Source organism: Dromiciops gliroides, chromosome 2, assembly GCF_019393635.1.
Source record: "Dromiciops gliroides isolate mDroGli1 chromosome 2, mDroGli1.pri, whole genome shotgun sequence".
NCBI lineage: Eukaryota > Metazoa > Chordata > Mammalia > Microbiotheria > Microbiotheriidae > Dromiciops > Dromiciops gliroides.
Genome location: NC_057862.1, coordinates 259,218,402 through 260,371,834, shown reverse-complemented (window position 1 = coordinate 260,371,834; position 1,153,433 = coordinate 259,218,402). Strand labels below are relative to the sequence as shown.

The window sequence follows — 1,153,433 nt, the reverse complement described above, 5'->3', positions numbered from 1 at the left end:
CTGACCATGGGGGGGGGGGGGGCTCAGTGCTTAGAACTCTGTTGGCCACCAATCTAGCAAGGAAGCTTGGGGAACTTGTTTGACAAAATGAGTAATGGAGAGGCCCTTTGTCTTTCTGCTTCAAAGATGATGAAAATATCTTCTGTTTCTTCTCACCTTATTTTGTGGTGATGAAAAACCTTTTTAATTAGTTGCTGAACCAGAAATAAGTGCGCATACAAAGGGCTGGATTAGACAAACTCTTTCCCATTGATATTTTTAAAAAATGTTTTAGCTTTTAGCTTTTTTTACCCCATGAAGTTATAGGGAGAACAGAAGTTACAAACATTTCACCCAACACCTTGGGGCACACTCTCCCCTGAATCGTCTTGGTCTTAGGGAGAGTACAATCAGATTTAACACAGTTTCTGCAAAGCAAGTTAATTTCCAAATGTAGCATGACTGATGGATGGAGGAGACCTGGTTTTTGAGAGAAGAATTGCTGGGTGAGGGAGTCACTCCCTTACTGGGCCTACATGTGACAGTGAATGTATAGTGCCTCTGTTTCCTTCTGTCTCTGCATGTTTACTGATGTTAATGGAATGACTAGAAGAGATGAAACAGAACAGGTTATGACCTTGTGAGCTTTGAAAGATGGGATGAGTCATGAAAGGTGGGCATTGAGGTGGGGCAGTGGATAGAGAGTTTGGGCCTGTAGTCAGGAAGACCAAGTTCAAATCGAGGCTTATTAGCTGTGTGACCTTGGGCAAGTCACTTAATTTCTGTTTGCCTCAGTTTCCTCATTTGTAAAATGGGGATAATAATAGCACCCACTTCTCAGGGTTGTTGTAAGGATCAAATGAGACAATAATTGTAATATATAGTATATATAACATATACTAATAACAATATACTAGTATTATTATTAGGAGTAGTAATAATAAAAGTAAGTCCCATTGGCAACTAGAAACAATAGCAGCAGCTAATACCCTGTTGCTCAGGTGTTCCTGTACCAAATTAAAAAGAAAGCACAAATAGGAGACAGTCCCAGTCCAGACACAGGTGTGTCTAGGAGGTCACATACTCATGGACTGGACCTAGTTTGGGGAAGGGCATCTTCCCACCTACCCTCTAGAGCTCAAAGAGTTATCCTCACTCCCTGAGGCCGATGGGAAGGATAGACCTGAGGGATGGGGGTTGGCCTTTTGGTATGTCCATGAAATTCCAGCTCAGCAGTCAATTAGAAGTGTCATCATGGTTGAATAGGAAGTAGTCAGAGCATATGTGTGAGTGCTCTGAAGGAGGTGGATGGGGGAAGGGCACCCTCCCCCACAGATCCCCAAACAGGAGTTAGAGTATGATATCTCCCAGTTCTAACATTGTTTTATATGATGCTAACATGGACAAGTTAGAAGTTGTTTTGCAGAACTGTTGTACCTCCACAGGAAATGAAGAATCTCAAATGTCCATAGTCTTTTCTTCATGCCTCAGCTTCCAAGCTGGATATCACTCTTTAAAGAAGTTATTATGGTTATAAATAACTTACACACACTGACAGGCCAGTATGACACACCACATTCCCTAGGTGAGATAAATGAATGACTAACCTTTCTCTGACCTCCAGACCGTCTGTTAATGATTTAGATTCAATTCATTTAAATAAGTATTAAGAGGCAAGAATGGCAAGACAGACATTCCTACATACTCATTATCTGGGTCTTTGTTTCTGATAACTCTTGCTTTTTTCCCCCCCCTTTGGTCTTTAATTCTGTGTTTATTGGTTTAACCCTAGTGGACAATTTTCCTCAATCTTTTTGTTTCGGTAAGTTGAAGAATCCAGTATATGGTGGTCCACAGTTTCAAGTTCAAAAAATTCCCCAATGGAGATTTGAGTTCACATCTTACAAACCTTCTCTAATAGAAACCTGAATATATATATATATATATATATATATATATATATATATATATATATATATATATATATATATGTATATATATATATACGTATATATATGTATATATACATATATATATACATACATACATACATATATATATGTATATATATATATATATATAAAGCTAACATGAGCAGGAGGGAAGAAATTAACAGTATTCCTCTAGTGGGATGAGGTTACCAACAACCTCTATAGCTTTGAGTGGTGCAGTTAAGCAGTCATGATGACTTCTTTTGTCAGGCCCAAGACATGAAGAGTGGAGATCAAAGAATGTAGAAGAAAGGAAGGAGAAAAAAAATAAAGGGAGCATTAAGAGTAAAGAGGAATAGGAGAAGAAGAGGGAGAGTTGAGAAAGAAGAAAAAAAGAAGGAAGAGCCTCAGTTTCCTAATTAGTCAAATTGGAAGACTAATGTTTGTTCTACTTATCTCACAGTGTTTTGAAAAGAGCATTCTGTCAACATTAAAGTGCTATAGAAATGTGAGTTAACATTATTATTATTTGTATTTTCGTTAGAAAGTGGTAGCGTACTACCAGTCACCTTAGGTGTCACTCATTGGTCAACATGAATTTCTCTGCTGTACTGTCTGATTAAAAATATATATTATGGTGCTGATAGGTCTTTTGGTTGAGACTTTTTTCACTGGGAGAAGGAGGAGGGGTGCTACCAGCATAGACAGTAAGATAGAAAGTATAAAGAACAGTAGGAAGCCAATGGGGCAGGGCTCTCTAGGAACAGAGAGAGACAGAGATAGAGAGACAAAGAATGAGAGACAGAAAGTGAGTCAGAGACAATCAAAGACAAAGGTGAAAGAGAGAGGAAAGAGAAAGAGAGAGAGAGAACAAGGAAGTGAAAAATTGCCTAAGAAAGACACTGTAATCTTCAACTCTACTTTCCTTTGCCCCTTCCAAATAGCTTCCCACAGTAAGTGAATAGTGGTTGTAGACCTGAGAGGTGAAGAAATGAAAGGTGACTACTGGAGGAAGAGAGAGAAAAAGCCCCAGGAGAGTTTGACCCATAGGCATGGAAAGGGTTAAAGGTCTTTAAACCTTCCTCCTGTCACTGCAGCTCAGGGATTTAGGATATTGATTACTCTTCCAACAATAGCCAGTCATTATGGAGGATTGTCTCACACTCTTCCCTTAGCAAAAAAAAAGAAAAAAAAAAGAGGGGGTTTGCCTGCTTTCAGAGAAGGCCTAGTAGGAATAGTCCATTGGGGTTAGTGTCAAGGGTTAGAGGTCAAAGGGTGACACTCCTTCAGCTTTGAGCCAATGGTATGGGCTGGAGGGAAAGGGAAAGAATGGCTCTTCTTTCATGGAAGGCCCTCTTGTTAGAAACCAGAGCTGTGCTGTGGGACCCAGTGAATCAAGTTACAACAGTGAGCATGGGAGTAAGGGGTTGTACATTGAGGTTGGGAGGTGGGGAAGGCAGGCTGTAGGGAAGGGGGTGCTACTCTTTCTCCTGGCTTCTGAAGACTTGTGTGGGGAAACAGAGGCTTGGGACATATCCAACCAAAGAACTTTAACCATAGGCCTTTCAGCTAGGATGATGCAACATTTTATTTCAGCCAAATAAAGGAACAAAAGTATAGCTTTTATGTGTTCCCTGACAAAGAAGAAAGTTCATGCTTAAACCCATGCAAAAGAAGTGTGAGTCCTGTGAATTCCAAACCTTATCAGAAATAATAGTCTGGCCAATGTGAGGTGGAAATTTTGGTTAGCTCTGGACCTGAATCGTAACATAGAGAGACAGAGAAGCCTTGGGGTGAATTCATCATGTTGGGTGTATGAGTTTGTTTATTACTAGAGATAAAAGTTCTTCAAATGCTCCTTTGACCAAGGAAAAAAAAATTTTAAATGAACTAGGAAGAAAAAGAAAACAATTTCATCTTTTGCTGCTTTAGAAAGGCAGTTTTTATTTTTAGTAGCATTGAGTTCCCTCTCCATTTTTCCAAAGATGAAATAGGGAGCTAGAGACATGTCTCCTGAAACATTCTTCCACTCTACATTTGTGTCAATCCCTGTTGTCGATGTCTCCAGGTTCATTCTTCTTGGTTTCCTGATCCCTCACCAGTGGCAAGTCTGGCAGAGATGGTATGTGCCCAATTTCCTTTGCCCAACTCTAGGCAGCACTGTGCTAGGCAGCACAGTGGATAGAGTGCCAAGCTTGAATCAGGAAGACTCTTCTTCTCCAGTTCAAATCTGGTTTCAGACATTAGCTGTGTTACCCTGGGCAAGTCATTTAACCCTATTTGCCTTAGTTTCTTGTCTGTAAAATGAGCTGGAGAAGGAAATGGAAAACTGCTCCAGCATCTCTGCCAAGAAAATCTCACAATGGGGTCACAAAGAGTCAGATGTGACTGAAACAACTGAATAACAACATGGACTAATCCTTAAAAAGTTCCCACTCTGGATCACCTTCCTAGGGGAAAAATATTTTTAAAAGCAATTTAAAAGCAGAGCAGGACAACCTTTCAAGCATGAGAATATCTGCTAACCTCTGGAGACTTTAAACTCTTTCTGGGAAGAAGAACCAAACTAAATTCAAACAAAAGGGTTAGTTGGGCCTTACAACTTGTCATTCTAAGTTTCTAGTTGCTCAAGGTACCTGGGATTTCTTCCCTTATGGGACTGTGTTCAGGTTAAGATGCTTAGGGCTGGGGGGTGGGGTGGGAGGGGTGGACTAGTGAGTAGAAGATATATTTAGAGAACACAGAGGGCTTTCTAGAAGAAAATGAGCACCTTTCAGCCCGTCTACAATGTCCAGGTCAGCAGAACTGGAGCTACACTGAACTCAGTCCCAGAATCCTGATGGTCAGACTGAAGAGACTTCTCTTTCTTTTGTGCTTGACCTTGGCTATAAACCCCAAGCCTTGGTCACTCCATTAGAATTGATTGCATCTGTCCCGTTGCCCTCTTAGCCTCGGAGGGACTGCATATGTTGCTAAGAGCATAGATGGAGGGGCTTAGGTTACCATTAGAAATCTACCAGATGAGCCAAGGAATGTGGAGGCACAGCAGAGGTGGGGGCTGGGAGATGAACACTAGCTGAGTCGTGGCTGCTTTAGAGTCTGGTTCTATGGTCTTGATCCACCTGGGGAAAGCAAGGTTTAAGAAGGAGGACTTTTCCACTCCCCCGCAAGCTCTAAGAGTGCACAAGTTTCAGAATCCCATTTGCCCGCCATCATTTTCATCCTCTCTCATAACAGCAGCCTCAAGACAATGATGATGACGATGACGATGACCATGATGATGGTGATGGACATGATAGTGATGGTGATGGGCATGGTCATGCTGCTGCTGCTGCTGCTGATAATGTAGCTGAAATGTGTATAGGTAATAAGATTTACAAAGCTCCTTAAATACATAACTCTTTTATCCCTGGAAAGAAACCTATATGGTAAATGTGCAAAGACCTTTGTTCCTATCTTACAGATGAGGAGACTGAAGCTTAGAGAGATTAAGTAAGTTGCCTAAAAGTTATACTGAAAGTAAATAGAAGAGCTAGCCTTCTGACTCCAAGTTCAAGGTCCTCTGTCCATAATACCATGGATGTCTCCCATACATCTCAAGATGGAGTGGAAGCCTGAAGAGACACTGAGCTGTTTTCTACAGTTTGTACTGAGTATTTTTATCAATATGTATCTGAAATTCAGATTCTTCTATGTCTATGCATGTGAACTTGTGCAGCCTTAAACTAAAGTCAAGCAATTAACCAACAAATATTTATTTAGTGCTTGTTCTAGGCACTGTGCTAAGGGCTAAGGACACAAATTAATGCAAAAAACATGGTTCCTGCCTTCTTAAAGCTCCTATTCTAACAGGAGAGACAAGATGAAAAAGCACCATATACATGGATAGGTTAAGTATAAATGCAAGATCATCTCAGAGGGAAGGCAAAAGTAATGGGGAAAACTGAAAAAGGCCTCCTGCAGAAGGCTTGAGTCATGCAGGGAGCCAGGAGATGGACATGAGGAAGAAAAGGCTTTCAGGCAAGGGGAATAGCTTAGGAAGGATGACCTTTAGACTTCCTTGGGACAGAAAGTTTTGCAAACAAATCATGCATAGGGAAAAGAGCATTCTACCAAACCTTTGAAGGCTATTGTACAGGCAAAATGATGATAATGATGATGACAATGACAATAACAAAAGCTAGCATTTATATAGTATTATAAAGTTTGCAAGTGCTTTATAAATATTACCTCATTTTGTCTTCACAGTAACCCTGGGAGGTAGGCACCATTATTATCCCCATTTTACGGATGAGTAACTGAGGTAGACAGAGGGTAAGTGACTTGCTCAAGGCTCACACAGCTAAGTAAGAGTCTGAAGCCAGATTTGAACTCAGATTTTCCTGACTCCAGGTCCAGGGCCCTGTCTTTGAATACCTATAAATTGTGTATTTATAAATCACTGATCCCTGGTGGTTTCACACAGCTCAACTTATTTTACACGTGGGGGAGGTCCTAAGAGGCAGACTAGCTTATTCAAGTTCCTTGAGTGTCCCAGTGGCGAAAGTGACAGCTAGGGACTTCTGAGTCGAGGTCTGGTGGCCTGCCTATCAGTCCATATTATCTCTGGTAAGACTGCACAAGGCAGATGTTCCTACCATGGGGCACAGTTGAAGAAGCTTCCACAGAATTGAGGGCCCTAAAGTAGAGATGCTCTCCTCCCTCCCATTCCAAGAATCAGGTCTCCACAGCAAGGCTGCTGTGCCCATGGATGAGTTAACATTTGTAAAGCATATTTATTTACTCCTCAGTGGGAAAGGGACTGTGTAATTACATAGCCAGATCATATTACTTGGGCTTTCTATAGTCATCCAGCTTCCATCCAGGAAGTCCCTCCCTCGGAGTCAGAGGTGTCAGGATGCACGCACACAAGGGTGGAGGATGGGTGAGGAGAGGGGATCTTTTCTTGTCTAAAGGTCTGCTGGGATCTCTTTTCCGATGTTCTTGGAGTTGAGTGTTGGGAACAGTGGGGTTTCCAAGCCCATTCTCAAATGCTGGAATTCCCCCACCTCAGTCTGTCTCCTGGGTCCTACTCAGACACACCGGTATTTCCCCTTTGCATTCTCAACTGTTCGATTGTGAGCACCCTGTCATTCTGTCAAGCCTCCCCAGATGACTTTGGAAGGAAAAGTAAACTCCTTCAGAGTACTGGATGCCTTTGTGTGCTGTACTGAGGGTGCTGGCAGGATATGTCATTATTATTAGTGCTAATAATAATTCCGATAATCTAAATTCTCTAAGGATGACTCAACAGTTCCACTTTTATTTTTTCCAGAGATTTATTATTTGGAACTTATAAGCAACCCAGAAAGGAGCCTTTCCTTTTCTTTTTTAAATGTGAGTGAACCAAGGTCTAAGGCTTGGACCCCTTAACTTTCCTCTGCCCCCAGGGGAGTACTAGGGATAGGTGAGGTTGTATGGAAGAGCAGGAAATGAAGGCAGCTCTATACTGGTATTTAAAAACAGGTCCAGTCCAAGTTTTCTCCCTCGAGGTGAGTGTAGAGGGAAGACACAAACATCCCAAAGGAAAAGATAACTTCTCTAGTTTTCTTCAAAATCCTGTATAAAACCACTTCCACTGGGAATAAGAAGACTCAAATGACTTTTAGAAAACCATCTAAACCATGTATCTATTTTGTGTATTTATTTGCGTGAGGCAAAATTCCTTCTTGGATCTCCTTGCTCTTAGTAAACATAATCTCATGAATCAACTCAAAACAAAAATCCTGCCTAGGGAGTGTTGGGGGTGGGTAGTGATTCCCCACTCTCCATGGAACTATAGGAAATAAGTTTACATTGCAAGGATTGGGAGGGAGGGATTTGGATCTCAGATAAAAGAGATTTTCTAGTCATAGAGATTGTGAGGAACAATGGAACAATTTACTAACAGAGGTTGAGGAATTTCTTTCCATGGAGATTTTGAAGAAAATGGATAAAATACATCAGTTTCAGGATGGTGTTGGTTGTCATCCTGTTTGTACACAGGTCGATCAACCTAACAATAAGCATTGACTGTCTATTATTGGATGAAACAACATGGATATATGCATGTGTGTATATATACACACACACAAAAGTAAGTACAAAGCAATTTTTTGAGGGAGGATCTAGCAGCTCAGGGGGTTAGGAAAAACTGGGTTAGGTGACCTTTGGAAGTCTAAATCTAGTCTCATTTTATAAGAGTATGAAAGGAAGAAGAGAGAGATTAAGCAACCCAGTAAATAACATGTCTAGGTAGAGGTATTTGGCAGCAAAGCCAAGGATTTTCTGACTCCTAGGAGGAAGTGTAGCTTAGTGGAAAGAGCAAGGAGATCAGGGATCTAGACTGGGTTGTTAATTAGCTGTGTTACCTTGGGTGAGTCACTTACCCTTTCAGGGCCTCCATTTTTTTTTTTTTATTTAAAAAATGAAGGGATTGGACTAGGTCATCTCTTGAGGTTCCTTTCTGGGTCAAGATTCTACAAGAGGACTGCATGAAAAATTCCTCTAGTTATTATTGAAAGCCTAAATCAAATCACTTGAAGGTCTGCTCGCACTCTTTCTCTCTCTCTCTCTCTCTCTCTCTCTCTCTCTCTCTCTCTCTCCTTCTCTCCCTCCTCCTCCTCCTTCTGTTTCTCTTTATCTTTCCCTTTCTCTTTCCTTCTCTCTTTTCTCTTTCCCTTTCTTTCCTATGCTTTCTTTTTCTTCCCTTTCATGCTTCCTTTTCTTGTTTATTTACATGCTAATACAGTGAGTACTATCTGTCATCCACTAAAGCAAACTAATTGAAAAAGTATTTCTCTAGTTGCTGAACCTTTGTTCCTGAAGAAAAAAAAAGTTTTCCACCCACCACAGCAGATTGCACCTGATTGCAGATTCCTGATCCAGAGAAGAGAATGGAGGCAAAGCTTTGGGAGTGGGGGAGGTAAGATCTTCTTTAGCATGCTGACTCATTAATTGGACCCTGGATTACCGCAGCTCCTATTCCCAAACTTCAGTTCTGTGGCTACCTGAGAATTTATACTGAACCAATCTGGTTATGCTGAAGCAGAGTGTCCCAGAGCTCTCATGGGAGGGCCAAACACATATCCTGTCTTAGAAGTCCAAGCAAACAGTACTGTTGACTCCTTGCTACCAATTTATTTGGTTTGCTTGGTTTCTTTCACCCTCAAGAGGTTTAGCTCTGGTTGTTTTTAGACTTTCCCGACTATGCCTGGAAAGGAGTGGGGGAGGGAAGGCTGAAGGGAGGGAGAGAAAGGGAGCCCCAACCACCTCGGGCTGTCTGTGCTTCCCTTTCCTCCTTCTTTCCTGCTCAGTTTTGGTCCATCCCAATCTCCCCCCTCACTAGTGACAACCTGTTGCCATATGTGAAGATGTCTCCCATAAACCTTCCTTTCAAAGGCCCCGTGTACATCACCCTGTCCATTTGATACTCTGCCGCCATTTTTTGTCTACCTTATAAACGGGCATTGCCTTCTTTTTCCTCTAAATTGGTATCTCCCCCTCTTTGCTGAGATGCTTTAGCTCTGTATAAATAAATGGCTAGGTCTTCCTGTACACTACTTGGTGGGGGGTGGGGGGGGAGGGGAGGACAAACTCTCTCTTTGACATCACCCTTCCTAGGCTGATATATGACTCCCGTCCCCCCCCCCACCCCAACCCTACTGAGCTGTGTATGTGCCTTCAGGACCTCCCTTTGTGTGTCTGTCTACTTAGTGTGAATCTGTCTCTCCCCCTCCCCCTTTATTTGTCAGCAGAGAGGGTGAAAAACTCAGATGGATCTGAGCAGAGACCCCGAGGAGATGAAGATGAATGGATTTTGCAATAAATCCAGGAGCAGAGTTGTAACCTGACTTAAAAACAAACAAAAGGGCCAAGACTGCACTTAAGCCCAGAAAAAAAACACATCTCCCAATGTAAACAGAAAAAAGGCCTAAATGGGCAAAAAGATCCTGTGACACTCTTAAAAATCAGTAAAAGAGAAGCCCCCTCAGGAGGGGATTTAGTGTGGACAAGAAGCCACAGTCTGCTCCCCAGCCTGGCTTCTTAGGGGAGAGAAGGGCATTGCCTCTGGCGTTTGAAACAGGAAAGGGGTTCCCATAACTTTTCTACTCATTTCCCCTTGATTTACAGCTTAAAAAAGTAAAACAACTACTTTGGAGCAAGGCAGGAAAGTTGGATTTTTTTATATAAAGACTTTTTGCTCCTTAGCACAGGGCCTGAGGCCTAACATGTTGCTGTTCTGGGAGAGATGTGTGCACTGGAATGGTGGACTGATTGCTGAATAACAACAACAGCAATAATAATAACAATAATTTTTAAAGGACGTGAAATGAGGCCCCAAATCCTTAGTCAATCCCAGGATGTATAATTCTGGGAAATTTGAATTGATTCCTCCTCATTCTGTTTTCTTCGTAGAAGCAATAGGAAGGAAGACAAGAAGAAGGAGATTCCAACAACGTTGGCCAGAAGAATGTCCCTGTAATATCACTTAGTAGTTGGGATATTTTTCTTATCAAGTTCATTTATAAAGAGTGTGTTTAAATACAATATAATCATTTGGGGAAAAAGTGGTCCAGACATATATATACCCAGTGGTACATCCATATAAGGAATTCCTGGTGAGAACATCCATATCAGCCCATAATTTTGCAATTTCCAGTCTTTGAGAGTGGCCTGGGTCACTGAAGGTTTAAGTGACTTGTCCAGGGTCACACAGAATTCAGCAGAGCCTGGATTCAAACTCAGGGCCTCTGACTCCATATTCTAGTGCACAATGCATACAGCAAATGCATTTGGGTTTTTCCCTTGTCACCAAGGATCACAAGATTTAAAGTTGCATGTACCTTTAGAGGCTTTTAGTTAGAACTTTATTTTAAAGATGGAGAAATTGAGGTTCTGAGAGATAAGTGTCAAGTTTAGGATTTGAACTCAGCTCCTCTGGTCTCCAAATTTCAGGGCTCTTTCCACAATGCCATTCTGCTTTATTTTACATTAAGTCATTTATATCATTCATTGGTCAGTAGCTAGAATTATCATTGAGTTGTCTATAGGGGAAGGGTCTTGGGATCTGCTTAGGTCAAACGTGTTAACAGCTGCTCCAGGAAGATACAACTGAACAGGCCCATAATGGTAGCCCCTAAGAGACAAAGATTCCTCTGCCTATATGGGGTGTCTAAGAGGACCCATCCAGCACTTCCAGGGTTTGTCTGTTTTTCAAGATCTTTCTTCACAGAAAGTGCATATACCCTGGCTTGTTCTGGACCAGGGGTCTGCTTAGGAGTCTATGGATAGATTCCAGAAGGTCCATGCACTAGGAAAGAGGGAAAATTATATTCAAATTGTTTCTAAATTTGGTTTCCTTTGTAATCCTATGTGTTGTATTTTATACACTTAAAAACCTTATTCTGAGAAGGGATCCATCCATAGGCTTCGCTGGATGGCCATGATACAAAAGAAAGTTTAAAAACCTCTGTTCTAGACAGTGGCATGAAGGGCCTTTCTAATATTTCTTTCCAGCCAGGCTTATGACCACAAAACAGTTTGAATCATTCACCAAAAAAGATAGCTGTTTTAGAATCATCCAATAGTATACAATTGTCTAACCTTATAGAAGGGAGTGGTTCTGTACACAGGTCCCTACTCATTCATTTTAAGCTTGGTTTTAAAAGAGTCATTCATCAGTCATTCAACCTTCTTTCCCCTTCCTAAGCATGTTTTGTTTAAAGTTATCACAGTATTTTAAAATCTCTCTCTCTAATGCCCTTATAAAATTTATAGATGGGGGGGTGGCTAGGTGGCGCAGTGGATAAAGCACTGGCCCTGAATTCAGGAGTACCTGAGTTCAAATCCGGCCTCAGACACTTGACACTTACTAGCTGTGTGACCCTGGGCAAGTCACTTAACCCCCATTGCCCCGCAAAAAAAAAAAAATTATAGATGGAAGAGACCTTAGAAATTGTTCCATGGGTTCTCAATCTGGGATCTATGAATATATTTTTCTATTTTTAAATTTTTTATGTAATAAACATTTTTACTTATAGTTTTGGGTTCCAATTTTTATCCCTCTTTCCCTCTCTCCCCTCCCCCCTCCCTGAGGCAGCAAGTAATCAGATATGATTATGCAAAGTATTACCATATTTGTCATTTTGTATAAGAAAACTTGATTAGAAGAAAAAAAATGAAAGAAAGTGAAAAATAGCATGCTTCAGTCTGTTCTATCAATATCAGTTCTTTCTTTGGAGGTGGATAGTATGTTTCATCAATAGTCCTTTGGGATTGTCTTGGATCATTGTATTGTTGAGAAAAGTCAAGTCATTCACAGTTCTTCATCAAACAATATTGCTGTCTCTGTGCACAATGTTCTCTTGGTTCTTCTCACTTCACTATACATCAGTTCATGCAAGTCTTTCCAGGCCTTTCTGAAATCATTCCTGCTTGTAATTTCTTATTGCACAGTAATATTCCATCACCATCATATACCACAGTTTGTTTAGCCATTCCCCAATTGATGGGCATTCCTTTGATTTCCAATTCTTAACTACTACAAAAAGAGCTGCTATAAATATTTTGTACAAATAGGTCTTTTTCTCTTTTTGGGGATATATAAACATATTTTAAAAAATATTTTGATCACTTTTTAAATGTAATTGATTTCCTTTGTATTCCTCTGTATTTTTATTTTATATATTTAAAAACATTCTCAGAAGAGGTCAGTACATTTCTCCAATCTGCCAAAAAGGACCCAGTCCAACTCCTTTATTTTATGGACAAGAAAGTTCAGAGAAATGAAATGATTTGCTTAAGGGAACATAATTGCAGAGTTAAAATCCTAAGCCAGGTGCTCTAACATCAAATTCAACGTTCTCTCCGTGGTTGTGGTACACAGAGGTATAGGGGATAGAACAAAATGTGTGGAGTCAAGGAGACATGACTTCCTATCTGTGTGATGCTGAGCAAGTCACTTAATCTCTCTCAGCCTCAGTATATGCATCTCTAAGATGGGGGTAGCAATGTCCCCTACCTCACAGGATTGTCAAGATCGTCAAATGAGATGTTTGCAAAGTATCTTGTAGGCCTTAACGTTATGATGATAACATTATAAATGTTATCAATGATTATTACATCACATTTCCTCTTCATTTATTATGTAATATTGTAACTATATTTGCATCTTATTCTTTGATTAAATTGTAAACTACATGAAGATAGGGACCTAATTCTGCATTTTCTCCAGTGCCTAGCAGAGTGTTCTGCTTATTGAATTTGTTAGGTTGAATTCCCTGAGCACTGATAGCAGAGGAAACCAAATGTCAGGGAGAGGTTAGCCTGGGATAAAAACATTTGTTGTGAATAATCCACTCAGGGAATAATTGAAAGAAGATTGGCAATCCCAACTGCATCTCTCTATAAAGAGTAGCAAATCCCTCCATGAGTACAGGCCACTTCTTTTTTTGTTTGTTTGTTTTTTTAGTGAGGCAATTGGGGTTAAGTGACTTGCCCAGGGTCACACAGCTAGTAAGTGTCAAGTGTCTGAGGCCGGATTTGAACTCAGGTACTCCTGACTCCAGGGCCGGTGCTCTATCCACTGCGCCATCTAGCTGTTCCCGTACAGGCCACTTCTAACCCCATTTTAAAGAGGAGCAAACAAACAAAGGGCAGAGATTTCACAGAATCACAGATTCTCCCAGTCTAAAGGGACCTCAGAGGTCATCTAGGCCAGACTTGTCCTTGGTTCACTTCCTTGTAACTGGTGAATTTGGAGTGAGGAAGTTCTGCAGACTGAGACGGTTGGGGTATACATTTGCTCTAAGGTCAAACACTTGGACCCCTGAATGAAGCAAAGAGAGAGGCCTGAAGCAGAAAGAAGGCTACCATTTTCTGGCTAGTGTCTAGTTGTACACTTTTAGTGGTCAAGTTTTTTGATTCTACCTTTTCCCTACAGTTATCCTGTCCACACTGCAGGGGTATGGCATCCCTGCAATCTGGAAAATCTGTATAAAATGTTTTGGCCCTTCCTTTATACCAGAGAAGGAGTCTCAATTTTTTTCTTTTTCTTTTATGGTGTATTTCCAGTTATTGTAAAATTTGGGTTGATATACAATATTATACATATATTTTATGCATTTCTGAGTTTCTAACCTTCTCTCTGCTAGCTTTCGTATGACGTCTGCAGCTGCCACAAAACTCTCCCAAAATTCCCATTTAATTTCTCTTGCCTACTGGCGATATATTGAAACCTTGGGGAATGTCACGATGTGGAAGGGATAACTATTTCTTTTAGCTGTCTTCCTGTTTAGTCCCACTGTCAGTACATTAGTTTAGGTACTTATTTCTTCTCATTTAGACTGTTATTATAATAGCCTCCTAGGGGGTATTCCTGCCTCTAATTCATCCGTCTTATAGAGGCCCAGGCAATTTAATCATTATAATGGCTAACATTTATTATAGTACTTTAAGGTTGTTGTTGTTCAGTTATTACCAAGGTTTTCTTGGCAAAGATACTGGAGTGATTTGCCATTTTCATCTCTGGCTCATTTTACAAATGAGGAAACTGAGACACACAGGGTGAAGTGACTTGCCCAGGGTCACAAAGCTAGGAAGTATCTGAGGCCAGATTCAAACCCAGGAAGATGAATCTTCCTGACTTCAGACCCAACGCTCTGTTTGCTGCACCACCTGTCTGCCTGTTTGACAAATAGTATCTCATTTGATCCTAACAACCCTGGGAAGCAGGTGCTATTATTACCCCCATTTTATAGATGAGAAAACCAAAGCTGAGAAGGGTTAAATAACCTGACTGGGATCACACAGCTAGTACATCTCTGACACAAGATTCAAACTGAAATCTTCCTCATTCTAAGTCAAGAGCTTTATCTTGACTTATACCACCTACCTCCTTTTATATTGCTCTGATCACTTTATTCTTCTAATTAAAAACCTTCATTTGGCTCTCTATTTTCTACCAAGTAAAATAGGAACTGATCCTGACATTCAAGACCCTCAATAGCCAGGCTCTAACCTACCTATACAGATTTATTGCATACACTCCCTCCCTTATTCTGTGGTACTGGGGGTAATTAAGGGAGATCTGTCCCCCTCCTCCCCCCCAACTGTCCCCTCACCATCTGCTCTCAGTAGAGTATAAGCAATGGAACATGAGTGCAGCCGATCTGAGTTCCTCTGGCCACTTCCAGGGACACACATCCTTGGCACTGAAGGATTTTGGGATGTCATAGAAATCCCTTAGTTCTTGGGGTTGGCAGAAGAGGGAGGGGCTGCATCAAAGAGGATTGGCTGATAAGCTAGGAAGAGCAGCCCACTTTGTGGACCTTAAAAAGAGTAACTCAGTATTATCAAGTACTTTCTCTCTTCTGAACATGTGGCTTGGGACTTTGGACTTCTCATGAGGAAGGGGTTGCTTTTCTTCTCCTCCTCTTCCTTCTCCTCCTCCTCTTCCTCCTCCTCCTCCTCCTTTTCCTTCTTCTCCTCCTCTCCTCCTACTCCTTTCCTTCCCCCAGCTATGGCAGCAGCTGTTGACACGTGATGACAAACATATGTACTGGCCTGGGTGAAGCTGAGACACGATTTCCAAGCTTTTTCTGTTTCATACTTCTTTCTCTGGGGCAGCTACAAGGTGCAGTGGATAAAGTGCTGGGTCTGGAGTCAGGAAGACTCCTCTTCCTCAGTTCAAATCTGATCTTAGACACTTACTAGCTGTATGACCTGGGGCAAGTCACTTAACCCAGTTTGCCTCAGTTTCCCCATCTGTAAATGAGCTGGAGAAGGAAATGGCAAACCACTCCAGTATCTTTGCCAACAACAACAACCCTCCTCAAATGGGGTCATGAAGAGTTAGACAACTGAAGCAAATGAACAACAAATTCTTTCCCTGAGCACACGTGACTATAAAACAACCATGAGAGGCAAATTATTCAAGCCTTGTGTTTATGTTGGGAGTTTAGGAGTTTCTGGGTTCCTCAGCCAGTGCTAAGTGATGATAGGAGTTTTCCATAGCTATTACAACTTTTCTCTGGGTAGAAAATGAATTCTGGCAGGATGATGAGCCCAAGCCATTATCTGGCTTGCCCAAGTTGATATCAACCTTGAGGGAGTTGTTTGGACAGTGCAGAGTTGAGGTGAAGATGAAATGCTTGTTTGTGCTTTATGCTTTCATTTCATTTTTCAAGTCTTTGTCAATGCTCTCACGAATCTTATATGCTTTCGGTATTTCTCTTGTAATTGAGGAAATAAATATCTGCCCTTTAGCTGACCTACTTTGTACACAGACTACCTTTTTAGTAGGGATCTTGTTAGACACTTTTTAGGGAGTCTCGAGGTCTGGGCCAAATCTAAGCTTTAAGCAATTTTTTCCTGAGCCTCTGGAATAAGTATATAAAGATTTTAAGCCTCGTCTACTACCTAGAGAGTCCAGAGTGGGAGCCCCTTAGCAGGACAGGGTGTATTTTGTATTCCAGCAATCAATAATCAATCAAGAAATATTTGTTAAGCATCGACTATATGCCAGACATTCTGCTAAGCACTGGGGATACAAAAAGAGGCAAAAAGTAGTCCCTGCCTTCAAGGAACTTTCAGTCTAATGGGGGAGATAACATGCAAACAAATATATATTAGTCAGCTATATACCAGATAAATAGGAAATAATTAACACAGAGACAGCCCTAGAATTGAGAGACTTCCTGGAGAAGATGGGATTTTAGTTGAGACTTAAAGGAAAACTTCTACTCTCAGCCTCCCTCATTCTTGTCCCATTGTCTTCTGTTTCTGTGCCTTTGCAATGGTGTCCCTCACAAATGGTATGAACTGGTCCTCTCTGGATAGATCCCCACCTGTTGAAATCCCTCCCTTCTTTAGAGACCCAGCTCAGATACCACTTCCTCCATGAAGTCATCAACTCCTTCTCTTATTCTCTTCCCTTTTAGCTGAAAGCGGTTTTATTTTTTATCTCCTCAAATTTGTCATGGCACTTGTCCTGGACCTTTCCTTTGTGCCATCACACTCTCATATTTATATACTTATTTCATGTCATTTCTCCCCTTTAGATCCTAGCTCTTTGAGGGCAGGGTTTGTGTTATATTGACCATGAATCTCAAAACACCTGGCTTAGAATGGGAGCTTAACAAATACTTATGAAATGAATGAGGGAGGGAAGGAAGGAGTGGCCTTGTCATTTGGAACAAGGAAAGGAGATAGATTGACAGAAACAGCTCACAGGAGACCCTGTGAGAGCAATGCCCGTTCATTGCTTTCCTTGGCAGACAAAAACTGGGTTCAGCATGTTTATCTGGGAAGTGGCAAACTGGGGTCAAGGGCAGATGCTGGCCTCATTTGGCTATACAGCCAATGGCAGGGGACCTCCAGAAGTGGACTTGGCTCCAGCAGCCACCACTGGTCATACAAACCCGAAATATTTCTAAAACATTTTCAGCCCATTTGCACTTATCAAATATCATTTCAGAAGGCCCAGCAGTTTGAATAGGATTCTTTCCAGAATGAGGTGGATTTCAAAAACAAACCCAGACCCATCCCTTTTATAGACATAATTTCCAGAGACTTCTGCCTTCTTACTTCTTCCTAAACCCTTCTCGACCCCCACTACCCCCATGCACATATGAATTCAGCGGTACCCAATTCAATAGCCACAGACTTCTTCGAGCACACCTATACACACCAAGTCCAAGGCAACTTTCTAGGCAGAATCTTTCGCCAAAAAAGGCCTTCATTTCCCTGGGCTTCTGGTTTCCCCTGGCAAATATTTGGGAGTTATATGACGCTAGGCAGCAAGTGAATACAAAGTTCAGGGCCGGGGGCCTCCATGAACCCAACTGTGGTTTGTCTGAAGCTTTCTCCTATTTGGGTTAGAGGTGAATGCCTCTCTCCTGAGGCCTTGGCAGGCAGTCTGAACCCTGAGTCTGAAGCAAAGTTCAACAAACAGTCACCTCACCATCCTTGGGTGTTGTTTGTCTAAGAGCAGATTCAGCTTGACAGTATGATGATAGACATCTCGGTGGTAATCAGACAAACCTGTATTGACTGGGGAGAGGCAGATCCCAGGGAGATGAAGCTTAGAATTGGTTCCTTCCTGTCTCCTTAGGCCCAGCATCAGCCATTCCCAAAAGAAAAGCCATCATTAGTTCTCCAAACACCTTCACAAGTAAATTTCAGGTTATTTGACATTTAAACATAATTATAATATAACAACAATTTGTAGTTAACTTTCTCTTTAATGACCTCAAAACCTTTTATAAGCAAGCTCTTTAAAGTCCACCTAATTTCAGAGGAATCCTAGTAGGGTAAGTTTCTCAGGATTGTCTGGTGACTCATGGAAGGGGAAGTGGGATTTGGATCCAAATCTCCTGACTTCCATAAATGAAAAGATTTTTTAAAAAACCTCTCAAAACAACCCCTCTCAATTTAAAAACAAAAATGTATTATTCACTGATAAAAATGAAGTTCATGAGCAAAGATTAAAAATAAAGAATACAATAAAGAGTAATTAAAAAAGAATTTTTAAAATGTTGGAGGGGCCATAGGAAAACAGGCACATTGGTAGGCCTATGAATGGATATGGTCTTTTTAGAAAGCAATTTGGAATTATACACACAAAAAGTTATTAAACAGTATATGCCCTTTGACCTAGCTATGCCAAAGAGGTAGGCTTATACCCAAAAGAGATCAAAGAAAATGAAAAATATGCTTTATGTACAAAGATGTTTGTAGCAGTTCATAATGCAGTTCACAATGAAAAAATTGTGCCCTAACCTTTTGTTATTTTTAAGGTAATTTTGATATTAGGAAGCAACTGATAACATCTCTGTTAACACAAGATTGTCCCTCCTGTTACAAAAAGGTATGGTGTATGGAATAATAATACATATTCTTGTTGGGAAGGTAAGATGTGGAGAGATGAGAAAGCAGAAATTATTAATTTTTGCTGCAGTCCCATGACTTCCCCATTTTATAGTTGAGGAAACTTGGCAAGAAGGACTACCTTATTGTCAGAGATAGGAAAAAGAGAAGAGAGTGGTGAGGGGGTGATGTTAAGGGGTTTTGAGATGAAGATAAATGTAGAAGAGAGTGCTTATGTCAACTGGTTTCAATTCTCAGCAAAGTAGGAGACCCGGGCTGTGAGGTGGGGTTGGAGTTGTGGGAGGTTTGTAGGAGGGAAGAGAAGGTGTGGAAAATCTTTTGTGAGTAGCTGGTTAGGGCCCTGCAAGCTACTGCCTGTTTTTGTATACCTGAAAGCTGAGAATGAATTCTACATTTAAAAAAAAAGTTTTATTGTATTTAAAAAGTGTAAAAAATATTCTTAGCTTATTGGCCATATCAAAAATAGGCCATAGTTTGCTGGTTGGGAACCAATTAGGGAGGAATAAAGAATAAAGATCTTGATTTAGTGAGGGCCTAGGTGAATTTGGATAACATAAGTTTTTATCAGCCTCATTTGGATAACTTCCTCTTAGTGTGCAAGTAGGAGCTAAGGAGTTGGATGATGGGAATAACCCAAGACTGATAATTTTGAAAGGGTTGATCAGTGATAAGACAGGAGATTCAAAAGAATTCGAAGGTATAGAGTTGAGCTAGCTAATTCCATTGGAAAGGGAAGGAAATAAAGTAAGAGATGAGGAAAGACCTGAGAAGGAGGGATGAGAGGTAACATGAAGGTAAAATATGACTACTTTGTGAAAGTTAGGGAAGCATAGGAAAAGGTGGAATAAGAGGAAGTTATGATCAGATAGAGGAATGCCGGTTTCTTAAATGGGGAAATGGAATTCTTCTGGGTAATGGTGAAATTTAGAATCTGACCATTCCTTTATGTGACCAACATCAAGTGGAAGGAGCAGAATATGAAATTTAAGGAGACCAAGAAACTAGGAGGTTAGAGAATTTGAGGGAGTATCAATATGGATATATAATACTAATTATAGCTAACACTTATATAGCACTTACTATGTGCCATGTGCTTTATAATGATTATCTCGTTTAGTTCTCACAACAAACCTGAGAGGTAGGTGATATTATTATCCCCATTTTACAGGTGAGGAAACCAAGGCAAACAGGAGTTAAATGACTTGCCTAGGGTCACACAGCTAGTAAGTGACTGAGGATGGATTGTAGCTCAGGCCTTCCTGAATCCATATCTACTGTGCCAACCTAAGTTTCTTAGTATAAAGGCATGAGATGAGAAAAATGATGACCTCCTTTAAAAAAAAAAAAAAGGAAGAATAATGACCTGGGAGAGGATATACAACAGACACCATTTTCTAAATTGGGTGGGAAATTTTGATACCATGAGAAAAGTTTGCTGAGTGACAGTAGCAAAAGAAGTCTAGAAGTAGAAGTGGGGGGCAAGGAGGTGTGTGTGTGTGTGTGTACACTATTGAAGGAGCTTTGAACTGATCTGACCATTTTGGAAAGAAATTTGGAATTATGCCCCCCAAATTATCTAAACTGTGCATATCTTTGTTTGGTTTTTGTTTTTTGCAGGGCAATGGGGGTTAAGTGACTTGCCCAGGGTCACACAGCTAGTAAGTGTCAAGTGTCTGAGGCCAGATTTGAACTCAGGTACTCCTGAATCCAGGGCCGGTGCTTTATCCACTGTGCCACCTAGCCACCCCCAACTGTGCATATCTTTGACTAAGTGAAACCATCACCAGGTTTATGCTCCAAAGAGCTCTAAGAAAGAGGAAAAGTACACATACATGCAAATTATTTATAGCAGCTTTGTTGTTGTTGTAGCAAAGAACTGGAAACAAATGGGACACCCATCAATTATAGCTATCCTTTGGAGATAAGTAGTTGACAGCTATTATCTTTTTTTGTTTGTTTGTTTTGGTTTTGGTTTTGGTTTTGTTTTTGTTTTTTGTTTTTTTTTTGCAGAGTAATGAGGTTTAAGTGACTTGCCTGAGGTCACACAGCTAGTAAGTGTCAAGTGTCTGAGGCCAGATTTGAACTCACGTCTTCTTGAATCCAGGGCCAGTGCTTTATCCACTGTGCCACCTAGCTGCCCCCATTTAAAAATACTATTAACTTTATTTTTATTTATTTTATTTTTGGACATGGAAATGAGGGTTAAGTAACTTGCCCAGGGTCACAAAGCTAGTAAGTGTCAATGTCTGAGGGTGGATTTGAACTCAGGTTCTCCTGAATCCAGGGGTGGTGCTTTATCCACTGTGAGACTTGGTTGCCCCCGACAGCTATTATCTTTTAAAGCTAGCACTGAAAGTGCTGTAACATTCCCAAATAGTTTGTCATCTCATCCAGTCATCCACAGGAAACCAGGAAATCTTGCCAGCTACCCTACTTTCCTACTTCTTACTTTGGGAAACTCTAATAAAATCAATACAGCCATTGCTACTGGAAAGGATGTGACAGTCAGTAGCCCTGTGGCTCTATTATGTACAACATGAAAATACAACATGAATGTATTCCCAGGGTCAGGAGATCAAACGGCATACATGGAAGAAAAGTCTAATCACAAAGTACATCTTAATGAGGGAAGGCCCCATATGAAGATATTTTGGTTACTGTTGTGGCTTCAGAAGACTGACAGTGAAGTGTGACTCCACCTCTCTGCAAAGAGGTGGTGGAATATAGTTGCTGAATGATGCTTTTGTTGTTAGATATGGCCAAGTATTGATTTCTTTTTATCAATTGTACTCATTAACTGTAATTGTTAGAAGGGAAGGTTATCAAAGGAATCCAAAAAAAGGGGAAAGGACCTATTTGTACAAAAATATTTATAGCAGCTCTTTTTGTGGTGGCTAAGAATTAGAAATTAAAGGAATGCCCATCAATTGGGGAATGACTGAATAAGCTGTGGTCTGTGATTGAAATGAAATATTATTGTGCTGTAAGAAATGACAAGCAAGATGATTTCAGAAAAAACCTGGAAAAACTTGCATGAACTGATGCATAGTGAAGTGAACAGGACCAGGAGAATGTTGCACACAGTAATAGAAGCATTGTGCAATGATCAACTATGATGGACTTAGCTGTTCTCAGCAATATAACAATCCAAGACAATCCCTAAGGACTCATCATGAAACATGCTCTCTGCCTCCAGAGAAAGAACTGATATTGATTGAATACAGACTGAAGCATGCTATTTTTTCATTTTCTTTCTTTCTTTCATCTTTTTCTTTTGAGTCTTCTTGTACAAAACTACTAATACATAAATGTTTTACATAATTGCACAAAAAGAAGGGTTATATTTTTGAGGATCAGAGAGGAGTCTAGGAAATGGCAGTGATGTTTTTTTACAAAAGAGCATAAATTATCTGGATAACTTGCAATCCTTTAACAAGGACATGCGGTCTTTGTGACATCAGCAAAGAAAATCACCCAATGTGATACTTGTGCCATTTGGGGGATTATGAGATACTCAGGGGACCACTAGTATTTTGACTCCAAGCTTGTCTTCTAATTAGGCACTAGATCTCAGTGTGAACACTTGACAACAAGGCTCCCAAATTCCTGTGTGAAGCTGACTTAAGGGGGATGCCTTTCTGAGACTCACCCCATGTTGATTTTGGAGACATTACTTGTCAGTGTAAGTAATCCCACCAGCTATTTAGCTTTAATAAAGAAATCCAGAGAACCATAAGACATTCAGGGAAGCAGTCTGGCTATTAAGAGTAACTGAATGTTTCTCAAACCCCCAAAGCTGTATCATGTGAAAATGGAAATACATGAGAAATCAGATGACAGATTAGAACATCATCTTCCTGCAACAAATCTTTTTGTCTTTCCATTAAAGAACTATTTAGTCAGAAATCTCCAGATCCATCCCCCATTGAAGGAACCAAGCAACAGTGTTGAATTTTTGATGACAAAGGTAAAGACGAACTGGCTCAGTGGAAAGAACACTATCTCTGCTATCAGAAAATGTGGATTCAAATCCCACCTCTGACTCTTTTAAAAAATTTTTTTGGTGGGGCAATGAGGGTTAAGTGACTTGCCCAGGGTCACACAGCTAGTAAGTGTCAAGTGTCTGATGCTGTATTTGAACTCAGGTCCTCCTGAATCCAGGGCCGGTGCTTTATCCACTGTGCCACCTAGCTGCCCACCACCTCTGAAATCTTGTTGGAAGTACCTCCAGTACTCTAGACAAGTTATTTCACCTTTCTTGGCTATGGTGTTCTTATCTGGAAGGTGAGGGGGTTGGATCAGGTGGCCTCGAGATTCTTTTCAGCTCTGTTTCTGGTACTCTATTGGAAATAAAGTTTGGGGAGACCGATTTTGCTGTGGGCAGAGAGAGAAGGTACTTGGTACGTAGCTGTTTATTTTCTGGGAGACATAGTAGTAGGCAGACAGTATTGTTTTCTTCCACTCTGGGAGAGATCAAGAAATTCTCATGAGAGACTCTCTGGGCAAAGAAATATGAGTTTTAACTGAGAGTCAGTGTGATAGCATGGATAATTTGAGTGTTTCATTTTCAGTTTCACTGGTTGAGTGGGTGATTTGATTGGAGTTCATAGATTGAAAATTTGAAGAGATGGATACTAGAGAGACAGAGTAAGGAAAAGTGGCTGGTGCTGAATACCACTCAGTTTCATTATGACTTTGGTCCACCAAACCTGGAGTGTGGGGTGTGGCTGACTAGGGGCAAACTTTCTCCTAAGAATTTGCTTAGATATTAAAATACCTTTTACTAACCCTTTCAGTGCTAGATAATAAATGTCTAATCCAGCGTTTTTCTGTTCTTTAAAGTTTACTTGCTGGGGCAGCTAGGTGGCGCAGTGGATAAAGCACTGGCTCTGGATTCAGGAGTATCTGAGTTCAAATCCGGCCTCAGATACTTGATGCTTACTAGCTGTGGGACCCTGGGCAAGTCACTTAATCCCCATTGCCCTGCCAAAAAAAAAAAATTATAAAGTTTACTTGCTGTCCTAATTAATATCAAAGTTAGAGAAAGGGTTGATCCAACCGTTCCTGGTTGCATTCTTCATTATGTATGAAAAGAAAGGGTGAATCTTTTCAGAGGTTGTTTTTACTTTCTTCCAGATTCTTATCTGTGCTCCATATGGAGACATTGCGGGAAAACTGATCTCCAAATAAGTAGTGTTATTATATTTACTATTTTAAATGTAAAGTTACAAGTTATCAGATGGAATTTTCCATTTTGTTCCTATTTTGTAAAGAATTGGAGCATAAATAAAATAATTATTTTGAGTTCCAGAGAGAAGGAGAGAAGAAGAAGAAGAAGAAGAAGAAGAAGAAGAAGAAGAAGAAGAAGAAGAAGAAGAAGAAGAGGAAGGATGAAACTGTGTTAGTATATAGAGGAAAAGTAACAGATTTGACTTTCTTAAATTGCTAGGACACTATCCTGGCTGGGGTCTTGAGTCAAATGAGAAAGGCATTTATTGATATTGATAATCATTATATTTTATAAACCTCCCAGTGGGGTAACAAACTATTTGAATCTAAACCATTAGTTCTAGTCCATGTCTAAGACTAAGTAAACACATTTCCAGGGTAGAACAAAAACGAATAAAGAACAGGAGAGCTTCTCTCCAAGGCAGGTGCCTCAGGCAACCTGTGAAGCCATCAACTAAGGGAGAGTCATTTCCCTAGGGACACTGAGGATTTGGGACAGAGTGGATCTGCCCACACAAAAGTAGAGACCGTTCAAGTAGGAGTAGTTAGTTTTCTGCTATTCTAAATACCTCCAACCTCACATCTGCCTACATCTAAGACTGACCATGTTGAATGTGACAAATTGACTAAGATCTCTTCTGTCAAGCTCAGATTTTGCTGAAAACCTGGACTATTTAATACTATAGCCTGATTTTGGACTGCATTTTGGGCTTACTCCTTGGGTCTTATGAAGGCCCTTCTTGACAAAATACTTGGCCTATCCTGAGATGTTGGGATGTGTTTGCTTTGTATTTGATTTGTTTTATATTGTATACTCCTGTAACTGTAATTTTTTTGGTAGGGCATTGAGGGTTAAGTGACTTGCCCAAGGTCACACAGCTAGTAAGTGTCAAGTGTCTGAGGTTGGATTTGAACTCAGGTCCTCCTGAATCCAAGGCTGGTACTTTATCTACTGCACCACCTAGCTACCTATTGTAACTGTAATTCTTGCTGCATATGCCCCACCTCTTATTTCTGGCCCTTCATACACGGAGATTTTTACTGTTTGGGATTTCCTAGCCCAGTCCTACAGGTAGTTCAACTGGGAGATACCTCAGATCAAAACCCTGCCCAGCCCTACCCACTGGTTCCACTCAGAGCCAGGGAGGACAGAGAACCCTGGGATTTGCTTGTAGCGAGGCAATTAATAGCAGGAAAAGTCAATACAGAGAGTCATGGTCAAAGGGTGTGCCCATTCAACATAGAGGATATCAACTGCAATTTTCCATAATAGAAACTAAGATTGTCTAAAGACAAAGACAATGTCGGTCCATGGGACAGAGGCATTCAACAGCAAAGAAACAATGTGATCCGAGGGAAGAGATAATATCAACAATCCAGGATGAAAGAAAAGGGCAACAAAATGGGTCCTGGGTCAGGTCAAATGAAGGGGCTGAGGAATTACAAGAGGCAATTTGTTACACTCAGGGAGCTTGTAACACCTGTAGAGTTTTAGGTCTAGGCTAACTTCTGTCCTCCAATCATGCTCACAGGCCTCTGCTATGGGAGGCTCTGGCTCTGCTCCTTGTTTTCCCAAATGAGAGGCAATGGGGTTAGGAATGAAGCAGGATAATTCAGAGACATTGGCGAGGGGGCAGAAGCTACCCACGAATGGAAACCAATGCAACCAACAAGGATTTTGTTATGTGGCACAGCCCTGCATTGGGCCCAGAAATACATGGAGAATAGACTCCCCCCTTCACAATCTCCCTTCCTGCTCCCTTGACACAGAGTGGGGGAAAATCACAATGACTTACAGTGCTGACAAAAAGGGACAAAGTTAGAACAACAGTTGCACAACAAGTTTCCTTTAAGTAATGATAAATAGAGCTGAGTCTTAACTGAGATTATTAGGGAAAAAGACATGGAGCCAGTTTAACGTGGGAGGAGCTGAGTAGGTATGGGAGCAGAAGAACCATGTGACCTTGCCTGCCTTCCTTTCCCATCTTCTCCCTTATTTCTTTCTCCCCAATTTATTTCATTCCTAATCTACCTTGAGTATATATCAAAACATACAGGGATTTTAAGCCCAAATTCAAGACAGTAAATATTATATTTGAATGATGACTGAAAATATAGCAAGTCATTCATTACAACTCCAAAGCACTGTCCGGTCCATGCCTCAATACCCACCTATGCCTGAATCTTCACAAGTCATTTCAGGGGTTTTTCACCTTTTTTGGGGGGGGTATGAATCCCTTTGACAGTCTGATGAAGACCCCTTCTCAAAATAATATTTTTTATCTTACAAGTATTTTATTATTTTCCAGTTACATGTAGAGATAGTTTTAAACATTTGTTTTTATAAGATTTTTAGATCCAAAGTTTTCTCCCCCCCTCCCTTCCCTCTCCAAGACAGAAAGCAATATGATGTAGGTTATATATGTACAATCACATTAAACATCAAAAAAATATTTTAATGCATAAAATGAACACATAGGATTATAGAGAAAATCAATTATATTAAAATACAATTATAAAAATATTTTTAAAAGAATAAATGCATGGACTCTAGGTTAAGAACTCTTTTCATTACAGAATCATGGGTTTTAGAGCTGGGAAAGGCTGGATTTGTAGTTAGGGGACTAGGGTTCAAATCTAAGGGTTTTTTTTTTGTTTTTTAAAAAATTTTTTATTAATAAAGTATTTTTTTATTTTTTCCTGTTACATGTAAAGGTAGTTCTCAACTTTTGTTTATACAGGCTTTACAATTTCAGATTTTTCTCCCTCCCTCCCCTCCTTCACCCTCCCCTAGACAGCAAGTAATCTGATATAGGTTATATATACACATAATAACATTAATCCTATTTCTGCATTAGTGATGTTATAAGAGAAAAATCAGAGCAATGATGAAAAACCTCAAAATAGACAAAACAACAGCACCAAAAACAAAAGAAATAGTATGGTTCATTCAACATCTATACTCCACAGTTCTTTTTTTTTTTTTCTTGGATTTGGAGATCCTCTTCTATCATGAGTTCCCTGGAACTCTTCTGTACCATTGCATTGGTGAGAAGAATATAGTCCATCACAGTAGATCAACACTCAATGTTGATGATACTGTGTACAGTGTTCGTCTGGTCCTGCTCATCTCACTCATCATCAGCTCACGTAAGACCCTCCACGTTTCTCTGAACTCCTCCTGCTCATCATTTCTTACAGCACATAGTATTCCATTGTATTCATATACCACAACTTGTCCAGCCATTCCCCAATTGATGGGCACCCCCTCAACTTCCAATTCCTTGCCACCACATAAAGAGCAGCTATAAATATTTTTGTACATGTGGGTCCCTTTCCCCTTTCCATGATTTCTTTGGGAAAAAGACCCAAAAGTGGTATTGCTGGGTCAAAGGGTATGGACAGCTTTATTGCCCTTTGGGCATAATTCCAAATTGCTCTCCAGAATGGTTGGATCCAAATCTAAGGTTTTATACTTAATATCTGTGTAACCTTGGGTAAATCATTTAACTTCCTTGGGGGCTCAGATTCTTTGTAAAATGAGGAGATTGTATTTAATAATCTCTAAGGATCCTTTTGACTCTATATTTATAGTCCCATTGTCATACCATCTCCCTCTGGGGCTAATTTCCTAACTGGCACTCATATTGTTAGGTTGGGACCCTTATTAGCTAATTACTCCTCCCCTCAGGGTTCCAGGAGTATTACTAAGGAGCTGTGGCTTCAAGTATGGGCATTTTCAAGCCCCCATCCAGTGTGCTCCCTATTGATTATCAGCCAGATAGACTTAATGAGCTAGTGGGGTATTTCCTATGTGTGTGTATCGAGGATAGTTGCCACTACAAAAATATCCCCCCAAATGAGGGGTAGACCCTTCTTTTACTTATATAAGATCCCTAGGGAAATTGGGATCAAACCTAGAGGAGCTTGTGTGGCCAAAAAGCAAATTTAGCAGATTTTTATTGTTAGAAGTCTTTTTCTAACCCTTTGTGGGAGTCTTATGAAGTGCCCTTTAGATATAGCTCTCCGCTGGGCTCCTAGGGTTGGTAACCTAGTAGAGTCATGAAGTTTCCTTCCCTTGCCTTGTCTCGTTTGTCTCTCAGCTCCTGATGCAGATGTTGCCATCAGCCAATACTACTGTGGGATACTGCTACCAGCTTCAGTGGACACTGCTCTTTATACCAATGGGAACTCTAAATCTCCTGACCTTTCAAAGTTTACAAGGTTGTGACCTGGTAAATGGAAGGGAGGAGGTAGAGGAAAAAAAAACTAGATCCTCTCCCCCAAGGGTAATTCTCTCAACTGCCCATTGACTACTGTGATGCCAGATGTTAAACTCATTTTGACATATTAGGAAACTGAGACACAGAAGGGTTAAGTGACTTTTGCAGGGTCACATAACCAATAAATGTCTGAAACAGATTGTGAACCCAAGTCTTCCTGACTCTAAGTCCAGTGTCCAGTGGCAAGAAGAGAGACAAAACTAAGATATGGACCTTAAAATAAACCAGGGGCTATGTTTTCTTTTCCATTAGAGACACTGTACTCATGAAAGTCTATAGGTTTCTATGCTTGGTTTTCTTTACTTTCCAATTATTTTTAGTGATAACTTAAGAGGCAAATTTCTAGCACATTTCTACCTATTGGCAATCTTTTGTTTTCCTTATTTCTAAGTGGATTTTAATGCATTTCAAAATTGTAAAAACATATATTATATATACATGTATCACATATATACATATATACACATATATATTTCCTCCTATTCCGCTTCAAAAAATGGAGATGTTTTCTATTCCTGTTGATAGTAAAATGAAAACTTAATACTGTTGGACCCAAAGATTGTTCTTGCCCGGGTGCCTCCTATGTATAACACTGACCTGTAGTATGGCGGCCTAGGGCTATACTAGTGTTAGATTCCATTCGACAAGCTTTTATTAGGAGCTTATTAAGTGCCAGGCACAGTGTTAAGTGCTAGGAAACAAAGAATGACAAATATACTGTCTTTGTACTCAAAGAGCTCACATTCTAACACAGGAGAGAAAATGCAAACATTTAGGTACACACAAGATGGATATAGAGTAGACGATGGATATAGAGTAGACAAAAGGTAAAATTAGGGGCAAGACACTTGAAAGGGAGGTAGGGAGTGGAAGAGGAAAGGCTCAAGGTGAGGGGGAAAACCAAGAGAACCGAGAAGAGCCTCATGCAGAAGGTGGGATTTGAGCTGTCTTGAAAGAAGGCAGAGGTGAGGAAGGGGAACATTCCCTGGCAAGGGGGACATCCAGTGCAAATGCCTGGAGTTAGGAAATGAGAAGACTAGTATCACTGGCTCATGGACTATATTGAGGGGAGTACAGTGTGAGAAGACCAGAATGGAGGAAGGGGCCAGGCTGTGAAAGGCTGTAAAGGCCAAGCAGGGTATATTATATGGAATCCTGGAGTGACTAGGGAGCTTCTAGTGATTATTGAGTAGAGAGGTGACATAATCAAGCCTACACCAGAAAACCACTTTGGAAGCTGAGAGAAGGATGGTTTAGAGGGAGAGATCTGAAGTAGGGAGAACATGAGGTGAGGAGAGCCTGCACCAGGGCAGTTGCTGTGTGAAATGGAGAGAAGGGGTGTTGTGAAGCTAAGACTTAGCAACAGATTGCATATGCGGGGTGAGTGCAGGAGAGGACTGGAAGATGCCCTTGAAGTTGTGAGCCTAGTAATAAGGAACTTTGGAAGAGGAAAGGGGAAAAGAGCTCTATTTTGGATAGGAGGAGTTTGAGACGCCTATGGAATATCCAGTTCAAAAAGTACAAGAGGCTACTGGTGACATGAGACAGAGAACAGTATGGTTTCTAAGCAGCTTCTCAGGATTTCTTTTTTGGGGGCCTTGGGGGAGTCTCAGCTTCTTCTGTCCCTGGGTGACTGCTGAATGCCTTAGGAAGATTCCATGAGGGCAGGAAATGGTTCTTATTTATTTCTGTATTTCTTCTAGCACTACTGAATGGTACATATCAGAAGAGATGCTAGCTGAATTTGAATAAACAACATCAGGACATAGTTCATTCCCAGCTAGGTTGCACCAGAGATCTCAGTATTATTTTAGCTTTACTGCTAAAATAGATGGTATCCCAAGGACTCTATCTACCACATGTTGTTATTAGAGAGGATTTTGTCATTCTGATATCACCGCCATATTGTGAAGATGATGCCACTGATGGCTATGTACACAAGTGTGTCAGATACTGTTAATGGGAAGCCCAAAGCGCTCTCTTAGAAGCTTCATGAGGACAAGGACTATATCTTCTTTACCCTTGCTCTATCATCTTAGTTCTTTACTGTACTCTTCAAATAAGAGGTGTTTTTTTTTTTTTTTGTTTGGATTTTTGGGTTTCTTTTTTTAGTGAGGCAATTGGGGTTAAGTGACTTGCCCAGGGTCACACAGCTAGTAAGTGTTAAGTGTCTGAGGCCGGATTTGAACTCAGGTACTCCTGACTCCAGGGCCGGTGCTCTATCCACTGCGCCACCTAGCTGCCCCCCAAATAAGAGTTAATGAAGTAGTGTATAGCAATGGAAAAATGTCAGAAGACCTAGGTTTTCATTATAGTTCTACCTCTTCCAAGCTATTAACCCTCTGAGCTTCAGTATCCTTATATGTAAAATGAGGATAATATTCACACTACTCAAGGGTTGTGGAGGGGAAAGTACTTTGCAGACTTTTCAAGTGCTCTGTAAATATGAGTTACAATTATTCAGTGCTTGAAAAGACATGTGATTTCATTAGTCTGGGCACTCCCTCCATAAATGCAGACCATAAACTCCTCAATGCCTTAGATGGTTTCATGAGTTGTGATGGCTAAAGGAAATTCTAGGCTTGTCCTCAGACCACAGCCTGGTATCAAATTCTTGCTCAGTTTTTCCAGCTTGTTAAGGCCCACAAGAGCTTGCACTTCACTGGCATTGAAAGTAAGAGTGCAGGATCTCCCCCATGCCACCATGAGACTTCAGCGTTTGAGTTAGTGATGAGAGTAATTATTGTTTCATTGTTCTCATTATTCTCATCCTCCAGCCAATGGAGTTCAGATAGAAATGGTCTTAGCACAAGTCACTATTCTACTAGTGTTCTGTTATGTCTAATATTTGGTGGACTACTACTTGGGAGGATAAAATGATTGTTTTTTGCTTTGATGGGATAAAATGGTAGTGATGTAAGCTCATCTTCTGTAGACTTATTGAAAGAACCTTTGGGACAATTCCAAGAGCAGATAAGATGACAGGGATGACATACACTTTATTCTGTTCCTTTGATTTTGATTTCTTCTGCTAAGTCTCTATGTTTTGGCAATTTTTCATTCCATGTACTTTGAAAGTTATGAGGGTTTGGTGGGACAATAGCTATTTTAAACTTTGTTATTAAATTTTTATGGGTCAATGTTATGTCTAGGAGGTTATGGGCAACTCCTTTGTCTATGATGATGTGCTAGTGCCGGCACAGTTTATTTGTTGCATTCTCAAGGACATTTGGGGATTTGTCATCTGTTAGTTTATGAAGGACAGCAAGTTTCTGGTATATATTTCTGGCTACTTGCTTGTGCCCTTTTTAGGTGTTCAGTAAGTGCTACATTTTTTTCAATTTGCAGTGATGTTTCACATTTTCCACCATTTCCTTGGAAATTCTGTATTGATCAATAAGTCCAGGCTTATCAATGACAACTTTTCTGAAATTTCTGATAGTAGTGACCTATTGCTTTTTAAATTACCATTATAAACACCTGTGGTTCTGTAATCAAATCTTCATAATTTAGATTCTTGCTTGATACCTCTCTGTCAACATATTGTTGGTTGAGTTCATGTGGGTGTTTCCCATGAAGAACCTTCTGGTTTCATTACCAAATCTTAGTGATTTCATAGATTATCCAGAGGTATCCAATATGGATTATATTCAGTAAGTCTGGCAGGTATCATGTATCAACTGCATCCTTTGCTATTGATTTGCAAAGCGTTATCTACTTGTTCCAGAAGTATTTCTGTAAGTTTTTAACCTGTTTGTCATGCAATATGAGATTATTATTATTACTATTATTATTATCTTGTTCTCATTGTTTTTGATGAGGTTCAGATGGAAATGATCCTGGAAGATTAAGTTCTATCCAGAACTTTTTAATATTTCATATCCTGTAGAAGTTATGTTATTTATATTTTTTATATTTCATGTCCTAGGGAAGTTATATTTTTATTTATTTATTTTTATATTTCATGTTCTATAGACAATTGCATAGCTGGAAAAAAGATGCCTTTTTAATTGAATTAAAGTTTTCCCTTGGTAAACTCAGTGAAATCTCACCTTCTACAGGAAGCCTTTTCCAACTCCTCTAAACTGCAGTGCAACCCCTATATTAATAATCTCCTCTTTATCTTATATATAGCTTGCTTTGTTATAATATATTTATTTGTGTGTTGCCTCCTCGATTTGATTGTAAGATCCTTGAGGGCAAGGGTTATCTTTTGCCTCTTTTTGGACCACCAGCCCTTAGCACAGTGCCTGCTATGTAGCAGGCACTTGACAAATGTTGACTGAAAACATACTTGGTACAACTCTAATAGCAAAAAAGGATAACAGGAATGATATGTAACTTTATCTTGTTTCCACATGATTTTGATATCCTTTGCTAGGCCCCTATATTTTGGAATCTTTTTGTTTCCTATAGCTTGTAGGTCATCACTATTTTGTATGGTGGCATCTATTAAAAAATGTTTTTGGGGATGATAACAGCACCTACCTTAAGGAGCTATTGTGAGGAACAAATTATATATATATATATATATATATACATACATACATACATACATATATATTCTCTTCCTCTTCTTTTCTCTTGTTCTTAAGTATTTATGGATTAATGTTTTGTCTGCACAATTGTGGGTAAAGTTCAGTCTGTGATAACAGCCTAGGTCCAGTACGATTTACTGGTTGAATTCTCCAGGACATTTTGAGGTCTATATTTCTAGGAGTATGGACTACGGAGATTTGATGTCTGCCAATCCACAAAAGACAACAAGTTTTGTGTGTATAATTCTAACACCTTGCTAAGCATTTAGTAGTTGCTAATTTTTTTACAGCTTATAGTATACACACACATATATATACATGAATATATGTATATATTGGACAGTTTCTGTTGTTTCCTTGCATAATCTACATGAATCCCTACGTCTAGGATGCTCAAAGATAATCTTTCTGAAGTTCTGGTGTCATTGGCCTACTCCTAACTGACCTTTATTAACCTTTCCACAAACAAATTCTCATGACAGACATTTGTTTACTGCTTCTTTTTGACAAATTATCATCTGAGTTCATGCAAATATCACCCATGGTGGGGAGGAGGCTCTTTAATTCCATTCTTGGACCAAATCCAACAGTGTGTCCTTTGTTATAAGCCTTTTCTGCTGGTGAAAGTGATGTCTGCTTGTTCTAAAAGTATTTATATAAGTTTTTGAACTATTTATCTTGTGCTCAGAAAATGTCTCAGTCAATGTGTTAGGCACTGTCCTAAGCACTGAGGATAAAATAAAAGATAAAAGACAATCCCTGGGGGCAGCTAGGTGGCACAGTGGATAGAGCACTGGCCCTGGATTCAGGAGGACCTGAGTTCAAGCCCAGCCTCAGACACTTGACACTTACTAGCTGTGTGACCCTGGGCACATCACTCAACCCTCATTGCCCCACCAAAAAAAAAAAAAGAAAGAAAGAAAGAAAGAAAAAATAAAGAAAAGAAAAGAAAAAGACAATCCCTGCCCTTGAGAAGCTCACAATCTAATGGGGGAGATGAAAGAAACAAACAAATAAGTATATGTACATATATACATATACATACATATATATGTACAAATGAGCCATATATATGTGTGTGTATGTATACACAGAGGATAAAAAAGAAACAATTAACAGAGGGAAGGTACTAGAATTAAGAGGAATTAGGAAAGGTTTCCTATAGAAGGTGAGCTTCTAGCTAGGACTTAAAGGAAGCCAGGGAAGCCAGTAGGCAGAGATGAGGAGGGAGAATATTCCAGGCATGGGGTAAGGGGGCAGTCAGAGAAAATGCCCAGAATCGAGAGATGGAGTATCTTGTTCATGCAACAGCAAAGAGGCCAGTGTCACTGGATCAAAGACTACACGGTAGGGTTGAAGGATTGTAGGTAGAAGAAGACTAGAAAGGTAAGAAGGGGCTAGGTTATCAAAGGTTTTAAATACCAAACAGAGGATTCTATACCTAGAGGGGTTTGAAGGTCATGGTTTTGAATACCAAGCAAAGGATAGGGAGCCACTAGATTTTATTGAGTATGGGGGAGACATGATCAAACCAGTGGCTCAGGATAATTGCTTTGGAGTGATTAGAGACTAGAGTAGGGAGAGACTTGAAGCAAGCAGACCCACCAATAGGTTATTGCAATAGTCCAGGCATGAGGTGATGAGGGTCTTGAGAGATATTGCAAAGGTGAAATTGACAGGACTTGGCAACCTACTGGATATAGATGTTGGATGTCTTGCCCCCCACCAGGAATAGTGAGGAATTGAGTATTACACAGATTGTGAGTCTGACAAACTGTGAGGATGGGGAAGTTTAGAAGGAAAGGGGGTTTAGGAGAAAAGATAATGAGTTCAGTTTATCAATCTCCTTTTTGGTGTAGAATTGTTACTTTTTCTATAATTGACTTAGGGTGATGGGCCCTGTGTCTTTATGTGAGTTATATGAGTTTATATATATATATATATATATATATATATGTATGTGTGTGTGTGTATACATATATGAGTTAGGGTTATATTATATACATATAACATATACATATTATCTTATATGAATTAGGATTAAGGTACTTTCCAAATTTTTATAATTCATTTATAAAAGTGTACAGTAAGATTGGGAATGTACAAGTATTTGTTTCTATTAAAATACTTTTTTTCTTTTTCAACTTTGTTTTCAGGATACCAATAAGTATCTTAATACATTTAGCCATAGTCTTCTTGACATCTTTGATGTGTCTTGCCTGGAGGAGACTAAGGTATCTCGTGGTTTGGTCCACTGAGATTTATGGATGCAAGTACAAAGCATTTTTGTTATTGTTGTTATATTGTAATATTATATATTGCATCTTCACACAAAGGGCTCCCTAGATGCTAGACCTGAATTGTCATTCTTATTTGAGAATGAGATTGCTGCTGGCAACATTTCCTGAGATTTGCCCAGCTCTGTTTCACTTAAATCCAATTCACTCACAAGTCAAGACATCACCTTCATGATGTCATTGGTCCTCTTCAAGAAGGGATGAACAATAACAGCAATAAATGTGCCACTGGCAGCAGGATTTCTTGTGAGATGCAAGTGACATTAAAATGAAAGCTAGCAATGAAAATGTATTTTTTAAATGAAAGCACCCACAAATCTAGATAGTTCCCACTAGCAGCACCAAGAGTGTGATAAAGCACAGAGAAGAATTATCTTACCTTGGGAAAGTAAAATTATCTTAACATGAGCAGTTTAAAACTGAGTCACAGATTTCTAGTTAAGATGGCTACGTGAAAGGGCTTAGAGCCGCCCAGCTTTCTTGCAAACATTCCAGCAAGTTCTAAAAATGTGCCAGAAGGAACAATGTTTAATAAACAAAAACAACAAAAAGAAAAGGCAATAAACTCTAGGATTGCTAAAACAAAGTAAAACAAACAAAAAAACCTACTACCTGAAACCTGTGTGCAGTCAGGGGACAAGTCAGGGGAGGAGGCAACCAGTGTGGGAACCTTGAGCCTAAAGTCAGTAGGGTCTTGGGCCTGGCCTGTCAGAACATTAGGGGACACAGCCAGGCAGTGTATGCATACTTAAAACCTTCCAAGAGTCCTAGAGCAGAGGTCTCTGGCTGTCCCTACTGGATCTACAGCAGGAAACAGGACGAATGGAGTATCCAGGAAGCCTATATCATATCTACAGAAGGAGACAGGGCTATGGCATCCTCCAGCCAGCCCTTGTATTGAAGGGTCCTCTGGCTGTCCACTACAAGAAACAAGGTTGGGGGCAGCTAGGTGGCGCAGTGGATAGAGCACTGGCCCTGGATTCAGGAGTACCTGAGTTCAAATCTGACCTCAGACACTTAACACTTACTAGCTGTGTGACCCTGGGCAAGTCACTTAACACCAATTGCCTCACCAAAAAAAAAAAAGGAAAAGAAAAAGAAAAAAAAAAAAAGAAACAAGGTCAGCTTGATACTGGAGCAACCTCAGTACCAGGGGCCTTGCAAAGAGCACATTGAATCAGAACAACTTGTGACATCTGGTTGGGGTCTGTCAAGGTTGTATCAGAGGTCAGAGAAAACTCCCAGTTGGGGATTATGCAAGGAAAAGGAGAGAGAGAGGGAGAGAAGGGATAAAACTAAAACTTGATAGATGGATGGATGATAGATAAATGATAGAGAGATAGATTGATCATAATAACTATTTATAATAAAGACAGAAAAGAATTTTAAATATATCAAGAAGAACAAAGAAGGATCCTATTTTTTAGTCTCCTCTTTGGCATAATTTCTCTAATTAAAAAATCCCTGAGAGTGAAAAGCAAAACAAAACAAAAACATGGCTGCTGCAGTGAAGTTTGCTGTGGTTATCTGCTCTGCTCTTTAGGATTCTTGATAGAATTCTATGTTTCGAGTCACCTTGAAAGGGAATCTGAATTCTTTGTGGTTTGGCAAGGAAGAGTTAACATTCTACCTCCCTGTAACAGCCATTTACTATATGCTTTTTCTTTGAGGATTTCAACCATTGTGGGGGAAATAAGGAATGAGGAGGTGAGTCGTGTTTCCTCGATGGAAGGAAAAAAGGAGAATACATTCTGCTGTGCTTGTCCTCTGCTTTCTTCCCTTCCTGATTCCTATTCTCCTGCATCTGGGTTTTTCCAGGTAATCAGGAAGCTGTATATGCAAATCTATTTTACATTTTTTTAAAACCTATTTGGTCACCCACCCTCTGTGTTTTGATCCCTCTAACTCTGAGACTGGCCCTGGCTTGTTTCATTCACATTGGGAAGACACAGACCTCTTCCCCTCCTGATAATGGGTTTTGAAATGAATAACAAATTCTAAGGCATGTCCTTAGTGGCAGTAGTGGTAGCTAGCTTTCTTCTAAGAAAATTGAAACCTTGGTGTCCTGTTTATTTGTAGTGATGGGTGGAATTTTCCAGGACAACATGCCATTAAGGGAAATTGTTTTTGATGTTTAGATCCAGAAAAGACCCTATAGGATAGGAGAGGACTGAATAAGAAAAGGCAGTGGTAGGCCATGCACCTGAATAAGGTAATGTGGAACTATGGGGTCAGCAATTTGACTAGTAGAACCAGAGGTCAGTCATCCCTCTGTTTTCTAGACCTGCCACTGGTTCAACTGCTAGCCTTAGGAAACTTGCTTATCTTTGGCCTTTTTTTTTTTTTTTTTTAGTGAGGCAATTGGGGTTAAGTGACTTGCCCAGGGTCACACAGCTAGTAAGTGTTAAGTGTCTGAGGCCGGATTTGAACTCAGGTACTCCTGACTCCAGGGCTGGTGCTCCATCCACTGCGCCATCTAGCTGCCCCAAGTCCTTATCTTTGAAGAAGATAGATAGAACCATAGGATCATAAAATCTGGGAAGGATGGTTGTGATTGATTTTGAGATCCAGAAAAATAATGGTAGTGATGGAAAGACACTAAAGAAGACCCCAAGAGTTCTTGGAACCCTGTGATTAAAATAGGGGTCACCAGAGAGAGATCCACCATTTGATCAAAATTTTATCATCCCATTAACTGTCCCAACCAACTTTTGCATAAAGAGGATAGGCAAAAATTCATCCCCCCCCCCTCTAAATAAAGCATGGGATAAGGGAAGATAGACAAGGAAGTAAAGAAGGCTGAATTTTAAGTTATTTTAAGCCCTTCACATCCTGGCTCCAGCCTTATTCTACTTTATTTCCCTTCATATACTCTATGGTCCAGTCATTCTGGGTTTCTTGCTGTTCCTTATGCATTATATTGTATCTTACATCTTTGAGTTTTTACATGGGTTGCCTCTCTTTCTCTCCTTCCTCCCATACCTGGAATGTTGTTGTTCCGTCGTTTCAGTCATGCCAGTCATGTCTGACTCTTTGTGACTCTTTTGGGGGCTTTCTTGGCATTTCTTTGGAGTTTGCCATTTCCTTCTCCAACTCATTTTACAGATAAGAAAATTGAGGCAAACAGGAGTAAGCCTGGAATATATTCCCTGCCGTCCCTGTACTTAGAATCCTTATCTTCCTTCAAGGTTCAGCTCAAGAGCTACTTCCTAGATGAGACTTTTACAGAGTCCACCCCCAGATGCCTTGAAATCACATCATATATTTCTATTTCTATTTCTATTTCTATATGAGTTGAAGCCAGCTCCTACCCACAAGAGAGAGCCCATTGTTAAAATTTCAATGAGAGCATTTAAACTTCAGAAATGACAAACTACAAATTAGGGCTTGATTTATTGTTTTGCTGATTGTCTAGACATAAGAAAGTAGTAGAGAAAAGGTTAATAATTCAGATTAAATTTAATGTGTTGTAGGTACATTTCCCCCCTAGAGAGCTGGTTGTTAAACATTTACCAGTATTTACCCCGCTTGTATTAATTTGTATATACATATATTGTTTCCTCCAATGGAACGTAAGCTCTCTGAGGGCAGGGACTGTTTCATTTTGCCTGGGTATCCCTAGCACTCAGAACAGCATCTAGCACAAAGTAGGCACTAACTACTTGTTGATTTACTAACTGATTTCATTTATTCAGGTTCTATCTGAGACTTCAACTCTGACCTCCAAGAATCTCAAGAAGTTTATCCTTGAATTCATAGGGATGACAATACTTGGTCCAAAGAACAATCTTTTGGTCTGATCTAGTCTTAGTCGAAATGGCCCTACCTGGTGGGAACAAAATTTCGCCATGCTGTTTGATTCATTAAGAAATCTGATTTAAGGGGGCAGCTAGGTGGCATAGTAGATAAAGCACTGGCCCTGGATTCAGGAGGACCTGAGTTCAAGTCCAGCCTCAGACACTTGACACTTACTAGCTGTGTGACCCTGGGCAAGTCACTTAACCCTCATTGCCCCGCAAAAAAAAAAAATTTAAAAAATAAATAAATAAAAATAAGAAATCTGATTTAGTTAGCATTTATATAGACAAATCCCTAATCTTTGTGTCTGTTTCACTTCATATAGATGTGCTGTGTGGGGTGCTGAGGGATTTCAATCTCCCAAATAATGAGAATGGCTGGAGGAGTGGAAAGAGCACAGGAAATTGGCATCTGTTTCTGAGAGGATCTTTAACACATCCATCCAGATGTATTCCATTTGTTACTGGTAAGATTGCCATACTGAACTAGTTCCCCTAACTCATTAGCCAGTCTCTTTGTGTAGTGGAGCACATGTATCTATTTTATTTATTAGCGTAATGAGACTGTCCCAGTCCCCTCTTCCCTCCCCAAATATGCACAAATATTCTCTGCCTCCTTCTAGTGGACCATGTAGAGCCTTGGAGTGGGGGGATGCGGTGGAGGGTGGGGAGAGGGGATCGGTTATGTCTGCTTCTGGCAGGATTCATTCCTGAGCATCCCCTGACTGATGATCTAATAGAGCTGATAATCTGGATGTTGCAGCTTAAGAAGTTGGTGGCCCTACTGAACAGTAGCCCCCAAGTGATAAGATGTGATTTTAGGGCCCAATTAAAATCCAACCTTCTATAGGAAGGCTTTTCCGATCCTTCCCCTCTGTTAATTATTTCCTATTTATTCCTATTTTATTTATATTTAGGTGTTTAGGATGTTCAGGGAGAACTAGAACCTCTGGTGTCAAACTCCTTTCAGGGCTGCTCATCCATCCATCTTTGGTGTCCACCTTCATCCAATTCTGACATGTGGCTCTGAGAAGCATGTCACCAAAGCTTAGAACTTTGATGACTCTGAAAGAGAGAGCAAGGCTGATGACTTTGTGCAATTCTACATCACTTCTCATGCAAATACAAGTGAAGACATCATCACCAACCCTGTGAGGTTGTTGGTCTTCTTCAAAAATGAGGGACAGATGGGGCAGCTAGGTGGTGCAGTGGATAAAGCACAAACCCTGGATTCAGGAGGATCTGAGTTCAAGTGAGGCCTCAGACACTTGACACTAGCTGTGTGACCCTGGGCAAGTCACTTAACCCCCATTGCCCCAGAAAAAAGAAAAAAAATGAGGGACAGATAGCAACAACAATGAAGACATTCATGCTTTCTATAGCTTTGTTTCTAAGCTCTCCGAGGGCAGGAGCTGTTTTTTGTCTCTTTTTGTATCCCTGGTGATTAGCATAGAGCCTGACCCATATCACGTACTTAATAAATGTTTATTTATTGATGGATTTTTTGAAGGGTATAGCACGGTAGCCTTTTTCTTTCCTGAAAAAATGGTCACAGGGGCCACCTCCCTCCCCATTGACTCAACTATCTAATCTCACCTGTGTGTAAGCCAGAAGGAAAGTAGTTTTACACAAGTGACCAAGATGTCTCACAAAATTTATTCTACTATGCCCTAGACATTTTGATTCAATTTAAGTTATTAATCTCTCTTTGCTTCCCAACATTCCTGTTTCTCACTTGTAATTGTCTAACAAATACTATTGCAGTGTAACTTCACAGGATTTGTGATTCCCCAGTGGGGATCACCATTCTGCTACATCCCTGCCACCAAGCACTAAGGTTACCATTTTCTCTAGTTTGTAAGACTGATTAGCAGCCACTATTTTCCTTTTATAACAGAGGGCAACTCATAGTAAGGAAAAGAACAGAGTGCAAAGAGGAGGGTGGACAATCTATTCATATGTAGTCAGTGATTAGTGCTTCCTGTTTCAATGGAATACTATCTACTTTAGACATCTTCCTTTTTCTGGGAGGACTAGGGGCAAGACCCTGAAAGAATGGTGACAATTAATAGCAGCTGCTTCCTTCCCTCATTTTGGAGTGATACAAGAAGGAACCTCTTTGAGGGGGAGGCCCTGGGCCATCTTTCCAACACAGTCCACACCAACAGCCGTAACAGCACCCACTGGTCGCAGGCTCTTTTGGATGGGGAAGCTAGGGTGCAAAATGCCAATAAACTCCAGGTCTCATCCACATGGTTCCAAGTTGGAGGAACCCTCTTGGCATTCTTGATCTGGCTTCTTCCCTTGGTGTCTTGCTCCCAGTAACCCCTGCATAACAATTTCAGAAGCACCATTTCTTTTTTTAATTGAATTTTTTGTATCTTTTAGGCCAATTTTATCATAATGGCCCACTCTCTGGACATTATGCCTCTCTTAACATGGCTTCATATAGTGTTAGACTTTTGGCTGCCACAGCACACTGTTGATTTCACATTCAGTTTGCAGTCCACTAAATCTCCCATATTGTTTTCACATATACTGCCATCTTGCAGGTCTTCCCCCATCTTGTACTTGTCCAGTTTTTTTTTTTTAATCTGAATGTAGGACTTTTTATTTATCCACATTAAATTCCATTACATTAGATCAGAATCAGTGCTCTACCCTTGGTTTCAGACTCTGTTGTCCATGTTCATAGCTATGGCTCCCATCTTTGTGACATCTACTAGTTTGATAAGCATGTCATCTAGGTCTCAATCCAGGACGTTAGAGCACCGAGCCAACACAGATCACTAGAGAAACCTTCCAAGTCAACAGCAAACTATTAATTATGCTTCCTTTTAAATTCAGAGTGGAAGAACTAATTGTTCAGGGGCATAAAGAAAATCTAGGGTCAGGAATCAGGAATGGAATTCAGGCTTTCTGCTCCCAGTTCAGCTTGACATTAGGAAACTCAATGTGTAACATGGCTTTGTGTCTCAATGTTCCCAGGGTTTCTGGAAACCTTGCTCTTTAGTCTGAGCAGGAAACCAGTTGGAAACTCAAAAAAGACCACATAGTTTTAAGCCTTGGTAGATCGTGTCTCAGTAGAGTTGGAACAAACAGTCCAACCTGCATGCTGTCTCACTTCCTCTGCACTCTCTTCCACCTAGCCAATGGACGTAGTGAAAAACAAAAACAAAAACAAGAGCCCCCAAACAAGCCTACTCTAGGAGTACTCGTGCGAGGCTTGCTGTTCAGTGAACAACTTCCACACATCCTTCTAGTCCCAGAATGAGGGTGGCAATGGAAGATGTCTCCATCAATAGTAGGTGGCCCTGGGGAAATGCTGTATGGATATAAAAAGGATAAATAAATGTGTGTGTGTGTGTGTGTGTGTGAAGGAATAAGTCTTTTTTAAAGGTATAGGCATGCTGGCCCAGTTGAATGGGATTTCTGGAAATTAAGATAATTGCGGCTTCAAGTATTGTGTAAAAAGCTGCTTGTCCCAGCACAAACTCTTGGTGGGGTGGGAGAAAGTCACATGTCTTGTGTTCCCCTGGGGAAATATTTCCCACCCAGTCTACAATAGGTCCTCCCCTCCCTCATCTAGGCTGCGCCACATGTCAGCAGACACCCCATCTAGTCAGTACATGTTCTGACAGCCTCTTGTATACAGATAATCCCATGAGCTCCTGAGAGCCATTTCTTTCCCAAGCTGCCAAGTGGTCTTTCCGTGGTTGAGAGGAATTCTTTTCAAACAGATCTAGCCATCACCAATGAACTCAGCTGTCTCCCTTTCTAGGAAAGTAAGCAGAGTTTCTAAGAAAGAATTGATGCATATAGGCATCCCCTCTCCATTACCCAATTTTTTCCTTCTCCCACCCCATAAAGAAGCTTGGTGAGAGGTGTTAAGAAAAGATGAATATTCCCCATCCTGAGCATGAGAGAGGGTAGGCAAGGGTCAGGAGGAATCTCTCCTTTTGACCATAATTGGACAGCAGTGAACAACAAACTGTGAAGTCCAGTCCACTTCAAAGAATATCCCCATTGTCCAGCCAGCTCATTTTCCAGAGACCAACATCTTGACCCCTGGGTGACTGAGAAGGAAGAATCTTTTGCCTATTAATGATGCTTTGGACTAATGACAAGAGGCAGTGTAGGAATGTGGAGGGTATAAAGCCAGGATGCAGATGTTTAAAACCTTGAGAGCCACCAGATCAAACCTTCCAGTTTACCTTCACTTATAGGCCTCCCCAACAGCACACAAGGAAATTCTCCTAGCCCCTCGTCTCCCCCCCCCCCCACGCCCGTGTGTATTGCAACATGAAACCTTCTGCCCCTCCCCCACCCATCTGCAGAGCAATTAAGCAAGACCACTTAGGTTTCAGCCCTCCTTCCTTTTAGCTGCTGAGACAGAGTCTCCTCCTGCAGGGAGGCAGATATTGTCGCTTGAATGCTCTCCAAAACATTCATTCCCTCACTCTTAATTTGATAGCTAATGCTTACTGTCTCAGTTGTCATGGGGGTGGGGGAGGAATTGCATCACGTCCACCACTGGGGGGTGTGGGGACAAAAGGACTTCCTCAGTTGGCTTAGCCTAAGGAATCTTACCACTCACGGGATTTGACAGAAAGTTTTCAGCCAGTGGAGTCAAACCCACTTATCAAGTCAGAGTATGCTCCTTTGGTCATTTGAAAACTTATTTAGCTCTTGGGCAGAAGTCAATCAACAAACATTTATTAATCTCTTACTGAGGGCCAGGAACTTGTGCTAAGCAGAGGGATACAGAGAAAGGTAAAAACAACCTCAGCCTCCTGGAACGCCTGAGATGGTGGGGCTGTTTCCTATAGGCGGAGCATTTAAAATGCAGTTAAAGGCAAAAAGGGAACTATAAAGAGGACGCTGTTGGGGTTCCAGGCTTTTGCTCTTTCAATCACTTCCAGATCCAAAGGATTCAGACGCCCCGGTAAAAAGCGGCTATTTCTGACCATGAGGGTCATCAACATCCCACCAGGCAGCCAGAGACCCAGCTGGAATCCTGCCTCCCTGGCCCATGGAAAAGAAGAGACCCCAGAAGGCACATGTAAGCCCAGGGCTGATTTGGACTCTAGGAAGTATAGCACCCATCTCCCCTTGGTGTGCAAATGCCTAATGTTCTGGCAGAACTTGTTGGAATCAATACTGCTGAGCATCAGAAAAACAGGAGAGTCTGCTCAGGAACAGAGAAAGGGGAAGGCTCCTTGATGTTGATTTGGTTCTAACTCGGATGGTGATGCCACAAGGTCATTGTTTCTCTAACAAGTCCTTCTGGAGGCACTGCCAGGAGTGGCTAGACTGGCTGAGAATTTCATAGCTTTTGAGTTGGAAGAAACCTTAGAGCTCATCCAGCTCAACCCCCTTTAATTTTGTAGATCAGGAACTGAGACCCTGAGAGGTTGTGACTTGCCCAGTCTAGCACAGGGAGTGTGGGACATAGGTGAGATTTGAAGTCTCATGACTTCCAATCCCTAGCTTTAAGGGAATTTGGCCATCCCTCTTGTTAGCAGAAGCCCTTCAACAAGTTGTAAATGAAAGAGCATAATCTGTGCACAATACTCTGAAATACCTTGTGATTTCCATTTTGCCTACATCTTACATTCACGGGTAAGTTCTCTGAGTACATGACTTGCCCAGTGCCCAATAAATAAGTGCTTAATAAATGTTTCTTGACTAAACGACTGATTATAAATCTGACTTATCTTGGGACTCCTGCCCTTTGGTACCCAGGATGGAACAAATTAATTTTCTTTTGCGTGGCTTTTTTGCCTTCTTCCAACATTGTTAGTGGCTGCTAAATGGTACAATGGATAGATTATTGTTATTATTTATTATTCTTATATAAATAAAATAAATTATTATTATTATTAATGGGCTTAGAGTCAGGAAGACCAGAGTTCAAATTCAGCCTCAGACATTTACTAGTTGTCTGATTCTAGGTAAATCTTTTGATGTCTGTCTGCCTTAGTTTCCTCAACTGTAAAGTGGAGATAATAATGGCATCTCCCCCCCCCAGAATATTTTTAAAGATAAAATGGGGGGCAGCTAGGTGGTGTAGTGGATAAAGCACCGGCCCTGAATTCAGGAGGACCTGAGTTCAAATGCGACCTCAGACACTTGACACTTACTAGCTGTATGACCCTAGGCAAGTCACTTAACCCTCACTGCCTCCGCAAAAAAACCCCAAAACCAAAACAAAAAAACCCCAAAAACCAAAAACAGAAAAAAGTGATAGATGTCCCACACTTCCTTAAACAATCCTCTTAGGGTGCAGTTAGGTGGTGCAGTGGATAAAGCACCAGTCCTGGATTCATGAGGACCCGAGTTCAAATGCGGCCTCAGACACTTGACACTTACTAGCTGTGTGACCCTGGGCAAGTCACTTCACCCTTGTTGCCCTGCCCAAAAAATTAAAATTAAAATAAAAAAAATAAAATGAGATATTTTTAAGACCATTTGCAAATCTTAAAGCATTACATAAATGTTAGCTATTGTTATTGTTATTATTCCATATCTCTCTACCTCCCCTTCCCTCGACATACCAGCTTATAACCACATCTGTCCTGCATTAGAATGCGTATCTAACGTCACTTTTTCCAGGAAGCCTTCCCCAGAGAATAAATGATAAAAACCAAATTTAAAAATTAAGGGAGGCGGCTAGGTGGCACAGTGGATAAAGCACCGGCCTTGGATTCAGGAGTACCTGAGTTCAAATCTGGCCTCAGACACTTGACTTACTAGCTGTGTGACCCTGGGCAAGTCACTTAACCCCCATTGCCCAGAAAAAAAAAAAAATTAAGGGAAAAGAGATAGTTCACTAAACAAGAAATGTACACAGTGGTAACACTTTTTTGGGCGGGGGGTTGAAATGATACTTCCAGAATGGTGCAAGAGATCCATAGTTTTACTCTATTTGGGCCAGTACCTTGTTATATATATCATGGGGCTAACCAGGCAAGGTAAGTCCTTCTGCTAGTAGCCGAAAGGGCCAAGAGTGTACTTAATGGAAAGCGGCTAGAGTTGGGAGGTATGGGAGATGTCATCCATATTTTCGATGTTCAAAAACAGGATGTCATAATCAACAACAAAGGTTCTTATCCATTTTTGTGAAAGAGGGCTTATGCATCTCTTCTATGATTTGTTTTTTAAACAACTGAAAGAGATGATAAATTTAAATAATTGAAGGAGATGAGAAATTTCAGTTAGATTAGTGAAAACAAGGATGGAATTTTTTCCTCACATTTGGGTTCATGGATGCCCTGAAATCTACCAATGGGCCTGTGTACCCCAGATTTAGAAATCTTGATCTAGAGCAACTGAGTGATTAACTTTATCAGCAAAAACACTCAGATAGACTGGTTAGCAACACCTTTCTTATTGGTAGAGAAAGCATCTAAGACCTAAATGAAGAATTATACCTGTGTACTACTGGTGCTATCAAGTAGATTATGGAACTAGCCCAAAGTGAGTCAGAAAATCAGAGTGAAGCCCCCAACTAGTGGGGTTCTTAGAAATCCAGAGAAGAAAACAAACAATTCCAGGGTACAAGAGGCCACAACTCCCCACTCTTGAGAACAGTTTTGAAAGGTAACAAGCATACTTATGCAGTGAAGGATCTTAAGAGAGAAGGAATCCCAAACCAAAGAGCTAATTGTATTTAAATAATTTTTATTGCTCTGTTTGGTTTATATATCACTTATACTTCACAATGTAGACCCTCTCCACCTCCCAAAGAGCCATCCTTACAACAAAAAACTTTTAAAAGAGGGAGGAAAAACCAGTTGTGTAAAACTAACCAACACATCAAAAAAGTCCCTGACACCATCTCTGCAAAGAAGGGAGGAAATGCACCTTTTCATATCTCTCTTTGGGAACCAAGCATGGTCATTATAATTCCATAGCATTCAGGTTCCAATATCTCACTGATTGTTGTTCTTTCCATTTACATTGTTCTAATTATTCAGCCTATTGTTTTCCTAGTTTGGCTTACTCCACTTTTTATCTGTTCCCATAAGACTTCTCCTACTTGTCTACAATCATATTAATAATTTCTTATATAGGGTGGGCCAAAAGTCACCAAGGGGTTTGATGTTTTAATAACTTTTTGAAAATTATTTTTTCTTTATTTCCCATATATATCCTATATACATTACATATGATGTTATGGTATTGTAAATTAAAAACAAAAAATAATGGAGTTATTAAATATTGAACCCCCTTCATGACTTTGTGACTTTGGACCCATCCTATAGCACAGTTATAGACCATTCCATTGAGGTATTGTGATATATGTGTGTGTGTGTGTGTGTGTGTGTGTGTGTGTATACATATACATACATATATATATAGGATATATTGTGAAATATATTGTGAATGCTTTTTTAAGTATTCCCCAACTGATGAGCATTTACTCTATTTTCAGGTCTTTATTACTACAAATAGGGCTCCTATAAAAATTTTGGTGCATATGGGGCCAAGGTGCCAACTAAAAAAAATAATAAACATTTTTATTTAAAGCTTTGAGTTCCAAATGTTTTCCCTCCTTCTCTCCCTCCTCTCCCTGAGGCAGTAAGCAATCAGATATATGTTATACATGTACAATCTTGTAAAACATTACCATATTAGTTATTTTGTATAAGAAAACTTGAATAAAAGAAAAAAAGAAAGTGAAAAATAGCATGCTTCAGTCTGTGTTCAATCAATATCAGTTCTTTCTTTGGAGGTGGATAGTATGCTTCATCATTAGTTCTTTGGGATTGTCTTGGATCATTGTAATGCTGAGAATAGTTAAGTCATTCATAGTTCTTTATTGAAAAATATTACTGTCACTGTATACAATGTTCTCCTGGTTCTGCTCACTTCACTATCCATCAGTTCATACAAATCTTTCCAGACCTTTCTGAAATCATCCTGCTTGTCATTTCTTATAGCACAATAATATTTCATCACAATCATGTACCACAGCTTGTTTAGCTATTCCCTAATAAGGTGTCAATTCTTGAGTTGTCAGTTTCTAGGTTCTCTTTGCTTTTATAACCAAACTCAGGCTTTGTCACTATACAGGGCATGGTTATCTTAACCCTCCACCCTTTGGAGGGAAACAAAATGAAATGAGTTTCCCAGACATGGAGGCAAGCGGATTTCATACTGTCAGACAGTGTGTGGACTCTTCACTTGGATGGGACCATATGCTTTGTGGGATTATTAGGGGTTGATCTGGAGAGCAACCAAACTGGTTTAAGGCCTGTGACCAACCCACAGAAAACTGGTTCCTCTTTTTAAAGAGCTGTCAACTAAACCACACCTAAGAACAGGTGACTGTGACTAGTAGAGGTAGTAACTTCAATCTCTGCTCTCAATCTGTAAATTAGCTAAAACATTTCTGTAGTCACATGGCTAACACAATTGACAGTAAAGTTAGGTTCGTAATATCAGCAAGAAGACTCTCAGACTGGAAGAGAAGCTTTCGACATCAGCATCTCAGAGGCTCACATTGATCAAATACCTTGGGTTGGCCTGTGAGCAAACGGACAGCAAGAGATATGTGGAGATGTGTCCAAACAAGTGTGAAGAGAGAAATGTTCAAAATGTGTCCAAGTATTAATAAGGAAAGTGGGTAAATAAACAAGCATACATATAATGTACAAATATACAAAGCTGATATCATGAATTCTATAAAAAATAAGATCGTGCATATGGGCATGCGTGTAGATCCCGTGGACAGCTTAAGAACAAAATGAAAAGGAAAAGAAATAAGCTCTTTTATCCATGTAACCATTAGAATGAAAATGAAGTCCAAATAGCATTCAGGACTTCTGGGACAGAGGAAGAGGGGAAAGAATGGAAAAAACAGTCCATAAAGATGCCAGGGGTCCTTAAGCAGAAACATCTGTTCAAGTCATAAGACTTCAGGCCTGGTCTGGCCTTTAACAAACCCAGGAACGGGAAAGTCTGTACTGTATCACTGCTACCCTCATCAGCCTTGTACACTCATCCCCCTGGGACTTGGATACGTGCTTCAGAGATACCTTACACAATGCATCAGTCCAGGTTCCTTCTTAGAGAGGGTAAAGGGAAAGACTTCTCAAAATCAGAAGAAGTCAAATAGGGCTGGGGGAACTGAGGCATTGAAGCAAAGCTGGAAACAGGATTGCTTCTAGATTGTATTTATTTCCCATTTTAACTCACTGGAGTAGCCTCCTAACATATATCTCAGCTGCAGCTGATACAGAGAGGAAAAGCAAAGGAGGAGAAAGAGGAAAATTTGGGAGCAAAGCAGCTGTTTCAGACTTGTACAGGAATGGCAAAACTATATTCAGTGGTTTGCAAATCCAACCTACTTTTGGCCATTTCTGGGTGTGTTTTTTTATCTGCATTTTCCAAATCTGACTTCAAATCAGCCTCCCAGAGGCTGACTTTCCCCCACTACTGGGCACACTGTAGGGCTTCGTTCTGTTCTTTATCCAAAGCTGATATCAGTCATTCTTGGGTAGGGACCATGCAAATCTCCACTGTAACATTCCAATTTTAGGATTTGTGCTGCCAAACTGAACGATCCCAAAGTTGGTATCTGCAGGGGTTCCCATACTTTATGTAGTCACCCCACACATATTTTTACACAAAATTTGCAGTAACCTCCACTTTTTAAAAAAGTAATAAGCATTTTTATTTATAGTTTTGAATTCCAAATGTTATCCCTTCTTCCCTCCTTCCTCTCTCCCCTCCTTGAGGCAGTAAGCAATCAGATATGGGTTATACATGTACATTTATGTAAAAAATTACCATGTAAAAGAAAAAATGAAAAAAAGAAAAAAATGAAAGAAAGTGAAAAATAGCATGCTTCAATTTGTGTTCCAGCAATTTCAGTTCTTTCTTTGGAGGTGGATACTATGTTTCATCAATAGTCCTTTGGGATTGTCTTGGATCATTGTATTGTTGAGAATAGTTGTCATTCAATTCATAGTTTTTCATCAAACAATATTGCTGTCTCTGTGCACAATGTTCTCTTGGTTCTGCTCACTTCACTATACATCAGTTCATACAAGTCTTTCCAGGCCTTTCTGAAATCATCCTGCTTGTCATTTCTTATAGCACAATAATATTCCATCATCATCATATACCACAGTTTGTTTAGCCATTCCCCAATTGATGGGTATTCCTCTGATTTCCAATTCTTAGCCACCACAAAAAGAGCTGCTATTAATATTTTTATACAAATAGAGTAATCTGCTCAAGTTATTAGCTCATTCATATATTGAAGACAATTTTATAACCCACACAAATCTTAGACATGATAAAATAACATACATAAATATTTATTGAAAGAATCCTTTACATTTTTATGTTACAACATAAATTAATCACCATAATAATCACATTAATGTTAGGTGGGCTTTCTCAAATTGTAGTATCATTGATGATTGCTACTCATAATTAAAACAATCAGCCTACAAGTAAGCAAAATGAGATTGATATAATTTGTTCCTTATAATAGTTGCATAGAAAACCATTTCACCAATGTAACACTGGATTTATGGGCTTCCTTCCCAGAAAGCAAAGTAGAAACTATCTTAGAGTTCACTAGTTGGAAACACTTTTTGGAACTTGGATTTTTGAGACTTTTTTTCCCAGAAGCTTCTGAGAGAGAGAGTTGGAAGCAGAGCTATTCTTGTAACCTATGATATGGAAGGAAGAATTGAGTCAGATTTCGGGGTGCCAGTTCCCTCATCTCTTCTTCCACATCTCAACTAGGTTAGTTACAGATCATCAGAATCAGAAGCTGAGGAATGATCACTGCCCAATCAAAAACTGATGGGGAATGTATGGTGAGAATTTAGAGTAGCTGGAGGGACTTTCATTTCCCCTCACCTGCCTTTAAAGAGACCTCATAAGTCTGTTAAACTGATAGATGATTTTTCTTCCTTCAAGAAGCAGTAGGAGATAGAGAGGGCACTTCCCATAGAGTAGCTGGCTCCAACTGAAGGACCCAAGAGCTCTGAGCCACTAGAATTCACAAAATTGCCTTCAAGGCTGCAAATGTGTCAGGATTGGCATTCAGTCACCTATGTACATGTAAAGAAACACAAAATGGCCTTGAAATCATAATTCAGATTAACCTGGATGAGTATCTATCCTAGTGGTCATGTTCAAGTAGTCATTGACATTTCTACTGGAGTGGGGAAACCCCCTCATGAAAAGTTCTAGAGAGAGGGAATCCCAAGCTATACATTCAAGGAAGTGGAAGAGAGAAAGTGAAAGCAAAGGAGACAGAGAGAGAAAGAGAGAGAGAAAGAGAAAGAAAGAGAGACAGAGACAGAGACAGAGAGAGAATGTCTGTTCCTTTAAACTGATGCAGTATATTCCTCCCCTGGCTGCCATCACTCGGAGGGGCCAAGAGACCAACCTCCTTTTCCTGAAGCTCCAAACACTTCAGGGCTGGGACAGAACAGTGATACCCCAAACTGGGAGGAGAGAGGCAAATTACCTGCTTGATATTATTACACACAGTAATATGTTATGAATGATAAATTTGTACTGTAGGTCAGAGCTTCTTGAATGTAGGGGTTGTGAAAAATTTGGCAGTAAAGGTTTGATTTGTATACCTTTTTTATGCCTAAGGTCATATAAAAATTTCTTGGGGGAAAAGGGTTTGTGAGTGGAAAAAGTTTAAGAAGCCCTGCTCTAGGTTACTTGACAACCTAAAGAACTCTGTTCACCCATAATCAAAATATAATAAGATTTTCAGATTCCAATGCATATTTTAATGTAGAATCACAAGACAAATCACCAGGGGGATTCTTAGAACCCCAGAGAAGAAATTATCCATCCTAGGGAAGAAGAGACTTCATGCTTTTGAGAAGAAGATTAGGAAGAGAAAAGAAGAGAAAAAGGATGCTGGAAAAAAAAAGTCTGTTCTTGCTCAGATAGAGTAGATCAGATGTATCACACTTTTTTCCCCCATGGAAAATGAGTTCCTTATCCATTCATATTTAGAAATATATTCCTTTGAAATAAAATGAGAACTGTTTCTGTTGACCAGTTGAAGGATTAATAAGCATAGCTTAACTTTTTGTTTGTTTGTTTTGTTTTTGTGAGGCAATTGGGGTTAAGTGACTTGCCCAAGGTCACACAGCTAGTAAGTGTCAAGTGTCTGAGGTCGGATTTGAACTCAGGTCCTCCTGACTCCAGGGCTGGCGCTCTATCCACTGTGCCACCTAGCTGCCCCCCATAGCTTAACTTATAAAAAATTCATTTCAGGTCAGATTTTTGAAAAACCATTAGGAGGTATATGAAATGGTATTTTGTATATTTATTTTCCATAGCTCTAACTAAATGTAATCATTTAATCTTTCTGGATCAGAGTATGACTTTGAGGACCTTGCTGGGTTTTTCAAAAAGTTTGAGGGGAACATTTTTGTTATAAAATTAATTTGTTTCATCTTTATCGTTAAAAAAGCAATTTCTTCTTTTAGTTCATATAACATTTCAAAGGACCTTTTGGCTTGTAAAAGCTAGTATGTTTCATAATATATGGAGCCCTTAGGTCTGCCCTACATCATCCCACAATTATGCAAAGGATCTTCCTTTTAATAGACTCCTCTTAATAAATAATAATAAAACATTTTTTATTTAAAGTTTTGAGTTCCAAATTCTATTCCTTTTTCTCTCCCTCCCCTCCTTCCTCCCTGAGGCAGTAAGCAATCAGATTTAAGTTATACATGTGCAATCATGTAAAACATTACCATATTAGTCATTTTGTGTAAGAAAACTTGAATAAAAGAAAAAAATTAAAGAAAGCGAAAAATAGCATGCTTCAGTCTATGTTCCATTAAGATCAGTTCTTTCTTTGGAAGTGGATAGTATGCTTCATCATTAATCCTTTGGGAATGTCTTGGATCATTGTATTGCTGAGAATAGTTAAGAATATATTCTTTTTTAAAAAGTTGATTACTCTCAAAACAACCTGAAGAACTGTCTATAACTCTCCACTCATATTTCTTAAGATAAGTGATTATCTGTAAAGTATACAAGGTGCTCAAATTGCATCACACGTTTAACGAATGCTTGTCAACCTGTGTTTCAATCTAACATTGATTGAGCTGTATCAGTCCAGTACAATTCTCCCCTATGATATTATTATCATTTTAAAGATCTAGCAATTATATTGGCATTTTTCATTATGTGGCATTGCCACTAGTAGATTTTCAAAATGATATATCTTCCCCAAAATCAGTGTTAGCAATATATTCATAGATAATCAAATAAAGATCTTTTTAAAAGTTTTTTTTCTCATTTAAAAGCATCTGATTTTGCTGCAAAAATTTTCATCTTGCCAATAAATTTTGCAGGTACAGTTTCAATATATAATTTCACTTTATTGGCTATCATGCTATCTGCAGATATGGCAATTCTTACAAAACAAAAGTCTTTCCTCTCTATTAATAACATTGTCTACGAAACCCAGTGATAAATATAGTGAATCATGGTATATGGATTTGAGCTTTGTGACTTTGTCTCTATTTTTGCTACTTAAATCATCTGCCTTTGTTTCAATTGTTCCAAATGGTTTTTATCCATTGTGAAAGGACATTATTTCCTTTTAAAAAAATAAATGGTTAAAAAAGATAATTAAATTAAAATTTAATTGTTGAAAATTCAAAATATCTATTCTTGAGTTATTTCATTTTTTGGAAAAGTTGACTTTTGGAGAAAAATATGTTTATCAAAATGAATGACACTAAGAAATGTAACACGATAATAATATATATTATTTTATATTATATAATATTAGCATAACAATATATTTTTAGCTCCTACACAAAGGCTGTTTTTTTTGTTTTGTTTTATTTTGCAGGGCAATGAGGGTTAAGTGACTTGCCCAGGGTCACACAGCTAGTTGAGTGTCAAGTGTCTGAGGCTGGATTTGAACTCAGGTCCTCCTGAATCCAAGGCCAGCGCTTTATCCACTGCGCCACCTAGCTGCCCCCCACAAAGGCTGTTTAACTTCAAATATACATACTTTGCACCATATAGAATAATAGATGTACTACATTCATTCTCAATTGGAACAAATTTACTCACTTTTGTTAACTTTGATATGAATTCTGGCTTCATGAAAAAAATGAATGTATTTATGCAGTGATTGTACTAAAACACACACACACACACACACACACACACAATATTGGTCAATGTATCAGTCTAGCCTGCTGGGAGAAAGGTCATCTCCCTACCAACCATCTAGTCCTCAGAGTTTTCCTTACATTTGAAGACTGGCAAGGGACAAAAAAGGGGTTGTGGAGAGAGAGACAGACAGACAGACAGACAGACAGACTTGAAGGGCAAGGATTGCCCACTTTCTATATCTCTGGAGTTCTGGGTAGGTAGCCAAATAAGAGATCTCATGGCCAACAAGAAGCTATCAGAGGATATCTGTACTGCTCTAAAGTGTGCAGATGGTGGAAGGGAGAAAGGAAAAGAAAGGTTCCTCTTCATCCCAAATGCCCAAGAAAGGGCTACAATAGTAATGACAAAACTCACAAAAATTCTATCTTTGTTGGGAGCTGATAACCATTCAAACTCAGAGAAATCATTTCAGCTTTGGCTAGGATCTCTTACAGCTTCTGGGTCCCTGCTTCCCTCCCCTCCCCCTAGCAGAACAGACTAAAAAACTGTAAGGATACACTGTGTAGCCAGCACCCCACATGCCTAAATCTTATTAGTCATTTAATTCCCAATTATTTTAAATGTTGGAAGATTAAAAATAAGATTGTCATTTCATTTATTAGGCAAGAAGTGCTTTGGTAGAGGCATACCTCAAGGTCAGCAATTGATGGCCAAAAATGGCTATATCTTAGAAGTCATGATAAGATTTTAATGCAAATCTCTTTAGTGAGATGGTTGTATTGGGAGCATGTAAGGCCTCAAAAAGTCATCTAATATTAGAGCTGAATGGGGCCTAGTTTAGCCCCCTCCTTTTACAAATAAGGAGATTGAGGGCCAGGGCAAGGGAAAGGGCTTACCTAAAATCATGCAGCTTCTTAGTGAGAAAGAGATAGGCTGCATTTAACACATTAGGCCAATATGATTGAGGGACCTGATTCTGCTTCATTTTAATGTCTTGGCTCCCCTTTGATCCAGCTATGGAATTCTCACTTTCCATCAAAGCCCAGCTCAAGTATAGCCTCCTCCAAGAAGCCTTCCTGGATTCTTCTAGTTGTTGGTGGTCCCCTCCTTGTCCTCCTCTCAAACTGTTTTCTATCTACTTTGTACTTGTAATGGGGATTAACAGCACCATCTCCTCCTCCTGCTAGAACATACCTCATGCAGTGTTGAGCCTGCATCCTGGCTACTACCAAGGACACATGAGGCTCCATGATGAAAGAACTTGTTATTTTGGTACGATGCAGCAAATTTTGGAGAGCCCTTTGGTCCTCCTGGTCTGGGACCGAATCAGTTGAAGAAGAGAGTTTATGGTTCTCAAACAGTAGCTTTCCTTCTCTGGGTTTCCCATAGTGCCTATACAAATTTCTCAGGGACTGTTAAGTGGCTTTTTTGTTTTGTTTTTGTTTCTGCATCCCCAGCGTCTGCAGCACCTAGGTGGTGTGAGTTCAAATCCAACATCAGATGTTTACCTGTGCAAGTCACTTAACCCTGTTTGCCTCAGTTTTCTGTAAAATCAGCAAACCACTCCAGTATCTTTGCCAAGAAAACCCCAAATGGGGTCATGAAGAGTCAAACACAATTGAAATGACTGAACCACAAAAATTCCCAGTGTCTAACACAGTGCCTGGCATATAGTAGACATTTAATAAATGCTTGTAGAATTAAATTCAATTGACTAATAACTGTGAGGGAAATGGACACTGCATTTCTCTTGAGCTCATTCAAGGTTTTTGAGTGAATATCCTTAAGAGAGGCAGGAGCAATCTTCAGTCTACTGGAGGAGGGAAGGAAAGGGTCAAATGAGTCCTCCAAGATGAGGAGGAAAACAACAGAAAACAGAACTCCAAAGTCTTAATACTCTGCCCTCACTAACTCATTGTAGTCTCTCCCCAGCACCATTTGTTTTTGTGGTAGGCTAGAACTGGGATGAAAAAAACGGGGAAACAAATGTGAAACACATAACTTATATATACATTGGATCAAATGAAGGCCCTCCTACTGCTAAGTAAACACTGGCCCTTATCTCACAGGAGGGATTCAGCAGGAATTACTTTTGCTTTGGCCCAATCAAATGTCTTTAGAAGTTCACAGTATATTCCTCAATCACCTCTCTAGGTCATCTCCCCCACTGCATCTGTGTCAGTATCCATAATACATACACACACACACACACACACACACACACACACACACACACACACACAATCAATTTCTACTTCAATGGGCAGCTGCAATTTATTAGCATAAATGGACAGACCCTGGTCATTCATAGGAATGCATCTGGGAAAATTTATTTTGGTAAAAGGCATATTGAGAAGAATGACCATGTGTGCAAAGCCGAGGGATATCTGTGGGACTGGGACTGGATTATAACTCCAGTCAAACCCAGTTATACCCTGGCTCTTTATCCTGTAGATTTGAATAGACCACAGATCAAATCAGATCCCCTGAAAGAGAACATGCAACAGGACTGTCCAAGCTAACAGTCCTTTCCCTCGACACTGATATCATAAGCAAAGTTCCACTGTATTTTTTTAAGTCTTTTTTTTTTTTTGGAAGGGTTTGGTGTGGGTGCCTTAGGGAGGAAGACAGATTACAGCAGATTTGCTGTTAAATGAAAAGATTAACATGCCCGAGATGCTTTGCAGGGGCGTGATGAGATTTGCAGCAGATGAGCTGGTTGCTGTGTGATGCTAATGAAAAGCAGGCCTCCTAGAAGCCTGAGAGCCCCTGTGGGCTGAGTGATTGTACCCCTTTGCTGCTCTCCTTCCCTCCCCACCCCCTCAAACTAGCCTCAAATCAGACTCCCTGAATATTTATAAAATCTCTACCAGAAACAGGAAAAGACAGCCTCCCAGTTAGGCTTCTGCCAACTCTCTTCCTGAGCTGCTCTCAGACAAGACCCATTATGTTTTTCTTCCTTTCAGTGAGGAAGACAACCAGAGGGAAAGGAAAAACCAGAGGGGGAGAGAGAGAGGGGGAAAAAAAAGTACACTCTACCCTACTAGGGTTGATTTTGGATTTAGGAGTTCACTCAGAGTTGAAGGGTCTAAACTTATAAGGGTCACCCTGTTCCACATGCCCTCTCCCTCATCCTTCCCCTCATAGTTTGTTTTCTAGTTTATCCTATCCTCCTTCAAGCTGAGATCTAAGTCTCCTCTCTCCCTTTCCTCTGAAGGCGCTTGCCAGCTCCCACCCATCCCCCAAGCATCCTTTCCCTTTCTAGAGTTCAGCACAAAGACCTTCTCTTCCCAAGGAAGCCTCTGAGGGAATGGGGCCACTGTGAATTCTATGCTTCTAACATGCAAATGGCATGTGAGGGGAGGGAGGGAGTGGGGATATGTGAAGGACTAGGGGGATTTGGGTCAAGTGAAGCTCATACATTTTACTCCCAGGATAGAATCAATTCAGGACTTGGGCTCATTATTACTGAAGCAAAAAAGTCCAGTGGGCTAGGATGTTGTTGGTATCCCCATCCTCCCAGGCACCCAAGCTTGAGATTGGTTTGGGGCTTTTCCCTCTGCCTCCACTTAGATTCTAAAGACTAATTCTACTCCATAATATCTCTGCTACCTATTCCCTACTTTCTACTCACACAGCCACTATTCTTGTTCAAGCCATCCTCATTTCTTACCTACACTAATTAAGGCCTTTTAATTGGTCTCCAAATCTCTCCCTTCTTTCTCTCTTCCTTCATGAAGCTTCCAAAATAATCTTCCTAAGGCATGACAGTCTCATTACCCCTCTCAAGAAATGACATTGGTTTCCATTGGGCTATAGAAAAACAAAACAAAACACAAACTCCTTTACTTACTCCATTCAAGGTCCTTCACAACTGAGATCCAATCAATCTTTCCAGTCTAAATATATACTATACCCTTTAGTGGGGCTGCTAGGTGGTTCAATGGATAGAGCTCTGTGCCCAGGGTCAGGAAGTCTCATTTTCCTGAATTCAAATCTGACCTTAGACACTTTCTAGGTGTGTGACCCTGGGCGAGTTACTTAACTTGGTCTGACTTAACTTCTCCAGTATCTTTGCCAAGAAAACCTCAAATGTCATCATGAAGAGTCAGACACAACTGAAATGACTGAACAACAAGAACAACAATTCTCTTTAATGCTCTCTGCATTTCAACCAAACTGGGCTACAATTACCTGATTTTATTCTGCTTTCTTTTGCTTTTGGGTATTTCTGCAAGTTGTACCTATTAGCTGGAAGTTTTCTCTCATCTTTCCCTTATTTTCATTGCTTTATCTTTGGGCATTCAGTCTTTTCCCCCTTATGTTCCCCTATCACTCCTTGGTGACTTTTTCCCATTTAATGGTGGTTTCCCAAAGGCTAGACTTCAAGACTGTTGTCTCAGGCTCCTCCCAGGCTGAGCAATTCAGGTTTCACCAGCCTTAATCTCTGCTACAATTCAGTCAGTCACCTGGCATTTATTTCATTACAAGACCTGGGGATACAAAGAAAGAAATAAAGAAAGAGAGAAAGAAAGAAAGAAATCCAAACAAAAAACAAAAACAGGTCCCTGTTCTCAAGGAGTTCACAATCTATGAAGCCTTCCCTGACTCCCCCAGTTGAAAATAATCATTCTTTCTCCCCAAATTTCCCTGGAGCCCCCCTTTGCCTCCTGCCCTATATCATATTTATTTTCATACATGCAGGCTCTCCTATTGGAATATAAAAGAGAGATCTGGGCAAGGTACTTCCCTTCTTTTGGCCTCAGTTTCCTTATCGGTAAAATGGGTTGGGAATTAAGGACTAGCAAAGGATAAAGGGAGACCTAAATTGGCTTGGATGGTGAGAGACTTCAGAGACCAGCTAGTCCAAAATAATTAATTTTACAGATAAGTAAACTGAAGCCAAGGGAGTTAAACTTCCCTGTTACTATCCAGGGCATTACTATCCTTCCATTTACCCAGGTGACAACTTCCTAGTGGTGGCACATTGGATAGAATGCTGGGCCTGGAGTCAGGAAGACATCTTCATGAGTTCAAATCCAGCCTTAGACAAGCGTCTGAGCTAATAGGTATTAGCTGTGTGACCCTGGGAAAGTCACTTCACCTGCCTCAGTTTCCTTATCTGTAAAATGAGCTGGAGCAGGAAATGGCAAACCACTCCAGCCAAGAAAATTTCAAATGGGGTCACAAAGAGTTAGGCATGAATGAAAACCAACTCAACAACCTCCCTATCATCCTCAAATCATTTTTCCCCACTCCACATATCCAATCAGTTGACAAATCTCATTGTTTCTTTTTCTACAACAAGTCTCCCATACATAGTACAATTTAGGAAGCTCTCTAGACATAGTAGAAGAATTTTTTTGTGTGCATTTTGAGTTAGAAATCAGTCCCTTCAACTACAGTTTTAGTGCTTCTTTGAAAAATAGAAAAGTTGGTTAATAGAACACATGACACAGAAAAAGTTGAACATAGTGGTCTAATATTGGGTAATCCAAGTACTCCAACCACTAATGTAAGGGTTCATTTATTCAGTAAAAACTATTGGGCAAACTAGAAAGCTGTCTGGCAGAAATTGGGTTTAGGCCAATAACTCACAACATATACCACAATAAACTCCTAGTAGATATGACCTATATGCCAAAAGTCATGAAGGGGTCTGATGTTTTCATTTAAAAAAAAATTGGGGGAGGGGGCGGGGCAATGAGGATTAAATGACTTAGCCAAGGTTACACAGCTAGTAAGTGTTAAGTGTCTGAGGCCGGATTTGAACTCAGGTCCTCCTGAATCCAAGGCCAGTGCTTTATTCACTGTGCCACCTAGGTGAGCCTGGGGATTCTCAAAAGAAGAAATAAAGCTTTTCATGATCATATTTTTTAAATGCTCTAAAACAATAATGAAAAAATGCAAAATGGCCCTTTGGTTCCACCTCAAACCCATCAAATTGGAAAAGATGACAAAAAAGGAAAATTACAATTATTGGAAAGGCTTTAAGAGAACAGGCACACTAGTGTAAATACAGTGGTAGATTGTAGATAGAGTTGCAAAGAAATCTAACCATTTCTGGAAAGCAGTTTGGAACTATATTTTTTAAAAAGTCATTAAATTGTATACACCACTTGACCTAATAATATGAGAACTAGGCTTATTGACCAAATAGATCAAAGAAAGAGGATCTATGTGCACAAAATTAAATATAGAAGCACTTCTTGTTGTAGCAAAGATATATAAATAAAGTGGGTACTCATCAGTTGGGGAATGGCTAAATGAATAATAAGTAAATTAGTTAATTATGATCATAAATGAATTATGGTAGAAGAATGCAATGTAATATTATTCTAACATAAATGTCAATGGGACAGATTCATAGAAACTTTGGAAGACATCTTTATGAGCTAACAAGAAGGAAGTAAGCAAAACCAGGAGAATAATATACAATAACTACAATATTATAATGGAAAACTGTGAAAGACATCCTGTGATCAATGCAATGACCAATCATTGTTCCAGAGAATCAGTGTTTGATCATATTATTCCACCTCTTGGTGGAGAGGTGATAGACTAGAAGAGTATAATTAGACTAATATTTTCAGACGTGACCAACAGGTTTTGTTTGACTAAATTATTACAAAGGAGAAACTTTATATGTTTTTATGGAGTGGACAACAAGTATGTATTTAAACAGATTGTTTATGGTGTTCACTCATTTCAGTCCTGTCCAACTCTTTGTAACCCCATGCGGGGTGTTCTAGGTAAAGGTACTGGAGTGGTTTGCCATTTCCTTCTCTAGCTCATTTTACAGATGAGAAAATTGAAGCAAACAGGGTTAAGTGACTTGCCCAGGATCACACGGTTAAGTATCTGAGGCCAGATTTGAACTCAGTTCTTCCTGAGTTCACTCAGCTCCATCCACATAACAAACAAAAAAAGTGGTTATGAACCTCATGCCACTTAATAAATCAATATAAAGAATAAATTGTGTGTGTGTGTGTGTATGAAATTCAAGGCAGTTTGAGAGGGAGGGCATTATGTTAGGCATTCTTATGTTGATTTGCCTTATAGTGTTTGCCTATTTTTCTTTGTTACAAGGGAGGATTTTGTGGGGTTAAGGATTGTTGGGAAATGTCAATGATAGTATATGATTAAAAATCAATTAAAATTGGGGCAACTAGGTGGCACAGTGGATAGAGCACTGGCCCTGGATTTAGGAGGACCTGAGTTCAAATGGGGCCTCAGACACTTGACACTTACTAGTTGTGTGACCCTGAGCAAGTCACTTAACCCTCATTAACTCCCCCCCTCCAATCAATTAAAATAAAAGATCTAACTTTAAAAAAAAAAAAGGAGAGCTTATTTTTTTTAAGGGAAGAGTTGGAGTGGAGAGACGGTAATGCTGATAATAAAATAAGGAAGAAAAGAAAGAAAAGTGTCAATGAGTCAGTTTGAAAACGAAAAGAAAGTTCAGCAGGGAATATAGACAAGAGGCAGTGTTGAGACTGCTATATTAATTTGAAAAGTTAAAAAAACAAATAAAAAACTGCAAGTTATACTCAGTGGAGATTCACAGTTTCATATACTTCCTCTCCTCCTCCTCCTCCTCCTCCTCTTCTTCTTCTTCCTTCTTTTTTTCTTCTTCTTCCTTCTCCTCCACCTTCCCTTTGTTTAAAGAAATGTTCGTGTTAATGCTTAAAGTTCACAGTGATAAAAAAGTTAATTTTTTAAAAAGCAAAGCAAAACAAAACAAAAACAACAGAGATTTCTATCATTTTCTGTGTAAGGTAAAGGACATCAATGACCTGCAGAGACTAAATTCAACTTCTCCCAGCCATCTCAGACTGGTATAGTGGATAGAGTGCCAAACTTGGAATTAGAATGCTCTGTATTCAAAGCTCACCTTCAGTACATACTAACAATATGACCTTAGTTTCCTCATCTATAAAATGGGGGAAATAATACCTACCTAATGTGGTTGTTATGAGCCTCCAATGAAATCATGCCTGTGAGAATTTACAAACTCTAAAATATGTCAATGCCAGTTTTTATTAGTAAGCTGTATGATCCTAGGCAAGGTGTTTCATCATTCTTGAGGGGCAGATTCCTCATCAGTATACTGCATATTGTGACCCCCCCACTGCCTGAGAACCAAGTGTTACATTTCTCCCCTCCCCTAGGGTTCTCCAGTATGCTTAGGTGGTTTAGGGAGTCTCTGCTATTGCCTCAAACCCCCACTGATTGAGTTCCTCCCAACTTTAGTAGTTTTCTAACATTCCACTTTGATTTAACCACTTAACAGACTAGCTTTTACAAAGGAATCGTTACTTCAAAGGAAAAGCAAGAACAAACATACAAATACACCCCCCCCACACCAACACACCTGGGGGAGGGGCATAATCCTTCCCTACACCAGCTCAATTAAGAGATTAGGGTCACAGTTTAGCTCAGTTCCCATGTAAAATCAGTCCCACCAAATTCCAAGTTCAAAGCCCCCCCCCCTCCCTGTTTTTTTATTCCAGCATCCCTGGCATTTCACGGTTTCTCTGCTGGGCTAGAAGCAACATCAAACCTGGGATTGTGGCTCCAAGGTCACTATAGGTTGAGCTTCTAGCATAAGAACTCCACTTCCTCCTCCTAGAGCTGAAAAGGACAAGCAAAACAGACCCAAACTCCAGGCGCATTTCTCTGGGCCATTGGCCCTGAAAAGGTGGTAGGATGGAAGGCAAAAGTGACCCTTTTCCCCACCCAGCTGAGTGCACTAGTGCTTATCCTTCAGGTGATGTGAAACAAAGAGGCTGCTGGATGAGATAACCTGGAAGGTCCTATCCCCTCCATCAGTGAGTCTGTGACTTAATTTAGTAAATTCAGTAGCTTCAATAGTTTTGAAAAAGTTCTTCTCACCAACCCAAATATCCAAATCTACAACAGAAAGGAGTGAAAGGGGACAAAATAGGCATCAACCTTGGAGTCTGGAACCGTCATTTGTTTATATAGCCTGACATAGAGAAGCTGCAGGCTTTGACCTTAATATAGGAGGACTTCCTTTGTGTCTTGGTAGATCAACACATTTTTATTCATTGATTCATCAAGAATTTATTAATTTGTGTAATAAAAATATAGTATGATATATAGTATAAAATATTATAAAAGTTATAGATATATAATTTAATAGTATGTACTAATTTACTATAATTAATTGATTAAGGCTCTGCTATATGCCAGACAGAGAGACAAGGGTGCATAATGGATAGAATGAATGAACAGAACATTCATTAACTGTTTATTATGTATATGTAAAACATTGTATTAAGAGCTAGAGATACAAGCAGAAAAGTATAACAGTCTCTTCTTTTAAGAAATTCACATGGTATCACATATAGAAAGAGAGGACTAGATTTGAGTCAGAACTGCCTGGGCTCAAGTCCCTCCCCTGATCCATACTGGCTCTATGACTCTGGCCAAGTCATTTGACTTTCTGGTACTTAAGGCAAGTGATAAATTGCAGAATGGTTGCCAGTCTTCAGTGACAGAAGGGCTAGCCTCACCTGGATTTCCTTATACCAAATGATATTACAGATCCAGACCTCACCTCTCCCACAATTCTTCCCCTCTCCCCACTGCCATATATCAAATGATGGGGATACCAAGTCAAAAACAGTTTCTGTTCTAAAGCAGGAGCTGATGTAGACATCTCCTGGGCACACCTGTCACCTATGTGCCAGGAAGGTCAGCCAGGCAGCAATGGGGAATGGAGATGAAAGTTAGAGATTGAGAGGACAGGGAAGCAATTTTCTGTTGGGATTGAGAAGCATTCCAGTGGCACAAAGTTATTCAACTTCCATAGTCTACAAAGAGAGAACATTGGTTTGGTTTGTATTGATGATAGGGAAGGTCATATGTATAATTTAAAGATGCTTTGGGGGGCATCTAGGTGGCACAATGGATAAAGCACCAGCCCTGGATTCAGGAGGACCTGAGTTCAAATGAGGCCTCAGACACTTGACACTTGCTAGCTGTGTGGCCCCAGGAAAGTCACTTAACCCTCATTGCCCCGCCAAAAAAAAAATGCTTTGAGAATACTTCAAAAGGTATTGCTTCCTACTCACATGTTCTCATGCCACCAGACCCCTGCCCTTTAATTCTTTTTTTTTTTTTTTTAGTGAGGCAATTGGGGTTAAGTGATTTGCCCAGGGTCACACAGCTAGTAAGTGTTAAGTGTCTGAGGCCGGATTTGAATTCAGGTACTCCTGACTCCAAGGCTGGTGCTCTATCCACTGCACCACCTAGCTGCCCCCTGCCCTTTAATTCTAACTCACCCTGCTGCAAATGATGTCAGCAGGTGAGTCCCTCTCCCTATTGTTCCCTAGTTCTGAGGTTAGAAGCCTGATTTTCTTTCTGCTAAATGTAACATGTATATTTTACATGGTATTTCCTCCAGGTGGGAGTTCTTCCAGAGAAGCAGGTAATTGGTTTGTTGTTGTTGGGTTTTTTTGAAGTTAAGTCACACATTAATGATTTTCATTAATTTTTTTTAAAATAACCTTCTTACCCATTTTCAAGGCCTAGTACATGAAGTCTTGCCAGAAGTTTCCCTCCTCTGAATTCCTATAGTACTTATCCTCTCTACCATTTCACAGGAGATATTTTCTGCTTTGTATTTTGTTTATGTAGCTTTATCTGGTTTTTTATACTTATTAGATTGTAAGTTTCAAGAGGGCAGGGGCAATGTTGTTCACATCTTTGTAGTCCCAACAACACCTAGTACAATGTCTCATATAGAGCAGACCCTTAATAAAATGTAACTATCTGAGGCCAGAATTGAACTTGGGTTCTCCTAACTCCAGGGCTGGCTGCTCTATCCACTGTGTACCTAGCTGCCCCTAATTGGTTCTTATAAAAAGATCAATCAGACATGGGAGGAGAATTAATGGATAAGTGGCTACTTTGGTCTAGGTGCACATGGAATGCCAGTGCTACCATATTGGTCCATATTTGAACCATTCTCAGACATAGACCACATTCCCAAAATGAGATCTCTTTCAAAGGAAAAAAAACAGGCTATGAAAAATTATTTTTAGGAATATAATTATAGATGAGAGTTTTATACAAAGCAGGCATGCAGCATGCATGCAGCATGCAGCCTATATCAAACCATTATTGGCATGATATAGTAGGAAAGTCAGAGAATTTGTGTTAGACCCCTGACACTACCACTTTTTACCTATGTGACCTTGAACTGGGTGGCCTTTAGGGGGTATTGAAGCTCTAACTCTGTGTGGCCCCTGAGATCCTTATTTTCTAGTCTAACATTTTCCAGATTACCAGATTAAATAAATGAGGCACTTTACAGAATGTCTAAAGGTCAGCTTCCCAAAGCTCTGCACATATCTAAAACATAATCTAAAACAGTTCCAAGGGCATGACAGTGATGACCTGTCTATAGGTGGGTTTTGAATCCTGGGTTTCATGATGAACCTGTGTTTAAAAGGAATTTTTTTTATAACTGCATCTTAATATGATTGTTTCCTTTGTAATCCTTTGTATTTCGTTTTGAGCAATGAAAAGGGGTCCATAGGCTTCAGCAAAGGGGTCTATGACACAAAGAAAGCATCCTAGCTGGGAGAGATCCCAGAGATCAGCTGGTTGGGTCCCTTCATTTTCCTGGGGCCCACAGCAGTTCAGTGATTTGGTCACCCAGGTAGTAAGCAGCAGCCTCGGGATTCCATGCAAGGTACTCTGACTCCAAGTCCAGGAGTCTTTCCCCACCAATGTGCTACCCCTCTCAATGGATGGCACTGCCTGGCTCAAGGCTGGGAAGCAGCTCAAAAGTTATCAGTTACTTTTTGACTCAAGCGGGGAAGGGAAAAGTCTTCTTCCTTCCCCACTTTGTGACTCAGGCTTATGCCGGGAAGAACCTGCGCAGCCTTGGGAGGGAATCTAATACCTCACACAGCTCATGCCTTTCACAATGGAACCCAGGCCCCCTCCTCAAAGCTCAGCTCCGGCTTTAGCTTGGGGCTTCTTTTCCTCTTCCAGGCACCCTCCCCTTTCCCCTGCCCAGCTCTTTTTCTCCCATGTCTGATTGTTTAGAGAAGGCCCTTCCCAGATTCAAACACACTCGATTGAGCCTGAATGAATCTCAGAACGGTTATTAATCTTGCTGCCTGGCTACACTTTAAACCCCATTCTAATCCAGCCTCTGTTCTCATGAACAATGAATGCAGTGAGACGGAGGCAGGATCACCGCTGAAGAGCTGCCTTAAATACTTCCCCCGCCTTCTACTTTCTTTACCCACATGAGGACAAGGACAAGGCAGTGCCAGCTCCTGTGGGGTGGAATGTGGGGGGTGAGTTGGGGGGGGCACAGCTTAGGTCATAAGTTGGGCTCCAGACAAGATAGCCTCCCCCCACCCCCAGCTTCTGCTGGCATTTAGCACTAACTGACCAAACCCCAACCCCGTGCCCATCCTCTCTGGCTCTTGGGGCTAATGTTGATCTCTCTGTGCAAGCTGATCAGAAGCTGTGTTATACAACTGATCCATTGGATTTGTGTTAAGTCTCCCAACTCGGGAAGTCAAGAGGTCCAAGCGGCCTCAGTTCATTATTTAAGCAGCTTCGAAGCATATTTTCTTTACTCTGGTTCTGGCAGGAGTCTGTCCCTCCATAGGTCATAGCAGAGGCATGGCAGTGTGGACAAATTGAGGGAGAAAGGTGGGCTGTCAATGCTGGGAGGGAGGGAATTCGGCTGGGGGCTTATGCATCTGGGGGCTTATGCATCCGCTTTGATGGTTAAGCAATGGCTTGTTTACTGGTCCCACATTCTACATGGTATTTCTGCCCTGTGTTGGAACAGACATTGTGTTGCAGTAGAAAGAGGAATATATTTGAAGTCAGAGGAAATGAGTTCAAATCCTACCTCTGCCACTTGCCACCCATATAACCTTGGACAAGACATTCAACTCCTCTTGGCCTCAATGGATTAGATCTCTTCTATAGTCCCGTCCAGCTCTAAATTTATGATCCAATAAAACAAGTTGTAAAAACTGAGATTGCTAAAAGTCCATCACCAGATAGAAAAGAAAGGAAGGAAGGAAACACACATCTATTAAACATCTACTATATCCCAGATAGTGTGCTAAGCACTTTACAATTTTCTCATTTCATCCTCACCATAACCCTGGGAGGTAGGTGCTTTTAGTATCCTCATTTTACAAATGAGGAAACGGAGGCATGCAGAAATTAAAATGAATTGACCAGGATCACAAAGCTAAGTAAATGTTAGAGGCCAAAATTGAACTTTAGTCTTCCTGACTCCAGCCTAGAACAGGTATTCTAGGATCTGCTTTGAATCTTTTACTCATTACATGGAAAGAATCAAACTATTTTAGAGTTGAAAGGGACATCAGTGAATATATTGCTTATCCACTGAAGACCAGAAAGGTTAAGTGGCTCATTCAAAGTCACAAAGGTAATGAGTAGCTAAACTAGGAATGTCTGACTCTTAATCTAATGCCATTTAGTTGTTTGGGGTTTTGGTTTTGTTTTGTTTTTTGTTCTTTTTTTTTTTTGCCATATCTCAAACAGATGGCTTCAAACTAACCCTTGGATTAGTTGGAACACATTTCCCCATCTCTCTTGCCATCTTGTTTTTTACCTACCTATTGCCCTGTGTTTGAATGGATTTTCAGCATTGGGTTGGATGATGTTCATCAAACTTTGACCATCTCTCCTTTTCTCACCTGGATCCAAGCTACTTTTCCAGGCTTATTATACTTTATTTCCCTTCATGAAGCTCTATGGGCCAGCCACACTGTCCCTACTATTTTTCACACGCAACATTCTATTTCTCTCCTTCATGTTTTTGCATACACTATCCTGATGTCTAGAATGCACTCCCTCCTTACTTGGGCCTCTTAGAATCCCTTCCTTTCTTTAGAAAGAAAGCTTAGCTCAAGTGCCATGAAGCCTGTTCCAATTCCCCCAGCTGTTAATGCCTTCCTACTTCCAAATGACCTTGTATTTTTTTTTACATATTTTGTATTTACTTGTATATAGCCTATCCTCAGAATTATCCTGGACTCTTAAGTCTCCCTCACTCCACATATCCACCAAATCTTGCCCTTTCTACCTTCACAACATCTTTCACATCTTACCCCTTCTCTCCACTAACAAAGTTAACATCTTAGTTCAGACACTCATCACTTTTCACCTGGATTATTACATCAGCATCCTAATTGGTCTCCCTGCCTCAAGTCTCTCCCCACTCCAGACAATATTGGTCATCTGGAATAGGGAGAGATTTGAGGCAGGGAGACCAATTAGGAGGCTGTAGTAATTTATTTTTATATACATATATATACACACACACGTATACATATATAAAATGTGCATTTATATAATATATTTTTATATATACACATATACATATATATATAATTATATATGAGTAATTATAATATTGATGTATAGCTGCTAAAGTAATTTTCCTTCTAATTTAGGATATAATATAAACTTCTAATCTAAGCTAAAATATAAACTCTTCTGTTTAGCATTCCAAGCCCTATATCCTGGCCCAGACCTATTTTCTTAGCTTCAATAAACATTATTTGCCCTCCCATACTCTGCATGATCCAGCCAAACTGATCTTTCCTCTGTTCTCCATTCATAACACCCCATCCAGCTTCATACCTTTGTATTAACCACTCTCCAAGCCTGAAATTCACTCCTTTACTGGTCAGCTCAGGAAGTAAGTCATGGTCAGCCTCAAGTCTCTCTTTTAAGATGTGACTCAAACACCATCTTCTGCACAAAGCTTTTCCTAATAACCCCAACTACTAGTGTTGTCCCTCCCAAATCACCTTGAATTGAACATCTATAGGTATTTGTAATTATTCATTTTATATTTGTGCTGTTTATATTTTCATGTGTGCTTGTCTCTCCAATTAGACTGCAAGTTCCTTTTTTTTTTGGTGAGGCAATTGGGGTTAAGTGACTTGCCCAGAGTCACATAGCTAATAAGTGTTAAGTGTCTGAGTCCAGATTTGAACTCAGGTACTCCTGACTCCAGGGCCGGTGCTCTATCCACTGCGCCACCTAGCTGCCCCTGCAAGTTCCTTTTGAGGAGAAATTATTTCATTCTTTGTGATAGTTTTACCTGGCACCTACCAGTGCTAGGTGGCACAGTGCATAGATAGAACATTGGTCCTGGAGTCAGGAGGAACCGAGTTCAAATCCAGCCTCAAACACTTAACACTTACTTGCTGGGCAAGTCATTTAATCCCAATTGCCTCAAACATCCAGAGCCATCTCCAGTCATCATGATGTAAATCTTGCCACTGGACCCAGATGGCTCTGGAGGAGAGAGTGAGATTGGTGACCCTGCACAGCCCTCCCTTACATTCAATTCACTGCAAAGTCATGACATTACCCTGATATCATGGTGCTCTTTAAGAAAGAAGGACAGGGGCAGCTAGGTGGCACAGTGGATAAAGCACTGGCCCAAGATTCAGGAGCACCTGAGTTCAAATCCGGCCTCAAGACACTTGACAGGAAGCCATTCCCTAACTATAAGCTAGGATAGGCAGGTGGTGCAAGGGATAGAGCACTTGGAATCAGGAAAACTTATCTTGATGAGTTCAAATCCAGCCTCAGAGACTTAGTAGCTGTGTTACTCAATTCACTTAACCCTGTTTGCCTCAGTTTCCACATCTGTGAAATGAGCTGGAAAAGGAAATGGCAAACCATTCCAGTATCTCTGCCAAGAAAACCTCAAATGGGGTCATGAAGAGTTGGAGAAAATTGAAACAACTGAACAAAACTATGTCCTTTAGTTCACCCACAGACTCTGAACAACTTTGGGCAAGTCACTTAACCCTCATTGTCCCATGCAAAAAAAATAAATAAATAAATGAAGGACAAACAACAGCAACACCAGTGCTCAGCACATAATAGCCAAGTGTTGGTAAATACATGTATGCATTGTCTTCCCCAGTAAAATGTAAACTCCTTGAGGTAAGGGACTTTTTCATTTCTGTCTTGGTATTCCCAGTGTTTGGCCCATGGCAGACATTTAATTAATGTTTGCTAATTGACTAATTGATTTTACTGTTCCTGGATTCCAGTCCACTTGGTTTCAGGTAAGCCTGGGGGGCATCCAATTCTTTCCTCACAAAAAATCAATTCACCCATAAGGAAGCTGAAATTTCAGAGTTCTAACAAGTTTAGTTTAGGAATGACTCCTTCCTTCCCTAGATGTTGCATACTAAAACAAACAAAAAAAAGGGGGGAGCATTTTAAAGTTGTTCAGAGTCCGTGGGTGAACTAAAGGACATAGTTTTGTTCAGTTATTTCAATTTTGTCCAACTCTTCATGACCCCATTTGAGGTTTTCTTGGCAGAGATACTGGAATGGTTTGCCATTTCCTTTTCCAGCTCATTTCACAGATGTGGAAACTGAGGCAAACAGGGTTAAGTGAATTGAGTAACACAGCTACTAAGTCTCTGAGGCTGGATTTGAACTCATCAAGATAAGTTTTCCTGATTCCAAGTGCTCTATCCCTTGCACCACCTGCCTATCCTAGTTTATAGTTAGGGAATGGTATTTTGAATATGGAAGGGAAAGAGATCTTAGGAAATGACCTCCCCCATTCCCCTTTGAAGATCTGCATAAAAACTTGTGATGTTGGAAATAAGAGAATTAATGTCAGCACAGATACCTTTTCTTCCAATACCTTTAGAGTAATTTACATCCATCATGCTCGGGACCCTGTGACAAAAAAAGATAACATAGCAATTGTCGCTCCCACTCTCCTAGAGGAGACTCATGAACTTTTCTAACTTGTTAGATTAGAAAATCAGGTGGCAAGTTGCCACTTTCAGATGGAGAAAGCAATTCTCAGAATAGAGAAGCTTCTTACTTAACACAAAGAGGTAACGTGTCTCTCAAGCTAGAGTGGGGATTTCCATGAAAGAATACTGTCTTTTGTGGAGCTTAGGGGCTTCCTGTGGGAATGCTTCATCATGATGGGGGTTCATCAGAGCCCCTGGGAAAGCTGATCCCAGCCCCATCAGTGAGACCTGCTCACCAAGGGAAAGTAGTAATTAAAAGAACAAGGAGCAATGGGTAACGAAGGAGCTCAGAGGGAGTGAGCCCAGAGCAGGAGTAATTTTCACTCTGAGACCTGGCAAACACTTCAAACACTTCCTCGGAGCAAAGCATTCACCAAGAGATGAAGCAAGGCCTTTCATGCACCATTTGGTGCTTCTGACAGGAAAGAGCTGATGGGTTTGGAAACAAACACATGCACACACATACATACATATACTCACTCCCATATGAACACACATGCACACACATATACACATACACATACACATACACCCCTTCCACCATTTCTTCTATCCTAGAAACAGCTTCAGAATTCCACCATTCAAATAATTTTCTGGCCTTCCAGGGTTACTAGAATCATAAAATCAGCAGAGGAACTGGAGTCATCTCCATCAATATGAAAAACATCTAATACATTTGACTGGAGGAGAAATGCACACTTCAGTATTTCCTTTGTAATGGGGTGACTGGGCTCTCTTTGGCCCATTATAGGTCCACTATAGGTACTTAATAAATGTTTGCTAATTTAGTTTACCTGTCAGTATTATTGGATAGATAAAACACTTTTCATATCCTAACCCCAGACCACAAATCTGAGAGGCAGATAACTTGTCTACCTCCAATTTTGTTGGCATTCAAATGAAGACACCATACAGATTTCTTTCTTTCTTTCTTTTTGGTGAGGAAATTGGGGTTAAGTGACTTACCCAGAGTCAAGTGTCTGAGGCCAGATTTGAACTCAGGTCCTCCTGACTCCAAGGCCAGTGCTTTATCCACTGAGCCACCTAGCTGCCCCTCACCATACAGATGTGTAGAGAGTTGTGTGCCCATGAATAGTATTTATTTATGGCTGTCTGGTAATAAGGAAAGGGGATTTTGTTCACAATTTGTACAGGGGGCTGTGTTACTCAGAGCAAAGGTGGACTGGAAATGGGAGACTGGGATACATTTTTGGTACTTGTAGACACAGCTGCTACAAGGTAGGCTGTAGTAATTGCTGTCATGCTTCATCTTCAACTTGTACCTTTTTGCATGCCACCTGAAAGCCTTATGGATATTAACTTACTCATTCATCTATTCTACTCCTTGATTTCATTTGCTTCAGCTGTCAGGAGCTGAAAGCCATTGCTGAATTCTGCTGTATAGGCGCTTCATTTGCCAACAATGTAATATAGTTGTTGACCAAAAAACATAGGTGTTAGATCTGAAGTCTAGTGTGTCCTTCAGGAACTTGGCAGTCATTCCTGAAACAATCTGTGGGTTAAATTAAAGATCTCCAGAGCACTGAGAATCTGGCCCCAATCTACCTTTCCAGCATTCTGGCTTATACTTCCCAGTCACTTACACTCTAATCAAACTGTCCTTCTTAATTGTTCCTTGTAGGTAGAACTTCATCTTCCATCTCCATTCCTTTCCACTGGACTGGAATCCTTACCAGCCTTCATGGCTTAACTCTAGTTCCTTCCATAGCTTATTTTCCTCACTGTTAATGCCCTCCACCCAAATCACCAGGCAGCTGAGTAGTGTAGAGGAGTCTACACCTAGAGTCACAAAGATCTCAGTTTGAACACTCACTGTGTGACCTTGGGCAAGTCACTTACCCTTTCTCAGACTCAGTTTCTCCATCTGTGAAATGGGCATTATAGTCATCCTACTTACCGTATAAGTTTGTTATTAGGATAAAATGAGACAGAGTGCTTTGCCAAACCTAAAGTTCAATAGGCATGTTTGCTATTACTATTTGGTAAGCTAGGTGGCAAAGTAAATAGAGAGCAGGTCCTGGAGTCCAGAAGTCTCATCTTCCTGAGTTCAAATCTGGCCTTAGATACTTCCTAGCTATTGGACCCTGGGCAATGCCACATAATGTAAAATGAGCTGGAGAAGGAAATGGCAAAATACTCCAGTATCTTTGCCCAGAAAACCCCAAATGGGGTCACAAAGAATCAGACATGACTGAAACAACTTAACAACAATATTATTTCTGTTTTGTGTAGATAAAGTATATAAGATATATTTTATGCTTATAAAGATATATACCCTAATTAAGAGAGTAAAGTTTTCAAGAAAAGAAACTGTTTCATTATACCTAAGGTCTGGCCCATAGTAGGCACTTAATAAATGCATGTTGATTGACTGAATTGTGACTACCACAGAAGGCATATCTAATTTCAACTTTCTGAGCATTTAATCAACCTCACCAATTAATCTTAAATGTTGATTTAAACCTTTAGTCACTCACTTTTGCAACTAGGCAAAAATACAAACTCATTAGCCTGTCATAAACTCTCTATAATATGGCTCTAACTTATTTTTTCCAGCCTTATCTCACATTACTCTACATTTCGGCAAAATTGAACTACTAGCTATATTATGCCGGACCTCAATGTTCCTTTTCCTACCTCCACACATTTTTCTACACTTGGAATCTACCCTTCTTATTTCTATCCTTCTCTTCCTTGGAGGTTTGGCTTAAATGCCACTTTGTGAAACCTTCTCTAATTCCCTCCTGACTTTCCCCACACATACCCCTATATGTGTTTTCTCCCTCCTTAAATTTCTCTTGATCACTTAATCTGGATTTCTCTTTTACTCCTATTACACCTTTTCTTATATTTATCTGTGTACATCCTGCCCTAAGTACCATAATGGAAGTTCCCTCAGGGAAGCAACTTTGTCCTTAAAAAAAAAAACTTGGTAACCTTAATGCTTAGCATAGTACCTTACACATAAGTACTTAACAATTGGCTGTTGAATTGAATGAAATAGTGATAGCATCACCAAAAGTCAGGTCCTCTGTTCTCTCCTCTGCAATGCTTTCTTCAGAACTAACTTTTCTAAAAAGGTGGGCGAGTATTGACTTGAACGAGCACTCATCCTCACCTAAACTGAAGAACAGACACAGGGGGAGATTTTGGCATGAATGTGGAGGGAGAACCAATTCTGATTCTCCAGGGATTTTCTGAGAGGAGAGAAATCAGAATACCAGGTGAGGAAGAGCTAGGTGTCTGGGAGTGAGAATGGGCATCGCTTGAAGCTTTCCTGATACAAAAACAAAGTGAAAAGTATGGGGATGGTACTAAACTATACTGGGACAGTTAGACACAAACAATAAAGAAATGGGTCCAATCCAATCTCTCTTCCACATGATCGTTCTTCAAAGAAAGGATTGAAGTGTGTGTGTGTGTGTGTGTGTGTGTGTGTGTGTATTGAGGGAAAGGGGCAAAGGAATAGAGCAATATAAGGACCTAAGTTGATAAAGTAAAGCAAGAAATAATTTATGAGAATGGAAAGGCTGCCTTTATTTATTTATTAATTAATTAATTTGTTTGTTTGTTTATTTATTTATTTTTGGTAGGGCAATGAGGGTTAAGTGACTTGCCCAGGGTCACACAGCTAGTAAGTGTCAAGTGTCTGAGGCCAGATTTGAACTCAGGTACTTCTAAATCCAAGGCTGGTGCTTTATCCACTATGCCACCTAGCTGCCCCCGCTGCCTTTATTTTTACTACTGTCCTCCCTGGAGAACATGGATCAGGCCGAAAGACACTGCATACTGAAGATACTTAAATGGACCTGTCCTGCATATCCTATGCAAATCTTATTCCTCGCCTCCCATAAATTTGTCCCTCTTCTGGACTTTTATCTTGCCACTGGACTTACATGACCCTGGAAGAGAGAGAGACTGTGCAACTCTGCCTTGTTTAAATCAAATTTATGCTCAAGTCAAGACTTTACCCATACCCCAACATCTTGGTGTCATTGGTCCTCTTTGCAAACAAAGGATGAAAAACAATCATACGATTTCACGATGACTTCTTTTACTTTTGTTCTTTCTTGAAATTCATCATTGTTTATATTTTGCAGCCTTCTCTCACCTGCCATGTGCTCTCATTCATCTCCTGTGTGATATTCATGTTCAGTTCTTCAGACACTATTGTGTTTTGTGTTCCGCCATCAATATAAGAACACTGGTAGAATTTAGTCATCTTGATGGTATCAAATAGAAGAAAGAATGAAAAGATCTGCATTTAAAAAATATATATATAATTATTTTCTGTCAAGGACATTAGAGACACTCAGATTCTAACATCACAATTTTGCAGTTTCCTGAAGGCAATACATCTTATTTTCCTCCTCCTTTTTAATTCTAGGCCATGTCATTGTCCACTTTTATTTTCTGTCCCAGACATACATACTGATGGGCAGCTGCTATAGATTATCCTTTCAATTGCACATCAAAATCTAAGCAATGTATATTCCTCATCTGCCTGTTCAACTGTGTGGATGTTCAGGCCAAACCCTTTTAAGTAGATATAGATTTCCTCCAGGAGGATCTTTTTTTTTTTTTTTTAAGTGAGGCAATTGGGGTTAAGTGACTTGCCCAGGGTCACACAGCTAGTAAGTGTTAAGTGTCTGAGGCCGGATTTGAACTCGGGTACTCCTGACTCCAGGGCCGGTGCTCTATCCACTGCGCCACCTAGCTGCCCCCAGGAGGATCTTCATTGTAATGGGATTTGATGGAACCCGTGCAATAATATCTGCAAGCAGAAGGACCTCACCATCCACAGCAATTCTGTACAGTAGTGAATGCCTTTGGTGAGCATTTATCTCCATTTTTGAGCCCATGCCTTATGATTATGATCAGAGAGTTGTTGAACAGGGACACTTCTGGTCTTTTTAAAAAAAATCTTTCATAGAATCTTGAATGATTATAATGTATACATAAGAGATACCTTGATGGAGGGGAGTCATGATTTTGTTGTACAATAGTTTTTCAGGTGTGTGTGACTCTTTGTGAGCCCATCTGGGGTTTTCTTATAGAGATCCTGGAGTAGTTTGCCATTTCCTTCTCCAGCTCATTTTATAGATGAGAAAACTGAGGCAAACAGGGTTAAATGACTTGCACAGGGTCATACAACTAGTAAGTCTCTGAGGCCAGATTTGAACTCAGGAAGTTCAGTCTTCCTAAAATGAGTCTTCCTGACTCCAGGCCTGGCCCTCTATCCACTTTTCCACCTAGCTGAGTAATGATTGGCTCTAACAAATCAAATTCCTTTTCTTAAATAAAAAGCAATAAACACAATAGGATCTTGTATTTTCTACATTCTCTTGTATTCTTTTAATTAACTGAAAACTGGTAAAGACACGGTCCACTATAAAATATTACTTGCAAAAGCCTACCTGTTTCTTACTAATTCCCTTATCAAAGATGACCTTGATTCACATGAAGAGGAGTTTCACAAAGATTTTGTGTGGATGGAAAAAGTAAGTATATTGGTAGCTGGTAATCATTTCCCTTTGGGGGAATTTATAATTCCTGAGAGATTTTCCACCTCTTTATCTTCTCCTCCCTCAGGAACTTTGAGATTAAATCCCTTAACACCCTAACAATTGTGCTACCTCCTGTCTAAATCTCTTTTATGTATATCTAGTTTAGTCTAGCTACTTTTCTCATCATTCTTTAGACCCATGTCTGTCACCCCTATTAGGACATCTAGGATTGTGATATTAGAATTCAAGAGCGGCAGCTCTTCCTTGATAAAAACGTTTGTTTGTTTTTTTTAATTGCAAATCTTTTCTCCTTTCCACCCCTCCTATTTGTTGTCTTCCTTCTGTTTTTGTCTTTCATGTCCTCAGGATGACTTTGCTTGGTTGGGGCTCTTGCCAAGCTTTCTTCAAACTGGTTTTACCCTCCACTCTCTGACTTATGAGATAATACTGTACAAATCATTGATCATCTTTCTTTATAAGGTTTAACAAACAAGTTTGGCCACTCTGTATCTCTGCTTAGTAAATAAATAATCAAGTGTTTACTGCCCAAGGCACTTTAAAAAGGTTTTTTAGTTCCTTTATTATAACTATTTATTTTCATCAGTTAAACTTCAGTGTAAAATTATTATAATCAATACTGATGTCGTTTCTGTGGTTCATTAACGATTTTCATGACCAATCATTTGTTTAGATAGTTCAGGATTGAATTAACTGTATGCCATATTGTTGTCTCATTATTCTTCTAGCTTTTTGGTAACTTTGATCTTTGCTCTGATAAGTTAATGGTCTGAGTATACACAGAGACCAGATTTAGAGAAACCTCCTTCAAGTCTTTTCTTTTCAAAATACAATAAAATTTTTTTTGAGATGTTTATTTGGGGTTTGTCATCAACAGTGACTACTTTAGCAGTGACTTCTTCCTTTCTTCTGATCTCATTTATAGTGAGAATGACAAGATTGATATAATTCAGCTCCTCATTAGTCCACTCATTACTACTGAACAAGGGTTAGGGTGCTAACATCCCAGGAGAAAATGTATAGATGGTCTAAAAACACGTGATCCTTAGGTCCCCTGTCCTCCTTTTTTTGGTCTCTCTGTCTTCATTACTGCAAATCTCTTCAAGAATTTCCATTGCATGACATCATGCTTTTTCAAGAAGCAGGCTTTCTAGCCCATTTCTCAAGACATAATACATTAGCCAAGCACGCTTTTTCACAATCACCCAATATCACTGATAGAACATTGGTATTTTTTTAATGGACCATTGTTACTACAGAAGTGAAAGGAGGTCACACAGGACAGAGGTAAATTTTCTATTTTTCATTGCTTCATGGATTCCCCTGGTGAAAGAATTCATTGCTAAGTAATCAGTCTACAGGTGATGAGACTGTATATTTAGCAAGTCTGGTTTTCAGAAAGTAGATGTGGTCTATTGCGGGGGCATTCTTGAAGCCTTCCCAGCATGGTAGACCCTGCCAGAGCTTGTATTCCACCAATAGTCTTTAGTAACCTCCACACATTGCATGGGAATAAGACTTTCTGGGAGAAACATACTTAAAAAAATTAGAATCTTACAAAGAATGCACTCAAACCTCCAAGGATTATAGGAATGGGGGGGAGGGGGGGACACAGTGAGATGGTGTCCAAAGCACAGCATATAAAGTTGAGGAAATGGGCCATATTTAGCCTTTCCTAAAAGCTTGATCTCAGATAGAAACAAGACTCAGTAAGATGGTCATACCCACAAAATGAAAGCAGCAACATGCTTTGGGCTATCTCCTTTCAACTAAGGACCAAGGAAAAAGAGAATTTGATCAGGATACCTGCCTTTGGAACCTAGGGAAAATGACTCTTGGGGAAAATTTCTCTGAGATAAACTCATCAAAATCTAAATCATGTATGCTGTGAGCAAAGTGGCAAGAATTGTCATTTTATGCTGGCCTTAGGGGAAGGGATGACTTTATTCTGTGTTATTCCATCTACCTCTCAGCTGAGAGGAGGTGCCCATCTTCAGATAGGAGTCGAGTCATAAAAAAGTCACAAGAAATGGATCATTCACCCATGGAGCTTCTGTTAGTCCCGAAGCAGCAAATCATGGGTCTCTTCTCTTCACTCCATTTAATGTTTCCTTCCCATTTAAAACCAGCATACTCTGTCAGCTTAGGGAAAGCTAACCTTCCAAGTTTTGTTACTGACTAAAATGTTAAGCAAATAGCAGTATGAAGTGACCATTTGGTGGAGCTAGGAGGGCAATATAGATTCCAATTCCTCTTCCATAATCCCCAATCTGTAAGGTTTACTCTGTTTGTTTACATAGAAGGCATTGATCCTTTCTGAGAAGTAGTAGAAGACCATGGTCTCCAAGGGTTGTTATTTGTAATTTGAGAAGGGATCTATGGGCTTTGCCAGACCACTCATGGGGTTCATGACACAAAAAAAGGTGAAGAACCTAGAGGAAGACTTCCAACATATTGTGTAGGTCTATGGAGGATCTATAGGAGAACTCAGACAAGAACTGCACAGGCTGAGTAGGCCTAAATGGGTTGCCATCTACGCAAATGGCGGGAACACAGATGGGTAAGGTCATAGATCCATTGAAGTATATCTACTGGGCATAGTACACATTTAAATTTGATGAGGAATTTTATTTAAATAATCCCATTTTTCAGTCTCATACTGTATGTGCCCTTCATTTTTTTTCTGCCATCAGAGCCAATCTGGCTTTGGGAGGATTTTCCCCTATCTCAGCAACTTCAAGAGGAAAGAAGTTGGCAGGGCTTTTGCACAGCTCAAATGAGCTCTTAGAATTAGTTAGGAGGTTACACAGGTGTTATTGCCTTCTAACCACTGGGGGAAAATAATATAAGCAATCATAGACTAGAAACGGGAAGAAAACACAAGGCCAGGATCTTGTGACTGCAGAGATGTCAAACCATAAAGCTATTTCAGTTGCCCTCTCGTCCTCTGCCATCCCCTCTTGGCCAAATACCACACTGACGTTCCTCCTTGCCCCATGGCAGGGCATCCTGCCATATGCAAAACCAAGGCCTGTGCAGATCTTATACCCACACCACAGCTGTGTGTGGACTATGGAATTTTCAGATGTCCCTGAGCCAAGGTAAACTTCACATACTTAATGGGACTGGGCTTCAGGACAGGAGCCATTGCGGGGGGGAAGGGTGAGGAGGAGCTGGGAAAAGAAGAAGAGAAGGGGGAATGTCCAGAAAGATCTCATGGTTTTGTTTAGAATGCTTGTCTCTCTTTGCTTTATGTTTCCTAATGGTGAAGTAAGGGCATAGGAAAGGCTTGGAGTACTGTTTAGTGAGACAATGCTAAACCTCCGAGCAGCTCTGACTAGGGGTGTTGTGAAGGAAACAGCTGCTCACCAGGCTTTCCTGGAAGTGTCAATGTCTCCTTCAGTAGGAGACTCTGGTTTTTTTTGAAATGGCAAAAGAAAGGGGAGGGGGTGTAACAGATGTGAATGGAAAATGTAGGCAAAACCAGAAATACATGCTGATGGGTCAGAGAATTTGAGCATTGGCGGAAACCTCAGAGGTCACCTAGACAAACTCATCCATGAAGGATGAATCCTCTGACCAACGAATTATCATCCAACCTCTACCTAAAGATCACCAATGATGGGAAGTTTACTAACTCCTGAGGAAAGCCATTGCATTTCTCAGTAGCTCTAACTGTCAGGAATTCTTTACATTGATCAGAAATCTGCCTCCTTGTAAGTTCTACCCATCAATGAGTGGCCATCAATGAAAGCCATGGTGGGCAAGTGTGAAAAATGTTGAGAAAGAACTGACTGAGGATTGGCTGAACCTGTTAGTTTAGGATAAGTTATAGGTCAGAGCTGGGTAGAATGAGTAGGAACAGCTGAACAAAGTAACTAGAGGCAGAAGAAGCCAGAATCCAAGCAAAGGATCAAGACCCGAGATGCCTAAAACTCGGGAATGTTTGAAACAGTGACCAAAAGGGAAGCCAGTGGGGAAATAGTTATCAAGAACCCAGGCCAGGGGTCTGGGCAACTGTGTGTCAGGCATTCAGGCAAGGAGAATGAGCAACAGGGGCTCAGGAACCCAGGAAAAACTCCATATGTGAGTGGCATAAACCCATTGATAGATACTTTGTCACTTGCCACTGGTTACACTTTGACATGATAAAGCAGTCATTCCCCCAAGTGCTCTCTTCCCCAGTGTAGAGTTTTAAGGGGAATCAGAACCAGGCTAAGCAAATATTGCATATCTGCCAGGGTTCTGTCATCATTATCTCTGACTGTTAGGATTGCTCTATTAGAAATTGGCCTTAGGACCTAGAGGAGAACCCCCTTTGGACATTTACACAAGCAAGAGATGTTTTCCCTGGAATCTACTGTTGCTGCACACCCACAACTCAAAACTTATTCACTCATTCTAACTCACAATTGGCACTGAGGGTCTGCTTTTGGAAGACTCTCTTCTCACTCATTCTATACATGCAATCAGTGCTGAAGGTCTTTATTCCAACACCCTTTCTTGTTTAATTCTACTAAGGAGGCAGCTGGGGCAGCTAGGTAGCACAGTGGATAGAGCACTGGCCCTGAAGTTTGGAGGATCTGAATTAAAATCTCACTTCAGACACTTACTAGCTGTGTGACCCTGGGCAAGTCACTTAACCCCAATTGCCTTCAACATCCAGGGCCACCACCAGCCATCCTGATATAAATCTTGCCACTGGACCCAGATGACTCTGGAAGAGAGAATAAGGTTTGTGACTTTGAATAGCCCACTGCAAGCCATGACATCACCCTGATTTCACGGTCCTCTTTGAGAATGAAGGACAAACAAGAACAACAGGGATGTAGCACACTAGGTACAGTGTTGGACTTGGAGTCAGGGTTCAAATCCTGCCTCAGATATCACTTGGGGAAGTTAACTCACATCTACAAGAATGAGGCTAAATTAATAACACCTACCTCATAGGGTTGTTGTGAGGATCAAATAGATTTATGAATAGGAAGCGCTTTACAAACCTTAAGCACTATATTAATTTTGTCTATTATTATTGTTATCATCATCATATTATAATAATCATCACAATCACTCAGTTCCCCAAATGCTCTTTCTACTTCTCTGCATCTGTCTCTCTATGCCTCTGTGTGTCTCTCTCTGTCTCTCTGTCTTTGTCTCTCTCTTCCATTCTACTATACTCTTTTGTTATCTGGATAGCTCTGTTAGGTAGTTTGTTCTTTTATTGGGCTGAAATTTGCCTCCCTGTAACAGAGCAACAGGGGTCAGAATCCAGGCAAGGAGTTTATTTAACACATTTCTGATACTTAATGAAAGAAAAGAACTTGAAACTAAGCAAATTCTCCACCTTAACTGAAGAGTTTTCTGGGGAGGCAGGTGGAGATTTGTCCTTAATCTTGGCTAGCTTGGAGTTTATGAATGGGGCTAAGAGGGAGCCCCTGGCTGGAGTGGGGAAGATGGAGAGTGGGATAGTTACTGAGAATGCCAGAGGTAGAATCTAGGAGATGGGGAGCAAGGCCAGGGGTGAAGGACCAAGGATATGCATGTGTGAAAGAAGCTTAAACACAAAGAGGAAAGAGATACTATTTGAGGGTCACTAATTGAGACTCAAAGGAATCCAAGAGTTACGGTTGGAGGGGCTCATATGGTCCAGTTTCCTATATTTCAGAAGGACTGTTTATATTTCTCCACTTTTGGCAGCTCATCCTCCATACTATTCCACTACCACATCAGACTGCCCCTCCTCCACACCTGCTGCATGGCAGCCTGGGGACCATATCAACCTGAGATTGACTCAGCCATTGGTGAGTCTCTGCCTGGAACCATGATATCACAAGAAGACTCAGACAAGCTGCTCACTTCCAGTTCATCCTCTTATCTACTCCACCTCCACACTTTCACTCCCATACCCTCTTTCCCACACTTTTTCCTTTTTGCCTTCCCCTATTAGAATGTAAGCTCCTTGAGAGTAGGGATGGTCTTGTTTTCTTGTTTTCATGTTCCTAGCACTTAGCAGGGTGCCTGGCACATTGTCAGTGCTTAATAAATGCTATATCAGTCAATCAATCAACATTCATTAAAACCAGACACAGTGCTAAGCACCAGGGATACAAAAAGAGGTGAAAAAAACAGTCCCTGCCCTCAAGAAGCTTACAATCTAATAGGGGAGACAACATGCAAAAAAATATACAAAGCAAGCCATATACAGGGTAAGTAGGAAATAATGAACAGAGGGAAGGCACTAGAATTTAGAGGGGTTGGGGAAGGTTTCCAGTAAAAGATGGGATTTTAGTTAGGGCTTAAAGTAAGCCAGAGAAGTCAATAGATGGACCGGAAAAGGAGGAACATTCCAGGCATGAGGGACAGCCTGAGAAAATGCCCCAAGCCAAGAAATGGAGTGTCTTGCTCATGGAATCGCCAGGAGGCCAGTGTCATTGGACTGAAGAATACATGTCAAGAAGTAAAATGTAAGAAGACCAGAAAGGGAGGAGAGGGCCAAACAGAGCCTTTTGTCTTTGTTCCTGGAGGAAAGAGAAAGCCATTATAGTTTATTGTGTAGAGGAGTAATGTGGTTGGACCTGTGCTTTGCAAAAATCACTTCAGTGACTAAATGAAGGATGGATTGGAATGGGGAGAAATTTGAGTAGGCTATTATAATAGACCAGTATATGTATCTATCTCTAGATCTCTAGATAGATAAATAGGTAGATAGATTGAGAGATATATGGGGGCAAGTAGGTGGCACAATGGATAGAATGCCTGGCCTGTAGTCAGGAAGACTCATCTTCTTAAATCTGGCCTCAGACACTTACTAGATGTGTGACCCTGGGTAAGTCATTAAACTCTGTTTTCCTCAGTTTCCTCATCTGTAAAATGAACTAGAGAAGGAAATGGCAAACCACTCCAGTATATTTGCCAAGAAAATCCCAAATGGGAAGAATCATACATGACTGAAAAAATGACCAAACAACAAATATATGTATACATGTGTATATATGTATGTGTTTGCACATGTATGTGTATATATATATATCCATGTATATATAGCTATAAATATACACATATGTACATATACATATGCCTATCATCCTAAGCCTATATTATCTATATACATTTAAGTGGAGGTCAAGGTCTATATAGGAGCTGAAATGTGACTGTTTCTTGTAGGGAGAAGTAAAATAGCAACACAAGAGGGGAAAAGATATCCTTTTTGGATTTTATGAAAGAAATAGGTGGCCCTGGCCACTGACTGACTGACTGACATGTAGATATAGTCACAGGCCAATTTGACTGTGTCCCTGCCCTATCCAGTTATGATAACAAGACCATGGGATCTGACAAAGAGCTTGCTACAGGCAGACACAGTGACTGCAAGAAAAAGTGACAGCAGACAGGCAAAGGAAGACATAGAGAAAAAGTATAGTAAAGGCAGAAAAAATAAATTTTTAATTACAAGAATAATTTAGAAAAGTATTGTCTAAGTAGGCCCTGAAAACATTATTGTTTTACAGCACAGTATAATAATGGATGTTAAGAATGGTCATTAAGAATATTTCAACTATATGAAGCATGTTTTGTTTTTTAAAAAATAGAGAAATGGTGAATACATATTAGAGAAATTGTCCTCCAAAATTCTTAACATTAAGGTGAAGCCAAGATGACAGAGTGAGGTAAGAGTTTTTGCTGAGTTCTTCTAACACATCCCTCTAAACAACTTTTAAAAGCACGTCAAACTGAATTCTGAGTAGGATGACCAACAAAAAAGTCACAGTGACTGATTTTTCCACCTCAGGGCAGCTTAGGAGGACAGAGAAGTCTGCAAATACTGGGGTGGGGACTGAGTGGGAGCACAACATGGTGAAAGTGGCACTGGCTATGGGCCTTGAAGGTGGTCACATCAGTAGTCTTAGCAATGGGAATGGGATGGACAGAGACAGAGCCACTAGTCAGAAAGAGAATACAGGGGTCCCCTGGGCCAGCGCTGGGCATAGCATTGGGCACCATTTCATAGCTCCCTTGACTATTACTGAGTTCCATGTCATAATTCCAGGGCAGAGAGGTACAACCTACCTGGTTGTACCTGGGTACAAGTCAGAAGAGCAAGCATGGTTATGAGGAAGTAGGGGCCCTATGTGGGTAAAGACCATAATGAGGACCAGGAAGTGATCGGAATGCTCCCTGGATCATACCACTTTGGAAGCACTAAAAACTTATGGGCCTCCAGAACTAGGTATAAAAATATCAGGGCAGCTAGGTGGCGAAGTGGATAGAGCACTGGCCCTGGATTCAGGAGGACCTGAGTTCAAATCCGGCCTCAGACACTTGACACGTACTAGCTGTGTGACCCTGAGCAAGTCACTTAACCCCAATTGCCTTACCTAAAAAAAAAAAAAGATAGAAGCTCAAGTCAGAAATCCCTTGCTTCTAACCCAAGAGGTGAGTGGAAATTAACATAAAGATAGATTGAGAAAGAGATATATGGGGGCAACTAGGTGGTACATAAAGTCCAAAGTCAAGAAATAGGGCAGAAAAAGAGCAAACAACAACAAAAAAGAATCTGACTATAAAAAGCTACTACAGTAACAGGGAAGATCAAAACACAAACTCAGAAGAAGGCAACAATATGAATATGTCTACAATCAAAGCCTTAAAGAAAATTGCAGATTAAACACAAGCCTTCAAGAATTCCTAGAATAACTTTAAAAAGAGAGCAAAAAATGATATTAAAAATCAAATAAGCGTAGTAGAGGAAAAATCAGGGGAAAAAATGAGAGGCATGCAAGAAAATTATGAAAAAATGTTACCAGTTTAGTAAACGAGGCACAAAACATACTAAAGAAAAGAACATTTTAAAAATCAGAATTGGCTAAATGGTAAAAAAAAAACTTTACTGAAGAAAATAGCTCCTTAAAAATTAGAATTGGGTAACTAAAAGTTAATGACTCCACGAGACATGAAGAAACAATAAAACAAAGTCAAAAGAATGACAAAATAGAAGAAAGCATGACATCTCATTGGAAAAAACAACTGACCTGGAAAATAGATTGGGGACAGAGCATTCAGGAATTATTGGACTACCTAAAAGTCATGATAAAAAAAAAAGAGCCTAGACATTATATTTCAAGAAATTATCAAGGAAAACTGCCCAGATATCGTAGAATCAGAAAGCAAAATAGAAATTGAAATAATCTACCAGTCATCTCCTGAAAGATCTCAAAATGAAAGCTGCCAGGAATATTTTAGTCAAATTCCAGAGTTCTCAGGTAAAGGAGGACAATAATATAAGCAGTCAGAAAGAGAAAGAAATAATTCAATACCATGGAGCCATATTCAGGAACACACAAGATTTAGTAGCTTCCATGTTAAAGGAATGGAGGGATGGGAATATGATATTCCAGAAGGCAAAGGAGCTAGGATCACAACCAAGAATAACCTACTTAGTAAAATTGTCTAATCCTACCGTGTGTGTGTGTGTGTGTGTGTGTGTGTGTGTGCGTGCGTGCGTGCGTGTGTGTGTGTGTGTGTGTGTGTGTGTGTGTGTGAGCATTTAATGAAATAGAGAAATTTCAAGAATTTCTGATGAAAAGACCAGGCTTAATAGAAAATCCGACATTCAAACACAAGTCTCAAGAGAAGCAGAAAAAAGGTAAACATGAATGAGAAATCAAAAGGGACTTAATAAGATTAAATTATTTACCTTCCTAAATAGGAAGGTGATTCATATAACCCCTAAAAACTTTATCATCATTAGGGCATCAAGAAGGAGTCTACTTAGACAGAGGGTATGGGTGTAAGTCTCGTATATTGGGATGATCTCAAAAGAAAAATGTAAGAGCGAGAAGGAGGAATACACTGGGAGAAGCTGGGATGAAGAGGAAGAATGGGGAGAATTATCCCACATGAAAGAGGAATACAAGAAAGAGTTCTTACAATGGAGGGGGAAATAGAGGGGGGAGTGGGCAATGCTTGAACTTTACTTTCATAAGAACCAGTTCAAAGAGAGAAGAATACACACACAAACATACACACGCGCGCACACACACACACACACACACACACACAATTAGGTATAGAAATTCATCTTACCCAATAGGGAAGTAAGAGGGGAAGGGTTCTCTTCTTACCCTTTTAACCTCTTTTCCTCTTTGTCCTCCTGCCTCTTTAAATGTAAAATTCCCTCAATCCATTGTTCTCTCTCTTTTTTCCCCCCATAATCTTCCTTAGAGATATCATCCACTTGCATGGATTAGACTCCTCTCTATGTAGATGACCCCCAAACTTTATGTTCAGTCCTGTTCTCTCTCTTGAGCTAGGCCATCTCTGCCTGGATATCTAGCTGAAACTTAAAACTCACTCATACTTATTTCCTTTCTTTCCTTGCAAGCTTGTTCTGATTCCCACATTTTTGTCAGTGACACTCCCAAAAGTTTGGCATCTTTTATTCCTCTCTTATTAGAAGATCCTAAGTGGCAAAATGGGTAAAGTGTTGGACTTGAAGTCTGGAAGCCTGAACAAAGTTTAAACAAAGACACTATAGCTATGTGACTCTGGGTAAGTCACTGGACCTCTCTCATCCTCAGTTTCCTTATCAACAATTAAGAGGTAAATCAATTTGCAAAAACCTTAAAGCATTATATAAATGCTAGCTTTTATTTATTTTTTTTTAATTTTTAATTTTTTTGCAGGGCAATGGGGGTTAAGTGACTTGCCCAGGGTCACACAGCTAGTAAGTGTCTGAGGCTGGGTTTGAACTCAGGTCCTCCCGAATCCAAGGCTGGTGCCTTATCCACTGCACCACCTAGCTGCCCCCCATTGCTAGCTTTTATTATCTTCCATAACCAGTCACTAAAATCTGTTCATTTTAACTCCACAATGTTTCTCACATCTAGCCACAGATTCCTGGCAATTTTGTTCTAGTTTAGGCCCTTATTTTTTTCCCCCTGGACAACTGCAATAGTTCATTTACCACACTAATGTTAATCCTTCCTATGTACTACTGCCAAAATTAGTTGTTCTAAAGCACACTTTCTAGCATCTTAGTCCTATGCTAGAAGACTTTTGATAGTTCCCTACCACCTACTGAATATAGCTCAAATTGCTTATCTTCAAGATCCCCTATGAATTAGACTTTCTAGGCTCATTTCCTACTTTCCCTATATGTACTCTGTGTTCTATTCTTTATGTTTCTGTTAGAATGTTATACATTCTGTGCCTTCTCACCAAGTGGCCTTCTTCCACAAAATGGGAAAAGTGGAGGGTATAGGTGATTTGGAGGTGGGGGTTGAATTGCTCCTCTTCACACCACTTTCCTATAGGTATCATATATACTCTACCTAAATTAGACTATTTAGACAAATGCTAGAGCAGATGTGGAAAAAGTGAGACATTAATGCACTGTTGGTGGAGTTGTGAACTGATCCAATCATTCTGGAGAACAATCTGGAACTATGCCCAAAGGGTCATAAAATTGTGCATGCTATTTGATTCAGCAATACCATTACTAGATCTGTATCCCAAAGAGATCAAAGGAAAAGAAAAAGAATCTCTCTATATAAAAATATTATAGCATCTCTTTTTGTGGTGGCAAAGAATAAAATATTGAGGGGATATCCATCAATTGGGGAATGGCTGAACAAGTTGTGTTATATGATTGTAATGGAATAGTATTGTGATATTAAAAAATGAGAAGCAGGATTGTTTCAGGAAAATCTGAGAAAGTGAAGTGAGCAGAACCAGGAGAACAGTGTACACAGCAATAGCAATATAGTACAATGATCAACTGTGAAAACAATGATCTAAGACAATTGCAAAGGACTAATTTTTTCTTTAATTTTTAAATTTCATACCATGAAGCAAGGCTTCCAATTGTTTTTTACACATTCATTACATTTGTTATTTTTTCCATCTTAAATGGTATTTTATTTTTTCCAATTACATGTAAATATAATTTTCAACATTCATTTTTATAAGATTTTGAGTTCCAAATTTTTCTCCCTCCCTCCCTTTCCTCCCCTCTCCCTAAGACAGCAAGCAATCTGATATAGGATATACAGTACAATCATATTAAACATATTTCCACATTAGTCACGTTGTGAAAGAAGAATCAGAATAAAAGGGAAAACACACAAGAAAGAAAAAACAAGAAGCAAAAACTAGAAAAAAAGTGAAAATAGTATTCTTCACTCAGCATCAGTTCATGTAAGTCTTTCCAGGTTTTTCTGAAAAACACCAGCTCATCATTTCTTATAGCACAATAGTATTCCACTACAATTCATATACCACCACAACTTGTTCAACTATTCCCCAATTGATGGAACATGCCCTCCGTTTCCAATACTTTGCCACCACAAAAAAATCTGTAATAAATATTTTTGTACATGTAGGTCCTTTTCCCTTTTTAATGATCTCTTTGGGACAGAGACCTAGTAGTGATACTGCTGTATCAAAAGGAGATGCATGGTTTGATTGTACTTTGGGCATAGTTCCAAATTGCACTCCAGAATGGTTGGATCAGTTCACAACTCCACCAACAATGCATTAGTGTTCCAATTTACCCATATTTTCTCCAACATTTATCATTTTCATTTTCTGTCATATTAGTCAATCTGATAAATGTGAGGTGGTACCTCAGAGTGGTTTTGATTTGTACTTTTCATATGGCTATGGATAGCTTTAACTTCTTCATCTGAAAACTGCCTGTTCATATCCTTTGACCATTTACCAATTGAGGAATGACTTGTATTCTTATAAATTTGACTCAGTTCTCTATATATTTGAGAAATGAGGCTTTTATCAGAAACATTGGCTGTAAAAATTATGTCCCAGTTTTCACCTTCTCTTCTAAGCTTGGTTTCATTGGATTTGTTTATGCAAAAACTACTTAATTTAATGTAATCAAAATTAGCCATTTTGGATCTCATAATGTTTTCTATCTCTTCTTTGGACATAAATTCTTCCCTTCTTCATCCAAAGGATTCATGATGAAAAATGCTATCCATTTTCAGAGAAAGAACTGATGAATTATGGATGCAAATCAAAGCATACTTTGTAAAAAAATTTAATTGGGGTTTTTGTTTGTGTTTTCTTTTAATCATGGAAATATGTTTTCCATGACTGTACATGTATAATCTATATCTAATTGCTTGTCATCTCAGAGAGGGGCAAGGAGAGGGAGGAAAATAATTTGGAACTCAAAAAAATTTTTTAAAAAGAAACTTACAAATTGTATTTTCATGTAATTTGAAAAAAGATTTTAAAATTTCACATTCAGATTGGACCATTTACTATTCCTGGAATAAGTTACATGCTTTCCAACCTTTGTACCTTTCTTCAAACCGTTCTATTTGCATAAAATACCCTTAGCCTCCATCATGATTTATTGAAATTCTACCCATCTGTCAAGCCTTAGTCCAGATATTCTGATCTTGGAATCTTCTCTGATGGTTCTAACAGTGATTTCTCCCTTTAAAGAACTCCCATAGAGCTTTTCTTATACCTGTCTTAATGGCACATCACATTTTAACATGTATTAACAGTCATCTGTGCATGTGTCACATCTTGCCCACTAGATTGTAAAAGGGCAACATCTCTTTCCTCTGTACTGTCTTCTCCCCTCTCACTGTCATTACTCTCATATAGGCTCTTACTTACCACCTCTTACTTAGACCACTGCAGTAGTCCCCCAATTCCCCTCTTGTCCCTTTCCTCTCCTATCTATAGATCAGTTGTCAAAATAATTGTGCTAATGAAGCAATCTGAACATATCACCCTAATAGTCAAAATCTTCAGTAGCTCCCTGGGATCCAATTTTGTTTTTCTGACATTTCAGGCCCTTTTTAGACTGGAGGCTCCAAATAGTTTTATTTTTTATTGTATGTCCATGACATATAATCTAAATACTAGTCAAATTGTTCCTTTTCTGCCTCTCTACATTTGCAGCCTGTCCCTTATGCTAGGAACCTACTATTAGAATGTACTTTCTCTACATCAACTTAAGTACCACCTCCTATGGAGAACTCTGATCCCCATAATTACTGTTCTAGTGCTCCTGAAAGCAACTTGTACATTTACTTGTAAAAATCAGTACACTCACTTACCAAACTTTGTGGTCAGGGGCTGTTTTCCATTTTGTCTTTAAATCTCCAATGCCTAGCACATAGGAGGTGCTTACTAAATGATCATTGAATGAATGAATGATGATCACCAGTGACAGGAGAACCCTTTTGACTCCTTTAAATCCTGGGGCAGCAAATTATCATGGTGGGCAAATTATCTCAAGGTTCTCAACCCTAAAAATTGCTATAGTACCCAGCACATGGTCAATTCTCAATGTTTGTTGTAGCAATATTTTACTATGCCTCTTTTCTTCCTTTTTTATAGTTACTATTCTACTCTAAAGCCTAACCATCTTGTGCCTTTGTGACTATAAAAGCTCCTTAGCAGACCTCAATTTATTTCACACCTAACAAATTCTTCCTTGAGGTTATTTTGGTCATCTTTTTTTTTTCCCATCTCAAAAATCTACAAGGCATCACTATTAATTTAAGACTCTCCTCCAACATGTCCACAGCTAACCTCTTCTCTTACCTCTCGGGTCAAGCTCTCTGCTCCAGTAAAGCAAACCTGCTCACCATTGTCCAAACGCTATTGGGGGGCCCTCCCATGGGTGGACAGAGTAGAAGATGTGGGTGATTTAGGGGTGGGGGGGATGGAGGTACAGGGGAAGCATTGCCTAGGATCCAGAATACAGCCAGTAAGTAAGTCTTGGCACGTTGTGTCTTGCTTCTCGAAGCCTTTTTAGGTAAACAGGGGAAAGAAAACAATGTTTGTCGTCTGCAAAAAGAACCAGCCAGGAAAGGAATGTTATTGCCAAGTGTTCTCAGAGGGCAAGACAAACAATGAAGGCAAAAATCTCTCTTTAAAATCAGGTCATGGTTCCCACCTGCTGCTCCTCAGGGCTGAAACAATGGAAGGCTTGGTACTCCTTGAAGGGGATTCTTTTTAAAGCTGCCAATGCTTACTTTCTGGCTGAGCGTGCCTGGCTCCGTGTGGCCCACCTCTGGGTTTGGAATACCCAACTGAATGGTAGTGGGTGGGTATAGGCTAGTAGAATGGAGGTCTTAGCCTGGCACAGCTGTTGGCCAGTCCAAGAGCCAATGACAGGGAGTTTATTAATGGCAGTGTTCTTTCATCAGCAGCTCATCCCCCCTCCCAGGGATGGAGCCACAGAAACACCCACTGGGTTGGCCTCTTTGCATTTTCCCTTCTCTACACAGCAGAGGTGTCCCTATAGCAACTGGGATGGGGGACCTCCATTGGGGCTAGTCAGGACTTCCATTCTGCTGCCTTTGAAAAAGCTCTGCCCTGTATCCAACTTCCCTGTGAACCATATACAATGAAAACAGCACTTGACAGTTCCCTTAACTCATGAAATCTGAGTGCATAGAAGGGGAGAAAGAGAGCCCTCATTACTGAAACACAAGACTCGCTGCTTTCCATGCTCTTTTGGCTCTGCAGTTTGCTGCTGCTGACCCCTCTGCCCTTCATGCTACAATAAAGGGGAGATGGGGGTGGGAAGCGGGAGGGAGAGACGCTGGGAGATGGGCAGTGAAAGAAAAAGATCTTTACTCCAGAAATTGCCAACTGATTATCCTCATAACCCCTCTGCATCCTTCTCCTAAACAATTCAGATGACAGAGGTCAAAGGCCGGTGTGTTCTTTTCAAGAGATTCAGTTCCATTCAATCCACCTACTACGTGCCAAGCCCTGGAGATATGTAGAAAGGGAAAAGATCCTAACTTCACATCTTGAAGGGCTTTCCTAAGTAAAACAAAAGGGACAGGCAAACTCTCCACAACTTAATCAAGGATTCTCAATCTGGGGTCCACAAACTCATTTTAAAATATGTATATATAAATATGCGTGTATATGTATATATACCCCTATATACATATATATGTATATATACCCCTATATACATATATATGTATATATACCCCTATACGCACATATATATATATATATATATATAAAACTATTTCATAGTGTTTGTATACACACATATATACATATATATATAAAACTATTTCAGCACAATTGGTTTTTCTCTTGTAATTCTATGTGTTTATTTTGTTTTATTCATTTAAAGGCATCACTCTGAAAAGGGTTAAATGGGCATCACCAGATTGGCGAAGTGGGGCATGACAAGAAAAGGTGGAGAATCCCTAATGTAAAGTCCTTCTGGTAACTGTGAAGTGGGGGTAAATGGACAGAGAAGGGGAGACAAAGCCTTGTCTAGAAGCACAAAATCAGATGTTTGTTCTTTTATCTAGCAAGATCCTAAAGCATTTTAAACCAGAGAATCTGGCTGTTTGCCACTGAAATGCCCCCACATCCAAGGTACAACATGACAGCTATAAATAGCCATGCTGTAACAGGCCAGGAAATAAAGGCGTTGGAAGAAGCCCCTCTACACAGCTGCTGACACTCCTAGAGTCTCCGCTGGCAGATAGCCAGCCAATTACTCAGACAAGGTGTTAGGGGGTTTTGTTTGTTTGTTTGTTTTTTAAGTAGTTGTCTAAAGGATAGCTTCTCTTAATAGTAAGTTTCCAGTCGGCACCAGTTTGGCAAGAAGGCATAGTAAAAAGGCACCTAATTTGAAGTCAGAAAATCTGATCTTAAAACAGAGGACCCAGATTCAAATCCTGCCTGTATGACTTTAGGCAAGCCTTTGGCCCTTTGTAGCCTCATCTGTAAAACTGAGAGGGATTCCCCCAAATAATCACCAAGGGCCCCTCCAGCTTTCAATCTGTGATCTGGTAACCTGATTTCAAGTCCTGTCACTTAACCTCTCTGAGCATCTGTTTCCTCGTTTGTAAAAACAAGGGAGTAGAACTAGATGGTTGGTCACTAAGGTCCTGCCTAGTTCTCTAACTCTCTATGTCACCTCTCTGACTTGTAGCCTCACTTTCTTCACATGTGAGAGCATGGATCCTCCACCACAGGTTTGTGGTATAAGGATTCAAAGAGATAAACGTGAAGGATCTGTGTACTTCAGCAAGGTGAAATAATGATAAAGGCAAGGTCTTACCTCTTGGTTCCTTGGTTTATTAACTATATAGATGAGGGGGTTAGATTAGATGACCTATGGTCACTTTAAGCTCTAAATCTATGTCTCTGAGATTATTTCCATTAGCATTGGATCACTTGTAAGATTGCCTTCTTTGCCCTGAGATAGAGAATGTGTGTGTGTGTGTGTGTGTGTGTGTGTGTGAGATAGATCCTACCCCAGTGTAAAGTACTATAGGTGGATTTACACAATGAAGCTACTCCATCAGGTTTTGTCTCTGCTCCCTAAGGGTACACTTGGTAGAATAGAAAACAGACTTTGGAGTCAGAGGTTTTGGGTTCAAATCCTACCTCTAATCCCATACTATCACTTAATCCGAAACTGAAAGTCACTTAACCTCACTTTCTCCTCTGTAAAATGAGGGGGTTGGGCTAAAAGGTCTCTTTAGGCCTATAATACTAAGATCTTTTCCTGGCCTCATCCCTAGTCCAAGAAGTTTGAGGGGCCCTGGAGCTTGTCTAATCCAACCCCTATTCAAGTCATAAAGCCTACCTGTAAAATCCTTGTCTAGTCATCTTGCATACCTCCAGGGATGGAGAACTCATTATAGCCTGAAATAGGCCATTCTAGTTTTGGATCTAGGTGGCTCAATGGAGAAAGCACAGGGTCTGGAGTCAGAAAGACTCCTGGACACTTCCTAGCTGTGTGACCCTGGGAAAGTCACCTAACCCTGTTTGCCTCAGTTTCCTCATATGTAAAATGAGCTGGAGAAGGAAACGGCAAATCACTCCAGTATCTCTGCCAAGAAAACCCCAAATGCAGTCACAAAGAGTTGGACATGACTGAAAAATGACTCAAAAAAAGTTTGAAGAGTCAGTCAATAAGCATTTATTGAGTGATTACTATGTGCCAGGCACTGTGCTAAAGACATTTGTAAGTTATTAAATTTTTTTATGTGTTCAATCAATATCTCTACCTCCATGGGGAGCTCCCATCCATTGATCCTAGTTCTACCTTCTAGGACCAAATAGATTAAGCCTGATTCTTCACATATTTGAATGCAACCCCTGGGCAAAATCTGCTTTGCCCTAGGAGTAATACTCCCAGTTTCTTCCACCAATCATGGCTTCAAAGCCCCTCATCATACGAGTTCCCATCCTTCAGACAATCTCTGGCTGGATTATGTCTTTCCTATAACACAGCACCCCAAAATAAAAACAATACTGCAGATGTGATCAGACCTGGGCAGAGTACAGCTGACCTGGTGCCTTCCCTCTATCCATCCTGCATCAAGCCTATTTGCACATTGTCTCCTGCACTGGACTCCTTGAAGGCGGGGACTGTCTTTTGCCTTTCTTTATCTCCCTAGTGCTTAACCCAGTGCCTGGCACATAGTAAGTGCTTGGAAATGCTTGTTGACTTGAATATTTCCTCATCTCTCAGAGAAGCAGAATGGTGTGGTTCTTAAAGAGCCAGCCTCAGAGCCAGGAAGGCCTGGGTTCTAGTTTCACTTTGACATACACTGGTTGTGTAGACCGTAGGCGAGTTTCAGATAAAAGGCTGACCTACATTGCTGGGGAAGAGTTTCCTCACCCAGGAGTTCCTCAATCCAGTGGAAAAAATAAAATCCTATCCCTATCCCTAATATTTCATTAGCATTTTTGGCTGCCATATTATACTGCTGATTCCCACTGAGCTTGCAGTCCACTGGAACCCTTTTCTCTTCTTTCCATCCATATCTTCCCCATCTTGTGGCATCATTCCTCTTCACCGTTCTGTAAATGAAGTTTTAAGGATGAAGGAAACCGAGATGTGAGATGAGAGTGACATTTCATATTTCTATACCATTTATAAGACTTTTCAAACCACTTTCCTCATGGGTAGATACTGTAAGTAGTTTTGGCCTTGATTTCCCCATCTATAAAATGAGAAACCGGATCAGAGGAGATAAAGTGTCTGACACTAGGGCATGCAGTAATTGTGATTCAAACACAAAACCCATCTGTTGATGGTTCTTGGTCAGCAGTTCAGCTTTGCTGTACATAGTCTGATCACGGTAGCCCTGGTGGCCACAGTAAGGTCTCTCTGTATAACTGAACAATCAGAGCTCTCTTTATGCCACAGATAACATTTTCCCAACAGGGCTGGATCTGGATAAGAACTGAGCATCCTGTCCTGTTTTCTATAGAACCTTGTGCAGCTGTGCCTAGTATAAAATACCCACTGACTTCAAAGGGAATGCTGTGCTTGGATCAGCTTCAAGGAATCGGATAAGAAAAGGGTCTACTGACCTTTTATATTGTGGAATGAGGCCACCTTTGGGGGAGTGGGGGTGGGTGGAGCAGTCCTGGGGAAAGATCTTACTGTTGCTATTGTATAGTAAAGGACTGGATGCAAAATGTCTGAAACAATCATCGGAAATGGAGTCTTTCACCTCAAGGTCACAGATTGGAATTCAGCCCAGTTTGGTGAGAGCTGAAAGTTACATCCACCTGGTGGTTATTTGGTGGTCCAAGGAAACTCATTCCAGTGGGTGATTGTGTTTTGCCACCCTCAAAGGGGGTTGATCATAGAATTGTGGAATCACAGAATGATTGGTTTAGACTCTTAGAGGTCATCTATCTACTCCAACTCCACCACCCCCCACTACAGATGAGAAACTGAGGACCAGAGAAGGGTAGATGATTTGCTGCTCAGAGGCAGGGTCATGTAGCTAATACCAGAACTAGGGCTCAAATGCAGGTCCTTTGACTCCAAATGGGACTCTTTTGTCACTGCAGCATAATGATGTGTGTCTTTGGGGAGGCAGGGTGGCCTGACAGATAGTTTTGAACTTGGAGTCACAAGATTTGAAATGGAATCTGGCTCTGCCACTTATTACCTGTGTCTGTCTCTCTGGGTGGTTGTTCATGGAGGACTCCAAATCTACAGTCATGTGATTTAAGATGCTTTAGGATCTTGCTGGATATGACCTCTTTTTTTGCATAGTGAGCCAAAGGGGCTAGAGTTTAAGTTTCTTTCTTACTGGTTTTGTCTTCCCTCTCCATCCAGCCCAAGGGGATAAATCTATATGAGTGCCAAAAGCATCATTCTGGTCCCCACAATCTGCCTCGTTCTCAAGCTCCCACTTCTTAGGTTCAGCTAAAACCCAACTCAGCAATTAAATTCATTCCAGGCCTGAAATCTAGTTCTCTCCTGGGATCCCAGGGAAGGGCAGAATGGTGAGCCATGTGGGAAGACACTAACACTGCCATGTATTCTGAGGTTAATGGCTCTTTGGGTACAGGTCAAGAGAAGCTGGCTGGAATTGTGGGCTAAGAAGGCTCATTTGCAGAATATTCTACTCCCCTGTAGGGGGACCTATTTAGGGACCAAAGTGCCCATAAATGCCCTCTCAGGAAACAAACAGACTCTAAGCCTCTCTTTTCCAGGGATTGTCATCTGATGACTAGGTTTCAGATACATCTCAACAAAATGAGGGAGTAGCGCAATGGTAAGCAAAAGGGATCTGGGCTACCCACAGTGTGACATGTCTCAGAGGTAGCAAAAAATAAATAAATAAATAACATGTATTTACTTTATGTACTTTATTTAACATTATGTAATTTACAAGTATGATCTCACTTGACCCTTACCATAACCCTGTAAAGTAATTGTGCTCTATTTTTCAGATGAGAAAACTGAGGGTGAGAGAAAGTAAGTGATTTGATCAGGGTAACATAGCAAACAAGTGACTGAGGCAGGATTTGAACTCAGCTCTGTTCTATCTGTTATACCACCCAATAGCTCAATATCAATAGAATTGAAAAGGAGGGAAAGGACATTAATGAGGGTAATAAATGAAAAAGATGAAGACTTTTTTTTAAACCAGAAGGATATTGCCCTCTTTTAGTAGTTCCTGAGATTTGGAAGACTCAAATTACTTTTCTACTTACTCACTGAAAGAACATCAGACCCCCAAAGTGAACCTGACCCAGCATCTTCAGAAAATATCAGATTTCCCATCACACCTGTCCATCCTACCAATGATGTAAGGGATTTGTTCAAACACTAGACAGGGCATGGTACTGTTAAAGGGCTTGGCCTGTCCCCATTCTATGCACAGTGCATGGGGATGGTGACTGTTCTTTGGATCTAGCCAGCTGTTCTGGAAAGGTTTAAGAAAGCAATCTTTGGCTTATAATGAAAAAGCAAGGGGGGGGGTGCGGTACATGGGAGAAAAAAAATAGAAAAGAAAGAAAAGCAACAGTTTCCTATCTGGGCCAATATTAACTCTAATTGCCAATGTGTGTGTCTGACTCCTGAGAGTAAGTCTGTGCAGTGTTGCTTAAGGCTACCCAGCTCTCCCTTGCCAAGGATTAGAATGGACTTGGTTGGGGAGGGGAGGTGGAGAGGGGTAGAAAACTTCTGCAGCCTGTCATTAAGCAGCTGTTATTTCTTATGGAAAATAAGGTTAAGCCTCAGAATGTATACAGTCTTCTCCCTACCACCTCAAGCTTCCCCCCTCCCCTTTTCCCCCTTTTTTATTTTTAAAGGGAATGGTGAATTTGAGCAATCTGGGAATTTTAGTTTCTCTCTTCCCCAGAGAAAGCATGACCGATGGCCCATTTTTCAGGCCAAATCTCACTTCTTGCAGCCAGCTGTCAGGAAACCACAGGAGGTGCTTGAAGGAACACGAGGAATAGCTGGTTCTAATCTCAAGAAAAAAATGAATTAACAAGGCAGCTACTTATGGAAGAATGTTTTCTTTGCTTCAGTCCCGGCCTGCATATTTTCATAACATGTGTACTCTGTTACCCGGTCACTTCCCTGTTTTCCTTGGGTAAATAACTGGGCTCTGGAAACAGAAAGGAAAAAAAAAGAAAAGAAAGAAAAAAGAAAAGAAAAGAAAAGAAAAAAGCAGCCCAGGAGTTTTTTGGTTAGCTCTCTACTGCCTGAGAAATAGGCACCTCTGGCATTGGGGGTGGGGGTGGGGGTAGAAAATGGACTCGTTTCAAATTGAGCTTGGCCAGTTCGGGATGTGGCTTTTAATTGAAGTTCTCCAGGTAATAGGGTGTGGGAGGCAGAGAATGGGAGGTGTGTGTGTGGGGGGGGGTGCAGTACTGCTCAGCTCAAGCCTTGGTATGGTATTGGCAAGGACTTGGAGATGTTTGCCAAGTCAAATATGAACCCCTCTCTGAACCTGAGACAGTGTCAACAGGGCACTGCGGCTGCCCTTCCCCTCTCATATCAGGCCCACCAGCTGGTCGGGCTGAGCAGCTAGGGAGAGAAGGCCTGGCAACACAGCCCCCAGTCATCTTGCCTGGCTGGGCCTGGGTTCTTTCATGCAGCATCCAGGCTTGCAGGAGATGCGAAAGCCAGATGTCTCTGCCTGTTTACTTACTTTGCACCCATCCTCTAAGGTCCAACTCAAATGCTACCTTGTCCATGAAGCCTTCCTTCTTCTCTGCCCCACCCAGACTCTACAGTTTGAAGTGATCTTCTCTTCTCCTCTTATTCCCCATTCCATTCTAATGGGTTCTATTTATCTGTTTACAAATCTTATCTCCCTTACAAGATTGTCAGTTGAGTCATAGCTATCTATTTACTTACTTAAAAAAAAACTTTGGGTTCTTTATTTCTGACTAACTCCCCGCCCCCACCCTGCAAGCCTGCTCTTATATAAATATTTTTTAAAAAAGAAAAAAAAATCAGTAAGACCAATACATACAACAACTATGGCTGACACTATATACCAACCCTTGGCCCGACCCCTGCATTTTCTAAGCTTTTCTCTGAGGCCAACCTTGGTCATTATAATTAGACTATATAAATGATAAATAAGATCTTTGAATGTTCCTCAGTGTCTAGTTCCATGTTTGTTCCATGTGGCGTGAAGAATTACTAGGATTCCATTTATGGAACCCTCATTGAAGCTATGCTTGGAAACACAAGGTTTAAGGCTTGGGTTTGTTGGTTTGAGTCCCTAGTGAAAAAGTCCCCACAGGTTTCCAAGTCACTGTTCCCTTGTCCTATTATCAATAATTCTTAGTGATAATATAAATAGAACTATTTGTCCAACTAGAGATCTCCCCAAGTAGAAAATAATGACAATATGACTTTGGTGGTGCGTAGAAGAACTGGAATATGGAGGAGAAGTAGAGGAAGAGAAGGGAATAAGCATTTATGAAGAGCCTACTATGTACAGGGCACTGTGCTAAGCCCATTTTACAGTTGAGAAAACAGGCAGAGGTTAAGTGACTTGCCCAAGATCTCATAGTTAGTGAATAACTGTGAAGCTGGATTTGAACTCAGGCTTTCCTGACTCCAGGCTATCCATTGTACCACCTTAGCTGCTCCTGTGGGGCAACTCATAGTTCTGTTGATACATTTTGGAATTTATTTATGAAGATGAAGCAAGATGATCCTTCAGATTCCTCACTGCTAATGTTTAGAATGGAACTAATCATCAGAAAAACAACATTTCCTTCCATGGAGACTCTTGTTCAAATAGAAGCATCAATGAGAGTTAATCGTGTTTCACAACATTCCTGTGTTGGCTCTTTCTACCTGGAATGAGGGAAACTGAGGCAGAGCATGTTTAAGTGTCTGCTCCAAGGACCAGTAAGTCAAATGAAGGGAAAGCTCGAATAAACTGGCTGAAGTATTTCTGATCCTTTGAGAGAGTGTGGTCCTTCCATCCATCTGCCTGGAACCCTTTGGTTCCAAACTCAAATACTCTCCCTCAACTTGTACATTACATACCATTCATCGAGAAGAAACCAAGAATTCAAAACTGGCAGATACAGTTGCAAAGGTCTGGCTTCCATCTGTTGAGCAGTACTCTTGGTTTAACTTCTCCTGGGTTTCTTTGGAAAGGCACACATCTCAGGGCAAGTAGGCTGAGCCATTTAAGAGGCACACTTCAAATGTACACTTGCCAGGTTTGCAAAGTTATGGGAGCAGAGAAACATCTCAGAATGTCCTGGGTGAGCATAGACTTTGGCATTCATGTCTAGCCAAATGATTCACGTAAGAGTCCTATGAAAGGCATGTAGGATGAAGAAAAGACAGAAGACTGATGAGGGCATGGCTATGAGAAAGATCAGGGAATACCTTTGGTGGACTCAATCTTTTTTTGGGGGGTTGGGGCAATGGGGGTTAAATGACTTGCCCAGGGTCACACAGCTAGTAAGTGTCAAGTGTCTGAGGCCAGATTTGAACTCAGGTCCTCCTGAATCCAAGGCCAGTGCTTTATCCACTATGCCACCTAGCTGCCCCTGGGTGTACTCAATCTTTCTTGGGCATCTAGGTGGTACAGTGGATAAAGTTCTGGACCAGAGTCCAGCCTCAGATATTTGCTGACTTATGTGACCCCAGGCAAGTCATTTTAACCTTTGTTTGCTTCAGTTTCCTCAACTGTAAAATGGGGATAATAACTGTGAGGATCAAATGAGATAATAACTGTAAAGTTCCTGGCACATAGTAAGTGGTATGTAAATCTTAACTATTATTATTCCTTGAAAATTTAGAGGACAGGGGCAGCTAGGTTGCACAGTGGATAGAGCACCAGCCCTGGATTCAGGAGGACCTGAGTTCAAATCCGGCCTCAGACACTTGACACTTACTAGCTGTGTGACTCTGGGCAAGTCACTTAACCCCAATTGCCACACACACACACACACACACACAAATTAGAGGACAATTTAGGATGATCAATGTAGAACTTTAAGGGACCTTCCCTAAACCCCTCATTTTACAAATGAGGAAACTAAAGTCCAGAGGTGAGAGAACTTAACCAATATCCCAGAAGCAGTAATTAACTGAGCTGGACTGTTGACTTTTCTTTGTCTAAATCCAGTGTTCTTTCTATTGCATGGCTATCATGCAAATTAGACTGTACCTAAAAGCAATTAGACTGGGTCAAAGAAAACCACGTAGGAAGTCTCATGCTGAATTCTGTCTCTCTTGTGTAATTATCTTTGGTTAAAGAACTGTGGAAATGTCCATTGGTGGGCCAACTTTGAACATATTTGGGCAGAGACCTGAGAGGGAAATAGTGGTTATGGAAAGAGAATGTGTTTTTGAGAAGAGGCAAAGGAATGCTGTGTGAAACTGAGGAATAGTCTTTGTGAGCCCATTTTGAAGCCTGCCCCAACAATGGATTAGAATACTGGTAAGAATTCTACACATTGTAATTCAGACAGAATACTATCAGAGCTCCATTTCTCAAAGAATTCCTGAATTTGACACATTTCCATCTGAGAACTAGAATCCTCTCTGGTTTCCCATTAGATGACACTAAAGTCAGTGCCTTGTCCCGTCATAAAATCTTCCTCTTTTGGACATAAAAGTGGACAAAGTAGAGTTATCAAGTACCCTAAAGAAGGAAACAGAAGAAACAGTGGCTATTATGGGACTCTAACTTTTCATATGTGAAGAAGGGTCCAGGAAGCTGGAGGCCACTAAAATGCCCTTGGCTTCCTTGCCTCAACAGTGAAAGAAATTTAAAATTCATTCTGTCCAGTTTTAGTCCAAGGTGTGTCCAGAAAGTGAGGCAATATGTTTGGTCATTAGCCTTCTGGAGAGAAGGGGAAAAAAACACCCTTTCTAAAATATAAAAATAAAGCTTTCTTTTTTCCTTACCAAATACTCCAAAGCAGCTGAACATGAAATTTTTCAGACTTGGCATGTGGCAAGACCTCTGTGAAAAATAATTTCCCAGCTCAATTTGAAGGGAAAAGAATGCTGTTTTCATGACCACTTATAATTTCTGGGCATGCTCAGTGGAACTGGCTTAAGTTTATGATTTGATGATTATTAAGGAAAAGGTGGTAGGAGAATGGGAGGGAACAAGAAAGCGATGGGGAAAAGGGCAGATTCAAACACAGAGATTCTGGGAACTAGGAGACCTGACTTATGATGTATATCTTTGGTTAAGGTTCATTATCTCTGAGCCTCAGTTTCCCAATTCCAAAACAAGATAGAAAGGAGCCAGTGGGCCCAGAGGAGGCCCATTTGGGGGCAGGGGTGCTTTTCAGCTGTTGTAGATACACCAGCACCGTAAGCCCTTCTGCATGCTCAATTTTTCTTCCGGTGTCTAGGTCTTGCTGTTTATTCTTAGTTCTCAAAGAGGACCATGACACTGAGGTGATGTCTTTCACTGAACTGGATTTAAGGTCACCAACCTTGCTCTCTCCTCCAGAGCCATCTAGGTCCAGTGGCAAGATATATATCAAGATGACTAGAGATGGCCCTGGATGTTTAAGGCAATCGGGGTTAAGTGATTTTGCCTAGGGTCACGCAGCTAGTAAGTGTCTGAGGTGAAATTTGAACTCAGGTCCTTCCAACTTCAAAGTCATTGCTCTATCCATTGTGCTATCTAGCTGCCCTGTAGGTCTTGCTATATTTGTGTTATATGTACTCGTTGGTAGAAATAAACTCCTCTAGTTAGTGACATGTCCTTGGTGGGAAGTCCACACAAAAGAGGGTACCTTGTTTATAAACTTAAAGAGATTACGACATTATTCAGGACTACTGCAGTGATTGATATTTACATAGTTGCAGTTCATCTCACAGCAGATAGATACCTAAACATTCAAAACCTCCAATAATAGGAAGAAGAGATGTCCCCCCACTGTGTTTGGAATAAGCATTGTAATCCCAGTAGGAACAGCACAGTTCATTGGAAAGATCATTGCCTTTGGAGACCATGAGAAAGTTATTTAATTTCTCTGTTTCCTCAAATGAAAATGCAGGGGAGAGTTTGAATAGTTGGGGAGGCTGGGTGAGGAGATGAAGATGAGGCCCAAAGACTATGTATCTATGGCTTTGATTTGTTTTATAAACTTGTGGCAAGATTTTATCTTTAGGCACTTAGCCAATTCCTACCCCATCCCTATCCCTGTAATTCAAACTCCCCCATCTCCTAGGAGGTCATACATGTGTGAGCATACCTGTAGCACGTGTTCTGGGGTTACTCTCCCAATTTCTATTTGCTTTGTTTTGGCAAGCTGTATTCCAAGAGGGTTGCTACTTAGTCTCCCATCAGGTTTCTAGGGGTGTCTTGGCTCACAATCCCCCACCAGTGTGCTTCCCTCCATGATTATTAGTTGATACCAATCAGTCAGCCAGACTTAATTAACTTCTAGAAATGAGTATTTATTAAGGTGATATAGTAAGAACAGTTGATACAATATATCCTCCCCCACCAAAATCTGTGACACCCTCTCCCTTGTGACATACTTTCCCTCTGTGACATTTCTCTTGCTTCTGAGTCTAGGGGAAAATAGGTTTAAGCTGAGAGCACATCATATGCCAAAAGGGAGCCCTTTCCTCCACTTTTGTTGATATTTATGAAATTCCTTTTAGATATGATGGTGATTTTCTTCTAGGCTCTTTGTGGAGTCATGAATTCCTCTTCCAGGAGGCTTTTGGTTTCTGATGCAGACACTGCCACTGCTCACAGCTGTTCCAGGGAAGATAAGAAGTCCAAAAATCTTCCAGCCCCTTCAAGGTTCACATGATCATCCTCCAGCCAAAGGAGAGGGAAAGAGAAGGAAATTTAGGTGGAAGCCAAAACTGAGGTGCTCTCTCATCCCCCCAAAAGATTTTTTCTTCAAGGGTTTTGCTAGAATGTTTTCTTCTTGGTTTATGTTTCCATGCTCTTGGACCTGAACCAAGCTTATTTTTTTTTTTAATAAATGACCCCTATGACCAAATTTCTTCAGTCAATCCAAACATAATTTCTGCGCAATGTTACTATAATCAATCAAGGACTTTTTGCACTTAATTCTAAGTCTCTGATTAGTTGATACATGTTCTCACAGCATTAAGGTATCATTTACTTTAAGGGTAGGGTGATTTTATTAATATACTCCATCCATCTCCACCCTTACACCTATATGGAAAAGGGAGCATTTTAAACTGTTTCTAATTGAAACTAATTCGTATATAAATTTTGAAAGCCTCCAGCTCCTTCCTCTCCACCCCCACTAATAGTTGAAGCCACATAGGTCCCGCCCTTGGCACAGCCCTTCCTAAGCATGAAGTCAAGAACTGAAGGACTAAGACTTCACAGACTTCCACATTGAGCCAAGATCCTTTGCTGCATTAGTTGGAAATGCTTTAAGATTGCAAAAAGTTACATAAGTTTCTTGGTAAATTTTTATCTAGACTACAGATCCTGCTGTTACAGTTTCTTAGTTTGCCTTTTAAATAAAATACTATATAGTGATTTCTCCCATTCCTGAAAAGGTCACACACTAAACAAACCAAACCAAACCAAAATTGCACCTTTTGTAAAAGATAGGGAAGAAAATCATCTTTATCTTTTCTCTTTTTTTTTTTTTTGCTGAGGCAATTGGGGTTAAGTGACTTGCCCAGGGTCACATGGCTAGTAAGTGTTAAGTGTCTGAGGCAGGATTTGAACTCAGGTCCTCCTGAATCCAGGGCCGGTGCTTTATCCACTGCGCCATCTAGCTGCCCCCTATCCTTTCTCAATAAAAAGGCAAGAAATACAAATTCTAGTAGTATTACCTTTTCCACAACACATGTAACGAGATTGATCAGGGCCTCCCTATTCAAAGTCAAATACCTTTAGGTATAGTATTAATTAATCCATAAAAGTGCTACTGAGGGAAGCAAGAACTGTCAGTGCTTGGGGGTTGAGAGGAGGGGATAGGGAGTGGAGAGTGGGTCATGACTTTCCACTTTCTCCTTTCTCAGGGAAGAGGCTTTCCTTTCTTTTTGTAAATTTTATTTTAAACAAACATTTCCATAACATTTAAAAAAAGACGATTGCACATGAAACTGGAAATCTATTATGTACAACTGCTATTCCTTTTAAATATATAATAAAATTATCATGTACATTTCTTTTTCTCTTTTTTCTTCCCTCCTCTACCCCCACTCTGGAGTTGGCTTTCATTAGACACAATCTATCAAATGAGATCTGAACTAAAAGTAAGAGATAAAGAACCAATGAGCTTGCCCACAAAAAAAGAAAGAACAATAACAACAAAAAAAAAAAAGAAAGAAAAGAAAAACCCTTCAGACCACAAGTTTGACCTGTGTAAGACTTTTTTTTAAGATACACAGGATAAAGGAGTAAATGTGATTTTGCTGGGGAGGGGAGGTAGAAGGTGTCCCTAGATCTGTCCCTTTTAAAAAAATGAATTAAATTAAATTTTTTTCCAATTACATGTAAAGATATTTTTTAGTTCCAAATTCTCCCCCCACCCATTCCCTCCCCTTCCCCAAAGTCAGCAAGCAATCTAATATAGGTTAAAAATTATAATCATGTTAAACATATTTCCACATTAATGATGTTGTAAGAGAAGAATCAGAACAAAAGAAAAAACACACAAGAAAGAATAAACAACAACAAAGCAACAACAAAAGTGGAAATAGTATACTTCAATCTGCATTCAGACTCCATAGTTCTTTTTTCTGAATGTGGAAAGCACCATACATTTTTTGGCATTGTCTTGGATCATTGTATTGCTGAAGAGTTAAGTCTATCACAGTTGATCATCACATAATGTTGTTGATACTGTGTATAATGTTCTCTTAGTTCTACTCATTTCACTCAAGATTGATTCATGTAAGTCTTTCCGGGTTTTTCTGAAATCCATCTGCTTATCATTTCTTACAGCACAATAGTATTCCATTACATTCATATACCACAACTTGTTTAACCATTCCCCAATTGATGGGCATCCCCCTCAATTTCCAATTCTTTGCCACCACAAAAAAGAATAGCTATAAATATTTTTGTACAAATAGGCCTTTTCCTCTTTTTTTTGGATGTCTTTGGGATATAGACCTAGTAGTGGTATTGCTGGGTCAAAGGGTACACAGTTGTTTTATATATAAATATTTTATTATTTTCTAGTTACATTTAGAGATAGTTTTCAACATTTGTTTTTATAAGATTTCTAGTTTCAAATTTTTCTCCCTCCCTCCCCTCCCCAAGACGGCAAGTAATCTGATGTAGGTTATATATGTACAATCACATCAAACATATTTCTGCATTAGTCATACTATGAGAGAAGAATCAGAGCAAAAAGGAAAAAACTTTAAAAAAGAGAAACAACAAGAAGAAAAACAATAGAAATAGTATGGTTCAATCTGCATCTAGATTCAACAGTTTTTTGTTTTTTTTCCTGGATTTGGAGAGCATTTTCCATCATGAGTCCTTTGGAAGTATCTTGGACCATTGTATTGCTGAGAAGAATCAAGTCTATCACAGTTAATCAACACACAATGTTGTTGATACTGGTACACACAGTTTTATAGCCCTTTGGGCATAGTTCAGATTGCTCTCCAGAATGGTTAGGTCAGTTCACAGCTCCATCAACAGTGCATTAGTGTTTCAATTTTCCCACATCTTCTTCAACATTTATCATTTTCCTTTTTTGTCATATAAGCCAATTTTAATTTACATTTCTCTAGTCAGTTTTGATTGAGAACATTTTTTTCATAAGGCTGTAGATAGCTTTAATTTCTTCATCTGAAAACTGCCTGTTCATATTCTTAGACCATTTCTCATTTGGGGAATGTAGCTCTGTTCTTTTGGCTGGTCCTCACCAAACTGGAGTTAAGGCGACTTGGCTTAGATATTCCCACTGTGTTGCAACATAGAAGTCCTGATCTTCTCATGGGCTATCATGGTTCATTTCTCAGCATGCTACTTGGTTCTTCTATGCCTAGCTTTCAAGTCCCTTCTTCCTGCCTTTTTTTTTGGCGGGGGGGGGGGGCACTTGAGTCTAGTCTTCATACCACTCCTTTTTAAAAGGAAGAGCAAGACAAATATGGGAGTTAAAATCAGTTTCTTCTCCAAGTTCTTTTGTTCTAAGAGTCTGGCATCTCTCTCTCTCTCTCTCTCTCTCTCTCTCTCTCTCTCTCTCTCTCTCTCTCTCTCTCTCTCTCTCTCTCTCTCTCTCCTCTCTCTCGTCCTTAATGTGACTAGGTGCCAAACCTGACTGGGCATAAGTGAAATTGCTTTGGGTCAGGCTTTGGGGTCTCTTGGGGGATATGTCCCTTGATTTTTAATCAATCAGTATTTTCTGAAAATCTATAGAAATACACTATACTAGGGGCTATGAAGATTACAAAATTGTATACTTCATGGGCCTTCCCTTGAGAGTTTATAATCTAATTGTGAAGAATAGACAAGATTATTAATGACTGATATTTAAGGATTTCTTTACATATAATTGTCTCATTTGAGCCCCATAGCCTTTACCTCATACTGTGAAGTAAATACTATAGGCATTCTTATTCTTATTTGGCAGATAAGTAAACCAAGGATCAAATAGATGAAGTGACAATTCCATGGCCCTATATCTTTGACTCTAGAGTGTCAGAGATTGCAATGTCAGAGACTGAAACTTTAGATAGTGTCAGAGATGGAATCAAACTCAGGTCTAGAAATCTAACATTCTTTCCATCTAGGCTTTTATGAAAGAGAATCAAAGAGAATCAAGAGAAACAATCTATCAGTCAATCTATCAGAGAATCAAAGAATCATGGAACTTGAAGAGCTGGAAGGAACCTCAATAGGAATAGTCCAACTCATACCCAAAAAGGAATGCCTACTATATGACATTACATAAATAGTAGTAATTTGGCCCCTGCTTGAAGACCTCCTTTATGGTAGAAACCATGGCCTCTTGAGGGAGGCCATTACACCCCTGGACAGCTCTAATTGTTAGGAAGTGTTTCATATCAAGTTTTGGTTTTCTTCTTTGTAACTTTCAACCTGGTTCTGCTCTGTCTTTTCAGGTACCTTCCAATGTTGACATTTAATGAACTTATAGGGTGTATCCTTTCAATTTATTTGAACAGGTCTGTTGTAACATGGTCTTCAGAACAGAAAATCTGCATCCATACTAGTTTTCCCACGCCAGTAGTTTGTGCTGAATTCAGAGCTAGACAGTTAGTACTGCTACTCATCTCTGACAAGCAGCATCTTACTTGGCATTAATCAAAATATATATCAGTGTGTCATTATCAGTCCACACTTGGGACTTATCCACAGATAAGTCACAGAATCTGGGGGGTAATTATCCACTTCAAAGCCAGGAGCTCCAGTTTGGAAATGGGAGAGCAAGTCTTGTTTTCAGTAGGTCCTATCCTGACAAATTAAACCAGTTTCTGACATGACCTCTTTGTATAGGATAGCCTGCTTGGATCTGCAAAAACAAACGTTGGTGCATGTGTAAGGCAGATGACTAAGGTTTGTATGTATTTGTCTGTCCATTGATCTCCAAGTAGTCTTGTAAATTTCATAGCAATTTGGCCTTTCTCGACCTCTGCTTCTGATTCTCTAATCACGTATGCACAAGTGAGATCATTCGGTGGTTTAGCAGTGGAAGCATAATTCTTAACAAAGGGGTGATAATTGCCAAATCCTTGAAAAATCTTTAGATTTTGGAGGTTTTACCACTATGGACAATTCAGGAATGTTTCTTTCCTCTCTGGGTCAGTACTTACACCTTGTTGAAATACTATGTGACCGCCATATTTAACAGAAGCTCTGCTAAACAGGTGCTTGTCAACTGACAGCTTCAGATGAGGTTCCTCCAGCCAATTCAACACTTTCATCAATCTTTCCTCATGTTATTGTTTTTCCAAAGTCAATGAGGTCATCAAGGTAAATGCAAGGTAAATACCAATATTTCCAAGTAGTTCATGTCTTCACAACTACTTTCTCCAACAGTTGTTGGAACATAGCAGCTGCTCTTGAGATGTCTTGGGAACATTATGGGAACATATGTTCAGACTGGTAAAATCCAGCTGGACAGATGAAAGATGACTTTTTCTTAAGCTTCTTCAGTCCTAGGAATCTGCATATATTTCACCTTGAGAACCACTGACCATCTAACAGATAATTCAGGACATTCTAGAAACTTTGGCTCTGTCTACGCCTACTTTGGGCAGGTAGTAGACACTGGATAGAGCGCCAGACCTGGAGTCAGGAAGACTCATCTTCCTGAGTTTAAATTTGTCCTCAGACACTTGCTAGATGTGTGATCCTGGGCAAATCACTTCACTCTGCCTCAGTTTCCTCATCTGTAAAATGAGCTGGAGAAGGAAGTGGTAAATCACTCCAGTATCTTTGTCAAGAAAACCCCAAATGAGGTCATGAAGAGTTGGACACAACTGAACAAGAACAACAATTCCTATTTTAGTTTTCTTGTTCAAAGTCCAATAGTCTTCCCAGATTCATAGCTTCCCATTCTTCTTCTGTAGCACCATTATAGATAATGTCTATTGGCTCCTAGACTATGATGATGTTACTGTCCAATAGTTCCTTAAAATAGTTTTTAAGATCGTCCATCATAGATAAAAGGAATCTTTTGATATAATTCCCTGAATAGTGGGGAATTAGTAAGATACATTTTGTGAGTAGATCATTAGGCATACCCCACATTCCAAACATGCATTGAGAACACATTTGTCCTCTTGCTAAATTTCTGCTTCCAGTATTCCAATACTGGAGAGACACCAAAGCCACATTTCTCAGGATTCACTTCTGAGTTTGAAGAGCTAGTGTTCTCATGATGTTTACTACCAACACTTGCTACCACTTCCTATAAGCTAATCAGAATGTCCAGATAATGGGTCCCAGATTATTGCTTGCAGCATCCTGAAAGTATTTTGAATAGATTTGAATTTACCCTTCAGTGATAATTGGTGGATCTGGTCATACCAGAAATACCATGTCTATCTCCCTGTTGACACCAACAACTTATCCTTAGGAAACTTCAACCTTACTGTGGGGTATCTCAAATATGAGTAATTGTTGTCACTGAGGCCACCTAGTCCTAGGCCTTTTGTAGATTGTTCAGGTATTTTTCTTTCTTTCTTTTTTGTGTGAGGCAATTGGGGTTAAGTGACTTGCCCAGGGTCACACAGCTAGTAAGTGTCAAGGGTCCAAGGTCGGATTTGAACTCAGGTCCTCCTGAATCCAGGGCCGGTGCTCTATCTACTGTGCCACCTAGCTGCCCCAAGTATTTTTCTTAAATGTCTTTCAAAGAATGATTTGAAGGGGGAAGCTAGGTGGCAAGCTAGTGGATAGAGCACCGGCCCTGGAGTCAGGAGTACCTGGGTTCAAATCCGGCCTCAGACCCTTAACACTTACTAGCTGTGTGACCCTGGGCAAGTCACTTAAGCCCAATTGCCTCACTTAAAAAAAAAAAAAGAATGATTGGAATCTGATGGTCACTTAGGGGTTCCTTGTCCAAAATGGCAGCATTTATCAAATTCTCAGTCTTCGCTAACAACTCTGTACAGAGCTATGTGAGTCCAGAGGGAATGAGCCCATAAGAAACACAGGATGAAGTGATTCTTACTGTTTAGTAGATCTGAGATGACTTCTTCCCCTGGCCCTTTTTCCCATTTCCTGATGCTCAGTTCTCAAAATTCAGTCTTCCACACTCTGAATTTTCATTTCTCTTTTAGATAGAGGCATTACTCATGTGTTCATCCAAGTCACAGTAGGAACAAAAAAATAATTCTGCTTTTCTGACTGTATGGTGGAAGTATAGTTATTATATCGCCGTCATGGCCTATGTTCCTTTGATCCTTTACATTTTTAAGGAAAAATTTATTAAAAAAAAAACATCAACACAACAACTTGGTCTCTCTACCTTACCCTGGCTAGAAGTGAAGGGGCTACTCATGTCTCAATCTCAGTACTGATTAGCTCCACATCTTTGATCAGCTTCATTTGCAACCTGGGCCAATTTTCTCCTCTTTGAGCAATTGAGTAGCCTCTGGCTCCTGGGGACTCACAACACTAGTGCTGAACTTAAAGCAGACACCCTCGACTTATTCCATTGCAGCTCAGAACTTCCATGCTCATGAGCCTTCCTGGTAGCTAGGATTCCAAATGTGCCTGGTAGCCATTTTTTCTTTCCAAAGAAAGATCCCTATTGGCCAGGTCTCTATTAGTGCAGATATTGAATCCCTGGGAGTGGTTGCAAATATTTAAATTCACACCATTCAAAGTTATAATTATGGAATATAGAGCGGTTTTGCCGACAATTCCATCTCTCAACAGGTTTTCTGTCAGCTCCTGCCTTACAGTGCAGTTACACTGTAATTCCCTTGCCTTGCTTTCAATGTCCACAAACAAGATGTTTCTGAGCTAAGGCCGAGCCTTCTTGAGGGAAGACACTCTTAGTAGTTCTGCTATCGTCCTCCATCCTGTACACTGTTTCCAGTAATAATAATAGCTAACGTTTATTTGTATTACCATGTACCAGGAACTATGTTAAGCTCTTTAGAAATATCTCATTTGACCAGTAATTGTCAAAATCCATTAAAGTGTGTCAAAACTTAGATATTTTAGCTTTTGGTTGTGTATCATCCCTCTCTGAACTTACTCTGTTCCAACCCCATCCACTTCTGCTTTCTAAGGCTTTATTGTTCCTCTCTCTCTTTTAGTTTCTGTAGTATAGTATCCAATGAAATTATGAAATCAGGTTTTTTCTGCCTTTGTTTAGAATGGTAGTCTGGAAGAACATTGCCACGGCATCCTACCACCACAAAATACCTTCTTTAGTCTTTACAGACAAGCCTGTCATGTGATTCCAGGCTTCAGGCTCTATACAAATTCAAAACATTGATCTTTTAAGGCTCTCTACTAATTAGCTCTTCTAACTTAGATATGCCAATTCTGCAGTGATACTGTTATATGGTTGATATGAACATCCCTTCTTTGTTACCCAAAGCAACATGCTTCCTTTCCAAAGAAGGTTCCAAAATTAGGCAATTAATTAGACATAGGTGAGATTTCTTTTTTTTTTCTGTTGTAGAGGATCTAGCTTCTGTCTTACTCACAGCTAGGCTTCTTTTTCTAGAATAAGTATGCCTCTTTTTGTTGGCAAACTCCTCTTGTTCATTAAATTCTCTACTTTCCTAAGCAAATCCTTCTTCTTGGGGGCTTAGAGATGGTGGCCTGGAGATTAATTCCAAATACTATCTCCTGCTGTTAGTGTATCAGGAATTTCTGAACGGTCAAATAGGTCTGGCAATTCCTCATTAGTCTCTCCAGGCCAAACACGTTATGAATTACCTTGCAGTCTACCAAGTCTTTTATGATCATTTTCAATCTCCTTACAGTGTTCTTATTATTACTCTTTGAGTCTATCAATATAGGAGACCTCTGTGTGTCTCCACACCCACAACATGATAGCACACTTCAACCATGTATGTCAGCCTCCCTTTTCTCCATGACTATGGTACTCAACAATCCAACAATGCTAATTTAAACATTAAACATGTAGCAACACATAGTGCTAGTGCAGTGAAGCAATAAGTCATGCAATAAACCCATTGTATATAAAAAATAAAGCATCCATGCATATTAGTGGCAATGAAACAGTTGCAATAACTATGTTCATATTCCAATGATAAGTATACATTAAGCACACAGCATCTAATACATTTATATCATTTGGGCATATACATACTTGTAAAAAAACATATTTAAAGCAATAATGAGTAGCACTGAAACAGGCCCATTCCATTGATCATCAGAATATTATATACATACAGAAGATTGATCAGGAGAGTGGGAAATACCCAACAGAGATAAAAACAAAACATAAAACAGGTCTTCCTGAATCCAGGGCTGGTGCTTTATCCACTGTGCCACCTAGCTGTCCCAACTTATCACCTCTTGAATGGGCCCAATTGGCCTCTAATTCCTTCCCTCTCTAATGAGCTGGGGCTTTACCACAACTGCCAAAATAATATTATATACGTAAGTTTGATCATATCACTCCCCAACCAAAAAACCATCAGTGGCCTTTTACTATTGCCTTACATAAAAAACAAACACGATGGCCCGGGACTTGAGGTCCTCCATAATCTAGTTCCAACTTTATGGCCTTATTTCACTTCCCTTGTACAAGCTATCTTCCAGAGAAATAGATCTAATAGCTTTTCCCTGATCTCATCCTGCCCTCTTCCATCTTCCTCTCCCGTGTGCATTCAAATAGATAAGGTCCCAGATGCCTGGAATGCTTTCTCTTCTCACCCTGACCCATTGAAATTTTGGTCTTCCTTCATGGTCTAGCTCACATGCCACTTCCTCAATCAAGTCTTATAATTAGGGTAGAACAACTGAAGCATCACATCAGAAAAACACAATGTAGAGGGCTACAGGTACTCCTGCAGTCAGGAGAAACAATTGAGCTTAACTTCTGGTAGAAAGAATAATTAGTTAAAAGAAGAAGCTGTCTGGAGGGCAGCTAGGTGGCACAGTGGATAAAGCACCAGCCCTGGATTCAGGAGGACCTGAATCCAAGTCCGACCTCAGACTCTTGACACTTACTAGCTGTGTGACCCTGAGCAAGTCACTTAACCTCCATTGCCCTGCCAAAAAAAAAAAAAAAGACTAACAGAAAATAAATTGTTGGTTTTTTTTAAAAAAAAAGCTGTCTCAATGACTTTTTTTTTTTTTGGTGTTTCAATGACTTTCAATGTTTCTATCACCCAATCTTTGAACCGCAATGATTAATTCTCCCTCTGGTTCAACTGAATTTGTCTTAATTAGTTCTTGTATTATTTTCATGTCACAAATTGCACAGCTGATTTGAGGCTGTATTTTACAAAGCTTGTCCTGGGAGCTAAAATTGGTAGTTATGGTTCGACCTGAGGCCTCCAAGTTAAATGTTAATCTCCTCCTCCTCCTTCTTCTCCTTCTTCTCCTTCTTCTTCTTCTCCTCCTCCTCCTCCTCCTCCTCCTCCTCCTCCTTCTTCTTCTTCTTCTTCTTCTTCTTCTTCTTCTTCTTCTTCTTCTTCTTCTTCTCCTTCTTCTTCTTCTTCTCCTCCTCCTTCTCCTCCTTCTCCTCCTCTCCCTCTTCCTCTTCCTCCTTTTCCTTCTTTTCCTCTTCCTCCTCCTCCTTCCTCTTCTCCTTCAAATTTTTGAAGAGTATTATGTCTGTTCACATGGGTTTAGTCACCTGATGTAATTATAGATGATAAAGTGAAAATATCTTAACAAAGTTTTAAGGTCCTATTTCTTCTTTGTGAAAAATGTTCCTGGTCAAAGCAGTTGAAGACTTCGAGGGAGTTGAGGCAGGAAGGAGCCAGCAGTGAGGAAGAACCCATCTTTTGACCTCTTGGGGGAAAATAAAGAATTTTCTTTCTCCCACTTTCATCTCTTCTATCAGCTGTGGCATTTTAGTATCAGAGCTACTCATACAGAAGGAGATACTCCAACCAACATTTGTGAGAATGAATTTGAAGGAGTTTGAGGCACCATTAAGGAAGACAGATACAGGGAGGCAGTCAAGTGGGGAATTCTTGATGTGACAAAGGACTTAGCCCTGCATTACTGGAGCATATTTTGCTATTAATATATCACCTTAATATGCCTTTGTTAAGAGCTAATTGTGTCTACTGGCTGACTGTTAATGGAAGCACCCTGGTGAGGGCTTGTGGGTTATTGATTTAGAAGGATAGGTCCATATGCCCTTCAACCAGTAGAGATGTCAAACATGTAGCCCTTGTAGGTGCAACACTTCCTAGGAGAGCCTGAATCAGATTAAAACATAATTGGGGAAGATTTAACAAAGTAAATAAAAAACACAATAAACATAATGTTAATATTTGATTTTCTAAGTCAATATGTGGGGCACATATCCTTATGTATAGTTTAGTGGTCTTTTTCTATTTGAGTTTTCTATTCGAGGTGGTAGATATCCTCAGCAGAGGTAGTCCAGAGGGAGTGTTATATCGGAATCTCTTATATTTCCCTTTAAAAAAAACAAAACCAAAAAATCTTATATGGTAAGTATGCTTACTTACTTGTGTACCTATCATAATCCTCCTACTAATCTGTCTATTCCTTGAGGACAAGGACTGTGCTGAGTTTGACCCCTAAGGGCTCATCACAATGTCTCTTACTTATTTATAATAAATAATTAATATGTGTGCAGTTAGGTGGCACAGTGGATAGAGTACTGGGTTTGGAGGCAGGAAGACCTGAGTTTATATCTGGCTTTAGACACTAGTTGTATGACCCTGGACAATTCTGTTTGCCTCAGTTTCCTCATCTGTAAAATGAGCTGGAGAAGGAAATGGCAAACCACTCTAGTATCTTTGCCAAGAAAACCCCAGATGGGATCACAGAGAGTTGGACACAACTGAAAAGGCTGAACAACAAAATTAATAAGTGTTTGTTCAAATGAGTCTACATACATATATATGTATGCATAGACATGTGTGTATATATATGTACATATACACAGGCATATCACATTCCTCTCCTTTCCAGAGTATCTGGGAATGTGAACCCTGATTCAGTAATCAAGTTTTAGTCCAGAGATCTTAAGATTTAAACTCTGGATGTTTCTGATACTGGGCACTGGCTCTGTCCCTCTTTGTGATATTTTTGTTTTTGTCTGAACCCAGAAATTTTAGAGGATAATTAGGGAACCACTACTTAGACAATCATTCCTTTGGATCTTGAAGGTTTTTCAACCTTCTGATGTCTCCTATTAAAATGCAAATACCTCCAGGAGGCAGGTCATATACTAAGCCTCATTAGGGAACAACTTGGGAGGGGGAAGAGGAAGGGGAGGGGGAGTCACTGAAAACTAGCTAGGACCAAGGCCCAGGGGAATGGGGATGCAGAATAGATGCCTCAAAGAGTTCTAAGAAGCCAGGAATAGGGATGGGCTGGAGAGGCAAAGATCGACTTCACCTACCCTCAGTTTCGCCTCCCAAAAAACTTGCCCAGAGTTCTTTCCAGTGAGAGGACCATCCTGGACTGCTCAGAATTCTTTTTCCCCCTCTCACAGTGCCCTGGGGTCATCATGTATTCCACCCCAAATATGTGCTTCCTCTTGGGATCTCCTAGTCAGGCTGACTTTATTTTCCCCACTTTGGTTCAGCTGTTCTGTGGTAGCCAGCACTCATTCAGGACAGGACACCAGGGCCCAGAGAGAAGCACTCTGGGAGGACATAGCTCATTCCTCCAGCCTCTCCCCAGTTCACAAAGAAGTCAGCATGGAAAACAAAAGAGACCAGAATCCCTCATACTGGGGGTTTGGGGGCGGGAGAGAAAGAGAAGAAGGAAAGAAAAGCAACTTAAGCCAAACTCAGGAACTAGTTCCAACTAGCTTAAATCAATCTGCTCTCTTCCCGCTGGATCCGCCCTGCAAGCCTTTCCAATGGGGGAGTCTAAAATTACCATATTTACAGCATCTGCAGCCAAGCCAAGCACTAAACAAGATGAATAGTAGTGGCAACACAAGGCCGTGTGTAAAAGTATGCAGCTGGGTCTGTGAACAATATGGGGGTTTGGTGCTAATACTCATGTAATGCCTTCTCCAGACCATAGCCCAAGAAAGAGGAGAAATTCCAGAAAAAATGAGGGCTGGGGGAGAAGCAGCTGAAATCCCAGGCTGCTAGGCTAATGGGCAATAGAAATCACTCACAAAAGGGAGAGGAGGAAACTCAGTTAATTAGGAAGCTAGGGACCTGAGCGCATAAAAAGAAAGAATGCTCGTAACTTAAGAATGCTCCCTCCTCCTTGCTCTTATTCCTCTTCTGTCTGCCTCTGTCCACTTAAGAAAAGGCCTGGAAGAAAAGAGCTGGTAACTGACCAAGTCTTCTGAGGCCAGAGGGCCCCTCGGATTGTATTTTTTCTGGGTGGGGATGAAAAGATGGGCTCCAGTGGGGTCTTGCTTTGGAATCCCAATGGGGGCAAACATCTGAGAAAAGAATCATGTCCTCTGGGGCTCCTGATAGGCCTTTTTTTTTTTTTTGGTTGGTCAATGAGGGTTAAGTGACTTGCCCAAGGTCACACAGCTAGTAAGTGTCAAGTGTCTGAGGCTGGATTTGAACTCAGGTACTCCTGAATCCAGGGCCGGTGCTCTATCCACTGCACCACCTAGCTGCCCCCCACTCATAGGCCTTTTCAATGAAACACAGGTCAAGGAAACCTGTTTGAGTGAATCCATTCACCACAAGGGCCTGAAGGTCTGGGCACTTAACACCTGGCGAAGGAAGAGAAGAGGGATGTTTGTTGTATGCTTGTCCTGTAATGGTGGATTCCAGTATCCTCCCTCCCCCCCAACCCCCTCCAGCCCACCAAAGGTCTCAGAAGAAAAGCATAGAATATCTGGAATTCACATGAGGAAAAGGGTGGAGGTAGAGGCATAGGGGAAAGGGGTGATCACTCAAGGGTGAGAGTGGCAGAAAGGGCTATGCTGGGGAATTGAAAAAGAAATGGCTATGAAGAAAAGGAAGAAAATTTGTGCCTCAGTAGAGAGGCACAAATGAGAAGCATGACCTAGAAGAAAATCTCTACTAGAGAATTATTTTATGGATTTCACTGGTTGTTCTCACAACCTGGCCCAGATCACATTTAGGTCTCTTGAAGCATTACTATATAGTCCAGAGATTGGTAACCTTTTCTGTGTCATAGACCCTTTGGGTGGTCTGGTTAAGCCTATGGACTTTCTCAAAATAATGTCTGTTGCCATAATTGAAAGAAATGCTAAATTTCAGTGAGAGGTCATTGAAACTAAACATGTAAATATTTTCCCCCATTCTAATTCTAACAAACTCCCTGAAATCTATTTCATTTACATAAACTTTGGGGGCCTACCCAGCTTAACTCATGATCTAGACAGTACATTTCTTGGCAGTTTTGGGGGGTTGGGGTGAGACAGAGACTATATCATCTAATTTCGGAGCTGGAAGGGGCCTTAGTAACAATGTAATACAATCATCACTTCATTGGAGAAAATTGAGACCTAAAGAAGTTGCCATTTTCCTGAGGTTACCTAGCAAAGCTGACTGAAATCCATACTTCCCACTATACCATGCCCTAAATGCCCATTCACCTGTGAGCCACTATAGCAACTAATTCTCCCTCCCACTCAACTGAATCTGTCTTAATTACTTCTTGTATTATGTTGACATCATGAATCACAAAGCTGATTGTAAAAAAAAAAAAAAGATTATAGAGTACCTATGGTAAATCTCTCTGTGAGTAATATTCACCACACCTGATTTCACTAGATAGCTAAGATGGCCTAGTAGAGAAATGGAATCTTACTCAGATGCCTCTTTCTTGCTGTGAACACACCCTTGGGTTCTCAATGGCAATGCCAGCAGAGGACAAGCTCTGAGAAGTCTACATACTGGACTGGAAAGGCCTAGTGACAAACTGTATGCCTGTTATCCAAGGACTGATCTAAGTTTGGAGAGGCTCATTACCAAGTTGTAAATATTTTGGCCATAGGAATTCTTCAGGTCTAAGCTGTAAAGATCACATTAGTAGAGAGGGTAAGTCACAGTGAAGAAACCACAGGTTCCTGAAGCTGTTGCTGTTGCTTTTGTTGTTTGTCCTTGTTCTTGAAGAGGACTATGACATCCAGGTAAAGTCATGACTTGCCCTGAATTGGATTTAATTGAGGGAAGGCTGGGTTTCTGAAGCACTAACAAAAGAGAACAGAAGAACAGAGATACACACATTAAAGAAAAGCCAATTATTATTAAAATACTAGATTGGAATATGTCAATATTCTAAATTATTAGCTATATTTTCAAAATGGTTTTAGTCACACATCTAACTCTTCATGACCCCATTTGGCATTTTCTTGGCAAAGATCAAAAAGTGGTTTGCCATAGCCTTCTCCAGATCACTTTACAGATGAGAAAACTGAGGCAAACAGGGTTAAGTGACTTGCCCAGGGTCACATAACTAGTGTCAGAAGCCAGCTTTTTATATTTTTTTTTTCAGAGGCCAGATTTAAACTCAGGAAGATGTCTTCCTGACTCCAGGACTGCCTTTCTATCCACTGTGCCATCTAGCTGTCCAAATATATTCACAAGAGCATAGATTTAGAGCTGGAAAGGGACTTCAGGGAGCTCTGACCACTTCCTGTTATGGATGAGGAAACTGAGGCTCAGAGGTTAAGTGACTTGCCCAAGGTCCTACCAATGACTACTTCCTATAACTGCATCCAAATGGTTACCTGATGAATCTGATACCTCTACCTCAGTGCTTCTGCTCTTTTTTTCCCCATCATCTCTGAATGAATGACTCTCCCAAGATTTAATCTAATCAGACCTAGGTCAAAGTGTTCCCAAGAAGATTTATAAATCATTAGTTCCCTCTCTGCCCTTGGCAGAGCTTACAAACTCCCCAAAATTTGGTCTCAAAGTAGGTTGGAAACCAATAGAGCAACTCTTCTCTCCTCTTTGTAGTGAGTGAGTACTTCCTGCTAAGACAGTTTCACTGTCCAAAAGGCCTGGGTGTTATGAGGAGAGACACAACGGGCATTCATTAGCCAAGCAGCCAGAGGCTCACACCTCTCCAGCAGCCATTTCAAAGGCCGCATCAATGCCATGGGAGGATATTTTCACCACCAAGTCTTTGCCATTGAAAATACTGTTGTGCAACCAAAACACAGAACAATTCTCCACTGTCTGTCTTATGTGCCTGGTGTATGTGCTTCTACGGGAAGAACTGCTGAAGGACCTACTCTGACCATTTTATATTGAAACTCCCCTGGGCTAGGAGAAGTTTCCCAGTTGGCCTCCAAGTACTTCTAGGACAAAACTGGCTTTGTCCCCTCAAACCATCCTCCCTTTCATCTTAGCAATAGGGTGTCCTGCTTCTTTTGATAGCTTGTCCTGTTGTTGATCTGTCTTGGACTATATACTGTGAGAAGATGCATTGATTCCTTTCTCTTTCACAACTGATCTTAGCTTCCCTAATAATAATGATAAAAACTGACATTTACATAGTGCTTTAAGGTTTACAAAATGCTTTATATGCTTCATCTGATTTTGGCCTTACAACAATCCTGTGAAGTGCCCACCAAAGGTATTATCATCTCCATTTTTTGCAGATCCAGAAATTGCGAGCACCAGACAGATTTGCCTGTGGTCAAACAGCTAATTATTGTCCAAGGTGGAATTTAAACCTGGAACTTCTTGAATCAAGTTCACTCTTGATCCATAATGCCACACTGCTTCATATGTCATTTTATCAATGGGCAGTGAATGAATTCTCATAATTCCACTCTTACCACATCACATTTTTCCAATAGGCAATACTACCCATTATATATAATTTTGGTTGCATTCCTTAGAACTTATTTATTTTTCTATGATTGTAGTCTTATTTGCTGTACCCAACTTAAGTATACTAGCTCATTCAAGAGAGTTCCAGTCCATTCTACATAATATGAAGTGATTACAATGTTCCCAACCATGGTCCTTTGGGGATGGCCAAGTAGACTGTGTGGCTTACAAAAAACTGCATTGAAGTGTCAGGCACAGATCCATGTGAGAATGGGTGACTTCTCTCTTTGGTCCTCAACTCCTTTATCTATAAAATCAGAACCCTGAGTCCTGCCTCGTAATTGCATTTCAAAATGCTGTCGGAGATGGGTGTGTATGTGTGTATTTTCTCCCTTGTTTTGAATTTGCTTCTCCATCATGGTTATGATGTGTGACTGAAAAATTCAACACATGACTCCTTGTAGACCTCTCCTTGTTGAGTAAACGCACCTCCCGCCTTCCTGCTCTTTGCAATGCCCATCACTATTTGTCAGTCAATAACTTTCTTTCTTTCTTTCTTTCTTTCTTTCTTTCTTTCTTTCTTTCTTTCTTTCTTTCTTTCTTTCTTTCTTTCTTTTTGGGCAGGGCAATGAGGGTTAAGTGACTTGCCCAGGGTCACACAGCTAGTAAGTGTCAAGTGTCTGAGGCTGGATTTGAACTCAGGTCCTCCTGAATCCAGGGCTGGTGCTTTATCCACTATGCCACCTAGCTGCCCCCTCAATCTAACTAATTTCAAGAATAACATTGACAAATAAACATTTGTTAAGTACCTATTTTTATAAACAGGGTGAAAAATATAAAATTGTGATTTTAGAGTTGAAAAGAACCTCAGAGACCATTTAACCTTAGGATCAAAGATTTATAACTGGAAGGGGATTTATAGGTCAATGAAACCACTTCATTTTTCAGATGATGAAACTGTAACCAAAGGAAATAAAATGACATTTATGAAAATGACTTTTCTAAGGTCATAGAGCTAGAGAGTAACAAGGCTGGACCTGGAAACTAGTTTGATATTCTTTCCACAATAGCACAACGCCAAACAAAATGGTCCATCTCTTTGAACTACTCCATATAGCATCTTAATCCTTTCTTGTATTGTTTTGTGTGTATTTCAGCTTTTTGGGCCCACAGTAGATCAGCTGCCCCAAAAAATTATCCTTACCCATGTCTTGAGCCCAGTGGAGGCAATAGGCAATACTCTAAGGATTTTAGATGAAAGATTTCACTCATATTTTCCAATGCTACCCTCCCCTACAAATAGTAGATATCCCTACGTATTTCCTATCACCAGGTTAAGTGAACATTGGCTATCTATCTTCCTATAGGAAATGAATTCTGAGTTTCTTCCTCCATGAACAGACACACTCACACACACATACATGTGTACATGTATCTATATTATCCCTCGAAAATCTGACTCAAAGGTAAAAGTAAAAAGAGGAGGCAAATTTTATGCTGCTTTAGACTTGTTGACTCATTTTCTTAAGGTACTGGGCATGTGCTGAATTGCTTGACTTTGGGGTTATTTACTTATTTCTCTTTCTTTTTTTTTTTTCTTTTTTTTTTTTAGTGAGGCGATTGGGGTTAAGTGACTTGCCCAGGGTCACACAGCTATTAAGTGTTAAGTGTCTGAGGTCGGATTTGAACTCAGGTACTCCTGACTCCAGGGCCAGTGCTCTATCCACTGCGCCATCTAGCTGCCCCTATTTACTTATGTCTACAATCATTACTGACTCATTTAATTTTCACAGATGGTCAACCTCTGCTCTTTTCTCTTATACAGTTCTCTAAGACGAGTCTCCAACCCCGTTCTGCTTACAAACAAGCCATTTTGCTTGACAGTATCATTTTATTCAATTTCTCCAATTCAATACTCTCTCTTTCGCCAAGCCACCAAAGGATATGTGATCCCCTTGCTGCGTCAGATCATTTGGAAATAGATAGCATTGGCTTGGAAACATTCCATACAGGGCTGTAAAATTGTTCTCTCCTTCTAAGTGGGTTGGGCTGTGCCCAAACCTAGCCAAGAGGCTTCCAAGCAACACAAAGCAGGGGACTTCAGTCAATGGGACTGGTGATTCGGTCAGTGGCTCTCTTGCATCTGAGTCAGTATTAACTTTCTACTGGTAGAGGGTCTCATGGAGGAGGCACTTCCTTCCTTCACAGGAAGGAATAAAAATGAAGTTTTCAATGCATGGGGTTCCTGAACCACTTTACAAGAGTAATAGGGATTTGGGAGCTTGGTATGAATCTCCTCACTTAAGCCAAGTTTCAAACTGATTTTTTCTCTTTCTAAGTCATAGGAAGGCTAGTAAAATCAACTGCAAAATCTTGTACAAGGTACATCGCTGTTGTGGCTTATCATGTATAACCCTTCATGACCTCATTTGGGGTTTTCTTGGTAAAGATACTGAAGTGGGTTGCCATTTCCTTCTTCAACTCATTTTATAGATGAGGAAACTGAGGCAAACAGGGTTAAGTGACTTACCCAGGGTCACATAGCTAGTAAGTGTTTGAGGCCAAATTTGAGACCAAATTCTCCTTACTTCAGGGATGGCCCTCTATCCACTGAATCATCTAGCTGCCCCACAGAGTAGATATTGAATCTATATTTCCATCGGGCAAACTCCACAAAATTTAAATTCTAATGCAACTACATCTTAAGTGGTTCTTAGAATATTTTTCAGGCATAGAATCATTCTTTTCTTTCCTTTTTTTTTAAACCGTCATTCAGAAGTGACCTCTGAAGCAATTTCAAATGACTTTCACTTCAAAGACAGCTAAGTTTTAAAATGAATAAATCCTCCAAGTACACTGAGTTGGTGAAATGTTTTCATAGAGAGGGAGGTAGAATGGACTGAATGTGAGTTATGAGAAACACTGTCACTTGTTCTCCTATTTTCCACCAGGAAGGAGAATCATATATAAATAGGTTTGAGTCCTGGGTAACACTAACCTTTTCCTGCTACATTCCAGGTACTTCACTAAGTATTTTGACCTGCAGTAATCCGTTGAATTACTCCATCATTACATATACTTTGGACAAGTGCTATGCTAAGTGCTAACATACCAAATATAAGGTCATTCTATGCTTACAAATACATATATATTTTTTACTCAGTAGAACAAAATGAAGTCTTCAAGGAGAAGCATCTACCACCAATTACAAACATACAAAATGTCATGACAGATCCAACCATGAAGTAGACTTTGCTCAACAAAACACTGTAGATCAATGGACCCATGGAAGATGACCAGCAAGAGATAAAGTGATAAAGAGATAAAGCAGAGATAGTGGCCATAGGAAAATAGATCTATAGCTGAAAGCCCAAAGGACATTTGCTAGAACCCCCTTATCTTACAGATAAGGAAACTGAGGCTTGGGAGGTTGTGACTTGCCCAAGGTGTTATAGAGGAAGTCCTGACTAAAGATGTGAGTTCAAATGTCTCAGGGACTTCCTGGGTGGAGCCAAGATGGCAGAGAACTCCTCAGATCTCTCCCCCAAATCCCTTCCAATCCCTTCAAATAATGCCATAAGACAATTCCTGGAGCAGCAGAACCCAAAAAAAGATGGGGTAAGACAATTTTCCAGCCAAATATGGCTTAGAAGGTTGGCAGGAAAGGTCTGTTGTACCAGGGCAAGAAAGGAGTGCAGATCCAGACCACACCATGCAGAACCAGCCCCAGCCCCAGAGAATCAGGCCTCTGAAGCACTGGAATCAGCTCAGGCAGCAGCTAGTGCTGGAACTCAGCTCACAGATGGCTGAGGGGGTCGAGTGGTTGGTCAGGGGGAGATTGCAGGGGTCTCTGCTGGCACTGAGGTGGAACTCTGTTGTGTTGCCCATGCTTGAAACAAGGAAGCAGTCTTGAGTGGTGGTCCAGGTGGGGGAGGGGTGCAGGCACGCTAGAGCTTTCAACCACAGTGAAACAGAATTCTGTTCCCAGGTTAAAGGGCAAGCAGGACTGTAGTTACTTACAGACCAGAGCATAGGCCAGGGGAGTGTAGAACGTGCCTCTCTTTAAATCATACCACCTGGGACCCCCTGAAGCTTGGGGCAGTGTGCCCTGGAAGGAGTTAAAAGTGAAGAAATAGGCTGGCAAAATGAACAGACAGAAAAAAATGCAGACACTCAAATGTGGTCTCAGACACTTATGAGTTGTGTGACCCTGATTAAGCCACTTAACCTCTGCTTGCCTCAGTTTCCCCAAATTACAAAATTTGATATCACCTCACAGAGTTGTTGTGAGAATCAAATGAAAAAATATAATATAAATAATGTAAAAAGCATTTAGTGCAGTGTGTGGCTATAGAAATGATTATTCTCTTCCTCACTATTAATAGAAATGTTCTCTAAGACACTCTTGTTTGCCAGTGACTTTTTGAGATAGTACCTTGGAAATATTATGTTCTTAATAAATATTTATTGCTTCGATTTATAGGTTTTATCAAGTGCTATAATTATATAGAGGCTTCTAAATAAGAATCATTGTGATTCAAAGGAGTTTAGCATAGCCATCTACACTTGAAAAACAAAATGGTTGAAAAATGCATATTGCCACAATTATGACCTGCAGTAATCTGTTGAATTAGTCCATCATTACATTTAATTTAGACAGGTGCCATAGATTTTAAAAAATGAGGAAGATGAGTCAAATAGGTGATATAATAGGATTACATCTAAAGAATCAAACAGCATGATATAATCCTCAGCTACTCATTACCGCAAAAACTCATCTTTTCAACACTAATATTCTCTTTTTTTTCAGGGCAACAAGGGTTAAGTGACTTGCCCAGGGTCACACAGCTAGTAAGTAAGTATTACGTGTCTGAGGCTAGATTTGAACTCGGGTCCTCCTGAATCCAGGGCCAGTGCACTGTGCCACCTAGCTGCCCCATAACACTAATATTCTAAAGGAAAACCAGAATCAAGATTTCAAATGTATCAGAGAACAGACACATTAAAGATCAGAGAACATAGATTACATAGAGATGGATAGATAGGTAGAGACAGACAGATACATAATGGAGTTAGAGAGGTAACAGGTAGATATGGATAGATAAAAGATAGAAATGGATAATAGCTTTAGATAATAAAGATAGTTATAGATAATATAAATAAAAGGGATCTAGACAATAGATACAAATAGATGATAGATAATAGATGGATGATGAATAGATAAAAAGAGATAGAGATAGATAAAATAGATAGATGATAGATAAACAGATGGATGAGAGAGAGCTAGAGAGAGACAGAGACACATACATACAGAAAGAGAGACAGAGACAGAGACAGAGGCAGGAGAGAGAGCATACAATTACTAAGGGCTTACTCTATGCCAGGCACGATAGTGATTATTTTCTCCCTCAAAGTTTGTAAAGCACTTGGAGATCTTGAAACAGAATGACCTCTCAGTCTTAGTATTAGAAAAGGCCACTCTGTACCCTTAGATATGAATGGCACTAGACCCAAATAATGCCATCCCAGGACCACACAATCAATTCCTAGCTCTCCAAACAGCAGCCATTTGAGCAGTAAAATAGCGCAGTGAAGGTTCAGTTGTCATTTGAGAAAACATCCCCTGAGAAAGCTATGTGCCATGTAGGCTTGACTTTTTCCTCTGCCTTATAAGGGGTGGCAAGGCAAAGGATCCTTTTTTCCATCAAGTAGGGTGTAGCTGCTGTTTCAGCCCAAGGGGCCTTCATTTAGGTGGACAGGCACGGCAATTGGTTCTGACAGGCAGATGCATTATGTCCAGATTGGGAGTAAAGGATGTTGCTCCTGGGAAAGACTATGACATGTATTTCTCTTTGGAATAGGTCCAGGTAAGCTCTTATCCAGTTATAGCAAAGATCTTAGCCAGCAATGACTGTAGCCATGGAAGACCTGAATGCCAGACTTGAGAAAAGGAACTATATTCCCGAATGGCAGAATTTGAGAGTTGGAAGGAAGCTCAGAGGCCATCTGTTCTATACATGGAAAAAATCCTCACTCTAATGTATCTGGTCATCCAAACCGATACAATAAACATTTATTCAGTGCCTACAGGGTGCCAGACACTGTGCTAAGAGCCAGGGATAGAATTAATAAAAAGAAAACCTCTGCCCTTAACAAGCTTACAACCTAAAGGGAGAGGCAGCACACAAAAGGAGCTAAGAAAGTTGGCAGGGATGGGGGGGCAGTACACCAGGGGATACCTGGAACAGGGGTGTCTTGTTCTGTGGAGCTGAAACCAGGAAGAGCAGCAGATGCAAGGTGGAATGATCTGAGAGTCCAATTTCTGCCCTCTACAAAGGAGAACATTGGGAAGAATTTAGTACTCTACTCTCCATTCTTCATATTAGAGAGGAAAAGAGGCTGAGGGAAGAGGGGTCAACTTCTGCCTGAAGATTATAAAGGAATGGGACCCAACCATGCCTTAACTTTGGACAGATCTAGTTGTTGGGAAGTTTTAATGACCCCATGCCTCAACTGGCCTCTGCCACTTCCATTTGTTGTTCTTGGTTCTACCCTCTGGTGCCAAACGGAGTGAATACTAATACATGGTCAAACTAATTAGAAAAGAGACTATAGGGGCAGCTAGGTGGCACAGTGGATAGAGCACCAGCCCTGGAGTCAGGAGGACCTGAGTTCAAATCCGGCCTCAAACACTCGATATTTACTAGCTGTGTGACCCTGGGCAAATCACTTAACCCCAATTGCCTCACAAAAAAAAAAGAAAAAAGAAAAAGAAGAAAAAAGAGACTATATTGTTAGGCATGCCATTCCTTTAAAAGACCTTTCTAATGATGTCAAGTCAAGTAACCTAAAAAACCAAAACAAAACCAAACCTGTATGTTTGTTGTGTTTTCCCCCATGTGAGCAGAAGAGGAACATATCCCTGCCATAGATTACTTTTTTTTAATATATTTTTTTTATTGAATAGAATTTTATTTTCCAAAATATATGTAAAAACAAATTTTAACATCAATTTTTTTTTAAATTGTGTTTCGGGGCAGCTAGGTGGCGCAGTGGATAAAGCGCCGGCCCTGGATTCAGGTATACCTGAGTTCAAATCCGTCCTTGGACACTTAACACTTACTAGCTGTGTGACCCTGGGCAAGTCACTTAACCCCCATTGCCCTGCAAAAAAAAAAAATTGTGTTCCAACTTCTCTTCCTCCTCCATTCCCACGCCCCACCCACTAGAACTCAAGCATTTCAAAATAAGTTATACATGAGTAGTCATGGAAAACATTCCCACATTAGCTAGGTTGTGAGAGAAAACAGTCAAAAAAACTCCCAAAACTTCAGACTGAGGAATTGTCAAAGAGAAAAAAAAATTTTTTTAATGTGTTTCCAGGGGCATCTAGGTGGCGCAGTGGACAGAGCACCGGCCTTGGAACCAGGAGCACCCGAGCCCAAATCCAGCCTCAGACACCCAACACCCACCAGCCGCCTGACCCTGGGCGAGCCACCCAACCCCAATTGCCTCACCAAAAAAAAAAAAAAAAAGAAAGAAAAAGAAAAAAATGTGTTTCCATCTATTTTCAGATACTATCACTTCTTTCTCTGTAGATGGGTTGCCATTTTCATAAGTCCTTCAGGATTATATTGGACCATTGCCTTGCTGAAAATAACCACATGTTTCCCAGCAGATCATTTTACACTATTGCTGTTATTTTGTATACAGTACATTTCACTCTGCTTCAGTTCATGTAGGTCTTTCCAGGTTTTTCTGATAGTATCCTGTTCCTCATAACCTAAATAAAGTACCTTAAACTTGACAAAGAATTTTCTTCATATTAGCCCAGCAAAGTAGGTACCATATGTTTTGCCATTATATTCAATCATCATAACTATTTCCCTCCATCCTATTCCCTTCCCATGATATTTACTCTATTTTCTATCTTCTTTTAAACTATTCCTCCTCAAAAGTGTTTTACTTCTGACTGTCCCCTCCCCTACTCTGCACTCCCTTTTTATTTTCACCCTTCCTTCCTTAACCTCTTCCCCTCATACTTTCCTGTAGGGTTAAATAGATTACTCCTCCCAACTGGGTGTGAATGTTATTCCCTCCATGAGCCAACTCTGATGAGTTTAAAGTCTTTGAGCTAATTCTATGTTCCAAATTTTCTTCCTCCCTTTCTCCTCAACCCTCCCTATGAAATCAAGCAATTCAATATGTCATACTTGTGCCGTTATGCAGAACATCTTTACCTTCCTCGAAAGTATTTTGCTTTTTACTGCTCTCTCCCCAATCTGCCCTTCCCTCCTTCTCCTCTCCACCCCCCCCCTTATCTCCCTACCCTCCCTCAGGGCAAAAATATATTACTATACCCACTTGAGTATGTATGTTAGTCCTTCTTTGAGTCAATTCTGAGGATATTACGGTTCACTCACTCCCCAATTCCTTCCCCTTCTTCCACTCCCCTCCATAAGCTTTTTTCTTGTTTCCTTCATGTGAACAACCTCTCCCCAGATCATCTCTCCCCTTCCCCCTCTCCCAGTCTATTTCTCCTACACCTCAACCCTATTTTAAGGATGTCATTATGGGTTAGTTAGGTGGCACAGTGGACAAGGCACCAGCCCTGGACCCAGGAGGCCCCAAGCTCAGATCCGGCCCCAGACATAAGACACCCCACAAAGAACAAAACATAACATCCCTTCATATTCAGTTCAGACCCGTGTCCTCTGTTAAATCCTTACTGAGATATTTCTTATGAGTTTGAAGTATTATCTTCCCATGTAGGAATATAAATAGTTTGATCTTTTAATATCCCTTATGAAGTCTTTTTCCTGTTTATCTTTTTATGCTTCTCCAGGGTCTTGTATTTGAAAGTCAAATTTTCTATTCAGTTCAGGTCTTTTCATAACAAATGCCTGAAAGTCTTCTTTCTTACTGAAATTCCATTTTTGCTTCTGAAAGATGATGCTTAGTTTTGCTGGGTATGTGATTTTGGGCTGTAGTCCCAGTTCCTTTGCCCTCTGGAATATCATATTCCATGCCCTCCGGCCCTTTAATGTAGAAGCTGCTAGATCTTGCTTTATCCTTATTGGAGCTCCACAGTATTTAAATTCCTTTTTTCTAGCTGCTTGTGATATTTTCTCCTTGACCTGGGAGTTCTGGAATTTGGCTATAATATTCCTGGAGGTTTTCCTTTTGGGATCTCTTTCAGGAGGTGATCGGTGGATTCTTCCAATTTCAATTTTAGCTTCTGCTTCTAGAATATCAGGGCAATTTCCCCTCACAATCTCTTGGAGGATGGTTTCTAAGCTCTTGTTTTGGTCATGGTTTTCAGGTAGTCCAATGATTTTCAAATTATCTCTCCTGGATCAATTTTCAGGTCAGCTGTTTTTCCAAGGAGATATTTCACATTGCCCTCTATTTTTTCATTCAATTGAATTTGCTTTACTGTGTCTTGGTTTCTCATAAAGTCACTAGCTTCCATTTGTTCAATCCTAATTCTTAGGCAATTATTTTCAGCAGACAGTTTTTTAATCTCCTTTTCCATTTGGCTTTTCAAACTGTTGACTTTTTTCCCATGACTCTCTTGCATCGCTCTCATTTCTCTTTCCATTCCTTCCTCTATTTCTCTACATCTTCGTTCTATCTCTCCTACTTTCTCTTCAAAGTCCCTTTTGAGAGCTTCCATGGCCTGAGACCAGTTCATATTTTTCTTGGAAGCTTTGGATGTTGGAGCTTTGACACTATTATTATTATCTTCTTCTTCTGAGGATGTATTGTGGTCTACCTTTCCCCCAAAGAAGTTTTCAAAGTTCTTCTGCTTTCCCTGCCTACTCATCCTGGCTTACTATTTCTTGGCTTTTTACTCCTTAAAGTGTAGCACTGCTTCCAGGACACACTGTTCAAGCTACAGCGTGGCCCAGGGGGTGATTGGGCTTCTTCTCAGCCTGCCTGGCTTGTGAGTAATCACAGCCACTTTCTCTTTGACCCGGAAACAGAAGTCTGATTGAACTCTGATTCTCTATGGTCAGAAGCTTGGTGTGCTTTTACCCCTCCCCCACTGGGCCACCACCACTTGATTCAGCCCCACTGGTTCAGACCCAGGGCGCTTTGCCCCAACTCCAGTAGATACTGCCTCCACTTCACCCCGGCCTACCGCCGAACCCCCTCACCAGTCCGTAATCGGAGCCTCAGAAGCTGCTGGTGCTGAAGACTCTGACATGTGCTCGAAGCAGTGTCCCTGTCTGGGTCCAGACCGTGCGCTGAGCTGTTCAGCCTGATCAGTAGGTGATCAGAATTGCCCTCTTTTGTGGAGAAATAGTCTCACTCTGTTCTTATATGCATTAGGCTGTTCTGGGTTTTGATTTTTACCGCATTATTTGGGCGTGAATGGACGGTTTATCTGGAGCTTGTGGGAGTCACAGCCTCTCCTCTTGGCTCCGCCTGCATAGATTACTTTTTATTTTATTCAACTAGGTAGTACAGTGGCTAGGGGCTGGACTTGGAGTCAGGAAGACCTGAGTTCTGATCCTGCCTCTGGCCTCCTGGTTGTTTCATGAACAGTATACTCCATTTCCCAGCTCTGGGCATTCTCTCTGACTGTCCCCCATGCCTGGAACTATCTCCCTCCTCTGCTACAACTACTGACCTCCCAAGCTTCTTTTAAGTCCAAACTAAAGTCCCATGTTCTACAGAATGCCTTCCCCAACTCCTCTTAATTCTAGTGGTTTCCCTTTGTTAATTATTTTCTATTTGTTCTGTATATAGTTTGCTGGAAATAGTCTGCCTGTTGCCACTCCCATTAGGACAGAGGCTATATTTTGCCTCTTTTTGTATCCCCAGTGTTTAGTATAGCATCTGGCATATAGGCTCTTTATAAATATTTACTGATTGATTGACCGATTGACACTCTACTCAGAAGTCCCTAGAGATCTCTGAACTTCAAAGAACCAGGAGGTGGCAAATGATAGGAGGTAAAGTGAGGTAGGGCATAGGGATCCAGGGTAAGACAAAACTGGATAAATATCCCAACTAGGAATCTTATCAGGGGGCATATCTTAACCCCGTAACAAGGCCCTAGTTCAGGAAGGAAATCTGGCTACAGATCAACATAAAGAATAATAATAGATCTAAAGATACCCCAAATTCCAAAGTAGGAGAAAGGAAGCTCCCTAATAAATGCAAGCAACAGGAAGAAAAATACATTTTCCACAAGGACTGCATGAATGCTTAGAAGAAATGAAGCATGAAGTAAGAAATGAAATAAAATGTCAGAAGGAAAATTAATAAAATAGCTTATAATAAAAAGTGGTGAACTATGCTGAAGTGATGGAGTCTGAAAATTAGAACAGAACAAACAGAAATCAACAACTCCATAAGATAGAAGGAAATATTAGAATAAAATCAAAAGGTTGAAAAAGAAAAGAAAGTCAGGTATTGGATTATTTTAATAAAATATAACTATCAAGGAGAGACCATTTAAGTTGCCTGAAACCATGATTTTTAAAAAAAGACTGAACAAGGGGGCAGCTAGGTGGCACAGTCGATAAAGCACCAGCCCTAGATTCAGGAGGACCTGAGTTCAAATCCAGCCTCAGATACTTGACATTAGCTATGTGACCTTGGGCAAGTCACTTAACCCTCATTACCCCGCAAAAAAATAAAAAATAAATCTTAAAAAAAAAAGACTGAACAAGAAATCACAAATGAAAACTGTCCAGATCTATTAAAACCAGAAGGCAGATAGAAAGAATCCACCATTACCTCCTAAAAGAAAGCCCCACAATGGAAAATCCCATGAATATTATAACCAAAACCATATAGCATTCAAGTCAAAGAAAAAAAAATACTGCAAGCACAAACAAAACTAATGTAGGCAAAATTAGAAGGAAAATGTGAAACTGAGAAAAATACTTTTACAGCAAGTTTCTCTGATAAAGGGCTCATTTCTCGAACATATAAGGAACTGAGTGAAATTTATAAAAATAAGAGCCATTCCCTAGTTAAAAAATGGTCAGAGGATATGAACAAGCAGTTTTCAGAAGAAGAAATAAAAACTATTGATAGTCACATGAAAAAATTCTCTTAATCACTACTGATTAGAGAAATGCAAACTAAAACAACTCTGACATACCACCTCATACCTATCAGATTGACTAACATGATAAAAAAATAAAATGACAAATGCTGGAGGAGATGCAAAAAAAAAATGGGACACTAATGCATTATTTTTGTTTTTATTTTTTGTTTGTTTTTTTTAGTGAGGCAATTGGGGTTAAGTGACTTGCCCAGGGTCACACAGCTAATAAGTGTTAAGTGTCTGAGGTCAAATTTGAACTCAGGTCCTCCTGAATCCAGGGCCAGTGTTCTATCCACTGCACCACCTAGCTGCCCCACTAATGCATTATTTTTGTTTGTTTGTTTTGTTTTGTTTTGTTTTTTAGTGAGGCAATTGGGGTTAAGAGACTTGCCCAGGGTCACACAGCTAGTAAGTGTTAAGTGTCTGAGGCCAGATTTGAACTCAGGTACTCCTGACTCCAGGGCTGGTGCTCTATCCACTGCTCCACCTAGCTGCCCCCACTAATGCATTATTTTTTATTTTTTATTTTTTTTGCTGAGGCAATTAGGGTTAAGTGACTTGCCCAGGGTCACACAGCTAGTAAGTGTCGAGTGTCCGAGGCCGGATTTGAACTCAGGTCCTCCTGACTCCAGGGCTGATGCTCTATCCACTGCGCCACCTAGCTGCCCCCACTAATGCATTATTGATGGAACTGTGAATCAGTCTGACTATTCTGGAGAACAATTTAGAACTAAACCCAAAAGTCTATAAAATTTTGACCCAGCAATATCACTACTAGGTCTGTATTCCAAAGAGATCAAAGAAAAGGAAAAAGAACCATTTTGTACAAAAGTATTTATAGCAGTCCATTTTGTGGTAGCAAAGAATTAGAAATTGAAGGGAAATTGGGAATCATTTGGGAAATGGCTGTACAAGTTGGGGTATATAATTGTAATGGAACACTATTTTGTTATAAGAAATAATGAACAAGATGGTTTCAGAAAATCCTGGGAAGACATATATGAACTCATGCAAAGTGAAGTGAGCAGAACTAAGAGGACATTGTACATAACAACAGCAATAATGTAAAGATGATAATGGTGAAAGATTTAGCTACTCTGATCAAGACATTGATCCAAGACAATTCCAAAGGACACATGATGAAAAATGCTATCCACTTCCAGAGAGAGAACTGATGAACTCAGAATGCATATTGAAGCATATTTTTTTACTTCCTTTATTTTTCTTGCTTTATTTTTCATCTGTTTTCATTCTGCAACATGACTAATATAGAAATACATTTTGCCTGACTTCACATATATAATCAATATCAAATTGATTGCCTTATCAAGGAGGGAGGTAGGATGGGACAGGAGGGAGGGAAGAGATGTAATTGAGAGATATTTAATGAAATAAATAAAAATAAGGAAGAAGATGAGATACCATGAAACAACAGTAAGGATCACATAAGACCTGGCAACTTTAACTAAAAACCAGAAGAAATATTGGAATAAAACATTCCAAAAAGACAAAAGATATATGCTTACAGCTGAGGATATCTTACTCCTGAAAAGCTGAGTACTAGCCAAGAGTCCCCCAAAAAAGGATCATTAATGAAATAGAGGACTTAAAAATTTTTTAATTTATTTTATTCTGAACTTAAGAAATGAAATAATCATTTCCATATCATAATAGAATAGAAAAAAGATGATTGTACATGAAACTGCAAATCTATTATGTACTCTTTGATATTCCCTTTAAAATATATAAAGATATGGTTTAACTTTCTTTTTTTCCTCCCACCTCCCCAGCCTTTTCAAGCATTCTTGATGAGAAGACCACAACAGAGTAGGAACTTTGAAAGGTGAAGATGAGAATAAAGAGAAACCTAGAATGGAAATTTTATTTGAACAATTGGAAAGGGCAGTAAGATCATGAAATGCTAACCTAATAGGAGGAGAAGAATTAAGTGTCCTTCACAATATTCAGAATGATAATATCTTCAGAAGGTATTGAGGGGGTTTTAAAAAAGAGAGAGGGACACTGAGATGGGGTGGTTGTGTTTTTAGGGTTTTAAGAGGGGAAAGAGAATGGGAAAAGTGCTTCATGCATATTGATCCTCACAACAATCCCGGGAGCTAGGTGCTAGTAGGTGCACTAGCGAAGAAAGGAAGGGAGAAAGGAGTGGAACTTCTTCTAGAGTATGTGGTTGTACACATCATATAAATATGGCTGGGGAATCTGTGGCATTGGATATATATATCTGACCTGGTATTTGGCCAACACTGTCTCCACGGGACACTGAGATTTCCTCTTTTGTGGAGAGTTAGGAGGAGGTCTATGCCTGTACTGACAGCCTGGGGTTAGGATGGGCAAGCAGGAGAACTAGAAGAAAAGGACCATTTTCTTAATGGTCCGTAAATTTTTTAAGTGCACAGAAGAGAACAGAAATGAACTCAGAAGGAAATGCAGATAAGGAGAACAGATTTGAAAGTAACACTGAAATTATTATGTCCTTTTAAAAAAGCAAACAGTATGGGGAAGAGATTCATGGTGTCATATGCAATTCTCTACTTTAGATATAGCAATGCCCTTGTGGGGGGGGGGTGTTTGTTAAGTTTAGAATTCAATTTTTTTTCAAAGAAAACACTTGTTGAGTTCCAAGTACCAATGGCTGTGGTTCAGAGGATTCTTTCTACCCATTGCTGCATTTGATGCTTCTAGGTGTTAAAAAATTAGTCTTTGCAAGAGACATCCTAGAGCATCCTAAGTTCTAAAGGCACAACTATTATAGAGAGGAAGTTCATAATGTGCTGCTTTTGTTTTCACGAGATATCAGGAAAAAGTCAGACAACAACCAAGGACTGGCCCAGAGGAAAGGTAGACTCATCTAAAATCACAGTTTAGCATCTTTTCACCCAGATAATAAGAAAGAGTGCATTTCTCACCTCATTCCCTAAAGCTAAAATAATTAAAATAGATTTTCACTAGCTCAATAATTAAATTCCATTCAGTCAGTTGTGGCCAAAAAAAGCTTTTTCTGTGTCCCCCAATGTTGCTTGTCCTTACTGGCCAAATTCAAAGACTGTTGAGTTCATTTATTCACTCTTAGCCAACCCTGGTTAATGAAATGCCAAGACCTTGCCCTGCTTTGCCCCTGCTGCTATTTCTGTTTGGGCTCAGTGTGTCCTTTGCTTGATGGTTGCTACAGCACAAGTACATTTTTCTCTTCCTTCTGTGAAGTGTAAAGGTCCCATTCTTGGCAGCTGATGGCACTAGGGACCCCACTGGAAATCACAGAAATGCCTATGGAAGCGAAATTGCAAAACTGTTTTTCATGTGGAGCAGAGAGTAGGGGCAAAATAAGAGGCCAACGCTGGAAGCCTGATGGACTCTCTTTGTTTTTGAAGCCAAGCCTGGGCCTTGGGGGATAAATTCTAAGTCATGAACTGGCTGGCATTTTAGAAAGGTGAAGCAAGGGAAAGCGAGAGGAACATGGGAGCAGAAAGCAAGGAGATCAATGCCTAAGTTGCCAGGCAGATTGATGGACTCTGATCCAAACCTGGACAAGGACTTCTCTTGATTCTTAAGAACCTTTCCTCTCCCTGGGTCCTCCTGTGGGCCAAAGCTTCCAGCTTGGGTGAGGGAAGGAAAGAGGAGGGGCACTAATGAGAAGCTGCTCCTGAGGGGTTCCCACTGTCCCTTCATTGATTTATAGCAGTTCAGGAGGTAGGGATGACTTTCCAAAATGAAGGGCATTTATCCAAATGAAATCATAAAGATTTGCACCTACCTCAGTTTTTGTTTTGAAACCTTAGTTGACGCAAAATGGGGGAGCATGACCAAACAAGAGCCCTGAAATATGATAGTGTCAGCTTTGCAAAAGTCAAGAAAGAATAAATCTAGTGGAAAGAGCCCTGGAAGAGGGAACTTCTGGTAAAGATGTAGGCATGAAAGGTCGTAGAGATGCGTGGCTCTCCCACATAGGCTCCAGAAATGATCCAAAAAGAATACCAGGTTAAATAATGAGCAATAAACCCAGAGAGAAACATCAGCTGACTCTAAAAGCCATCCAGAAGCCACGGGCACAGAAAGTGGGTCCTTGAAGGGAAGCTAATGCAAGTACCCTGATCACATGAGTCTGGAAGACCACAGAGATCTGAGGGGGACACTGTGGTCCATTAGTGCTATGAGTGAAGATGCACAAGGGGAGATGAAAACCTATAACAAGAACTGAGGAAGTTGAGGTCAAGATCCTGCCCGCCCCCCGCCCTCTACCTCCTAGCTTCCTTAGAGTGTACAGGAAATTTTCCAGCTGTGTCCTGAGACAAGACCCAGTCACATATCTCCCAGCTTCTGTGGCCTCTAGGGCCGTTTTTAAGACTACACCATTCTAGGACAACATCTTCTTGATCTAATTCCCCTCTCCCTGGGGCCTTCTCCAGGGAGGCCCAAAACTTCAGTCTCCTGAAAGACCTCTGCTTCTGCTCCTGCCACCTTGTGCTATGTATCTTCTGGACACATTACTCTTTGCTGTGGGTTGGACCTTGAGGCAGGACATTGAACAGTCTAATACTATTTCTCCCTCAACAACACTTTTTTTTATAGGACAGATCATTTATTCTCCCAGAGAAAATAATAAGAAACATGAGAAACATGCTATTCATTGACAGAATAATCTCAGCAGAATTCAGGATCTAAACTTATTACTACCAGCGCTGTGAACTGAGAGGCTGACATAATAATTCAAGCCTTATTGGGACATATAATTTGACTATTAATTAATCATGTCACATTACATTTTTTCTTTTAAAAAATTTTTATTTAAAGTTTTTAATTTAAAAATTCTATCTATCCCTTGCTCCCTTCCCTCTCCCCTCCCTCAGGCAGTAAGCAATCAAATATAAGTTATATATGTGCAATTATGTAAAAATATTTCCATATTAGTCATTTGGTATAGGAAGGCTTGAATAAAAGAAAAAGAAAGAAAGAAAGTGAAAAATAGCATGTTTCAGTCTGTATTCAATCAATATCAGTTCTTTCTATGGAAATGGATAGTATGCTCCATCATTAGTCCTTTATGATTGTCTTAGATCATTGTATTGTTGAGAATAGCCAGGTCATTCACAGTTCTTCATTGAACAATATTGCTAGTACTATGTACAACATTCTCCTGTTTCTGTTCACTTCACTATGCATCAGTTCATGTAAGTTTTTCCAGGTTTTTCTGAAATCACCTTGCTTGTCATTTCTTATAGCACAGTACTATTCCATTACAATAATATACCACATCTTGTTTAGCCATTCCCCAATTGAAGGGTATTCCTTTGGTTTCCAATTCTTAGCCACTACAAAAAGAGCTACTATAAATATTTTTATACAAATAGGTCCTTTTCCTTTCTCAGGCTTTTTGCTGACTTCTTGTGCAGTTCTGGTGTGGAAGAAGTTACTATAGTTTCCTATTGGATTTCTTGCTCATTATTTGTTCTGGCCTTCAAGGTCTTTCTGGAGTAGGTATGTCAGAGCTGAGTGGTCTGCCTCCACCCAATGGAGGCTACATGAGTCAGCCATTTTGACTTGAAGTACCGCTTTGCAACTTTATAAGCAGATTGCTGTCATTATTTTCCTCAATCTAGAGACTAAAGATATCTTCAGTCTCTCCCTATATTCTAGTTCCTTCCTGGCTACCTAAAAACACAACCATGTCTCCTCCACCCTTAAACAACCCTCCTTAGTCCTTCATCTCCACTAAGTATTGTCCCATATCCTCACTTCCTCAGCTAAATTTCTTGAGAAAATAATTTAAACAAGGCAATTGTAATTTAACTGAAAATCATCTCTCCAATGTAATCAGAGATCTCTGGTTGCCAAATTTAATGGCCTTTTCTCAATCATCTTTTTTTACCTCTCTGCTGCCTTTAACATTTTATTTATTTAACATTTAATTTTAATTTTAATTATTTAATTTAATTTAACATTTCATTTATATCACCCTCTTTTCCACAATGTACTACTATGTCCATGGTTTTGTGATTTTGCCCTCTCCTGGTTTTCCTCCTACCTATTTGAAGATTCAATTTCAGCTTCTTTTGCTAATTCTTCACCTTAGGGTGGCTTCCCTTTTCCCTCTTGTTTAGTGATCTCTTATTAGTTCCCATGGGTTCAATTATCACCAATATGAAAGTGATATATTTCCATGCCTACTCTCTCTCCTGAGCTAGTCTAGTCACACATCACCAACTGCTTTTTGGACTTCTCAAAATAGATATCCTTCACTTAACATGTCTAAAACAAAACTCATTATCTTTCCTCTAAATCCTCCCCTCTTTCTAACTTCTCCATTACTGTCAAGTGTACTAGTATCATTCTAGTTACCTAAGATTGCAATTTTGGTATTAATTGACACTCTCCACCCTCACTCACCCCATTATCCAATCTTTTGCCATACTCACAACATCATCAATTTACCTCTACTGGTATAGCCATTACCCTAGTTCAGGCCCATATCTTAACTGGGTTATTTCAAAGGCCTAATTTATCTCGCTATCACAAGTCTCTCCCCATTCCCATCCATCCTCCACACAGCTTCCAAAGTGATTTTCCTGAAACATAGGTCTGCTCATGTCACTCCCCTATTTGTCCAAGAACATACAAATACCAAATGCAAGAGCTGGGATTTTAATGCATATCCTTTGTCCCCAGAGCTGTTACCAAACTATACTTATAAACTCCCTAGGGAAACAAGAAATTGAAGGAGTTTCTAAACACTAGGCTTAATTTCCTTTAAAAGCCTAAGCACAGAAAAATATACTTTGGGGAACTATTCTGAAGGAGAGAGCGAGCTCAGAGGGACTCTAAGGATCAGATGTGGTCATTTTAGAGATGAGGAAACTAAAGCTGAGGTAGTTTACATAAAAATAACTATTTTGTAGGTTCATGAGATTTTTTAAAGCATACCTTTAGTTTTTAATTCAATAAAAGATGACCAGTGGAAGAAAAACTGGCTTCGAAAGGCTTTCCAGAATGAGTTGTACACTTGGAAGAAGAATGACAGTGAGTCAGTCCAGGGCATATGCCTCAATATCACATGCTTAGAGATTTGAGTTCTGGTGAGTCTGATGATTTTTAAAAGCAGTTGGTGGAAAAAAAATTGGAACGTTTGACAGGATTGACAGAGGAATAAAAAGAGGTGATGTATGGCATAGCTGATAGAGTATCAGAAATTTGGTTCAGTAACATAGGAGTTCAAATTTTGTCTTGGATATCTAGCTATATGGCTGTAAACAAGTCACCAGACCTCTCTGGGCTTCAGTTTCCTTATTTGTAAAATTCATAAATTAGTCAATAAGCATTTATTCAGGGCCTACTATGTTCCAGGCACTGTGCTAAGCACTGTAGGAACAAAAGAGGCAAAAAAACAGTCCCTGGGGGACAGCTAGGTGGATAAAGCTCTGTTCCTGGATTCAGGAGAACCTGAGTTCAAATCCAGCCTCAGACACTTGACACTTACTAGCTGTGTGACCCTGGGCAAGTCACTTAACTCTCATTGTCCCACCAAAAAACCCCCCAAAAGAACAGTCCCTGCCCTGAAGAAAGCTTCAATCTAATGGGGATAGACAACATGTAAACATATATATGTATGTATCCATGTATGTATATATGTATTTACACAAAGTAATTTATAATACATGATAAATAGAAAATAATCAAAAGAGGAAAGGCACTAAAATTAAGAGGTGTTAGGGAAGGCATCCAGTAAAACATGGGATTTTAGTTGAGACTTAAAAGAAGGCAGGAACCAATACCTGTAGTACCTACATCACAGGATTATTTTAATATAATTCAAAACAGATAATTTACATGCAAACTTTTAAGAGGAGTATATAAATGTCAGTTATGATTATGTGATAAAACGAGAGAGAAATGGTTCAAGTCAGGGATGAAGATGCCCTGTGGTGGGAAAAGGAGGAAGCATTACGGTCGCAGAAGGAGGAAGGCTTGGAACTTTTTAGATAATAGAGAATAAAAATATCTAGAGGATAAGGTATTTAAAGGAGGGAGGGGCAGGCTCTAAGTATTAGAAATAAATGCTGAAATGCACTAGCCTGTGGTTATTATTTGCTTTGACTAATCTGTCTCAAGACTCCTACTTTCCTGACATCTGACCTTTAAAAGGAGTCATCAGAGAAAACAAAAAAAACCCAAAAAATGTAGAGTCTGCAAAATGGACTCTTATTGAATTAAAAACTAAAGATATGGTTTAAAAAAGGCAGTTTATTTGTTTATTAGGCAGTTAAAATGTGTGATGCTGAGCCAAAACTGAAATAGGACTGAAAGATCTAATACCATTTCAGCAAATATTTATTAAGTAGAAAGGAAGCTCCCTGAGGGCAGGAACTATTTATCTCTTAACACAATACCTGGAACTTAACTTAGTATGCACATAACATGCTTGTTGATTAAAGGACAGATAAGTGCAGAGCTTGATGGTAACTGGGGAAAATACTTAGATAAAAAATGTTAGATGGGGGCAGCTAGGTGGCGCAGTGGACAAAGCACTGGCCCTCAATTCAGGAGGACCTGAGTTCAAATATGACCTCAGACACTTGACACTTACTAGCTGTGTGACCCTGGGCAAGTTACTTAACCCCTATTGCCCCACCAAAAAAAAAAAAGTGTTAGATAAGGCAAGGTCCTTTCCCTCACAGATCTTATAGTCTAGTATCTGACTCACATATCCTTGGGAATGACAGAAAGACCCAAAGATAGGACCATCAAGGGAAAACCAGGAAAGTTGATTAGGGCCTAACATCAATGAAATTTTTTTTAATTGTCCCTGGAAAAATTCTTATGTGCCTTCTAATCCCTTCTTGTAATGAGGGCCTTATCATGCAAGTCCCTGAGAGGAACATGAAAGAAAATAAAGAGGATATAAATCAAGAAATTTGTACTTTAAAAAAAAGTTATAACCTCCCCCATCCCCTTCTTTGTTTTGTTTTGTTTTTTTTGTTTTTTTTGGTGAGGCAATTGGGGTTAAGTGACTTGCCCAGGGTCACACAGCTAGTAAGTGTTAAGTGTCTGAGGCTGGATTTGAACTCAGGTCCTCCTGAATCCAGGGCCAGTGCTCTATCCACTGTGCCACCTAGCTGCCCCCCCACCCCCATCCCCTTCTTAATAAAGAAAACAAATCCTTTTGTTATATTGGAAGACTTTTCTGGGTTCTACCATTAGACATAGGATTTTCATTTTAGTGGTTTTACCTTCACACATCTTTCTGGTATTAATTAACATTTACTATCACCAACTTGTTATCATGCACATTTTAACCTAAGTGATCCAAGAACTTTTTTTTTAATTTATTTTTTTTGGTGGGTCACACAGCTAGTAAGCGTCAAGTGTCTGAGGCCTGATTTGAACTCAGGACCTCCTGAATCCAGGGCCAGTGTTTTATCCACTTTGCCACCTAGCTGCCCTAATGCATGAACTTTTAGCAGACTTAAGCTTACCTTACTTGCACAGTTTTCCTATGAGTGGCTTAACAAGTTGTGATAAATTTAAAACCACTTAAATCATAGGCCTCTTCCAAGCTGAATTGTTTAGAAGAAGTGGTATAATGGAAAAAATGCTGTTCCAAGTCACAGAACCCAAGCTTAAATCCTGGCTCTGAGACTTATTACTCAAGTCACAGACTAACTTATCTTGGGCAAGTCAAGAGGAGTAACTCCTCTGAGTGGACTCAGTCTGTAAAATAAAGAAAGGTGAACTAAACATCTCTAAGATTCTTTCCAGTTCTAAATTTGTGACCTTATGATCCTTTGCTAGATAGCTTTAAGAACTGGCTAGATAAAGCAGAACTAGGAAAATTGGATATACAAAAACTACACAGTGTCAATGGAAAAAAAAACCATAAAAGAAACTGAACACTGTGCAATTATAATGACCAAGCTTGGCCATGGAAAAGAGACGAGGAAATGTACTTCCTTCTTTGCAGAGGTGGTTGTGAAGCATCGAACAGACCATCAGACTGAGTTGGTATGTTGGTTACTTTGGCTAAATTGCTTTATCCCCCACCCCACTCTTTCTTTTTCCTCTTTTTTTTTTTTTTTGGATACAGGGGGTAGTAGGGGATGGGGGCTATATTCAGAAATGAAGGAAGTGTAAAAACAGAACATACACACACTCAACAAAGCAATGAAGATTTTTAAACAGGTTATATAACTCCTCCTAGTGTTAAGCCAACTTGAGTACAGACTTGACAGGCCAAAGAGATGGCCTAGATTACTCATTGAGGCCTTTTCCAGATCAATGATTCATTGGTACCAGGAGCATTAGGGCCAAGTGGTTTCCTGATAGGCCCATAGGTTCTTGTCTATCTCAGTTTTCTGTCAGCCCTGATTATACTCTAGCTCACCAGGCCCTAACAGGAGAGCAGTGAGCAAAGGAAGGAAAAGGTATTAAGTTGTGTCACTTGTTTATTTTCCTTATTCTTTCTGTCCCCTCCCCTCCTCATTTTTATGTTTAACTATTAGAGATAATTTACCTAAGGTATGACAACAAAATACAGGACAGTAAATATTTAACCACTTGCCCACCAGTGTGTAGAGCCTTCTTCTAGGCCCTGTTAGGTAAGGGAGGAGGGCAGGGAACAGTGATATAAACTTAGTTAAGATTGCCCATCCCTGCCCATCAATTGGGGAATCACCGAACAAGTTGTGGTATATGAATGTAATAGAATTCTATTGTGCTGTAAGAAACAATGAGCAGGAGGAGTTCAGAGAAACCTGGAAGGACTTGCATGAACTGACGATGAGTGAGATGAGCAGAACCAGAAGGACATTGTACACAGTATCATCAACATTGTGTGTTGATCTACTGTGATGGACTAGATTCTTCTTACCAATGCAATGGTACAGAAGAGCTCCAGGGGACCCATGATGGAAGGGGATCTCCAAATCCAGAAAAAAAAAGAACTGTGGAGTAGAGATGCTGATTGAACCATACTATTTCATTTGCTTTTGGTGCTGTTGTTTTTCTATTTTGAGGTTTTTCCTCATTGCTCTGATTCTTCTTTTATAATATGACTAATGCAGAAATACATTTAATGTTATTTTATATATATATAAAACCTTTATCAGATTACCTGTTGTCTAGGGGAGGGGGGAGGGAGGGGAGGGAGGGAGAAAAATATGAAATTGGAAAGCTTGTATAAACAAATGTTGAGAACTATTTTTACATGTAACTGGAAAAAAATACTTTTATCAGAAAAAAAAGATTGCCCATCCCTATACTCAAAGATCTGTCTAATGTGGGATTGTTATCAAACAAGTAGGAAACTGGGGAAAAATTTTTACAGAAAGTTTCTCTTATAAAGGCCTCATTGCTCAAATATACAGAGAACTGAGTCTAATTTATAAGAATTTATAATTCGTTCCAATTTATAAGTCATTCCTCAATTGATAAATTGTTAATGATATGACAATTATTTTTCAGAAGAAGAAATCAAAGTTATGTTCAATAATTTTTCAGTTGTGTCTGACTTTTTGTAGCCTCGTTTGGGGTTTTCTAGGTGGAGATACTGGAGTGGTTAGCCATTCCTTTCTCCACCTCATTTTACATATGAGGAAACTGAGGCAGACAGGGTTAAGTGACTTAGCCAGTCACACAGGTAGTAAGTGTCCAAGGCCAAATTTAAACTCATGAAGATGTCTTTGATTAGTCAAATGCAAATTAAAACAACTCAGAGATACCACTTCACACCTATCATATTGACTAACATGACAGAAAAGGAAAACAACAAATATCAGAGGGGATGTAGAAAAACAGAGACACTAATGCACTGTTGGTGGAGTGATGAACTGGTCCAACCATTTGGGAAGCAATGTACAACTATGTCCAAAGGGCTATAAAGCTGTACATACCCTTTGACCCAGCAACACCACTACTAGGTCTATACCTCAAAGAAATCAAAGGAAAATGAAAAGGACCTATATGTATAAAACTATTTATAGCTGCTCTTTTTATGGTGGCAAAGAATTGGAAATGGAGGGGATGCCCATCAACTGGGGAATGGTTGAACAAGTATATGATTGTGATGGAATACTTTTGTGCTTTACAAAATGATGAGCAAGATGCTTTCAGAAAAACCTGAGGTTTATGTGAACTGATACAAAATTAATTGAGCAGAACTGGGAGAACATTGTACACAGTAACAGCAATATTATATAATGATCAACTGTGAATGACTTAGCTATTCTCAGCAATACAAAGACAATTCCAAAAACTATCCACCTCCAGAGAAAGAGCTGATGAAGTCTGAATGTAAATTGAAGCATGCTTTTTTAAAACTTTTATCATTATTCGTGGATTTTTTTGGTCTGTGTTCTCTTTTGTAACATGGATACTTATGAAAATGTTTTGCAATATTGCACATGTATAATCTATATCAAATTGCCTTCTCAAAGGGGAGGGGATAGAGAGGGAGGGAGAGAATTTGGAACTTGAAATTTTTTTAAATGAATTTTAATTTTTTTATTTACATGAAAATGATAAATAAGAAAAAAAGAAAGTTTTCAAATGAAGTAGAGCCAGAAAGGAAAAGTCTGCACTGATTCAAGGGATCAGAGAAAACTTGGAAGAGGTAGCATTTGAGTTAGGCTTTAAAGGATGGATGGAAGTACAATGGTAAAACATAATTCTTTTCTTTCTTTTCTTTTTTTTGGTGAGGCAATTGGAGTTAAGTGACTTGCCCAAGGTCACATAACTAGTAAGTGTCAAGTGTCTGAAGCCAGATTTGAACTCAGGCCCTCCAGACTCCAGGACCGTTGCTCTATCCAATGCACTACCTAGTTGCCCCTATAATTCTTTTTACATCTTTAAGATGTTTTTTTTTTAAAAAAAAACCAACACCTCCTTTTTTAGAATATAGCAAGAACAGTTTTTTTAAAATGTCACTTAGTGAATGGCTCTTGTGAATTTGAATCAGTTACTTATATGGGGTGTTCCAAAAATCTTAGTGCAATTTTAAAGCACTAATACTTTATTTAAAATTATTTAAAATTTAAGCACTAATATATGATTTCTTTTTCAGAGAAACTTGCTGCAAGTATTTTTCCCAAGTTAACATTTTTCCTTCTTATTTTAACTGTATTGGTTTTGATTGTTCAAAAACCTTTATTTTGTGTCATCAAAATTTTTCATGTTATGCTCTGTGATACTTTCTATCTCTTGTTTGGTCATGAACTCTTCCCCTTAGCCATACATCATTGAAGTGTGCTTAATTTATCATGTAAATCATGAGTCATCTCTGGCCCAGTGAATAGTGAGCTGGACTGGAAAGAGGGAAGACTTGGTTTTAAATCCTACCTCTAACATCTATTGACTGTGTGATCCTGGAGAAATCATTTAACCTCTTAATGTTCCATATAACTCTTTAAAACTTTATATTGCAGAAGAAGTATTCCTCTGGATTGGTACTAGGTGTTTCCTCATTGGATATCCATCTACCAATGAAATCATGGGTCTGATCCAAAAATATATACACAGATATAACATGTATGTATGTATGTATGTATGTATGTATGTATGTATGTGGGGAGAGAGACAGAGACAGAGACTGTCTAGAGAGAGACTTTTGGGGGCCTTGGGCAAAGTTGAAACTTTATAAGATAATAATGAGGGTCATGAAGGCATTTTTTCTTTTGCCTTTCTTAGTACACTTGGTGTGGCTTGAGACTTTTTTTTTTTTTGGCCTGAGGTGAATCACAAGAAGTAGGATTAACCTGCCTGAATGACCACTCTAATCTGGCTCTGGGAAATCTTGCTGTCTCTTGGTTTTCTTTATAGTCATGTGAAAACTTTATTATGTGGAATTGTTGTTGCAAAATAACTACTGTACCCCACAGATGTGGGAGTACTTTTTGTCAACATAAACAACGTGGGTGGGCATCTCCTACATGATACCTTTTTGTGGATTTTGGGGGGATTGAGAATAAGAGCTTTAATTTATAGAACATTTTTTTAGTTACAAGGGTCTCAGCTGATGCCCACAATATGCTGTGAAGCAGGTAGGGCAAGTTTTATCACCATTTTACAGATTAGGAAGCTCGGTAACTTGTCCAAAGTCACATAGCTAATAAATGCCAGAGGAAAGAGTCAAACCCAACTCTTCTGACTGGAAGTCCAATCTATGGCACCATACCTGGGGCTAAGATTAGAACTAAAAGCCATTCAATGCTAAAATTCTCCCTCCTCTGCCAAGAGTCTTGAGATCCTCAGATAAAGGGTGCTACAGTAAGGCCATTCTTCATCAGGTTTTGATGAGTGATGTGAACCCTGCTGCTGATGTGAGTGAGTCATCAAATGAGATGCACTCACCATTCCATAGTTGCTTATGTAACTTCTAAACACAGGGCTTTGTGTTCCAAACAATGACTGATCTGCCTGGGGCATACCAGAGTCCAACTTCCTGAAGCGATGTCCACAGGAGGAAGAATGTACTTGCACATCTGAGCTTCATCAAAGCATACTAGCAGAGTTCATTTCAGTCACTGGGGAGTAGATGGCAGGCAACTCATTCAGAAGCTGACTTTTTCCCCGGTCTGAAGAGTGACCTGTTCCAAGGTCATGCCAAGCCTCCTCCACAAGGACCCCTTCGACTTCACTCAGAAGTGGATCCACAAACTTCCCAATGGCAAAGACTTTCCCAGACCTAAAGATGTCTAAGATTTACCCCTCAGACTCCAGACAGCTGATGGGCTGGGTCCTGTTTACTCACTTCCAGGTTCTAGATCCTGGAGTAATTATGAGAAAAAAATCACTGGGAAAAAAGAAGAAAAAGCAAAGACAATTTTAAGAGATTAGAAGGTTTCTGTAGTTTGGATGGATCTCTGGAGAAGCTGGAACCACTGCTGGGAGTCTGAATGATGGTGGAATATACTGTGAAAGACATGTCCAGAGACAGAACCTCCCTCACCAAGGGGCTCCAAACCAAGAACATTCAGAAGGGCTCTGGCTTAGATTATGTTCAGCCTGGGGCACTAGGGCATTTTCTAACAAGCTAGTCAGATAAATGCTGAGGTGGCCACATTGTTCAAAGAGTTAAGAATGGGGCCAGAAGACCTGATGGAGGTTGTTTTCTTAGCTACAGAGCTATAGGATCCTGCAAGTCCTTGTTGGATCAGAAATAGCAATACTTAGAACTGTCATGGGGTGCAGAGCACCCCAGAAGTTCTCTGGGGCACATCAAGGAACCTTCTCCTTGAGAAACTAAACCAGAGGACAGATAACTCCTAGAGAGATAAACTGAACCAAATTGGACTGAGCTAGCTTGGGATTCCTACCCTTCATTCTGGTCTCCCTTACCCTGGGGAGATAAATTTGGGTGTGGCTGCGGCCTTTGCGTTCTGAAGAGGGATCAATAGCCACCCCTAACCCAATTCCTCTAGTCACTACCAGTGGGGGATGGTCCTCCACTCCTCACCCAATTCCCCCAGCTACCACCAGTGGGGGATGGTCTTCTCTCACTAAAGGAACTTTTCACGGGCAGATGGTCCACCCCCATCAGTCCTCTATAAAAAAGTACCTTCCAGTCTCCTGTTCAAGGAGATTTGGTACCTCTGAGCCATGTGCTTTATGACAATCTCCCCATGAAAGTCCAAGGATTTCTTTCATGGTTTCCCTCCCCCCACCCTTCCCTTCCCTTGTTCCTAAATAAACTACCACCTTATTCTAACTACTTTTGTGTGCAAGAGGGTGTAATTCTTTAAAGAGGAATTCCCAAGAACCCCAACCCTGTACCCCATCCCCTACCCCAACTCCCACCAACCCATACCCCATTTCCCCCATATCAGAACCACCATTCAATGGCACTGCTGGCATTCCTGACCCATGGGTGACCTGACTTAGTTATAGGTTAGCACAGGGGCAGCTGGTAGCCTCAGATATTAGCTGACAAGGAAACAATGGGGATTTCCATATGAACAGAATACTCTCTGAAGGGAGGAAGGAAGGAAAAAAGGAAGGAAGGAAACAAGCATTTATTAAGTGCCTTCTATATGCCAGGCACTGAAGTGCTAAGCACTTTATTAATATTATCTCCTTTGATCCCAACAACAATCATGAGAAGTAGATGCTATTATTATCTCCATTTTACAGTTGAGGAAACTGAGGCAGAGTGACTTGCCCAGGGTCACATGGTTTGTATAGGTATCCGAGATGGAATTTGAACTCAGCTCTTCCTGATTTCAGACGTGATTCTCTATTTACTATTTCTACCTACCTTCCTACATGCACAGCTTTAAGAGTATTCCAACAGCTCTTTGTTGGAATGTAAAAATCAGGGAGAAGAAATTGTAGCAATGTCTCTGATTCACATACTCAGAAATTTAGATGGATTTGTGACCTCATCCGTGTGCATTCCCTCCACTGGTAAAGGTTGCAGCCCTCTTCCCATCATCCCATCCCGCACAATCTTTTATCTATGTCCTTCCCTAACCCCTCCATAGAGAGCTCTAGAGGCTGTCCTCTGTTACTGTGACTATCTTGAGGGTAGCAGTGTAATGAGAGGCAGTGCTGCACAGTGGATAGAGATCTTCCCTTGAAGGAAGGAAGACTTGGGTTGAAGACCCATGTGACACATGTTGGCTGTTTAATCCTGGACAGATTGCTTAACTTCTCTCTTTTTTTTTCTTTTTCTTTCTTTCTTTCTTTCTTTCTTTTTTTTTTTTTTGCAGGGCAATGAGGGCTAAGTGACTTGCCCAGGGTCACACAGTGTCAAGTGTCTGAGGCTGGATTTGAACTCAGGTCCTTCTGAATCCAGGGCTGGTGTTTTATCCACTGTGCCACCTAGCTGACCCCTGCTTAACTTCTCAATGCTCTAGACAATTCTCTAAAACCTACAAATTGCAGAGAAGATCCTGGACTGCGCTGGTATGGAAGGAGTTTCCTCTTGGGGATATGACTCCCAGATCTATATATTCTGTTCTAGTCTCTCTCCTGAACTCCAGCCCCATATCACCAACTGGACATTTCTAACTGGATGTCCCAGAGGCTGCACACTTAACATGCCCAAAATGGAACTCCCTCTCTTCTCACCTTCACCAAACTTACTTCCTAACTTCCCCATTACTGTCCTTCCTTCAGGTCAGGCTTACAACCTAGGAGTCTTCTGCAACTTTTTGTTCTTGCTCATCTCACACAGCCAATTGGTGGCCTAGTCTTTGTGATTCAGCCACCATCACATCATTTGTATCTCCTCCTTTCTTTCCACCTATATGGTATCATCCATTGCCTCCCACCTGGACCTTTATAATAACCTCCTAAATTGTTTCCCTGCCTCCAATGTCTCCCCTCTTTAATCCATGCACCATACAGCTGCCAAACAACACTTCTAAAGTGCTGGTCTGATCAAGCTATTCTCCTGCTTAAGAAACTACAGTGTTTCCCCTTACCTATAGTATAAAATAAAGATTCCTCTGTTTGTCAGTTAAGGTCTTTTTCAACTTTACTCCAGCCTACCTTTCCATACTTATTAATAGCTAGTAATGGAAGGAAACAAACATGCATTAATTAAGTATCTACTATGTACTTTACAAATATTATCTCATTTGATCTTCACAGCAACCCTGGGAGGTACGTGCTATTATTATTATTACCATTTCACAGATGAGGTATCTGAGACAGAGAGAGGTTAAGTGACTTGTCCAGTAACTTGCCTGGTTCACTGTTCCACTTAGGTGAGTGAGTTTTTAAAAACCCGAGTATCTAAGGTATACTTATACTATGTATACATATGTATACATAGATATACTATATATGCATACATATTTAGCATGCACATAAAGCATACAGATGCATATGTGTTTGTATATATGTATATTTACATATGAAATGTATTAACTTTGTTAAACATTACCCCCCTTTATACAATACTAATTATGACCCTGAGGCTTTATGCCACCACACCAGTATCCCTGATGCACACTTGACCTCATTTCTGGCATCCCAGACTCCATTCCTCCTACCTACTTGCAAAAACTCAATGACCTGTAAACAATTTTGGAAAAGTCTCATTACATGACAATCCTTGGGAAGAACAAGGCTTTCAAGCAATTAAAGATGGTGCAGGGAGGTTGAAAATTCTTCAAAAATACCTTTAATAACAAAACTACTGCATCTGACTGAATTTAATTTAAAAAGAAGATTTCCAATGGCATGTAAGGAAATATGTCAAAGGGCCTCTTTGCTAAACATCAAATGCATTCCAACTCTCTTATCTAATCACGGAGTCCTTTCCACAGCTGATATATCAGGCCAGTCCTGTGAATCACTCCTATGCCACGGGGAATGTTGTGGGGAGTACTTCTCTTTAAAAATTCAATGATGCTGCTCTTGGCATCAACAATTCTGGTTGTCAGCTAAAGGTTTTCACAGATCTCTGACCCTTTCTCACAGGACTTTTCTGGTCCCACTACTCACACAAAAAACCAACTCTCTACAAAATCCCATGTTCTAATTGGCTCTAATTTGTTTGGCTTTCACATTATATCCTGAACTTCAAACGAGGTTTCAATAATTGTTTGGGGGCATGAAAAAAGTCTGGTTTCTGCTTACTTACTGGAATTGGAAGCAATTACTGTGTTCCCTATGCAAGCTGCTACTTGCATCAATTCTGATAGGTTTTTTTTTTTGAGAAAGGGTATTTTTTTTTTAATTTGAGAAAGCAGAGCTGAATTAGACAGTGAAGAAAAGGAAGGGATAGATACCAGCAACAGGGCTGGGGTCTAAGCTAGGGCAGAATTCATGAGGGCTTCCTTAAAAATTTGAGGACAAACATTAATCTTGGCCTACAATTCTCACTGTCACAGAAATAGTCTGTTAGATGCAGATTTCTCAAACAACTCAGTGGACATATTCCTTTCTCTCTGCCTGTGGCATCTGAGAGTTGTCCTATCTTCCATCTTTTTTTTTTTCTTTGCTATCAACCCCTGTAGTCTGGGCCTGGTATCCTATAAAGCCAAACATTGGAATGGAAAAAAATACTGGCTCAGGGTCAGCAATATCAACCTTAGGAGAAAGGGATAGAATTTCTTTTTATCCAAGTTAATTGCTCAGCTAGGAGAGCAAATACTCATTGAAGTAGTTGGAAACTTAAGACTACTCATTTAAGCCCTTCCCCCATTCCCCAAGTCCATTGGTTGGGAGCTCCCAATACCCCTCCACCATATTACCAGAAGAGGTAGTATAAAAACAAAACTTAACAACTTTTCAAGAATCTATGGGTAGTTGGTAGAGTACTAGTCTTGGAGCCAGGAAGACCTGGGTTCAAATTCTACCATAGACACTTAGTGTCTGCATTTCTCTGGGCAAATCAAGTCACTTCCCTGTGTCTCAGTTTCCTTATCAGTAAAATGATCCCTTTTAGTTTTAAATCTAGGATCCTGTAAATGGAGGAAGAAGTATCTTAAAAGACTAGGGGGTGGGGAGTAAACACCTAGGTAAAGCTAGGAGTACAAATATTACTAAATGATAAACCCTGTGAGAGAATAGGCCTCTGAAGGTTAGTCAGGTAATTCAGGTTCTAGATTAGAATGAAATGAGATACTTGTAGACCATCTGTTGATGAGGATACAGAAGTCCCAGATAAGGAAACTCCCCCTACCAATGCAGAGTGATACCTTCTCTTCGATTTATAATCTCTGAGAGTTGACCAGAGCCTAAAGACTTTCCCAGGGTTACACAACTTGCATGTGTCAGAGATGGGACTTGAACACTGGTCTTCCTGACTTTGAGACAAGCTCTACCTGCTACTCCAGGCTTCTTTTTGTTAAATGCCATCTAACAGCTAGCAAAAGAAGGTTTACTAAGCCACAGAAGGGAAAGGATATTCAGTTTGTCTCCATTTAGGAACGAGTCTGGGTGGCAGGGAACAGTGGGAAGACTTGCAGTCTAAGGGCACATCTGACAAGTCTGAAGGGCACTGACTCCTTGTGAACTTTTTTCACTTTTAGGTGACTAAGAAGCCATATCATTGACTTGAGCCTTAGAACCCTGGAACAATTAAGTTTTGAGGACAGTTTTGATTCCTTTTACAGAAAGACTAGTCATAAGTCCATAAGATAAGCTAGCCCAGCCCACACATTGAGGCCTTAGGAAACAAGACTTTTAGACTTCCCCACTCCAAAACCTTTCCTTATATAGCTTAATTTTAACACATGATCCAGGGCTTGAGGCAACTAGCACAAGGTCATTCACAAAGAGGAAGATTTGGAGGGCCTCCTCACCATCTACGGAGAAACCTTCAATTTGGATTCTGTTGAATAATTTACATCAACGCCTTTTGGCAATCATGAACCCCACCCCCTGTTTTATGCTTCACTTGATGATTATTATCAGAGGCTAGTTGCACAGGATTATTCCTGTTATGTCTTTCAAAGAATCTTGAATAATTTGGATGTATGGATGGCAGATATCTTGCTGGAAAAGAGCCTCTAAGGCATTTTGCTAAACCAAATCAAATGCTTCTTTAAGAAATGAATAATCAGCACAATAGAATTTTATATTCTTTATATTTTCCATTATGTGGCAAATGGCAAAGATGTGATTCATTGGTGAATGGTGCTAGCAAAAAAGCCTACCTGTCTCTATTAACACCCTCATTGAGGATGCCCTAGATTCATGTACTGATGAACATCATAAAGATTTTGTATAGGTAAGAGAATCACCAATAGGTTGATAGTTGTTGAAGTTTTCTTTGTCACCTTCCTGAGATTTTTTCCCATGCCTTTCGTAGTAGAAAGCACTACTATCCTTTTAATTTCCAAAATGTTCATCATCTCAAAATTATTCTCAACCCCACACTTTCCCTCATCCCATACATCCCATCATTTGCTGTTTCTACCTACACAGCATCTTTTTCATCTGATCCCTTTTCTCCACTCATGAAGCCACGACTTCAGTTCAGGCCCTCATCTACTCTTGCTTAGATTATTGGGACAGACTCTTAATTGGTCCCCATGCCTCATGTCTCTCATCATACCAGTCTACCCTACTCACTGTTGAAAAAAAATTTTTTTTTTTCCTTAAGCACCAATTTGATCATGTTACTCCTCTATTCCACTTTAGTGACTTTCCGTTGCCAATAAGACAAAATATAATTTCATTTGTATAGCTTTTTTTTTTTTTAGTGAGGCAATTGGGGTTAAGTGACTTGCCCAGGGTCACACAGCTAGTAAGTGTTAAGTGTCTGAGGCTGGATTTGAATTCAGGTACTCCTGACTCCAGGGCCGGTGCTCTATCCACTGCGCCACTTAGCTGCCCTCCTAACTTATCTTTTTAACCTCACTGGACAATTATTCCACTTCCCACACTCTTCAATCCAGTGAAACCTGCCTTCCTTCTGTACTGCAAATGGAACACTGTCTCCTATCTCTGTGACTTTACATTGGCTGTCTTGAATGCCTAGAATGTTCCTTTAATTCTACCTCACAGAGTCCCTGTCTACCTTCCTTCAGCATACAGCTTAAGCACCATTGTCTACATGAAGTCTTTCCTGATTCCCCCCATTGCTGGTGTCCTTCTTCCCAAACTACCTTGTTTTAACTTCATTGTATATATTTGTATATGTTTTCTTTATATTTATAATGTACATATTAATATATGCACTTGTTTCCTCCTTTATAATGTAAGCCCTTTGAGAGGAGGAATTGTTTCATATTTTGTACTTATATCCTCAATTCCTGCTACAAAACTTGGCATATAATAGGTGTTTAATGAATACTTGTTGATTGATTGATTGATATCTTCCTTCCCTTGAATATTAGTTCCTCTCACAATTGTGTCTTATCTAGCACAGATCGCTTCTTCATACACAAAACCTCCTGGAAGAGATCTATAACTTCTCAAAAGAGTTTGACCTGAACATTCATATGGGAAAGAGAAGACCATCCATTGTTCAGATTATGACATGCATTTAGGTGAAAAATTTAGCTTGTCTATCAACATATAAACCCAGGATAGATAACACAAGAAGTCAATGTGTTGGTTCTGGATAAAGAAAGTGGGCTGGATTGCTTTTGGAAAATTACTGGGTTCCTTTAATGACCACAAGCTTTTCATGGAAATAAAGGCACATATTTTTAATACCAAATTTATACTGGTCTTGCTGTCTAGGCTACCGAAAAGTGTTTTTAGTGAATATCACAAAGAAGGCAATTAAAGGGCACAGGGTAGGTGTGAACAGGCTGTGACATACTACCAATGGCAAACATCAAAGAAAAAAATGTGTGATAGATCTGATAGGTCATTTATTCCTTTTGTTGTTGTTGTTGTTTTTGTTTTGTTTTGTTTTGGTGAGGCAGTTGGGGTTAAGTGACTTGCCCAAGGTCACACAGCTAGTAAGTATCAAGTCTCTGAGGCTGGATTTGAACTCAGGTCCTTCTGACTCCAGGCCTGGTGCTCTGTCCACTGCGCCACCTAGCTGCTCCTATTCCTTGTTTCTTTAATCCATATGACCTTTTATATCTAGGTCATGTGCCATTTAAAGCTAATCTTTGTATCATGTGAGAGATGTTGGTTTCAATCTAATTTGTGTTATACTGTTATCTGATTTTCACAATGGTTTTTGTCAAATAGTAGGGGGCTGGGGTGGATGTGCCACAAATGAGTAATGTTGCATGCACTAATTATTTTACATCATTATAAGAGACTTCTCAGAGAGTGGGAGTAATCTATAAATGCATGATGTAAAAACAAAATACGTGAATAAAACTTTTTAAAAAGAATGCATGATAGGAAAGAGAAGAGGGGCTGGTTAGATGGCAAGAGTAAGGCTTACAGGTGGATAGTCAGTGCTCTACTTGCCATTTCACAAGAAATTGAGGGAGGTCTTCAACACATTTGGTGAACCCTGGGGTGGGGTATGAATAGAAGGCCATACATAAGAGTCACTCAGTGTGGACAGGCCATAGATAGGTTGACATGTGAACCATGAGAGACAACTCTCAAATTGATAAGATGACAGATCCAGTTTAGTATTTTTTTTTAACATTCTATGAAAATTTATTTTTTTCTTTTTTGGGGGGTGGGTGAGAGCATCAGGGCCAAGTGACCTGCCCAGGGTCACACAGCTAGTAAGTGTTAAGTGTCTGAGGCCAGATTTGAACTCAGATCCTCCTGACTCCAGGGCTAGTGTTCTATCCACCGTGCCACCTAGCTGCCCCAAGAATCCTTTTTTTAAAAAAAGTAATTATTACCAGAAGATTTCGGGGGAGAGGGGAATAGCTATTTATACAGTAATGTAGAGTTTAGTTCAATTAGCTTACTTTTCACCCTAATGACCAGCTGATCTGCAGTATGACAAAACTGGAGTTTGAGAGAGGGAACCGAGAAGGGAGGCAACTTTGAGATAATAGAACATTTGAGGTAGAGTGGGGTAGGGGAAAGGTAGGCCCGCATAGAAAGCATCAGTCAGTATGAGAATGCTAGAGCTTTGGGAAGAGGGGCACTAGAAAGTAAGCTGGAAAATTCAAAGACGAAGGTGCAAAATACAAAAGGTAAACTAACCTCATGCCCAGAAAGTTGGATAGAGCAGATGAGACCCGGATTTTTCCATTTATTTGTTAGTCAAATTACTCCGTAGGCCATAGTTTCCTAATCTGGTGACATTAAGGATCCCTTTAGTTCTAGTATTCTATCAACCTAGGGATGGACTATATCTATATCTATATCTATATCTATGTCCACACATAATCACATGTATGTATATATACATATATGTGTGTTTATACACACACACACACACACACACGCATCCCATGGTTCTCTGTTCCCAGGCATAAGAGTCCAGTAACTTCAGATCGCCAGGATCCCAAGACTTCTCATACAAGTATATCAAAGAGAGAATGACTCAGAGGTGTTAACTTATCCTGTGATAGTCTCAATCAACTAAATCCTTCTGTATTCTCTGTGCCCAAGACCTTGTGGAGTTTACAACATGGTCCAAGGATGTAAAACTTCTTTAGGGTCACATTGTCATAGAGTCATCTAAACACAGACACAAAGGAATAAAATATCCTTGAATCTACCCTGCTCCACCACGAAGGGAACTTACCGGGATCTCTTTTCTTTCCCTCTTTCATAGATAACCCGGTATAACAAATCAATATAATTGGGACTGACCAGTCTGAAACACTAACCTAGCTTTTGCTGAATTTCATTTTCCATCCAACTGTACTATTCTGGACTTCTCCATCCTGCAGGATCATTTCAGCTTTAGAACTCACACTTTGTCAGTATCCTCTGCTCTTGGAACTCCTCTCTCCCTCCCATTGTAGGATGGAGACTTCTCCTTCCAGAACATTCATTCAAGGAGAGAGCTCAGCTCATCCATCCCTTCTTTTCTCACCCAGTTGCACTCCTGGGCATCTCCATGATGCCCTCTCAGTAGGTACTTTTTCTCTACCCCTTTTTCTGCTTCCCTATTAGATTGTGAGCTTTCTGAGGGCAGGGACTGTCTTTTGTCTTTCTTTGTATCTCCAGAGTTTTGAATAGTTCCCGGCACATAGTATGTACTTAATAAATGTTTATGGCCTGACTACTGACTCTTATTTCCTAACTGCAGGCAGCCTCAGAAGATGAGAGAAGCTGCTATAGTCCTCTGAGATAATTGCCAAACTCTATGTTCAAATGGGTTCTGGTTTCCTCAGCATAGTAACATTAGCACTCAGAGCTCAGGATACAAAATTAGCAGTTAGTATCAGACACGTATTTGTACTTGCTCCCCAGATATTTTTTTAAATTGTTCCCCTATTAACCACTGGAGGCTTTTATAACATCTACAACTTAACTCATCACAAAATGAATCCCTCTGAGCCATACATGATATGACTTCAAAGTTACAGCAAAAATAAACATACAAATTTTTTCCCCAACACCATACGGGCATAATCTGTTTCTCCCCCCATCCCCCGGCCGCCAACACACACACCACTCTTCTGCATGGACAATGCCATCTTAGGTGGTCTGGGCATGGACCAGACTGCTTATTACAGTACTATAATTCAAACACATTCTAAGTTAAGCTTTCAGGGCTGACCTATAAACTTAATTACTAAGAATAACATAATTTTTAGAGAAAAATGCATTCTGGTTTCAAACAACTTACTTGATTTGAGATTTCTTGGTTTTCTGAGTCTTTAGCCCAGGATCTGTACATAATATATATTTATTAATTAATGGATTACAAATAAACTTTTAGAACAACTTCATTTCATTAATTGGGGATTGACTCCTTAAAAAGGGAATTGTGGAAGTGGTATAGAATCAGATGATAAAAACTTGGTGAGGGGCAGCTAGGTGGCGCAGTGGACAGAGCACCGACCCTGGAGTCAGGAGTACCTGAGTTCAAATCTGACCTCAGACACTTAACACTTACTAGCTATGTGACCCTGGGCAAGTCACTTAACCCCAATTGCCTCACTAAAAAAAACCCAAAAAAACCAACCAAACAAAAAAAAAAAACTTGGTGAAAGGAAAGATTTTATAGCAATTAAAGCTCTTTAAAAGAGGAATGGGCTACCTTGGGTGGTAGTATATTTCCCCGCAGTAGAGATCTTCAAGAAAAATGTTAAATGACCCTTATGAAATGAGTTGTAGAGAAGATGGTAGTACAGTAAAAGGTTGGACTCTTTTATAACACTGAGGTTCTTTGATTCTGTTTCTGGACAAAAAACTATATTAATCTCTATTGCCTTCATTAGCATTAGGCTACTAGGGTTTGGAGGTGGTAGCACCTCAACTTGACCTTAAAGGTAGAGAAAAATGGATACAGGTGGATATGAGGGGACTGGGTCCATCCAAAACAGCATGAGTTGGGTAGGATATTCAGTGTGAACAAAGGCATAGATGGAAATAGAGGAACAGAATGGGAGATAGTGAGTAGTTTGGTTTGACTAAACATGTGAAATACATGCAAGAGACATAAGTCTAGAAAGGTATGTAAGAAGCCATGCTTTGGAGGGACTCGAGTGCCTTAGATAAAGAGTTTAGAATCACTAAACAGACAACAGGGAGCCATGGAAATTCCTGAGTTGAGAAGAGTAGTATCCTAGGAACACTGATTAGAAGAAGGCAGTGGAAGAAGTATGGACTGGAAAGAGGAGAGGCTGAAGGCTAGAAGGGGACTTAAGAGACTAAGAGTAGAAAAGGTGCTGACAAGTGGAATCAAAATTATTGCCAAGGGGAAGTCTCCTCTATAAAGGGTACCTAAGAATGGTATTAAAAGCAAGAAAGATGGAAGCTACCAGGAAGACCCTTTTGTAGAAGGAACTGGGAAATAAGGTCCAGGGATGGAATGGCAGTAGAAGAAACTAGGACAAATGGTCTTTTACAAAGGGTCTTGAACATGAATGAGCTGAGGCTATGTCACTAAGTGAGGTTTCTTGTATCTAAAACTGCTGACTTCTAGAATTTCTCCCCAAACACTGACAAGAAATAGTTTACAAATAAAAGTTAATCTTCCTACTATCCCAACGGGGGGAATATATATATATATATATATATATATATATATGTATACCTATGTGTGTGTGTGTATATATAATATATATACACACACACACACACACACACACACACACACACACACACACATATTATAGAGAGAAAGGAAAGAGACAGACAGAGAGAAATGGAGAAAGAACAAAACTTAGGAACCGGGGAAATCCAACCACTGGAAAATGAAGTTAGCAAGATATAGAAAGGTTTAGACTATGAGATGGCATGAGAACATAAGTTTAAGGCTTAAAGATTGATGAATGAGTGAATGAATGAATGAAATTATTTTCATTAAGCACCTAGAATAAAGAAAGATCACTTTTGCCCTCAAGGAACTTAAATTTTAATAAGGGAAGACAACACATATAGAAAGTGGACAAGGAAGTCAGAGGGAATGGCAATTGGAGTCATGGAGCAATCAATTGACATGTCCTTTTTAGGAATGATAGTGTTTATTTCATTAATGTTGTCAGAGATAGATGTGGAAAGGGAGGTGGAGGGAGTTTGAAGTCCAGGTCAGAGGTGGAGGTTGGAGCACAAACATGAAGATATCCCAGAAGTGATATGGTAGGCTTGTACACAAGCAAGACAGATTGAGCTACTTATCTGACCAACCAAGAGATCTGTATCTTATGAGTCAGTCAGTCTTTCTCTTTTGTGGAGGTATGTGGCAGAAAGGAAAATATGGAAATAAGCAGTATTATGGATCAATAGGCCTTGATAACCATTCAGATATGGAGTGAGAAAGAGGAAAGAATCAAAGATGACCTTTTCGTGTCAAGAAGTGGTAGCCATAAGAGAAAACTGAAGCCCATTTTGAGGGTAGCATTTCAAGAGAAAAAGGATGAGTTTATTTGTGTGTGAAGGTCCTTAGTGACACATGATGTCCACCAAACAATTGGTAATGTGGGATGGGAGTTCTGGAGAGAAGTTGGAGGTAGAGATTAAGATATGATAAAAACGGAAGCTGTTTAAGGGGACAACATTCCCAAGGGAAAAATGTAGAAAGAGGGGAGAAGGACAAGAAGAGATATTGGGAGAATGTTCACCTTAAGAAGTCAGAATGAGGACAAGAAGATTATGAAGGAGACAGAGGGAAAAAAAAGTTAGAAATGCAAGAGAAGTAGGGGATTATAATGTCTCAGAAGTAAAAGGGAAAGACAGCCTTCAGATGGAGGGTGGTCAATAGTGTCAAATTCTGGAAAAGATCACAGAAGCCTGAAACAAAAAGGCTGTTGGATTTGGCAGGAAGTATACCAGAGAGTATAGGGAGTCTGAATTTCCTTTGCTAGCACTCATGCTTGCACATTATTGCTCAGTGCAGATTGAGCAAAAGCGTCTGGAAAGCTTATGGATAAATACTATATATGGTCAAAGACAGGGAAGAACAAGGTTTGTGAGATACAAGACGCAGGTATAAAATATGACTCTTGGCACTTGCCTCAGTGAGCAATTTCCCCTGGTCACTGGAAAAAACTGGGCAGGGTTTGGTCAGAGGTAAGAAGACAGGATGGTGGTTAGGACATGAACTGGGACTAACTTTAAATAAATTCTGGGGTGGGGGCCAGTGACAGGAAGGGGGGCTTTCGGGCCTAAAAGTATAATCTGGCAAAGTGAAAGTGAGCTTGCTTTCAGAGAAGATTCTTTCATAGCCTCTTCTAATATGGTAGGCTGAGCATTTCCTTTTGCAAAATGGTCACCCATGACAAAATCGTCATGACTTTAAAATTGATCATTTAGAATTGCTGCTTAAGAAATGCCAAATGTATTTAATGTTCTGTATCAAGCTTGATACAGAAAGTGCATGAATTACTTGAATAAAAGGTCTTTTTTTTAAAATAACTCATGCCAACGAAAGGGACAGTGGCCCAATAATCCAAAACAGCAGACATTTAGGGAAAAAAATTGTATTTGACAACTATCATAGGATTTTCAATTCAGAATATTTCTTAGAGATAATCTAATCCAACCTCTTGAATTTATCGATCTGGAAAGTAAGACTTAGAAGGGATAAGTGATTTGCTCAAAGTCACACCATATAAGAGACCATCCATTTATTCAAAAGCATTTATTAAGTGGCTACTGTGTGCCAGAACTGACAAAATGGAATTCAAATATGGCTCTTTTAACCTCAAATTGAGATATGAGTGAGGAAGTGGGGGGGGCAGATAGGAAGTGAGTCACTCAGGAGCATTAGTTTCTCAAGTGTTTCATGGGAAATTCTGAAATTCTAAAGTATGAGCTTTGGAGGAAGGGAGAGGTAGGGAACCTAAAACTTTTCATTGCAAAGGGTTTGGTGTTTTTTTTTTCTTTGAGATACTTTAATAAAATAACAATAAAGTCTTGGAAGGATGCAGAATTAAAGTTATAGGCATGGTAATAAAATATTTTTCATTTTTAAAGAGCTTTTCAATGTTTCCTTGACCCTGCCTTCTCAAGCTCTCTTCCTGTCTGTCACTCTTTACTCACTACCAAATTCTAGAAAGGCTAGTCTATACTAGCAGCCTTCATTGACTTCTTTATGTAACACAAGTCCAAAGCCCACTGGGGACTCTGTCCAACTCCAGTAGGTTTTGAGTCCTCATTTCACACTGTTGGACTCACCTCTTCTTTCTTGGTATTAGCTCCTCTTTATATTTTTGCCTACTCCTGTCTCCTCCTTTCCAGGTTTTATTCTTAGTCCTCTTTCTCTTCTTTTTCTCCCTTTTTTTCCTTTGGCTACTTTATCCACTTCATTTTTATGTCAATTAAGGATGGAGATGAGAATTGGACCCACGATTTCATTGGTTTAGGGAACTTCTGACTGAAGAAACACCTTCTATCAATGCAAGTCAGCAACTTCTCTGAAACTTCCTGTGGTCACTTTGAAGTTAGCATGTACAAAGTTTATTAAATTATGCAAACATTTTATGCACATAATCAGTGCAGAAAACTGTGCTAGGTTCTGTATGAAATACAGATTTAAAGTAAGATACCATCCCTGTCTTTGGGGAGCTTAAATTCTGTAGAAGTATCCTTCTTTATATATATACATACACACATATGTATATATGTGCATGTGTGTGTGTGTGTGTGTGTGTGTGTGTGTAACTATATCAAGGCCTTTTCTGGTAAATGTTTAACACTAACTCTCCAGAAAAGAAAAAAAAAAGACTCACAGCAGACTTTTTGTTTTGTTTTGTTTTTGCAGGGCAACAAGGGCTAAGTGACTTGTCCAGGTCACAGCTAGTAAGTGTCAAGTGTTTGAGGCTGGATTTGAACTCAGGTCTTCCTGAATCTAGGGCCAGTGCTTTATCTACTGTACCACCTAGCTGCCCCCTACAGCAGACTTTTAAATTTAATCTGCATTTAGTAACATTTTCTCCGTTACTTTCTTAAGTCAGGACAGTCAAACAAAATAAACTATTAAACTGATTTGTAGCATTTGCTGGATTTCGAGTGCTCACACTGAAATTTTAAATAGTTCCAGCTAGTCCCAGAATCCTCTTGATCATACTAAAATACGTCATGATAAATACATAAAAGTACAAACTAGGTGTTATATGAGGTCCAAGGAGGAGATGAGGGGACCTTGTTGATTTGGGGGAAGCATTTGATAAGTAGAATTTCAACCTTTCACTCAGACCCTTTTCTAACGCTACTTTGTGGCACGGAGGGTGATTGGAATGTCTGGAAAGCTATGCTGGGGGAAGTACAATATCTGACAAACTCTACCAGTTGGTCAGTAAATATTATTAATTAAGCACCTACTCTATGCCAAGCACTATGCGAAGTGCAGGAGATACAAATAAAGGTAAAAGACAGTCCCTCATCCCAAGGAGCTCACAATCTAATGGGGGCGACAACATGAAAATAACTAGGTATAAATGATATTTAAAGGATAAATTGGAGATTATCAATTTAGGGAAGCCACCAGCATTAAGAAGAGTCAAAAAAGACTTTTTATTTTTTAATTTTTTTTGCAGGGCAACGGGGGTTAAGTGACTTGCACAGGGTTACATAGCTAGTGTCAAGTGTCTGAGGCTAGATTTGAACTCAGGTACTCCTGAATCCAGGCCTGGTGCTTAATCCACTGTGCCACCTAGCTTCCCCCACCCCCAAAAGACTTTTTGAAGAAGATGGAATTTTATCTGGTGCTTGAAGGAAGCCAGGAAGTTGATATAAGATGTACTGGTATTCTAAGGATGAGAAACAGCCTGTGAAAATGCCCAGAGTCTAGAGATGGAATCCCTTGTGCAGGGAATAGCAAAGAGGCTGAAGGGGTTTTAAGTGTGGTCCAAGTAACGGACTTTGTGTCTTTCTTCTGAGGAACAGCCTGTCTAGGTTTGAAGAAGCTCATCACTATAGGATCACCCACCCGGTGATGAGTTTTTTGTGGCTGTATCCAAACTAGTATATAGTCACAGATCCTTGAATTATCAAAGTAGAGAGGTAAGGAATTCAACAATCAATCATCAAGCATTTATTAAATACCCACTATACTGTGGTGTTATGGAGATGTGCATTCAAAAATGAAAGACAATCCTTGCCTTCAAAGGAGCTAACATTCTGTTTTTGTTTTTGTTTTTTGTTTTGTGAGGCAATGAGTGATTTGCCCAGGGTCACACAGCTAGTAAGTGTCAAGTGTCTGAGGCCAAGTTTGAACTCAGGTCCTCTTTAATACAGGGCCAGTACTTTATTCACTGTGCCACCTAGCTGCCCCCTGGAACTAACATTCTAACGAGGGATACAATATATACAGAGCACTTGTAGAGGGAAGGGAGTTTTGGTCTTCTCAGACATTATAAGTGGAGTCATAAGGTGGCAATACATCAGACCATACAACAAGATGCCCATCTGTTTGGGCCCCAGTGTCATAGTGGATGTCTGAATGAGTTGTAAAGCCTGGTCTGCAACCAGCTAGATATTAAGGCATACGTGTTGGAGTAGGGCTAAGGGACCACAGGAAGTGAAAGGGCTTCCTGATAGATATTGGAAGAGACAAGGAGGGGCTTAAGAAATGGGGTCATCAGATTAGGGATGAGTCGGAGTTACTGAGGAAAGTAGAATGGTCAGTATTTCTAGTCTCCACTTCTGTCTTTCTCCTCCTTCTAGGCTGGCTTATATTTTGAGGGGAAACAGCTCTCTCTTTCTTATGACCAACTGAGACTAAAATTAGCTCTCTGCTCCAGATGCACGGATCCAGATGGAGACCCATCATTCCCCACGTGCTACCTCCTTTTCCCTCATCTCTCATCTCCCAACTTGCTCCCTCTCATCTTAGTACAGGAGTCTTGGCTTTTTTCTTTGAAATGCTAGACCTCTCATTCTGGTACAGAGGGAGCCACTGTTCTGCCTAGGGTGGCTACATATTTCCTCTCTTCTTTTCTAAATCTCTTGCTCTTTATGAGGTTTGTTTTGGTAGCCAGTTCCCAGAAACCTCTTGGGGCTCTAAACCCAGGAAGAGGGGAAAGAGAGAAATCTGGGAGGGGGCAGGGTGAGACACAAGCAATTAGTGCATTATTTCTGCCTCTCCCACAATATTAACCTTGTTCTTCAGGGCTGGTGGAGGCAGCCAGCTTCAAACACCTGCTGCTGTTGCATTTATTTGATCAGCTTCATGGTCTGCTAATGTAAACCTGATCCCACTGACCTGGAGGAGGATGAAAAGGCTGTGTATGCTGGGGGCTGGGGACATTTAAAAAAAGGAGGGGAAGGAAGGAGGATAGTGGAGCTGTCACATGACCCAGCCCCCCTCGACTTAAAGCTCCCTCTTCTGCCTGCTTTTGATTCAGTCAGGCCTTGGAAGCTTTTGGAAATTGCCTCTGCCCCCGACTAGGCAAACAGATGTGGAGAAGTCTAGGATTCCCATGCTTTGTGAAGCATTCAGTGAAAGGCAGTGAGATCAATGGGGGGGGGTGCTTCCTGCTGGCAAACTCAGGGTTGTTGCCCTAGACAGAATTGCTACACATCAGCTGACTGAATAGCACAGTCTCCAAGTAATGAGGTGGAGGGAACCTGGGAACACACACTGCAACAACAGATTGGGGGTTAAAAACCTATTCTGAATTCCCAGTCTCCAGTGGTTGATTGTAAGGCAAAGAGAAGAATAAGGGGGGTGGGGTGGGAAGGGGGGGTATCAGCAGGAGCTACCCACAGACACATTTACCTTCCGTTTTTTTTCTCCTCCTCACAACACTGGCCTGTACAGTTAAACTGGCCTGTTAGCTTGTTCTCCACACTTGACATTCCATCTCCTACCTACATGTGGTCCTCCCTGTCTGCAATACCCTCTCTTTGAGAATCCCTAATTCCCCCTCCCCCCTTCATTATTAACACCTTTTCTCCTTCTAGAAATAACTTTGTATTACTTTATATATATTTTGCATTTATTTCTTCAGTATGTGCTGTATCCCCCAGTAGAATATAAACTGCCTGAGGAGTAGAACTTCATTTTTTGCCTTTGTATCCGCTGCACCTAGTATGGTGCCTTGCATATGGAAAGCACTTAATACTTTGTTTTGTTTTTTGTTTTTTGGGGTTTTTTGGGGGGGCAATGAGGGTTAAGTGACTTGCCCAGGGTCACACAGCTAGTAAGTGTCAAGTGTCTGGGGCCAAATTTGAATTGAGATCCTCCTTAATCCAGGGCCTGTGCTTAATCCACTGTGCCACCTAGCTGCCTGGCACTTAATTCTTTAATTGAAATAAACACACACACACACACACACACACATACTCCTTTCAGTGTTATTTTAGATAAAGCTGTATTTTCAGTTATGTAATTTTGGGGGGGAAATTCAGTTTTCCTATCTCCTCTAGGCTGGAAGTACAGGCAAACCCTCAGGCCAATTCTGTCACTGATCGGCACCAGAGCTTTGGCCTGTTCCACTGCCCATCTGGACTGGTCCACCTATACTTGGTAATCCTGGCGACCTCTCTGACCACTCCTGAAGTCTCTCCAGATTGGTACTGGTCATTATGTATGCCCATGATCAGTTTGTCCTACTGCAGTTCAGTATTCCCAAACTCAAGTGATTCAACCTCAAGTCTCCTTAGTAACAAGGATTATAGGTGTGCACACCACTCCCTGTTTCAGTTATACAGTATTAATCTCTTTGCCAGAACATGGGCCTGGACTAACACCATTTCCATTGTGGAATTCAATTCAACATTTATTTATTAAGTGTATACTTCATGTTGGGTACTGTGATGGGTATCAAATGAGATAAAAATATGCAGAAGACATGGTCCCTCAAGAGCTTAACGTTTTAGTTGGAGGAATAGGAGACATACACATGAGCAGCGATGATATAAAACATGATAAATGTATAAAAGCTACAGAGCAAATATGCAAGGTCCAAGGGAAAAAAACATCCCTTTGAGCTGGGAGCATCATAGAAGACTTCATGGAGGAAGTGTTGTGAAAGCTAGATTTTGAAAGATAAATAGGTAGGTTTGTACAAGACCGAGATAGGTGAAGGGAGGTTTTCCATGCCTAGGAAATGGGGTGATTATAGGACCATAGAATTAGAGCTCGAAGGGACTTTGGGGGTCACTTAACCCATTTTACAGATGAGGAAACTGAGGCCCAAGGAAGCTTGTCACAGAGTTAATAAATGGCAGGACCATCATTTACTCCAGATCCTTTGACTCTAATAATGATGAGGGAAGAGTAGAGGGAGAGAAGTATGAAGTAAGCCTGAAAAGGTAGGATGGTGGATGATTGGGGAAAGCCTTCATTGCAAAAATATAACGCGGTAGGAACGCTTATAGGAATGAAGCAGAACTCTTGGTTCCTATGATAAGAATAGGAAGTGAATACACAAAACTTTGTCTACATTTCCCTGGAGCTTGAAACTTTAAGGTACTCTAAAGGTTTTCTAAATTCCCCCCGAATGTCAGTGCTTACTACAGGAAACAGGGAAACAGAAAGGGAGCAAGTGGCAGCTGGAGAAGAAGTCCAAGTTTTAAGATATATATTGATTGACTTTCTCAGAACCTTGCTTTTTTGATGTTCATTCATTCACTCGTTAATTTGTTCACTTAATTCAGCGAGGCAGAAAAACTCAACTCCAATTTGCCTTCTTTGGGGGGAGGGGGTGGGTCAATGAGGGTTAAGTGACTTGCCCAGGGTCACACAGCTAGTAAGTGTCAGGTGTCTGAGGCCGGATTGGAACTCAGGTCCTCCTGAATCCAGGGCCAGTGCTTAATCCACTGCGCCACCTAGCTGCCCCCTCCAATTTGCTTTTGTCTTCTCTCTCAATGGGATGACCAGTATCTACTACTTGCAAGGCACATTGCTAGGCAATGAGGGAGATAAAAAGACAAATAAGACATAGTCCTCACAAAGCTAAGGACTTAGGGAGATAAGATAGTTATATGAGTACTCATAATACAAAATTGAATGTGATAAGTATGCAAGAGAAGCATTAATAATTCTCCCAAGTTAAATGGCCAAAGCAAACAGGTCTCAAAAGAAGAATTGCAAACACTTAACCACCGTATGAAACAATGTTCCAAATCACCGACTGCAAGAGAAATCATAATGTGGAAGTTTCAACTGAAGCCCACAAATTGAAAAAAATGACAAAAGATGGGATAAATTAGTGTTTAAGGGAAGACAGGCACATAATACACTATTGGTGAAACTGTGAAGTATTCTGGAAAGCAATTTGGAATTATTCTAAGAAAGTGACTAAAAATAGTCATACCTTTTGTCCAGCAAGCCACTGTTAGGCATATCATATAAATAAAGATAAGAAGAAGATAAGAAGAAAAAGGATCCATATATGTCAAAATATTCCTAGCACCACTTTTTGTGGTACCAAAGTACTTAGCTTTTAGATATGGGGGATCATGGACATAGAACACTACCTATATTGTTTGTCTTGGCTGATAGATTGGTTACTTTCACTGAACTGCTTCTCTCTCTCTTTTTAAAAAAAAATTTAATTTCATTTTTTACAAGGAATAGTTCTTTGGACAGGGGAAGCATTTGGAAATGAAGGTGATTAAAAAAAACACCAAGGGGCAGCTAGGCGGCGCAGTGGATAGAGCACTAGCCCTGGATTCAGGAGTACCTGAGTTCAAATCCGGCCTCAGACACTTGACACTTACTAGCTGTGTGACTCTGGGCAAGTCACTTAACCCCCATTGCCCTGCTAAAAAAAAAAAAAAAACACCAAAAGATATCAATAAAAATGAAAGCATTTTAAATTTTAAAATAACACTCATTCTGGGAGTTCAGAGGAAAGAAAAATTTCATGGAGGAAATGGCATTTACGTTTACTTCAAAAGAAAGATACTTTACAAACAGATAGGACGTAGGTCATAGGTTTTGTGCTAGAAGTGCCTTTAGGCATCATCTAATTCCCACAGAAGCTGTTAGGTGACACAGCAGATATAGCACTGGACCTGGGGTCAGGAAGACCTGGGTTCAAATGTGACCCTAGATACTGACTAGCTACTCTGGGGAAGTCACTAAACCTCTGTTGCCTCAGTTTCTTCAACTGTGAAATTAGGACAATAAAGGCACTTGTTACTGTAAGGGTCAAATGAAATATTTGTAAAGCATGTAATGCCCAGCACATAATAGGTACTTATTCCCTTGCCTAACTTATGATTTTACAGATAAAGAAACTGAGGCATAAATTGATTAGGTGACTTGTCCAAGGTCACACATATAGTGACAGGGATGGGTAAGTAATTTTTTATACCAAATCCAGCCCTTCCCACTGTGCTATACTGTCTCTAGTTTGAAAGAATAGGAGGAAGCCAAAGACATGGTTGGGATAAGATAGCATAGCTTGAGCATTGATTACAGGAAGGTCAGGTAGGAAAGGCAGGATTTGATCAGATTATGGTGCAACTGAGAAGGATTTTATGGTGAAAAATAAAGAAAAATGTCCAGAGTAGAAGTTTCTCCCATCATTTCCTTTAATCACCAGGAGGTGATAACCGTTGGATTATATTGCCCTGGAACAAAAACCCTAGACATCTCATCATAGTTATGGTTTTGGCACTAACTTCAACCCATTTGTTGCTATGAATGACTTTCAGCTATGGACAGCTTTTGAACCAGGATAGAGTTTCCCACATGAATGAATGAATGAATGAATGAATATTTATTATTTACAATGTATGAAGTCCTGATTAAGTACTGAGGATATAACCAGAAAAAAGTGTGATAGTCCCTGTTCTCAAGAAATCCACAATTGGGAAAGGCAACATATAAAAGAGAGTCCAGCAGCAGGGTAGATGGAAAGCCCTGAAAGTCTTTAAAGTATAGCAACAGGGAGAAATGGCCAGAGGTTCTTTGGGTTCACCATCAGGCCAGTCTGGAGGCATTTTGGGGCAGGGTAGATGGTAAAATCTGGTTGTCATCCATCTCACCAAAAGGATTAGAGTTGGTACCTCCCAGTCCATCCAAGTGATAGGAGCTTATTATGTGTCAGGCCCCATGCTAAGTGCTAGGGATACAAAAAAAAAAAAAAAAAAGGCCAAAACACAATCTCTGCCCACCAGGAAATCTCATTCTAAGAGAGAAAAAATGCAAACAATCGTGTACATACCAAGACTATACAGCTTAATGGGTGGGAATCTCAGAGGGAACAGTGTGTGTGTGTGTGTGTGTGTGTGTGTGTGTTGGGAGGAGGAAAGGATCAGTTGGAAGTCCTCCTGCAGAATGTGGTCTTTGAGCTGAGTCTTGAAGGAAGCCAGGATGGAAGGGGTGTGTGGGTGGGTATATTCCAGGAATGGGACTGAGCTAGTGAAAAGCCACCTAAAGTCTGGAGATAGAAGAACAACAAGTAGGCCAGTGTCCAATACACAGAGGGGAATAAGGTGTAAGAAGAGTAGGAAAAAGCCAGCTTTCTCCCCCTGTGGCAACAGCCAGGGAGAGGAAGGGATAAGAAAGCTGATAACAGGATACACATATACAAGGTGTTGCAAAAAGTTTAAATAGCTTAAAAATAAACTAAAACTTTTGGGGTATCTACATGTAAATTTCACAAGGCCTGTTCCTCACAACAATCATGTGAGATAAATATCATGGTGTTATTAGCTCGGTTATATCCTTTTTTTAAGAGGCACAAACTAAAGCTTTGAGAGATTGAGTGATTTCTTTAAAGTCACAGGTTGCAAGTGAGAAAATTGGGATTGGAACTCAGGCCTTTTGACTACAAGAACAGGGAGGAATTTATTTTTTCTTCTGAATAATGATGCTAAGGGCAGGCCAGATGTAGCCCCACAGGCCATTTTTTTTATGTTCTAAAATTAGGCACTGTGTAAAACCATACCTAGATTTCGACTGCTTAAATGCTCTATGGGATAACTAAATTATAATGGACCCTCAAGAAAACCACATGCTATTCTGTAGTATTTAAAAATGCTCAAGAAAGGGGATTCTTGGGCCTCTTATTTTCCCTTCTTTTCTTTGTTGCAGTTCTTAAAAGAAAATAATCATTCGAGATAGGATTTAATGACTAGAAATCCTGGTAGGTAATTGGAAGTTAAAAACAAATCTCCCTTGAAACGAATTAAGCAGGTGAAAGAGATTTTAGCTGTAGTTTTTTTTTTTTTTAAACCACACCTTATCCGGGCCATGGCTAATCACTTCCTACCAGCCCCAGGCAAATCCCAATTTCCACCCACCAAAATGCCTTTAGTTAATAAACCTTAAACAACAACAAAACCCAAAAGTAGAAACTGGATGCCTGATTGCAGGTTGAGATATTGAAAAGGGCTGTTTGTGAGGCCTCCCTCAAGAACTGCAAAGAGAACAACAGAGTCATTACTGAAGGAGAAAGAAAGCCCTAGAAAAGGTGGGAAGAGGCAAAATGAGCTCCGTGGAGTCTTCTATTGTAGAATCCAATGTAATTGAGTGTCAACAAGATGGTGAAATAAAACTTTCAATAAATAAAACTTTCAGGATGGAGCCAAACATTTCCCTGATTGTTGTTTGGGGTTGTTTTCTCAGTCGTATCTGATTCTTCATGATCCCATTTGGGGGGTTTTCAGCAAAGATACTGAAGCAGTTTGCCATTTCCTTCTTCAGCTCATTTTACAGATGAGGAAACTGAGGCCAAAAAAAAAAGTGACTTGCCCAGGGTCACACAGCTAGTAAGTAAGTGTCTGAGGCTAGATTTGAACTCAGAAAGAAGAATCTTCCTAACTTCAGGACCAATATTCTATCCACTGTGCTACCAAATTTCTTTTCCCCCTGGTTAGAGCAGATTAAATCCATTGCTTTACTCCATCAGACATCAAAGCTAGAATTTGCTCACCAGAGTTTATAATCCTATCTGGGAGAGAAGACCCATAGGATGCAGGGGTGAGTTGGCAACCCATTGTTAAATAAGCATTTACATCTCAGAAATAGGCAAAGGATACAAATCGGGGCTTGATTTATTTCTTTATTCATTGTCTAGACTTAAGAAAGTGATGGAGATAATGTTAATAATACAGATTAAACATAAAAGACTACTGTGTACATGTTCTCTTATTTATTTATATGGAGAGCCGTTATTAAACATTTACCAGCATACTCTTGGATCTTAGATTCATCTAGAACTAGAAGAGACTTTGGAGGTCACCCTGAGGTTCTTAATTTTTTGTGTCATGGCTCCCTTTGGCAGTTTGGTGTAGCCTGTGGACCCCTTCTCAGAATAATGCTTTTACATGCATAAAACAAAATATATAGGATTTAAAAAGGAAGCCATATAGTTATCAAGATACTTTCCACAAAAAGTTCACAAACCCAGGCTAAGAACCTTGACCTAGTTCAATACCATCATTTTACAGAATAGGAAACTAAGGCCCCAAAACTTAAGTGACTAGCCAAAGGTTAAGCAGGTCTTACCATGAGTCCAACCTCAGATTTGAGATTTCAAGTTTTGCTGCCTTTTTTCGTTATACCAATCACATAGGAAGGTTAACAATAACAAAACTTATTAGCCATGCCAACCCAAAAGGGTTAGAAGGAGGCAAAGAGGGGGAGAGACCATGAAATTGCTCTAGAAAAACCTACATTTTGCCTGAGGAGAATCAGGATTTCTCTTCTAAAATGCCTCCCACTCTCCCTTTTTGTAGTTCGTGGATCTTTTTTATATACTAAACAAAAAAACCTCAAGATATTATTTGCTCAGCATAGGTTGGATCCAGTTCCTCATATTTTAGCTCTAGCCAGCTAGAATCTCTGTCATTTCTGAAGATTGTGAGCTTTCCTGCTTTCAAGCTTTTGTTTAAATTGTTACCTATACTTCTCTCTTCTCCCTACCCTCATCCACCCCCTTCCTACCTCTACTTCCTGAAATCCTACCCTAAGACCAACTCTTCCATGCTTCTATAGTTTGGATAGCACCTTATCCACATTTCTCATGTAATTATGGTGTTCTATTTTATATTCCACTTATTTATGTATGTATTATTTTTTTCAATTCATTATAAATGTCCTCGAGAAAAGGGATATCTTTGTTTCTTTCTCAAAGCTTAGCACCATGCTTTATATAGCAGACCCTCAATGAATGTCTATTAAATGAATTAATTAATTAAAATGGAAGAGCAAACAGAGTGCATGTTAGGCACTGCTGATTTCCCCATCCTTGTGTAGTAACTACCAAAGACTATCTTTCCCACTTTACAAACAGAAAAGAACATGAAAGGCCTAGTCAAAGGATGTGACAACCGAGGAAGCACAATAAACCAAAAAAGGAAACCAGAAATAGATGGAACAGAGGACTCTCTGGTAAAGCCTCATTTCCTGTTTCTACAAGGTCAGACTTAGTGTCCTAAATACTTGAGAAGTGTGGTTTCTAGGGAGCAGGTAGTGTAGAAGGGGTCAGCATGATCAATGGGATGGCCCAAAAGATGATTTTGTGATGGTTGGTGACTCTGTTTTCCCCTGACATGAGAAATAGGGAAAGGGTGACTACCTTAACTCTCCCCCAATGAATGATGCCCCAGAAACTTATTCTATGATTCCTCTCCCCCCATCACCCACCATGTTTAAATGCATAACTAATTCCAAGGACTCCACAGTCCACAAAATACTTATATGCCTCTTGACCTTTATATGAAAGGATTTCAATATACATGTGTTGATGCTGCCTCAAATGCACTAACCCTTTCCCATCTCCTTAATTTTTTATCACCTACTCCTCCTCTCCCCCACATACAGACATGGTCACAGTCTAGACCTAACCATTTGATACCAGAAGTGTTACATTTCCATGATAAAAAACTCTGATTTCCCTTTATCTGATAAAAATCTCCAGTGGCTTACCCCTCCTAAACCCATTCTTTCCATTCATTATGACCTTCAGTCCTTCCACCCTTTAGTTTTTCTACTCTGACCTCTCTTTTCCTCCCAAACTCGATCCAATAGTTAACCAGTTCAAGACAGTCTTCTATTCTTAAATGCCCTTTGCCTATCATTGTTCATATCTTGCCAATCCCAGTCCCTGGATTGGTTTCCCCCTATCTTCTTCCTCTTCTCCTCTTGTTGTTGTTCAGTTGTTCAGTTGTATCTAATTCTTAGTGATCCCACAGCCTGTGGCACACCAGGCCTTCTGTTCTCTACTATATCCCAAAGTCTGTCTGAGCTCATATTCTCTGATCTTCCCCAGTAACATGTTAGACACCTTCATCCTTCTGATGTCATGTCTTTTAGTATTTTAATACTGTCCATGAGGTTTTCTTGGCCAGAAGTGGTTTGCCCGTTTCTTTCTCCAGTGGATCACCAGAACTCTCCACTATGACCTGCCATCTTAGATAACCCTGGGATGGCATAGCTCATAGTTTCATTGAGCTACACAAGCCCCTCCACCACAACAAGATAGTGATAAAGAAGGGTCATCTTCTCCTACTCAAATACCACTAAATGCATCTGGAAGAAATCATACAACCAAGTTGTCTGAGTCCACTATAAATTTATGTTTTCTAAAGCAATTTTCCCCCTTCTTCTTGAATTCTGACTCTTTTCCACTTTCCAGAGAGGCTGTTCCAGACCTTCTCTTCTCTCTTCAAACCTCCCATGTCCCACCCCCTTCCCTACTTCTCTGCCAAAGTCCTTTTACTGAGAAAATAGAGGCCACTCAATGTGAGCTCCCACTTCTTTTTTATTCTACATCTCAAAAAGCTTGACATCATCACCCATCCTCCAACTCTTCTCCTTTATTCCAGTCTGATAATAAGGTAATAATATAAGGTAGCCCTTCTCAACAAAACCTACTTTCTCACCAAGTGTCCTTGACCCCATTGCCTCCCATCTTCAGCAGATTGATCCCCCAATCATCTCCTATCTTTCTCAGAGCATTATTCTCTCCCTGTCTACTTATCCCTTCTCTTCTATCTACAAATATATCCCCCAATATGCAGATCTTCAACTATAGCCTTCCTTCCCTCAAGCTGTGTGGCCTATTTTTTTTTCCGTTTCTCAGCCAAACTCCTCCAAAAAAGGAGTTGACAATCATTTCTTTTCCTGTCACTCACTTCCCAATCTCTTGCAATCTGGTTTCCAGCCTCATGACTCAACTGCTCTTTCCAAAATTACCAAAGATCTCTTGTTGCTAAATCTGAACTTATTTTATCCTTCTTGCCTTTTCTGCAGCATTTGACCATTTGCTGCTTATGACTCTTCTGTCCTCCTCTCTGGGTATTGACAATACTCTCTCCATACCTTTCTGACTGCTCCTTCTCAATCTTTTTTGCTCATTCATCTCCATATCATGATCCCTAATTGTAGATACAATGCAATTGTAGATATAATGGATCCTCTTTTCTTCTTTAAACTCTGTCTCGGTGGTCACATCAGTACCCACGGATTCAATTATTATCTATATTGCAGAAAACTACTTAGATCTATACACACACACACACACACACCATCCCTACTCTCTCTGAATTCCATTCTCACATCACCAAGAGACTTTTGGACATTTCAAACTAGAGGTCACATAGATATCTGAAACTCAACATATCTCAGAATTCATATCTTTCCCTTAAAACCTACTTCTCTACTAAACTTCCTTGTTTCTTCTGAGAGATGAAACAGTGAATAGATTACTGGGACTGGAGTTAAGAAGATCTGAATCCAAATCTAGCCTCAGGTACTTGCTAGCTGTGTGACTCCAGACAAGTCACTTAACCTTTGTCTTAGTTTCCTCAACTGTAAAATGAAAATAATAATAGTACATACCTCGTTGGGTTGTTATAATGATCAAATGAGATGATATTTGTAAATTTCTCAGCATGAGTTCCTGACACACAGTGGGTGCTTATAAAATGCTTGTTGATTCATTCATCTTTGAAAGAGTGCTAGTTCTGGAATTCTGGGTTAAAATTCTTGTTCTCGGGGGCAGCTAGGTGGCACAGTGGATAAAGCACCAGCTCTGGAGTCAGGAGGACCTGAGTTCAAATCTGACCCCAGACACTTGACACTTAACTAGCTGTGTGACCCTGGGCAAGTCACTTAACCCTCATTGCCCTGAAAAGAAAAAAAGAAGGAAAAAAAAATTCTGTTCTCAGTGCTCACTACCTATGCAACATTGGGCAAGTCACAACCTTCCAGGGTCCCCCATTCCTCCTCTGTAAAATAAGGGACCTGTACTTGATTTCCTGAAGTCCCTTCCAGCTCTACCAGATCCTGTTTGGCAGAATGTTTTAAGCCAAGTATTCAAAAAGCCCCATAAGAAGTAAGAGCTTTCATGGAAGACTGAGGTTACTACTTAAATTCCAGTTATATACACTGTGATGAAGTTCAGTGCCTATAAGTCACAGCTGCTACTGACAGAACAGAAGGACACGTATTGTTCATGGATCTCCTATGGATCCATGTGTTTTTCTTGGATCTCCCATGGGACTGGCTGCTTTAGGAGTTTTCTGTTATCCTAAGTATTTTAAATTCATTCACACCCCAGGAATTTGCCTCTTTTCTTCTATACCCCTCCTCAGGAATCTAAAAAAAAAAAATAAATATGAGCAAGAGCAGCCAAAAAGGCAATATCTTAGTGGAGAATTTTCATAGAACTGAGAGCTGAAGTAGACTTCAGAGATCATCTAATCTAGCCCCTTCAGCTGACAAATGAGGAAACTGAGGCTCAGAGATGTTAAGTGATTTTGCCCAAGAACCCAGAAGTAGTGTGAGAAGTAGAATGTGAGCCCAGCTCATCTTATTCCAAACCAGTCTGCCTCCATTTCTCCTGGGTTTTCACCCAGTGACTTTCATTCTGACCTGGGTCCACACGCAGAGCCCTGTGTTCTTGGGATCATTGGTTGTTAGTAAGCATCAGTGGTTGCATAATAATACTTCTCCCTGAGCATTTAGGGTACCTTCAGTGAAAGAAGGTTCAGAAAGATGTCAGACCAGGAAATGAAGCCAGTCTGTTACCCTGTTGTATCAGATAACAGTGGTTCAATGTAAGTTACCGTAACCCAAGATGAGTCTTCTTTCTCCATGCTTACAAAGCATGTTTTGCTTTATATGTTGAACAACAGTTTGAGGGGATTTATATTTGAGGTGGCAAGAAATAAATCTGTGTGGAACATAATGCTTTTTTTACCGATTTCTAAACCTTCAACCAGCCCAGGCCTAGGAACTCTAAATTCCTTTTTCAACATTCTGTAAAACTAAAGCTAGGTTTTCACAGCCTGAACAGGGGCCCTCCTGTGTGAAAGTCCTCATCTGGGGTCTCATGGTTACACCAGATTTTTGAAAACTATACTATAAGAGCACAGGATTTGGAATCAGGAAGAGCTAGTTGAAATCCCACCCCTTCCCCCAGTCCACTTATTACAACAGTTGCCTGCATGATCTCATGCAAGTCACTTAAGCTCTCTAGACTTCAGTTTCTGCACCTGAAAAATGAGAGAGGTAGACTAGGTGGCCTTTGAATTCCCTTCCATCTCTAAATAGGTCAATCCTAAATTGGGCAATAAGATTGTGTTGATCATTGCAGGGAGCTGTATTTAAGGAAAGGATAGTCCCCCAGATTATTGATATATCTATGTGTACACATACACACATATGTATTATAGATGTATGCATGCATGTTGTATCTGTATATATGTGTATGTATATATAACATTTTTTTAAACCCAGAAGCTCAAAAAAATCCATCTATTAAGTGACAAAGGGATCATGTTTTGTTACAGGGGAATATTTAAATGGATGATATCATGGACCCTTCTTTGTTCTACCCATACCTGGGCACTGTCCATCCCCTTACTTAAGGCACCTTGATAGGGAACAAATGAATTAAAAAAAACCCTTTTATGATGTACTTACTATGTTCCAAGCACTGTGTTAGAGCTGGGGATATAAATACAAAAAGTGAGCAGGCCCTGTCCTCAAGGAGCTTACATTCTAATAAATGAGAGAGACAATACCTATATGGAAATGGTGGCCAGGGGACTGGTGTTTTGGGGTCTGGGAAGTTAGAGGGGCAGTGAGTGGAGGTATAGGGTCAATATAGCTTTGCAAGGGGACAATGGTAGTCCAATACCATTGATTTGATTATTGTTCCCCAGAACAAGAATGGAAAGCAGTGCAAAAGGCAAAGTGGGAGGCAAGATAGCTAGAGTAGACCATTGGATAGGATAGAAGCATAGGCATGGTCTGGTCTAGAATACATACATAAGGGATGCTTTCATATCCTATCTATATAATCTATCTATCTATCTATCTATCTATCTATCTATCTATCTATCTATCTATCTATCTATCTATCAATCTATCTATCTATAAACTAGCAGAGTTTTTATTCACCCATCTACCCATTTAGGACGGAAGTTAGCCCAGTTCCAAGAAAGAATTAATTGATTCCACCTGCTACCAGACCAACCAAGTACATAAGACCATTCTAATCAATGTCATTCTGATTCCTTTTCTATCTGTTGAAAAACAAAATCATAGATTAAATACACTTTTTATAGTGTCATGAAGCAGTGGAGAGTAGCATCAGAGATCTAGATTTAGAGATGAAAGAGATTCCCGAAGCCATCTAGTCCCTGGAAGTTGAAAAGGCAGATGCAAAATTTGAACTCAGGTCCTTGGACTCCAGGGGACCTTCCATGCAACAAGGGAAAAAAAGAGGGTGTCTCCATTTCATTTTTTTCTTAATAGTATTTTAATTATGTATAAAGATAGTTTTTAACATTCATTTTTGTAAGATTTTGAGTTCCAAATTTTTATCCTTCTTCCCTTCCCTCGCCCCTCCCAAGAAAACAAGCGATCTGATATAGGTTATATATGTGCAATTATGTTAAACATGTTTCCATAATAGTCATCATGTTGTGAAAGAAGAAGCAGAACAAAAGGGAAAAAGCCACCAAAAAAATAAAGAAACCACAATAACAACAAAAGTGACAATAGTATGCTTCAATCTGCATTCAGACTCCATAGTTCTTTTTCTGGATGTGGAAAGCATTTTCCTTCACGAGTCTTTTGGAATTGTCTGTATGGCTGAGAAGAATTAAGTCTAGACACAGGTGATCATCATAACAATGTTGCTGTTACCTGTGTACAAAGTTCTCATGGTTCCTGCCTCACTTCATTCAGCATCAGTTTGTGTAAGTCTTCCCAGGTTTTTCTGAAATCTTTCTCCTCACCATTTCTTACAGCAATAGGATTCCATGACATTCATATACCACAACTTGTTCAGTTCATTCCCCAATCAATAGGCATCCCCTTAATTTCCAATTCTTTGCCACCATAAAAATCTGCTATAATTTTTTTTGTATATGTGGGTTTTTTTCCATTTTTTTAGTCTCATTTCATTTGAAAGGCCACTTGGTGTAGTGGAAAGAATAATGCTCTGGGAAGTCAGATATAGAGTCTTGTCCCAACTCTGTTACTAAGTGATCAGTGTGATCTTGAACAAATCATTGTACATATCAGTCTCCTCTATAAAATAGGACCTTCTGGCTCTGTGATTTTATGGTTTGTATGATATCACTATGTTAGCAACTTGATTCATTATGAGTGGTCAGATAGTTGATCCACTTTCCTAGGAGAAAGCAGTAGCAAGGAAGCCCTAAGGAAGCAAGAGTAAGGTTGGTTTTATTTCTATTCCTAGGAACCATAAGGGCATTTAAAAAATGTCTCTAGTAATAAACAATAACAAACAACAACAACAACAACAGCAACAGCAAGCCACAGAGACCATTAATGCAATAAAAATCTGTGGTGGGAGCCCAGCTTTAAGGACGAACTTTGGAAATGCAAAAATCTGATCAGGGACTGGGAGAGAGAGGGCCCCTCTGAAGGCCTGGGGATGCAGTCTGATGGCCAATGAAAGGACTTTCACCACACCCCCTGAAATCCTTTGCCAAAATAACCACTTTGAAACCTGTTAATTACAGGAGACACAACAAACTCCAGCCTCCTGAAACAAGGGCTTCTGGAGCCCTTTATCAGGGGAGCCAAGCTCCCAGAACTGGCAGCAGCTACTCCCCTGAACATGCTTTGTGTTGGGTAAATTAGCTTCAGAAAGAGAATCCAAATTAATTAAACCACATGCAATCCCCCAGTACCCTTCCCCCTCCCCATCTCTTACTCCACCTCTCTCCCCTGGAGACAGAGGCCTGTTCAGTCTAATTTGGTCTCAGTGTTTTTGTTTCCTTGGGTTGGGAATGGGGGTATGCATTAATAGGTTGCAGCTGATTTTAATCTCCATGCATCAGAACCCTCTCTTCTTCAGTTTTAAGGGGGATTACAAATTGTGTGTCCACCAATTGGGGTTGGAAGGGAAAGGCTCTGGGTGGGAGAGGGGTATGGACAAATACACTAAAGCAAATAAGAAACTTGTTAATTCTTGATAATTGATAATGTGGTAATTCTTGATAATTCTCCCTCATGCAGAGACTTATTTAAATGGGCCTAGGATCTCCACAAAACTCCAGGGATTAAGGAAAATGCAAAGGACTCATTGCCATGATCTGACTACAGGAATGTAGAGCCAGGGCTAGCATTGAGGGCATTAAAAAAAAGTGAGAAGAGAGTGAGCGATCAAGGGACTGGGCAGCCCGCCAGATGGGCAGCAAAGATTGAATGCAGGGAAAGGCCCATGGCCCTCCCTTATACTGGGCCAGGCGTTCATCTTCTACCCACAAAGTCCATCACAAAGAATTGTATTTTTCAGAACCTGTGCTATAATGGTAGTGATAATAAAAAGTTCTTCCCAAATTTAAATAAGTAAGTAAATCAATAAATAAAATAAAATTATAAAGAAATTTTCTTTAAGGAGAAGATAAGATATTTTTAAAAGATATTAAAGATAGATTATCTTTAGGAAGGCATGAACCTCAGTTTCCAGACAGCAATAAAAACTAAAGACCACCGTAATGCCAAACACCAAATCAGGCGAAATACTGTGAAGAGATGCAGCCATTTTACAGTCAAGGAAAGAACACAAAGGAGTGCTCCATTTATAGATTTGTTTGGTTTGACTTATTTTACAAGGGTTCCTTTTGAAAAATAATCTCTTTTTTTTTTAAATGGGGGGAGTGGAAAGGAGGGGAGGTTAATAATACCTCCCATACCCCCACCCCCAAAAAATGAGGTTGTTGAAACATTTTTCAAAATGCATAAGACAGAACAAAAAGTTAGGAGGAAGGCACAGATAAGCAAGGCCGTTTTGGAAAGTAGTGTGTGGAATTTATGTTCTTAAAACATACTACATGTGTATATTTGGAAGTAGAGTATGAAATGGAATCTAGTGTGAAATAGAGATTCCTGATTCTGTATATAAACCTCTTTTTGTGTTCTGCTATGTATATGGAAATGTATATGGAAATTTGTGTGTGTGTGTTTAAGCTCAAAACAAAAAATATTTTAAAATCCACAGAATGTGTCAAGGAAAGAGTGCTGGATTTGAAATTGGACATGTGGGTTCCAGTCCCTGTTCTCTGACTTACTGTTTGATTGTGGGCAAATCAAGACTCTGTCTCTAGGCCTCAGTTTCCTTATTTGTAAAAGTGAGAGACATTAGACTAGATATCTATGGGCCTACAGAGGCCTGGGCTGGAATCATGGGTTGGACCAAGAGAGTGAGACTACAATGTGCAGTGGAAAATAGCTTTTGTGGATAGGAAATTAGATTATCCAATTTCAGTAGCAGATGAATGGGTTGGGAATGGGGTGACTTAAGAGGGAAACCTTTCAGCACCACTGGCTCTATCTACAGGAGAGATGTTTCAGGAGTCTAATTAGGATTGTACCTTTAATTTGCTCTGTCCATGGGTATGCATCCTAGAGAGTCACATGGGCATCCTGGCGGTTGTTACAGTGATAGCGTTGATAGTTTTGCTGGACAGGTTCAGACAACAGTTATCATCATTGCTGAAACCAAGAACATCTTTTTTGTTCATCCTGCCTTTACATATAAAGTCTTCCATAAATCCCTCATCTTCTATAATGACCTTTGAGGTCCCTTTCAAGTTCTCAATCTATGATCCTGTCACCCTAAGCAAATCAGATGAAGACCTGAGAGTAGGAAATCTGCACTACTGAAGGGCAGAGAAGGATATTTGCATCTACACCAAGCAGGGAGTGGAGTGAATGTAGAGGACACATACCAAATCAGTTGCTGAGGGTGAGATTCCCTAATTTAAAGTCCTGTTTGCTATGAAATGCAATCCAAACAACTTGTAAGATTTTGATAAGCCAGGCAAGAAATATTTATTAAACACTTACTACTCTATTCCAAGAACTGTTCGAAGTCCGGGAATACAAATAAAAGGAAAAAAAAAAAGACAGTCCTTGCTTTCAAGGAATTTACATTCTAATTGGGGAGGATAACTCATAAAAGGAAGTTGGAAAGGGTGGGGGGCAAGTAGGGAAAAAGGTACTTGAGAGCATGGTTTTGAGAATCAGAAGCAGGGCTGAGAGAGAAGTGAAGTATGGCTGGCCTGGGCTTTTCCTCCTAATAGGGGGCCCATTCCAGGAAAAATTCACTAATGAGAGGAAGGGATTGAGGGGGAGGGGGAAAATCTTCCAGGGTGAGAAGGCAGCTGAGACCTGGTAGAGAAATCCAGGAAGTCAAAAGCTGAGAAAAGAGGTAAGGCCACATAATTCTGGTCCTGAGATAGTCTGAGAAGGTAAACAAAGTCATGGAAGTCATGGAAGGTAAGCAAAGTTCTATCATCAGTAAATTATAAGCTTCTTGAGGGAAGGCCCTGCTTTGTTCTATCCCTAGGGTGTAGCAAGGAACTTTGCACACAGTCATTACTTTAATAAATATTTGTTGAATCGAATTTAATTAAATCACTTTACTTTTTTTTTTTTTTTTTTTTTTTAGTGAGGCAGTTGGGGTTAAGTGACTTGCCCAGGGTCACACAGCTAGTAAGTGTTAAGTGTCTGAGGCCGGATTTGAACTCAGGTACTCCTGACTCCAAGGCCAGTGCTCTATCCACTGCGCCATCTAGCTGCCCCCAATCACTTTACTTTTCAAAGACAAATATGTTGTACCACATGAATCAAATGTACAGCCCTTCCTTCCTCTTGGAAATTTATTTCCTTTTGTGGTCCTTCAGAGGAAAGACCAGTACAAACTAAATTTCCTGAGCTGTGTGCAGAAAGCTCTCTACATGATTGAAGCGGGGCTTCTTGAGGGTGAAATTGGATCAGTCATGTTTGCGTTTGGCATTGGTTGGGTTTATACCACTAAGAAAATTGCAAGTCCATTTTTTTTCAAAGTACTATCCTGCTTTGGAGATCCACACTGTACACAAAGGCTTTGCCTAAGGAATCAGCACACATTTCACATAAAGAACAGGCTAATTAGATGGAAGAGAAGACAATGACCTCCATTTATACCTTCTGTTCTACCAACCAGGTGTTCTTAACTTTCCTTGTGTGTGGACCGCCCCTTTGGCAGTCTGAGGTGTGAAGCTCCTTCTCAGAATAATGTTTTTAAATAATTGAAGGAAGCAGGGCAGCTAGGTGGCCACGGTGATAAAGCACCAGCCCTGGATTCAGGAGGGACCTGAGTTCAAATCCAGCCTTAGACACTAGCTGTGTGACCCTGGGCAAGGTCACTTAACCCTCACTGCCCCGCAATAAATAAATGAATAGATAAATAGATAAATAAATAAAATGAACAAATAAATAATTGAAGGAATACTATATTTCCTTCAGGAAGAAGTAATAATACAATAATTTATTAATGACAGCTAGTGTTTAATGGTCTGTAAAGCCGCTCTACAAATATTATCTCATTTTATCCTCACAATAACCCTGAGAAGCAGGTGTATTGTTATCCCTGTTTTTACAGATGAAGAATCTGAGGCAGAGGGAGGTTAAGTAATTCTCCCAGGGTCACACAGCTAGTAAGTGTCAGAGGTTAGATTTGAACTCAGGTCTTCCTGACTCCAAAAAACAATCCTCCATCCCATTGTGCCACCTAGCTCCCAAAGGATCTGCAAAGGATTAGAAGTTGAAAAAGACTTTAGAGGACAGCTAGTACAATTCCTCATTTACAGATGAGGCAACCAAGTCTGAGTGACTGGCCCATGGTCACATAGATAGTAAATAGTAGTAATAGGATTTTAACCCTATATCTTTCCAAATCCAGCATTCAATTCCACTGTTGAATAACTGGAGTATTATATGAGGTTAGTGGAATAATATTTGAGGAAGTGGATAGAATGCCGGTCTTGGAGTCAGGAAGACCTGAGTTCAAATCTGGCCTCAGACACATTAGCTATATGACCCTGGTTAAGTCACTTAACCCTGTTTTGCCTCAGTTTCCTCATTTATAAAATGAGCTGGAGAAAGAAATGGCCAAACCACTTCAGTAATCTTTGCCAAGAAATACCCCCAAATGGGATCACAAAGAGTCGGAGCATGACTGAAATGTCTGAATAACAAAGATTAAAATCTATGAAATCTCACCGCAGGACATAGTAGGCCTCCTCCAGTCGCTGATGGACCATGGATCAGTGCCCTTGAAGAGCCACAGGCCACAGTGTGCTGTGCAGTTCCGATATGGGGAGCCACAGCTCCTTAGTGACTTATAGCCGCATCCCGTGTTGTATTCTACCCCATGAGGAGTAGCTGGAGTGTCCCTCGCCACTCCAGGGCGCTGGGCCTGGGCGGGATCAATATGGGAAAACAAGCTGTGGCCCATCGCAGCAGGTTTTCCTTCTCCGCTACATGGTGGATCCAAAGAGAAGGCAAGAGCCATTACATTTGGGCACCAGTAGCCGCTGCAAGGAGTTGCCAGAGGGATGTGATGTCCAACACCCAACTGCCTATGGACTCTGACTCCTGATTCGTTCCTGCGGGGTTAAACCTCCCGAAGCCTTGCCCCATATATGGGTATAGCCGCAAGGCAGAGGAGGTTTAAAATCAGGGTTTTTCTTCCCCTAGGTGGGGTTGCCTACCAAGGCTAACGAGCCCCACCTGCCCCGAAGCGACTGTTTTTAAGGCGCCAGTGACTCGCCTTCGCCCCTTCTCCTGTTAGTGGAAACGGGAGAGTTCTTTCTGCCATGAGAAGGCCAGGAGTTGGGCTTCGGTGTGTCCGAGGCTATTTGAGACTTACGCTATTGGAGTATTTATAGAGAGGAGTGGGAGCTTAGCCCAGTCCCACACACGCAGACATAGGCACATATATTTAGCTTCCTTCAGAAGCTCTTTACTTAAAGCTGCACTGCCCAGAAACTCCAACTGATGTAGGTCCCTCCCACAACACACACATACATTTGCTACTGGATACTGTTTGCCTTTGGCATTTTTTGCAGGGTGTTGGCATTGTCTAATCGGTGGCTTCTTGAATAAATCTCCTTTCTCTGGTTTCCTCCTTCAAGGGTACAGAGCAGTGAGGAAATTACTGCTACAATTTTAAATTCCTGCCTCCCAACTTTTTCTCTGGCATCACGAAATCATAGTAGTGGTTTCCAAACTTTATGTAGTAACAAGACATTCAACAAACATACAAGAATGGTCACATACTCCCCTATAACTTTTCATAAAAGTCTACAACAAATAAGTTTTATTGGCTGGTATTTTATTTAAATAAAATTAAGAAATTATTGCAAGCTGGTAACAAATATTATACAATGAAAATAATGTAATATATAGATATTTACTGATTGATAAATCCTTAATAATTTTCACATTTGTAACAAAAAAATAAACCACAGTGATACTATTAAACATGTTGAGTGGGGATGGGGCACAAAGTTTATCAAATGTGGTGTCATTTATAATATTGCTACCAGTAAATCCTTTCCCATTGCTAATCGCAATGGATATTTTGTCTTTTAACAGCTACAGAAAAAAATTCATTTTGCAGAAATAAGATGTTAATCAATGATAATAAAAATTTGAATTGCTTTGTTTGATAACCCAGAGGATTCTTTATTTGGTAACCAACACACAAGATTTTCAGGTTCTAATTCCTGTACAAATCTTTAACCATTCTTTTTCAGATAGAGTAAAACCAAATGTATTATCTTTTCCCATGGCAATAAGGTTCCCTATCCATTTGTATTTAGAAATACCTAGGACTTAAAAAAAACTTTTTAAAAAATATCATTTTTGTAGACTGGTCAAGAGAACCAAGTCTTTACTTTTAAAATATTTTATTTGAAGAGCAGGAATTTTTAAAATGAGAACCATAACAACGATACCAGTTTGTAAATTTATTATACATTGTTGGAGAATAGAGGGAATTAGATATTTACTTGCTGTGTGATCTGGGCAAGTCACTTAACCTGTGTTTGCCTCAGTTTCCTCATGTGCAAAAATAGGGATAATTATAGTACTCAAACCTTGAAGGGTTGTTATGAGGATCATATAAGGTAATATTTGTAAAGCATTTAGCACAATGCTTGGCACAGAGTAAGTGCTATGTAAGGGTTAGCTATTATTTATTATTATTATTATTATTTTAGAGATAGCATAATTGTGAGGACATTGAGGTATATATATATATATATGTGTATATATGGTATATGAAAAAAGTGAAGATATGAAAGTAATGAAAAAAATTCAGATCTTATTAATTCAAAAAGGAAAAAATAACTAAGTAGAGAGTAATCTTAACTACTGACCTACTCTTCATATAAAATGTTAAATCTCAATAATGATATTAACAGTAGAGAAAACCAGTGTTTCACAAGTGATATTTGACACTAACCATTGTCATTTTGTAATAAATTAAAAACTGTCATTAATATAACATGCCACTTATTGTTTGTCAAGTATAAAAAAAGATATTACAACAAAAATAGCCTTGTTGAATGATCTCCTGTCCAGGTGAGGTAGAAAAAAAATTAATTTTCTAGGACACAATTATACCTGTACAATTATGTAAAACATTACCATATTAGTCATTTTGTACAAGAAAACTTGAATAAAAGAAAAAAATGAAAGTGAAAAATAGCATGCTTCAATCTGTGTTCCATTAATATCAGTTCTTTCTTTGGAAGTGGATAGTACACTTCATCATTAGTCCTTTGGGATTGTCTTGGATCATTGTATTGTTGAGAATAGTCAAGTCATTCACAGATCTTCATCAAACAATATTGTTGTCTCTGTGCACAATGTTCTCTTGGTTCTGCTTTCTTCATTATACATCTGTTCATACAAGTCTTTCCAGGCCTTTCTGAAGTCATTCTGCTTGTCATTTCTTATAGCACAATAATATTCCATCACCACAGTTTGTTTAGCCATTCCCCAATTGATGGACATTCCTTTGATTTCCAATTCTTAGTAATAGGCTCTTTTTCTTTTTTTTTTAACCATATATTTTATTTTATTATTTTCCAGTTACATTTAGATATAGTTTTCAACATTTGTTTTTATAAGATTTCTAGTTTCAAATTTTTCTCCTTCCCCCTTCCCCAAGACAGTAAATAATCTGATATAGGTTATATATGCACAATCACATTAAACATATTTCTGCATCAGTCATGTTATGAAAGAAGAATCAGAACAAAAAGGAAAAACCTCAAAAAAGAAAAACAACAACAACAACAAAAAAAACCAATAGAAATAGTATGGTTCAATCTGCATCCAGATTCAACAAGTTGTTTTTTTTCTGAATTTGGAGAGCATTTTCCATCATGAGTCCTTTGGAATTATCTTGGACCATTGTATTGCTAAGAAGAATCAAGTCTATCACAGTTGATCAACACACAATGTTGTTGATACTGTGTACAATGTTCTCCTGGTTCTGCTCATCTCACTCATCATCAGTTCATGCAAGTCCTTCAGGTTTCTCTGAAATCTGAATAGGCTCTTTTGTCTCATAAGTTTACTGCCAGGGGTCTTCCCAATGTGCTAAAGGCTTTCTTCAATTTGTCCTTACATCATAAGATTCCCAATAGAATAATAATATAATTAGTATAATTATAATATACAATATCAATATTAGTATCAAGCAAAAATAATATCAATTATCGTTCTAAACATCCTCTTTTTCAATGAAGCATCCCATCCATACACCAAAAACATTCAAAATTCCTTGAAAAATATTACAACAAAAATAACCTTGTTCAATGATCTCCTGTCCAGGTGAGGTAGAAAAAAAAGGAAGATCTACTGTTACCAAAGGAATTTGCCACTGTGATGGTGGGATCCAAGTTGAGTTCAAGTTGAAGAATTATTGATTCTATGTGGACAGTGAGGTCTTTCATATGCTTCTGTTTGAGGATGATATTGTGCTGTTTGCATCAAGCCCCAAAATGTTGCAGATCTTCCTGGAAGAGACCAATAGTGATTCAAAAGAATTTGGACTGATCATTCACACATGAAGATCAAGTGGATGAGGAAACTTTATTGTTCAGATTATAACATGCATTTGAATAGACAATCTATAGAAATTGTCCATCAATGTACAGATCTGGGGCAGACAGTACAAGTGGATAGTATGTTGAACAGGAGGAAATAAGTGGGTTGGATTGCCTTCAGAAAACTGTAAAGTTCCTTTAAGGACCCCCAAGCTTCTCATGAAGCTGTCACAGCTATATGGAGATCATACAGAGGGCTGTGGAGAGGTGCGTGGTAGATGTAAACATGCTATCACCGATAACCAATGAGGAAGTCTGAAGAACAAGAATAAAAAATGTTATTTTAAAAATGTATGTTGGGGCAAGAAGATGGTCTGACTGTGTGGAAAGAATGGAGGATGTTTAGAATGATAATTGATATTATTTTTGCTTGATACTATTATTGATATTGTATATTATAATTATACTAATTATATTATTATTCTATTGGGAATCTTATGATGTAAGGACAAATTGAAGAAAGCCTTTAGCACATTGGGAAGACCCCTGGCAGTAAACTTATGAGACAATGTCTCATAAAAGTGACAGAGAATGGACAGACATCTATGGGTTGTAATATGCATCATGAAATGGAACTTTCAAATTAGTAAGATTACATTTGAATAGCAGATTATTGTCCAAAACTCTTTTTCATAAATTTAGACACTTTGTTTTTCTGGGTGAGTATTTTAAGACCTTTCATTGATTTACTTAAAGTCTTAGCTTTTTAAAAAATTATCTATCAGGAGGAAATTTCTGTAACAAAATGAATTTGCCTTTTCTTTTTGATTATCACTTCTTTTTTAGTTCAAATACCCTTATAAATACTTTGGCACAAGAAGGCCAGCATGTTTGGCAACAATCTACAAGTCCTTTTTGTTTTGGGCCTATGTTGGCATCCTTTTGCCAAGCCTTCTGGGATCACAGATTTCAAGGTGTAAGGGGTAGTAGAGATCATCCAGTTCAATTCCCCACCCTTATTTTACTGATTATTTTAGAAAGATTATGTAGAAACTACATTTGAGCTTGGACCTTCTGACTTCTTTCCATTGGAGTATGGTTTTTGTTGTTTTTTTGGTGAGGCAATTGGGGTTAAGTGACTTGCCCAGGGTCACACAGCTAGTACGTGTCAAGTGTCTGAGGCCAGATTTGAACTCAGGTCCTCCTGAATCCAGGGCCAGTGCTCTATCCACTGTACCACCTAGCTGCCCCCCATTGGAGTATGTTTTTATGTTAGTCTTGAATTAGTTGTAGCTTTAACAAAATTGGCCTGGGTTTAGGAATGTGCTGGGACCAGCTCATACTGGTTCACCAAAAGTTTATTGTTAAATTTTCATTAATACATCAGAAATCAGCAAATGCCACAAATAAGAGATTAAGTTATGATTGTGTTAATTATCTAGACTTAAGAAAGTTATGTAATAATAATAATAATAATAATAATAATAATAATAATCTTTAGGGGGCAGCTAGGTGGCACAGTGGATGAAGCACCAGCCCCAGATTCAGGAGGACCTGAGTTCAAATCAGATAACAGACACTTGACACTGACTAGCTGTGTGACCCTGGGCAAGTCACTTAACCCTCATTGCCCCACAAAAAACAAAAACCAAAACAACAAAAAAAAAAGTTATGGAGAAAAACATTAATCAAGATTAAACTCAAGGGGCAGCTAGGTGGTACAGTAGATAAAGCACAAGCCCTAGATTCAAGAGGACCTGAGTTCAAATTCAGCCTCAGACACTTGAGACTTACTAGTTGTGTGACCCTGGGCACGTCACTTAACCCTCATTGCCCCACCCCCCCAAAAAAGATTAAAGTCAAAAATGTGTTGTGCTTTTTTTTTGGAAAACTGATTATTAAAAATTTAGTGGTAAGCTCTCTAAAATCTGCTAGGCTGTATTCTCCAAATAAAAGAAAGAGGAAAAGAACCAATAAGTACAAAAACATTTATAGCAGTTCTTTTTTAAAATAGTAATAATAATAATAAATTTATTTAGAATTTTCCCCAAGAATTGTCCTATTGGTGTCCATAACATAATCCTCTGTGATTAGAACCCTTAGAGGAAAGACATTTGAAGGATTAAGACAAAGCAAATTTCATAGGTGTTTCTTTTTTTTTTTTTTTTGCAAGGCATTGGGGGTTAAGTGACTTGCCCAGGGTCACACAGCTAGTAAGTGTCAAGTGTCTGAGGCCGGATTTGAACTCAGATACTCCTGATAAAGCTGGTGCTTTATCCACTGCACCACCTAGCTTCCCCCATAGGTGTTTCTTAATGAAGTTGGTTGTATATGCTATTTTCCATGCCAGTGTTCCATTTTCAAAGTCTCCTTGCTCTTTATACTTTATTTTTAAAAATTTATTTATTTATAATTTTCCCTGTTACATGTAAAAACCAAATTTTTTCACATTGATTTTTTTTTTTTGCAGGGCAATGAGGATTAAGTGACTTGCCCAGGGTCACACAGCTAGTGTCAAGTGTCTGAGGCTGGATTTGAACTCAGGTCCTCCTGAATCCAGGGCCAGTGCTTTATCCACTGCATCACCTAGCTGCCCCCTTCACATTGATTTTTAAAACTTTGTGTTCCAAGTTTTCTTCCTCCCTCCCTCCCTCCCCACCCCATGAAATCAAGCAATTCAATATAAGTTATACATGTGTAAAAGATCTCCACATTAGTCAGGTTGTGAAAGTAAACAGACAAAATAATTTTAGAAAGAGGAACTAACAAAAATAAATTATGCTTCAATCTGTATTCAGATACCATCAGTTCTTTCTTTATAGATGTATGAATTTTTTATAAGTCCTTCTGATAGCATCCTGCTCATCATTTCTTTCATAGTTACTAACTGCTAACTGCATTGCCCTCCATCCTATTCCCTAAACTTGATATTTGCTCTATTTTCTATCTTCTTTCACCCTATCCCTCCTCAAAAGTGTTTTGCTTTTCACTACCCCCTCTCCCAATCTACCCTCCCTTCCTTCACCTCTCTCCCCTTATCTCCTTCCCCTCCCACTTTCCCACAGGGCAAGATATATTACTAAAAGCTATCACCCCGCCCACACACACACACACACACACACACACACACCCTCACAGGTACATGAGCTGAGTTCCAGAAAGAAGTAGCTGCTGATGTTGATTCCAAGACTCTGAAGGTGTGGCCTGCCTGGGGCATTGATCTGCTCGGTGTGGCTACACTCCTCTCTCACCCTGGCACAGCAGACCTTCCCTGTTGCCCTTTTAAGCCATCTTTGGCTGGAAAATGATCTCACTCTGTGGGTTCTGCTGCTCTAGGTATTGTCTTATGGCATTGTTTGGAGGTATGTGACAGATCACAGGAAACCCAGAAAGTTACAGCCTTTCCTCAGACTTCCTTGCTCTGCCCCCTCTACAGCAGTTCTTTTTGTGGTGACAAAGAATAGGAAACTAAGCAGAGCATCAGTTAGGGAATGGCTGAACAAATTGTATATGAATTTAATGGAATATCAGTGTGCTGTAAGAAATTATAAAAAGGATGGCTTGAGAGAAATCTTGGAAAACTTGTATGAATTTGGTGCAGAATGAAATGAGCAGAATAAGAACAATTTATACAACATTATAAAGACAACTTTGAAAGTTTTAAGAACGTTCTTTCTTTTTTTTTTTTCAGGGCAATGAGGGTTAAGTGACTTTCCCAAGGTCACACAGCTAGTAAGTGTCAAGTGTCTGAGGTCGGATTTGAACTCAGGTACTCCTGAATCCAGGGCCAGTGCTTTACCACTGCACCATCTAGCAGCCCCTTTTAAGAACTTTCAATGCAATGACCAACTACAATTTCAGAGGACCAGAGCATGAAGCATGGCACTCATCTCCTGACAGAAGAGTTATGAACTTAGGGAGTAGGGTGAGACACATACACATCTGTATGTATATGCATATGCAAACATGCATACCATATACATATACATATACATACATACACACACACACACACACACACATATATATATATATATATACATACATACACATCCAACATGGGAATTTGTTGGAATATTTCTACATGTCTATAGGGATTTTGGTTTTTTTAATTGGGGGAAAAATTGGTAAGAAAAAGAAATTTATTTTTGTCCATTGGAAAAAAAAACCCTAATTTTTTAAATTGCTAGGCTACTCCTTAGAAGACACTGGCCATACTTACATCCTTTCTAGTTTGATGGGAGTTGGCATAGTCCTTTGGCACAGCTTTTAAGAAACCTGAGTTAGTCATCTCCTTATGATGATACATAAGAACATTAGTGGAGTTATGGATATAGTGTTTTCTCTCTCTAGACACAAATAACAGGAGGTATGATTGTAATGCTATTGTTTTTGTTTTTTAGCCAACATACTCCAACATATACATACATATTATCATAGGATTATAGGAATTAGAGTTGGAAAAAACTTTATAGATCATTCAGTCTGAGTGGGATGGGAAGTACACACACTGACCCCTGTATTAGAGACTCAAGGAGAAAGGAGGTCAAAGCATTGATTTTATTTCTTTCAAAAGAGAGGTGCACCACACTCACTGGGACAACCAGGAGGTGTGCCACACCAGGATTAGGAAACCAAGCAGTTTTTATACTCTTCACAGACATCTAATTTGAGCAAAATGCGGTAATTGGGTTCAGCAATAAATCATTCTCCTGGAATGTTCAGCGATAAGTCTCTCTCCTGGGTTGTTAGATTATTTTGTAAAATTTTCTGTAGCAATGTATCATGTCTACATAATGTCTCGGTGCAGACTTTATGAAGCAATTTTTAAGTTGATATGCCTATATTTAGAAAGGGGGATAGTAGCTTCCCATTATTGCCTCTCTCTAGAGAAAAAACAGAGAGAGAGAGAAATAGGGGGCTCTAAGGGGCTTTAAGACTTTGAGATCAGATCACTAGGCCGAAGGGGGGGGCACTTTCCATCTCAGTGGAGGGTCATATCCCTATGTCCCTCTCAAGTCCAACAGCTATATTTTAAATATGGGGAAGTTGAGGCTCAGGGGAGTTAAGTGACTTTGCTCAAAGTCTTTCTCACTTGATTCAAACTTGGGTTCTTTGATTCTAAATCCAGTATCCACTATAAGTTATCCCCTTTGGGGGTGGTACACATTCCAGTGATACTCCCAACCATTTGTGCAGCTACCTTCAGGTACAGGTTTGACTAGATGATCTCTTTTAGTGCACTGTTCATTTTTAAAAGAAAATTGGGGGTCAGCTAGGTGGCACAGTGGATAAAGCACTGACCCTGGATTCAGGAGGACCTGAGTTCAAATCCAGCCTCAGACACTTGACACTTTCTAGTTGTGTGACCCTAGGCAAGTCACTTACCCCTCATTGCCCTGCAAAAAAAAAAGAGAACAGGAAAAAAGAAAAGAAAAAGAAAAAAGAAAGAAAATTGATTGCTCTTGTAGCAACTTGAAAAAATGCTTATGACCCCTCATTTTTCTTGATTGAAGCAATAGATGGATAAACAAATGAATGAAGCATTTATTAAGTGCTTACTATGTGCAAAGTTCTAGGGATACAGATAATAAAATAAGATAGTTCCTGCTCTCAAGAAGCTCATATTTTAATGGGGGGAACAGTCCATAGATGTTATGAAGTCTTCAGTGTGTCCCAAATTGCATAAGAAGTACTATTTAAACTAGTTCTTGTAGCCTTAACTTCATCTTAACATTCATTGTTGGAAGGTCTAATGAAATTCCACTATATATATTTTCCTTCTTGAAATCAATCAATTATATTGAAAACTTAGTGGCTAAACTAGCTCTCAAGGAAATCCTGTTTCTTCAAGGGGGTCCTATTTTAAGGAGTTTAACTCTTTATTAGAGTTTAGTTTTTCCAAACACTATAAAAATATTGTAGGAATGTTTGGAGGAAATTATCAAAGCTCAACTATGATCCATCTGTCCTTAGATTCAATGAATGGTAAACACTTCAAGAATATGGCATTTAAAACAGGTTTCCTCGCATCTATGCAGTGGGAATAATCCAAATTAGAAAAGGAATAGAGTTAAATAAAAGGTTCCCAAAGTCAAATAAAAGGTTCCTAAACACTTCCAGGCTCTGGGATCAGAGTGAGATAGACAGGCAGAGAGAGACAGATCAACAGGCAGAGAGAGGGGGGATCAGGGGGGTGCTGCATATGTCTTAAGTACTGATGTGCTGGGCACTCTGCTAAGTGCTAGGGATGCAAATACAAGCAAACTATGCAGCCTTTGACCTCAAGGAGCTTGCATTCTGGTGGGGGAAGAGAACACATATCAGGGAAGCTGGAAGGGGAAAGGGGATGTGGCCTGGCTAGAAATGCCCATAGCCCATAGAGTTATGGAGGCTTGGAACCCAAGAAGTTAAGGTGAACATTGTCCTTTCAAAGATCAGGGAGGTTCCAGGAACTGAATCCAATTTCCTGTGGGGAGGGAATGGAGGTAATGGTCAGAGTGAGACTTGCTTGAGAGAGAGAGAGAGAGACAAAGGCACACACACACACACACACACACACACACACACGAACACACACAGAAATAGAGATGAGAGAGGGAGTTTACTATTAGTTGAGAGGATTATATGCTCAAATGGTTTCAGCACAATTAAAGAAGAAAGCATTTTGAAAATTGGATCCAAGAAAACAGCAAATTTAGGTAGGAATAGTGTGTCAATGCATGAAACTTTTATTCTTTGTGTTGCAAAAAAGGACAGGGAAGTGAGGCTGTTCAACTTACCCTTCCTCCTTCCAAATCACCTCTGATCCATGGGGTAACAGTCTTTTACTACAATTCAATATTTTGTGCTCTAGGGTTCTGGTAATTAATACAGGTAATGAACCTTATAGGCAATGAATGTGTATCAACCTGCAGTGGGGGTGGGGGTGGGGGTGGCTGTTGCCAGGTCTCTTCTGTGCTAACCCCAAAAGAACACAGACCCGGGCATGCGCCACATTCCAATGGCCTCAATCAGAACTGTAACCCTCCTGGGCTGGTGGCAGTTATTTTGCATTCAGCACAAACAGGCACATTTTATGTAACAGAGAGCAGGTTGGAAGAGGAGCTTGAGACCTCGTTTAGCAGAGCCTGATTTGAGAGAGGATGGATTTCTTTAATTATGTGTGGGTGGCAGGGGTGAAAGTTGAGGACAAAAGGAACCCTGTCCAATTTCCTGCTTTGTGTGTTTCTCTTGTTAATAAGCATTACTTGGGATCACTTGAAGGATTTCTTCATCTGTTGTCTCTTGTATATCACAAGGGACACACACATTCCCTCCCCAGAATGGGAACAGAAAGGTCGCTAAACCGAGGGTTTCTTGTAACGCCATCTTAAGAGCTTTCTCAGCCACCTTCTTGAACCTGGCAGGGTTCAGGGCCTCTTTTGCCATACAGTTTTTAACATCTTATAGCTGGGGGTGGCAGGCCACAGAGAATTATCCATTTGAGGCTTTAGCTAAGTCTTGTAACAACCACCTACTTGGATACCTGTTCATGAAACAAGGTAAGGAATATCCAGGTGTTATGCTTTTTAAATTCCTTAAGGATGGGGCCTTCCCTGATCCCCCAAGTTATTAGCATTCTTGAATGATTTTGCATTACTTTTATTATAATTTTGCATACTTTTAAAGACTTTTAGAACATCCTGTATAGTTTCTATTTCCTTATCCCTACCAAGTTTTTAAGTTTCTTGAGGACCCCTACCTTTCCCAGGCTTCTTACATTTTGTTTTTCTCTGTCATTCAGGTGAAGTGACAAGGAAGTTGTTACTTGCTCCTTAAACAAGACACTACTTCTCAACTCTGGGCATTTTTGCTGTCTGTCCCCCTTGCCTGCAATGTTCTCTCTTTTCATTTCTACCTCCTCGGCTTCTTTCAAGTCCATAATTAAAATCCCCCCCTTTCTACTAAAGCCTTTTTCTGATCCCCTCTTAACGTATTTCTTCTGTTCATTATCTCCAAGTTTATCCATATATATCTTATATGTACATAGGTATTTCAAAAGTGTTTCCCCCATTAGGATGGGAATTTCTTGAGAGCCAGGACTGTTTTTTTGCCTTTGTCTTCCTAGTATTTGCACATAGTAAGTACCTAATTAATACTTGACTTAATAGGAACATTTTTCTGAATTATCTTGGTATCCTCAGTATTAGGAGAGGATATATTTGCACATTGTGAAGAATCAAGGCCCAGCTCTATCTCCTGAGCCTTAGTTTCCTCCTCTATCAAATGGGAATGGTAATACCTGTTCTTCCTGCCTATCTCTGAGAGCTGTTGTGTCAAATGAGATAATATAAAAAAGTTGTTTGTAACCATAAGGCACTATGTTTTAAAAAAAAAGACATCATGCCATAGGGCATTCCTTCAGCTCTAAGTGAACTTTTTAAATGATTCAGTCAGAAAAGAAAAAAAAAATCTATCTGTGAGATGTTACTTATGTCCTTTGCATTCAAAATCCATGATGGTTTATTCTATTCTGGGTGGTTTCCAGGAGGATTTATGCTTGAGCCAAAATGGAAATGTTCATAATCTCTTGCCTACTGTATAGATACGACAGGGAAGTAACAGATTTCTCTGAGTGCCCCATAGAACCACATGTGGGATTGATATGTAATTAAGAGCTATAAATTTTTTTGTTTCCTGGATAAAAGACACTTCTATGAAGTTTTATTATCTATCTACTTGACTTTTTTAAAAAAATTCATCCCCCTTCTTTTATGTTTCTCCTTTTGGGGGTCTATATAAACTTTATTATGGTGGATGCTTAGAAGCAATTTTACCATGCTATAAAACTATTCCTGAAGTTTCAAAGGGTCACAAATTTAGAGCTGGAAGGGACTTCAGTGGTCATGTGGTCCAGAGCTTCTTAAACTTTTTCCACTCTTGACCTCTTTTTGCCCAAGAAATTTTTACATGATCCTGGGGATATAAGGTTTTGTGACCCCCGCATTCAATTATGCCACCCTATTATAGGGTTGAGACCCACAGTTTAAGAAGCTGGGATCCAGTCTAACCCCCTCATTTTACAGATGTGGAAAGTAAGGCTTGGAGATGGCCCCGTGGTAGGTAGGAAGAGATAGAAAAAGAATTCAAATCCAGGACCTTGGACTCCAGATACAGAACTCATTCTATACCATGCTGCTTCTTCCTTTGTGACTGGCCCATCTAAATTAGCAAGATATAAATGTCCTCCAAACAGTGGTTCCGAGGTTCATAGATTTAATAGAGGAAGAAAAGATCCCAGAGGCTATGTAATGCAACCTTTTCATTTTACAGGTGAGGAAACTGAGGCCTGACTTGTTCAAAATCACACAGATGTGTGGCATAGGTGGAATTTGAACCCAGGTCCTCTGAGAGAATTATTTCCACCATACCACACTGTCCACACTCTTTAACACTAGTTCTTGTGGTTGTTGTTGCTGAATTTCAAGGATTCTTCCCTCTATTTTCTTTCTCAGGCTGCCTTATGCTTAGTGTTCTTTACTTTCCATGATAACTCTGGATCCATGCTTTCCCCCTCTCATTCTATTGATAGAAAGCTATTGATGTTTCTACCATTCTTCTAATAGTCTTCTCCCTCCAACTATCATCAAAAGCTTGCACATATTTGAAAAAGTCCAAAAACATGTGACAGAGATACACCGAAAGATATATATGAACTGATGCAGAAGGAAATGAAGCAGTCAAGAAAAAAATATATACAGTAACTACTACAAAGCAAATAGAAAGAACATCCAAGCAAACCAAAGAACACAGCAAAGAAAATCAAAAGCAAATATAACAAAATTATAAAGATCACACAGTCATACATATCATTTCTTACACCGCTGTAATATTCCATTAATTAATTATATAAATTAAATATTGTATATTATATATTATAATGCTAATTAATATTCCACTTACCACAATTTGTTTAGCCATTCCCCAATTGATGGGGATCAACATTAATGTTAGCAAACATACTAAGGCTCTACAAATGAACAAATACACAGGTTAAAGAATTTACATTTGATGCAAATAGCAGAGTATTTGTATCATGTACAAATGTGGTTGTATGGGGAAGGTGCCTTCCTTTAGCTTTTGCTTTAACTCACAGTCTTGTGTCATCAAAGTTCCTTTGCCTCTTGGAGTTTTCTTTCTTTCTCTAAAATGGAAATGTTATTAGTTATCCTCTACGAATTTCAGAAGGGGATTGTAGAATTAATATGTAATTAGGAGTTATAATTTTTTTGTTTCCTAGATAAAATTCACTACTATAGATTTTTATTATCTACCTACTTGACTTTTAAAAAATTTGATCCCAGTTCCTTTATGTTTCTCCTTTCAGGGGCCTATATAAATTTTATTATGTATTAATCTTACTTTCCCAAATTAGAAAAAAAAAAAGGCCTTCAAGCCCCCAGAGCAGCATTTCATTTGGATCATTAGAGAATTTTATTCGATATTCTGTCCCATTACTGGGGGTTGTTAACCATGTCAAGATGGGAAGAATTTGCATTTATTCATCTTTCTGCACACATTGCCTGCTGGTAAAAATCTTGACAGAGTATTTGCTCTTGAAGCAGCATAGGAGAACACCAGAGAACTCCTATGCATCACCACATTTCTAATTCCAGACCCTTTCTGATCATTGAGACTCAATGTGAGATGCTGATATTAATCCATTTTGAAAGGAATTTGAGGAGGGTGACCTGGAGATTCTTAAACCTTTTCCGTAACTCCTCTGAGGATTCCTGGGACATAGTCCTCCATCTCCTTGTTCTACTACCTGCCACCCACCCCTCAACTCTTCTACATAATTCCCTCCACATCCCCTCTCTTATCCCCACCCTTGTGGAGTGGGATTTTCTCATTTTCTCACAATAATAACCTTACTTTACCTAGTTCAGAAAGGATTGGCTTCTGGTCTAAGCTAAACTACTGTGCTAAATTAAAAGTAGGTAGAGGCGAGGAGTGATATAGAGCAGAAATAGAAGTGAACAACCCAGGACAAAAATACTAATAATCGAGAGAGGGAGAGAGGGGAAGAGAGAGAGAAAGAGAGACAAAGACAGAGAGAGACTGAGATGGAGACAGAGAGAGACCAAGACAGAAACACAGACACATAGAGATACAGAGATAGAAAGACAGAGACAGACAGAGGCAGAGACAGACAGAGACAGAGAGACACAGAGACAGAGACAAAGAAACACACTGTGGTATAGTGGATAAAGAGCTAACCTTGAGTAAGGAAACCTGGGTTAAAATGCTGTTTCTCATCCATATTGCCTATGTGATCCTAGGCAAGTCACTGACATCTCAAGACTATGAGTTGCAGAACAGTTGCCAGGTTGCAAAATTTTCAACACTGATGAAATCACAGGCATGAATCAATTAATGATCTTAGTAACAATTAAAATTTACACAGTGCCTTAAAGTTTACAAAATGCTTTATGAGTATTTTCTCATTTGAGCATCATAGTCAATATGTAGTATAGAGCCTATAGTATTAAGATTCCTATTTTACAGATAAGGAAACTAGAGAAATTGGGTGGCGTGCTCATGGTCACAGAGCTTGAATATGCCAGAAGCAAGCATTTGAATCAAGGTCTTTCTGAATGCAAGTCCAGCATTCTATCCACCAGATCACATTACTCATCATAGGCATGAGACACTATGCTCAGTTTTTTTTGTATCTGATCCTGTCTAAACTGTTATCCTTCCTGAGAGATACAAACCTCCAGTCTGAAAGATATTGGACAGCTAAGTGGTGCAGTGGATAGATCTGTGGGCCTGGAATCTGGAGGACCTAAGTTCAAATCTGACCTCAGAGACTTATTGGCTGTGTGATCCCTAGGAATGTTATTTAACTTATATTTTCCTCAGTTTCTTCAACTGTCAGATGGAGATAATAATAGTGCCTTATCCCACAGGGTTGTTGTGATGATCAAATGAGACTATATTTGGGTTTTTTAAGTATAAAAAAAATTTGTATTAAGGTAAAGTCCCTGGCACTTAATAAATGCTTGTTTCCTTCCCTCCTTTTAAGTATGACATAGTGTCAAAAAGGAGACTTGTCACCTTCCTTGTTACTGGGGTGGAAAGCAGATACAGGGAGGACCCCTTAACAGGCATCACAAAAACCAACACATTAAAAATTATGCTTCCGAGTTTTGTAAGAGACCATGACTCCACCCAAATCCCTCATTATGTGAAACTTTGCATCTGAATATTGAATCTGCCTATTCTTTCAGATGTGAGCTTTGGAAGCCAGCAATTATTTGTTTCCAAAATGGAGGCCTCCATCAGGTGGGTGGTCTTGACTTTTTTTTTTTTTTGCTTTGTTTTCCCCCTTCTCCCTTTTCTCTTCAGGACTATCAAGAATCTTGTTTTTTGCTCTCCCAGCAGAGCTCAAGGGGGCTGTGCTCACAGTCTGACTCTGTAGGGCTTTCCCACAGGCCTTGTTGTTAAGGCAGCTTCATTTGCTTCAGAGGAACCTCGGCAACTCCATGGGGAGATTCTGAATTGCAGCTGTGCCCCCCTCCCTTTTGCAGCAAGCTTTCATCAGGTTTTGTGGGGGTTGAGCATGGCCTGACCTCCAGTCTACAGCGTCTCTCAGGTGGAAAGCTCTGTTCAGCTTGTCTGTGGCTTCAAAGGATTTCCTCTCTTCGAGCTGGAACTGTCATTGATAATGGTTTCCATTTTGTCAGTGTGTGATCTCCCAGCAGCACCCGGCTTTTCTTTGACAGACGCTTGTTTGTTTGGTTCAGTTTCTTTGGCCGAACTCAAACCACCTTTCTGGTTGAGAAAGCACATTGACATCTTCTCCCAATCAGGCTCCCTTTGATTGCTCAGACATAGCTTTCCAGCTGAGACAGAGGTTACCATTTTAGGAAGATCCATACACCTGGTGAATTCAAATTTACGGGTGTAACAAGGCAGACAGACAAGGCAAAGGAATTCTTAAACCTGGCTCTCTGTCAGGAGAGAAACAGAAATCTTCTTGGTGTGTCTGAAGGAAGAAACTTAAGGAGGAACTATTGCCGTATGCTCTAATTCATTGCAGGAATCTAGGAATTGTCGATTTACCATAGCAGCCAGTTCTGCAGTCTATATTTACTCCTCAAGGTCAGACATGTGAAGGAAGCAGAAGTATTGAAAGGGCCCTATTTCTCAGGTAATTTAAATATACATAGTGTCTAAGAACCACATGGTCTTTCAAGGTCTTTCCCCTTTCATACTACCAGCTCTGTTAATTGATGAGCCTGGTTGGTTAAAAAAAACAACAACTAACCATCCCACATTTAGACTAGTTAACCTGAGGGCCAGGGCTTGCTAAGTGGGTCACTCCCAGCTAGAAAACTCATGCCCAGATTACCAACTACCAGGCCCAGCTAGCCAACCCTCTCTAAACTGTGCATCAAAGGGAGACAAGATGATTCAGGCAACCCAGCAGAAGAGGCAGTTAAGGACCCCCCTGTCTCCTCAGGAAGGCTCCAGCTAAGTTCCCCCCCTTTCTTTGGGCCAGCTGTGCTTGCTGCTCATTAACACACACAGGGTTAGGTTGCACACTGCCCTTTTGCTTCCTCATATTTAAAAAGAGAGCGGCCAAGGGCAACAAGAGTTGTCAGAGCAGCATCCTTCTTCCCCAGTCTGATAGCAGGTCTGTCTTCCTTCCTTTTGTTCCAACTCAAAACAAATCCTGCAGTAGAACAATAACCAAATAACCACAGGAGGAGGCCAGAGGGGAATTTATTATGCTCTGTCCTGTGGGCAGAGCCCTGGTTGACATTATCTTGCATTGAGGTCTGCGTGGAAGGAAATCTGACAGGGCCATTGAGGCGGTCTTCCTGATTGCTGCTGTCCCTCTGTCCCTGTCCCCAATGTGCCCTTCCCCACACCTAGACAGTATCCTCAGATGGTCTGGGAAGAAGCAGAATCCCACTACTATATGGTCAGCCCACACTAAGCCTTGGTGAAAGGGAAGTCCACCTACATCTCATTAAAGTGGTCTGGTTTTTCTTTTGTAAAGGAGGATATGATTTTAAAGACACAGAGATTCCTTTTCAGTCACCAGACACTTATAGTACACCAATTCTAGCCCTATGCTGAGAGGATTGAGAAGGGCAGAATTTTTCAGAGTTGGAGAGACCTCCATAGGCATCTAGCCTGATCCATGCCTGAAAAAGAATCCTTAGGTCAATAAACTTGACAAGCGGTTATCCAGCCTCTACTTAAGGACTTGCACACCAACTCAGAGGCATTCCATTCTACTTGTGGCTAACTCTAATTGTTACGACACTTTTCCTGACATTGAACCTAAAGTTACATCTTCATAGTTCTCTGCCCATTGCTTCTGGTTCTACATATGCTTCCCCAACGGGCCAAATAAAACAAGTCTAATCTTTCTAAAAAGATTGGTGTCAGAACACATTCATTAGAATCTACTTTTGATCAGTGTTGGAAAAACTTCTGTCTGTCATCTGTCTTTGAGAAGGCCTAACATACTAAACCTTCTTTCTAGAAACCCTACCACTTTGAGGAATCCCATCGAAAATCTCTTCTAAACTCCAAGCTTGTTTATAGTAAGAAAATCAAAACCCTCAACTTCATCATGTAGGTCGGTTATTGCAGATCTCTAGGCAAATTGCCCTAATGGTACTTGAGTTTTATAGAGAAGGTAAGGATGAGAAATTTGATCTAGTCTGACCTCTTCCATTCCCTTTTTTCCTATCTAGGAGACCCAATTCTTCTAAAAATAGTGATGGATCTTGGGCACCTGTTAGTTAAGAGCTATCTACTATTACCTATGTCACTTAGTAGATGAAGAAAAAGAACCACAACAGAATAAAAACAATCCTTGGAGAAATTTCAGGAGTCATTTACTCAGGTCCTGAATCTGAGCAAAAATACCCTCTAGAGTGAATGCTGGGCTTAGAGTCAGAGACATCTGAGTTCAAGTCTTACCTTAGACACAAATTAAATTAACCAGAGCAAGTCACAACCTCTCAGCCCCAGTTTCTTCCTCTATAAAACTGGAATAATAATAGTACCTACTTCTCAGAGTGTTCATAAATATCAAAGAAGATAATATAAAATCTTTAAAAAAAATTTAAGTCCAAAAGTCCTACTACCCACTGAGACAGTCCATTCCACTTTGAAGCTTGCTACTGAGCCCAATATGCTATACTCCAGGGCCCTTTCCACTAAGCCAAACTGCCCTAAATGTATAGTTCCATGTAACAAGGCAAAGTATCATGTTCTGTTGTGATGAAAATGTGAAAATGAAAATGAAAATCCCTCCTGACTCCAGCCAGAGTTGGTTGAACACTTATCTTTAAACTACTGTTGTCAATTTTCAATTTGTCCTCAAAAAGAGAGAGGGGTACACTCCACCCCTCCCCATAACCTTCAAAAGAAAACTTGGCTCTCTCTCCCCCACTTTGTTTTTTATTTGGTTCAATCAGATCTGACTCTTTGTGACCTTATTGACCATAGACACCAGGCCTATCTATCCTCCATTATGTCCTAAAAAGTCTATCCAAAGCTCATGTTCACAAGTGGCTTCCATGACATTAACTACCCACTTCATCCTCTGCTGTCTACTTCTCCTTTTGCCTTCAATCTTTCCCAACATCAGTGTCTTTTCCTATGAGTGCTGATTTCTCATCATGTGGCCAGAGTATTTGAGCTTCAGCTTAAGTATTTGTCCTTCCCATGAGTAGTCTAAATTAATTTCTTTATTGACAGGTATTAAAGAAATATCCTTCCTTCTTTCCCCAGGAACCAGGACCTTCTATATCTAATAGTTGTACTGATCGCCAATAAGGAACACCAAGGGCAGGGGGCTCCTTGCCTGGCATTGCTATTAAATAGTCTAGAAAACTGTTTGGGGGGTTGTAGTTGTTTTGTTTTGCCACAGATTCCCCTTTTAGGCTCATAAGGAAGCTGTGGAGTCCAATTTTAAACTGTCTACCAATTTCTCCCTTCTGTCAATGTCCCCAGCAACCATTTATTTTTAGGATTCTCAAATCCCTGATCTTTTTCCTCTTCTCCTTTCATCCCTCCTGCTTTGTTACTTCCCCTCTTTTCCCTCCAGCACCTCTTGCTGGAAACACTCACAGCCACATACACACAAAATGTCAGGAACACTCCACCAAAAAATGTTGAAGCCTCATTTCTTTCTCTTTAGAATGCCTCTTCCAGTTCCTTAAATGCCTCTTCCAGTCCCTCCAGCCACATCTTTTGGCCATAAGGATCCTTTTCCTCCAGGTGTTTCCAGACCCTTCCTGGGGGAAAACAGACTTAGGCAATCACCAAATACCTCAGCTACCCCACCTGTCCCAGAGGGAACAACTATTTTGGTGTGGGTTTTTTTTGATCCTCTGGATCAAAGCAATTTAGATGTAAATTATTTTCTCTACCAGGATCTCCTTTTAAGAAAGAAACTAGCTTTCTACTCTCTCCTTCCTAACTCTTCAGTACACTGTGTTTCCAACGAGGACTTTACTTTTCTTCACAACAGATGCTATTATAGCTTTCAGGCTAGATCTTTTTTTCTATCTAGGTGTCCTTCACTATATGGCATTTCAGTGGTGACAGATGCCTCTGGGGAGTGCTGCACCTATATCACAAGGTAGAGAAAATGAAGAACTCTGGAATTATTTCTGCAACCCAGCTCTAAAGGGGAGAGTGAGGATAGAGATGTGCATGGCCTGCTCATAGAACAAAGCCCACTGGAGGAAACGATCTATTGTCAGGAGAGAGAAAAATGAGCACCTGCATTGGGTAAAAGTCAGAAAGTGAAAACAATAAGCATAAAGTGAAACCCAGACTAATTTCCTTCTGTTGCTTAATTGCAGTCATAAAGGCCTATTTCTGCAGTGCGTCTTTCAGCAATGTCCTTTGTTAGGCATTCAACACCCTTTATAACCTGACCGCTTCCTCCTTTTCCAGTCTTGTTACACTTTACCTGCCCTACTCCATATTCCTGAGGACTTAATATAAGACCCTCCATCTCCAGACTTCTGGATTTTTCATTGGCTGTCCCCCATACCTGGAAGTCTCTCCCTCCTCAAGTTCACCTCCCGGCTTCTTTGACTATTCAGGTCCGCCCCCCACCCCCTTCTACAAGAAGCCTGTCCTGATTCGTCTTGATTCTAATGCCTTCCCTATTGATTATTTCCACTTTAGCTTGTATAGCTTCATTTCCACATAGTTGTTTATATGTCGTCTCTGCCATTAGACTAGTAGCTTCTTGAGAGCAGGGGTTGTCTTTTGCCTTTCTTTGTCTCCCCAGTCTTAGCATAGTGCCTGGAATACATTAGGCATTTAAGAAATGCTTATTGACTGACTTTCTTTTCCTATCCATATACTTAAACAAACCATATATGTTGATACATAGTATGTGACTATATTAAGTGACATTTCATAGATGATAAAAACAACAAACAAGAAACCCAGTTCCTCCTGGACTGGGTTTTTTTTGGGGGGGGGGAGGTGGCCTTTCTTTGTATCCTCAACACTAGTGCTTAATAAATCCTTGCTTGACATGTACCACTTGGTCATATCTGAAAGGATAAGGAGCCCCAGATCATGAAGGACAGAACACCAGATCTGAAGGGAGAGAACTTGGATTCAAATTCCACATTGACAATTTAACATAGGCAGTGTGCAACAGCACACAGGATGGATAGAGAGCAGAGTCAGGAAGACCTGACTGTGTTCCAGAACTGCCTCTGACACAAGTGGGATGTCTGACCTTGTGTAAGTAATTCAACTTCTCAGAGCCCTAGGAAACTCTCTAAAATGATACATTGTAGAAACATTCCTACTCTCCATTCGTCAAGCAATCTCCCTAGAGGAATTCCTTACATCAATGAAAATACAGGTCTGCCAGGCAGCTAGATGGCACAGTGGATAAATCACTGGCCCTGCATTCAGGAGGACCTGAGTTCAAATCCAGCCTCAGACACTTGACACTTACTAGCTGTGTGACCCTGGGCAAGTCACTTAACCCTCACTGCCCCACAAAAAAAGACAAAAAACAAAACAAAAACAAAAACAACCCCCAAACAAAGTAAATATCCCTAGTATTTTGGAGGGCAGCTAGGTGGCACAGTGGATAGAGCACTGGCCCTGGAGTCAGGAGGACCTGAGTTCAAATCCGGCCTCAGACACTTAACACTTACTAGCTGTGTGACTCTGGGCAAGTCACTTAACCCCAATTGCCTCACCCCTCCCCCCAAAAAAGATAATATAGGTCTGGACAAAAACAAAACAACTTACTTGAGTCATTCACTTAACCCTTTTAAGCCAAAAAAGAGAGGGTTGAATTCATTTATCTCTAAGATTCTGTCTTAGCCTCTATTTATTCTGTCCAGATCTTGAGCCCTAAGGTGCTGATGAACCTGTTTAGAGGTAATGATATAGTGTGCTGTAGCACACAGCCTACTTTGGGGAAAACTTTATATCTCTCTATCTCGATCTCGATCTTGATCTATCTATCTCGATTTCAATCTGTATCTCTATCTCTATCTATCTCTGTCTCTGTCTCCATCTCCGTCTCTATCTCTATCTCCATCTCCATCTCTCTATCTCTATCTCCATCTCCATCTCTCTATCTCTATCTCTCTCCATATCCATATCCATATGTATGTATATATGTGTGTGTATGAGTATATATGTAGCAAGACAAGGAAGCTCTTCAGATTTGAAAAACTATTTCCTCTTGGAAACTATTTCCTCCTTTTGATCTGGGTGTGTCCCTGTGGGTGGGGACATGGATTGCTGCATACTCTATCCTAGTTGAATGTTTCTTCATCTTGATTTATATTTATATTTGTTTATATTTAGTAAAATAATTTTTTAAAAAAATTTGCCTCATTGATTCAGTCTCTTTAAATCTGGAATATGCACTTAGAGCCAGAATATACTAGGTTGAAGACATTTGGCATGTCCAGAAAGATCTATTGAGATCATGGCTTGCTAGAAGGATGGATGGAGGATAATAGTAAAGGAAGGAAAGATGGGGTACTCCAATTACTGGGGTAGACCAACATTTTTCCTTATTGACAGAGGAATTGTGGTTGTGTGGGCTTTGGTTATTGCTAATTTCTATTGAAAAACTGGTCCTTGAGACAGGCAATGGTGGCCTGTAGAACCTGCAGCTAGGGTGTCTAAAGATCTCAGATCACTTGAGTTTGGAAGGTGCTTGACCTAACCCATTAGCTTGTGCTCTGAGAAAATATACTTCTGCAAAGTTCCTGGCTGCTGTAGTCTGTGCCAGAGTACTTTGTCCCTCAAGAAGTTATTTTAGGCAGGGACTAAGGCCAGTAAAAAGTGAATTCTCCAAGGTGGGAAGAAACTGAAACATTTTTGAGGTCCAGGGCATGTGGAGATAACTTAAATAACTTATAAATCATAGACTTCCAAAAGAACATGACAAGTCAAAAAAAAATCTGAAAACCACAATGTAAGAAATAATATAAGAAAACTGTCCAAAAGTTCTGAATACAGAAAACAATGCCAATCAAAAAAGAAAAACAAAACAAAAACAAAAATCCAGATCATCTCCAGAAAACAACAAGAAGAAATCCATGCTGCAAACTTTAAAGTCATATAGTGGTTTACTTGAACAATTCCAATGACATGCAACAGATTCTATAAACAATCAGGAGAAAGATCTTCAAATATAAAAGAAAGGAAATTTGAATAACACAGCACTACTTCGTACCCACCAGAAACTGTAGAATGGAATGGAATAATACAATATATTCCAAAACCCAAAGGAGCTCAAGATGCAACCCAAAATTATATGCCCTGTAAGCCTGAGCCTAATTAATCATCAATAAAAAAAAAGATTGGTGTTCCAGATGATGAGTCAAGTCCTCAAACTGTGGCAACTATATCCCATTGGAGATTACTGAAAAGTTGGGGATATTTTGCTAATGCTATTTAGCCTATGAGCCCCTACCAGTGTACTTCCCACCATGATAGATATATAGGCATGTACTAAGGTGGTACAATAAATAAGAATTGGTACAGGGGGATTATTGTCCCCTAAAAGTCTGTGACACACTCTCCCCCCAGTGTATAAAGAGTCCAGGAAAAGTGGGTTCATATTTAGAGAGCACATGAGGCAAAGGAGTAAGAGCTCCTAGTTGTTAGAAGTCTTTTTCTCCCCTTCATTCAAGGGGCATTCAAGAGCATTCAAGGAGTTCCCCTTTGGCATGTAATAGCTTCTTTGGGTTCTTTAGAGAGCTCTGAATCTGTCAGTCTTTGGCTCTTGATTTAGGCATGATCATCAGCTCTTCCAGGGATGATACCAGGTTGCTGATGGGGATATATCCCCATGTGCAAAATTCATGAGGTCCTCCTCATGGTGGTGGGGAAGAGACCAAGGCAATGCCAAAATGCTCTCCTCCCTTTCACCCCCCACCAAGGTGTCCCCTTCTTAAGGGAATTTACCTGGAATGTTCTCTCTTCATCTTCCATTTGCTGAAACCTCTGTCTCTCCCAGAGGCTCACTTAAGGTGAGTTCTGAACTAGTCTTCTGATACCCACAATAGATAAGCAAATATTCTCAGCCAATCTTAACACTTTGGTGTCAACATTACTCGAATTTGTCCAAGAACATTTCACACTTAATCTAAAGTGTTTGCTTTATTGGTTGATTTGAACTTGTTCTCACATCCTTAAGGTATCAAGACATTCTTTCATTTGCTTTGAGTGGGGTGGGGGTAACTTGATTTTTTTTTATTCAAGCAAACTTCCCCCCTTATGTAAAATATCGATCAGTTGAACAATCCCCTTGTGTCCCTTTAAGAACAGTGGGCTTCATAGGACATGGAGAGGATCAGCCAGTCTGGAAGCAATCTCTTGCTTTGTAAACTTCCACTACTGCTACATACTTGTTACAAACTTCAACTCAAGTTTGATTTTGAGCAGACCTTGGTGGTGCTGATCCCTTGATGTCTAAAAGGATGAAGGAGAAAAGAAGGCTTTGCCTGCAGAGTTTTGGATTTGGTCCTAATGAGATTGATATGAGGGAGATTGATAACCAATCTTTTAATACTATTGTTATAAATGCCATGGAAAAGACACGGTGGTGACAGCCTATCTACCTCTGACAAACACAACTGTGCCCACCCCTGTCCTTAGATTGTTGGTACGTCCGTTGCCAAGCTCCCCCCCTCCCCCCGCCCCCCCCGTCTAAAAAGGAACCTCATTTGATTGGTGTTATCAGACTAGAAGGAATTGGAGACCCCACACTTGGGGGGCTGTTTATTTGTATGCAAGGGTGTAGTACAACATTTCAAGGGTCTTTAGGATACAGCAAGGCAGGTGACTTATCCCCCATTGTTATAAATCACCCTGGATATACAGTAAGGAGTGGGGTGGGGGTGGGGGTTGTCCCACTTCAGATTGTTATTTATTAGTTCAATTGCATTATAGTTGGGAAAGTTCACTGGAAGTTCCTTGATTTGCTCCAAAACTATAGGAGATAGATAGATAGATAGATAGATAGATAGATAGATAGATAGATAGATAGAGAGAGAGAGAGAGAGAGAGAGAGAGATAACAGATAGCTAGACAGAGATAGAGATGTATATATGTATATAGGATATATGTATATGTGTATGTGTGTATATATATATACATATATACACTGATACATATTTTTATATATGTATTTATGTGTATATATATATATATATATATATATATATATATATATATATATATGTGCTATATCACCGGGGCTTGGAAATTTCCACTGTCATAGCAAATGTGACCTTTAATAGGGTCCAAGAATCTGTGGGCACCAACCCCTTTTATTTAAAGGCTATCCCTGAGGGTGATATCCACAGTGCATTGGTGTACTGGTAAATAACAAGCACTTGTCTGGAAAACAAATAAATATGTATGCACAATACACTTTTAAGTTTAAGCTGCATTTTCTCCATCACTTTCTTAAGTCTAGACAATCAATAAAACAATAAATCAAGCCCTGTTTTGTAACTTTTTGCAACATTTAAGTGCCTACTACTGTGCTAAGCAGGGCAGGTAGTTGGTGCAGTGGATAAGAGTACCAGGTCTAGAGTCAGGAAGACCTGAGTTCAAATCTGACCTCAGACATTTACTGGCTGTGTGACCCTGGGAAAGTCACTTAACCCTGTTTGCCTCAATTTCCTCATCTGTAAAATGAGCTGGAGAAGGAAACGGCAAAGCACTCCGGTATCTTTCCCCAGAAAACTCCAAATGGGGTAATGAAGACATGACAATACTGTGCTAAGCATTGGTGATACATAGAAAAAGGAAAGGGGAGGGGGAAGAATAAGGAAAAGAGGAGAGAGAGGGGACCTTGGTACCTGCTGTTGGTTCTCCACTGAGCTCATCCAGTTTCTAGCAAGTCCTTGAGGGCTGAGGAACATGGATAGAAAACGATCCCTGCCTCATTACCTGATATCAAAACTTCCAAACTTGGGGCAGGTAGGTGGCGCAGTGGATAGAGCACTGGCCCTGGAGTCAGGAGTACCTGAGTTCAAATCCGGCCTCAGACACTTAACACTTACTAGCTGTGTGACCCTGGGCAAATCACTTAACCCCAATTGCCTCACTAAAAAACAAAAAACAAAAAACTTCCAAACTTAACTAGGTTGGTTCTTGGATGACAGACACACAACCCATTGTTGGCCTATACAGGATTGTCTTTCTAGCTTGGTGAGATGTGCTATGATCTCCTAACTACCCTTGGAGAACCTAGGACTAGCCCGATTTCACAGTGATGCACCTGAGTAGTATTCACTAGAGTGAGCTTTGTTGACATATTTGGAGAGGTCTTATTCCTGAGTTCCATTGATTGAAACAAAACCCGTAGAGCAGCATTAAATGTTTTAGGAGAGAATAACAGGTGTGGCTTTGAGTGCCCTAATACCCCAACCTTTGTCCACAAATATTTTTTCCAGCAAATGTGAACTGAGTTTTCCAATCTGAAATCTCTAGGTAGCTGACAGTGGGTCTTACTGATACCTTTCCTTATTCTTAGGAATTTTGACAGCTGGGGAAAGATGGCACAAACAAAGCTTAGGCTTCTTGGTACAAATTTGGAGTCAAAGGTCCAATGGGTTCAGATCCTGCTTCTTCATTTACTATTTATGTGACCTCAGGCAAGTCATCTCAACTCTCTTAGCCTCAGTTTCCCCTTGTATAACATAAAGGAGTTGGAATAGGGACCTTTGAAGTCACTTCCAGATCCAAAGTATATGATCTCTGATCTTATGATGACATTCAAAGACAAATGTGTTAGCAAACACTTATGTTGTGTAAAATTCTTTGCATTTCTCTTCAGAACTAAATCTCATTTCAGGGGAAAAAAGAAATATTTCCATCCTCATTTAAAACCTCAGGTGGACAGCCTCACTGACTACTTTGCAGGTCCACTTTAGCATTCATGTTCTTTCAAATGCTACATGTTATATTAGAAATACACTGGCTCAGGGCAGCTAGGTGGGCAGTGGATAAATCACCATCCTGGATTCAGGAGGACCTGAGTTCAAAGCAGCCACAGACACTTGACATTTACTAGCTGTGTGACCCTGGGCACGTCACTTAACCCCTCATTGCCCCCTGCCCCCCCCCCAAAAAAAGAAAGAAAAAGAAATATACTGGCTCAGAAGTCAGGGGTCCCTCGCTTTGAAACCCCAGCTTTGCTACTTATTACCTGGTGACTCTGGGTAAGTCAATAACCTCCCTCAGACTCAGTTTCCTCACTTGTAGAATGATGGGTTGCGCCCTAATATTCCTTAAGATCCCTTCCAGCTCTAATTCTATAATACCCCAATTTTGGAATTCAGAATAAAGAAGTTTAGAATTAACCCTTACTAATCTATCATCCTGGCACCCCAAATCTATAGATCCTTAGTTTAATTTTAAATATTTGATAGAGTCCGGTTCCTTCTGCCAACTCTCCTCCATTTTACTTGACAGGTGTGATAAAGGAAATATTATGGAGTTGTCTAGTTTTAGTTATCTGGTGTACTGTCTTTTCTGTGAGTTTCCTCTGGTATTGAAAATTATGAGATTAAATCCCGAGTAATCCTTTCTATTTAAAAAATTTGGGTGGAAACAGCTCTTATTTATTTGTTCATTCATTCATTCATCCATCCATCCATTTATTTATTCATTCATTCATTTATCTATTTATTTGTTCATTTATTTATTTGTTTATTTTTTTTTAAGGAGAAGCATGGAATCCAGACATAGGATCACATATAATCCCTGGTGTGATTTGCATCATTCACCTTGCCATTGCTTTGTGTGGGCCCCATTGGCCAGCTTTTCCACCAGAGGAATATCTCAGCTCCTTATTCTACATGATGATGGCTTATCAGTGACCTCCATTCCTCCTCAGCTACGTGAGGGAACTTCTTCTTATAAATGTGTGTATGATGAGCTTCTTTCTTTTCTGGGCAAAAAAACAAACAAAAAAAAAGATGAGAGGAACTCCATGCTCCAATGAGCTACTAACTACCAATATGTGATTTTGTTGTCATTAAGTCATTTTTCAGTTGTGCCTACGTATCACCAGTGTTTAATACAATGTTGTCATGTCCGACTCTTCATGACCCCATTTGAGGTTTGCCTGGCAAAGATACTGGAGTGGCTTGCCATTTCTTTTTCTAGTTCATTTTATAGATGAGGAAACTGAAGCAAACAGGAGTAAGTGACTTGCCCTGGGTCACACAGCTAGTAAGTGTCTAAGTGTAGACTTGAACTTAGAAAGACTTCCTGACTCCAGGCCCAGTGCCTTATCCACCTAGCTGCCTACCAATATGTAATATGTTGTTCTTATCTTGGTCAACTCCCTCCTCAGTCTCACTTTCTCACACAGTGCCTGGCACACAGTTGGCATTTAATGTTTATTGGTTTTATTGATTCATCTGCTATTATGTTCTTTACTATATCATCCACTTTTCTTCCATTTTCCTATTCTGCTGAGGCACTAGAAGCAGCTGTCCCTCTAGGAAAAGATAAAGGCAGCCAAGCTTGCTCCTCCTGGCCCCTACCCTTGGGTGTAGTGTTACTGGAAGTGGGTGTTTCTGTCTAGGAATGTATAAGGAGGGAGAAATGAATATAAGTCCCGCATTGTGTTGTCAGAAGCAGTTCATATATTGCTGAGGGATGGTGTTCCTGGCCCCCTTTCAAGTGAATTTTATTTCAACTTGTCTATTTGTTTTTCCTGGCCACACATCCTGCCCCCTCCAGAGCAGGACCAATGGGATCCAACTCCCCTTTCCTGACACATAGAGCTTTAAACAAGAGTCCTCTGCCATCGGAATTCCTGACCATTTCCAGGTATTTAATGTAATCAGGTGTGCTGGGATCCAGTGTTAAAGTGGAAAGCAAAGGGACCCAGAGGAATCCTCTCTCCCTGCTGCTCAGTAGCAGACAAAAGGGAGACTGAACAAACAGGATGTGCCTCTGCTGAGAGAACTGCTCCAGCCAGAGAAACAGACAGGATGCACGGCCAGGAATAGATGGCCATCTTGAGTCTGGGTGTTAGGGAGGGCAGCACAGGTCAGTGCCTAGCGGGGAAGAAAATGCATCAAGAAAAATTCAGTTATTGAGAATTTGTTGGGATGGTTCTTGTTAGAAGTCCTCTTGGAATTCTCAAGCCATATGAGCTTCTTTATGCTCCAGGAGAGTCCCCTTAGTCTCTACCAAAGCATTTGACTCTGCTGTGTGGTCTTAGCTTCAGTCAATGGATCTGTGTCATCAGTCAGCTCCAGACATAACTGTAGGGAGTTTGTGTATTGCCATGTAGATTTTATACACACACACACACACACACACACACACACACACACACACACACATATCCACATGGGTTGTCTAAATTTTACCCTCATAGAGACTTTAAGGTGTATCTCAAGAATCTAGTCTACCTCTCTTCAGGGAGACTTGGATTCCTAGGCAGCTAGGTAGAAGACCTCAGTTCAATCCAGCCTTGGACACTTACTAACTCTGTGACCCTGGGCAAGTCACTTAACCTTTGCTGCCCCAGTTTCCTCAGGCTGCAAAATGGGGGATAATACTATCACCTACTTCCTAGGGTTGTGGTGAGGATAAAATGAAATATTTGTAAAGCACTTTGCAAACCTTAAAGTACTATATAAATGCTAGATATCATTATCATTATTATTATTATTCCTGTCAGGACAGGAACAGGAGAAGGGACCATGAGGCTGACCACTCTACTCTCCTCAGAGGAGATACCAGACTAAATTATATCTATCCGCTCCCTCCCCTTAATATTGCTAGTCTAGGAAAAATAATTTTATATTTTTAGATTCTAGGTGCTTTCCTGGTTGCTATCTATTCCTTAAAGAGGAAGGGGGGTACAGCTTATTTTATATCCAAAAGCTTGAGCCCTTCCCATCAAATGCTAGACCATCACAAATAGTAAATAGCAAATAAACCCACTTATCCAAACAGATAACAAAGAGAAATCAAAGAACTTATACAGATTAGGAATAAGCTCTCCCATCAGGAGTGAGACAGACCTCACAGCTCAACCAAGAGAGAGAATCCCTGATGTCATCCAAGGAGAAATTCTCCCAATTTTCTAAGGAAGCAAACTGGAAATCAGAGACATATTGGAAGGGGGCAGGGTTTCCCCCACATGTCTACCTTCCAAAGTCTGTCATATTTCTCTCTGTGTGTCTTTTCTTGTAGAGGATCCAGAACCATAAGTGCTATCTCTTGGACCAAGAAGTCAAAAGCTCTTCTCCCAAGATCTCAAGCCAATTCAACCCCCTCACATAGGCATACAGTATTAGGCCATCGTCCTCTCCTCAATGAGGGGAGTATTCTACAAATGCACCAGGCTTGAACCTAGGTTTACTCGCGAATCATCATTTCTAATACTGAGAATACTAAAAAGAAGGCTAAACAGTACTAGAATAATGGTAATTTGGGCAACTGCTCACTATAAATCAGAGAGAATGTGTCAAAATCCTGCACTGAAGTAGCAGTTGACAACATAGTAATAGTTATCATTTATGTAATGCTTAGAGTTTGCAAAGAACTTTATAAATATTACCTAATTTTATCCTCACAAAAACTCTGGGAAGCTGCTATGTATTAACCTTATTTTACATTTAAGGAAACTGAGGCAGATAGAGACTGACTTACCCAGGGTCACAGAGTTAGTAAGTGTTCAAGGCTGAATTTGAATTCAGGTCTTCGCGACTCTAGGCCCAGCATTCTATCCACTGCATCTTCCAGCTGTCTAGTACAACATAGTCCAACAGAAAGAGCATTAGCCTTTGAATGAGAAGACCTAAGTTTACTAACCATGTGATCTTGGGCAAATCACTTCAACATTCTGAGCCTCAGTTTCTTCTTTTGAAAAATGGGAAAATATTAATATTTATATTTTGTTGTTGCTTTCTTGTTGTGGTTTCTTCTTGTGTGTTTTTTCTTCTTTTGTTCTGACTCTTCTCTTACAATATGACTAATGTGGAAATACATAACATGATTGTAATGTATAACCTATGTCAAATAGCTAACTGGCTTCAGGAAGTAGGAAGGAAGAGAGGGTGGGAGAAAAATTTGGAACTCAAAATCTTACAGAAGTGAATGTTGAAAACTATCTTTATATATAATTTGAAAAAAAAGGGTCTGATATTAATATTTATACTACCTGCTTCATGTAATAATTGTGAGCACTTTGTAAACTGTTAAGTGTTATTGAATGTGACATGATTATATTACCTCCCTATCAGGGGATGTGTCACTTCTCCAGAGAAGTGGGCACAGAGAGTACAGTGCGACCAAGGGCCCCATCTGACAGAAGAGGGGAAGGAGAGCCTGGAGCTCATGGTATTTGTGGTATGCCTAGGGATGTGTACTATGCTTGGTTGCTAGTTCTTCCCTCTCTTCCTCCCAGAACACATCAATATGAATCAAGCAATGATGAGAGCTAGAAGATCAAATTCTGTTTAGTTCTGGGCATCAGAATCATGAGCACATTCAAACTCGCCTTGGGTTTCTCTTTCCAAAGGAGAGTGCCTAGGAAGGAGCCTGACAATCTAATCTATGATTTCTGTGATTCAACCTGCTCTCCCCCTTCCTGGCCCTGATCTATGCCATGTGAAACCTTCATAGAGGAGAATTCAAGGTCTCTGTTCATTCAGTAAGCATTTATTGAATGTTTACCATATCCAAAGCATGGGGCTAAATGCCGTGGTGAACAAAAACATGAATTAGTTAGGGTCTCTGCTCTTAATCTAGGATAATAAATCATACAAATAGAGCCAGAAAGGGTTTATGAGGTCAACCAAGCCAACCATTCATTGTTCAGATGAGGAAACTGACACCCAAAGAGACTGACCAAAATTACAGAGGTGGCGGAGTTGAGATTTGACTCTGGACAAAGCAGTCTATGATCCTCAGTCTGCTCATCTGTAAGCTGGGGATAATCATACTTGTATGGTTATAGTAAATTGAGTCATAAGAAAGGTGCAACCTAAACCTCAAAGCACCATATGAATGGGAGCTGATATGACCGGAATCTCAGGATGCTCAGGTTGAAAGTGGTATATGGTGGTGGTGGTGGTGGAGGGGGAGGATATTCTAAAATATACAAGATCAACTCAGTAAGATTATTTTTCAGCTAAAAAGCTGAGGGAAAAAGCTCCACAGATACAATCTGAAATTTCCTGAAAGGGATGGGTTTGATTGTTCCTTCCAGCCCCTGAAGCAAATGACCTTTACAAAGAATGCCAGGGACAGCCAGATTTCAAGCCCAACATTGCACCTGCCTTTCAATGCTTGCTTTATGACTCAAGATGAGCCACAGAGCCAACTTCTGGGTTACACAGATAGGGAGGGGTGGGAAAGAGGGATCCCTTAATCACAAAGGTGGCTAGAGGTACTGATGGCTCTGCCAACTACAATCCATAAAGGAAGGTAGAGAACATGAGATTTCCTAGATCTGCGTAATGGAACCCTATAGAAGAATAGCCTAAGAAGGGAATGTAGACCACTCCCCTTGCTTTATATGTTACAGGTCAGTTAGATTGGAATGCTTTGATGAAGCCCAATATATCCACTTGATCTCCAATTTCTTCCCTTGGCATGGAACACAAAGGCCTGCACCCACAGCCCATTTCATACATTTTAAAGCACTATTCAAACATGAGTTGTTTTTGTTAGTTCCTTCACCTTGACCTGTATTTCTTCAGTCAAAAGAATGGCCACTGAATCACATTGGACTGATATCAACTAACAGTAGAAGAATCCCCATTCATAACTGACATTTTTCCATGATAATTAATCAATCAATCAAAAAGCAATTTACTGTGTTTCAGACAGTGTACTGAGTTACAAAGAAATGTAAAAACCCTGTCCCGACAAAGGAGTTCACAATCTAATAGGGAAGACAACACATAAAATATAGGTAGAGAGAAGATATATATGTGTACATCTGTGTATAATATGTATGTTTATATATCGTATAGATGAAAAGAAGGAGGAAGAGGAGGAACAGAAGGAAAAGGAGAAGGGGAAAAGGGGGAGAGGGAGAGGAAGGAGAGGAAGAAGAAGAAAAAGGAGAGAAGAGGGGAGGGGAAGAAGGAGGAGAAGGAGAAAAGAGGAGGAGGAAGGGAGGAGGAGAAGGGAGGCAATCTTATAGAGGAAGATACGTGTAGCTGGGGGACCGGCAAAAACCTCTGGAAGAAAATGGGAATTGAGTTGAGTTTTTAAGAAGCCAGTGAATCTAAGACAAGTAGGAGAGGGAGCAGAGCATTCCAGGTATAGATGGAAAGTGGCTAGTAGGAAATGGAGTGTCATGTAAGTAAGCCAGGGCAAGAGTTCAGGGAGGACAGAGAAGAGCAAGAAAACTGGAAAGGTATGAAGGAGTCAAGTTATAAAGACAATTTAAATGCTTAACACAGTGCTTTATCCTGGATATAATAGGGATCCACTGGGATTTTTTGAGTTTGGGGTGGGAGATAGAATGTTGTGGGCAAATTGCCCACCCCTGGTTCTCAACACCAAGTGTAGGCTTACCTGATCAACCTTTTTACTATTTTGTCCCCCTAAATATTCTAGTAGAACTACTAGTGTAATTGTGCTCCCCTCAGTTCAGTTGTTTCCTACAGTCTCCTAGGAAATCTCTTCCATGCAGTGCCCCATTCTCCCTACTGTGCTGGCACTGGCTCCCCAAAGAGGCTTCAAACTTATTGAGGGCAGCCATTGTCTTACCTCTTTTCATCTCCAGTGTCTAGCACACTGCTTTGTACAGGCATACCTTGTTTTATTGACTTTTGTTTTATTTCACTTTATAGATAATGCATTCTTTACAAATTCACGGTTTGTGGTAACCCTGCAGTGAGCAAGTCTATCAGTGCCATTTTTTTTTCCAATAGCATGTGCTCACGTCATGTCTCTGTGTCACATTTTGGTAATTTTTGCAATATTTAAAACTTTTTCGTTATCATTATATCTGTTTTGGTGATCTATGATCATTGATTTTTGATGTTACTACTTTAATTATTTTGGGGAGCTGTCAACAGCACCCATATAAGATGATTAAATCCATCCACCACCATTCTTCTATCTTTCTCCCTCTCCTGGGCCTCCCTATTCCTTAAGACACAACAGCATTGAAATTAGGTCAATAACCCTAAGTTATTCAAGTGTTCAAGTAAAAGGAAGAATCAGTCATGTGGCAAACTCATTGTCTTATTTTAAGAAATTGCCATGAGGGGGTGGAGCCAAGATGATGGAGGAAAGGCTGTGACTCCCCTGAGCTCCCAAACAACCCATCCACACACTCCAAAAATAATGCCATAAGACAACTCCTAGAGAAGCCTAACCCACAAAAGAACAGAGTGAGACTATTGTTCAGCCAAAGACAGCTTAATTAGATGACAGAGATCACCTGCTTTTTCAGGCTAAGAGAGGAGCTCAGCACATGGTGCAGACCATGCCTCCAGAGCCATCTTCCGCACCAGCAGCTTCTTCTGAAACTCAGACTTGCAAATCAGTGAGGGGGTTCAGTGATGTCCAGGGTGAAATACACTGTGGTCTCTGCTGGAGTTAAGGTGGAGCACCCATATTCTGAACCAGTAAGCTGACTCAAGTGGCAGAGGGCCCTGTGGGGGAGGGGCACAGGCATGCCAAGCTTCCAACCATAGAGAATCAGATTTCAATCAGATATCTCCTTCTGGGTCAAGATGAATATGCAGAAAAGCAGCAGACCATAGAAGCTTCTTTGGGGAAAGGTAGACCAGAATACACCCTCAGAAGAAAATTATAATAAACTCAAAGTTCCTACACCAAAAGCTTCCAAGAAAAATATGAATTGGTCTCAGCCATGGAAGCACTCAAAAAGGACTTTTAAGAGAAAGTAAGAGAGATAGAAGGAAGATTTAGAGAGGTGGAGGAAAGAATGGAAAGAGAAATGAGAGTGATGCAGGAGGGTCATGAGAAAAAAGAAAGTCAACAGCTTGAAAATCCAAATGGAAAAGGAGATACAAAAACTCTCTGAAGAAAATCATTGCCTAAGAATTAGGATTGAACAAATGGAAGCTAGTGACTTTATGAGAAACCAAGACACAGTAAAGCAAATCCAATTGAATAAAAAATGGAGGGTGATATGAAATATCTCCTTGGAAAAAACAGCTGACCTGAAATTGATCCGGAGAGATAATTTGAAAATTATTGGACTACTTGAAAGCTATGATCAAAAAAGAGCCTAGACATCATCTTCCAAGAAATTATCAGGGAAAATTTCCCTGATATTCTAGAAGCAGAAGGTAAATAGAAATGGAAAGAATCCACTGATCACCTCCTGAAAGAGATCCCCAAGGAAAACTTCCAGAAATATTATAGCCAAATTCCAGAGACCCTGGTTAAGGAGAAGATATTGCAAGCAGCTAGAAAAAAGGAATTAAAATACTGTGGAGCTACAGTCAGGATAACACAAGATTTAGAAGCATCTACATTAAAAGACCAGAGGGCATGGAATATGATATTCCAGAGGGCAAAGGAACTGGGACTACAGCCAAGAATTATGTGCCCAGAAAAACTCTGTATAATCTTTCAGGGGAACAAATGGGACTTCAATGAAAAAAGAGGACTTTCAGGCATACTGATGAAAAGACCTGAACTGATAGAAATTTGATTTTCAAATACAAGACCCTAGAGAAGCATAAAAGGTAAACAGGAAAAAGAAATCATGAGGGATGTTCCTACATGGGGAAGATGATATTCTAACTCATAAGAATTTTCTCAGTATTAGGCAGCTGAGGGCACACGGTGTGAAGTAAATATGAAGGGATGATATCTGTAAAGCATTTATTTTTTTTATCTCTGCCCTTTTTTGTGGGGCATGCAGGGTGGGTGGTTTGTGTCTGGGGCCCAGATTTGGGCTTGGGTCTCCTGGGTCCAGGGTGGTGTTTTGTTCACTGTGTCACCTATCTGACCCATGATGACATCTTTAAAATAAAGTTAAGGGTAAGAGGAACGCACTGGAAGGAAGGGAAAGGGAGAGGTGGATTGGGGGCGAAAGTAGCTCACATAAAAGAAACAAGAAAAAGTTTATGGAGTGAAGGGGAAGATGGGAAAGGAGCAGGGGAGGGAGTGAACCTTACTCTCATCAGAACTGGCTCAAAGAACCAATGACATACTCACTCAAGTGGGTATAGTAATATATTTTGCCCTGAGGGAAAGTGGGAGGGGAAGAGGATAAGGGGGGAGAGGTGAAGAAAGGAGGTCAGATTTGGGGAGGAGGCAGTAAAAGCAAAACACTTTCAAGGAAGGATACGGTGAAAGAAGATAGAAAGAGTAAATATCAAGGGGAGGGAATAGGATGGAGAGTAATACAGTTAGCAATAGTAACTGTGAAAGAAATGATGAGCAGGATGCTATCAGATGTACGTATGAAAAATGCAACCATGAACAGCGATAGAACTGATAGTATATGAATACAGAGTGAAGTATAATTTTGTTAGTTCCTCTTTCTAAAGTTATTTTGTCTATTTTCTTTCACAACCTGACTGATGTGAAGATGTTTTGCATAACTGCATATGTATGACTTATATTGAATTGCTTGATTTCATAGGGAGGGTTGAGGAGGGAGGGAGGAAGAAAATTTAGAACACAAAGTTTTTTAAAATCATGTGAAAAAATTTGTTCATTTTTAACATGTAACTTGGGGAGGGTAGAAGGAAGGGTTAAGCTTAAACTAAAGTATTACACTGCCTGTCTTAATTAATCAAAATAAACTACACCTGAGACTTTTTATACATTTACTCTTTAAGGTCATCATAAGAAGGGTTAATGGAAACAAAGGCGGATCATACAAAGATGAATCAATCACCTCTCCACTTGGTCTGTGTCCCAAATGAGCAGCCAGAAAGCAATCCTTCTTCAACTATAATAATAGTTGGATTATGTGATGGTCTGCATGTTGAAAAGATTATTTTTTTTATTGCAATCCAAGGGATCATTTGTAAGACATTTGAGAGATCTTTTGAAATGAGCAAACAATTAGCAGCTGCAAACATTGATGGAATACCACCTTTGCACAGGTAGACCTCAGAGATATTGCAAATAGGGTTCCAGACCACTGCAATAAAGCAAATATCATAATAAAGTGAGTTACATGAATTGTTTTGGTTTCTCAGTGCATATTTATGTACATGCAGGTCCTTTTCCCTTTTTTAATTTTTTTATTTTTTTTTTTATTTTTTTTTACGGGGCAATGGGGTTAAGTGACTTGCCCAGGGTCACACAGCTAGTAAGTGTCAAGTGTCTGAGGCTGAATTTGAACTCAGGAACTCCTGAATCCAGGGCCGGTGCTTTATCCACTGCGCCACCTAGCCGCCCCTCCTTTTCCCTTTTTAATGATCCCTTTGGGATAGAGATGTAGTAGTGGTATTGCTATAGAGCAAACTGTGCATAGGCACAGTTTCATTGCCTTTGGGGTATAGAATCAAATTGCTCTCCAGAATGTTTGGATCAGTTCACCATTCTACCAACTGTCCCATTAGTGTCCCAATTTTCCCACATTTTCTCCAACATTTATAAATTTCTTCTTCTGTCATATTTGCTAATCTGATAGGTGTGAGATAGTACATCAGAGTTGTTTTCATTTGCATTTCTCTAATCAATAGTGATTTAGACCATTTTTTTAACTCTAAACACCTTTAATTTCTTCATCTGAAAATTGTCTGTTTATATATTTTAGTCACTTATCAATTGGGGAATGACATATATTCTTATAAATTTTACTCAGTTGAGGACTTTAGCAGAGACACTTGCTGTAAAAATTATTTTTCAGCTTTCTGCTTCCCTTCTATCTTAGTTGTAATGGTTTTGTTTGTGCAAAAATTTTTAGTTTACCATATTCAAAATTATGCATTTTGCATGCTCTCTATCTCTGGTCATAAATTCTTCCCTTCTCGATAGATCTGACAGATCTGGGGTAGTGGATAGAGAATAAATCTCATAGTCAGAAAGACCTGGGTTCAGGTCCCAACACTGGTATCTGTGATCCTTGGCAAGTCACTTAATCTCTAAGTGTCCCTCTCTAAGATGAAAAGTTCTTGACCTTCATTAGAAGAGGGAGTTCCATCACCAGAGAGTTCCCCACACCTATGAAATCATAGGTTGGGACCAACAAAAAAAGAAAATAAATCCTTATTAATTCACTCTAATTAAGGTGAAAGATCAGCCTAAATTATCTTTCTCCCTCCCTTACTATCCATTACCTAAGACAGTAAGCAATTTGATACAGGTTATGTATGTGTACTCATATAAAACATATTTCCATATTAGTCATATTGTGAAAGAAGAAATAGGCCAAAAAAAAAGAACCATGAAAAAATAAAGAAAGTGAAAATAGCTTCAGTCTGCATCAGACTCCATCAGTTCTTTCTTTGGATATAGATTTTCCATCATTTGTCCTTTGGAATTGTCTTGGATCATTGTATTTTGGAGAAGAGCTAAGTCTATCATAATTCATCATCACACAGTGTTACTGTACAATGTTCTCCTGTTCTGCTCACTTCACTTTGCATCAATTCATGTAAGCATTTCCATGTTTTTCTGAAATCATCCTGTTTGTCAGTTCTTATAACATAATACTATGTCGTTATATTCATATACCACAACCTGTTCAGCAATTCCCCAATTGATGGGCATCCTCATAACTCCCAATTCTTTGCTACCACACAAAAAAGCTTCTATAAATATTTTTGTACATGTGGGTCCTTTTCCCTTTTTTTATTATCTCTTTGGGATAGAGACCTGGTAGTGGTACTGCTGGATCAAAGGGTATGCACAGTTTGATTGCCTTTTGCACATAGATCCAAAATTCTCTCCAGAATAGTTGGATCAGTTCACAGCTCCACCAACAATGCATTAGTGTCATAATTTTCCCACATCCTCTCTAACATTTATATTTTTCCTTTTATGTCATATTAGCCAATCTGATAAGTATGAGTTGTTTCAATTTGCATTTCTCCAATCAATAGTGATTTCGAGCATTTCTTTATATGGCCATAGATAGCTTTTATTTCTTCATCTGAAAATTGCCTGTTCATATTCTTTGACCATTTATCAATTGGGGAATGGCTAGCAAACCTTCCATCTTAATGGGTAAAATATATGTAAACTTCTAGTACAAGAGTTTTTTTTATGTAATTTCTGTAGTTGTGTTCCTCATTTTTTAAAAAAAGCCATTCATATAGTCTCATAGTTTTGTTAATCTGGTTACAACATATTGTACACAAATGTTTCTGATCCATATAGAAATCATCATCCAACTGGGGAAAAAAGCTGATTATTTACTGTTTGCATTGTAGGTAAGGAGGGAGGAGAGGAAAAGATTACTGAGGAATTCACAGCTCCCTTTTTTGCCAAGAGTAAAAATGCTCTTTCAACTTTTCTTCACCTTTCCCTACATTAAACATGCCAATTACCCCTCCCAAACCACAAGACAAACATAAAACTATTCCAGAAGTAAGAAAGGGAGAAGGGCAGTCACTGCACTGATAGACATGATGGTGTAGAAAGAGCATGGAATTTGAAGTTAGGAGACTTTTGTTCAAATCCCAGTTGTCTGTACCATCTTGGACAAGAAGATATCTACAATCCTCTCCAGCTCTAAATACTAGGGCCTTTCTTCCTCTATGGTGTTCAAAGCATTTCTTTCTTTCTTTCTTTCTTTCTTTCTTTCTTTCTTTCTTTCTTTCTTTCTTTCTTTCTTTCTTTCTTTCTTTCTTTCTTTCTTTCTTTTTCTTTCTTTCTTTCTTTCAATTCATTATTAAGAGGCTGGGGTTAGGCTCTGTTTTATCTACAATTCTGGTCAGAATACTATCTTTATGTGTATAGTGATTGTCACTTTCCAATTTCTACTTTCATAATCCTTTGATCTTCACAATAATCTTCATGTTCAAGCTGGAGCTTAGAGGTCATATAGTCCTACCCCTTCATTTTATGTGGGAGAAGCAGGTTATATGATATGGACTGCTACACTAAGAGTCCAGATACCAAAGTTTGAAACCAGCTCCTTCCTGACACTTATTAGCTGTGTATGAGCTAGAGAAGGAAAGAGCAAATGGCATCTGAAACAATCAAACAATAACAAAAACAATGATTAGGGGAAACACTCTCATAAATCTCTGTCTTCTCCCCTATAAAATAAGGATAACAATACTTATGTTACTTACCTCCAGGAGCAGGGAGGCATAGTACAGTGATAATAGGCTTGGAGTAGGGAAGCCCCACATCCAATCTCTGCCTTTTCTAGCTTCAATAACTTGAGCAAGTCATTTAGCTTTAATTTGGCTCAGGCAACTGAGGGTCTTGAAGCAGAGAGTTGGAAGGCAACCGAGAAGCCATCTGATCCAGCTACTACCTAAACACGTGTTCTAATGGACCAGTTCAATAGATTGCTTATTCAGCTGTGTGTGATATTCTTGGCCATGTGAGCTCTCCAACCACTTGACTTTTCCTATCTTGTAAGTAATAGATAGGTTTCCATTGCTGGAGGGATTTCTAGCAATTCCCCACAATCACAATATCACATAGTCTTTCTATATTTGCAAGCTACAGACCTCATAGGATTTTTGTGAGGTTTTCTCCCCCTCCAGTCCCACAACCTTTTTGTAAGCAAAGTAGATAGAGTGGTAGAATTGGGATCAAACTTAGTTCAAAACCAGCCTTAAACACAAGCTGTGTGACCCCAGGCAAGTCATTAACCTCTGACTGTTTCCTCATCTGCAAAATGGGTATATTAATAGCATCTATCTCTCAGGGTTGTTGTGAGGATCAAATGAAATATAATTGCTTCCACACCATGGGGGTTAAGGGTACAGTCCCCCTGCAATCAGGAAAATCCACATAAAAGTTTGGCCCTTCCTTCATACTAGAACAGAAGTCTGATTTTTTTCTTTTTCTTTCATGAGGTGTTTACAATACACTATTGTAAAATATGGGTTAAATATTTGGTCATAAGCCCTATGCTATCTGCTGACCTTTGAGTGTTGTTTACTGCTCCTTCAAAACTCCCTTAAAAGATCTCGTTTAATTTCTTGTGCTGACCTGCCATATCATGAAACCTCAATGGGGAAAGTTGCAATGTGAAAGGAATAATTGTAATTGTAAAGACAGTGATAAGCAATTGGGAAATAACTAAACAATATTGTGATGTAATACTATTGTGCTATAAGAAATGATGAGCAGGATGCTTTCAGAAAAACCTGGGAAGATTTACATGAACTGAGCAGAACCAGAACCATTTATACAGTAATAGCAATATTGTACAATGAACAACTGTGAATGACTAAGCAATTCTTAGCAATATAATTATTTAAGATAATTCAAAAGGACTTATGATGAAAAATGTTATCCACTTTTAGAGAAAGAACTAATGGAGTCTAAATATAGATTGAAGCATAATATTTTTTACTTTATTATTCTTGGGTGTTTTGTTTTGTTTTTTGCAGCATGTCTAATGTGGAAATGTTTTGCATGACTGCACATGTATAATCTATATAAAATTGCTTGCCTTCTCAAGGAGGGGGAAGGGGAAGATATGGAAGTCAAAATGAAAAAAATTACATGTAATTGAGAAAAAATGAAATAAAAATTAAATGAAAAGTGATAAGAGAAGGAAATGTTTTCCATGCTCCATAATCATGAAGTGTAGAGAGTCAAATATCTATACCTCAGGATATCTCATGTCAGGTGACAATTCAGAGATGTTCTTGGAAAATCATTGTCAGTTAAGGGCTTGCTTTAAACTGTGTTATAACTGTACAGCTTACCTCAAGAACAGTATTTTCAGTGGAGACCATCCAGGAAGTAAGTTCAGCACATAAAGGAACCAACACATTCAGAAATAGGGAGCCTTTGCCTAAAGTATAAAGAGCGGGGGGCAGAGCCAAGATGGCAGAGGAAAGGCTGTGACTCTCAGAGCCCCTGACAGATCCATCTACATATCTCCAAAAATGCCATAAGATAACTCATGGAGCAGTAGAATGCACAAAAGAACAGAGTGAGATCGTTTTCTAGTCAAAGACAGCTTAGAAGTTTGGCAGGAGGAGTCTGCTTTACTAGGGTGAGAGAGGAGTTCAGCATGTGGTGCAGATCCAGCCCTAAGCAGACCGTGCCTCCAGAGCCTTGGCATCTTCAGCATCAGTGGCTTCTTCTGAATCTAGACCAGTGAGGGGGTCTAGTGGTTGGCCAGGGGGAAATAGTGGGGAGTCTCTGTGGGAGCAGAGGCAGAGCACATTGCTCAGGAAGCAGACTTGAGTAGCAGAGGCCCAGTGGGAGAGGGGCACAGGTATGCCAAGCTTGCAGACCACAGAGAATCAGATTTCAATCAAATTTCTGCTTCCTGGGTTAAGGAGCAAGCAGGACCGTGGTTGGTTACTTACAGGCCAGGGGGACTGAGAACAAGCCTCTACTTCAATCATACCACTTGGGACCCCCTGTTTGGGACAGTGCATCCTGGAAGCAGTGTTCCACTTTAAGGAGTTAAAAGCCAAGAAATAGGCAAGTAAGATGAGCAGGCAGAGAAAGCAGCAGACCCTTGAAAGTTTCTTTGGTGACAAGGTAGATCAAAATATACTCTTAGAAGAAGATAATAACAAAATCAAAGCTCCTACATCCAAAGCTTCCAAGAAAAATATGAATTAGTTTCAGGCCATGGAAGCACTCAAAAATGACTTTGAAGACAAAGTAAGAGATGTAGAGGGAAAAGTAAGAGAGGTAGAGGGAAAAATGCAAAGAGAAATGAGAGTGATATAGGAGGCTCATGAAAAAAAAGTCAACAGCTTGAAAAGCCAAATTGGCCAAATGGAAAAGGAGGTGAAAAAGTTCTCTGAAGAAAATCATTGCTTAAGAATTAGAATAGAGCAAATAGAAGCTAATGATTTTATGAGAAATCAATACACAATAAAGCAAATCCAAATGGATAAAAAAAATAGAGAGCAATGTGAAATATCTCCTTGGAAAAACAAATGACCTGGAAAATAGATCCAGGAGAGATAATTTGAAAATCATTGGACTACCTGAAAATCATGATAAAAAAAGAGCTTAGACATCATCTTTCAAGAAATTGTCAGGGAAAATCCCCCTGATATTCTAGAAGCAGAAGGTAAAATGGAAATTAAAGAATCCACTGATTACCTCCTGAAAGAGATCCCAAAAGGAAAACTTCCAGGAATATTATAGCCAAATCCCAGAGATCCCAGGTCAAGGAGAAAATATTGCAAACAGCTAAAAAGAAGCAATCCTGGTACTGTGGAGCTACAGTCAGGTTAACCCAAGATCTAGCAGCTTCTACATTAAATGACCAGAGGACATGGAATATGACAATCTGGAGGGCAAAGGAACTGGAATTGCAACCAAGAATCACCTACCCAGTAAAACTTAGTATAATCTTTCAGGGGGGAAATGGGAATTCAATGAAAAAGAGGACTTTTAGGTATTTATGATGAAAAGACCTGAACTGAATAGAAAATTTGACTTTCAAATACAATACCCTAGAGAAGCATAAAAAGGTAAATAGGAAAAAGAAATCATGAGGGATGTTAAAAGGTTAAACTGTTTACATTCCTACATGGGAAGATGATACTTCTAACTCATAAGAACTTTCTCAGTATTAGGGCAGCTGAGGGCACAGGTGTGAAGTAAATATGAAGGGATGATATCTGTAAAGCATTTATTTTTTATCTCTGCCCGTTTTTGTGAGGCAGGCAGGGTGGGGTGGCTTGGGTCTGGGGCCAGATTTGGGCTTGGGGTCTCCTGGGTCCAGGGCTGGTGCTTTGTCCACTGTGTCATCTATCTGACCCATGATGACATCTTTAAAATAAAGTTAAGGGGTAAGAAGAATGCACTGAAAGAAAGGGAAAGGGAGAGGTGGGCTGGGGGAAAATAGCTCACATAAAAGAAACAGGAAAAAACTTACGGAGTGGAGGAGAAGATGGGGAAGGAGCAGAGGAGGGAGTGAGCCTTACTCTCATCAGAATTGGCTCAAAGAGCCAATAACATACACACTCAAGTGGATATAGTAATATATTTTGCCCTGTGGGAAAGTGAGAGAGGAAGGGAATAAGGGGGGAGAGGTGAAGGAAGATTGGGAGAGGGGGCAATAAAAAGCAAAACACTTTTGAGGAGGGATAGGGTAAAAGAAGATAGAAAAGAGAGTAAATATCAAGGGGAGGGAATAGGATATAGGGCAATACAGTTAGCAATAGTAATTGTGAAAGAAATGATGAGCAGGATGGTATCAGAAGGACTTATGAAAAATGCATACATCTACAGAGAAAGAAATGATGGTATCTGAATACAGACTGAAGCATAATTTATTTTTGTTAGTTCCTCTTTCTAAAGGTATTTTGTCTGTTTTCTTTCACAACCTGACCAATGTGGAGATCTTTTGCATGACTGCACATGTATAGCAGTCTTTTTTTTTGGGGGGGGGGTAGGGCAGTGAGGGTTAAGGGACTTGCCCAGGGTCACACAGCTAGTAAGTGTCAAGCATCTGAGGCTGGATTTGAACTCAGGTCCTCCTGAATCCAGGGCCAGTAGTTTATCCACTGTGCCACCTAGCTGCTATCCACTGCACTACCTAGTTGCCCAAGCACATGTATAACTTATATTGAATTGCTTGATTTTATAGGGTGGGGAGAGAGGGAGGAAGAAAATTTGGAACAAAAAGGTTTTAAAAATCAATGTGAAAAAATTTGGTTTTTACATGTAACTTGGGGAAAATTCTAGCAAATAAATAAATAAAGTATAAAGAGCAAGGAGACTTTGAAAATGAAACACAGGCATGGAAAATAGCATTTACAACCAATTTTATTAAGAAACAACTATGAAACTTGCTTTGTCTTTTTTTTTTATTTGTTTGCGGGGCAATGGGGGTTAAGTGACTTGCCCAGGGTCACACAGCTAGTAAGTGTCTAGTGTCTGAGGCCAGATTTGAACTCAGGTACTCCTGAGTCCAGGGCCAGTGCTTTACTACTGCGCCACCTAGCTGCCCCCAATTTGCTTTGTCTTAATCCTTCAAATGTCTTTACTCTGAGTGCTCTAGTCTCAGAGGATTATGTTAGGGACAACAATAGGAGTAGCCTCTGATTAATCCCACAGGGGTCCAAATTGCAAGGCTAAAGCCAAACATGCTTCTGTTCCATTTTTGCTTCAACTTTCAAATTGTTCGTTTGGTGATGTCTACATACTTTGGATGATGACTATGGAGTGAGAAGCTGGAAGGATCCCAGATGGATTCTCAGACCCTAGAGGATATTTTCAGGGCCTGGGGTAACAAAGTTCAACTTCTGATTCTAAATGAAGTGAGCACTGATCTGGAAGCCATCCAGAAAGACTAAATCTAGAATCCCAAGGCAGTATGTTTAGAGAATACTTTCCATTGCTATTCAGGATAGGGTCCTAGGATCATTTGTGATTAAATCAATAAATAATTGTGTGAATCACAGGAAACCATTTAAAAAATATGTATGTTCTTACTCACATTGACTTATCAAGCTTAGTAACTCAGACTTGAAGATAAGCATAAAGGCAGTGGTGTTGACTTAGAGAATTTTACCTAAGGGGAACAAAAAAAGCAACCAAACCCCTGCCAAATTACTTTATTACTTTATTTAATTCTTGGGCTATTGGTGGCAGCTAGGTGGCACAGTGGGTAGAGCATTGGCCCTGGTGTCAAGAAGACTCATCTTTCTGAGTTCAAATCCAGCCTCAGACACTTACTTGCTGTGAGACTTGGGCAGGTCAACTTAACCATATTAGCCTCAGTTTCCTCATCTGTAAAATGAGCTGGAGAAGGAAATGGCAAAACCATTCTAGTATCTTTGCCAAGAAAGCCCCAAATAGTGACTTGCTTAGGGTCGCATAGCTAGTAAGTGTCTGGGCCACATTTGGTCAGGGTCTTCCTGACTCCGGGGCAAGCTGCCCCTTACTACTACTACTACTACTACTACTACTACTACTACTACTACTACTACTACTACTGCTGCTGCTGCTACTACTACTACTGCTACACTACCACCACTATTACTACTACCACCACCACTATTACTACTAGTACTATTATTACTATTACTAGTAGCAACAGCATTTATATAGTACTTTAAGGTTTGTAAAGCACTTTACAAATATCTCACAGTACAGTTATCTCGTTATGAGATAACTCTGGAAAATAGGTGCTATAATTATTCCCATTTTGAAGCTGAGGAAACTGATGCAGAGAGAGGTTAAGAGATAACCTAGGGGGGCAGCTAGGTGGTGCAGTGGATAGAGTACCAGCCCTGGAATGAGGAGTACCTGAGTTCAAATCTGGCCTCAGAAACTTAACACTTACTAGCTGTGTGACCCTGGGCAAGTCACTTAACCCCAATTGCCTCACTAAAAAAAAAAAAAGAGAGAGAGATAAGCTAGGGTTAGTCACTTACTATGTGTGACTATGGACAACTGTTGACTTCAAGGCCATTGCTCTATCTACTGGGTAGTCTAGTTCCCTCTAGTAAGGGGGCTAGACAATACCATCTCACTTTCACTTCTCAAGAATATAGGGTTTTATAGAGAAAGTTTATAAACTGCTTTGGGCCCCTTGGGGCTGGGTGGGGGGGAAGGTCAGAACATATCTCTCAAAGGAAGCCTTTGTTAAAGTGCCTACAATGTGCTAAGCATTTTACAAATACTTATTTGATTATCACAACAATCCTAGGAGGTAAGTGCTACCATTCTCTTCATTCTACAGATCAAGAAATGGAGGCAGGCTGGTTAAGTGACTTGACCAGGGTAACACAGCTAGTCAGTGTCTGAATCTTGATTTGAATGCCTGTCTTCTTGATTCCAGGCCATTCACTCAAGCCATCGTGTCCACCTAACTTCCCCAGAGTAAACAAGGTCTTTGTAATCAAGAGCTACTTCCTGAAGGGAAGAAGTAATAGAAAAGTACTGTTTAAAAAGTGGGAAGTGCCACTATTGTTTGAGACATCTTAAGCTTTTGAAAATATGCTGTCCTCCTGGATAATCTCCAAGTTAACAACTGACCTAATTTCAAACTTTTGTTTGTGTGACCCGCCTCTGTAGATGGGTAGGCCAAGGGCTATGTCTGAGTCATGAAAAAAGGAAGTCTTAGTATTTCAAAGAGCCATTGGAGTTTGAGAAAATTAAGTCAAATTTAAGTCCCCAGGGATCCAGGTCTACCCCTTTCTGGTGTGAAAGCTTCTTAAAACTGTGACTTCTACTGAGCTAAAGTGTAGGAAAAGGCAGGGAGAGCCATGTTGGTTCAATAGTAGGTAACAAATCATTTCTTAGCTCAGATTTCAGGTTTTGAGGGAACTAAACTGGAAGAATTTGCTCTTGTCAAAGTGAGACTTCATCCATTATGTCGCAGGCCTCTTGGAAATGTCCCATGGCACTTTACTAAAAACACCTGGAGCAGCCTACTTAGATCAGGAACTCATTATCCAAAGTAAAATAAGGGAAAGTTTTCCTCCTCAGCTGGAAGAGCCATTTTCTGGAAAACTTGTAGGTCTTTGCAGAGAAGTTGAATCATGTCTGGTAACAAGTGAAGGAATACAGATGGAAGGGCAACTTTCCAGAAACCAGTCTTTACAAAAATGGGAGACCATCCTGGTCAACTCAAAATGGGCTGTGCCACTTACATCATATACATCAGGCTCTGTTTAATTCATCATCCTGCCCCCATAGTGATTAGTATCTGAAAGTCACTGAGGGAGATATACTTATGTGATTAAATATTCAGAAGCCAGAAATTCTTCCTCAAAGGATCATAAGATAAGCATAAAGCATAAGACCTGGTCATTCTCATTTTAGTAAATGTTTAGTGAATGTTTTCAAAACTAGCTCTACCTCTAACTCAACAGAAAGTAACCAAAGAAAAGATGTTTGTAATAAACTGATGCATTTTTGATAACTTGTCTTTTTTTCTCCTCCTAAATTTTGCCAGGGCTCTGGATTATCCCCTTCAGGAGCTTGAATGACCCTCCCCCCAAACATTGTTCATAAAGTTTTGAATTAAAAATTAGCAAAAAGTCTACAATAACATATCAAACAGAGAGTCCAATATGAATATAAATTCCAGGTTGGTTCAATATTTTTAAAATTATAAACATAATTGACCATATTAATAACAAAACAGGCAAAATCACATAAACAATCAATAGATGTGATGTGGAATGGAATTTAGGGTCAAATTGATCATGAGTCATCCCAAAAGAATTACTTAGTGACTCAGTTTCCCAAGTTTTATTGCAATACTGTGGGTGACCACAGGGAGAGAACCAGAATAGTGGAAAGGTATCTCTCAAATAAGGAAAGGAATAAACTCAGTATGGATAAACTGATTATCAGTCTCATTATAATAATCTACACCTTGAAGAGGTACAGGGGAGGGCTTATACTAATTTGGAGTTCCTGGGGTCCTAAGCCAACCTCCTACATGGGTACCTTTTTCAGTGGCGGTGTCTTTTGGGGGTTTACACATCATAACGTGAATCTGGGGAAAAATTTGGCCTTTTCTGTGCATGTCTCTTTCTGGTTCCCATAGCTAGTTTCAAAACATCTTCATTTTTCATTAGAATTTCTATAGCCTGTCATTTTATTTAAGGTCTTCATGGCCTAGCTCCCTCTGTTCCTGTTATGGGTATGGATCACTGTGGGTATGATAACCTAGCATCCTGACTTGTAAGTTATCCATTAACTGGGATCTGAATCCCTTTTAGATCTAATATCTGAATTAGAGCTTGGGTCTTAAGTTTTTCTGTTAACCCCTTTTTGCCTCCTACATCAGATGGATGAAAAAGAAGTATGACAAAAAACCCACCTCATTTCTATTAAAATCACTAAAATGCACAAGAATAGATGAACCTTTACTTAATAGGGCAAATAGTATCTTTCTAAAACCCAAACCCAGTGTCATAGGGAAAAGGGTGGTGGGGATCCTTAGGTATTCCTCTGTAAAGAATTACACTCTCCTACACAGTTCAATTAGAATTAAAATGTCTCTTATTTGGAGCTAGAGAAAGGCAAAGACTTCATCCCTGGGGAGGAGATGGCTTAGAAACATCTTCCTCCCAGAAGAGAAGGAAGGCAAAAGCTTTTATAGAAGATAGATGGATGGGTTGACCATGTGAAAATGGAAAGTTCCTTTTTGAGGTGGGGGTGGGGGTGGGTAAAGATTCCTGAGAGTCAGGGGGATTTTTTTTTTAAATGATAGTCCCTACCTATGGAGTTATCTCTGTCTCCTAGCTCAGGTAGTAGCCACGCCTAACTGATTTTCCTGCTATAGAATTTCATCCCAGCCTTACTTCTTAGGTGTGTTAGTCCTGATATCTAGTTGGCCAGTTTAAACTTTAATAGTCCCTTGACTCCTTGATATGTCTGTCCTATTATCTGGTCATCCTAAGCCTCATGTCACCCAGCATTATCAGTGATAGAGTAAAACTAGAGGTCTTTCCAAGTGAGATTATGAGTAAAACCAAGGATATACATTATCACCCACTATTATAGGGGAGATTTCAGTTTGTTTGGTCCAGAATGAGACCTCTATGCTTCTTCCCAGACCTTTCCTCACCATTAGAATATAAAATCCTTGAGGGCAAGAATTGTCTTTTTTGTATTTTTTGCATCTCTATTGTTTAGCATAGTTTCTGTATTGTAGTGCTTAATCAATGTCATATCTATCTATCATCTATCTATTTACCTATCATCTATCTATCTATCTATCATCTCTCTATCTGTCTATCTGGTATAGTGATAAAAATGCTAGCTCTGGTAATAATGTAAGAAAAAGAAACCAAAGGCATAGGCAAAGAGAGGAAAAAACCACTCTTTGTAGAAGATAAGATATTCTATAAAGATAACCCTGGAGTCCAGAAGTAATAACTTTGGTAAAGTAGCAAAATCTAAAATTAAATTAAACAAATCAATAGGCTTTCTATATTTTGCTAACCAAACCTAATAGAAAGAGAAAAGCCATTTAAAATAACTATAGAATGTTTAAATATTTAGGAGTCTACCTACAAAGAAACAGAGAGAAAATACTATAACTACAAAATGTTCTTTAAAGAAATAAAGACAAGCCTAAGTAAGTAGAGAGATATTAATTGCCAATGATTGGGATACAATATAATAAAAATAACAACACTACTTAAATGAATGTATTTATTTAGCATCACACCAATAAAACTACTAAAGGATTACTTTAGACAGAAAAAAAAATAACAGAATTCATTTGGAGAAATAAAGGGTTAAGATTCTTAGGGGCAGTAATAAAAAAGTGGGAAGGAAAGAAGCCTTGCAGTATCAGACATCAAAATAGACTACAAAGCATTTGGTACTGGCTTGAAAAAAGACCAACAGCCCCGAAAAGTCAATCAGTGTGTTATGGGGAAATTAGTGGGGGTTTGGGGTAGGGGTCCTTAGGAATTCCTCTTTAAAGAATTACACCCTGGGGCAGCTAGGTGGCGCAGTGGATAGAGCACCAGTCCTGGAGTCAGGAGGACCTGAGTTCAAATCTGGCCTCAGACACTTAACACTTCCTAGCTGTGTGACCCTGGGCAAGTCACTTAACCCCAATTGCCTCACCAAAAACAAAAAAAAAAAAAAAAGAATTACACCCTCTTGCACACAAATACAATTAGAATAAAATAATATTTTATTTTGGCTCTAGGGAAAGGAAACCAAGAGAGAAGTCCTTGGACTTCTTCTTGTGGGGAGAAGGTATGGCACAGAGGCATAGCTCCCTGAGATACCTATTTCCTAAAGCAGGAGATGGGCAAATCCTTTTATAGAGGACCAGAGAGTGATCATCTAACTGTGGAAAGTTCCCTTATTGGGGGAAGACCATCCCCCACTGGTGGTGGCTGGGGGAAGTTGGGTGAGAGGCTGTTCCAATCTCTCAAGCCATCTCTGTCCCCCTCATCCCACAAAGGCAGCAGCCACACCTAATCTAATCTCCCTGATGGGTGGGGGAGACTGCAATGAAGGGTGGTCCTGGAGTTATCTCAGTTCAGATCCCATGTGCCTTTTCTTTGTAGGTGTGTCTGTCCTTTGGTTTAGTTTCTCAAGAAGGTTCCTTCATTTCCCCCAGGAAACTTCTGAGGTACCCCAGGCCAATAACAAGGGCAACAGATTAGATATACAACATCTCTCAACTGCCAAGATGAATTCTCTCTATTTGACAAAAACTACTGAAAAAACTGGAAGCAGTCTGGCAGAGCTTAGGTCTAGACTAACATCTTATACCATATACCAAGATAAGGTCCAAATGGATACATGACCTAGATAGAAAAGGTCACATCATAGACAAATTAGATAAGCAAGAAAGAAAGTAACTTTTTCAATTATGGATAGGGAAGAGTTCATAACAAAACATGGGAGAGAAAGGATCATAGAAGACAAAATGGATAATTTTGATTAAATAAAACTGAAAATGTCTTGCACAAATAAAATCAATGCAATTAGAATTAGAGGGCAAATAGTTAATGGAAAAATCATTGGAGCAATTTTCTTTGAAAAAAGTCTGTTATCTAGACATATAAGAAGCTCATTCAAATGTATAAGAATGATAACCATTTTCTGATAAGTGGCTTAAGTAAATGAACCAGCAGTTCTCAAAGAAATTCAAGAGAGTCACATGAGAAAATGTCCCAAATTATTAGTAGTTAGAGAAATGAAAATTAAAATAACAACTCTGAGATTCTACATCCCACCTATTAGGTTAAGCAAAAGAGAAATGACAATTACCGGAGGGGCTATGGGAAAACAGGCATATTGATATTTTGTTGGTAGAATTGTGAATTAGTCCAAACATTATGGAAAGCAATTTGTAATTATGCCCCCAAATTCATTAAACTGTGCATACCATTTGACCCAGCAACAGCAGTACTAGGCCTGTGCCACAAAGAGATCAAAGAAAAAGGAGGATGACCCACAGGTACAAAAACACTTGTAACAGTACTTGTAGTTACAACAAAGAACTGGAAACAAAGAGTGGTACGCATCAACACAAATTATTGTAAATGAATATAATGTAATGTATAGGATATTACCATTTTAAATAGGTTTTATTGATTTTTAAAATTATTTTAATTGAAGTTTTATTTGTTTTTCCATTTCACCATAATAATTCCAAGTATCCCTCTGAGAGAGTCATACCATATGACAAATAATATTTTTTCTAAGTAATAAACATTTTTATTTATAGTTTTGAGTTTCAATTTTTATCCCTCTTTCCTACCCTACCCTCCCCCTTCCCTGATGCAGTAAGCAATCAGATATGGATTATACAAGTACGATTATGTAAAACATTACCATATTAGTAATTTTGTATAAGAAAACTTGAATAAGAGAAAAAAATGAAAGAAAGGAAAAAAAAGCATGCTTCAGTCTGTGTTCCATCAATATCAGTTCTTTCTTTGGAGGTGGATTGTTTCATCAATAGTCCTTTGAGATAGTCTTGGATCAGACAAATAGTATTTTTAAAAGAGGGGAAAAATCAACAACTGATCAATACGTGGAAAAAGTCCAAAAAATATGTGCACTTCCATGAAGAGGTAGGTTGGGAGTGGGTTTTTTGGTATCTTTTCATTCAAGTGCTGTTTGATCTTTATAATTTTGTTGTATTTATGTTTGTTTTCTTTTGGTTTTTGTTAGTATGTTATTCTTTCCATTTACATTGTTATAGCTACTGTGGTTACATTGTTTTGTTGGTTCTGCTTACTTTATTCTATATCAGTTCATACACATCTCTCCATGCTTCTCTTTATTCATCACACACACATCATTTCTTACAGCATAATAGTATTCTATTACATTCATGAACTATATTTAGCCATTCCTCAGTTGATGGGTATCTACTTTGCTTCAAACTATTAACTATCACAAAATGCTGCTGTTGCCATCTCTTGGGTCATTTTTTTGCCAATTTGTGGTGTGTAAGATGAAAACTCAATATTGTTTTGATTTCTCTTATTATTAGTGATTCAGAGAATTCTTTTATGTGTTTGTGAATACTTTGCAGCTCTTCTTTTGAGAACCATTTCCAACCTTTGACCATTAATCTATTGGGAATAGCTATCATATACACACATACATACATACACACACATATACACATATATTTATATAATAGTTTATGTATCTAGGATATCAAACTTTTATCATAGAAATTTGATACAAAGATTCCCCCCCCCCAATTTGACTACTTCCCTTCTTATATGCATTAATGTTGTTTGTGAAGAAGCTTTTTAGATTTAAACAATCAAAGTTATCTATTTCATCTTTTGTAATTTCCTCTATCACATTTACTTAAGAATACACCCATAATTGTGAGAGGTATATGATATATTTTTCTTCTAATTTTTATAGTATAATCTTTAATATTAAGGTCATAAATCCATTTAGAATGTATTGTGAAATATGGTGTAAGGCATCGATCTAAGTCTAATTTCTGTCAGATTGCTTTCCAGTTTCCTAGTAGTTTTTATCAAATCAAACTCCTTTATCAAGGAGTTTCCCTCCTTCCTAGATGATTTATATTTTTCTTTTTATCAAACACTGGGTTACTGAATTCTATTGTTTCTGAATCACCTTTGTCTAGTCTGTTCCATTGATCTTTCTATTCTTTAACCAATACTGGATGGTTTTGATGACTACTGCTTCACAATATAATTTGAGATCTTGAAGTGCTACTATTTCCCATTTGTCTCTAGTTCTCTTTTCATAATTTTCTTTTATATCCTAGACCTTTTGTTTTGTAAAGTATCCCTTTGATAATGTGATCAGTATAGCATTGAAAATGTAAATTAATTTTGGTAGGATTGCCATTTACATTATATTGGCATGGCCTAGACATGAGCATTGAACATTCCTCCAATTCTTTAATTTGTTCTTTATTTCGTTAAGGAGCACTTTGTTATTGAATCTATACATGTTTTTACATGCTTTAGAAGGTTGATCCTCAGATATTCTATACATTTCATAGTTATTTAGAATAGATTTCCCTTTCTTCTTCTGTTTTGTTATTATTATATAGAAATGCTGTTGATTTGGGGGGATTTATTTTGTAGCCTGCAACTTTGCTGAAGCTATTACTTATCTCACTTAGTATCTTTGCTGATTCCCTAAGATTTTCCAAGTAAATTATTATTTTGTTAGAAAATAGGGATAGTTTTATTTCCTCTTTACCTGTCTTTATTCCTTCCATTTCTTTCTCTTGTCTTATTGCTGTTGTTAACATTTCCAGAAGGATTTCAAATACTGTTGGGGGAAAGTGGGCAGCCTTGCTTCACTCCTGTATTTGTTGGAAAAAAAATCTAGTGTATCCCCATTGAATGTAATACTTGTGTTTGATTTTAGATAGATGCTTTTTATGACATTAACAAATTTCTCTCTTTGCTTATCTTTTGTGGGGTATTTTTTTAAAGCATAGAAGAGTGCTATACTTTGTCAAAGGCTTTTTCTGCATTTACTAGGATGATCAATAATGTAATGGTATTGAAAAATAGGAAAAGATGAAAAACACGAGAAGACATATGAACTAATGAAAAGTGAACTGAGCTGAATTAGCAGAACAGCTTAAACAGTAATGACATTGAAAAGTAAAAAAAAAAAAAGCTTTGAAAGACTTAAGAACTCTGATCAATGAAATGACTCACCATGGTTCCAGAGGAACAATGATGAAGCATGCCGCTCAGCTCCTGACAAAGGGGTCATGTATCCAGACTGGAGAATAAGACATATATTTTTGCATGTGGAAAGTATGTGGATTGGTTTTGCTTGACTATGCTTGTTACAAGCATTGTGGGTTTTTAATTAGGAAGGAGGGGGTAGCTAGTGAGGTATTTTTACCAAATAAAACAATAAATAGCATCAGTGAAGCATTTTTTAAAATGCACAGAAGAGAAATAAAGGAAGTTCAGAGGGAAACACAAACAAGTCAGACAGGTTTGAAAATAGCATTTTGAATTTATGATGAACTTTTGGGGGGTGGGGGGGAAAGTAAGCTGGATGTAAACAGGCAAATCAGCCTAGCTGAAGCAGCAATGAACCCTGAGGGAGAGATGGAAGGCAGCATGTACCTGGAAAGTCAAACCACCCCAACCACCTTTATACCCTGATGCCCCTAGATCCTGACAGTCCAAAATTCTGAACTCAAGAGCCCCAAGAATAATAAAATTAAATAATGACATTAACAAGAGGCATTAATATCTGTGTTACTGCTGTTTCCTAAGGACTGGGGAATTTTCTAACTGACTTGCAGTTACAACCTTTCACATGTGTTGTTTCCTTCATGAAAATGTTTCCTTCATTTGAGGAGCAGGGCTGTCTTTTCTGCCTGTCTTTCCTATGTGTATCCTCAATGTTTTTTCACACAGTAAGCACTTAATAAATGCTTTATTCATTCTTTCATGTAATAGAGATACAAATGTGAGTTAATATATTTTTTTTCTATTTGGCTAGAATGAATTACAGATGAATTCTGCAGTGCAGAAGAAACTTTTAAACTGTATCCTTGCATCGAAACAGAATTGAGAAATCTTTCTCAGTTTCACGAGCATTACTTAAGGTGGCTTGCACTGGCCAACATCATTTCAGACACTGTTAACTAACATTGATAATGTAGTAAAACTACAACTCACTTTAAAGTTATGAAACCTATTATGATATAGTTCATTAATCATCATCATTTTATGGAGCTTCTCCTTTAATGTGTGTCCCTACTTGAAATGCACTCTCTCCTTACTTGCCAACTTGTAGAATACCTAGTTTCCTTCAAAGCTTAGATCAAACTCCACCTTCTTTTTGAGGCCTTCCCTGACCACCTCTCCCCCCAAATTATCTTTTATCTAACTTCATATACCCATATATGTGTGCATGTCTCCCCATGTAGAATGGGAGGGAATTTTATTTTTGTCTGTAATCCTAGTGCCTAGCTCAGTGTCTGGCTCATATTAGTCACTTAACAAATGGTTATTCATTGATAATTGTGCCTGGTGGTTTTTTTGTTTTGTTTTGTTTGTTTTGGGGGGTTTTTTGCCATTAGGTAGCCTATGCCTATAATGTTAAAAGATAATCCTAAATCTTTCTAAAATTTCTCAAACTTTTCTAAAGTTTCCATTTGTTGTTAGTGGCACAGTAGACAGAGTGCTGGATCTGGCATCAGGAAGACCTAAATTCAAATCTGGCTACAAACATTTTCTAGCTATATGACCCTGGGCAAGTCACTTAACTTCTGTTTGTCTCCAGTTTCCTCATCTGTAAAATGAGCTGAAGAAGGAAATGGCAAAACTACTCCAATATCTATGCCAAGAAAACCCCAAATGGGGTAAAAAAGAGTCAACACAACTGGAACAACTGAAAAATAACACATTTCCATGACTAGCATTTTGGTAGGATTCAGTTGCCTTGTTCTGTTCTCTATCCTCCCTCTCCAACTTCTCATTTAATAATCCTAGTTTTACTTTACAGCCCTTTAAAACTCTGTGTCTTGGTACAAACTTTGTTTTCTTCACCCCAAGTAGAGTTGAGGGTACTGTATTCTACAGGACTATGCACTGAGTTAATTCAGAAATGTCAACTTTACACAAGGATCATACATTTCCATGAGTCTGAGCCAAGAATCAGATAAATGGAATAATTTGGATCCTATCACAGTTTGCCTAAACCAATTATATACTGTTCTTTCAAACTAAATGAACTATATTCAAAATCAGTGAAAATGAATTGGTGAAGACTATTATTTCTCAGTATCAAGAAAGGGGGGTGGGAGCTACAGCTTGGCCTACTTTTGGCTGTTGTGGTCAACAGCCACAACAAAACAAACATTACAAACAAACAAAACCCACCTTCATCTATGTCTGCTTCCCTTAAGAGTGTTGGCCCTGGAGTCAGAAGAACCTGAATTCAAATCCAGCCTTGGAGGCACTAGGTTTGTGACCTTGGGCAAGTCACTCAACCCTGTTTGCCTCAGTTTCTTCATATGTAAAATGAGCTGGTGAAGGAAATGGCAAAACATGCCAGTATCTTTACCAAGAAAACCCCAATGGGGTCATGGGAGTAGGACATGACTAAAATAACTCAACATCATATTACATCCCTTACTGGATGCTACTTTCTTGTTAATATTCTCTCATCTTACTTAGTAATGAAAGGAGAGGGATGACAAGTGGAAAGCCAATAATCAACAAATTCCCAGACACACAGAGCATCCTTGGCTCTTGCTTCCATAGGCCAGCCCTTCTGCAGCCACAACCCCACTGATTATTTGATCTTGTTTATAACTAAGTAAGGTCGTGTGGTAGAGTGGACAGAGAGCCAGTCTCAGGGCCAGGAAGACCTGGGCTTATGTCCAGCTCCTGACACATCATGGTTGACTGACCTTAGACCTATCACTTCACCTTTCACTGACCTCAGGAAACTCTTACGACCATAAATTGCAGAAAAGACTATATGTTGTCAATCTGCTTTGGTAGAGGGAATTTCCTCATCCATCCAAGGAGTACTCTGTGTCAATAAATCCCAGGTCTAGTCCTTGGACTCTACTTACAGCACTTTGCTATAGTTAATCAATTCAGTGAACTAATGAAAATATTACTAACTTACCACCTGGAAGGATCTATGCTATTCATTCAATAGGAACCAATTAATCACCAAGCAGAATACTGTGTAGTTCACTATGAGGGATACCAAAGTAGAAGAAGGTTGGCTCTTCCAACAAGTAGCATGCAATCTGACCCCCAACATTCAGAAGACATCTGACACTCACCTCTCCACCTCAGTGCTTGTTTTTTTTTTAAGTGCTTGTTTTTAATAAGTGGACTATTTACTTTCCTTGGCTTAGGCAAGGAAATATACTTACTCTTACAGTATAAACAGCATATTTTATATTTTCAAATAGTCCTCACCACTTAGTCTCCTTTCCCCTTCCAATTTGGTTCCCAATATAACTCTTCTCTTAATGCTAACCAAGAACTTCTTCATTCTTAAATGTGATAGCCTCAGCTCTAAGCTTCTTTGACCTTTTTACTGCATTTGACAGTGTTGACTCCCTATTCTTGGACAGATTTGGACTCCTTTCATTGTTTCCTGATTCTCTAGGCAGCTAGTGGATGGAGTGCCAGACATGCAGATGGGAAGATTTGATTTCAAATCCTAAACTGAGACCTTTACTAGCTTTGTAATCCTGGGTAAATCACTTAGCATCAGTTTCTTCCTCTGTACAATGGGTCTAATCATACCACCCACTTCACAAGGATATTGCAAGGATATCGCAAGATAGCATATGTAAAGTGCTTTACAAATCTTAAAGAGCTAAATAAATATTATTATTCTAGTCCTTTTTTGACTGCCTCCCTGTTCCAGTATCCTACTGCCATTCTCTCATTATAACTGTACCCTAAGGCTCTCTCCTTGGTTCTTCAATCTCTACAATCTACCATTTAGAGATCTTGCATGTTTCCATGCATAGCTTCAATTATCACCACTATTCAGATAAATCTCAGATCTATATGGCACAAAGCTATCACTTGCAGTCATATAGGCTACATATTCTAGGTCTTTGTGCTGCCCATTCCCAGAATTCTCTTCTCAAAACAACCTAAGAAGAGCTCAGAAACTGCCCAATTTACATAAGTTGTAGAAAGCCAATCTGATTAATAGACTCTCGTACACATGCAAGGAATGTGCTGATGTCTTTGTTGTATAGGGAGAACTTGTGTATACAGAAATCCTACTTATAATCCCTATTGGATTCAGTAACACTGAGTTTAATTACTGTTATAATTTGCTGGGAGGCTGATACTTAATGTCATCCCAATATAAACAATTTGTGAGATTTCTTGCTAGGCATTTGACATCTCACCTTGGTTCTGCACTGTCCAAACAGTTACTTGTACACATTTTCTGGTAACATAGCCATGTCTGGGCTAATCTTCTTGTTGGCAGTCATCCTATTTAATGAACAGATACCTAGATACTCATCAGTTTCCCTCAATGGATACAGGACCTCTGAACTAACTTTTCACTTTCAAGCATGAACAGGTCCACCTGAGAATAGATACTTAATCACATAAAGTCAGGAATGATCAAACAAGAGTAGAAAAGATGGCCAAAGACTCAGAAACAAGCTTGTTCTTGTTGAATCCTTTTGTATCAGCTGCCACATGAGTGAAGTCACCATGAAGTTGCCATTGATAATTTAACATTCTTAGTGTTATATGATGTCATATGAAGAAAGAGAGAAGTAATTAGAAGCTTCCCCTTCTTTTAGCTGACACAGAATCTTGGTCCATGCCTCTTTCCCAAGGCAGGAGAGGACCAAAGGACTGGTAGGGGTTTAGCAAATACTGCTAAAAAAAAAGAATCAAGTTCACAAGTTCACCAGGTCACAACATAGCCAGAGGAAAGGCCCAAATTTGTCATATGGTCAAAGGGAATCAGGAAAGGGCAAGGCAACTTGAAGTATGTTCTCTGTCCTTATAATATATTATTTTTTAATGTAATAAACATTTTTATTTATAGTTTAGGTTTCAATTTTTATCCCTCCTTCCTTCCCTCCCCTCTCCCCTCCCTGAGGCAGCAAGTAATCAGATATGGGTTATACATGTATGCTTATGTGAAACATGACCGTATTTGTCATTTTGTACAAGAAAACTTGATCAAAAGAAAAAAATGAAAGAAAGTGAAAAATAGCATGCTTCAGTCTGTGTTCCATCAAAATCAGTTCTTTCTTTGGAGGTGAGTAGTATGTTTCATCCATTTGGGATTGTCTTAGATCATTGTATTGTTGAGAATAGTCAAGTCATTCACAGTTCTTCATCAAACAATATTGCTTTCTCTGTGTACAATGTTCTCTTGGTTTAACACATTTTTTTAAGTCAAGTTTTTAATTCATTCTTTTGTTTTATTTTCTTTTTGGTGTTTCATAAATCTATTGAAGGCACTCTCCCTAAATTAGCTCCACATTTAACAGCTAGAAATGTTTCTCTTCTAGGGGCTAGCAACATATTGGGTCAGGGAGAATCAACTTCTAGAGGTCAGAGAGCCTTAATGCTCAGTTTTGTGGTGGATGGCACTGATCCCACAAGGTCATGGTGGCAGCAGACCTAGTGGCTGGACATACAGTCTTTAAAGCATCACATGTTGGTCAAGATATTTCCTGAGAGATGTCTCTTTGGAAAAGCAATATTTTAACAGGAGTGGGTTTACTGGGAGACAGAACTCTGAATGAATGGTTGATTTATTTATCAGTTGACTGGCTCTGACTGGGGCTTTCAATCCAAAGAAATAATTCCATCCTTTATTAATTGCTACATGAACTTTATTCTTTTGATTTCAGAGTGAAATAGAAGAAACCCACACTAGCCACACTCTATAGCACTGAAACTTAAATTTGACCCACAATGGCAATATGGGTAATGACCATACAAATGCCACTAATATCTTACAATCTTCATTCTCTATTGGACCAAGCTTGTCAGTGCATTCAGAGAACCATCCACCTCCTTCTGACAAAAGAAAGGGCCTTCCCACCATGCCCCCAGGATTTTATTTTCTGAGTCAGTTACACGTTGGAGCCCTCAATTCCTTTGCATCTACTCTTTTGATTTTGTGGACAATAAAGCATTCAGAAATGTTCCCTCTTGTTATTACAAATCCGGTTAGTCATCCTCTATATCTCCACAGGGGAGCCGTGAGTCTTAATTAATTAATGTGGCTAAAGTGCTTTGAGGTGCCTAGTTGAAAGGTGCTATATAAGTGCAAATTATTATTTTTTATGGTCATTGACATCCCATCAAAAAAAAAAAAGCTTTCTGCACTGCAGTTAGAGACCTAGACAAAGGTTTCTTCACCTTCATCTTCCTAACTACAACTATAATCATTGGATAAATGGTAGAGCAGCAAATCTGTTACCATCTCGACAGCAATCAACTAATTAATTCCATTATCCAGGTTCCTGTTTTCTTCATTCAAGCAGCTCAGGCCTGTTTCATTTTACAAACCATCCTCCCCTGTCAGTTCTAGACAAAGGTCACACACAGTATCATTATGGTCCCTCTTGGTTTAAAAATAGAGGTTCTTAACTTGGTGTTGGTAAAGTGTTGTATTTATATATATATATATATATATAGGTAACTGTACTTCAATAAGATTTGTTTCCTCTGTAATATTATATATTTTATTTTATTTATGTAAAAATATTATTTTGAGAAAGGGCCAGAACCTCTGGTCTAAAAGAAAAAAAACAAACAACTTAAAAAAAAATCTGTTAAGTGGCCAATCTGTTGTCAAGTGTTGTCAATATCATATGATTGATGTTAGTACTGTGAAAATTTAAGATTTGCATAAGCAATATTCTCTATAGTTATTATCAAGTATTCCTGTAATATGTTAGAATGTTAAAAATAAAGAATATTATTTTTTTTAAAAAGAACCGTATTGACTTTTCAGATTAAAGCTAGATAAAATTTCCCTTCTACATAGCCAATGATTATTCAAACTAGCAACCAAATATTTGGGCTTTGACGTTAACTCACCTTTCACCTTGAGGAAATCACTTCTCCTCTCTAGGCCTCAGTTTACTCAAGGGGTTGTACTCAATGATCTCTAGAAATCTCTTCTAGCTTTAACATCTTATGATCTTATGGGTCACCACCAACACCCACAATAAGGGGTGTTGGTACTGAAGAGTGGATTAGGGGAATGATTAGAAAGGACACTGGTTCCACAGCTGAAGTATCTTATGGGGAATGACTATAGACCCTGCCTGATTACCACTATGACAGCAGGTAAAAGGGGATGGAAAGTGGAAATGACTCAAAAGAACAGGTCTCCAACTTTGCTTCTACCAACCCAAGTTCCCCTGAGAAAATCAGTTACCTTACATAGGCAGAAAACTCCACATAAAGCAGGGGCTATAATGAAGATGCTTTGTACTTTACCCAGCACCCCACAGGCCATCAATAGACCATCACTACCGATGGTGGCCATTGAAATCAGCCCTGTGGGGGAGCCTCTGCCTCTCACTGGGAAGCTGCTGACCACAATAAGCTTGTTCCTCAGACTCTTTGTTGAAGTCGATTTAGGAAAACCTCGGAGGGTCATGTCTTCATCTGCTTTCATTTATTTTGCCTATTGAAGGGCTCCCTCAGTACATTAGTAAGTCTCCATATAAAATGATTTGGAGATCAACAAAAGAACCTGGGCCCCTCGGTAAGCGTTCAGAATTGGAAAAACATCTGGACATGGAAGGTCAGGTTCTCATGTGGCCTGACTGTAGGGGAAGTCAAAAGAGAAAAATCTGTACATTTACTCCAAATGCCTCATTATTGCAAAGACAGTTGCTGAAGAAAAGATAAAAGACTTAAAGAGCCCTGATCAATGTAATGACCAATTCCAGCAGACCAATGGTAAAGCATGCTCTCTACATCCTCAAAGGAAGGTGACAAATTCAAGGTGCTGCAGAAAGAGATATACATTTCTGGACTTGGCCAGTATGGGGATTTGTTTTGCTTGACTGGGCATATGTGTTGCAAGGGTTTTGTTTTTCTTTCTTTTTTTCCCCCAAGGGAAAGATGAAAGGGAAAGAAAATAAATGCTTGTTAAATGAAAAGAATAAAAGTAATTTTAAAAAATGACACAGAAGAACTGAAAGGTAGGTGCAGAGATTGAGAAAAAGAAAAAAATTAATTCTATTCATTTTTTGTGGAATATGTCATATGACCAATATCATGTGATTGCTATTAGTACTGTGAAAATTTAAGACATGCATAAGCAATATTCTCTACAGTTATTATCAAGTATTCCTGTCCTCCTCTTAGGATTGCAAAACTGTTCTACCAGATAGCATGCTGGATTAATGGATTAGTGGTCTGGCCATAGAGCAAGCTTCTTAACTCTTAATATTCAATTTATTACTTAACCTAAAGCTAGTCTCTTTTGAATACTATTAGTCAACAGGAATAGTCCAACTCCAAATAAGAAATGGCTGGACTGGAGAGCCCCCTCCTTTCCTACAGTGGCAATCACCATGACTTCTAGGAGACAAGACACCCAATGCCAATAATAAGACGCATAATAGTGAAACAATTATTTTAAGAGTTGATTCCAGTATTCAATAATATTAGCAGCTTAAAGTTGATACGGGAGATGGAAAAGCTAACCTATGATGCAGTAGGCCCACTCTCAGACCACTATTGTGAAATGGTTCCCCTGATAAGAGACAATGGTGCAGGCGGCTCTTAAGGAAGAAGACATGACTACACATGTATAACTTATATTGAATTGCTCGAGTTCTTAAAGGGAGCGTGCAGGGAGGGAGGAAGAGAATTTGGAACACAAAATTTTAAAAAATTGATGTTAAAACTTGTTTTTACATGTAATCTGGGAAAATAAAAATTCTAAATAAAAAAGGAAGAAGACATTTTATAAGAGCTTTCAGGGAACTGCCCTGGTGGTGGACATGATTGGTGTAGCAATGTCATATCCTGAATAGGTACCAACAGAAAACCTCTTGCCCTGAGGTGGTAGAGGGAAGGGACTAATATGATCAACTTTTCAGTTGGAGGCAGGTCAAGAACCATAGGGGATCATGCTATACAGATCTTTTGGGAGGAGGGGTAGGTGGCTGAGAGTCCTACTGGCATAAAAAGTAAGACTGAATATAAGCAGCTGCCTTGTCCTTCATTAAAGGGTTTGTATAGTTTTATGGCCACCAGTTTCTGCTATTCTCATAAGGACTTCCATCTCATTATTCAATTCAGAAGAGGGCAAATGGTGTCTCTGATGGCCACTGACATTCTGTATCAATGGCTATATGCATTAGGAGGGATGTGTCAAAATCTCCCCATTGATCCAGACACCAAAAGGGAGAGTCATTTATTTTTGGTCTTGTTCTCTCAAGGTACCAGACCATTAAGCCAGATCAATGGTCGCTGTCCAGGATCTGGTATAATGATCTTATGGTCTTTCTTACTTGCTAGTCATGCATCTCACATCTTGACCCAGTGGGAAGACTTGGCATGACCCTCATCCCTCAAGGCATCCCATTACCAGAGTAATAAAAGTGAAAGTAGCTAGGGGGCAGAATAGAGAGAATGATGGACTTGGAATCAAGAAAAGCTAAATTTGAATCCCACCTTAGACATTTATTAGCTATATGACCCTGGAGAAGTCATTTAACATCTGCCTCAGATTTCTCACCTGCAAAATGGGATAATAATAGTACTTAACTCTCAGGGCTGTTGTGAGGATAAAATAAGATAGCATGCAAAAAGTGCTTTGTAAATCTTAAAGTACTACATAAGTGTGAGTTATTATTTTCCTTGACATTATTATTAATGCCCACTGAGGTCCACTTGACTCCTCCTCTTAGCAGGAGGAGTCAAGGCATTGGGATTAGGAGATCCCAGCCTCTGTTAAAATTGCAACCCACTCTTCAAAGGCATTAATACCCAGGTGGACTACATTGAATGGACCATTTCTATTAGAGGAACCATCTTGTATCACCCAACACATAATAGGAAACTCTGGATAAAGGGCGATAGTATGACCCATCATCTTTATTATCTTATTTTATTTTTTGTGGGGCAATGAGGGTTAAGTGACTTGCCCAGGGTCACATAGCTAGTAAGTGTCAAGTGTCTGAGGTCAGATTTGAACTCAGGTCCTCCTGAATCCAAGGCCGGTGCTTTATCCACTGTGCCACCTAGCTGCCCCAACCCATCATCTTTTATTCGGTGGCAACAAGGACCAGAAAGAGGAAATAAAATGTTTTTCAAACATGGCATATTGTGAGACTACTTTGGAGAATTTGCTGCTCCAGAAATTCAATAGATACTTGATCTGGCTACTCTTTAGTGCCTGCCAAAAATTCCACTCCATTTATGGACAGAGATCTCAGACAGAGAAAACATGGGCCCCATGGGGTGCACAGGGTAAAGACTGCTGGATAGCACTCTTGCCAGTCTTTCCAGAGCTCCAGTGTGTTCCAGGCTCTACTCAAAAGGGGTAGACTTAGAAGGGATTTGGTAAAAGGGAGCCATGGTGGGAGGGCAGCTAGGTGGCTCAGTGTATAAAGCACTGGCCCTGGATTCAGGAGGACCTGAGTTCAAATCCAGCCTCAGACACTTGACACTTACTAGCTGTGTGACCCTGGGCAAATCAATTAATTCTCATTGCCCCGCAAAAACAACAACAAAACAAAAAACAAAACAAAAAGGGAGCCATCAGAATACCTATGTATGGAATGAAGCCTGAAGAATCCAATAACCCTCTAAGCTTTCTTTATAGATTTTTGGAAAGCAAGTATCAGTTGTTTGTCATAGACTGTATTTGGGATCACAGGAATTCCCTTCATTCAGTGTATTTCAGAGAACTTGACTGAGTGGCTATGCTCTGGATTTTCCTTTGCTTTCACCAATCTACTGTGTCTGGTCTAGGAATTCAAGAGGCAGATAGGCTCTTCAGAAAGATTTTTAAAGAGTGATGAATGTAGCAGAGGACTGGGATCTCACAGGGTACAGGCATTTCCTCAAGGGAAGATTAGAGAAATACAAGCATTAGACAAGACAGACTGCAGGTGTTCCCCTTGAAAAGCCACATAACACAATATTCACTAAGATCAGTAAAGAGAAACTGACTCTTGTTTGACACCACTGTAAGAGTTACAGTTTAACACCTCCCAGTTTTTAAAATTAACACAAAAGGTTAAAAAATGCTGTTAGTAAGGAGAATGTTAAAGATAAGAGATGCCCTTTTTCTCATCAAGCACTTTAAAGTATCCCTTAGATCGACCTTTTCTAAATTATTTCTTACTTCATATTAAGTTTTGGGATCTAAATCCAAAACATAAAACCTTACTTTGCTTTTCCCAGTCCCTAGGACTCTTGGGGATTTTTCAATAGAATCATACACATAAGTATGAAAGGAGGGAACTTCCCCAAGCAAAACGGAGGGGAAAACATGACATGCACCACGAAAAGTTAACAAGCAGCAGCAGAGGTAGAGAATGAAATAGGGACCTCAATTACTATGTCCCATCTATTCCACCTTTACCTCCATGTCTGCTACCACTTTTTTCCATTCCTAGTATGATCTCAAATATCCTTGGCTAAGAATTTCTTTGTCTAAGCTCCTTGATAATAGAGATTGTTTCCTTCCTTCCTTCCTTCCTTCCTTCCTTCCTTCCTTCCTTCCTTCCTTCCTTCCTTCCTTCCTTCCTTCCTTCCTTCCTTCCTTCCTTCCTTCCTTCCTTCCTTCCTTCCTTCCTTCCTTCCTTTCTTTCTTTCTTCCTTCTTCCTTCCTTCCTTCCTTCCTTCCTTCCTTCCTTCCTTCCTTCCTTCCTTCCTTCCTTCCTTCCTTCCTTCCTTCCTTCCTTCCTTTCTTTCTTTCTTTCTTTCTTTCTTTCCTTCCTTCCTTCCTTCCTTCCTTCCTTCCTTCCTTCCTTCCTTCCTTCCTTTCTTTCTTTCTTTCTTTCTTTCTTTCTTTCTTTCTTTCTTTCTTTCTTTCTTTCTTTCTTTCTTTCTTTCTTTCTTTCTTTCTTTCTTTCTTTCTTTCTTTCTTTCTTCATCCTTAGCCCCAGCACAGTGCCTGAAACATAGTAGGTGCTTAATGTTTGTTTATTGATTGATTCCCTGATAATAGGACAACCCCATGGAAATAGGGTAGGCTGGTCTCATCCTAACTCTTGCTCATACACTTCTATGAACTCTGAGCAGGGAGTAAACTCTCTTTACTCCACTGAATTCCAGGGCTCTCTGCCCAGGCTACTCGCTAGAATTGCAATCCGTGTTAGTTGTGTGGGTGGTACTTACACAGACATTAGTCCTGTAGGAACTAGATGATGGATCCTTTGATCCATATCCCATAGTTTATTAAATCCATTAAGTGGAAAAAGCTTAGATCTTCTACTGATTCAAGTTGAATTCAGATAAATTCAGATGGTGGTGGCTTTGGGGAAAAGGATTAAAAAACAAACATCCTATCTTTCTTGTATTGGCCAGGAAAACAAGAGAGAGGCATGGAAGAATCAAACTCAAGTTTGTCAAGAGGAAGTCTGATACTTGCTGTAGGTAATTATAGCTTTTGAATAATAATAGTGGACATCTATATTTACCTTAAGATGTGCAAAGTGTTTTACATACATTATCACATTTGAGCCTCACAACAACACTGTGGGGCGAGTACAACAGGATATTATTATCTTATTTTATAGATGAGGAAACTGAGTCTACAATCCAATGACATTGGCTTATTTGCTATTCTTTGCACATGACACTCCAGCTTCTGACTATTTTCACTAGCTGTCCTCCCACCTTGAATGCTCTCTTTCCCTATATCCACCTCCTTTAAGTCCAAGCAAAAAAAAATCTGCCTCCAACAGGAAGACTTTCCTGGTCATCCTTAGTTTTAGTGCCTCCCAGTTTATCCTGAACACATCTTGTTTGTACATGGTTGTCTGCCTGTTGTCTTCTTCACTATGGGCTCCTTGAGGGAAGGGACTGTTTTCTGCCTGTCTTTGCATCCCCAGCACTCAGTTCGGTGCCTGACACATAATCAGCATTTAGTAAATGTTAGTTGACTGAGTACTTAGAGAGGTTAAGTGACTTGTCCATGGTTACACACATAGTAAGTAAAGGCATGATTTCGATCCGTATCTCTCTTGACTTTAAATCCAGTGCTCTTTTTATTACCCCACAATACTTCTAAGATATGTTATAGCTCCCTGTCTCAGATGTTTCCCCAACTCAAACTCACACTGGTGGGCTGGGTCCTGAGGGGGCAATTGACTATTTCTGCTTCAAAACTACAAGGATAACTCTTCAGGCCTGGGGTGAAAGGGATGCTGGGGTGTTTCTAGTACTGTTTCCCATGATTCCCCATCAGTGTTTTCTAATATCATTTAACCAGTCGATAGCTCTCCAAGAATGATTAGCCAATTAACATCAATTAATATTTACATTGCCCACAGAAGCCTGCGACAATCCTTCTCACAAATAAATACAAAATCCAGGGAAGAATGGACTTGGGCTTAGAGAGCACATGCAAAAGGGTAACTCACAGGTCTTTGTCCTATGGAAATCCATTTCTCCCTTTGCAGGGTCATCATGAAGTTGTCCCAAGGTGTGTATAGTTCCTCAACACTTGGAATGCTTGGGTCTAGTCCTGAAGCTGCACTTCTCTCCACCTGAGTAATTTGCCCTCTCTCAGGTCCCAACAAGATGCACTGTTTGTTTCTGGTTCCAATCTTTCCAGTGTGGAATACAGATAGGAGGTAACACTCATTCTGGGGCTACTTCCACCTCCCTTGTTGACCTCTGGTATAGAAAAAAGGGGCCTGCTTTCCCCAAACACCTGAAATTTGCCTCCCAAGCTTGATTTGACTTCTGATGTAGTTGTTGGAATACTTTTGCTAGAATCTCTTTCTCTTATATATGGAAGCTCAGAGATGTGTCTAATTCTTTTAACTTTCAATCATCAACTGATTTTATCTGATATCTAGAAGCACTTCGCTACTTCTCAAATGGATTAACTCTATTGTTTTTACCTTAGTTTATGCATGCCTTTGACTGATTGATTCTACAGAAGTACCTAAGAATTGTTCACAGACAGATTATACATTTTATCAGTTCTGTAACTCTAATTTGATACTTTCATCAACTAAAAGTGGTAGAATGCTTGCTTGCTTGCTTGATTAACTGAATCAAGGAGTCTGGTCTTCTGTGTTTGAGGTGAGGTGGACCCCTCACTCCTGCACTCAAAATCAAACAGAAAGTTGCTTCAAAAGACAAAGGAAAAATATGAGATGTAGAGATTTCCAACTCTATATAAAAACCTCTGTCCCTTTTTTTTTCTGGATTCTTTTGGCTCCTTGGATTAGGTAGCTAGAGAAATATCAATATTTATGTACTCTGCAGCATCTTCTCCAACATATGTTCTCCATGCAATTTTGAGATGTCCTTACCCTGCCCCTCGGCCTTGTACCGCCAAACCCAAACTTGTGGGGGCCAAAAATCAATTCAAGGACTTCAGCAAACTGTGCGCATAGCATGCTATTAGGTGCTGGGGATACAAAAATAAGTCAGTCATTGCCCTTAAGGATGTTCCCTGGATCTATTTCACCGAATCCAGTCTTGATCAAAATCATTCTTCTCCCTGAGAAGTAGAAATGATTTTCCTCTGCCCTTCCCAACCAACTTGGCTCTTCTTGTCTAGAACTTCTAATCACTCCTGCTATTAACCCTAAACCAGCAAAGGCTGAATTGCCAGCAAGCCATAAGCCTTCCTCTAAATCAACCTATTTCCTGGGATTCTGTTCATTGTGTATCTCTTTGCTTTCCTCCTTCAGACAAACAGCTACTCCCATGAGCCCCACAGGAAATGGGAGAGCCAAGCTCAGAATTCTCCCCTAGTCTCCTGCAGCATCAGCAGAAGAGGCAGGCTGCTTCCAATTATGGAATCTTCATTCTTGGCCGTAACACAACAGGCCAAAAGATCCCAGCTGGATTCTCTGATCCTGGGTGGGGTGTTGGCGGTGCTGGCAGGGACCATGCACAGTGTTGGATTCGCTAATGACCATGAGTTCACTAGATGAGAAGAGGGTCAGGAGAGAACACATATGGAAGCCCTTCCCTCCCAGGTTGCTTGGGTGGGCCCCAGGGAATATTTGAGCCATTCTTCAACATAACACCTGTTCTTTCCTACCAGCTATGGGCCCCGCGTCCTTCACTTGAGTTTCCTTTGGCTGTATCCTTGCTTAGGTAAACCTTCATGTTTTCTCCACATGGTGGGCATGAGTGCCGAGGTTTTCACCTCCAGCTCCAGAGAGAAAAGGAATTAAGTGGCTCCTTTTTTTTTCCCATTCTGTTTCACAAAAGGATCAAGCTCTCCTGCTGGTACCCTCGGGAGGCTGGACCCCCTCTTAGAAGCTAAACTGCTGGAGCTCTGGGGCAATGGGTTTCCCCTCCTTTTTCTCCAAAGAACTTCCAAAGTCCCACCATGAGAGGCAGAAAGGCCAAGGCAACACCGAGTAGCGGCTTAAGGCAACAAAGAACGCAAACAGGATGGCATTACTATGTTAATGGCCTCTTGTGAGCAACCTCCTGAAGATGGAGGGTGGATCCATGTATTTTCTTCTTTAATGGAGAACAGTTCCGCTTTCTATTTTCAGCTACAATTGCATAGAAGGGCTCCCTAACTGACCGAACCGCCTCTCCTGCCGGTTTATTATCTTTCCCAACTCTGTGGAACAAAGGCTCCGAGTCGGTTTTAAGGCCTCCAGTGGCTGGGGCCGCTCTCAGTCTCCTAATCCCTGGGAGCTTGCAATGAGAATGGCCTGTGGAGAAGATGAATCAAATGTTTGCTTCACCTTTTATTCCCTTTCCCTTCTCCTCCAAGCTTTTCAGGTACCGATTCGTGGAGTGCTTTGATTAAGGCCTCCTGGCTAGCAGGCTCAGGGTGTAACTGCTCAGCGCGAGGATGAAAGGGCTTGTGGGCTTATTCCCACACTCTGGTATTTCCCTGGATGGACTGATCTGTCTTTCCCTATGATCCAGGCTGCCTCTGCTCACAAAGACTGAAATGGAGAAATCACAGGAAGAAGGGAAATTGCTTTTATTTTTTTCTCCTAACTGGCAACCTGGGTACTATATTTTATTATTAATCAATCAGCATATATTTATTAAGGACTTAGTTTGTGCCAGGAACTGTACTAGGCACTGGGTATGGGACTCACCCTATGATTTTATCAGTGTACAGAGCTCTACGTAAAGAACTTCTTTGACCAATTCTGATGAAGAGTTTCCCTGCAGATTATAGTCTTGCCGAGCTGCTTGGGGCACTGAGTCACCCACGGCTGGTATGTGTCAGAAGGAGGACTTGAACCCAGGTCTTTCCAGCCTCAAGGTTGGAAAGACCTCTCTATTCATTACCCCATGCTACCCCAGGAGTGGCTTGTGAGTCACTGGGTATACAGAAGCAAAAAGGAAACAGTCACAGCCTTGGTGGTAATTACCTGCTAAGGGTAAAACAACAGGAACTCAGGTGAATAAAGTTTTAAAACATACAAAGTCATTTTGAGAGACACTAAGATTTGGAAAGAAGGAAAGGCCTCACATGGAGTTTCCCACTTGAGTTTTGGGGAGAAGTTAGGGATTCTGACAAAGAGTAGAGCAGCTGGATCATAGAATATGTAAAATCTGCTCTGTAATAAGCCTGAGAAGGTAGTTTGGAGACACTTGGTGAAGACCTTTAAGGGCTGATCTGTTTTAAAGCAAGGGAGAGACATGGTGACAGGCATCAGAGGAGAGAAGGGGGACTATCTGAGAGATGTTGCAAAGGTGAAATTGACAGGCCTTGGCAACAGGTTAGGCTTAGGGGAGGGAGGAAGGAGAGATAGTGAGGAGTCCAGAATAACACTTGAGTTGCCAGGGACTTCAGAGGACAGTGTTGCCCTTTACAACAAGGAGATAATATTTGTAGAGTGTTTAGCACAGAATCTGGCATATTGTTGTTGTTGTTGTTTAGTTGTTTTTAGTCGCATATAATTCTTCTTAGGGTTTTCTTGGCAAAGATACTAGAGTGTTTTGCCATTTCCTTCTCCAGCTCATTTTACAGATGAGGAAATTGAGGCAAACAGGGTTAAGTGACTTGCTCAGGGTCACACAGATAGTAAGTATCTGAGGTCAGATTGTGAACTCAGGTCTTCCTAACTCCAGGCTTTGCACTCTATCCACTAAGCCATTCAGATGTCACATCTGACATATCACAGGTGCTTAATAAATGCCTTCTCTTCTCTTAATAAATTCCCTTCCCTTTCTCTTCCCTTATCTCAATTGATCCTCACCACAACCCTGGAAGGCACATGCTATTATTATCTTTCTTTTACAGTGGAGACAATTGAGGCAGAGGTTAAACAACTCACCCAGGGTCATACTGCAAGTATCTGAGGCTGGATTTAAAATCAGGTGACTCCAGGCCCAAGCTCTATTCAAGGTGGCACCTAGTTTCCTTTGACAAGCTGATGACTATAAATATGGGGGAGGTAGAGAGAGAGGAGAGCACAGGACAGGCCCTTGGGGAACACTTACGGTTAGGAGATGGGGTAAAGAGGATGATCCTACAAAGGCTTAGGAGGATTAGACAGATAGGAAAGAGAACCTTCAGAGTCATGATAAGAGTCATTCCCAGACAGGAGAGAATATGCAGGAGGAGAAGGGAGGCCAACGTGTCAGATACCCCAAAGGAAGGATGAAGAATTAGAAAAGGCCACTGAAGTTGGCAATTATGAGGAGAATGACAACTTTAGGGAGGGCAGTTTGAATTGCATGATGGGATCTGAAGGTAGGCTGCAAAGGGTTAAGATGTAAAGTAAAGGGGGTGGCTAGGTGGCGCAGTGGATAAAGCACCGGCCCTGGATTCAGGAGTACCTGAGTTCAAATCCAGCCTCAGACACTTGATACTTACTAGCTGTGTGACCCTGGGCAAGTCACTTAACCCCCATTGCCCCACCAAAAAAAAAAAAAAAAGATGTAAAGTAAAAGGAGAGGAAATGGAGGCAATGAATGGGGACAATTTTTTCTAGGAGTTTGGTTCTTAAAGTGAGGACAGACATGGGACCTTTTTATTTTTTTAAGCATGAGGAGATCTGGGTATGCTTGTAGGTGTCAGGGAAGAAGCTAAAAGAGGAAGACACCAAAGATTAAGGAGATGGGATGATCTCAGGAGCAATCTCCTGCTAGGGAAGAGAAGAAGGATGGAGTAAAAAAAATGGTACAAGTAGAGGGGCTGATTTTGGCAAGGTTTGGCAAGGTTTGGCAAGGGTCACTCTTACAACAGCAGCCACTCCTACACCTAACAACCCTTTTGTAATACAACTTTACTGGCTGTATGTCAAATGGAAAGAGCTTGGATTTGAAACCAATGGATGTGGATTTGAAGGTTGACTCTTCTACTAAATTATTTTTATGACCTTGAACAAGTCATTTAACTTCTCTGGGACTCAGTTTCCTCTTCTGGAAAATTAGTGTGTGCATATGCTTGGCTGGGTGAGGGATTTGGATGCTTTCTAAGTTTCCTTTGAGTTACAAACCTTTGGTCCTATGGGTGTCATTTCCTTTCTAACATGGCCATAGTAGAAGTATTGGATTTTAACAATGGAGACCACAGAGGTTATCTATTCCAATTCATAACATTTACCAACCTTCATATCAACTCTGAGGCAACATAGTTGGTATGATGAATTTGAAATGAGGCCCAAGGCAGACCCAGACAAGAGGCTCCCCACTATTCTTATACTGGTAAATTTCCAGTATCTCTACACAAGGGCTCAGGGGTTGTGCCCCTAGAATTGAGGCCTTTTTCTTTTATTTATCTATATTCTTTAGATATCCCTTATGTTTTCTCTACATATCTATTTATTCTTTATATTCTCTATTTCTCTTCCTGGTGCCTTTAGTATTTTTGATCAACTAGCTAAGGTGCCTTTTTTTTTTTTCAGTTCAATAAAATGTAAAACCCTTGAGAGAATGAACTGTATCTTTTTGTCTTGGTATCCTTAGCACTTAGCACAGTGCCTGACATATAGTAGGTGCCTAATAAATGTTTACTGTCGAATAACTTCAGTAAAAGAGATCACATAGCCATCAAAGTACTGTGTGGAGACTTAAGGATACAACTGCTGATAACCAAGCTAACAGTTTCCTCCCAGATGACTTTGATTCCCTGGCAAACTTTAGAGATGGAAGTATGGGAGAGGGAGAAATGAGGGTTACAAATGGTTCAGAGAGCTACAAAGCGAGGCTTTGAAAGCTACAGGCATGTTCCAGTCTACAGGGATCTATCCAATCTACTTGGGATCCCCTATATCATACAACACTGCAAAGAATCTCAGAGTTGGGAGGAACCTCAGAAGTCATAGTGGAACAAGAATCCCCTCAACGATATCCCCAGCAAGTGCTTATCTGGTCTTCCTCTGACACTCTCTGACATTCCACTTTCAGATAGTTCCAATTGTTAGGAAGCTTCTACTTTCATTCAGTCAAAATCTGCCTCCCTGATACTTGTTACCATCATTCCTAGTGTATCCTCTGAAACCAAGGGGAAAAAGATGTCTAATCCCTCTTCTACATGCTAACTCTTCAAATATTTGAAGACAGCTATCATCTCCCTCCACTTTTTCTTTTTTCTAGGTTAAATATCTCCAATACTAATATGAAGTAATTTTAAGATCTCTAATAATCCTGGTCATATCCCAGCTTGTAACTATTTTCCTAACTGAATAAAATACTCCTAATATATTCTAACAGTAAAATACAGTGGGTCTATAACTTCTTTTTGTTTTAGATACTACCATTGTGGAACTGTGTATTACGATTTTCCCAGTAGGAAGAGAGAGGATTTGAAACCTAACCTTGTGAATCATAGGAATTGTAGTCAATGAACAGTGTTGTTTTCTCCGTCATGCAAGAGTTTCTCTTATGAGTCCGTGGCACAGGTGGCAAAGTGGTGGAGTCTAAAATTGGGTCAGAGTTTAGAATAGAGTGAATAAGACCTTAGTGCTGGTGGTTGGAGAAAGAGAGTAGTCTGTGGGTGGTTTTGCAGTGTAAGCTCAGAGACTTGAGTCTGGGCATTATGAGCTTGATCCCAGCAGCCAAGACCTCTGCTCTTTAGAAAAACAATCATGATAGGGGTGGCTGCAATGGACTAGAGCTGCCAGTTAGTGTTAATCCTTTGAGATCAGTAAAATCAGAATGAAAATTTAACTCCCTGTACTTCTCTCCCTTTTTTGGTGGCTGGCAATTTCTACATGATCTCTCCATTTCTTTAAGTTGTTTCCAAGTCCTGATTCCTAATCTTTCATATACTACCATGATTGATTATAGCTTCTTTATTAGTTAAGTCTTTTTATGAGGGGACTGCATGGGAGAATGCCAGTGAAGGACTGCTAAAGAGATAAAGGAATACAGAGGATAAAGCTATTCTCTCTGAGGAAGGAGGGAAAGTAATTCCTGAATCTAAATGTAGGACTTTATATTTACCTTTGTTAAATGTTGATGTTTCTGCCTCCTCTTTTAAATCAATTAAGAGTGTTTCCAGGGGCAGCTAGGTGGCGCAGTGGATAAAGCACCGGCACTGCAGTCAGGAGCACCTGAGTTTAAATCTGGCCTCAGACACTTGACACTTACTAGCTGTGTGACCCTGGGCAAGTCACTTAACCCTCACTGCCCCCCCCCAAAGTGTTTTTATCTGTTATCCAGCTAGAACTTTCATGATGAGTTCTCCTGATCACTGAGGAACTTATGTACGTTCTGCCTGGTTTCCTCAGGTCTTACCCCTTAGCTCAGTCTGGAACAGTGATACTGTCCTGGGCAGAGTCAAAACCAGGTGATTGGGACTCTGCCTCAGAAATAGATATATAGTTTAAAAATACTACATATACATAAATATATACACATATGTATGTATATGTATAAATCTGTGTGTGCATATACATATGCTATCTTTTATTTTTATAACACCTTCAATTCCAAATATTTCCCTCTACCCTTCCCTACCAAATGAGCCTCCTTTATAACAAAGAATAAACAAAAAGAATAAAAGTATTTCAGCAAGCTCAACTAGCACATCTGATAGGAAATGCAATATTCTACATTCATAGTTCCCTTCCTCTGCAAAGAAAGGATGGAGGAACATTTTATAAACTCTTTTCCAGGGCCAAGATTGGTCATGACAAGTACAGAGTATTCACTTTATTTTTTGCTTTTTCAATTTATGTAATAAATGTAATAGACATTGTGCATATTATTTTCCTGGTTCTGCTTGCTTCGGTTCTTCGAAGTTCTTAGAAGAAACCAAAATGTAGTCTTGAAAACATTTAGTCTCCTTCAGCATCTGTAGAAAGAACTATGGTTAGCAAAAATAATTATTTAATACAGGAAGCTCTTAACTGGCATACTCTCTTATCCCGCCCCCCCCTCCAAAGAACACCAAGAAAGTTCCACTCAGACCTTTGATTCTTTCCCATTTGTTATTTAATTGAAGCCTAACCTTTCCCCAAAGTCTCAAAAGCTACACTGTGTACTAAAAAAATAAAAGTCCAGCTTTCTGATTGCATGCCCTTGGAGAATATGTAACAAAGGATCTTTGGTTTGCTTTTGTTCATCTGTCCTTAGAATTGGCTATTCTCTGTCAGAAAACAATATTTGCAGTTATAAAGGAAATATTTACCAATGATCTGATCTTAAACACCAAGTGTCAAAGGCCAAAGAGCAACAGTCACTTTGCCCAAATTTTCCTGCACTCAGGAATCTCTACCAAAATAAATAATTGTTCCCAGATTCTATGATGGAGGAAAAACATTTCCAAAGGGGAAGGAATGGGAAGATAGAGACCTTTGCTTCTGTCAGGATCGAAAACCCTCCCCAAACAACCCCATGGAAGATCTATTAGGCCTTTACATAGCAAAATGACTTCTCCACTGAAATACAACTCAAACAACCTGGCTCACAAAGCCCATGAACCTATTAAACCTCTGATTCTGTTTAGACTGCTGATTTCATTGATGTAGGGAACCCCGGGAAAGGAAATTCTCTTTTCCAAGTACCCATCCTTGCCACTCCTCTGCAACTTATAGAAAACTGCTTGAGAGCAAGAGGCTGCTAAGAAACTGGCCTGAAGTCATTCGGTCAGTGTGGGCAAGAGGCAAGACTTAATTTAAACCAGGGGTTCTGATTCTGAGCCTAGCTGTCATTCACTGTCATTTAGCCTCTTCTGAAATGTACAAGAGAAAGTCTCCTCTGTCAAAGACCAGTTACCCATGCTATGGTGCTTAATAGGAATATTATCCTTTGTAGTTCAGGATAGATAATAATAATAATGATAATGATGATAATGTTAAAATATTATTTAAATTTTAAAATTTAATTCTTTAAGTGCTAAAGCCAGCATTTACTGTGCTGGGCACCATACTAAATGCTTTACAATTACTATTTTACTTGATCTTTACAACAACCCTGGGAGCTAGGAGATGATATTGTTTTTTACAGATGGGGAAACTGAAGCCAAACAGAGGTTAAGTGACTTGCCTAGGGTAACACAGCTAGTATATGTCTGGGACTGGATTTGAACTCAGGTCTTCCTGACTCCAGGCCTGGTGCCTTGAGCCCAGATGTATATCTTCTGCATCCCTACAGGTGAACCTGCCATTGAGTCTGAGATATATTTTCATCCTATGTACCTCAGTGGAAGGCCTTATGTAAGCTATATTCAATGAACAAATGGCCTCAAATATCTCAAATATCACTCACAAGGTTAAAGATTCCTGTTTCCTTTTAACTTAAATTATCTTCTAGTCAGTCACTGTGGCCTTTCTTAGCCAGAGGTGTTTCCAATGATACTGCTTCCCCACTCAGCCTGCTGCCTCTTCAGTTGTGAGTTCCAGGACCAGCCTGAAGAGTGTTCTAATCTCAAACAGAAATCAGGGATCTGAGTTCATGTCATCAGAGCCAGACCTGAGAGGTCTGAAAGCCCACCATGAATGCCACTAATACAATGGTTCAAAATGAATGGGAACAACCATAACATGAAATGAGACAACTAAAAGGAATAGGGCAACCAGAGTTCTCTTAAGTACTGATGCTTCCAAGATTCACAAGCCTCTGAGCAATGAGGGAAATATGAATGATGTGGACGTGAATGGATTGTCCAGTGCCTTGCTGCCTAATCACAAAAGCACAGTGAACTTGAGATTTTAACTCAAGGAAGTTAATAAGATTTATAGAACTATATAAATGCTACTTATTATGATGATGACTAGGTGGCACAATAGATAAAGTGCTGGGCCTGAAGTCAAGAAGACATCTTCTTGAGTTCAAATTTGGCCTCAGACACTTACTAGCTGTGTGACCCTGAACAAGTCACTTCACCTTGTTTGCCTCAGTTTCATCATTTGTAGAATGAGGTGGTGAAAGAAATGGCAAATCACTCCAGGATCTTTGCCAAGAAAACCCCAAATAGGGTCATAAAGAGTTTGACTTGATGAAAAACAACTTAACAACAAGGCATTATAGAGACTTAGTAGAATGAAACTTATGACTAGAATTTTGCAATAGAAGGGTAAACCTTGTTTAAAAGAAACAGAATGATATCCTTGTGGGAATATTACAGACATTCCAGCAAGATGAAGGATATGAATAATGAGATCACTGGCAAGACAGATTGATGATGAATGACTTCAACAACCCAGACATTTGTTGGTCTCTGTCCACCAAAAAGCAGAGACTCTGATACATTCTTAAATTTCTTAGTTGATCCTTTCAATTCTCAAAAGGTAGAGGAAGATAATAAACAGCAAGATGGTGGGTTAGTTGCTTTCTACAAACCTCTTCTACTATTCAACCTCGGAAGAAAGAAATCATGAGGCAAATGGAGAGTAATGTAGAGCTAAATCCACAAGATAAAAAGCAGCACTTCCCTTGCTGTCCCTGGGCAAGGGCCTGGTTCTATGGTAGGCCAAAATGACTCTACTTAAACACCCCTCCACTTGTGCTCCACAGGAGGCAGCATCCTGATTCTCCTGAGCTATGTAAAGGAAGAGAAGAAGGGGGCAGGTCAGCTAAAAATCTGCCGGATGGTAAGTTGCACAAAGCCTGACAGAAGGAAGAATGGTACAGCAGCTGGAGAGAGTTCTGTTCCCCCAAACCCTCCAGAGACAACAAGGCAGGGGACCCTTCCATACCTACAACAAACCTTCCTTTTCAAAAGAAAAGGTCTCAATAAAAGCCCAGGATACAAACATAAACCAACAGAGATAATCCTAAAAACAGGAGAAAAAAATAAGTAAAAACTTCAAAGAGAAACTGAAGTGCAATTAACAAATATTATAATGTGAAGGAGAGTAAAAGACAAATGCTTGTGAGCTCCCCAGAGATCACAATGCAGCAACAACAAAAAACTGCAGAATAGGTCAAAAGAGAAATAAAATTCATGAAATAAAAAGCTGGGGGGCAGCCAGGTGGCACAATGGGTAAAGCACTGGCCCTGGATTCAGGAGGACCTGAGTTCAAATCCGGCCTTAGGCACTTGACACTTACTAGCTATGTGACACTGGGCAAGCCACTTAACCCCAATTGCCTTACCAAAAAAAAAAAAAAAAAGCAGGAATGAAACAAGTCAGAAATGAAAGCAAGCTCTCAGCACAAAATATAAAACCATAATGAGCAGAATAGGAGATATTAAATCCATAACGGAGAATCTCTCTAAAGAAGTAGAAACTGGAGTGTAGGAAAAGTTAATAGAACAAACAAAATATTAAAAGGATATATGAATTTTATATAAGCCAAAGTAAATGATCTAATATGAAAAAAATTTCTAGAACTTCTAATTATAGCCAACTAAGAAGTAACTGTAAGAATCTACTAATCTCAAGAAAAAAAAGACTGTATAACTCTAGAGGTTAAGTTTAACAATTTCAGTGGCAAAAAACAAATTTTGGAAACACTGAGAAGAAAGACCTGCAATTATGAAAGAAAGGCAATTAGAATATCATAGGATTATTCAATACTTACACAAAATCAGAGAATTGATAATATATTCCAAAAACAAATCTAAAGCTGTCACTCAAAATTATATATCAGTCAAAATTGAGCCTAATTATTAATATTAAAAAATATGGGCATTCAACAACAACAACAAAAAGGCAATTGAGACATTAAGAAAAATAGAGTTGAGTAGACGATTTGACTTGCAAACACCAAAAAAAAAAATTAATAGAAAGGTAGACAAGTGTAATTTGGAACTATGCCCAAAGGACATACTTGTCTATACCCTTTGATCTATCAATACCACTGCTAGGTTTATATCCCAAAGATATCCCCCAAAATAAAAAGACCTATTTGTACAAAAATATTTATAGCAGCTCTTTTTGTGGTGGCTAAGAATTGGAAATCAGAGGGATGCCCATCAATTGGGGAATGACTAAACAAGCTGTGATATGTGATGGTGATGGAATATTATTGTGCTATAAGAAATGACAAGCAGGATGATTTCAGAAAGGCCTGGAAAGACTTGTATGAACTGATGTATAGTGAAGTGAGCAGAACCAAGAGAACATTGTACACAGAGACAGCAATATTGTTTGATGAAGAACTGTGAAAGACAACCATTCTCAAAAATACAATGATTCAAGACAATCCCAAAGGACTATTGATGAAACATACTATTCACCTCCAAAGAAAGAACTGATATTGATTGAACACAGACTGAAGCATACTATTTTTCACTTTCTTTCATTGTTTTTCTTTTATTCAAGTTTTCTTGTACAAAATGACTATTATGGAAATATTTTACATAATTATACATGTATAATGCACATCTGATTACTTACCACTTTGGGAGGGAGGGATAGAATTTAGAACTCAAAACTTTTAATAAAAATGTTTATTTTTTTAAAAAAGAAAGATGGATTGTGGAAGAGGGGAATGGAGGTTGCAGAGGGGAGAGACTAGAAGGAGAGGGTCTTATTGAAAAGTATTACTAAAGGGGAAGAGGAATGACTTTTTGGTAGGTAAAGGGATCTTTTTAGTAGATTCACTCTGGGGGTAACAGAAGAAAGAATGAGTTAAACTTCAAAGAGAAACTGAAGAAAAAAAAGGAAATGTTCAATTAGCAAAATTAGCAAATATATGGAGGAAAGTAAAAGAGACTCCTACAGGGAAGTTTGTGTATGGGGAGCCTGCTTCTTCTGAGAGAGTTTTGTGCCTCAGTGGGCAGCATTATGTCCAAAAGAAAGGATGTGTGGGTTTCTAGGGTCAGCCTAGAATGTAGAGCCAGAGACTGATATGGCATGGTCTTTAGGATAAAACCTAATCATAGCAAGGGCAGGTGGAAAGCCTGGACCACAAAATTTAGGGTACAAGGAAAAATACCACACAGCAGTGCTTCTGTCTGACATTACTTTCTTCATAGATTGATATTTCTGTTTTGGGTTTTTATTTGTGTGTTTGGGGGTTGTTTGTTTGGGGGGGGGGCAATGAGGGTTAAGTGACTTGCCCAGGACCACACAGCTAGTAAGTGTCAAGTGTCTCAGGTCAGATTTGAACTCAGGTCCTCCTGAATCCAGGGCTGGTGCTTTATCCACTGGGCCACCTAGCTGCCCCCTTAATAAATTGATATTTCTAAGAGTGAGGCACAGCAGAATAAACAGAGGTAGCATAAACTCCACAATGGCAGTATCATAGGAACTGAATAGGAGAGGGACCTCAAACTGAGTAATCAGAAAAGCTGATTCAACCCCATGGGGAACAAAGAGAGACTAAGGAAAGAACAAGTACAACTATAACCTGTGAGGCAAGAAATAAAATCCAGAAAACACTGGAAGGGTAGAGGAAAAAATGGAGAGAACAAAGCAAACGAAAACTTCTTTGATAAAAGTCCAGAAAAAGAAAGTTACTAAAAATAAGAGATTGGAAGGGAGGAATGAAGGAAGACTGTAAACTACTTGCTGTACACAGTACTTTTATAAAAACAGACTATGTTCTAAGACAGAGAGAAATTAAAAATAAATGTAAAAAAGGAAAAATAATAATTATATACAGACTATGATAGAATGAAAAAATTAATATAGGAAACATCCATAAACAAAATATACACACCTAAATATGAATGGGTTAAAAAACAAATCATGGAAGCAATTGAAAAAGTATGTCATAGAGAATGATGATGAGCCTATATATCAAAACATTTGGGATTAAAAGTCTTTAGAGGAAAAAATTATATTTCTGAGAACATTAATAAAAGAGTACTGAGCTGATAGTTTTATGAATTAGAAAATCAAAAGGTACAGGAAGAAATGAGTGGGGAACAATTTGTCTTTGTGCAGGCTGTCTCAGAAGTCTTGGTGCAGTTTTAAGCTATTAAAGCTCAAGCCAAAGCTTTTGGCACATCCTATATATATTGGGCACATAATAAATGCTTGTTGAATGGAACTGAATTGAACTGTAATCCCTAGACCTCATGCTGATTGATGAAATGGAAACAATGGGAACCTTGGAAGATGACCACGTCATTTAAGGGTTGATGATAGCTAAGGAAGGAATGTTGGCAGCATTTGATGTGAACCCTAGACTATGTAATGGAGCACTGGCCAATGAGGACCCAGTCTTTACAACATGCATAATATGCTCTGTGTGATTCCAGTCTATATACAAGCTTGGTAAGCCTGCTTTCTAAACATGTATAATGGAGGGGTCCCACTTCAGAGCATGCACAGGTATCATCAGACTATTTCCTATCAGCTTAACACACGGTTGCAGAAAGTTTGTTATATGGCCAAGCCAAAACTAAGTGTTCATTCAAAAGTCCAGGGCTCTAATCTCTTGCTTTCTTCCCTAGGAGTTTTGGGGTAAGAAGTAAGAGTAAGTGAGGGAGGAGGCAGCAGCTTTGGCTACCTTGTCTCCTCACCTGATCAACTTGTGTTCCTGATTACATGCATGTTTCTTCTTTCTTGATCTCAGGGGAAATTATATCCTGAGATGGGAGCAAACAATGAGATGGGCAGATCCATCTAGGGGCATTCCTAGCTATCCAAGGAGAATAGATTTGTCGATGCTATCTAAGGTCCTGCCTTCAACAGGAGCTGGAGGAAGCAGTAAATAAGTCTGGTGTGAAGACAGTACAGTATTACTGAGGCGCAATCTGCTTGACTCAGCCTAGCTGAGCAAAGGAGAGACTCATTCATAATGTATACCACACTTAGAAGGGAACATGGTACAGAATTCACAAAGGGAAAAAAGGACTTCCAAGGCCAGGAATTTCTACACTGAGTTGGGGTGGTAGATGTTTTATAGTGACCACTTTAAATTTGAGTCTACCTTCCCTAGGAACCCAGGAGGTATATAGAGGGGAGATTTATACATTAGTCTTTTCTATACTTTCTCAGTTAATATTCTTTTGTAAAAGCTAGATTATGTTAAGTGGTTATTGATATTAGGGAGATGTTAACCGGCTTAAAGCACACTGACAGGGGCTCATGAACAATAGTATTAGAAGACCTCCAACCACTCAGAGGGTTATGACGAGAACTCCGAAGGAGTAGCAGTAATCAGTCTCTAAGGACCCAGTCTGCTAATGTAGAACTTGGGAAAATAGCTCCAGAAAGGATGCTACAACTAAAAGAAAGCGGATTTTTGAAAATTCATTGAAAAGACATTGGTCAGAAGTTCTGAAAGGGAAGACCAAGAAGAATGAAGGGAAAATAGCTGATGACAAAATTACAAATGATCCCAACAAGCATAAAAGAAGACGTAAATGAAATGTTCAATATAGGAGATATATATCATAGGATCACAGCTTTAGAGCAAAAAGGGACCTAAGAGGTCATCTAGTTCAACTCCTTTATTTTACAAAAGAGGAAACTGAGGTTCAGAGAGGTTAAAATCGGGTGCCTACGATCATAGAACATTGTATTTGAATTCAGAGTTTGACTCCAAGTCCAGCATTCTAAACTGTGCTGCCTCTCCAATGTGACTGATCAAATGAGATCACATATGTGAAGTGTTTTGTAAATCTTAAAGGCCCTATAAAATGCCATCACCATTATCATTGTTGTTGCTAGTGTTCACAGGGAGCTCTTTGATAAAATAAAATTTTTAAATGATATATGTAAAAGATAGAAGCAGGAGTATTTAACCAAGGACAAAGAATTAGCTCAAGAAGAGCAGAGTCCAGAATGTGATGAGGCATGTGGAAAATGTCAAGGAGAACCAAAATGAATTTTGAAGCTCTGTTCATCACTGACATGACATAGTCACCATAGCAGTTGGTTTTACTTAACTGTGTTTCTTTGTTACATTTAGAGGATTCTATTCCAGGGTGAATGAATGAATGGATGGATGGAAAAGCATTTCCTATGTACGAGGCACTGGGAAATACTAATATATGAGACAGTACTTGCCCTCAAGGGATTTACATGCAATGGGAGAAGGGGGAGAGAACACACACAGGGTGTGGTGGCCAGGGAAGAGTGTTTTAGTCTGAGAGGTATCTGGGAGATCACAAGGATGGTGAATGGGACAATAGAGTAGTTGTTGGACATGAACTTTTTTGGAAGTGATTGTGGTATAAAAACTACAAAGATCAATATGTGTATTATATATGTGCATACACATTATATATTTAGGGCAAGATAAAGGAAAAGGAAAGAATAAGTCCTACTTGTGGGGGATGGATATTACAAGATTAAGAAAGCAAGCATACTTCCCTCTTTTCCATGCAAAAAATAATAATCTTAAGATTGAAAAATAGAATAAAAATCAGTTAAGAGAGAACTGAAGGAAGCAGCTAGGTGGCACAGTGGATAGAGCACTGGCCCTGGAGTCAAGAGGACCTGAGTTCAAATCCATTTTTAGACACTTGACGCTTACAAGCTGTGTGACCCTGGGCAAGTCACTTAACCTTCCTTGATTGCCTCACCAAGTGAAAGAGAGAGACAGAGACAGAGACACAGACACAGAGCCAGAGGCAGAGAGAAAGACACAGAGAGAGAATAAGAGGGAGAGAAACCTGAAGCTCAAGAGAGGGGGGCACATAGTCAAGTGCACATGATTGCTCTATATGAGTTCCAGTCACTTGGCTGTTTTGATCAGAAGTATTACCATAAAAAAAAAAGAAGTATCACCTTTGACCACCAGCTTGCACTGGGCTTACCAGCTTCCATGGTGCTAGGTTAGCTAGCCTGTGTCAGTGTTTTTAGGGATCCTCCAAAGAATGAGGGTTTACAAACACAAATTACATATGAGATAATCCAGCCAAAACCAAAGGAGCAAGGTTCCCAAAGGGAACAGAGCCAGAAGAGATAAGAGAATGAGCTTGAAATGTAAGTCATGGGAACTGGAAATCCAGGTAGGAAGGAAGAATACTATGTCAACAAAGCTGGGTAAAAGTAAACAGAACAGAACTGACTAATAAGCTAGAGCAGGGAAATGTAGATAGGCAGATAGAAAGTCAAAGGTGAACTGCGGACTAATAGGGATCTGCAGAAGTCAGTGCCCTGAGGCCATCAGCCTCCTTGGATTCTTAATGGATCAGTGGCCTGTCAGTCTAGGACATGACATGAGCTTGGACAAATTTCATTCCAGGGGATGGAAAGAAGTTGCAGGATGATCCAAAAATTCAAAATCAAGTCATGAGACTCAACTGAAGGAATGAGGAATGTTTAGCCTGGAGAAGAAAAGATTTTGATGGGATGTGATTATTGTTGCCAAATACTTACAGACTGCTACCCAAGAACAATTTAGGGATATTTTATATGGTTCCAGGAGGGAAGAAATAGGACCGATGGATGGAAAAGAAATCCTTAATAATCAGAACAGTGGGAACATGCAATTATTGGGTAGTGATTTCGCCATCTCTAGAGATGTTCAGACTAGATGATCACTTGTTATAAATTTGGTAGGAAGGAAATTCATGATTTCTAAAATTCTTTCCAATTTCTGAGTCTATGAATTGGAGGTGCATTTCAAATTGGTAAATTGCTACATGGCTTACTTTACATCAGTTTCTAGAACTCCACAGAACTTTGGTGGGGGACCATAGAGATTATCTAGTTCAACCCCCTCCACCTCATTTTTGCAGGTAAATTAAGATGTAGACTGGTGACATGATTTGCCCAAGGTTATGCAACTAGTTAATGGCAAAGCTGGGATTTGAACCCAGATCTTTTGTATTTCTGTGCATAACACCACTTATCCTCCAGGTTGCTTTAGTAAGGACCACTTTGAACTCCTGAATAAATGTTGTGGTTATCTTTCAAATTTTCCTTCTCATTTTGCCCTTCTCCTTATGTCTGTTTAAACACATTTTTTGTTTGTTAGAAATTATCAATGCTTTCTTTTTGGAACATACATTCTTTTCTTTATTTCTAATTATTGCTCCTGGTCCTAGGTATTGGATTTGGTCCCTGAGCACTCCCACATAAACTGAAAGATAACACTTTGGTAAATAAGGATAAAAGTAAGACTGCCAATGTGGTGCTAAATGAAAATTTAGCTTCAGACACTTGCTAGCTGTATCACCGTGGGTGAGTCACTGAACCACTGTTTACCTTAGTTTCCTATAAAATGAAGATAAAAATAGTACCTATGTTCCAGAGTTGTTGTGAGGATTGAATGTGATAATATTTGTAAAGTGCTTAGTATAATGCCTGGCACATAGTAGGTGCTATATAAATGTTAGATATTATTAATAATTCAATAAATACATTAAGTGCACTGGACATGAAACATGAAATGAAAATGAAATGAAATATTAATGAAAATGAAAGAAAATGTTCATTTCATTTAAAAAATGAAACATTAAAAATGAAAGTCTTTAACCTCAAGTAGTTTACATTCCACTGGAGTGATATAATATGTTCATAGATAAGTAAATACAAGGGAATTTTAGGAGCAAGAGAGCTAACAGGCACAGGTGTGGGGATTGGTGGCAATGAAGGTTTCTTGTGGCACCTGAGCTGAGCCTTGAAGGAAGGTAAGGCTCCTGGGAGGCAGAGATGAGGGGAAAGGAAAAGGAATAAACATTTACTGATTAGGGGAGTATATTATTGGCACAATATACAGGTTAGGGATAACAACATATCACCCTACAGACATCTTCCAGGGGAGCAACCCCTGTGGAGGAAGGGCCTGTCATGCCAGCTACCACTAACATCAACTGCCAACCTAGTGCCTCCAATATGTAGGTGAGCCCAGTATGCCTGGGGACAGTCATCCCTCCCTCACAACTATTACTTCTGCTTCCCCTGAAGCTGTCATGCAGGAAAGCAATGCTTAAGGACTATCTCTGTAGTTGGTACAGACTTCACTTCCTCAGCAGTCACAGCTACTACAAAATACAGTTCCCACCACCAAGTCTTTGGCAATGATAAATGGTTCGACATCAGAAACAAATAAGGTTTTATTAAGGGAATTGAAGCATCTGAAGGAGATGCATTACCATCTACTTTGCCACTGAATTTCCTTTGTTTTTTAATTTTTTTTTTAATTTTAGTGAGGCAATTGGGGTTAAGTGACTTGCCCAGGGTCACACAGCTAATAAGTGTTAAGTGTCTGAGGCCAGATTTGAACTCAGGTCCTCCTGACTCCAGGGCCAATGCTCTATCCACTGCGCCACCTAGCTGCCCTGCCACTGCATTTCTGACCTGCATCTTTTTTTTTTTTTTTTGCTGGGCAATGAAGGTTAAGTGACTTGCCCAGGGTCACACAGCTAGTAAGTGTCAAGTGTCTGAGGCTGGATTTGAACTCAGGTACTCCTGAATCCAGGGCCAGTGCTCTATCCACTGTGTCACCTAGCTGCCCCCTGCCACTGCATTTCTAAGGAAGACTGGGTCTTTCCATCCCATATATGCTCTCTCCCCATTTGTCAGGATGTGTCTAGATGAGTCTTCCTGACACCTGTCCCCTCATACTTATTTTGGCAACATAACTGGGCTGAATTCCTTCTGTTCTGAAATACCTTCTAATGAGACCACAGTGGCACATGAAACACTAGTATTCTTCATTCATTAATTCTTTGAAGTGATCTAACTCATTGTGAGGTGAGTGGGTCTTACCTTGAAGAACCAGACCAGCTTCTTCGATGGTATAATTGAACATGGAGAATGGAGCAAGTGGTGACTTGGCAATGACAATCTATATAGAAACACATTTGTCCAGAGTTAGTTAAAGGAATTTCTCAGATTTGGGTTTTTTAGATTGTGTGCATCTTGTAACTCCCTCCCAAGTCATAACTATGGCAATATGACTGGGGTGTCTTCCAAAAAATAGGAAAGGGCATTGAAAACACCAGCCTGGGGGTGCTTTCCATCTTCCTCCCTCACTCCCTTCCTTCCCTGCCTCTCTCCCTTTCACTTTTCCTCCCTTCCCTTCTTCCTTCCCATCTTCCTTTCTTCCTCCTTTCCTTCCTTCCATCATCTTTCTCCATCTTCCTCTCTCCTTCCCTTTTTTTCTACCTTCCTTCATCCCCCCTCTCCTTCCTTTCTGCCCTTTTTTTGCAGGGCAATGAGGGTTAAGTGACTTGCCCAGGGTCACACAGCTAGTAAGTGTCAAGTGTCTGAGGTCGGATTTGAACTCAGATCCTCCTGAATCCAGGGCCAGTGCTTTATTCACTGTGCCACCTGGCTGCCCTTACAATTTTAAACATTAAAAAAAAAAGGGGCAGCTAGGTGGCGCAGTGGATAGAGCACTGGCCCTGAATTCAGGAGTACCTGAGTTCAAATCCAGCCTCAGACACTTGACACTTACTAGCTGTGTGACCCTGGGCAAGTCACTTAACCCCCATTGCCCCACAAAAACAAAAACAAACAAAAAAAAATTGAGGGGCAGCTAGATGGTGCAGTGGATAGAGCACCAGCCCTGGAGTCAGGAGTACCTGAGTTCAAATCCGGCCTCAGACACTTAACACTTACTAGCTGTGTGACCCTGGGCAAATCACTTAACCCCAATTGCCTCACTAAAAAAAAAAAAAAATGAGTTCCAAATTCTCTCCCTCCTCTCAGCCTTCCTGAAACAGCAAGCAATTTGATATGTTATACATGTGCAGTCATGCAAAACATATTTCCACATTAGTCATGTTGTGAAGAAAACACAGACAAATATAAAGAAAGTAAAAAGTATTCTTTTCTTTGCATTCAGACTCCATCTGTACTTTCTCTGGAGGCGAATAGCATTTTTCATCACGAGTCCTTTGGAATGGTCTTTAGCTATTTCTGAGAATAGCTAAATCATTCACAGTTGATCACTGTGCAATATTGCTCTTACTGTGTACAATGTTTTTTCTGGTTCTGCTTAATTCATTTTGCATCAGTTCATATAATTCTTCTCAGGTTTTTCTGAAAACATCCTGTAGCACAATAGTATTCCATTATAATCATATACTACAACTTGTTCAGCCATTCCCCAGTTGATGGACATCCCCTCAATTCCCAATTCCTTGCCATCACATAAAGAACTGCTATAAATATTTTTGTATATACAGCTCCTTTTCCTTTAAAAAAAAAAAAACCTCTTTGGCATACAGACCTAGTAGCAGTATTGCTGGGTCAAAGTCACAGTTTTATAGCCCTTTGGGTAAGTTCCAAATTACTCTCCAGAATGGTTGGATCAGTTCACAACTCCACCAACAATGAATTAGTGTCTGGATTTTCCCATATCGCCTTCAACATTTGCCATTTTCCTTTTCTATTAGCTAATCTGATAGTTGTGAGGTGGTACCTGAGAGTTATTTGAATTGGCATTTCTCTAATCAATAGTGATTTAGAGAATTTTTTCATGTGACTATAGATAGCTTTGATTTCTTCATCTGAAAATTGCCTATTCATATCCTTTAACCATTTATTAATTAGAGAATTACAAGCTATTTTCTCCGCAAAGGCAATAAACATGAGAAACAGGCAGTGTAAGTATTTTAGTCCCATTTTATAGATGAGAAAACAGAGGCTAAAAGATATTAAGGTACATACCTCTGATGCAACAGCTAGTAAGCATCAGAGCAAGTTCACTGAGCCACCTGGCTGCCCCTACAATTTTAAACATTAAAAAAAAATTTGAGTTCCAAATTCTCTCCCTCCTCTCAGCCTTCCCTGAAATAGCAAGCAATTTGATATGTTATACATGTGTTTTCTAACTTCAGATATTGTTGCAATGTTGTTATGTAAGTATTCGTAAACTGGCCTTATGTATGTGTGGTCTCATTCTCCAACTGCATTATAAATCTCCTGAGGCCATGGATCATTTCTTTGTATTTATTGTGTATCCCCTAAAGTGTCTTGCACAACATGGGCATTCAATAAATTGACCGGAACTTGCTGGTTATTCTACTGTATGTCCTGTTACTTCTATTTTATCTAAGAGATTAATACAGCATGGTCCACCTAAACAGGACTGTGAAATAGATGAGCATGTCTCATTTCAGTACCCCCTTTCTCTTCCTGGCATTTCCTTTAGGTGTTATGTCATACTTAGGAGTAGTCAACTACTTCTTCCCTAAGATATTAGTTGATACAATGGGTAGGAATACTAGGTTTGGAGTCAGAGGCCCTAAATTTGAACATAGGTTCTGTTGCATATGAGCTGTGTGACTTTGTTAAGTCTCTCTAGGCCTCATTTTACTCATCTGTAAAACGTGGTGCTTCCGACTCTTTTTTTTTTTTTAATATGGAACGCTTCACGAATTTGCAGGTCATCCTTGCACAGGGGCCATGCTGATCTTCTCTGTATCGTTCCAATTTTAGTATATGTGCTGCCGAAGCGAGCACCTTCCAGCTCTTTCTAAGATTTTTTTTTTCCTGGCTCTTACCACAGGAGGATACGCTAGAGCAGGATTATATGGTCTTATGACTTAAGAAGCTATTCCTCCAATGGGTACCATTTTAATAGGAAGGGTCCAAGTATTTAAGTATCCTTAAGCTTGTCTTATGTGTTCTGATACCAGGAAGACTGAAGAGCCTTTGAAAACCAAAGGAATAAATCTACAATCACAAAACTTCATGTCCCTTGACAGAGATATTTAGGGACAAAGGAGTCTTCCTATTGTCTCTGCAGTCATGCCTAAGGAACTTGCACAGGTCAGGTCCCTTCCCCAGGGTAACCTGGCAAGCTGGGAAAGAATGCATTAACATCAAGCAAAATCCATATCTAACATCTAAGAAAGTGAAGGGACAGGGCAGCTCGGTGGAGCAGTGGATAGAGCACTGGCCCTGGATTCAGAAGGACCTGAGTTCAAATCCAGCCTCAGACACTTAACAATTACTAGCTGTGTGACCCTGGGTAAGTCACTTAACCCCAATTGCCTCAAAAAAAAAAAAAGAAAGAAAGAAAGAAAGTGAAGGGACTTAGTCTGGGTACAAGTGAAAGTTGACTCTGGTTATTTACAAGCTCCCACAAAGGCTCACGGGGACCCTGCTGGATCACACATGCCTTGCAAGTCAGTGGCTCCAGCACTACCCCCAAGCTGGTGGTTTTGGAAGGTGGTAGATAGAAGAGTAGATTGCCCAGTTAGGCCCCTGCCAAGATTCTTAACAGGGGCAGGTCTAAAGTTGCCTTTGTTTGGTTTGAACTTGTTACAGTGACACTTTTTTTCTTTTCTTTTTATGTTTTCTGGCTGGATCCAACTACAAGAGACACTGGAAGTGGAAGGGCAATGAAGAACAGAAAACACTTGATGCAGGAAGCCTTTTTGTCCCCAGGATGATGAGGGACGATGTTGCAATGTCTTCCAATTAAAGTAGAGATGTTTGATAATTTTTCTGCATGTGGGTGGATCTTTTCTGGGCAGATTAGGAAGTATGGGGTTGGTACTTATCCTCCCTAATCTTTCACAGAATGGGCATAAAGAGTTTTGGATTTGCAGCAGAAGACCTGGCTCTGACATTTAGTTACCATAGCATTTACATTCTTCAGACTGGTTCAGCTAATGACTACTTATGTGACATCAGACAAGTTATTTCTCCCTCTCTGGGGCTCCTTTTTTCCTCAACAATAAAATGAAGACATTGGACTAAATGATCCTTAAAAGGTCTCTTCCACATGTAGATCCTTAGCTGTCCAACTATATGACTGATCAAGTCTAACTGTTCTGGCTCAGTTTCCTCATGGATAAAATGAGGACAATTTGCACTAACTAGAGTCATTGGGGAGAAGGAATTAATGTGAAGCTGTACTCTTTCCCTTTTGGGTTCATATAGCACTTTGGTTTGAGCTATCTTCTGAACATCTGAAAGCTATTTGAGTGCATTTCCTATCTTCTTCCTGGCTAGAAGCCTCATGAGGACAGGGGCTATGTCTAATCTAAACTTAGTGCTCCCCCTCCCCATTCTTCCTCATGGTACATGGTTTGGTCATTTCAGTCATGTCAGACTGTTTATGACCCTGTGTGGTGTTTTCCTGGCAAAGAGATTGGAGTGATTTGCGATTTCCTTCTCCAGCTCATTTAACAGATGAGGAAACTGAGGGAAACAGGGTTAAGTGACTTGCCCAGGGTCACACAGCTAGCACGCGTCTGAGGTTGGATTTGAATTCAGGTCTTCCTGACTTCAGGTCCCACACTCTATCTACTCTGTCACCTAGTTGCTCAAAATGAATAGCAGCTCATTATTGCATGATTTTGTTTAAGACCTGGATTTTACAGTATCAACAAACAATCTTAGGTGTGGGATACCTGAGTGGGGATGGTGTGATAAAGGAATTGGATGCATGTTGAATGGTACATGTAGTTTTTAAAAGCTATAGCCTTCTGGGTTTACCTATGATCCTGGTTATGGAGTGCTAACGAGGGAAAAGTAAGTTCTGCCTGTGTTTGTCTAGGGCTGTAGATCTGAACAGGCAGCTGGGGAATGTGATTTTCTTCTCAAGCTTTCCCTTTTTCTAGTTCTACTGCCAGGTTTCCTTTCAGATCCCTTAATGCCTCCTCACAATTCTCCCACCTCCCCCATTCCCCTTCTTGTTCTGGTCACATACTTTAGCTGAATTGGTAGCTATTTGAAAGAGCAGAGATTTGGAAATCAGAGGAGGTGGGTTCAGATTCCTGCTCTGCTCTTCCTGAGTGACCTCAGGCAAGTCATTCAATATCTCCCGGTCTTTATTTTGTCATCTACAAGATGAGGGGGTTTAGCCAGATAGCTTCTAAGTCTTCTACCATCTCTAAATCTTCTTTAGCAACCAGCGTGTGGGTGAACTGGCCACAACTGGGAGGGAGAATGTGGACCACTGTTAACTGAACTGGCAAAAAAGGGCCTAAGTCAGAGGAGATAAGATTAGAGAGAGACTGCTATAGGCTACTATGTCCAAAATGCACCCAGTGCAAGGGACTGGGCTAAGGAAAATCCGAGGGCTTTCTTTCCCCCAGCCCCCAGCCCCCAGCCTAGGGTCCTCCCCATAGGCTCTCATTGCTCTTCCACAAGGGAGGAGCTGGGCCCTTCATTCCCTGAGAATTCCCAGCAGAGATTCCTTCATTGTGTGCTTTTTATTTGCATCTGCATGGAAAGGGTCTTGCTGAGAAACTGGGAAGGAAATTCATTGAATCTGTAATGTCCTTCAACAGGGAGCCTATTATCTTGGAGGCTTCAATGAGATTCTGCCTTAATAAAACCCAAGCTAAAGCTAAACAAACCTTTCCTCTGGCTGTGCCAAGTCCCTGCGACAGACACCCTTCATGCCAGCATTTTTCTTCCTTGTTTAAAACTTAGGCTGTTTTTTCAGCTGCTTTGGAACCCAGGAAAGGAGCCAGCAAGGAAAACAAGGCAGTCACTCTTGCGTCAGATAATTCAACAGGCTTTTGATAACCTCCCTTCTTCTATCTCTTCCTCAGACCGATCCACATAGCTCTCAGCATTAGAAGACTGGGGCAGCAGATACATTGTAGACAGGAAGTTCCTTCTGGGCTGAAATGAAGCCATTGGAATCAGTGATTTTAGAATGGTACCCAGAGATCTCCAAAGGAATCCGCTAGTCATTGCCTAGGGAAGTCTAATGGAAAGGATGGCATGGATTCAGCTCCTAGCCTATATTTTGGTCCTTTACTGAAAAGAAGTTGCTTTTCCACTTGTAAACGTAGCTCTTTAGGAAAGAAAGCAGCGTTGACCCAGACCGATGCTTCCAAATGTAATCATAGAACTTGGAAATGTGGTGTTTTAGGGTTCAGCACTGTGGTTACAAGTCTATGATTCTCCCCTACAGCAAAGTCTCTTTTAGGCAAGCGACTTCTTGTACCTTAACACCAAAAGGTGATCCTCTCATCTTCTGGATAAAAGCTAGGTCCTTTGAGAATATGTATTAGTTGCTTTGGACAATGAGTTAAATATGAGATTATGCATCAAGATTCATACTCAGATTATTATTTTTCTTCAGTGAATTAAATAGTATCATAATGACCTGAAAGAATTAATGAATCCAATTCATAAAATCTGGCAATACACATTAAAGTTGTGAATATGACCATACCTTTTGATCCAATGATTCTATTGTTGGGAATGTACCTTGAAAACATATATAAATAACAGAAGAGAGATCTACCTAATCAAAGATTTACACAGCTGAATTGTATATAATTTTTAAAGATGGAAATAATCATAATGTTTAACAATAAAAGAATTGTGAGAAAATGTTGTGTGGAAAATGGGGTAGGGGGTTTGGGGTAGGGGTTCTTAGGAATTCCTCTTTTTTTAAATTTCTTCTTAAATAGAAGGTTTATTCACTCCAGGATCAGGGTGGTTGCTCAGTCAAAGAGACCAAAGCCCATATCATCATTGGACTCTTCTGACTCCTCCTTCTTTTCTTCCTTCTTCTCTGTAGCAGCTGGGGCAGCAGAGCCAGCACTGGCAGGGCATGGAGGCCAGCTTACTGCTCCCCTGTGCAATCACATTGATGTTCTTGCTGCTCAGTTCGACAATGACCTTCTTCATGAGCTCCTCGTCCCTCTCAATGCCCACCCTATCCAGGATCTTCTTCAGGTCCTCAGAGTTGGGGGGAGTTGTTGCTGCTGAGCATGGCCAGGAGGTAGGCGGCCACTTAGCGCATGTTGGCAGTCTAGGCTCTACTTGGGTCCGGTCAGGAGGTCAAGGCCTGGCACTGCAGGAGCCACAGAGTGGCGGGGCACACAGTGAGTATGACCATGATGGCGTCAAGGCTGGGAAAGCAGGAATTCCTCTTTAAAAAATTACACCCTCTTGCACACAAATCCAATAGAACAAGATAATAGTTTATTTAGGGGCTGGGGAAGGGAAACAAAGAGTGAAATCCTTGGACTTCTTCTCATGGGGAGAAGGCATGGCACAGAGCGTGGCTCTGAGATACCAATCTCCTGGAGCAGGAGACAGGCAGATACTTTTATAAAGGACTGATGGGGGTGATCATCTGACTGTGGATAGTTCCCCCATTGGTGGTCTCAATCAGGTCCTCTCCTGAGCTATGTCCATATAGGGAAAGATTGAAGAAATGTCCCCGTGTCACCTCCTCCATTGGTTAAGAACCCAAAGAATAATTATGGAAATTAAGGTTGGGAATACTGCATTCTGGTTAGCTAGTTTTTGCGTGTAGATTGTAACCCTTGAGTAATTGACCAATGATGAAAAAGGGAAGGGTCTATTCATGTTAGGAACTAGGGGTTAAAACAGGACCTGCAAACCCCCATTCTTTGCACCCACTAGCTGCACACTAGATTGCCCATTTTTTTTTTTTTTAGTGAGGCAATTGGGGTTAAGTGACTTGCCCAGGGTCACACAGCTAGTAAGTGTTAAGTGTCTGAGGCTGGATTTGAACTCAGGTACTCCTAGCCCCAGGGCCGGTGCTCTATCCACTGCGCCACCTAGCTGCCCCAAGGTTGCCCATTCTTGCAAGAATGATAGTAAATGAGCCTTTGACACATCACCACCACTGAGTTCCAGAGAATTATTGAGCAGGAGTAATTTTCCTCAGAATTTGGAGGTCCCATCGAGATTTGAAAAAAGCTATGGGTACCTCCGGGTTCCACCACTCTTTCGACAGGATGTCTCACTGAACTGTTATCATTGGAGCCTGGAGGCCCAACTCCTAATGAAACCAGAGGAGGAACTTGGGCAGAGATGTCACAAACAGGGAAAAGATTAAGAGGACTCAAGGGGGCGGGGTGTGAGAATTTATCAAATCAGGGGGAATTTCAAGCCATGTAAATCTGTGTGCACAGATGCCACAGGAGGAAAGGGCTATTCGAGTACTTCCTGGGTGGCTAAAAAGCCGGGAGTCTAGGCAAACTTCAGTGGGGCCATTTGGTTCAAGTCAGAAGGCTTATAGCCAAGCAGTTCAAGTCTGCAGGCTGGGATAAAAAGGAGACTATAGAGGGTTCCCCTGAATTAGAAAAGTCACCAAGGATGGTGTTGAAGGAACTGAGTAAAAGTGGTCTCTCAGAAATCCCTAAAAGACAGCCCTTTTATGGAACAAATTAAGGGAGTAGAAAGAAATTGAATCCTATTTGTACTGACAGTGAAAGAAAACTGAAAGGATAAAAAAGGGGGGAAAATGTGTTCTGTTACTTTAAGTGCTTACCTGCAATTATCTAGGAAGAACCAGACAGTGATTGAAATGGGATAAAATATTTTGGGATGAACAAGTTTTGAATTTGGGTATAATAGTCTGGTGGATTCTTTTTAATTTCCAAAATGGTTAATCATTGAACCACATTGACTAAGAATGGTTTTTGACTTTGTATTACTTAACTCTGGTAAAAGGTGCCTGTGCCCATGAAGAAGCTCTGGAGTGCATTAAGTACCATCACAAGCTATTTCTCAAAGCTAGGAATATCTCAGGGTAAAAGGTTGGGGCATACAAATTTCAAATTATCTAATTTAGCTGAGCCATTTTATAGATCTGTGGCATTGCAAATGGTTATGAAACATATTTTTGATGTGCACAAACATTGTTTAAAAATTATCAGAATTAACTAAAGATGATGATGAACCAAATTGGCCTATTGGAGCTCCTTTGACCAGTGTAAATTAGGTTAAAGAAAAGGTAAAAAGGAATTATATGGGATTGTTTCATGTGTGTCTGTATTGTCTTGTCTCTGTCGTATGTGTCCAAGTTTCTGTTGAAAATGTAAGTTTGTGCTTGGAATTTAGAAGGAAAGTTTTGTTTAATTGTTTGATAAAGCTACCCGCAAAATGTGGCTAGGTTAAGGAAGTAGGGGAAGGACAGAAAACTTGCTGCTCTAGCATTGTCTTGCAAACTAATTAGAAAACTGAATGTGGCATTAAAATATTAATTTAAACCAAAAGAAAAGTTCTGGGTCATAAGGAAATCATCCAAAAGGGTAATTGAATTTGATGGGACTATCTGTTTAAGAAATTTTGGGAATCATACAAACTATATGCTACCACTTAAAAAAATTATTTTGTAATAGAATAGTTTAAAAAAACCCAGGAAAATAGGAAGTGCTTGAAATAAATGGTTCTTGGGTGGATTAATACTAAAATGAAATTATCAATTGAGGTTCTATATGATAGCATTTGGAAGGTGTAATTGAATCAATTCTGGTCTCATTTTAAGTGAAATTTATTATGATTATACTCCATCAGGAAATTTGTATAGTTTTAAGCTGGTTACCTCAGGTGATTTGCAATATTTAAAGGAAAAGTGCCCAACAGTTTAATAGTTCATTGTATTAGAGATATTGTCAGAATGTAGATTCTTTAAATTCTTTTGGGTTATGAATTGAATTGATTGTAATAATAGTTTTCTGTGAAGGGGGCATAGTAAGAACCTTTCAGAATATCCTTAGCTGTATTTTAAGGCTTTAAGATCTAACCCCAGGGGCAGCTAGGTGGCACAGTGGATAGAGCACCAGCCCTGGAGTCAGGAAGACCTGAGTTCAAATCCGACTTCAGGTGTGTGACCCTGGGCAGGTCACTTAACCCCAATTGCCTCACACACACAAAAAAATCTAACCCCATGCTCAGTAAAGGTTAGATAATCATCTACTTAATCCAGTCTAGCCACCTTTTAGGATAAATCTCTAGAAAGACACAAAATCTAATGTTATATAAGTATTGGATATGGTAAAGATTAGTTATTGGTTAATATGCTTTATATGGAATTTGAAATAGCTCCTTGTGCTATCCAAATTGAAACGGGCCACACTCTTTCAGCATTCAGCCAAATTATTTGCCTGCAGGCCACAAAAGACTTGGGACTGAAAAGCTGCTGTAAGGAAGAAAGCAAGCCAGCACATTTTAACTTTTACTTGTTATCTGATAAATTTCAAGGGTAGGATGGGAGGTCCTACCTCCTTAGAGAAAAGGAGGAAATAAATTTTTATGTAGCAGGGAAATCACTGCATGTCTTTTACAAAGGTATTATAAGAATGTATGAATGATAATATTTTTCTTTTACAAATGCAAAGTATTAGGCCATAGAAATTAAAATGTTACCATTAGTCCACATTAGTTACCATAAATCCACAGATGATTTGATTTAAACCAAAATCTGCCCTAAAAGAAATAACATGGTCTGAATGTAAGCTCCTCTATCAGGATTATTATGGTAAATTAGGACTTAATATTAAAAAGATTTGGTGTTAAGAAATCTACTAGTTTTGTGACCCCAAGATAGTTCTATCTGTCTCAGTCGACTTTTTTGTAAAGGGGATGATAATGAGGATCACATGATTGTAAAGCACTTGGCATAGGGCAAGTGTTATATAAAGTATAGAGCAAAAACATGCAACTGAATTAAGAATACCTGATTGGTAATTAATTGATTTTGTTTCAAGTTTTAAAAATTCCTAATGCTTTAAGGTATTATGTTTCTAAATTTTCTTATAGTGTATAATAATTTGGTAAACAATTGTATAAGCTATGGTGAAAAAATAATTTCTATCAGGGTAGACAAAGTGGAAGGTTGTTATTGCATTATTGAATTAAATGGTTATTAAACTAATAATAAAGTATCTAAATAACTAGTAAGCTGTGAGGAAGAACTTGCTGTTTTGACCTGAATTTATTGGTATTAAGCAATATAGTTAAATTAGTGCCTGAATTTGATATGTATAAAATATACTAGTGAACATTGGTAACTTGTGAATTGTCTTATATCACCTTAATAGGAAATAGGAGTCTACCTACCTATGATTGTTATTTGGAATTAGAACATGTGTAGGAACATATGTAGAGTAGTTGAGTCATCTCAAAGATTTAAAGTAATTCTGAGGACAGTACCCACTGTGGTTGAGTGGGACATCTGAGTCTGTTTCCAGTATGCAATTTGGGATTGTTTATTATTGAGCATCTCAAGGCAGATTCATTTGTATAGTGTTAACTCAGGGATGAAAAGCATCAAATTAACATGGGTACACGTATAGTTAATGCTTGCTACCTAAGATATATGATCCTGGAGAAGTGAATTCACTTGAAGTTTGCTATTTAATTGCTATTTCACTTTGAGTTTGCTATTTATGACATTAATTGATATTGTCATCATAGGAATAGTACATTACTCCTGAGCCAGTAAGCAGCCATGATGCCAGCAACCCTGAAGAGGTTTTACACAGCATGAATAGCAGCAGGTGGTGGACTATCATGGGAAAGGCTGGGAGAATGACTTTGGCAAGAGTTGAGGTAGATTTTTCCTAGCTCAGTTTCCCCAGTGTGTCATATGGGTCCCACCTAGCTGACTTTGCTGACTTTGAGCCTGACTCAAGACACCTGGCTGTCTGCAGAGCTTCTACCTGGAATGAACATGGAGTTAGGGAAAGTATTATTCCCTGAGAGCTTTGCCTCTCTTCTTTTATGGCAAATTCCTATAATCATGTCACTTAATTAGCATGAACACAACATTGGCTCTTCATCCCTAGGTTAATATTGTAATATCTAGGTGAGATGCAGGCATGACTCAAACTATTAAAGTGCATAGGCATCTAGTTTTGCCATCTGTTATTGGTTAAGCATTTAAAAATTGAATCAGAAATATCTCAAGCTTGTTTTGAAGAAACAGTTTTACACAACCAGTTTTCTTAGAAGGAAGTAACTTATAGAATATTTTGTTACATCTATGGAGAGATCAATTTTAAGTTTATTATGTAATGTGGAAATAACACCTGTCTGTGAAACATGTCCTATAATACAAACATGGTTTATTATGGACAACTTATTTGACATACGCTGTTTTGAAATGAATTAAGTGTCATCCTAAGTCTTTACTACAATTGAAGTTAACTTGGTAACTTTTATGTAAGTTCATTGATAGTCATCTGCTTACAAAGTATTCTGTAATCTAAGTTTTATGTGAGGAGTAGATCTTAAATGATTGAGTAAGAATTTTTAGAGAAACGAGGTCAAATAGATTTATATGTAATTTGGAAAGATTTAAGAGTTCTGTTTTCTGTGGTATTTTGAAACATTTAGGTTATAGCCTGCAGGTATCAAGGTAGTGGTAACCCTTTGGTCTGTTGTTAATAATGTTTGTTGAAGAAAGAATAGACAAAGCTGTGAACAATATGGGGGCACTCATGTTATAAATTCTTTAAGGTTCAGGTAAACTCTAAGACTTTGATTTTGATATTCCTCTTATTGTTAGTAAGATCAGAACCATAAGATTTGAGGTAGTCCTTACTGAATGGAATAGTTATTGGGGGAGTAGAATTTGAGAGACTGTACCAATTTGTATTAAGATCTGTATTGTATTGAGATTTTAAAAGGGACCTGTGAGGAGTCTCTACAGGCAATTTGAAACCTGAGAAGTAGATCTACTGAAGAGATGCCCTGGAGACAAGACATCTTCCAGACTGCCCCAAGAAAAGGAATTCCAGAGACCAGACAGTTATATGGGACATTTGAGATCCAAGATGAAATTGCTAACTGAATGGACATTGGGAGTGTGTTACTGAAATTACAAAGAAACTTGATATTAGCTAATGCTGTTAACCATGCTTGATATTGTAGGCTTGGTAGTCATTGAGATTTGTTCCTTGTGTTATACCTGGGGGTTGTTACCAAAAATACAATGAGGATAGAATTTTCCAAGGAACAAAACCAGCCTTGAAGGGATGCTGTACAGGGTATTTCTTTCTTTTTTTTTTTTAGTGAGGCAATTGGGGTTAAGTGACTTGCCCAGGGTCACACAGCTAGTAAGTGTTAAGTGTCTGAGGCTGGATTTGAACTCAGGTACTCCTGACTCCAGGGCTGGTGCTCTATCCACTGCGCCATCTAGCTGCCCCTGTACAGGGTATTTCTGAACAACTAGCTGTAACTAGCAGAATGGCTTGGGGAAACAGGATGGCCCTTGATATGATGCTAGCAGAAAAGGGGAGAGTGTGTGTCATGCTGGGTGCCCAATGTTGCACCTTTATCACAAATAATACTGTCCCTGATGGTTCAATAACTAGAGCCCTGAAGGGCTTAAGTACACTGACTGCAGAATTAGCAGAAAACTCAGGGGTTAATACTACCCGGATAGGATGAATGGAATCCTGGTTTGGGAAATGAAAAGGTTTTGTTGCCTCTCATCATAGTGGCAGGGGTTTTTAACAGTGATAGGATGCTGTATTACCCCCTTCCTTCCAGGGCTGATTCAGAGGCTAATAGAGAATTCCCCCACAAAGGTTACTCCATTTAGGAAAGTAGAGGCAAACATTTAAATGCTAATATTCACAGATTTAGACCAAGAGGCAGAGGAAATATTCAATAAATGGAATGAGAGGAGCCCAATAGTCAACAATAAAGTGGAAGGATTGTGAGCAAATGGGTAATGGTCTCCTCTCATTGAGGATATAACAGTCACCATTCAAATTATACTCCTGACCTGTTTTAGGACAAAGGTCTCAGATCCCCTCCTTCCCTCCAGCAAACAAAATCACATGGTTCAAGGAGCCCTGTGCTGGTCTCAATCAGGTTCTCTCCTGAGCTATGTCCATATAAAGGAGGATTGAAGAAATGTCCTTATGTCACCTCCCTCATTGGCTAAGAACCCAAAGAATAATTATGGAAATTAGGGTTGGGAATACTGCGTTCTGGTTAGCTAGTTTTGTAGATTGTAACCCTTGAGTAATTGACCAGTGATGAAAAAGGGGAAGGTCCATTTGTGTTAGGAACTAGGGGTTAAAATGGGGCCTGCAAGCCCCCATTCTTTGCACCAACCAGCTGCACACTGAGTTGGCCATGCTCGTGAAAATGACAATAAATGAGTCTTTGACACATCACTGCCACTGAGTTCCAGAGAATTATTGAGCAGGAGTTGTTTTCCTCACAATAACCAAGGTATTATAAAAATTTATTAGGTGAAAATTTATTGGGTAGAAAAAGTTTAAGAAGCCATAAACTTGGGGAAGCTAGGTGGTGCAGTGGATAGAGCACCAGCCCTGGAGTCAGGAGTACCTGAGTTCAAATCCGGCCTCAGACACTTAACACTTACTAGCTGTGTGACCCTGGGCAAGTCACTTAACCCCAATTGCCTCACTAAAAAAAAAAAAGCCCTAAACTAAAAGACTTTTTTTTTTTTGGCAGGGGGTGAGCAGGTGGGCGAGACAATTGGGGTTAAGTAACTTGTCCAGGGTCACACAGCTAGTAAGTGTCAAATGTCTGAGGCCACATTTGAACTCAGGTCTTCCTGACTCCAAGCCCGCTAAAAGATTTTTTTTTCCCCCAGTGGAGCAATGAGGGTTAAGTGACTTACCCAGGGTCACACAGCTAGTAAGTGTCAAGTGTCTGAGATCAAATTTGAACTCAGTTCCTCCTAAATCCAGGTCCCACGCTTCATCCACTGTACCACCTAGCTGCCCCCAGCTAAAAGACTTTTAATGTCCTTCCCAGGTATAAGGCTATAATCCTATAAATTAGAGGGAATGATTGAAAAACTTATGATACCTTAAGCCTTGAAATTAATTAATTAAAAAGTAAAGAGTTAAAAAAATAATAAAAAGTAAAGAGTTGCTAAATAAGTTTAGTTGGCTATAGTGATAGTTAATGTGTAATAAACCATTTATTTTTTTAAAAATGAGTTAATGTCCATTTTCCAACTGTAACAGAATAAGAGTATCTCTATGTGTTGAGTTATGCAAAAAATATCAATAATACAGAATTGGATAATTTGGTTAATTTTTAAATCACACTACCAGTAAAACATTTAAGGGAAGCAAAATGGATAATAAGAAAAGCATTGGACTGGGAATCAGGAGTCAAATTTGACCTCAGATATTTATTATTTGTGTGACCCTGGGCAAGTCACTTAATCTTTGTCTGAACTCTGTTTCCTTGACTGTAAAATAGGAATAATGATAGCACCTATCCAAGATTGTTTTGAGACTCGAATGAGAAAATATTTGTAAAGTGCTTAGCACAGTGCCTGGCACATTGTAGGTGCTTTATATATATATATACACATATATACATATATACATATATATACACACATACATACACGCACACACACATATATATTTATCTCACATCCCACAGTCTCAACTAATGTAAATAATAAAATGTTCTATAGAAAGGCCTTAAGAAGGCAGATCCTTGTGACAAGTTGGGGGAGTAAATAAAAGATTTGAGTCTCTGTCACTTTCTCCTTATCTGTCTCTTCCCTTCCCCCACCCCCCTCCACTGACCAAACAACAACCTTGTGAAATTCAAAAGGTTGGCTGATTTGGACTTCCCATAATGATTGTTAGTGGTCTCCCCCAAAATAGCAGAGGCTGACAATAGCTGCATCTACATTGTCTCTCACGACATGTCAAAGATAAATTAGACACACACAAGAAAGGAAACTTCAGGATTGTATGAGGGCACCAACATTAAACATACTACAAGGGTATTTCATGAAGACTCCACAAAGAAACCAGGAGCTATAATTGTCCCTTTGTCACAGGCTCATTAAGTTTGAACCCACTCTCCCAGGGACTAAAAATATACAGAAGGAAGATTGTGACCCCAATTTGAAAGGTGTTTTGTACTTCATTTCTTAACTTTCATTTCATCTCTGTAAATAGCTCTTTCTAAAAGCTGGTTAACTCTTAGCTGTCAAATTGTGATGACTAAAAATATGAGAGACATAATTCTGGGGTAACTTAATAATTTTATTAATAGGGTGACAGATTATAAATAAAAGGATGGACATATAGCCATCTCTGTAAGGCCAAAGACCTCTAATGGTGGTGGGGTCTTGGCTTATATTAACTGTAGGAGGTCCATCACATAGAAATCACATCTAATTGGTTGACATGATTTGGAGGTGTATTATACTAAAATGAAGTCTGGGGATACATGACTCAGGCCACTCAACTCTTGGTCAAGATGACATCTGAACGTTGTGCACAGTGACAGCAATATTGTTCAATTAAGAACTGTGAATGACTTACCTATTCTCAGCAATACAATTATTCAAGACAATCTCAAAGAACTAATAATAAAGCATACTATACACCTCCAAAGAAAGAACTGATATTGATGGAACACAGACTGAAGCATGCTCTTTTTTACTTTCTTTCATTTTTTTCTTTTATTCAAGTTTTCTTGTACAAAATGACTAATATGGTAATGATTTACATAATTTCACATGTATAACCTATATCTGATTGCTTACCACCTCAGGGAAGGGGGAGGGAAGGAAGGATAGAATTTGGAACTAAGAACTTTAAATAAAAATGTTTATATATAAAGATGACATCAGAGAGAGAATCTAGACCCCACCCAAGCTGATTGGGGCACAATGGTTCCACCTAGAACTGGTTCATGCAAGCCAAGTCTCATCAGTAAAGTCCTTAGGCTATCTAGACAAAGGGATCTCTCTCCACCCAAAACTACTTTGATCCAAATAAATCTTACTTTCAAGGAGAATTTAGACCTTGGAGTTGTGGGGGTGGGAGAGGGGAGAAAGGACTAAGAAAGTAGGAGAGATCACTGGGTCCCCCAAAATATCAATTATTAATAATTATTTCTCACACAAATTTTTAAGCAATGGGGAATACACTAGAAGGGAGTTCATGAGCAACAGAACCAGAGTAACCATCCCATCCCTTCTAGTTACCCCTAGAACTTTGAGGGCAGGAGTTGTTAGTTGCCTTCTGGGTCTCCAGCCCACCAAAGTCACTGGGAAAAGTAACCTTGAAGGAGAAGCTATAATTGCAAATCAAGTCAATTACCAGAAATAGAGCCCAAGGTTCTTGATAGCTAATCTAAGATGCTAGCCACTACACAAAATGAAAAATTACAAGAATATCTCTGGGTTCTTGAGATTAAAAGTTGCTTATAAGTCAAGGTTACTTATAAGTCAATTTACAATGGACAGTAAGGGGGCAGCTAGGTGGCATAGTGGATAAAGCACTCGCCCTGGATTCAGGAGTACCTGAGTTCAAATCCAACCTCAGACACTTAACACTTACTAGCTGTGTGACCCTGGGCAAGTCACTTAACCCTCATTGCCCTGCAAAAAAAACAAAAAAACAAAAAAAACAAAAACAAAACAATGGACAGTAAGTCAATTGAAAGGGAAATGGTCAGAGACCTCACATATTGCAGACTTTATAACCATCTGGGAATGGAAATGCTCACACAAAATCATCTTAAACTTCCTCTTGCCATCCGAACGACTACTAGATTCCCTTAGAGATTAAGCTGTAGAATCAATTGAAATAGATCATTTGTACCAAGGGTTTGTAAGAGAAGGGAAAGGCAATCAGAGGATAGTTGAATCCTTCAACTTGGACCAGGATTGTGCCTATAATTTCACTGACATAGGGAGCATTAAGTAAGTAACTGCCTCTATTTAAGCAAATTAGTGTTTATCCTTTAATAAGGTTGTCAAGCCCAAAGATTGTATCCTTGGCAGCTTAAAGATCAAAGTATTTAGACAAGGACATGGACCTTCAGTAGCTAGAAAAGAAACAAGGCATGCTATGAATGGTCTAATGTCAATTCTGAGTAGCCCCTCCCCTTTCTCAATCAGGACCCAAGTCCAGTAAGTAGTATATTTGGAATGGCCACCACTACATGTGCACCCAACTTCCTCAATGAATCACCACTAAGCATTGAGCAAATCACTTCCTCCTCTCAGTGTTTCTGCCTCTCCCAGATGAGAGGCAGTGTTCACTAAGCACTTTATATAGGTCAAGTGCTGTGCTGTAACTATGCATAAATACTACCTAACAGTTTTGATTCCAGGCAGAATCTTTTCGTTATAGAATACATTGTGCTTGTGCTGCTTGATTGCAAAACATCAGGATTTTTTTTTGGGGGGGGGCGGTCTTGGAACTTCCATTTTCATATACAAAAATGGGCCAATAATATTTTCCCCATAACCCAAGTGGTCCCACAGAATAGGAAAAAATTAGATCAGAATTATTTAGGGTGGGTTTTTTTTTTCCTATCTCGATTAAAACAACAATACATACAGGAGGGAAAAAATCTATTTCTAGTTAGACTTTTGCAAAGATCCCTGGACTTGGAGCCACAGAATCTGGGTTTGAATTCTGACATTTAGCCAAGTGATTTTAGGAAATTACTGAATCCCTCTGGGCCTCAATTATTCATCTATAAAATTAAGAGGTTAGGGGCAGCTAGGTGGCACAGTGGATAAAGCACCGGCCCTGGATTCAGGAGTACCTGAGTTCACATCCAGCCTCAGACACTTGACACTTACTAGCTGTGTGACCCTGGGCAAGTCACTTAACCCCCATTGCCCCGCCAAAAATAAATAAATAAATAAATTAAATAAATTTTAAAAATAAATAAAATGCATGTTTTCTTAAAATTAAGAGGTTAAACTAGATGGTCTCTAAGGTCTCTTCCAACTCCAAGTCTAAGATCCTAATCTTAAAATGAAAACTTCAAACTGAACCCAAAGGGCTGAGGCACTGAATTCTTCTTCGTTTTTTAATTAAGTCCATCTATTTAGGTTTTGTTTGTTTGCTTTGGCAGGACAGTGAGGGTTAAGTGACTTGCCCAGGGTCACACAGCTAGTAAGTGTCAAGTGTCTGAGGCCAGATTTGAACTCCTGAATCCAAGGCCAGTGCTTAATCCACTGCGTCACCTAGCTGCCCCCCCCCAATTATTTTTCTCTTTTCTAAGGGGCCCCTATACTCTGAACCCATACATTCATTCTGAACCAGGTTAGGGTTCCTGGGGAACCTGATCACTTAAAAGAAGGGTCATATTGCTTTGGCTCATTACACCTCCATCCCAATACCTCTAGAGAAAAACATGCAACACAGCTTCCTGATGGTCTAAGTAGAAAGCCAGGATTCAAGGAAATTTGTTAGGCTTGATACTTATTTCTGACCAGAGCACCAATGTAGCCAACATGGAAGCAGGAAAGCGACACTTGACTGAATTGCTGCTTCCTTTCCATGTTTTGACTTAAGTAAGTGTTTTTTTGGAGGGGAGAGGGGGTTAATCCTACTGCAAAATGTGAACCACCAAACTGGTCTGACTTAGGTCTCCTTTAAAACAGAAGAAGAGGTACAGGAGATGGCCAAGATCTGGCTATTGATCACATACATCAGAGGAGAGAAAGGGAGCAATCAAGTCTGATAATGAGGTTAGGAGGATGGTAGTGTCCTCAACAGAAATAGGGAAATGTGAAAGAGGAGTCCATCAGCAAAAATAACAAATTCCATTTTGGACCTGCTGGGTTTGAGATTCTTATGGGATAGCCAATGTAAAATGTCCAAGAAGCAGCCGATGATGCAAGACTGAAGTTTAAAGAGAAGACCCTATGGCTGGATATAGAGACACAACAGTCATCTCCATAGAGATGATAACTGAACCTAGGGGAGTTAATGAGATTACATATGACTACTTCAGGGGAGTCATTATTCTCACTAATTGAAACCTAGGTGTATATAAAGTGCTGTCAAGTAGGGGAGATTAACACTTGTTCTTCTTGGTACCTGAAAGCAAATTTAGGGAGAAAAAAAGTTGGAGAGAGGGGATTTTTGATCCTCCTTTTAAAAACCCATCAAATCTTGAATGTTGCTTTTAATATTTTTTCTGCTGTTTGTCTTAAAAAAGGCTCAGTGGATAAAGTGTTGCAATCAGAAAAACCTAAGTTCAAATCCAACCTCAGACATTTGTGACCCTGGGCAAGTCACCTCACTGCTGTTTGCCTGGGTTTCCTCATCTCAAAAAATGGGGATAGGGGCAGCCAGGTGGAGCAGTGGTTAGAACACCAGCCCTGGATTCAGGAGGACCTGGGTTCAAATTCAGTCTCAGACCCTTGACACTTACTAGCTGTGTGACCCTGGGCAAGTCACTTAACCCCAATTGCCTCACACACACACAAAATGGGGATAATCATATCATCTAACCTCTCAGGGTTATTGTGAGGATCAGATGAGATAATTATTGTAAAGCACTTAGCACAGTACCTGGCACATAGTAAATACTATATACATATTAGCTATTATTATTAAAACTTTTTCATAGCTTTATCAAGTAGCAGAATGTGGGCTCTAATCTTAACCAGATATTTTTGAATTGCTTTAACATTAAACCAATGTTATGACCCTTGGATGTGTCAATTTTTATTTGGATGTATCAATTTTTAACACGCATACTTTGCTAGCAAGGCAAGAGAAGTACTTTGGAACTATTTATGATGGGTGGTACAAATTGTTGTTATAGCTTTTTTAAAAAAACAAAATGTTAAGAGCCTTTTTGGTATCACATTAAGTTAGTTTGGGGGGGGGGCAGTTAGGTGGTGCAGTGGATAGAGCACTGGCCCTGGAGTCAGGAGGACCTGAGTTCAAATCCAGCCTCAGTCATTTGACACTTACTAGCATGTGACTCTGGGCAAGTCACTTAACCCCAATTGCCTCACCAAAAAAAAAGTTAGTTTGGGAAATGTGGACATTTTTACTATACTTGCTCAATCTACCAAGCAAAAGATAGCCCCTCCCACATGTTCTTCTTCCTTGTCTTTTGTCAAAATTTATTTGAAGTTTTCTTTGTATGTATCTTTTGATAAGACAAATTTCTTACATTTAAAAAATCATCATGATGGGCATTTCTCTTTGTATCAGTTTTATTTGATTATTGACAGGGACATATAGTACTGATTTTTTTCTATTTATCTTCCATCCCATTACTTTTCTAAAATCCTTTATTACCACCATGGGGGGGGGGCAGGGGAGAGGTTGTTTGTCAATACACCAAACTAGTATTTTTAAGCATGGAATCATACTAGGAGGTAAGGATACAAGAAGACATCGCAACAACCTGGAAAATTCCTTTACTGTATTGCTGATGAACTGAAAAATGTCTACTTGTAGATTTTATCATTACATAATGAGAAATGCCAAAACAATAAAATGGCATCTCCTTGAATTGAAGGTAAGAAAGGTACCCAAATTAAAAAAAAATTTACATGAGAAGAACAGAATAAAGGGATTGTATATGAAACCATGAATCTCTTATGTATAGGTTTTATAAAAAAGGTATATAATCAATTCAACATGTAAGTTTCAGAGCTGGTCTGCTTCTTTGTATTTCCCTCTGAACCACTTTCTATTCTCTACTATGCATTTCTGAAAAATGCTTCAAGGATGTTCTTTGTTTTTCAATTTTTTAAAATTTTGCTATCACTATCTCCTTTTCTGTCCCAATTCTGTCCCCTCTCACCACTGGTTTTATTTTTGTTTTTGTTTTAAACTTGGCTTATAACAAGGATAGCAGATATTGTATAAATAATTCTTTTGGTTCTGCTTTATTCTGCATTAGCTCAAATGAATCTCCCCAAGGTTGTCTTAATTTGTCTTTTTAATAATTTCTTGTGGTGCAATAACATTCCATTTTATTCACATACTATAATTTGTTCTACTATTTCCCAATTGGTTTCTAGTTATTTACTATGATAATAATAATGATAAAAACAATAACACCAATAATAAATGGTGCTGGTATTAATATTTTTATATGTATCGATGTGACCTTGGGTGAATCACTAATCAATCTCTTGGCCTCAGTTTCCTCATCTATAAAATAGAATGATAATAACATCCAGTTACAGGATTGTTGTGAGGATCAACTTAGGTAACATATAAAGTGCTTTGTAAGTCTTAAAGTACCATATAATAGGGCAGCTAGGTGGTACAGTGGATAAAGCACCGGCCCTGGATTCAGGAGGACCTGAGTTCAAATCCAGACTCAGACACTTTACACTTACTAGCTGTGTGACCCTGGGCAAGTCACTTAACCCTCACTGCCCTGCAAAAAAAAAAAGTACCATATAATAATAATTATTACATGTAGCTGCTTCTGTTATTGTTATATGGATTTTTTCCCTCTTTTATCTCTAGATCATGGGTCCTGGCTGGTCATATTTGGTTGAGTCTTATACTTCCTCTCTCCTGAGACACTGTGGTATAAGAACAGCTGGCTTCTGGTTCTCAGTGTCAGCTTTTCAGTGTCTAATCTCACCCTTTCCAGCTTCTCTGTGTCATATCCAAATGTCCTATGTGTAAGGTATGTGAGGTATTGCTTATTTTGCCAAAAGAAAGGGGATTAGAAGCCTGTAGCCCTTAGATCTGTTCCATTTGTGTACTAGTCAACCTTAAGTTCAATTCAAGAGACATTTATTAAGCACTTACTATGTGCTAAGGAAGTACAAAGTTTAAACTAGCCCATGGCACTGATGGTCTGGTATGGGATTGTTAAATTTCTTTGTGTCAGGTACCCCTTGGGCAGTCTATCGAAACTTATGGAAAGTTTATTGACTTCATTCATAATTTAAGGAAATGTTCAATTTTATTTAGAGATTAGTGAAAATAAAGAAGAATGTTTTTTCCCCCATCCAAACTCATGTACCCCCTGAAATCTAACCATGGATCCCTGAGACATCGAAAAATACATAGGAGAAACCATAACGTGCCCAAGCTACTCTGTGGTTTGTGAGATCTGGGATTAGTAGAATGTAAGCTCCTTGAGAGCAGGGGGTGCTTTGTTTTAAGGGAAGAGGTGGCATGTTATATGGAACAGAACACTAGACTTGAAGTCAGGAAGACGTGGGTTCCAATCCTTCCTTAGTCACTTTCTACATCTGCAATGCCAAGTAAGACGATTAACTTCAGTGTGCCTCAGTCTCCTTACCCATGGAACAAGGAGGTGGGGCTTAATGGCTTCTAAGGACATCATCTTAAAGCCATTCTCCTATTTCTGTCTTTGTGCCTAGCACATAGAAGATGTTATATAAGTATTTCTTACGCTGACTGAACTGAGTTGAACTGAACTCAGCTTAGCCTTCATACAACTTAGTGTCCTCTGCACTTCATACAACCTCCACGTACCCTGTGATCCAATGGTTCCTCCAAGAAGACCTTCCATCTCCCAACTTTGTGCCTTTTCCTTGGCTGCCCCTCATGCCTGGAATGTCCTCTCCCCTTATTACCTGTCTTCCTTCTATATTCCCTTCCTTCCTTCAGCTAAAATCCCACCCACCTTCTACAGGAATTCTTTCCTAATCCCTCTTCATGCTTACACCTTCCCTGCACTGATTACTTCCAATTTATCCTGTCTATAGCTGGCTTGTACATAGTGGTGTGCACGTTGTCTCCCCTATGAAACTGTGAGCTCATGGAGGACAGAGATGGTAGTTTACCTTTTTTTGTATGTCCAGTCCTTACTACAATGCCTGGCACTTAGTGAGCACTTAACAAATAAATGCTTGTTGACTGACTGGCTGATTGAAAGTCTGGACTTCCAGGTCTCAGGTGTGCACAGTCCAATCTCTAGAAGCCTTCCACAACTTTTTAACTTGTGCTTGCCCTCACTTCTTTGAAGGGTGGGACCCCTTTCACAGGGCCCAAAGGCTTCTGGCTTTCTTTTGGTATAGTCTTAATGTCATGGACGGGGAGGAAGGGTTAGCCAACAAAGCTCCAGTCCTGGAAACATGCACAGGCATTCTCTGCAGGCTGCCAAAGGAACATGTGAAGGCTTGGTGAGCCTACTTCTGTCCAGAAGTGACTAGGTTGGGCTGGTGATGTGTGATGAGGAGTAGTATTCTGGTTGGCTGAGGAGATGGTAGGACTGATGACTCAGGAGGCATAAAGCCAGAGCAGGATCAATACAATCCTCTTTCTACCATTTTGGGCTTCTCCTTCCTGTCAGCAGGTGAGGCAAGCACTACTATGAGCCACCAGCTTTTTTTTTTTTTTAGTTTGTCATTCTTCTGGGACAACAGTGATATCTATATGCATTTTGTCTTTGAGGTTAATGTGTTTTGTTTGGATAGAGATAATTTTCTTTTAATGTCATTGCTTTTTTTGGTTTCTCTTCTAGATTCACATTCACTGCTATGAAGGCACATTCTAATTGCTTGTTCTCTCTTTAATTTCTTTGGTGAAACTTGCCACCTTAGATTCAAGTTTTTCTGTTCTGCCAATTATTTCTGCTGTGGAGGCCATAATTTCTTTCATGATTCTTATTTGTCTCTTGAGCCATTTAGGAACATCTTGCTGTGTTTCCATGTCATACTGGAAACCAACAGGGTCCTCTGCTTCATCAGGTGTTGATTAATTTTCTTTCATCTTGCAATATTTGTTCAGAGATCTTTGGACTCATTAAGATGTCCTAGAGGCTATTTTCCTATTTGTTACTAATGTCTTCCCTGTCGGTTTATCTGCTTGTGGTTTTCAACTGAGTTGGTTTTTTTTCCTCTCCTGAGATTTTTGTTAATTTCAGTCTTTTCCCTTCATATTCCTCTTTTGATCACTTTCTGGGATTTCCCATGGGCTAGATCTCAAAGCTTTCTTAGCCTCCTCCCACTTTCAGTTTCTGCTCCAAGGGACTTCTAGAGAATAGAATTAGCCCCATTTAGATGCCAGTTCTAGTAGATTCCAACCCTGCCCCCCCCCAACACACACATATATGCTGGCAGCCTACCCCAAATATTGGTGATAAAACATGTTTGCCTCCAGAAAGTGAACCCTACCCCAGTTCCCTCTATTCCCTAGTTGTCTGGATAAGCACTGACACTCTAGGCAGGGCAAGCTTCTACTCTCCTATACCTCAAACTGTGTGTGTGTGTGTGTGTGTGTGTGTGTGTGTGTGTGTGTGTGTGAGGGGCAGGGGGAGGTGTTTGTTGCTATAGAATAGTGGGGTAAGGGCTGGGCCGGGGTGCGTGCTAGTAGAGAATACAACAGTAGCAAGGGAATTGTTGAGTAGATCCCATAGCAATCTTTACTGAAGCAGTTAGCACTGGCCATTGTTAAGGGAAGACTGTTGGAAGGAGTTGGAGGAGGTACTTAGTGGAAACATTAGGGATTTAGGATTACCCTTCTCTGCTCTTAATTCATCAGGTTGTTATTTCATTGGGTTCTTCATGTGAAGAGGACTGCAATTAGTTTACTTTTTCTTCTTTTTGGGCGGGGGGACAGGGCAATGTGGGTTAAGTGACTTGCCCAGGGTCACACAGCTAGTAAGTGTCAAGTGTCTCAGACCAGATTTGAACTCAGGTCCTCCTGAATCCAAGGCCCGTGCTTTATCCACTGTGCCATCTAGCTGACCCAGTGAGTTTACTTCTTGCAAATAATTCTTTAGAGACGTTCGAAGGGTGAAGATAGAAGAAAATGCCTAGTTCACTCTCGTTGATCATCTGACCCAGAACTATTTATCTCAACCTTTACAATTTCTATCTTTGAATATATTTTATAATTTATATATTAATATAAAAAGCACATACATAAACTTCATATAAATATACTATATATATTTGAGGTGCATGTTAAATTTTTTTTTACTAATAAAGGGTGCATGATGAAAAAAGTTTGGAAAAAGTTTAGAGTGTAATACTCAGGAAGTAACAGTTAATGGATGTAATACCCACTTGTGGGCCAAGTTAATTTTATTCTCTTCTATAGCATAGAGAGCTCCCTTGATCCCAGGCAACTATCTCACAGAATTAGAATGTTACACACAAGATATCCACATGAGAGTATCCCTGGATATGTGTGAATTCATCCCTGAGTAAGCAAGTCAACATGCTTACCCTGTTGAAAAACAGGTCAGTATCATCATACATGTATGACGTATTTACCTTACACGCTTTCTTCACCTATATGCAACCAACAGATGGGAACTTGTATTTTTTGTCATGTGCTCATTCTCTAATAAAGGCGCTATCATAGTGTTCATTTGAAACAAAAACTTTTAGGTGTTTTTATTTATTCATTCATTCATTTATTCATTTATCCATTCATTCATTCGTTTGTTTGTTTGTTTATTTTTGTTCTGACCTGTGATTTCATTTATATGAGGAAATTCTCATTCCTTCCACTGAGGCAGATTAGTAACTCCTCTATAAATTATACTATGAGTTGCCCAGCATACTGAGAGCATAAGTGACTTGTCCATAGTTACAAAGTTGTTTATGTATCAGAGGAAGAACTTAAATCTAGGTCTTCCTGACTGGCCCTTTAACCACTAGGCACCCCTGCCTTTTATTTAAGAACTAGACACATAAATATCACCCTGGCACCCACTGATACTGATCAAAGCTCTGAACTTGGCGTTATAGAACAATTGGAATGACTGGGGATTAAAAATCTGGTCTCCTGATTTCCATTTCAGTAGTCTATCCAGTAGTTTCTGCTGCCCTCTGTGTGTGTGCGTGTGTGTGTGTGTGTGTGTGTGTGTGTGTGTGTGTGTGTAAGAGGTATATTTAGGTTAATGGACAAGTACAAACAAACCCTTGCACTGAAGCATAGAACATTTAGATTACTATGGGAATTATAATCTTTACTGAAGCTGTTAGCACTGGTCATTATTAAGGGAAGGCTTAAGGACTTTATGTCACTCACTAGGAATTAAATTGAACATTTAGGCTTTGTTTTAAAAAAAAGTCCTCTAAATAAAGCTAAGAGAATTATAACCAAAAATTCCAGAAGAAGCATGAACAATTACGTTCTGTTCTCATGGTCATCAGAACTTAGAAACTTCAATCCAACTCAAAACAAAAATGAGCCAAATATTGTCACAGACAATTTAATGCAATAGTGACCCATTCTCTTTCTCAACACTAAATCAAGGGCATAAAAAGTACAAGAAAAGCCAGATGCACAGGGCACCTATTACATCTGCAGAAGCCAAGGCCTCTTGGCAACAAACAGGACTTTCTAATGCCTGACTTGAACTACGATCCCATAATAAAGAAGGAGCTGGGCCCTCATGTCCTAGTGAGCTCTGAAATGAAGCCAAGGCAAAGTTCTAGGCTTGGAGGGTCAGGAAGGGAAAGCTGTGGCTGCTTGATTGTTTTGGTGAGTAGGTGCCAAGGGGCTCGGAGGGTGTGTCTTAGAATTCTAAAGTCTGAGTCCCTGTGCCTGAGGTGTTACATCATGAGTTGAGCCACTGGGGGTTTCCTTTGGTCTCCTAACATGTTTCTCTTGGTTGTCTTGTCCAAAAACAGCTGGTCAAGTGGGAATGGTTTGTGTAATGTACGCCATCCCTGGCACTCTTTAAGATGGGTGGAGGAAACTATGCTGGTGAGAAATCAACAAGCTCTCTCTTCACAGCAGAGTGGAATTAATCCCCCTGTTACCACATCCTTCTTACTGTTTCCCTAAGTCCTTCCACCCACAAAATGAGAGCAGAGGCCAAAAGGGACATAGGTGAGAGACATTTTAAAATGAATTCTGGAATGTGAATAGAGAGTCACCAAGGCTTCAAAGTATACGCAGGAGAGAACGATTTCTCTATCACCAAAGGGCGTCTTTCTTTAGAGTTTAAACTTGTTCCTCTTTAGGACTTGGACTAGACTTATTGTCTCAGCCAAATGAACTGTATCGTCTTTGAGGAATGTAATAAGATATTAGAGCTTGGTTTAAGGCTTCTCGATGGAGTGTTTCTTCACTGTGTTCTGTGGATCACCACCCTGACCCGTGGGTTAGGACCACTGCCATCCTTCCTCCCCCTCATTGGCCATCATCCAGTGGCCCTCATCGAAGACCATCATCATCTCTCCAATAGCCTACTGAACACTGGAGCAAGCCCTAGCACAGAGCTGACCTTTCTGGGAATAAGGCTGTAATGGTCGTACTTTTGTATAACCAGTTAGGCCCTAGGTCTCTGGCAGTACAATCAGGCAGGCCCAGGAACTTGAATCTGCCCTGCCCCCTCCCAGAGGATCATAGGCCTAAAGCTGGAAGGGATCCAGAGGCCACTGAGTTCAGTCTTCATTTTACAGATGAGGCCTAGGAAGGTTAAGTGGCTTGTTCACGGTCACACAGGGAGTAAGTATCAGTCAGTCAGTCAAAGTGGACAAAAAAGGGAGAAAAGTAAGAAAGGACAGTCACGGAAGCATTTTTGTAAATGCCCAGAAGAGATCAGAAGGGAGGTCAATAGGAAACAGACAGGCAGGGCAACTTTGAAAGTGACACATTAAATTCAGCATACACTTGGAGAGAAAAGCAAGCTGCGTGTCACAGATTCATGAGTGCATGTGTGATCCTCTTTCTCTGTTCTGCTTTTATGTGAAAATACTTGACTTACTTGGTATTGTTAAGTTTGTAATACATTTAAAAAAATTTTAAACTACATAATTGAAGTTCACAGTTTTTTATACAATCTTTCTTGTTCTCCTTTGGATATTAAAGTTTGTTTATGATTGTTAAGTTCACAATAAAAAAGAAACAACAACAACAACAACCTTTTTTGCCCCATGGGAATAAGAACTTTCCACTCAAAAAAGGTCATACTCTGGAAAGAACTGAGCTAAGTCAGACAAGAGAAGGGTTTGGCTTCCCATATCTATAATTTCCTATGGCTGAAAAGAGTATATGCAGGCAGAGAACCAGGTGGGGAAGGTCATCTACATATGCAGTCTTCTACAGAAATGGATGGCTAGGTGGTAGTGGATAGAGTACTGGATCTATAGTCCGGGAGACCTGAGTTCAAATCCAGCCTCAGACACTTACTAGCTGTGTGACCCTAGGCAAGTCACTTAACCCTGTTTGCCTCAGTTTGCTCATATGTAAAATGAGCTGGAGAAGGAAATGGCAATAGTATCTTTGCCAGGAAAACCCCAGATGGGGTCATGAAAAGTAGGATATGAATTAAACAGGACTCAGCAACAACAAAAACAGAGAGAAGAGCTGAATGACCGTCAGACCTAAGGACCTTTCTCACTCTCACTGATCTATCAATCCCTTTAAATGAGGGATTATTTGATGAGATTAGTGAACCCTAGGGAAGGGGGAATAAACATGTATATAGCAATTACTGTGTGTCAGGCACTGTGCTAAGCTTTCTTTCTTTTTTCTGTCTTTCTTTCTTTTTTTTTTTTTGGTAAGGCAATTGGGGTCAAGTGACTTTCCCAGGGTCACACAGCCAGTAAGTGTTAAGTGTCTGAGGCCGGATTTGAACTCAGGTCCTCCTGACTCCAGGGCTGGTGCTCTATCCACTCTGCCACCTAGCTGCCCCTGTGCTAAGCTTTCTACAAATATTATTTCATTTGATTTTGATACCTTTAATTTGATCCTCATAATAACCCTATGGTTTTATTATTCACATTTTATAGTTGAAGAAGTGGCAACAAATAGAGTTTAAGTGATTTACCCAAGGTCAAACAGTTAATTGTTCAGAGGTCTCATTTGAACTCAGGTCTTCCTGACTCCAGGACCAATGCAGGGAGAAAAAAGAAAGCAGGAACTTGATAGAATGGAAGACTCCTCATATCACTTTTACAAAATATCTCCCTGGCAATCAGGGGACAGGTTTGGTCTGAGTGGGATTTTCTACAGAGAGGCTGTCTCTGAATCCCCACAAGGAAAGACAGGATGCTAAGAGGCTGGAAAAATGAAGTGAGGAACATAGAAGGTAAATTTCACTGGTTTCCCAATTTTAGTCAGGGCAAACGCCTATTCAAAACAGCCAGGAGCCCTATGAACACTATAATTTTGTCGATCCCTACTTTCATTCAGTTCATTTCAATTCAACAAATATTCATCAGGCACTTAGTTGTGCAAAGCACCGAACTGGTCACCAGGAAATACAAAGTAATACAAAAATATAGTCCCTGACCTGAAGGAGCTTATGGTCCATTTATTTCAGAATTATAAAGGTGGTAGGTCACTATCACACACTCTGGACAAGCTTCTCATTCACAGCCCTTCTCCCATCCATACCTTTCCTTTGAACTTTCAATTTTATCACAGTTATTTTTGCCTGTCTTTCCCCTTTTATAGCATTAGTTCCTTGACAGCAGGACCTGGACCATATCTGTCTCCTGTCCTTAGCACAGTGCCTTGTACACACTATGAATTTACGAGATGTCTGTTGAAATGAACTGATTGAATTGAATTGAATCGTGAAAATCTATCCAATTGTAAACATAAGACTATGTCAGCATTAAGAATTATAAGTTGCAGTCAACGGGTTCCACAGTTGACCTCCATCTGTTATTGAGAGGAGGAGGAACCAATTCCAAAACCTCTGGAAGATGTCCTCACGAATAATAAAATCAACCCCTCAAGGAAGAGGACACATTCTTCTCACTTTGTTCAACTTTTCACATTAAACAGGCAAAAGCTTTGAGTAACATGCCAACAACCTTGGGCTTGGCCTGATTAAGAGCAGGAACATGTGAAAAGCCTTTCCCATTGTCTCCCTAGGGTACCAATTTTAAATAACAACTAATTTTTTTCCCTCCTTTTCCTTTTTCCTAGGAGTTAATAATGTTGTAGAAGCAACCCAGAGCTCTGCCTAATTACTGTGGGACAAAGGCCTCTATTATAAAGACAAGAGCCCACATGAGCTCTCTTCAATGCCCTGGAATAGCTTTTCTAATAACAATGAGGAAGAGTGAATGAGAGATAACCGTTTATAATGACACTGCAGATTCCTGTACACACAGGCTGGCAGATTCATCCCCTGGGCTTTCAGTAATCCAAATGGAAAGAGATACCCAAAGGGTGGGTGGGAGGGGGGAGAGGTTGGGGGGGGAAGGGAGTACAACAGAAGAGAATGGGAAATTTTTTTTTAAAGTTCTTCGTAAACAATGGGTTCAGCTATACAAGACATTTGAGATCTTAGCACTCATCAGACACAGCTGCAGAATTTCTGGCCTCAGAAAGAGAAAACACAAGATAAGGGAGTGTGATCTCGGGGACAGATCAGGGGATGGGGATACAAGGGTCTCATATTCCACTCTATTCTCCACTCTGATTTGCTGAGTGACCTAAAGCAGTCCTCTATGCTTTCTTTTTCCCTTGTAATATCAGAAACATAACAAAGGAGTTCCCAATTAAGCCAGGTCCTATCTAAGGACACTTAAAGGAGACAGAGCCTGTATTAAATGAGCCATCTTGTATTTATTGTAAAGAAACATGTGCCAGAAGTCTTTGTATAATGTTTGCTTTCCTCTCCAGCTTCCCTCTCACTTTGTGAAAAATGCAGAATGGTTCAACAGTGATGTGGGACTACCATTCCTGCCTCTCAAAGCTAAATGCCCAGAAGTCCCAGGATACGTAATTTCATCATTGTGGGTGCTCCATCTTTAGCTGAAGATCAAGGCCCCCATCATGCTTCTGCAGAGTCTTCACTAGTTGCAAACCAAACTTTGAGCTAGTGGTCAACCTTCTGGTTGATGAGACTCTCCACATTTAGCTCTAGACATATAGTTAATTGTTGGACCCATGTTCCAATCCATTCAAACATGCAAATAAATACATGAACTCTTTAGAGAGAGCACTATTAATTATGTGGGTCAGGAAGGGTTTCCAGTAGGAGGTGTGTACATAAACTGATCCTTGAAGAAAGCTTGATATTCTAAGAGATGAATGCAAGGAGGGAGTGAAGAACAAATATGGGGGATGGCTTGTGCAAAAGCACTGCAATAGGGGTTTGGAATGCTGAATTCAGGGAACAGCAATTAGGTCATTTTGTCAGGAAGAAAGGAAGGAATGAGGGAGAGAGGAAACAAAGAAAGGAAGGAGAGAGGGAGGGAGAGAATAAATAAAGGAATGAGGGGGGAAAAAGGAAAAAATGTAGGAAGAAATGAAGGAAGGAACAAAGAAAGAAAAGGAAAGAAGGAAGGAGGAAAGGAAGAAAGGAAGGAAGGAAGGAGGGAAGAAACAATGGAAAAGGGAGGGAGGGAAGGAAGGACTAAAGGAAGGAGGAACAAAGGAAAAAAGAAGGAAAGCAAGAAAGAAAGAAAGTAGGGAGGGAGGAAAGGAAAGAATGGAGGAACAAAAGCAGAAGGGAAATAGTATTTATTAAGGGCCTATTATATGCCAGGCACTGTGCTAAGCTCTTCAGAAATATCTCACTTGATCTTCACAACAATCCTGGGAAGTAAATACTATTGTAACCCTTATTTTACAGTTTGAAGAAACTGAGGCCTTCAGAAGTTAAGTGACTTTCCCAGAGTCACACAGCTAGTAAGTATCTGAGGCTAAATTTGAATTCGTCTTCCTGACTGCAGGCTCAATCTAGCCAATGTGTCACCAGCTAGAAAATAAGACTATATGAAAGAGAGTAACTCAAAATAAATCCAGAAAGGAGCTAGACTGTCAATTACATGCCAAGCTGAGGAGTCTGTATGTTATGCTAGAGGCAATAGGGAATCCCTGAAATTTCTTGAGCGGGGAGTGGCATGGTTATGCTTGTGCTTTAGGAAGATTATTATACTCAGAGTCTTTCTGGTTTCATATGGCCTGCCTGAGCTTTTGTTCAGCAGATCTAACCTTTCAGAATACAGAATTAACTGCATGCTCTGACTAGGCTTTAGTAGTGGCTAATATTAAAGCAGGCATCAATCCTGGTATTAAGACACAAAACAAGACAGAGACACAGATGTCTGAAAACTAATCACCTACATAAAAAGATGTTACACACAAGAAGTCATTTCCCATTTCCCATTGAACAGGCTTGCTTTGCATTCCAGTCATTCATTTATTTTAAAAAATATTTATTGGATATGAAAACTCCTCTGCTCAGCACTGTCAGGAACACAAAAGATGGTCCTTGACATCATCTACACAGTGAAATATGATGTCATATAGCTTTGTTAACCCAGAGCTTTGGGATTCAGATGGCAACACTTATTGTGAAGCTATCTTCCGCCGCATGGTGCCCTGTTGAGAAATACAGTCTAGTTTAAGTTTTGATGAATTCGCCAGAATGAATTTCTAATATTTCAATATTCTTAGATGGAGAAAGATTTGGCTTGGTTTATAAATATACAAAATTTCCTGGTAGGTTCTACAGATGTTGACTCAGGAAATGACATTTCTGTCAGCAAACTAAACCCCCCCTTTGAAACCCTTCCTTCCTCCCAAAGTCTTCCTCCCTTGGTCATTAAAGTCCCCATGACCCTTTCCATAAGTGCAAGATGTTAGTTCTTTTCAGCCAGTGCCATTTTGAATGACTGACTACTTTGATTCAAACTGCCTGGAAGGAAGATTTTTAGCTGTTTAACTCAACTATTCAGTGAAGCTATAGGGTTGAGTGGAGAAATCTTGAATACTTGCCATTCAGCCCTTTTCCATTGGCTTAGAGGACAAAGGATAGGTTGGACAACTAAAATCAACAAATATTCCAAAATAATGTTTTTAAAGCCATTTCATTAAACTACTCTTCAACAAAATAATTTTCTAGAGATACTAAAAATAAAAAAAAAATAAATAGTGGAACTTCCCAATTTGTATTACCTCTTTCTCTAAATATTAATGAACAGTGGAATGGCCAGAAGGCAGTCAATCAATTAAAAAGCATTTGTTGGGGCAGCTAGGTGGTGCAGTGAATAGAGCACCGGCCCTGGAATCAGGAGTACCTGAGTTCAAATCCGGCCTCAGACACTTAACACTTACTAGCTGTGTGACCTTGGGCAAGTCACTTAACCCCAATTGCCTCACTAAAAAACAAAAACAAAAACAAAAACAAAAAACAAAACAAAACAAAAAAGCATTTGTTAATACTCTGGTCGACTCTGTGCCAAGCCCCAGAATTTTAAAAAAATGAAACAATCTTTGCTCTCAGGAATCTTTTGGCCAGAAGAGATACACAAGCAAGAGAAGATAAGGAAGAGAAGGAGTGAAAGACATTCATAATTCAGAATTTTAATAAATAGTCCCATAATGATCATGAACTAGATCTACATCGAGTGGATGGACTGGCCAATGATGGCCCAATCCTTAGCTCAAACTCAGATTTGCAACTACAGATATTCTCAGAGTGTTTCCAGATATGTGTGACTGGTGGGGGCAAGGGGGTAGTACTGTGCTGAAGTGGAACTGAGCATGCAAACAAAAGAGACAGCCTGCCTATCTCATTTTTTTCCCCTTGCTGGAAAGAAAAAGAGCTATGAGCTGGTGGGTGGGGGGAGGGGAACTGTGCTACTTGTCCTGTTGCTATGCACATGGCACCTCTATTTCTTTTGTGGTTATTCTTTCCTGATTTTAGGTGAAAGAGTTCCCTGAGAGAATTGTCAGAGATATCATAGGGTTCCCTGGCAACCACGGTTGGGAGCAGAGTCTGCTGGAGGTGGCAGCAGTGGCCCCCACTGAAGGAACATCTGGAGATGAATGTGGACAAATGGTCACCTGAAGATGGCATCAGCTTGAGGGAATGTGAGCCCTTGTGAGGGAGAGATGTGATGGCTAATAACTCTAGAAAGGCACTGTTCCTGTATCCTCAGATATAGGTGAGAAGAGAGAAAGGGGCAAAAAGGACTTCTAGGACCCACAGGAAGGGAGTACTCCTTGGCTATATACTTTTGTCTACATGTGTAGACATCATATATCATACATCATACACACAGAAGCACATTCTCCTGTGAATGTTATTGTTCAGTTGTTTCAGTCATGTCGGACTCTTTGTGGCCTCATCTGGGGTTTTCTTGGCAAAGCCACTGGAGTAGTTTGCATATTCTTCTCCAGCTCATTTTACAGCTGAGGAAACTGAGGCAAACAGGGTGAAATGACCTGCCCAGTAAATGTCTGAGGCCAGATTTCAACTCAGGAAGATGAGTCTTCCTGACTCCAGGGCCAGCACTCTATCCTCTGTGCCACATAGCTATGGCTGTTTTAACTACCTGACATTTGCTTTCTCTAGCCTGATAATTCTGTGGTTACCATACATAGGCATTTCCATTGTCAGCTGCTTCTTTGTAAATGAATGCAAAAATGATGTGATGGAACAAAGGAGGGAAAAAGATCTTGTAGCCACAGACTAGATGCCAAATATCTGCTAATGGAATAGTTTTGCTCCAACCTTATTACCTGAACAGATCCACAACCTTTCCCAGTTTGGTTCAAGATAGCACCATATTAGTTTGGTTTTCAATATGTAGGTGCCAGTATGACATTGGTTCTCCAAATCTATGATGCCAGCCATATCTACTTGGATCTCCATGAAAGTCCCATGTCCAAGTTGCCAAATACAAGAAAAGACTTGAAAAACGTTCACATGACAAGTGTGAACAATTTATCATAGGCCAACAACGAAGCATGTTAATTTCATGTGCTTCGTTATTACTGGAATTAGTGGTGTAGTTAGATTGGGAGAAGGTAGGGGAGTGGCAAATTCAAGGCCTCTCCTACAAAGCTGTGGGTAGTTAAGCAGTGCCAGGTATGGAGTAAGGGAGACCTGAGTTCAAATTTGACTTCAGAGACTCCCTAGCTGTGTTACCCTGTGCAACTCACTTAACCCTGTTCGCCTTAGTTCTTCATCTGTAAAATGAGCTGGAGAAAGAAATGGAAAACCATTCAGTATCTTTGACAAGAAAACCTTAAATGGGGCGACAGAGAGTTGGACACAAATGAAACAACTGAACAACAACAACACAAAGTTGTAGCTTGGGTTTGATAAGTATTTTCTTTATGGAAATCAAAAAACCTTTATTGAAAAAGTCCTTAAAATAGCTTGTAAGTGGAGAGGATTCTCTGACTTTTAGTAACAGGAAAACTATAGTAAGGAAAACCTATGTAACTTGACTAAGATAATAGACACAGTATTTCTAAATCTGAGAAGAAACTCTGCTTTCCTTTTCCCCTAGTTTGGCCTTTGCTGCTAGCTTGGTGTGTCAGTCCCTCAGCTTGCAAGCATGGACGTGTGAATGTGAGAAAGCATCTGGGAGTTCTAACTTGGTTTTCACTTGGGGCTTTATAATGAGGGTCCCTGATTACCCCCTGGACCTCATAAATATAGCCTTGAGAGAAAGAAATTTGCCAATGTTCGATGGCATATCAAAGAAAGCCACACAGAACTCCCCCAGGATCCACACAGCCGTCCTCTCTATTGCCAAGCCATGTCCCTAATTCATGAATATGCTTGTGCACCGAGAGCCAAAGCCACAAAAATTCCACCATTTCAGTTAGCTTTGGCATTTCTGTGCATTGGGAAAGCTGTTGTTTTGATTGTTGTCTCATTATTATGGGGATAAAAACAGCAATGTCTGCATCATCAGAAAATTGGGCTTGCTCCTCCATTCCCACCATATTAAACGCTGCCCCTTCCCTACACCTTAGTTTCATGGAATGGAACAAAATACCTTACAAAAACTTGGCTAGCCTTGCACATTGGTGATCTCCATCCCCTCTCTCCTTTTTTTTCTGTTCCTCCTTCCTTGAGGTCAGGGAGCATGGACAGGTCAATTTCATTTTCAGTGAGTTGATTTCTGAATGACTCACTAAGTTCTGCTTTTAAGGCTGGATTCATTCTCATTCTGCTAGGGATGGGTCTCCGAAGTGGGATTCCATTTATCACCACTTCCACCTTGCCTCTTGCGGGGGAAAAAGTTTCCTTAATGTTTCAGTTTTTCAAATATTGCATTTCTAATAAGTCTCCTAATGATCCTTTTAAATACATATAAGGTCTAAAATTAGTCCTCTTTTAGTTGGTAATTCTCTTTAACCTCTATGATTTGCTTCTTTTTAAGCTGCCCCAAATTCTGAGTGAATGTGCTTCTGATCACATGGATGGTATAAACTTTAAGTTGTCTATTGTCCTGGTTATGACCCTGATTATTGTACTATATGACCCTGGTTAGAAGGCAACTGAATGTTTCATATAAGAAAGTTTTGAAATGACAACTACTAGGTTAGAGTCTTCTTACTGAACAGTTTAGGCAATATGCTAATAGTATAAAGCCTGAATATATACACCTATTTGGTAAGGGCTTGATTATGAGAAAATGACAGGTATCTCTCAAGGGAAACATCAGTGCCCAAAAGAAGGCATTCTTGTTTTATGAGCTTTTCCCCTACATTAAAGTTTCATATCATAATAGAAAAACACCCCCTTTCTGAATCACAAAGCCTTTCTGCAGATTGATGTCCTCAGATGAAAGAAACTAAGTCCCAAAGAAGCAGTTGTCCGCAACCAGTCAGTCAGAGACCAGTGACCTGTATTCCATGGTTGGTCAAGTTGGAAGCTGATCTCAGAATTACCACTAGATACTCCTTCTCCAACCCAACCTTTCATATACTCCATATATATATGGAGAGAGAGAGATTGTGAGTGTGTATCTTTTAAAATTCTAAACTTAATAAAATGAGTATTTCCCAATACAAAGTAGAACAGAGAAAGAAAATTGTACATGACACCATAAATTTAAAATGCAACTTCTAAAGCTGCCCTGCTTGTCTGGGTTTTCCTTTGAAATTCCTCCTATGCACTTTTGAATATTTAAAAACCATTCTTCAATGACCCTCTTTTCTGTTTTAGCAACTCTATGTTAACCCTGTTCTTTTTCCCAACTCTGCCCCATTACCAATAGGGAAAAAACAAAACCCGAAAAATTTGGTAACACAAAACAAATTTCCATATTGGGCATGTCAGAAAATAGTGTGCTTCATCATCATTAGCCCCTGGAATCATGGCTGGTCATTGTATTTAACACAGTTCTTAAGACTTTCAAAGTTGCTTTTCTTTATAATTGATGGTCATTCCCTTTGTTTCCAGGTCTTTGTTACAACAAAAAGAGATGCTATAAACATTCATGTACATACGGGTCTTTTTTTCCTTTCTTTTTGCTCTTTGCAGGGTATAAGCCTAGTAATGGTATTGCTGGGTCAAAAGGTGTGCGTGGTTTAATGACTTTGGGGGGCATAGTTCTAAATTGTTTTCTAGAATAGCTAAACCAATTCACAGCTGACATCAGTATGTCTATTTTACCACAACCTCTCCAAAGTTATTCTTGGCTATAAGCTTTTATCATTTGCCTTTTGGAATAGCACATTACAAGCTCCCCTCTTTATTATAGAGGGAGTTTCCAGATCTTGTGTGATACTGACTGTGGCTCCTAGGTATTTAAATTATTTCTTTCTGGCTGCTTCAAGTATGTTTTCTTTGTCTAGAAGCTGTGTTTATCATTTCAGGGATGTCTTTCAGGAGGTGACTGGTAGATTCATTTTAATTTTCTCTCTGATTCTAATATATCTGAGTAGTCTTAACTTGTGAATTCTTTAAATATAGTATCAAGCATTCTTTTAGATTATCTCATGACCTATTTCCCAGGTTATTGCTTTTGATGGCTTCCCTTTTAATTTTTTTTAATCTTAATAGATTTTTTCCAGTTACATGCAAAGATAGTTTTCACCTTTCATTTTTATAAGATTTTGAGCTCCCAATTTTTTCCCTCTCTCCCTTCCCTCCTCTTTCCCCAAGACTATAAGCAATCTGATATAGGTTAGCTATGTATAATCAAAATACACATAATTTTTGGTCTATCAATTTTATTCTAGTATTTTTTATCATCTCATGGAGCCACTTGTTTCTTTTTGGTCCAACCTAATTTTCAGGAACTTTGTCAATTGAGTAAGGCTTTGCATCTTGCATCCTAAGCTATATATTTTCTTCTAATTCTTTCCTCTAAAGCTCTCATTTCAATTTCCATCCTTTCCTCCTGAGCTTTTGTTTCATTTGTAATATCATTTTAAACTCTTGCTTCATTACATCCAACAATCCTAGTGGACTTTGCAGTAAAGCTGTGTTTCTGTCTTTTTGCTTGTAAATGCTGTGGAGTTTTTCCCTTTATTTTTAATTTTGTATCTTGGACATCCCTGGGTCTATATATATATTTTTATTATCAGTGTTTTCTTTTGTTTAGTCATTATTCCTGCTTTATTTCCTGAATTGGGACTTTGTGTCAGGAATGGTAGAGCCTTATTTAGTCTTGATTCGTTTTGTCTGGGGGCACTGCTACTGCTTCCTCCAGGTACTGAGTGTTGCATTCTTTATGGCCCTCAAGGGTAGCTCAGGTCAGCAAACTGTGCCAGTAAGTGCCAATCTATCCACTGCCCTTTGGGTTCAAACCCCACAGTCTCCTGATCCTCACTCAGGGATCAGACTAACATAGATTCAAATCCCATGTGTCCACACTGTTTTTCTGGTTCCTCCCATCCATATGCTGGAAGGTTTCTCTGTGCTATGTTCCTGGGCCAGACTTTTTTTGGCTAGACTGCTTCCATAGTACCCACAGGCCTCTGGCTGTCTTTGTGCTGCCCTGCACTGGAAAAATGCACTTAGTTTAGTTTTTGCCTTGGATTTCTCAATAATTATTCAGTCTAGTGCTTTTTTCATCCTACCTTGAGGTTGTTCTGTTCCTATTTTTTCCACCATCTTGAGAAGGTCTCTGGACCACCCTATCCTTTAATAAAATATACCTCATATTTTGCTTCTAGAAGATAAAAATGCAAAAAGTGTGACAGGTCAAATCTCAGATTCCCTTGGCTTATGGATCTGTTATGAATCTGCATACGACTCATATATCATCCTTCTATCATTTTGTCCTCATATGAATTTGTTTTGTTGTCATATGAGTGATGAAAACATAAAAGCTATGCTGATATATAAAGTATGTGGGGGAAAAAACAAGGTTTACTCTGCTTCAGAAAGGGCGAGATTCATATGTATCTATTCTAATAAACCCAAACAGGTTTATTCAGTCATATTTATGCACTCAAAATCACTACACGTTAGTTTAAAAAAAATATGTCCTGCATGCTTACTTGATGGGAACCCACAAGCTAAAATTCTCAGACACTGGCCAACAAGTGATGAGATCCAACCAATCCCTAGACCACAGAAGAAATATTTTCAACCACAGAGCTGGCTAAAAAAATAGCCTTTTTTTCTTTGGTAGGAAACAAAATGTTTCCAGAGAGTTTGTTGGGGTTTTGGGTTTTTTTTTTTTGGTCCTCTCACTGCTATTGAGCAAAAGAGTTGAGTCTTAAAATATGAAGCCAAGCAAAAACATAATAGCAAGACCCATGACATTTTGCTAGGGCAGTGTAACACAAAGTGAGTAAATGACATGCTGGGTTCAGAATTATCCCCTTGAGCTCTATGGGGAGCTAGAAACTCTTGGGGAAGTCTATCTGAGATGACTCTTTTGATGCACATTACTCCAGCTTAATTTATTCCAATCACATTCTGTACATGTCAACCTTAATCCCCTGTAGCTTAGCTCCCCTTAAATACATGCAGCACTGCATGAGAAGAGAGAATGTCACATCACATCAAATCATAGCTGAAAGCGACCTCAGAGGCCAGAGAGTCCAACCCCATCATCTCAGAGATAAAAAACAAAACAAAACAAAAATCTGAGACCAAGATAGATTAAATGCCTTTCTCTGGGTTTCCCAGCTAGTAAAGTATCTAAGGAAGGATTAAAAACCTGGTCTTTCTGATTCCAAGTCCAACATTTGATCCACCACCACATCACATCATAAAGCATTACCAATTTACTGAATGATGACCTGAGAATTATATTTGATGCAGCAAAGAAACTTAGCTCCTTGCCCTCACATGGACACAAGTAAACAGGGATCATTCATTTTCATGGATGGTGAATTTTAATTTTTTCTTTAAATGTTCCTTCTGGCACCAGAGAGGCTTATGGGGTTTATAAGGATGAAATGGGCATCTCCATCTATTTCCACTTACTTCACCAAGCTTTGTGCAGGCATTCTTTAATATTACTACTGATTACTACTGAGTAATATTACTGATGTGGTAAGGGGGAAGAACAACAGGATAGTCCATGAGCTCCCAGGCAGTATCAAGGGGTCAAGAACTTGACCCTCACCACATTGGATCTCTTGTGGTGAAAGGATGGAAGGATGCAGAGCAGCATCATTATAGGTATCTACTCTGTGCCAGGCATTGGGCTAAATGCTGGGGATGCAAAAAGAGGCAAAACACAGCTCTGTCCTCAAAAACTTGAAAATCTAATGGGGGAATAACAAATAACAAATACATAAAAACAAGCTATACACAGAATAAATAAGAAATAATGAAGAGAGGGAAGGCCCTAGAATTAAAAGGGGTTGGGAAAGGTTTCCTATAAAAAGTAGAATTTTAATTAGGACTAAATAAGCCAAGGAAGCCAGCAGGCAGAGATGAGGAGGGAGAGCAGGTAGGGGGCACAGCCAGAGAAAATGTTTGGGAGTCTGGAAATGAAGCATCTTATTCAAGGAACAGCCATGAGGGCAGCATCACTGGGTCAAAGAGGATGTAGTGAGGGATAAGGTGGAAGAAAACTGGAAAGAGAGCAGGACAGATTTGAACCTAGGTGAGTAGGCACAGATGGGGGAAGTATGGATAGGTTATGATCTATATCACTGAAGAGAATAACCAAAAGCACAAGGTCATAGATCCACTGGAGTCAGAGAACTTTGAAATGAGAAATCAATATGGGTACTCCTCCGACAGCATAAATATAGTCCATCCTGGACTTCTTTTCATGTTTTTTGTTTGTTTGTTTGTTTTTGTTTTTTGTCTTTTTGTGGGGTAATGAAGGTTAAGTGACTTCCTCAGGGCCACACAGCTAGTAAGTGTTAAGTGTCTGAGGTCGGATTTGAACTCAGGTCCTTCTGAATCCAGGGCCGGTGCTTTATCCACTGTACCACCTAGCTGCCCCAGGATTTCTTTTCCTGGTCCATTTTTATCTATGAACTCCCATAAATCTTCCATAGGAGGTACACCACACAGGAAGGTTTCTTCACAGCCAGGAGGTGTCAAGGTGGCATAGTGAATAGGGTACTGAATATGGAGTTTCAAAGACCCTATTACAAATTCTCCCTCAGACACTTGCTGGCTGACCCTGGATAAATTAAGTAACCTCTCAGTCTCAGTCTCTTCATCTGTAAGATGGGGATAGCAATGCCACTTAGATGACAGGGTTATTATAAGGGATCAATGAGATAACATGTGTAAGAAGCTTTGCAAACCTTGAAACACCACAAAAATGCAATCTATTATAAGCATACCTCATTTTATTATGCTTTGCAGATACTGTGGTTTAGGGTTGTTTTGTTGTTGTTGTTGTTGTTGTTGTTGTTTTTTACAAATTGAAGATTTATGGCAACCCTACATTGAACTAGTCTATCAGTGCCATTTTTCCAATAGTAGGTACTCACATCATTTCTCTGTGTCACATTTTGGTAATTCTCACAATACTTGAAACTTTTTTCATTATTATTATATCTTTATGGGGATTTGTGATCAGTGATCTTTGATGTTACTATTGTAATTGTTTTGGAGCACCACAAACTGTGTCCATATAAGACAGAAAATTTAATTGATAAATGGTGTGTGTGTTCCAACTGTTCTACTAACCAGTGGTTCCCTGTCTCCCTCTCCCTAGGCCTCCCTATTCCCTAAGACAAAACAATATTGAAATTAAGACAATTAATAACCCTACAATGGCCTCTGAGTGTTCAATTGAGTAAAAGAAAGGGTCAATAAATGAGGCAAACTTCATTGTTGGCTTATTTTAAGAAATTTGTCATAGCCAACCCAACCTTCAGCCACATGATCAGTTAGCAGTCACCAACAAGACCCTCCACCAACAAAAAGATTACAAGTTGTTGAAGGCTCAGGTGAACGTTAGCATTTTTAGCAATAAAGCATTTTAAAATTAAGGTATGTACATTTTTTAGACATAATACTATTGCACACTTAATAGACTACACCATAGTATAAACATAACTTTTATATGCACTGGGAAACTAAAAAATTCCTGTGACTCACTTTATGGTGATATTCACTTTATTGTGGTGGTCTAGAATCAAATCTGCAATATCACGAAGTTGTGACTCTATTATTATTATATTTATTTTTTGCTTTCAGCATGTGACTAGCCAACTTCCTTTTCATCCCATATATCTCTGATTCTTCCCTCAAGAAGTTATGCTATATATTGAAGAGGAATCAGGATCAAAAAGCAAAAAAAAAAGTCATACTGACTTGGAAATCCACAAATTAACATTATCTATACTGCACTGTATTTTTATTTATTTTGTTGAACATTTCCCATTTACATTTCACTCTGCTTCAGGTCACACTGGAGAGTTTTGTGGGCCTCTTGAAGCCAAGGGGCTTTGAGTTTGACACTGATCTATACCATCCCAGAAACCTAGTACAGGCTACTTGGACAAGAAAAGGACACAGATGAAGAGTCTGGGAAACAAATCACATTTATGTCTGACTGAGGTATTCAGTGCCCATGCGGGATTCAGAAACTATTGGAGATGTCATTCTGTTGAAAGCAGGACAGCCCACCACTTATTGGCTTTCCTTAATTATAACTTATTCCTTCAAAAGGAAATGATTCTCACCAACAAGAAGGGCCTAGCTGCTAGGTTGGCTATCCTTGTTGGGGAGTGACTTCTCCATCTTAGAATTCATAATAGAGAGGGGTATCTAACATGCCTCCTAGATTTTTGAAGTGTGAATTTCAGAGTTGAGAAACCAGAATGTTTAGGACTTCATGACCTAAAATTCTACAGGGAGGAATGGGATACTTTTAAGAATGAAAATCAGGGGGCAGCTAGGTGGCATAGTGTATAGAGCACTGGCCCTGGAGTCAGGAGGACCTGAGTTCAAATCCGGCCTCAGACACTTAACACTTACTGGCTGTGTGATCCTGGGCAAGTCACTTAACCCCAATTGCCTCACCAAAAAAAAAGAGGAAAAGAAAAAAAAAAGAATGAGATTCAGATGAAACAAAGAGAAAAAATTATGCTGAGGAGAAAAAGAGTGAACTGTTAAGAAAAGACCTGTAGGGGGCAGCTAGGTGGCGCAGTGGATAAAGCACCGGCCCTGGATTCAGGAGTACCTGAGTTCAAATCTGGCCTCAGACACTTGACACTTACTAGCTGTGTGACCTTGGGCAAGTCACTTAACCCCCCTGGCCCACAAAAAAAAAAAAAAAAAAGAAAGAAGAGACCTGTATAGATGCACAAGGAACCCATGGAAATGCATAAACCTACTTAAAGATTAAAATAAAATGTATGTATGTTTCATATGAAGAGGTAGCATTTGTTCCATCCCATATTCCTGAAAAGATTGTCAGTTCTATCATCCCTAGTCTCTTGCTAATCTTTAATCTCTCTGAGTACTAGTCCATTTGCTTTCCTACTGCCTACAGACATGCCCCATTATCACCTACATCTTTAGAAAATCCTCACTCGATCCATTCATCTCCACTAACTGTTATGCTATACTGTTGTTGCTCAGTTGTTTTTCAATCTTCATGACCTCATTTTGGGTTTTCTTGGCAAAGACACTGGAGTAGTTTGCCATTTTCTTCTCCAGCTCATTTTACAGATGGGAAAGTGAGGTAAACAGGGTTAAATAATTTGCCCAGTGTCACATGGCTAGTAAGTGACAGAGGCCAGATTTGAACTCAGGAAGATGAGTCTTCTTGACTCCAGGCCTGGCATTCTATCTGCTATTATTCTTCTCTATAATGGTTAAGCTGCTTGGAGGTTATCTTCTATAGGTGCCCCCATTATCTTTCTCTCACTTTCCTCTTAACTCTATGCAGTCTCACTTCCAACTTCATCATTTAACTGAAACTGCCCTCTCTAAAGTTACCAATGATTTCTTAATTTCCAAATGTAATGGCCTTTTCTCAATCTTCATAATTTTTTGACCTCCTTTCAGAGGTCTTTGACACTGTCAATCATAAGTCCCCTAATGCTTCATTTTGAGCTCTCTTCTCTTCACCCTCTCTGCTCTTTTGCCTGGTCACTTTGTAAGATTTTTATGGATTAAATTCTCAGCTCTAAGCAGATGATTTGCAGGTATATTTGTCTAGCCCTAACCTTTCTACTGACCTCTAATTTTGCACCTACAACCTACTATTGGGCTCTTTAACTGGATGCCTTGTATATATCTTAAACTTAACAGGTTCAAAGCTGAACTCAGAGACCTCCCTTCCCTTCAAATCCTCACTTCATCCTAATTGGCAAGGGTACTATCATCTTCCCAGTCCCCTAGGTTTACAAGCCTGGGAATCACCAGGTGACTCCTTAATGTTTGTTCCTGGAACACGACACTCCATCTTCTGAGTAAGCATTTTCAGTGGCTTCCCACAAGTCAAGAACCCTCCTCTCTTTGTTCATCTCCTCCTCCTGGCTTTCCTACCTTCCTATAAGTATTAGCTAAAATTCTACGTTTTCCAAGAAGCCTTTCCCAGTCTTGCTTATTCTGTTTATACCTTGTTTGTACCTAGGTGCTTGCATATTGTCTCTTTACTAGACTGGGAGCTCTTTGATTACAGGACTGGTTTTTGCTTTCTTTGTGTTCCCAGTACTTAGCATAGTGCCCGGCATACAGTGGGCACTTAATAAATGCTTGTTCTTATTGTTGTATGGAAGATGGAAACAGCAACAGATAATGACAGATTATCTCTCACTAATGGCAAGAGTGGCAAGGAAAGATAAGGGAAATGTCAAAGTGGGGGGTTGTAGTTATATACTGATATACAGGCATTGGGGTGAGGATCATGGTTGCAGAGAGAAGGTAAAATTCATACTTTGCTTCTGTTTTTCTCTGCCAGGGAGAATTATCTTTGAACTATAAAGGATAGGAAAAAATAGCTTATTGAGAGCTGAAGCTCAAGATAAATAGAAAGATTATGAGAGCTCTTGATGAATTAAAATGACCAGGCCTTAGATGAACTTTGCCCTAGGGAATTAAAAGAGCTGGCATATGTTATTGCTGGGCTACTGTTAGTGATCTTAGAAAGACAAACATGAGTTATTAAGGAGGTGAGGAAGGATGAGCAAATGTCCTGATTTTCTAAAAGGGAGAAAGAAACATTTTTTCCCAGTGAGGTTGGCTGAGTCCTGATGCAATTCTAGAACAAATTAATAAAATAATGGCTAGAGAAGATCCAGAAAAGAAAGCAGTGATCCTAAGGAGCCAGCATGGCTTCATTAAGGACAGGTCATGCCAGACTAACCTTGTTTGCTTTTCTTCACAGGGGTATTCACATTAATTGGGACCTGGTGATACTTTGTTGGAAAAGGATAGTTATTTTCAGTGCCCACATGTGAAAATAAATGAAGGTAGTTAGGGAAAGCTCAATAGTGAAGATGGTATCTGATTTGGGCCATGAAATGAGAGAGACGTTAAGAGATGGAGGAAGAGCTGTAAACTATTCTAGGGATGGAATAACGTGGGTAAAAGCACAGAGATGAGGGAAGGCAATTGCTACCAGTTGCTACCATCAGAATCTTAGCACCAGAATTAGCATGTATTCAAAATGCTTCCCACTGTAGTCCTAGGACCTAGACTCATTCAACAGGATGTCCCATACAAGTAAATGAAAAAAACTCTGCCCTCAACTACCACAGTTCCATTATCCAAAAAGGTCCAATGATGAACTGTTATACTGGATACTCCAATGTCACAATACCATGTTGTTACTTCCTTGGAAGCTAGCGGCTTCTTTTATTATATTTCACTTGCCTAACATAAAACAGATGAGTTGGGTCTCTATACATGATCATGCTCTGCACAAAATTACACTATATGTTTGATTCCTTATGCATAAAAGAAATAGAGGACTTCTTTGACTCAGCAAGTCAACATGGGAAAGAATTCATAACTGTTCTCAAAGAGGGGCTGGGAACATGGATTGTTGATTAAATATTATGGAGATATATAAGAAAACCCAGATTGTTTTGAAGGTCGTTATGGAAACTTGTGGGGGTCTCATTGCCACACAGTGGAGTTCTTAATTACTTTCAAGCTCCCAGTTCAAAGGGACCACATGACAAAATAAATACTTTTATATTCCCCACTTTTTTCTTGCCACAGCATCTGTCTTAAAACTGAGAGACCCAAGAAACTCAGCTACCTTTTGACCCCAAATTACAGTCCTTCTTAATGTAATAGGTATATAGAAATAATCAAGAAGGCTTTGGACCTATCAAGTAATTCCAAGTATTTAAATGTGCTGAAGTTAACAAACAGCACCCCTATTTAGTATGGAAATTGATTTTGGAAGTCATGTAGTCTAGCATCTTCATTCTACAAATGAGAAGACTGAGGCCCTGAGTGCTACTTATGTTTTGAACCCAAAGCTTCTAATCTTATAGCTCCAATGTTATAAGCAATAGTAACAAACTAAGACCTAAAAGGAGGAGAGGAGGGCCAGTCTCTCTTTCTAAAGAGGTTTAGCTATGTGGTGACATCTAAATTATGTACAAAATGCTACTTTAACCACTTAATCATCCTTCTTTCCCTCCTGGGAAAAGGTTCTTCATCTGGTAGACTTCAGCAGCAAAGAGACTAGCTAATATGCACATTGTGCATTCTGAGGATGCCAACCTCCCCCCCTGTGACACATAAACTCATTATTAGTGCATGGGAGTCTGCCATCCTTCCAGTGAGGGAGTCATGGGGCTTGGATGAATCAACACATCTCTTGATTCCAAGCTCCTAACCCCTATGAGACATTACTTACAGCCATGCCTGCCATTAAAATGTTTCTTGAGTTTAGGTACATCTGGAAAGTTTTGGAAAATCCCAGAGGAAGGAGACCAGTCCAGAAGATCTCCTTTTCTCATGCCATTCAGGAAATGTTGCGCAGAATGATTGCCCTGCAGAGAGTCCGTTTAACCCTGTGACACAGGGAAACCTAACTCTTTAATGTTGAACACTGACACGCTGACAGAGATGGAGAGGAATCCTTTGTGCTTCAAGACAAATGGAATTGATTCTCAGGGCAGCTGATTAATGGGAATCCCATGCCAACCTCCGCTGCTTGTTTATAAAGTAGAATTCATAGGCAAGGGTGTCTAACCAGGACACAGGGACCTAACCTACCACTCAGTTTTTGTGCTTCCGCAGCTTGCCAGGCTGTACCCCCATGCCTGAGAGAGCGCCTCCACTGCACTGGTAAGGGAGGTCTAGCTAAATATGCAAACTTTTTCATACTGACCAATTATTAACTTTCAGGAAAAGAAAAATGATTTTTTTCATGGCCACAACAACAACAAATAAATAATGATAAGGGGGCATCTGAAGTAAAACCTTTACATTTTGAGTACATTTCAAAGATTAGCATCTTGAGGCAGAATAATAGAGTGAAAAGAATGCGGATTCTGGAATAAGAGGACCTGTGTTCAAATTCAACTTCTGATCCTTATTATCTGTGTGTGACTCTGGGCAAGTAACTCACCCTCCCTGGGACTAGGTTTCATCATTTGTAAAATGAAGGGGCTGGATTAGATGGCTTCTGACATCACTTCTAGCTCCACATTCACGATCCAAACAATGGCTAAGGAGGTAGGGGCCTTCAGTTCAAAACCTGCCTGTGATATTTTACTACCTATGTGACCTTGAACAAGTTGCTTAACAACTTTGGGCCTCGGTCTTCCCATCTGTAAAAGGAAAGAGTTGGACTGGAAGCCATCCAGTCACTTTCCACACTAAATCCATGATCCCATGATTTTCCTCAGAAAATCCTTATTGCCACAAGGATAAAAAACAAACTCCTGCCTTTTTAGCCTTATTTCACGTGCCTTCTCTTCATGTACTCTTCATTCTAGCCAAACTGGACTATTGGTTCCTCAGATGTCATCTCCCATCTCTCTGCATTTACATGAATGAATGAATGAATGAATGAAAACACATTTATTAAGAGTTTGCCAGCACAAAGCAAGTGCTTAATAGAAAAACAAGGAGTTTAACATTGGTGCCAACAGACAATTAAGAAGTTTTGGCTGCAAAGTCTGATGGAAAGGTCCAGTGGTCCTTAGAGTCCAGCAGCAAAGCAAATAACAATGCATTGTTTTCAGGGTCATTTCCATGGATAAAACCGTATCTATTTATGATAATACCTAGGATTTTAGTCTTACTTTTAAAAAAATAATAAACACTTTTATTTAAAGTTTTGAGCTCCAAATTCTCTCTCTCCTTCCCTTCCTCCCCTCCCCCCTCCCCGAGGTGGCAAGGAATCAGATATAGGTTATATGTGTGCAATTATATAAAACATTACCATATTAGCCATTTTGTATAAGAAAACTTCAATTAAAGAAAGTGAAAAATTGCATGCTTCAGTCTGTGTTCAATCAAGATCAGTAAAGAACTTTTTTTTAATTGGTTCCTGAGGAGGCAGGGGCTGCAGCATCTACAAAAAGAATTGCCAGATCACACCACCACAGGGATTGCTTCCCTGTATGATGGCTAAGGTAGAAAAGGTACGGTTGGGATGGAAGCAAGGCTAGTGTTCTGCAGGGCACTGTTATGCATCGGGATTTTGAGTACAAGGTGCTAGTCTGCCTTCCCAGGGGTCTGGGGAGGGTGTGGGCAGGTAGGGATGGTACAAAGGGGGTACAATGCATTATGGGAGACTATCAGTCCCAAGAGTCTTAAATGAAATGACAGCTAGATCTTAAGAAATGAGTTAACTCTTTAAATCTAGACACTATAACTAATAATGCCTATTAATCATTTGACATTCATTTATACTGATAATTATTGATCTACACCAAAAATAATTAGTAGTTCTGCCCTGCTGGTAGAGAGTCACTATCCTCTGACAAATCTAAAAATAGGTAATAAAAGTTCAGCAACACAATCTCTGGGAAAGGTTCCAAATCATTAATAGGAATATATATATATATATATGAAATTGGAATTGCAAAATTCTTCTTTTTCTCCATGATCTCTTGTCCTTCTACCTCTCTTCTACCTTCCTTGGCCCTGCTAAACTTTCTCTTCATTCTTGTGGGAACTGTCAGTCCCTTTACCTTTTCCCTACTTTTCTAGTGTATCACCCTATTCTGTCTTCCTCTTGAGGCAGACAGGAGGCACATTGGATAGAACACTAGATTTGGAATCAGGAAGACCTGAATTCAAATCTGCCCTCAGATACTTAATAGCTGTATGACCCTAGGCAAGTCATTTAACCTCTGTTTTCTCATTTTCCTTAATTATAAAATGGGGCTAATAATGGTACCTATTTCACAGGGTTGTTGCGAGGATCAAATGAGATAATACTTGAAAAGTACTTAGCACAATGCCTAGAATAGAGGTGTTTAATAAATGCTTATTCCCTCCCCTCCTTTTCCCTTCCCTCCCCTCCCCTTCCCCTGCCTCTGTCAGCTATAGCTAGATATGTGATAACACTGATAAGGCAGAACAGTGGAGGCTGGCAGGCACACATCATCATTACTGGGAAGATAACTGGGTTATACCAACTATAATTTTACCAGTACCTAATGTTGCTCCCTTGATAATGTCTTCCCAACCCACTCCATGCTGACCTCCTACCCCAGCCTTTGGGTCTTGGCTATGAACTCCTTCATAAAAACTGCTTAGCCTTTTGAATTTGTTTAATCCCGCAACTCTGGTTTGACTTTAATTCAAACACTAATCCTATATTTCCAAGAGCTTGCTAAATGTTTCTAGTAGGATATTCTGTTGGCACCCCAGATTTCTCGGTCTATAATCTCAAAATCCAATATTAAAAGTTCTCTATTGAGAAGTGTGTTAGTAAATGTTTAACAACTGGCTCTCCAGGGGAAAAAAGTTCATGGGACACACTTTTTAAGTTTAATCTGCATTATAAACATTTCCCCTATCTCTTTCTTAAGCCTCGACAATCAACAAAATAACAAATCAAGTCCTTTTTTGTAGTGCTTGCTGATTTCCAAGGTGCGAATGTTCATAATCAAAAATTTAACAATCAGCTCACTAGCCTTTTGAACTGGCTAAGTCATACCCTTCACTTTATCTTTCCTCCAATATAACCAGGTCCTCTTTTAGGCTTCTCTCTCTCTCTCTTTGGGGCAATGAGGGTTAAGTGGCTTGCCCAGGGTCACACAGCTAGTGTCAAGTGTCTGAGGCCGAATTTGAACTCAGGTCCTCCTGAATCCAGGGCCAGTGCTTTATCCACTTTGACATCTAGATGCCCCCTACTCTATTTCTCTTCATAGCATCACTATTCTCTCCATCATCTAGACTCCCTCTCCTTTGCTTCCTGGCCCCTCCTCATTCAGTCAGCTTCCAAGTCTTGAGTTCTCCTTCAAAGTATTTCTCCCTTATGTCTCATGTCCTATCTATTCCATTCCCATTGCCCCCACCCATTTCATATTACCATATCACTCTATTTTTTTTCTGCAGAAGGATTAAGCTTAACTGGTCTCCTAGGACTCCTGTTTTCCCCTTTGCAATCAATCTCACATACCACTGCCAAATCTACCTTCCTGAAGTAGAGCCCCCAATTATGTCTTCACTAGTTTACTGATGGCCACAAAATACAGCCTAACCATGTCTACAAAGGCCCTCTATGAAATATAGCGCTAGTAGGTCTTCCTGAGATACAAGGCCCTCCCACAGAAAATCTGTAACTCGTGGACCCATGGCTCTCCAACACATATTCCAACCAGTGAGGACCACATTGTTTTTTGAACATTTCCTATTTTCCTCTCTTTAAACAAATACCAACCTGCAATCCTGCACTGGACTTGGGAGTCAGAAAAATCTGGGTTTGAATCCTACTCCTCCAGCTACACACACAGAGGATTAGTACTTGTATGAGTCGAGGCAAGTCTTATCTGAACCTCGGTTGGTCAGTTAGAATTGATTAATTGTCCCCTACAAGCCAGCGACTGTGCTAAGCCCTGGGGATACAAAAAAACCCAAAACAGTAAAAGACAGTCCTTGCTCTCCTAGCACTCACAGTTCAGGAAAGGAGACAACATGCAAATAACTTTGAACAAACAAGCTATATACAGGATAAAAAAGATAATCAATAGAGGGAAGGCACTAGTATTAAGGGGGATCAGGAAAGTCTTATGGAATATGGGCTTTTTGAATGAAATAATAATAGTACCTGTGTCGTTGGATTATTGTGAAGATCAGACAAGATAACGTATGTAAGACATTGCAAATGTAAAAATGCTACGGAAATAGGAGCAGCAAGGAGCACCAGGCCTAGAGTCAAGAAGACTCATTTTCCTGAGTTCAAATCTGGCCTCACACTTTGTAGCTGTGTGACCCTGAGCAAGTCACTTAACCCTTTTTGCTTCAGTTTCTTCATCTGTAAAATGAGCTGGAGAAGGAAATAGCAAACCATCCTTAGCCAAGAAAACCCCAAATGGGGTCATGAAGACTGAACAAAAAATTACTGTTACAGCTATGTGTATGCTTTCCTTATCACATCTATTAGATTATTAACTGCCTTTGGGAAGGCACTTCCTTCATTCTTCTCATCTAGGGTGTCTAGCACAAGGCCTTGAACACAGTACATATCAGTAAGTCTGTTGATTTTGAATTTGAATGCCTTCTAGATCTGCAAGTGAATCCCTAATGGTAACAACAAAGTTGAATTCTCTAACATGGTTTGAAAGGCAGTAGACTGGTAGGAATGGTGCAGATGCAAAAACAGAGAATACTTACTAACCTTGCATATGTGTAAAGGAGAAAAACAATATGTATATAATTAGAAGGCACAAAGAAAGCTATTCTTCCAGCTGCAGATGTGAGGAGCTTCACTTGTGGTTAAAGATTTTAAAATGTATTAGACATCATTTCTTGATTGTGAACGTAACACTAGATTTTTTGGTATATGAAAATGATGTCAAATATATTAGAGTTCACTGGACAGCCACTCATTTAACATATCACAGGCTCTTGGAAATTCCTGACTTTTGGACAACTTCAGTGGGCAAAGCCTCACTGTAATACAATGCTTGCTTTGTTTTAGGTAACAATCATTGCAAATGCTAGGCTGTTTAAATTAGTCAGATGTCCTGGACTTGTGAGGGCCCTGTATGTTGGGGTCAGTGGGACATTTCTTTCCCCTAGCCCCAGTTCTTATCAGAGTTGTGCAAACTAGGGTACAAGCCGGCATCCATTTCAAGAGAAGTTTCCTTGGGTCTCACAAACAACCAATGATTTTATAAAAGTAACTGACTCAGTATTGGCTACAATTATCAATTAGCATAATTAATCACAGGAACATTAACTGGATGCAAATAAAAGAGGCAACCTCACTTCACCCTTGGCTTGTGTCTTCTTGGTCTAAAGCAGTTTACCTGGCTTTGATGCCCAATCTAAACAATCTTCCAGAATACTTAAGCCTTACTGAAGGGATCTATCACCTCAGCAGCAACCGCTGACCTAAGGTCACACCCTGACCAGTTAGACTGGCTACTGCTACCAATGTTCCCTTGAAAGTGCCCAGAGCTGGGGCAGCTAGATGGCGCAGTGGTTAAAGCACCGGCCCTGAATTCAGGAGTACCTGAGTTCAAATCCGGCCTCAGACACTTGACACTTACTAGCTGTGTGACCCTGGGCAAGTCACTTAACCCCCATTGCCTGAAAAAAAACAAAAACAAACAAACAAACAAAAAAAGAAAGTGCCCAGAGCTAACAGGATTTGCTGCTCCCCATCTCTCCCAATTGCTTTAAATGACTGGAAATCCTATAAGGAACATTAACGTTTCAGGACTGGATTGTGTGTGAGACCTAAGGATTGGGAGGAGAAAGAGGGAGATGGTATTGAATATTTGTGCCCATGGCATATAATCTTTCTTGTATTGTCTGTAATAAAGAAGGTGAATAAATGGTCGTAGTTAGAAGTAAAAGTTGCTGTTGTGTGTCCTCCATTCTTGAAGAGGATCAATCACATGATGGGTTAATGCTTTGACCCAACTACTTTGGGCATTATACAACTCTCAAAGATGATAAGTAATAGATGAGCTACAATCTGCTCTGTTGGAAAGGATTCCCAAACTGAAAAAATCATAAGCCCTTGATGCATTGACATACTGAGAAAGTTAATATGGAAGTGGAAGAAGAAATGTGAAATAACTATCCTATAAAGAATTAGATAAAATCCACTATAGACATACATAAGTAATTAAAAATTAATAAATAAGGGCATCTAGGTGGCACAGTGAATAAAGCACCTGCACTGGATTTAGGAGGAACTGAGTTCAAATCCGACCTCAGACACTTGATACTTACTAGCTGTGTGACCCTGGGCAAGTCATTTAATCTTCATTGTCCTGCTCCCAAAAAATGAATAAATAGTTTTGTGCAATCAAGATGAAAGAAGATTTAAGGTCCATAATGGACCAATGGTAAATGTGAACTACCTGTGCTTTAAGACTACATAAAAAGGAGTAAAGAATAAAGGAATTGTAAGATGGCATTTCATTTTACTCAACACTGGCCAGACTATACTTAGTATTGAGCTCCATAATTTAAGAGAGATGTGTACAACTTAGAGATAGTTTACAGAGAAGACCCCAATTTTTTTAAAGGAATGTAAAACTAAATTTATGAGTAGGTATTATTTATCCCACAGACAAGAAGGGCCCCATAATGCTGAGGACATTGATAACCATCAAAGTATATGAAAAGTTACTCCACAGAACACAAGAGATTTTCCGTTTTGCATGTTCTAATGGCAGAAGTTTGAAATAGGTAAGATAGAATTCTCAAATGTTATCAATTCATTTCATCGTTTACTAACTCTCCTTATCTCTAAGTTTTTTTCTAACCACATAGATTCTCTTTTGTCTGAGGCAGTTTACAAACAACATTTGAGCGGAGATAGAGCCGGATGCTTTTTTCTCTGGATGGCTTCAATTCCAGTCCCCCATTTCTGAGAATACAAAGCACTCCAATGTGCCCTTCAATCTACGGTCTCTTCTGATCCTTTCCAGGGAGATTTGGACAATAACTACATTAGGGAAGAGGAGGCAAGTCATACAGGGAGATTTAAAATCATTCTAGTTCTTCCTCCAGTCCCTTTAACATTAGGATTAATATTAGAATATTAGGGTTGGAAGGGATCTTAGATAATATCTAGTCAAATCTACTCATTTTATATGAAGCAGTGGTAGAGAGCAGAGTTGTTCAACCACTCTACCACTCCTATTTAGCCCTGACTCATTGTCTACTACTGACTCATTGTCTACATTGGTTTTCTGGTAAAATACACCTACTCTGTTCTGGGAAGTTTTATTGAAGGATCTGCAACTCTCTTTCTTCTTTAGCTTGGAGTTCCCAGTCAGACGCAACGCTTCTGGCAAAACACCTCCATTTTTTATCTCTTTCTTCTTTGGGGAATGCTTCTTCCTCAACTGCCTCCTCCCAACTGCTTTCCTAATAAGTCCATTCAGACTAGCAAATAAGTGATGGTGCTTGACCTTGTTAATAGAAACAAAGTAAACATTTAAAACGAATAAAGGTAAATAGTCTTTCCCCATACCCAGAAGGAAAGGTTTCAGGCTCCTGTGAAAGAGCCCAAGGGAAGGAAAAATATACAGAATGACTGCCTTAGAATATGTCCTTGCGTCCACTTGGTCTAAACCATGTTACAGTGGCTGCTACCTCTGCCCAAGCACAGCTTCTTGCAGTCTCCCCTTCTATAGCTTCATGTGCTTCTCATCAGGAACTGGGCTCTTCAAGTCTCTCTTCCTATTTATTGGTCTGCCTTTTCTTTAAAAGGTCATCCGTGTGGACAGTCAGAGTGGAAAGAGCTAGGATTATAGCATCATAGATCTAGAACTGGAAGGGACCTTACAGATTATCTGATCAAAATCTCCTATTTCGCAAATGAGCAAACTGAGGCCCAGAGAGGTGAATTAAATTGTCTGCCATTAAAGTAGTAAGTGGCACAGTCAAGATTTGAACCCAGATCCCCTGACTCCAAATCGAGTGCTTTTTAAATTATAACACTCTGTTTTTCAAATACCTATAACCAAGTGGTTTCTTATTTCATCTTTTTTAGGGGTAACTAATTCTATCACCCAATCAAGGGCACAAATTTTAAGCAGGAAGTGGCAAGACTGGTCTTTAAAACAGACTAAGAGATAGAGGGAGGGTGTGTGTGGGGGAAAGAACCATTCTACCTCTCCAGGAAAATATTTAAACTCATGCATCTTCTCCCTGTCACTGAAGGTGACCACAAACTCATGGGTGAATGCAGAAATTCCTCTCAACTAATTCCAATCTGCTTGCAGGAGCAACCCAATGTTAACATGTGGTTATAAGCAGCAAAGGAACTAGAAAGCCAACAGTATGGAGTTCCAGGTGGATTCAGTCTCAATCACTTCCAGATCCGCTGGGGACCTCTAACCTCAGTTTTGACTTTCCCAAGCCTTGTAAAGACATTTCTGTTTCTGGAAGTGGCACAGTTTTGTAGTTCAGAATACTTATTTATCCCTTACCATCCCCATGTGCCATCAAGCCTGTGGGCAGAAATGAGCTGATGATTCAGCAAAAAAAGGTTAAGGGATGCAGAAAATAATCTAGCTTGGCTTTTCCAAAATTGCACTGGCAGTGGATTGGCTTGCTGAGGTCCATGAAACAGAGGACCAACACTCGAGCACACTTACTCTTTGTCTTGAATGCCAGCAATGTCAAACTTTGCCAAACCAATAGAGCAAGCCTACAGGTGTGGACCCTTGATGGAAAAAAAGCTCTCTTTACAGCATACAAACACAGAGAAGATGGGCAGGAACCCTTGACTGCTCTTAAATGTTGTGAAGGTCAGTGGGGGACAGGATGAGAAAAGTGATAGGAAAGCAAGTGATCACCATAGTAACTAAAAGTCCCCAGTCACTTACAGAAGCACAGAGCCAAGTTAATTCCTCAGTTTAATCCATTTTAGAGAACAGGCTACATCTGAGATATTGTATGGTATTGCAAAAACCAAACCAAACCAAAATCTGCAGTAGCATACTAAGCCTAAACATAGCTATCAAAAAAACTCCTGGGTTCCCCTTCATCTCCTCTGGCTTGCTCATCTTTTCTGTTTCCAGGAATTTAAGGAAAAAAAACCACCAACTAATAAAATTCTGTGACTAAAACTCTCAAATCAGTGATAGGAAGTAAAGGCCTGGTATCTTTTAAAGCAGCATTCCATGGTTCTGTGATATGCCACGGCACTTCCAATGGAGAAATCCTTGCCACAGAGCCATTGGCAGGCATCACCCCATGCCTGGGGGGACACTGGCTTCCAGTAACACCCACCAACTGATCGATTCTCATGACTCTGCATCAGATTCACTTCTGACACATGTGTAGCAAATAGCATGTCCCCATTTAAACACAGGCAAACAGCAGGGAATGTTTCAAAACCCAAATTTTATGAAGGGAAAGAGTATTTTTGAGCCAAAAGACAATGCCATGAGTAAAGGGGGAAGTCATGCCTTCACCCACTGCCACTTCTATCTTCCTTCCTCCCACACTCTCCTCTGGGAGGAACAGATACAGAATGTTTATGTTGATACATAGACATGAACCTTTGACCCTCTTTCCCATAGTGGGAAATACTATTAATAAAATGCAGAGTCTTCAGATTCAGTCTTCCACAGTAAGGGTGAAGCAAGAATACCATTCACTTCCTCACTCATTAGAATCTGTGTTGAACAAAGAGTTCACTTGTAGATATCCCATTTTGCTTCTGAATAAAATATAATCATTAACACCCTCATTACCCTGTATCTTTTCAGTAAAAGAATTCAAACTAGCATTACCCCTTATTCCCAATAATATTTGAATGTACATTAGAACCCATCACCCATAGCTAAGTGGGCATCTCCAATATTCAGTGATCCTTTCTTGGTACGTATAACATTTCACCTCCCACTTGGTATGACATTTTGGGGTCCATAGGGCATTGTGGTAGAGTAGAAAAGGCAATGGATTAATAGACAGGAAACCTAGTTGAGACTCTTCTGTAAGTGAATGGAGCAGAAGAAGAAAGAAAAATTTAGGCTGAATAAAATGAAAATTGTGTAGGAGACTTGAAGAAGATGAATTTGGTAAGACTTTGCAAAATTTTGGATAGATTTTAGAAAATTTGGAGAATAATCTCTAAGCCCCAAAACTAGTCCAGAGTCTACTTCCAGATCCCAAGAGAAGCAGGATCAAGGATAATTAAAGAGGATACAAAAAAGAATTAAGGAGGATTAAGAAAGCTTAGAAGCAAAACTAGAAGAAGTAGATCTAAGAAAGATAAAAAGTAAATAGTTGACAAGAAAAGGTAAGGTAAAGGAAGGAAAGACAAGTGGAACATTTAGAAGATTGAGTAAATTGACAGACTAGATCAGTGTGTGGGGCAAACTGATGAAACAGAATTGTTTTTTAGTTGTTTTGTCAGTCTTATATGACTCTCCATGACTCTATTTGGGGTTTTCTTGGCAAAGATACTAAAATAGTTTACCATTTCCTTCTCCAACTCGTTTTACAGATGAGGAAACTGAGGCAAATGGCATTAAGTATCACAGAGTCATATAGCTAGTAAGTCTCTAAGCCTGGATTTGAACTTAGGAAGATGAGTCTTCCTGACTCCAGGCCTGGTGTTCTATCCATCGCATCACCTAGGTGTCCTGAAATAAAACTAGTGTCAAGCTAAAGGGGAAATATATGTGGCCATGGCTATGTAGTAGATAAAGGCAAGGAATTAGAGTGGGGTTGTTAAGTTATTAAGACGCGGTCATTGACTGCAAACAGTTTTAACCAGGTGCTTAGAGGACAGCAAATTCAATGGTGAAGGGTCTTTAGTCTACCACATATGAGAGCTGGTTGAAGGAACTGGTCATGTTTATCCTTTAAGAAAGAAGACTCGGGGAACAGGATAGTTTTCTATAAGAATCTGAAGGGCTAACACGTGGAGGATGAGTTAGACAAGTTCTGTTAGGCTGAAGAGAGCAGAACTAAGAGCAATGAGTGAAGATGCATGGAGATAAATTTAGGCTTTTATGTCAGAAAAACCTTCCCAACAAATAGAACTGTGCAAAAATTGAATGGCTTGCCTCAAAAGTGGTGAGTTTGGGGCAGCTAGGTGGCGCAGTGGATAGAGCATCAGGAGTACCTGAGTTCAAATCCAGCCTCAGACACTTAACACTTACTAGCTGTGTGACCCTGGGCAAGTCACTTAACCCCAATTGCCTCACTAAAAAAAAAAAAAAAAAAAAGTGGTGGGTTTGCTCTCCTTGGAGGCATTCAAGAAGAGGCTGAATGACCGCTTTGACATCCCATCATTGGGATTCTTTTAGGGGAAGGGTTGGACTGGATGGTTGCCAGAGGCCTTGGGGTCTAGTCCCGGCTCAGCCATGATCTCTGTGTGACTTTGGGCAAATCCTGTCTCCTCTTTGGGCTTCACCTTATTCAACTACAAAATTTATCTAGAAAAATTACTAGATGACATTCAAGATGTCTTCTTACATCTAATGACTCTGTTATTTTAAATGGCAATAAAGTAGGAATGATAGGGTGTTGAGGAGCTGTGAGGAAGTAGCAAGGACAGGGCCTGGCTTGTGTAGTGTGACACATGGGGCCACTCTTGGCTGCTGTGGGGAGCATCTGAGGTGAGTGGAAGCTGATAGTGTGCAAACTTGTGCTAGATCATTTTTAAAAGGGTTTTACTATTGCCTTCTGCTTTTCCATTACTGTCATTTCCCCTAACTCCCCTCCTCCCCCAAGTGAACACTTCCTTGCAGCAAAGAACACTTAAACAAAGAAAAAAACTCATTTAATTAAATTAGACCAGCAGTTCTCAATTTTTTTGGTCTCAGAATCCCTTTCTATTCTTAAAAATTAAAGAGAATTCACCACCACCAAAGAGGTTTTATTTATGTGAGTTATATCAATCAATATTTAGCACGTTAGAAATTAAAACATTATGAAAGCAGTTTTGATCTCACAGAACCTTTGAAAGGGTCTTGGGGCTGAATGGGGTCCCCAGACCAGAATTTGAGAAGCACTGTACTAAACAATTTAGGAGTAAGAGATTTAATGGATGCAGTAAATGGGTGTTGCCTCCAACGAACTGAGGCCTGGAAAAAAGGTTGAATTTAGAAAGGCCAAGATCACTCACTGCATCCCGGGACATTACCAATTCAATGACTCTGGAGAAGAGAGTGAGGCTGACGATTTGGCCCAGCTCTGCCTCACTTAAATCCAATTCACACACAAGTCAAGACATCATCCTTGTGATGTCATTGGTCCCCTTTGAGAACAAAGGACAAGCAAAAACAACGACTGGCCAGCCTTGGAGATGAAAGAGGACTGCAATGATAGAGTGTTTTGGTGAACGTCAATGGACACTCTAGTGAGAATCAGTGGAGGGCTTGGCAAGGAGAGATTGGCAAGGGTTGGGAGGCACAGAGTTGCACTCTGGGCATTTGGCCTGGGGTGTTCTCCCTTGCACTGTCATTGTGAGGTGTGAAGGATGTGCCCAGGTGTCTGTGTCCAACAAAGTCTGTGGCTTGTTCTGCCCAGGACCTCCTATGAAGCTATGTTCCAGTGTGGGGAGCAAGTAAGGACACCCATGAAGTCAGCTCCAACCCTGCACTGCTGATCTGAATTGTGCCAACTGAGCTTGCTTCTGATTCCCTGAGCCTAACAAAGCACATTTGATGGCACTAGGCAACCTTAACATTAAATAAGCTCTAAACCACCTTTATTCCAGATATAGCTCAGATTCTCTTTTTCTGGTTTCTTGGATGCTGGGTTCCATTGTTTCTGATTCTCCCTTGTCCAGCCTATCCTACTGATTTACCTCTCTATTTTTTAACCATTACCATATGGTCTCTATGACTGCTGCTTTATGATACAGTCTGAGGTCTGAAAGTGCTAGTCTCCCTCTGTCTCTATCTCTTTTCATCATTTCCCTTGTTATTCTAGAATCAGGTTCTTTTTTTTTTCTTTTGGTGAGGCAATTGGGGTTAAGTGACTTGCCTAGGGTCACACAGCTAGTAAATGTCTGAGGCCAGATTTGAACTCAGGTCCTCCTGAATCCAGGGCCAGTGCTCTATCCACTATGCTACCTTGCCCCCAGGTTCATTTTTAATCTGATCAAAGAGCTTAATGATACTGCCTTAATTACATCTTAATTAATTAGGTAGAAGCAACTCCATGCTCCAAGTCAACAAATGAAGTGTGGAAGCTTACATCTATGCTACTTCTCCACTAAGTAAACTTCAGTGGCTTCCAATCGCCTCCAATATCCAATACAAAATGCTCTGTTTGGCATTAAAAGCCCTTCATTACCTAGTTCTCTCCTACCTTTCCAATGTACCATACTCTTTAACATGTACTCTTCAATCCAGCGACCCTGGACTCCTGGCTGTTCCACAAACAAGATACTCCATCTCTTGGCTTCAATTTTGTCCCAATGGTTGACTAATTAAAAAATACTATTCTCCCATCTTTTGAATCCCTTCCACCCATGCCATATGACATTTCATATTCTGGATTGCTAGCCCCACTCCCGCCACCATCTTTTTTCTTCCCTCCTACTCAATTGTTCCTAAGCAGAAAGTCACACAAGTATGCCAACTTGATCCACTATGAATAGGAGTAAACTAATCTCATTTGGGGAGGTAGCTAGGTGGCTCAATGGATAGAGTGCTGGGCCTAGAGTCAGGAAGACCTAAGTTCAAATCAGGCCTCAGATACTTATTAGCTGTATGACCTCAGGGAAGTCACTTAACCTCTGCTTGCCTTAATCTACTGGAGAAGGAAATGGCAAACCACACCAGTGTATTTTTTGGGGGGGAGGCAGGGCAATGATGGTTAAGTGACTTGCCCAGGGTCACACAGCCAATAAGTGTCAAGTGTCTGAGGCTGCATTTGAACTCAGGTCCTCCTGAATCCAAGGCCAGTGCTTTATCCACTGCGCCACCTAGCTGCCCCCACACTCTAGTGTGTTTGCCAAGACACCACCATGGACAGTGTGGCCCACATGATGAAGATGAATGACTGAACAACAATCTCAGGTGGCCCTTGCTGCTACCACAGCGATGCTTTGACTTTTCCCTGATTGACTCTTAAACCTTTTCTTTTCTCAACAAACCTCTCTACCAACTCTTCCCTATGACCAAGAGTGAGGGTACCTTACCCTTTACTGAGAAAAATTGAGGCAATCTACTATGAATTTCACTCTATAAATCAAAACCACTCTACATAGTTTCCCATTTATTTTTCCTCTGTCTCATTCTCTTTTTTTTCTTGTTCAGTATTTTATTATTTTCCAGTTATATATAAGGATAGTTTTAAACATTTGTTTTCATAGCATTTTCAGTTCCAAATTTTTCTCCCACCCTCCCTTCCCTCCCTCCTCCCCAAGATAGGAAGCAATCTAATATAGGTTATATATGTACAATCACATTAAACATATTTCTGTATTAGCCATATTGTGAAAGAAGAGCACAAGGAAAAAAACTCAAAAAAGAAGGAAAAAAACAGCCCCAAAGTAGAAACAGTATGGTTCAATCTGAATTTATAAACCACAATTCTTTTTTACTTTCTATTATGAAGTTTTTTGAAATTGTTTTGGACCATTGCATTGCTAAAAAGAGCCAAGTCTGTCACCATTGTTCATCACACAATGTTGCTGTTACTGTATACAATGTTCTCTTGGTTCTGCTCCTCTCAATCAGCATCAGCTCATGTAAGTCCTTCCAGGTTTCTCTGAACTCCTCCTGCTCATCATTACTTTTCACATTGATTTTTTAAAAACTTTATGTTCTAAATTTTTTTCTTCCCTTCCTCCTCATCCCTCCCTATGAAATCCAGCAATTCAATATAAGTCATACATGTGCAGTAATGTAAAACATCTTCTCATTAGTCAGGTTGTGAAAGAAAATAGACAAAATACCTTTAGAAAGAGGAGATAACAAATAAAATTATACTTCAATCTGTATCTCTGTTCATGGTTTGCATTTTTCATACATCCTTCTGATAGCATCCTGCTCATCATTTCTTTCACAGTTACTATTGTTAACTGTATTACCCTCTATCCTATTCCCTCCCCTTGATATTTACTCTATTATCCATCTTCCTTCACCCTATCCCTCCTCGAGGGTGGTTTTTGTTTTGTTTTGTTTTGCGGGGCAATGGGGGTTAAGTGACTTGCCCAGGGTCACACACCTAGTATGTGTCAAGTGTCTGAGGCTGGATTTGAACTCAGGTACTCCTGAAACCAGGGCCGGTGCTTTATCCACTGTGCCACCTAGCTGCCCCTGAAGGTGTTTTGTTTTTTACTGCCCCCTCCCCCAATCTTTCCTTCCTTCCATTGCCTCTCCTCCCCCCCTCCTCCCCTTCCCCTCCCACTTTCCCACAGGGCAAGATATATTACTATACCCTCTTGAGTGTCTATTACTATCCCCTCTTTGAGACAATTCTGATGAGAGTTAGGCTTATTCACTCCCCTGCTCCTTCCCCATCTTCCCTTCTAGTCCATAATCTTTTCCTTGTTTCTTTTATGTGAACTACTTTTCCCCAATCTGCTTCTCCCTTTCTCTTTCTTCCAATGCAATCCTCTTACCCCTTAACTTTATTTTAAAGATGTCATCATGGGTCATCTAGGTGACACAGTGGACAAAGCACCAGCCCTGGATCCAGGAGGCCCCAAGCCCACATCCATCCCCAGACATAAGCCACCCCACCCTGCCTGCTCTACAAAAAACAAGGATAGACAAAAAAATAAATGCTTTACAGATATCATCCCTTCATGTTCAGTTCACACCTGTGCCCTCTAAGTATATTCCTTTCAGCTGTCCTAATACTTAGATCTTATCAGTTAGGAGTATTATCTTCCCATGTAGGAATGTAAACAGTTTAATCTTTTAATATCCCTCATGATTTTTTTCCTTTTTATGCTTCTCTAGGGTCTTGTGCATATGTGGATATGTATATCTGTAATTACTCTCTTTTTCACAGCCAAACTCCTAGAAAAAATTATTCATACTTGTGGCTCAATATTTGTACCTCCATTTCTCCATTTCCCATCCACTTTTCAAGCCTTGCAATGCAGCTTCCAACCCCAACACTGGATTGAAATTGCTCTCTCCATAGTTTAATTAGGTAAATTGCGAAGGAGAAAGTACCACAATTATGCCAAGTTGGTCTGCTACAAATATAATTAATCTAATCTCAGTTGGGGAGGTAGCTAAGTGGCTCATTGGATAGAGTGCTGGGTCTGGAGTCAGGATGACTTGAGTTCAAATCCAGCCTTTTAAATCCAAACTTTTAAGTGTCAGATCCAGTGGTCTTTTCTCCATCTTGACCTCTCTTGACACTGGTGATCATCATGTCCTCCTGGATATTCTTTCCATCTTTGGCTTCCATGACAACTCTTGGTTCTCCTACCTTGTCTGAGTGTTTCTTCGCGATCACCTTTGTGAGATCATTATCATCTGTCTCCCACCCAATAAGCATGAATGTCTCCTAAGTCTCCAGAATGAGTCCACTTCTTTTAGCTCCCATGGGGTTTAATGATTGTTTCTATGAAGATGAACCCCACATTTACATATTGTACTCTAATCTCGCTCTTCAGCTTTAGTCCTGTGTCACCAGTGGCTTGCTGAACAATACCTCCCTAAACATCCTAGAAACATTTCAAATTCAACATGGCTAAAATAGAACTCAGTATTTTTCTTCCTAAAATTGTCCCTCCTCAGGGGCAGCTAGGTGGCACAGTGGTTAAGGCACCAGCCCTGGATTCAGGAGGACCTGAGTTCAAATCCGGCCTCAGACACTTGACACTTACTAGCTGTGTGACCCTGGATAAGTCACTTAACCTTCATTGCCCTGCGCAAAAAAGCAAAAAATTAAAAAAAAAACCAACAACAACAACAACAGCAACAACAAAAAACAAACTGTCCCTCCTCCAAAATTTTCTATTTCTTTTAAGGCCTCCATAATCCTTCTAAGTTCCCTGGTTTGCAACCCTGAAATCATCCTTGGTTCTCCCCTTTCCTTATATCCCATGTTCAATTACTTGCCAAGTCTACTGATAATATTTGCATCACCTATTTTATATCTCCTTCTCCCTACTCACCTGGCCAGTGCCTTGGTTAGGTCCCTTGTTATTCCTTGTATGGACTACTGTAATTGCTTCTTGCTTAGTTTACTTGCTTCTAGTCTTTCCCTTATCCAAACCAAAAAATTGTCAAATTAATAATACCCCCCAAATATAGATGGGACATGTCATTATCCTACTCAAAAATCTCTAATAGCTCAATATTGTTTCTAGAATAAAATATAACCTCAGCCTGGCATTTAAAGCTATTCACAAAATGGCTCCCACCTACCTTTCTATATTTATTTCATATTAGTTAGTATTTATAGAATGCATTATGGCTTGCCAAACATTTTACAAACATTATCTTATTTGGCCCTCCTACAACCCTAAGAGGTAAATGTTATTATGAATTATCCCCATTTTACAGATGGGGAGACTGAGACAGACAGAGGTTAAGTGATGTGCCCAAGGTCACACAGCTAGAAAGTGATTGAGGCCTCATTTGAATTCAGGTCCTCCTGATTCCAGTGCAGCACTCTATCAACTGGCTATTTCCTAAACCTGACATTCCATGCCTCTGTACAGTTTCCTTCAAAGCTCAGCCCAGTTACCATCTACTACAAGAAGTCTTTCTTAATCCCTTCTAGTTTCATGCTCTCTTTCCTCAAATTATCTTCTCTTTATTTATCTGTGTACATGTTGTATTCAATCCACCCCTTACCTCCCAATATAAATTCTCTGATGGAAGAGACTGTCTCATTTCTGCTAATGTATCACTACTATTACAGGGTTTTGTATATAGGAGTTACTAAATACAGAGGGAATTGAATCTTTTTCTTTTCCAGCCCACTTAGCTGTTGGGAGCAGAAAGGGTCACTGCCCAGAGGAACTGGTCTCCAGAGAGACTGTGTATAAAAACAGAACCAGTCAGGTTAGAGAACTAGAGCAAGCTCTGACAATGAGTGACTAATTAAAATGGACGTCACCTAACCCCTATGGGAGTGTACCCTAGCACTAACCTTTGAGCCTCTGATGTTTAGAGGGCATGATAGAAGTAGAAGGATGGGCTATGTGGCTCTGAATCTCCCACTTCTCTATGTCAGATTTCCTAGAAAGACCGTCTGTTTGTGCAGGAGTCATATGTTCTACCAGGAGGAAAAGGAAGGCTTTTTAAAAAAGTAATAAACATTTTAATTTATAGTTTTGTGTTTCAATTTTTATCCCTTCTTCCCTCCCTCCCCTTCCTCTCCCTGAGGTGGTAAGCAATCAGATATGGGTTATACACATACAATTATGGAAAACATTACCATATTGGTAATTTTGTATAAGAAAATTTGAATAAAAGAAAAAAATGAAAGAAAGTGAAAAATAGCATGCTTCAGTCTGTGTTCCATGAATATCAGTTCTTTCTTTGGAGGTGGATAGTATGTTTCATCAATAGTGCTTTGGGATTGTCTTGGAACATTGCATTGTTGAGAATAGTTGTCATTCACAGTTCATCTGTCTCTGTGTATAACATTTTCTTGGTTTTGCTCACTTCACTATACATCAGTTCATACAAGTCTTTCCAGGCCTTTCTGAAATCATCCTGCTTGTCATTTCTTCAAGCATAATAATATTCCATCACCATCCTATACCACAACTTGTTTATCCATTCCCTAATTGATTTCTTTGATTTCCAATTCTCAGCCACCACAAAAAGAGCTGCTATAAATATTTTTGTACAAATAGGTCATTTTCTCTTTCAGGGGATGTTTTTGGGATATAAATCTAGCAGTGGTATTTCTGGATCAAAGGATATGCACAGTTCTATAGCCTTTCGGACATTGCTCTAAAATGCTCAGAAAAGGAGGGCTTTAAAGTAGAACTTTCACTTAGGACCATGGGGCAACTGTGCAAACACATTTTTATTTGGGAAGTTCTAATCACAGTCCCTTTCTGAATATATTCCCCTAACAAAGAATATTGCAAAGTGACAATTTATTGGCCAGGCTCACCCCATCTTGAAAACAGTGGCTCAAAAAGCATGCTGTTGTATTCAGTCATGTCCAATTCTTTGTGACTCTATTTGGGGTTTTCTTGGTAAAGATACTAGAGTGTTTTTGCCATTTCCTTGTCCAACTCATCTTACAAATGAGGAAACTGAGGCAAACAGGGTTAATTGACTGGCCCAGGATCACACAGCTAGTAATTGTCTGAGTCTACATTTGAACTCAGGTCTTCCTGACTCCAGACCCAGCACTCTATCCACTATGCCACCTAGTTGCCCAAGAAATATTTGGGGGATCATCAATTTTCTTTTTTTCTGAATGCAAAGGTAGAAATAGGAATCATCTACCTTAGCATGTGTTCTGTTTCTTTCAGACAACAGCAAGGATAATACCCATTTGCATGCTCTGCATGGAACACAGCTCACCACATTTATTTATTCTGACTTAAATACTGCATCTTTTTGGCAAGCCAAACCTAGGCTAAATTGGCCAGATATTGTACCTTGGTGGCTAATCCCACCACTTTTGTTTGATGTCCTGAAAAAAAAAAATTCTAGAGTTAACATTCCACCTGTCCCTTTTTGCCATGTTTCTGATCTGGTCACCCTCTCTTGGGGATGCTCTGACTGTAGGAATGTGGGAAGGGAAGGGGGGCAGGTGGTTAGATTTCACACATGAGCAACTCTGAAAAGGTAGAGAACATTCATAACCAAAGCAATGTACTTGGCTGGAATTCTGTGTTCCCTTTGCTATTACTGCAGAGCGTTGTACTTAAATAAAGGTCTCTTCCTCCCCTGAATTTCCCTGCCACATAATCAAGCATTTCCTTAGACTAGATGACTATAAAATAATTCCCTACTTGTCCGAGTACTGGAAAGGCTTTGGTCCCATAAATGAAGTACAAAGCATCATAGGAATTTTTGTAAAGATAAGGGTATTTATAGCTAAGTCAGAACAATTGAGGTTGAATTCCCGTTTGGAAAGGAGAGGGACAAGGACAAAAAAAAATAATTTGAATCTCAACGAATCAGAGAAATCATATGTTTGAGTGTTCTAGTCCTTTCTATGACTTGAGGGTGGGGGTGGGGGTGGGGAAGAGAAGGGAATGCACTCTCTGCTAACTTGGAGATGATGACGAAGATTTTATTTCTTCTTTAACCAGAATCATGAAATCTTCCACCCCAGTTAGTGTAAGTCAAGACATATACAAGTATTGTTCCCTTTATCATAGAAAACCTTGAATTGTAATGGAAAGAGGCAATGTTTTATCCACCAGTCAGACAAAGGTTTCTCTCCTACCCCTACTCAGAACAGCGGATAGACCCTTCCCTCAGACTGAATTACTTGAATCTAGCAGTCAGGCCCCTTTCCAGGAACTGATTCTAATTAAGTTTAGAAAGGAGCCTTTCTCCTGCCTCTCATACAATGTATTTCCAGCAGTCTGGCCCTGCAGAAAGCAGGACTTGGGAAGGCAGAGCAGTTTAACAGTAACAGGCATCATCCTTGGCCTTCAAAGAGAAAATGTGTTTACATGTGTGTGGGAGGTAGTGGTGGTGGTGGGGAGGTGGCAGATGAGAAAGGTGTCAAAGTGGTTTCTCCTGAATGTCTCTTTTTCTTTCCATCTAGGTTGCCATCATCATCATCAACAAAAAATGTCAATGTCTTTCTTGCGACTTTTTGAGGCTTTTACTTTCTGCTCTCCCTTCCCCTACTTTCTTTTTCCTAAAACAAACAAACACATAAAAACATGGTCAATCTACCTATTACTCTCTGATCAGATGCTCAGGAAATTTTGCAATATTCAATTCAGTTTACCAAGCATTTATTGAGCTCTTACCACATGCAAAGAAAAAAGTGAAAAATAGTTCTTGCCCCTCAATAAGCTTACAAACTACTGGGGGGAAAGGACTTGGAGAGAGAGGATAACATGTACATAGACAAAAGAAAAGCTATATACCAACTATATGTAAAATAAATTCAAAATAATTTCTGGGGATATGGATGGGGAGAGCACTAGCAAGGAAGGGGTTGGAAGGCACTGTTCAGGAAAGGCCTTATATGGGAATAGTAACCCGAGCAGAACCTTGAAGAAATGTAAGTATGGCAGAGGAGTGCACTCTTAGTGTGGGGAGGACAAACTTCTTTTTTCTTTTGTTTCCTAATAATAAACATTTTTATTTATAGTTTTGAGTTCCAAATTTTATCCCTCCTTCCCTTTCTCCCCTCCCCTCTCCCTGAGGCAATAAACAATCAAATACAGGTTACACATGTGCAATTATGTAAAACGTTACCATATTAGTCATTTTGCATATGAAAAGTTGAATAAAAGAAAAATGAAAAAGTGAAAAATAGCATGCTTTGGTCTGTGTTCAATAAATATCAGTTCTTTCTTTGGAGGTGGATAGTATGCTTCAACATTAGTCCTTTGGATCATTGTATTGCTGAGAAGAGTTAAGGAAGGACAAATTTTTCAAAGGCATGATCATGAGAGATAGAGTATAATGTTCAAGGATGAGCAAGCAGGCTAGCGTGACCTGAAAGTAGAATGTGCTATAAGTCTGGAAAGTTGTGGGGGCAGACTGTGGAGTGCTTTGAAGGCTAAATAAAGAAATGCACGGGTTATCCTAAAGGCAATGGTGACACATTTTAGCTTCTTGTGCAGAAGGGTGGTTTGGTCAGATCTGTGTTTCGAGGTCATTTGGGTAATTTTGTGGATGATTGATTAGAGGGGACAGGCTGGGAAGGAGGAGACCAGTTGGGAACCTATTTTAAGAATCCAAATCCAGGGGCAGCTAGGTGGCGCAGTGAATAGAGCACCGGCCCTGGATTCAGGAGGACCTGAGTTCAAATACAGCCTCAGACACTTTACACACTTACTAGCTGTGTGACCCTGGGCAAGTCACTTAACCCCAATTGCCTCACCAAAAGCCAAAAAAAAAAAAAGAATCCAGATCCAGTTGAGAGAATCAACAAAATTTAGCAACTGCTTGACTAGGGGAGGTAAAGGAGAGGGAAGAGTCCAGGATGATTACAAGCTTTTGAAACTGGGTCACTAAAAGTATGATAAAACCCTTAATAGAAATAGGGAAGTTTGGAAAAGTAGAGGAATGGGTGGGGCTTAAAGGGACAGAATAATGAGTTTGTGATACAGATGAGCTATCCAAATGAAAATGTCCAGCATTTGGTATCTAGAGATCAGGACAAAGGAAAAGGCCAGTTCCAAACCACGATCCCTATACTTTGTTTATTACCGTCATTTTCCTCATCCCCCTCCCACCTGAATCTTGGACACTGGGCTCTGATAGGTCAGATTTCATCCAGAACCAGGTCTCCACTTCACTCATCAATTGTTTCCAAATCATGACGCTTCATATATTCCTCCCTTCTCCCCCAATCCTCATAGCTCCCTTATTTATGTGTTATCTTCCCTTTATAGAAGGCAAGGTCTTTGAGAACAGCGACTGTCTTGCACACTTATATTTGTGAAGTGTTTAATAAACGCTTCATCACTATCACCCTTTGAAGTCATCAGGGAAACTGATGGAATCACCACAAGAGAGAGTCTAGGGGGGGCAGCTAGGTGGTGCACTGGATAAAGCACTGGCCTTGGATTCAGGAGGACCTGAGTTCAAATCCAGACTCAGACACTTGACACTTAACTAGCTGTGTGACCCTGGGCAAGTCACTTAACCCTCAGTGCCCTGCCCCCCCCCCAAAAAAAAAAGAAAAAGAGAGTCTAGGGAAAGAAAAGAAGGGCTGGGACAGCCCTGGGGCCACCTGCTCTTAGGAGGTGTGAAATGAATGATGATTCTGCAAAGAAGATGGAGAACATGCAGTAAAACAGGCATGAGGAGAACCAGGAGAACCAGCAATGCCGCACAAGCCGAAGAAGAAGAGGGAAATCCAGAAGGAAGGTGTGGCCCAGGGTGTCAAAAGCGGCTAATAATTAAGAAGGATGAGCACTGGAAAAGCTCATAGGATTTGGAAATTAAGAGATCATTGATAAAATGAGAGGGAGCGGTTTCAGTTGAGTGACGGGATCAGAAGCCAGATTGCAAAGGGTGGAGAGTGAGCAGGACGTGCACAGAGAGTGCTCCATCTTTGCCCTTCTACTCACCAGTAATTCACTCTTTACTCCCGCATTAGAGAATTCCTCTCTTCCTTCATGAAGAAGCCTTTCATCATCCCCTCAACTGCTACCATCTGCCCTCTCTAGCTACCTAGCACACAGTAGGTGCTTAGTAAATGTATATTCCCTTCCCCTTCCCTTCTCCTCTTGTCTTAGTTAAAAGAAGATAAGATGAATGTGAAAAGGTAGGTTGCAACCAGATTATGGAGAGCTTTGTTTGGACTTTTGTTTTGTAGGTAACTAGGTGGCACAGTGGGTAGAGCACTAGACCTAGCAAGTCAGGAAGACTTGAGTTCAAATCTGACCTCAGACAATTACAAGTCACTGAACCACTGTTTGCCTCAGTTTCCTCTTCTGTCAAATGGGGATAATGATAGCACCTACCTCCCAGGTGAGATTAATAATTATAAAGTCCTTAGTGCAGTGCCTGGCACATAGTAAACACTTTATACTTAGCTATTATTAATGAGAAGCCAATGGAGTTTTTGATTGGTGGCCTATGTAATCAGAACTGTGAATTGGCAACTTTGATGAGACAGCATTGTATAGGGTGGAAAAACAGAGGAAAGTAGAGGTAAGGAGACTGACAAAGAGACAAGTAAGGTATTATGAGGACCTGCTCTAGCATGGTAGAAATGGGAATGTCAGTGATGGAATTAATACCAGACAAAGGACTTACCTGTCTTGTCTTTGAGTCAAGATACCGGAAAATCAGCCTGGTGTTCACACTGTGACTCCAAGTATTCCCTAAAGCAGCTGCCATACAACTGGATCCAGAAGTACCTGAAATCAACCACATGTACTATGTAGATATAAGTCCAGTCATTGTCTAGATGGTATCTCTAGGGATCATGTTAGTAGCCACAAAGTTAAGGAGTTTAAGTATTATTTGGTTTTCTTTGGGGGAAATGGGGTGGTATTCAGACTTGTGATTTCACCAGTTTAGGGAACTCATAGCATGGAGCTTTCCTTGACCAAAGCAGATAAGCAATTTATCTGTCACTTATCATAGATAGGTCTTAGAGCATTATATGAGCCAGTGACTTGTCCAAGATCTTACAGTTAATATGTGTCAAAACCTGAACCCAAGTTTTTCTTATTTCAGAGCTTATCTTCAAAACATTCTGCCACCACACTTCCTAGATTGAAAGTAAATGCTGGAGGGGCAGCTAGATGGCGCAGTGGATAGAGCACCGGTCCTGGAGTCAGGAGTACTTGAGTTCAAATCCAGCCTTACACACTTAACACTTACTAGCCGTGTGACCCTGGACAAGTCACTTAACCCCAATTGCCTCACTAAAAAAAGGAAAAAAAAAAGAAAGAAAGTAAATGCTGGGGGCAGCTAGGTGGCACAGTGGTTAGAGCACTGGCCCTGGAGTCAGGAGGACCTGAGTTCAAATCTGGCCTCAGACACTTGACACTTACTAGCTGTGTGACCCTGGGCAAGTCACTTAACCCCAATTGCCTCACTAAAAAAAGAAAAAAAAAAGAAAGTAAATGCTGGGGGCAGCTAGGTGGCACAGTGGTTAGAGCACTGGCCCTGGAGTCAGGAGGACCTGAGTTCAAATCTGGCCTCAGACACTTGACACTTACTAGCTGTGTGACCCTGGGCAAGTAACTTAACCCCAATTACCTCACAAAAAAAAGTAAGTGCTATGGATCCTGAAGAGTTTAGCCACCATGAAAGCAATCAAATATATGCTAAGTATACCTTTTAATCACAATCCAGGAGTTTATACTTAAGTCCATGGGCCCCATTCTACAACTTCATAAAAGCAGGCATTATTTTGGCACTGTGGCACAACCACCTGTGGATTAAAGTCCAGGTTATGGCTCCCCTCACATGTAATTTCTTATGATAAACCTTTCCTAATTAATAATGATGATGGTGGCTAACATTTATATAGTGCTTACTATATATGCCAGGCACTATGATAACTAAGCACTTTATAATTATCTCATTTGATCTCCCTAACTTGGATATAGATGCTATTATTATCCTCATTTTATATATGAGGAAACTGAGGCAAACAGAAGTACTGTGGCTTTTCAAGGGTCACATAGCTAGAAAGTATTTGAGGTTAGATTTGAATTCAGGTCTTTCTGACTCCAAGCCCAGAGCTCCACTGTACCAACAAGCTGCTTGACTTCTAATTGTTAGTGCTTTCTCCTTCCTCAAATTATATATATATATATATATAATATATATACACACACATACATATACACACATATACATATACACACATATTATATATATACCTATATATGCATATGTATGTGTGTATATATATACATATAAATACATACATACATATATATATATATATATATATGTTTGTTTACATGTTGTATCCCCATAGAGGAATGTAAGTTCCTTGAAGGCAGGCATTGCTTTTCATATTCTCCCCCCAAAAAATATCTTAAGTGCGTTGCACAGTGCCTTTCCCATAGTAGGTGATTAATAAGTGTTTATTGAATTAGTTTGGATAAAAATCTTCCTATATAAATTAGTTAATATGTTTTTCTGTGTCAATGTAGACAGACAGCACATCTATTTGAAATTCCTTGAGATTTCTTAAGTTTCAGAAACCAGAATATTCCTTTCCTTTTACCTCAACTCCAGCCCTTTGATATGTCTAGTCTGTCTTATATATTTATCTTCTGAATCAGAAATGATCCTTAACTTTTTCAGGTCCCATAAAGGATTTCTATAAATTAGAATTTGTGGCAAACCCCTTATAGATCTGTCCTCAAATCCATAATGACCCAATTCTGAGCTTAGCTCATGGTCCATCTGATTTATGCAATGCTGGACCTTGCTCAATGGGCTGCCCATTCAACTCTATAAACAGTCTGGGAATATTAATTCTTTATCCACTTGGTTTTTCCTATGACCCCAATTTACTAGGAAACAAATCAGTTGATCAGGAATTTTTTTTTTGGAGGGGGAAGGGGTAATAGTAATGCATAAGTCTCAACCCCACAGGACAGAAGGATAAAGTTACTTTTTATTGGTAGAAGTCATAGCCAGAAATCATAGTCAAAGGCTTAGAAGTAGAAGGGACCTTCGAAGTCTTTTAGTTCAACTCACTCATTTTCTAAAGACATTCTAAGGACATTCCAGCACTCTTTCTACTGCCCCTTACTTTAGTCATAGGAGACAGAGTAAAATAATTGTTGTACTGCTCGATGGTCTCTGGATGGGTGAGTTACCTAAGGGGCAATGCTGTCCCTAGCACCAACTGCCACCACTGAAATATTGAAAATCAAGCTTTAGGAGACGTTTCTGTGGGTGAAGGCTTAAATATACAGCACCACAAGAGTAAAGATGACAGACTCTTAAAAGATAACAAAGCCCTCTCTCAAATTACCTAAGTCTCTTGTTCTGCCTTCGAAGCTGATAATAGGCCCCAAGGAAGACTGAAAATTCTTCTGGATGACTGGTCTTTGGAAAGACATTGACTAAGGGTGTGATGTCAGCATCTTATCAAACATCTGAACTCTGCACATCCCTCAGGCAAGTGTTCAGCTTCCTCTGTTCTGATGTGCACTGATAACCAAGGGCAAGGGGTTTCCAGAAATGCAATACATGTCCCAGTTTGGCAAGTTGCTTAACCTGATTCAGTGAGCCCTTCAGGTGGCTTGGAACTGAATAGCCCCTGGATATAGGATTGGCAATGCTGGACAGAACTGAGAGGAAGGATGTTCCTGATTTGACTTTGTGTAACAGTGACTTGAATTTTAAGAAAACATTGGGAAATTTGAAGGGATGAGGAAGGGTTGGTTGAGGTCAGTTGGGGGCAGGAAATAGGAGAGCAGACAGATATATTTCACTTTTTTGAAATAATGGCTCAATTTTAAACTTAGTAACATTCTCAACAAAGGCATACATGCAAATATGTGAAGTTGAATCTCAGGTACTGCTATTTAGTAACATCTAATACTTTTCCAACCAGGAAACTCAATGTTTTTTAAAATTATTTTTATTCTCTCAAATTCCAAATAGTTCTATAAAGCAATAGAAATTATCTTCATTTTCCATGGAAGAAACTGACACAAGGAGAAATTTGTTTGTTTTTCAGAAAAAAATTAACCCAGACTAACATCGCTGAATTGAGCAACATAATGTCCTGTGTCACTGACCTATTTGACCTGACTGTGAAATATAAAACTGAACCTGTTATGGCTAGTGGGAAAAGTGATAGTCACAGGACCTGAATTTGGATCTTCACTCTGTTGCTTGCTAGTTGTGTTACATTGGGCAAGTCACTTAACTTGTTATTTTAGGCCTCAGTTTCTTTATCAGTAAAATGAAGGAGGTGGATTAGATGACCTACAAAACGCTTCTATCTCTAGACCTCTGGATCTTTGAACATGTTCTTCTAAACCAAACTGAAGTTGCAAAATTAGGGGCATAATTCTTTATGACTGAGGGGTTTAGAATGGCCCAAGGCATATTTGAGTATTTTATTGTACCCTGTGTTGCTAAAAAATAAATGAACTGGGGCTTTAAAAACCTTTTCATTAACCAGAGAATTTTTTTTAACATAGCAGGATCTGACCTGTAATTGATATCTTAGGTATAGACTATAAAGCAACTCTTTTGCTTAGTTCCCAGAATCCTCAGTGTCTCTCTCAGGGACTGTCAGTAAATCACCTAACTCGCTCTGTGATTGTTTTTCCATCTGTAAAATTTGAATAGTAATACTTGCCTCCAGGTAACAAAAGGTCCTTGGTGACCATTTAGATGAAGTTAACTAGATACATATAAATGACAATGATGGTGATGATGATGGAACATACAATTTAAACTAGAGAAGCCCCACACTTTGGTTACTGCACTTTAGTCATTGCCCTTTCATATTTTAATTTTTGTTAATAATAGTTGAGGTAGCAGTGGTGTAATTAAAACTCTAGAAAAGCGGTTTTGTAGGAGCATCTTCCACCTCAAACTGTCTTTGAGATCAAGTACATACTTTGCTGGGGCTGAGAGGGTAAGTGGGGAGCAGGGTAGCAAAGCCAATCTTTCACTTAAGCCAAAGGGCCATCCCAGCTTACCAGTATGCCTAGCTTGGTTGGGTCCTTGAGCAATCAAGATCATCACTATTGTATATGTTTGGATTCCCCAAATCATAAACCCATTTATACTAGGTTGTGTCAGTATTTACCTGTAGGAGGGAGAGGCCAGCTTCTGATGGGAAACCTCCTCCTCTGAAAACATTTCAAATTATGGCTATGGTGCAAGACAGTTCTCAGAGAGTACTCCAAAAGACAAATTCTCACATTTTAGAACAGCAAATGTGTGGGGCGGCTAGGTGGTACAGTGGATAAAGCACCGGCCCTGGATTCAGGAGGACCTGAGTTCAAATCTGACCTCAGACACTTGACACTTACTAGCTGTGTGACCCTGGGCAAGTCACTTAACCCTCATTGCCCTGCAAAAAATAAAAAATTAAGAAAAAAAAAAAGAACAGCAAATGTGAAAACAAACCAGGAACTCTCAAGAACCAGTGAGACAAAGATTCAAGGCCAAGGATAGTTGATATCCTGACTCCTGTCTCATTCTAAATTGAAAAAAAAAATTTATAAAGACTAGGAAAAAGGAAATTTCAAGAAATTGAATGAAAATTTCTACAAATGATATCTGAACTTAAGTGAACTCACAGAAGGAGGTGGGATGGGGTTTTTTGTTTGTTTTGTTTTGTTTTTTAAGCAGGGTGAACAGCATTCTATTTAATGCATAATAAAGGATGGACTGACCCTGAGTTGGGTTCTATTTTTGACACTGTTACTGCCATTTGTGTGTGTGTGTGTGTGTGTGTGTGTGAGAGAGAGAGAGAGAGAGAGAATCATTAGCCAGCTAAGTGATCTTGGTTTTCCCCATCTACAAAATCAGGAGGTTAGACTACATCTAGGTCCCTTCAAACTCTAACATTCTCTGTGCATGTTCAGTTGTTTTTCACTCTTCGTGACCCCATTTAGGGTTTTCTTGGCAAAGATACTGGAGTGGTTTGTCATTTTCTTCTCCAGTTCATTTTATATATGAGGAGACTGAAGCAAACAGGGTTGAGAGACTTGCCCACGGTCACACATAAGTGTCTAAGGCCAGATTTGAACTCAGGAAGATGAGTATTCCTGACTTCAGTCTTGGCACTGTGCTACCCAGATGTCCCAACATTCTCTAGTTCTTTGGAATTTTTTTATTCTGGTTCTCAGTCTACTACCCGGCCCCATTCACTCCCCAAGGAGTTCATAATGCTTTCCATCAGAAAATCTTGGGCAGCTAGGTGGCACAGTGGCTAAAGCACTACTGGCCCTGAATTCAGGAGGACCTGAGTTCAAATCCAGCCTCAGACACTTGACACTTACTAGCTGTGTGACCCTGGGAAAGTCACTTAACCCTCATAGCCCAGGGGGGGACCTCTCGGAATTATCTGCCCCCCTATCCTTTCAATTTGCCTGAAGAATATGGAGAGACAGTTCTTTCTTTAAAAGTAACTAAAGTTTGGGAAAGCAGAAATTCCTTAGGCTCCCATAAGCACTACAGCTCAGTGAAGAGAGGAAAAGAAACAACAAGGGAGGCACTGCTGTTACTGTATAAACAGTTGCTGTTACTGAATAAAACAAACATAACTCTAAGATATAACCAAAGCATAAAGATAAGAAATTATTTGGGCACATTTCATTTTCTCCCTATTAGATTGTAAAATCTTTAAGAGAAAGGTCTGTTTCATTTCTGTCTCTCTATCCTTCAAGCCCATTATAGTGTTTTGCACATAGCAATATGCTTAAGAAATGTTCACAAAATTGGATTAAACAGAATCGAGCTCTGAGTGTCCAGTGAAAATCCAGAATTATGGGTGGGTGGGGGAGTCAACATATGCTTTGTCTGACAGTCTGTTTTAGATGGGAAGGGACTGACAGGAGGACCTTCCCTGGGGAAAAGAAACTGCCTGTCTGGATACCCTCTGCTAGCAATTTTATTAAAACAACAAGGGGGCAGCTAGGTGGCGCAGTGGATAGAACACCAGCCCTGGATTCAGGAGGACCTGAGTTCAAATCCAACCTCGGACACTTAACACTTACTAGCTGTGTGACCCTGGGCAAGTCACTTAAACCCAATTGCGTCACACACACACAAAACAAAAACAAAAAAACCCAACACCTGATACAGTAAATGGCTTCAGCTGCTCATGTGTTCTAGGTTCCTAGATAGATTTTTGTTCCCCATTATGTGGACAAAGGAATGCAAGAGACTGTCTTGAATACTTGGAAGTGAACCAGCCTGCTTCCTGCACACAGACAGACAGACAGACACACACACACACACACACACAGACTCACAGACACACAGACACACCCCCTCTAAACTGACTGCTGTGAGCCAGGCCTGTGTATTTAGAGAGTGAGAGAGTGTTATATTTACTGCAACACACATTGGTGTCTCGCTTGGATTAAGTCAGGTTATGCTGAACCTTTTCTCTGATCCAGTCCCCATTACTACAGCAATGGGAAATAAATATTTATTCCATAAATGGAATATAAAATTATCAGAAGTTTAAGAAAAATCATTCAAATAATCTCCAAGTCACTTTTGTATTGAAAGCAGAAAAAAACTCAAGTCTTTAAAACCGAAGTTTAAACAGCTGACATCCAAAGTAGAAAAGAAGTAATGAACTGACAGGTTGTGATAGATGGGGGTCTGATTTGGAGAATGCCTTGGTAGAGGGAGAGGTAGACTGCCATGACCCCAAGCTCCATAAGGCCTTAGTTGAAATTTTAACAAATGAGGCCATTGGGGCAAGCTCTGAAATCCATCTTCTGGTAGAATGAGTTTCCTTGGGGGCTTGTGGTTCACTGACTGAACCTGGAAGCCAGCTGTATTTTGTGTGAGCTATACTTACCCAGGTCTCAAGAACTGACACATGACTTTAGGTCTATGACCAAAGGAAGTGATATTTTTGACCTATCTCTATAAATAGAGCACTGGAAAAACCCATCATGTTTAAATGGCCCAGAGAACACACGCTATCTATTAAGTAGGTGGTCACAGTACCTTTGCTGCCACTTGAACAGAGGAAAAAAAAATACCTTGAGTTATATATAGTATTCGGAATTTGAAGAAGTTCAAAATACTTCACATCCTATTAATACTTTCCCCGTGTTATATATGAGGAAACTGAAGCATATAACAGTAAAATAAGTTACTTGCCTCAAGTCACTTGTCTGGTGGAGAATGCATCAGATATTGTTCTGGTCTAGTGAAGAATGAAGATTACTTTTCCCCTGGGTAAAGCAGGGAGGGGATCGTGGCCCTTTTAATGATTGGCCCAAGATGAACAGCACAAATGCAATTCATAGAACTTTCTATGGGAAACCTACCCAAGTCTCACTAAGAGATATGGAAGGTAGGAACAAAGACTAGCAGAAGAAAAGGGGTGGCAGCTAGGAATTTTCCATATGCTTTCCCATTGGTATAGAAGAGCAGAGGGATTGATTCACCGCAGCTGAAGGTGGAAAGGGGCTAAATAGTAGGTTAGTGCATTGTCATTGTACTAAAATCAAGAGTAGTGTGCATTAACACACCGAGACCAGTTGTTCTATAGATAGTTAACTGTCAGAGAGAATTAATACTATAAGGGATCAAATACCATAAATTTCCCAAAACATCATTAAAGAAATTTCCAGCACCAAGCTGAGACAAGGCACCCTGCAAGAAAATGCTTAAGTTTGGAAAGCACCGTATTCCTCCTCGTGACAGTCTTGTAGGGGGCCCCCAGCACAGGGCTTCCCCACTGTGTGGAATGACAGGAATCAAAGGCCTCAAAGAAAGTTAGAAAAACAACTGGGTTTGATAAGACTGTAAGTGAAAGGAAAAGAATCAACCTGGGGCTCTTGAATAGAGCTCAACCCCCAATACTCTTAGGGAGAACATGCCCCCAGGATGTGTATTATATCACCCTGTTACACTCTTTTTGGCTGCCAGACCTCTAAGAAAACTCATCCTTGGTGGCCTTGGCCTTTTGTAAACTAAACCTACCAATGACTGAGACCTAAACTACATTTGAATCCCCAGCCTCTTTGGAAAATATTTGTTAGCAAAAAACAAACAAACAAAATAAGATAAATTTTAAAAGATCTTTTATGAAAACTCCTGAATAACAAAACTTTTCTTAAAAATACTATAACCTGGGGCAGCTAGATGGCGCAGTGGATAGAGCACTGGCCCTGGAGTCAGGAGTACCTGAGTTCAAATCCGACCTCAGACACTTAACACTTACTAGCTGTGTGACCCTGGGCAAGTCACTTAACCCCAATTGCCTCACTAAAAAAAAAAAATACTATAACCTTGGAAGACTTATGAAGATTGCAGCCCACCTGCAGAGAAAGAACTGATAGTATCTGAAAACAGATGGAAATACATTTTTTTCCCTCTTTGACAATTCCTTAATCTGAAGTGTTTTGGGTTTTTTTTTTTTTTGACTGTTTCCTCTCACAACTAGCCAATATGGGAATTTTTCCATGAAAAAAAAATACTATAACCTTAAAGGATACCCAAAGAAGCTTCTACTTGATTAGTTGTTGTTGTTTACTTGTGTCTGACTCTATGTGACCCCACAGACTTTTTGTTTTTGAGGTTTTCCCATAATGGATAATGACTCCATGGTTTTACCATTTCCTTCTCCAGTGTGTCCCCAATTTTGCAGATAAAGAACTGAGGCAAATTGGGGTTAAGTGACTTGTCTAGATTTGAACTCAGAACCCATAACTTCCTGACTTCAGCCTTAGTGCTCTATTCATTCATCACCTAGTTGACCCTCTACTTGATTTGAGCTTTTGTTAAAGGCAGACTAGGAGAGTTACTAAATAAAAATAATTCTCTTCACACACCCCTCATCCCTCACCCCTTCTTATGCTTTTAAAATTATGCTGGCCAGTGCTATTGACCTACACTGGATATTTCTGTTCGTGATGCAGAGACAAAAGCAGTGGCAGGAGAGCAGGGTCACATACTATGGTGTTTCAAGCCCTAACCACAGAGATGACCTCACAGGGAGACACAACATGATAGTCTGTGGAGTAAGAGGACCCGGCTTCCAGATTCTATCCTCTATCTATCCCTCTATCCCCTACTCTACCTATTGAGCAAGTTACTTCCTCCTCTATAAAATGAAAAGGGTGGACTTGATGACCTCTGAGATCCTTTTCAGGTCTAGATTTATAATCTATGACACACAGTTGGTATCTAATAAATGCTTCTGTGCTCACTTTTTAACCATATGATATTTGTTGTAAATGAAGCTGAGAAAGAAGGAACACAGCTGCCTCCTCTAATCCCAGATTTGGTTTCAGGGCTTGATGGCTTGAAAAAATCATCAGGTATGTTAGTTAACTTAAGAATATTTGGAGGGGGCTGGGGAAGCTATGTGTAACAAAGGCAGCATCTATACCAGTGTGTGTTCCACAAACAGCTGAACCAAGTGCGGGATGGGATTTGCTAGTATCTTACTTTCAAGGACATACCCACAAAGCATTTCTCGGTGGAAGATAGGAGCTACTCCCTTTGCCCACATTTGTCTGGAAACTATCCACAGAAGAGGAAACCAAACTGATTAATGCAATATGTGTTTTTGTCAATCAATATGACTATGGGAAAGTCAGGACTTAGTCAGGGTCCTTAGCCCACACTTGACCATTAGGCCAGAGTTAGCTTTGTTTCTCTAATCACTCTCCACAGAAGGTCATGCTCTCTTTGCAATCAATAGAAAAGGAAAGAAGAGGGAGGCAATGGGTTTTTTTTTTATTATTTTGTTTTGTTTTGTTTGGTGAGGCAATTGGTGTTAAGTGACTTGCCCAGGGTCACACAGCTAGTAAGTGTCAAGTGTCTGAGGCTGTATTTGAACTCAGGTCCTCCTGAATCCAGGGCCGGTGCTCTATTCACTGCGCCACCTAGCTGGCCCAGCAATATTTATTAGCAAATATCCATGGAAATCAACATATTTGCTTTGGGGAATTTCCAAACCTAATGCTAGTAGGATCTTGTTAAAGTCCATTTTCTTTGGGAAGCCATTTCAGTCAAATTTACAAGGTTTATGTCTACTGACTTCACTCCTCTCTCCTCCCCCATGGGAAAAAATAAAAGACGCGGGATGAAGAGGAAAGATGCAAGTGCTGTTTAGAAATGCAAGAAATGTGGGGCAGTTTGATGGAGCAGTGAATAAAGCACTGGCCCTGGATTTGGGAGGACCTGAGTTCAAATCCGGTCCCAGACAATTGACACTTATGAGCTGTGTGACCCAGAGCAAATCACTTAACCCTCATTGCCATGCAAAACCAACCAAACAAAAACCAAACAAACAAACAAAAAAGAAATGCAAGAAATGAACAAGTCTGAGTTGCTTCCAAAGCATCCACTCAAGACCCTGGGGGAACACATTCGTTGTATGAAGTTATTGAAGCAAGCCAAGATGGGGGACTGTGCACAGATACACGGTCCAGAGAGATAACTGTTGCTCAAATCCCTTAACTTTCACTTATTTTTTTGTAAGCTAAACACCAATCTGCCTTTCCTTTTTAAAGACATGAGGAAAAGAGACAGGAAAAGATGTGGGAGTCCTGGGTATAGACCTTTAAAAACTCAAGAGCATTCCATTTCTTTCAGCAGACTCCACCAAAAGGTGATTGTCTAGTCTGCATGTACCCAGGACACACAGTTCATGGTCCTATTGAGAAATCCTGACATCCATGAGGCCCATTCTTGGCAATAGAGAACAGGAAGATGTGGAGAATGCTTTTAATTAACACCTTACTTAGGGTGCTAAGATTTATTGTTATTCTTCCTCACTAGCCCCCAGCCCCTTAACTCTACCTCCCTGTTGGGAATCAGACTAATCATGATATGATCAGAATATTTTGGGGTGTGGGAGGGAACAGAATGCAAGAATTACCTATTATATACACCCCTAAGGGCTCTGAGAACAACAAAAGGGAAATTTAAACCAGCTCCAGTCAAGGATGTTTCAGACTTCTTATCACACTGAGTTGCAGATCTGTGTAGTGAGAAGCCTTTCGCAGGACTCAGCTGCTAAGTTTTTAACGGGCTCTGCTTTTGTTTGCTCGACATTTGGATTTGGCACTTCCTGAGTGAAGGACAAGAGAAGTTGCTATGCTTTTGCTATCTTGCACCACTGAGATGCTCTTAACATTCAACAGACCTTATGGTCACTGTCCTAAAAACCCTTCTTGGAATGAACTAGGGAATCAAAAACCAGGAAGAATATGTAAAAAACCCAACCAAATTATTGAAAGTACAATTACCCTTCAGGATTAGGTTTCTGGTTATAGTGTGAATCTGATGCAGATCTGTGGTATGGGAGTAAATCCTTAATCACCAGCAAACTTAGGTGAAGGGGTCAATCAATCAAATGCTCAATCAACAAGCATTTATTAGGCATCTAGGTTGGTTCTTGGTTGCTTCACTTTTTTTTTTTTTTTTTAGTGAGGCAATTGGGGTTAAGTGACTTGCCCAGGGTCACACAGCTAGTAAGTGTTAAGTGTCTGAGGCTGGATTTGAACTCAGGTACTCCTGATTCCAGGGCCGGTGCTCTATCCACTGCGCCACCTAGCTGCCCCAGTTGTTTCACTTTTAATCACAGTAATTCAATCCCTCTGGTCTTTTGGAAGGGAAGACTTACACATGGTAGAGATTTAATAAATATTTGTGGAACTGAAAAAAAAAATGTGCAGATATTAGCATAGTTATTTAAAGGACAGACCTGTTCCTAATGACTCTCTATTGCTTCTAGTATAAATGAATGAATGGATGGATGGATGGATGGACATTTATTAAGTACCTACCATGAAAAATAAAGAAGTGATCCCTACTCACAAAGAGCTTACATTCTAACATGTAAGACAACAAGGATGTATGTCTGTGTGTGTATTCATATAGACTAAATAAAAAATAGTTCACTAATACAATGTATTAACAGTTGGGAGATCAGAAAGGCTTTATGTAGAAGATGATGCTTGAGCTGCATCTCAAAGGAAGAGGTAAGGAAAGAGAACAAACATTTAATAAGCCCCTACTATGTGACAAGCACTGTTCTAAATGCTTTACCAATATGTGAAGGTCACCTGACCTTCACAACAACTTTGTGAGATAAGTGCTATTATTATCTCCATTTTAGAGTAGAAGAAACTGAGGCAGATAGAAGGTAAGTGACTTGCCTAGAGTCACACAGCTAGTAAATGTCAGAGGCTGGGTTTGTCCTTGGGTGTTCCTGATTCCTGGCAGCTAGATAGTGCAGTGGTGGTACAGAGCACAGAGCCTGTAGTCAAGAAGACTCATCTGTATGAGTTAAAATCTGTCCTTAGACACTTACTAGCTGTGTGACCTTGGGTAAGTCACTTAACCTTGTTTGCCTCAGTTTCTTCATCTGTAAAAATGAGCTGGAGAAGGAAATGGCAAACCCACTCCAGTTTCTTTGCCAAAAAAAAAAAACAAAACCCAAATAGGGTCACAAAGAGTTGAACACAACTGAGAAATGACTGAACAATAATAACCTTCCTGACTCCAACTCCAGTGTTTAAACCACTGTACCACCCTATTCTTTAAGACAGAAGTCAGTATGTTCTAGGCACAGTAGGCAGCCAGAGAAAAGATGCCGAGATGAGAGACGGAGTGTGTCATGTGTGAGAGACCTAGAGAAGGTCAGTTTGGCTGGATCACAGATATATAGTAAAGATGGAAAGGTGGGTTGAGGTCCAGTTGTGAAGGGCTTTAGCAGTTAAACAGAAGCATCCATTTATCTTAGCAGCAGTAGGGAGCAATGGCCAGTTGATGGAGCAGGGAAATGACATGGTCAGATCTCTGCTTTAAGAAAATCACTTTGATACACTATGACCAGGTGGGATTTATACCAGGAATGCAGGGCTGGTTCAACATTAGGAAAACTATTAACATAATCAACCACATCAATAAGAAAACCAACCAAAATCATATGATTATCTCAATAGATGCAGAGAAAGCTTTTGACAAAGTACAGCACCCATTCCTAATAAAAACACTAGAGAGTTTAGGAATAGGGGGAGCTTTCCTTAGAATAATAAACAGTATCTACCTAAAGCCATCAGCAAGTATTATATGCAATGGAGATAAATTAGAGGCCTTCCCAATAAGATCAGGGGTGAAACAAAGTCCAGCAGCAAGAGATAGAAAGAGAAATTCCATTTAAAGTAACGGTAGGTAATATAAAATACCTGGGAGTCTACTTGCCAAGACAAACCCAGGAACTCTATGAACACAACTACCAAACACTCTTCACACAAATCAAATCAGATCTAAATAATTGGAAAGATATCAATTGCTCATGGATAGGCAGAGCTAATATAGTAAAAATGACAATACTGCCTAAATTAATTTACTTATTCAGTGCCATACCAATCAGACTACCTAAAAATTATTTTATACAGCTAGAAAAAATAATAACAAAATTCATCTGGAAAAACAAAAAATCAAGAATATCCAGGGAAATAATGAAAAAAAATTCACAGGAAGGTGGGTTAGCAGTACCAAACCTGGAGCTTTACTATAAAGCGGCAGTCATCAAAACTATCTGGTACTGGCTAAAAAATAGAGTGGTAGATCAATGGAATAGGCTAGGCTCAGGAAATGCAGTAGTAAATGACACTAGTAATGTAGTGTCTGATAAACCCAAAGACTCCAGCTTCTGGAATAGGAACTCAGTATTTGACAAAAACTGCTGGGAAAACTGGAAGATAGTATGGCAGAAATTAGGCATAGACCAACATCTTACACCTTATACTAAAATAAGGTCAAAATGGATACATGATTTAGACATAAGAGGTGATACCATAGGTAAATTAGGAGAGAAAGGAATAGTGTACCTATCAGATCTTTGGAAAGGAAAACTGTTTTTGACCAAACAAGAGATAGAGTATATTATAAAATGCAAAATGGATGATTTTGATTATATTAAATTAAAAAATTTTTGTACAAACAGAAGCAATGTATCCAAAATTGGAAGGGAGGCAGAAAGCTGGGAAACAATTTTTGAGGCCAGTGCTTCTGATAAAGGCCTCATCTCTAAAATATATAGGGAATTAAATCAAATTTATAAGAATCCAAGTCATTCCCCAATTGAGAAATGGTCAAAGGATATGAACAGGCAGTTTTCTGATGAAGAAACCAAAGCTATCTATTCCCATATGAAAAAATGCTCTAAATCTCTAATGATTAGAGAGATGCAAATTAAAACAACTCTGAGGTACCACCTGACACCTATCAGATTTGCTAAAATGGCAAAAAAGGAAGATAATAAATGTTGGAGAGGCTGTGGGAAAATTGGAACACTAATGCATTGTTGGTGGAGCTGTGAGCTGATCCAACCATTCTGGAGAGCAATTTGGAATTATGCCCAAAGGGCGATAAAGCTGTGCATACCCTTTGACCCAGCAATCCCACTTTTAGGTCTTTTGCCCAAAGAAATCATGGAAGGGGGAAAGGGACCCACATGTACAAAAATATTTATAGCTGCTCTTTATGTGGTAGCAAGGAATTGGAAGTTGAGGGGGTGCCCATCAATTGGGGAATGGCTGGACAAGTTGTGGTATATGAATACAATGGAATACTATTGTGCTGTAAGAAATGATGAGCAGGAAGAGTTCAGAGAAACCTGGAGGGTCTTACGTGAGCTGATGATGAGTGAGATGAGCAGAACCAGAAGAACATTGTACACAGTATCATCAACATTGAGTGTTGACCTACTGTGATGGACTATATTCTTCTCACCAATGCAATGGTACAGAAGAGTTCCAGGGAACTCATGATAGAAGAGGATCTCCAAATCCAAGAAAAAAAAAGAAAGAACGAACTGTGGAGTATAGATGCTGATTGAACCATATTATTTCTTTTGTTTTGGGTGCTGTTGTTTTTTTTTCTTTCTATTTTGAGGTTTTGCATCACTGCTCTGATTCTTTCTCTTGTAACAGGATTAATGCAGAAATAGGATTAATGTTATTATGTGTATATATATGTGTGTGTGTATATATATATCTATATGTATATGTATAGAGATATATAGATATAACCTATATCAGATTACCTGCTGTCTAGGGGAGGGGGAGGGAGGGGTGGGAGGGAGAAAAATCTGAAATTGTAAAGCATGTATAAACAAAAGTTGAGAACTATCTTTACATGTAATGGAAAAAATAAAATACCTCATACATTTAAAAAAAAATCACTTTGGCAGCAGTGTGAAGGACTGATGGGAGCAGAAAGAGATCAGAGACAGGGAGACCAATTAGGATGCTGCTGTAATCAACTAGATGAGAGGCAGTGAGTGCCTGAATTAAGGTGATGGCTATATGGAAAGAGAGAAGGGGTCAGCTCCAAGAGATGGGGTGGAAGAAGAAAAAGCAAGATTTCACTGATTTGGATATGTGGTATGAGGGAAAGTGAAGTTGAGAATGTTGAGATTATGAACCTAGAAGACTGGAAGAATGGTCATGTCTTGGACACAAATCAGGAAATTCTGGAGGGGAGAAGAGTTGGGGAAAAGATAACAAATTCAGTGTCAGACATGCTGGATTAGAGATGTTTCCATGATATCCTACTTCAGGATGTAGGCCATTGTTGAGTGATGACTGGCATGCATTTCTTCCTTCCCTTTGGAATTAGGACTCATTCCCTGATCCTCCTAGTTGATTTTCCCTCTCAAGCCTTTTGTCAAAGGCTTTTTTCCCATACATATTGAGACGATTATGGAGATTTGGGTGTCTTTGTTTTTAGTATCATTAATTACATTGATTGTTTTGCTACTGTTGTACCATTTTTGCATCCCTGGCATCAACTTGATCATAATCAATGATTTCTTGGATGGTTACTATAGTCTGACCAGATCATATTTAAATTTTTGAATCCATAATGATATTGGTGAATACATTGTTTTCCTTCTTTGCTTTATCCTTCTGTGGTTTAGCTATAAGCACCATATTTGTCTTTTAAGAAGAATCTAGTAAAGTACTTTCTCAGTTTTTGAGAATACTTCTTATAATATTAATACTAATTATTCCTTAAAACTTTGATAGAATTCTTCTGTGAATCCAACAGGACTAGGAATTCCTCCCCTTCCTGCCTTGGTAATTCCTTTACAAGTTGTTCTGTTTCCTCTTCTGAGACTGGATCACTTAAGATTTCCATTTTGTTGTCTATAAGTTTGGGTGTTTTATATTTTGAAGGTATTCTTTTATTTCTTTCATTTTCTCAGTTTTGTTTGCACAGTACATTTGGAAAATTCTTTTCATTTATTCTGGTTTTGTTGTGATTTCACTTTGTTCATTTCCTATTTTATTGATTTGACTTTTCTGCCCTCTGCTTTTTTTTTTTTTTTTTTTTTTTGCAGGGCAATGAGGGTTAAGTGACTTGCCCAGAGTCACACAGCTAGTAAGTGTCGAGTGTCTGAGGCTAGATTTGAACTCGGGTCTTCCTGAATCCAGGGCCAGTGCTTTATCCACTTCACCACCTCACTGCCCTGCCCTCTCCTTTTAATCAGATTGGCTAAAGGCTTATTAATTTGACAGTCTATTCAAAGAAACAGCTTTAATGAACCATTTTCATTATAGTCCTTATGGTTTCTGGTTTATTCTCTAATTTTCAATACCTTCTCTTTTGTATTTATTTTGGGTTTATATGTTAGCTTTCTAATTTTAAAAAATGTTAATTAATCCTTTCCTTTTTTATTTTGTTAAAGTATGATTTTAAACATATCATTTTTACCCCGAGGACCTTTGCATCCACTAAATGTTGGTATTTTGTTTCCTCATTATCATTTTTGTTCACATAATTATTAATTGTTTCTATGATTTGTTCTTTGACCCATTCATTATTTAGGATTTCATTGTTAAGTTTGCATTTTTGTCTGTATCTTTCATTTGTGCTTCCTGAACCAATTGCTATTTTCATTGCATTATGATATGTAAATATGTCTATATTTCTGACTTTTTTGGAGATGGAATCTCATTCTAGTACAGGTTGAAAGTAAAGTGACCACTCAGAGATCTTATCCCAATACTAACTCACATGGAAGCTTTCATCTGCTTCATTTTTCTTACTTGGACTAATTAGTCCCTCATTAAGCAATTTTATGGCCCTCCCCTGCTCCCAAGGGCTCAACATATTGGTGTCAGACTTAGTGTAGACACTTGATAGGCTCAGAACTCCTAACCTCAAGTGATCTACCAGCCTCAGCCTGTCCCTGTAGTAAGGATTTCAGGCATGTCCCACCATGACCAGCTATATGACCAGTTTTGTAAAGATTTCATTTGATGCTGAGAAAATTAGGAGTCTCACTTTTTAATTTTATTTTTTGTCAGCTACAGATAAACAAAAAATTAAATATTTATTTTAAAAAAATTCTCTCCCTCCCTCTTCTTCTGCCTCTTTGAGAAGGCAAACAATTTGATATAGATATACACATGAAGTCATGCGAAACATTTCCATGTTAGCCATATTATAAAAGAAAATAGATTCAAAAACCCCATTAATAAAAAAGTTTAAGAAGTATGCTTCAATTTGCATTCAGACATCATCAGCTCTTTTTCAGGAGGTGGACAGAATTTTTCATCATAAGTGCTTCAGAATTGTCTTGGATCACTGTATTGCTGAAAAGAGCTAAGTCATTCACAATCATCATATAGTATTGCTGTTACTGTGTACAATGTTTTGTTTCTGCTCACTTCACTTTGTGCTATAAGAAATGATGAGCAGGATGCTTCCATCACAATCATATATTACACCTTTTTATTCATTCCCCAGTTGATGGGTATACCCCCCAACTTTTAATTCTTTGCCACTACCTAAAGAGATGCTATTTCTGTACATATAGGTCCTTTCCCGCCCCCCCCCTTTTTTTGGTGGGTGGGTGGGGGGATCTCTTTGTGATACAGCCCTAGTAGTGGTGTTGTTGGGTCAAAGGGTATACACAATTTTATAGCTCTTTGAGCATAGTTCCAAATTATTCTCCAGAATGGTTGGATCAGTTCACAACTCCACCAGTAGTTCGTTAGTGTTAGAGGTCTCATTTAGAAGACATCCTATATCTTTTAGCTCTAGTTATCTCCAGCAATTTTTTCTTTTTCTTTTTCTGTTATATATATCCTAAACTGAGAAAGGGACATTAAAGTCTCCTGCTATTATTTTATTACTATTTATGTCTTCTTGTAATTCAATTAATTTTTCCTTTATGAATTTAAATGTTATAGAATGTAAAGCATATAATTTTATTGTTATTTGTTTAATGTCTATTGTTTCTTTCAGCACATTATAATATCCTTGTTTATCTCTTTTTATGTTGTGAATTTTGGTTTTTGCTGTCTAATAGTATAATTACAACTCCTTCCTTTTGGGATTTATCTGATTCATAGTAAATTTTGTCCAGCCCTTCATTTTTATTCGATGTATGTTTTTGCTTTTTAAGTATGTTTCTTATAAGTCACAAAATGTGAGGTTTTATTTTCTTATCTAATCTGTCACTCTTGTTTAATTGGAATGTTTAATTCATTCATGTTTAAATTTCTGAGTTAGTTTTGTATTTCCCTCCATTTTCCCTAATTTTTTTTCTGTATTAAGATTTTTTTGTTCTTCCTCTATAAAGACAAAGCTTTGTCCTTTAATTATTTTTTCTAAATATATTTTAGGAGAAACCTATTCCCACAAGCTCTCCCCTTACCCTCAAATTTCATTCTTTCCCATTTGTTACCCCTTTTCCTAGTTTTGAAGTTTTTAACCTAACATTCTTTTTTCTTTCTTTTTAAAAAATCTAGTAATTTAATTCTTTCCTTATTTTTTTCCCCCAGTTAAATATTTATGTAAAAGCCCTCTTCTCCTCCCTTTCAACACCCCTCCCTGCCCATTTTCTGGGCCTTTTTTTTTTTAATTTTGTGGGGCAATGGGGGTTAAGTGACTTGCCCAGGGTCACACAGCTAGTAAGTGTCAAGTGTCTGAGTCCGGATTTGAACTCAGATACTCCTGAATCCAAGGCTTGTGCTTTATCCACTGTGCCACCTAGCCGCCCCCTGGGCCTTTTTTCTAAAAAGAATTTCTCTTATTCTGCTCATCAATTCTCTTCTCTTTTTGTCTACTTTAGAATTTTATTCTTTGATTCATGGTCCCTACCTTTATTTATTCCTTCTTTAATGCCAGTATTCCTCACAGATTTAAAATTTCTAAGGTATCTACATTGAGTTTCTTTTTGTACATAGTTTCTATGTTATTGCCTTGTAGATCTTGTGCCTCACACTTTTAAGTAGCCATTCCTGCTGGGGATATAGAGGATAGAAGAATTCTACCCATGGTAGAATTATTCCTGCATACTTTTAGAAAGAAATCTCTCAATGGTTTTTCTGTTGTTACTTTGTTGGTGGTGGTGGTGAGATTGGTTTTAACCCTATAAGTATCTTTATCTTTCTATTTGTTTTTCTTTTTACTGGGGTATTTTCCCCTTTTATTTGTAACTTCTTTGGTTGCTATATATATATTTTTTAACCTTTCTTCTTTTTTATTTTCTGGGGTCTTTTCAAGTCTATTTCTCTTGTTGATAAGAATGCCTCTCTTTTATTGTACATCCATCTTTTATCATTGATTATTAGGTTCAAGTATGTAGGAAATGTCACTGGGAGCATCTTGAGCTCCTTTGTTCTTTGGAACACTTTCCATTCCCTTCTCTGGTGTCAATTTATATTTGTCAAGTATAAATTGTCAAATTTATATTTGAAGGTATTTCTCCAGGTTGCTTGCAGGATTTGTTTGTCATTGCAACTGTTAAATTTAACCACTATAAGTTCGGGAGTGTGAACCATAGAGTTTTTACAGGAAGTGATCTGTGGATTCTTTTAATTGGCACTTTCTTTTCTGTGTACAGAAGTTCTGGTCAGTTTTCTTCTCTTATTTCTCTCATTATGGTATTTAGGTTTTCTTGATGTGTTCTTCTGGGGAGATTGTTGAACAATGTATCCTGTCTCCTAGGTCAATATGTTTTGTTTACTTAGAGATCCTATTTTAATATCATTGATTTCTGCTTTTCTTTTTCCAGATGGTCCTTCATTTCTGTGTATTTGTTTCTTTAGTGAGGTAGCCACCTTGGATCCAAGTTTTTCTAGTCTGACATTTTTTTTCCTGTTATGTAGGCTTTAAATCCCATTTTCACAATTCGTATTTTTCTGTTGAACCATTCTGCAAGAGTCTGCTGTATGGTTCCATGTTCTCTTAGGAATCCAGAGTGGGTCCTCTGCCTCATCAGGTATTCATACATTTTTCTTTGTCTTGCCATCTTTATTCAGAAATCTTTGAACTAATTTAGATGTCCTGGGATTCATCTTCTCTTCTGCTATTAATATCCACCCTATTAGTTTATCTGCTTGTGCTCAGGGTTTTTACCTGAGTTTTCTCACTCCTAAGATCTTTAGTATTTTCGGTCTTTTCCCCTTTGTAATTCTCCTACAATCACTTTCCTACTCCTTTCTCTGTGATGGTGGCTTCCTTGAGGGCTAGATCACAAAGCTGTCTCAGTCTTCTTTCATGCTATGGAATTCACTTTTCACTGGCCTGAGTCTTTTTTTTTTAACCAAATGACTTCTGGGGTGAGAGTACTAGCCCCATCTAGATGTCAGTCTCCTTTCCTTCAGGTCTGTTACACACACACACACACACACACACACACACACACACACACACACACACACCCCACCCCCCACCCCTGGCCCAGTTCCCTCTATTCTTAATTCTCTGGCTCAGTAAGCTTCTGCTTTCTTATACTTCCACATCCTCCAAATAGGGGTACTGGTGGGTAAGGCACCGAATTCTGCTGCTTGTTTCCGCAAAGTGGTGGTGTAAGGACAGGTATAAGGTTTTTTGAGACTGTAGTGGCAGCAAGTTGATCCTATAGTACAAGTCTGTAGGTCCTTTTGGGTAACCCTTCCAGAATGTGGGAGGAGGTTGATGAGAAAGTGCTTGAATGAGCATGTTGGGGATGAGGGATTAGTCTTCTTTGCTATCATATCACATTGTTTCCTTTCTTAGGTTCTTGGTATCTCTATCTATGGAAACAGCTACATTCAGCTTAACCTTTGTGTATAATTCTTATATTAAGGAGTTTTGATAGTTCTGAAGGATCAAAGAAAATCTGGAGTCCTCTGTCTTATTGGTCTTATGACTAACCAAATTATCTCCCAGTTTGGACCTTACTTTCTTGGGTTCCTGATGATGGTTTCCATAGCCTTTGAGAGCTCTGGCAGTCTACAATGTGACCAGTCAGAATTCTGTATCTGGTTTAACCTGATGGTCTGTCCCTTTTTGATCAAGGTGCTAGTTAGTTTTCTGTTCACCTCCCCCCTCCCCAGCTCCCTGATAAGGGAGCTATGTGGTATTTTGTCCCCATTGAGGCTTTCTTGCTCAGGAGACATAATAGATGTTTTCTTTCTGGTACTTCCCTAGTTAGGGTGCTGGGTGGTCTTTGGTTACTCCCTGGGACTTCCTTGTTCTAGGCTCCATTGCTTCTGTCACCCTGAGGTTATTTCAATTGGGACAGCGTGTGGTTTCAGTATTCCCTGGGGCTTCCACAGTCAGGATTTTTTGCCTTGGGCTTCCCCATTTATGGTACCAACACAGATTTCAAGTGTTTCTCTGCTTGCAATGTTCATAGCTTTTGGCTATATTTTTTCATAGTCCTGTTCTGAATAAAGGGGCTTACTCATGTGCCTTCATTGGATTTGTTAGTCCTTTAGATTAGTCTCTTTCCAAAAGTTCTAGTTGGTTGTCTTGTGTTAGTATGTTAGTATTCAGTATGGTACAAAGTTATTTTATTTGTCTTCTGGGAGACTTACAGTCCTTAAAGGTCAGTTGTTTTGGCATGTTTCTAAATCAGGGATTATTTTTAAATTGCCACCTTTAGCTTCTCTTCTGCCCACTTTTCTTTCCTTTCTATGTTTTTGCTTTACAAATTTAAACTCTCTCTTTCCCGAAGTCTCTATTTCTTTCAATAGATTATCTGTTATCTTTTAAGATCTTTAGCCCTCTATATTTTAAAACTATGTGTTGAGAGTTTTCAGTTTTGGCTTAATTTCATTTGTAATTTTAAAAAAAATTATTTCACTTTTGTGACATTCCAGAGTTTTTTTATTCCTGTTCTAAGATGTTTAAGGAGGCTGTACAATTATCTTTTTTTTTTTTTTAATCAGGGAGTTTGAGTTAATTTTGTTTCAAAGTGTAATACTTTTTCACAGTATTCTGGTTTCTCTTTAAATATTTGTTCATTCTTGCTTTTGTGTTTATGAAGCTCTCTGTTTACTCCAGAGTTAGAATTTTACTCAATTTTCTTCCTTGGTCTTGTAGTCTTTCTTTTGTATTCTTAGTTAATTGTTTTCCTTAAAGCTGGGCATCTTCAGCTTTTCTTGCATTAGAGGTTGGGGAGAACAGGAACAAAGTTGAAGGGTTAGCCAGGTCCCTGTCCACAATAAACTATAAGAAGCAAAAACTGACTCCAGCTGAGTTTCTAGTTCCCTATCTCTAAGAAAAGGAAATTCTTTCCTCATATAATTGGCTCTATGGTTCCCTTGTCCTACACAACTCACTCCTCCAGTTGTTCTTTCTTTCCTTCACATGGCTGGGCAGAATCAATGTCTGTCACGTCTTAGAAGGGAGAGGGGAAAGGGGAAGGGAGTTTCAGACTGAGTTGACTGTTGTGGGGGAGTAGAAAGAGACCCTCCCCCATCAGCCAGATCGTGAGGTAAAAGTCTGTAAGATTGCTTGTGTTCATTATACTGGAAGATTGGGGGTAGGGTAGGCAAGAATGCTTACTAAGTATATGTTCTATTATGTTATTTCTTTGAGATTTTTACCTTGTTCAGTGTTTCTGCCTTATCTTGTGGGTTCAACTTCAGTCACTCTGTAACTGGCTCATAGTTTTTTTCTGAGGTTTATGTGGTGAAAAGGTTTGAAAAAAAATAAATACTGTGCCATTTTGCTAGTAATGTGACCATGACCACGACCATATCTTTTAAAATAGAAATGATTAACACAAAAGCCAATTATTTCAGACTGTGGTATTGATATTTGCTACATTGTAGATCTTTGTTCATTGAGATAGCCATGTCCATTAACATAAGCTAATGTCTAAGGCTAAAACCAAAACTCTTGATTCAGTGGACAAAGTATTGGACTAGAGTAAAGATAAAATTTACCTTTGCGGTTTTTCTTTCTTTTTATTATGTGCTCCTAAAGATTACCCTAATGCAATGAAAAAAGTAGTGGATGGGGAGTCAGGACATAGGGGCTCTCATCTTAGGTTTCTCAGTAAGGTGTCACATGACCTCAGGTATGTCCCTTAACCAATTTTTTTGGGGGAGGGGGAGGGGCAATGAGGGTTAAGTGACTTACCCAGGGTCACACAGCTAGTAAGTGTCAAGTATCTGAGGTTGGATTTGAACTCAGGTCCTCCTGAATCCAGGCCTGGAGCTGCCCCTCTTCACTACTTTTGATATCCAGATTTCTAATATATAAAATTGGATGGTCAGGTTAGATAAACCCAGTCATTCATCCCCTTCCTCCGGATTTAACACCCTAATAACTATCTATACTTTCATTTCTCAGTACTTTCGGATAATGATATCTGCCACTTATTTCTTGGATAATATAGAAAAATCTTAAATTCTCTATTTAATACATACAGCTCTTCCTAGATTGATTCAATTTAAAAAAAAATTTTAGTTAACAAGGTTCTTTTAATGCATTACCAGATGCAATTACAATTAGAACTAGAGGAGAACTTGGTAAGCATTTATCTAGTTAAAGCAACAACACACTCCCTGATTTTACAGATGAAGCAGTTGTAGAGAGGGTACAGAAAGGCTGGGTAACTTGCCCAGTGTCTAAACACTACACTACCCTTCTTCAAATGAACCAGTTTTTGTTTGCCCACTTACGTTTTCATGTACCTAAGAGCAACCTAAATGGGATGTTAATACAAAGAAATCCCATTTTCAACATCCCATATACACAAAGTATGGGTTTTTCTCCCCAGAGTAAATATGCAGAAGCATTTACATATTGACAACACAGATTGATTCAATTTTATAATCATAAAGTTATTATTATTCAAATTAATCTGATCTCCAAACTTTATAATTATGTAGGTTCTATTTGATAAAGGCATAGTGATAATATATTTTGGGGAAGAAGTCTCAGTTACATGACAAGTTTCTAGAAATAATGGCCTCTAATAGACAATCATTAACAAATCCCAAGGTTCTCATTATTTCTCAACTACATTTCTTAGATGACTAGCTTTTCTGGATATTTGTTGATATATTCTCTGTCAGATATACTATTCTTTCATTCCCTATAGGTTCTCATGCTACTGAGCGGAGCAGCTATTATCAATAAAACATTATTATTACTTATCAGTAAGCATCATCTTTAATCAAAGACAAATACACTAAATAACAAAAGCCTAAAATGAAAAAAAAAATAAAACCATCTGTGTTGCATGTGGTATGGTGGCAGACAGAACACCAAAGCCCTGGGTTCAGGTCCCAGCTCTTAGACTGTGAGACTTTGAACAAATGTCTTTCCTCATCCATAAAATAGGATATTCAAGAAGACTAGATGATCTCTATTCTAGCCCTAAAATTTCATGCTTTATGAATCCAATATGGAAACCTAGGCATATTAAAGGAAAGGCACTGATCTTCACAAAGATGTGGTCTTCATACCGTTGTGCTTTTTATGGAATGGGGATATGTCAATACCTATTTATACTTTGGTGATAATTCAGAAAGTGGAACTCTAGACATTTGCCATACCACAGGAAATTTTTAGCTTAAAAACGGACTCTTCTATGTTATTTGGCTTTGATCCATACAGTTACAAAGTTGCTACAGATTTTGCTAAAAGATTAAAATAAAGTAAAATAATTCATAAGAATCATGTATAGAGAGCTATGAAACCATAAAACATTTTTATTAAGTCTCTTAATTTCCGTGGGAAGGATGTTAATGTTATTCATAGGAAACCGAACTAAAGAGAAGGAAAGAGACTTGCTCAAGGTCATACAATAAGTCAGAGTCAGCATGGACTCCTTCCCTCCTTCTGTAGACTCTGGTGCTGCTGGCTCCTTAATCAATCCCAGGGGCTGCTGGGAAGAAACTGCAAACAACTATTCATGGCAATGATTCCCACTCTACCTGCTTGGCAGCTCCCGTAGTTCTAGATTAATAAAACAATAAAAATGAGTGAAATCTCTCTAAGGCATCGAGAATTTCCTTAAACCAGCCCCTCAGGGAAGGAAGATCCCTAATAGCAGAAAGTCAAAGATGGTCATCTGGACTGCATTTTTTTTCTTGACTAAAAAGCAGTTTTCTTCTTCTCCACCTTCCCTCGACACCCCCCCCCCAATCAATACACACACACACACACACACACACACACACACACACACACACACACTCAAGGATATCATTAATTTACAAAGCAGTAAACTCTGTTTTAAAATATCCGAATAATATAGTTATTGCAAGCAATTTCTAGGCAAGTTTAATCTAAAGAGAAGAGAGCAAATAATTGGGATGGGGAGAAAGAAAGAGGAAGGGGAGAGAGGAGAGGAGAGGAGAGGAGAGGAGAGGAGAGGAGAGGAGAGGAGAGGAGAGGAGAGGAGAGGAGAGGAGAGGAGAGGAGAGGAGAGGAGAGGAGAGGAGAGGAGAGGAGAGGAGAGGAGAGAAGAGAAGAGAAGAGAAGAGAAGAGAAGAGAAGAGAAGAGAAGAGAAGAGAAGAGAAGAGAAGAGAAACTGAGGCAGAGAGATATGAAAGAGAGATGGAGGAAGGGAGAAAGAGAAAGAGCGGGAGAGGAGAGAGACTTGGAGGCAGGTAGAGGGGATGAGGGAGAGAGCTTGAGAGAGGCAGAGAGAGAAGAGGGGGGAGAGAGGGGAGAGAGAAAGAGAGAGAGACACATAGAGAAGCAGAAAGACAGAGGGAGAAAGCTGACAAGCAAAGTCTTGGAGTGATGTGGAAAGGGGAAGAGAAAAAGAGGAGGGGATAAAGTCCCAAGAGTCTACGGTATATAAAAAAAGCAACATTGTCCAAAGGGGTGAAAGGCAACAGATGGCTGTGGAGAATGTGGCCCTCAAAGCTCTGAAGAAAAGGGCGATGTTGACAGATCTTGCTGTTTCCCATTCAAGCCTGAATGTTCTGATGTGGAGAGGGGAGGCCAAGACAAGGGAGAAACCTCTGTTCCCAGCGGCTCACCAGGGGCCACTGGTGCTGTGGCTCTCTGAGAAAAACACCATACAAGAGGGAGACAGAAACAAACAGATGTGGCAGGGAGCCCAACACTGGGCTCCAAGGAAGAAGATGGAGGGGAGGGGGCGGGGGATGGGACCAATAACAAACTCCCAGCAAAGCTGAAACAGCTGCCTTTCTCTGGTCGCAGAGCCCAGCTTTGGGGAGAGGGGTGGGGTTGGATGTTTGTAGCCTTTCACGTCCTTCTTTTCAGACCCAGGCTCTGTGGAGGGGTCGACCCCAAGCTGCTGGTCTTTGCCCCACGCAGAGGTGAAGGAAAGGACAGTTCCTTGCAGTCAAGCTTTTTACTTGATAGTTTCTAACCATCATGTAACCCCTAGGGAGGGAAACAGCACTGTGGGTAGTGGATAAAAATCTGTCTCCTCCCCACTCCATAGAGAGATTTCTGAGATGAAACACTCTGGGAGGAGGAACGAGATAACAACTGAAAAGACTTTAATACTATCCATAAACTCCAAGGACAGGAGTATTCAGTGCTGGAGAAAGGGCTGAGGGAAGGATCAAATGATTGCTATGACCCCAATAAATCTGATAACACATTCATCTTTGGGAAGCTTTGAGCACTTTACCAAATAAATACCACTCCCCCACCCCCCACTGGAGGTCCAAAGCAGAGAAGTGACTTGCCTGGGACAACGCAAACAAAGTAGAGGTAGAGCAGAGAAAAGAAATCATGGCCTCTCCACCCTGGCTCAATCACAGAATTGAGTAGCCAGAGAGAGCCAAATAAACAGAAGAGGCTGAAGGCAAATCTATCTTAATACACAGAACATATTTATGTATATAAACTAGGCACATGGAGAGCGTTTGGGGGCCAATTATTTCTAGTTACACAACAGTTGGGGATTTTTTTTTATTAGTGACTCACAAATCATTAAAAAAAAATAGTCTTTGGGACCTCTGGCCAACTGATGTTACAGCCTGTTTGGGAGGGGAATGCCAGACAGTTAGCTCTTGCAGATGGATTCACACAGAGAGCGGGCAGTGAGGCTTAGGGAAGAAGGGAACATAAAGGGGCTTATAAATTTTAGATGGCTAAGATGCAATCAGTGCAATTTCCTTAATAAGACTTTGTTCTAGAGAATAATCTTTCAGACAATCTCCTGACATAAGTCCCCTTTACAAAAGAGCCTGAAGATAAAATGTGGTCCTTCTCCTAGCGCACTCCAAAGTGTTTTATGCTCTTCCTGCATCACTACTAATAAATCCATCCACAGCTCAGTTACATAAGCAAAACATCTCTCATACCCTTGCTTTCTTTCTCTGGCTTCGAAAAAAGTGAAATATTCAGGACTTGAGGATCTCACAAAATATGGTGTAATAGGTTCCACATCAGGGACTGTATTTCAAATCATGGGACAGGTGCCCTAGTGAATATTCCCCCCACATTCAAGGCACTTTTAAATGACCCACATCTGTCATCTAAAGCCGCCTTAGCTTTCTGTGGGAACAGTGGATGTTTAGGGGGAAAAAGAAGGCTGCTTTATGTAAATACGTTCACTGATCTCTATAGGCATTCATCTTCATCCAACAGCAGGCCTTCTTTTCAACATGAGGGAAGATGCAATAATAGAGTTCAATAGTGCTCTGGCACTATGTATTGTGTTCTACATTGAGTATCACAGAGAAAATCCCCAAATAGGACAGTTTTTGAAAAAAAGATCTAACTTATGAGAAAAAACTTTTCTTTTATTTCCTTCCTTCCAAATTGGTCCCTAAATTTAAGAAGCTTCACTAATTAACCTCATAACTATAGTCATTGCATATAAATCACTTTTAGTCTCCCAGAGGCAGTTTTTTGCTGGGGAAATAGCCAGCTTAACAACCGTACTAGCAACACAACATCTGTAACTACAGAGGAACAGAAATCAATCAGACTCTGACTCTTACTGAAACTCCAGTATAATTAGAATATTTAGAGTCAGAAGAGGGCACTTCCCTTTCTTTGCCTGTTGTTGTTCTGAACATGTTAGAGAAATAAAACATCTATTAGGTCTGATCATCATTCTCATATTTAAACAAAGGTCATTCCTTAGATGGATATTGTATTATTCTTGCTCAGAATATCAATCAATAAATAAGTATTAATAATTAACATTTCAATTGACAAGTATTTACAATTAATAATTTTTTTTACTGATTTAACACCGTCTCTCCCCTTCCCTTCCTCCCAACCCCAGAAGCTCAAAGCACTTTGCAAACGTCACTTCATTATTCTTCACAACACTCATGAAAGCCTGAGAGGGAACAGGGATCATTATTCCCTCCTGGCAAACAGAGAAAACAAGATGAGAGGAAAGGGACTTACTCAAGCCAACAGATCAAAAGGCAAAAGGGGATGTAAAAATCTAGGGATTTTCTTGACTACCAATCTGCAAGTCATACAACAGGGATTAAAGATATCTCACTGACTGACTAGGACTTCACAATTTGTAGAATGTTTTGTAATCAACAAGTCCACAAAGAAGAGGCAATATGAGATTGTCATAGAAAAAATCCTGAATTTGCAGTCAGGAGACCTGGAAGAATCCATTTCTGCCATCAATTAGTTTTTGTGGCTGTGGGAAAAGTGGACAGTCATTCTACAAGCATTTATTAAGTGCTTACTATATGCCAAGCATGAAAGATACAAGATACCTTTGAGGATTGTACATTTTAACAGAGGGAGACAGCATATAAATAACAAGATATATACAGAGTTGATGGAAGGTAATCTGGGAGGGGAGCTCATTAGCAGTTGGTGGGATGGCAAAAGTCCTCTTTCAGAAGGTGGGTTTTGAACTGAGTCATGAAGGAGGTCAGAGAAACTAAGAGGCAGAGGTCAGGAGGGAGAGCACTGTAGGCATGGGAGGGGAATACAGTATAGGAAGACTGGAAAGACTGAAAGAGGCCAGGTTAAGGACTTTAAATGCCAATAGAAGAGTTCATATTTGATCTGGAGGTAACAGAATTGGGTCGGGAGAAGGTGGAACATGTTCATATCTATGCGTTAAGAAAATCATTTTGACAGCTGAGTGGACAATGGATTAGAGTGGGCAGAAACTTGAGGAAAGGAGATCGATTAGAAGGCTATTCCAATATTCTAAGTGAGTGGTGTGGTACTAAGGTGGTGGTTGTGTAGACAGAAAGAAGGGGAAGTATATAGGAAGTGTTCTGAAGTTGGAAACCACGAGATGTAGCAATGGATTGGACTATATGGGATGAATGAGAGAAAAGAGTCAAAGGTAACACTGAAATTTCCAGCATGGGTGATCTGAAGGAAAGTGATACCTTTAACAATAATAAGGAAGTTTAGAAAAGAAAAGGGTTTGGATAAGGATGAGATGCAGCTCTGTTTCAGTTAGTTTGTCAGTCAATAATCATTCATTAAGTGCCTACTATGTGCCACGCACTGTGCTAAGCAGTAGAGATGCAAAGAAAGGCAATCTCCCCTCCAAACAAAAACAAAAACCAAAGACAACCAAGTTCTTGCTCCTAAGGAACTCAGTTCAGTAAGGACAAGATATCACAAAACCAACTATGTACCAAAAAGACATATGCAGGATAAAGTGGAAATAATGCACAGAAGGAAGGGAAAGCTCCAAAAGGGATCAGGAAAGGCTTTTGTAGAAAGTGAGATTTTAGCTGGTACTTAAAGAGAGCCAGGAGGGAGATGAGGAGAATGGGAGAAGGAGAGGTGTCAGGGAATGGATTCAGTTTTTTCAATGAAATATGAGGCAAGGTTCTCAGCTGAGAGGGTGGAAGAGAGAGTTAGGAGAGGTCTGAGGAGGAAGAAAAGGTTTGGAAGAGCTACTGTGGTGAGTGGGAGAGTGAGATAATTAGGGACATGTAAAAGGATCATCTTGCTATAGTGAGTTCCCAGTTGAGATTATGTAACATACATTTGTAATAGACCCAGTTAGCATGGTTTTATGATTTGTTAAAACTTTATTCAATTCCATCTAAGTAGGAGCAAAGGAAGCTGATGGTGAGAGTAATCCATGGCTGAGGCTTGATTGGTCATAAGATAAGGGGGCAACGGACTTAAGAGAAGGGGACAATGTACAGATAAACTAGTTCACCTAAGGGTAAATATGGGAAGGGAAGAGAATATAGTTAGCACAGAAATAATTGCCTAAATGGATTAGAGGTCAGAATGAGGATGAAGAACAGACTTTGGGGTTGCAAGGCAGAAGGAAAGGTAGAATAATAACGGATTGTGATCAGATAAGGAAATTTCATGAATATGAAAGTGGTGCATCTGTGGGTGATTGCAAGATCAAAGGTAGTTTGAGAAATATCCAAGGCATTCAGATGGAGATATGCAAAAGAGAGTTGGTGATATAAGACTGGAGCTCAAGAGAGAGACTAGGGTTGAATATGTATGTGTGTATATGTGTGTGTGTGTATTTATATATATATACATACATATACATATATACACACACACATATCACATATATATATATGGCATACATACACACATATACACATATATATGATGTATACACACATATCTGGGAATCATCTGCATAGAGAAGATAACTGAACCCATGGGAACTGATGAGACCACTAAATGAGACAGTATAGAGTGAGAAGAGAAGAAAGCTCAAGACAAGTCACTTCATCTCAAAGCCTTAATAAAACAAGGAAATTAGGCTAGAAGACCTTTAAGTTCTTTCCAGTTTGTCTTCGTTTAACAAGTGATACAATGCTACAAGTTAGAAAATGACTTAATTCACAGTCACAGAAGATGGTCTTAAGTTTGTTCTGGGTCACTTTATCATTGTTTCCACCTTGTTTCTTGAACTGCAAAGTAGTGCTTGTTAGTAGAATTTTGTGGAGTATTTTAAGGAGTTCACTGGTTGCCCTACTTCATGATGATTGTAGAACAAGAGTCCTGCATTTGTAGTCACTCTCACTATTTTGATGACCATCGACAAGTATCTTAGTATCACTTAGCCTCAATCTTCTCATTTATAAAATGAGGAGGTTGGACCAGATGACTTCCAAGTCCCTTCTAATTCCAAATCTAGGATACTATGGTTCTATAATGTTTAAAATAGAAGCTCACTCTCAAGAGATGGGTTTGGACTTCCCTATAGAAACTGAGGACCATTTTCTTTCTTTCTTTTTTTTTTTGAGGACCATTTTAAAAAGGGAGTACTCTAGTGAGTTCCTACCAGGGCCTACATTTTGGGGAGGGATACAGGTGGGTCAAACTTCATTCCAGATTTGGATACCTTGCCCTGCTCAACCCTTTCTAGCTTCCTTTTGTGTGTTGTCTTTCCTCATTAGAATGTAAGCTCCTAGAACGGGGAACTATCTTTTTATTTGCATTTGTGTTTTCAGTGCATGGCAAATAGTAAGCACTTAATAAATGCTTGTTACCTTGTCTTGAAGCCCGTAGCAACAGTACTATGTGGCAAATTTCAACAAATTCTATCAACTAAACCAAAATAAAAGACAATATGTTATAGGACAGATATATTTACATCTGCTTATCCATGTGGCAATCACTCTAATTAATAAAAAATGAAGTATTTTTGCTTTTCATTGAACTACAATGAATCTGTGATCTCATCAATTCCAATGTTTTCTCCAACACAGATTCCATGGTTGTTCATCCCACGCGACTTTTGTCCACGTCCTCCCATAAGTTCTCCGTACAGAAATCCATCCAACATGTTGGAAGCCTTCCTTGCTTTCTTTTGGTATCAGAAGGATACCATCATCCCTCACTCTTATCATGTGACCAACAGGTCTTTTTTCTATTATTAATTTCCCTGATGTCTTCATTTGTTAGAGGTTTCAGCCTGTTTGTTTTACTGTAATCATATCTTTATGCCTCAATCTGTAAAAAAGAGTTACACTTTGTAGGATATAGATGGAGGAAATGAGAGCTGGACACAGCAACATTATTGTGATGGTCTTGAGAGCAGTAAAGAGGTGGACCAGATGAAGAGTTGAGGATATCATTGAAATCCGCCCCCCGCCCCAGGGATAAAGATAAATAGAGAAGGGGGCAGCTAGGTGGCACAGTGGATAGAGCACCGGCCCTGGAGTCAGGAGTACCTGCGTTCAATACGGCCTCAGACACTTAACACTTATTAGCTGTGTGACCCTGGGCAAGTCACTTAGCCCCAATTGCCTCACTAAAAAAAAAAAAAAAAAGATAAATAAAGAAGCAGACTTGAAAGCAAGTTTCATTTGGTTCTGAGTCCTAACCTACACTACTCTCTAGATCCAAAGAGCCTGAAAAAGGTTTCTCAAGTCATTAAAAACCCCCTTAAACAATAGGGTATTTTTCTTTTTTTAAATACAGGGTACATTAAGATACTTGCTCCATTTAAACAATTCCAAATATCCAATTAAACACTTACCTTGATGTATCCTGTAGCAATAGGTTGAAATTTAAATTCAACTCAAATTTAACAAAATTATTTGGATGTGCCTTCATAATTTAGTACAATAGGATTTGAACTGTGGCCTTTATTGCTTCTGCCAGATGTGGAATGGAAATGGTAGGCCTGGGAGGTGGCTAGTACCGCCCCCCTCCCCCCCTCAACGAAGATGGCACTGGAGGGAGCTGTCCAGCTGTAGTCAGTTTTCAAAGGAGGATGTAGTTGGCACAAAGCTGGTGCATACCAGAAAAAAGTTGGATGTAGCAAACTGAGGAAACTCTTTATTGTTCTGGTATCAGTGTTGTTCATTGCAGTATTGATTCCATGAGCTTGACCCTAAACCATGTCTCTTTGCTTATCTCTTGGGAATCTGTTCTTGATCTTGGTATTGACCTAGTTTTCACTCCAAACACTTCTGGCCTCAAAGTTCAACAATCAGTATCCTGATGGGCAGCTCTGGCTTTTAATATGCTACTGCTGAACTAAATGGGTACTGCTTTTAATCTCAAATTGGAAAGTCTTAATCCAGGGCAGGTCACATCCCATGCCTGGCAGAACAGTGCATGTTTAGGCCTAGGTATTCAGAAAACCTACAATGCTTTTTTTTTTTTTTTTTTTTTTTGGTGAGGCAATTGGGGTTAAGTGACTTGCCTAGGGTCACACAGCTAGTAAGTGTAAAGTGTCTGAGGCCAGGTTTGAACTCAGGTCCTCCTGAATCCAGGGCCGGTGCTCTATCTATCGCGCCACCTAGCTACCCCCCAATGCTTTCTTTTTAACCTTTCCTGCTTTCCTCTTTTAAATTATGCTTTTGAAAGAATGGAAGAAAGGAAGGAAAGAAGGAAGGAAAGAAGGGAGGAAGTAAGGGTTGAAGGGAAGGAGGAAGGGAGGGAGGGAAGATGGAGGGAGGAAGGGAGGGAGGGAAGGAAGGAAAAAGAAACAAGTATTTGTTTATTAAGCGCTCACTCTGTGCCAAACACTATGCTAAGCACTTTACAAATATTATCTAATTGCTTCTCACAACAACCCTGGCAAGGTATTGTTATTATCCCCATTTTTCAGTCAAGGAAACTGAGGCAAATAAACTTCCAGTTATTTACTCAGGGTCACATAGCTAATACATGTCTGAGGCTGGATTTGAACTCAAGTCTTTCTTATTTCAGGTCCATTGCTCTATCCACTGGCTGCCTCTTTTGGTAGAGGGAGAGAAGAAATCTTTTGATGTGATGAAAGTTGGAGGGGGAGGACACTGGGTAAAAACCAACATTTGTTTAAAGAGAGAATCAGCCCCCGCATAGAGAATAATGCCCTCAGAGTGAGCTTTGGGTGATAGGACCGATCACAGGGATTGGATATAAAGGACTCCCTATGCTGCTGCCAGGAGAAAGACATTTTTGTAATATCTGAACTATTTCTATCGCTCTATTCTTCTATGCATTCACCACGGGAACTGAATTAACAAGCTCGCTTGCTTCCCATCTAGTGACCAAGATGCATTTAAAAATATCTTTTCATTTTTATTATTTTTTGAGATGCATTTTTTCCAAAAATGTATTTCATACATGCAGAAAAAAAAAAAGGAGTGGAGGGCAGGTAAGCATTCTCTTGAAGGCCAAAGAACTCATGTAGATTTATTCATCCCAAGGGATGTTGGGGAGGCAACTGATCCAAGCTTTCCCTTCCCTTCCTTCTCACTGTTCTTCTTGCTGACCAAGTGGAACCTTCTCTCTGGGAGGTCAGATGGTTTTCAGCCTTAGCCCAAGGTCTGAGCTTGCCAACTGTGACAGACTGCAAGGGCCTCTCTGGGGTGGTGATTCAGATCTCTTGGCTGCTCAAGGCCAAAGTGATATGCAATGGCTTGGAAATTTTCTATTTTCCTCATGGTCAGGAGGTAAAGACCCAGGCTTGTAAACTTAGCTCACCACCACTTTTATATATATATATATATATATATATATGGTTGTGGGGAGGGGGAGAAAGGAAAGGTTCTGTGTAACACATTAATTCAACTGGATTTGGAACCCTCAAAACGAAGAGTTAATCAGAAGGAACGCTCTAACCTCCTCTCAGAAATGTGAGAGATTACAGGGACAGAATAATGTTTATGCTATCAGACCAGTTTGATTTCTTTAGTCAGTTTTACTTAACTGTTTAGTTTTTTTTTTAAATACAAGGGAGGGTTCATTGGGAATGGAAGGCATATTGGGAAATTACTGTTATGTAAAAATAAATATAATACACATTTTAAAAGGGCTTATCAGAAATTTTAAAAATCCATGAATTAATAAAGTATTTATTAAGCACTTAGCAAATGCAGAGCGTTATGCTAAGGATTGAGGAAACAAATGGGAAAATAAGGAGTTTACATGTTATGGGGGAGAAAACACAGCAGCAAGTCAGATGGAAAGATTCCAGGGTACTTATGATAGTGTAGCAAAAACTTTCTCAATGTCACTTCCATTGATAAAACCAAATTCATCTGTGATATTGAACCATTTGCCCCTTTGGAGGTCTATGGTGTCAATAACTTTGTTTTCTGGGTCTTTAGTAATTGTGCTTGCCAAGGTGGCAAGGGTTAGCATGCCTCCAGTGGTGTTTGCTGGTATTAGCCCAATAAGGGTTGCTTCCTTGGACAGTGGTTGATGGGACCAGGGTGGAAGCAGGGTCGGGGTTTAGGGAGAAGAGAATCCCTGGAGCAACCATTAGTTAGTGGTAGTGAGGATGGTATACCTCTTTTCTATAAGGATTACTCCCCTTGGTGATAGCTGCTGGGACCAGGCAAGAATCAGGGCCACTGGTCTGGGAGGCATTGCTGTTCTTGGGGCCCTTAGGCTCAGCGTTCTGGGTTCTCTTCACCAGGGTCTTTTTTGAGGTGTTGGCAGTGGTTTAACTTGCCTTGTCACAAGGCTGGCTTGCCTGCCCTATTGGTGGTCAACAGTATTGGTAATGGCAGGAATGATGGTTCCTTTCTCCACAAGAAGTACTCCCCTCAGTGATAGCTAAGGGGTTGGGTTGGCTAGAAGCCCAGATTTTCCAATCTGGAGGAAGAGAATCTGCTAGATAGCTATTAAATCCTCACATTCAGACACTTATGCAGAAAGCCAAATTGCCAATAACTTTATTCAAATCAAGTTAAATTCCCCTAAGTAAACTCTTACTGAAGCATCCTTTTGGGATACAGTAGGCATGGTAGTTTGGGGAGAAAAAGGGGAATTCAGGGGGAATATCACATACTATCTGATAACAGACCTAAGCTAAGTGACCTTAGAGAAGGAATTGGAGTTTTTAATCCTACACTGTGTTCAACTGGAGTGGAGTGGTGGCTATAAACATGTCTCAGTCAACACTGAGACAGTGTGGTATAATGAGTGGGAAGATTATTGCAATTACAGCCAGGAAACTGGATTCTAATTCTTCCTATATTCTATTTCTAGTTCTGTGTGACCTGGGATGATTTGTTTAACCTCTCTGTGCCTTAGTTTTGTCTTCTGTAAAATATTCTCTCAGTCCTCTTTCAGAACTAAAATTCTGTGTTATTCAGTTACTGGTATCTCATCCAGTCACTGAATATTACAGCTGGTTCCCGGCAACTCTAGTTGGCTCTTCTCATCCCCCAGAGTCCAGGACACTCCCTGTTGTCACCAATGAGCCATAAAATCATGTGTTCAGGCTCTATTGACAGATATGTTTGTTTCCATCAGCTCTATATTGTGGAAATAACTTCAGAAGGGCAACTGATAAGACTCCTCCCAGTGGAATACACTTTACCAGAATGAGTATGATTCAGAATTGCTATTGATGGTAACCACAAATAGGAAATATAAGTATATAAATAGACAAAGAATAGCACATTAACTTTACAGAGACAATAGATAGGAAATAAATGTGACTTTTCTAATGAGAGTATCATCACTCCAGAGCCTTGGGCTAGATTTTCCATCGCTCAGGATTTTGTCTGGTTATGACATAGTACCCCATGTATCTAGACCCAGTGCCAATAGCCACCGACTACCTGTATGGCTGAGGTAGCTAGGTGGTTCAGTGGATAGAGCACTGGGCTTGGAGACAGGAAGATCTAAGTTCAAATACAGCCTTAGATATTTAGTAGCTGTGTGATCCTGGGCAAGTTATAAACCCTGTTTGCCTCAGTTTCTCATCTGTAAAATGGGGACAAGTCGCTTCAGTATCTTTGCCAAAAACAAAACAAAAAATAAACCCCTATGGACAAAAGTCTATGGGTTCATGTAGAATCAGACACGACTGAACAACTAACAATAACAACATGTATGACCCTGAACAAATCCATCATATAATAGAAAGAACATGGGATCTGAAGTCAAAGGACGTGGGTTTTAAGTTTAGTTCTTCACCCATCACTGGTGTTTAGTCCTGTGCCTGGGACATTTTCTGGGGTTGTGCTGGTTGATTTCTAAGGTCCCTTCCAGCTCTAACAGTTTTTGATTCTAGGAAATGTTAAGACCACAATGAGGCTTCACAGACTTTTAATATAAAGACCCTAAGGTAGAGATCTTATGATCTTTACCAGAAATAAAGAGAAACAGTCTTTCTTTACAAATAAGGAATATTGGGGCAGCTAGGTGGCACAGTGGATAGAGCATCGGCCCCGGAGTGAGGAGTACCTGAGTTCAAATCCGGCCTCAGACACTTAATAATTACTAGCTGTGTGACCCTGGGCAAGTCACTTAACCCCAATTGCCTCACCAAAAAAAAAAAAAAAAAGAATAAGAACAAATAAGGAATATTAAGAGATTTGCCTCAAGCTGTACAATAAGTCAGGAGAGGGGCCAAAACTTGAAATAAGCTCAAGAGACCATTCAGGAGACTAAAATTTCCATGCATATGATATGTTGGGTTTCATCAGAATTACAGAAGGGTTCAAAGAGAGTACAGAGATGTTAAGAAAATTCACTAAAATAGGAGTAAAAAAAAAACCCACTCTTTAACCCTAATAATAGCTAAAAATAATAGGGGGCAGCTAGGTGGCACAGTAGATAAAGCACAGGCCCTGGCTTCAGGAGGACCTGAGTTCAAATCCGGCCTTAGACACTCGACACTTACTAGCTGTGTGACCTTGGGCAAGTCACTTAACCCCCATTGCCCCACAAAAAGCTAACATTTACATATATATATGAGAATATAATATATATAATTCTAAATCACACCCATTCTGGTAAAGTGTATTCCACTGGGGGGAGTCTTATATATCAGGCACTATGCTAAGTGCTTTATGGTCATTGACTCATTTGATCCTAACAACAACCCTAGGTGCTATTCCCATTTTACAGGTGAGGAAACTGAGGCAAACAGAGGTTAAGTGATTTTTTTGCCCAGGGTCACACATCTTTTAAGTATCTGAGGATGGATTTGAACTCAGGTCTTCCCGACTCCAGGCCCAGTGCTCTGACCACTAAATCACCTACCTGCCTCCAAGAAGAGTTAAATAATATATTTCTTTTGTCTTCAATGACATTTTTTAGAAGGGGAGCTCCAGATCTATGATTTCTTTAGGGAATTCTCACTATAGAAACTCCCTGTGTGAAAAGGAAGAATTTGAATCCAGGTCTTCCTCATTCCAAGATTTACCTATTCTCTATCTGCTGTGCCACATTAGGGTTTAATCAGAAAGAACAAAATACTGGGAGTCAGGAGATGTGGACCCTGCACTCAGCTTGCACAGGAAAGAGCCATAATGCTCCTGGACCTTTTACATGATCCTGAGATACCATGAGGTCTTAACTCTGCAAAGAAAAAGTGCTCAGATTTCAGGGTAAAAACTAGACTTTTACTAAAATAATCTAAGGCTACAGGAGCGTTATTGATTAAGAGCACTGGCTGTGAAATCAGGCCCATTAACAGTTGCAGTTGGTTGTGGCTCTTCTTGCCTTTCTAAACCCTTCACAGAGAGTTCTTAGGTTCTGATACCAATACAGATTCTTAGGTACCAACTACCTGGATCAATGGTAAGGGTCTCATTTTTGTAGCCTTACTTTTCTAGACTCCTCAACTCCACCCCCTTCTTTGACTGAAATCAAGGTGGTTAATTATGCCTACCATCCTGGGGGTACTTCCTCATTCTAATTCTCTGTAAGGTATAGCAATTGAGATTCAGTGGGGTTGTAGTGGGGCTTGGTCAAATGCCCACTGTATCCTCTGTTTCTTCATCAATAAAATGAGAATAAGATTAGATTTTGATGATCTCCAAGGTCACCTTTGGGCAGCTAGATGGAAGAGTGGATAGAGCACTGGGTTTGGAATCAGGAAGACTCATCTTCCCGAGTTCAGATCTGGCCTCAGACACTAGCTGTATGAACTTGGGCAAGTTACTTAACCCTGTTTGCCTCAGTTACTCATCTGTAAAAGGAGCTGGAGAAGGAAATGGCAAACCACTCTAGTTTCTTTGCCAAGAAAACCCCAAATGGGGTCATGAAGAGTTAGACATGACTGAAAAAAACTACTTAAGAACAACAACAAGGTTAGCTCCAGCTCTAGCACTCTTTGAGTCTGTGATAGGGAACTCTGCCCCATTTAAATATCTATGGCACAAATCCACTACCTCCATTCTAATCTTTACTGAACCAGTCTGGGCCAATTTTGGAGACACAAAGATGACTCAAATGTATTAGAATGGATGTTTGCTGTTGATACCAAATTTTCCCTTTTTTCTTTTTTTTTCTTCTTTTTGTAAAGGTCTATTTTGTACCTACCAAGTCAATTTAGACTAATCTTCTTAGGCAGTAGCAGGGATGGGGAAATGCTTTCCTCTAGTATTTTCCAGACTTGGAGTCACTGTAAAATACAATCAGCATGTCAAATGCTGAGTGGAAGCTCAAATTCTTACACGAAAGATAATATCTTCCCTGTATCTTTAAACTATAGTACTCTGGGAATTTGTTTGCAAACTGGTATTTATTTTTAAGGCTGCTTTTTTCCCCTGATGGTTGTTGCAACACTTTCCATGAAAATAATTCTCTAGAGAAGAAAGAGGATTGTTCAAAGGACCATATTTTTTATATATAAACAGGGGCTTGGACCTGACTCTGCACAAGATAAGGCAGCAACAGCAAAGATTTAGGTCAGTTGAGGGTGGGGTTTATCTCATAGCCCCTGAGTGCTGGTATCACTCACATCTCCTCTGGCAAAGCTCACATTTATTTAAGATGATTTAAGGTGAAAATGTGCTTGTATTTAATCCACGCCCAAGATTGACTGAGAAAGCTGATGGTCCAGGCCAGAAGCAGACACTCTAAGAGGGACACTCCCTGCAGACAGATGACTACCATGGAAGGAAATTGCAGAAACAGTACTGCTGTTACCATAATTGGGAGGCAGGGCATTTGAGCCATAAAAGTAAGAAGACAGTAGCTGCTGGAAGTAGCCATTACTAGAGCACCTGTTTCTCTCTCATTCTGAGGTTACCTGTAGGAAGTTTATAAAAGTAGCTTGTGGCTAGTGTTCCCTACTCTGGCACTTACATTTTGTTGACAAGAGCAAGACAATCAGGTATGACCTTGTCGTGGTAGAGCAGTGCACTTTTTTTGTGGGGTGGAGACCTGGGTGGCTTTCTATAATATGTCTTTATTTGTGTTCCCCTGTGGCAAGTGTGTTCCTGGGAAAAGTCTCATGCACTGGTCCTTACTATAAACTGTTGGGGGTCTTAGGAACAGAACATACTGAAGGAATAAGCAGTGATGGATGATTCTGCAGGGATGTCTGTGTCAGTGGTCCCAGACTACAGATAAGTAACAGATAAGTAACATAACCACTAGGGACATTACCCCATCCCAAGTACCATAAGTCTGGAGGTTATCCATACAGGGGTAAAGAGTTGCAGAAACTACAGAAGGCGGTTGATCAGCTCGGATGCTGTAGACGTCTCCCCTTATATGCAACCGTAGCACCTTCACAAGCATCCCCAGCTGCTGCAGCAGCACTGAAGCTTCCCTTCAGTGACAGCATGGCTTTCCTCACCCACAGTCCAGGGACTTTCATAGGCCAGCATCAGCTGGTCTTAAAGACCAAGTCATGGTTCTTGTCAATAGATCTGACAAGGGTGCTATTTATTGAGATCAAAGTTTTTTTGGGGGGGTGCCTCCTAGATTAGGCAGTTCGGATGGAACAGCTTTCTCCACTGTATTTTTCTTTCTTTACCCCTTCCTTCCTTCCTTCCTTCCTTCCTTCCTTCCTTCCTTCCTTCCTTCCTTCCTTCCTTCCTCCCTTCCTTTCTTTCTGCGAGGCAAAGAGGGTCAAGTGACTTGCTCAGGGTCACACAGCTAGTAAGTGTCAAGTGTCTGCAGCCAGATTTGACCTCAGGTCCTCTTGAATCCAGGGCCGGTACTTTATCCACTGCACCACCTAGCTGCCCCTTCCATTCTATTTTAAGGCAGAGATTTTAGCCATTTGAGGGGCTATGCTAGCCATTCAATGGGGGGATCAACTTTAATATTCTATTAACTTAATTCAGCAAACTGAGAACCAAGTTGGGCTGGGAGAAATGCTAATGGAAGTATTTTGAGAGGGCTTAAACAAGAGCTTAAAGGGGGGGCTTAGCAAGGTGTCATGCCTAGAGATTTAGAACCCTTAATTGATATGACTATACAAATGAATGCTTAACTACAACATAGGAAGAAGAAAGGGTAGGCTCATTTGTTGTTGTTTGTAGTTTCAGTCATGTCCAACTCTTTGCGACCCTATTTGGTGTTTTCTTGGCAAAGTTACTAGAGTGGTTTGCCATTTCCTTCTCCAGATCATTTTACAGATTGAGGAACTGAGGCAAACATGGTTAAGTGACTTGGCCAGGGTCACACAGCTAATGTCTGAAGTCACATTTGAACTCAGGTCCTCCTGACTCCAGAGCTGGCATTCTATCCTCCGCTGTGTCACTGAGCTTTCCATTTACATAATGCTTAAAGGTTTGCAAAGCATTGTACAAATATTATCTCACTTTAATCCTCTCAACAACCGTGGGAAGTAGGGAAATATCCTAATTTTACAGATCAGGAAACTGAGGAATACAGAAGTTAAGTGATTGGCTTACCACACAGCTAGGAAGTATCTGAAATCTAGATTTGAACTCTTGTCTTCCTGACTTCAAGTTCAGAACTCTACCCACTGTACCATGTAGCTTCAAGGACAAGAAAGACCAGGTGGAATGACTGTACTTATGTAACTTCCTAAATGTGTAATCTCTCCCATAAGAATGTGGGCTCATTGAGAGCAGGGACTGTTTTTCTATTTGAATCCTCAGGGCTTAGTGCTTCGTACATAGTAAGTACTTAACTAATGTGTTGGTTTTTTCCTATCATTCATTCATTCACTCATTTAGAAAAGGGAACCTAAACAAGGTGCTTCTGCAGGCAAGTGAAACCCTAGGGACTACTAAAAAAGAAGCTAGTTGGAGACCTTAGTCTTCCAGAATTTGGCCATATAAGTCACTGGAAACAGTGCTTCAATTAGAATCCACCTGGCCTACCGGCAGCAACTATCTGGGGGAAGAAGGTCTGCTTAGTTCATGGATAGAAGTCCCAGGTCTATGGCTAAGGCCATCTCCTTAATCATGCTAAAGGGAAAGCTTGCCTGGGCCCTGGTTAAATAGGATTGGAGTAGGAGACTAGCAAGGTCACTTTTTTTTTTTTTAATTTAAAAAAAAATTTTTTTTGGTGGGGCAATGGGGGTTAAGTGACTTGCCCAGGGTCACACAGCTAGTAAGTGTCAAGTGTCTGAGGCTGGATTTGAACCCAGGTACTCCTGAATCCAGGGCCAGTGCTTTATCCACTGTGCCACCTAGCCGGCCCCTAGGTCACTTTCGAGGTACTCAACATTGCCACCACTAGAGCTCAGACCAATGTAGCTTCCCTGAACTCAGCAAAGAGAAACAAGTTGTCAATACACCGTCCCATTAGTTAGTTCTAGACCCGATGTAGTAGCCATGAGTTCCCTGGTTGACCCAGGGAAAGGGGTCACCTAATGTCTCTTTCTTCATTATCACAGGAGTGAGAAGGAAAAGCTACTACTACTACTACTACTACTCAGGCCTGGATCATCTTGCCATCTGCCTTTCTGCATAACATACATTCCTCTCCTTCCCTAACCCTTTTCTACCTCTTGGTTTACTGTTCCTGAAGAGAGTAATAACTTATATTAACTTAAATAACCTATGACTCCATTCACAATCTCCATGAGCACCTAGTTCAGGGATTCTTAAACTGTTTTTGTGTCATAGACCCCATTGTCAATCTGAGAAGACTCTCAGAATAATGGTCTATTGCTTAAATTAATAATGGAGGGGCAGTTAGGTGGTGCAGTGAATAGAGCATTGACCCTGAAGTCAGGAGGACCTGAGTTCAAATCCGATCTCAGACAATTGACACTTACTAGCTGTGTGACCCTGGGCAAGTCACTTAACCCCAATTGCCTCACCAAAAAAAAAAAAATAATAATAATAATGAAAGGAAATGCTAAATTTCAGTTAGAGGTTAGTTAAAATAAAGATGTAATTTTTCCCCCCAATTTACATTGGTTTACTCCCCTGGGATGTCCTTGGGCCTTGGAGCAAAAGTCTGTTCATTGTTCACTCCAGCACTAGATAAGGAGAACCAGGGCAGTCTTAAGCAAGGATTCAGGTCTCTACCCCCAGATATTGGGGCCTTTAGTTGCCCTTTCCTGATACCTTGACTCCCCATTTGACCTCATAGTCCCTGTATGGATGACTAGCCTCATCCCCAGCTCAATCCTCAGAGGATTCAGGCCTGGTCCAAGAAAGGATAATGAAACCTAAAGGAATGGCCCCTGGGATCCAGAGAACCTCATCTCAGGAATGTGTAATATTCAAGGATGGGCCTGTGAGCTACACTCAGGAGGAGGAGTGCCTCCTAGGCCCTTCCAGTGGCCAAAGCAGATTAGCACTTCCATTTAGAGCAAAGCAAAGCACAATGGATGTTGGAGAGAATAACCAACAGTCTTCTCTAGATGAAATCAGGCTTAAAACTAGACTCTACTCCAAAAATCATGTATCCAAGGGAAGCTTATCTGGGTGCATGGTGTTAGGTTTTGGTCTAAACCTAATTTCTGCTAGACTGCTGTCTAGTTATCTGCGCAGTTTTTGTCAAATATTCTTCCTGGAGCATCCATTTTAGAGAAGGGACCCAGACTAGCCTGAGGTGTGGGTACCTCCTTTCTCTTCACCACAGCACTTTTTAGTTAACCTTTATATGCTGTCTTCCCCCATTAGAATGTAAGGTCCTTGTATTTATACTTCCCATAGCTTAGCACAATGCCTGACCAAATTGAGAGGCCTCAATTGTCCAATTGATCAATTGAAGCTTTTACTAAGCATCTGCAATATGCCAAGAACCATGCTAGGTGCTAGATACACACGCGTGTGCGCACATACACACACACACACACACACACTTGCACAACATGGAGTGCTGTGTAGGAAGAACAATACAAGGACTGGTGTGGCCTGGTCATAGATTACATGAATGGGAATAATCCACAAGATCTGTAAAGGCCAGATCATGAAGGGCTTCAAGTGTTAAATTCAGCTCTTATTTTATCCTAGAAACATCAGGCAGGCATTTTTTGAGCAAGGAAGTGGTCAGACTACTGGCTTTAACTCCTTCCTGGGACTGAACTCTCCTGATAAATGGGTGAGTAAAAACTCACTTTGTTCTACAATATCTAGCTCTCCCTAGACTTTGCTTCACATCCTGTGTAGCCAAATACGAGATCACCAGGGCCTATTCAGAGGGGACACCCACCCATCTGCTTTGCTGCACACTATATACTCCCTATGACCCCTCCCTGTCTTTTGTTCTTGTTCTGGGAACAATAATCAAATCAATACTACTATTGTTCCTAGAAAGAGTAATGGAGTCTTGTGATGCCATTGACAATCCCTACATCACGGGTTCTTAAACTTTATGACATGGACCCTTTTGGCAGTCAGGGGAAGTCTATGGACCCCTTCTCAGAATAGTAGTTTGTTGCCTACATTCATAGAGAATGAGAATTTTCAGTTAGAGTTTAGTTAAAATAAAGATGTAATTTTTTCCAATCAAAATTCACTAACCCCCTGAAATCAATCCACGAGCTAGCTCCTTGGGGGCCTGGAGATCCCAGTTGAAGGCCCTCTGATCTGGACCACAGCTTTATTATCTTACCCTCAATGCCTTATTTGTGTGTGTTTGTGTGTGTGTGAGTTATTTGTATATGCAGTGCTTTGCCCAGTGTCTGGCACATGGTAGATGATATAAATGATAAATATTTATCATTTATTATATTTATTGTTTTGTATCTTCCATTAGAAAGTAAGCTCCTTCAGGGCAGGGACTGTCTTTTATATTTGTATCCCTGTTATCTAACACAATGGTTGATATGTAGTATGCACTTAATAAATGCTTGTTGATTGATTTAGGAATATCACTTCACTTCAGAAGTTGCATGGAATACAGATTGGAGGAGGGAAATATATATATATATATATATATATATATATATATATTTCAAGAAAAGGTATGAACTGAAGGTTTACCTTTCCTACCAAAATCCCAAAGACACAAAGGAGACATAAGGAATACTTGGGCTGGTCATGAACACAAACAGACCTTTCAAAGGGTTATGTAAGAAGGTACATGAGACAAGGGTACCCAGAGGTCTAGATGTGAATACAGAGACATATAGCACAGGTTTTAAGTTGTATGGAAAAACTCTTCTTAGACAAGCTTGCTTACCATCACCAGCTAGTTGTGACTATGCTGATAAACTACACATCAACCAGCATAGGGGAGATGTTGTTTGGACCAATCTCCCCAGCTACACACATAGGGCATATCATGTATCTCTCTTAGGATAAGGAAGAGAGGAGGAGAGGCTTTGGAAGAGGAAATCCTGCTACCATCATCGGGAAGGCAGGGCATTTAGAGAGCAGTGAAGGGGATACTGGATTTTTTTTTTTGGCATGGCAATTGGGGTTAAGTGACTTGCCCAGGGTCATGGGGATACTGGATTTTGAAGAAAAGGATATAAGCCTGGAATGAAGTCACTAATCAGAATATACCCTCTTCTTAATACAGAAGGTTCCCTATGGTTTGCTTTGGGCTCTATGTTGATTTGTGTATCTGGTCCCAAGCTGGTCTTTCCATTTCCTTTTTGTGCATAATTCACACCAAGTTAAGTTGTAGCTTGAGATATTCCAGGGGCTTCAGCCCTGTAAATTCTGACTCAAACAGGAGTTTAATAAGGTGCAAACATGACAAGTTATAGGGATCCTATAGACCAGAAACTGCTGCATTATAAACAAATTAAAATAACAGTTCTTCTATCAGCCAGTGCCCTACCTGTTTTAGCTCAAGGCTTGTCTTCTTGTCAACATAAAGGCACCTTTATTTTTACACGTGTTTAGTTAAACCCAGAATTATAGAGTAGGATAGAATGGTCTCACTTCAATTCATCTAGGGTCAGCAGCAACTAGATTCTGAGCCCCTTCCAAACAAGTTTTGGATTTTAGTTTTCTTATTAGGTATGATGATGATGATGACACTAATAATAATATTAGCACCTAGTATGTGCCAGGCACTAGACAAATATCTCAATTGATCCTCACAACCCTGGTTGGTAAGTGCTACTACTATCACCCCCATTTTACAGTTGTGGAAACTAAGTGATTTGTCTAAGGTCACACATCTAGTAAGTATCTGAGCCCAGATTTAAACTCAGGTCATCCTGGCTCCAGGCTTAGGATATCAGAGTTGGGAAGGAATTGTTAAATTATTGAATAAAAGTCCTGTCCCAATATCTTCTAGACACTTTCTACCTGTGTGACTCTGGACAAGTTACTCAACTTCTGTCTGTCCCTACTATAAACTGGGAATCAAAATAGCACCTGTACCACAGGGTTGTTGTGAAGATCAAATGAGATGCTGTTTGTAAAGCACTAGCACAGTGTTCAGTACATAGTAGGTGCTTAATACCTGCTTATTCCCTCCATGTCCTTCTGTTACAAACTTAAGGACAAAAGCCTGGCCTAAGTGAATGAGAAAGGTGAAAAGAATGCTAGTTAGAAGAGTGAGTATTGGCCCCCAGCTTGGCTCTTTACTAGCTATGTGACCTTACTGAGCAAATCATTTCACTTTCCTGACTAGCCTTTCTCATCTGATAAATGGGACTAATATGTGTACCACCTACCTCACATGTTGCAAGGTTCAAGGGAAATACAGGACCTAAAGCAATGTGTTATGCATAAAGCTTGATATAAATGTTGTTACTAGAATAACAGCTAACATTTATATCACACTTGTTTACAAGACACTCTGCAAACATTTCATTTGGTCCTCACAACAACCCTGTGAGGTAGGTGCTGTTATCTCTATTTTTCAGATGAAGGAACTAGGATCTAGAGAAGTTAAATGACTAGTTCAGAGTCACACAAGCAGTAAATAAAAGAGGCAGGATTTGAACACAAGTCTCTCTTGACTTCAAATTCAGTTCTCTTTCTATAACATCATTTTCAAGAGGTGAACTGGTAATAAGACATTTTCTGGACCTCAAAGGCATATTAGAGTGGGGCAGGAGTGAGACCAGACTCTGTTGCAATCTTGCTAACAGTGTTTTCAGAGCCCCAAATGGAGCAGGGAACTATGAGCAAACTGGGCAAGGACTAGCTAGCTGGAGACTAGGTGGCCCAAGTCAGGGAGACATCATCTTACCCACAGCTGGAGGACTCTGTCACTTCCAACTCCTGCAGCTAAAATTCATAGATCCTAAGCAGACCAGTGTGTGGTCTGTGAGCAAAACTGTAGGAATACCATTTTGAAGTATTGGCTGTAACTCTGCCCTCCAGAGAGGTGTGTGGTATTCTGCTTAGTAGTGGAGTGGGGAAGCTTTAATTACCTTCATTTCCATGAGTCACAATCTTATAAATGACTTTGTATTCTCCACAAATCATATGGTAGCTCAGAAAACTAACCTATGGTTGTTGTTTTTTCCTGGGTCCTAGTTGAAAGAGTTAAACAGATTAGTGGACTCACCCAAAATTTTCAGATTTCTGCTTATCATAACTTTGGGAGAAAGCCGTAGGAAATGGAGCCCTGAATTGGGAATCAGGACTTTTGGCTTCTGCCAATTACTTCAGAGTAGCCTTCTGTAAATCATTCTTCCATGTCAACATTTCCACTTATAAAAGGGGGAAAACTGCCACAAAAATTAATGAGAACATTTGTGAAAAGTCTAAAACTTTTGGAAGGAGGTGCTAGGACAGTAGAAAAATATTATATTGCTAAGGGACTATTGCGAACTCGGTCCTACACCCGAAACTTCTAATATTTGGAAGAGTTGGATTGGATCATAGAGATCAGCTATTTTATAGATGAGGAAATACTCAAATTTCTATCTTTTCTCCTAACTTTTTTTCCTTTTAAATACCAGTCCTTCATTTCCAACTTATTAGCTGGACATCTGGATGTTTCCACCTTCAAGTTCGACTTGTCCAAAACTGAAATAATCGTTCCTCCCATGCCCTCCATCTGCTCTCTCTCTCCTAATTTCCATATCTCTGTTGATGACATTGCTTTATTCACCGTCAACTCAGCTCAAAACCTTGGAGATATCACTCTTCCCACATCTAAGCAGCTGTCAAGCCCTATTTGTTCTACATCTCCAATATCTCTAGTTTTTATTCTTTTTTTTCTCTGTATTTCCACAGCCATGACCCTTATTTGAGATCTCATTGCATTTCCACGTTAACTATCCTAGCAGCTTCCTAACTGCTCCCTCCCTCTAGTCTCTACGCTCTCCAAATCATCCTTTATATCCTTCCATCTTTTATACTATCCATTTTCATTATAAGTGTGATCACACTACTCCCTTACCCAAAGATTTTCAATAGGTCCTCTTTACTTATAGGATAAAATACAAGTTCCTTCTTATCCTGCCTTTCAAGGACCTGGTTCCAATATATCCTTCCAATCTTATTTCATACCTATCTCCTTAATACAGTTTCAGAAAAACTGGACTACTAGGCATTGTGCAATCTTATTACATCATCCCTCTCCCCACCTCCATCCATCTGCACATGCTGCCCACCACACCTAGAAAGCACTTCTTTTCCCAGGGACAAGTTCCAGTTCTACCTCCTCCATCAAAGTTTCCCTGATACTTTCTTTACCTCCTCCTGGCTAGAAGTGATTTCCCCCTCCTTGAATTTCGCATATTTTCTCATATTTTTGGACTTCTTACATCCTACAATATCTTGCTCCCTTCATTATCCATTAGAATGTAAGCTCCTTGAGGATAGGAACTATATCTTATTTCGTCTTTGTATCCTCAGCACATGTACTGCATATGTTGTTGTTATTTAGTCATTTTTCAGCTGTGTCTGACTCTTTGTGACTCTATTTGGGTTTTTTTGGCAAAGATACTAGAGTGGTTTTGCCATTTCTTTCTCTAGGTCATTTTACAGATGAAGAAACTGAGGTAAATAGGGTTAAGTGACTTGCCCAAGTTCACATAGCTAGTAAGTATCTGAGGCCAGATTTTAACTCAGGAAGATGAATCTACCCAACTCCAGGCCCAGTACTCTATCTACTCTGCTATCTAGCTGCCCCAATACTACATATAACACATATTTAAATAATATGTATCAAATTGCATTTTTTTATTTGAAACTGAGGCTCACTGAACTCTAAACTCCTTGTCTAAACAATGGAAGCCAATGAATCTCTCTCACTATCAGAGATATGAAATTGGCATGAAGTTGCAAAAAACTTCACTCAGTCAGCAAACATTTATTTAGTGCCTACTATGTTCCATCACTGTGCTGGGACTACAAAAATAGTTGTAAAAGGCAGTCCTTGCCCTTAATGAGTTTACGGTCTATTGGAGAAGCTCACAGTCATCAAAAGATCTAAATACTTGATCATATTAAGTAGCAAAATATGCAATCCCAGGTAAAATCTTAGGGAGAAATTTAAATATGATATCCTAGTTCTTATAGGCTCTCTGGCAGCTCCTACTCCAAGAGGCACGGATTATGGACATATCCGAACAGTAGGCTGTTTCTACAACTGGTGGAAGAGAATTTATCAGAATTCACAGATGAGGTTAGAAATGGTTCATTCCTGAGTCAGACCTGAGGAATGCTTCCATAAAACCACTCTGCTAATGAAAGGACTATATGGGCCAGTTGAAACTTGTCAGAGACAGGGTTGGGATAGTTAAAGCCCTAGGTGCTGCACATATGTCCGGGAAGGATCCTTTAAAATGAACGCAGGAACTATATGGAGCCTGTAGATTTCCACTCCCGTCACTGAGGGAAGGCAGAGGGGCCAGGAAAGGGCTTCATCTCAATGGGGAGAGTTGATCTCCCTCCCATAACAAACGGTCCAGGATGGCACAGCTGGCAAGCAAAAGGACTGTAGTCCAGCTGATGCAGAGACAGACCGAAGGGTCTGTTTATCCAGAGATACTGATACTCTTCCCTTTAGGTTTGGCTCAGGTTCACTGTGAGAGGAAATGGGAACTAACACAATGTGGTGTCCCAGCAAGTAGGTTAGCAAAATAGAGACAGATGGTGATTGTGGTAATTTAACTCTCTTCTCTCTGCTCACACCATGTAAATGCCGCAAACTTTTCAATCACCTTCTTTCTAAATTCTCCCTTTTGCTCTTCCTTCTGTCACACATGCTCATGGTCACAAATAACGTACTTGCATGAAAAGAAGTTATAATGAAATAATAGGCATAAAGTAATTTACTAAAGCCAGTATAATCTACAATTTAGGCCAGGAGTGGAAGGATTCCTATTAGTCTATTGGATATCAAATTCCTGATTCTGGCAAGAAAACAAACCTATTTTTATTGAGTTCTGGTTACATTGATGCTGATTTAAAATTACAATTATAGAGTAGCTGGTGGTATTCTCAATTCACAAAATGAGTCCCCTAGAAAATGTCTATGGCAAGTTTAAGGCATCCTGTGGGTGCCTATACCCTAAAATATATCTCACAAATCTCCTGTTCTCTCACACCTATTCTCTTCAACCCCCTTCTTATCATGTCCCCTTTCAATTCTGCCCACCACTGTGCCCTTTGTTATTCCCATTCCATAATGAACAGACCTGTCTTCATAAGGGACTTCTTCCTCTTATATTCCTTCCATCTACTTTCCCTCATAGAGACCTAACTCCCCTCAGACGACAAAACATCCCTAGCCATCTACTACTAACTACACCTCTCATAGCCCACATCACATTGGTCTTTTTTTTTTTTAAGTGAGGCAATTGAGGTTAAATGACTTGCCCAGGGTCACACAGCTAGTAAGTGTTAAGTGTCTGAGGCCGGATTTGAACTCAGGTCCTCCTGACTCCAGGGCTGCTGCTCTATCCACTGCGCCACCTAGTTGCCCCCACATTGGTCTTTAAAGGGGAAATGGAATATTGCTTGCTCCCCACTTTCACTTATAGACTCTTCATTTTCTGTCATTGCTGTTGATTACTGGCCCTCAGCATTCTCCTTCCTTTCTCGAGGAATTCAGTATATGGTCATTTTCTTCCTTTTCTCCCAAACTCCTGCCCTTATACTATGGAACTTCAATATTTATGTTGATGCTTTTCCCTCAAATACACCAGTCTCCTCAGATCACACACGCTATACCTCAACCTTATACAAAGGTGCCCACAGCTTGGATCTTACCATTAGCCACAAGTGTTCTACTTCCATAATTTAAAAAAAAATCTGATATTCCTCTGACCACAACTTTCAAACTTATTCTTTAGCCCTCACTATAATTTTCAGTCCCTTCATTCCTCACTATTTTCTGGCTTCTCCTTCCCTTCCCCGTATGGACGTGATCCTTAATCAGTTCAACTCCAAACTATCACCTATTCTTGAATTCCTTGCTTGCTCAACCTACTTCCTTTCATTCCTTTGCCAGACCTCAATCCTGTATTATTCCCACCATTTTCTTCCCATGCTTGTACTCACATGTTTTTGGTAGGAGTTAGAAGTCATGCAACCAAGCTGACTGGGTAAAATACAAATTTTTATCGTCTAACCTCGACTGGGTCCTCTCACTAACTTATTTTCTTTCCCATTCCCATTTAACTATTTCAAATCTTTTCTTCTCTGTTCAACATTCCCATCCCTTTTCCTGTTCTGCTTCTCGCAGCTCAGAACATTGCTTCTTTCCTGAAAACTACAATAAAACAGAAGCCATTAGCTTTTAGCTTCCTTTTCTCCTTTGTCTCCATCTCAAAACCCCTTACCATCATTAAATGCTCTCTTCATTTCCTTCAGTCTCTGATAATGGCCTCTTTGCCAAGATCTTTCTCTACATGTACCCTTATTCTCATCCCCTGTTGCTATCATTCTCTTTCTCTTTAATCTTTATCTTTCCACCTTCTTGTTTTTTCCCATTGCTTTCAAATATATCCAAATCTCTCTGCTCTTTTAAGAAAATCTCAAGAACTACCATCCCCTCAAGATGTTGTCCTATACCCTCCTATCTTTCTCAGCCAAACTCCCTGGGGAAAAAAATGTCTACACTTGTTGCCTCTACTCTCTTTCCTTTCCCTTACTCTTCAACTTTTTGAAGTTTGCCTTCCAGACTCAATTGAAAGTGTTCTATCCAAAGTTAGCAATAAACAAGTTGTGGTATATGATAATGATGGAATATTACTGTGATATAAGAAATGATGAGTTTGATGATCTTAGAAAAACATGGAAAGACTTGCACAAAATAATGAAGAGAGAAATGAGAACAAAGAGAACGTTGTATACAGTAACAGCAATATTGTTTTAAGAACAACTTTGAGGAACTAAGTCATTTTGACTATTGCAAATACCTAAATTAACTACTAAGGACATATGAAGGAAGTTGTTATCTGCATCCAGAGACAGAACTGATAAATAGAAGTATGTATAGAATGGTTTTACATATTCATAGATATAGATATATTGATATGTGCCAGTCTATCTATCTCTATCTCTATCTCTGTCTCTATCTTTATCTCTACCTCTGCCTCTATATCTCTATCCATAATCAAATCTATATCTATATCATATCTATATCTTTGTGTATAATGGTAGCCATCTTGGGGTAGGGGGAAAAAAAGAGAAAAAAGAAAATTATATAATAACGCTGTTATTTTTTAAAAGGAATAGCAAGTTATACATAAAAGATTTGCAGTTTCAGGTACAATCATTTTTTTCTATTCTAGTATGTTATGTAAATGTTTATTTTATTTAAGTTCAGAATAAAATAAATAACATTTTTTAAAAGTTAGCAATAATCTCATTACTAATTCAGATGGTCATTTCTCAGTTCTAATCCTTCTTGACCTCTTGACCTCCCTGCTACATTTGACACTATTGACCACCTTCTTCTATTGGTTATTTCTGCCTTTGAGTTTTCATGACATCACTCTTTGCTGGTGCTTCTACCTCACTAAGTACTCCTCAGCCTCCTTTGCTGGATTTTCATAATATGGTCCCAAACTGTGAGTAAGTATGTCCCCAAGGTTTTCTCTCCTCTCTCTAACCTCTCTTTCTGGGTGACACCAATAACTTCCATGGGTTTAACTATAAACTCTATGCAGATGACTTACAGGTCTTGATATATATGCATACACATATACATATACACACACATATATGTGTGTATATATATCAGACATTTCAAAGTGCATGGCAACATTTCCTAAACAGAAAGCACCTTCTTTCCCCTCAAAACCACCCATCTACCAAATTTCCCTATTTCTATTTAAGGCATCACCATTCTTCTAGTCTCCTAGATTTATGACCTCAGTGTTCCATTCAGCTTTTCCTCTTTTTCCATATATCTAGTCAGCTGACAAATCTTGCTATTTCTCCCTTCACAGCATTTCTTGCATCTGACCTTTTTTCTTTACTCACATAATCATCATCTTAGTTCAGGCCCTCATAATCCCTTGTCTAGATTATTGCAATGGACTCTTAATTCCAGCTGACTCCTAATGTCTACGAACTCTCCCCGCTCTAGTCCTCCACAAAGCTGCCAAAGGAATTTTTCTTAAGTGCAGTAGATCTGACCATCTCACTCCCTCCTCAGTCAACCTCATTGCTTTCTATTGCCACTAGGATAAAGTGCCTCAAACCTTTTCTTGGCACACTCAATTCTGACCCAGTGGCCACTTTAAAGCTTTTTGTCACCATATAATATGACAAAAGGGAACAATCAGATGATACCTGTGGATGCTCTAAAGTAGGGGGAAGAGCCCTTCCATTACACATTCCTAGAAGCGAGTTCTCCAAACCTCCACAAGGGCCATCACCAGGCAGGGATTATTACACATTTTTAAAAGACTGGATTTTTACACATTACTTTCTTCTTCTGGCATAATAAGCAAGCAAGCAAACAAATAAATAAAAATCACTGCCTTCACTAAATTACTAGGGGTATACTTTGAATTCATTGTCCATATCTCCAATCTAGAAAAGTCTCTGGGTTCCTGGAGATGCTTAAACATTGGCTTTTCACTTGCTTCCTTACCATTAAACAGAAACAACAAATGTGGCACTGATTTTATATGGTCCCATATGTACAGGCAGAAATTGTAAGTGCTCCCAAATAGAGTAATGTAGATTCAATAAAGATCATTTTACAAAGTTCATTAGAGGTTATTGCCTGTCTTGGTGCTTTAAATGGTCTTCCCTAGTCTATTGGTAACAAAGAAGATGAAAAGGGGAAAAATACCAATTTGGGATCTCGGAAGGAAACTTGGTTCCTATAGTGCTTTTCAGAATCCATAAAGCTTTCCCTGCAGAGGTCTGAGACCTGGGGTAAACTGGAAGTCCCACTCCCTCACCCCCACATGGTCAAGTAAGAAACCAATTGCCTGAATGAAAATTCTTCTATGATTCATTCAGTGCACAGGGTCATCCAACTAGCATCTGGACAAAATCTCTAGGTTTCCCTTTCTACTCAGGACACACCAAAATTCATTCAAGGGATCCTGAACTACAAGTAAATCCCTTGGCAGTTCAGACAAATTTCCTCAACATTTCTCTACCGAAAGGCTCCTATGATTTCCCCATTAGGTCTCTGCCATTGCAAGGGAATGAAATGGAATTCCAACCTCACCCAACAATAGAATAAGCAGATGCAGTTCAAGAATAAAGAAAACAGAATGAGTTAAGCCCCAAACATGTGTAGGGATTGACCCCAAACACTTGGGGTTGATAACCTGGTGGAGGGGTCTTAGGAGAGCAGGTAAACTATTTCCTATGGTTCATTCACTCCATATGGATCTTACTATAAAGAATGAAGTCTAGGGGCAGCTGGGTGGCACAGTGGATAAAGCACTGGTCCTGAATTCAGGAGGACCTGAGTTCAAATCTGGCCTCAGACACTTGACACTTACTAGCTTTGTGACCTTGGGCAAGTCACTTAACCCTCATTGCCCTTCCCCCCTCCCCCTCCCCCAAAGAATGCAGTCTAGTTATGATTAAATGTGGGAAAAGGGAGAAAAAAAGAACACTTATGGTATGGTGTGCTCTTGGCAAACTTCCAGGCACTAGATAAACTTGAATAAGTAGATATCAATACAATACATAGATATTAGCACAGAAGCGATCAAATAAACCAAAGTTACTGGCAAGACCAAAGAAACTGTTCTTACTCCTAAGGAAACACAACAGAAAACTATATATTTATGGTCTAAATCAAAAGAGAGAATTTTTCTCTCATAGACCCTGAAAAATAGGCCTTCCGGTAACAATAGTCTTGGGCAGAAAATCTCTACAATGGGTCCCCAGAAATGTAAACAGCCTGATATTGTCTCAAATGAGCTCCCATACGTAGTAGTACCCTCCTCTTAGCTCTCTCTTCCAATCCCCATTTGAATTAGAGGGCAGTTTCTAATTGCATGAACTCCTATCTAGTGTGTTCTCCTATGTCAATTAACCAGTTGATATTAATTAGCTTTGATAAAGGGATATTATTGAGAAAGTATAATAAGAACAGAGGATACAAAACACTCCCACCCTCCTCCCACCATGGGGGCACACTCTGTTTTCTGCACACACTTGGTCCCTGGAGAGAGTGGGCTCAGACTTGAAGCACAAAGGTAGTGAGACACAAATGTTGTTTAGTCATTTTCAATTGTGTCTGACTCTTTGTGACTCCTGTTTGGGGTTTCCTTGGCATAGATGAATGGTTTGCCACTTCCTTCTCCAGTTCATTTTATAGATGACAAACTGAGGCAGACAGGGTTAAGTGACTTGCTCAGGGTCACATAGATAGTAAGAGTCTGAGGCTAGATTTGAACTTAGGGAGATGAGTCTTTCTGATCACCAGTCCAGCTCTCTATCCATTGTGCCACTTAGCTGTACCAGAGATGCAAATGTAGGGAGCATAGTGCCAAGGGGTCCCTTGTGACTTCTGGTCCTGGAATTCTTTTTCTTCCTTTGAGGAATTTCCACTGAATTCACTTGGGGCATTGTATAACCAATGTATGAGCCAATATTGCTCATCTGGGCTGGCTTCTTACATGATGGGATGTCTCAGTTGGTAGATCAGTCCATTGCTGAGCTGACAAAAATAGGTGGGCAACTTGTTGGATAGAGCACTGGGCCTGGAGTCAGGAAGACCTCAGTTCAAATCCAGCTTCAGACACTTACTAGCTATGTGACCCAAGATGAGTCATTTAACCTCTATCTGCCTCAGTTTCCTTACGTATAAAATGGGTGATAATAATAGCACCTATCTCCCAGGGCTGTTGTGAGGATCAAATGAAATAATAATTGTAAAGTGCCTGGCACATAGTAAACACCAAATAAATGTTAGCTGTTATTATTACTCCTCAGGAATGACTCTTCATTGGACAGCTACTGCCAATACTAGATCCTTGTGGTCTCTGCTGTGGACTCTAGTTTCTGAGAGGATCTGATTGCTTTTTTGACCTTTCAGAGCCCAAAAGGTCACAATCTGATCAATTCTGCCTCTGAATTCTCAGTTACCTGTGGTCAGGAAAGAGTAAACCCAAGAGACAAAAGACACAGGAGCTATGTGTTCATGGACATATGGTGCCCAGGTGGGAGAGAGGTAGCCTTCTCCTTCCCCACCAGGAACTTTACAGCAACTCTCTTACTCAACAGACAGTAAGGAGGAGAGTGAGAGTGCATCTGCTCAAACATTTTGTCTGCATGCTCTTTTCTGTCTCAGTGGCCAATTAAGAAATATCTTATCAATATATGGTATACCAATAGGAATAAAGGATGTTTGCACATGCTCTGAATTTTGGGGAAGAGTCCCTCAATTATGTTGTCAATCAATTAATCAATCAATAATGCCCAGAAAGGTTTACCAAGTCTTCACTTTGATCGAAACCTGGCAAAGGATATTATATATATATTCCAAAGACTGATTCTTCATCTATGACATTTCCTTCCCCCGCCCTTCATATCCCAAGGCACATTGTATACTACATAGGCATAGAGAATGTGAATCTACTAATATAGAGGACTCTTGTATGAGGAAACTCCCTCTACCAATGCATGTAGACAATTTTCTGCAACAGTGAGAGCTGAAGTGACTTATTAAGAGTCACACAGGCAATATGTGCCAGAGGCAAGACATGAATTCAGGTATTCCTAGTTCCGTAGAAAACTCTCTACCCACTTTGCCATACTGCCTCCTAGCAGTGGAAGGGACTTTAGTGGTCATCTAATCCAATTCCCTCATTTTACACTTTTGGAAATTAAGAACCAAAAAGGTTGAATCTATCCAAGAGCATACAAGTAGTGAACATCAGAGGTAGAATTTGAACTGTGATCTCTTATTCCCGAATCAGTGCTTTTTCCAATGTATCACCCACCTCTCTTGTACCTAGTAAGTAATTAAGACACACTTGTTGGTTAATTGGTTGATGTGTTTACATTTAATGGCCAGTCAGAGCACCCCAAACTGAGGCATATTCTCCTAAAAACACATTCAACCTCAGCAGAAAATGAATAGGTCTATGTAGTAAAAATGTTCAGAGACAAAAATGCATAGAACAAATGTGTGCAGGAAATGCACACACACACACACACAGAGGTAACATATACAGAGAGGCAACTCACTCCTCTAACACTATTGGGCTTATTAACATCTTGTTATGTTCAGACAGTGCTCCTCCAGCTATGTCCCCAGTGGTTCTTGTAGCGTCTGCTATCTGCTGCTCAGTGGATTCTGTTTCACTGCCTCCAACTCCTGGCTCTGCTGAAATCCTTGGCCTTCTCCTCTTCAAGGGAAGAGCAGGCACTGCCTTGCTCTTTTAAGCCCATTCACTTTAGCCTGCTATAATTATTTTAGAAAAAGGTAGAAAACCTTGCCCAGGATCAGCAATAAGCCTTCTCTTGAGTTCTCTTGCATTATTGTCTTCTGAGCCCTGGCTAGACTATGAAACCTCTAATCTTCCCAGCAGGAAATTCTCCACTCTCAGTTGCCACATTCTTTTTTTTTTTTTTAATAATAACTTTTTAATTAATTAATTAATTAATTTTTTTTGGCGGGGCAATGGGAGTTAAGTGACTTGCTCAGGGTCACACAGCCAGTAAGTGTCAAGTATCTGAGGCCAGATTTGAACTCAGGAACTCCTGAATCCAGGGCCGGTACTTTATCTACTGTACCACCTAGCCACCCCCCACATTCTTTTTATTTTTATTTATTTATTTGTTTTGTTTTGTTTTGTTTTGTTTGCGGGGCAATGAGGGTTAAGTGACTTGCCCAGGGTCACACAGTAAGTAAGTGTTAAATGTCTGAGGCCGGATTTGAACTCAGGTCCTCCTGAATCCAGGGCCGGTGCTTTAACCACTGCGCCATCTAGCTGCCCCCCCCCACATTCTTTTTAAAGGAAAAAAGAGAGCAGGTCTTCCTTGATAACTAATGGCTTTCTTTGTACTCAGCGTTCTGGATCCTGAGTTTGTGGTCTTTGTGGGCATCTTCACTCTAAGTCAAGGCAACGAATTTTACAAGGTATTTCCCACCTGATAGCTATTTCAAGGTTGTTGGGTTTTTTCAGTACTTTTTACAAAGGTCTCTGTTTCCAGGTGAAGCCAGTGTGTAAGTTGCTAGAAGGTGAACAAAAATAAATTTCTGATGTGAACACAGCAAAAACCAGGCCATGACCACATTATGAAATAAATTCTTGTGTTTTTGTTTTCTGGTTTCATTTTGTAAATATATCTGCAGAGGAGGGGCTACATGCCCCTCCCCCCAACTCCCTCCTCCACTCGGCCTAGAAGATTCAATGGCTGCGAACCTCCCCCTGCACCTCTCCCATCACCTCTCTAGGAGGAAGCCCTAAGGAACCCAAGAGGGAGGGGCTATTTGCACAACCACTATCCAGCCCAGAGAAGCCAATGGTGGATCACAGAAGGCCCAATGGACTCTTCCCAACACCATTTGCCTTGTCTCCACTCAACCTAGATGACTTTTGGGGTGATCCAGGCCCAGTCTCCTTGGCCTTTTCCACACACCACCACCCAGTAAAGACTGTAAACAACTCAATGCACATGACACATCTAGTAAAGATGGTAATATAAAAGGTCGTAGAGAAGACCACTTCTCCCACATGCACACTAGCAAAGACCTGGTGACAATCACATAATCAAAATTGAGAAAACTACAGAGAAGAAGAGTTAAGATTTTAAACTCTGTATATCACTACAAAAAGGAAGATTAGAGGTCAGAGAAGAGTAGAGGAAGAGATATACCAGGGAAGTCAGTTCTAGCCCCAGCAAACAGGCTTGAAGCCTATGAATACTAGGAGAGGGACTATGTAAGGGAAAACATAAATAAACAGAAGGAAACACCAAATGATGAAAAGTCCAAGAGGTAAGCCCAAAGAATGTAACTCTACAACAAGTACAAATAAAGACTCAGAGGAAAAAAAATAGATTTGCCATAAGCACTATAAGAATTGTTGGAAGAAATGATATAAGAGATTTTTTTTAAATTAAATTAGAATTTTACAAAGAATTCTGTAGGGGAAAAACACCTAGATGGAGAATAAATAGCTTTGAACAGAAAGCACACAAATGGTGGACTCCCTGGAAAAAAGAATGGAGCAATGAGAATTCAATGAGATGACCAGAAATATTAGAACTAAATCAAAAGACTTTTTAAAAAAGGAGAAAATTCAAGGTATCTACTATATAAAATAACAGACCACAAAAATAAGTTGAGAAGAGATCATTTGAGTCATCACTTTACTTTTTAAAAAAAGAATCATCAGAATCCCTGAAAAAAGACTAACCAAAAAACCTGGATACCATATTTCAAGAAATCTTCAAGGATAACTGCCCAAATCAAACAGAACCAGAAAGCAAAGTTAAAAGTAGAAAGAATTCACTGACTACCTCCTGAAAGAAACCCAAAATCTAGAGCTTCCAAGTCAAAGAAAAAATATTATAGGCAGCCAGAAAGAAAGAGTTCAAAGACAAACAAACTACAGTCAGCATCATTCTAGGCTATTCTTGGAATATGATATTCTAAAAAAAGACAAAAGATAAAGGCTTATGAAAATGATGATTATCATCATAATTGCTGTTCATTTGTTTCAGGCATATCCAACTCTTTATTACCCCTTTTGAGATTTTCTTGGCAAAGATACTGGAATGGTTTGCTATTTCCTCCTATATCTTATTTTACAGATGAGGAACTGAGGTAAACAGGCTTAAGTGACTTGCTTAGGGTTACACAGTTAGTGTCTAAAGCCAGATTTGAACTCAGATCTTCTTGACTCCAGGGCGAGTGGTCTATCCACTTTGTCTCCTAGTTGCCCCTCATCATCATAAGAGCTAGTATTTATATACTTTTTTTTTTAAGTCAGGCAATTGGGGTTAAGTGACTTGCCCAGGGTCACACAGCTAGTAAGTGTTAAGTGTCTGACGCCGGATTTGAACTCAGGTACTCCTGACTCCAGGGCCGGTGCTCTATTCACTGCGCCATCTAGCTGCCCCTATATACTTCTTTAAAGTTTGAAACCTGCTTTACAAATATTATCTCATTTTATCCTCACGGTAACCCTGGGAGGGAGTTCTTTAAAATTATTTCCATTTTAGAAATCAGAAAACTGAGGCACAGAGATGCTAAGTACTTGTCCAAGGTCACGCAGGTAGTATCTGGAATGGATTTGAATTCAGCTCTCCCTGACTCCAGGTTCTATTCACTGCAATCCTGCTTAGCAAAGCACTTTACAAAAGTTATCTCATTTGATCCTTAGGATAATCCTTTAGCATGTGTTATTACCCCCATTTTACAGATGAGGAAACTAAGGCTCAGTTAGGTTAAGCGATTTAGCCAGGATCTAGCCACATGGCTAATAATCTCCAGAGAAAAGATCTGACCTCATGTCTTCCTGACTCTAAGTCCAACAATCTAACCACTTAAGCTTAGTACCACTTATCTTCTAATTATAAGTAGCCAACAAAACTAAGTATAATCCTACAATGGGGGAAATAGACCTTTAATTAAATAGATAGATTTCAAGCATTCTTTTTTTTTCAAGTCAATGGGGGTTAAGTGACTTGCCCAAGGTCACACAGCTAGTAAGTGTCAAGTGTCTGAGGCCGATTTGAACTCAGGTCCTCCTGAATCCAGGGCTGGTGCTTTATCCATTGCGCCACCTAGCTGCTCCTCAAGCATTCTTGATGGAAAAAGATTAGAGTCAAGTAAAAACTTTAAAATGCAAACACAGACCAGAAAAATCTAGAAGGGTAATTGTTATTCATCCTTTATTTTTGAAGATGACCGATGACATCATGGGATGATGTCTTGACTTGAGTGTGAATTGGATTTAAGTGATTCAATTGTACAGTCATCAGTCTCACTCTCTCATCCAAAGTCATTGAAGACAACTGGAGATGACCTGGGATGTAGTGGATGACCTTGGCATCTTCAATGTCTGACCAAGCTCTAAGCACTTCACATCCCCTGCTTCAGCTGATTTCATGTCTGTTGGAACAAGTTGTTTGTATCTGCTTATTCTGACAGGGGATGTCTTCACATGCTTGTGGTAGACATCCCCCTAACTCACTGACAGGATTAAGGACTGTCGGTTACCATCACATTAGAGGTGGTAGTCATTTGAATGAATGCAAGGGGCTATTAATGTTGATGTATATACCTTTAAATAGGGGAAGAAAACATATTTCCCTTCAGAATCCCATTGTCTTAAGAGTCACACAAAGGGAATTAAGTAATATATAAACATAGGAACTGAGTATGGTTTGGTTTGGTTTGGTTTTAAGGGAAGAAAGAAAAGGAATGGTAGAGCATTTAAATACCTAACTAAAAAATTAATTAAATGTTGAGGAGAAATAGATAGTAACTGGGGACCTACTATGCCCCTCTCAGACTTAGACAAATCTAACAAAAAGATAAAAGAAGAAGTTGAGGAACAACGTTTTAGAAAGATTAGATAATTGCTGGCATTTGTTGGAAGAAAATAGAAAGAAATATACACATTTCTTTGCTATGCATGTCATCTTTGCAAAAATTAACCATTTGCCAGGGCATAAAAACCTCATTAACAAATACAGAGGGGGCAGCTAGGTGGTGCAGTGGATAGAGCACTGACCCTGGAGTCAGGAGGACCTGAGTTCAAATCCGACCTCAGACACTTGACACTTACTATCTGTGTGACCTTGGGCAAGTCACTTAACCCTCATTGCCCAGCAAAAAACAAACAACAACAACAAAACAAATACAGAAAAGGATCTGGGCAGAAAGTAAGAAAAGATGGCAGAGTAGGAAGAAGCCTAGCTCTCCCCTATTACTACTCCAACTAATCTAGAAAGACCACCAGACTGAGTAGTGGTCAGGAAATCCAAGGAAAAACCACAGTGAATCATTTTACCTGCTCAGGTCAGCACAGGGAGACAGAGGTCTGAGGGAACTGGGGAGGGGCCAGAAAAGCCCCACATAGAGCCTTCTAGCACTATCACTGACTAGGGGCCTATGACTACTAGGGCAAGGAAAAACTGGAGATTCAATAGAGCAGGAACTTGGAGCTGTGCAGAGAATAGGAATGGGAGCTAGCCTGAGACTGTATGGCTCAGGCTCCGGAGCAGGGTCCTGGATCCACTTCTAGTTGAAGAATGTTGGGCCTGGGCTCTGCTGACCTGTAGTTGTAATACCAGACCAAAGGATGGTTGTGATCTTGGCTCCAGCTCAGACCAGGTTTAAGGCTTTGTACTGTGAAAGGAGCAGGAACAGAGATAAACAGCTCCAGGGCAATGGATTTAGCCTATATACCTAGGCAGTCTGCAGCTGACTGATTAAGGCAGGGATCTCAGACCAAAAGACAGCCTGCAATTTGGCTGGTCTGCACCTGTAGAACATTCTAGCTAGCTTTCCTGTGGTAGGGTCCACAGTAGCCTCCTTGAACTCTATTTAGAGGCAAGCCAACAGTTGTATTGCTTAAACACAAATTGGGGTCAGGAGCTTTAAAAACTCGGATCAGGAGGGCAGAATTCAGCCTTTATCATAGATTTGACCATTTTGGGGTATACTAAGAGTTTGAAATTCTATAGATTTAACCTACCCTGAAATATTTGAAGGGCACAATAATCAATACCCAGAGAAAGCAGCAACAAGATGAGAATCAGGACAAAATACATCCTAGACATTCCCTCTAGAAATGTGTAAAGACCATACCCTAACACAAAATGCGAATTTGGGAAGTAAGGCTCCAAGAATTAATAAACAAAACAAACAAAAAACCCGCCTATGATAAAAAGCTATTATAGGGCCAAAGACACCGAATATACAAACCTAGAAGAGGAAGAAAACTACAATACCTATTGGCAAAGCTTCAGAGAAAAACACAGCTTGGATATGAAGTCAACTAGAATTCCTGGAAGCTTTTATAAAGCAAGAATTAAGAAAAGAAATTAAAAATATTTTACAAATGAAATGAAGGTGTTACACAGTAAATAATTAAAGAAGAAATGAGAGCTTTGGAGGAAAGACTTGTAAGGAGAATCAACAGCTTAGTACAAGAGGCAGAGAACCTGATACAGGAGGAGGTCCATGGAGGGGATCCATGAAAAAGAACAAAGGTGATCAATGAAAAATAAAATCTGGGTGGGCATACTGCTATGGAAATTTGTTTGTATGACTGGATTATAATGCCTCCAATGACATGAAGAAACCTTTGTGGTAGAGTAGGTGTTTTAAAATCAGTAGCAATACTGATATTAGATTGATATACAAAGGAGGATACCAGAATACCATCTCTAGTTAAAAACACAGGAGAAACTACAGAAGGTATGGTGTTTTTCAGGGTGGCCAATTTAATCATCTAGTATTTATTAAACACCCACGTACATGTGGTACTTTACAACAGGCCCCCTCAAATACACCAAGGCATTCATGGGCCTGTTTTAAATGGGCCACCCTGTACAAAGTGGGAACCTGGCCAGGATGCTGGGGCAATCACTTCAGTTCATATGAAAGGTAGGGTGCGTTCTCAGACAACCACAAATAAAGGATAAACCTCTAGTTTTACCTCTCATCTGAAAGTCAGAAAGACTTAAGGAATCTGTTTTCCAGGAGTCTGGCTGCACAAAACCAGTGATACATTAAACCCTTCCATTTCCGACCAGTAACATCCTATACTATCTGCATTCCCAGACCTTTACCCTGCAATTTCCCTGGGTAGATTCCCCCTCCCCCTTATTACAACTGGATCCAAGTTCATTATGAATATTCCCACATAATGACTGAAGTATTATGACCCTTGTGTTACTTATAATTAGCCAATCAAGGATTCTGGTCACTTTTGGCTCTTGGATAATGAATTCATTGTAGCTAGAGAGAGCATTCTCTTACCAGTACCCTGCTTAACCTGCCAAGAACATTTTCAGCCTTTGCTGATTTATCAAGCCACTTTTGATTGCAATCTCACAAGAGAACTGACTAGGCTTGCTTTCTTGACATTCCCCAGAGAGCAGGGCTAAGAAAACTTCTGGTACTAGGTGGTCTTTGCAACGTCTCAGAGTCAACCCAAGTGAGTCACTGCCCAAGAGAAATACTTTCAGAAGTGTTGGCAGGTACTATGACTTTTCCAAGAAATCTCTGATACCTACCAAATATTACAGCCCGCCCAGGAGGATGTCAGAACAATGTGAAGGGCTGGAAAATGTTATCAGTTCATTAGACACTTTATTATAGAACCAAGTTTCTGTAAAAGCCAACATATCCAGTTACCTTAGTGAGAAGAATCCAGAAAGTTCAAGGGAAGACAAAATGTAGTCTAATTAAGATTTCAGTGATACATGTCTTAGGAGATACTTGCCAATTGATTCATGGGATAGCTTTTGCAAGTTTATTCCACTGTATGGTTGGGATGGGTTAAGTCGGTAGGGGAAAATGAGAGAAAGAGAAGGCTTGATTTGGCTTAGCTTCTAATACCTCAACAGATGCCAACATAGTAAAATTTAGTGACACCGTCAGTTTCTGTAAAGTTCTTAACTGACATGGCACTGCTATGTGCTATATACATTAAATTGACAGCAGGTGGGTACTTGGCACGCCATGCTTGGCTGACACATTATCATAACAACTAAGGTTCTATTAATAAGATTTGAATTGGGGTATATTGAGAAAACCTGATCAGATGATGCAGGAGTAGGAGATGAAAGATCACCCTTGCTACCAAGTCAATATCACTTGAACATTTAGAAGCAAATCGCCTTCCACACTGGTGGCCCAAGTATCACCCAGGAATTAGAATACATTGAATTTGGGTTGCTGAAATAGCTCCATCTATGCTAACCTACATAAGCTATGACTGTGTCAATTTTTCCAAGCAAGAGAAATGGATGGAAAGCCAGGTCACATCTTAATAGAGCCCAAGTGAGCTAATGGGTGTGATTATTTCATTGTCTCGGATTCACGCCAGCCCGAGCTCATCAGATAGAAGAACAATCTGGGGGGAAACATGACCTCACTTTCAACACAGGACTGCATCGTCAAATGCCAACAGGAATTTAGCGATCCCTTGGCGCAGGTAAAATGGAGTTCTTTACAGTCTAACTAACGAGAAGCATACCAAGGTTACCTAAAAACAGTAAAGCTAATATTGACATTAACTTACTAGACACAGGGTAAGAGAAGCCAGAAAAAACGAACTGAAGCCATCTGTGCTAAGCGTGTCACAACATCCATTATAGGAGAGTATTTAAGACAAATTACCATGTCCTTAAATGATTAAGTACCAGATTTATGGAGAGCTACAGCATTAACAAGACTGCAGCAATGTTCAGTGGTTATGCCTGTAGGAAGAGAATTCCAAGGCCCAAGTTCTACTACCAAACCTTCTATTGAGTCAACTTCTGTCCTTCTTCTAAAAAACTGAAATCCTTTCACCTGCGAAGTTCTGATATTGCTAAGGTACTGGCCAGATTAATAACAACATTTATATAGAGCTTTAAGGTTTACAAAAAGTTTCACAAGTATTTTTTCACTTTATCCTCAGAACAACACTGGGAAATAGGTGCTGTTATTATCCCTGTTTTCCTTTTATTTTATTTTCCCCCCCAATTCCATGTAAAAATAATTTCTAACGCTAAAAATTTTGAGTTCCAAATTCTCTCCCTTCCTTCCTTCCTTCCTCCCTCCCTGAAATGGTAAGCAATATGATGTAGATTATACATGTATAACTATGCAGAACCTATTTCTATATTAGTCATGTTGTGACCAAAACAAACCAAAAAAAAAATGAAGAAAATAAAGAAAGTGAAAAATCGTATGCTTCAGTCTGCATTACTACACCATCAGTTCTTTCTATGGAGGTGGATAACATTTTTCATCATAAGTCGTTTACAATTGTCTTGGATCATTGTATTGCTGAGAATAGCTAAGCCAATCACAGTTGTTTCTCATAAAATGTTGTTAATGTGTACATTTCCTGATTCTTCTCACTTCATTTTGTACCAGTTCATGTAAGTCTTTTCATGTTTTTCTAAAATCATCCCACTCATCATTTCTTATAGCATAATAGTATTCTGTTACAACCATAAACTATGACTTGTTCAGCCATTCCCTAATGGATGGACATCTCCTCAATTTCCAATTTTTTGCCATCACAAAAAAGCTGCTATATTATCCCTGTTTTTGAGATGAGGAAATTGAGGGAGACTGATTAACTGACTTCCCTAGGGTAGTGTCTGAGGCAAGATTTGAACTCAGAGAAAGAGCTCTGTTTGAGCCTCAGCTCACCTTATTAACTGTATAATATTGGGCAAGTGTGACTCCATTTCTATATCTGTCAGATGGAGACAATAACACCTAACTTTGCCTATCTCAGAAGACTGATAAGCTGATCTAAGTGAAAGTTTACAGTACACTATAAATTGCCATATAAATGTTAGGTATAACTTATTTTATATAAACCAACAATTTTATTCTACTACAATTTTGGATCAAGGTATTTTAGAACTGGAAGACTTAAAGGTTAGGTGACTTATCCAAGATTGTACAGCTAATTGATGGCAAATCCAAGACTTAAATTTTGTCTCCTAAATCTCATTCCATTGATTTTTGTAGTACATCATACATGCCATAAAGAAATATGGCCTTGGGAGCAGCTAGGTGGTGTAGTAGATAGAGCACTGGCCCTGGATTCAGGAGTACCTGAGTTCAAATCTGGCCTCAGACACTTAACACTTACTAGCTGTGTGACCCTGGGCAAGTCACTTAACCCCAATTGCCTCACCCCCCAAAAATAAAGAAATAAAGAAATAAATATGGCCTTTGTGAGAGAAAATTGTTTCTTTTTGATAAAAGAAAAATGTGTAAATAAAAACAAACAATCTTAAGAGAAAAAAGTGCCTGGCACATGCTAGAAGTTTAACAAATATTTGTTTAACTGAAAAAAAAAAAAAAAGAGATTTGAACTGAGTTCTTCCTGGTTCCAGATCCAGTACTCCATCCACTGCCTCTAGGAAATTACTGAGATCATGTTCATAGAATGCAAATTATTTAGCCATAAAATATGATTCACTATAGGCAACTGATTCAGCATCACTTAGGCTTAGAGGCTTTGCTATGAAAGGAGGAAAATGCCATTTAGCTGCCTCTAGGAGGGCTATGCAACGAAGTCATAATTGCATTTTGCTTGTTTTGCAATTGAAATTCAGAAAAAAGAAAAAATATTTAATATTATCATAAGAACTCACTAAAAGTAGAGCTCAGTACACATTGAGATTAATGGGAAGACACACTGGAGAGCAAGAATTTTAACTTGATTGGAAACCAAAAATGTAGGAAAGGGTACCTTTCATTAAAGAGATTAAGGAGAAAATTACAAATATACAGGAGTCCCTTGACATCCCAGGATAACTAGTACTGGAAAAAAGTAACTTAAAGTTAATCCACACCAAATGGGGACCAATACTTCATAGTCAATAATGATTGGGATTTTATTTTTAATTTACTTTAAAATAAAACAAAATACTGAGAAAAATGAATATTTAATATTGTAGGGAAGAAAGGTTATTATAATTGCAATTGTGTATTAATTGTTAGGACAAAGGATGAATCAAGTGTTGTTTTGCTTGTTCTAATTTTTCTTCCAAAATGGAACAATAGGATCAAAGGACATTTCTCACTTTTAATTTTCCCACCACCTCTCTATCATAAAAAAGATTATTGCTGCAAAAACATTCTTCAAGCTTGATCATTTCCCTAGGGCCTAAGTCCTCTGATAACTCATTCTCTCTTTTAAAAAAAATTTTAATAACATTTTATTTTTCCCAATTACATATAAAGACAATTTTAGCATTTTAAACAATTTTAATATTAATTTTTATCATAAAAGTATCTTATTATTTTCTAGTTACATGTAGGATAGTTTTCAACATTTGTTTTTATAAGATTTCTAGTTCCAAATTTTTCTCCTTCCCTCTTCTGAAGCGGGAAGATATATGGGATTAGATAGTGTTAGACATGAAGAATGTTTGAATGAGGACTAATTTTATAAGTGGTCTATTAAATTAGTAATTAAGTTCATATTATGATAACTTTTGCTTCAAGAGGTGGTCTCAGAATCAGAAAGACTTGAGTTCAAGTCTGACTTCTGACATATAATAGTTATATGACCCTGGCAAGGCATTTAACCTTGAAGTTCAATAGGTATCTCTAAGAGAGATTGAAAAATAGTTCTTCAGTGGTAGAGGGAGTTTTCTCACTGGGAGGTCCCCACATTAATGAAATCTGATAGAGAACAAACTAGAATGCAACCTCATAATTGTGGGGTTGAGTAACGAGGATTCCCTGTGCTTCCTTCTAATGATCCTCATTTCTCATCCCTTCAGATTGCTCAAGGAATTTCATTTGTGTTTAAAAATCACTCTTTCTGATTTACATGAAATGATATCAAGGGAAGTAACAATTAACTCAATGACTACAACAATGGAAAGGACAAAAAATAGTGGGAACTAAATGAAACAGAGTTAGAACAAACACGTTTGATCCCAAAGAAGAGAAACGAGAAGGCCTCTCCCAACTTCTTTGCAGAGTTGGAGGGCTGTGGGTATGAAGTATTGCACATTTCTTTTGGATATGCTGATTATGCTGAACTTTTCCCCTCCTCTTTTTAGTTCTTTATTATAAAAGATGGCTCTCTGAGAGAGGGAAGAGGAACAGAATACATTTTGAATCATAGTTGAAATAAAAGCAAATTATATCAATAGATATATTTTAAAAATCTTTCTCTCCACTACTTCCCATGATCTTAATTCATACTTAATTTAAAACTGTAATAAGAGAGTGCTCTGTTAGTTTCAAAAAGGGAGAAGTTACTTCTCCCTTGGATGATCTATGAAAGCTTCATGGAGGAGAAGGAATTTGAGAAGGACCTGGAGAGAGATGTAGGAATTGGACAACCAGAGCTAGGGGGAAAGAGAATTTTAGGTAGGTAGAGAGCACATTAAAAGTAAAAGGATGGAGGGCAGCTAGGTGATGCAGTGGATAAAGCACCAGCCCTGGATTCGGGAGGACCTGAATTCAGATCTGACCTCAGACACTTGATACTTACTTGCTGTGTGACCCTGGACAAGTCACTTAACCCTCATTGCCCTGCCCCACCCCCCAAAAAAAAAGTAAAGGGGTAGAAGAAAGAAAGTCAAGGCAAGTGGGAATGTTCATGGAATAATAAATAAAGAGCTCACTTGCTAAGTGGATTAAGTCACCCAGGACATGGTTGCTAGGGGTGATCTGGAGAAGCAACAGGGCAGATGGCAAGGATGATTAGATAGGATGTAAAGGTGTTGTATAAATGTAAAGGAGGGAGGATGTGGTTCCTCACCCCTCATACCTCAGATGAGTTACTCACAGATGAATGCAGTCAGTCACACATAATGAAGTTTTAACATGTAAACAATATGTATCTATAGACCATGTGACCTGAGGTATGCACCTTTTGGATGGGTGCAATCTGCTAAGCAAACAAGTTAGCCCTATCTCTCGGGGCTTTAAGGGACAATCTGAGAGTTGAGGAGTGTAGGCTTGCAAGAGCCTTTGTGGGAAGATCCCTATGTGGAGGGTATAAAGAAGGGACTTTTTCTTCTGCCTCCCCCCACAAAATTGACCGTGTCTGAACTATCGTACTAGGAGGGGAAAATGCATCCAGCTGTGGGGTAGAAATACACACACCTGAACACAGCATGGATACTGAGATAGTCAGATAGTCAACTGATGGAGGTGGGAGCTTCATGGTACAAGACCCCTTGTGGCAGGGAGGAGTGTTGGTTATGGTAACAGGAAAAAAGCTGACTCCGGGTACCCAACAGAGAGATTTGAAGTACACAGATGCTACACCTAAGGGGTGTTGTTTGAGGATTAGATAAAAAGTACTTCCAAGCCAATTCAGTAGTGTGAGCTTTGAGTTACCCTTTGCCATGTATATATTGAATATGTGTGCTTAGTTACCAGTACACACTAAATTTGAACCCATTAGTCACATGGATGTTGTGTATAGGAACATGTGCCCTAGCCTTTTAAGGGAAATGTTTTATACCAACTGTTCTTACCATACCATCTTTAGAAAATACTTTCAATAAGAGCTGAGTCTATTGGTTGACTGTTCATGGAAAGCACCCCAGTGAAGGATTATGAGGTACAGTAATAGGAATAGCCACCTACAGGATTACCCCTAGATTTCTGAGAGTTGTAATCCCTCTGAGGACATAACTCTCAAGTACAAATTATGGGAGTGTTACATAAATGTTAGCTCAAATAATAATAATTCCTGTTGTTATTTCTAGGAGATAGTTATGCTTGTTTGGAGCTCAGGAGAAAAGTTAGGGCTATAGATTTAGAACTGGGAGTCATTTACATAGAAATTTTAGTTAATCTGGATAGCTGGGTGATGCAGTAGATAGTGTTCCAGGGCTGGAACCAGGAAGACCTTAGTTAAAATCCAGACTCAGACACTTACCTGGAAAAATCATTTAACCTTCTATTCCTCAGTTTCCTTATTTGTAAAATGAGCTAAAGAAGGAAATGGTAAACTAGTCCAGTATCTCCACTGAGAAAACCCAAAAAAGGGGTCACAAGGATTCAGGCATGGCTGAAAGGATTAAACAACAAAAAGTTAATCTATCTGAATATATGAGATAACCAAAGTTAGAGTACTGAAAAAATAGAGAGTCAATAATAAAGCCCTAGGGAATTACCTATATTTAACAAATAGGTGGAAAATTATTTGACAGAAATAATAAGAGAAACAGGGAAGGCAAGAATGCCACAGAGGCCAAGGGAGAATAGAGTTTTAAGTTATTTGGTGATCCGAACAAAAAAAGGAATAGCTGGGTTAAATTGTACCAAATGCATTGGAAATGTCAAGAAGGGTAAAGTTAAGGCTGCTGGCTTTTGGAACATAGAATCATAGAAATGTTTTTAAAAGACCTGAGGAATTATTATTCAAAGTCCCTGTTTTTACAAATGAAAAAAGTGGGAGCTATGTGACTTATGCAAGGTCATCTGGTAAGTTAGTGGCAGATCCAGGACTGGGAAAACAAGTACTTGTGAATCCCATTTCAGTGTACTTTCCACTATCCACGCTGTTGGTATGTTCTTTTACAACATTCTTCCATCACCGACACAACCAGCAACAACTCTAATCCCTCAGACTACAAAATCTATTTCTCGGTATGTGTAATAATAGAAAACTTCCATTATTCATAGAATCATTAAAGAATGATAGAAGGTGGTAACCAGAATTAGAATTTAATCAGGAGTACCTGAGTTCAAATCCGGCCTCAGACACTCAACACTTACTAGCTGTGTGACCCTGGGCAAGTCACTTAACCCCAACTGCCTCACCAAAAAAAAATAAATAAATAAAAGAATTTAATCAGGGAACCGTTCTACCTAGGGAACAAAGGAGATAATTCATGTGTAATGAACTTATTTCTTTCTTTTTTTTTTTTTTTTAGTGAGGCAACTGGGGTTAAGTGACTTGCCCAGGGTCACACAGCTAGTGAGTGTTAAGCGTCTGAGGCCAGATTTGAACTCAGGTACTCCTCACTCCAGGGCCGGTGCTCTATCCACTGCGCCACCTAGCTGCCCCATGAACTTATTTCTATTCCCCAGATCATTTTTTTTTTACCAATCCACAATTTTTTACTACTAAATATATTTCTACTTATAACCATAAAATTAGAAAAACAATGTCTTTGTCTTTTCTTCCATGAGTTCTGCTCTTCCCATCCAAGCTCCCTCCTTTCCCTCAGTCCAAAAGTCTGCCCCCTGAGCCAGCAAGAGACGATAAAATAGTCCAGGACAGAGAATTAAAACATTTTACTAGGCCAGAGTATAGTCTGTATTAGGAAACATTGCCCTAAAAGGTGGGGACCATTTTTCCCATTTTTTTTTGTTTTTCATTCCAATGGTCATTTTTCATTACTGTTTTTTCCCTTACTGGGGGTCACCAAAAGGACAATGGTGAAATCCATGTTAGGTGTGAACAGGTTTCACCATATTACAAATGAAGAATCATGCAGGAGAAACAGGGTCAAAGGATGTTACTTGAGAACAGAATGACCAGGAAAAACAGATGGATTGGTCATTATGTGAGAGCAGGTGATAGCCAGTGGATAGTACAGATACTCCACTGGCACCCACATAGTATCATATATGGAGAGGGACACCTAACATGTTGGATGAAGCCCTCCCCCCAGTATATTTTGGGGAGAACATGGATAAGAGTCACACACAGAATGGGGAGACATGGATGGGCTACAATTTCCATCTTTGGAGGCACTATTCATATTGATGAGACCACAAAGCCAATGAGGTACATTTAAATACAAATATCAGAAGTGGCCACATAATTCACAGACTATCCTGACTTCTGATACTTGTAGATGCATTTGATGTCCTGTTGTTATCTCTCTCTGGTCTTATAATGTAAAATCAGAGAAATGTTTGTTTTCACTAGATTTCTTTTCTGAGTATTAATTAGGAAGGGACTACTCAATGGAGAACAGACCATTTCAATTCTGGCCTTAATTACTGTAAGTAAATATCGGTTAGAGTATACTGCATAAGAGGTAGGGCCTTTCATTTGGATGAATAATTTCTTTTCCTTTTTTGGGTGTGTGTGAGGCAATTGGGGTTAAGTGACTTGCCCAGGGTCACACAGTTAGTAAGTGTCAAGTGTCTGAGACTGGATTTGAATTCAGGTCCTCCTGAATCCAGGGCTGGTGCTCTATCCACTGCACCACCTAGCTGCCCCCAAATAATTTCAATGATAACTTTCATGGCATAGTTTAACTGACATGCAAACCCTTGACTCCAAAAAAGATGTGGGAAGTCCTTTGCAGGAAGGAACAGCTGGCTTGAACATAATCCTAGGACATTTCCATATCCTGTGGGATGGCTGTCAGCTGAAAATCTGTTTTTCTAGCATAAAAGGCCCAAGATCATGTAAAAATATACATTGAATAAAGCCTTTCTTGGCCAGAAGTAACATCTGCATGACCTAAAGTAATTATTCTACCAATGCATCCCATTCTGAGATGCTGAAGAGACTGTCCATGGGGGTAGTTCCTTCCACTTGAGTGCAGTAATCTCTGGAATGGAATAGGGCAGCTGTCTTAAGACCCACAAAAATAATGTATGACATCCCAGGATGGGAAAATAAAGGCTGTCAAATGCATTTAAAGTGCAAGAGTAATTCAGGAAAGTAGAACAACACCACTCACCACGTTCCACCAGAATTCAAATCCCAGAGGATAACATATTTGGCCTTGAGAAATTTGTCACAAAGGGCTTGTGGTTAAACCTTTCATTTGTTAGCTCATCCTAGAGACAGCAGTGAACTGTGCATAAGCCAGTGGAATTTCAGGAGGAAAAAAAGAGCCCTGGCTTGTCCACCATCAACACTTTATTGTAATTTTCCCATTTTCCCATAAAAGTTTTTCACAGGAGGACTCAACAGATGCCAGTTCAAGGTATCATGGATGTGCACTGTCCAAACATCTTGACTGTAACTATAAGAAAACATCTTTTTATAATTTTCAACACTTGTAGTTGGGCTTCCAAATTTCCTAAACAGGCCAAACCATCTGCACTGGAGTCATTCCCCTTAAATGACTTCTCTTTGGAAATGTGTATCAAACACTACACTATCTCTGAGAGTCCAAAGATTCAAATGATGTGCCCAAAGGATGATCCACACTCGTAGATGATATCAACACAAAACCATGTTTCATATCCCAAGAGAGATGAATCACCCGGCCTCTTCAGGACAAGCAAGCGAAGGCTGAAGGGAGGAGAGCTGGGGCCTGATGGAATTATATAGTCAAGGGACTAAGGAAAGATGTTCTTTGTCTTTAGTTGCCATCCCATTGCATGTATAGAAGAACAAAAGCAAAGATTAGGTTTCAGGAAGCTAGCCTGAGCTGAACACATAGTTAGTCTAAGCTCTTCCTGTCATTCTTCATAGCACATCTCAGGTCTGTCTTTGTTCTCTTGATTTCTTTAGTCAGTAAGCAGCATTTTCTTAGATGGTGAATACAGTCTGGGTTCCTCAGTTCAGCAAGGACTCTTTCTTCCTCCATTAAGGAACTTAATAAGAATTGAAGAAACATGGTAATTTGTATCAATTTTTCAGGATCACTGATGAATTGAATTACTCTTTCTCTTTCAGGAGTATATAAGCTTGTAGAGACTGATTTAATTGATAAGATCTCAATTTTAATTTCATGCCAATAAAAGTGCTGTTAGATTTCTTATTTTTACTGCCTACCTTCTCAACATAATTCACATTCATTGGTCTGATGTTGCTTTGGGGTTCTTATCTGTAGCCTTGCTTCTGTTTTTCATGCATTTATGCTGCCAGTGTTCAATACAACAAAAAAACAACAATAAATGCATATCAATGTGTTTTGCAACTTATTTTCCAGTAAAATATTCCCTCTGAATTATACAATAAATAAATTGCAGAAACCTACTAGTTAACAAAACCACAACAGTATCATAGTAATTCAGGGCAAGAGCCATTTCTAGAACTCTTTCCCCAGTGCAGTTCCTTTCTTCCTTAACTATTTTTAAGGTACCAGAAGACTTAGCATGAACATGTCACTCTAGACATTCCAATTAGTGTCTTCACAAATCCTTCTTTTCTTTCTCTTTATAACCAAGCTATGTTAGACTACAAGTCACACAGTTCTCTGCAAGTCCCACACAGTACTTGGCATCCTAAGGAGTCAACAGGACCACCTCTTAATTGTTCATTTGCTCAAGGAGAATGAGAATGAATTGAATCATATCTTTTGCATGGAATATATGTGACACTCACTTGACCTATAACATTCCTTTATGCTTAACAGAAAGAAGTATTCTCATCTTCTCCATTATCCTTCAATAACTCCATGTTCATGGGATTGGGAGATTATAGATTCAGACCTTGAAGGAAACCTTGGAGATCCTATAATCTAGTCCCCTCATTTTACAAGTGAAGAAACTTGAGGCTTAGAAGTGAAATTAATTGCTCAAGTCTACACAAGGTAGTCAACAGCAGAAATTTGAAACCAGGTTCTTTGACTCCAAATCCAGGCTCTTCTGCCGATTCTGTCTCTTCTGAGATAATCCATCTTCCTTCTTTACTGGAAGAGCCTTATATCTAATTAAATAACTCCAAATGTTCAGTGGTCCATTTCTCCTTCCTCCATTCTCCAATCTCCTGATGTCTCTGTACATTCAGATTTTCCCCCCTCCTTTTCCCCCATATTTTTCCTTTGTTCTTCCTTCTTTCCCTTCTTTCCCTTCTTTCCTCCCTCCCTCCTTTTTTCCTTTCCTTTCGTTTCCTGTCTTCTTTTCTTCCTTCCTTCCTGAAGCACTTTATTTTTTTTCATTAACACTCCCTTCATTCCCTTTGATAAGTTGGAGAGAGGACCTTTCCAGTCATTTTACCTTCCCTTCTAGTACACAGACTAACCTATCATTCCATATACCCATGTCATAGTGACACTTCAGCACATTGGCCTGACATAGGTTTAGGACATATATAACATTAAGGAATAAGAAATAAAAAGAAGGCTAGCTGGGCAGCTAGGTGATGCAGTGGATAGAGCACCGGCCCTGGAGTCAGGAAGACCTGATTTCAAATCCGGCCTCAGACACTTAACACTTACTAGCTGTGTGACCCTAGGCAAGTCACTTAACCCCAGTTGCCTCACTAAAAAAAAAAAAAAAAAAAAAAGAAAAAAGAAAAAAAGAAGAAGGCTAGTTTTTCACTTGGTATACCTAATTCATTAGGAAGTAAATACACTTTAAAAGACATTATAATCATCATACCTTTTGTCCATTGAAAAGTTACATATATCTGTGAAAAGTATGGCAGAGTGTTGACCTGGGTTGAAGTTCTGCCTCAGACACTTACTACCTGTCTGACTGTGGGCAAGTCACTGAACCCTCTAGGCCCTAATTTTCTCATCTGTTAAAGTGAAGGGATTAGACTAGATGGCACTAGATGGAAGTCCCCTTCCAGCTCCAGAATTATATTCTTGTACTTTTCATGGGAAGAGGCCTTATCAAGCAGGCATTTTCTCAGAGAATTTGTGATTTATAGTTTCTCAGACTAGACCCTACACAATTATAAGGATTCCATAATAGTCTGTAGCCCTTTTCATAAAGAGCACTTCAAATGCTCAGAGGGAAAAAAAAACTAAATTAAAAAAAAAAATCTGTTTTCACGTCTTACAGCTCCTGAGAGTGAAACGGTACAGTTGGAAGCTACTTGAAGCTCATTTATACACTGATGTTATTAATCCCCTTCTTATATGTTTGATATAAGCCCTAGGGCACTTGGGAGGGTGATCCAATTACCCGATTCAGAGAATTGCCCTTTTCTTTCAACCAAGTTCAGAGCTCTGAATTTTTGTTCCACCAATGACTTTTTGTTTCCATCAAACAAGGTCACTGAAGAGGCCAATATCTGCCAAAGCCAACAGGGGTTTCATTTACATGCCTGCTAAATACAAGCAACATAAGAACCTCTTGAGAGCATTAAACTAGGGTGTGGGACAACAAGCCTGTTATTTATTTACCAGCTCCCAAAGCCGGTTTTCCTCTGTTCAACAATTTTGGTCACCATTTTGGATGGAGTCAAACACTCTTCTGTGCCTTTGGATGAAATAGGTGGGGTTTATCATCAGGCAAATGACCTCTGGGGAGATTCTCAGGCTATCCCTGGATAGTGCCTGGTGGGTCCACAGACAGGAAGAATAGTGACATTTCATATTTCCTTTGAGCAAAATCTCTGAAATCAACTTACTAAGGAGCATACAATAATGACTGCAGTTTTGCCATTAGTCTTCCTGTCCTTTATAGGTCTCCTGTTAGTAGTGAGTTTTTTTTTTTGTTTTAGGTCTCTGCTCCAATCCACCCTACTTCATGTAATGTAAAGAAACCTATTTTATTCAGTGTCATTCAAGACACTGCATGCTTCTATCATTGACTAAAAAGAAAATAATCTGGCCTGTGCTGTGTTACCATTGGAGATGTAGGATATCTACTGGAATGTATATTGGAGTATATGTTACTGGAAGCTACAAAATAACATTTCATGTAAATCATCATAAAAACCACAAAATAACATTTCAGGTAGGAATAAATCATTTAACAGATGGTTCATGGAAATCAGACAACTTGACAATTCATTTATCAAAAGCTTCTAGCTGAGGTCTATTGATTACTAAAATAATATTAATAATTTATAAAGCAAATACTAATATTTATTGACTTGGAAGATTAGCAATAATTGGGAGATATATTTTCCTTCACTTTATTTCATTTTGAAATGTTTTATTAATGTTCTTTTCTTTTCTTACATCCTTTCTTCTCTCCCAATGTGAAAAATAAGTACAGTCAAACAAAACATATTAACACATTCACCATGTTTCAAAATGTATGTTTTATTTCATACCTACAGATTATCATTTCTCTGCTGAGAAATATGAGACATACTTAACTATCAGTCTCCTGAGGACATGCCTGGCATTTTTCAGTGCTCTGAAGTCTTTTAATATTGTTTTCCTTTACATTATTATGATCATCTTATCAATTGTTTTGATTTTGCTTATTTTACCCTGTTTCAAATCATATATGTCTCCTAAAATTCCTTTGCATTCTTCAAATTGTTCTTTTCCTCATAGTAACAAAATATTCCATTAAATTCACAGACCAAAATTTGTTAAGCCATTAGATATGCTCTTCCAGTTCTTTGCTACTACCAAAAGAGCTGCTGTAAATATTTTCATACATCTGGGATTTTCCACTTGTTAAAGCTCTTTTTGGCATATATCAGAATAGCCGTATCACTAGATCAAAGCATTATTATAGTTAGTTTAGTCCCATTTCAAAATTAAAAAATTTTAGAACAGCTGGACCAATTCACAGCTCCAATAAGTGTTCCCATCTTCCTATTTCATCTTTAGTCATCTTTGAAAATCTGAAAGATATGGAATAAGACCTCTTTCATATGGGCATAGATATTGCAAAATGTTTGTCCCATGGAAATCTCAAGTCAAAACAGAATTCATTACTTTCCCCCCAAAATACATTCAGATATACTCATGTGTGTGTATGCGCGTGCACACACACACACACACACACACACACACACACTCATACACACACACTAACTGAACTTCTCTATTTCTATCAGGGCCACCACCATCTTTCAGTTTTCCAGATTCACAACCTGGATATTGTACTTGTCTTCTCACCATCCAATACCCAACCATATGTATGTATGTATATACACACACATATCTGTATATATGTGTGTGTGTGTGTACATATAAAATACATATATACACACATACCATAATAGTATTATATATATTATACAATATATAACCATATTATACACATATACAATATATAATGTATAATACATAATATTATATTTATGTATATAAAAGATCAGTTGATAAATGTTGTCATTTCTATTTCCACAACATTTTTTACATCTGTACCCTTTTCATTACCCTCACAGTCACCTTCTGGGTCTAATCAGGATCTAATCATCTCTCTACCTGGGCTATTACAATGGCCACCTCATTGGTTTTCCTGCCTCAAATCTCTCTCCACTACAATTCTTTGTCCACCCCATTGCCAATGTGCAAGCCTCATCATGTCACGTCCCTATTCAAAAAACTCTATTGCCTCCCAATTGTCTTTATGATGAAATAGAAACTCTTCTAGCTGGCTTTTAAAGGTTTCTATAATATAATCTCAACATTTTTTTCCGGCCTCACTATATACCACTCCCCTTCTAGCTAGTCAAACTAACCTTCCTTCTCTGTTCCTAATACACAGTACTATATTTTCTGTCTCTGTGCCCTTTGTACTGACTATTCCCAACCCCATAATGCACCCCCTCTTCATCTCTACCTCAGAGAATACTATTCAACTATTAGCTATATGAATCCTTTCCTGATCCCCATGAACTATTAGTGCCTTACCTCCCTAAATTACCCTGTATTTATTCTGTGTAAACTTCTATATGTACATTATCTTCCCTGATAAAAGCTAAGCCTCAAAAAAACTGAGATTGTTTCATTCTTTTCTTTGTATCCCCAATGCCTAGCATGACACCTATCCCACAGTGGTTATTTAATAAATGATTATTGATTGTTGTTAGTAGCTTAGATTTCCTCTATTGAAAACTGCCCTTTCATAAACTTCAACCATTTTTCTACTGGTGATTGGCTTTTGTGTTTATATATTTGTGTTTATATATATATTTATATATTTGTGTTTATATATATATATATATATTTGTGTTTATATATTATATAAACTTCCTACATATCTTGGTTATCAGACCTTTTGCTGATATCTGTTTAAAAGATTCCTTTCCAATTAGCTGCACTGATTTTGTACAAAAGTCTTTCAATCTTATAAAAGCAAAATTATCCACTATATTATCTAGAATCTCCTCTATCCCTTGCTAAATTAAGAATTTTCTCCTTTCACAAAGTACTTCCTGCCATTATCCTCTAGTTTTGTTTTGGTTTTTATCAATGACAGAACCTCTTATTAGGTCATGTATCCATCCAGCGCTTATTCTAATATGTGGTATAAACTGTTGATCTAAACTTAATTTCTGCCAAACTTTTTTAGTTAGAATTTTTTGTTTGAAAACTCAGTACTTGATACTCTTGGGTTTATTAGTCACTGATTGGTTTTTGTTTTGCTTTTCTTATCTATTCCATCAATCAATTTTTCTATTTTTTAATCTATTATTGAATAGTTTTGATGGATACTGCTTTATAGGATGGCCTGGTATACTTTATACTTGCTTTTTTTGTTACTTCTCTTGAGACCTTTGATCTTTAGTACCTCCAGATGACTTTTGCTATTATTTTGTCTAAATTTATAAAATATCCTTGGTAGTTTGATAAGTATGACACTAAATCTACAAAATAATTTAGTTAGTATCATCATTTTAAAATTATATTGCCATGGCCTAAATATAAGTAATATATACAGCTCTAAATTTTTTGTCTTCTTTACTTTGTGTGAAGACTGTTGTATGTGTTAATGAATCCTGAATGTAGTTTGATAGGTTGACAACTAGATGTTTGTTACATTTTGTAGTCATTTCAATTTTTTTTTCTTTTTCTATGTCCTGCTAGGTTTTTGTTTTGTTTTTTGTTTTTGTTTTTGTTTTTTTTTGCAGGGCAATGGGGGTTAAGTGACTTGCCCAGGGTCACACAGCTAGTAAGTGTCAAGTGTCTGAGGCTGGATTTGAACTCAGGTACTCCTGAATCCAGGGCCGGTGCTTTATCCACTGCGCCACCTAGCAGCCCCCGCTGCTAGGTTTTAAAATAAAGATACTGATAATTTTTGTGTTTTTATTTTGTTACCTTGACATATACTGAGATTATGAATTGATTATTTTTCTCACTGAATCACCATAATTACCTATTGTAAATCATGCTATCATATGACAATGGAAATAATTTTGTCTATACTTATAACTTCAGGTTCTTCCTTCTTCCCCCACCCCCACCCCCTTTGCTACAGCCAGAATTTTTAGAACTATATTAAATGATAACTGGGATGATAGACATCTTTGCTTTACTCTGGTCATATGGGAAAGGCTTCAAATTTTTTTTTTCCATTACAAATAAGGCTAGCTATTGGTTTTAGATAGTTACTGTTTTATCCTGTTAAAGCAAGATTTGCTTTTTCCTATGTTTTTTAGTGTTTTTAACATTAATGAGGGCTGTATTTTAAAAATATATTTTCTGTATCTATATAACCATGTAATCTTTTAATTATTAATACTGTCTATTTTATTTATAGTCTTCCTAATATTTAACCACCCATTCCTTCTCAATATAAATCCAACTTGGTCATAGTATATAATCTGTTAAACATGTTGGTACTATAGCCATTTTGCTAATATCTTATTTAATATTTTAATATCTGTATTCACTGGTGATAGTACTCTCTGATGTTCTTTCTCTGATTTACCTCTCCTTGTTTTGGATGTCCAGATCATATTTGTCTCATAGGAGGAGCTGGTAAGTCACCTTGGTGCTTTCTATCTCTATTTTGGAAAATGATTTATGTAACATAAGATTTTTTATTCTTGAATGTCTGACATAATTCACATATAAGTTCACCTGGTTTAATTTTTTTCCCTTGAGAGTTTATTCATGGCTTATTCAATTTCTGATTCTGAAACTGAGATGTTTAAATTCTCTATTTCTTATTCTACTAATCTGGTTATATTTTATTTCCACCTCCAATTAACTAAGGAACTCTGTCAGTCTTTGAATTTCTTTGGTGCATTCTTTTTTTGGGGGGGTCAGGCCAATGAGGGTTAAGCAACTTGCCCAGGGTCACACAGGTAGTAAGTTTCAAGTGTCTGAGACCAGATTTTAACTCAGGTCCTCCTGAATCCAGGAGCCAGTGGTTTATCCACTGTGCTACCTAGCTGTCCCCTCTTTGGTACATTCTTGAGGGTCTCAACAACATAAACATCTGGAAAACTAATATCTGCTTCTGTATATTTCATGAAGAAAGACAACAGTTTTTATGAAAATTAACACTGAAGAAAGAATAGAAATTTAAAAGATGAGAGGAAAATTATTAATCAAAAAACCTATATTTTCATAGACTAATGTAGTCATCAGAATCAAACTTCCCTACATAGTATATAAAGGTTTAAAATATTATCTAGAAAAATATTTTCCATATGATTTTGGATTTTTCTGACTTTGCATTGATCAAATGGGAAAATAATATCTTGATTTAGTCAGAATGAGGGGAGATAATCTATGGGAAATGGACTTATGCCAACAAAATGCTGAGTTGGCAATGAAAAGACCTGGTTTTTAATTTTCACTTCCACAGTTAATTTGCTCTGTGACCTAGGGCAAAACATTTCATTTCTCATGCCTCAGTTTCTTTAAATCAAAAATTAGGGTGATGAGACATAGCACTGGCTACACATTAAAATGTGCTAATAATAATATTCCTCTTTAATGACATGCTTTGAGGATTAAGCAGTTTACAGACACAAAACAGTACAAAGAGAGAGAAATATGGCAAATGGGTCAGTTATTCCAGAAATCTTCTTGTAGTATTAGAATTTAGCCATAAAGAAGCTTCAACCCTCCTTCAAAATACAAAAGAGAGAGGCAAAGACTGAGCTCAATTTGTTCTCTGCAATAATTCTCCCTTTTACTGTATATCCCACCGAAGTCCCGACTATCATACTCTATTAAATGTTTTTAGGACATTCCTGTGCATTGAATTCAAAGTCTGTACAAATCACCATTTTCATTCTGTTACTCACGCTAACTCTAGATTTTCAGTTTCACATACTTTTCTTGGATCTAGGATGAAATGGGAAATTTGAAAAATCACTATTTTCATTTAAGAGCTCTCTCCCACCCCACAAACTCCCAGGACAGCCAGATGCCAGCACAGTGTGTGTGTGTGTGTGTGTGTGTGTGTGTGTGTGTGTGTGTGTGTGTGCGTGCATGCTGTGGGTGAGTGGACTGCTTTCCCAACACCTGCCAATTGCTGTGTGTATCTGCCCAGTGGATTGTGGCCTCTAGAAAATGTGAAAGGAGAGGGGAAAAAAAGTTAACAGGCATTGCTGAAAACATACTTCTGGTCTCAACATAGCAATAAAAATGGAATTAAATTCACACACATAAGATTCTTTATGTCAGTTGAAGTTGCCTGAGTACGTCACACTAGAACTATATGCAAGAGGATTCTCTGAAAAACACACAACAGTCCTCACTACTCCCTTGAAGGGGCTTATTTAAGGCTAAACAGGGCTTCCCATCATAGCTGTGAGAGATCATTGTCCCTCTTGTTGCCACAGCGCTCTGTGAAACTGTGGGAAACAAATGACCTCAGAGCCACTACAGTGTGTGTCACTGCAAAAGAAAAGAGAAATGAGGGGCTTGGGGGAAAGGAGGGAGGGGAGCTGCAGCCGAGCCAGAGCTTGCCACTGTTCTCTCTTCCAATGATATCCCCCCCAAGCACAGCAGGGAATGTGTCTTGTATGCCTCTGTCCCCTTTGCAATTGCCCTGGGAGACTCAATCCAGCCAGTAACTGGATTAAATTCCTGCTCCCCAAAAGCAAAGCGGTCCTTTTGGATGTCCTAAAGCTCACCCTAGTCAAACCACACTAATTGGTTAGCCCTACAAAATGTTCCAATGATTGCTAGTGTCTCATTCTATTTAATGGGGTTCTTAATATGGGTGAGTGTTCACTAATGCCAGAAAGAAGAAGGGAATAAAGGTAGGGCTTGGAGAATAGGAAAGCAATGAAGATATTGCATAGGAAGGTTAGAAGGGACAAACAAAACATGTAAAATGAGTAAGGACAGAAAAAGAAAGGGGGAAAATGGGTTGGAACGGAAAAGCATGTGCATGTGGAAGTGAGCCAGTCACCAAAGTAAATGAGCAAGGGGAAAGAGTGACCCGTCAACTGAGGACAAGAGAAGCAGGAGCGTGTACTACAAAAAGTGTAGAGACCAGACAATTGAGCGAATGCATGGTTTTGTAATGGAAAATTGTACTTATAGTCCAAGGACTTGAAGTCCTTCATATACCTCACCTTAAATCATCTCAACTTAACTCTTCTCACAGGATCTTTGCGATATACACTGATGGTTGTTGAGGCCATCCTCATTTTCCAGATGTACAAAAAGCACTAGGGTGAAGGATCCTTGGGGTCAATCAGTGGCAAAGAAAAGAAAAGAACACTGAGCTCTCTGTGTCATAGTTCAGTGGTCTGGTCAGGGGGCAACATTGTGACCATGTATATTTTTGTATTTCATCATGCGTAATGTTCAAAGAGTCCACAACCCATTATCACTCTGCCACCATCTATACTGGGAGAATGAACTTTCTAGGCTAACCAGATATTCTGAGAAGAAGGCTAAAGGAGAGGAAGTAGGAGGTTAGATGCTATCAGCATGGAAGAAGTTGAAGAATATCTCCTAGTATCATTAATTGTTGCTTTTGACTTTCTTACTTGGTAGAGTAAGTCTGTTAATAAACATTATTAAGTGCCTACTAAGTGCTGATATAAGAAAGGCAAAAGACAGCCTTTGCTCCCAGGAAGCTTACAGTGTAATGGGGGAGACGATATGCAAACAACTATGTACAAACAAGCAATATACAAAATAAATTGGAGGGGGCAGCTAGATGGTGCAGTGGTTAAGGCGCTGGCCCTGGATTCAGGAGTACCTGAGTTCGAATCCAGCCTCAGACACTTAACACTTGCTAGCTGTGTGGCCCTGGGCAAGTCACTTAACCCCCATTGCCCCGCCAAAAAAAAAAAAAAATTGGAAATAATGTACAGAGTGAAGGTACTACAATTAAAGGGGATCAGGAAAGCCTTACTTTGTGGGGGGGGGAGGGACTTGAAGGAAGCAGAAGGTGGAGATAAATTTTGCATATTCATTCACCAACCATTTATACAATCTTTGTTTTATACATGGTACTGTGTGAAGCACAGAATTTTCTGAAGTCATTAGAGTTGTGAAATTTCTCTTTCCCTATAAGGTTTGATTTGGCTTCACCAAAGAAGCCCAGTACTCCCCTATTTTGAAGGAAATTAGTACATTTATCTCTGCTCTAGAAAATCATTTTGGAATTAACAGAGTAAGGAAATTCTTTCTAAAATTTTGGCTCGAAGCTCTGCATTTTCCATTGAATTCCTATGGTAGTTTTTCAATATATGGGAGGCCCAAGTCCAATGATAATTTCTCAATGCTCTCCCTTCCCTTTGCAGTGAACAACTGGTCATCAGACCATTGTCAACAAAAAACGAGCTTAACAAAAACCAGTTTCTTATTATGTCAAGCTTTGTACAAAAACAGCACCCCAGGATCCTAGAACATTAAAGCTGAAATATGTCTCAGGGATAATTAGTTTCTTCATCTCAAAAATGAGAGGGTTAGATGAACTGATACTTAAAGTCTCTTACAGCCTTAAAATCTATGATCCTATGATTTAATGTGACCTCATTTTACAGATAAGACCCAAGACTCTAAAGAAGTCAGCAGAGGGTGAAGGGAGTGCTGACTTTTTCTGGAGGTCAGAGGACCTGGATTCTAATACCACCCCTGACACTTTCTACTTGTACGACCTTGATTAAATAATTCAACCCTTCCCTGGGCCCCAGTTTCCTCATCTGCAAAGTGAATAAACTAAAATCTAACTCTATGGTCGTTATTGACTTGCCCAGCCCACATGAGGAGTTAGCTGTAGAACCATGACTTATGTCCTATGACTCTCAGTCCTGAACTCTTCCCATAAAGTCTGATGTTGTGAGAAATTCATGTGTATGCAATTGACTGGACTCACCCTCCTCTGGGAAGTCACATAGTCTGATACCCATCTTCCTTCAATCCCTTCAAGGGAATAGAAGCATCCCCTAACAAGCTTTTATGCCAAGTAGGATGACCTGGGATTCACATTCTGATCCTTCTGGGAAGGGGTCCAGAGTTTTTGTGGTCCCACATAACATACCATTTTTTTTTTTTTTTTTGCGGGGCAATGGGGGTTAAGTGACTTGCCCAGGGTCACACAGCTAGAAAGTGTCAAGTGTCTGAGGCCGGATTTGAACTCAGGTACTCCTGAATCCAGGGCCAGTGTTTTATCCACTGTGCCACCTAGCCGCCCCCGACATACCATTTTTGTGTTATATGGAAGGTTATTGTTCCTTCATAGCTTGTGAAATACAGTGTTTTCTCACCTCAGGGGAAACTAGAGAAAGTCTGTGGTGGACAAGTATAGGCATATAAATCCATTTTGTATTGAGAATCTTTTTGTATCAGACTAGCTTCTCACTTTGGGTAATTTTGGGTTTTGCATCTAAGTTTCCTGCTGAGAAAAAAAAAAAAGTGCGGAAAAACATTTTGGTGCACACATAACAGTGTGCACAAAAAGAATAGAAAGAGAACAGAGTCTTGGAGTCGGGAAATATAGGTCCTAGTCCACGATTTCTACTAATTTGTCATAGGGGTAGCTTTAAGTGTCACTCAGTTTTCCCATCTGCAAATTCTAGGAAAAAATGTCAAGTAGGTCATCTCTAAGGTCCCTTTTGGCTCTAATAGTCTGCATCTATGACATAGTACCCCTTTACCTTCAGCTTTTTCCAGTCTTAATGGGCCAAGAGAATGAGATCTACTTTTCTGCTTTTTTTTTTTTTTTAGTGAGGCAATTGGGGTTAAGTGACTTGCCCAGGGTCACACAGCTAGTAAGTGTGTGTTAAGTGTCTGAAGCCGGATTTGAACTCAGGTACTCCTGACTCCAGGGCCGGTGCTCTATCCACTGTGCCACCTAGCTGCCCCATGAGATCTACTTTTAACAAATTACAGGAAAACTGAATCAAAAGAGAAGAAACCAAAGAAAAGAAGGCAAAACAGAAGCTATTGAGTTTCTTTAAGGACTATTATTTTATTGCTTAATTACCATCTAGCCCATTCTAATGCTGTTGCTGCTTTTTTTTTTTTTTTTGTCTGTTTGTTTTTGGCCCTTGACCCAATGATTATTTTCAAAGCTTTTCCATCTGTTTACTTTAGGCACTTGCATGTTGAAGACACATATCTTCTCTCTTTCATGATGACCTCATCAGTTCCCATGGATTCAATAATCATCTCTATGTAGATGACTCAGAGACCTATATATCTATCTAATCCTGGTATCTTTTCCTGAATTCCAGTCCTGCATCAACAGTTACTTTTTGGATATTTTGGATTAGATGCCCCCTAGGCAAACTCAACATCTCTAGAGCTCATTAATTTGTTTCCTGATTCCCACTCTATCACACATACCTCCTCACCAACCCTAACCAAATCCACCTTTCTTCCTAACTTTCTTATTTCCTTTGAGGGTACCATCATCCTTTCTGTAACTTAGCTGTGCACCATTGGAGTCATCTTTGACTCTTCAATATTCATTATGCCACATATCCAATGAGTGGCACTAAGTCTTTTTAATTCTGTCACCAGAACATTTATTTTTACATTCATCTCCTTCTCTATTCACATTGCCGCTTCACTGGTTCTGCCTCCTGTTCATTTATTTTGTGGATTATTATTATGGCTTCCAGATATGAAGCATGAGTTGGTAGTACTTTTCTCTGCATACAAGCATAACCCTTATACTTTTTAGTGACATCTGTGGCTATTTTGGGTCAGCAAAATAGGTTCCAAACTAAGTCTAGAGTCCTCTCTTGACCCATATGCTTGGCACCAACTATTTTCTGGTACCATGTGTTGGATCAGTGACAGTCGATTCCAGGACTCCATTGCACAACTCCAAGTTCTGCCTTGGTCTCAACAGTAGGGTACTTTCAGAGGATTGGAATGTGAATCCTCTAGCATTGTGTCACTTCTTGGCTTATCTCACTTTTCATAGCCCTTCATCAGCCATCTGCTTGCACTGCCAGTTATCACCAGACAGCTAAGTCAGAGAAGATTAGTCCAGTGAAACAAAATTCACATATTCTTTGGGTAGACTATCTGGTGGATGTTACAGACTCTCAGCTACATTGTGATCCAGAAGCCTGGGTATCAGATATAATCTTTGCTACTCCCTTAGGGTTACTGTAGCTTCGGTGGCACATGGCCTTTGGGACAGGGCATCTGTATTCACATTAGTATTTCTTGGCTATACTAAATTTGTAACTGGCTATTGCTGCTATTCAACTCTGGAAGGCAGCACCTAACCTGGCACTGTGAAGAAAAGACAGAAGGCCAATTTGGCTGGGCAGCAGTGTGAAAATGGGGCCAAATTTGAAGGGCTTTAAAATACAAACAAAGGGTTGTTATTCTATCCTAGAGGCAATAGGAAGCTATTGAAGCTTATAGAGGAGGGGAGTGTAGTATCCTGAGATCTGTGCTTAAAGAAATCACTGTGTGGAAGATGCATTATAGTAAAGAAAAAGTTGAAACAGGGAGGCCAATTAGGAGGCCATTGTAGTAGTTCAGAAAAGAGGGGCTGAGGGCTTCAACCAAAGTGGTGGCTGTGTAAGTAGAAAGAAGGGATCTGATGCAAGAGATATTGTAGAGGTAGACAACACTGTGTTTCCTTTTCCAATATTTTTTGTTTTATATTCATAATGAATTTTCCAAAAAATTCACAAAATAGATAGTGGAAATGTGTTCAAACTCTTTTAAAAGAATACAGTGTTTGCAGGTAGTTTGAATACATATATATCTTCTTTAGGGCAAGAAGGAAGCCTGATAGACCTTTCTGGGCTCATTTCAGCTCTATGAATCTATGTTTTTTCTTAAGCTGTGTCTATAGGAAGTCACCAAACCTGACCATAGCACAGAAGTCAGACCGTTTTTGAGGTTTTAAAAATATTTATATATAATTTACTTAGATTTTATAAAGGTATTCTTTGAAAACCAAAACTAAAATACCATTCTGAAAAATAAAATGTAAAAATGAGGGCCATAACATAAAGGAATTACATAGACTGGGTTGAATGATTAGGTCCAATGAGTGTTATTGATGAATTAACATCAACCTGGAGAAAAGAGTTCTATCCTTGGCCTTCTTCTATTCTACATTTAAAAATAATAATAATAAACATTTTTATTTAAAGTTTTGAGTCCCAAATGCTATCTTTCCTTCACTCTCCTCCCCCTCTCTGAGGGGGTAGGCAATCATATATAGGTTATACATGTGCAATTATGTAAAACATTACCATGTTAGTCATTTTGTACAAGAAAACTTGAATAAAAGAAAAAATAAAGTGAAAAATAGCATGCTCCAGTCTGTGTTCAATTAATATCAGTTCTTTTCTTAGAGGTAGATAGTATGCTTTACCATTAGTCCTTTGGGATTGTCTTGGATTACTGTGTTGCTGAGAATGGTTGAGTCATTCACGGCTCTTCATCAAACAGTATTGCTGTCTCTGCACAATGTTCTCCTGGTTCTGTTCACTTCACTATACATCAGTTCATACAAGTATTTCCAGGCCGTTCTGAGATACTAGGAAATACTAATAATTACAACCAAATCATTCTCAATTCACACCGATTGTTAAGATTGTCAAAATAATTGGCTATGTTACTACCTACTAAATATGTTCTTTTAGCTTTTTGTCCCCCATCAGATGCCATGACACAAATTTGGGAGTTCTATAGGATGCCCATGCCATTCACAGAAATATATTTTAGAAACAACTAGATGAAGATCAGGTATTGCTCTTAAATTCTATTTACCAAGCACATAGTAATGTGTAATTTGATACTATAATGGGAGGCAATAGGGACATCGAATTTTAAAGTTGGAAGAGAACTTAGAGAAAGATTAATTATTTAATTTTACAGATCAAACTGAAACCTAGAGAATTTAAGTCACTATCCTATGTTGGTACTCCAAGTTAGTACAGAGCTATGGCTAAATCTTAGGACTCCTGATTCTCAATCCAGTGTTCTTTCCATCAATATACCTCTTGTACTTCTTGAGACACTGAATCTAATGAACTTTATGGATTCAGGTGAGATCATTTAACCTTTTTGACTCTTGATTTCTTTGTAAAACAAGAGAATTTGATTTGACAACTTCTAAGGTCCTTTCCAGCTCTAAATCTTTGATCCTATGATTATATCTTAAAGACCACAAAACCAAATGGAAGGGAATATGGACACGAAAAAAGGAATTTAGGATAGAAACTATGTAATAAAACCTCTTGTCCATTGTCCATTTATCTTGTACAGTTTCTAAGGGAACAGGGGTCAAGGCCGAGTAGAAGTCTGTGGGTAGGGAGAGTTGAGTTACATTACTTGTTAGAATCTCACAGAATATAAACTCCTTGAAAGAGGGGACTGTATTTGTTTCGTCTTTGTATTCCTGGAGCTTAATACAGCACCTTGATTATAGTAGGTGGTTAATAAATATTTATTGTTAGCATTGTTGATGCTGTTCATTGGATTCAAGTTTTTGGCTGGGGTGGGACTAGAGCTTGTGTGTGTGTGTGTGTGTGTGTGTGTTGTGAGAAAATAATGGGGTTCTAAGGGATCCAGAGAGTCTGGCCTCACCTTTCTTAAGGTCAGTCCAGAGTCAGAAGAATTTCAAAGGAAATGTAGTTGGACCTTGGACTGTGAATACAGACAATAGAGGTTAAAACCATGCCTACCTGAAAGTCTTCCCCTCAGAGGGTCTGTCCTCTGTACTATAACATCAACACGTACTGCTCCAGACCACCCTCAAGTCCAGTCAACCAATAGATTTTAATGATGCTAGCCAATTAGCTTTGAGCAGTGTGGCTGCTCAAAGGGCTGCCTCTCCTCTTGACGGCAGTGAGTGTATGCTGTGAGCATATTCTTGCTCTCTTCCCCCTGCAACTTGGAGGAGGCGACCATGCTGAGCTCTTGCTCCTTTCTGAGCCATGTGCCATCTCTTTACTAATATTTAATATGTTTTAATAAATACTTAATGCCCAAAACTGGTGCTATAAACTCTAATTTCTAAGTAGCAATATATTAGAAACCTCAGGTAAATTTCCCTACAACTTGGGACAGATATAGGCTCTCCCATAAATTTTTAAATGCCATAGTGTGAATGTGTGTGTGTAATGTTTCCTAAATATAGGTGGGCAGTGAATTTTTATTAGTCTACTAAACTTTTATCCTAAAAAGTCCATAGTTTAACAAAACCAAACCCACTCCTCCTTTGCTTTATTCCTCTAGCAATTTAAATAAATATTTGTTGATTTCAATTGGTGTCTCTTCTCTGGCCATCCCAAGGCCCTGCCTCAACCCTATCCTGATATACTGGTGCTAGAAGAAGTGGTAGAGAATTTGCCTATTTTAGCAGTTTCCAGACTGGGTTAAGTTGGGAAACACTGCACTTGATTCTAAAGGAGCCATTCTGATCTAAAATGCTTGGATTCTATAACCATATGGTTATATTTAGTGATTATTCAGAAATGATTAAGAGTTGATTTCTGGAATCTTGGGGTTAAGATAATGTTGAAAAAAGTCATAAAGAAGTCTAGCTCCCCTAAATTCACCTGCAACAAAGATCTAGGAAACACACCAGATGTGAGTAATGATAAAAAAAAATTATCAAGAAGACTAAAGGGAATAGAAGTAAGCCCTTCCATCCAGTGCAGGGTGTTTTACAAGGATGACAAGAAGTCTGTGGGTGCTGGTAAAGGAGGCAGAAGCCAGCCCAGTAAGGCCAGAAACCTGTATCACCATAGATATAGAAGATGTAGGTAAGCCAGAAGCCTGCTGCAACCATGTGAACTTAAGAAACAGGACTCAAGAAATCTGGCCTCTATATTTGTTCTTTTCTGTTTTAGACAGAATGTGGTGTCTCTGACTTAGGGAATTTCAAAAGGTTGGGAGACTAAGCCACAGGAATCTAGGAATAAAGAGTCCAGGCCAAGTGTTGAAGTCATGTCCCGAGGAGCAGGGAGCATCTTTCAGGAAGACCCTTGGGACCCCATCCCAGCAGAAGCTGATATAAGGACTCATCCAACAAAGCTGCCAAATCGAGACATAAACTTGGCGGAACCAGTATTATGTAGGAACTAAGCTAAGCTGAGTTTACTTCTCCAGAGACCAAGGTGGTATGGGGGCGGGGCATATGTTCCTAAACTGTTGAAGGAAATGTGTGTGCATATATTCCTGCTATATCTTTGAAGTAAATATACCTTTTAAAAGTTTCTTGTTGTTAAGTATTTAAATGGAACCAGGCTGCTAATTGGAGCCTAGCAATAGGGGGGTGAGGTAAGGAGCTATATACAGCCAAAGGTCATGTCAAATCAACAGGCATTTATGAAGTACTTACTATATATCAGGTGCTACACTAAGTGCTGGGGATACAAAGAAAGGCAAAAACAATGACAAGAAAAGCACAACAAAATAATCCTTTCCCTCAAGGAACTCTCACTCTATTGGGAGAAATCATAATGCAAACAACTATGTACCAACAAGATAAACTGGAGATAATCTCTGTGGGAAGGCACAAAGATGAAGGAGGCCAGGAGAGAGGCTTCTTGAGGAGGTGGGATTTTAGCTGAGACTTGAAGGAATCCAGGGAACCAAGAAGTTATGAGACAAAGGTCCAGGAATGGGGGATAGTTTGTAAAAATGCTTGGAGTCAGGAGATGGAATGTCCAACTTGAGAAACGTCAAGGAGACCAGTGCTATCAGACCAGAGGACATGGAGGAGAGCAAGGCATAAGAAGAAAGGTAGGAAGAGCCAGGTAAATGCCAAACAGTGGGCATTTATATTTTGATACTATTGGTAATAATGAGCCCCCTGGAATTTATTAAATAAGTAGTGACATGGTCAGATTTGTGCTTTAGAAAGATTAATTTGACAGCTAAGTGAAGGATGAAATGGAGGTAGTGAGACCAATCAACAGATGTTGCAATGTACCAGGCATGAACCAATGAAGATCTACACCATTGTGGCAGGGTCAGAGGAGAGAAGGGGGGCATATATGAGAGATTTTACAAAGGTAGAAACTTGGCAACTGATTGGATGTGGGAGTGAAAGAGAATGAAGAGTTCACAATCTAGGTGAGGAGCCTAGATTATTGTGAGGATGGTGGTATCCTCGATGGTAATAAGGAAGTTAGGAAGAGGAAAGGGTTTAGGGAGAAAGATAATAGGTTTAGTTTTACACATGTTGTGTTTAAGATGAGTGGGGGCTTGAGACAAAAGCAGCAGACAAATGAAACCCACCAAGCCTTTGTAGTATCCTTAGTAATAAGACAGCAAAAAGAAAGAATAAACATAAGCAAGAAGTAAAATTTTTGCAGATTCTATGATTATTTAGAGATTCCTAGATATTTAACTATATTGAAAAAACACAATAACTTCAAGTATATAAAAGAAACCCACAAAATCAACAGACTCTACACTACCAACAAAAGCAAGTAAGAAGAGATAGAAAATGAAATTCAATTCAAAGCAATTTTAGAATGTAGAAAATATGTGGGAGTACATTTACCTTCAAGACACATAAAGGAGTAGTTCTATGAATAGAACTACAAAAATCTTCTTACTGAAATAAATACAGAAAAACAATTGAAGTAATATCATTAATAATTGCAATGCAAATCAAAACAACTCTGAGGTCCCACCTCATACTCTTCAGATTGGGAAAGATGACCAAAAAAAAAGAGAATATGACAATTGTTGGAAGGGCTATGGGAAGACAGGCACTCTAATGCACTGTTGGTGAAGCTTTGAAGCAGTCCTACCATTCTGGAAAACAATTTGGAGCTATATCCTTCCCTTTGGCCCCAAAATATTACTACTAGGTAAATACCCCACAGAGTTCAAAGATAAACTGAAAAGACTTATACAGGCACAAGTATTTATAGCAGCACTTCTTTGCTGTGGCAATTAACTGGAAACAAAGTGGGTGTTCATTGCTTGGGAAATGGCTGAACAAATTATGGTGTAAGCCAAGAGACTTTGATCTGTTGATAGATGATTCAGAAAAACTGGATAAGACTTGTATGAATTGATGCAGAGGGAAGTGAGCAGAAGGGGAAGAGAAATTTGTGACTCCAATATCACAAGGGAAAACAACTTGAAAGACTTAAGAACTCTAATCAGTGTAATGTTCAATCAAGACTCCAAAACACTAATCAAGCTTCATTTTCCTTTTGCAGAGAGGTGAGGACTATAGGTTGTCAGTCAATCAACATTTATTAAACTCAAAGATAGTCCTTGTTCTCCAGTTCATAGACTAATAGAAGCAACAACACACAACTATGTATAAACAAGCTATATCGAGAATAGGTTACAAAATGAGACTGCCATTTTCAGATATGACCAACATGTACACTTCCTTTGCTTGACTATTTGTTATAGGGGAAGGCTTTCATTTTGTTTGGAAGAGGGAAGGTATTTGGCAGATGGGGAGTGATAATGATATGCAAAAAAAAAAAAGAAGAAAAGAAAAAGCATTAGTGGTCACATTTTGAAAAACCACATAACAGAGAACTGAATAAAGCACAGAAAAACAGTTTCAGACAAGCAGGGCTATGTGGGTACTACTGCGTGATCAACACTTTAACAAAGCAAACTATATGTAACAGAGATTCACAGTTTCACATACAATCCTCTTTTTCCATTGTTGTTTTTTTTATATTAAATATGAAATGTTTTATGTTCGTTAATGTTTGCCAGGACATAATAGAAAAAAATTTAAACAGTTGACTGCTGCAAGTTTGGGTAAGAGGTATAACTAGAAATGCAAGAAGCATAAGGAAAGGCAATCCTACATTAAATGTGTTAGCTATTTCTTGTCCTTTAATCCACATGGTTTCAAAAGTTGTAGAAGAAGCATCCAAAGCACTGATTAATTGGGTGGGGCTGTGCTAGCTTACCATGGAAACCCAACTATTCTGACTCTTCTGACATCCATCCATAACACAAAAAAGATAAAATAGCAGGCAGTATTTTAAATGTAAGCTTTTTGAGGGCTGAGATGGTTTCAATTTCTCTTTTTATCCCTAAGCACATAGCATACTTTCTTGGATAAAGTAAGACCTTATTAAGTGTTGGCTAATTTTGTTGTTGTTGTTGAAGAATATAAACGAGCATGAAAATAATTATAGATTTATATTATGTCCAAATAAAGGGGTGAATAGATTCAATAGGGAAGTGACTGAAATGGGATTAGGAAACTATATATTTTAGGGCAATTGAAGGGGACAGTGTAGGATATTGGCAAAAAGCAGTGATTTGGAACCCATGTCAGCAGACCTCGGTTCAGTGTGTGCTGGGGCTGGCTCAAAATGGTTTAGCTCCCAAAAAGATTGTTAAATTTTCAGTTATGAGCATTTATATCTTGGAAAATGGGCAAATACCACAAATCAATGCTTGATCTATTGTTTGTTGATGGTCTAGACTTAAGAAAGTGATGGGAAAAAGATGTTACTAATACAGATTAAACTTAAAAGTGTGTCATGAGTACATTTCCCCCCACCCTGGAGAACTGGTTGTTAAACATTTACCAGTACACCCCTGCCTGGGTTCCACATCATATAAAACAACTTACAATTATGTAAACATGAGTACATAAATGTGCCTCGATTTCTCCACGTGTTAAGCAAGCATAAAGAAAAGAAAAGGAAAAAGAAAAAGAAAAAAAACAAGCATAAAAATACTGGCAATAGCTACCTTACAGTGCTATAAAGAAAGTACTTTGTAAATAGTAAGCTATTATAGAAATGGTAGCTCTGGTGATTGTTATCAATCCTTTAATTAGTTGGGGAAGCTACACATCTTCATTTACTTATATTTAGTTGACAATATATGGTAGGACAGAAAATTATTTTATTTCATCCACCTGTCACAGGGTTTTCATAACTTTGAAATAACAACTCTTCATAAATAAGGACCACACAGGTATTTCACACTCAGTGCAATAGTGAATATGCTAACTCCTTAGTCCCTCCCAAAATGCTTAGCCAGCAGTTTCCAATTGATGGGCACTGAATGCTTCTGCCAAAGTGTCATATAACAGGCAGATGTGGATTCTGTGTCAATTACATCTGGAACTGGCTCCTCCAAGAGTCAAATCTTCGCTAGTAGTACCAAGAGAGATGAAACTCAGACTGTGATTCCTTGCCCAATCATGGTGACAGAATGCTAATTTTAAAAGGCTCTCCCTTGCTTTAGCCTTCACTCTGCAAACATCAGAATGCAATTTGTTGGACAGATGCTCTAATCCGCAGATGAAGTAGTTTATAGGGCTCAAGGTTTATCCAGCGTTAACAAGCCTAATAGTCTCGTTCAGCTCAGACATAACAAACGGAAATGGCTTTAATTATCCTTCCCTAGAGACATGATTTCATAAGAGAACAAACTCTATATGCGCACAGAGAGATTTCCAATGTAAACATGAGGTAGAAGCTATAGACTCAGTTGGGTTTCAGGCATGGATATGCCAATAGCAGGGGTATTCAATTTCAAAGACACTGGTTTCCTCTCAGTGCAAATGCATGAATTTTTTTCTTTTCTTTTCTTTTTTCTGACTATATTTTGAGCTGCAAAATATGCCCACACTTCCATGCATGAGAACTTTTACAAATATTTCTTTTTAGCTATGCAATTAATAGATTTTATTCTGCCTTTTCTATTCATGTGTAAGTATGGGACATAGATGCTCAAGTGCTATGTCTTCTTACCAAGAACACAAGACTGGTTCTAGTTACTCTGCACTGGTTAGCTACATGAAATTAATGTAGCTTCAAGTTCACAAGACGAAAGTCACTAACCTCTGAAGGCCTCAGTTTCTCCCCCGTGTAACAGAAGGCAGTTGACTAATTGACCTCTAAATTCTCTTCCAGGGGCAGCTAGGTGGCGCAGTGGATAGAGCACCATCCTGAGTCAGGAGTCACCTGAGCTTCAAATCCGACCTCAGACACTTAACACTTACTAGCTGTGTGACCCTGGGCAAGTCACTTAACCCCCATTGCCTCACTAAAAATAAATTAATTAATTTAAAAATAAATAAATAAATAAATTCTCTTCCAGATTTATGGGTCTATAATTCTGTTACTTGGGCTATCAAAACCCTAGAGGGTCTTCAGGAAGTTTTAAAAGGGCATCCTTACTGTCCTTTTCTTTAAAAGGCACTGTATCTGTCAATTTTAGGCAAAGTATGGTAGGGGGAAAAAAATCTAGCCTTGGAATCAGAAATAGCTAGCATTACTAGCATTTATATAGCATTTTAAGGTTTACAAAGTAATTTACAAGCATCATCTCATTTTATCTTTATAACAACCTGAGAAGTTAGGTACTATCATGATCCCTATTTAATAGATGAGGAAAAAGAGGCTGAAAGAGGCTAAGCAATTTTCCCAGTGCCACACAACCAAATCTGAGGCTGGATTTGAATTCAGGTCTCCCTGACTCCAGGTCCAATGCTATATCTATTGTACTACTTACCACTTATCTACCGCAGGTTTTGCAAACATGAGATCACATCCTATCTCTATATAGAAGCCATGTAAAGGTAGGCAAATTATTTAAGTACTTAGTGCCAACAAGATAATACCCTGAGCTGGTGTTATGAATGAGTTTCCAATCTGCTTCAGTTGGAGGAAGTTTCTACACCAATCAAATCATGAGTCTGAACACTCACTTCTCCAACTTCAAGGAGGAAAATTGGGAAAGGAATAGGAATTTGTTGAACACGGAAAACAACAGCCAATCCTTACTTTCTGCTTTGGCGCCTGACAAGTGGACAGTCAGAACCAATAAGCCTAAGACTTTACATGCTCCTTTGGTCAGACACTGAAAACAAAACCAGACCCAAGTGAAAAGCTTGTCACCAGCTTAGGTAATAAATGTTCATCTCTACTCATTTCACAAACCAAAGCCTGGGGGCCCTCCAGCCTTGTTGCCACGTGGTACTGTCCATTTGGCCCTATTTATCGAAAAGGGCAATTATGCCACTGAGAGCTGGTGGAGTTTTCTCAAATATCCAGAACTTTACACATAAACCATTTAAATCCATTAGCATATCACAGACCCATCACTTTTCAACCATTCCAAGCAGTTCCAACCTTCTGGAGCTGTTAGTGCATTTGAAGAAGGTGAGGGTTTGACCCTAGCACTTGCTGCATTAACATGTTGGTGTGAATTATCTGGATTTTGCAAGGCAGCTTATAATTTCATGTAATTAAAATATGCTCCCCTTTTGTAGCTCCCTGTCTTGTTAAATGTGCATATGTGCCTCCATGTGTGTATATACATAAAGAGTATATATGTATGTGTATACAAATGGACATGGTACATATGTATACAAATAGATATGTGTATATGTATACATATATATATACACAAATAGATATGGTATACAAATAGATATATATGTATATATACATACAAAAATAGATATAGTGTATATGTATACAAATAGATATGGTATATATGTATATACATACAAATAGATATGTATATATGTGTATAAATACAAATATATTATATGTATACAAATAGATATGGTATTTATGTATATGTATACATATATACACGGAGAGACAGTGACAGGAAGAGAGAGAGGGAAACAGAGACAGAAACAGTGATAGAGAGGAGATAGTTTAGTGAAACAGTAGATAGAGAAGGCCTAAAGTCAAGAAAACCTGAATTCAAATCTTGTGTCAAACACTTCCTGGCTGTGTGACAGTGGGCAGGTCACTTAGCCTGTTTGTCTTAGTTTCTTCAACTGTAAAATAGTAAGACCTACCCCTACCCCATCCCAGCCATGGGGTTGTTGTGAGGCTCAACCATATAATATTTGTAAAATACTTAGCGCATTACCTGACATGTAGTAGGCACTATATAAATGCTTGCTTCTTTTACACACACACACACACACACACACACACACACACACACACACACACACACACACACACACAGTGTGTTCAGTGAGTTTAAATGCTTAAATTCTGAGTTCAAATCTAGTTTTATTTTGCATTTATAAAACCCTGCTTCTTTACTGTTTCTTTAAAAACGTAACACCTTGATCTTTCCCTTCCTTACCATTGAAGAAAAAAGGTGTTGGCATGAGTCAAGAATCTCAGAAGTTACGCATGATCTCAGGAGTTACGCAACCTATGATGCCATCCAGGTTTTTTGTTTGTTTTTTTTTTTTCTTACTGCCTGTAACGATTGGAATAACGTCATCTGCTGGAGACTTACTGTAGGAAAGCTCCACCATGAGGAGAAGGCCTCTGAGGGCAAGACCATGCAGCTTTTCTTTGGCATCAGGAAGTGATGTTTGCTCATGGGTATTGTCTATCAAGGCTATCAGCCAATCAACTTGAGGAGCCTCCCATTTCTGGGAGGAGGACACAAAGTAGGCAGCAGACGCTGGCAGAGGGGTTCTGTCTCTTTTGGTTCCTGACCTCGCCATGGTGGGTCAGATGATAGGGTCTCTTAGAAATAATTAGATTTTTACCTTTCTCTCTGATCCTAATGCTTTTTAATAAATACTTGAACATTTAAATACTCTTGCTAAAGCTTATAATTTATTGGTGACCACTCATTAGGTTTTAGATAGTATAGCTAGAATTTTAGTCCCTTACATGCCCTACCTACTCACTACACTGTGAGATGTGTTCAGTGAAAGGAGCACATATATCAATGTGAAGTAAAAAACCAAAGGCTAAAATATTTTTGTCCTTTTCTTTACATTCTGGAATTTGGACCCATCTTCTCATTATCCACTCTGAATAACTCAATTCAGCAAAAGCTTAAGAAGTGTCTCCTCCACTAAAGAGGGCATTGGAGATACAAAAGCCAAACATGAAACAGTTCCTGCTCTCAATAAGCTTACATTCTACTGATTGTGATACAATGTACATAGTAGTAAATATGAAGAAAATGCAAATTAGTACAAAGTCAAGAAGTAAAGAGTGTTAACAACTATAGGAGGGAGGGGTGATAATTAGAAAGAATAACTATATACCTACTGTACCAAGAGTACACATATTACAGAAGTAGATATGATCACTTATTTGCTATCATATTTTCCTCAACTTTTCCTATTTCCTAGAAACCTATTTCTTGTAACACTATTTAAAATGTTAATTAATATTTAGACTATCACAAGTTTGTAGGAGATTGACATAGATATGGCCTAACTTTTATCCCAAGATATTTTACATATAGTACATGTAATACTTATATACTCTTGAAACCAAGTCATTTATGGAGTGACAGGAAGGAAGGAAGGATGAAAAGAAACAAACATTTATAATATATATCACCAGACTAAGCACTTTACAAATACTATCTAATTTAACCCTTACAAAACCCTGAAAGATAGATGCTGTTTATTGTCTCCATTTATAGTTTGAGGAAATTTGTAGTTTCCTTACGGTTTGTCAACTATATGTTAACAAAACATATGGTTAAGTGACCTTGCCCAGGGTCACACAGCTAGTAAGTATTTGAATCTGGATTTGAACTCAGGTCTTTCTGACTGCAGGCCTAGCTACAGTGCCACAAGGCTGGAGCTGGAAGGAAGTAAAGAAAGAGTTGTTGTTGCTGTTGTGGTGGTGGTGGTGGTCACTTGTTCTCTAAGAGGACTATGACAGATGTCATGACTTGCAATGAATTGGATTTAAGTGAGGGAGGCTGTGCAGGGTCTCCAGCCTCACTTTCTCTTCTGGAGCCATCTGGGTCCAGTGGCAAGATATATATCAGGATGACTGGAGATGGTCCCAGATGTTTAAGGCAATTGGGGCTAAGTGACTTGCCCAGGATCACACAGCTAGTAAGTATCTGAGGTCACATTTGAACTCAGGTCCTCCCAAACTTCAGGGCCAGTGCTCTATCCATTGCACCACCTAGCTGCCCCAAGTAAGAAGAAAGATAGAGAAAGATATTCAAGTAGGTAAGCACAAGACACAAAACAAGGAAGGAACTGGGTTGGGTGGGGGTGGGGAGCAGTGATGGGGCATTAGGATAACAATGATAAATCCCAAATAAAGAATGAATAGGACCTACAAAGCTTCTGTGTAATATTTAATCAGACTCCCTCCAAATCTAGCAGACTGTAATCCTTTTCATTCATTCAACCTGGAAGGATGGAAAGCATCAGAAGTTTTATGGTTCCCAAGAGTCTGGAGTCAGGGATCACTAGACCATCCCCTGCAGTTTTTATCTAAATCATTTTGGGTCTGGGAGCACTAAGTCTTAAAAAAATATATTTAGGTAGACAATTATAGGTTGTGATGGACTGGGGTAGGCATTAAATGAAAAGAAACAGTGGGTATGTGCAAAAGAGGCAATTAGAAAGGAATTTTGTATAAAATTCTTCCCTGGACAGGAAGGAAATTGATACCAAAAATGATTGTATTCATCCGAGGGCAAGGTTAACACCCAAATTAGAGAAATTAGTAAGTAAATGTAAAAGTGAAATCTCTTCCCCAGTGCTTATCGGAACACACACAAACACTTTAAAAATAAAAACAACTGTTTGTTAAATTAACAAAGGAATTTGCTCTAGCTCTGGAGAATGGATCCTTTTTTGAAGTGGATGGGACAGAACATTATAACATAGTATCGTAGACTTGGAGCTGGAAGGGACTTTGGAGGCCACCTAAAGCTCAGCGGTTATAGATGGCTTGGTCTCACAGGTAGGAAATAACAGGCCCAGAGATTAAACCCAGGTTCTCTCACTCCAAACCCAGCACTCTTTCTACTATACCACAAATACAAGCAACAAAAAAAAGTAACCCTAGGAAGGAATATAATAGTATTCTAAATGTTCCTCTCTCCCTCCCCCAGGTTCTTTTGTTGTGGCCATTAGTTTATTGTTAAATATTAGCTTTAACAGATAAATTACCAAATTGTTTTCATTCTCTCTCTCTCTTTCTCTCTCCCTCTCTCTCTCATCACTGAGATGCAGAATCCTTCATTCTACAAATTTCTTATTCCAAACTATATCTGGGACAGAGTATCTTCCATATTTGAAAAATGTCTACTTAGACTTTTTGTTTGTTTGTTTTTTGTTTTGTGGGGTAATGGGGGTTAAGTGACTCGCCCAAGGTCAGACAGCTAAAAGTGTTAAGTGTCTAAGGTCAGATTTGAACTCAGGTCCTCCTGAATCCAGGGCCAGTGAGCCACCTAGCTGCCCCCTACTTAGACTTTAAAAAACCTTCTTGCTAGAGGGAAACCCACCACCTCCTATGGCACTCGGTTCTACTCTTGGGCAGCTCTGATTGTGAGGAGATTTTCTTCTTTTTTTCTCCCAGTCTTTTAAAAATCTATTATTTGTGAAGAATATAGACACACAAGGAAAACCACTCAGTTAATCAGACCCCCCAGAACTGCACTATTCTCTCATTAAGAAATCCCTTAACAGGTCCTCTGGCTTTCCTTCCTTGTGGTGTGACAGTTCAAAAGCCAAGACACAACTCAAAGTTCAGTCTCACTCCTATTGATGTATTAGAAGGATGGGGAAAATAAAGACACAATCTGTCTTTTGGGAAACTGATAATGAATTCACTGTGATTTCAGGATTACTATACATTGATATGAAAACCAGAGTAGTTTCTTATTTGGAACTTAGAAAGCTTTCCTGCATAAACAATTCAAATGAAGGCAAGGTCAGGCTTCTGACATATTAAGGAAAAAAAAGATGTTAATTTTTTAAAACTTAATTTTTTTTGCAGGGCAATGAGGGCTAAGTGACTTGCCCAGGGTCACATAGCTAGTTAGTGTCAAGTGTCATATTTGAACTCAGGTCTTCCTGAATTCAAAGCTGGTGCTTTATCCACTGTGCCACATAGCTACCCCAAAAAGTTAATTTTTAAATGCTTAAGGAAGCATTAAGGAGCTTCATGAGGGCAAGGGGCTATGTCTTGTCTAACCTTTGTACCTTGCCCCACACATAGCACAATGGTATACATATAGTGAATGGATAATACAAGTTTCTTGAATTGAATTGGGGGAGGGGTGTAGATACTATTTCCCTCTTTTAAAAACTTTAAATATATTTTATGTTACCAGCTAGGTGGTGCAATAAGTAGAGTGCTGGGCCTGGAGTCAAGAAGACTCATCTTCCTGAGTTCAAATCTGGCTTCACATACTTATTAGCTGTGTGACCCTGAGCAAGTCACTTAACTCTGTTTGCCTCAGTTTGCTCATCTGTAAAATGAGCTAGAGAAGGAAATGGCAAACCACTCCAAGTGTCTTTGCCAAGAAAACCCTAAAAGTGGTCACAAAGGGTCAGACATGACTGAACATGCATAGAGAATGAGGATGTTTGAAGGGACCCTGGACAAATCACTTAACTCTGCCTCAGTTCCTCATCTATAAAATGAGCTGGAAAAAGAAATGGCAAACCACTCTAGTAACTTTGCCAAGGAAACCCCAAATGGGGTCACAAAGAGTCAGACATGAATGAAAAACAACTAAGCAACAAAATGTTACCACAACTGCTGAACAGTTAATCTCTATAGCAGGGAGACAACAGTTATTCTCTTGCTCTAGCTAGGGCACTGGCCTCCCTCTCAGTCTGAGGCTACATGTAGAAGGCATGTAAAAGGATTGAGAGCTGAAAGGGACTTAAGGATCATCTAGTCTATTCTCCGCACCCCTTTATTTTTACAGATGAAGAAACTGACATCCATTGTGGCTATGACTTGTCTAATGTCCCAAAGGAGCTGAGATCCAAAACTAGGGCTTATGACTCTTTAGCATTCTTTCTAATACATCAGTAGAGCGAGACTGAACCTTTAACTGTTTTGGCTGGCATATTATTTTGTTGAACTGTAACACTGCAAGGAAGGAAAGCAAGAGAAACTTTAATGATTTCATTACAGGAAAGTAGTACAGTGCTGGGTAAGTCTGATTAAGTGGATAGTTTTCCCTGTGTCTTTAGTTTTTGTTCCCCCAAATGTTATATGTTCTGTGGAAAGCCTCATGCATCAGTCTATTCTGTAAGCTCCTTGACATCTTACACAGAATACACAAAAAGATGGGCAATGATGACTTGAACGAAAGGTCAGGAACAGCTGCATGCATGACAACACCTTTGTGTCTTTCCTATTCTCTTTCAATGTGACTTTCATATGTGGTGGGATCATGACAACTTTCACATTTGTTGACTAGCTTCATGATAGTCAAACTTTGCTCTCTTTGCTATGGGGAATTCTAGGCTGCTGAAATTCCTCCTGTGAGGCAGGAAGGCAATTCATCTGTAATTTAGAGATCTGGAGAATTGTCTGGAGCACAAGTGACTTGCCCAGGAGTGCATAGTTACGCATGCATCAGAGATATGACTTGGACCCAGGGCTTCCTGACTCAAGGGCCAGAATTCTATGTAGTCCCACATTACCTTGTATTTCATAGTACTTTCCCCCCACTTTGGACTGAAAATGTGACTTCTTTTTTGTATGGGATTCACAATGACAAAACTCCCCTCTACCAATGTAACTACCAGTATGCAACAAATATCTTTAAAAAAAAAAATTTCAGGGCAATGAGGGTTAAAGTGACTTGCCCAGGGTCACCCAGTTAGTAAGTGTCTCAGGCTGGATTTGAACTCAGGTGCTCCTGAATCCAGGGCTGGTGCTTTATCTACTGCACCACCTAGCTGCCCCCCGCCCCCCCCACACAATTTTAAAACAAATATCTTAAAGAGTTGTTTGGAGGCACAGAGAAACACTGGTAATACATGATATTAGATTATACACTTCCTGAGGGCAAGGTCCTATTAGCTGCTTTTTGGGTTTGGAAAAGGAGGCAAAAGCAGAAATGAGAGGTTTAGGATGACTACAGACACTCCAATGCAGAAAAAAACCTACCTACTCACAAAGCAAGTATTGTAAATTCTGATTACTCTTTGTTTGATTCAACAGTCTTGCTGTATATTAAGCTATTTCAGAGTAAATTCTAGATCTCACTTTCTTGTTGATCCTTTCTTGGCCTGTTATAATTCCTGGCTGTAACCCTATTTCTACCTGATACTGGAAGTGGTTGTGAAATGGTAGGTTTATAATGACATGATTCCAGTCCCTCATGGCTCTCTGCCCTCTTCTCTCACTTTATAGGCCCTATCACCACTATCAGTCAAAGAGCCTGCTCTGGGCAAATGAGTAAGCCTCAGTGCAGCCAAAATAGCTTTTTCAATGTAACTGAAAATTAATCATGCTTCCAGCTGAAGCAAAGAGCAGAAAAGGAGGCATATGAGGAAATACTTTATGAACAAAATACTTGATGTTCTATTTCTATTGGCATGGCTGATCAGTCCAGAGCCTTAAGACTTGTACTTCATATGCTTAGCATCATTTTGGGATCACTGTCTAGTCTGGATAGGCCCCAAAGTCACCTGCTTGTTTGTTTAAACGGAAGCAGAGTTGACACAGTCTATGTGCTCTGAGAGGGTGTAGACTTGCACTGAATTCCAAAGCTCACCCTGGGGACCCATGAATAAAGAAGTAATGCGGGGCAGCTAGAAGGCGCAGTGGATAGAGCACCGGCCCTGGAGTCAGGAGTACCTGAGTTCAAATCCGGCCTCAGACACTTAACACTTACTAGCTGTGTGACCCTGGGCAGTCACTTAACCCCAATTTGCCTCACTAAAATAAAAAAAAAATAAATAATAAAAAATAAAAAAAAAAATAAAAATAAGAGTAATGCAACAATAGTGTAAGAGGCTACATTCTTCAGTGACTATTCAAGGCTACTGGGTTAAGTCTCTTAGCTCCAGGGAACAGATTACTGGAATGAGAGTCAGGGAGGTCAGCTTTTTGTAAAGACTGCCAGAATGAGAGTGACAAACAGGACCTGGGTTTAAGATACTCTTTTTATCACTAATTACTTATGTGACCTTGGGCAAGTCACTTTACTACTTCGGCCCTCAGTGTACCCATTTATTTTCTTTTTTTTTTATGAGGCAATGGGGGTTAATGACTTGTCCCAGGGTCACAACAGCTAGTAAGTGTTAAGTGTCTGAGGCTGCATTTGAACTCAGGTACTCCTGACTCCAGGGCCGGTGTTCTATCCACTGCGCCACCTAGCTGCCCCAGTGTACCCATTTCTAAAATGAGAGAGCTGGACTAGAAGATCTCTAAGGTCCCTGCCTTATAATAGTTGTTCAGTCAGTCATGTCCAATTCTTCATGACCCTATGGACCATAACATGCCTCACCTTTCTATCCTCCACTACCTCTCAAAGTCTGTCCGAAGTCATGTTTGTTATTTCCATGACGCTCATTCTCTGGCATCCCCTTCTCCTTTTCCCTTTAATCTTTCCCAACATCAGGGCCTTTTAAATGAGTCCTATCTTCTCATTATGTGGCCAAAGTATTTAAGCTTCAGTATTCCAATAAATAGTTTGAATTAATTTCTTTAATCCCTTATACTAGTGCCTCCCCTTAATTGCTTATCTCCAACTTCTCTTGTATATATCTCATTTGTACATAGGTGTTTGCATGTTGCTTCACCCATTGATCTGTGAGCTCCTTGAAAACAGGAATGGTTTACCTTTTTTTTGTATCCTCAGCATCAAGCACAGTGTCTAAATGCTTGTTGGCTTGACTTCTGTTTCTGAATTGGATGAGCTCCTATAATGCTTGATGTCTGTTCCATTACCCCATCTGTGTTACTGCAAATACTTCTGTAGCCCTTATGTCATGTGGGAGGAAGGGAAGGTTCAGAGAAATAAGGAGATAAAGCCTAAGTTTTATTAGATCCTTAAAGAAGGGTTTCATGTATCCTCTTTTAGTTGGTATAAATGTTAAACGGAGAGTGAAAGCAAGACAAAAATGAAATGGAAACAACAGTGACAATATTTTGTGATTTTAAGGTGTTTCTCTTTTACTTTATCTATGCCTCAGTTTTCTCATCTGGGAAATGGGGATAATATACTTGTCCTCTCTACCTTGGGGTTAACTATAGAAGATTTGGGATTAAGAAAAATGTAGTAACAACATCATCACCTCCTACCTGGCTGCTCTGTAGGACTTCTCTACTGTCTCCAGAAGTTCTTTAGTTTCCTTTGAAACTTACAATTCCTCAGTGCCCCCTGCCCTTTGGTCCCCTTCATCCCTCTAATTGGAAAGGATGGATGGTAGACATTGGAGAAGCTCCTCCCAGATTCTCTATTTGAGGAGAGAGCCTAGGGCAATGATCTCATCATTTCCCATAACTCCTCACTTTTCAGCTTCTTTTTATGCACTGTCTTCCCCCATTAGATTATAAGCTCTCTGTGGACAGAGACTACCTTTTGCCTGTATTTGTATCCCCAGCATAGAGGCTGGCAGGTAGTAGGGGCATAATATTATTGATTATTGGACTATAACAGAAGTAAAATCTTCTCCTTCATAATGTAAGTGCCAACGTTTCCTTCTATGCCCAAGATCACTGTCCTAGCAGAATCTTTTGAGGATTGAATCTCCTGAGATTTCAACCATTTTGTTGTTATTATTGTTCTTCCCAACAAGCACTGCCTCCTTGTTTGACCCCTAAAATTCTTCAGTAGCTCTAAAAACCTAAGAGTTTTTACAAAAAACCACAATGTGAAACTTGAGTTTTCCTGAAATAATACCCTGACACCAAGCCTATAATGTTAAAAATGGATTTGATTTTGATTAATTATATATATATAATACACACACACACATATATATACTGTTAAAACATATTTATATGTTGTTCCGTTATACAAAAATCTGTGTATGTATGAATAAAGGTGTGTATGTCCTATATTGGGGGAGAAAGATATATCTGTTTTCAGCCATTTGTGTTTGAGGAAAAATACAGCAAATTATGTTGAAAGGAAATTGTGGAAAAGAATTTGATATTCTGAATTTTTTGACGAAAGGGACTTAAGAGGTCAAGTATAGAAATAAACTTAGAAACTAGCTCTTTATTTTTAGATGAATAAAATAAATTAAATATAGACACAATGTGGAAGCTGATTTTTTGTTTGCCCTTCAAATGGACTTATTCAGCTGGACAATTAACATGGGTAGGGAGGGGTTTGAGATGAGGTAAGACTGTCCACTGCAACCACCATCAGATAACAGTTCCTCTTTACTCCATGATTGCTATACTAATATTCTCCTCCCCCAATCACTTCCATTCATTAAAACTTTTACTTGAAACCTGCAAACCTCGAAATTATTGTTAGGATTTAGTCAGACTAAATTGTGCTCATTAGCAGCTTTTCTCAATGGCTGGAAAGTATCCTGGACAAATTAATTTAAAGTCACCATGTAGGCTCCATGAAGGGGAAATGATTGCTCGTGTATAACATGAGGAAACTCCAGAGTCTGAGTTGAATGACCAAGGAAACTGCAGAACTCAGTTGTGGTGCTAATTAGTGGATACGGGGATTTCGTGAAAACTATGAGCAAAAGCATTTTTACCTTGTACAAAGTGTGCTTGGTTTCCACAAAGAACTATTCAATAGTCCAGGTAGTATAGAAAAATGTCAAATAAACCCAGTTTAGTGAAGCAACATCTGGCTTTTAAACTCAGAAACAAGCCTAGATTTGCAATGCCAAGGCTATTGTTTTTTATGATGGCTTTTCCATGCATAAAACCTAGAAATGGTTTCCTGAAGAGAATCCATTTTCCAACATTTAGTTTGAAGTCTCTGAATCCCAAATTAGTCAAGTCAACTCACAATAGGAAATTTGGCAGATACTTATTGATATGGCCAATAATTGAACCCAATATGCAATGTCATGACTTAATACGGAACCCATACATTTAATTCTATACTCTTAAAGTTCTGGCACTGATACCTAGATATCCCATGACTTGCATCATCTTGATGGTTATTGCAGAAACTCTGAATCATGGTCTAATGGTTAAATCGAAAGAGGAGGAAATCAGAAATCCTTGATTTTATAACTTACCATCACTAGCTCAAATGAGTTTACTGTTCTTTCCTTCAGTTTGCACATATAAAAGGATTTCTGCCTCATTAGGATATGATGAATCTAAAATCATGACATCTTAGAACTGGAAGTAACTTAATCATCTAATCTAGGCCCTTGTTCCTAGGAAGAAGAGAACATAAACGACCCTCAACAGATGGCTATCTTTAAAAGACCCAAATGAAGATTTCACAAATATTTCACAACCACTTCTAGTATCCTACAGTCAATAGAATCACAGACTCAAAAAGGGCCCTTAGTGGTCAATGTGTTCAACTTCCCATTTGGTGAGGAAATCATTATAGTTAAAAAATTCTTCCTTTGTTTAAATAGAATAGCTAAGTCCACTTTTTATTGCTGAATATTTCATAAAAGTATAAAACATCTAGCCAACTTCATCCTTAGTGAAGGCCATCTGGTCTTCCTCCTTCCTTGGAGGTCATTACTGTCATCCTCTTATCCCCTCCTTTTTTTGTTTTTTTTTGAAGTTACAAGATAAATTTTCTTTCCTAACCATTTTGATATCTTGTGACATCCTCTTAAAATACAAAAAGCCAAACTGGACATGGAAGTCTAATAAAAGATTCATTGAAAAGTTTTCTAATTCTGAATATAATGGGAAGATTGTTTAACAGGATTAATATCCTGATATTATATATCATTATCGTGTTTGCAGCATTATATTGACTCATATTGTTAAGTAGATAAACGTGAAAAATTCTCAAAATATCCTGATAACTTTTCTATTGAAAAACCTGGACCTGATTAATGTTGTAATTGTTTCCTTTGCTCAACAAGTATTTAGTAAGCATCTCTTATGTATCAGGCACTATGTTAGGTATCAGGGACACAAAGACAAAGATTAAATAGCCCTGTCTCTTAAAGAGATTACATTCTATGGGGGAAGGAAAAATGAATAAATAAATACTTTCCAGAACTGAGGATTGAAAGGGTAACACAATGATAAAGTATCTGGGAGTCAATAAACTAAGTTATACTCAAGATATACAATCAATCAATTAATCAATATTTATTAAGCACCAACTCTATGTGAGATATTGTGCTGAATGCTATATAGAGACACAATTATAAAATGCTTCTTAAAGATATAAAGAACAACTTAAATGGCTGTAAAGTTATCACATAATTATGGTTGGGCTGCACCAATATCATAAAAATTATGATACTACATAACTGAGTTAACAGATCTGGTGCTATAACCCTCAACCTACCAAAGGGATATTTCAAAGAGCTAGTAAAAATCAAAACAAAATTCACTTGGGGAAAAAGTTCTAAAATATTAAGGAAATTATGGTAGACAAGTTGAATAACTTCAGTAAACTCAAATTACACTATAAAGAAAACCAACTGAAATATGAAAATATGAATTATAACTATTTGGCATAAGTAGAAAAGCAGATCAAGGGAACAGACCAGACATGGAAAAAATGAAAAACAACTGAACTCAGTAACCTAGTGTTCAATAAATTCAAGGATGTAATTATTTGGGGAAAATTCTCTATTTGAGAAGAATTTCTGGGGAAACTGAAAATCAATCAGTCAGAAATTAGGTTTTGAGCAACATTTTGCACCACATGCCACAATACACTAAAAAAAGGACCCGAATATTAAAAAAACGAAAACAAACTAAGTCAGTGCTTTCACATCTATGGCTAGGGAAGTAAATTCTTAAACAAGATAGAGAAATTGCAAAAAATAAATAGATAATTTTATCTCATATAAATTAAAAGCTTTTGTACTAACAAGATCAGTACAATAAGGATAAAGGAGATGGTCAACTGAGGACAATATCTTTGCACTAGTTATCTCTGATAAGGGTCAGATAGCCAAGATAAAAAGGGAACTAACAAAAATAAAAAAAGTCATTATTAATGGATGGATAAGTATTCAAAGGTTATGAATAAACAATTCTCAAGAGAATGGCAAGCTAATAACAACCATTTGAAAGACCACTCTAAATCATTAATATAATAAGGAAAATGCAAATCCAAAGAGGGATTATAGAAGACAGGCACACTGCTGATGAAGTCATGAATCTTGAAATAATATGGAACTTTGCAAAAAAAGTAAATAAAATATCTACATGCTTTGACTAACTGCTAAGCACACGGAGGCTAATGATAAAAGAAAAGGTCTTATACACACCAGGATATTTACAGAAGGATTTTTTTTTAACAATAAAGGATTAGAAACAAAGTAAATGCTCATCAGAATAAATAAGTCATAATATAGTACCATAAGAAATACTGAATATGAAGAATTCACAGAAGCAATTGAAGGAAAATGAAACTGATATAAACCGAAATAAGCAAAATCAAGAAAACAAGACACAGAATGACTGAAATGATGCAAATGGAAAGAACAACAAAAAACCCAAACTGAATACTGTGAAATTGTAATGTCAGTTAGTCATTAAATACGTAGTGTAGACCACGGACTGTATTAAACACTGGGAAAAAAGAGTAAGGCAAAAGACAGTTCTTGCCCTCCAGGAGCTCACAATTTAATGGGGGAGACAACGAGCAAAACAAATATGTATAACAAGCTATCTACAACATTATAGGAAATAATTAAATGAGAGGAAGGAACTAGAATTGAGGGACTGGGACAGACTTCTTGTAGAAGGTAGAGTTTTAAGCTGGGACTTGAGAAGAATTCTGGGAAACAAGAAGGCAGATATGAGGAAGGAGAATATTCCAGGCATGGAAGTCAGGCAGTGAAAATGATCAGTTTGAGGAACATTAATGAAGGAAAGTACTTGGAAGGGGTGGACTGACATGTAAGAAGTTGCACAAAGGGTGTGTGTATTAGCAGTGGATAAAGCACCAGCCCTGGATTCAGGAGGACCTGAGTTCAAATGGGGCCTCAAACACTTGATACTAGCTGTGTGACCTTGGACAAGTCACTTAACCCTCACTGCACCACACACCAAAAAAAAAAAAAAAGAAAAGAAGAAGAAAGAAGAAAAGAAAAGAAACAAAGGAAAACCCCCAAAAACAAACAAACAAAAGACTTTAAAATTCAGAAGAGATTATTTAAGAGAAGAGGGTAATCCACAGTGTCCAAGGCTACAGAACAACCAAGAAGGATAAGGATTGATAAAAGGTCGTTGAATATGTCCATTGAGAGATCTTTAGTATAAACTTTGGAGAGAGTGGTTTCAGCTGAATGATAAAGTCAGAAGCCAGATTGTAAAGAGTTAAGAAGAGACTGAGAGGAGAGGAAGTAGAGGAACTTAAGAGTTCCTTTTTCATGAATTTTGCCAGAAAAGGCAGAAGAAATATAGGATGACAGCAGAAATGGAAGGATCAAGTGAGGGTTATTTGAGGATGGGGGAGATATGGTCATGTCCAGCAGTCAGTAGACTGGAAGATTGAAGATAAGTGACAGAGCACCAAAGATAGAGGGGGCAATCTGCTGGATGAGACAGGATAGAATGGGATTGCTTGTGCAAATAAAGAGATTTGCATTGGCAAATGGAGGGGTTTGCATTGCTGTTGCATGAGACAGGGATGAAGGGGCAAAAAGTGGGAGTGATATGAGATGAGAGGAGAGGGAGCTCTTGGTGAATGGCTTCAATTTTTTGAGGAAAAGATGAGAAGTTCTCAGCTGAGGGAGCTCTGGGAGGGACTGAGAGAGTATAAAAAAAGTTCCTGAGAAATGCCATAGAGATTGGGATAGTAAGTTGAGAAGTAAGGTAAATTAGGATTGCCTAGCAGCAGTGAGGATCCAGTTGAACTAACATAGCAGGGAGGGTCCAGTTGAAGTAATGTAACAAATCTATAGTGGACCTAGTCAAAATTGTTGGTTGCATGATTTTCTCCACCTTTGTTCAGCAGCATGTGTGTTGGAGTGATTGGCAATAGATAGTGGAAGTGGCCCAAGGCTCAGGCTTGGAAGGGCACAATCAGTGATAAAGGGGCCAGGCACTCTAGAGAAGAAGCCAGTGTAGAGTTGAAATGGTTTGCTAAATGATCAAAATGGGGGAAAGAAAAGAGACTAACTAGTACAGGGGTAATAACCTGGGAGAGAACTAAGGGGTCAAGGGAGTAGAGGTCACAATGTGGATGAAGAGTAGGGTTTAAGTGGGAAATAATTTTTACAGCCAATGTTTCTGATAAAGGCCTCATTTCTAAAGTATATAGAGAACTGAATCAAATATATAAGAATACAAGTCATTCTTAATTAAGAAATGATCAAAGGAAATGAACAGTTTTTAGATGAAGAAAGTAAAGCGATATACAGCCATATGAAAAAAGGTTCTCGACTACTACTGGTGAGAAATGCAAATTAAAACTACTTTGAGGTACCACCTCACACCTATCCAGTTGAATAATATGACAAAAAAAGAAAATGATAAATATTGGAGATGTGGGAAAATTGGAACACTAATGTACTATTGGAGAAATTGTGAACTGATCCAACCATTCTGGAAAGCAATTTGGAATCATAGCCAAAAGGTTATAAAACTGTGTGTGCCCTTTGACCTAGTAATGCCATCACTAGGTCTATATCCCAAGGAAAGCATAAAAAAGGGAAAAGGACCCACATGTACAAAAGTATTTATAGTTGTTCTTTTTGTGGTGGCAAAGTATTGGAAATTTAGGGGATGCCCATCAATTGGGGAATGGCTGAACATGTTGTGTTATATGAATGTAATGGAATACTATTGTGCTGTAAGAAATGATGAGCAGGCAGATTTCAGAAAAACCTCAAATTAAGACTTACATGAATGGATACTGAGTGAAATGAGCAGAACCAAGAGAACATTGTACACAGTATCAACAACATTGTGTGATCAACTGTGATAGACTTAGCTTTTCTCAGTAATACAATGATACGAGACAATGCCAAAAGACTCATGATGGAAAATGCTCTCCACATCCAGAAAAAGAACTGGAAACTGAATGCAGATTGAAGTATACTATTTTCACTTATGTTGTTTTTTAGTTGTTGGTTTTTCTTTCTTGTATTTTTTCCCTTTTGTTATTATTCTTCTCTCACAACATGACTAATCTGGAAATATGTTTAACATGAAAGTAAGGTATAACTTATATCAGATTAGTTGGTGGCTTTGGGAGGGGAGAGAGGAAGAAGGGGAGGAGAAAATTCAGAACTCAAAATCTTACAAAAATGAATGTTGAAAACTATCTTTACATGTAATTGTAAAAAAAAATAAGAAAATAAAATACTAAGAAAAAAAGAGTAGAGTTTAAGGGACAGAGCCAAGATGGCAGAGAAGAGGCTGGAAGTTTCCTGAGTTCTCCCCAATTCCCTTTCAAACAACTTTAAATAACACCTCAAAAGAGTGGGATTTGGTATGAGAATGAAGAAATAGAGGTGGAAAGCTAATAGATTTTAGTCAAATAAGAGGATTTCAGAGTTCTTGAACACAGAGGTGGTGCATTCATGGTTGATCACAAGATCAAGGGTATAACTATCCTTGTGTTTGGCTGAGGTGGATTAGAGGAGTAGGTTATGGGAAGTGAGTAGGATGAAGAACTGAACAGTTAGATTTTTGAGATCGTATCAGTACATATGCTGAAGTCCCACTACTGAACTTTTTGAGGAAAGAAGGAGAATGTCCTGGAGGTCTCTAGACCACATCTACCAGGATTTTGATTGGGTGGTAAATGTAGATTGTACTGACCTCAAAGGAGAAGAGGTTATTGCATGATGGTGGTGGGGGAGAACCCAGAAGTGTCAGTAGGAAGCAAGGAGTAGTCTAACTCTCTCACCTTGACCAGTGAGTCAAAAAGAATCAGGGAAAATGTAGCCAAGGATGGAAAGGATGTGCAGGAAGGCTGTGTCATCAAGAGGGAGAGCCATAAGATGGAAAGAATAGAAAATGAAAAGATTTCTGATGGAAGTAAGTGTTACCTATGGAGCAGGCATTCCAGAAGGCCCAGTGAAAGGGGTGGATAATGCTTGTTTGGGACTTTGGTAGGGGTGGAGATAACTTTAGGGGAATGGAAATAAGGAATTGGGTAGTGGGGGATGGGAAATAGACATGGCCTGATCCTAAAGAAGAGATAGGAGAATGTACTTCCCTTCCTTCTTTGTACAAGTGGGGGATTATATGGTGGAATACATATATACTGTTGGACTTGACTGATATCTTAGTTTTGCTGAATTTTTTCCCCTTCTTTTGCATTTCTTGTAATAAGGGATGACTTTCTGGGAGAGGAAGAAAGAAGAAATATACTGGGAAATGAATTCTAAAAACAAAGGATATCAATATTTGGGGGGAGGCAGCTAGGTGGCTCAGTGGCTAGAGTGGTGGGCTTGGAGTCAAGAACACTCATCTTTCTGAGTTCAAATCTGGCCTCAAACACTTATTAGGCAAGCCACTTAACCCTGTTTGCCTCAGTTTCTCATTTGTAATATGAGGTGGAGAAGGAAATGGCAAAGCACACCAGTATCTTTGATGAGAAAACCCCAAATGAGGTCATGAAGTCATACACAACTAAACAACAACATTTTTTTTTAATTTAAAGACTAGCCCATTAGAACTGAAATGATAGTAAAATAGGATAGCTCACCTTAATTTAGCACTTTAAGGTTGATAAAGAACTTTTCTTCACAATGAGATGAAGGCTCAGAGAAGTTTTAAATGAAGGTCAATGAGCTATGAAGTATCAGAGCAAGGATATGAATTCAAATTTCTCCTGGATGTAAGTCAAGTGTTCTGAGCCATAGGAAAAAGAGCTATGTATCTGGGAGCAGAGAACCTGAGTTTGCCTCCCAGTTCTACCAGTTAGTACCTGTGGGACCTTGGGCAAGTCATTTTCTCATCTGTAAAATGAAGGAGTTAGACAAGATAGCTTCTAAGGTCCATTCTAGCCCTAATTCTATGATAATGTCATCTCTGACCCTCTTTCCACCAGACCATACCACCTTCCTCTGCAGATTATGTCAAGAAACACTCAGCTGGATTGGTGGTCTCTGTAAGGACAGCTCAACACAGGATAGTCATAGAGGAACTGCACTGGGAAAACTCCTACATGTACATATTGCCAATCTTTGGATTTTTCCTGCCTTCCACAATGCAAATGCTTCCTTTACCCCAAACACAACACATATACAAACGATTGGGCTTTGTGTTTATACTAATGCACAGTGACATTGTATATGAGCTTATGCAAGAAGAAAATGGCATGGGTAAGTGTTCTATAAGAGGGCAAGTTTAGAAAAAGGTTAAAATTTATACTTTAACCCATGGAGGGCAACATAAGTTTCTATGGGCCAAACAAGGAGGCTAAGAATTAGAAATCAAGGGGATGCCCATCAATTGAAAAATGGCTAAACAAGTTGTGGTATTTGGTGGTGATGGGATAGTATTATGCTATAAGAAATGACAAGTGGAATGATTTCAGAAAAACCTGGGAAGACTTACATGAACAAATGCAAAGTGAACTGAGCAGAACCAGGAGAATGTTGTACACAGTAACAATATTGTATGATTAAGAATTGTGAATGACATAGCTATTCTTAGCAATACTATGATCCAAGAAAATCCCAAAGAACTCATGAAGCATGCTATCTGCCTCCAGAGAAAGAACCGATAGTGTCTGAATACAGATTGAATGATACTATTTTTCTTATACTATCTTCCTTCCTTCCTTTCTTTCTTTCTTTCTTTCTTTCTTTCTTTCTTTCTTTCTTTCTTTCTTTCTTTCTTCCTTCCTTCCTTCCTTCCTTCCTTCCTTCCTTCCTTCCTTCCTTCCTTCCTTCCTTCCTTCCTTCCTTTCTTTCTTTCTTCCTTCCTTCCTTCCTTCCTTCCTTTCTTCCTTCCTGTCTTCTTGTACAAAATGACTAATATAGAAATGTTTTACATGATTGCACTTAGGGAGGGGGGAGGAGTAGAACTTGGAACTCAAAACTTTAAAAAAAATGTTTTAAATTGTTTTAACATGTAATTGGAGAAAACTTAAATAATAATTTAAAAATGAGAACTGAGAAATTTTCTAGGCCATTGGTTCTTTGAAGGGAGTCCCTGACTCCTTGGGGTTCTATTGAAAAGACTTTAGAAATACCTGAGCAGCTTGCCATTAGGGACAGGGTGGATACAGAAATGGGATCATGTTTTATAGACGGATATCACTCAATATTTTTGATGCTCAGTTTTATCATCCATATGTGTGGTAAAATAATGGAATTCGGCAGACACCCAGGGGTCTGACCTGATTGATTTAGTAGTGTTTGAATTGGGTGTGAATGAGAAACTACTAAGTACCCACTTAAGATGATTAGATTTTTAGCTACACTTGGTCCACCCTGTTAAATCTAGTTTAAACTTGGCCAACCCTGAGGAGTCTCAGCCACATAACTCAAAGGACCTCCCCTTTGGGGGAGGGAGAAAAAAGTAGAAAACGGGACCCCCAACAGGAAGTAGCTCTCTCTCTCTCTGGCCTTGGATGAGCTTTCAGAGTGTATTGGAGACTGGCTGTACAACTGACTCCCATAGAAATTATGGACCCCTGGTGGTGAGTTAATAAAAACCAGCTCTTTGAATTAGCTGAGCTGAAAGCGAGTTTGGGGTTTGAGACAGTCTTTGCTAGAGCCAAGGAGATGATCCATTTTCCTCTTTCCCTATTCCCTTGTCATTGGCTTAATTAATTTCACCTTTGCTGTGTATTTTATTCCCATTAATAAAACCTGATTTGTTTGTGGAAAAGAGGCTGTCAATCCCCTTTCTTATTGGCCTGGGAGAAATAACTAAAAAGGCAGTTCGGAGGGGAGGAAACTTTGGACCTAGAGGTCCTCATTATATTCTGAACCCCAATATTATGGCGAGTCACCCAATTAACTCTCTCCATATTAAATTTGGCCCCTACATATGTCACACTAGTAAAGGAGGTATCACTGTGGAAGGTACAGGTGACCAACAATAGTCAAGAGTTTAATGGCCCTAACTACTCTTTCCTCTTTACTTCCTTTATTGCTGAAGATATAATTGGCCACACTGTGTTACAATAATTAGTTCAACTTAAGCCTAGGGGCAATATAATGGCCTCTAAAGTTTATGTGGTTCCCTCCTCTGTTCCTTTATGGAGTTTTCTGTTAAACAAAAATTTTAAAGTATGATATAAATTGCTCAAAACACTCACTTAAGAAAATTCCTAACATTTAGGCAGAGGCTTGGTTCACTGTTTTAATTTTAATTTATATCTAAATAACCCCTGGCTTCTTTATGTATGAGTCAAAATGCAGGTTATGAGAAACATTTGGGTAAAGAAGCAGCAGAGTATATTACAATGTCTGCAAATAGACAGGTGCTGGGAGATGAAGTTTGGGCAAAGGCAAACCTTTTTTGGAATTTCCTTCAGGCACTGAGGAGGTTGGTACAATTGGTGGCTTTAGCCTCCTCAAGCTTCTCCTTCTCTGCCATGATTCAATCCTATTCTTTGTTTGGTTTTGGTGGGGCAATGAGGGTTAAGTGACTTTCCCAGGGTCACACAGCTAGTAAGTGTCAATTGTCTGAAGCCGGATTTGAACTGAGGTCCTCCTGAATCCAGGGTCAGTGCTTTATCCACTGCACCACCTAGCTGCCCCTGATTCAGTCCTATTCTTTCTCCAGTCTCTTGCCTTTGTGCTACTAATGCCTTCTAGCTAAGTTCTTGGCATACCAGCTCCTTCCTTTATATAGCCAGACTCTTGAATTCTTAATTTCAAAATAGCTGCCTGGTTCTACTCTCTACAACTCTCCCAAGGCATGACCAAATCCCTCACCCAATCTAAACAGACTTCTTTCTGCATGCAGGGAGATGTCCAAGAATTGTTGATACTTAGTTCTTTTTTTCTTTTTAATTTTTTTTTATATAGCAGCTCTTTTTCCCCCCCTTTTTTTGGGGGGGGGCAGCAATGGGGATTAAGTGACTTGCCCAGGGTCACACAGCTAGTAAATTTCAAGTGCCTGAGGTTGAATTTGAACACAGGTCTTCCTGAATCCAGGGCTGGTTCTTTATCCACTGCACCACCTAGCTGCCCCTTTCTTTTTATAAAAAATTTTTTTAAATTTAGTTCATTAAATATTTCCCAATTACATGTACAAATTTTTAAACATTCATTTCTTTAAAATTTTGAGTTCCAAAGTCTCTTCCTCCCTATATCTCCTCCCCCTGCCTGACAAGGCAAAGCAAATAATTTTGATATCTAGTATACATGTGAAGTCAGGCAATACATATTTCCATATTAGCCATGTTGCAAAAAAAGAAAAAAAAGCAGACAAAAAATAAAACAAGAAAAATAAAGTAAAGAAAGCATGCTTCAATCTGCATTCTGAGTTCAGCAGCTCTCTCTGGAATTGGATAGTATTTTTCATCATGGGTTCTTTGGAATTGTCTGGGATCCTTGTCTTGATCAGAATAGCTAAGTCTTTCATGGATGATCATTCTTACAATATTGCTGTTACTGTGTTCAGTGTTCTCCTGGTCCTGCTCAGTTCACTTTGCATAAGACCATATAAGTGTTCTCAAGTTTTTCTGAAACCATCCTGCTTGTCATTATAGTACATTGTATTTCATCACAATCGTATACCACAACTTGTTCAGCCATTCTCTAATTGATGAACATCACCTCAATTTCCAATTCTTCACCACAAAAAAAGAACTGCTATAAATATTTTTGTACAAATAAGTCCTTTTCCGTTTTCGTTGATCTCTTTGGGATACAGACCTAATGTTGGTATTGTTGGGTCAAAGGGCCTGCACAGTTTTGTAATCCTTTGGTCATAGCTTCAAATTGTTTTCCAGAACAATTCCACCAACAGTGCATTAGTGCCCAATTTTTCGAACTTCCCTCCAGCATTTGTCATTTTCCTTTTCTGTTATGTTAACCAATCTGATAGGTAGGAGGTGATATATCAGAGTTATTTAATTTGCGTTTCTTTAATCAGTAGTGATTTTGAGCATTTGATCATGTGACTCTTAATAGCTTTGATTTCTTCTCCAGAAAACTGCCTGTTCATATCTTTTGGTCATTTATCACCTGGGGAATAGCTCTCATTTTTATAAATTTGGCTCATTTCCCTATATATTTGAGAAGTGAGACCTTTATCAGAAAAATTTACTGTAAAAATTTTCCCATTTCCTGTTTTCCTAATTTTGACTTCATTAGTTTTGTTTGTAGAAAAAGCTTTTTAATTTAATGTAATCAAAACCATCGTTTTACTTCCAATGATGCTCTCTCTCTCTTGTTTGGTTATAAACGCTTCCCTTATCCATAGATCTGACAGGTACAATTTCCCACGCTCCCCTAATTTACTTATCACACTCTTTATGTTTAAATCATGTGCCTATTTTCATATTATCTTAGTATACACCTTATCTTGGTATATATATATTGGTAAACATATGGTCTTATGCCGAGTGTCTGTCAAACTGCTTTCCAGTTTTCCCAGGAATTTTTGCCAAAAGATGAATCCCCTCCCCACCACACACTAAGCTTGAATCTTTGGGGTTATCAAACACTAGATTACTATGATCATTTACTACTGTGTTTTGTGTGCCTAATCTATTCCACTGCTCCACTACTCTATTTCTTAGCCAGTACCAGATTGTTTTGATGATTACTGCTTCGTAATGTAGTTTGAAATCTGGTATTGCTAGGCTACCATCTTTCACTTTTTAAAATGTGATTCCCTTGATATTCTCGACATTTTGTACTTCCAGATAAATTTTGTTATTATTTTTTCTATCTCTATAAAATAATTCATTGGTAGTATGATTGGCATGGCACTGAATAAGTAAATTGACCTATGTAGAATTTTCTTTCTCTAATTATATTGGCTTAGCCTTCCCACAAGCAATTAATATTTCTCCAATTGTTTACATCTTTATTTCTGTGAAAATAATCCTTGGGTTTGTTGTGGCAGGTATTGTCCACAGTTATTTTAAATGGAATATCTCTTTCTATTTTTCCTGATGGGTTTTGTTGGTAGTAGAGAAAATATTAATGGTTTATAGGGGTTTATTTTATTTCCTACAACTTTGCAAGTTGTCAATTGTTTCAGCCGTTTTTTTGTTTTTTATTTTTTTTTTCCACAAAAGGAATTTGGTAGGGCTCCTTTTTTTAACCTATTTTTTTCAACTACTATATATAGTATTGGGTTTAATTGTTCCTTAAATGTTTGGTAGAATTCACTTGTAAATGCATCTGGTCCTGGGTTTTTGTTTTGTTTTTTCCCTTAAACCAAATGGCATTTTTCAGTTTCTTTTTCCAAGATAGGATTATTTAAGCATTCTATTTCCTCTTCTGCTAATCTGGACAATTTGTATTTTTGTAAATATTCATCCATTTCACTTGGATTGTCAGTTTTCTGGCATATAATTGGGCAAAATAACTCCTAACCATTACTTTAATTTCATTTTTATTGGTGGTTCATTCACCCTTTCCATTTTTGACATTAGTAATTTGGTTTTCTTCTTTCTTTTTTTAAAAATCAAATTAACCAACTGTGTATCTCTTTTATTGGTATTTTTTATAAAACTAACTCCTAATTTTATTTATTATTTCAACGTTTTATTTTTAACTTTTAATTTTATTAGTTCTCTTCTTTGATTTTCAGGATTTTCAATTTGTTGTTTAACTGGGAATTTTTAATTCGTTCTTTTTCTAGATTTTTTATTGGCATGCCCTTTACTTTGATCTACTATTTCTCTCTTTTATTGATGTATGTATTTTGAGTTATAAATTGTCTCCTAAGTACTGATTTGGCTGCATCCCACACATTTGGAATGTCATCTCGTTGTTGTCATTCTCTTTAATGAAATTATTGATTATTTCTTTGATTTGTTCTTTGACCCATTCATTCTTCAGGATTAGATGATTTCATTTGCAATTATTTCCATTTATTTATTTATTTATTTATTCAGTCACTCATTTGTTCATTTGTCCATTTATTCATTCATTCATATATTTAATTATTTGCGGATCAATGAGGGTTAAGTGACTTGCCCAGGGTCACACAGCTAGTAAGTGTCAAGTGTCTGAGGCTGGATTTGAACTCAGGTCCTCCTGAATCCTGGGCTGGTGCTTTATCCACTACACCACCTAGCTGACCTCCATTTGCAATTCATTTTTAATCTATGCTTTCATAGCCTTGCATTATTATCTGAAAAGGGTGCATTTAATATTTATGCTTTTCTGCATCTGGCTGTAAATTTTTTATGCCCTAAATACATGGTCAATTTTTGTGAAGTTGCCATGTATGCTGAGAAGAAGATACACTCCTTTCTGTTCTCATTCAGTTTTCTCCACAGGTCTATCATACTGAAAATTTTTAAGATTCTATTCATCTACTTAAATTCTTTCTTATTTATTTTTGTTTTTTGCTTTTTTGGCAGGACAATGGGGGTTAAGTGACTTGCCCAGGGTCACACAGCTAGCAAGTGTCAAAGTGTCTGAGGCTGGATTTGAACTCCGGTCCTCCTGAATCTAAGGCCAGTGCTTTATCCACTGCACCACCCAGGTGCCCCTCTTATTTACTTTATAATTAGCTTTATCTAGCTCTGAGAGGGAAAAGCTAAGAAGCTCCACTACTATAGTTCTACTGTCTATTTCTCCCTGTAATTAATTAATTGGTGGTCTTTCAATTTCCATTATACCCTCTGGTTTTAGGATATCATGGCACTTTTTGTTGATAACTTCTAGAAAAATGATGTCTATGTTCTTTCTTTGATCAAGCCTCTCAATTAGTTCAATGATTTTAAAATTCTCTCTCCTCAATCTATTTTCCAAGTCAGTTGTTTTTCCAATGTATTACTTCACATATTCTTCTATTTTATCAATCTTTTGGCTTTGTTTTTATGGTTTCTTGAGGTCTCATGAAGTCATTATCTTCCACTTGCCCAGTTGTAATTTTTAAGGAATTATTTTCACCCTCTTTTGCCATTTGGCCCATTCTGGTTTTTAAGGTATTATTTTCTTCAGTACTTCTTATATCTCTTTATTATTTTTTTTAATTTTTTTTAGTGAGGCAATTGGGGTTAAGTGACTTGCCCAGGGTCACACAGCTAGTAAGTGTTAAGTGTCTGAGGCCGGATTTGAACTCAGGTAGTCCTGACTCCAGGGCCAGTGCTCTATCCACGGCACCACCTAGCTGCCCCTCTTATGACTCTTTTTACCAAGCTGTTAATTATCTTTTCATAATTTTCTTCCTTTGCTATCATTTCATTCCTTAATTTATTCTCTACCAGTCTTATTTGACTTTGAAATGTTTTTTAGCTCTTCCAAGAATTTTTTTGGGCTTATGTCCAATTCACATTGTTTTTCCTTTGAGGCTTTGCTTGTAGCTATTTTTACTTCATTGTCTTCTTCTGCATTTGTCTCTTGAAAAACCAGCCAGAGGGGCGGCTAGGTGGCGCAGTGGATAAAGCACCGGCCTTGGATTCAGGAGTACCTGCGTTCAAATCCAGCCTTAGACACTTGACTTACTAGCTGTGTGACCCTGGGCAAGTCACTTAACCCCCATTGCCCAGCAAAAAAAAAAAAAAAGAAAAGAAAGAAAGAAAGAAAAAAGAAAAACCAGCCAGAGTTCCGGGGGGGGTAGGGGTCTCTGAGTCCCCCAAACACCCACCCTATTATTAATAATTTTCTCATACCTCATTCCCCTTAGGTGGGGGAGATGAATTCTCCTTGCTCCCCATTGCTACTTCTGGGGTCTCCCCCTCCCATTATCACTCAATAACCTCTCTTCCTTTGATGTCCATTCAATCTATATCTTCCATCCAATCAAAACCCTGGTGGCTGTTTTTAGAGACCTGCAGGACACTCCCTTTCCTTCCTCAATCAGTTCGGTAGCTAGACCACAATCCCCAACTCCTGCTGCCATTCTGGAAGACTTCAACATCCATATTGACACCCCCTCCAAGACTCTAACCATTCAGTACCTCAAATTACCCAACTCCCATGACCTACTCCTCTAATCCACGTTGGCCACACACAAAGATGGTTAACCCTTGAACTTGTTATCACCTACAAGTCCACCACTTCCATATTCAATAACTCTTATCTGGTTTTCCACCTCTATTTCTGTCTTCCAAGTATAAACCCAACTCTTCATTCACAACCTCCAATTTTTTGACCCCTCAGTTCTCACCCAGGCTAGCCATACTCCCCTACTTTCCCCATCTTGGCCCCTTGATGAACTAGTTCAATTCTACACTGTGCTCTTCTCTTGAATGCCTGACCTCCTTATCATATCACCATCTGTGACCTGCCATGCCTCAGCTTTGGAATACTCCCATCATCTGTTACCTTCACTCCTACATATGTTCCACTAAATAAAGATGGAGATAAATCATGCAATCATTTGACTTGTTACATTATAAATTTATGTTTCACAATCTCAATTGGGCCCTCGTGCTGCTAGGCAATCTGTCTACACCTCCCATATTTACTCACTATCCCCCTTGGCTCCTCATACCTCCACCCTCTTAGCTGAAATCTTGCCTCACATTTTTCTGAAAAAAAAATTAAGGCCATTCAACCAAGAGCTTTCTCTTCTCCCCACTTCTTCATCTCATATCACTTGAAGAGTTTTTCCACTATCTCCTCCTTAACCCATACCTCATAAGAAGAGGTAGCCATACTCCTTGCCAAGGCAAATCCCTCTACCTGGATAAGCAATCTCATTCCTTCCTGTCTTATCCAGTGGATTTCCCCCTCTACCTTTGCCACTCTCTCATTTATCTTCAATATCTGTTTACTAACACCTTCCCTACGGTCCACAAACGTGAGCATATTGCCCTCATTCTCAAAAAAAATCTCAGTTGATCAATCTTTCCATCCCCACTATAGTCCCATATCTCTGCCTTTTGAGGCCATGTACAATAGGTACCTCAACTTCTTCTCAATTCTCTAATCATTTCATCAAAACTAATAAAATGTATTTCTTTTAATTTCATCAAAAAAAATTTTGGATCATAGCATCCAAAATTAACAATGCTTTCCTAATTGCCAGATCCCCACTGCACCCTTTGACATTATTGATCTCCTTCTTCTCCTTGATATTCTCTTCTATCTGGGTTTCCAAGACACTATTCTCTCCTGGTTTTCCTCCTTCTATCTGATCATTCCTTCTCAGTCCCCTTTGCTAGATATTCAGCCTGGTCATTTCCCAAAACTGTGAATGCACTCTTCTCTTCTACCTCTCTACTACTTCACCTGGAGATCTCATCAGCTCTCATTTATTTGTCATCTCTATACCGATGATTCTCAAATTTATCTATGCTCCTCTAACCTGTCTGCTATCCTCTTGCATCTTCAGGTAATTTTCAGATATCTTAAACTTGATATCCAGTAGACATTTTAAATTCAAGATGTCACAATTAAAATCATTATCTTACTCCATAAGCCTTCCCCACTTCCAATTTTCCTATTACAATCAAGATACAGTTCTCTGTCCTCCTAGTTCTCCAAGTTTGCAACCTAGGTCTCATTCTTGAATCTTTGTGATCTCTCACCCCACTCATATCCAATCTGTTGCCAAGGCCTGTCAATTTTACCTTTGCAAAATCTCCTAAACATGCCCCCTTCCCTCCTCTGATACTGACCGCCAACACACTGGAATAGGATCTCATCACCTCAAGACTTTACTTTTGCAATAGCCTAATGGTTGTTCTATCTGCTACATGTCTCTCCCTACTCCAGTCCATCCTCCAGTGAGTCATCAAAGTAACCTTCCTAAAGCACAGGTCTACTATGATATCCCCTCGCCCTACTCAGAAAAGTCCTGTGGCTCCCTATAATTTCCAGGATCAAATGTATTTTTTTTTTTGGTGAGGCAATTGGGGTTAAGTGATTTGCCCAGGGTCACACAGCTAGTAAGTGTCTGAGACTGGATTTGAACTCAGGTCCTCCTGAATCCAGGGCTGGTGCTCTATCCACTGCACCACCTAGTTGCCCCTCCAGGATCAAATACAAAATCTCCTGTTGGGCATTCAAAGTCATCTGTAGCCCTTTATACTTTCCACCCTGCTCCAGCCTTTCCCCCATATACACTTCATTCCAGTGACATTGGCCTCATTGCTGTTCCTCAACCAAGACATTCCATTCCTTGATTCCAGGAATTTTCTGTGGTTCTCCCTTCAGCTTGAAATAGAACTCTTTTTCCTCATCTTTACCTCCTGCCTTTCCCGGCTTCCTTTAGGTTCCAACTAAAATCCCATCTTCTATAGTGAGCTTTTCCCAATCCCTCTTAATTGTAGCATCTTTCCTCTATTAATAATTTCCTATTTGTGCTGTACATATTTATTTTTAAATATTGTCTGCTTGTTGTCTCCCCCATTAGACTGTGAGCTCTTGGAGGACAAGAACTGTCCCTTCCCTTTCTTTGTACTTCCAGGGCTGTGCTTGGCACATAAGATATACTTGTTGATTAATATTATTACTGTAATTATAATAAGCTTAAATTTTTAAATTCTCCCATTGAAAGAAATAGAAGACTGACAGTTGTCAATTAAAGTGCACATTCATCCTAGCTCATTATAATGTGTAAGATGGTGTTATACAGGGGGCATTTAGGTGGCACAGTGGATAGAACACCAGCCCTGGAATCAGGAGAACCTAAGTTCAAATCCGACTTCAGACACTTGACTCTTACTAGCTGTGTGACCCTGGGCAAGTCACTTAACCTCTGTTGCCTTACAAAGAAGAAGAAGAAGAAGAAGAAGAAGAAGAAGAAGAAGAAGAAGAAGAAGAAGAAGAAGAAGGTATATGGTTTGTGCATAGGCTGGAATATTTTAATTTTATACTTTTAATGTTTATGTGTGTTTAAACTTCTATAAACAACAGTGCAACAAATCAAAGTGTGGTAAAATTTTCAATATGAAAATATTGTTATATTTGTATCAATAACAAAAATGTAAGTTCCATTTGATTTCATTTTAAATTATAATTTTGATGTATATTGTATATTTAGTTCAAACTGATAATTTTAATTTTCAAAAAGATGGAGTTATTATAGCTTGAGGTTTCAAAAGAAAAGGTACCATGAAATGTAAAGACAGAACCAACATTCTGTTCTCTGGCTTATTTGTATTGCCAACACAACAAATAATATAAAATGTTGAACTTTACTGTAAGACACAAAAATATATCTTTAAATATTTTTTAAATTGTTATCATGGCCTTCTAAGGAGAGCCTTCTTTCCATGTGAAAAACTGCTTTCTCCTCTTCCCTTGACTTTAGGATTATTTTTATCTTCTCTGATCCTACTCTTACTTGTTGGTCTTTTCCTTTTCAGTCTCATTTGGTCAATCATTGACCATCCATGTCCTTTAAGTGAAAGTGAAAGTATGCTCTAAGACCTAGCTTCTTAAACTGTGGGTCACAACCCCACATGGGGTTGCATAACTGAATATGGGGGTTGCAAAAATTTTGGCAACAGCATACCTATATACCCAGGGTTGCATAAAAATTTCTTTGGGGAAAGGGATTGTGAGTGGAAAAAGTTTAAGAAGCCCTTTTCTAAGGTACTCTTCTAGATCTCTCTCTCTCTCTCTCTCTCTCTCTCTCTCTCTCTCTCTCTCTCTCTCTCTCTCTCTCTCTTTCTCTCTCTCTCAATCTCGAGATATCCAGTTCTAATCTCTTTCCTGAACTCCATTCCCAGATCAACAATTGCCTTTTACCAGTCTATGCCAATGTCATACCTGTCTCACAAACTCACTGTGACCAAAAAAGAATTGTCATCTTTCCACTAAACCTGTCCTTTTTCTAAACATACCTATTTCTGTTGAGGGTATCATGGTCTTCTTAATTGCCCAGGCTTCCAACCCTAGAGTTATTCTCTCTCCTTCACTACCTCCCCACCAAATCTAACCAATTTTAACTCTTCTCTATTCTATCTCAATGACATCTCTTTCAACTTTCCTCCTAAAACTGCCACAGGCCTAGTTCAAGCCCCAGGCATCACCTCTTAAGTAGACTCTTCTCTCTCTTCAGTCTCTCCTCTCTCCAATCCATCTTCTGCATTGTTACCAATGTAATTATGATAAGGCCCAGATTGGACCATCTTACTATTATGCTCCAAAATTTTACATGATGTCTGATTGTCCCTAGGATAAAATACAAACTTCTCTGGCCTGTAGTTTAAGTCCCTCTGCAACCTGGCTCCCACCTTCCTTTCTAGTCCTATTGAACAATATTTCTTTTCATTTACTCTATGTTTCTGCACATATGAACAATTCAACACGCTATTCCCTATCTTGGTTCATTTCTTCAAGCCATCCTCTAGGAGATGAAGGGAGGAATGGACTCATCTCATATCAACCTCTCAAAATCTTTAGCTTCCTTCCAGGCTCAGCTCTGTTAGCACCTCTCTGAAACATTTTCTAATCCCCATAGTTATTAGTGTTCTTCTTAAATCATCTCATATTTATTCATCTGTATAACGATTGGAATGACACCACCTGCTGGAGACTTACTGTAGAAGAGTTCCACCCATGAAGCGAAGGTCTTTGAGGACAAGACCAGGAGTCTTTTCTTTGGAAAAGGAAGTGACACGGGCTAGTGGGAGGAGGAAGGAAGAAACTGGCGCTTGGTCTCGGGCTCTTTCCTTTGGACTCTGGTGGAGAGTGGAGCTAGAAGTGTGCTCTCCCTTTAATAGATAGGAATCTAGGCCTTTCTCTCTCTTTACCAAATTCTTATTCTCCTTAATAAATGCTTAAAAGTCTAACTCTTGCTAAAGCTTATAATTTATTGGCGACCACTCATTGGATATTTTAGACAGACTAGCTAGAATTTTAGCCCTTAACATCTGTAAACTCCACTCACCCACCCTCATGAACATAAACTTCATGAGGGCAGGGCATTTCCTTTTTTTGTATACCCAATGCCAATCAAAAGGCCTTTGCTTAAGAAAGGTTTGTTGAATTGAATTATTGAACTGGGTGGTGCATGATGACTGTGTAGATGAGGAATTAATCTCATTCTCCTTGGCCCATGCTGGCAGAACCAGCAAAAACTAGTGAAAGACAATAAAACAAATTTAGGTTTGATTTAAGGAAAAAAACCTTCTTAACAATTAGAGAAATTAAATGGTGGGAATGGACTATGATCAGAGGTAGCAGGTTTCCTTTCACTGGCAATCTTCAAGCAAAAGCTGAATAAACATCTGAGTTTAATTATGATTCTGTGAATTGAACTGAATCACAATGTGGTTCACAAACCCTCTGTTGTTCTTTCTGGAGGGGTGTCTGGGTTATAATAGCAATCAAAGTGTTATAACTGGTTATTTTGAGATTAAATTAAAATAGGAGAATTTCAGGGTGTGTACTAAGAACAATTTCTTAATAAAGTAGTATAGAAGATTTCAGAATAGACACCACAGGATGTTAGAACCTTTTCAGAATCCAGTACACTTCAACTATAATAAAATTTAACCTTCTGTGACTATTGTTGAAAGCTTAAGAACATAACTTGTTGACAGTCCTCCAAAGATCCTATTTCCCAGAATTAAATAGCAAAGATGCTATGCCCCTCTTACCCTCCTTCCCTTGGAAAAGAACACACACACACACACACACACACACACAGAGTTCCCCCTACTTTTCCAAATGTATGGTGGCTGAGGATAGAGGCCAAAACCTATGTAAAACTTTGTCTCATTTTGCCCTTCTTTTAGCATTTTCCATTTGTGTTATAAGTAACATGATAAAGAGAAGCACAGGGGAGGCTTCCTAAATTCAGAGCTAGCACTCTAGCTACTACACCACCCAACTGTCTGTAAGCTAAAGGGCTAGCAACCATGGAAGTGGATTTTGTTTTGAACCAAAATAGTGTCCCGAGCGTAACCCTATTTAGAGGGACAGATGGCTAATAATCCTAGTCTAGTACCCCTCTCAGGAGGCTAGAAGAAAAAACTCCAAAGTCTCCTCAAGACAGGGAATGAACAATATAATCAATAATCCTCAGACATCTAATGCTTCCAGAAAGCTAGACTACTATTTTACATGGGCATATCAATATACACTTCTTACAACAGTTTCAGAATTAGGAGTACCTTTAATTTGATTGATTTTGTCCATCCTCTCTGGCTATGCCTCTTAAACACTAGTTATTGTTATTTTTGCTGACCACCAGGTCAGGAAATTATCCTTAGGCTAGTGGTACCCTCTCTCAATCCCTTTAGTGGGATGATCTAAACAACAGAAAGAAAGGGGGTTTGGGCAAAACTTTATGTCCTAGTCATTAGAAATATCCTTTCTGAAAAAAACAAAAAAAAACCCAAAAAACAAAAGGGGCAGCTAGATGGCGCAGTGGATAGAGCACCGGCCCTGGATTCAGGAGTACCTGAGTTCAAATCCGGCCTCAGACACTTAACACTTACTAGCTATGTGACCCTGGGCAAGTCACTTAACCCCAATTGCCCCTCAAAAAACCCCCCAAAAAACAAAAAAACAAAAAACAAAAAAAAAGAAAAGAAAAGAAATATCGTTTCTGTCTCTGGAAAATAGGGATGGATACCAAGACCAGTGCTAAGTAGCCTGTGTTGGAATTCGTAGCTGCATCCCAGCACTGAATCCTGTTTCCTTTCATTTAGAAATCTCCCCCAAGATATGAGCAATCATTTCAATGGGGTGAACTAAACTCCTATCACTGTTTGATTTTGGCAGTTCTTATGCACTGACATTCCAACTATCCTGCTTTTTTAAAATATAGGACTGGGAGACTTGAAAGACATTTCCACCCCACTGAAGGGCAGACTGGCCCTTTTCATGTACAATCACTGCAGCCACAGAATGTGCAAGTTCTCAGATAAATAGAACTTTAATACCAAGGATACTCCTTCCAAACCATTCCTAGTGCTTAGAATGTTAGATGTAGTTAAGAGTGATGCCCTAAAAACACGGACAGTAGAAGTCAGTAGAGTCAATAGACTCAATACAACCATTAGTATGTGTTACTAATATATAGGGAAGGGGGTAGTGGTGGTTTACATGAGTTGGATGATGTAAAAATAAGAAGTCAAAAAAGCCATTTCAGGGAGAAGGTAATTTTAGATAAAATGTCCCCCTGTGGCCAACCATGCTTCCGTGTTCCTTGTGCCTTCTTATAATGAATGTGAAATTAATCAGTCTTTCCATTCACTATTTGGTCTTCTCCAGCATTATAAGCATGTATTTAATTCCATGATGGGGAGCCATTTACAGAGGGAGATTAGAATAAACAATATTTGATAAATTCCTGTGCTACTAAAAGATTTCAACAACACTTTTCCCATTGTACCCCAAGAAGCTAAACCTGGGAGTTAGAGGAACAAAAAAACAAAAGGGAAAAAATCAAAATTAGAACCAGAAGTCAGAAAGAGTAAGTACAGGGACACCCCAGTAATAAAGGGAGAGAAAGGAAGAGGCCAATTGGCAGTCTCCTCATTATGTGTCTATAGCCTCAATCCTTTGTAGCCACAGATGGATTTTCTTCCTATCATGGGCTCTTTCTCAGTGGCTTTGACCCTCTCTAGGAATAAAAAAGAAGGCAAGAGAGAACAAAAGGAAAAAAAAAAACTGAGGTGGAGTCAGTGTTCTTATGTGACCCCCTGAAACTCTTTCAGACCTCTAAGGGTCATGACATCCTCAGTTTAAGAAACATTCTTCTAGTGTGTTTGACCACACCTTTAGGGGTGTGTATTCAGTATTTCATACTGAATAGCACTGTTTAGGAAGGATAAGAATAGAATGTTTCTCCCAGAGAGGGCAAAAGGTTTTTTTTCCTTTATGAGTATTAAAAAGTGCTGATGTATGATACTGTCTCTTTGAAGTACTCACTAAGTGTCTACTTTGTGCTGGGCAATGTGCTAAGTAGGTATAGAAGGAAAGGCAAAAGACAGTCCCTGCCCACAAAGAGCTAACAATTTAATGGGGGTGGCAGGGGAGACAAAAAGCAAACAATTATGTACAAACAAACTACAGGAAAAATAGGAAATAATCAACAGAGGGAAGGCACTAGAATTAAGAGAGACTGGGAAAGACTTCCTGTGGAAGATGGGATTTTAGTTGGGACTTGAAGAAAGCCAAGGAAGTCAGGAGGCAGAGAGGAGGTGGGAGAGCATTCAGGCATGGAGGCAGCCAGAGAACATGCTCAGAACTGAGAGATGGAGTGAATGTTTTATTTGTGGAACAGCAAAGAGGCCAGTGGCGGGGCAGCTAGATGGCGCAGTGGATAGAGCACCGGCCCTGGAGTCAGGAGTACCTGAGTTCAAATCCGGCCTCAGACACTTAATACTTACTAGCTGTGTGACCCTAGGCAAGTCACTTAACCCCAATTGCCTCACTAACCCCCCCCCCAAAAAGAGGCCAGTGGCACTGGATTGAAGAGTACCAGGAAGGAGTAAGGTCTAAGAAGACTGGAAAAGTCGAAGATGCTAAATTATTGTTGGGAGGAGGTAGGGTACAGCACTAGGTTACGAAGGACTTTGAATGTCAAAGAAAGGATTTTGTATTTGATCATGGAACTGAGTCACAGCAATTTATTGGGTGTATTGGGGGTTGGGGGGGGAGGGAGGTGATATGGTCTAACCTGTGCTTTAGAAAAATCACTTTGGATGCTGAATGGAGGATGCAATGGAATGGAGAAAGACCTGGGGCAGGCAAGCTACTGCAATGTGGAGTGGTTTAGTGATGTAAAAGGGCATCTAAATAACGCTGTGAATAGAACATCAGGTCTGGAGTCAGGAAGATTCATTTCCCTGAGTTCAAATCCAGCCTTAGACACTTACTAGCTGTGTGACCCCTGCACAAGTCACTTCGCCCTGTTTGCCTCAATTTTCTCATCTGTAAAACGAGTTGGAGAAGGAAATGGCAAACCACTCCAATATCTTTGCCAAGAAAACCCCAAATGGACTCACGAAGAGTCAGACACAACTGAAATGTTGGAACAACAGTGCTATAAAATACTTCTGTGTGAAGAAAAATAGTTACACTAACTAGTAAAGGATGTAAAATATTTCCTCCATCATAGGTTAACATTTTGATGCCTTTCAGGCATCTTTTCAAGAATAGGAAAAGAACTTTGATTCAATATATGTATGAATCATTTTCAGATGGGATCTGAACAGTTTTGAACAAAAAATGCATAATTTAAATCACTTATTAAAACATGTAGGACGATGCTTTATTTGTATGCCAAATGGTTGATGGTTTAGAGACAAAGAATTTTTATTTATTCAAAACTGAAAAAATATGAGTACAAAGAAACATAGTTTCAAGGACACAAAAGGAGATGAAGAACTTTGTTGGGGACCTAATGCTACAGGGTACTTATGGTCCTGAAACTCATCTGCAAATGGCTGTTGTAAGAATCCAGAGAAAAAAAAAGACTTTAGAGGGTAAAACTAAATAAAAATGAAAATTCATTACTTGGAGGTTGGAGTATGATTAAAAATGATTGCTCATTTCCTAGAGGGAAATTTTGTGATTTGTTACATTTTTGGTTTTTATTTTTGTTTTTGTTTTTTTCAGGGCAATGGGGGTTAAGTGACTTGCCCAGGGTCACACAGCTAGTAAGTGTCAAGTGTCTGAGGCCAAATTTGAACTCAGGTACTCCTGAATCCAGGGCCAGTGCTTTATCCACTGCGCCACCTAGACGCCCCAATTTGTTACATTTTAAGTGATTTAAGCCAATGGGAAAAATAACATAGAAGATAGAGAGGGGGCCTGAAAAGATTTATTTGTTGTTCAGTCATTCAGTCATGTTTAACTCTTTATTGACCCCATGGCTCTCCTATCCTCCACTATCTGCTAAAGTCAGTCCAAGCCCATGTTCACTGCTTCCATGACAATATCTATCCATCCCATCCTCTGCTGTCCCCTTTTCCTTTTGCCTTCAACCTTTCCCAACATCAGGGCCTTTTCCAACGAGTCCTGTCTTCTCATTATGTGGTCAAATTATTAAGCTTCAGCTTCAGAATTTGACCTTCCAGTGAATGACCTGAATTAATTTCTTTAAGTATTGACTGATTTGATCCTCCAGCACCAAAATTCGACAACATTGATTCTATTCCACTCAGCTTTCCAAATGTCACAGTCCTATATTGCTACTGGAAAAAACAGTTTTAACTACATGGACCTTTGAGTCAAGGTGATGTCTTTCATTATAGTATGTTTTCCATATTTGCCACAGCTTTGTAATCACCATCTGCAGTGGTCTTTGAGCTTAAGAACATAAAATTTGACACTGCTTCTACTTCTCCCTCTATTTTCTAGGAAGTGATGGGACCAGTAGCCAAGATCTTAGGTGGTTTTTTTAAATTTTTAATGTTAAACTTCCAGCCAGTTTTTACAGTCTCCTATTTCAGAGAAGGAAAAGCTGCCTTGTTGGAATTGCTTGAACAGACTGGTGATGTGAATATCTTTTTTTAAGCAATAAACATTTTTATTTCTAGTTTGGGTTCCAATTTTTATACTTCCTGCCCTCCCTCTCTTTCCCCCTCCCAGGTAGTAAGCAATCAGATATAGGTTATACATGTGCAATTATGTAAAATATTAACATATTAGTCATTTTGTATAAGAAAACTTGAATAAAAGAAAAAATGAAAGGAAGTGAAAAATAGCATGCTTCAGTCTGTGTTCCATCAATATCAGTTCTTTTTTTGGAGGGGGATAGTATGTTTCATCAATAGCCCTTTGGGATTGTCTTAGATCATTGCATTGTTGAAAATAGTTACGTCTTGATGTGAATATCTTGAATCCTGATTGGTTGGGGAGAAGCTCAATCTCACTGGACCAGAGCTAGAGTTCTAGCTATTGTTCTTGACCATCCCCTAGAGCTGAAGAGAAGTGAAGCCTCTTAGCAATATGTATTGTTCTTTGCTATCTTCCTATGATTTGGGACAACTGGAATCAGGAAGACTCACCTTCCTAAATTCAAATCTGGCCTCAGACATTTACTAGTTGTGTGATTCTGGCCAAGTCACTTCCCCTTGTTTGCTTAAGTTTCCTCATTTTTTGCCAAGAAAATCCCAAATGGGGTCACAAAGAATCAGACACAACTGTACACCAACAACACGATTTAAGGCAGCTAAGTGGCTCAGTGAATAGAGTGCTGGGCCTGGAGTCAGGAGGGCTTGAATTCAAATCTAGCCTCGGACACTTACTAGTTGTGTGACATTAAGCAAGTCATTTAACCTCTGTCATCTATTGGAGAAGGAAATGGCAAGCCACTCGAGTATCTCTGTCAAGAAAACCCCGTGGACAGTAGTGGTGTGCTACAGTTCACAGGGCCATGAAGAGTTGGACACAACTGAACAACAACAATAGTTTAAGAAGGAAGAGCAGAAAAAGGAAAGACAGGTTTTTGTAGCTACTTTGCTGATGCTGAGGCTTAATTGCATTATACAGAATTCTGGTGAATAAGGAGCTGGATGGGCTAGTTTGCCTTCTCAGTGAATCAGCCTAAGCCATTTGCTGTGACTTTTGGTCTGATTGGACAATAGGACATCCTGGGGAGTAAATAACTGGTGGTATCCTAGTAATAGCCAAGCTGAAGAAGTCCTGCAGTTCTTGCCAAAATGCTCTTTTAAGAGCAACTCTAAGTTGACTATAGGATCACTGATATAGAGATGGAAGGCACCTTAGAGGCTATGAAGTCCAATGCTCTCATTTTACAGATGAGAAAACTGAGGCACAGTGAGTTTAAGTGACTTGCCCAGGGTTACATAGTTCATATTTATTTGAAGTAGTATTTTAAACTCAGGTCTTCCTGAATCCAGGGCCAGTGCTTTATCCACTGTGCCACCTAGCTGCCTCTAACCATTACTTTTAAATGCTCCATCAGTTTGAGCATAAAAAAGAGGAGGATTTGTCAGCTTGAGAATGGTGAGCGTCAGCAGATAAGCAATCAACACAGAAATAGCTTTGTTTGTTTCAATTGTTACAGAATAGACCTGTGATATCAAAGCCTGTAGTACAGAACTATGAGTGAACACAATAACAGTGGTTTTCCTCCCTGTGCTCTGGTGGAAGAGTACAGCTTAGGTGTATGTATGTGTGTATGTATGTATATGTATGTGTGTACACATATGTGTATGTATATATTAATGTACATATAATCCCTACATTTGATTTATTATATGAGTTCCTGTGACCTTGTTAGCTTTTTTCCCTATGATGTTAAATAAATGGTTATGTTTGAGATAAAAAGTGTCAGCACTGTGAGTTACTGGTTTGTGTAAATAGAAATGGATTGGTGGGGGCTCAAAAGCTAAAGAGGTGAGAAGAGGGAATTGATTCCTCCTCAACAGCGTTACTCCTAAGATGTTAAGAAATTCTGAATACAACCTTTTTAAGGTAGTACTTTCTCTGGGAACCCAGACCTGACAGTAAGAGAGTAGGTTGGAGTGAATCAATCTAATGGTTAAGTAGGGGTCCACAGGCCTAGGTAAGAAGCATAAGGTGTTATATTGTGGGTGGAGACATACCCCAGGCCCATGTATGCCAATAAGCATTCATTTTATTCAAAGTATCCTAGATAGTGTGTGAGGGTAGTGAGGGAGAAACAGAAAGACAGGGACAAAGAGAGATAGAGCTGGTAAAAAAAAAAGAAAAGAAAAGAAAAGAAATGCAAAAGGCTGATAAGTTTTATTTCATTACAGGGCAATAGTGGAGGGAAAGGAAGCAATCTGGGTTGTTTTATACAATTAACTGGGCAATACAACAGTTCTGTAAGTTGTGAATCGGGCCAATTTCGTTTTGAAACAATCATGTGATTCATATGGAAGCTGACAGTTCCATGATGTAGCTTTTAGTTATTTACAATGCAACTCTCCAGATTCTCTCATTTTCTAGATCCCATTAGGGCTTTCTTAAGAATATTAAAATGATGACACATTTTAAAATGTTGTAATAAAGTTTTTAGATTTTTTTTCCCCCTTGGCTGAATCATTTTTCATAGAAAATAGGAAGCTGCCAATACTAATATCTTCCAACTCCCAGATTTCCATGTCATTTGCAAAGCGCATGAGACAAACATTCAGTGACTGCTTAAGGCAATTTTTAGACATGAAAAGCTTTAATAATTTCCAGCCAGCAAGGTATGATAGAGAAAAGGGTTTGTCTGACAGCAAGCCAAATCCTGAAGGAAAGGAAGAACAAAGTCTATTTGGCCACATTTCCAGAGGCTTGTCCAATCACATCCCTCCTCTGGAGATACTGACAGGCCCAAAATAGGACCAAGGAACTACTGAGTTCTACAGCAACCCTGGGTGGTTGGCTTGGAGCCCCTGGGGAATCCATGTCAGTTGGATTTAGCCTGGGACACCAAGGCCTGATGTGAACCTTCAACCTGCCTTTAACCTGGACGACCATCTATAAGCAGATTAGTCTCTACAAGTGGAGAAAGGGGTACCTGGTCCTTCTCCTCCACAAGTGCCTAACCCCAATTCAGTTATATATATGGGCACAAAGGGAAGGAATTTGGAATGAAGCTTTTTGTTTTTACATACTAACTTAGAGATACAAAAAATTAACTTGACATCTATCTAGTAACTATAGGGAAGGGAGTTTCAGTACAATATTTTGGTGATAGAGCTATTTACTTTATTAAATAATTTCAGAAAACCTGGCTCTCACATATAACCATACAATCACAGACCCTCTATAAACCAGGGACAAGATACATAGAGATAACTCTTTCTAACATGTAGCAAAACAACATAAATTCAATCTCCTATAATTAGTATGGCACTGGAAAATACAGAGAGTCGGTTTCCAGCACTGTCATTTACCTTCAGATATTTAAATTCTCAAACAAAATATAAACACACACATATGCACAAAACCACATTCATGAAGATTTCCCACTAAGGGGATTTTTAAAGGTCTCCAATTTAAATGAAAAAAATAACGATGGAAGGGAACTTCCCTTTGGGTGTCATGTGAATCATTTTTAATAGACTGGCATTTAAGAAGATGCTGCTTGTCAGAATATCAAAGTATTGACCTCTTGAGATTTTTTTTTGAGTTTGTCACATAAAGCCAAGTAATATTCATCCAAATAGTCTTCTTATTCTTTAGAAAACATGTGCTTTTCAAAATTATGGGGCATCATTTTCTTTGGTGTTTAGTATTCTTTGTCATTAAATACAATTAAATGAAGATATAGTCTGGTCAAAGGGCACTGTTCAACAATGAATACCAACGTCTATCTGGCTACAGCTGCACTTTGAACATTCATGATGACCCTACCAATAAAGGCCAGATGGATAATGAACAAGGCTACATAAGAGGTGGAATGTCCAAGGAAATAAAATAAAATAAAACCTTTCCTTTCTCAGGTTATAAAAAAACAACAAAGTCCCACTCCCTTTTTGGCTGGTATCTAACACAATTCCTTCCTTTCTGAAATATCCCCAAAAAGCCCTGAGTTCATGGTCTTGTAGTTGGTTTCATTTCAGATTTAGGCAGAGAACTATTTTGAAGAATATGTTCTTTGCTTACAACTCGTCCAGATGATAGATAGTCTTCTCTTTTTTTGTTGTGACTAATTTATATATACTTTCAGGACACTGACAGTCGTGTGTGTGTGTGTGTGTGTGTGTGTGTGTGTGTGTATGTGTGTGTACAATAGCTATTCCATGTTTAAGACACTCTGTGGGTCTGTAATACCATAGCTGATGAGCCACCCCTGATATGTTTACTTTTTTCCTAGTCTGTCAGAAAACATAATTAGTTCAAAATAAAAGCATTTAAATGAAATAGCACAGTAAGAAAAGTAGTACCATAAACCTGGGGAACATCCTCCTACAAATATACATATCATCATTAAGAAGAATGGCCTCACGGAGGGGTCCCACAGGAAGAGCACACACATAAGGAATATGCAGAACCAGGGAACATTCATGAAAAGACAACTCCTACGTCTAACAATGCAGAACCTCCAAATGTTTCCACCATCCCTTCTCTTCTTTCCACTCAGTCACCACCCTAGTTCAGGTCTTTATTGGGTTTTTTGTTTTTGTTTTTGTTTTTTGCGGGGCAATTGGGGTTAAGTGACTTGCCCAGGGTCACACAGCTAGTAAGTGTTAAGTGTCTGAGGCCAGATTTGAACTCAGGTACTCCTGAATCCAGAGTCATTGCTCTATCCACTGCACCATCTAGTTGCCCAGTTCAGGTCTTTATGACCCCCTGAAATACTGTAAGAGCCTTCTAACTAGCCTCTTTTATTCAATTCTCTTCCCTTCTCTAACCCACCCTCCATAGAACTATCAAATCGATATTCCTAAAGCCTAGGGCTACAGGAATGCCATGTACGGTAGTTATCTCTGACAAGGTAGAAATCTCAATACAATATTTTTTTTCAAATCTTCAAGAAGGATACATATTAAACAACTAAACAACATGCAAAAGAAAAAGGGAGATGGGGAAAGGAGCTGAGGAAGAGAAGAGATCCTCATGTCCTCCGATATAAGGTGTTCTCTGAGAAACGTAGGAAGCCTTCCTTGATTAAAGTAGAAGGAAAATAATTATTCATTTCCAGTCCCAATTCAACTTATATTCATCCTCAGACATGACAGGAACCAAAGTAAGTGCACTACACAGACACAGACACCTAGACGATAGTCAACACAGTTCAGTGGGTAGAAGGCCCACCTTGTAGTCAAGAAGACCTTGGTTCAGATCCCATCTTTAACAACTTCTGGCTGTGTGATCAAAGGTAAGTCATTTGATCTTAGTGAACAAGCAAGACCCCCAAATACAGGTGATACAAAAAGAAAAAAAAAATTAAGTAGTCCTTGACCTCAAGCATCTTACATTCTATCAAGGGAGGCATGTACATTTAAAATACATACATAAATGTAAGGGAATGTGCTGACTCATGAGAGGCTTCACTTAGGAGGTGGTACTTGAGCTCAGCTTTGAAGGAAAGTAGGAGGAGGTAAAGGTATGCCGCATAGGGAGGACAGCCTGAGCAATATGTGTGAGGATGTAGAAGGGAGGGACATAGAACAAGGATAGAAAGGTCGTTTGGAGTGAGGTTGTAAAGAGCCCAGTGGAGAAGGGTTTATTTGACACTAGAGATAATAGGGAACCACTGGAATTTATTGAGTAGGGGAGTGACATGGTCAGACTTGCCCTTTAGGAAAATCTCTTGAGAAGCTACATCAATGATAGGCTAAAGAGGCAAGGAGACCAACTAGGAAGCCACTGCTATAGGCCAGGTAAGAAGTGGGAAGGGGCAACCCTGAACTAGGGTGTTGCCCATATGAATGGAGAGAAGGGGAGAGATAAAAGGGATGTTGTAGAGACAGAAATAACAACACTAGGTGGTGCAAGCACTAGGCCTGAAGTCAGGAAAATCCATCTTCCTGAGTTCAAATCTGGCCTCAGACATTTCCTAGCTGTGTGACCTTGGGCAAGTCACTTAACACTAGTTGTGTTAGTTTCCTCATCTGTAAAATTACTTGGAGAAGGAAATGGAAAACCATTCCATTATGTTTGCCAAGAAAACTCCAAATGGGGTCATGAAAAGTAGGACATGACTGAAAAAAACAATTCAGGTGACTTTTTAAAGGTTATAAGTTACAGACGAGTTGTTGATCTGCCTCAGTGGATGGAGTTTCCACATCGGAAGATCCACACAATAACGACATGAGAGGTCTGGAGAAGTATGTGTTCTGTGTGTGTTGCCCATAAGGTTATTTCCTTTATTCAAAATAGGCTGTGTTCTTTTAGAAAACAGCACCCACACACATTGCCTCCTCTACCCACATCCTTTAATGTCATTGTAAGGTGTTGGCCTTATACAAATATTAATTGATAATGATTTCACCTAGAATCTACTGAAAAAATATTAGGTCAAGTCCTGGGGGCAAATCCTCTCTCAGGTCACTGCAGAGTGAACAAAAATATCGTGACTGATCTCAAAGAAGAAATGTCACCTTCAAGGAGAAATGTCAGTCTCCAGTGGACCTTGAGAATTTGGCTAGCCCTGTTCCTATTCTGAATCTTTAATTGATCTACATTCTAGCTGCCATTACAATTATAAATATGCAAAACACTTATTGTTTTTAAAATGTTTTATCCCACCAGTGAGAGAGAAATAATTTAATTTAGCATTTAACATTCTTGGTCTGCAATAGTAACAAAGCTGCTGCAATATAATTAGAAGGTACATTAGTCCTGGCTCAAGCAGGTGACCAAATATAAATATTTCTGGAGCAAACCTCACAAAAACTCCAGCGTTCTATATCTTAGCAGAAAGAAAGGCAAAGCAGTAGAATAATATCAATGTTCTCTTAAATTTCTAATAAAAATATGTAGAATTTGACCCACCCAGAGAAGAGGCTTATCAAAAATATCCCTTTTCTTCTACATAGTGCTACATGCTAATTAATGGCAGTAAAGAATTCATACTAGGTGCCCACATCAGAAAAAGTGCTTTAGGATGATTTCCAATCAATTTACTTAGAGGTTTTAAAAGGTACCATCATCAAAATATCAATGGATCTCCCCAGTGACCTAAAGAGATCTCCTCGATGAGTATATAATATGTGCCAAGGTGGATAATTGGAACCATTTAATCTTGTTACCCAGCCTAAGCAGGACTTGATTCTAAATCTTCATTGTGCCCTGCCAAGACCTGCCATTGTGCTAGCCACTGATGCTAGCCTTCCCTGGGATATCTTAAATTCCAGAATTGCCATGTTTAAAACCCTGAAACAAACACTTTTAAATCATGACTAATAAAGTCTGGTACTTTTGCTGTTAGTCCATCTAAAGCTGAGCTGGTCCCCTAAAGCTGGGATACCTGTGATGAATAGAAATGACTAGGGGGGAGCATGATGTAGGTAGAAGACAGAAAAGCTGCTCTCAGTAAGGAAGAGTGATGTTTAAGTCCAATCTCTGACTTATACTGGCTGTGGGACCTATCCATGCACCAGGAAACTCTGTAGAACAATTGCTAATTTGCTTTAGTAAAAGTTTCTTCACCAGGAATTCTTTTCACTGAGGAAATTGCAGGTCTAGTTAAAAAAAAAAGTTTCCATTTCCCAAAGTTTGGTATCTGAGTTTTCCCTCAATTCTGAGAAAACAAACTTTAAAACATTCAGAGAAAAAAATTGGGTAGAATCTCATAGAACCCCATGCTTCATGGGAAGTCATTTAAGGAATAGGGGATGCTCCTAAAGACACAAAGGGAAACAATTCCAATAAAGAGGGAAAAATGGGATTTTTCTGAAGAGACCAAGGTGAGGGCACAGGAAACTCATAAAATAATTTAAACTTTAAAAAGAAATATAACATATAGAAGACAGAAACAAAGGTAATAAAAGATGATTATAAGAGCACGGTAAAGTCCTATAAAAATAATGTCAGGAATGCTAAAACTCAAAATAAGCTGAATCTAGTAAGAGAAGCTAAAGATGACTAAAAAGAATTTACTTATTTGTAAGAAGGGGTGGACCTTTTGCTTAGAAGTGCTTAGGACAATGAAACTGACTATACAGAAAAGGCAGGACTGCCCGATTCCTTTTTTTTTTTTTTTTTTTGGTGAGGCAATTGGGGTTAAGTGACTTGCCCAGGGTCATACAGCTAGTAAGTGTCAAGTGTCTAAGGCCAGGTTTTGAACTCAGGTCCTCCTGAATCCAGGGCCAGTGCTCTATCCACTGTGCCACCTAGCTGCCCCCCTCGATTCTTAATTTATTTCTTTTTATGTAAAAGAGAATGATCTTTATATTGAAAATGACAGCAAAAATGGCTGAGGAAATTGAAATTCAAGAAAGGAAATAGTATGAAAATATCTAACAGCATTTAATGAATTCAACTCATCTAGCCAAAATGATGTATACACTTGGGTCCTACAAGAAGGGGAAGATATAATTGCTCACTTATTATCAATGACATGGAAAAGACCATGAAAATTATATGTGGGGAACCTTAATAGACCTCTTTCAGACTTGGACAAATCTAACAAAAAGATGAACAAAAAAGAAGTTAAGGACCTGAAGAGAAATTTAGAAAAATCAGAAACAATGGATTCCTGGTGATTACTGAATGAGAAAAGAATGAAACTTAAGGGGGCAGGGCATCTTTAAAAAAACTAACCATGTATTAGGGCACAAAATGCACATGAGCACAATACAATAAAATTATATATAATAAAGAATTAAAAATTATTCAACACTAAATGATTTAGTCCTAAATAATTACTGGGTCCAAGAACAAATCATATAAAAATAGAAAATTTCATCAAATAACCCAAAATTTATTTGATATTTATAAACACTATCATCACCAAAAGAAAAAAAACAAATAGATTAATTGGGTATACAACTAAAAAAAATAGAAAAACAGCAAATCAGCAACTCCAAACTAAACACAAAAGGGTCTTGAATCCATTACATATGAGGATCAGTTAGAGAAACAGGCATGTTTAAGGTGCAAAAAAGAAAACACTAGGGATGTGATAGCTATCTTAAAGTATTTGGAAGACTGTCCTATGGAAGAGGGATTAGGTTTGTTCTGTTTCTTTACACAGAGCTGAATCAGGAGCAATGGATAGAAGTTGTAAAGACAATTTAGACTTTATGTCACCACATTAGAGCTGTCCAAAACTGGAATGAGCTAAATTGAGAGGTGGTGGGTACACCTTCCTTAAAGGTCTTTAGGCAAAGGCTACATGACCACTTGGGTATGTTATACTAGGAATTCTTTTGGTTGTATGAATTGGACTTAGATGACTGCTAAGGAAGGTGTCTTTAGACTCAAATCCTTCAATTCAGTGATCCCATATGCAAAATGGAAAGAGTATAATTAGTCTTTAACTATCACATTGGGATATTGTAAGAATGAATGATAAGAGGGGCAGCTAGGTGGCTCAGTGGATAAAGCACCGGATCTGGATTCAGGAGGACCTGAGTTCAAATCTGGCCTCAAACACTTGACACTTACTAGCTGTGTGACCCTGGGCAAGTCACTTAACCCTCATTTCCCCACCAAAAAAAAAAGAAAATGAATGATAAGGGCAGAGACAAGATGGCAGAATAGAGGAGGCCCAATCAAACTCTCCCAACATCTCCTCCAAACTTAAAAATAATGCCTCAAATCAAATTCTGGAGTGGCGGAGCTAACAAAAAGGTTGGGGTGAGACATATTTCCAGTCTAAGACAATTTAACAGGTTAACAAGAGAGGTCTGTGACACTGCAGGGGGTGGGGTGGGAGGGGGGCAGTCCGGAGCACATATAGCAGCAGCACCAACTGTGATCCTTGGAGGTGATTGTGACTCTCATCAGAATTGGTTCAAAGAGGAAAAAATACACATATACAAATATATATATATATATGTGTGTGTGTGTGTGTGTGTGTATAAGTGTGTATATACACACACACACTCAGTTGGGTATAGAAATCTATCTTACACAACAGGGAAGTAGAAGGGAGAGAGGATAAGAAAAGGAGGGGAATGATAAAAGGGAAGGTGGATTAAGGGAAGCAGCAATCAGAAGCAAAACAGTTTTGAGGAGGAACAAAGTAAAAGGAGAAAGAGAAAAATAAATTAAGGTGGAGGGAAATACACAGTAATCATAACTGAACATCAGTGTGATGAACTCACCCATAAAATGAAAGCAAATAGCAGAATATATTAGAAAGAAGAATCCAACAATATATTGTTGATAAGAACACATTCAAAACAGAAAGACACACACAAAGAGTTAAAATAAAGAGCTGGAGTAAAATCTATTATGCTTCAGTTGAAGTAAAAAAGGCAGGGGTAGCAATCATGATCTCAAACAAAGCAAAAGTAAAACTAGACCTAATTAAGAAAGATAATCAGGGAAATGACATTTTGTCAAAAAAAAAAAAAGTACCACAGACAATGAAGTGGTATAAAAATTCATGCAGCAAGTTTCTCTGATAAAGGCCTCATTTCTCAAATATATAGGGAACTCAGACAAATTTGTAAAAATAAGAGCCACTCCCAAATGATGGTCAAAGGATTTGAACAGGCAGGTCTCAAAAGAAGAAATCAAAGCTATCTATGGTCATATGAAAAAAATGCTCTAAACCACTATGGATTAGAGAAATGCAAGTTAAAATAATTCTGAGGTGGGGCAGCTAGGTGGTGCAGTGGATAGAGCACTGGCCCTGGAGTCAGGAGTACCTGAGTTCAAATCTGGCCTCAGACACTTAACACTTACTAGCTGTGTGACCCTGGGCAAGTCACTTTACCCCAATTGCCTCACTAAAAAAAAATAATAATAATAATAATTCTGAGGTACCACCTCACACCTATTAGAAATTACAAATGTTGAAGGGATATGGGAAAGCAGGTACATTAATGTACTGTTGGTAGAGTTGCATATTGGTCCAACCATTATGGAGAACGATTTGGAACTTTACCCAAAGGGCTATAAAACTATGCATAGTAGACATTTTAAATCTCAGGTGGAGCCAAGATGGTGGAGGAAAGATATTAAACACACAATGTTCCTGACCAATTACCCCCAAAACAGCAATAAAACAAGTCCTGGAGTGGCAAAACCACAAAAAGATGCTGAGATTATTTTCCAGATTAAAGGAGGCCATACTGGGCTGCAAGCAGAATCCAACTCCCAATCACACCGACAAAGACCCCAAACATGCTGCACAAGAGGAATTTACCCCCAGCCTCCGAATCAGCTGCAGCACCAGTGTCTTCTGGAACTAAGCTTACTGTCAAGTGAGAGGGCTGAACGGCTGGCCTGGGGGGTGGAAAACACAGGGGTGTCTGCAGGACCTGAGGAGGAGTTTGGATATCCCACTCCAACAGGGAACCAGGAAGAAATCTTGAGTGGCAGAAGGCCCAGGTGGGGGAAGGGTGCAGGCTCATCAAAGCTAAAAACCACCATAGCACTCTGCTGGCTGGTTAACTAGCAAGTTGGCTTGAGGTTACCTTTGGACTAGAGAACAGGCCAGGTGAGAGAAAAACCTGTCCTCCCTTAACCCAAAATACCCAGGACCTTCTAAAGCTTGACACAGTGTAGCTTGCAAGTAGGGCCCCACCGTAAGATGGAACTAAAAGTCAAGTAAAAAATGGCAAGATGAGCAAGCAAAGAAAGTTGAGAACAATAGAAAGTTTCTTTAGCGACAAGGAAGATCAAGGTGCATCCTTAGAAGAAGATAACAACCTGAGGGCCCCTACATCCAAAGCTTCCAAGAAAAATATGAACTGGTCTCAGGCCATGGAAGCACTCAAAAGGGACTTTGAAGAGAAAGTAGGAGAGATAGAAAGAAGATTTAGAGACGTGGAGGAAAGAATGGAAAGAGAAATGAAAGCAGTGCAGGAGAGATATGAGAAAAAAGTCAACATCTTGAAAAGCCAAATGGAAAAGGAGATAAAAAAGGTGTCTGATGAAAATTATTGCCTAAGAACTAGGATTGAACAAATAGAAACTAGTGAATTTATGAGAAACCAAGACATAATAAAGCAAATCCAAATGAATAAAAAAAATAGAGGGCAATATGAAATATCTCCTTGGAAAAACAACTTACCTGGAAAATAGATCCAGGAGAGATCATTTGAAAATCATTGGACTACCTGATAACCAGGACCAAAATAAGAGTTTAAACAGCATTTTCCAAGAGATTGTCAGGGAACACTGCCCTGATATTCTAGAAGCAGAAGACAAAATAGAAATTGAAAGAATCCATTGATTACCTCCTGAAAGAGATCCCAAAAGGAAAGCCTCCAGGAATATTATAGCCAAATTCCCGAGCTCCCAGGTCAAAGAGAAAATATTGTAAGCAGCTAGAAAAAAAAAAAAAAAAACGGAATTCAAATACTGTGGAGCTCCAATAAGGATAAAGCAAGGTCTAGCAGCATCTACATTAAAGGACGGGAGGGCATGGAATATGATATTCCAGAGGGCAAAGAAATTGGGACTACAGCCAAGAATCATGTACCCAGCAAAACCGAATATAATCTTTCAGAGGAAAAAATGGGACTTCAATGAAAAAGAGGACTTTCAGGCATTTGTGATGAAAAGGCCTGAAATGAATAGAAAATTTGACTTTCAAATACGAGACCCTGGAGAAGCATAAAAAGATAAACAGGAAAAAGACTTCATGAGGGATATTAAAAGATCAAACTGTTTACATTCGTACATGGGAAGATAATACTGCTAACTCATAAGAACTTTCCCAGTAAGGAATTTAGAGAAGACACAGGTCTGAACTGAATATGAAGGGATGATATCTGTAAAGCATTTATGTTTTGTTCTTTGTGGGGCAGACAGGGTAGGATGTCTTATGTCTGGGGCCAGATTTGGGCTTGGGGTCTCTTGGGTCCAGGGCTGGTGCTTTGTCCACTGTGCCACCTAACTAACCCATGATGACATCTTTAAAAATAGGGTTGAGGGGTAGGAGGAATAGACTGGGGGAGGGGGAAGGGGAGAGATGGTCTGGGGAGAGGTAGTTCACATGAAGGAAACAAGAAAAAAGCTTATGGACTGGAGGAGAAGAGGGGGAAGGAGTTGGGGAGTGAGTGAACCTTAATATCATCAGAATTGGCTCAAAGAGGGACTAACATACATACTCAAGTGGGTATAGTAATATATTTTTGCCCTAAGGGAAAGTGGGAGGGGATGGAGATAAAGGGGGAGGGGAAGTAGAGGGGAAGGGGGGGAAAGGCAGATTGGGAGAGAGAGCAATAAAAAGCACCTTCGAGGAAGGTGAAAATGTTCTGCTTAACTGCACATGTATGACATATTGAATTGCTTGATTTCATAGGGAGGGTTGAGGAGGGAGGGAGGAAGGAAAATTTAGAACACAGAATTAGCTCAAAGACCTTAATCTCATCAGAATGGGCACAAGAAGGGAATAACATTCACACCCAGTTGGGAGGAGTAATATATTTAACCCTATAGGAAAGTAGATGGGGAAGAGGATAAGGAGGGAAGGGTGAAAAAAAGGAGTACAGAGCAGAGAGGAGACGGTCAGAAGTAAAACAATTTTGAGGAGGAATAGTGTAATAGAAGATAGAAAACAGAGTATATATCATGGGAAGGGAATGAGGATGGAGGGAAATAGTTATGATGATTGATTATAATGGCAAAAAGTATGGTACCTACTTTGCTGGGCTATTATGAAGAAAATTCTTTGTCAAGTTTAAGGTGCTATATACAGGTTATGATGAACAGGATACTATCAGAAAAACCTGGAAAGACCTACATGAACTGAAGCAGAGTGAAATGTACTGTATACAAAATAACAGCAATAGTGTAAGATGATCTGCTGGGAAGCATGTGGTTATTTTCAGCAAGGCAATGATCCAATAAAATACTGAAGGACTTATGAAAATTGCAATCCATCTACAGAGAAAGAACTGATGGTATATAAAAATAGATGGAAACACATTTAAATTTTTTTTTCTTTGACAATTCCTTAATCTGAAGTTTTGTTTTTTAACTGTTTTGTCTCACAACCTAGCTAATGTGGGAATGTTTTCCATGACTACTCATGTAGAACTTATTTTTGATTGCTTTGAGTTCTTGTGGGTGGGGGGTGGGAAGGGAGGGAGGAAGAGAAGTTGGAACACAAAGTTTTAAAAAATTTATGTCAAAATTTGTTTTTACATATATTTTGGAAAATAAAATTATAAATAAATATAAGACTGTGCATACTCTTTGACCAGTAATACCACAACTAGGTTTGCATCTCACAGAAAAAGGAAAAGGTCCTATATTTACAAAAGAATTTATAGCAGCTCTTTTTGTGGTGGCAAAGAATTGGAAATTGAGGGAACACCCATTAATTGGTGAATGGCTAAACAAGTTGTATATGATTGTAATGGATTACTATTATTACATGCAAAACAATGATTGGGATGATTCCAGAAAAACCTGGTAAGACCTATGTGAACTGGTGCAAAGTAAGATGAATAGAATAGGAGATCATTGTATACAGTACACAGTAGAACGGGAGATCATTGTACACAAGTAGCAGCAATATTGTAATGATGATCGGCTATGAAAGATTTGGCTACTCTGATCAATACAATTATCCAAGACAGTTCCTAAGGACCTATAATAAAAATGCTACCCACCTCCAGAGAGAGAACTGATAAATCCTAAGTACAAATTGAAGTATAATTTTCTCTATTTTTCATGCTTTTTTGTGGCATGGCTAATATGAAAATATATTTTCTATAATTTCATATGTATAATTCATATCACATTGCTTGATTTCTTGGTGAGTGGGAGGACATGGAGAGGGACAGAATTTGGAACTCTAATTTTTTTTAAAAAGAATGTTAAAAACAAATAACTAGAAAGTAAAAAAAAAACACAAAACAAAAAAAGAATTATAGGGTATCCATACATTATTTTGGCTTCCTGGATGATGTGTCATATAAATATGAAGCATTATTTACTATTAGACTACCAAAACTTATGCTCCACCCATTCAGAAAGCACTACTTAACATCCATATCATTTCAAACTCCAGGAGACTGTGGCATGTTTCAGAAGCGGAAAGCAGAAATCAAGTCAGGTCCTGCTTTACTACCCATCTAAGAGCAATAAATACTATCAGGAAGAATTATTACGCTCACCAATCTGTCTTAAATTTTCTTTTTAATGTAGATAGGGATGCATGGAAACTCTTTTAGGCTGGGCCAAAATGGGGGTCTTTTTGCAAATATCAGATTATCCAATGTATCTGCTTTGATCTGACCAATGAGAGGGTACTTAATCTCCTCTGGAGAAGAAAGCTACAGTCCTTAGATTTATTACCTAGCCACAGATCTATTGCCAAACTACTCTGTTTCTTCTCCTAATTTAAAATAAAATGACCATTTACCTCAACCCATGTGGGAGAGTTTAATTGGGTCACAGACTATGCATTCCTTCTACACTCCTACACAGGTACATGAAAGCCCTGAGCATCACTCATATTACCCAGGAACAAAGTTCCTCTGGCTGAAAGTCACATCTAGGAAGAGACTTCCAAAGGTTCTTTCTAAGGATTGCCCACTGAAGGCTAGAGGGAATTCATTTTAGATAGGTGGGTAGGCAGAACATTTATTAGATGTTTACCATGTGCCAGATACTGTGCTAAGTTAGACTTGAGGATACAAATAGAAGCAAGTAAGACAGAGCCTGCCTTCTCAAAGCTTACATTCTGATGAGGGAATACAACACCTACAGGGGAGCTAGAAAGGAGGCAAGGATTTTTCATGAAGGCAGGGCAAGTAGATGATGGGAAGGTGTGGTGGAGGCCTGGGTCCTAACAAGATAATCACCTATCAGACCTGAGGGAATTCAGGGACAGAGAACAAGTTGGTAAAAGGTATGGTGTGGAGATGGGCAGCAAGTGCTACCATTTTACACAGTTTACTTATGGAAGAATCTACTTCCTTGGTCAGAATATAATACAAATGTGAGGCAAAGAATCCATTCTATTTAAGTCATTCCTGAGCAGAGATAATGTCATTAGCTAGCATAGGGAGTTATCAGGGAAGAGAAAGCCACCATCTAGCAGTTGTACTCTAATGGGGAGTGGGTACTGGTGGTTACAATAAAGGACCAGAGAACCAGGAATCTGGGAGTGCTCTGTCAGTCTGCCACAGACCTGGGGCACTTTGGGCATGTTGTCGAATTTCATTGTCCCAACTATCTCGACTATAATTGACATTAAGATGGTAATAATACCTACCCATTGGGAGTATAATGAGGTTTTATCCCTTCTTTGGCTCCATAACCATGATGTTACCTGTTAATGTCGTATCTACTCTATTAGACCAAATGGGAGTTTCTAGCCTCAAATTGTCTTGAGTGCCAACAACTTGCTGGAAAGAAAGACAAAATCAAGCTCTTTGAAATAAGGAAAAAGTTTTTAAAACACTGACCCCACCCCCACCCCCTGCCCCCAGCAAGAGAATACAGCTCTGCCCTATTGCTTAGTCCTAAGTGGAGATAACTGAGACTGTCTGAATTCTTCTTTGTTGGTTAATGATTGGTCATTTGCTTCCATGTTGGGACTAGATGAAAGGGATCATGGGGAGAGTTTGGGAGAAGGAAAAAGGGATATGCAGTAGAACTATCCTTTGAAAAAAGGCAGAAAGATCACAGTAAGAGAGTTGTCATCACTCTTAGAACTATTCTTCTCAGTTGCTTCTCTGAAGAGTGAACGATTGCAATAAACCTCTCTCTAAAAGAGCAGTTGATGAGGAAAGTTATGGGAGCAAATTAATTATTTAACACTCCTATGGGATTCAGGTACATACAATATCTCAGAAGTATTAATAGCATGTTAGATATCCTATGGACCTTTATGTAATTTTTTTTACTTTCCCTAAGTTTGGACTGACAACCTTCAGAAATGGCAACAGTTAGGGCTCCTGGGCCATGGAATTCCTTGTTCCCAGATTTCATAGAATCTAAAGAATAAAGGCCAAGTCTATCTATTTGCCTAAGTATTACATGGTTTATAGAAGAAATATGCAGGCATTTAATAAACCTCATTGTTCTCACTCCATTCCATGCCCCAACCTCTGTAACACTTTAATAGTAATCCAATCCATGACGGAGATGAAGATGGAGATGAAGGAGAGATGAAGGTCAAAAAGGATGGTTCCTTCCTTCCAATTTATATTACAGTATAACATATTGTTCTTGGTGTCATAATAAAAAGGATCCTCAAGTTGCCCAGAAGTCTACAAAATGAAAATCTAAAGAATAGAGCCGAGTTTACCCAATATTAAAGACACAATACAAACCAGGACGCAGTAGTAAAACTAAAGAGAAGACTCTCCCCAATTCAGCTAGTGGGAACAGGGCAACATCCCAAATGAAAGTGGTTTTCAAATACATGCTATAAGTTCTCTGTGAAAGACAAAATTACCATAAGAGCAGCAGCAAATCAAAGGAGCTGCTAATAAGTAGGAAGTCTAGATTTAAGAAGAGGATTCCAGTTACCATTCCCAGAGAAATGGGTGCCCAAGTGAGAGGCCCACAGGATGACATTCAGCTGCTGAATCTATCTTTGGTGAACTCCACCTGGCATCTGCTTCCTGGCCTGGTTTCAACTCCACAGAACAAAATGCCCTTCCCAGGATAAGGTCATCACTTCTAAACTCACCACTATGCTGCTAACTCGAATTCCTGGTTGACTCTACACCCTTTCTCTCCTCTGATACCTTCATCAGCCTGGTGCAGGTCCTTATCACCTCCTTCTTGGTCTGCCTGTTACAAGTCTCTTGCCACTTTAGTCCATTTTCCACTTGGCTTGTCACCCTTCCCTTCTCCCCCTTTCCCCATACACACTCAATCAATTGCAGGGGTCCCCTCTCATTTCTGGGGTCAAATATAAAATCTCCTGTTGGTGTTCAAAGCCCTTTCTAACCTGGCTGCCCTACCTTTGCAGTCTTATTAGACCATATTTGATCTCTCACCCCCACGTCCTCTAGAATCCAGAGACACTGGGCTCTGCTATTCCATAAACAAGACACTCCATCTTCTGGCTTTGGGCATTTTTACTGCCTGTCCTCCATGTGTGGAATGCTCTCACTACTTATTTCTACCCCAAGCTTCCTTCAAGTTGCAACTAAAATTCTCCTTTCTACAGCAAAACTTTCTCGACCCCCCTTCGTTGTAGTGTCTTCTCTCTTTTGATTATTTCCAACTTATCCTGTTTGCTTGTGATCTCCCTCATTAAGACTATGAGTTCCTTGGGAGCAGGGACTGTCTTTTGACTCTTCATATCCATGGAGTTTAGTACTGTGCCTGGCATATAATAGGTACTTAATAAATGTTTATTGACTGACTGGATATAGCCTCCTCTGGTTTTAGAGGGAAAAACAGAGGAGAAAATATAGATTCTGAACCTGTTTTACTGTAAGATACAATTTGATGTGAGAAGAGACTTTGAACTGCCTGGACAAAACAGAATTGTTTTGCTATTTACATATCTGCATAGCTGACTTAAGGGAACAACTTGTCACTGAAAAAGAATAACACCTTTTTTTTTTCCTCAGTGATCTACTATGGGTGGCTATGAGTGAAAAATTGCTTTTTATTGCTTTAGTTCAAAACCAGAAGAAAAATGTCTTTGCCCAGTCAGAGTCATAAGGACCAGATCAGCTAGCATAGAAGCTGTGTTGTATGATTGCTCCTCAAGGGACTAAGGTCATGTGGTCCAAAGATGTGGGTTATCCTGGGCACAGTTTTCCCCATGTGAGTGCATCCCTTTTAGTTTTCTAAAACTGTCCTCTCTTCTCTATGGCCACTGTCAGGGAATATTGCCCAGATTTATGCATGTATTGTAATGTTTTAATTATTCCTGCTTTTGTTATGTATTAAATAAATGTTATGACTATTTCTTTTTTATTGTTTAGTGACAGTAATTGCTATGATTGTTATTGTTTTTTCCTTATTTAGTAGATGTTTTATGTTTAAGAATTAATGGTTACAGGAGGCAGCTAGGTGGTACAGTGGATAAAGCACCAGCCCTGAATTCAGGAGGAACTGGGTTCAAATCTGGCCTCAGACACTTGACACTTACTAGCTGTGTGATACTGGGCAAGTCACTTAACCCTCATTGCCCTGCCCCAAAACAACAACAACAACAAACAAAAAAAGAAAAAAAAGAATTAATGTTTACAAAAATATCTATATCAATTCTTTTTGTGGTGGCAAAGAATTGGAGAGTGAAGGGATGCTCATCAATTGGGGAATGGCTGAACAAGTTGTGGTATAGGAATGTCATGGAATACTATTGTGCTATAAGAAATAATGAGCAGGAGGATTTCAGAAAAACCTATAAAGACTTACGTGAACTGATGCTGAGTGAAGTGAGAACCAGGAAAACTTTGTACATAGTAAGAGTAACATTGTGTCATGATCAAATATGATTGACTTAGCTGTTCTCAGCAATACAAGGATCTAAGACAATTCCAAAAGACTCATGATGTAAAATGCTCTCCACATCCAAAGAACCATGGAGTCTGAATACAGATAAAAGCATATTATTTTCACTTTAAAAATTTTTTTGTTTTGTTTTATGGTTTGTTCCTTTTGTTCTATTTCTTCTTTCACAACATACCTATTGTGGAAATGTGTTTAATATGATTGCACATGTATAATCTATATCAGATTGCCTGCTGTCTTGGGGAGGGGGGCAGAGAGGGAGAGAAAAAAATTTAGAACTTAAAATCTTACTAAAAATGAATGTTAAAAACTGTCTTTCCTTGTAGTTGGAAAAAAATAAATACTACTTAACAAAAAAATTAATGGTTTTTATTATGACTTATTTAGTTTCTGTAAATCATAAACATATCAATGGGGACCAGGGTCCTCACAGAAGGGCTGACTCTGGGACCCTGAAAGTTACGAATAGTACTCTAGTGACCATATGTTCATGGTCAATGCCATGGCCATCCACCCACTCTAGGGGTAAAAAACAAAACTAAACAAAAAACTATAGACCTTCTAGTGTAAAAGCACTTTGAGTTAAGTGATCCATACCAGAGAAAGAAAGGCAGTGCTGGAGCCATGCCCATGGGATATACTGGGTTTGCTTATTACATCCATACTACATAAGAATCTTTTCCCTCAAAGACTTCATATGATTTAAACAAGATAATATCTGTAAAGTGCTTAGCATAGTGCCTGGTGTGTGGTAAGTGCTTCTTAAATGCTTGTTCCCTTTTCTGGATGGGAAACTATTGAGAAAGAGGGTACTGAGTCAGTTTCTTGATATCCATCTAAATGTATATGAAGCAAAGGAAGGGCCCCAGAGAACTGAATTTCTCTCATATAACTGGTTTAAGTAGCATCAATTAGACCAAGTGATTCCATTAATTACTTTTATACAGAAGAGCCTCTATGATTTAACTTTACCTCTAAGCATACTATTTTTCTCTAGAATGTTTTTCCCCAAGTCTTAACATAACTCCAGAATTCAACTCACTTATCCCATAACAACCAGTTACTTTTTTCAAGCAATATCAACATGAATAGTCAGTACCTTATGCACATCACTGGTGCTATTTTGGGAATGATATCAGAGAGAAAAAACAATCATGAGTTGAGTTAGTAAGTAAATTGCAAAAAGAACAGGATACACTTTCAAAAAAGATTGCAAGCTCTCCATTAGACCAAGGATGCAGGATGTCCTAGGTCATTTTAGTTTCACATGGATTCCAACAAAACAGTGACCAGATTTCCTGACAATAAAAATGACATTTTTCCCTCTGAACCTTTTCCTGATATAAGCTGTTACCCATTTTAAAGAGATGAGAAAAAAAGATAGACACTTGTACAAATAACCACAGAGCTTTCAGAACGGCTCATTCTCTGCTACTGTAAGCGCTACTTAATTTGCTTGGCTGTCCTGCAATAATGTCCTTGTCAAACTCAGGTGTCTTGGAATAAGACTGCCCCATCTCCTGCTGTGCCTTTTCTCCTCTGGAGAATATGTCAGGTTCCCCTTAACTGATAATTAAGTGGCTACAACACACTGCTATTCTACTCTGATTTCTACTCATGGTTTAAAACTTTCCAGGGAGACCAAATTTCAGTCAAACTAAAAGAGGAACAGTGGTTACCCAGAATGAAAAGCAGGGAATGATGGGGAAAAGAAGGAAAGAGGGAAAGGCTATTATCTAACTGTAATCAGTTTTATGTCCAAAACTCATTCTTGTATTGGAAAAGAGCCTGTGCTGTGTCAGGATATTAATCCAACTAGACCTAAAAAACCCAATCAATATAGAGCTGTGCTTTCCCTGTGGTATTTCTGGAGAGATATAAGAGGGGAAAAAGAAAAGGGATCGACTTAGACCATGTGGTACAGTAGAACAGAAACTGATTTTAGAGACAGGGCACATGATTCCAAATCGTATCTCTGCTATTTGTGTGACATTGGGCCAGCCACTGGATTTACTTTATCTTTATAGGATTCTTCTAGTCCCAAGATCCTTTCCAGTTCTAAAACATATAAACCAGTGGGAGGGCTGGAAAAAGAAGGCAAGGGAGAATTGTGGAAAGATGGTGGAGTGTTAGGACCAAGAGATTCCCCACAAAAGAAACCCAGTAATACTCAAGAAAGAAAGAAAGAAAGAAAGAAAGAAAGAAAGAAAGAAAGAAAGAAAGAAAGAAAGAAAGAAGGGAGGGAGGGAGGGAGGGAGGGAGGGAGGGAGGGAGGGAGGGAGGGAGGAAGGAAGGAAGGAAGGAAGGAAGGAAGGAAGGAAGGAAGGAAGGAAGGAAGGAAGGAAGGAAGGAAGGAAGGAAGGAAGGAAGGAAGGAAGGAAGGAAGGAAGGAAGGAAGGAAGGAAGGAAGGAAGGAAGGAAGGAAGGAAGGAAGGAAGGAAGGAAGGAAAGAAGGAAGGAAAGAAGGAAAGAAAGAATGAAGGAGGGGGCAGCTAGATGGTGCAGTGAATAAAGCACCGGCCCTGGATTCAGGAGTACCTGAGTTCAAATCCGGCCTCAGACACTTGACACTTACTAGCTGTGTGACCCTGGGCAAGTCACTTAACCCCCATTGCCCCGCAAAAAAAAAAAAAAAAAGAAGGAAGGAAAGAAAGAAAGGAAGGAAGGAAGGAAGGAAGGAAGGAAGGAAGGAAGGAAGGAAGGAAGGAAGGAAGGAAGGAAGGAAGGAAGGAAGGAAGGAAGGAAGGAAGGAAGGAAGGAAGAAAGGAAGAAAGAAAGAAAGAAAGAAAGAAAGAAAGAAAGAAAGAAAGAAAGAAAGAAAGAAAGAAAGAAAGAAAGAAAGAAAGAAAACCAAAGAAAAAAACAGGAATAAGTTTCTCTATCAGGGTCAGAATGGCAAAAGACTGTCAGAATCCCATGGTGGATATGAGCAGACATATGCCAGGGTAGCTGAAAGGCAAAAACCTGAGTTCCATAGCAAAAGCAGTGCCCAGTGTGGAGCCTGCCACAGAGCAGGAGTCAGGAATAACCTGGAAATTCTACAAGAACCACTCCTGAATATCAGCCACAACATGACAGGGATAGGGCTAACTCGCCATTCAGACAGCCCATGCCTACCTCAGCATCCAGGAAACTCATACTCAAACCAGAGCACAGGCAGCATGGTCCTAAAGTATAGAAGATAAGGCCACATCAACCTTATCACCGAAGGTTGCAGCGTATTCTCAGTCAATACATGAGCCACAGCAAGAAGATTCCCAACTCCTGGGCAAGTCACTTAACCTTCATTGCCCCACAAAAAAAAAAAAAAAGATTCCCAACTAAAGATGAAACAAAGTGGGAATTATTAATGTATTTTGTGTCATGGATTCTCCCCCCCTTTGGCAGGCTAATGAAGCCTATAGATTTCTTTCAGATTGTTTTTAAATGCAAAAAAAATACATATTGCAAATTAATTCAATTATATTGAAGTAGCTGTCAATTTTTAAAAAAATATTAAGTTCATGAAATGCAGGGTAAGAAGCCCTATAATAAGAGAATGATTAGAAATCATTTTGGTCAATTACATGCCAATAAAATAGATAATGGAGTACATATTTATAAAAATATAAAATATTCAAATGAATAGGAAAAAAAGATTATTTAGAGACTCCAATATATGAAACAGAAATTGAATAAACCATAAACTTCCAAGAGAAAAAAAAGGATCAAATAGATTTAAAAGTGAATTCTATTGAACATTCAAAGAACAATTAATTTTAATATTATATAAACTATTTGAAAAGACACTTTCAAACTCTATTATACAAATATGTTATTGATAACTAAAACAAGGAGAGACAAAACAGAAAATTATAGATCAATATCCCTAATGAACATTGATATAAAAATATAAAAATATTAGCAAATAGGTTACAATATATTTAAAAGATTAAACCATACAATCAGGTTGGATCTGTACCAGCAATGTAGGCTTGGTTCAATATTAGGAAAACTTTAAACATAATTGAACATATTTATAATAAAAAATAAATAATAACCACATGTTTCTCAATAGATGCTGAAAAAGCTTTTGACAAAAATCTAATTTCTGTTTCTGTTTAAAAACAAACTAGAAAGCATAGAAATATATAGTTCTTTTCTTAAAATGCTAAAACTAAGAGTCAACATTATATGTAACAGAGAATGGTTAGAGGCCTTTTAAGTATGATCAGAACGAAAGCAAAGATGTCAATTATCTTCACTATTATTTGATATAGTTCCTAAAATGCTAGCTATAGCCATATAACAAGAAAAAGAAATTGAGAGAACAAGTACAGGCCAAAAAGAAACCATGTTTTTTTTTTTGGGGGGGGGGGGTTGCCAATGACTCGAGACCTCAAAAAAAAAACCTAATTAAAATTAATCGAAACAATAAATTTAACAGAAGTGTAGGATAAAAAAGAATCCATCCAAATCATCATTACTAACGAAATCCAGTAGGAAGGAAAAAAACTATAAAATGTATAAAATATTTGAGTCTATCTACCACATAACATAAGAAATTCATGAACTACTACAAAATAATCTTTATCAAAATAAAGACAAACCTAATAATTAGAGTAATAGTCATTGTTCATGGGTAGATTGTGCTTTATTTTTTAAAAGACAATACCACCTAAATTAAATTACTTATTCAAGGCTATGCCAGTCAAACAGCCAAAGTATTATTTTACAAAGGTAGAAAAAATAATCATGAAATTAATCTTTAAGAGAAATAATTTTTAAAAGTGGGAAGAAAGGGTCCTTGTAGTACCAATTTTTAAAATATACTACAAAGCAATAATCATCAAAATTATTTGATAATCTCAAAAAAAAAGTTGATTGATGGAACAGATTATGGACACATACAAAACAAAATAGTCTTTGGTTTTTTAAAATCCCCAAACACCAATGATTTAAGAAAAGATCCACTATTTGACAAGCATTGTTGGGAAAAATGGAAGGCAGTATGGAAGAAATTAAATATAGAACAACATAATACATTACAGACAAAAATAAACTCCATATGGGGGCAGCTAGGTGTTTCAGTGAATAAAGCACTGGCCCTGGATTCAGGAGGACCTGAGTTCAAATTTGACCTCAGAACTTGGTACTTACTAGCTGTGTGACCTTGGGCAAGTCACTTAACCCTCATTGCCCTGCAAAATTAATAATAATAATAAAATAAATTAGAGGAAAAGTAAGAAATTACCTTTTGGGTCTCTGTATAGAGGAAGAGTTAATCACTAAATAGGACAGAGAGGATCAGAGAAGACAAAATGGATAATTTCTATTGCATAAAATTCAAGTTTTTTGCTTAAATAAAATGAATATAGCTAAATGTAGAAAAGAAACAGGTAAACAAGGTGAAAAAGTTTGGCAGTAAGTTTCTCTGATAAGTGTATGATATTCAAGATTTATAGAGAACTAATTCAAATATATAAGAATGACAGTCATTTTCCAAGAGAAAAAATGGTCAAAGGACATGAACAGCCAATTCTCAAAGAAAGAAGTCCAAACTATCAGCAACTATATGAAAAAAATGTTTTAAACCACTAATAATTAGAGAAATACAAACCAAAACACTCTGAGATTCTGCCTTATAACCATCAGATAACAAAAAAGGAAATAACAGATGTTGGAGGGTCTATGGGAAGGTAAGCACACTAATACACTATTGGTGAAGCTTTGAAGTGATCCAACCATTCTCCTAAACAATTGGAACTATGCCCCCAAAGTCACTAAATTGTGCATATCCTCTGACCCAGTGATACCATTATTAGGCCTACACCATAGAAATCAAAGAATCAGGGAAAAGGACCCATAAATACAAGAATATTTAAAGCAGTTCTTTTTGTGTTATAGGAAAAACCTGGAAACCAGGTGGGTGCCCATTAACTGGGTAACCTATTATATAAACATAATGGAATGCTATTGTTCTTCATGAAATGATGAAAGAAATGGTTTTCAGAGAAACCTTGGTAAGATTTAAATGAACTGATTCAGAGCAACATGAGCACAGCCAGGAGAACAACTTACACAACCACAACAATACTGGAAAGACAAACACCTTTGAAATACTTAAGAACTCCAATCGATGCAATGACCAATCAGAGAGGACCATTGGTGCTCCAACCAGAGGACCCACTTCCTCACAGGGAGGAGATGAATTCAAGATGTAGAATAAAACATACACTTGTAGAAATTTGTTGAGCTTGACTATGCATGTTAGTTACAAAGGTTCCATTTTCTTCTTTTTCAATAGTTTTGGGGGATGAAGAAAAAGGAAGGAGTAGGGATAGCTCTGAGATAAGAAAGAAAAGAGGGTCATTCATGGATTTTTTAATGCATAGAAGAGAACAGAGGAGAGGCCAGAAATATTCATAGACTATCAAGACAGCTTGGAAAATTACACAATGAATGTATTATATGTTCAAAAATTAAAAACAAGGTGTACAGATTTGCAGTTTTATGTGTAATACTCTTTTCTGTCCTACTATGTTTGTGGAAGTATCTCTTTGATGTTTGAAAATAAGTTGAAAATTACATATACACAAATATATGTATATGTGTATATGTGTATATGTGTATATGTGTATATGTGTGTGTGTGTGTGTGTGTGTGTGTATATATATATATATATAGAGAGAGAGAGAGAGAGAGAGAGAAGCAGGCAGAAAAGCACAGGAAAAGGATGTAACATACAAAACAGAATTTGGCTGATTTTATTTAAACTCAATCTTGTTGCTTTTTGACAAACCAACCATTAGAGAAAAAGAGAGATAATTTTGTCTTTGAAAATGACTACAACAGGTAAGATATAGGAACAACAGTGAAACTCTTTTTATTTGACTGATATACTCAAGCAAAGAAAGAGAAAAATAGCATTTAATAATTTGAATGTCAGTTAAAAAAAATATCAGGTGAAAAGAGGAAGTCAGGTTTGGGGCTTGAGGTGAAAACAGCTCTCCACACAGCTTGGATGTCATCTTTTCCACCCGAAAGTAAATAGGGCATCTGATTTCATTTCCACCCAATACCACACTAGACTGAAGGTGCCAAAACAGGAGGAAGTCATGAGGCCAAGAGGCACCCAGCAATTTTGAGTAAGACAGATGTGGCTGGTTTAGCTTCATTCTTTTAAAAACTACAGATGCCATTTTTGAGGCTGATTTTATTGTACTGAGACCAATTTTATTGTTCCTAGTGTTTGAATTATGAGATGGCAGGAGCCTAGGTGAAATAAGTCTTACACCTAATGATGACTCCAATCTCTAATATCAAAATAACGGGCCTAAATACTACCTCAAAACCCCAGAAATTCTTGCCCATTCAGCAAAATCTTACTTTCCCATGAATTCCAGCAAAATGAAAACATCATGCATGGCATGTGTGATAGTGTGGCTTGCGCGGTACCATTGAAATCTATTGAAATTCCACAAGAACTGCCATTGAGACAATAATTCCACTGTCTTTAAACTTTTTCTTTCTTTTTTTTGATAGCAGAACCCTATTTAAAATTCAGTATTTATCAGTGGGTTAATTCCATATTTCTGAATCAATAGAAACATTTTCCAGCAAATGAAATTGACTATAAATACATTTCAACCTCCTGTCCTCTCCCCCCTCAAAGGAATTTCTTTACAATTATTAGAAGAGGAACATGAGAGGCAAAGAAGGGATGTGACTTTGGGGGAGGGGGGGATAATGAGGGTTAAGTGACTTGCCCAGGGTCACACAGCTAGTAAGTGTCAAGTATCTGAGGCCTGATCTGAACTCAGGTCCTCCTGAATCTAGAGTCGGTGCTTTACCTGCTGCATCACCTAGCTGCCCTACATGTGACTTTTTAAAAAGCATACATGCACCTAGTAACTAGCAGAGTAATAATGAGAACCTAGAGCTTCTGAATCCAATCCTGTTTAGAGCTGAGAGTCTTACTTAGGATCTGTGAACTTCTTTGTTAAATTTTTTTTGATAACTCCTTTTAACTAAAATATAATGTTTTCTCTCTAATCCTATGTATTTTATTTTATGGATTTAGAAATATGAAAACAGCCTTCACCATATTGTCAAAGGGTTTCAATCATTCACACAGACACACAAGGACAAGAAGTCCTAGTTTAGAGATATAAAATATTAGAGTTAGAAAAGACTTTGGAGGACATTTCACTGTAGGTTCATAGCACTTAAAGCCAGGAAGAACAATAATAATAAAGATAGGGGCAGCTAGATGGCACAGTGGATAGAGCACCAGCCCGGGAGTCAGGAGTACCTGAGTTCAAATCCGACCTCAGACACTTAACACTTACTAGCTGTGTGACCCTGGGCAAGTCACTTAACCCCAATTGTCTCACTAAATATATATATATATATATATATATATAATAAAAAATAATAAAGATAACAGAAACTTCTATAGCATTTGAAAGCTTGCCAAGTAATTTCCACTGCACCACCTAGCTGCCCCTCTGTCAAAACTTGTAAAGAATTATTAGTACTCATACTACACAAATTATTCTGCAAAACTGAGAAAGAAAGCACTCTACCAGATTTATTTTATAAACCAATTGTATTCCTAATACTTAAATCAAGGAAGGACAAAGGAAAGGACAACTATAGACAAATATGATTGAAGAAAATAAATTTAAAATTTAAAAATAAAATCCTGTCAAACAAACTGCAGCAATTTCAAACAAGACAACATTTTTATGACCATTTTGCATTTATAACAAGGATGCAAGGTCAATTAAACATTAGGAAAACAATCAAAAGTCATATTAAAACCAAAAACATCTCAAATTATATTATCTTAAAAGGTACAGAAAAGTATCATATACAGAGGGGATACTCTAGAAGTTTTCTCCAAAAATACAGGAATAATGCAAGAATGCTTACTTTTTTCAACATTATTTGATATGATTATAAAAATGCTAGCAATAGAAATAAGACAAGACAAAGAAATTAAAGGTGTAAAGACAGGCAAAGAGGAGAAAAAACTATTTGCTGTTGGCATGCTGGTTTACTTAGAAAATCTTAGGAATTTGGGAAAGATATTGAGATAAAATCTTTAATCAAAGTTGCAGGCTACAAAATAAAACCTCAAAAATAAACATTAATAACAAAATTTAAAAGATAATAAGGAAAAGGGAAATTCCATTCAAATAACTAGAAAATGAACAAAAATATTGGGGTAGGAGGACCAAAGCACACAAATACTAGTATAGATCCAATTACAAAGTCCTCCTTAAAGAAATAAAGGTCAATTTAAATACTGGAGGAATATTGCATGCTTATGCCTGGGCTATGCTAATATAATAAAAAATGACAATACTACTAAAGTTAATTTGCAGTTTTAATGTTATACCAAAGTATCAGAGGGAAAATTTATAAAAATGGACAAAATAATAACAAAATTCAGTCAGAGAAACAAAAAAACCCTAGATTAGGAAAAGAAGTAACTAAAAGAGGTAGGGATGAAAAGACAATAGTATTTCCAGAACTTAAAATATATTATAATTCAATAGTCATCAAAACCATTTATAATTATTTTAAAGAGAAGTAGATTAATGGAACAGACTAGACAGTGGAAAATCAGAAACAATGCAACTCAATAATCCATTGTTCAATGAATCCCAAAACATAAATTGGTTAGGAAAAAAGTATTTGATAAGATTTCCTGGGAAAACTGGAAAGCAATCTGGAAGAAATTATCCTTAGATGAATATCTTACATCATAGTTCATAATAAATTCAAAATGGATACATGGCTTTGATATTAAAGATCATACCATTAAAAATAAAAAGATCATCTTTCATGGCTATGGGAAAGAGATGTATTTTTAACCAATTACAAAAGATAAAACAAATAATTTTGATTATGTGAAATTGAAAAGTTTTCACATAAACAACATTAATGTATCTAGGATAAGAAGTGCAAGTTGAATGGGGAAAAATCTTTGGCTCTATTTTCTTGCTTGATATCTAAGATGTTGAGACACTACAGAGGAATGATCAAAAATCATTCCCCAATAGATATGTTGTCAAAGAATATGAACAAACATTTTTCAGAACAAGAATTGCAAATTATTAATAACCATAAGAAAAGAATGCTCCAAATCAGTGCTGACAAATTCAAATAGAAATAACGGTCAATAAATCATACATAAAGAATCCTGTGGACCACATATTGACTTAGAAAACCACATGTTTATATATCTTTTTTTATTAATACAACATCACATAAAAATCACACAGGAACTACATTTTAATCTGGTGCCAGTAGCATTTAGGAGTGTTGTGGGCCATATGTGGCTGTGTGTTTGACACCTTTGCTCCAAAGAATTAATAATAAGAAAAATGAAATTCAAAACAACCCTGAGGCTTTACATAACACTCTGAAAAATGGTAAAGATGACAAAAGATAGGAATAATCAATGTTGGAGGGGTTGTGGGGAGATAGATACACTGTGAATAAGTATAACCATTGTGAAAAAGCAATTTTGAATTATTCTAATAGAGTGACTAAAACGTTCATATCCTTTGACTGAAAAATTATGCTACAAGGTATATACCCTAAGGAAGTTGTTGATAAGAAGTTCTCATATGCACCAAAATTTTTACAGAATCACTTTTTGTGGTAGAAAATAACTGGAAACAAAGTCAGATACCTATCAATTGAAGAATGATTAAACAAACTATGGTACATGAATGTAGTGAAATAATAGTAATGTTCACAATTATGAATATGATGAATACAGAGAACCATATAAAAACTTAAATGAACTGATACAGAAGTGACATATGCAGATCCAAGAAAACAATATACTTGACCACAGCAATGTAAATGGAAATAACCACCACAAAACAATTAAAAGCAAATGTCACAAAATTATAACTAGCATGGCCCCAAAGAAGAGATATGAGAAGACTCTCTCTCATTCTTTTGCAGATGTAGAAGGTCTAAGGTTTTAAATATTGATATATTTTTAGACTTTTTGTTCTTTATTAATCAGTTTTGCTGATATTTTCTCTTCTATTTTTTTTCCTTTTAAAATGTTCTCTGTTACATAAGATGACTTTTGAAAGTAGAGGAAAGCATTCTGGGAGAAATTTTAATAATGTTTTAAAAACCAAAAGATTAATAAAATTTATTTTATAAAAAAATTCTAAAATTAGTTTGAACTATTTGCCATTTGTTCTACTTAAAGCAATCTGATTCCCACATTCACCCTTGACCACACCTTCCCCCTCCCTTTCCAAGCCCAATCCCAGATCCCTTGATTTTACTTTTACTGATATATTTTTACACTTCCTTTTTTTAGCCTAGTTAAGTACAGTTCACGACACTCTCACCTTATTTTTCCTACACATCCACTTCTTTGTCTGAACGACTTTCACCTTTGGCACCCCAATTTCAGGAATTTATAAGTTACTTCTTTCCCCTCACCTCTCCTTCCTTCCTTTCAGTCTGAATACCCTAACAGCTGTTTTTTTAGTTCATTCAATTACCCTTGGATAAGATGAAACTTTTAAGGGATAAATAGTCTTGTCTCCTCTTGGCAGAATTTAAACAATGAGTCATCACTTGGTCTTTTCATGCTATATGCTGTTTGCCTTTATTAAGTTCAATGTTTGCATTTCAAAAACTCTGCTCATTTCTCACTTCCTCAAGAGAAATGACTGGAACTCATTGATTCTGTTGGGGAAAAAAAATATATTTTTTTTTACTTGTAGAAATGTACTCAGCTTCAGAGATTAAGTTATCCTTGGGTCCTTGCCATTTTCTTTTGTTTTCAATATATCATATCTAGCACTTTCTCTCATTTCTCATCTTTGAACAATCCTGCATGATTTAAAATGGAATTCCCTAATAAGGGAACTTCTAGGTAAGTCTGGACCTTACTGATGAGATTTCTAGATGAGTTAAACTTAGTGTTCCTCTTTGTAGGTGTCTGGTAAGTTCTACTGATGTGTACTTTGTCCTCTAAATCTATTTCTTGCAAGAATTTGAATTATTTCTTAAAACAAGATATTCAAACTCTTTGTTTCACTGTCTTTTTTTTTTTCTCCCTGAGAAGATAATGTCTTTACATAGTATATATGATCTGGATTTATTCTCCCTATTCCCATTTGCAAGTGCAAATTGCTGCTACTTCTCTCTTTAGGGTTTCTATAAGTTAACTCTGAGGGGTTGGGGGCGGGGGGGGGGGTGTTATGGGATCCCTAGCCTGTGTACTTACTTCTTCTCTTTGATTATTATTTGATATCAATTAGTCACCCAAACTTGTTTATCTTTTTTAAAGGTATATTTTATTAAGTTGCTATTATAAAAACAGATGACATAAATAAAGCATTCTCTCCCTTCTCAAAAAGAACATCTGTGACACATTCTCCTGATGGTACATGGAGAGTCTAAAGGAAAGAAGTCAGAGGCCACATTAGGAGTAATTCATGTCTCCTGGTTGCTCAAAGTCCTTTTCCTCTTTTCACAGGATACCTATGAAGTTCTATGATGATGTAGCTTTTCTTCATTGTGTCTTTTTGGTTTTGTTTGTTTGCTTGCTTGCTTGCAGTGCAATAAGGGTTATTAAGTGACTTGCCCAGGGTCACATACCTAAGTGTTTAAGGCCAGATTTGAACTCAGGTCCTCCTAAATCCAGGGCCAGTGCTTTCTCCACCTAGCTGCCCCCTCTTCATAGCATCTTTGTTCAGTGTGTTTAATTTGACCTTAGCTTCCAATACAGATATTGCCATTAATATAATGGCAGTTATATGCTGATGAAAAAGTCCAAATCTTTCAGCCCTCTGTAGTCCATAAAATCCTCTTCTGGTATGAGATAGAGAGGGAAGAGATGGAGACTTTTGTCCTTTTTACACAAACAATTCCATCTTTGGGGCCTAGCTGGAACTTCCCTCTCCTGATGTATTACTAGAATGCCTGAAACCCTTCTTGCATAGTATTGTTTCATTTTCATTGCCCTACACTCCTTTCAACTTGATCAAGGGCTTTTTTTGTATTTGTACCTGATTAAAATATTTTGATTGATTCAACAGAGATTCCTAAACCTTGTTCACATCTCTGATTGATTCAAATGAGAAATCTGGGCTTCCATAATGATTGAGACAGTGGTATGGGACACCTCTCTTTTTTTTTTTTGTAAAGTGAGGCAATTCGGGTTAAGTGACTTGCCCAAGGTCACACAGCTAGTAAGTGTTAAGTGTCTGAGGCCGGATTTGAACTCAGGTACTCCCGATTCCAGGGCCAGTGCTCTATCCACTGCACCACCTAACTGCCCCCGGGACACCTCTCTTAACACTCAGATAATCTCACCAAGTCTTTCCTTCAAGATCAATACCACTGTTTCATAAGCTAACCATAAATGTTTTTCTAATCTTTCTGTACTTTTAATTTGTTTTAACATTCCTAAGTGAATCTTTGTTCTCTTTTGTCTCTTGTGTCTGACATTTTCTTTTTTTCAGAATGTGTATTGCCTTATTAGAATTTTCCACCACCTGTCCTAAACCACTAATTCTCTTTCTTGCCTTTTCAAATTCTCCTTTAAGAGTTCAAATTTTGATCTTCCTTTTTTCCTTTATTTTGTTAAACTTTCATACCACTCTGCTCATTATTATAGCTATTCATTTCCCATTTTTAGAAGTTTAGTTGGAACTATTTTATTTTTTTTTCTTGGAGATCTGGCTTCATTTTCTTTTACCCCATTTTATCACTATATTTCCTTTCTTTCTTAACCATATTATATTTTAATCTATTTTAATCCCATGTGCATCTTTCTATAAAATCTTACTGATCTTTAGTTTTGACATGACAGTCATTTCCAGAATGTAATGAGTTCAATGTTGTTATTGAGTTGTTTTTCAGTCATGTCCAATTCTTTGTTACCCCATTTGGAGTTTTCTTGGCAAAGATACTGGAGTGGTTTGCTGTTTCCTTCTCCAGCTCATTTCACAGATAAGGAAACCGAGGCAAACAGGGTTAAGTGACTTGCCCAGCATCACACAGCTAGAAGTGTCTGAGGCTGAAAAGAACTCAGGAAGATGACTCTTCCTGGCTCCAGGCCTGGCACGCTATGCACTATGCCATGGGTTCAGAGATTCAAAATTAGAAGGGATTTTAAGAGCTCATCTGGTCCAGATTTCATCTATAATTTTGGTATGATGATTATTCTTTTAAAAAGCCACAGTACTTTGGGATTCAATATTATCTCGTTTGAGGCTGTAAAAACATTTTAAACATAATTTATAAAACTGCCCATGAAGTGATCTGTCCATCTGAAAGATGGAAAAATGAGTTATAGTGAGATTAAACAGTTTAAGATCACAGAGCATGCTTAAGTGAAAGAAGGGGGGATACAATCCAAGTCCTTTTCTTCTGGCAAAAGGAAATGTTCATATCCATGGAACATGCTCTAACCACTAGAAACTCATTTTCAATTTCCACAATCCCTTGAAAAAACATTGACAATTCTGTTTCTTTTTCTCATAGTGATTGAGAAGAAGTCATATAGGATCAACTGATACAATAGGAGACCTCTGAAGGATAATGTCCCAAAGAAGGGTCCCCAAAGAAGGAAAAGAAAAAAAAGAAAAGGAAATGTACTTTTTAGAAAATAGCAGGGGGGGGGGAGGGGGTGGAATACCATTCATTGTACATTCCTAGAGAACCACCAATCAAGCATTCTAACATAAAAACATGTTTCCTGGCTTCAGACTTGCTATAAATAAATTTAATAAGAAGGAAAAAAATACTGCATCATTTACAGTTTTTTTAACTCTAACTGACCAGATCAAGTCCAGGCCTTTGTTTTATAGGAACAGCAGTAGCCTCAGCCATGAATCTGGAAACCCCATAAGGATTTTTGTAAAGAAAAGAAGAGCAAGGTGGGTTAGGAGGGTAGGGGCAAACCTGGTTGAAATTTGATCCTGGTTAACAGAAATGCAGTAATTAATTTATTTTGTACCTAAGAAATTCAATTTATTAGCTTCTCCCCCCCGACTTCATCACCACTTTCAAAGCCACAGAGGCTTGGCTGGTAAAGTCTGAAATTGTTGTTCCATAACCTTTGCTTTTAAATTAAACAAATGACTTCAGGTTTTGGAGCAGTTGTTGACTCAAGGGAAAGTATGCCATTAAAAGTGTGCCAGAAACAGATTTAATTGGTACAAGTCCCAAAAAATGCTCAAAAGAGCACAGACTTCCCGCATATAGATTTCAGGGAAATTACTCAAAGGCCTCAGAGCTTTGTCAGAATTGGAGATGTGAAACAAGGCATCTAAAAGACTCCGTATCAAAAGGGTAAATTCAATTCAGGAGATATTAATCTGATTACCTAAGTAGTGCTGCGAATCGGATATGCTCCATTGTGCACTTTTGTCCAACCTGGACAGATGGAGGAGCCAATGGGTTCCCTTTCTCTGACATATAATTACGTTTTAAGAGATGATCAAGTTACAGATACAAAGTTTTAAGAAATATTTCATTCAGGAGTGGCATTTACACTGCTCACCAGTTGCATGAAACATTGTTCACTTTACTTTTCTGAGTTATGTTGGGGAGTGCTTGGATCAGGGCCTTGGAGCACAAGTGTTTGTGTTTCAGGCTACAGTAAATGCTCTCTGTGCACCTGCCTGGAGGAAAAACCAGTCCAGCCGCCTCCCAAGACAAAAGGGCCCTGTACTGAGCACAGAAAACCCAGACGTGAACTGACCCTGTCAAACTCTAGCCAGCAAAGAGAATATATTTTCAATCAAATCAGGAGACGCTGGCATATAGGTTTATGCATTTCCTTTCCCATCACTGATAAGTCTGATTGAGAACTTGGTGTATAAACAGAAGCCACTCCTTTCTGATTAGTCCCCTCCCCTTCTTAGACTTCTTTGTGATGGTATAATTCATTTGTCAGTAGAGAATAATCCCTTTTTTGATGCGTAACAATCTGGGCCCCAGTGACCCAACATAAGAACATTCCCTTACTCCTCTATTATGCCCACTCCATCAGGATCTCATTAGCATCAATAAGGAAATTTCATGGGTACATTCCCTAGAGAGGTGGGTTTTATTAACTTAAATATTTTTACCTAAGTTTCTAAAGGTATCAATGCACACATTTGAGGACACACATACATTTACAAGAATTATTCATCACCAGGCCAAAAAGCTGAAAAAAAAAAAACACCATACCCTTCCCTGTCCATCAGAAATCTCAGTAACAAAGTCTATATTAAAAGCCTCGGCTTCATTGTATAGCCTATGTAGCATTCTATTTGGAAGGCAACTGAATTTCAGCTCACCTGCACTCATGTCTGGGAGTGAGTTCAGACATATCATGCTAGACTCAAGTGGCCCAAGTGTTCTCACTGGGTGAGGTAATTTCTCACAAAGCCAAGATCCGAATTAGGTGGTGTTTCCTGTGCTTAGATTAATACCTTGAGTTTCACAAAGAGAATATGCAATTTCAGCGGAGTTCACAGAGGAATTAACAGAGGTGAGTCATGTGCCACAGTCAGAATCAGAAGAGCCCACAAGTTCTGATCTCTTACCCCATCTCAAGGAAGAAGAAAGGAAATTAAATATTAAACATTTATTTTGACCATTTGTTTTTTAAAAGCATTTTATGTTTAAGATTTAGAGCCTCTAACAACTTCTAGTGTCTTAGTGAGTGAAAAGTAGGAGAGAAGTACCTGAGATTGCTACATTTTGAGGAGTTAACATGTTTTCCTTAGGAAGACGTGGTAAAGGTAACATTGCTTCTACTGCTTTTCCAGTACTGGCCCCTGGGGGCCTGTAAACCAGGTGATCAGCCCAGGGAAGTATGGTTTCCCCTACATAACCATACAACAAGGATAAGCTTAATTGTTTGTGTCTGGAGCAAGCATGCAGCCAAGTGGCAATTTATCTGATTTGGTGCTCATTAAACAGCTGGCCAAGAAAAACAGTTACCCACCACAGGTGCTAAGCTACAAGGCGCTACCTCGGCCAGTCTGGCAAGCTCTCCGTGAAACCCCAGGCTGATTGACAAGCTGCTCTTTGATGAGTGGGTCATCACACAGGCACCACAGTGGCCTGCTGATAGAGATCCAGGCCACGGTTGGAGTATGGGACAAGCTAAGTATGGTAGGGTTTGCATCTTGGAAAGGGCTGATCTTCTGATGTGAAGATTACACAGTTGTCACACCCTTTGTCTAAATTCCTTTGGCACTCTCTATCAGATATTCATTTTGTCCTCTGCTGTGTGCTGTGTTACAACTGTTATTTAATTTGTTACTGTCCCTTTAGAACTCTGGGACTTAGAGCTGGAAGGAACCATCTAGTTAGTTTATATAGGTCAACTTCCTTGATTTTACAAAAAGAGGAAATTAAGCCGCTCAACAGTTAAGTAGTAGGTAATAGCTGATCTAGCTCTTTTAAGATTTGTAGAGCAAAAAGTAGATCTTTAAGGTCTGCAATCTCATTTGATCCTCATAACAAGTTTGGGGGGTAGGTACTATTAGTATACCCATTTTAGAGATAAGAAAACTAAGTCAGACAGACGTTAAAGGACATGGCCAGAGCCATGCAGCTAGTATCAGGCCAAATTTTAACTCAGGCCTTCCTGACTCTAGGTCCAATGCTCTATCCATTGCACAATGACCTAAGTCTGCTAGGAGAAACACAGTTTTAAGTAGCTGCACACTAGAGTGCTCTGGTTCCAAATCCAGGGCTTTTCCCCACCATGCTGTTTATGTCTTCCCTGATGGATCTTACCAGCATCTTTGCTTACCTCCTCTTTCACCTTGTCCTTCTCTCTTTATATCTTTAGATGTTTCTTCAATTTCCAACCTTTGGGATTAAATTTATTGTACTGGTCTATTTGGTTCATCTTTACTTTCCACCAGGGTGAGCTGTTGATAGCTTATGCCAGTTTGTGAAAGCTGGTTATTAAATTTTCAGTATAAAATATATACCTTAGAGAGAAGTAAATCAGGGGTTGATTTATTGTCTTCATTAGGCTTGAGTACAATAATGCAGATTAAACTTAAAAGTGTGATGGGTATAATTTGTTGTTTTTTTTTTCCTTTCTTCTTTTAAAAGAGAGCCAATTGTTAAACATTTATCAGCACACCTCTGGAACCAAGCCCAGGCAGTCTCCTTTCTCTCCACCCACCCCCCTTTCTGGTGTATGGTAGAGGGACTTTCCTAGCAAGTTCCAAAATCTACTAGTTTGATTTATAGTCAAAACTGTTGTCTCAACAGTTGCCTGCCACATCTACTCAGCTGTTGAACCCTTTGGCCTCCTTCCTTGGGAATTCTCTTCTCTTTCTATTATCCCTCTCTCACTTTTCTTCTTACCGTGTTCTAGAGAATTGTCCTCCCAAACCTTCCTACTCTGAATAGCTAATCCTGGTGTTGAGTTCACTGATTGACTTATTGAGGTCACTGGGAGGCACATTTTCCTAGGGCAGGAATGGGCATGCCATTGGTATCTTATTGAAAGGATTAAGGAAATTTCCCGACCTGAGGGATTTATCAACTCAGGTACAACTCAGTGAAGATGAGAGAGCCTCAGTTACTAGGGATGAGCTGATTGTCTTGGGTTACTATGGATCAGAGACACCCCTTTTATGTGGGAGTACAGAAGATCAGTCACAGAGTCCTCCCTTGATTCAGGGAGAGCCTTCTCATGGACTTTCTCTAGGGATTCCATCAGTGATAAAACTTCTTAACCATGGGGCAGCTAGGTGGCGCAGTGGATAGAGCACTGGCCCTGAAGTCAGGAGGACCTGAGTTCAAATCCGGTCTCAGACACTTAACACTTACTAGCTATGTGACCCTGGGAAAGTCACTTAACCCCAATTGCCTCACTAAAAAAAACCAAAAACTTCTTAACCAGGCGACTACAAAGAGGAAAGATTCACATGTGCAGTCTCCAGGATGAAGGAGGATTTCCTGGACAATGCTTGGAGAGTTTAGAGACCCCAAATTTGAAAGTTCTGGGACTTCATCTTCAGAGAAAGAGTTCCTAGACAGCAGCAAATTTTTGAAGAGAAGAGGATCTTATATACTGTCCTGGACTTGAGGGAACAACAAGGGATTGAACAATAATACAGAGAGAAAACAATGATCAAGAATAAAAAAGCAGGGGCAGCTAGATGGCGCAGTGGATAGAGCACTGGCCCTGGATTCAGGAGTACCTGAGTTCAAATCCGGCCTCAGACACTTAACACTTACTAGCTGTGTGACCCTGGGCAAGTCACTTAACCCCAATTGCCTTACTAAAAAAAAAAAAAAGAATAAAAAAGCAAAATACTAATAGGCTTATCCATCCAACACAGAACAACCTAAGAAAATAGCCAGAAACCTATGGAGTAGAGATAAGCCAGGGGGCAGAAGCCAACACAATTTGTAAGAAATAAGGGAGAAGTCAATGATCTGACCTAATGGACCCATACTGTGGAACAGTATAAACCCATGATAGGTCTGTACACAGTAAGATAATAGCCAGGTAGTTCCAGGTACCAAAGGGCACCTGAAATCAGCATGATCTCTGGCATGGGCTGCAGCAGGGACTGGAGTGAGCTGTTTCTTGGGGTTTATCAATGAAAGAGAGAGACATAAACAATGCAGAAAGAGACCAGCATCCATTAGGCCAGGAGGAGATGGAGGAAAAAAGTCAGGGATTATGGCAGAAGGCAACCTGGAATACTATTGTACTATAAGAAATGATGAACAGGATGATTTCAGAAAAATTTGGAAAGACTTAAATGAACTGATGCTGAATGAAGTGAGCAGAACCAGGAGAGCATTGTACATGGTAACAACATTGTATAATGATTGTGTTAAAATAATGGAATTTGGTAGATGCCCAGGGGTCCAACTTGATTGACTTAGTAGTGTTTGAATTGGGTGTGAATGACGAACTACTAAGTACCCTCTTAAAGGTGATTAGATCTTTTTTTGGGGGGGGTGGGTCAATGGGGGTTAAGTGACTTGCCCAGGGTCACACAGCTAGTAAGTATCAAGTGTCTAAGGCCGGATTTGAACTCAGGTACTCTTGAATCCAAGGCTGGTGCTTTATCCACTGCCACCTAGCTGGCCCCATGATTAGATCTTGAATTTAAATTTAGTCAACCTTGAGGAGAGTGTGTTCTCAGAGGCTACGGACTCAACATCAACAGGAGACCGCTCTCAGCCAATCAATTTGAAGAACCTCCCTTTTCTGGGAGGAGGACAGGAAGTAGAAAGTGAAGGCTGGTGGATGGGATCTCTTTTTTTTTTTTGGTTCGAGGCATCAGCTTGGTGGCAGGACTTCATGTGGACGGTTAGGAAGGCTATGATTTCCATGCTATAAGGAATCTGTTCTCAATCTTTCTCTTTACTATCTTATATCTTTTAATAAACCCTTAAAAGCCTAAACTCTTGCTGAATTTATCAGTAATTTTAGCCAATTTCCCCCCAAAACTGGGGGGGACAGATTAGAACCCACATTTAGATTTTAAACAACACATGATCAAATGATTGACTTAGCTCTTCTCAACAATAAAATGACCCAAGACAATACCAAAAGATTCATGATGGAAAATGTTCTCCCCATCCAGAGAAAGAACTATGGAGTCTGAATGCATATTGAGGCATCCTATTTTCACTTGTTTTTTGTTTTATTTTTCTCGTGGTTTTTCCCTTCTGTTCTGATTCTTCTTTTACAACATGACTAATGTGGAAATATTTAGCATTGTATAACCTAAAAAAAAGTACATGCAGAGCTTCAGAGAAAATAATCATGGTCCCACAGACTCTAAGAGTGGCAGGAAGAAATAAAACAAGAGTTTTTAAAATATAATTAGAAAAAAATTGGAAGTAGGTCAATCAACTAGAATTTATTAAGCATCTACTATGTGTCAAGCATTGTGCTAAGCACTGGAAAGAAAATAAATAGCTTAAAATAAGAGAAAAGACACATGATTTGAGATGTGAATTCCTTCAAAAACAGAATGCAGCAAACAAAAATCAATCATTTCATGAGACAGATAAACTCTAGCAAATGAGGTATAAAGCAAAAGCTAGGAAAGGGGCTGGACCATGGAAGCCGGTACAAAGCTGCCACAACGAGGTGTGAAGCCAAGCAGTGTTCTGACCAGGGCAAAGCATGAGAGCAATAACTGGAGTTCCGAAAGTCAGAACCAGGTACTGCTCTGTCAGAATGAAAGCAGGAAACAGCTAACCCTGACAGGTCACTAGGAAATGAGACAAGGGCCAGACTTGCAGTATTCAGAGCACTACAATAGGAGGCAGGTCCAACAGCACCTGGACACAAATACTGAAGCACTCTGTAACAGACCTGAGACCAGAGTGATCTCCAGTGTCTGACTACAACGTGTCAGGGCCACAGAATGGGAAAAAATCAATCAATAGATCAATCTCTCTGCTTGTACAATGCCAAGGAGAAGGAAACAGACCTGCTAAGGCCAGAATCAACAACGGACAATGAGGAAAATCATACAAAAGCACAGACTGAGGCACATATTTCTTGGGTCTGTTACCAGCCACCCCATTAAGAAAACTGTGGTTGTAGGAACCAGAATGTGGGCATCTAGGTGGCATAGTGGATAGAGTGCTAGGCCGGGAGCCAGGAAGACTCATCTTCCTGAGTTCAAATCTGGTCTCAGACACTTACTAGCTATGTGACTCTGGGCAAGTCACTTAACCCTTTTTGCCTTAGTTTTCTCATCTATAAAATAAGCCAGAGAAGGAAATGGCAACCCACTCCATTATCTTTGCCAAGAAAGCCTTAAATGGGGTCATGAAGAGTCATACAAAACAGAACAACAAGCAACAAGGAACCAGTGTACATAGAGTCAGGACCTAACAACGCCTACCCAACCTATCTCAAAATGTCTAAATGAAAGGGTAGCTAGGATAGTGCAATGGATAGTACACCAGGCCTGAAGGAGGGAACAAGCCTCTTCCTGAGTTCAACTTTGATTTTGAATACTTCCTAATTGTGTGACCCTGGACAAGTCACCTAACCCTATTTGCCTCAGTTTTATCATCAGTAAAATGAGCTAAAGGAGGAAATGGCAAACCACTCCAGAATCTTTGTCAAGAAAACCCCAAATGGGATCATGAAGAGTTGGACACAACTGAAAAATGATTGAACAACAATCTAAATGAAAGGACTGGCCCATGTACAAAGTCTCAATCTAAGTACTTAAGCTGAAAATATGAGTAAAAAGAAGAAAACATCAAACACAATGAAGAAATACTATTATTTAAGAGATTCTTAAGAGGTAAATTCAAAAGTAGAGCATAACCATAAGTAGAGTCTAAAGGAGAAATGTCTGGCAGCAAAGACATTAAGACTCCCAGAAGAAGGGGCAGCTAGGTGGCGCAATGGATAAAGCCCTGGATTCAGGAGGACCTGAGTTCAAAATCCGGCCTCAGACACTTGACACTTCCTAGCTGTGTGACCCTGGGCAAGTCACTTAACCCTCATTGCCCCGCAAAAATAAATAATTTTTTTTTAAAAAGACTCCTGGAAGAAATATAAGTTTTAAAAAATTACAAATGAAATTAGAGTTCAGGAGGAAAAAAGAGAAATAAATGAAAAGAGAATAAACAACTTAGACCAGAAGGTAAAAAATCTTATATAAGAAGTGAACATCCTGAAAATAGAAATAAACTGAACCCCTGACTCCATGAGGCAAAATAAATATTAGAAAAACGGTCAGAAGTTGGGGAGGGGGGGGAGAAAGAAAATGTAAAGTTTCAATTATTTTTTAAATAATAACTGATCTGGAAAACAGGTAGAAGAGAGATAAGAATTATCAGATAGCCTGAAAAATTATAATCAAACAAAAAAAATGAATGTTACATTTAAAGAAATTAAAAAAGTAAACTGCCCTATATATTAGAACTAGAGGATAAAATAAAAATAGAAAGAGTCCACTGATCATCTTCTGAAAGAAACCCGAAACTGAAAATACACAGGAATGTCATAGTCAAAATCCAGAGCTTCTGAGTCAAAGAAAGAAATACTTCATGGTATGCCAGAAAGTATTAAAGTATTAAGGATCCGCAATCAGGATCATATATGATTTGGCAGCAGATTATATGAAGGAGAGAAAAATCTTGTAATGCAATATTCAAAAAAGCAAATAAAAAAGGCCTAGAAACAAGAATCAAAGAATCAAAATGAAGTATAATTTTATTTTTGGGTGGGGGCATTAATAGACATGGGGATTTTGAAGCATTTCTGATTGAAAAGACCAGAGTTGAGTAGAAACAAATATGTGTGTGTATGTGTGTCTATGTGTACATATTTGTATGTGTAAGTGTATGTGTATATGTTTGTGTGTATATATCTTAGCTATGTATGCCACCTTTACAAAATGTGGCCATGTGCTAAGGTATTGAAAATTCATAAGCAAATTCAGAAAAGTAGAAATTTTGAGCATATCCTTTGTTGTCCACAATGCAATATCAGTTACAATCAATAATGGCAATTTGAAAAAAAGTTTCAATTTAAATGAAGGCACACAATTTAATACTAAAGAACTGATGAGTCAAAGAAGTCATAAAAACAATAGAAATTTTGATTAAAGAAAATTACTTACAATGAAAAGATATACCAAAACTTTTGGGATGCAGCCAAAGCATTCAGTAGGGGATTTTATATATATATATATATATATATATATATATATATATATATATATATATATATATAGAGAGAGAGAGAGAGAGAGAGAGAGAGAGAGAGAGAGAGAGAGAGAGAGAGAGAGAGAGAGTTATTATAATTATATAGTTAGATATAGTTATATAATTAGATATAGTTAGATATAGTTACATATATCTCTAAATGTTTTTATCAGCTTTGCTGATATAAAAAATATAAATAAAAAAATAAATTAATTGGTCACAGAACTAAAAAATTTAGAAAAATAACAAATCATTTCTCTAACACAAAAATGGGCATTTTGAAAATCAAAGAGAAGATAACCAAAACTGGTGGGGGAAGAAAGGAAAAAGTTTAATTAATTAAAAGAAAAAAAAAAGAACAACCTAGAAACTGGTTCTAATGAAACAGATCAACTGATGGCTAATCTGACTAAAGACACGGGGGGGGAGGGGGATTGCCAATATCAAAAAATGAAAAAAGATTCACAACAAATGAAGAGACAATGAAGTTGACTGTTTAAAATTATTTTGTCCAGGGGCAGCTAGGTGGCATAGTGGATAAAGCACCAGCCCTGGATTCAGGAGGACCTGAGTTCAAATTGGGCATCAAACACTTGATACACACTAGCTGTGTGATCCTGGGCAAGTCATACCCTCATTGCCCCACCAAAAAAAAAAAAAAAGAAGTGAAAAATTATTTTGTCCAAACATATGCCAATAAAACTGATAAAAGAAACAGATAAACATATTCAATTTATAAAAATATAAAAAACTTAGATTAATACAATAAAAAGTAGAAAATTTAAGTAAGTCACAGAAAAAAACTGAATAGCCACAAAGTAAATGTACCCCTCACAACCCCTGAAAGAAGCCCAGGACCAGATGAATTGAGTGAATTTGATCAAACATGCAAGGAACAATTTCAATATTATATAAACTGCTTGCAAAAATAGGAAGGAGGGATTTTACCAATCTCCTAATAGGAAATAAATATAATCCTGATGCCTAAAGTCAGGAGAAAAATAGAGAAAAAGCAGAGAAAATAGACAAGAGGTCATTATCACTAATGAATATTGATACAAATATATTAAATAAAATATTAGCAAAAAGGTGATGGCAACATATTAAAAACATCATAACAAAAAACTGAAGACCAGGTTTGATTTATATCAGGAATGCAAGCTTGGTTCAATATTAGGAAAACTATAAACATAATAGACAATCATTTAAAAAATATTAAAATCACATGACTGTAGCAATAGGGGCTGAAAAGGCTTCTAAGAAATTATAAAACCCATTTATGGACTATTCTTCAATATGGTAAATAGTAACTACATAAATGAAAGAACTATCATTATCTGTAATGAAATTATACCCAAAAGTCACCAAACCATGCATCCCCTTTAATCCAGAAATATCACTACTGCGCTTATCCCTCAAAGAGGTCAAAGCCAGAGGGAAAGAACCCTATATACAAAAATATTCTTGTCTGTTTTTGTTGTAACAAAGAACTTTAAATAAAGGAGGTGCCCATCAAATAGGAATAGCTGAACAAATGATGATAAATAAACCTTATGGAATAATCTTGTGCCTCCAGAAATGATCCATGGCATGGGTTCAGTGAAATTAGGGAAATTTGAGGGGACTGAGGCACATGATTTGAGCAGAACCAAGAGAATTCACTTATATGATGACCATAGTAACATAAATGAAAACAATTTTGAAAAGTTTACAAACTCTGAACAATGTAATCTCCAATCATAACTCCAAAAGACTGATGATGAATCTTGCCTCCAACCACTTGACAGAGCAGTGGTTATAGAAGAAGACATGCTCAGACAAGGCTGATTTGTGGATTTTCTTTACATGACTGTATTTGTTACAAGGCAGAGCTTTTGTTTTCAGGAGTGGAGGGTGAGAAGAAGTGGAGGGGAAAATTGGTGGGTAGTGATAATGATAACCAAAAAAAAAAAAAAAAAAAGGGAAGAAAGAAAGAATAGGGCATCCATGAAACACTTAGAAATACAAAGAAGAGAGCAGAAGGAAGTTCAGAAGGGAGAAGATGCCCAAAGTTGATACGATCTTGTTCAATTAATATATGGTCTAAAAAATAACCCAAATTTTATGTAGTAGAGATCATAAACTCTTTTTCTGTTATTTGTATATTAAAACATCCACATAGGCAGCTAGGTGGCATACAAGCTAGAATGCCAGGCCTGGAGTCAGGAAAACCCAACTTCAAGTCCAGCCTCAGATGCTTACTAGCTGTGTGACATGGGACAAGGTCACTTAATCTCTGTTTGCCTCGGTTTCCTTATGTATAAAATGAGGATAATAGTAGCACCTACCTTGCAGGGTTGTTGTAAGGATCAAATGAAACAACAGTTGTAAAGTACTTAGCACAGTGCCTGGCCCATAGTAAGCTCTATATACATGTTAGCTATGATGATGATGATGATGCTTGTTGATGCTCATTTGGTTCATAATTTTAAAAAGAAATTTTACAAAAATTATGGGCATGAGGGACAGCTAGGTGGCCCAGTGGATAAAGCACTGGCCCTGGATTCAGGAGGACCTGAGTTCAAATCCAGCCTCAGATACTTGACACTTACTAGCTGTGTGACCCTGGGCAAGTCACTTAACCCTCATTGCCCTACAAAAAAAAAATTATGGGCATGATGTCACTTATATAAGAGAACTTTAACACTGCATATATTTCAGTTTCCTGAGAATTGCCTTGCCCTCCCCAAGACACCCTGTCTTAAGAATTCAATTGACAAGAGCAACATATAACAATTAATTTACAAAACCAAGCTCTGGCTCCCCCATCCCTCCAAACCAGCTTTTTCTCTGGACTTTCCTACTTCTGCTAAAGACCCCACCATTTTTCTAGATCTAAGTCATCTTTGATTCCTTCCCTCTGTTTCATCTCAAAAGCCATTCAGTCACCACTTATTATGGATTTTACCTCCAAAATATGTTTAAGGCCCCCTCCTTTCCGTTTTCACTGCTACCATCCTGGTTTAGGCCATTCATTAATACACTTAGGTCAGAGATGATGGCAATAGTCTCTTAACTGGTCTCTCTGCTTGTAATCCATCTGACATTTGGGGGTGGTGTGGGGGAGCTGTGGGGGTCCAGACCTATGATTTCACTGGTATAGGGGAACTCCCTGATAGGGAAACTCCCTCCTGTGATGCATATCATCAACTTATCTGTAACTAACAGTATTAGAAAGTCACCTGGGGCAATGAGTGGTTAAATGACTTACCATTAGCCACAAAACTAGTATGTTTCTCAGGCTGGACTTGAGCTCAGGTCTTTCTGATACACTATACCACTCTGCTTTTCATCCTATAAACCACTGCCCAATTAATTCTAAGAGCAGATCTCACTATATAACCTTCTCACTTAGAAATCTTCAATAGTTTCTCCACTGTCTATAAGATAAAGTCATACATCATAGACCTGGAAGGGATCTTACTTAATTCACTCAAGTCCATATTCCTTAGTCATTTAAAGGCCTACAATATTTTGGCCCCAACCTACCTTTCCAGACTTCTCTCACACTATACTGCAAATACCTTAAACTCTAGCCAAATTAGGTTACTTATCATTTCCCCTCAAAGCCCTGTTCGTTTCCCACATCCCTAATTTTGCTAATTCTGTTTGCTCACTGGGTTTGGAATGCCTTCTCCACCAGCACAGAATTAAGCCTGAGTGATGAGAAGAATGACATATTTGTTCCGCTTGTCCATGCCTAGTTCAGATACTACTTCCTATAGGAAGTTGTCCCTAATGAACCAAATCATTTCCCTATTCTCTGAACCTTACTAAATTTTGTTTGTAGATTTCACAGCACTTATATTTTGATATGGATTACCTGTGTACTTTATTTCCTTTACTATGTACAAAAAACATAGATAAAAATAACACAGCATGAGAGAAGGCATGGATAAGCTGTTGTCTGTACTGAGAGAATGAGCATCCACACCACTAAAATCATAGGTCTATTGGGGCAGGAACACCTGAGTTCAAATCCTGCCTCAGACACTGACTAGTTGTGTAACCTTGGACACATCACCTAAACCTGTATGCCTCAGTTTCCTCATGTCTAAAATGGGGATAACAAGAACACTGGGGGCAGCTAGGTGGCCCTGGATTAGACACTTGACATTTACTAGCTGTGTGACCCTGGGCAAGTCACTTAACCTTCATTGCCCTGCCCCTCCCCCCCCCCAAAAAAAGAACACGGACCTCCCAGGGTTTTTGTGAAGATAAAATAAAATAAAATGCTTGTAAAAAGTTTTGCATTATAAAAATGTCACTTGTTATTGTTATTGATACTCAAATGTAAATAGATAGTAAGTTCCTCAAAGATAGGAACTGTGCCTATTCTTTTCAGTATTCCCTCAAGCAGGGGATTTCTTTCTATCTGGCATTCCATTCTAGCAAGAATGGCTATTTGGGCAACATCATCCAAATGAAGTCATTAAGAATTGGCAACATGGGGCAGCTAGGTGGCACAGTGGATAGAGCACCGGGCCCCTGGATTCTGCAGAATACCTGTCGTGTCTTGCATCACCTCAGATACTTAACACTTACTAGCTGTGTGACCCTGGGCAAGGTCACTTAACCCCAATTGCCTCACTAAAAAAAAAAAAAAAGAATTTAAGAAGTGGCAACATGGGATTAATTGTGTGGTATATTTTAATACATGGGTGCTTTTGAACTATGAATAAAGATTACATAGGATTGAGTTTACATTCTACTAACTTTTCCTTCAGGGTTTGTGTAGGGAGAATTAATAATGAAGATTGGTGAAGGCAAAATCCTCCTTGATGTAAATGTTCAGATTATTATATGGTGGGCCCAAGTAGAACTTTCCTCCAGTATAAAGTGATCTCCAAATATTAAAAATATAGATGCAACATCTATGCTTTCAGGAATCCATCTGTTTTATAAAGGGAGGTCAGTGTGACTACTTTCTATTTAGTGAATGCCTAAGTACCATAAAGAACTAAGAAATGAGATTCCAAAAGAAATAAACATCTAGGAGACCTGAGATGGGCCACACTGTTCAGTTCTGGTCAAAACAACATTTATAATTAAAAAAAAAAAAAGGAACCTAGTAAACATAACACCTGTTTTCTGAAGCCCTGTCATGCCATATTAGAAGACAAGCTAGGGGGCGGCTAGGTGGCACAGTGGATAAAGCACCAGCCCTGGATTCAGTAGTACCTGAGTTCAAATCCAACTTCAGACACTTGACACTTACTAGCTGTGTGACCCTGAGCAAGTCACTTAACCCCCATTGCCCTGCACAAAAACAAAAAAAACAAAACAAAAAAAAGAAGACAAGCTAAAATGGCTCTGGATTCAGGAGGACCTGAGTTCAAATCCAGCCTCAGACACTTTACACTTACTAGCTGTGTGACCCTGGGCAAGTCACTTAACCCCAATTGCCTCAATAAAAAAACCAAAACAAAACAAAACAAAAAAGAAGACAAGCTAATTTGTGCCTGGGGACAATCCAGAAGACAGCCATTCTTCCATTCATTATAATACTTGTTGCCTTGTGGGCCCTTTCAGCCTAGGGTGTAAAAATTCCTTGAATAAGAATAAACAAGCTTCCTACTCAACTGGGATTGCTCAAACCTATAGTTCAGACAGCTCCCCAGTCTTTTGAAGTCTTGGAGGATCCCTTCCTCTGGGCTTTTTTTTTTAAACTCCCATCTCTCTGGAACTTCAATAGAGAATGGATTTTTTTTGGGGGGGGGGTTGTTTTGTTTACTTGTTTGTTTATTCCTCTGTCTGTCCTCTTGGCATCCAAGCATCCACAGGGACATATGTAGATCTGGGAAACTGGCCAGTGAATCGCTGGAATCCCAAAGGAGGGAGGATCTGGGCAGGGGTTGTACATGTGAGGAAAGAACAAGAAGAAAAGGCTGTGGATCATTTGGCTTTTGTCCTTCCTCCAAAACACAACAAAAAAGACTGTTCTCTGTGCAGGACACATTAGTCCTCACCTATTCTGACATCCAAATGTCAAGCTTCAAATGCTTCTCCGTGTGGGATGCTATTCTTCGCCAAACCAAACTCTAGGTCAAGAAGTCTGTTGTGGTGTTCCATTTTAATGTTTCTTCCCTTATTTTGTTCTCATAGTTCTTAATTGGATCCTGTTGCTGAAAACCACATAATTTCCTCTCTCTTCAATGTGTAAGTGGCCGTTCAAGATTTAAAATAAGAAGAAGAGTAAGAATACTGGAATTTATATAAGGCTAGCCATCCATTATTTCATCTGTTGCTCACGACTGTGCTCTGAGGTAAAGTAGCTGTTGTTATCCCCCACTTTACAAATGTTCTAAACTCCCACTATCTCAACCCTGTGACACAAAACTTAGTCATCTTTTGGTCATACTGCACATAGTTGGGGCTCTTATGCTTCTTCCATAAGTCAGGCATTTCCATTCTTGTAGTTATTGGGTGCATGAAGCCCTGGTTTTTTGTTGGCATCTGCATGGTCCTGAGAGGCTGCTGCCGAGAACAGAGTACAGGCCCGCCATATGCCATGTATCCCGTGTCCATCTCCGATATGAGTGGCAGTTTCTATGTGTATCCATTGTATGTCTGCTGCTTCAGAGCCAATAGCAGAAGGCCACGAGGACATTTATGCGTCTTCATCCAATAATCACTCTTTCCAAGGCAGCCCCATTTAAGCCTAGGATTTAAAGTCAGGAACTCTTGAGTTCTATTCTTGGCATTGCCACTCACTTGCTGTGTGGCCTCTGAAGCAATTCATTTCCCCTCTTTATCCTTTGGTTGCTTTAGGTGGATTAAGAAATTCATCACTTTAAAGCATTTTCAAAATCTATGGAAATGCTAACGTCAGCAACAGAGATAGATGGTTTCATCCTGGGTAATATTAACCCTGGCACCGTGTTTTCAAAGCATCAACTAATCTGTTCACCCCCAGGACACTCCAAGGAGGTGGCTCCTTAGAACACTTCCAACCACACCCATTCTCCATGATCTTCTTTATGTCACCTTTATTTTGGGGGGGTTTTTTGTTTTGTTTTGTTTTTTAGGCAATTGGGGTTAAGTGACTTGCCCAGGGTCACACAGCTAGTAAGTGTTAAGTGTCTGAGGCCGGATTTGAACTCAGGTACTCCTGACTCCAGGGCCGGTGTTCTATCCACTGTGCCACCTAGCTTCCCCCTCCATGATCTTCTTTAAACCAATTTACATTTGGTTTGCATTTTGGCTGGGGAATGGCTCCAAGGTACACTGTTGGGAGAATTCTGTTAACCTGACCCATCTATCCCAACTTTTGTGGTTAATGTATTACAAATTTGAGTCACACAGGGCAGTAAATCACAACTATAATAACAAAGCTGAAAGGACACACAATTTGAGCAGAAACACCAGTGGGTTGTGTGTTTTTTTCAATCGGAAATAAAAAAGGCCATTGATCATAGCAACTGTCTGAGATTAGCAGGGAACCATATTTTCAAACATCCTGCAGTAAATCCAAGTCTATCCAGCTGGAAATCAACAGTGATGTTAGAGCCTCAGAGTGTGCAGCTCACTTTGAAGTCTTTTTCTTTCACAACCACGAACCCCATGGTCCCCCCACTACACCCCCTTAACTATCCTGAACTACTCTGGCTTGGTCAGATTTGTAAAAGCAAGCCATCCGCTCCCATGCAAGTTTACAAACAGACTGCAACTTCTGGTCAGAATGGTTTGCCAAGGAGCATAAATCCCCAAATACTTTCTCTAGCAGATGAATTCAGTTGTCAAGTACCCAGACACAGGCAGCTTGGTGAACAGAAAGGTCTCCACTATTAAAACAAGAACTTTCATTTCATTTTGTCACTGTTTTCTCCAGCCCCTCCCTAACCCCTCCCCTTTAGCCCCGACTTGTGTTCTTTTCTTCCTATGTATTTTTACTTTAGATTATCTTGTGCCACAGCCTGGGAAAGAATAACAGTAATGAGAAGGAAAGGAATGCCTGCTAAAAAGAGGGGGGAAAAGAGAAGGATGCTCTGAATACTCAGAATGGGAAATTGATCAATTTTTCCTATATGTACATTCATTCAACAAACACAGATTTAGTGTTCACACTGGGAAATGAGTCAATCTGTACAAAATGTATGCAAGCCCATTAAAAAAAATTACAGAAAAGTAAGCTTCGAAGTGAATGCTGGGCCTGGAGTCAGGAAGACTGAGTTCAAATCTGGCCTCAGATACTTACTGGTGATTTGACCCTGGGAAATTCATCTAACTTCTTCAGTTTTCTCAGGGGGACATTAATACACCCAACCACTGTTTTGCATGCAAAAACACTTGTACTTCCGGAGCTATGACTGATCTAAGAAATATATTTCTTTTTGTTTGTTTGTTTTTGTTTTTTGTTTTTTGTTTTGGGGGGGGCAGAGCAATGAGGGTTAAGTGACTTGCCCAAGGTCACAGAGCTAGTAAATGTCAAGTGTCTGAAGTGATATTTGAACTCAGGTCCTCCTGAATCCAAGGATGGTGCTTTATCTACTGCGCCACCTATCTGCCCCAAGAAATATATTTCTTAAATCTACAATTGAAAAGTACTACTATGGGATTTCTTCCTTTTAATCTTAGAGAAAAAAATTGAACTATTAGCTATAATAATATGTATCCCCATTTTATAAACTCCCAAGGTTATTATAAGGATTAAATGATTTAATATTTGTAAAGCATTTAGCACAGTGCCTGGCACATAAAAGGCACTTAATAAATGATTATTTCCTCCCTCCCTCCTTCCCTTCCTTTCCTTTCCTTCATCCCTCCCTTCTTTCCCTCCTTTCTTCCTCCTTCCCTCCCCTTCCTTCCTTCCTTTCTTCCTTCCTCCCCCCTTCCCTCCCACAATTCCTGAGGACTGTTTCCCAATCTCTAAAGTAAGGAGATTGATTTCTAAGATCCATTCCAGTTCTAAAATGTCATGATCCTATGTTCTCACAACTATACCAAACAATGCCTCTATCTTACATTATGCCCACTGAGTTCTCATGTTGCTCTAGCCTATCCTACGTTGTCTGGCCAGATGTACTATCAGATGTCTCTCCTTACTGTCTACATCCCAAGTGATTATCTCCCTTACTGATTACCTCCTAAGTAACATATAGGTAAATATATGTTCCCTACTTGTTCAAAGTTTGGTCATAAGGAGGAAAGAGATACTACATACTATTGAGATGCCATAGATATTCTTCTAGTTTTATGTTATCTCTAAGATGACAAAAAAGAACTCCTGATGTGTGTACCTTTCCAAGAAACATATTTCTTAGGGTAGCCTCATAACTCCAAAAATAGCGGTTAGTTGTACCAACGTCCAGACAATGGACAGAATCAAGAATAATGGCTTCTGCTCCTTAGATTTACTTTAAAACTTTGGGTCCCTTCCTCTGGGCTTCAGAAGTTCTCAGTCTCCCAGTCTGGATTCTTCTGGCCTAGAACCCTACAATTCCACAGTGGAATAAAAACACATCGAGGAGAACTGAGCCAAGGATCTGAACTGATATGACTGTCAACTCATCCAAGGAGCAAGGAACTACCAAATATAAGCAAAAGCATACAAAACAAGTTTCATTGAGAATGCACGAAAACAAAGATAACTCTCAACTTTACAAACACTGGACAGGCAGCAGCTGGTCAGCTGAGATGAAAGAAGCCTGAGAGAATGCCTCCTCAACTCCTGACTTCTCCTCCCCCACCGACTTTCCTCCAAGCCAGCAGGGACAGGGCTTTGCTCTCGTTTACAGCAGTGTGCAGATGACCTTGTTCCAGCTAAGATAGGGGCTCTCTTTTGATCTCAGCAGGGGGAGGCTCTGGGTCTGCAGCTGACAGATATTAATATCCCAGGATCTTCTGGGGCGGAAAGGATCTTGAGGTAGGACGGTCATTTATAGTCCCTTTTCTGCATTACAGCAGGGGTGATTTCATTTCCCTGAACTGTCCGGTACTGAGAGAGCATCTTAACTCCAATCAAATCACTTTATCAATGGCTACTCTTAGTCAGTGGCTCTCTTCTCATCATTACTGGGTTTTGTGGTTTGGTTTTGTTTTGGTTTGGTTTTTTTCCAGGACAATGAGGGTTAAGTGACTTGTCCAGGGTCACACAGCTAGTAAGCGTCAAGTGTCTGAGGCCAGATTTGGACTCAGGTCCTCCTGAATCCAGGGCCAGTGCTTTATCCACTGAGCCACCTAGCTGCCCTCTCACTGTTACTGTTAAAGGAGAACTACTGTACTTAAGGAGGATTTTCTCTTCTGTAGATGAAACCTATTACTTGTCATTGGATGAAAAACAAACAAGACTAATTTGACCTCCTCCTCATATCCCTATGTTTCTTATTGGTTTGCACACGAGAGAGATAGAAACAGAAATGGACTGAAAGAAACAGAGAAAGAGATGTCGAAAGGGAGCAGGAAGCAGAAGGAGGCATTTTCTTTTCTTTTCTTTTCTTTTTTTTTTTTGTGTGTGGGACAATGAGGGTTAAGTGACTTGCCCAGGGTCACATAGCTAGTAAGTGTCAAGTGTCTGAGGCCAGATTTGAACTCAGATAATCCTGAATCCAGGGCTGGTGCTTTATCCACCTAGGTGCCCCAGAAGGAGGCATTTTCTAGGCTTATATAAGCTTACAGAATATCTCAATACTATGCTGATTAGTCAGTGGTTATTAGGTGCCTACTGTGTTCCAGATATTGTGTTAAGTACAGGAGACATAAAAAAAGGGAAAAAAGGGTTCCTGCCCTTGAAGAGCTCCCGTTCTTGTGGGGAGAGACAACATGCAAAGAACTATATATAAAAAAGATATATATACATACACACACACACACACACACACACAGAGGGAGAGAGAGAGAGGAAGGATAAGTTGTAAATAATCATCAGAGGGAGGCTTCTTGTAGAAGGTGAGATTTAACTGGGAATTGAAGGAAGGTTGGAAAGCCAGGAGATAGAGCTGGAGAGAGATAGCATTCCAGGTGTGGGGACAGCCAGAGAAAACGCCTTTTATCTAGGACATCACCTCCAAAGTCTTCCTTTCCCAAATTTCTCTGCCCACCAGTGGCCAGTCCCCCACAAAGGACATCGAACATATCTGTGAAGCTTCGGTAATGGAATGCTCCGTATTCCAATGTACTCACAGGGTTAAAAAAATGCCTTTAAACATTTTTAAAACACACTTCAAACATATAAAACCATAGTAACATGAATCACCATAAACAATAACCCTAAAAATGGATATCAGTGTTCTAAGGCATTCATCCATTTAACCTCTCTGGCAAGCAACTTCACCACAAATCTTTTAGGTAAATGTATCTTTCTGCCCTCTGCAAGAGCCCTGCAGCATAAAGAACTGCCTAGCCTTACAAAAACAATGATTAGGACCCCTCCCATCCTTAGGAGTTCATAGAACAAAAAAAGCATTTATAGGTTTCAAGAGTCACCTTTTCCCCATGCTGAAAAAAAATTGTTTTTGTCTAGTTTTCTTACCATACTCTCCTGGGCTTCCTTTAAGTCCCAGTTAAAATTCCACCTTCTACAGGAAGCCTTCCCTAACCCCTCTTAATTATAATGCCTTCCCTCTTTTAATTGTTTCCTATTTATCCTACGTATAGCTTGCTTTGTATATATTTGTTTGTATGTTTCCCCCTCCCCCATTAGATTGTGAGCTCCTTGAGGGCAGGGACTATCTTTTCTTTCTTTTTGCATCCCCAGAATTTAGCACAGTGTGCCTGACACATAGTAGGCACTTAGTAAATGTTTCTAGATTGATATATTCACAAAACAAAGTTCTTCATATCTGCAAGCTCTTTTTTCTTGAGAATCATGATGGAGTAGTAGAAAGAGCCCCTGTTTTGACTTAAGAGGACCTGAGTTCAAATCCTCTCTCTGCCGCAGTGTGATCTTGGTCAAATTACAACCTTTTGGGGACTTAGTGTCCTCAGTTATAAAATGAGAAGGTTTGGACTACAGGGTTTCCAAGCTCTAAATCTATGACCCTATGACAAGAGAGATGAGAGGGTAGAATGAATGGGACACTGAAATTCACTAAGGCCATTGATGTTCAGCAATGGAAACAAAATGTCTTTCTGTTTTGGTAGGTATTAACACTGGACATTGCTATACATGAGATGCTTCTCCTAGTGGCTAGGTGGTGCGGTGGATAAAGTACCAGCCCTGGATTCAGGAGGACCCAAGTTGTTCAAATCTGGCCTCAGACACTTGACACTTACTGGGCAAGTCACTAAACCCTCATTGCCCCATCCAAAAAAAACCCAAAACGAAACAAAACAAAAACACAAATTTAGACTGAAGCATTTTCTAGCTGGCCCTGGGCAAATCACTTATCCCCTGCCTACCAGAGTTTTCTGCAGAATGGGGATAATAACAGTTTCTACCTCATAGGTTGTTGTGAAAATCAAATGAGGTATTATTTGTAAAGTGTTTTGAAAACCTTAAAGCAGTATTTTAAATGCTAGTTATTATAATACTAACTACAAATATTATTATTATGCATCATCATTATCCAAATGGACTCTCTTCAGTTCTTCAGGAATTTCATTGAGGTAGTCTCATCCCACCTTCCCTCTATAAATGCAGATCCCAGCCCTTCCTACAACTTACCAGATAGTTTTTAAGAGTTGTTATGGCAAAAACAATTAATAACTCTGTGGTCAAACTGATGATGAGTGTCTCTGACCTTAACTAAGTTTTTCTTTGGATGATAAAACACAAAATCAATCTCTCACTGGGTCTGTACCTAAAAATGTTCCAGTTGGGCAGAGCCTTTTATTTTAAATATGTTATATTTTATTTAAAAATATAAAAGTCATTTTTAGTTAGTGGGAATACAAAAACAAGTGGCAGGATTTGGGCAAAGGGCCATGATTTACTGACTCCTATATTAGAGGATAAGAGATTTAGAGTTGCAAGAGAATCTACAGGTCATTTGGTTCAACTTCTTTACTTCAGAGATGAAGAAAGCTTAAGTCACTTGTCCAAAGAAACACACATAGTAAACAGCTAAACAAGGATTTGAACTCAGGTTAGTGCTCTCTTGCTCCTATACCATGCTGCCTCTCAAAGGTAAAGCTTCAGTTCAAATGTGTAGAGGTCAGAGAGGAAGGGAAAGGGGAATAAGCCTTTGGTAGCACCTACCTTGTGCCAGGCACTGTGTTAAGCACTCTACAAATATCCCATCTGATTCTCACAACCACCCTGGGAGTTGGTTGCTAGGTATCTCAATTTTACAGTTGAGGAAACCGAAGTAGGCAGAGATTAAATGACTTGTTTAAGGTCACACAGGTAGTGTCTGAAGGAGGATCTGAACTCAGTTCTTACTGACTGCAGAACAAGTGCTCAATCCACTGTGCTACCTAGGTGCCTTGTACACACTAGCAATACTCTCATATGGGTATTCCTCCTGTATTGTCCTCCTGCATTGCAGGACAATCAATAGAAAATGTAGTGGCAAGAGAAGATTTTTTTCAGGGAATAGTAGGAGAAACAGCATGATATAATAGATAAGGCACAAAACTTGGGAGTCAGGGCAACCTGGGTTCAGATTCCATCTCAAATACTTATTAAATGCGTGACCCTGGGCAATTCATTTAACGTCAAGGAGCTTAAAGTTATTCAAGTGCAAAATGGGAGTTAGAAAGGATGGATTTGATGATGGTGGCTCAGTGAATAGAGCTCTGAGGCTGGAGTCAGGAAGATCTAAGTTCAAATGTGACCTCAGACACTTAGTAGCTGTACAAGTCACTTAATGTTCTCTGCCTTGTTTGTCCTTCGTTTTTGTTTGTTTGTTTGTTTGTTTGTTTTTGCGGGGCAATGAGGGTTAAGTGACTTGCCCAGGGTCACACAGCTACTAAGTGTCAAGTGTTTGAGGCCAGATTTAAACTCAGGTCCTCCTGAATTCAAAGTCAGTACTTTCCCACTGCACCACCTAGCTGCTCTTGTCCTTTGTTTTTGAAGAGGACCAATGATATCACAGGTGATGTCTTGACTTGTGAGTGAATCAGATATAAAGATCCAGGGGAGAAAGAAATGGCAAACCAATCTAGTATCTTTGCCAAGAAAACCCCATGGAGGATGTTGAAGTGCTACGGTCCCTGGGATCACAAAGAATCAGACATGAAAGAATGACAAAAAAACAAGGTCCCTTCCAGCTCTAAATCTATGATCCTATAATATACAGGTTGGAGAAGGAAATTATAGCCAGATGAGAAGGGTGTTGAGCTCAAGGATATGGGGTTTGGGCTTTATGATTAATCAAAATGGAGAGCCACAGAAGATTTCTGTTCACATTTCTGAAAGCATGGTCTTAGGAAAATTAATCTGGTGGTAGTATACAAGATGGACTGGACAGGATCTAAAGCCAAGGAAACCATTTAAAAGAATATCATAATTATTTGGTATTACAGACCTAAAGTAGGGTACTGTCAACATAGAGGGGGAAAAAGAATTATGTTTAGTGTAAATTATGAAGGAAGCAAGATATGGGGATGAGGCAAAGGGAAACAACAAAGATGACTCTGGGGCTTTGGGCCTTGGCAACTCTTAGAATTAGGACACTGTTTTTTTCTTTCTTTGTTTTGTGAAAACAAATTATATAGCATGCCTATAAGCATCTATCTCATCTCCTCGAGTTCAAATCTAGCCTCAGACACTTACCAGCTGTGTGACCCTGAGCATGTCACTTAACCCTGTTTGCCTCAGTTCCTCATCAGCAAAATGAGCTGGAGAAGGAAATGACAAACCACTCCTGTATCTTTGCCAAGAAAATCCCCAAAAAGGTCATGAAGAGTCGAACACGACTGAAAAATGACTCAACAATAACAACATAAGCATTTTATCAAGTAATTTATTAAACAATCTTCTTTCTGGAATCTATCATAGAAAATCAAATATAGAGGACTAAACAATTTGATAGGCACTATAGGCAAGACAGCTAGGTGGTTCAGTGGATAGAGCATTGGGCCTGGAGTCAGGAAGATTTGAATTCAAATCTGACCTCAGACATTCACTAGCTGTGTGACTCAGGGCAAGTCACTTAATCTACCAGAGAAGGAAATGGCAAGCCATTCTAGTATCTTTGCCAAGAAAAACTCCATATGAGGTCATGAAGAGTCAGATACTACTCAACAACAACAATAACAAAATAAAGCAAACAAATTCAGGGGACAAGTAGAAGAGCAGAGGAGAATCCAAAAGCCAATCCAAGGACTAAGAAGATCTAAAGATTAATTGGCAATAGACACATAAACAAGAGGCAATAATCTTAAATGTATATCTCAGGCCACAGCCTTTATCCTGAAATAGAGCCAGATCTGATATAATAATAATGATAATAACAGCAGCATTTATATAGTTCTTTAAGGTTTGCAAAGAGCTTTTCAGTAGGTGTTCATATATCATTCCCATTTTATAGATGAAGACACTGAGGCAAGCAGAGATTGAGTTACTTGCCCAGGGCTACATGGATAGTTAAATATCTGAGGCAGAATGTGAAACCAGATCTTTCTGACTTCAAATTCAACACAATTTACTGAACCGCCTAAAACCCCCAAACCACAAACTCATCTAATTCATCTATCTACTAAAGTTTACTGTCATCAGGAGTATAATTTCCTGAGTGTGGAACAAAATACTGTAGATTTTATGAATAGAAGAATTTTCTGAATCTCTTTGCAGAATTAACATAAATGACTACATTACTTGGTTTCTGCTGGCCTGCATATATATTACAGGACATTCCAAAAAGTGTTCAACATTGTAATTTACAGTTAATTTCTACATAGCTAATTTGTGAAGGTCAAAGGTTATATTCAAGTAAAAGAAAAAACCTTACTTATCATTTCACTAAGCATAATGATAAAGAATTGGAGATAAAGACCTAATGAAAGAGAAATCAAGATAGTGGGTTCCCCTTGAATATGGCTCACTTGTGACTCAGACAAGGGGGTTCTTAAGACACAGTAATGGAGTCTCCAAAAACAAGGGATTGAATACAAGATGAAGAGGACAAATTCACAAAGCTCTGGCTTGGTTCACTGGCCAGAGTTTACTAACCATGTCCCTCAACTTCAACAGGAGGCTGAGAGGCAGGTGGAGATATATGTCAGTGTCAAGTTTCAGCCTCCATAGGACAGATCTCTTACCTCCCCACAGGGACAAATCATCGGCTGGAGACACCAGGTCTGCCTGAGTAGTGAGGTCTCCGCTCAGATGGGTTGTAATTTGATTCGTCAAGATAACCTGTGAACAGACAGGGAGAAAGTTGGGGGGTGGGGTAGGGGTGGAAGGACAGTAGAAGAAAGAAGGAGAAAACAACCAAATTAATTATTAGAGCTATCAGAAAGCAGATTGTGCACTAGGTGAAGAATGATGGCCACATAGGCAGGAAGGCCCTGGCTCTGACTTTCAGCAACTTTATCTCTAGGCCAAAACAGATTATGCTGCCTGTCAGCCATTGATGATGTAGAAATACTAGGTACTCAGGTAGGTTTTCCTTAAGCTTAAATCATCAAATAGGAGTATGATCTAAATTATAAACATACAAAACTCCAAACTGAGAGACATTGCCTTTTAAGTCTACTGACAGAAATGAGAAAACACATCCTTCCTCAATCTTGCCTACATCTGTGTTTTAAAACAAATACAAAGTGTAACTTCTAGCCATAAAGTATAATAATAGATTGTTAACTTAATGGGGACAGGGTTTTTCTTTGTATCCCCAACTCCTAGCACAATGCCTGACACATTGTAGGCACTCAATACGTGTGTGTTGATTAACTAAATTTAATGTGTTGCTGGTACATAATAATGATAATGATAATGATAATAATAATAATAATTCAATTTTTAAAAGTTGTAACATTATCATTATTCAGAGGAGACTACCTTTTACTGATTTATCTGGTCAGTAGTTCACCTCTCCCTCAACTCTATCTGTAAAATGAAGACGATAATCTGCTAATTCTTAAACTTTTATCTCTCCAAGCAGAATCTCTGCAACTAACTAATTTTTAGAAAATGTGTCATAAAGCCAATAATGTCTCCTGGTTAAAAGTCAGAAGTTTTCTGATAATGTTGTTCTATCGCTTTCTATCACATGTTCATTATTAAAATCCTTGCCAACAGGCCTTCAAGCTACAAAAGTCACATTAGTACACAGTCATATGGTATTTTCTCCACTGGACATGTTAAAAAAAATTTAATCTTCTTTGATAATAGTTATACAGAAGTGTCATTGAATGATTTAGAAGTTTAGATACTGTATAGAAAAATTAGGTCATGCTCACAGAAATTATAAAAAGATGGTATGGTCTCTGATCCTTACTGAGCCAAGTGATGGACCAGTCCTTAACCTCTCTAAGTCTCAGTTTCCTCATCTGTAAAATAGGGATAAAAAATAACAATAGTAGTACCTACTTTTTAGAATTGTTGTGAGGCTCCAAGGAGATAATATATGTAAATATGTAAAACCTTAAAGGCAGGGCAGTTAGGTTGTGCAGCGGATAGAGCAGTGGCCCTGGAGTCAGAAGGACCTGAGTTCAAATCCAGCCTCAGACACTTAACACTTACTAGCTGTGTGACCCTGGGCAAGTCACTTAACCCCAATTGCCTCACCCAAAAAACCAAACCAAAACAAACCAAAACAAAAAAAACCTTAAAGGCACTACAGAAATGTTATCTCTTCTACACGTTAAGGGTACACCCACTGTAACTGAAAAGTCTTGGCATCTTGGGCATCAATAATCCAGCCAATCAGTCAATTAATCAATCAACAAACATTTATTAAGTACCCATTAGTGCGAGGCATTGTGCTAGACAAGTATCAAATACTCCCTGCACTTAATCCAGAGGAAATACTTCTTTGGAAAGAACCACTGAGCATTATTGGGTAATTCAATACACAGAACATTTAGACAAGCTGCTTCAGTCCCATCTCAAGGGTCAGTGATGGTTTCTTTTGTGACTGTGACTTGAACAGAAATGGAAATCATCTCCAATCCCTGACACCAAGTTGATGTTTGAAAAGCTTTTCATCCACACTTCTGCTCTTGTCTCTTGGGGGGCAGTGACACATTATAAATCCTGTACCTGTGACATCTTAATGGGAGGCTGAGAGAGTGACTGGATGGCGGGGTCAAGAGAAGGAATTAGAGGGACCATAGAGGGAGAAGAAAACATTTTTTAAAGGACACAGCTAAATTAGGTTTGTGAGTGACTGATTAATCTATAGAAATGACTATGAAAAGCAGATTTTTTTTTTTTGTGATCTCTGGCTTGATGTACAAGAATGGTCAACTCAATTTTAACAAAGTGGTTAAATTGGCTAAGGACAGAACACTCCTACCAGAACAGCTGGAAGCTACCAGCATCTCAGACAACACAACAAACATGAAGAATAAACATTTTGTTGTTGTTGTTGTTGTTTTAGTGAGGCAATGAGGGTTAAGTGACTTGCCCAAGGTTACACAGCTAGTAAACGTTAAGTGTCTGAGGCCGGATTTGAACTCAGGTACTCCTGACTCCAGGGCCGGTGCTCTATCTACTGTGCCACCTAGCTGCCCCAAGAATAAACATTTTTATGTCACTATAAAGTTCCTATTATTTCATCTGATGATTTGACCTGTTAACCAGAAGAAAAATGGTTCCTCAGGAAGGAGAATCAGATATGTATTTGTCCATCTCTAATCTGTCAATTCATCGGTGTTTCATGTCATCTTTAATAAGGTTACTTTTCATCTGTGGGCAGTCTAATTCCAAGTAGGAATAGAATTAGAGCAGGATAAAGAGGCTTTTTTAGGACATAGGCTTGTAAAAGTCCTTAAATTTCCCCTACTGATTTAAGACTACTCAGTGTTACAGACTGTTCAGAATAGTTTAGAGAAACATTCAAAGGATGGAATGTTGGTAACAAAGTAAAAGATGAGAGAAAGAGGGAGAAGAGGAGGAGGAGGAGGATGTGTGTGTGTGTGGGGGTGCATGTATTCATGCACATGTATGACTGGTTGAATTTTCCTTCCAAAATATAGTCTTGAGTGCTTCATGCTTAAGACATCATTTTATTAGTTCACCCAGGAGTGATAAGGGTATGGTCACTTGATTCACATTAACCAAAAATACAACTGATTAATCAGAATGCCTATTATATTAATTAAAAATAAGAAATATAGGTACCAAGTAGACTAAAAAACTCATAATTTGGTCAGCAGCTAGTAGGAAACCAAATCAATAAGAGAGGCTTGAGAAAGAATACGATAAAGAAAGCACTAACTCCATTGGGAATCAGGAGACAGTTTAAGTCTGGGTTGTACCACTCATTAGTTATGTAAGTTTGGGAAAATCAGGTGACCTCTTAGAAGTGATCTCTTCATCTGTCAAATGAGACGTTTGAACTAGAGTATTTCTGAGGTTCTAATATTTTGTAACTTTTTTTTACTTAATAGATACTGTTATCAAGCTGAGACATTCTTATTCTTTTTCTACATGCAGACCACCATTTTCCTATTATGAAATTATTACCCAAGTTGCAATGAATTCGATTGTAACCTACCTTGTGTTTTTCCTCAGCCCTACCTCTCAGCCTCTCTGCTAAATTGGACACTACTGACTATCTGTGTTTTCCAGTCACCACCCTCTCTTCATTCACCTTCTACCTGTCTGATTGCTCCTTTTCAGTCTCCTCATCTACATGCCTCCTACATGAATGAGTTCCCTAAGGTTCTGTCCTCTTGTCACTCAGTAGAGTAACTCATGTGCTACTTCCTGACTGGCATATTACAAGGTATTTTTGATCCTGAACTTCCCAATCCCATTCCCCAACTTGAAGACCTTCAGCTCAATCTATGGAACTCTGATGATCAGCCTGAGACTTGGGCAGTTATTCCCCAGGCTGGCCCAAAGCAGAAGGGGGAACAGTCCCTATATGGTCTCTAACTCTGCTAAGACAAGGGTTCTTAACCTTCCTGTGTGTCATGTTCCTCTCTAACCAAGCCTATAAACCACTTTTCAGAATAATTTAATGCATAAAATAAAATACATATGATTACAAAGGAAACCAATTATATTTACAGTTATCCCTTCCACATCAGTACTTTCCCCATCATGGTTTTGATACATCTTGTGTCAACATAAGAAACTGAATAGGAATTTGGGGGGAGTTTTGTAGAAGCCATAGATGACATGTGAAGGCCAGCAGATGATACAGAAAAATTTCAGAAACTCATAAATGCATAAAATACACACACACACACACACACACATTAGTGTATAATATCAACCCAAATTTTACAAGGTATTGTAAGACAATGAACTCCTTGAGGGCAGGGACTGGTTTTATCCTTTCTTTGTATTCCTAGTGATTAGCACAGCACCTGGAATTTAGTAGGCTATAAGTGCTTTTTGTAGGGCAGCTAGATAGTGCAGCTGATAGAGTACCTGGGCTGGAGTCAGGAAAACTCATCTTCCTAAATTCAAATCCAGTCTCAGACACCTACTAGCTGCATGACCCAGGGCAAGCCACCTAACCCTATTTGACTCAGTCTCCTCATCTGTAAAATGAACTGGAGAAGGAAATGGCAAACGACTCCAGTATCTTTGCCAAGAAAACACCAAATGAGATCATGAAGAATCAGGTGTGATGGAACAACAACAAAAACACTTAAACAATTTATCATTCATTCATTCCTGTATTCCTATGGAACCCTGTTGGCTTGGTGCTTGGTGCTAGGATGACTTTTTTTCTGTTTTATTCTTTTTTTATAAAGGATGGCTCTCAGAGTGAGGGAGTAAGGGAGTATTTGGAAAGGTAAGTGATATAAAAATAAAAGATATCAATTTTTTAAAACTTAAAGATGTCTTTTAAAAACCCAGGCTACAGTGGTTATAGTTGGTACAAAGGAAGAAAGAAGACACCTTCCTAGAATTTAGAATCTTACATCTCAAAATAGCAGGAACCTGAATACAGTTCAGTTGTAAATCTGGATTCCTATGCTTATTCTAGCATGGAGCACACTCTCCATCTCTTGAGAGAGAATGAAACCCTGTAAGTTTTGATAAAAGAAAGTCTTTTCCCTTAAGCAATATTTATTGCTAATACAAATACTGGCTCAACTTCCTCTTTGGCCTGACATGTTATAAAAGAATGTAATAAAATGTGGTACACTAATCCCAATTTATCTCTGGAGCTTGCACTCGCTCTCGCTCCCACCCCCCCTCCCCACCCCCAGCTTCATTCTCTCCTCTTTTTTTTTTTCTCTCTCAACTCACTCAAACTGTCATTACCCAAAGTTAAAAGGTAATACCTGAGATTTTCCTATTAAAGACTGTACTATTTTGGAGAGCCAGTTGTTAAACATTTACCAGCACACCATTGGATGATGTTATACAATGTTTTGTCACAAAGAGAGGTCCTTCAATAGGTTAACAGAAACAAATCCTTGCTATTTACTGCAAGGCTTTTTCTACAGCGCACCAAAATGTGACAAACATTTTAACTTTTTACTGATCTTCTCTGAGGTAGGTAAATGCTAAATATTTTTAATCTGAGACTCAGTTTTTATATCTGTAAAATGGACATGATATTTTTACCACCTACTTCACAGGATTGTTTCAAAAGAGTCTGTGTAAACTACTGAGAACTAAAAAAGTAGGATCTACCATCATTATCCTTTTTTTTTTTTTTGGTGGGGCAATGAGGATTAAGTGACTTGCCCAGGGTCACATAGCTAGTAAGTGTCAAGTGTTTGAGGCCGGATTGGAACTCAGGTCCTCCTGAATCCAGGGCCAGTGCTTTATCCACTGCACCACCTAGCTGTCCCCAAGCTACCATTATTATTATTATTTAATTTTATTATTTTTCAGTTACATGTTACATATAAGGATAGTTTTAACATTTGTTTACACTGGATTTTTAGTTCCAAATTTTTCTCCCCCCCCTTCCCTCTCTCCTCCCCCAAACGGAAAGCAGTCTGATATAGGTTGTATATGTACAGTCACATCAAACATATTTCTACATTAGTCATCTTGTGAAAGAAGAATCAGAGCACAAAGGAAAAATCTCAAACGAAAAAACAGTCCAAAAGTAGAAACAGTATGATTCAATCTGCATTCATGATTCACAGTTCTTTTTTCTGGATGTTGAGAATATTTTCTATCACGAGTTCTTTGAAACTGTTTTGGATTGTTGCACTGTTGAGAAGAGCCAAGTCTATCCCCATTGTTCATCACACAATGTTGCTGTTACTGTGTACCATGTTCTCCTGGTTCTACTCCTCTCAGTCAGCATCAGTTCATATAAGTCCTTCCAAGTTTCTCTGAACTCCTCCTGCTCATCATTTCTTACAGCACAATAGTATTCCATTACATTCATATACCACAACTTGTTTAGCCATTTCCCTATTGAAGGGCATTCCCTCGATTTCCAATTCTTTGCCTCCACAAAGAGAGCTGCTATAAATATTTTTGTACATGTGGGCCCTTTTCCCTTTTCTTTGGTCTCTTTGGGATACAGATGTAGCAGTGGTACCACTGGGTCAAAGGGTATGAACAGTCCCATAGCCCTTTGGGCATAGTTCCAAATTGCTCTCCAGAATGGTTGGATCACTTCACAACAATGCATTAGTGTTCCAATTTTTCCACAGCTTCTCCAACATTTGTTATTTTCCTTTTTTGTCATATTAGCCAATCTGATAGGTATAAGGTGGTACCTCAAAGATGTTTTAATTTGCATTTCTCTGATCAATGGTGATTTAGAGCATTTTTTCATATGGCAATAGATAGTTTTGACTTCTTCAGCAGAAAACTGCCTGTTCATATCCTTTGACCATTTCTCAATTGGGGAATGACTTGGATTCTTATAAATTTGATTTAGTTGGGGCAGCTAGGTGGCACAGTAGATAGAGCACCAGCCCTGGAGTCAGAAGTACCTGAGTTCAAATCCGGCCTCAGACACTTAACACTTACTAGCTGTGTGACCCTGGGCAAGTCACTTAACCCCAATTGCCTCACTAAAAAAAAAAAATTGATTTAGTTCCCAATATATTTTAGAAATGAGGCCTTTATCAGAAATGCTGGCTGTAAAAATTGTTTCCCAGTTTTCTGTCTCCTTCTAATTTTGGCTACATTGCTTCTGTTTGTACAAAAGCTTTTTAACTTAATGTAATCAAAGTCTTCCATCTTACTTTTCATAATATTCTCTATCTCTTGTTTGGACATAAATTGTTTTCCTCTCCATAGATCTGGGAGGTAAACTATTCCTTCCTCTCCTAATTTATCTATGGTATCACCATTTATGTCTAAATCTTGAACCCATTTTGACCTTATTTTTGTATAACGTGTAAGATGTTGGTCTATTCCTACTTTCTGCCCTACTATCTTCCAGTTTTCCCAACAGTTTTTGTCAAATACTGAGTTCCTATCCCAGAAGCTGGAGTCTTTGGGTTTATCAAACAGTATGTTACTATAGTCATTTACTACTATGTCTCCTGTACCTAACCTATTCCATTGATCCACCACTCTATTTCTTAGCCAGTACCAGATAGCTTTGATGACTGCCACTTTATAATATAGCTTCAAATTTGGTCCGGCTAACCCACCTTCCTGTGCATTTTTTTTATTAGAAGCTACCATTATAATTAACCTCATTTTCCACATAGAGGAAATGAGACAGAGCTTTGGGTTTTTTGTCCAGGATCAGCACCATAACGAGGAAAAGGACTTGGCTATTTCTCCATCTACCTACCTCTCCCCATACTGCCACCATGGCAGCAAAGTAACATGGTTCGGTAAGCTAAGTAGAATAAAAGGCTCTGGTTTAAATTCCACTAACAGTAGACAAATCACTTCCCTGAATTTTCCTGTGATATTCTTGACCCATTGAAATGACCCTATAATACAAAATGCTAATAAGCCTGATTTCTTCCACACCCAACCTGTGCAATGAATTGCTTAAGGAATCCAATTCTAATAGATTACAATTAGCTGAACTACTACAAAAATGCAAAGCATGTGAAGCAATTCAAAACAAATCCTATCAGCCTTTTTGACAATATTCAGTGACCTGACTTGCAGTTAACTTGGGAAATGAAATTCCATGGAGAAGAGGCATCATAGGTAAGCAAAGTTAAAGTGTTCAGTTTTTTTCAGTCATTTCAGACTCTTTGTGACCCCATTTGGGGTTTTCTTGGCAAAAACATTGGAGTAGTTTGTCATTTCTTTCTCCAGCTCATTTTATAGATGAGGAACTGAGGCAAACAGGATTAAGTGACTTGCCCAGGGTCACATGGCTACTAAGTGCCTCAGGCCAAATTTGAACCCAAGAAGATGAATCTTCATGACTCCAGGCTTGGCACTCCATCCACTGCATCACCTAGCTGACCAAGAGTTCAAATAGTAGCCTGTGAGAATCAATGATTTGGCAGCTAGGTGGCACAGTGGATAGAGGACTGGGTTTGGAATCAAGAAGACTTATATTCAAGAGTTCAAATCTGGCCTCAAATACTTACTAGCCATGTGACCCTGGGCAAGTCATTTGACCCTATTTGTCTCAGTTCCTCATCTGTAAAATGAGCAGAAGGAAATGACAAATCACTCCAGTATCTTTGCCAAGAAAAAACCAACATGGGGTCACAGAGAGATGGGATTTCTTAACAATACTGGCATATCCCTGCTGATAGTGTTAGTCTTTCCCCACTCCATCTGTCTCTACCCCTTCCCTTCCCTCTTCCCTCCCTCTCCCCTTCTCTCTTCTATCTCTCTCTCTCTCTCTGTGAAAAAAAAAAATCAGCAATTCAATGAAAGGGCATTTCAGGACAGTTTCTAACCCCTATCAAGAATCCACTTCCTTCTCTCTTCCCCTACCCAACCCTAAAGGTGTCACAACCTAAAGCAAAGAGTCACAGAAGTTTCAGAATCGCTTTACAAAATGTGTAGTATGGCTAAATGCAGATTTACACAGCTATTTCTATTTCCCTAGAAAAGAGAATGAGATGTGGGGGTTGGAGAGGATAGAGGTAGTGGATAACTAGTCACATCATGAATGAGTATCTTTCAAAAGAGGTTATAGGAGGGGCAGCTAGGTGACACAGTGGATAAAGCACCAGCCCTGGATTCAGGAGGACCTGAGTTCAAATCTGACCTCAGACACTTGACACTTACTAGCTGTGTGACCCTGGGCAAGTCACTTAATCCCCACTGCCTGGAAAAAAAAAGGGGGGGGGTTTATAGGAGACTCGATTTGAAGATCAATGTGAGGGAAAAAACCATCCTCTTCTCAAAAATTCTCAGGAATTCAACAGGGATTTGTCGAAGGCTCTTTATTTCCTTCTCATGAGAAGGAGGCACCCTAGTGTGCAGCTAGTGGGTGCCCAGAAAGGGGGCTCACAGGCCCTGTTTTATACCCTAGTCCCTAATGCAAATGAACCCTCCCCTTTTTCATCACTGGCCCGATTACTCAAGGGTTACAATCTATGCACAAAAAACTAGCTAACTGGAACACAGTATTCCCATCCCTCTTCCTTGTATGGGCATAACTCAGGAGTGGACCTTATACTTTCTCATATGGACACAACTCTGGAGTGGACCTTATTGAGACCAGGGCTCCTTGAACCATGTGACCTTGCTAGACTGAAGGGGAGGAGGGGATCTGAAACCTTTGCCCTACAAACAGGTGAGGAGGAGTATGACTGACTTATGTCCACATTGAGAGGAGACAACTACCCATTTTCTCACAATCCCTCCTCTTTATTTTTGACTATTTGGCTCCTCTCATTCCATTTATTGAATATCTCCTCTGCCTTTTGGTCTAAATCTGTGAATATGAGCATTTGAGTGTTTGCCTCTACTTTCCCAAATGGAGTAATTTTTGTGAGAGAAGTCTCTATTAGCCTCTGATTTGACCCTCCAAGGAAGGGAAGGATATAGCATAAAACTCCTGCCACTATAATGAGAGTGGTGAGGATTGAGGCAGTGAAACCTTTCCATTTCCCAAACCAGGATTCCATCCATCCCATCCAGGTGATGTCAACCCTTGAATTTTCTGCTAATTCTTCAGTGTACTTAAGCCTTTCAAGGCTCTAGTTATTGAACCATCAGGGGCAGTATTATTTAGGATAAAGGTACAGCATTGGCCACCCTGACACACACTCCCACTTTTTCTGCTAACATCATATCCTGTTTTCCCAAGCCATTTTGCGAGTTGCAGCCAGTTGTTCAGAAATACCCTGTACCGCATCCCTACTGTAATTAATGAACCTCTGATGGTTCCAATCTACATTTTTAGTTATGGTTACCCACTGTAGGAGATATTCTGGCACACCCCATGGGATTCCTATGCTATCTAGGCAGATTAGAGCGTTAGATGACCCTTTTTGCCCCTCTGGGCTGTGTTTCTTTCTTGATTTAGACTCAGATTTGGAGAAATGCTCAGATGCCATGGTAAAGGGGGTGGCCAGCCGCACCAACCCACAAATCCCAGCCTAGTTAGGGGGTAAGGTTGGTCTTCTACCATAATACCACCATAGGTCAGCTTGGGGGAAAATCAGGGATGAAAAATCTACCAAGTTGTTCTTGGTTACTTCCCATGTTTGGACACAACTCATTACCCAAGACCAGAAAACCTTCTCTCACCCATCTGGAGAGACAGGCGGGATGGTTTCCTGGGATTCCAACAAAAGTGGGTATGATCTTTTCTGCTGTCCTTTTTATTACAGGGAAAAGTAGCTCCAAATCTATGACTGAAATTACTGAACAACAAAAAAGTGACACAATAAAGGGAGGGAAAATGCAAGTGCAAATCCACCCTCAGACAGATACTTACCAGCTAGTGTGACCTTGGGTAAGTCACTTAACCTGTTTCCTCAACTGTAAAATATGGATAATAATAGCACCTACCTTGAAAGGTTGTTAAGAGGATCAAGTGAGAGAATATTTGTAAAGCGCTAAGCACAGTGCTTGGTAAATAGTAGGCACATAATAAATTCTTATTCCTTTCCTTCCTTTAGTATTCAGGAAGACATAGTTTTGGGTCCTACCTAGATCTCATATTCTGGGCAAGTCACTTCACCTCTCAGGGCCTCTGCCTGTTACAGATGACTTGCAGATCTACCTTGGTAAAGGGAGTATCATCCATGGTGGAATTTTCCCACACTCATGAAATCACAGGCCTTTTCTGGCCTATCATAGTGCTATAGCATGCTTTAATGTTTCAGAAGAAGCTTCACTCTTGTGGGGACCAATTTTTAATTGGGGAGTGCTAGCTAAGCGGCTCGCTGCAATATTGGGGCAAGGAAGGAGACCGGCAGCCTCCCTCAAAACAGAACAAGATTTATTTTAACAAGAACGAACTTAAAAAAAAAAACAAACCACAAACAGGATCAGTAGGATCAAGGGAAAGGAAATAAAATGGGGAAAGGGAAATTATAATACCTGAAAAAATACCACTGCCCAGGAATCAGCTGAAAATACGCAGCAGAATGCCTGTCGCTTTTCAGCTTCCACCTAGAATGCCCAATTCTCCTCCCCCAAACCTAGAAACACCCCACACAGCCCCAGCCAATGGGATGGCCGCTCTGACAGTCACATGACTGCCCTCGCTAGGCTTCCAATTATTATAATTTTGCCAGGCCCATGTAGGTGTCGGCGAGTGGTGATGACGTGAGGTGCCAGAGCCCTGGCAACCACTACAACCAGTGGGTGGAGCACTGTGCGGTTTGCAGAGCCCCAGGCCAGTGTGTACAGAGACATAAAAACCTCAAATTACAATTAATTTTTTACACTCTGTAAAATGAAAACAGGCTGTCTTGTTGCCAACCATAGCAGCAATGAGGCCTCTTAGTCAACTCAATTTCCTAAAGGATCCATGACACCTTCCACCAATGTGGATCATAATTCCTTTATGCTTAAGTAGATCTAATCTTCACAAGTTGCTGTGGATGGAAAAAAAAATCATTACCCAGTGGCCAGCCCTTCCACATTTAGCTCCACCATCACGACAAGACAGACATAGTGCCCACTGCCTGGCCTCTATTTGAAGCCTTTCCCACTCTACATTATAACCTTCATGAGGTCATGGTTGCACTCCACACCAGGTTGAAGCATCAAAAGAAGGCTTGACTCCCAATTGGGACATTCAGTCAGGAACTCAGAGTTCTAATCTTAGCTCTGTCAATAAATTGCTAAATGGCTACCATACTTTTCAGAGATGGAGAAAGCATAAAATGCAGGTACAGTGATAATTTACCTAAGGATTCATATGGGAAATCATGGAGCTTCAGTAAACATTTTGAATGTTCTCTGAAAAACCCGGGGAAAAAAATAAGTAAATGAAGAATGTCTATTAATCATACACTATGATACAGCATGATATCGTTGGCTGAGTAGACACTGCTGATGGACAATGAAATGGACCAAGAATTCAATAGGTGGAAGAAAGATGGCTGCAACTAGAAAACTACAGTGATTTTAATGACCTCAAGCAAATCCTGGAAATTAAAGTACATTTTTTCATCATCTATAGTCTTCATATATGGCTAAAAAGCATAATATACCACAGTTTCTAAAACAATTAAAGTTGTTGTTTACCCAAAGAGCAATAAGGGGAAATGCTGACTGCAGCACATTGCCAAAAAAAATTGTACAAGAGAAGTGGTGTGAAAGATATTATCAAAGAAATGTATTCCTGAAAAAGAAGTTGGATCAGTGAATTGCTGAAAGAAAGAATAATAGGTAGACAGCCTATGTGCTTCACTAGTTGCCACACAATGCCAAGAGATATTAGAAGGTTAGTTGGACTTTCTGTGAAGGACTTATATGAGGGCAGGGACAAAAGGGAAGGAAAAAGCATTTGTTAAATATTTAATATGTACCAAGTATTGTACTAATCCATCGGGATGCTAATAGAAAACCAGGAAGACAGCTCTCCAAGTGTTCATATTCTAATAAAAGAAGCTGCAACTGCAGAGCAAGTACAGATACTGAGCGTTTCAGTCAGTAGGAGAGCTGATGACAAAGTCCAGATAACAATGCCCAAGAGTGTGGAGATCATAGAGGCAGGGCTCATGGTAAGAAATGGAGGATCTTAGGAGGCAGTGGCAGGGCACATTTTAAAGCCTGGTGGTCCTCCAGTTCACCAGATGGATCAGAGTTGGTAGCTTTCATTTCAACCAAATGTCATTATTTTTGTGTGGGGGACAATGAGGGTTAAGTGACTTGCCCAGGGTCACACAGCTAGTAAGTATCAAGTGTCTGAGACCAGATTTGAACTCAGGTTCTTCTGAATCCAGGGCCAGTGATTTATCCACTGCGCCCAAATGTCATTCTTTTCTTCCAGAATGGCTGTCCTATGGAGTGAAGGAAAAAAAAAAGATAAGAGGGGAGGCTGCCCACAGTGGTGGCTCTTTCCATTTCTGCTGCCCCATAGAATCTGGGTGAAGAGAAAAGTCACACAAAATGAGAAAATATTCATAAGCTATAACTTGTACCACTAGAAGGAGTATGTGCATCAGTGAAACCAAAGGACCATCAATTTTATGTAAATATTTTGGTTACAGAAACATTATACCAAATATTCTAAAATTTTACAGTCATGAAAACAAATCTGGTTTTAGTATTACTGGCTTAGTTTTGCTAAAATATGGAAACCTGCAAGTCATTCCTTCCTTTTAAAAATTACTTTTCTCTTACTTCATCTCAGCATATACAAAATATCAGTGCTAGAACAAAGAACTGAAGGTATAGTATGCCAACATACAATTTCCATCTTGAAGAGACACATGATAATTTTCTTTGAGAAAATGTTTTGGGTTTTCCCCTTTCAAAATAACTGTGGTGAGAGAATGAAACTCTGCGTTTGGCTAAAGCAGACACCTGGGAGGTGGACCCCCAAGTTCTATTTCTAGCTTTGCTGCTAACTTGCTATGCAATTCTGGTCAACTTTCTTAGCCTCTCTCTTCCTAGAGTCTCCTCTAGAAATGTGATGATAGTGGTAGTTGAAATGTGATGTGGTGGTAATTGTTGTTCAATTTTAGTCATGTCCAACTCTTTGTGACCCCATTTGGGGTTTTCTTGGCAGAGATACTGGAGTTGTTTGCCATTTCCTTCTCCAGCTCATTTTATAGATGAGGAAACGGAAGCAAACACAGCTAAGTGACTTGCCCAGGGTCACAATAAGTGTCTGAGGCTGGATTTGAACTTAAGGTCTTCCTGACCCCACATTCTATCCACTCTGCCACCTAGCTGCCTATATCCTCAGGAACTTTCACAAATACAGTGGGGAGATTAACACAACCATATCTGTATATGCTTTCACATCATGGGAAAAGTGCCATATATATTCCACATTATGGTGTCGAATCATTGTGACACTTTAATTGACATTAATCAATGTATTTAATTGCTATTTTCCTTCTCTAAGAAAATCTTTATGAAAGTTTTTACTAAAAAGTTAGAGAGGGAAAAAAGACAAAGAGGGGTCCAATTTTAACAAAATAGAAATCATGTCACAGAGTGGAAAGACCCTTGTGTTTGAGTCATAATACACCAATGAGGGATGTGGATGGAGCCACTTAATAACCCTAGCTAGGCAGTACTTTTCTTCCATTTTGTTCCATAGCCTGGGTTACATGCAGCAGGGCAGTTTAATGGTTCCATCTTCAACACAGCCTCGACATCCTGTAAGAGCTCTGAGGCCTGCAGCAGGAAATAATCTATCTTTGCATTAAATCAAGAGCTTGTTCACAGTGACTTAAAATGGAGCTGTGTAGTTATAGTCAACCTATTATTAGTGACCCTGGAGAAAGTCCTTTGTCTTTAAAAAAAAAAAAGACTAAAAAATTGACAAAGAAGCACCAAGGCTAGGGGGAATATAAGGCAGCAGTAGACAGGGGAAAATGTCTTTGTCTCAGAATGAGCCCACAATCACGCACAAAGAAATTGGAGTTTTTCCTGCATTTCTGTTACTGCCGTGACCATGTACATTCAGAGGAAATACACTGCAGGCTAGAAATATGCCTGCTCTTTAGCCCAAATAAACACTGAGCTCCATTAGGCAAGTTACCCCCACAGAGGAGGCCTCTCTTCTTGGCTCACTTCTCTTCATCCCCACACGCAGAGGGACTTAAGTGGAAAGCGTCAGATGGTCCACAGGACATAACCATGTGGCATAACATATTCCGGTGTCATAGATCTGTCCCACCAGCAGTGAGGATGCTGAGGTTAACGAGTTGTGCTTCTTGGGCCTGGGAGCTGCTGACAGTCACGAGAGCCACAAACAACAGAGGGGGTGTGACATTTCCATCTTCCACATAACCTCAGCATCCTCTGAGTGTTCTCCAGCCCCCAGCAGGAAGTAGCATGCACTGGGTTGAAATCGCAAGCTGTGCTCAAGACACCTTAAAATGGAGCATTTGCCTATTGTGTGCAGTTAGCAGTCAGAAGGCAGCCAAAAGAATATCTCAGGTCAGCAAAGGATTAGGAAAGTAAAAAAACAAAACAAAACAAAAAACCCAAGAAGACTAATATCAGACGCCTTTGAGGTTTAAACAGATGGGAAACAAACTTTCCTACTGTGGTATGTTGCGTGGTACAATTACAGGCTAAGTCTTTTTAGCCCTTGAGGTGTAGTAGGGGGAGGGTTCCCCTTTTCTCACCTTTCATCTATTGCCCCTGAATCTTAACCAAAGAGCAGGAGAGGTAAATTTCCAACAGTACCCTGAGTTTCTGTTGACTTTTTTGGTGGTAGGGTATTCTAATTATTTGAAAGTGCTTTCTATTCACATATATTCTCAAGCTTTGGGGAATCCCCCTCATTTTAATTTGAAAGAAGAAATAAAAAACAACAGCTTCATAATAAGTGACCATGGAAGACTTCTGGTATTATTATTTCATTTCCCCTCTTGCTATCAAGTGGGGGCCTCATTTGGAACTGAGAAAAAGTTCTGTTGAGTCACTACGTTTTGGTGGGTCTAGAAAATGGCATGTGGCGAGGTCACAATGTGGTGAATATCTATCACAATCAATTCTGGCAGTCTTCATCCTTTGGGGAAGGTCTAGTGTGGATCTGAAATCCTACAACATGCTCAGAATCTTCTTGGTATCCCCAGAATCCCAGAAAAGGAGAATAAATCAGACTTGGGCTTCCTGTCCTGGTCTATAGTCTTACCCTCAGAGTTGGTCCAAACATAAGTGGGCCTCTCATTGACAACAGAGAATCATAAGGCTATCAATTTGAAGCTGGGAGGAACCTTGGATGTCATCTCATCCAGAGTTCTTAATCTTTTTTATATCATGGACCATCTAGGCATTCTGATGAAGCCTCTGGTCCCCTTATCAAAATGATATTTATTTTTAAGTGCATAAAAATAAATGAATTACAAAGGAAACCAATTATACTGGAATACAGTCATTAAAATATTGTTTAAAAATATGTTCACAGACCCTGGGTTAAGAAATCCTGGTCTAGGGGGCAGCTAGATGGTGCAGTGGTAAAGCACCGGCCCTGGATTCAGGAGTACCTGAGTTCAAATCTGGCCTCAGATACTTGACACTTACTAGCTATGTGACCCTGGGCAAGTCACTTAACCCTCATTGCCCTGCAAAAACACCCCAAAAAACAAAAAAGAAATCCTGGTCTAATCTAACTTCTACATTTGACATCTCAAGAACTGAGGCCCAAGGGCAGCTAGATAGCACAGTGGATAGAGCATCGGCCCTGGAGTCAGCAGTACCTGAGTTCAAATCTGGCCTCAGACACTTGACACTTACTAGCTGTGTGACCCTGGGCAAGTCACTTGACTCCAATTGCCTTACTTAAAAAAAAAAAAAAAAAGAAAGAACTGAGGCCTAGAGTATTTGTTCAATGTCACTTAAATAGTAAGTAGAAGAGCTGGAATTAGTTTCCACCTTAGTTTCCTCAACTGTAAAATGTGGATAATAATAGCACCTACATCCTCAGGTTGTTATGAGGATCAAATGAGATAATATTTATAAAGTAGGTGCTTAATAAATGATTTATCTCATTTGATCCTCATAACAACCTGAGTGCCTAACAAAATAACCCAAAGAACAAAATAAAACAACTCACTGTTAACTAAAGTCCTTTTTGCAAAAACTTAAGAAGCAAAATCAGGAGAATATCCCTGAAGGAGGGGCAGATGGAAATTTTCTTTATGGTTGCAAGAAGTTCAGCACAATGAAAACATAAACTGGATCACTTAATGAAACTTAGGGACACTTAATGTAAGAAATAACAGGACTGTAACATAACAGGAGAGGGCTAAAACTCTTGCTTATCTGCAAAACCAGAAAGGGGTAAGGCCCAATGAAAACCATGCTTATTGGCTCAAATGTTTTACCCAACCATATAAATTACTAACAAAGCACTTTATCAGCTTCTTCTCAAACATACATCTGATCCTACATTTCAGTCAGTTAAGCAACTGCTCTCTGCTAGGCACTGTGCTAACTGCTGGAGACTGCCCTCTAGAAGACAGTTTAAGTTCCATTGCAGTTTTGTTAGTTGTTGTTGTGTTGTTGTTGTTTAGATATTCGGTCATGTCTGACTATGTGACTCCATGAACTTTTGTCCATGAGGTTTTCTTGGCAAAGATATGGGAGTGGTCTGACATTTCCTTTTCCATTGTGTCCCCTTTTTTATAGATGAAGAACTGAGAGGGGGCAGCTGGGTGGCACAGTGGATAAAGCACTGGCCCTGGATTCAGGACTCCCAGAGTTCAAATCCAGCCTCAGACACTTGACACTTAACTAGCTGTGTGACCCTGGGCAAGTCACTTAACCCTCATTGCCCTGCAAAAAAAAAAAAAAAGAACTGAGGTAAATAGTGATCAAGTGACTTGACCAGGGTCACACAGCTAGTAAGTATCTGAGGCCGGATTTGAACTTAGAATTTCCTAACTCTAGGCCTAGTACTTTATCCTTTGCACCACCTCGTTGACCCTATTATGGTTCTCCATAGTCTTAAATCTATTACCCTCTCTCCAAAATATAACTAAATATGGTTTCCAAATTAAAGGAGTCAAACAAAAACATCTTGTTAATTGTTTTATGGATATGGACAACATATAACTTGTGGAATCTTTCTCCAATAATTACCCATGTGTCATTTGGACTTCATAAAGTGTAATATTCTTAACAAATTTCAAGGAAAACTAGACCAAAGCCTTTTAGTTTGGATTCAACGACACCATTAAAACCACAGATGAAGGAGAAACTTGCAAATATTTAATCTCCTTCAAGTAAGACAGAGTGTAAAGATATCAAAAAAAAATGCGAGGGCTTAGTATGTTAAGAAACTTACTGGCACGATGAAATCAAAGCTCAATTGGAAGAAAACATTCAAAGCACCTACATGATAGTGTTCCTAATAAGACATTATTGGAATTATAAAATGAACCATAACAGACTTGGGAAGTAGCCTAACATACACAGGTAATTAGTAGCGGGTAGTTGTTTGACAAAGAATTTTATGGACCAAATTGTATACTTTCAAGAATAAAATGAACTAGGTGCCCCTAAATAGGAGCCAGTGTGACAGTTAAAACCCTGCTCATGATAATAATACCGAAACTTTCTAAAATATTTAGCAATCCAAACAGTGAGGAAGCATGCTCTAGTGGTTAGAACAGAGGACCACAAGATCAGACACCCTGGCTTCTATTTCTGCCTCTGTCACTAACCAGCTGAATGAGCTTTGGAAATTCACTGCAAGACCATTTTCACTTCTGTTAAAAGGTGGTAATTACAATTGCCAGACAATACCAAATAGCAAAATGAGACTGGACAGTTATCTGACTAAATGTGGGAGAGCCACCAAGAGCACCAGCATCTGCAGCACCATCAGATATAGTTGGACAAACTGTTCTTGGTGTTAACTGTTTTCCAGTCACTTTGATATGTAGAGGAAAACATTACCAATGCCATTTTTCAACACTTGAGGATGATATATAAGATACCTTGAAACTTAGTCTAACTTGAATTCAATGAAAATAAGCAACTAATTTACTCCTTATCCTTTTTTGTTATCATTTCCCAGGATTAAAAGTTGCATTGTTTAAAATTACTTTCAAGTCTCTAAGAGTTACTCAATAATATGTATGTGTGTATGTATATACATATGTGTGTATATATAGTTATGCACATATGCATATGTATATACTTGCATATTCATATGTATATATAAAATTTAATTAAAAGAATATTTTAATTTTACTTACATTATAAAACCACAAACTCTTAGAGCTATATAAGGGCTCTCCATAATTCAACTAGTCCAATTCTCATGTTTACAGAGGAGGAAACTAAGGATCAGAGATGAATCGACTTTCTCATGTATGTATGTATGTATATAAAATATTAGTAATGAGGATAATAATGATATTGATTATATTAATAATAATTCATCATTTTATCCTCACAGTAATCCAGGGAGGTAGATATTACTGTCCACGTTTTACAGATAAGGAAACTGAGACATACCTAAGTGTCTAAGGCAGGATTTGAATTCAGGTCTTCCTGACTCCAAGTTCAGCACTCAATCTCCTTTGTCACCCACCTGCCTGGAAGATCAGGGGCTTGAACCAATGTCAAATCAGTCCAAGTCCACTTCTGTTTGTACTATACCACATTTAGTAACACACTTTTTTGGTAAACTGACTTCTGAGATTACAGCGCTCCAATATTCCAATGTATCTGTGGTCCCAATGTAGGTATTTCCTCCAACGATAATGGATCACAATCGCCCTATGTATGATTTACCTGTTCAGATTATCCATGTTCTCCTATACGTTCATTAACTCTGCCACATCTCTACCCTTTCTCTCCTCTGGCACCGTCATCACTCTAGTGTAGGCCATCCATCATCATCTCATGCCTGGACTATTTATCATAGCCTTCTGGTGAGTCTGCTTGCGTCTTGCCTCTCCCCATTCCAATCCATCCTTCAGTCACCAGAATGATTATTCTGGATCTCAGGTACAACCATGTCATTCCCTACAAAATAAACTCCAGTAGCTCACTATTGCCTCCAGGAACAAATACCATATTCTTTGCTTGGTGTTTAAAGCTCTCCATAACCTAGTCCCATCCTACCTTTCCAAATTGTACTCTCCCATCCAGTGACACTGGCCTCCTGGCTGTTCCACAAACAAGATACTCCATCTCTCATCTCTGGGCATTTTCTTTGGCTGTCCTTCATGCCTGGCATGCTTTCCTTCCTTATCTCTGCTTACTGGCTTGCTTGGCTTCCTTCAAGTCCCAAATAAAATGCCATCTTCTATAGGAAGTCTTTCCCAACATCTCAACTCTAGTGCCTTCCCTCTGTTAATTATTCCCTATTTATCCTGTATATCTTGTTCTGTAAGTATTTGTTTCCACATCATCTCCTCCATTAGATTGTTTGCTCCTTAGGCCCCAAATGTCTTTTGCCTTTTTTTTTGTATCACTGGTGCTTAGCATAGTGCCTGGCATATTGTAGGCACTTAATCAATGTTTATTGACTGACTGACTCATCACATTCCCTCCCTGAAATGTGCCAAGGGCCTTCTTCATATTCTCTTGATATGGCCAAGATAACAATGGAGCATGTGGGCTGTCCATTGCTTATACTTAACTCTTTTTATATCAATTATTGATGGCACCCTGTCTTTGTAAAATCTCGTTTATAATGTCTGTGCATCTACCATGTATCTACCATTGCCCCTTGGGTTTATTTTCAACTTCACCCCAGACAGTAAGTAGTGTTTCTGGAATCTCAGTCATATAACATCACTGGAAGACTATTAGTGTTAAAAAGATGGGCTTTGAAAAAAATTTAATTTAATTTAATTTTAAAAAATAAAATAAAAAGATGGGCTTTAGATTAAAAGAAAAGTTTGGAGTCATCAATTTCTTTTTCGTTTCCAACCCATCTTATGCTCTAATCAAATCCTAGGCCCAGCTCATTGTCCATTTTCAGTGTCATATATATACTGGTAGACAAAATCTATAACTTCTCTATCCAACTCCAGGGCACAGACTCAATGAGAGCCAAGTTTTGGCACACCTTGTGTTTGTTAGCACCTGAGCATTTGGACAAAGCTATTCATTCAGTGTGATGGCCACGAATGGAGTAATGGCAGAGGGAGTCAAAAGGACTGTCTTTGGTCTTTAGTGAAAGCCTGCTAAAAGATAAGCTATCAAAGGACACATGATGAACAAAGGTCAGTGAAGGCCAAAGGCTTTCCCTTTGATCCTTAGAGCTATGTCATCACTATGATTGTATTTCATTTTCAGTGGAATGGACATTTGTCTGTCTTTGTTTCCCCAGTATCTACCATAATATTTTTTTAATGCACCAATGGATTGGTCAACAAGCATTTGTTAGTCTACTCTATGCTAGGCACAATGTCAGGGCCTGGAGATACGAAATTGAAAAGGGAATAGTCTCTGTCCTCAAAAGGCTTATATTCTACTGGAGGAAGTAGAAAATGTTCACAGCCAAATAAATACAAACTATATACAAAGTAAAGGGAAGGGTACTGATGGCTAGAGTATCAGGATATAGATATAGATATAGATATAGATATAGATATAGATATAGATAAATATAACTGAATTTGATGTGTGAAGACCAGAAAAATTGGAGCATTTGGCTTCACACAGAGAGTGTGAAGAGGAACAATGTGAAACTGGACTGCTAGCTTAAAGTCATATCATTAAATGCCAGGTGGAGGAGTTTTTTCTTTATCCTCAAGGCAACAGGGAACCATTAGAGATTTCTGAGTAAGTGACATGGTAAGACCTGTGGCTTGGGAATAACACTTTGATGGCTTTTAGAGGATGAACTGGAGAAGGGAGAAATAAGACAGGGAGAACAATTAAAATAAACAATTGTAGTAGTCTAGGCTAGAGATGATGAAGGCTCAAATCACCTCGTTGCTATATAGAGGTCAGAGAGAAGTGGATGGATATGAGAGATGCTGACTTGGCAAATGATAGGATTTGAGGACAGCTGATAGGATATGTGGGGCAGCTAGGTGGTACAATGGATTGACCACTGAGCTAGGAATTAGGAAGACTCATCTTCATGAGTTCAAATTCAGCCTCAGACACTCACTAGCTATGTGACCCTGGGCAAGTCACTTCACCTTCTTTGCCTCGGTTTTCTTATCTGTAAAATGATCTGGAGAAGGAAATGGCAAAACCACTGCCAAGAAAACCCCACAAGGGGTCATGAAGAGTCTGACACAACTGAAATGACTGAACAACAAAGGTAATTAATAAACTGAAATGAATTGAATTGAGTTGGATTGGATTTCTTCCTCAAAAATGTTGTGAAAGGACCTTTGCATGTGGAATGTAGATTTCTAGAAATCCATTGTTCCATTTTTGTTAGTCCTGAAGTGAGAATAAGCCTCAGTTAGGACTTATCTACTGGGTAGGAGAAAATGACCATGCAGAAAACTGATACTGATTCTCCCCACACCCCCCTCCACCCCCAGCCTCTTTTAAATAGTAGAATAAGCAAGGAGGGTATTTTTGTGTGTGTGCTTTTTTTTAATGATATGGTTATTTATATATTGTTGCTTCTCATGGATGCCTCCTGCCCTCCCAAGGACCACACTGACATGACTAACTGCCTATCATCCTAGTGAATCCAGTCAAGTAAATAAGTCAATTCCCTTTAAGTTTGTGGTCTAAGACTCCTTGTTGGCTTATTGAATAATTAAAGGGGACTTGGAGTAGAACCATCAATCAGTAACCAGTACAGGAATAAACCCATTGTGGAATGTACCCGAGGAGCAGGGGGTGGGGGGGAAAAGGGAAAAAAATCCAACCTCATGAAATGGCCATTTGTTTGTAGAACAGAGAAAATTTCACATGCAGCATCATTTAGGAAAAGTCTTATTAAAGGCTTCCTATCTCGCTGGGAGAGCGAGTACAGGAACGAAAACAAAAATCCCTCAAAATGATCTGCCATTTATTAGAACTGGTTTTTTTGTGGTTTGTGCTGTATTCCATCAGCTCGGCCAAAGATCACAGGGTAACAGACTGAGACAGTGACTCAGCAGGCTTAGGGCTATGGGGAAGGTCAATTTTCCTCCAAGGCTTATAATTCTTTTCCTTCCAAACAACAACAATAGCAATAACAGCAACCACCTAAATTCCCTACCCTCTCCACCCCACAACCAACTCTTTCAATCTTTATTCCCAATAACAAAAAGGAGATAATAATACAAAGGGGAAAGCATAATATCATAGACTTTAGAGATATAAAAGGTCCTTGAAGGCAATCTGGTCCAATCCCTTTGATTTACAGATGTAGAAATTGGGACTTAAGGAATTTTAAAAGAATATATGACATGCTCCTTAAAGTCACACAGATCACGAGTGGCAGAGTTGGGAGTGGAATCCAGTTTATTTTTGGTGTGGGGGGGCAGCTAGGTGGCACAGTGGATAGAGTACCGGCCCTGGATTCAGAAGGATCTGAGTTCAAATCCAGCCTCAGACACTTGACACTTACTAGCTGTGTGACCCTGGGCAAGTCATTTAACCCCCCTTGCCCCACAAATATATATATATTGGTGTGGACATATGTTTCCATTAATAATTGGAACTCTTGGTGTGGAAATGCCTTTCATTGATCAATACTGACAGATATTTCAGAGTTCATGGTCTCAAAGAGTTGTCTGGGGACCTTGAGAAGTTAAAATGTCTTATTCAGGATTACACATCCTCCCTAGCTCCCTCTCCTTCTCCTTGTCCCAATTCAAAGCTCTTCCCTCATCTGGCAAAGGCCAATGTGGAATGTGATGCTTAATTAATTTTTACTGATAACAAAGAGAAAACTGAAAAGCAACTTGAGGTCTATTAGCCACAATCACTTTTAGTAATAGCCAGAGTTTGTACAGAACTTTAAGGTTTGCAAAGAGCTTTATAGAGGTTATCTCATTTAATCCTGATCATATTCCTGGAAGGTAGATGCTTGTATTCCCCTCATTTTGCGGATGAGGAAACTTGGGCTGTGTGACTAGTTGTGTCACACAGCTAGTAAAAGTCTAAAGCAGGATTTGAATTGAGGTCCAATTCTCTATCTACCAGATAACCTAATTGCCAACTCATGATACCCTGGACATAGTGACTTCTTACTATATCTTCCTGAAATAAATGGGCTGGGGGTAGGAAAGGAAACACTATTGTATCAACTAACTTCTGCCTTTATTTCCCAGAAACCATTTCTTCTCCAGTTACCTGAGATACAATTAGTTTTCTTTCCCATTTTACATATGGGAAAGTTGAAGCATCAAGAGGCATGGGGATCTTCTCAATGCCACATAATCTAGCAGCTATAAAATGATAGTAAATAGTATACCTATCTGTGATCCGTGCCACAACTCAGTATGGAGCTGCCTGTGAGATAGTGAGGGGCCTACCATAAGGGAGAAAAAAATGAAATTCGAATTAAACAACGGAGGGCTCTTCAATAAGCTCTTTAGTTTATTAGACTGTAGAACATAGTACTTGTTTCATCTTAGAGGAATTAGATCTCCTTGAAGGTAAGGACCATTTTTACTTTTGTCTTTCTCTCCTGAAATATTGTAGATTTTCACTATCATATTGAAAATGGTACTCCAATGGCTTATCATGTAGCTCCCAAACTGGAAGGTGACATGTAGAGGATCCTGAGCTCTTCAAGGATGATGCCAAATGAAGCATAAACTCTGAACTGTTGAATCAAGCTGGAAGAAATTTGAAGATAAGTGATGGAGTTTCCCTAATGTGTATTTTGGCTCGGAATGAGCCTCACTAAGTTTAGACAGGTTTATCACTTTGTTGGTATGGGGAGATGAATTTGGGGGATGCTGCAACACATTGTAAGAGGTACACTGTAAAGGAGTTGCAATCTACCTGGATGGAAGGTGACCTCATATCAAATCATGGTTCCTCAAAGCATCAGAGTTTGAAAGAGGTGATTCTTAGAGCTCGTGTCTCAGCATGCTACTAAAACAAGGATGAATGTTGTCTTCATAGGTAAAGTGCTTTTAAATAGAGAAGAAAAGAAAGAGAATTAGACATCTCCATTAAATGCAATAAATATTGAGTAAGTGCCTACCAGGATTCAAAGACAAAAAGTAAAGATGGTCCCTATCTGTAAGAAGCTCACATTCCACCGAGGTAAAACAATAGTCTAATGAATTCATAACCAAGATAATTGTTACCATCTATAAAGTTGTGTTGCAGGCCATAATGCCATCTTAGAAAGAGTTCATAAAGAACCATTTCCTACTATATGTAGGGATGCAAGAACTGTTCTCCCTCACTGGTATTCTTGATATTTATAAAACACTGAATCTAGGGAATAAACAGGCAAGGAGAGAGAAAATCTGAGAGGGAATCTGAGGTCTTGAATAGAGACAAAATTCTATTTGAGAAAAAGGGGAGAGCCTAGAAAAAGCTATGAGGAAGGTGGACCTCTCCACTTCCACAAACTTCCTCCTTTCAGGGATTTCTCAGGCCTCATTCTGGGCTGGTGGCTTTCCAAGGTACCCAGTCACCCGGGTCTGCTTTTCTTGGGCTATAACACAACTCCAGAGCTTTTGATCCTTTCTGTGAAAAACATATCTGCCTTGACTAATTCCCTCAGGGTCCTGCTCACTGAGGCTAGCTAATCTGATAAACGAATGTCTAATAAAATATTAATGTTTACCCCTTCAAGTTAATATATTTGAATTTTAAGATGGGGATAGGGACAGAACCTGCTTATAGAGATACACATTTTTATCATTAGTTTATTTTTTTTTTGAGTGAATGTCTATAATTGTGGGAATTTCAGGCACTTGTGGATAACCAGTAGAGTTCATTGTTGAGGGGAACTTTTGAAACCCCTCAATTTGTAAGACCTATGTACTCACTCTGCACATTTAGACTGCTCTGCTGGAGACCTTAAAAGAAACTAAAGAATTTTAACCTTTCAGAAGAGGAAACTTACACTGTACCCACTGCAGAAAAAAAAAAGTCCCTACTTAATATTTAAGAAGCCTACATGTTCCAAATCTTTTGTGTGTGACCAAGTTTTAAGTTCAGTGCCCTAAGACATATCGTTCAAGAGCAGTATTACAAGGTTTTAACCCTCTAGAAAATGTTAATAAGTAGAATATCAAGCTCTTGATGATTGAAAACTACTGAAAAGTGAACTGAGCATAACTTTGTGTGGAAGACGGGCTATTTAAGAATCAGGCATTTAGGCAAAGACTCTATTGCTGATTAGAAGGAGCTGTTTGAAAGGAAGCGGTAACAAGGCACCCAGCAAAGAGGCACTAATGAAGGGTAGCCCTCTGAGAACTTTTCTTCCATTCAATACAATGTATTCAGCTTTCAGAGTCTGAGCATCCCATCTTTTCAGAGAAGAGCTGGAATACTGAAAGCAAGACATTTCAATACCCTTTCTGCCAATGGAGTGGGCCCAGTACAGCAAAAGACAATCCCTCAGTTGTAAGGGGTGTGTGTGTGTGGTTTCAACCTTACCCAAATTTTATTTAAAAACTAAACACGTCTGAAACCCACGAAAGGGTACAGATCACAGTTGCAGGGTAGTTTAGGGAAAAATCTTAGGAAAGGCTATCCTATCAACCTGAGTAATTGAGATTCAAAATGCTAACAACAGCAACACCTTCAAATATCTATTTCTTATGCCTTCCCACTTTATGGGCAAGATCAGGATATACTTGTGGCAGTCAAAAGAATATTATAATTCTTGTCCTGCAGATGAACCCTTGAAGAAAAACTCCAGAGTAAGAGAGGGTGGAGGTAGGATCTATCCATAAACTGGAGGGATTGAGCAGACAGCATGAGGTTCAATCAGTCGCTTTGGGAAATGGTTCTCAAAAAAGAGTCCCTTTTTCTTCTGGCTAGTTTTGAACACTGCTGTCACTGCAGGGTTTTCCAACTGTTTAGGAAAGGCTTTGAAATAATTTCATCAGGTTTGCAAAGTTCAAAGGATAGTATAAATGGAAATTTTAACAAATGAAACAAATTAGTTAACTCTTTGCTAATTTTTTCCTCTAGTGCCCTGAATAATAGACGGTTTTACTACCCACAGGGAAGATAGGGTGGCCAACCTTTGTTCTATTTTTTCAAGAATTCTCTTGGGCCTAAGTAGAAATGCTGGTGGGGACAAGGGCATTTCAGTTCACTGCACTTAGGTCCTAAATGGATACCATGAGTGGCAGGGAAAATCGGGCTTTACAAAATCATGAAAGAATGTTTTCAAAAAAAGTTGGAAAACCATGGCACTTGAGCATCCTAATTGTACAAGGTCAGAAAGATGTGACCTTCAGAAAAAATGGAGGTGACATGCCAAAATGCATATAGTAAGTTAGCAATAGGGAAAAATTATGATTTTCTGATTCATAATCCATCAGAAACCATTTTGCCTTTATGGAGGGAGTAAAAGGCTATAATCCAGTAATATGGTAACTCTAAGCAACTGTATTAACTTTGAATTGAGGTAAACTTGAGATAATAAATACCCTGGTTACATAAGTCCATTCTAACCATCTTCTGATGGATCAGGACCTATGGGGAATAATAAGTTGGCAAATAATAAAAATATAAGGACACAAAAATTAACAACAGCCTTACCTGACAAAAAGAAAAACAAAAGAACAGAGCACAAAAATATGCTATTATCAGGCAGTTCCTTGTTCCATTTTCAAGTTGTAACAAATACCATCCAGAGATCGCCCCAGGCTTTTTGCCTTTCCTCTTCCTTAGAGAAAGGGGAATACAGCCAACAAGTGACAAAAAATGTGACCTTCCCAAGCAGGCTGAGTTACGCTCTGTAACCAAAAGTCTACATGCCTATCAGCTCATCTGTATATAGTTCCAGACTTCTAGAATCCATTCCAAAGTCCCATGTGGTGGGTAGAGTGAGGAACAGGGAGATTGGGGAAACCAGCTTAACACACTTCCACAGTTTTAAGGAAATTCACATCTCCTCATTCTTCCACCCTTTTTCATGATGCCAATGTGTATGTCCCCTGGGAAGTCTGAGAGAAACCCTTGTCTCCTCTGGCTAGGAACTTCATCCTACCATCATTTGGGAAACCAATATAGGTTGAGAAGGTTTGAGTTAAAGGGCAATGTCAAAGCCCCTCTTCCTTCTAAACATGAAGGTTAAGATAAAAACAGTGTTTTACTCTAGGTCACAGATTGAAAGGATATGGGTGAACAGTTGCAGATGAGCAGGGAAAAGTATTTTAAAGTACTTTACCTTTAAAGTACTTGTCCCCTATTCAGGTTCTGGTGGCCTATCTCATGTGATATAGAAAGTACTTCAGTCTAGCTTAGTATACTGATGCTCACACTATGAAGTCTTTCAATAAAACAATTCTACAATTCCTTTTAGGACATCAGCCAAGGCTGGCTGAGACCCCCTTAACCTAAAGGTGATACCTCCCAAAAAATGCATCAAGTCAGACTGCATTATACTTTCAGTCCTCAAAGTGATGTTATTATACCACCAGGGTCATCAGGAAGCTACCAACATCACCAACCAAATCTGTGCTTTCTAACAATCTCACCTCCTGATTTCATGCCAGGTACAGATGCTTGATTTTTTTTGCGTGTGTCACAGAGTTATAAAATGTCAAATCTAGGAGGGACTCGAGAAATCACCAAATACAATGTCTTCCATTTTCAGGTTAGGAAAATGAGATTCAGAGAAGGGAAGAGACTTGCTCCCCCCACCCCACCCACCGGGCAAAAATAAATAAATAAATAAATAAATTTTTTTTTTTAAGGGTGGCACCAGCCCTGGATTCAGGAGGACCTGAGTTCAAATTTCGCCTCAAACACTTGACACTTACTAGCTGTGTGACCCTGGGCAAGTCATTTAACCTTCATTGGCCAGGCAAAAAAAAGAAAAAGAGAGAGACAGAGACGGAGAGAGACTTGCTCCAGATCACAAGGTCTGTTGGGGCAAAGCTAGACCAAAGTCAATTCTCTTGTGTACCAACCTAGTGGTCTTTGAACTATAACAATTAGGTTTCCCACCACAACCAGATAGTGAATGGTCTGCAGCTGTATTATCCATCCTTGGTCAAAGGCCCTTTATATTCTAAAGTACATTACCAGGGCTGTGTCCACATTCATACCAAAAATAAATTCTTAATTGCTCCTCTGTTGAAGGAGAGGGGAATATGACTTCATTTTTCTTGAAAAGTCCTCATGCATTGCCATCACCACATATGTTGCCTAGTTATATGCCATGCTGGCCTCAACTACCCCAACTTCCACATGGATTTTCACAAATATCATTTTTGAGAGAGCAAAAAAAGTACCAGCCCTGCTCTTATTTTGCTCACTAAGCTGATCACCAAAAGTGGTTCCATGACTATAGTTTCAAATGGGGCAGTAGGTTTCCATGGTTCAAAGTTACAAAGTAGGAGAATAGGTAAGCCAATGGTTACATCTAATCACTAATAGGTAACACTGTGTTTCATGCTGCCATTTCTCTAAAATGAAAGGATAATAAAGAAAAAGAAGAAATAGCAAGAGTCAAAAATAAAGTCAATACTTTGAAGAAATTGAGACTCATTTACCCTCTCTCTAGAAGTTCTGGAACTCATTTTTCCTCACATCTCATTCAACAGACTTGAGGGCATCCAATTCTGCTTGTTTAAGAAAAATGAAACAGTCTCTGCTAAATTCCCATTGTTCCTTCAAGCTGCCAACCGTTGTGAGTGGTGGAGTTCCCAAAGAAGAGAGAGTTAAGCCTAGTGAGTGATACAACCAATCAGCTGTCTAGCCAAGGGAGTGGAATCACAGGTATGTTCCTCAGTCTTAGTCTCATCCTATCACCACAGTCAGAAGGATGACATCTGTGGGAGAATATGTATCATCACATTGCTCTTGTCACAGCTGGATCATAGCAGAAACAACAGCGCTGAAACAAAATATGTCTATCTAGAAACATGTGGAATGTGTAACAAGTCCCAAACTTAATCACAATTTAGTTAGGAACAGGATGTGGTCTCACTGTTTCAGTAAGTCAGCAAATGTTTATTGGACATACATGATATGCAATGCACTACAAGAAAAAGAATGGATTCTACCCTCAAGATAGGGCAGAAAATATATATCTGAAATCATATGCCAATACATACAAGATATTTCTTTAAATAGTTCTTTTCATATTACATAGATAACAGTAAAGTATCCAGGAATTTATGAAGGGAACAAAATAAAAGGTGTGAGGTCTTGGAATGTTTAGGGTAGGTCCACTGAGTAAATGTGGAAATATCTCTTGGAAGGAACATGGGTAGAGAGGAGCTGGGAAGAAATTTCAGATAAAAAATATGGCATGATTGTGTGAAATGGTGGTGAAGGAGTAATCTTGAATGGATCCTGGCCAACCTATGAAAGCCAGAAACTGTACAATCATAGACTGTTAGAGCTAGAAGGCACATCAGAGATAATCTAGTCCAACCTTTTCATTTTACAGATAAGGAAACTGAAGCGCAGAAAAGAGTGACTTAACCAAGGTCAGGGCAACTTAGTGGCAAAGCCAGAACTAGAAGTGATTCATTTTTTTGACTTTTAGTCTGTTTTCTTTTGACTATACTACTTCGTCATCAGATTCAGGCACCTATGAATGTCAAATATGATCAGATCATTTGCAAATCTTCCACCCATTACCCTCCAGAATGAGGCAAAGATCATAACATAAATGAGCAACTGCTGATTCAACCACTTCAGCAAATTCAAGCTCTCCCAACCCAACATGGGTTTCACTTCTCTAGGAGTTTGGGCTACAAAATGCCCCCAAGGAGGGAAGTGAGAGTGAACAGCTGGTAATCATTTGTCTCTTTGAAGATGTACAATTTATACAAATACATACACACACATGGACACAGATACAATATAGGATACGTGTATGTGTTTATGTGGACAGAGAGATATATACATATACATATTCTAATAGTTCAAAAAAAGAAGAAGAAAGATTCGTACATATAAAATTGTTTGACAAGTGTGTCGAAAGGGATATTTCCCAGAGGGAAGATAAAATTGGCCAGGTTTTCTCTGCTAACAGAGAATTCTTTTTTTTTTTTTAAATGCTGCTCAAGTTGCTGCTTTGGGATTTTGTCTGAGATTTTTGTTGTTGTTGTTGTTAGCTCTCCTTTCCACTTTGACTTCTCCTTTAAAAAATTACATTTTAAGTTACTTGCTTCAAACCACAGTTAACTTACAGAGTGACTAATTATTTTGAAGACCAGAGGAAAATTATTTTATCTCTGAAAAAATCTTTTATCTCTAAAAATTATTTTATCTCAATTTCCCCTCAGGAGGATAGGGAGACCAAGAACTGTATGCCTTAGAACGAGGAGGCAGGAGGCAGTATTAAATGGATTATCTAACTTATGATCAGAGAACACTCTGAAAATAATACTAAGTTAAATACTATCACCTTATTTTAAGTTATCTAATGTTAACTTGTCAGAAAGGTATGGACTGGGGTGGGCTACTAGAATAATCTTTTGCTGACTAGGTTTAAATTCTGTACTGTCAAGCAAAATTTTGCAAAAGGGCCTAACTCTCCTTCACCACTCACAAAAATGAATTTCCCATGAGGTTCCTTTTGTGGGGTAAGCAATGCCTAGCATTCATATAGCAATCTTCTAATAAAATAGCAAATGTTTAGAACAGAACCACAGCAGGATTTTGTATTCCCTAAGCAAAGCCTGGAAATTATAACACATTCCTCAGCTCTCTACCTTTCTCTCCCCATCACATTTGAAAATGGACTACTACTATTCAATGCAAGATCCACTTTAAACCATGAAACTTTTTTTTTTTTTTTTGGCAGGGCAATGAGGGTTAAGTGACTTACCCAGGATCACACAGCTAGTAAGTGTCAAGTATCTGAGGTCGGATTTGAACTTGGGTCCTCCTGAATCCAGGGCTGATGCTTTTATCCACTGCACCACTGTAGCTGCCTGAAACTTTGATACTATAAAAAAACAGTCCTATGTGTTGGGGACAGCAAAAGGTTTTTATATTACAACAAGTGCTTATTTATTAAAAGACATATTAAGATATCTCTTTGCCCTATGGGTGTTTTGCCCTGGATGGTTGTTTTCCTTGATTCCTCATCCAAATTTTGGTTATAAATTACCATTAAAACATAGTAGACTGACAACCAATCAATTGGTATTTATTCACAGAATCACATAATATGAGAGTTGGAACGGACCTTGTTGGCCATCTAGTCCAACACATGCCTAAAAAGAAGCCCTACTATAACATATAATATGACAGGTCATCATCCAGTCTCTTCTAAATCACCTCCAATGAGGGGGAGACCCCAGACTTCTTAAGATAGCCCATTTCATTTCTGGACAGCTCTAATTTAGGAAGTTTTTGCTGACATCGAATCTAAATTTGCTTTAATTTGAAAGGGCCTTTGACGTGAGACCAAGGCCCTTCATCATCTTGGCTGTCCTCTAAGCACCCTCTAGTTTATCAATGTCCTTTTTACAGGGATGTGATTACTGCCTTCTTAATGGAAAGTATGTATCTCAACTTAAAGATCACATTAAAATTTTCACAGTCATATCACAATGCTGATGCATGCTGAGCTTGAAGTTTGCAAAAACTTCCCAGATTTTTCAGAAAATTTTTGTCTAACCATTCTTCTTACATACTATATTTGAAAAGTTGATCTTTTTGAAGCCAAGTGTGAGACTGTACATTTATCTCTACTGAATGTCAAATTATTTAATTATCTCTACTGAATTTCATATTTCATATTCAACTCAGTGTTCTAACCCATCAAGATTTTTTTTTGGGAACCTGATTCAGTATGTCAACTATCCTTCCCAGCTTTGTGTCAGCATCATAAGTGATAAACATGTCATCTATGTCTTTGTCCAAGTTGCCAATAAAAACATTAAATAGCACAAGTCCAAGAACAGATCTCTGGGGTAGTCCACTGGAAATCTACCACTTGACTTTGAACCAGTAACAATTCGTCTTTTCAACATAACTTATAGAGAGAGCTAGATCTTCATAACAGTCCTTTGGAGGGGCAGCTAGGTGGCATAGTGGATAAAGCATCAGCCCTGGATTCAGGAGTACCTGAGTTCAGGTCCGGCCTCAGACACTTGACACTTACTAGCTGTGTGACCCTGGGCAAGTCACTTAACCCTCATTGCCCCCCCCCACAAAAAAAAAACACACAAAAAAAAACAGTCCTTTGGTACTATCTCCATAATTAACAAGTGAAGAAACTAATGCTTATAGAAGTAAGCCCTAGGTTATGTGGCTAGTAAATGCCGGAACTGGGACTGAAAACCAAGCTTCCCCAAACCAGTGCAATGTATCTCCATGGTGTCATGCTCAATCCAGTTGCTTACAGAGATTTACAAGAAATATCCCAGTCTCTTCTTTCAAGAAGCTCACACCATCACAGAATCTCTGAGTTGGAACTGACCTCAGAGGCTATCTAATTGTGGTAAAATATGAAAGTTTTTAACAGTCGGTTAGGATAACTGAAAGACGCCAGTTTTTCAAGGACCACCCTTTTGGGGAGGAGATGAACAGTCCGCCTGCTGCGCATGTCAGACTGCCTGCCGGGTACAGTCCGCCTGCTGCGCATGTCAGACTGCCTGCCAGGTACAGTGCGCCTGCTGCGCATGTCAGACTGCCTGCCGGGTTTTTTTTGACTTCCGGGGTGGAGAAAAGGAGAGAGGCCTTTTTGCCTGCTTGGCGGGACTCCTGACGGCGCGGCACGGACTCTCTCTCCAAAGGTGGCCTTGTCGGTTGGTGGCCTTGTCGGTTTGGTGAGTTGTTATAAGGAATATAGACTAAGCTTAGACTTAAGACGATTTGTATTGTGTTTCTACTTTCCTATCCTTCTAACCAACATCACCTTGTGACTATCATAACTATAAATAAAAAGGTCTATCTAGAAAACCAAAACCTGCTTCCATTTACTAGTTTGGGAGATAAATTAAGGGAAAGGTTAAGTAGGGGAGATTTATGATCTAATATCCAATTTTAAATCTCACAGTTTGGCGACCACGAAGAGATCTTAAGGACCCTCCCACCCTCCCTAGTTTGGCCATAAGCCGGCCAATTCGGTGGATTTTCCAAATTACCCCCCCCCCCCACGGACTTTCCCTTTGTCTAATCTCCCTTAAAGACTTTAAGCCTCTAAGAGTCTTGCTTTAAACAGAAAAGCCAGCCCAGTTTAAAGGGCAAGATGCTCGAATATTCTACTATCCCTTTGATTTTTCTCATCGGAATGTATTGGGACAGCATAACATCCCGACTTAGAGGAATAGTTTACTCAATGGTCCTTCATAACATTATTGGTTTTTTCCTCATTCAGGCAGCAAAAAGTTTTTTGTATAATAGTATACGTGAGAATCTTTGGGAAAATACGTTTAATATAAGTAGAAATTTTATGCCTGCAATTGAAATACCTTTTAATACCACATCCATAGTTCATACGACTAAGGATTTTATTTTTTTTTGTTTTTTTTTTGTTTTTGTTATTATCATTGTTTTTGTTATTATCATTGTTATGATATGGGGGAAATTCTCACATATGGAGAGAGACCTCGAAATGAAATTCTCACATATGGAGAGAGACCTCAAAATGGCTGTTTCTACTAGAGATGATCCAAGTTCAGAATCAGATCAGCAGAAACTACTCCCTCTGCAGGAAGCTATAGAACATAGTAAGAAGGGAGTGCCAATTCAAGTCAGAAAATATAGCCCCTTTAGACCAAGTGACTTGAGCGCATGGAAATCAATCATCCCTAGTTTTGAGAAAAATCCTAACACTGTAATTTCACAGTTAAGGACTATATTTAATGCATATCAACCCAGTTGGGCTGATGTTACTTGCCTTTTGGAAACTTTACTGTCCCCAACTGAGATTACAGATGTTATCTCAGCAGGAAATGCCCTTGTTGCGAAAGGTAAGGCCGATGTGGAATGGCCTCTAAAGGATCCAGAGTGGAATTATAATGATGATAGGGATTTCCAAAGATTAAAAGATGCTAGAGAAACACTTCTGAAGGGAATGGAATCTTGCTCTAGAAAACCAGAAAACTGGCAGAAATTTTTAAGCCTACCTCAGGAGGCTAATGAAAGACCAAACAGATTTTATGATAGACTTTGTGAGGCCGCTAGACAGTACACCAGATTGGATCCAGTAGATTTAAGAGATTCCTGTATCATTCTCAACACATTTGTTTATAATTCACTGCCAGAAATACGCAGATACTTTCTGAAACAATGTCCAGACTGGAGAAATCTCTCAGTAGATAGAATTAAGGAACTTGCAAATTATGTCTTTGACTCACGTGAGGAAGATCCAGATCACCCTAAACAGAGCATTCTGGCACCAGCGATTACTAGTCAGCCATGTGGATACCGGAGCAAGGACACTAAGGTGTGTTGTTACTGTCGTAAGGAGGGGCATGAATTGAGAGAATGTAGGACTTGGAGAAGAAATTCTAATTCTAATTACAGGCGAAATCAAAATAGAAATAGATCTTTTTGGAGGAATACAGAAAGGCAGTACCAGAATAATGGTAACCAAGACCCCCCTCAGAAGAGGACACAGGAATGATGGTGTCTTGGGGAGGAATGGAACATAGATAATGAAAGCCATATATTCCCAGATCCGGATTTTTTGAATGCACTTGTGCCAGTCCATTCACCTCCCCAGAGTAATGAACCACATGTCACCTTAAAAGTGGGGGAGACTTATTATGATTGTCTGCTAGACACAGGAGCCTCTAAATCAGTATTAGTAAGCAAACCAGATGCTGGGTGTAGACCTGTAGGATATTTGAATGTAGTGGGAGTCTCAGGAAAGAGCCAGAGAGTGGCAAAATTGAATCCTCGCATGGTATCTATGGGGCCCTTAACAGTAGAACATTCATTTTTACTCATGCCTGATGCCCCTGTAAATTTATTAGGTCGTGATCTCCTTTGCAAGCTTAGAGCAACCATATCTTGTGCTCCAGATGGGGCTGTCTCCTTACAATTGCCAGAGGATACTGTTCATTTATTACCAATTTTACTTACAGAAGCTCAAGGAACAGCAGGGGAGGTATCCAAAATCCCCTCTGACATTCCTGAGTCTTTATGGGCCTCATCCCCTAATGAGGTGGGGCTCCTTAAGTCTGCCATGCCTGTTACCTTTAAAGTTAAGGGGGGACCACCCCCCTCCATTCCACAGTATCCATTGTCTAGGGAAGCAATAGAAGGGATCACCCCTATAATTGAGGCTTTGAAAAGCCAGGGTATTATTATTCCATGTCATCACTCTCCATGCAATACTCCCATTTTGCCAGTTAAAAAACCCAAGCCTGGGCCAGATGGTAAACCTGTTTATCGCTTTGTGCAAGATCTTAGAGTGATTAATAATTATGTTATTCCTAGACATTCTATAGTCGCAAATCCGGCTATGATAATTTCCTCAATTCCCTATGAATCTACATGTTTCACAGTGGTAGACCTTTGCTCTGCCTTTTTCTCCATACCAGTACATGAGGACTTCCAATATTTATTTGCTTTTACCTGGAAAAATAGACAGTGGACCTGGACTAGACTCCCACAGGGATTTGTAGACAGTCCCACATTATTTTCCCAAATTTTACAGCAGGATCTGGCCTCTATTACCTTTAAAGGCTCCACACTAGTACAATATGTTGATGACTTACTTTTGGCCTCTCCTAATGCTGAAATTTGTCAGGAAGATAGCCGTCACTTACTGCTGGAGCTGCACAAGAGAGGACACAAGGTTTCTAAGACAAAGGTACAATGGTGTTTGCCCCAGGTAGAATATTTAGGATTTATTTTGGCTGCTGGAACTCGCTCTGTCTCTTCTAAGCGAGTCCAGGCCATTCAACAACTCTCTGCCCCCACTACTAAGAGGCAGTTGAGAGCCATTCTGGGAGCAGCTGGGTACTGTAGACAATGGATACCCTCTTTTGGTGAAATTACTAAACCCCTCATAGCTCTTACAAAAAGTTCTGTTCCAGACATTTTACAGTTGGATCCCCAGCATCTCTCAGCCATAAAAGAATTAAAACGGGCCTTGTTATCAGCACCTGCCCTAGGACTGCCAGATTATAGTAAGCCTTTCACTCTCTTTGTGCATGAACAAAGGGGGGTGGCTTCTGGAGTCCTGACTCAGTCACTGGGGCCTAACCAGCGTCCTATAGCCTACTATTCAATTCAGCTGGACCCTGTAGCGGCTGGAGTGCCACCTTGCCTTAGAGCAGTGGCGGCCACAGCGCTTTTGGTAGAAAAAGCCTCTGATTTGGTCCTAGGTAACCCTCTAACTGTGCAATGCCCTCACGAAGTGGAGGCTCTCTTACTACGTCACAGGACACAAGCCTTTCAGATCAAAGGCTGGCTAAGTATGAAATAACCCTGTTAGGTAATGAGAATATCACTTTAAAACGCTGCGCAGTTCTTAATCCAGCAACACTACTCCCTAATTTACCATTCTCGGGGGAACCGTTGCATGACTGTGCTTCTTTAGTTGATATGGCTGAAAAACCCCGTGATGATCTTTTTGATACACCTTTAGAAAATCCTGATCTTGTCCTCTATACAGATGGTTCCTCATTTATGAGAGAGGGAACCCGTTTTACTGGAGCTGCTGTAGTTTCTGATTATGACACCCTCTGGGCAGCTTCTCTGCCTTGCCATTTTAGTGCACAGGCTGCTGAACTTGTGGCTCTTACACAGGCCTGTAATATAGCTAAAGATAAGAGTGCCACCATTTTTACTGACTCGAAATATGGCTTTGGCATATGCCACTTTATTGGTATGATTTGGCGTCAATGAGGCTTTCTAACATCCTCGGGCAAGGCTATTGCCAATGGGGACCTTATCAAGGACCTCTTAGATGCCCTAAAACTGCCTTCTTCCCTAGCCATTGTACATTGCCCTGCCCACACAGGGAATAGTGACCCTGTTTCAAAGGGAAATGCACGAGCCGATTCTGCAGCCAAGCTTGCTGCATTAGAAGCTCCTGAACATGTATTTAACCTTTCACCTTCTGAGGATATTCCTTCCAACCTAACCTATGACGATTCTGAAGTAGAAAAGTGGAAAAAGAAATTTAAGGCGAAACAGATCAATGGCATCTGGGTGTCTCCGGAAGGTAAGCCATTTCTTCCCCGGAAATTCTACCACCAGGTATGCCTCTCTGTTCACAGAAAAGGCCATTTTGGTACACAAGGCATTGTAGACTCTATTAAGAGAACCTGGATAGCACCAGGTGTGACTAATACAGCATCTCGAATCTGCTCGGGCTGCTCCACATGTCAGTCTTATAATCAGTATGCTTTTAAGGCCAAAGCTTATGGAGGGCGTCCTCTAGCATATACACCTTTTGAGCACTTACAAATTGATTATATTACTATGCCAAAAGCAGGACATTATAAATTTTGCCTTGTTATAGTTGATCAGCTCACTCGGTGGGTGGAGGCCTTTCCCAGCCCCCGAGCCACAGCTGCCTTTGTTGCCAAAATTCTTCTTAAAGAGATAGTACCTCGTTTTGGCCCACCAGCCCGCATCGATTCTGACAAAGGCACACATTTCACTGATTCGATTTTATCCCAAATCTACTCTTTCTTGGGAGTGACTCCAAAATTCCACACGCCCTACCATCCACAAAGTTCAGGCCAAGTCGAACGTATGAATAAAGAGCTTAAGAGTATGATTGGCAAATTATGTACTGAAACCCATTTGAAATGGCCTGATGTTCTACCATTGGCATTATTCTATCTACGAAGTAGACCAAGAGGAGAACTTCATATATCTCCTTATGAAATGCTTTTTGGTCACCCTCCTATCCAAGCTAAAACTTTTTCCCCAGTTTATACATCACTGGTGGGAGGTGATACTTCTGTTGCTTCCTATATACAGGAATTACAGACCAGGCTACGTGAACTCCATGAGGCAGGAGCTGTGGTCCAGGCAGGACCATTAGACTTTTCATTGCATAACTTCAACCCAGGAGATAAAATATATGTAAAGAATTTTCAGAGAACCAGTGGAACTCAACCTGCCTGGGAAGGACCTTTTCAGGTATTATTGACAACTCCTACCGCCATTAAAATTGGTGAAAAAGACTCATGGATTCATTGCTCTCATATAAAGCCTGCACCATTCATAGGTGAAGAGATTTCAGATAGACCTGAGGTAGACGCTAAAGAGGTAAAAACCCTAACGATAGCAACTGTTAAAGAGCAAAGAAAGTTCAGAGGAAACAGGAAGTTCCCATTTAAGAATCCCACTGATCAGTTAAATGCTTTGGGACTCAGTCTTCGTAAAGTATCAGGAGACGGAAATTGCCTTTTTAGGGCTTTAGCAGACCAGCTAGAAGGTCACTGTAGAAATCATCTCAGACACAGACAAGAAGCTGCTTCTTATATGATTAACCATAGACAAGAGTTTGAGTCTTTTATAGTAAATGACTCCCCTTTTGAAGAATATGTTGATGAATTAAAGAAATTTGGAAAGTGGGGAGGAAATGATACAATTGTAGCATTTGCTAAGCAGCATCAGCTGAATGTTGTGGTTCATCAATTAAATCAGCCTTTATTGAAAATCAGTGGCACAGACAAAACTAATGCTAGAGAACTCCACATTTTCTACCATAAAGAACATTATGACAGCATTAGAAAGATCAATGACAATTCAGAAACCCCTGCCACTTTGGCATGCAGAGAATTGGGGAACCAGTTAAAACAATGTGGCATACCCCAAACTCTAGCAGCTTAAATACCTTATAATTTAACAAGCATTTCCTTCTACAGGCAAAAGCACTGAAGTACATGGCCTAGTTTTCTGGCCTACCTCAACTATTTTTTTTTTTATTAATTTTTGGGTTTTTTTGTTTTTGTTTTGACTTTTGAAAGGCACTGAAAAGACCTGGAATTGACTGCACCTTTAAGTTCTTTAAGAGCACAAAAGGGTGCTTAGCGAATCTTTTGCTTTTTATTTTTTATTTTTGGTTTTGCTTTGGTTTTTTTTTTACTTTTGTTTCTTTTGCTTTTCTTTAAAACTAAATTTTGTAAACTAAGTGATTATTCAAAGACATTTTAAGTATATGCTGTGGGTGAGGCTATCAGGCCTCAGAAGCTACCAGAATTCTTCTTTTTTTTTATTTACTCTTTCTTTTTGAGAGAACCATGAGTTCTAATGAGTTTTGTTTTATTTATTTATTTTTCTCCTTTCTCTTGTATGTTGTTCTGTTTAACTAAAAAGTACCAGAAATTGCTTGATACCTCACTGAAAACATTGAATATTGAATCTTGCTAATTGAAGTCTTATTTCTTTTTGATGAATTAATCACCACTTTAAGTATCTGCTACTGTTATACCAGAGAATTCATGTATAAGATGATGTGGTCTACTTGCTAAAAGAAGATTATGTAATAATGTCTAAAAGAAGATTATGTAACAATGTCTAATATAATCAGCTATTTACATTCGTTTATTATTTATATGTCATTATACTCTGGGTATGGTTTGGAATTATTGTATATATCACTAATATATTCTCAGTTATGCAGCATAGCACACATTTTTACCATCATATTGTCTTTGGTGAAATTAATGAGATTTCAGAAATATGGAAACTTATCATTTCAGAGACTAACTTGCTGTGAACTCTGACGCAGGCCCTGGAGAGAATATATGTGCAACAAAAGGAGAGACAGGTATACGTAAGTCCATGGTTTGCTTATGATGGTGACTATGTAGAGCACAATTACTAGGCACAGTCCAGTATTCATCCTCTCTCCCTCCTAATTTAACCTAATTTAACTGAACTTATTTATCTTTTTATCTCACTCAGTTGAATTCACCTGTGGCCTAGCACAATCACTGGCTGTCTCAGAACCATGAGATATGGTATGATAACCTTTCCATAACATTTTCAGGTGTCATGAACACATACTAAATTTGGCTTTGATCCAGACACATGGTGGTAAAAAGTGTTACACATTGCATAACTACCTCAACCCTCTATTACAAGTCTAACCATATAAAGGAGGGAATGTAATGGAATTTATTAATTTGATCATTGACAATGCTATGCTAAGGTTTTAAAAATACAGCAATTCAAACAGTTAAAGAAGATAATCCAGCTTTCCAGACCAGAGTCCAGAATCCAGTTTTCCAGACCAGAATCCAGTTTCCTCCTGATGACATCTTACCACTTCAAGAAGACAAGAGAACTCAGAGACTTTATATGAACTGTTTTGCTTTATTAGCTTTTACTATCTCCTTTCTGTTATATACTATCTGTAACATGTACTCTCTGCAGAGGCTCTCCCTTTGCAAGACTAATGTCAAAGCGTCGGTTCATGAGGAAAAAAAAAAAATCGCCCCTCTGGACAAAACTTTCCTCTCTTCCTTTTCTGTATTGTTGTTCGCATATTATTAGTCAGCAAAAGTTATTATATTCTTTTTACTGTTCCATCAAGGAAACATTCCGTTTCTTGAGGAAGCAAAGGGGGGAAATGTGGTAAAATATGAAAGTTTTTAACAGTCGGTTAGGATAACTGAAAGACGCCAGTTTTTCAAGGACCACCCTTTTGGGGAGGAGATGAACAGTCCGCCTGCTGCGCATGTCAGACTGCCTGCCGGGTACAGTCCGCCTGCTGCGCATGTCAGACTGCCTGCCGGGTTTTTTTTGACTTCCGGGGTGGAGAAAAGGAGAGAGGCCTTTTTGCCTGCTTGGCGGGACTCCTGACGGCGCGGCACGGACTCTCTCTCCAAAGGTGGCCTTGTCGGTTGGTGGCCTTGTCGGTTTGGTGAGTTGTTATAAGGAATATAGACTAAGCTTAGACTTAAGACGATTTGTATTGTGTTTCTACTTTCCTATCCTTCTAACCAACATCACCTTGTGACTATCATAACTATAAATAAAAAGGTCTATCTAGAAAACCAAAACCTGCTTCCATTTACTAGTTTGGGAGATAAATTAAGGGAAAGGTTAAGTAGGGGAGATTTATGATCTAATATCCGATTTTAAATCTCACATAATCCAACCCACAACTGAAGAAGTTACAACACACTTACACTGCAAGTTGGTCATCTAACGTTTTCTCTTAAGGCCTTCAATGAGGAGGGATCGCCCTACTTCTCAGGCAACCATTTCTATTTCAGAGCAGCTCTGAAAGTTAGGAAGTTTTTATTGACCTCAGGCCTTAATTATCCTCAGACCGATCATGCAGAATTGTCAGTTGTTGAGGACATAGAGAGCTGAACTGAGGGCTCAGAGGTACATGGTCTGAGACTAAGCAATGAGGTGCAGTCTAGGAGTCAGGCTGAGATATTTGATACTAGGATAATGGAATCTGAGTTCGCAAAATTTACAGTTGGGGTAGATGCACTTTTTTTACAATTAAGTTGATAAGATATACATATAGTTATATGGACAGAGACAGAGATAGATATATGGCTATATGTATTAACATGAAGATATAACATAATGGATAACTGGACAATGAGAGACTAGTTGTTAGAGCATACACAGATATGCCTTCCTGGTGGATTATCCAGTGAATTGAATGAGCCATGTTTTCTGTATGGTTTTTGTTTTGTTTTGTTTTTGTTTTGTTTTTGTTGTGTTTTTTTAGTGAGGCAATTGGAGTCAAGTGACTTGCCCAGGGTCACACAGCTAGTAAGTATTAAGTGTCTGAGGCCGGATCCGAACTCAGGTACTCCTGACTCCAGGGCCGGTGCTCCACCCACTGTGCCACCTAGCTGCCCCTTCTGTATGATTTTAATCCATCATCTGAAACTTTGGGGAGCCAGTTTCCAGTCATTAAGGAGATGGTATTTATATAGTGATGAGGCATTTTCTAAGTGACTCCAGAGCCTGAAGGCTTGATGATAGAGCCAGAAGGGAGTTTCTATACAGACAAAAGGTTATATATCACCCCCTTCTCACTTTTCTCTTCCCTGACAGCTTTTGAGTGAGAAGAATTTCTATAAGCCTCCAGGTGGGAAAAGGACTGGTTGCCCCATGCCCCCACCTAGCTGCCATGTGTCCTCAGGTGTAAAGTGTCTGTTTCTTTTGTGTTATTCTTTCCTGATCTCAGGTGAATGGGTATCCAGATCCAGGATGGTAAAAGGTGGAAAAATCATCAGAGATCCCTTCCACAACCAGAGTTGGGAGCTAAGAGACCACTGGAGCAGGAAGCAGCAATATCTGAAGTTGAAGAGGAGCCAGCCCTGAGGATCAACTGATTCATTCAATCCAGTACTAAGCTGACCCAGCACCAAAATATAATTTCCTATAAGGAAAGCCCAACAGAACAAGGAAGTGACCCTTCCTTTCATCAGCTCTACAACAAACTCAGAAGTGAACTAGATGGGGACTCCATGAAGGGAGAAAAGGATTCTCAAGGCCAGAACGCAACCCTCAACTACACACATTCCCTCCTCCATAAGTGTGTCAATATCTCTGTATTTCAAGTTTGAGCCCATTTTCCCTACTCCACTTTACTGTGACCCTAGATTGGGAGACAGAGTTTTGTTTTGTACCAACCACCTTAAATTTTAAATCCTCCCTAGGGACTGTGTACAAGGAGGAGAGTATGCCCCCAGTTTGGGGGGATATTTTTAAAACTTCTATCATTGTTGTACCTTCTCAGTCAATATCATTTTGTAAAAAAGCTAATTGATATCAATTGGCTAGGCAAGACTGAAGGGAGTATTACACTATCCCAGCCTCTTAGAGTTATCCAACAATAGAACTCTAAGAGGAGAATTAGTTAACTGGGTTAGTGGGAGTGGGACTTGGGGAAGTAGCCTAGAGGGGAAGCTACAATGGTAATAATGGTAGCTGATATTTCTATAGCACTTTAGAAAGCTTTCCTCATAACAATCTTATGACATAGGTCTTTTAATTTACTATAACAGCATAATGATTAGAGAGGAAGGAGTCTTTCTGTGCAAGACAATTGCATTGAATTCTATTTAATTCACTTCACTTAAACAATGAAAAATGGGACAATTTAAAATGAAACCTTATTGTATCAAAACATTTCATGGGGGTGGGGCAGCTAGGTAGTGCAGTGGATAGAGCACTGGCCCTGGAGTCAGGAGGACCTGAGTTCAAATCTGAACTCGGACACTTGACACTTACCAGCCATGTGACCCTGGGCAAGTCATTTAACCCTCATTGCCCCACAAAAAAAAAAAAAAAAAACAACCACACACACAAAAACCCCATTTCACAATATTATTAATTTCATCCACTGGCAGGATGTCAGGTCTGATGATAGCCAGTTTAAATTGTTTAAATGATTCTATTCCAATACATCTTTATTTTCTAAAATATTTAAATGTTTTTTACTTAGAAATCTATTTCCAAGTTGGTTCATTTGGTTAAGTATCATGCTAATAAGTCCAAGGCCACAGGTTTAAAAATCAGTCTGTCCCTTAGCTACAGATGGCACCCATGAGCTCAGCCAGATGTCTCATAAATGAATGTTGCCTTTCTTAAGGAAGGCAGGCAATGTGTAGATGGATCTGAGCAGATCTATCATCACTCCTGGAAAACCCAATACAAAGCACATGCTTGACTTACTAATGGGGTCAAAATATAGTAGGTCAAATAGTGAGCATGTGAAAGACTCAGGGGTTTGAGCAAACTACAGACTCTATGAGTTCACAATAGGATGCTGTAGCCACAACAACAGCAACAGCAGCAACAACAGCACCCCCCAAACACCTAAACCCTCATGCCATGCTAGGTTTTGTGAAAAGAAGAATATGTCTAGAATCCTCTGCTAAAGTCCTTCTCCAAGGCCTCATTGTAACATTCTGGTTTATTGAATGCTTCTCTAGTGCCAATTCTTTTTTTTTTTTTTAATGGGGCAATGGGGTTAAGTGACTTGCCCAGGGTCACACAGCCAGTAAGTGTCAAGTGTCTGAGGCCGGATTTGAACTCAGGAACTCCTGAATCCAGGGCCGGTGCTTTATCCACTGCGCCACCTAGCCGCCCCCTCTAGTGCCAATTCTTATAGGTTAGAAAGACTTTGATTATGACATTAGAAAGATAGAGTACAGGCCCAAACTGTGTGTCTGTCTTTTTCAGACCAGGCTAGCTCAGTGAAGAAACACTCATCATCACAAGTCAAGTTACCAGGTGATGATTTTTTCCGTCACAGCAACACTTAAAAGAGTTGTGTTGTCATTGTTGTTTTTGTTGGTGGAGAAAATATCAAGACATAAAATCACAAGATCTTTCAAAGTATGAAAGTAAAGTAGTGTCCTGAACAAGAGACAACAATCTCACTTGACTCTGCACTGGTCAGGCTACATGTGAATGGCTTTATTATTGTCTAGGGGTCATATTCTAAAAGAGATATTGACACCTTTCACTTCACATTGTTACCCAGGTTTGGAACAACAAAGTATTCCTAAAAGAAACAGTGGAATCTGATGGAAGAAAGGTTAGGAAAAGGATAGTTGAATAATTAGTATAATTAGAACTTAGAAAAGGTACTTGAGGTTTTTCCTGAGAAATAGTCTGTTTCTTGGGTAATACATTCTCTCTCTTTTTTTTTTTTTTGTGAGGTAATTGGGGTTAAGTGACTTGCCCAGGGTCACACAGCTAATAAGTGTTAAGTGTCTGAGGTCAGATTTGAACTCAGGTCCTCCTGACTCCAGGGCCAGTGCTCTATCCACTGTGCCACCTAGCTGCCCCTAATACATTCTTAATTACACCTGAGAAAACTGAGGCAGAGAGGTGGTCTTACCCACCTTCACACTGTCCACTCTATATGCTATGCTAACCCTCCCCTTTTCAATTCTTTCCTCTAGAGCAGCAGTTCTCAAACCATACCCCAGGAACCCTGATAGAGCCCCTCAATCCTTTTAAGAGGTCTATTTTCATAATACAATGATGTTTTCATTTCGAATATGGTAAATATTGATAAGTAACCACATCAATACAAGTTCTTTGGCTTTCTCAATTTTTAAGCACATAATGGGGTCCTTTTTAAGACTGAAAAGTTTGAGAACTGTTTTTCTAGAGCTTTTATTTGATCTTTTAATCTCTTGTTTCATTTCTTCTAGGTAGTCATACAGTTCTTATGGGAAAATCTCTCCGCCACTTTTGTTTTCTTTGAAGCTGCCTGCAGTTGTTATGGAGTTATTCTTTCCTTCTTTTTTGGATTTTGGGGTATCCCTTGGATCTAATAAAATTCTTTACAATATAGGGTGATGCTTTGTATATAACACACATCATTATGACATAGAATAATGCCTTATTAAGCACCCACTATGTCTAAGGCACCATGATAAGCAAAGTAGTGGCCCAAAGTTTTATTCTACTTGTTCATCTCTCTAGCCTTAGTTGCTGATTCGGGGCTTTGTGCTAAGGCTAATTTCTGCTTCTTGCTGCATTTTTGCACAGGGTGGTTGGCCCTTCTTAGACTTCCCCCAGTTCACTTGGGTTCCTCTGAAGTAATAAAATGATTCACAAACCTCGAAATGCTATATAAATGTTAGTCAAATGAACAAGCATTTAGTAAGCATTTACTACATGCTGGGCATTGTGAGAAGTACTAAGAATATCAATACAAGCAAAAAGAAAGATGGTCCTTACCCTCAATTTGCATATATTCTAATGGTGGAAGATAACACATAAAACATAAATGGGACATGGACAGAAAGTCAGGAGCAAACCTGAGAAAAGAGTAAAGAAATGAGCATAGGGCTGGTCACTTCCTCAAAATGGGCTCCCAGAAGAACTCACTAATCAGAGGACACTGCCACAGGCAAGATGGGATCTTCTTAAATGTTATCAATGATGGGGGCAGCTAGGTGGTGCAGTGGATAAAGCACTGGCCCTAGATTCAGGAGGACCTGAGCTCAAATCTGACCTCAGACACTTGACACTTACTAGCTGTGTGACCCTGGGCAAATAACTTAAGCCTCATTGCCTCATGCCCTGCCCCCCCCCCCAAGATGATAATGATGATGTCAATTATCTGACTGCACTTAGCGGATTCTAAAATGACTACTATATATCTAAGCAGTTATTTCCTGTTTTTCAAGTTTCAGTAAATTTTTTTTTTCTCATGTTGCTTGGTACTAGCCACATCCAATACCTCCTGACCCTTTTCTTCTTATTTCTTTCTTTCTTTCTTTCTTTCTTTCTTTCTTTCTTTCTTTCTTTCTTTCTTTCTTTCTTTCTTTCTTTCTTTCTTTCTTTCTTTCTTTCTTCCTTTTTTGTGTGTGTGTGTGGGGGGGGCAATGAGGGTTAATTGACTTGTCCAGGGTCACACAGCTAGTAAGTGTCAAGTGTCTGAGGCCAGATTTGAACTCAGGTCCTCCTGAATCCAGGACTGGTGCTTTATCCACTGGGCCACCTGGCTGCCACACCCTGACCCTTTTCTTAAAGAAATTATTAAAGATATGTGTGAAACTTCAGAGTCACTCAAAGGAAAAAGACTTTAGCTTCTTTCATATCTTTATTCACATTTTTCAACATAGATTTTTGTCAAAGACCCAAGCCTACTTTTACATCAAAGTAGCTAAATAACTTTGTGAGGCAGCATGACATAATGGATAGTGAGTTGGCCCAGGTATCATGGGGATCTGAATTCAAGTTCACCCTTTGACTGTCTCCATAACCCTCAGGAAATCACTAGAACTCTGAGGGTCCCAGACAACGCTCTAAGACTCTAAATTAAAGGACAGTTGTCTACCCTCTTCGTAAGAGGGCATCTTCAAAGCTGGAATTCCACAAAATAATAGTAATGATTAAGAATATGGCATTCTAGGTTTACAGAAGCACCTTTTAAACCAAAACAAATTACAACAAAGACCAAGCAATAAGGAATGTGTTGAGTTAGTTTGGAGGATCTCATCAAATTCTTCATCAAATTCTGCCACTTCTACATCCTCTGCAAGAGATATCAGGCGCATAAGCTGCATATTCACTTACTTTTTACTTATTTGAGGTAGCTGGTGGTACAGGGGATAGAGTGCTGGGACTGAAGTCAGGAAGATCTGAGTTCAAATCAGGCCTCAGACATTTACTAGCTGTGTGACCTAAGGCAAGTCACTTAATCTGTTTGTCTCAGTTTCCTCATTTGTAAAATGGGGATAATAATCCCATTGTTGTTGTGAGGAAAAAATGAGACAATATGTGTAAAAAGCACAGTGCCTGCCATGTAGTAGTTACTATATAAATGCATACATGCTTCACTTCCTTATGAGAACTCCAAGGCCAGCTGACCCACTATTCCTCTTTTCTCCAAATCTGTCTACTAGAGAACAGCATGTACGTAGATACATGGTCATATATACAAGGCACGAATACAGAGAGGGAGAGAGAGGTTTCAGGATGAAGACTACTTATTACTGGGAACCAGACCCAATAAAGTTCATTATATTCATGTTTAAAATCACTCAATAAATCTTTATGCTGATCACTGATGGCCTTAGCATAAAAGCACTAACTAAATAGTCTCCCTCAGACGCTGCTTTTCAGCTTTTCCTCCTTCTAATCTTTAGGTTCTTTGTTGGTCTGTGCCAGAGGCCTCACCTCCAGAATTTCCCAAACTTCAGACAGCCAAGGACATGGGTTTTTTTTATATCTCCATACTTGTCTTTCTCTTTTGCCCTTTCTTCTTATGAGGATAAACTAACCTATTTCATCTGGGATGAGAATGATTCCCATAACCACTCACCACTTACTCTAGTGAATACAGGTATTTTACAATGATATTTTTCAAAGCAATCTTCTCAGGCTTTCAGTGAACATTTACATGAAATAGGCCAATTCTGGATGCCTCACCAAAGAAAAAATCACCCAATCAAGAACAAAATAAAACAAGGGTGTTCTTTCACACTGATCCCTTAGTCTTTTTCTCCCCCTGCCATGTATGAGGGGCAAAAGGAAGGCTTTGAAAGAGAAAGGATCTGAAATTTGTGGCTAATGACATCAGCAGTGGTTTAGGAAAAATGGCTATAGTAGGAATGACTCTTTCTGCTAAAGTACACAGAGTTGGCAACTCTGAAAACCAAAGAAATTTTTGATGACAAGCTGGCCAGATGTCCTAGAGCCATGTACTGAGCCTGGGAGAGAGATGATTCTGGGAGTAGATCTGTTATGTGCTAGGAAGGAGCATTCTAATGCAAACCCAGAGATAATCCAGGACTGGACTGAGCTTTGGTTGAAAATAGTTACTAATACTGGCAATATGGGAAAGGAATGGAGATAGGGATAGGGACTGGACCTGTGATTTCATAGATAGTACTATGACCTTATGAAAATCACTTAAAATGAAGAGATTAAACTGAATGTTCTCCAAGATGTCTTCCAGCTTTAAAATTTATATTGTGCTTCTTCTTGCATAATTCTATATGGAAGCTTTAGAAAAACCTATGAAATGATTATTGGCAAGGCATAAATTTGTACTTAGGTGTTTATTTCTTTTAAAAGTTTGTTTTACAATTTGGAATCATGCCCAAAGGGTTATAAAACTGTACATAGGGGCAGCTAGGTGGCACAGTGGATAAAGCATTGGCCCTGGATTCAGGAGAACTAAGTTCAAATCTGGCCTCAGACATTGACACTTACTATCTGTGTGACCCCAGGCAAGTCCCTTAACCCTTATTATCCCACAAACAAACAAAAAATAAAACTGTGCATACCCTTTGATCCAGCAATACCACTACTAGATTTATATCCCAAAGACATTCCAAAAAAGAGAAAAAGACGGATTTGTACAAAAATATTTATAGCAGCTCTTTTTGTGGTGGGTAAGAAATGGAAAAAAATGAATGCCCATCAATTGGGAAATGGCTAAACAAGCTGTGGTATATGATTGTTATGGAATATTATTGTTCTATAAGAAATGAAAGCAGCATGATTTCAGAAAGGCCTGGGAAGATCTGTATGAATTGATGTATAGTGAAGTGAGTAGAACCAATAGAACAATGTGCACAGAGACAGCATATTGTTTGATGAAGAGCAGTGAACGACTTATTCTCAGGAATACAATGATCCAAGACAATCCCAAAGAACTAATGATGAAGCATACTATCTTCCTCCAAAGAAAGAAGTGATATTGAACACAGACTGAAGCATGCTATTTTCCACTTTCTTTCATTTTTTCTTTTATTCAAGTTTTTTATATGAAATTACTAATAATATGGTAATGTTTTACATAATTGCATATAGCCCATATCTGATTGCTTGCCACCTGAAGAAGGGAGAGGGGAGAGAGGGAAGGAAGGATAGAATTTGGAATTCAAACCTTTAATTAAAAAAGTTTATTTTTTAAAAGTTTTCTTTCTAACTATAATCTTTAAATACAGCATTTCTTGACATTAATATAAACTATTTAAATTGTTGTTGTTGATATTCATTTAATTCAGTCATGTATGACCCTTCATGACCCTATGGATGACACTGTCCATGGGTTTTTTTGGCAAAGATGCTGGAATGGTTTGTAATTTCCTTCTCTAGTAGATTAAGGCACAGAGCTTAAGTGACTTGCTCAGGGTCACACAACTAGTATGAAAGGCCAGAATTCAACTTAAGTCTTTCTGACTCTAGGTCCAACACTCTATCCACTGAGTCATGTAGTTGCCCTATTTAGATAGTGTGGTGTTTTTTAAAATAAAGATGGAAAATCATGCCTTTATGAATCTCAGAGAAAATAGGAATGCTGCAAATACCTTACATCTCAGAAGAGAGGCCATTGGCCATGAGCTCCCTTATTTCCCTTTTCTATTCATCTCAAACTCCCTGGACATTATTTCTCTTACTCCCTTCCTCCTTTCTACACATCACTGACAATGAAGTAATGACTTCATCTGTACCCTGGACACTATCCCCATGCATCTTCTCCATCAAATTGCAGCCCCAATCCCTTTCACTTTCTCTCTCTCCCTCTCTCTTTTGTATTTAGCCACTGCTTCATTGCTACTTCATTCCCTCAAAAATATGCCCAAATCACCTCAATCTTTAAAAATCTTCCTACCATCCCCTCAAGTTATCATCTTACGTTTCTCCTCCCTTCCCCGGCCAAACTCCTAAAAACAGCTGACTCCATCGTCTCTCTTCCTTCTAGGTTTTTGATTCTTTTAAAGCTTCCAACCTCATTATATAAACTAAATGTTATATCTCCAAAGTTACCAATTGTCTCTCTTTTTTTTTGTGAGACAATTGGGGTTAAGTGACTTGCTCAGGGTCACACAGCTAGTAAGTGTCAAGGGTCTGAGGCCAGATTTGAACTCAGGTCCTCCTGAATCCAGGGCCGGTGCTCTATCCACTTTGCCACCTAGCTGCCCCTCCAATTGTCTCTTAATTGCTAGACCTGATGGTCTTTTCTCAGGCCATATCACTTTCAGCTTCTCTGTTGAATTTGACATTGTCGTCCATTCTCTCTTGGATATTCTCTCCTCTCTGGGTTGTCTTGATATTACTTTTTCCTGGTTCTTTTCATACTTCTTAGTCTCTTAAGCTGGTTCATGATTCATGTAACTCCCTTGGACTGTGAGTTTTCCAGTGCTCTGTCCTAAACTTTTTCTTCTCACTCTATATCATTTCTCTTGGTAACCTCATCGGTTCCCATAGGTTCAGTTATTGTCTCTTAGCCCATGACTCACAAATCAATATATCTAGCCCAAGTCTCTCTTAAGCTACCAGACTGCATTTCCAATTATTCATTGGCTATGTAAAACTAGATGTCTCAGAGATGGCTCAAAGTAAACATACCTAAAACAGAATGTGCTATCTTTTCCTGCCTCCAGTCCCTTTCCCAAATTTCCTTATTTCTATTAAAGACAGCACTATTGAGGGGTAGTTAGTTGGCACAGTGGATAAAGCACCAGCCCTGGATTCAGGAGGACCTGAGTTCAAATCCAGCCTCAGATACTTAACACTTACTAGCTGTGTGGCCCTAGGCAAATCACTTAATCCCCATTGCCCTACACAAAAAAATTAAATTTAAAAAATAAAAAATAAATAAATATAAAAAAAATAGCACTATTATTCTGGTCTCCCATACTAATAATCTGTTAGTTACCTTGACTTTTCACTTTCGCTCACCCACATAGATTGATTAGCTGTCAAATCTTGCATTTTACCTCCATAACATCTTTTGAAACCAACTCCAACTCACACCTACCATCTTAGGTCCTCAATACCTCTCACAACAGCCTCCTAATTGGCCACCCTCCCTCAATTACCCCTGAAGTCTATTCTACACACAGATGCTAAAATGATCTTCCTTAAGCACAGATCATGTCACTCTTCTATTCCACAAAGTCCTGTGGTTCCCCATTGCCTTTAGGATAAAGTACCAATTCCTCTACTTAGCTTTGAAAGCCTTCTACAACATGGCCCCAACATTGCTTTCTAACTGCACTATACATCATTTTACCCAGAGCACTCTGCACTCTAACCAAACTGCCCTTCTCTTTGTTCCTCAAGAATGCTAGTCCATTTTCCATCCCAAAGCCCTTTGGCTGAATGTCCCCCATGTCTGGAATGTATGCCCTACTCACCTCTACCTCAGAGAATACCTCTCTTTTCCTTCAGTACATCGCTCAAGCACCACTTTGTACATTAAGTTTTTCCTAATTTCTCCAACTGCTAGTTCCCTCTCTCTCTCAAACTACCTTATATTTATTCACGTTTATTCTCTTTATATTTAATGTCTATGTACTTACATGGGTACTTTTTGACTCCCTCATTAGAAGATAACTTTCCCCCAAGTACAGAGCATATCAAGCAGGTGCTTAATAAATGTTTACTGACTGACTGACTAACTGACCAAGTGGCAGCTACCCTGATTATAAGAAAAAAAAAACCTGTATTTTTAGGGATAAATTTGTCAAATTTGTCATGAAATTTATCCAATGGTATATGAGAAAATAATGGGATTTGTCAAATGCCCAAAGGCCCCAGATTGATTTGGACTGATTGGATTGACTGAGAGTGATTGACTTTGCTGATTAACCCACTTAAAGTTAATTCAATTAAAGCCACACCTGGCTGACTTCCAAGAGGGAGTGTTCTCAGAGACTGTGGACTATGATATCAACATGACACCACCCTCAAGTCCAGTGAACCAATGGATTTAGTGACACTAGTCAATTAACATGAAGCAGTGTGTAAGGACTACCTCTTCCAGAGATGGAGGAAGAACTTCTTATCTCAGTTCATTGCTCAAACAAGCTCATGGTGAACTTGAGAGAAGAGCGAGGCCAGGCTAAACCCTTATCTCTCCTCTAGGATAGATAGGTTTCTTAACTTTCTGAACTCCATGTGTTCTCTCTTTACTCCTTAATAAATGTTTAATGCCCCAAAACTGGTGCTAAAGCTTCTAATTTAAGGCAACCACACATTTAGTTTTACTTGTCACAGGTAAAAAGCTCCCTATTATATTTGTCTTAGGAAATGCTTCTGACAGAGAAAGAGGAACTGTCTTGCTGACCAGTGCAGGACACGTGTAAGAAATAACTTCATCCTTAAGAAAAACATAGATGAAGTAAAAAATAGAAGCTATTAAAATCTAGACAGGGAAATGAGTTAAGGAACCTGAGGTCACTGAAAACCTCCCTTTAATGCAAACTCCAGAAATTATACCTAAAAATGAAGCAGAGACCAAAAATCAAGAGTGATGTCTCAAACGATTTTGAAAAGGAGGTGGAAATACTTAAGACTGGGATTCTAAATACCGCTTTTTGAATTTGATGGCGTGAATCCAACAAGTAGACCAAGTTTTTTTGTTTTGTTTTGTTTTTTTGGTGGGACTATGGGGGTTAAGTGACTTGCCCAGGGTCACACAGCTAGTCAAGCGTCTGAGGATGGATTTGAACTCAGGTCCTCCTGAATCCAGGGCCAGTGCTTTATTCACTGCGCCACCTAGATGCCCCCCCCCCAAGTTTTAAAAGTAGGCATTTGCTATAAAAAATCAAATTATCCAATTGTATTTGAAAGGCACTGTGAAGAAATTTGAAGACTTTATACCTCAGCATATGTGGCCTTCACTAACAAGATCAGATCCATAGAAGCAATGATAGAGCTATCAAAGAATAATCCCTAAAGGCATTAATCAACCATGACTATGGAAGATATAATTTCAAAGAGCTTTTGAAGGTTCTGTGGAAGGCCACTAGGAGATGAAAGCAATGAACTATATGGTAGACACGATAGAATCCTTGAGACCCACCCCACCCTGATTAAAAGTGATCAAAAAGAAATATGCAGGGGGCGGCTAGGTGGCGCAATGGATAAAGCACCGGCCCTGGATTCAGGAATATCTGAGTTCAAATCCAGCCTCAGACACTTGACACTTACTAGCTGTGTGACCCTGGGCAAGTCACTTAACCCCCATTGCCCTGCAAAAAAAAAAAAAGAAAAGAAAAGAAATATGCAGAACAGAATCTAGAAAATTAAAGAATGTCAAAAATCCTAGATTCTCTTAATCAGTAATTGAAGAAAAGAAATATGCATTTATTAAGTACCTACTATGTACCAGGCACTATGCTAGGCACTTTACAAATTATTATCTCACTCAATCCTCACAATAACCCTGGGAGGTAGGTGCTACTATTATCCTCGTTTTACAGATGAGGAAGAAAAAAAAAATGAAGAGACAGGTTAATTTACTTGCCTAGGGTTGCGCAACTAATAAATGTCTGAAGCTGGATTTGAACTCAGATCTTCCTGACTCCAGGCTCAGCCCTGTACCACCTAGTTGCAGAAATTGAAAGCAGAAGTTGAAAGAAGAGAGGGAGAGATAGGAAAGGAGGGGGGAGGGAAGGAGAGGGACAGAGAGAAAAAGAGTGGAAGAGAGGAAGAGGAAGAGACTGAGAAGGAGAGGGAGAGAAGGGAGGGAAGGGGGAAAGATTGAGAGAGAGAGACAGAAAAAGAGACAGAGAGACACACACACAGACATAGAAAAGAGACACAGGGACAGAGGAAGGGAGAGAAATAACCTCCAAAGAAGAAGGGTATAGACAATGTATGACTGTTTTTATGGTTGATAAGAAGTAAAACTCAACAAAAATGCAACTTGGATCAGACAAGAAACAGAAAGCTTATGAGTGACAGAACAGTTACATCAAGGGAAGTAGACTGAAATTCTAGATTTTCTGGGAAACTAGAAAGTGGTGGGTCAGGATAAGATCCATAATTATTGTATCAAATGGCTCACAGAGACATATGAATTGTCAGGAAAACATTTTACCAGTTTCCTCTTACATGCAAACCTCATTCTATCTCCATTAGAAGAAGGTGTGCGTATGGCCAGAAAGAAAGAGAACCACTAGAGTGATTTCTCCAAATATAGGTCAATTACATGCTGATCTATTTTTTTTAAAAAAGAAGAATTTATAACTTCTATCGGTAAAAAAAAAAAAAGTCCTACAAAAACTTAAAGTAAAACCATAAACCTGAAGAATAAAAGACTGAATCTGTTGGGGGAATTGTGAACTGATCTAACCATTCTGGAGATCAATTTAAAACTTTGCCCAAAGGGCTATAAAATTGCAAAAGCCTTTGAACCAGCAATCCCTGCCAGGTCTGTATCCCAAGGAGATTTTTAAGAAATAATAAAGAAAAAAGACCTATATGTACAAAAAATAGTTATAGCAGCTCTTTTTTGTGGTGGCAAAGAACTGAAAACTGGGGGGATGCCCATCAATTGGGGAATGGCTGAATATGTTGTGGTATATGATTGTGATGGAATACGATTGTGCTATAACAACTGATAGGCAGGATGATTTCAGAAAAACCTGGAAAGACTTACATGAACTGATGCAAAACTAAGTGAGTAGAATCAGGAGAACAGTGTGCACAATAATAGCAATATTGTACAATAATCTACTGGGAATAACTTATTCTCAGCAATCCAAGACAACTCTGAAGGACCTATGATGAAAAATGCTATCCATCTCCAGAGAAAGAACTGATGAAATCTGAATGCATATTGAAGAACATTGGTTTTCCAAACTATTTTTCTTTTTTTTGGTCTGTATTTGGGGGGGGGGGGCAATGAGGGTAAAGTGACTTGCCCAGGGTCACACAGCTACTAAGTGTCAAGTATCTGAGGTCAGATTTGAATTCACGTCCTCCTGAATCCAGAGCCAATGTTTTATCCACTGTGCCACCTAGTTGCCCCCAGGTCTGTATTTTCTTTCACAGAATGACTAATATAGAAATATATTTTGCATGGCTGCACATATATAATCTTTATCAAATTGCTTGCCTTCTCAATGAGGAGGCGGGGGGGAGTGTGAAAGAGATCTTGGAACTCAAAACTGTAAAAAAAAAAAAGTTAAAATTGCTTTTACATGTAATTGAGGAAAACAAAATTTTGAAAAATGTTTTTAAAAAATCCACCAAGGGGCAGCTAGGTGGCACAGTGGATAGAGCACTGGCCCTGGATTCGGGAGGACTTGAGTTCAAATCCGGCCTCAGAGACTTAACACTTACTAGCTGTGTGACCCTGGGCAAGTCACTTAACCCCAATTGCCTAAAAAAACAAAACAAAAAACAAAACAAAACAAAAAAAGAGTACACCAAGAAGTCCCAGGAGGTATGAAGAGCAACTGATTCATAAAGTCACAAGGCATTTATTAAATACTTTGGGCCAGGTACTAGGGATACCAAGAAAGGCCAAAAAAATTTTACTTCCCTCAAGGAGCTCAGATTCTAATGGGGGAAGGTGATATGTTTATAACCAGGTATATACAAAATGTAGGAAGAATATGAAAAAAGAACATATCAGTAATTAGGGGGAGGCAGAAAGCCCTTCTACAGAAGGAAGAATTTTAATTAAATCTTGAAAGAAGCCAGGAAGAGGAGAGAGCCTTTCAGACATGGATGCGCAGAAGCATGGAGAAAGTATCATATCTGAGGAAGTGCAGGGAGACCAGTATGTGAAGAGGAGTAAAATATGTTATTTGTCCTTCATTCTTGTCGTGACTTGCAGTGAATTGGATTTAAGTGAGGGAAGGCTGTGCAAGGTCACCAACCTCACTTTCTCCTCCAGAACCATCTGGGTGCAGTGGGAAGACATACATCGGGACAACTGTAGAAGGTGCCAAATGTTTAAGGCAATTGGGGTTAAGTGACTTGCCCAGTGTCACACAGCTAGTAAGTGTCTCAGGTGACATTTGAACTCAGGTCCTCCCAACTTCAGGGTCAGTGCTCCACCTAGTTACCTCAGAGTAAGAAGATTGGAAAGGGGGCAGCTAGGTGGCACAGTCCCTGGAGTCAGGAGGACCTGAGTTCGGGTCTGGCCTCAGACACTTAACACTTACTGTGTGACCCTGGGCAACTCACTTAACCCCAATTGCCTCACCAAAAAAAAAAAAGAAGAAGAAGATTGGAAAGGTAGCAAGGGGTCAAGTTAGTAAGAGCATTAAAAATTGAAAAGAAAACTTTATATTTGATCCTCAACATAACAGAGAACATCTAGCATTTACTACATGTGTGTAGGGATAGGGAGAGTAGCAGTGACATGACCAGATCTGTTTTAGAAAGATTACTTTGTCATCTGAGTAGAGGATAGATTGGAGAGGGGTGAGAGTTGAGGCAAGGAAGGCAATTAGAATGTTGAAATAATACTGGGAAGAGATAACAAGGCCTGAACTAGGATTGTGATTGTGTAAATGGACAAATGAGGAAATATATGAGATATGTTGTGAAGATCAATGCACTGGATATGTGGGATGAATGAGGTGATATTCAAGAAGAACACCAAGGTTTCAAGCCTACATAAGGAGAAGGATGTTGGCACTCTCAACAATAAGAGGACATTTTGGAAGAGGGAAGTGTTGGGGCTGAAAGACAATGAACTCTCTTCCGACCATTCTGAGTTTGAGATGTACAAAAGACAGATGATATAAAACTGGAGATCAGGAGAGAGACTAAGGCCGGTTATATAAATCTGGAAACCATCTACAAAGGGGACAACTGAACCCAAGGGATCTGATGAAGTCACCATGTAATAAGATACAGAAAAAAGAAAGCCAGTCTAGGACAAAGCACTGGATGACACTGATGGTTAGTGGTCATGACATGAATGAAGAATCAGCCAAAGGAAACAGGATAAATGGTCAGATAGATTAAAATGTAATCAGGAGAAAAACAATCCAAAAAAGCTTACCCTCAAAACCAATAATCCAGAAAGGACAAAGTATCCTGGAAGATAAGGTAGTCAACAATGGTGAATACTGCAGAAAAGAACAAGAAGAATGAGGATCAAGAAAAGGCAATTAGGTTTGGCAGGGAAGAGAATACTGGAGAAGTTTTAGATGAATAATGAAATCAGAAATCAAATAGTGATTCTTACTGTAGATGACTTTCTAAAAGAATTTATCCAAGAAGAGAGAGGAGGGATAAATACAGGACAATAACAAGTAAGGATGGTGGGCTTAAGTGCGGATTTTTTTTTAATATGAGGGATACATGGGATTTTTAAAAACTTGGACTAATCTTTATTGCTTACTAGGGAATCTTAACAGGTCCTTTTGTCATAAATAATGTATGGCTCTGATTAATGAAACCTGTTGCTGATGCACAGAATTTGTATTCAGAAATGAATCTTTGATGTTTTAAGGTACAGATTATTACATGATTGGCTTCTTGAGACTGAGATTAACTGTTAAGAACTAAAGATGTCAAGGAAAACAAATTAATGGATGTAACATCCCTCCCTACAAATATATTTTAAGATGTGAAGAATGTCTTAATAAGACATTAAATACAGCAGTGAATGGTTCCCTCTCCCCCTCCCCCATATCAAAACCAAGTACAAAAAATGTTTAATTACAGTCTCATCCATAACTGAGGCTATAGCACAAAATAAACTTTCTGCTCCTAATCAAAACACAAGACTAATAGAACGCTATATGCTTTGAATTTCCTAAATAGCATTCCATAGACGAATCATGGTAACTTATGGTATTAAATATTTACATAAAGTAAAATTCCAATTTGATTTTAGCATGACCAAACCTTGAAATTTCATAGAAGCAATTAGTAAAGCAAAACACACAAAAAGGGAAAAAACAAATCTCTACAGGGGCTTGTTTGGAGGCAGCAGATATGAGTCAGTAAATAAGGAGAAAATAAAGAAAAGAGAATAGAAATAAAAGTTATTAATTGTGGGAAATTCAGCTGAAAAAGATGAGTAGGGATGGGATCAAGGATGAATGTAGAGGGGTTGGCCTTTTGAAAAAAAAGGGATTATCTCTTCATCCAAGAAAGAAGTGAGAGTGGAGATAGTTGGGGAAGATGTCTGAGTGATATAAGATGAGGAGAGGAAATGGGGAAGTTCACAGCAAATGTTGGCAATTATTTTCAGTGAAATATGAGGTGAGAGACTCTTCTGAGAGGGGAGGGGAGAAAGTGTCACAAGAGGCTTGAGGAAAGGTGAGAAGAGACAGCTGCTATAGAGAGTGGGAGAGTGAACCAATTAGGGGGAAGTTGAATGATTGCCTTCCTATAGCAAGGGCCCAGTTGAGATTAGATGACATAAATCTGTAGTATATCCAAGGCAGTGTGATTTCACGGCTTCCTCCAGTTCCATCCAGCAGCACATGAATAGGAGGGAAGAAAGCAGATGATGACAGCGATATAGGGATGAGGTTTGGCAAGACATGGTCAGCAACAGGACAATGAGACAAAGGGTTTTAACATAGTGTGTAATGTAGACTTGATTCACTAAGGTTGAAATATGGAAGGGAGAAGAGTGTAGTTGAGGCAAGAATGATGGCCTGGAAATGAAAGGAAGGTAAAGGATATGGAGATTTGGGTGAAACCAAAGAACAGGATGGGAATTGTCAGACATAAGGAAAGATGGAATGATTAAGGATTTTGATCAGATAAATATATTTTGGAGTTTGTGAATATGAAAGAGGAAAACTTGTGGGGAATGGCAAGATTAAGGGTAAGATCATTTGTATAGATAGCTGAGGTGGAACAGAGGGAATCATGGGAATTGAGAAGATTGACAAACTGGCAGTTGAGGGAGTACAATATGTATCAATGAAATCCTTTGGTATTAGGGCAGAAATTGAAGAGGAGAAAAAAAAACACTTTAAGGCAATTAACTCATTGAAGAAGGAAAGAATATTCTTGTGGTCATTGGGAGATAAATTTGGCAGGCATGAACTTTAAAGGAAGAGAGATTGCTGAGTGATAAATGAACCAAAAATCATTTATTAATGAAAAGACATTTATCAAATGCTATGTGCCAAGCCCTGTGCAAGTGCTAGGGATACAGAGAAAAGGCAAGAGTGGTCCCTGCCCTGAAGCAGTTTACTTTAATTGAGGGAGGCAACACATAAGATAAAGTTCCCTTGCAGGATGAAAAGAAAGGCCCAGAGGTGTTAGCATCCTGGTGCATAGCCAGGCCAATGGGTCCCTAGACTGTCAGTAGACAGGGGAAGTATGTATCAAGGTGTAGAGTCAGAGCTGTTGTAAGTCCTGGGAGAGAGGCATTGGTAGGAAGAGACAATGGCAGGTCAGATGGTAAGGCCTGAAGGTTCCACATCAATAGAGTTGGTGACCTTCATCTCATTCAATACTTGTGAGTGGTAAAGAAACCGGAATGGGTTCTGGGCATTCCCAGCCAGAGGAAGGATTAAAGGGGAAAGGCAAAAAGGCATGGTCCCTCAGTGGTGACAGGTCTCCTTACCATCTGGAAAAGCCAGAAGTGCCAGTGGAGAGCAAGGACTCTTCAATCTCTGACTCCAGTGATTCAGCTAGAATGAAAGAAAGCATAGCTAGTACTGGAAAGGGTGTGAAGGAAGAAATGTCATCAGAAGGGAACCAAGTCTCAGTGAGTTACAGAAAATAGGAGTAGGTTGAAGATGAAAAGTTTGTTTAAAGAGCATTATTGATAAGGTGGTTATTGAACAAAACACCAAAAAGTGCCATAGCCTTTATACCCTCATTATGATCACAAAGCCTTTAACTGAGTTCTACACGCAAGGTTTAATCATGTTCTGAAAATATATAAAATATGTCTAAGTGTAGTAAAGGCATTAGAGTATTCATTATCCATATGGAAAACTGTTCTGTCTAAGACATGACAGCAACGCAATAATTTCAAGAATAATTGATATAAAATGTGTCATTTTTTAGAGATGGCTTAAACCCATTATATTTCTGCTTAGCTTTAAGGAACAGCCTCAATTGTATTCATAATTTCTGAATAAAAGTGAGTTTTACTTTCAAATCAAATAGAGTGGATAGAGCATTAAACCTAAGTCAGAAAGACAGGTTCAAACCCAATCTAAGACACTTAATATTTTGACCTTGAACAAAATCCCTGGGCTGAAGCCCAGCTTTCTCATATATAAAATGAAGAAGTTAGAACTAATGACATTTAAGGACCCTTTCAGCTCTAAATTTATGATCCTGTGATCTTATACATACATGACATAAGTGAAGCTCTGTTAAAAACACATTAAATGGGGCAGCTAGGTGGCACAGTGGATAGAGCACTGGCCCTGGAATCAGGAGGACCTGAGTTCAAATCCAGCCTCAGACACTTGACACTTACTAGCTGTGTGACCCTGGGCAAGTCACTTAACCCCAATTGCCTCACCAAAAAATACAAAAACAAAACAAAACAAAACACATTAAACAGCAACTTTATCTTGTGGAATCTTCCACCAATGGTATCAAAATGTCATTGGAACTCAATTTGTCTCAGGTCCCTAACACTATATCCTAAGACATCATAGAAGGCTCTGAAGATCCAGTACTCTGAATCTCAAAGATCCAGGTGGACATAATTCCAGAAGCTAAAGGTCAGAAGAAGGACTTGGTAACCAAAGATGAAAGCAAACAAAACTGACCACCACACTGAAAGGTGAAGCAGAAGGTGGGTTTTGGCCCTGGGACAACACCCCAATTCAGGAACTAAGGCTAGAGGGATGAATAAGCAGAAGAAGCCATAGACAACTTTGAAGAATTACAGTAGATACAAAGATAATCACAAACCCAACATGGAAGTGAATAATTCTAAAAAAAACTGCCAGCAGGGATTCAAGGGAAGAAAAGAGTTTTCCACAATGACAACATAAATAAATGGAAGAAATAAAGCAAGAGGTTAAAAAAACGAAATAAAAGCTCTGAAAGAAATAATTGGAAGGAGACTAAATAACTTAGAACAGGAAGTAGTAAAACTTAACTAAATAACATACTCCCTGAAAATTACAATAGGCAAAAAAGAAATATTTGACTCTGTGAGACAGCAAGGAATATTAGAACAAAATCAAAAGATTGAAAAATAGAAAATTTAAGATATCTACTATCAAAAACAACTAACCTAGAAATATGTCATTGAAAGATAGTTTAAGAATCACTATACTCTTTGAAAACTATGATTTTTTAAAAGCCTGAACATTAGATTGCAAGAAATCAAAAATGGCAGCAGCTAGGTGGCACGGTGGATAGAGCACTGGCCCAGGATTCAGGAGGACCTGAGTTTAAATCCAGCCTCAGACTCTTGATACTTACTAGCTGTGTGACTCTGGGCAAGTCACAACCCCAATTGCCTCACCAAAAACAAAATAAAACAAAAACAAACAAACAAAAAAGAAATAAAAAATGAAAATGGCTCAGATCTGTTAGAACTAGAGGGGAAAGTAAAGACAGAAAGAATTCACTAATAATCTTCTGAAAGAAAGCCCCAAAACAAAAGTCTCAGGAATGTCATATCCACATCCAGAGCCTCCATGTAAAAAAAAAAAATACTACAAGCACCCAGAAAGGAGTTAAAATATCAAGAAACCAGTTAGGGTTACCCACGACCTGGCTGCTTCTACTAGATTTTAAAAAACAGCTTGGAATGCAATATTCCAAAAAGAAAAACTTATATGGGCATACAATGAAGAATAACTTACAAAGCTGAATGGAGATCTAGAAGGAGACTAATACTACAGAGGGAACAGCCACAAGCAAAACAAATTTCCTGATCATTAAGTGGATGTGTAGGGTGACAAAGGAAATATTAAAAGGGGTAGGAGGGAGAAAAGAACTAGGATATAAGGAGTCACCAATCCATTAGGGAGGGACTGAACATAATGTGATTTATGAATTAATAGAATATTGTTTTGCACTGAGGAATGAGACAATTTCAGAGAATCCTTGGAAGACATGATATAACAATGAAATGAGAAGAATGGGGAGGATAATTTATATAAGAACAACAATATTATAAAGAAAAAAGCTTTTAAAAATTTAATTTTAATTTTTAATTTTTTATTTTTCCCAATTACATATAAAAACAATTTTAACATTCCTCTTTTCAAATTTTGAGTTCTAAATTTTTTCACTTTCCTATCCTCCTTATTGAGAAGGCAAACAAACAATTTGACAAAAGTTATACATGTGTAGACATGCAAAACATATTTCCATGTAAGTCATGTTGAGAGAGAAAGCACAGACCAAAAACAAAAACCCAAGAAAAACAAAGTAAAGAAAAAGTATCTTTGATTTACATTCAGGCTGCACCAGTTCTTTCTCTGGAGATGGACGGCATCTTTCATCTTAAGTCCTTCAGATCATTGTATTACTGAGAATAGCTAAGTTATTCACAGTAGACCATCATACAATATTGCTGTTGATGTATACAATGTTCTCCAGGTTCTGCTCATCATTGTTTTTATAGAACAAAAGTTTTCCATTACAATTGTATGTAACACAACTTATTCAGCCATTCCCCAACTGATGGACATCCTCTCCATTTCCAATTCTTTGCCACCACAAAAAGAGGTGCTATAAATATTTTTGTAGATGAAGGTCCTTTTACTTTTTGTTTTTTATCTCTTTGGGATACAGACCTAGTAGTGGTATTGCTTGGTCAAAAAGTATGAATGGTTTCATAGCCATTTTGGGTATACTTCCAAACTGCTCTACAGAATGGTTGAATCAGTATACAACTTCACCAACAATGCATTAAGGTTTTAATTTTCCCACATCCCCTCCAACATTTGTCATTTTCCTTTTCTGTCATATTGACCAATTTGATAGGTTTGTAGTGGCAGCTCAGAGTTTTTCTAATTTTATTTCTCTAATCAATAGTAATTTAGAGCATTTTTATATGGCTACAGATAGCTTTGAATACTCTGAAAACTGCCTGTTCATATCCTTTGACTATTTATCAACTGAGAAATAGCTCATATTTCTATAAACTTAACTGTTTTCTATATGTTTGAAAAATAATGTCTTTATCAGAGAAACTTGCTGTAAAAAGTCTTTTTTCACAGTAATGATTACCAACTGTGTATTTCCCTCAATCCTATTTAACCCCTGTTTATCCTACTCTCTCTCCTTTCACCCTGTCCATTCTCAGAAGTGTTTTTTACCTCCCTCAATCTGCCCTTTCTTCTATCAGCCCCACCTCCCTTCTCCTATTCCCTTCCCTTCCTATGTGCTAAGATCGATTTCTACACCCAAGTGAGTATGTATCTTATTCCTTATTTGAGCCAATTCTAATGAAAGTAAGGTTCACATGCTCCCCTCCCCCTTTCTCCTATCTTCCCCTCCACTACCTTTCCCTTTCCCCTTCTCCCAGTGCATTCTTCCTTCTCACACCTTAATTTCATATTTTTAGATAATTATCCTATCACATTCATTTCACACCTTTGCTTTCTGTCTATGTATAATCCTTCTAACTGCCCTAATAATGAGAAAGTTTTTAGCTGTTATACTATCATTTTCCCATGTAAAAAGTTTAACCTCATTAAATCCCTTATGATATGTTTTTCTTGTTTACTTCTTTATGCTTCTTTTGAATTTTGTATTCAAAAGTCAAACTTTCTATTCAGTTCTGGTTTTTTCATCAGGAATGCTTGAAAGTCCTTTATTTCATTGCATATCTATTATTTTCCCCTGAAGGATTATGCTAATTGGGGGGGGCAGGGCAATGCAGGTTGTGACTCGCCCAGGGTCACACAGCTAGTAAGGGTCAAGTGTCTGAGGCTGGATTTGAACTCAGGTACTCCTGACTCCAGGGCCAGTGCTTTATCCACTGTGTCACCTAGCTGCCCCCTGCTCATTTTTTCTGGGTAGGTGATTCTTGGTTGTAATCCTCACTCTTTTACTTTCTGAAACCTTATATTCCAGGCCCTCAGATCCTTTAATGTAGAAACTGCTAAATCTCTTAGTATCTTGACTGTGGCTCCATGATAATTGAATTTGTTTCCTTTGGGTTGCTTGCAGTATTTTCTTCTTGACCTGGGGGCTATGGAGTTTGGCTATAATATTTCTGGAAGTTTTCATTTTGGGTTCTCTTTCAGGAGGTGACTGGTATATAATTTTAATTTTAATTATGTTTTCCCCTCTGGTTCTATAATATCAGGGTAATTTTCCTTGATAATTTCTTAAAAGATAATGTCTAGGTTCCCTTTTTGATTATGGCTTCAAATAGTTCAATAGTTTTTAATTTATGTCTTCTGGATCTATTTTTCCAGGTCAGTTCTTTTGCCAATGAGGTATTTCACATTTTCTTCTATTTTTTTCATTCTTTTGATTTTGTTTTGTTATTTCTTGATGTCCCATGGAGTCATTAGCTTCCACTAGCCCAATTCTAATTTGTAAGGAATTCTTTTCTTCAGTGAACCTTTGAACCTCCTTTTCTATTTGGCTAATTCTACTTTTCAAAGCAGTTTTCTCTTTACTGGGTTCTTGTGACTCTTTCACCATTTGGCCTATTATTTTAAAAAATGTTTCCTGCAATATTTTTGTGCCTGCTTTACCAAGCTATTGACTCTTTTTTCATGATTTTCTTTCATCACTCTCGTTTCTGTTCCCAATGTTTCCTCTTCCTCTCTTACTTGATTTTTAAAATCATTTTCAAAAATTTTCCAAGGATTGGGGCTAATTCATACTCTTCTTTGAGGCTTTGGATATAAGAGTTTTGACTTTTTTGTCTTTTTCTGAGTTTGTGTTTTGATCTTCCCTGTCACCATAGTAACTTTCTATAGTCAGGACCTTTTTTCTGCTCTTTGCTCATTTCTCAGCCTATTTCTTGACTTTTAACTCTATACTCTGCTTCCAAAGTGGTGGGAGCACTGTTACAAATTAAAGGGTTGTTTTTTTATTGTTCAGCTGTTTTTAGAACTAATTCTGGGGACCTCTAAGTTTTCAGTTCTTCCAAGGGATATAATCTAGGGAGAGGCATGTTTATGACTGTCCTGTACTATGTACTGGTCTGTGAGCAACTATGAGCCCTCTTTTCTACCCTAGAACTGTGACCAGGGTCCCTACTCAACTGTAGCCACAGGTTCTGGTGTACTAGTGCTTCTTCTTGCTTTGGGACTGAAAGCCAGGACTGTGATTCAAATGGGCAATACGACAGAGTCCTTCCCCCAACACCAGCATATGGACCCCTGCAATCTTCTGGGAAGTTGTTTGGCCCCATTACTATCTGTGGGTTGAGAGGTCTGGAAACTGCAATTGATTCAGTAACCCCGCCCCTGGGCCCCAGGCCTACATCTGGTTTGATGGGGTGTGGCCTGCACTGGACTGTGCTCCACTCTCACCCTAGTACAAAAGACCTTTCCTGCAAACCTTCAAAGTTATCTTGGGCTAGAAAATTGTTTCACTTTATCTTTTTTGTGGGGTTTGCTGCTCTAGAATTTGTTTTGAGTCATTATTTAAAGGTATTTAGAAGGGTTTGGAGGAGAGCACAGGTAAGTCCCTGCCTTTTCTCCACCATTTTGGTTCTACCTTCCTAGAAAAAAAAACAAAACTTTTAAAGACTTAGAGAATTATGATCAAAATATGATCAACCACATATCCAATGAAGTATGTAAGCCACCCCCTGAAAGAGAAGCTAGGTAGTGCAGTAGATAGAGCACTGGGCTTTGAGACTCATCTTCCTGAATTCAAATCTGGCCTCAGACATATACTAGCTGTGTGACCCTGGGCAAGTCACTTAACCCTATGTGCTTCAGTTTCCTTATATATAAAATGAGCTAGACAAGGAATTGGCAGCAAACCCTTCCAGTATCTCTGCCAAGAAAACTGCAAATGATGTCACAAATAATCAGATGGGACTGAAACAACTGAGCAAAAAACAATGGACTCAATATGTAGAAAGAGACATACTTTTTTTCTTTTTTTGGTGAGGCAATTGGGGTTAAATGACTTGCCTAGGGTCACACAGATAGTAAGTGTTAAGTGTCTGAGGTCAGATTTGAACTCAGGTCCTCCTGATTCCAGGGCCGGTCTCAATCCACTGCGCCACCTAGCTGCCCCAAGAGACATACATTTTGAACAAGACTACTGTGTGGACTCATTTTGTTTGACTGTTTATTAAAAATGTTTTTTTCATTTCCTTTTTCATTTTTTAAAATTGAGGGTAGAAAGGTTTGGGGAGGATTGTAATAATACTGATAAAAAAGAGGACCATTGAAATATTTTTTAAGTGCATAGAAGGAGGTTCAACCAGAAGCATAGACAGGTAAGATGGTTTTGAAAGTAACATGGAATTTATTATATACTTTTTTTTAAGCAAAAGCTATTATGGTTAAATGTACAATCCTCTTTTTGTTTATTTGGAAATGCTTATTGGGGAAGGGGCAATGTTTAAGCTCAAAATAAAATAAAAATTTGAAGGAAAAAAAAGAGATCCTTTAATGCAAGGTACTAGAGAAGGTGAAATGGACCTGAAAAGACAAAGCTTGAGCCACCCCCAGATTAGAGGGTACAAAAATATCAAATGCATCTCAATCAATTTGCTGATGATATCAAATATTTAACTGAGGGAAGACTGCCAACAGGGTCACCCCATGGAACATAATCAGACTTGCTCTTCTTGGTTCCAGTCAACCATGTGGAAGCTTCAGGGCTTGCCTCCAGCCTTAGTAATTTAACAGCTGAAAGTCATGGACACTGAAATGATGAAGGAATTCCCTCACTGCCTGTTCAGCCAGATGAATCAATGACTGTGGATCCTTTCAAAGAAGAGGCAGCTTCTAGCTGGCAAACTTCCTTTAATCCTCTAGGTAAAAATCATGTAATTTAGTAAAGTCCAAAGAGGAGCAGAAAAAGATAAGCATTCTGGCAAAGTCACTAGACTCAACCAAGCGACCTCATGCTTGGATTTCTGGCTCCCTGTTCTCCTTTTCTGTTTGTTCTTTCCTGTTGTTAAGTCAACAAGTATCAATCCTGAGATAGACATGGCCAGCATTAGACCAAAATGAACTCTGATGAACTGGAAAGGTTTGGAGATGCTGGGTCCAATGAATGAGGGCAACTGACATCAAGATGAGTGCCTTCATTGAACAAGATGACCACAGACAAAAAGAAGGTTGGCACTAGCCTTGCTTGTTTTAGCAGCAGACATGTACTGGGAGTTGTTTGTCCAATAAGGCTAATGAGTTTTTTAAAGAGTGCAAAACTGAGGTGATATGTAAAATGCCTAATGAATAATCCTTCAAACTGCTTTATGTTCTGATGAGGTTTAAGTATCAATGTCCCAGCATGTTCTGATAGTAGTTATAAGTTATTTAATCATGTTTTAAGTTTGTTCTTCTCAAATATGTGTTTGTGAGTATTTTGTATTTTAAATTCCTGTTCTGTATAGGAAAAAATACCTGTCCTATACCTGATTTATACTGCCCATTGAATACCTTTCTGCTTTTCTCCTTAAACTTAAAACTAAAATTTAAATACAGAATTCTGGGTAGGGATTGGATACTAAAGAGTATTAGAAAAGAGAGCCTAACTCATCTTATTAGAAGTCAAGCTCTTCCATGACTGAACCTGGCCCAAAAGGCATATGCCAGCATTCAGAACAGAAGGGCCCCTTAGTGAAGAAGGAAGTGTTCTAGCACCCAAACCCCTTGGGCCTTAATGGATTATTCATCTGCTTTGCTGAGACTGTACACTAGTAGGGATGATGTTATTAAATAATAATAGCTCACATTCATATAATATCTTATCATTGACAAAGGGCTTTCACCTTGAAACAACCCTGTAAGATTGATAACCTTATTATGCCCATTTTCCAGAAAATGAAATTGAGACTCAGAGACTAAGTGACTCGTCCAAGGTCTCTTAGCTAGTGTCAGAGCTTAGACCCTTAGGTCTTCTCTCTCCAAGTCTTATGTTCTTTCTACTATACAATATTTCCTCTCTAAGGGGAAAATTATGCTTTTGAAGTATAATGTTATAGAAATTTGTGCTAACAAGCAATATACAGTAAGTGTAGAGAGATACTGTGTGTCTTCTCCAGGGTCACAGTAATCAACTTTTGGTCATATATTTTTTTTCTCTTGGGTTTGGATTTCTTAGTTTGCTTCCCAATCAACAAGTATTTATTGAATATCTATTATGTACTGTAATGATTGGAATGACGCCACCTACTGGAGACTTGCTGTGGAGAGCTCCACCATGAGGAAAATGCCTCAGAGGCATTGTGGCTTTTCCTTGGCGTCAGGAAATGACGCTTGCTCATGGGTGCTGTCTATCAAGTCTACCAGCCAATCAACTGGAGGAGCCTCCTATGGCCTGGGAGGAGACAGGAAGGAGGAAAGGGAGCCTGCGCAGAGAGCGCGGGCCTTTTTGGCTTCCGGACTTGATGGTGGTGGCGGCAGAGGACTTCACAGGAGATTTGAGGAAAGATAGGAATGCCAGACTGTTAGAATTCTGTTCTCAATCTTTTTCTTTCTATTTTCCAATAAACCCTTAAAAACCTAAACTCGTTTTATCAGTGATTTTTAGTCAGTTTCCCCCAAACTGGGGGAACACATTAGAATCCACATTTAGAATCTTAAATTACACAGTACTCAGAATTGTGCCAGGGACTATGAGGATGCAAAAGAAACATAAAGTATAGCATCTGTCTCAGGAAGTTTGGGATCCAATAACAGTGTATAAAAATCAATAGTGAGCAGTATAAGATATGACATAATGAGATTTTAAATTAGTAGATGGTGATTACCATAGGAATTCAGAGGAAAGAGGAATGGATGAAGAAGGGAAAATCTTCATGGAGAAAGCAGGTCTTGAAATGGGCTTTGAAGGATGGATAAGAGTTTGATTGGGGCAGCTGTCCTGCACAGTGGATAAAGCACTGGCCCTGAAATCAGGCAGATCTGAGTTCAAATCTCACTTCAGACACTTACTAGCTGTATGACCCTGGGCAAGTCACTTAACCCCACTTGCCTTAAAAATCTGTGGTCATTTCCAGTCGTCTTGATATATATCTCACTACTGTACCCAGATTACTCTGGAGGAGAAAGTGAGGATGATGATCTTGCATAGTCCTGCATCACTTAATCCCAATTCAGTGCAAGTCATGACATCACTGATGTCATGGTCTTCTTCAGGAATGAAGGACAAACAACAACAACAAACAACAGCAACAAGGATATTGATCAGGAGGGGGAAAGAAAAGGAATTTTTTAAAAAGTATGAACTATAAAGCAAAGAGTCAAGAATGAGCACCATAATTTGGAATTATGCCCAAAGGGCAATAAAGCTGTCCATACCCTTTGACCCAGCAATACCACTTTTGGGTCTTTTTCCCAAAGAAATCATGGAAAGGGGAAAGGGACCCACATGTACAAAAATATTTATAGCTGCTCTTTTAATGTGGTGGCAAGGAATTGGAAGTTGAGGGGATGCCCATCAATTGGGGAATGGCTGGACAAGTTGTGGTATATGAATACAATTGAATACTATTGTGCTGTAAGAAACGATGAGCAGGAGGAGTTCAGAGAAACCTGGAGGGTCTTGCATGGGCTGATGAGTGAGATGAGCAGAACCAGAAGAACATTGTACACAGTATCATCAACATTGAGTGTTGATCTACTGTGATGGACTATATTCTTCTCACCAATGCAATGGTACAGAAGAGTTCCAGGGAACTCATGATAGAAGAGGATCTCCAAATCCAAGGAAAAAAAAAAAGAACTGTGGAGTATAGATGCTGAATGAACCATACTATTTCTTTTGTTTTTGGTGCTGTTGTTTTTTCTATTTTGAGGTTTTTCATCATTGCTCTGATTTTTCTCTTATAACATGACTAATGCAGAAATAGGATTAATGTTATTATGTGTATATATATATAACCTATATCAGATTACCTGCTGTCTAGGGGAGGGAGAAAAATCTGAAATTGGAAAGCTTGTATAAACAAAAGTTGAGAACTATCTTTACATGTAATGGAAATTAATTAATTATTTTTAAAAAAAAAGAATGAGCACCATGTGATCATGGGAGTATAAAGAAACAGGCTTGATTTACATGGAAGGGATACTGAGAAGTAACACACATTTGGATAGTAGAGTGACACTGGATTATGCAAGGCATGAAAGTCAAACAAGAAATGTATATGGTAAGAAAGAAGAAATTAACCTACATCTAAATACAAGGTATCCCAAGCTTTAACAACATACAATTTCACCAAGACTTTTGAAATACCCAGTAGGATATTTAGGGTCATAGAATTTTGGAGTTGAAAGGGAACTTAGAGTTCATAGACTCCAAATCTATCTTATTAAGATGATGGAAAACTGAGGCTCAGAAAAAGTTAAATAATTTGCCTATGGTCATATAGCTAGTTGAAACTAGGACCAGAACTTTCTTCTTCTACTACCATTCTCTTTCTACCAAAGTACTAGAAGACTGAAATGTTGTTCAGTTGTGTTCAACTCTTTGTGACCCCATTAGGGGGTTTTCTTGGCAAAGATCTTGGAGTGGTTTGCCATTTCCTTCTCCAGCTCATTTTACAGATGAGGAAACTGAGGCAAATACGGTTAACTGCCTTGTCCAGTCACAAAGCTAGGAAGTGTCAGAGCTAGATGTGAACTAGGAAAATGAGTCTTCCTGACTCCAGGCCTGGCAAGAGACACCTAGCTGTCTAGAACGGGGTGTTGTTTTGTTCAGTCAATCAGTCTTGCCTGACTTTTCATGACCCCAGTGGATTTGTCCACGGGGTTTTCTTGGAAAATATACCGGAGTGGTTTGACATTTCCTTCTTCAGTGTGTCCCCAAGGCAAATAAGGGTTAAGTGACTTGCCTGGGGTCACACAGCTAGTAAGTGCCTGAGGGCAGGTTTGAACTCAGGTCTTCCTGACCTCCAGGCTAAATGCTATATCCACTGAGCCATCTAGCTGCCCTACATGTATGGTTTATGGGTGCCCATTTCTATTTAAGTTTGACATCATCACACTGTTCCACATGCCCTCTTAGCTTCTCTACTGAAACACAAAGAACACTTTTACTATGATGATTTTTAAATGCTATTTATGTCTGTTGGTTTTCTACATCACAATGATTTCTCAATATGTCCCCTCCTATTGCATCATCCTTGCAATAATAAGAAAGAAAAGTTAAAAAAGTCCACTGACAAAGTGAATCTGAAAGCATCAGCGGAACATCCTACCCCAGGTTCCCCTACCTCTCTGCTATTCTATTCTCTGTGACCAAGACTGCAGTTGATCTTAGTTTGACTGTCTTTTATTTTTATTATTTATTCCCTTATGATAGTCATTGCTAGAGTGTTCTCCTGGTTTTGTTTTGGTTTGTTTGTTTGCTTTTTGCTATGCATCCATTCATAGTGGTCTTTACTAATTTCTTTGAATTCTTCTTATTTGCTTTTTATGACACAACAATATTCTGTTATATTCACATGCCACCATTTGTTCAACTATTGCCTCAAATAAGGGCACCCACTTTATTTTCCAGTGTTTATTTTAAAAACCCAGGTGTAACCTGTCCATGAAATGAAATAGTGTATCACCAAACAAAATACAGACAAAATTTCCCCCATGGACTACAAAACAAGGTCCTGGATTCAAATGAAACTTACTCATTCTTTATTATTCTAATAAATTTAATGGAATGTTTAGAGAAGTCTGAAACAATCTGATTGGCTACCATACAGGGCATTTATTCTTCCAAGATGACAGAGCATATGAAATTAAACTGTAGCGCTTTATGTAAACAATTCCTCTGCTCTCTTTCTCTTCCTTCCTCCCCTCCTCCTCTTATAAGTTTTTGGTTCCTGTTAACAATGTGAAGTACTGTAATGATCGGAAGGTCTAAAATATCTAATGAGTGGTTGCCAATAAATTATAAGCTTTAGCAAGAGTTAGACTTTTAAGCATTTATTAAGGAGAATCAGAATTTGGTAAAGAGAGAGAGAAAGGCCTAGATTCCTATCTATTAAAGGGAGAGCGCATTTCTAGCTCCCTTCTCCACCAACGTCCTCAGGGAAAGAGCCCCAGTCAGAGCCCCAGGCTCCCCGCTTCTTCCTCCCACAAGCAAACGTCACTTCCTGATGCCAAAGAAAAGACTCCTGGTCTTGCCCTCAAAGACCTTCACTTCATGGCGGAGCTTTTCTACAGTAAGTCTCCAGCAGGTGGCGTCATTCCAATCATTACAGTCCTAAGGTTTCTGGTAAAGAAAGCATGATTCTATCACTGATATAGTCCTCACTTTTAGTGAAAGAGGATGGGGGAAAAAAAGACAGGAGCTACATTTGTGGGACAAATAGATAAATATCCATTATACATGACTCATATGTGTCAGTACAATATTCACCAGGTAGCAAATACTCTGGCAAGAGACACTCTGAAACCATAGACTACTTCAATCCAATTACCAAAGCTACCACATTGAGTGATGATAAGCATGGCCATTTTATTAATAGAGTTTATATAACATTTTGGGAGTAGAGATTATAAATAGTTAGAAAGTTCCGTAACCTTCCAACCAAGAAGAAAGAAATGACAGAAACATTATTACACTTTCATTGCCCCACTTCCATGAATAAGGTTCTGTAGGTGTTTTGAAAGTTAGAGTGCATGATCATTTTATGTCCTATAAGGTAAACATAATTAAAAGAGTCTGACCAGAAAGTGTAAAGGGGAGACTTAGGATAATACTATAAGATAGCTACCAGGCACAGTGGAAAGAAAGCTGGAGTTAGAGTCAAGGAAACTTGAATTCAAATCCTGCTTCTAACACTTATAATCTGTACAACTCTTAACTCCTTTATTCCAAAGTTTTTTTATCTATAAAATGGGGATAATAATCATATCTACTTCCCAGGGTTCTTTTGAGGAAGGGTTCTCCAAACATTAAAGCATTATTTAAATTCTAGTTATTATTGTTGTCATTATTACTGTTATTACCTGGGTCTAGACAAACATGGACAGCTAGATGGTTCAGTTGATGGAGTACTAGGCCTGGAGTCAGGAAGACCTGAGTTGAAATTTGGTCTTAGGCACTTACTAACCATGTGACCCTGGGCAAGTTACTTGACTGTTGTTTGTCTCAGTTTCCTCAAGTGTAAAATGGAAGAAATTGGAGAAGGAAATGGCAAACTACTTCAGTATTTTTGCCTAGAAAACCCCACAGGAGTCACAAAGGGTGGAACATGACTGAACGGCTCCATCACAACAACAAAGACAAATATGATGAGCAATATTCAGTATGACATGAAGAAAAAAATACTGGACTCATAAACAGTTTGTGTTGTCTTCACCAATTCCACATTGTAACATTTATTATGCACCTACTATTTGTAAAGTTCTGGGATAGGCTCTTGGGGTACAAAGACAAAATGAAAAAGAGCCCCTACCATCAAGGAATTTGCATTCTACTAGGGGATACAGTATGCACACAGAAAAATATAAAGGAAGTAATTTGAGGAAAAGGAGAACATTAACAAGGGGGAGGGGAGAAGTAGAATCAGTATCCTATGAGATGTTGCTAATAATAACTGTTCTTTCTTATGAAAAAAGCACTAAATGGAAGCTAGTATTTCTTTATAGTCACATCTTCCTTATTCATTAGAAGCTTATCCCCAATATTCACAGCCAACAGCAAGAGTTGCCTTCAACTTCTGGGTGACATTATTACTCCTCTTTCTGTCAGGTTTTCTTTGACAATATCTCTGTTTAGTCTTACTCTGATATTTATCTTCAGCCCAGAAAGATCTGGAAGACAAAGATTTTTTAAAATACTTTCCTACCCAGGGCCCCTGGAAGGTATACATGAGCAAGACAGAACAGAGACAAAGAATGAGCCAATACAGTTAAGGTGGTGCTTAGATTCATGTTCAAAGGTGATGAGACCAAATGGAACTGGAGGGAAGTAAGAATAAGCTGAACCAGAGGACAAAATATGAGAAGGCCAGAAAATTTTCCAGTTCCTTCTGTGTTCTGTCTCCATTATTTTGATTCATTCAGCATGCAACTAATATTTATTTATAGAACACTTTCTGCATGTCCAGAGCTTGTTAGAATCTAATGGAGAATAAAAGAAAAAGTAGAAGCAGTCCCAGACTTTAAAGGGCTTAAAATTGAGTTGGTGATATGAGACAAAAGATATTAAAAAATTAAAGAATAACAATAACAATAATAATAGCTAGCTTTTATATAATTCTTTAGGGTTTCCAAAACACTTTACAATTAATTTTTTATTCTACCCTCACAACAATCCTGGGAGGGAGGTATTAATATTATGCCCATTTTATAAATGAGGGAACTAAGGCATACAAAGGTCACACAGCTGCTAAGTGTCTGAAGCAGGATTTGAACTGTAGTCTTCTGCCTCCAAGTCCAACTCTCTATCCACTGGACTACCTAGTTGCTTATAGCCACCTAATTTATGTGTAGAGTACACTATATATATAAGAGCTATGAGAACATAAACTAAGGAAACATTCAACATGGAGTATGGTTGAGTTTGATTATTTCTTGAATAAAGTAAATCTTAATATCAAAAGAAATTATAGACAAAACCTGGCAAAGTTCTGTGGTAGAAAAGTGGGAATTCTAAGAACAGAAGGTTGACTGCAGGCACAATGTCCCAAAGTCTCAGAAGAATTAAAATCATGGGGTTCCCAAAGGGCAATGGAGAGATGCATGGTGGGTATGAGAAGATGGCAACATATTTTGAAGCAAAAGTGTCAATTAGAGCATACCTCTGATGACAAGAATGTCATCAGAGTGAAGCATGACCAGAAAGAGCTCAGGCATCATGTAGTGAGATTAAGGGATATCAAGTCAAGAAATCAAGAGGAAGACCTCAAGAATAGTGGATAGTCATTGTATTGAGGATTTATAGGAGGATATAGATAAAAGACATAAGATAAGTTGTGATCTGCACTGTTGGAAGAAGTAACTTCATGGATGAGATTAAAGATCTTTCAGAGTAATACATATATTGAAGAATTCTACAAATTAAAATATAAATTCAAAAATATAATTACTTTGTATTATCTGTAACACTGTTTTCCCATCCCTATATTCCCTTCTATTACCTCAACCAAAAACACAGATAACTAAGGGTTATTTAGATTCAGAAGTCTAACACAGGATAATTCTAGGGGAATCAGAATAGATGGATAATCAAATAATTTTAAATACTTGACTGTTCCTCTCTTGAAATTCGATTGTAAAATATCATTTGGTCACTTAAAATTTGTGTAAAGTTTTAGTGGCTAAATATATTCCATGGTAGTTATAGCATCTTAAGTGTTTGTGATAGATGAAGAGGTAGTGATGGTCAATACTAAGAAAAGACAATGCAGTGGATAACTGATCACTGGGCCTGGAATCAGGAAAATACATCTTCAAGATCCACTCTCAGACACTTAAGTATGTGACCCTGGGCAAGTCACTTAACTCAGTTTGCCTCAGTTTCTTCATCTGTAAAATGAATTGGAAAAGGAAATGGCAAACCACTCCAATATCTCTGCCAGGAAAACCCCAAATTTGGTCACAAAGAGTTGGATGTGACTGAAACAACACAACAAAAAGAAAAGACATGAACCCTAGATTTTGGGAGAGTAGCTTTCAAAGATATCAGGATAGGCAGGATTCCATTGCCTAAGATTTTACAAAAGAAATCAGAGGGGCCTCAAAATGAAATTCTGACATTGCAAACACAAATTATTTAATTAAGGACAAAAAGGGTAAACTGTCTCATTAAAGTCTCTTTAAAGAGAACCAATGGTACTGCACAAGAAACTCATTAATGAACTCAGATTTTAGAAAACCATGTTTAGGAGATGACAGCAAGGGCACCTGACATTTAGAAAGATCTTTGAGGTTTGCAAAGGATTTTAATACATGATCTCATTTGATCATCACAATAACCCCATGAAGCTTATCAGTTAGGTTCAGGATCTACCTGATTGGTCTGGGGTCACTGAGACTTACTAGTAAGCATTAAAGATAGAGCTCAAGCTCAGGTCTCTCCTGACCCTTACCTTGTTGCTCTCTCAGTCACAGTGTGATGCTTTGCCCAGCTCTGCCTCATTTAAATCAAATTCACTTGCAAGTTGAGACATCACCCTCCTGATATCTTTGATCCTTTTCAAGAATGAAGGATGAACAACAACAACAACAACAACAACAACAACAACAACAACAACAACAAGATGCCTCTCAGGCTGCAGGTAATTGAGAATGAACACAAAATAGAGCCATTATCCTGAGATTATCAAGAAGAAAAATGTGAAGAATAAGGTGAAGTTTGGGGGGGGGGAGCTAAAGACAACCAAAAATGCCTCTTTTTTTTTTTTGGTGGGGCAATGGGGGTTAAGTGACTTGCCCAGGGTCACACAGCTAGTAAGTGTCAAGTGTCTGAGGCCAGATGTGAACTCAGGTCCTCCTGAATCCAGGGCCGGTGCTTTATCCACTGCACCACCTAGCTGCCCCTAAAAAGGCCTCTTTTTGAGAAATAATGGCAAGAGGAAGATAAAGGGGTAGGGTCACTACTTGGGGTAATTTGATTATAGAGGAAAAAAAGCAAAGCTTTCTCTTTATATTTAAAATCAGACAATAAACTATGGACTAGAAAGGCTAGAACAACAACAACAAAAAAAGAAATTTAAATCACTCTCTTCCAGCAATATCCAGGGATGAAAGACTTGTTCACTCACTAAAGGGCACCATGCACTAAGAAGAGAAAGGCCTGGGACCCATGTTGCTGGGCAACTATGAGCTCTTTGGCCCAGAGAAATGGGTGCTGAGCACAGTGCCTGATATATGAGTATTTATTAAATGCTTATTCATTCATTCACTTATTCATGTATTCATTCAATGGTCTTTCCAAAAAATGCAACAAATGAAAATTAAAATAGGACTGGAGATGGTTAAACATTGAACTTATTTTGAAAAACAGACCATAAGTGTAAGTCTTTCATTTATATGCTTGATTTCAATTCTTGGCAAATTTTGGAACGTATCATTAAAGGAGTGGTATGAGAGTACATAGGAAAATACTACATCCAGGTTTTTATATATATATATATATATACACACACACACACACACACACACACACACATGTGTGTGTGTGTGTGTGTGTGTGTGCGCGTGTGTGTGCGCGTATGCTGCATGGGGATGGAAGAAATATGGCCATACAAAGGTTCATGTGAAAAAGAGATGGTTATTTGAATGGACTGCAGTCTCGATATGAGGTAACAGCACTGAAAAGGCTAAGAGCAGAATGCAATCTTAGACTGTGCTAATAGAAACATAGTGTCCAGAAAGAAGGAGGTGACCATCTTAATCCACTTTGCCCTGCTTGGCCTCCTTCTGAAGTATTGTATTCAGCTCTGGGCACAATAATTTAGTTAAGAACAAAGATAATAAGCTGGAACACATCCACAGAACAGTAACCAGGATGGCAAGAGGACACAAAATCCTGTCATATAAATACCAACTAAAAAGAACCAGGAGTGTTTATCCCGGAGAAGGAAAAAACTAGAAAGGATACAATCACTGACTTCAAATATTTGAAGGGCTGCCATGTCACAAGAGGTATTTGACTGCATTGCCCCATAAGGCAAAACTAGGACCTGTACGTGGAAGTTGAAAATATATTTGGCTATTACAAAGAAAGATTCCCTGATAATTATAGCTGTTCCCAAGAAGAATGGGTTGCTTCAGGTGGTTGTGGGTTCCTCCTTTTCTGGAGGTCTTCACATAGAGGCTAGATGTCCATTTGGAGGGGAGATTAGAGAAGGTATTCATGCCTGACTTATGGATTCAAATAGGTGAGGTTTCTTACAACTCTGAGATTCTATTCTATTCTGAGCCACACCCTGTCTGATTAAAGTAGGCAGTCAAGAAATATGGTCTGTAGTGACCAATAATTGTCCAGTTATAGAACTTTACCAATTTACCATATTTGTGGGAAACTAAATTTTTTTTTGCTGGATTAATAATACCCAAACCCCTGGTGTGGCTATAAATCATAGAACACAACAATCATAGAAAAGTAAAATTGCAATTGTTTTCCTCTGGCTGTGTAAATTTAGGTAGGTCATTTGGCCAACCTGGGTCCCAGTTTCCTCACCTGTAAAATGGGCAAGGGAAAATGGACCAGATAGCTTCTGAGGTGCCTTCCAAATCAGAATCTCTGGTCTAAAGAAGAGGAGGTTCTTTGTACCTAACACTGGTCATGAACTTTAATAATTCTTAATAAATATAAAAAGTAAAGATTGGATTAGATGGTTTCTAAGGGTTCTTTCCAGCTATAAATTCCACTAATTCTAAAAAGGAGAAGTAGATAAATATTTATTGGCATTGGTATTGTAACATAAATGAGGGAGCATTTTGGCTGTGTTCTCATAACACAGGAAAATAAGAGAAAACTATCTTGCTTCCTTTATTCCTTGCTTGCTTTCCTTCTTTCTTTCTTTGTTTCCAGTGTAATATCACATCACTCTTTTTTAAAAAAATCCTGCCTCTATCCCTACACTTACACTTATAAGGCTGTGTTTAGAAAATGAAGACCTAAAGAAAGAAACAGACAGCAGGGCAGTGAATAGGCAAGTTAAGCAATCAGGAATTTCTTTCATATGTCATTTTTGCTTTTAGCAGCTATTCTGACAGTACCTATATTTAGATTCAACCTTGAAATTCAGTGTGGCACTTCAGGGAATACAATTTGGCCTGGGAAAGTCTTTTTCCTTAAAGTAAGTTTCCTTTTATTTGTTCTAAAAATTAGATCTGGAATGATGACCCATCCACATTCTTTTAAATGCTTTAAAAGGTTTCAACTTATTTACCCTGGTCAGAATAGGAAAGAGTCTGGGACGTCTTCAATTTCTTAGCTACCTTTTTCTTTGAAAAAACAACACAAGCTTGGATCTTTCACTTGATGCATTCATGAAGGAATTTTAATGGAAAGAGTCTTCTCTATAAGCAAAGGATTAGGGGAAAGAAGTATAGAAGTAAATTGTATTGTACTATAAGTCTAAGTACATTGGAACTTGCCAATGGTGTTATGTCTATAAACAAAATCTTTGAAGAGCTCTGTGTGAAAAGTAAAACAGGAAAAGATCAGTCCTTTTGTTTTTTTCTTGGCCTATCAAGTAAAAATCCAGGATTTGTCAATGAAACTGAACAGGAGTGAATCTAGAACTGTTGTCCAGCGCCAATCTTCTCTCTGAAGGCACTCGTTCCTTTCACATGTCATTAATATAAGTAACAAGTCTGAGCTGGAAAGTTTGATATGTTTAGAATCAAAGACATTAGTTGCATTGTTATGCTACATGATGGAAATATGGAGCTTGAGAGCAGAGGGATGGAGGCAACCGAACATCTGGTTTCTCTTCTTACTGAAACATCATCACTGAATTTAGACAGAGACCATTTGTATATATCATTGAAATTTGTAAATATTTTCTCTTTTTTGCCTTTCATATCTTTTTGTCTTCACCTACCCATGTGTGCACACTCATGTGTGGGCATGGGCACATGACTCTTAGCAAGTTCTTTCGTTCTCTCGTTGCCTCAGTATCCCCATTTGTAAAAGATGACTATAAGGTCCCCCTCCAGCTCTGATCTCTTGATCCTATGCAGAAAACAGAATTTTAGAATTTAAGAGCTAGATGAAATCTCAGTAGTCAGTCCAAACCATACACAAAAAGAATCCCTACTATAACATGTTTTTATCAGAGTTCTAATAGAAGTAGTTATTCTCACTCAAGAATTCTGAGATAGTTGTTTCTAATTTCAATATGACATGTTATAATATACTGGAATGTTGTGGACACCAGAATGGTTATATTATTGAGACAAATATTAATTTATCTGATTAAAAACAGAAGATGAGAATGTGAAGGCTAAGTATAAGTTAAGAACCTTCACAAAGAGGATCCAAAATCTGATCCAAGAAAAATGAGAGAATGAGAGAAAGAGAGACAGGCAGAGATAGAGAAGACAGAGTTCAGAACTGCATCAGATAAGCTGGAAGCTACAAGGGGTGAATGAAGGGACTCAAGTAGAGACTTCCTTCCACAAGGACATTGAACCATTAATAACCACTCTTTGGGACTGCCCATACAAAAAGTTCTGAATACATCTAAGTAAACTCAGATATATCACCTAATCCACATATTTCCATTTATTCCACAAAAGAATAGGAGATACTTTATAAAAAACTTTGTTACAATCTGGATAAACTACATCCACAGCATTTCCTTCATTCCATAGTTAAGTAATCTTGTCAATGAAAGAAATGAGTTTAATCTGATTTGACATGCTCTTGATAAAGCCATGCTGGCTCTTTGTAATCACTACTTCCCTATCTAGATGTTCTCCAACTATTTCTTTAATGACCTATTTTAGAATTTTCCCAGGAATCAAAGTCAAGTTCATTTTCTGTACCATTAAGCCTATCTATCATACAGACTATTAGTACATGTAACAACCTCAGTATATGTTGGTAATCTTAAAGTTAATAAAATAGCTAGAGCAATGAACAAAAGGCTATGAAATTTGGATGACAACTCTAGCTGTTTAGTGTTTTTCTTTTCCCTATTGGTAAAAACAAATGAAGTAAGTATCACTGTAGCATTCATTTTGGAAAACATAAATACAAAGAATTATGTAGTATTTACAAACATGTAATTAAAAGGAAGTGGGTTAAGTTTCAGCTATTTCCCTTCAAATTAAAATAATGTGCATTAAAAATTACATGAAAATTAGGCTTCTTGACTTAGAAATAAATATAGAAAGAAGCTGTGACTCATTTTTACCAATGTTCTATTCCAGAAACTTAAAAACAAGGCCCGGGGAGCAAAGGTCTGAACAAAAATGCCCTAACACATCTTTTTTCATCCTGGGGGTGGGGAAATATCAATTACTCAGAAGGGTGAGACCAAAAAGGAGAGGCAAATGGCAGGGGAGACATCTACAACACAAACACCTAATAAAGAAATAATCTGAACTGAATACTAAACTTGAAAACCAGGAGAAAATCCAAACTATAGTTCAGTGACTGAAAGAGAGATATTTGAGAAACGCATGTACTCACTAAGGCACCAAAGAGGCTATTAGAGGGAAACAATAAAGAGGGGCCCCTTTAGAAATTTCACCGCTGCTTTGGAATTTTTATGACATTTCATTTCAAGCAAAATTAAAGGAAATACAAAAGATGCACCATTACCCACCCTGGCTCAAAGAATTACTGCAGGAACAACATTGGGTTGAGAGCACTGGTCTTATCTATTTGTGGTATATTAGGTCCCTTCAAAAGAGTGATAATTTTATTTCTGGTAGAGGAAGGGAAGACACAGCAAAAGAAGAAAGTCTTCACCTGAGAAATCTAGGATAATTAAAATGAGTCATCATGTGTACTTGGGTAAGACTCCTTAACTTCTCCATTTCTAGGATCACCCCCCAAGCTAGTCATTTTTAAAGTACCTTAAGATTCCTAGCTAGAATATACATGTATATGTGTGTATATATATATTTGTATACATGCAGACAGACATATATGTATATATGTTTGTTATCGTTCAGTCATCTCAGTAGTGTCTGGCTTTGTGACCCCATTTGGGGTTTTCTTGACAGAGCTACTGGTGTGGGTTGCCATTTCCTTCTCTAGCTCATTTTACAGATGAGAAAACTGAGGAAAAAAAGTGTTAAGTGATTTGCCCAGGGTCACATAGCTAGTAAGTGTCAGAAGCCAGATTTGAATTCAGGAAGATGAGTATTCCTGATTCCAAGCCTAGCACTCTATCCACTGCACCACCTAACTAAGAGAAAGGGGGGGGGGGAGGGAGGGAGGGAGAGAGATAGACACATACACACATAAGTGTATATGTATGTGCACATATGTGTGTATATACACACACAAATCTACTGCAGACCTTTCCTAAGACACAGGAGTTGATACCCAAGGTAAGTTACCGAGATAGCAAGAGAGTACATATGTACCCTTGAAAAATTCAAGTCACCTGGCCTCATACTGGTCACTCAAAGAAGTTGCAGATGGGATTGTTCAGCTACATCAGAAAGACCACAGAAAACTAGAGATGTACCATAAAAAGGCAAATGTTGTCCTGGGGGTGAAACAGTCTACAGTCTACATGATAGTAAGCTTACTTCTATTCCTGAGAAAATTCAGGAAAAGATTATTAAATAGATGGTTGGTGAAAATCTATAAAGGGAAGTAGTGAATACAAAGAGCCATAATTGCTTCATCAAAAATAAGTCACAACTGAATAAGCACATTTCCTTTCTCGACATGATTATCCATCTGGCACATAAGGGGAATATTGTGGATTTAGTCTACCTAGATTTTAGCAAAGTTTTTAATGATGTCTGTCGTGCCATATTTCTAGAGAAAATGGACAGGTATGGATTAGATGATAAGATAACAAGGTAGATTTGGAACTGGTCAGTCTCAAAGACTTAATGGCTCCATGTCAATATAGCAAGAGGTCTCCAATGGAGTACACCAGGGATCTGTACTTGTGCATGGGCTATTAACATTTTTATCAATGACTTGGATTAAAGCATAGATAGCATGTTTATTAAATTTAAAGATGACACAATGCTAGGATAGCTAACACATTAGATGACAAGATCAGGATCCAACTAAATATCAGGCCGAAATAAGGTCTGAAAGGGTAAAATTCATTAGGGATTAGTCTAAATTCTTATACGTCAGCTTATGCACACACACACACACACACACACACACACACACACACACACATGCACACACAAAAACAGCTTTGCCATTACAAGACTAGGGAGTCATAGTTAGACAAGAGTTATTCTAAAAAGAGATTTGAGGGTTTTAATGGACCATAATTTGAGATGAGTCAGCAGTTTTAGATGGCAACTAAAAATGTTCATGTGAACTTGGGTTGCATTGAGTTCTAGGAATATGGAAATGTTAGTCCCACAGCCATTAGCCCTGATTAGTCCCCATCTGAAGTACTATGTTCAGTTATGTAAGCCATAGTTTAAGAAGGATATTGATGAGCTAGAGAGTTTTGAGAAGAAGGCAACCAGGGTGGTGAAAGGTATTGAGTACAATATCATTCCAGAGCCAGTTGGAGAAACTAAGGACACTTGGGGAAAATGACACTACATTCCAGTATCTGAAGGGCTGTCATGTAGAGAAGAGAGTAATAGACATGTTCTATTAGGCAAAATCAAAAGCAATGGGTAGAAAATGCAAAGGAACAAATTTAGGCCCGATGTCACAAAAAATTTCCTAACAATTAAGGCTGTTCAAAAGTGTCCCAAGCTGCCTCAAGAGGTGATGACTTCTCCCTTCTGTAGAGGTCTTCAAACAGAAGCTTAATGACCACTCGAGTATATTATTGTCAAGGTTGCTTTCATGTATGGACTAGACTGAATGGCAAATGAAGTCCCCTGGAACTCTCAAATTTTGTGCTTCTATGAAATGGCATGAAAATCAATGAGGAGGAAATGGAATAATTTTAAATGTACACAGGTGACTCATTATTTGGACGATCCCTATTATTACTCCTCTCATAAAGCAAAGAATGCTTTTGTAATGCAAAAAACCCTCTAATTTATCATTTATTAAAGTACAAGTATTCCTATGCTGTGCTTATGCTGTGAGCCACACCCACATTGGTAGTCCTAGGCACTATGATTTTAATACATTTTCCTTTTATTAAGGTTCTACAGATTTTATTTCTCTAGTAATAGCTGTATATTCCACAGCATCCAGAAGGATAATAATACAATTGTGTCACTTTTCTATCTTCCTGTAGCCATGCTATTTGGTTTTCACATACTTTCCTGAGCATGGATGACAGTGGTGTTGAGATAATAGAAAATTCATTTTTTATAACTTATCCCTCCCTGCCTCCTGAAAAAAAAAAAGGTACCTTTGTTACTGCATGGATCATACATTCACTAGTGTTCTGAATCAAGTATTCCATAAAAATTAGGTTTATTTCCCCCTATACATCCTAAAATACTCATCCTAAGCTCTAATCAAATCGGGTTATGCCTTATTTGATAGAATGCTTGCTGAGAGTGTACCCTGCATTTTCCAATATCTCTGCTTATGCAGTATAAACTGGTTCTTTACCTTGAAATACCCATCTAACCACCTTTGCATATTGAAATCCTATCCTTCCTTCAAGATCCAGCTCAAATACCATTTCTTTCAAGGATAGCCTTCTTAGATTTGCCATTCCATCCAGATGTGATTAAGCCCTCCTTTCTGATCCTCTATTGAACTCTGTCTCCACCCTCTACCCTCTGTCTCTGTCTCCACCCTCCACCCTTTCATGTTCTTCTATTATAAGGACACAGTGGACTTCAGAACAGCCTTAGGACAGTCAGGACAACCTAGGTTCAAATCCTCCCTCTACATACTATCTGTGTGACCCTAAGCAAGTCATTTCACCTCAATTTGGCAGCCAATTCTCTAAGACTATAAGCTCTACAATAGCTAGTATTTACATAGTTTGCAAAGTACTTGACTTATAATATCTCATTTGATCCTCACAACAATCCTGGGAGGCAGGTGCTATTATTACCATATTTTACAGATGGGAAAACTGAGGCTGAGACATTAAATGACTTCCAATATTTCGGATTCCAAGTTCAACACTCTGTCCACTGCACCACCTTGTGGGAGAACTGTTACAGAACGATTTCAGATCAGTATTGGAAGTATCCTCCTCAGGTACACTAATGAATTTTTTTGGGGGGATGAGGCAATTGGGGTTAAGTGACTTGCCCAGGGTCACACAGCTAGTAAGTGTTAAGTGTCTGAGGCTGGATTTGAACTCAGGTCCTCCTGAATTCAGGGCCGGTGCTCTATCCACTGCACCACCTAGCTGCCCCCACTAATGAAATTATTAAAACAAGCCCCCCGCCCCAAAATCATGCTTTTTGTGTATTTCACTTACCTAAAGACTATAAGTTTCTTGAAGGCTGGGAATTTTGTATTTCCCAATCTTAGATCAGTGTCTTGTATGGAGAATGGACCCAACGTGTTGAATTGGATATTTATGTATATGCGAGTAGGTGAATGAAGTAAGCATATAAAGGCTCAAACAAAAAAAAAATTTCAAAAATAATTTCTTATGGGAAAATGTATCCCACATACATTAGTGAAGCAGCTATGAAATAAACTGTTTCATGTTTACACAGAATAATCATTATGAGTATTCTCCTTTTCTGCCTGGAAGTTTACTTAGGACACTGAAGTCATTGCCCTCTAGACCTGCCCACCATAGTTCCCTTTACCCCAAGCTGTATAAAAGCAGTGGGGCTGAAAAAATTAAAATGAAGGTAGTGGGGGGAGAGATGGGATAGAGGGGGGTAGGATCATGTAGGGAAGAAGGATCTGAAACAAAAACCCCAAAGCCAATCTCTTGGAAGCATCTGTTTCGGAATTATTTCGGCCAGTTCCCTGTCAAGAAAAAGTTGGCTAGGATACTAGTTGGTTAAATCTCACATAGCCACAGATGGTTATGTCCTAAGATTTGGTTTCAGCATTCTAAAGTAACAAGACTCTCAGAAGAGGGGATTTTGTGATGTAGCTACTCTGACACCTAGTGCTCTATCCAAGCTAAACAGCAAACCTAGAGAAGGCTTTACAAAGTTCCAGGACAGAAAAAAAAAGGATCATATTTAAAAAAAACCAAACAACAATTTTAAATAAAATACATTGATCCTAAAACCCAGCATCCATCTATTCACCAGGTCTCAGCATCAGAATTGATCATAGGGGTTAAAACACTGTGGTTAATTCTCACCCATCTAAATATATAACACTGTCTAAGAAAGAAGGTGAAATTTTAGAAGCTGAAAATGAGCTTAGCATACATACCTTTTAAAACCCCCCACCAATTTAAATGATTTTTCAAAGAATTCCAGTGAAAATATTTTAAATATTCCCTCGATGTAAATGTAAAATATGGCAACACTGTGGGTATGAGAACCAAGAAATGAAACCACATAGGGCTGGAGAGGAAAATAACCACCAGTGCACTTTCTGTCTTCAAAGAGCAGAGAGAAGAAAGTAAACAAAACTTAAATAGATACTGGAAAGACTGATTTTTTAGAAATCTTTGTGCTTTTATAAGTTATAATGTTATTTTAAAATACAAAGAACGTTTTCTTTCAAAATACACTTTTTGTCATTTTGTTAGTGAGCCCTGGCTGTGTTTAAAACATACAAATGGCATAGAATTCCCTCCCACTGCACGTTACTTTGTGAGGTTCTGTCACAAGTCAACTAACTCTTACACCAGTGGTTTTGTGGTTAAAAGAATGATACAATAAGAAAGTATTTTATTACGGCAATACACATGTGGAAAAATTTCCTCTATGGTTTAATTCTCTTTTATAACCAAAAGGTGATTATTTCTAAAGATGTTTCTGCCTAAAATGACTCTACTGTGAACAACAGGACAATCCGGATGAGCGGGGGCCATTCCAGATAAACTTTGAAAGTTAATTTTGGAGGGACAGACTTGGATGAAGTTCTGTTCTTCAGGGAAGATCTTACCCAAGGATAAAGAAAAGGGAGACAGTCACTAAGTTAGAAATGAGGAATGAATAGCTGTCCCTCTACTGTTCAGGGCCAATCAATAAAAAGGAAACAATTTACTGTCAAAAGGAGGGCATTTCTAGTTAATATAGCTGTGTGAATGGTAATAGAACTCTCATACATAAGCTCCAACAAAGGTCTAAAAAGAGCATCAGACTGAGTAATGTCAAGAAATCTAAAGAGAAAATACAGCAAGCACCTTCATGCATCTCAGAGCAGAACAGAAAAGTATCCAGAGCCTGAGGGGCACTTGGAAAAGGATCCCACTAGAAAAGCCAGTTGAGTGAAAAAAGAAAGCCAGAAGCCTTCAGGTGTGGACCTGAGATACTCTTAAGGGCACACAAAGCCTCCAACACTGGCATACCTTGAGGGCAGGAAAGACAGGAGAGTACAGAGGAGGAAGCTTCAAGGTGGTTGGAAAGCTTCAGAGCTCTGACTGCTCTGATTACAAATGCCGAGAAAGGAGCTGGCAGTGCTCAGAGCAGAATTCTCACAAGTGTAAATGTTTATAACACTCTGAAAGAAGAATCTCCAGGAAGTGCTGAAGACCATGGCACTTTGAACCCAGACTACTTGGGGGGCTGAAACTTACTAACATTCTGAGCAGATACATATCAGGAAAGTGGAAATCAATAATAGGAGCCCAGAAAATCAAAGTTAGGACCAAACATAGCATGACCACCCCACCCAAGAGTACAAAAGGAGGCAAAAAAGAAACCAAACTATGAAAAAAATATTATTGATCCAGTGAAGCCCAAGAGACAAATCCAAAAGACAAGAATAACTTTACAGAAACTATAACTAGAACCTCAAAAAAAAAAAAAGAAAGAAAAATTATTTGGCCACAAAGACTATGAAAAAATCCCAGAACAAATAAAAGGATAAAAGATAAAATTATAAATAAAACAAATTATCTGGAAGAGAGGATTGTAGGGAAAATGAATTGCTTCAAAAATAAGGTAGTAAACCATATTCAAGTACAGATTCCCTAAAAATTAGAATAGCCTAAATAGAAATCAATGACTCCAGAAAAATATAAATATTAGTATAAAATCAAAATATTGGGGGGAAAAGAAGAAACTACAAGGTATCTACTATCAAAATGAACTAGTCTAGAAAAGTGATCAAAGAGAAATAACTTAAAAGTCATATGACTTCCTGAAAATCATGACCAAAAAAGAAACCACTTTTCAAGATACCATAAATGACGGCAGCTAGGTGGCGCAGTGGATAAAGCACTGGCCCTGGATTCAGGAGGACCTGAGTTCAAATCCAGCCTCAGACACTTAACACTAGCTGTATGACCTGGGCAAGTCACTTAACCCTCATTGCCCCACAAAAAAAAAAAAAAAAAAGAAAGAAATAGGTATTAAAATCATGTAAGCAAGATACCATAAATGAAAACTGCCTGGATCTACTGGAACAGAGGACAAAGTAAAAAACAAACAAACAAACCAACCAGAAAGAATCCACTAGTCAACTTTTGAAAGAAACTTCAAAATGAAAACTCCCAGGAATGCCTGAATCAAAATATAGAGCTTCCAGGTCAAAGAAAAAAATGACTACAAGCAGCCAGAAAGAAAGAGCTTAAGTACCAAGGAACCATAGTCAGGATCATACAAGACTTGGCAGCTACAATAATAAGGGACAAGAAATCTTGGGTAACTCTATTATAAAAGATAAAATACAAAGACTTACTGCCAAAAATAACTTGGCCCTATAAAAATAAGTCTAATCTTATTGGGAAAAAAATATACTTTTAATGAAATACAAGAATTTTCAAGCATTCTTGATGAAAAGATCAGAGCTGAGTAGAAACTTTTGAAATGTAAACATAAGAGTTAAGGGAAACTTGGTAAATGCATTTTAGCAATTCTAATAAGGAGAAAATATACAAATTTTCTTTTAGAACTTTAAAGTCTTGAGGAGTCAGTGGGAGTGAAATAAGACAAATAGAAGGCCTAGGATGGTTTGGTTTTGTTCTGATGTTTTCAAGAGAAGAAAGAAAAGGGAGGGAAAAGTAATATGCTAGAGAAGAAAGGAGAAGGAAGAGGTGGAATGTATTATTTCTCATAATTGGAGTACATAAGAAAAAGGGTATGTAAACATGGAAAAGGGAGTAAAAGGAGTAGACATCACAAGAAATTGACTCTCCTCTGAATTGGACAAAAGATTGTTGAACAAAACAATATACACACAAAGAGATGTATTAATAGTTTACACTTGCAAGGGAAGCAGGAAGGGGCAGGGATAGGGGAGAGTCAGGGAGGGAATCAAGGGAACAAGCAAAACTAACTTCAGAAGGTGGATCATGAAGTAAGGATTACAGCGGGGGGCAGGGGGAAGAGAAGAGGCAATAATTAAAAGCAGAATTTAATCCTAAAGAATTAGTGTCAAAGAAAAAATCATAGAAGCAATTGATAATTTCATCAATGAAAATAATGAGACAATATGCCAAAATTTTGGGCAGACAGACAAAGCAATGTTTAGGGAAAAACCAATATTGCTAAAACCCATCAACAAAGGAGAGAGAAAATAAATCAAGGAATCAGTCATGCTATTTAAAAAATACTAGAATAACAACGACAACTAAACAACTAAAAAACAAAATTGATATTCTGGAAAATAAAGGAAGAGATTAGCAAAATTTCAAACAAAAATTCCCAAATTCTTGTTAATATTTAACACCATTCACTCTGATAGTACATGGATACAATGAGCCCAATTGTTGAACAAACACTAGAACTTCTATCAGAATATATGCTATATGTTCCATGAGAAACTGTAGAAAGATCTTGGGCGAAAATAGGGAGAATGGGTAGTCAATCAATATACACTTATCAAGAACTTACCAAGTGCCAATTAATGTGCTAAGCATGAGGATTCATAGAAAAGCAAAAATATGGTGCCTATATTCCAGGAGCACGTGTTGTAATGGAAGGAGATATCATGCAATCCATTATGTATATGCAACTTATATATAGTGTAAATAGGAAAGGAATAGCCTCTTGTAGAAGTTGAGATTTGATCTCAGTTTTAAAAGAAGCCAGCAAAGCCAGGAGTTGAAGGTGAGGAGGGAATGCATTCCAGGTGGAAGACAGCCAGTTGAAAGGTTACCAAAATGAAGTATGGTTGGAATATAGCACAAGAAGAGGGGAGCAAAGTGGAAGAAAACTAGAAACGTAGGAAATGTATATATGTTTGTAGATGTATATACTCCTGCTATATGATATATTATAACAAACAATATATATGAAATCTTTTGGTTACTACCCAAAGTTCTACCTAATCCAACTTTTTTGAGGTATTCTTCCTCACTCTCAAATATGGAAAAAAATCCAGGATTTCCTAGGAAATGCCTTGTCTGTGGTTTTAATGATTTGGGAGTATAACTTAAAACAAGTCTGCTGTGAGGACTAAATTCCTCACAGAATATGGAAGACATGGTTGGAGACCCTGGAGGAAGAGGCCTGAGCGAACTGGAGGAAAGTTATTTTTAAAAATAAAAACCTGTTTTCTAAATCTGAAGTGAATGTTATAATCTGGAAAGTCTCCAGCCTGTAACTGATTAAAAATTTGAGAAGAGTACTTTCTTGATTACAAATCAGCATATGATTATGATTTAGCTAGATTCATTAGTGATTAAGAGTCCACAAATTGTAAATGAAATGCCAATTATTTCATAGAGTTAATGATGCCATGACAATGTTTAAGGATAAGAAACCAGCCAACAAAGAAAATTTCTCAAAAACGCCTCTCAAATAAGGGTATAATTTAACTTGATAGATAAATGAAAGAAAGAAAATATGTGTATAATTTCTTGACATTATTGAGGACATGTATGACCTAGATAAGATAACAGGCAGGTCACGTAAAAAAAATTAAAATCAATATATTGAAATCAGAATTGCATATTGATACTCCTGAGAAAAATTTTTTTGAGCTGATTAGAAATGAAAAATTTAATAATTAGAAGAGAAAATAAACACCCAACTGTGGCCTTACTCAAGGCCATCACTGCTCTTAACAGCTGCCAGAGCACTGAGAAGTAGAAGAAATCAAATCTAATTGAAATAAGAAGTATTAAATGAATTCCTGCTGTGTGCTCAGCCAATGATATCTCTCTATCGATTAATCAACAAACATTTATTGTATCTATTATCTGCCCAACATGGTGCAAAACAATAGGGATATGAAGAAAAAAAACCAAAAACAATTCCTGCCCTCAAGGAGTTTAGATTCCACTTAAAACCAATGACACAACTCTTGCATCTTTAAGCATAAAAAAAAAATACAAAGTGATTTGAAGTTTGGGGAAAATACTGAGGAGATTGGGAAGAGATTCATGGGGAAGGTAGAATTGAATAGATCCTCAATGGAAGACTGAAAAAAGGCCAAAATTTCACAAGAAGATATTAATAATAATCACTAACATGTATATTGTGCTTTAAGGTTTGCATATTACTTTAATATATTATCTTATTTGATTTTTGCATCCTTGTGAAGTAGGTGCTATTATATTCATTTAACATTTGGAGAAACTGAGGCTGAAAGGTTAAAAAAATTACCCAGAGTCAAACAGCAATTATCTGAGATAAAATCTGAACAGTCTTCCTGGCTCCAAGTCCAGCATTCTATCAACTATACCAAAATACCAGGATAAAGAAGAGCTACAATTTCACTGATGAAGAGAACATACACACCCCCAATGGAATCACGGATACATCAAAATTCTACACTTTAATTTCCCATACAGTAATTTCCCATAAGAGCAAAGGGTTTTTAAATAATTACAGAACACAGCAATGAACAAATGCAAAATGAACAACCTAACATGAAAAATATTGGAATAGAAGATCAGTAAGTCAACACAAAAGCACAAATGATTATGTGAATTTAATAGTGAAATGACTTATTACTACATGCTAAATGGTATAAGTAGAGATACTGATAGAACTATTATTTTATTATCACCACCAATAACAAATGATTTCCCTCCAGGAGAAAAAACTATGAAAAAAAGGAATAGGAAAAAACCATCAGGATGGGGGTTTAAAGTAACTAAAAGACGTGTAAAATAAAATTTAAAAACTCAACAAAAATAAGTAGCTGCACTATCATTTGAAATGTCCTCAGAATTTTGAGCAAGGAATAAAATCCTGTAGATGTCATTGTCGTATCTGAACTAAGCAAAGGAATGAGTGATGAAAAAACAGCATTCCTTGATGTATTATATAATTTCTGGTATAGATGCTGACTGCTTCCAGATGTGACAAATTCCTAGAGACTGCATTTCAAAGCAGATCTCTTATAGTAAGGTTGCAGCTTCATGTGTTCATATGTATATAGATAAGAGGATAAAAGAGAAGAAAAGCTAAAGTATTTCATTAGTGACTCACTATCAAGAGTGAGCCTCTCCATCATTCATTCTTCATTCAATTTAATTCACTTAAAGTCATTATTAAGCACCCACTGTGTACAATGCAGTCTGATAGGACTAATGGAGATTCAAAGACAAAAATGAAACAGTGCCTCCTCTTAAGGGTTGTATGTGGTGTTCAGAGAGGACTAGTACCTTTGGAGTGAAAGCTTGCTGAGATCTTTTCAGGGCTGCTCATCTACCTTTGGTGTCCACCTGTCACCTAACTCACCTGTGGCTCCAAGAAGCATACACAGTGGTTGGTAAAACCATCTTGGCAGACAGGCAAAACCAGGTTGAGGATAGGCATCACTGAGTTAAGGGGATGTCTACCCCAAGCATGTGAAGATTTCCTTTTTGAAATGGGCAGATAAGAACAATTTGTTCCAATGGCCATGAAGGCCACTGGGAAAGTACTTAGAGCTTGGTCAGATTTTGAAGATGCCAAAGTCATCCTATGCATCCCAGGACATTACCAATCATCTTGACTTCTGTCTTGCCACTGGACTTCAGTGACTCTGGAAGACAAAGTGAAACTGTGCAACTCTGCCTCACTTAAATCCAGTGCACGTGCAGGTCACCCATGATGTCATCAATCCTCTTCATAAATAAAGGACAAACAACTACTACAAGTCAAATAATTTAGTCTCACTGAACCTCCATTTTATTGTCTTTAAAATATGGAACTGAATTGGATGATATTTAAAGATTCTCAAACATCAAAATTCTATGCTCCTAAAAGTATCATACAAGTCAAGAACAAATTTTCTAATGATGCCCAGGAAGGAGGGATCTCTTTTAGCTAAGGTGATCAGTTGAAATATTGTGGAAGAGCTGGGCCCTGAGTTGCGTGTAGGGTTTTGATGGAGGGAGGGTATTCTAGAAAGAAAGAATGACATTAGCAAAGGCCTGAGGCAAAGAAAGCACAATGAGGACATTGTTCAGACCATCTGGAATGGGCTTGGTTTAGAGAACAGAATGAGATAAAACTGATAGTCAAGATGTGAGCCATACTGTGAAGGGCCTTGAACAGTAAAGTCAGAAGGATGGAATTGAGATTCAGTAGACAATGGGGAAATACTGAATGGTTAGATCATTTTATGTAGAATATTATGCTATGACAATCAAATCAGTGCTCTTGGAAGAATAATATGGGCACCAATAGTGGATTATAGAGGGAAGACTCTGGAGGCAGGGAGTCCACTTAAGAGGCTATTATATAATGTAATAAAGCGATATAAGTATAATGAGGCTGTTCACCACATGTAGAACAAGAATATCACTGTGTGGCTTGAAGGGAGACAGAATAGACATCTCTAGTCTCTTTTCTCTGTACCATTCTTTAAAGGAAACTTTAATTTCAAGCTAGGAGGGGAAGTAATAGCTTGGGCCAAAAGCTTGGCCACTACGTTCTTCTCAGAGAGAAGGGGAACCAAACTAAAAATTATATCTATCTGCTCTCTTATATACTGTTAGTCTAGGGAATATGGTTTTCAGGTTCAAACCCAACTTCTGATTGCTGGTTTCTCAATGGGGAAAGGAATATGCACACTTTGGGGTTTTTTTAATATGCACACTTTTATCCAAGGCTTGACAATCTTTCCCACAAAATACAAGTTCCACAATGAACACACATAATGAATAGTAAAGAAACCTATTTAGGGGCAGCTAGGCGGCACAGTGGATAGAGCAGGGGCCCTGGAGTCAGGGATACCTGAGTTCAAATCCAGCCTCAGACACTTACACTTACTAGCGGTGTGACCCTGGGCAAGTCACTTAACCCAATTGCCTCACTTAAAAAAAAAAAAAAGAAACCTATTTAGTCAGACAATAGCAATACAGGAACAAGAGGAAGGGCTCCCATAGAAGAATATATACCAGACCACTACAGAGTGAAGGAACTCTCCCACCAAAAGAGCTCAACCCAGAAAAGGGGGGCCGAGGGAGAAAGTACCCAAAGTCTGAAGTCATAGCAAACTGGGGATTAGTTAGATGATAGTGCTTACCAGCACCTCTCTGTCAGCCTCTTCCCAATTATTATTCTCCCATCAGGAATCTGAAATGGGATTGGCATCACCCATCTTTTTCTTGGAACAGGAAGTCAGAAGAACCTGAAGTAACTTCTGTACCCAGAGTCCCAAAGAGATTCAAAGAGATTAAAGAGACGCTCTGAAGAGACTGGAAAACTCTCCTTTCCCCTACTTTCCAACTCTTTTTTTTTTTTTGGTTGGCAGGGCAATGAGGGTTAAGTGACTTGCCCAGGGTTACACAGCTAGTAAGGGTCAAGTGGTTGGAAGTCAATTTGAACTCAGGTCCCTCCCGAATTTAGGGCCGGTGCTTTATCCACTGCACCACCTAGCTGCCCCACCTCCAACTCTTTCATGCAGGTATAGGGGTTTGAGGTTCACCATCAGGAAAGAGTATCATACCATTAGGCTTTGGGAATTGGGTTTACATAAGGTTAAAAACAGATCTGAACCGGGGTAATGACAGTAGGAGCATAAAGAAGGGAACAGATAAGAGAGACATTATAAGGTAAAATAAAATGAACAAAGTAATGAAATGAAAAATAATGAAAAGAGGGGCCTACCTGTACAAGTTGAGAGGTAGGAAGTAGCATGCTGAACTTGAAGTCAGGAAAAACTAGGTTCAAAAATTGACTCAGAAACTAACTATATTGTGACCCTGGACAAGTCACTTAAACATTGTCTTAAATTTTCTCATCTATAAAATGAATTGTTGGGGGCGGCTAGGTGGCGCAGTGGATAAAACACCAGCCCTGGATTCAGGAGTACCTGAGTTCAAATCCGGCCTCAGACACTTACTAGCTGTGTGACCCTGGGCAAGTCACTTAACCCCCATTGCCCTGCAAAAACCAAAAACCAAAAAACAAAACCAACCAAACAAAAAGAATCAAGTAAAATGAATTGTTGAACTAATTGTCCTCTAAGGTCCCTTCCAACTCTAAATGTATCATTCTATGATCCTAAGTTTATTAACATTAGTTACAGAACTTAAGGCTATAGTCCTCTTTACAAACCAACCTCTTTAATATAATACTGACTATACTTCTCTAATTCCATGTTGTTTCCCTTACCCTAAATACACTACAACTCTGTCCCCCCAATACTCATACTATGCCTCTGTTGGAATGCAAGAATCTTAGGGACATTAATTGTTTTAGTTTTGTCTTTGTAACCTAGCACAGGATCTCTCACTAAATAAATGCTTATTGGATTAAGGTGGGAAAAAATGACAAGTGATATAAAAAACTTATACTAAGACTTGGAAAACAAAAAAGCTTCATAACATTGGTCATTATTAGCTCAACTGAAATGAAAATGAAAAACTGTAATTTGTTCCTGAAACTAGTCATGCTATTTGGTGAGATTAAATACTACATTAGGGAAATCACACATAAATCCAGGTGATCTGTGATTAAAAAAAAAATTCACCAATACATCTTCATAGTAATGAGGAAAAATTGCTAAGTGATGCAAATGATCCAATTAATAGCTAACAAGACAATAAAACATACAGCTGAGCTTTGTAACAGGGGACTCACATTGCATTTCAAATATGAACCCAAGGGGCAGCTAGATGGCGCAGTGGATAGAGCACCAGCCCTGGAGTCAGGAGTACCTGAGTTCAAATCCGACCTCAGACACTTAATACTTAACTAGCTGTGTGACCCTGGACAAGTCACTTAACCCCAATTGCCTCACTTAAAAAAAAATATATATATATATATATATCAGTCTTCAATGGCAGAAGTCTTCAACAGACTTCAATGACTTCACTCATATTAAATTCATGTAGTTCTTGTTGTTTTCCCCCAAAGAATTCCCCCGAAGACTGATATTAACTACATATTAGAGCACATATAGGAAGAGTCTGTTCCATTGAGAAGTAAGTCTAAACAAATCCATGCCACATGAAAACAATAGATCTTTTGTAATCTGGGTATAATATTTAATTTACTAATGACTCACTACCAAGAGCAAGTTCCTTTGCCAATTAGTACAACAGTTTTTTTTCTTCTATAGAAGGCAGATAATGGTCCCTTATCATTAATTTCTGTAGGAAATGATGAGTAAAGTTTTCTAAGTACTTAAAAAATACAGAAAGATCAAAGTATTAATCACCAAGAGAGTACACAGAAAGTAGGCTGTGTACGAAAACAAGTTTTAACAATGTTCATTCATGTGAAAAAAACAACATTTTAACATGATAATAAATGGATTGTACATAAACAGTATCTATCTAAAAACCATTATCTAGGGCAGCTAGCTAGGTGGTGCAGTGGATAAAGCACCGGCCCTGGAGTCAGGAGTACCTGAGTTTCAAATCCAGCCTCAGACACTTAACACTTACTAGCTGTGTGACCCTGGCAAGTCACTTAACCCCAATTGCCTCACTAAAAAAAAAAAAAAAAAACACACAAAAAACCATTATCTATAATGGAGAAACATTAGCAAACTTCCAATAAGATCAGAGCTAAAATAAGGATGCCAAATGTCGCCCACTATTATCTGATATAATTTCTAGAAATGTTAGTTATAGCACTAAGATAAAAAAAAGAAATTGAGGGAAAAGGCTTAGACAAAGAAGAAACAAAATCATTACCTTTTGCAAATGATATGGTTGACTTAGGAAATGCCAGAGATTCAACTAAATTAACTGGAAAATTTGTAACTTCAGCACAGCAGCAGTATAAAATATAAAATAAAACCACAAAATCATCAGCCTCTATGTATATTATAGATATAACACCACAAAAAAAGATAGAAAAAGAAGTTCCATGTAAAGTAAATACAGAATGTATAGGATATTGCCGAGACCATCTCATAATATAAACATACATAAGAATTGTATGAATATAACTATGAAACACATTATAGAAATAAAGATGTACTTAAATAATTGGAAAGATATTAATTGTTCACGTACGTTTCAACAAAATAAAATGACAATGAAACCTAAATTAATTTACAGATTTACTAAGATATCAAACTATCAACTGTAGGACATAAAATAATAACGCTGACTTGAGGAACAAAAGGTCAAAAATCTCAAGGTAAATAATGGAGGGGGGAATGGAAAGGAATGGGGTCCAGATTTCAAACTGTATAACAAAATAATCACCAAAACTATTTGGTTCTAATGAAAAATGTGATCAAAGGAATAGATCAGGCTGAGTGAAAAACCCAAGGATTCCAACTATCAGGTTATGGGCTCACTATTTAAAGAAAACCCCTAGGAAAAATGTGTGAAAAGACTTGCAGAAATTAAATTTAGATCAGCATCTCAAACCACATAGCACAAAAATCTCCAAATAGATAGGAGACCTAGTTTTTAAAATTCATGCTACAAACAAAGTAAAAGAACATAGGAAAAACTAGTTTCACAATAATGGGTGGGGAAGACTCCATGCCCAAACAAGGAATAGATAAGGATCACAGGAGCTAGAATTGACAATTTAATTACATAAAATTGAAAAGTTTTATACAAACAAAATCAATATAGAAGAGAAACAAACTAGAAAAAAGCTAACTAGAAAAAATGCTTGAAGCAAATTTCTTTGATAAAGATCTGCTATCCAAGAAAAATAGTAAATTGATTCAAATATATATGGCATCCCACAGGTCTTAGTGCAATTTTAAGCCTGTTATAATTTATATATTAGAAAAAATTTTTAAAAATTTATATATTAGAATGTAACCCACATTGTCATAGAGCCATCAGATGAGAATGTGCCACAAAGTAACACTGTGAAAAGTGGATGTTCTGAGACAACATTGTGGGGATTTCTGGAAGAAAAACACAAGAAGGAGTCGAACCAAAATGGGGAGTGAGGAGTTCAGAATTCACTCTGGATCTTGGGAATATGTAGTTGAGTGCTACTGGGTTCTTAGCATTCTGCTCCTCAAACTCACCTTCTGGAGAGAACCTGAGACAAGAGGCTATGAGGCTTCTCTTGCTGCTGGTGAGTGTGTAGATGTGATGGTATAGATAATATTGGAAAGATGACCCAAGTGTCCCCTCAGAAACATTTTCTTTTCCTCTAACTCCAAAAGAAGGAATAGCTGTTGGTAACTGCTCCACTCCTCTGGTGTTTGCCTTAACTCATCCCCATAAGGAAAATCTAAAGAAATCAGCTTTCTGCTAAAGATAGAAGCCCTATGGACTGTGTAGATTGACAACTTGCACCCCCCCCCCATCTGTGCTCAGTCATTGCTACTATTCACCATCCTTTTACATAAAGAAAAGCTAGGAGCTGCTAATCTTTATTATGTGGTTAATGTTAACAGCACCAAACATTAACAATGCCAATAGAGATTTGGGAGGAGTGAGTCCGGGTAGAAATAGGAGGGAGACTCTACAGGGAAACAATGCCCTTAGGAACTATGAACATTTTGGTGTCATTCTCCAATAGTATTTCCTATCAGGCTCAAGTATAAATAGAAGGAGATTAACAAATTAAAGTGACTCATATCCCTAGATGTCATACATTTTGCAAGCTAACCAGAATCTAAGAAAAGAGGTCCTTTACACCCTACAAAGGTAGTGACTCCTTATATAGCTCTTTCTCTCTGGGTATCTATGAATAAGGATTTTATAGGATGAGGGACTTCCTTCAACCATCACCATCATCTACCACAAAAACAAGTTATTCCTCAAGAGATAGTCAAAGAACATGAAAAAGTCATTTTCAAGGGATGACATCTAAACTATCATCAACTACTGGGGAAAATGATCCACATAATTAATAATGAAAAAATGCAAATTAAAACTGAGGTTCTACTTCCCACCAAACAGACTGGCAAAGATGACAATAAAGGAAATGAGAGTTATTGGAAGAACTATGGGAAGACAGGCATACTAATATGAGCATAAGAGCATAAATTGATCTAACTATTCTGGAAAGCAATTTAGAACTATACCAAAAAGTTACTAAACTGTGCATACCTACCAATACCATCAGTAGACCTATATCCTCCCCCCCAAAAAAAAACTACAGAAAAAGGGGAAGAAATCATAAGCACAAACATATTTATAGTCGGATGTGTTGTGGCAAGGAGCTGGAAAGAAAATGGGTGCCCATTAATTGGAGAATGGCTGAACAAATTATGTATGTAGAAATACTATTATATATCAGAAATCACCAAAGGGTAGGACTCAGAGAAACCTGTGAAGACCCATACAAACTGATAAATAGTAAAGTGAGAAGAGAACAATTTATATAATGAACAACTTTACAAAAAATAACAGACTCCGGAAGACTAAGTCATGTTTCCTTCTTCTTGGTGGAAAGGTGATAGACTACAGGTATAGAATTAGACATGCATTTTCAGGTACAACCAATATATGGGATTGTTTTGACTATACTTATTTTTTAAAAGGAATAACTTTTTTTCAAGAGAGAGTAAGGCCAGGTAACAATGTAGTGTTTATAGTAATGGAGAAAAAAGAATTAAATTTTATATATACTTTTTTCTAGATAAATATTTTATTATTTTCCAGTTACATTTAGAGACAGTTTCTGACATTAGTTTTTATAAGATTTCTAGTTTGAAATTTTTCTCCCTCCCCAAAACAGAAAGTAATCTGATATAGGTTATATATGTACAATCACATTAAACATATTTCTGCATCAGTCATGTTATGAAAGAAGAATCAGAACAAAAAGGAAAAACCTCAAAAAAGAAAAACAACAACAACAAAGAACAATAGAAATAGTATGGTTCAATCTGCATCTAGATTCCACAGTTCTTTTTTTTTTCTGGATTTGGAGAACATTTTCCATCATGAGTCCTTTGGAACTTTCTTGTACTGTTATATTGCTGAGAAGAATCAAGTCTATCACAGTTGATCAACACATAATGTTGTTGATACTGTGTACAATGTTCTCCTGGTTCTTCTCATCTCACTCATAATCAGTTCATGCAAGTCCATCCAGGTTTCTCTGAAATCTGCCTGCTCATCATTTCTCAAAGCACAATAGTATTTCATTCCATTCATATACCACAACTTGTTCAGCCATTCCCCAATTGATGGGCAACCCCTCAATTTCTAATTCCTTGCCACCACAAAAAGAGCAGCTATAAATATTTTTGTACATGGGGGTCCTTTCCCCCTTTTTTGTGATCTCTTTGGGAAAAGACCTAATAGTGGTATTGCTGGGTCAAAGGGTATGCACAGCTTTATAGCTCTTTGGGCATAGTTACAAACTGTTCTGCAGAATGGTTGGATGAGTTTACAGCTCCACCAGCAATGCATTAGTGTTCCAATTGTTCCACAGCTTCTCCAACATTTATTATTTTCCTTTTTTGTCATATTAGCCACTCTGATAAGTGTCAGGTGGTACCTCAGAGTTATTTTAATTTGCATTTCTCTAATCAATAGTGATTTAGAGCATTTTTTCATATTGCAATAGATAGCTTTGATTTCTTCATTAGAAAACTGCCTGTTCATATCCTTTGACCATTTCTCAATTGGGGAATGACTTGGATTCTTATAAATTTGATTTAGTTCCCAATATATTTTAGAAATGAGACCTTTATCAGAAACACTGGCTATAAAAAATTGTTTCCCAGTTTTCTGCCTCCCTTCTAATTTTGGATGCATTATATATACTTTTTAAGAAAAGCAATTTGTACATAACAAATATTCCTGGTGCCATATGTATGTCTCATTTTTCCTATTCTTTTTTTTCCTATTCTTTAAGGAAAAAGTCATGTTAGTTTATGTCTGTCAACAAATAATAGTAAAGGGGCAGCTAGGTGGCGCAGTGGATAGAGCACCGGCCCTGGAGTCAGGAGTACCTGAGTTCAAATCCGGCCTCAGACACTTAACACTTACTAGCTGTGTGACCCTGGGCAAGTCACTTAACCCCAATTGCCTCACTAAAACAAAACAAAACAAAACAAACAAAAAAAAACCCAAATAGTAGTAAAAAGGAAAGATGATTTTTAGAAGATCTATAACTTCATTGGCATGAGTATTTCCAACACCAAATGTTGAGTGTAAGTCTTTCTTATTTTATGGTCAGTAAAGGGGTTAATAAAATCAGCACTTTCTGGTGATGAATCCCTACAAAGTTATGTTGGTGATCAGAGGGCAGACACACATTTTATCACAGAGCTTGGACTGGAAGCCTTTCTCCATACTAGTTGAACCTGTCAAAGCTTGTGTTCTACCAGCATGGCCTTGACATTGCCCTCCAACGTTTCTGTGACATCTAAATAGAACTTTGTTGGAGGGGCAAGAACTGACATTAGCTGTGTGCTTCAGTACTCTAGCTTTCTCTTTGCCTGATATCAAGACAATTTCTCTGACCCTTCCAATCAAAACTTAGTCAAATGAGTACCAGAAACCATTTCCTAGTGACTTCAAATGAGTCAAGGCAAGAAAATGATTAACCAACTTGTAGATATTTGAAGGCTGGGAAAAGAGCCACCCTGTGAGTAAAGGCTTATTGAGCCACAGATTGCAGCAGCTGGAAATACAGGGGATTTCCATGTCTGAAATCACTAAGATCACTTGCTATTTGTTCCTTGACCTCTGGATAAAAACAAAATTGGTTTAATTTAATAGTGATTTACTTCTGACAATACACTAACTACACTGTTGCCTTTGATTGTCCACTTCCCTAAACATGGGAATAGGTGGTAGTGTGTAAGCAGTCAGGAGTCAAGAACCTGAGAAAACAAATCTATTTTCCTATCATGTCTTATGATATTGCCTCAGTTGATTTCTTCCAATTCTTCCTCTCCACAAATAGCTTCATTCCTTTCCTTCATTTCCTTTTATTTTCTATTTTGTTAATCTGACCTTTGTAGCTTAGTTTTAATTTCTCCAACCCTGCTATGGTATGACATCCTATATTTATCTTCCTTTCCTTTCTGTTTCCATTTTGTTCACAGGTCAATATTATTTTAGTTATCTTTTCCCCTTATCCTTTATATTTCCTGGTAATTGTGTACTTCTATCATTCATGTTTTCATTTCTCGTTTCAAGTTTCCTAATCATTTTTATCAGATACGCCACTTTCAGGAGGTATTATTGTATAATTTTTCATCTAGCATTGTCCAGGTCTTACTTTGTTGAAGGAAAATAAGCCCTATGGCTGAGTTATTTAATGGCATTTTTTGCTTTCCAGTTCACTTCTCTTTTATTGGTGATTGCTTTATTGCTTAGACAAAACAGCCTGGTGGCTTTATGGACTCTGCTTAACATCTCTTGGTTTAACCTTGAAGCCCAGCTAAAGCTTTCTCCAAAACACTCATGCCTCTCCTTTGTCCATTCCCCCCAAGCTTGCACACCCTGCACAGTTCAGCTCTCAACTTGCTTTTCATCTTGCTTTCATTTCAATATTTCTATCACATTGACCACATTAACATTTATTTCCATTCCTGACTGCATCAGCTCTGCTGCTTTTGATTCTGTCACTACCTTCTATAATTTCCCCCCTGTGTCTGCCATCAGCACATCTTAGTGCCTGCTTGCCTACTAGCTCCATATTCAAATCTCCCTTTTGTCCTATATAGTCTTTTACAACACTCTAGGATGTATTTAGATTCCTACTGCTTGTCCATCCAGACAAACCATTTCTTTGAAAACTGCCATATGAGGGAAGATTCAAGTAAAATTTCATTAGCAGGCTTCTAATCCATTCTGTTAACAGGTCACTTGGCAAGGAATCATGTTGCTTATTTTGCAGGGTATAGATAACTTTGATCTCCAGCAACTCATTAATGAGAGAAAATTGAAGGGAAGGAGGGAGTGCAGGAACTAAAGTTAATTTCAGGAGGCAAGATATGGAGGAGACTACAAGGGAAAGGAGAAGAAATAAAAGAGAAGGAAAGAGTGAAGGATAAAGATAAAGAAATGAAAATGGAGGGGAGGGAAATGTGGGAAAAGGAGGAAGAAAGTAAAGAAGAGAAAGAGGGAGTATGGAAGGTGGCATCCAGCTGTTCATTCACTTGGGAAAGCAACCATGAAGAAAAATATCCAGGAATAAGTAAATACAGATGGAAAAAGCTTTCCAAAAAATGTGTCATCTCATTAAAAACAATTCTCTGTTATTAAAATATATTTTGATATTTGCTTTTTTGCAGCAAATCTTTCTCTTTGGAAACAGAAAGATGTTTCTCCCAATCTGCTTAGATTTAGTGACTATATTTAGAGTCCTCGAAGATTTGTGTCCTGTCAGACCACCCAACTGCTGAAAATTAACAGAGAGACTCTTTAATGATGAAGCAAATTCATGCTATGTAAGCTGGTATTACAAGTAGACTGGTTGGGATTATGATATTCATTTTAATAACATTCAAATAATTTTCATAATACATTTTATGCCAAGAATTTTGAAACCAATTTACATATCCAGACAGAAAGTATGTATATTTCCTACACTTCCTGTGAATTATGTTTGGACATTTCCTGAGGCTCTCGATAGGATCACAGATTTAGCATTGGAAGGGATCTAAGAGGACATCTAGTCCAAAATCTTCATTGAAACTGAGGTCCAAAGATGTTGAATGGTCTGCCAAAGATCACAAAGGTGGCAGAGCTGGGATTACAAACCCAGGTTTTCTGACTCCAAATCCAGTATTCATTCTTCTTGTCTCTATAGTACTTAGACAATAATAAGTTCTACTAACTGTTGAGCAAAGCTAACTCAGAGAACTAGGGAAAAGATTCAAGGGGAAAAATATGTCTAAAACATGGCTCTCTTGAGAAATCTGAGAAGTTAAGAGTCTTTGTGATAGCCACCTTGTGAGTACCATAGAAGCACCTTATTTGTTTTTTCTCCTTCATTCATTTTATGTTATTTTTTTCCTTTTTGGTTAAGGATAAAAATGTTTCATCTTGCGGTCTATCAGGTGATGTAAAGGAAGAATAGGACACACTAACATTATGAATCAAAAGCCTACTCACTTTCTCACCAACTTCATTTCTTTCCAATCCTTTTCCCCACATCGGGCTGGTCCCTCCTGTGTATGCTGAGATTGGGACCCCCAGCTGCAAAACTCCCAAATGAACCAGAATAAGAGCAAGATAATGAGACAAGTCAGAGAAACGTATGTAAATGAGCCCAGTGGTAGGAAGGCTAGACCATTTCACTGGTCACATATATGTACAGGTCCTAAGATGGGCACTGGAAAGCAGTCTAGCTTCTTGGCCTTAGTATCTGACTGTCATTATTTCCTCGTTCAATCAGGAAGTGTATATTAATGCTGGGCACTGGGAATAAGAGGACGAAATTCCTACACGAAATCCTGCTCTCAAGCTTACATGATATCAGGGGAGAAAACATGCAAAGACTTAAATATAAGAAATAGATCCAAATTAAATAAAAGGTAGCTAGAGATGGATGGCACTAGTAGTTGACAGGATTCAGGAAAATTCTTCAACACAGAAGAACGGTGGTTCCCACAATAGAAACAACAGAAGACTGGTAAAGGGAATGGCAAAGGGGGAAATGAGTTCTCCTTTGGATATGTTGACTTCTAGATACTACTGGGACATCCAGTTTGAAATGTCTAACAGGCAGCTGGTAAAAAAGAAATGGAATATTACTGTGCTATAAGAAATGACAAGGAGGGTGATTTCAGAAAGACCCAGAAAGACTCATATGAACTGCTCTATAGTGACATGAGCAGAACCAGGAGAACACTGTGCCCAGTGACAGCAGTATTGTTGTTTGAAGAACTGTGAATGGCTTAACTATTCTCAGCAATACAATGATCCAAGACAATCCCAAAGGACTAATGATGAAGCATACGGTGCCCCTCCAAAGAAAGAATTGATGTTGATTGAACAGATTGAAGCATGCTATTTTTCCTTTTCTTCCTTTAATGTTTTCTTTTATTTGAGTTTTCTTATACAAAATTACTAATATAGTAATGTTTTACATAATCACACATGTATAACCTGTACCTGATTGCTTACTGCCTCAGGGAGGGGGGAGGAGAAGGAGGAAAGGAGGGATAGAATTTGGAACTTAAAACTTCAAATAAAAATGTTTATCAAAAAAGAAAGAAAGCAAGAACCATCAGAGAACTAAAGAGAGGAAAAAAAAGTACTCTGAAAACTCTCTGCTTCACCAGACCTAACCCTGTGGCTGGCAGGGATCATACCCTGTGGTCAAAACACAACAAAAAAAAGTACAAAAACTGTGATGAAGAGGATTCCATTCATCATTGGTACGTGCTCAGCCTTATGGACAACATGAAATCCAATAGACCTGAAAGATGAACAGCTCTTGTTGACAAAGAACTCAGCAGGTATCACATCTGATTAACAGCCCTGAGTGAAACAAGGCCAGCTTGGCAAAGTCAGAGTTGGATACACTTTTTTTCTGGAGAGGCCATAGTGATAGGTAGTGCTATGAAGTAGGTTTTGCAATCAAAACTAATCTAATGGACAAGATTGTATGCCTCCCCAAAGGAGTGACTCACAAGGAGTGACACTGTGATTGCCACTTGCAGAAAAGTGCCATGCCACCATCATCAGTGTATATTCTCCTACCATAACAAACCCTGATGAGGTCAAAGAAAAATTTTATGAAGATCTGGAGGCTCTCATCACCAATGTGCCAAAAGAGGATGTTTGTACTTCTGGATGACTTTAACACCCAAGTAGACACAGACTATCAAACATGGCAGGGAGTCCTTGGGAGGCAGCAACTGCCAATGTTCACTTACTACAGAAGACTTGTGTATCTTATGATCTTCTCATCATCAACACTGTGTTTCAATTACCTATATGCAATAAAACTTTGTGGATGAACCCTCCCAACTGACAATGGTATTTAATAGACTATGTCATTGTATGGAGAAGAGGCAGAAAGGATGAGAGAGTAAAGAAGGCAATGTGTGTCACAGAGTGCTGGACTGATCTATTCACATTTAACAAAAGCCAGGGTGCCAAAGTAAGATGACTACCAGAAGACTTAATGTCAACAGATTAGAGCATTTCTCTGAATGAAAACAGTTCCTTGCTAACTTGGAGGGAAGGCTTAGCCAACACAGTTGGCAACAGTGGAGCAGAAAAGGAGCGGGCAATTTCCAGAAACTTGGTGCACATCAACACCTTTACTCATCTGGATCAGAATAGTCACAAATATCACGATTGCTCTGAAAAAATTGACAGGGAAATTCAGAAACTGCCAATCAAAAAAAATGAGAGCTCCAAAAGGTTTACCAGAAAGATAGTTCATCCATCTCTAATAAGGTAGCATTTAATTACATCAAAAGTAAGGCACAAGCAAAACTTAGAGAGATGCAGGCTTCTTGGCTCAGTAAGAAGGCAAATGGAATTCAATTTTTCACTGATAGTAATAATCAAAAACACTTTTATGATACCTGAAGGCTAATTATGGGCCAAGAGCAATGGTACATCTCAACTATTCAGTGCTAATGGAGTGACACTGATTAGTGATAAGGAAGTGATTCTGGCAAGATGGCCTGAACACTTCCATAACTTTCTCAACAGACTGTCATCAACCAATGCTGAAGTCATTGCCTAGATATATACCTTACATTGAAGTCAATGCCTCTATAGCTGAACTTCCAACCAAAGAAGAGGTTTTGAATGACATTAGGCTCCTCTCCTGTGGCAAAGCACCTAGTGCTGATTCTATCCCAGATGAGATTTACAAGAAAGGGGGTCCACTGCTCACACAAAAGCTGACTGAAATCTTCTGGGCTATATGGCAAGAGAGGTTATCCCCCAGGAGTTCAAGGATGTCTCTATTGTTGATCTCTATAAATGAAAAGGAAATAGGTCGTCCTGTGACAATAACAAGGGGGGGGAGGGTTCTCCCTCTTAGTCGTTGTCATCAATATTTTGACGGTCTTTCTTAATAGGCTGATCCTTCACCTGGTCATTCAACTGAGAGCCAGTGTGACTATGGTGTTTGCTGCCTGACAACTCCAGGAGAAATGCCAGGACAACAGAGGTCTGTACATAATGTTCATCGATCTGACCAAGGTCTTTGATACTGCGTTTGTGGAAGATCATGGCAAAATGTGGTTGCCTGGAGCTCATCAGCATCTATGCCAGTTCCCCAATGGATGATGCTCTTGACCTTTCCCAGTCACCAAGGGAATAAAGCAGGGCCGTATGTATGCCCGCACCCACGCTTTTTTGGAGATGGCTTCAACAAGGATAAAAATGGCATCATGGTCAGCTACTGCACTGACACTAAATCATTTAACTTGAAAAGGTTACAAGCTAAGATTAAAGAGAGTTGTGTGACTTTTTGTGGTGATTGTGCACTCAATGAAGCCTCTGAGACTGAGATGCGACAGAGTCTTGGATCGATTCTCTGCTGCTTTCGCTAATTTGGGCCTAACCATTAACACTAAGAAAACACAACTTTTCCCCCATCCAGCACCACATCATCCATACGTAGAACCACGGAGGATAGCAAATGGAGAAATTTTGAATTCTGCAGATAAGTTCGCTTACCTTGGCAGTATTCTTCCTAGAAATGTATACATAGATGATGAGGTTGATACACACATTGCCAGAGCTAGCTCAGTGTTTGGGAGGCTCTGAAGGAAAGCGTGAGAGAGAAAAGATAGCTTGGTAGCTGCCTACCAAACTGAAGGTCTACAGAGTCATTGTGCTGACCTCATTTTTGTATGCCTGTGAAATCTGGATAGTCTACCAGCACCAGGCCAGAAAAGTGAATTTCTTCCATCTGAATTGTCTTAGGAAGATTTTGAAGATCGCCTGACAAGATAAGGTACTAAACACTGAGGTCCTTTCATGAGCTGAACTATGAAGTGTTCAAACGCTACTGCAGAGAGCCCAACTCCAAACATTGTTTGAATGTCAAAAGTATGTTTCCCCAAAAAACTCTCTTATGGGTAACTCACACAAGGCAAGTACTCACTTGGAGGTCAGAAGAAGTGATATAAGACACTTTCAAGATCTCTCTGAAGAACTTAGGAATCGATTGAATGACATGGGAGACACTGGCACAGGACTGCCCAGCATGGAATGCCTGTACCAAAGAAGGTGCTGTACTCTATAAGCAAAGCAGAATTGTAGCAGCTCAAAAGAAACATGAAATGCTCAAATTTAGAGCCATCTCCATTCCAAGGGTTCATATGGACTATTTGTTTCCAACTTGTGGTAGAGCCTTTTGAGTTTGTATTGATCTGATCCTTGACCCCAACATAGTGATGTCATTTGGTCCTCTTCAAGCAGAAAGGACAATAACCAAACAACCTATCTAAAGGCAAAAGACAGCATTATAGAAAACAGGTAAATTAGAGACTTTTAAAATAAGATCAGAAATAAACCAAGGCTATGAGTTGTCACCACTATTATACAGTGCTAGAAGCTAGCTATGGCAGTAAAACAAGAAAGGGACACTGAGGGAATAGGCATAGTCAAAGAGAAAACAAAATTAGCATATTTTGTACATGACATGACTGTTTCCTTAGAGATCCCTAGAGTCAACTCAAAATTAATTGGAAGAGTAATTTCAGAAGAGTTTCAAATTATAAAATATGTGAAGCCAAACCCCACCTCTCTGCAGCTTCTAGCTCTTTCTCCTTGTTTTGTCCTCTGAGGCTAAGCAGAACAAATCTAATTCCTCATTTACAAAATAGTCCCTTAAATAACTGAAGAAACCTACCAAGCCCCTCGCCCTCCACTGCAAGTTTTCTCTTCTCTAGGATAAACATTCACAGATACTTCCATTGATTCTTCTATTCCCTGACCAGTTCTCAGCCTGCAGTAATAGCTTGCAGAATTCTACACTCCAGGATCATTCCTTTCTCATCCTGCAGCATATGGAACCCCAGTAAATGGTAAATTAAATCACACACTGAAATTGAGTGAACTGGAAACTGCCAGTCATACCCCTTCTTGGAAAAAGGATCAAGTATTAGACTGGAAAATTCTTTCATTGCCTCTGTTCATAACTCATAAATTCTCACACAAGATGGAGGCGTTATACTGTGCTCACCTAATCTTCCAAATCCTCTGAGAGAGCTATAGAAACACCCCTAACAGCCAAGAACTCCACTGTAGGATTAAGGACACATTTAGGCCAGCGATTCCATGGAACCACCAAGCAAATAAAATGTTCTCTGAACTCTGATCCTAAAGCATCTCAGCAGGACTGGCCCATTTGTTTTCAGTTTATAGCACAGTGACAGCATATGTAATACAAATCAAAACAAAGGGCGAAAAATAAAATTTCAAAAGACAAGGTCGAGCAACAGAGTCGCTACAGTGGTATAAATAATAGTGGGTCACGTTAAAATATTTTTTCTTAAATTTCCCATCTGATTACTCTGAGATCCTAGCAAACCAATGAGTAGACTAGACTGTCTCTGAGTAAAAGTTCTCATAGTTCATGGAGAATCATAGGATCAAAAAACTGGAAAGTATCTTACTTCTGGATAAGGATACGAATAAGCTGAAAAGTGAAGTGATTTGCCTAATGTCACACAAAATAAACAGTGGCAGATGAAGGACTAAAAAACATCTCCTTAATCTCACTCCATTGCTATTTTCTCTAAGTCTGTTTCCTCATCTGAAAGAAAAGGAATAATAATATTTGCACCAAGGGGCAGCTAGGTGGCACAGTGGATAGAGCACTGGCCCTGGATTCAGGAAGACCTGAGTTCAAATCCAGACTCAGACACTTGACACTTACTAGCTGTGTGACCCTGGGCAAGTCACTTAACCCTCATTGCCCTGCAAAAAAAAAGAATACTTGCACCATATCTCATGAGCAGCTAGGTGACTCAGTAGAAATAAAGCACCAGACCCAGAGTCAGAAGGACCTAAGTTCAAAATGTGGCCTCATACACTTACTAGTTGTGTGACCCTGGGCAAGTCACTTACCTCTGTTTGCCTCAGTTTCCTCATGTGTAAAATGAGCTAAAGAAGGAAATGTCAAATCACTCCAGTTTCTCTGCCAAAAAAACAAACAAATGAACAACCCAAATGTGGTCATGGAGAGCCAGACACAACTGAAACAACTCAACAACAACAATGACATGTATCTCATAGAATTGCTTTGGGAATCAAGTAAAAGCCCTCTCGTAACCATACTACATAGAAGATAGCTAATAGCATTATTCCTACTATGCCATGGTGTCTTGAACTGAGTTATTTGTTGGTGGTGTTTTTAGTTATGTTTAAAACAAAAAAAGGAGAGGAAGTCAGTCACTAAGAGGGGTGAGACTGAGACATAAGTGTCTCAACTAGACAAATTTGTATGCAGCTGAGTGGGATAAAAAAGATGCTATTAGGCTATGATGTGTTTAGTATTTTATGACGATGCTAATGATACCCCAGAAATTGGGTATGTGTTTTGAGTTGCTATTTCTACATTGGTGATCCTTTGCACTGAAACACACAGATTGTTAAGGTCCAGACCAAAAAACATTCTCTGGTTCCATTCCCTAAAGCTGACAAAAAGGAAAAAGATCACTGTCTTTTTATACATTATATAATCACATGAGATATAGGAAAAGTAAATATGGGGAAAATCACAATATAATGATTTTTGAGAATAAAATGCCAGGCAAGAGAAGGCAGTGTTGTTTTCCCTTTATCAATGACTTAAATAAAGGCATAGGTGGCATGCTAATCAAATTTGCAGATGCCACAAAGATACGGACTCTGCACAACAAAGTATCAGAAGAAGTATGAGGACAGATATGAGTCAACCGAGATGAAATTCAATAGAGATAAATACAAATTCTTACAATTGTTACCCTCTCCTCCCCCAATTAACTTTATAAGTATAAATAGCAGTTGTTATGGGCCTTTGGTGGACTTTAATCTCAATGTAAGTTAAGAGAATGATGTGACAAAAAAAAAAAAGCCAAAAAAAAACCAAAACCCGACCCAACAAGAACAAAAAAACCTAACGTGATGTGGGGCTCCAGGAAAGGGAGCTAAGCTTTCAGAAATAAGGAGCTGATAGTCTCACTGAAATCTGCCCTCACCAGCATTCAGTTGGAGTCCTGTGGTCAGTTCCCAGGACCCCATTTTAGGAAGAACATTAACAAGCTGAATGAGCATGCAGAGAAAGGCAAGCATAATAGTGAAAGGTCCGTGTCATATGAGCATCACTTTAAAGAGCTGGGCATGGTTATGCTGAAATGAGAAAACTTAGGAGGGACATGATTTCTGTCTTCAAATGTTCTGAAATGCTGTTAGGTGGAAGAAGGACCAGACCTTTTCTGTTTGGCCTGTGAAAACACAAGCAAGAGCAATGTGTAGAGTTACAAAGAGGAAAATTTCCTAACCATTAGAGGTGTCCAAAAGTTATGAGTTCCCTTTCCTTTAGGGGTTTCAAGCAGGGGTCTGTATATACATTCAATTCTGGTTCAACATCCCCTGAGTCATCAGCCTTCTGGCTCCAAAGTCAATTAGAAGATTTTTTTGTCATCACATAGTACCAACCCCTGAGTCATTCATGGCTGTTAAGTGGCTCCCCAAAGTTTCCACATGGTTTGATTGAAAGCAGGCAAAGAGTCTCTGTGCATACTCTGAGAATTCAAACCAACCACAAAATGTTTGTGCATGCTTCAAGGACTGGCCCCCCCATTGTCCAGCTCACCCCATTAAATATAAATCAGTAGAAGAGAGCAATGGTAAGGGAAAAATCATTGTTGTATGTGATACAGTATCATAACAGTGAAAAACTTCAAAATTACTGGCTAATTTTTACTACAGGAAATCAGAAAGAGAAAGAACATCATGTGGATCATGGAATTTAGAACAGTTTCTCTGGTGAAGATTTACCATAGGTCTTTGAAGAGACTTTTGGGGATGTAAATTTCCCCAGAATGAAGTATGGGTAAAAAAAAACAACAAATCCTTAGTCATTTGGATAACTCTAAGATTAGGTTACATTTCCTCAAAAATTACTGAATGTTCACTTCTACATTGCCCATCATAAGTAATAACTTGTAATAATATATTATTACTATAATTAAATGTTAATTATCGTGAGTTATATATCAAATTATAAATGTAAACTATAACTACATAAAATTAATATAATGATAATAACAATAATTCATCTCTAAAACAAATGATTGAACTATTTCACCCCTAATGTCCCCACATATAAACCTTGACAGATAGTCATCGGTACTCAAATTATTATTATTATTATTATTATTTTGTGGGGCAATGAGGATTAAGTGATTTGCCTAGGGTCACACAGCTAGTGTCAGGTATCTGAGGCAGTACTCGATTTTAATACACCTAGTGACAAGGAGGCTATCATTTTACAAAATTGGCAGTTCCATTTTTGGACAAATCTAACTGTCCATTAAGACAAATGTCAGAGGTGGAGCCAAGATGGTAGAGTAAAGCTAGCTCCCCCACAAAAACTCTTCCAAACAAATCTAGAAATGCAGCGCACTGAATTTTGATTGGGAAATCCCACAATCATTTTTTTTTTGCCCTATGTCAGTGTGGGAAGATAAAAAGCAAGTACTGTGGACACAGGGGTCAGGGTCTGGCCAGGGGCACGACACCCAGAACATTCCAGCACAGGAAGAAGCTGTGCACCAAGATAAAATGATGTCTCAGATTGAGCATGGAAAAGCCTAAACTCATGTAGGGTTAGGAAAAGGTGCCTATTGGCAGCTCAGACAATGACTCCTCAGTCCCAGGTCACAGATCCAGGTCAGAATGAGAAGCAGAGCAGTGCCTAGAAGTGCTGTTTCAGGGTAAGGAGTGGTTGTGGACACCAGACTATGCACTAAGAAAAGAGCAACTTTAGAAGCAAGCAATAGATATGTGGCTCAGACTGCAGGGACAAAATGGGATCTCAATTCCAGCTTCCAGTCCAGTCTGAAGCCTATAGAGGAATAACCAGGGAAAACCATATACAGGAAAAATGTTGTTTGTCTCATTTTCCAAGAGGACTAATGACATCACAGGGTGATGTCTTGACTCCTGTGTGAGTTGGATTTAAGTATGGCAGAGTTGCACAAAGTCATCTGCCTCATTCTCTTTTCCAGAGTCATCGAAGTCCAGCGCAAGACAAAAATCAAGATAATTGATGAAGGCCTAGGATACAGTGGAAGACCGTGGCATCTTCAAAATCTAACCAAACTCTAAGCACTCCGCAGTGTTTGCTCTAGCTGGCCTTGTGGCCATTGGAATAAATTGTTCTCATCCACCCAATCCATCAGAAGAAGTCTTCACATGCTTGGGGTAGATACCCCTCCCCCAATTCACCAATGGGTTTGTGGTCTCTTGGTTACCCTCAAGCTGGGTTAGCCCTTCTGGCAAGATGGTTTACCAGGGAGTGGCTGCTGCACATGCTACAGCTTCTTGGAGACAGAAGTGAGAGTTGGGTGGCAGTGGATGAATAGCCCTAAAAGTGCTCAGCAAGCCTTCACACCCAAGGTGCTACTCCTCCTTGAACAGCCATATAGGATAAATAAGGAGTAATTAACACAGGGAAGGCATAGATTTAAGAGGGATTGGAAAAGACTTCCAGTATAAGATGGAATTTCATTTCAGTTAGGATTTAAAAGAAGCAGGTAGAGATGAGGAGGAAGAGTATTCCAGATAAGCGGGATAGCCAAAAACAGCGCTTGCAGTTGAGAGATAGAGTTTCTTATTTGTGGAACACCCAGGAGGTCAGCATCATTGGACTGAAGAGTATGTATAAGGGAGTAAGGTATAGGAAAACTGGAAAAGAAGGAGGGGTTAAATTATGAAGGTCTTTGAATACCAAGCAGAAGATTTTATACTTGATCCTGGAGGCCATAGGGAACTACTGGAGTTTAGTCAGTAGGGGGGTGATATGAGCAGACCTGAACTTTAGGAAATTCACTTTGGTGGCTAAATGAAGGATGGATTTAATTTTTTAAAAAGACATCATCAAACGAGTCAGTTATTTCCAGCAATGCAATGATCCAAGACAACTCTGAAGGTCTTATGAAAAATACGATCCATCTACAGAGAGAGAACTGATGGTGTCTGAATACAGATGGAAGCATAATTTTTTGTTAGTTCCTTTCAAAAAATATCATCAATTAGTTTCAGTTATGCCATCAAAAAACGAAAAAACAAAACACCTGGGATTTTCTTCTTCAACCCTGAATGCAAAATAGCAAGACAACCTTATGTTACAAGTGTACAATCTGGCAAAAACTCTCACCTTGCTTCTTGCTCTTCTTAAAGGCTCAGAAGGCAAGGTATTATTTTCCTACTTAAGTGACTAAGATGCAGTTTGAGGATAAATTTTGTGATTTGGCATAAATACTAAAGATCCGGGCGCAGCTAGGTGACACAGTGGATAAAGCACTGGCCCTGGATTCAGGAGGACCTGAGTTCAAATCCAACCTCAAACTTTTGACACTTACTAGTTGTATGACCCTGGGCAAGTCACCTAACCCTCATTGCCCCAACAAAAACAAACAAACCAAAAAACAAAAACAAACAAAAATAAATACTAAAGATCACAAGTGTGCAGGCAATGAAAGAGAATCTTTTTTCCTCCTGACAACAAGTAATGCCATCTCAGAATAAGCTTTCATTTCTATGGGTAGTTGCAACTGATGCTAATGTTCTGCCTTACAATTCTTGTGCAAGGGAAACCAAAAGACAAAACAACATCCACACTGTTTTGAAGCCCCAAAGCCAACAACAGAATAAGAGATTAGAAAGCTTCTGTTTCTACTCCCCTGAAACACAACAGAATGTCCTAAAGGCCAATGAATGGCCAGTTGTAATCTAGCATCAAAATGCATTTCCTGCATGATACAGCAAGTACCTATGGGAAATAAATGACACATTCATAAGATTATGTCCCCAAAGACACAGAACTCCATATGGGAACTGATGCTTCTTCCTGCTTAGCCGTGTGGCAATGTATGGAATAAAACTTTTTTGCTGACTTGCATTCTACATTGTAATAAATGTGTTTTCCTTCCATGACACAAATATCTGACAAAGAAAAACAAAATGTTCTCCAAATTCTTAGAACTTCAAGTTTTTATTTACTAAATATACTTAAAAGACCCTGGAGATTTCCTTTTAATCAAAGCACACAGACAATAACAACCAAGTGGAACTAAAGTGACTGCTATTTTCACATATTGCCCACACAACTGGGAAACTATTACTACAACACAGCACAATAAAGGGGCTTCCTAACTCAACCCTGAGGGAAAGACAAAAATCTCTGTTGCATGTGGCTATCAGGACGAAATTTGACGCATTTTATTCTAAGAAGTGTCATATGCATAAATTTGGAGGCTGTCATTCTCTTTAACTCAAAACACTGATGTGCACTTGGACTAGATCCATAATCCAGAAGGGAACCATCTGTAACAGTAAAGCTCAGAGTATTCTACTGCCTCACTGGTCAACCGTAAATCGTGGTCCTAAAAGATTGACCAATTTAACCCAGAAGTTTGGTTGTCAGCCAACTTATGCCTTTCTATCTCTTGTTATTCATGAAAAGGAGTAAATAACAGTAAATTTTTATACCTTTCAAAGAATCAGTAACTATTTGTTAAGTCTTTACTATATATAATACACTATTTTAGGGACCTCAAAAGGAGTTTACAATCCAATAGAGGGGATATGATACATATACAAATAAAAAAGTCACAAGTCTGTTGTTCAGTCATGTCTGACTCTTTGTGACCCCCTGGACACTTTTATGCTCCACTATCTCCCAAAGTCTGTCCAAGTGCATGTTCATTGATTCCATGATACTATCTATTCATCTCATCCTCTGCCATCCCTTTTTATTTTTGCTTTTGATCTTTCCCAACATCAAGTCTTTTCCAATGAGTACTTCCTTCTCATTTTCTCTTTTTTGTTTTTTGCAGGGCAATGAGAGTTAAGTGACTTGCCCAGGGTCACATAGCTAGTAAGTGTCAAGTGTCCGAGGTCGGGTTTGAACTTGGGTCCTCCTGAAACCAGGGCCAGTGCTTTATCCACTGTGCCACCTAGATGCTCCTGGCTTCTCATTATGTGGCCAAAGTATTTAAGCTTCAGGTTCAGTATTTGACCTTCCAGTGAATTTCTTTAAGGATTGACTGATTTGATCTCTTTATTGTCCAAGGGACTCTCAATAATCTTCTTCAGCACCACAATTCAAAAGTGTCAGTTCTGTGGCATTCAGTTTTCCTTATAGTCTAACTCTCAAAGCCATACACTGCTACTAGAAAAACCATAGCTTTGACTATATAGACCTTTGTAGGTAAGGCAATGTCTTTACTCTTTAGCATGCTGTTCAGATTTGCCATAGCTTTTCTTCCAAGGAGCAAGTGTCTTTTAATTTCGTGGTTCAGTTGCTGTTTGCAGTGATCTTTGAGCCCAAGAATATAAAATTTGACACTGCTTCCATTTCTTCTCCCTCTATTTGCCAAAGGAGTATAAAAATGCTGAAAATCCTACTTAAAGAAAACTGTAGAGGATTTTAAATGCTAGGATGAAAAGTGTGTTTTTTATCCTAGAGGCAAGAGAAAGTCACTGAAAAATCTGGGGTAGGGAAATAAAATGGTCAAAACAGTGCATTGGGAAAATTAATAATGGCCAACTACTGTTATGTGAATGATGGATGGAATATAGGAAGAAATAGTGACTGCAAAACTTTTATTTGTAGCATTTGTAGTTTCTGCAGGTCAGATGAGAGATTAATGAGGGTTTGTACTAGGGTGATAACAAAGTGATTAAAAATGAGGGGAATGGTCCAGGAGATATTGTAGAAAAGGAAAAGTCAAAGATGGTTCCCAGATTATGAGCCTGGATGACTGGGAGAATGAACAGTGCTATGATTAAGAAAATAGAAAGCTAGAAGGAGGGGCAAGTTGAGAGAAGGTGATGGCTTTAGTTTTGGACAAATTTAATTCAGGGTAACAGTAGGACTTGCAAATAACTACACAACATACAAGATAAGTACAGTATAAAGGGAAGGTTGTCTCAGAGAGAGGCACTAGTAGTGGGAAGGACTGAGAAAGGCCTCTTGCAGAATGTCGGATTTCAGCTGAGTCTTGAAGATGGCTAGGAAAGTAAGGAGATAAATATGAAGAAAGAGAACTAGCATACACATAACTACAAACCTTCTTAACTATGTCTAACTCTAAGTTCCTACAATATAAAGTTGGCAACTATCATGGGAAAGAGCTAATTCAGGTCAGTCTGCAGGTAGTTTAGGTCCAATATTAGAAGGAAATTAAACACCAGTAGTAAATCTGAGTTACCAAAAAAGCAGCTTTATTTAACCATGTTAGGGGAAGGATATTCAACAAAGATATTTAATGAGATATTTGGTCACAAAGGTGACTCAGCTAAGCACAGTTCTCCCTTGTCTCTGCATTATTCAAGGCTGTCCCATCAAGCATCAGGGAGTAGCATCCTGAGTTCTTAAGATGTAAATAACCCAAGCCTTTACCCTCCTTAGCTAATTAAGTTGAAGACTAAGACCTCAACAACCTTTAAGAAAAAGAACTCACCCAGCACAATGGTAGAGGACTCTGGGAGAATGCTCCTATCACAACAACAATTTTCATGTTTTTGCAAATCACTTAACAATGTCTCTAAGACATACTGCAGCTGTGTTATCATTTGTATGGGTAAAAGGGAGTAAGCACTTAATAAATGCTCTATCTATAAAAATGTTTAAAAGGGGAATTTTTTTGTTTCCGTAAACAAATAGGAAATTTTTGTTATTCTCTTGTTAAAGTTTATATGCACTTAAAAAAACAATCTTTAAATAATCAAAACTGTAAGTAATCAAATCAGCTCTACTATCCCTGGAAAGGGCATATCAGTCTATTGCCTTTTTTGTTTTGTTTTGTTTCATTTTATTTTGTCTGCATTAGTCATATTGTAAAAGAAGGATCAGAACAAAAGGGAAAATCCTCAAAAAAGTAAAAACAAAAAAAACAAAAGTAGAAACAGTATGGTTCAATCTGCTTTCAGAATCCACAGTTCTTTTTTCTGGATGTGGAGAACATTTTCCATCATGAGCTCTTTGGAATTGTCTTGTATCATTCCACTGCTGAGAAGAGCTAAGTCTATCACACTTGATCATCACACAATGTTGCTGTTACTGTGTACAATGTTCTCCTGGTTCTGCTCATTTCACTCAGCATCAATCCACTTAAGTCTTTCCAGGTTTTTCTGAATTCTGCTTGCTCATCATTTCTTACAGTGCAATAGTATCCCATTACATTCATATACCAAGTCTATTGCCTTTTGATTCCACTCATCATCTTTGTGACTTCTCAGACCCAACTCTTCTCCCACAACCCCCTCATTCATTCATATATATATATATATATATGTGTGTGTGTGTGTGTGTGTGTGTGTGTGTGTATGTATGTATATGTATATATATACACATACATATATACATATACATATATATATAGTTTACATTCTGATGACAAGAGACATATATATGAGACATACATATACACATGTCTCTTGTCATCGGAGTATAAACTCCTTGAGAGCAGGTACTGCTTTCCTTTTGTATCTGTATCTCCAGTGCCAAGTATTGGAACCTGGTACTTGGAACCTAGTAGGACTTAGATTGCTTTTTCTTTCATTCATTCAAAGCATTTTAAAGAATTTCATTTTATATATTTCAATGGGAGGCATTCCTAAGGTGTTTTTTCTTTTATTGGACCTGAATATTGCAATTGGGGGAGGGGGTCAAGAAATACTTCACTATAAGATGATGCTTAAGCTGAGACTTGTAGGAACAGACTAAATCCCTGAGAGAGGTGGGGAGCAACAGGTACTCTACATGCATGTGGGATAGCCAGAGACAAGTTACAGAGGAGCAAGATGGAATGCCCTCTGTGAGGAACAAAGAAAGGCCAGTTTGACAGGAGTACATAATGCTCAAATGAGAATGGAGAGATAGTTTAGAATATTGTTGGGAAGAGCCTTAAAAGCTAAATGGAAAAATAGACAAGAAGAAACAATGGGAGTTTATTGAGTTCCGACAAGTGACATGATCAAATCTTCAGTTAGGAAAAATCACTATGGCAATTGTGTCAGTCAGTCAAGAAGTATTTATTAAGCACTTATTAGGTCCCAGACATTGTGCTATGTGCTAGGGATACAGAGGCAAAAACATAGTTGCTGCCCTCACATTCTAATGAGGGAGGCCACATGCCAATAAACACACACACACACACACATACATGCATACACACATACATGCATACACACATACATGCAAACACACATATGTTCACACAAATGCATGTAAGATATGTACAAAGTAAATGGGAAGTTAGGGAGGGATGGGGAAAGCCTCTTGTAAAGGGTCTGATTTGAGTGAAGTTTTGAAGGCTGCCAAGGAAGTGATGAAGTAAAGATGAGAAAAGAGAAAAAGGGACAAACAGTAGAAGGGCACAGAGTCAACAAATGGAGTGTCTTGTGTGAAGATCATCAAATTATTTAGGCCAGTGTAGCTAGATCAGCGAGTACAAGAAGGACAGGGAGGGAGAAGACTGAAAATGGAGGAAGGGGCCAGGTGTATAGGGCTTTAAATGGGAAATGAAGGACTTTCTAGAAGTTTGCTCCAGAAGGTTATAACAAGTTATTGGAATTTCAGGAGGATGATATGATTTTAGGAAAATCACTTTGGAGGGAAAAAAAGACCCTCAATTCAAAAGATAGCAACAACTAATCAAACAATCAAATGAAAAATTGAAAGGCCCTTTGAAGCAGAGATTGACCAAAGGTAGAAGAGAATTGAGACCAGATATGCTGGGCTTTGCCTCTCCACCTAGGAAGAACCAAATCCCAATGCACTCAACCCTCTGATGAAGTTCATGGTACATCTCCTGATGTAAAGAGGTGACAACATCAGAGCTACAGCACAGATGGTGACATTTGTAGCACAATCATTAATTCTTCATTATAGGTCAGGATTATCTGTAGAAAGCCAATTATGAGGTCTCAGTGTTCCTCAGTCTACCAGCTCGAACATTCTCCTCCCTGGGATACTCACTGGAGGAATAATGATAAATTTCTTCCCTATATAGATCTCTATTATTAAAGTGATTCTTCTTTCTTTGACAAAAGTTGGATGAGGACTCAACCTCAGCTTCATCCATGAGCTCAGGGTAACTACCAAATCAGAGAGGGAATGCCCTTTCTTCCAAGTAAATACACATCCACAATAGTTATATAAGCAACAGTTTCACATTTCCTATGCTTTTAGAAGGAAAGGTACCTCCCAACAAAAGTTGTCCAAACCATGTCTGAGGAAAAGAGACCTGCCAATGGAAGTTAACCCAAGCTATTTCCCTAGGGTGTTTGGAGTCCCTTGAGGGGGCAAGGACCTCAAGGTCTGAGAGATTCTGTGCCACAGGAAGAATAAAGAACCCACAAATGTCAATTGGAATTTTATCCAAAAGCAATCTGTCCTTATTGGATAAATTTTCCTGGAGGAGGGATCTAAGAAACTGCTAGACCAGAGAACCCTCCCCCTTCCAAGAGTATCCCTGATTTGTCATGCATATGGCCTCTTGAATGATGGACAACTTACCTTGGCAGTTAGGGACATCATGCCAGTCATGTAGCTCACGTGGGAATATTGTCAGGATCCATATTCCCCACAGTATCCCCTGTGGCTCAATTTCTTCCCTAAATCTGGGGGATCTGATATTAATGCATTCCATGAACATTCAGCACAATTTAGTTCCCCAAAATAGCAGAGGGAAAGAACAAAAATGAACTCATGAGACCAGGATAGTAAGAAAAACCAAGAGCCTGTATTAAGTTCTCTGTCAATACAAAGCATAGTTTCATATGCGAAGTAGGTGGGACCAAGGGAGAGTAGATCAATATCCCTTTCAGGAATGATGATAGAGTTTACTTGATCATTGTTCAAGAAGTGAGAGGATTGTGGCAAGAGTAGACAAATGACATCAAGAATATTGAAGAAGTTGGTGAAAAAAAAATGGCTGGAGAATTGGTTGGTTGATTATTGTCCTTTGTTCTCAAAGAGGAACAAAATGATATCATTATGTTAGAGTTAAGTTACAGTGTGTCTGACGGTGACGGATCAGACCAATATGAGCTCAGAATGCTCTACCACAGGCTGGGCACAAACAGTCCATGTCAGCGTTTAGGGTGGATTCTCTGTATCTGCACATCTTGTGTTTCTTTGGAGCTACTGCAATTCTGCTTCACTCCTAGAGCACAGCACTGTCTTTGCTGAGGGTACACCATCCTTGGAGGTCCTGTGCCAGTATTTCCCATGTCATGCAATCGATTCCAAAGTTCTTCAGAGAGACCTTGAGAGTGTCCTTGTATCACTTCTTCTGAGCACCATGTGAGCACCTGTCTTGTAGGGAGTCTGAGCCAGGTGAAGCAGGACAATGTAACCCCAGGTCAGAAGTTCCCTAATAAATGAATTTAATTTAGCATTTCTTGTTCTCAGTTGAATTCCTGCTGGTTGTTGGGGGCCATTTTTCATTTCTAAGTCACCATAAACTTTTAGTTTAATAATCTGTTACAGAAGGTAATTGATATCAAGACTAGGGGGCTACAGTATCTATCCTGGCATCCATCTTTTTTTTAATCTCTTAACATATAGAGACATTTGAGAAGTCTTGTTCTTTTGGCAGCTCTTCAGTTTTCAATGATTTCTCAAAGATTTCTAAATTCTTTCACTAGTCTGGTATGTGAGTCTTAAGTGGGTACTTTGTTTTCTTTTACTATTTTCTCTTCTATTTTAGTCACATCTTCCCCTTAAAAATCTTGGTCTTCCCTTTTTAAGCTTGAACATAATTTTCCTTCCTGAAAACAGAAGCAAAACAGGAATTGGGTAGTTCTGTTTTTTTCTGTAATATGTAACATCATGCCATTCCCCCCAAATAGTAGTTCTACCTCTTTGCTGTTCATTTTTTTCTCTGGAAATAAAGGATACTTTTAAAAACCTTTCTTTATACTTTTCTTACCAGTTCATAGCACTTTTATATTCCTTCCTGATTATATGCCTCTCCTCCTGTATATATTATTTTCAAATCTAAAATCCTCAGAAAGCTCCTTGTGTACACAATTTTTATATATCCCTCCTCAGTTGCTCCCATTTTTTAATCTTTAAGATTATCTAGGGGTCAGCTAGGTGGTGCAGTGGATAAAGCACCAGCCCTGGATTCAGGAGGACCTGAGTTCAAATGTGGACTTAGACACTTGCCACTTAACTAGTTGCGTGACCCTAGGCAAGTCACTTAACCCTCATTGCCCAGAAAAAAAAAAAGATTATCTGAACTGCTGTAGTTGGATTTTTATTTTTAAGAGCCTCTCATACTCCAAGTCATATTGTCTCTTGTATCATACTGATTTTTTTCTTTAATATTTAAAAATCTACCCTTAAAGTTCAGGTTTCCACTTCTGAGGTTGTTGTTGTTAAGTTCATTCAGCTGTGTCCAACTCTTCACTACCCCATGGACCATAGCACACCAAGCCCTTCTCTTTTCCACTATCTCCCAAAGTCTGTCCAAGTTCAAGTTTGTTGCTTCCATGATGCTATTTCATTCTCTGCCACCACCTTTTCCTTTTGCCTCCAATCTTTCCCAACATCAGAATCTTTTCCAATAAGTATCATCTTCTCATTATGTGGCCAAAGTATATAAGTTTCAGAATTACATTCACCCATTATTATAGCATCATTTACATGTGTGCGTGTGTGTGAAAAGAGAGACATTGAGAGAGATCACTTAAATGTAAAATTTTACACCTGCATCATGCCATTTTAAACACAAAATAGAGTTCCCATGTTTTTCTCTGGTTTCCTCACTGTGCAGATTTATATGTAAGAAAAAGATTAGAAGATGAAGAATTGTCCTGGGTCCTGTATTTTCTCTAGAACATCTAATTACCAGAATAGTGGAGAGAGACCTTATTCTTGAAGCTCCAAGAGTCTGCTTTGGAAAAGAGTATTGTTAGAGAAGATTTTGATTATATAAAAGATCAGGGAACCACATAGTAAGCAAATAAACTGGATAGCAAACATTGGGAGACTTGAAATGTATTTGAGGTGAACCACTCAGTAACAGTTGATTCTAGAAGAATTTAGACCGCATGGCTGAAAAATCACATAATGAGGATTTGATATATGCCCAAATTATCTAAGATAAAGTCATTCATAAGATCTCTTTCATGGAGACTTGCTTCACAGAAATACTCATGGGACTTGCTTCTGGGAGTTGGAAGAACTGACACATATATGGACATTTTGTGTTAGCTCATCATGTGGTTAGTGGATGGCTCTTACTATAGAGCCTGGCTGGAACTCTCTGAATCCTTAAATCCATCTGACTGAACACAGTCTCTCTCTTTTAGGCATTCATGTCTAGGGGGTGAAGGCCTCACTCCAGTCACAATAGAGGATGTCATTTGGTAAAGGGGGCATGAAGACCACCTCCCTCTTACCTTAGACTATGTGGTCCCAAGAAATAAGCTCAGGGTTTTAGGGTCTGGTTTCGTTTCACTTTTTCATTTCTAGGGGCAGGAAAGGAAGTCACTGAACAGTTAGCTCAAAACATGGGGATCTCAGAGCCTAGATTTGAGGCCAGGTGTTACAGCTAGGCAAGGAAGCATTGAGTAGCAAGGTTCCCGGACACTAGTGTGTCAGGTCTTTGGATTTGAACTTTGGGACTAATGCTATATAAGAACTGAGCAAACCTGTGAGCCTAATCTCTTCTCAGAGTCAGGTTGGTGTATGGAGAATCATGACCCCAAATATTGGGGAAAATGTTTTTAAGTTTGTTCTTGCAATATTGTTAAAGTAAAAGCTAATCTGATATTAAATGGTTAAAAGGAACTAGAGTGGTCATCACTGAACTCCTAAATTAAAGGGTAACTGGGGTGAACTTGAGTCAGGGGAAGAGATTCTCTCTGGAACCTTTTAGAGTACTAGAGAACCCTGGGATGACTGGAAAGTGTAACAGAGGCCCTCAGAGTGGGGTCAGAGAAAACCCATGTTACAATAAGAAAATTAATATTTAAAGAAACCATGAATAATACTTATTATTCTTAGCACAGTGAGTCAAAGAAATGCACTTTCCAGATAGGAAAGTCCTACAATAATGCAAACACTTAAGTGAGGGAAAACTAAATACATTGGCATTCCACTGAAACTCAGGAACCAGAAATTGAAAGCAAATGGAAACTGCTTGATTTTTAAAGAATCAAATATGAAAGTGAAATAAAAACTAAATAGAACACACTTCTCATTGTGATAAGTAAATAAACTGAGGGCTCCTTAAATGCTTATAGAACTCTTTTAAAAAAACAGCTATGTGACTAGTTGCTTTCTGAATAGTTTTTTCACTGAAAAGCTGAATCAAAGGTACTACCTACCTGATCACCATGTCACTGAACTGAGAAAGTGATGTCAAAATAATGAAATACAATGAAAAGACTAGTGGCTCTGAAGTTTAAATCTCACCTCTGACACTTACTATGCATGCAGTGTTGAGCAAGGTACTGAAATCCCCTGGGTCTCAGTTTCCTTGATTATAAAATCAGTGGACTGACTAATCTATGGCCTCAGAAATCCCTTGAGACTCTAGCTCTTGAGATTCTATGATGTTAAAGCCACTCAGATTTCACTGAAGGCAACAGACATAGAATGTGACTTCTCCATTATGTTCAATGAGCTCAAAGTCTAGCCACCAAAGAGAGTACTGCCCAATTTGGGTGGCATTGGGTATATCTGCTACACTAGGCGCTGAGGATAGGAAAATGAAACATAACATATAACCTTCCTTCGAGGAACAGAGAAGAAAGACTATGATTGGTACACAAATAACTAGGACAGAAGGTATGATGTGATAGAGACAAGATGTGACCGAGATAATGAACTGAAAGAAAAATTAAAGGATGTCATTTTCAACAGAGTGATGAGCTTTGAAGAGAATTTCATCCTCCAGAAATAAGAAAAGGGTACATTTCAGAACCAATCTCAGGACAAAATGAATGGAGATGAGCAAGTCAGGGAATAGCTAATAGTCCAGTTTGGATGGAATACAGAGTATGAGAATTCAATTTAATTCAACAAACATTTTGGTTTTGGTTTTGGTTTTTTTCTGACAGGGCAATGAGGGTTAAGTGACTTGCCCAGGGTCACATAGCTAGTAAGTATCAAGTGTCTGAGACCGGATTTGAACTCAGGTCCTCTTGAATCCAAGGCCAGTGCTTTATCCACTGCACCACCTAGCTGCCCCTAATTCAACAAACATTTAAGTGCTGACTATCTTCAAGGCATTGTGCTAGGCACTGGGGACACAAAAATAAAAATTAAACACTTCCTGCCTTCAAAGAGTTTACATTTTAAAACCATTTTTAAGTGTCTGTAAGAAGCGCTAAGGAGAGAGGGGCAGCTAGATAGCGCAATGGATACAGCACCAGCCCTGGATTCAGGAGGACCTGCATTCAAATCCAGCCTCAGACACTTACTAGCTGTGTGACCCTGGACAAATCACTTAATCGTCTTCCTCCCCCTCCCCCCGCAACAAAAACATTTCTGAAGAAAATATGTGATTGGAAGAAGTACTAAGAAGAAAACAAAGATAATTAAGACAGCCCTTGCCTTCCTAGAAGTTACAATTTATTTCCTGCTTGTGTTACAATCTTGGGCAGACTTGTATTGGTTAAGCTATGTTCAGCTAGACAGTAGCAGGCCAGATTGTCATCTCATCATCTCATGGTCTAAAAATCCTGGCTTCTCCTAGGCATAATAAATCCATACAGTAAAAGGAAGAAATGAGAAATAAAGTCAGTAAGAGAACCATGTTTGGGGAATTTTTTATTTCCTCCTGAATTTTTTTTTCCAGGGGTAATGAGGGTTAAGTGACTTGCCCAGGGACACACAGTTAGTAAGTGTCAAGTGCCTAAGGTCAGATTTGAACTCAGGTCCTCCTGAATCCAGGGCTGGTGCTTTATCCACTGCGCCACCTAGCTGCCCCTGAAATTTCTGATTAATATTAACCTCACCTGACCAAAACCTGTCCTGTAGGATGTAAAAATTTACTTAGAGTCAGAAGAAGAATTTCAGTCCTCCCTCACTCCTTGGTGACATGTAAATCCTCCTCCTCAATCAGTCTATTTGTGAATGTTCTACATGTAGCTTAATCTGTAACCCGACTTAACTTTACCTATGGAGTCTATTTGATGAGGCTTGTTTCCTTAGGGTATGTATAAGATTATGACTATTTAAGGAAGTTTGTTCAACTTTTATAACATTGAAGGAAGTCTAGGATTGTGGCTATATCTATCTTCTCCTTCACTTTTATGGCCCACATACATGTCTGTAATATGTAAATAATTATTTCTCTGTCACACTGACATAATTTTGTGTGTAAGAAGCCTTGTTTGAATCCCACTTGGGGTTCAGGTTTTCTCTGAGGCCTGAACCTATGCTTGATTATAATCATAAAACTTGGGTTTTTACCTCCATAATTTCTGCGTTGTAGCAAATATACATTTGGCAGCAGTCCCATCACATGAATTCAAAGAGGAGGTATTTCTCACATAACAACTGCATGCCTAATAGTTTCTTCTTGATCTGTCAAAAGTAGATGTGGCTCCTTTAACAGTTAGAAAAAATAGGACAGAGTAAAAATCAGTTGGAACCTGGCAAAAGAAAACCTAAAACCAAAAGTTTACCTGTGGAACAACTTTAAAATAAACTACATGCTTAAATAACTCCAAATTAACCCTTTCTTTAAGAACATTCATTTAGCATTGACTTGCTTCACATGGTTACCTCAAATGACATCATGTATGAAAAGTACTTTGTTAAATTTCAAGGAGCTGTGATAATTGGTTTTTTGTTGTTGTTGGTTTTGGGGGCAATGAGGGTTAAGTGACTTGCCAAGGTCACACAGCTAATAAGTGTCAAGTGTCTGAGGCTGTATTTGAACTCAAGTCCTCCTGAATCCAGGGCTGGTGCCTTATCCACTATGCCACCTAGCTGCCCCTGTGATAATTGTTTCTTATGTTTAGTTTTAATAACTAGAAAAACAGCATTAATAGAGTTTAAAGGTTACAAAAAGCAGCTAGATCTACTTTGGAGAATTGGACTTAAGTATCAACCATGCCTCTAACAAGATGAGGTACTCAATTTTTATCTGTAAAATGCAGAAATTATTGTGACTAATTTTTAAAAATGCAATAGCAACTCTGCATTTAGAAAATGCATTACTAATTATCACTGGTTTAATTAGCACATTATCTATCACCCCTTGTATAACTTTGGGGCTCATGAAATAAGAGATGACTCCTAGGTACATAATAAGAATTAGAATTGACTTAGAATGGTTCTCCATTGTAAAATTTTGCTGGGAGGTTCAGCATTTAATCTTATAATAATTATTAAGTATATTAATATTAATTCAATTTCTTCCACAGTTTATTTTTTAGGATATAAGGAAGAACTTTCTAACATTCAAAACTTTTTTTTTTCCTGTCAGTTTCTTTTTTACTTTTTTACACAGCAAAACTTTAAGCCTAAGGAACATTCCACAATTACAGGATTTACAGCTGAGAAAGAACCTTAAAGATTGGCTAGTCTTTCTGGCAGATAATGGGTTAAGTAAAAATAATAACAATGACACGGTCCAATGTTTTCCAGGAGCTGGCCATAACCAATCTAGTAAACTAAAGATGGAAGGAAGTGAGTTAAAATGCTGCAATAATCCCCAAATCAAGGCCCCCATTAGTATTTCTTATGTTCTCAAACTTCCCTGTGTCTGACAACAAGATCAATTTCATGGACAAGGAAGGTGCCACAAAGGAAGCGATTAAAAACAACAAGAAGATGATTATTTCTTTGTGGCTTTCACTTGAAAGTCTGAAACTTGAGAAGAATTCATCTCAGTTTCTTTAATAAATTCCTTCTCTGCTGTCATGCAACTAATTCACCATTTTCTCCTACTCAGATTATTGGATGGGGGGGGGAGGGGGAGGGAGTAGAGGAAACTAAGCCAGTAGCCTTCAGATATTTTCCATAGCTGGATTGTGGGGACAAAAGAAACGAGAGGGCGTTCTGTTCCCTCGGGAAGACACATTGAGTAAAGTCTGTCCAAGATTGCAACACAAGCAGGTGACATTAAGCATCACCAAGCAACTAAGATTTTCTCAATAAAGCTAGGAGATGCTCCCATAGCTAAAGAGCCTTTGGCAAAGACAATTTATGACTATTATTGAATATGGGATGGTGGAGAATAAAGACTGGATTCCAAATTTTGTCCCCAAATGAAACACTGGAGGAAGAGAGAAAAGTACAAAACTTAAATTGAGCTCGACTTTTTTTCTCTTCTAATCTCAATGAGAACAACTATTTTAATGGTAAAAGATAGAAAGTTTCTGTTTCTGTCCTTGGCAGTCTTACCAACCAGCAATGATCAGCCCCAAACAACCAATGTAAAGTAGTATATTTTGTTATAAATAATCAATAGGGGAAAAAAAGTACATGATAAGAGAGTCGTGGTTTAACATCACTTTATGTTAGTCGACAACAAGCTCAATATAAGACACCACTGATAAGGCTGTTAAGAATGTAATCTTGGGGCAGCTAGGTGGCACAGTGGTTAAAGCGTTGGCCCTGGATTCAGGAGTACCTGAGTCAAATCCGGCCTCAGACACCTGACACTTAATAGCTGTGTGACCCTGGGCAAGTCACTTAACCCCTATTGCCCCGCAAAAAATAATATAAATAAATAAATAAAAAATAAAAGAATGTAATCTTGGCCTGCATTATGATGTGTGATTTTCAGAATAGGAGTACTCATCAAACTCTATAGTGGCCAGACCTCATCTGGAATACTGTGTTAATTTCTGGGTGCCAGACTGAAGGATATTCAGGGAATGGTTACTGAGATGGAAAGATGTCTGAAAATCATGTTAAATGGCAAATGGTTAAAATGGAACTGGGGTTGTCTAGCTTGAAAAGGAGAAGTCTCAAGGGAGGCATGATATCTGTCTTCAAATTTCCATATGTATAACAGTGACTGTCCTATAGAGCATTTGTGGGGACAGGCTTGAACCTTGGCTACTTTCACTAATATATTTTGTAGCTAAGGCTCTTCCCACAGGGCAATGAGCATTCACCCAGGCAGCTTCTCATGAGGAATGTGCTTTGGCATACACAGGCAAAGGCTTCTTTCTGGGTCCAAGCACTTCTGACTGGGGACCATGTTGAAAAAATATTAGTAACTGGGCAGGAAATGTCTCATAGTTAGGAGACTTTAAAAGGGGAGTGTAATTTTTACACTTCTTTTCACTTCCTGTGAACAAGATGGAGGAAATGTCACTTCCCTTCTCTTCCCCCAAAGTGGCTACTTATCCATATCTGTAATTGGAGTTTTTACTTGATAGGGACTGGAAATAGACCTTGGGTAGCTCACTCACTGTCTTTTCTTTTTCTTTCCCCACATATAGGTTTTCATATGGGCTTAGTTTTCATATGGGCTTCTACTTTATGAGTTAGAGAGGTAGGGAACTGCTGAGATGGTGTATTGTTTACCTAAGAGGAGAGTAACTTCTGAAACAACTTCTCTGAAGAGAATATGACTACCAACAGGACTCATCTTGAGTCAATAAGCCCAAGTCATGTAGAAGATAGGAATCTTAACTGAATTGCTTGGACAATGCAGAACCAAGGTGAAGGGGTCATTATTTATTTAGCAGGCCCTGAATTTATTTCATGTTATGTCTTAAGTATCAATATCCTGAGAGAGTATAATAGGAGTGATGAGTTATTATATCATGATTTAAGTATTTGTCAGCGCAAGTTTATGTGCCCTTTGTTTTAAGCATTTACTTTGTGGGAGGGAGAGTGATAAGGTTGTGATGTGCTCAAAATGCTTAGCTTCAACAAGGATATGAAAAGTCTAAGGAGTTGAATACTGCACAAAGTATAAAATGACTCCTTTAATCTAACAGACCTATGTAAAACCTTGCTGATAAAGCAAGAATGCAAACAGTTCCAGGAAGCTTCATGCAGCTGTAATTGCTTTGATGTTCCAGGGGAAGCTAAATGTAGCTATAGCCACTTTGATCTTCCTTTCGAAATATCCTGTGCCCAGTTCTACAGCAAGTTGTAAATTGTTTAACTGATAAAATTCTCTTTGTTTGTATAAAATATCTGTGTGAAATTTCTAGGGGAGAGAGAGACAGAGAGAGAGAGAGAGAGAGAGAGAGAGAGAGAGAGAGAGAGAGAGAGAGAGAGAGGGAGAGAGAGAGAGAGAGAGAGAGAGAGAGAGAGAGAGAGAGAGAGAGAGAGAGAGAGAGAGAGAGAGTTTATCTCTCTGATCACAGTAAAGAACTTGTTTCCAATATAATTCTCTGTTTTGACCGTTCCTCACTCTGTGGCACAGTCCTATTCATTAGTCAACTTTTCTATAAAGTAACTCTCTTAAGCCCTATTGGGGAGACCTCAGACATGAGACACTTAAACTTTAAGAGATTTTTTTCTTAGGAGAAAGCTAAAGATGGGATCCAACACACCTTCCTATCCTTGAACTGGTTTATCATAAACCTTGCTTGCAGACCAGGTAAGACTGAGGTTGGGCCATGGCCCTCCAGGTGGGTATAGCCGACCCTCACTTTGCAGGCCATTCTCTACAAGATAGTCTTTAGGTAAGATGCAATTCGTGAATTCTAAAGAAAACAAGGGATTATAAGAAATGAAGATGGAGAATGAGTACAATCCAAGTATAGAGAACAGGTAGTGCAAAGGGTCAGAGGAAAAGTGATGAACTAAAGACATAGAAAAAGACATAGGTTTTGGATTATGGGTAATGGCATCATTTATTTTGGTAGACTGTGGAGATATGTATTGGAGGATTTTTAAAATTGTGTTTAATTGGTGGGAGAGGCATATTAACAAAAAATGCTTATTGTGGCAGCTAGGTAGAAAAGTGGATGAAGCACCAGTTCTGGATTCAGGAGGACCTGAGTTCAAATCCGGTTTCAGATACTTGACACTTACTAGCTGTGTGACCCTGGGCAAATCGCTTAACCCCAATTGCTTCCAACACACATGCAAAAAAAAAAATGCTTGTTACTTGAAAAAAAATTTAAATTCCTATTAAAAAAAGGAAAACAGCTTTAAGAAAAAAAAGCAGATAGCAAAGATGTTGTTTGTGAGGAACAGTAAGCTGGACAGTTTGGCTGGATGGTAGAATACAGTTAGTTGAAAGGTAGTGGTCAAGTTGTGACAGGTTTTAAAAGACAGACAGATGAGTTTATATTTGATCCTAAAGGCAATAGGGAGCCAATAGAGAGTGAGATGGTCAGACCTGCACTTTACAAAAATCACTTTGGTAGCTATGTGAAGGATAGACTGAAGACATGAGGCATGAGGCAATTAGGAGGCTATTTCAATGGTCAAAATAAGAAATAAGGGCCTGAAAAAAAAAAGAAAAAAAGAAGGGCCTGAAAGACTGGCATCCAAGTGAGCATAGAGAAAGGGACAGATTCTAAAAATGTTTTTGGAGGTAGAAATGATAAGATTGGACAACTGACTGCTACAAATGAGAGTAAAGATACAAAGAGAATAGTAAGGTTGAAAAATGAAAGAGAAGTATGGAAGAAAGTTGGGTTTTTGGGAAAAGATAGTGAGTATTGTTATGGAAATAATGACTTTGGATATGTTTTTAATTATATATATATGTGTATGTGTATATATATATGTATGTATGTATATATATATGTACAATCATATTAAACATATTTCCACATTAGTCATGTTGTGAAAGAAAAATCAGAACAAAAGGGAAAAACAACAAAATAAGTGAAAATGGTATACTTTGATCTTCATTCCAACTCCACAGTTCTTTAGTCTTTTGGACTTGTCTTGGATCATTGTATAGCTGAGAGGAACTAAGTCTATCACAGTTGCTCATCACATAATGTTGCTGTTATTGTGTACAAAGTTTTCCTGGTTCTGTTCACTTCACTCAGCATCAGTTGATGTAAGTCTTTCCAGGTTTTTCTGAAATCATCCTGCTCATTATTTCTTACAGCACAATAGTATTCCATTACATTCACATACTGGGGGCAGCTAGGGAGCACAGTGGATAAAGGACCAGCCTTGGATTCAGGAGGACCTGAGTTCAAATCTGGCCTCAGACACTTGACACTTACTATCTGTGTGACCCTGGACAAGTCACTTAACCCTCACTGCCCTGCCAAAAAACACCCCCCAAAAAACCAAAAGCAAATACATTCATATACCAACAACTTGTTTAGCCATTCCCCAATTGATGGCCATCCCTTCAATTTCCAATTCTTTGCCACCACAAAAAGAACTGCTTTAAATATTTTTGTACATGTGGATCCTTTTCTATTTTTTATGTCTTTAGAATATAGATCCAATAGTGGTAATGCTGGATAAAAGGGTATGCTCTTTGGGCATAGTTCCAAATTGCTTTCCAGAATGGTTGGATCCATTCACAACTATACAACAGTGCATTAGTGTTCCAATTTTCCCACATCTTCTCCAACATTTATAATTTTCCTTTTTATGACTTTGCATAGATTTGGATGTCTATGGGACATCCAGTTTGAAATGTCCAAAAGGTAGCTGAAGTGGTACAGCTAGATTGAGCTCAGGAGAGCTATTATGGTGGATATACATATCTGGGAGTTATCTGTATAGAGTTGAAAATTAAGCCCAGGGGAACCAATGAGGATGCCAAAGGAGAGAGGAGAAGGAGAAGAGAGCAAAAAACATTAGAGGTATTTTGTAAATGGCATGGTCTAGCTCATCAGGTAGAGTTACTTAGCCCTGGAAGTGTTCAGGAAGAGAATAAGCATCAGATACTGCAAAGGGAACTTGTTCTTTAACAATTTGTCCTATGTGTGGAGGATATATTGGAGGGGGAAGAGACTGGAAGCAGGAAAGCTATTGCATTAGCCCAAGTGAGAGGTATTGAGAGTCTGAACTAGGATGAGGGTTGTGTGAGTACAGAGAAGGGGTCAGATATAAGAGATATTGTGGAAGGAGAAAAGAAGATTTGGAAATTTACTGAATATGAAAGATGAGGAAGAGCTGAATATGTCTCCAAGACTGCCAATCAGGGTGACTTTAAGGTGATTCTTTCAACAGAAACAGAGGAGTGATGAAGAGGAAAGGATTTGGGGGAAAAAATGATGATTTCTGCTTGGAAGGTGTTGAGCCTGAGATATTCACAGGGCATTTAAGTCAAGAAGTCTAATAGGTGATGTAGAACTGGAGGTCAGGAGAGACACTGAAGCAGAATATATAGAGAAAATAACTGAGTTCATGAGATCTGCAAGTGCAGATCAGGTTTCTTTTGGTTAGCAACCCTAAGGACATAAAGGAGAAGAGAAGAAAGATGAGAAATGGGGTGGGGGGGAGAAGGATATCTGATCTGGCAATTAGCAATTTTGGAGAAAGCAGTTTTAGCTGAATGACATGATGGAAGCACAAAGTTGAGTATGAGATGATTCCATGGAAGCAACAAGCCTAAATAGCTTTTCCTGGAGTTTAGCTTTGAAAGGAAGGGCAAACAAAAGATAGTAGCTTGAGGGAACACTTAGATTAAGTGGAGGTTTTTGTTTTAAGGATTGGGGACATTTGGGTACATTTTTTTTTAGTGAGGCACTTGGGGTTAAGTGACTTGCCCAGGGTCACACAACTTTAAGTGTTAAGTGTCTGAGGCCAGATTTGAACTCAGGTACTCCTGACTCCAGGGCCGGTGCTCTATCCACTATACCACCTAGCTGCCCCGGGTACATTTATAATAGGTAAGAAAGTGGGTGAATGGATGGCCTCTATTGCCAGGATAAGGCATTTGTACTACAAGTGATGAGAAGACATTGAGATCCATTGGAAGGACAATGCCTGGAGCAGCAACACCCACAGAAGAATGTGCCGAAATCATCTTCTAATCAAGAACAGCTTGGAAGGTCAGAAGGAGGGAGCTGCTGTGCTGAGACAGGAGTCGATGCCCAAAACCCATAGTCACCCTGATACAGATCCAGTCCCAGGAAATCCTTACCGGAGAAGGAGACCCCCAGAGCCTCTGAATCAGCTGCAGCACCAGTGTCATCTGGAACTTAAGCTCACAGTCTGGTGAGAGGGCTGAGCCCTTTGCAGGGGGGAGATTACAGGGGTCTATGCTGGTGCTGAGGCACAACTTGGGTTTTTCACCCCTGTTGGGAACCAGGAGGTAGGCTTGAGTAGCAGTGGCCTAGGTGGAGGAAGGGCACAGGCTCGTCTGAGCTGACAACCACAACACACAAAGCTGGTTGATTAGCAAGTTGATCTGGGGTCATCTACAGACCAGGGAACAGGCCAGGTGAGTGAAGAACCTGATCCTCCTTAAATCATACCACCTGGGACTTCTGAAGTTTGGGATACTGCAGCCTGGAAACAGTGCCCCACTTTAAGGAGCTAAAAGTCAAGTCAAAGAAAGGCAAGATGAGCAGACAGAGAAAGGTGAGGACGATAAAAAGTTTCTTCAGTGACAAGGAAGACTGAAGTGCACCCTTCGAGGAAGATGTCAATGTCAGGGCCCCTATATCTAAAGCTTCCAAGAAAAATATTAATTGGTCTCAGGCCATAGAGGTGCTTAAAAAGGACTTTGAAGATAAAGTTAGAGAGGTAGAGGAAAAAATGGAGAAATGAGGGTGATGCCAGAAAGACATGAGAAAAAAGTTAACAGCTTGAAAAGTCAAATTGGCCAAATGGAAAAGGAGGTACAAAAACTCTCTGAAGAAAATAATTGCCTAAGAATTAGGATTGAACAAACTGGAGCTAGTGACTTTTTGAGAAACTAAGACACAATAAAGCAAATCCAAATGAATAAAAAAATAGAGGGCAATGTGAAATATCTTCTGGGAAATACTGCTGACCTAGAAAATAGGGCCAGGAGAGATAATTTGAAAATTATTGGTCTACCTGAAAACCATGATCAAGAAAAGAGCATAGACATCATCTTCCAAGAAACTGTCTGGGAAAATTGCCCTAATATTCTAGAAGCAGAAGGTAAAATAGAAATTTAAAGAATCCACCGATCACCTCCAGAAAGAGATCCCAAAAGGGAAACTCCTAGGAATATTATAGCCAAATCCCAGAACTCTCAGGTCAAGGAGAAAATATTGCATGCTACCAAAAAGAAAGAATTCAAGTATTGTGGAGCCCCAGTCAGGATAGCACAAGTTATAGCAGCTTCTACATTAAAGGACCAGAGGACATGGAATATGATATTCCAGAGGGCAAAGGAATTGGGATTACAACCAAGAATCACCTACCTAGCAAAACTGATCATAATCTTTCAAAGGAAAAAATGGGACTTCAATGAAAAAGGGGTTTAGGGGAATGTACTGGGGGAGGGGGAAGGGCAGAGGTAAAATCCTACATGAAAGAAACAAGAAAAGGCTTATGGAGTGGGGGAAGAGATGGGGGAGGAGCAGGGTAGTAAATGAATTTTACGCTCATCAGAAAAGGCTCAATGACCTTAAGGAGGGACTAACAGACACACCCAACTAGGTGTAATAATCTGTTTAATCTGGGCAGTAAATGAGCTTAACACTCATCAGAATTGGCTCAAAGACTTCAATCTCATCAGAATTGGCTCAAGGAGGGAATAACATACACACTCAATTGTGTGGAGTAATCTCTCTAACCCTTCAGGAAAATATGAGGGGAAGGGGATAAAGAGAGAGGGGCAAAAGAAGCAAGGGCAGATTGGGGGAGGGGACAGACAGAAGCAAATACCTTTTGAAGAGGGATAGGATGAAAGAAGATGGATAATAGAATAAATATCATGGGGAAGGGAATAGGATGGAAGGGAAACAGTTAACAATAGTAATCATGAAAAAGAGAAAAGGGGGAAAATTGTACAAAAAATATTTATAGCAACTCTTTGCAGTGGCTAAGAATTGAGAATCAAGGGAATATCCATCAATTGAGGAATGACTGAAGAAGCTGTGGTATATGATTGTGGCAGGATAGTATTGTGCTATAGGAAATGAAAAACAGGATGATCCCAGAAAAACCTGGAAAGACTCATGAACTGATGTATATTGAAGTGAGCAGAGCTGGGAGGACATTGTGCATAGTGACAGCAGTATTGTTCAATGAGCAATTGTGAATGACTTAACTACTCTCAGCAATGCAATGATCCAAAACAATGCCAAGGGACTAATGACAAAGCTCACTATGCATCCCCATAGAAAGAACTGATAAAAAGAGCACTTGTGGATTGTACATATATAACCTGGTTGCTGTCTTGTGGAGGGGGGAGGAAAGGGAGCGAGGGAGAAAAATTTGGAACTCTAAATCTTATAAAAATGAATGTTGAAAACTACCCTTACATGTAACTGGAAAAAATAAAATAAATGTTGTGAGAGAAAAAAAATTTTTTTAAAGTGGGCAAAGAGTCCTTGAAAATTGAGGAGAGGGAGGGAGATGACCAAAGGGGAAAACATCCCCAAAAGATAGGAGGGGAATAGAATCAGGGACATACATAAAGGGGTTGGCACTTGCAAGAGCCATCTCTCTCTGAGCCTGGAACAAAGGAGGAAAGGGAGGTGTAATTTTGAGGTTATTTGGAGTAAAGTTGGGGAGAAGAAGAAGCTCACTTGAGATGGCTTAACTTTTTCATCAGATCAAGATCCTTTATGGAGAGGAAGGAGGAAGGGTGGAAAGGGTGGTGCAGATGCCTTGAAGGTAAGAGAAAGTCTGAGGAGAATGGGATAGTGAGACAATTGGGAAGGAGTAAAAAGAGTGGAGCACAGCAAGGAGAACCCAGCTGCAATTATGTAAAATAAATTTGTAGTAGATTAGTTGTTTGACTTTCTCTAACAATTATCCATAGCCCAGGAAAAGGAGCAGAACAGGTTCTTAAATTCTTATTGATTTAAATAGAGCTAAAATGAAAAGCAAGATCTCCTGACTTCAGGATCCTGTTCATAAAATTAGACTGCAATGCCCCCACCAAGCTGCATACATGTCTTAGCTGCAGTTGTGTTTGCCTCCCATTGCAAAATAAGTCATCTCTTTCCAAAATGAAAAACATTTTCCATTGGGAAGTTACACTTGCAAATGTGATGTTGAAATGTTCTCCAAGCAAAGATTTTTTTTATCTCTACTGCAATAGAGGGGGAGTGAAGAAGGGAGATTTTAAAGTACAGTTTTCAACACAAATTAAATAATCACCCTTATTCATTTTATCCCAGGCACATCTCATTTCCTGCATCTTACCACCCATTTCATTTTCACTGACTTTCTCAGGGAAAAGAGGGTTGAGTTCTTTTGCTTGTAAAGGAGATAGCTTGGTTGTTATTCGAGCCATGGGGATGAACATCTCTCATGGCTAAACTGCCACCTTTCCACCAAAAAGATCAATGAAAAAAACAGATATGACTGGTGATGAAGATGGAGATCATGAGGCTCAAAGAGGACTAAACAAAGCATTCATATCCAACTAGTCTAGACTATTGTCTAATGTAGCTTCTAGGAAAGGCATCTGCCACACAGAAACTTGAAGCAGTCCCCAATTACATTAATGTTAGTATATCTGTCCAAGTATTTGATATAATTAAGTTTCTTGGTCCTGGAACACAGCAATAAAGAGGAATGAGTTAGTGTGGATGAAAAATTCTGGGCTTGGAATTTGTTTGTTTGTTTGTTTTTTAGTGAGGCAATTGGGGTTAAGTGACTTGCCCAGGGTCACACAGCTAGTAAGTGTTAAGTGTCTGAGGCCGGATTTGAACTCAGGTCCTCCTGAATCCAGGGCCGGTGCTCTATCCACTGCGCCACCTAGCCGCCCCTGGGCTTGGAATTTGAAAGACTAGGTTCAAATCCTGACCCTGACACTGAGAACTTCATGACCATAGGAAAGTCATAATGTCACTTAAATCTTACTTTCCTCATCAGTTAAAATGGAGATAATGTTTATACAGGATTATTGTGAGGACAGCACTTTGAAAACCTCCAGACTGCTATGTAAATCTGTATTTTTTTTCTATCAGTAAAGATTTTTATTTATTTTATCTACTTCATTTATTTAAATTTATCAATGAAGATGATTAGGCACAGGCAAATGAAAGGACTTAACTGAATATGACAACACCATCATCATATATCATCACACTTTTATGATATGTACCCAGGAATGGTTTGTAAAAATCCATTGTAATTTCAAGTTTGCAAAAAAGAGTGTTGTAGAAGAAAAATGCTTCAAAATATATATATATATATTATTTTAATTTGGGATGATTAAAGTTATCTAAAATCTGTTTGGGATTTTTATCGATAGCAATTAATATAATACCTCAAGGTTTAAAAAAATAACTTCAAACGAAACTTTGCAAATTAAAAAGACTACATATAATTAAACATACTCAAATTCTGAATAAACCTCACCCTCTTCTAATAAAAAGATAAAATCAAGGAATGGGATAAGGTAAGTTAAGGGTCACTGTGGTTTGTTTCAAACCTAAGCAACAAAACTAAGGGACAGAACACTGACTTTGGAATCAGGGCATGGATTAGAATATTGGCTCTGATATTTACTAAGGCAACTCACTAAAACCTTTTAGCCTCATTTTCTTCATCTGTAAAATAGAAAAAGCAATAGATACAATACCTTTGTCACTGGGTTGCAGTGAAAAAAACAATTCCTAAAATTTAAAACATAATTATTATTATTCCATTATTTCATTATTATTGCTACCCTGTTCAGTTATTTGCTAGGTCTCAATAAGACTTTGGGGCCATGAAATGAGAAGATCTTGATAAAACTAGGCTAGGAATTTTTTCTAATTGAAAATTTTAAAAAAACATTATAGGCTATCAACTTAACCTCTGGGTAGGAAAGCCTATGGCTTTTTTTTTTTAAGTGAGGCAATTGGGGTTAAGTGACTTGCCCAGGGTCACACAGCTAGTAAGTGTTAAGTGTCTGAGGTCGGATTTGAACTCAGGTACTCCTGACTCCAGGGCCAGTGCTCTATCCACTGCACCACCTAGCTGCCCCAAGCCTATGGCTTTTGAAAACCTAGTTTACAACTTTTGATAACTCTCATGGGTCTTCAGGAAGTTATCCTCCTTTCACAAAAAGGTGAAAAAAAGTACCCAAATAAAAGTACCTCATAAAGGTTCTTTTGAAACAGTGACCCTTACTATGTCTAGTTAATTAAGAACTCAAAAACAAAAGGACACAGCAGCTGCAATTTATGATAAACCGTGGTATAGTATTTCAAACAAGGGATGGCATTGTAGTTACTGGAACCAACAAAGCTCCTTATATCCATTCAATACATAACCTTGGTTGTGTCTGGCCAGTGAGTGACCTGCCTTGAAGTGAGACATCTGGGTTGAAATTTAACCCAGACTCTAACAAAGCTGTGTCACACGACTGGAAAACCAGTATTATTGCAATGAAGGGGAACCCCCACTTTTCTCACTGTGATTGGACTGTGTAAAGGTGGTTTCTAAAACACAAGTCAAAAACAAAAGTAATTGGTTGGTTCCCGACAGCATTGGAATGCTATCTAAACATTCATGAACTTTCTGAGTCAAACACTTTTATTCTTACACAACCAAGTTAACTTTTACAGTCAGCCTTGGGCAAATATTCCTAGATTAACGAAAGTAAACAAACAACTCTTGTGTGATTAATGACACATACGGAGTTTTTTTACTCTAAAGTGAGGGAAATCTCTTCACCAAATGCAGTTGGCTATTTGAACTAGTAGAAGGCTTCTCTCTGCTGATTTATACCCTCAGGCCAATGCAATCTGGATTGGCTGATGGCTACCTGGTAGAAACTTGGGTGCTTAAATAGCAAGACAAATACTTCCTTCCCACTCTGGAAGGAAAGGTGTCTCATGATCTCTTTCTCAACAAAGTATGGGTTGGAGAGTTTCCAGCATCCCATCATTCTTACTGAAATGGCATCAGGAATACCATTCTTTTCTAAAAAAAAAAATGTATTAGGAATTTAATCAACAAATAAAACAAACATTTACATATACAAAGAAGAGCAAATGATGAAAATTATAGATGGAACTAAGAATCTCTATTTCATAGAACATGCTTTTCTTTCTTAATTTCTTAAGTTTCTTTCTTTTTTCCTTTATCTGCTTGATTTGATTCTCTCTGAACTTCCTTCTGTTTGCTTCTGATAATTTAAAAAATGTTTCTTCTTCTTCCTCCTCCTTCTTTTTCTTCTCCTTCTCCTTCTCCTTGTTCTGTTTTTGACAATACTGGTGCTTGCTCCTCTCTCCCCTCTCCCCATATTGGAAAAAAAATTAAGGAAAAACAAAGCCCTTATAACAAACATGCATAATCAAACAAAAATAAATCCATACACTGGTCAAGCCCCAAAATATATTGTCTCATTACTTACTTTGAGACCATCAGGAGGCATTTAGCATATTTCATCATCTGTCTTGTTTTTCAGTGTTGTCATTCTTTCCAATGTTGTTACTATATAAATAGTTTATTTCTGATTACTTCAATTTTTGCTAGTTCAAACGATTTTTCCTTTATTTCCTCGAAACTGTCCCTTTTATCATTAGGATGCAATACTATTTTGTTACATTCATACACCTTAATTTCTTCAGCTTCCCTAATTGAAGAGTAGCCCCTTAACATCCAGTTCTTTGAAACAACAAATAGAACTGATATTAATACTTTCATGTATGTGCTTTCTCCTCTTTCTTTGAACTCTTTGGGTTTATAGGCCTACCAGCTGTAATATTAGGTCATAAAATATGTATAATCTAATGACTTTTGAGGTACAGTTCCATATTGATTTCCAGAAATTCTTGATGAATTCACAGCTCATCAGTAGTATATGTGTGCCCATCTTGCCTCTATCCTTTCCAACAATTATCATTTTCTCTTTTTGACAACTTTGTCAATCTGATAAGGTAGAACCTCAGAGTTGCTTTATTACCTTTGTCTAGTTATTAGTGATTGTGATAATTTTTTGATATGGCTGTTGATGGCTTGAATTCCTTTGATAATTCCTTATTATCTGTGTGATTGTCTCAAGTCACTAAACCTCTGTCTGCCTTAATTCCTCAAATGGAAAATCATAGGAATAATGGCACCTATTTCACAAGGTTGTTGTGAGGATCAAATGAGGTAATATTTTTAATGTGCTTGGCATTGTGCCTGTTATATAGTAAATACATACTACCTGCTTGTTTCCCTGTTTCTTTAGTTTTTTTGACCATTTATCTATTGGAAAATGTCTCTTGTTTTTATAATTTGGAGCAGATATTAATATAACTTAGATAAAAGAGCTTTATTAGAGAAATGATCTACAAAATTTTTCCTAGTTAACTCTTTCCCTTATAATTTTAATTGCACCAATTTTGCTTATACAAATTTTCCATTTAATAAAATGATTTTTGTAAAAAACCAAGCTGCACATAATAAAGATTCATTTGTTTCATTTATAATTTTATTCATAGCCATAGTTCTATTTTACATATAGAAATGCTCTTTTTTGGTTAAGTACAGAATGAAAAAAAAGAAGAGTTAAAAAAGAGGAAAAAAGTTTTTAAAAAGTGGTAGCAATAGGAATAAAACTCATATCTCATCACAATTTTACAACTACTATTATTACTGCTAACTCAATATAACCCACGGTACCCATACCTTGGAAAGGTGCTACATATGGTCAATGAACTGGACAGAGGATTTAACAGGAGGAAAAGATCAGGTTAGATTGTCATCACACAACATTTTTAATGGACCTCAAGATTCTCCTTGAAATAAACAGAGAGAGGTGGGGTAGGTATTGTGAGTACAAGCACTCACATACAAATATATGAGGCAATATAGTGTAGCTTTGATATCAAAGGACCTACATCTGAGTGTTGGTTTTGGCATATATACAACACACATCACAGGTGATGTCTTGAGTTTCAAATAAATTGGATTTAAGTGAGTCAGAGTTGCACAAAGTGTCAGCTTCCCTCTCTCCTCCAGAGTCACTGGGGCCCAATGGAAAGACAAAAATCAGGATGACTGGCATGGCCCAGGATGCAGCAAATGACCTTGGCATCTTTGATATCTGACCAAGTTCTAAAAACTCCACAATGCCTGTTTGAGCCACGTTCATGGCCATTGGAACAAATTTTCTCATCTGTCCAAGGAAGTATTCACATGCTGAGGTGGATACACTGATGCATTTGAGGGTTGTCGGTTACTAACCTCAACCTGGTTTAGCCCTTCTGCCAAGACAGTTTTACCAAGGTGCAGTCGCTGCACATGCTATCGCTTCTTAGAGCTACTGGTGAGAGCTGGTGACAGATGGACACCAAAGGTGGATGAGCAGCCTTGAAAAGGGCTCAGCAAGCCCTCACACTAGAGGTGCTGGTCCTTCCTGAAGACCCCAAGTACCTTGCATCTCTAACTCTCTTTTGGACATCTCTACCTAGATTTCCTATAGGCATTTCAAATTCAACATGACTACAACATAACTCATGATCTTTCATGCTAAACCCATCCCTCTACCTAACTTCCCCATTTCTGTTGAAGACATCACCATCCTTCCATTCACCCAGGTTCACAAACTAGGGGTCATCTTCAACTCTTCATTGTCACTAACCATTCTTCACATATTCAGTCAGTTACCAAATCACATTGATTCTGTGTCCTCAATTCTCCAGCACCTGCTCCCTTCTCTCCATTCACAGAACCACCGTACTAAAGTCCCTTCATCAACCACCATAATAAAGCCCTTCATCATCTCTTGGCTGAACAGTTTCAATAGCTCTCAACCTAATATCCCTGTAATCCAACAGCTCCACTCTCTGATCCTTTCTCCACAAAACTGCTAAATTGATATTTTTAAAACAGATGATGATCATCATCATCACAATAGCTAGGATTTAAATAATGCTTACTATGTTTCAAGGACTGTGCCAAGCACTTTACAAATATTATCACATTTTAATCCCCTAACAACCACAGGAGGTAATTATTTAAGGCCATATTTAAACTCAGACCTTCCTAACTCCAAGCTCAGCACCCTACCCACTGAACCACCTAGCCGCCTATGATTGTGCTCCTTAATTTGCTCAAAATGCTTTGGTGCTTCCCTATTGCCTCTGGAACAAATACAAACTCTTCTGCAAGTGGCAGCCAAAAGAACCAGTCCCTGCCCTCAAGGAGCTAGTTTCTCTTCAGAAGTCTCTTACTCCTGTTCTTTTGCACAGGCTATCTGTCCCTTATTCTTGAAATATTCTCCATACTCACTTTGACCCTCTGGAACTTCTCATTCCTTCTAAGATCCATTTTAAGAGACTTTTCCTGATTTTTACAATTGCTTGTAACCCCCATCACAAAATAACCAAGTATTTGTTTTAACTTCATTTTGTATTCGTTTATATGTTCTACTCTACCTCCCTTGTACATATAAAGTAAGTTCTTCAAGGAAAGAATTATCTCACTTTTATTTCTGTATCCCCAGCACTTAGCACAATGCTGACATATAGCATGCACTTAAAACAGGGTGTCTCAAATGTATTTAGGTGCTGTTTTAAGTTCCATAGCTTAAAATTGTCTATGCACACTGATTGACTCATAGATGCACCAACAGTCATGGAAAATTAAAAGACTTAGAGAAAAGACTTTAGCTTATTGAATGAATCTTCTATAGAGGGATCATGTGAGAACACAGACAAGAATTAGACACAAGCATGAGTTGCACAGTAAAGATGAGTTGTGAAAGGTACCCTGGCGGAGCACCCTTCCTTAGTGAGGTCATTCAGTGAAAATTCACTTCAGAACGACTGAAATATGCAAATGCCCATATATATATATATATATATATATATATATATATATATATATATATATATATATATGGGCAGCTAGGGGACTCAGTGAGCACTGGGTTTGTTGTAAGGAAGACTCATGTTGATAAGTTTAAATCCATATACTTCCTGTGTGATCCTGGGCAAGTCACTTAACCCTATTTGCCTCAGTTTCCTCATCTGGAAAATGAGGTGGAGAAGGAAATGGCAAACTGCTCCAGTATCTTCGCCAAGAAAACCCAAAATGGAATCATGAAGAGTCAGACACAATTGAAATGACTGAACAATAACAACTCCATACATACATAGATACATATACACATACACACATCTATTTGCATTTCAGGTACCCATTTTTTAATCCATATTTTGAAATATTTGGGAAATAAATTTGGGATAAAAAATGTAAGTCAAATAAAATAGAAATAATGCTTCACAATGTTTTCATGTTTGCAACTCAGGAAAAAAACAAACCTACTTTAAATCCCAGCAAACTCTGTAATTACCTATTCAGGTTTATAACAGGTCAGATAGGCTATGAGGTAAAGTTAAAACCAAAATACTAATCTGAATCAATCCCTTGAGAACTGAATGCCTGAACGTGTCCAGTTTGGAAGAACTAAACCCCAGAATGTAGTTGAGTAATATAATGTAGTTAAACTCCAAACAAATTAATTTAGTTGCAGAAAATAGGTCTTAAAGGGGGAACATATATTTAGGGCACAGTATAACTTTAGAATGGTAGCTGAGGTTTTTTAAGGGAAGCAATGAGCACGATGAATTGGCACATATCTAGGAGGCTTGAAAACTCTGTCTTTTCAAAGAAGAATACATTCCCTTTTATACTCACTTATTATATTAGCATTGGTCACCTCATCACATCTTGAATTATCTTATGTTATAAAGGCCAGACTTAAAATAGCATCGAGGATAATATTGAAAATACCTTTTTAATGTCCACAAAGCACTTAAAAAGGATGTATAGTAAAGCCAACTAAATTTATTAGCAATAAGAGATTAGCAAGCCGTATCCCTGACTTTTACTCACTGTTTTTCCAATGACATTCTGTGACAGTGTAGATATTGCTTTTTGTGTGTTTTCGTCCCTTGGTCTATAAACTGGAGATAATTCTTTAGTACACACCCCCTTGGAGAGGTGCATTGTTTTACAGCACTTGTTCTCAGAGGAAAGCATCTAGAGAACTGGAAAGCTGTTGTTCAGTGATTTCCTATAGTGTCCTTTCTAGTATTTCATCTATTTTCCTCTTGCTTTTGATGGATCCTACAGTGAAATCACAATCTGGCAAATTCAAAGCCACAGGTTTATGGTTTCACTGCAGGAGTGGGGCAGGCTGAGAAGGAGCAAGGCATGGATTTAACACCACAAATATCTCCAGTTACCAAATGCGGGAAGGAAAATGATGAAAAACAAGAGAGTGTTGGGAAAGCTCTTGGTGTGCTTCAAAGCCTTCCCCTTGGGGATGAAAGTTCTTCTTTGAGGCATCCAAAGCTGAAATCTTGGGCAAGCTGCACACCTGCAGTGCATTAGTGAGTCCCGGATTCAAGAGGTGAAATAGCTGGATTTCATCTCCATTCTTCCTGCAACCCATTTTTATAAAAGCCCATGGTAATCTAGCAGCTTAGGTTCATGGCATCCTACCTATTCATGAAAGGCTGAACCCCGGATTATCCAACAGCTATTATCACCATCTAAATCCCACTGCTCATCTATGTAAACACACTTTCATCTCCATTACTGCAGTTCAAACTCTATAGCTTCACTGTGTTGGGGGACAGAATGGGACAAAACAAAATCCCACTCCCCAGTCTGCTTCAGATCTCCCTAAGTATCCCCTCAAAGAGCATCTCAACCTTAACGTACATAATCTGTGAGTTTTCATATAAAATACTGGCTGATTTAAATAGAAATGCACTCACTTTATCCTTGTGGTTCAGTTTTCTCACCAGAAATGCACAGGTAATGCTTCTAGCTTGCTAACTGCTTCGGTGTTTCCTAACTATGTGTAGGGAACACCTTTCCATTGTGTGTTTGTATTGCTGCTATCCATGCTATCTGAAATTCCAAATCTGCTTCCTCCCTTGCAAGGACTGTCAGGGGCCAGGGGGAAGAGGGGGGGTGCCCACTTGTGCTTGTTGGGTGTTTTTCATCTTCCTCCATCAACACTATTTCAATTCATCTCTGGAAACAGAACGCTGCTGCAGGCTTAACCCAGGTTTAAGCATTCTGACTCCTATTACAATACAAGCCCTCCCTAGAGCAGCCCAGCTACCATAATTACTGGGTGCTCTGCAGGTCATTAGTTCCACTACTTTGCTCCCTACCTCCTTCCTCTCCTCCCCTTCTCTCCCTCTCTTATTTCCCCTCTCTGTCATATCCCTCTGTATTATTTTGGTTGATAATCTTCTTGTCAAAAGTCTACCTCTCTGCCTCTGCCTTCTCCCCAACAACCCCAACATGAATTATAAAGTTCACCAGGGGGCTGGATGACTCACTACCATGTGACAATCTTTCCAGGCAAAATGTTTTTAATTTAATTTTTTAAACTGATACCTTTTATTTTTATATCACGTTCATTTCTAAAAATATCTCTTGCCCCCCTACCCTACCTAGGGAACTATCCTTTGTAATAAAGATTTTAAAAGAAAGAATTAAAAAATAAGTAGTCCAGTAAAACTGAAAGTAGTGTGGTAGAATAGAAAGAATACTGGATTTGGCTTCTGAGGACCTGGGTTCAATTCTCCTACTTACTTTGTGTGATCTAGCATGAGTCACTTTTTTGGATTCCAAGTGAACTAGGAACCCTCTAAGATATCTTTCAACTCTACCATAATATGAACTAAGCAACACATTAGGGAAGTCTGACAGCATATGCAGTGGTCCAAAACTGTAAAGCCTCATATGGGGTGAATTTTTTTCATCTCTTCTTGTAGGATGAACATGGTGATTATGATTCAATAGTGTTTGGTCATTCACATTGATTGTTGTTACTATGCATATAGTTTTCCTGGTTCTGCCTGCTTCATTCTGTATTTGTGGTTAGGCAAATTTGAAAATCTACTTTAAAAACTGTGGCTTTTAAAAAGCAAACAGGGGCAGCTAGGTGGCGCAGTGGATAGAGCACACGCCCTGGATTTAGGAATACCTGAGTTCAAATCCAGCCTCAGACACTTGACACTTAACTAGCTGTGTGACCCTGGGCAAGTCACTTAACCCCAATTGCCTCACCAAAAAAGAAAAAAAAATAGAATAGAAGACTTTTAGGTATTTCTGATAAAAAGACCTGAGCTGGGTAGAATATCTGAGATGCAAACCACAAGAATCAAGGTAAATATATTTGAGCAACTGAATGGGGCTAAATGATGAGTAAGTGCTAACATTCTAATGGGGGGCAATTGAAAAAGATCCATAATCACACAAAGGATTTTGGCTTGTCCATCCTGATAAGACAAACCAAATGGATGAAGACTGTCCATCTATTGATTAGATTATTACATGTACTTGGATTAATCCCTTTAGTGTTTATAAAGCTGTATGACTATATCCAGACACATACATATGGACATTGAACTAGGTCCAGAATTGAAAAGAAGGAGATTAGGCTGGATTGCTTTGAGGATATTACTGTTTTACTGACCCCAAGCTTACCATGGAAGAGAAAGCCTATATCTCCTGTTTTACTGGTATTGAACCAAGGAATAACATTGCCTCTAGAGAACTATAGAGAAGTATCATATAAAAATCAACAAAGAAGCAAATGGTGGGTGTTAGCAGACTGCAACACCTAACTAAGGAGGAACTTGGAAGGAGTAAAGAATGTTGCATGACTAGAAAAAAGAAAACCTGGTTACATGGCAAGAGTAAGGGAAGACCAAGAGAAAGGCAGAGTATTCCACCGATACCATCTTAATGTCAGAAGAAAGTGAAGAAAGCCTTCAGTAAAGCAGGTGAACATTCTGTGACAAACTTGTGTAAGAAAGTGGGCATGAGTTCTACAATATGGGCAGGCACAGATGGCTTATGATCTGCAAGTAAAGTCCCAAATCAATGAGATCACAGATATAATGAGTACCATATACAAACCACACAAGAAAGGAAGATGATATCTTTCAAAATTATGGATAAGGAAAATATTCTTGACCAAACAAGAGGGAAAGAGAGGATCATAGGAGATAAAATGAAAAGTTTATTTTAATTGCATAAAACTGAAAAGTTTTGGAAAAATAAAAACAGTACAGATAGAATCAGAAGAGAAATAGTTAACAGAGGAAGGAATATTTACAGCAAAGTTCTAAGTAAAAGTTCTAATATTCAAGAGATACAGGCAACTGATTCACATATATAGGAACAAAAATCATTACTCCTAAGAGTTAAATGGGCAAAGGGTATGAACAGGTAATTCTCAGAAGAATATGAATATATACAAATGAATGAGAGGGTTGTGGGAGAGGGGTTGGGTCTGAGAAGTCACAGAGATGATGAGTGGAATCAAAAGGCAATAGACTTGGTATATGAATGTAATGGGATACTCTTGCACTGTAAGAAATGATGAGCAGGCAGATTTCAGAAAAACCTGGAAAGACTTAAGTGGATTGATGCTGAGTGAAATGAGCAGAACCAGGAGAACACTGTATACAGTAACAGCACCATTGTGTGATGAACAATAGTGATAGACTTGGCTCTTCTCAGCAGTGCAATGATCCAAAACAGTGTCAAAGAACTCATGATAGAAAATGTTCTCAAAATCCAGAAAAGCGAACTGTGGATTATGAATGCAGATTGAACCATACTATTTCTACCTTTGGGCTGGTTTTTCCCCCTTCTTTTTTGAGGTTTTTCCCTTGTGCTATGATTGTTCTTTCATAGTATGACTAATGCAGAAATATGTTTAATGTGATTGTACACATATAACCTATATCAGATTGCTTTCCGTCTTGGGGAGGAGGGAGAGAAAGGATGGTGGGAGAAAAATTTAGAACTAAAAATCCTATGAAAACAAATGTTGAAAACTATCCTTACATGTAACTGGAAAATAATAAAAAACTTTTATTTAAAAAAAAAAAAAGAACAGGGGCAGCTAGGTGGCACAGTGGATAAAGCACTGGCCCTGGATTCAGGAGGACCTGAGTTCAAATCTGGCCTCAGACACTTGACACTTACTAGCTGTGTGACCCTGGGCAAGTCACTTAACCCTAATTGCCCCACCAAAAAAAAAAAAAGAACTGACATTTGGTTCAACTGTTCTGGAAAGCATTTTGAAACTATACCTCAGAAGTCACTAAATTCTGCATACACTTTCACCTAAATAGGCTATTAAGCATATACACCAAAGAGGTCAAAGATGGGAGAGGGGGAGGTAAGGAATTAGATGTACAAAAATAATTGGAAACTAAGAGTGTACCCATCAATTAATGAATAACTATTTTGATTATGGAATATAAATGGAATAAAATATTATTATACCATAAGAAATGGCAAAAGGGACCAATGCATTCAAGGGCAAGAGAACAATTTATACAATGATTACAATAATGTTTACAATAATGTAAAGGAAAATAAAGTTTAAATACTTAAGAGCTCCATTCAATGCATTTACTAATCACAAATCCCAGCTGTTTAGATCTTAGAATTCATTTACCCACAGAAATAATGTCATAAATGATGGTTTGGTTTTTAGACTAGTCCACAAAAATCTATTTAAAGTATTTTAAAGATGTAGTTGAAAGATAGTACTATAATAATATTGCTATATTATATATCAACCACCTTGTAACAATGTATAGGAAATGGGGGCAACTAGATGGCGCAGTGGTTAAAGCGCCAGTCCTAGATTCAGGAGTACCTGAGTTCAAATCCAGCCTCAGACACTTGACACTTACTAGCTGTGTGACCCTGGGAAAGTCACTTAACCCCCACTGCCTACAAAAAAAAACAAACAATGTATAGGAAAACATTTTCAAAACTGTAACTTTCAAACTTTGAGTACTCTCTCTCTCTCTAGGAAGTGGACAAGAAGATTCCCCTTGCTCCAAATTGCTAACTGCTCTCACAGGCAGGGATTCTAATAGAATATAATGGAAGACAAGGAATGGAGAAGGAGATTCTGGAATGAGGAGCAAGAAAAAAGAGCTCCAAAGGATCAGAGGAAAGGAACTCTGAAGACCTTTGTCTTCCACGGGTATTTTTCTTAGTCCCAGGACGGCTTTATAGAGATTCCATTCATTACTTTCTGCAAGTCCAAAGGACTTCTTCACATTCTCCCTTCCTACTGCCACTAGCTATTCTATAATATAGAACACATTTTCATAGCTCTTCCTTCACTCTACTGCCACTGAAGTAAGAAGTTAAATTGTACTTCCTTTTCAGAAGATACTTTGCTTCACCCAGCTCAACTAGAGACATAGGACCTCCTTTCTGATGGACCTTCATCTCAGGTTTAAAATAGCCCTCTCTCAAGGGTGACCTAGCCAGACCCTGCTTGAGCCTAATAAAAGAGCTGGTTAGGACAAGCCATCTCTTGTCTCCTTGCTAAGCTTCCCAATTCCCAGTGTGCCACCACACAGCCAGGGCCTACTCATAGCTGGTGAGAAGTAGGCTGGGTTTTGTGTCCTCTTGATTCTATGCTAGATTTCCAGACACCCTAATGGACATAAAACCACCAGGCTTTCTCTCAGGACACAAAAGTTCCCTTGGCAGAAACATATCAGCTCCTGCTAATTGCTGCCATGAGGTAGGCTTCCAGATGCCTCAAAGGTAACAGCAATACCAAAGGTTGGGCAGCTAAAGGCTGTGCCAAATATCAAACCTGAATCTTGCAGCAGCCTGTTTCAGGGATTCTCCTTGAAACTCTGCCTAGAATCATTCCCCAATGGTTAGCATACTCCCTCTCTCTCCCTCTCTCTCTCTCTCTCTTTCCATCATGATGAGTCTCCTCTCTAATCCCAGCTGGCCATTCCCTCAATTCTATTCATCTCATCTCTGTCCTGCCAATGTGTCACTCTACATATATGCTTGCCTTTTCCACTGTGTCCTCTGGAATGCCTATTCACTAATCTCAAACTGCATTCCTGGCAAACTCAATATATTCAAATCAGAATTCATTATTACCACCCCCCTTTCTGCCTCCAATCTATGCCTGTTCCAAGCTTCTATATTAATATTGAGGGTACCATGCATCCTTCCAGTGACCAAGGTTCACAACCTCAGTGACATCTTTAACTCACCCTTGCTCACTCTACATATCCAATCAGTTGTCTAATCTGCAATTTATTCTCTACAACATTTCTTGCTTATATCTTCTCTTCACTAACACAGCAGCCTTGTATAAGTCTTCATCATCTGTCACTTAGAACATAATACCTCTTCTAATAAAACATCTTGACTAAAATCTCTCCTTGCTACACTACATCCTCTACACAACTGACAAATTGATTTTCCTATAGTGTACACCCATGACACCCTCATCCTCAATAAACTCCAATGGCTTGCTATTATTTCTAGAATAAAATATAAATTCCTCTAATTGGTATGTGGTTGATGGTTGTTGGTGGTGGTTATCCTTTGTTCTTGAAGAGGACCAAAATGTCATCACTATGTTGGAGTCAAGATAAAGTATATCTGACTGTGGCTGATCAGAACGATATAAGCTCAGAAGGCTCTACCACAGGCTAGGTACAAACAGTCCATATGAATGAACATTTGCAGTGGAAATATCTCTAAATTTGTACATCTCATGTTTCTTTTGAGCTACTGAAAGTCTGCTCCATTCATAAAACACAGTGTCTTCTTTGATGCAGACTCACCATCCTGGGTGGTCCTTTGCCAGTCTCTGATGTCATGAAATTGATTCCAAAGTTCTTCAGAAAGACCTTGAGAGTATCCTTGTATTGCTCTTCTGACCACCATGGGAGCATCCTTGTGTGCATCTAAAGCTCTTCATAACCACCTGGCCCCAACATATCTTTCCAGTCTTCTTGTGTATTACTGCCCTCCATGCTCTCATACCAATCAATTTGCTATTCTTTGTACATGACATTCTTTTTTCCCTTCTCTGTGACTTTGTAGTGACAATTTTCCATACCAGGAATGTTCTCCCTCCTAACCTCTGATCCTTAAAATTCCTGACTTCCTTTAAGATTCAGATCAAGTGTCAGCTCCTGGAGGAAGTATTTCCTGGTCCCCTGATCTGCTAGCACCTTCTTTTCAGCTGTTCCATATGTATTGTTGGTGGTAAATTTAATATGGGGAGAGTTGATTGGGTGGCTCACCAAATATTGGAGTTCAGAAAATAATGAGGAACCTCTAGGTCTAAAGTTTCCTCTCCTCCGAACTGCCTTTTTCAGTTATTTCTCCCAGGACAATAAGAAAGGGGATAGACAGCATCTTTTCCACAAACAAATCAGGTTTTATTAATGAGAAAATAATGCACAGCAAAGATGAAATTAATTAAGCCAATGACAAGGGAATAGGGAAAGAGGAAAATGGATAATCTCCCTAACTCTAGCAAAGGCCTATAAAATCCCCAAACTCACTGTCAGCTCAGCTAATTCAAAGCACTGGATTTTATTAACTCACCACCAGGGGTCCATAATTTCTATGGGAGTCAGTTGTACAGCCAGTCTCCAATCCATTCCGAAAGCTCCTCCAAGGCCAGAGACCCTCCTGTTGGGGGTCCCTTTTTCTACCTTTTTCTCCTTCTCCCAAAGGGGAGGTCCTTCAAGTTATGTGGCTGAGACTGGTTTCCTGTTGATGACACAGTCCACAGCCTCTGAGGACACACCTTCTCAGGGTTGGCCAAGTTTAAACTAGGTTTAACAGGGCAGGCCAGGTGTGGCTCAAAATCTAATCATCTTTTTTTTTTTTTAAGTGACTTGCCCAGGGTCACAGCTAGTAAGTGTCAAGTGTCTGAGGCCAGCTTTGAACTCAGGTACTCCTGAATCTAGAGTCGTGTTTTATCCACTGCGCCACCTAGCGCCCCCAAATCTAATCATCTTAAGTGGGTACTTAGTAGTTTCTCATTCACACCCAATTCAAATACTACCAAGTCAATCAAGTTGGACCCCTGGGCGGCTACCAAATTCCATTATTTTACCACAGTATCTAACCTAACTTAGAGTCTAGAAGACCTCAGTTGGATCTCAGTCACTAGCTTGTGTGATTCTGAGTAAGTCACTTAGCTACTGTCTGTCTCAGTTTCCTCATCTGTAAAACAGGGATAATAATAGCACCTACTTCACAGGGTTGTGAGCTTCAAAGAAGATAACACATGTAGAGCACTTTGCAAACCTTAAAGCTATAAAGAAATACTAGCTATTAGTATTATCTTTTATGTACATGTTGTCCCTCCCCTTAGCAATTTGAGAATACACTTTTCACTTGTTACTAAAATTCCCTGATCCCAGATTCCCAAATTAGTGCACTGTGCTTCCTGACTTTCCTAGCCCAAGTTGAATTAAGAGACCTGTCACAAGAGGACAGCTAGGTGGCATAGTGGATAAAGCACTGGCCCTGGATTCAGGAGGACCTGAGTTCAAATCCAACATCAGATACTGGAAACTTACTAGCTATGTGACCCTGGGTGAGTCACTTAATCCTCATTGCCACACCAAAAAGAGAAAGAGAGAGAGAGAGAGAGAGAGAGAGAGAGAGAGCTGTCACAATCAATTCCAATTACCTAGGCCGCCTTCCTCTGGCAAAGGCAGCTACATAGCAGAGTACAGTGTAAGTCCTGAAGTCAGGAAGACTCATCTTCCTGAGTTCTAATCCAGCCTCAGACTATCTGTGTGACCCTGGGCAGGTCCAACCCTGTTTGCCTTAGTTTCCTCATCTGTAAAAATAAGATGAAGAAGGAAACAGAAAACCAGTCCAGTATCTTACCCAAGCAAACTCCAAAAGGGGTCACAAAGAGTTGGATGTGATTGAAAAGTCTTAACAACAACAACCAAACTCCCTCTGCCACTTAATGCCCTTGTCCTTATACCTCCTTTTTTCTCTTCTACGCCATTTCCATACACTCCAAACCCCATGGGCACAGTTTATGGAGTTTATTTATAAGGAAAAGGAGATTATACAAATTGGGAAAAAACACTAGGTTAAAATAATTCAAAATGGGTGAAGAAGTCTCAGCTAAGGTGGCCCTAAATTTCCTAACCTCTCATATCCAGATTTCTCCCAGGCCAAATGTATTTTAATTCCTTTCTATAAATAACCCAAACATGACACCATTCACTGGCTGCATCAGTACTCAGGAAGACCTTTTGACCCCCTGATCAAAATAGGGGGCATGATAAGAATCTTTTCGTTAACATACACAATCTGATTTTGAGATTGTGCCCACCTAACCTCCCTTTACAGACTTCACTGGTAGATTCTCTGAATTGATGATTTCTTTTAGTTAATGTCATGGCAGTTTTGCGGTGCCCCCCCCCAAAAGGGAGATGCATCCAGCTTTGCTCTTCTCCCACAGAGGTCTAGAGTCTCATGACAAATTAATGAGAGAAGAGGTATCTCAGTTTATTAACTCAGTCCCCTCCTGGGTCTAAGAGTAACTAATGGTAAAGGAAGGAATCTTCACAGGAATAAGGTGAGGAAAGGAAGAGTTTCTGTGATAGAGAGGAATTTGACTGCCTCCCTGGGGTTTTTTAGAACTTGCAATAAACACACCTGTTGTAAGGAATGTGGTATTGATCTCACATCCTCCTGTGTCAAGATGTCAATAAGGAAAGAGCTCTCAAGACACTTCTATTGCTAGGTAAAAGTGAAGTAAGTCTCTACCTGCTGGTGTTGGTATTTAAATTGCCTTTTATGTTGTTTCCTCATGGGCTGTAAACTCCCAAAGAATTTTCTTTAGATATGTTTCTTGAGATACCCTGGCATTTAACACAGTGGATCAGAGAACTGTGGAATTTAGGGCTGGCAGGAACCTTAACTCGTCCAACTCCCTCATTTTACAGAGAAGGAAACTGAAGCTAAGAGAAATTCAATGACTTGCTTACAACACACATTTGAATAAGAGTTTGAGGCAAGATTTGAACTCAGATCTTTCTGACTCTGCCCCCAGTAAGTACCCTGTCTCCTGGGTCATTTTACAGGATTAATGAGAAAGTTCATAGTATTACGGTTGCTAGTGCTTTGAGCTCTTTGGACAAAAGGAGATATAAATTGAAATACTCCTTTACATTTTGGAACATGGAATGCATCATTTCCCAGACTATTTCTCTCCTAAAAGATAAAAGCAAAGCAAGGCATACTTAAAATTGAGGGATAATCCATCATATTCTAATGTAGCAAGGCTCTCACACAGAAGCAAAGAAGCTTTTAAATATGGAAATAGAGTTTCACACTTACTAGAAATAATACCTCTGCCTTCAAAGAGCAAATAGCAACTGATCTTACTCCCTTATCAAAATGCCAATCAGAAAAACATTCCCACCACTCTTCCAGGATGTTTTCACTGACTGTGACAGAGACCAGAACAACAATTTTATCTGGACATCTCCTTCAAGGAATATACATACTATTTCAACGTCTTTCCAGAAAATAAAAGATTTTGATACTGTTTTCACCTCAAGGAACCCAATCTTAGGAATAGACTGAAAAGTAAGGGCTAGATGATTAAAAATCACCAGCAAACAATGCAAATATCACATGACAAAAGTATAGGAGAATTGCCATGGATTCAATCAGCCAAGTGGATCATAAGAGCACAAATCTGGAGCAGTCAACAAGCATTTATTAAGTGCTTACTGTATGCCAGGCTACTACCTGAGCACACAGATAGAATGTAAACTGAAAGGAGAAAGCCTTAGCAGTTAGGGGGTAGGGAAGAGGGTGGAGGACTGGGAAGATGGGATTTAAGTTGAGTCTTGAAGGAAGCCAGAGAAACTAAGAGGTGGAGATGAAGAAATACAGCTTTCCAGGTATGGGGGACTTGTTTGTTGTTCAGTCGTTTCAGTCCTGTCCAACTCTTCATGACCCCTTTTGGGGTTTTCTTAGCAAAGATACTGGAGTGGTTTGCAATTTCCTTCTCCAGATCATTTTACAGATGAGGAAACTGAAGCAAACTAGGTTAAGTGACTTGTCCGGGGTCACACCGCTAATAAGTGTCTGAGGCCAGAATAAACTCAAGTCTTCCTGACTCCAGGCTTGGAGCTCTATTCACGGTGCCTCTATGGGACAGCCAGCACAAAAGCATGGAGCTCCATGGACATGAATTATACTTCATGGGGAGTGAGAGTAATGTGTAAGAAAGCTGAAAAGACAGAAAGGAGTCAAATGCAGGACTTTATTTTGAAGGCACTGGATCTCAATGAGCAAAGAGGTGACATTGTCAAACTTGCACTTTAGAGGAATCACTGGCACCTGAGTAGAGGATGATTGCATGGGGAGACTTGAGACAGAGAAGTGAGGAGGGTCTGAACTAAGGTGGGGTCCATATGAGTGAGATGGGGGAGATATGTGCATGAGATGTGTGAGGGGAGAAACAAGGTTGGTAAGGGATTGGACACATGGGGTGAATGAAAGTGAGGAGCTGAAAAAGTTATTGAGGTTGTAAAGCAGAAGAGAGCTACAGCAGCTAGGTGGTACATGGAACAGTGCCAGGATTGAAGTCAGGAAGGCTCATCTTCCTGAATTCAAATTTGGCCTCAGACACTAGCTGTATGACCCTGGGTAAGTCACTTAACCCTGTTTCCTTCAATTTCCTCATCTGCAAAATAATCTGGAGAAGGAAATGGCAAATAACTCCAGTATCATTGTCAAGAAAACCCGAAATGGGAGCACAGAGTCAGACATGACTAAACAACAACAACAACAAAGTCAGAGGGCCTGAAAGACTGGTGATATCCTTGATAGTAATAGGAAAGTTTGGCAGAAAAGATGGTTTGTGAGGAGAGATTATTGACTCTGTGATGCCTATGCACATGCAGAGGGATGCATGACTGTAGCTCATTGGAGAGACCAGGGATAAATATTGAGATCCAGGTAGAATCCAATGTGCTTTAGGAGTAACCTTTTTCCTTTTGCCATATGCCACCAGATACAATGCACCAACTATATTATTTAGTATTCCCCCATCTCAGAGATAAAATGTGATAGGGTGGGAAGTATCTTGGACTTGGCATCAAGAAGGCTTCAGCTTGAATGGAAAATTAAAAAGCTTTAGAGAGGTAAAGAATTACTTTTCCCTCACTTCCTACATTGGTTAAATCATTGAGGTTCCATCCCTAAAACTCTCCACTCAAAAGGCCAACACCTGAGTTCAGGCCTTCATCACCTATTTATTTTCTGGGTTTTGGTGATAGCCTCCTAAAAAGGCTCTCCATCCCCTTCCTGTTCCATTCATAGATTGCCCCCAAGTCTGAAACACCTAACCTTCCCATTTCTTCCTCTTCAAGGCTTCTCTCAGATATCTTCCCTCAACTCATTACTTATTAATGCTACCTCTCTTTGCAAATAACCTTGAGATCCCTGACCCCAATACCCAATAAAATATAGGCTAAGGACAGGAAGTATTTCTTTTTTGTCTATCCATAACTGAATAGTTTTCCTTTAGACTAGCTTACACAATATCTTGCAATTAGTAGGTATTAAATGAATGCTTATAGAATTGAATTAAAATAATGAGATAAAAGGAAGCATGATACATATGGATTAGAAAGAAGGATATGAGACATATCTTGAGGTAGTAGGTTGAGAGTTGAACTGTGAGTTGGGAAGACCTGTGTTCAAAGTCTCTGCTATGTACTGACTATATAAAATAAAGAAATCAGTTAATTTCTCAGTGCCCCCAGAGAAACCTCCTAAGGCTCTTAGTTGCAGAGCAAGTATTGATCTTCATTGGTATACTATGAAATCAGGTTTGGTGTTTGTTTTTTAAGATATATAAGGCTAACTTGGATATCTGAGTTTATATCCCATCTTTAGTGCTTACTCCCAAGGAATACATAGTCCCTGTCAATTATGACAATCCAGATGTCCTCACTGAAGTTCACCAGAAGTATCTGGTTGATACTGTTTAACTTCTCTTTGACATTGCTTCAAAATACCTCTCCTTCACCCCCTCCACTTTAGTGGTAAAAACTATTTAATTCCAAAAATCAGAAATCTCATGGTCCAAAGTATACATTTTTGTAATTAGAAGCTTCAACTAAAAATCATAACACTATATTTCTTTTTCTTTTTTGCAGGGCAGTGGGGGTTAAGTGACTTGTCCAGGGTCACACAGTTAGTGTCAAGTGTCTGAAGCCAGATTTGAACTCAGGTAATCCTGAATCCAGGGCTGGTGCATTATAAGAGTTCACAGATTAAGACCCAGTTAATATAATTTTTTTTTTTGCCGGGCAATTGGGGTTAAGTGACTTGCCCAGGGTCACACAGCTAGTAAGTGTTAAGTGTCTGAGGTCAGATTTGAACTCAGGTCCTCCTGACTCCAGGGCTGGTGCTTTATCCACTGCGCCATCTAGCTGCCCAGTTAATATAATTTTTACACAACCTACTCAGCTTTATTAATTTCTCCATTAGTAAAATAATGATCATTATGCCTATCACCCTGAAGTGATATGAGATATAAAAAGAAAATCACTTTAACGCACTCTGAATTCCCATGGAGGAAAAGCATTGTAGAAATGTAGTGTTATAGGGGGCAGCTAGGTGGCGCAGTGGATAAAGCACCTGCACTGGATTTGGGAGGACCTGAATTCAAATGTGACCTCAGACACTTGACACTTACTAGCTGTGTGACAAGCCACTTAGCCCTCATTGCCCCGCACTCCCCAAAAGATATTATTTAGTAATTGCATATGTAGCACCTCCCATTTTTATTAAAGAAAATGTTAATGATACAAAAGCATGAAGCTTCTTTGAGCTCCACAAGCACTGCATCAGCTGAAGATGCTTTCATGGTGGTCTTCTTGCAAATTATTATCATTGGTACTGTAATACAAGACACTCTGATAAGCAACAAATAATGCTTCTTTTGGCCTTTGGGCATAAAATCTAATTCCTTTCTTTGAGGGTCCAAGTAGTACCTATGGTCCATCTTTCCATGTCATTGCAACTTCCTTCCTTTTTCCTACTTCTGACTTCATTTATAGCAAAAAATGTGAAGATTGAGATGATTCATCTTCTCCAATAGCATGTCCATTAGTTGATCAGTTACATCAGAGGAGTAAAATATGTGCCACACAAGGCCCTCAACACTCTTGAGTGTGTCCTGAACCAGATTAAAATGTATTGGGGAAACATTTAACAAAAGTAAATAAGTAAAAATAAAATAAAAACAGGTGATGTTTCATTTAAAACTAGGTCCTTATGGATGAATTAGTCATCTCTGTTTCTATTTGAGTTTGTCACCACCGATTAGGGAATCATATTAAACTAAAGTTTATAAATGATCTAAAAATTGTGTGATTCTTTCCATCCCCTTTGTCTCACTCTGACACTGCTACTAGAGAAGTAAAGAAAAGGTTAAACTAGACTGGGAGCCATTTTGTATTTTTCTCTGTTTTATAAACAAACAAAATCAATTTCTCTGTACTCTATTGACTGGTCCTTGGAAAGCAGACTCATTCTGTTGCCAACACCATACCTGAAGCCTTTTTAGAACCCATGAGCATTTACAGTCAGCTCACATAGATTTTGTGAATCGCCTCCATGCTACGAGGAAGCATCAATTAGGACACTGTAAAGATTAATCAGCAACCATTAAATAAAAGAAGGTTAAAAAAAGAAAGAAAGAATAATGGCCTCAATTTAAAAAAAAATTTTCATTCCCTAAGAAGCCATTTGATATTTTAGGAACCTTACTTAACGACTCTGCTCCCATTTTAGCACTCCATCTGGTAATGAAGTAATCACAAAATGTATCTACCTTATAAAAAGGGTGTGCCTACTGAGTGAGTGGTTTAAGACCCAGGCTAAAGAACACTGAATCCTCAAGGAATTAAGCCAAGAAAACTGAGTTTTAAAGCAAATACTGACCCTCAATTTGTATTTGACTCGAGGACTGCAAAAGTGCCCTGAACTCACCGGTGGCCTGGTGAGACTTACTTTGACATTTCTTCCAAAAGAAAGCATTTCTAAAAATACATACCACTTAGTGGAATGTACAAGGACTGACTCTGAAGAGGAAAGAAAACCCTAAATGAATCACCAACAGCTGTCTCTTTAGAACCTGAAACAGGTGTGTTCCTAGGAGATTTCCCTTGCAAAGGCCAGCCCAGTCCAGTTCTGTTTAGACTATGAAATATGATTAATTCATCATCCCATGTGGTAAAGCCATTGATAAATGTATGTGATTTCTTAAAGTCATACACATAATGAAGAAAAAGAAAATAATCTGATGAATTTAATACTTAGAGTCTTCTGAATGATTGATGAAATTCAAATATTGCACCCCTCTGGTTCTATTTTGTTTCTATAATAAGCACACAGACTTCATTAAGTTACGTACAAGCATATTGAATTTTTCCCTTGTGAATGTCTGTAATAGGATTAAAGAGAGGCAGGATAGTCCAATGCTGCCACCACTACAGCTTCTATGTAGAGTTAAGATAATTCTTTTTCTAAAAGCCAAGGAAGCTGTTCCTAAAATTTGATAGGCCCAAGAGACTAAGGCTCAAGCCTGGTAGCTGATGACAGTTTCCTGGTAGATTTAGGCAATGCTGATGAGACTTCCTTTTCATATAAAGTCATACATAAAAAGGCCCATCTACCTGGAGTCCAGAGCCCTTTAAATTCAAGGTTACACCACCCAAGGAATCACTCCTTAAAGTTATGATGATTCAGTGGCTCATTGTTCCCAGACCTGCTTGACAATCAATGTTGGGGGAGGCATCACCCAGTCTGCAGTTTTGTATTACTGGCTGTTTATCCTAGACCAAGTCACCTTCTACCTGATCATTATCATGTACAGGAAACTGAGAAGAAACTGAAATGCAATGGTGCATCCCCTTTTACTGACAGGGACCTATGCAAATTGCCTTTATCTCATTATGAAAGTTATCAGTAAAAGCTGACTCCATCTTAAAGTCATTGCTGATCTCCAGTTATCAGCCCATCAACATGTTGCTACCGTGACAAATTTTAATAAACTTCTTTTAATTCTCTTTGTCCTGAGTTTTGCCTTGTCAAGGCCAAAGCCCTAACAAAGAATGCTCCTTTTAACATCACCACACCCTGTCCTGCAGAACAGAGATGTTTCTATATAGAGGACCAAGTCTATTCGAATCCAGTGTAGCATCCTTTTTTTCTTTTTTTTTTTTGTGAGGCAATTGGGGTTAAGTGACTTGCCCAGGGTCACACAGCTAGTAAGTGTCAAATGTCTGAGGCTGGTTTTGAACTCAGGTACTCCTGACTCCAGGGCCAGTGCTCTATCCACTGTGCCACCTAGCTGCCTCGCAGCATCCTTTTTGAGCATCCTTTCTATACTATGACTAAGTAAGATTCTTTTGTTAACTGATGAATGGTTTATGAGTTTCATTTCATTCCAATATTGGACCTAAGCTACCGGGGGAGTGGCCTGATACAGGCCCAGCTTGGCACAAAAGAGTTTCAAATACTATATTTCAAGTCACCAAGAGATTGTTGTAAGAGTTAATAGAGAAACCTCTTCTCTCTCCAATTGCGTATTGCATGCTGGGTATTTTGAACACTGGATGCAATAAAGCAATAGCTTGGATCACATGAAATGATGTTATCTTCACATTATTAAATATGAAATCTTTTCATTTCATTTTTTCCTTCCCCATCGGACAGATGTCTTTATTACTGTGCAGAGCACGAACAGTGTGCTAGGAAAGAGATACATACAATCACATTCACAATTTACAGAGATGCTCTATCTTGCATTCTGCAAAACTCTGCCATGACAGGAAGAATGTTTCAATCTCCTGCAACTGCTTCCCCATAAAATTTTAATATTATCTACCATGAAAACACTTGCATCTCTTTCACTAAACCCTGTTTACGACATACATCAGCCTACATGTTTTGGAATTTATTCTAGAATTTCTCTGTGCTTCTAAATAGTAGAATCCCAGAACTTCAGAATTGGAGAGAAATTTAGACATTATCTATTCCAACTTATATCCATTATTCAGTTAAAATTTCTCTCATTAAAGAATTCATTGTCTCTTTAGCATAACCTGGGCAGCTAAATATCATTTTCATCTTTTTCCTAAAACTGGCCTTATGAATTCATTAATATAAGAAAGTCCTGGTAAGATGCTTCCTCTACATCTTACACCATATACTAAAATAAGGTCAAAATGGGTACATAATTTACAAATAAAGGATGATATCATAAGAAAATTAAAGGAGTATGGAATTTTCTATCTGTCAGATTTATGGACATGGGAAGAATTTAGGACCAAAGAAAATATAGAGAATGAAATTAAATGTAAGATAGATCATTTTGATTATATACAATTAAAAAGCAAGGGACAGCTAGGTGGTTCAGTAGATAGAACACCAGCCCTGTAGTCAGGAGGACCTGAGTCCAAATCTGGCCTCAGACACTTAACATTTACTAGCTGTGTGACTCTAGGCAAGTCACTTAACCCCAATTGCCTCACAAAAATAAAAAAATATATATTTAAAGGCTTTTGCAAAAACAAAACTAATGTAACCAAAATTACAAGGCAGGTAGAAAACTGGGAAAGAATTTTTGAAACAAATATCTCTGATAAAGGCCTCATTTCTCAAATATATAAAGAACTACATCAAAATTTTATAAATACAAGTCATTCCCCAGTTGATAAGTGGTCAAAGGATTTGAACATGCACTTTTCAAAGAAATCAAAGTTATCAATAATCACATAAAATGTTCTAGATCATTATTGATCAGAGAAATGCAAATTAAAATAACTCAGATATCACCTTACACCTATTAGAATAGCAAATATAACAAGAACAGAAAATATTGGTTGTTAGAGGGATTGTGGGAAAACTGGGACACTAATCCACTGTTGGTGGAGTTGTGAAAAGAGTCAACCATTCTGGAGAGCAATTTGGAACTATGCCCAAAGGGCTATAGAATTATTATGCATACCCTTTGATCCAGCAATACGGATGGTGGAGGAAAGGCTGTGACTCTCCCACACTCCAGACAAATCCATCCATATACCTCCAAAAATAATGCCATAAGACAACTCCTGGGGTAGCATAACCCACAAAAGAACAGAGTGAGACTATTGTCCAGTCAAAGACGGCTTAATTAGGTGACTGACCGGGATCATCTGCTGTACTGGGCTGAGAGAGGAGCTCAGCGTGTGGCACAGATCTAGCCCCAGGCAGGCTGTGCCTCTAGTGCCTTGGAATCATCAGCAGCTACTTCTGAAACTTGGTTCATTGGACCAATGAGGGGGTCTAGCAGTTGGTTAGGGGAAATGGCTGCAGTCTCTGCTGGAGCTAAGGCAATGAAAAATTATATCTGAAAACTATAGCTGAAAAGTATCTGAGAAATTCTAGCTGAAAACTTTCTCGCTGGAAACTCCTGGCTGGCTGGCTATCTGACTGCTGTTAGCTGCCTAAACCAGTTTGTAAGGGCCGTTTAAAAAATCCCCCAACTGCTTCTCCCAGACTGATAAAAAAAAGTCTCTTTTCAATTAAACACAAAATAGGGTTTATTGATGAGAATAAACTTAGAGATAAGCTTACAGAAAAGTAAAATATATGACCTAACTTTCTCACCTGCCACCATGAAATCTCTCTCACCTGTGGGTGTGGCTGGCCCCTGCAGCCATGCCTCACTTGGACCAGTTCACCTCCCTCTCTCTAGCTTGCCACTTGAGTTTTCTCGTCTCCTCCATCTCTCGGTCTCACCCCACCTTTCTCCATAGCGCCTCCCTGCATCTCCTTTCTCAGTTCTCTCTCTATGTCTCTACCCCCCCAGGCTATAAAACCCTTCTCTCCCCTGAAACTCAGGCTGACCACACCTATGCACACCAAGCTAATTCACTGGCATCCCCAAGGCCATGCCTAAGGCCATGCCAGGCCGAGCATATCCCCCAGCTGAGCTGGAGTGTGGGTGTGGCGCTCAAGGCTTCTTATATCCCGGCTGAGCTGGGTGCAGTCACGCTGGGGGAGGGGAAGCCTGTTTAGGGCACCCAAGGCTAATTTTAGCCTCCTATAGTGAAGTGCCCACATTCTGAACCAGTAAGCAGGCTCCAGTGGCAGTGGCCCTATGGGGGAGGAGCATAGGCACACCAAGCCTCCAACCATAGAGAATCAGATTTCAATCAGACTTCTGCTTCCAGTTAAAGAGAAAGGGGCCTGTGGTTACCTACAGGACAGGTAGGCTGAGAAAAAGCCTAATCGTACCCCTTTGGGCCCCCTTTAGCTTGGGTCAGTGCATCCTAGAAGCAGTGCTACACATTAAGAAGGAGGTAAAAGCCAATGAATAGGCAGTCAAAATGAGCAGGTAGAGAAAGCAGCAGACCATCAAAAGCTTCTTTGGTGGCAAGGAAGATCAAAATACACCCTCAGAAGAAGGTAATAACAAAGTCAAAGCTTCCAAGAAAAATATGAATTAGTCTCAGGCCATGGAAGCACTCAAAAAGGACTTTGAAGATAAAGTAAGAAAAGTAGAGGGGAAAATTAGAGAGGTAGAGGAAAAAATGGAAAGAGAAATGAGAGTAATGCAGGAGTGTAATGAAAAAAAAAGTCAACAGCTTGAAAAGCCAAACTGGCCAAATGGAAAAGGAAGTACAAAAACTCTCCGAAGAAAATCGTTGCTTAAGAATTATGGTAGAGCAAATAGAAGCTAATGACTTTATGAGAAATCAAGACACAATAAAACAAATCCAAATGAATAAAAAAATAGAGGGCAATATGATCCAGCAATAACACTACTTGGTTTATATCCCAAAGACATCCCCAAAAAGAGAAAAAGACCTATTTGTACAAAAATATTTATAGCAGCTCTTTTTGTGGTGGCTAAAAATTGGAAATCAAAGGAATGCCCATCAATTGGGCATAAACAAATTGTGCTATATGATGATAATGGAATATTACTGTGCAGTAAAGAAATGACAAACAGGATGACTTCAAAAAAGCTTGGAAAGATATATATGAAATGATGTGAGCAGAACCAAGAGAACGCTATACACAAAGACAGCAATATTGTTCAATGAAGAACTGTGAATGACTTGACTATTCTCAACAATACAATAATCCAAAACAATCCCAAAAGAATATTGATGAAACATACTATCCACCTCCAAAGAAAGAACTGATATTGATGGAACAGACTGAAGCATGCTATTTTTCACATTCTTTGATTAAGTGACAAATATGGTAATGTTTTGCATGATCATATATGTATAAACCATATTGGATTGTTTGCCACCTTGGGGAGGGGGAGGGGAGGGAGGGAAAGACAGATAGAGATTAGAACAGAAAATATTAAAAAAAATGTTTAACCTGAAAAAAAAGGAAGGTTGTGTGTTGGAAGGGTACAGGATGTATATATGTATCTATATACACACATAAATATATATGTTGTACATATATGGATTATTTAGGTCTTATTTATATAATAATTCTATTTAAACTAATTTGTCATATATTATTTCTAAAAATTGATACGTATATGTTATTTATAAAACAGTTATTTACCTGTATATGTATGTATGTGTGTATGTATATATGTATGTATGTGTGTGTGTGTGTGTATATATATATATATATATATATGCCTGCTTATTAAAAAAAAGGAAGAGGAAGGATTTAAAATACTAAGTTATATATAATAGAATATATCTAGGTATATCTAAATATAATAACATAGAAAATATATATTATATATGTCATAAAAAGATGCTTTCTCTACCCACCCATAAAGCTCAGAACCTTCTCTGCAATTTAGACCCTCAAAGAGCTGCTTGGGTCACTAAGAATTTAAGTGATTTGTCAAGGAATGATGGCAAAAACCTATGTCTTCCAGTTTCAGAGGCCATATTTCTATCCACTACAAAGTGGTGCTGCCAGATTCTATATTAAATATTGCATTGTTTTTCAGTGATAAATATGGTGGTCATGAACCTGATTGGCACCCTTGAAGACAGCAGAGACCTGTTTCTGAGATAAGATAATCTATGATAGATAGCATAGGGGATAGAATGCTGGGCCTGGAGTCAGGAAGACCCAAGTTAAAATCCTGCCTCAAACACTAGCTATAACCCTGAGCAAGTCACTTAATCCTTGTTTGCCTCAGTTTCTTCATCTGTAAAATGAGGATAATGATAGCATTTACCTTGCAGGGTTGTTGAGAGGCTCAAATAAGATACTAATTGTAAAGCACTTAGCATAATACCTGGCACACAATAGCTGCTATATAAATGTTAGCTATTATTATCATCATTATTATGTTCCCCTACCATGTGGGTGGGAACAGTATTTTTGAATTGACTGTATAGTCAGGACTGGCTACATCTTTAAAAACTACCAGACTGGGACAATCTCTCTCTCTTTTTTTCGTCCACAGGGTCATGGTCTGCACACTATAAATATGGACATGATACACTAAATTGGGTGTGGGGGAAAGGTCTACTTCTCCCTCTTTGCTTTGGGATCTTATGGCCTAAAAAATTGGATTTGTGGCTCGTTTAATTTATCCTTTTTCAGTTCTAGGCTCAGGTGATGAGGTCTCCAGACCTGTGAGCTTACACCAGAGACCCTGGAGTCAGTATCACAGACCATAAGTTTCCAGCCCAGCAAGGAAGCTGGGGTGGGGTGGGGGGGTGGGAGAGGCGAAGAAGGGAAGGATTAGAAGGATGTACTTGGAATCTTGTGGAACTATGCTATATAGGAACTAAGTTAAACTGTGAATTTAATCCTATTTCTCCCTTTTAGCCCCCAAATCCCAGATATGAAGATGGTATACAGGGGATTATGCCCCCAGGTGTCAAGATAATATTTGTACGGTTGAAGTACAGTGGAGAGACTGACAGACCTAGAGTTAGGAAAATCTGAGTTCAAATAAAACCTCACGCATGTACTAGCTGTGGAACCCTGGACAAGTAACTTAACCCTGTTTGCCTCAGTTTCCTCATCTGTAAAATGAGCTGAAGTAGGAGATGGCAAACCACTCCAATGTCTTTGCCAATACAGTCCCAAATGGAGTTGAACATTACTGAAATGAATGAACAAAAAATAACACCTTTTCTATCACAAGTTATATTTATAATCTACTAGAAAGTGAATTTTTCCTGCAATTCAGTAAGACCCTGACCACAAAAACAGTACAGGTAGGATAAATGTAGCTAGCAAAACGAATCTCAGAGCACCAAGAAGAAAAGAGTGAGAGTTAAGATTAAGATACAGCTGTTACTATGTTGACAGTTACTACTGGGAAAGGACATTGTCATGAGAAACTTGTGAAGAGGAATGATTTGCACCAGTCAATATATAATTACAATGGAGCCCTGCATTGTAAAGATTTAGGGGTTGTGGTTTCATTGGCTAAGAGATTTCCCCTTCACAAATCATTAAGTAACCACCAGATGTCTAAATAATGGCATACAGTTGACTATTTTGATATGCTTTACCTATCTTATTATGATTTTATTTTTCCAAATCCATACATTCTTCATTGAGTAAACATGTAGAGTGTTTGTGTTCAGTTCTGTCATTTTAGTCATGTCCAACTCTTCACAACCCCATTTGGGGTTTTCTTGGCAGAGATATTAGAGTGATTTGCCATTTCCTTTACCAGATCATTTTAGAGATAAGAAAACTGAGGCAAAGAAAGTTAAATGACTTGCCCAGGGTAACATAAGTAGTAAGTGTCTGAGGCCAGATTTGAATTCAAGTCTTCCTGGCTCCCAGCCTTGGAACTCTATCTACTGTGCCACCTCACTGCCCCTGTATTGTACAGCCTGGTAGCTATAACATGAAAAAAAATCCCAGAAAACTTACTTCAAAGGATTAGAAATTTAGATCTGGAAGGAATTGTGGATATCACCTATCCAGGTTTTGTTCCCCACTTTTTTCTTTGGAAAAATAGTTATTGAATATTATAAATTAATATGAATATGAATATGAATATGAAAAATACATAATAAATTATATATACATTAAGTGTTATGATATACTTTTATTACTTATTATAACTCAACCATAACACTGAGGAAATCTTGGAATTACACTTTCATCCAGGCTTAAGATAAAAAGCATAACTCCAGACCAACTATTAAAGATAATAATGATTCACTGACAAGAACAAAACCTGTACCTCAATTAAAGGGTGTTGTTTTGAACCAGTGTCTGATTCCAAAATAGTATGTATATTTGAAAGATATCAAGAATTACAAGGAACAGTAGGCAGTATAAAAGTCTCATCTTGAAAGTGAACTAGATTTTATTTTTTTTAGATTAAAAAAAAGTAAATAAATCACTTCTTTTATCAAGTTAATAGAGAATTTAAAAAATCAAAGCAGTCATTTCTTTAATTGTATTGTAGAAAATATTATAAATAGAAACTGAAGTTCTATACAGCCACCTTTTCACATTCAGTTTACAAGTTTTTATTAAGCACCTACTATGTGTTAGGTACTATGGTAAGCACTGGGAATATGAATGAATGAATGAATAAATGAATGAATTTTTGAAGCTCAGTTCCTATTCTCAAGGAACTCAGTCTAATTGGGGAGAAAAAAGGCAAAGAACTATATATAAACCAGATATATACAGAATAAATTAAGAGTAGTCTCAGAGGAGAGATGTCCATCAATTGGGCATGGCTAAACAAGTTGTGGTACATGAATGTTATGAAATACTATTATGCTGTAAGAAATGATAAGCAGGGGCAGAGCCAAGATGGCAGAGGAAAGGCTGTGACTCTTTGAGCTCCCGACAAATCCATCCACATACCACCAAAAAAAAAATGCCATAAGACAATTCCTGGAGCAGCAAACCCCACAACAGAGTGAGGCTATTTTCAAGCCAAAGATGGCTTAAATAGGTGTCAAGGATAATCTGCTGTATGGGGTTACAGAAGTGTTCAGCATGTGGCACAGATCCAGCCCCAGGCAGGCCATGTCACTGGAGCCTTGGAATCTTCAGGGTCAGCAGCTTCTTCTGAAACTTGGCTCATGGACCAGTGAGGGGGTCCAGCGGTTTCCTGGGGGGAAATTGTGGGGGTGGGGGGTCTCTGTGGGAGCAGAGGCAGAGCATGTTGCTCAGGAAGCATCCTGAGTGGCAGAGGCCCAGTGGGGGAGGAGCAAGGCACTCTAAGCTTTTGACCATAGAGAATCAGATTTCTGCTTCCAGGTTAAAGAGCAAGCGGGCCTGTGGTGCTTACAGGCCAGGAGGGCTGAGAATGGACCTAAATTGTACCACCTGGGACCCCCTGTATCTTGGGACAGTGCATCCTGGAAGGAGAGCTCCACATTAAGGAGTTAAAAGCCAGGAAATAGGTGGGCAAGATGAGAAGGCAGAGAAAGCAGCAGACCATCAAATGTTTCTTTGGTGGCAAGGTAGATCAAAACACGCCCTCAGACATCTTTAGTGTAAAATTGAGGGAGGAGAGAAATGCACTGGGGGAAGGGAAAGGGGAGAGGTAGAATGGGGTAAAATCTCACACAAAAGAAGCAGGAAAAGGTTTATGGATTCAGGGGAGAGATGAGGGAGGAGTGGGGAAGTTAATGAACCTTACACTCATCAGAATTAGCTCAAAGCCCTTAATCTCATCAGAGTTGGCTCAAGGAGGGAATAACATACACACTCAACTGGGTGGAGTAATCTATCCAACCCTGCAGGAAAGTAAGAGGGAAACAGGATAAGGAGGGAGGGGTGAAAGAAGGGAGGGCAGAGCAGGGGTGGGGCAGTCAGAAGCAAAAGGGATAGGGTAAAAGAAGACAGAAAATAGAGTAAATATAATGGGAAGAGAATAGGCTAGAGGGAAACAGTTAACAATAGCAATTGTGAAAAAATTCTGAAACAGAGGTAAGAGTAATGTAAGATGATGATGATTGATGATGGTGATGATGGATTAATTGATGGATTGATGATGAGTGGAGGAAGATGAAGAATGATGGGGACTGACTGATGAGGTGGACTGATAATGAGGAGGAGGACTGATAATGATGAGGATTGAATGAAAAAAAGGAGGATTGATTGACAGTTATGAGGACTGACTGAGGCTAATGATGAGGATTGATGGATGATGATTGATGATTGATTGATAATGGCAAAACATATGGTACTTATTTTTCTGGGCTATTATGAAGAAATGTTTTACATAACTACTCGGGTATAACTTAAATTGAATTGCTTGAGTTCTTGGGGGTTGGGGTGGGGAACACAAAGGTGTTTTTTTTTAATTGATGTTAAAATTTGTTTTTACATGTGATTTAGAAAAAAATAAAATTCTAAATAAGAAAAAAATACACCATCAGAAGAAAATAACAGAGTCAAAGCTCCTACATCCAAAGCTTCCAAGAAAAATATGAATTGGTCTCAGGCCATGGAAGTACTCATAAAGGAATTTGAAGATAAATTAAGAGAGGTAGAGGAAAAAATAGAAAGAAAAATGAGAGTGATGCAGGAGGATAATGAAAAAAAAAGTCAACAGCTTGAAAAGCCAAATCGGCCAAATGGAAAAGGAGGTACAAAAGCTCTCTGAAGAAAATCATTGCTTAAGAATTAAGATAGAGGGGCATCTAGGTGGCACAGTGGATAAAGCACCAGCCTTGGATTCAGGAGTACCTGAGTTCAAATCCGGTCTCAGACACTTGACACTTACTAGCTGTGTGACCCTGGGCAAGTCACTTAACCCCCATTGCCCCACAAAAAAAAAAAAAAGAATTAAGATAGAGCAAATAGAAGGTAATGACTTTATGAGAAATCAAGACACAATAAAGCAAATCCAAGTGAATAAAAAAATTGAGGGCAATATGAAATATCTCCTTGGAAAAACAGCTAACCTAGAAAATAGATCCAGGAGAGAGAATCTGAAAATCATTGGACTATCTGAAAACCATGACTAAAAAAAAGAGCTTAGATATCATCTTCCAACAAACTGTCAGAGGAAATTGCCCTGATATTCTAGAAGCAGAAGGTAAAATAGAAATTGAAAGAATCCACCAATCACCTCCAGAAAGATATCCCAAAAGGAAAAGTTCCAGGAATATTATAGCCAAATTCCAGAGATCCCAGGTCAAGGAGAAAATATTGCAAGCAGCTAGTAAAAAGGAATTCAAATACAGTGGCGCTATAGTCAGGATAACACAAGATCTAGCAGCGTCTACATTAAAGGATCAGAGGGCATTAAATATGATATTTCAGAGGGCAAAGGAACTGGGATTATAAACCAAAAATCACCTACCCAGCAGTATAATCTTTCAGGGGGAAAAGGGAGACTTCAATGAAAAAGAGGACTTTCAGGCATTAGTGATGAAAAGACCTAAACTGAATAGAAAATTTGACTTTCAAATATAAGATCCTAGAGAAGCATAAAGAGGCAAACAGGAAAAAGAAATCATGAGGGATATTAAAAGGTTAAACTTTTTACCTTCCTACATGGGAAGATAATACTTCTAACTAATGAGAACTTTCTCAGTATTAGGGCAGCTGAAAGGAATATACTTAGACAGTGGGCACAGGTGTGAATTGAATATGAAGGGATAATATCTGTAAAGCATTTATTTTTTGCTTATCCTTGCTTTTTGTGGGGCAGGCAGGGTGAGGTGGCTTGTGTCTGGGGCCAGATTTGGGCTTGGGGTCTCCTTGGTCCAGGGCTGGTGCTTTGTCCACTGTGTCACCTATCTGACCCATGATGATATCTTTAAAATAAAGTTAAGGGGTAAGAGGAATGCACTGGAAGAAAGGGAAAGGAAGAGGTGGAATGTGGTAAAGTAGCTCACATAAAATAAACAAGAAAAAGCTTGTAGAGTAGAGGGGAAGATGGAAAAGGAGCAAGGGACTGAGTGAGCCTTATTCTCATCGAAATTGGCTCAAAGAGGGAATAACATGCACACTCAAGTAGGTATAGTAATATATATGGAAACCATCAACAGAGAAAGAACTGATGGTATCTGAATACAGACTGAAGTATAATTTTAATTTTCTTTAAAAAAGAAATGATAAGTAGATGGATTTCAGCAAAACCTGGGAAGACTTACATGAATTGATGCTGAGTGAAACAAGCAGAACCAAGAGAACATTGTATAGAGTATCAACAACATTGTGTGATGATCAACTGTGATAGACTTAGATCTTCTCAGAAATACAATGATCCAAGGCAATGCCAAAAGACTCATGGTGGAAAACATTCTCCACATTCAGAAAAAGAATTATGGAGTCTGAATGTGGATTGAAGCATACTATTTTTACTTTTTTTGTTGATTTTTTGTTATTGTTCTTGTTTGTTCTTTCTTGCATTTTTCCCTTTTGTTCTGATTCTTCTCTTATAACATGACTAATGTTGAAATATGTTTAACATAATTGTAATGTATAACCTATAACAGATTGCTTGCTGACTTTGGGAGGGAGGAGGAAAAAGAGGGTGGGAGAAAAATTTGGAACTCAAAAAAAATCTTTACATGTTATTGGAAAAAAATGAAAGAGAGAAAAAGGTAATACCAATAAATAACTAAATAAATGGATGGATGGGTAAATAAATAAGCAAATGAGTGAATAAATGAATAAATAAATGGATGAATTAGTCCTGATGAATGCCTTAAAGCAAAAAACAAATAGTCTCAGAGGGAAGGTATTAAGATTAAAGAGGACAAGAAAAGCCTCTTGCAGAAGGCAAGATTTTGGCTGAGAATTGAAGGAAGGCAAATAAGCCAGGTGACAGAGATGAGAAGGGAGATTTGTTGCATTCTATAATTGAAAAAAAAGATGTAAAAAAACTTTCTTCAGGGAAAAGAACAGGGATTTGATTATGGTGACAATGGAAAATCAAAGTATCTCCCATTTCCATAATTTGTATTGATTATGTATAACATATTTTTTAAGATGAAGTTCTATACAGCAAGAATTTGTGTGGATCTAAATTCAAGCACCAGGACTTCATCTTTTTGTTGTGCATTACTTAGAGCACCTTTGAAAATCGCTGGAATAGATGCTTGCTTCATCAGCTGAGAGCTCATCATCCTCTCTATCTGACGTTCCATAACTATGATTCAGTGCCTCTTGGATTTCGTTCACATCTTCCATTCTATCTTCTAAATGGTCTTGTATATCCTCAATTTGATGGCCAATTTTGACTTGTTTGTATACAACTGCAATTTCTTTTCCTCTGCATTTCATAGCATTCACTTGTTTTGGTGTCTTTCAATGAATAGATGGTATAATTTGGTTATTCTCTGTTATGAGCAATTATCCCATTGCTGTTCACATACTTGTTTCTGTCTATTAAGATGCTCAATACACTCAGTAGACTCAAGGCTTTCCATAGTCTTTGCAGATCCTTTTCTCATCTTCTTTATCTGATCCTTACATTTCACTAATTCTGTTTTAAGCCAAGAAATCTTCTTGTCAATTGATTCTACCCTGCTATCAACTGTTGATATTATCTATTTGACAAGATAGTAGTGCTTTTGGCATTGGGATCCCCCAAAATTAGAGTTATCCCTTCCACATCATGGGGGTTAGGAACACAGTGCCCCATCGATCTGGAAAATCTATGTAAACTATTTTTGCCCTCCCTTCGTAACAGGGAAGAAGAAATTGAGTATATAAATGGTATTAAAAGATAAATATGTTGATATTATACAATACCATCCGCATATTTTATGCATTTCTGAGTTTCTTAACTTTTACTGGGTTGTTTGCTGGCTTTCATGGGTCATCTGTGACTTCTTCAAAACTCCTGAAAAAATTATCTTTTAATTTCTTATGCCAACTCATAATATGTCAAAACCAAGATGGGGAAAGTTGTTATGCTGAATGGATAACTGTAGTTTATTTCAGCTTCTGCTACTCAACTGCTCTAAGTGAATGCAATGAATAAAACTGAAAATAAAACCATACTTCCTCCTCCCTGTTTCCCCCCAACCTTGCTCTCCAAGTGTACTTAAACTAGGGTCCAAGAATTCGAAGTTAAAAAAAAATTACTTTATGCATTTAAAAAATAAAGAATGCATACTCTGACAAAGGGGTCCAGGATCTAGTCCAGGTTCCCCATTTTACAGTTGAGAAGGGTCAGAAAGGTTTAAATTATTCATCCAAGGCCACACAGGTACTAAGTATCAGAAATGACTTTCAAACATTGACTGTTCTGCCAACTATTCACCTCTAAAAATCTGAGTTTCTCCACCCAGAAATCAGAAAGAATTTCAGACATATTCTTTCTAAACATCTTCTGATAAACCTACTGTGTTTTTTATTTAATCACAGATAGCCCTCCACTCCCACCCTACCCCACAGTGGTACTGAAAGAGCATCTAATGGATCTGGATTTGAACCTAAATTTTGCCACTCTCTGTTTGATCTTGGATGAAGAGACCTTCCCTCTCAGTTTTAAAATGAAGAGGTAGATTAAATAATTTTTACTTTCTGCTTGTTTCCAGAGGACACAATTAGATGCAAAGGGAAGAAGTTGCTAAAATGCAAATTTAGACTACTTGTAATAAACTACTTCCAGTTGATTAAATCTGACTAAATATGGAATAGGATGCCTTAGGAGATAGTGGATTCTCCTTGACTGGAGAGATAGTCAAGCAGAGGGTAGATGACTACCTCTTGGGGATGTTCTAGAAGGGGCTCCTGTTCAGGTTGGAGCTGGATTAGATGACATTGAGGAATCTTCCAATACGATCATTCTAAGATAATCTAATGTCTTTATTTAACAGATGAGGAAACTGGAGCAACAGAAAAGTTAAGCAACTTGACCCAAAATCACAAAATTAGCAATTAGTATGGTAGGGTTTCAAACTCATGTCCCCAGACTCCAAATCCAGGACTCTTTCCACTACTCCAAGAAATGATACCACATCACAGAGAAGGTCTATTTCTGAACTAGATGACTTCTAAGGTCCTTCCAACTCTAAATCTGTGATGGCATGATACTAAGACTCCACTAAGTCACTAAGTGTCTGTTCCCATCTTTAAGAGGCAAAGTCTGTTGTAATAAAAAAAGGCATAGAGACTCACAGGTAGAAAATCTGGGTTCTAATGTACTTTGCACGAGATCAAACTCAAAACTGAATTTAGTATCTCCCACGTCAAATTTGCCTCTCTTCCTTAGTATCCTATTTCTCTTTCAGGTACCACTCAGGATCATATGAACTCAGAATTATCTCTGACCTTTCCTCTCCCTCAATCCATTCACATCTAATCATTTACCAAAGCCTACTGCTTCTATTTGTATATTAACTTTTATATGCATCCAATTCTTTCCTCTTCAGATGCTGGAATCCTAGGCCAGGTCCTCCTTATCTAAAATATATTATACCATATATATCAATCCCCACTCCCATCTCTAGTCTCTCCCTTATTTACCCAACTGAATAATCTTCCTAAGATCTGATCATATCACTCAAAAACCATCAGTGCCTCCCCTAAGATTGCCAAATGAGACACAGACTTCTTAACCCAGCTGTCAAGGCCATCTACAATCTAGCTCCAACCTGTCTTTCCAGCCTTTTTTTTTTTTTTTTTTGCCTACCACCCTCATTCATACACCCAACATTCTAGCCAAACTGGACCTTTACCATTGCTATGTTGCTCTTCGAATAATTCAATTCAGAAGGCATTTATTAATTCCTACTATGAATGAATCAGTCATTATGTCAGTCACTAAAAATACAAAGACAAATATCAAACAGTATCTATGCTTAAATAGCTTAGGATCTACTGTGACTTTGCATACAATGTCTCCCATACCTGGAATGGTCTTTCCTCTACTAGCCCTATCCTTTGAAATACTTTTACTTTATAGCCAAGTACAGGTTCCCTGATTTTTTCCCAAGTTTTCCTCTCTTCTTTCCCTCCTAACTCTAAGTGATTTCCCTCTTCTTAAATCCCTAATACTGGTATGCTTTTGATATCTCCAATGGACTTATCATAACTTGTATTATAGTTTATTGCTTACTAAGTATATGAAAACATTAGATTCAATAAACTAAAATGATACTTGAAAGGGACTCCTCCAAGAAGGTATCTCATATGCATATGTTAAAATTATACAAGCTCACTTAAAATAAAGAATAACACAGATAACTAACTCTTCATTAACACTATGATTATAAATATAAAGCAAGGCATAGAGTGAGGAGATATATGCCAAACATAAAAAGGGAGACAAATACCAAAATATTTGCACTATCATAAAAGATGTCCAATGGAAAGTTTAAATGGAAAAGGAATTTTCTATAGATGGTGAAGTCATTCTAGGTGTAAATGACATCATGTTGTATATTAATTCCTAGAACACTGTAGTATCTCCTAAATGACATTCATGATGACACAAAAGAGTTTGGTTTAATTGTCCATATTAGAAAAAACAAGTGGCAGAGGAATGCCTATCATCCTGGTTATGATACATAATTGAAAGGACAGACTATAAAGCTTATACAACAGTGAGTGTTTGTATATACAGGCACATGTATATATATATATATATATATATATATATATATATATATATATATATATATATATATATATATGCATACATATGTAAATATGTATGCATATCAGACAAGGAAGATGGATAAACTGGGTAGAGAGTTGAATATAAAAACCAGATTGAGTTGGATTGCATATAAGAAATTATGGGTTCCTTTTTAAAAAAAATTTTCCCCCAATTACATGTTAAAACAATTTTTTAACATTTGGGTTTTTTTTAAGTTTTTAGTTCCAAATTCTATCTTTGTTCCCCCCTCCCTGAAATTGTATAGCAATTGTGAAAAACATTTCTATATTAGTCATTTTGTATAAAAAGACTCAAATAAAAGAAGAATGAAAGAAAGTGAATATAATATAGCATGCTTCGGGCTGTATTTAAACAATATCAGTTCTTTCTCTGTATGCAGATAACATTTTCCATCAGGAGTCTTTTTGGATTGTCTTGGATCATTCTATTGCTGAGAATAGCTAAGTCATTCACAATTCTTCAGTATACAGTATTACTATTACTGTGTATAATGTTCTCCTGGTTCTTCTCACTTAATTTTGCATCAGTTCATGTAAGTCTTTCCAAGTTTTTCTGAAATCATCCTACTTTTCATTTCTTATAGCACAATAATATTCCATTCCAAGTTTCATTCTGAAACAAAGTCCTTCTTTTAAAAATACCTACATCCTCCCAGTTATTCTATATAGGTAAAAAAAATTTACAAAATTCCACAATCTACAAAGAATTAAGGTTGAATTTTACCCAAAGGACAAGAGATGCATGGTAGAAATGTGCAGGCTACAGGATATCACCACAGAGTGATCATGAAAAAGGAGTGGTGTAAGAGGTATTGTCAGAGAAATGTATCACCAGAAAATGTAATGGATTCATCATTTTTCAACTGAGATAATAATTGTAAAGTGCTTAGCACAAGGCCTGGCACATAGGAAGTGCTAAATAAATATTAGTATTATTGTTATTAGTAATTATTTTTTCTGGCATTAAGCGTTTGTTAAATCATATTTAATGTTAGTAAAAAGAGAGCACATAGCTCTGAAAGTTCAGAAGCCTTATATTACCTAGGAAAGAGAGGAGAGAGCAAGGGAGAGAGAGCATGGGCAAGAGAGAGCAGGGGAGAGAAGAGGATGACCTCCCTCTCACCAAGGATCTTTATCCTCTCTCAGGTAGAGGTGGGTCACTGCACATTGATCCAAGCTAACTGACAAGTCCATTGATTGACATGACTTGGGGGATTTCCTAGGTGAGTTAACTTCCTTTAGTCAGGAAGGTCAATCTATATTTCTTTTGCAATTCTACTGACTCTGGGCTGGCTTTAAAAGAGGTCAGGAAAGGCTCCCTCAAGTGGGGGACCCCCCCCAAAACCCATTATTTTCTCACATAACCCCCTGTGCTTTGTTAAGAAACATGGTTTCCTTAAATGAAGCAGTTATTAATAATTATTATTAAATCAGAAGTGAGAGATAAATGCTTGTGCCATACTAGTAACCACAAAATATCAAAGAAATCTATATGAAGGACTATAACACATTGGATACACTTTCTATAAAGGACTTACAAGAGGACAAAAGTCACACAGGATGGAATGTTATCTATAACACTGATGATGGTAACCAAATCAATGAGACCACAAACTCACTAAAATATTGAAGTATTATTAAAAGAGAAAGAACAAAAAGAGTAAGAACATGTATTCAGGATCTGAGTTGGGGGAAGAGAAGAGGGTCAGTGGAGAAGAAGATAATCTAAATTATAACTAATATTTTCCTCTTTTACCACAGTCTTCTTTATTTTAAAAAGGGGGAGGGATGGCAGGGTAGCAATGAAAAGGCATAATAGGATATGAAGAAGGAAAATACATAATTATCAACCATGAATGTGAATGTGAACAGGATGAATTCATCCACAAAGTAGAAGACAATAGAATAGATTAGAAAGCAGAATTCAACAATATGTTGTTTACAAGAAACATAAATGAAACAAAGATTTATAGAGTACTAAAAATAAGGGGCTAAAGAACAACTTATGCTTCAGGCAAACTCAAAAAACATGAGTAACAATCAAGATCTCAGACAGGGCAACAGTAAAAATAGCCCTGGTTAAAAAACATAAGAAAGGAAACTATATTATGCTTAAAGACAACAAAGAAAATGAAATAATATCAGCATTTAATTATAGCCACCAAATGGCTACATCTACATACTAAAAGGAAAATTACCAGGAGAAATAGAAAGCAAAATTATAATAACTGAAGCACACAATGTACCCCTTTCAGATCTAGACAAATCTAACAAACAAAAATGATAAACAAGAAAAAAGTTAAAGATCTCAAAAGAATTTTAGAATACTTAGATATAATAGATCTTAATTACTTCAATAAAAGGCTTTTGAAAAAAGAATTCAAATTTAAGTGAAGACAATAATTTAATCCTGGAAAAGATGGTAGGTCAAAGAATAAATCATAAAAATATGGAAAATGTCATTGAAGAAAATTACAACAATGAAACAACTTGGGGGATTCAGCCAAAGCAGCCCTAATGGGAAAATTTAGATCTCTAAAACTTCATTAACAAAAAAACAAACAATATAAACCCAGAACAATGAATAGGGCATACAATTTTTAAAACTATTAAAGCAACAAATAAAAAATCAATTAAACACAAAAATAAAAATTCTGAAAATCAAAAGGATTAACAAAAAATTATTAAAACAATTAATTTATTTTTTTAAAAAGCTTTTGATGGTGAAGTAATAAAACAGGTAAACCATTAGTCTTTTTTTTTTCAGGGCAATGGGGGTTAAGTGACTTGCCCAGGGTCACACAGCTAGTAAGTGTCAAGTGTCTGAGGCTGGATTTGAACTCAGGTACTCCTGAATCCAGGGCCAGTGCTTTATCCACTGCTCCACCTAGCTGCGCCCATTAGTCTTACTAAAAAGAAAGTAAAATGAAATTGACAATATCAAAAAATAAAAAAATAATTCCAAACAAATAAAAAGGGAAATAAAGGAAATTATTAGAAACTAACTTGCCCCATTATGTGATAAGAAATCTCCTAACAAATGAAATAGATGAAAACTTTAAAAAATATAAAATCTCTAGATTAAAAGAATAAGAAACAGGGGCAGCTGGATGGCACAGTGGATGGAGCACCGGCCCTGGATTCAGGGGGACCTGAGTTCAGATCCAGCCTCAGACACTTAACACTTACTAGCTGTGTGACCCTGGGCAAGTCACTTAACCCCAATTGCCTTACCAAAAAAAAAAAAGAATAAGAAACAGAGAATTTAAATAACCCCCAAACAGCAAAATTAAATGAAACTTAAATGAACTGCTAAGGAAAATATTTTAGAAGCAGATGAACTTACAAGCAAATGCCATCAAAGAAAAGAATAATTAATTATAATATTACGTAAATTGTTTGCAAAAATAGGAAAAGAAGGAATTGTACCTTCACTACCAAAACATTTTATGCCCAATCTTTACCCCTTCCCAGGACTGTAACCATAATCAAATAAACTCAGTCATTGCTCTTGGAAAGGCTATCTTATTGTATTTTCCTGAGATTCAATTTAGATGCTTTTCCAAGAAGAACACTGATAAGGATGTCCATTGCTGTTATTATTTGTCATAGAGTAGAAAATGCTAGTTGTAGCAATAAGACAAGAAAAAGAAATTGAGGGAATAAGTATTGTCAGAGAGGAAACAAGATGATCAATTTTTGCAGATAATAATAGTGAAAACTCTGGAGAGCAAACAAAAAATTATTTGAAACAATAACTTTAGCAAAGTAGAAGTATATAAAATAAACCAAGACAAATCAGCCTTTTCTGTAAATTACCAATAAAAGCCAGCAGAGGGGGCAGCTAGGTTGTGCAGTGGATAAAGCACCAACCCTGGATTCAGGAGGACCTGAGTTCAAATCCGGCCTCAGACATTTGACATTAGCTGTGTGACCCTGGGCAAGTCACTTAACCCTCATTGCCCCACAAAAATAATCATAACTACCACTAATAATAATAATAATAATAATAAACCCAGCAGAAAGAAATGGAAAGTTCATTTAAAATAACAACATAATGCATAAAATATTCAGGAGTCCACCTCCCAAGACACACAGAGGAATTCTATGAATCTAACTACAAATCACTTTACAGAAATAAAGACAGGCCTAAATAATTGAAGGGATATCAGTTGTTCGTGGCTAGACCATGCCAATATGATAAAAATAAAAATATTAATTAGATTACTTATTTAGTCCTAAACATATAAAACTATACATGGCTTACTTTGTAGAGCTAGAAATAGATGTTAATAAAATTTATCTTGAAGAACAAAATGGCAAAAATCTTAAGGAAAATAGTGAAAGGGAAAATAAGAAGGAAGGGAGCCTAGCAGTACTAGGTCACAAAAGTTATTAACAATGCAGTAATTATCAAAACTATTGAGTTTGGTTAAAAATAGAAAGGTTGATCAGTGCAATCCAGAAACAAAGTAGCTTAGCATTTGAAAACCCCAATGATCCCAACTACTAGGGTAAGAACTCTCTATTCAATACTACACAAATGTATCTTCTAAAAAATGACATGAACAACAAACTGAATCTAGGACCATTCTCAGTCTGTGAAAGAAGGGAAGAATAGAATCCTAGGTCCCAGTTAAAATAGGCCGTGAGCTAAGAAGTTTAAGAAGGTGGAATCCCACTACTGACTCACTCTGTGAACTTGGCAAAGCAAATAAAACCTATGCCTTGACTACCTCATTTTAAAAAAATGAGACAATGCTACCTAATTACCTGGGTTTTGATAATGAATTACCTCTTTTTGTTTTTGTTTTTGGTGAGGCAATTGGGGTTAAGTGACTTGCTCAGGGTCACACAGCTAGTAAGTGTGTAAAGTATCTGAGGCCGGATTTGAACTCAAGTCCTCCTGAATCCAGGGCCAGTGCTCTATCCACTGCGCCATCTAGCTGCCCCATTGTTTTTTTGTTTTGATGAATTACCTTTTTTAATTTTGAAAAATTTAAATGTTTATAAATCTGGAATCAGACTTCTTTACCAGAATAAAACAAAAGCACTAAAGCTTCCTTGATATTGCATACTAAGATAAGATATTTCAAAGATTTGGCTCAAAAGTAAAGTGGTTAATTGGAGAAGACCAATGAAAGTTAATCATCCACAGGAGTCACTGCTTGATTCCTCTTTCATAACATAGACCTTACTATCTGGAGATACACCTGGCTGAACACAAAAATGTCATCACTGGTAGAAAGAAAATTATTCAAAGAGTAGATCGCATAAATGTAAACTTCTTTCAATACTTTTCTTTATGTGTCACTTCTCATTTTAAAAGTTGATAAATATGAAATCACCATGTTGTATATGACCCTGGGTGAGAATGTAGAGAGTGGAAAAGAGTATGGAAACAGGAGAGGCAGAAACAGAAAAAAGGATCTTCTTGATCTTTGTGTTTCCACACTATCCAAGAGTACAGTGCCTTTCTTATTTGTGGAACTTATTTGTGTTCTGCAGATGAATGAATGCTGTTTAATGATTGTTTAATTACTTAATTAAATGGAATGTTATCCCTGTGTCAAAGCCCATTGATATGGGACCTATCCTTATTGGTGGAGATGAATGCCCTGCCTTGTGTGAGGGGTAGGGTACATAGAATTGGCAAGAATGGGATAAAGGAAAGCTTTTCAATATTTCTTCACTGTTGAGTGGCTTTGGGAATATCTGGCTTCCAGCTTGGAGAAGAAAAATGGAAGAGGTCAACTCCATTTCAGGTTGCTGACGAAAAAGACTCTGGAAGACAAGAGAGGGGTTCAAAATCTCTATCATATCCCTTTTCCCAGCTTGCTCCAGTAGAGACTTTGGGGAATTTCCCCTTGGGCGAGATCTAGAACCCTTTCTTGGTTGAACTGAGTTACTTTGCTACCAATGGGAGAGTTCCTTCACTTGGTATTGTTTGGTATGTATTATCATATGATATACATGATAAATACATGATACATATGTATGTGTGTGTATATGTGTGTGTGTGTGTGTGTATGAATGTGTGTATGTGTATACATACCTTCTCTGATTTGTTTTGCTACCAATTTGGACAAATGGGTTTCTTCACTATTCATTATGTGGAACTCGTATTTGGTAGAAAAGTAGTCAAGCCTTAGATATAAAACAGGATCCTTCCCCCAAAATGACACACAATAAGAATTTAGATAGAACCTGATCATATTCCCATGACTAATAATATTTAAGGGAGCAGACAGATATAATTCTAGCCTGATATTCCCTCTCTCTGAGAAAAGCCAAGCTTCTGGCCCCAACTTCCTGCTTCCTCTGATGGGAGGAATTAAAGTTTCCCTTGGTTCTCAAAAAGGCTAGAAATGTGTATTCTGCCTCCCTTCAAATGGAGGGGGGAGGGAGGTTGAGACAACTCCTTGACAAACATGGGGCTTTCTCTACACATGGGATCTCTATATTGCATAAACAACTTAATTAGTTATCATATGTATATAAAAAGGATGGATTATGGCATGATCACTCAATAAAGATATGAAGGGTTAACTGAATTGTTATACCTCCAAAAGGAAGTGTGCTCCTGGTTTAGATGAGAGAACCTGTCCTCTCACCTGGGCACCACAACAACTGATTACACAGAAAAAAAGCATATTGCCATTACCAAGCAATTAATCAATGAATAAATATTTATTAAGTGCCCACTATGTGCCAGGCACTGAGCTAAGCGATGAGGGGGGATACAAAAAGAGGCAAAAAACAGTCCCTGCCCTCAAAGAGTTTACAATCTAATGGGGGAGAAAACATACAAATAAATATATACAAAGCAAAATAGAGAGAGAGGATAAATAAGAAACAATTAACTGAGGGAAGGAGCTAGAATTAAGAAGAGTTGGAGAAAGTTTCCAGTGAAAGGAAGGATTTTCATTGGGACTTGAAAGAACCTATGGAGGGCAGAGCAGAGGACAGAGAGCACTCCAGACAAGGGGGACAGCCAGAGAGAATGCCCAGAGACCAGAGATGGAGTGACTTGTTTGGGGAATGGCCAAGAGCCCGTGTCATTGGATAGAATAGCGCCTGTTGGGAAGTAAGTTATAAGACTGGAAAGGAAGGAGGAGGCTAGGTTATGATGGGCTTTGAATGCCAAGCAGAAGATTGTGTATTTGATCCTGGAGACAACAGGGAGCCATTTGTTTACTGAGTAGGAAGTAACATGTCCAGACCTGCACTTTAGGAAAATCAAAGGTCTGTCTCCTTTGCCATCGAGTCCTTGCCAACTGCCATATTTAGTGGCTGGAGGATGTGCCGGAGCCAGGAAAGAATAAGTAAAGGAGCACTAGTTTAAGAGAACTTCTATCTTAGCTAACAACCCTTTAAGTGACATCTATGATTTACCCTGATCAGGGAATTGATCAAAATGCTCTTTGTTCTAAGCAGGGGTTAGGACTAGGGGTGTACATATCTGAAATACTAAATACTGATTTGTGATAAACCCAGTTTGGAAACTCAGTATGGTCTTTAATTCCCTGGTCTTTCATATGACAACACTACTGTTTTGTACTATTAGGTGGTGTAGTAGATAGAGTGTCAGACCTAGAGTTAGGAAAACCTGAGTTCAAATCCAGCCTCACACATGTATTAACTGTGTGACCCTGGGAACCAGTTATTTAACCCTCTTTGCCTCAGTTTCCACATCTGTTAAATGAGCTGGAGAAGGAAATGGCAAACCACTCCAGTATCTTTGCCAAGAAAACCCCAAATGGGGTCGCAAAGAATAGGACACATCTGAAATGACTGAACAACAAAAACTACTCTGTATTACTTTATGCAGGGCTTTTAAAAAATTTTAAATTTTCATCTTTATGTTTATAAAGACCTCAAATAGCATCTTATCTGTTCAATTCTTCTTTGTACCAATGTAGTAGACTGAATCTTGTTCTAGTAAGTTATTCTTGACTTTGGGGGGGTGGAGCCAAGATGGTGGAGTTAAGACGTTAAACACATAGAGCTCCTGACACAATTACCCCCAAAACAACAATAAAACAAGCCCTAGAGCGGCAAAACCCACAAAAAGAAGGCTGAGATTATTTTCCAGATTAAAGGGGGACATACTGGGCTGGGAGAAGATTCCAACCCTGTGAACGATTGAGCCAACAGAGATTCCAAACACGCTGTGCCAGAGAAACCTAACCCCAGCCTCCAAATTAGCTGCAACACCAGCGTCTTCTGAAACTAAGCTTAACGTCGGGTGAGAGGGCTGAACGGCTGGCCTGGAGGGTGGAAAATACAGGGGTGTCTGTGGGACCTGAGGAGGAATTCGAATATCCCACCCTAGCAGGGAACCAGGAAGAAATCTTGAGTGGTGGGAGGCCCAGGGTGGGGAAGGGCACAGGCTTGTTGAAGCTAAGAACCACCTCAGCACTCTGCTTGCTGGTTAACTAGCAAGTTGACTTGAGGTTACCTTCAGACCAGAGAACAGGCCAGGAGAAAGGAAAAACCTGCTCTCTCTCAAACCAAAATACCTGAGACCCTCTAAAGCTTGACACAGTGTAGCTTGCAAGTAAGGTCCCACTGTAAGAGGGAGTTAAAAGTCAAGTAAAAACAGCAAGATGAGCAAGCAAAGAAAGTTGAAAACAATAGAAAGTTTCTTTAGCAACAAGGAAGATCAAGGTGCACCCTCAGAAGAGAATAACAACCTCAGGGCCCCTATATCCAAAGCTTCCAAGAAAAATATGAATTGGTCTCAGGCCATGGAAGTGCTCAAAAGGGACTTTGAAGAGAAAGTAGGAGACATAGAAGGAAGATTTAGAGAGGTGGAGGAAAGAATGGAAAGAGAAATGAGAGCAATGCAGAACTATGAGAAAAAAGTCAACAGCTAGTAAGTTATTCTATCAGATGCAGGTTGGTGATAGATGGAGTCAAGAAGACATGAGTTCAAATCCTACCATTTACTAGCTGTAGGATCCTTGCCAAATCACTCCATTTCCTTAATTGTATGAGGATAATAACAGCAGCAATATTTTTAAATCACTTAGCATAGTGCACAATAATATAAATTCTTATTCCCTTCTTCCCTTGCCCCATCCACTCTTCATTGTGTACCCTAAAACTTCCAAGCTCTATTTAGCAGATATACCAACATCAAGCCAGTTAAGCAGACAATTGGACTTAATAAAAATAATAAAACCATAAGTTTTCCAGATAAAGAAATTGAGGCAATTTCACCCCAAATTAGCATAAGGGTGAAATAGGCTGATATATTTAACGCTGTCTTACACTAGTGTAAGAAACAGGTGCAGCCCACTTTCTCAAAATAAGTTCTTTCAGAGGCAATTTTGGTATGATAAAAGCCTTTATTGCATTCTCATAAGAATGGAGCACCCACAGTAAAAACAATCTGAGCACCAGTGCTAAGAGTGTGCAGCCTATATTTATCCTAAGCTCTGACTAGGTAAATCCCTCCCCTGAATCACTACAGGTTGCTAGGTTCAGGTTCACAATCTTCCTGGAAGAGTTGTAACTAAATTCTCCTTGATATGTTAACTCTCCCATTCCTGTACACCTTTGTGCAATCCATGATCAAAAATAGGGTGGACGTTTTAGGCATGGGAGGAGAAGTTAACATTAATAAGTCTATTAAGCAAGCGCAGTAGTGACTAGGATTGAACTTTTCCCTACTTTTACTAGAACACTGGCGAGAGTCAGCTCAAACTGGTTTTTATCAGTTTTCCCTCTAACCCTGAAAAACTTACTTTTCTCTTTCTTGAGTTGAGATAATGGACTGGATAATATTGCCTTGCTGTTCCTTATATGAGCTGAGAATGGTCCACTACAATATGAACCTATTATTGTACCTCACACTAGTGACCAAATTCTGCTTGTTCCTTTAAAAAAAAAGACAGGCAGTGAGGTATGAGAATGTCTAAGTAAATTAAAGAACAACTATTTAAATTTAAATTAGGCTGAAAGAGATAACTTCAGTTCAAATATAATAGAAGTTAAAATGTGTTGAATTTGTTAATATTCTCAGATTCCTCAGGAAGAGATGCTGTGGATAATAAAATTATAGCGATTAAACAACAATATCAGTTGTAATAGTATGATGTTAGTAGTAAAATAACAGCCACCACCATTACCTAAAACTGAAATTAGAACAGATTAAGACTGAAATGTTTAGTAAAAAGTCCCCAAACCAGGTCTAACCGAGCAGTATAAAAGGCTAGCATTGAAATGTACTTGGGGGGGAGGGGCGGAGAAGAAGGCAGTTACTGGTATAGAATCTAGCTGTGCTTAGCTATTTTGTGTTGTTTCATGATTAAATTCTCCTCCAAAGGGAAAGAAAATTGCTTTACTGGTAATTCCATATCAATATGGGAGCCCCATTATTTCTATTAAGCTAATTAACCTATTTTTTTAAGTATATGAAATAAGTCACTTAAGTGGGTGTGACCTATCCCAGTGAACCATGATTTTAAATTGTCTCCAACCTTTAAGATTTATAGGGTCTTTTTGTGAAATCAACATCTTGATTTGAAAAGGCTGGTTGAATGAAAGACATGCAGGAATAGGCAAAAAACCGTTTGGGTCCCTATCAATCAACCTATTATAACTTAATGATATTTAGATGATATGATTAGACTTTCAAATTGAAGTACTGCTTAATTTAAATTCCAAAGTGCTTACGTAATCACTCAGAATTTATTAATTCCCAGTAGTCTGAAGGAGGGAATTTGTATCTGAAGTCTATGAAAATTGTTTTCCTCCCAGGTTTGATAAGTAAGAAAATTGTTTAATCTTACTAATGTGTGTTGAGACAAACAAACAAAAATACCCTACTGCTAAATCACTATCATCAAAAGCATTTGATCACCCCAGTAAATGTTTTTTTCTGAGCATAGTCCCACAGAAGTCATTGTACAAAATGGGCCTTTCTCCTCACCAAGGTTGACCCCTCTCCATGTACTTTTGATCTCAAAGTCTTCTCCAGGTCCATTCATTCTCTCTCCAGCCTCAAATCTCTTCCTATCTCCACTGACTCCTTCTCTGCTGCCTGCAAACATGCTCATGTCCCCCCACATTCATAAAAAGAAGCCACTTGATCCTAATAATAACTAACATTTACATAGCATTTAAAGGTTTACACAATGCTTTACACATATTATCTCATTTGTTCTTCACAACATCACCTCTCACCTAAACTAACAGTTTCCTAACTGGTCTCTCTACTTCAAGCCTCTCCCCAATCCAGTCCATCCTCTCTCTTCAGCAGCCAAAGTGATTTCCCTAAAGTGTAGGCCTTACTGTCATCCCTCCTTGTTTAATCCTTTGGTTATTGAAAGTCTTGGAACTCCCAAGTTTCTTTCAAGGCTTAGCTCCAATTCCCCCTCCTTGAATAAGTCTTTCCTGATTGCCTTAGTTATTAGAACCAGACCAGGCAAATCACTTGGAAGGTATCTTTGTATATATCACGTATTTATTTATTTGTGGAATATGTTCTATTTTTCCCAGTAGTGAGTGAGCTCTTTGAGGGAAGGGATTTTATATTTGCATCCTCAGAGAACTAACAGAGAAGCTGACACAGCACATGCTTTATAAATGCTTATTGATTGATTCTTTCCTACTTATAAAATTTCAAGGGGGCAGCTAGGTGGCGCAGTGGAGGGAGCACTGGCCCTGGATTCAGTAGGACCTGAGTTCAAATCCGGCATCAGACACTTGACAGTGACCCTGGGCAAGTCACTTAACCCCCATTGCCCTGCAAAAAAAAAAAAAAAAGTCAAGAATCATTCTGGGAACTTTAGATATGATGGACCTAAGCATTCTTTCAAACAGCAAAACAATTAGAAACATATGACATAGTCAGCATCATTTCCTGATGGGCACTATGAAACATGTTTTTAAATGTTTTTTTTTAAATAAAAAGCTTTATGCCCAAGAGTCATCAAGGTGTTTTTAGTGATAGTGCAGATTGTTCTAAAGCCCACTCCCTATCATTTGATTGAAGCTGTGTTCCTATACTCCTACATGAAGTACAGCTAGTTTCTGAACTTATGTGAATTCTTACATTATGAATATAAAGGCACTTGCTTTTAGGGACTTGACTTTAAAAAAAAGTATACTCTGTGGAAATCACAACCACTGAACTGACTTAAAATCTGTATGAGTAAAAGATCAAAGAATATTTGTTATATTTGCCTTTCTTAAGAAATAAGGAAAGAAAAGTCCTTACAAATCAATGACCCTTGAACACAGGTGCTATATCAAATTTCAGTAGACACTTGATAAATATTTGTTGAATGAACGAATTCATGAAAAAATAGGATTGACTGTGCAGGAAGATGAGGCAGGCAAGCAACAAGAATCTATTCAGCCATGACTAAACACCAAGTATGTAAATACAAGCAAAAAAAAAAAAAAAAGAGCCCCTTCCTCAAGGAGTTTATAATCGAATTGGGATGAGAAAACAACATAGGAAAGTTCTCAGAGAGTCAGAAGCACAGCTGGCCTGTTCCCATCCCCAAAATGGAACCCTTGGAAGGAACGCAACCAATGGGAGAAAAATGATGGATTAATGTTGCTCTCAGAAGTGTTGAACTCATAAACTTGTCTAAGTTCACCAGTGCTAGAAAGAAAACGTAATGCTATCTTGAACACAGAAATAATTTTAAATGGCCAATATTAAAAATGTATTAAGGTGGGATAGCTAGGTGGCGCAGTGGATAAAGCACACGCCCTGGATTCAGGAGGACCTGAGTTCAAATCTGACCTCAGACACTTGACACTTACTGGCTGTGTGACCCTGGGCAAGTCACTTAACCCCAATTGCCTCACCAAAAAAAAAAAAATGTATTAAGGTCTTTTTGAACACTCTTGTGTTATTGATATTATATATATATATATTTGGGGGGGCGGGGCAATGGGGGTTAAGTGACTTGCCCAGGGTCACACAGCTAGTAAGTGTCAAGTGTCTGAGGCCGGATTTGAACTCAGGTACTCCTGAATCCAGGGCCGGTGCTTTATCCACTGTGCTACCTAGCCGCCCCTGTTATTGATATAATATTAAAGACATGAAGGCTTTCCAAATTCATGACTCCAGCAGGTTCATGGAAGGTCAAAGTACTCTTGGGGTTACATTAGAACCACTTTTAGTAGAAAGATAATATAACACTCTTAGCTATGGCAAAATTAGAGGGAACAAATTATCAGTACTAGTCCTAAGCAAAACTGGGAAACAAACCTTCTACTTCCCCTGTCTTTAACACTCTTCATCCCACTAAACCCCCAATTACACTCCTAGTACTTTCAGGCTACTAACATACTACACGCCCACCAGACCTACTTTTTTGGACATGCTGCAAAATTATCCCTACCACTGTCTCAATGGCATGTCATGGAATCCATGGCTGTCACGGAGAAAAAAATGATAATTATCTCTTTCATGATTGTTAATAACTAAAAGAAAAACAACCTGGTATAGTAGAGTGTTCAGCTTGAAGTCAGGAGACCTGGGTTCAAATTCCATCTCAGACAATTCCTAAGTATATGACCCTTTGGTGCCTATGACACCAAACCACCGAGAGCTTCAGCATATTCATCTATAAAATCAGGATAGTAACACGTATATATCCTTCTATTTACTGCCTCTTTACTAAATTCACAGTGTTAATCGAAGTGACAGATTTTTGTAGTGAAGAAAACGTTTCACAAACCTTAACTTGCTATATAAATGTAAGTTACATGAATAGATTAACATGTTCTTCCAAGAGCATTTTAAGAGACGCTGGTGAGAGGCAATTCTTTGAACTAAATGATAGCCATATTAAGGGTTGAATTTGGGGTTTATGGCTGGCGGATAGGGGAAATATTTGAGGAGAAGTATTGATGGAAACCCTAAAATCATACCATGTAGTGAAGGTCTATCCCACCTACCTTCTCCTAATATAAAACTCAAAGTGAATTTCTGATGCCTACCTTTATGGCCACTCCCACAATGTTCCAAATAGGGGCTAGAACTGGGGCAATGTTGGACAGTGATTCTGTGTATACTGCATGTACTGATGCTTTATATGGTGTGGCCAAATCAATGATCCTAGGCAAACAGTTCAAAACTGAAAGTAGTTTAGAAGCTGTCAGCTTGTTTAACAGCTAAACAAAGTAAAAAGTGAAAACAATGTTTACACTGTTAGGGGATGACAAAGACCACAAAGGTCCCATAATTTAGACACAAAAACCTTAGAGGGGTTTTAAAGTTTTGCACTGTTTTGCATCTTGGACCCCTTTGGCAGGGTGCTGAAGCCTACAGACCTTTTCTCAGAATAATGTTTCAAATGCATAATAATACGTAAGATTATAAAGGAAACCAATTATATTGAAATAATTATACAAATATTTTTTCAAGATCACGGTCCCCAGGATAAGGACCCTTAAAAACCAAAAGGAAAATGAAACCCAAATTGGTTGACAAAAGACACATTAGTAAATAGGAGAACGGGGGGGGGGGGGGAATCTATATTCTCTGACTCCAAATCCAGTGTTCTTTCCACTATTCCGGACTCTCTCTCTCCTTGGTTTCATTAGCTTGGAAAGAAAGAACTGTTGTGTATATACTGGGGAATTTGAATTTTTAGACTAAGAAAGTAGTAGAGCTTACACAAAGAGGAGAATTTTGGCACCTTGATTAGTTAGCAATGGATTGGCATTGATTCCAATGTAGCACCCCCTCTGGATCTACTTCCTCAGCACCCCGGAAAGTGACTATTATTCTTACTCCCTTAGGGTTCTAGGGATAACCCTGAGGGGTTGGGTTTTCTAATACTGTCATTTACAAGCTCCAGCCAGAGTGGTCCATGATTACTTTCAGCCAGAATTAATTAGTTCTTGGAAAGGATATTCTAGTAAGCAGTTCTAGTAAGGGCAGTTCTTAAAGAAACTACCAGCCAAACTCTCCCTATACACACACAAGTTCCCCAGAGAAAGTGGGCTCAAACATGGGGAACACATGTGGCCAAAGGGTCACTCACAGCTTCTGGTTACTGGAATTCCTTTTCTCCCTTCATGGAGTCTTTTTTTTTTTCCTATTATTATTTTTTTTTTTTTGCAGGGCAATGGGGGTTAAGTGACTTGCCCAGGGTCACACAGCTAGTAAGTGTCAAGTGTCTGAGGCCGGATTTGGACTCAGGTACTCCTGAATCCAGGGTCTGTGCTTTATCCACTGCGCCACCTAGCCGCCCCCCCTTCATGGAGTCTTTAGGCACAGCTCTCTACTGGGCTCCAAGGTTTGGTGCCCTCGAAGGCTTAGATGCAGCCTTGCCAAAATTTGTTTACTTTGCCTTTCTTGTATCTCTAAATCCCCAGTGTAAGTATTGCCTTTAGCAATTCCTGCCTACAGGGACTGAGACTAGAGATTTTCTGACCTTTGAATTTCACAAGGTCATCACTTAGTCAATGAGAAGGGAGGGAAAGAAAGGGGAGTGAGAGAGGAAGAGGAAGAGTAAAAGGATGAGAGAGGAGGGAAGGGGAGGGGAGGGAGAGAGGGAGGAAGAGAGACAGTAGGGAAGGAGGGAGGGAGAGAAGCAAGGAGGGAGGGAAGGGAAGTAGGAGAGAAAAAGAAATGAGAGGAGAAGACTACCTCCTGTCTTACCAGACAATTCCCTCTCAGAAGCCTTTTACCTTTGGATTTGACCATCATTCAACCAAGTGCTGTTGGAATCCAATGTATGATCCTGGCTTCCTGGGTTATACCTGAGTCCAGAGGTGTGTTTAATTATTTCAGTCAATAACAAGTTATTCCTTGCATGAAATAATTTGTATTTGTCCAATGTTCAAAACTCTCAAGTTGATTTAGAACTTGTTCACTCTCTGGATTAATCTATTAATTGATTAATTCATTGAGAAATCTGGACCTTCTATGATTTTATGAATTTGTGAGAGTGAATCCCTCATCCTTAAAAACTAACATCATTTGAATTGAGAATGAAGTTGTTTTAGTTGGGTCATAGCAAAAGACTGATAAACATGAAGCTAATGAAAATACAGCAGGAGACGTATGCACAGGATCTGAATAAGAACTCTGAGCTGCACAAATACAAACTATATATTTTGTACCTTCTGGTAATAGCACCTTTCATTCATGGAACTCTAAGGACTTTATATATTCTCCCATTAATTCTAACAACATGCCTGTCAGGTAGGCAAATGTACCGAGATTATTATGCTCATTGAATAGTTGGAAAAAACCACAACATAAGAGTAAAAATCTATTGCCTCACATAGGTATGTCATTAGCAGAGCTGGAAAGAGAATATACGTCTCTTAATTCATGCCCTAATGTTCTCCTTACCAGACTATCATTATCATCAATGAACATTTAGTTCCTTCCCGCTGGGTACATGGCACCATATACAGAGTACCATGCCAGACAACTTTCTGATGGGAGAAGAAATGAATAGGAGAAAGTATTTGGGTGATGTAGAAAGCTCACAAGTTCCTCTGAGACCACTCTGATACCTCTGTACAATCCAGATCTAATAAGACAGGACATCAAAAACTTTAAAAAGAAATATTTCAGGAAGTTTATATAATCTTAAAAATAAATCCAATGAAAAAAAGCAAATCTTAATCAACTTCCCTTTTTTAATCATTCCTGAAAAAGAAAGCATAATGAGAAAAACAAGCCTATTTAAATGACTAGCAATGGGATCTGGAAGCCTCCAGTCAAGTACAAATCCAGTCCAGACCCACAGTGACAAGTCGCTGTTATAATAGCTCTTTGTTGGCTAGTGGGAATAGTCAAGTTGTTTAAGTCCAGTTCTTAAATGACAAGTATCCATATCATAAAATAAACACTATTCTTGGTCCTGATTGGCCTTAGGGGATGGGAGGCAAGCAGGGAAGGAGTGGGCTAAATAAAGCCAAAACCAGCCCTCTCACCATAAAAAAGGAATATTTTCCCCCACTCCAAAGGGCTAGTCCCTGTAGAAAGGAAGTACAATCCATGAATGAGTGTTTGTCTTGGTATAGGAAGACTCCTGTGCCCCTGTGTACTCCTGTCTTTTGGGATGGCCATCTGGGACCTTCAGAGTTATCATCACCTTTTCCAATTCCATCATGAATGACTAAGTCTGTCGGGATCATTATACAATCCTACCATGAATTAATAAGGGAAGCAAAGAAATTGAATACAATTTTTCCCCTTCCTAAGTAATTTTTCATTCTTCCTATTAAAGGACATCTGAAAAGACTAATAATGTACACTCGGTAAAGCGAGAATGAGCCCATCTCCCAACTATTATTTGGCATTTTTCTGGAAGTAGCCAGGTAAGGCAGGAAGAGAACAAAAGGAAAAGTCTAAACATCTGCAAAGAAGAGACAAAAGTCCTCTCTTCCTGCAAATTACTTTATGCTGTACTCAAAACCAGAATAAAATGAAAGTGAGAGAAATGACTATGTAAAAATAAATACAAAATGAATAAAATATCTGGGAGTTCATTAACTTACCAATACACACATATACACATACACAAACACCATTTTTATAAATGCCTAAAAAAACATTCTTTACAGGTATAAGAGAGGAATAAGAAGAAGATACTGTGCCATGGTTGGATCATGACAAGATATTAAAAGTTATGTTACCAAAATTAATTCTAGATTTAGAACTATACCAACCAAATTAACGAGGAAAAACTTTATAGAAATTGGCAAATCAATAAAAAGTTTCATTTGAAAGAACAAAAGGTCTTGAATCTCAAGGGAAATAATATTAAAATATAAGAATGAAAGGTTAAAAAAAAAAGAAAAGTGGAAAAGAGAGCTAAGAACGTGGCTGGGGGATCTGAATTTGAATCCTAGCTCTGATGCTTACTATTTGTATGATATTGGGCAAGTCGTATCCAAGTCTCAATTTCCTTATCTGCAAAATAAAGAGATTGTACCAGGGGACCCCTGAGGTCCTTTCTAGTTCTAAATTTATGAAACAAACGTAACCATGAAAGTGACTGAAAATACCATGCAAATAATGCTATTTATATGACATTGAGCTAAACTACAAAGGTAACATTTAACTACTCTCTATTTACCGAGTTAATCTACCCGATTTGTTTACTTTGTCTGATTTAGTAAGACAAATGCACTTTGGAGTGTCTGAAATGTTTTATCTGGCCCTGGGAAAGGAAAACTAAAGGAGGGTTGTGCTTTTATTAATAGATAAGTGCAAATAGTCTCCAACCTATCAAATGAACAGCTAGGACCTTTGGCCACTATTTACTGAAAATAAAATTAGCCTTGGCTGGCAGGTACTTATCAGATCTGAGAATAATTAACTATTCACATCTGGTACATGTTACTGAAAATGCTGGTGGGAGACATTAACTTTAGGCTACTTTTCCTGAACAGCCAACATCCATCCCCCTAACATCACTGATGGAATGCAATTTACATTCGCAAACAGACTCCGGGCTTCACCAAAGCCAGTTTAGCAGGCTTTTTTTTTTCCTTTCTTCACTTCAGACTGAGCAGAAAAACAAAAATTTTCTAGATAACTAAAACAAATCACAGAGGTGCAAACTGGTTCCCACCACACCCTACCTAGTGTCCACCAAAACCTCCTGCTTCAGGGAATACTGGGAGCTTTTCAGACAAAGAAGGGTCATTTCAAGTTAATCAATAATAGCATTTTGCACTTCAAGCTGTTTTTGTGAGTGGACTTCAAAGCACTTCACTAACAAGGCATACAAACCTCACAACCTGGGAAGCAGGTGGAGTTCCCACAAGGCCTATAGGAAAATGAGTAAACTCCTAGAGGGCACAGGCCCAACCTCGTTTATCTTGGTATCTCCGGGAGCAGAGCCTGGCTTATACATAATAGGGATTTAATAAGTGCTTGTTGGATGAAAGTCAGAAAGTAAGTTGACAGTAAAGCCAGTGATCAAATGAAGGAATCTGGAATCCAGTTTCTCGCTTTTGGACCTTGTCATTCTCTTTCACAAGTAACAGTTTTCATGTTGTTATTGGTTTTGGTTTTGGTTTTTATTAAAGGAAAGGAAAATTTCTAAGATGTACTTATAATTCAACATTGAAGAGTGCAGTAAATTATTTTAGATTTATGCCAAGTGAGCTTCTAACTCAAGAGTTAGAAGCCTTCATCTCAGCTCTGTAATTAACCTGCTGTGAAACTCTCCACCAGCCGCTTTAGGCCTCAAGGTCTCAGCTTTCTGTTCTGTAAAAATGAGACAACACGAATTCTACCTCAAAGAGTTGTTAGAAGGAATGATTAATCATAAAACCAGAAGCATACTTGCAAAGTAGGAAAAAAGCTAAAGAAATGTAAAATATTCAAGAGAAATTCTTAAGGAACATAGGTCAACAGTAGGACTCTATCAATAAACAGTCTGGATTATTTGTCCAAAAATCTCTCAGTGCTTTTGAAATACTGCTTGGAGTGCTTAGCCCTATTTAAGGAATAAAGTGATTTTTTAAAAAAAAAGTTTTTATCCTAGTATAAAAAAAAACCAACAACACCTTTAGAGAACCATGGATTTCAAATAAGCAACAAAATGACTCCCAGGAAAAGTGATGTAAATTATATTTTCTTGTAAATTAGAATCCCTATTTCCTATTCTCAAACTCACATAGTTTTCATACAAGATTCATCCATCAAAATCAATAATTAGGAATAGATGATCTGTCTTTCCCTTTGAGCACTAAATATATTTTGGTCAACAGCCAGTGAGTCAAACAGCTGTGTTTATAGCCAGTGGATGGAGATAAACTGGGGGGGGGGGGGTGGAGGCTGAAGTTAGTGAATGGGGATTAAGGAAAAAGATTTATGGAATGGGAGAAAGTGAAGAGTGAGGGCAGAAAATGAGGAGCTAAACAGAAAGGAGAATTAACAGATGAATGGATGTTTATTAATTAGAGCAGTGGAAGGAGTGGGATGTTTGAAGAGAAGGCTGCAAGCTAGAGAGATGCCTAATGGTTATATAAAGGGAGGGAGGAGGAGTGTTCTGCACATATACATTGGTTATATGTGTGTATCCATGAATTTATCTAAATTTGGGGAAGGGAAGGGAATCATGTGCTGGGTACTGTGCGAAGTGCTTTACATATATTATTTCATTTGCTCCTCACAACAAACCCTGGGAGTGGTAAGTGCTGCTATTATTATCCCCACAGTTTGGAGAAACTGAGCAAGACAAACCATGTTATTTGACAAATTCAAGACAGAGTTGCTTGAAATAAAAGGAAACATTCATTTTGTTTGTTTGTTTGTTTGTATTGGGTTTTTTGGCAGGGCAATGAGGGTTAAGTGACTTGCCCAGAGTCACAAAGCTAGTAAGTGTCAAGTGTCTGAGGCTGGATTTGAACTCAGGTCCCCCTGAATCCAGGGCCAGTGTTTTATCCACTGCCTATTTAGCTGCCCCCAAAGGAAGCATTCATTAGTTGACCTGAGTTAGGGTTTACTGAACTAAAATGAACTAAGGGAAAAGACGGATGGATTTGTAATTCTGTGCAATAAGAACCCTATAAAGATTAAATTTACACATGATATTCAGGCCAAAACATATCAGGAAAATACCTTCAAGAAAGTCAGAAAGAAAAAAAGATCCCATACATACCAACATATTCATAAGAATTCTTTCATAGTTAACAAAAAAAACTAGAAATAAAACATGTACATATACTGGGGACTAGCAAAAACAAGTTGTGTAATATAAATGAAATTCATTATTCTAAGAAATTACAAATATGAGGAATTCAGAGAATGTGAGATTAAAATTGGATATTAGATCATAAATCTCCCCTACTTAACCTTTCCCTTAATTTATCTCCCAGACTAGTAAATGGAAGAAGCTTCTGGTTTTCTAGTTAGAGCTTTTATTGTATGGTAGTCACAAGGTGATGTTGATTAGAAGGATAGGAAAGTAGAAAAACAATACAAATCGTCTTAAGTCTAGGCTTAGTCTATATTCCGTATATTGCCTTGTCGAGTGCTCAGCAGGCAATCTGGCATGCCTCGCAGGCGGACTGGTGTGCATAGCTCTTGCTGTTGATCTCCTCCCCAAAAGGGTGGTCCTAAAAAAAACTGGCGTCTCTCCATTATCTAACCGACTGTTAAAACTTTTTACTACAGAGAAACATGAAGAGTAAGGTAAACCAAACCAGGAAAACAATATACACACTGATTAAAGCAATGTGAACAAATAACAAATATAGCTATATAATTATGGTGATCAATTTTGGCCCAGGAGATCAATCAAACATTTATTGTCCAGTATTTATTGTACCAAGCAGGATTTGAGAAGTTTGAAACCATTCCTTGCCATCAAACAACTTTAGATTTCCTTGAGAGAGATTATATGTGTATATATGTGTGTGGTGTGTATGTATATGTACATGTATATCTATATGTACACATTTTAAAATAAATAAAAATGACATATGTAGTTTGGGGGAGCACTATTAGCTGAAGGGACTGGTTAAAGCCTCATTTAACAGATGGTAATTAAGATGAGTTGAAGGCAGAGGTAAAGGGGTAGTATATTAATTTCATTCCAATATCAAATCTCAACTTCTTGAGTTGAGGCCTTTCCTACAACAAAGAATATATCTGGGGGGCAGCTAGGTGGTGCAGTGGATAGAGTACCGGCCCTGGAGTCAGGAGGACCTGAGTTCAAATCTGGCCTCAGACACTTAACACATACTAGCTGTGTGACCCTGGGCAAGTCACTTAACTCCAATTGCCTCACCAAAAAAAAAAAAAAATATATATATATATATATATATGGAATATATATGATATAAAACCAAAAAGCATCAGTGAGACAGAGAAAAAGATGGCCAGAGGAAAGTGTCAGGTATAAAAATGCCAGCCTCCATGAAGAAAGGTGGTCAGGGTTATGATGGTAACTGTTTAACAACTGGCTCTTTGGGAGGAAATTTTACTCATCATACTGTTAAATTTAAATTTCACCATTATCATTTTTTCCACCACTTTCTTAAGTCTAGGCAATCAAAAGAAATGACAAATCAAGCCCTGATTTGTCACATTTGCCAATTTCCAAGGTGTAACTGAATACATTGAAATACATTGAAAATTTAACAATTAGCTCTCCAAAACCAGATAAATTTTCCAGATAAATTTTCAGACAATGCTGATGAGCTTAACAGGCTTGCTAGCCCAAACCCAAGAGTACTGGAAGCTCTTAAGCCAAAGATTTACTCATTTATGAATCAAAGGCAGTGTTCCTCCTCCTTTGCTCCTCCTGGATTAACAACCCTTCTTGGAGTCTTATCTTTACTTCTTGTACTTTTTCCCCCTCTTTTTGACTTTGTCTTTATGTTATATATTTGGAAACTGATTTTTGCTTTACTTGTGCCTACCCCTCCCTGGCTATACCTTACTCTTAAACACTCCTTTTCCCTTTCCCCCATTCCCATTTGTTTCCTTGTTGAGGTTACACCAAATGTTGTGTGTGTGTGTGTAAATGTTTAACCTACTTTGTTTTATTCAGATATAAGCCAGGCTCGTGAAATGCTTGATGCATCTACAACTTTGCTATGTTTGTATAATCTTTTCAGGTACCCAATTCTACAAAAAATATGTTGGTTCACCTTCTTCCTCCTCTCTCTATCCTCCCAAGCCTTGCATCTCACTAGTCTTAGCTGACTCAGCTACCACCTTAGTTCAGACCTTCACCACCCCTCACCTAGAATAATCCAATAACCTCCTAACTGGTTTCCCTGCCTCAAATTTCTCTTCATTCCAGTCCCTTCTACACTCTGCTGCCATAATAATTTTCCTTAAGTACAAGCCTGACCTTGTCACTCCCCTACTCAACCAACTCCAGTGGCTTCCTATTATCTCTAGGATAAAATAAAAACTCCTCTGTTTGTTTAGCTTTTAAATCCCTATCCAACCTGGCCCCAACTTCACTTTCCTACCTCTTTAGATATTACTCTCTCTCCTGCATTCTGCAATCCAGAAAAACTTCCCTTCTCTCTGTTCTTCATCTGTAACACTCCATCTCCTATCTCCACAATTTTGTACTGGTCATGCCATATCTGGAATGTGCTTGCTGTCTTACCTACCAGAAGCTAAGTGGTGAAGCAGATAGAGCTGGGACTGGAGTTAGGAAGACCTGAGTTCAAATGTGACCTCAAATACTCATTAGCTGTGTGACTCTGGGCAAGCCATTTAACCTCTTTTTGCCTCAGTTTCCCCAGTTGTAAAATGGGGATAAATAACAGCACTTACCTCAAATGGTTGTGAGGATTGAAAAAAATAATATTTGTAAAGCATTTAGCATAGTGCCTGGCAAATAGTAGGCACTATATAAATGCAGACTCCCTTCCTTTTCCCCTACACATAAAAGGGTCCTTTTCTTCCTTTAAGATGCCACTCAGGTACCATTTTCTGATAGCTTTCCTAATCTCCCCCATTTGCCAGTGCTTTCTCTCTTTTAAAGTCATTTACAACCTACCCTTACGTGATCTTGATTGTGGTTCTTTGATAATTGAATTCTTTCTTTCTTGGAAATACACACACACACACACACACACACACACACACACACACGCTCAATTACCTTAAAAGGTCTGAATCTTGGCTATTGTATTCCTGGGTGTTTTCAGTTTGAAGTTTCTTTCAGGAGGTGATCTGTGGATCATTTCTATTTTTACTTGCCTCTGATTCTAATAGATCTGAGTAGTTTTATTTTCTGATTTCTTCAAATATGGTATCCAGTTGTTTTTTGTTTGTTTTGTCATGGTTTTCAGGGAGAGATATATAAATAATTAATAAAAGATCTTTTTTTAAATTAAGAAATAATTCTTAAATTATTTCCCTTGAATCTGTTTTCCAGGTCAGTTGTTTTGATAGAAGATACCTTATTTGCATTTCCTACTTTTTTTTCAATCTTATGACTCTGTCCTACTAGTTCTTCTTATCTCCAGGAGTCACTGAATTCTGATTGGCTACATAACTTTTCAGTGGTTTATTATTTAGGTAGGACTTTTCTTAGTTATAAGCTATTTTTTCCTCGTAACAACGTTTTCTTCTATAGGTCTTGTTTCAATTTTAATTTCTTGCTTCACTTTTTTTCAGCCATTCTTATGATCCATGTGAACAAGCCATTTTTTCAACTGGTGGCTCTTTTAGCTGTGGAGTTAAATCTCTTTCATGGATTGATCTTTGGGCTTCTCTGGATTAGATGGAAGGACTCTTCTCTTGCTTTTTGCTGGGGTATATTTGGGAGAGCTGTTTCTCTATGTCTTTTCATGTTTTTATTGGGTCTAAGTCTAAGTCCTGGTGGTAGTTGGGGAGGTTGGAAGCAGGTGCCTATAAGCAAATACCTGAGACCACTTCTTCCTAAGGTCTGGATAAGTGTGCATTTGGTTGGGGGAGGGGGAAGGGTAGTTGGGCCCTCCTCTTTTCTCATGGACTTCAGAACTTGATTTTTACTTTCTTCCTCTCCTCCTCAATTCTTCAGCATACATGTTAATTCTCTTTTGAACTCTCTAGCCTATCCATTTCTCAATCTCCTTAAATCCCATTCCACCTCAGCCACATATAGTAATGGCCAGAGGCTGTATCTCACAATTACCTAAAAGTATTCCAATTCTTTAATAATTTTTTAAAACTCTGGTATTCATGTATCTGACCATAATACAATATCATTCAAGTTTTTCCTATTCTTCACCCTTGTTAAACCTGATCTCATGAAAACCCTGATCCCTCAATGCTGACTCAGTACCTTCTAAGGACATTGATTAGCACTGCTCTTACTTCACTTTCCTCTCTTTCCATGACCCAGTTATTAAACCAATTCATGTCTACACTTTCATACACTCTTGAATCCCTTGCCTCTTGTCCATTGTTACTCTTCTCTTGCCAAATTTGAGTACTGGATTATTCCCACCTTCTCCACTGCTACTCAAATATTGCTGAATAAAGCCGGAGAAAGTCGTAAAACCCTGCTGACTAGTGCATTAGAAATTCCTATTATCGGGGCAGCTAGGTGGCGTAGTGCATAGAGCACTGGCCCTGAAGTCAGGAGGACCTGAGTTCAAATCCGACCTCAGACACTTAACACTTGCTAGCTATGCGACCCTAGGCAAGTCACTTAACCTCAATTGCCTCACCAAAAAAAAAAAAGAAAGAAATTCCTATTATCTAATTTAAAAGTGGGCTCTTGCTGAATTGATGCAATCTTTTTATTAATCCCTACTTGCTTCTTTAACCTACTGACAACATAAACTGTTCAAAAATGTTTCTTCTTTCCTCAGACTTCTCACAATTCTCCCTGCTCCTCTCAGTTGACAACTTAATCTTTATTTCACTTTTTAAAAATTAGATCATTGGGAGCAGCTAGGTGGCACAGTGGATAAAGCACTAGCCCTGGATTCAGGAGGACCTGAGTTCAAATCCGGCCTCAGATATTTGACACTAGCTTTGAGACCCTGGGCAAGTCACTTAATCCTCATTGTCCCACCAAAAAAAAAAAATTAGACCATTTGCCTCAAGCTTCTTCTTCTCCCCTTCTCTTCATCTCAAAACTCCTAGATGTGATCTCCCACACTTTTCTACTATTCTTCAATCTTTGATAAACTCCCAATTGCCTGTCCAGTTGATAAGGTAACAAAAAAATAAGGTATAAAGGGTGCTAACACCTGGTAAGCCCTTTACAAAGTATTAACACTATTATCTGATGGAAAAAATGAGGAGTTTGTTGCTGGCTGAGTAGTTCAGCTGCATCTTTGATGACCACTAAGGGGTTAACTTGCTAACATGCAAATGGTCCAAGCCTGGATCTAGAAGTGGAGGAGGAACCTAAATCTTGGGAGGGAATCTTTGCCTTAGAAATGTAATCTCTCAGAGAGTAGCAATAGGTTTTCATTCTTAGTATTAATATTACTAGAACTTAGCCCAGTGCCTAGAACTTAGTAAGAACTTTAAAAATGCTTGTTGATTGATTTACTGATTGGGGGTAGAAGGGAATTTTTCTCTTCTCTCTGTCTTGCTTTTTGGAAGTGGAGCTACTCAAACCATAGGAAACACTACCTCCAGCAGAAAGCAGAGACATATGCCCCAAAGAAACACAGATACAGAGGGGCAACTCTGAAGAGCAGGACCTCTGGCAGCTGAAAATAGATAGGTAATGGAGTCAAGAGGAAGCTAACCCGGAGAGGAGCAGACCCTGGGAAGTCAGCTAAATGACTGCTCAGTAGAGACACTGGTCCTGGCAATGAGGTGGAGCTTTGTAAGGATTCCCCAGGAATGAAAGAAATTCAAGGCCATGCAGCTCTAGAAGAATGAGTAGCCTTGGCCAGATGTTCCCTACACATGTGCCTTACCACCATTATACTCTATGTATATACCTACTCTTCCCATGGAAGCCATGTGTATTTGTTAAAGAGTGCACACAAGTTTATGAAGGGAACGTATTACAGTTACTGTTCTGACTATGTCATTTTAGTAAATTTCTTTGGAAAGAACTACTTGTATGTACTGTTTAACTGTAAAGGGAAACCATTCTGGTGGGGTCTTATGTGCTACACTTGTAGGAATGGGTACCCATAGAATACCTCTAGAACCAAGAGGTAGCAATTGCCCATTGGGGACCCAATCTGTAAACCAGTGACTACAAGTTAGAAGGGAGAATATGCCAAAAGAAGTGCTACACTTTCCTCCCCCATTAGAATTTTAGTTCCTTAAGAGTAGAGGTTGTTTCTTTCTTTGTATTTGTATCTATGGCAGGTAGCATAGTCCTTAGTATACAGTAAGTATTTAATAAATGCTTGTTGATTGAGTGACTATTGTGTTCAGTTCTAGGCATCACAATTTAAGAAGAGTATCCAGAAGAGAGCAAAGAAGATGGTGAGGAGTCATATGTAGATCAGTTGAAAGGTCCAAGAATGTTTAGCAGAGAGAGAAGACTCAGGGGAAACATTATAGCTATGTTCAAGTATTTAATAGGCTGTAATATAGAAAGAAGATTCAATTGGTTCTGTTTATCCCCAAATAGCAGATTCAGAAGCTGCAAAAAGGAAAATTTAGGCTTGATGTCAGGAAAAACTTCCTAATAATTAGAATTGTCCAAAAGTGTCAGTGGTATACCTTATAAGGTGAGGAGGCTGTGTGACCACTTGTCAAGTATATTATAATGGAGATTCCTTTTGGGTATGGCTTGAACTAGATGGTCTCTCAAGTCCCTCCCAACTCCCAGATTCTTTGATTCTATAATTCTGTGACATCTTGTGCTCTGTTACTATGATGTGCTAAATCTTTCAGCATTATATAATATTTGGGTCAAAAATACCCCCCAAAAGATAAGTGTTATACACTCTGTGAGCATTCCAAAATTCTATTAACTCACAAAGTGTCCTTTGGAGACTTATATGGATTTTCATTAGGCAGTGTTCCTTTTACAAAAAAAAAAAAAAAAGATAAAGAAAGAAAAGAAAAGGAGAGCAAGTAGAAAAATAAAAACCCTCAAGTTCATCAGAATTGAATAATTAAGTTTGTCATTTCAGTGGTTTAAAATCTTAACCATTTGCTTGGCAGTTGTAAAAAATTACCTAACTATTTATTATATTAGGGAATTACACAATTTGGGACTAGTCCATAGTGCTGCAGGCACAGATGATGCAATTTCCAACTCAGTCACAGGGTATTTTTATAGCATTAAAATTTTGTATATTTAATATATTTTCTTTTCTACTCATACAATGATTCCCCTTGACTGAGTTGGTCAAAACATTTACAAGGGCCGGAAGAGCCTTACAGAGGAGTGGCAGGTTTAGCCTCTGCCATGAGCTATGTTACCTGTTACTAGCTTAAGTGTTAAGTAGCGAAGGGGGTGGGCAACAAGGCTAAACAGCATAACTCCATTTAAACGTTTCTCCCTTTACAAATTCTTTTCCTTCCTCAGTTCAGAAAGAAGCCAAAAAGTCCCTGGACCACAAATTGCACTCAAGGTACAAGAAAAGTTTTTATACTCTAATTTGAGGGGCAAGGTTTCTTCCTCCAAATGAAAAAAAAAATGCTTTAATGAAGCAAGAACAGTTATTACAGCATGTGGATATTATGTTAGGTGCCATCTACAATGATGTACCTAATAACATATGTTAGGAGAAGTAAACTTATTTTATAAATTTTAACCACTGTGACTCTTTTCTACCAAATCTTGCATTTATATAGGCTTGCCTAAATACTTTATTTGTACAAAACTTTTTAATTTTATATAATTTAAATGATCTATTTTACATTTTATTTTACTCTTTATATCTTCTTTGGTCCTAAATTTGTCCTCTGCCCATAAATCTAACAGATAAACAATTCTATACTCTCCTAATTTGCTTATGGTATCATCCTTTATGTGTAAATCATGTACCCTTTTTGACCTTATTTTAGTATATGGTGTGAGATGTTGGTCTATACCTAGTTTCTGCCATACTGTTTTCCAGTTTTCCCAACAGTGTTTGTCAAATAATGAATTTTGTTCCAAAAGCTTGGATCTTTGGGTTTATCCTATACTAGATTACTATAGTCATTTACTAGAGTGTAATTTGTACCTATTCTATTCCACTGATCCACCTCTCTATTTCTTAGCTAGCACCAGATTGTTTTGATAATTACCTCTTTATAATACAGTTAAAGATCTGGTACTGCTAGACCACCTTCTTTTGTTGTTTGTTTTTTTTTTTTCCATTGATTCCCATGATATCCTTAAGCTTTTGTTTTTCTGGATGAATCTTGTTATTATGTTTTCTAGATCTATAAGGTATTTTTTGATACTTTGATTGGTATAGCATCAAATAAATAAATTAACTTAGGTAGGACTGTCCTTTTTATTGGCTCAGTCTACCCATGAGCAATTAATATTTTCCCAATTGTTTAGATCTGACTTTATTTGTGTGAAAAGTGCTCTGTAATTCTGGTCATGTAGTTTTTGCATTTGTCTTGGCAGGTAGACTCCCAAGTATTTTATATTGGCATTTTATATTGGTTTTGTTTTTGTTTGGGTTTTTTTCTGTTCTGTTTTGTTTGTGTGGCAATAAGGGTTAAATGACTTGCCCAAGGTCACATAGCTAGTAAGTGTCAAGTGTCTGAGGCCGGATTTGAGCTCAGGTCCCCCTGAATCCAGGTTTGGTGCTTTATCTACCGTGCCACCTAGCTGCCCTGGGCCATAGTTATTCTAAATGGAATTTCTCTTTCTATCTATTGTTCCTAGACTTTGGTGGTAATATATAGAAATGCTGATTATTTACGTAGGATTATTTTGTATCCTTCAACTTTACTAAAGTTCTTAACAATTTCAAGTAGCTTTTTAGTTGATTTTCTATGATTTTCTAAATATAACATCATATCACCTGCAAAGAGTGACAGTCCAAATACTTTATTAATAAATACAACTTCTGCCATCTACTTATAATAGTTCTTATTATACGTGACTAAGAATAATTACAGAATCCAAATTAAGCAATGCCATTTACTTATTACTAAGTACTACTGAAGGGATACTTCAGCATTTCACATTGTGACCTAATCAACTCCTATAAATTTGTACTCTATATGCAGATTACTCTCAAATCTATATATCCAGCCCTAATCTTTCTCCTGAGCTCAATATGCAACTGTCTTTCACACTCTGTTCTTCTGGACCACACTATCCCACTGTTGGAAAATGTACGTCTATTCAAAAAGTAAAAATTGGATTTGGGTTAGAGTTAAGGGACCTGTCTGCCCAGAATAAAGGTTGAGTGTGACCTCAAATTGTAATGAAATTGGTTTCAAATCATTGACAAATAAAAGTCTTTCCCTATGTAAATGTTCTCATTGCCACTTTTCCATTCTTCTAATTGGTTCTGTTGATATCATTAAACCTTAAATATTTGACTCAGAAATATGTGATGATGCAGGAAATTATTTTAAAATGAATAACATCTCACTCTTTAAAAACCATACTGAAAGTTCCTTAAGTTCCTTATGACGCACAGTTATGGATCAAAAAGGCCATATACTTATTAAATTTTTAGGCAAGATGCATTATCATTTTGTATGGATGAGAGGGAGGGAGAAAGGAAAAGAGTAATGGGATAGAGAAAGGAAGAGAAAAAGAAAGGCAGGGAAGAAGAAAGGAAGAAAAGTTTTCAGCTACTGATGTGAGCTAGACCCAGCTCTTACTACTTAATGGGACACTAATGTACCATTGCTGAAGTTGCGAAAAGATCCAGCCATTCTGGAGAAAAATTTTGAAATATACCCAAAGGTCTATAAAACTGTGTATAGCCTTTGATCCAGCTATATTGCTGCTAGGTCTGTATCCAAAAGAGATTTTTTTAAAGGGGGAAAAGGGCCTATTTGTACAAAAATATTTATAGTCGCTCTTTTTGTGGTGGCTGAGAATTGGAAATTGAGGAGGTACCTAAATTGGGGAATGGCTACACAAGTTGTAGTGTATGATTGTGTAATGGCATATTATTGTGCTATAAGAAATGACAAGCAGGACGATTCTAGAAATGCCTGGAGAACTAATACAAAGTCAAGTGAGCAGAATCAGGAGAACACTGTACATAATAACAGCAATACTATATGATGAAAACTGCAAATGACTTGGTATTCATGTTATTCTCAGCAATACAATGATCCAAGACAACCCCATAGGACTCATGATGAAACATGCTATCTGCCTCCAGAGAAAGAAGTGATGTTGTCTGAATACAGACTGAATCATGCTACTTTTCTTTCTTTTTCCTTCCTTCCTTCCTTCCTTCCTTCCTTCCTTCCTTCCTTCCTTCCTTCCTTCCTTCCTTCCTTCCTTCCTTCCCTCCCTCCCTCCCTTCCCTTTCTTCTTTCTTTCAGTCTGTTTCCACAAATAACTAATATGGAAATGTTTTACATAATTGCACATGTATAACCTATATCAGATTGCTCACCATCTCAGGGTGGGGGGAGGGAGGAGAGGGAAGGAGGCATAGAATTTGGAATTCAAAACTTAAAAAAATGAATGTTAAAATTTGTTTTTACATGTATTGGGGGATAAAATGTTATTTTTTATAAAAGTGTACTTTAAATTATAAAAGAACCAACAGTTAAATTTTTCAGTGTGAGCATTTAAACCTTGAAAATTGACAATTGCTACAAATCAGTGTTGGAGTTATCATTTTGTTGATTGTCTAGACTTGAAAAAGTGATAGAGAAAATGTTAGTAATGCAGATTAAACTTAAACATGTGTCATGTATGACATGCTGCCCTCCTACTACCCACCCTAAGGGAACCAATTGTCAAATATTTACCAGCACACCCCTGGTTATTACCCACTTTTAATTTCAACAATTCTTACTAACAGCATAAAGTGCTAATTAATTAGAAACATATATCAATATAAGAGATCAACATGTAATCTTTTTATAACTAGTTGAAGGTGTAGACTTTATTCAAGGTGACAGTGAGTCAGATTTGGGCAAAACATTTTATATTTTAATACCATACATATACACAATTTCTTTTTTAAAGTTAAAATAAGTAAAAAGTTAAAGTTTGTGAAAAAAAACACAAGAGCCAGCAAGACAAAGGCCTATGACCAAAAACTTAACCCAAATTTTACAATAAGGTACTGTAAACACCCAATAAAAGGAAAAATTCAGACTTCTCTGGTACAAAGGGAGGGACAAGAAAAATTGGCACAGATTTTTCAATGGATTTTTCAGGTCATAGGGGTGCCATGCTCCTAACTCCCACAATGTGGAAGGGATAAACTATACACAGAGCCTGACACTGACCAAAAGTCCCACTTCAAGAAGGCTGAGAAAATAAGTATGCATGTAGAGGGGCACTTAAGACACAAACCTATTAATTATTCCACATCATCTATAAGCAAATCCAGATTTTCTACAAATTCAGTTGGAATTCTTGAAAGAAATGAAATGAGTTTTAAAATGAAGCTACAAGTGAAATGAGAACTATAAAGGCAAGGTTGGGAAAAGAAATTAAAGAATTAGAGGAATTAATTGGAAGAATAAATAATTTTCTAAAATAGCTACAAAGCTTTATTCAAGTAAGACTCCTTGAAAATTGGATTGAACCAAATATAGATCAATGACACTCTGAGACAACAAGAAATACTGGGGGAAAGAAAGCAAAAGAGTGATAAAATATCACTATGTGTAAGGTAAAAACAACTGACCTGAAACACAGGTTGAAAAAAAAATCAAAGAAACATCACACTACATGATAACTTCGACAATAAAAAAGCCTAAATACCATATGTAAAAAAAAAAAAAAATCAAGGAAAATAACCTGCCCAGACCTATCAGAACTAGAGGGCAAAGGGAAAATGTTATAAATTAAAAGAAACCTCAAAATGAAAACTCCTAAACATGTCATAGCCAAAGTCCAGAGGTTCTAGGTAAAAGAAAAATATGGCAAACAGTCAGAAAGAAAGAGTTAAAGTACTAAGGAGCCACAGTCAAGATCACACAAGACCTGGTAGCTACCACCATAAAGAAAGGAGCACTTAAAAGATATTTTAGAAAGCAAAGGATAAAGGCTTACAGCTAAGAAAAGTTAAATATAATCTTACATGGGGGAAAATCTTTCTTTATTGAATTAGAGGACTTAAAAGTGTTCCTGCTGGGGCAGCTAGGTGGTGCAGTGGATAGAGCACCTGCCCTGGATTCAGGATGTCCTGAGTTCAAATCTGGTCCCAGACATTTGACACTTACTAGCTGTGTGACCCTGGGCAAGTCACTTAACCCCAATTGCCTCACCAAAAACCAAAAACAAAAACAAATAAGTGTTCCTGCTGAAGACACCAAGACTGAGTAGATATTTTGAAATGCAAACACCAGAGTGAAGAGAAACCAAGAAAGGAAAATACATCTGAGTTCTCAGAAGGGACTATATATGATGATAAAATATTTATATTCTAATAGGAAAAGAAACAAGTATCCTCTCAGAACCATCAAGGGTCATCGCTGGATTAAATAAGACAGAAGACCTAAAAGTAGTTTTGCTATATTTTAATTATCTCAAGAGAAACAAAAGAAAAAAGAAAAGAAAACTCGTCAAAGTTACAAGGGGTTTCTTTGTGTTTTGAAAGCCTAGCAAAATCAGAAACTCATACTATGAATCTTTTCATAGTATATAACACTCAGTTGTCTTCCTACTACTTGTTTGTCCACAAAGTTTGTCTCCTTTTCAAACTACTCATTATTCATCATTTGTGAACCTCAGAAATATTTAAATCCTACAAAGTGCTCATAGCTACCAAGTCCAGAAAAAAAGGGAAAAGTGATAATGCCTGAATCTTTCAGATCTGGTTAAATACTGTTAACTTTTCCCTTTTAATTATTCCTGTGTTGAACTGACATATCTTTTGGAATCAAAGCATTTGCCTCTTCAGAAGAGAATGAACATGAGGTCAAGTGCTAGAGAGATACAAGTATGTAAAAGACATGGTCCCTACCCTCACAAAGATTACAGATATGTGCCACAGGAGTGTTATAAAGTCCTTTAGGAGTTCAGAGGACAGAGAGATTATTTCTAGATGGAGTGACCTAGGAAGGCTACACAGAGAAATTGGCAACTGAGCTTTAAAGAACTGGTAGAGGGGTGCAGCTAGGTGGTGCAGCGGATAGATCACCGGCCCTGGAGTCAGGAGGACCTGAGTTCAAATCCGGCCTCAGACACTTAACACTTACTAGCTGTGTGACCCTGGGCAAGTCACTTAACCCCAATTGCCTCACTAAAAAAAAAAAAAAAAGAACTGGTAGAGGGGCAGCTAGGTGGCACAGTGGATAAGAGCACTGGCCCTGGATTCAAGAGGACCTGAGTTCAAATCCGGCCTCAGGCATTTGACACTTACTAGCTGTGTGACCCTGGGTAAGTCACTTAACCCCAATTGCCTCACCAAAAAAAAATTTAAATTAAAAAAAATTAAATAAAGAACTGGTAGGATTTCTATAGGCATAACTGATAGGGGGAGGAAGTTATTTCACATACAGAGGCAACATAAACAAAGAGGTAGAAGTCCAGTTTGAGTGAAGCTACATGAAAGCAGAGATTATGCCTTATGTAGCATTGTGTTCTCCTCAGCATCTAATTAGCACTCAAAAGCTTATTAGAGGAATAGTGCTAGATAAGAATAGAAAAGCTGGGTGGGTAGATGGGTTAGATTTTCATTTTAGGAAACCACTTTGACACTGGAATGATGAAGTAGATTAGGGAGAGACTTGTGGCAGGGAGATTAAGCAGCAGGTTACTGCAATGGTCCAGGTGGTGGCAGGGTGAGAGGAAAGAAGAGGGCAAATGTAAGAGATGTTACAAAATCAAAATCAAAAGGCCTTGGCAACAGATTGGTTATGTGGAGCAAGACATGTCAAGGATGACACTCAGGTTGAAAGCCTGGCTGATGGATGAGAGGATGACCTATGATATTCCATACCTGGAATGCCCTCCTCCCTCAATTCAACCTCTTGGTCCCCAGTTCCCTTCAAGGCTCAGCTTAATTGGCAATCTTGCATAAGGCCTTTTGTGAACCCGTCAGCCATTAGTGTTCCCCCCCACCTCACATGACTCTGAAATTAGTTTGTGTTTGCTTTGTATGCACTAGAAACTTATTGAGCTGTGAATTCATTGTATATTCCCAGAGACTATTTTGTTTGTGTCTTTATATCTCCAGCAATGACCAGAGTGCCTCACCCATAGCAGAAACATAATAAATGCTTATTAAATTGAATTTAAGGGATAACTGTAAAAGGGTCATTAGAGTTAGTGATTAGACCATAATAGTTTCACTAGACTATATTTCAAAGACTTAAGATGAGAGGAAATAGAGGAAGTGAGTACAGACTAATTCACCCCACCATAAAGACTTTTAATTGTTTACAAGTAGGAAAATTACAAATGCCTAATAATAAAGTCCAACCCCAACACCTTCTGGAATTTGTCATATTACTAGTTTCTAGAAAAAAAAAGTTCTTTCCTAATCAATTAACAAATGGTTATTGAGCATACACTATGTGTCAGGACTTATGTTTCACTTTTCCATTTCCTAGGTCCATCCTGCTTCTATTCATCATGTGTATGTCAGCAACTGGAAGCTTGGGAGTTACCAGGCTCTTTAAATACATATAGGACTCTTTCAGCCAAAACAAACAAATGAGTCAAATTACTAAGAACATAGGAACAATGATTCACTAATCTTGGAAACAAGTGGAGTTCAGGGCTAGGCTCTGAGTCCTTACTTGCTACTGCACAGAGCCTCCAACAGAGCTTATTCTCACCCCCCATTTTTTTTAACACTTACTACCCGCCCCACCCCCCACATTTCCCATTGCTGACCACTAACTTAATTTCTTCCTCTCCCTACCTCTCCCTGTTTCATACTTCATTTCCTCAAGGTCAGGTCCTCTCTGACATCTGAGTGAAAATTAGCTGATCTGATAAACTAATTATACTAATGTGATCATGGAGGAAAGCTATAGAGACCCTCAGGATCCTCTTCTCAGTTTCTAGACCACAGATATACATTATAATAAGGATCTTTTGGAGAGAAAGAATTACAGTTATTACTACAGAACCATAATACAAAGTACTTAGTATATAAACCAATATAAATGAAATGAAGTAACAAAAATATGTGTGATGGGGCTCTTGTGAGACTGTTCAGGACACCTGAGATGGCATCTCTCCATATGGAAAACCTTGGAAGCTGCTTCCAGGAGAATTGTAATGATGTGTAAGGGAAGTTCTTTGAAGGAAGACTATGGACCACGCATGGTCATTTTGTAACTGGTTCTGGTCAGATAATCACATGTTAAAGAGCGAGGTCTTTGGCTGTGGAGCCATTCAAAAAGGACTGTTAGCTTCAGCAAATTAATCTTTGCCTCCTTCGCTCCTGAAGGGTTTTGGTGACTGCTATGCTCATGGTACCTGGTAAAGGACCAGCCAACCATAATTCTCCAGACCTGACACACCACATGTGTCAGGTGCCTCCTGACTCTACTTCTATCAGTGCCTTTTCCCACTAATGAGTACTTCCCAGAACTTCCTTTTTAGGGGAAGGTCTGAGACCCAGTACCCCTCAGTTTCCATAGCACACCCTCATTCCCCGACCCAGGTACTACCTTCTCCTCATCCTATTTCAGCTCCCCTTTTGTTTTGCCTTACCCCATTAGAATCTAAGATCTCTAGAGTTAAATACTGTCTTTCTTTTTGGTTTTTGGTTTTTTGTTTTGTTTTTTTATCCCCAGAGCTTAGCACAGTGCCTAGGACATAGAAAGTGCTTGCTGGATCCTTGTTATCTGATAAACTGAAGTGGAATCTAACTCTTGAGAGTTTCAAATGGTCAGGAGAGGAATTCAGAGAGATCTGAGAGTCTGAGACAATGGTAAGTGTTGCAGTCATCCCAGGATCAGTGCTTAAAGAGAAAACATAGATCTTCAGGAGGACCTTTGAGTTCCTCACCAAGTAGAAGGTAAGATGAAGATCTGGCTGTCTTTGGATGTAGAATTTGATCACAATAATGCTATGTAGGAACTGCGCTAAGTTGGGCCTATTCACCCCCAGAAATGAGTTGGGTAGCAGAGAGTATGACCTGGAAGTGTTTGCATATTTATTATGATTATGGTTTTTTTCTTTTTTATGATTATGTTTTTAAAATATCCTTCTATAAAAGCTAACCAATATTAAGTGGAATTGAGCTACTAGTTACCCCCTAAAAATCATGAAACATAGCTTGTGGGGGCTGGAACCAATAGCAGTAGAGAAAAGACATCCCACAAATCCTTCAAGGTACTATAGGACCAAATGGGCCAGAGGTGGAGGTGAAGAAGAACATTTCAAGCGTGGGGGACAGGCAATACAAAGATAGGAGATGTGGTATCTCTGGAACAGAAAGGCAGTGTAACTGGATCACAGAGTGTGCAGAATGGAATAAGGTCTTAAGAAGACTAGGAAGGTAGGAAGGGGACAGATTACAAAGAGTTTTAAATGAAAAGGATTTTATATTTTATACTAGAAGTAATTGGGAGCCACAGGAAATTACTAAATGGGGAGGTGACATGATCAGACTTTGATTTTAGCAAAATTATATTCATTTTTCCCTTTACAAAATTATATTCTGAGATTATAACCCCCCAAATGGAACCTTTCCCTTAAAAGACTGCCAAACTCTGCCTAAGTACAAGGCAGAGATCTATATCACTGCTCGGTTTTACAATAATGAGTGTTGGTTTTCTTCATCTGCAAGGAGATGGTGATACATTACCTACTTGACAGGGCTGTTGTGAGCAAAACACTTCATAAGGCATAAAATGCTATTTAACTGTGATCTACATATAATTATCATCATCATTTACTACTACTATGAAAGGTTCTTTAGGGGGGCTTTCTCTATGACATGCCCAGTAATACAGATACTCTATTGCATTCCAAGGTATTAACCTTCCATCAAACCAAGCAAAAACACACTCACCTAAATCTCTCTGAACTAGCTAGTTCTTCTCAAACGACATGACTCTACTGCCTTCTAAACTGGTCTCTAGCTTCTCTATCAATTTGATTCAACAGATGTGGATAAAGTACACATTATGTACAAAAAGCACCATGGTAGGTATAAGGGACAAAAAGATAATACAACACAGACTGCTTTCAAGTAACTTATAATCTACTGGGGAAAAATACATGTACACAAGTAATAATGCTACAAGAGAGTGTTAGAGAAGTACAAACCAGAGGTCTAGGCAAAAGGCCAGTAGAAATCTGAAGGAAAAGGAAAAAGCACTTTTTAGCTGAGAGAGTCAGAAAAGGCTTCATTCATGGAGCTGGCAACTGGGTTGGTCCTTGAGATGAGGTCCTGGCATGAGAGCAAAGCCAAGGGCATAAAGCCAGGGGAAGGTACGATGAGATCAGACAACAAAAAAAATCCTTCAGCTTGATTGAAACATAGAGCTTGTAAAGGTGAGTAGAGTAAGATAAGGCTGGAAAGGTATTTGCCACACTGGAAGGCTTGAACACCAGAATGAGGAATCAATAGGTTTTGGGGTTTTTTTTTGGTTTTTGGTAGGCAATAGGGAGTCATTAAAAGTTTTTGAAGAGAAGAGGGGGTTTTGCCTTTTTTTTTTTAAGAAAGATTACTTAGGCATTAGTGTGAGGGGATGGAAAGGAAAAAGAAAGATTAGTTGAAAGGCTAATCTATAAGAAAGAGAAGTAAACCTAGGCAGGGGCAGTTAAGTAAAAATTAAGAGGGGACAGATATGAGTAAATATTGTGGAGATGGAATAAACTATATATGGCAATTGGAAATGAGAAGTAAGAAAAAAAGCCAAAGATGACTCCAAAATTATGGTCTAAGGTGATTGATTAGTACTACCATCAATAGAATGAAGAAAGAAATGGCAAACCACTCAGGTATCTTTGCTAAAAAAATATAAAATGGGGTCACAAAGAGTCTGACATGACTGAAACAACTGAACAAAAAAACCCATCAATATAAAGAGAAGTGTTAAAAGGAACATCAAGTTTGTGAACAAGATAATGAGTTTTATTTCAGACATTTTAAAGGTGAGATGTTAGTGAGACATTCAGGCATGGGATACCCAGCAGACAGTTGGAAATACTCATCATCTCAGTAAAGTTTGGAGGTGAAGATCTATATTTAGTAATCACCTGCACAGGAATGAAAAGTGAAAAAATGGATGGGAATTACCAATTGGAGAGAGAGAAGAGGATCAAGAATAGAACTTTGGGGCAGGAGGGAGGAAAGAGACTGATGGTTATGGGGCAAAAGAATGATGAAGTAGAAGCAAAAGAAAATGAAGATTTAGTCAAAAGGGGCAGGAGAACAGTGTCACAAAAAACCAAAGAAGGAGAAAGGTATCAAGAAAGAGGAAGTGGTTCATGATGTCATATGCTATACAGAGACCAAGGAATATGAGGACCAAAAAGAAATATACTAGACTTATTGATTAGGAAGTCCTTAATGACTTTGGATAGGGCTATTTCAGTGGAGATATGGACACAGAAGAAAGATTTCAAAGGCTTGATGAAAACATCTAATCAACACTTGAATTGTGTGATTGGCACTCGCAGTGTCAACATCATTTTCTAACATTTTATGTCTCATATATTTGTGCTCAATTCCATTTCAATGTTGTATCTATCACAAATCAATGTTCACCCCTTTAAAAAAAAGACATTTGAGTTAAACATATAAAAGACAATTTCAGAAGGGATACATACAACAGAAACGCAATAGAAGCTATTCATTACACATGGATATAGCATTTCCCATCTCTGGAACCTGGATTACTCTAGTTCAGCTTTCTGTTGCCTAATTAGATGACAAGGATAGGGCAATCCAAGGGACACATGTCTTTTCTTAGTCCAACTTGTACAAAACCTTTTGGCCAAAATAAAAATAAGCTTAGCAGAGGATGTGCCAATTACATTTGGAGATAGTAAGGGAAAGGAGAATAATTGAATTCCAGACATGTGCTCTAGGATAACCATTTTGATAGCTGAGGGGATGACAGGCAGGTAGAGTAGACAAAACGTTGAGGTAGGGGGAACAACCAGAAGGCCGTTTTAGGTCCAGGTGTGTGGTGACAAAGGTCTACATCAGAGTGGTGCTAGTGAGAGGGATGAGGTGGGGGCATATACAAGAGATATTGCAAAAACTTGGTGATGGGCTGGATATGGGGGTGAGAGTGAGAAGTCAAGGATGACACCTAAGTTGAGAGCCTGGCTGACTGAGAGGATGGTGATGCTCCAGATAATAATAGGAAAGTTAGGAAGAGGGAAGGGCTTGAGGAGAATGATAACAATTTCAGTTTTGGACCTGGTGAGGTCTATAGGACATGGCAGCTTGAGATGGCCAATAAGCAGTTGGTTGATGCAAGGGTGGAGATGAGGAAAGAGGTTAAATGGATAAATAGATCTGTGAATCATTGGCGTAAAGATGTTAACTAAATCCACAGAAGCTAATGAGATCACTAACTGAAGTAGTATAGGGGGTAAGAGACAGCCCAAGACAGAGCCCTAGCAATGTCCTAGTTAGTAAATGTGACCTGAATGAGGATGCAGAGAAGGAAACTTGAAAGTGGTCAAATAAGTAGAGAACCAGGAAAAAGAAATGTCATGAAAACCTAGAAAGAAATTGGGTATCAAGGAGAAGATGGTGATTAACAGTGTCAAAGATTGTAGAGAGGTCAAGAAAGATTGAAGATTGAAAAATGGTAGTATTTGAAACTGTGTATACCCTTTGACCCAGCAAAACCACTACTAGGTCTATATCCCAAAGAGATCATAAAAAAGATAAAAGACCCACATTTACAAAAATATTCAAAGATGTTCTTTTGTGGTAGAAAAGAATTGGAAACTGAGGGGATGCCTATCAATTGGGGAATAAACAAGTTGTGGTATATAAATGTAATGGAATATTATTGTGCTATAAGAAATAATAAACAGATGGATTTCAGAAAAATCTACAAAGACTTACATGAATTGATGCTGAATGAAATGAGCAGAAGCAAGAGAACATTGTACACAGTATCAACAACACTGTGTGATGATCAACTATGACAGATTTAACTCTTCTCAGCAATACAACGATCCAAGACAATGCCAAAAGACTTATGGTGGAAAATGCTCTCCACACTCTAAAAGAACTGTAGAATATGAATGCAGATTGAAGCACACTATTTTCATTTTGGTTGTTGCTTTTTTGTTATTATTCATGTTTATTCTTTCTTACTTTTTTTTCTTTTTGTTCTGAAAATATTAACATGATGGCAATGTATAACCAAATCAAATTGCTTGCTGGAGACTGAAATGGCAAGCCACTCCAGTATCTCTGCCAAGACAACCTGAAATGGGGTCACAAAGAGTCAAACACATGAACTGATGATGAGTGAGATGAGCAGAACCAGGAGAACATTTATACACAGTATCAACAACATTGAATGTTGATCAGCTGTGATAGACTTGATTCTTCTCAGCAATACAATGGTCCAAGACAGTTCCAAAGGACTCATGATGGAAAATGATCTCCAAATCCAGAAGAAAAAAAAAAGAACTGCTGAATCTGGATGCAGATCGAACCATACTATTTTTATTGTTTTTGTTGTTGTTTTTCTTCTTTGAGGTTTTTCCTTTTTGCCCTGATTCTTTTCTCATTACATGACTAATGCAGAAATATGTTTAATGTGATTGCACATATATAACCTATATCAGATTACTTGCTGTCTTGGGGAGGGGGGAGGGAGAGGAAGGAGGGAGAAAAATTTGAAACTAGAAATCTTATAAAAACAAATGTTGAAAATTATCTCTAAATGTAACTGGAAAATAATAAAACATTTATATGGGGGAAAAAAAAAAAACAAAGAGTCAGACACAGCTGAAAACAATAGAACAAGTAGCCGTTAACCTATTTTAATTGCTTTTTGCAGGGAAGGCCAAGTTAAAAACAAAAATAATGCTTAGACCGTTTTCTGATATAAAAAAATTAGGAAAAAAGGATAATAAAAATGACCCATGGAGTTTATCTGAGAAACAATAAGAATAATGATATGGCACAGTCATGGTCAAAATTACCTTTTGGATTTTCCTGAAGAAACTCTGACTATGACTTTTCTGCTCAAACCTCAATGAAGACAGCCCAGGACTCTGAACATAATATCCCTGAGGACAGCAGTGCTCGCCCCCCCCACCCCCACCCCCGACCCTTGTGCTTTCTGCCTGACCTCCACAGCCATCACTGAGAGGTAAGATTCCTTTGGAGGATGGACCCCACCTTCTGCTCTACTACCACTACTAACTACTGACTGACTGTCAGTGACAGGGAGAGAAAACCTGCCTCTAGAGGTGCGGGAGCCCTTTGCCTCCTCTTCAACCACAGTGACTGAAATTTTGACAAGAAAGCCCTTGGCACTGTCAAACACATACATGATGTCAGACACAGATGTGATTTTATCAGTTGAAATGCCACTCAATAAGAGGCACCCCCATCTGCCCTCTAAGGAACATGAGACCTTTCCACCTGACCTGGAGATGGAACCTCCTACATGGGTTGTCTCTCCCACTAGACTATGACATCCTCGAAGGTAGGGAATGTCTCTGCTCTGCTCTCTGCAACCCCATTGCTTAGCACAGTGCTTTGCACATGGTCAGTGTTTAATAAATATTTGTTTTCTGTGGGGTTTTTTTTCATTCATTCATTCATGGAAAATGGTGGTAAAGAAAAGAAATATTATATAGTGGAAAGTGCACTGTCTCCTGAGTCACAGGATCAGGCCTTTGACATTTGACATTTAGGGATTGTGAGCAAATCACTTTCATATCCCTGGGCCTCAGTTTCTTCATCTCTAAAGTGAGGAGGTTGGACTAGGTGGGGAAGGGAAGGAAGGAAGGAAAGAAAGGAAGAAGCATTTATATAGCTACCCATGGTAAGAATTTTTTACAAATATCTCATTTTATCTTCACAGCAACACTGTAAGTGCTATTACTATTCCCATTCTGCAGTCGAGAAAGAAAACTAAGGCAACCCCCCCAAAAAAATTAAAAAGATAAAAAATTTTAAAAGAGAGAGAAAACTAAGGCAAGCAAAGGTTGACTAGCCCAAGGTCATACAGCTATAATGCATTCCAGATTGTCTCTGAGTGATGACTGCTGAGACAAGAGTCACTTGGTTTTCCTTATTTTAGGAAACTAGAGAAGAGTTAGAAAATTTAAGCAGGACTTGAGTAGAAGTCTGTAAGAGAAAGACTATATACAATGGAAGCCAAGAAATCTCTAATCTGAATTTGAACACAGGTCTTTCTGAATCCACACATAGTGTTCTATTCACAACATCTCCAGCTGCCTGTTAATGGTCTCTAAAATCTCTTGTGACTCTGTGAAAACCAAATCTTAGATCTAAAAGATCAATTGTAATATCAATTAATACAAAGAATAATAGGATAAAATATCTTGCAATCTCAAATGACCTCTGGAGTTCTTTCCAACTCAAAATCTATGATTCCATGCCCCTAAGGTCCCTTCCAGTTCTCAATTCTATGGTTCTGTTATTTTTCATATGCAGGCTAATCTACATAGGAACATCAGTTAAAGCCTCCAGTGTATATAGTCTTTCTCCTACAGACTTCTACCCAAGAGTCCTGGTCAAATTTCCTGACTCTTGTCTGGTTTCCTAAATGAAGGAAAACCAAGTGTCTTTTGCCTTAGCTGTCATCACTTAGGGCCAGTCAGGAATGCATTCAGACAAGCCCCATGGGGAACATCAGGTGGACCAAAGGTGAACGGACACTGAGACAAGCCTTCCGTGGGACCCAGTTAAATAGAAAGAACGCCACTAAGAACCCACTGAGTCTTCCGAAACTTAGTGGTGAGAACTGTGTTGTCTGTGTTGGGGAGGGAAATGTTATGATTGGGAGAGAGCAGAAACTCTGCCTAGCCATCTCCCTCTGCTTCATATAGAAATGTGGGGAGGAAAAAAGCAGCCTGGCAAAGAATCCTAAACCAAGCCTCCCACAGGATGTTCATAAACAAAAAGGCAGAAGAATGTCAAAAGAAACTTCCCAAGGAAAAGAGAGGGGAAGGGGGAAAAAAATGAAAGCCATTAGGTCTGAGACTTGAAAATGAAGCATAAGATCACACACGCTGTTCTAATTATCCGCAAGCCAAAGTTCCTAATTCATTCTGATATGACCACCTCTTCTATCTATACTTCTCTGCCTCCCTCACTCTCATCACTGACACCCTATTTACACATTGCGTAATATATGCCCATGCTAAATAGATCTAAATACATGCACAGCACTTTTCAAACCATCAATTGTTCTATAAATGTTAGCCATGATTATTTTTATTGTTACTGTTTTTGAATGCCAGGACACAAAGTCAGAAAGATGAGGGGGAAAGCAAGGGGAAGGAATCTGGCCTACCGCAGAAGGATAAAACCAAAAGGCATAAATTCAAAAGGAGACAGACAATCTTTCTGTGCAGAAAAACACTGTTCAAAATTGGACCTGGCAAAGGTTTTCTCTTTCATTTCCGAGGTGAATTGGCAGACTCGGGTCTTCTTGAATGGAGGGCCCTTCAGGAAATGTAGTGCCCAGCTGTCAGCTTTGAAATTGGGCTCATTCTCACCATTTTTATGCTCATCTTATGGGTTTCGATTCCCCCCCTTCTTCTTAGGGTGTGTCTCCTTATGACAGACCAAAGTTGTGTATTTCAATTAAGGGTCTGAAGGAATATGATAATATAAGAAGAAAGTCAAACATTTAAAATTGACACACTCACAAAGTTGGAAAGACTCCTAAAGATCTATCTAGTCTGGCTTCATTTTACAGAGGAAGAAATGGGCCTAAAAGTCATTTGGCAGAAAATTAGGATCTTTGAATCTGTGTGTTGGACCTCAGAGGTCATCTAGTTCAAGCCACACTGGAATCTTCTTAACCACATCCCAGACAAGGGATCAACTTCAGTAATGGTGAGCTCACAGTCTTCTAAGGCAGCCTGCTTCAATTTGGGGACAGTGTTCCCTACTGCCCCATCTAGAAGAAGAGATGGCTTGGAGCTGGGAATTTTTACCAATACTTCACCTTTTTACTCATCCTCTCAATTTGCCTGTATTCATCGATCTGGTGTTGCCTGACTCTTCAATAGAAGAACTGGGCTCACAACAATTCTACCCCCATCTCAGATTCCAGATGAACAATTCTATTTTCAGTTCTTGCCTAAGGGATCCTGGGGTGGAGAAGGGGGGGCAGAATGTGGGAGTGGGGAAGAAAAATGTGATGAGAAGGGTGGAGGCAGGAACAAAAAATGTGTCAAGTACAAACATGAATCAGATATGGTAGAGGTAGTTTTAATCCTCCATTGAAAGGGAATGCTGAGCAATAAAGACTCACAGGATGGCTAGAATCTGTTGTGAAGTTGTTCATTAGCTATTTCGCATGTAGCCCATATAAGCCCTGGGACAACTTTATCCCAGCTTCTACACTCACAAATAGTATCAGGTCCAGAAGCAAGGCTCCATCTGCTTCTCAAGGTTCTATGAGTACCCCTGTAGACTTGGGGTGATTTTGTGATGCCAACAACCACCCACCAAGATCATCAGTTGAGAATCACTATAGTGGGCCAGCCTTAAGGTAGCTTTTAGAAAGGGGTATTTACTAAGTTGGTACATTAAGAACAGTTTGGGGGCAGCTAGGTGGCACAGTGGATAGAGCACTGGCCCTGGATTCAGGAGGACCTGAGTTCAAATCCGGCATCAGATACTTAAAACTTACTAGCTGTGTGACTCTGGGCAAGTCACTTAACCCCAATTGCCTCACACACACACACACACACAAAAGAACAGTTTGTACAAAACATCTCCCCAAAAGTCTGGGACACACACTCCCATATATACATAGACAGTCACAGGGAAAGTGAGCTCCGACTTAGAAAATGCATGAAGCAAAAGCTTAAGTCAGAACTCCCGAGTGCTCAGTGTCCTTCTCCTATTGAAAGGGCACTTAAGAAGTTCTGGTGAAGCACAACATAGTTTCTTTGTTGAGCTTCTAGGAGAGCTATTAATCAATGTCATCAGCTCCCCAAAAGAGATGCTATTCTAGGGATGCTGCTATGACACTGATGGGAAATGCACAACCCTCTGAATGCTTCACAGCTTGCAAAGCTCTTCTCCAACCAAAGGTAGGGGAGAAAAGAAGTAGACCGGTCTAAAGTAGAAGCAGAGATCTCCTTCCCCACCCCATCCCCCAACCAGGTGGTTCCCCCCAACCAGGTGGTTCCTCCTTGGGAGTATTACTGGAAAGACACATATGCTCAACTTCTCAAATGACCCCGGCCTCTAAACTAGCTTGATAATTTATAGACAACCTCTAGAGCAAGATCAACTTCCTTGTTTATCTGAACCCTTTTTCCTGTGTAAGGTCGTCCCAGATCCAAGGGCTTTTAGCACTTAGTGGAAAGGCTATAATCCAGATTAATTCACTGGGCTTCTTGTCACTTACTTTAAGTGGTGAGGGGTAGTTTGATTGAATAAATCAATCAGCTTCCTTATGTCTCTGATATTTTCGCTTCCCTCTTTTATTGCTCTTCTAAACCATTCTTAAGGTTCTTGTAGTTGTTCCATTATTTCAGGGGACTTGTAAGAACCTGTTTTTATATCTTCACCTTCCTCAGGGGATTCTGACTGAATTTTCTTTTCTGTAAATTACTTATTTGTTGAGATGACTCTTTTCTTTACATGCTTTCTAATTTCTCCACCTGAACTGCTTTTGTCCTTATCAATTACTCTGCTGATTTCCTTATGATGTCCTAGAAGAAAACCTGCTTACCATCATCCTTTTCCATTCAGACGATTCAATCCTACTGTATCTTTCCACCAGTCATTTTCCAATGAGGTCTGTTTCCCTCAGAAGATAACAGTGGCTAGGCTAGGTTACTGTTCCAAAGAGACTCATTGGCTAATGTAGTAGCCACCTTGGCCAGTCCCACTCTCTTCAATTCCAGCATGCTCTCTGCAACCGACTTTATGCAGTTTCCAGCAAAGCTTTTTGTGAAAGGGTTGGGGGAAGATCTCCCAGGATATTGTTGAGAGAGATGCTCTGAGACACTTTTGTTCTTGAATTGCTTCTCCAGCTTTTCTTATACTCCCTCCTGGCTACCTGTTTCCTTTTAAGTTGTATTAAATATTTATTATCGGTGTGGAATTTCTGTTCTCTTACCTCTATTTTCTTGTCTCTCAAGCTCCACACTCCTTCACAACAAGCCCATTTCCTCTTTCTTGAGCCATGGGGCTAGTCTGATTCAAGGGCTTTACCTGGGCTTGGAACTGGGACTTCCTGTAGAACACTGCCATGATGCTAACTCTAATAATAAGGGGTCTAAAACCACCTTTGCTACCAGCTAAAATGCAGGGACTGTGGGGGGATGGAGGTGTAGGACAAGGACAAGAGCTCAGGGAACAATGGACTTATGAGTTGCCCTTTAGCTGTTGTTTCTTCTATACCTGTTGAGGAGTAGGGCTCTTTCATTTTTCTTCCTATAAATGCCAACTTTTCTCCATTTAGGAGTTTTTATTTGCATTATTTTGTGTGCTGAAGGGAGAGCTATCCCTAGGATACCTCTCATTACTTTATCTTTCTAGGATTTCCCTTTTTCTATATTTTTGAAATATTCCAACCTATAGAAACCTTTAGACAGCAAGAGGTTTGTGGGGGGTTTTGGGGGGGAGGGGGTTGACTGCGGTAATGGGATTCACACAATGGGGCTCCAATGTACCTTTCCTGCTTTATTACAGATCACTCCGTCTCACTCAATCCATAGTCCAACCAAATTAGCCTTACTTTATTCAACTTAAATATTATTACCAACGAATATCTTAGGACAAGTCAAGGTGATTAGGGGGTACACTTTATATATACACACACTCATCTTCTTACTGCCCCTCTCCCCACGTAATACATCATCGCCCATCTCAGTGCCTTTACACAGCTTGTCTCCCATGGTTAGAATACACACCTTTTTCACCTCCACCTCTTAGAATTCCCTAGATTTCTTCAAACCTTGGCTTGTGTCACTTTCTCCATGAGACCTTTCCTAATCTTTCCAGTTGCAAGTGATTTCCCCCACCCCATCCCAAATGATCTTGTACTATAAGTAGCCCAGGTATGGCACTCACCCCAACTCTCCCCAGGTTTTCTCCCTGGGCTGGACAGGCTTGCTTCCCAATTGCAAGTCAAGCCAGAGTAGTTCCACTTAGGAGCAGCGATATGATTGCTTCTCTTAAAATCTCTTACGAAAGGGATAAGCCACGTGGGTGATTCTCAACAACAATATAGTACATGAGCCCCCATAATTAACAAACCAGTAATTAATTCTCAATCTTAACTGAAATATTTCCTGAAAAGCAAAACAAATTCATAATATTTACATAATGTTCCACACAAAAGCCACAATTATACTTTCCCATCAGTGCACAGTGTCCATGGGAAAGTGTGCAAACACCTAAAATACTGGAGTAATAAAGCATTCATTTGGGGGGCAGCTCGGTGGCACAATGGATAAAGCACTGGCCCTGGATTCAGGAGGACCTGAGTTCAAATCCGACCTCAGACACTTGACACTTACTAGCTGTGTGACCCTGGGCAAGTCACTCAACCCTCACTACCCTGCATAAATGAATGAATGAATGAATGAATGAATGAATGAATGAATGAATAGATAAACAAATAAAAAAATATAGCATACATTTAGTAAATATATGGCCAAGGTAACTCAGAATTCAGAATTCAGATTTCTATGGCCTCTTTCTGTCTTAGGAACTGTCTATGAAAGTTCCTTGATGAGAGCAGACTGTCTTAATTAAATGTCCATTACAAAACTGAACTATCAACCTATTAACACTGCAGGCAGAGCCTCTGAGCTACTTTGCTCCCAAGCCTTCTTTGTGTTCAGTGGGACTTAATCCTTGATATCATATTCAGCTTCAGGCCTGGCTGATGCCTTCATTTAAAATGGCACTATACTCATTTACAAAAAGGTAATGACTTTTATTCTTTAAAACAAAAAGCCTCCCCAACTCTGCTCTTTTGCAAGATTTTTATTCTCTTCTATGCTTTGGAGGCAACCAAAAAAAAATCTCTTCAATTTTCTCTCCTCTGTCCTCTTTTCTTTTTCCTAACAAGTCATAAAAGATCATAGAGTGATGTTCCTTTTAATCTTCTCAGCATCAGGTGTAAGCACAGATCACCCCAGACTCTCACTGGCCAACCAAAGCCAGACAATGAAGAGGCAATGCCAAGAAAAAGAGTTCTAGTCTTTCTTTGACATAATTCTAAAATCTGTTCTTTCACCTCTCCTAACCTTTCTTGGTTCAGTAAGTGAGTCTTCTCTAAGAATGATCCCACCTTAGCTTACAATCAGTACTCAAATTTTCACCTGTCTATAATCAAGTAAATTAATTTCTCCAACAATCACAGAATAGTTCTGTGGCCCATATTTCCCTAGTTATTAACCAAAAGTTCTCTAGTTATTCAGTTATTAATATGCAAATCTCTGAAGCATACTATATTCTCCATTCATTCCAATGGTCTCCAGTATGTCAAGTCATATGTCATGTTATGTCATGTAAAAATGAGCAACTGCTCTCTCAGAACTCTGAGGCAAAGCTATGGTTCAGATGAGTGAACTGGCAAAGTAGACTTAAATGAGCATTTTTTTTCATACAAAGTAGATTTCTATCTCAGAAAAGTAACAGTCAAGGATCATCTTCCTTACATCTATATCTCTAGATATAGATAATTAATAGTGTATATCTATTCTCCCTTGATAGTATATATAGAATAGATACCCTTTAAGGGTAGAGACCGTTTATTTTCATTTTTCTAGAGGGCAGCTCATTGGTGTAGTGGATAGAGCACTGGCCATGGAATCATAAGGACCTGAGTTCAAATCTAGACCCAGACACTTGACACTTACTAGCTGGCTGACCCTGGGTAAGTCACTTAACCCCAACTGTCTCAAAAACAACGACAACAAAATTTTTCTATCCCAATGATTTAATAAATACTCATTGAATGCTTAATTGATTTACTTGTTTCATCCTCAGGCTTCTAATAAGACCTCAGGAAGACAGTTCTGGAAATACTAGCACTGAATGTCATCTCCATATAAAGGGATAGAGGAGACACTAAAATAAAAATGGAAGGCTTGAGCCACATTTACAATATCTGCACAAAAATCACCTTGCAAATACAGCATTTTCTTCTCAAAGGCTAAATAGTAAAGGATTTGGGTAGGATTTTATACCAAAGAAAGGCCTCATTTATGGGGGCAGCTAGGTGGTACAGTGGATAGAGCACCAGCCCTGGATTCAGGAGGACCTGAGTTGAAATCCGAACTCAGACACTTTTCACTTACTAGCTATGTGACCTTGAGCAAATCACTTAACCCTCACTGCCCCCCCCACACACACACAAAAGCCTCATTTACTTCATGATCTCTCTCTCTCCCATCTCTTACCAATGAAGCTTGCTTTAACAACAGTATATCTTTGGGGCAGCTGTGTTGGCTCAGTGGATAGAGCACCAGCCCTGGATTCAGGAGAATCTGAGTTCAAATTTGGCCTCAGGCACTTGACACTTACTAGTTGTGTGACTCTAGGCAAGTCACTTAACCCTCATTGCCCGCCAAAAAAAAAAAAAAAGAGGCTATAGGAAAAACAGAGTTTGACTTACAGAATTTCTCATTGTTCCCAAATTGATTTGCAACCATTTGTACATTTGGAATTCAGATGTTATCCTATAATACCTGAAAAGAGTGAAATCCTGACAACAATAATGAAATTGTACATAAAGACCACAATACCAAGCTACCCAACAATTAAAATTTGTGACACCAAGCAGAGGAAACATCTTTGAAAAAGAATTAATTCTGACCTATGTCAATTCCTTTTAAGTTCACTCTGGAGCATAGGAGGCAATTAAAAGGAAGAGAGAGGAGTAAGGAAAATAGGAGTTGTGAATTTTGATTATTGAGCTTTGAAAATGAATTAATTGGCATTATACCTCCTAACTATAATGAAATCTCAGTAGCCAGCTAGTACTTATAGAAAAAGACTATGGTAAAATTATAGGACCATTTTTATGAGTGGTGGCTGGCAGGTATGATCTTGTTAAGACTCTTTAAAAACCAATGTCTTGGGGGAGGTAATATTTACTGTTTACTGCAGCTCTGGTTGTTAGGGGTAATTGCTAAAGTCCCACTTTTCCATGATATCACCAGCATTCCAGGGGAAGTGTGTGTGTCAGTGATTTTCAGTAATGACTCTCTTTTCCAAACTCTAAAAATGGGTGCCAAACTACACTAAACCTGCAGACCAGATGAGGTAAAGGGAAAGAAAAAATAAGATGGATCAAGTGGAATTTGTTACTGTCTTCCTAATGAAACTGAATGAAGCCTTCCTTCAATCTTTGTTTCTATTAAATAATGCCAACATAATCTCCTAGAAGCTTCTAAATGGCAGAAATCTTCCTCAAATTTTTGTTAATCTGGGTATTACATTGTTTGACCATACCTCTAAAGTATCACAGAAATTTTGTGTCATATTTAAGGAAGAAAATCTGATGTGATTTCTCATGTTAAAAGGGCTAGTGTAAGACCCTACTTTGTCATATAAAGACTCTGGCAGGATTTCTTACAGAGGTATCTATCTCTCTCCCAAACGGCAGGAAGTAGGAGCAATAAAGGGAGATTTCTATGTAGCTGCTTTAAATATCTCACCTGGTTTTTAACATCACAAACCAGATGTGGGTTCTAAGGGCTGAAGACCACATGCCATATTCTGCCCTTTCTAACAAAGGGGATTTTGTTCCACCATATAGTGGGCTTATAGAGTCACCCTTAAGAAACACATGATTGGAATAGGAGCCTGCACTAATAGACTCCATACTTCCACAAGACGTTTCCTCTAAGAGGTTCAAAGCATTTTATCAACAAGAACTCATTAATCCTCACAACACTCCTCTGCAGTAGGGAGTGGCAAATATTAGTTCAGGTGGAATAACTGGGGTTGGGGGGGGAGGGGAAGCAGGATAGCTGTAAAAGATGAGTAATAAAAGTTTTATGCCAAATAGGGAAGCATTGGCAGCACTCACATATGCAGGGAACATAGATCTGTCTCTTAGGGCTCTCTCTGATTCTGATTCAACAATCATTTTTTTTCTTCTAATCAGATAATTCCATTAGAATAATGCTTGATATAGAAAATTAGGAGAATTTGATATAAATAAATACACAGGAAACATTCCACTTCAGGAAAATAGTTTGGGAAAAAAATGAGTTGGGTATCCAATGTCTCTTTTTCTGAGTGACTCCAGGCACTATATCTAATCAGTCTATACCTCAGTCTATCCAGCTATTAAATAGTAAAACAATATTTATTTTTAAATAAAGAGATTTTTAGACACTTCAATATTTAATGTTTATAAATTTCTTGATGATGTTTTACTGAGGATCTCTGAGGTGCTATACAATTTAAATATTATTAATACCAATGAATGCCTTAGGGACACATCAATATGATTATCAGGTAGGTTTTATACATTCACATGTATATATGTATATAAATAGATATATGTATATGTGTATTTAGATATGTAAAAACTCCATACTTACATAAGGCCTACTAAGATATTCAAAGTATTTCATCAATAGTTATTTAATTGTATAAATATATATGTATATAAATATGCACATATCTAAGCAAAAAGTGATTTTAAATATATGTATTTAATATATCACATATATAGTATATATACTTATATATTATATCAATGTACCCCTAACAATACAATCAATGCACTCCAAAAAAGGGGCATGGTGCCTCAACTCCAACAAAAGTACATCACAATTCTAATTTCCTTGTAAAAACATAAATGGATAAGCAAGATGGGATTACATATATATGTATATCATAACATACATATATCATAGTGAATACATCATAGACATATGTGCATTACACATGTACCATACACATAGATTGTATATGTGTCACATATACATATATCATAATATACATATATCATATATAATCATATATAATATATACATAATCACTTCTTGCTAACCCATTTATGCTTTTATAAGGAAATTAGAGTAGTGATGTATTTTTGTTGAAGTTGAAGCACGCTGTCCCTTTTAGGAGTACACTGACTGTAAAACAGCAGTGAGAAAATCAGTCCCATAACTACCGTTTCTGAATGGACATCAGAATTCACATAATATTACATATTTGAATTGTCTTTGGATTATGTCTTTAGGGTAGCCAGAAAGGCTTTATTTATGACATGTATCTGTTTTGTTTAAAGTGTGAACCACCTAATGCTGGCTTACACTATAGAGGACTTTATTTTTTCAGTGTGTCATAATGACTCTGTGAGGTAAAATTTATTTTTATCGTTGTTGTTTTATTGTTATTACTGATAGCTCAAACAGGGTAAGTATATAAAACATTCCTCTCAGGGGCAGCTAGGAGGTGCAGTGGATAGAGCACCAGCCCTGGAGTCAGGAGTACCTGAGTTCAAATCCGGCCTCAGACACTTAATACTTACTAGCTGTGTGACCCTGGGCAAGTCACTTAACCCAATTGCCTCACTAAAAAACAAAACAAAACATTCCTCTCTATTTACTAATAATAAGTTTGTTAAAAATTAAAGGAACTTCCTTTTGAGGACCTCTTTAGATTTTTTTAACTCAAAGAGAATTTAGATATAATATATATACACATACTCATTTTGTATATACATATAATCATACAATATATATTGTGTGTATATAAATTCTCTTAAAGCTTGAGAATTTATATATAATATATAGACATGTATATATACATATAATCATACAATGCATATCTATGTATACATGTTTGAGCACCTATATGTGTACATGTGTATATCTTCTCTTTTAAACAGATAGAAATATAGTACAAAAGGAAATTCCTTTAATTAGTGACAAATTTATTATTAAGAATAGAGAAGAATGTTTTATATAATTAGCCTTTCTGAACTACAAGCACTAACACTAACAATAATAATCACTTTCACCTCAGAGTCAATATGACACATACAAATTAAAATAAAGTTGTCTATAGTGTAAGCCAACAGCTGGTTTATACCTTAAATAAAATAGGTGTATACCATATGTAAAGCCTTTCTAACTACTCCAAAAATTATTCAAATATGGAATATGCTATAGATTACAAGCTTCATTCAGAAAGGCCAGTCATGGGAGTAAGTTTCTCAGTGCTTGGTACTCCCAAGAAGGCTATGGTAACTGATTTTTCTGTACCTCAGCTTCAACAAAGATAAAAAGTAAATCACAACTCTAATTTTCCTGTAAAAGTATTAACAACTAAGCAAGACATGTTTTGAGTTGAGGAAAGTGGGGGAGAAAGAAACAAACCTGCCTAGATATATTAAATTAACAAGGTTCTGTGTTGATGAAGCTCAATTTCAAATTACTAGACACTAATCCACAACTTAGTTGTAAAAAAATTTCTGGACATCAAAGAGAGGCACTTCATCTAAACTGTGTAAACCTCAAAGAAATTAAAAATGGAGTTCATTTTTTTCTCCTGATGGTAAAGGATTATATGCACTAGAAGCTTCCTTAATAACTTTTATGTTAACTGTTCTCTTCAGTTACATTAATTTTCTTAGGAGCTCTTGCTGTAAAAATACGTTATTTTATTATATTTAAACAAAGCATGAGAATAGTGTAACAAAAAGACAAACTATGTCTCTGATGCAATTAGGTCACCAACTTATACTTATCCAGAAATTTTAACTGACAAGTGTCTTTTAATCTTATACAGGCCTCAACTTTCACCACCCACCGTTTTAACAAGTGACAAATTCTGGGAATAAAATTACTGATTCATGGGGAAATTTTTTTATGGGAATCTGTCATCTCTACTACGAATTTACAACTATCCCGGCTTCCCTGTTAGTGAAATTAGGTTTCTGTAGCCACAGTATGGCTAGATAAGGAAGATGGTTTCAAACCACAACCCAAGAACAAAATATAAAGCAATATATTCTGAAAAGGCTGGAGGGTTTGGAATATGATAGATATTTTTTTCATTGGCTCTTAGTGATGTCATGTTCATATTTGCAGTGCCCAGGAAATGCACCATGACTAACAAAGTTCTTTACTTGTGTAAACAATGGAATTGCATCATGCAGGCATTAGCCAGAAAGAGACTGATGGTGAGACAGAGAAACTGAAACAGAGAGAAAACAATCTGAGGGCCATTTCATGAGACAGGAGACATAATTTTGCTTTTGCCTGAGTCTCAGTTCAGCTGCCAATCACAATGGAAGCATTTCATTCAGCTCAAACATGAGTGTGTTTCTGGAATCACCTCATCATACCCACAAGCAGCCTATGCATTCTACTTACGATAGCAGAGCTAATGAGGACAGCTGTAGCTGGCCTTGCAAGCATTCCTGTCAACCAGAATACCCCTAATGCATTCTCCTTTGACTCCTTTCAGTCCTTTCTTGCTTCATAATGAAACAGAAAAAAAGAAATAATTGTGTTTTTAGAGTGTAATCACCTTCTAATAATACATAGCTGCAATTAAATGTGAAAAAGTCAAGTATTTTTCTTCAATTATCAGTTTTCTTGACATCTGTCTGCTTATTTTTGTTTTCTTTTCAAGAAGAAGTCCCAGTTTCAGGTCTTCTGATATGTAACTTAACAAGATATTATGAAAACAGCAACAAAAAAAGAATACATTTAATTGTTTCCATAACAATAAATCACAGATCCAATCTCTAAAACAGCCTGCCTGGTCTTAGCTTTCTTTTGGAAACTCATTTATTTCTTGTTCAACTTCTTTTACTGAGACTTGATTAAGTTCTCTAATTCTTGTTTTATTAATCTGGGCATTTTATGTTTTTGTCAATATTTGTTCAATCAATGAAAAAACATTCATTAAGTACCTATTAGATGCCAAGAACTGTGCTAAGCAATGAGGTTATAAAAGAGGCCAAAAGAAAATCTCTGCTCTCAAGGAGCTTAAAATCTATTTCATTTAAGTTTTCAGTTTTATTGACATATGACTGAGTAAAAGAATTTCAAATAATTTCCTTTATTTCTCCATTTTTGTGAACTCCCCCTTTTTAATTTTTTATAATGATAAATTACTTTTGCTTTCTTTTTGAATCAAATTGGCTAATGGTTTATCCATTTTTTCCCTAAAAGGCTTGCTCATAGTTTCATTTATCAATGCTTGCTCATAGTTTAATTTATCAGTGGGCTTTTTCTTTCAATTTTGTTATTCTCTTGAGTTTCTGAATTTCTATTTTGGTATTTTTAATTGGTATTATAAAAATTTATCTATTGTTTTCTAGCTTTTAAAAATTCCATATCCAATTTATTGATCTGTTCCTTCTCTCTTTTGTCAATAAAATCATTAAGGGATATACATTTTCTGAGGCTGCATCCCACAGATTTTGATATATTGTCTCATTGTTGTCATTAACAAAAAATACAACATAAAATTGTTTTAATGATTTTTCTTTCACCCATCAGTTCATTAGGATTAAGTTATTTAGTCTCCAGTTGATTATCCATCCTTTTTCTGTGACCCCTTATTGAGTATGTTTTTAATGCACTATAGTCAGTAAATTATGTGTTTAATATTTCTGCTTTTCTGCATTTGTTTGAGAAAATTTTATATCCTAGTATTTGGTCAATCTTGGTAAAGATTCCACGAACAGGTCAGATATGTATATATTCCTTCCAATTCCCATTCAATAGGTGCCAAATTTCTAGGCTATCTAATGCTTCTGAAATTCTATTAAGGTAGTTAGTTTCTTTTTTAATGAAAGGTGGGTGGTTATAGCTCTTGAGTTTTGAAAGGAATACATTGAGATGCCTCACTATTGCAGTTTTACTTTCTATTTCTCCCTAAAATTCATTTAATTGCTTAAATATTTGGATATTAGGGGGCCAGCTAGGTGGCACGGTGGATAAAGCACCGGCCCTGGATTCAGGAGTACCTGAGTTCAGATCCAGCCTCAGACACTTGACACTTACTAGCTGTGTGACCCTGGGCAAGTCACTTAAACCCCACTGCCCTGCAAAAAAGAAAAAGAAAAAAGAAAAAAAATATTTGGATATTATCTTTTGTTGTTTTGGAGGTTTTTTTGTTTGTTTGTTTTGTTTTGTTTTTTGCGGGGCAAAAAACTCAGAGGAAGCTCTAACAAGGTCCTGAAAATTTTCAGTGCCTTAAATTGATCTACTCTAAGACAAAGTTTGATCATTGTCCTGCTGGTCTGAGATTTGCAAGCTCTTTACCCTAGTTTGGGTCTAGGTGACATAACTCTAGGTTTGTCTCTGGTTAGAAGTCCAATAGATGGCTGCTTTCCTGAGCCCCTGTCAGCTGCGGAGTAGGCTGTACAGTTTCATAGTGACAGAAGTGCAAGCTACCCTGGCAGTAAGGTCCCTTCACTGATCACTCAGCCCTTGGGCTAGGCTAGTAGCTGAATCTATCACCCTGCTCCAAGGTTAGAGTTACACAGCAGCTGCTCACTTCTGTTTCTGCTCTTTGCCTCCTACACAGGCTTCAAGTCTGTAATCTGTCCTTTTCCAAGCCTTGCAGCTGCTGAGTCTTACACCCAGCTCTGGGATTATGATGGAAGGTTTCATACAACACCTTGGTGGTTTGTTTTTTGTGTTGGGTTTTGGGTTTTTGTTTTTGTTTTTTGCTAAACCAGTCCCCAGTACCTTCTATCACTCTTCCTTTGTGGATTTGGGTTGGAAAAACGACTCACTATGTTTTCTCCTTGGATTTTCCAATCACAACTCTGTGTGGAGCTCTTTCTAGGTCTTTGTTAAGAGTAGCTGAGGAGACGGCTAGGTGGTGCAGTGGATAAAGCACCAGCCCTGGATTCAGGAGTACCTGAGTTCAGATCCAACCTCAGACACTTGACACTTTCTAGCTGTGTGACTCTGGGCAAGTCACTTAACCCCCACTGCCCCGCCAAAAAAAAAAAAAAAAAAGAGTAGCTGAGCAAAAAGAGTCTGTATTGTTTCATCCTACATTATTATCTGTATTGATATCCTTATTGTTACTATAGCTATAAAAGGCAAGAGAATCTTGAGATACTAGAAGTTTATTTATCATTATGTAGAGACTATTAACTGAGATGGTTGAAAGGAGACCAGAAGAAAAAGATTAAGAAACCTCATTTCCTGAGAGAAATGAGTTTAACCTTTATCTTCCAAACAAACATGAAGAGAATTCTTGAGAAAAGACTAGTTATTCTGAAAAAAACCAAATGGTGAGAGTATTTTTCCAAAATTGAGGGAAAAAGTAGCAACTGTAGTTACAAAAACAATAATAAGCATTTATTAGCACTACTCTGTGCTAGACCTTGGAAATATTAATACAAAGAATGAAACAATTCTTACTCTCAAAGAGCATATATTCTAAGAGAGACAACAAATACATATGACAACATAGAGAATAAAAACAAATGTATAGGAGGTAGTTAAATAAAAAGTAGTTAGGGAACTAGCATTTGGGGAGGGGAGGAAAAAGGCAGGGAATTAGGAAAGGCTTCATGTAGAAATTAGTGCAAGAGTTGTAACTTGAAGAAAAAGAAGGATTAAGCAAGATGAGGAGGCACTACATTCCAGGCATGGCAGAAAGTCATTCCAAAGGCTCAGAGATGGGTGATGGAGTACTCTAGTAGGAGTAATACTTGGAGAGGATGTGACAATGATAACCCCTAATGACCTTAACACTGGAGATGATGGAATAGAATGATATCAATTTTTTTATTGTTATTGTTTAAGGCAAAATCATCAACTGATAGATGGAGGGAAGGAATGCTGAGGGAGGTTTAAGAAAAGAGAAGTAGCACAGAGAATGAATTAGAAAGATTGCTTTTGCTGCACCAAGATTATACAAACACAGATTTGTAGTGGACCAGTCTAGCAGTTTCATGACTTCCTACAGCTCTATTCAGTAATACATGAAGAGGAGTGAAAGAGGCTGATAGATAGTAAGATAGTAAGAATAACCCAAGGTTAGGGATTGGCAACACATAATTTGCCACATGAAAAAGGGATTCAACTATCTGTCTTACAAAGAGCTTCAGTAGTTGGCCATATTCCCAATCCTAAGAGCTCAAACAAGGTGACAGCCTATTGAATAACATTGAGTAAGAGCAAGCTGCCACAGGATAGTTGGGAAGATTTTAGATTCTGTGCCACACATAATTTGATCCAAGATTCAATTATCTTAGGCAAGGATTTCTCCATTTCCATCAAGGGCACCACCATTTCTAGTTATACAAGTTCACAACATTAGGTTATCTTTGACTCTTCATTATGCCTTACCTCATAAATCCGATCAATTGCCATGTCTTGTCATTTACAATCCCACATCTACTGCATCTGTCCTTTCTTTTCTTTCTTTTTTTTCTTTTGCAGAGCAATGAGGGTTAAGTGACTTGCCCAGGGTCACACAGCTAGTAAGTGTCAAGTGTCTGAGGCCAAATTTGAACTCAGATCCTTCTGAATCCAGGGCTGGTGCTTTATCTACAGTGCTACCTAGCTGCCTCATGCATCTGTCCTTTCTCTCTACCTGTGAACCACCAATTCTCATCACCTTTTGCCCATACTACTACATATTCCTGGTCTCTTTAATGAAACCTCTCTCCCCTTTAATCTGCCCTCCTCATAGCTGCCCAAATGATTTTCCTAAAGTACAAATCTGATATCATTCCCCCATTCAGTAAACTCCAGTGGCTCTAAGATCAAATACAAATCCCTCTGTTTAAGCTATTAAAGTCTTTCACAACCTAGCTCCAACCCACCTTTCCAATCTTATACATTATCCTCCTTCTAGCACTCTGTGGTCTGACTACACTGGCCTTCTTGCTTTTCCTCACATATGGCATTCCATCTCCCATCTCAAAGATTTTGCATTGGCTGCTTCCCAAATGTTCAATGTATTCCCACTTCACCTCTATCTCTTAGAATCACTTGCTTCTGTCAAAATTCTTTTCAAGCAATATTATCTACATGAAGCTTTTCCAGAACTCCCTAGCTGCTATTGCTCTCTGCTTAATTAAATTTATCCTTGTACTTATTTTGTATATATGTTCTATATATCTATTTGTGTAAATTTTGTCTCCCAGATAGAATATAAACTCCTTGAGGCCAGAAAATGTTTCATTTTTGTCTTTATATCAACATAGTAGAGTGTCTATGCCAGGTAAGCACTTAATAAATATTTGATTGTTGATTGATTTTTTTATCTTGAATATCCCCTAACACCTAGCAGAAAACTTCATAATCATCATCATCATCACCACAACAACAAAATCAATGTTAAACCATTATTATTATTATACTTGCCTACTAGTTACTAGAAAGGGACTAGGATAGAGCACCGGCCCTGGAGTCAGGAGGACCTGAGTTCAAATCCGGCCTCAGACACTTAACACTTACTAGCTGTGCGACCCTGGGCAAGTCACTTAATCCCAATTGCCTCACTAAAAAAAAAAAAAAACTAGAAAGGGACTAAAATTATACACCACAAAATTAACTATCCTTTATATACTAACAGAAAACAAATTGTCTTGGAACAAATATAAATCCTTGAAAATTCAGCCAATTAACTGAACTGGAACCAGAATAACATAAGGCAGAGCTATTAGACACAACACCCAGACAAAACATTCATCCATAAAAATTTAAGATTTTTAATGGATTTCACCATAATAAATACTCATAACCTCTAAACTTCATGGAGTGAAAAATTGTCAAACTATAGAGATCCAGCAGAAGAAATTTAAACCACAGGGAAAACAAGATGAGGTACAAGTTATTCTTGTCATTTTATCTGTTACTACAGTTGGCCCAAAGATGCTTTCAGTGAATCTACAAAAAGCACTTACAAACCAAATACTTTTATTCATTACAAAAAGTAGGCATTTTATGCATTTATATAAAAACATCAAAAAACACAGAACTATCCTTTTCCATCTGAACCCCAGCAAAAAAAAAAAAAAGATCAGAATGGGATGACAATGCTAAAAACAGCAATAATACTTACAATTTTATAGTTTTTAAGGTTCACAAAGCACTACTCCATCAAATAAGTAGGCTAAGAATTATTTTCCACATTTTGCACATGGGAAAACTGAGACTCAGAGAGGTGAAATAACTTCCCCATGGTCACACAATTAAAAAGTACCCAATGCAGGAAGTGAGTCCCTTATGGAAATCTAGAACATGAATTCAAGTCTTCTAACTGGGCTCTTTCCATTACACCATGTCTGAGGAAGGAAGGGAAGAAGGAAGGAAGGGAAGGAGGGAGGGAGGGAGGGAGGGAAGGAATATCAGTACACACAAGAAGAAATGAGATGGCTTCCTTCATCTGTCTAACTGCTCAGAAAATAAAAGGCAAGACTGCCAAACAAGAGGCTGCCCAACTTAAGTCTTCACAAGTAAAACAAAGCAGGCTGCTGTTCAATTACGCAGTGAATTCCAGACAATGGAAATAAACATAATGTAAGGTATACTATTGATAATGTAGACTATTTTTCAGAAGACATCAGTGGTTTAGCAGGAGCCAGAACAAATGGTCTCTTTTTCCACAGTCTGTTATTAAGCCTCACTGAAATTTGAAACAAAAACGCTTTACTAAATGCACCTGGATTTCCTTCTTCTACCTATAATCCAAACCATCATTAAAGGGGTGGGAGGAGAGATATTGGAAGAAAGGTAAATGCATGACCATCCTATCATGAAATTACCCAACTGTGTATTTGTGTAACTCCATTCCTCTCAGAAATCACCACTCTGGGGAATTAAAAAAAAAAAAACCCAAACCCTCCCATCAATGACATTCTAGAATTGCAAAACTAAATGGTAATTCAGGTAATTAGGTACTTTAGAGTTGAGCAGCCCAGCCTTATATGTACAGGATCCAGTCCTTCATTAGTTAGAAGAGAACAGTTTGTTCAAAAACAAGGACATTCTGTTTCTTTGAGGATAACCCACATGCTAAAGTCCAACTTTTTTGAATTTGTGGGATGACCAAAAACATGTGAAATTTATTTTTAGAGTTGAAAAAGTATGTTTCCCCCATCCCCAAATTCGAGAGATTTAGACAATTTGATTCAAAATTTCCTAACAGATTAATCCTTGAGATAAAAACAAAGATGGAAAATGTTAGCACAGAAGAAAATGATGTCTTGTTGTAACCAATTTTTGTTAACCAAATTTCTTAATGTAGTTGTATTCATTCCACTTAGAAGACATTTAGAATTGCAGAACTGGAAGGGACTCAACCTCCCACCCATTATAAAAATCTTCTCCAACACACACCTGCCTTCCTTAGCTGCTGCTAAAATACTTCCACTGAGGGAAGCTTAGGACCTCACAAGTGTATTCTATTGCATTAGAGCTATGATTTTTTTAAAAGTTCTTCCTTTATGGAGAATACAAATATTTTACTTAGGAACTGTTACCTACTAGTCATAGTTCTACCTCCATGTGCTCCATTCCTACACAGCAGTATACTAGTCCAGACATAGTTTTCAAATCAGGGATTTTACTACCAGTTATTAAATTGAACAAACACTTACTAAGTGTCCAATCTATGGCAGACATTATGCAGGACACTGAATGAATGAAAGAATGAATAATGCACTCACTATGGGTCAAGGGCTGGGGATACAAGTAGAAAAGGCTTGATAGTCCCTGCTCTCAAGGAATTCACATTTTAATTGAGAGAGAGAGACAATATACAAAAGAAAATTCAGAAGCAAGGCAGATAGGAATGCATAGAATCCCTAAGCATGGAACAGAGTAGTGAATGACAAAGCCAGGGAATTCTTCTGGTTAGGTAAATAGTTAAAATGACCAGACCAGAAAAATAGGACAAGCCATCTCTGAGAAGGCAGTGGCAAAGCACATGACAACGTCATGGTGGTCCTCTATCTCATCATAAAGAATGGAATTGCTGACTTCTATTCAGTGAAACCCTGAGAGCATCCAAACAGCTGAGACAAGGGGGAAGATAAGGAAGTGGGGCCGTCCTGATATTAAGGCCAGTGGATTCTGTGAAAGCCAGCCTAGAAGAGAAGGAAGTTAAAGGGTTAAGGTACCTCTGATGATGGGAGCAATTCCAGTTACCTAGATACATATATGAAAATAATACAATCTCTGACCATGAGCACATCCTACTGGGGGTATACAACATGTACCTGAATAAATATGCAATCAATTCAGGATAGGGAGGGCATTAACAACTGAGGGGACTAGAAAAGACCCAATGCAAGAAGCGAGTCCCCTATGGAACCTTGTGAGCTAGAATTAAAAGAGACAGAGGGAATTAGGCAGTGGATTCCAAGCAAGGAGGAGACATGGGGGGACATGCCTTGTGAAAAGGTATGGAAGCAGGAGACGGAATGTTATAGTCAGGTACACGTAGACTAGTTGGGTTGGAATGCAGAGTGTGTAAAAGGGATTAATATAAAACGCATCTGGAGAGGCAAGATGAAGCCAGATGGTGAAGGGCTTTCAATACCCAACAGAGGAATTACATTATATCCTAGCAACAACAGGGAGCCACAGAAAATTCACGAGCAGGGAAGTGACATGGTAAGACCTGTACTTTAGGAATATTATTTTGGCAGCTGTGTGTAGGATGGATTAGAAAAGAGACAGATTGGAAGCAAGAAGACCAATTAGAAGGTTATTGCAATCACCCAAGCAAGTGATAGGGTCCAAATTAGGTGGCTATATGACTGTAAAGATGGAATGGTTGTAGCAGAACTAACAAGACTTGAAAATTGAGGGGGGAATAAAGGGGGAAAGAAGGGGAGGAACAGGTAGAGTTAAAACCCAATGATAATTCAGAGGTTGCATACCTTGGGAGACTGAAGTATAGAAATATGCTCCTGACAAAAATATGGAAGTTAGGTGTAGGGGTAGATTTAGAAAGATAATGAGTTCTGTTTTGTACATAGTGGTTTTGACATGTTTATGGGACATTCAGGTAGTATATATTGTTGTTTGGTCATTTTTCAGTCGTGTCTTACTCTTCATGACCCTATCTGGGTGAGAGATATTGGAGTAGTTTGCCATTTCCTTCTCTAACTCATTTTACAGATGAAGAAACTAAGGCAAACTTGCTCAGGATTACATAGCTAGTAAGTGTCTGAGGCCAGATTTGAACTCAGGAAGATGTGTCTATCTGATTCCAGGCCCAGCATTTTATCCACTGCATCACCTAGCTGCTCCTAGAACAGATGGCATATAACCTCTCCTTGTCAAACTTAGGCAGTCAAGATTTGTTTTGGGATGAAAATAAGTAATCTTATTTTTCTTTAGAGAAAGAACACATGTACCACGATGGAAAAAGTTCTGGAAACCATAGCTCTGTCATGGGCCAAGTCATTTAGCCTCTCTGTGTGGTAGTTTCATTATCTGTGAAATGAGGAAGAGCTTGAACTAGATGCCTTGTTGTTCGATTGGCTTATTTACTAAAGATTCAAGCACAAAAAAACCCCCAAAACAACCTCTACTCTTAACTGAGGTTTATATTCTAAGGGGTGGGGGTGAGGGGAGACAAGTATAGATAAAAATGTATACAGCATAAATATAAAGTCAATAAATATGTACACATACATACACACCAAAAAAGGTAGTTTCAACCATATTTTCTTTCATCCCTCAAGATGGTTTGGGAGAGAATTCACTCACAATTTGGAGGATGAAGAAAGGATCTGTGCAAAAAGGAGATGGTCCATGTTCCTTAAAGGAAGAGAGAAACTCTACAAGGGAAAGTTAAGTTCTAGACATGGAGTGTGAAGATGTAAGACTGATGTCCTATGTAAGGAATAGAGAAAAAGACAGAGTAGAGCACAAAGTGCAGAAGGGAGAGTCTAAAGGAGGTTGTTTTTTTGTTTTTTTGTTTTTATAACCTCAAGAGGAAGGGACATAAAACTATATGTGTCCTTATTTTTGTGTAAATGGCAAAGAAATGGCTCATTCCAATCCCTGAGAAGTGATTGTTGAGGAGATAGGGAAAGAATTGGTTTATTTTAATATTGTAATATTTTAATAACAAGGGAGGGGGCGAAGCTAGTTAAAGGTTTTAATTAAATTTACCTAATTTAAATTTAAAGTATACAACAGAGGCATAACCTATTAAGAACTTGTTCAGTGGTAATATTCCCTCCATTACATATTGATCTTAAACACAAAAATTAAAAGGAGTCTTTTTTTTTTATTTTAAAAGGCTGGGGCAGCTAGGTGGTGCAGTGGATAAGGCACCAACCTTGGATTCAGGAGGACCTGAGTTCAAACTCAGCCTCAGACACTTACTAGCTGTGTGACCCTGGGCAAGTCACTTAACCCCCATTACCCTGAAAAAAAAAAAAGAAAAAAAAATTTTAAAAGGCCAAGATATGAAGGAAGAGGATAAAGTTACATGTACACTCACACTTCATTGGTTATAGTGGTACGACCGAGAGAACTTTGCTTCCATAAACTGATGGCATTTGTTTTCTTTCAGCAAAGTTTACTTTTCACAATGAGGATCTGAGGCAGAGAGGCAACTACATAATTTATAATAAATGTCTCAACACCTCAGTAATTGAAGTAGGAATAGAAAATGGGATGAGCCCTTATGCATGGTCCTTGGGGTGTTCTTAGTATTATCTACTGACTGCAAAAAATTCTCTTGAAAAGGTTTCTTGTTAAAGGAAAAGCAAGACTGTTTAGAGCTGTCAGTGGACTATTCTAGGCTAAAATTAAGGCAAATATAAGTCGAAATCTTGTTACAAGAAGATGAAGAAAATATCATACAATTTAACTCTTTGAGGATGATAAACTGCCAGTCTTGAATTCCTTTAAATCAATGATTCCTTTAAAACAATCCTATCTCATAGGAACTTTATTAAAGCATATAAGAGATATATTTACCAATATGTTCATATTCAGCTCTTCAAAGGAATGGCACAGTAGTGTTTTAATTACTTTGGATAAAGTAGAATGATCAAATGTATTGACTTCTAGAACAAATCTTACAAATTTGTTATCTGTAAAAACAAACAATACATTGTCCTTTTGATATAGTCACCTGTTTTAAATGATTTGAGAACGAGTTCACAAGATTCTTGAAAGATATTTTTAAATTCTTTATCAAGAGGGCAGCTAGATGGCACAGTAGATAGAGAACTGGCCCTGGAGTCAGGAAGACCTGAGATCAAATCTTGCCTCAGACACTTGACATTTACTAGCTGTGTGACCCTGGGCACTTAGTCACTTAACCCTAATTGCCTCTAAAAAAATTCTTTATCAAGAAACCACATATATCATATTGCATATTAAATATGCCTTTAATAAACAGTCCATTTTTCCAAGGACTTCACTATAATCCGTAGGTTTTCAATGGTTTTTAAATTGGGAGGTTCTAGGCCAGCAAAGCATTTTATCTCTATCTTCTGAATAAATTTGGCTTTTGGTTTGTTTGTTTGGTTTTTTTTTGTGGGGCAATGGGGGTTAAGTGACTTGCCCAGGGTCACACAGCTAATAAGTGTCAAGTGTCCAAGGCCGGATTTGAACTCAGGTACTCCTGAATCCAGGGCCGGTGCTTTATCCACTGTGCCACCTAGCTGCCCCCTGAATAAATTTTGATAAAGATGTCAAGATCTCATGGACTCATTTGAACTTCTTCTGACAGTGGGTTTCGTATATTCTTGAACCAAAAAAACCCGTATTTCACTGGAAAAAAATTACTTGTTTTTTCTTTGTAACAATGTTTATATATGTGTGCGTGTGTATATATATATATATATATATATGTGTGTGTGTGTGTGTGTGTGTGTGCATGCATGTGTATGTATATGTATATACATTGTGTATGTTTTACTAGTCTTCTAATCTTTAAAAACCTACACCACAGCTAACAAGTCCCTCTAAAGATCTTTGCTTGTTTTCTGAGGATTAGTTAAGCTATTTTATAGTAATCATCTGTCATTTCTTGGAATTGCTTTTCATTTTCAACTACATTTTGTTTTTCACTTACATGCACTTGATTGTAGGTTTTTATTACGGGCTTGAATGACACTTGAAATGTTTGACCTTCCCATACCAATAACTTCAACAATATCTCTAACGTTCACTGAAGTATGCTCCATAAGAGCTACAATTATCTATGCATCCTTAGAGAAATATCCATTCTTAAAATCACAGAATTACAAATAAAACAAAGAGTGCATGAATATGGCACCAAATCTAGTACTCATCAGGGAACAAAAGGTGGAAAAGCCATCTTAATCTGGTTCAAAAGGGTAAAAATCTGATATTCTAATTAGCTTAGTGCTAGTAAAATGTCATATGTATGACCATCACTGCTACAAAATTAAACCATATCAAAATTATTGCTTGTCTCAATTAATTAGTACAGCATGATACAGTAAGTATGCCCATTGTGTATTATTGCTTAGGTGCTTTTATAATTTTGCAGTAGAATTTTCTTTGTTAGGTATTTCATGTATTTTATGCTTTACACTGAAGATAACTACAGATTAGTATTAAAAATGGGCCCCAGGAAAAAGATCAAGGTGTATGCACAGCTTTTTACTCCTTTGGGCATAGTTCCAAATTGCCTTCCAGAATGCTTGAATCAATTCACAACTCCAATAGTGCTTAGTGTCCCAATTTTCCCCACATCCCCTCCAACATTTATTGTTTTTCTTTTCTATCATATTAGCTGATCTGATAGGTGTACTCAGGTGGTGTCACATTTCTCTAATCAATAGTAATTTAGAGCATTTTTCATATGATTATAGTTTTTATTTCTCCATCTGAAAAATGCCTGTTTATATCCTTTGACCATTTATCAATTGGTGAATGACTTGTATGCTTATAAATTTTATTCTTTTCTCTGTACTTTTGGGAAATGAAAACTTTATTAGAGAAGTTTGCTGTAAAATTTCTTCCCCCAGTTTTCTGCTTTCCTTATAATGTTGGCTGTAACACTCTATTTGTACAAAAACTTGATAAGTTAATGTAATTAAAATGACCTATTTTACATTCTATCATGCTCTCTATCTTGAGTTTGGTCATAAATTCTTTCCTTACCCATAAATCTAACAGGTGATATATTCCATGTTCCTCTAATTTGCTTATATTACCCTTTCTGTCTAAATTACATGATGATCTGCTTTTTAAAGAATTCTTCTTTTTCTAGTCTTTGTTATATGGAACTTCTTACTGGGTAAGGGAGTAGACATAGATCTATTTGAAGATAAAGTTTATGTAAATAAAGAGAAAATTTATTAAAAATTTAAAACAATACTAACAAAAACTTGAAAACTAGAAAAGAGCTCCTGAATGCCAATAGGTTAATGCCATTGTTGAAATTTTCTATTCTGTACTAGAAGAATATGGATGACCTCAATAACTCTGGAAAGTACCATCAGAGGGCTATGAACTAACAAGATCAATACCAGGAGGTCTCATATATGCTGCTACGGAAGTTTAGAGGTGAGATCTTTCGTGAGTTTGGGAAATGAGATCTATGGATTCCTTTGATAATTGGTGTACAAATACTGGTGGAGGTATTTGGCCATGGAACATCTCATCTGTTTGAAGGCAAGTAAAGGAGTCCAGTGCTCTGTAATTTAGAAGATTTTAATACATATCTGGGGCCACCAACTAGTTATGAGAGTATCCCAAAGATACTTTCATGTATTCCCTTACTCTCTCACACCCTTACAAAGCAAAAGCAAATGGATTTCCTGTTGGATTGATATATTCAAACAACTTATGCTTTCTTTTTTTTTCTTTCTTTTTTTTTTTTTTGGTGAGGCAACTGGGGTTAAGTGACTTGCCCAGGGTCACACAGCTAGTAAGTGTTATGTGTCTGAGGCCGGATTTGAACTCAGGTACTCCTGACTCCAGGGCTGGTGCTCTACCACTGCACCACCTAGCTGCCCCTTATGCTTTCTTATTTACAGAATATCCATTTAATTGGGATAATTAAAAGAAGAAGTGGTTTAAACACACTGAGAACTATTTAAATTATCAAATACAAATTGAACTTTATATATGTATATATAATTAAAATTTTCTTTTAAAAAAGAATATCTACTTTTATTCTATAAATGAACAGTTCCCCCTTGGTATAGAAGAAATGCTATAGTTTAAGAAGCTGATGGAATAAAAAAACTCCTATACTGTCAAGAGAAGAATCCATAGTCATGTCTTCAGCTCCATTATACTGTGGTGGTTGTCATAGGGTTTAGATTAACAACAACAACAACAACAACAACAGCAAAAGTTTGGGTGAGTAGTCCAGCATGTTGCATAGTTCCTCAGAAGAGAAGAGAACATATAAGAAGAAAATAACTACTAAAGAACAAAGACATAAGGCTGAAAGATACATATATGCAACATACCATACAATTCCTTCTTTTGCAACCTTTAGGGCAACAAGAAGCTTTCTTGAGTATATAAAGGCTAAGTGTATATAGCCACATACTCACTGACATCACAAAAATAATGGAAGTGATTTAGGAATTGGGTAATATATTCAGGGAAGTAAAAAAATGCTACTAAATACTTAAGAGATTATATAGTAGGACAGCTAGGTGGTGCAGTGGATAAAGCACCGGCCCTGGAGTCAGGAGGACCTGAGTTCAAATCCTGCCTCAGACACTTGACACTAGCTGTGTGACCCTGGACAAGTCACTTAACCCTTATTGCCCCTCCAAAAAAAAAAAGAGAGAGAGAGAGAGATGATATAGTATCAAAGACAATGGGATATGATTCATGAACATAAATAAAATTGCCCCTACACCAATGCAAACAGTATAACTGTAGGACAGCTACATTTAATTTAATTTCCTTTTTCATTAGCACTGCGTTATCTAAACCATATGGGCTAGGTCTGGTACCAGGACTGATAAGGAAAGATGACACAAAACAAATAAAATTTACTTAGATCTTAATAGCCCTCATCACCATTCCCAAAGAGTAAAGTCTTGAATAAGTAAAGATATAACCATCAACATTTAGGAATTGAGAGACTACTAGGTAGATCTCAATTAGTACAGATGAATCTCAGTATTGAAGTCATTAGGTGTCTTCCTTTTGGTGAGATGTGTATGTGTATGTATATATGTATGTGTATGTGTGTATATGTATATGTGTATATACCTACACATACTTGCACTTTACAATTTGCAAAGTACTTTACAAATATTATCTCATTTTGTCCTCCTAACATCCCTAAGGTAGGTGCTATTAATCTGCTAAATTTACAAGTGAGGAAACCAAGGCGGATAGAAATTAAGTGAATTGTCCAGAGTCACATAGCTAGTAAGTGCCTGAGGAGAGATTTGCATTCAGATCTTCCTGATTTCAGGCACAGTTTAAGTGACTATAATTGTAAAAGCCATCTCTTCAAGAGAACTGTTCTTAAGAACAGGGCCTACCAATAAATAAATAAAATGAACATGAAAAGTCATGAAAAGTCATGAAAAGCCCCTGTAGACTACAATCATAGGATCATGGATTTAGAACTACAAATGATCTCACAGATCATATAGCCTGGTCTTATTATTTTATAGATGAGAAAACTGACTTGCCTAAGATGGTCCAAGTAGAAAAAACTGAAGAGGGAATCAAATTCAAGTTCTGCAACTCCAAATGCAACACTCTTTCCACTCTACCATGATGCCCCTCTGATAACAGAATTTGTCTCATGAGAAAACAAAATCTAATAAATATCCTAGTGTTTTATTTTATTTTGGTGAGGCAATTGGAGTTAAGTGACTTGCCCAGGGTCACTACAGCTAGCAATTGTTAAGTGTCTGAGGCCGGATTTGAACTCAGGTCCTCCTGAATCCAGGGCCCGTGCTCTATATACTGAGCCACCTAGCTGCCCCTAGCCTAGTATTTTTAAAGAGTTAATATCCTTCCAAGAATAGTCATTTCTCCATTCTGGGCATTAATGTCAAGTCTTCCAGGTAACAAGGGAAACTATTAAACAGTCATTCACAATAAACCTGGAACCACACAAGATTAACCAAAGACTTGCAATTGTGCCCCACAGAGGGTCAACTACAACTTTCACATCTGGCAATCTATACCCAATGAACCCCTAATCCCAGAAGATCCCAGATTGACTTCACATTTAGGAAAACACAGGACACTAGATATTCTCTTGCCAATTATATGAAAACCACCATGTATTTTTTTTTTCCATTGCATCCTTTCTTCCAGTTTCTGTGGAAACACAGTGATTACCAAAGCCCTGGGCAGGTCAACAAAGCTATGGAATCTGGCTGCAATGATTAGATTTCTGTCACATGAGAAGACCAACAAAAAAATGGCAGGAGGGGAATAAATGTGAAAAGGTTCATCTCTAACCTCCCAGGTTCTGCAGTAACAGAGTTTTCAATTTTTAAAAAATGCATTCTATAATTGGTGCTACATCAATTCATAGCTAACAAGACTTGTAACCTGATAATTCTCTGATGTGATGCTTTAGCTTTTTAGCTAAAAAATGTCTCACCTCCAAAATGACTAGATGGTAAAATGCTTAGTCTTGAAGATTGTTTTGTACAGGGACATGAGAAAAGTGTGAAACAATATGCCTCAGTTTTTCCATCTCTAAAACAAGAGTAAACTAGTTCTGGGGTCTAAAGATCAGTTTCCTTGGAGAGTACATGAAAAATACTTCCCAGTGTATCTAGTTTGGGTTCAGTGTCTCTAAGCACCTAAATGTAGAAACTGCAGTAAACCACTTGTGATTCAGAGATAATGTTAGCAATATGACAGCTATCTCCAGATCTTCCCTCCTCTCAAAGTTCAGTGGGGATGAGGAGGAGAAAAAACTTGATCCTCTTCCCCACTTCTCCCTCCACCTAATTTCCTCTTAGGAGTCCTTCACATCCTAATTCAGTCATCTCTCAACTAACTGGCTCCTAACTAGTTGACTGTTTTTAGATGTAACTGAAGGGGATGCCTGGTTCTTCCAGACAATCACAAGCTATTTCCTGTGTGGTATCATCTGTCTTTAGCCAATGATCAAAATGCTTTATTCAATCAAATTGATTGAATAATTTGATTAATAAGATTAGTTTGTTCCTAGTTTATACTTCTGATATATTGATCCAGTTGAGGTTCTGGATCTTCTGTGATTAAGTGGGTTGGTGATAGAACCCCAGTCTCATACTTAACAGAAGTCCTTTTTATCCCAGAAACTCATTAATCCATCTTCTCTATGAGGGGAAATAATGCCAAGTCTTAGTGCCCTCATATGGGGGAGAAGAGAGAGAAAATTAAAATAAAATAATTTACCCATCAAGGGCATAAAACAGGACAGTAGCAGGGAAGGAAATTAAAACCTACATTAATAAAGGTAATCATAATTATATATTCCCTTCTTATATTTGATGTAATTTTTTAAATGGCAGGACAAATTCTCACAAGTCTCTAATAGACCTTTATCTTTATTCTTGCATTACATAGCTTTTTAAAAACCTTGTCTATATGTCACGATTATGTAAATAATATATTGTAAGTGGGGGCAGCTGGGTGGTGCAGTGGATAAAGCACCAGCCCTGGAGTCAGGAGGATCTGAGTTCAAATCCGACCTTAGACACTTAACACTTACTAGCTGTGTAACCCTGGGCAAGTCACTTAACCCTTATTGTCCCGCAAAAAATAAAAAACAAACAAAAAAATAGTAATATATTGTAAATATCCAATGTGTGGCTCACTAGAGATGTAGCTGTGAAAGCTAAAGTATCTATTTTAGACTACCTAGACTCCCAGGAACTATACACGTAAGAGCAATTAACACTCTCACCCTTTATTGTGACATAAACAAAGCTGTCTCCCATGTATGAGGATCTTTTTATGAGACCAATCAACCAGCAAGTTTTTTATTATTGCCTATTATGTACCAGAAACTGAGCTAGGCACTGGGAGTACAAACAAAAAGAGTAAAACAACCCCTACTTGCCATGAATTTACATTCTAACAAGGAAGACACTAATTTAAATAAATATAGATCTACATAAAGTTAAATACATGGTACTCTGGGAAGAAGAACACTAATTACCTGGTAATTTGGGAGGGAGGAGGCTAGATAAATGCCTGGTAATTTGGGAAGGAGGACACTAGAAGTGGGGGTGGAGTGGGGGGCATCAGGAAAAATTCATGAAGAACTGAGCTGCATCTTAAAGAAAGAGAGGGATTCTATGAAGCAAAGGTAAGGAGGAAAGGCATTCATGACATACAGAATGGCCAATGAAAAACAATGGAGATGGGGGGGGTCTCTTCTGTGAAAAACAAAGGAAGACCATTTGGCTGAATCAGAAAGTGCTGGAAGGGGAGTAATGTCCAACAAGATGATAAGGATAGGCTGGGGCAAGGTTGGAAAAGACTTTAAAAGCTAAACAGAAGAGTTTTTATTTTACCCTGGAGGCAACAGAAGCCATTGGGTTGGGCTGAGTAGGGGAGTCATATGATCAGATCTGAACTTAAAGAAATTTACTTTGGCAGTAAAGCATAGGATGGACTTTAGCAGAGAGAGACAAAGCAGGAAGACTAATTGTTGTTGTTTGTTCAAGAAGAGAACCATGACATTGGGAGGTGATGTCATGTCTTGCAGTGAATTGCATTTAAGTGAGGGAGAGCTGCGCAAGGTCACCCTCACACTCTCCTCCAGAACCATCTGAGTCTAGTGGCAAGATATACATCAGGACGACAGGAGATGCCCTGAGATGTTTGAGGCAGTTGGGGTTAAGTGACTTGCCCAGGGTCACACAGCTGGTAAGTGTCAAGTGTCTGAGGCCGGATTTGAATTCAGGTCCTCCTGACTCCAGGGCCGGTGCTCTATCTACTGTGCAACCCAGATGCCCCACTAAGGTAAATAATGTGTCTATAAAAGCAGTACTCAGATACAGTGAAATCACGTTTTCCTAAAGCATTAATAAAGCTGCTGGATATACTCCTCTAGATATGATACTGAGCTGTCCACTTATTTAAGTGAAAAGTACATATCTTTAAATATCACCTAAATCAGAAATGAATCATTTTAAACACTTCTATCACTGCATATTTCTTACTTTAATTCTGATTCTTTTTCCCACACTCCTTATTTAGTTCTTTCAGGGGTTTTATGGACATTGCTCAAATTATTAGAATGTGAGCACAGCCAGCTAGGTCACTTCTTTCCAGCGCTCCCCAGTCAGGTTCCAAATGCAGCATATGGTAATGGACACTAAGCAGAGAAAATTTCAAAGCAACATTGACCCTTCTTCTGTCCTCTAGTCCCATAAATTTTCAAGACATCATAAAAGAGAATAAAAATCTTGCAAGACAACCCATTGTATCTTGTCTGCAATCCAAAGTCACTCTTATCTGATTTCAATTCCTGTTCAAAGACTTTGCATTTATGAAGATGGTAAGGGGGCCAGGGAGCTGGAAAATGTGAGCCTTGGAAGTTGCTTCTAATTTGCTTCCAAGGCTCTTAATAATTAAAAGCACTACAAAGTTCAACCCTAGTACTCTTTTTAAAAGACTAGCTTTTGCCCTTTTCAAAGGACACTGTTGCTATTACAGAAAATGCAAACCCTAGAAAAGTTCAAATAGACAGGAAGAAAGGCCTCTGGAGTTTTCCTGGCTTCCTGTGGAAGTCATCGCAATTTTCATGAAAAATTATCATGGAAGAGAACCAACACTGTCACTGGGTAACTTTCTACACACCAACTCCAACTTTTCCACTACAATGAAGTCTATTTTTTTTTTTTAGTGAGGCAATTGGGGTTAAGTGACTTGCCCAGGGTCACACAGCTAGTAAGTGTTAAGTGTCTGAGGCCGGATTTGAACTCAGGTACTCCTGACTCCAGGGCCGGTGCTCTATCCACTGCGCCATCTAGCTGCCCCCTACAATGAAGTCTTAATGAAGATGACAATCTCGTTGTTTGCAATATTCCTGTAATTAGGGGTCCAACAAAACTGTTCTTCTAACACTGGTCTACTAGCTTCATACACAGAGGTCTGAAAAGAGAAGGATAAGGTAACACTGGGTGAGATCTATGAGATGCAGAAGACCCAGGAGATGGCAGTGCCATGGAAGCCAAGTAATAAGGAATACCAATGGGAATGGTCAACAATGTAACATGTTACAGAACAATCAAGCAAAATTAGTTCGGAGAAACTGGTATTGGGAGAATATTACGGAGAAAAGAAAGGCAAGAAGAAGCACTAGTGAACAACTGTAATTAAGTAAAAACTATGAGGCTTTTCCTGAAAAGGAAGGTGCTGGACTGCTTGTTTAGGGCTTGAATTATTAGTTTGACTTCCTTGGCCTCTGAGTCATAAGAAGCAGACTATGGGAAATTAGAATTTTGGAGGTTTTAACCTGCAGAGACCTAGCATTGCTAATTAATTGTGTGGTAAATGTGGAGGCAGAGGGGATGAACGTTTTTTTGAATGTGATTAAGAAGTATTAGAAGTAAAGTGGTACAAGAATATCTCATTATATTGTAATCCCAAAGCCTGAATCTGAATCATGGACTGGATTTAGCCAGACTTGACCTAGAATATTTGGTATTAGTAGGGCAGTGGTTGATTACAATAATGTAATAGCTAATTCCATTACTGAAGTGGCCGAAGGGTGCTTGTGATAAGACCTGGTGCTACTGTATATCTTTGCTATCTATGTTAGAGCTAAGTAAACCTCTTTTTGTTAACTGTGCAATGACCTTCAAGTAACTCAATTCATCCCAACACTGAACCTGAACTTACAAGATGCTGCCCTTGGGGCAGCTAGGTGGCACAGTGGATAGAGCACCGGCCCTGGAGTCAGGAGGACCTGAGTTCAAATTCAGTCTCAGACACTTAACACTTACTAGCTGTGTGACCCTGGGCAAGTCACTTAACCCCAATTGCCTCACTAAAAAAAAAAAAAAAAACCAAGATGTTGCCCACACCTGACAGCATGGAGGAGAAAGGGACCATCAAGTGATTGGATTGCCAGAAACAAGAACCTGTCTGGTAGCTCCAATTAGTTTAGGCATATGTGGGGAATCCTATTGATGAGATAAGGAAGAAGCTTCCACTAATCCTATGGATGTTTACAGAAACATAGAAGCTTGATCGGGAAGGCAGACAAATTACAAGACTGACTATCCCCTGGGTTTTATTGGCAGGTTTAGAAAAGCTGAACCAACAATATAAGGGAAATCAAAACAAACTATTTTTATTCAGCAATGAACCCACTTTTGATTTTTAAGAGCAATGCCTTGAAGGTAAGGTGAAGGTGGTGTTTGTACAGGTGAAAATGCCAATGTTAATGGGGGACTAATAGGCTATTATTGGGAAACACGATCTCTGATCCACAGGTTTCAGTGAAGAATGCACTGAACCCTGCTGAGATTAGAGCTATTAGAGAATAAGATGAGGAATAAGTATGAGGAGTGAGAAGAGAGCCTTAAGGCCTTCTCATTACTACTTGTCTTTCTCCAAGATACTACCCCCTGGGAAGTGACTTCCTCCATAGGGGACTCAAAATGTTGATGGGCTTTCACCACTAAGGAACTTAGATGTTTGCAAAAGTTTAAACTGCAAGCGGAAATATCTTTAGAACAATGGCTTTAAAAGGTTGCAATCTAATGGGAGCAATGCAGAATTTTTATCAGTTACAGATTTCCATTGGTTTGGAGAGCTCACAGATTATCCACCCTGGCAAAGCCAACTGAACCAGTTTGAGGACTAACACGGGTATATGCCTTTTAGGTGCTAAAATGAGAAGTTCAGTATTTTGGACCCACAAACGATGAATTACCTCTGTAGCAGATTTTTGAAAGGAGATGATAGCAAAGTAAAAAGGTGAAATTTTTCAAAGAGATGGGTTTAGTATGCTAGATTCATGCCACCGCCCCATGACTTCCTTTTTTTTAGGTGGGAGGGAGGGGCAATGAGGGTTAAGTGACTTGCCCAGGGTCACACAGCTAGTAAGTGTCAAGTGTTTGAGGCCGGATTTGAACTCGGATTTTCCTGAATCCAGGGTCAGTGCTTTGACCACTGCACCACCAAGCTGCCCCCCATGACTTCCTTTTGCCTATGACCAGACCAATTGAATCCTACCTTTTCCAGCAGAACCTCATCCAGGCTTTAGCTATGGGTCTTTACCACAAGACTGCCACACATGCCTGGGCATGTGCAACTGGTGCAACTGTGGATGGCTATTTGCATCAACAAATAGTTATTTAATACCTGCTGTGTATATGATACCACCATAGGTCCTAATCTTAGATATTTTTTCAAACTTTTCTTTTCGTCTGCACCTATGACTTGATGGGTCTGGAGAAGAAACTCTCTTCACTGATGTAGAGTCACAATCTGTAACTCAGTCTTAGAAGACTGCCTGGGAGTGCTGAGTGGTTAAATGATTTACCATAATCACCAAGGTAATATGTGTAAGAGGCAGAACTTGAACTCTAGGCCTTCCTGATTCCAAAGCCAGGCCTCCAACTAATATGCAATGCTATCATTTATTATCCTAATAATGATTTTTCAAAGTATTTATCCAATATTGATTCTTCTAATTAACATCAATGACAACAAAATATTAAGTATTTGTATACTAATCTAATTAAAAAGGTGGAATTGAGTTCACAATATGTCAGTGAAAATAAAATAAGTAAATATGCAAAAAGTAGATATTTGGCATATGTGTGATGACCTGTTATAGAGTAGCTATAAAAGAATTTTATGCACAAATAATTAGATGCCATGAGTCAAAGACCAAGACCAAAATGCAATTCATTTGTTGATATCAATTCCTGACTGTAGAGATAGAATGCCATCACAGGGGTAAGGGTTTGAATTCTCAGAATATCTAGTGCAACTGCTTTCTTCTTCATAGTGAGTTTGTATAATTTACAAACAAAAAGTAAGGAAGAGATTTCCACTCAACATAGATAAGGCTCCAAGTGTCAGCTTAGGAAAGTCTCACTTCCTAAACTTTAACCTGGCAGGCATTCCATTGGGTAACAAGATAAGGAAAGCTTATAAAGCTCAACCCTTATGGGGGGAAAAAAAAGCTTCCAATTTTCCCCTCAAGATTCACTTCAGTAGAACACACAGCTGGGACCCAGCTGCAGCCCAGCTGTCAGATCTAACTTCCCAAGTTTTCAGGAAAATAGGAACCCCAGCTTGATCATATGATAATTAAATCTGAATTACTACAGGCAAATTTTGAAACATTAAAAATTTAAAAACTTGCCAAGATCTCTGAATGATGAACACAAGCCTAAAGAGCTAGATGTTTTTGCTGTAGTTTCCTTGTGTGCCTATAAGATACATCCTGTTTCAGCCCACATTGATCAAGTCACATGCATCTAACAAAGAGGCAAAGTTACAGAATATATTTAGAAGACATGACATTTTATATTTGCTAACTCAGGAAACAGTGAAGTACTTGATGGTCTGTAGCTTCAGTAAATGTAATTTACATTAACTATCACACCACTGAAGAAAAATTCTTCCATTCTTAGAGATATTCGGTGCCTCCTCACCACCACCCCAGGAAAAAAAAAAAGATAGAATTACATCTACTGACTAGCCAACACCTTAGTTCAAGACCTCATCACTGCTTACCTAGATTGTTTCAATGTCCTCCTAAATTATCTCCTTGCCTCAAATCTCCACCCACTTTAGTCTCTTGTCCACAAAGCTGACAAAGTGATATTCCTAAAGCACAGTTCTGGCCACACTACTAGCCTATTTAATAAACTCTGAGGGCTCCCTACTGCCTCTAAAATAAAATGTAAACTCTGCTGTTTGGCTTTTAAAGATCTTCACAACCTAGCCCTTATCTTTCTGCTTGCAATTTGTGTGTGTGCGTGAGGCAATTGGGGTTAAGTGACTAGCCCAGGGTCACACAGCTAGTAAATGTCAAGTTTCTGAGGTTGGATTTGAACTCCTGACTCCGGGGGCTGGTGCTCTATCCACTGCATCACCTAGCTGCCCCCAGCCCTTATCTTTCCAACCTCATTGGAAATTACTCTCCCTTTTGTACAATGCAATTGAGTCAAAGTTGAGTTTTCTCTGTTCCTCACAGCTCTCTATCTCCTAGCTGTGTGTCTCTTCACTGGCTGTCCCCATATCTGAAACATATCCTCTCCGCACTTCTGTCTCAATGAATCCCTCTTCTTCAAGATGCAGCTCTGGTGCCAGATTTTATATCCCCTTCTGTCCTCTCTCCCTGACTACCCTATATTTATTTTTATTTATTACATACACGTGACATATATACATACATACACATATATGCCTGTACTTATCTCCCCAGGAGAATGTAAATAGTAATTGTTTCATTCCTTGTCTTTATATCCCCAACCCAGCACTTGGCACAAAGCTTATGACACTAGGTAATTAATAAATATTTTTGATTGGATGAAAGAATGATGAGAAGGGGAGAGTATGGTAATAAACTAACTTCTGTGACTCAGGAACAGCACTACCAACATGTTTTTGGTAACTAGAGTTAAAAATGAAAGAAGTTGATACGTTCCTAAGCTCCCATGGTCACTTTCAGCCCTGACTTCCAAAGTGAGGATTTTTTGGTTTTGTTTTTTTATAGTTGACTCTTTTTATTAACACATATACATCATGCCGCTGGGTCCATCCATTGATGGTGGATCTGAAAGAGCCAAAGTGAGGTTTTAAAGACCTCCTATCCTCCTAGCTACCCTAAAATGGATGAAGAGAAATCATTTTAGGGAGGTGGGTCACAACTATCCCACTGGAAACAAAAAGGATAGTAGCTGGTTTGTGTGTGTGTGTGTGTGTGTGTGTGTGTGTGTGTGTGTGTGTGTGTGTGTGTGTGTGTGGCCTTTTTGAGGAATCTCATTTGACCCTCACATAGACTTCATGAAATATATACAGCTACTTCAAAACTGAAGTGTATTCGTAATCCATTCTTTGTAGGAATTCCCTCCAAAAGTACATATTGCGGGGCAGCGAGGTGGCGCAGTGGATAGAGCACCGGCCCTGGAGTCAGGAGTACCTGAGTTCAAATCCGACCTCAGACACTTAACACTTACTAGCTGTGTGACCCTGGGCAAGTCACTTAACCCCAATTGCCTCACTAAAAAAAAAAAAAGTACATATTGCACCCTATAGAGTACTTCTTATCCTGTATGAATGTTGTCGTTGTCCTGCAACAAATCCTCCATGGAGATCTCCTCCCAAGTGCTTGAAGGCCTTCTTCTAAGTCTCTTAATATCTGTCACATGCTTTTTCAGTAACCTTGTCAGCTCCAAGGGTTCAATTATCATCTATGTCCAGATGACTCCCACATCTCCCCTGAGCCATAGGAGAGCTGGACTCTTGTGTTGGACTGCTTGTTGGATGTTTCAAACTGGATGTCCCATAGTCATTACAAACTGTCATTTATCTTTCCCTGCAAACTCAGCCCTCCTCTTAATTTCCTTATTTGTGTTTAGAGTATTACCACCTTCATAAATCCCCCCGGTTCACTAGCTCCGAGTTATCCTCACTCTCCCTTGCTACATCCAATCAGTTGCCAAGTCTTGTCTATTTTATCTCCACAACATCTCTCATAACCATTTATTTCTTTCCATTCCCACAGCCATCACCCTAGTTCAGGCCCTTGTCATGTCTTACCTGGACTTAGATTCTTTTTTTTTTTTTTTTTGGTGAGGCAATTGGGGTTAAGTGACTTGCCCAGGGTCACACAGCTAGTAAGTGTCAAGTGTCTGAGGCTGGATTTGAACTCAGGTCCTCCTGAATCCAGGGCCGGTGCTCTATCCACTTCGCCACCTAGCTGCCCCATGGACTTAGATTCTTAATGAGTCCATAATGGGACTCAGGTTTCTCCCCACTCTAATCCATTCTGCTCACAAATACCAAAGTGATAGGCCTTAAAGACAAGCCTGATCACATCATCATCTAACTCGATAAACTCTTTAATAGCTCCATGTTACTTCTAAGGGCCACATATAAACTCTTCTCTTTAGAATTTAAAGCCCCGCATGAACTGACTGAAACCTACTTTCTAGGTTTATAACACATAGCTCTTCTTCATGCATACAATTATCTAACTGGATTTTTTTTTTTTACTGTTCCTCACATATGACCACCTTCCAGCCTTCAAGCAGACTATTCCGCATGCCTTAAATTCACTTTTTCCTCACCTCTATCACATAGAGTTTCTCATTTCCTTAAAAACTCAACTCAAGTACTGGCTTCACAAAAGTGAAAATAAGATTACTAGTAAAATGTGAATTGAAGTCGCAAACTTGTTTGAAGTCACAAAAGTTAAATACTCAAATGTTGAAAATCAACTGTACCTTTTTTATATCAGTCAATCTACCAACCAATACCAAAGAACTCAAATTCCTTTACTGTAGAAATTGTTTCATTTTATCTTTGTATCTCCAACACTTAGTGTAGTGCCTAGCACATAGCAAGTACTTAATAATGATGAATTGATGAATGATGAATTGACATGTGGGCTATCCATCTGATATCTTTTGCTCTTGCTAAATGAAAAGATCATTTCCTTTTATATTCAAACATCTCTTGGCAGATATTTCTTATCTTATTTCTTATGTGTAATTCATCATTGATAGCATGCTATAAACAATTACGTCCATTAGATATCTCTCCATTGTTCTTTGGATAACCCACAATTTTGATTCCTTAAATATCATGGCATAACACCAAAGGAATAAAAGAATGAGTTTTCCAGGGTTCAGGTAAGGATGGTAACAGCAAGGTTCCAGCCAAACACAGTTCCCTCACAAAACACCTATCTAGCTCACATCCTACATGGAAGAGATTCCTACTATAACACACCAGATAAATGGCAGTCTAACTTTTGCTTAAAGACTTCCAAGGAGGGAAACCCACGATCTCTCAGGAAAACCAATCTTACAATGAAGAAACATTCCAGAGGAAACAGAGGCTAAGTGTAAAACAAAGAAAAATGCTCAGGACTTAACCTGAATCTAGCATCCATCTCAGGTAGGTACTTCCAGTTGTGCCTAAACAGGGCAAATATACCCAAAATTCTGAACCTCCTAATAGAAGAAGAACAGGGAAGGAAGAGAAAGAGGGAGAAGGGAAAGGAAGAGGGAGAAAAAAGAGGAGAGGGAAAGGAGGATATTTAAATACTTACTATGTGCCAAGTACTGGAATATAAGGATAAAAACTCAGACAGTCCTTGACTTTCAAGATTACATCACAGGAGATAACACATAGAGGAATGGAGGCCAAAAAGAGATATTTTGGTTTGGAAAGTTTATAGGGATTGTGAGTGGAATGGGGAAGTGGATAGATTTGCACTTTCTAGGAGCAATTACAAAGCTGATTTGACTATATTTCAAGAACTAGAAAAGGGGAAGGGGAAGAAATAAGGGGTACACTCATTGCAACTTGAAAACTGAAGGGGAGTCATCCAAGTAGTCCTGTCAGGGCCAGGATAGAGAACACCAGGAAAAGTAAGATGGGCTTCAATGAGAGGTGGTAGGTTTCCCTCCTTGAAAGTCTTCAAGCAGAAGCCAGAAAACCATTTATCTGGTATGTTATAGTAAGGATCTCTTCCATGTACAAGGTGAACTAGATAAATGCTAGGGGCCCTTCCAACTCTTAGATATGTGAGAATGGCTAATGTCCTGACATAGACCTGGGTGCTGTCCAGTAGCCTTCTTTTGGAAATCAGAAAAATAAAATCAAAGTTATTGCAAGAAAAACTTCATTATACCCTAATTAATTTGTACAAAAGAGAGAAATTATCTCAAAAGTGTTATGGGGAAAATGGGGTAAGGGTTTGGGGTTAGGGGTAGGGGTTGTTAGGAATTCCTCTTTAAAGAATTACACCCTCTTGCACACAAAAACAGTTAAAATAAGGTGGTAGTTTATTTAGGGGCAAGGGAAGGGAAGTGGGGGGAAGGGAAACCATGAAAGAAATCCTTGGACTTCTCATGGGGAGATAGGTATGGAACAAAGCACGTGGCTCTGAGGTACCAATCTCCTCGAGCAGGAGACTGGCAGGTACTTTTATAGAGGACTGATGAGGGGAGGGGGTGACCATTTGACTGTGGAAAGTTCCTTTAGTGAGGGAGGACCATCCCCCACTGGTGGTGGCTACAGGAATTGGGTGAGGGGTGGCTATGGATCTCTCAAGCCATCTCTCTCTTCAGGACACTAAGGACACAGCCACACCTGAAGTTATCTCCCCAGGGGTAAGGAAGATCAGAATGAAGGGTGGAGGTCCTGAAGCTAGCTCAGTACAAACTGGTTCCACTTATCTCTCTAGGCTTATCTGACCTCTGGTTTAGTTTCTCTAGGAGAAGATTCCTTGATGTGCCCCAGAGAACTTCTGGGGTGCTCTGCACCCTCAATAAAAGGAGCTATATATTCTTTGGGTTTGGAAGAAGAGAGGAAAAGTAAGATCAATCATACAGAGGAGAATCAAGAATCAGGAGCCCTGGGGCAATCATCAAAGGAAAAAGAGAAGAGCACTGAGCCATAAAAGACAAAGAAACTATCAAGTAAATTCACTGGCCCTATAGACATCTCAAAGCAAAAGACTTGGATTATTTGCCCACTACCTCAAGGACTATGGGGACTCTCAAGAAAAAGTCTGCTCCTTCCCCAATGTCAGAAAATAATTATTAATAATAAATTTCTTGGGGGGACCCAGAGATCAGTTTCAGTCCCTTCTCTCCCTCAGCCCCGTCCTGAAAGTCCAGGAAAATTCAGCAAATCCTGTCTGGGACAAGCCCAAGGGAACAAAAGAAATGGAGATTGATTCTTTTGTCTAGCTCAGTGAACCACACCTAGATACTGGACTTGGCCTTTGCTCCTCAGAGAGAGCCTCTTCTATTATGTCATCTACAATTCATTTTAATTTGGACCACCCTCAAGTCATGTCAACCAATGGAACTGAATGATGCTAACCAATTACCTTTGTCAATGTATAATGACCCACCACAATCAAAAGAGGATAAAACCCTTGGCCACTAGGCTTCCTCTCTCTTGACTTCCTAGAGTCTCTTGGTGCTCACTCTTCCTCTTAGAACAGTGTAGGTTTTGTAGGGCTTTTGAACTCTCCTTGAGACCACGTGCTGTCTCTCTAAGAAACAAAATGGTTCTGTGGTTTTTCTCCTGCTTGTGCTAACTGCCACGTGGTCAATTCTTTACCAGTGTATATGGTATTAATTAATAATAAACGCTTACTACCAAAATGGGTGCAATAGCCATTAACATATAAATAGCAATCAATAATTTTATAAAACACAGTTTAGAACAATAATTTTAAAGAAATCACAATAACATGCCTTCTCAGTACCTTGAAAATTAGTTAAGAACTAAATTAAAAATCATTGAACTACATGAAAACCATGATTTTTTAAAAATCCTATATATTGTATTTCAAGAAATTTATCATAAAAGTATTTTATTATTTTCTAGTTATCCGTAGAGATAGTTTTCAACATTTGGGGGGGGGGGCAGGGCAATGAGGGTTAAGTGACTTGTGCAGGGTCACACAGCTAGTAAGAGTTAAGTGTCTAAATCTGGGTTTGAACTCAGGTCCTCCTGAATACAGGGTCGATGCTTTATCCACTGTGCCACCTAGCTGCCCTATTTCAAGAAATTTTAAAAAAACAACAACTTTTGTCCATCATTTGAATTTGTTATGGTTAGGACAAATCTCTTCCTTAATCTACTCTCCCTCTAACTTTCCCTCCCCTTTCTCTTCTTTCCTTCCTATTGTTACTGTTGAGCAAAATGTATTACTGTAGCCATTTGTGTTTGTGTATTCTTTCCTTTTACCAGTTCAGTCAGCAATTCAGTCAATCTCAGAAAGTGAAATTAAAGTGTCAGCTACTCCTTCTCAACACCTTCCTCTTTGTCTGCAGAGATGTTATCTTGTGCATCCTCATTGCATAAGATAATTTTTCCCTAATCTTCCTTTCCATTTCTCTTCCCACCACTCTCAGTATATTCCCTTTCTCCTTTTTTTCCATTTTTTCTTAAGGTAATCAAGGCATAACAGAACAACTCCCTGGCATTGTCTACCTGGACTCCCTCTATGAACCCTGATGATGAAAGGGATCAGAGGGGACACATTTATCATATCTCCTATATTTGAATGTAAGCCATTTGTCCTTGTTTGAGCCTTTATCATTGTTCGTTCATATTTAACTTTTTGATGTTTCTTGTCACTCTAGTGTTTGTACTTCAAAGTTTCTACACAGTTCTGGTCTTTTCATCAGGAATGCTAGGAAGTCCTCTACTTCATCAAAGATTCATTCCCTTCCTCCCCTCCACCCTCCACCCCTTAACATTATTCTCAGTTTTGCTGGGTAAATTATATTTGGCTATAAGTCAATATCCTTTGCCTTCTATAATGTTATATTCTAAGTTCTCTGCTCCTTTAGAGTTGTTGCTGCAAAATCACGTGTGTTACTATGTAGCTCCTTGGTATTTAGATCTTTTTGGCTGCTTGTAGTAGGTTTTTTTGTTTGTTTTCTTAGACCTGGAAGCTCTGGATTTGGGCTATGAAGTTTCTGGGAGTTTTCATTTGGGGGTTCCTTTCAGGAGGTAACTGGTAAATTCATTCCATTTCCCCTTTGCCCTCTGGTTCTAAAACATCATGGCAATTTTCTTTAAGGAATTCTTGAAATGACATCTAGGTTGTTTTTCTGTTCATAGCTTTCAAATAGTCCAATGATCCTTAAATTTTTTTTCTCTTCAATTTATATTTTCCAGGTGAGTTGTTTCTGCTATGAGTTGGTAACTTCCATTTTCTTCTGGTTTTTTTTTTCAGCTTTTTGACATTGTTTTAATATTTCTTGCTGCTTCGTGGAGTCATTGGTTTCTATTTGATCCATTTGAATTTGCAGGAAGTTTGTTGCTTGGACAAGGTTTTATATCTCTTATGCCAAGCTTAAAAAAATTCCCTTTCTAATTCTTTCTTCCATGGCTATCATTTCTTCTGTAATTTTTCCCTCAAACCTTCTCATTCCATTTATAAAAAATGTTTTAAATTCTTTTTTAAAAACACTTGCTTCCTCTCTTCCAGGAATTCTAGTTCAATGTACGCCCAAGCTGGGTTTTATCTCAGGTGATGCTTTGGGATCATTCTCTTCTGCATTTGTATCTTGAGCATCCCTGCCACCGTAAGAGCTCACTGTAGTTTGCTTTTTTGTGTGTGTGTGTGTGGGGGGGGGTCCATTCTTTCAGCCTACGTTCTGATTTCAGATATGAGATTAGGGCTGGGTTCTGCCATAATTCTGGAGAATACGACCTCCTGGGCTGATCCTATTGCTGCTTTTGGGGTACTGAGTGTTGTGTCATTTCAGGATATCACAGACAGGCTAACAACCTTCAGATTTTCAGTGTTATCAAAGTGGTCAGATCCAGGGCAAAATATGATTTCTGCCTCCCTGGTCTGAGCTCTGCAAGTTCCCGACCTGGATCTGGGTCTGAACAAGAATACATGGCTGCTTGGACTCTGCTCCTATCAGCTAATTGGAAAGCTCTGTTGGCTCAGAACAGCAAAATTGTAGCATCTCCTTGAGTCTGAGATTCTTGCCTTGGTTATTCCTTTATGGGCTGAGCTAGCTACAAAACTGCTAGTTGGCACCCGTCTCTATCACAGTGCCCCGCTGTGGGTCTGGGGGGGTTCCCCATATGGACCAAAGACCTCCCCCTCACTTTGGTACACAGTCATTCCCTGGGTGCTGGAGTTCTCCAGCAGAGCAAATTCCTATTTTGACCCATCCCCAGTGTCCCCAGACCTGTCTATCTGTCTCCCCATGCTGATCTTGGCTGGACAATGGATTCACTATGACTTTTTCTGGATTTTATATTGTAGATCTTTTAGGCAACAGAGAAGATATTAAAACAAAAGACAAGATGGCTACGAAGATAAAATTACTAAAAGGTCTCTAAATAGATATTTTAAGACAAAGGAAACTGAACCAACATCTGATAAAACCAAGGACCCTCTGGATTTCTAAGAGAAAAAAGAACTGGAGCAGGATGTTAAAAAGGAACAATTGGCAGAATTTTTAACCTACACAGCAGAAATAATTGGCAAAATGGAGAAACTTGAATACATAGTGAGTCGTTTCTTCAAAGAAGCAAATAAGAGAATAACTGATTGGGAATATAAATAAACTGAAGTAAAAAAAGAATCTGGAAGAAGATGGGAAAAATAATGATGATCATAATGATGATAATAATTTATATAATGCTTTAAAGTTGTATAGTGGTCTTTACATATATTACATTATTCAATCATTGCCACAACCCCATAGTATAGGTGCTATTATTATTTCCATTTAAGAAAAATGCTCAAAACTTCTGAATATAGAAAACAAGCCACCAAGTGAAAGAATACATAGATGGCCTCCAGAAACATTTAAGTGTGTTAACGATTAAGTTCAAAATAAAAAAGAAAATTAAAAATTAAAAAAAGAGGTGAGTTTTCAGAGAGGAGCATTCATTGAAAGAACTACTTAATTTCCCAAATGCAATCCAGAACACTTTCTTCCTTTAATTGAATTCTGGATCCAAGTCATCTTTCTTCTATGGTGGTTGGTCATCATAGACAATAGCTTTGCCTAGACAATAGGAGTTAGTCATCCTTTTAATTTTTCCCATGTGAATAGTTTGGATGAACTCTTTGGCATGATTACTTATTTCATTTAAGAAATGCTGCAACATTCTGGGGATTAATGTAATTAGTATTATGTAATCTATAAAGAGGAATATCTAGAACATATTGCCATCCACAGTGAATATCTCTTCCATTTGGATTCTGCCTTGTGTAGAAGGCAGCTTGGCTCAAGTATCACTGTTTTAAAACTGTCCATTTCCTCTTATTTAAAGCAAGGAAGCACAACCTCAGTACCTTCACTCTTTCCCACAAATTCTATACTCCTGTACTGAGGAAGATGTTTTCCAGCTGTTTGAAGACTGTCTAATCTAAATGACTCCTAGATAACCCCGAAGTTCATGTCCTTCAATCAGTCTGTTTTTATGACAAGATGACTAAAATCCATGTGGAGAAGCCTAAATCTAAGAAATATCCTGATCTTTCCCACACGTGTTGGGGGGGGGGTTTGCACATGCACACACACATGTATGTGTATCCATGTGTGTGTACACATGTATATATGCATGCATGTGTATGTGTATGTACGTGTGTATATGAGCCATTTGGATTCTTTAAGTCTAGGAGCCTCTTCCTCAAAGAGGTATGTGTAGCCCAGATTGGCCAGCTGTGTTTCTTTTAAAATAAAATCTATGAGCAATCTTGACTGAGAATGATTCATGGGGGTTCCAGTGAAATCTCTAACACTCACCACTTCTATCCCCTAAGGGATAGGACTGTCTTGTATTTCCACATGCCTATGAGCAACTTGGATGCTAAGGAGTTATCTTTTAAAATTCTCCACTTAGGGTTTGCTTGTCAAACATTGGATCATGGATCTCACATTGGAAAGGGCCTCAGAGTCCATCTGGTCCAACCTTTCCACTCTACATATGAAGAAATTGTGGCCTAGAGAGGTTAAATGACTTGCCAAGGAAGCGGCAGACAGGATTTGAACAATGGTCCTTTGACTCTGGTATCAGAGTTCTTTCCACATCACCACCCTGCCTGTTAAGCAACATCTGTTTGAGCAAAGAGATCCAATTTTGCTTGTCGTTGGGTTCTTTTTTAAAGAGAATGAACATTCAATACTGATGTACCATGTTACTAGAAGCATTAAGCCAAAGAGAAATTTCTCTCCATTGCAGAAGAAAAATTTCCCATCAGGCCTGTATCCTAAAACACAGAAGGAAGCCCTGCCTAAGATTAACTACCAAAATACTTATAGCTTCATGGACCAGATCTAAGATGGACCAATAGCTGTAAAGGGATTTTGGAGAACTGCTTACTATGATTAAAAAAAATCTAAAGACTAAATAGCCACTCTTATGACCCAGAAAGCAGGTGCTCATTTTTGTTTCTGGTAACTGGCAATTATAACAGTGAATACCTGGAGTGGGGCTAGGCAAGCCAGACTTCACATAGTGACCCATGCTGAACTCCATGTTGTTTCACTTAGACAAATTTTCCCTCAGGCAAACAAGTAGCTAAATACTAACTGACCAGGAAGAACCAGGTAAAACTTTGGCCTAGAATAAGACCAGGTAATTAGGACAAAAAATAAATGTAGGGCTTGAAGACATCTAAGAATTAAGGCCCAGGTAACAATAAATGGAATTCAAGAGTTAGGGATCAGGTAAAGAAAAGGAAGATTAACAGACCTAGATCACCCTAAAGGCATGCTTGGCTTATCTCATGTGTATATTAAATATGTGTATGTTATACAGAGTATTTTCTTAGCCAAGTGAAATTTTTGTAATGATTCTAAATTATAGTTCCCCTTATAGGACTGTTGATCTAAATTGTCATCTTATAAACAGATGACCTAGAATCAGAATCTGAAAAAGTGACAAATACAGTTGTTTGAAGAAGTTCTCATTCAGCTTAAGGAGCACCACATATTTACATGTGAAATTTCTAAAAGTAATTCTGAATTCTGCAGATTCAGAAATTAAAACTGAGAAACTGATTTCTCCCCCAAATTACTATGCAACTTTTACCTTTCCAAAGATAAGCAGAACTGCAACCCATAAGAAAATTTTCTCTAATCAGTTTAAAAATGAAGTGAGGCTTTTCAGTAAAAGGAGAGAGAACTGGGACTGGGGTAGGCAGAGGGTGGGTGTTAAAGTGCAAATTGCAAGGTGGAAAAGTAAAGGGGAAATCTCAAAACCTGGCATAGATCTCAGAAGAGGAACACTCTCTGGGTGAATGTTTGCCAGGAAGAGTGTCTTTCTTTAAGAGTATCTGTATGTAGGGCAGCAAGGTGGCACAGTGGATAGAGCACCAGCCCTGGAGTCAGGAGTACCAGAGTTCAAATCTGGCCTCAGACACTTAACACTATTTAAAAAAAAAAAAAAGAGTGTTTGTATGTGTGGTGTGATCTGTTTAGTGTGAATGGTAAACTGCTTTTAACTGAGGTGTCTTGTTTTTGGATAGAGAAAACCTTGATCTACAACATTCATTACATAGTACTTACTCTATGAAAGGAGACAAATAGCCCCAAATTTAATGAACTATTGGAATCAGTTATATCTTTCTAAACTATATTCTTCTAAGCTCTGTTAGACTGGGACTTAAAGATTAGGATTTTTGTCCTCCAACCCAAAATGGACCGGGCCCAGGAAAGACTGAGTGTTTTGCTACTAACTATTTATTACTTTAAGAGAAAAAGTATGTCCAATATGATTTATTGCTGTAACTAGGAGCTGTTAGGTTAACCCCTTCCTTCTCATACCATACTATGTTTGGTATTTTAAAGTTTATATCTGTAAGAATTTAAGTGAACATGTGGTTTGGGTGGGGAGCAGCATGAATTCTCATTTTAAATAGAAAGGCAAAATAACCTTGAAAGGGATGAAAACAATTGAGCTAATTAATTTTCTGCTGTTGGTTAAAATATTTCTGTAAAAACCTGCCCAGCACAGAGTGCTAATGCTGCAGTTATTATTATAAATATCATATAAGAAAAATTAGTCTTTCTTTTGTATGGTATACACTTAAATTTTGAAACAAATATTTCACTAATTTATCAGTGATTTCATTGGAAAATAGTAGTTTTGAAAAGATTTTTTGAGTGCAAAGGGTGTTTTGGTTTCAGTTATTTTTTATTGTTTTCCCTTTGTTTTCCTAGTAGGCTCTAGCTTATGTGTAAATACCCAGGAGGAATTCTCATTTATATCCTAATCACAGCAGAAATTATTTCCTTATTGCAATAAAGAGGTTTGTATTCCTGCTTTTACTTCCTTCTTATTTGATTGCACTGAAGAGGGCATTGCCTAAAGACAATTTCAAGCTTGTAAATTGATGATTTCAAAGGTGAAAAAATCCCTCTGACCTTTGGAATAACTTGTTTTTAATGACACTTCTTATTAGACAAAACTTTTTATTAGCTCTCCAAGGCAAAGAAACAAATGGCTCAGTTCATGAATATGGTCAATAGACAATATGAAATTGTTACTGTGTTTTTTACCACTGCATTTACTTGTATATTCATCTTTGTCTCAGCAGAGATAAAAGCTCTTGGCATTAATGAAAAATGATCACCTAAAAGCTACCAGCAGTCCCCAGAGTAAAATACTAATCTTCATTACAAAAAACTCTTTCATTCTTAACAACAGTTTCATTACATTATATGAAATGATATTAAACATTTTGTGCTTATATTTAATTTCTGTTGATAAATAGGTAAACAACTATTTGTGTATGTGAGTGTGTATATATATATAGTAAGTATACAATATATTTGTAAGTATACAAATATATATACACATCCCCTACATACACACATATATAGGCATACCTTGAAATAAGTATAATTATGAAATATAATTGTTCAATTGCAAACATGGACTTTAGCAATTTTTTAAATATCCTATGAAATCTTTGAAATACACACTTTCTAAAAATGCAGAAGCTTCTAGTATAGTTTATGAATGATTAATTTAGAGCTGAGTCATACTGAATGGGTTATGCAGTTAATAGCTTTTCCTGCTGGAAACTCTTGTATTTCAGCCTCCAATGGATTTACCACTACTTTTCCTATTTATTACTAATATAATTTTGAGGCTGTACATAACTGTGGAAAACTATTAAAAAAAAAAACCTACTTCGCTTCAACAAACAGACCATACATATAAAAGTTCATTCACTAGAACCTTACTCTAGTTTGTTTATAGTTTTAGGAGTTTTATTTGGTCATGACAGATATGGCTATCAGAAATATTTTATACAGAAAGCCAATTATAAGACCAGCAAATTGTACTTATTGCCTTGATTAGAGGTGAAATATACGGGTTGACCCATAATGTAAGAACTATGTTGTAGTCTGTGTAGCATGTACTTGGATAACAAATGTGAACAGCTGCCTATTATTTCAATGTGAGGATAATTATAAAGGAAGATTTCTGCAAGAAATGCAGAAGCTCTAGAAGGATGATGGTAATACGCTAAACACTGCTGGAGTCTACAGTGGCAAACTGTCCCTAAATTTTAAATTATACTTGCTTGATGGCCTACAGTGCACTTTACATTTCTTCTCCTGGCCCTATTCCTGGATTCTGAACCTCAAAATTGGGCCTGCTTCATCCTAGAATTTCCTTGAGTGCCTGGGGCCTCCTCACCCTGGACCATCCAACTACTCTTGTGGCCTTCTCATACTGAAATGTCCCTCTGTACAGTTTTGCTCCCTTTATCCACTGGTGAGCTCCTCCTGAAAACTTCATTTTGTGGAGGAGCCCAAGACAACTTTCATTTCCCTCCTGGAGTGTTCTAGGTTTCCAGGTTTCAAAATCACCTTTATCTCTTCCCTTCTTTCCCCTTCCCTCATTTTAGCTCCCTTGTGTATGTTGACCTCCTCCATTACAATGTAAGTTCCTCAAAGGCAAGGGGCCTCACGAGTATTTGTATCCCCAGAGATGTTTAGCATAGTATCCAGCACTAGTAGGCACTTAATAAATGCTTATTTCCTTTCTTCCTTCCTAAGTAGAGTTTGGTTAAATGTATAGTCAATGTTGCATTGGGAATGTTAGAATGAAACTTCAGGATTCACTGATATCTGGAGGGTGTGTCCTTTTTTAAAAAAAGACTCACTTGATAGTGTGGAGGATTTCATAAGGTGTGTTAAGAAAATAGGCAGGGGCAGCTAGGTAGCGCAGTGGATAGAGCACCGGCCCTGGAGTCAGGAGTACCTGAGTTCAAATCCGACCTCAGACACTTAACACTTACTAGCTGTGTGACCCTGGGCAAGTCATTTAACCCCAATTGCCTCACTAAAAAAAAAAAAAAAAGGCAACTTCCCTTTATGAAGATGTTGAAAAGGGATGTAGATCTTGACTTTTTTCCTATGAATTTCGATTTGGAATCTTCAGTTTCTTTACAGAAATAACTTTGTTTACCATCCTCCTTGAAATCTTTATGTTAATAACAACTGGATAGTGTTGCCTGCCTTCTACAACAAAGCACAACTATATAGGGTCTATGCCCCCGTTGTTACTGATAAAGGGCCTGATGAACTTTAAAGTTGGGATACATGATCACCTTAGGTTTTATAACCACTATAATATTTGTAACATTGAGCACCTATTTAGAAATTCTAAGTGACTATCTAGGAAATCCAAAAGGCCCCTTAATTGTACATGAACATTGTTGAATGAAGCTTATGACCAAAGAGGGAACACAGATTTTATTTATTCTTTTGATAATAATTAAATAACAGACTACCATTGTGTCCAGTAAATATTTTCAACTCTTTTAAGTTAAGGTTAAAGATATTTTTTTTCCTCAGGCCTGGAATTTATTTTTTATTTTTTATTTTTATTTTTATTTTTTTTTGCGGGGCAATGGGGGTTAAGTGACTTGCCCAGGGTCACACAGCTAGTAAGTGTCAAGTGTCTGAGGCAGGCCTGGAATTTATAATAGAAGGTCAGCAAGGAGAGAGAGACCACTAGGAAGCTTACTGGGAAAAACCTCAATACTACTATTAAACATAATGACTATCAACCTTGGGAGGACAAGTTCCAGGGTTATTACCTCTAGCTTATATGAAAACAGAGTTGTTCATGCTGGTAATTTAGTCTCTGTTCAAGAATGGAATAAAATAATTCAATTTCTATAACCTAAAATAATTTGCCTGGGTTTCCATGAAGCCCTATCAATCTGTATAAAACTTCATAATGTTGTCATGTTATACTGTGACAGTTAATTTGTATCATCCACACCTGCATTCTGAGATGTTAAAAAAAAATATGTGGTATGTTACGTTTGTCGAGAGACAACATGATATAGTGGGCAGATTTGTAGTCCAGGAATCTTGGGTGTATATATCTCTAGGCAAGTAACAACTTCTCTAGGCCTCAATTCCTCTTGATTGGGTAGGACTAGACCATGCTCCCTTCTACCTCTAAATCTATGATAGGAAAAGGTGAGGTGGGAGGTTAGGAAAATAAGCATGAGAACAGGATGCTGTTAAAAAAAGACTTAATGGATAGCAAAGATGAATATTTTCAATGTTTTTATTACTTTATAATTAAATATAAAATATCAATATGAAAGTAATAAATAATTTATGTACCATATTGTGGTGGTAAAATTGCCCCAATTTCATGTTACTTATATTAACAAAGCAACTACATCATGCTCTAAACTATGAGTTTGGGGTTTTTTGTTTTGTTTTGTTTTGTTGAGGCAACTGGGGTTAAGTGACTTGCCCAGGATCACACAGCTAGTAAGTATTAAGTGTCTGAGGCCAGATTTGAACTCAGGTACTCCTGACTCCAGGGCCGGTGCTCTATCCACTGTGCCACCTAGCTGCCCCTAAACTATGAGTTTTTAACCTCTTTTCATATCATGGACCTGATAAAGTCTATGAACCCCTTCTCAGAATCTTTTAAATGCATAAAATAAAATACATAGGATCCCAAAGGAAATCAATTATATTGCTGCTGCAAAATTATACATATTTCATTGCTTATCACAGTTCTTGGCACATAGGAGGCATGTAATGAATGTTAATTGACTATACTGAAGAGCATTTATTAAAATACTAAAAACTAAACAAAACAAACAACAAAACAACATTCATAGACCCCACTCTAAACTACATGAATGGAAATGGAACTGTTTAGGACTGCAATTTGATTTGATCTCAGTTTGAATTCAGGTAAAAGTATTTATTCTACTGGATTGATAATATACTACTCAAGGGGAAAATGCCCCAAACTACTCACAAGCAATGATGCTTGAAACCTTCAGGTATTAGGTCAGGTCCAAGTGGATATATATTGCTAGGATGGTTGAGGAGTATCTTGCCTTTAAAGATGATGGCAAGGTCTTTTAAATTCAGTCTCCTTTTTATTTCCCCTCTGAATGGAAGGGAAATAACTCTAACCCTAATCCTTCCTCTACTTCCTCTCCTCTCCTCTCCTCTCCTCTCCTCTCCTCTCCTCTCCTCTCCTCTCCTCTCCTCTCCTCTCCTCTCCTCTCCTCTCCTCTCCTCTCCTCTCCTCTCCTCTCCTCTCCTTCCTTCCTTCTAAGTGTGAGACTATATGCCTGGCTCTTGTACCCCTTGAGTGATATGGAAAGATAAATTACAGATTGGCTATTCCAAATCATTATCTGATCTTTGCCCACGATCCAAAACACAAATAAGAAAACATTGTTTCACCTTGCCACTTCACGGTGTAACTTCAAGGTTAGTTTACACCAATCGGGCTCAGATATAGCAATGGTTTATTTTACATTAGGGATGTCCCACATCCCCCATTATAGTAAATCCTTCTAAGAAATGAATACTTTATGACACGTTTCATGATCACTATGCATTTCCAAATTGTTAGCCATGGGGATATAGGGATGAAATTTTCTTCTAAGAACCAGTTAATTTCCCAATAGCTAAATGTACCAGGGTTTAAACGATTCTATGTGGTTAAGGATGCTGATGTGGAATATAATAAACTATATTAAAGGGAAACAACTCGTGAGCCAGTCCACAAACTGTCTCAAATTAGCACAAAGGACCCTAAGGGGCTCTACTGAGTCCAGGATGCCCATGCCTTATCTTCCCTTCAAGCTCACACTTATTCACATGCACCATTAATTTGATAGAGGGTTGCATGGAGGGAAATGATTAAATGGAAACAACTGAGAAACATTAGTCGCTTTATAGTACTGACACACATCTGGGAGTTATGTTCAGTCTCCTCATTTCTAGCCCCAGTCTCTCTCCCTTCTCCTTTCCAAGGGACCATGCCATCCACCCAACCCAAGAGGTTGAGTCACAGGATTATAAGAACATAGATATAAAGTGAGAAGAAGGGACCTTGTTGAAAATCAAGTCCAACCCTCTAATTTTATAGTTGAAAAAACAGACCCAGAGAAACGATAAGATTTGTCCGATGTCACAAAGGTAGTAAGTGACATGGATGGGTTTTGAACCCAGGCCCTCCGACTCCAAATCCAATGTTCTTTCCCCTCCATGGCACTATCTCTCTCAAAGGACATGGAGAATGAGTGCCCCTCCAGAGCTAAAATTACCCTGGGATCTTAACATGAAGCTTATCATCTGGGTCTGAGTAAATAACTCTTTGAGGGTTAAATGAAATGCTTGCGGTGGTGGTGGGTTATTGCTGAGTCATTTTTCAGTCGTGTCCAATTCTTCTTAGTAGATACTGAAGTGGTTTGCCATTTCCTTCTCCAGGTCATTTTTACAAATGAGGACACTGAGGTAAAAAGGTCAAGTGATTCGCCCATAGCTACTAAGTGTCTGAGGTAAGATTTGAACTCAGGAAGATGATGAGCCTTCCTGATTCCAAGCCCAGTGCTCTATCCACTGCACCACCTAGCTGCCCCAAAATGGCTGGGAACACAACCCAAAACCACAAACTGGAGAGAGCTATCCTGTCTTGGGGTGAGAAGATGAGCCAATGTTCATATTTGTAAGATGAAATGCACAAGCTATCTCTATCTAGCATCCCTTGTGTTTCTGGCCATTGTCTTCTGGATAGAAGTAATGTGGACATCAGGTGAAATAGTGGCCTCAAAAGGCAGTTTTCCATACTCCCTATAATCTATCACATCCTTTATGAAACTCTGTCCTTCTCTAATTCTTCTCCATTTGGCTTATCCTCTTCAAAGGTCTACAAAACAAAGACAATGGCCTCTCATAGATGTTTTCCAGAGGCCAGACTAGGGGGAGGGATTGCAATGTTCCTTAGTGTTAGCCTCTATTTGAACCTCACCAGAGCCCTCACAGATGGTTCTTTTCTTTGGGACTGCTGGTCTTGGATTATCTCTCCAGAAAAGGGAAATCTCTCTTCCAGGGATTCTAGTACTATCAGTTATAAGGTCCCATCTAGTGTACTCCCTATTGATTATCAACCAGATATAATTAAAATTTGTTTTCTAATAAACATTTTTATTTAGAGTTTTGAGTTCCAAATTTTATCCCTCCTTCCCTCACTCCTCTCCTCCATCCCTGAGGCAGTAAGTAATCAGATGTGGATTATACATGTGCAATTATGTAAAAAATTTCCATATTAGTCACTTTGTATAAGAAAACTTGAAAAAAAGAAAAAATGAGAGTGAAAAATAGCATGCTTCAGTCTGTGTTCAATCAATATCAGTTCTTTCTTTGGAAGTGGATAGCATGCTTCATCATTAGTCCTTTGAAATTGTCTTGGATCACTGTATTGCTGAGAATAGTTAAATCATTCACAGTTCTTCATCAAACAATATTGTTGTCTCTGTGCACAATGTTCTCTTGGTTCTGTTCACTTCACTATATATCAGTTCATACAAGTCTTTCCAGGACTTTCTGAAATCATCTTGCTTGTCACTTCTTATAGCACAATAATATTCTATCACCATCACATACAACAGCTTGTTTAACCATTCCCCAATTGATGGGCATCCCTTTTATTTCCAATTCTTAGCCACCACAAAAAAGAGCTACTATAAATATTTTTGTACAAATAGTCGGCCTCGGAGCATCTAGGTGGCGCAGTGGATAAAGTAGTGGCCTCAGATTCAGGAGGACCTGAATTCAAATCCAGGCTCAGACACTTGACACTAGCTGTGTGACCTTGGGCAAGTCACTTAACCCTCACTGTCCTGCCCCCAAAACACACACACACACACACACACACACAAATAGTTGGCCAAACTTTTAGAAAAGGGCATTTACTAAGGTAGCAATGTAAGAACAGTTATTATGAAAAAACTCCCACAAAGTCAGTCAATCCATCAATAAGCATTTACTAAGTGTCTATTGTATATTGAGGCCAACTAGGTGGTACAGTGCCAGACCTGGAATCAGGAAGACCTGAGTTCAAATCTGGCCTCGGGCACTTACTAGCTATGTGACTGTGGACAAGTTACTTAAGGCAAGTTTGCCTCGGTTTCTTCAATTGTAAAATGAACTGGAAAAGGAAATAACAAATAACTCCAGGGAAACCACAACTCAAACAGCTGAACAACAAAAAACACTATATTCCAGGCACTGTACTAAACATTTGAAATAGAAAGAAAAGCAAAAGATAGTCAAGGAGCTTACAATCTAAGTTTGGGCTCTTTAGGTATAGCTCTCTGATAAAGGTTAATGTTCTTGAGGAATCTTAAAACTCCCTTTCTTGGATGTGTCCAATTTTTCCTTACTGTGTCTCTCAGCTCCTGATAGAGACACATGTCCAATGTTGCTGTTTGGGGGACATTGTTACCAAAACTGATGGGAAGCCCAAATCTTCCAATCTTTCAAAGTTTGCAAATTCATCTTCTGGTCGATGTAGAGATGAGAAGACAGGTCCCTCAAACACCACTAGTATAGCCTGTTTTTAAATGTTTCTGCTGGCATGTTCCACCCTATATTGGCCCAAATGTTTGCTGATTCTTTCAACCAATCCCAAAGCTGTGTGGCATCTTCTGATTTCAACCAATGATCAAAGTATTTCACTCCTCCTAAACTGATTAAGGATATGTTCACAACTGATTTACAAGACTTTTGATTTCACTGACTGATTGAACAGAGATGTCTAGACCTTCTGTAATTAATCAGTTGGGGTGGGCATATGGAGCAAAGTCCTTCCATGTCCACTACACATGTTATACATGAACTATGTACCTCCTTCACCCAGAGCAAACAATTTAAGTTGGGTGCATTTAAAAGAAATACAACATACATAAAAAAGGGGTTTTTGCATGGACATTTGCTTGCTTTTTAGACCATTGATATCCAGTTTCTGAAAACTTGTTCTGAGCTTCTAGACTAACATTCACTTTTATTCTTCTCTCATTTAACCTTTGAATTAGTCACATCAATTTCTCACAGTTCTATCCCAAACAGCTGTCTTACATTTATTTTTTCTGGTAATATACAAACAATTTCATGCTGCATACGTAAGCAAAGTGAATAATCCATTTTCCCTAGATTGCTGGAGGAGATAAAAGCTTCATAAACTTTTTAAGCTGAACTCTGGGATCGCAAAACTAGAAAAATGGTAGAATAATTGCTTTCTGCAAATCTCTCTAACCCCAAAACCTGAGAAAAAGAAATTATGTACCAGGCAGAGAATAAGGAAAGATGAAGTCACAAGATAAGAGAGAAACATAAGACAATGTAAAAATGTCATGAATTAACATTGTACAACTATAATACCTAAAGCCCCAATTCCTCAATTTGCAATGCAAGCTGGGCAGAGAAAACACAAACAACCCCAGAGGTTTGTGCCTTAAGGTCCAGATTTGAGGGTTCCTGCCTAGTCAACCCCAAAGAAAGGCCTCAGCCTAACACCACTTATGTCCCAAAAGAGGATATAGACTGATTTTTGCCTAGCTACATAAAAGGAAAGAGTCTAAAGGAGGAAGCACTTCCATGACTAAGGGGAAATAAAAACCTAGATGAGGACAGATTTCTGAGCAGCATCCAAAACTAGGCTCCCACTACCTCCAATTCAAAGAGGCTGACTATGGTTAGACTTTTAGGGGCAGAGACTAGGAGTGGGTATAAAATCTGTACAGTGGTGGAATAATGTCAAAGAATGAGGAGGGAAATCAGAGAGAAGCAAATGAATATACAAGATTGTAAGGCAAAAATTTTCAGATAGAAAGTCTTATTTTAAACTAGCATACAAGCAGACAAAACAGCAAAGAAAATTACATTACAGAAAAAAATTACACTAAAAATTCAAATAAAGGCCGAAATGAAAAGAACAAGCATAACAAAATGCAAGAAAAAGAAAGCAAAAAAAAAAAAGAGAGACACTTTCAGACTCCGCATTTACTATGAAACAATAACATAAAACACCCAAATGTTTCATAAGTGAAATAAAAATTCTAAAAGAAAATAGTATGAATGAAATTAGGTCATAAAACTGAGCTTTCAATGAAGATTTTTAAAAGACAAGCAGGCTGCTGAATTGAAAAGACATGAAGAAGACACTCTCCAAAGAAACCCAAGAACTGAAAGAGAAAATGACAGATCTGTAACATAAAAATAAATTGAAGAAAATCTGGCAGAAAAGAAGCAAAAGTTAAGAACTTTAAAAGAATACATGAAGTCTATACAAGCTGAAGAGATTAAATTTGAAGACAAGATGCACAGAAATAACATAGATCTCCCAGAAGAACATGACAAATCAAAATTCTTGAGTACCACATGACAGGAAACAGAAGACCAATGCCCACTAGATCTCTGAATACAGACAAGTAAGGGGAGGGACCTATAATTTCACTGATTAAGGAACTGCCAATAATGAAATCTCCTCAACAAATCTGTTTGCATCTTATCTGCAACTTATATTCTTAGAGAATTTCCAAGGGAAGTTAAGTGACTCCCAAGTTCATGGAGCCAATATGTTTCAGAAGTGGGACTTAAAATCAGGTCTTCCTGGTTTCAAGATCAGTTCTCTATCCACTATGCAATGTTTCCTCTCACAGAAAAGAAAGTGATGATCAATAAATCCACAGAACATAAAGAAAACAGTAGTTAAATGTCAGAATTTTAATTAAAAGTTTAAAAATTCTACATGCACTCACAAGAAATACCTTCAGCTAAAAAGGAACAATTTTAATAACCTTGGCTACTATCATGAAAAAAAACAGAGGATAGAATAGTATATTCCAAAAAGGCAAGGAGCCCAAGCTTCACCCAAAATGACATGTCCTGAAAAAAGGACGCCTAATTACCCAAAGAGGAAAAAAAAAAAAAACTGGGCCATTAACAAAAAGTGACATATTTTATTCAACTTTTGGCTTCCATGGGAGAAGGACTGGGAAAAAAAGAGAAGGATTTGAGCCAAATAAGAAAAAGGAAAATACAAGTGATTTGGTTTGGTTTGAATTAGTGAAGTAATTCAGAGATTGGGGAGAAAAAAACTAGAGAAATTGAAAATATAAAGAACAATTCCCAGGCCCACTTACTGGTCCGGATTCTATTTTCAAGATGAAAAAGAAACAATCTCAGAAACAATTAAGGAGGATATAAAAAGGATTAAGGAGGATTAGGAAGCAGTACCTGAAGGGGAAGACTCAAGTAGAATAAGGAAAAGATAATTGGGAAGACAGGGCAAGGCAAGGGAAGGTAAATAGAATAAAAGAAGGTAAAGTAAATTGGTGCAACAGATCTGGGCATGCAGCAAACTGCTTGGAAGAAAGAACAGCACTTATTAAGGGCATTCTTTATGCCAGGCATTGTGCTAAATTCAGGGGATAAGTGAAAAGGACAGTGCACACCCCTGAGGAGTTTATAGTCTAATGGGGCAGATAATACAAAAAAAGAAGTTGAAAATTAGGGGTGGAGGAAAATTAGGGAGAATAGATGAAGATACCTGTCACAAGAGCATGGTTGTGAAGTCAGAAAAGTCAGAAACAGGACCCGATGGGGAATGAAAGCTGGTCAGCCTTGGTCCCTCATAGAACTTAAGTGCCCTGGAGGAAATCACCTTTAGGGAGAAAGGAGTAGGCCTTGCAGAGGCTAAAAAGGGCACAGGGATAGTTGGATATTTCAGGGCTGATCTGGGTGCTAAGGAAGTTCAAGGATGAGCCTAGAGCAGAGACATATTTTGAAGTCCAGAAAGTCAGGAACAAGGCCAAAAGAGGAGTTCAAGTTGGTTGTTAAAAAAAAAAAAAGTTTTAACTCTTAAAAATTGGCTTAAAACATTTTAATCAAGTACTTAAATTTGAGGTGTAAACAACCACATGGAGGTTCAAGAAATAAGGCTGAAAATCTCAACCAATAGGGATAGCACAGGAAATTGGACAGTGACTTGCATTGAGGGTATAAGCTTTGTAATTTCTACCACAGTGGACTGACTATTATCTGTTTTTCAAGTGTAGGCTGATCTCCCTCCTGGAGAACAAGGTAAAGGATTAGAAAGAATGCTTTTCCACACTCCAGGTTAATAGAGTGCCTAAAAGAGACAGAAGTCATGATCCAATGGAGGTGGAATGATATCTGAGGTTGACAAAGTGAGTCTTGACCTTTTGTCAGGGAAAAAAAAAGGAAGTTACTATACAGAAAAAGGGATGAAAAGAGGCATCTCTACAATTACAGGTTAAAAACAGATCTCAGGCTATAACCTCTGTCTACCTCAATTTCTTCAACTACAAAATGAAGATGATAATAGCACAAACCTCTCAGGACAGCAGTGCAGATCAAATGAGATAATATTTGTAAAGCTCTTTGGTATGGTGCCTGGTACATAGTAGGCACTAAATAAATGCTTCTTTCTATCTGTATCTGTCTGTCTGTTTTTCTTTCTTTCCTTCCTTCTTGTCTTCATTCTTTCCTCCTTGCCTTCCTTCCTAACTTGAGAAGAAAGTCGGATGCTGTGAGGAGAAGAAGCTACTTGTCTTTTGCCTCTTTTTGTATCCCGAGCACATAGAGATAGGAGGAGCTTAAAAATGTTCGTTGATCGCTTGAACAAGAGAAATTATCAGGTAAGAGAAAGAATAATCAGAATAGAATTTGTATTTCTGAATCTTGATTTATAATATATAGAGTTGACAGATTCCTGACCAGAGACGGGGCAGATCTAACAAGGGCTAGTAAAAGAGTATATTTACTCTGTGTCTTGCTGGTCTAATCAAAAGAAAAAGGGATGGAGCAGGGAGAAGAATGAATGCCTACACCTATTCCATATGTTGATACTATAGAGTTGCCACAAAAGAGAAAGAAGGATAGCATCTGAGATACCCCCCCCCCAAATCACAAGTCAATATTGAAGAAAAAGGGCCAGTATAAAAGTGATGGCCTTAAGTGTCTATATACAAACAACCAAGTCTAGGAAACAAGCAAGAGGAACTAGAAATAATGCTGAAAATCTTCTGTCCTCCTCTACTCACCTTGTGTTATTCTATAACACAAAGAGGGGATGGAGAAGCTATTTGTCTTCAAATATATAGTGAGATTAAATTCATGACTGGATTATGACTCTGGAAGGTTAAACTTTATTCAAAAGAAATGAGTTAGAACTTAGAATGTATGGAGGTTAATTGTACAGAGATATGATACATATGTTGCATCCCCATTAGATTGTGAGCTCCCTAAGAGCAGGGACTATATTTTTCCATTCTTTGTAACCCCAGTGTGTAGAATAGTGCTTGGCACATAGCAGTCGCTTAAGAAATGTTCACTGACTACTATGTGCCAAGCACTGTTCTTTTGATCTATTTCCCAAGGATCAAAGGGTCATAGATTTAGAGATTGAAGAGGTGTTAGAGGTTATTAAGTTTAACCCCTTCATTTTATTTTTTAACTTTTTTCATTTTTTCAATTAACAAGTATTTGTCTTCTCTCCTCTCTTGCCTCCTCTCCCTCCATCTCCCAGGGAAAGAGAAAAATAAAACTTTTGTAACTATATATATCTATATAGATATATATAGTTACAAAAGTTTCCTATTATACACACACACACACACACACACACACACACACAAGCAAACAAAACAAATTCCCATGTTGGGTATATCTTAAAAAGGTATGTTTCATTTTGCATCATTAGTCCATCTTTCTGTCAGGAGGTAGTTACAATGCTTCAATATTAGTTTTTTTGGAATCATTACTCCCTTGCCCAGCCCCACTTTTCAGATTAGAAAATTGAGACCAAGTAAAGTTAAATGACTTGCCCAAAATCACAGAGCTAGTTAGTGTCTGAGGCAGAATTTGAACTCAAATCTTTCTGACTCCAAACCCAGCTTTCTATCCACTCTACTTCATGGCTACTTCAGTTTATTTTCCCCCCTAGGTAGTCTATAGTATGCCCCAGTGACCAAATTACTTCTGTTTCTCAATCCAGGGACCTTCGCCCAAAGACTCTTTTTTCATACTTTCCCTTTATGGTTCCTGGTTTTCCTTATTTAAGTATGCCGTCTTGTTGTACATTGCTTCCTGCCTGTTAGAAAAAAGAGCATCAGGGGCGGCTAGGTGGTGCAGTGGATAAAGCACTGGCCCTGGATTCAGGAGTACCTGAGTTCAAATCCAGCCTCAGACACTTGACACTTACTAGCTGTGTGACCCTGGGCAAGTCACTTAACCCCCATTGCCCCATGCAAAAAAAGAAAAAAGAGCATCTAAGAAAGGAGGGGACCTTTATACTTGAGGTGAATGGGATGACAATAACTGACAACAGAGAAAAAGCAGATGCTCATCACACCCCTTATAGTCCAGCCATCATCCTCATCCACGTCTTCTCCTGACCAAGACTCTGTCCCAAATCTTATGGCTCTAATAGGTGAATCTTGCCTTATCTTAACTGGAATCAGGCCTCCATATCATTTTCCAGCTATGTCTAACCCATGTCTCTACACTAGCTCCCTTATATATGTTATCTTTCTCCAACAGCAGCTCCTTTAGATTTGAAACTGTCTTGCTTCCTTATATTTTTATCCCCAGAATTTAGCCCAGTGGTTGGTCTACAACAATTATTGAATAGATGTTTTATCTGTCTATGTACTTGCTTCTTACTTTGTTTCTATTTTCTTTGCAAAAAAAAAAAAAAAATATATATATATATATATATAACAAAAATGACTACCAGGGAGTTAACAGCCAAGGCAAATAAGGAGATAATAATACCTGGCTGTCCTTCATGAATCTAAGTCACTCAACCCTGATGAACTACATCATCAAATCCTGAAAGTATCTGCCAAAATGTGATTGCTGTGCCACTGGCAATTATAGGTGAATGGAGCAGGAGCTTGGGAAATGGGAAAGGTGCTATAAGACTGGAGATGGGTGAATGTCCCAATTTTTACCAGGGGGGAGGGGAAGGAGTCTGTTTAAAAATAATAGGCTACTGGGCTTAAATTTTAATTCCTTGAAAAATTCAAAAAAAGATCCTTAAATGAACAGTTGGTGAAAAGCTAGAAAGAGATGCAGTGGTTTCAAAGAGCCAGTAAGGCTTCATCAAGAACAAGTTATCGGGGGCGGCTAGATGGCGCAGTGGATAGAGCACCGGCCCTGGATTCAGGAGGACCTGAGTTCAAATCCGCCCTCAGACACTTACTAGCTGTGTGACCCTGGGCAAGTCACTTAACCCCCATTGCCCCGCAAAATAAATAAATTAATTAAAAAAAAAAAGAACAAGTTATACCAGGTTACTTGAAAGGAAAGAAAAATCATGAAATATGATTATTTTGAAAAGTAAAAAGATAAAGGCTTACAAAAAAATAATTTATGCTGCAAAAAAGAATATAATCTTATAAGGGAAGAAATGAAACCAGAAAGTCTACCAGAAGGGTAGACTTTCAACCATTTCAGCTGAGAATACCAAGTAGAAGCAATAAAATTAAAACATAAGAATAAAGAGAAAAACCACTTATGAGCAATTGAAAATTGCTAAATATAGAAGTGCTTACATGATAATGGGGGAAGAGAAACAAGTATTCCTGCAGGAACCCACTGTCTTAAAGGACCACAAAAGGAGTTAAATAAGACAAACTTAAGACCTGAGTATAACTGTGTTCTGTTTTATTGGTCTTAAGACGGGAAAGAAACAGAAGACAAAAAGAATTATACAAGGGAAGAAAGAGAAAGAAGAGGGAACAACTTAATATTTCTTATAATTGGGGTGTATGAGAAAAAGAGTTTACAAACAAGGAGTAAAGAGAACAGGCATCTCAGAACATCACTATAATCTGTACCAAACAAAGGAGGATTGAACACATGTGCACAAACAAATAATTGGGAGTAGAAATACATCCAACTTCACAGGAAACAACTGGGGACAAGGAAAGGAAAGGGGGAGTTTAAAAGGGAGGGTAGAATCCAAGAAGGAATAGAAGCAAAACAAACTGGAACTTGGGAGGGTGAGTCAAAGGAAAATTCTGCAAGAAAGGAACTAGCAGACATAGAGAGTCACAAACTTAAGTCAGAAATACAGGGCAGCTGGTTAAAAAGCAAGCAGACTAAGAGGTATACATCTACATATCTATAATGTATATTATCTGTTACATACATGTGTGCAGATATACATACTTCATATGTGTATATATACATACCTGACTTCATTATACATCTGTACCTATATATATCTGTACCTATCTATACATCTATACCTATATATGTATAAGGAAGTCTCATGTGATCTTAGACCAGTGGCTTCCATTAGCTTCTTATAAGAAGTTCCATCATTCTAAAGCTTAAAAGGTAATCACAACATGGGTTAATTAACCCTTTAATCATTAGGGTTTGCCCTGTACTATTTATTTTTACTCACTTAAAACTGACAGGAAGCAATCTTGAGGGGTATGTGTGGAAGGAGCATTTTGGCAAACTCACCTATTACCCTTGAGTGATTTTATACACATCACCTTTGGTGTTGCTGTTTTTCAATAGTAAACAACTAATGGAGCCAATTACCTGTCCCACTGATACTGAATTATCTCTCAAAAGCACTGAGATTTCCAAAAGTTCCCTCTCTGATGTATAGGCCATACTTAAAACATATAACTCTCTCAAAAGCCATGCGAAGTATTCAATTAAATTCCACATGCCTTTGTTAAGCACATATGTATTGCAAGGTTCAGTGTCAGATGCTGGGGACATGACAAAAGGAAAATTAGCCCCTCCTCTCAAGATATTCTTAGTCTACTGGACTATAATCAGCATTTACATGGATACTACCTAGCATAGAATATGTACTTAATTGACCAACTGACTGACTACATGAGTGCAATATAACTTGAAGGAGAATTTACTAACAATCAAAGAACTAAGGGGATCAGGAAAGGCTCCTTGTCCTAGGAAGTGATACCTAAATTGAACTTTGGAGAAATTCTTGAACCAAATGTGCCATTGCTTTCACTTCTTTAACCAGTTGTTTCTTTAAGAATAATGGAGGCTGGGGGTAGCTAGATGGTGCAGTGGTTAAAGCACCGGCCCTGGATTCAGGAGTACCTGAGTTCAAATCCGGCCTCAGATACTTGACACTTACTAGCTGTGTGACCCTGGGCAAGTCACTTAACCCCCTATTGCCTGCAAAAAAAGAAGGAAAAAAAAAAGAATAATGGAGGCTTTTCTTACCAATTTAGTTTTAATTTAGTTTTGAAATACTTTGGGGCTTGAGACATATTGATGAAATCCATAAATCCTGGTCTATAAGTAGTGGTTTGAGAGTGGCTTGGGATGTGCCTGGAAAAAGAAAAAATATCAGGGAAATCTTGGAGCCAAAGAAGAAACAAAGACTATTTTCCCACAGAAAAATTGGTGCACACAGTATTTTTGATACATCTGTAATTTTATAGTCAATATTTTAGAGGGAAATACAGGGTGGTCCAAAGGTCTTCGTGAAGTCTTCATCTTTAATGGATTAAAACTGAACTAAGATTTTTGGGACATACTGCTCTCTCAAATTTTGCTCATATAACCCTTGTTCACATCACAGGATCATTAAGAAGCCATTGGGGGCAGCTAGATGGCGAAGTGGTTAAAGCACCGGCCCTGGATTCAAGAGGACCTGAGTTCAAAACCGGCCTCAGACACTTGACACTTACTAGCTGTGTGAACCTAGGCAAGTCACTTAACCCCTATTGCCTGGAAAAAAAAAAAAAAGAAGAAGCCATCAGATAAAGTTTAGAAATTGTTGCCTTAAACAGTGGCTTATCAGACCATTAGAACCATTAGGGAATGCAAGATACTCTCTGATCACTCTGCACTACAACTTAATGGGAAAAATTGGGCAAGGACCAGGACCTGAAAATCAGGGGGGAAAAAATAGGTTCTCTCCTTCTATCTGGTTTCTGCCAGTTCTGAGTCTGGCACTAATGATTCATCCATGTTTTCCCTCCTCCCTTTATCTTCTTCTTAAATAATACAGGATTATAGCTGTTTTAACATAATCCTAGCCAGTATTTTCTTGCTGCCTAAATTTGCCTTTAAAAGAATCTATCTCCAACACTATTTCAACCCCCTTCAGAAGAATTTTAAGCTTAACTTAAACACAGAAGAAGGGGGAAAATAATACAATTATTAAACAGGTAGATGACAGCATAGTTTTATCTGGAAGTTTATGTCCCGTGACTGCTGAGGTGGTTGGAAGAGAAGCTGGTCAGCAGGGCAGGATATGGTGACTTGTGTGGTTGTTGGACATCTACCAAATGTGAAGGGCACTGATGTGGGCATCAGTGGCATCCATTACCAATCAATCAATAAACCTTTTATGCCAGGAAAAGCTTAGGACCAGAAAGCCATACCAACACATCCAGAGGCCAACGAGAGCCTTGCCCTATCCCTGGGTTAATCAAGTCCTGACTTTGTTAGCTAGCCTAACCCATGCTGTGAGGTAGCTATTGATCCTATCACATCTGTCTTATAGGGGTGTTCTGAAGATCAAATGACATAATGGATGTGAAACCAAAATTCCATAAAAATATAATGTATAAATATAAAAGACAGATTTCATGACCTTGGGAGCTATTCAGCATTGGAATGGATGGGTAACCTTTTTTGGTTTTTTTGGTTTGTTTTTCTTTTTTGGGGCAATGAGGGTTAAGTGACTTGCCCAGGGTCACACAGCTAGTAAGTGTCAAGTGTCTGAGGTCACATTTGAACCCAGGTCCTCCTGAATCCAGGGCTGGTGCTGTATCCCCTGCGCCACCTAGCTGCCCCGATTGGTAACCTTTTTAAGAGGACTTAAAAAAAATGCCTAGATAGTTGGTTTCAATAGTTCTGCCAAGAGGAAGAGGTAGAACAGTTCAGCACTGAGGCTTTATTGGGTAAACTAGTTTTCTAATTTCCATTTTTGCATTCAAACTTTCTCCTATTCTACTCAAGCCATGGTGAACACCACAGTCACTACTCAAGACATTTACTGCCACCAATGCCAACAACCACCCAGATCTAGAACTAACAATTTTAGTTACCAAGGGAAGCACAAAAATCAGCCATCAAATGAACTTTGTCATTCATGATATGAAAGATAATAATTAAGTTAAATTAATGATAACTCCCTTTGCTCACGTGGGTGGTCCATGTATGTTGGATTCTGCACATATTTTCAGACTTTTTCTTTGTGTTGATCAGATATGCTGATTTTGCTTTTTGGGGGGGGGGTGTCAAGTGTCTGAGGCCGGATTTGAACTCAGGTCCTCCTGAATCCACTGTGCCACCTAGCTGCCCCTTGAAATATTTTTTTAAAATAAGAAACACTGTATCAGAGCTCCATAGGGCTGGAGCTAGAAATAAATAGCCAAAGGCAAAGTTCACGAAAAAAACGACTATTTCTTGACTCAAAATGCATGGGTAGAAGCAACAGAAGGGACGGTGCCTGTAAGAGGGAGAATGAAGTTATTGAACAGCTTGAGAAAAGGCTAATTAAAATTAATATTTTCAATATGGCTGGAAGCTGTACTACACATTTTTTCACTATGCATGCAGTCTTGACAAGCATCAGTTGAAGATACTTAGAATTCAATCTAAAAAGAATTCAAGTTATTTTTAAATGGAAGACCAAAACCTCAGGGGATAGTGCCAGTGCTTTGCATTATCATCTATTGTCCATGCTTTCCTCCTCAGTGCCATATGCCCAGCATGGCTAGACACAGATACCACAACTAGAATCCTGCTCCTTGCTGTCCAGCTACACTCTTTGGGCCTCGAGTAACTGGTTTCTTGATCCAGTGACACTTAAAAGAAAGAATGAAAGCTGTCCAATTACTAGAGCAAAAGATTAGGATTATCATTGGGGAAATGCTTCAGGATCCTCAAACAAGAGGATTCAATCAATCCTTTGAAGAAATGTCTTTTCTTCCTAATATAATACATTCTTCATTTCCCTCAAAAATAAAATAACCTTAGCTTTCTGTTATATAGAACCTAAGGAAGCAAAACTTACCCCTATGAGTAGCAAATGTCAAGGGTACTCAAGAAAGAAAGTCTATTCCAACCTGATGTATACAGAAGAGAAATGGATGAATTAATAGTATAAACTGGGCTCATTTCCAAATTATTAAAGTTTTATTCAACCTGTCTGCATTTTATCAAATTTTGAATCATTTCCCTACCTTGCCCCCAAGCAGCATAAATAGATCCTTTTAGGTAGGGACCATTTCGAATATGTAACTGTTAAGTCTTACTACAATAGACTGGTGGTTATGAAGTGCCATGAATAACAGTGAGAGCAGGAAAACCAGTTCCTAAATCAAATCCGGACTCCTGGGGATAAACACATTTCCAAATGATGTAATTATAACAATATGACATACTTTGAGAATTACTATAACAGGATTTTTTTAAAGGATGAAGAAGGAAATGAAAACAAAAATTACATCATATACTAGTTTCTGCCTGTTCTTAATAAGTGTAGTTGCTAAAACTTAAGAAAAAGAAATCACAGTTCATCTTGACTTAAAAAGGAGCCTGAATTACTTTTAATTAATTCAATTCAACTCAACATGGATTTTATTAAATGCCTACTTTGTGAAAGGTATTGGGGCTACAAAGATTAAAAAACACCTCACTCTTAGAGACTACATTTTACTGATACAAATATTGATAATGAGGTGACCCAAATAATCAAAATACATATTATAAGACTTCTGAATTGGGTCTAAGACCTCCCCCCCCCAAAAAAAAACACAAAGAGCTTTATTTAGTTCCCCTTCCACTTCCCAATATCCTCCAGAAAATTAAGTTAAAAAGAAGTAATCATCTGTTGGGAACTTGTTTTTCAGCCATTCATGAGAGATACTCCCATTCCCCAACCCAGAGGTTCAGCACAGTCTCCACAGACTTGTGGCACCATGCCTAGTGAAGATGGCCTCATTAGGGGATATAGCTCCATTGCAAAATCAAGTATATCTCAAATGCAATTGCATATTCAGTGTCTTTCCCTAGACTCTGGTGGGTTTGTGTGGTGTCGATGTTCTGCAATGGTAGACTTGTTCTGAAGTGGCCTCATTACTGACATTTCTTAGCACAACTGTTTATCTGCTACCCCATCTCTCTCAAATAGTATCCCATGCTGAATACAGCTTGTACCCTCAGACTTTCTACCTGGTCTTGCCCATTAATTCATTCTGCACAAAGTGGAAGGAAGTAACTCAACTTCTATTCTATTATGTAGCATTCTAGCTACTTAAGAAAACACATCTTTATGTTGAATGAAAAAGCAATAATAAATCATGGACTCAAAACTCCAGAATAATTATTTTCCCCCAACACGGTATATAGTAAATTAAATTACTGGGGTACCAATGAGTTAAACTGTCTTTTGCTGCTTTTTGCATACTCGGTGCTTAGCACAGTGCCTGGCTCATAGCAGACAGTAACTGTTTGTTGATTGATTGATTGATTGATTGATTGATTGAATGCATTAAGTCATACCATGAAATAAATTAAGCCAGACCACAAGGAAATCAAGTAAAAATAGGTGAGAAATTTTACCCAAACTAAAAATAAATTCATTAGCACCAAATGTTGCAATTCATCATCAAGCTGCATAGATCTACTTGCTTTTAAATAATAATGCTAAATATAGGAAGGGCAACTAAAAATGTTCTTTAGTGGTAGGAACTTGGGAATCAAAACACATATGTATGCCAACCCCATATTTCTAATCCTTTATGTTATGAGAGTAATAAACTGTGAAACCTAGAATTGTATTTTTAAAATGCTTACACTGACAGTGAAAAAAATATTGTAAAAACGCTTTCCATAAAAATTAAGAATTTTGTAAAAACCCTTTAAAGTAACATCTATACTATAGAGTTTTTCCTGAAAAACAAATAATAGTGAATACAAATTCAGTTAATCAGTCAATAAACCTTTTTAAGTGCCTCCTCTCTGCCAGGAACTGTGCTAAATGCTGGGCGTGTTGAGGAAGGCAAAAGACAGTTTAAAAAGTAACTCAGTCAAAAAATATTTATTAAGCACCTACTATGCGCCAAGCACAGTGCCAAGTGCTGGGGATACATAAAGAGGTAAAAGACAGTCCCTGCCCTCAAGGAGCTAACATTCTAAATGGGGAGACAATAAGTAAGTAATATGTAAAAACAAACTACATACAGGATAAACAGGAAATAATCAAAAGGGGGAAGACACTAGAATTAAGAAGGATTAGGAAAGGCTTCCTCTAGATGATGGAATTTTAGTTGGAACTTATAGAAAGCCAGGAGGCAGAGATGAGGAAAGAGAATATTCCAAGTATGAGTGAGAGAGAAAGAAAATGTTCAGAGTTAAGATTGAATATCTTGTCTTCTTGATATGGAACCACAGGAGTTTATTGAGTAGGGAGGTGACATGGTCATACATACCTCTGTTTTAGGAAGGGGAAGGGAAAAGGAAATAAGTATTTACATAGCACCTACTATGTGCCAGGAACTGTGCTAAGTGCTTTTTACAAATATTATCCCATTTGATCACTCTGGTGGATGAATAGAAGAGGAATCAGAGTGAAGAGAGATTGGAGCCAGGCAGATCCACCAGCAGGCTACTGCACTGTCCAAGTATTAAGTGACTAGGGCATGCACTGTGGTGGTAGCAGAGTCAGAGGAGAGAAGAAGGCATATCTGAGAGATGTTATAAAAGGGAAACTGATAAACTTTGGTAACAGATTAGATTTGGGGGGTGAGAAATAGTGAAGAGTCAAGGATGACAACTAGCTCCCTTGTATACTAAGTTAAGTTACTTAAAATGTCATGGGACTTTCTGTAAAAACTGATGTTTAAGCCAAGATCCAAGTTTTTTCATCATCTGTAGCCATTTTAAAGTCCTTCCTAAGTTAAAATAAGCTGCTTCATTCATTTCCTGATCTGTTCTGTTTTGTTTTGTTTTGTTTTTGTTTTATGGGGCAATGAGGGTTAAGTGACTTGCCCAGGGTCACACAGCCAGTGTCAAGTGTCTGAGGCTGGATTTGAACTCAGGTCCTCCTGAATCCAAGGCCAGTGCTTCATCCACTGCGCCACCTAGCTGCCCCTTCCTGATCTGTTCTTAAAGACTCAGTAGTGCCCCCTGTCCAAACCTACAATATTAATATCAAAAGCTCTAAGTAAAAAGCTAAGATTCACATAATAGCCATGAAGAAAGATGATTTGACTGTTTATTTTCATATCTACAAATCATACAAAAGGGCACTATGTATATCAAGATTAAAGGCTGAAAAATATCACTAGTATGGAGACTACAGTAAATAAAACTTCTGCAATTGCATCATGTCTACAATCAAGCCAATGCATTTATTCTCTTATGTCTCAGTAAACAAGTGTCCATGTTACATGTATTAGTGATGGGCAAACCCACCATAATAGAAGAGTTCATCTAGTAAAAGAAAAAAAGAAAAAAGTGATCCTAGTCTAGTTTTTTTCTTTTTATCCTAGTCTAGTTGGCAGAAGGTTATAAGACAGCATATTTTGACTCAAAATGAATAAAAAAATGTCTAGCTCCAGTTAAAACCCTGGCTCTGCCAGTTTTTAGCTTTGTGATCTTGGGTAAGCAGCTGAGTTAACCTCAATGAACATCAGTTTCCCTATCTGTAAAATGAGAATAATAACACGATGGTGAACCCTTGAAGACATACAGTGAGGAAAGCCCTTTTGAAAACTGAAAATACCTTGGAAATGTGAGTTATAACTAGCACTATTTTTATTTTACAATTAGAGCCTTCAAAACTGGAGTAGCTTGGGGGCAGCTAGGTGGCACAGTGGATAAAGCACCAGCCTTGGGTTCAGGAGGACCTGAGTTCAAATCCAGCCTCAGACACTTACTAGCTGTGTGACCCTGGGCAACTCACTTAACCTTCACTGCCCTAAAAAAAAATTTTTTTTAAATGGAGTAGCCCAAGAAGTAGTGAGTTCCTGTCACCGAAGGTCTGAAAGCAGAGGCCAATTGTTAGGCACATCAGAGACCCTATTTTATTTACCTTTTTTATGATCTCTGATTAAAGCTGAAGCTTAAATACTTTAGCCACATCATGAGAAGACATGTCTCACTGGAAAAGACCCTGATATTAGGAAAGACTGAAGGCAAAAGGAGACAGTGACAGTGAAGGATGTGATGGATCAATAGTATCATGGAAATAATGAACATGAGCTTGGACAGACTGGAATATAGAAGAGCCTGGCATGCTATGGGCCAGAGGGTCACAAAAAGTCAGACACAACTGAATGAAAGAACAGCAACACTATCCTGGAACCCCTTGGGGAGTGCTTTGTACATGGTAGGCAGATAATAAAAGGCTGCTACGTCAATCTGCTAAGGTCTCTCATAATACTGATTCTAGGATGCAAAAAGGTTTTCAAATTGTAAATAAAACACTTTCAAGGCCTGAAATGGAATTCCAAACCACTGTTATGTTTCTCATTCCTATATTTTCTCTTGTCACTAAAAAAAACTACAAATGTGACAAACACTATGAGCATTTCTATACACAAAGTAGAGATCACAGTCAAGCAAAACAAATTCCCACACTAGTGTCCAAAAAATGTATGCTTCGTTCTGCACTATGAATCCATTGCTTCCTTGTCAAGAAGTGAAGCATTCTTCATCATCTGCAATCATAGTGGCATATTACATTCATCAGAGTTCTGAAGGGTTCCGTAGTTGTTGTTTTCCGATATTGCTGTTAGTGTAGAAATTTTTTCCTTGGTTCTCTAATCTTCATTCCAAAATAGGTCATAAAAGTCCTTGCAGGTTTTTCTGACACGATGTCTTTTTCCTCATTTTTTTATACCATCAATAATATTCTATGACATACACATACTATAATTTGTAAATATTTTGGTAAATGTGGGTATTTTTCCTCTTTCTTAGATCTTTTACATTTAAAGGTCTAGTAGTGGTATCACTGACACAAAGAATATGCACAATTTAATCACACTGTGACAGATGTGTTTGGAACTAGCTTTGTGAGCTAGTTGTTAAATTTTCACAGTGAGTAAATTACACCTTGGAAATTGGCGAATGCTACAAATCAAGGCTTGCTTTATTTTTTTATTGTCTAGACTTAAGAAAGTGATGGAGAAAATGCTAATAATGCCAGGTAAACTTAAAAGTATTTCCTGTGTAATGTTCTTTTCTCAGAGAACTAGCTGTTAAACACCTACCAACAATACCCTGCTGTTTATGGGATATAGTTTGAAACTGTATTCCAAAATGGATTAACTCCACCAAGTACCTGTTTCTCATTTCTCTTCCATACAATATAATTTTCCTTTTTTATTTATTTATTTTTTTTTGGTGAGACAGTTGGGGTTAAGTGACTTGCCCAGGGTCACACAGCTAGTAAGTGTTAAGTGTCTGAGGCCGGATTTGAACTCAGGTACTCCTGACTCCAGGGCCAGTGCTTTATCCACTGTGCCACCTAGCTGCCCCTAATTTTCCTTTAAAAAAAAAAATATATATATATGTATATATATATATGCTAAGCTCATGCTGTCAAAAAATCTCAGAGCTGTTTTAATTTTCATTTCCCTAATTATTAGTGAATTGGGGCATTTTTCCACATACTTCTTTTTTTGGGGGGGGCAGGGCAATGAGGGTTAAGTGACTTGCCCAGGTCAGCTAGTAAGTGTCAGGTGTCTGAGGCCGGATTTGAACTCAGGTCTTCCTGAATCCAGGGCTGGTGCCTTATCCACTGTGCTACCTAGCTGCCCCCCACATGCTTCTTGAAAGTTTAGATTTCTTCCTGTCCGTTCATACTCTTTGATCAGTTATCAATTGGGGAATCCCTCCTATTCTTACACATTTGAATCAGTTTCTTATATATCTTGGATAGGACACATTGATGATAGAAACATACTGCAAAGATGTTTCCCTTTTTCCCTTTTCAATATAATTTCATTAATTTTATATGTGCAAAAACTAAAATTTTATGCAAATTTGATCTCTCTAACCAAAGTTTGGTCATAAAATCTAACCCTATATATAGCTAAGAAAGATATTTTGCTGCTTCTCTAATTTGTAATGTGATGTGTTATATGGTGTAAGATATTAATTTAAAACTAATTTTAAATTTTTTAATTTTATATTCATTTAAAACTAATTTTAAACAGACTACTTTCCAGTATTCCTAGCAATCCTTGTAAAATAATTGAATCCTTACCTTCAATTGTTGGAGGTTGGCAATTTATCAAATTATAGGCTACTAGAATCACTTGTACCTTTATCAGGCATACTTAAACAGAATTACTTTTTGAACTCTATTTTATAACTAGTACACAATTATTTTGATGATTACTGCATTACAATATAATGTGAGATCTGATGCCACTAGGCCACCTTCCTACCTACTTTCCCCCCACCGTCTTCCTTTAGATTTTGTTTCTCCAGATAAATTTTACTATTATTTTCTCTAGCTCTATAAAATAATCTTTAGATAGTTCAATTAATATGACATTTAATTAAAAAATTAATTTTGGTAGTATTATTTTTCTTTTACTAGAATGGCTTAAACGTGAGGAACTCATACTTTTCAAATTATGTAGATGTCATTTTTTTCTGCAAAGAATTATATAATTGTAGACATATTGTTCCTGTTTGTTATTTGGTAGGCATTGTAACGATTGGAATGACGCCACCTGCTGGAGGTTTACTGTGGAAAAGCTCTGCCGTCAAGTGAAGGTCTCTGAGGACAAGACTGTGCGTCTTTTCTTTGGTGTCAGGAAGTGACGTTTGCTTGTGGGAGGAAGAAGGGGGAGCCTGGCGCTCTGACTCTGCGGCGCTCTTTCCTGTGGACTCTGGGGGAGAGAGAGCGGAGCTAGAAATATGCTCTCCCTTTAATAGATAGATGAATGTAGGCCTTTCTCTCTCTTTACCAAATTCTTATTCTCCTTAATAAATGCTTAAAAGCCTAACTCTTGCTAAAGCTTATAATTTATTGGCAACCACTCATTAGCTATTTTAGACAGACTAGCTAGAATTTTAGCCTTAACAGCAGACTGCCTCCCTCAATATTTTATATATTATATAATTATTTTAAATAGAATTTCTCTGTCAATTTCTACCGGGTTTTATTACTAATACATAAAGAAGTTGATGATTTATAAGGACTTATTTGGTATCTTGCAACCTTGTTGAAATCATTTCATCTGACCCTTTATGACTCTCTGAATAGACCTTTATAACATACAGAAAAAAGTAACAGTTTTGTTTCCTCTTTGCCTATGCCGATTCCCTCCATCCTTTTCTTCTTTTGTTATTATGTATAAGATTTTTAGTACTATATCAAACAGTGGAGATAATAATGATCCTCCCTAATTTACTCCTGACCTTACTGGAAAGGATTCTACCCTTTTCCCTGATATTGGCCCTTAGTTTTAGATAAATACTACTTATCATAATAAGCATATCATATTATATTAATATCATATTAAGCAAAGGTCCATTTATTCCGATGCTTTGTAATGTTGTTGTTTTCTTGTTTTTAAACAGAAACGTATTCTGAATTGTGCTAGCTGCATTTTTAGCATATACTGACATAATCATGTGGGAGCTTTATTATTAATATAGGTTTTAAAATTATTGTTTTCTTTTATTAAGTCAAGTTAACATTTCTAGTATATTATATCGCATAATCTTTGCAATGATGTTGTCGCCTCTTCACTAATATTTTATTTACTATTTTTGTGACATTTCTACTGGGATATCAGTATATGATTGTTTTACCTCTATCTGGGTTAAGTGTAAAGATCATTTTTGTATCTCAGAATGAATTTAGTAGCCTTCTTTTCCTATTTTTGCAAACAATTAATAGTATAATATTGGAATTATCTGTTCCCTTTGAACATTTGATAGACTTACCTGTAAATCCATCAGGTCCTGACCCCAACTGGGGGGGGGGGGAGGTTCATTTCTTTTTCTGGTATTAGATTATGTAAGTAATCTATTAATTGTTGGGCTAAAATGGATATTTTTGTAAATATTCATCCATTTCCCCAAAGTTACTAGGCTTGGGGTATAGAATTGGACAAAATAGTTTCTGTTATTACTTTATTTTATTTCTAATTGTTACGAATTCTTATTCTTTCTTATACCAACAATTTGGTTTTTCTCTCTTTTTTAAAAATCAGAAATATTTATATGAGGGTTTTTTTAAGCTGCTCCTAGTTTTATTTGTCAATTCAATTTTTTGCTATCAATATTTAAATATCTTTAATTTTCAGAATTTCTAATTTGGCATTTAGCATGGGGGTTAACAGTGACTTTTTTAGTTGTTGTTTTTTAGTTTCATGGCCAGTTCATTTATCTGTTCTTTCCTTTGTTGATTAAAGCATTTAAAGATATAAATTTTCCCCTAAGGACTATTTTAAATACATCCCAAAGTTTGGGCGTAATGATTTGTTTTTGACATTGTCTTTGCTGAAATTTTCTATGTTCTTTGGCCCACCAATTCTTTAGGCTTATTTAGTTGTCAGTCATTCTTAATCCTTTCTCCAAGAACCCTTTATTGAATAGTTTTTATTACATTATAGGTAGTGAGAGGTACTTAATATTTCTACTTTTCTAAAGGTTTGTGTGATTCATATGCCCTCATATATAGAGATATTTTGTAACAATATTATGCACAGATGAAAAATATGTATTCTCCTTTATATTCTTCATGTGAGATCTATATCTAAGGATTCTAAAATTTTATTCAGATTTTTCTTTCTTGTTTAAGTTGCTATTAGATTTGTTAACTCTGAAAAGTTCATCCCATGTAGGTTCATAGTCATGATTGCTAATTATGAATTTGTTTCCATCATAACCTCTTATTTTTCCTTCTTTTTGCCCCCTTTTACAAAAAGGAAGGCAGCAAAAAAAGTGTGTTTTACACTAATGATCTTTCACTAAAGCTATCAATTTCTGTTCCTTTGTTCCTTTAATCTTCCCTTCTCTTCAACCTTAATCATAGGTCTTTTTCCCCCTTTCATAACGTCACTACAATTACTAGCCTATTTGTGCCTAATGGGCAATATAATGCTCTTTAAGGTTCATATGGTACCTTCTCCAACATTTGGAAATTTATTTTAGACAAAAAGTTATGACTTCTGTCACAATTACTCTGAGCCCCCAATTAGGAAAATTCCTAACATTTAGGCAGAGGTTGGGCTCTATGCCTAAATTTACATTTATATCTTTTTCTGGTTAATCCCTGGTCTCTTTGTGGTTGAGACAAAATTTAGTTTACTGGAAATGTTTGAGTAACAAAATAGCAAATTATATTGTAGTGTCTGTGGATAGACAAGGCCTAGGAAGGGAAGTCAGGTAAAGAGTCAACATTTTCATGGGATTTCTCTCAGCTAGAATCTTCTGATCCAGGATGCCTAGAGAGCTGATGACTCTCCTCAATCTTCTCTACCATAACTCAGTCCCAACCTTTACTTCTCAGAGGTATGCTAGACCCATGCTGCAGAAACTTCCTGGTTCTAAGACAGTTTTGTCCTCTTAGGCCAGTTACTTAGGACATAATTAAGTTTCTCACGTAATGACTATAATGGATTCAGGGAGGTTTGTATACATGCCCTTTTCCTGTGTGATTCCAATTGATTCAATCAAATTCTTACAAAATAAGCGTAATTACTTTCAGGCGAATAGAATAATCAATGGAGTCCCATCCTTATACTCCTTCCCTACTCCTTCCAATCGAGTTTCAATATTTGCTGTCCTCAGCAAATCCACTAGAGTGCATCTGGCTAAGTCCATAGTACCAGTTCCTAGATAGTTATTTAGTGACTTGGAGAAGACCTACATGATCCTTTTTGAATGCTTTCCCTAAGATCTTGTACATCAAGGGGGAAAGTCGGTGTCGCACTGTTGGTAATCAGATCCAGGAACTAATACTGTTTCCTCTCAAGAAAATTTAAACTCTCATTTCAGTTGGACCCCCACCTTTATACTTATAACCCTTCCTTTAAATATCTACCCCCTGATACTGGAGTTTTATTTTGCTTATAACTAATCCCTTTCCCATCTTATCCTCCCTCTTAAACTTAATTTTCCTTCCAACTCCCTGTCCTTGTTGAGTTTAATGTATTTACACACCAAATTCTGTGTTTATGATTTCAACTCTCTTGTCCCATTCAGATAAGAAAGAGTCAGATTAGTGTGAAGTCCATTTCCACTCACCTCCCATTCATTCCCCCTATATTTATACGTTATTCATCTTGTGAGCTCCTATTATGGAAAATGGTGAATCCCCCCTTTTCTAGCACATTAGTTTTTTTTGGTATGTTCCCTAGTCCTCCCTTTTTTTCTTCTCAAGACCATTTAAACAAAATAAAACCATCTTCAGTGCCATACTTTTTATTTAAAGAGATTAAAATTCAGAAGGGGTATGTATCTTCTTCCCCTCTTCATCATTGTATAGCCCCTTCCAAAATCGTTTAGGATTTAGTTTCTAGGTTTCTCTTTGACTCTTATGCTTGCATTTCAAAGTTTCTATTCAATTCTGATTAGGAATACTTTAAAATATTTTATTCATTTAAAATCCATTTTTTTCTCTATAGGATTAAACTCAGTTCTGCAGCTCATTTTTAATGGTAAGACAATATTTGTTTCCTTTTGGAATATTAATTTCTGAGATTTTCTCTCCTTTATGATAGTTGTAGCAAAGTGCTGTGATATTAACTGTAGCTTCTTGGTACCAGCAGCTTTTTTTTCTGGTTCCTTCCAGTTGTTTGTTTGTTTGTTTTCCCCTTTGATATGGAAACTCCAAATTTTAGCTATAATGTTCCTGGGAATTTTCATTTGGAGTCTTTTTTGGTAGGTGACCAGTGGATTGTTTCTATTTTTCACTTTGGTCTGTGGTTCTAATAGATATGGGAAGTTTTCATTGATGGTTTTTTAAAACATAGTATCTACAATTTGAGGGGAAAGAACAAACATGATTTTCTTTTTTAAATAATAAACATTTTTATTTATAGTTTTGGGTTCCAATTTTTATCCTTCCTTCCTTCCCTCCCTGAGGTGGCAAACAATCAGATATGGGTTATACATTATGATTATGTAAAACATTACCATATTTGTCATTTTGTACAAGAAAACTTGATTAAAAGAAAAAAATGAAAGAAAGTGAAAAATAGCATGCTTCAGTCTGTTCCATCAATATCAGTTCTTTCTTTGGAGGTAGATAGTATGTTTCATCATTAGTCCTTTGGGATTGTCTTGGATCACTGTATTATTCAAAACAGTCAAGTCAGAGTTCTTCATCAAACAATATTGCTGTATCTGTGTACAATGTTCTCTTGCTTCAGCTCACTTCACTATACATCAGTTCATACGTGTCTTTCCAGGCCTTTCTGAAGTCATCCTGTTTGTCATTTCTTATAGTACAATAATATTTCATCACCATCATGTACCAGTTTGTTTAGCCATTCCCCAATTGATGGGCATTCCTTTGATTTTCAATTCTTAGCCACCCCAAACAAACATGATTTGCAGGTACTCCAATGATTCTTAGATTATCTTTCCTAGACTTGTTTTCCAGGTCAATTGTTTTTTATTTGTTGTTTTTATTGTTGTTCAGTCTTTCAAGTAGTGTCCGATTTTTCATGACCCTATGGACCATACCGTCCATGGAGTTTTCTTGGCAAGGATGGTTTCCCATTTCTTTTTTCCAGTGGATTGAGTGATTTGCTCAAGATCACACAGCTAATAAGTATCTGAGGCCATATTTGAACACAAGTATTACTGACTCCAGGCCTAGTGCTGTTATCCCTCGAGCCACCTAGCTGCCACCTCATTTTTGATAGCATATTCCTTATATTTTTCCAAAACTTTTGTCTTTGTTTTAATATTTCTTGTTGTTTTATTGCAATACTGCTTTCCATTCAGCCAATTTTTTTGTCCAAGGAGTCTAATTCTTGGGTAAGGCTTACCATCTTCTATTCTAACCAATTAGTTCTTTCCACTCTTTACTCCCTCACTGTCATTTCATTTCACGTTACAGTTTGTATATGTTTTTTATTACTTCCAGATAATCTGACAGTCCTTCTAGACTAGTCATTCTTTTCTCTGAGACTCTACTTGAATTTGTTGTGGAATAATTCTCCATCTCCTGGGTTGATTTCTCTCATAGGCAGCATTTTCTTCTGTTTACTCATGTCTCTAGTCTAAGTTTCTAGATTAGGGCCTTGTGCTTGGGTCAGATTCTCCTTCCACCCCTACTCTTGATCGGTATTGGGTGACCCTACTTGGTCCTAGATATGAAGGCTAAAACTGGGCACCTTCCTTTGTGCATGAATTCCTGAATTTTGGCTCAGTCTCTTGGTGGTTTGACTTAGGTTGTAGACCCAGTCCCTCCTCTATCTCCTTCCCCTTGCACAATCTCCACCCTGGAATCAAATCTATACTTTGCTAAAACCCTGGTAGGCCCCAAAAAGATGATGTCAATTGGTAGGAGGCCACCTTCAAAGATTCTAGGTGTTTTGCCTCCCAGGTATTACTTGGTAGTTTACTTGTGCTGTAGATCTTAATTGCCTTGGTGTGAGGTCCTGGGTACTCATTCCTCTCTATTCTGCACTGTCTCATCTCCACAGTACTTTCTCTACCATGCCATAGAAACCCCTTCACCCTGGAAGCTCACTCCAACTCTCGACTTCTCACATTGACTCTCCACTCCTGAGGCCTCACCTTCTGATTGGCTATTTTATCCCAGAACCTATGATTTAAGGAGGAAATCTAAGACAAAGATGTCTTCATCCTTCTCCAGGATGTATGGCTATGTCCTCTCCACAGGACTTTCTCTACCATAACTCCCTCCCCACATTTCACTTTTTTTTTTTTTAATGAATTAGCTTACCTCATTAGAATGTAACCTCCTTGAGAGCAGGAACTCACTTCCTGCTGCTTTTTGTATTCCTATCACTTAGCACAGTATATGGAACATAGTACGCACTTAAATAAATTTTTGCTGACTTATTCACTTCAATATGGCCAGAGTGGACTGCTGAGGCATTCTGCTACCTCTAATGGTGGTCAGCTTATAAAAGTTTAACTGTTGTTAAATACAGTAATAATATGAACAGAGTTTTAGTTTTGGAATCACAGAATTAGTAGGAACTTCAGAGTAATAGTGTCCAGGACTAGCAATGTTATAGTGCAGCACTATTCTGTTCTAGTTCAACCTGTATCTGTGTAAGAATCCCCTCTACATCGAAGCTAACAAGCAGTCAACCAACCTTTACACAAACATTTCTGTAAGCAGAAAATTCCTACCTCCCCAAACAGCTATTCCATTTTAGGAAGCTCTAATTATCTCAAAATTTGGTTTTTTTCCCTATAATCATATCTAAATTTCCCTTTGCGATATTCATCTACTGCCTTTAGTTCTGCCTTCTAGAGAAAAAAAACAGTATAATTACTCTTCCATAGAATGACTCTTCAAACACCTGAAGACAGCTATAATGTTCACCCAAGTTTTTTCTTGAACAGACAAAGGTTTCTTCAAAGAATTTTCACACTGCATGGTCTTGAAATGCTTCACTCTCCTGAGGAACCCTACACATCTTTTTCTTCTCCCAGCCCCAGGTTGTCCCAGAACCTATCATGAAAAGTCAAGGTGTCAGAAGTGCTGTCACAACTTGGAGCACTCCACCCCATATCTTTCCCTCATTCCCTAACCTCGGCTATAACATAACCCACCTAGGAAAACCAGGAAGGAGAACACTACCAGCAAAAGCATCCTATTGGTCTGCCTTCCCCATTAGCAGGACCATCATTCACAGGGTGTAAAAGACATAGAGGTCAAAAACTCCATTCCAGGGGGGCAGCTAGGTGGCACAGTGTATAAAGCACTGGCCTTGGATTCAGGAGGACCTGAGTTCAAGTCCAACCTCAGACACTTGACACTTACTAGCTGTGTGACCCTGGGCAAGTCACTTAACCCTCACTGCCTCACAAAACAAAAAACAAAAAAAACACATACATACACACACACACACATACAAAACAAAAAAACCTCCATTCCATCTCTGGCTTTACCATCCATCCCACCACTGCTTCCTAAAATCCTCCAGATCTTCTTAAAGGATCCTAGGTCTCCCTGTCTGTTTTACTTTCATGCTCTGAAGTCACCTAGTGTGGAGACTATACCTCTGGGCCTCGCCACCCATCATAACACAGCATCCTTAGCACTTCCAGACCTTGCTGTTTGCATAGTAGATGACTTCTTTTATGCGCTGTCTCCCCCCAATAAAGTATGAAATATTTGAAAGTACAGGCTGCTTAGACTATTCTGCTTGTATCTCCAGGGCTTGGTCCTGTGTTTGGCATCTAGTAAGCACTTAACAAATACATTTCTCTTCAGTTATTGATCTTGGTGGATCTCCTTTTTTTGTTTGTTTTTTGGGGGTTTTTTGCAGGGCAATGGGGGTTAAGTGACTTGCCCAGGGTCATACAGCTACTAAGTGTCAAGTCTCTGAGGCCGGATTTGAATTCAGGTACTCCTGAATCCAAGGCTGGTGCTTTATCCACTGAGCCATGTAGCTGCCCCCGGTGGATCTCCTTTGTATGCTCCCTAGCTTACTAAAGTCCCACATAAAATGTGGTACCTGGAACTGAACCCAATACTCCAGATTCATCTAAACAGAAAAGCACATGAACAGACTATCCTTTTCCTCTCTAGTCCTGAACACTCTGCTTTTCATAATATAATCTAATATTGGTGTGTGGGAGGGATAGATATGCAAAGCTCCCTTACCTCAATTACTCATCACAACACACAAGACACTATTATTATCCCCATTTGACAGATGGGGAAACTGAGGTATGAAGAGGTTAAATGATTTACCCAGGATCATTGAAGGTTTTCAACTTCTGTCCAGTTTTTAGTCTCAGAGAATGCCTAGGGTACTGAAAGGTTGCCTAGAGAATTTCCTAGGGTCATAAGCCAATTAAGTGTCAGAGGAAGGATCAGAACTCAGGTCTTCCTGGCTCTGAGATTACCTGTCTATGCACGATACCTTGCTAACCTTTCTGTGGGCACAAGTAATGGATTCCATTTCTGAGGCTCAGTACATATATGCACATGTGAAGTGTGGTTCTCTAGTTCATTTAAAAAAACTCAAACAAGACGTTTCAGAATCGAATGAAATCTTCTGTGGCTTTCTTGTAATCCACTTACAAGAATGATGTGGGCTAATATTCATCTGAATGGTATGTGAAAAGAGACATGATGTCAATGGTGTCTAGAGATAACACTGCCCCCAAAGCCACTCAGTTTAGGGAAGCTCTATGATTTAGTAAGGCTCTGTGGTGATGAAAAGTACTTTACTGAAGCACTGTTAGCAGAATATTCAATGGAGTGGGGAGATTAGATAACAAGGTTTTAAGACTATGAATTCTGTCTTGGTCACATTGTGTGACATTTGACAAAATCCAAACTTTCTATCACAATCCATTCCTGTGGATACTGCTGGATACAATCGTATTTAGTTACTTATGAATGTCAAAACTTTCTATCAATAATAATAGATGTGGGGGGCAGCTAGGTGGCGCAGTGGATAGAGCACTGGCCCTGGATTCAGGAGGACCTGAGTTCAAATCTGGCCTCAGACACTTAACACTTACTAGCTGTATGACCCTGGGCAAGTCACTTAACCCCAACTGCCTCACCAAAAAACAAAACAAGAAAAAAAAAATAATAAATGTCTTTGGAAGTTTTAAAGGCTATACTTGAAGTAGAACATACTTTTTTGGTTCTTTTCTAAAAATTGCCATTAAGGAGAAGGGTTGTGGTGCAGAGGAGGAAAGCTTACCATTCCTTACATTTCTTTTCAAGATTTTATAGGAGGCAAAGTTTCCATTATCTATTGTGTCATCTTCTGATTCTTTAAACCTTTAAAGTTCATACAGAAATAGAAATTCCACCCACCCATCTCCCATCCTTTAGGCCACGCCAGATTTGGCATTCAATACTAAAACTTCTGTATATTGTTGGCTGTAAAAATGCCAAGTAAAATTATATCAATATACATTTTTTCATTTGGTGTATGTTGTTACCTTGAGTTTCTGGGATTCGTGGCCAACATAAACAGTCAGGATTGGTGTGGGTCTGAGCCAGGTTGCTTCAGACCTGAACACTGTGGCTAGGTCATTTCAGAAATTACCGTGTATACAATAGTATGGGCCAGAAGAATGACAAGTCCAACATGTTAAATTATCTTTTCTAATATAAAACATAATGAAAGTTCAAAACCAACTACCATGGGGAAATAAAGCAATGAGTTCAATATTTTTTTAAAGTATTTGCTCTGCATTTTCACTTCAAGAGTTCAAACAATAATTTACAACTCCTCGAGGATTTATTAGCATTGAAATTTTTTTAATATTCCTTATGTAACAGATAGTGGAAAATACTGTTACATATTGTCTTGTTTATTATACTAGTTGGGGCCTAGACCCTCATTCATTCCACTTTCAATGATGAGTCATGGAAACTTGAAGAAATGAAAAATCCAAACTCTCCTCCCATTCCTACTCAAATTTTTAACAATTTGTGCACACCAGAGGAAAGAGAATGGTTTTGCAAAGTCCCAGGACCCTTCAAGGACAAGAATAATAACTACTCATATAAAGAATTAAAGAACACAAAAACATTCAGCTCTCAATTACTCAGAGGCTAACTGTCTGACTTCTTTGTTTCTACTATTTTCTTTCTCCTGCCTGCCTCTTGGCCATTTCTTGGCTTATTAGCACTTTCTCCCAAAGGTTGGCAGGAAAAGCAAAAAGACCAGAAATTCAAATCTGCACAGATTTTGCTTTATTTTGTCTTAGTAGTTCTGGTTAATGTTGTAGATGAGAAAAGCATAGAAGTGATCAGCTGAAAAATAAGCTTGAGATTCTCTAAGGACCATTTAACTATTCATATAATTAATTTAATTTACATTTCATTACTTTAACCATTTTTCACAATCTTACAAATTAGAAAAGATATAGTTATTATCTCTGCTTTTTCTATGGGGGAAAAAATTTTAAAGACCTAAAAGGACTCAACAATTTTAAAATACCGAACTTTTGTAGTGTACTTAGGAAGTCAGTTTCAAATGAAATTATTGATAATGGAAACCTCAGAAAATCAGGGCATAGCACAAAGGAGCAATGCCCAGACATACCATAGATTAGCAGTCTGAGCTAGGACATGAAGCTTGGTCTTTGAATTTCCAGACAAACTGGCTCATAGTTGTTGTTTTTTTATTTTCATCATGAAACATTAGAAAATAATCTAAAAATGAATCTGCTACAAAATCAAATATATTCATAATTAAAACTATTTCTAGCTGGTTGAAGTTTTAAAATATTCAGTAGGAAAATGGTTATATGATATGAGATAGTAGTCTCATGGCTTAAATGTTCTCTCTAAAGCAGAAGGCGTCCAACCCAGAGTCCATGAATGTGTTTTTTAAATATATTTTTGTAACTGTATTTAAATGTAATTGGTTCCCTTTATAAATACATATATATTTTAGTTTATACATCTAAAAAGTGATCAAATGAGATAATATTTATAAAAAGCACTTAGCACACTAAAACTTGAGGCCATAAGGCACTTAAGAAACAAAGGTGCTTACTTAAAAAAGAGGAGTCTGTAAGTTTCTCTCAAAGAAGTTAATGACCAAAAGAAATAGGGAGTGTGGAGGGGAGGGAGGACAGGGAAGGAAGGATAGAATTTGGAACTCAAAACTTTAAATAAAAATGTTTATTTTAAAAAAAGTTTGCATTAAAGATATTTCTACTTGATAATGCTAACAACAGCAAAAACAATACTGGTATTCCTTCCCCTTTCATCAGATTTTCATATATTTCACATATAAGCAGATTGTATTGGAAGATGAATTAATACATAAGACAATTGTCTGATCAGGAAGACAGCCAGAGAGGACTTCACCAAAATTGTAGCTCCCTTGACCCAAAATTCCCACTATTCATGAAGCTTGCTATTCCAGTCTCTTCAAATGTTCAAAAAGGTCTATCAAGTGGATTACCACCATCTATGTTTAATCAGTTTTTCTTATTTGTTTGACAGTTCTTAACATTAAAAAACCCTGACAACTTTTATGCTTGATTAGACTCTTTTAATATAAAAGTCAGCACGGAGTCACACAAATTTCAGCTAAGCAGAACAATGAACAATATTAGATTCTGTGCCCTCCCAATGACTCCAGTGTTATTTGGTGGAGTTGTCACTCCACCTGTCAGGCGTCTCCAGAAGACAAATTTGAAAATTTCCAGTCTTCTTAAGAATGCTATTTCCTTTTTCTGCTTGGAGTCTTTACACCTTTTTTTTTTAAAGCAACCAACCACCAAGGAAATAGAGAGCCTATTCAAACAGAAACCATCATAGCCTGTCTAGGAGGGTGTCATATTTATGAATGAGGAAACCCTGTCATAAAGTACTTTTTAAAACATGAAGCTAAATGCATAGAAGAGCAAGGATATGTCTAGTTACAGAGTTAGGATTTTTTTTAACATCAACTTCATAGATTGGCTTCCAAGGTGACAGCCCTCATTATTATCAATGGAAGTGTCTCAGTGGATAGGGCAGGGGACCTCAAGTCAGAAAGACCAAATCCAGCCACATACACCTACCAGCTGTGTGACTTTGGAAAAGTCACTCAGTATCTGTCTCCCTCAATTTCCTGGAACCATAAAATGAGGATAATAATGGCACCTAGTTTACAGGGTTGTTCTAAGGATCAAATGAGATGATATGTGGAAAGTACCTAGCATGGTACCCTTCCCCCTTCCCACCAGTCAAGAATGTTCTGATTAATTTCAGCTGATATCAGTGGTTGGGCCTCAGTGCATAACACACTGCCTGCCATATCATAAATGGTGGGATTTTTTTTACTTACTGATAGAAGATACAATAGCATAAGTCATAAATTATGATAAAAGGAGTTACTCCTTCATGAACTTCTTCAAAGTTTAGAGAATTAAGGAAGGTAAAATAGAATAGTCGGAAAGAGGAAGTAACCATACATTCATTTCACAATGACAGCAACTATTAAAATTTTGACTGATCATTGGTTCTACCTGATTCTGATATCCCTGACTTAGGCTGTTTCATAGATAGGGACCTCACACCCTGCTAGGAGAAAAAAACAGAAAATGTGATCAGATTCTGGAACTGCAGGTGAAAGGGACCTTAAATGTCATCTTTCTAGACCACCCCGACTCATTTTATATACAAGGAAATTGAGGCCCAAATAAATTAAAAGACATTCCTAAGGTTACACAGTTTCAAGTAGCAGAGAATTCAAATTCAGGTCTTCTGAATCTAATTCTAGAACTCTTTCCACTGTTTCAAACAAAAAAAAATGTTCAAAATTCTTTGTAAAAATTATCCTTTTGGACTTCTAGCTAAGATAACTGTAAAAGCAAAGACAGACCACCTAGCTCCCACATACCTACTCCAGCAAAAACTTGAAATTCATTCCAGACCAAATAATGATCAAGAAATCTAATGAAAAACTACAGTGACTACTTCAATCCCAAAAGTGCACAAAAATTCAGCCAGAAATTCAGAAGTTCACTGGAAATAAGAAAGGGTGTTACCAGAGAAGCCAGGACCAAAGCAAACAATCCAGAGACCTCCCAGAATGACCAGAGATGCTGTAGTCTACAAGGCCCTATGTCAGAAGACAGCAAGAGAGAAAGACTCCCCAGACAAAGCTTCAGCATGGTCAGAAAGGTACAGGAAGAACTATAGAAATCCATGTAGAGGCAATGACAAGTAGGCACGGTAGTACCAAGACACAGGCAGTTTAGGTCCCCAGACTTTCTGAAGTCCCTGGCAATTCTGTTAGCAGGGAGGGTTCTAAAGGCTAGGATGCTCAACCTCAAAGATTCATGAGGGGGAACGTAAATCTAGGAGGTAAAAGTTAGCACAGGAAGTCAGGAGACCCAAACTGAGACCAAGCAGGGGAAACCACCTCATTCAAAAGTGCAACAGGGCCTAATCTTAGAAGAGAGCCCAATTCAGGAGCCAAAGTTGAAGAAATAGATAGATGGATGGATGGATGGATGGATAGACAGACAGATAGAGATACATAGGTAGGTAGGTAGGTAGAAAAGTAGATAGGTAGATATATAGATGAATGAATGAATGAATGAGTAAATGACACAAGTATTTTTTAAAAAAGATCTAGAAAGGATGCTAAAATCCAGCACAGAGAAAGTAGCTCTAAAATGAATATTATCAAAATCTCAAAGGAAAAAAATAGAATTTCCACACTGACTACATGAATACCTAGAAGAAATAAAGGAATAGCCCTTTTAAATGAAATAAAATCTCAAGAAGAAAGAATCAAAATGAGAAGAAATTGTCAGAAGAAACAGTGGTAACAGGTAACAGACAATGAAAACTAAAACAAAACAAACAAAAAACCAATGACTCTATGAGACAGCAGGAAATGTTAGAACAAAATCAAAAGGTTGGAAAATTGAAAATATGCAAATTAAGTTAACCTAATTGGCAAATGGTGAACAAATTATATTAAATAAATATGATAGAATATTATAGCATTCTAAGAAATGACATGCGATGATTTCAGAGAATACTGGGTGATATAAATTGATGCAGAGTAAAGTAAACAGAATCAGAAGAACAAATCATACAAGAACAATAACACTGTAAAGAAAATCAATGTGATGTATGAACCATGTCTTCAGAGAACCTAGGATGAAGCATGTTACCAACTTTCTGACTGAAAGGTGATGGACTCAGGGTAAAGAGATAAACATATTTGAACATAAGTTCGCCTGACCATGATTACTTTTTACAAGATTTCCTAACCTCCCACTCCATCTATAGATGGAGGCTTAGAGAGCATGGAAGGTGGATAGCAATGGTGACACCTCAAATAAGAGGGCCACCAAAGCATTTTTTAATGTACAAAAGTGATCATCTTGTAATTAAGTAATCATTAAGGAGATTTCCAAGAATAACTGATGAAAACTGAAGTAAACAATAAACAATGAAAAGTGAAATGAATAAGGAAGGGAGAGCAGTGTATCATGACATTTTTAACAGGAATATGATGAAGCTATTAAAATCAGTTGTGCTTAAAATACATAGCTCTTAAATAATTTCACAGGATGATCTACTACAAAATAAGTATACTCAATGATTATGTGGAGACAATAATTGATCCTTAAGAAGTGGAACCTTTGATTTGTATGTTTAAATAAAATGCTTTCTTAGTGCTTATCCAATGGTCTCTTTTGTCTTCTCTTTCAAGTAATTAACTAGTTTGTTTTATTTTGTTTCGAAGAAGATGTTTATCTCAGAAGAAAAGTAAATGTGGGAAAAATGTACTCACCTACAAAAAGCCACCAACATAACGTTACTAAAAATCAAAGCTAAGGATTGGCTGAAAGAAGATTTTTTTTTAGTGAGGCAATTGGGGTTAAGTGACTTGCCCAGGGTCACACAGCTAGTAAGTGTTAAGTGTCTGAGGCCGGATTTGAACTCAGGTATTCCTGACTCCAGGGCCGGTGCTCTATCCACTGCGCCACCTAGCTGCCCCCTGAAAGAAGATTTTTGACAGATCAGTCACCCATAAATAGATGTTTGTGAAGAATATGAATTTGAACAAAGAATCCCCAAAATAACATGTAGAGAAACTAACCTTAATATTAGTTATTCATTTAATTTTAGGCAAGGTATACAATTCAATTTAAAAGAACAGCAACATGATTCCAAAACAACTATAACAATGTAAACTGAGCGGGGGAAGGGGGGGAGGGCACAAAACTGAATACTGTATAACTATAACCAACAAATTTGGCCCCAGAGAAGAGATGAAGTCAAACATATTCTTTTAATTTAATGGTGGGGAACCGTGGCTGTAGAATATTGCATACATTATTCAAATCTGTAATATACTATTTTTTTAGCAGATTTGTAAATTTAGATCTCCAAAGCATGCCTAAACTCTTGTAGATCTTACCAATGAAGATTCTTTGTGTCTTTTGTAATAGCAATTATTTTTAAATTTTGGTGAAGTTTTTCTCATGAAAGAAACAACAATCATCAAAATTTTCCTGGCTCAGAAGATTAAGCAACACTAGCAAAAGTAAATTACAGCTAAACCAAATCAGTGTTTCCCATTTGCTGCTGTCCATCATTCTTAGAGGTTTTTTTTTTTAATATTGTGGTAAATTGTAAAAGACTCGTTAGGCAGAATAAGACCCTTGACTTCCTTAAATAAGGAAGCCTTATTCCACAGATGTTATCCAACTATCTCAAGGCAATTTAAAATAAATTACTAAGACTATCACAGCATTCCTATAGTGACCAGATGACCACTGAAGCAAAGGCAGATTAAATCCTCGGATGGGTACACAGATAATCAGAGAAGCGAAGAAACTATAGAGTTCTGATTTCTCCTTCAATGATGCTTTAAAATAACCCCAATAATCCCTTCCTCTGAACTCCTAAACCAGCACCCCGCACCCTGCCTCATCCATAGATGATGCTCCTTTTGAAGTTAGTGTATTCTGTGCTCATATCATGGTATAAAACAGTACAAAAGTTTGCCCCGAGTTATGTTATGGCAAATGAATAATTTGTGATCTAAATGTGATCTAAATTTCCTGACTCTACAATTCTAATTGTATTGTTTTTTTGCCTCTGAATACTGTTTTAAAGTATACTTACTTTCCTAAATTTTGGATATGAACTTGAAATTATGTCACTGAGGGCAAAGAGCTTAGTTCTTACTGATGAGTCCCTTCTGCCTGCATCACTCATAAGAAGTTTCAAGATAATTTGGATACAAAAGGTTTTTGCCCAGAAAGGGAGTTTTCTCATATGCACAGAAACACTGACCTGAAATGAAGAGGGGGGTTTTACCGAACAGAAGCCATCAAAAGAAGCAAATACATTCAGAAAAGAAAGAAAAAGGCAAAGAGAAGCTTTAGCAGGGACGGCAATTTGATATGCCCAAGCAGATTGGGATATATGGCTTTGTTCCATCAAAAGGCTGTTTGAAGCCCAGTGTTTTATTTTTATAGTGGGGTATTGAGTTCTGAGGTCTCTGATACACCCCAGGGAGCCAGCAAAAGCCGGCCACAGCATGGTGCCAGCCCCCTGCTGGGTCACTAATGAAGATGGAGAGCTATGAATGCACCCAAATAAAACACAGGAAAAGGCGAAAAAGGACTCCGACTTAGGTCTATTCCTTTTATTCCAGAGAAGCAACCTTTTCTGTACTTAGGGACTAATGAGTCGTGAAGGAGAGGTGGGAACAAACCTCACAGTGTGCTACCAGGAGTGACAACACATCTAGCCTTTTGTGTTGGGAGGATGGGTTCAGTTTTCAGCTCATTTCCCAGCTAAGACCAAAAGCAACAGAACAAAGAGACAGTAGCAGGGAGACACTTGTGTTGTCGTAGTCAATACCTGGGAGAGGCCACTGCTGAGAAGATGGGAGGATACAATCTTGCCAAACAAACCTTTGGAGAGCACAGAATGAAAAAAAAAAAAGGTAGTCTTATTCAAAAAACTCATATTGGAGAAGGGGAACAGGGGGAACATTGAGAAATTACAAAGCATTTTTTCAGCGCTGTTATTTTGAAAATATCTTAGAAGCACAAGGACCCAGATGCCTCTGCCCCTTCCCTGAACCCTACAAAGCCTGAAAAGTAGAGAAAAACAAAATCTAAAAATGTATTTACCAGCACTTAATTAGGAAGCACAATTTCTGTACAAGGTCTTAATTGCCAGTCTCCTCTGGCTTCTATTCCAACACACCTTCAAAGGGCTTACTGAAGTAGGGGGAAAAAACACCTCCATAATTACTCTAGATACCAACACACACACACACACACACACACACACTCTCTCTCTCTCTCTCTCTCTCTCTCTCTCTCTCTCTCTCTCTCTCTCTCTCTCTCTCTCTCTCCAGGGGCATGCCAAGAACTTTCCAGGCATAACCAACAGATGCTGATGCTACCACATGAGGAATTTTCCAAAATATTTAGAGGAGAAAGAAGGAAGGCAGGCAAGGTTTAAGTGGGGAAGATGGCTTTAGAGAGTCCAAAGAGGGGTAGAGTCAGTTATATCGTCAAAAAGAAAACCACCCTCCAATTGTATTGCTGCCAAGCCCAGAGAGAACGATTCAGCAAAGAGGAGATTGATTTTCATGAACAGTGGTACTCAACTATTTGATCTCTCTACATGGTGACTAATGAAAAAAACATTCTCAGTGAACTCAGGATTACAGATGGGAACTTCAGGACTTGGACAAATAATATATTTTTTTAAAAATTTGATCCCCAAAAAGAAATCCTCTTCATTCTGATTCAGAATTTAAAAAGAAAATTAGGCAGAGTATTTCATAATAGTTCTCGATCTATGGGGCCCAGAAGAACCTTGGTGAGATCAAAGTATCATTGTAAGAGGTCCTAAAACTTGAATAAGCATAAATCATTGTACTTTCACCACTTATGTAGCTCTAACAAACTACACAACATGATGCAATAAAATGTATAAACATACCTGCTGTAGGCTTAATCATGCTTTTCATAGCTATGTATAGCTATGTATGTTGCTTATTTTTCAAATAGCTGCAATTACAATTGTGAATAAAAAATACTAATATATTTTAAATAATTGCTAAATGTATAGCTTTTTTTACAATCAATGGACACTAATAGTAAGTATAGTTGCTATCTTTTGGGGGGGAAGGGGACTATAAAATTGGTTGAAGTTATTAAGTTTAAAACACTGGAAACCACCCACCACCTTGGAGTGTCGGCTGTCACTGTCATTGTTCTGAAGGGGCAGGGGCCCAGCCCTGGATTTCTTCTCTGTTGTTCTTCTTCAGTTGTTTTTCAGTTGTGTCCAGCTCTTCATGATCCCATTTGGGATTTTCTTGGCAAGGATACTACCACAGGAGGGCAGATGCCTGGGGTGGGGGGTGGGGGGAAGTGAAGCATGACTTGAGCCAAGTAGATCCCTGGGTCATGTAACAAAGTCACCAATCAGGACAGCATACTAGAGTTCCAGGACTGAAAGGGTGGTGTCCCTCAGGGCATGGTCTCTGGTCTGAAAGACATAGTTGTAAGTTAGACGGCAAGGTCCAGGGGTCCAGACAATGAAGTATCAGACAGGTGACTGGGCCATCAGAAAGATGGCCAGGGTGCAATGTTTTGTTTTGTTTTAGTGAGGCAATTGGGGTTAAGTGACTTGCCCAAGGTCACACAGCTAGTAAGTGTTAAGTGTCTGAGGCCAGATTTGAACTCAGGTACTCCTGACTCCAGGGCCAGTGCTCTATCCACTGACCCACCTAGCTGCCCCTATGGTGTAATGTTAATCATGGCTGAAGCCAGATAAATGTGGTGAGCTAGATGAGTTGCTGATTCACATAGGTGGATGGAGTTCCCACATAAAGAATCCCCTACAGAGAAAAAGGGAAGCTAGGTGGCACAGTGGATAGAGTGCCAGGCCTAAAGTCACAAAGACTCATCTTCCAGAGTTCAAATCCGGCCTCAGACACTGTGTGACCCTGAGCTAGTCACTTAACCCTTTTTGCCTCAGTTTTCTCTGTAAGATGAGCTAGAGAAGGAAATGGCAAACAACACCACCCATATCTTTGCCAAGAAAACCCCAAAGAGTTGTATACAACTGACAGCAAGGAGATCAAATCAGTCAATACTTTTTTGGGGGGTGGGGGGTTGGGTTTTTTGCAGGGCAATGAGGGTTAAGTGACTTGCCCAGGGTCACACAGCTAGTGTCAAGTGTCTGAGGCTGCATTTGAACTCAGGTCCTCCTGACTCCAGGGCCGGTGTTTTATCGACTGTGCCACCTAGCTGCCCCTAAATCAGTCGATACTCAAAGAAATTCATTCAAACTATTCATTAGAACAAATGCTGAAATTGAAGTAAAATATTTTGGCCATATTAAAAAAATGGGACTCTTTGAAAAGGACCCCAATAATTGGGAAAGATTGAAGGCAAAAGGTGACAGCAGAGGATGAGATGGGTAGATAAGAGTCGTGGAAATAACAAACATTAGCTTATACAGACCTCAGGATATAGCGTAGGATAGAAGGGCCTGGAGTTCTATGGTCCATTGGGGGTCACAAAGAATTAAATGTGACTGAACGACTGAACAACAGCCTGGTTTTATTAACTATCCCTCTAATTTCCCAAAGGAAAGACTGGTGTTCCTTGGATATCATTTCCCAATATGTATGATCTCCTCCAATTAGAATGCAAGGTCCTTCAGGGCAAGGACTACCTATACTTTTGTATTTGGATTCTCAGAGGTTAGCACTGTGTTTGGTATATAATAGGGCCTAGAAATTTTTTTTCATTCATTATTGATATAGTCATGTGGTTTTGCTTATATTTACTGTTATATGATTAATTATGTTAGTTATTTCCTAATATTGGACTATCCATGTATGCCTGGTATAAATCCAACTTGGTCATGGTTAATTTTTAAACATATATAAATGTAGTTTCTTGGCTATGATTTTATTTTAAAATTTTAAGTCAATATTCATTAGTGTAATTGTTCTGTATTTCTCTTTCTTTTCTTTCCCCTTCCCTGACTTAGAATATATAGCTTGATATTAATTCTTCTTTAAAATGTTTAAAAGAGGGGGCAGCTAGGTGGCGCAGTGGATAAAACACTGGCCCTGGATTCAGGAGGACCTGAGTTCAAATCCGGCCTCAGACACTTGACACTTACTAGCTGTGTGACCCTGGGGCAAGTCACTTAACCCTCATTGCCCCTCAAAAAAAAAAAAGTTTAAAAGAATTGACTGGGGGCAGCCAACTGGTGCAGTGGATAAAGCACCGGCCCTGGATTCAAGAGGACCTGAGTTGAAATCCGGCCACAGACACTACACTTACTAGCTGTGGGACTCTGGACAAGTCACTTAACCTTCATTGCCTCACAAAAAATAAGTTAATGAATAAACAAACAAATAAATAAATGAATTATAAGAAAAAATTTTTTAAATGACTTACAAATCTTTTTTCCCCTTTTGTATCTCCTTTATTGCTTGTTCAGTTTTGGTGTAGTGCACAGAATAATGGGAAAGTCACTTAACATTTCTGGGCTTCAGTTTCCTTATTTGTAAAATGAGGGGGTTGGACTAGTTGGCTTCTAAGATTCCTTCTACTCTAGATCTAGGACTCTATGATGTCATTTTCAATGTTCTTATAATCAATATGTCAGATGAACTGCTTAAAATAAAACTTCATAGCAAAAGGCTTTGACACTTGGTGACCATACAGTGCTATAACGCACATTTTTGGTTCCATTTTAATGATAGTAATTGAAACACTAAAACCACTAGGCTTTTTGCTTCCTTTTTAAAGATTCTAGCTTTGTCCTAAAAACATCATTCCTTTATAATGTGACAGCTGGAAACAGCATCAATAGTAGTAAAACTAACAGAATTATCTTTGAAATAGGAATTCTTAATTATAGGCTAAATGCTAAAGGAAGTTATTTTTATTTTGAACTTAAAACCAAAAAAAAAGAACATTTCAATAAACAGATCCCAAAGGAGGCCTGTATATGAAACCACGAATCTCTAATAGTCCTTACTTTTTGGGGGGGATGGGAGGTGGGGCAATAAGGGTTAAGTGACTTGCCCAGGGTCACACAGCTAGTAAGTGTCAAGTGTCTGAGGCTGTATTTGAACTCAGGTCCTCCTGAATCCACGGCCAGTGCTGTCTTTACTTTTTAAAAAGCATATAATAAATTCAACATATTATTTTCAAAATAGTCCTGCTAATCTGTTTTCTTTTGAAATTCCTTCTGTATTCCTTTGTACACTTTACTTTAATGGCCCTCTTCTTTTTTCCTTTCATCTCTTTATTTTTCTCCCTTCCCCATTAAAAACAAAAGAAAAAAAAAATATATATATATATATAACCAGCAAGCTTGTCAAGGAAAACAAATCCATACGGTGGCCATGTCCAAAAATGTATGTCTCCTTCCACACCATGAGTCTATTGGTTCTTTGTCAGAAGGTAGGTATCATAACACTTTATCTAACAGGTCCTCTGGAGACCTGGTTGGTCCTTGTTTGGATCAAGAGTTCTTAAATTTTTCTAAGTTGTTTTTCTTTACAAATGTCACCAAATAACTTGCTCTCCTGGTTCTTCTCACTGTACTATTTATCAGTTCCTACTTCTCAGGATGCTTTGAAATTGCCTCTCATCATTTCTCATGGCTTAGTAGTACTCTATTACATTCAGATGTGATTCCTCTTGTTGGGCACTCCCTTAGTTTTCAGTTCTTTGCTTCCCCCCCACCCCAATTTTAATCCCCATTCAGGATGAGGTTTGTTTTTCTCACAACTCTTCCCTTCTTGGTGCCATCCTCCCTCTGAACCTCCTCTTTCCATCTTTTCTTCTTCCAGATTGTCTTTTACTTCCATGTATTTGCATTCCCAATCAGCTATCCTCTCTTTTGTTCCTCTTTGAAGAGATTTGCCACCATGGATTCAAGTTTTTCTATTCTTCCAGTTATTTCTACTGTGCAGGCCATAAATTCTACTCTTAATTCTCATTTCTCTTCTAAACCACTCAGGAACAGCATGCTGAAGTTCTGTGTTCCCCTTAAAATTCACATGTTCCTCTGTCTCATCAGGAATTGAATAATTTTCTTTTGTTTTACAATATTTATTCAAGGATATTGGAACAGACTTGGAAGCCATATTTCCTTGTGCTTTTAATGTCTTCACTGTTGATGTTTCTATTTATTCTCAAGGTCTTAAGAGTTTTCTTACTCCTAATATCCCTGGTAATTTCAGTCTTACCCACTTTCTGACTCCCTCTCTACTGATGGGGATTTCCATGGAGATTAAATCTCAAGGATTTGTCAGCATCTTCCCCATGATGAGCAATCTATAGCTCATTTATACTCTCTAGTCCAAGTGACTTCAGAGAGTAGAGAGCAGATCTCTTCCCAGCTGGACTGCCTTGGTATTTTCTGTTTGAATCTCCTTGGCGCTGGAGTGGGGTGTCCCAAGTTGAATAGGGTTGAGCTCCATTACAATCAAATGGGCAGGGGGCAGCTAGGTGGCACAGTGAATAAAGCGCTGGCCCTGGATTCAGAAGTACCTGAGTTTAAATCTGGCCTCAGACACTTGACACTTACTAGCTGTGTGACCCTGGGCAAGTCACTTAACCCCCATTGCCCCGCAAAAAAACCCAACCAAACAATCAAATGGGCAGCAGTCTTACTACTGCAGCATAATGGAGGATGGGGTGCAGAGCTCAGTGAGCACATTAGAAGTTAGGGATTCTCCTTTGTTGTTAGTTCATTAGGGTTTTTTTAAACTTTTAAATATTTATAACTGCTCTTTCTGTGGTGGCAAAGAATTGGAAATTGAGGGCATGCCCATCAATTGGGGAATGGCTAAACAAGTTATAGTATATGAATATAATGGAATACTATTGTGCTATAAGAAATGATGAGCTGGCAGGTTTCAGAAAAACCTGGAAAGACTTACATGAACTGATGCTGAGTGAAATGAGCAAAACCAGGAAAACATTGTACATAGTAACAGTAACACTGCACAATGATCCTCTATGATTGACTTAGCTCTTCTCAGCAATACAATGATCCAAGACAATTCCAAAAGACTCATGATAGAAAATGCTATCCACATCCAGAGAAAGAACTGATAGAGTCTGAATGCAGATAAAAGCATATTATTTTCACTTTGGGGTGGGGGGGTAGACTGTTGGTTTTTTTTTTTCATTTTCTGTTTCATCTTTCATAACATGACTAATGTGGAAAGGTGTTAACATGATTGCACATGTATAACCTATATCAGATTGCTTACCATCTTGGGGAGGAGGAGGAAAGGGAGGGAAAGTGAAAAATTTGAAACTTTCAAAAAATGAATTGAAAATTGTCTTTACATATAAGTGGGAAAAAAATACTATTAAAAAACAACTGGTAAAACCTGCCCTCCCTCAAATCAAAAAACAAAAAAACTTGTTTGAATTTTTTTAGTCCTAGACTGGGGAGACTATTGAAATATTTTATCCCTTGTGTATAATTCCTGTTTTAAAGAGGTGTGAGAGGTCATGAGAATCAGAGAAAATGTCTAAGTCCTCTATTGTGTGACCCTGAAGTAGCATGTCATTATTTATCAATCACTCAACAAGCATTTATTGCCTACTATATTCCAAGCATTGTTATGTGTTGAGGATACAAGGGGTGGGGGTGGGGGGTAACAAAGTCTCTTTTCCTAAGTATCTTATATTCTAATGAAGGAAACATGTATACACATAGATATGGGCAAGATATATATAAAATAAACACAAGACAATTTATGAGGAAAGGAAGAGACAGTAACTGCTGGAGGAGTCAAGAAAAGATTCATGAGGAAATTGTGGTTGAACTGAGCTTTAAAGGAAGCTGGGAATTTGAAGAGACACAAGGTAAAAAGAGGGTGAATTCCACGTACAAAGATGGGATACAGAATAGGGTGTGTGTGTGTGTATGTGTGCGTGTGTGTGTGTGTTCACACTTACATGTGGTTGGGAGACAAGGCGGGGTGGGGGGCCATGGGAAAGGGGGGAGAGAAGACTCCAACAGCAAATACGCCAGTTTGGCTACACAATATAGCATACAAAGGAGAGTAAATCTGGAAAGAAAAAAAAAAAGACCACAGCCAAACTGTGAAGGGCTTTAGATACCAAACAGAAAAGCTTAAGCATAAGAGTGGCCGTATCTTTGCTTGGGGAATATCCTTCAGCAGCTCCTTTGGTAAACTTCATCTACTGCTTCTGATTTCCTAAATTAAAAAGACAATCATTTCACCATCTTGGTTGAATCCTATATACTTTAAAACAACTTAATCTAACATTGGCATTGCAACAAGTGTCACTCTTTTTGCCATCTACGCATCAGACCTATCTCTGTTAATATAACAGTAACCAAAGGATGTGTCACAGTAGACCTCAATCTCTTTAAATATAAAAGTCAATTATGGTCTTTAACCAATTAGTTCTTAAATGAATTCATAGTTAATGCTATTTCAGAGTCAATATACACTTGTCACAAAATGACTTTCAGTATCTGTCTCACAGCATCATAAATTTAGAGTTGAAATGGATCTTTGGTACCACTAAATCCACACACCCCCCCCCCCCAATTTCACAAATTAGGAAACTGAAACACAGACGTAAAGTGACTTGCTCCAGGTCATATCATAACAGCTAATAAATACCTGAAGTGGAATTTGAACCTAAGTCTTCATGAGTCCATATCCAAGGGTCCTCCCTTCTCACTATAACAAGCTGTCTCTGTAAGTTATCTTTAGTGATCTGGTGTTGAAACAATTTTGATAGTCCTTTAATGTTAAATCTGGCAGAAAGGTAATTGGAACGAAAACTATATTAGGGCTCAGCATAATTCTCTGCACAGGATGAGTTCTCATTAAATATTTGTTGACTAGGATAGCGTAGCTATAGCAGGTCTGGGATTCATAGAACTCTAAATCATACACTACCACTTACTCTATAGATCTTTAGTGTATTTTCATCAACGAACAGTGTTTTTAGATTACCTTACCCTTGTTCATTATTTATTGAAAGGTAAGTTATCTATTTCTATGAAATTAATTTTGAAACTAAATATTGGTATAGAATTTTTCTTTTTATTTATCAGTGTTGGCCACATCTTCAAATAAGGAAACTCAGTCATTAGCTCATGACACTGAAGTGCCCTATACCAATTCATTATTCATCTGCTGGTTTGAATGATACTTTAAGATTCTCAAATTCTCATGACAGATTTAATTTATGATTCATTGGGGGGAAATTTTTGTTCTTAGTTGCCTGGAGAAAGGAATGGAAACAGAAGAAGGAGGGGGAAATTTACAATTTGAGATCAGAAATGTGAGATCAGAAATGTGGCTAGAAATACACAATTAAGATGAATACATCTAGAGGAAGACATTAACCCATGAGTCCTTACATGACAGGTGAGAAACAAGTGCTACAATCTCCATTTTGCAAATGGAAAAACCAAGGCACAAAACAGGGAAACTGAAAAAATAAAATAGCAAAAAATATTTCTAGGATCCAATAAGGAGTGACTGAAAGGGAGTCTAAAACTATGTGTCTGACACTGATGTTTTTCTTATACCAAGTTCTCATGTATTACTCCTACCTATGCTTCAGCAAGTATATAAACTTTCTTATCACTGCCATCAAAACAATACTGAGTAATCACTTTCATGCAAATAGAATTGAGCAAGGAATTTTTTAAAAGGGACTCAGAAAGACCAACAGACAAAATAGAATCCAAATGTTACAGCTCTAAGGAATATAAAACATCATCATTCCAATCCCTTGAAATCAATTCAACAAGCATTTATCGGGTCCAAACATCTAGTCCAACCTCCTTGTTTTAAATGCAAACCAACATTATAAAGGGCATTTTTCCAACCACAGGATGATGAAATTCATTTTAAAACAAAAGGCTTTTTGCCACTTGCATTTTTAGTGCATGTTGGCTCTTCTAACATCAAGATAGAGGAGAATGTGGTACTATTAAAAAAAAAAAAAGCACCATAGGGCTTTGATTTAAAAATGAGGTTGAGCAAATGTGGATAATTCTAATTGTAACTTGTGTTATTTATGTTATGCACTGTATACCAACAACAGAAGTATATTATAATTTAAAATGTAATTAAAATTAGAAGCCACTTTGTTCCTCTCTGTTCTCTAAATGTATCAGGATTTATGTTGATAAACTAGATACTTAATGTAGCCAAGAAGTTCTTACTTTCTTAAGGAAAAGATGGATGAGTACAAAAAAGAGGACCATAAAAAAATACCCCATCTGTGGAAAGCAAGCTTTAAGAGACACTGAAGGGATGTGATAAAATTTTGTCCCTGGACTAAGTAAAATTTACAGGAATAAATTACAAGAGGGTTGTAAATGATAACATAGTAAGTATTTTGATTGGGCACAAATTCTTAAGTACTCACTTCCTAAAATTAATCCAGCCAGGAGAACACAAGGAACCTAATACAGGAATAATGAAAACAGCAACTTAATTGAAATAAATACCAGTCAATAGAGGAGTAAATAAGATCTATTTTTTTTAACAGACTCTGGAAAATATCTGTGGTAACCTAACATAGATTAGGGGGTAGACACACACAGATTTCACAAAGATAAATTTGGTTTCAAAAGAAAGTCTAGTGTGGTAATCTTTTTGCAGCATGAAAGTATTCAGGAAGCCATTCAAACAGTCCTGTGGTTTTAAAATAGGTCAAACTAGGAGATACAGGGTTTTGTTAAAAGAGATAGTATTATATGAAAATGAAGTAACTTCCCCAGTCACAGATAAAATAAAAGTTGGTTAGAAAACATACAAACAACTTAAAGACTAAGTCAGCTACTAATTAGAATAACAGGCTTGTAATATGACACTCCACCCACCTACAACCCACTTTAGCCTTCCTCTGGTAGAGAAAAGAACCATTAACATATCTAAACCAAGAAGTATACAAGGATGAATAATAGGTCAAATTGCTTTCCCTTTAGAATCTGTGGTATATAAAGTTTTCTAGCACAACAGGAAGAGAAAGACCTGAATGTCAATGTAAACCTGAAACTGCATTTTTCAAGTTTCCAAGCCAAGAGGGAAGGAGGTAGAGAGGGAAGGAAGGAGCGGAAGGAGGGAGAGAGAGACAAGCAGAGAGACAGGAAGGGGAAAAAGTAATAAAATAGACTTAGTAATTCCACACTCAGTTATAATTTTAAATCCATTTTCTATGAAAAGCAGTATGGAATACTGATCAATGCACTAATCTTGGCTAAGAAATTTGAAATGCCACTGTCTATGGTGACAATAAGCATTCTAAGATGATAAAAGTAAGAAAAACAATTGCTGATCTTCTTTGGTTCCCAGGAGTTCTCTAAATAGATGAAACTGTAGTTCCAAATTGAAATATGTATGAGGGCAGGAGCAGAGGAGGAAAGACTGTGAGCCAGGCACTGAAATAATTGTGTATATGCACGCATGCACACACACATACACATATGCAGATACACACATTTCCTTCCTTATAGAATTCACAATCTCTCTCTCATCCCCAAATCCTACCCTCATACTAGGAGATTTTAATATATTCATTGATACTCCTTCAAATACTCTAACCTCTTAATTCATCAATTTAACCTATTTCTCATTACCTACTCCTCCAACAAAGCTAAAGAGATGGTCATACCCTTCCATGATCATAGCCTTCATCTTGTCATCACCAACAAGTGTTCCAATTCCATGTTCATAAACTCTTAAATCCCCATCAAAACTTCCTGGTTCTTTCCCAGCCCACCACCCTGACATTCTCTTTTCTTCCCCATCTTCATCCCTTGGCTAAACTCTATACTATCCTCTTCTCTTAAAGTCCCTTATCAAACCTCAACCTAGAATTATCTCTACCATCTGTTGCCTCCTTTCTTAATCAATGAGCTGCTGAACAAAGCTAGGTCCACTATAAATGTGTATTGCCTAATCTCAATTAGGCTCACACTGCTGCAAGGTAATTCTTTTACATATCCCTAATTGGATTCATTATCCTGCACTCCACACAGGTTTTTTCAAACTCTTCCATTCCTCCCACAGTCTCCTCTCCCCCCCACTCTCTCAACTAAGAAAGAATTGTGCCTCATATTTCACTGAAAAAAATTTAGGCCATTTGCTGAAAATTCCCCCTTTCTCATCTCCTTATCTTACAGCACTTAGGTGGTTTCTTCTGTCTTCTACTCACGCCTGTCCCACATAAAGAGATGGCCCTTTTCCTGGCCGAGGATAAAGGTCTCAAACATGTGACCCACAGGCTACATTGTAGCCCACAACCCTCTCAAAGTTCAACCCAAACTAAATTAAAATGAAATTTGGGAATATTTAACAAAATATATAAAGAATACACTTGAAAATACATAATGTTAACTTGTGGTTTTCTAAGTCAATATGCAGCTTCCAGTTTAGTGGCCCTGTTTCTATTTGAATTTGATACCAATGGCCTACGCAAATCTCTCTATATGCCCAAGTGATCCCATTCCTTCCTGTCTTGGTGATCTCATCGGCTTCCATGGCTTCAATCATTTTCTCTCTGCAGATGACTCTCAGATCTATTTGTCCAGTCCTAATCTCTCTCCAGACCTCCAGTCGTATATCTTCAACTTGAACTTCTTGAACTTGATATTCCACAGACATATTAATTTCAACATATTCAAAACTGAACTCCCCTCTTCCTAACTTCATTATTACCATTGATGGTAACACCATCCTTCCAGTCAGAGAGGCTCATAACTTATGTGTCATCTTCAACTCCTAAATCCAATCAGTTGTTAAGTCTCTTCATTCCTACCACAGTAACGTCTCTCACATTTGTCCTTTTCTCTCCTCTGACACTACCACAACCCTGAAAGCAAGTCCACATCACTTCACACCTGAACTATTGCAATAGCTTTCCGGCAGTTCTCCTTGCCTCAAGTCTTTCACCACTCCAGTCCATCCTTCAGCTCACAGGTCAAACTGATTTTCCTAAAGCACAGATCTGACCATGTTATACCCTTATTCAATAAATTTCAGTGGCACCCTTATCACTTGCAGGATCAAATACAAAATCTTCTGTTTGGCATTCAAAGTCTTTCATAATCTATCCCTTCTCCACTTTCCATTCTTGTTAAACATTACACTCATGTACTTTGAACCAGTGATATCAGCTTCCTTGCTATTCCTTGAATAAGATAATATTAAAGCTTAAAACTACTAAGCCTTTTGGGCTCCCTGTACCATAAAATAGTTATCTTGTCCTCTTCAACAAACTAAATAGACCAATCAATTCTCACGTCATGTACTAGAGCCCCTTTAACTAACCTACCTTCATGACCCTCCCAAGATGCTCTCTAGCTTATCAATCTAGCTAAATCAATTCAACAAAACTAAATATCTTCTGCATGGAGAGTACCAGGACAAGTGCTGGTGGAAATGCAAGGATTAGTTAAACTATGTTTCCTGCCTACTTGGAGCTAATAGTCTAGCGAGGCATAAGACACATAGGCAGGAGACTATAGTGCGAAATAATATGTGATAAGTGAATTAGTGGGGCACATAAAATAGATGTTTTGTGAGGTCAAAAAAAGAAATTGTTGCTCCTGGGAGGAGTGGAGTAAAGGAAGGCTTAGGCTGAGCTCTAAAGGATGAAGAAAAATACAACTACTGAAAGGATAAAGAACATCTAAGGAGTGGTAAACAACATGGAAAAAGGCTCAGATGGAGGAGGGCACAGGAAATGCATAAGCAGCAGAAAGTAGTCCAGTTCAACAGAAGTATAGAAAATATGAAGCAGAGTAATATTAAGATAAGGAAGGCTATAAAGATAACATTTTGAAAGGGTTTGAATGGGTATAGGTTAACAGGGAACCTATGATAAAATTCAGGCTCTACCATTTAGTATTTTCACTACATGGTCTCTCAAGTCCCCTCCAGCTCTAAATCTCACATTATAATGAAAATAACTTTAAAAGTTAATAGGAGGAGGGGCAGCTAGAAAGCACTGGCCCTGGATTCAGGAGGACCTGAGTTCAAATCCAGCCTCAGACACTTGACACTTACTAGCTGTGTGACCCTGGGGAAGTCACTTAACCCCAACTGCCTCACACAAAAAAAGTTCATAGGAGGGGGCAGCTAGGTAGCACAGTGGATAAAGCACTGGCTCTGGATTTAAGAGGACCTGAGTTCAAACCAGGCCTCAGACACTTGACATTTACTAGCTGTGTGACCTTGGGCAAGTCACTTAACCCTCATTGCCCTGCCCCAAAAATAAAAGTTAATAGGAAGACACTGAAGATTTTTTGCATGTCATATAAATTTTACCATGTCATAGAAATTAAGGAATCAGAGAATTCTGGAATTACAAGCAGCTTAGAGTTGATATATTCCAAGCCTGAAGAAAACTAAGTACTTTGGAGCATTCTTTTTTAATGTTTTAGCCACCAGAACACTACTCCTGGGAGTAAGAAGTGGCATCTATCCAAACTTTTCCTTGTCTCCCACAGCTAGGACAATTGTGGATCATTCCATGAGTGTGGCAGAGGTGACTAAATATGGAGGGGAACAAAGACCAGAGACTTTGTTTTCTCACTTCAGAAGGCGTGGATTTCAATTTTTAACAATTTGATTCATATGGTGGATGACATCAGAGCCAGCTCAAAGTAGATCGCCCAATGTAAAGTGGTGACAATAAGGAAAAGCATCAGAAACATCAGGACCACATTGCCAATTGCGACCCTTCTACTACAGTCACCAAAGACAGCAATCTTCATCACAAATCAGGGACATCTGTAATAAGGTAGTTAAAATGTCATTACTCGGGCAGCTAGGTGGCGCAGTGGATAGAGCACCAGCTCTGGAGTCAGGAGTACCTGAGTTCAAATCCAGCCTCAGACACTTAATACTTACTAGCTGTGTGACCCTGGGCTTAACCCCAATTGCCTCACTAAAAAAAAAAAAAAAAATGTCATTACTCTCTTGCCTGTCCCCAGTCCAAGTTTTGTCCTGTATTACCATCTATTCCTTGTCCCCTGGCTCATTATCCAGAACCTCTCCCTCCATAGAAGCCCTACTGTGATGTACTCTCCCTCCTCAATCTTGGATAAAGGGAAGTGGGACAAGACACCAAATCTTTGCCTAATTAGAAGCCTCTACTAAGGACTGCCTCCTGTTTTTGGCAGGAGCTGCATAGATATACAGGCAGTTTCAATTCCTTTGTGTCATTATAAAGCAAGGTACCTCCCAACAATTCTGCCTCATGGTTCTGCAAAACAAATCACTTCCCAAAATATTCCAAGTGTTGGTCTTTGGGCAAGGGGAATTATGGGTTTGACCACAGCACAGTGCCTGGCACATAGTAGGTACTATATTAATGTTAGCAATGATGATCCTCCACTAACTTACACAAGAATGTCAGCAAAGTCCACAAGGAATGGTCTCCTAAATGCTATACAGGATCTCAAGTAGTTCATTCATTCCTTTTTTTAGACAATCTCAAGGCTGAGAGCGTGGGCCTAGAAGTAACAATTAGCCCCAATACAAAACAATATGAATTCAACAATTAAGTTTATGAGTTGCCCCTCTGACTTCAGGGCATGGTTTTTAAAGACTCAGAGCATCTGCCTCTACTTGCTGAATGTGGGCAAATAGTCTACTTTCCTTTTCTCTAAATGAGCAATTCAGTTTTTCTACCATCATCAAAAAAAAAAAAAAGGGAAAAAAAAACAAAAAACCAAAACAGAGAATGAATGCTGTCTCATTAGGAGGATGTATAACATGCCACAGGAAACAGAGCCATAGGGTATCAGGAGGACAGAGGGTGTCAGGTTCCTATATCAGCAATCATCTCTCTCCACATTGTCCTTTCTCTACTTCAACTACAAGATCACTCCATAAAAAATCTACTATCTATGCCAAATACTCTGAACCAGGCCTGACTCTGGCCTGACTGGTGGTTCAGGAATGGAAAGAAACAATACACTTGGAGACCACATATAACAAAAGGAATTTAGTTATCAATAGCATGGAAAGGATATTCTGCAGGCATACTTCACTGCTTCAAATGAAGGAAAATCCCCTCCATCTACATAGGGAACTAGCCAAGAGGGCATGTTAACTAGGACAGCTACAGGAATCCATCGGCTACAAGAATACCAACTTATCATGAGCTGGGCTTTTTATATTGTAGGTGGACAAGGTATGAACCTTAGTCCCCTAGATCAATTAGGTTTTAAGGTTGGTTTCAATGGCTAGGGAGGGGGCAGGTGATGACACAGCCTAGACTGAATAGATGTTTCTCCTACCACATTCCCCTTGAATCTTTTATTAAAAGTCCAGGCTGAACCTCCCCAGTTTCCTCCAAATGTCCATATCTGATAAGGGGACACATACAGTTTCTGAGATAGCAATGTATTTTAAGTTCCTATACACTGTGGTTAAAAATACAGGTGAGAGAACAAAATAGGGAGTCTGGTCTTCTGTCTGCTAAACATTCGCATAAAAAGGAGCAAATATTATCTTCAACTGAAATTCAGCCAGAAAAACCAAGTACATGTGTTTGGAATTAAATATTCTGATTTTGTCCCCAGATCTATTCATGGAACCTCAGCTTGTCTATAGAAAAAAAAAATAATTGGGTACAGGTTAGAAAGGAGCAAAGCAGAAGTCGCAGGATCAAATGATTCAAAGTTGGAAAGGACCTTAACAATCACCTAATCCAAATGCTTTGTTCTACAGATGAGGAAAATGAGACTCAGAGTGGGAAAGTAATTTTTCCAAACTCACACAGGTGGTAAATAACTCTGCTGGATGGAGATGCAAAACTTTCTTACTCCAAATTCAGTGATCTTTCCACCATGCTGCCTCTCCACATGAACTTTCTATGTTTTAATTTTCTGGAAAGGGATAAAAGCATTTTGTAATGCAAAAATAAACTGGTGGTATTATATTCCACAAACACAGTTCTAACTCATTGATTTTGAGATTTATTTGGTAGAACTTGGGATATAGAAATACTTGGCAACTCATAGGCTTATAAAATGAGAACTAGGAGGCACTTTATAGATCTCTAAAGTAGAGGTTATGACATGACACTAAGGGGTAATAGATCAACCAATAAGAAGGTGGAAAGTGGGGTCACATCCCATCTTTCTCAAAACAGACAATTCTGGAGCTCAGCTTCAATATAACCATACCTATCTCTATTCCCCAACACTCCCCAATTCCATGACCTCTCTTCTGTATAAGCTCCCAACCAGGGGCAGCGAGGTGGCACAGTGGATAAAGCACCGGCCCTGGATTCAGGAGTACCTGAGTTCAAATCCAGCCTCGGACACTTGACACTTGCTATCTGTGTGACCCGGGCAAGTCACTTAACCCCCACTGCCCTGCAAAAAACAAAAACAAGGTCCCAACCTTTTCCACCATCCCATAAGTCTCCCTACCCCATCACCTAAGACGGCCATAGTCCTCTGAGAGTACTTACAAACTAACTGCTATCCAGCCACCTGCAGAAGTCAATATGGAAGTGCCACTAAGAAAATCCTTTCCATGAGCATGACATTCCTGCCCCTTAGTTCATCTCAGGGCTGTGGAAGGCATCACTCAAAGTATGGCTTTTGTGCTGGGTGGCAAGTAAGAACCGCTCCTCTCCTTTTCATTTTCAGTGTGACAGAGTGAGTCACAAAGTATGAGCAGGCATGGATAGGTTGTCAGTCAGTCATTAAACACTTACTAAAAACCTGCAATGTGCCAAGCACTGTTCGAGGCTCTGGGGGGGGGGGATACAAAAAAGAGGCAAAAGACAGTACCTTCCCTCAATAAGCTCACCATCTAATGGAGGTAACAAAAAGCAAACAAATACCAAACAAGCAATATATAAGATGAATAAGAAGTAATCAAAAGAAAGGAGGCACTAGAATAAAGAGGAGTTAGGAAAAGCTTCCTGTAGAAGATGGGATTTTAGTTGGGACTTAAGCCAGGGAAGCCAGTAGGTGGAGAAGAGAAGAGAGAGAATTCGAAGAATGGAGAACAGCTAGAGAAAACACCTGGAGCTCAGAGACAGTGTCTTATTAGTAGAACAGTAAAGAATCCATTGTCACTGGATCAAAGAGTACAAGGCAGTAAGTAATGTATAAGACTCGAAAGATTGTAATCTAAATAATTGGAAAAATGTTCAGTGTTCATTGCTCATGGCTAGGTAGAGTAAATATAATAAAAATGACAATTCTACCTAAATTAATTAATTTATTTAGTGCTATGCCAATCAAACTATCAAAAAATATTTTGTAGAGCTAGAAAAATAATAACAAAATTCATCTGGAAAAACGAAAGTTCAAGTGTATCATGGGAATGAATAAAAAATACAAAAGAAGATGGTCTAGTAGTACCAGATCTCAAACTATACTATAAAGCACTAATTGTCAAAACAATCTGGTACTGGCTAAGAAATAGAGAGGTAGATCAGTGGAATAGAATAGATAGAAATTACTATAAGATAGTAAATTACTATAGTAATCTAATATATGATAAACCCAAAGATCCAAGCTTTTGGAAGAAAAACTCATTATTTAACCAAAAACTGTTGGGAAAACTGGAAAACGGTATGGAAAAAATTAGGTATAGACCAACATCTCACACTGTTTACTAACATAAAGTCAAAATGAGTACATGACATACATAAAGGATGATACCATAAGAAAATTAAAGGACTATGGAATTGTCTATCTGTCAGATTTATGGACAGGGGGAGAATTTAGGACCAAAGAAGACATAGAAAATAAAATTAAATGTAAAATAGATCATTTTGATTATATAAAATTAAAAAGCTTTTGCAAAAACTGAACTAATGTAACCAAGATTACAAGGCAAGTAGAAAACTGGGAATTTTTGAAACAAATATCTCTGATAAAGGCCTCATTTCTCAAATATATAAAGAACTGAGTCAAATTTTTAAAAATACAAGTCATTCCCCAATTGATAAATGGTCAAAGGATTTGAACAGACAGTTTTCAGATAAATAAATCAAAGACATCACCTTACACCTTATTCCTATTAGAGTGGCAAATATAACAAAATATAACAAAAACAGAAAATATTGGTTGTTGGAGGGATTGTGGGAAAACTGGGACGCGAATCCAACTGTTGGTGGAGTTCTGAAAAGATCCAACCATTCTAGAGAGCAATTTGGAATTATGCCCAAAGAGCTATAGAATTGTGCATACCCTTTGATCCAGCAATACCATTACTTGGTTTATATCCCAAAGACATCCCCAAAAAGAGAAAAAGACCTATTTGTACAAAAGTATTTATAGCAGTTCTTTTTGTGGTGGCTAAAAATTGGAAATCAAAGGTATGCCCATCAATTGGGGAATGGCTAAACAAACTGTGGTATATGATGGTGATGGAATATTACTGTGCAGTAAGAAATGACAAACAGGATGACTTCAAAAAAGCCTGGAAAGACATGTATCAAATGATATATTGGGAAGTAAGCAGAACCAAGAGAACACTGTACACAGAGACAACAATATTGTTAGATGAAGAACTGTGAATGACTTAACTATTCTCAACGATACATTAATCTAAGACAATCCCAAAATAATATTGATGAAACATACTATTCACCTCCAAAGAAAGAACTGATATTGATGGAACAGATTGAAGCATGCTATTTTTCACATTCTTTCATTAAGTGACAAATATGATTATGTTTTGCATGATCATATATGTATAACCCATATCAGATTGTTTGTCCCATCAGGGAGGGGGGAAGGGAAGGGAGGGAAAAAGGGATAGAGATTGGAACAGAAAAATCTAAATAAAAATGTTTAATCTGGAAAAAAAGTTTTTTAAATGTGGGGGATGGGTTGCTGGGAAGGGTTCAGGAGGTATATATGTATTTATATACACACATAAATATATATGTTGTACATATATGAGTTATTTAGGTCTTATTTATATAATAATTCTATTTAAACAAATTTATCATGTATATTATTTATATAAATTGATATGTATGTTATTTATAAAACAGTTATTTTGAGACTTAAAATACTAAGTTATATGTATTAGAATATATCTAGGTACATCTAAATGTAATAATGTAGAAATTTTAAATTATATATCATATATGTGTGTATATATTATATATGTTTGATATATGTATAAAATATAACTACATATCACAAATAAAAATAAAATTTTTTAAAAGGTTGTAATCTTCATCAGAGATCTCGTAATATCTTACCCCCAAACTTACCCCTCCTTCCAAATTTGCCTATTACTGTGAAAAGGACAATTATTCTTCTAGTCACTTAAGTCCATAACTGTGGCATCATCTTTGACTCCTCACTCTTGTTCACCCTACATAATTTAGTCAATTAACAAATCTAATCTTTTCTGCCTTCACAACATCCCTCACATCTGTCCTTTCTTTCTAATCTAAAAGCCATCATCCCAAGTCAGGTCCCTCTCACCTCTGGCTAAACTACTGCAATAGCTTCTCTTTTGTTTTCCCTATCTCAATTCTCTCTTTTCTCTAATATATCCTCCACACATCCGCTGGATGATTCTCAATTGCAGGTTTGACTATGTCACTCCACTACTCAATAAGCTGAATTGGCTTCAAATTGACTCAAAATCAAATATTATTTTATCTTTATAGGACTCATTTTAAAATATACATAATTATTAGTATAATACATGTATTAGTATAGTATTACAGACATTTCCCCTTGCAGGATGAGCAGATGAGAATAATTTTTCCATTAGCCATGAAGGTGACTGACATAGGCACTGTAGAAAGCTTAGAGTTTGGTCAGATATGGAAGACAAACAAGGCCATCCAGTGCATCCCAGGCCATTGCCAGTCTTCCTGACTTTTGTCTTCCTACTTGACTTCAATGATTCTGTAACAGAGAGGACAACTTTCTCACTTAAATAGAATTCACAAATGAATCATGACATTCCCATCATGATGTCACTGGTCATCTTCAAAAACAAAGGACAACAACAATTTTAACAGGCATCTAGATGGGGCAGTGGATAGAGCATTGACCAAGACTTGGGAAGATCTGAGTTCAAATCTCTCCTCGAACAATGACTAGTTGTGTGACACTGGGTAAGTCACTTAACCTTTATTTTCCTCAGTTCCTCATTTGTAAAATGGGGATACCATGTAAAGGGAAGTGGCAAACTACGACAGTTATCTTTGCCAAGAAAACCCAACGGACTCTGACAAAGAATTGGAGATCGCTGAACAACAATTACATATGCATATAATTATAAGTAAGTGAATACATATTGTGGAGGGAAGCTCAAAAAATTTATATATGGAGCACACAATCAAAAGTTTGGAGACTATTGATCTAGTCCACTCCATTCCCATGATCTTCCAGAGAAGGAAACTGAAGATCAGAGAAAATAAATAACTTGACCAAAAGTCACACAGGCAATAAATGACTGAATGAATATTTGAACCCAGAGTCTCTTATTTTAAAACTAGCACTCATTACCCAGTACTATCCTACATTAATATATGTTCTTATTTCTTAAATATTTGAAAGTTAGGACACTGAAGAATAAAAATGAATTCCAAATTTCCCTGTACTACTGAATATATCAGATTTGGAATTAAGAGTGGACGAAGGGGGCAGCTAGGTGTTGCAGTGGATAAAGCACTGGCCCTGGATTCAGAAGGACCTGAGTTCAAATCCAGCCTCAGACACTTGACACTTACTAGCTGTGTGACCCTGGGCAAGTCACTTAACCCTCATTACCCAGCCCCCCCCCCAAAAAAAAAAAGAGTGGACGAATTTGAAGATCAACAGGCCTATAAATTAAAGTGGCCAAAGACAGATGATGTGGAACTGTATAAGTCAGTGGGACTTCAGAATTCAAACTGAAAATTCAAACCCTCTTACACAGAAGCAAATTTCACCTACCACATTTATCTCACCTATCATTTTTCTCAAATAATCGACATTATAATTTCTATTAGGAAATTATAAATATTATAATTATGTAATATTTATAATTATATATTATAATATTATAAACATCATAATTATAAATTATAAAAGCTGTTAAGCTTTTGTTCTTTTAAAAATCATTAGCTAAGGGCAGCTAGGTGACACAGTGGATAGAGCACCAGCCCTGGATTCAGGAGGACCTGACTTCAAATCCGGCCTCAGACATTTAACAGTTACTAGCTGTGTGGCCCTGGGCAAGTCACTTAACCCCAACTGCCTCACAAAAAAATCATTAGCTAGTCTCCTTCCAACAATTAATTATCCTAAAGGGAAACTGATCACAATTACTGATGAGATACTTCTTATGAAATGAAGCAAAAAATCCTTGCCTCTCTGTAAAAAAAATGCACTGCTACAGGGGAGAAAGCAGAGTAGGAAGGTGGAACTTCACGTGTTTGCTGACAGAACAACAAGTCCTGAGATTACAGTGCCTTCCAGGAAGGAGGTTAAAGCAGGAACTCAGCTGGAATGTCAAACAGGTGCAGTGCCTGGACCACTGTTTGTCTGAAAGCCCTGTTTGCACAATGAAATGAAGCCAGCAGTAATGACTGAGACATGTCACCAGCCTTGCATTCATTTTCTCATCTATGCTAAGTTGTTTGTCAGTTCTCCACTAATGAAATAATTCACACTTCTCTGGATCTTACTCATGGATTCCTCATCAGGTAGGCCAAAAGTTGATTTGGTCAAATGCACAGGTAAGCAGATTGCAACCAGAGGTTTAGAATGTGATGCTGAGTTAACTTTCTAATCAAGATGATGACATAAAACATTGTAGGGAAGCCCAGGTCTCCCATACAAACCTCAGGAAATGTCTCAGAAGGGGCCCCAGAAAGAACAAGAAAGAGAAGTTAGGTTGTCCAATGCAGTCCAGAACTATGCAAAAAGACCTACAGAGACTAGCACAGAAGTCAAAAGAGCTCATGCAAATGCTGAGGGAAGCACAGGAAAAAAGAGTAGTGGCAACATGGAAGTCCACATGACCTCCCACAAACAGAATGATATGAAGCCAACCAGAAGTTACCAGCCAGTGAGGACTTCGGTAACTAGGGACCTAAAGCTAGATTTCAGCCCAAGTTGATAAGAACAAAAATGGAAGATGGAACTAGTCCACAAGAAGATAGGATCCTACCACAGACAAAGTGCTGGGAGCCACAACAAGACAACTCAGTGTCTGGGTACCAATACTAAGGAACTTGTACAGGCAGCCTGAGAGCACAAGTCATATATAAGCTTCTTGACAGCAGGAATTTTTTTTTACTTTTTATCTCCCACTGCTCTTCAAATAGCATTGAAATTATTTAAATAGATAATTTTCCACCTCAGTATTCATAAATCAAAAGGAATAACATGCATTTCATATTTGTGACCTGCAAATTATACAATATACAGTAATATTTCATACTGGAGGTATTTTTACGTAATTCATCTCTCCGATGCATGAGTTAAAAAGATCTCAATGACAATGTGTCACCCTAATGTAATACCCAACTACAGTCTTCTTAGGCAATTATAATATCCACTACTTAACCCTGTAATTCCTCTGCTGGTTAAAAACTTCTTGCAACTGAAGTGAGATTTTTGGATCTAGCTGTTATTGATTTGGGGGGAGTGCTAAATGTAAACAGTATTATTCAGCTTTTGAGCTGACAAAAAATAGTTCTTATCAGAAACAATAAATTGATCCTAGCAACTAGCCATAAAAGTGCCAACTTGTCAAGTCTTCTGAAAAACCAATTTACATATATTCTTTAGCCTGGATGAAATGACAATAGGAATAATTCCCTTCCCTGTTGTGTTCCAGGATAATTGCATGCATATAAAAGTACCTTTTACAAAGTGACAAATCATTTTAGAATGCCAAAAATAAACTTTTATTTTATTTTCAAAGCTCATATTTTCATATATTAGAAATATATGAGATAAATATATATGTGTATAAATATCTGCATATATCAAAAGCAGACACAATTATAAGCATAATTCTTTTCCTTATTTTACCTCTACTGGTATTGTCTAAAATTCATAACTAAGCTTAAGTATCTAGAATCACAGAATTTGAGAATCAGGAGAAACATAAGAAGTCACCTAATCTGGCAACAAGAAGCTGGTGATATAGTAAATATAAAACTGGACTTGGCATCAGGAAGGCCTGAGTTGAAATCTGGTCTCAAACAATTACTAGTTGTTTGACCCTGGGCAAGTCACTTAACCTCTGTTTTTCTTAGTTTCCTCAACTGTAAAATGGGAATGATAATAGCACCTACCTTACAGGTTTGTTGTGAGGATCAAATGAAATGTTTGTTTTAAAAAAGGGGGCTTGGGGGAGTATAATACTGGAAGTACTTAGCACAGTGCCTGGAAAATAATAGATGCTACATAAATGCTTATACATCCCCCATCCCCAATCTAACCTCTTTATTTTACCAGTGAAGAAACCAAGGCCCAGAGACATTACTTAAGTGACCTGTTAATGTCACAGTTAATAAATGAAAGAGATGAGACTAGAAACTAGGTCCATTATACCATGGTACCTCTCTTATAAAGGACTAGATATGCTGATATGCCTGTGATTTAGTTCAGCTACACAAGCATCTAAGTAGCAAACAAAACATAGGACTAGTAGTCAGGACAGCTGGCTTCTAACCCAGACTGACATTTGTTCATATGAAAATGATCCAAGCATTCTGGATTATTTCAATCTTAAAATGCTTCAAACATAGAGAACTAGTGGTGAACTTTAGTGGTTGTTGTTTCTTCAATTCATTTACGTCCGACTCTTCATGACCTTCATTTGGGTTTTTCTTGGCAAAGACACTGGAGTGGTTTGCCATTTCCTTCTCCAGCTCATTTTACAGATGAGAAAACTGAGGCAAACAGGGTTCAGTGACTTGGCCAGGGTCACACAGCTAGCAAGTGTCTGAGGCCAGAATTAAGCTCAGGAAGATGTCTTCCGGACTGAGCCATCTAGCTGTCCCAAACTTTAGTGGACATATAATCAATATGACTCAGCAGTGTGATGTGGAAACGCAAAAAGTTAATGAGAAGTATATTAACCAAAGTGAAAGGGATGATAACCCCACTGTACTCTGCCCTAATAAGACCACAACTGGAATACTGTGTATAGTATAGCATTAGGTACCACATTTTCGAAAAGACATTGATTGACAAGCTGGAATGGGAACATAATTAAAATGGTGAGAAAAATTGAAACTATGCTATTAAGGACAAATTGAAGGAAATAGGGGTATTACCCATGAAAATTCTGAGTGCCAGGATGGCTGTTTTCAAATATTTTAAGGATTTGTTGGCTGGGGAAGGCAGGAATAGAAATAATTCAATAAGAAAAACATTTATTAAGCAAATAACATGAACATTACAACTGAAAAAAAAAAGGGGGGGGCGGCTAGGTGGCGCAGTGGATAAAGCACCGGCCCTGGATTCAGGAGTACCAGAGTTCAAATCCAGCCTCAGACACTTGACACTTACTAGCTATGTGACCCTGGGCAAGTCACTTAACCCCCATTGCCCCGCAAAAAAAACCAACAAAAAAAACCATTACAACTGACCACACCTCCCCCGCCCCCCCCACCCCCCCCGTCTCTCTTCTCTCTTTGTGTTAGCTTGTTCACCTCAACCTATATGCCAACACTGTCAGGTAAGAGTGGTTCTCAAAGAGAGTTACCGCATTGTTACAACTCCCTCTTCTCAAAAAGCGAGGGACAACCCAGGAAGGGGAATATACTCCTACTCTACACTCAAGACCCAACTCATAAGCTTTCCATATAATAAATTAATCAGATGAGCTGCATTAACTCTTGATCAGAAATATTTACTAAATAGAAGTAAAACAAGAGTAATAATAACAGCATTCTACCTGAAAACTGGGAACATACTGTCACTGATGTACATAGTGTCCACTGGAGGAGAGAATGACCACAAATTTATCAGTCCATAGTAGAGAGGCACACGTGTGGAGACTACATGTGCATAAGGCATCTCACAGTTCTGGGTTGTATGTCCTAAAATCCACTGTCTCCTTCAAGAACAGACTAATTCACTGAGGCACAAGGCTATATCTTCAATAGCTGATCTACTCTGGGACCTCTCCACTCTCCTGCTGAGCAGGAACATTTCTTAGCTTACTCCTTTGTCCTGAAAAGCTGCTCCTATTCCAAGTTGCCAAGGAAGCCTTGCAACTCCAGTTCCTAAAAAACATCAAAAGCAGAAACCAGAAGTCTGAGATCTTCAGAACTTTTCCAAGGGTGCTCCCTTGACTGGACACCGAGGTAGTACTACTTTTTTTGCAGCAAAAACTAAGACTGAGATTTGCATAGTTTCTCCAGGTATATCCCCCTTCCTGGGTTACCTCTAGATCTTTGAGGGAGGGAGTTGTAACAGTGAGAAGCACCCTTACCTGACAGTGCTGGGGTACAGATTGAGGTGAACAAGCCAACACAGAGAGAGAAGAGAGGGGAAGGGGGTATCAAACATCACACCCGTGTTTTATGCTTAATAAAGGTTTTTGTTATTGAATTAATATTCCTGACTTCCTCAGACAACAAATCTCACCCATCTTCCATAGGACAGCTCTTAAAATTTTTTGAAAAACATTCTGTCCCTCATAATTTTCCCAGTTAAACATCTCAATTTCCCTTAATTGGTTTCTTCCATTTACTACTATTATTGTCTATATCATAACTCAAATTCCTTAGTCATATGTAAATTTGATGCTGGGAAACAACATTTCAGCCATCTTTATCCTTATTAAGTAGTGTGTGTGTGTGAGATACTTTATCGATGTTTTTCTTACAACTGTAGTTGTTAATGCCACTTATTCAAATTTTTAAAGGGTACCTTCTCATAAATATATAGCATAAGATATTGCTAGGATCTAAAGATAAAAATATTTTAAAATGGAATAATCCCTCAAGAAACAGGTGTTTGACTAGATTAGGATATAAATAAATGAGTATAATTCAATGTGATTTAGGAGGGCAAAGGAAACATAGTGTTCCTGGAAAATTTAAGGCAGGAGAGACTACTTTCAACTGTAGGGACAGAGGAGGTGACACCTGAGTTAATCCTTGAAGGAAGAGATTAGGATAAAAGGTAGTACATTCCACATCTGTGCAAAAAGACATGAGGCATGAAATAGCACATCAGATTTAGGGAACAGCTAGTCTTGTTTGGCCAGAAGGCAGAGTAACTAAAAAGGAAAATACTGGAAAGGTACCCTGGAGTCAGACTGTGGATGGCCATAAATCTCAGACTAAGGAGTTCCTAAGAACCAATGAGTTAATATTACAGGAGACAGATTTTGATTCAGTATAAGGAAAATAAGCTCAAATAACTAAAACTATCTAAAACCTGAAGAATGCCTCAGGTGGTGAGATTTTTGTCACTGGAAATTTGCATGTGGACAGAGAATGACAATTGGGGACTTCAAAGAGAGTTAGGGCTACACCAGATCTTTGAGGTCCCTCTGCAGTCCTATAATTTTAAGTCATTTAACTGCTCTAGAACTGTTTCTTCATGGGTAAGGAGGGGTGGGGGTAGGGAGTAGGCAGGGTCAGGCTAAATGATTTCTAGTTTTAAAGTCCCATAATACTACATTTGGGAAAATGCCCTGAAAAACTTTAATAGTTAATAGAATGAATAATAGAATAGTTAAATATACTGAACAGAAATTACTATACTGTAAAAACAACCAAATAGCATTTGCCCTAAATGGTCTAGTTCATCTCTATTTTATAAATAAATGATGTAGAATGTAGGTATTCTAATTAATAACTTTAACCAATTAACTCTAGTTTCAGTTCCTTCTTCCTTTGGGTGCCCTCTAGTGGAAAGACTGATGAAATTGCCACAAAAAAAAAGTGCATACATACAAAACCAAAAAAAAAAAAAAACCCATAGTTTGAATCAGGAAGAACAAAATCAGGGATAACACTGAAAATGGGTCATCTATATGCAAATAAGTGACCCTTACCAAATAGGAGCCAGGATCATGTGTGAAAGAAGTCTTTCATAAACTGTTACCAAAATTCAACATTATGTGGATATGATTAAAAAGAGGAAAAATAAGGGTTATTTCTGAGCCAAACGACTTTCTACACCTTCTCTTCCAATGCAGTGAAGCATGCTTATTAGAATGAACATGAATAGGCAACTTAAAAAATAACATATTCCCTCTCAATTTTTCCTATAAATGACAGGAAATTCGGGTAATTGAATCAGAAGCTCCAAAAGCTTTTTCAACACAGATATTCTCCAGTTCTGTGACATTTTCCATTTTCCATTTTAAATGCACTGTAGATTTTTAAAGACAACCAGATTCCTCCAAACTTTCTCCTTTTAAGTTACAAGTTATGTTTTTAAAGTTACTTATAGATAGATGAAAAGTATATAGTAACATAATTCATTATTAATACAACCCAGGGTCAGTTTCTGTGCATATTCAAATAGTAGTATTTTAGGCTAGTTTATGACAGAAATGATCTGTAAATGGACCACTTAAAAGTATATCTACTGGGGGCAGCTAAGTGGCTCAGTGGATAAGTCACCAGCCTTGGATTCAGGAGGACCTGAGTTCAAATCCAGCCTCAGACACTTGACACTTACTAGCTGTGTGACTTAACCCCCACTGCCCTGAAAGAAAAAAAAAAAGAACAAAGTATGTCTACTAAAGCTTAAAAGGACTAACCACTGTACGACTTCACACAATGCACAAAGTTTGCAAGATGTTTGTAGTTTTAGTTTAAGAACTTGGAATATTACTAAAGAGACATTTAATTTTCTCCCTGAAAGGCTTTTATCAATAAATTCCTCTTTTGCCCTAAAAAAGGAAGGTCTATGCAGATTTCATAGAACCCCAATGTCATTAGAAGCTATTACTACATTGTTTCTGCAGATAGGCTACTTCACATGCCCCACATCCCAGCCAAGCAGATAAATATTTCCCAGCAAAAGAAGAAAAAAATATTCTAAGTCTTAGTTGACAAAATACACAGATGAGCACATTAGTTCTTCATGCAGAGCCAAGGGTAATAATCTTGGCAAAATGCTTTACAGGAACTAAAAAGATGCTTTGGGGCAGATATAGAAAACAATTCAATGAAAAAGTGAATGAACCCAATTTAAGCTGCCCTATCTTATATTTTTTAAAGATACAAGAAAATTTGCAACTATAGCTACATGGTGTAATGAATAAAACACTGAACTTTAAGTCAAGAGATGTAGGTCCAAGTCCCAGCTCTGACATTTTCCAAGTTGTGTTACCTGAGAAAAATGACTGTACCTTTCTGAACTTCAGTTTCCTTATATGTAAAATGGGAATAATAATATGTACTACTCATAACACAAGGTTGCTATGAGGACCAAATGAGTTAGCACATAGCAATCTTTGTCATCTTTAAATGGTGCAAGAAATGTTAGCTATTATTACACAGATTTTAATGATATCTAGGCTTTTTTTTTCTGTTGAGGTATAACTCTACCCTCATTGGTTCTTCAACTAGGCAAGTACACTAAAAATCTGAATCAGTAGTTCCTCTCTCAAAGAGGAATGAGAACTAATTTGCAATAAGATAACAGTGAGATAGCTGTTCCATAGCATACTGAACTTTGACACATAATAAGATCATCTAGTCAGATGGTCAATAAGCACTTACTATGTGTGAGGCATTGTGCATCTGTATCCTGGGGATACAAAAAAAAGTAAAAACCAGTCCTTGCTCTCAAGAAGCTCACAGTCCAATGGCAGAGACAACATGCAAACAGCTATGTACCAACAAACTACACGTAGGATAAATTGGAAATAATCAACAGAGGGAAGGCACTAGAATTAAGAGAGATTGGAAGAAGCTTCTTGTATAAAGTGGAATTTTAGCTGAGACCTGAAGGAACTCAGGGAACTGGGGAGGCAGAGATGGGAAGGGAAAGCATTCTGGGCATGGGGAACACCAGAGAAAATATCCAGAGACAAGAAATGAGTGTGCATCTATAGCACCAAATTTCCCACAAATATGTAATAAGAGATGGAAGAGAGACAAACTGCTCTCCGATCATTCTATAGTCCCTGAAATAGGACCTCTAAAATAACTGTGACCACACAAAGGTGTTTCTCTGATACAATGCCTTAACATGCCATGGAAATTGGTCTCTGTCCTTGAAGATTATGCCAACAGAGAACAAGCTCTGACTAGTTCTACCAAGTTGAAAAGATAGTAGAGGTCCAATGATAGACTTTATAACCAATTTTTCTAGGTTCAAAGAGGCTGAACCCATGTTGAACACAGGATGACGAATTATTTTTTAGCTAAAGAAACTTATAAAGACCACCTATAGAAGTCATAGAGAGATTGTGATGGAGGGAGTACCTGCCACTGATAAAAAATGGATTCTTGGAATCCTGAAATGTGTTTTGCTGCTGCTACTGATTAAGTAATAAGAATAATCATTAAAGATGATTACTTTCATTGTTAATTAATATTTAGATAATTCATGAAATTATGTATTTACAAAGGACATGACTGTACCTGCAAATTTTTTGTCAAACAATTCAATTTAATATTAATGTTAAATGCCTACTATGCATAAAATCTTTGTGTGGGGTACTAGAAGAGAGATAAAGACAATAATACAAGACAAATGAAGTAAAGAGTTCCATAGCAAGGTGGGTTCCAAGATAAAACGTAGCCATCAGTGGGGGTTTGGGAGGGAGGGGTAGAATGTGTTAATGAGAAGACGGCACCGAAGAAGTTATATATGAGAGTTGGAATTAAAACAGTTAAAGGGAAAAGGGAGAACATTTCAGGCACAGTGAAGACCACATGCAAAACAATGTCAGCTATAATACAAATATCATAATACAAATATTTAATAATACAAATATTTAAAATGATTTATAGGGGGCATCTAGGTGGCGCAGTGGATAAAGCACTGGCCCTAGATTCAGGAGGACCTGAGTTCAAATCTGGCCTCAGACACTTGACACTTGCTAGCTGTGTGACCCTTGGCAAGTCACTTAACCCTCATTGCCCTGCCCCCCCCCAAAAGATTTATAAACCTAAGTAAAAAGACATGTGTTGTTAGTAATAATAATAATCTGGAATTTTGGAAGATTTTATATGAAAAGGCAGCGTAGAAAGAACGTGTTCTCTCTCTCTCCCTCCATCCCCCCATCTCTCTAGCCCACCACCCCTTTCTCCTTTCTCCTGTCTCTCAGATGCAGTTGGGACTGTTGTCTGAACCTGGCCAGAATACATTCTTACATGTAACACCTGATCTACCACTGCTTGACCCGTCAGAAAACAGATCTTCCTTATTTCTACCAACTTCATACAAGACATACATGACTTTCTAGGTTGCATACAGAAGAGTGTTCTAAATAAAAGTGCCTGTTCTAACTGGCTCATGGAAATCTCCATCAAGACTAAACCTGTGATGCCAGAAAGTTCCTTTATAGGTCACCACATTGCAGTAAATTTTGCTGCTAGAAGCATGACCTTTTTTATTTAATCTTTATCACCTTTAAAAGAAGTTCTTTTCAACCATGTTGTATTTCTTATTCTCTTGGTGCTCCCACAGTATGAACCAGGCACTATAAGATCAACAATGGAGCAACAGCAAAATAAAGGAACAATAGGCAGGGTGATGTAGAGGAAGAACTTGATATGCCTGGAAACCAATATACTAGGTGTAAATGCCCAGCAGGAACCCAGAGGCATAGGAGAAATAATAAGAGAAGCTTATTATTAATGTAATAGCTATTGAACAAGATGCCCCAAAGTTCTATACTGATACACAGTGCTTTTCTTGATTATTGTAAAGCCCTTGCCTTCAGTTCTACATGTATGACATTCAAATACTAGAATATATAAATGCAGACCCAAATATATGGGAACACAGCATATAATGTTGACGTGAAAAGCTGTTCTCCATTTCAAACATGGCACCAATACACTAATGTCCACAATGTTAACATAACATGTCAGTTTTCAAGGAGACAGATTAAGCCCATTACTGTTTGGTCTAGCCTTAAATCCATTAACATCTCCTCTAAACAAAACTAACTATAACTTCAAAATCAAAGAAAGAATTGAATTTACAAACATCTTATTAACTATTCAATGTATATGGATGCCATCAAGTTATCTGGCTCCAAACCAAAAACAAATTAAAGAGGTCACTTATCTCATGAAATCTTCCAATAATATCAAAATGTTGTTTGGAATCATTAAGTGTAAAATTCTTAATGTATAGTACAGAATGATGGAGATTGAATACTTCAAGCTTGAATCCAGAAGGCACATTGATCTGACGGATTAAGGCAATCCCTATAAATACATTGGTCTCCACCAGGCAAGACATACTGAACAGAAAGATGTTAAGGAGAAGGCTGCGGCCGAACAAATTATGAGATTTACTGACATTCTGAAATTAAAACTGAATGAAAAGAGTATATTTAAAGGCATCAACACAAATACAATTCAGTCCAGATGTACACTTTAAAAATTATAAAGTAGGGGGCAGCTAGGTGGCGCAGTAGATAATGTACTGGCCCTGGATTCAGGAGGACCTGAGTTCAAATCCGGCCTCAGACAGTTGTGTGACCTTAGGTAAGTCACTTAATTCTCATTGCCCTGCTCCCCCCCTCCAAAAAAAAATTATAAAGTGGGCCATAATAGATTAGGAAAGTTTCTTAACAAAAAATGCACACAGTATTAATAAATACACACAATGAAGGTGACTCAAGGGATAGAGTGCTGAGCCAGTATCGAGTTGGTGAAGCTAGAAATTTAAAATGCAAGAGAGAGAATAATTGATTAAAACAAGGTCTTAGAAGAGGCAGAAGTAATCATAATAATTAATAATAGTTACTTTTTATACCTAACATTTATATAGTACTTACTAATGTGGCAGGCATCCTGCAAAGCACATTACAATCAGTATCTCATTTGAGCCTCACAACAACTCTGCAAGGTAGGTGCTATTATTATCCTCATTTTACATGAGGAAACAGGTTAAGTGACTTGCCCAGGATCACACAGCTAGTAAGTGTCAGAGTCCAGATTTTATTTCAGATCTTCCTGACACCAGTAATATGGAATTATAGGCATGAGAATGGGAATTACTCTTCAAAAAGATATGATTCTTCCTCTCATACAACTGAGAAGGAAAGGACAGCATAAATAGAAAATAAAGAGAAATTTTGAAATAGGAGAGAAAGTTAAAGGAGCTCAAATAATTTTAATCTTCTCAGAGCTCATATGTAAGGAACTGGGACACAAAAAGGGATTCCCTGTGAGTATCCTACTAATGAACAAAAGATGAGATCCTTTATGCCACACATTCATACGTCAGACAGTAACAACAGATTAAAGAATAACAGAATCATATAGTTGGAAGGATTGTCAATAATCATCTAATCAAACCCAAGACTTATCAGGACATAACTTGCAAGTGCAAGCAGCCTTTGCCCTTTCATGAGAAGAAGCCCGTCAAAAGGCATCCCCTTCCACTTTTGGAAACTCTAATTATTACGATTTTTTTTCCTTAAAACAAGCCTAAATCTGCCTCTTGACTTCAACCCATTGCTCTTATTTCTGTCCCCAGGGAAAAGGCAGAACAAGTCTAATCCCTCTTCCATATGACAGATCTTTGAAATGCCTGAAGATAACTATCATATCTTCATAAATCTTCCCTGCTAAACGTCCTGATTCCTGTCAATTGGTTTTCATATAGAATGAACTCAAAATATGGTAATGGCAGTAACACATAGACTGTGGCAGAGGACAATGGCTGTTTGCCCTGCTAGGAGCCAAGAGAAGAATAGAGATCTCCCTATAGCACCTGAGTTTTGCAGATGATCCCCTTTCCTATTTCCCTTAGGTTTCTAGGTGACCTCTTGTGCAGTTCTGGGATGGAAGAAGTCAATCACCACAGTTTCTCACTGGCTATCTTGATCATTACTTGGCCTGGTACAAATTTCAGAGTTTTACTATAGTGTTTATATGGGAGATGGGTAGTCTGCCATCCATTCAAGCAGCCATATTAGCTAGGGCCTATGAGAAAATTATTAATAATAGGGGTTTGGGGACTTCCAGGGGCCCCCCGATGAGAGAGCCTGGCTGACCTTTCTTAAGGTCAGCCCAGAGTCAGGAAGTTACCTCACTCAAAACCATACCTGCCTTGAAAGCTTTGTTGCCACCAGAGGATCTGAACTCTGACCTCAGCACATTCTACTCATGGAATGGCCTCAAATCCAGTGAACCAATGGATTTGGGTGAGGCTGGCCAATTAGCTTGGAGTGGTATGTAGGGACCACCTCTCTTCAGGACCAGCAGGTAGCTTCTGCTCTGACAGGCATAGGAACTCTCTTTTCTTGGCCTGAGACTTGGAGGTGGTAGCAGCACTTTGTGCTAGGTATATAGGGCTTCTGAACTTTCTGAACTCCATGTGTTCTCTCTTTACTAATATCTAATATACTTTAATAAATGCTTAATGCCCAAAACTGGTGCAGTTGCCTCTAATTTCTAAGTAACAAATATATGATAAACCCCAGCCAATTTCCCCTATACTTGGGACAGAAAGAGGCAACCATATTAAATTTTACTTGTCACATGCCCTAGATCTCGCTAGCATCACTTTAGAGAGGTTGGGTTGGCACCCTTTTCTATCTCCCTGCCAGGAGCCAATTACCACATATCGACTTACATTTACTCTGTTCTGTTTCAATCTGACTCTAATACTCACCCAGGTAGGAGAGGGCCAGAGTTAACACCAAAGCGCCCTCCCTCAGCACCTGTTCCTCCCTCTTCCATCACCAGACCTTGTCCTCAGCAAAATGGAAAATGAGAAGAGGAATTAGTTTGGGCAGAAACATAATTGTTCCATTTTAGACTTTTTGAGTTGAGGGTATGTGAATGGTACATCCAAATAGAAACATCCAGTTCTTGATTATCAAGTGTCTACTGTGCATCTTTACCTTTCTAGATTTATTTCATATTAGGTCTCTCATCACACACTGTTTCAGCCAAACTGGCTTATTAGGTATTTTTTGAATTCAATATTCCATCTCCTATTTTTATGATACATCCCTCATTATCATCCTGACCTCTCTATCTTATAATACTTATTTTCATTAAAAGCTCAGGTTCTGTGTTCTTCTCTAGAGAAAAGGCTTTTCTGATAATCGTCAGTCCTCTTTCTTTCCTCAAAATATGCAAAATGTACTTATCAATGTGCATATATGTATATGTGTATATATATATATCTATCTATATCTATCTATTTGCATGTGAGTGGGCATAACATATACATACAAATAGACCATATACACAGAGAGAGAGAGAGAGACAGAAAGAGTGACAGAGACATAGAGAAAATCCTCTAGGAAAATATAATCTCCTTGAAGGTAGGGACAGTTTCTTTTCTGTATTTGTATCTCTAGGCATCTTTATCTGATTAATTTTTAAAATGAATTTTTAAAAAAAGAAAATTATTAAGATGTTAATTGGGGTATACAAAAACTCTGGATGAAAGGTCAAATTGTGATCTTTGTCATATCACTGATTTCTAGAGTTGATTCTCTTGATGTGATTGGCTAGATATGTACCCATTCCTCCCTCACTGCTCCATGTGAGTTGAAGTAGTTGAGAAAGAAGGCACAAGCTAAGAAAAGAAATATGAATACGACTAAATAGGAAGTTCTTCTGAACAAGATACATGTCTGAAAGGGAGGTAAGATCACCCAGATCTAACAATCCTAAGCCCTCAAATTTACATGAGACTAAATAATGACTAAGAAACCTAATTTTAAAAACTATGGTTAAGTGCCTTCTTCTATAACAGAACTGCATGAGAAGTTAGCCAAAAGCCCCTGGACAACAGGAAAGGAGATCACCAGCAAAGGTAGCACCAACCATTTCAGGGTAGCTTCTCAGTAAAACCACAGATGACCAGAGATAGGTTATATATAGCCAGTAGGGCTCTGTGTCTAGAAGCATCAAGATCAGAGAAAGTCCAAAGGTGGTCAGAAATCCTATGGTTAGGACCTTGGAAATAGGGAGCAACAAGTAGAGTGCTACAGTGGTTAGACCAGGACAACATAAGCCCAAGGACCCTGGGGTTCCTATCACTATCTACAGAAATGGTCTTGGATATCCAGGCCTCTGATCCTGAAGGGTACCTAACCTCAGGAGGGAAAGGTTGGTACAGAAATAAAGGATACCCAAGGTGAGACCAAGTTGGGTCAACAATCCCACCCAAAAGGTCAATGGAGGCAGAGATTGGCCCTAGCACCCAGTCCCAATTCAGGAATTAAAACTGGAGAGATGAGGAAATTTTTTAAGAGGCTCTAACCTATATAAATAGTTGTTATACATCTAAAGATGCCTCAAAAGAAGAAAGGTTTAACTCTGTAACAACATTTGGAGTCTTAAGCAGAAACTAAAAAGAAAAAAGGGGCTGGGGATTCCCACAGAGAATATATGAATACCTAGAAAAAATGAAGCATTAAATAAAATATCAGGAGCAAAGATAGGATAATAAGTGGCTTAGAAGAAAAAGTAGCAGACTTTACTCACAAATTAGACTTCCTCAAAACTGAAACAGACTAAACAGAAATCAATAATTCTATGAGATAGTGAGAAATATTAGAATAAAAACAAAAGATTGCACAAAAATAGAAAAAAATGAAATATATTATTAAAATAATATCAAAAACAACTGATCTGGAGAAAAGGTCAAAGAGATATCAGTTAAAGGACTACCAGACTCCCTGAAAATAATGATTTTTTTAAAAGGCCTGAATATTACATTTCATTAAATCATAAATGAAAATAACCCAGAGGTTAAAGTAAAGATGTAGTAAATTCATGTCACTTCCTGGAAAAAAGAAAAAGGAAAAATACCAGACATGTCACAGCCAAAAAAAAAAAAATACTGCAAGCATCCAGGAAAAAAAGAAGTAACACAAGTTCCAAGGAACCACATTGAGCATCACATAAGACCTAGCGATTATTTAATTAAAATTAGTGATTATTTAAATAAAAGAAAATTTTAAAAGGTTAAACTGTTTACATTCCTACATGGGAAGATGATACATCTAACTAACTCATAAGAACTTTCTCAGTATTAGGGCAGATAATAAAAATAAATTTAGACAGGGCACAGGAGGGAATTGATTATGAAGGGATGATATCTGCAAAGTATTTATTTTTTGTTTATTTCTTTTTGTGGGGTAGTTGGAGTTGGGTAACATAGCTGGGGTCATGCAGTTGGGTGAGTGTCTTGTGTCTGAGGCTTAGGGTCCTCCTGGGTCCAGGGTGGGTGCTTTGTCCACTGTGTCACCTAGCTGCCCCATGATGACATCTTTAGGGTAAAATTGAGGGGTGAGAGGAATGCAGTGGGGGAGTGATAAGGGGAGAAATAGAATGGGGTGAAATCCCACATGAAAGAAATAGGAAAGGACTTATGGAGTAGAGGGGAGAGATGGGGGAGGAGCAGGTCAGTAAATGAACTTTACACTCAACATAATAAACTCAAAGACCTTAATCTCATCAGAGTTGGCTCAAAAAGAGATTAACATACACACCCAATTGGGTGGAATAATCTATTTAAGATGGGCAGTAAATGAGCCTAACACTCATCAGAATTGGCTCAAAGACCTTAATTTCAGGGCAGCTAGTTGGCACAGTGGATAAAGCACAAGCCCTGGATTCAGGAGGACCTGAGTTCAAATCCAGCCTCAGACACTTGACACTTACTAGCTATGTGACCCTGGGCAAGTCACTTAACCCACACTGCCCCCCCCCAAAGACCTTAATCTCATCAGAATTGGTTTAAGGAAGGAATAACATGCACACTCCATCTAATTCTGCTGGAAAATAGGAGGGGAAGGGGATAAGGAGGAAGGGGCAAAAGAAGGGAGGACAGATTGGGAGAGGGGGCAGTCAGAAGCAAATCCCTTTTGAGGAGGGATAGGGAAAAAGAAGATAGATAATAGAGTAAATATCATGGGGAAGGGAATAGGATGGAAGGAAACAGTTAACAATAGTAACTGTGGAAAAGAGAAAAGGGAAAAAACATACAAAAATATTTATAGCAACTCTTTGTGGTGGCTAAGAATTGGAAATCAAAGGAATATATATCATTTGGGAAATGACTAAGCAAGCAATGGTATATAATTGTAATGGAATATTATTGTGCTATAAGAAATGACAAGCAGGAAGATTTCAGAAAAATCTGGAAAGACTCATATGAACTGATGTATACTGAAGTGAGCAGAACCAGGAGGACATTGTGCACAATGACAGCAGTATTGTTCTATGAGCAATTGTGAATGACTTGACTACTCTCAGCAATGCAATGATCCAAGACAATCCCAAAGGGCTAATGATGAAGTATACTATCTACTTCCAAAGAAAGAATTGATATTGACGGAACACAGACAAAAAAAAAAAGAGTACTTGTGCATTGTACATATATAACCTATATCAGACTGGTTGCTGTCTTGTGGAAGAGGGAGGAAAGGGAGGGAGAAAAATTTGGAACTCTAAATCTTATGAAAATGAATGTTGAAAATTACCTTTACAGGTAACTGGAAAAAATAAAATAAATGTTGCCCCCCCCCCAAAAAAAAGTAAGTATAATTAGTCTTACAGGGGAACAATAGACCTTTAAGGGAATAGAGGGCCTATAAAAATTCTTGATAAGAAGACCAAAGTTGAATAGGAACCCTGAAATATAAATACAAAAATGCAAAGAAACCTAGAAAGGTAAATTTATTTGAGCAATTGGAAGAAATCATACCATCACAAAGTGCTAATATTCTAATAATGGCAGAAGGAACAACTATTTGTTCAGAACCTTAGTATGTTGAAAGGATATGAAGACAGTAATAGATTTGAAGAGAGGAAGGGGAAGGGAAGATAAAAGCAATACTGGGGCAGCTAGGTGGCCCAGTGGATAGAGCACTGGCCCTGGAGTCAGGAGGACCTGAGTTCAAATCCAGCCTCAGACACTTAACACTTACTAGCTATGTGACCCTAGGCAAGTCATTTAACCCCAATTGCCTCATACCAAAAAAAAAAAAAGTAATACAGTAGTTGAAAAAGGAAGAAGGCAGAACTTGTTATTTCTCATAACTGGGGTGCACTGAATACAAACTCATACACAAAGAGTTTAATATAAAAGTATATCAAACTAAATAGGGGAAGAGGAAGTGAAGGAGTACAGGGAAGAGAGAAAATAATATCAGAGAAGGAATAGCTGTAAGCAAAATAAAATTATCAATCCTGAAGGAGAAGGGGGATGGGGGGAAGATAAAGAAAATAATTAGAATACAAGGGAATATCTTGGATTGACTCAGACAACTGGGGAATGAATAAATTATGCAATATGAATGTAATGAAATGTTCTTGCACTGTAAGAAACAACAAAAGAGATGATTTCAGAGAATCTTGGATAACATGAGTGAAGATAGAGTGAAACAAGAAAAACCAGGATAACAATTTATGCAAGGAAGACAACAATGCAAAGAAAAATAATGACCTAGCCATCTTCCCAGAAGACCTATAATGATGCACATTACCAACTTCTTGACAAAGAGGCAATGGAAACAAGGTGCAGAAAGATATATAGATATAAGCATAGACATATAGAGAGATACACAGATATAGATATATAGTTATATGGATAACTAGATAAATACACAGACATATAGTTTCATATATATATATATGTATAGATATAGAAAAACTTGGAGATATAATTTTTTAAAAATATGGTCACTGTGTGGATTGATTTTGCATGGCTACCCTTATTTGTTACAAGGGTTGTGTTTGGTTTTTTTCTTTCCTTCATTCAGTGGATTGGGAACATAGGAAGGGGGAATGAACAATTATAATGTGCAAAAAAAAAGTGACTGAAACATTTTCTTAAAATTCACAAAAGAGAACAGAAGGAAGTTCAGCATGAATCACACATAAACAGGGTAATTTTGAATGTAACCTGTAGAACTGTATCCCTTTTAAAAAATATCATACCTTTTTTCATGCAAGAGGTATAAACTGGAGGTTCATTGGGCTTTACTGTGTGTATGGAAATTTGTTGTGTATGTGTGTGTTTAAGTTTAGAAAAAAAAAATTTAAGACTAGACAGAGGGCAGCGAGGTGAGATAGTGGATAAAGCACAGGCCCTGGATTCAGGAGGACCTGAGTTAAAATCTGGCCTCAGACACTTGACACTTACTAGTTGTGTGACCCTGGGCAAGTCACTTAGCCCTCATTGTCCTGCAAAAAAACCCAAAACAACAACAAAAAAAAGACTAGACAGAAAGAACAGCTAGGGGGTGCAGTGGATAGAGTGCCAGTCCTGGAGTGAAGAAGACTGATCTGCCTGAATTCAAATTTGTCCTCAGGCACTTAGTAGGTATGTCACCCTGGTCAAGTCACTTATCCCTGCTTGCCTCAGTTTCCTCATCTGTAAAATGAGCTGGAAGAGGAAATAGCAAGCTATTCCAGTATCTTTGCCAAGAAAACCCCAAAAAGGGTTCAGAAAGAGTTGGACATGACTGAAAAAGTACTAAACAACAAAAAAGGCAGAAAGAAGAAGGAATGGTATTCTAGAAAAGATAATAATGAGTATGATGTTTGCAGGAGGCAATAAATATCTAAGTGTGACTACTGTGCTCTTTGGGTAGCAATAGGAAGTAAGGTTAATTAGGGCAAACAGGACCAGATTATGTAGGTCCTTGAAAGCTGTGCAGAGTTTAGAGGATGTGTCACAGTACGACGACCATGTTGTCACGGAAGTAAACCACGTAGTAGACCATAGGTAGAAGGACCAGCTGGAAGGATGCTGTAGCTAGGAGGCATAAGTCAATAGAGGCTTGGATGACAATGATTAGTTGGATCAGAGAAGAAAGAGCCAAGCCAAGAGACATTCCAAAGAATTGTTTGCTTGCTGAGATAACTGGAATTATAATAGAAATTCCAGAAAGTTGAGGAGAGGGTACCAGGAAGGTTATCAGATTAGAAAATACAGACAGGTAAATGCGGGTTTAAGTCAGTTGCTGGAATATATGTGGATTAGCTTTTATTTTATTTTTTTTTATTTTTTTTTTGGTGAGGCAGTTGGGGTTAAGTGACTTGCCCAGGGTCACACAGCTAGTAAGTGTTAAGTGTCTGAGGCCAGATTTGAACTCAGGTACTCCTGAATCCAGGGCCAGTGCTTTATCCACTGCGCCATCTAGCTGCCCTGGATTAGCTTTTAGAAGAGGAAAGAAACATGGGGCACATTGTATGGAACAGTCTTCATAGCAGGGCTAAGTCTGACCTCTTAGGAAAGTCATATTTTCCTCAATGAAGTTGGAGCACCCTAATGTATACTGAGACATGGTCTCAATGTTTAGCACTGATCTAGAGAAACAGGACCTATAAAATGCTCAGAGATTAGAGAGCCATTTATGACTGCTGATAGTCCCCAGATTGCTAGCCAAGCTGTAGTAAATCAAGTCTACCATAATGACTGAACTTTACCTCCAATCCATAATGAAAGAATGGTTTGATTACTCAACAAATAGCTATCTAAACATTGTAACTGTGTACACTTCAGTCTTTGGAACAGCAAAACACCCATCAAATATTCTGATAGCCTCCTAAAAGCTGCCTTGTTCCTGATAAGAATTCTTCACAAGTTAGAATTTGTTGACATGCTTTAGCATGTTGATAAGAACTCAGATAAATCATATCATTGCTTAAGACAAACTCTTCTTACATATAAAATTAACTACCCCACCAAAATAAAAAATGCATGCATTATGAAAACAAACATCTAGTTGTGTGTATCTTGTGGTCTGCATTCTTTTCATATAATGATGACTACTTAAAGGAACAAATTTGTTCTAAAGATAACATTATGATAGTCACAAGGCTATAACTTCACAGAAACACAGGAAACCTTTGGAAATCAAAATCCAAGGAGAAGAATCACAAAGGGCTAAGATATAGACACTAGATAAACATTCACACAACAATAGTGGACTTGCTATTAGAAAAGATTTCCCCAAAACAGAAAATTGTAATACAAATGTAAATTTCAGGGATATCATTCTTATGAAAACAAACTGGTAAAAAATAACCTTCCTGCGTAGGAAAGGTCTTGAGGAGTGCAAGCACAGAAGATGGGGGCAGAGGTCTTACTCCCTTTGGAGATTAGTAGCTACTAGAATCAAATTATGCCTTCTACTTTTCACCCATCTGTCATCCCCATACTGTCTGCTTCCTTTTCTCTTTCCCTCATCTACATTTCTTCTCCATTCTCTCTTTCCTTCTATTATTTTTATTATTTCCTTCTCCCCCTCCATGCTAAGAAAATAAAATGATTCAAAAGCTCCAATTATTAAAGTGTTCTTACGCCTTAAGTAAATCTTTTTCTTTGTTTATGGGTGGCCAAACCTGTTCCTACATTAATTCCTCAGTAATTTTTCTTTTTTAAAAAGTCCAAACAATCTAATCGTCCTCATTCTTGTCTCCCTAAAAATACAACATCTTTTTTTTCCTTGATATGGTCACACTTTAGGCCAATGGTTCTTGAGTGTTTTGGTCCCTGGATCCCTTTACACTCTTAAAATTACTGAGGACCCCAAAGAGCTTTTGTTTATGTGGGTAGTATTTGTTGGTATCTAGAGTGGTATTTATTGGGCCTGAAGTTAGCATGACTCAAATTCCTGAATTCAAATCTGGCTTCACACTTATTAGCTGTGTGACCCTGGGGAAGTCATTTAACCCTTTTGCCTCAATTCCTCATCTGTAAAATGAACTGGGGAAGGAAATGGCAAACCACTCCAGTATCTTTGCCAAGAAAATTGCAAATGAAATCAAGAAGAGTTGGACATGACTGAAAAACAACAATTCCACCTGTTTTTTTTTTTACCATATTAGAAGTTTAAACATCTTAATGTTGTTGTGAAAATAGTTTGAACTATCTGCTAAAAGGATCTTAAGAACTCCAGGGACCACACTTTGAGAGCTGCTGTTTTAGACCTTGGTACTAAAGCCAACTTGAAGCCATCTCAGGAGAGCTAGTTGTTCAATTTTCAGTGTGAGCATTTATACCTCAGAGATCAGTAACCCCTAAAAATTAGGGCTTGCTTTATTGTTCTGTTGATTGTATAGACTTAATAAAGAGTTAATAATGAAGATTAAACTTAAAAATGTGTGCACACACTTTTTCTTTTTGGAAAGCCCAACTGTTAAACATTGATCTGCACACTCTTGTACTGCTAGAAAGCACTGCTTGAGCTCAGCAGTACAGAAGGCTCAGAGAACAAAGTCATCACAAGACTGAAAGCTAACAACAACAACAATAACAGTAACTGGCATTTATATAGCATGATATATTATATATTATAAAATATGTATTATAGTATATTATAATAGATAATTATATATATATATACATACACACATATGGAATGTGTATGTATATAAGGTTTGCAAAGTGCTTTAAATCCATTATATTCTTTTAAAAAATTTTTTTCTCAGAATTTTATTTTTCCCAAATTACATGTAAAAACAAACTTTAACATCAATTGTGTTCCAAATTCTCTTTCTCCCTCCCTCCCCACCACCCCTTAAGAACCCAAGCAATTCAATATAAGTTATACATGTGTAGTTATACAAAACATTTCCACATTAGTCAGGTTGTGAAAGAAAACAGACAAAAAAACAGAAAAAGGAACAAAAAAATTATGCTTCAATCTGTATTCAGATACCAACAGTTCTTTTTCTGTAGATGGATTGCATTTTTCTTAAGTCCTTCAGAGTTGTCTTGGGTAACTGTATTTTCATCTTACAATATTGCTGTTATTTTGTATACAGTACATTTCACTTTGTATCAGCTCATGCAAGTCTTTCCAGGTTTTTCTGATAGCATCCTGCTCATCATTTTTTTTATAGTTAAACTACATTTATATAGAACTTTAAAGAGAGATTTCCTTACAATAAATCCATGATGTTGATTATTGCAACAACAATAATAAATAACATTTATATAGTATCTTTTACCTGACAAAGAATTTTCTTCATGATAGCCCAGCAAAGTAAGTACCGTACATTTTATCATCATCATCACCACCACCACCATCATCCTCATTATCATCATAAATCCATTATATTATTTAAGCCTCACAACACTCTTGTCTTCAGAGTTCACAAAATTATACCATTTACAAGAGCCTAACTTCAAACCTGCAAGCTCCATTTCCAACTTAATATACACCTTTCTCAAATTCTCACTCTTAACTAAACCTATTCTTTGTACCCTTCATGATCTCAGGTTCCTTGACAATTTCATATTTCCTCATTTTTATTTCACTTGTTTCCATAGTCTTGAATCCTTGATCTACCAGATGAATGGTTCTTATCTTAGCCCAGTGCCTAAAAAACAATGGGTGCTTAATAAATGTTTATTGACTAACTGACTCTCTCACCAGCCATAACCCAAGAAGCCATGAACACTTTAACCCTCCTACCATTACCTACTCAATAATCCACAACATTGGGTAGCCTCTATCATATGTAATACCTCTGTTACTTGCTCTCAGGCAAGAGAAAATCACTGGTGAAAATCATAAAAATCACAAGAATATGATTTTTTCACAAAATAGCATGGTATTATGGGGAAAATACTATAAACAGAATTTGGGAACCTGAGTTCAAATCCCAAGTCTACCATTGCATGACATTGGACAAATCATTTAATTGCTCTGGGCCCCAATTTCCTCATCTATAAATTGGGAGGATGTGGTTGCCTTGACAACCTCTAATATCTCTTTCAGTTTTAAATCAATGATCTTTTGATCAAAAATTTTAACATTTCAGTAGATCCATGATCGTATCAAAACAAGTGCTTCCCCCATCAGCACAGCTCACAAGCCTTTCATGCTTTATTTATCTTGCCCACATAATGTAGGAGCTTAGTAAATTGAGTAATTTTTAGTAACCCTAGAGCATAAACCCTGGCACTACCATAATAATTTTTTTATTGGTTGTGATAGTCTTTTTTAAAATAATAATAAATTAACCAATATGATCACTAATCTTTACAGGTTTTTTTTTCTTTTAAAAAATACTCTAATTCCAGAACATTATAGTCAATCAGTCAGTCAAAAAGCATTCAGTAAGTGCCTACTATGTTGAGACACTGTTCTCAAGGAGCTCAAAGGTTAGTGGCGGGGGGGGGGGGGATGCAAAAGACAACATGCGGTGTACACACAAGATATAGATGAGATAAATAGGAAATAATCAACAAAGAGATGGCACCAGTTTTAAGAGTAATGAAGAGGGGGGCACCTAGGTGGCTCATTGCCCCACCAAAAAAAAAAAGAGTAATGAAGAAAATCTTCCTGTAGAAGATGGGATTTTAGCTGGGACTTGAAGAAAGCCAGGGAAGCCAGAAAACAGGCATGAGGGGGAAGAGCATTCCAGGCCTGGGGGGTACAGTGAAGAAAAATGCTCAGTCAGGAGCATTGTCTTGTCTTGTCTTGTGCAAGGAATAACAAAGAGGTCAATGTCACTGGATTATAGAATGTGTGGGGGTAATTAAGATGTAAGGAGGTTAGGAAGATGATGAACATTTTTTGTTTTTGTTTTTGTTTTGTGGGGCAATGAGGGTTAAATGACTTGCCCAGGGTCACACAGCTAATGTCGACTGTCTGAGGCTGGATTTGAACTCAGGTTCTCCTGAATCCAGGGCTTGTGCTTTATCCACTGCGCCACCTAGCTGCCCTGATGAAGGGTTCTAAATGTCAAACAAATGTAAAATGCTTGGTGCTCTTGAGGGTAATAGGGAGCCAGTGAATTTTAAGAAATGAGGAAGCATGGGAGAGAAGAAGGGTAACATAGCTCTTTGCATTAGGAGGATTAATTTGACAGCTGACTGGAGGACAGATTGGAATGGGGAGACACTCGAGGCAGGGAAATCAAGGAAAAGCCTATTGCAAATAGTTCATTGATGAGGGTCTGCACCAGGATGGTGGCAATATCAGAGGAGAAAAACGGGGCTTATGTGGGAAATGTTATGAAAGCCAACACAAAGCAATCTTCTGCAGGGAAGATGGATCTGACCCTGAGTCAGTTTCATCTAGACCATAAAATTAGTACCAGTAGATGATCCCATTTGTGCCTAAAGTTGCAAAGATTCTATGAGACCTTAAAAGTTTTTAGTGGCAAACTGGCAACAATAGCAAAAGATGAGACAATCTAGTGTTGGAAGGGTTATGGAATGAGTCACACTAATGGAGCTGTGAATTCATATCACCATTGTGGAAAACAATTTGGAATCATGCAAATAAAGTTACTAAAATGTCTATATCCTTTGGCCTGGAGATTCAGTACTTTTCTGTGGGGGCAAAGAACTAGGAACAAAGGAGATATCCATAAGTTGGGAAGTGGTTAAACAAACTGTGGTAGACAAGTAATGGAATATATACTATGCTACAAGAAATGTCAAACTTGATGAATACACAGTAAGACTTACAGGAACTAATGCAAAGAGAAGTAAGGAGATCCAGGAAAACAATATACATAATGACCTCAACTATGTAAATAGCAATAACAACCAAAGAACAATCGAAATGAAATGGAATTTCAAAATTAAATTGAATGGAAAAAAAAACAAGTATAGGCCCAAAGAAGAACTATATGAAGACCCCTCGGCCTACTTGTATGTAAGGACAATTGGTCCACAAGAGAGAAACACTGCATAAAATGTCAGATTTGTTTGATGTACTGATTGATTGGTTTGATTGAATTTTTTTCTCTTTCTTTCTTCAAAAACATTTCTTTTGTTAAAAGGGATAGCTCTCTTGGAGGGGGAAAGGAGGAATATGAGCAATATGATAATAAAAGGTATCAATAAAAATCTATTTTTAAGCAGTTTTACCAGCAAAGCCCTAAAGACCTCAAAATAGTAAAGCTAATCTGTGGAAGTAAACTATTTCCTATTTCCTTTGTTAAATGAGATGTGAAACTCTCTTATCTCCAGAGGAAGAAGTAAGAAATTTCTATTAAAAATTAATAAAATAAGAGAAATTTAAAGTCTGTGACTCAAATAAATAAATAAATCAAAAATCAAAAGAGAAACATGTAATTGGTAAAAAAAAAAAACAATCTGTGCAGCAAGTTTCTCTGATTAAAGTCTCATTTCCAAGATATATTAGAAACTGATGAAAATTTAGAATAAGAGCCATTCCCCACTTGATAAATGCTCAATATGAACAAGCAGTTTTCAAAGACAAAATTCAAACTATTAATCATCATTTTAAAAGGTTGCAAATCACAAATAATTAGAAAATGAACATTAAAACAACTTTGAGGCTTCATCTCACACACCCATCAGACTGTCAAATATGACAAAAAAAAAGGAAAAGGAAAATGTTGGAAAGGCTGTGGGAAAATAGGCAAATTGACATAGTGTTATTGGAGCAATGACTAGTCTAGATATCTGGAAAGCAATTTGGAACTCTGTACAAAAAGTTACTAAACTGAGCAAATCCTATGGCCCAGCTATAACACTAAGTCTATATGTCAAAGAGATTTTTTTAAAGAGGAAAAAAGACCCGTATATGCAAAATAACATCTGTAACAATGATAAAGACATAGAAACCAAAAGGAAGGCAAATCATTTGGGGAATGGTTGGACAAATTATGGCATGAAATGGAATGGAATTACTATTGTGCAATAAGAAATTATGAAGAGGATGTTTTCAGAGAAACCTAAAAAGACTTGTCTAAAGTGACACAGAGTGGGGCAGCTAGGTGGCGCAGTGGATAGAGCACCGGCCCTGGATTCAGGAGGACCTGAGTTCAAATCCGGCCTCAGACACTTAACAATTACTAGCTGTGTGACCCTGGGCAAGTCACTTAACCCCAATTGCCTCGCCAAAAAAAAAAGAAAAAACAAACAAACAAATAAAGTGATACAGAGTAAATAGGAGAACAATTTATACATTAAAAACATTAAAAATTCAAATGACTTTAAAAAACTTAATAACTGTGGTCAATTCAATGACCAACTATAATTCCAGAGAACCAATCATAAGGCATGCTACCCACCAAATGACAGGTGATAGACACAAGGCACAAATATGACATGTATTTTGGGGGGTTCGTTTTTTTTTCTTTTTCCCTAGGTGTGGGCCAGAGAGAACAAATCTGTAAATTTTAAAAATTAAATTTTTAATTAAAAAAGGTCTGTGATTCTAAACTGTAGATAAGAATGAAAACATTTTTTACCAAAAAAAAATCTGGCACTATTTAGCATTTTACAAATCTGGACAGGGGCAGCTAGGTGGCACAGTGGATAAAGCACTAGCCCTGGATTCGAGAGGACCTGAGTTCAAATCTGGCCTCAGACACTTGACACTTATTAGCTGTGTGACCCTGGGCAAGTCACTTAAACCCTCATTGCCCTGCCCCCCAAAAAAGGAACAAATCTGGACAGTTATATTTTCCTTCCTCCAAAATTAGCATTATTGGTAAATAAGTTAGATCCTTGCTTCTAAGGGCTTTGACAAAAGTCCAGATCTTACCTTTTCTTTCCTATCCTTCCTTCATTTCTCCTCTTACTGGCTATAAGTAATTTATTATGTTTTTTAGTTGCCTGAGTGTTACCCTCACTATCTTAACTCTAAAAAGAGATGAATGACAAATTTTACATTTTTCTTTCTTAAAAAATAAACTGCTTTTTCACTTAGTAAGTTCTCAATTGATTAACTTGTCTTCTGTCTGTGAGTTAGTGGTTTTAAATTCTGTAAAACGTTTCCTCCTCTTGAATAAAAAATTGGGATACAGAAGTAAGAATACTCTAGAACTTTAATTCACAGTATTGGCTCTCATCCTATAGCATTCTCAGGCCCTGAGAAAACTAGAAATGTAGCAGAAATTCTTTAAACATAGACAGAATCAAATCAGTAAATATTTGCAACATAAATACTACATACAAAGCATTGTGAGAGGTATAAGGAAAGCTAAAACATGGTCCCCTTTCAACTATAGGATTCTATCATATCCCAAGTGTTCTCAGTAATATAGTAACTGATCTTAATTACATTCTTTTTTTTTTCTTTTTTTCTTTTTTTTTTTTGCAGGGCAATGGGGGTTAAGTGACTTGCCCAGGGTCACACAGCTAGTAAGTGTCAAGTGTCTGAGGCTGGATTTGAACTCAGGTACTCCTGAATCCAAGGCCGATGCTTTATCCACTGCGCCACCTAGCTGCCCCCCTTAATTACATTCTTGAAAGATAACAGCAGAAAACTCTAGTACTCAAGTCTTTCCTTATCCACATCTTCCCCAGAATTTCATTTACTATTTGCAGAAATAGAGTATTTCTCTAAGGATTCCAGAAAAGCACCCACGGACTCCAGATTTTCTCTAGAAAAAGTCAGGGAAGGGGCAACTAGGTGGTGCAGTGGATAGAGCCCTGGCCCTGGAGTCAGGAGGACCTGAGTTCAAATTCAGCCTCAGACACTTGATACACTAGCTATGTGACCCTGGGCAAGTCACTTAACCCCAATTGCCTCACCAAGAAAGAAAGAAAGAAAGAAAGAAAGAAAGAAAGAAAGAAAGAAAGAAAGAAAGAAAGAAAGAAAGAAAGAAAGAAAGAAAGAAAGAAAGAAAGAAAAGAAAGAAAGAAAAGAAAGAAAGAAAGAAAAAAGATCAGGGAAGAAGAGAGAGTGAGCTTGAAATAGCTGCTCTGGTCATCTGACCTGAGGTAATCAGGACCAAAGAAAGAAAAGAATGGGTCTCTCACATTAAAATAAACAATTTTGCATTTTGTTAGATCTGAGATCTCATGTATCCCTAAACATTTTTGTTCATACACCCCTTTCAGTAAAATATTTTGACCATGAACTCTCAATAGTGTGTATTTTCTTATTTATAAATTATATATGCACTAATATATTAATAATTGTGTATATTATAAACCTAAACAAAAACAGATATTTTAAAAGGATAAGATAAATATGAAATAATATTTGATCTTAGAGTCAAGAGGAAGCCACTTGCCAGGGAAGAAGGGAGTGACACAGTCAGACCTGTGTTAAGATCTCTTGATTCCAGTGCCGTCCTCCTGTTAATTATTTCTTATGTATCCTGTCCATAGCTTGCTTCATACATATTTGCATGTTATTTGCCCCATTAGATTGGAAGCTCCTTGAAGAAAGAGATTGTTTTTTGTCTCTTTTTGCATCCCCAGAGCTAGAATAGTGCACATGGAAGACACTTAATAAATATTTACTGATTGATTAATTACTATAGGAAAATCACTTTGCCAGCTGTGTAGAGAATGTAAGGGAGATACCTGAGACAGGATAACAACCTAGGAGTTTACTACAATGGTCTAGGTGAGATGAGATGGACACCTTGGGTCAGAGAAAAAGGAAGACAAGGGATGTCTTGGAAAAACAAAATACAAGGTTTAACAACTGAGTGAACATGTCAGATGAGGGAGAGTAAGGAGTCAAAAATACCAAGTTTGTGAACCTGCATGACTGGAAAGATCATGGTGCCAAAAATATGAAAAGTTGTGAAGTGGTAAGTTTTTAGAAGGGAAAATCATATAACAATATCTGCTAGAAGAAGATAACATAATGATATCTGTGATAGAGATCACAGCCCATTGCCTGCTCATTCTCTGTACCTTACTCTGTGCAACCTAAAACAAAAAGGATGGAGACAGGGCTCTTATTCATCAGTTACTCCACCAGAGGCACACGCTCTAGGAAAGAAACCTGCTTCAGCCAGGAAGTGCTCTGGGAAACAGGAAATGGGTATCATAAGAGTGGAATTTCTCAATTATTATCTACACAGCTTCTGCTGAAGGTCACTGCTCTAGATATGTTGCTATTACATCTATTCTAATGCCTATATATTATCTATGATATAATCATCCCACTTCTTTTTCTAGTTGTACAACTTCCTAGTAATATTTCTGCATCAGTTTCCTTTGATAATTCTTTTTTTTTGTGGGGCAATGGGGGTTAAGTGACTTGCCTAGGGGCACACAGCTAGTAAGTGTCAAGTGTCTGAGGTCAGATTTGAACTCAGGTACTCCTGAATCCAGGGCCCGTGCTTTATCTACTGTGCCACCTAGCCGCCCTTCCTTTGATAATTCTTAATAGCTTATTCATGTCTAACATGGTCCCATCCACAAGCTGTATCTGCTTGCCAAGGCCAAGCCTCCAAAAGAACAGAAAAGACACACAAAGGGATGAGTTTTTTGGTCATGACAATTCATGAAACAGAGAAAAATATAAAATGAAAAGCTTACAAAGAAGAATTTTAAAACCAAACCACTATGAACTTCTGACAGTCTCCCAATACTCTGAGTAACTTTGCTGCTGTCAGTATAACATTTTGAGTGTAGAAAAGATTTTTCCTGTTTCTTGGATTTTTGGTGTGGCCACTATCCAAGGAAGTTAAGTGAGAGAAAAAAATCATCAATGCTAGTCCAGTGATAAGTTTCCAGCACTTGTCAGCCTTAGCAGCTGAAGTATATGAGAGAGTCTGCATCATATTTTCCTTCTCTTTATATCCATGTAACCACTTTGGAATTCAGCACATTTTCTACAAGTTGGTTTTATGATACCAAGAACTGAAGAAATTCGAATCAACTTATGCAAAATGCTTACTCCTTTTTTTTTTCCTCTTGGAGGCTGGTTTGTCTCTTTGTTTTCCTAAAGGGGACTGCTATGGGTCAGTATGATGGTAGAACTAGGGAGGCTTAAATTAACTCCCACACTCCCATAACATCAGCTGGGGCTGTTGTGAACAAAAAGTTACACAGCAGACCTGGGTCAGTGTGAGTTAACTTTGGCCCTGGGGGGTTGCTCTAGGATCCAGATGTGGGCCATGTTGAACAGCTCTAAGACTGATAGTAAGCTCTTCAGACCCTTCTCCATTCAGTGTCTTTTTTCTCCATGCTGGCAGCTTTTACTTGTTTTTATAATCTTCACTGCTTTTACCTACCTGCCTTAGGGAAATTGTCTTGACCTGGGGTTCTGGTGTGTGTGTGTGTGTGTGTGTGTGTGTGTGTGTGTGTGTGTGTGTGTGTGTAGCTAGCTACATGTCTATATATCTATACACATATATATGTATATGTGTGTGTATGTATAAATACATATAAAAGGACTGTTTATTTGTAACCTCAAGATTTATGTATCTGGGACAGGGACTAATTGTTGCTAGTAGTGCTGCTTCTGGGTCAATCACAAAACATAGGGAGTTTGTGGTAAGAGAGATGGACAACAAGAAACAAAGTCAGCCTTCAATTTTTTGAAGTTTACAGCTTTGTCCTTATTTGTAGATTCTCCTTATACTCCCGTTTCTGTTGCCCTCCCTACTAAACAATAATGGAAAAGGATACTTCATGGAGCTGAGAGGCTCATAAATTTTAGTATTCTCAGGGCCTTTGTCATTAGTCCCCTGGTTTGTTATTGTTTGTCTTTTCTGTCTTCCTGTTCATTTGTCTGTTTCAAGAAGTTGCTTGATCTGCTTTATCTAAAGCCAAACTGTATTCTGATTTTTTCAAATATACAGGTGGGGCCAGGTTGTAAATCAGCTCTGGAACTTTGCCACAAATTTTCAGAACAAGTCAGAAGAGTAGAATACGATGGATTTGGAGAAGGAGAAGATAATGCCAAATTTGGAGCTTCCCCCCCCCCCCAATTTGAGGATCCCAAGTTCTAGTTCTTATTTAAGAGGTTTTTGGACTGAAATTGTTTCTTCCTATCTGAGGGGAAAAATCCCACATGAAAATAGTTTTTAGGTTTCTCAATGTTTGTCAGACTTTAGGTATTTTTTCCAACACATCATTCACATAATTAAAGTATAAATGAATTAGCAAAAAGGAGATTAAATTCCACCTAAAATGTTCCCCCATTTAAAAAGTAAAAATAAAAGAGAAAGTGCTTAGCAAAATGAATTTTTGAGTTGTGCCAAAACCTCAAATATTTGAAAACAAATAGTAGTCTGGAATGTTTCACCAAACCCCCAAAAAGGCAAGAAGAGGCTTTCACCCTTTGAGAACATATGTATAGGTGTAACTGTTATAAAGCACCCTCTGTTGGTCAATAAAGAGAACATCTATCTCACCACCATACCAAACAATGAAGAAAACTGAAGCTCTCTGGCAAACACACTTCAATACCCAAAGGTCTGTCAAGATAAGCACTTGCGCATAGTTCATTTGTTCAAAGATCTTTTTTCCCCCTTCCTTCATTCAGGAAGACCCTTTGAAATCAGGATCATCTTTCATTCTCTAAGGATAACCAATGTTCTCTCACACTTGTGGTTATTAAAGAGAAGTGGTGGGCTGTTGAGAACGTGGCTTCCTGTGTCTTAATAAAACAACCCAAGATCTACAGGCAATTAATCCCTGGAAGGTTTTGTCATGCCATCCCCTGACACGTTTGATAAATATGGAAATTGTATAAATGTTCTGACTTGTTAAGACTTCTGCAGCCTGCATAATGCGCTCTTTGGCCTGAACATGTACAAAGTTCTGACTTGGCAAGCCTGAGGAACCTCTATCACCTTTTCCACTGTGTACACATTGACAGGTTGAGCTTTCCCCCTAGAGCATGAATAAGTCACACTTCACAAAGAAATGTTTATTTTCTACTCTAGGAGGGACTCTTTTTCTCAAGGAAACAAAGGTGTGTCAAAGGCAGGGAAGAAGGGTGTGTGCAAATAAATGTGGCAGAAGAGAAACATGACTCTAAATTCTAAATGACTGCAAAGCTCTTTACAAACACTGGAGTTAATAAAAAATCTGGGTCAGGGGGTAGGAGTGTCTGAAGCTGGCTGGTTAACAAATCTTTCAGAGTCTGAAATTACCACCATAAGAGACAAATATTCTCCCCCTATATTTTCACCTTCACAAATCCTAACGGAAGGCAAAACACTTTTTCCTTACCATCTGAAGTTGGGATGGTTAAAATTTGCTTTTTTCCCCCTGTAACCATCTAAAATTAGCAAATTAAAAACTACAATTAACTGTCTATAACTAACTGGCCAATAGGAAATGAAAGTTAAAGTCATGAGCAATCTAGGTTGCACTGGATCATGTCAGTGATTTCATCATTTTTCCAAGTGAACCAACCACTATAGAAATGCATGAAAAAGAATCACAGGCTTTGATTAAGGTGTCTATTACTCCTGAAAAAAAAACCCTAGGCCTGAGACTTCAAGGGGTCCTCCTAAGAAATTTCAAAGAAAATAACATTTTCAAAAAAGACAAAAGTCTAGACCTAAATTAGCTCAAGAAACTTGAAATGGCTTAAAACAGTGGTCTCTGCTTCCTCTTACAGAGATCCTTCCTCTACAGGCTCCCCATACCACAATGATATTCCTAAATTCAGCCACCCCTCTTTCTGTTAGTGTTCTAATAAGGCTATCTTTGCTCAGTGGTGATGGTGATCCCTAATGAAGTTACTTTCCCCGTCATTTCTTTATAGCTCTCAGCAGAGGAACAACTCTAGAAATCTCCAATGCCAGGAACAAGTGAATAGGCCATTCAATAGTAGGAGACTAAGAGAAAGGCTTTCTTTCCCAGATATGTATAGCAAAAGCAAAGGCATAACTAGAAATATACCCTTAAGATAAAATTGCTTCTCAACATCCAGGATGTAGAAACAAATTACTTAGATGAAAACCTAAACAACAGCAGCATTCTAAGTTTGGAAGGATAAAGGGTTATTGCTGGTGTTCCATGCATATATTCAAAATCTAGTCAACCTTTCACATTACTATCTCAAGTCATAAATTGCATAAGGCAAAAGAAAATTGCCTCTATTATAATGGATTTTTTTTTCCTTTTTGATTTGTAATCAGAAAAAAAAAAACATTATAAGGTAAGGTTAGGAAAGATGAGTAAATCTACTTGTCTTAGAGAGAAGCCTCACTGTCATGTTAGCATGTGCATGTAAGAAGGGAAAGTCATGACTATTTCCAATAAAAACAATCAATCATTTCTTAATTTCCAAACACTATGCTAGGCCCCAGAGACATAAAGACAAAAGTGAAACACTCCTTGGCTCATCTAGCTATAACAGACAACATCCATATATGCAATTAGAAACAAGATTATTTGGGGAAGGGGTGGGGAGCTCATAGCAGTTTGGGGTTTCATTGGAAGAAGATACTTAAAAAGCTTAGGCTTCTATAAGGCAGATGTTAAAGAATGAGTATATTATACATTGAGAGGGGATAGTCAGTGAAAAGACACCTATAGAATAGAGTACTACATGTGAGGTACAAAAAAGGGTGGGATTGGCTAGACAGAAGTATTGTGAAACAGATGTAATAAGGCTGAAAAGATAGAATGGGGCCAGGTGGTAAAGTGATTTAAATGCCAAGAACAAGAACACATTTAAATGCCAAGGATCCATATTCATAAAAGCCACTGACATTTATTGATCAGGAGAGTGACCTGGTCAAACCTATGCATTATCAGAAACACTTTGGTAGCTATATAGAGGATACAGACTGGGGTGAAGAAGACTGGGGTTACCGAAGAAGGGAGGGAGAGAGAGACTAAGTCTATACTAAATACAAGGCACTTTGCTAAGAGCTTTTACAAATATTAACTCATTAGATCTTCATAACCACCCTGGGAGATAGGGGCTATTATTATCCTTACTTTACAGTTAAGGAAACTGAGGCAGACAGCTGTGAGGTCATAGAGCTAGCAAATACTAAGGTTGTATTTGAACTCATGTCTCTCTGACTCAGGAACAAGCAGCTCTATCCATTATACTATAGGGGAGATCTGGATATGTTTATAGGCAGTGGAGAAGCCAGTAGATAAAGAAACTGAATATGAGAGATAACAGGATAATCCATGGGGCGAGCCTTAGGAAGAGTTGCAAGGTTAGGGGATCAAGGTAGTCTAGACAAGGGGAATAAGGGCCTGAACTATATATGGTGAGAAAGGGATAGATATGAGAGATATTGAGGAAGCAGAAACAAGATTTGACAACTAACTGGATATATAGGGTGAGTAAGAATAAGGATTTGAGGAAAATCCACAGGTTGTTATCACAGGATCAGAAAGAAACAGGCCCAGAGAAAGGTGTGAAGTGAGCTGCCCAAAGTCATAGATAGAATCATAGAGAGCAGGAGGAAGCTGGGGTTGCAGTGGTTAGAACACTGGGCCTAGTTTCAGGAAGATATGAGTTAAAATTTAGCCTCAGCGCGTGCTCGCTCTCTCTCTCTCTCTCTCTCTCTCTCTCTCTCTCTCTCTCTCTCTCTCTCTGCCAATTCCAGCACAGTTGATTTTAACATGATTCAGATCTTCCAGCACCTGAATTTTCAGGACTTCCAGGGGCAGTCACACACAGATCACATTTCCTCCCATCGCCTTTCTCATTCATGGTCTTCTGACAATGGTGAAAATCCAAGTAGTTCTGCCAGCAGTTACCAAGTCTGGTTCTGTTTGGGAAAGCGGATGTCAAAGGGTGCCATGCAGTGCGGTAGTTTTGGACCTTGGATTTGATGTCTTCAGACACCGTGGCTCCTGAGGTCGCTTCCACCGCTGTCCCTGACTCTGTCTCTCCTGCTCCCCCCATAGCCTCAGAACTCTTACCAGCTAAGTCATTCAACCTCTGTTTGTCCCAATTTCCTCAACTGGAAAATAGGGGCAATAATAATAATAATACCTACCTTCCGGGGTGGTTGTGAAGATCAAAGGAGATAATTGTTTTGTTTTATAAATCAATTATCATTTATTAAATGCACTATGTGCCAGACACTGAACTAAACACTGGAAATACAAAATGAGGCAAAAGCCAGTCCTTGCCTTCCAAGGGCTCATAATCTAATAGAGGATATAAGCGAACAACTGTGAGAGTACAAGGAATGAAACAACCCCTATTTGCAAGAAGCTTATATTCTAATGAGAGGTGGAGTGTATGTGTGTGTGTGTGTGTGTAAGACAAGTACATATATCTATATATAGCATAAATATAAAGTAAATGTATACAAATGTACAAAGTAATTGAATATAAAGTAGTTTGTTAAAGACAGCACTAGAAGTTGGGGGCATAAGGAAAAACTTCATACCAAAGATGGTGCTTGAGCTTGAACTTAAGAGAGGTGGGACTCTAGGAGATGGAGGTAAGGAGGGAATACATTCTGGGCATTTGGGACAGCCACTGTAAAGACATGGAGACAAAATTTGGGAGCGTCGTGTGGGACAAACATAAACAAAGCCAGTTTGGCCAGATCTCAGAGTGCCAGATGGGGAGTTGATGTCCAATGAAGCTAAAAAATGTAGGCGGGAGCCAAGTTGTAAAGGGCTTTAAAAGCAAAACAGAGAAATTGATATTTTGTTTTAGAAGCCAATGAAGTGGATTGAGGAAAGGAGTCACCGGGCCAGATCTGTACTTAAGGAAAATCACGTTAGTAGCATCATACAGGAAGGACTGCTGTAGGGAGAGACTTGAGACAGGAAGGCCAACTAGGAGATTAGGTGAGAGGTGATGAGGGCCTGAACCAAAGTGGTAAGTATTTAAATGGAGAGAAGGGATCTGATGTGAGAGATGTTGAAGAGGTAGAAATAGGAAGATTTGCTAACTGATTGAGAGTGAGGAGTCCAGAATAACACCAAGGTTAAAAACCTTATAAACTATAAAATAGCAAAACATTATAACATATACATCAAACTGGTACTATTTATCCTCCCTTCCAAACATTTTTTAGTTGTCCATTAAAAATAATGTCCTACGGGGGCAGCTAGGTGGCACAGTGGATAAAGCACTGGCCTTGGATTCAGGAGTACCTGAGTTCAAATCCAGCCTCAGATACTTGACACTTAACTAGCTGTGTGACCCTGGGCAAGTCACTTAACCCCCATTGCCCTGCAAAAATTAAAAAAAAAAAACAAAACAAAACAAAAATAATGTCCTAGGGGCAGCTAGGTGGCACAGTGGATGGAGCACCAGCCCTGGATTCAGGAGGACCTGAGTTCAAATCTGGCCTCAAACACAACAATTACTAGCTGTGTGATCCTAGGCAAGTCACTTAACCCCAATTGCCTCACAAAAAAAAAAAATGTCCTAAAACTTGTGGTTATGGTACCTTATATTCCATATTTTCCAGGGCACTTCTGACTGCAAGAAAATACATTTGACAGAATGTTTTACAAAAAGAAAGGTCTCTTCTAGACCAAATTTCTGATTTCGGGTTCAGAAATGGCCACTGAATCTTACACTTTAAAGGGTACTGGAAATAGGTAAATTCTGTGAACAAATTAACACTTCCTTTAAAAAAGCATTTTCAGAGATAGAAGTCTTCCTTGCTTTATGAGGAATAAATTTCAGGAAGAAGGGAGAGAGGGTTGCCTATAGCTCAAAGTCCACCTCTCCCATACCTTCTGACTGAATGATCTCCAGTGTTGGCTATGTGTGACCTCTGACCTCAGTACGATTTAAGAAATTTTCTAGAAATTTTCCAGACCATACTTCCTGCTTGCAGCCTGTTGGTCCCATCCACCATTACCATTGTCCCTTACATGAGTGCTTTTATTAAGTCCATGAAAAAGTTCGCCATCATAACATAGTCCCTAAAAACCAATGGCTATGTCTCCAGTTGCTGAATATATAGGGACAGTTTATTATCATTTTCCTTATGCCTATGATCTAGCTTTTCTAGGACTGTTAATAGACTGTTAATAGGGAGATCTTGGAAATTATGGAAACTAAGTAATTAAAGAGCATTCTCTCTCATAGGCCAGGACCCTGGGAGTGAGCATGGAGGGCTCTCTGACCAGCTCCAGACCCAACACATATTATACTCCCTTTCGACATGATTTGGATGACAAATTCCCCTGTATCATTTTCTGTGTAAGAGTAGCTGTCCTATCTATTACTCTATGCTTAAGCATAGTCAGCTATTTTCCATGTTTGCTGATTGTCTATGGAAGAGAACTAGAGGGGGCAGCTAGGTAGCACAGTGGATAAAGCACCAACCCTGGAATCAGGAGGACCTGAGTTCAAATCCGACCTTGGACACTTGACACTTACTAGCTTTGTGACCCTGGGCAAGTCACTTAACACTCATTGCCCTACAAAAAAAAAAAAAAGAAGAGAACAAGAAATTAGTTCAGCTGATATTTTTTGAGGTGATCTTGGGTTTTTTATTTTTTTGTTGTTTTGCGGGGCGATGTGGGTTAAGTGACTTGCCCAGGGTCACACAGCTAGTAAGTGTCAAGTGTCTGATGCCGGATTTGAACTCAGGTCCTCCTGAATCCAGGGCCGGTGCTTTATCCACTGCACCATCTAGCTGCCCCCGATCTTGGGTTTTTAACAGCTGTGTTGACAGACCCTAAGCTCTACAAAGATGGAAAGGCTTTTTGAGTGCAGGTGTCAATGACTACCTTATATCTATCAACTGAGAATAAAAAGGAGAGATGCTCATGATGAATGAGTTGGCTAGAGATTCTACCAAAACCATCAACTATCCCCACACTGATGAAAGTCTTTCAAGTATGGTGAACCAGTTCAACTGTGGCTGAAGAGAATGTCAGGAAAGAAACAGCAAGGTCAACATCTGAGAAATGAGAACCACCAGAGGGACCTGCAACCAGAAGGCCAACAAATGCCATGAATGAAGGAGCACATCAGGAAAATGCAAAGGATTTGTGATGAATAGTGCTAACTGCCAGGATCATAGGAGACATGGAGGCATCAGAGCTGTAGGACAGATAAGTGCACCACACACTGCCTCTAACTTGATGCTGGACATTTGTCAATGGTTCTTCCCTTTTTGCCCAAGCCCTTGTGGAGTGATTTTTATACTCAAAATCATTTCCGCGCATAACCACAAAGACAGAGATTGGTGCTGCATTTCTTATGAAGTCGGGCAGACAGATGAGATGACCTCTAGATTTTCATTTTGAAAATTGTTGTGATGTGTTCATTTTCCTAGTTTTCAAAATTTAACTAGTTTTTTTTTTTTTTAAAGTTCACTGGAAAAAAAAAAGTCCACTGAGCAGGAGTGTATCCTGTTTTGTATGATGCTATGTTCAGTGAGGGCATTCTATAAACATGAAATTATAATTATGCATAAACAGGGTACTTTCAGAACAGACCCAAAAAGACACATTAGGGCAAAATTTCAGTTGGAAAAGAGACAATTATAATCAAAGAAAAATTAAGTTTTACCAAGCTAAGCCCTGAATCATTTTAATGACCAATCAGCCTCATGGAACAGATGTTAGAAAACACATATCCCCTCTTCTCAGTAAAGAAGCAAGGGAGCTATGGATATGGAATGGGGTGTGCAGTGTCATCAGTAGCCACTCGGTTGGTTTTAACTGTTTTTCTTGTTACAAAGAAGGGTTGGGGAAAGATCACATAATTCCATAATTCTGTAACTGTGATAGGAAGCTAGGCAGTGCAGAGGAGAGAGTGTAGTCAGGAAGTATAGCCCTGTAGTCAGGAAGACCTGAATTCAAGTCCTAACTTAGATACTTACTAGCTATATGATCCTGGGCAAGTTATTTAAATTTGTCTCAGTTTCCTCATCTGTAGGGTGAGTATAATAATAGTGATCAACCTCAAAGGGTTGTTGTGAGGATAAAATGAAATAATATTTGTAAACTTCTTTGTAAGTCTTAAAGCACTATACAAACATGATGTATCATGACTATTACTGAAAACAGGTTTTACAGCATGGTTCAAGGCTCTACTGAATCACAGTTTAATATTAAGTGAATAACAGTACATGATGCATCAGTTTGACTCCTCTTTCACAGAGGGGTTTCCACTTGCCCCTCACTAGATTTCTTTAAATGGCAATTTTTTTTCTACATTGAATTAAACTCATTAGGATGAATGTAATGACCCGTAGTTGTTAAAGATACACACACACACACACACACACACACACACACACACACACACAAATACAAATACAAATACAAAAGCTATAATAGTTATAATTTATATAAAAAGGCTCCCAGTTTGTAATATGGAATATAGATGCCATATATAAACTAAAAGGTGTTTTTTTTTAATTTTGTAGGAATTAAAGACATCTATACATCCCAGAATAAAATATAAACACTTAAGCTCAGGAGATCTTTACTGTATAAAGAAGCACATCAAAGCAAGAAGATAACTCTACATGGATGAAAGTTGCGGAAAGACTTAATTCCATTAAATTACACAAATAGTAATTTATTTACTAGTAGATTGTGAATCATATAAGGAATCTTTCTATGGAGAAAAAAAATCATAACATAAATTGCTCTATATACCAGTGTTATAGACCTCTTTAACAATGACAGACCAAAATTTTAATCTATAAAACATAAAAGAATAGATCACAAATTAAATAAAATAGTTCTAAAAACAGTTCTAAAAACAGTACCACACAAGGAATTAGTGGAATTGAGCTATTCAAGAAGACAAGTCACTACCATACAAATTAATACTTCCTATATTTTCAAATACAGATTTATTTTGCCCTTGGAAAAAGCTCTGAAAACCAAAGGCAGTCCTTTGGTATTCCTGAGGGAAAGTTGTCTTAACAAAAGGTAATTTATTAAACAGATGAAAATTCAACTGTCTCCCCTTTCATAAAAAAGGAATTAGAGAAAATCCAAAATCTATTATAAAATCCTATGGAACTGTTTATTTCCAAAAGTAAATCTTCAAAGTCCAGGGAAATGTATAGTATATGCATTGTTTATCTCCACAACATGGGGCACATGGAAAAATTTAGAACCGTCAAGTGTTATTACATTGCAAAACAAACATGTGGATGAACATAATAAGGATAAATATAGTGAGGTTTGTTCACAAATTGAAGAAGCTGGATGCACATGGAAGAGTTTACAGAAATTGCGATGTTTAACAGAGCAGCAGAAACAGTGGGCTCAGCCTGGTCTTCAGAAGAGATCATTTGCAATATATTCAACTGTTCTTTCTGAAATTACAACACAGGTCCAGGCATGCAGGTTAATTTGAGAAACAGTCCTTCAAAAAAGGGAAAAGAGAAAAACAATTCCTATCCTATACTGTAGTTGCCAAGAAAGCATTTTGTCTAGTAAAAAGAAATGCAAAAGTAAAACTGAGCAAAAAAATTAAAATAAAAACCCAAAATACCAAGCCCAAACCTGCTGAATGACAAGCAATTAAAAATAAATCCAGGTTTAAAATATATCATAGGCTATACCTAATATGAGGCATGAGAAAATATATTTGCTTTTTTAAAAAGCATGAATCCCACAAATGGATGGCTTTAAAATTTTGGCCAAATTTGAAGGACTACTCATACAAAAAAGCAGCACATATGCCAAACTGAGGCTACATGGGGGAAAATAGCAATTTTTCAGTCATCTGAAACAGCCTCTCTTAACATAGCCCAATATTATGATTTTTAAAAAAAATTAAAAACATCTTATTTTCCCTATGTAGCTTTTTCATGCAACCAAATTTCACCACACTTATCAATGTCAGAGGAACTCTGAACAAAATCCCTTCTGAATCATTGGGTTAAATATCAAAAGGCAAAAGGTAACCCATTGTAAATAAATAAGCTTTTGAACAAGTCTTTCACTTACTGAACCCAGAAGACTAAATAAAGTTTGACTGTTTTTCTAATTTCTTCAGGGCTCTCCAATCCCTTCTCTATCAAAGCAAAGAACAACCCAACAGTGGAATACTCTGACACATGCACATACTTTCCACCATTACCTTAAAAATTTCAAGTGTATGACTCTAAGAGAAAGGTCAAATATTCTACTGAATAACACATAAGGTTGGAAATCACAGGACCAAAACAGTCTATTTCTGGTTCTGCCCAACATGAGCTTTGTGACCTGAGTAAAATAATTACTCTGTGCCTCAAAAGAATCATATGTCCTCTTTCTTAGTAAAATGTCTCCTTAAAATAATATGTATTCTGATATGTAGCAGGACATTTATAGTTTCTTGATAAGGGAAAACTACTACATCTATATGGATCACAGGGAGCAGATAAGCCACTTATTACTAAAAAATTCTAAAAAAACTTATATATTCATTTTGCTGACAGGAACATTCTTCAAAATGTGTCAAGCCGCAAGTAGTTTAATAATTGCTTCTGTGTTAGGCACTGTGCTACTGCAGGTGTTGAGGATATAAATGAAACAAACCTTTGAGCTACCTCCCACCCATTTCTACTCACTAGTTCAGCCTCTCAAGGGATGAGATGCCACATAAAACCAAAGGTTCTGGGCAGGTAGGTAGCACAATGGATAAAGCACTGGCCCTGGATTAAGAAGGACCTGAGTTCAAATCTGGTCTCAGACACTTGACACTTACTAGCTGTGTGACCCTGGGCAAGTCACTTAATCTTCACTGACCCACCAAAAAAAACCCTAAAAGTTCAGGGACTGAGACCTGGGAAAAACCTTAATTTTAAACAAATTTATTACTTTTTGAAGATGATAAGATAGTTTATTTATTTATTCATTCATTCATTCATTCATTTATTTATTTTTGAGGGGCAATGAGGGTTAAGTGACTTGCCCAGGGTCACCCAGCTAATAAGTGACAAGTGTTTAAGGCCGGATTTGAACTCAGGTACTCCTGAATCCAGGGTAGCTAATTTATCCACTGCGCCATCTAGCTGCCCCCAAAGACCTTAATTTTAGAAAGGCCAACTGCATCCTAGACCATCGCCAGTCATCTCGACCTTTGTTTTGCCACTGGACTCCAATGTCTCTGGAGGAAAGAGTGAGGCAGATGCCTTTGTGCAGCCCCGCCTCATTCCAATTCACGAGCAAGTGAAGACACCATGCCCATGATGTCACTGGTCCTCTTTAAGAATGAAGGGTGAACAACAACAAAGGCTCAGGGTACTCCTCAAACTGTAGCTTACAAGCCTCTAGCAATATGTTTACTTTTCATCTAGTCAAGCAGAGGACACAATTATCTTTAAGAATCCATGGGATCTGGGGCAGCCAGGTAGCTCAGTAAAAAGAGCATCGGCCCTGGATTCAGGAGTACCTGAATTCAAATCCAGCCTCAGACACTTAACACTTACTAGCTGTGTGACCCTGGGCAAGTCACTTAACCCCAATTGCCTCACCAAAAAAAAAAAAAGAAATCCATGGGATCCAAACCTCATTCTCTTCCTAACTTTCCTATTTTAGTCCAGGGCACCACCATCCTCAAAACCTAGAGTCATCCATGATTCTTCTCTCTCAACCTCCCTCCCTATGGGCAGTCTGTTGCCAAATCCTGTCAATTCTACATTTGTAATATATATGTTGCCTTCTCTTTTCTGATACTGCTGCCCTAATTGTGTCCTAGCTCGAGTATTGCAAAAGATTGAACTATTTAATACTACCGATTGGTCTCCCTGCTTCAAGTCCATGCTAGCACATCCTTTACTCGGCTATCAAACTGATCTTCCTAAAGCGCAAGTGTGACCACATCACATTCAACCTGCCCCTCCCCCCATTCAATAATGTCCGAAAGCTCCCTATCACTTCTAGGATCAGATATAAAATTCTGTTTTAGATATATAAAGCCCTTTATAACTCGGCACCACCTACCTATCCAGTCTTCTTAAACCTTACTATCCTCCCACATATTCTGCAGTCCAGGAACACTGGTCCCCTTGCTGTTCTTCTCACAAGCCACTCTACCTCCTAACTCCTGGCATGTTGCTCCTCTTTAGAATGCTCTTCCTCCTAACATCCACTTCCTGGATTCCGTGGCTTCCTTCAAGTCCCAGCTAAAACACCACCTTCTACAAGAAACCTCTCCTGATGCCCCTTAAAGCTGGTGCCTTCCTTCTATTGCTAATCTCCAATTTACTCTGTATAGATCATGTTTGTATAAAGTTGTTTGCCTGTTATCTCCTGCTCCTTAAGAGCAGGGGCTTTGGGGGAGGGAGGAGAGAAGGTAGATGGGCTTTTGGGGGGGGGGCGGGTATCACAAGTACTTAACAGTGCTTGGCACAAAGCAGATGCTTAAAAATTCTTACAATTATCTCAAGGCAAATGCATTTACTAAAATGGCATGGTATAGGGGGCAGCTAGGTGGCGCAGTGGATAGAGCACCGGCCCTGGAGTCAGGAGTACCTGAGTTCAAATCCGGCCTCAGACACTTAAGATCACTTACTAGCTGTGTGATCCTGGGCAAGTCACTTAACCCCAATTGCCTCACTAAAAAACAAAACAAAACAAAAAAACACACAAAAAAAAATGGCATGGTATAAACAGGTCATGGCATGGTATGATCTAAAACAGTAGCAATAATGGTTCAGCAGTAGTCTACACACACACACACACACACACACACACACACACACACACACACAAATACATATTCTCCTACAAATATACACAGGATCAGTGGGAAAGGTTGACATCCACAGAATTCACAAGTGGAGAGGCAATTACGTTCAAGACAACATACATCTGTGCTACAGTGCCCTCAGATGGGTTTTCATAATATCCTTCCATTGTTCTCACAGAAGTGGCATCTATGCTGGGAGAGATGTTCTGCTGAGCCCCCTGGGCCTGTTCCTGGGCTAGGCACTTTATTGTGGGCTCCCACTTTCTCAAGGTTTGGACTCAACTGAAATCTGAGCCCAGGGTTCTGCTGTATTTTTTCAGAAAGAATTGGAATCAGCAGAACAAGCAGGAGTGTTGGCTCTGGGGCCTGTCATCTCATGAGCAATATCATAGCAGCCCCCCCAAGATTCTCTCCTCTTCTCACTGATTTACTCCATCCCACTTCATAGCTGCACTACCTAGCAGACTTCATTTCTTTTCTTTTAAACCCTCTTCTCTTCCATTCGGCCATGACAATGGGTGGGCAGAGAAAAAGGTACTAAGATTAAGCCTATATACTTTCTTCTTCAAGATATTTTTATGAGGGAAGCTAGGTGGTGCAGTGGATAAAAGCATTGGCCCTGGATTCAGGAGGACCTGAGTTCAAATCAAGCTTTAGACACTTGACACTTACTAGCTGTGTGACTGCGCAAGGCAACCCTCATTGCCCCGCCAAAAAAAAAAAAAAAGATACTTTTTATGGAGAGGAAAGGAAGAAAAAAATCCACCCTATTTCTGCTGCACTCTATAAATGCCCCAAGGAGAAAGGTGACGAAGAAGAGCAAGATCTGAGTTTTTCCACAGTTGTTGGCTCTCTTCTCAAATGTCACAGGTTATCCTCCTCAGAGCTGGCACAGATGTGGTTGATTCTCTCAGCCAGTCATTAGACTTTCCAGTGATGTATCAGTTGATTTCATCCCATGGCAAAGGCCCTATAGCCTTCTAAATGTGGCTAAAGAACTTCTTCAGATTTTATTGTAACTCACATTTTATTGTAGCTAACAGTCCCAAACCTTGAGAAGTTTGCATTCTAAAAAGTAGACAAAAGATGTATGCTTTCATCAGTGTAGATACTCTTTCCACGGCACAGATGATTAAGTCGTGATCATCTTAATTCATTAATCGTTATGGCTAAAAAAAACTTTTGGTGATGTACCTCTTCCAACTTAGGTTAGCTGGTCCTTTAAAAACAAACACATAAAAAAAAATAAAATAAATAAAAATAAAAAAAACAAACGCATACACACACACACATATATATATATATATATATATATATATATGTGATGATTGGAATGACGCCACCTACTGGAGACTTGCTGTGGAAAAGCTCCACCATGAGGAAAATGCCTCAGAGGCATTGTGGCTTTTCCTTGGCGTCAGGAAATGACGTTTGCTCATAGGTGCTGTCTATCAAGGCTACCAGTCAATCAACTTGAGGAGCCTCCTATGGTCTGGGAGGAGACAGGAAGGAGGAAAGGGAGCCTACACAGAGAGCGCTGGGGTTTTTTTTTGGCTTCCTGACTTGATGGTGGTGGCGGCAGAGGACTTCACAGGAAATTTGAGGAAAGATAGGAATGCCAGGCTGTTATAATTCTGTTCTCAATCTTTTTCTTTCTATTTTCCAATAAACCCTTAAAAACCTAAACTCGTTTTATCAGTGATTTTTAGTCAGTTTCCCCCAAAACTGGGGGAACAGATTAGAATCCACATTTAGAATCTTAAATTACACATATATATGTGTGTGTGTGTGTGTGTGTGTGTATGTATATATGTATGTGTATATATATACATATACATATATATGTGTGTGTGTGTGTGTGTGTGTATATATGTATATATATATATATATATATACACACACACATATATACTGTTCTTAGACCCATATATGAAATCCTTCTAATTTGGTAAAGTCCAACAAAATTTTCAGCCTTGTAAAATGCCACTCAGGTCATAAGTAATACCTATTTTGCAATAAAGTCCATTAACCTCCATCTGTATGTGTATTGTTTTTTATTCAAATGTAGTAAGGAGAAGCAATTGGGGAGCAGCTAGAAAGGGAAAGATAGATTAAAAACTCCAATGTTTTGCCAGAACTAGATCTCTGACTTGGGGGCTCAGAGCTGTAGAACAGTTACTCATTAATTTTATAACTTCCCAGGGCAGTGAGGAAGTTAATTATCCCAAGATTCCTCTAGAGAACTGAGTTAGTTGACAATGGCTGTAACAGTGATTGAGGGTTGGTAAATAGGCAGGATCTCAACCATTTTTTTTCTATCTTCATAAGCCTGGTTTGAGAGGAAAGCCTCTCCCCCGAGGAGGAAGAAGAGGTATAGAGAAATTCACACCTAAGGGGAAGAGGAACCTGGACCACAAAAAGACAAGGGAGTGAATAAGAGTAACTAACAAAACTGTCATCCTGCCAATCTAACCCGGTCAGCTTAGCAAGCAACAATACCACCGCCACCTTTATGAAATCATAGCTCGAAATTATATTTTATGAATTATTTGCCTTTAAAAAATCCTGGGAGGTACGTAGTACAATATTATTGTACCCATTTTGTAGGTAAGAAAAGTTGGTCCCAGAAAGACCAAGCCTAGAACACTACAATAACTATTCTAACTCATCTTCTGACCCCAAAGCCAATGCTCTTTATATTACCTCACTATTATTGTTGTGAAGGTGAGAATGAGTGCACTCTAGGACACAGAAGAAAAAGAAGAGTATTATACACTGAGAAATTTGTTTGAGCCCATCTCCACATGCTGGGACTGTCACAGAAAGCTGAAATGACAAGTGACTGACAGCATCAGTAGCTTCATCAAATCATTAGGAAAACAGATGGTGGGAAGGGAGCTGGTGCTGGTCAATTTTTAGATCAAACCAACCTATATAAAGTGGGGTTTTTTTTTTAAAAAATGTGACAATGAGGAAATATAGAGCAGAGACTAGTTAAGGGTGAAAGGAACAGAGCCACTGTGGTGTTTAGTCCTTAGTCCTTCTCCATTATATCAATCCTCTGGGAGTCTGTGTCAATCCTGAATGCTGGTGTCACCCTAGAACCCAGACACAGTGAGTACCAGAATTGGAGTTAGCTCTTACAAAAGCTGTGATCAGATACAGCCTAGAAATCCTTTTCTGAAATGAGCCAACTGAGCTCATCCCAAGAAAATGAAAGCCTACTAGTAGCTGTCAGCATGTAACAACTTATAAATAACTGACTTATAAAAACCCATACATTTAAACAGCTGTTAATGTTTCAATTGGACAGCCAGGTGGTACAGTGGATAGAGTGCTGGGCCTGGAGTAAGGAAGACTCCTCTTCCTCAGTAAAAATCTGGCTTCAGACACTTCCTAACTGTATGACCCTGGGCAAGTCACTTCATTTTTTTTGCTTCAGTTTCCTTGTCTATAAAATGAACTGGAGAAGGAATTGGCAAACCACATTCCAGTATCTTTACCCAAAAAAACCCAAAAGGGATCATGAAGAATCACACAACTCAAAAATGACTAAACAACAACAATGTTCCAATTCCCTTCAGCCTTCTGCCACCAGTTACCATTAGAGACTGAGGGGTCCCCTGTTCTACTGCTATTCCTAATTGCAATTCATAGTGAATTTTCCCAAAGAAAATATGTCATAAATAATGTTTTTGGTCCTTTAACACTACTCATGCTATAGTCTATACCAGTGGTATCAAATTCAAATAGAAACAATCCCTTTTGGCCACATATTGACTTAGAAAACCGCAAATTTTCTTTGTTAAATTGTATTTTATTTATTTTGTTAAACAATCAAATCAATCAATCAACATTTCTCAATTACATAGTAATCTGATTCGTGAATGCCTTGACAACTCTGGGTTATAGCAGTTCACACATTCATTTTCTATTGGGCATTCCTTACATAAAACCATCTTGCATATTTTCACCATATCATGTATAAATTCATATATCTTCTTTTTGTTTTAAAAATCTAAGCTGTGCTAAAATTCATTAAAGAGTCAATTGTTACTTTTCTCTTCTTCTTTGTAACTGTTAATGGTTTTATGTAAACATTCTCATTTCTGAGCACATTTAAAACATTCTAAATATTTAAATCTTATCAAATTCTCCCCCATACACACACACAATCAAATATAGCTTGGAAAGGAAAACAAAACAAAACAAACAAGATTCTGTGAAAAAAAGAAAGTCAATTAAAAAAATCAGAACCTTCCATATATAACCTCAAATAATGAACAGAAAAGCAACTAAGAGTACACGTGAGATTAAATTACATTATGAAGGGTGTAAACCATTTGAAAAGCACATTGCCACTTAGAAACAAGATGAAAATTTTGAATAGCAAAAAAAAAAAAAAAAAGATGCTAAAACCACCAAGAACATCTCATACCTATATTTTGGTGTTTCTACAACCTCTTATACTTGCTTCTGATTAAAATTCAACACTGAGTTGGTTAGTTTAATAACTAAGTCTGCAGGACTAGAGATCACATCTTTTTAGATACACCCTTTGGGCAATTAAAATCTGATGACAGAGGTGAGTTTTAGAGGAATCTAGACAGCTCCTCCTTGCAAAGAACTGTTAGGGGGGAATAATTTCCCTTAGGGACCAGTAGTGCCTGTTTGACATCTTTTTAAGGAATTTTAAGGTAAGACCTCCTTTTTTTTTTCTCCTGTGTGTGTGAGCAGATGGAAAAAAGTGATGTGAATTTTGATAATGTGATTTTAGGATACATTCAAAGAGGTATGATGTTCAGAACATGAAAAGGTAATAGTTCGGGGCAGCTAGGTGGTGCAGTGGATAGAGCACCGGCCCTGGAGTCAGGAGTACCTGAGTTCAAATCCGGCCTTAGACACTTGACACTTACTAGCTGTGTGACCCTGGGCAAGTCACTTAACCCCCATTGCCCCGCAAAAAAAAAATAATAATAATAATAATTAAATTAAATTAAAATTTAAAAATAAAAGGTAATAGTTCTGCCATTCTCTGACCTGACAGGGCAAATTTGGAGTTTGTTTCAAGTTTAAGGAACACCATTTTACAAAGCACCTTGCCAAAATGTAGACTGTCCATATGGGGATGACCAGGAGGGTGAAAGGACTATAAAATAAGGCCCACCTGAAGGGACTCGGAATGTTTAGCCCAAAGAATAGATGATTTAGTAGGAATATGACATATTTTTGAAATATTTTTAAAAAGCAGATCAGCTTTGTTCTACTTAGCTCCTGAGAAGAGAAGTAGGAAGAGGTAGAAGGATCAGAGAAACATACTGAACAATAGTTTAATTAGCACAATGGATAGAGTGCTAGATGTGAAGTCAGGAAGGCTTGAGTTCAAATTCAGTCTGAGGCATCTACTAGTTTTGTAGAAGATCCTAGGCAAGTCACTTAACCCCTATCTACCTAAGTTTCCTCATCTGTAAGATGTAGATGATAAACAGCACCTCCCAGAGTTGTTGTAAGAATAAGATAATATTTGTAAAATATTATAGCACGATTTAAAAGCTATCATCTTCTCCATCATCGTCATTTGAGCTTAATATAAAGAAGAAACTTACTAATGATTAGAACTGGGCAAAAATGGAACAGGATACCACAGGTGATGGGGGCATCCCTGGAGAGACAGCCTGATGTAGTTCACAGGATGCTGAAGAACTGGGTTCATATCTCACCTCAGATAACTTACTGACTGAGGAATCCTGGGCAACTCATTTACCCTCCCTGTGCCTCAACTTCCTGATCTGCAAAATGAGGGAGGGGTTGGATTCAGTTGCCTCTGTAGTGCCTTCCATCTCTAAATCTATGATCTTATGATTTTAGGCAGAGTTTGTATAATCACTTAGAGAGGGTATTCTAGAAAATACAAAGGATGATTGTTCAGGTAGAGGTTAGGTGAAAAATAATAATAGCTAGCATTTGTATCGTACTTTAAGGTTAACAAAAAGCTTTATAAATATGAACTCACTTTACCCTCTCCACAACCCTGGGAGGTAGGTATTATTATTATTATTATTATTACTCCCATTTTACAGATAAGAAAACAAGCCCAGAGAGATTAAGTGATTTTTCCAGGGTCACACAGCTAGCATCTGAGATTTGAACTCTTGTCTTCCCTATTCTAGGTCCAGCAGTCTATCTATTGTGTCACCTAGCTCCATCTGAGAAACATGCCAACATTCAGATTCTGTAATTTGTTGCCTGTGCCAGCACAGAATAAACATAAGAATCATTATTTCACCACATTTCCTTGTTCTTAATTCTAAGATTAACATCATTGTTTTAATAAACTAGAACTTTTCTGAGTTAAATATAAATGCATTACAGTCATCTTGTTAAATGAGCTTATACAAGCCAATTAACTTTAATTGCACCTCATATATCAAATGAGATAATATATGTAAAGTGCTCTGAAAACATTAAGGTGTTATGTGAATCTTTATTATTGTTGTTATTATATAACTCCAATCTCATCTGGATATCAATAGTCCTGACTAACACTATCGTTCCCCAACATAAAAGACTCATCGTTCTTCTAAAGCCTCAATATTTTTCTTTAAAAATGTTCCTCTGTTTTTCTTTCACCAGTGGTAAAAATATTTTCAGATCTATAAATCAGGAGAAAACTTGCTAAAACCAATGCATTTCACTCACTGACATTCTCCAAATATTTTTTGTTCCTTTTTGCTGCCAGTTCAATCACCACCAATCAGATTCTAAGATGAAAGTGCACACACAATAGAGTCAATCATCCAAATTTTTCTATAGTATTTATTTACCTAACAGTAATCATCAGTTTTCTCATCTATTGAAATAAGGAGATAGTATTATATGACCTAAAATGTCATTTCGAGCTCCATTTTTTATATTATATAGAATTCTTACATAGCATCCTCATAGTCTTTTTCTGACCCACTAGGAAAAACAATCAGCAATTAATTACTAACATATCTCAACTTGTAACTAGCAGTATGCTAGTTATTGTGAGATACACAAAACATGGATAAGCCAAGATCTTCTATCCTCAAAGACTTTATAATCTAATAACAGAGGCAAGACATGCACTCATGAAATAATGAAAGAACAACATAGTCTAAAATAAAGTCATTAAGTAAAAAGATCATCAAGCTTCAAGAGCCCCTAGGGATCTATATTGAAATCTAAAGGATTTAAATGCACTTTTAAGTTAAGAAGAAAAAAACTTAGGGGGCAGGTAGGTGGCGCAGTGGATAAAGCACTAGCCCTGGATTCAAGAGGACCTCAGTTCAAAACTGGCCTCAGACACTTAATAAATACTAGCTGTGTGACCCTGGGCAAGTCACTTAACCCTCATTGCCCCACCAAAAAAAAAAAAGAAGAAGAAGGAAGAAGGAAAAAGGAAGAAGAAGAAAACTGCTCACAAGCTTCACCACGGAAATACTATCCTAAGAGTTCTTTCAGTACAGCTGGAATTGAATTTGCAGTACAACTAGAGTTGAATTAAATAATTTGACTGAAAATGTAGTAGCAAATGGAATTTATATTTAAAATCTTCTGAAGGCAACCAAAAATAGTAATTTTATTCCTACACATAACAAGCTTTGCACTCATTAATTACAAGGCAGTACGCTGGGATTGAAAATGTGATGCTTCATCAGAAAACAGTAAGTAACAATGTTTCTAACTTATTTCTGCTTTTCTTTAAAAAGCATCACAGCTATACAAAAAATGAACCTTAAATAGTTCTAAATTCCAACCAATGTTGTTATTTGATAAGCTATGTAAAGCAAATTGAAAACTTTAAATAATATCATTTGGAGTAATTTTTCAGTTAGCAGGAGTTTGGAAGGAGTCTGTATTTGGGGTTTGGAAGTAGTAGGGAAAGGGAAGTTTTTGTAATTCATACTAGATCATGCATTAGGGAACATGCACGAAATCCTAAACACTGCCTACCAACTCTGCCCTTTGATCCTAAACTGAAAGAACTATGTCCTCAACCAGTCGGGTCTTTTATCTGTATTTCCTCAAGTTCCTTTTTTTTTTCCTCGGCAACAAACATGTATTTTATTTTCCAGTTACATGTAAGGGTACTTTTCAACATTCATTTTCATAAGATTTAGAGTTTCAAACTTTTCTCCCTCCCTCCCTCCCTTTCCTCCCTGCTCCACAAGATCGCAACCAGGTTATATATGTACAATCCACAAGTGTTCTTTTTATCAGTTCTTTCTATAGGGGTGCATAGTAAGCTTCCTCATTAGTTCCTTAGGATTGTGTTGGATCATTGCATTGCTGAGAGTAGTTAAGTCACTCACAATTGCTCATTGAACAATACTGCTGTCACTACACACAATGTCCTCCCAGCTCTGCTCACTTCACTATACATCAATGTTCATTAGTCTTTCCAGGTTTTTCGTGAATCATCCTATTTGTCATTTCCTGTAGCACAAGACCATTCCACTACAATCATATAACACATCTTTTTCCATCATTCCTCAATTGATGGACATTCCCTTGATTCTCAATTCTTAGCCTCCACCAAGAGATGCTATAAATATTTTTTGTACAATTTTTCCCTTTTCTCTTTTTCATGATTACTATTGTTAACTGTTTCCCATCCATCCTATTCCCTTCCCCATGATATTTATTCTATTATCTATCTTCTTTCATCCTATCACTCTTCAAAAGGGATTTGCTTCTGTCTGTCCCCTCACCCACTCTGCACTTCCTTCTTTTGCCCCTCTCTCTTTATCCCCTTCCCCTCCTATTTTCCTGCAGGGTTAGAGAGATTACTCCACCCAATTGAGTGTGTATGTTATTCCCTCCTAGAGCCAATTCTAATGAGATTGAGGTCTTTGAGCCAATTCTGATGAGTGTTAGGCTCATTTACTGCCCAGATTAAACAGATTACTACACCTAGTTGGGTGTGTCTGTTAGTCCATCCTTAAGGTCATTGAGCCTTTTCTGATGAGTGTAAAATTCATTTACTGCCCTGCTCCTCTCCCATCTCTTCCCCCACTCCATAAGCCTTTTCCTGTTTCTTTCATGTAGGATTTCACCTCTGCCCTTCCCCCTCCCCCAGTGAATTCCCTTCACCCCTCAATTTAACCCGAAAGATGTCATCACCTAGCTAGGTGACACAGCGGACAAAGCATCACCCCTAGACCCAGGGGAATCCCAGCCAAAACCCAGCCTCAGACACAAGACAGTCGCCCACTGTACGACCCCAGGTATGTCCCCCAGCTCCAATTTTTTATGGTTCTCTAGGGTCTTGTATTTGAAAGTCAAATTTGCCATTCAGTTCAGGTCTTTTCATCACAAATATCTGAAAGTCTTCTTTTTCATTAAAATCCCATTTTTTCTGCTGAAAGATAATGCTGAGTTTTGCTGGGTAGGTGATTCTTGGTTGTAATCCCATTTCCTTTGCCCTCTGGAATATCATATTCCATGCCCCCCAGTCCTTTAATGTAGAAGCTGCTAGATCTTGTGCTATCCTGACTGGGGCTCCACAGTACTTGAATTCTTTCTTTTTGGCAGCTTGCAATATTTTCTCCTTGACCTGGGAGCTCTGGAATTTGACTATAATATTCCTAGGAGTTTTCCTTTTGGGATCTCTTTCTGGAGGTGATTGGTGGATTCTTTCAATTTCTATTTTAGCTTTTCAGGGCAATTTTCCCTGAGAATATCTTGGAAGATGGTGTCTAAGCTCTTTCCTTGATCGTGGTTTTCAGGTAGACCAATAATTTTTAAATTATCTCTCCTGGACCTATTTTCCAGGTCAGCAGTTTTTCCCAGAAGATATTTCACATTGCCCTCTATTTTTTTATTCATTTGGATTTGCTTTATTGTGTCTTGGTTTCTCATAAAGTCACTGGCTTCCATTTGTTCAATCCTAATTCTTAGGCAATTATTTTCATCAGAGAGCTTTTGTACCTCCTTTTCCATTTGGCCAATTTGACTTTTCAAGCTGTTGACTTTTTTCTCATGTCTTTCCTGCATCACCCTCATTTCTCTTTCCATTTTTTCCTCTACCTCTCTAACTTTATCTTCAAAGTCCTTTTTGAGCACCTCTATGGCCTGAGACCAATTCATATTTTTCTTGGAAGCTTTAGATATAGGGGCCCTGATGTTGACATCTTCCTCTGAGGGTGCCCCTAGGTCTTCCTTGTTATTGAAGAAATTTTCTATGGTCCTCACCTTTCTCTGTCGACTCATCTTGCCTTTCTTTTACTAGACTTTTAGTTCCTTAAAGTGGGGCACTGTTTCCAGGCTGCAGTATCCCAAGCTTCAGAAGTTCCAGGTGGTATGATTTAAGGAGAATCAGGTTCTTCACTAGCCTGGCCTGTTCCCTGGTCCTTAGATGATTTCCTCAAGTTCTACAGTGTCACATTTCAAAAGCTGGACAAAAATCAGGGAGAATTGGTGTACTAGAATAAGCACCAAAGCTAACAAATTTTAAATCTTTTTAATAAATGAAGAAATGTAAACAAAACTACCGTGTTGCCATTAAACCAGTAAAGCAAAATACTTAACAATTAAAAATATTTTTTTGGCCAGAGTAGACATAGTAGTACAAGGAGAGAGGGGATGTTTCCATTTACACCATCTATTTGGTGCCTAGTTCAAATCTTTATTATTAGTTAAATTACACTGAGTCAAAGTTCCTTGCACTTGAAAACAAACACACACACACACACACACACACACACACACACACACACTTTCAGTGGCTACAAGAACACTCCAGAACTTTCAGTATACAAAGCATTCTGAATCCTCTACTGTAAACAGATCTTGTACTCATCCACTTCATAACTGTGGGTAGGCTAATGTGGGTAGGTCATAGAATCACTTACTCAGAAAGGAACTTAAAGGTCATGTAGTCCAAATTCCTCATATTCTGAAGTTGAGGAAACTGAGGCTCAAAGAGGTTAAGTAATTTAGGCAAGGTCACTAGGACAACAAACGGTAGAATTGGGATTCAAACTCAGAAACTGGGATGCCAAGTTCAAAAAGTTTCCACTATGAGAAATTGGGTTTAATTTAACCATTTATGGTGAAAATTTTCATGATAAGACTATATTAATAGTCCACAACTAATAAACCAATTGTGTTACACCAAACTCAATTGTTATAACATTGTGTCTTTAGGAACATAAACTCTGAGTTAAAATTGAGATAATGGCAGCCAATATCAATACCAGTTTAGTCTTGGACTCTCTTCTCTTCTGCCTCTACTATCTTTCTCGGTGATCTCATCAGCAATTATCATCTCTATTCAGATAATTCTCAGATCTCTTTGTCCAGCCCTAATATCCCTCCTGTTCCAGTATCACATTTCCAACTGACTGTTCAATATCTCAAAACAGATATCCCATCAATTTCTTAAATTCAGCCTATCTAAAAACTGAACTTATCATTTCCCTACAACTTTTTTCTTCTCTAAATTTCCTTATCACTGTCAAAGCACCCAGGCTCAAAATCTAGGTATCCTCAAGTTCAGACTCTCACTAAAACCCATATCTAATTTGTTGCCATGTCCTCATAACGTCATGCCTAAACTATTATAGTAGTCCTTTAGTTGGTCTCCCTGCCTCAAGTCTCTCATCATTCTAGTCCATCCTCCATTCAGTTGTCAAAGTGATCTTCCTAAAGCATAGGTCTAGCCATGTCACATACCTCCTCCCACTGAATAACCTTGAATAGTTCCTTATTACCTTCAGTATCAATTAAAAAACCACTGGTTGGGCTTTTAAATCCCTTCAAAACTGGCTTCTTGCTACCTTCCGTGTCTTCTTATACATTCCTGTCTTCCAAATACTCTATGATCTGTATAAACTATATCAAACTGCTTACTATCTCAGGGAGGGGGAAAAAAGGAAGAGAATTTGGAACTCAACATTTTGAAAACCAAATGTTAAAAGTTGTTTTTACATATAATTGGGAAAAAATAAAAGATTTTTTAAAAATACTCTATGATCCAGTAACACTCCTTGCTGTTCATCCCACATAACAATATATTACCAAGCTCCATGCCTTTTCACTAGCTGTTGTCCAAACATGGAATGGTCTTGGTTTTTTTACCTTCTGGCTTCCTTAGCTCCCATCAAGTCTCAGCTAAAATACCCCTTTCTATGAAAGGCGATTCCCAGTCCTCATTCAATACTAGAACCTTCCCTTTGAAATTATCTTTAATTCACATAATATATAGAGTGGTTTGCATACTGTCCCCTCGATTAGAAGGTAAGCTACTTAAGGGAAAGAACTGTTTTTGCCTTACATTGTATCTTGACTACACAAAACGGGAACAAAGCTACAAAAATGAGACTGTAGAGACTGGGATTGGATCAAACTCAGCCAGGTCAGGGAAACAATATTTATACAATAAATTGGAGGGAAGGAAACAAACAGCATTGATCTTCCAATAGTTTTATAGTGATGTGTTGTCAGTATAAGTATCATTACCTGAAATCCATTAACCAAAAAAGGCAGGGGGTGGGGAGTGGGGAAGGAAGAGATGCCACATTTCAAGAAATCAAAAAACTGTCCCAATCTCTTGTAACCAGGGGCAAAGTAGAAATAGAATCTATTGGCAAGCTCCTGTAAGAAACACCAAAATGAAACAAACCTCCCAGGTACATTATAGGCAAAATCCAGAGCTTCCAGGTCAAAGGAAAAATACTGCAAATATCCAGAAAGAAAGAATTCAAGTACCAAGGAGCAGCAGTCAGCCTCACACAGTTTTAGCAGCTACTATTAAGGAGTAGAGAGCTTTGAATATGATATTCCAGAAGGCAAAGGATAAAGAATTAAGCCAAGAATAGCTTACCCAGCAAAACTAAGTATAAGCCTATATAGGAGGAATGGATCTTTAATGAAATAGAGGACTTCCAAGCATCCTAGACAAAAAGAGTTAAGAAAAATCATCTGTAGACTTCTCCACTCAGCCATGGAATCCACAGAAGGCCACCAGGAATCCTACAGAGACCTTAAGAGAAGTCTAGGCAGGTGGGTTACGGAGCACAGAGTAAACCTGTCCAGCTCAGGGTAAGGTCCACTGGTCAGCAACGGTACAAAGCCTAGTGGAAGGAAAGAGGCCCTGGGCAAAGAGCAGCCCAAGCACCCCTGCAGGACATGGGAACAGGTACTTAGCATCAAGGCAGCCACAGGAAACTCCAAGGGGATCCCGTGTGGAGTTCCAGCCAGGGTCAGTGTAGCAGTAACAGCTCAAGCCCAGAAGCAGAAAAAAGGTGCTAGGCAAAGGCCATGACCATTTCAGAAGCACTTGGGAGAAGTCCAAATAGAAGCAGTGCCTAAGCCCAGAAGCAAGGGTAAAAGACTCCATATTCGGGGCAGCTAGGTGGCACAGTGGATAGAGCACCGGCCCTAGATTCAGGAGGACCTGAGTTCAAATCCAGCCTCAGACACTTGACACTTACTAGCTGTGTGACCCTGGACAAGTCACTTAACCCCAACTGCCTCACCCAAAAAAAAAAAAAAAAAAAGAGTCCATATGCAGGGAAGTCCCAGAGACTTGTGACAAGAGAAAGCCCCTAGACAGAGCCTACAACTGAAGGAGTCCTAGAGTCCCTTGAAGGAAAGTCTTAAATATCATACTTGGGACCAGACAAGTCCTCACCATATCATTCCATTGAAAATTGTGGCCCAAGCTAAGGGTCTGTAATCTAGATACCAAGACTGCTGAAATAAGCAAACCAAGGAAAACACCAAATATCACAAGAAAATAAGTTAGCATGAGATACAGCAAAGGAGTAAACAAAGATACAATTTTTTAAGGGGTTGAAATACTGAATTAGAGAAGGGAAGATGGTAGTGCATGAAGACACAGAGGTGCGGAGAGCCTATCCAATCCTGTAGTTATTAGAAATGTAACAGTTTAAAATGAGTTAAGAATTGCCTATAGATTTCTCTCTCCACTCAGTGCTAGAATGCTCAGAAGGATTCCAGAAATCTGCACTTCTAAATGTCTATGCATTTCTTTCTTTTTCATCAGGGACGCTTGGAAATGCTCTATTCCATTAAAGATCCAATTTTTTGCCTGTAGGATTATAACTTCATTTTCCTGGATAAGTAATCCTTGGTTGTTTTATTTATAGATCACAAATGTCAGACAAACATTCCCTTTTTTTTTTTATCACCTTCTTATTGGTAAATAGGGATGGAAGCAAAGAAAGGACAAAAGACAAGAGAATGGGAAGAAATAGATATTTAACAGTCATAATGGTGAATTTGAATTGGATGAATTCATGAACACAAGAGGATAGTGAAATGGATTAGAAAGCAAAATCTGACGTATAAGAAATCCATTTGATTGTTTTTGGTTTTTTGGTTTTGGTTTTGTTTTTGTGGGGCAATGGGGGTTAAGTGACTTGCCCAGGGTCACAAAGCTAGTAAGTGTCCAGTGCCTGAGGCCGAATTTGAACTCAGGGCCTCCTGAATCCAGGGCCAGTGCTTTATCCACTGCACCACCCAGCTGCCCCAAGAAATCCATTTGAAACACAAAAATCTACATATAGTTGGAGAAAAATCATGCTTCAAATGAGCTCAAAAGAAGCAGGAGCAGCAATCATGTCAGATAAGGTTATAATAAATAGACATAAAAAGAAACAAGGAGGGAAATAAAACATAGATAACAAATAATGTCAGTTCTTAATTTAAAGGGACCTAACAGCATAGCATCTAAATACTTAAAGGAAAATTGAATTGAATTGCAGAGAAACTGTAAAACTATAATAATGGGTAACCTTTAAGACTTAGACACACATTCAGTCAAAAGATAAAGAAGAAATTAGTGTTTGAATTGAATAGAACTGGGCAGCTAGATGGCGCAGTGGATAAAGCACTGGCCCTGGATTCAGGAGTACCTGAGTTCAAATCCAGCTTCAGACACTTAACACTAGCTGTGTGACCCTGGGCAAGTCACTTAACCCTCATTGCCCTAAACAAAACAAAACAAAACAAAAAACAAAAAATAAAGAATTGAATAGAACTTTAGAAACATGAAAGATGATAGCTCTCTGATGATCAGTGAATGGGCACGGTAAAGAATTTGCCTACTTCTCAGTTGTACACTAAACCTTTACAAAAATTGGCAATAAGGAAAGAAAGAGAAATCAATGGAATAAGCATAAGCAATGAAGAAACAAAATTATTGCTTTTTGCACAACAAGATCATTTATTTAGAAAACCCCAGTCGATCAAAAAATTAATTGAAACAATAAATTCAAAGTTAGAGTAAATAAAATAAATCTACATAAATAATTTGCAATCCTGTTTGATAGCCACAAAACCAGAGGAAGAACTAAAAGAGAAATACCATTCAAAATAACTATAGAAGCTATAAAATATATGGGAGTGTTTCTACAAGATGCATGTAGGAACTCTATGACTCCAACCATAAAACACTCTTTGCATAAATACAGACACACCTAAATAGTTTGTGGAAAACATTAATTGCTCATGGGGAGGATGAGCCAATATAATAAAAATGACAATGTTGCCTAAATTAGTTTACTTCTTCAGTGCTAGATTAATCAAACTATGAAAGGAACATCTTATGGAGCTAAAAAAAAATAAAGTTCATATGGGAGGGACAAAAGGTCAAAAATATCAAAAGTACCCCTCCCCCCAAAAAAAGAGAAGGGGGCTTATCAGTACCAAATTTGAAACTGTACTACCAAGCATTAAACATTAAAATGATGTGGTACTTTTTTTTCTAAATGGAGAACTTGATCAATAGGATGGATTAAGTACACAAAATGCTGAAGAAAAAAAGAGTAATATAGTGTTCAATAAACCCATGTCACTGAGTGAAGGACTCACTATTTGCCTAATACTTTCAGAAAAACTAGACTGCAGTCTGGCAAGAAATTAGATTTAGACCAACATCTTCCACCATATACTAAGATATACATCAGATGGATAGATGACCAAGATATAAATGGTCACATCATAAACAAATGAGAGGAATCAGAAAGAAATTATCTTTTGGATCCATGAATAGGGGAAGAATTCATGACTAAACAAACAATATAAAGGATCAAACAAGTTAAAATATGCAATTCTGATTATATAATATTTAAAAGGTTTTGAACAAACAAATCTAATGTAGTTACAATTAGAAGCACAACAGTTAAATGGGAAAAATTTGTAGAAAGTTTCTCTGATAAAGGTTTAATATCTAAAAGATATAAGAAACTGATTCAAATTTATTAAACCAAGAGCTATTCCCCAAAAGATAAACTGTCAAAGGATATAAAGAAGCATGATTTCAAAGGCAGAAATCAAAGTTATCAACCGTGAGAAAAATTTTCTAAATCACTAATAATTTAAGAAATGCAAATTAAAGCAACTCTGATGTTCTACCTCACGTCCTTAATATTGGCAAAAATGACTCAAAGAGGAAAATTACAAATGCTGAATGAGCTGTGAAAAAAACAGGCACACTGAAAGACTGTGAACTGTGAATTGGGCCGGTCATTCTAGAAAGTAATTTGGAACTACACCAAAACATTTACTAAAATGTGTATACCCTTTTATTCAGATATATCACAAGACCCAAAGAGATCAAAGAAAGAGGAAAAGGACCTATATATTCAAAAATATTTATAGCAATCTTTTAGTGGCAGACAAAATTTGGAACCTAAGAGACTACTGTCCTATTAGGGAATGGCTAAACAAATTATGCTATGTGAATGTAATGGAATATTATTTTGCCATAAAAATAATAAAATGAACAGTTTCAGAGGAAATAATATCACAAAGAAAAACAACCTTAAAAGATTTTAGAATTCTGATCAGTATAATAATAAACTAGTTCAGAAGATTGAAGATGAAACATACTAATCTACTGCCAGTGAGGTGAAAAACTTAAAATGCAGAGAAAGAAATACATTTTGGGTATAATCAGTGTGGGAATTTTGCTGTCAGACTATGTGTTTATTATGGGAGTTTTGTTTTTCTTTTTTTCAGTGGGGGTATAAGGTAGATGTGGGAGAGGTAGATAATAAAAGCATGTAAAAATAGTTAAAGATGCTCTTTTGATTACACATATTTTATGTAGAGTTAAGAAGCTAGTTAGTATCTTTAAAACATAACATAAATCTTTACAAAACTGTGTCACGGGATTATACTTTAATATGTGGAATTCATTATTTTTGCCAATTTTCAATCATTCTTTGTATTATTTTATATAGAAATTTCCTAGAGTTTTTTCAAATTGTTCCAGAACATCTATGCATAGAAACAGATCTTATAAAAACCAGTTCTACCCACAAATCTCTGTCCACCCTTTGTCAGTAGCAAGCTTACAATATGAGATCATTTAGGCACTCAAAACTGTAATATGGGAGTACTTCTGAGGATTCAAGTATGATTAACCCTATTACCTATGGCATACTAAGTAAAAGGAAAATACTTGTACCATGACTTTCTCAAGATACCATCAACTCAAATGTCAAAGTCATTTCTGTTCAGTCTCACCCTCCTCCCAAGAGTCCCTTAATCCTGGACACTAAGACTTATGTGGTTCAGAACAACCAAATGAGATGGAGGAATATCCTAAATTTGGGTGGAGCTGAAGGAACTTCTTGTTCTGATCCTAGGTGCCAGGACAGTTTTATTAATAGCTTACCGGGCTAGCAATCAGTCATCTTTTAACCTGCTTTTTTGAGAGCCACACACACCCAAAGCTCCTTACAGAAAAGGCATAATCATTAACCATACAGCTAACATGGAAATAGAAACAGTACCTCTTCCCATCATTTCCTGAGCACCTATTTGTGTGGGTAGCCATATTTTCCTGGACGGCGATCGAGGCTACCCAAATATCTCACTCAGATTTCACCAGCTAACCTGCCTAAGTCTGTTTGGTAGTATGGCTACTGAGATCCATAGCTAAAGCCTGATGCCATTAAAATGGGAAGCTCTGCCCAAAAAGAGGGATCTGTTCCTGATATAAACTAGTCATAAAGAGAGTAGAAAATGTGTAGGAAGAAAACAGAGGTTCAACTCATATAACCTATCCCCTTTGGGGAACATCATCACTTTCCTTGCTGATTACAATTAGTGAAGAGGCTGCAAAGAGGATTTATTTTTATAGATGCAGGGATGCAAAACTATCCCACCCCATCTAAAAATCCAAAGGGCAGTCTTCATCTAAGATCTAGAAATGATATAACAAAATTTGCAAAAGTAAATCTTTTGTGATCTATTCAAGCTGATAGGACTCTGCAGCCAGCACTTACCCCATTAGACTACCCTCAATAGCCACTGTCACAGTGAATCATGTTAGTGTCTACTGCAGCCTTTCAAATTACTTAAGTGGTGAAAATCCAGCTACCTTCTGATTCCTCTATGGATTATGTCACCCTTCCAGAGAATAGTAATTGGGTAAGCCTGAGTGAATCTTCTCACCACTAGATTCCCATGTTTCATACACACTCTCTACCATTTGCTTGAATAATTGTTGTTGTTTGACATTCATTCTCATAGAGGACCATGACTTTATGTGAGGGAGGGCTGTGTCAGCCTCACTCTCTCCTCCAGAGCCATCTGGGTCCATTGGGCAAGCAATACATCAGGATGACTGGAGATGGCAACCTCAAACAGCCCTCCATCAATTAAATCCAATCCAGTACAAGTCATGAAATCACCTGATGTCATGGTCCTTTTCAAGAATGAAGGACAAGGGGCAGCTAAGTGGCACAGTGGATATAGCACTGGCCTTGGATTCAAGAGGACCTGAGTTCAAATCCGACCTCAGACACTTGACACTTACTAGCTGTGTGACCCTGGGCAAGTCACTTAACCCCCATTGCCCTGCAAAATAATAATAATAAAGAATGAAGGATAAACAACAACAGCTTGAATTGTAGCCCTACTATCAACAAGATTCAGAACATTATCCAATGAAATCCGTGGGTGAGAGAATTTGCTTTAATACCAACAGCCAATTGGCATAAATCAGTTAATATTACCTCCTTCACCAGAACTAGTCCTGATTAAAATACTTGCCCCTCTGCCTTTGAGGCAGAATCCTTAAAAAGAAAAAAAAAACAATAGTGAAATAACATCCATCTCTAACTTGTGCTGAATCTATCAAGACAATTTGTTTTCATTTTCATTATTTTGGCAATCCAACTTTTTTTTTTTCAAATAGCAGGACATATGCTACATCACGATCTTCAAGAATCATGGTTGGTCACAGTTGATTTTTCTTTATTTTTCTTTAATAACTTGGTCTCCATGTTGTGTTCACTTCAATCTGCAACAGATCATCTAAGTCTTCCCATACTTCCACTAATATGTCCCTTTTATCAACTTTTGGGATGCAATAATATTCTATTATATACATATGCCATAATTTGTTCAGCTCTTCCCCAATTAATTTCTAGGTGGGGTGGAGTAGTTTTGCATCCCTTAGTTTCTAGATTTGTGCTGTAACCATACTAGCTGAGATGACTATTACATGTATATATGAATCCTTTCCTTCTTAGATCTATTTGAAATATATAAAGATATTGCTGGTTATTCACAGGTTAGTTGCTTTTTAGATACTAATTCAAATTGTTTTCAAGAATGCTTAGATGAGGGGCAGCTAGGTGGCACAGTAGATAGAGCACTGGCCCTGGAGTCAGGAGTACCTGAGTTCAAATACGGCCTTAGACACTTAACACTTACTAGCTGTGTGACTCTGGGCAAGTCACTTAACCCCAACTGCCTCACTAAAAAAGAAGAAGAAGAAAAAAAAAAAAAAGAATGCTTAGACGAATTCATGGCTCCACCAAAATTACATCCATGTGCCTTCCCTCCCTAACTGTTAGTGCACTCCACAATACAAAGACTCTGGCCTCCTTACTGTTCCCTGAACAAGACACACACCACACACACACACATCTTATTCAAAGATAAGTGGTTTTAAGGTCATAATTCTAAACTGCTTTCCAGAATGCTTCAATCAATTCACAGCTTCCCCAATAGTATATTAATGTGCCTGTTTTCCCAGAGCCTCTCTAACATCTAACATTTTCTTTAGTTGTACCTCAGAGTTTCTTGCTTTTCTCTAATTATTGATGATTTGAAGAATCTTTCATATACCTATTTGGAGCTTGGATTTTTTACTTTGAAAACTTCCTGTTAATATCCTTTAAACTACTTATCAAGTGGAGAGTGGCTCTTATTCTTAGAAATTCGAAATTGGTTCCTTTTATAAGTTAGAAATGAGACCTTTGGGGTAGCTAGGTGGCGCAGTGGATAGAGCACCGGCTCTGGAGTCAGGAGTACCTGAGTTCAAATCCGGCCTCAGACACTTAACACTTACTAGCTGTGTGACCCTGGGCAAATCACTTAACTCCAATTGCCTCACTAAAAATAAATGAATGAATGAATGAATGAATGAATGAATGAATGAATGAATGAATGAATGAATAATAAATAAATAAATAAAATAAAAAGAAATGAGACCTTTATCAAGAGAAGCTTTTTCCCCTAGTTATCTGTTTCTCTTTTAATTTTTGCAGTACTGGATTTCTTTGTGCATGACTTTTTTAATTGTATGCAACCAAAATTGTCTATTTTATCTTTTGTGATCCTGTCAATCCTTTGTTTAATCATGAATTCATCCTCTATCCATAGATCTAAAAGGTAATTTCTTCCTTACTACTCTAAATTGTTCAGGATGTCACACTCTATCTTTAAGTCATATATCCACTTAAAGATTATCTTGATTTATAGTGAGATGTATATTGCTATATCAGTTTATACTTAAACTGATTTCTAGCTTTCCTAGTAGTTTTCATCATATAGTGAGTTCCTTCTCCAATAGCTGAGGTCTTTTAATTTATTAAAAATGAATTGGGGGCAGCTAGATGGCGCAGTGGTAAAAGCACTGGCCCTGGATTCAGGAGTACCTGAGTTCAAATCCGGCCTCAGACACTTGACACTTACTAGTTGTGTGACCCTGGGCAAGTCACTTAACCCCCATTGCCTGCAAAAAAACCAAAAAAACCAAACAAAAAAAAAAAAGAATTTATTTGGGGGCAGCTAAGTGGCACAGTGGATAGAGCACTGGCCCTGGATTCAGGAGGACCTGAGTTCAAATCTGGCCTCAGACACTTGACACTTACTAGCTGTGTGACCCTGGGCAAGTCACTTAACCCTCATTGCCCTGCCCCCCCATGAATCTATTTAATTGTTTGTTTCTATATGTTGTACATATATGTTCTATTGATCAATCTATTTCTTAAACAGTACCAAATTGTTTTGATGACTACTACTTTGAAGTCTAGTTTGAAATCTGGTACTTCTAAGCCTCCATTCTTCCCACTTTTTTTCATTATTTTCGTTGACATCCTTTATAATATTATTATTAGTATAAGGAGTTATTATAATGAGGTAGTATGTCAACCTTACAGAGTATGAAGGTCAAATAAGATAATATTTATAGAGTACTTAACACAGTGCCTGGAATATAGTAGATGCTTAATAGATGCTCATTCCCTTGCCCCTAGATGTTATTGATTTTTCTCTTGTTACAAAATAACCCTGTGGGAGTTTGATTGATATGACACTAAATAAGTGAGTTAATAGTAGCCTTGATGCACCAGTACCATGTACTCACACTTCACCTTTTCCCCACCTAACATAGAAGAGGGCCAGCAGCAGACCAAAGCTCCATCAGACCCAGTGCCCTCTGCCATCCAAATGGTACTTGGCTGCTACATCACCACCCCACCTTTGTCCCACCCACAATGAGCAGATGGAAGTGACTAAAGCCCTATACTAAAAGCCTCTGGCTTTTGCCCAGTAAAAACACCCCAGGAGATCAAGAGTTGTCTTTTCCATAACTTGAACTAGATGTCACGTACATCCCAAATGCAACATGTCCAAAACAGAATTCATCATGTTTCCCCCAAAAAATGATCCCCTCTAGTCACCCAGTATCACAGCTACAATGTCTTCCTTGACTTCTCATTCTCACTCAGAGTCGATACATTGCCGTATCTTGTCTTTTCTACATTCCCAATATCTCTCACATACGTCCACTTCTTTTCATTCCAACAAAGCTGCCAACACGGTGCATATCCTCATCCCCTCTCACCTAGATTACTGCAATATCCTTCTCGTTGGTCTCCCTGCCTCAAGTGTTACTCCAATATAAACTCTATTCACTTGTGAAAGTGATTTTCCTAAAACCTGGGTCTGTCCATGTCACCCCACCCACTCCCACTCAATAAAACTCCAAAAGTTACCTATTACCTCTAGTATCAAATATAAAATTCTGTTTCACTTTTAAAGGTCCAGCCTCTTCTAACCTTTCCAGTCTTTTTACACTTAATGACTATGTTTATTAATTGACTGACTGACTTTGGTCCCCAACATGTACTCTACAATCTAACTACACTGGACTACTTGCTATTCATGAAACATGACACTTCATCTCTCATTCCTATAATTCTCTTTCTCAACAACTGTACCTCTCAGCCTCCATGACATTTTGTATGTCTCATCTCAAATCCGATATTCTGTAGGAGGTCCCTGATGAAACTATCTCTCACCTACTCCGCATATATCTTGTATTTACCCAATTATTTACATGTTGTCTCCCAAGGGCAGAGAATATTTGGCCTTTCTTTGTGTACCCTTGGCACCTAGCATAATGTCTGGCACATAGTAAGCCCTTAATAAATGCTTTTTGGTTTGTTAATCTACTACCAACCGTTACCCCTATGGCTAAATAATAAACTCTAAATAATCTTCCTATTCCTGTTAGCCAATAAACATTTATTTATTAAGCACCCACTATGTGCCAAACACTCTGATGAGTACTGAGACTACAAAGAAAGGCAAAAGATAGTCCTGCCCTCAAGGAGTTTACAATCTAAGGTGGGATGGGGGGAGACAAATAGCAAACAACTTTATACAAACAAGTTCTCTACAGGATAAATGGGCGAGGGGAATAATAGAGGGAAGGAACTAGTATTAAGAGGGATTGATTGGGAAAGGCTTCCTGTAAAGATGGGATTTTAGATGGAACTTAAATGAATCCAGGGAAAACAATAGGCAGAGATAAGCATTACAGGTATGGGGGACAGAGAAAGAAAACACCTGGAGCTAAGAGATGGAATGTCTTGTTCATGCAATAGTGGGGAAGCCAGTGTAACTGGATCAGAGTATATAGCAAGGAGTAAAGTCTAAAAAGACTGGAAAAGTAGCAGAGGGTTGAATTAATCTATCACCTGGCCACATACAATAATACTATCTGCAGCCTCCACCTCCTGCTCTCTCATCCCCAGCCTCTACCATTTCCCTTCTTTGTGTATCTCTTTCTCCCACACTATTTCTTCCATCAACTATTTCCTGGCTCCATGCTCCACTCCTCACCCCACACAGCCACAATACTACTTCCTAGTACTTCTTCTATACCCTTGACTTGGTCATGGCAGGGGACAGGAATGTAAAAATACTCCTTGCTCCTCACTGACACTTCTAGATTCTACTTTTACGGCTGCCATTTAGCAAACTCCAGCTTCCTTTGACATTCAGAGTATTAAAATTATCCACCAATCCAAATTATGTTGACACTTGTATATATGCTAGCCTCCATGTACTCTTTCCTTTTTCAAGGAGTTCAGCACATGATTCACCATCTTTCTCTCCTCCTCAACACCTACCTTTATATTAGGGGACTTCAACCTTCATTATGATACTCCCCCTCAAACTGTCCAACTTCCAGGTTCCTCAGTCTCCTTAAATTCCATGAGCTACCTCCTCCAAGTCAACCCAACTATGTACAGGGATGGTCATACACTGGATCTTATCACTACTAACAATTCTTTCACTTCCCTAATTAAAAACTCTTGACATTGCTCTTTCTGACCATAAATCTCTATCACTTCATCTCTTCCTATGCCTTACCCCTCCAAAACCTACACATAATACACCCTCATCGAGATATCACTTTCTTTTCTTTCCAATTCAACAATAATTACATTTTCCTTCTCAGGAAGGAAAGGCGAGATGCCACAAATGCGGGAACCCAACTCCTTGGGGGCTAGGCCACAACCAGTAGGAGGGCTGCCACGGTGGGCCAATTCCTTTCATCCTTGTTCTGTCATCTCTCTCTAATTTACTCTATTTCCTAGTTCCTTCTCTAGTGCCTTTAAGGATGTCCAAGTCTCCCCCATTCTAAGACAAAAAATCTTTACTAGACCTCCTACCTCCTCAAGCTAATTGTCACATATTTCTCCTATCTTTATCAGGCAAACTCCTCAAAAAATTGACTCTATCTACTGCCTCCATTCTCTCTCTTCTTATTCACTCCTCAGTCCTTTGCAATCTAACTTCTGAAATTCCTCTCTCCAAAATTACCAATGATCTTTTAACTTCCAAATTTCATAAGATTTTGTTTTTTGGTCCTAATTTGTCTTCTGATATCCCGATGGGAATTAGGAATTTCACTAAAACCTCTACACATCAGGTCCCCATAGGCTGGGATTTTTATTCCTCAGATGACAAGGAAGCAATTCCAATGGTCACAAAAGTCAACCAAATCCCCAAAATAATATCCTTGTTCCCTTAAAGAAAAAACAAATCATCCCAGCTTACATAAAACAGATGCTACTTCCATTACACCAACTGTGATTTCTCTCTTTTATGAGCTCACAACATTCATTAGACACTTAATTATACACAGCCTTGCAACATCTCTTGTACTGCTGTCTGTACTGTTTCATAACTTTTCATTAAAAATCTTCATACTTTATTCTGTAGTCAAATTTAAACGCAATACCCAAATACTTCAAAAAATTTCCCACAACAATCACACCACTCTTAAACCTGAAATATCCTCTTTTTCATCTCTACCTGTTGCAATCTCATCCGTTCTTCTAGGTCCAGTTCAAAGACCAACTTTTCTTTGAAACTTTCCCTGGTCTCTACTAGCTGAAGTGAAGGAGTATGTGTTTAACATATTCCATTTTACATTATAATAATTTGTGAATTAGGAGAATTAGGAAACTAAAGGAAACTCCAACAGAATTTTAAAATATGGATTTCTTTTAAAATCAAGGGGAAATGGCCAGAAGAAAAAATATCTTAAACAACACAAGTAGCATCAGAAACAACACTTAAATTTCCTTGAGATCAAACCAAAATGGATAATAAACACAGTAGTAAAATAAAAGGAAAAAAGGAAATCAGGAAAAATATAATGAGATGAAATAAAAGAGGGACTGGTTACAACAAAAGGAATCATGGGAAGAAGTGATGATTAATACCACAATCCAAAAATTCAGCAAAATTGAGAGAGGTTATAAACAAAACAAGAAGGGGGCGGGGGGTGGGGGTGGGGAAACAATCACAGGAGACATAAGAAACAAACCAACACACCAACAAACAACTGGAAAGTTTTTCAGCTACAAAAAGTTTTAGAAATCAGTTCCATCTGGAATTCACTTCCTCATCTCTGGTTGTTAGAATCCTTCTCTTCAAGGTTTCACCTTTTTCAGGTGTCTCTTTCTCTATGAAGCCTTCCCTGATCCTTCCACAAATTACTCTGTATTTTTTAAGATCATTGAACTAGAGCTAGAAGGGACATTGGATGTGATCTAGTCACAGATCTTCATTTTATAAACAGGCCCAGAGAACATAAGTGACTTGCCCAAAGTCTCATGAGTGGTAAATGGCAGGACTGGGTTTTGCATTCAGTTCCTTGGTGGAAGGAAAGGTACTCTGAGTGGAGTCATGAGAGAGAGCTACAAAGGAGTGTAACCAAGTGAGAAACAGAGTGGGTACAGGAATTGCTCCTGGGCCTAGTACTGGAGAGTTCAAGGAAGAATAGGTACTGGGGTTGGAGCCTTTTGTTGTTAGTGGTTCTCTACCACCTAGGCTTTAAAGTTGTGCCACTGTGGACAATAACATGGTGGGCAGCTAGATGGCGCAGTGGTAAAGCACCGGCACTGGATTCAGGAGGACCTGAGTTCAAATCCGGCCTCAGACACTTGACACTTACTAGCTGTGGGACCCTGGGCAAGTCACTTAACCCCCACTGCCCTGCAAAACAAAACAAAACAAAAAAACAATAACATGGGCAGTTTCTCTCAAGCAACAGATTCATGGTCAGTGGGTTTCCAGAGGAAAAGTTGTTCAAAACCCTAGTCCCTTAGCAAAGTTTGGGCTGGGACACCCACCCATACCAGCTGGCCCCAAAGAAGGCATAAACCCCACATTTCTGTCTTGTCCCCCAATTCAGGGAAAGGAAGTTTTGTCTTGGGTTCCCTATTTAACATACTAAAATTATGATGTTACACTTACTTTTTTTGTGTGTGTGTGAGGCAATTGGGGTTAAGTGACTTGCCCAAAGTCACACAGCTAGTAAGTGTTAAGTGTCTGAGGCCGGATTTGAACTCAGGTACTCCTGACTCCAGGGCCGGTGCTCTATCCACGTTACACTTACTTTTAAATAAAAATAGAGGAAAACACCTATTTGGGAAATTAATTTAAAACTTGATCAGAGATTTGTTTTATTAATCCATTTGTTCATTTAGAGAAATTTAATCTGCATTTAGAGAAATGTTGAGTTATTGGTTTCCTTTGAGCTATAAAATTCTGTCAGGATAGAATCCTGGAGCCCTGACCTCCCCTTATACATCATAAAATGGCTGAGTAGTTAAATCCATCATAACGTGGGTTTAATAATGTTAACATATACTCACTGCAGAAGCAAGATGCATCTGGAATACTTTGGAATTATCAGATCAATAGTGTTATGGAGGTAAAATGTAAAATAAATGAGGTCTTCTATTAAGTAAAATATTCTGGTTGTTAAAGATTTTTCATGTAGGCCATATTTAAATTATATTTATTTAGAATTTAAACACTGCCTGCTTCCAAGAGATTTTGACCTAGTTTTAAAAATAAACACAATGCACAAAAAAAAATTTTTTCAGTAGAATTATGGATAGAATAGGACATAGGCTGGGGGGGAGGGGGCGCACCTGGATACAGGAGGACCTGAGTTCAAATTTGCCCTCAGACACTTACTAGCTGTGTGACTTTGGGCAAGTCACTTAACCTTCATTGCCCTGCTCCTCCCCGCCAAAAAAGGAAAGTTGCTACTAAAAACCTAAAATATATTATATGCAGATTACCAGTTTTATGGAACAATAAAATAAAATAATTTAAAGTAGGACATCCTTTATATCTTGGCTATATCCAAATGTGATTCTCAAAAACTCCAAGCTTCAGTGAACTATCAATAAGCTGAAAATGTAAACTGAAGAATCCTATCATTTCCATTGCAACTAAGTGTCTCTTAATACTAGACCCACACATACTTGCTACTGGTCACAAAGATCTGGAACTCTGCCTGAAAACAAATAAATACTAAATCCAAGGGCTGACAACATCTCCAGGTGGCTACATGGATACTTCTCTGTTTACCAAGATTCAAGACAGCTAAGTATGATCGATAAAACACTGAACACTTCTAACCTCCAGTGTGTGTCCATGCTCTGCAAGAAAATGCTTGTTTTACTTGGCAAAAAAGAGTGGAAAATGGTTTTAAAAAAAAAAAGCCAGGATACCTTCATATGTCAGTACACTGGAATTTTTCAGGCAACAATTCTTATAAATTTGTCTACATATAGCTTAATCAACCAAATTTTTAGCTGTTAACAGGTTGTGCCTCTGAATCCTACATCAAATAAATAAGCTTCTTAATCAGAACAGAAGCAGCCCACAAGGCCATTTGTTTTAACTGAAGCGGTAAAGCCAATGCCAAACTGCAATATTGTTTATAAAAGCAATTGAAAGGAAAATCATAATCTTGGTAAGAAATGGACTTATCCATTTCATCTAGGGTGATATCCACAAGTGTCTCTTTGAAAACTTAGGGGGTTATCTGCAGCCTTGTATAAATTATTTCAGTCAAAAAGATGTGCCCATTCTAATGACAAGCCAAACAAAAAATACTTTTAGACTGGAGAGCAAACTTAGCAGGAGAGCTTTTAAGGGGGAAAAAAAAGCTATAAAACAAAGTATTCTTTTGTTTTTGTTTTTGTTTTTTCAGGGCAATGAGGGTTAAGTGACTTGCCCAGGGTCACACAGCTTGTTAAGTGTGAAGTGTCTGAGGCTGGATTTGAACTCAGGTCCTCCTGAATCCAAGGCCAGTGCTTTATCCACTGAGCCACCTAGCTGCTCCAAGATGAGGGGTTTTTTTGTTTGTTTGTTTTTAGTGAGGTAATTGGGGTTAAGTGACTTGCCCAGGGTCATACAGCTAGTAAGTGTTAAGTGTCTGAGGCAGGATTTGAACTCAGGTATTCCTGACTCCAGGGCTGGTGCTTTATCCACTGTGCCACCTAGCTGCCCCACAAAGAATTCTTAAAAACTAAAAAGAATGAAACTTCAAAGAAATTTGTGCCTATTTTGCCTATTCAGGCATTCTTAAATATCCATGGCAGGACTCTACTAATTATAGAAATGAGATGCAGGTTTATGGCAAAAGAGCTTGTTACTGTATACGTTCTACCTAGGATTTGGCTGTCTGGTTGAACTAGTGTGGTCAAAAACATTACCAAGGAGCCAGTCTCCTTAGCTCAAAACCTCAGAATCAAGTTTGACTCCACCTTCTCCCTTAATCCCACGTCCAATCAGATACTGGAATGTACAAAGTGGAGTTTCAATAGACTTAGAGATGATGAGGAAACTCCAAACTTTTTAATAATAATAATCCATCAAAGTGATCAGGTAAACTTGGCCTTGAGAAGAAAAGGCTCAGGTGAAATATGGTAGCTATCTTCAAATATCTGAAGAACTGTCACATAAAAGAATTAAACTTATTCTGCTTCACCTTAGAATTGACCTAAGACTGATGGAAGAAAAATTTCAACAAGGGAAATTTCAAGTGGAACTTTCCAAGAATTAGAGTTATCCAATGATATGGACTGTGCTGCATGAAGTATTGAATTCCCCATTTCTAAAGTATTTAATTACAAGCTGAATGACCACTTCTAAGAGGGTTCATTCTTCCCATATACGGTAAGTGGATTACATGGCAAAAAAAGGTCCCTTTCCAGTTCTAAAAACTATCATTTCTGTCAATTTTAACTCTGCAATATTACTCAGATTTGTGCCTTTCTTTCTATTCACACTGCTGCCACTGTAGTTCAAGTGCTTACTACTTCTTTCCTAGACTACTGTAATACCTTTCTCTCCAGTCATCCATTCTAACCTTTCCATGGTAGAGAAATCTTCCAAATCTATAACTCTGACTTCTGCTTGAGGATTTTCAAAAGACTGATCCAACCTACCAACTAAAGTCCAAACTCTAAAATTAAAAGCCCTCTTCAATCTGGCTCCAATCTAACTTTTTGGTATTTGATTTCATAATACTAATTGATCTTTCACATATTCTATACTCTTGTCATACTTACAGATCTTCTAAATTCAATCCATCAACACCAATTCACTGTTGGCAGAGTTGTGAACTGATATAACCATTCTGGTAAGAAATTTGTAAGTATGCCCAAATGGCAAACAGCATACCTTTTAAACCAGCAATACACCACTACTAGGTTTGTATCCCAAAAAGATTAAAAAGAAAAATGGGAAAAGACATATATCTACAAAAATATTTATAGCAGCTTTATTAGTGAAGGCAAAGAAATAGAAACTAAGGGGATACCCATCAACTAGGGAATAACTGAACAAGTTGTAGTATATGATTGTTATGGAATATTATTGTGCTATAAGAAACGACAAGCAGAATGCTTTTAGAAAAACCTCAAAAGATTTATATAAACTGCCACAAAATGAGGTAAGCAGAAGTAGAATACTGTACACATTAACAGCAAGACTGTACAATGATCAACTGCTAATAACTTAAGCTATTTGCAGAAATACAAAGATCCAGGAAAATTCTGAAGCACCTGTGATTAAAAAAAAATGCTATCCATCTGTAGCGAAAAAACTGATGGAATCTGAATGCAAATCAAAGCATACTGTTTTAATACTTTGTTTTTCTTGAGGTTTTTTAGGTTTGTGTTTTCTTTGACAACATGAGTAATATGGAAATGTTTTGCATGACTGTATATATATATATATATAAGCTTTATCAATTGCTTGCCTTCTCGGTGAAGGGGGAGTAGACAAAGAATGAGAGTGAATTTTTTATTCAAAATTGTTTTTAAAAAAGGTTAAAGAGGCAGCTAGGTGGTGCAGTGGATAAAGCACCAGCCCTGGATTCAGGAGGACCTGAGTTCAAATCCGGCCTCAGACACTTGACACTTACTAGCTGTGTGACCCAGGGCAAGTCATTTAACCCTCATTGCCCTGCCCCCCCCCCAAAAAAAGGTTAAAAGTTGTTTTATATGTAATTGAAAAAATCAAATTTTAAAATTTCAAATAAACAAATAAATATATCCATCTCACTGTTTCTGAATTCTATGCCTTTACTCATGCAATACCCAACTACTACTATTACTATGGTTATTACTACTACTACTAAGAATAATAATAGTAGTAGTATATAATAGTAATAATCATAACAATAATACTAGATAACAGTTATATAGAGCTTTAATGTTCATGAAGCACTTTACATATTATTTCATTTGACCCTTATAACAATCCTATGAGGTAAGTGCTATTATTATCCTCATGTTATAGATAAGGGAGGCTAATAAACTTTCAAAGACTTGTTCAGGTAGGTAGTATCTCCTTGATTTTTAATACTCTATCTCCTGTACCATCTAGATGCCCCAACTACAATAAAACTTACTACCCATCTCTTCTAATTAAAATACTAAACATCCCTTATGACTCAGCACAGGTGTCGCTATTTCCATAAAAACTTTTCTCAGTGGTTCATGTATTAGCCACAAAAGCCTCACAATCAAGTGCAGAAAAGCAAAAATATTAAATGTATCCTTTTCAGACCATAATGCAATGAAAATTATATTCAATAAAGTGCAGTTAAAAATAGATTAAAAATTAATTGGAGGGGCAGCTAGATGGCACAGTGGATAAAGCACCAGCCCTGGATTCAGGAGTACCTGAGTTCAAATCTGGCCTCAGACACTTAACACTTACTAGCTATGTGACCCTGGGCAAGTCACTTAACCCCAATTGCCTCACCAAAAAAAATTAATAATAACAATTGGGGGGCAGCTAGGTGGTGCAGTGGATAGAGCACCGGCCCTGGAGTCAGGAGTACCTGAGTTCAAATCTGGCCTCAGACACTTAACACTTACTAGCTGTGTGACCCTGGGCAAGTCACTTAACTCCAATTGCCTCACTAAAAAACACAAAAACAAAAACAAAAAAATTAATTGGAAACTAAATAATCATTTCCTAAAGAATGAATAGGTCAAATAAATCATAGAAACAATCAATAATTTTATGAAAGAAAATGACAACAAAGAAACAGCATACCAATATCTATGAGATGCAGTCAAAGCAATACATAGTAGGAAATTTATATCTCTAAGTGTTTACATGCATAAAATAAAGAGCAGATCAATGAATAGGGCATGCAACTAAAAACACTAGAAAAGGAACAAATTTTAAATCCCCAATTAAACACCAAATTGGAAATCCTGAAAATCAAAGAAGAGATTAATAAAATAGAAAATAAGAAAACCATTAGATGACTATGTAAAATTATACAGTAGTTTTATTTTAAAATAAATAAAAGAGATAAACCCAATGGTTAATAAGATAAACCAATGTTAATCTGATTTTTAAAAAGAAGAAACCCAAACTGCCATTATCAAAAATGAAAAAGATGAATTTACAACCAATGAAGAAAAAAACAAAGCAATTATTAGGAGCTATTTTGCCCATTTATGTGCCAATAGATCTGAAAATCTAAGCAAAACTAACAAATATTTACAAAAATATACAGTGCCCAAATAAATAGAAGTGGAAAACAAATACTTAAATAATCCCATTTTGGAAAAAAGAAACTGAACAAGCCATCAATGAACTCCCTAAGAAAACAATCCCCAGAACAGATAGATTCACAAGTGAAATCTAGCAAACATTTAAAGAACAATTAATTCCAATAATATATTATTTATTTGGAAAAATAGGTAAAGAAAGAGCCCTGTCAAATTCCCTTTATGATACAAATATAGTGCTGATATCTAAAGCAGGAAAAACTACAGCAGAGAAAGAAAACTATAGACCAATTTCCCTGTTGACAATTGGTCCAAATTTTTAAAATAAAATACTAGCAAGGAGATTACACTAACATATCAGAGAGATTAGACACTATGACCAAGTGGGATTTATACCAGGAATACAGGGCTGGTTCAATATTAGGAAAATTATTACCATAACTAGTCATATCAATAATAAAACCAATAAAAGCATATGATTATCTCAAAAGATGCAGAAAAAGCTTTTAACAAAATACAACACTCATTCCTAGTAAAAACATTTGAAAGCACAGGAATAAATGAAGCTTTCCTTAAAATGCTAAGTAGCATTTACATAAAATCATCAGTAAGCATTATCTGTAACAGGAATAAATTAGGGAGTGAAGCAAGGATGCCTATTATCACCACTACTATTTAATATTATATTAGAAATGCCAGCTATACGACACTTAAATTCTTGGTATTGATTACCTGGTTTTAGTGTACAAACTCTCGCATGTCTTGTAGCCATTTTTCTAATATTTTATATAAATTTTCTGAATTTATATTCATTAGGAATATTGACCTTTAGTTTTCTTTTTCTGTTCTGTCTCTCCCTGGTTGAGGTATCAAGGCTACATTTGTATTACTGAAGAACTTTTGTATGATCCCTTCTTTTCCTATTTTTAAAAATAGCTTATGTAATATCGGACTAATTCTTTTAATTGATAACATTCAATTATAAACAAACAAAAAGAAAGAAATGCCAGCTATAGCAAGTACAGAAGAAAAATAAATGTAAGGAATTAGAATAGGCAATGAGGAAACAAAACTATCACTCTTTGAAGATGATATGATGGTATACTTGGAGAATCTTAGAGAATCAACTAAAAAACTAGCTGAAATAACTTTAGCAAAGTTGTAGAATATAAAATAAACCCACATACATCATCAGCATTTCTATATATTACCAACAATGTCTAGCAGGAAGAGATAGAGAAATTCCATTTAAAATAACTGTAGACACCAACAGTAGGAGATTAAGTAACAGTGGAGGGTAGAGGTCAGAGCAGGAGAGGCAGTAGACAGAAGTAAAACACTGTTGAGGAGGTAAAGTGTGAAAGGAGAAAGGAAAAACAGGAGGAAAAGTAAGATGGAGGAAAACACACAGTAATCATGACTGTGAATGTGAGTGGGATGAACTCTCCCATAAAACAAAAGGGGATAGCACAGTGGATCAAAAAACAGAATCCTACAATATGTTGTTTACAAGAAACATACCTGAATCAGAGAGACACACAGAGTAAAGGTAAGGAGATGGAGCAGAATCTATTATGCATCAGCTGAAGTAAGTAAAAAGGCAGGGGTAGCAATCCTGATTGCAGACAAAGCAAAAGCAAAACCAGACCTAATTAAAAGAAAAAAGGAAGGAAACTATATCTTGCTAAAAAGTACCATAGACAATGATGTGATATCAAGACTTAACATATATGCACCAAGTGGTCTAGCATCTAAATTCTTAAAGGAGAAATTAAGTGAGTTAGAGGTTCATGACCAAACAAAAGATAGAGAGCATTATGACATGTAAAATAGATCATTTTATTATATTAAATTAAAAAAGCTTTTGCACAATCAAAACCAATGTAACCAAGACTAAAAGGAAAGCAAAAAGCTGGGAAACAATTTTTATAGCAATTGTCTCTGATAAAGGCCTCATTGTACAAACATAGAAAACTGAGTCAAATTTATAAGAATACAAGTCATGGATGGACTCTGAATGCAGATTGAAGCATACTTTTTTCACTTTATTCTTTTTCTTGTTTTTTTTTCTTTTGATCTGTTTCTTCTTTCACAAATGTGACTAATATGGAAATATGTTTTACATGATAGTACATGCATACCCTATATCAAACTGCCTGCCATTTTAGGAAGAGAGGAGAGGAGGGAGAGAGGGAGAATAATTTGGAACTCAAAATCTTGTAAAAATGAATCCTAAAAATTTTCATGATATATAACTGGGGGGAAAATACTACTTAAAATAACTGTAGACAATAAAAAATACTTGGGAGTCTACCTTCCAATTCAAACCCAAGAATTATATGAACACAATTACAAAACACTTTTCACACAGATGAAGTCAGATCAGAACTGGGAAAAAATTAATTTTTCATGCATAGGCTGAGATAATATAATAAAAAAGACAATTTAACCTAAATTAATTTACTTAATAGTGTCATTCCCATCAAACTACCAAAAATGTTTTATAAAGCTAGAAAAAATAACAAAATTCATCTGGAAGAACAAAAGGTCAAGAATATCAAGGGAATTAATGAAAAATAGAATGTGAAAAGGGTGGCCCAGTCTTATCACACCTCAAACAGCATTAGAAAGCAATAATCATCAAAACAATCTGGTGCTGGCTAAGAAACAGAGTGGTGGATCAGTGGAAAAGTTCAGGTACATAATACACAGTAGGCGGGAGAGTTGGTACGTGACTTTTTGTTTTCACATAATTGCACACTCAGTGCAGTCTCTGAAGCTGAAATACAACAAAGTATGGATCAATTCTCTGCTGTTTGTGTGAATTTTGGCCTAATAATTAACACCCAGAAAAAAGAGGTTCTCCACCAGCCAGCACCACACCATCCATAAGTGGAACTATCGGTTACAGCAGAATGCTTTGGATAAGTTCACTTACTTGGCAGTATACTTTCCAGGGATGTACACACAGATGATAAAGTTGACACAAGTATTGCCAGAACTGGTTCAATGTTTGGGAGACTCCAAAGGAAAGAGTGGGAGAGAAGACTGCCTAACAAACTAAAGGTCTACAGAGTCATTGTGCTGACCTCATTGTTGTGTGCCTATGAAACCTGGACAGACTATCAGCACCATGCCAGGAAAGTGAATTGCTTCCATCTGAACTGTCTTGGGAAGATTCTGAAGATCACCTGGCAAGATGAGGTACCAGACACTGAGGTCCTTTCTCAAGCTGAACTGCCACGCATTAAAATTCTACTAGAGAGAGAGTAACTCCAAACATTACTTGAATGCCAAAAGTATGTTTGCCTCAAAGACTATTTTATGAAGAACTCACACAAGGCAACTGCTCACTTGGAGGTCAGAAGAAGCAATACAAGGACACTCTCAAGCTCTCTCTGAAGAACTTTGGAATAAATTCTGGGACATGGGAGACATTGGCATGGAACTACCCAGCATGGGATGCCCTGCATCAAAGGAGATACTATATAAGAAAAGCAGAATTGCAGTAGCACAAAAGAAACATGAGATGCACAAATTTAGAGATATCTTCATTCCAAATGTTCATATGGACTATTTGCACCTAAGATGTGGTAGAGTTTAATATATTGCAATTTTTCTGCTGACTTTAAGTTAAAGATAATTTACTTTTTCTAGTTTTTACATAATTTATGGTGAATATCTATACACATACTGTTAATATTATTAATATTCATACGGTTGGGCTTAATGGATGACTTCATACCTTAGTTTCCTGGTCCACAGTCCCACTCTACCCCAACTCTTGGCTTCATACTAAGGGATTTCAAAACAACCTTTCTGATGTTCCCTCAAATATCTTAACTCAAATACCCCAATCAAGTCAATTTCTATGACCTACAATTCCACTCTACTTTAGCTTACATATTGGGATGGTCATACCTTTTTTTATGGGTTTTTGGGGGGGGGTCTTTGTTTTCTTTCTTTCACAACATGACCAAGATGGAAATGTTTTGTATGGCTGTACATGTATATTCTATATCAAAGTATTTGCCTTCTTAATGTCTTAATGAGGGAGGAGGGAGGAGGGAGGAGGGAAGGAAGGTAAATGGGAAATTTAGAACTCAAAATTTTAAAAAAGAGAGAAAGAAGAGGACGACGAGGAGGAGGAGGAGAACAACTACCAGAGTTCAAACCCGGCTTCAGACATTTGCTAACTCTGGGACGCAAAACTTAACACTTAACCTCTATCTGTCTCAGTTTCCTCATTGGTAAATAATAACAGCACTTAACCTCCCAGGATTGTGAATATCAATTGGTATAATATTTGTAAAGTGCTTTGAAAACTATAAAACACCATATAAATGCTATAGTTGTCATTGTTATTTTTATTAATTACTATTATTCTGCTAAACCTGTTTCCTCCAGTGGTCAAATTTAATGGCCTTTTCTTAAGCCTTATCTTTCTTCTTGATCTCTCTGCAGCATGTGACATTTTGTTGACCACCTTTTCATTCTAGACCCTTTCCCTCTTCAAGGTTTTCATGACACTGCATTCTTTGTTCTCCTACCTATTTGACTGCTCTTCAGTCTCTTTTGCTATATCACTTATGAACGTCATGCTCACTGACTAAGGATTCCCACAAGGTTCTCTCCTGGAAATCATTCTCTTTTTCTCTATACTCTCCCACTTGGTGATCTGATTAATTCCCATGAGTCACATGGAAGTTTTACTCTTCATTCTCCAGTGAACATTTGCCAAAATGTTCATAACTGTTACAAACAATATACAAATATAGGTACTTTTAACAAGGAGGTACTTACTAGTATAAAGAAACTCTCTTCAAAATAATTTCATTATGGTAATAACTATTTTCATTTCAGGAGCTGGGTATAATACCTAACTCACTGCTGACAAAAAGACGATGGCCTGGAAACATAGTGTTGTATCATACTACTTTATTAATAAATTATTTTTATTGACAGATTTCAACAATAATTGCACAATGGATTTATATTGTGCCTGTCCTACACAGAGATCAATTTATTTTAATGTTTAATTTACAAGTAGGGTGCATGTTGTAATTTACCCCCTTCACCTGAAGACAGAAGTATACTTTTGAAACCAATTCTACATATGTAAAATATGACTTACTTTAACACATTAGAGTGCATCTAGTTTATCTTTCTGAACTCTCAACTAATTGATTATCTATGTCAATGAGAAAAAATAAAATTATTTCAACCTCAAACTCCACATTATTATTTTTCTTTAATAATATTATAATTCCAAAATACAAAATTAAACAGCAACATACCTACTTTAAAAACTCCAGTTTAAAAAAAAAAAGCACAACACTCAGCAAGATAAGGCTAACTAGTGCTGCAATGGGGTTGTTTATATGTTCTAAAGATTGGGGGAGGGGAGAGGAAGTCCAAGGTAGTTTTAAGAAATGGATGAGCAATGATGAAGTTATCATCAGAGAGGTTAACAACTAAACTGATGACAGCTTGGCATTAAAATGTAGAACTTATTGACACTATTTGCAAAGGTATTTTCTTCATTGTAAACCTTTAAGATTTAAAATAACCTATGTTGGAGATCTGCTTACTATCACTTGGCAATGGATGCTTAAACTGTCAGCCTCTCAGCACACAAATGGAAGGTTTAAAAAAGATTAACAGTTAGGCCATGAAGATGGATAGCAAAAATTTTCATCATGTAATAATATGAAACACTGTTCATATGAAAATTCAAAGCTCCTTTTGTGTCTGAAGTATTACCAAAAGAAAAACATATTTTACACATTCACCCCAAAAAAGCATATTTTGATATACATGCCAACAAAGGACAACAAAAGAATTTTTAAAATGTCAAAATACTTTGGAGATCTTAACTGATTTCAATACCACAAATAACAAATGAGTATTTAGTAGTCATTTAGTAGTGCTTATAAATTTGTAGCATTTAGTGCTATGAATCAAACATATTCAAAAAATGCCAATTAAAGAGAACAACGGTTGATTATAGGTCTTCATAATTACAGTTAAAGGAAATCCAGGATGGTGACATAAATGTGTATGTGAAATGAATGGTATTTGTTCTTTTCTATTTATTTCAGGGCTCCACAGAGGTCCTACTCAGATGCCTCAACATGGCATAGAAGGGACTCTGGATTCTCTCAAAGGCTATAGCAGCAAAAAGCAAGCTTTGGCAGGTTTTGTGAACATGGAAAAGCTTTTTTAACAGACCAGTGACAAATGACGTGTCTGTTGTTAAAAAGACCAACATAGTTTAGCTTAAGGAGGCTTGTCACTGACAAGTAGTCCATCAGTTAATGAATGATCTGGCCTGAGCACCTTGATGTCCACTGACCAACACAAAGCTATGTCTAGGGGGAGCACGGTGAAACATATGGTGGAAAATATGGTTCAGAATTAAGAAATGAAAGATGCCAAAGGCTTGTAGACTACCCAGAAATCTCATACCTGTTTACCATGAATGCTTTTATAGAGAAGAGAGTCAAAAGCTAATGGATTTAATGAGAACAGATCACTACCCCCCAAAAATGAAATTGATATCTTCACAAATAGGAAGCAAGTGGTAAGCAATTACTGAAATAATATTAAAACCTGTTGCCTTTGTGCAGTCAGATCATCCATTAACTAGAGCAATAGTCAACACCAACAACCAAATTAAAGGAAGGGTAAAGATGAGAAAAAGACACTGTGTGCAGTTGCAACATCTCTAACCTAATCTTTTTAACAAGCCATTAAAAAATGAAAAATAGGAAAATGATCCAAGTAAAGACACTGACTCTGACTATCATGATTGCTACAAGGAGGAAGACTTAGGACCCCAGGTACCACTGCAATCAGCAAATATTTGATCTCCTGCCAAATACAGAACCATGGCAGCCAATAGCAACACTGGTTTAGAGCACAAGCTTATTTGAAAAACATTATGGAGGTTGACAAAAGATAATGAATACAAAATAGCAAAAGGCAACGGAAGAGAAAATAAGACTATAAAAAGTTTGGTGTAAGACCCAATTAAGCTATATTATCCTACGAGCACTTATAAATAAAAATCAAAGGAGGACAACAACAACAAAAAAAAACCAATTTAATACTGGCTAGATTTATCACTAGTTCTATAGCAATCTATTCTTAGCATCAGTGATAGTACGAATATCATACTTGAGTGTTAATGTCTCAGTACTTAATGTGCTAGTAAAATTGGCACCTGAGATGAAGTCAGAAAAAATGGCTGGACTTGAGTAAATACACATAGAACTCCATATTATGCAATTATGAAGGCATTCAGATACTCATTATCAAGATAATTCAAAAGGAGGAGTGGAAGAGAGAAAGGGAGGAAAAGAGAAAAGGAAGAAAGGAGAGACAAAATTACTGATGACATTAACAAAGGAAAGGTGACCAAGAAGAGAACATCAATTATTGATGTATAAGACTTTCTCAGGGCAGCTAGGTGGTGCAGTGGATAAAGCACTGGCCCTGGATTCAGGAGGACCTGAGTTAAAATCCAGCCTCAGACACTTAACACTTACTAGCTGTGTGACCCTGGGCAAGTAACTTAACACTCACTGCCCCACCAAAAAAAAAAAAAAAAAAGACGACTTTCTTGTCTGAATAAAATTCTTGAGGAAATAGCTTATACTTATACTTAAAGTATCATTGATGAAAAATATAAAAAGGGAACATGCAAGCTTTTACTGATGATTTTCCACAACATATCACACACACATCATATCTACAACATATCACATCCACATATCACATATCACATTCACAACATATCTTCAGTCACACAACTGAGAAATGCATAATGCAAGATCCTACTGTCTCTGTTCTTTGTGGGTTACAAAAAAAGCATTTGTGGATTTCGAAAAAGCATTTGACTCAGTAGAACAAAACATAGCCTTATAGGCTCTCTTCCAATAACCTATCTCCTAGTGCTCAGTGGATATAAGTAAGCTTCAGTATATGACCAATGATAACTTGTGTGAAACTTCCAAAAACAACAATAAGGACATGTCTAAGTGGAAAATTAGGTGGTCCAATCACATAACAAGACTGATGAATGACAAATGGATGGACAATCAGAGTGTTATACTGTTATTCTCAAAAATTATAAGAGTTCCTACATCATGGCCTACGGGGCACTGGGTACTATCCTTTATGGAGACTATCTGAATGGATACAAACAAAAAATGCAGAGAACCAAAAGGAAAGGATGGGCTGCCATCTAGACAGGTGAAGGAAATGCCCTTATTGATTAGTTCAGTGATTCATTTCAAATACATCAGTTCATATTTAGAGCCCTTTGGGGACTTAAATTACATAAATCATAAATCTTGGCATCATCATTAGTAGTCCCATCACTGGGTTGGGAGCAAAGATTGACACACAGAAATCTGAGCAATTTAGCACCCCGGGACCGTCTGTCTTGTTTTTTCTGCTTTCTCTTTTCTATCATTTACTCCAATTTTATCTTTACTTAAAAAAAAAAAGTAGTGGCCATGCTCTATGTAACAAAGAGGAATGACCCTGGGGAGCAGCACAAAGTTGTTATAGTGTGGTACTTCCTACTATGGAATCTTATTCTAGGAAGTCCATAATAAACTCACTTCTTAGAGTTATAAAAATATTTTGATTCACATAATTGTATTTAACTGCTACAAAATCTCAGCAATTTATTTCCTGAAAGCCACTGGCTCTGGAATGGCCAAATGAGAGCATCACACAAATAAAAAAAAAAATAGTCCAGAAGCCTTAGAAAAATAGAATTTAATTCAAAGAAATACAACACAGTGGGGGCAGCTAGGTGGCGCAGTGGATAAAGCACCAGCCCTGGATTCAGGAGGACCTGAGTTCAAATTCGGCCTCAGACACTTGACACTAGCTGTGGGACCCTGGGCAAGTCATTTAACCCTCATTGCCCCTCCCCAAAACAAAACAAAACAAAACCAAACACAAGCACAAAGAAATACAACAATACAGTATGAAGTCCTAATATGATAATAGTTGACATTTATAAAGTGCTTACTATATGCAAGGCTGTGCTAAGCACTTCATAATTATTATCTCATCTGATTCTCATAACAGCCTTGGGAGATAGGTGTAATTATTATCTCCATATTACAGCTGAGCAATCTGACTTTCCCAAAGTCATATGAAATATCTGATGCAGATTTGAACTCTGGTCATCCTGACTCCAGGCCCAGCATTTTATTCAATGTGCCACCTAGCTGCCCAAAGATGATGAATGAATGCTAACTTTCTGGATCAAGCATTAGACATCCTGCCATATTCCAAGTCTACCTTTCCAATGTTAACTGGAAAAATTGGGTGCTCTCTATTCTATTTTCTCCATAAACAAAACTTGTTGACTCTGCATTGTTTTGGCTATGAATGCAGGGCCAGCCTGGCACAATAACTGCATTCACATATTCAGGGAGAATGACAAATTAGAAATGGCACAAAATAGATTAAAGTTTACTAAATGTTCATATATTCATGGAAGTAAGATGAATACTCACTATACGGAACACTGGTAAAATAAGTGTTGACCAATATGTTTTCCAAATCAATACTTAGGTCATATCATAGTGCAAAATGGTCCAATTATCAGAACCTCCTTGAAAAGTATGCTTTCTTCTCTTTAAAACATGTCTTCCAGAAAATCTTAGGTAGTTATAGCCTCTAAACACTAACAACAAGAGGTTATGAACTTTCAGTCCATTAATATCAGTTGTGGCCATTGTGAGGAAGTTCTCACACACCTTGTCATTGAATATTTCTGAATGGTATTTGTAAATGCATTAAATTCCCACTCTCTTAGTTCTGCCTCTTCCTGCCTTTTGCAACTCTGCTCCAGCAGTTTTCTCAAAGTAGAAATGCCCCCAACCCTCCCATCTTCTCCCCTAATTGATGAATTCTTTCCAGGAACCTCCAATTAAAGAAATGCCCAAACTAGTCATTCTTACTTCTCACCTTCTACTCCTGACTTTCCAGACTTTTCTCCCGGGCCCCTAATTTCCCTTCAATCCCTTCTGTTCAGCTCTCTTTTATGTGTCTTCCCCTATTAAAATGTAAGCTCCTTGTGGGTAGGGACTGTCTCTTTTTGCTCGTATACTTTGTGCCTGGCATTTAGTAAGAGCTCAATAAACATAACATAAACATAAAAGCTCAATAATCTACCTTTCTACAATTCATTATGACTTATTGTCAACAAATGTATAAAGTAAAGCAGTATTATAAATCCCGTTTTATGAAAAGAAAAACTGAGCTGCTTACTATGTGACTTTACAATATCCATAAGTCAAAGCTCTGGAGTCCTTACCATTTTTCATTTGCTAGAAGTCTTGACATAGCTTTGAAGGAGAGAAATTTACATGGTTGATAGATGCCTAAGGTTTTGTTTTGAGGATTTTGTTGTTGTTGCTGTTGTTGTTGTTGTTGTTGTTGTTGTTGTTGTTGTTGTTGTTGTTGTTGTTAACCTAGCAGGAGAGATCAAGGTCAGTACACTAAAAGGTGAGTCCAGGGGCAGCTAGGTGGTACAGTGGATAAAGCACCGGCCCTGGATTCAGGAGTACCTGAGTTCAAATCCGGCCTCAGACACTTGACACTTACTAGCTGTGTGACCCTGGGCAAGTCACTTAACCCCCACTGCCCCGCAAAAAAAAAAAAAAAAAGGTGAGTCCAAAAGTGGGGGGAGGGGGAGAAGGACACTACTGCTGTGCGCATACCTGTTCCTAGAGGAAATATTGAAGAAACTCAAGTCAAAGGGCAGAGAGAAGAATGTGGCAATGGCAAAAAGCTGAGAAAGATAGATTTCAACCACTTAGTTGGGGGCCAAGGAACAGTATTCTAAGCTCTTACTTAATAAAGTCATATAAAGGGACACTAACTTCTCACTTCACTTTCTCTAAATGTGAAACAAGACTACTACTGACCTACCTCGCCTAAGTGTTGAAGAGATTAATAAGCTACCACTACTTTTAAGAGTGCTTTGAAGATGAAACACCATAAATATCAGAAATTAAATCAAATTAGAGATAAAACGTGGCTGGGCAACCAGTGCATATGTTCAACCATTAACTTTAGCCCCGGGGCAACTCCTCTGTTGGCTTGTTTTTTCAAAAGATTTCTCCTTCAAGATCATTCCTGTCTATTTGGCAATAGCAAACATGAAAAAATAAAAGTTGGTTGCACACATATTTTGCCAGTAGATTAAGAACTGCTCCTTTCCTGAATAAACAGTGGTGAATGTGTATTTTTAAACCTTCCACAGATGATTTGATGTTTTCCTTTTTAAAAGCAAAGGAGTTTTATAATTTCCAAAACATAAACAAATACATAGAAGTAGTAGGCGAAATGATAACTCCAAATAAAGGGAGCTGTGAAAAAAGTGAAATTCCAAACCACAATTCCCATTCAGAATCACTGTTACATAGTACCATATACAGAAAGGGGCATTTTGTTTTCGTATGTTACATAAGAGGCAACCTTGCGTGGTGAATAGGGACTTGGAATCAGACTCAGGAAGACTTGAGCTCAAGGCCTGCATCTAATAGATACTGGCTGAGTGATCCTAGAAAAATCACTTAACCTTTCAATTACCTCAGGTAACCCTCTAAGATTCTTAGCTGTAGAGGTGCCACAGATCTGCATGGGATGAGAATTCGTCACTGGGAATTCCCTATACTAATGAAAGCACAGGTCCGGTCCAAATATTACATAATAGTGAGTTACATAATAATGAGTTACATAACAGTGACAGCTTCCAAGAACTAGATAGAGGTATTCAAGATTTTCCAGTATTTCCCACATATATATATATATATATATATTTATATTTTTATATATATATATATATTTAACTATATACAGAGTACTGGTAGTCTCTATATAGGGATAATAAATAATCCATGGAAAAAAATCAAAAGGGCAATAAACACTTTTTTCATGCTGAATATATAATTCATCTTAGCAATATGTAAGAGCATCATTAGAAGCTATGTATCTAGGTTCCTTGTTGCACGATCTTCCCTTTGGCTGAATTTCTATTTATATGCATCCTAGATAACTAAAAATTCTGGGCAACAAATGTTTATCAAGTGTCTAAGAGTGCTGTGAAGATACAAAGTTTAGAAAGAGGGAATCCCTGTCTACATGGAGTTTACAAAAAAGTTGGGGAATATGGCACATACACAAATAAAAACAATACAAAATATTACATGCTAAGTATATAAGAATGGTGTGGGCCAAATGCTTTTTGAGATCCCAGGAGGAAGTAGCATTTAAGTTGGAATTCAAACAGATGGGTAGAGCCACAGGATCATAGAGCTGAACCTAGAACAGACCTCAGAACACTGAATTAAACAAGTTTGGGGTGAAAGGGGGTCAGGAGGCACTCCAGACAGAGAGCATGCCACAGACTCAAGAAGTACAGAACACTTAATAATGGCAAATAGTCCCATACTGCTACAGCATCATGTGTATAGATGGGAGGGGTGTGAAACAAAGTGAGTTGTGAAGAATATGAATGCCAAAGGAGTCGGAATTTTACATAGTAAGCCAAAGAAAGTCACTGCAGGGTTTTCAAATGAGGAGAGGCATTGATAGAGCTATGACTTCTGAAAATTAGGCTGATAGTAAGTAGCATGGAAAATAGAGTGGAACAGTCAAAGTGTAGAGGTAAAATGACCTTTTAAGATCTGTATTAAGAAGGTGGCAGTGAGAAAAGAATGAAAGGCTTCTGTGTGAGAATGCTTTGAAGGAATCAACAGGATACAGAACTGGTCGTATAACTGAACTAAAAGAGTAGTTGTTAACATTTCAATATTGCCATGGCAGAAGGTCTCCAGGAGAGGACCCCAGGGGTCTGTGCTTGACACTGTTGCTTTTAAGATTTTTGTCAATGACTTCGAAAGAGGCTCATTAAATTGAAAATGTCACAAAGCTCGAAGGGATAGCTAATACACTGAACAATAGAGTCAAGATCCAAAATAATCCTGACGGGCTAAGCACTGGGGCTGAATCTAGTGAGATAAAGGTGAATAAGAATAAATGTAATGTCTTACACTTAGTTACAAAAAATCAACTACACAAATAAAAGATGAAGAAGGCATTTGTTAGCAGCTCTTCTGAAAGAGATCTGAAAATTGGGAGAATAAGCATAGGCAAAAAAGGGAATAATTTAACTCTTTTTTCAAGTGATATGATAGATTACTTAAAGAACCCAAAAGATTTAACTAAACTTAATTGAATAATAAGTTCAGTAAAAGACCAGGATACAAAATAAATCCACAAAAATCAGTCTTTTGTACCAACAAAACCCAGAAGGAAAAAAGAGATTCTATTCAAAGTAACTATAGAATTCAGTTCCCAAACATATAGGAATTATATGACTACAACTACAAAATACTCTTTACAAAAATAAAGACAATTAGAGAGATATTGATTGTGGTTTGGCTGTTCCAATATAATAAAAATTACAAACCTACCTAAACTAATTTATAAATTCTGTGCATTTCAACCAAACTACCAAAGTATTACATTATAAAACTAGGGGGGGAAATTCATCTGGAGGAACAAAAAGTCAAAAATCACAAGGAAAATAATGGGAAAAAGTGAGAAAGAAGGGGTACTAGATCTCAAACAATATTACAAAAGAGGAATCATCAAAATTATTTGAAAAGTTGATCAGCAAAACAAATTAGATAAATAAGACACAAAAGCAATTGAACATAGTAGCATAGTGTTATAAAACAACAACAATAATAACAACAAAAAACAAGGATCCTAACTGCTCAGGTAAGGACACCCTAGTGAATAAAAACTATTGGGAAAACTGGGAAGCAGTATCAAAGAAATTAGGGTTATATCAATATCTCATGTCATGTACCAAGATAAGCTCCAAATACATACGTGTTTGTGAATGTATAAACACATATAGGGGGGCAGCTAGGTGGCGCAGTGGATAAAGCACTGGCCTTCGATTCAGGAGGACCTGAGTTCAAATCCAGCCTCAGACACTTGACACTTTACTAGCTGTGTGACCCTGGGCAAGTCACTTAACCCTCATTGCCCTGCAAAAACAAACAAAAAAACCCCACATATATGTGGATATGTGTGTGTGTGTGTGTGTGTGTGTGTGTGTGTGTGTGGAGAGAGAGAGAGAGAGAGAGAGAGAGAGAGAGAATATCAATCCCTAGTTTTGTGACCCTGGACAAATCATTTAACCTCTACTTTGTCTCAGTATCCTCATCTGTAAAATGAGCATTATAGCACCTACCTTCCAGGGTTATCATGGGAATCAAATGAGATAATTGTAAAGCTCTTAGCACAATGCCTGGCGACTAGAAAGTGCTCATATAAATGTTAGTTATCACCATCATTATTATTAAATTTATGTTTTATATATTTATATATAATATATACATTATTATATACATATATAAAATATACATATGGTCAAGGAAAGGTTTTTTTAATTAGGTTTTGATGTATATCGGACAATTGAGCATTCATGAGTTTACATGTAGGTAAGTAGATGGGATAGAGCCAGGGACAAGAGAAGATGCATGAGAGAAGAAAGGAAAGTCTTGAAGGAGGTAAGAAAGGATAATAACAAGGGTATTCAGAAAGAAGAATCAATTTTAACAAGTATGGATTTAATCATACTCTGGTCTCACATCTCAGCTTCCTTTCAGACATCTCAAAGTAGTTGTCCAGTAGATATATTTTTCTTTTCTTTTCTTTTTTTTGTAGGGCAATGGGGATTAAGTGACTTGACCAGGGTCACACAGCTAGTAAGTGTCTGAGGCCAGATTTGAATTCAGGTCCTTCTGAATCCAGGGCTGGTGCTTTATCCACTGCACCACCTAGCTGCCCTCCAGTAGATATCTTAAACTCAATATCATTCTCTTCCCCAAAAAACCTTCCCCCACTAAACTTTCCTATTACTATTGAAGATAACACCACCCAGACATCAGTGTTAACTCCTCACTCTCTCTCACTGCTGATTTCCAAATTTGTTGCTAAGGCCTAGTGATTTCATCTTTGTAACATCTGTTGAATATACCCCCTTCTCTTTGCTGACACTGTCACCCCTCTGGTATACAGGGTCTCATCACTTCACACCTGGACTACTGCAACAGCCTGCTAGTGGGTCTGCCCACCATAACTCTCTCTCTCCTCCAGTACATCCTCCCCTCAGTCATCAAAGATATTTTTCCTAAAATTCAGGTCTGATCATGTCATCCCCACCTCTTAATTCCAGTTGCTCCTTATTGGATCTTGTAAGGCCCTCCATAACATGGCCCTCTCCTACCTTTCCAGTCTTCTTAAATATTGTTCCTTCCCATGTACTCCAAAATCCAATGAGAACGGCCTCGTTGTTCCTCATACATGCTATTCTATCTACCATCCCAACTCCATGCATTTCCTCATTTCTGCTTCCTGGTTTCCCTCTTCAAGTCTCAGCTAAAGTCTCATATTCTGCAAGAAGGCTTTCCTAATTCTCCTTAGTGACTTCCTTCTGAGATTATCTTCCAATTTATCCTGTGTTTATCTCATTTGCACATTTATTTACATGCTGTCTTCCTAATTAGACTGTAAGCTTTTTCTGATCAGGGATTTTGGGGGGGGGAGGGGCGGTCTTTCATTGTACCCCTAGCACTTAACACAGCGCCTGGAACATAGCAGGCATTTAATAGGTGATTGCTGACTTTATTTGGAGACCAACAAATCATCTACTATTTTATATGCTCTATGTAACTTTTCTTTCTCCATAAGCATGATCAGAGAGAATTGTACTACTAAAAATGAAGTGCTCTTTCTTCACCTCCCACCTCAAATATAAGTTACAAAAGTTTTGACATAGTCATGTACTTTATGAGAAAGGACCATGGATTTAGAACTGGAAGATTACCCTAGAGATAATCAGGTCCAATCCCATCGTTTTATAGTTGAGAACAAAACAGAGGCCTAGAGAAGGGAAGAGACTCACCCGAGATCACCCAGGCAATAAATAATGAAGCTAGGATGCAAACACATGTTCCCTGCCTTCAAATATTCCACTACAGAATGAGGCAAAGAGATAAGCATGGCCCATCCATTCCAGGATGGAGTAAACCCAACCATACTTTCAAAATCCTATAGAACTGGTCTGATGCTTCTCATGTTCCTGATTTCTTTTTAACACACACACACACACACACACATGCCCGCCTCCCCTCCTGATCACTGACTTCTCCCAAATAATTCCTGCACTTGAATTTTTCCAGCTAATTGTCCAGAATGTAAAGACTCCTTTAGAAATTAGTACACCCCTTCTAAATGATAGAAAGTGAGGCCCTAGACAGTGGGAACCCAGTGTAGCCAAAACCTAGGGTTATTCCATGAAGGCATCTTATTTTTCTAATACTTTGGAATCTCATTTTTGGTTTGGTTTAGTTTTGGTTCAGTCCTGAAATTTGTGGGCTTTCACCTCCAAAATCCAAAGGATCTAACAAATTTTATGAGCATCATATGCACCACCTCCTAAGTTACAACTCCCACTGTCTGAATAGGCAGCAAAAATCATTATTAACATCTACATGGTAATATTGCATAACGGGTCAAAAAAAGTGATGAACTATATATTTATTTGAAAGCAAAGAAGAAAGAAGCTCAATCTTCCCGCCAACTAAGATGAGGCTACTATTTGTTAGGGAGCTCTGTAATGTCTATATCTATTCAAATCTAAATTTTCCAGACTTTACTTCTGAAAGATCTTCCCCCACCAAAAGACAAACTGATGGAATGTCCTGTGTAATTTAATTTAATCATCATTATCATTATCATCATAATGGCTAGCATTTATATAGCACTTTAAGGTTTGCAAAATGCTTTACAACTATTATCTCATAGAGGAGAAAACTGAATAAAAACAATCAAGGTAATAAGAAAAAGTATTATGCTTCTCTCTCTAAGCATACTCCATGAATATCCTTTTTATTTATTTATTCATCTGCTTTGGCATAAAATTGCCCCATTATGAAGGCTGACAAGAAGGGGAAAAGTGGTGTTAAAAGCTGAATCCTTAAACCTGGCAGTTTCTCAGGGACATCATCTGATAATTTCCCATAGGAGAACTAGGATCAGGCTTGAACTGTTAAGGACCTTTCCTAGGTGGAGTACACAACTGCCTGCACTAGGAGAAATCTGGGTTTGGGTGTGTGAAAATAAGCACGTAGGAAATTTTAAAGAAAGACATCATGTCCCAACTATGTTAAGACATTCATACTAGCAAAATACATTAAACTCCTAGTGGAAACTCTGTCTTAACTGTGTATTTTTTTTATCTTCTTATCTGACCATGAGAAAAGATAATTATTAACTTAAATACTTTTTTAAAAATCTTAAATATAAAGAAATTTTTACTGTATTGTGCTATGTATATTCCCCAAACTTCAAAAAATCACAGAATTTTAGAACTTGAAAGGATTTTTAGAGATCATGTAATCCAGACTTTCAGATGAGGAAACTGAGGTTTGGAGAGGGTACAGTACTATTCCAAGATTGAACACAGCCAGCACACAATAAACTATCAATCACACTTGATACAATTGCATGGGAATACATTTTAATAGAGAGAACCACAAAATGAGTACTGTTAGATAAGAAGAAATATATGAAAAAGTAATGAGTAGATGATCATCTAGTTGTATCATATACAAACAACTCATAAAGATAAAGTAACAAAAACATTTTGTGCTTATAAAATTTTCTTCCTTTTCCAAGAGTTTATTTCTTGGTCTTTTATTCACTAGTGCATAAAATTCAGAATATAATAGGGTCTCTCCCTGCTATCTAGAGAAATAAACCAGGTAACTATAAAAAATAATTTCAAATTATAATTGTGTAAGTCAAAGTACCAAGGACAGTTTTCCATCATACTCTGTTCCTGGAAGAATTAACAGGGAGGTTGTTTTAATTATTCTAAAGACAGTGTTAAAACTAAATTTAAATCAAAAATGTATTAGTCTATTTTTTGAGTCAGGGCAGTTTTTCGATTTGATGAAATGGCAAGAGAAGCAGATAATCTAATATGCCTTTCATTTCCTGGGATTTAAAAAAAAACACACACACACAACAAAAAACCTACCACCACAACAACATTACCTGAACTTATTTAAGAGAAAAGAACCAAGGATGTTATCAGCTCAGCATTATAAAAAGAAAGGCTCCCACTTCAGTCATTTCATTCCTATAAACTTTGGCTGAACCACACTAAATGTTATTTCACTAAGGATGCAACTGCCAAGTTATACACATGTGCATACAGACACAGAACCACAATATGGAAAATGTCAGCCGTTACTCCCAAGAATGTCTTTCCTAAAGTATGTGCTGAGTAAGACTTATCCACTAAGTTTGGATAAATGTAGAGTTAGTATTGGCCCTCTGAAATAAACAATCAAATGAAATATAAAACTGCCCCAGACAGTAGTTAGTTCAGCAGCTTCTTATGTAAACCTTTATATTCCAATCTCCATATCAAACCAAAAGGGAAATAAATCTCAGACAATGCATTAAAACTTAGTGAATTTAAAATCCAAAATGTCTCTCCAATGTCCTTAACTTCGAGTTAACATCTCCCTTTAATCAAGAGATATGTATATCAGGAGAATCACAACATATTAAAGAAGCTTTTTGTTTGCCCCTATCGGCTGCTCCAAAGTTTTTAATCCATCATTTTCATATAACCCAGAGCACTTAATAAGGCAACAAGAGAAGGAATAACACAAATCATAGTAAACTAAAATAAACACAGAGAAAGTTTTGCCAGCCTGAGATATCTCTAACCTTGAGTAGTATCAACAAAAGATGCAAGATTCCCCATGACAGTTTTGTCATTCACTGAAATATCAAAACAACTGCAAAAGCTATTATGTGGCTAATATATTTTGGAAAAGAGGCAAATGCAATCTGCAAAGGGTTTCCACAGCAATATGAAAGTAAATGTCAATGACATCAATTTCTAGGGCACACAATATTTTGTGGAAATACTGTGTCGTTTTCTGTAATAAGTCAAACAATGTTGCTATAGTTACCACATTATCCTGTTTCTTTAATGAATGTAATTAACCAGACACTTCCATCCTTATGTGTATTTTAACACTCAAACACCTCAATCCAAAGAAAAGAAACGTACAATTAACTCAGACGAACTGATTTATAACACGATAAAATACTGTATGTGTGTGGTACTTTTTGCCAGAGCAGTGTCTTAGGCACTGTGGGTTTAACAAAGAAATTGACCTGGTCCTGGCTCTTAAGGAACTTACAAGCTAGTTTTAGGGTCTGGACATGAATATTTTGATGCTGAAATATTTCCATGGATCAACTCATCTCTCAACTTACCTATACTTTCTTCTCTGATGTGATTCTCCAACAGACCCTCAACAGAAGATCCAGTCAACATGCTAGAGACTTTTCTCTAGGTCAAGAGTTCTTAACCTGGGGTCCACAAGCTGGTTTTTCAAAAAAAATGTTTTGATAACTTTAATTTCAATATAATCAGTTTTCTTTGTAACTCCTTTATTTTATGGATTTAAAAACATTATGAGAAGGTGCCCATAGGCTTTTCACCAGACTGCTATAAGGAATCCATGACATTTTTTTTTATTTTAAAATTGGACTCTTTTTTTTCTCAACTTTTGTTTATACAAGCTTTACAATTTCAGATTTTTCTCCCTCCCTCCCCCCTCCCCTAGACAGCAGGTAATCTGATATAGGTTATATATATATATACACACATAATAACATTAAACATATTTCTGCATTAGTCATGTTATAAGAGAAAAAATCAGAGCAATGATGAAAAACCTCAAAATAGAAAAAAACAACAGCATCAAAAACAAAAGAAATAGTGTGGTTCATTCAGCATCTATACTCCACAGTTCTTTTTTTTTTTTTTCCTTGGATTTGGAGATCCTCTTCCATCACGAGTTCCCTGGAACTCTTCTGTGCCATTGCATTGGTGAGAAGAATATAGTCCATCACAATAGATCAACACTCAATGTTGATGATACTGTGTACAATGTTCTTCTGGTTCTGCTCATCTCACTCATCATCAGCTCACGCAAGACCCTCCAGGTTTCTCTGAACTCCTCCTGCTCAACATTTCTTACAGCACAATAGTATTCTATTGTATTCATATACCACAACTATGACATTTTATTTTATTTTTTTGTTTGTTTGTTTTTAGTGAGGCAATTGGGGTTAAGTGACTTGCCCAGGGTCACACAGCTAGTAAGTGTTAAGTGTCTGAGGCTGGATTTGAACTCAGGTACTCCTGACTCCAGGGCCGGTGCTTTATCCACTGCGCCACCTAGCCGCCCCTATGACATTTTATTTTTAAAAGTCTTTTGTGTTTTTTGGGTTTTTGGTTTTTTTAGTGAGGCAATTGGGGTCAAGTGACTTGCCCAGGGTCACACAGCTAGTAAGTGTCAAGTGTCTGAGGCCGGATTTGAACTCAGGTACTCCTGATTCCAGGGCCGGTGCTTTTTAAAAGTCTTTTTATGTCATGGGTACCAGAGGTACAAGGAAACTGTCCTTCTGTTTTCCTCACCTCTTATCACCTGACCAGCCTACCTCCTGCATATCCCTGAGATCTCATTTCCTCCATATCCCTAAATGATTTTGTCTGTATACATGTAAATTTTAGGTAATACTACGAAAAACATTAGAAGAGATGTGATTAAATGCATGAATGATAGACAATAAGTACCTAGAATTTGATGAAGGGACAACTATGGTAATAGAGTGGCTTCATGTAGGAAATGGAACTTAAGCAAAGCCTCAGTGTATGATTAGGACTTTGACAGGCAGAGAGGAGGAGTAGATCATTCAGGGAAAAAAAGGAACACTGTAAGAAAAGGGTCACAAAGGTGAGGAGGTGAGACTATGAAGTAGTTATTTGGAATACTCCATTTTAAGTAAGGATGAGGTGAGAACAGTAAGGATATAAAGTTGTAAAAGTAAGTTAGATAGGGGCAGCAAGATGGTGCAGTGGATAAAGCACCAGCCTGAATTCAGGAGGACGTGAGTTCAAATCCGGTCTCAGACACTTGACACTTACTAGCTGTGTGACCCTAGGCAAGTCACTTAACCCTCATTGCCCCACAAAACAAACAAATAAAAAAAGTAAGTTAGATTATGGAGGGCCTTAAATGCCAGTCTAAGGAAGGTGGTCGTTATATTGCAGGTTTCTGAACAAGGATGTGACATGATAAAGTGATGTTATAGAAAGTATTAGCTGGATGCTGTGTTCTAAACAGATAGGAGTGAGGAAACCAGAAGTGAGGAAACCAGTTAGTTACTAAATTAATTTCTAAGGACTGAAGTAACCTTTTATCTTTTTTTGTCTTATGTTTTTTAATTAAATTCTACCCAAAATAATCTAAGTTCTAACCATTTACATCAACTGAATCATCTCCCCACCAATAAAAGAGAAACATTTTAGAAAAAACAGCACTTTGATTGAAACTTGGTTATATTTAACTGTTTTCTAGCCTAAATCCTGTATCTTTTGGCCAAGGATGTAATCTTATATGAAGAGACATGTTTGTCAATATTCAAAATGTATGAAGCCAACAATCAGATATCATTTGAGTACAGACATCATGGGATCAAAGGATGATGGGAGTAAGAGTTAGAAAGGACCTTAACAAACTTCTAATATAATCTTTCATTTTAAAGATGAGGAAACTGATATCCAGAAGAGGGGAGTGGCTTATCTACGGAAACAAACGTACTAAGTAGCAGACCCAGAATTCTGCTTCCTAATCCAAGGCTCACTCCACAATACTGTCAGCCAAACACTTGTACTCATAAATGAATAGCCAAATAGCCTGGTGTATATTATCCTAATCTGTGAATCAAAGAAAATTGGGTATTGCCAGCTTTACCACTAATTTACTCTCATCCTGGGCAAGTTACTGCAGGACCGTTCTAGTTTCATTAACTATAAAATAAGGAATGTACTCTTGCCAACAGATAATTAATATGTAAGTGTTATGAGATCCTTAGAAAAGAAATGCCATGCAAATATAAATTATTATTGCAGTAAGAGTCAAAGACTCTTTACTACCACCTAAAAGAAAAGACTTGGCTGTTACCTTGACTGTGATTATGTAATTATAAGTAATTTTCATGTTCTCAATACATTTCTCTCATCTAGGTTCTAGTCACCTCCTAAATGGATATCGTAATTCCTTTCCCACTAACTACCCTGCTTGCAGCATCACACTTTCTCTCTCTCACTCAGTCCTACATACTGGTACCAAGGTCTTCTTTCAAACACATCACTTTGACTACCGTTTTCCTACTTGAATCCTTTTAATTAAGTTTCACCATCCTCCAAATGAGTCTCAAACTCCTTATAACGACTTCAAAGAACTCACTCAAAGTATTCCAAAATACCTTGATGCCATCATTCTCAATTTCTACACAACCCTACCTATTACCTCCATCCTCTTCTCTGACCCATTTTCAGCTTTTTGCCCATGCTACCCTTATGTGTGGAATTGATTTCTTTGTTCCATAAATAAGATGACAAAATTCCTCTCCTTCAGGACACAGCCTAGTGTCAACCAAAAGAAAGAAACTTCTAGATTGGATGAGAAACTTAAACAGAAACACGGGTTATTTCATATTTTCTGCTATGCAAAATTACTCTTACCATACAAAAGCTAGAAAGATTTGGGAGAATTGGCTGACTGTGGGCTCGTTCTAAACTACTACATAGTTTTTACTTCTCTGATATATATGGAATGGCATAAACTTTATCATAAAGAAAGACCACAACCTCATCTTCTTTTTTTTTTTTTTTTTTTCATAAAGCAGTTCGTAATTGGAGCCTCAGAAGCTGCTGGTGCTGAAGACTCTGACATGCCCTGGAAGCAGTGTCCCTGGCTGGGTCCGGACCACACGCTGAGCTGTTCAGCTTGATCAGTAGGTGATCAGAATTGCCCTCTTTTGTGGAGAAATAGTCTCACTCTGTTCTTATGTGCATCAGGCTATTCTGGGTTTTGATTTTTACCGCATTATTCGGGCGTGAATGGATGGGTTTATCTGGAGCTTGTGGGAGTCACAGCCTCTCCTCCGCCATCTTGGCTCCGCCTGCCCAACCTTATCTTCTAATGAACAAATTGAGCACTCTAAATTTCTAAAGACTGTCCTGCCCTCTGGGACTGACCTAAGCTGCCTGATTTAATTTTTTTGATTCTTGGTCCTGTTTCTCTATTTGTGATAGTGTAGATGGGATTCTTTTCATTTAAGAAAATGATGACAAAGGAGAAAGATTAAAATATGCAACTTCACAGTGAACAAAATGGACACTGAAATTGGAATTAGTCTTTTAATACTTAATCATTTTTATTTTAGTATGGCTGGGCACTTTAAATAGACTGAAAAAATATCAGATGGCCAGAGTATTCAACGTCCCTATAAATTCTGTTCATAAAGAATATATCCTTTGATAACTTTATTTTTTAACAATATATCCTTTAATAACTTTTTTATATTCTTTTCATAAAGGATATATCCTTTGATAATTTTTGGAAATCTACAGAAGCAAAGATAAACAATGCGTGGATGTGTTCAATGAACAATGACAAAGGCAATAAGATGGGAACATTTCTGCTTTTTTTCTCAAAAGTATTAACCTTTTAATTTTCTACTTAATATTTCTAAAAAGCTAACATCAACTTTGACACCCCTTTTCAACTCATACCAGAGAAGCAGAAATAATATGCATAGGGAATTCTTTTTATAGAAATAAATACACTAATTTACTTCTGTGTTAAAAGATGAACAATCAAAACTCAGTATTTGGCGACCAATTTTTACAGGTTAACATAGCAAAATTTGTTACCTTTTTTCTAGCCTATTAGCCAATTCCTGCTTATGAACCCTCATCTTGATCTTTTATTTAAGGATTTTTGAGATTGGGGGGGGGGGTTGCACATTCTGCAGCACATTAAGGAGCATACAACTTGAAGTTCCAGTCCTGGTTCTGACATTAACTACCTATGTGACCTAGGGCAATTCTTTTCACTTCTCTGGGACTCAGTTTCCTCATTTGAAAGTGAAGGGATTAGACTGGAATCCAGACATTAGCAATCTCTATGGTCCCTTCTACCCCTAAACTCTATGAATCTAAGTTTCCAAATTTGCCTGTTTGAGATCTCAAAGTGGATATCTCATAGACATGCTCAATTCAACATGTCCAAAACTGAACTTATCTTTCTTCCATCCCTGAATCCTCTCCTTCCTAACTGTTATTATAGATGGCACCATCATCTTCCCAATCACTCAGGCTCACAACTTGGGTATCCTTCTTGAATCCTTACTCTTGCTCCATATATGGACACTGCTGCCAAGTCCTGTTCATTCTGCCTTCATAACATCTCTTATCTATATCCCATTCTCTTTTCTGACACAGCCACCACCCTAAAGCAAGCCCTCATTAGTCATGTCTAGACTACTGATGTAAGCTTAGGAACTCTCATCAGCTTGATGATCAGCCATGATTTCAGAGGACTAATGATAAAACATTAAACTAAGACTAAACCAAAATGAGACATATTAATGTATACATATGTGTGTGTCTGTGTGTGTACAAATATGGAGATATAGACAGAGAGATATGGCAATGTGGAATTTTTTGGCTTGACTATATGTATTTGTAACAGGGGCTTTGCTTTTTTTGCTCTCAATGGGTGGAAGGGAGGAACAGAGATTATTTCTGGAAAAAATTAAAAAGAAAAGAGATGTTGGACAATATATATATGAAAAAATAGAATCTATAGGATTTGGTAATGGGGTAGAGGTAGGGGGGAAAAGAAGCTAATAATTAATACTAGTTTATAAGCAAAAGGGTCTTAAATTATGGTGGCACCATAACAACAGGAAAGAAACCAAAGAGAAGAATCAGTAGTTATAAAGATTAAGCCCCCAGTGTGTGAGGCAATACTGAGGGAGAAGAAGGAAAAAAAATAAAAGTTTAAAGGGTAGAGGGGAATTTCCAGAGATATTTCCCCTCAAAACTCAAAGGATCTAGATTATGAATTTTTAAAAGAATAATGAATAAAATATTCAACTTTTACTACCCAAAAATATTATTTTAGGCAATTTTGGGCAAAATTAAGCAATATAAATATTTGCATGTAACATAATCCAACATATGAGATCATTCTCCTACAGATGATCTTTGTGGGTTTGTGTTTTTTTTTAAAGGAACAGTTCTAAGTTCTGCACACTGATGAAAAAAAAGTATAGTAACTCTCAAATATAAGATCAAAATGCATAAGAGCAAGAAATAGTGCCTTCTTTATTAGTGGATTTCCTTTAAAAATTTTTGTGTAGAGATTAATAGATCTGTTCATGTCTTCTGCACTGGGGCTCAAAGTACCAGAAGTTTAGTAAACACTAACACTCATATCTTCCTACAGAACTTAGAAACAAGGAGCTAATTTCCTTCTTCCAGAGGACTGTAAAAAAAAAAAGTCTAAAGGTCTCAGTTGGACCCTTGCTATTCCTGGACTTAAGACCTTGGGATTTACAAAGTAGCTCTAAGCGTCAATAAGCATTTATCAAGGGTTTAATCTGTGCCTGTCTCTGTGTTAGGAACTAGAGGCACTAAAAAAGGCAACTATATTCCCTGCCTTCAAGAAGCTTACATTCTACTGGGGAAGACATGTAAAGAAATAGGAACATAGAAGAAACATACTGAATAGAGAGAAGGTAATCTTAGAGTACAAGAGTCTAGCCATTGGGAGAAAACAAGGAAAGGCTTCCTGCAAAAAGTAGCATCTGGGGGCAGCTAGGTGGCGCAGTGGATAGAGCACCGGCCCTGGAGTCAGGAGTACCTGAGTTCAAATCCGGCCTCAGACACTTAATACTTACTAGCTGTGTGACCCTGGGCAAGTCACTTAACCCCAATTGCCTCACTAAAAAAAAAAAAAAAAGTAGCATCTGACCTAAGTCTTGAAAGAAACCTGAGGGGCAGCTAGGTGGTGCAGTGGATAAAGCACCGGCCCTGGATTCAGGAGGACCTAAATTCAAATCCAGCCTCAGATACTTGACACGTACTAGCTGTGTGACCCTGGGCAAGTCACTTAACCCCAATTGCCTCACCAACGGGGAAAAAAAAAAAAAAGGAAGAAACCTGAAGGGTAACCTGGCTTGGGGTATAGAGAGCTGGCCTTGAAACCAGGAAGACTTGGGTTAAAATCCTATCTTTTGTGACACTGAGCAGGTCATTTAATGTCTCATTTCTCTAAGCACCTTTCTAAAATTATAGTTAAAGGTAAGGTGCTGACATGCATTGGTCTCTTCACCTGGAAATTCCCTATACTAATGAAATCACAGGTCCAGGTCCAGGTGCTGGTGCAGTTCCTATCCCTAGCCTATCCTTTCAAGAAAACCAGGTAATCGGGGATAGAGATATGGAAGAACATTCCAGGTATGGGAGGAAGCCACAGAAAAATCATGGAGACGTCAAGTTCTGAGGAACAGAAAAGTGGCCAGTTTAGCTGTATCATGGAGTTTGTAGCAGGGAATAAGTTATAAGAACATCCAGAAAGGCAGAAAGAGAACACGCTGTGAAAAAGTTTAAATACTAACCAAAGGGCTTCATATTTATGTCAGCAGTCATAAATAGCTGCTGGAGTTTATCAAATAGAAATCATAGCAGACTTATGCTTTAAGAAAACCACTTGGGGGGCAGCTAGGTGGCGCAGTGGATAAAGCACTGGCCCTGGATTCAGGAAGACCTGAGTTCAAATCCAGCCTCAGACACTTGACACGTACTAGCTGTGTGACCCTGGGCAAGTCACTTAACCCCTATTGCCCTGCAAACAACAACAACAACAAAACAAAACAAGAAAACCACTTGGTCAGGTAAATGAAGGATTCATTCAGAGATAGGGGAACCAATGAGGTTACTACAAGAATCCAGGCAGGATATGACTGAGCAACTGAACTAGAGTGGGGAGTAGATATATGAAAAGAGAGAAGGGAATACAGACAAGAGGGGTATTGTGAAGGCAGAAATTGGACAACCTTTGGCAACTGATTAGATATTTGAGGCAAATGAACATGAGGAGTCAAGGAGGACACTGAACCCAAGGTACTGGGAGGATGCTAGTGTACTCAACACAAATACGGAGTTAAAAAGGGAAAAGATGATGGATTCTGTTTTGCACATGTTGAGTTTCAAATTCCTATGAGACATCCAGTTCCAGATATCCAATTAAGTTGGTGATATAGGACTGGAGCTCAGAAGAAAGATGAGGACTGGAAAAAGAGAAACAGAAATAATCTGCATAGAATTGACTGAGCCTATGACAGGAGATGAATGCTCAGAAAGGGCAATGGCAAAACAAAAACAAAAGACTAAACAAGAACAATGATTCAGGAGATAGTCAACAGTGTAAAACTCTACAGAGGAAGAAAAATGAGGATTAAGAAAAGGCCCTTAGATATGGCAATTAAGTAACTGGTAACTCTGGAGAGAGCAGTTTCCCATGAATAATGATGTCAGAAGCCAGATAGGGAGAAAAGAGGAAGTAGAAGCACTAAGAAAAGATTTTTTTCAAGGTCTGCTGAGAAGGGAGGCATATAGAACAATAGATAGATATCAAAAGGGAATTTTTTTTAATGTAGAGGAGATTTGGGTGTATTTATAGGCAGCAGGGAAGGTGTCAATGGATACTGAGAGAATGAAATTTAAAGATGTGGATGCAGTCTGGTAGAGAAGATAGTATGAGATGGGATATCAAGGATACATAGAGAAAGGTTAGAAATGGCGAGGAAAGGGGCTGGCTCTTCACTTGAGGTTTGAATTAAGGAGTATATAATGAAGGAAGATACCTGAAGGGTGTAAGACGAGGGGAAAGGGAGAAGAGGAAGATCTTATTAACAGCAACCTCAATTTTTCAGTGAGGTACTCAGCTAAGAGGGACTTGGGACTATGGAAGACTTGAGAAATGAAAAGGTTTGAAACAGCCATTACACAAAGGAGGGATAAAGAATCAATTATGGAGAAGCAATTGGATTGCCTTGCTTCAGTGAGGGTCTGCTTGAGATGGGATAACATAAACTTGTAGTGGGTCTAGCCAACATAATTCCATTACTTTTTTTTTTTTGGTGAGGCACATATAGACAACTGTTGACCTCAAGGAGCTTACATTCTAAAAGTGGAAGACAGCACATAAAAGGAAGCTGTACCCAATCCCCATGACTAAAGTGTGAAGTCTAGGGCTAGAGGGAGGCTTCAGGATGGAGAGCTGTGGAGCGCAGACTGGAGAAGAAGAAATGAAGCTGAGGTGAAGTGAAAGATTAAGTCATGGGGACTGGGTACACTGAGTAACTGGAAGTTGGGTTATTTGAGGGGAAATTAATATGTATGTTGTAGTCCCCTAGTACGGGAACTGGAGTTGGAACAGAGAATAAGACTGTGAGCCAAGCATTAAAATGACTAGAGAATGTCCTAGGGGTAGGTAGATTAACGGGAACCAAGACCTGGACTGGGTGATGAATATGGATAACATGAACTGACTGCATGAACCAGAAAGAAGATGTCAGTCAATGGTGGTTGAGAGAGATTCTGCATGTGGCAATAGGGGTCAAGGTGTACTCTGACTCCTCACAGTTGGGGGAAGGAGAGTTATGAAAGGAAATATAACTAGAACTGGAAAGGGTATTGAAAAAAGCAGTGTGGTTAAAAAGGGACTCAGGTTTCAGCTAGTTCCAGAAGATGGAAAGACTAAAAATGGAAAAGGTTTAAATGAAAGATTATTAATTAAGAGACTGGTGTTCCAAAGGGCAAAGTGGAAGGTCTAAGCTAATCTGGAGTGAGACATTAGGGAAAGATGAGTAGAAGGGGGAAAAGGGTCTGAGGCAAAGTAGATGGAAATGGGAGTGGAGAGTAAGATTTTAAACAAATCTGAATTCAGAATATTAAATTATATGTTAGTTGTATTCACACATTTCATAACTGATAGAAGTTATAAATAAATTCCTACTAATCAGATGTTTTATGGCAAAAGTACCCACTCAGCTTTGGCAGTGAGGTAAGGCCTACAAACTTAAAAGTTTTAGTTAATTCTGCAGAATGTCATTATTTAATCTGTATATACTGTAGTTATTGTTCATGTGCAAAGTAGCAAGCAAACTACATTTTTCTTTCTTATCCCTTGGCAAAATGGTAAAAATCAACTTTTCGCATATGGAAGCATTTCTATGCTACAAGTTCTTCTGAGGGGGAAAAAACACACCATGATTTGTTGTCAAAATGAAATATGCATTTCCAATTGAGAATGATTAGAAAAAATGTTCCATGTGGTAAAACTTGTACTCAATGAATTTAGGGTATTTCTCAGCCTTTTTGGTTCCTCAATTCCTTTTTCTGAAAAGAAGAACTTTCCACATGTTTAATACTGTGTTATGTTCCGAAAATATCATAACTTTCTTTGTTTTACTATGATGCTGATTTTTCTTCATTAATACTTACCAAACTCTCATAAGTAGATAAAATTTGAAAGATGCCAGATTCCTTAAAGTTTATAGCTCTTATTAACAAAAGTTCAAAGCATTCAAAAGAACACAATCGATAAATTTGTGGTTACCATCTGAATAAAATATACTTCTAAATTTAACATACCAAACATGCATTTTATTAAATGGAAATTTTATTTTAAAAAACAAAATATATACAACACATTGTATGCCCCTTTAAGAATAGGGTTTTAGATCAATAAAGGGTTATAGGAAGTGTGATATGGGAGAGACACATGAAAGTTCAAGTCCTGTCTCTGAAATGTGTTAGCCAAGTAACCATGGGTAAATGAATTCACTTATCAGAGGGTCAGGCAAATCTGTTCACACTGTAAGTTACAAATGAGTTGTTTGTCTACATCAGTAAAGGGAATTAACATAGTGGAAGTCCAATATATGGATGAAATCATAAGTCAAGGACAAAAAAATGAAAGATGTTAAAAATATATATGACTACCACCCATATTTGGTCTCTAAAATTTCTATTCATTTTTTCTCCTCTCTACCCTTCAGAAAAAAAAAAAAAACATTCACAAAGGGTCATAGCTTTACATTTCTATCAGTGAGCTATCTCCAATAAATCTGGTGGCATTCAATCACTTGACTGATTTGATTGATATAGAAATGAACTGTGTTCAATAGGTTAGATGACATTGAATTGATGTGATAACCAAGTGGAAGGAGATAACCTATTTTTTTCTTTTTTTTTTTTTTAATTTTTTTAATTTAACAGGGCAATGGGGTTAAGTGACTTGCCCAGGGTCACACAGCTAGTAAGTGTCAAGTGTCTGAGGCCGGATTTGAACTCAGGAACTCCTGAATTCAGGGCCAGTGCTTTATCCACTGTGCCACCTAGCCGCCCCAGGAGATAACCTATTAACTGGAAATATGCCAACAAAGATGAGTCTGGAGAAGCAGACTTGTGAATTATAAATAAATCAATATATGCAAGCATAAGTGAATAAATTCCTTTAGGAATTATATTTCTCATTAAAAGGGGAAGACCAGGCAGCTAGGTGGCGCAGTGGATAAAGAACTGGCCCTGGATTCAGGAGGACCTGAGTTCAAATCCGGCCTCAGACACTTGACAGTAACTAGTTGTGTGACCCTGGGCAAGTCACTTAACCCTCATTGCCCCAGGGGGGAAAAAAAGAACTAGAACTGAAACTTGAGAGGACACCTGATTTAATGATATGAAAGCAAATAGGGAAAGAGATGGAAATATAAGAACCCAATGCCACAGATTCAAGGAAAAAAGAATACTCAATAGCTTTAAAGTCCAATGACCAAGAAAGATGGAAACTCACAAAACATCATTGGATTTGGCCCTACATAGGACACTAAGAGTGGAATACTTAATCCCAAAGTCCAGCTGAATTTACTTTTTGAGGGGGAAAATGAGGGTTAAGTGACAGGGTCATAGAGCTAGTGTCAAGTGTCTAAGGTCAAATTTTAACTCAGGTCCTCCTGAATCCAGGGCTGGTGCTTTTTCCACTGTGCCACCTAGCTGCCCCTGAATTTACTTTTAAAAGAAAAGAAACAGTATAAGCAAAGGATACAGAGTACTGGAAAAATGAGACAGTTGAAAGAGAAGGTATGGTCTAGAGCAAAAGTTTTTTGTTTTAGGAGTTGAAGGATTTGGGGGGTTTTATTGTTTTCTTTTTTGAGAAGAGAAACTTACTAGGTTTGTTTTTGTTTTACTTTGGTTTTTACTGGGGAGGGGAATGGCTGTTATATTTAAAGGGAAAAAAAGTCACTGGAGAAGGAGGGGTTAAAAGTGTGAAAAGAACATGATGGATTCTTATGGGAATAAATACAAAGCAGCAAGGGATAAGAGCCAGAATACAAAAGAAAATATTCTCTGTAGAGACCTGAGGAAACTAGGAGAGAAGAAATACAGAAGTCTGAATATATGAAGATAGCAGTGGGGAGTAGCTGGAAAACTTCATACTTAATGTTCCCCATCTTCACAGAGATATGTCTTAAAATCACCAGCTGTGAGGGTAGAGCAAAACAGTTTTCATCTTTTTTTTTTAACTTTCTTTTTTTAATGAATCGAAAAAACCCCAATGCCTGAATGCCTGATTATATTTAAATATATGAACAATGGAAAACTCCAAATTGTGCTCTCATTAACAAAACTAGGTTAACCAAATTGAAATGTGAAAAAAAAATTCAAATCATTCTATGCATAATCCAGCAATACACATCTAAACAAGGGGGCAGGAAAAAGAAAGGAAGTGGGGGAAGCTAGGTGTTACAGTGGATAAAGCACTGGCCCGGGATTCAGGAAGACCTGAGTTCAAATCTGGCCTCAGACACTTGGCACTTACTAGCTGTGTGACCCTTGGCAAGTCATTTAACCCTCACTGACCTGCAAAAAAAAAAAAAAAAAGAAAGAAAAGGAAAAAAGAAAGGGAGGAGGAGAATATAACGTATCATAGATTAGAGGCAGAAGGAACCTTAGAGATAATCTAGTCTACCCCTCCTTATTTTACAGATGAGGAAACTGAGACTCTTGGAGTTGCACCTTGACCCAAGGTCATACAAGTAGTTAAGTTGGCAAGCTAAGATTCAAAGCCAGGTCTTCCAATTCTTATTCTAGCATTCTTTTTACTACATCTCCCCACAATGGTTTAATAGCAAAAATATTGGATCTGGAGTAAGAAGACCCGGATTCAAACAACAGCTCTTTTTACTTACTTGATGCATGAATTTGAGCAAGTCACAGTCTCTAAACTTTAATTTCCTCATCTGTAAAATGAGGGAGTTCAATTAGGTGACTTCTAGGGTCTCTTCCAATTCTAACTTCCAAGACTCACTCCTTTTGAACTTGGGGTAGACAGGGAAGAAGGAGGGAGAGTAAAAAGAGAGAAGAGAAAAATAAGAAAAAGACAGTGACAGAGACAAGAGACAGACAGTCAGAGACAGAGATTCAGAGAGAGAGAGAGACATAGAAAGAGGTACACAGACAGAGAAACAGTGAAAGAGAAAAGAGGGTAGAAGAATAAGCGAAAGATTGGTAAGAGGTTACATATGGAATGCAGTGAAACTAACATGGTTAAACTGTACCCACTCAAAACTAAGGAACTGAACAAAAAATAAACAAATAAACAAAAAAGAACTATATTGTTTCTTCCCTTCACTCTTTCTTCCCTCATACTCAACTCCCAACCTCAAGAAACAATAAGTTTGCATACTGAAGAAAAAGCCCATGGAGCAGAAAAAAAAAAAACCCACCCAAGATGCTAACTTTCCTGTTTTTAGCACATTTATATTCTGATTTGATATTACATATACTCTTGTTTTTTCATGGTAAATAATTACAAGATGCTGACACAATTTTACTTATCTGCTCTTTCTTAGTGTCTCAATTCAGGAAAGCATTCAGGAAGGAGAAGATCAAAGAGCATTCCTCTTTTTTTTTTTTTTTTTTTTTTGTACTATCTATGCCAAAGGGTTGGGCCAGGAGCTGAGCTCTAGCAGGCTGAGGATCAGAAACCTTGAACTTCTTGCTACTTAATACCTGTTCTGCTCTGGGCTACTCTGAAAATTTTTGCTTTGATAGTTTGGGGGCTGAAAGCCAGTTTTGATAGCTTGCCAGAGGGAACATTTCTTTGAATTAATCATTTCATACAGTATTACTCCTTCATCAAGATGATGAAATATAGCTCTATATTTTCCTTGGAGATCCAACTAATCCTCACTTATGGCTACAGAGGTTAAAAAAATCTGTTAGAGATGAATAATACATCAATATTATCACCCCAAAGGGATTTTAAAATCTGTTTGATTCAAATAATAGGCAAGTATATATCTAGTGCCTATCATGTGTCCAACACTATGCTAAATATACATGGCAAGGTCCCTCTGTTTTCCAAGTCTGCAATCTTGTTAATAAGTAAAAAATTGACACACATGAAATTATTAGAGAACAGTTAAGTACCAAAAAATGAAAATTTTGAAAAAGAAAACCTCCATATAGTCTGGAAGCTGGGCCTTTTCAGCAAAGGTTGGTCCCAAAGAATGGACAGGATTTGGATAAGCAGAAAATGAGAAGAGCATGGCACGTACAAGGGATGCTAAAGAGTCCAGCCATATTGGAGCAAAAGGTTGGTACTAGAGATGAATGGGTCACAGGACCACAGAATTAGAGCTGAAAGAGAACTTAGAGGTCATCAGACCCCATCTCATTTTACTAATGAGGAAACTTCGATCTAGAGAGATTAAGTGATTTGCTCAGGATCACAGTTACTAAGTATCAGAGAGAGAATTCAAACCCAGGATTTTTTCTAGGCTCCAAGTCCAATTCACTCATTTTAGAAGTGAGAGAGGAGAGCTATCGTGGCACATTAGACAAATAAGGAGGTGTTCCTGATAGGAAAGAGGGAGAAGATATGAAAGGAAGAGAGCTAAGTGGTATAGTGAAAAGAGCATTAGACTTAGAATCAAAAGACTTGGGTTCAGATCTCAGGTTTGCCATTTACTTTGACCCCAGACAGTCCACCTCTAGACACTCTACCTCTGGGCTATGGCATTTTTTTCTGGTTGTCCTCCCGCCTGGAATGTTCTCCCTTCTATGATGTGACCTCCCTGGCTTCCTTTAAGTCCCAATTAAAATCCCACTTTATAGGGGAAGCCTTCCCCAACCTCTTTTAATTCCAGTGCCTTCCCTCTGTTAATGATTTCCTATTTAACTGGTATGTAGCTTGCTTTGTATATATTTATATGCATGTTGTCTCCCCCATTGTATTGTAAGCTCCTAGAGAGCAGAGGTTGCCTTAAGTTTCTTCTTATCTCCCTAGCATTTAGCATAGTATGGTAGGTACTTAATAAATGTTAGACATAGTAGCTACTTAATGTTTATTGAATAAATGAATGAATGAAAGAATGGGGTCCTAATTTCCCCACCTATAAAATATGGGAGGAAAGATTTGATGACCTCCATGGTCTCATCTAATTCTAAAAACCTAGGACCCTATGATCTGATTTGACATAAATAAGGGGAAGGTTAGTTTAAGAAGTATTCAAAATAGGTTAAAGGGCATGGGGGTAGGAAATAAACCAGAGTAACCTGAGGGGATGATAAGGTATATATCATACTCTCCTCTCTACCAGAAATCAAACTCAATGTGGACTAGAACTATTTTGTGGGGGTTTTTGTTTGTTTGTTTTGATATGGTGGGAAAATGGGGTACGGGTTGGGGTTAGGGTATGGGGTTCTTGGGAATTCCTCTTTAAAGAATTACACCCTCTTGCACACAAAACTTAGTTAGAACAAGGTGATAATTTATTTAGGAGCAAGGGAAGGGAAGGGTGGGGGGAGGGAAACCATGAAAGAAATCCTTGGACTTTTCATGGGGAGATTTGGCATAAAGCACATGGCTCAGAGGTACCAAATCTCTTCGAACAGGACACTGGAAGGTACTTTTATAGAGGACTGATGGGGGTGGACCATCTGCCCGTGAAAAGTTCCTTTAGTGACAGAGGACCATCCCCCACTGGTGGTAGCTGGGGGAATTGGGTGAGGGGTGGCTACAGATCCCTCTTCAGAACACAAAGGCCGAAGCCACACCCAAATTTATCTCCCCAGTGTAAGGGAGACCAGAATGAAGGGTAGGAATCCGAAGCTAGATCAGTCCGGTTTGGTTCAGCTTATCTCTCTAGGCGTTATCTGTCCTCTGGTTTAGTTTCTCAAGGAGAAGATTCCTTGGTGTGCCCCAGAGAACTTCTGGGGTGCTCTGCACCCCATGACAGTTTGTTTGTTTTTTGGTCACCACCACCACCACCACCACCACTACCTAGAACAGAGCCTTAGACTCAGGAGGCACTTAATAATAAATGCCTGTTGAACTGAGCTGAACTCAGTGACCCATTTAAAAGAAATTCTGAAGGAATCTTACAATGCATCTATTACAAAGATTTCATTTCCCCAAATGGTACACATATACCAAATAACCTTTCCATTCAAATGCTAGAAATACCTTCCTACAAATCCCTAGACCTGGTAATCAGGGCAAATTCTTGCACTGAAAAAAACTTTGTGGTCATTCATGCAGAATAGCTACCACCCAGGATGACTGAAATAACATGAATTAGGGATAATTGAGTTAAAGGACCACACCAGGTTTGTAATTCAATTTGTCCCATACTGTTTTCGGTTAGCTTTCCCCCCTCTAGCAAACCACTGTTTTAAAATTTCATCAAATGGGAAGTACAAAGAAAGAGAACTATATAATGCAAATATATACTATGAAGAATCTACATAATATCTGCTTAGATGCTAATTTAGACAAAGTAAATTTTAAAAACTAAATGCAGTAAAACTTGTTTAGACTTCTCTTGAGCTTTCTACTCAAGGATATGAACTAACATTTTTGCCAATTTCTCACCCTATCACTTGCTTATATCCTATTCCATAAGTAAAATATATAAAATATATATATGACTTATATATATAATACATATGAATGATATCAAATATCTGATGTGGTGACTTTCTAACTCCCTGTGTACTTCAGACAGTAGATTCCATACTGGATCACAAATCAGATCTTGGTCAGAGTCAGTATTTTTTGGCACAATGAAACTTTTAGTAAACTTTGATACTATTGAATATAAGACACCAACAGATGTGGCTATTTATACTGTCATCAGAGGATTGATAATAATATTCGACTGAATGGGTCAAGCCAGCTCAGACTTGTCCCTGGAAGAATGCATAAAGACATCTCCAATCCTGGGAACTGTTGGTAAGCCAAGCTGGTGAATTTGGTATGATCTCTCACCAGATCTTTTCAATCACAGAGTTGAAACCAGGCATCTTCCACCTCTCTACTCACCCCAAATGAACAGTTTCTACTCCAGATCTCAATCCAAACTACAGTGAGATGTCTTTATAAAAATAAAGGGCTCAGGGGCAGCTAGGTGGCGCAGTGGATAGAGCACTGGCCCTGGAGTCAGGAGTACCTGAGTTCAAATCTGGCCTCAGAACATTGACATTTACTAGCTGTGTGACCCTGGGCAAGTCACTTAACCCCAATTGCCTCACCAAAAAGAATGTTTTTTTAATTAAAAAAAAAATAAAGGGCTCAATAGAATTACTAGGCTTCATATAGGAAAATATTACATTACAGGATTTCTCTAATACTTAATAGTTAATCTAAATACAGAAGCATGGGGCAGTAGAAAGAACAACGATGAGACCTGAATTCAAATGCTGCCTGGGGCTTATGCCTTTGCACATTGACTCTGAAGCTTCCATAACACTGCTATTGCCCACTCCATTCCTTGTTGCTGCTAGGGCCTACTCCAGTCCCCTATTCTGGGCACCAGCAACACCCTCCTGTCTGAGTGTTTCAGCTACCATTACCAGGCTAAAGTGTTCCCATAGATAATGTCACTGCTAGGGCCTGACTCTGTTCCACCAGTGCCAGGGCATTAGCACTGCTTCCCCTGTACTGTTTGGCCCATGCTTGCCAGGGCCCAACCTTTGCTGCAAGTGATGCGATGCTGCTGGCACTTGAGATCTAATCCCCTTAACTAGGGGCCTTAGCCCAGGCTAAGTTCTGTCTTGCCAGCCCCATGCCCCCACCAGGCCTTCACTATTACTGGGTCTGAAGGTCAGGGCATTTCTGCCCCTGGCTTTCCAAGACACTTGGGACAAAGACAAGGGGGTCTAGAGCTTGGGTTTCTCCAATCAAAGGCAAAACGTTCCTTCTGCTGCCCCTACTTAGGGGCCTAGGAACTTCTAATGTATAAAGCTGACAAAGACTGTCCCCAAGGCTAAGAATATCCAGCTCAGAATCACTGTTCAGGGAAAGTGACACAAACAAATAAACAAAAGACACAAAGGCAGACACTACCATTTCAATCAAGATGGGTATGGGACAGCTAGAGTCTAAACTCTACTGAAGTCTCTTGGTTGCCCTCATTGGAAGTTACAGAGACAGAGACAGAGACAGAGACAGAGACAGAGACAGAGACAGAGACAGAGACAGAGAAAGACAGACAGACAGACAGAAACAAAAACAGAAAGGGAGAGAGCCAGAGTGAGAGAGAGAGAGTTTGAGAGAGACAGAAAGGGAGAGGGAAAGGTAAGGAGAAGAGAGAAGGGAAAGAGAGAGGGAGAGGGAGAGGAAAAGGAAAAGGAAGAAGGAAAGGAAAAGGGAAAGGGAAAGGGAAAAAGAAACAGAAGATTATAGATATGATGTCTCCAATGAAGGTCATGGACCCATTCATTTTACAGGTAAGGAATCCAAATCTCTAAGAAGCTAGTTAAATGTTTTGGCCAAGGTCACACAGTAAGTATGAGAAGTAGAACTTGAACTGATGTCTAACTCTAATCCAGTACTCTTTCTACTACCTTCCACAACTCTCAAATATATTCTTTTCAAAGGCCATTTTCCTTTTTTCTTTCTCCCTTCCAATTTTTGATAGTACTGTGGACATATTCTACACTAAGGAAGTAATACAGGACAGTAGAAAAAGAACCAACTCTGGAGTCACAGGACCAATCATCATCTCTGATGATTACAACCTGTATGACCTTAGGCTAGTCACTTAATCCACACAGATCTGTTTCTTCATCTGTACAATGAGTGGGCTAGTCTCAGAGGTCCCATTTGCATGTTTTTAAGAGTTCCACAGAATTAAAGCAAAGCACTGGCCTAGGACTTAGTCCTCTCTCACTTAGACTATTTCCATCTTTCTGATATCACTTATTCTTACTGTCTTAGTAACTTGTCTTTGACTATCTTTTTTTTTTTTTAGTGAGGCAATTAGGGTTAAATGACTTGCCCAGGGTCACACAGCTAGTAAGTGTTAAGTGTCTGAAGCCGGATTTGAACTCAGGTACTCCTGACTCCAGGGCCGGTGCTCTATCCATTGTGCCATCTAGCTGCCCCTTGACTATCACTTTTAACTATGTGACCCCTACTTTAAAAAATTACAATAACTTACCATCACTCTATAGAACAAATTAGAAACCCTTACAGTATAAAATAAAAATCTTTTGCCAGCAAGGCCAATACCATCTCACTGGCCTCAACTGTAGGCTACCCTTCCAACTCATTTCACATACATTTTCTGTAGGCCCCTAGGCTGCTTTTTTTGTGTGTGTGTGGTGAGGCAATTGGGGTTAAGTGACTTGCCCAGGGTCACACAGCTAGTAAGTATCAGGTTTCTGAGGCTAGATTTGAACTCAGGTCCTCCTGACTCCAGGGCCAGTGTTCCCTAGCCTGATTTTTTAAAAATTGTCAATAATATAATAATAGTAGTTAATAATAATTAACATTTATATAGCACTCACTATGTGACAGGCAGTGTGCTAAACACTTTATAATTATTATCTCATTTGATCTTGACAACAGCCCTGGAAGGTAGGTTTTACAGATGAGGAAAAGGAAGCAAACAGAAATTAAATGACTTGCACAAGGTCATGCAGCCAGTAAGTGACTGAGACAAGATTTTAAATCAGGTATCCGTGAATCCAGGCCTGGAACTCTATCCACTGCACCCCAATTTGTACCATCTTACTAAAACTCCCTTACCCAGACCCTCTATTTCTTGGTATTCAACAGTTCCTAAGGCCATACCTTCTACATGATGCCTTTCTGGGTTGAATGGATGACAATTTTTGCTGATGTCAACCCTGCTTAAACAACTCCTACAGCTTCTCTCCTAAACTTCCATACCTTTCCCCTAAGCATTTTCATCAACCTGTGAATGACAAAAGCATAATAATATCTAAAATGTGTTTTATTCACATTGTTATTCTTTTAACTGTACCTGCTTTCTGTTTATTTACATCTATTTAAGAATCACTAGAGGACAAAGATGACATTTGGCTATTTTCTTTGTATAGACTAAGTACAGGGCCTTCTATGTTTAGTAAATGGTTTTTAGGATGGTGATAATAACCTACACCAGAAAAATTGACTATTCCTAAGATATCTCTATCAAAGTGGACATTTTGGGAAGAAAATATGAAATTTCTACTATGAAATGTCTTCCTTGATAGGTTTCAAATTGGCTAATGAAAGCCCATTCCATGAAGCATGCTTAGATATTCCCTGACTCCTGCCAATCAAACAGAACTTCAAAAGTTGATTTCACTCATGACAATTCAGGGATTCATACTATGTGGTGACAGAAATCCTTTCCGACTGGATTCAGAGTCATACTGTATGGTGACAAAAAGTGTTCTAATTTAACTTGGAGAACTGATGACTTGCGAGTAAGAACTGAGTTCCCATACAGAAGGATCACAGTGTCCTTTGCTTGGCCATATCTGCATCTTTTCTTCCTGACCAGCTCTGAGGTGGTTGGGGGGATGGAGGTAGAGAGGCTTGGGTTGCCCTAGTTCCCATTTGGCTGCCATGTGTCAATGAATGAATGGCACCTCTGTTTCTCGTGTTTATTTTTTCCTGATTTCAGGCGAACAAATATTCGAAGAGTGAAATGCCCTGGTGACCAGTGAGACATAACTATCCATCAAAACCCTCAAAGAGGTCTCACCAGCAACTGGAGCAGTAGCTGCCGAGTCTGGTGAGGAACCAGCCAACGCAGCAGTCGAATGACCTTCCTGACCCAGCACAACGATGTATCCACCCCATCAGCCAACTCACCACCACCAGCAGCAGCAGCAGCCCGGCTAAGCCAGTCAGAAGAGAACTTGGTGGGAATTTTTCAAAGGGATGAAAGTATTCCTAGGGCTAGGAGTCTCAAGGTACCCTTAGGCCCCACCATGTTCATTATATGCTTGACTACCTAGGTATGGACTTTTAAATTTCCCCAGAGAACTTGTGTAGGCAGAAAGGAAAGAGCACCCCTAATCTGAAAGTTGTTGTGTAATTTCTGTCCCTGCTACACCTCAGTAAATGTTCATTCACTTGTCGAAGCTAATTGGTGCCAACTTGTAGATGGGCACCAGAGAACTGGAGCAAAAGGTGTTAGAAACTGTAACCCTCTAGGTTACCCTTTGTTGTTGTAGTTGTTGTTGTTGTTGTTGAGTCATTTTGGTCATGTCTGACTCTGTGACCCCATTGGGGATCTTCTTGGCAAAGATAACTAGAGTGGTTTGAAATTTCTTTCTGTAGCTCATTTTTTTCATTCATTTGTTTATTTATTAATTTGTTGATTGAAACTAACAAATAATACATACATTAAGTCTTTATACCCCTCAGTTGTGACTGTGGTCTGGGATAGGAAATCACCTATGGATAGAGTATTCTTACAGAGATGAAAAAGTAGGGGTATCTGTTAATCATCACTGGTGTCTTTTTTTTTAATCATAAAAGAATTTTATTATTTTCTAGTTACATGTAAAGATAGTTTTCGATATTTGTTTTCATAAGAATTTCAGTTGCAATTTTTTCTCCTTCCCTTTTCTCCTCCCTCCCCAAGACAGAAATCCATCTGATAAATATATATGTACAATCACATTAAACATATTTCTATATTAGTCATGTTGTGAAAGAAGAATCAGAACAAAAGGGAAAAATCTCAAAAAAAATTAGAAATAGTATGGTTCAATCTGCATTCAGAATCCACAATTATTTTTTCTGGATGTGGAGAACATTTTCCATCATGAGTCCTTTGGAGTTGTCTTGGATCATTGTATTGCTGAGAGGAGTTAAGTCTATCACTGCAGCTCATTTTACAGACGAAGAAACTGAGGCAAACAAGGTTAAGTGACTTGCCCCAGGATCTCATAGCTACTAAGTGTCTGGGTCAAGATTTGAACTCACGAAGATGAATCTTCCTAATTCCAAAGCCAGTGCTTTATCCACACCTACCCAGTTACCCTTAGAACCCTTGGTAACAGTAATCATCTGCCTTCTGAAGATACCATATGCCAATTGGGGGAGTTGCCCCCCAGAGTTGCTACATCTTAATAAGTTTTGTTACCAAGAGAGGCAGAGTGTGCTAATTCACAAGACAGTCTATATATTCCAAAGGGAAAAGCCCATCACCTTTAATTCTTTCCCTTTCTCTGAAACCTGCCCTGATATTTAAGATGCTGAAACTTGCCACACCCACAAGTAAAGCACTTAAAATTTAGGAGCTTATAACAGTCTGAACAGCTATTCCTATTTTATTTGAAAACTCTCAGGAGGGATGGCGGGGGAGCACATTTGTTCTGGTTAATGTTGTTATGCAACATTTTCTGGGGTTTGCCTTGTAGGCATGTTGAAATCATAACTAAATAAATCAACCCCAGCCACACAAAGGAATAACACACCATCTCCATTTCCCCTTAGATGCCTGAAGGAAAAAATGGTGTCTTCTACATTATGAACACACTCTTTGGAGCTGTTTTGTCAGACATCTCAAATTTTAGTTTTATTTTTATTTTCATAACCACAGTAAATTCCTGGTCTTTGACAAGTAAGGGCTTTCTTCGTGCCAGAAACCCACTCACTTTCCTTTCTAACTCCTGGAGCTGGAGAGCTCATTCAATAAATGACTGGGGTGCAAAACTATTTTCCTTGAAGAAAATAAACACATAAATACAAGATCCTTATTGGCATTTTCACTAAGAAATTATCCAAGAGTACATCCAAATGAGTTACGATGTAGTGACAAAGAGAACCAGGTTTGGCGTCACAGAGCTTGGGTTCAAATGCTAGCACTGCTACTTCCACTATCTTTAACTGTCTTTAACTATCTTTAACACTAATCTAAATCTAAATATCCTTGCCTTTCTTCCCAAATTCAGTGTGGGCTATTTTTGATAATCACTTCTACAAATCACAGCCCAGGCCCACCCCAATGCAATACTCTTTACTTAGAGACTATGCAAACCATAAATCCAATAACAAAATAATTTAGTTAAGACATAAATAGAATGTAAATTACAAGAGAGAATAAGCATTAGAATAACCTCCCACTATACCCAAATGAGTGCGAATCCTTTACAGGCTCCAGGGGATTATAATCTAAATCCTTCCTAATCCCCCTACTATATTGGGAGAGGACTAGTCCCAGCAATCTGCTGAAGTCTTTGCTTTGGGCACTTGGCTCCTCAGATTTCCTAGACTCCCAGGTTCACAGATGCTACTATGTGTCACTCCACTTACTGCTGCAAAAGAAAAAAATGCCTTTCTGGCTCTGTTCACTCATAGTATTATTTTTTTTTAATTTTTTTTTTTTTTGTGAGGCAATTGGGGTTAAGTGACTTGCCCAGGGTCACGCAGCTAGTAAGTGTTAAGTGTCTGAGCCCGGATTTGAACTCAGGTACTCCTGACTCCAGGGTCAGTGCTTTATCCACTGTGCCACCTAGCTGCCCCCAATCATAGTATTATTAAAGCTCTGCTTTTTTAAAAAAAATTGTCATCTATATAAGCAGTGCCCATCTCTCTTCTTTTGGCTAATTTGTACCTCTAGATTCAATCCAGGCACAAAGCCCACAGGATTCAGATTCCTGAGGTTTCGCCCAAGAAGCAGAAGCTCCCTTGCTTCAAACATTCTGGGTAGTGAAACTCACAAAGGGGCATCTGAAACCCCACTATTTGCATATCCATATAACCCTGGATTAATTGCCATAGGACTGGAATTGGCAGTGACTTTAAAGATCATCTAATCCAACCCCATCATTTTATGGATAAAGAAATTAAGGCATAGAGGAGAGTGAGATCCCCTCTAATGCTGAAATTATGACTCTATGATCCTAATATTAACATAGCATTAGTATTATATTATATATGGTTATATTATATTATAATATAGAACATATTCATATATAATAATGTAAGTAGCAAAGCTAGATTTGAACCCAGGTTCTCTGATACCAAGTCCAGTGCTGCTGATACTACACAATTACTTTCAGTTTTAGTTTTGGCATTCACAGAAGATATCTAAGGTACTTGTCAGATCTAAATCCTATGGTCCTATCAAATTCCCAACTATTCTTCATTCCTTAGAAAGAATGCTATAGGGGAAATTATACTGGTACTGAAAATTCTGAGTCCAAGTCTTAGTCCCATCTATATAAGTAGTATTAACTCCAGGCAAATAATTTCACAGGATTCTAGAAAGAGCTGAAAGTAACCCTGAGGACCATATAATTCAGCCCCCTTTTCTTTTCTTTTTAAAATTTTATTTATTTATTTATTTTAGTTTTCAGCATTTGTTTAGATAAGATTTCCAATTTAAAATTTTTCTCCCTCCTTCCCTCCCCTCCCTCTCCCCGACAGCTGGTAATCTGATATGGGTTTTATATATATATATATATACACACATACATATATATATACATATATATATATATATATGTATGTGTATATATACATGTATATGTATATATACATAGATATATACAAAAATAACATTAAAAATATTTCTGCATTAGTCAGGTTATATGAGAAGAATCAGAGCAAAAAAGGGAAAAACCTCAAAAAACAAAAACAACAGCACCAAAAACAAAAGAAATAGTATGGTCCAATCAGCGTCCATATTCCACAGTTCCTTTTTTTTTTTTCCTGGATTTGGAGAGCCTTTTCCATCATGAGTCCTTTGGAACTTTCTTATACCATTGTATTGCTGAGAAGAATCAAGTCCATCACGGTTGATCAACACAATGTTGATGATACTGTGCACAATGTTCTCCTGGTTCTGCTCATCTCACTCATCATCAGCTGATGCAAGTCCCTCCAGGTTTCTCTGAACTCCTCCATTACATTCATATACCACAACTTGTCCAGCCATTCCCCAATTGATGGACATTCCCTCAATTTCCAATTCCTTGCCACCACAAAAAGAGCAGCTATAAATATTTTTGTACATATGGGTCCTTTTCCCTTTTCTATGATCTCCTTGGGAAAAGACCCAAAAGTGGTATTGCTGGGTCAAAGGGTATGCACAGCTTTATAGCCCTTTGGGCATAATTCTAAATTGCTCTCCAGAATGGTTGGATCAGTTCACAGCTCCACCAACAATGCATTAGTGTTCCAATTTTTCCACAGCTTCTCCAAAATTTATTATTTTCCTTTTTTGTCATATTAGCCAATCTGATAGGTGTTAGGTGGTACCTCAGAGTTGTTTTAATTTGCATCTCTCTAATCGATAGTGATTAAGAACATTTTTTCATATGGGAATAGATAGCTTTGATTTCTTCATCAGAAAACTGCCTGTTCATATCCTTTGACCATTTCTCAATTGGGCCATGACTTAGATTCTTATAAATTTGATTTAGTTCCCTATATATTTTAGAAATGATGCCTTTATCAGAAGTACTGGCCATAAAAATTATTTCCCAGGTTTTTGCATCCCTTCTAATTTTGGATGAATTGCTTCTGTTTGTACAAAAACTTTTTAATTTAATGTAATCAAAATCATCCATTTTGCATTTCATAATATTCTCTATCTCTTGTTTGGTCATAAACTGTTCTCCTTTCCAAAGATCTAAAAGGTAAACTATTCCTTCTTCTCCAGCCCCGTTTTCTTAAAGATGAGGAAACTAAGGACCAGAAAGGTTAAATGAGAACAAGGGGAATAAGCATTTTGTGCTAAGTGCTTTCTAAATACTCTCTCATTTGATTCTCAGAACAATTCTGTGAGTAGATGCTATCGTGAACCCCATTTTATAGAGGAGGAAATTGAGGTAGACAGAGGTTAAGTTATGGTTAAGATTTATTGAAGGTTCCACAGTCATTCTAAGGCTGGATTTGAATTCAGGTCTTCCTGTGCTAACTCCTTGCCTCTAAGTGACTTGCCCAGGGTCATATACATTAAGTCAATAGGAAAGCTGTTTTTTGAATCAAGGTCATCTGACTCAAAATTCAAGGTTTTAGGAAGTTCAATGAGAAAAATCTTAGGTGTTAAAGCTGGGAGCAACACTAAACAATGATCCAGACCAACTCTTTAATATTATAGATAAATAGAATGAATCCCAGAGACCAAAATGACTTTCCTAGTAGAAGAGCTAGGACTCAGATTCAGGTCTCCTGATCCAATAGTTCTACCATTTTATCACACCAGGAATGTCAAAAAGCCCAAGCTGTTCTTTGCTCTCTTCTCACAGGCTTTTTATCAATCACTCCAAAATGATGTTGAATTTTTTAAATGTTGTGGGTTTTTTTAGCAAGAACATGGCTATCAAGTAAATGCTCCTATGTGTCAAAATATTTGAATCTGACAACTCTCAGCTTTGACTTCATGACGGAAAGAAGAACTGAAGAACTAAACTAAGGGACGAACATCTTCACTTAGGTTACCACATATTCTCTCAAGTTATCTATGTCTCATCTTGGGGGGGGGGAGCCTAACATTTTAAGCCTCTGAAATGTCCGCTTAAGGTTCGACCATATTCTGTAGTAGGATAGCATTCATCCTTGACAAGAAAAAATATGTGTTTGGTTTGGTTTGGTTTTCTGTGTGGGGCATAATATTTTTAAAATAAGAACCATTTCCAAGGTTTTAAGGGCTCTCTGCACAACATCTGCCCTGCCCCCTCACTAAGTTCCTAAAGATAAGTATTAACAACATGTTGGAAGAAAAATACCACTCTCTCAAATGCCATCAATATTCATAACATCAAAGAAAGAAACCATAGGGATCATCCTCTCATTTAACAGGTGAGGAAACTAAGACCCAGAAGGGAGGCTAAGTTACTTGCCCAAGGTCATACAGATAGTAAGAGACAGGATTGGGAGTGTGGAATAGCTGAAAAAGTGTCAGACCTGGAACCAGGAAAGACCCAAGTTCCAGTGAAACTCAAACACTTGCTAAGAGACCATGAGGAAGTCACACAGTTCCCCCTGAACCTTGGTTTTTGGTGTCTATAAAATAGGGCTAATAATACCAGTATTCCTTACTTCACGTAGTTGTAATAAGGCTCAAATGAGACAAATGTACATAAAAGCATTTTGTAAACCTTAAAGAACTACATCAATGTTTTTTTGTTCCATAGTACAAGGGAATACAGCTGTCCATTAAAGAAAACAACAAAATATTTTGGCAAAGAGAGATGGGGAAGAGCTATTGCTAGTATTCACAGATGGAACTCTACCATAAAAGTCTTTGAGACAGCGATTTTTCTGTGAAGGACAAAAAGAGAGTGTTTTGTTACCATTATTTAAACAAAATAACACTTGGAGATGGTTAGTGTTTTCATATGTTTTGTAATGGTATTTTAATGATGAAACAAAATAGAAAAATGTGTTGTCTAAAATTAACAAGCAAGTCAGCGTCAGAGATAGAACAAGAAGAAAAAGGTCTCAACAATTATTAACTTAATTTAGATGTACTCTAAAATTAAGAATGGTTAAAATTAATGTGGAGCTTGCACTTATTTTTTTACTTGTGTTTATAACTGCAAGGTTCTGAAACTTAAAAAATGGAAAAATAAGGCATCTGGAAACTAAGCAATTTGGGCAAATTTGTAGCACAAAATAAGTCAATATATAATAAAAACAGACTGAGAAAAGTTCTACAGCAAAGGGTCAGAATTCATGAGACAATTAAATTTTGTTTGTGAAACAGAAGAAATCTTGAGAGATCTAGACAAAGAGCAGAAAAGACAAGGGAAGGGAAAAATAAGGCATTGCAAGGAATCTTAATTTTTTTTAAAAAAAGTTATATTATCAGGCCAGAAAGTTTCTCTTCATGTCTAAAATATTCCAACCAAGAAAAATGAAATGAGTGTTTATGTCTATATATACATATCCGTTTTGGACAGCTGGCTTTGCAAATCAGAGCTTTTAAGTTTAGAATATTCAATGCTTTAAAGGATATACAATATTATTTATTTGGGGTTGGAGCATCTTCAGAAAAAGTTTGACATCATCCCCTTGGATTATTATCTCTATCTCATCAAACTTAGTTTCAGCACTCTAATAATATTTCAGAGACCTATTCTAAATAAAGCAATAGATGAAAATAAAGAGGCAGATTTTTTCAGTTTATCGTTTATCTAAGTCCTCTGTTTATGCCTTTTCAGCCTTGACTCCATCCCAAGTTTATATGACAAGCATTTGGTGGTAAAATGTGAGCACCAAACCTTTCCTTCATGCAAGCCAACGTGGGTGGTTTCTATTTCTCATCTTTGTGGTGGCATAAGATATCACAGAGTCGGGTGAGAGGAAATACCACCTAGCTAAGGAAGTTGTCATATGTTAAATCCACCCTTTTGTTTGGGGGTTCCTCTTCTTTGTTAATGTATTATAGTAACAATGACAGAAGCCTCAATCAATATGATGAGAGGAAAGGAAACAGATCTAGAATGGAAATATTCATCCTCAAATAATAATTAAAAAGTCTCCCTGTGTGTATAGAACAGTGCTAAGCACGGTGCAAACTCAACTAAACAGACATGGCCCCTGCCCCCTAGATGCGTCCACACTATAACAGCTGCTACAAATATGTAAACAAAAATACACAATAAGTAACAGAAACAAGATGATTCTAGATGAGATAAACATCAGGAGTAACTAAATATTTACAGTGTGCACGAAATTTGGTATGTGTGATGTCTTTTGTGTAAGGCGCATGATTATCTCTGGAACTGGTGAACACTAGGTTAGGATGGTGCTCAAATCTCACTCATTATGTGACCTTCGACTTCAACAAATCCTGGGTGGCTCTCTCTTCATCTGAAAAAAGGGATAACTTTAATTTCAGATGGGCTGCACAGACTAGAAATTAATTATTATAAAAACAATAATAGTCTACCATAAATAGTAAATATTGTTAATACTAATAGTTTATTAATAGGAAAAAATTACATTGTTAGACCCCCACCTTGGAAATAATCCTTGACCTTCTGGTTATCAGGCTGCGACAAACTACAAGTAATAACACAGTAACTTCCACTACAATGGAATATGTTCTGAGGACCTTCATCTCAACTCCCACTCTCAGAGATAAACCTCAGGTCCTAGAGTAATGTTATAAGAACATCTTGGAAGAGTTAGGAGCCATATCCTAATGTCATCTGTTCTAACCCCAACCAGAGTACTGCTTATAAGTACCCTGTAGGGTATTACCCAGTAAAAATATCAATTTAGAATGACTTTAGTCAGACTGTCTCAAGTAGCTAAGGTGTATAGTAAGAATACTAGTGTAGGAAACATCTTTCATCCCTCCAAAGCCTGTGATATACTCTCCACTTTCCAGAGTCCCAGGGAAAATGGGTTCAAGCTTAGAAAGGACATATAGCATATATCTCACAGCTCATAGTTGTTTGAAGTCCTTTTCTCCAATTTATGAGATGCTCAAGAAGTTCTCCATTGCTATCAAGGAATTCTTAGAGTCATGAATCTTTATACATTTCAATCTTCCCTTGGCTCCCAACAAGGGCACTACTGTTAACTGATCTTTAGATGATACTAGGGTACCATAATGGGAAGATAGGAAGTACAAAATCCTCTGAACAGTTCAATGCTCATAAGGCCTTCTGACTGAAGTGAGGGGAAGAGGAGATAGGTGGAGAAGAATGAGCCTGGCCAAGGCTTACACTGAGGTCTTCCTTTTCCTCCAAACAGTTCCTCCTCAGAAGTTTCACTAGAAAGTCAAACTTGCTCAGACTTAACAATAACCTGGGTTCTAACTACCTTGATATTGTATGGACTTTAGGACATAGCTAAGTTTCCTAGGCCTATATAAACATATTTAATCTAAAACCTTTTACTAACTGATTGACTCATTGATTGATTGAATGAGTGGTGATTGAGCATCTTAGTTACTTTTTTTTCTTTTTTCTTTTTTTTGCGGGGCAATTGGGGTTAAGTGACTTGCCCAGGGTCACACAGCTAGTAAGTGTTAAGTGTCTGAGGCCAGATTTGAACTCAGGTACTCCTGAATCCAGGGCTGGTACTCTATCCACTGCGCCACCTAGCTGCCCCATCTTAGTTACTTTAAGTGGGTTGGGGTGACTTAAGTAATTTACTCAATCACCCCACGTTTGTACTAGCAACTTGCAACATTGATACTTTACTATTCTGCATCAAATGTATTTTATTTCCTTTTCTGAAATTTCTGCTCCTTGCCTCATTTCTCTCTCTTCTATTTCCTTTCTTTTTTTCCTTCTTTTCATCTGATAGTAGAATTTGATGACTGGCATCCAAAAAATATAAAATATCTACAAACCAAAGTAATAGGGGAAAACAATTTGTTTGTTTGTTTGTTTTTTGCAGGGCAATGGGGGTTAAGTGACTTGCCCAGGGTCACACAGCTAGTAAGTGTCAAGTGTCTGAGGCTGGATTTGAACTCAGGTCCTCCTGAATCCAGGGCCGGTGCTTTATCCACTGCACCACCTAGCTGCCCCCGGAAAACAATTTTTTTACGAGGAAAGGATGGGGTAGCTAGGTGGCACAGTGAATATAGCACCAGCCCTGGATTCAGGAGGACCTGAGTTCAAATCCGGCCTCAGACACTTGACACTAGCTGTGAAACCCTGGGCAAGTCACTTAACCCCAATTGCCTTACAAAAAAAAAAAAAAGAGGGGAGGATAATTTGGGGAAATAATTGTATTAAAGGACCTTAGAGGTCTTCAAATGTGGCCTACATACAGCCCAAAAAACTCCCAATGTGGTCCAAACCAGATTAAAATGTAGTTCTTAGGGGGCAGCTAGGTAGCTCAGTGGATAGAGCATTGGCCCTGGATTCAGGAAGACCTGAGTTCAAATCTGGCCTCAGACACATGACACTTACTAGCTGTGTGACCCTGGGCAAGTCACTTCACCCCAACTGCCTCACCAAATAAAAAAAAAAAAGTCGTTCTTATCTAATTTTAATGTACTGATGAACTAATAAAAAATGTATAGTTTTCTAAGTCAATATGCAGCCCTCAGTGATCATTTATGTAGAATTTACCTAATTCCTACTTCACTTTTTACCCCCTTTTCAAATCTATAGTCACTTTGTCATTTTTTAAAAATTGATTCCGAGGAATCCAACAAGCATTTTTACATGCGTAATATGTGTTTAGGCACTATGCAACACTCTGAGCTACTAGGATAATAATGTAAATGTTCCTGCCTTTAGGGAACTTACATTCTACTTCAGAACAAAATTTTGTGGTACCCTTTTGCCCCACTGCTTCTATGGTGCAGCTCTCCCCTCCCCTAAGCCTCTGTGAATTGGCTTGGAATGTTAACTGAGCAGGTCCTGAAAGGTTAGGGGACCAAGGAGGTGCTGAGTTAACATATATACTGCATATGATAATTCGAGGAGGGATAAATCACTTACGACAAAAGAGATCAGAAAAAGCTTGTTATAAATAACGGCACAAGGGGGCAGCTAGGTGGTGCAGTGGATAGAGCACCAACCCTGGAGTCAGGAGGACCTGAGTTCAATTCTGGCCTCAGACACTTAACACTTACTAGCTGTGTGACCGTAGGCAAGTCACTTAACGCCAACTGCCTCACAAAAATAAATAAATGAATAAATAAATAAATAATGGCACAAGAACTGGGTTTTGAACAAAGTTGGAAATTCTAAGAGACAGCAGTGAAGAGGGCAGAAACACGGCCTGTTCAAAGACAAGAAGGTGGGAAATAGCCTGTCAAGTTCAGCAACATTAAGAACAATTTGGCAAAGAAATAGAGTGTGCAATAAACCTGGAAAGACAGACTAAAGCCAGATAGTGTAAAGAGCTTGGAATGTGAACACACAATGTGGTTTTCCTTCTTTAAGAGGGAGATACTGACGTTTTTTGAGCAGGGGAGAGATATTAATAAATGTTTCAAAAAAACACAAACATTTATTTAGCACTTACTACCTTACTTTGTAATTTACTTTGTGGATTCAAAGAAAGGCAAAAAAAGGGTACCTGTCCTCACAATAGCTTCCATCCTAATGGAAAAGATAAGATGTGTTGAATTCACAGCCCGCTCTCAAATGCAGATGGAACTAAATTAAAATGTAATTGGGAAATATTTAATAAAATAAACAAAAATACAATGCAACATAGATAACATTGATTTGTGGTTTCTAAGTTAATATCCTTCCTGGGCAGGGATCTGGTTTGAGTTTGACACCACTGTTAGAGATAACATATGGTGAAGGTATGTACATAATCTTAAATACATTCAGAGTAAATGGAAAGTAATCCCAGAGGAAAAAGTTGTGAGTACTGAGAAAGATCGCCTGGAGAAAATAGGATTTGAGCTGAATCTTGAAGGAAACCAGAGAAACTCAGCAGTGGAGGGGAGGGTATAAAGAGCTTACTATGTGCCAGACAGTGTGCTAAGTACTGAGGTTACAAATACAGAAAGCAAAATAATTCCTGCCTTCTTCTCTAACAGGAGAAGACAACACATGGGGAAGCTCTGCCCAGGGAGAAGAGTTTTGATTAGGGAATTTACAGGGACAGTGATTGAAGTTACAGGGCAAAGTCAATTGACCCACCCTGGTTTCCAAGTATAATATGAACTAGCCAATGAGAACCTAGTCCTTGAGAACACAGACAGATTGTCTGATACAATCCCCTAAGCAGACTTTGGAGAATGTGTAGGTACTCTGATCAAACTGTGTGAACCTAGACAAGTCACGTAACCACTGACTGCTTAAAGGATCACCTCCCTGAGTTGTTGTGAGGATCAAACAACGTATTTGAAAAGCACTTAGCACAGAGCCTGCTATGTAGTAGATACTTAATCAATGGTTGTTCCCTTCCAATCCCCTTTCCTAACCTTCTGGTGAAGAAAAGGCCTTTTGTTTGGCCTCTGTGCCAGAAGTCAGAAAGAAGTGTGCATTCTCTCATCCAGGCTCATTCAGGCTAAGGTTGTGAGTGCATGGTCTTGCTATTACATTGGTAAGAAGATGAACAGACAAGATCAGATGGTTGTTTGTCCTTCATTCTCAAAGAGAACCAATGACGTTAGAAGGGTGATGTCTCGACTTGCAAGGGAACTGGATTTAAGTGAGGCAGAGCTGTGCAAAGTCATGAGCCTCACCCTCTCCCCCAGTCATCAGAGTCCAGGGGCAAAAAACAGGTCAGGACAACTGGAGATGACCCCAGATGCAGATACATGAACTAATGTAAAGAGAAATAAGGAGAACAATATACACAATGACTACGAAAATGCAAGTAGAAATAACAACCAAAGAACAATTGAAATGAAATGAAATGAAATTTCAAAATTAAAGGAAAAAATAAAGAACAAATCTGGACCCAAAGAAGAGATATAAGAAATACTTCTCACTCTTATGTAAGAATAGGAAATCCACAAAGTGTTTTTAGGGAGATTTTTCTAGTAGCTTTTTGTAGGATGGATTAGAGAGGGGAGAAATTAAAATCTGGAAGTCAAATGATCATAATTGGTATATTGGATGCAAAAGTACAGAAATTAAAAATATACTCACTGAACTTACTTTTAAGCACATTTATTTAGCTAGTTTACAAATTGAGCTATGAGCTTCAAACTTTAAGGAACCCAACTTTTGCCAGTTAACCAAAAACAGAGGGAAGAAAATTTGAGAATAGGAAAAATAGTCCACAGGGCACTAAAACAAAGAAAGCAATTATATTTTAATAGTATCTCCATTGTATAAAGCAGTTAAAGAAAGCACTTAGGAACTCAGGGGAGAAAAATCAACAAGCAATCAAAACCCCCAAATCACTTGAACACTACTTTGGCAATGTGCAATTTGTGCTTCTTATCAATCTCATTTTACCAACTCTCAATATCCCCGGTACTGGATGGGTTGGGTTTTGTTTTTTTTCCTATGAGTAAATTACCTTCACAGACTTCTGAAACCTGAGGAACAATCTGAATGGAGACTTTCTACTCTATAATGTTAGTTTATTTATTTGGTGTATTTCCAAACATAAGGCAACTGCTTTCATATGCTACAAAATATGGCAGAAATAAATGAAGCCAAAGACTGGAGTAAACCTTGCCACCAACTTGTGGAAGGCATAAACTTGGCAGAATGCCAGACTTTATTCTAGGACCAAACACCTGGAGGCCTTCTGTATTCTGCAAAATGTGAAAGTGCTTTTCCAATATCAAAACCTAAAGATGCTATTTGTTCTGTAACCATCACGTCATCACAGTGATGGTTTGCTGCAAAGGCTTTTCCTTCCTCATCTAAGTCTTAGAATTCTCATTTTATTCCAGGTTCATCACTCATCTATCTACCCTTTGAATCTTAGGTCTTAAAAAGTATGTGGCAGCAGGAGTTGGCTAACAAAAAATATACATCACAATACGCTCCAAATGAACATGTGATCTAAATATAAAAGATGACATCATAAAAAAGTAAAGATTGGCAGGAGATAGAGTTAGATAGAGCATTTTAACTAAATAAAGGATAGAGGCAATAAAAGAAAATTTCTGCCCCCCCCCACACACACCTCCTTCTCATTAGCAACCTACACGCCACCGCTGCCTCTCAAAGGCAAACTTTTGTCCTACCTTTCTGGGGCCCAGACCTCCACAGCATTTCCCAGACTGTTCCATGCCATTCCCCTGAATGGTACCCACTCCATGCCCTTTCTAGCTCCACTTTACCGTCTTTCTCCCATTAAGCTGTAAGCTCCTTAAGAAAAGGGATAGTCAACCTTGATTGTAGTCTCAGAAAAGCACCTGGCACATAGTAAGTGCTTAATAAACTGTTTATCTATCTTTGCACGTGGGGATGGTTTCATTCAATTGTATTTATATCCCTAGTACCTGGTACCACTATGATTTGCACATCATAGATACTTAATAAAGGCGTATTGATTGACTGATAGAAAATGATTAGCTGAAAAAATAGTAATTAGCTGTCCTACTTTAATCATAGGGAGAGCTCGAGCAGATGTCTGGATAAATTAAATTTTCCATCCCTGTAAGCCATTTCCCAAACCCAACTATTTCCTCTTTCAGACCAGGTAATATGTAGTATAATCTGGTAACAAAACCCCTCCTATTTCCACTTCCATTAACCTTCACCCAAATGCTCTCTACTATGCTTCTCCATCTGGTTCCTGGATTTCCCAATGAGTATACCTTCTTAACATATAATGTTGGCACTCCTCCAACCCTCTTCAACCAATCTTATTTCTTCTAAATAAAATAAACCCTCGGGGCAGCTAGGTAGTACAGTGGATAAAACACTGGCTCTGGATTCAGGAGGACCTGAGTTCAAATCTGTCCTCAGACACTTGACACTTACTAGCTGTGTGACCCTGAGCAAGTCACTTAACCCTCATTGTCAAATGAATGAATGAATAAGATAAACCCATGCAGTCTTAGTCATGGGTTTCATCCCACCAAGTATCCGTGCTGTCAAATTTACCTCTTTGAATTAAGACCTCTAACTCATCTTTCTTGTTGCTTGAACTTTGGACATCTGAGCACAGACCTTTGAAGACAGGAGTTTTAATGCCAGCTTCTTTCCTGGATTCTCTCTCCTGCTGTTCTTCTCCCTTGAGCACAGCTACTCTCTACATAATGGATAAGACATGGGCGGGGCAACCAGGTGGCTAAGTGGATAAAGCACTGGCCTTGGATTCAGGAGGACCTGAGTTTAAATCCGGCCTCAGACACTTGACACTAGCTGTGTGACCCTGGGCAAGTCACTTAACCCTCATTGCCCCGCAAAAAAAGAAAGAAAGAAAGAAAGAAAGAAAGAAAGAAAGAAAGAAAGAAAGAAAGAAAGAAAGAAAGAAAGAAAGAAAGAAAGAAAGAAAGGACATGGGCTCTCTTTTTCTTCTTCTGCCCTCCTTTGTTCAAAGCCCTTTTGTTTAAATTGAAGACACAAGTGCTTAGAACGATGACTGGCACATAGCAGGCATGTATTAAAGGCTAGATGATGTGGCATTGGGCAAATGAATGTCTTTGTCAGATACATCCTTAACTTATCTCTCCCCTCTAGTCCCCGCATTCCATTAGTTGTCTTTCCAGGCTTCTTTTGTAATGTCCCTCAAATCTAATAAGCCCTCTGTGTTAATTCCCACTGGCCCCATCCTAGTTTGAGCCCTTGTTATGTATGATTTGCCTAAATAACTAAGATAATTTCTAAACTGGTCTCCCCAGTGTTTATTTATTGTATAGCAGTGACTATGCTTTTCTTTACTCCTTATGATTAGATATTCATGACTGGAAATATTAGATTGTCTGCTGATTGTGCAAATAATTTGCTAAATCAGCACAGTTAACTAATCTTTCTCCTTCCCAATGTACAAATCACTATTTGAATATCATAATACTTAAAACAAGGATTTGCCTGAAACACTGAGTCACTAAACAAAGACTTCTCGGTCACATAAGCAACACAATGGCAGACTAGACATTTTCTCTGATCCCCATAACCTCTCAAACCTCTCCAAAATAGAAACTGTATGATGAAGATAAAGCAACTTCAGCTGTTCAAGGTCTAGGGCATTCAAAATCCAAAAGAAGTTTAAAAGAAAAAAAACAGGAAGTAACACATTGATCCTGAGATTACTCAATACCCCTCCCTCCCCTCCCACGTAGTGAGGCTGTACCAGCAGATCCAAGGACAAGACACATGCTTATATCAAAACCCATTCCTACACTCATCCCACCCCACCCCACCCCACCCCCAGTGCTGTGAAGACCCTGGCTCCAGGCTGTAGAAGTTTGCTTGATGCTCACATCCAGCTTGGCCATAGCCCTTTAAGAGCAAAAGCCTGCTAGGACCTGCAATCCAGAAGTACCAGTGCTGCAAAACTGCTGGTGCTGGGGAAAGCAGGCTGTGAACTGTCAGTGCTAAGCCATAGAACTGAGGTACAGAGGGAGTGGAACAGTCTGCCAGAACAGAGTATTATGCATGTAGGGGACTGTTCAGCACTCCACCAAGCCTGAGAGAAAAGCACAGCACCCAGCTAGGGTCAGTTCTAACCACCCAAAAGTCAGTTGGAGCAGAAACCTAGGTGAGTGAACTGTGAATTGCCCAGTGTAGGAGAAGGCTGAAATGCTGTTGAGAATAATTTCCCCGAGGAAAATACAACTGGAAGGGGAAGGAATCCAGAAGTTTGTGATAAGGAAAATAAGGCGGGCAGGAGAGTGAAACAACTGAAAGTACCAAAGATTTCAGAAAGAAGAAAACTCAAAGACCTTGAACATAAACAGAGAAATCAATAGGTAAAACAGTAACAGCAGAAGGAAATATGGTTTCCAGATGTAGTAAATAAATTCAGGCATCTATGAATAAATATTGTAAAGGAAAATGATCCAACACCTGAAGAGACAGAGGACCCTATGAAATTTGAAGAGAACATGGAACCACAACATGCTGTTCCTAAATGGTTTAAAAGAGGAATGAGAGGGAGCAGCTAGGTGGCGCAGTGGATAAACCACTGGCCTTGGATTCAGGAGGACCTGAGTTCAAATCCGGCCTCAAGATACTTGACACTTAACTAGCTGTGTGACCCTGGGCAAGTCACTTAACCCTCTTTGCCCTGCAAAAACAAAAAAAACAAACAAACAAACAAAAAAAGAGGAATGAGAATCATGAGAGTGGAATTTATGTCCTGCACAGCAAAAATAACAAACAAGATAGAAAAACTTGAATCCAGAATAGGAAGCCTCACCAATGAAAAAAAAAAAAGGAGAGAAAGAAAACAATGGATTGGGAATGCAAATACAAAGAAGTAAAGGATGACCCTGAAGAAGAGAAGCAAAACACAATAGCATGCTCACTATGCAAGGAAAACATTCTGAATTCAAAAATAGGATGTGCAGAGACAACCTAGGTATCATAGGTCTCCCAGAAGACCACAATATTACAAAAAATCTTACTACCATAATGACAGAAATAATAGAAGAGGTTTTCCTAGAGCTTTGAAACACAGAAAATGAAATTCCAATAGAAAGAATTCACAGATTGCCTCTAGGGGAAAAAAAAGCTCAAGACTAAGACACAAAGTGGCTAAATTTAACAATTCATTTTAGAAACAACAAGGTCTGCAAGCCATCAGGAGAATGACATTCAAACAAAAAGGAAAAGACATTCAAATGATTCAACACTCTTCTGTACCCACTAGAAAAAGAAGATGGGAATGGAATAATGTGTTCCAAACAGCACTGGAGCTCAGGATGTAGCTCAGGGTGACCAATCCCATAAATCTGAGACTAAGCATACAGGACAAAAGATGGACTTCAATAATAAAGAAGAGAGTGAAATACTTTTAGAAAGAAAATCAGAACTGAAGAGATTATTTGCCTCTCAAACACAGGAAACAACAGAAATGCAGGAGTGAATAAATGCAGCAAGCAGTCAAGGATAGCAACAGAGTGACAACAAAGAGACTAGTAGAAAGAAGACTGATTTCTAAATGTACCCAAAGTGGAAATTTGGTAGCACTAACAGTGAAGAGGTGACAGGGTGTATTATAGATAGAACCTGGTGATACCCTGATACAGCTGAATGCTTCTTTTGTATAGCATGTAGCTGTGCAAAGGACATACCAATGAATATGGAAGGAATACTTGTTATTATGACTCTCATCAAAAAAGCCATTTATATAATTGATTTATCTGTGGTTCAGTCTATAAACTTCTTTCTTAAATTGTTAGCAACTCCAGAGGAAAATGACAAATGTTGTAGGGGATATGGAGAAAATGAGACATTAATACATTGTTGGTGGAGTTGTAAACTAATTCAACCATTCTATAGAGCAATTTGAAACTATGGCCAAGGGCTATAAAACCATGCATATTCATTGACTTAACAATCCAAAAAGAGATAAAAATAAAAAAGTTAAAGGACCTACATGTACAACAAATATTTATAGCAGTTCTTTTCTGGTAGCAAAGAACTGAAAATTGAGGGGATGTCCATCAATTTGGAAATGGCTAAAAAGACTGTGGTATGTGATTATGATGGGACACTACTGTGCTATAAGAAATGCTCTCAGAAAAACCTGGAAAGACTTACATGAGCTGATGCAAAGTGAAATGTACTGTGTACAAAATAACAACAATATTGTAAGATGATCAGCTGGGAATGACTTGGCTATTGTAATGGAATGTATTAAATTTGATCAGTGACAATGCTATGCTAAGGTTTAGTAAAAAATCCAGCAATTCAAACAGTTAAAGAAGAAGAATCCAGTTTTCCAGAACAGAATCCAGCTTTCTCCTGATGACATCTTACCACTCCAAGAAGACAAGAGAACTGAGAAAAGACTTCCAAAGAATTAATTATTTTTTTACTGTTTCATCTAAGAACACCTGTTCCTAGAAGAAACAAAGGGGGGGAATGTGATTAAATAAACCTGGAGATTAATCAAGACTGATTGAATCAAGTAAGAGTAATTGACTGCTGATTAAGCCTACTTCAAGTTAATTGGATTGTAATCACACCTGGCTATCCCTTAAGAAGGTATTGTTCTCAGAAACTAGACTATGAACTCAACTTGAGAACACCTTCAAAGCCAATGGATTTGGATGATGCCAACCAATCACCTTGAAGCAGTGTGTAAGGACCGCCTCTGTTCCAGATCTATAAAAAGCTTCCACAAACAGCTTGCTAAGGAGTTCCTGATTAAAGCAGGCTTGTGGAGGAGGACTTCAGGAAGAACCCAACCAAGCTGGAACTCTAGGCTAGGTAGGACATTTTTTTCATAACCTTCTGAACTCTTTGTAAATATCTGTATGCTCTAATAAATGTTTAATGCCCAAAGACTGGTACTGAAGCCTTTTAATTTTTGGCAACCACAATTAAGATTTTAAACATCACACTATTCTCAGCAATACAATGATTCAAGACAACTCCAAAGGACTTATTATAAAAAATGCTATCCATTCTTAGAGAAAGAACTGATAGTGTCTGAATAGAGATTGAAACATAATTTTTTTTTACTTTATTTTTCTTCAGGTTTTTTGGTCCTTTTTCTTTCACAACCTCATTAATATGGAAATGTTTTGCATGGCTACATATATCTATATCTATCTATATCTATCTATCTATCTATCTATCTATCTATCTATATATATATATATATATATAAAACTTATATTGAATTGCCTGCCTTCTTAAAGGGGTAGGGGAGGGAGGAAGGAAGAGAATTTGGAACACAAAGTTTTAAAAATGGATGTTAAAATTGTTTTTATATGCAATTGGGGAAAAATAAATTCTAAATAAACAAAAAACAATTAAAAAATCCTTCATATTCAGGCCACATAACCATTTTGAACTTAGTGGTATTAACCACCAAGAGTAACCTAATATAAAAATGCCATCTAAGTCAGTAGAGAAACCTTAAATTAAGAAACTAGTTTCTTCAAGTATTTCATAATAATGAGAAAAGCTGAATTTTTTTCTCCTTTCTCTTACCCAATTTATTCTGTATTTTTCTTGTCTTTATGTACAGTTGTTTGCATGTTGTCTCCCCCATTAGATTGTGAGTGAACTTCTTGAGAGCAGGGACTGGTTTTTGCCTTTCTTTATATTCCCAGTGTTAATTTAGTACCTGGCATATGGTAGGCACTTAATGAATGCTAGTTGACTTGATTTCTTTACAAATTATTTTAGATTCTTCCAAAATATGTCACCAAGTATTTGTCTGAACAAAGAGATCAGAAGTTCCTTTATAGTCCCAACAAAAGCACAATTCTATATAAAAAAAGACAGCATTGTTCACGTTTGTGAATTTCCAATCTCTGCTCTTAAACACAAAATCCAAATTATTTCAGAGTATTTTGGAGGAGCTAAAAGAAGCTAGAAGTCCACTCCCCACCCCACCCCCAATTCACCAGTGGCCTGGTTAACAACAATCTTCCTTGTTGTAACCTTGGCCTTGAATGGATCTCCAAGGCCCACTTTGTGGGGGAATGTCTGCTGTGTTCATTCATCCATTTAAAAAGAATTCTACAAAACCATGAAGCAGGACCATATGTGAAAAGATGGGTTACAAATCAATTTAACAAGAGATCCCTTGCATCTGTGTAGCTCTCTTTAACATCCTCACTTTTACAATTAGCAGAACTTCAGGAAAATTGTTGTTGATGCATTCATTTATAACTTTAATTAACCAACCATTTCTTCTGAACCTGAACTGGTAGAATCACCTGTTCTGGAGAGACAGGAGTTTCTGAATTGCAACATCATAACCAATACATGCATGAGATAAATTGCTAGATTCTCCATGATTCTCAGTGCAAGATGAACCATGATCTATTTCTTAGCTGTATATCCTGATCCATCCTTGGGAAATATGTTTTAAAGGCTCCAACTTCTTAGTCCTCTCACAGGAGCCATCAGCCTCAAGTGACATTACCAGGAGATCCTGAGGTTTGGACTTCCTGCCATTGTATTTGGAGAGGTGGGATGGATTTTCCAAACCTTCTCTCTAAATTTAGTTCCAACTGGAATCGTTTCTGTGCTGGGATTAAGACAAAGATCTAGATGTCTTTTTTGGGGGGGCGGTGTGGGGAGGTGAGGCAATTGGGGTTAAGTGACTTGCCCAGGGTCACACAGCTAGTTAGTGTCAAGTGTCTGAGACCGGATTTGAACTCAGGTCCTCCTGAATCCAGGGCTGGTGCTCTATCCACTGCGCCACCTAGCTGCCACCTAATGCAATTACATTTTGCACATTATCTTCATTGGTTATTAAGTCATTGTTCCCAACTAATACATTGTTGGTGGAGCTGTGAGCTTATCCAACCATTCTGGAGAGCAATTTGGAATTATGCCCAAAGGGCGATAAAGCTGTGCATACCCTTTGACCCAGCAATCCCACTTCTAGGTCTTTTGCCCAAAGAAATCATGGAAGGGGGAAAAGGACCCACATGTACAAAAATATTTATAGCTGCTCTTTACGTGGTAGCAAGGAATTGGAAGTTGAGGGGGTGCCCATCAATTGGGGAATGGCTGGACAAGTTGTGGTATATGAATACAATGGAATACTATTGTGCTGAAGAAATGATGAGCAGGAAGAGTTCAGAGAAACCTGGAGGGTCTTACGTGAGCTGATGATGAGTGAGATGAGCAGAACCAGAAGAACATTGTACACAGTATCATCAACATTGAGTGTTGACCTACTGTGATGGACTATATTCTTCTCACCAATGCAATGGTACAGAAGAGTTCCAGGGAACTCATGATAGAAGAGGATCTCCAAATCCAAGAAAAAAAAAAGAAAGAAAGAACTGTGGAGTATAGATGCTGATTGAACCATATTATTTCTTTTGTTTTGGGTGCTGTTGTTTTTTTTTTTCTCTATTTTGAGGTTTCGCATCACTGCTCTGATTCTTTCTCTTGTAACAGGATTAATGCAGAAATAGGATTAATGTTATTATGTGTATATATATATATGTGTGTGTGTATATATATATATATATGTATACGTATAGAGATATATAGATATAACCTATACCAGATTACCTGCTGTCTAGGGGAGGGAGGAGGGAGGGGAGGGAGGGAGAAAAATCTGAAATTGTAAAGCATGTATAAACAAAAGTTGAGAACTATCTTTACATGTAATGGAAAAAATAAAATATCTCATTTAAAAAAAAAGAAAACAATGGAAAAATGTTAATAATGCAGATAAAACTTGGTACATATTTTTTTTCTGGAAAAAAAAAAAGTCATTGTTCCCAAACCAAGCCTTGTGAGCATTTACCAGGAAAATTTCAAACCAAGCAGTTTTATAAGTTAAAAAAATTAAGAACATAAAGATTTAAAAGACCTCACTGAACTGAATTTAGTTTCCATCCCTTGGTTTAAGTCAAGTGCATATAGCTTAAGTGCAAAGTGAATTTTATTCAAACCAAATTCTTCTTAAGAAAAAGCAGAGCTTTTGGATTCAGGAGGACCAGAGTTCAAATCCGACCTCAGACACTTAACACTTACTAGCTGTGTGACCCTGGGCAAGTCAGTCACTTAACCCCAATTGCCTCACCCTCCAAAAAATGTATTTAAATAACTTAAGAGAAATAATAAATACATAAGCAAAAAGTGAAAGCAATAAACTGTAAGTTCTTGTGGAACAATTATCATGTCTTATGCTTTTTATATAACCCCACACATTCTGACATAATACTTTGCATGCACCTGTTATTTACTTAATAAATATTTATTGAATGAATGAAGAGTAAAGAGAGGCATCCTTTGCCAAGCCTAATATGGTGATTCTAAAGGAAAACTACAGATCTGACAAGAAAAGGGGGGGACCCATAAAAATAAAATAGTGCAAATTCATTCAACTCAAGCACCTTTGGGAAAGCAGAAATACTGTCACATGCAGAAATAAAAATCAGAAAAAAAACACCTTACAAATTAGCCTTAAGGCTCTGCTTCAATATAGTCATAAGTATAGATCTTACAAATCTGTGTCTTTAAAATATACTTTGCAGTCAGACTCTAGAAAAAAAAAAGTATTACAATAAAGGGCCAAAAAAAGCAAGATGCAAAAATAACAAAATACAGAAATGAAAAGAAAAAGCAGCTGGTAAACAAGGCAATGTTTTGAAAGAAGCCAACTCCCTATTGTATACTCAGGGCTGAATCATGTCTTAAATTTTCCAAGTGACAAACCCAGCTGGAACACAGTAAACTGGAGATTTATCTTTACTGAAATAATTCTATTACTCTAAGAAGTATCCTTGTTTCTCAGGAATACAGTATGTAGCTGTCTCAGGGGTAAAAATATGTTCAAAGTATCTCCCATTGTCTATTTTGAAAGATATAAACTAAATTATACATAAGGATCTCTTAGTTGAATTTTTTCTATACTTTTTTTTATCTTTTTTTTTTTTAGTCAATTGTGGTTAAGTGACTTGCCCAGGGTCACAAAGCTAGTAAGTGTCAAGTGTCTGAAGCCGGATTTGAACTCAAGTCCTCCTGACTCCAGGGCCAGTGCTGGATCCACTGTGCCACCTAACTGCCCCCTCTTTAGTTGAATCTTAACTTAGAAAACTACATATTAACATCATCAATGTTTTATTGTACTTTCATGTTATTAAATATTTCCCAGTTACATTTTAATCTAGTTCAGGCTCCATGTGGGAGTATTGTAGACCGCATGCATGACACCTCTGGCCTAAAAACCATTGCTTACTGTGTCTATTACAAAATGGTCACTAAATAATATTTTTATTTGCAATGCTTAGATCAGAGGATGCAAAGTCAATCCCATTTAAAAAACTTAGGAAACCATATTTATACTACATTGTAGAGTACATTTCAAATTTTTAAATCATTTTTCCTGTTTTCTATTCCCTCCAGTCTTATGGAGATTCTTGCTCACCACACGTAAAACAAAGGGTCTTAAAAAAAAAAAAAACCTGTCTACATTAAGGGTTTATGACTTTGTGTTCAAATTAATTGTCAACTTTAGTTCTGCTAGATACTGAAGCATCCCAAACTTCCTTCTGAAAGTACAACCATAGATTTCTTGTGTGCTACTATGCAATAAACATTTAGTTCAAGGGCCCTGTGACAGTAGATAGGCATACAAAAACAAAAATAAATATTTCCTGCCCTCAAGGAACTAACATTCTGACAGGGGTATAATGTGGGAACAGGCAAGTAAGTATATGCAAGATAACATCAGGAGGGAGAGAACATTAACAATTATAAGCTAGGGAAATCAGGAAAGTCTTCCAATATAGCTGGGATTCTTAATCCCCATAGAGTCTGTGGATAGATTTGAGGGGGATGGTCTGTAGGGAAATTACATCTTTTTTCAATTAAATTGCTTTTCTTTGCAATTCTATGTAATATTCAAGAACATTCTTTTGAGAAGGGGTCCATCCATAAGCTTCACCAGACTGCCAAAGGGGTCCAGAACACACTTTTTTGTGTTTTAGGTCAAAAACACTGTCAAAAAGAGTAGCACGCGAGGCAGCTAGGTGGTGCAGTGGATAGAGCACTGGCCCTGGACTCAGGAGGACCTGAGTTCAAATCCAGCCTCAGACACTTGACACTTACTGGCTGTGTGACCCTGGGCAAGCCACTTAACCCTCATTGCCCTGGAAAAACAAAAACAAACAAACAAATGTTGAAAACTATCATCTCTACATGTAACTAGAAAATAATAAAATACTTTTATGATTAAAAAGAAGAGAAGAAACAGAGGCCCATCAAGGTTATATGACTTGCCCAAGGTCAAACAAGCAAAAAGTAAGAAATGGGATCTGAACCAAGGTCTTCTGGTTTTTTTTCCTAGAACTAGTAAAAGTGAAACACTGAATGAATTGGGAGTCAGAAACTTTCGATTCCATTTCTAGCCCTGACACTGATTAATTCCTTAATTAGGCAAATCTCATTAATCAGTGATCCAACAAATAGATAAGGCTCCAATAATTATGATAAAAGGCTCAAATACATAAAATGACAAACAGATACATAACTATCTATTGCTGTTATTATTTTTAGTAATTTCTCCTAAAAAACAATCCTGCACTCACAACTGCCTATTATACATCTCCATGTGGATGCCCCTATTGGCTTCTCATATGCAACATATCTTTTTTTAAACTCTGAATAGAATTTTATTTTCCAAAATATATATAAAAACAAAATTTTAACGTCAAATTTTACATTTTTTTCCCTATAAACCCACCCTCCTCAAAATGTCCCTGTTTGTACTGAAAACACTATCCTTTCAGTTGATGACCCTTTCCCTCTTCTCAGTATTCAATTAGTTGCCAACTTTGTTCATTCTACCTCTTGCTTCCATCCCTACCTTTCCCATCATGGGAGTTTAGACATGCAATGGTGCTTGTATAGATTTCTACAGTATCCTCCCAAATGGTCTCCCTGATCCCAATTTCTCCCTTCTCAAAAACATACCCCTACAAAACTGAGGAATTAACATTCCAAAACCAGAAGTCACAAGTGTAAAGCAAAAGAGGACCTCAAAAGTCTTCTAACCCAAAGCCCTAATTTTACAGTGGAGGAAACAGATCCTGATGGTTTGACTGGCTTGGTAGCAAGTAGCCAAGGAAGGATTTGAACCCAGGTACTTTAAATACACTACTCTTTCTATACTGCCTACAGATCTGACCATGCCACTCCCCCAGTCAAAAATCTTTAATGTTTCTTTATGGCATCCGCAACAATATATAAATTCCACAGCTCTGCACTTAAAGTCTCCCAAAGTCTACCTCCTTTTCATATTTATTTCATGTTATTCACTTTACATGCTAGCCAAACTGGCCTTTGAACATTGCCTGAACTCAATATTCCATTTCTAATCAATCAACAAGTATTGATTAAGTGCCTACTATTAGCCAAGAATTGTGCTATGTATTGGGGATACAAAGAAAAATTCCCTGTTTCTCAAGAAACATATTCTATTTCAGGAAATACATATATGTGTATGTGTGTTTACATGCATATATATATAGGCACACATATGTATTTGCATATGTATATACATAATAAACAAAAGGTAGTTAGAGAAATTATATGAGGTAGAAGTGAAAAGGAAATGATTTCCAGGCATAGGGGATGATCAGGGAGACAGGAAATGGAAAACTGTGTGTGAGTAACAGAAGACCAGTTTGGCTGAACTGCAGAGTGTGGGAAGGGGAATAAAGTATAATGAGAGGAGAAAGATAGGATGGGGCCAAGTTGTGAAGTCAAACAGAGGAATTTATATTTTCTACTAAAGGCAATAGGGAGCCACTAAAATTTATTGAGTACAGGAGTGAAAAGGCCAGATCTATGTATTTAGGGAAAACCATTTTGGCAGTGGTATCAAAATCAAATAGAAATGGATCTCTGTGGGACAGATATTGACTTAGAAAACCACAAATTAATATTATGTATGTTTTATTGTATTTTTATATATTTTGTTAAGCATTTTGCAATTCCATTTTAATCTGGTTAAAGCAACACTCAGAAGTGTTGGGGGCTACATATAGAGTTTCATCCCAGGAGTCTGATACCTCTGTTCTAGAGCATGGATTGCAATGAAGAGAGACCAGGAAGGAAGACCAAGTAGGAATTCATTACAACAGCTAAAGATAAGGAGGGAATAAAGGGTCATGAGGGAAATAAGATGATGGCCGAAGGGGGCAAGGGGGAGATACATGTAAGGGATGTAGGTTAGAAATGGTATGACTTGGCAACTAATTAGAAAGGAATGGAAGAATGAAGAGTTAAGTATAATACAGAGGATATACACCTGAGAGACTAGAAGGTGGTCCCCCTGATGGAAGAGAAAGTTTTGGCGGAAAGATAATGGGTTATGTTTTGGACATGTTGAGTTTAAGATATCTCTGGAATATCAAAGTCTTTTTAGTTCTCTAAGCCAATCAAGATTCAAGGAAGGGAAGGAAAGGCTAGCCTAATTTGCATGAGGGGAAGAGTTGGGATGCTGTTCCTACCATACACCATCCCTTGGAGGCAACATGCTTAAAGTCTTCTAAAGAACCTCCTACCACTTAAATTATTTCAGGGCTGTAACTGGTCAACCCAGACCTACAATATTCAAGAATCCTAATACAGGCATGCCTAAAGGAGACAGTAAAGAAGTAGAACCAAAGCAGCAAAAATAATTCTTTTTCTCTTTTTTTTTTTTTCTTTTTTGCAGGGAAATGAGGGTTAAGTGACTTGCCCAGGGTCACAGAGCTAGTAAGTGTCAAGTGCCTGGGGCCGAATTTGAACACAGGTCCTCCTGAATCCAGGGCCAGTGTTTTATCCACTGCACCACCTAGCTGCCCCTATGTGTGTGTGTGTGTGTGTGTGTGTGTGTGTGTGTATTTTTTTAATGTAACATTTCGCCGAAGAAGTGACTGAATCTAGGACAATCCCGGGAAGGGCCAAAATGTCTATAATAATCAGGTCCATGCAATTGGTAATGCCAAATTCTTGAAGTTTAGAGTAGGTTTCTTGATGTGAAAAAGTCATCTTTAGCAAGAACAGCACCAGGAACAAGAGGGCTATAACAAAAATGATGATACTTCCTGCATAGTCAATGATGCTCATCATAGAGGAGCAAGACCTGTCCTATACTATCACCCATTTCCAGGACCCCTCCTTGGAAATCCTATGGGAAGAGAGGCAGGGAGTTCAGTATCTTTGCCCCATGAGAAGCCCCTGAGAGACTGCCTCCCTTCTTCTGTGGGAGCTAAATAAGGAAAAGGGAAGAAAATAACCATTTAATAAGCACCTAGTGTGTGCTAAGAACTTTACAAATATTATATCATTTGATCTTCAAAACAATCCTGCAAGGTATTAATTCTTTGCATTTTACAGTTGAGGAAACTGAGGCAAACAGAGGTTAAGTGACTTGCCCTGGATCACACAGATAGTAAATGTCAGAGGCTGGATTTGAACTCAGGTCTTCCTGACTCCAGGCCAGTGTTCTAACCACTGCACCACCTAGCTACCTCTAGTGATAGAAAGTTCCACCATTTCCCTGCTTCCATAAAGCAAGCCCACTCCCAACAACTGATCTTCCAAGCTGTCCCTAGGAAAGAGTTGTATAATGATCACTGGATATTGTAGCAGCAGCAATGTGGAGGAGCTAATCAGCTTTATTTTCTGATAATCAATGGGCTACAGTGAGACCCAGTTTTAGCACTGCACATTAAAGTGCCTATTCTTTTATGACTAGGCTTCTGCTGCTACTGGGTACAGATCCACCATCTGGTGCTACTGGGACTCTCCTCAGCTCCTGCTGTTGCTGGGCCCCATTTCTCTACCCAAAGCTGTGTGCTGTAGCTGAGGCTCCTGTCTCGGACTACTACTGACTACCCGTGAAGTACCATGTCTGGGCCCACTGCCCCCACCCTAAGGATGCTGGGTCCCACATCTGTGTGCACTGCTCCCCTGATAAGCATTGCAGGGGCCATTAACTTCACTTACCAACACCATGCCTACCTGACTGCTGTCAAGGCCTGCCAAGGTTACTGCTACATCCTATGCTGCAGTGGGGCAACCTCCACTACTGGGTCCTGAGCTCTTCTTCCCTGTGCTGGGACAGAGCATCCATGTAGGCCTGAACACTTGCTACTGCAATGCCATTCTGCCCTGTCTGTGCAGAAGACTGCCCTAGTCCAACTGCCCCCTGCTGTGCTCAGCAGTAACTCTGCAGGTACTGATGTGGAGACCTGACTACACTCCTGCACTGGGAGTAAAACACAAGGTAACAAAAAGCCAGAGATTCCTCAAGACCAGTACACATACAAGACATAGCCATTTCAACGGAGGCAATGCTCCTGACACATGAAAACTATACTCTTCATGGGCAGCTCTTTGGAAGCTCCAGGGAGAAAGAATTCTAGTTGATAGTTTAGGAGTGAGAGTGTAAACTTTCTAAACTATACAGCACCCCTGCCTATGCTCAGATAATGAAATTGGATGTAATTAGCACATTTACTCATTTTCCCAATTCCAGAAATGCCTCTGGGTTCCTTTGTCCTTTCAAGTGGGAAGGCCCCCTATGTCTTACACCAAAGAATCACAATAAAACCCATGAGCCAAAACTGTGGTTAGTCTCTTAAATTCGAAATTTAAAAACTAATAAAACTCAAACAGTTTTTTCAGCACAGTTGTTGGCCTTAAAATTACAGAGATCTGACCTGGTTTGCAATTGTTCACTGTAAGAGACCCTCATGCTGTGCCTCACTAAGTGCTCTACACACGTGAACACTTAAATGTCAGTTATTCATTCAAGAAACACTGTGCTAAGTTCTGGGGATACAAAGAAAGGCAAAGAACAATCCCAACTTCCAGGAGCTCATAGTCACAGACAGTGGTATCCTCAACAATAAAAGCAAAGTTAGGAAGAGAGGAGGATGTGTGGGAAAATATAAGAAGGTAAGTTTTGGACACACTAAATTTAAGATGTCAGTCAGTGAGCCATGGAGCTTCTTTAAGGACTTACTATATGCCAGGCACAGCACTAAGCCCTGGGATATAAATAAAAAGGCAAACAAGACTCCTTGTTTTCAAGGATTTCACAATCTAATGGGAAAAATAACACATGAACAGCTATGTATAAATAAGTTATATAGAGAATAAATTGGAGATGATCATTGGAGGCAAAGTACTGACATAAGTGGGATCAGGAAAGGCCTCTTGTAGAAGATGGGATTTTATTTGAGGCTTTTAGGAAGCTAAGGAAGACATGAGGTAGAAAGGGGGTGCAGCTAGGTGGCACAGTGGATAGAGCACTGGCCCTGGATTCAGGAGGACTTGAGTTCAAATCCAGCCTCAGACACTTGACACTACCTACCTGTGTGACCCTGGGCAAGTCACTTAATCCCAATTGCCTCACCAAAAAACAAAACAAAAAACAAAAAAGGTGGGATCCCAGGTATGGGTAATGGTGAATGAAAATGCCCAGTCAGGGGGTGGCTAGGTGGCACAGTGGATAAAGCACCGGCCCTGGATTCAGGAGTACCTGAGTTCAAATCCGGCCTCAAACACTTGACACTTACTAGCTGTGTGACCCTGGACAAGTCACTTAACCCCCATTGCCCTGCAAAAAAAAGAAAAAAGAAAATGCCCAGTCAGGAGTCTTGTCTGAGGAACAGCAAGGAGGGCAGTGTCATCAGATCACAGAATATATGGAGTATCCATGAAGTATCTATGGAGAATATATGTATAGAGGATATATGAAGTGTAAAAAAAAAAAAAGAAGACTTAAAAGGTAAGAAGAGGGCAGGTTATAAAGATCTTAGAAAGGGCTTTTACTTCTGAACTTGAAAGTGATAGGAAGCCATTAGTGTTTATTGAAGAGGCACGGGACATGGTTAGATCTGCATTTTAGGAAGATCAATTTGGTAGCTGAGTGATGGAGTGGGGAGAAACTTTATACAGGGAGACCAACCGGCAGGCTCCTGGAATTGTGAAGGAATGAAGTGATGAAGGCCTACACCAGGGGTGGGGCAGTGTCAGAAGAGAGAAGGGAGCCTTTTCTCAATTTTCATCCTTCTTGACCTCTCTGAACCCTTGACACTGTCAATGATCCTCTTCTCCTTGCTACGAGGACACCATTCTCTCTGAATTCTCCTTCTACCTATGTGCCTGCTACTTCTCAGGCTCTTTTGTTGGATCTTCATCCAGGTCAAACTCTCTAAGTGTAAGCTGTCCCTTTGGTTTCTGTCCTGGGCCCTCCTCTCCTTCTTCCTTTCTGCTGCTTCACTTGGTGATCTTAACATCTCAATCCTGCCCTAAACGCTCGGCTAATTTCTAGTCTCACGTCTCCAACTACCTTTCAGACATCTCAAACTGGATGTCCAGTTGGCATCTTAAACTCAACAAGCCCAAAACAGAATTCATTATTCCAAACTTCCCTATTATTGTCAAGTGTATATCATCCGGGTCCTTTTCCCAAGGAGATCATAAAAAAGGGAAAAGGACCCGTATCAGATTGCTTTCTGTCTTGGGGAGGGGGAAGGGAGGGAGAAAAATTTGGAACTAGAAATCTTATAAAAACCAGTGTTGAAAACTATCTCCACATGTTACTAGAAAATAATAAAATACTTTTATGATTTAAAAAAGAGTATATCATCCTTCCAATCCCCCAAATTTACAACCTAGGCATCATCCTTTACTCCTTACCATCTCTCACCTCCCATATCCAATCTGTTGCCAAGACTTGTCAATTTCACCTTTACAGCACTTTTCAAATATACTCCCTTATCTCCTCTGATGTTGCTACCATTTTGGGGCAGGCCCTCAACAACTCTTATTGTACTATTGCAATAAAATGCTAGTGGGTCTACCTACCTTAAGTCTCTCCCCTATTTAATCCATCCTACAATGGCTGCCAGAGTAATTTTCCTAAATCAAAGGTCTAATCATGTCATCTCTATACTCAATAAACTCCAGAGACTACCTATCACCTCCAGAATCAAACAGAAAATCCTGGGGCAGCTAGGTGGCGCAGTGGATAGATCACCGGCCCTGGATTCAGGAGGACCTGAGTTCAAATGCGGCCTCAGACACTTGACACTTACAAGCTGTGTGACCCTGGGCAAGTCACTTAACCCCAATTGCCTCACCAAAAAAAAAAAAAAGAAAAGAAAATCGTCCCTTTGGCATTCAAAGTCCTTCAAAACTAACCCCCAACACCACCTTTCCAGTATCATTATACCTTGCAACACCCCCCAGCTCCAATGTACTCTTTGACACTGACCTCCTTGCTATTACACAAGCAAGACATTCCATCTCTTGGCTCCAGGCATTTTCTCTGGCTCTCCTCCATATCTAGAATGCTCTCCCTCAACTCCATCTACTGCCTCCCCTGGTTTCCTTCAAGTCCCAACTAAAATCTCACCTTCCACTGGAAGTTTTTCTGGATCTCTTAACTCTAGTGCCTTTGCTCTTTATTTCCTATTTATTCTGTATATAGCACATTTGTATATATTTGCTTTCTTGCTACCTCACCCATTAGATTGTGAGATCCTTGAGTGCAGGGACAGTCTTTTACCTCTTTTTGCATTCCTAATCCTTAACACAATGCCTAGCACATAGTAAGTGCAAAGATGGAAATGAAAGGATTTGAGAACTGATTGGATATATGGGGTGTAAGTGAAGAATTGGAGATGAAACCTAGGTTTTTAAGGCCAGGTAACTGGGAGGATAGGACCCTTGACAGTAACAGTGAAGTTTAGTAAGATAGGAAGCGAGGCTAATATCTTTCCCTGAATAATGAGTTCAGTTTGGGATATGTTGAGTTTAAAATATTTACAGGGCATCTAGTTTGAGAGGTCTCAAAGGCACTTAGAGATGCAAGACTGGAGGTCAGGAAAGAGGTTAGCACTGGACAAGTAGATCTGACAATATTGTACATACAGGTGATCATTGAAACAATGGATAGTTGGAGATGTGATACTGGAGGTTAGGAGTGAGGTTTGGGCTGGCTAAGTAGATGGGGGAATCATCAGTATAGATTTAATGATTAAATCCATGAGGACTGACAAGATTACCAAGTGAAGTAGTAGAAAGGGAGAAGAGAAGGCCCATGAAAGAATATTGGAGACACTCACAGTTACAGGGCATGGCCTTCTTGAAGATGCATCAAAGGAGACTGAGAGGAAGCTTACCAGGTAGAAGGAAAGAGAGGATAGAATTGCATCCCAAAAAGACAGAGAGAAAAGAGAAAAAGAATGACTGACAAACATCCGGGATCTTGCATTTTATTTTATTTTATTTTTTTATGTATAAGGTATTTTATTTTTTCCGTTACATGTAAAGATAGTTCTCAACTTTTGTTTATACAAGCTTTACAATTTCAGATTTTTCTCCCTCCCCTCCCTCCTCCCTCCCCTAGACAGCAGGTAATCTGATATAGGTTATATCTATATATCTCTATACATAGGGATCTTGCATTTTAAATGAGAAGGATGTCAACGTCTGGCTCTCTGGTAGAGGTGGTAAGAAGTGCTCAGCCCTGGCCCCAGGTGCTACTTTTGGGGGACTCTATCACCCAGTTTTCTTTCTATCAGGGTGGATGGGGAGCATCACTGGCTGACCAGCTAGTCAGAAAATGTGATGTTATAAAATCGTGGATTTTCAAGTTATAATACCAGATGTGCAGAAAACATTCTTCCAAGATTATTCAAGAAAAGTAATACTGAAAACCTTGTTGCAGGTACAATTTTCTTTGGTGCCAATGACAATGCTTTAAAAGATGAGAATCCCAAGCAACACATTCCATTCTATGAGTACGTTGAGAATTTAAAGAGCATGGTCCAGTATCTAAAGTCTGTAGATGTTCCTGAAAGTAAAGTTATTCTTATAACACCACCCCCTCTTTGTGAATCAGCTTGGAAAAAGGATTTGTATTCCTCAAGGTTACAAATTAAATCGAATGAGTCTGGTTGTTGGTGAATATGCCAAAGCCTGTTTGCAAGTCGGCCAAAACTGTGGAATAGATGTCCTTGACCTGTGGACACTAACACAAAAGGATAACAAGGACTTTTCATCATATTTATCAGATGGGCTGTATTTATCACCAAAGGGAAATGAGTTTCTATCATCACATCTTTGGCCTTTGCTAGAGAAGAAAGTATCCTCACTGACTTTCATCTTTCCTTACTGGAAGGATTTAACTGAAATAAAACCTGAACTTCTAAGAGATGGTGACCATTAATTGATTAATTGCATGAGTTGGCACTTTATTTGCAAGGCATTGGAATGCCTATGACATTGTGGTGATTGAAGTGGTAGAGACAGTTTCTGATTTTATTAATAGGCCGGTAGGTAGGTAAGTAGGTAAGTAAGTAAGTAAGTAAATAAGTAAATAAGTAAGTAAGTAAATAGATAGATAGATAAATAAATAGATAGATAGATAGATAGATAGATAGATAGATAGATAGATAGATAGATAGATAGATAGATAAATGAATGAATGAATGAATGAATGAATGAATGAATGAATGAATGAATGAATGAATGAAAGGATGCTCATTGGTTGTTTCTTTCAGATCAAAGACCCCTAATGGTGGTGGGGTCATAGTTAATATGCCTAATTGGTGGAGGTGTTTTATATTAAAATGAAGTCTGGGGATGCTTGACTTAGGTCACTCAAATCTTGAGAAAGAATGTAGACCCCCAACCAAGATAAAGTCAGAAGCTGTCTCTACTGTTTTGGTCATTTCAATGTCATTGGTACTTTGATACTTTGTGGATGAGGGGCCAGCTCACATTTCATGCAGTTAATTAATTTCTCATCAGTAAAGTCCTTCAACCATCTCGATTCTTTGTAAGCTTGGATTGGACTTGACCCATATTAATCTTTACAAGGGGCAAGAGAAAGGATTAAGAAAGGGAGAACAGCAAATCCCCCAAGATATTGATTCTTAATTATTTCTCAAAATCCCCTATTTGATTCTATTGAGATAAAATCTCCTTGATGAATCACTAACTGATATTATAAAATACTTTATCAAGGGTTCTTAACTGTGGGTAACAATAGGGAGAAGGGGGGAAACTGAGGGACGCATTGCCAACCAAAAGGTTTTGTAAGTAGCCCTCACACAAATAAATTTAAATAAATTTTTAAAAAAAGAATGACTCACAATAGCAAAGTATCTCTTTGGAGTAAATTCTGAAAAGAAGTACAACCTTTCTTTTTCCCCTATGTAGTCTTTTTCCTGCTAGATGTTGCCTCCACACCCATCCCCTGAAGAGAAGTCAATAAACATGAGACTTTTAGAAAAGACCATTCAGGGCAGCTAGGTGGCCCAGTGGATAGAGCACCGGCCCTGGAGTCAGGAGTACCTGGGTTCAAATCCGGCCTCAGACACTTAACACTTACTAGCTGTGTGACCCTGGGCAAGTCACTTAACCCCAATTGCCTCACTAAAAAAAACAAAAACAAACAAACAAACAAAAAACAAGAATGGGTGGAAAGGATATGGGATTATACCTAGTGTGGGTGGACTAATCAAGTAAGAGTTTTTGAGAATGAGGGAGATATAAACATGTTTCTAAGGAGGGGGGAAGCAGCCAGTAGGTAGTAACTGTAAAGCAGACAGAGAAAGAGGTTTGAGGAAAGATGAAAAGGTCTAGAAAAGCCACTGTGATAAGTGGGAACGTGTGTTGATTAGGGAGGTGTTCAAAGGATCCCCTTGCCTGGGTGAGGACTTGATTGAGATCATATAACATGGATTTTTAGTGAATTCATTCAACACAGTCTCATGATTTTTCTCTAGTTTCATTCAGCAGCAAGTAGGAATGAAGGCAGTACAGGATGAAGTTACCGAAAGGAAGATTGATGGTAGGATAAGGGGGGCAAGGAACTTGAGAGAAGGGACAGTGTGATGTTGAATTGGTTTACAAAAGGGTAAGATGGGGAAGGGAAGATAGTGTAGCCAGGGCAGGGGTGACAGACTGGGAAAGAACTCAGGGGTCAAGAGATTGGTCACAATGAGGGTGAAGAACAAGATATGGACAAGGCAGAGGTAAAGACATCAGATAAGATCACAGTTCACGAACATGGAAGTGAACACTTTTCAGTGAGGCAGACAAGAGTTAAATGAATTGGCCAAGGTCACCCAGCTACTAAATGTCTGAGGTATAGCTCACGTTCAAATCTTTGGGATTCCATATCCAGCACTAACCATTGTGGCCCCTACATGCCACATTCCAATCAGAGGCCTGACAGCCCAATATGAGTAATCTCAGAAAAGACGCAGAGCCTTACACTTACCCTATCTAGTCTTTTCGATGCTAGATGCTGACCCTAAACTCATCCCCATCCCTGTCTGAGATAACCAAGACCCCTCAAACACCACCTTCTTCTCAACATCTGCCCCATCATCGCTACCTGAGATCCATGAGCCCTTGCCATCTGCCCTGACACTGAACCTTCCTAGATGTTGTCTAATTAGAATACAAGTTCCCTAAGAGCTGGAAGTGTTCAGGTTTCTTTTTGTATTGCAATTGCTCAACACAGTGCTTGTGGCACATAGTAAGAGCTTAATAAATGCATTTCCATTCCACTCTACTAGTTTATTTTATAGCTCCCTTATTTTATGGATAAAAAAACCTGAGGCTCATAAACATAATACATGTACTAAACATCAGTCTCACCATCCTGTACTCTAGACTATTCTACCATGTCAGCCCACATATACCTTTTCAATTTCCTTTTATATGTTTGTTGTCTTCCTCTATTAAAATGTAAACAAGGGACTGTTTTTCTCCTTTCTTGCATTTGTATTTCCAGTGCTTAGCACACTGCCTGGCACATAGTGTGAGGGCCAAAATTTGATATACGGAGTGTTATTTGGGTGACTTGCCTTAATATTGGGGTCCCAGAAATATGAGGGACCTTTTAGGTTCTCCCTCCACTCTGAACTGCCCTTTTTAGATATTTCTCCCAGGCCAATAAGAAAGGAGCCTCTAAGCTTTAGTTCACAAAAGGATCAGATTTTATTACTTGGGAACTAATTAAACAACAAAGGTGAAACTAATAAAAATCAAAGATAAGGAAATAGGAAAATAGAAATACAGATAGATATTCTTAACTCTAAGCTTAACCTATTCATTGCCCAGACTGTTCCCAATTAAGCTAGTTCAAAGGAATTTACGGTTTTCCATAATTAGCTCACCAAACCTGAAAGTCGACAGTTACTTGCACTGCCAGAACAGCCAACACGCTACCACAAGGGGAGTTACCAGACAGAGAGCACGAACACGCACTGCCAGCACAAGGGCCAAGAAGGAAAGAATCGAGTTCCAGAAGATGCCTAGCATTCCGGAAGTAGCCTTCCTTCCTTCAGGGAGCATTCAATCTCTCCTCCCCCAAAAGGGGAGGTCCTTCAAAAGCTGCCTTTTTGAGCTCAGTAGCATACATAACCTCGGGGTGAGCCAGGTGTGGCCCCTCCCAAATGACTTAGCTAAAAACGGGAATATTAATCTTGACCACAAATAACTTTTACCACAATAGTAAGCATTAAATAAATGCTTATTGACCTGTGATATATGATGGTGATGGAATATTATTGTGCCATAAGAAATGACAAGCAGGATGATTTCAGAAAGGCCTGGAAAGACTTGTATGAACTGATGCATAATGAAGTGAGTAGAACCAGGAGAACATTGTGCACAGAGACAGCAATATTGTTTGATGAAGAACTGTGACTGACTTGACTATTCTCAGCAATACAATGATCTAAGACAATCCCAAAGGACTATGGATGAAACATACTATCCACCCCCAAAGAAAGAACTGATATTGATAGAACATAGACTGAAACATGCTATTTTTCACTTTCTTTTATTTTTTTTCTTTTAATCAAGTTTTCTTGTACAAAATGACAAATATGGTCATATTTTACATAATCATATATGTATAACCCATATCTGATTGTTTGCTGCCTCAGGGAGGGGGAAGGGAAGGGAGGGAAAGAGGAATAAAAATTGGAATCTAAAACTATAAATAAAAATGTTTATTATAAAAAATTAAAAAAAGAAATGCTTGTTGACTAACTGACACAGGTCAGAATTGGAATTTGGGGCCTCTGTCTCCAGAATCAACATTCTTTCCATTCTACAAAACTGTTTCCTGTGCCTTTACCTCTGCTTCTTAAAATCCTATGGGGTTCCTTATGCCCGAAGGACTATAAAACTTTGCATACCCTTTGATCCAGCAATAACACTACTAGGACTATATTCCAAAGAGATTTTTTTAAAGGGAAAAGGACCTATGTGTATAAAAATATTTATAGCAGTTCTTTTTGTGGTGGCTAAGCACTGGAAATTGAGAGGTTGCCCATCAATTGGGGCATAACTGAATGAGCTATGGCTTATGATTGTGGTGGAATATTACTGTGCTAGAAGAAATGAGAAATAGGATGATTTCAGAAAAACTTGGAAAGACACACATGAATTGATGCAAAATAAAGTGAGCAGAACAAGGAGAACATTGTACACAAGTAACAGCAATACTGTATGATGAAGAACTGTGAATGACTTAACTATTCTTAGCAATACAATGATCCAAGACAATCCCATAGGACTCATGAGGAAGCATACTATCCACCTCCAAAGAAAGAACTGATATTGACTGAACACAGACCAAAGCATGCTATTTTTCACTCTTTCTTTTTTTTCTTTTATTAGAGTCTTCTTATACAAAATAACTAATATGGAAATGTTTCACATAACTGTACATGTATAAACTATATTGGATTACTTACTATTTAAAGGAGGGGTGAGTGGAGGAAAGGAAAGAGGGATAGAATTTGAAACTCAAAACTTTTTTTAAAATGTTAAAAAATGGTTTTAATATATAATTGAGGAAAATAATAAAATATTATTTTTCAAAACCTATGGTTCCGGGGCGGCTAGGTGGCACAGTGGATAAAGCATCGGCCCTGGATTCAGGAGGACCTGAGTTCAAATCTGGCCTCAGACACTTGACACTTACTAGCTGTGTGACCCTGGGCAAGTCACTTAACCCCCATTGCCCTGCAAAAAAGACCAAAAAAAAAAAAAAGAGATAAGCAAAACCTATGGTTCCTTCAAGGCCAGGCTCGGGTACAACCTTCTCCATGAAGCCTTCCTTCTCTTATTCCCAACACCACTCACTAGTTGAGGAGTGACAACACTCCTCAAATTATCTTGTATATATTTATCTAGGTATGCTTTGTCATAGTTGACCCTAGTAGAGAATAAGTACCTTGATATCAAGGACAGATTTCTTTCTTTTTTCTTTCCTTCTTTCACATCTCCTACACTGCCTTTGCACATGATAGGTGGCTCCTAAATGTTTATCACAGTGAAGGACTTCAGGCTACTTCCACACATCAAAGCTACCCTAAAAGGCCTAAAAATGGATTAAGAATTTTGAAATCTATAGTCTATCTCCTCTCATTGGGCAGTTAGCAGGCACAGTGGATAAAGTGCCAGACTTGAAAAGTCAGATACTTACCAGCTATGTGACCCTGAGGAAGTCTCTTAACCCTGTTTGCCTCAATTTCCTCATTTGCAAAAGAAGCTAGAAAAGGAAATGGCAAATCACTCCAGTGTCTTTGCCAAAAAAAGCTCCAAATGGGGTCACAAAGAGTTGGAAACAACTGAACAACAACATAATCTCCTCTCAAAGTGACTTCTACAGAGAGAGCAACAATCATTTGGCTATATAAAGGTGAATGAATAATAACAATAATAATAACAGCATGTATATAGCACTTTAAGGTTTACAAAGTGCTTTACATGTTAACTCATTGAATCTTCACAAAAACCCTGTGAGGTAGGTGTTATTATTATCCCTATTTTTACAGATAAGGAAACCGGAGGCACAGAGAGATTAAGTGGCTTGCTTAGAATTACACAGGCCTTCCTGCTTCTAAGCTCTGTGATCTATCCACTGCAACCATACCTCTACCTCCATCATGATGATTTTAAGTAAATCATCAAAACCACTATTTCAAACAATTTAGAAGTATGAATAAAACTATTGCCAACTTTGTAATACAGAAACCATTACTAATGCAGGTTTAGATACAATAATTAGATGGGATGCAGTATGGCATGGTGGTAGGAGAGCTGAGACATCTGTTGTAGGACTCTACATGGCTCTTCATCTCTAACTGCCCCCAGGCAACTCCCTGAGACTATTCAGACCTGCAATGGTGGAGGGGGTTTCATCACTAGGAATTCTCTGTGCCAGTGCATGGCGCAGTGGATAGAGCACTGGCCCTGGATTCAGGAGAACCTGAGTTCAAATACGGCCTCAGACACTTAACACTTACTAGCTGTATGACCCTGGGCAAGTCAATTAACCCCAATTGCCACCACCCCCCCCGCCCCCCCACACACAAACAGGAATTCTCTATACCAGTGAAATCATAGATCCAACACCTCCCCACCCCATTAAGAAAAAATATATATAAGCACGTGGCAATGCGTATATTCCAGGTAAATATTATCTATGACAACTGAGAATTCACCTTAGTTACAGATTCCTTTCATAGTAAATTTGCTTTGTTTAAAAACAAAATCAGTCATATTCCTTCTTAGTCACACTTAAGTCTTTATTGTATTTTCTCATTCCTTTTCCTTTTCAACCTAACAAAGAGCCCTTCTAGACCTTTGCTTCTATTAGAAAAAAAAGACAAGGTACTATCAAGATATTTGTATTCATTTTTAGCCTTTTCCTACTAAGATTCTGGGAGCTCCGTGTATCTCTTACTTCTGCACATCACTTTGTCTATCACCACATCTCCCAATTCCTCAACATCTCCAAATACCCTGAAGTTTCCCACAACTTCTCCATGTGCTTCAGCAAAAGCAATTTAATACAATCAGCAGATAGAATTTCCTCTCCTGAATCATTAAAACATTAAACAAGAAAGATATCTATATCAGTACTTAGGATGCCTTCCTACAGATAACATGTAAAGAGTTGAAAGGGGCATTTGGGGAGCTATTTCAATATTTCAATCCCAGACTAGGATTTATTTTCTAAAAATTTTTAAGTTTTGGTGGATATTTTTTAACCAAAAGTTGCAAATCCCAAAAGAAAGGCAGAGAGAGAGAGAGAGAGAGAGAGAGAAACAGCTCTTTCCTGGGGTTGGCCCAGGCAAAGAAAACTCTCTTTACACTTAATTGGTTCTTAATCTTCAACAAGGTTTTGGCCTTTACCCTTGAGTTATTTATTTTCCTTAATAATCTCTTATGAGAGACTTTATCAAAAGCCCTTGGAAATTCCAAGTGAATTATAACTAGCAGGTCCTACTATTTTATTAGCTTTTTTTCCCCCTTTTCTGTTGCAGTTTAAAAAAAAAAAAAAGGCAAATAGCTCTTTCCCCATACTGGTTCCACACTCTGAACAAGGGTAATCATTCTTTCTCTTATTCAAGTGCAAATCTGTTCAAGGCTTTCCTTCCCTTTTCACAGTTGGCTCTGAGCAGATGCATAAAAGATGAGATGTGGAAATCAAAGAAAACAAGGCCAGGGTCAAAGAGCAACAGGGCCCATATGCAAACTTGGTCCCATAGCAGCAGCAATGCATCTCTAAGTCAGTGGCATTCTTTTCCAAAGGATTCTCACCATACAGAAGCACTAGGTAAAAGGGTGACTGCAGCAGGCTATGCTCTACTGTACAAGAATCTTTACAAAAGCACCACTAGCTAATGTAATGTGTCATGAGGACTATGGGGAAAGTTACTACATGATTCAGCCTTGCTTCTCAATGTCAATCTCCCTATTTTAACAAACATGGGAGAAGACAGTGGCAAGAGAGTTAATATCCCTATCAGTTCTAAGACTCAGAGAATTCCTAGAAGGGGGAGGTCAAAGCAGAGTGTGGAGCTAGGGAAAAGATTCACCTCATCCATCACATCCCATGAAAAATAAGGGTATCAAGACAAAGTATTTAAAATATAATAAAATCTATTGTATTTTTTCCGTATTTGAAAAGGGCTGGTGATCCTTAAACCAGATCAGGATGCCTGGTAACCTTATAACCTTAACAATCCATTCAAACCAACAGAGAACCACAAGACTGAGAGAGTTTCATCATCTCAAACTCTGCTGGGAGTAGGAGGCTATTCCCAAGGGTTTTTATTCAAATGTCATCCTAATTCTGCGTTATTTTTAGCATTACACTTTGGATTCTACCCCCACAAAGAATTCCCAAGTCACAAGAGGCCCATGAACAATGTCCAGATGGAGAAAATGCCCAAGTACTACCCTCCCACTTGTGGGTTCCAAGATAAACACCACAAGAAGTATGTGTGACTGAACTCGGCTCCCATTCCTAATTAAATACTGCATCACGTGCACAATGTAGAACTTAAAAAACAAAACTCCACAAATACCCTGCACGGTTCATAAGCTAGCCTTGGACAAGCACATGACCAATTTGTAAGAAGGAAACATGAAGTGGAGAGGAGGGGTGAGAGTGAGAAAAGGTCTCCGTCATGCCCTTTCCCAGAAAATCTGTGCTATTTTCAGGGAACGTTACTGCAATGTGGCACATAGATGAAAGAGGAAATGGCATTTTTCTTTGTTCCTGCTGACAACCCTGAATTCTGAAACTGCACAGCAAGTGGGGGAACCCTGCATGGATTTCAAAATCCCCAACTAAACCCTGCACAAACACCATTTTTTTGAAAGCACAAAGCTAATGAATACTTCAATGTCTGGCATGCTAGTCCAGACAGAATTCCTTTGACCTATCAGTTGTGTTCTGGACTAAGTGCATATAACCATAGGGGTCAGGGAAACAGTACACATGGGTCATGTGAAAACACTTCTAACCTAACTTGTAATTTGTTTGGGTAGGAGAAGGGGGAGGCGAAGAAAAATTAACATCATTTTACCACTTTTTTCCCCCTCAATTTGTCTAAGTAAATCTTTTGAAGAACTCACAAGACTGTATTTTGGAAACAGTCAATTGTTGTTTTCAAGTGCATAAAGTTTACTTTCTAATTCAGATGGTCTAAAATTTACTGAGTACATCTAAAGATCTATAAGGAGTCAAGAAGTAAGTATTTATTAAGTACTATGTGCAAGGCACTATACTAAACAGGGGGAATTAAAAAAAATTATAATCCCTTCTCTCAAATAACTTATTGGGAGAACAAAGCATTTTCCCATATAAGCAAGTGCAGGATACATACAAAATAAGTAAAACTGATGGAGGGAGGGGAGTTGCTAAGGCTATGGATCTAACCAAAAAATCCCTCTTTTGCTTTTTGCCGGATCCAAAGAAACAGAAGAGAGGAAGGAGAGAATTCCAGGCATAAACTTCTGTAAAAGCACAGAGAGAAAACTGTAAGATCATAGAATTTAGATCTGAAAGAAACCTCAAAGTTCCATTTAGTCCCGCTCCCTTATTTTATAGTTGATAAACCAAGGTCCAGTGATTTGCCCGAGTTCTGTCAAGGGGAAAACCAGAAACCAATTCCTCTGACTCCAGAATGAGTGAGTGTCTTTCAGCTATACCCTGTTGCTCATCCAAACCATGGAAGGTCATATACAAAGAAAGAGCCAGTAAGTAAACCAGTTTGCCTGGAGCAAAGAATACATACGTTAAGGGGAGTAATATATGATCAGCCTGGAGGAAAACCGTGAAGGGTCTTTAAATTCCAGAGAGAGAAGTGAATTTGTATCGTCTTGAAGGTAATAGGGAGCCACAGAAGTTTCTTGAGCTTCTAACAGGGTCAGACCTGTGTGTGCTTTATGAATATACATCTGGTACTTAACATAGAGAATGAATTGAAGAGTAGAGAAGCTAAAATTGTAAGAACAGTGAGGCGGTCACTGGAAATAGTCCAGACAACTATTAACACTGGCCTTCAGCAAATATAAAAAGGAAAAGATGTCAGGGATATTGAGGAGGTAGAATAAACAAGATCTGGCAAGTAATCAGATATGGGGGTGAGAAATGACTCCTAGATGTGATCATGGGTAATTGCAAAAATGGTGATGATGCCCTGAAAAGAAACAGAGATGCTGGAGAAATGAGATAAATTTTGGATGTTTCAAGTTTGTAATGTCAATAGGATAGCAAGGTGATGATGTCCAGCAGGTAGTAGAAGATGCCTTGGTTCTTTGCCTACAGAGACTGTATATTTAGGGAGGCATGAGAATTACAAGTTATAATCAAGTATTCTATGTATAATGAAGATGCAGCACACATGTATATAAGAGATTTAATAGTTTAACCTTTTTAAAAGCAAAACTTATTTTGCTGCCATTTTTTTCTATTTGCAGATTTAATAAGGACATCATCTGCCAGCCAAGTACCCCCAAATTTTCCACGGATATAGAATTAACTGCCAAAGTTGTTTGAAGCATGAAGCAGCTAGAATTAGAGTCACCAGCTGCTATCCAGAATACTGGGGCAAATTTATAAATCTCTAAATAATCCTGAGGGTATGGGTCAAGTCCAAGGAAAACCAAAGGGCTTACAAATTATACAATTATTTTTTCTCATTCTGGTTCTTTGAGGATTCGCTGATAGTTAACTTTCTTACCTAAAGATCTATTAATCCAAGGATGTGTTTTTATTCTAATGATGCTCAGTCAGGGATATCTGATCAAGAAGACTAGCGTTCTACCTAATTAAGATCCCTTTCATGAAACAAAATGGATAAGTAAAACGCTATGTGGCTTAGGAATAAATGAACACACACAGGTGTTCTCCAACAACACAATAAAAATTCCAAGGATCAACAACACAAATGATTGGTCACCAAACTGTTAACTGCTAAAGGAAAAAAGAAACCTAAAATATGACACTTAATGGATCTTCATTCTGACATAGAATGAGCATATCCTAAGTAATGCTGCCAAGAAATATTGTTTCATAATAACATCCCTAATACATTATAATCAAAACCACAGTAGTTCTGAAGAATAGAGACCTCCTCTCCCATCTTTCCTTTCCAATAGGTTTCTAATAATGCCTGTTTTGTCTAATGGGTTTTAAAGAAAGGATATTAAGTGGAAACTGGCTGCAGATTCAAGATGTCATGAAATTAATTTCACAATACAAAGTAAAAAGGCAGCATAGCATAGTGGATAGGAAGCTATCCTTAGAGTCAGAAGATCTGGGTTCAAGTCCCAACTCTCCCATTCTTGAAGAGGGCCATGACAGATGTCATGATTTGCAATGAATTGGATTTAAGTGAGGGAGGACTGTGCAAGGTCACCAACCTCATGCTCTCCTCCAGAGCCATCTAGGTCCAGTGGCAAAATAGATATCAGGGGGGCAGCTAGGTAGCACAGTGGATAGAGCACCAGCCCTGGAGTCAGGAGTACCTGAGTTCAAATCCAGCCTCAGATACTTAACACTTACTAGCTGTGTGACCCTGGGCAAGTTACTTAACCCCAGTTGCCTCACTAAAAAAAAAAAAAATAGGTATCAGGAAGACTGGAGATGATCCCGGATGTTTAAGACAATTAGGGTTAAGTGACTTGTCCAGGGTCACACAGTGTCAGAGGTGAGATTTGGACTCAGATCCTCCCAATTTGAGAGCAAGTGCTCTATCCGCTTCATCACTTACTGTGATGTATACTGTGAGTATAACAACAGACAAGTGACAACCTCACAGTGCCCCTGGTAAGACCATAAGGCGCAGAGAAGGCTCTGACCTACATTGTTAGAGAAAGTTCCTCACCAGGAGCTTCCTACCCTGATTGAAATTATAGCTTTAGATTTTTTTTTTTTAATCTGAAGCAACTTCAATGAATAAGACACTTCATCTCTCAGTTCTGCGCATTCTCACCGGCTGCCTGCCATGCCCACATTCTTCCCTCCTCTGTTCCAACTACTGACCTCCCTGACTTCCTTTAAGTCCCAACTAAAATCTCACCTTTTACAAGAACCAACCCTTCTTAATTCCAGTGTTTTGCCTCTTTTAATTACTTCCTATTCATCCTATATATAACTTGCTTGGTATATATTTGTTTGCATGTTGTCTCCCCTCCTCCCGTTAGATTGTAAGCTTCCTGAGGGCAAGGACTGTCTTTTGCCTCTATATTCCTATTGTATAGTACAGTGTCTGGCATATAGAAGACACTTAATAAATGTTTACTGAATGAATGAAGTGAAAGCCACATTACAATATTCATTATCCCATCACTTATTTTTGTTTTGTTTTGGTTTTTTGCCTGGCAATGAGGGTTAAGTGACTTGCCCAGGGTCACACGGCTAGTAAGTGTCAAGTGTCTGAGGTAGGATTTGAACACCAGTCCTCCTGAATCCAGGGCCAGTGGTCTATCCACTGTGCTACCTAGCTGTCCCCCATAACTTATCAATGATAATAGATTGAGGGAAATGTGTGCAGAATTACACACTTTATAAGGGTTATACATTTGAGTATGTCTATTCTATTACTACTAATTATATGCTTGCTTACAATATATCTTCTTATTAAATGGTAACCACTGAGGACCAGGGCAATATCTATTTTTTTATATATGATTGCCAAAGGCATAATATAAATTACAATGGTCTTTAATCTAATTTCTTTGAAGTCACCTTGTTTTTGCTATACTTGTATTCCCATAGTAGTGGCCTACAAAAAGTACATGTTATTTTTAAAATGAATATGTAGTCAAAGAGTCTACTGTGAGGCACTCAATGAAAAACATGATGACAATTCCTGGTATATTCTAACTCAACGGCTCTACAATGCCTCCATTTTAAGTTTCTCTGCTTTCTTAACTAGTTTCAATTACAGGACAATTTTGTAAAAAGTAAAAAGTACTCAGCAGGGGCCTGGAGCCAGAGGTAGCAAATGATAGATACCTTTACCCGTAGAGTTTTAAATTAAAAAAAAAAATCAAAGAGACAGAAAGCTAAAATGATTTGCCCAAGGCCAACCACCAAATCAGTGCTAAAACCAGGATTAAAACTCAAGCCAGATGGGTTTACAGAATCAGCAACAGGAAGAGATCTCCAGGAAAATCTCCCATGACACAAAATGTTATTTTTTTAAAGCACACCAAAAATCAGGAAACTCATCAATAACAAAAAGTGGAAGAATCTGTCACAAGATAATCCTTTCAAAAATTTAACTGAAGACCATCTCACTGGCCTGTTACTCAGGACAGTCCCACTACTTCAGCCCTCCCCTCCCTGCTTTCGGGGATGACAGACAAGTTGATCATCCTCAGGTTGCTGTAATTTTAGGCACTGAGCTTTTGAAGTTGGTCTCTTTACAGTTTTTCAGGGAGGGCCCCACTCTCAATTCTCCTCAACTCTTCCACTCTTGACTCTGTGGCTCCCACAACTCCTGAGCTGACTTTTGGCGTTAATGCTGAAGCAGAATTATAGAGGAACCCCAATACCAGGAAGATTATCAGAAGACTGTCAATGTGACCAGCCATAAGAGAAGAGGGAAATGAGATAGATTCAGAGGATTGTGGAGCCTGTGAAACAAGGAAGCCTGAGGGAAGATACCACAAAGGTAGTGATGATGAAAATTTATTAAAATAGCATAAGAGGAAAGAAGTAGTCAGGAAGAGGAGGGAGAAAAGGATGAAGAAGAGAGATCTAAGTACAAGGGCTGCTGAGAACAGAAGCATGCTGCATAATCTTCCCTAGGAGGTTTGCACAGAGACTAAAAAAAGCAGTTCTGAAGAGAACAGTGGAAGCTCAGCAGAATGAGACTGTAAAGGCCAAATAATTGTGGTCATTTAGAGTTTCCCTGTAGCAATGTCCCAAGTGGGGACAAGAAACTGTTATCCAAATCTTAGAGTCTGAAAGAATAAAGAGCCAGAAGCAAGGCCTCAGTGAGAGTCATAACATTATGGTGGGACAGCTAGGTGGCACCTCACGTTGGGAGGACCCAAGTTCAAATATGACTTGAGAAACTTATTAGCTGTGTGACCCTGGGCAAGTCACTTAACCCCAATTGCCTTAAATATCCAGGGCCATCTCCAGTCGTCCTGATATCTATCTTGCCACTGGACCCAGATGGCTCTGGAGGAGAGCATGAGGTTGGTGACTTTGCACAGCCCTCCCTCACTTAAATCCAATTCAGTGTGAATCATGACATCACCCTGATGTCATGGCCCTCTTTGGAAAGAAGGACAAACAACAAAAGCACTGTGATTTCTCAAGTGAAGATTGGTATCAAGCAAATTTTCAACAAGGCCAGCACAGAAAAATCAACCAAAAGGTAGCTAAAGAGGATAAAGATAGAAGAAAAAATAATGGAGCAAATTTTTTAAAAGCAAGGTTAAAAGAACACAAATACTTAACAAAACTAAAATACTAAAGCTGACAACAAAATTCAAAGAAACAATCTAAGGATTATAGGTTTTAAAAAATAAAATTGCAAATTTCAAGAATTCATAAAGAAAAATTGACCAGAAATGTGTCTGTATTTATTTCTTTTTTTTCTTCTTAGTGAGGCAATTGGGGTTAAGTGACTTGCCCAGGGTCACACAGCTAGTAAGTGTTAAGTGTCTGAGGCCAGATTTGAACTCAGGTCCTCCTGACTCCAGGGCCGGTGCTCTATCCACTGCGCCACCTAGCTGCCCCCCCCCGTATGTATTTCTAAATAGATATATTTCTAGAACTGCTGATAATAGCAATAACACTAAAGAACAAAATCAAAGGTATAAACATCAGGAAAAAAGATACAAAAATGAGGATAACTTTCAAACTATAATAGAATAACAAGCTTCATTTCTCAGAATAAAATCTCTAGAATCCTAAAGGGAAAATGACTGGAAGTAACAAATATTATTAGACCTCAGTTTTTATTATAAGCCAGTAATCATCAAAACGATTTGGTACTGGTTAAAAAATATAAAAGTAGATCAATGGGGGCAGCTAGGTGGCGCAGTGGATAGAGCACCGGCCCTGGAGTCAGGAGGACCTGAGTTCAAATCCAGCCTCAGACACTTAACACTTACTAGCTGTGTGACCCTGGGCAAGTCACTTAACCCCAATTGCCTCACTAAAAAAAAAAAAAGTAGATCAATGGAATAAATCAGATTGGGCACAGGGGGAAGAGAGAAAGAAACAAAACTGTATTGCAGTGTCTAATAAACCTAAGAGTAAAGTATGGAGGGAAGGACTCTCTTTTTGATAAGAGATGCTAGGAACACAGGAAAGTAATTTGATAGGAATTAGGTTTAGACTAGCACTTCATACCATTTAACACAATAAATTCAAAATGGAAATAAAAGGTCATAAACCAAATAAGGGATAAAGGAAAACCAAAAAAAAGATAAAATAGATAATTTTACTACATAAAATTTAAAAGCTTTTAAACAAATATAATCAATGATAAGAGAAATATTTCCATCAAATACTGAGAAAAGTCTAGTATACAAAATAAACAAAGAAGTAAAAGCACCAGTCCCAAAAACATGTCTTCAAAGAATATGAAGTTTTCAGGGGAAAAATGCCAAGTATAAACGATCACCTGAAAAACATGCTCCAAATCACTATGAAGAGAAATGCAAATTAAAACAAATCTGAGGTTCTACCTCACACCAAGCAAATTGGAAGAGATGATGATGGATGACAACAGTCAGTGATGGAGAGGCTATGGAAAGACAAGCACTGCTGGTGGAGCTGTGAAGCAAATTTCAATTTGGAACTGAGCAAGAAAAGGAATGAGATTTTCCATGCTCGTTGACCCAGTGATCTTAGGCATATGTGCCCCAAGGAGGCCAAAGATCCATTAAGTACCAAAAGATTTATAGCAGTACTTAGTCAGCCAGGGTACCCCCTGTAGATAGAGTGCTGGACTAGGAGTCAAGAAGATCTCAGTTCAAATCCTGCCACAGATACTACCAGAGTGGCCCTGAGCAAACCACTGAACCTCTACTAGACTATTTTCCTATCTGAGTATTAAATGAAATACCTGTAAAGCTCTTTGCAAACCTTATGGTGAAATATAAATATTGGTTATTATTATTGTTGTTATTGTTATTATTATTAATCTTTGTGGTAGCAAAGAACTGGAAACAAACTAAGTACCCAGAGATTAGGAAATGACTGAAAAAATTACGGTTTATGAATGTACCAAGATATTACCGCACAATAAGAATAAATATGAGGAATTCAAGAGAACATAGGAAAATGTGTGTGAATTGACACAGAACAAAATAAATAGAGCCAAGAGACCTGCATACACGATTAGTATAACAGTATAAATGATAACCTTACTATAAGTAAGTTAAACTCTAAGCAATGGAGGGAAAAAAACCTGGAGATGCTAATAAGGAAACCTATCTCATCCAATTCATGGCAGAGAGGTGGGGGACTCCAAGGACAGAACACTGTAAATATCAGCAGACATTCTGAATCAAAACACTTTTAACTGTTTTTCATTTTCAGAAGGGTGAGTTGAATCTGGAGCTGGAATGGAAATAACCATGATGTAAAGAAAAAAAGTTATCAATAACTGTTTTTTAAAGGAAAGAAAAAATGTCTCCATCTATGGAGTAGTATGTCTTGCAGCTATTATCTTGGAATAATTTTTCATCTCTCCCCAGGCTGGACTCCTGACTTCTCTGCCATAACCCAAGAAACCTTTTCCACCTGGAAGATTATTTCAGCCCTAAAATATTTGGAAGTACAAGGCCCCCATCCCCATGGCTACTCCTTCTGATTGGATATCTATTTCCAGAGCTTCCATTTGAGGAAGAATCCCATGCCAACTATGCCTTCATTTCTCACCAGGCAATGCTCTGTTCTTCTCTGCCATACCCCCTGCCCCTTCCCCATCTCTAGACTGGTACATACTCTAACCCCCAGCTTCTTCTTATTTGTGGTCTTTTCTCATAAGAAGGCAAGCTCCTCGAAGGTACAGGCTGTTTTATTTTTGCTTGTGTTTGTATTCATGAAGCAGCTAGGGGTTTCAATGAATAGAGTCTTGACTCTGGAGTCTGGAAGATCTTAATTCAAATCCATCCTCAGATATGTACTTACTTGGTGATCCTAGGCAAGTCACTTAACATTTGTCTGAGGGGCAGCTAGGTGGCACAGTGGATAGAGCACTGGCCCTGGAGTCAGGAGGACCTGAGTTCAAATGCGGCCTCAGACATTTAACACTTACTAGCTGTGTGACCCTGGGCAAGTCACTTAACCCCAACTGCCTCACAAAAAAACCAAAACAAAACAGAACAGAACAAAAACATTTGTCTGCCTCAGTTTCCTCAACTATAAAATATGGATAATAATAGCACCTACCTCCCAAGGTTTTTTATGAAGACCAAGTGAGATTATTTACAAATCGCTTGGCATAGTGTCTGGAACATAGTAAGCATTTGTTTTCTAACTTCTTTCTTTATTTCCTTCCTTTTTTCCTAGTCCTCTGCATAGTGACTAGCAGTAAACTGCCTAATAAATGCTTACTGATTTTACTGGACATGAATATATAATTCAGCCTACAGCTTCAAGGTCCAGGCTGTATTCTCCTATGGATTAAAACAGTATAAAGAGAGTCTCCTAGTAATTCTGCTAGTAAATCCACTAAGACAAAAGCCAAAGAATCAAGATTCTGTCCTATAGGGCACAATAAATATACAGCATCTCTGAAGCTGCCCAAATTAAAAACCTTCCACATACAAATACTTTCAAAATATATGCTCCTCAACACTTAGCTACCCTGATAAAGACAATGAATCAAGTCAATTACAAAGGATTGGTGATGAAAAATGCTATTCATCTTCAAAGAGAGAACTGATAAACTCTGAATGCAGAGTGAAACATATTTTATTTCCTTTATTTTTCTTGTTTTCTTTTATTTGTTTTCTTTTGTAACATGGCTAATAGGGAAATATGTTTTCCATGACTTCATATGTATAATGGGTATTACATTTTTTGCCTTCTCAATGGGTAGAGGAGGGATGGGAAAGAGGAAGAGAATTTAGAACTCAAAATTTTCCAAAATGAATGTCAATTTTTTAAATGTAACTGGGAAACATTTAGGGAAACAAATAAAAATATATTTAAATGTTTGGTAGAAAAAAACATATTCATGAGATGAGAGGATACTTTTTCTTTGGTAGGATCAAATGTGAGCCATAAAACTATTAATTAAACAAAGCTACAAAAAAAAGGGCTAAAGGCCAGAATTATTTCCATCCCTTTTCCTTCTTAGGTCAATGGTAGGCAAACTATACCACAGAGGTCATACAATCTTGATGGATTATGATTAATGATTAGTATTATCTATATGATTGTAGATTATTATTACCTGCTACTCCCTATCCTACACTATGTACTATTTTTTCCTCTTTCCTTCCTTCTTGGTGTTCCCTTTCCCTCCAATCACATAATTATGGCTTGGTTCTACCACTGGCACTCAAAAGCATTACTTAACTATGAAGTTTGTTCAAATAGGGAATGGATCAGATTGACGTCAGAGATCAGAAGTTCTTGGCCTCCATCAGTCTTGCCCTTCCACTTTTCTAATGAAAATACTCCATCTAGTGGTTACTATTCTCCCTGCAGACTGAGCCTCTAACACCTAAGTGATCACAAAAGATTCATTTCTCAAAGGCAGAACAGAGTCTAATCTAAGCAGTCCCCCTTCAATGTCACCGTTTATAACTACATCAAATACAGTGGACACCTGTTCTTTAATATCTACAGCTAAGAAGAAGTTAGGAGATGAACTGTAGTGTACTGGTATTCTGCTCACACCGAAATTTCCTTTATTTCTTTACACTAAAACATAAAAGTTTCTACTTATTCTATTGTAGTAAAGTCAATAAAAACAGCAAAACTGCAGTTTCATCTAGATTCACTGACTGTCTTGCATGTGCTTAATAATAATAGCAATAAAAACTAGAATTTATATAGAGTTTTAAGCACTTTACATAGGTCATCTCATTTGAGCCTCTCAACAATCCCATAAGGTAGATACTATTATTATCCACATTCTACAGGTGAGGAAACTGGAGCTTAGAGAGACTGAGTGATTCTGCCTAGAATCACACAGTTAAAAAGTGTCTGAGGGGGCAGCTAGGTGGCACAGTGGATAGAGCACCGGCCCTGGAGTCAGGAGGACCTGAGTTCAAATCTGGTCTCAGACACTTAACACTTACTAGCTGTATGACCCTGGACAAGTCACTTAACCCCAATTGCCTCACAAAAAAAAAGTGTCTGAGGTAGGACTTTAACTCGTCTTCCTGACTCCAAATCCAGTCTCCTTTGTCCTTCAAGTTATTAGCAAAATCATGGGAAGAACAATGGTAATTCAAAAGCTTCTGACTTGAACCCAATTCAATTAAATTTAAAAAATATTTATTAAGCACTGAGGATGCAAAGATAAAAATGAGGTACCACTATCCAGCCAGCTTGCATTCTACTGGAAAATACAACGTGTACCCGTCTAAGTAAGTACAAAATAATTTCTAGGTTAATAAAGCACTAATAGGTTGTGGGAATGAGAACAGGTTCATGTAGGAGGAAGAGACACAAGCTGGGCTTTGAAAAAAACTAAGGAGGGAGTGAGTTGACAGATAAGAGGCCACCTGGGCAAAAGCAAAGAAAGAGAAGAGCTAGCAGGCTGACTTGGTCTGAACAATGGTAAGATAGGTTAGCCAAATCATGAAGGGCTCTAAATGTCAGGTTGAGTAATTTGTATTTTATCTTACAAGCAACAGGGAGCCACTGAAGACTTTTGAGTGGTGAAGGAACATAGTAAAATCTGTTTTAGGAATATCAATCTGGCATCTATGTGATGGATAAATTAGGAAAAAAAGAGATTGGAACCTGGGCTACCAATTAGGAAGTTGTTGCAATAGGCCAGGCAAGTGATGAATGAAGACCTGAACTGGGGTAGAGGATTTCTGAATGGAAAAAATAAGAGACATAAAATATGTTGTGAAGTTAGAATTGAGAAGTCTTGGCACATTAGAAATAGAAATAGCCCTGAAGTCGATGGTTTGGGGTTCAAAACCTCCCTCTGATACCTACTTCCTGTGTGACATGGGTTTAAAATCTCCATCTGATGCCTATTACCTGTGCAGCCTTGGGCAAGTCATCCCAGGCATCAGTTTTCTTATCTGTAAAACAATGGAACTGAACTATTTGACTCTGGCTCCCTCCTTGGACCTAGTATCTATGAAGTTGCAATGGTAGACTAGCTAATAAGGACTGAGTTCTTAAAGCATCTGCAATATTCCCTGCCTGGTCTCAAACAAACACATGTAACTTGTAACTTTGAGGAGCTCCCTTCTGGCCATGAGTGATTGAGGGGGTGGTGCTGTGTGATGATAAGAAGTTTTCTGGTTGGCTTGACCAATTTAGCTTCTCTTCCCACCATACACCTGTAACACAAAAGATAACCATGAAAAGCAAGCAAACATTTATCAAAACAAACACAAAAATAATAAGCAGAGAAGGCATACAGATTACTTTAGGTTAAGAGTCACACAAGGGTCAGAGGGCTCTGTTACCTGGGATCAGGATGAAATCTTAGCTCAACTGGGGAGAGAACAACAATTTTGTTCTATGGTTCCACTCTTAAACTCTGATATTGCAGGTGCTGGAAATTAATGGGTATCTTAGAGTGCCAGCATTTCTGTTTAATGGTATGGCTTGAAAGATAGTTCTCCTAAGCCCCCTTCCTTTCCACAACTGCCTTTGTACTTTAAATCTCAATTCACTCTCCAGAGGGATCATGTGCACATGGGGAGAAGAGAGAGAGCTCCCATTTTTAAAAGATGTTTTGTCACTTTGGTCCTTACTTTATGTTTTCTCATTAAATACTCTCGTCAAAGCTAAATTATGTCAACTGGTGGAGCTATATTACGGAGCACACTGGATGGGGGCTTATAAGCAACAATGTTGGAAAGTACATTCCTTCAGGGAAATCCCTAGGACCCTGAAAGGAGCAAAGTTCAGTCCCCCCAGTCAGTACAAGTGGTGGTTGGAGAAGTAAACCAAGAAGGGGTGCTACAATCCTATGGCCCTATGATTAAAAACCTGGGTGAGGGGGTGAAGCCAAGATGATGGAGGAGAGGCTATGACTCTCACAAGCTCCCAATAAACCCATCCACTCACTCCCAAATAATGCCATTAAAAAAAAACCCAGGGGGCAGCTAGATGGCGCAGTGGATAGAGCACCGGCCCTGGAGTCAGGAGTACCTGAGTTCAAATCCGGCCTCAGACACTTAACACTTACTAGCTGTGTGACCCTGGGCAAGTCACTTAACCCCAATTGCCTCACTGGGGAAAAAAAGAAAAGAAAAAAAAAAAACCCAGAGCATAAGAACAGAGTGAGACTATCTCCCGCAAAAGGCAGCAACTGGGATCACCTGCTGTGCAGGCTGAGAGAGGAGCTCAGCCCAGGAACAGACCATGCCTCCAGCTCCTCAAGTTTTCAGTGCCAGCTGCTTCTTCTGAGGCTCAGCTCATGAACCAGTGAGGGGGTTCAGCAGTTGGCCAGGGTGAAGTGGCTGTGTTCTCTACAAAGCACCCTGGTTCTGAACCAGTGGGCCCAATTGATTGGTAGCGGCCCAGTCGGGGAGGGGCACAGGCACACCAAGCTTCCAACCATAGAGAATCAGATTTCAATCAGACATCTGCTTCTGGGTTGAGATAAGTAGGCAGTGTATGCTTTTTAGGGGGCGTAGACCAGAATACACCCTCAGAATAAGATAATGCCAAAGAGATCATAAAAAAGAGAAAAGGACTCACATGTACAAAAATATTTATAGCTGCTCTTTTTGTGGTGGCAAGGAATTGGAAATTGATGGGATGCCCATAAATTGAGTAAAGGTTGAACAAGTTGTGGTATATGAATGTAATGGAATACTATTGTGCTATAAGAAATGATGAGTGGGGGAATTTCAGAGAAACCTGGAAGGACTTGCATGAACTCCTGATGAGTGAGATGAGCAGAACCAAGAGAACATTGTACACAGTATCAACAACATTGTGCATTGATCAAATGTGATAGACTTGACTCTCCTCAGCAATACAATGGTCCAAAGGGCTCATGATGGAAAATTCTCTCCAAATCCAGAAAAAAAGAACGGGGTTATCTAAATACAGATTGAACCATACTATTTCTATTTTTTTTTGGTTTTGTTTTTTTTTTTCCACATTTCATCTAATTCTTCTGTCACAGCATGACTAATGTAGAAATATGTTTAATGTGATTATACATATATCACCTATATCAGATTGCTTGTGGTCTTGGGGAAGAGGAAAGAAGATACAAAAGCTCTCTGAAGAAAATAACTGACTAAGAATTAGGTTTGAACAAATAGAAGCTAGTGTGTAGGCCTCCATCAGTCAAGGACAACCATGGATCAGCGCCTTGAAGAGCCACAGGCCGCAGCGTGGCTGTGCAGTCCAATACGGGAGCCGCAGCTCGAGTGACTTATAACCAGTAACTGCCACATCCCGTGTTGCATCTACCCCATGAGGAGTAGCTGGAGTGTCCTCTCCAGGGCGCTGGCCTGGGCAGATCCATTGGAAAACAAGCTGTTGCCCATGCAGCAGGTTTTCCCTCTCTGCGACACTGGTGGATCCAAAGGAGAGGCAGAGCCAATACAGTTTGACAACAGTGCCACCGCAGGAGTTGCCAGAGGGATGTGACGTCCAACATTCAACTGCCTAAGGGACTCCGACTCCTGATTTTTCCTTGGGGTTAACTCCCAAAGTCTTTCCCATATATGGGTATAGCTGCAAGGCAGTGGAGGTTTAAAAATCAGTGTTTTCTTCTCCTAGGCAGGTTGCCTGCCAAGGCTAACGAGCCCCACCTGCCCAAAGCTACTGGTTTTAAGGCGCCAGTGACTCGCCTTCACTCCTTCTCCTGTTAGTGGAAACAGTTCCATCACAAGAAGGCCAGGAGTTGGGCTTCGGTTGTCAGAGGCTATTTGAGATGCATGCTATTGGAGCATTTTATAGAGAGTAGGAGCTTCCAAGACACAGTAAAGCAAATCCAAATGAATAAAAAAAATAGAGGGTAATATGAAATATCTCCTTGGAAAAACCGCTAACGTGGAAAATAGATCCAGGAGACATAATTTGAAAATCATTGGACTACCTGGAAACCACAAACAAAATAATAGTTTAGACATCATCTTCCAAGAAATTATCAGGGAAAATTGCCCTTAAAGACTAGAAGCAGAAGGTAAAATAGAAATTGTAAGAATAAATTAATCACCTCCTGAAAGAGATCCCAAAAGGAAAATTTCCAGAAATATTATAGTCAAATTATAGAGATTCCAGGTCAAAGAGAAAATATTGCAAGCAGCTAGAAAACAGGAATTCAAATACTGTGGAGCTACAGTAAGGATAACACAAGATCTAGCAGCCTCTACATTAAAGAACCAGAGTGGGGGCAGCTAGGTGGCGCAGTGAATAAAGCACTGGCCCTGGATTCAGGAGGACCTGGGTTCAAATCTAGCCTCAGACACTTGACACTTACTAGCTGTGTGACCCTGGGCAAGTCACTCATTGCCTCATTGCCTCATTGCCTGACCAAAACAACAATAACAACAAAAAAAAAACCCAACAAACAAACAACAACCAAAAATAAAAAACCTTTAGATTTCTTTGGGGCAGCTAGGTGGCGCAGTGGATAGAACACCGGCTCTAGAGTCAGGAGTACCTGAGTTCAAATCCAGCCTCAGACATTTAACACTTACTAGCTATGTGACCCTGGGCAAGTCACTTAACCCCAATTGCCTCACTAAAAAAAAAAAAAAAAAAAAAAAGAACCAGAGGGCATGGAATATGATATTCCAGAGGGCAAAGGAACTGGGATTACAGCCAAAAATCATCTACCCAGCAAAAATGAGTATCATCTTTCAAGGGACTTCAATGAAAAAGAGGACTTTCAGGCATTTGTGATGAAAAGACCTGAACTGAATAGAAAATCTGACTTTCAAATACAAAACCCAAGAGAAGCATAAAAAGGTAAACAGGAAAAAGAAATCATAAGGAATATTAAAAGATTAAACTGTTTACATTCCTACATGGGAAGATAATACTTCTAACTCATAAGATCTTTCTCAGTATTAGGACAGCTGAAAGGAATATACTCAGACAGAGGGCACAGGTGTGAATTGAATATGAAGGAATGATATCTGTAAAGCATTTACTTTTTGTTTATCCTTGTTTTTTGTGGGGCAGGCAGGGTGGGATGGCTCATGTCTGGGGCCAGATTTGGGCTCGGGGCCTCCTGGGTCCAGGGCTGGTGCTTTGTCCACTGTGTCACCTAGCTGACCCATGATGACATCTTCAAAATAAAGTTAAGGGTGGAGCAGCTAGGTGGCACAGTGGAAAAAGCACCAGCCCTGGATTCAGGGGGACCTGAGTTCAATTCCGGCCTCAGACACTTGACACTTACGAGCTGTGTATGACCCTGGACAAGTCACTTAACCCTCAGTGCCCTGCAAAAAAAAAGAAGAAAAGAAAAAAAAAGAAAGTTAAGGGGTAAGAGGAATGCACGGGAAGAAAAGGAAAGGGACAGGTGGACTGGGGAAAAGTAGCTCACATAAAAGAAACAAGAAAAAGCTTATGGAGTGGAGGGGAAGATAGGGAAGGAGCAGTGGAGTAAATGAACCTTACTCTCATCAGAATTGGCTCAAAGAGGGAATAACATACACACTCAAGTGGGTATAGTAATATATTGTGCCCTGAGGGAAAGTGGGAAAGGAAGGAGATTGAGGTGGGGAAAGGCTAAGGAAGGAAGGGCAGATTGGGGGAGGGGGCAGTAAAAAGCAAAACACTTTTGAAGAGGGGTATGGTGAAGGAAGATAGAAAATAGAGTAAATATCGAGGGGAGGTAATAAAATGGAGGATAATACCATTAGCAATAGTAACTGTCAAAGAAATGATTAGCAGGATATCAGAAGGACATATGAAAAATGCAAACCATCAACAGAGAAAGAACTGATAGTATCTGAATACATACTGAAGTATAATATTATTTGTTAGCTCCTCTTTCTAAAGGTATTTTGTCTATTTTCTTTCACAACCTGACTAATGAGAAGAAGTTTTGGATAACTGCACATGACTTATATTGAATTCCTGGATTTCATAGGGACGGATGAGGGGGGAGGGAGGAAGAAAATTTAGAACACAAAGTTTTTAAAAAATCAATGTAAAAAAGTAATGATGAGCAGGAAGAATTCAGAGAAACCTGGAAGGACTTACATGAACTGATGCTAAGAGGAGCAGAACAAGGAGAACATTGTACATAGTAACAGCAACATTGTGTGACGAACAATAAATGATAGACTTGGCTCTTTTTAGCAATGCAATGGTCCAAAACAATTTCAAAGAACTTTATGACAGAAAATATTCTCAACATCCAGAAAAAATAACTGTGGTTTATGAATGCAGATTGAACCATACTGTTTCTACTTTTGGTCTGTTTTTTTTTTCCTTCTTTTTTGAAGTTTTTCCCTTGTGCTCTGACTCTTCTTTCACAATATGACTAACTGCAGAGGTATGTTATATATGATTGCACATATATAACCTATATTAGATTTCTTTCTGTCTTGGGGAAGAGAGAGGGAAGGAAGGGTGGGAGGAAAATTTGGAACTAAAAATCCTATGAAAACAAATGTTGAAAACTATCCTTATGTGTAACTGGAAAATAATAAAATACTGAACTATCAAAAAAAAAAAAAACCCTGGGTGAGGGAAGGATGGTTATACCCTCACATAAATTATGAGATTTAGGAGTTTAGATGGTTTGGAGGGAAAGAAAATTAATTCCCTTTTGGACATGCAGATTTTGAGATGACTAAAATTACCTAAGTAGCTAGGGAATGCAGGCCTTAAGTTCAAAAGTGAGAGAGAGAGAGAGAGAGAGAGAGAGAGAGAGAGAGAGAGAGAGAGAAAGAAAGAATGTGTGTGTGTGTGTACATTAAACAAACAAAAAGAAAGCTATTGAAGCAAGGGAACAGAAAATAGGAGGTGAAAAGAGGGGTCTGAGAAATGAAAAGGGGAGCTCACCTTGGATAGCTTCTATTTTCTCAGCTGGGGAATAAGCATTTGTACAGCACCTACCATATGCCTGGCACTGTGCTGAAAGCTTTACAAACATTATCTCATTTGATCCTCACAACAACCCTACAAGGTAGGTGCTATCATTACTCCCATTTTACAGTTGAAGAAATTGAGACATGACAGAGATTAAATGACTTTCCCAGGGTCATATCATTAAGAATACATGTCTGAGGTTGGATTTGAACTCAGGTTTTCCTGCTTTATCCAATGTTATCACTTGGCTGTTTCAGAAATGGAAAAGATAAAGAGATAGAGGTATTTTAGGAAGTTTGAGGAGAGAGAAGGTTTAGAAAAGTCATTGTAGGGAATATGACAGAAAGACAATCAAGAAAGAATAAAAGAATCACCATATAGCAGTGAGGACCCAATTAAGGTCAGATAATAAATTCAGCAGTAGTAAACCCAGTGAAAAGGATTGTGTGACATGTTCCAGCAGAGTTCGGTAGCATGTGACTAAGAACAGAGAATGTGGTGGTAACCTAGATTTGAAATTTGGCAAGTTGTGACCAGTCTCTGAACAAGGGAGCAATAGAATAGTATTAAAACTGAACATTTCTGGGGGCAGCTAGGTGGCACAGTGGAAAAAGCACTGGCCCTGGATTCAGGATGACCTGAGTTCAAATCTGGCCTCCGCTGGGTGACCCTGGGCAAGTCATTTAACCCTCACTGCCCTGAAAAAAAACAAACAAAAAACAATTGAACATTTCTAATCTCCTCCTAGGTAATTTCCTTCTGACTTCCTTTTCTGAGGCCCCCCCATTTACTTAAATATAAACAAAGTGGCAAAATGAGACAAAAAACATAACAAGATATATATGGATTAAAGATAAGAGATAAAGTGCTAAGAAGTTGGCACTATTTGCCAAAACATTTTATTGGAAAAGTTAAAGAAGAGAGAAAATTTACTCATCCAAGTCTAAGGACAATAATTTTCAGTATTTGCACCAAACTTAAACTTTAAATAATGTAACAATTTATAATGGCTGTCAGTGATCTACCATAACTGCTAACACATTCATATTTTTTTAAATTATACAATAGGGGCAGCTAGATGGCACAGTGGATAGAGCACCGGCCCTGGAGTCAGGAGTATCTGAGTTCAAATCCAGCCTCAGACACTTAACACTTACTAGCTGTGTGACCCTGGGCAAGTCACTTAACCCCAATTGCCTCACTAAAACAAAACAAAACAAAAACAAAAAAATAAAAATAAAAATAAAAATAAAAAAATAAATTATACAATAAAAAAAATTTCCAATAGGTATTTCCATATTTCAATTTTTAAAAACTAATGACATAACTCCTCTACATTCTATATAAAAGAACCAGTGTATAAAATTTTTTAAAAATCAAGAAGCATAGACTACATTACAATACTTGATTGAAAAATATTCACTGAACAATAAACTGTGTTGTGTGTTGTTGTTTTTTAAAAATCAACCACCAAGGACCAAAAAGTCTTATAAAAAAAGCAACCCAAAAGAAAAAAGTGAACATCAATATTTTGTAAGAACATGACATTTCTAGTATAAATGAGAAAGGGAATACAAAAAGCCATCTTGGGAAGATAATGGGGATTTTTATCTGGGAAATGAGTAATTATATATGGGTCAAGGGAAAAAATAATGACTTTTCCAGGCTCCTCCATAACTCCATTTTCCCTGTACCACTACACAAAAATCAGACTTTTAAAAAAAATAGCCTTGGGGGCAGCTAGGTGGCACAGTGGATAGAGCACTGGCCCTGGATTCAGGAGTACCTGAGTTCAAATCTGGCCTCAGACACTCGACACTTACTAGCTGTGTGACCCTGGGCAGGTCACTTAACCCCAATTGTCTCAGTAAAAAAAAAAAAGCCTTGCTTTTTTTTTTTAAAACAATACTGCATGCAAAAAATATATACATAAATCTTTTCCTGCTATTTTAGTTAATAAGGTGTTAATCTCTAGAATGTTCTGAGAATAAATAGTATAAATTTCTTCCTCAGAAACCTGTAAATATAAGTATAGTTCTATCTGGGAATAAGGGATTAAGGAGCAAGCATTTTCGAAAACCAACAGTGCTAGGCACTTTAAGAGAACTAAGAAAAAAAAAAAGTAAGTTATAAACCCTACCCTCCATAAATTTACAATCTGGCTAGTAAGCCAGAATTAATAAATGTGAAACAATAAGAGATAAGCACTTAAATGTAGCACCAATAATTAAGAAACTGTAGATTATCAATGTAGGCACACAAAATCAAAGGCTTCATGGAAAAGACAGAATTTGAGTAGGGTCTTGAAGAATGAAGGGGAAAGAAACAAGGGGAAAGAACAAGCAAAGATTAAGCCCCTACTATGCGGAGGTTAGAATTAGATAAACAGAAGAGAAGGCATCCCTGCCAGGGGGAATATATCAATACTTTAAGGACTTGAGCTTTCATCAGGCAAATCACAGACTCTCCATAACTTAGCAGAGTGTCTCTGGGAGTTGCGGCTGAAAAATTCATCATTCTGCAGCCAGCTTGGTGATGAACCTGGCAGAACTTAGCTAAGCTGGTGCTCAGATAGCAGAGATACACTAGGCCCAATAAAGGTAACAATTCTGAGAGCCCGGAAACTTCTTTGAGCCTTTCTTACTTACTAAATGAGGAAGATCAATCTTTAACCACAAAAACTCATGTAAGAATCTCCAACCACTACTGAAGGATTATACTTTGCTTCCTCCCACCCTCACTGAGTGAGACAGGGCTTTGAGGGACATGGAATGAGATTTTATCCAGGATTTTCCAATCATTCTTTCAATGGTTTACTTCAAAAACACACTATTATGTATTTGTAACTAGGCTATTGAATAGCTTTTGGCGACTTCCCCCTGCTTCTACTCAAATGTCTAAACTGCATATTATTCTGAAACAAGAGCCAAAGAGGAAAAAGGTCTCTGGTTCCAAAAGGAATATTACTTTATTGTATTGGCAGACTTAAAAATGGGAAGAGACTTTTAAAAATGTTGCAACTCTCGACAATAGAAACAAAGAATTTAACTTCCATGGTGCAACTATGTGACCTGATTAGGGAAGGTGGAAGCAGTTCACCCCTGAAAGTCAAGAAAAACACGTAGGGGAAAGCTTTTATTTAATTCTGTCAACTGTACTTGAAAGGCTGTCAGGAAAACCAACAATGTCAAGTCTCTATTACTTGTACCTGGAGAATAACCTTCACTGGGAATATGAGACCTAACTTTGAATGCCATCTCTACCATTTATTCCTGGGTAACCTTTGGCAAGTCTCGACCTCTCTTTCTTCATCTACAAAATGAAAGAATTAGACAAAGTTCCCCACCAGCTCTTAATGTACGATCATCCCGACTAATGTGACAGCATATCTGCTATTAAGGAGTAAAGAAGTAAATGGTTGGTACTAGGAGACCAGTTGTGGATTGAAAGTAGGACAGCAAATCAGGAAAGAAAGGAGGCAAGTGTCAAGACCGTGCCATTTCCCAAAAAATTCACTCGGTTCCTCCATTTTCTCAGGCATATTCCATAATTCATTCATTCAATCATTCATCCACTCATTAAACATCTGTCAAATACCTATGTTCCGCATCAGTTTTTGGCTTCTGGAGGAACTAGAAGATAGAAAATAAAGCAAAGATTAACTCTCAGGTTGTCATCATCCCAGTGACCATTGCCTATCTATTTACCCAACCGTTTACCCAACTATCTATTTACCAGTCACTATCTATTTACCCAACCAGCTCTAATTCTAAAAACACATACCAAAAACACAAAACATAAAACCTTGTGTACTTGTACTGCCCAAGTAAGTATTGGAAGGTGGCAACAAGAAGAGCAACCTTTCCTTTTCCACTGAATTATATATGGTCTCAATAATCCCAAACTGTCTTCCTCTTCTCTTTTTCCTCCTGCTTCCTGTTTAATCCTTATTAGTCTTCATTCTGGATACTACATCCAGCAATGAAATAAAACTATCTTCCCTTGAAATCCTGGCTTTATTCACCTTGAAACAATTAAATCATTTGGAAGTGAACTGACAAATATTTTTAGGATGAATGACTGGGGAGGTCTCAGAACAGCATTCCTATGGTTTCTTTCCCATTTCCAACACTGTCAGAGGCATAGTCACAAAGAGGGACTTATTGGAAAGTTTCTATGAAGCTCACATGTATAAAGGAGAACCACTCCCAAATCCTCTCATTTTTTTTTTCTGAAATATCACTGTTTGGGGCAGCTAGATGGCGCAGCAGATAAAGCACCGGCCCTAGATTCAGGAGGACCTGAGTTCAAATCCAGCCTCGGACACCTGACATTTACTAGCTGTGTGACCCTGGGCAAGTCACTTAACTCTCATTACCCCACCAAAAAAAAAGAAGAAAAGAAATATCATTGTCACTTCCACGATCGTTGCTATGTCTCTATAATAGGATTGAGGATAACAAAATAACAATGATTATGGTTTAGCTTATTAAAAAACAGAGGTACCATGGAGGATTTCTGACTTTGGTTCGTTCTACAAATAATTATCCTGTGTTCAAGGTATTGTTGTAGGAACTATAAGCACAATAGATATATTTTCTGAACCAAACTGTGTTCAGGCAAAGGTTCTTCTGTTATTTTTTTAAATAATACTTTATTTTTCCCCTATTGCATGTAAAAACAATTTATATTCTTTAAGTTTTGAGTTCCATGTTCTATCCTTCTCTCCCCTCCCTCCCCATTCCCTGAGACAGTAAACAATCTGATATAGGTTATACATGTGCAATCATGCAAAACATAATTCTATTTTAGTCATTTTGTGAAAGAAAACTTGAAAAGGTTCTTTTAAAAAAATTTTAATTACAAATGTGTTTTCTTATCTCGCTCTCTGGATTTTCTTTGAAAAATACCATGTTGTATCTCATAGTCAAAAATTAATAGCACACAATAACTCACAGGAAATACCTTCTAAATGGGTACAAAATAAATGGGAGGGAAAAATAATTTCCAGAGGAGGAAATCAAAGACGGAATTATGGAAGAGGCAGCATGACCCGGACCATAAAGGATAGACAGGATTTTAAAAGGCAAGGATGGGGAAAGAGGGCATTCCTGGCAAAAGGTCTAGCACAGAAAAGGAATGAAAGTAGCAAAATACAATGCATGTTTATTGAATAAGTAGGAAAAATAACAATCATACCCATTACCTCTTAGGTTCAAAGGATATAAAAGTGGAAAGGACCTTAGAGATTATCTAGTCCAATCCCTTCATCTCACAGATGAGGAAACTAAATCCCAGTGAAACCAAATGATTGCCTCAAGGCCACACAGGTAATAACAGAGCCAGAGTTCAAGCTTAACCTCTGACTAGGGGACAACTAGGTGGCACGGTGGATAAAGCACTGACCCTGGATTCAGGACGACCTGAGTTCAAATCTGGCCTCAGACACTCGACACTTACTAGTTGTGTGACCCTGGGCAAGTCACTTAACCCTCACTGCCCTGCCTGCCCCCCAAAAGAATTTAAGACCTCTGACTACTCTATAGTACTGTCAGCACTATATGAAGATGTTTATTTATTCCATTAACAAAAGTGTAAGAAGTCTAACTTTTAAACCTTAATATAATCAATCAAAAACAAAAAACCTCACAAACCATCAGTAGCCCTAGGTCTGTACTCTGAAAATCAATTAAATTGGCCAAATAGTTTTCTGCTTGTTATATTATTCTTTGAAGTTGGGAAGAGAAGTGAAGGGATCATACTTCCAATCTTACAAGGGGAAGAAAAAGTGATGCCCAAAGTGGTTAAATGACTTCTCTATGATCACAGCCGAACAAAACCCACCAAAGAAATAGAAGCCAAGGCTTTTTTTTTTTTTTTTGAGAGGCAATGGGGGTTAAGTGACTTGCCCAGGGTCACACAGCTAGTAAGTGTTAAGTGTCTGAGGCCGGATTTGAACTGAGGTCCTCCTGAATCCAGGGCCAGTGCTTTATCTACTGTGCCACCTAGCTGCCCCCCCCCCCCGAAGCCAAGGCTTTCTAACATGGAGCCCAGTGCTGCCTCTTTGGCCAGCACGGTTCCTCACCTTCTGCCCTTCTCTATCCCAGGGAGAGTTAATGAATTTTCTGCCCCCAGTTCTTAGGTTAAAGGACCCAGAAATTGAAACGATTTCCCAAAGCAAATGCTAGCAGCTGAGAGGAAAGATGAGGAAAGGAACCAACAAGGAAAAATGGCTCCACTGGCCACTACATCAGAAGTGGCCTTATTGTAAAGCAGGCTAGGGGTTTCACCCCACATATGCCACATTTCTATGTGAAGCACAGGAGGGAAGAAAGTGTAAAAGAAGAGGAAGGGACATGGTAGTAATCAGCCCATCCTGTACCCGCCTGCCTTTCTCACAGATACCAGTCAGGAGGCCAAGATTTGTGAGAACAGAACATGGTCTGCTGTGTGCAAGGACAAGGAACGATGTCCCATCATTCACCACAAACCCTGTCTACTTATCTTCATCTTCTGTCTCACTCTAAGCCAGCCATTATGGCTAAAGTTTTGTTGTAAACAACAAGCATTTCTTTAAGAATTCAAAACCCACTTTATTCTGACCACAATGCTGGCCTAAATCCTGAGAAAAGCAGGATGCTGTTCTCTGTCCTCCTCCCTCAATGCTTTCCCCCAACTTAGAATATCCTATTAATATCTCTACCTCCTTAAATCCTAGCTTATCTTTCATGATTTACTGGAAGTCACGCTTCATAAAGTGAGGGAATCTCCAAGCTAAAATGATATATAGCATGAACAAATCACATTTCTATCATTATGCAAAATTTCCTAAGAGAGTCATACAGCCACAGCAGTGTTTTAAGAAGACTAATCTAATAGTTATGTGCAACAGAGATTTGATGGAGAAAAGAAGTGGCTATAATAGTCACTATATGAGCCTAAGCTAGGGCTAGAGACAGTGGGAATGGAAAAGAAAGGATAGAAGCAAAAAGACAGTTCAAAGGAAGATTTACCCTGACTGGGCGACTGGTAGGGTATAAGGAAGAAAGAAAAAAGGAGAAGGGGCAGCTAGGTGGCACAGTGGATAGAGCACTGGCCCTGGAGTCAGGAGGACCTGAGTTCAAATCCGGCCTCAGACACTTGACACTTACTAGCTGTGTGACCCTGGGCAAGTCACTTAACCACAATTGCCATACCAAAAAAACACAAAAAAGAAAAAGGAGGAAACAAAGATAGTACCTAGGTGACAAAGAAATTCTATGAGCAAAAATAGTAAAGATGAAGAAAAGCTGGTTAAGAAGGAAAGATAAAGAATTCAGTTTTGAACGTTCTTAATTTAAGATGCTGGCAGAGGCATTCCAGTGAAAACGTCCAGCAGTTAACTGGAATTGTAAGATAAGTGTAAGAGTAAAACTTGGGGAAGAGGCTAGATGTAGAAATTAGAAATAATCTATGATAGCTGAAGCCATAAAATGGTCTTGAGATTGTAAAAGAATATAAAGAGAAGCAAGGAGAGAACATTAAAAAAACTTTTAAGGGGTGAAGGGACAGAATATCAAAGGGACATTTAAGGGGTTGCGGAGAAGAAAGAGGGATAGGAACAAGGAGGAAGGGAAAGATGAAGAAAAGAGAAAGAAATAATAATTGAGATGGGCAAAAGGCAAAAGAAACACTGAGCAAGGCCAGAAGAATATACAATAACAACAGTATTGTAAAGATAAACAACCTTTTTTGGGGGGGTGGGGGGAAGGGCAATGAGGGTTAAGTGACTTGCCCAGCGTCACACAGCTAGTTAGTGACAGGTGTCTGAGGCCAGATTTGAACTCAGGTCCTCCTGAATCCAGGCCCAGTACTTTTTCCACTGTGCCACATAGCTGCCCCTAAGACAAATAATTTTGAAAGATTAGTAGTGGATAGGGTCACTACCTTAAAACCCTGCCAAGAGGTCAAGAAGGATAAGAACTGAGAAAAGGCCATCAGATTTGGCAATTAAAGGATCAGTCAGCCAATCTTTATTAAGTACCTACTATGTGACCAGCATTGTGTTAAGCACTAATATTGTTAGCAAAATAAAATAGATATTTCTAAAAGATAGTCAAACTGGAAAGAAAACTTTTAATCAAGTGATGGGGCTAGAAGTCTGAATTAGTGATTAAGAAGACACAGGTGACTATAAAAGAATGATTTCAACAGAATGACAGGAGCAGAAGGCAGAATTCAAAGTAAAGAGCAAGTAGTGGGGGTCAGCTAGGTGTCACAGTGAGTAGAACACTGGCCCTGGAGTCAGGAGGACCTGAGTTCAAATCCAATCTCAGATACTTACTAGTTGTGTGACCCTCTGCAAGTTACTTTAACCCCGACTGCCTCCTAAAAGGGAGGGGTGAGACAAAGAGGTAGCAAGGAAATGTAGGAAGAATACACAGGCCACTCTTGAGAAATCTGGCAATGAAAGGAAAAATATGCCAGCATGTTCCATCCTAGAATAAAAATATATCCAAAGCACCTTGAGCACAATATAGGAAATACTCAGTAAATAAAATGATGGAGATAATATATCAAGCAATTATTTTCTTTCCAAGGTGCTCTTTATGGAGGTATACGCGATTTAACTGTAAGTGGCCCTTTTGCAGATCATTTCTATACTTATTCCATAAATATATACTAAGCAACTACTATGTACAAAGTATGGTTTTAAGCACTTTAAGAGAGAAGAAAGAAATATGGCCCATGCCCTCATGGAGTTTACAATCTCCTTAAATGTAGATATAGTTAGCTTTCAATTGTTTTCAGAACCATGATCCAACTTTTGAATTGAGCAGTCTTTTTGTTTCTCCTCCTTGACTTTCTATGTACTCACTAGTATGTAGCTTGGAAAAGTACTAGAAATGAAATAAAAAAAAAAAACTTATGAAAAGCCACAGATAAAAGTTAAAAGGAAAGAAACTAAAACCACTTATACATGGAATTCGTGGCTTTCATTATTCCATGGCATTTCAATCTCTATCTCCAACACCAGATAATATAGAGGCCACCACATAAATTTGAAATCCTCTTCTTATTTAAATCACTGAAATCCCACTTTGGACTGAGAATCATTAAAGATCAACAGTCACAAAGCAACATTTAATGAAGTAAGGAACAGAAGTGTAAAAAAGTTTTGTATCAAACTCAAATGGGAAAAGGACTTTTGATTCCTAATGGAAGCAAGGTGGTGGTGGTGGTGGTGGTTTCATGTCTGACTCTTCATGATCCAATTTGGGGTTTTCTTGGCAATGTTAAGGGCTAAAATTCTAGCTAAACTGTCTAAAATATCTAATGAGTGGTCGCCAATAAATTATAAGCTTTAGCAAGAGTTAGACTTTTAAGCATGTATTAAGGAGAATAAGAATTTGGTAAAGAGAGAGAAAAAGGCCTAGATTTCTATCTATTAAAGGGAGAGCACATTTCTAGCTCCCTTCTCCACCAGAGTCCAGAGGAAAAGAGCCCGAGACTGAGCGCCAGTCTCTTCCTTCCTCCTCCCACTAGCCCGCGTCACTTCCTGACTCCTGGTCTTGCCCTCAAAGACCTTCGCTTCATGGGCAGAACTCTTCTACAGTAAGTCTCCAGCAGGTGGCGTCATTCCAATCGTTACAGCAAAGATAACTGGAGACTTTGCTGTTTCCTTCTTCAGCTCATTTTACAGATAAGGACTTGCCCAGGGTCACACGGTTAGTAAGTGTCTGAGGTCACATTTGAACTTGGGGCTTCTTGACTCCAGATCTGGCACTCTATCCACTGTGCCACCTAGCAGTTCAAGAAAAATGTAGCTCAGTGAATTTCTAGAACACAGTAGGACTCCCATGTCTTGGTTTACTAAAAGTAACATGAGTTCTTTTTTTTTTTTTAAACTCTACACACTGTCTCAACATGGCCTCCATTACAATCAAAATAGGTATTCACAACTCAACTTATCTTTCTGTATGCTGAGGCTAGGGAAGTGCTAGAGAAGGCTGGTATCCCAGTTCTATAACAAGAATGTCTTCTCCATCCCAACCTAACCCAGAAAACAAAAGCTGTATTACTATGCCTATCTTTGGGTTCAATACCTATCAATTCTCCTCAGTTTTTTTATTCTTTCTGAATCTTTTTACATCTTTTTATTCACTCCGTCAGCTTTAAGCTCCTCCAACTACTGTAAGAAGATGATGCATTCTAATATAATCATAATTACAAAAATATTTTATTAATGTAAAAATGAATACATTTCTGAAAATTTACATAATAACATCAGTGCTATGGTAACACAACAAAAACAGGAACTGAGGAGAAAATAGAAAGCAGTATACTTTGGGCCCAAAATTGTCGGCCCTGCACCTTTAACCATTTTTGAAATAAAAATATCCCTGATGAAACAGGGCACACCACTTATGGGAAGGAACAGTTAAGGGGGTGATTCTGGTAGTAGAAACCCCAATTGCTAACACAAACTTTTTAGTTCAAACAAAAATCAAGGCCACAAAAGTCCCAGCAGATTTGCTGGCAGAGCAGAAGAGAGAACCAGTTCCAAAACTTGGGCTTCATGTTCTCAGTTTAAAAAAAAAAAAACCAAAAAACTTAATCTTTCTCAGAAAATTCCTGGACTTAGAAAATTTAGTGTTTGCAGAAAAAAAAAATCTCTCCTCGCCACTAAGAAGAAAGCAAAAGTTGAAGGTGACCATACATGTTCAGAGTTTGGGCAAGAGCTACTCTAGAAGAAACTCAGCAAACAGTTCAGGCATAACACACTGACAGATGGGCAAAGAAAAGTATTAATACTGAAGGAATGCAAGGATGTTACAAATCAAACTATTTATTTCATGACGGTTCTACAGTTTCTTCTGCACTGTAGCAGAAAGAGAAGAGCTGCGGTTTGAAGAGCAGATCTGAACTACATAATACCTGGCCTCAATTAAAATACATCATGCATGGATAGCTCAAAGCTTGCAGCTGCTGAGCTGCACTTTTCAACCTGGATTCTGTGGGCACTAGATCTGAAGCACTGAACAAATCTGTCAGTGAAAAACCAGTGATGTGAAAAAGCAAGTACCATCCTCTATGACCTTAGCAAGTGAAACAGCCCCAATAAAAAATGGTGAATCAGAATTTGCTCAAACATTAAAAATATTATCACAAATGGTTTATACCACCCTTCATTTAAAAAAAATATATATATATATATATATTTTTTTTTTTCTGGGCAATGGGGGTTAAGTGACTTGCCCAAGGTCACACAGCTAGTAAGTGTCAAGTGTCTGAGGCCGGATTTGAACTCAGGAACTCCTGAATCCAGGGCCGGTGCTTTATCCACTGTGCCGCCTAGCCGCCCCACCACCTTTTGACTCCTTCCTCTATTATGCAACAGGATTTATTTTAAGATTTATAATTTGATCACAGTAAATAGACCCTCAGTCAAAAGGTAAATAAGTGTTCCCTTGTCACTGAAACAAAATGCCATCTTTTGGCATTACCCATGGGCACATCTGGCTTAGCTTTCTTCAAGACATAGCTCCAATGCCATCTCACACACAAAGAAGACCTTTCTCAATTCCAAAAGTGGTAAATTCTCCCATTCCCAGAAAATTAACTTGTATTTATTTGCAGCCAATGTTTTGAAATTGGTTCTGTCTTCTACTATGCTAGCAAATCTGCCATTGTGGACTTGATTTTTGTTAACATTAAATGGGTAGGGGGCAGCTAGATGGCGCAGTGGATAAAGCACCAGCCCTGGATTCAGGAATACCTGAGTTCAAATTTGGCCTCAGACACTTGGCACTTACTAGCTGTGTGACCCTGGGCAAGTCACTTAACCCCCACTGCCCCCCCAAAAAAACCAAACAACAACAAAAAAAACATTAAATGGGTATATAATTTGTGTATACTTTTTCTTTGGTGTTTATGTCCTATTCCAAGAGAAGGGTTTAAGTTCCTTGAAAACAGAAACTAGTTTCTTTTTTTTTCCCCTTTAGCACACTACTTGAACACAGGAAATGCTGACCTGTTATTATTTATCTGGTTCCGACACATACACCCAATATCTTCCAAATGGATGAGACTAGAAATGCAAATCAAGGTAATTTAAGGATCAGTAGCATATGTATGGGGGGCAGCTAGGTGGCATAGTAGATAGAGCACGGGCCCTGGAGTCAGGAGGACCTGAGTTCAAATCTGGCCTCAGACACTTGACACTAGCTGTGTGACTCTGGACAAGTCACTTAGCCCTCATTGCCCCGCAAAAAAAAAAAAAATTAAAAAGTAGCATATGTATGAAAATAAAAATTAAATTACAAGTTCTTCTTAAGATGGTGAAATGAAAGGTGACAGATCTCCCTCATATTCTTCAAATTTCAAATGATTGAAAAATTCAAAAAATTTCAAAAAATTCAAAAATGATTGAAAAATCATCTAGCCCAGGGTTCTGAGAGAGGGGGGTCCTGCCAAGAAAGCCAGCACAAGTTCAAGTTAACAGTCCTGAAGTCTGAACTCTGAATGGAGCCATTTCAGGGGACTGAGAAGCCTGAAACATCCTGAAGGAGAATGTGCTCCAGAGGGCCCCAAATCCTTAAGTTCTCTGACCAAAGACATTTCAGAGGACCTGGAAGCCAGTAGCATTCTGACTAAGAATGCTCTAGATTTGGGGCAGCTAGTAGCACAGTGGATAAAGCACCGACCTTAGATTCAGGAGGACCTGAGTTCAAATCTGACCTCAGAAACTTGACATTTACTAGCTGTGTGACCTTGGGCAAGTCACTTAACCCTCACTGCCCTGCCCCCCCCCAAAAAAAGAATCCTCCAGAGACCCCAGAAGCCTGCAGCTATTTGCCCAGGGATAATCCAGGGGAACCAAAGTGTGCCCAGTATTCTGACCAGGAAAGATGCAAGGGAGAGAAGACCAGAGCACTCTTACAGGACAGGTTCTAACAACCAGCTCTGACAAAGGATGCTCCAACAGGACCTAAATCCTGTCAGTACACTGAGTATAGCAATGATAAGGGAGAGGGATATTAACTGTAAGAGCACCAGAAATCAGGGACTGGCCCAAAAAGGGCATGACTATCCCATCCCAGAGTGCAAGAGGGGATGTGATGCAGAATCGGCACAAATCTGAAACCAGGAACTAAAGATGGAAATCTGAATAAACCGAAAGAAATTCTGAACATAATGAAGAAAAACAATGGATTAAGAGACACCCAAGAGGTAAACCCAAAAGAAGAAAATAGCTTTACAAATACAAGTCGAAACTTGTAAAGTTGCTAAAATTCTAGCTATACTGTCTAAAATATCTAATGAGTGGTCGCCATTAAATTAGAAACTTTAGCAAGAGTTTAGACTTTTAAGCATTTATTAAGGAAAATAAGAATTTGGTGAAGAGAGAGAGAAAGGTATCTCGGGGAGCCAGTGTCTCCTGCTCCACTCTTCACGAGAGTCCTGACGAAAGAGAGAGAACCACCCCTCATCCCACAAGCCTCCTGTGAAACTATGAACATCCCATCCACTCGCACACACAGCTCCAAGCTAATTGGCTGGTAGCTTTGATAGACAGTACCCACAAGCAAATGTCACTTCCTGACACCAAGGAAAAGCCGCATGGCTTGCCCTTAGATGCCTTCTCCTCATGACAGAGCTTTCCTACAGTAACTCTCCAGCAGGTGGCATCACTCCAATCATTACAAGCTCAAAGCAAAAAATGATAGTCACAAGGGCTACAAGATGACTGGAAGAAATTAAAAAATGAAGTAAGAGCCCTGGAGGAAAAAAGTGAAAGGAAAAATAAATAGCTTAGAAGTTTTAGCTATTATCTTACCTGAGGAATAAACGTCCTGAAAAGTAGAAAGTAGAAAACAGAACTCTGTGACTCAAAGGAAAAACAAGAAATATTAGAACAAAGTCAAGACTGAAAATCAGAAGAAAATATATGGTGTCTACAATCAAACAAAACTAACCTGGGAAATTTAGTTGAGGACAGATAATTTAAGAATCACTGGACTCCCTGAAAAAAATAACAAACCAAAAACCAAGAAACTGTATTTTAGGAAAATATAAAAAAAAAACTACACAGATCTTTTAGAACCATAATAGAAAACAAAAATGGAAGTAATCCATTGGTCATCTCCTGAAAGAAATACCAAATTGAAAATAACTAGAAATGTCATAGGAAAAATCCAGAGTTTGCAAGGTGAAAAATAAAAATTTGTTACACGTGGTCAGAAAGAAAGGACTGAAATACAAAGGAACCACAATCAAGACTGTAAAAAAAAAAAATTAGGCTCCAACTATGCTCTAAGGAACAGAAAATCTTGGAAAATTAAAAGGCAAACGCTTACAAACTAGAATATTTTACTCTATAAGAATGAGTATAATTATGTGTTGATCAACTGTGATAGACTGGATTCTTCTCACCAATCCAATGGAACAAGAAAGTTCCAAAGGACTCATGATGAAAGAAGCTCTCCAAATCCAGGAAAGAAAAAAAAAGGAACTGTGGAATATGGATGCTGATTGGACCATACTATTTCTTTTGTTTTTGGTGTTTGGTGCTGTTGTTTTTCTTTTTTGAGGTTTTTCCTTTTTGCTCTGATTCTTCTCGTATAACATGACTAATGCAGAAATATGTTTAATGTTTATATATATATATATACAAAACCTATATCAGATTACCTGCTGTCTAGGGGAGGGAGGGAGAAAAATTTGAAATTGGAAATCTTATCTAAACAAATGCTGAAAATGAAAATTAATTAATTAATTAATTAGTTTTTTTTTTTTTTAAAGAATGAGTATAGGGGCAGCTAGGTAGAGCAGTGGATAGAGCACTGGCCCTGGATTCAGGAGTACCTGAGTTCAAATCCGGCCTCACACACTTGACACTTACTAGCTGTGTGACCCTGAACAAGTCACTTAACCCCCATTGCCTAAAAAAAAAGAATGAGTATAAATCCTATGGGGGAAAACAGGAGGTTTAAGGAATAGAGAATTTACAACTACTTCTGATGAAAAGACCAGAATAGAATAGAAACTTTGAAAAGCAAAGAGAAGATTTAAGAGAATTAAGTGTTGATGAACAGCTTACATTTTAATGGAGGAAAAAAGACAAATGTCTCTTCAGAACTATCAGTTTCAAGGGTCACAAAAGAAGTTACTAAAAAAACCACATGGGCCAGGATGGTATACCTCTATTTAATGGTTTTAAGAGAGGAAAGAAAAAGGATGGGAAGGAAGACGACAGAATGAGAGTTTAGCTGCAGATCCCCAACCGCCTAAAGAATGTACCAAAGGGCATACCCTTTGACTCAGCGATACCACTTTTGGGTCTTTTTCCCAAAGAAATCATGGAAAGGAGAAAGGGACCCACATGTACAAAAATATTTATAGCTGCTCTTTATGTGGTAGCAAGGAATTGGAAGTTGAGGGGATGCCCATCAATTGGGGAATGGCTGGACAAGCTGTGGTATATGAATACAATGGAATACTATTGTGCTGTAAGAAACGATGAGCAGGAGGAATTCAGAGAAACCTGGAGGGTCTTGCATGGGCTGATGATGAGTGAGATGAGCAGAACCAGAAGAACATTGTACACAGTATCATCAACACTGTGTGTTGATCTACTGTGATGGACTATATTCTTCTCACCAATGCAATGGTACAGAAGAGTTCCAGAGGACTCATGATGGAAGAGGATCTCCAAATCCAGGAAAGAAAAAAAAAAAGAACTGTGGAGTATAGATGCTGAATGAACCATACTATTTCTTTTGTTTTTGGTGCTGTTGTTTTTCTATTTTGAGGTTTTTTGTCATTGCTCTGATTTTTCTCTTATAACATGACTAATGGAGAAATATGTTTAACATTATGTGTGTATGTGTATATATATATATATATATATATATATATATATATATATATATATATATATATAACCTATATCAGATTGCCTGCTGTCTAGTGGAGGGGGGAGGGAGGGAGAAAAATCTGAAATTGGAAAGCTTGTATAAACAAAAGTTGAGAACTATCTTTACATGTAATGGGAAAAAAAATAAAATACTTTATTCATTAAAAAAAAAGAATGTAGTTTAAAAAAAAAAAAAGAATGCACCAAAGGGGCAGCTAGGTGGTACAGTGGATAGAGCACCAGCCCTGGAGTCAGGAGTACCTGAGTTCAAATCCGGCCTCAGACACTTAACACTTACTAGCTGTGTGACCCTGGGCAAGTCACTTAACCCAAATTGCCTCACTTAAAAAAAAAAATGCACCAAAAAAACCTTTGGTTGGGAAAGCCAGTGAATCATTTTTCTAGTCCAAGGAAGCTTAGGAACATAGAGAGATGTATAGACCCTGGGGTGTGGCCTGGCCAGGTGAAAATAACACGAGGCTAAGGCAGTGGTGGTGACTGCAGCAGCAGCAGCCTAACACCTAGGTATAGTAATGGAACACCTAGGCAGAAAGAGGTCCCAGGGAAGCTCTGTACTACCACTGGGAGCCATATAGCAGCTAGTTCTGTCACCCATTACCCTGTTCTAGGTCACGCTTCCAGGGAACTGAGAAGCACTTGCAGTCATGAGGGAGCAAGGGCCCTATGTGTATAAAGAGCAGAGGATAGAGCAGGAAGGCAGTGAACAAACCTCTTCCCTAGATCCCACCACATTGGAAATATCAAAAACTTACATACCATCAGACATACCAGCAGGACATAAAAGACAGATGCTCAACCCAGTCATTGCAATAGAGGTGAAGAGAGCCCTATTCTAACATAAAGGCCAAAATCAAGAAGTAGACTAGAAAAATGAGCAAACAACAACATTAAAAAAAAAACTTGACCATAAAAAACTACTATGGTGACAGGGAAGCTCAAGATATTCAGAAAAACACTACAACTTACAATCATCTAGAAGTTCTTTCACAACATGACTAATGTGGAAATATGTTTAACATGATTATACATATATAACCTATATCAGATTGCTTGGTGTGTTTGGGAGGGGAGAGGGAAGGGACAGAGGGAAAAAAATTGGGTAATCAAAATCTTACAAAAATGAATGTTGCAGGGCAGCTAGGTGGTGCAGTGAATAAATCACTGGGCCTGGATTCAGGAAGACCTGAGTTCAAATTTGATCTCAGACACTTGACCTTGGGCAAGTCACTTAACCCTAATTGCCCCAGCAAAAAAAAAAAAAAAAAAGAATGTTGAAAACCATCTTTACTTGTAATTGGAAAAAAACTAAAATACTATTAAGAAAAAAAAAATCTGGAAGAAGCAAAGACTCAAAGAAAAATGGACACTTGACATAAGCCCAACAAGAATTCCTAGAAGAGCTAAAGAAAACTATTTTTAAAAGAGAAAGAATTTTAATCAAATAAGAGTGGTGTAGGAAAAATTAGGAAAATAAATGAGAGTAATGAAAGTAAATTATGACAGAAGTAACAGCTCGCTAGAAGAAGCACAAAAAATACTATAGAAAAGAATTGTTGAAATGGTAAAATAGGTACAAAAAAGTATTGAAGAAAACAACTGTAAAAAACAGAATTAATGAAATGGGAAAAGAGGTAGAAAACCTCACTGGAGAAAATAATTCCTTAAAAACTAGAATTGGGCAAATAGAACCCAAAGACTCCATGAAACATTAAGAAATAATAAAACAAAGTCAAAATAATGAAAAAATAGGAGAAAATGTGAAATATCTCATAGGAAAAACAAATAACTCAGAAAATCGATTGAGAAGAATAATTCAAGAATCATTGGACTACCTGAAACCTAGGAACAAAAAATGATCCTAGACATCATATTTCAAGAATTTTTAAAGGAGCAGCAAAGGACAAAATAGAATTTAAAAGAATCTACCAGTCACCTCTTAGATTCCAAAATGAAAACTCCCAGGAACATTATAACCAAATTTCAGAGCTCCCAGGTCAAGGAAAAAATACTGCAAGTAACCAGAAAGAATTCAAGTACAATGGAAGTCAGGTTCACCCAAGATTTAGCAGCTATTACTAAAGAGGAGCAGAGGATTTGGAATATGATATTCCATAAAATGAAGGAACTAGGATTACAACTAAGAAAACCTATGTAGCAAAACTGAGTATAATCATATGAGGGGAAGGGGAGAGGGGGAAATGGATATAATGAAACAGAAAACTTTCAATTATTCCTGATAAAAAGATCAGAACTGAAAAGAAAATTTTACATTTAAACACAAGACTCAAGAGAAACATGAAAAAGTACAGTAAGTGAAAAATCATAAGGGAATAAACAAAGTTAAACTATTTTCCTATATAGGAAGATGATACATATAACCCCAAAGAACTTATTTAAAGGGAAATACTTAAAGAGTATGAGTATATTATGTTGGGATAATTTCAAAAGAAGAATGGAAGAGTGAAAAAGGAGAAGTGAGTAAAGAGGAAGAATGGGGAAAATTATTTCACATAAATGAGGTGCACAAGGAAGAGTTTATACATTGGATGGGGAGAATGAGGGAGGAAGCAGGTAACAGGAACCTCACTTTCATCATGTGGATCAATTTAAGGAGGGAAGAAAATACATACACACATAACTGGGTTCAGAAATCCATCTTATGTAACAGGGAATTAGGAGAGAAACGGGCTAAAAAGGGGTGGGAGGATCAGAATGAAAGGGAAGGTAGATTAAGCCAGTGGTCAAAAGAAAACAAACTTCTGAGCAGGGAACAGCATCAAAAAGAGAAATACGAATAGAAAAGAGTAAGATAGAAGGAAATAAACAGTTAGCAATCATAACTGTGAATAGGAATGGTATTAACTTATCCACAAAATGGAAGAGGATAGCAGAATGGATTAGAAACAAAGAACCCAACAAGATTTACAAGAATCACACTTCAAACAAAGATACACACAGAATAAAAATAAAGCGCTGGAATTGTAATCATGATCTCAAACAATGCAAAAGCAAAATAAAACTAATGAAAAGAAACTAAATAGTCAAGAATAATCAGGAAAAATAAATAAATAAATAAATGAAAATTTAAATTAAAAAAATTTTTAAAAGAATAATCAGGGGTTTTGTTATTTTACAAAAAGGTACCACAGAAAATAAATTAATATTAGTACAGAACATATATGCAACAAAAAAGCATAGCAGCCAAATACAGAAGAAAATAAACAATAAAATTACAACATCAGGAAATCTCAAATTATCCCTCTTAGACCTACATAAATCTAACTATAAAATAAATCAGAGGGGCAGCTAGGTGGCAGAGTGGATAGAGCACCGGCCCTGGAGTCAGGAGGACCTGAGTTAAAATCCAGCCTTAGACACATGACACTTACTAGCTGTGTGACTGTGGGCAAGTCACTTAAACCAAATTGCCTCATCAAAATAAATAAATAAAAGAAATCAGAAAGAAATTAAGGAGATAAATCGAGTTTTAGAAAAGTTAGTTATGAGAGACCTCTGGAAAATACGAATGAGAACAGAAAGTAGTATACCTATTTCTCAGCTACACATTGCACCTTCACAAAAAACTGACCAGGTACCAGGACATAAAAACCTCACAACCCAATAGCAGATTTCAAACTATATTATAAAGGAGTAATCATCAAATTTTGTCCGACTATATGTCAATAAAACAGATAATCTTTTTTTTTTTTTTTTGCAGGGCAATGGGGGTTAAGTGACTTGCCTGGGGTCACACAGATAGTGTCAAGTGTCCAAGGCCGGATTTGAACTCAGGTACTCCTGAATCCAGGGCCGGTGCTTTATCCACTGCGCCACCTAGCTGCCCCCAAAACAGATAATCTTAATGAGATGGATGAATATTTATAGAAAAGAGATGGGTAAAGTACTATATTATGGTAGAAATCAGGGAGAAGGAAAAGACAGGTACTATTTCTCATAATTGGAGTGTGCCAGAAGAGTATACAAACATGAAAGCTGGATTGAAGGGAGTGGGCATCATGTGAAATGCACTCTTATCCTTTGCACTTAAATCCTTTAAACTCAAGTAGGAAATAATGTTTAAGAGGAAGAATAGAGTGGTAGAAGCAACAGATACAGGCAAAACAAAATTCAACTTCAGGGGCTCAATAAAAAATGGGATATTGGCAAGAAAGTATGAGAACCAGTGATCAGAGACCATAGTAGAGAGGGTAACGACATGAGAGCAGACCACTTTAATAACAAATTACAAGTTATAATTATAAGAAGATATCTCGGAGAAAAATACAAAATTAACAAGCATAGCCATGAAGATGAGTGTAACAAATTTACCCAGAAAATGGACAAGAGTAGCAGAATAGATTAGAAAGAAGAATACAACAAAGTTTTTAACAAAAAAAATTACATTTGAAATATAAATATTCATGGAGAATCAAAATGAGGCATTGTAACAGAAATAACTATGTTTCTGACAAATTTTTAGAAATAGTGATAGCAAGGGTCAGCTAGGTAGAGCAGTGGATAGAGCACTGGCCCTGGATTCAGGAGGACCTGAGTTCAAAACCGGCCTCAGACACTTGACACTTACTAGCTGTATGACTCTGGGCAAGTCACTTAACCCTCATTGCCCCACCAAAAAAAAAAAAAAGAAAGAAGGAAAAGAAATAGTGATAGCAAACATGATTTCATACAAGGAAATAATAAAAATAAACACAATTCAAAAAGGTAAATAGGAAAACTACATTATGCTTAAAGATAACACAGAAAATGAAATACTATCAGTCTGTGATAACATAGGTATTCAATGGTATAGTATATAAGTACTTAAATGAAAAAATCAATTACAGGAGGAAATACAGCAAAACTATGCCTATTAAAACAAGAATGTGTCCGTTTCAGAACTAGACAACTCTAATAGAAATATAAATGGGAAAGAAGTTAAGGTCATAAAGTGAATTTTAGAAAAATTAGATGTGATAACCGTATGGCAATTAATGAATTGGAAAAGAAAGGAATATGTGTATTTCTCAACTGTTTACAATATGTTTACAAACGCTGATCATATAATCGGGTATAAAAACCTCATTAACACATTTTTAAAACAGAAATATTAAATGCATTCTTTAATGACTGTAGGTAAATAAAAATAATAAGCAATAAATTGCATTTGGAAAAAAAACGCTGAAAGTAAAATAGAATCCAAATAATATAATCTGAAAGAATATGTAGGTCAATGACTACTCATGTATAACTTATATTGAATTGCTTGAGTTCTTGCGAGTGGGGGGTGGGAAGGGAGGGAGGAAGAGAAGTTGGAACACAGAGTTTTAAAAAATTGATTTCAAAATTTGTTTTTATATATATTTTGGAAAATAAAATTTTAAACAAGAAAAAAAAAGAATATGGAGGTCAAAGAAAAATCACAAAAATAACATTTAATTTCATCAAATAAAATTACAACAATGAGACAACATAAAAGTTTTTAAGATAAAGAAAGCAGTGGTTAGGGAAATTTTTAAATCTCTAAAAACTTTCATTAACAAAAGGGAGAAGGGGGGCAGCTAGGTGGCGCAGTGGATAAAGCACTGGCCCTGGATTCAGGAGTACCTGAGTTCAAATCTGGCCTCAGACACTTGACACTTACTAGCTGTGTGACCCTAGGCAAGTCACTTAACCCCAATTGCCTCACTAAAATAAAAAATAAAAAAATATGCACATCCTTTGATCCAGCAATAGCACTGCTATGTCTATATCTGAAAAAAAATGTTTTTAAAAAGGGAAAAGAGCTTATTTATACAAAAATAATTTTGCAGTTCTTTTTTGTGACACCTAAGAATTGGTAATTGAGGAGATGCCCATCAACCGGGAAATGGCTGAATTAGTTGTGGCATATGATTATAATGAAATATTATTGTGCTATAAGAAATTACAAGCAGGAAGATTTCATATAAACCTGGAAAGGCTTACATGAAGCGATACAAGGTGAAGTGAGAAGAACCAGGAGAACATTGTACACAGTAACAGCAATGTTGTGCAATAAAAAACTATGATTTGGCTATTCTCAGCAACACAATAATCCAAAATAATCCCAAAGAACTCATGATGAAAAATGCTATCCTCCAGAAAAAGAACTGATGTTGTCTAAATACAGACTGAAGCATGCTATTTTTCTCTTTCTTGCTTGCTTCTTTCTTTCTTGTTTTGTTTGAGTCTTCTTCAACAAAATGACTAATAACATATAACCTACATCAGAATGCTTACCACCTCAGGGAGGGGAGAGGAAAAGGAAGAAAGGATAGAATTTGGAACTCAAAACTTTTTTAAAATGTTTAAATTGTTTTTACATGCAATTTAGGGGAAAATAAAATATCATTTTTTTTAAATGGTGGCTAGATGTTCATTTATGGGGATGCTGTAGAGGGCATTCTAGTTCAAGTACAGGGTGAACTAGATCATCGTTTATAATCCCATAATCCTGTGACCCCTAAAGTCTCTTCCAGTTCTGGTATTCTGTGATTCTAAGAAGCCCAGAGAAATTATGCCTTTCCTAAAGTCACAAGACTAGTTAGTAGTAGATCAGGGCCTTTAAACTGACTCCTAATTCAACACTCATTCCACTCTTCAATAATGAGAGGCTTTGGGGCAGCTAGGTGGCACAGTGGATAGAGCACCGGCCCTGGAGTCAGGAGTACCTGAGTTCAAATCCGGCCTCAGACACTTAATACTTACTAGCTGTGTGACCCTGGGCAAGTCACTTAACCCCAATTGCCTCACTAAAAAAAAAAAAAAACAACAATATCAAAAAAAATTAATAATAATGAGAGGCTTAATCTTGAGTTTGATCCATTATGTTTCAAAGGAGAAAAAGTAGAGGTAGTGTGACTTTCTGTTCCGGAGTTGGCACAAATACCTATACTGCTGACAGAGATGTCTTTTCAAACACTGCAGGGCAAGTCCATGCAATGGAATTATACAACTCATTAAATTATTCCAACAATAAACCAGCACAATACAGTAAGACTCATTTCCAAGCCATTCCATAAAGGAAAACAAATTTTATAAACTTTAAGTTAGGGCATGAAGGAAATCTGGCTTCTATCACACTTTTAACAATTCTTAAGTATAATGTACCTTGGTACAGATAGTCATTCAGGTATCATCTTACTCTAGTGTTAAGAAGTAATGCTGTTTCTTCAAACATGTACACACAAGCAATGTAAGACCCCTTGAGTCATGATGCCTATAAAAACTACTTGAAGTTTTAGGTTACTAGGAGCTTTTAATTAAATTCACTAAGCTTCTATGTTAATGTGTAGAACAAGAAATTTTACTGGCTACATCTGGCAATGCAATTCCCTCTCCTGAAATAAACTAAAATTCCTGGTGTCCAGTCTCAGCATGCACTGGGTCTTGCTAAACCTCTTAGCAGAATTCTACAGAAGCTCTGTATACCTTAGAGGTCTCCAAGTACAAGCCTGGAGCAAAAACCCTTCAGAGACGTTCCTGGGACAACATACCTACCACAAAAGTTAACCCAGAGCACCTCTTCCCCTCCTTCTTTGCTGAGATAGGGGACTATGATTCTGGAACTCTGTATAGATCTGTCTTTTTTCAACATATCAGTTACTTTTCGTGAACTGGTTTTCTTTCCTCTCTTTTTTATTCTTTCTTACAAGAGGAGGAGGAGGTGGTTCTGGAAAGACATACTGGAAAATGTAAATAATATTAAAAAAACAAAAGATATCAATACAATTCATTTTTTAAAAAGGCAATATATAAGCTCAATAAAGTCTAACCTAGAAATATAGGAATTTACAAGCTTCTACCACATTCACTTGTAAGAGATATTAATAAAAATTGTTACAAAGTGTATATAACAATTTCTTTCTACAAAAACTTGGTACCTACAAAACCAAGTCCCCTCATTCTAAAGACTGGCATATTTAAACACAAAATGCTGCTGAATATCGACTTCAAATGAACCAATGTTCACTAATGCCATGGAAAACTATACCAAAGTCCACAGTAGATTTCAAGGGCTTGGTGATTGTGAATGGGGAAAAGTATATCTTTATTTCACTATAATTGGTTTCTCTTGTAATACTATGTATATCATATTATGCATTTTAAAAGATTAGTCTGGGAAAAAGTCCATAGGCTTTATCAGACTGCTGAAGTGTCCATGACACTAAAAAGGTTAATAACTCCTACTTTAGAGATAAGATTTTCCAAATACTCATTTTTGTAAATGTCATATTGCGTCAATTCTTAGTATACTACAGAGGTTCATCTGTGAAATCCAAAGCAATGAAAATAAGAATGATTTACCATCAACACCAAAAAACAAAATGAATGAAAAATGCATATTGTCCATACCACAGCATGCAACTACATGGACGTGTCCTTGAATTAGCCTATTGCAATGTACAATGGAAAGGTACACAGTGAGTAAGCTATAGTATATTACTGACGACTTATACAAAGGAAGTGGCATAAATAGAAGTGAGTTGGTTAGGTACAGAGAATGACAACAGAGAGCCTGAATACTAGAAAACGAACATTTCTAAATGACTAAAAGAAAAGAGGAGGAGGGGGAGCTGGATGGCACAGTGGATAGATCACTAGGCTTGAACTCTTCATGAGTTCAAATCCAGCCTCAGACACTTACTAGCTGTGTGACCCTGGTCAAGTCACTTTACCTTGTTTGTTTCTGCTTTCTCATCATAAAATGAGTTGGAGAAGGAAATGGCAAACCATTCAAATATCCTTGCCAAGAAAACCCCAATTGGGTAAACAACGACAAAAGAATAGGAGGAATGCCTCCAGCTCATTAAGTGGATTCTCTTTGGAGGATTTATGGGGAAAAGAAATGTGCCTGTATTATATTGCTACAAAACATGGACAAGAACCACATAGGACCTGAGTTTTAGAAAAGTCACTGAACATTTATTACCTATGTGACCTTGGGCAAAAGACTTAACCTGGGGTTTTTTAAAAACCTTTTCTTTATTACATTAATAAGTATTTATGGACTTAACCTTTCTAAGCTCTAGGTTACTCATCTGTAAAATGGGGATAATAATACATGCCCCACCCATTTCAGAGGTAATTTACATAGAGCACTAAGTAAGGTCAGCTATGGCCATGATTGCTATCTGCATGGGTAGAAGTACCACCACTGCCTGGCAAAATAGCAGCTCCACTAAGTATATTTTTATCCAAACAGTCAGTAAAGCATACATTCAATTTTTGTATACTTCAGATACTCAATGAGAAAATAATTAGGGATTGCTGATTCTGACTATTGAACTGCTCTTAGTACCAAAACAGAAGGATTATGACACTGATAACCAGTTATTTTGCCATCAAAATAACATACATGTTGGTTATTTTCTAGCCATTTTCACAACCACTGATTTTTCCTCCTAGAAGGAATCACTTTCATATAAATGGGAAGCTACAAGGTAGTCATATATAAGGTCTCAGAACTAAAATTTAGCTTAACAAAATCAAAATATAAATAGTCTAAACAACAATACCAGGTCCCTTTGCCCTCTTACTCACTATACTCACACCTTAATTCTTCCAGAACCACCAAAATAAGTTCTTCATCTGAGACAGGAACCTCCTATTACAAGCATTCTAGTTTTAATTTGTATTCTACTTTAAGGCAGCATGGGATAGTGGATAGAGTTGGCCTTGGAGCCAGATAGACTTGATTCAAATCCCACTTCTGACACAGAATTGCCAGCTATGTGACTTTTGGCAAGTCAACCTAACCCTCTCAGTTCTCTTAAGCAACTGTCTAAAGATCATAAATTGCATAGACTATACCAACCTACATTGGCAGAAAGTTCCTCATCTGGGAATTCCTTATACCAGTGAAATCACAAGTCTAGAATATGGCAGAGAATAGAAAGAGAATAAAAACAAATGGGGAAAATGTAGCATTAGCCAGATTCTTTCAGTTCATTATGCAGGAGAGAAACAAGCAAAAAAGGAATGGATTTTTCAAATGAGGGAAACAATGGTAATTTTAAAAATGCAATAAATTTTAATTCTCTCACTTGTGACTGGGAACACTAATAAGGGTTTTAAAATGTGAAGAGTTCCATATTTGTATATTATCTTAAATATTCAGAATACATTTCTTAATCTTCCCTGGTTTTTTTAAACTAATTGCCTATTTGAATATAATATATACATACATATATATACATACACACACACACACATATATATATATATATATATATATATATATATTTCTCAAGGGGTCCCTTAAATTCAAAAAGTTCTGTGAGAGTCAAAGCAGCACATGTTATTTTTTAAAAGACAATAACTTTGTATGAGACTTAAAGCTCTTTTAAAACAAAGCTATCAAAAAGCCTGGTTCACTGATTTAATAAACCAGTGCATGACAGAAATGAAAACAATAAAAGCTGCCAAAAATCTAGTCAGGTCTTAGGTTGCCAGAAAATTACTTAAGCTCCTCCTCAGGGAAAAAAGAATAAGATGTGATTTTAAAAGGAGAAAAGAGCGAAGGCAAAATCATAATAGCCACAGATAACCCGATACAGAGGGAGGGTAACTACATTCACTCAACAGAAACAGAAGGAATGACCAAAAAGCATTTTTTAAGATCATTCAAAGGGATGGTTTTGTCTTTGACTGAAAATCTTAAATTATCCTTTGACCATTCTCTTAAACAAAATGAATTGTGTTTCAGAGTATTCATTTGAGTCTAATTAAACAAAAGTTAGGCTGTTGGTAGAGACTGTTCAACACAAACCCCAATTTTCTTTTATGGGTTCTGTTGCTCCAGGAATTGGCTTATGGAATTATTTGAAGGTATTTGGAGGGGTCTTGGGGAAAGCTCAGGCAAGTCACTGCCTTTCCTCCACCATCTTAGCTCCACCCCAAAACCCAATTTTCTAAAATGCTTTTCTTTACCAAAGATGTAAAAACAGAACGAAAGATCTGGTCTGACATTATGCTAAGCACATAAACAAAATATAAAAGCAGAGGAGATAATGAAAACTCAAAAATGAAAATAAAAGAAACATACTACAAAACAGTATTTATAGTAAACATGCCAACTAAAGGTCTGAAACAAAATACACTCTAAAAACATCTGCAAAAGTATATACATGGGGCTGCTAGGTGGCACAGTGGATAGAATGCAAGACCTAGACTCAGACTTGAGTTCAAATCCATCCTTATGATATGGGGGAAATGGGATACAGGGTTGGGATAGGGGTAGGAGTTCTTAGGAATTCCTCTTTAAAGAATTACAGCCTCTTGCACACAAAAGTAGTTAGAATAAGGTGGTAGTTTATTTAGGAGCAAGGGAAGGGGGGGGGCGGGGGGAAGGGAAACCATGACAGAAATCCTTTGACTTCTCATGGGGAGATAGGCACAAAGTACATGACTCATAGGTACCAATCTCCTTGAGCATGAGACTGGCAGGTACTTTTATAGAGGACTGATGGGGGGAGGGGTGACCATTTGACTGTAGAAAGTTCCTTTAGTGAGGGAGGACCATCCCCCACTGGCGGTAGCTGGGGGAATTGGGTGAGGAGTGGAGGACCATCCCCCACTGGTAGTGACTAGAGGAACAGGGTGAGGGGTGGCTACGGATCCCTCTTCAGGACACAAAGGCCGCAGCCACATCCAAACTTATCTCCCCAGGGGTAAAGGAGACCAGAATGAAGGGTGGAGGTCCCAAAGCTAGCTCAGTCCAAACTGGTTCTGCTTATCTCTCTAGGGTATCTGTCCTCTGGTTTAGTTTCTCAAGGAGAAGATTCCTTGATGTGCCCCAGAGAACTTCTGGGGTGCTCTGCACCCCGTGACACTTAGATACTTAGTAGCTGGGCAAGTCACTTAACTCTGCCACAGTTCCTCATCTGTAAAATGAGCTAGAGAAGGAAATGGCAAACCACTCCAGTATCTTTGCCAAGAAAACCCCAAGTGGGGTGTCAGAGAGTCTGACACAATTGAAACAACTCAACAACAAATAACTTAAACTCTGTTTGCCTCAGTATCCTCAAATGTAAAATGGAGATTATTATAGCACATATCTCCAAGGATTATCATAAAGATGAAATGAGATAATGTTTGTAAAAAGTATATGTATATATATACACATATACACACAAATATATACATATACACATATATACTATATATATGATAACTATTAAGAGCAAAGGTCAAAGGATATAAACATGAAATTTTCAAAGGAGAAAACACAAACTGCTAATAATGCAAAAAAATGCTCCAATTTCTTAATAATCAGAGAAACAAAAACCACAAACAAACTCACTCAAATAGCAAAAATAGTAACCCAGATAAACCATATAATTCAGTTTGGGGAGGTTGCAGTTAATAACCATTCAATAAATTTTTGGTGGAATTATAGACTGATACAAACATTTGGAGAACAATTTAGCATTAATAATCAGGCATTTTTTCTTTTTCTTTTTCTTTTTTTTTTTTTGCAGGGCAATAGGGTTTAAGTGACTTGCCCAGGGTCACACAGCTAGTAAGTGTCAAGTGTCTGAGGCCGGATTTGAACTCAGGTACTCCTAAATCCAGGGCCAGTGCTTTATCCACTGCACCACCTGGCTGCCCCCAGAGGCATTTTTTTCAATTAGCAATAACCATGTCATGAATAAACCTCACTGGCTATTATACCTTCACAATGCAAAGATGAGAGTCATCTTTTGATTCAGAAATTCCATACACAGGGCTTTATCTTTAAAATTAACACAGAAAGGGGGGGGGGGTAAGAACTCATCAATACAAACATATTCACAGATGCTCAGTAGTGTTTTGTTTTAAACAAAAAGCCAGAAACAAGTCGTTCATCTAACAAACAGGGAAAGACTGTGTAAACTACAGCATGAAAATAAATAGGAAAACAAACAAAAAAGAAAAAAAGAAATAGGGAAGAAATTAGACCTGTGAGTTCATAGGAATAGGGAATTCCTGCTGTAGACAATCTTTCCAACAATCCAGAGGCATAAAAATAATAACTATGAAAAGACTTTTATGAAGTAATTCAAAGGAGGAATCAGCAGAACTAGAACTGTAGACACATAGAGGGAAAGGGAAGGAGTTTTGTTTGTTGGTCCAGGAACTCCAAGGAAGACTATTGAGGAAATTCTCTTTACCAATGTAGACAGTTAAATGTTCTACAAATGGTAGTTTTAGAGCACCAACCGGACACTACCTGTGCAACCTTAAACAAATTGCTTAGCTTACCTCCCTAGTTCTCAGCTTCCTGATTTACAAAATGAAGGCCTTGGATTACATAGCCTCTGAGTTTTCCTCTAGCTCTATGATACTATGTCCCTATGTGTAACTTGCCCAGGGTCACACAGTCAGTATATATCCAAGACATGTCTTGAACCCTGATTTTCCTGCCTCCAAGAAGAGTTCTCTGTTCACTATAAAAAGCTCCCTCTCATACAATTTGTTTGGTTACACTTCATTAAAAGCTAAGTGTTTTATTTAAGCTTTCATTCCCTATTTTGTATGTTTATTTAATCTTTGCTGAAGTTTATAAGTAATACAAATCCAGGAGAATAACTAAGATGAAGAGCCCCAAATCCACGGCATATAAAGATTATCTAAAGGAATTAGGGACATTTAGCCTGGAGGAGAAAAGACTTAAGAGGATATGATGGGTATCTTCGAAAGGTTTTCATATGGGCATCCACATATCTCCAAATAATGCCATAAAACAACTCCAGGAGCAGCAGAACCCACAAAAAAACAGAATGAGATCATTTTCCAACCAAAGACAGCTTAAAAAGGGAAGCAGGGAAGGTCTGTTGTACTGGAGTGAGAGGAGAGCACAGCTGTGCCACACAAATCCAGGCCCAGGCCGGCTACACCTCTAGAGCCTAGGAATCATCAGCATCAGCAGCTATATCTGGAACTCAGCTCATGGACTGATGAGGTGGTCTGGTGGTTGACCAGAGGGAGATAGCAGGGGTCTCTGCTGGACCTGAGGCAGAATGCTGTTGTGTTGGCCATATTCGGGACTAGGAAGCAGAGTTGAGTGGCAGCAGCCCTGTGGAGATGGGGCACAGGCATGCAAAGCTTGCAACCACAGTGAATCAAATTTCTGCTTCTAGGTTAAAGACCAAGCAGGCCCATGGTTACTTACAGACAAGAACACAGGCCAGGCAAGTTGAGAACAAACCTCTCCTCAAATTGTACCACCTGAGATGCCCTGAAGCTTGGGACAGTATGTCCTGGAAGCAATGTCCCACTTTCAGAAGAAGTTAAAAGCCAAGAAATAGGCTAGGATAATGAGCAGACAGAAAAAGATGCAGACAACAGAAAGTTTCTTCAGTGACAAGGCAGATCAAAATACACTCTCAAAAGAAGATAACAAAGTCAAAGCTCCTACATCCAGAGCTTCCAAGAAAAATATGAATTGGTCTCAGGCCATAAAAGCTCTAAAAAAGGACAATGAAGATAAAGCAAGAAAGGAAGAGGGAAAAGTAAGAGAAGTAGAGAAAAAAATGCAAAGAGATATGAGAGTGATACAGGGAGTGTCTTAAAAAAAAGTCAACAGCTTGAAAAGACAAATTGGCCAAATGGAAAAGGAGGTACAAAAGCTCTCTGAAGAAAATCATTACTTATAAATTAGGATTGAAGAAATAGAAGCTAATGACTATATGAGAAATCAAGACACAATAAAGGAAATCCAAATGAATGAAAAAATAGAGGACAATGTGAAATATCTCCTTGGAAAAACAGCTAACATGGAAAATAGATCCAGGAGAGATAATTTGAAAATTATTGGACTACCTGAAAAGCTTGATCAAAAAAAAGAGCTTAGGGGCAGCTAGGTGGCACAGTAGATAGAACACCAGCCCTGGAGTCAGGAGGACCTGAGTTCAAATCTGGCCTCAGACACTTAACACTTACTGCTGTGTGACCTTGGGCAAGTCACTTAACCCCAATTGCCTCACTTAAAAAAAAAAGAGCTTAGGGGGCAGCTAAGTGGTACAGTGGATAAAGCACTGGTCCTGGATTCAGGAGTACCTGAGTTCAAATCCAGCCTCTAGCTGTGTGAATCTGGGCAAGTCACTTAACCCCCATTGCCCCACAAAACAAAACAAAACAAAAAAGACAAAAAAGTTCTGTTTTTAAAAAAGAGCTTAGATATCATCTTCCAAGAAATTTTCAGGGAAAATTACCCTGATATTCTAGAAGCAGAAGGTAAAATAGAAATTGAAAGAATACACTGATCACTTCCTGAAAGAGATCCCAAAAGGAAAACTTCAAGAAATATTATAACTGTGGTAAAAAAACTTTCATATTTACAAGTCTATTACAAGTCTAACCATATAAAGGAGGGAATGTAATGGAATTTATTAATTTGATCATTGAAAATGCTATGCTAAGGTTTAGTAAAAAAATACAGCAATTCAAACAGTTAAAGAAGAGAATCCAGTTTTCCAGACCAGAATCCAGTTTCCTCCTGATGACATCTTACCACTTCAAGAAGACAAGAGAAATCAGAGACTCTATATGAACTGTTTTGTTTTATTAGCTTTTACTATCTCCTTTCTGTTATAATATACATCATCTGTAACATGTACCCTCTGCAGAGGCTCTCCCTTTGCAAGACTAATGTCAAAGCGTCGTCATGAGAAAAAAAAATCGCCCCTCCGGACAAAACTTTCCTCTCTTCCTTTTCTATATTGTTGTTCACATATTATTAGTTAGCAATAGTTATTATATTCTTTTTACTGTTCCATCAAGGAAACATTCCGTTTCTTGAGGAAGCAAAGGGGGGAAATGTGGTAAAAAAAATATGAAAGTTTTTTTTAACAGTCGGTTAGGATAACTGAAAGACGCCAGTTTTTCTTTAAGGACCACCCTTTCTGGGAGGAGACCAATGGCATGAGCTACGCATGCCAGTGCGCCTGCTGCGCATATCAGACTGCCTGCTATGCACTCGACTTCCGGGGTGCGAGCTGAAAAGGCAAGGAGAGAACGGAAGTGGGGCTTTTTTTTTCTGCTCCGCTGGTCTCCTGGCTGCGCTGCACAGACAGACACGGACTGGAGTTTGACTTGGCGCGGCTCTCGGTTAATAGCACGCCCTTGACTCGGTCTCTCTCCCCAAAAGTGGCCTTCGGTTTTGGTGAGTTTTATACAGAATATAGACTAAGCTTAGACTTAAGACGATTTGTATTGTGTTTCTACTTTCCTATCCTTCTAATCAACATCACCTTGTGACTACCATATCAATAAAAGGTCTATTTAGAAAACCAAAAGCTTCTTCCATTTACTAGTCTGGGAGATAAATTAAGGGAAAGGTTAAGTAGGGGAGATTTATGATCTAATATCCAATTTTTAATCTCACATAACCAAATTCCAGAGCTCCCAGGTCAAGGAGAAAATATTGCAAGCAGCTAGAAAGAAACAATTCAAGTACTGTGGAGCCACAGTCAGGATAACACAAGATCTAGCAGCTTCTACATTAAAGGACCAGAAGGCATGGAATATGATATTCCAGAGAGCAAAGGAACTGGAATTACAACCAAGAATCACCTACCCAACAAAACTGAGTATCTTTCAGGGGAAAAAATGGGACTTCAATGAAAAAGACTTTCAGACATTTGTGATGAAAAGACCTGAACTGAATAGAAAATTTGACTTTCAAATACAAGACTCTAGAGAAGCACAAAAAGGTAAAGAAGAAAAAGAAATCATGAGGGATGTTAAAAAGTTAAAATGTTTACATTCCTACATGGGAAGATAATGCTTCTCACTCATAAGAACTTTCTCAGTATTAGGGCAGCTGAAAGGAATATACTTAAGCAGAGGACACAGGTGTGAATTGACTATAAAGGAATGATATCTGTAGAGCATTTATTTTTTTTGTTTATCCTTGTTTTTGTGGGGTAGGCAGAGTGGGGTGGCTTATGTCTGGGACTGGATTTGGGCTGAGGGCCTCCTGGGTCCAGGGCTGGTGCTTTGTCCACTGTGTCAGCTAGCTGCCCCATGAAAACATCTTTAAAATAAAATTAAGGAGTAAGCGGAATGCACTGGGATTAAGGGAAAGAAGAGGTGGGATGGGGTAAAGTAGCTCACATAAAAGAAGCAAGAAAAAGCTTATGGAGTGGAGGGGAAGAGGGGGAAGGAATGGGGGAGTGAATGAGCCTTACTCTCATCAGAATTGGCTAAAAGAGGGAATAACATACACACTCAAGTGGGTACAGTAATATATCTTGCCCTGAAGGAAAGTGGGAGGGGAAGGGGACAAGGCGGGGAGAGGTGAAGGAAGGGAGGGCAGATTGGGTGAAGGGGCAGTAAGAAGCAAAACACTTTTGAGGAGGGATAGGGTGAAAGAAGATAGAAAATAGAGTATCAAGGGGAGGGAATAGGATGGAGGGTAATACAGTTAGCAATAGTAACCGTGAAAAAAAAAATAGTAACTGTGAAAGAAATGATGAAGAGATACTAACAGAAGGACTTATGAAAAATGTAATCCAATCTACAGAGAAAGAACTGATGATATCTGAATACAGACTGAAGTATAATTTTTTATGTTAGTTCCTCTTTCTAAAGTTATTTTGCCTGTTTTCTTTCACAACTAATGTGGAGATGTTTTGCATGACTGCACATTTATAACTCATATTAAATTTCTTGAGCTCTTAAGGAGGGGTGGGGAAAGAGGGAGGAAGAGAATTTGGAACACAAAGTTTTAAAAACTCGATGTGACAATTTGTTTTTACATGTAACTTGGGAAAAATTATAAATAAATAACTATATTACTAAGGGGGAAAAAAGGTTTCCATATAAATAAGGATTTTATTTATTTTGCTTGACCCCAGAAGAAATGGGGAAAATGTATGGAAGATGCTTGAAGACAAATTTGAATTCCATGTACAGAAAAGCTCCAATTCGAGTTGTACAAAAATGCAAGTCTTAAAGCAGAAGCAGATGACCATTTTGGGGTGGTGATGTAGAAAGAATTCTTACTCCGGTACCGACTACACTAGATCACCCTCAAGGTCCCTTCCAAATCAGAGATCCTATAGAACTGTAATCAAATAATCAGCTCAACAATCCATGAAAGCCCACAAAGTAGCCACACTACTACATATCAAAGGAATGAGAAAGAAAGAAAATGCTAACTCTTAGGGACCTTACAAATAATTAGCACCATAAAAATATTTCCCAGTTTTACCTACTTTCCTTTAAGCGGAATTATTTATACTCTCTATGTATATGTGCGTGTGTGTACATGTGTTTGTTTGTGTGTCAGATGCTACAAGAAGTCAAGGACTGAGAAAAAGGCCATCAGATGTGGCTATTATGAGATTATGGATAACTTTGGAGAAAGCTGTTTCAGGTAAGTGATGAGGCTAGAAGCCAGATTATAAAGAGTTGAAAAGTAATATGGAGAAAAGGAAAGAGAAGCAATGACAGACTTTCCTAGAAGTTTGGCTGAAGAAGGGAGAAAATATCTAAAATGACAACTTAAAGGGATGGTCAGGTCTACTGAAGATTTTTAAAGATGGGAGAGATGTGGATATGTTTAAAGGCTGAAGAGAACTAAGAAGAAATTTAAGATTAGAGAGACAAGTAATCTGCTAGAGATGATAGAAAGGGATGTGATCGATGCTGGCATTGGCAAGGAAAATACATGTCAGGGAAAGCTTCCTAACAGAGCTGTCCAAAAGTGGAACAGTCTGCCTCAAAATGTGTTGGGTTCACTTCTCCAATCAAAGGATGTATGATAATCTTATAAAGGGGATTCCTTTCATGTACAAGCTGGACTTGGATAGCAGCACTGATGTCCCTTCCAACTCCCAAATTCTGATTGTATATTTCTGTAATTCCACCATTATTTGAAGGTCCCAGATGATGGATCAACAATGATATTTACCAGTTCTTTCCATGCCCCCATGATAAAATTAAACAAGGCCTTATAACTTGAACTCATAATAGGTACTCTATTACTATCTCCTTGTCTCGATTCCCTGTTAGCCATTGTAGTTCTGTATTTTACAGTCCAAAGATCACTCTATGTGAAGAAGAAAATAAGAAAAATAAAATATCAGAAGCTGTGTCTTCTCTCTGTGGTTAGTTATCTTCATATCCTAACCGAAGGCATTATTCCTTCTCTTACCTTCTTTTTTAACTCCATTATAACTTTCCTGGCCAAGTTCAGCTGATTCTATTAGCACTGACAAAATGCTTACTGGACCATGCCACATTTACTTATATTCATTGTCTACTGCCTAACCCTTATACTGTATGTCTTTTCAAAAAGTAGTTTGATCATCAAGGCCCTTGTGTATGTCTGTACACAAGATTGTCTCTTTAGACAGCTTCTCCTTTCTTCCTCCTTGTTTCTCTGTTTTTGGAATTTCATTATTGAGTGTTTTCCGTTCATCCTGGGATGACTGTCCTCTGCAAAATTTTAGGCCATGAGATAACCCAGAGAAAGTTTGGTATTGTGTAATGAACATCAGATTTTCAGTCATAGGATGTGTTTAAATCCTAGCTCTACGATCTGGTACCTTTATGACTTGGAAAAGGCACTTCTCTGGGCTTCAGTTTCCTTATCTATTAAATGAGAGAGTTGCACCAAATATCCTCTAAGGTGCTTTCCAACTTTAAATCTATCCTTCCTCTGAATCTACTCTTCCAAAATCCTAGGTGGAATGTTAGACTACAGCCCATTTTCCCTTTCACATTTCTAAGATTCAATGGTTGCTTCCCCACAATGTTCCCATCATTTCTATCCCAGTAATAATAATAATAATAATAATAATAATAATAACACAAAGAACTGAAACATATAACACAATTTACATACATGATCCCACCTGTACCTGACAAAAATCCTGTAAGGTTAATTCTATCATTGTGTTCCCCATTTTATAAATGAGGAAACTGAGACTTGGGCTAAATGGTCACAGAATTAGTTTCTGTGGTAGGAGATAACTTCTACCTCCTTACAAGTCAGGCCTGTTTTTCCTTTAAAGGTATTAAGACCATCTTCAAAGTTTTGTTGGTTACCAAGATTTGGTACTAAGGGCTAAAGCTTCTGCTATCACGTCCTAGTTGCCTGCATACAAAAACAGCCACAAAGAGTTCCAGGAGCCCTCTTAGATGGTTGGCTAATAAAAGATGATGGGCAAGTCAGTCAAGGAAATGTCACTCAATTGAATCAACTCAAAGTGTCCTCAATGCCTTGTTGACTCTATTTCTCCTGTTACAATTATGTAAAATTCTTTTTGTCAACTATTTAACAGCATATAAGTGTTTCACTTTTTTTCCCAATATTAAATCTAAACTACCACAGCTCTGGCATATGACAAGCCCTGGTCTGGCCCAGAACAAAATAAATGATGGGATTGGAAATTTTTTCCCCTTTAAAACAGAGACCAGTTCCTCTTTGTTGGTGAAAATCAAAGAGAGAATACAAATTGCCCCTATTGGTGATTTCATCTTTTGAAAGATGAAATTACCATTAAGGCAAATCAGGAATTATGGGCTAGGGAAATCAAATTTGTCTCCAACTCTTAGGATTTCTAATTCACTTTGCTTATTACCTCTACTGTATTCATTTGCATATCAATAAGAGAATTGGCCAATGAGGACACAGTTCTTGAAGCATGCTCAAATTTGCCCTTCCGAGTAGGTCATACGGTTTAATATTCACTGCCTCCTTCCAATCCAACACATGGAGGTTTGCTAAGTCTCCTTGCAGCCATAGGTGACAAGGAGGTTAGTTCTATGCACTGGGGAGTTTTCTGGCTTAATGAAGAGCCAGATGTACTAATGACTCAAGAAGCATGGAGCCAGAACTGAGCTTGCATACACACGTACATGTCTTTCCCTTAGCCCTTTTATACTTTTCTTTCTTAACTGCCCTGAACCACCAAGTACAAGGAGAGAAAGTTGATGAAGCACCACATGTCTATGAATCTGTGGTGCCTGTTTCCTTTGGCTTTGTTATTTATATTCTTTCCTGATCATAACTGAATAAATAGCCCATGAGAAGAATATTCAGGAGCTCCATCAGAGCCATCAAAGATGTCTCCCTGGCAACAGAAACAATGTCAGCTGAGTCCAGTGAGAAGCCAGCACAAGAAGTAGCCTGGTGACCTCCTTGATCCTTCCCATAAGTGGATTTACTCCATCAATGAAGGCACCCCATCCCCCAAGAAGCTCACACAGTTAAGAAAGGGAGCAAACTCAATCCACTGTTGGTGGAGTGGTGAAAAGATCTGGAGAGCAATCTGGAACTGTGCTCAAAAGGCTATAGAACTGTGCAGACCCTTTGATCCAGCAATACCACTACTGGCTTTATATCCCAAAGATATCCCCAAAAAGAGAAAAAGACTTATTTGTACAAAAATATTTCTAGCAGCTCTTTTTTGTGGTGGCTAAGAATTGGGAATCAAAGGAATACCCATCAATTAGGGACTGGCTAAACAAGCTGTGGTATATGATGGTGATAGAATATTATTGTGCTATAAGAAATGACAAGCAGGATGATCTCAGAAAGGCCTGGAAAGATATATATGAACTGATGAACAGTGAAGTGAGCAGAACCAAGAGAACATTGTGCACAGAGACAGCAATATTGTTTAATGAAGAACTGTGACTGACTTGACAATTCTCAATAATAGAATGATCCAAGACAATCCCAAAGGACTATTGATGAAACATATTATCCACCTCTAAAGAAGGAACTAATATTGATGAAACACAGACTGAAGCATGCTATTTTTCACTTTCTTTCATTTTTTTTCTTTTAATCAAGTTTGCTTGGACAAAATGACAAATATGGTAATTTTTTACATAATCATAAAAAAAAAAGAAGGGGAGCAACTTGTCACAATACCCTGAAATGAACTTAGTGCAGAAGGGAGAAAGACTTCACAGACCAAGAGTTGCGACGTACTCCTCTAAGCCCTTGCTGTGTGCCTTGCTGGCCTTTGTACACTAAATTTGAGCTACTCTTCCCAGGAACAACGTGTGTCCTTTGTAACTTCTATACTTGCTCCCTCTTGTCAGTAAAATGTCCTTTGATAAAAGCTAAATTTAGGACAGCTAAGTGGTGCAGTGGATAGAGTGCAGGGCCTAGAGTCAGGAAAACACATCTTCCTGAGTTCAAATCTGGCCTTGGACACTGACTCAGTATGATACTGGACAAGTCATTTAACCCTTTTTGCCTCAGTTTCCTCATATGTAAAATGAGCTGGAGAAGCAAACAACAAACCACTCCAGTATCTTTGCCAAAAAAAAAAAAATGGGGTCACAAAGAGTCAGACACGAGTGAACAATAAAACTTATTATTATTTCAAAATCCACATGTTCAAAACTGAATTCATTATCTGTAAAATAAGCTGGAGAAGGAAATGGCAAACCACTATAGTATTTTTGCCAAAGGAAACCCTAAATGGGGTCACAAAGAGTCAAACAAGACTGAAAAATAACTAAAAATACACACAAAAGCTAACTGTCAACCGGTTAATCAATACTGGGAGGCTGCTAAATGATACTACTAGAAACTCCTAGAACCCTGAAGAAAGCAATTAGTTGCTTTCTGGGATCCAAAGTTTGAATGGGAGGTGGGTGAATGAGCGCAACATGCATTTAAATTTTTTGCTATATTTTTGGGACTTTTTTTCTCCTGTAACTTTCTAGGTATATGTAAAGGTGTTTTTCTTCCTATATTGTAACTAACTACCATAGCTGGCTTGATATTCATAGGCAGTTTTCTGATGTCCCCCTCCTTTTCCATTTAAAGCCTTCTTGGTTAGATTTGCAAAGTTTCAGGGGGAAAAAATTTCACCACCATTTGGTTAGATGCCCTCCCTTCCCTGCCAGAAGACATATTTCAAGACATGGTCAAGGGGCAGCTAGGTGGTGCAGTGAATAGAGCACCGGCCCTGGAGTCAGGAGTACCTGAGTTCAAATCCGGCCTCAGACACTTAACACTTACTAGCTGTGTGACCCTGAGCAAGTCACTTAACCCCAATTGCCTCACTAAAAAAAAAAAAAAAAGACATGGTCAAAATCAAAATCTTAATCTCAGGCACCAACTTCTTAACTTTACTTACTAAGATAGCTTCAGTGGGGGTAGTCTGCAAAATTAAAAAAAAAATTTTATACTGCCAAAAACTCATGGGATGATTTTGTCACATGCAAAAATGCTTGACAATCCCTATGCAGTGTTCTAGTTTACTGTTATTAAATGTATTTTATTTACACTGGAAAATATGGCTTATAAATGCCTTGGTGGGGCAGCTAGGTGGCGCAGTGGATAGCACACCGGCCCTGGAGTCAGGAGTACCTGAGTTCAAATCCAGCCTCAGACACTTAACACTTACTAGCTGTGTGACCCTGGGCAAGTCACTTAACCCCAAGTGCCTCACTTTAAAAAATGGGGAAAAAAAGCCTTTGTGCAGATGATAATGTTATAGCATCACATAACAGAACCAACTGAACAACAAACAGTAACAAAGAAAGGCTTCTTGTCCAAGGCAGGGTTACAGTTAGAGATTGAAAATAGGAGGCAGAAAGGAGGAGAGAGTATTATAAGCTTGGGGGACAGCAAGTAAAAATGCCTGGAGTCAGAAGATGAAGTGTCTTAGAGGAACAGCAAGAGAAGGACAGTGTCCCTGGAGGGGTGTAAGTAAGGCATAGGAGAACTGAAATAAACAACACAGAATAAGGTGCTTTGGTCAAGTACCATCAAACAGCTAGAATGAAAAAGTTTCCATATGGCATGTTCTTTTTTTTTTCTTCATCAAAAAAGACAAACTAATCCTGAATGGTTGGTGCTGCTTCTTTAAAGTGAGAAAATATTAAATACAAGTACTTTTCATTTCTTTTCCTCAACAGCTTTAAACATTTTATGAGCATGAGTATTTCAAAAGGAACAGTGAAGTAATAATGCATATTCTCAAAAAACACATACCCAAGTAGAAAGAAGGCAATGAAACAGAAACTGGTTATAATTACATATTGGCAAAATATGTTTAGGGCTTAAAAATAGGCATTTGCAACTAAAACAAAACTGCCTTCCAAGAACATGTTCTAACAGTTATGTCCAAAGTTTCTTGAATCTACTCTGTTTCTCACACACTGTTAAACAGTATTGTCCCCCCCTTTTATTAGGAAAATTTTACACAATAGGGTAGAGAAGGTGGAACAGAGAAAGAAGAGAAGGGTTCAGATACTTGATCACTACTGAAATGCCAACAACTGCATCTCATTCACTGAGTCATCTGAAGAGGTAAAAATTCTGATCTTGTCTTCCCCAAAACAGAGTTCCGGAAGCACTTTATATGCTGATTGTTCTGAGACCATCTTGGTAATTTGAAGTCAATTGCAAAAACACTTTCTGAAGGGTGAGGCCTTTGTAAAACTATGCAAGGTATTTTCAAATTGGAACAGTTTATGAACATCTCGATGGAGAAAAGAAAACAACCATAGCTGCCTGTGCAAAGGACTGGAGTTTCAATCAAAAACAAAATCCCAAGTTCAACTCTAAAAGAACAAATGTGGCTGCAAATCAGTTTAAAGCAGAAAAAGACAAAAGTTGAAACAATATGTCTTCTATGATGACCATTAAATATCCATATTGGCCTTTATATTTGCAAAAGCTTTCACCAAGATCTTGATGAGCTATCATTCCCAATCAGGGTTGCCTCTCCTTTTTTTATTGCTACAAGCAAAAAGCCATAGGGCATAAGCAGCAAACTATGAAGACTAAGCATAAATGTACAGTGTTTCCTATCCTAATGAAACAGAATTTATGTGACTGTGCTATATGGTAAAGAAGGTATATGTGGTGGGTAAAGAACTCCAAAATGACTATAATTATTACATTACTTTTACAAGGCCGATTTTTTTTTGAATTTTTATAGCAAGGGGCAGCTAGATGGCACAGTGGATAGAGCACCGGCCCTGGAGTCAGGAGTACCTGAGTTCAAATCTGGCCTCAGACACTTAACACTTACTAGCTGTGTGACCTTGGGCAAGTCACTTAACCCCAATTGCCTCACTAAAAAAAAGAAAAAAATCTAAATTTTTATAGCATTGCTCCCATGGTGTCAATTTGGATAGTTTTCTCTGATATTGGATACCATTTGTCATCACCACCACTACCACCATTAAATATGTAGTCAGACTCATTTAAATTCAAGGTCCCTTTTTTTTCTCTCATTAGTGGTGGGACTTCAATACTAATAGGGAAGTTAGGAAGAGGGGAGGGCTTGGAGGAAAAGATACTGAACTTTGTTTTGGATATGTTGACTGTGGGATATCTAGGAAATATGGGATATCAATCTGACATGTGCAACAGACAGTTGGTAGTATGAGACTGGGAGTGAGAAGAGGGGATAGGGCTAGATAGATTTGGTAATCATTTGCATAGAGATAACCAAATCCATGAAATTTATGAGATTACCAAGCAAGTTTGAGGGTATTGTGGGAATTATTGATTTCCTTTTATTATTCCAAACTCAGGGCCCCATGTCCTGCAAGTTTTGGTTAACTAAAAGTCAGTCCTTTTTCTAAGGACAGCTAGACAGCTACGTATCGCATTGGATAGAGCACTAAGTTTGGAATCAGGAAAACAAACTCATCTTCCTGAGTTCAAATCTGACCTCAGATACTTACTAGCTGTGTGACAATAGACAAGTTATTTAACCCTGTTTGCCCCAGTTCCTCATCTGTAAAATGAGCTAGAGAAGGAAATGGCAAAGCCACTCTCTGCCAAAAAAAAAAAAATCAAAAAGAATCAGTCATAACTGAAATAATTCAACAATTAACAAAATTCTGTTTTAATGTCCACCTCACATGTATAAAACTTGTCCCACGGGGTATAAAAATTTACCTAAAGGGGCAGCTAGATGGCGCAGTGGTTAAAGCACCGGCCCAGGATTCAGGAGTACCTGAGTTCAAATCCGGCCTCAGACACTTGACATTTACTAGCTGTGTGACTCTGGGCAAGTCACTTAACCCCCATTGCCTGCAAAAAAAAAAAAAAAATTTACCTAAAGCCTTAAACACAACCTTACATGAGAAGCCAGAAGACTTGGCAACATGTAAATCCTGATCCTCGATCTACTTGTGAATTCTTTAACTATAATTTAATCTACAGAGTTTGATAAGATTTGTTTCCTTAGAGGACATATAAGATTATGACTGTTTTAAGTTTTTCATCTTTAATGACATTATGACAGTCTTTTTATGGCCTAAGAGGACTGTAGAAGATTGCAATATATAAATGAATTATTTTTCTGTTACTCATGTCATTTTGCCTATAAGAAACTTTGTCAGAATCCTCATGATTGTTCAGGTTTTCTCTAAAGCCTGAATTGTGCTTGAGCAAAATAATAAAACCTATGTTTATATCTCCAAAGTCTCTGCACTGTAGTAAATGTTTGAAAGCATTTACCTACCACACAAACTCAGAAAGGAGATATTTCTCTCATAAAAAGAAGCAGCCACTAAAAAAAAAAAAAGAACTGAAGGGCAGCTAGGTGGCACAGTGGATAGAGCACCAGCCCTGGAGTCAGGAGTACCTGGGTTCAAATCCGGCCTCAGACACTTAACACTTACTAGGTGTGTGACCCTGGGCAAGTCACTTAACCCCAATTGCCACACTAAAAAAAAAAAAAAGAAGAAGCAGCTTTGGGACTAAAGAAATAGAGAAATAAATATTAAAGTGTGCTAGGTAGGGGCAACTAGGTGGTACAGTGGATAAAGCACCAGCTCTGGATTCAGGAAGACCTGAGTTCAAATCCAGCATCAGACACTTGACACTTACTAGCTGTGTGACCCTGGGCAAGTCACTTAACCCTCATTGCTCCACCCCCCCCCCAAAAAAAAGTGTGCTGGGTGTAAGAGGAGTCACAAGAAACTAGGAACAGAAAATTCAGATTTCCAGTTGAGGCAGCTCAATCTTCAATTGATTTGCTTGGAATCTAATGACTAAAAGAGAAGTACTGCTCTGACTGGAGGAAGGGAAGGAAACAAGTGTTTATTACCTACTGTGTGACAGGCAGTGTACTAAGCACTTTACAGACTGGTTAGAGAAGGCTGAAACTCATAAGCTAAGAACTGGTTCCTGCAGTTGTATGGAGAGCCACTTAACTCATTGCTACCTGGAACCAAGTAAAACCTGTAAACTTGACAGTAGAGACAGTCTTTTGCCTCTTTTTGTATCCCCAGTGCTTAGCACTGTACCTCACACAAAGTAAGCACTTAATAAATGTTTACTGATAGATTGATGCTATGATTATTCTGGTTAGAGATTAGTGGACTACTGGATAGAGCTCTGGGTCTGAAGTCAAGAAGACTTGAGTAAAAATTTGGCCTCAGGTATTACTACCTGGATAAGTCATTTAACCTCTATGATCCTGGGGAAATCACTTAACCTCTATTTGTCTCAATTTCCTCAACTGTAAAATGGGAATGATAATAGCACCTATCTCCTAGAGTTGTTGTAAAGAGCAAATGAGGTAATATTTGTAAAAAGTGCTTAGCATGGTGCCCAACACATAATAGGTACTATATAAACGTTTGTTTCCTCCCCCCTTTTTTCCTACTAATAAAAGTTATGATTATTCTTGCATCTGAATAATCATTTAGAAAATGTATTATGTTTAAGAATAAATAATGTCATGTCACATGACTTTGTGTAAACGGAAAACACTGGTGGTAGCTAAGGAACCATAGTGGCAAATGATAAGAATATATCCCTCTACACAGCAGCTTTCCCCTAAGATACTGAGAAGAGTTTGTGTTATACTCATGTGGTGGTGGCTTTTTGCTGGAAACGCTCAAACCTGCGAATGTGAGTATGGAGGGGGGGGGCGCCGGGGTGAGCAAGCCATTCCAAAGAAGACTGGGGGAGGAGAAGGGATCTCACAGTACTCCCTAAGCTACATCTGTAGTCTGACTTTTATAAAGTACTTTACATATTTCTTTGGTGACTTTCAATAACACCAATAAGGTAGATTGGTTAGCTCTGAAGTTTGACTGAAATCAAAAGAATTTGTTATAGGACATACTGCCAAAGTAGACAGAACAAAAATAGGCTTAGGCTGATAGGGATCTATTTTTCTTGTGCCTTAAAGGAAGGGAACAGTTCAGGCATGCTTCCCAAATGATGGACCATCTCCAAAAAGAAAGAAATTTAAGTATCAGTCAGTGAAAACTATTGAGAAAACAGACTGTTTAAGGCACTTCAGATTTAAATCATATGCCTCAGCACTTTTACTCCCTATAGATAAAGCCAAGATGAATTTATTTATAACATCAGCAAGTAAACCATCATTAGGTAATGATTACAAAAAAAAAAATCAGGTAAAAAAGATTTTAAGAAAATGAAGTCATGTATTTATACAATTTGTAAAAGTGTCTTTTAAACCAAAAACTAGCAGAATACTATAAATTTGGAACACTGAAGCAATCAGAGCCCTAATCATTAAAAATAAATAAATATGTGAATAAATATATATATATATATATTGCAGAGCAATAAGGGTTAAGTAACTTGTCCAGGGTCACACAGCTAGTAAGTGTCAAGTGTCTGAGGCCAGATTTGAATAAATTATCATTTTTTAAATAAATAGACAAGAGGACTTCTTGCTAAATGGAGGCAAATGGCCTGGCTCCCACACACCTACTCCAGAGAAGAAGAAGAAGAAGAAGAAGGAGGAGGAGGAGGAGGAGAAGAAGAAGAAAGAAAAAAAAGGACCAGACTGAACAATGGTCAATAAATATAATGAGAAACTTCATTAAGTTCCTTCATCAACACCAGAACCACACAAAAGTCAGCTAGAAGCTCACACATGATAGAAAAGATGTCTTACCAGAAAAGCCAGCACTAGAGCAGGCAAACAAGATGGAAGCCTCCCAGAGTGACTGAGAAACAACCAAGAGAGGCAGGAGATTCCTTGAGCAGAGACTTTAAGGCTCTGTATCCAGAAGCAGACAGAGCAAAGGACTCTAATGAGAAAGTTCCTGAATAGTCAGAATCCCACAGTTGTTTGTCTTTCATTCTCTAAGAGGACCATGACATCAGAGTGATGTCATAACTTGCAGCAAATTGGATTTAAGTGGGGAAAGGCTGTGCAAGCTCACTCACCTCATTCTCTCTTCCAGAACCATCTGGGTCCAGTGGCAAGAGAGATATCAGGACAACTGGAGATGGCCCCATAAATATAAGGCAATTGGGGTTAAGAGACTTGCCCAGGGTCACACAGCTAGTAAGAGTCTGAGGTCACATTTGAACTCAGGTCTTCCCAATTTCAGGGCCATGCTCTATCCATTGAGCCACCCAACTGCCCTAATCCCAGAGTAAGGAACTTGAGAGAGCCTGAGAACAGCAGTATAGTAGTGACTAGTTAGGGCCAGATCTAGATATTCCAGGCAAAGGTGCTCCAGGGTAGGAGAATCCATTAAGGACCCCAAAGATCCAATACTCTGATCTTCGGCAATGGGAGAAAGGGGGTGGTTGGGGGCGGTAAAACTGCATCTTGATATAGATACATCCTGGGAGATACAGTTCAATATAAGGAAACCAAGGGATACAAAAGGCAGAGGAAGAGAAGCAGATCACTTTAGTTAAAATATTTGCTGTTGATCACTCCCTTTCTTTTGACATGTTCATCCTCTTTGTAAAAACAGGAGTGAGAAAGGCTAGGCATAGGAAACACAGTAGTAAATGACACTAGTAATGTAGTGTTTGATAAACCCAAAGACTCTAGCTCCTGGGATAGGAACTCAGTATTTGGCAAAAACTGCTAGGAAAACTGGAAGATAGTATGGCAGAAATTAGGCATAGACCAACATCTTACACCTTATACTAAATAAGGTCAAAATGGATATGATTTAGACATAAGAGGTGATACCATAGGTAAATTAGGAGAGAAAGGAATAGTCTACCTTTCAGATCTTTGGAAAGGAAAACAGTTTATGACCAAACAAGAGATAGAGAATATCATAAAATGCAAAGTGGATGATTTTGACTACATTAAATTTAAAATTTTTTGTACAAACAGAAGCAATGCATCCAAAATTAGAAGGGAGGCAGAAAGCTGCAAAACAATTTTTAAGGCCAGTACTTCTAATAAAGGCCTCATCTCTAAAATATATAGGGAACTAAATCAAATTTATAAGAAACCAAGTCATTCCCCAATTGAGAAATGGTCAAAGGATATGAACAGGCAGTTTTCTGATGAAGAAACCAAAGCTATCTATTCCCATATGAAAAAATGCTCTAAATCTCTAATGATTAGAGATGCAAATTAAAACAATTCTGAGGTACCACCTGACACCTATCAGATTGGCTAAAATGACAAAAAAAAGGAAAATAATAAATGTTGGAGAAACTGTGGAAAAATTGGAACACTAATGCATTGTTGGTGGAGCTGTGAACTGATCCAACCATTCTGGAGAGCAATTTGGAATTATGCCCAAAGGGCTATAAAGCTGTGCATACCCTTTGACCCAGCAATACGACTTTTGGGTCTTTTCCCCAAAGAGATCATGGAAAGAGGAAAAGGACCCAAATGTACAAAAATATTCATAGCTGCTCTTTACGTGGTGGCAAGGAATTGGAAGTTGAGGGGATGCCCATCAATTGGGGAATGGCTGAACAAGTTGTGGTATATGAATGTAATGGAATACTATTGTACTGTAAGAAACGATGAGCAGGAGGAGTTCAGAGAAACCTGGAGAGTCTTCGTGGGCTGATGATGAATGAGATGAGCAGAACCAGAAGAACGGTGTACACAGTATCATCAACACTGTGTGTTGATCTATTGTGATGGACTATGTTCTTCTCACCAATGCAATGGTACAGAAGAGTTCCAGGGAACTCATGATAGAAGAGGATCTCCAAATCCAGGGGTGGGGGGGGGGGGGAAAGAACTGTGGAATATAGATGCTGAATGAACCATACTATTTCTTTTGGTTTTGGTGCTGTTGTTTTTCTATTTTGAGGTTTTTCCTCATTGCTCTGATTTTTCTCTTATAACATGACTAATACAGAAATATGTTTAATGTTATATAACACCTATATCAGATTACCTGCTGTCTAGGGGAAGGGGGAGGGAGGGAGAAAAATCTGAAATTGGAAAGCTTGTATGAACAAAAGTTGAGAACTATCTTTACATGTAACGGGGAAAAAAAATAAAAAAAAAAAAACAGGAGTGGGAACTTACATAGGAAACAGTAACCAAGAAAAATAATCTTTGTAGCAAGTTTTTCTGATCAAGGTCTTATGGGGAACTTATTCAAATAGATAAAAACAGGCGCCACTCACCAATAGATACATGGTCAAAAGATATAAACAGACAATTCTCAAAGGATGATATCTAAGTGTTAAGTAGCCAAGTGAAAAAAAATGCTCTAAATCATTAATAAGAGAAATGCAAATTAAAACAACTTTAAGGTTTTATATCACGCCTATCAGATTTGCAAATATGAACAAAAAACTGTTTTGTGGGGATTTGGGAGGACAGTCATACAGAGAAGCGAAGGATCCAAGATTTAGAAAGAAAAATATTTTCAGATGTGGCCACTATGTAAATTCGTTTTGCTTTATTAGAGTTATTTGTTACAAGGATGGGTGTTTGTTTTTAAGGGAAAAGAGGAGAGAGATAGTAAAAGAAAAGACAAAAAAGAAGAAAAGACAAAAATGAGGGCATTGAAACATTTTTAAATGCACAGAAAAGAATAGGACATTCAAAAGTAAGCAACAACAACTTGCCAGACAGCTTTGAAAGTAACATATTGAATTTATTATACATTTTTAAAAGCAATCTGTATGGAATAGAGATTTGGGATTTCACAGACAATACCCTTTTATGTTCTACTTTATAAATAGAAATAAATGTTTTCAGAGGTTGGTGGGTTTTTGGTGTTTGTTAAGTGAATAAATTTTTAAAACTTTAAAATAAATAAAATGGACAAGAAGGAACTTAAGTGAAATGTAATAATGTGGAATGAGTACTGAGTCATAGGATCCGGGTTTAAATCCTCACTTTGCCATTTAGCATGTGTCTTTTTTTTTTTTTTTGGTCTAGACCTGTGATTTCATTCAGTCAGTAAGTATTTATTAAGTACCCACTAGGTATTAGACACAGAGCTAGGCATTAAGGATACAAAGACAAAAATAGGGAGTGTCCCAGTGAAGATTTCCTTCTATCAAACCAGATTTACAACTACTCCACAAGTTAAAGTTAGATAGATAGATAGATTGATATATATATATATATAGTCTTGTTATATATATATATATATATATATATATATATATATATATATATATATATATATATATATGAAGAGAGAGAAAGAGAGAGGCTGACTTAAGAGAGCTGACTATTCAGAACAGGTTAAGGTAGTGACCTAGATTTATCTGGGTTTAAAAAGCCAGTATGTAACAGGCAGGATTTCAAACTAGGTCTTTCTAACCCTTGAAGTCAGTTCTCTATTCATTATGCCATGCTAAATTTTCCTCCTGTATGATACCCATGCTACCTGTGTGATCTTGAACTACTAATTCTTTCACCTCTTTGGCCCTGAGTTTTCCAATATATAATGGGGAACTTGTTTAGATGACCAGTTATCACAATACCAGCCTCCCAACTATACTGCAGTGCAGATATCTTTGAACTAAGTGAAAAAATCTGAGGTCAGAATCCTCATTTGGTGCCATTTTTAAATGGTCTAATATTTTTTTTAAGTAGTAAGAGGCAAAGAAAGGATTAGTCTCCCTTTTTTTTCCATACAACTCAAAAGGAACCTTTTGCTTGTCACAACTCAATTAGAAGACCTTCCCGATTAATTCTGAGGCTATGTTACAACTTGCATGTTAATTCATTTTACATTTAAGTCCTTACTGAAGAGTCAGATTTATAGCAGCCTCAATTATCCAAATGAACTCCCATGTCATCAGAAAGACTGAAAGGAAATGAGGCATTTCAAAACTTAAAACCAAGGGAGTCCTTTATAAAATGAAGCTCATTGATTTAACCAATCTAATTGTCTCCTTTCCCCTTTGATTTACAACAGATTAAAAACAGAGAAGTAGGAAATGGGGGAGAAATTGGGTAAGGCATACATTTTAGATAGATTTCCATCATTTTTTTAAAAAATGTTTAATGTTTAAAAGCATAAGCTTCAATTATCGGAACAATTCAATTATGGGAGAGAACTCATTCTCTTATGGGTAGACATTGTATTTTCATTGATAAGTGGGTCTGTGCTGGAAAGACTTATATAAACTGAAGCAAAGTGAAGTGAACAGAACCAGGAGAACATTGCACAGTAACAGCAATATTGTATGATGATAAATAGTAAATGACTTAGCTATTCTCAGCAATATGATACAAGATAATTCCAAAGGATTCATGATGAAAAATGTTATCCACATCCAGAAAAAGAAGTGACAGAATCTGAATGCAGTATTTTTTTTTTACTTTCTTCGTTTTTTCATGTTTTTTTTTCTTTTGGTCTGTGGAAATTGTTGTTTGTCCTTCGTTCTTAAAGAGAACATCAGGATGATGTGATGACCTGCCGTGAATTGGATTTAAGTAAGGGAGAGCTGTGCAAGATCACCAGATCCAAAGGCATCTGGGTCCAGTGGCAAGATATAAATCAGAATGATTGGAGATGGCCCCAGATGTTTGAGGTAATTGTGGATAAATGAATTGCCCAGGGTCACATAGCTAGTAAGTGTCCGAGGTGAGATTTGAATTCAGGTCCTCCCGACTTCAGGGCCCATGCTCTATCCACTGTGCTACCTAGCTGCCCTTACTATGGAAATATGTTTTGCACAATTGCACATTTATTACCTATACCAAATTGCTGACCATCTCAGGGAAGAGGGAGGTAAAATATGGAGGGAGAAAATCTGGAACTCAAAAATTTTTCAAAATGAATGTCTAGGGGCAGCTAGGTGGTACAGTGGATAGAGCACCAGCCCTGGATTCAGGAGGTCCTGAGTTCAAATTGTAATGATTGGAATGACACCACCTGCTGGAGATTTACTGTAGAAAAGCTCCGCCATGAAGTGAAAGTCTTTGAGGGCAAGACCAGGAGTCTTTTCTTTGGCATCAGGAAATGACGTCTGTTTGTGGGAGGAAGAAGGGAGGAGCCTGGCGCTTTGACTGGGGCTCTTTCCAGAGGACTCCCGGCAGAGAAGGGAGCTAGAAATGTGCTCTCCCTTTAATAGATAGATGAATGTAGGCCTTTTCTTCTCTCTTTACCAAATTCTCATTCTCCTTAATAAAAGCCTAACTCTTGCTAAAGCTTATAATTTATTGGCGACCACTCATTAGATATTTTAGACAGTTTAGCTAGAATTTTAGCCCTTAACAAAATCTGGCCTCAGACACTTGACACTTACTAGCTGTGTGGCCCTGGGCAAGTCACTTAACCCTCACTGCCCCACCAAAAAAAAAAAAGAAGAAGGCCAACCTTACCACTGGTATGACACAAATAGTTCAAAAGGTCCCTACCACTTACTTGTATAGCTCACCAAATCACTAATAGAACTTTATAACATTTATAACCATGCCTAATTCTGGGTGTCACTTACTCAGGAGTAGGTATGAGTAAAAGGAATAAGGCAAAAATCAAACCAGAAAATGGTAACCAAAGTGAACTGATGATGAAGGAAAGGGAATAGTAATGTCTCCCATTAGTAATATCAACACTAACAACAATAGTTTCTAGACTCTGACCCAGTGGCCAACAGATCTGACTTGGTATGGAGATTTAAATATTTTTTGCTAGTTCAGGACGTTGACAAACAGCTCAGTACTATTTTTCCCATTTGTCTCCAATCAAATTTCATCATACTGTATCAGGAGGAGAACAGAAAATGATAGGCTCCCTTAAAACACTGTCAGTAATAAGGCCAAAAATAAAAGGGAGAGGGTTATGAAGACTCCTCACTTATGCTTCTGTGATGAATTTATCTGTGTCCCATGCCATGAGCCTTCTTCTGAATCCCTGATTTCATCATGGTTTTTCCCATTTTTCCTATACTAAGTATTAGGATTGTTTGCTTTTCTGCCACTTATCAGTCTCCCTATAACCTTAAACCCCTTCCCCATGTCTCCTAAATCTCCTAGACTGTAACAAGTGGCATCACAAAATGTATTCACAGTATGTCTAAATAGTGTTTGTCTCTTATAAGTATCAAGACGAAATTTAAAATATGGTATGTACATATACACAGACATACACATATAAACACATATCCATAAGATTGCCTTCATTTCTTTGAAATGTAGTATGAACTGTGGTCAAAGTTTTTTAAACTCTCTCATATTCAGAACGACAACAAAACAAAAAAACCAATAATAACGTCTTTGTGCCTTTACAGAATTTTTCTTTTAGGAGTACCAAAAGCTAACTTTAAAAGTGTCAGGTTTTTCTTTTAATTTTAAATGTTTTGGAGAGAGAAAATCATCAGAAACCCCTGCAAAGGACTAATGAACATTAAATCTGATGTCTAAAGTTTCCTAAATGTAGAAAAGGAGATAAAGTAACTTCATTAAGGTCACACAGCAAAATGATAATAGAAATCTAACTAGAAATGTGATGTCCTTGCTCTCATCTTGGGTTCAAGGCACAAAACCACTCAGTCTCCTTGAAAGTATGATTCTAATCCAATGATTCATAGTCATTTTTGCTTCACAATTACCCTTGGCATCTAATATGTAGAATGTAAACTCTTAGAGGTCAGAGCATATTTCACTTTTCTCTTTGTATCTCCAGTAACAAGCATAATACCTGACACTTTGCAGATGTTTAATAAATCCTTACTGATTGACTGAGACTTTTAAATTTTATTTTTAATGCACCAAATACTCTTAAAAAGCAAGATTTATATAAGTACACAACTCTCATCACCAAGGTAAATAAACCAAAATCATACCCCCTTATCCCTTATAAGATATTGTTGCTTTCTTGAAAACTTAAATCTTTCTCCCAAGAACACCCATCAAAAGTACTGTTGAACAGGATTGTCCAAACAAAATGTCATACATGAACCCCAAAGTCTAAAATGTTTTTAATAATAAAGAAAGTTGTACAAATATGAACACAGACATAGGAAAGCTTTTTTTAAACAAATCTTTGAGTGTCAACTCAGTACAAGGCATTATGAAAATACAAGTAAGCAAAAAATGTTCCCTGACCTCAAAAAAAGTGCAATAGAGGAGTGCAGAAAAGGTAAATATACATAATAACCAGTAATATGAGGCAAGAAATGAAAGATATAATAATGGTGAGCAAACATTTTTTCCCTATTTTCCCAATATTTTCCCTATTTTGCTCATGTGTCCAGTACACTAAAAAATAGAAGCATGAATTATATTTTGAATTTATCCTCCTGTTTCAGGAAGTAGGATGTTGTAACATCTTAAAAGTCCTTAGGAAAGTAAGAAATATTTAAGACACTGATCCCATTAAAAAGGAGCTACTACTATAGCATCTTTTTCAAAATCACATAATCATGATTAAATCAAAAATTTGCAACTACCAACCCACTGTGTTTGCTTCCTATTCTGTAAACAGAAAGGAAATTTTTGTTTAAAAAAAAAAGATCCATTGTTTATAAAGAGGTTGAGGAAACAAAAATTATGGGAATGAATTAAAATAATACAGACATAAGAGTTTTCTCAATTAAAATGGCTAAAATCATCTCAACTCTTCTTCATGTGGAGGGACTTCCAGGAAAAGTTTAAAGAAGCCTGTAGAATCTCAGCTTCAGAAGGTACCCCCTCCCATTCCCCAGCATTGCTGTGGGGTAGCCTTGAATACTCTACCTTTGGCGAAGAGATTTAGATGGGAGTTAGTGTAACATGTATGTGTTTCCTGTAGGTCTTACAGGGTCCATGGTTATTTCTTCTAATTTGTCTCCCTGCCTCATCACTCCAGTTCATCCTATGACATGTGACTTCCCTACTCAAGAAACTTCTGTAACCCTGTTGCCTCTAGGATAAAATATAAATCCCCCTATTTAATTTTTAAAGCCCTTAACAACCTGCCTCCAGCTTATATTTCCAGCCTCAAAGGACATTATTGCCCCTTGCATATTCTGCACTCCAAACAAACCAGCCTTCTCTCTGTTCTTCTCATAGTTGCCATGACTTGGCATTAGCCATCCCCCATACCTAGAATACACTCTCTCTTTAATTCCAACACATAAAACTCCTCTCTTTCCTTAAGGTGAAGCTCAAGTACCATCTCTGCATGAAGCCTTTTCTGATTCCCCCTCTCCAACTACTTAATGTCTGTCCTCCCACATTAGCTTGTAATCAACTACTTTCTATATATTTGTGTTAATTCACTTTATATTTATGCTGTAAATAATTTCATATTTATGCTGCATGTATTTCTATATGCACTTGCTGTCTTTCCCATTAAAATGTGAACTCATTGCAAGTAGAAATTTTTTCATTATTTGTATTGAGATAAAAGATTCTTTCTTTCATATTAGCAATCAATTATTGAATTAGGACCAGGATTTTTTTTTCATAAACCTGTAGGTTGTTGAGTCTCTAAAGTACATTGTTAATGGATAAAATTGCCCAAATCCCTAGGGTATGTGGGGAGACCCCACCCAACTAGAAAACCTTAAAAAAAAATTAATTTAAGGTGAAATCCAGCCCATTGTGTTTTAGTCAACCAGGTCTGAGGTGAACCTCCTTTTGTGTAGATTGCCCTAGGCAGGGTAGTCTGGATAAGAGTTAAGTCTCTATGTCCTAGACTGAGTAATCAAAGTAAGTCCCCCAGCCCCTCATTAAAATAAGCCCAACTCTCATTATAATATTTATCCTCACTGTCAATCAATGAGAATGGACTGCCTCCCTCAGGAAGATCCACTGTTCCAAGGGTTGGGGGGAGGGCGGTGTCTTTGGCATTTGAGAGTGCCACTGAAGCCTTTTATTAATTATCCACTGATGATCCAGAAATTATGTCTCTCGAACTTTTTAGACATCACTGTATATTATCCCAGGATATATGTTCACGTCACATAGTAGGTGTTTAATAAATACTTAATTGATTTGTTCTATGTAAACAAACATACGTGTTTATGCTTCATGCTCATAAATTGCCTTACTATTTTTTTTCCATTTTATTGTGACATCAACAGGATAAATAAGGTTTTGGGAGGAATCAAGAGCATATTATCTGAAAACTCAAATTGGGATATGATGAATCCTCTTCCTATTAGAAATCATTCTTAGACCAGAATTTAAGTCAATAAGTAATTAGAGTTTATCTCCTTTTAACCCATTATTTTTAGTAAAACCCTTCTAAAAATGGAAAACTCATACTCTTAATGGAAAAAATCCCAACCCTGAATTCAAGCACCATCTAAAGTCATTTGATGGTTTCCAGAATTTTGTGTTCCAAGTTCAAAAGGGTCTAACCAAATGCAAGATGATGCCTTAGAACCTACACACCACAAAAGCCTTATCTCTCATATTTGTAAACCTAAATCCCCAGCTGTCAACACAATTTCAGGAAATGAGATATATACCAACATCAGTCCTTAAGAGTCTCTTTATAGATAATTTTAATTCTAACTCAAGAATCTAAAGCCCGAATTCTAACAGATATCAACATGAGTATAAATAACTTGAAAACGCTACCACAAAGGAACAATAACTGGGACTAGAGCTGGGACTCTGTCTGGGTAATTCCATCCAGGTCAATTGCACAAATGTGACAAAAGGATGCAAAGAAATATGAAATGTGCCCACAAACTGAACAGGAACAGTGACTGAAGCAACATTTTAAAACAGCTCTGAAGTCCGGCCCAAGCTGAATCTGAAAACAGAAATTAAAACAAAACAAGTAGCACAATGATGGTATTTGCTAACAGCAACTAGACTGCATGGCCTGTTTAAAAATAAAACAGCCATCTGGTTTTCGTTTTCCTCCTTCTATGATTTTATGACTTGATACTAGATGTCAGAGAGCTTTATATAAAAAAAGAAAGAAAAACTTACTATTATTGAAAATTCCTCAGCCAAATACTTCAATAATGATGCTTCTCTTGCCAAAAAATTGCTTCTCTCTCTCATATTGCCTTGAAGTTGTGTATCAAACTCCTTTCTGACCACAGAAGCAACAGAATCAATAATCAAAAGTTTAACTCCCTTGGAGATAATTTCTTCCTCCAAAGACTCAATCCTGTAAAAGAATAAATATTTTAAGACATTAACTATATGGAAGAAATGTCAGCAGGTCATTAAAAATGCTAAGAACTGAATTTTTTTTTAGAAAACTCATTTTGTCCTTCCCCATACTGGAGGTACTCAAAACATACATTTTCCCCCCAGCATCACAGCAGATTGCTTATTTTATGTCCCTCACTGAACCAGACTGCTCAAGTTTCCAGACAGCTTCATTCTTTGGCTTTCCTATACCCAAAGCAACAAGGTAGATAACACTATAGTGTTTTTAGTTAAATCAAAGATATTTCACTCACTTAAATTTTTGTTCAGTTTTCATGTCAATACTTTCATCACCATTAGAAAGTACGGTATAGCAGATATACAATAAAAGCAATGAGGAAACAAGAATTCTAAGTTATATTCCCAAGACTCAGACTCATCCATATTCAACAAATACTATTGAATGAGTACAGATAAATGCAAGGTACTCAGGTACAAGTCCTCTCACTTATAAACAGTTTACAAGCCTTATCTGACAAGATCTGACCATGCTGTTAAAGGAAAGGGCCTTGAGATCCTTAGTCATAATCAACCATTTATTAAATGACTGTGTCAATGACGGTGTTTAGCTGCTAGTCTATGAATACTAAAGACTCAGAAGAATTAATGTTGCAAATCACCCAAAAAACAGTAAAGGAAAGGGCAAGGATAAACAAATCAACAAAAAATTAAATAGACACATGGCAAAAATTATATTATCACCAAGACAAATGACTCAAAAATGAGGTAGGCTGGTCATAAAGAGAGACCAAAACAAGAATGGAAATGGAAAGAATAATGATCACAAAACAACTGAAAATGAATATTAGCTAATTATAAAGAAAAAGCTTGGCCCAAAGAGGTATGAGCACTCTTGCAGAAATGGAAGGTCTACAGGTGTGAAAGAGTGTCAGATTTTCTCAAAGTATTGATTAGTTTTGCTTTTTAAAAATTTCACTTCCTTTTTAAATTTTCTTAAGGGGTGGCTCTCTAAGCGGGGGAGGTAACAGGACATAGAAGGAAGTCTCACTCATATAAAAAGATATCAATAAAGATCTATTTATTTAAACCCTGAAGTTTCAGGTCACACTCAACAAATTGGAAAAGATGACAAACGATGGGACTAGTCAGTGCTGGAAGTGTTATGGAAAAACAAAAATACTAATGCATTATTGGTACAATTATGAATTGGACCCAACAATTCTGGAAAGTAATTTGGCATTATTCAAATAAAAGATCTAAAATATCTTTGACCCAGATATTCCAATGCCAGGCATATACCCCCAAGAAGGTAAGTGACAAAAAGAATGGCTCCATAAACACTAAAATATTTATAATAGCACTTTTCATGGTAATAAAGAACAAGAAACAAAATAGAAACCCCATTATCTGAGGAATGGCTAAACACACTGTGGTATGTGAATGTAACAGAATATTACTGTGCTGTAAGAAGCAACAAACATGACAAATACAGAGAAGTATGGAAAAACAATATTAACTGATACAGAAAGAAGTAAACAGATCCAGAAAAACAATATACATAATGGGGGCAGCTAGGTGGTACAGTGGATAGAGCACCAGCCCTGGAGTCAGGAGGACCTGAGTTCAAATCTGGCCTCCGACACTTAACACTTACTAGCTGTGTGACCCTGGGCAAATCACTTAACCCCAATTGCCTCACAAAACAAAACAAAACAAACAAACAAAAAAGTATATATATATATATATATATATATATATATATATATATATATATATATATATATAATGACTATAACAATTAAAATGGAAAAAACAACAAATGCAAAACAATTAAAAATGACTTGCAAAAGTATTAGAGGCTGGAGAAAACATCTACCATAAGTCCTTGAGGTGGGTAAAGGGTCCACAGGTGTGGAATATTGCATATAATGTCAGATTTTTTTTGGTGTGTGATATTAGATTTTACTGATTTTTTTCCCTCTACTTCTTCCTTTTCTTTTTTCCTTTAAATTCTATATTATAAGGGAATGGATCAGGGAGTAGAAGAGGAGGTATAAATGTAGGCAGTGTAAAAATAAAAGATACCAATAAAAACAATTTAAAAAGAGAAAGATTTTTAACCTGAAAAAAAAGGTGGGGGAGGGCTGTGTTGGGAAGGGTACAGCATGCATATATCTATATATACACACATAAATATATATGTCTTACAAAATAAAATAAAATAAAATAAAAAGAGAAAGATAGAAAACTAAAGAACAATCACTGTGAAGAGATCTAGAGAAAGCCCCAATAATAGTAAATAGACCCCAAGAGAGAATTTATGAGAGAACATGAACAACAGTTACACAAGGCAGGATGGTCAGACAGGTGGATTACCAAAATGGCAGAATTATCCAAATCGAAGAGATTACATACATCTAGATCCAATAAAGCAAAGGGTAAGCCCAACACTGGGCTCAAAAAAGTGAGAGAAGTAAAATAAGGTCCCTTCCCTAAAGGAACTTATGATCTAATTGAGAAGAAAAACAAACTCCTTAAGAGGAGAGATTCTGTTGGTTTTTTGTCTGGGGGAGGGTAGATGTGAAAAGGGAGAATTGTATGTCTATAACCTAGCACAGTAGTAATGAAAAGTAATCATTTAATAAATGTGTGTTGATTGACTGCCTGGAACGAATAGGACAAAAACGCATCAGAATATAATAAGCAAGGGCTGAGTGGCATGATAAACACCACAAGTAGACCTTCATGGAGAAATGGGATTTGAGAGAAAAAAAGCATTCCCTCTTAGAAAATCGACATAAATAAATGATTTCAATGAAAAGCAGTACCCAGAAAGGTCCCAAATTCCATAAGGTGATGCTATTTGGGTTAGCCAAGAAGACTAGCTAGCATTTAAATAGTACTTTTTTTTTTATAGGTTTGCTAAGTGCTTTACACATATTATCTTACAACAACCCGGGGAATGGGGTATTCCATTACTGTAGATAAGAGGGGTGTCCCATTAGTACAGAGAAGGAAGCACAGGGCAGTTCACTGCTTCTTGCCCAAAGTCATATAAGGAATAAGTGTCAAAAGACAGATTGGAATTAAAGTCTTCCTGACTCCATGTCTATCCACTATGTCACCTAGTTGGAACTGGAATTTGAAACAAAGTAGACAAATAAACTGCCATTAGTTGGGGAAGTTCTAAACAAATTATGTTAAGGTGGGTGGCTAGAGGCATGGGCCTGTAGTCAGGAAAAACCGAGTTCAAATCCTGCCTCAGATACTTGCTAGCCATGTGACCTTGGGCAAATCATTTCACTTCTGTTTGCTTCCGTTTCCTGAACAGTAAAATGGGAATAATAATAGCACTTACTTCCCATGGTTATTATAAGGATCAATGAGACATTTGCATAGTGCTTCATACCGTGCATGGCACCTAATAAGCACTGTCGATATGCTAGCTATTATTATATTATTAGGTAGGAAAGGTAAGATGAACAATTAGAGGGTAGAGAAAAAACAGTGAGTAGGTGGATGGGGCAAACTGATGGAAAGTTAGGTTGGTACAAGATTGAAGGGAAGGTGAATATGTCGATAGACTTATTAAGTGAGGTTGCCAAGTCACTAAGAGCTGATGGTTGGCTCTAAAAAATTTAATCACATACTTAAGACTGGGGTATAAGCCCACAAATAGTCTGCCTGTTGAAGGAAGAGAAAAATCTGAGGTAAAGGTGAGAAGGGATTAAACTCCAGCCATGGCCAGTGCAGAGGCAGGAGGATGTTGGCGTGGGGTGATCAAAAAGTCAAAGATGATTCCAAACTTTTAAACCTGAATAATCAAAAGATTAGTGATGCCATCAAAAGGGAATAAGTAAAGAAAGGCTTCTTGTAGAGGTACTTGACTGGTACTTGAAAGATGCCAAGGACACCAGGGGCTGAGATGAGAAGGGAAAACACTCCAGGTATGAGTGACAGCCAATGAAAATGCCTGGAGCTAAAAAATGTAGTGTCTTAGGGGCAGCTAGGTGGCGCAGTGGATAAAGCACCAGCCCTGGATTCAGGAGGACCTGAGTTCAAATGCAGCTTCAGACACTTGACACTTACTAGCTGTGCAACCCTGGTCAAGTCACTTAACCCTCATTGACCTGCCCCCCGCCCCAAAATGTAGTGTCTTGTGTAAAGAACAGCAAAAAGTCCAGTGTCTTTGGATTTCTGAGTATGTGGTAGAGTGTGAGGTGGAATAAGATGGAAAGATGGGAGGAGGGTATGTCAGGAGAGGGGGAGGAAGTACTGGTTATAAAGGGCTTTGAAAACCAAACAGAGGATTTTCTAGTTGATCCTAGAGGTGATACCAAGTAAATTGAGTTTACTGAGTGAAGGTAGAGAATGTGACACAATCAAATCAGCACTTTAGGAAGATCACTCTGGCAGCTGTATAAAAGGACGGGAGAGGCCTGGAGCAAGGAGCCTAAGCAGCACATATTGCAATAGTCTGGGCATGATGTAATGAGGGCCTACCTACACCAGGGTAGTAGAAATATCAGAGGAAATAAGATGGATGTACCTGAGAGATGAAAGTGAACTACACATAAGGGCTTACCTTTTTAGTACATCGTTGCAAGTAAGTTCCAGATATAAATGAATTTTACTGCTCATTGAAAGCAACTTTTCTTCAGTGTTGAAAAAACTAGGGAAACGGAATTCTGCTATCCTGATTAATCTGTAGAAAAAAAATGAAACAAAGAAAAATTCAGAAATAGCTGAAGCCAAGTTATTAAACTCCTCGTACATCTTGAGTTGGCCAATTCATCATTACCAAAGAGTAAAAATAGAACAAAAGCTTCAGAGATAAATATGCATATGGTTAACAGATTCACAGCTAAAAATTACCTTAGGGGTTATGTAGCCCAAACTCCCCATCCCACACACACATTTTGAAAAAGAAGGAATTGAAGATCAGGTAAGTGAAATGACTTGCCCAAAGTGACGGTCATAAGAGTGGCGAAGTCAGGGTCTAAACACAGGTTTTCTGGATTCAGATTCAGTATTCTTTCCACAAATTAATCTAGATCTAATGATGATGAATTCTTTCCATCAATCAATAAAGACAAGTTAGAGCCAAGGTAATAAGAACTATAGATTCTTAAAGCACTTCACATTCTAATCTAAATTCATTTATCCTTGGGCAAGTTGCCTTCTCTGTTGTTCATCTTACCTATATAAAGATAATAAATATACTGCTATATTTTGGCTGACAGTTACAAGGCATGTTAACAAGAGAATAAATACATTAAGAATACCTTCATTTTCTTTGCTGAAAAATAAATTTTCATAAATATAGCTTGCATAAATCTTTAAAGTTTCAAAACAGTCATAAAGCCTTTTAGGGTTTACCAATCACTTTACATATATCATTTCACCAATGATCATCAAATAAACCTGTCTTCAATCCAGCCAATCTTCAATTTAATTACAAAATGAAATTATATTAGTTAATTTGTTCAATCTAATGGTGTCTTGAGGGGTATCATGGTGTTGCAGAAAAAGGGCTAGAGTTGGAATGGGAAGGAAGATGGGAGATTCAAAACTCAGCTCTGACAGATACTAGATGTGAGCATGGGCAAGTCACTTAGTAGTAGGCCTCCACCAGTCGCAGACGACCATGGACCAGCGCCTTGAAGAGCCACAGGCCACAGTGTGACTGTGCAGTCCAATACGGGAGCCGCAGCTCCTGAGTGACTTATAACCGGTAACTGCCGCATCCCGTGTTGTATCTACCCCATGAGGAGTAGCTGGAGTGTCCTCTCCAGGGCGCTGGCCTGGGCAGATCAATATGGAAAACAAGCTGTTGCCCATGCAGCAGGTTTTCCCTCTCCACGACACTGGTGGATCCAAAAGAGAGGCAGAGCCAATACAGTTTGGTACCAGTGCCACTGCAGGAGCTGCCGGAGGGATATGATGTCCAACATCCAACTGCCTAAGGGACTCCTGATTTTTCCTCGGGGTTAACTCCCGAAGCCTTTCCCATATATGGGTATAGCCGCAAGGCAGCAGAGGTTTAAAATCAGGGTTTTCTTCCCCTAGGCAAGTTGCCTGCCAAGGCTAATGAGCCCCATGGGCAAGTCACTTAACTTCTAATTATATCCAACCAAGTCTTTGATACTACCAGTTACAGACCAATTGCTGATATAAACAAATAAAAGGAAGGTGTCTTCTACATTAATGAAGTCATAGGTCCAGATGTTGACCTCCACCCCCACGGCCCCAAAAAAAGACAAAGACCAAGCATTTTGGAAACCGAATACTAACTTTGCTGCAGGATTGGGTAATGCAGGCAGGATCAGCCTTGGAAGTTAAGAAGTTGAATCAGATAGAAATATATTCAACCAAAACACAGAACGTAGAAAGAATTATAGACAAATGTTATTTCTGTTGTTTGATACATCCCTTTTAATAAATAAATGTAAAGAAGAGTGAGAGCAGGAGAAAGAGAAACTAAACTATAATAGTGGGGTACCTCAATGTACCCTTTAAAAGTTAAAAAACAAAAAATTAAACAAAAAAATCACCTCAATTTTAGAAAAATGTAGATATATCTTCACTAATTACTAAATGAGAATCAAAAGGAATATACATATTCTTAGCTAGCAAAGCATCTTTACAAAACTGACCAAGTATTAGGGTATTAAAAACCTCATATAAATGCCAAAAAGCATGCATTAAATATTTTCTTTACTAACTTCAACATAACAAAAATTATTTCAATAAAAGACTATTGAGGAAATAATTGAAAATTAACCTCAGACACCTGACACTTACTAGCTGTGTGATCCTAGAAAAGTCACTTAACCCTCATTGGCCCACAAAAAACAAAAAAACAAAAAAAAAATTAACCTGACTTCTAGGTCACCTGACCAACAAGATGGAAGACTAGACATTTTTTCCAATCCCATACCTCTCACATTTCTCCAAAATAAGAATTATTTGCAGGAGATAAAGGAATTCTGCTGTCTCACCCCAGTTTAAAACACTAAGAACCCTAACAAGTTAACAATTAATGATCTAACAGCAAAGAAGGCTAATCCCTAACCCCTAATTCACTCATTCAGCATCTACTCACTCAACATGCACTAATGGCTGAAAAAACTGACCCACATACTTAAAATAAAACAACTCTATGAATCCCTCCTTCTGGTGCTGGGAAAAATCAAAATAGAGAAGATTCTTTTGGATAGGACAGTTATATGTTAGCACTCTGCTGCAAAAGAGCTCAGTAAGACAGGACACATGTGTATAAATGAATAGTACTCCACTAAGTCTGAAGCCCAGAATCCACTAGGGCTAGTTTAGTCCCCCCAGAAATCACTGGAAGAAGAGACTAAGGATAGTTAAACATAAATTCTTCCAATGTGGGAAAACTTCAACCAAAATGGACAGAGTCATAATATGAACAACAGGAGAAAATAAAGGTAAAGGACTGAAATTCCCAAAGCTCTCAAGAAGGAAAAGGCACAGTAAAAACCTTGAACTTGAGCAAATAAACTTACAGGGAATATAATAATTTAAGCTGAAGGTGCCATGACCTCCAGATCAGGTAAGAGTCCAGGCATCTAAGAACAAACATTGCAAGACAAAGGGAAATGAATTTTTTTAAATTGAAAATAATAATGAAAGAAAGAATACAAGAAAATTGCTCAAAGTTTCTGAACACAGAAAACAAGGTGCCAAGGAAAAGAGTCTACAAGGAGGGTAAACAAATATAGTAACCAAGAACAACAACAAAATAACAAAAGAGAGACCATTAAGAGATTTCTTTCTAAAAGTAAATAAGAAGGGGCAGCTAGCTGGCGCAGTGGATAGAGTACCTGAATTCAAATCCAACCTCAGACACTTGACACTTACTAGCTGTGTGACCCTGGGCAAGTCACTTAATCCCTGCTGCCCCGCCAAAAAAAAAAAAAAATTTTTTAAATAAAAGTAAACAAGGAGACAAAGGTGAAAGTAGGAGTCAAACAGAAGTGATTATAGAGAAATAGGCCTGAGACATCATGGACTAAATCTCACAACACTGCACTCACAGGTTAACCAATGCTTTTGTGCAACTAAACTACAAAATGGGAGAGCATATAAAAGGATAGAAAGGAGGAAGAAGATAGAGGGGCATATTTAAAGTATCCTAATCAAATCAAAGGTTGACAATGAGGGCAAAATAATTCCTGTAGTTTTTCCAGAAAAAGAAAACCTACAGGAGAATGGGCAAGAAGGCAAAAGAAAGCACTGACACAAGGAGAAATAAGAGGAGGGAATTCTTGTTTCAGGATTGGGAGGGGATATCACTAATGAATGCTTCTAAGGGGGAAGAGAGATATTCTATAAAGAGAGATAAAGACCTTAAATGGGCATAATCTGCAGAGAATTGTATTAGAGCTCCTGAGGACAACTGATAATCAGAAGAGTATGAAGATGAAGACCCAGGAAGGATACTACATGGCAAATGTCGGGGGGAGGGAGGGGGGGGAGGGAGGAAATTGTGGAAGAGGTTAATAATGAGAGACACAGGAAAATTCCTACCACAAGGCAATATACTCTCATCACCTGCAAGAACTGGTATTTCTAAAAGTGAGATACAAGAAAATGGGGGGCCAGGGGACAAAAGCTACAAGGTAATAACATGGAAAATATAAAATAGAAACAAAGGAAAAGATAAACCTAAATGTCATAACTTTAAATACAAACAGATTAAATAATCCAACAAAACAAAAAAGAGTGACAGATTGGATAAGAAAACAAAATCCCTGGGGCAGCTAGGTGGCGCAGTGGATAAAGCACCGGCCCTGGAGTCAGGAGTACCTGAGTTCAGGTCCGGCCTCAGACACTTAACACTTACTAGCTGTGTGACCCTGAGCAAGTCACTTAACCCCAATTGCCTCACTAAAAAAAAAAAAAAGAAAAAAAAAGAAAACAAAATCCCACAATGTGTTGATTATAAAAAACACATCTAAAAAAAGAAAGATATATACAGAATAAAAATGAAGGGCCTGAAAAAAAATTTACTATGCATCAAGTAAATCTAAAAATCAGTAGTTGCAATCATGCTATCAGAAAACGCAAAAACAAATATTTACTACATAAAAAGAGATTAAAAAGGAGACTACTTATGCAGAAAGGAACCACAAATAACAAATCAATATCAATATTAAATGTATATGTTCCAAATGTCTTAGCATCTAAATTCATAAAAGAAAAATTAACCAAACTACAAAAAGTCATAAACAGAAATACAATAGTTTGGGATAAGTCTGACTGAAAGATATACAAAAGAGGGAAAAGAAATGAATTGCTGGAGAAACTATAGCTAAAAAGATTTATTTTGCTTTCTAAATTGAACTGCTAAAGAATATATGTATATTTCAGCACCACACAGAACTTGTATGAAAACTAATCATGTATCAGGGCACAGGGATATTGCAAACAAATGTAAAAAAGGCAGAAATAATAAACACATTCCTTACAGACAATAAAAAGTTCAGAAAGCAAAACAAAAGACACAGACCCAAATGGAGACTTAATGAAATCCTAACTACTTAGTGAGTCAAAGAACACATCATATAAACAAGTAATAATTACGTGAAAAAAAATGATGATGACAAAAACATCATGCCAAGATTTCTGGAATACAGCTAAAGCAATCCTCAGGGGGGAAATCATATTCCTACAAATATACATCAACAAAATGAATAAACTGAATATGTATTTAAAAATTAGAAAGCCAACAATTAAGCAAACCTAAAATAAGCACAAAAGATGAGATATTAAAAATTAAAATAAAGGTCAATTGAAAATTTTTAAATATCACAGAAATTATAAAACTAAAAAGTTTAAGGAAGACAGAGAAACCAGCAGGTAAAAGCAAGAGTATTCAACGCATGATGTATGGCCAGGCACAAGAGTCTGGAGAAGGGCAGTGCCACTGTACTAGAGGGATAAGATGTAAAAACACTGGAAAGAAAGAAAAGGGCTGGGTTGTGAAAAGTGAGGCTACAAGCCTAGATGACTAAGGGCATGATGGTACACTTAACAGTAATATGGAAGTTTGGAAGAAGGAGGTTTTGGGAGAAAAGATGAGTTCTGGTTTGGACTTGTTTAGTTTGAAACATGTATGGGACATCTACTTGGAAGTGTCCAATTTGGTAAGACTGTAGATCAAGAAAGAAGCTGGCGGGGCGGGGGCAGCTAGGTGGCACAGTGGATAGAGCACTGGCCCTGGATTCAGGAGCACCTGAGTTCAAATCCGGCCTCAGACACTTGACACTTACTAGCTGTGTGACCCTGGGCAAGTCATTTAACCCCCATTGCCCCGCAAAAAAAAAAAAAGAAAAAGAAAAAAGAAAGAAGCTAGGGACAGATAAATAGATCTGAAAGTTGGAGTACAGGAAAAGCTTTCTTTCAAGGCAGGAATTGAGCTAATTAAGGAAGGAAGTAAAGTGTCTTGGAGGTTAGTAGATAATAGTTACTAGGGTCTTGATATTGGTGATAAATTTGGATTGAATGGAATGATCCTAGAAGGTGAAGTGACTGAGTGTTAGTGGTATGAAAAGTGTCAAAGAGAAACAAGAAGTATTCCAACTATACCACCATGAGCATCTCCCTCCTTAAATGGAGGTCTAGGTAAGGGAGAATGGGCACTCAGGGCAAAGGTTAGACAAAGGTAGAAAGGTGGCTGGCAAGAAGGTGAAAAACTCAAGAAGAGAGATACATCTACCTATATCTTCATTGATTCTATGCTATAGCTAAGTAAACCTCTTTTTGCTAACTGCTGAAGGAGCTACTAAGGTCTCATTTCATCCTATATCAGACCTAAACTAGCAGGGGACCTGCCTATGACAAGCTTAACTTACAAATATCCAGGAGAAATGCTTAGGAGAGCCAAAGAAAATTAAATTTAAGATAGAAATCAGGTAAATGATGAAAGAGAGCCATAGCACTGGGAAAAATTTCAGTGGAAAATTCTGAAGCATATGGAGAAGCATAAATGTGATTAAAAAAAGTGAACACGTAATGAAAAAGTGAAGATGGGCTTTGGTGATAGTCAAAGAAGACAGATAATTACTTTGGTCTTTAAGTCAACTAATTTGGAAGGAGCTGAGGTGGGGAAATGGGGCAAAGGGCTATAAGCAACATGTTTTTGTACACTGGATGCCGGGTCAATAGGAACAGCAATAAAACTTCCCAACTCCTTGGCAATGGCTATGGAATAGCTGAAGGGCAACAATAACTCTCAGCCTTAGGCTGGATTTTACCCAAGGGTCTGAATAATGAAAAAATCTTATAACTGGTTTTTCTTTTCCCATTAAGCCATTGCGGAAGGAATGGTGGTTAATATAAGGACATCAACTAATTGTTCACAGCTACCAAGAGCTAAATTACTACATCCAATGAATTATTCAGACACAAAACTGCCCCCCCAATTTTCCATTGATTTTCCTTAATCGTTTTTTTTTTTATTTTAAGAGGGAAAAAAGCCTGCAAAAAACAAAAACCTTTCAACCAAATATAAATGCAAAGTTTTATAGGTCTCGTGATGATCATGATTATATACTATATATTACGACAATCTTCATCACAAGAGTTCTTTTTTGGTTATAAGAAATAATGAAAATGCTAATCTGTGGAAGCAAACATAACATATGAAGACAGTGACACCTACTGGACAATTTTTTCTAAGGTTATTTCACCAGAGCAATAAACAAAATTTAATTCACAATTATGGTCTTTTTTTTTTTTGTACTGGATATGAGGTGTCATTGGTATAAAGAATTCCCAGTGAAAAAATTTGGACTTATTCTCTGCCACCCCCATTTCCCCAAATACAAATGGACACATGCTCTACAATTTCCCATCTTAAAAAGATTTCCCTGGGGTACTGGGGAGCAAAATAACTTGTCGAGAGTCACACAATTATTGTGTCATAGGCAGGATTTAAACCCAGGCTTTAAACCACTTAAATCACTCTGAGAGTGTCAACCTAGCTATGTTTCCTCTTTTTTATCATCACCCCTTTCTAAAAATATTTTTTAAAAAGGTTATCAAATATAACAGGGTGTTTTCCTTTTCTACTGTTCAAAGATTTCTTCTTCAAATAAGCAATCAATTTTGCTCACTGGTTCACTGGTGATTAACCTAATAACAAGTCAGTTAAAATATGTCTTGAAGTGATTTTGAGCCACACTCCTGTCTATTTCTTCCCAAGATCATTAAAATAAACATTAGACAAAAAGGGCCACAAGAGATTCTATAAATTCCATATTAATGGTGTACCTTCCTACATTTTTAAAGGAACCAACTCTGGGCATTTGGCCTTTCCTCCCCCACCCTATTTATGTTGAACCATGACTATTAACTATTTCGGGCCAGTAGAAGAAAAAAATCTGAAAGAATAAATTTTTAAAAGGTGAGTTGTCCTTTGTTGTATGTAAATAACTGACTTTAGTCATGATGAATTTTTTTAACATATCAGAAGATTGGAATTTTGCTTTAGGGACAGCTAGGTGGCACAGTGGATAAAGCATCAGCCCTGGAGTCAGGAGTACCTGAGTTCAAATCCGGCCTCAGACACTTAACACTTACTAGCTATTGTGACCCTGGGCAAGTCACTTACCACCAATTGCCTCACTTAAAAAAAAAAAATTTGCTTTAGAACTTCAGTGTGGTATAGTGAAAAACCACTGGATTTGAAATAAGGGAACTTGGGTTGAAATTCCAGACCTACAACTGAATATTTGTATAATTTAGGGTCTTAGTTTTCTCATCTGTAAAATGGGAGGGGTGGACATTAAAGTCTGCAAAAACAAAAATTCTCAATTTAGATATTAAACAAGGAAATTATACTATGTTGAAAAGAAACATAGAAAACTAATGTATCAATATTAATCTTATATGCCAAATACCACTGCAACCAAATTAATAAGGGAAAAAGAACTGGATTACAAGAAGACATAGATAAGAACACAATAATAGTAGCAGACTTTAATGTTCCTCTCTCAAATCTGGGCAAAACTAAAAGAAAGATAAAACAAAGGGAAATATGGAATTGAAAAAATTCTTGAATAGAGCTAAAAGACTTACGGAGTCTTCTAAATAAAACTCTTAAAAGAACATATGTATTCCTCAGTACTACATGGCATTTTTACAAAAAAAAAAAAATCAGGGTATAGCAATGGTGCAAATAAAAGTAAAAAGGCAGTTTTTAAAAAGTTTTTAAAAAGACATTCTCTATAGACCATAACACAATAAAAAAGACAATAATGAGATACTAAATAATGAGTGGAAAAAGAACAAACCATGGAAAAAATAATAATTATATGAGAGGAAATGCTAAAGACAAATAGTAAGATTTGGGGGATGCAGCTAAAGCAGTCCTCATGTGGAAATATTATAGCCCCTAAAATATACATTAACAAACTAGGAAAAGAGCATTAATGTACTGAATATGTATTTTTAAACATTAGAAACCTGATAAGCAAATAAACACAAAATAAGCTCAAGAAATATTGAAATTTTTAAAAGAAATAAATACACTGGAAATCAGAAAGATTATAGGAATGATAAAACTTGAAAGCCGGTCCTTCAAAAAGACTAACAAAATTGATAAACTGTGAGCCAATATGATTAAAAAGTAGAAAATCAAATAAATAAAATAGCAAGTAAACAAGGTAAAATCTGAAAAATCCAAGGAAAAAATAAAAAAGAATTATCAGAACCTATTGAACAATTTTCTGTTGTTGTTTTTTGGTCATTTGTGTCATGTCCAACTCTCTGTGACCCGTTTGGGATTTTCCTAGCAAAGATAATGCACTATTTTGTCATTTACTTCTCCAGCTCATTTTATAGATAAAGAAACTGAGGCAAACAGGGTTAAGTGATTTACCTGGGGTCACACAGCTACTAAGTGTCTGAAGTCAAGAAGATAAATCTTTCTGACTTCAGGCCCAGCAATCTATCCATAGCAATACATAGCTGCCCTACTGTACAATTTTGTGCTAACAAAGTTAATTTCAAAAAGAAATAGAGGGGGGCAGCTAGATGGCGCAGTGGTTAAAGCACCAGCCCTGGATGCAGGAGTGCCTCGGTTCAAATCCGGCCTCAGACACTTAACACTTACTAGCTGTGTGACCCTGGGCAAGTCACTTAACCCCCATTGCCCCGGAAAAAAAAAAAAAGAGAGAAGGAAGACAGATTCAGGGAGATAATAGACAAGCAAAAAAAAAAAAATAGAGGAATACATGCAAAAATATGTAATATCTAAACTAAAAGAAAAATGGAGATCTTAAATAACCTAATCTAGAACAAGGAAACAGAACTAGCTATAAAGGAATTACCAATGGGGGAAAAAATCTAATGGTCCCAATGGATTTACAGGAGAACTGTAGAAAACTTTAAAAAGGACAATTAGGGGCAGCTAGGTGGCTAAGTGGATAAAGCACTGGCCTTGGATTCAGGAGGACCTGAGTTCAAATCCAGCCTTAGACACTTGACACTTAACCAGCTGTGTGACCCTGGGCAAGTCACTTAACCCTCATTGCCCTGCAAAAACAAAAAACAAAAACAAAAACAAATAAAAGGAAAATTAGCACTAACACTAAGCAAATTATTCTCAAAACCGAGCAATGACAGTACTCTACCAAACTCTTTTCTGAGACAAATACAGTCCTAACATCTAAACCAAGGAAGAATAAAATAAAGAATTATAGACCATTGTCATCAATGAATATTGAATTAAATATAATACTGCTAAACTATAAGAAATTTGCCCCCAAAAATCATTCATTATGATCAAGTTGGATTTATATCAGGGATGAAAGGATAGTTCAATATTAGGAAAACAATAAATATAATCACAATAACCAAAATTAAAATTAAAATATACAAAACCACATAATTATCTGAACAGGTACAGAAAAAGCCTCTGACAAAGTATAATACTCATTTATTCTTTAAAAAAACACACTATACTTTTATTTTTAAAAAAACACTATTTTAAAAACAGCATAAGGGGATCTTCTTTTAATATCATAAAAATTATCTAAAACCAAAAAGAAGCATCATATATGATAGAGATACAGTAAAAGCTTTCTCAATAATATAGGAGTAAAGCAAGGATGCCTGTTTTCTCTCCTATTATTTGATATAGTTCTTGAAATGCTAATAATAACAATAAAGCAAAAGGAAAAAAACTACAAGCATGAAGATAGGAAAAGAAGAAATAAAACCATCCCTATTAGCTGATGAAGTAATGGTTTACTCTAAAAATTCAAGGGAATTAGCAAAGATATTAACTGAGGTAGTAGCTTCTTCAGTAAGTTGCAAGCTACAAAATAAAACCACAAAAACTGATCGCATTTATATAGAAGAATAAGATAATCTAAGAGGCAGTAATAAAAAGGGAGATATCATTCAAAACAACTACAAGATGCATGTTATCTGGGGTGCATCTACCAAAGTACTGCCTAAAGAAATAAAGAACTTATTTGGGAGTTTTTTGACTGTTTTCTCTCACAACCTAGGTAATGTGGGAATGTTTTCCATGACTACTCATGTATAACTTATTTTGAAATGCTTGAGTTCTAGTGGGTGAGGGGTGGGAATGGAGGAGGAAGAGAAGTTGGAACAATTTTTTTTTTAAATTGATGTTAAAATTTGTTTTTACATATATTTTGAAATTCTATTAAAAAAAAAGAAAGAACTTAAATATAGATAGAGAAATAATTAGTGTTCATGGCTGAGCCACTCTAATACAGTAAAATGACACTACCAAAGTTAATTTATAAACTACCAAAATTTATATGAAGGATCAAAAGATCTAGAATATCAAGGGAAATAATGAAAAGGGAATTAATGAAGGGAAAACAGCACTTTTAGACTCTCACAATTATATCACAAAACAGTTGTCAAAACCATTTTGGACTGGTTAAAAAAAACTATTTAATAAGAACTGCTGAGAAAACTGAAAAGTAGTCTGGTAGAAATTAGTCTTAGATCAACATCATATATCATATTCAACAATAATTTAAATGGATATGTGGTCTTAATATTAAAGATCTCACTATTAAAAATATTAGAATCAAAGCAGATTGTATACCTTTCACAGATATAGAGGCAATTACGAAAGATAAAACCAATTGTTTTGATTACATAAAATTGAAAAGCTTCCACACACAAAAAAATTGATACATATAGGATAAGAAGGGAGTAATGGCTAAACAAATTATGGTATGTGAATGTAACAGAATATTATTACTGTGCTATAAGAAACTAATGTGATAAACACAGAGAAGCATGGAAGGACTTACATGAACTGATGCAAAGTATAGTAAGCAGAATCAAGAAAACAAAACACACAACTAAAACAATGCAAATGAAAAAAACACAAAACAATCGAAACTGAATGTTGGAAAATTGCAAAGAGATGAGTCAATACCTCTCCTCACTCCTTTGCAAGGGTAGGAAGCCCATGGGTATGGAACAATGCATATATTTTCAAAGTTTTTCAATGTATTCATTGATTTTGCTGATTGTTTTCCCTTCCCTTTTAAAAAATATTAAGTTTGTAAGGGATGGCTCTCCAGGAGTAGAAAAGGTAAGGGATATAGGAAATTATTTCAGAAATTTTAAAACATTATATTTTTTAAAATTTTAAGAAACTAAGGCTTTCACAATGAATTAAAAATGACTTTAGAACAGAATACTATCTCCTCAGCACCATCCTCTCTTTAAAACTGATTAGATCTTTCAGTCAACTGAGATCAAAGACTTCAGACCAAAGAACTATTTTAATATTATTTCATAACTTTAAAAGGGAAAAGAGATTAAAAGGAAAAGTTAGTCTGCTTCCACACTAATAAGCCTGGGGAGGCAGGATGGAACCCAGTTGTAAAGGGATTTAAACATCTAGCAAAGAAGTTTATATTTGATTCTACAGATAACAGAAGCCACAGGTTTTTGAGCAGGTTATGAACATGGTCCCAGTAGCTATGTCAAGTATGGATTAGAATGTGAGGAGACCAGAGGCAGCAAAATTTATTAGTAGTCTATGGCAGTAGTACAAGTAAGAGGTAATCTGAGTCTAAATTAAAAGACTGGCCAAGTAGAGAGACGGGGATGAATGTGAGAGGTAAAGTTAGTAAGATGTGGCGACTGATTGAGTACATGGGGTGAAGATGAGGAGAGAACTGAATATGATATGAGGTTCTAATCCTATGTTACCTTTCTCAGAAACAGAGGAATTAAGTAGAAAAGTAGGTTTTGGTAGAAAATAATGAGTTCTATTTTGAACACACTGATCAAAGAAAGACAAGAACCATTGGGGGAAATAATCTAAAATACAGGACTATCACACAGTAAATAAAATTTCACAAAGGAAAGTCTGGGTGCAGTGACAAGTGAAGAAAATATCAGGTTAGGTCTCAGTTTGCTCTTGAGGTCTAACTCACTTCCTGAGATCATTTCTTACACGGATCCTTCCATCAAAGGGAAATCAGAATAAGTAAGTTTATTTTCCCTACCTGGCTTATTTACTATCACTAGAATAAAGACTCTCATGCTGGCTCAGCTGTGATCAATCACTTATTTTTAAATCAATCAATATTTATGGTACACCTACTAAGTGCAAAAGCACAATACTTTATTCACCACATTTGGCTTTGATCCAGAAATTAAATGCCTGCCATTTTAAGGGAAACAAAAACAGCTTCCTTTTTGTCTTTCTGACTCATCCTTTCTCTTCTCCTTTTTCAATTTCCTTCTCTACTGTGTCCTCATGTGCTCTCCGTTTCCCTAATTCTAGGTGCATTTTTATAAGCTCACTGTAGTAGATGGCATAGGAAGAGCAAACAGGGAGATACTGGAGCCTGTATGAAAGTCTCATTCACACCAAAAGGAAGAGAGAAAAATCTGGGCTTGCAGTTTTAAGAATGAAAGTTACTGGGGGGCAGCTAGGTGGCACAGTGGATAAAGCACCGACCCTGGATTCAGGAGGACCTGAGTTCAAATCCAGCCTCAGGCACTTGACACTAGCTGTGTGACCCTGGGCAAGTCACTTAACCCTCATTGTCCCACAAAAAAGAAAAAAAAAAAAAGAATGAAAGTTACTGTAATCAGTATCTACCTATATGTTCAGCTTTCTATGTTATTGGTAAAGATGAGCTGTTTCATATGCCTCATATTTTTAAAAAGGAACAAAAACATTAAAAAATATACTAGATTAAGATGAGTAATAAAATCTCTTACCTTTCCGCACTAAATGCTGACTCTGTGTCGATATATATAACAGCCCCTTCTAATCCTCCCATGCCAGTGGGCAATGTGGCTAAGACACTCATCATCATACAAAACTGGGTTTTGCCACAACCTGAAGGACCTGTGACCTAAAGGAAATGTTATTTGTATAAATAAGAAAGGAAAAATATGAAAGGAAAATCAACTTTAAAATTTTCTACTAATAAAATTATCCTATAGGATGTAAAGTTTGAGATTTCAAAGATAGCTCTATAATTTTCCTCATTCAAAGATTTTTATTAGTTATTCTGATAAAAATTCCTGAATAGTTTAAACATAACAAGAGAATCTTACATTTATTATAAAATAGTAGAGACACCTAGCATCACTAAAGGAAATTTAGTATAAATGTTAAAAGTTTGGTACATAGACAGTATATTGCTAAATATAAAGGAAATATGGGGACAAAAAATAAGAAATTCTTTCAATACGTTTTAGAGTTTTGAAGGGATCCTTCTTTCCTCTCCCCCATTAGAATGTAAGTACTTTCTCATCATATATCCCCTTCCAAATCCCAAATGTATTTGCCTTTCTAATTCCTTCTTGGTTACCCTAAATATGAATTTCAAATGTTCCATTCAGCTTTGGTCTTTTCACTAGTAATACTTGAAAGTCCTCTATTCCACTAAGACTCCATTTTTACCCCCTATCAATTATATTCAGTTTGGCAGGATAAGATATCCTGGGTGGTAAACCTTCATCTCTTATCTTTGGGAAAAACATATTCCAAGAATTTTCTCTCCTTTGAAGTATTAGCTTCCAAGTCTTGGGTGATTCTAGCTGTGATTCCTTGGTACTTTTTCTTTCTAGATACTTGTATTTTTTTTTTTACTTTGGCCTAGAAACACCAGATTTAGGCTATAACATTGCTGAGAATGTTCATTTTGGAATATCTTTCAGAAGATGATCACTGGATTATTTCTATTTCCACTTTGTCCTCATCTACTGTATGTGTGTGACTTTTCTGAAATATGGCATTCTAGACTTTTTTGATCATGATTTTTAGGGAGTCCAATGATTCTTAAGATTATCTCTCCTCAGAGGAAGTATGTTTCATCATCTGTTCTGCATGATGGAGGTGTGTCATTGTAATTTTATTGCAAATTTATTGTTGAAATTATAATGTATGAATATCATTAAATATCAATGAGCAGTTGCGCTGAGGTTTTTTTTTCCTCAACAAAAAAAAATCTACTTGTCTTTTAGGTTGGTATTCTGAAAGGAGGAGGAACAAGGATACATGGGATACTATGTTGATATAAAAAAGTATCATAAAAATTATTTTTAGAATAAATTATTATTGTATAATTTTTAAAAATATTATCTCTCCTTGACCTCTATTCTAGTCAACTGTCTTTAATACTTCTGTTTTTTTCAATCTTTTGATTCTGTACTAATATTTCCTATCATCTTATGAAGTTTCAGGGTTTTGTTTGCACTGGTAGCAGGCTTCCTACGAGGTCACAAGGGCTTTGCTTTCCAAGTGCCCCCTCAATTACTTGGACACTGGCCTATCCTTGTAACCACCTAATCTGCCTTTTTCTCTGCTCAGAGCCCCCACAGGTCTTTATCAGTCTTCTTACAAAGTCTTGAATTCAATGGTGCTTAGAGTCATTTCTCATTGTTTTTTTGGTTTTTTGGGTGAAGTGGTTGGGGTTAAGTGACTTGTCCAGGGTCACACTGCTTAGTAAGTGTTAAGTGTCTGAGGCCAGATTTGAACTCAGGTCCTCCTGACTCCAGTGCCGGTGCTCTAATCCACTGTGCCACTTAGCTGCCCCTCATTGGTTTTCTTTATCACTGTTCCTCCTAGTTCACTGAGAGCTTTATGAGAGTGTTTGTAGGGGAATGTGGGCTCCTTTATGTCTTAGAGTGCTAGGAGTCATTATTATATACACCTAAACAAACATTTACTTAGCTCCCCATTAATTAAACAATTAACAAGCATTGAGTTCCTACTTTGTGCCAGATGGGGGGGGGGAGGAAGAATCTACCCTCAAGGAGCTTATACTCTATCAATAGAAGCAACATGTGTGTGTGTGTGTGTGTGTGTGTGTGTGTGTGTGTGTATACACACACACACATATATAATTAGTAGAGGATAAATATAAGGTAATTTCAAGGGATAAGGACTACAAGCTAAAGGGATGAGGAAAGGTCTCATGTAGGAAGTGGGAAGCTCACCTGTACTTTAAAGGAAACTAGTGATTCTAAGAAGGGGGGTGGAGTGAGGAGGGACTGCATTCCACAGATGGGGGGCAACCACCCATGCAAAGGCAAAGAGGCAGGAGATAGAGGAACACATAGGCCAGTGTGATCTAAATGGAAAGTGGAGCAGGCTTAGGGAATGGTCTGTGCAGAAAGAAGGAGATAGGAGATGGAATGTTGTGTGTGAGGAATGCCATCAAAGTCAGTTTGTCTGGACCAGTAAATGAAGGGAAGAAATAATAAGCCTGGAAAGGTAGGTGGTGAAGGCTTTAAATTCCAAACAGAGGAGAATTTCATCCTAGTTGTAATAATGAGTCACTGGAGTTTATCCAGCAGGGGAGAGACATGGTTATAGCTGTGCTTATAGGAATATCACACTGGCAGCTTTGTGGAGAGACTTGCTATAAGGAGACCAAAAGTCTAACATTCCAAGTGAAAGATGATGAGAGCCTATTAATATGATATGTACAAGATATTATGGAGATGGCCTTGTTGAACTAAAATAATGTTGCTATCCTCAAAAGAAATAGAAAAAATGTTATAGTGGTATGGGTTGGGGGAGAAAAAACAATGAGTTCTGTTTTAGGTATGTTGAGTTGAAGATGCCTACACAATATACCAGTTTGAAACTTCTAATAGGCAGATGGTGCTTTGGGACTAGGGCTTAGTTGCGAGATCAGAACTAGAATTAAAGGTCTTAGAATCATCTGCATCAATGAGGGGCAGCCAGGTGGTGCAGTGGATAGAGCACTGGCCCTGGAGTCAGGAGGACCTGAGTTCAAATCTGGCCTCAGACACTGGGCAAGTCACTTAACCCCAATTGCCTCACCAAAAAGAAAAAAAAAAGAAAAGAAAAGAAAGAAAGAAAGAAATGATCAATGAACCCATGAGAGATTAAGTCACCCAGAGAAAGCACAAAGTGAATGACCAAAGTCAAGGAGCCATGAAGCACCAGGGCACATCCAGAATTAGGGGGTAGAATACAAAGGATGATCCAGCAAAGGAGACTAGGGAGACACAATTAGACAGGCAGGAGAAAAACCAAGAGAGCAGTATCACAAAAACAGAGAGAATAAAGTATTCAGGAGAAGATAGACAGCCACGTCAGTGCTACAGAGGTCAAGAACCATAAGAATTGAGAAAAGGCTATCAAATTTAACAAGAGGTGATTAATATCTTTGGAAAGAGTAATATATACTCCTATCCTAGGAGATGAGGCACAAGATAAAGACAGTCACTGACTTTAAGAATTTTATAGTGAAGGGAAATGAGAGGTACACAGATGCGTCCCATAAATATATGTAACTTATTAATTTAAGCATGCAATCAAAACTTATAGGTTACCAGCTAACTTAATCATTACAAAGCCCTTTGAACTGCATGTTCAACTAGGTTTTTAAATAGAGGAAAAGGCAAAGATGAAGCATAATCCCCTTCGTAAAAATATCACAGGAGGAGAGGCCCAAGAAAAGGGACAATATATGAGGTCATCCCTGATCAAGTGATTTCCTCCCAAGTCAAGTGATGAAACTACAGAATATGAGAGCAAAGAACAAAGACAACAAGGTGTTAAAGTCTTCAAAGTACAAAGATGTTCCCACACGGTTTACTCCTTTACAAGATATTCAGAAGTCATCTGATCAAAACTGATGTAATTAGAAGGCAGTTAGCCAGTGGCTAGCCAAGGTTTGATTACATCCAGCATTGAGGAGTGTAACCTCTGTAGATAAGGAAAAAAGCCAGCCCTGGCCACTGGAGCTGAACTGCAGAAAAGAACCACTGAAAACTGACTGGTCAGTCAATCTGATTAAAAAAACAAGTACCATTTGGAAGGGTCCAAGTGATGTCTGCCTTTGCCTTCAACAGATGGAAATGGAGTTGAGTTCAGATGCCCAAATCCAGAGTAGCAGAGTGAGGTAGCTCTAGGGGTTCAGTTTGGTAATACAACCCATACTGGACAAGAGTCCAAATAAAAGCTGGTATGGGTTCAATATGAGACAAGGCAAGAAATAATGGACTTTAATCATTAGTTATGAGACCAGCATCTTTCAATTACATGAAATTCATTCCCTTTGTCCCAAGGGCCTTCTGAGAATTGATGAGTTACTATCTGTAAAAAAATGCTTTGAAATTCTTCGTGGAAAACCACTCTATACCACCATTTCACTTTTTTAAAAAATCTTTAACAGACTATAGTGAAGGACTCAAACAATTATATTTTGTATTTTCCACTTTATTTTAAAGCTATGATTTGGCATATTATTAGAGAGGGAATTGATATTATGATCTACTTTTAAAATTAAATAACTGAGCTTCCCCAAGAATACATAAACACTAAACTCTGGTCAAAGAGTTTTTTATACTAAAAATCAAGTATTTGATGTGATAATTTTATGACACAAAAACTTTTCAAATGTTCCTCCCTTCTTTCTTAACCCTAATAATTTATGCTACAAATTTCTCTTTTGGCTTTGTTTAATGAATGTAAATATTTCAACATCTATAAAGAGTTAAATTTTTAGCATTAGACATTAGTTACGTGCTATGGAAGCATGCAGGGGTATTTCCTGTTTTGTTCCCTCTTTAGTATATGTGTTACAAAATAATATTAGGGCAATACTTCAGTCTGAAGTCTTTGGTCCCATCTAAGTGGAAAACATTATCTGTAATGTACTCAATGTCTCATGGCTTGAAATTCTTTTAATATCCTTGCCAAAGGCCTAACCCTTTTCAAAGGGAAAACAATACAAAACCCAAAGAAGAATTCTATTCCACTTGTAGGTAAAATTCCCCCAAAATAAGAATCAGTACTCCCTTTCCTATGGCTTGACCAGATTAGGGTAAATGATCAAGCTAAGAGGGAAGAAATCTTTGATTAATTCAGTTAATGGAATTATTTCTTCTTCACCTTTGCTAGGGCTGAAAGAAGAAATGATTCAAGAAATGGATGGTTTTAAGAATCTAATTCTCCAGAATTAAGTGACTATTGTTTTGTTCAGTAAATCAAAACAGTTGCTTGGGCTTTATCCCTAGGTTTCATCTTGATTATGGAATTTGTCTTTGTTCTTGACACTTGGAAATTGTAAACTGGATTTCTGCCCCTTTGGATTTTCTCTCTCTAAGCAAAGACACTTCGAATTTAAATTTATTTAATTAATTAATTTGCCTCATGCAGGCTTGTGTCCAAAGCACAGAGTACAGAATCTTCCTTCCATAGAGACTCTGACATCCAAACCACAAAATTTCAAGTTTTGAGTCGGTTTCTAGTTTCAACACCAATGGTGGTTAAGCAGAAAGCACTTGCCAGGCCTGGAATTGTCTTAAGTCATTTGCTTCCCGGCAACTCAAAACTAAACACAATATTTATATACATACAGTACATACCAATAAAATACTATTAGGATTATACAGTCAAACTGAATTTGAATGACCAAGGCTAGGAAATGTAAAAGGGGGGGGGGGAGTAGGAAAGAAACAACTAGTAACATAGAGCTCTCACACATCAGCAGGGAAGCAAAAAGTAATAATGGCCAACTCTTGAAGAGGAAAGAGGATTATTCCCCAGATAAGAAAACACAATTGTCTCTAGTCTAGCTAAACTAAACTAAAGCTGTACCCAATGCAGTCATTTCCTTTGCAAGTTATAAGGTATAGTGCTTGAACACCATGTGAAACCCTAACTGCTAGAACCTTTAAGTCTCTATAGGTAAACTCTCCACACTTAAGATGGAGGAAAAAGCTAAAATGTAAAACATTTAACAAAAGTCAGATGTGGACTTGGCAATGTGCCAGAATAACACTACTGAGGAAAATGTGAGGTCTAGTTATCTGTAATTGGAAAAAGAAAGACAAACTGAAATCTTAAACCTTATTTAAAATTACCCAAAATGCCTCTACCTTCAAAGTTTACTTTCGAAGATACTTCCCCAAACTTCTTTACAGAAGTGGGATGCCATCAGTGTGGAACAATGCATATGATGTCAGGCTTTTTTTGATATGATAATTAAGTTTAGCTGAACTGGATTTTTTTTTTCCTCTTTTTTATTCTCAGTTGTAAGGAATGGGTCTCTGGGAGGGGGAGAGAGAACATATACAATGGGAAATACAGATGATGTGAAAACAAAAGATAACAATAAAAATGTACTATTTTAAAATAAGTTTACATTATTCTTTTTTTAAGTAATGCTCCATTCATTCATGGGTAGAAGTTATGCTCACATCTGGAGACAGAATCTATCTTTAAAATAACACTAACTCCTCTAAAGTCTAAAAATCAGGAAAAAAACAAAACAAAACAAAAACAAAAACCCCAAACCCTCAGACAAGAAGACCAAGCTTTACCTTGTCATTTTAAAAGCCTCCCTCCCACTTGAATTACTTTACAATAACAACATGTGGAAAGTGTTATATCTTGGATTCTCTCCACCCACTCTTATGTCACACTGATAGTTGCTAGGATCAGAGTAAGTAGGGAGGACGGGGGAGGAAGGGCATGGAAACGATGACAATTCACCACAAGCTACATGGTTAACAAAACCAGAACATGTGTGTTACAAGAAAAATAAATCAAAGAGCATTTATCAATTGATAGGCGGATTATTTATCCTGATATAAAAGAAAAAATTTGTCCTGGTCAAAAAGAAAAAAATCTCCCAAAGGTGAGAAAGTCTAGATGTCATATTTAATACTCATCAGATCCAGATGCTTTTATAAAACATACCTAGCCAAGGTCGAATAAATGCTTAAAAGTGGAGAGCTTAATGAAGGACATTAAGTTACCCAATATAAGAAAGAGAATAAATGGGATATTTATGAAGCAATAAGAAACTCTCAGAGTAAACCAATCAGCTATTTTCTCTGTAAAAGTGCTATGTTACAACATAGATTATATCACTTTCAGGAAAACAGCTGTTTTAAATGGGAACATCCTGCTGTTTCAGGGAAAAGAATGAATGCCAAAAAAGGACACTGACATCCTGCCTCACTCCCTCTACCAAAACAAAACTCTCTTGCTAAAAAGGTCATGTTGTCACCTTTTAAATATGGACAAAGCATGGATGCTACTGAAACAACAACAATAACTAGCATTTATAGAGAGATTTAAGGTTTGTAAAGAACTTTATAAATATATAATGTCCCAAAAGTCTTGTGCAGTTATAAGCTAGTAAAGTTTCTAATTAAGTATTTCTATTGCTACATAGATATGAATTAATATTTAATATTAAATCTGATGTTGTTCTAAATCATTCAATATAATATTAAAGTCTTAATAGCTTAAACTGCCCTGAGATTTTTGGAACAACCTATAGTATCTCATTTTATTTTCACGACAACCCTGGAAGGTAGATGTTATTATTGTTTTGTTTTGTTTGTTTTTTGCGGGGCAATGGGGGTTAAGTGACTTGCCCAGGGTCACACAGCTAGTGTCAAGTGTCTGAGGCCAGATTTGAACTCAGGTACTCCTGAATTCAGGGCCAGTGCTTTATCCACTGCGCCACCTAGCCGCCCCCCTAAATGTTATTATTAATCCATTCTAGAGATAAGGAAACTGAGGCAGAAAGAAGTGGCTTGCCCAGACTCACACTACTTGTAAGCGTCTGAGGCTAGATTTGAACCCCAGGCCTAGCTTTCTATTCACTGTGCCACCTAGTCAGTTGCCTGTAAAATAAATAAACGAAGTAAAAACAACATAAAAATGCTGATTCACTTTATTTTATTTTATTTTTTGTGGGGCAGTGAGGGTTAAGTGACTTCCCCAGGGTCACACAGCTAGTAAGTATCAAGTATCTGAGGTCAAATTTGAACTCAGGTACTCCTGAATCCAGGGCCAGTGCTTTATCCACTGCACCACCTCACTGCCCCTGATTCACTTTAAATATTGTGACGAGAGAGCTAAGTACAATACTTGTAGCAGAAACTTTGGCCTATTTCCACACTATTATGGAGGTGATTTTGATCCAGACATGAGTTTCCAACAGTTGGTGAGCTTGAGGCTAGACTGGCTAAAATGTACTTCATGCAGAGCGACGCACAAATACCATTCAAACTCCAACTAACTGAAAAAGCAATCGTTTCCCCAGACTTTTCAGCAACCTTTGCCAGACAAGTAACAAGTGTGCATTCTATGGAACAAGGTGCTCACAGTAAATAGGCTCTACAGTCATTCAGCTTCCACGTCCCCCAAAATGTTGTTTCCTTGTTTTCTACCTGCTTCCTTTTCCCTGGCCTAAGTAATATTTATCTGATTCTACTGTCCCTAAGTAAAGTTGTATCTTTATACATAAATGCAACTAAAATGTATTTCGCATAAGACAAAACTGATAAAGGAAGGAGTCCCTACAACAGTGTTTTGTTTTGGTTTTTTTGTGAGGCAATTGGGGTTAAGTGACTTGCCCGGGGTCACACAGCTAGTAAGTGTTAAGTGTCTGAGGCCGGATTTGAACTCAGGTCCTCCTGAATCCAAGGCCGGTGCTCTATCCACTGTGCCATCTAGCTGCCCCAACAGTGTTTTTTAAAGTAGCAGTTGTCAGGAAAGAAACACTACCAGTGGGTATTTAGATTTGTTCTCCCTCTCTCAAATATCTCAAAACCCTTTTTTTCCTAACTAACTTCTAAGTCTAAGATCTCCCCTGAATCTGTGAAATCTGGCTATTACGTTTTGGCATCTTAAATCCTCACCAGAAACAAGCCTCAACAAACTCATTTGACACTTCCATTGGTACTTCTGAAATACAGAACTAACCAGGAAAGAAAAATGAATTCATATCAACATACTTAACAGTTTTTATTTAAACTTTTTTTTTCATCTTTTTAATGGGAAAGGATCTCTCCAATTTAAAAAAAAAAAAAAAGAACCCGGGGCAGCTAGGTGGCGCAGTGGATAGAGCACCGGCCCTGGAGTCAGGAGTACCTGGGTTCAAATCCGGGCTCAGACACTTAACACTTACTAGCTGTGTGACCCTGGGCAAGTAACTTAACCCCAATTGCCTCACTAAAAAAAAAAAAAAGAACCCTTTTAAAAATATATTATACTTTTCAGGAGTAGGGAGAGAATAAAATAAGCTAATAAATATGGGGAGGGGCAGTTCTATTCTAGTAACAAAATTATAGTAAAAAATAAACACATACTAAAGAATGACACTAAACCAATGAAAATTGAAAATAAAAGTTCTCTTTTAGTAATGAAATTATAATAAAAAGTAAATATATACTCAGAAATGCAATAACAATATTTAAACAAGAGCTGCCATTTTCCCAAGAAACTGAGGGGGATAATTCTCCATTCATTTCACTATCAAAAGTCCCCTTTTCAGATACTCACAGAGTTACCATCCCAGTTTAGACCCTTATCAACTCCCCCCTAAACTACTGACATGGTCTCTTATTTGGTCTCTGTCTTGTAGTATAGAAAAAATTTGAGAGACATTGTTTCTGGGTAATTAATCATTTTATTAATCATGCTAACAATAATTAATAAAAGTGTCAGTGGCACTCTCTAATTCCAAAGACCCCTCATAGAACCCACTCAAGGCTTATATGCAATTGGAAAAGTGGGTGTTTCTGAGGGTGGCTATTAATTCTGGTTAACAAGTAATGAGAGAATGAATATTATAAAGAGAGATGGACCTATTCTAATGAGGGGCTAGGGGCCTTCACTCTGTGTCATTTACTTATGGACCACTCCCAGCTTTGTGCAATCTAAACAGAATTTATTTCCACCCCAATGTGAACAAAACAGAATGGGCTGGATTACATCTTAGATTAAATTCTCTGCAAGGTTCTCTATTTGGGTGGGTCAACAACTCCAAGATTTCATCTCCTGATCAGCCCTGCCCTTCAGAGAACTAAACTTTGACCTCCCCAATATTTGGCTATTTAATAATCATTTCTCTCAGTCTGTATCCCTCCATTCCCTTCTCTAATACATCCTCCATACAGCTGTGAATTTGATGTCCCTAAAGCACAGATCTGACAATATCACTCCCTTCCTCAAAAACCTATTATGTCTAGGATAAAATGCAAAGCCTCTATTTGGCATTTAGAGACCTCAAAATCTGGCTTTCAAACTGCCTTTCCAAGCTAATGACACATTACTCATTCTCATGCACCGCTGTCAATCAAACTGACATACTTGTCATTACCCACACATGGCATGTTCCTGACTTTACAGAGCCTGTTCCCTATGCCTGAAATGCTTTGCTCTCCCCCTGGGGGGTTCAGCTACTTCACGGAGGAGACAGCACTTTCTGGGTAATTAAGAAATAAAAGGGGGCAGCTAGGTGGCGCAGTGGATAGAGCACCGGCCCTGGAGTCAGGACTACCTGAGTTCAAATCCGGCCTCAGATACTTAACACTTACTAGCTGTGTGACCCTGGGCAAGTCACTTAACCCCAATTGCCTCACTAAAAAAAAAAAAAAAAGAAATAAAAGAATGTCAGCGGGCAGAGAGGTTCAGGGAATCCACTCAAGGCATCTGAATGAAGGAGTGAACCAGTTTGTTCTCTTTAGGAGATAAACACTGAAGAAGGAAGATGGTATGAAATAAGGTCAAAAAGATAAGCCAGAGCCTTACTAGGCTAGGAGAAGGCATTTCTATTTTATCCTATAGGAAGGAAGCTGCTGAAAGTTTCTGGGTTGTAGTTTGACATGTTTATTAACTGACTGATTTATCAGAGCTGAGCATTATGAAAATTCCTTTTGCAGGAATCAGTCAACAAGCATTTATTAAGTACCTACTATGTGCCAAGAACTTTGCTAGGTCAAAGGGATTACAGTAACCCCCCTTCAAAAAAAAAACCTATTCTATAAGGGGTAATGAGAAAATATAAGTATATACTGAATTAAATTACATAGAGAATAAATAGGAAGCAACAAATAGGAGGCAGCTAGGTGGTTCAGTAGATAGAGTACTGAGCCTGGAGCCAGGAAGACCTGGGTTCAAATTTGACCTCATACACTTACTAGCTGTGTGACCCTGGGCATGTCATTTAACCTCTGTTTGTCCTAGGAGAAGAAAAGGCAAACTATTGCACCATCTTTGCCAAGAAAATCCCCTTGAAAGTATGGTCCATGGGAGTCACAAAGAGTCAGACACAATCAAAGAACTGAACACCACCACATAATAAATACAAAATTCATAAAAGGTATCTAAAACACAAGGCAATTAGAGGGAAAAAGACACTAACAGTCAGGAGTAATCTTGAAAGGCTTCATGTATAACATGGTGTGTGGGTTGCATGTTGAAAAAAGAGGGGTATTCTATGAGATGAAGACAGAATAATTTACAGGCAAATGGGATGGCTAGTGCAAAGGACAGTGATAAAAGGATGGAATGTCGTGAATAAGGAACTAAAAGAAAAAAAAACCCAGTTTGAAAAAAAAGGGGAGGGGCAGCAAGGTGGCACAGTGGATAGAGCACTAGCCCTGGATTCAGGAGGACCTGAGTTCAAATCCAGCCTCAGACCCTTGACACTTACTAGCTGTGTGACCCTGGGCAAATCACTTAACCCCAACTGCCTCATCAAAAAAAAAAAAAGACAGTTTGCCTGGACCAAGAGGGTGCAGAAAGGAGAGTGATATATAATGAAGTTATCAAGATAGGCTATGACCAGGCTGCAAAGGGCTTTAAAAGCTAAACTGAGTTAATGACCTGATAGAATACTGAGAGGCGTAGGAAATGAAAGTCACAATAAGAGGAAAGAATGGGTTTACAAGAAAATATTCATAGAAAAAGATGGAATAGGAAGAGGATAATGGTTCAATCAGAGATTATCAAGAGTTTGTGATCAAGGAAGTACAATATTTATGTGTAATGATGAGCTCAAGAGTATGACCCTCTCTGTGGGTTGTTGAGGTGGAAAGGAAGAGTAAATAATGAGACTAAAACTGAGGAACAAAAAAAACAAAACAAAAGAGAACAACAAAAATTTTTTTATTAAAAAATTTAAAAACTGAGGAACTAGGAGGTTCGGGTTGTTAGGAAAGCATTAACCTGAATGGTGAAGTCCACTAAAAGAAGGACAGAATTTGGGAAAGAGAGAAAGACAGTAAGCCAGGTGATGAATTCCTTGAGAAAGACTGGGAAAATGACCTGAGGCAGGTAGAAAATTCCATAATCTGTAGGGGATGAAAACTTTTTTAAAAAATGAACTTCATAAGAGGAGAAATTTCTGAATTATAGTAGTAAAGAAAAAGTATAGAAGTGACAGGTGAGAGCAATTAGTATTTCAATATGAGTAAGCCAGAGTTGAGGAAGATGAGGATTAAATAACAGGAAGTAGAGGATGAGAATAATTTACTCAGACAGTGGGAGTTTGTGAGCCATCAAAGTACGAGTGGTAGTACTTGTACTACTACTAGTAGCCAACAGATGAATTAGAATGGTCACAATGAAGTCCTGAAAGTGGTTAAATTCAACAAAGAGAATGGGAAAAGGAAAAAAGAAATAACCAAAAAAATAAAGATTAAAAAGGAACAATCTGAGACGTAGAAGTAAAAAAAAAAAAAAAGAAAAGTCTGGTCGAGGAAGATGAAAGAGAAAAGAATATCAGGAATACCAGGAGGGAGTGGATGACAATGTCAAGTACCTGTTAAGAATTGTTAAGAAAGGGGGCAGCTAGGTGGTGCAGTGGATGAAGCACCAGCCCTGGATTCAGGAGGGCCTGAGTTCAAATCTGACCTCAAACACTTGACACTTACTAGCTGTGTGATCCTGGGCAAGTCACTTAACCCTCCTTGTTAAGAAAGATAAGAGGGGGCAGCTAGGTAGCACAGTGGTAAAGCACCGGCCCTGGATTCAGGAGTACCTGAGTTCAAATCCGGCCTCAGACACTTACTAGCTGTGTAACCTTGGGCAAGTCACTTAACCCCCATTGCCCCACAAAAAAAAAAAAAAGAAAAGAAAAAGAAAGAAAGATAAGGACTGAGAAGAGTATGATTTCAGCATATAATGATTGGAATGACGCCACCTGCTGGAGACTTACTGTAGAAAAACTGTGCCATGAAGTGAATGTCTCTGAGGGCAAGACCATGCGTCTTTTCTTTGGCGTCAGGAAGTGATGTTGGCTGGTGGGAGGAGGAAGGGGGAACCAGGCGCTCTGTCCCACTCTCTTTCCGGAGGACACTGGTGGAGAGCGGAGCTAGAAATGCTCTCTCCCTTTAATAGATAGGAATCTAGGCCTTTCTCTCTCTCTTTACCAAATTCTTATTCTCCTTAATAAATGCTTAAAAGTCTAACTCTTGCTAAAGCTTATAATTTATTGGCAACCACTCATTAGATCTTTTAGACAGACTAGCTAGAATTTTAGCCATAACAAGCAGAAGGCCAGCAACATAAGACATACTATACCAGAGGGAGCAGAAAACTGTGGATAGTAATGCACTGGAGGTAGCAGATGTAGGCTTTCCCTTAGAAAACTGGCACTGAAGTAGAGGAAAGAAACTGAATGACAGCCTGAGGGGCAAAGAGGATAATAGGAAGACAGGTTTTGGGGGAGTTGTTTTTTAGGATAGGAAAAACTGAGACAATGTGGCACTGGATTTAAAACTGAAAACAACTCCATTTGAATTCTGCTTCTGACTCCTTATGAGCTATGCATTTCTAGACAAGTCGCCTAACTTCTCAGGGACTTAGTCTACAAAACAGGGATAACAACAGTACCTATTTCCCAGCGTTATTATGAAGAAGAAATTATAATAACTATAAAGCATTTAGAACTGTGCTTGGCACATGCTAAGTGCTATATAAATATCATTGTTGTTAGTGTTGATGTTGTGAAGATCAAATCGGATAACATATGTAAAGCACTTTGAAACCTTAAAGAACTATGCAAATGCTAGCTATTTTATTATTTACAGACATCATCAATGGACCCAGCAGATAAGGAAAACCTAAAGCTAAGAGAGAAATAGTGGCAAGTTCACTCAAAATATATAAAGGGACAGCATTAGGGAACAATGGAAAGCATTAACTTTGTAAAGAGAAGAGATCCATCTTCTCAAACAGGAGGGAAGAAAGAATGTATGAATGAAAAAGCATTTATTAAGCACTTAATATATGTAAAAATTCAAATGGTGTCAAAACTCAAATGGAACCAGATCCTCATGGGCCTCATGATGACTTTGTTTTCATTATTCAGTCATTTCAGCTCTGTCTGATTCTCTGTGACCTCGTTTGGAGTTTTCTTGGCAAAAATACCAGAGTGGTTTACCATTTCCTTCTCTAGCTCTTGTTACAGATAAGGAAGCTGAGGTAAAACAAGGTTAAATGACTTGGCCAGGATCATACAGCTAGGAAGTATCTGAGACCAGATTTGAACCTGAGTCTTCCTGACATCAGCCCCAGCACTCTATCCACTACACCACCTAGATGTCCCTCATATCAACTTACAAAACCACAAATGATGTTCTATTGTATTTTTATAATTTATAAATATTTCCCAATTACATTTTAATCTGGTTTGGACCATACTCAGGGGTCTTGCCAGCCACATGTAGCCTAGTAGGTATGAAGCACGGTGCTAAATACTGGAGATACAAATTAAAAAAGCAAGATAATTCATGCTCTCAAGGAGCTCCCATTCTAAAAAATGGATTTCCCAAACAAAAGGTTTCAGCTACTTAAGTCCTTAAGATTCAAAAGCAAAATATTGTTTGATGAACTGCAAATGACCTAACCTCAACAATACAATGATCCAGGACAATCCCAAAGGACTACTGATGAAAAATACTATCCAACTCCAAAGAAAGAACTGATATTGATGGAACAGACTGAAGCATGCTATTTTTCATTTTCTTTCATTTTTTTCCTTTTATTCATTTTCTTGTACAAAATGACTAATATGGTAATGTTTTACATAATTGTACTAGATGGTGCAGTGGATAGAGCACCAGCCCTGGAGTCAGGAGGACCTGAATTCAAATCTGGCCTCAGACACTTAACACTTAGTGGCTGTGTGACCTTGGGCAAGTCACTTAACCCCACTTGCCTCACCAAATAACAAAACAAAACAAAAACAAATGTTGAAAACTATCTCTACGTGTAACATAATTGTACATTTATGACCCATATCAGATTGCTTACCGCTTCAGGGAGGAGTGAGGGGAGGGTTAAAAATTGGATCTCAAAACTATGAATAAAAATATTTATTACTTAAAAAAACAAAAAAATTTTAAAAGATTTTTTTTAAAAGATTCAACAGCAAAGCCAATGGTAATATATATTGTTGTAATTTGTAATTGTAATTTCCATTGACAAAACCATATCCAAGAAGGAGAGGGTGAAGACAGAAGGTACAGATGAAAGGAAAGCTTGGTTAAGATGACCTGTCTTCAGGGGCAGCTAGGTGGCGCAGTGGATAAGGCACCAGCCTTAGATTCGGGAGGACCTGAGTTCAAACCCAGCCTCAGACACTTACTAACTGTGTGACCCTGGGCAAGTCACTTAACCCCCATTGCCCTTCCCCCCCAAAAAAAAGTTTTTAAAAGTTTTAAAAAAAGATGACCTGTCTTCTCCATAAAGTAGATAGTGAGGTGGTCAGGTAAAAGACAGCAGGCATGCAAAAGTACAAGGTGATTGATTTCCAAAGGACACATTATAAGGATGTCTGCTTACAAACTTTAACATGAGTTAGCTCAAAGTAAAGTTTCTATTTCACCCCCTTCACCAAATACTCTTACTTATATCCCTTTGGTAACAGATGGCCCTCCTCCTTGTCTCAGCTAGCTTTTTTCTTAGAACGGGAACAACCTGAGCATATTTTTAGGGAGAGAGGAAGAAGCCAAGCCAAGGAGGAATTAAAGATGAAAGAGGAGAAGCTGACTAAGAAAACAAGGTCACAGAGGAGATAGGAAAGGTATGGGATTAAGGACATCAGTCAAAAGGTAAATTGCACACAGTGTTTTAAAAAAAAAAATCAATAGGAAGATGGTTCCTATCTTCAAAATCCTCACAATCTAATTCAGGAGATAAAACAAATTCTTATGAAATAACTGATTTGACTAACCCACTTCCATCTTGGCTCTGTCCACTTAATTAACGTTTATGGATTGAATGACTATTGACAACAAAAGAAAAAAAGGAAAAGAATCTTTCCTTACCTCTGTGAGTGAGCCACGTGGCACGCCTCCATGTAACATTTCATCTAAACTGGTAAGGGTCGTAGCTAAGAAAGCTGATGAAAGGACACCAGACTGCTCTAATTTCATCCCGTAAGCCTAAATAGCAAAAATATTTAAGTAATCATTCAAGAAGAAAAAAAAGAGTTCTTATTCAACTGGTTAATCAAATCCTATAGCATTTACTCCCAACTTTCATTTTTGCCCTCAAACAGAGCATTAACAATTCTAAATCTTACAATTCTCAAAGCCCTGAACCTTAAATTTATATACACACACATATATATAATACTATCAAGTATACATAAAGCAAATTATTTTGCATCAATGTATTTATAAGATACTACGTCTGAATGGCCCTACCTCATATCCTGAAGTCATACATCATATACACAATTTTTCCCCTAGTTTTCAATGAAGCTGGGATGTTAAAGCTTTTTCCAGGATAAAAAAGAAAGACATCCACTTTTTAGATGTAGATTACTTCTTTAAAAAAAGGGGGGGGGGCATCTAGGTGGAGCAGTGGATAGAGCACTGGCCCTGGATTCAGGAGGACCTGAGTTCAAGTCCAAACTCAGACACTTAACACTTGCAAGCTGTATGACCCTGGGCAAGTCACTTAACCCCAACTGCCTCAAAAAAAGGGGGGGGCAGCTAGGTGGTGCAGTGGATTTGGCACACTGGCCTTAGATTCAAGAGTACCTGAGTTCATGATCCAACCATTCTGGAGAGCAATTTGGAATTATGCCCAAAGGGCGATAAGGCTGTGCATACCCTTTGACCCAGCAATTCCACTTTTAGGTCTTTTTCCCAAAGAAATCATGGAAAGGGGAAAGGGACCCACATGTACAAAAATATTTATAGCTGCTCTTTACGTGGTAGCAAGGAATTGGAAGTTGAGGGGGTGCCCATCAATTGGGGAATGGCTGGACAAGTTGTGGTATATGAATACAATGGAATACTATTGTGCTGTAAGAAATGATGAGCAGGAGGAGTTCAGAGAAACCTGGAGGGTCTTACGTGAGCTGATGATGAGTGAGATGAGCAGAACCAGAAGAACATTGTACACAGTATCATCAACATTGAGTGTTGACCTACTGTGATGGACTATATTCTTCTCACCAATGCAATGGTACAGAAGAGTTCCAGGGAACTCATGATAGAAGAGGATCTCCAAATCCAAGAAAAAAAAAAAAAAAGAACTGTGGAGTATAGATGCTGAATGAACCATACTATTTCTTTTGTTTTGGGTGCTGTTGGGTTTTTTTTTCTATTTTGAGGTTTTGCATTACTGCCCTGATTTTTTCTCTTATAACAGGATTAATGCAGAAATAGGATTAATGTTATTATGGATACATATGTGTGTGTATAGATATATATATGTATATAGATATATAGATATAACCTATATCAGATTACCTGCTGTCTAGGGGAGGGGGGAGGGAGGGGAGGGAGGGAGAAAAATCTGAAATTGTAAAGCTTGTATAAACAAAAGTTGAGAACTATCTTTACATGTAACGGAAAAAATAAAATACCTTATACATAAAAAAAAAAAAAAGAGAGTACCTGAGTTCAAATCCAGCCTCAGACACTTGAAACTTACTAGCTGTGTGACCCTGGGCAAGTCACTTAACTCCCATTGCCCCACCAAAAAAAAAAAAAAAAAGCTTGGGGCAGCTAGGTGGTACAGTGGATAGAATGCCTCACGAGGACCAGAGTTCAAATCCAGCCTCAGGCACTTGACACTTCTTAGCTGTGTGAACCTGGGCAAGTCACTTAACTCCAAATGCCTCACCAAAAAACAAAACAAAACAAAACAAAAGCTTCAGGGGCAGCTAGGTGGCACAGTGGATAAAGCAAAGACTCTGGATTCAGGAGGGTCTGAGTTCAAATCCGACCTCAGACACTTAATACTTACTAGCTGTGTGACAGTAGGCAAGTCACTTAACCTTCACTGCCCCCCCCAAAAAAAGCTTTTTAGAAAACTGCCTTTTCTTTAAAAAGTATATCATAATTTTTGTTTGCACAAGTGGCCATTTTGCCCTGAAACAGGCAAGTTATTTATCATTTGCTCTTGCTAACATTCAGCTTTCATGTGTGTGAGAAGAAACTTATAGCATAAAAAATTACATGCAAAAGTTGAATGAGCTAGGGGGCACAGTGGATAAAGCACGGGCCCTGGATTCAGGAGGATCTGAGTTCAAATCTGGCCTCAGACACTTAACACTTACTAGCTGTGTGACCCTGGGCAAGTCACTTAACCCCAATTGCCTCACTAAAAAACAAAAACAAAAACAAAAACACCACTGATACAATACTGTGAGAGTCTGGCTAGAAATGCCACCTGATGCCACGACATCATTTATGGTGCTCAGCTCTCAGCAGTAGGTTCATTAAAAAACAAATAATTCAAATGAGGATCAAATTCTATTCCAACATTTACCATGAAAACAAAGCTTTGAGTGTTAGGTTTTCAAAGTAAAAATGAGATTACTGATAAAGTGTTTTCACATCTTTGTCATGTGCTGCATGACAAGAGGCAAGAGGCATTTTTATATAAATAAAAATAAAGAGCATAGCAACTATTGAAATAACACATCTGTCTGTGGCAAAGAGAGGACCTAAACCTCATGATGACAAGTCTTCATTAATCATTACTTCTTCAAATGGCTTATAAAAATCATGTTAATTCTACTGCCAATAAGCAATCAAAATTAAAAGGAAGCTTACAGTTTGCATTTGAGGGGCACAGGCTCTGCTAACTGTGTAGAGAAGTTCACGGACACCCTGATAATTCTGGCCAGTCATTTTCATTAGCTCCAATGGAGAAAGGCACAAGAAATCCTATAGAAGTATGCAGAGGAACAGTTTAAATCAACAGAAATTACAAAGGAGTTTGGAATTTTATGGAGACCCTCTTACTTTGAGGGGGTATGCATTCTTTATGTTGATAAAAAGATAACATTCCAGATTTATCTTTCAACACAGTATTATTTTAATAAACAAATCCTCTCTGATAAACTAAAAGATATGGTGACAGATTCTTATCTTTTGGTTATCTTATTGAGTCACTAAGTACCCACTAAGGCACAGGGCACCAGACACTTAAAACTACCAGTACTGGGGCAGCTAGGTGGTGCAGTAGATAAAGCACCAGCCCTGGATTTAGGAGTACCTGAGTTCAAATCTGGTCTCAGACACTTGACACATACTAGCTGTGTGACTCTGGGCAAGTCACTTAACCCCCATTGCCCCGCAAAAAAAACCCAAAAAAAAACTACCAGTACTATCCCTCTGAAAACTCCAGAAGCAATGCCCTGCTTAATGACATGTAACATTTTTACCATTTATGGTTTTATGACATAGTTGCAAAAAACTGCATTTCTTTAACTGCCACATTTTAAATAGGTAGCTTGTGCTTTATGGACTTCAGACACAGATGGTTAAACACTGAGAAAATTATTAGATATTAGTTTGATATGTGCTCCTTAAAATCTAGGTGAGCATAAAAAAGCAGGTAGCATCTAACAATTAAGAAAAGACAAATATCTTGTGAAAGAAAAAATTAACCTTCTTATTACTAGTTTAAGGCCTCCTTATTTGACAAAAACTGCTCTAAAAATTAGAAAGTACAGTCTAGGAGAAATTAAGCAGAAATCAGCATCTCACACTACACACCACAATAAGATCCAAATTGATATGTGACCTCAGACATCGCCCTATTTCCCACCTACTTGAACTCATTTTGGCTCCTCCACCATGCCCCTGGGCTGAGTACACCCCCCCCCCAACCCCTACTTTTCTGCTTTCTTTCCTCTGTTGTCTTCCCCCATTAGATTTTAAGGTCCTTGAGGGTAGGTACTGTCTTTTCTTTTTCACAGTATTTGTATCCCCAAACACTGTGGCTGGCACAAAGTAGACACTTAATAAAAATTTGTTGACTATTTGTGATTATTATAAAAGGTCACATTGCAAACAACCTGGAGGAATAGGGAAGGAAATGCCTTTCACAGTTATGGAGGGGGAAAAGAGTTCTTGATCAGAAAAGGGAAAAGAGAATCACAAAAAACAAAATAAGTGATTTAATGAAAGTGAACAGTTTTACAATTAGAATTAGAAGGAATTAGAAGGTAAGGATTGGAAGAATTAGAAGAAATTTATAAGTTCCAATATTCAAGTTATATAGGGAACTGGTATAAACATATAAGAATAAGGGCCATTTCCCAATAGATAAATGGTCCAACAATGTTAACAGGCAGTTCACAATTGAAGAAGTCTAAACTATCAAAAACATATGAAAAAAAACACTTTAAATGAGAAATATGAGAAATATAAATTAAAATAATTCTGAGGTTCCATCGGGTGTCCAATGGATTAACAAAGACGACAACAACAACAACAAAACAAAAACAAAAAAAGGAAATTGACCAATGTTGGAGCCAATCTGGAAACTAATTGAAACTCTGCCCCAAAAGTCACTAAACAACACACTCTGATCCAACAATACCCCTACTAGGCATATACTCCAAAGACATAAAAGGGGAAAAGAACACCTATGAACAAAAATATTTATAGCACTTTTTATATATTTATAGCAATTTCTATTGTTTCAAAAGACCTAAAAACAAAAAAAAATGTCCATCATATGAGGAATGGCTAAACAAATTATGCAATTTAAGTGCAATGGAACATTATGGCGCTATCAGAGAAAATGAGAGACACTTAATTCAGAGAAACCTGAGAAGACTTGCATGAACTGATATAGAATGAATTAAGCAGAACCAGAAATATTTATACAGTAACTATAACACTGTAAATAAAAACAACTTTCATTAAGACTTAATAACTTTGGTCAATGCAATAACTTTTAACAATTCCAAACACCTGGTGACAAAGCATATAGGTACAAAGTAAGTCATACATTTTCAGACAAAATCAACAAAATACAACTTTTTTTTTGCTTGATTATATTAATTTGTTAAGGCAGCCAGGTGGCACAGTAAATAGACTGCAGGGACTGAAGTCAGGAAGACTTATCTTCCCCAGTTCAAATCTGGCCTCACTTATTAGCTGTGTGAGCCTGGGCAAGTCATTTAATCCTATTTACCTCAGTTTCCTCAACAGTCAAATGAGCTGGAGAAGGAAATGGCAAACCACTCTAGTAGTTTTGCCATGAAAACCCCAAATGAGGTCACAAAGAGTCAGAAACAACTGAAACAACTAAATTAACTACAATTAATTTCTTATAAAGGAGGGTGTTTTATTGGAGAGAATGAGGGAGGAGTATGTGGGAAGTATGTGAAAAAAATTATTAACTATGATCTAGTCTGAAAAAATTTATAACTGTACTGATATGAAAAATTATGATTATAGAAAAATTATAAGTTTAAGAAAGATTATAGGGGCAGCTAGATGGCACAGTGAATAGAGCATCGGCCCTGGAGTCAGGAGGATCTGAGTTCAAATCCAGCCTCAGACACTTAACAAGCTGTGTGACCCTAGGCAAGTCACTTAACCCCAATTGCCTCACCAAAAAAAAAAAAAAAAGAAAGATTAGAATTGGGTCTTAAGTCCTGCTGTGGTCGCCATTCAAATGTAAAAATATTTTAACTAGCTGGGCCTAATTTGGGGGGACTAAACTAATTGTAGGGCCTAATCTATTGGAGGACTAATGTGGGGACTTTTGACTGGCTGGCTATCTGACTGCTATTAATTTAGTATGGGCTGTTTAAAAATTTCTCCACACTGCTCCCAAATTGATAAGCAAAAGTTTAAGAAGCCTCTTAATTAAATAATCAAAGCAGAATTTATTTATAAAAATCAATGTAGGGCAGCTAGGTGGCACAGTGGATAGAGCATTGGCCTGGAGTCAGGAGTACCTGAGTTCAAATCCGGCCTCAGACACTTAACACTTACTAGCTGTGTGACCCTGGGCAAGTCACTTAACCCCAATTGCCTCACTAAAAAAAAAAAAAATCAACGTAAATGATAAGGGTTAAGAAATGCAAATTAAACAACCTGTCTGCTTTTAATACAATAAGGGCCATTGCTGCCTCTTGCCCTAGGGTATGCTCCAGCTTTCTCCAACTTTCATTCTTTTTCTCCTTCACTCTAGCTTCCCTGCTTCACTTTCACTTCTCACTCCAAGCCCCTTTCAACTTTTTTGACCCCCCTGAAAAACCTCTTACTATTTCATTCTCCTTCCTTGCTCTTAGCTTTTTCTCTGGCTCCCCCTCAGCATCTCTAGCATCCCCTTCTCACAGACCTCTCAGCATCTCTACTCTCCTCTCACTTTCTCTATCCTCCAGCGTCCTTCTATTCTCTCAATCTTCTAGCCTCCCTGTGTCCTCCTAGTCCTCCGGTGTCCCCCTTCACTGTCTTGCTAGCTCCCCTATATAAATATATACATATATATATATATATATATATATATATATATATATATATATATATATATATATATATATGTTCCTTCTCTCCCCTCAAACCTCGAGTTTTCCGCCCCACACGCCAAGCTAATCTGCCAGCCACACTAGGGCTGTGCCCAGAGGGGCTTGAGGGGCCCTGCCCCCTGCTTCGAGCCTGGGACCTCCACACGGGCTATGCTAGGGCCTGGCAGGACAAGCCTGGGATCTCCCAGGAAGCTCCCCTCAGGGCATACAGAGCTGGGGCTTTTTTTCCTCCCCAGCCATCTGACCTGGGGTCCTGAAAAGCCCATGAGGCTTTTTTGGCTCAGCTGAAGTGGAGGGGAAGGGGCACCAGCCCCTCACACAGAAAAAACCCCTGAAAGCCTAAGGCTTTTTAATCTCAGCCCAAAACCAGGGTCCCCAAATCAAAATAAATTTCTACAAGTAGAAAGTGGTGATACAAAAGAACAAGAAATAAAAAGGCATCAATGAAACATTTTAAAAATATACAGAGAGGAACAGAAGTCAAAAAAGAGACAGAGAAGCCATCTGTACTTCCACTTTAAATTTTACATATGTGTGTGTATGTATATATGTGTTTTGGTTTTTGGGGGGGTTTTGTGAGGCAATGAGGGTTAAGTGACTTGCCCAGGGTCATACACAGCTAGTAAGTGTCAAGTGTCTGAGGCCAGATTTGAACTCTGGTCCTCCTGAATCCAGGTCTGGTGCTTTATCCGATGCACCACCTAGCTGTCCCATATGTGAATTTTAAAACAAGCTACATATAAGAAATTCACAGTTTCATATACAATCTTATTTTTCTGACTTTCTTTGTATATAAATGTTCATGTTCAGTGACGATTTTCTAATTAGTAATAAAAAAATTGCTAAACCTTCATCTTTCTATAGGGGTTTTTTTCTATAGGGGTTTCTGTAGGAAATGTGAACATAAATGAAAATAAATAAAAAATTAGTATTTAATTAAAGGCTAGAAGATAGATCTTCAATATAAAAAACAAACTTATAAAATTATGACAGTGAAAATCTCTCTTGGTAAACAAAATCATATTATTTTTTCAACCCCTTTAGATGGATGTTCCTACCATGCATACAAATCCAATGCTTTTACCACACATTTCTAAATCCACCAGATTCATTCAGATGGAATGAAAATGCTCATCATTGGGGGAGCTAGGTGGTGCAGTGGATAGAGCACAGGCCCTAGAGTCAGGAGTACCTGAGTTCAAATCCGGCCTCAGACACGGAACACTTACTAGCTGTGTGACCCTGGGCAAGTCACTTAACCCCAATTACCTCACAAAAAAAAAAAAAAAAAAGAAAATGCTCATCATCCCTAACATTGCTTTCAAGAGAAATCAGTCATAACCTCCTGATTTGCATATTTCATATGCAAACAAGCAAATTCCCATAAATGAATAAGACAATACTGTAATCCTGATGCATAACAGGATTCAACAAAGTCAATTCAATTGCAGAAATATTCATCAAGCTCTAAGCCATGCAAGATTGAAAAATAATATAGACTCTGCCCTTATGGAAATAATATTCTACTAGAAGGAATACAGCAAATATAGTAGAAGGTAAAATGTGATGAAGGCCTAGAAAAGAACCAGACAAAGAGCTCTAGGAAAATCTGAGAAGGGGAAAAACACTTTCAGCCAAAGAGTTGAATTAAGAACAACAGTTCAAGTGGCAGAGATGAGGAGCAAAAGCATTCCAGGCATTTCTGGGGGGAAGTGGAAGGAAGGACTTCCTACAAATGCAGGGAGGCTGGAGATAGAAATGTTTAGTTCTAAAACAGCTAGTAGTCCAATCATATAGGGGTGTAGAGAGCTTTGGGGAGAGTAATATGAAACAGAGTTGATGTAGGAGGCTAAAAAGGGTTAACAGAAAAACCTAAGACCCAAGCTTTGATTCAGATATTAGCTCTAAAAGGGAGTCAGACCCCAGTTAATGGATAACTTATACTAGGTTCTTGTACCCACAGAAATCAGTGTCCATAGCGGGAACAGAGGGAGAGGGATGAAAATAAGGCTATAGAAATTCTAAAGAAAAATTATTATATTTTAAACCTACCCATGGGAATCAGAAAGAGACATGCACAGAAAAGGCCAAATTTGTCCCCAGATTCACCTTATGATGGGTAAACCCCCAAAACACACCTCCACTGAAAAAGGTACCCGCCTCAGGGGTTGGCTTAGGACCCCCAGGATCTCCAAATTAGGATAAACCCTCCCTTGTAACACCCCCTAGGTGGAGAATATTATAATGAGTAGGACAGGCCCTCTCCTGCACCTCCCCAAGGTGGAGATTATTATAATGAGACTGATCCATACTTTCCTACCTAGAGGAAATAAGGGGCAGCTAGCTGGCATAGTGGACAGCGCACTAGGCTTGGAATCAGGAAGACATTTTCATGAGTTCAAATTCAGCCTCAAGCACTTACTAGCTGTGTGACCCTGGGCAAGTCACAAGCCAGTTTGTCTCAGTTTCCTCACCTATAAAATGAGAAGGAAAAGGCAAACCACTCCAGTATCTTTGCCAAGAAAACCCCAAATGGGGTCCCTGAGAATCAGACATGACTAAACAACAAATGGCAATAAGGAGCTTTCTGGAAGCTTTTAAGCAGAAAAATTGATACAGCCAGACATGCACATGAAAAAGATTTTTCTTTTCAGCTATGAAAAGAATAGACTAAAGGCCAGTTGACACTGATCCAGGAAAGCAGTCATGAGTGACTGAATCAGGTGGTGGCAAGGTGAGTGGAAAGAAGGAGATGGACAGAAGAGATACTGTGGAGTTAGAACTGACAGAAGTCTGCAACTCATTGGGTGTGATGGGGGTAGGGAGAAGAAAGAGTTGAGGATGACTGAATTTTCCTGCCTGAATAACTGAACACATATATCAGTTGAAACAGAAACTTAGAAAGAGAGAGTGTCTCCGATATGAATTTAAGGTATATTTCTTTTTATAAAGTGGTTTCCTAAAAGAATGCATTTCAGAAAGAAGTGTGTACAAATCAAATATTTCAAATTGTCATACACAATTTTAAATGTACCAAAATAGTCTTATTTAAAAGTGAATCCTTTTAGAAAGTCAATTATCACCTAATGGATCTTTTTTTAAAAAACCCAAAATTTTATTTGTCATATATTTGCTTAAAGAATATTTGTTTAATATATATTCATAAATTTTTTTCATTTAAAAAAATTAGGGGGCAGCTAGGTGGCTCACTGGATAGAGCACCGGCCCTGGATTCAGGAGGACCTGAGTTCAAATCCAGCCTCAGACACTTAATACTTACTAGCTGTGTGACCTGGGCAAGTCACTTAACCCCAATTGCCTCACCCAAAATAAAAAAAAATTAAACAAAGTTTTACCTGACAAGTAACAATCTGATGTCTACTCAGCCGGTCACATAGATCTTGGGGCAAGCCTACCCGAGTTAATTTCTTGTTGGCCATGCCACCAACTGTAGCAAATGAAAAAAGAATAACCTTAAAACATAAAACAAAGGAATAATGAAATCTACAATAGATAAAATAACTAGAAATAAACCATACAATTTATTCAAGAAAAATACTGCAATTTATTCAAGTTTTTCCATATACAGTGAAAACAAAGCTAGATTTAAAATAACAGCATTATCTCTTAATGAACTTGAACCTTCTAAATGAAACAGGAGAGGAACAGAGAACAGGTAACCTCTCAAGCTAGTTACCATCACAATGATTCTATGATTTGTTTTTTGCCAGGATACATAACTGGCCTAGAGCAAGGCTCTCCAAACAAGTCTTTACCAATCAGTGACTCATTCTAAATAAGCAAAAACAGGTCAACCATTTACACAATCAGAAAAAACATTTGCAATTCCCGAATCTTGATCACCTGGATGTTTGGTAAGCTTTAGCTATGGAAATGGTAGTAATCAGGATGACCCGATTCAGGACCAACTCAGGCAACAATTAACAATTGAGTAAGCTTTTTGTTCAAAGACAGTTTGATAATGGAAGGCAAACAGAAGACGCAAACTGTGACTTTTTCCGTGCCTGGCTAATTTCAAAGGTAAAGCAAGGATTCTTTGCATTCAGTAAGTATGGTCATAAAATATCTTGTGAAGCAGAAATATCAAGGGGCCCTTCCCACTAGAACCTGCAGTCAATGTTTGTTTCTTCAAGTTGTAGTCTTATTACCAGTAATTCCTAGGCACTTTAAAATAGGATGGTTGCTCTTTTAAAAATAGAATGGACCCAGCTCATCACTGTAACTTCCCTGAAAAATACCCAAAGCAGGGGCTTTTTTGAGTCATTGACCCCAACCACAATATATATATTTATTTATTTATTTATTTTTAGTTCCAAATCCTCCCTCTCCCCCTCCCCCTCCCCCTGTCCCTCTCCCTCCCTTACCCACTGAGAAGGCAAGCTATACCCATTATATATGTGAAGTCATGCAAAAGATTTATCCAAAGAGAGACAGAGAGAGGGAGAAAGGGAAGGAGGGGAGGGGAGGTTCAGTTTGCCCTCATCATCAGTTCTCTCTCTCTCTGGAGATGGATAGCATTTTTCATTATATATCCTTTGGAATTGTCCTAGGACATTGTTTTGATAAGAGTGATAATGTTTATAAGGAATAAAATAAAATGCCTAGGATTACAATGGAAATCAATTATATTGAAAATGTTATCAAGGTTTTTTTTTCCTAAAAATAAGTTCATGGACCCCAGGTTAAGGATCCTTCCCCTAAAGATATGATGCAACCTGAGCCATGGCACTCATTCAAAAAAAAAGCAAGCATTTATTAAACGCTTATTATATGCGAAGTACTGTGCTAGGATCCGGGGGCGCAAAGACATAAATGCAATAGTCCCTCTCCTCAAAGAGATTAGAAACTTATCAGTCACAAACCCAATAGTAAAGGGTCCCCTCCCAGCCATTAATGAAACGCACTCTAGGCAGGGAAGTTCACCCATACCCCATGGGTGAAGAACTGCTACTACCAGGGAGAGGAAGAGTCAAAAAGGCATGTCTTGGCCCCACCCCCCACCCCCGCGAAGAGGGTCTTCCCAGAAATTATTTTTTTAAAAAAACACAAAAAAACCCAAAAGGGCCCCAGGTGATGAAACCCCACCACCGAACCCCGCTTCTGCAGCCCCAGAGCCCGGCTACCTTCAGCTCCGCGCGTGGAACCTCCGGGTAGCGAACTTATGGTGCTAACATTCAAGGACCTAGACAAACCCACTCGAAGGCAATTTCAATGGAGGAAGGGAGGCCAGCCAATCAGCATCAACGACAGGCCCAATTGGCTCTGGGGCTCGGTGGGGGGAAGGGGGGGAATAGCCTTCCCGGGAAAGAGGGGAGAAAAGGGATGGGGTAGGGTCGAAAGGAATGAGGTGAACCTAGATGCACTGGGGTCTAATGTAGTCAAACCCTCCAATTTCACAGATGAGAAAACTGAGGGTCAAGAATGTTAATCACCCAATAATAGAATTACCCATAATAATAGAAAGGGTGAACATAAATGTAGATGGATGTTGAATCAAGGACCTGAAAATTCCTTCAATTCTTGGACTAAACGGATAAAATTATGACATAAAGTAACAATCTGGCTCCTTAAGATAAAGTATGGCCCAAGTCACAGAGCCACTCAGGCCCTTAATTTTCTCATCTCACCGTAAGGCCTGAGTGCTTAACCCTTTCTGTGTCCTAGATCCCTTTGGCAGTTAGTCCAGGGAAGCCTATGAACTCCTTCTGGAAAAAATGTGCTTAAATGAAAAAAAAAATTTTAAACATAGGATTGGGGGGGGGCAGCTAGGGAGCAGCTAGGTGGCGCAGTGGATAAAGCACTGGCCCTGGATTCAGGACGACCTGAGTTCAAATCTGGCCTCAGACACTTGACACTTACTAGCTGTGTGACCCTGGGCAAGTCACTTAACCCCCATGGCCCCGCCAGAAACAAAAACAACATAGGATTACAAAGGAAACCAATTATACTGAAATATAATTATCACTTTTTAAAAGCAAGTTAATGGCTTAGAACTTCTAATGTAAAAGCTGGCTATCTCTATGAAGTGGAGATAAATGGATGTGACTGGGAGGGTAGAGTGGATAGAGCTGTGCCTAGAGTTAGAAAAATCCTAGTTAAAATCTAGCTTCAGACACTTCATGGTCTGACACAAGAATTATATAAATGTTAGGTGTTATTATGGATAGAGTACTGGGCTTGATATTAGGAAACAAGTTTAAATCTGACCTCAGACACTAACTAATAACCATGCAATCTTGGGCAAGTCCCTTAACCTCTGTTTGCCTAAAGTTTCTCAGCTGTAAAGTGGGATTAGCAATAGCACCCTACCTCTAAAGTTACTGTGAGGATCAAATATGATAGCATCTATAAAGTACCCACCATATAAATGCAAGGGAAGGAAAGAAGGAAAGGAAAAGGTAGGGGGAGGGAAAGAGCATGCTATTTTAAAAAGTTTTATATATATATATATATATATATATATATATATATATATAAAATGTGAATTGCATTTAAGTGATTTGCTGTGAATTTCCAAGAGCTCTTCCAACTCTGAAGTGATTGATTCCAGTTTTTGTTGTTGAGTCCATTTCAGTTGTTTCTGACTTCTTGTAACCCCATTTGGAGTTTTCTTAGCAAAGATACTGGTTTGTCATTACCTTCTCCAGCTCATTTTACAGATGAGGAAACTGAGGTGAACAGGGTTAAGTGACTTGCCAAGGTCACACAGTTGGTAAGTGTCTGAGGCCCAGTTTGAACTCATGAAATTGAGTTTTTCTGATTCCAAGGCCAGAACTCTACCCACTTCACCGCCTTTGATTACAGTAACAGATAAAAATCCAGATTTGAGACTAAGTTAATGGAGAATGAGAACTTTTTTTTTTAAGTCAGTTAATCGGGGCAGCTAGGTAGCTAAAGTAGATAAAGGACCAGCCCTGGATTCAGGAGGACTTGAGTTCAAATCCGATCTCAGACACTTGATACTTACTAGCTGTATGACCCTGTTCAAGTCACTTAACCCTCATTGCCCCGCCCCCCCCAAGTCAGTTAATCATAATTTATAAAGTAATGACTGTAAAAACAAATAAGAAAACAAATTAGCCCCTGACCTCCAGGAACTTACATTCAAATAAGGGAGATGATGTCTATGTATATAAACATATGTAAAATTATTCAAATAAATACAAAATAGTGTGGGGAGAAGGAACACTAGTACCTAGGGGATCAGGAGAGACTTCATGTAGAAGGTGGTAATTGAGGTGGATTTTAAGGGAATCCAGTAATTACAACAGTTGAAGGTTAAGTGAGGGCAAGGAGGTGAGGTGCATTTCAGGCATCAAGGATAGCTATAGTAAAAGCAAAGACAAGAGACACAGAGGTATGTGTGGGGACAAGCAAGTAAGTCAATATGGTTAGAACATAGAATAAGTTGAGGGAAGTAACATCTAAGACTGGAATGCAGGAAGTGGGCAGGTTGTGAAGAGCTTTAAATGCAAAACAGAATTGGGATGATGGATAAGAAAAGGAAGAGACCTGAGTCTGGAGGAACAAATAGAAAGCTGGAGCAGGAATGTTTGGGGGACATGGTGGAGAAATGCATGATAGAAATTCAAGAGGTTTTGTTCCATCCAAATGCCAAAGAACACCAGAACTTTGAGGAAAGGCTCTGAGCTCAGGTGGCTAGACCTGAAATTTAGTTTCAGTTTGGAGCTAAGCTGAGTGATGGCAACAGTAATGACTGCTTGGCTTACCCTTGCCCAGGAACTCAATTAGCTAAGCAGCAGCAGCATTGGTGAAGACAGCAATCCCCTTGGCATCCACTGAGTAGGGGATTGAAAAAGAGAGAGACAACACTAAGTGTAGGAGACTAGCCTGAGAGCTAAGCTTCTACTTTGGGAAACAAAGAATTCACCCTGAACTTATCAAGTACAATAGTCTATTTTAGAAGCTGAGGAAGAATAGAACAAATCGAAGAAAATGCAGAAAAGATTTACTCTCTCCTTTCTCTCCCTCCCGTTTTTTAATAAAGGACTAGTATTTACATCTAGATTTTACTATTCTGTTTAATTGTTTATTTTATATTTCAATCATACTTAAAAATCAGTCAATAATCATTTATTAAGCTCCTGCTAAGTACCAAGCTCTGTGTGTCATCTGTAGAGAGATAACAATATTCCCCAGTTGATAGGCATGTACTTTATTTCTAGTTCTTTGCTGGAACACACCAAAAAAATGCTGCTATAAATATTTTGATGCATATAGAGCCTTTTTGTTTTTGTCATTGAACTCATTGGGGCATTTGCCTAGCAGTAGAATCTCTGGGTCAAAAGGTATGGACACTTTAGTCATTTTTTATGTGTAATTCCAAATTACTTTCCAGTGATTGTTGGTCCAATTTGTAATTTCACCAATAATGCATTAGAGTATCTGTCTTTCCAAAATCTCTCCAACATTGACTTTTGTTTTTTCTCTTTAGTGATTTGAAGCATTTTCTCATGTAGTTGTTATTCAGCACTTCTTTGGAGAACTGTTTGTTCATTAGCTTTTGACCACTGCTCTATTTTTTTTTTTGATGAGGCAATTGGGGTTAAGTGACTTGTCCAGGGTCACACAGCTAGCAAGTGTCAAGTGTCACTTAGCTGACCCCTGACCACTGCTCTATTAAGAGGCTTCTGGGGGCAGGTAGGTGGCACAGTGGATAGAGTACAGGCCCTGGAGTCAGGAGGACCTGAGTTCAAATCCGGCCTCAGACATTTGACACTTGCTAGCTCTGTGACCCTGGACAAGTCACTTAACCCCAATTGCCTCATCAAAAAAAAATTCTGGTCTTATATATTTCTGCTAGTTGTCTATATATGTTATATATCAAACTTTTATCAGAATATATGATACAAAGATTTTTCCCAGGGGACTCTTTCCCTTCTTATCCTAGATGGCTAATTTTATTGTGAAAAAAAAATTTCAATTTCATGTAATCAGACTTTTCTTTTTTTATCTCTTGTAATTGTCTCTGCCCTCTTGTTAGATAAAAAATTCATCCTTTAGAAGAATTTATGACCAAACAAGAGATAGAGAACATTATGAAATGGATAATTTAAATTAAACAAATCCAATGCAAACAAGGTTTGAAGGAAAGCTGAAAGCTGGGAAACAATTTTTACAGCCAGTGTTTCTGATAAAGGCTTCATTATTCAAATATATAGAGAATGGAGTCAAATTAATAAGAATACAAGTCACTCCCCAATTAATAAATGGTCATTGGATATGAACAAGAAGTTTTCAGATGAAGAAATTAAGGCTATCTATGGTCATATAAAAAATGTTCTAAATCACTATTGATTAGAGAAATGCAAATTAGAACAACTCTGAAGTACCACCTTATACCCATCAGCTTGGCTAATATGACAGAAAAGGAAAATGATAAAAGTTGGAGAAGATGTTGGAAAAATGAAACACTAATCCATTGTTGATGGAGTTGCAAACTGATTCAACCATTCTGGGTAGCAATTTGGAGCTCCACCCAAAGGGCAAATTGCATATACCCTTTGATCCAGCAATACTACTTCTAGGTCTGTATCCTATAAGAGATCATTAAAAAAGGGGAAATGACCTACATGTGCAAAAATATTTATAGCAGCTTTTTTGTGTGTGTGTGGTAGTGAAGAATTGGAAATTGAGGGAATGCCCATCAATTGGGGAATGGCTGAATGAGTTGTGGTATATGATGGCGATGGAATATTATTGTGCTATAAGAAATGATGAGCAGGAGGATTTCAGAAAAACCTGAAAAGCTCACATGAAATGCTGCAAAATGAGGTAAGCAGAAGTAGGAGAACATTATAAACTTTAACAGCAACATTGTGTGATGATTAACTATGATAGACTTGGCTCTTCTCAGCAGTGCAATGATCCGAGACAATTCCAAAGAACTCATGATGGAAAATGCTCTCCATATCCAGAGAAAGAACTGTGGAATCTGAATGCAGATCAAAGCAGACTATTTTTACTTTCTTGTGGTTTTTTCCCTTTTGTTCTGATTCTTCTTTCACAATGTGACTAATGTGGAAGTGTGTTTGACATGGTTGCACATGTATAACCTATGTCAGATTGCTTGCTGTCTTGGGGAGGGGAAAGGAGAGGGAAGGAAGGGAGGGAGAAAAAATTGGAACTCAAAATTTTATAAAAAAATGAATGTTGAAAACTATCTTTACATGTAGTTGAAAAAAGAAAATACTATTTACGAATTTTTTAAAAAAGAATTCATCCCTTTCCTATTGTTATAAAAACATATATGAATATATATATATATATGATCTGCTTCTCTTCTAACTTTTTTCATGGTATGATTTTTAATATTCAGGTCATATGACTGGTTTGAATTTATGATGGAAAATGGTATAAGATGTGAGTATAAGACTAATTTCTGCCAGGTTGCTTTCTAGTTTCCTCAGTTCTTATTAAATAGGGAGTTCTTTCCTATGTAATGTGTTTTCAGGTTTATTGAACACTGGGTTATTGAATTAAGTTTCTTTTGATTCTTCCTTTTCTAGTTTGTTCAGTTCCATGTAGAACAATTGACATACTTTTTCTATCTTTTAACCATTAACAAATGTTTTTATTGTTGTTGCTTTGGAGCATAAATTGAGGTCTGAAAATGCTCTCTCAAGAAAAAAAAAGAAAAAAAAAAGAAAATGCTCTCTCCATTCAGTCTTACATTTTAAATTATTCCCTTAATATTATAGATCTTTTTTCTTCCTACAGATGAATTTTGTCACTATTTTATAAATTAGCATTACATTTGTAAATTAACTTTGGTAATATGGTCATTTTATTATATAGGCCAAGCTTATTCATGAACACTGAATATTCCTCCAGCTATTTAAATTGTCCATTATTTTCCTTATGGAGCATTTTGTAAATGAATATATACATTGTGTCTGTGTCTGTGTGTTTGTCCACATACAAATGTAAAAACGTGGAGTGCACTTTGGAAGATTGACTCCCAAATATTTTATGCATTTTGTGGTTATTTTGTGTTGGACTTCCCTTTCTACTTTTGCTTCCTATTTTTTTTTTGTAGGGGGTGGGGAGGTGAGGGGGAGGGGTAAGGCAATTGGGGTTAAATGACTTGCCCAGGGTCACACAGCTAGTAAGTGTCAAGTGTCTGAGGCCGGATTTGAACTCCGGTCCTCCTGACTCCAGGACTGGTGTTCTATGCACTGTGCCACCTAGCTGCCCCTAGATTGGATCATTATTATAATATATAAATGCTGTTGCTGATACTACTCTTACAACTCCTTTTTTTAAAAGAATGATTAATATAATTGTTTGCATGTTTCTTAGGAAATGTCTTGTATAAGAACATCTTTTTTTTTTTTCAGAATATCATTCAAGAGGCAGATTGAAAAATATGGAATCACAAAGAATTGGAAATCGAGGGAATGCCCATCAGTTGGGGAATAGCTGAACAAGTTGTGGCATATGAATGTAATGGAATACTATTGTGCTGTAAGGAATGATGAACAGGCAGAACAATTTTTAAATGTAACTGGAAAATAATAAAATACTTTTGTGATTACAATTTTTTATTTAAATATTAATTTTTTTTATTTAAAAGGAAAAATATAGAATCAAAGTGTTGTGGGGAAAATAGGGTAAGGGGTTTGGGTAGGGGTAGGGGTAGGGGATAGGGATAGGGGTTGGGGTTTGGGGTTCTTAGGAATTCCTCTTTAAAGAATTACACCCGGGGCAGCTAGGTGGCGCAGTAGATAAGGCACCAGCCTTGGATTCAGGAGGACCTGAGTTCAAACCCAGACTCAGACACTTACTAGCTGTGTGACCCTGGGCAAGTCACTTAACCCCCATTGCCCTGCAAAAAAAAGAAGAAGAAGAAGAAGAAGAAGAAGAAGAAGAAGAAGAAGAAGAAGAAGAAGAAGAAGAAGAAGAAGAAGAAGAAGAAGAATTACACTCTCTTGCACACAAAAGCAATTAGAATAAGATAGTAGTTTATTCAGGGGCAAGGGAAGAGAAGAGAAACCATGAAAGAAATCCTTGGACTTCTCATGGGGAGAAAGGCATGGCACAGAGCATGGCTGTGAAATACCAATCTCCTCGAGCAGGAGACAGGCAGGTACTTTTATAGAGGACTGATGAGGGTGACCATCTGAGTGTGGAAAGTTCCCTTAGTGAGGGAGGACCATTCCCCACTGGTGGTGGCTGGAGGAGTTGGGTGAGGGGTGGCTGCAGATCTCTCAAACCATCTCTCTCCTCGGGACACAAAGGAAGCAGCCACACCTAATCTTATGTCCCCAGGGTTGAGGGAGACTAGAATGAAGGGTAGGGGGTCCCGAGCTAGCTCAGTCCGATCTGGTTCCACTTATCTCTCTAGGCATGTCTGTCCTCTAGTTTAGTTTCTCCAGAAGAAGGTTCTATGATGTGCCCCCAGACAACTTCTGGGGTGCTATGGGCCCATAACAAAAGGTTATTCTGTTTGTAAGAGGGAGTACACATAGAAAAGGATTAAGGGAA

At 38.6% G+C, this 1,153,433-nt stretch overlaps 1 protein-coding gene, 1 non-coding gene and 3 pseudogenes across 2 annotated transcripts; 1 reads left to right on the top strand and 4 right to left on the bottom strand.

The window, feature by feature from the left end:
- Window positions 1–260,274: 260,274 nt before the first annotated feature.
- RAD51B (RAD51 paralog B) lies at window positions 260,275–1,146,111 on the bottom strand. The gene is made up of 11 exons (XM_043986876.1): window positions 1,146,050–1,146,111; window positions 1,144,262–1,144,353; window positions 1,137,184–1,137,297; window positions 1,134,436–1,134,552; window positions 1,118,086–1,118,222; window positions 1,104,401–1,104,520; window positions 1,099,627–1,099,810; window positions 538,101–538,197; window positions 343,820–343,923; window positions 272,112–272,190; window positions 260,275–260,398 (listed from the first exon to the last, which is right to left on the bottom strand). Exons 2-11 carry the CDS (start codon window positions 1,144,343–1,144,345, stop codon window positions 260,382–260,384), a joined length of 1,053 nt encoding a protein of 350 aa, XP_043842811.1. The 5' UTR covers window positions 1,144,346–1,144,353; window positions 1,146,050–1,146,111; the 3' UTR covers window positions 260,275–260,381.
- Window positions 274,708–274,814, bottom strand: LOC122744828. Its single transcript, XR_006355170.1, has one exon. It is a non-coding gene; the product is annotated as a U6 spliceosomal RNA (small nuclear RNA).
- On the bottom strand, window positions 278,771–279,072 carry LOC122742569 (annotated as a pseudogene).
- Window positions 712,061–757,644, bottom strand: LOC122741855 (annotated as a pseudogene).
- LOC122742568 lies at window positions 1,018,106–1,018,854 on the top strand (annotated as a pseudogene).
- Window positions 1,146,112–1,153,433: the final 7,322 nt, after the last annotated feature.

What these genes read in the sequence shown, in the direction of transcription:
- RAD51B (XM_043986876.1), bottom strand. Translation starts at nt 1,144,345, where the DNA reads ATGGCCAACAAGAAATTAACTCGGGTAGGCTTGCCCCAAGATCTATGT. An exon ending in CACGTGGCTCACTCACAGAG is followed by an intron (nt 1,118,223 to 1,134,435) that starts GTAAGGAAAGAT and finishes CATTTCCTTTAG; the next exon opens with GTCACAGGTCCTTCAGGTTG. An exon ending in TTGACTCAAAGACAAGACAG is followed by an intron (nt 272,191 to 343,819) that starts GTAAGTCCTTTG and finishes GTTTCTATATAG; the next exon opens with ATTGTCATTGCCAAGTCACC.